The following is a 1,138,364-nucleotide window of genomic DNA, read 5'->3' on the forward strand; positions in this document are numbered from 1 at the left end:
TGCACAAATCCAACCCTGAGAAAAGGTGTCCCATCATGTTTCTTGCAGTGGTGCTCACAGTATGAATGTTTCATGGGTAGACATTGCTCTTCTTAAGCAAGGATTATCTGTAAAGCTAGAGTGTGCCTTATATGTTTGTGTTATGATGTATTGATCGTAACACATACCATATACTTGAAAATGAGACTCGTACCAATGACAGCAGTAATCATAGAATCATAGAATGGTTTAGGTTGGAAAGGACATTAAGATTATCTAGTTCCAACTCCCTGCCATGGGCATCGTACATTATATTCTTAAGACTTTAGTAACCTGAGGTTAATTATGTTTCTGAAATACATAAAAAATTCTAGTAATATAAAATCAAAGTCTGCCCTTAATAAACAGAAATCCACTAGAATTAAGTTCTGTCTGGTTTTACCTGCACTGTGGGATGGTATTTTCATGGATTTTATTACATCAGGTTTTTCACAATATCAAAATAATTTCCAAATCAGTTTTAAGAATCTGAAGGCATTGTACAATGTGTCTGCAAATCCAAAGGCATCTTCTGACTTTTATGCAGCAACACCAGTGAGTATTTCATGGCAGTCTTTTAAGACAGACTGTCCTGGTATTTTACCATTAACATTCAAATTGGTTACAGTCCTGCTGTAAAAGTTGTCTCTCTGGGTGGCTTAAACGACTCTTTTGTCAGTGTCTATTAAAAATGCAGAAACATAGCATCAAACCTTATAAAAAATTAACCCAGCATGGTTGGCACTTTATAAAATGTTGAAGTTGTCATTGTTCTCATGTGAAGTTAAAGCCCCCTCGTTTGGTTTAGACATCTCTGGGAATTTACCTGTCTTCAAAGGAAACTCCAAGGACAAGACAGTGTTCCTGTGATTAAATGCAAGAGCAAACAATGAACATAGCACAACATGGAGGTTTGACTTATTATTTTAACCAGGATTCAGGTGCAAAAGATACCAGTACTTAAGAAATTGATCTTGAAATAAGCCAGAGTGTGAGCCCTGCGTGGCAGAATGGGAATTTGTCAGTGGACAAAAGCCAAAGAGTACCCTCAGAAAAGGCCAAAAGGTAAAACTGAAGTGGAATGGTTGCCTTTCTTTAATTATTGCTGTGGGCAGAGGGCTTATTACTTAATGTCCTTGAGGCTGTTCCTGGCTTTCAGCAAATCCCAAAATCTCTGTCTTCTGCCCTATGGGAAGTCAGACTGACCACCATCTTCTGACACCTTCCTGTGTCATCAGCACTGATATTTATCTAAGCAGCAGCAAACTTGATACAAATCCATCCTCACATCAACCTTGTGAGCAACCTCAACACCTCACATGATTTATTTAGCTCAGATCTCTATATACTGCATTGCTGTCTTTCATGTAGAGTCTCCTTGAAACCCTGTCAGTGTTAACCTGTATTTGTGAATGAAACCAGGCAATTCATCCTCACCCCTGGAGGCCACCCAACCTGCCCCTGTATCCTTGAAGGTGGAGAATTACACATAGTTTTCTTTCTGTGAGTAACAGCAGCACAGGACATACACTGGCATCTCCAGCCACTGCTGTCGTGTGGGTGCTTGAATCACCACCATGTTCCTGAATAACAGCGGTACAACCCTGAAGGCACGAATGCATCTCTTAGCCTCTGCCCAGTACTTTGCATGACTGAATTGTTTTCACTCACAGCATTAACAAAATTCATCATGTGAGATAACTGCACCAGGCTGACAATTTTCTTTCTTAGTTTAGACAAAATAGTTCACATATTTCAGAGAACTAAAGCAGGGAGAATATATTGTTCCCCCCACATGGAAGAATAGAATAACCCTTGTACCAGTTAGCTGAAAAGGCTTCAGAGCCTTCAGATCTTGAAATAGGGACTTCAAACCATGTAACTTAGTTATTGCACACAGAAACTATGCAATGCTTACATTACAAAGGCTTCTAATCAAGCACATAGAATGGTGTGGCTGCCTGTGAAACAGTAATTTGTGTGCTTCATGCACAGGCCCCCACGACAGCACTGTAAATGACACTGTCACATACGCTCTTTTCCGTGAGACCCTTACCTCATTCAGTGAGCAGAATGAACAATGTTCAACTAATGTGTAGCTTTCAATAGTTTATTTTCCCTTCTTTATTCACCCTCACCAGGCATTATTTACTGCACGCTATTCACATTCTGCTCTGGAAACAGAATTATTCATTTCTTCATTGGCTTTTCTGTGGTGCTTATCAGAATCGTATGAATGCTTCAGACATCAATGCATTCATTTTTATAAACTTCCTGGGATGTTAAGGTTCTGAGGTTTGCCATCTTTATGGAACATGAACTGAGTAAGAAATACCAGCTATATTTGGGGACCTACCACAGCTATTTAAAACCTGTGCTTTCAGACTGTTACACAGTACTTCATATATTCAAGACTAAGATCCCAGTGGCTTCAGCTGGAACTGAAAAACTGTTACACGTTTTCTCAATATATGTATGTAAAGTTTGTATTCTTTTTCAGCACAAACCATAGGCCCAGCTGGTATTTCCTCAGACTTTCAGTCAGACCACTTGCTTTTGGGCAACCACAACTGCAAAATAAGAAGAAGAGGGAGGATGAGTGTCCAGCCTGACTTAAAGTATCCCATGACTGCAATTAAACCCTGCTCAGCTAGAGCAGGCCGTGCTCACTGCACTGACATATGAGATCTCAACAGTGATGCTCTGGCAAGCCTTTTTGGACCCAATCCATATGGATGTTGGGCTGTCAGCATGCAGATGATTATCCATAGGAAAATTCAAACACGTAAAAGTAACACTCCAGCCAGACTTTAAATGATGCCGTAAATATGCTGGTCCCTCAGTGCCTCTAGAGCTTATAACTATCTCTGGATCCTACTGTCCTCTCTGGGCTGAAAGCAGAAACAGAGTAGTTGAGTAACAAGAGGGTTTGAGAGACAAAAATGGTTTTTATGATGAGTTCTGGGATTGATTGTTTTGAGTCTTGGGAAATCAAGTCAGTCTTTAGCATAAGTGAGTTTTCTGTTCATGCAGTTCATCTTAATACCCAGCCACAGGGAAGTTTGGACTGCGTAAATGGTAGATGTGTCTTGGGTCTGTTGGCTGAAAGCTCATTCTAATGAGGAGGAGATGAGGTTGAGGCAACAAACACCAATATATATCTTCATTGTGGGAAACTGAGGAGCTGAATAACTGTCACAGAAAAGGTCCAGCTGGGTGCATAGAGAACTTGGATGTGCTCTTGTAAGCATTTGCAGTTGTCTCACTCTAAGTCAGAAATCTGTATCTTGAGAAGGGCCCTAAGCTTCTGGAGAGTTGATTTGGTGATTCTATGAATCACCACCATCTTCTCAAACACGTTCATTGTAAAGTAGCACGTGGGCAACCAAAAGAACAGCTCAGAAATGCCAGATAATTTCCTCTTTGCGCATATACTGGAGAGCTCCTGTTGAGAAACACAACAGCAGCTTTGAGCTGGCTCCAAATAGCTCTTGTCGGGAGATATCAAATTTCCAAACAGAAGAGGGGGGTGAAGAAACCCAAACCCATCAATACCAATTCCCTATGTGGCAAATGAGCCATTTAAACTAATCGCACCAGCAAAGCTTAGACTTCAGAGCCTGGAGGATTCTCATCACTTCACTAGTTACTCTTTCAGAAATACCTTTCATATTACATGAGAAAGAAAATGAATTCTGGATGCATCCTTCTGCACAGCACAGATACAGGCTGTTGTGCATATGAGCACAAGATAAAGGGATATGGAGCACCAGGAAACTGCACTTTCATTAATGGAAGCATTACTGTGCAGTGATGCGATATTCCTGGCTTGTAGCTGGCATGAAGCACAAAAAGGGAACACACAGCAAGGAACCTTATTAGGCAGGTTGGTGGTGTTGCTTAAGATCAGGGGAGTGGGTGTTCAGAGAGCCAGAAAGCCTGCTCATGGTGCTCTGCCTGGAGGGTGAGGGCCAACAGGACCAGGGACCCAACAGCACAGAGCCCGTCGTGGCCAAGAGGAGCTTTGTCACATCTTCAGACCAGGGCACACAGAGAAAAGGAGCTTTGAAGTTCTGCAGCACAAAAAGCAACATCCAGGTCTGGACATCCTTAAACTGCTGCTCATGCTTCTCCTCCTATGTGTGATTTTGTCCTGACTGAGCTTACTACAAAACTGCAGTGATTTCAGTGGAGGCAGTGCACAAGCAGACTCCTTACTCAGAACTCTGTGACGTACCTGTGGAGCAGCATGTGCTCCCCGGGACAATGTTGACCTGCTTGCTCAAATAAGAATTGATTTAGAGCCAATGATTTTTTTCCACACAAGGATTAGGCTCTCTGGGTGTAGAATTAGTTAAAAATCAATTACATGCTGTGAAAGCCAGAGGTACTCCATGATGCTTACTTATTCTCCTAACTGAATGGATTCAGCCAGCTATATATTTCCTCTTTCACGGAAGAGAGCAAAAGCTTCTCTATGTTATTGTATTTCTTATTAGTAGGTCTGAAAAATCACTTCTTTTTCTATAATATTGGTGTTTTCTTGCTGAAAAATATTGATCTTTTCCACACTTCCTCCACTCTCCATGGGTATTTCCTTTTGCTACTCTTGTCACTGTTTTGACCTAACTGAATATAGTCATCATTAACACAACCAGAGAACTTTGTGTTACAGCCATGAAACAAGGAGCATTAAAAATTCAAATTGCTGACTCAAATTAATGTACATGACTTGAAACAGGACATTACCCTCAGCAGGCAGCTGACTTGAGGACATCAGTTCTGCACTGGTCCAGGCACGAATTCTCGTAGCACAGTATCCTCCTTCCAGCAGTGGTCAGCAGCAGATGCTTGGGGAAAGAGCATATTGTGTGTGATCCTTTCCTGGCATAGGCTTCAGAGAAACAGTACTTCAGGGAATTCCTGGTCCACATGTTTTTCCTAGACCATTTGCTACCACCACCACTGGGTTTACTTGTAAGTAGAACAACAGTTCTACTTTATGTCGTGTTAGGTAGCAACAGGGCCTTGTATGGTGGGATTGGATGTTTCCACTGATAGTAGAAAAACACCCAAACTATAGAAAGATTTGGCCTCCAGTTGCTATTAACATTGTTTTTGGAAGACTCTGGACCACTGTGCAAGAGGTTGAGGAGAATATCCATCATCACTGTCCATGCTATCTTTGACAATGTAAGTATGTACAGTTTTCAGGACCACCTAGTACCATTCATGAACAAAACACATTCTTACAAAGACATTTATCAAATCAAAGAGGATTTACTGTTTTGTTGTCATAGAAGTCCCCAGAGGTCACAGTGAAGGACGAAGTCGGGTCAATGCAGGAGGCTTACAGCAAGAACTGTGACTGGTGATGTTGCCATGGACTACACAACCCATTTGATATGCTGTGCAGAAAGCATTGTGCTGCTATGCAAATCTTAGAGCTCAAGTGCAGGAAAATAAAGACACAACTAAAGTAGGGTAGATTATTAGGCAGCGAGAGAAAAGGAAAACAAAACATCTTGGATATGACTTTAGAACCATTTCCTTTCAGACTGCAGTGTCGGCATCCCAGAAATTGAGTGTAAATCCATGCCACTGAAGCATATCTGACTTCAAAATAACCTGCTGTTACAGACCTGCTAAGAAACAGCAGTACACAATTTATTGGAGTTATTACAGTTCAAGGCAACACAGCTCTGCATCGCACACATCAACATGTAGCTCAGTTGAATGATTCAACGGTTAGCAGGTACTCATGCTGATGACAATGTCAAATATCTGTCACACTGGGTTTCCCAATACAAAACCAGAGAAAACACCTTTCTCTATCTCCAGGTACATTAGTTCTAGGTGTTCCAGTAATACAAAGTAAATGCCTATCACTGAATCCACATGCCAGCACCATTTTCAGGGATGGAGCAGCACAGGATCTACAGAGAAAAGGTGAGGGGCTGTTTTGCTTCAGGTACTGCAGATACCAGGCAGGGCTGGGCACCCTCCCTTGCTGGGGTTCAGCAGTCCAGCCTTGCTGCAGTTCAGATAAAGATGCTCCTACCCTGCAAGCTACACTGTATTACCAGTCTGATGGCTTCAGGTTAACAAATGATGCTAGGTTGGTTTGTTTGTTTGAACCACAGTGGAGCACTGACATGTAACCAGAAGTCTGAATGACAGATTAACCCCTTTAAAGCAATTACTTATGAAACTGGAAGTATGGTTGTTCAGAAACACACATGATCCCTATCGGTACATCTCTGCTAAAGTTGCAGCAAGCTGGTTTAGATTAGCTTTTCTTTCCCTGCTTTATCATCCTTTCCATTTAATAATGGCCTACATCTCATTTATATGGGGTGGGCATGTCCAGAGACTTTACTGCATTAAATTAGAAACTGTATTTCCATATTATCTGTGACATTCAGATGCACCTCTATTGATATTTTTTCCTTGGTTAATTAAGCACTGACTTGAGTATTAGCTCACATCCTGGCCTGCCTCTCAGAGGTCATAGTAAGCTCTACATTCTCTCCGGGAGCTAATATACATCAGCCATGATAATAAGCATGTAAATTCTCTTTGCTCTACCTTGTGGAGAGTCTTTCTTCTGTCCTGTATTTCCATAGCTATATTTAATATTTCCACGACATTACATAATCTGCACCACATTTTTGTTCTCTGAGGAATCACAGAATAGTTGAGGTGGGAAGGAACCTCTGGAGGACATCTACTCCAACCCCCTGCTCAGAGGAGGGTCAGTCAGAGCAGATTATCCTGGGCTGTGTCCAGTCAGGTTCTGAGTATCTCAAAGGACGGAGACACCACAGCCTCTCTGGGAAACATGTTTCAGTGTTCAATCAACCCATAATAAAAAAGGTTCTGACATTCATATGGAAAGGGACCTTAAAGCTCATCCAGTTCCAACCCCCTGCCACGGGCAGGGACACCTTCCACTAGAGCAGGTTGCTCCAAGCCCCTGTGTCCAACCTGGCCTTGAACACTGCCAGGGATGGGGCAGCCACAGCTTCTCTGGGCACCCTGTGCCAGCGCCTCAGCACCCTCACAGGGAAGAATTTTTTTCCTAATATCTAATCTAAATGTACTCTCTATGATTTTAATTTGTGTTCATTGTCTCTTTCCCTGTCCCTGGGGACCAGTGAGAAGAGTCTGCTTCTGTCCTTTGTACACACCTTTTAAAATAAAGTAAAATAAGCAAGAAAGAAACAAACAAACCAAACACACACACCCCCAAACCCAAAAGGAGATTAAGCAGAATTTGCATTCTGTCCTAAAAAGCATCTTTGGATGTGGCTAGCTCCTGGGCATATCACTTTAAACCTCTGAGTATCATATGTATCTGTGCAGGTTTTAAAACACAAAGCCTGGTTGGGTATCAGGAGACCAGGTAAAGTTTAGTATGTCAGTACCTGTGGTTCTCACATTTCCTAATGTTATAATGCAGAGGAGAGTTGGAAATGCCTTTGGTGTACCTTACAGTTTCATTAGTGAAATGACATGACACTGTTAATCTCCAGAAAATATCTTCCACAGAATTAACAACATATTCCAGTGCCTTTTTAAGGGGAAATCGCCATCACCCAGGAACATTGTGAAAAGAGCTACTGAGCATAAAATAATATGCTATTCTCCTGAGGGGCTGAAGAAATTGATACTGATCACCATTTCCTCAGGTGCCAGCTGGCATCAGATGTTAACTAAAGCCATAGGTAGCAATACGAGCTGTAACATCTCCTGAGGGGCTGCAAGTACACAGCTGCCCCTCACACTTGCAGCTAAGCTACCTGGCATCAGACTCAGCTCACCTGTCACCACAGAGCTTTAGAGGGAATTAAAACCATCACGGAAATGGAGGAGGACCTTATCTATGAAAACTTGGATGAGTCACCTCTCCTACGGCGCAATTTAGCTATGGGTGAATCACAAGACAATATCACTCAGCTATGGATGTCTTTAAGAGTTATATCTGAAGGACTAAAGCTGAAGTTCTCAGCAGTGTTTTGGACATGCTCGATGTGTGTGTGAAGAGACTTATGAGGTAAGGCAGAGCCAGTGCTGCTGCGCTGCCTCGGGTCACTGGTCCCATGCTGCACAGGAGCTCTGCAGCAGCAGGAGAGTGGAAGTTACAAGTCCTTGTCTTTTCATCCAAAAGCTCACTGACTAAAGAGAGCATGACCAACCCACCTGACATTTAGTATCTCAAATTGTTCATAGGAATTCCTATAAACAGGCAGAAAGTATTATTAATAGCATATTCCTACAATATTAATTAATATTCCTACAATAATAATGACCAAAAGCTGAATGCGTTCTAGCACTAATGCTTTATGATTTGCCTGGCACTTAATGAGGTTATTACTGTACCGATAAACTGATCTCTGTGAGACCCCTGAGGGGTTTGTCTCAAGATGTCAGCGGGGAAATGACCATGCGAGTGGCCTTGCTGTACAACAAGATCTCTTTTTTTCACACAAGCCAATGAAGCAGAGAGTGACTGTCATGGCCCTTTGTTCGAAACCAGCAGCAATAGGGCAGACTACATATGCAGCTTCACACAGCATTCATCAGTTGCTTGCACCATTTAATTACTATAATTTTATGGTTTTGAGAAAGTATTCAAAGGAATTAAATCCTGGGCGTCACTTTCAGCCATTGTTATCCCATTTGGCTTTAGCAAAATTGCATAAACAAGTACACGATCTCAACATATTTCAGCACAATTTATGGCTCCAGGGATGTAAGTTCCAGGAACAATTTAATAGAAAATAAACATGATTATGAATAGAAGTGATAAAGGAGTGGGATGATAAAGCAATGTGACTATCACATAAATTACCTAATGGAATAATCAAGTCTCCATTCTTTTCATCCAGCTACTTAGATTTAAAATCTCTTTTTGTCCTGTAATAACTATACGGTTATTAGTACCTTTGCCTGCATGTCCCCCTGAAGAGGAGAGAATGAGGCTTTTATTGTTCTTGGTTTTGCCTGACTTGTACAAAACAGGAGGTTATAGAACATAAATTTACAGTGATGCCACAAGCAAAGGGACAGAGAAGACAGAAACATGAAACTACCGTATAAAACATTGAGGAGCAATAATGACAAAGCAAACAGCCCAGAATAGAGAGGACCCATTGCTTCTGCTGTCAGAGCTTTTGATAAACTGAAAGATGAGATTGTTCTGAAGGAGGAAAAGCATGAGACTATATGACTGGCAAGCTCTTAACAGGGATTATAAATATACAGCTCTCTCTGATGAGATGTTCAGCAGTGAATGTACTTGAAGTTATGACTTAAGTGTGACTGAACTGGAAAAGAAATATTAGTAATGCTAATCAAACACACAAAGGAGACTTCAAGATAATTTTTACCTGTCCTGTGAAAAGTGGTTTGGAAAAACTGCTCAGGACATAAGGTTGTGGAGTTTAAAACTGGATGAAGTGTGAACCATTATTGATCATGCAAAAAATTGCTGCAGTCGATTTCCTGTGAGTTTATAGAAAGACATCTCAGGGAAGCTGACAAACTACAAAGAAATGACTCCATCAGTGAGCCCAGTAAATTGGAACTTTATCCCTCCTCCTCCCTCTTCTTCCCGCCACTTCCCTGAGGAAAGGGGAGAACTCATTTTCCACTCAGAACTATCAGCTTCCTTGCCCTGCTCACCTGCCAGTGTGGCTGCAAGAGCTGAGAGCAGCCCCAAGTTTTCGAGTGGCATATACAGAAAAGTACCTGGAGAACTGTGCTCTGCCATGGTCTGATCACTAAAATCTGGGAGAACCAGCAGTGACCAACCAGGGATGGCTTCAACATGGGAGGCACAGAGGGCTGCATAGCAGCATCGCAGAAAACTGCACAGATTTAAGTTTGCCCTTGATTAATTTGAAATACTTCCAAATTCTTAAAGAAAGATCCTTTGAACATGAAGGGCATTGTCATTAGAGCAGAGCACTACCAGCAGTTCATAACATTTAGCCACCTATAGTTCTATCAAAATGGTATCTTTACATCTCACTGTGTGTATAAGCCATGAGCCAAGTGTGGGTGCCCCTGCCAGGAGACAGAAACCCAGCAGAGCAAAGCAGTACATTCAGCGTTTCCACATCCTGTTCCTTACACTGCCCTCACTGGTAACTTCATGGTGGTACACACCAGGATGTCACGCTCCCCTCTGCTGTCTCACTTGGAAAAACATAAAGGCTGAGGTTGCCTGGAATTTCTGGGGCTTTAGATGTTTGTCCCACATTAGCACTGCTCAGTGCCCACCATCATCTACTACAGTTGCAACAGCAGCACGAGTTGGATGAGGGCTGCATATGCCCTGGATATCACACAATTTACTTCATGTCTGTGTTCAGGATGAGGACTAAATTCCTCCCATCATCATCTTCTTCTTTCCTTCTTCTTTCTTTTTCTTCTTCTTTCTTCTTCTTCTTCTTTCTTCTTCTTGTCTCCTTCTTCTTTCCTCCTCCTCTTCTTCTTCTTTTTCTTCTTCTTTCCTTCTTTTTTTTTCCCCACTTGGTTTCTCTCCCTATTGTGGCATGTGCATTTTGGTTTTTTATTTAAATATTCTTTAAAAAACCCAACTGTTTTCAAAAAAATATATAATAATTTTAATTACAACGATGTACTTTTGTTTAAAATTCTTCCAGATGTACAAAAATCACAACAGTCATTTTTAAGAAATATGAATTAGAAATAAATTAGTTCAATGTTTCTGGCTTTAGCTGTTACCTGACAAGTGAACGCATGCCTTTGGCAGTCTGTTGTTATTACTGACCATAGCTACATAAATTACATGAATTCTGCCTTAGCATTGTATCCTTCCACAGCAACCTGCTGATGTCTTCCTACATACGAGCAGAGCAGCTCTGATTTTCAGATGTACACCAGCGATGGGTTTCAACAGACAGCTCCTCTCTCTTTGCCAGGCAACAGCCCCTACGTATCCCTGAAAGCTTTTCAGGATTCACACAGAAGCATTGTTAGCCAGGCCCATTCTGAAGCAGCATATGAATTGATGCTTCACTACGGCATCAGGCCAGGGAATTCAAGATGCTTTTCCTTTTAGACCAGTCTAGAAAATTCAGATTTTCTCAGTTCAGCCCATAAGACAGCCCTAACAGAAGGCGGGAGACAATACCAGGATCCTTTATGTCAATCATCCATTTGGAATCTGTTCAGAGGAAGAAATGTGGGGCTTTTTTGCCTTTTGTCTTCTCCTTTAAAAGCTTTTCTTTTCCATCCTTTCATCCTGTCTCTTTTTCTTTTGGTTCCCAATACTTTGGGCTAATACAGCAGGCTATTAGTCTCTCAAAGAAAATGCTGCTGATGAGTTTACTTCTGTATTCATCCCAGATCAATCCTGTAGGCTGCAACCCAGCTATCAGGCTATTTAGAAGAAATCCTGCTCACCTCAATTTCTGCAACATGTTTGTACCAATCTGTCTTGGGTTTTCTTCAGGATTTATAAAGTATTAAGACAGACTTTTCTCCTCCTGTGGTTTATCTAAGAACCAGATTTTGCTATCCTTACTCAAACCGAATGGTCACTTATGACATGTATTCTTTAATTGATTTCAGTGGGACTTCTTATGTAGTGTGCATGGTAAAATCTGGCTTCATAAGCATAAATAAATGCCCCTTTCCCCAAGGAAGGAATGGCTTCAAAAGAAAGATTCTTTGTGCTCAGAAAAAGACTCCTATATTCATTCCAGAAAATTAATATATCAGCACTAGCAGACCCCCAGCTTCTAACATACAGAACCAAGAGGTCAGTTATATTTTTCAGTATAAGAACTGAAAGGGTTTAATGCCACTATTTCACCCAGTGCAATGGCCTGACATCCTCACCCTCCTCAATTCACCTTTATGTTATTACCCAGTTTGTTTCAATGGTTCTTCCACTCCCTTCTATCTTTATTAGAAGTTTAAATCTCCCTTCAATCCCGTGGGCATCCAAGCCTTTTGAAAGCTAAAGATTGCCTTAAAGTGTCATTGAGGCTTAACCTACCCACCAACTATCAGTAAATATGGTAGGACCCCCATTATAGCCCCACTGTCAATTGATGGCTTTTGTGATACAATAATCATACAGGTCACTGTTTGCTACACAGAGTCCTAAAAAATAGGATCATAGAATCCCAGACTGGTTTGGGTTAGGAGAGACCTTAAAGCTCATCCAGTTCCAACCCCCTGCCATGGGCAGGGACACCTTCCACTAGAGCAGGTTGCTCCAAGCCCCTGTGTCCAACCTGGCCTTGAACACTGCCAGGGATGGGGCAGCCACAGCTTCTCTGGGCACCCTGTGCCAGCGCCTCAGCACCCTCACAGGGAACAACTTCTGCCTAATGTCTAGATCTCCCCTCTGTCAGTTTAAAGCCATTCTCCCTTGTCCTGTCACTGCATGCCCTTGTAAAAATCCCTCTCCAGATTTCTGGTATTAAAAATAAATTTTCAAGTAGAATTGAGGCCCAAATAAAACACAGGAAACCATTATCCAAACCTCAAAGAAGAAAGAAAAAGAAATCCACATTTATTTTGGCTCCTGTCCCTCAACCAGAAGCAGTCTGGGCTCATCGGAGCCACCTTTTGCAGGAGATTTGGCATTCCCCCTTTAGACAGAAGCTGTAGTTTTCACACATCAACTAAAAAGGGAAAGGCTTTCCTACTAAGGATGTAGTAATATCCAGTTATTTTACTAAGTCCCAATTCTGTTTATCAGTTACATGGAAGATGTACATCAGGCTGAGATGGGGCTGGAGAGGCAGGCAAAAATGTTGCTGGCTGAAGCTGCAGGGTGAAATTCCCATCTCCCTGCTTTTGCATGCTCCAGCATCTTCATCTCTGAGCAATAGGAATGAAGATGCTTAGTTCGCAGGACACATGGGAGTGCAGCATTACTGTGAAGTCAAACTGCTGCTGCTACTTGCTTGGAAAGTACTTCAGTCAGCATATATATTAGAGTCAATAGATAGATCCTGCCACACTCCGCGTGCCTCTCAAGCCCAAGGCTGCTGCTAAGTACGTTTGTATTGATTGCAGAACAGTATATTCCAAGATTTCATTTCTAAAGGAGTTTTCTCCCAAGGAAAACTAAAATACAAAAATGTCCTTCAGTCCAAATGAAGCAGGAGGGAGCTTGGAATCTGAGTTGCACACAGGATTGGTTAGATCATGTCCACACCACATGTAGTACTGGGCAGGTTAAGTTAAGGTTTGGTCTGCCACATTTCCCTCAGCTCGGTGCCAAAGCTGCTGCAGTGGGGCCAGAGCACTCCTGCTGGAACCAGCCACAGAAGCACCTGCATAAATGCCTGGTGGGCAAGAGATAGAGGAGTCTATCTCCAGCCCCTCCACCTGCTGAGCAGCTCCCAGGAAGCTCCATGGCACAGGACCCAACTATGAAAGGAGACAGGAGGGACGCATGGTGGCATCATGGACTCACGAGTCAGGGAGTTGGACGCATGGAGGTAAGTCTCAGGAAGACCAGTTGCAGGTGTACTGTGCCCTCCTAAGCCAAGTGCTCCCTGGAGCCACCATCAGCCTAAATGCCCATCTGGCTTATCCTCTGCCGCTGGATTCCTAAGAATGATAAAGAAGAATGCCCTGAGCTTGCTGTGGAGTACCCAGATATAGGTTCCTGCTAAATCACTCAAACATCTTGTGGAAACCCACAGAAGAGACGGTGAAAAGACAATTCCCTGTCAGTTAAGTTTCTGTATCTCCACTTGTGAAGTGCTACAAGAGAAGGCACAAAGTAAGCAACATAAAAAGATAAATGATCTTACTCTAAGAGGTCAGTGTGGCTTGTCTGTGCACCATCACCCATGCAATGGCAGAGGCAGAGGGAGCGTGCTGGCACACAGACACCTCTGAGACACTTCACAGCATATTGAGGCTTCCCAACAATGCAGAAATACTCCCTAAGTTGTTTCCAATCATTCTGCCTTCCTGTTCTCAACTGAAATAGAAGATTTGGCTCCAAAAATGTCACTTACATGGAAGTGCTGAGATAAATACCAGAGTAACAAGCTCAGGATCGTGAAAACCTGTGAAGTAAATGAGGAATAATCATGTAAACACTGTAACAGATTTTAAAGAATTAGAAATTAATCAGGTCAAAGTAATGTCAGTCAAGATTTTGCAATAATTTGACAATAGTGAGAGCCATCATGTTAGAATAGTACTAAAAATAACCAGCCAAACCAAACCAACCCAAAATAGAAGGCTAATTTATGACACCTTAATAGAATTTTAGAGGGTGGTCACATAGTGCTTTGCTAAATCATCTGACTTTGGCAGACTTGCATCTTGTGCACCCGGCTCCATCTCCCAAGGCATGTGGAGAGAGTTTTTGGAATCATTCTGAATGAGCAGAGAGCTGCTAAATTTAACCAAAGTGGAAAAAAATGAGTAGAGGCACCTTTCAATAGCCTCAAACAAGGGCAGCTCTCTTCTTCTTCCCATAACTCAAGGTAATGTTTTGTGTCTCCCCTGTCATATTATACCAAAAGGAGAAGTGCCAATATCCAGCAAGTAGATAAATCTCAGGAAAAAAATCAGGAAAAACCAATATTAAAATTTTCCTGAGCAGCTTCTTCCTTGAGAAACTCCTGGATCAATCCTTCAAGGCCCAAAAATCCTTGATGGTGTGCTGGTTTTGGCTGGGATAGTGCTAATTTTCTTGATAGTAGCTGGTATGGGGCTGTGTTTTGGATTCTTGCTGGACACAGTGTTGATAACACAGGGATGCTTTCATTACTGCTGAGCAGTGCTTGCACAGAGTGAAGGCCTTTGCTGCTCCTCACCCCACCAGCGAGCAGGCTGGGGGTGCACAAGTTGCTGGGAGGGGACACAGCCAGGAGAGCTGACCCCAACTGACCCAAGGGATATTCCATCCCATGTGATGTGATGTGAAGCTGGGGGAAGAAGAAACGGGAGCCCCACACGTTCGGAATTAGGGTACTGGTCTCCCCAAGTAACCATTACGCATGATGAAGCCCTGCTCTCCTGGAGCTGGCTGAACACGTGCCTGACCATGGGAAGTGGTGAAGGAATTCATGAATGGATACCTTGGTTTGCTTTGCATGCATCTTTTGCTTTACCTATGAAACTGTCTTTATCTCAACAAGTGTTCTCACTTTTGCTCTTCCAATTCTCTCCCCCATCCCTCCTTGGAGGGAGGGAGTGAGAAGCTGTGTGGTGCTTAGTTGCTGGCTGAGGTTAAACCACAACAGATGGTTATCTCCAAACTCCCCAAACCTACAGCTGTGTCTTTTTACAGATATGTATCATGAAACTACTTTGAAATTATTATTATTTCCTATTACTTATTTCTTCACCACCACCAACACATAATTCATTTGACTCACAGAACAGTGACCAAGGTTACACGGACTCTTGCTACTTGCTGGTGATAATAGATTTTTTGGTCTCTCTAGACTAGTTTTGTTTCATGTTTCTGAGTTTTAAGCCTTACCATGAGGTTTGAGCTTCGAAGCAGCACAGGAAGGAATAGGACATGTTTGCCACACATTTTGGCGCCGGAGCCAGCTGCTTCTGTTGTCTGCTGGCTAGATCCCATTATACAGCACAGGGTACAAAGAGCAAAACAGAGTAAAACATTTCATATGGAAGTCAGCATTGAGAACTTATATAGTGATGGATGACAAAGTATTAATTAGATATGGCAAGCTATCCAGGGGAATAAAAGACAAAGAACAGGCAAAACTTGGTTGTCCTTACTGGCTTTGAACTAACATATAAAGCAGGAGCTTACTGCACGCAGAACCAAAGTCAGGAATAACTTGACACTTCTCAGAGGACTGTTGATTTTGTCAGACATTGAAGGGCAGTAAGAAGTTTTCCCTAAAGATAGAATTGGCATAACTGCCACTGATATGTAATTCAGGCTTGAAGTCCTGGAATCAAATGATTAGAAAGCCTTTTCAGTTATAGATCTTTTCCTGCCTAAGTTATTATTGAACAACCACCCCCCATTTCTTTTATACTTCATAAATATTTTATACTTATGTTTCTTTTGTGTATTTCTTTCCTGCCACCTCCTCTTTTGTGGGAAGTGGTAAAAGATGAGCCTTTCATGACAAAAGCATGCGAGTTGCTAAGATTAGTATCATTATTTGTTGGTCTTTTCTCAGCAAATTCGCAAGCTAGGACAGTAAATATAACAAATAGAAGCTAGCACCGTAAATATAACAAATTATATTTTACAAATAATGAGAGGTGCATTAAAGAACTAAATAATTTTAATCAGTGTGACTAGATTAAAAGGCTTCTTAAATATTTCAATGTAGCAATCCTTTAGGAAGTGTTTACGAGAAGCTTATAACAGTGCCAGGCAAAAGACAAAGTGGGATGTATCCAGGCTCATCCATATTTAAATGTGTGTGCTCAGTGCAAACATGGCTTAGGGGGAAGTGATGACATCTCCAAACGTACGATAGGTGGCAGGCAAGAATGCTGGCAGGAGCAACCTGGGGAAAGAGAGGGGATAAATAGGGAAGCTGACAGCAAGAAACCATTTGAGAGTGTATATGAGCTCAGGAGGAAGAACACGAAGCCAATGCAAGTCCTGCAGTACAGGATGGACTCAGGTCATCAGAATGTACCAAACCTCCTGCAAAAGATTTACTTGCCTTTTGAATATTGGCAGTGAGAAGCTAAGTGGAAAAAAATACCTTAGTTATAAACCAGTTTGGCTATCAAAACTGTGAACAAAGTATTCAAGGAACAAGAAAGGGGGAAAAAAAAAGATCTGAGATGCAAGAAGATGGCCAAATATTTCAGGACTTGGAGGACTTCAAGCTGCCAGGAATGAGAGGAAGACAGTGGGCATGGACCAAGCCTTCATGAACAGCAGCCTAAGTGAAAACGAATGGGAAAAGAAAACATTTCCAACATTTTTTCTTTCTGAACTGTTCCAGGTGCCTTGACTACAGCCTGTCCGGGGTGGAAACCTCCTCATCTGCTGCAGACATCTAACAAAGGGGCAGTGCAGCACGCCCTGACTTGCTGACTTTAATAGAGATTGCAGGGGAGGAGGTGTCCCCACAGTGCTGGAGGCTTGGGTTGGCAGCATACACATGCCAGCCCTTCCCCTTTTATTTCAGGCCAGTAAGTCAGTTACAGAACCAAAGTACAGCTCCTATTTTCTGCCAACTCAATTTATGCTCTCCATCTGGAACACAGTCCAGCATTACAATACAAGATTAGCCTTTTCCAAGATACCCATCTGCAGAACATAAGCTAGTGAAAGGTGACGTTCCATTCTGTCTCCAGCTCCTTCCACTTTTAAACACTGATAAATCCTCAGATTTTCCACTGTATCATTTTGAAATTAGCCAGTAGAAGAACATCTTTTTCCCCCCTTCCTCCCCAATAAGGCTACTGCTTAGTTTCAGTCTCAGAGGGTCCCTTTGGGCTATCAGCAGGTATCAGTGTCTGGAGACAGACAGAACAAAAAATACATAACTGAGTATGTCTGAATCTGGAGTAGGCAGGTTTTACTTAGGGGAGTGAATCATCAAATACACAGTCCAAGATGAGGAAACAGTTGTCAAGTCCTGCTCTAGAAGTCACATCCGAAATCACAATGATGTTCTACTGACAAATGGAATTTGCTTTAAATGGCCAGTTAGTAGGAAATTTAAAACACAAACAGTGGGACAAAGGGATGAAGCTCTCAGCAAAGCACTGGTAACAGTGTCAGCACTAAGGAGAGCCACCACATAAGCAGCAGCTGACCTATATACAGGAGATGGAACACAGTGTCATGATCAGTCCTGTGGGTTTGGTCAATGCCAAAGGAAAAGAGAGCAGCAGGTAAAGAAAATCCCTCTCTCTCCAAGTGACTGGGTTCACTTCGTAAGAACTACCTGGATACTCGATGAACAACATGGAGCTCTGTAACATAAGCAACAACATATGAGATGAAAATATGCCTTAAGGAAGGAGGGAAGAGGCCAAGCAAATAGAGCAGGAAAGGAGGCAAAAAGGAAGGGGGGCTCCCAGATCTGCCCGTATGCTGCTCCTTCGTATTTCCTTACTGCTGGTATTTTGCACAACTGTTCTGCAGAGCTTTCCCTCCTCTGCTTTGTCAGTTACAACATAAGGCCAGAAACCTCACAACCCAGAGAGAAAACAGTGCCAAGAGTGGCATTTGTCATTTAAATCTACATCAATTTTAGGAAGGGAAAAAAAAGGAAAAACTTCTGAATTTGCCTGTCCTTTAGTTTTTGGGTTTCTCCACACTCCACCCCCCACACCCCCCTGCCTTTTTAACACCAATTGACGTTTTAGGTCAGAAGTCTCTGAGTGCTCAGTAGTTAATTAGCATTAGGCCAGCATGGGACCAGACACAGTTGTATCTTACTTATGGTTTGGGACTCCTAATAGGAGGCTTTCCACTGATAGCACTTGTGGACAGTCACCCTGAGGAATTACATTTGTTTTGGTATGAAAACCCTCTCTGTAGGTTGTTGTGTAATCCCAAAGCTGTTTTTAAAACACTGAATGTGAGAAGAGCTGTTCCTCACAGTGCTGCTACCTTAAAAACAGATTAGTTTTAATATATGTAGACACCGATGCTTTCTTCTATAACACCGTATGCACAAACCCCTTTTTTTGCTCATGCCAATATCCCAATTTACATGCTTTCTGTCACATCAAATGAAGCTGCTCACTGGAAATTGGGACATAAGCTACCACTTACATTCATGAATATGTGCAGCCTGCTTTCATTTACCACTTCACATTCTCATGTGCTCTTGAGCAGTTCAGCAGGTGAAAAGGCCAGTTATTATCAGGAGCCACAGGAGATAAGAAATATATGGGAAAAGCTTATCTGAATCCCAAGATTTTCAGCTTTAGCAAGTTTTTCACATTATTCAATCCTTAGAAATAAACCTTGAAGTACAAGGTTTCTCCGTCTCTGCTGCTAGCAATGGATCTCTGCATATTCACAGCCACTTCAGCAAAGTACCACACTTCCACTGTTCCCTGCGTTGTGCTTTACATGGTAAGAAGCAAGACAGGGTGACTCTCCCATAGCAACTACAAGGGGCTTCATTTTGTTCCAAGGTGCTTCAGCGCAATGAGACTTGAAGAGCATGTGGGTACCAGTGTCTCTTCTCAGCTGCTTCACATCAGCATTGAACACTTTGAATAAAAATAAAGCCATTCTTCTTAAAGTGACCCAATGAAATAATTTGTGCAGTCTAACATCATCATTTATTCATTTGTAATTTCTCTCCCCATACACACTGGACATAGCTACAAACACGTGTAAAGCACTCTTCTCTTCCTGGTTTTAATGTATATCCTCTCATAGCTGTGGATTTCAAAGGAACAGCCTCGTTACTACTCTGTGGAAACGGAGAAGGTTCAGCAGATCGGTCACCTTGGTCTTGCTCACATGATGATCATAGATCTGGGTTAGGGCCTCAGGCTCTAATCCACCACACTGGCTGCCACGTGTGTCTGATCAACCGAGTGGTCTGCAAGCTCATAGTGTATTGAGCTTAATCAATGGGCTCAACCAACTCAAAGGTCTCTGTATCTGCTGAGAAATTAAAGAAATATGTACACATTTTGCCATTGGATCCTGCTCCCATGGGGAACAGACAAAATTCCCACTCATTTCAGAGAATTCAAAGTCAACTTACCAGCAATTTATTGAAAGGGAATTTCATCTTATTTTTAAATCCAGGAGCTTTAATTTTCAAGTTTATAAGTTTTACCTTTCTTCTCCTCAGCACTTCATTCAGTTGTCATTGTTGTTCCCTGCCCTGGCATTGATTTTCCAAGGAAAGCCATTCATCTCCATACTTGTGAGACTGACAGAGCTCATTGCCAGCTCGCAGAAATGATGGAGATAAACAACACGCACTTTATTCAGATTAATGAGTGCAATGACAAGGAGCTCCTGACAGGAGCAAACAAAAGGTCTTTACAAGATAATGATGACTGTTGCTGTGGTGAGGTATGAGTGATTTTTACAGACTGGAAACTGGCAATAAAAAGATTCACTATCTGCTAAAGGCACCTATTAATGATAAGGCTTCCTGAAGAAAACAGGGCATTTTGAAGACAGATTGTCAGTCACATCTCCTTTATCCAGCGTGCTCAAGGAAGTGGTTCTGCCAACAGAATACCTCAGTCTGCAGCAGAGGACAGCTTTCAAATGAAGGAATGGTGCCTGGGAAGTAAGACTTTACCTGCAGATTGCCAAATAAACTTACCATGTTAGTGTACTTGCTCATAAACATTTGTTAAGAGAAAACCAAGTAAGACAAGTTATTTTAATGGGGACTGCTGGTAAGGTAAAAGTTTGGTAAGACACTATCCCCAAAATGCCACCAATAAGGAATATAGTGCTAGGAACTCAGATTATCTTCAGAAAAGCCAAGCATTAAACAGTCATCTCCCCATAGCTAGAAAAAGCCCTTGTATAAGACATGACAGAAATTATCAGCTCCGCTAAAAACCTATCAAAGTACATTTGAAATCAGCTTCTGAGACATGAGGAAGAAACGTGCTCTGCAGGGTGCCATATAGAGTCTGTCCTTTTATGGATTAAAGTCGTGGAGTTGCCAATGGATCACTGGATCACTGGATCTGAAGTTATACCTGCTTATACCTGTCCAAACTGGCATCACCAAATGAATTCACAGCAGGATGGCTCACCATGTTGAATGCACTTCCTATTATGAGAGACACTTCAGCAAACCTGACCAGTAAACAATGGCAATGCTTTAATAAAATGCTCTCAGTAGTTTTCATTGTCAGTCATACACCTAACTCCTACTAATCTAACAGTCTGAAGCATGTATGACTGTCCTCACATGTGCTTGCTGTAGTTTTCTGGCCCAGGCAAAAATATAAGCTGCAGCATAGTACACAGAACTTACAGGAGAGATCCAGGAATGCAGGATCATGACACTAGTTTCACCTGCCCATGAAAGTGCCAGAAGAATTGAACAATTTGGGGCCAAGTATTTGAACGCAAAATGGCAACACTGAATATTGCCAGATTTCACATTCTGATGGAGAGAATTTTATTTGATGGCACTTCAGGTTTGCTGGGAATAAAAATAAACCCATCTGAAATCAACAGTTGAGAAGTGGTGCTTTTGTGTGGCCACAGCTCTACAATACATCTATGGTGGTTACTTGAAGGGCTGAGCTCAGGTGATGGCTTTGGGTTTGTATCACAGCACTCTATTGTATTCTCCTTTGAACTGGTATAATTCTGGAGTACTTTCATTACCAATAGTGAGATTACTCCAGATTTGCACTGAAGGCACGTTTGCTTTGAACTACATCATATGAGCAGCATAAACTAGGACACTGGCTACTTAAATATGTGGCACTCACCTAGAAGCCTTTGCAGTGTTCAGGTAAAGCAACAGAGAGGAGAAAGGAACCAACACAAATGAAGAGTAGGTTATTTACAGGAACTTTCCAGATTCACAAGGATTACAAATATCCCTATGAAAACTATACTTTTCCTTATTGTTTCTGAAATCTTTAATGATGGGGCTGAATATGAAAACAATCATTTAGATGCAGCTGGAAAAATAACTTCTCACAGCTGAACTGGAACTGACTCCACAGAAATCAGGAACTGAGCAAATTTTTAATCATTACTAAGTGCAAAATTATGCAGCAGTGCTCCGGGCTCCCAGGCTGCACTCCCTCCAGCTGCCGGCAAAACCAGCCTAGGAAAAAGGAGGAATGTATCTCCACTGCAGCTATTGCTGTCTGTGCATCTCTCTCTTATCCTCTATGTCATGACCCTTTACTTTGAACAGGATATGGAAGGATACTCCAATGCATCCTTTTCAACTGTACAGGTGTAGAAGCAGACTTTGTGCCCATGCTGAGATGCTCTTCCCTAATGTGTTGGATTTGCATGGCAAGGTTTTGGTATGCTTTGCTGCACTCCACCATTCCTTCTCGGGATGAGAATTCCCCACTTCTTCATGTCCCTCTCCATCACCAGCACTGTGCTCAAGTCTCAGCTGCCTGATTTCTCCTTATTCTTCTCATGCAAAGCCACCTCACTTCTCTGCCAGGCCCTCTCTGCAATCTCCAAACCCTGTGTACTTTATTGTTCTCTGATCCTTCTTCTTTTTGCTGCCTTCTTCCTTTTGGCTTTCACCAAACCAGAGGAAGTGGCCAGCAGCATGAAGGAGGCTGTACCAGCACTACTACTACTGGCAGCAGGATACAGATTCAGCAATTCTCCCACTTCCAAACCACTCCATCCAACCTCTCCCTCAGAACATGCTTGTCTACAGGAGCAGTTTGGCAATTCACTAAAACAATCCACAGCCATACCACTACATCTCGGTATGTATCCAAGTCCTCTGCTTTGGGACAGGCAGTGCTTTCTCTTTGTGTTTTAAAGCAGACACCAGATTCTGCATCTCCAGTGGAAATCTTAGGCACCAGTTCAAATAAGCACACAGATTTGGAAACAGCTGCACTAAGGGATACTCTGCCCCCATTAGAGAACACAGAAGGGATGTGATCTGCCTGGCTGGTTATCACAGCAGGCAGCTCTTGCCTTGTAGCAGGTTGATCTTTTACTCTTCATCAGGGACTATAGCGATAGGACAAGGGGGAATGGGTTTAAACTTAAACAGGGGAAGTTCAGGTTAGATATAAGGAAGAAGTTCTTTACTGTGAGGGTGCTGAGGCACTGGAACAAAGAAGTGGTTGCCCAAAGAAGTGGTAAATGCTCCATCTCTGGCAGTGTTCAAGGCCAGGCCGGACAGAGCCTTGGGTGACATGGTCTAGTGTGAGGCATCCCTGCCCATGGCAGGGTTTGGAACTGGATGATCTTAAGGTCCTTTCCAAACCTAACTATTCTATCATTCTATCATCTAAGGGCTCCTTCCCATGAACAAGACAGCAAGATCAAATTTTATGATCAATCAAAATATAGTTTGAGAGAAATGTTGCTTTTAATTCATAAAACACAGCCATGAATCAAGAGCAAGTATAGTAACACAACTCCTGAAAATTAGGATAATTTTCCTTTAAAATAACAAATCAAACTGAGGTGAATTTTCTTTGGAATTTAACTTAATTCAACCATGTCAAAGTATGTATTAGATATTAAGTTAATAAATTTAACTACTAAGGTATTAACTTGAATTCTACAGGATTCCACTGATGGAAAGCTCCATACTTTTTAAGATAGCAACCTATCCACAAGACATGGCTAGCAGCAGACTTGTTTTGGATCTCTCACAAACACTGTTTGCTGAAGCATAACAAATCGATACGGTTCCCCTTGCGCTGTATACTCAAGCTATCACAAAGTGAGTAACAAATCACACCATGCTTAATGTTGGAGGAGCACCATTACCATCCCTTGCAAAGGTCCATGTCACAGGTGTTTTGCTGCAGATTCTACCCCAATGAACACACAGCTGCTTATCATCACATGAGGTAGAATTCAGATAAAGGGAAGATGTGACATGTGGGTTAATCAGGGAGAAGAAAAAAAGAAATAAAAAATTATGTTTTTTCTCTGTGTTTTCTACATCACTGAGCACTGAGACACGATGTCATTTATTTCAACCATATAAACCATGACCACATATTTGCAGATGCAATTATTTCAACTTTATACTCACTAGCTTGAAAACAAGCCCCTTTTGTCTCATTCCTAAAGGAAAATAAGAGCCATAATGCAGAAGTGGGGAAGAGAGATGTCACATCCATTCAAGTCACTCTTGCAGCTCCCTTGTCTCCTGTACCAACCTCTGTTCCTGAGTTACTGGGGACAGGTTGGCATACACCTCACAGCAACTGATTTGAGGTAGGATTAGTTTTGTGGGATAAAGATATGAGGAAAGAGGGAGAGACGAAAAGGTGCCAACATGGACAAGCATCCAGTGTACAAGCTCAGAGCTTCCCTAAGCAGCAGCTCTTGGAGATGAGCAACAGCTCTAATGCTCTTTGCAAATACTATTCCTTTGCTGTTGGATAGCTAATCAGCCTGTTGAAGGACATTTTACTTATTCAAGCTTAACCATATTAGAAAGCTGTTAACTACTTAAGAGTAGAATACTTGAAAACTAAAAGAGGGGAAGTTCAGGTTAGATATAAGGAAGAAGTTCTTTACTGTGAGTGTGGTGAAGCATTAGAACAGGTTGCCCAAAGAAGTGGTAAATGCTCCATCACTGGCAGTGTTCAAGGTCGGGCTGAATAGAGCCTTGGGTGACATGGTCTAGTGTGAGGTGTCCCTGCCCATGGCAGGGGGTTGGAACTAGATGATCTTAAGGTCCTTTCCAACCCAAACCATTCTGTGATTCTATGATTATTAAGTTGGTTTAGTGAGCAAAGTGAAAGACTAAAAAAGTGGAAAGATCAAACCAGAACATAATATAAGAAAATAATAATTTTCCTAAAAGGAGTATTGGGGAGAAGAAAGATTCATGATGTAAATGCAGCATGGAAGATATCAGGTATATCTTCCAGTATAGTGAAGTTGGATGCATCTGCAATGATGACATGCAAACCAGTCCTAGGACAGCGACAGAAAATTACTTCAGAGTATCTTTGCTGCACAGATACATTCTTAAGGCATTAATACTTCAAAGGCTGAAAAACTAATGAAACCACACACAAGGCATTAGCATTGTATCTGTATGCTGAAATGCATTTTCTCATGGTCATACTGATAAAAACAGATTATCCAATTAATGAGATAAATAATTACAGATGCACTTCATGGAAGAGCATGTGATTCTCAGAAAATTGCTGTCATTACTGGAGGTGCCTTGCAAAGTATTATCTATTCCTGGCTGCCTGAATTTTAAGACTTCAACTCAGCTCTTAATGATGTATCCTAACTAGAAGTGTTAGCTATGCCCTTGATAACTAACCTTGGAAATAAATGACTTGTTTATCAATCAAGGGCACTGTCTGTCTCTGTGTAGACAAGTCAAATCTACATACCCTGGATATAAATCCAGTGCTCATCAGATAAAGAGAAGGGAAGCCAAATTAACTGCTGGGAAAATACCTGTAACATGAGTGAATACAGAAGAGGCTGAGGATCATCAATAGACACTGACAGCCACAGGCTGGCTCTGCAGCCCTTCTGCATTGCTTGGACCAGCTCCCTGTACTCAGCACTGGTGAGGCCACACCTTGAATCCTGTGTTCAGTTCTGGGCCCCTCACTACAAGAGAGACATAGAGGTGCTGGAGCGGGGCCAGAGAAGGGCAACAGAGCTGGTGAAGGGTCTGTGAAGAATAAGTCTTATGAGGAACGGCTGAGGGACCTGGGGGTGTTCAGTCTGGAGAAGAAAAGGTTGAGGGGAGACCTGAAAGGAGGTTGTAGTGACGTGGGGGTTAGTCTCTTCTCCCAAGTAACAAGCAATAAGGTAAGAGGAAATGGCCTCAAGCTGTGCCAGGAAACATTTAGACTGGATATTAGGAAACATTTCTTCACAGATTGGGTAATCGGGTATTGGAACAGGCTGCCCAGGGAAGTGGTGGAATCACCAGCCCTGGAAGTGTTCAAAAATGGTGTAGATGAGGCCCTTACTAATACGGTTTAGTGGTGGCCTTGGCACTGCTGGGGTAACGGTTGGACTTGATGATCTTAAAGGTCTTTTCCAACCTAGTTGATTTTATGATTCAGATGCTAGAGAAGTGTCAGAGATTTGGTGGTGAATCAGCTGATGTTTGAAAAACAGTTCAGTGAATTACGTATGACTCTATTAAAAATAATTCCAAAATTACAGAGCTGCACAATCATAGCTGTTTCCACATGCCCATACTGACACAACAGTCAAGGGCAAAATGGCTATGATGCTCTGGGAGAAGAGTCCACCTATGTCTGCAGAATGGCATGATGTCCAAAACACTCTTCTATCTTCATCTGAAAAGGAGCATCAGCATTTTGATGGTAGCAAAGACTCAGAGCAGCACTGTCCCCTTTGTTTTCTTTTTTACTGGTTTTTATTCTGTACTTAGTTTTGAGACATAAACCAAGGAAAAGAAATGTTTTGTTTGTTGAAGGGGAAGAATTAGTTGCTAGTGTCCAACACATGTTTTGCTCACATACTACTCTGATGTCTATAAATCACTCCCAATTCCATCCTCTTCTGGAAAAGACAAGGAAAAGGAAAATCACTAATGCCCTAGTTGGTGTGGATCCCAGAATGATCTAAGCAATACCATAAAATACACAGTTAAAGTAAATGTAAAATGCTAATAGGTCACATCCTAACAATCTTAGTAATTTTCCTGTTCCTGCTGAACTGGGAGCTTGAAAGTAAGTAGGGGAAATCTCTTTTATTAGAGGCAGTTAAATACAAAGTCTAATTCCAACTTTGATATTTTCATCACAAAGTCAGACATTTTTACTGAATTTCAACTTTAAAGCCATACTGGGTAACAATAAACAGCAATATTTGAATTCTTTCTGTCAAACTGGCCTAGAAAAATGGGACTTATTTGACATCCTCCTATTTAGCCAAGAAAACTGATATAAATATGTAGGCAAGCAAAAAAAAAGCTAAATGCTGCTGTCTAGAGATATTCTCTTAGAAGTCCAATGATAACAGAACATTACTGACAGAACACAGATGTAAGAAAGAAGATTCTTATTACTAGATGGCAATTTGTTTTCTCTCTCCCCCACCCCCATCAGCCCTGACATCCTTGGATCATCCCAATTTCTTCAGTCTTTCCTCAAAGCCATGGGGTTTTAGAGGTGGGATCCTTCTGGCTACCATCATTGAGAACTAGTTGGTCCAAATCTTTTGTGAAGTGCAATGTGCCAAATGAGCCAGATTGGTGCAGTAGAGGTGAGGGAAGCATAGAGCGTTTATACCTTACCTGTTGTGCTTCAGTCTGGGCAGCTCAAATGGTGTTTCTTTCGTGCACAATAGTACAAGACTGATTTAAGTCTGACTTATGATGTGCTGAAGTCCTTTAGAATCCTGTCTGCAGACCTCTCTCCTAGCCATCACCCTGTTTTCCTGATGCTGGAGCAATCTTTCCTACCTGTGTTGCGCTTGCTCTTATCAAGTTGCCTTCACATTTTTTCAGTTAATTTCTCTAATTTATAAACATTGCTTTGAATACTAATCCTATGTTCCCAAATGCTTGCAGCCCTTCAGTCCTGGTGTTAATCTGCAAATTTAATCACCACATTCTCTAATACCTCACTGAAATCATTAATGAAGTTATTAAACAACATTTTCAGCTCGAGTAGCCCTGTTTGACATAGGGATGTCAAACGTCCACATATGGCAAATTTAAGCTTTCTGATAATAGGGGTTTTTAATTGCCTTTTCTGATCTCCCAAGTTGAAGCATATTCCACAGGAAATAGTGCAGGATTCCTAACTCAGAGCTCTATTCTCTGAGTATGTATATAAAGGACACATATATAACCCATATATGTGTCCTTTCTCTTCTGATGAAGAGGTAATAGTGTCTTCTTTTCAGTCTCAGAGTCTTAGTTCCTATAGTGGAACCATCAATGCACTTCCAGGGTGAATTTGTGTTAGGATAGGGAATAGGCAATGAAAGATTCAAAATATTCTTATGCCAGTCAGATAACTGGTAAGAACACAAACATTTGTCTTCTCTGCTGTCTGGGAAGTTATACTGTGAACTGCTATGGCAGTTCCTTATGTTTTCATTGTTGCACATACCTTGAGACTAAGTAAACATATTTGATTGAATAGAAAATAAAATACACAGAAATCACTGAGTTTTATATATCACATAAATGAAAGAGGATATAAGCAAAGGAGGTACTATACAGCAAAATGATGAACCGCACTGCTGGTTATTTCTGCTAGCTACAGGATCTGTGATAGCAAAAAAGCAAGATGCTGAAAAGGTACAGTGTGCCCTTGAACTATATGCCTTTCTGTCCACTAATCCCTGTATTTGTATAGGACCTGTAAGATGGTTATGCAAGTTCTTTCAGTGTCACAAGAGACCTTTCCTTTTTCCACCCATTGTTGCCACTGCATTACTTGATGCAAACCAAGCTAAAAATGCCCCAATATGCACATCTGCATCTCCTGAATAAAGGATCTGAGGGTCTGACAAAGTCTATTTGCAAATGCTGCAGTTGCTCCATATCAATCCTTAAGTCCATGTATACTCCCACTTGTTTCTTCAGAGATTGTGCATGTGAAGGTCTCTGTAAAGTTGGCACTGACCAGCACTACCAACGGAGGGCAGATGACACGTTTCTCATAGGCAAGAATGCCTACGGTCTCAATTAATGCATTTATTTCTCTCTTTCCAATATGCCATCTCTCAAGGACTAGCCACAACAAACCCTAGTTTGTAAGACTTCTACATTTGTATGCCTCTGGTTCAGCAGCATTTGGAGCATGTCCACAATGTACTGCATGCAAATGGCTCCCCCGTGACATTTTCAAAGAAACCCTTATGCTAGTGCCACATGAAGACAAGTTCCAGTAGTTCTGTGACAGGTGAAAACCACTTTTGCTCTGTGGGATCTAAAGGGATGAGTAAATGCATATTATGGCAGGAAATAAGGCTCTCTTTGAGTCTGTATTAGCAGTGAAAAGGTTTCAGTGTAAGATCTGTGTTGTTTTGCATGCATCTGCATCAGTAGAAGCTGGTCCTTTATTTACAAGTATGAATTACCTGCTGTTGCAGCTTAGTACCACTATTAAGAATTCCTTTGGCCAGCGTGACGGGCTGATCAAGTCTATGAATGGAAAACTGTCTTGACTCCAAGCAGGTGTGAAGTCTGAAAGATGCAGATGATGGTTTGATCAGGCATCTTCCTTCAGGCCTAGTGCTGCAGTGTAACGGAACAGACTTGCAACATGGAGAACTTCTAATACTATGGAATGGTTATTTTCGGAGACCTAAATAGCTTGAGCTCTTGAAAATAATGAACATAAACATGAGAGTTCTTTTTATAGGACCACAAATTCTATTCCACATACATGGGCTACAAGACTTAGTAATCTCTGTGTTTTATGCCCGAAAATGTAGAGAGAAAAAGTAAATCAGTCAGTGACACCGAATATGCCATAGCAAAGATTTGACTTCCAAAATGTGTCTGATGTTTTGGGATGATTCTCTTTTTGAACATTCGACTTGAAAGACAAGAGTGGGAGTTTGCCTTCAGAAAGTGCTGAGCATGCACTGCCTGTAAATCATGTGCTCTTCCAGTTACTGTATGTCAGGCAAAAGAGAATTAGATTCGAAAATTTGAGATCAACATTTTACTGACCTGCTTTAAAATATCATTTTGTGATAAATTACTGCTGTGACAGAAAAGCAACACTTTAAACTCTCCTAAAACTTCCAAAGATGACAATGTATAGATTCAAATACACATCTAGGAGCAAGGACAGCTAATGATGTTTCCAAAGTCTCTCTCAGATGGCATTATTAGATTGAGTCTTGACTTGGCAGTTCATCTGGGTGCTTTATGGCAAAAGACTCAGTCCCTATACCAAAGAAATTAAACTTTAAAGCCAACATACAACTCAAACCACACAAAAATAGGTATTTCATAGGTAGAAAGTGAGATGTGAATTAGATGAGAGAATATTTTGGTGAATGAGACGAAAACCAAAACAAAACAGAGAAACTGATGACTAACTGGGCATTATTTGTGTATATCTTAATTCTTCTGTCTCTCTGAAGGGGAAAATCAATTCCCCTATGTGTAAAGCAGGGTGAAAACTCGAGAAAGGAGCTGTTTCTAAAATAAACCCAACAAACAACGCACCAAACCCAAAGTATATCCAGGTATCTTTGAGAATGTAATTTAAAGAAATGACTAGTGCTTATTTGTTCATTCCTTCTCCCTTACCTGCTCTCTTGCTTTCTTCTTACACATACACACTCACACATACTTGTGGAAGACAACAAGGGGAAAAAAAGAGCACCTCAGCAAGGCAAGACCTCAGCAACTGTACTCTTAAAGCAATGAACAAAGACAGAGCTACCAGATCCAATTCTCAAATATGGAATTAAAATGACGCATGGGACTAAAGACAAAATTTAGAGTGGAAGCAGATCTGATGAAAATAAGAAAGATTTTGAGAGCTGCTGGCTAATAGGAAAACAGGAGTGACCGAGAATGGGCACAGAAATGTTTCTTTGCTGTCTTTCACTGGCTGGGGATGATGTAACCCCATGCTCCTAAGTGATTCCACTCTGCCAGAAGGCATCTTTCCAGTTTAGCTTTGAGCGACAGCATAGTTTGTAGCAGTAGACTTTAGTGATATGGAAAACTCAATTTGTAAGCATCTCTTCTAATGCTGTGTTTAAGGGACCTCCTCAGGGCAGTTTTCATGTTTGTACACTGCAGAAATCATTGCTTTATTCTGTTGAACTGTTTCTACTTATGGTTTTATGCATCACAAAGTTCATTCTTGTTTTAACATTCTCAAAACAAGGTGTGAAATATAGGATAAGGTATTAAAGTACACACCATCAGGAACTAACTTTATAATATGTATGAATTAAAGAAAAACCAAAATATGAGTCAATACATTTACCATTGTCAGTTTTGATTTAGAGTGACAGGGATGCAAATACAAAAATCCATTGAGCAGTTTCATCAGTGGCATCATTTCTGCCACCCATCAACGGCAGAAATCTAGATGTCCATTCCCCAACTTCCATGTTGTACCTCAAGTCAACTTTCTCTTTACGTCCACATCAAAAATACAAGTTATTTTCTACCATTATTACAAAAGACATACGGTTAATAGGAGTGTCATATGAGTAAGGAATAACTCTGATGCCCAGACAGAAACAACAGATGACTGTGACCAGTGAGTTGACTCAGTGAATTATAAATCAGAATGAAAGTAAGTGTGCTAAAAACACATTTATTGCCACTGAAAGTGCTGATACTGAGCTGAAGGGATACTGAAATAGTGCATAAGTCTTTGCACAGAAATGAAGTTTACTGCAAGTGAACACATGCTAACTCAGTGGAGATGGTGAACCCACCATTCCACTAGTTTCTAGATTTCCATCCAAGCAACTTCAGAAAGAAGTGTGACTTTGTATATGAACATTTCTGTCACCTCTGTCATTGTTCAGTCTGCACCTTCACTCTTGCACTGTGGTAAGGAAGAAGAGGGAAGGGGTAAAGAATGACTTGACTGCTTTTGCAGATTAACAGCAGATTTTCCTTCCTAACTCAAGAGTCTCAGGTGTTCATGCACCCCCAAAATTTTGTGGAACCCCTCTGCCCCCTGAGAGGGGTTGAACAACAGGATCAGGCATTTAGCCATCACCTTAATGAGAGATGATACTGCTAAAGGACTACATACTGAGAATACTGACTAAGACAGATGTAGAGACAAATGTGAATGATAGATTTCTTGCTGCCTGCAAAGGAAATGAAGTAAAGGATATGTATATAGACAGCAAGACCTACATCTTATCAATAAAACATTAACTATGTCAGCTGCAAGTTGAAATACCATTCCACTGAAGTGTTATTTTTTTCCAGGCCTTCTTATATATACTTACAGGTTGTATAAAATATTATCATAATTAAAGAAAAAAAAGCATGTAGAAAGACATAGGAGATGCCTTTCTAGGGCCAGCACAAAGTGTCTGCATTGCTTCCTAGTTTTCAATAGGGCAGGAGGAGGATTTGTGCTTGTAAGTACTAACCCCTTAGAGGGATGATTTTCATCCACTCAAAATAATTCACCATTTGAAAGGCTCCTGATTTTTCTTCTAACTGCATACTCCAGCTAGGAGAGGAAATATATTGTCATAAAATGTTAGGAAAGTAAATTCCACAAGCACCTGATACTCAGCATCAGAACTCAGCCCTGCTGATCTGCAGAAGTCTTATATAAAGAAAAAGGTTTTCATTGCTCCTTTTTAAATCCTCAGAGCCTCAGGTAAAGTCTTATTTAAAGCCTGATTCATGCTCAAAATAAGAGTCTCTGTCATGAAACAGAATTAATACCTTTGAAAATTATTTTACATGTTATTTAAAAAGGACTTTTGTTTGGAAATGCTGCTATACATAACAATCCTGATTGAAAGGCAGAGCTACACATTAGCATACAGCAGGTATATCAGGGTAAGGAAAACTTGCTTTTTGGGGTTTTGCAGTTCTAATATTGCACAGCTTTTGCACTCACATCATTTCGTTGGTTTCAGTGGAATTGCTCCACTGACACCAATGAAATAAAGAGACTCGGGTGCCCTGTTTGCACTGGCAGCCAGGGCAGGATGTTTGTCAGGATCAGAGTTTGTGACTTGCTGTGGTGGGGGTAAAATGAAGATGATATCAGGTTGGTATGGGCAGCTATTCTGAACCTGAGGAAGATGATTTGGGAAGACAGTCGAAGATACATCAGATAGATAGTACTAATTTCACTCTTCTCCATAGGGTTCACAACTACTTGTCATGTCAAAATTGTAGACAGAGAGTTGTCAGCCATGGGTTGATTATTTTTATTGATTATACCTACACAAGTGTATTTTTGAAGTGACCAAAAATGAGAAGCTTCCTTTTGCTGTAATTTCACAGTTAAATGCTAAGCCAGGGGCACGTTGGAGGGATCAGAATACAAAATATGGATTACTTAGTGTGCAGTACAGGCATGTGGCAGCACATATGGCATGATACATGAACACCAAACAATATGCTCAGGCCCCAATGAGTTTGCAGGAAGCCAGAGAAAACACAAGTAGGTGACAACAATAATATGCAGTGTAAGAGGAAAGTGTGGACGTAGCGGAGCATGAAAATGCATTCGCTCCCCCTTCTCCCAGGATGGAATATGGAATATGGCTGAAAGCAAAAAGGACTGTCTTCTTCATTTGAGACTGTCAGAATAACTACAGTTGCTTATTAGTGTTTTTGTTCCCACCCTGAGATTCTATAGATGCTCAATGTCCTCTGTGCGTCTAGAACGGGGTAACACTAGAAAGCCACAGTCATTTTTGAGATCCCAGCTTGTACACAATCCAGAATGTACAGCAGCAGGACACAGTGATGTACAGCAGCAGGACAGAGTGATGTAAAGAACATCTGATACACTTCAAGTAATGCTACATTGGAAATATTTGAAGTAGCTACACTTATAGTTGCACCACAAAGATTGTGTCTCTATTTTACAGATGCATCTTGTACCAATGTTACTTTGGAATTGAGAGAATACTCTGCCAGTATTGTACTGCCTCCTGAACTGCTACTTCCAACTGACTTTGAATTTTTTACATGCTTTCTCATTATTTCCTTTACTATTCATTGCATTCTCCTTTTCTGCAATTAAAGCATAGATATTTGATGAGTTAAGCATAGACTGGCTTGATGAACAGGTAACTAATCAAATATTGACATCAGATATACACTACTAACATGCTATGTGTTTCTTGAACAAGAAAAATGCACAGAAGCTACAGAGCATGACTGAACACACAGCGAGTTATATCATATAGCAGATTTGCTGCTCAAGTGCAATTTGGAATGAAGGCAATAACGGCTCCTAAAAAGGGAGAAGCACTGGGATCTTGCTAGGTAAGTCTTGGTATTTTCATGATAGAAAACCTTTGCCACAAAAGCATAAGTGTACAGTTCACAAACCTGAAAGACTGCACTGTTAATCCAAGTGTTTCTCTCTGGTTGGATTAAAAATCTCTGTTAGAGTGATAATTAAAGAGGGGGTGTGAGATGGGGGCTGCTAAAGCAAGAGAAAATCACTAGTGTCTTCCCTCTGCGGGGTTCTGCACTGACTGTATGAAGAGCTGCTTGCAGGATTACAGCTGACAGTGCAAAGGGAAGTTACACTTCGGTTCCTGTGCAAAGGGAATTGAGGAAAATTTGCTGTTGCTTTTTCTCTATCACTGATGATGGGAATTCTCTCTTCTTTAATGGTGCGGGCAGATATAGATGTCCAATGGTTTAATGGTTTTCAAAGCAAGCTGTAAAGACTCCTCACAAGTGGTGCCTGCAACCACACACAGTACATTCTCTTTCTGTTTAGGGATTTTTTGTGTGTTTAGGGTAATCATCTTATTTGAGAATTTATTCCCTGAGCAGATTACAGAAGGGTATTGCACAGGTAAGCATTTTTATGTCCTATCTGCCATATCTCAACAAGATCTAAAGATTTAGAAGCTTCACAGGCATAATAAAAGTCCTGCTTATGCCTAGGCAATTATTTTTCACATTTAAATGTCTCTGTTATTTTAGTAATGTTTTTTTCCATTCCCTGAAGGGCTTTAGCTAGCCTGGAGAACCGACTAGCATCACATTTCCCTCTCTGAAATGGAGGACAACTCTAATTTTAAAATGCAGTATTTACTTGGTTCCCGTTTAACTGAGATTTGATCTATTTAGAAGCCTCCTAATTTAGATTCAGGATCACCATTTCAATACCAGTGATCAAAATTTCATATATATTTATGCACAGCAGCCACTGTATGCATACTGATGAGCACTTCCCAAGGCATTCCTGCTGCACTAACACTTGCAAATGATGTGTTGACACAATGGTCTTTCAGGTGAAAAGACTGCACGTAGACAAAGTCTCCCCAGACCACTCCAGCGAGGACTGTCAGTCCAAACCTAAGATAATGTAGTGAAAAGGGGCTGCAAAATGCAGGAGGAGGAACAGAATCCCTGGAAATATATATATATATAAGGATAAATATATATAAGGAAGAAATTCTTTACTGTGAGGGTGCTGAGGCACTGGCACAGGTTGCCCAGAGGAGTGGTAAATGCTCCATCCCTGGCAGTGTTCAAGGCCAGGTTGGACAGAGCCTTGGGTGACATGGTCTAGTAGAAGGTGTCCTTGCCCATGACAGAGTGTTGGAACTGGATGATCTTAAGGTCCTTTCCAACCCAAACGATTCTGTGATTCTACAATCTATGAAATTCATGCGCATGCAAGTCTGTCTCAGTAAAAGCAGCCTCTTCTCTATTTCCTGGAAACTGAAGGTTTTGTAGCGGGTTGTTACAGACATGATTGAGGAGTCTGTATTTTGTTAAACATGCTTCTTGTGAGAAGAGGAAAGTCAAGGCTTCTCCCCAAAGGAAAGTAAAGTCATATTACCACTTGCCTTTGATTTGTATCGCATATGTATGATTCTATGATTCTATGTTTAAAAAAAGTACTGAATATCAGCCCTGCCTCAGGATGAAACAAGGCGAGACCATCCCCACACGCACTCACTGAAGCCAGTGGCTATGGATTTCATTATCAGGGACATGTCAAGCCCCTGCTGAGATCAGGGTCTGCCATGGGAAGCGAAGTGTGTAGGCACTGTGACTGCTCCAACCTCAGAGAATTCAGCCTTCCCAGGTGAAGCAGACAGGAATAAATCTGAGCACCTCCAGTTCAAATTGCTACAGTGAGTCAAACAAGAGTTTCCCAGAGCAACCTGTCACGGCTTTTTGAAGCTTGCATCAGGAATCAGGAGAGAGAGGCACTGAATTAAAAGCCGTACGGATTATAAGCCACTTATGCCTTTGCCACAAGACTTACAAACTGTCTGTTAAGTCTTTCTTCACCAGATCTCACACTACTAAAGAATCTCTTTCCTTCACAGAACGCTGCTTGTTAAAATTCACATCAGAATGTTTAATGGCTACTCCTAAAATAGAGAACAATTACAACAGATTTTTGACTGTTTCAGGCTCTGCTGTGCAGAACACAGCCAAATCTACTCCCCAATAATGTGATTTCAGATGCAGTGTAGCATACACAGCTTTGCAATATACATCTGTGGTTCCGCTCCTCATGGACCCATTTATCAGCTTATCGTTGTATCACAACTGGGATGATTTTATAGTTCTCTCTTTTTCTCTAGTGTCTGTATCTCGCTGTATAAAGAACTTAATAAAGGACATTAAGCTGTTTTGGTGTCAGAAAGCATAGTCAAGAATGATAACCAGCTTTTCTAGTTATTATTCCCTTTAATTTCTAGAAAACGGGATTTTCTCAGCCATCCTCATTTCTAATATAGAGCTGACTGCCTGTCATTTCTATTTTGTTTTACAGAAAGGCTGGTGAAAAGAGGCTACTACTAGGAGCTGCAATCCAACAAGTTCACTCTTATAGTAAGAGTTCATATTTCCCAAGGAGTGAGTGGCTAGGAAAAACATGCTGGGGATTTCTACAACAACTGCCTCCCTGACACTCAATGTCTCTTCTCATAGTCAGTGCCACGGATGCCCCGAGATGGCTCTGCCCCAAGATTGTTGTGCCAGAGCAAAGGAATATTAAATGTGCAAGTTCAGCTCTAGGTGTTTTGCAATCCCACTTGCCTGAGTATAACCACAGGGACAGGACCCTTCAGGCGCTCTACAACAGTGCAATGTTTTGGTTTGGTTGCTTTATTTTGCAGAGGATTGCCCTAGTGCAGTTCTTACTTGCACACTTGCTGCTAGAAACTACTATTTGTGAGTTTCATGAGACATGTAAAAATTGAGTAATAACATGGCCTGTGAACTATAAGCCCTCTTTAATAAAAGTATTTCTCCATTTGAAAATAATCACCAATCATCTTGGCCTTTAATAGTTCCTTCTACAGAAGCTGTCTTGGGCAGGGGCAGGAAAGTGTGTGCTGGTTTTGCTAAAGATCTTCAATCAAGTTGATGAGTCCTGTCTTAGCAAAGTTTCTATATCTCTGGATTTGAGTTCTGTGGATCTTTCACAAGAAGACAGAATGATCTGGGCTGTGGGATAAGGCAGGGGATATGGGGACCCATAGTGCTCATGAGAAAATCCTGATTTTAGCAATTTATCACTATTCCTCCAGGTTTTCTTTCAGTCTGGCCTATCTGCCATATAACAAATTCTAACTGGGTAGTTAAGTTAGTTCTTCAAACAAGTTTTGCCCCCTGTCTCAATAATTTACCCTGTCCTTTCAGCCCCAGATATGCAGCTGTACTGACACCACAGAAAATCTGTTTGCAAATCACCTTGAGTAGACTGATGGGCTCTCCACAATGGTGCAGAGCACTCCGTGAGGGGAACAACAACGCTGTTATGTCCTCTATTTCTAGTTCTTAGTACCAGTAGTGCTTGTACACTGGGAAACTGGTAAAAGAAGCTCTACTGATCCAGATATGGAGTTGGTTAAAGACCACTGAAACCAAGGGAAAATATCTGCAGAAATTAATAAGCTCTGGACTGCAGCCTTAGCAAGTGTCATGCTTGTACTTCCTTATATTCCCCACTATCACCCCACACAGCTTTATTTTCACTTACTCTGCCTTTTCCTTGCATTTTGTACAGTCCCTTCTCTTTTTCACATTATACAGTTCTTCTGAATTCTGCAGGAGCCTTAAATCATGTCTCAGAGGAAATGAAAATGTTCCTGTTACATTCAGCAGAGGAACTCTTCCAAGGTAGGGGAGGGTTAGTCAACAAGTTAACAGACAGTCAGCTTTCCCCTCATAGCTGCTCTATCTGTAATGGTAGGGATGACCATACACCCACCTTTCTGACAGCCTGAGATGGAAAAAGTCAGCCCCCAAAATACCTGCTCGTTCAGTCCTGGCATTAGAGGTGCCATTCTGAATTCAAATCCAGTTATTCTGCATCTGTCTGTAGCCAGGCAAAATACTTTATTGGCTTTGCTTCATCTTTCTTTTCTCATATGAAGTCCTGCCCTTGTCTTTTTTAGTTTTTTTGCTTCACTGGGAGATGCCAGTATCTTTTAATAGAGAGATTTTGTGATGGGATATGCATCCAGCTGTCTGATACAAGTATCAAAGCTTGGACACCTGGTTTCATCTTCTGGTTCTATCAAATCAACACTCAATCTCTTATCATGGCACTTAGCCGGGAGGATTATTAATGGGTCATAGGAATGTCAGCATCTGAGCATGCAGAGCTATGTATTAGCACAGCTTGGCAAGTCTCTCCTTGGCAATTTTAGATTTTGGGGGAAATGTGGCTTTGAGAGGACATCAGTGCAAAGCTATCAATGTGCAAATGCAGGAATGCAAACCCTAATGTAGTTTGGAGTACTGTAAAATAGCAATTACTGGCACGTGCTGTGAATAAGATCCTCCAGTTCCACCATCTGAAATACGCAGAGATGTGTGTATGTTTTCCCTCTCTGGCTTCCCATGCTGTTTTTTCAGTGGCAGTGCCTTAGCTTTTTAGCACTGCATAGGGAAAACCATCTAGTAACAGTTGGGTTGTTCACCTTTGGTTCCGTTGATATGTTAGTCTTGTATGCTGTGTTTTTGCTGCAAAATCTCTGCATTTCAATTGATTGATACCTTGGGGATCTGCAAAATTAAGGTCATCTACATGCTCTTTCCTAAGCACCAGAGCTCCTGTTCTCTCCTTTGCATTCCATCTCAGCATTCTACCATATAACGTATAAACTGAAGAAGAAACTGGATGAAACAGGTTTTCCTTTGCCATACAAAGCAGCCCCAATTTGTAAAAAAAACCTTACCACAGACAGGAACCTTCTCATGCCAGGAAATCTCTGGATGCTTCAGGAAAGCTGAACCATTCTTTAATAAGGAATTGCAGTGCTGGGCTCGCAGTTGAAAAAGATCAGATTTGCTACACCCTGTAGGGCATAATAATGAAGCAAAATCCCAGCTATCCCCAGGTGAGGTATCTCCTTGTGACTTGAAATTATGTATAGGAAGACATGTAGATAAGTATGTGGCATGCTCCATGTGGAGTGTGGGAATAGGAGGGAGTGTGTCTGGTTTGTATTTCCTGATGGCCACTTTACTAATCAACTTTGATTAACTTAGATTTTCCTGAGTCCAGCCTGGGAGCTGCAGTGTTTAGAACAAGGGCTTTGCCAACCTGAGCTAAACAAAACAAGGATCAGACTTTCATAATAATTTCAGAACACGGAGATATGCATGTAGTTTTCCTAGTAGGAAAGACCTGCCTCGCTTCCATTGGAACTAATTATCTCCTCTCCCTGGACATCTGGGCTTCCAGCATCTAAATACCACTGCAGAGTTTTCCCATTCTACATCTCATTCATAAAACTCAGATATGGGGACAGAGCCTAATGCTTACCTAGAGTGACATGTCTCTCAAAACTGGGTAGATCAGGGAACTGGAATCCATCAATATTTTCTGCCCAGCACTGGGCATTTCCTAGGTGTCTTTTCTTTTGCTGGAATGCCCTGACTCGCTTGCCTGTACCCAGAGGCTTTAGTCTGCACCTCTCACACAAGCTTGTCTGTATTGCCATGTAAATTTTCCACTCAGAAAGATAAAGCTTGTGAGGATGAGTGGGTTGTTCCGGCAGAACTGTGCTGCAGGGTCTCCTATGTTCTTCCAAGTGTTCTGTGGTGGGTGTTTGTTTTTACTTCTTTCAGAATCCATACTGACTCCATCTTTTCTGCTTTTCCCCAGCGTTACATACTGCACATGAAAGCAAAATCAACAAGATCAGTGGAACTAATATCACATTGACTTCCTGAGGATAAGTAATCAGAATTCAAGCCATCAGGAAACAACCTATAACGAACGATGCTGCAAAATATCTGGCAACAAAAGGTTTTCACAGGCATAAACAAAGAGCTTTTTTTCTTGTTTTTCACACATTCTCTTTAATCTTTAGTGGACAAAGATATAAACCCAGTTATCTTTGGGGAGAAACCTAGGCTGATAAATGGTCTGATGTCAATTAAGCCCTAATATTAAGATGTAGAGATGATGATTCTTCTCTGACTGAAGTGAAATGGCTTGCCTGCTTATACAGGAGAGAAGGAGAAACTTTGTGAAAGCTTTTTACTGATCTACCTGCAAAATGCTATTTATTAAAATAGTAGTTCACTGTTTGAAGTCTGGTGCAGAGGTTGGATTCTATTCTGATCCATATGGATATTTTGCTTTAGGATTTCCTCTGTATTTTCTCTTTGCAAGGCTGGATAGGATTTAATTTAAACTCAGGCAGTGAAGATTTTCAGGCAGAGTTCAGACCTGGTTAAAAAAAGCTGCCTAAAGTAGATCCATGTGGCTGTGATGAGAGAAGAGAGTTACAAAGTCCTGCCTTCTATTAGTGGACGAGTTTATGCTTCCCAGCCATTCCCAGGTTTTACTGATAGGACCTCACCCCTTCCAGACCTTCCAGTTAAATTAAGTGGACCAAATCTATCTCTGGTGGAAGCCCACTAAAGACTGTGGCATTTAATAGCATACTGTGACTGACATGCTGCAAAATCAGGCTAGGCACCAATTTCTTCAGCAGCTGATCTTGGTAACTGTCACGCTCCCATCCTGACTTACAATTGCTCTGCTCTCTTCCTTGTACAGCTCCATTTAGAGAGGCCCCATGAATCATCCAGTTTGGCTTTTTACTGAAAGGAGCAGAACATAAGCTATTTTTCTCTTCAAAATGGAAAATTAAGCATTTTTGTACCAGTACATTCGTTATCTGTAGCATAGCTGCACACAAACTGCTTAATTGGTCTTTGAGACATATGAAGCAAAATAGTGCCCAGTTAGACTACAGCTTGAAAGACATTCTCCTGATTAGGAATATAACTGAATCATGGTTCATTAGCAGATTTCTATCTGGAGAGGTAGTTTCTAAATGATGGGGTTTATATTAATGATGTCTAGCCAAAGTCTGCCTGGCTTTATCTTCCTGTATGTTATCATGATCTCTGACAGAACAAAGCTATTGACTAGGTATCTCTGAGTAATTACTCTGCAGAGTGAGAGCCAAGGTCTTTTGCTTTTTTCTCCCTACAATTTTCCACTGAAAATGATATAATTTTACATAATCTTTTGTACTGCAAAGTGGGATGGAGTTTTTGATCAGCCTTTTTAGGACACTTTCTCGAAAACAAGCAGCTAAATTGCATTTTTTTTTTTATTGTTCCAAACTGGTTTTGAATCCTTTGCCAGACAAATTTCTTTCTCTTTCATCATGTCGCTACTGTAGACTTCTACTTGTGACAGCTTCTCTCCTCTTCACAAGAACTGGCCTGTCCTTACCTCTCTCAAGAAATGGAGTGGAAGGGATACACTACCCAGTTATATTTTCCCAGGATTCAATCATCAAGCTATGCTGATTTACACTAGTTGAGGTCTTGGGTGACTATCTCTGAAATAAGCCATCTCCTTGGTCAGAGATTTCAGGCATATTATTTCACATGGGCTGTTTCTCCAGTAAATGAGCCTAATCTGTCTGCCTTTGAAGCCTTAGTCTAAAATGGATCACTTCCTGAATCATTCACTGTATTATCGATGCTACTGCTATTTAAAAAACTTCCCGTGGCTCTTAAGTCTTAACAGACCATTAATATTTGCCTTGAAATTCCAGCTAAAGCTGCAAGAAATTTATGAGAGGAGCTGGAATTCTGCTGCTAAATTTGCTTCCTTATTTCTTTGCTCTTCCCTAATTCCTTTGAAACCTTTCCAGGGAGAAATTGAGTCCTGAAGGATGATAAATGAGGAAATGATCAGAGGGCTTCAGGATTCCCGGGCAGAGGCTGCACAAACACAATGCATTAAGAGGGAGCAGCAGTTCTGTTACGCAGGTTTGTGCTACAGCTCTTGCTTTCTGGCCAGAGAGCATTCAATGTCTGTGTGTCCTGCTGACAGGATGTAGAAGAAAGGATATGATACATAGTGTAATTTTTCTTTCTGTCAGTAGCACATGGGTCCCCTCCCCTCAGTCTTTCCCTCCTGTTGCTGCTGTATTTTGGCTCAGTAGGAGATCTTTTACTCACATCATTAACAAACATATGAGAGCAAGCTGCCTGAAACCTCAGTGTCTGTGAGCAAACTGTACCTACTCAAGAAAAACCAAATAAGCTGTAGCTGGTTTTAACACTTCTGCCTGGGACTGCTTGTTTAAAATTCTGGACAGGTTTGGCCTTGGGGCAGGTGGTGCAATGTAAAAAATGAACATTCAGTATCTTTCCAGGAGAATTTCTCCTACAGCACTGCTTATAATGAGTGCTTGCTACTCTGCTGGATTATGCCAGGTGGAAGGGGAAACGTCAAAGCCTCCTGATTTACCCTATTTTTTCTTTTTTTCCTGTGTAAATTCTTGATATCGTTCTCATTCAGCTTACTTCTCCACTTTATGCAAAGAGCGTGAACCTGAAGGAATGAAATATTTTACATAGAAAGCATTTCACTATCTACTTTTCTCCCTGCAGGTGCTGTTCAGTAGGTATATGGAGATGGATCTAGCTCTGATCATGGAGTTCATGGTCAAATTAATCTGTGCTGGCTTAAGAATTCAGGATGTACTCCCTAGTGCTTTCTTACCAAAACCATATGGCTTCTCAGCTTCATCATAAACTTCATTATATACATGGCTGTATTTTATATATACACATGGCTGTATATATATAAAATCCTAAAGGATTTTAAAAGATGGAAAGTTCATTTCAGATATTACTTTAACTGAAAAGCTATACTTAGCTATATTTACCTTTAAAAATTAAAAATAACACTCAACACTGAGTGTATTTCCAAGGTTGACAAACACCTGGGATGCCAGGTCACTGAAGGCAAGGCCAAGGGCTATTAGCTTTTCCAAGCTGCTCCCCAGCCAGTGCTCTCTGACAAGGTTCCTATTGCTGTTTTAACTTCTTTTTAAAAAAGAAATCCAATATACGTGCTCTGTGTTATTCCCAAAAGAGCCATCTCTCCTCCAAGGCAGGATGGAAGAGTGGGTTTTAATAGCAAAGCTAGACTGCAGTACAAAACATAGATAAAAAATCAGCCACAGTTCTGAGTACCAAGGGTTATAGTTGTGTGGAACTTGATGTTCAAACAGCAGAATCATACAATCATACAATTTGAGTTGGAAAGAACTTTAAGATCATCCAGTTCCAACCCCCTGCCATAGGCAGGGACACCTCACACTAGACCACGTCACGTTAACCACATAACTTAGTGTCGTTGGCAAACTTGATGAGGGTGCACTCAATCCCACTGTCCATGTCACCAACAAAGATGCTGAACAAGATTGGTCCCAACACCGACCCCTGAGGGACACCACGTGTTACTGTTTTCCAATCGGACACTGAGCCGTTTATCACAACTCTGTGCCTGCGGCCATCCAGTCAGTTCTTTATCCACTGAGTGGTCCATCTATCAAATTGATGTCTCTCCAATTTAGAGACAAGGATGTCACGTGGGACAGTGTCGAACGCTTTGCACAAGTCCAGGTAGATGACATCAACTGCTCTGCCCCTATTTATCAGTTCTGTAGCCCCATCATAGAAGGCCACCAAATTGGTCAGGTAGGATTTCCCCTTAGTGAAGCCATGTTGGCTGTCACCAACCACCTCGTTGTTTTTCATGTGCCTTTGCATACTTTCCAGGGGAATCTGCTCAAAGATTGTGCCAAGCACAGAAGTGAGACTGACTGGTCTGTAGTTCCCTCAGTCTTTCATATTCCCCGTCTTGAAAATGGGGGTTATACTTCCCTTTTTCCAGTTGTTGGGAACTTCACCTGACTGCCATGATTTTTCAAATACGATGGACAGTGGTTTAGCAATGGACAGTGGCTTAGCAACTTCCTTCGCCAGCTCCTTCAGGACCCGTGGATGGATTTCATCAGGTCCCATGGACTTGTGCACATTCAGGTTCTTAAGATGATCTTGAACCTGATCCTCTCCTACAGTGGGCCAGAAGGAAGTGAAGTGACGGAAGGCAGTGAACAGAACATCCCTTGAACAGTGCCAGGGATGGAGCATTTACCACTTCTCTGGGCACCCTGTGCCAGCACCTCACCACCCTCACAGGGAAGAACTTCTTCCTTATATCTAACCTCAACTTCCCCTGTTTAAACTTAAAGGTATGTTGCTTCTCCCCGCTCATTAATTTCCTTTCTTTAAGACTTCCCCTTTGTCTTTTTTTTTTGGGGGGTGGATACACATGGATTTTGCTGAAAGTTAGCAGTGAGTGGCATCAATGGCAATCCTGAATCCTGCGTGCAGCTCTCTTGGGTATTCACAGGGCCTCAGAAGCTCAGCCAAACATTTTCATAAATATTTCACAGCAGGGAAACTCTGCAGAACCTCAGAGAAAATTTCCACTGCAAAACTCTAGCAAACATAGCCCAGCTTTTTATATGCACAGCCTCTTCAGCATCCTGCAAGGTCACCGGAAAGGGAGGGAGCTGGTTCCCTAAAGTACAGCCATTTTGCAGCAGACACTCATAGAAGGCAACACATCCGCATTTTCCTGCTAGCCTGCAGCAGAGCCTGCAGCATGCTGGACCAGGGAGCTAAGTAAGGGGTTTTGTCCTCTACATATCAGCCACTGTTCCCATGGGAGGAAACACTGGCTCAGCTTTCGCTGTCAGCTGTGCACTCTGGCTCTAATTAATGTGCTTTCCAAAAACCACTCATAATAAATCTGTGCCCAATCATTTTCAATGTCAATCTGCTCTTCTCCCAAAGCTCGGTTTCATTCTTCCGAGGGCACAGGAAGGTAAACTGGGATGCACTGTGAGGTGCAGCCTTGGAAGAATCACCAGAAGGAATCTAAGTGAAGATGGAAACAGGTCCCCAAGGTGTGTGATTTGTCCTCTCCTACAATTCACATTCCTAGGATTCCCAACACTAGGTCCCAGCATCTTTCCATCACCTTCCTGAAGATTACTATCCCTCTGTCTGAGTGGGAAGAACAAGCAAGAAATCTTCCCTGATGCAGCCAAAGTTCAAAGCCCAGCCTATTAACTCATATCACTATGAATTTCATTTTACATTAATATATAATATTGCTAATGCTTCTCTGTGGATTTCTGACACATCAGAAGAAGCAAATACATATTTATTTAACCAACAGGATGCAGCCAGAGTCTCAATAAATTAGTACAGTAACCCCGACTTCACGGGTACTTCAGGAAGTTATCAGATAGCCAAATATAAGACAAACCCATCAGCATTTCTCATTCCATGTTGTAAAAAACAGGACATTAATTCAGACCTAACCCAGGTTTCCTACAAGAATCAATCCTTATCTTGTTTTTCACCTCCAAAAAGCTGGGCCTGTTCTCATAACCTTCTAACTCTGCTCAATTTCACTTACCCCAAAAGAATGGCAATCTTCTTGCCGTATTCTGATTAGTTTGTATCTATCTGACAACTATTTTACTAAAGATCCAATTCTCATAAACCAAACTGTCATTCCTGTCATATCCTCACTCATTAATAACTTGAAGACCGTTTATTTGTGCTCTGACAGTTTCTCTTTTGCTGCTGCCACAATCACAATATTGTTGGTAAACTGCATCTTTTCTAGACACCACAGTTTAAGAGGGTAATTCTTATTGTTGATGTTTCTACTGTTTTCCTCGAAGCAGTTTTTAATCAGGCAGGCACTCAGCAGTCTCCACTTCCTGGAGTTCTAAGTGCTGCATTTAAACAGTGGGAACAATTAGCAAATCTATGAACAGTTGAGGTCAAAAACAATCTGAAGCATAATGAAAAGTGCACTAAAGCAGAGGGTTAGATTTTTGGACAACGATTATAGCACTAAATATAGACCATAATCTGGGAGACCAAGGGCCAAAATGGTGAAGTGTAGAAACCATGGAAGTCAGTACTGACTGTTCATATTGTATGGGAAAAATGCGGTGAATTTAAGAGTGAAAATTAAAGCCCATTATCATAAGCAGGTTTCTATAAACTAGATTGTGACAGGCAGCTGAAGAAAAAGCATGAAGCCAAGGCTACACGTATGACTTTGGCTATCATTCAGAGTCTTCTAAACACTTGGAAAGACACCAGAGAGATCTGGCAGAGAGGCACAGAGTGAACGTATTTTTTCCCTCTAACAAACCTCCATGTATGTACGATAAGATTTGTAGAATAAGATGTATAAATCCCTAGTGATTATTTAAGGATATAATTTAGTCTTGTAATTACTGTCGTCTCTTAACAGCTGTTATGTTTAATTGATTGCAACGCTTCAGGGCTAGAACGATTTATCTTGGAGCTCCATCTACTGATTCAAAGGTGGCACGACGTGTTATAAACCATCCCGCAGCCTTCAGACAGAACTTGGCTCTGTTTCAAACCAAGGTAAATCCCACTGCGAGAGGAGCCAAATAAACAGGGCTGAGAACTGCTGGTGCATATAGGAGGGCGATAGCAATGTTCTGCTTCATTGCTGCAGCTAAGTCACGCTGTAGTTTGACAAGCATCAATCTCTAGTGTCCCCTACTTGCATGTGCCCAGTTTTTATACCTCCTGGTGCCATAGTTACACCTGTAAAGCTATTTTCCAGTTTTTGGAGTGAACACAGGAAACTAATTCAGTAAATTCCGACTTGTTTTAGCCCCAGATTCTGCGATGAAGGCAACCTTTTCCTGGGCTAGCACAGCCACCACCACCACCCCTCCCCAAGATTGAGAAAAGCACTGCACAGACAGAGCACATTGAAATTGAAATAATATGTCACATACTGTCATGCATCTTTAGAGAATGAATACAAATAGATCCTCTTCCTGTAAAAAGCCAAGTATATTTGCATAAGATTATACTCAGACAGTTCCACCTTCACTTCACTAGGATGAAATGAGATGTATCAGCCTAAAATCATTGTTCTTTGGTCCATTATTACTTTCATAAAATATATTCAGCACTCTGTTTTAGGAAACAGAAGTCACTCAAGCCATCATCTTGGGTATTCAGCATGAAAAGCATTCAAAATAGGTTTAATGCTTTTTTTAATGCTCTCTTTAAAAAGAACTGAATTGTTTTTTTCAAATCATCTATACTAGATTGCTTACAGAGAGACCAAGGAAAATTAAACCTGTATGAAGGTAACAGGGCATTGGGAAATAGACTGCAACTGAAATCTAAAAGTATGGAAACTATGCAGGCAGAACAAACACTTTTTATAACATCAACTGTGCAGAGACAGGCGAGTGGTTTTGTATTTGGGTCTAAATTTATCCTATTGTTGCCCTCTTCTTGTGAAAGGATGGATGAGATGTGACTTGCACCTCCCTGACCTGGCATTTAGCGCTGATTAGAGAAGTTCTGAGAGATGCTTTACTTTGCAGCTCAGTTGCTTGCACACACACATAGCTTTACATGAATCAAAGTACCCAAATGTACTTGGTCTTTTGCCATCCTAAACAGAGCTCACAGTGTAAGAGTGGTCTCCAGAAAGGAAGATGTATCTTTGTGGTATGTAAAGAGGAGGCAGCAGCAACATTTTGCTCCATAGCCTGGCGTGCCCTACTAGACTCCAAGTTTCACAAGGAATTCACTGCAGGAAAATCTATGGAATTATTCTGGCTGTGTTAGCACTGCACACAGCCTGCTGGCAACGCAGAGAAAAAAGGGATGTGTAGGGTCAAAACCCCACCATTTTACCAACAAAGAGAAAGAATGCTACAGGCAAGTGTAGTTACACCTGACAGCAAAATAACCCAGCCAGACATCATGTGCACTAACCTCTGCCCAAACTGGATTCTAGTCAGAGGAGTAAGAATGTTCAAATAGGAAAACTAGGACATTAAAAGTCTCCTTTGGAGATTTGTCCATATAATAAGGCACAATAAAAATATTTTTGTAGGATTCTATTTCTATCCTAAGTTCTTTACCAGCTATTAATTAAATTTGTATTGTCTGTTTATACAAAGACATCCAGGGACTCAAGTAAAAGATACAAAGTAGACCCCATATAACTAAAAAAGAAGTCTGAAAAAAAGTTTAGTTATGGAAAGCAATTTAAATATGTTTCCTTTGCTGTCACTAATGACATAAACTAGATGATTTTCAGCCATCACAAGAACCCAGTAAATCAAGGACCCCTCAGGAATATGGACTATGAAACCAGGCCCATGTACACAGAGTATGCATGCACAAGGCAGCAGTTTCTTCTGGACCTGGCTGCAATTCCTGAAACAGTGCTTTCAACTCAGTTTTTTCCCAAATGTATTGTACATTTACATTTTTCTTTATTAATATGCCTGATGCGCTGGAAACACTGAAAGCTTTTTTGATTTCACAGGTCACTATGAACAGAACCAGCATTAGGACAAATTAATCACTGCAGCCTTTCATTTCTCTTCATCTGTTTTGCTTTGCTTCTGCCCTTGTACAAGGAACACCCACCTAATCCATAATATTCTGCTAATTAATCCTAGCCAAGAACACTTCTACCCATATGAAGCTTCCACCTGCCACTGTGACAAAAACAAAGCATAAATGCCTGGCATAAAGGAATAAGATCTAGCAGAAGCTCATAACATTTTCTTGACAGAACTGTCTAGTTAAATTTGAATTTCTAGAAACAGCACTCTGTTGAAAAAACATACCACCACCACCCCGCAAAACCCATTCCATGAATTCTTTATCTAGATCCACCTGAAGCACAGCAAAATTTTGCTACAAGACACAGCAAGCGGCAGCACATCGGTTCCAACCAGGGAGGACCGTGGCTGGCAAACAAAATCCATCAATGTCATGGATTAAGCTGTCGGTGCCAGGCTCCTGAGCAGGGTTTAGTGATGCCAGGGGCTGTTAGCCCTTGCTGTCCCCCTACCCCTGCACTTTTAATCTGACAGAGGGAGAGTTTGTAGCTGAGGCACATAAGAACTCTGCAGTGCCCGGCTAAGGAGGCTGAAGCAGCCTCCTGGCCCAAGGAAGGACTGCAGAGCAGATTGCCCTAGGACACGATTTTTGAGAGAATATAACCCCCCAGGTTTAGCCCACCTTCTTCACCCACTCTCATTTTTGCCCCTGAGTTTCAGTCAGAATGAGCCACCGGAGCCACCAGCTGCTGCCACAACCCCAGGTACTACACAGCAAGTGCCATGACAGTGCCCAGTTCTCAGCTGCACCTGAGACACTTGCAATGCCAGAAAAACCACAAAACAACCTCTCCTTAGTTAAAAAAACCCTAACCTTTTCCTCAGCGATTTCTTCTCCTGAGGCCTGGGATCCTCCCGGCACTGTGCCTGCTCCTCCTGCGTGCTGCAGCCGTGTGCCATCTTCCAGGCTGGTGATACCGCTTCTCTTGCCGCCTCAGAGACAGCCATGTTGTGCTTCACTTGGGGCAGCACCTCTATGAAGCATGGGATCATGCTTCCCGTGTGGATATCCAGCAATGGTGGCCACTGGTTGATGTGCTGGGATGGCCCTTTGGTGCTCATCTCTTGTCCCTGCTGCATAGGGCAGAGACACAAGGCCCAAACACAGGAGCGTGAAAAACAGCTCCCCACCAAGCAATGCCCACTTTAGCTACTCCATGTTTTGGTGTCTTTTTTCCTGTTTCTTCCTATTTCTTCCGAGGTATTTTTCACTTCCGGGGTGCCACATGCAGCTATTCTCCCCAGCCGCAACACTGCGCCTCAGTTTCCCCTGAGGCAGCCATGTTATTTTTCCCACCTCAGCCCCTTCACTGTGGTGCACGGGTAGAGAGGGTCCTGCCAAGGCACCAGAGCAGGCAGCATGCAGGGACCCCTGAACAACCCTAAACCACACACAAGTGAGAAAGCTGCCATGAAAATCTCCTTCATTTTGCCCTGAGAAACATACCTGCCCCTAGACACCAGGGAGACTAAGCTGAGGGCTCGGTGGGTAGTGCTCCACCATCAGCAAAATGGCTGCTGCAGGGCAGGGAAGGCGCACTGTGAGGGAGACTGAAGGGGACAAGGCAGCAGGCAGAGCTTTCTGCTGCTACAGTGCTGTCTTCTTTTAATGGAAATACTATATTTGTTTAACCTAGACTTTCATTGTTCAGACACAAAGAACAAGAGAGCGAGGGGATCCAGGCAGCGAAGCAGCAATGTGAAAAGGCGGGAGCTCTGCTTGCCCTAAGTGACTTTTAGGGGCTGAATTTGAGGAGCCAACTGCCCTTGTGGTTTCCTCCACAGCATTTTGACTGAAATTTCAGGGTAATGTGTGCTCCAGTTCCATGTTTACGTAGGAATTGGCTTGTCTTTCAGAAACTGCCACAGTTCAGGATGTGCCTAGTGTGTACAGTCAAGTCACTCTGATATCTGAAAAGATTTAGTGGAGCGCCAAAGTTTGGAACAAAATAGCTCAGTATATACTGAAGTCCTCCTTTTAAGTCCTCTGGGAAATCCAATTATGCTTTTAACAGTCATTATATATGCTTAAATATCTGTCCTGTTACATGTATTACATATGCACACCATCTGCCTGCACATGAACATCTGCGAGCCAGGTTCTGCCCTGCTGGAAAAACACACTGGTATGACTCTTTTATGAGTTTTTCTTTGCTTTTGATTATACTGATATCCATTTAGTGTAATTTCATTAAATTAAGGAGAGCTTTTGTGGGTTTTTTTTACTCTAGTGAAAAATCAGGGTGGACTCTTCTGCATTATGAGATGCATATCAACCAGTTCATCCTCACTTCTGCTTGGTTTAAGGCTGCCTAAATTGCATGCGTAAGTATCAACAGCACCAGGACTGGTACAAAGCACTTACTTACATTGATGATTGCTCCAAGTAACATGCTTTAGATGGGAGCTCTTTCTGAGCAACAAGTCTATTGTTACATGAATTGCTAAAATGCTTGTATTGTTACACAGTTCCATGTAATGAATGCAAAAGCTTTCCACCCAAGGAATTAGGATCACCTATAGTAACTTCTATTAACACTACGTTGCTAGATCCTGGAAGCCTTATTATGAACATAAAGAAATTAAAAATATCAATTACCTGCTCTTTCAGTGCCCCACAAAAATCTGATTTTTCTATTAATCAGCTACTGTAGGACTGATCAAAATCAGGCTGAAAACCCCAAGCACAATATCTCCCATTTTCCCTTCATTCTGTAAATCTAAACTCTATTCTTTTTTCCTGCTCCTATACATATTCATTCCCTCTCTTTCCTTTTTTTTTTCTCCCTTGGGTATACATTTTCTTTTTATAAATTAATCCTCATTCATTCCATTTCTAGTCTCTCTTTCTTCACCAAATACTCTGCTCTTCATCTTTTTGTTCTCATACTTCTCTCCCAGTGAACCCCACTTTCATCATGGAAATCACTGTAAAAGGGAGGCACTTTGCTTCGTCATTTTTCATACACAAGTGCACAGAGTTCAAACTGGGAAAATTAGTAATAACAATTATTTATTTAATATAATTTCTTTAGTTCTTACTTTGAGACTCGTGTAATTTTTTGCCAGTCAACAGTCTTGCAATTTTTCTCACATTTCCTTGCTATTACATACACAGTACATAAACTTTGTACCTGACGTTACAGCTACTGAATAATTTGCGCACAGAAAATCAGATACAGGCACATTTTGAAAACAAACAAACAAACAAATCAGGATTATCTTTATAAGGTCTGTATTTCATTTTTTCTTTACGTGAGTTTCTTTACATTGCGTTCTCTGATAACCCAAGGCTGGTGGAGTAGCCATTTGCCCACACTCACTTCCTGAGTATCTGGAGCTAATACACCAGTAGCTCAAGGTGGAAGCTAACTACTGTATGACAAATACTATTTATTAATTGTCCATTTGTTAGCACGAATTACTAAAGATTATGCTGTGCTAAGTCACAGCCCTAGCCCAGTGACTCTTACAAGCCTTACCCTGGAAAACCCTCAGAGTAATTATAACTGTTTCCTAAACAGCCCACAAGAATTCACCCTACCCTAGGAAGTACCTCATGGGAGAAGCCACCCACAATCCTAAACTCTAGTCTGTGAAGTTTTGCAATTCCCAGAAAACCTAATTCTGTCTTGTGGAGCAGAGAGGGATGAGGTGGAGGTGCCAGAATGAAATAGTCTGATAAGAGACTGAAATCCCTAATCCTGCAAGTCATTTAATTGCAGTGTTTCCTGTTCAGTTCTGCCATTTGCACTTCACAAATCCAGTTATTTTCAGATGTATTTGTATTCTAAATAGCGCATGGTCTGATAGTAGCAACATTGTCATAGCACTATTACATGCATGGATGCGTAACTGTTTCTATCCTTTCATAATAAAGTTTTTATATAGAATTGGCTGTAAAACCCCACACAAACCCCAGAACTGTGGTTTATTTATTTATTGTGGCAAAGCCTAATAATTGACATAGAACTGTGATTAATCAAAGGACCTTTATTACCAAAATAAATCCTAATAAGAATGGCTTTGCCAGGCACTTTGCAAGTAAAGATAAAACTATCCAGAAAAGAGAAATGTAACACGTGAATGGAATGAGGCTATAGAAATGGAAATTGTCATATGTGAGGTAGAAGAAAAACTCAAAAGAGCTTAAAGCACTGAAATTGGAGGGACATGATAATCTCTGTCCCTGCGTTCTGAAAGAACTGGCACATGAAATTGCATGTCCAGCAGCAAGGATTTTTAATAGAGCTGCCAACTGGTAGCATATTGCTACTGAAAAGCAAACCTCTTGCCTACGTTTCAGAAAGGGGAAAAAAGGACAACCAGAAAACATTAGAGTGACCTCTACAATATTCAAGGCTCTAGAAGGTATTTTTAAGAAAATATGTGTATGTCAGTAGACATAAATGGAAAATGGAACAAAATGCAACTTAAGTTTACCAAAGGTAAAGCAGGATGAGTGAATAGTAAGTCGCGAATAAAATGCTAAAGCAGGAAACCCCCTTGGTTGTGCTAGAAGAGGAACTATTGTCTGGAGGAAGGAATTCATTGTAATTCTTAAAGGATCAGTGTTGGAGTCTGTCTTATTTAATATTTCCAGTAATGACTGTGATACAAAAAGAGTATGCTAATGAAATCTTGTAGAAAGCAAACACTGAGAGATATTACTAATATAGAAGAGGATTAAAGGCTATTATAGGAAAGGAATAGATACTGTGACAACTGCAATAACAGAAATGGAATGGAATTTAACAGCATACAATGTATGTATGAAAAAACAATTGCAGGACCTCAGCACTCAGAAACGAAACAAGAAAGACATCCATTAGTTGAAGACAGGCTACCTATGAGTCACTACTGTGAAGATAACTGTGGTAGAGCTAAACACAATCCTAAAATGCTCCAGGTTTGGAATTGCTAGTAGATATATGAAAATATTAATACCATTGAACAAGGCATTCCTGAAATCTCATGTCAAATATTCATTTTTACTCTCCATGTTTGACTGCTAGGACAGGTGGAAGAGACTGCTATAAAAATAGGAAAGCTTGTCTTAGCTGAGCTAATGAAGATAGTTCAGCTTCTTTCCCTAGGCTTATTATCAAGTAACTATCAATCTATAATATTCACCAGTTCACCACTGCAGTACCGATTTGTACAGTACAGACATGTACAGATTTGCTATTAAAGAGCAAAGAAACCTTTGGATGTCTTCCAGTAAATATTCTGTGAAAATTCCTGCTAACTGCAAATAACAGTAACCATCATTAACATTTCAACCTTTAAGAATACAGTGTGCTCAAAAAAATACCAAACTTGTTTGGTTTTGAATAAGTTCTGAGGCTAAAAATGCTAAAATGGAATACAAATATTGTAAATACGCAATTTCAATAAACTGAGTAGATACACACTTTAGTCAGGGACACTTAACAAGACGTGAATTTATTAATTCGCTTTAGTATGTGTAGCCATGTCAGTGTTTATCAAAAGATAAATCTTCTGTTAAATATATATGAGAATGTTTACCATAGTATTGGAAAACAGCATGTTCCAGTTCAGCATTTTCAGACTCGTTATCCACGGAAAACAGGAGCCATATGTTAAGAGACTGGAGTCCTAATAAACTTTAAGACAACAGTAATGTTGTGTGTGAACTGATTAGAGTGTGAAATCTGTGGGCTCAATCTACTTTGAAAGCAAAATCTCTTTCAGGAATAAGGCCATTTCTGGTGGTAGAGGCCAAGGATGCCTGAGGTAAACCTCAACACACCCTACAGCAGGTTATGCCCAAATGGGACACTGCGCATGAAACACTCCTTGTGCTGGGGTTATTGTACCGATATGTCAAAGCAGGCATACCTCACCTCCTCCCAGAAATTCAACTCCTGTCCTCAGCTTAAATGTGCAAAGGAAGTATTTTACTTTAAATAAAAATGGGTGTGCTTGCTGGTGCTGTTATTCTAAAGATGAAGATACATATGTAGAAAGACTGCTGTTGTTCAGCCAAAACCAGGGATCACTAACAGGGATCATTTTGTACCACAGCAATGACTTCCCACTGCTGCTGCCCTTGTTCTACAGGCATGGGAAATAAGCTTAAGCCTGAAAGGTTTCAAGCAGCCACGTTACATCTGTGTACTGGATGCGTGAAGGCTGCCCTTTCGTTGCTTCCTGCTGTTGTTGAGAGCCAGAGTGTGTTGGTGGCTGCCATGGCTGCCCAAAGCATAGTGCTTTGGAGGAGCTGGATCTCAGAGCAGAGAAACAGCCTGCTCCTGAGGGAAAAGCTAAAGAGGGGCTGCCCGGAGGAGCCACTGCTGTGTAGGTCAATCTGTCCAACAGCACAACCCTGCAGGAAGAGGCAACCTTTTGTGACAGTTAGGTCCCACAGCTCCAGGGAAACTGAAGAGATGATTTGGTGTCTTTTTCTATTTGTTTTCTGGAGTTGATCAAACTAAACTTTCCTGGCTTAAAATCAGTTTTGTTTTAGATTCAAAAGAAATACTGGTAACAACCTATGGCCTGATTCTCTTATTTTTATGCTCCAGAGTAACTTATCTTACAAATAGTTCCATTTATTGTAATGAAGGTCAGTGTGATTTTATGATCACAAAATACGAAATGCCAAGAAAATGTGTCTCTTTTTTTCCCTTTTTTCTTCCACAGTGAAAATACTTTCATATGGCTTCACACCAGTGGCCTCTTATCATTGTACCTGTCAAAGCTGCTGGTCAGCCCTCCGCTACTTTCACATCTTCTTTGTCCAAAATCTCTGCTGCCACAGGTGATTTGCTGTCCACCATTGAATAAGTGGAGTTGTTTTTAATGTGCTGCATCAAGGAGGTAGAAGAGGAGGATGCCCTATCAATGCATTCATTTTACTGTCTATTCCATTTTGTTAGTGGACTTTGAGGTTCCAGGAGCCAGTGGAAGTATCTTATCAACACATTTCATGCTGGGAAGAGAGAGAAGTGCAAGTTGTCTTAGTAAGAAAACAAGTCTGTCAGGGAAGGAGAGCTTTACTTCCTCAGCTTGGGGACAGGCAGACATTCTTTCAACTTGTCTTTTTATGTTTGTATTTGCAGAAGTCCTCCCCAGTGAAAATATACCTCAAATATATACAGTGTGTATATATATAATCTAGAAGGTTCAACTAAATTGGAAAAATTCCTTTGTCATTGTCTTTAGAAGAATTTTATGGAAATAGAAGAAGAGCAGGAATGCTCCGGAACAGCATCCTTCACTACACCTGGCTGGAATCAGCTAATGCAAATTCATCAGTGCTAGTGCTTGTTTCTTCCTCCCCACTACAAACCACAGTTTATCTCTGACATATGGGGTTAAGGAGCCAGCAAGAAGCTTTATCACCTCACAGGGAGTCTATTATTCCCAGAATCATGCCTAAAAAGCAGATGATATGCTATTGGTATGAATACCAGAAACAAATTCTAGTGTGCATGCCAGAGCTTCATCATCACTATTCTTGCCAGTTCTCTCTAAAAGGCAAATATTTTGATGATAGTCTTTATGCTATGCTGATAAGTAACTACTACTTGGTCATTTCAGTTTTATTTGCTTCATTGCAATATCTGTAAAGAGTCCAGGCTGAAGAGGAAGAAATTATGGCAAACAGCTGGGTTTATTTATTTTGCATTGTTTCAGCTACTTCAGATATTCTGAAATCTAATTCAGATGTGAGGTGGAGAAATGCAGTTAGAAAATGTGGGATATATACCAGTGTTGACAATCACAAATGGAATCCTGCCCACAGCAAGTACACTTGATGTTTGTAGTAGTCTTTCAGCTGTCCCCTGCCTCATCCATCTACTCGCATTGCTTCAGGGCTGCTGACAAGGTAATATGACAATTTCAGCACAAAGTAGGTGCTAAGCAAAGATGACTCTAAACGGGCCACCTACTTACAGTGGTGAGCGTGACTGTTTCTGCCTGAAATCCCTTTTTTGCTGTTTGGGAGAATTCAAATGTGATTTTGTGTTCTTTGTATCTAAGAGAATATGACAAGAACTATAGCTGAGGGGAAGGAGAGTGAGGACATTGGATTAGAACTATGTTTATTTCCCTAGGCAGAAGACTGACTGACAAGCCTAGTGGTATCCAGGCTAAAACCCACGAGATTTGGGAGCTTACTAAAGTAAAATGGTGGTGTAACTAAGGCATCCCTGCAGCTGCCATAGCACTACAGAGTGGACTGTTCTTTGGGTTTTCAGGGCTTTTTATTAATGCCTACAAAGGTGACCTTCTAAAGAGACAAAAGATTTCTTCTGAAGGGATAATTATTCCATTTCTTAGACAGAAGAATATAAGGAAACAATCAGACTTCGATGACACAGTGATCCTTATTTATTGCAGACTGATGGAACATCTCCCACGGAAGGTTTTTAGCACAGACCTATTTGTTCTAGATAGGGATTTTTAAACACGCCATCACTTTTTTGGGGAAATAGTCTGTGTGTGTTTATTTATGTCTGTCTCATTCTCTTCTCCTTAGTACATTTTATTTCCTGCTTATGTGGAAGACATATTAATGCAGAGCGAGAACTGTTCTGTGTTTTGTTTTCTTGCTAGGGTTGATTTCTCTCCTGGTACTTCTGGTACTCATGAAATAACCACATCACAGACTTCCCAGTTTAATCACTATTGCTTTTCTCTTAAATAAAGATCTTGTTACAGTAACATACAGCAGTTGTACTAATAAAGTCTCTGTTGTTAATATTTAAGAACTAAGTTTCTTGTTATGTATTAAAAAGATCCACAATTTTAAGTACTCAAGCTTTATTTCAGTTGTGTTTGTTAAAGAAACCAGAAGTGCTTTATATAACTTTTATAATTTTTTAAGATTTTAAACTCCTGTATGAACTCATTCCAGTTTTCTCTGATCACATCAGAGACTTTGACCTTTTTGATACAAGAGATGAAAATCAACATCTAATTGTGCTCCATTTAAAACTTGTGTAACAACAACAATAAAAACCCCTTCCTGCAGAATTCCTGTTTGAATTACTGCAGACAACATTCTGAAGTAAAGGAATTGACACTGAAAGAGAACTGAAAAGGTGAATCTGTTTATATCAATTTAAACAACTTAACTGGGACCAGGTTTAAAACGAGTGTAACCCAAACACACTTTAGCCATTTCAAATCTGAAGGCAGATATAATCTAATTAAATTGACCTGTTTCTATACTGCACTTACCCTCACGTTTAAAACAATGTTTACTACAGTCCAATTTCACAGTGATTAAAAGGTAGAAAATACAGTCTATAGAAGCAACTCGAAGAACTTTATTCACTGTCATGTGGACTTGCTTTGGACAGGATTAGACAACCTCATAAGCATGTCAGCAGTGAGCTGAACCTGGCAAACCTGTGACAGATACCACTGATGGATATGCACTAGTGTTAGCTCAATGTTGAAAGGGAGATTTTGTGGTGCAGGTCAGGCAGAGAATGTTTTAACAGCTTTGATGATTTTTATAAGGAGCTTCTAAATATGAGGATGGCTACAGAAGAAATCATGAAGTTGTGCTATCAATGCTACTTCGTAAAATGATATTCTGGGCCAGCTGAAGGTGAGAGTCCACATCGTGACAGTGAATGTGAACTGATAGGTATGACTGGGATAAAATGTGAAAGGGATTTTTCTTCCCTTGTGAAAGGATGTAACTAATGCAAAAGAGAAAAAAGAGGAAGGCAAAGGGATGCACAACATAATCCAGCACAATCCTTGCTGAAGGCTTCTGTGAGTGTAAGAATGGGAGAAGATTGCATATGTGGAGTTCAGAGGAAAGGATACTGCAGAATCATAATCTAGACAGCAGGGGAAGGAAGCCAGGTTTTCTAGCCATGTGGATAGAGAAGAGACATACGTGACTGCAGAAGAGTGTGGAGATAACCAGGCTATATTTTAATGAACAAATACACCAGGGATGTGTCAGGAGATCAAAACAGTGTCTTTCCAGCAACAAGATAGGGAAGGGGTACTGATGTTCCTTGGCAGTTTAGAGAAGACTTCTTGTCAGCCTATGGGCCACACCTGACTTAAGGGATCAGTAAGGGATCAGAATTAACCTGCAAGCTCATCAGGCAGTACAGGAAGCCACAGCAGTCTCCCTGTAACCCCAAAAGTGAATGATGCCAGGAGAACAGTTACCAATCCGCAGGTGGAGCATTTGAAGCTTGGATAGTCCTCCTCGGACAGTTCTGCCTGTGCAGGTAAATGCCCTCATGTTGATTATACCATAACTGATAGCCATAAACATGTATCTAATCAGCTATAATGTAGAAGAACTGATAATACTATCACTTATATCCATTTTATATAGTGACTTACCGCAGTACATAAAGGACACTTCCAAACTGCTAAGATTATTTTTGAAGAGAGGATTTTATCTTCATTTGTGATGTCTTAAAATTTCCAAATATATTCTTCATTGTTTTGCGTAAAAACCTCCATTTATTTTGAACCAAGTTTGCAAATATTTGTTAATAGAGATCTCAGACTGAACAAATTTCTTGATTATGTTGCTATTTCTCTGTGAAATCAGATCTAAGCAGAACAATTTCCTTGCCAAAAAACATTTACTGCAGAAAATGTTAGCTGGAAAGTCTGAAAAGGAGGAAAGAAACCCCAACCCAATTTTCTGCTATTCAGTTTAAAGGCAGGCAGGCTTTTGATTTGTTCCCTTTTACCAAAATCATTGTTTTTCTTCACTGTTTCACATACAAAGCAAACTGCATACCAAAACCACACACTTCATACAGTTCAAAAGTTGGAAAGAAGTAGAGACGTTATTGCTTTTGATTTCAGTAACATGAAATCAGCTGGTTGTTTTGTTTTCATTTTGGCAAGATAATAATTCTTATAAGTGCTATTTTAACACAGAACTCTGTCCCCACTTTATGCTACACTCCCACCATATGTTACATAAGATGCTAAACTGAGTAAGTTTTAGAGAAAAGAGTCTTTATTGTGCTTCATTTTCTTACAAATATGACTAAAGGAGAAAATTATAATAGACACGAAGCTGCATCCACACACAATTCTACATCTCATTCCAAACACTTATTCTGAAATTGTTCTGTCTTCCCTGTGTGATGGTCTTGCTGTCGGTGTGTGAGAAGCTAACTCGAATGTACATATAAACACATCACAGGACTGGAATAGCAGCATTCTTTGAGACGTCTGCAGAAATAAATACCTACCTCACAAGCAAAGTAAAATGTTCACTTTCCTATACATAGGAAGTCTAGTTATGTTTGAAGCAAACTATATGGAGAGTATAATAAATCCTGAGTGCTTAGGTGAACATTGTTCAAAACAAAAATCCACATGACTTTGAAAGACATGGTTTATTCATGGAGAAATTGTTACAGCCCATGCCTGATATACCTTTTTCAAAAGAGAAGAGAAATAAATGTAAGTATTTTTGAGTAAATGTCTTGAATAATAGTATTATGTGACTCAGAATAGAAAACTACCGGGGAAAATGTACACAGTTTACCATTCTCCTCCACTGCTTAAGTATCCAAATGAACACAGATTGTATATTTATGCAAAGATGTAATTACAGTTTTTTAAAACATGTCATCCATCCCCTTTCATTCTACAACTAAATATGCACATCCTCAACATACAGCAAAAATATGGAGCATAAAATTAGGAATATATTATCTGTCTATATTTAAAACAGAATCAGTATTTAGAATGATTACAGGAACATCAAGGCACTGGCACAAGCGAGCAGCACTTCAAGGCTGCATTTAAGAGTAGCTTCTACTGAAAGCCTATCAACCAAGTACCTTTCTGAACTAGGAAGAAATGGTAACATTTACAGATCAAATAGTCAAATATATTTAGCCATGCACATGAAGCTGGCTTTCTGGATAGTGCTTTAGAAGTCTTCTGGGGAAAATGGTCTGCAACGGAGAACAGGGAGCTGACTGTATTTGCATTTGCATGTGTGCTTTGCTGCTTCCCACTCACAAAAGGAGGTGCTGTGCATGCAATCCAGCACCCGCTTTCTACAGAGCACTACTGTGGCCTCTCCTATGTGACCTGCTGTATGCCTGGGCAGATTCGGCCTTGTTCCTGCACGGGATCCCTGAATGCACAGGTGCAAAGGCATGGCTGGGAGCCCTGCACGAACAGCAGCTACCAAAGACTCTGCAACTGCAATAGCAAAATCTGCAGGCTGGCTGCTCTAGGGATGGTGTGCATTTGAGGATTTGGGCCTGAATTGCTTTCGAGAGCAAGTCTGGGCTTGTATCCTGCCACTGAATTTATGAAATCATCTCCTCAGGAGACTAAATCCTACCGGAAGCCTGAAGGACTCAGATGCAAAGTCCAACAGGGTCTTTTGCAAAGTGAGAAGGCTGAATCTAAGCTGAGCCTCAGGGGGTTGCAGGGCACTGCACACTTTGCTGGTTGCTCACTGCTAAGGCAAACCAGATGGTTGGCAAATCTCTTAGAGGTTCTGCTGTGGCAGGGCCTGAGACCCCAAGATACTGAGGAGTGCACCCAGGTTTTGCATGAAGGTTTGCTCCAAGGGAAGGGCTTCTGCAAGGCTGCTGCAAAACATACTCTGTTGCATGTTAGAATTGTTTCAGAGCAGCAGATAGATGTTACCTGGTTCTCTTGAAACTAATTGGTAAAAAACTTCACAGCTACTTAGTGGTTTATTTTTATGGTATTCTCTTTAATGCAGAAGAAGCTGTTGGCGTCAGGATTTTAAAACAGAATTAGCTATTGCATTAGCAAGAAAAACCAGCAGTGTCGTGCCTTACATTGCACAGTGGAGAGTTTTCTTCTAGTAATGGGCTACTGTGTAAACCATGGTTTTGTAGCTACCAGCAGTAACAAATAACAAGTGCTTTCTAAGCAATACTGAACTGGAGCATTCCTGCAGTTCTAATTGTAAACCTGTCTTTGTTTTCAGAGAATAAGGAATTCCAAGAGAAGGAGACAGGTCTTTCCAATGACATACGCTTTCCGCCTTCATCTTAGTACCTTGTTTTGAAAACCAGAATGATGAAAGCAGCCTTTTTTTCTGCTGAGGCAGTCACTCCTTCTGATCAAGAGAAGCATGCTGCAAATTAGAAACAAAACGGAACCAAAATCCTGTGCATATTAAAAGCGAATGGATGAGAGGCATGAAAGTGAGTGCAGATGTTGAAGTGCCAAAAGGGAAACCTATCACTTAAGGCAAATTGTAAGGGACACTACATTTCTGTCCCATGCACACCCTGCCTGTCCAAAATTCTCCATCTCTGCATGCACCAGCATAGGGAAATATACTAGAACATGCAGCACGTTCCCCACTGCTCTTGCAGACACAGTCTTTATCTCTTCATCTCCAGCCCCCCATGGCTGAGGCCTGGGTTCAGCCTGCACCAAGAGGCTACAGGGGGAGGTGAGCAGGTACAGCCATGCCTAGCTGAGGGAGGGGAGCCCAGCAAGGCCAAGGCAGCTCCTGTGCCGCAGGGCATTCCCCACCCGCTGCCATGGGCTCTCCTGCCACGCCTGCCCAGGTTGCTACATGCCGGGGGTAGCAGTGGCCATGCCCTATATAAGAGCCCTGAGGAGCTGGCCCAGCCATTCCAGGGTGGGTAGCTGAGACCGGCGTGCCATGGAGGCTGAGGAGGCCGCAGTGGTGGCGGCGAAGGCAGCGCTGCGCACACCCAAGTGCTCCCGCTGCCGGAACCATGGCTTCGTGGTGCCAGTGAAGGGCCATGCCGGGCACTGCCGCTGGAAGCTCTGCCTGTGCGACAAGTGTGCCCTCATCACTGAGCGCCAGAAGATCATGGCGGCCCAGAAGGCCCTGAGGCAGCAGGTACCTGACCCCCCGGCTGGGCCAGCTGCAGGGCCCATTCCTCCAGGTGAAGGTGCCGGGGCGGCCAGTGCCCCTGAGCAGAGCAGCCATGAGGGGATGAAGGGCGCCCACCCCACCAGCAGCAACAGCAAAGGCATGGCATGCAGGGCACCGCTGCCACCACCTCCCAGCGGCCCTCCCTTCTGGGACTACGGTAAGGACCTGTCCCCAAAGCTTCTTTCCCTGTCCAACATCTTTCTTTCCACATTCATCCTCCTCTTCCCCCATCAAACACTGCCACTAGAGCACCTTGCGCCTCAGGCTCCCCAGAGAGCCATTCATGCCATCTCTCCTGCTTTCCTTCCTCAGGTACCCAGCTTGCATGTTGAATGTGCAACCCTGCATTTGTTTTCCCTCCTGCAGGGTCTGCAATGCAGTCATGCAGCTCTGCAGCAGCAGGAGCAATGTCCGAGCCTTGCCGCTCATTGCAAAAATTGAAGCTCGATCCAGTGGCTTTTCTCTAAGAGGGAAATTAGTCTGGGAGGGAAACCAAACTGTGATCCGGTGTGCACTGCAGGTGCTCCTGTGTATTTCTGAGTGCTGTCTCACTGTTTCTAAATCCACAGGCACAAGCCTCCAGCAACAAAAATGCTAAAAAACTCAGTAAATAGAAAAGTAAGTGCTGCAGTTGCCTGAAGCAAGCATTTTTATGACAACACTTTAAAAGAAAGAGACCTTTTGGCCTTAATTCCCATAGCAAAACCTGAACTTGGCTGGGATCACTTGCTGTAAAAGTGCATTTGGTGTGTAAGGGCAGAGCACAGATTTTGCAGGTGGAACAGTCATATGGTCAGTCACCTCTTAAATTGCTTCCTTTAATAGCCTTTCATGTGACTTGTCTCATTTATTACTATTTATTTCAGTAACTTCATGCTATTCCTATTTACTGTAGTAATTTTACAGAAATCCCTACTGACTGCAATAGTCATTAGTCTGAGCCTCTGGAGAGCGGGCAGCCTGCAAGACAAAATGCTGTTCTGAGAAGCCCAGAGGAAAAACTCATTGTGGACATCTCTAGTTCCCATCTAATCTAGTTCCCACCTAATCTGTGAATAACTGTTCCCTCCCACCCCCCCTTTTTTTAGCTCTGTTTTCTAAGAAAATTATGTTTATGGACGTGTGCCTGTCACACCTTCCTTTAGTAACATTTTTAACCTGCTGACCAACTTAAAGGTATTAATTCTAGTACTCCAGAAGTCAGCCTCCTCTCAAAGCAAGTTCTTCCAGTTCTCTACCAACAGGAGGGTGTGCAGACAAGACCCTGTTTGTATTCAAATAACCACACTCTCCTTTTTTAAGACTTCAGAGAAGCCATATAAGATTCCAGATGCAAGATAAAAACACAGGAAGTAAATGATTCCTGCATCTGGAATTGCTGTGTATGTTCCCAAAACTGAGCCTTTATCTGTAGATTAACTTAAGAAGTTATAGATAGGACTAAAGTTAGAATTCTATTCTTTCTGCAGATTTTTGGTTTAAGTTCTGCTAGAGTTAAAAGTCTTAAGGTAGGTTGCTTTGCTGTTGCTCGTGTACTGAAAGAATAAGATTCTGCAGCCAGTGCTTAACTAAGGAGTAGCTTCACAAGGCACAAGGCAGAAGAGAATTCAGATCATTCTGTGTTACAGGATCATCTGCTGCACCTTTCCTTAGTTCCTTAAAAAATCACAAAATAAATTCATGAGGAGCTAATCATGAAACCAAAGGCCAGATCCTCCTGCCCGAGAGTGGAATTTGGTCCTGCAGCTACATCTACTGAACTCCACAGAATTATATGGATACTTTTATTTGTTCTTTTCTCATTTTTTCCTAGCTCACCCTGCTTTTCCTCCAGAATACATGGTTAAACCAGAATACCTGGAGAGAGAACCTCCGAAAGTGTACCCTGGATGTTCTGGGGTATATCCTTACCACCCATTTCCCATGGGATTTGCCATCAGTGAGTCTAGCTGTAGGGGAGCACCATCACCTCCAGGGATACCACTTCAGAGAGGTTTCCGACACATTCCTAGCAACTATGGGCCAGGGAATGCAGCTTCTGTGTCAGTAAGTAGCAGTCTTTTAATTACCTCTGGAAACACTGCTGTCTTTACGTTTAGCTGCCTTCTTGCTGTTAAAGTACCCATGAAAGTTATCCCGCTTATCAGTTACCTCACAGCATTTTGGTATGTTACGCTGAAGAAAACATTAGCAAATGGTGGTGTTAATAGTCTGACCTGAACCCAGAGGAGCAAACCCATGAACTTGCAAGGGGCCAGATCTTGTGAAGTGTTTTGGGGCTTACACATCCTGCTACCATCTGCAGCAGCCTTTTGGGATGATGGCAGTTGGGCACTTAATATGGTCGTGTTGTGCCCATGTAGATGGCACACAATGCACGTTGGGAGGTTCCCCTTCCTCAGTGCAGGGCACATCTAATGGGGAGGGAGAGCGTCAGGGCTTAGCCACAGCTGCAGAGAACAGCGGATTCCCTGTCACATTTTAGGGGTTATTGAGAAAGAGGGTGGCTAACAGCACTCTGAGGTCCAGACAAATTATTCTCTACACATAATGCCTTATATCGACCACCTCTGTATGTGGTTTTGAACTTCATTTTTAACTGTTCTGAAATAGATGGAAAGATCTCATACAAGTTTTATCTGTACCAGGGCGCATGGCCAGATCCAAGAGAAAAATGCCCCTATTTCTCTCATGCTAGTGTTTCTGAGGGATGGAAATATCTCGTTGCATGTGGAATGAGTTTTATCATGCTCTATCAGGTCTGGTGATCACGGCAGACCAGTGCTGTGGGGTACCCAGTGGGAGGTAGAGCCACTCACTTCCCTGGGCTCAGGGGAGAATCCATAACTGGAATGGAGGTGGTGGCAAGGAGCATTTTCCTAGGTTGCCTCTCTGTTGCGTGAAGACTTCCAGACTTGTTCAGTGGCAAGTGCACTGGGTCACTGGTGAAGGTGAGCTGCTCCTGGGTTAAACCAACTGCTTTAATGAGATGCAAGAGCAGGTGATGAGGATTTAGAAGGCCAGCTTCAGCTAAGACATGGTCTGAGAAGCTGCTACTTCTCAGTTTCAGCATGCGACACTATGCACAGGATTTACACTTGCCAATACATGCACGGATGTGGCAGCATATGGCCACAAAATGGACCAAAAAAATCCATATTCACAGGTAAAAATTGAAACAGAAATTGTTTGATACTGCGGGTGTATCCTGGAGAGAGTCTTTAGATGGAAGATGCTTTTCTTCATGTGTTTCCGCAGATTCCAGATGGAGGTGGAGATTTACATCAGGGATACTACGCTCCTCTGCCTCAGTTCATCCCACCAAGTTTTCTGCCAGGGATTCACTACATTCCACCTCCCCTTTCACTGAACGTGTTGGCTGAAACAACTAAGGAAGCACATGGTAAGGGAGTGTGAGATGAGCCCTGGGAGATCCAATTTTAACCTGGTTTCACTATCTAGCACAGAGGTGGAAGCCCCAAGTGACCCCAATTCCAGCTCGTTTACAGGGGTTCTCAGATCCCTGTGACGGAGGCAGGACTGAGACCCTGCAGTCCCAGGAGGGATTGCCAGCTTCTCCAGCTCTGGGAAGGGCTCACTTAGGGGGAGCAGCCTGACATGCTCTGGCTTTCCAGCTGTCAAGTACCTCGGTCCTGCGCAGATGCTGAAGGCCCCAAGACTCGGAGCTAGTCCAGAATATGAGCTGTTGATGTTCTCAAAATGAAAATATTTTTCTAAACAGCCAGATTGCAGGACATGTTTTAAAAATTATTTGGCTCTGTTGCAATTTAGACAAAATGTTATAAAAAAAAGAGGACTAAGCGTAAATAAGACAAAATTTCTTGCTCATCTGAAAATCCTTCATTTTAATTGCTGTCAGTGCAAGATTGACTTGTTTTATTGAATCTCACAGGATTTTAAATTTCCAGCACAGGTTAAGTCTTTGTGCCCCTCTCTTTTGGGGTCTCTTTTATGTATTGTGCCTACCTGTGGACATGGTTGTGATTGTATTTGCAAGTTTTTCATTTGGCTGCAGCTGGCTGTGACCACAAGAGGGTAGAGCTGCTCAGAGAATTAACCACTGGCACTGGATGAGGGAATAGCTAGTTTTAGTTAAAATTCTTTCTGAAAATTTAGAAAAATAAATACAACTTTATTCCTGTTCTTGAATATGAGAATAAAAGATTGTAAATCTATATATGAAACAGATTACAATAATCATCCAGTGAAAAATCTAATCTCTTGTACAAAAGGGAGGAGAAATAGAGTATAATAATTCTCATTTGAATTGAAAAGATGCTGGTGGTGGTGATGTGGGACAAAATACAATTTGGGGTATTTTTTGGCCTGGTTTCTCAACAACATAAGGCTTGTGCAGTCTCATTTTCTGTTAATGTCAGTCCTCTCAGAACTTTTCAACCCATTAGTTATTTTCAGCCAAACATATCTGTTGTGATCACAGGCCTACACAATATTTATCTGCAAGGGAAGCAGATGCCTCCCACACAACCATTTGTTTGCAGCCATGTCGTAGTGTTTGGCTGGCTGTCAGCTTGCACTCAATTCCTGACTGACGTGTGTGTACTTTGGCCAACAACCAAATGCCTGCCTGTCAAGCCAGCAGTGAGCACGTATCTCCAGAGCAGTCAGAGCATACCTGCTTCTTGTCTGGCTGGAAAGCCAAAGACAAGTAAGCAGGAGATGTGGTGGATAAGGGGAATATGAAAAATATGGCAGTATGTCTGTGTGTGTGTGTGTATACAGACATCACAAATGTAAAGCTACTTTAAGATACTCACAAGGCATTAGGACGTCAGTGCAGCATGTAGGGGTGTAAGAGGTGAAGTAATAGGGGCTGTGTCTGAAGAGAAGAGAGGAAAACAAGGGCTGGCAGGCAAACCAGGAAGTGTATGTGAGGATTAATGGGGTTTGTGGTTTGGAGGGGACAAAAGATCTGGTGGAAACTGCAGTGGCAGAGAACATGTAGGGAGCTGCAGCTATTCTCTTGGAGTGTGTTGGAATGGAAGGAACTGCAGCCAAACTTGAGGGACATGGAGAGAAGTAGTGGTATTGCGTGAGGAAAACAGAGGAAATCCAGTCCTGCGTTGGTGAAGTTGTACTGGCCAAACAATCATGAAAATAGGCAACTGGATAGAGAAGAGAGGTCATAAGAGCACACCACACCACACCCCCCCAGAGAGCAAAATGCCATCTAATGATCTCAGCCCTTACTACACACTGGGGAAATGACAACCCAGGCACAAAGCCATCGGAAACAATGCATCACGGGTTGTGCTGCTCAGAGAACAATCCAGTTTTCTTAGTACCACAGAGAAAGTACAATTTAATTCCACTACATTGCATTTGTGCTCCGGGGTAAGTAGTAATTTGGAACTGTGACCCAGTGAGGGGCAATATTTCTGCATGAGGTCATACACAAAATAGCCTGGAAGCAGAAGATGCAGATGTAGAGGGAGGCTACAAAGAAATTATTAATTCTTTGATTCTGGTATTCAAGATGCTTGAAAAATAACATTTAGTGCGTAGGGGTGTGTTAAGATTGCATCCTATCTTCTTTCCCAAGAAAGGAACTGACTCAAACCTGCAGTCAGACTTGGGAACATCCTTCCTCCAGAGTGACCTCTGGAATAGAGGTGAAATGGGCTTTCTTGCAAAACTGTTGCAGGAAAATGGATATAGAGAACTCTAGCAGGGGACAACTGATGAGAAGAAATATCTGTGATCTCTGTCCCAAAGGGAATCTGAGATGAGGACAAATAAATAAAGTCCTGTTTGAAAAAGGTTCTCCAAGGCTAGAAGCTGCTACCAGAAAGATTTGAGTCAACAATTGACTGCAGTTGAATGGCTGAGGCCAGTAAAGTTTCCAACAGTGATATGAAGTATAGGCCATGTTGTTACACAATTTAATGCAGTATTGATTAGTAACGTTATGGAGATCTGGCAAAATAAACACAAGGTATGTCCAGTAAAACAGCCAGTAGAGCATGTGAGGATGGAGCCTATTGCAGATGGTTGGCTTTCTAAAAGAGCAAGCCACAGAAAAACAAACCAACCCCCAAGTCGCCCGTGAGGAAATGAGGAAGCTTTTCATTCAAACTGGCAAGTAAATACTTTATAAAATGAAAACCCCTAGTTGAATTTGAAGCAGGGATTATTCAGTCTGTCATGGCCTTTGAGGCTTCACAGGAGTGTTAAAAATGAATGGCATAGAACCACTGCAGTTGAGTGGGCAAAAGAGCCTATTCCGGTGCAGCTTCAACACTTGCCATCTTGAAGCACTCTTGCTACATTTCTTTAAGCATGGCTGAAACAATCAGCTGCTGTCTAACGTGCAGGATGTCAGCTCGCAGAGCTGCAGCTCTTGATGTCAAAAACCTTTTAATTAACTGCGTTGAAAAACAAACTGGAAATGTGATTGGTACCGGGTGTAATGCAAATGGAAATACAGGGTTTGGGGTTTGTTTTGTTGTGTTTAATTCTGACCTTTTTCTACTCTGAATTTTTATTTCAGCTACTGAAGCTGACAGTCAGGATTCAGGGGCGGTTCAAGAACCTGGCCAAGAATCTTCTTCCCCAGAAGAAACAAGCAGAGATGAAGCTGTGTATTCTAAAGAATAAATGGGCTGGAGAAGAGCTGAGGAGCAGGCAGTGCTATTGAGGGTGTTAGTTAACATGAAGGTAGAGTGACTCTTAGTCACTGAGCAGTCACAACTGCTAGCAGAAGGGGGTTAGTCCCCTGCCTCACTTCATGATCATGTTAGAGCTAGCTACCAGGCTCACAGCTCTGCCTCCCTACCGCTGTAAAGCCCTTGTTCTTAAAAAAGGTTTTCCAGAGCCATGGTAAATCCCTTCCCCCTTAAGCAGGTGGAAGCAGCAAATGATGATGGCTCTGAATTTGTTTCTTTTGCTGAGGTTCAGTGGCTCCCCGACTTTGGAATGAGGTCTCCAGACCATGTACATTCCATAGCCTTCTCCTGTTCACGACAGTAGTCAAAATGTGTTGTTTGTGTATCAGTTTGCTGTAAAGGAAAGCTGGTTCTGAATATTATGGAAGAGTTAAGTGATGTGGAGCCTGAAGACAGTCTGGGTTCCTGATTTACTTGGCTGCCTAGGAACATGATTCACTGGATTCAGCAGGGTGTGGGAACAGTGGGTGCTTGTCAAGAAGGACATGGGAGGAATTTGCAGCAAGGTCTGGTGCAGGCTGAAAGCCAGTGCCTCTGCATTGCTTTTTGGGTGAGCTGCTTTTAAGGCACCTTCTGTTCAGGTTGGGGACAGACTGATTTTGAACACCTCTTGTCACACAGGCTGCAGGATTTTCAATGTACTTGATGTTTTATACAGAATTTCAATGTTGTTTAACTTGGTAGAGCTGAAACTAAAGAGCTATTTGTTTTAAAGGGCTCATGTAGACCGCTTTATACATGTGTATTGGAAGCACACTGTGGCGTATCAAAGGTGTGGAGAAATTGCCTAGGAAAGTAGGACAAAACACCATTTAGAAAATAGTCAAATTGATATGATAATGTTTAATTAAAAATGAAAGGTACATTGGTCTACAGTTTTGCCTAGAGGAATTGGTTTTGTATTAAGTGGATCAGTTGTTAATGTTTGAATAATTGGGGGAGACTTTGTATAATTAAAAAAAGATACATTAAACTGTTGGTATGGTTTTGATGATTTGAGGCTTGCATATCTACACACAATTTTCTAGCCAAATGTCACATGTTGACCTTACCAGTTCTATGTACCAAACTTGTCTGGAGAGAGATTCAGGCTTCAGTATTTTTCTTCTACAGCTTTTCACTGCTGCTGTAGTGGTGAGCGCAGTAAAATAAACATCCCTCTTTTCTGCTATTTGTACTAGTAATCCCTTGCTCAAGACGTAAAGTAATTGTACTAAGCTGATCTTCTCACAGTTATTTTTTTCAATGTAGCAGATGGTCTGCTGGAGTGCTTTCCAGCACTCAGGGTTTTGGGGCAAAAGTGAAAGTGGTAAACTGAGACCTGCCAAGAGGAAAAACTGAAACTCACCTGTATCTATAGCAAATAACCTGATGTACAACTTGTTATATACTAGATTTACAACAGGATTGTTGCTCCCAGGAGTGTCCCAAAACTGCTCTTAAAACTGCTGTCTGCTTAGGAAAATCTGGATACTTCTTTAAGGTGTCTGGATAGAGCAAAGCTCTTTTCAAAATAAAATAAACTACAAATAGAAATACCTGCAGCACCACGGAGCAGGTTCCTTTATGTACAGAGGGTTGGTTTTTTATGTATATAATATAATGATTTAAGGAAATAGTAATGTATGAGATGCATGGTTGAATAGTCTCCTTCCCAGATACTTTTCTAAAGTCATATTCAGTGTTACATTACTCCTTAAATCTCAAAGCAAATAGACTTCAGCCCATTTCACTGACCGTAACACACAGCCATTGTTGATACAGTGCATATACAGTACTGTTTTCTCTCTGTTGCTTCCAGATTGCCAAGCCAAACTCCTTGTGTTCCTTTTCCTCCATCTTTTCAAATTATCAGTGAGTCAACTAAAGCCTTTATTTTGGCTGTCTGAATGATGGTATGGCACTCCAGTAGGATCTCTCTCACTTCATTGCAGACCAGTGTCCATCTCCAGAGGGATATAGTGAGTTTAAAGAAGAGCCAGAGAAAGGCCACTGAACAAAGAGATGGAGTTGCCTTACAAGGGGAATCCAGAAACAGGCTTCAGTTTGGAGATTCTCACACCTAACTCTGAATGGAAAAGTAATGACTTGGTAAGAGTCTGCAGTTAACAGGAAGAATTATCTTACATGGATAATTCAAGGTTTCATTCTCCCATTTTATGCTCAGTTTGTCCTTTTTAACCAAGGGAAAAATGTTCTTTGATGACTGTTATTGTCATATTGTGCACTTAAGGACTTCAAAGTGAATAATTTTAATTCCAAACTTAGTGCCAACCAATGTTTCCAATAATTAAACTCTTCTGACTCCATTTATTTAAATAACTGACTTTGGGATAATGAAATCAATTTGGATTGAAATGGAATTATGTGGATTACACAAGTCACTCAGAGGTTGTTCCAGCCTAAATCATCCCAGAATTTTATTGTTTTTTATTAAAGCCTTACTAACATAAGACTTTCGGGCAAATTCATAAAATTTGGGAAGAAAAGTGAAAGTTAGCTATAATAACTGCTTCTGAAATCTTTTTGCATGCAAGCTGTTGCTGACTGCAGGAGGAATTATGCACATAGCATTTGTCATCATTATTATTTTCTGATTTCTGAGGATTGACTCCCTTGCTAAATAGATCCAAACTTCTGAAGATGTGATTCTTGACACTTCTGTCAATCCTCTGTCCTCACTGCAAGCCCTCAGGTCACCACAGAGCAACAGGCTTTGTTTGTACACTGAAGGGGAAACCCTGAAATGAGGAAGCAGTTCTTCAATGTTTCCTCACACCACTAATTTCATTACTTTCAGTGGAATTACTTGCGAGGGTACAGAGCTGACAATGTTGGTTAGGTATGCAAGTGTAGAATCCAAGTTTTATATAGAGGTGTCTGTGACACTGTCCAAAACCTCAGATTGTTGTAAATTTGCATTTTCTGCAGGAGCTTTGGAAAAAAGAAAACAAGCCCAAGGGATTCTAGAAGGATCATGTAATATGTCCATTCTGCAAACATATGTGAAGTTCATTTGTCACTGCCCTGCAGCAGACATCTAGATGTTAACAGTGTGGTACCAGCCTCTACATCTGGACCGAAGGAGGTTTTCGTATGACAGTAATTATAATACTGTATGTCTTGTCTTTCTTTTTCTGCCTGGAGTTAGATGCACCCAGTTGGAAACCTCCGAATCCACAGCAAGACTAAAGCTGTTTTTTCCACATTAATAATTAATTTTGAACAGCAGTCCAAATAAATACTTAATTCCCTACCAATAAAGTCAGCTTGCTGCAAACAAAATTCTCCCTCCCCTTAAAAAAGTAATTTTCCTGACAGAAAAATTCTTTATGATGTGAAACATACCTGTTTTGGAACAGTGGAAACTTTAATTAAATCATTCTTATGGGCAAGTGGGTCTGGTTTTCCTATTTTTTGCCCAGTATTTTACTACTGCAACATTAGCATTAGTCACAGAGTTATGTCTTTACTTTGCTTGCCAGAACATAAGGGAGAAATCCAAATGTAAAGAAAGACATTGTGGAATCTATTTCTGAAATCAGAGTGCATGTTTTGTTGTAGCCCAGGCCATTGAGAGAGCTCCAGATCTACCAGAGATGACCGGGCAGTGATGTGCCAGTTCACCCACCCATGCATTTTACTTCACTGTATCCTTACAGGTATGTCTTACACATGACCAAAGCATGAAGAGCCTAGATGAGACACTTCTGAAAACACACCCACCAAAGCTACCAGGCTTCTTTTGGTATTTCTTTTTTTACAATGGGTAACATTTTGCTCTTGTTTCTCCTTGCTGGCCCTTCCCATTAGCTTTTTGGATAGTGCCCTCAACTGGGCAACATTAATGGCAACCTACTGACTACACAGGGTGATCCCCTATGGATCTAATGATGGGCCAGTTGTGATATCACACCGTTTCCACTTTTCTTCTTGTAACTGTCTTTAGTGGAGGCATTTCTGGTTTCATTTACTAATTATTTTCAGGGGTTTGTAGTCCTACTGGTATAATCTACTCAAAAGTGTCCAGGCCACATAAGTTGGAGCAAATACAAAGTATTTGCTTTTACAAAACGTGGTTTAAATAAGTCTCATGCATAGTTCCCTGGGAGCATCTTCCTAGTTTTCTACAACAGGTTTTGTTTCCCATTAAGAAATGTGTTCTTTTGATCAAGGTGCAAATCTACTGTTTCTCATGCTCTTCCAACAGTAAATATAAACTAACATTCAAATAGTTCAAGTCTCATGTACCTGAATAGTTAATTTTTTTACATTCCCTTCCTCATGCACTGTCTCGCATGGTGAAATGGTTCTTTACTTCCTGTTGTTCCTCAGTCCTAGGATTACAAATTTGATTTTAAATATCTCTAACCACTTTGGCCATCTTCCTGCCTCTCTTTCCAAAGGCATGTACAAGGCTAGTAATCCCATTCCCCCAAAGCTGCCCAGCTTTGTAGTGAGATCTGCAGAGACCACACCTGCCTGGTTTACTTTCCTTACTGTCTCAGTCTGCAGCTGTGTTTTGTTTTTCCTCAAATACTTTACACTGTTTTTCATGGCCAGAGCAATGATGGCATACAAATGAATCAGAGAAACAATGTCAAAAGAAAAAAAAAGAGAAATAACAAAATAATATTCATCTAAAGAAGCAAAGCATACTCAAAGGAATACTCTATAGGAAGATGAAAATCAGAACCTGGACTTCTGTTTCCTTGTAGGGCTGGGAGCGACTTAGGGAAGTGGAAGCCAACTCTCCATCATCAGCAGGTGATCATCACCAGGAAGGTCCAAGGGCTGTGTTCACACAGTGGGAGATACACCAGCACTTTGCTTTTGAAGACCGAGGTGCTATCAACATACTTCAGCCAACGTGTACTTCAGACACTGTAAAGGAGGGGTCACTGCACCCTTCCCCACAGCGACACACACAACACAGCCCCACCATTCCCACCTGTGGTAAAAAGGTGACCGGGAGCGCCACCAGTACAACTGGGACACCCAGGCCACCCACCCCACTGCCTCCGGCTCCCCTCAGCCCGGGACCCGCACCAAAACACCCCTTCATCCTGCCCCTGAGGCACTCTCAGGGCACTGGGCTACAACGGCAAGACCAACCACCTCGCCCTAAGGCCATCCCGCTCCCCCACAGCGCCCTGCACTCACCCCGTCATAGGTTAAGCAGGACGGGCGCGGCCGTCCCTTCATTAGCGGGCGCTAATGAGCAGGGCGGGGCCGGCCCTTCATTAGCGGGCGCTAATGAGCAACCCGCGGTCCGTCCGCGTGCTTCTGTCTTTGAAGTCTCGCGCGCGCTGAGGCGGGGGCCGTTACGCTGAGGCGGTTGGTGTGAGGCGGGCGCCGGGGCGGGCGCTTCAACGCGCTGAGCGCGGCCGGTGAGTGTTGGCCCCTGTGGGTGTGATAACGTGTCCGTTTATTTCCATAGATCAAACGCCCTCGGTTTGAGGTCACGATTCCCTTGTAGTTTTCCTCCTGCAGTAGCTACGCACGATGTAAAATTCATCAGTGTGTTGCATGGGTGGAGGAATAGAGTGCAAATGGTGGCTTTGTGGTGGGGCTGGGCTGCTGATTTGTGCTTAAGAGTTCATGAGCCTTACTACAGCCTTAGTAGTGCAAAGGGGAAAACGCTCCATGAAGAAGGTGATCTTCTGGTGGGTATGTGTCTGTTCACCGGTGCAGAGCCAACAGCTACCCCTCCAACAGACTCCCAAGGGAAGTGTTTGCCTGTGCTGAGAGGGTAATGGTAACAGGGTGGTAGTTTGACACAGCTCCTGTACAGTAAGACTGGGAGGGTACATCACGCTTTGTTTATGCCAGAAAAAGCTTAGGGAGCCTTGTGCATGCTGGCAGGTTGGTCACATTAGATATCTCTGTATAGAGCTTAACTTATGTGTGTAACTTTTGTCAGTTACCATATCTAAGTCCTTACTAGCATGAAAGTGACAAGTTCATGTTATAAAGTGTTTGACTGCTTACATAGGAAGTAATTACTACAGTTTAAACCCAAGTTTTGGAAGGCATGTATGGTGATGTATGTCTTTCATCAAGCCTTTTACACGTTACCACTACTTGATATAGCTTTACATTTGATACCCATTTAAAAAGTTCTTGCTTTCAGAATATTTTTACTATTTGAAAAGTCTAAAAGAAAAAAGGCTGTAGCTTAAAAGCAGGAAAGGGAAACATTTAAGACTTAGGCCAAAATACTTTTATTTTTAAAGCAATTCAATACAGTTACTTGTGGCTTTGGATTCCTTAGACTTAAATTTAGCTTTAAGGGATATTTAGCCCTGATGTTAGCCCTGTGAGACTTGTGCTTATTCATGTTGAAGTTCTTCAGTCTAAGAAGATTCAGGGTCAAATGAAATCTGACTCTTCCAGGCCAGTTTATGTCTTTACAGTGTTTCTAACTGGCTAAACTAATTTGGTTTGTTTACACCAGTTTCCAAGTTCAGAAGTGAAACTTCAGAAGACAACAGTTAAGCAGTGGAACAGATGACCAAGAGGGTGGTGTGAATTTTCCATTACTAAGTCTAAAACAAGTAAGCGTGTTTCTCTAGAAGAAACACAGGTGGGTGTGTTGAAGAAATCCAAGTGGAATGTGGTCTGTCTCATGCAATAGATAGTTCAGAAGGTAATGACTGCTCTTGGTGCCACAGACCGGAGCTAAGGAGGGCACTTGCCTTTTAGGGTAGGCAACTCTTGATCTGCCTGCTGAAAGGACCTAGTGCTATAAGAAAGGATGCTATAAGAAAGGGCACTGTAAGAAAGAGAATAATGTGCTGTGAGGACTGTCCATTTGTTTCAGTACAGCAGACAGTGATACTCATTCTCTCTGGAGTGTGTTCCGTGGTGGTTGGTGCAGTTTGACATATCTTGTGATACCTTCAGTTTAAGACCCTGCTTTTGAGAACCTCTTTGCATGAGAGTTATATATACTTATGCAGTAATACAAAGAAATAAACTTTTTTATGTAACTGTAGGGAAAAGATTGGTCAAAGATATTTTTATACTAAGTTTCTAGCTTTCCCCCTCTATGCTCAAGCCTGTCAAATTGAGTAGTGATTATTAGAGTGTTTAAAGCACAAAGCTTTTAAGAAGTTAAGTAAGCTGGCTCTTAGTGGATGATTCATGAGGCAGGGTGGTATAGTAGGTGAAGGTGAGTCAGGAAGGCTTTGTTCAATACCTGACCTCAGGCCTACTAAGTAAAATCAGGCAGTTAATTCTCTTCTTTTCCTGGTTTTGTCAGATCAGTGGTTTTAGAGACCTTTTTTGGATTTGAAATGTGTGCATCAAAATGTCTGAGAGCTGTTAAAACTGTATGATATAAACCTGTGGAAGTACAGCCTGTATACAGATGTGGTTTGATGGTATCTCTTGTGATAGTGTTCTAGAGCAGTAGATTATAATTACAGCAATTCTAAAAGTCCTTTTTTATTATTATTTCTAGGTTATAAACCTCCCTCCCAGCAAAATGACATTCTGTTTTCAAACTTGAGTGAGAGAATGAGGAAATGAGGAACCTTTGCAGATAAAGATTTAGAATGTATCGCAACAGAGTGGGATCTCCAGCAGGGAGAACAAGGGCAAATAGCAGTAGCAAAGAGCCTACAAAGACAGTGGGGACCTTGTAGCAGTCACACAGCTTTGGAGTGCTCACAGTTCACTTTTCAACTTCATGTATTTCAGGCTGATTTTCTACATTTTGTCATCTTCTGCTACGTTCAAGAGTTCTAGAATATTGACTTTGCACAAAACACAAGACTCTCCTTTCAAATATAAATGCTTTTACATCTGACTATTTGAGAGCCCCAGATCAGAGAAATAAATTTAACTAAGAAAGCAGAAACATGCAAAGAAAAGTGACTGTAGTTGGAGAGCTAGTGTTTCATCCAGTGAGTTTGGCTCCTTTTAGAGGCATGTGCAGTCAGAGGCAACAAAAACCCAGGCTAGCTCTGAAAAATGCAAAGAAAACTACGCATTGAACTGTGATCAGAATGCAGAACCTTACAGGATTACTGTTCCATGGAAGAAAAGCAGCGTGTAATGCAGAATGCAAAACCGTAAGTATCTCTGTCAAAGGGCAGTGTATGATGTTTACTTAGAGTAATTCATCAGTGTTGTTCTGAGTTGAAAATTCCAAAGCAGAATTTATCATTTTCCATAGAATACTTGTTAAAAGTATGAAATACGTGCAGGATGGTGTTGAGGGCACTTTCTCAGTAGGGAGCAGGAACGAGTCACTCTTTGGATAATGCAGGCAGAACTGATGCCATTCAGAAGTATCTGACTTGAGTGTGAGCTACATGTTACATGATAAGCCATTGAATTGCAACGGTGCAGCTTTCCATGTTAGATCAACCCAAGCAGCAGGTTAAATCTAAGTCACCATGCTTTGAGGCTGCCTCAGGTTTGGTTAACATGAGCTACTGTACGTGGGATTGGTTCTCTAACTCTCAGTCATTGGAGTCTGAATATAACATTAACCACTTACTATCAAAGCAAGACTTTCACTGGGATTCCTGTTTCTGGCAGTAAAGAATCTTGAAATTACAACCTCAATGCACTGCAAAATTTCAGCAAGTAGAACAATCAAACTGTTTTGAGAGTGGGATGATGTGTAGGTTTAGAGTGACTAGTGATAGGATTGTTCAACGTGAGCCAGACTGACCTCTTTCTCTAGGGAATTTCTAGACCATCAGAAGTTAGTTTTGTCTTCTCAGCAAAGTGCTGTATCCTCAGATAACACTACCTGTATGAATTAGGTACTACTTATGTTAACAGAATCAAGCTCACATTGGAGAGGCTGGTTTTAGTGTCCTGACTGAGAAAGTAAGATCTTTTCCAATAGGTGGTTCATTTTTCTTGTATGTGTGAGCAGCATCAAGTAGCCAGTTTTTATTCACTATTTTAGAACGCTACCCATTAAACAGACCTATTGCATATTTAACAGCTTGCAAAAAATTTTGTCAGAAAAAGCAGAATTTTTAGGCTATCTTTCTATTCCTTTTTAAGGAGCATTTTACAAGATATAAATAGGCTAAGTGTAGTGTACTGAATAATAAGTGAGAAGTGAATTAAAATGGCTTTCATTTAAATAAAAAGACTCATTTTAGTCAAATTTTCATGAATGGTTTGATGCTTGCAGAAGTTCTGGTGCTTATTGATTATATTAATTTTTCTGGACCTTGGTTTAAACATGAAGTCAAGAGCTCTGTGAGCTTCAGAATACTTTTCTGTGTATTAAGTGCTGAAATACAGAAGGAATAACCATATGCTTTGTCTTGATAATGACAGTGGCCAAAATGACAATGGAAACGTTCATTTTGTTGCGCAGTCACTTAGACATTGAAATGGGCTTTCAGGAGGGCTCTTTGCCTTTTCTGCAGTGATCAAAGCGAAGTTGGTATCCCCATAATAAATTGGATATTTGAATGCAAAGCTTGGTCTAAGCTGGAGAAGGATGCTTCTTCCCCTGTAGCAATAAGTCTGTGTTGAAAAGTAACAACCTGTAGCTAAAGGAAGTAAATTCAAAGCTTGAATATGTAGTTTATAAATTATTGTCCTTCAGTGCGAAAGCTAACAAAAGGGAGGGCAAGTGTCTTAATGCAGAACAGCCACAAATGCAGTTGGATAAGTAGGACGGAGCAACTCTCAGCCTGGCTGGAGTCCTGCCTGCTTGCACTGAGCTGTGCCAAAGTGTCCACAACTCCCGTCCCCAACAGCCTTGGTCCCATTCAGGCTGCACCCAGGTGCTGGCAGAAGTGTGACTTCTGGTGGCCTCAGCTGCCATAGCAGCTCTTTCATGTCCCCATTTAGAGAAGGTGGTGGCAGCACTGAACCACTGTGTGGGCTGGGGCTACAGCACCTATGAGGAGCTAGAGGAAGACTGTTCCTGTGTCCAAGGAGGAGGACAGAGGAAAATGATCTATGATTCTATTAAACACATTCACAAATTTGGCATTTAACCCTTTTGAGTGCAGAATCAGTCTTTTAATTTTGCTTTTTTTGTCTTATTTGAATGTGATGAAACCTGAAGACATATATGGAAAATATGGGCCCCTTCTGGAGGGAATATACAGAAATACTACTGGTGTATAGCTCAGCACTCTTCCCCTGCCCTCCACTCCTCTTATACATTCATGTTGTTTATTCTCTTAAACTGGTGAGGACTTGACAGTTTAATGAGCGTGACAGAAATTCCACAGTTACATTAAAAATAAAAGCCAATTTCTTCAATAATTAATCACAAAAAACCTCTGCCATTTCTCTGAGAGGATTTTTCTTAACTAAAGAGAAATGTTTAAAACAGATTTCCCAAATGCAGAGACACAAACACTTGGCAGTGACTGGAACCAAAAAGACAGATCTACTGGTATAAAGAATGTATTTTTGTTGCAGTATACTCTTACTTTAAATTTCAGATGTTTGACCATTATGTTCATGTTGATTAAACACTCTGGAATATTTTGTCAGGTTTTCCAGCATTGTTGAACTGAGTTAAAATGTAATCGACTTAAAACAAATAGAACAAAACACTCATCTAATAAATGTCAGTTCCATGCTGACTGGAAAGAAAACATCTGTGTTCCTGCCCTGTGACCCCGGTGCTTGTGTTAAAGCACAAAGTCTCCAATCATACGAATGGAACATAAAACCTTTCACTATTCACTTCTGTGTAACCAAGCAAGTATGTGGTAGTGTGGGCAATATAAGAAGCTGGCTTTTTATTTGTGTAAAATTTCATAGTACGCCTCACTGAGTAGCTTAATAAAGGCTCAGTTGAAGATGAGACTGATGGGCACCATGGACCAGATCCTATAGAGTCACTGATGTTAAAGATTGGTCTGGACTGAGCTGCCCAAGGCCATGTCTGTGTGGAGCATGGGCACACATCCTCTGCTGATGATGGCAAGAGCTCCAGATGATGAGCTGAAAGAAGTCTGTGTGCCTTGGTGCAGAGCCATGCTCTGTCTTGTTAGCCCTGCTCAGAGACATGCATGCTCTCTGCAGAGCACACCTGAGCTTATCACACAGTGCTGGCAGCAGTCCCGTTCCTTATCATGGCCACTATCTTCCTGGCTGTCTTATAACAACACTGTGATAGAAAAGACATGTGGTCTTTCTGTGGGAGATCCAGGACATCCCTTCCCTTACAGGGAATTTTGCGCTCTGCCGTACACTGGCATGGTTTTAATGACTGGGATGGGCAATGCCTGTTCTTGACTCTTGCTGCTGCTGCTTTGTCAAGTGTATCTGAGTAAGCATTCATGCTCTGTTTAGTTAAAGTGGATCTTTGGAGACCAGGTGGTTGGAAAGAAATCCAGAAAGGCATTGGTTGAAGCTGTATTTAAGCATTTCAATTACATACTGATGAGTAGAAGATGAATGCCCAGATTTGTAAGCAAGGATTCAACAAATCAAACTGTCAGTATGAGTATCTTCTGCTCTTGGGTTTAACCTCCCACTCCAAAATACTTGGTGGTTGAGCTGTAGTGGAAAGCAGGTTACTTTGCCTTCTTGCTGTCACCAAGGAATGTGTCAGTATTGTAGGTATCCCACTGTGTGCTTTTCAATTTTCCTTTCAATGTAACTCATTGCTTCCAAGCAAAACCTAATGACCTTCACTGTGCAGATTGACTTGTTGTGTGCTTTCTCCTGTGCTTTGCACTTTCTATTTGGACAATAAAAGGACCAAAGGGAAAACAGTGTTTCTTTATGTTAGAACTACAGCAGCCTCACATGTCAATATTTCTTTTCCCCCTATGCACTCTGACTCAGTTTATTTTTTTAAACACTTTGGCTTCTTTTGAGGAGATTTTAGTTCCAGAGCAAACCAGTTTGCACAATGTGCACAGCTTCATGTTGCACTGGACTGATGGCATTTGTTATGTCTACCAGCTGATAGAGTTCTCTGAAAATATTTAGCCTGTAATGTAACCCTCCCTGCTTCTCTGTTTTCATTGCAAACATGCAATTAATCACCCCAATTGTTCCAATTACCTAAAAGCCCAAGTGATTATGATAAAAAAATAATAAAGATAGTGATGGCATGGTGTGGCTGTAGGACTGAGATGAACCTTCAGCACAGCTCAGTAATCTTCCACTGATTCTTTTATGTCTGGAGAGGTGTCCTGGATGTGGCTTGATGCACACCCCTGGAGTCACATAATCCAACCTGGGTGCTACCTGTGTCTTTCAGGCAGTCATTGCATACTGCCTTCCAAAATGTTGCCAGATGCAAGGAGCAGGGAGTTGGACTTGATGATCCTTATGGGTCCCTTCCAACTTGAGATATTCTATGATTCTGTCTGGCACTACCAGAAAGTGTTATCTGACAAATAGTTGTATGAGAAAGAGTTGAGGAAGCGAGCACATGTTCTCATAGAAAATGATGTCTTAAGAAATATTAGAGCTGCCATTTGCATCAACAAGACCAGCATCGTTTAGAGGTCAGGTATATATGAATCATTCTAATTCCTGAAACTATCTGAAACCAAAATGCTGTTTCTGTTCTCTGTAAATCAAAACCAGTGCGGATTTTCTCCCCTTCAAATAATTCTCATGCTAGACCTTGAGTCTGTAATAGGTTTCACTTGTCTGGCACATCCTCAGGCCCAGTTAAAAAATCCTTGGAAATGGTTCTAAAATTAATGCCCAGACACAAATCTGCAAGCAGTGATCCCAGTGGATGTGCCAGGGAGAGCTTTGCACTTGCAACACTTCTGAAACTCTCTGCAGTGACTCTGCCCAGCTCTGGGGAGAATAAAGCCAATCATAGTCTGAATTTCTCCTGTTTAGAAGGAAATGGCATTTTAATCTTCCAGAAAAGTGCAAGCCACATGCTTTTATTTTGCTACTGGAAGGCTATTTGAGGAGTTTACAATATTCTTTAATATGTATATTAGTGTGTGTGTATATATATATGAGGATGTAATTCTTTTCTCATACTAGCATTACATCACTGGTTTATCTATTGCAAATCTGGGTCACTCCTGAATTACATTCTGTGCACGCAGATGGAGCTTGGACTACAGCATGGGTCTGAAATGCTGTTTCCTAATAGGATTAGTGAGTCACTTGTGTCCAGATGTGGATTTGTTTGGGGGAAGGGAACGGCACTGGGGAGGTGGTGTCCTGATTTCTGATCCCTGCAACATCCATGGGAATTTCTGGCACTCCATTGCATGTCCTTGCCATTCTTTCCCAAGCACAGGGAGCTGGAGCTGGGGAGACCCAGAGAGCTCCTGAGGCATTCTTCCTCTGTGTGGCTGGAGGCTAACCCAGAGACAGGGTAAAGGTAGCCAACACAACTGAGGTGTTTCCATGCTAGCAGGGATTAAGCTGATGAGGACTTTCGAGTCCTCAAAGAGATGTGGGAATAGGCTTAACAGAGGTTTACAGAATCCTAATCACCAGGGAGCCAGGAAATGCAAAATAAACTCAGTTGCAAAAAATAAGGAGACTCCAGGGTAAACACTGTTAGGTAGCAGAATGTTATCAAGACCCAAAAGACTAAATTATTTCAATAGGAATTGGAGCAAATCATGAGGAGAGACCCATGAGGGCTGTTACACACCACTATCCAAGGCAGGAGAATAGGGTATTGCATAGGTTTAACTGGTGCATCCTCAGCCTTAATGCTGACAGTACTTCTTCCTGGCACAATGGTTCCTTGAAAATCTTTCTGCTGAGCAAGTATGGGCTGGCTGTTAACCTCTAATGTCAATAGCTCTAATGAGGTTGGCAGAAGTCAAAGGGTACAATAATCTTTATATACAGGTTTTTCTTTGCTTGAACTCTAAAGGCAGTTTCCCATCACTTGCTGTCTAAGCTGGCTGTACACAGCTTGCCCATCATCTAACAGAAAAAAGGATTAATCATATCATTACAGATATAGACATGTATATTTATGGGGAAAATTAGTCTGCCACCCTGTTAAGTAAATATTTACAAAGATCTGTAGCCTAGAAAATGCTAAGAAGGACAAAACAAGTGTCAGTTAATTCTGTAGACTTTGGATCAGATTTCAGCCACAGTCAGTGCCAATTATAAAACTGAATGGAGTGACACAGTATATTAAAGAACATATAATTTGTCAGACAGTGTCAACATTGCTGGCATTTTATATTTCTTGAGGTAGCACTTTTGAGCCAAGTGCCTCAAAATCTCATTTAAAACGTCAAAAAGTACTTTCATTGTTAATTCTCTGCATTTGGGAGAAACAGGCCTTGTGATAGACAGCTTTTGACAATGATAGCTGGGCTAAACCTCTCAATGGTGGGATTTAGGTTGTTACAAGTATGCAGTGTCTGAAGCCAGCCTGCTAGAAAAAGCTGTTCACTGCAGCTGCCTGCCTGACTGAAATAGCATTTACTTGGAATAGTTTGTGGGTATCTTCACACTCTGACCTGCTGTATTCATCACTTAATCTTAAAAAAAAACCCCACAAATCACAACAAAATGAGCAGAAATTTACATTTTCTAAGAGCAGACATGAAAACAAAATTATTCTTCATTTGGTGACTGCTAGAATTGGAGTCTAAACGCATCCTAAATATTTGTTTTATGCTGCCCTATGTCCAAATAGCTGAGACACTTGCAGCATGAAGTAGGAGAAGGCAAAGCAGTTGGACGCCTGACATGGCTTTGTTACCTAAAGCTGGAGAGCTCTGCAATGTTGTGGGAGTAAAGCTGCTGAGATCCCTCTTCTTGTGATACAGGTGGTGCATAAAGCCTGAGATCAACTCCACAGCTTCAGTGATGCCCAGCACTAGGAGGGGAAGGCAGGAATGGGCTGTGGGGCTGTGTACTGAGGGTACAGCATGCTCCTTCAGGCACTCAGTGGGGGCATGCAATGGTGTTTGCTTCCTGGAAAAGGTGGGATTTTATATTTTTGGCATAATATTTGAGACTTTGTGATGCGAAAGCCATATCCAACAAAACCTGTTGCATTCAGGGAAACAGAACTAGTGGGAGTGCTGACAACTAGATGTACCCAGGGATTGGGGCTGGACCCAAGTGTCTGCACAGGTGGATTTCTCCTGTAGGCTCCAGGCTACTTCAGCTGGGTGTGTGCTGATGCCGAGCTCACCCATGACATCCCATGGCAACCCATGGCAACCCATGACATCCTCAGGTAGGGCAAAGTGGCTTAGTTGGACTCAGAGAAGCTTGTTAGCTTCTGCTTCCTTTTGTTCATCAATTCCCGTAAAATCTTGGCCTGCTCCATTGTCAGGTGCTGTCACCTCCATTTCCTCACTGCCTGGTGTTTTGGTTCCCTTGCATCTGTGAGAAAGCATCAGCTGCATAGCACAGCACCAGGGTAGCCTCAGCTTTACTCATGCTTGTCCTTTCCATATACCTGCACTCCTGCCTCTTTTAATTCACCGTATTGCAATGTGATTTCAGGAACTCAAAACATGTTCTTCCCACATAAGCTTAGTGAAATCGGATACTTTTTTAATTAAAAAGATAAAGTTGTTTTGGCTGCAGTAAAATCTAAGAACAATGTTTTACAATGAGGGAGAGATGTATGACATGCATGACTTTTTGTAGTATGCTGTTCTTACACAACTTATTAGAGGATCTAAAACCCCATTCTGGGCTAAACCTGATTGCTGTGTTGCCCCTATATAATATTTTATAAATTCCCATAAAAGAAAGAAACACTAAGACTGAATTAATGTTTTTAAGTAGTAGGACTTTGACTGCAAATGAGAAATAGGACTTTGATTACTGCAAAAGATTACATTCTAAAATGTTATTTTGCATGCTATCCTAAGTCAAGGCTTACTTTAAAAACAAGCTTTAGACAGCAAAAGTAAATTCACATGACTATCTGCATAAGGCTGGATATATTTTGTGATGATGGTTTACATTACCATCATTTTTTCAGCACCTTTCAATGCTGTGAAAGCAAGCTTTCTTCGCTGCTTTTCAATGCAGTGAGTCTGGCAGACTGAAATATCAGCCATACTTCCTAGGAGGATTTTACAACTACCTGTAAGTGTAATCAGTATTAGAAAGCTTTAGGCCTGAATTCTGCCACCTACATGTACTGACCGTGCAAATTATTCCACTGAAGCCAATATGCTCTTTGCATAAAATAAGTTTGTAAGCCACAGGATGAAAGTCTTTAAGCTCTTATTCTGACTGTGCTTTGTGCTCTCATATCTGCTCCAAGTAGAAAAGATAGTTGAAAATTCAGACAAAAGAAAAAGCCTCGTAATTTGCATTAACTTTTATTTCATTTTTGAAACTTTTTAACAACCTGCTAAATGACAGTGAGCAGGAGTCTTCCTTGACATGTGCTCTTTGAAATCACAACTGAATGTGGGTCTATGGGTTAAGGAATTTTTACTGAGTTTTCATTACTTTTTTAATTACTCTGTTACTTTGGTGCTTGGCTGAAAGGGAAAAGCTGGTTCTAGTCAAAACACTGTAATTAAATGTTCTGTAATGCAAACTCTTGCATAGTGGGAAGACCTGGCAAGGAGTAAGACACTTCACAGCTTAATGTTTGTCCTTGCGTGCCTGCTTGTGTAACAACTGCACCAGTCACTGAATGAACTCAGGCTCAGATATTGAATTCACTGAAGCTGCTGAAGTTTCCTTGAGCTTCCGACTTCATCTCTATCACTGTGCAGCCTCTATGCAAAGTCTACTTATGTGCCCAGGTCTCTATCAGGTGCAGTGAGAAACCAACATCTTCCCCCCAAACCCCCATGTTTCAGGTGTTCAAAAGTGAAGTTAGTTGTGGGCATTTTAGAGATTATCCCTCTGGGATATTTATGCATCACTCACTGTTACCAAGCACTATGAAGCCTGAAAATGGGGGTTTGCTCCTCAAATTTGGCCAGGAACGTATCATCCACAAGGCACTTGCATATGATTATAATGAATTACTATTTGCATTGCAGTAGTGTGCAATGAGAGCAAATTCAAGACCCAGTTAAGCCACAGCTGCAAAAACACCATCCTTTTACTCTGAAAGATATATAGACAAAATTAACAAAACCAGCAGAGGACTGAAGAAAGGAACGGAACTAGACACAAATGGGAACCAAAGCTGGTAGATACAAAAATACTTTTAAAAATACCATATGTATCCAAAGAAGCATGCTCAGGCTGGACCTGGAGCACAGCTGCAAGCCTTTGCAGGGACAAAGTATTGCTTCTCTCCTGATTTAAAAAGTGGATTTATTTTAACAACTGAGATTTGTTCCAAGTTTTCTGGCCCGTCTTTGAGCCCAGCTGGTCTTCTGGGTATCTGGTTTACCTGTGTGGGTGTTCACACCAGGCTTCTTAGAGCAGTGTTTACTTGTAGTGCATTAAATGGTACAGCTGGCATCAGACACATGGTGTGTCTTCTCCTAGTCTGCTCAGGGCAAAAACTGCTTTTAGTGAGGTGACTATTTGTCTTAAGCTTTTTGATTTCTCTTTTATGTGTCACCATCGATATGTATCTGTTAGAGAAGGCAAAGCTCAGAGCATCCTCTGCACTTGGGGAAGTGTGGGTGAAGGTTGGGCTCCTTAGCCCAGGCTCCATTCAGACCTCACCAGTGAGGGGTGCAGTCTGGGACAAGTCTCTGGCCTTACTGTGGTGCCCAGGTGAACAATGATGATATGCTGACATGGGAAACTTCCCAAATGGATGTGACCATCCCAAAGTAAAAGGAGGGGAAACTGGCAGCACTCGGTGCCCAGATCTGCTCAGAGCAGAACCAATGCAGCTCATTGCCAGCCTGGATATCGCCTTGAGTTTTGTTATATGGAGTTTTCTTTGGGAAGAGGGAGGTGAGGCTTCCTTGGTGTTCTTCATCAGTCTGTTTGTTTTGAATGAAGAATATTTAATCTGCTGCTTTTGGAAGGATCCACACAGTAACCTGTTGCCAGCCTTGGTCAATAAATGATGCTGCATTTCCTTGTATTTTGGATTCAGCCTTTGGCTTTTCCCTGTGTGAGGCAGCTCTGTCTCTTTCCCCACCTTTCCCCCCAAGCTTCTCACAGTATTGCAGCCATTCATGGTGGGCTTGCATTTGTGTCCCCGCTGTTCCCTGGCTCCAAACACCAGTGCTGCATCCAAATTGCTTATCCTAGGGAGAACTGGTACCAGCGAGGAACCTACATTACATGAGAGGTTTCTCTTTAGCTTTCAGATACATCTCTATTTCTTCTGTCTTTTCAGTTCTTAGCCTGTTATCAGGGTGTCATCATCCCGTGACTGCTGGAGCCACTGGTGTCTGTGCAGCCTTAAGCCTGGTTTATCCAGTTTATTAAACCAGTTTTACAGATGATTCATTTCACTTTAGAGGTACAAAACTGCTGAGTGTGAGGCAAACTGCCATGTGCCATGGGCAGGAAGCATCGCTGCCAGCCAGGGCTTGGCTGCTCTGCTCCTGACACATCCAGCAGCCCATGAGACATTACTTCTGTTGAAACTTTTGGTGAGGAAGAATGCAAGCTGGCCAAGAGCTTAGGATTAAATTCTTTTTTCTTTCTTTTAAAGTATCATGAGGTAATTGCTGAATAATAAATGGTCAAGATTTTGGTTGTATTTCTTATATGAAAGATTGTCTTTCCAGCAGCTCAATTTTGCCAGCACCAAACTGGGAATTGGTTCAACACTAACAAAGGAGGAGAGTGTCATATTCTGAAAAATCCCCTGCAGAACCTGCCTTTTCTTTTCTGGAGGGTTGTGGTGTTGGGTACATTTTGTGCACATACTGAACAAACTGAAGATAACTTGGCTTGTGACTAAAGACTTTAAAAACCCTCAGTCTTAGATCACAGCCCTCTGTTGCAGGCTGATTTGTACTGGGATGGCTCTTCAGCTGCCCACTTTGTAGAAGTATCTTTCTTGTTGCTAGTACATGTCTTGTACTTAACAGTGATGGACAGCATGGCTCTGTGTCTGTTCTGTTACGTTCAGGTTTTGGACATTTCCCATTCAGAGCCTACATTTCTGCTTGTTCTGGCTCCCTCCAGTTGCTCTGATTTACTTTACCACTCACTTTTCTGCACCAGGGATGGGTTGCTTTGAGTTCCTCTGGCTATGAAGAGCAGCTCCTTGCTAGGATGACTCCCCTACATGTCTCATGCCTTCCAGTCCCCTCCACATCCTGCACTGTTGTTCCTCACGAATCACTGGTGCTCAGCAGCCTCAGTGGCTTTATTTCAAGCAAATCAGATTTTCTCTTCTGAATCTGCCCACCAGGTTTTCAGGGAGGGCCTTCACTTTTCTCTTTTGGCCTTTAAAAACTGTGATCTTCAGGGGTCTCACTATACAACCTGCATAGCAGTGAGTTCACTGTAACTTCTTTTCCCAACTTGTTCACAATCTGAGGAGCACCTGGGAATGATTCATAGGGGGAGCCCCCAGGCCCTCCTCCTTATCCATCCAGTGTGTACTGCTGGGAATTGCTTTCTCACTTGCACCACTTCTCATAGATGCAAAAACTTGCCGTGAGGGGCAAAGACTGTGGCTGTATTAAATATTGCTGATAGCATCATAGAATCATAGAATAGTTTGGGTTGGAAAGGACCTTAAGATCATCCAGTTCCAACCCCCTGCCATGGGCAGGGACACCTCGCACTAGACCATGTTGCCCAAGGCTCTGTCCAGCCTGGCCTTGAACACTGCCAGGGATGGAGCATTCAGAACTTCCTTGGGCAACCCATTCCAGTGCCTCTGACTGTTCTGTGAAGGTACTGATGACGTCTGTGTGTAACTGGAAACTGCCTCGTGAGCCGGTTTGGGATGCAGAGTCAATCATAGGTTGTGTTATTCAGCTTTAATCTTGTTAAGTAAAACTTCCAGAGGTATTTATAGCTTTGTTCAGTATGTAATGTTCAACAAAAAGGCACTGGGCAGCATAACATCAGTTAAAATAATAAAGGCACTAATTAAATGACAAGATGTTTTCACTTCATTTTAATCTGCCAGAATTCATGTCTGCCTGGAGGACAGAAATTGTCTTCCCTTTCTTTTTGGTTTCCATACCTTGCTTTTTAGTACTTGTAAGGCTTTACTTAATCTAGTGATTATCGCTGAGGTAGTTTGAGAAGCAAGTGTGGAAACAAACAAAAGTATCAAATGCGCCTCTAACCTTTTCCAAGTTGTGCCTTTTATTTCCTCTGTTTGAAGGATCATGGTCTGATGGCAGCATTTCTGCATTTGCAAGCTGCAATATTGTATTTCTCACTGTTTCAAACACTCTTCAGTGAGGACAAACTTAGAAGAGTATCACAGCACTAAAATATCTTCAGCAATATTGTTTATCTTTCCACAACATCTCTGGAAACCTTCACGCATCATTGTTATGGCCTTAATTTAATATTGTTAGCCCTGAAGCCATTGCTTTTGGGGTAATTTCTGACATACAGCTATTACTAAGTTGTGTTTAAATGTTGTCTAATAATATATTCACTAAAGCAAGCTATTAGCTAGACGTCATCAATTCCCACATACCAGTTCCTGGTTAGACTCCCTTGGCCTCTCTTAATTCTTTTGCCTTCATCTTTCTTGTGTTACTTTGAATTACCTCTGGCATTACCCCAGTGCCAGACTTCTCTCTTCTCATCAGAATTTGGTTTGGGTGCTGGTTTGGTGCATGCTTGCAGACAAGCCAGGCTGAACAAGAGGAATTCGTGCTTCTCATTAGCAGAAAGTGCTGCAAGAAGCAAGGATTAATGTACTGGAGGGCAGGCACCGTGAGCTACCTGTGGTGCTAGACTTCTTCTCTCCATACAAACCTATTTGCAAGGGGGAGGTGGATCTGAAAGGAATAACCTATTTTGGCTGATGAGTTTCGTTATGGTTATCTATTTTACAGATCATGGGATTTGGAATAGTGTTACTGACTTTCAACTGTTATTTTTAAGTGGGTGTTTAAAGACATGATCAGGTAATCTGAAGTGATGGGTAAAGTGATCCCAGAGAGTGTGCGTACACACCTAAAGCAATCATTACTTAAAACACTTGCTGAAAACTCCCAATATCTTAGATGTTTAAATCACCAGACAAATCTACAGCTATTCTCCTGCAGTGTTTTAATGTTGTACTATGCCTTTCCCTTAGTGAACATCTAGTGAGTGAGAAAAGTGGGCTATCAGAAGTACATGCAGCTGCACCACACTGGGGAACTACATTGCAGACCAGCTTCTGTCCCCTGCTGGCAAAGTGGGCTTTGCCCAATGCTCTTGGGACCACTGCCTGCAGCTTCCGCTCATGGCATCAGGAGAGTGCCAAAATTACTCCAGGGCCAGTGGGAAAGTACTGCAGAGTTGCTTTTTTATCGTTAAAATATTAATTACGTTAATAATTATTGCCTTTATTAATAATTTACATGGGGAAAAGCAATCTCTGCAAATGTTACCCATTTTTCACTCAAACCCCTACCAATCTGCTGCTTTAGAGGAGGAGGTTTATTCACATGAAGAGTGTTTACCCTTCCAAAATGCTGCCTCTGCTCCAGGTAGGGGCCACATGAACATTAAATACAATGGTCATGAAGTACAATATATTGTATGGGATAGGCAAAGGCTGTAGTGCGCACCAGGAGTGTCATGTGTTTTCCATTAGGAAAATATCTAAAAGTGAATTGGAAAATAACATTTAACAAATATTACCCTGAAATCAACCATAATTTTAATTGAATAACCATAAGCAGGCAGTTGAAAATGAGATGTGAAATCTTTAGTAATGAGCACCATAACCAGTTAGATACCGCATTGGTGTTGGTAATGGATTAACAATACTGGGAGAGATCATATAAAATTGACAGTTTCTATTTCAGAAAGGAAGTTGATGAAATGTTGGCAGATATGCGCTGCTGGGTATGCATGTGGGGGACCGTGTATCCCCCTGTGGCTGCAGAGTGACTAGAAATGAAGCTTTTTCAAAGAACCAGATTAAGAATGAATCCTTGCTTAGGGCTGGCCTCAGGCACTCAGTCTGCCCCATACGCTTGTCCTGGCATGCCAGGCGCTGGGTCTGGGAACAAGCCCTCTTCTGGCCCCCGGTCTGCTGTTCCTTGCCCCTGAGCAAGGCAGATGTCTCACTAACTGCATTAATGACAAGGTAGGAGGGGAAAAACCTTCCAAAACTTAAAATACGTTTTTCTGGTTGTTAATGAGTCTCCCCAAAGTACAATGTCCAGGTATCTCCAGGTGTCCTCCACTCTGGCAGAGATGGGCTGTGACCTTTTTGGTTTCTGTTTGCTTTGATACTGTTCCTGTGGCACAGTGAACCATAAAAGTGGCAATAAGAAAAACTCATGCACCTACAAAAAGTTATCTTTTAGCAGCCAGGGTCTGTGAACTCTTCAAAGAGCTACTTTTTCTGCTGATCCAGAGCTTAAACTAGCAGCACCTTGGGGGCAGAAAAGTACCCAGAAGGTGAAGTGATAATAGGAGCCTGTAGCTGGATTCACAATGCAGGGAAAAGGATAAACAAAACAAAACAAACCAACCCAAACAAACCCCAAACCACCAAACCAAGAAAAAACCCAGAGGAAACAAGAGAAAATGACGGAAGAAATAACAGTAGCAAGCCATCTGACATTGAGCTGTGTGACATGGTGCCATACACCTCCACCCAACTGTAAGCAGTATTTTGTGCTAGGAGCTCTATTCAGCACTGTAAACTGTTCAACATGGGCCATCCTGCGCTAGGGGAAACATGTTGCACTGTCCCAAAGAGTCTCGGCGAATCCCATGGGCAGAGCCAGTGCAAGATGGTGCTGAGCAGGGCTGACTTCCAAACAGCTTGCAGACACTTCTGGAGCAAATCCCTGGAGCAAAGAAACACTTTCATTTGGGATCGTCGTCCTTGTTCTCCTGGGACATGATCCTTAAAGGCTCAGCTGGGAGGTTTGGGGGAGCCCTGGGCAATCTGCTAAGCTGCAATAGCTGTAAAATCCCATATATAGAGTGAAAGAGGTTTAACTTTGTGTATGTTTTCCTTAGTTTAGCCAGTACAGAACAGCAGACTGTCCTGATTAACCAGAGTTTCTCTGACACAAACCAAATGGCTTACAGCTTGAGTAACTGTCTGTTGAGTCCCATGTTTACTATAAATTCATTAGATGAAAAAAATTATTCAAGTTTCTATGTTTTTTTATAGCATTTCCCACCAGAGAACACTAACACTTGTAAAACAATAAATGCTACAGTATAACAGCAAGACTAGTAAAATGCTGAACAGTAGATAAAATCATTTACAAAAGGCCATTATGGTTTCTTTTGGAGAAATAATGCAGCGTTTAATTTTAAGATACATGTGCCAGGCATAACTTTTAGGTGCTCCAAAAAGGAACATAAATATCAAAGTGGGCAGTAAGGTACCTTCACAACCTGAATTGCTTCCCTCACTAAACATCATTTGTCCCTGCATTTGATTTCATCTCTGCTCCACCAATTTTGGAAAAGTAAACTACTTTGGGAAGCAGTTCAAGGGAAAAACATTAGCATCTACATTTCTGTGTCCCACTTGGGCTGATTTTAAAACAAGGTTTCATGGGAGGTTTCATGCAGAGGATCAGAGAGAAAGTTGTGTTGTTTGGGATCAGGGACATTTCTTCAGTTAAGCTAATTTGTTCCCTGACGAGGTTTTTTCCATTCTTGCTGTAAGACTGAATTCCACTGCAAATATTGACTGCTGCTGTCACAGGATGGTGGTTGGAAGGGAAATGTTTGGCACTGCCTCCTGTTACTCATTGTGCAGTCAAGCCAGAGCCAGCTTACAAGTTGGGAAACTGCACATTAGCATGAAGAAATGTAGTTGGGGAAGCAAGAGACCGGCTGATGCAGCTCCTTCACCTACCTGCACATTTCAGCCTCTTTTCTTCTTGCTAGAGAATTGAAAGCCAGTGGCTTTAGTGGCAGAGAGGCATTGCTGTATTTCAAATAGTACTTGAACTCCATCTGCCTGCAGATGAATTTCTACGTCTGGAAAACCAAAAAGTGGAGACCTAACACAACAGGCTCTGCCACTTACAAAATCCACAAAGGTGGCCAGGAAGGTTTATTGATTGCTCCTGAGGAGCAGTTGTTTCCACTAATATAATCCCTAAATCAAAATTGTTTGAGGTACTTTAAGCCATACTAGAAAATAATGAATTTCCCAGCATAACATGTCTGAATATGCCAGTTTTTCCTTTGATTTTCATTGCATCATTAAGTAAACAGAGTTGTAGTTTGCTTGGCCATGTGGCAGCTCTATCTGGGCCTGCAGCTGCAAGGGCGGTTGCCATGGGTTGATGTGTGCTGAGCACAGGCAGTGCTGGGGATGGCTGGCACAGCTTGGTGATGGGAGCTGCAAGTACAGGCACTGCTGCAGAGTGCTGGGTGGGATGTGAATGGAAAGATGTCTTGGATAGGGAATTGTTCTGGCTAAAATACACTGGCACTTCAATTCAAAGCTGACTTTAATTCAGGTACATGCTTCATCGTGTGGCAGGAGGTTTGGAACTAGATGATCTTTAAGGTTCCTTCCAACCCAAATCATTCTATGTGCCATCAGCCAGCTTAACTTCTCCCTGAAGTTTCAAACTGGGAGGGGGAAAAAGTGACTCAGTAAGAGCTGCAAAACTTTTTATTCCAAAGTGAGCTCTATCCTTTTTTATATACTTTGATTTTATATAACTGGAAGAACCACTTAGGCAAAAAGTTCATTTGACAGTTTTTATTTAGATGTCAACATATGGTTTTTATATTCATAAGTTTAGAGAGATGGCGAGTTCTGTCTTTGGGATTTTTTCAAGTGTTTAAGTTATAAGTATGGGAATCTGCTGGGTGTTTAAAATGGATCTGAGACAGGAAGCAGGGTATTAGTTTTATTGGAAAAAGCCAGAAAAAATACTTTGAAAGTTCATTTAAACCAATATTTTTCTGACATAATACAGAAGAACGTATTCATATTGATCATAGTCTTTGATAATCCATAATATAAATGTCAAGTCAGAAATAGTGTTGGAATGAAATATTCCGTGTTTATTGTGTCATAAATGTTTCATAGAAATAGCATAATATTTAGAAAAACTAAAATAGGATTAGAGGGAATCTATTGCATGGCTAAAGGTTTTATGTGTTGCTAATAGCACTTTAAAACCCATTTTGTATTAAATAGGCCATATTTCATTTCTATTTGCTATAGACTGGGAGCAAAATACGTATTTTAAAGACAGGCTTTTATCATTGTCTGGAAGAAGGGTTTAGCCAGCACCACATTTGCATTCCCTCTTGCAGTTAATCAGAGTCCTAATTAAACAAAGCTCAGCTGAATAGGAGGGCAGTGAGATAACTTTAGACCCTTAATCCACAGATATAAAATCCTTAATCCACAGATATAAAATAATTTTCTGGAAGTGGGAGGGAGCATGATAACATGTGTTACATGTAGGGAAACTGAGGCAGACTGAGAGTGCAAATTTCCTTGGGGTTATGCAAAAGGTGGCAAGGCAGAGAGATGCTCAGCACACAGTGCCCAGTGTGACTCCTGGGTTGCCTGGGACCAGGGCTTGTTTCCAGCCTGCGAACCTGCCTGGAGCCTCTGTGCTAGCAGGCAAGCAGCAGGCTTTGAACAACTTGTTCTCATTATGTGAGGAGCACGCGAGCTTTCCACAGTCGCCTTTTAATCTTTTTTATGTCTTTGTTCACACTATGTCACAGATATGTCCTGCGTTTCATTATCCAGTTTAGTTCAGTGTGCAGTAGATGAAACCCAAGACTGGCGAGTGGCTGTTGCAGTTGCCATGCTGACCCCACAGCAGAGCTGCCACAAAGCCTTTATGCCTTCTTAACCTTAGGCTTAGACAAATACGAAATTCTTTTGGTTGCTGGTCACAGAAAATCCTTGCAGATTTATGTTTTCAGGACAGATTTGTTGTTTAGAGTAAGTCAGAAGAAACTAAACTGGCCCGGCTGTGTGCCGCTTTCCCTGGCAGTTCCTGTGACATGCCCACTTGCTGGAGCCTGATCCAGCGTGCTCCGCAGGAGGACACTGAGCCTCAGGCTGCATCACTGTTTCCCCCAGCCACGGCTGCCTGCTTCTGCAGTTTGTGAGAGGCATTTGTCCCTGCCTGGGCCATGGATAGAGCCCATCTTGGGTCAGTTTCCATAGAAAACAGGACCATCCAGCACATTCCTCTACTCCCTGCCCCAGAGGAGCCCTGTGCAGCTGGCATCAGCCTGGGGATACATCTCTGGGTTATTTGAGATGCTATTGGCATTGCTGTGATGGCAAAGAACTTCATGTTCTTGTATATCATGGGGTCAGCAGAGGGAGCTCAAGGACATGCAGTCTTAATTTTGGATTTCAGACCAACACAGTTTTCTGGGTGCTGAAGTGTTCCTGACATAAACTCTCTGCCTTTGAGTGTTGCAATAATTTACTTTTAAGCCCCCAAACTGTGCAGCGGCTGCGTGAGGCCACCTGGGTTGTGCCGGGAGGAGGAGAGCTGAGTGGGAGAGGTGTTACTAATAGGAATCCCTTTCAGAAGGGACTTTTTTCTTAATATTGTTAATAACAGGATCAGCACAGAAACCCAAGGTGTGCCAACACAAGCCTCTGGGGACATCAGCTCAGACTAAAAAATCATGTAGGAAAAGTTGGCAGGTCTTGCAGTGTACACTGAGAGAAGTGGGGAGCAAAAGCAATAGTATAAAGCATCAAGCTGTGCCCATTGGATAATATATATACACACATAGATTGGAGTTAGCAGACCATCACTAAGACCAATGTAGCAAAGGTGTGGAACAGCATTCCGTACACAGAAGGGTCAAAAATACTGCAGCTACCAAATATCTCCCACTGAAACTGTGGTGCTGCTCACAACTTTCATAGAATCATAGAATCATAGAATCGTAAGGGTTGGAAAGGACCTTAAGATCATCTAGTTCCAACCCCCCTGCCATGGGCAGGGACACCTTGCCCTAAACCACGTGGCTCAAGGCTCTGTCCAACCTGGCCTTGAACACCGCCAGGGATGGAGCATCCACAACCTCCCTGGGCAACCCATTCCAGTGCCTCACCACCCTCACAGTAAAGAACTTCTTCCTTATATCTAGTCTAAACTTCCTCTGTTTAAGTTTGAACCCATTACCCCTTGTCCTACCACTACAGTCCCTAAGGAAGAGTCCCTCCCCAGCATCCTTGTAGACCCCCTTCAGATTCTGGAAGGCTGCTATGAGGTCACCACGCAGCCTTCTCTTCTCCAGGCTGAACAGCCCCAACTCTCTCAGCCTGTCTTCATACGGGAGGTGCTCCAGCCCTCTTATCATCCTCGTGGCCCTCCTCTGGACTCGCTCCAACAGCTCCATGTCCTTTTTATGTTGAGGACACCAGAACTGTACGCAGTACTCCAAGTGAGGTGGCACAAGAGCAGAGTAGAGGGGCAGGATCACCTCCTTCGACCTGCTGGTCACGCTTCTTTTGATGCAGCCCAGGATACGGTTGGCTTTCTGGGCTGCAAGCGCACACTGCCAGCTCACGTTAACCTTCTCGTCAACCAACACCCCCAAGTCCTTTTCTGCAGGGCTGCTCTGAATCTCTTCTCTGCCCAGCCTGTAGCAGTGCCTGGGGTTGCCCCGACCCAGGTGTAGGACCTTGCACTTGGCTTGGTTAAACTTCATAAGGTTGGCATCGGCCCACCTCACAAGCGTGTCAAGGTCCCTCTGGATGGCATCCCTTCCCTCCAGCGTATCAACCGAACCACACAGCTTGGTGTCATCGGCAAACTTGCTGAGGGCGCACTCAATCCCACTGTCCATGTCACCGACAAAGATGTTGAACAGGACCGGTCCCAACACCGATCCCTGAGGGACACCACTCGTTACAGGTTTCCAACTGGACATCGAGCCATTTACCACAACTCTTTGCGTGCGGCCATCGAGCCAGTTTTTTATCCACCGAGTGGTCCATCTATCAAATTGATGTCTCTCCAATTTAGAGACAAGGATGTCATGTGGGACAGTGTCGAATGCTTTGCACAAGTCCAGGTAGATGACATCAACTGCTCTGCCGCTGTCCATCAGTTCCGTGGCTCCATCATAGAAGGCCACCAAATTGGTCAGGCAGGATTTCCCCTTAAAACTTTGCTTTGAAACTGGGTGTTACTATTTTAAAGCTCTCCCCGTGGCTGTCAGTCCAAGCGCAGGCAGACTTGCTGCTGCGCTGTGTGAAAGGAGGTTGCATCTGGAATTTCACCTTACCCATGGACAGAGGCTTCTCCCTCTTCCCTCCCTCAGCTGTGATGGAAAGCAGTGGCCGTGGCCGTTAGTGCTTGTGCCCCTGTGCTTATTCCCATGCTCACATCCATGGTGAGCCACAGGGGTGTGCATGGAAGCAGGAAGCAGGAATGGACCTTGATAGCATTTATGGAAAATTTCTGGAAAAGTTGATGACAATAGCAACTTTCTGATCGTTGAAATTCATGTTGAGATTCTAACTCTTGGTGATGGGGTTTAACCGCAAAAGGAGCCCTTATAAGCCTGATCTTGGGCAAGAGATGGGTGTTTTCAGAGGCAGCAGAGCAGCAGGGTCTGGGCAGGACATTTTCATAGCATTAAGCCAGAGCTGGAGCTCCCTCTTGTGAGAAAATAGAAGTATCAGAGAAGCCCTGTCAGGACTGTCAACTGCAGATATGCAGGGAAAGTGGTGGTCAATAGGCAGGCGATTCCCAGTACGTTTTCCTCTAAGTCTGCACAGACCTCCATCCACAGGGACAAGAAAACATGGCATTTGTGGCTACAGTCTTGAAAATTTGAACTTGGCACTACAATCTGTACACAGATTATAATTATAACTATAATCTGTGCACAGCTGGGATCTGTCAGAGTTCTGCTGCTTGGGAAAAATACGGAAGTAATTTTCAGTGGAAATAATTCTGTTGTTCCCTCCCCCTCTCTCCTTTTAATGACTTTTGTCTCTGACAATAAGAGCCTACCTTTATGGCAGCTAATAAAAAGCAGAAAACGAAGCAATCTGTCAGAAGTGATAAATACTTTTTGCATTTTTGTGCTTGCTGTGCACAGCATCAGCTGTGGTGAATTGGTGACTCTTCTGCCAGCCTCTCACATGGTGCACCAGAGCTGGGCTCTCTCATGTCCATGCCAAGGCCATCTCCCTTTGAAATGGGGGGTGTCCAGCCACACACTGGGTTATCAGGGTATAACAGGATACATATATACAATAGCTGTATGTATGAAGACTCTATAGATGGGTCTGGGTAGGTTTGAGCCTGAGAACATTTATGGAAAATACTTGGCATTCAGTGAGATCTGGTGCACTTCAAAGGCGGAAAACGTGTTTCAGAAGTATTTTTATGAGCCCTGGGATTAAGTTCTTTCTGGCAAGTGTGAGCTAGCAGCAGCCAAAGGGGTGATGGCCACTGCAGCAGCTGCCCTGACCCTCCCCTGACTTCAGCCGTGGGTCCTGTGGCAGGGTCTGGGCAGCCCCAAAAGCCCGGGTGGGCACTTGGGGTCCTCCATATGGTTGGGGTGAGACCTTGCCCCATGCCTGCTGCCAAGCACGAGTTACCCCTTACAGAGAGAAAGCAAGTGTTTAAGAAGTCTTTTGCAACATTTGTTGGGTTTATTTTGTTTCTGATAAACAAACAGAGCTCCCAGGTTTGCCATCAGTGTGGCTGCCATGGCTGTAACACCAGAGCCAACATATTTGAGTTGCTCTCCCCAAGCCTGTCCCCACCAGGACATGTCACCTCTGGCACTTCTTCACTGGGGAAAGGAGGACTCTTGCATCTCATTGACAATCCCCCAAACCCAGGGTGTACCTGGGTGGCATCTCCAGGGCCTGATGCACTGCTTTTCTGGGATATAGTGTATTAAATCAACTCCTTTTCTCTCTGCACGGCAAGAGTTAATTGTGCGAGTGTAAGAATATTATTCCAAGGGCTTATAAAAAAGAAATCATCATTTTTCTTACAGCAGGGAACATGTCCAGTAATTGATGTGGGAATATTAATGCAATATGTGTGTGTTATCAATTTAGAAAAGCAGAAGACATATTTCCTTAAGCTTCTAATCATTTATACATATGACCTTCATTTATACAGCAGAAGGGCTCTTCCAGAGAGCTACAATTTGCTTCAGATGTTTAGCTTGGGTATTTTGCTTTACCTTTGAACTGCCAAGTTTGGGGATTATTTAGCAGTAAAATTAGAAATGTGGATTTGAGTATGGACCAAAGTCCTGACAGGTGTTAATGGAACTCAACTTGAATATTTTATTCTTTAAATAGTAAAATGTAAACCTGCATTTGTTTAGCTTTGCCTTCCTGCCAGCTATATCGGGTATCTTGTGTGACTAGAATCACTGTTTTCTGTACATGGTCTTCATGGCAGTTTCCAATGCCTGCTCCCAGCTCAGCCTATATTTATAATCCGAACAGATTTCAGGTCCATGGAGAATTCCTTAGGCAAATGTGTGGTTCTCAACCCAAAGAGATAGGAAAGAAAACTCATTATGCAGTATAGCTCTGATTTGTAGAAGGGGCCTAAAGATGCAAATAGGCACCTAAGAGGATTTTTCAGAAGCAAATCAAATCCTGGAGATGAAATTAAAGCAATTTAAGGCAGTCTTGAAGAATCCCACTTAGTGCCTTTGTAAAAGTTTTTGGGTGTTTAGACACCTTTAAAAAATCTCAGCCCACCTCAATTGCCCACTGTTGCAATTCAGCAATGTTGCTTTGGTTTATATTCAGGACAAATTCTGATTCGGAGGGATTTATTTTGGTAGCAGTGGTCCCCAGTTTTGCTGAAAGAGGGGGTGCAGGTTACTCAGTGGCGTCATGCTCAGTTTTGGAGAGCAGCACTGGTTGCTTAGGAGAGGATGTAGGACACTGGCACACCACAGGCTCAGCCTTTCTGTTAAAGGAGATATGCTGGGGAGGATTTACGTTGTCTGGATTTTAATGTCTATCAGTGGAGATTGCAGCTCCTCGGTGCCTTCCTGGGTTATGGTGACTCCCCCTTTGGAGGCATCTTTCCCTTCCCAGCACCTGTGAGGAAGCCAGGGTGCTGTTTTGGCAACTCATGGATGCCCGAAGTAGGGTGAAATGAAGCCATCCCTTAGTTATTGAAGAGGAAAATCCTGAATCTGCTGTTGGAATCACATACTGAACTTGGGTGCTGGGAGGGGAAGAGCTGCTCTGCGACTCTCTTGGTTGCCATTGCCCTGAGAATGGTGTTAAGCTGCCTTTCTGGAATGAAGGGAACCTGAAAGCAGGGAAAGGTCAGTCTAATCCTCCACTAAACCACCTTAAGGCACTCCATTCTTTGCCCAGTCCCTGGCCAGCATCTCCACATGTCCTCCCATGTCTCTGTACTTTCCCAGTGTCCAGCAGCACATTCCAGTCCACTACTTGGCACCCAGGCACACTTAGAGGGTTCAGAAATGTGGCCTCTCTCGGAAAGGAAGGAGAAAACCCTTTGAAATCAAGCAGGCCCGAACTTGCAAAACTCTTGAAAATTAACATCATCCTTTTCTTGGTGTCCTTGATTAACTGAAGAGAACTTCTATACAACACAGGGCCAGAAACACACTTCCAAAGTTGAGTCACTTGGTTTTGAATGAGACTTACTGGTTCCAGCCAGAAAATCTGTGTTAGCACAGAAGAATTATTTGCCTTTTTTTTTTTTCTGGCTTCATCACCACTGCAGAAATTTTCTTGTTTGCCAAAGGAATGGGCAAATATCTTTTCATCTCAGTAGAAATCAGGTAGAAAGCTCAATCTTGTAAGGGCTTCAGCTAGATTGGGACTTTCTATGGGTTAGATGCTTTAAAGAAAAACCTCTCTTGTGGTTTGACTGGTTTTGCAGCCATGAGTGGCCGACAGTCCTTGGTGCCAAGGTATGCAGCCTTGCAAGGCCTTGACAATCTGGATGTCTACAGGTCTTTTTCTGCTGACTCTGGGCCATGAACTTCAAAATCACGTAAGGGACTTTGCAGTTTGCTTTGAAATTTAAGAAGAGAGGAACCTTTAGTGTTACCTTCGCACATCTCAGAAGAGCTTATTTCAGGAGGGAATATTCCAATGGCTTTTTGCTGTCAGTGAAATAAATCATATAGACTGGCTCTTTTTCTTCTGTTGCACTGATCTTTTAATTTAATACAAATACATTGCTGGAGAACTGAATTGAAGTCGTGTAGGTTTTAATAAGATCATAACAAAACCCCTTGAAATCTTTGACTCTTATGCAATTTAAATTCAATTTACAGTCACTGTTTATTTTCACATGCTCGGTTGTTGTTTTAAGAAGTGGGGTTTTTTTGCGCTGCTTGCGTAACTGACATCTATTGCAGTATCGGATCGGTGCTCTTAATGTGCTCTGGAATTTGTTGTTTTGGACTATTACCATTTACAAAGTGTATCCAGTTGAAAGGACAGTCTCAGAAGCAGAGAAGCCCCTCCACAAGCAGCAGCTGGTCCTGCTGTTTGGTGTGTACCTCACTAGAGAGTATGACCTGAAAATGTACTAACTCTGTATCCATGGGAGCATATCTGATACCTGCCACAGGCTGTCACCATTGCTACTGCAGACCTGAGGCTTTGGTCTTACAAATTCCTGGGTCATGTTGCCACATCAGAATTATGGCATTAAAATAGTGTTCTTTTGTCATGATATGCCATGTGTATATATCTCCTTTGCTTGCTAGCAAAGGCACCTCTGTATCGCTGAAAGGATGACTACTTCTATAGCTTGTGAAGTACTGCAGCTAGTAAACGGGACCAGAAGAAGCATTTTGGTTTTCTATACAATGAAACGCTTGAGTTTGATTATATTAAAAATGTAGAAGCCCTGCTGAATGTTTGGCTTCCATCCCAGCTGGTGGAGACTGCAAAGAAGTGCTTCAGCTTCTTCTGTGTCAACTTGAAATTCATTTTCTCTCTCCCAGCTTGATCAGCCACCGAAGGTCATCTTATTTCGGGCGTTCCTAAAGCGTCCTGTGTACACACCGAGAACATACACATGGGGTTTTCATTCACTGGGGAAATGATTTGTGGCTATTTATAAAGTAGGTTTGTAATTTATTATTTGAATTCTGTTGCCTAGATTGAAAAAGTATCTGACAGTGAAATGGAACCAGCAGTTCCATTTTAATTCCACAGGGCAATAATTTTCTACTATTATAAAGCCTTACTCCAGTTATTATACATATTAGTTGGTGGGGTTTTTACAGCACCACAACGAGAAACTTGCCAAGCAATAAATTCCATTGAAAGGTTTCTTTGTGTCTTTAGGAAAAGCTTACATGAGATACTTCCCTACTTACATGTAATAAAAGGACATAATGAAGTACTCAAGCACACATTAACTGGTGCTATTGTGTATTTTAATGCTTTTATTATGGATAACTTTCCAAACTGTACAAACTCAAATGAGAGCTTTTGCGTTTTCAGTCCAGCCTTTTAATTTACAGAAAACCTGATTCACACAGATTCTGGAATTAAATCATCACTCCAGCTGCTCTGCTTTAAGTTTCCCAGACCTTTGTGAATCATTGTGTGGTTTTGAACAGCCTGCTTGTTGTGACAGAAATATTTTTGTAATTGATCAAATATGGTTAGGTTCGGTTGGCTTGTATTTTTAACTTCAAAAAAATGGCATTTTTAGAAGGATTTCTTTAATTTTTAGGAAATGAGATTAATCATGTTTTTAAGACACGATTTCCTTTTAATGTCTCCAGCTAATTGAAGCACAGGAATTATTCTGATTTTTGTCTCAGCCATTATAGCTTTGTTGGCCTTTGGATATGTATTTTCTAGGTCTTCCTTTAAAAGCTTTAGAGTTTTACTGCTTGGCAGTTGTTAAGCTACCTGCCTCTTTGTTTAACGTTCCAGGAAAGAGTTCTGGCCACTTCTGAGACCCAAACCAACCCAAAACTCTGATGTATCAGAATAGATAAGCAACACGACAGAAAGCAGATGTGGCAGTACTCAGAAGCAAAGCCACTTGCCTAGGCTTAAAGCACAATTGGAGCCTTTATGCATTTTAATTCCCAGAGAGGAATGCTGAGTCTGTGCTGCCAGGGACTGCCTGCACCAGGCAGGGCAGCCACAGCTAACAGGTTTGCAGCTGGGACTGGGTGTCCTTGAGAGCTGGAGATCTTGAGGAACCACTTACAAAAGAGGGGTCGCATAACCCCATTCACCTTGTTCTGGAGTGACTGACTGTAAAACTTCCTCAGTGTCTAATTTCTAGAGGACAGAAAGCTAAACTGGATACAGAGGCCCCTTCATCTACACTGGCAAGGTGCAAGCAGGCCCTGGAGAAACAACTAAAATGCACCCATGCATTCTGGTTAGCCCAGACCAGGCTCGGAGTGGTGCTGAACATGCTGCTGTGACAGATGGTCCCCAGGGTTTGCAGAGGCTGCTGCTGGCTGAGGAGAGGCACAGTGGCACCGGGATGCTCTGTGAGCAGACTCCTGGGCTGCTGGAACCTGAGGCTGGGGCACCAGGTCGGTGTTGGACCTGAGCTGCCCCCCATGTGTCTGGGCAGGTTGGTACAAGCCTTTCACTGTGACTGACCTCTGGCTGTCCTCCTTCAGTGTTGTTTTCTTGTTTCTTTCCTCAGCTGCCACCCAGCACTTTCCTTTGCAGCATTTTCCCCTTTTCTGCCTCGTCTGGGTTTCCCTCCCACTCCACCTCTGTGCAAAGTGCCCAACAGAGGCAGGGAGCCACTGGGGGCTAGACTGGCCTCGGAGGTAACACCGTTGCAGAGGGCAGGGTCTTGGTCCCCCAGGAGAGCTGCTGGTCAAGGGTTGTCTGGAGGCATGGGTCACCCTCACTATATCCTGATTCCATGCAAGGTGTTTGTCAAAGAGAGCCTGGTGGGGTTGCAAAGGACATAAATACACTGAGTGGCTGGGGCACTGGAGACCCCTGTGTGTAGGCTGCTACTGTGTTTCCCCAGTACTTTGTTGTGTTCACACGTTGCCACCAAATTATGCTTTAAAATACATATATATTTTCATTGTGGTTGTATATCTTTGTGACTATAAGGAGAACCACAGTCCTGTGAAACCAGTAATGCCACTTCTGCAAATGCTGCCAAAGAACCGCTCCATTCAGCTTGGAGCCTGCTCTGTGGATTCTGATTATGCAGCTGCAAAATGTGGTATTTTCTTAACATGCCACTGAATTGAGCATTTTTTTTCCTGTGGAAGTTGCTGTTTTGCTGAAGCCAGGTGCTTGACATGTTCTATCAGTCCTTTGGGAAGCAGGAGGGGCAAGTTTAGGCTGTTCTCTGGGGAGTGGATTATTGGATTAGAGGCCTGAAAACTGAAGAGATGGGATGTGGCACTGGCATACCTGGCATGAGAGGGGGTCCTTGACAGCTCTGTGTGGGCATACTGCTGCAAGCAGATCCTGGTAATGGGAAGAAGACAGGAAAAAAAGGAAGTACCATCCTCGGTGACTGCCTGGTTTCAATCCACTGTGAGCTTTTCAGTGGTGCCCTGTGTAACTTTGAGCTGTAAGTGAAGGGGTATTTGCCAGAAATCTATTGATGCCCAAGCTGGATGTCCTGTAGAGAGAATGGTGCTTGCGAAGAGTTGCCTGTTGCTGCAAACTTCTCAGGCCTCAGCAGCATTTCAGGTGTGCACCCCTGGCTTGGATGGGCACCTAATAGCCTCCTTAGGTTGTCATGTGTCTGGTGTGGCATCTCTGCTGCTGCAGACATGCTGGTGTGGGAGCTGTGGGAATGGCTTGTTGTTGATGTGGACATGGTGTCCTCTTGCAGGCTTTGCTCTGGGACTTGCTGTCCAAATGTCCTTTGGCCTTTTCGCAAGAGCTCTGCCCTGTGGCATTGGGTGCAGGAGGCACAGCTGGACACTGCCAAGGGCAACCAGGGCATTTAGTGTCACTTGTGTCCATAGTACAAGAGCAAAGTTGATGCTAACTCTAATTATCTTAATTTAACCCAAACCCAGCCTCTCTTTTTCCTTTGTGAGGCTGCACCCACACCTGCAGAACAGCAGGTCCCACATGCAGCAGCATCTCCTGAGGTTGGGGTTTGTATATCAGACAGAAGAAAGCCTTTCAGCTAACCATAGGCTTGCTCCTAGGGTTATTAAGCCCAACTAAGCAGTAGTTTGCAAATGAGAACAGTTGGGTTTTTTTAGTTAGTTTCTGCTTATTGTTCTCCCAACTCACCATGGACATTTTCAGGAGCTCACATCTAACCTGCCTGTGCTGGCACACACTGGGAGCACATGTCCCCTTGCAGGATGCCTGTCTCTCCAAGGAATCATGACTAGGCTGGGAAATGCAGCCCACTGAGGCCAGGGAACCGAGCTACTGCAGGTGGCCTCTGTTTCTCTGGAAGCTGGTGATTACAAGTGCTTTGGATGGAGGAAAGCCCTCCCAAGGTGTCCTGCCAGAAGTGGAGAGGTCAGAGTGGCTTCCAGCTCTTGTGAATAGACAAATCAGGTGACCTGCCCCACACTTAGTGTTTGTGCAGTGTGAACATGCCCCTGATCTCACAGGGCATGAGGGGATGTTTACTTGCAGAGGCACAAAGCCAACCACAGCTGCATTTCATTTTCCCCTGTACTGCTTGTGCTGATGCACCCACCATGGCAGGGGCAGCAGGCAGGCTGCGAGAGAGTTTAGGGCCGGTGAGCACCAAGTGAGGAGGAGGCAGCCTGTGGTGCTGCCCTGTGCTGGAAGGCTCTGGTCCTGTCACTCAGCCTGCAAGCACCTTGGTTTCCTTCACATACACTTGGGGGGTTATAATTTCACCCTTACTGAAATGTCACTGCTTTGTTTAAATCACTCTCAGGCATTTTAAGAATGGAATATTAGGATTTATCAGGCAGACCGGTGATGTTAAGAAATGACAGGACACTTGTTTCCAGTTTTTAATGCTTTCTTGTAAAACTGAAAATATAAAACCAGCCGAGCAAATGAAGATCTTTATATACATGAGGTCTGTGATTAAAAAAATCCTTCTAGTTAAAAAAAAAAAAGAGAGAGAAGAATTGACCAATGAGTTAAACGAAAACTGATTAAAGGGAACAACATTCTCAAATTGAAATGTACTTTGCAGGAAAAAAACAACCCTTCTTTACAAGTTTATTATATAACTTACTTACATTTACACTTTACTGAGAGAACTTACAAAACAAGCTGCTTGAAATGCTCCTCATTCCCTTAAAGCATGAATTTCAAAGTGCCACAGCAAAGGAACAGGTTCCAATATTATCTTATACAGACTATTCATGTATAAAATGGTTTGGTAAATGTGAGGTGTTTGTTTAAATGAGCACATATAGGGATACAGACTAAATAAAAGTACTTGAACAACACCTTTGTTATTACATACTCAGTTACAGGTATAATAAAGGCAACAGGGTCAGCACTGCTCTTAGGTATCTGTATAGATGGAAGGAATGTGATTCAAGCAGTGATCAAAGGCGCCATTCTGGAAGAATCCACTTTCATCAGTTCCATTGGAAACCATGTCTTCAGATACACACTGTGCTTCAGAGATTGCATCATAGCCTGAAAGCGGGACAAGTTGTATGGACATGATTTAGTACCATAGTACATATAAGGAAGGAAGCATCGTTTGAGGCCTGGGATTACACAGTACAGCCCAGTGTTAATGAAAAGACAATAGGGTTTACCATCAAAGCCTTACCCAGGAGATACACAAACTAATCTCCATGGACATTTGTGTCATAGGAGATGAAGCTCCCATTCATTTCTGTGGAAAGCTACCCATTTGCAAGTGAAGTGCAACTATCAGAGTATGACTCTCTTGGGACTTTACAGTCATTATCTGAATAGGATGTCAAAACAATGAGTGGGCAAGGATCCGAGTAAGTGTGCACTGGAAGCGATGCAGCCCTCTTGCTTTGTGTGTTTTTCCTTCTAATGGCACTTAAGAAAAATGTTCCATGTCTCTCCCAGCTGCTCTTAAGACCCAGAAAAAAATCTGGATCCTGCATTTATTGGATCCCCTTATACTGCAGAAGTGAGGTTTGTCAGGTCAGGCTCACAGGACGTATGGAAGGAGCTGTGCGGTGTCCTCAGCCCACCAAAGACCACCATGCTGCCAGCTACTCACCTGGCCCAGCTGCCTGGTGCTTGCCAGGCTACCACAAAGCCACTATGGTGGGGAAGAATTTCTCTGCCCTTCTCCTTTTATAATGCAAAACTTACTTCCACAGCTTTTTGAGCCTCCCGGAGCTGTGCATCCCTATGGAAATGAACAGCTTTGCCAGCTACCAGGTGCTATGGGAGCTGGACTGCCAGGGAGTCTGAAACAGAAGAGTTATTGCCCAGCCCAAAGGTCATGAACATTTCCTATTATGCCCCACTAGAACCTGCTTTTTCAACCGGTCCATCAAGGCTCATCTTACTGCAGTCCTGCTCTTTCCTCACTTTACCCATGCTGTGTTCACCCCCTGCCCTGCCCCTCTCCTTTCTGCATCTGCCCCTGAACCCTCACTTCTCACACCAGCCAGCTCCTCCTGTCTGCCCCATGGCCCTGTGGTCTGCCTGTGGACTGGGCAACCTCCTAAGCCTTCTCCTACAACAGTATTTGAACCCACCCCGCTACCCCGTCCCCAAAATACTGAGCATGAAACATTGACACCTTGAACATAGGCATTCTGTTTTACCATGTATGACCCGATTTGGTTTGGGTCTGTGTGAGCTCCTATGCAAGATTCTGACCCCTGCACCCAGCCCTCAGAGCCCACCTATTTTAATAATCGGCAGCAGCATTAAGTCAGCTGAGGCAACACATGGAACAAGATTCTTCTAATTAAGAGCATGCCTGTGAACTAAAAGTGCCTGATGTAGGAAATAGATCTTTTACAAATCACATTCCTGTGAACTCAAGTCTACTTGTGGATGTTTGATCCTCATGGTTACAGCACTGGGACATGGCTCCATCCTCTGCTTGACAGAGGAGCTCTTGGAGCCATCAAGAAATGACTTATTCTGTGCCTCAGTTCCCCATGTGGAAAATGGGGCTCTTGCTTCTCTTTAGCATTTCTCTCATCTCTTCCTCCTGCCTAACTCTGCAGGCAAGCGTGTCTGGATGTGGCTGAATCAAATGCTGCACCAGGCTTAACTGAGGCCTCTGGGCCGTGCAGCACCGCACTGCCAGCAGCAGTGGCAGATCCTCTGGGCTTACACCACCACATCTGGTTTCAGAAAGCCCCGACGGCTCAGTCTTTAGAACTTAATTACAGGTATTTTACTATTAGGTATGTTTTTATTATTTGAGACCTAATTCTCTACTTACTCACATCGCTGCATTTTCCTATGACGTATCAATTTACTGTTAGTTTACAGGTCAAGTTCTGCTGCCTGCAGAAATCTGGCATGCAGCACGTGTCCAAAGTCTGTGGCAGAGGAACTCAGCCTGTTTATCGGCCCTGTGCTGCGTCACTCCAAGTGGAGTGAGCAGTAGTTTGATAGATTTTCTGAGTGTTTATGTTACGCTGATTTCCATTTGAGGAGCCTGTATACAGGGTAGATACACAACCACCAAGAGAAGCATACAGCCCAGAAATCATTATTAGATTCCAGATAGAGTAAACTATCCAAAGTCCAGAACAGAAAATAAGAATTTATTGACTGTTAATATGATTCATGGAGCAGCTGTTTGCCAGTCACATTTGGCATTCCTGGGAGATGAGATCTCATTTAATATTAATGGTGCTATAAAAGCCTGAACAAAAATTAATGCATAGCCTTGATGAATCTTACAAACCTGAATGGTTCTATTTTACACACAAAAAGATAAGATTTATGTATTTCATATATATTTATGTTTCAGCCTTTTAAGTATTTGCTTACCTCAATAACCACTCTAAAAGCAAAAATACTACACAGAAACATTTCTTAATAGTTTAGCCCCAGACAGAAAAATCAACTGTTGTTGAAGTTGGTGTCTTGCCATAGTATTATTCTTTGCTCCTACAATTTCTTTTGGAAAGTTTATTTAGTCTGTTCTTTAAATATTGCAGGCTGTCAATCTAAACTTGAAATTTGATGTTAACATGAAAAAACTGTGTTTTAGTAATATCAAACTTATGAATAACGCAAAAGAATTCAAAGTTGAAGTTGAAACTTCATCTTAAACTTTTCCCTTGTGTTCGTTAATGATGCATACGCTTTCTAGTGCGGAACACCAGACAAATGCATGCCTGCTCTCACTGAACAGAGTCTCCTTTAATACAAAACAAACAGGAAAGTCAACTCTAGTTTTGTGGTCTGACTCAGGCCCCATTTCAAAAAGCATTTAAACATATGTTTCCAGTACCGTCCTTAACCAAGATGCCCTCCTATCTGAGAGATATGTAAGTAAAGAGACTAGTAAATGGTGGTGTTTCATGGCTCTGACATTCATTTTGTTTGATTTCAGTAAGTCTGTCAATTCTTAATTGTGGTTTCAAAAGTAGAAAACGATGCTTTATAAAAATGAATACTTCAATACTGAAGCATTATAGTAATCCAGCTACCATAACTTGTGGCAAATTTTACATTATGCAAATATGTAGCTAAATGGGAAAACACAATTGCCATGAATGTGCAAAGCACAAAGGAACTCCTGGACAAAACTAAACTAGTCTTTTTAGCTGAATTTATCGAAGCAGTGTCTTCCCATTTTGTAAACATCAGGATTGCGAAACAAAGGCACTCTTTTATTCCTGCTTTGAAGGAATAAAAGTCCCTGCTGCTGCTGTTTTCTTCAGAGTTGTGTTAACTGTCTTTTTAACTTCAACCTGACTATAAAAGCCTCCCTGAGCGTACCTGGAGAGACATACCATGAATAGCCCACACAATAAATGTGAGCGGTGTCTTGTTTGTCAGCTCTCCCGAAGCTATGTACTGCCTGTGACATCCAGCAGAAGGAAAGGAGAATTTGTCCATCAGTCAAATACAGCAGGATTAAAGAAAATAAATTAGCTCTTCTCCTGGGATTTTTATAGATGCAAATGAATTTCAGTGACTGAGCTTTTTATGCAAGTATATTTTTATAACAGCATTGACTATAAAATGTGTTCTTTCCCCCCCCTGCTAAAAATATCACATGGGTAATTCTTTATAGGCGGAATAAATTACCTGTTGAAGCTAAAGGTGCATTGAGTATGTGATAGCCATTCTGTCTCAGAGGATTAAAGCAGTGGGATTCCCCTGTGAGCACATCACTGGTGACAGACTGGTCCATTGTTCTGTAGCAGTCTCCATAGTGGAAACAGTTTTGTATTGAGTGAAAGCTGCCTTGGTAACCTGAAAACAGATATCACACGCACATTTTAACACCACTGCAATGGTATTAGATCTATTTCTGTCACAGTATTTCATTACTATCGTGGGGGATTTTAGTTCCTCATTTTAACTATGGAAAAACGATCATGGTGTTCTATAAGGCATAATAATACAGAAGCTACATCAGACTCGGTCCCACAAGGTGCTGTGGACTGTGAGCCCCATCAACCAAAAATCTCAAGGATGTGCGTCATTTCAAGTAACAGATCAGCTGAACGCAGTCAGCAGCCCACTTGTGTTCAAAGCTTAAGTACTTTGGGTTTTGCCAGCAGAAGCTGTGACTTGTGCACAACTGTGAAGATATCTAACAGTAAAGGACAAATGCATTGCTGAGGAAGGAATTTTACAACTAGGAAGTATGTGCCAGCATCCTAAAAGAAAATGTTATTTGCTCCCTTAAGGACAACCTCAAAGCATGCCACAAGAGTTATACTAACCATGGCCTGATTTAATGATTTTCCTTCCTCCTGCCTCAATTACCTTTTCTTGATTCCAGGTGCATTGCACACTATTTGCACAGTCATATTAGCTATCTGTTTTCTTACCTTCTCTCAAAGTCCCCTCTGAAATGATGCTCCTTCCCTTATATGCAACTGAAGTCAACCGAGTCAGGTGTTAATTTTAGTAGAATGTGCTATCAGGATTTTCCTCTATTTGCCAGAAAAAATACGGAGCTGTTGTCTTTCTTCCCTTAGCCTTACTCAGACAGAAACGTTTTCTAAGGAACCAGATAGTTCAGCCAAACAGACACAACCAGATCAGCCGCTGACAGAAGCCAGCACAACCCCACTCAGCAGTGACTTGCTGGGCTGGTTGTGCAGGTATTCATTCTGGTTGTTCGGAAAGAAATTCCTGTGCCTGTCACCAAAGAGCCTGGGTGCTGTACAGGGGGAATTTTGTCCCTTACAGATCATGCAGTGTATAAGGTTTTTCCTGTTAAGAAAGATCCCCTGTCTTTTTCTGCATTTTCCCTTTAATTCCAAAGTTTGACCAAGGAGATAGTATCTGTTCATTCTGGTCATGTTCTCTAAGGTGGTAATAAATAAGGCTAAGTGAGGCAATTCTTTAGTAAAAATACAATGAACTCATCGAGTGGGGAAAGATTTGCTCTGAAGTTTCACAGTTTCATATGTGTTTTGGCAGAATCTGCATGGATTAGATGATTCATTTCTTGAGAACCTGTGCTCCTCCACCACAAAATACCTAAACTGTTGATATCCATGACTGGTGAAGTACGAATGGATGACTGTGTTAGATAAAGACACTATGCACACTGTACCAAAGCTGTTTGTATTTGCTGCTACGTAGAAGGCGGCTGAGAAATTTGGAAAGCTGAGTATTAAATGATGCATGTCCTTCCTTGGAATAAATAGACAGCCACTTCTGTTTACTGCCTGGAGAGTCTGGCTCATGCAACCAAAAAGCTCTTATGAAAGGTAGCAAAGCCATAGTTTGATGTGGTTTTAGGTACAGGGCTTTATTGATTGGCTTTTGATAATTATCCTGACTTTTCTGTTTACAAAATATGAACTCCCTGCTATAAACCTTCTAAAAATATATCCTTCTGAGATGAACAGGGAAAAAAAAATTAGACACTTGGCTTCACATGAGGTGTAACTGGTTGTAGAGAGCACTTATATGCATTGCTAGAGAAAAAAGTGAACCTCTTCCAGAATGTCTGCTAGATACCTCACTTCTAGGGAAGGCATGACGTGTATTTTCTCTGTCTCTGTAATTGCTGCCCTTTCGTCATGCTCCCAGGCTTGCCTTTGTTAAACCTATTAAATAATAGCTTTATGATGTACAGGGCTGGCACAGTGACTCAGAAAATCAGAGAACAGCCAAGCCTGACAGAACTGGGTTGAAACTAGTTGGATCCAGGGATTTCTCAAGACCTACGGGTAAAGATTTCTTTTGAAGTGTTTTCAGTTTCACTGTCTAGCTGCTCAGGAAAACATACCTGAGGCAGAGAACTGCCTCAGAATCAGAAATCTGGTAAAGAACTGCTAAAAGCAATCAAATTCTCCATTGGACTGCAGCATCTATCCCTCAGCATCACTGTGTGATATTCTGAAAAGGCAGCACAAAAAAGTGTAACTAACTGGAACTATGCAGTGAAGAGACACAATGTAGGAAAATACTAGTGTTACTTCACTGTTGTATTCACTAGGAGCAAATTCCTGCTAAATGCTCCCTGAAGTAAATACAGAGAAATGCACCATTCCGGTTCTAATGTGCTTGCAGATGTGATAAATGCAGGTAGCAAACTGAAGAAAGACGACAGCATGAGGAAGGGATCAGTTGCAGTGCTGGTCACTGGTCAGCTGAAACAAACCACGGCACTAAAAAGGGGACTTTTATTCCTTCTGACCTGAGCAGTATAATGAAAGCTTCCTTTTCCATGAGCTTCAGAGAAGTGATGAGACAGTGGGAGCCTATAAGAAAGGGGTAGAGGCTGGGTAGGAAGAATTGTGCTTGCTGTATTAAAAGCTGTATTTCAAAATTTAGCCAGCTGAATGTTAATCTTGGAAGGTGGAAATGAGTCTTGGAGTGGCTGAAACTGCATACCTCCAGGTTGAAGGACTGCAGGATCATTGAGTTGCTATGTCAGTAAGACTGTTTTCATGACTTTTTACATACTTTCTATACCCGCTGCTTAAGGGGCATGATTGGAGAGTTTCTTTTGGTACCAGGTAGGTTGGCCCTTCCTGATGGCCTTCAGTAGCATGGCATGGCTCAAGAGGCCAGTCAGGCTGTTCAGAGGATCTGAGCCTCACACATCTTTCACACTATTAAAAAGGGAAAACTGCCAGCTTGTTTAAACGCTAAGTGTTCCCAAACCCCAGAGTCATTAGACAAGAGATGGAAAGGCCATGCGAGTTAAAGCAACCACAAGGACTTTTGTAACAACGGCTGCTCTTGCCAGATAAGGTTTCATTCATTTTACACAACCACAGGAAATGAAACTTGTTGCTCGCAGGCACTACAATGTTTGATTTGCATATGTAGTACAAGTCAGAGCCTTACTGCATTTATAACACCTCTAAAATGTGCAGTATGAAACAAAGGTGCTTTTGGTTCATGCCATTCAGTTGTGGTTCCTTCAGATTTCTTCAAATGCTTTACACAGAATGTATTAGGAATTATGATTAATATCCCATAACTAATGGTTCAATTAACAACCACATATGGATCAGAGTAAACTAAACATGGAGTATTTTTTACAAGTTCTTGAAAAAGACTTCCTTCAGTGGTTAATATGAAGTAAGCAAGAAGGCTTGTCTGGTGCAAACAGCCCTGCTCCTTCTAGGAGCGCAGAAGTGTAATACTGATTTGGCAACAAGAGTTTCACCAATATTTTTTTTTCCACATGGATTTTAGGTTTTCCTTCAGTTTTGATTTCAATCAAAATTTTTCTGAGGTTCATTTTTAAGCGAAGAATTTGCTAAATGTCCTGTCAGTTTAAAGGATCACTGTTAAATGGTTTATGGACAGTAGATGTAGAAATATAGCAGTTAATAAAGGAATAAACCGAGTTCCAAACATAACATTTAGTTAAAATTTTACTTTGAAATAATTTGTGACAGAAAAGCTGCAGTTAACCACTTCACACAGTGCACTGGCTGCCTCTGTTTCTCTAAGGCCCAGCCGAGAAAACTTCAAGCAGCTTTCAAATAAATGATGTAATGAGCAAATAATTGAAATATGCCTATTAAATGCCATCGTGTTATGTCATGTCATTTACATGTATGTGCAAATAAATCTCAGCTTTTCAAATTCCATAAAATTTCTGTCAAGAAGTCATGTCAGATATAAATAACTACAGGATTCTGTTGCCTGCCAAATTCTTTCAGCATGTAATAATTTCCATGTGATCTTACTACAACTAGGTTTAAACATATAAGTAAGGTCAGCTTATTCTTTCATTATCAATATTTCTGCTACCAGCTTGACAAAGCTTGCTGTTTTCTAAACATTTCACATCCACAATGTTTATATGCTTCTAGATAGATGCAGAGTTCCACACCAAGATGTAGATAATGTTCCAAAAGTTCAAAGCTCCCAAATTACTACAGATTCCATGAGAAAAGTGTGCTGTTACTGAACTGAGATGCAAAAAAGACATAGAGCCAGTACAGCCAAGTACAGGTTACACATCAATTGATTTCAAAGGCTGCTAATCAAAATTGATTTTTGATTGACCATTTCCATAATGAATTTATAATAATACTTCAACATTTGGTCAAAGTAGAAAATTATGGCTTTTTCAAAACCACACAACGTAACACTTAGAAAGCAACAATTCATTCAAAAGGAAATGTGGTTTTCTTAAGGAATAAAGTCAATTTATTTAAGTGGTTCAAAACTTGTTCTGTCTATGCATTTGTTTCTGCCATAGTAATGAGCTGCTAAACTTTCCTCTTGTGGTTTGTAGTTATTTAGCTCATTATAGTAACATAATCATATATCATTATATGCTATCATAAATCTGCCACTTTTCCCTTAATCTTTTTAAATTGAATAATCTGTTGAGCATCAGGTTGAGTTAGTTTTTCCTTCAGCACAAATCATTTCCTATAATACGCTTTAACTTTTCAGACGAAGTCAATCCAACCAAAGAGCAAAAATGCTCCTTGGAGAAGGAAAGGCCGAGGGAACTGTTGGGATACTGAACTGTTGGGATACTGAATTGCTCACTGGGTTTGTGCTCTTGGCCCTGGGTTTCAGACCTACCCTTACCATCTATTGAGAGAAACCAAACTGCCCGTTTTGCCCACTGGTAAATTGATCACATGTGATACTTTGCCAGCCAAAAATTACCTTATATAAGTGACAGTACGGCTGTGAAACGAGTTCCCAAAAAGCTGGTTATCTGCCTGTATAAACTTACACACTTGGTTATTCTTGCAATCAGACACATGTCCTGTATGATGCTTTATTGTGAGTATTTACCACACTTAAGCAGCATACCATCTGGATTATAGAACAGAGTTCTTATATACAAGCTCCTGTCACTGGAAGAATCTGTGATAATAATATCTCTTGCTAATTTATACCTCGAAAACTGCAGAACCATTAGTTAGTTCCCACAGCAGAACTCTGCAATAGGTAAATAAGGTCCCCATGAAAAAGGCTGAGTAATCCAGAACGAAAAATGGTTTAAATTAAGCAGTGGGACAGCTGCCTAGTGCTTAGCTCCTGCCATTCCTGTCCTCAAGTCACACTGGTACTCTATAGCTGTACAGAGTGCTTTGGCATATTAGTGTATAAAATAATACAGGTGTCCAACTTCCAAGTAACAAAGAGCAAACTGTTTATCTAAACTCATGTCTAGCGCATCACTATTAGTGGACTGAGAGGACACTGCCAAGGTCTGCTTCAGCCCATATATTTTGGGACTAGATGGCTCTGGCAGGGTCCCTCTCGCCAAGCCGATGGAAGGCTGGATGACCAGCCTCATCTCATCTCATCTGGATGACTAGTCAGATGAGATGCATGGCTAGTAGCAATCTACTGAAAAACCTAAGTGCAAGAGATCTGCTGCTGGGAAACTTCCCCCATTAGGATACCATATCACAGCATGTGCCGGTCTGAATGCTTTGCTCTGTGTATGTATGAAGCCACTTTAAAAATTGGAGTTCCCATTGAAATGCTGTCAGTGCCTTAATAATTGTATTATTATATAAGCATATAAAAGATATATATTTTGGCCAATATGTAAGTATTGGCCGAAAATGCAAAAACTGCAATAAATTCTTTCTCCCCAGCTAGAAATTAGGAAAAGAAAGACAAGAGGGAAGAGTTACCTTGAGATCCCTGCTGTACAGACTGGTTTTGAAATTGAGCGTATGGTTTATTTGGTATTCCAGAAAATTGCTGCCCATTTGGTGACTGGCTGTGTGATGATGGAGAGCCGTGTTTCTGCAATAGGGAAGGTGGAACTAATGCTTTCAGGGGGCTGACAAGCGGAGAGATTATGTTGGGAGCAAGCCTAGAAAAAGAAAAGACAGAAAAACTTCACATATCACATATGGGAAAATGAAATACTTGAAAGGTCCTATTTCCATAATGGCCAAACTACAGGAACATTTATTTTGCAGGTAGAAATTATGTTGTAAAAGAAAGATAACAATGTAGTGCTGCTTACAGGTCTTCCTTAGGAGGAAAGGGGGTTAGAAAAGGATTTGTATTCCTTTCCACTGACTTCCTGTACTAGCCATAATGACAGGCTCAAAATGACACCACTGCTCAGCAAGCAAATTCAACACAGCTCAGTTTTAAGTTGAAATCCCATAAGCTTAGATACATGTCCAGAAAACAGAAGTGGAAAATATAGTTAGAGTGAGTAAATGCAAGTAAATTGTTTTAGTGTCTTCGTAGTTTTAACAGGGTAAAGCTTTCCACCCAAATTGCAGCCAAGACAAAGAAAAGCAGTAGCTTCAGTTATTCCTCATGTAGGATTGTTTTTAGACTTAGAAATACAGCTTAAACTGCAACAGTTGGTACCATCCTTTAAAGAAAAAGCCTGAGTAAGTGTTTGCTTGTGGTGGCCTTGCTCAGTGTAAGACTGAGAGTGGTTATACCTGAGAGATGGAAAATCCCCACCAGCCGTCTGGGACTGGGGCCAGCACAGGGGCACTGGGGCAGTCCTGCTTGGGGAACAGCCCCTGACCAAGCTGAGGAAGATCCTTACCAACCCACTCCCATGGAGTGCCTGGGCATCCTCTGCCACCAGTGAAGCAGAGGAGCTTCAGTGCTTCCTTCCTGTCACAACACGACCATCCCACCAAGAGGTGCTGCAGCATCTGGCCCAGAAGGGACGGACCCCTTGCCAGAGAACTGACTTTTGGCCATTTACAGGCAAAGAGGTGGCATGGTGCAGAAGATGGGACCAAAAACCTGGCACTCATGTACAAGCCTCTTTTTGAGCTGTATTACACTAACTCTGTAAATGAGTAAATAGGTAGAAGCTGGATCTTCTGCCTTCCTACAGTAGCTGTGACAAGTGGCCTTTTGCTCCAAAGCCCGGTGTTACACTGTCAAACGTGTGGGCTGTGTCGACCCCATGTTCACCATATACTCTCTGCTGCCTCTGAAGCTTTTGCTAAACATAAGAAATGACTTTTTGAGCAGCACTAGAACAGCCAGACACAAGAAATACCACCTGTGTGTTTGAGAGCCACCTTGCTGAAGCTTCACAAATACAGGTCCTGAGGCGCAGAGATAAAAATACCCCTGCAGGTTATAATACATGTCACTGGAAAGAAATAATACATGGGCTGGAAAGAAATATTGAGCACAAACCACCGCAAGAGTACAAAGAATGAACTAAAACCCAAATCAAACCTCTCAAAGGTGTCTTCCTCCACCACTGCACAAGGCGTTCCAACACCATAAGCCACCATTTGCAATAGCAGTTCCTCACCGGTTTGTGCAACTGCTTCTTGGAGTAGTTAGGTTTAAACTTGGGGAGTGAGGCTATGCTTGAGTTAGGGCTAAGCACTCCATGGGAGCGTTCGAGAGGTAAATATAGATGAACTGTGAATTAATGGTGACAACAGCTTAATCGAATTTAACAGGAGAGGCAGAGGAACACTGCCAAAAGCTGTCACACTGACACTCTTTTAAAAGGGGCTTAAATAAATCAGCCAGTCAAAGCCCATCCTATGCTGAAATAATTCCATCTCCCAAAACAGGAAAAGAAGGCATATAATACAAACCACAGAGACTCTGAATATCCCCAAACCAAACTGAAGAATTCAGCCAGTATTTGTAAATGGCTGAAGGCAGGGATATTTTCAAGCTAAATATGTAAGAACTGGAAAATAATCCCAACAACAGAGCTGGGATGGCCTTTGCCCTGTAACGGCTGCAGAGGTGCTAAACATGGACAAGGGAACGCAGGGGCCACCTGTGCCCTCTTCAGGTCAGAGACAGAAAATGCTCTCTGGAGCCTGAACCGAATCTGAAGAGCAGATGCTTGGGGGAAAATACCGAGTTTATGTGCTAAGCAGCAGCTGAACGCTAAGGTCAGCTCCCGTGTGGCTGAAGTTTTTCCTCAAAGGTCTCAGTAGAGCAATAGTTTAACACAAATGAGCTGTCGCGCAGCCCAGCTCCAAGCTGTATCTGCTGTGAATGGTCTCAGATGCGTGTCTGTGGTCAACTCTTGCATGAAGATGGGGCTGACATTACTTGCTGGGACCTACGGAAGAACCTTTGCTATGGTCTCTTCCGAGACTGCAAGTGGGTGCCAGCAAAGCACAACCACAGATTCCAGCGTGGTCACCAGCCCTTTCAAATGGCACACTGACCTCCACACACCAGAAATGCTATTAGGAGCCTGGAAATGCTTCTGTCTGAAAGGAGATGAAAAAGACTGCAGTTGTTTTCATTGGAAAGATAATAGCTAAAAGAGATCATGATAGCAACATTTATATGGATAATGACTACACATGCATTTAAAAGAGAAACAAAAGAGGTACTAAAAACTCCAAGGCCTGGAGAGCCAGAAACCACTCTGAATGAGGGAAGAAAATACTTCTAGTGAGCGAATACTCTGCAACTGCCTGGGTTGGGTTTCCTCTGCCTTCTCTTGAAGTGTCTTGTCCTGGCTACTGCTGGGAAATGAGCACCCCATCAGAAGCCTGCCAGGCAGCTTGCTGCCCAGTGCTTTGTGGGCATGCTTGAGGAAGCCCATTGTTACCTTCTTTACAAACATCTTACATGTCAAACAAAAATCGTACGTTTAAGGTGTCCAGCTGTGGGAATACTGAAAATCCCAGTTTCCCTACCCAGTTTAACTACTCCCAGAGGCTACTTAAATCTTAACCATGTGAGAATGTAAGAGTTTTTACTGTTATTAAAGCAGCGCTTCTCCCCATTCACAGTCTTTTGCATCCCTGTTTTTCCTGTGTGTGAGCTCAAAGTTGTGCTGGTGTCTATGCCTCGAAGCCTTTCAAATGGTGGGCTAAGAGCATGTGAGATTCCCCATGCGAGGCTGGAGGGGTGAGCTGAGCGGCCGTGCAGAGCTGCCAGCTCTCTGCTCCCGCTCGGCACTGCTGTCACTCGCTGGAGCTCAACAAACATTGCTGTCTGCAGGCAGCCAGTATCCTAGGAGCTTCCTGTAGCACAGGAACTTGAGCCAAAACCCTGAAAGTGCTGTGTAACACTTGACACTGCTGGAAGAGAGTCTCATACCGTTGAGCAGGTCACTGTAAAATCTACTACATTCTGCTCCGTCTCTCCCAAACAGGGAATTTAACGTGTTTCCCAGAAGTTAAGGCACAGGTTTTAGCAAGGAAAGAGCTTTGCTCAGCAGAAAAATCTGGTGAAATTAGCACAAGTAGCTACATTTGTCATCTCAATGCCCAAAGCTCAAGCTGGTCCCTATAGTACTATTTTTGTGTGAGTGTATGCATGTGTGAATGTGCACTGGCACACTCAGAGGGAGTCTGTTCATCAGCTAACTGTCCAGTTCCCAGTGCCGTGTTTATAATTCCCCTCTGAATATCTGCCTACTAATTAGGTTGCTGTGATACTCAGGTTGTTAAAAGAGAGGAGGAATCATTCCTGATACACAATAAATAGATAATGCATTAGCAACAGAAAAGAGTTTAAAAGGAGATGCCTTCTGGGTAGAAGAAGAAACTCTGAAGTACTTAAATCAGGAACTCAGCTGGATACATTAAAAATTCCCAAGCAGTAGCTCCGGCAGATATGTTTCACTAACTAATAGGCTGGACATTTCCTGTTAATACTGTACTACAACCACAGTTTGCTTTGGTTTGGATATTAATAATAAATATATAACATATATTTTACTTTAATTGTAACTGGTGTAATTCACTAAATTTGCAGGTCCTTTGGGGGCCTTTTAATATATATCTGTGCCTATATATATCTATACAGGGAGATTTATAAATAAATACTCTCACACACATGTAAAAAACCTCCTTATCCTTCCTTAATTCATCAAATTCAATGGACTATTTCTGTTCAGAAGCGTAAATCTTTTTGCTACGTCCCTAACCTTGTGACTAAGCTAAGAGGAATCAACAGTTCTTACAGACTGCTGGCACTGCTGATGTAGTTGGACTGGTGATACCCTGTCTTACAAGGATACTTGATGATAAAGCACTTAGTAACTCAAGCAACAGACTAACCCACTGCAAGGCTTTTACTACTCCGTTATCAGAAACCTTATGTCAGTTATGTGAAAGGTAAGCTGTTAACCATGCATTTACCTTGTTCCTCGCCATTAGCTGCTACAGACACTAATGAAATTACTAACAAATCCTTGCTGAATCCAGCAGAATTCCAGTTGCCTAGTGGTGAAACTGCTATTGCTAACAACTTTGCTGTCTGTAACATTTGATGCAAGTAGAAAAGCTTTTTCACCTGAAGATTCATTTTGGTGACTTTATGACAGTGGGTGCTTCTCAGTCCCTGTCATCCAGAGAGGCAGGCACCAAAGAGTCTATGCTCCTTACATGTGTTGGCTGGTTTTGAATTTGCAGTGTCTTTGGGAAGAGCAGTCTTGTAGGAATAATGTGCAGCTTTCTTGAGCAATAATAACAACAGAAAGGGAATGACACAGTTGGATGCAGTTAAGAGTCTTATTAATGACTGTTTATCATAGAGTGGTGAAACCAGTTCAGTTTTGATGCATTACAGTTATCGTGAGAGTTAAAACCAGCTCAAGCTATGCTAGAATAGTAAGACAGGGCTTTCTTACAAAGTAGAACTGCCCCAACTAGGAGCATGCCACTGATGGAACAGTATTTAAAATGCAGTTTTACAGATTGCAGGGGTGCAGTGGAGGAGCCGGCCTCCTCTCCACCCTGTCCGAGAAACAGGAGCAACAGGGCATGCACCACAGAGAGAAGCAGGTCGGCTTGAAACAAAAGGAACATTTAGCTCACACAGCATGCCCTAGCCTGTGGCATTCATAGCCACGGGAAGGCACAGAATCAAACAAAATACCTAGTTTTTAAAGAGGGACTGAATAATTTAATGGCCAAAACCAACATTTCCATGCTAAGCAAGGGGTAATCAAATCTTGTGCTTCAGGATGTAAACTGATCGCCCAAGGAGGCAGAGAGGAATTCTCTCTCTTCACTCATCATACAACCTCATATGATTGACCAGGTATTGTGGGTTTTTTCAAACTCCCTTTGAAGCACCATGTGTAGGATGGCGCTGAAGACATAATACTAGTCTTGAGGGACCTCTGATTTCAGGTGGAATTGCAAAGCTAATGCATTCCTCTCCTGAGGATGCATCAGCAGACAATTAAGTAAGGGGACTAATCAGAAAAATCTTGTTTCTATAATACCTTCAGCCGTACAACTGACAGAAAACTATTGGAAGAACTGAGCCTAACTTGGTAACATACCTTGATACTGCACACATTCTGCACCATGCCAAACACTGTCTTCAAATGCTTGGCTTCCTAAGGGCAGCTCTTGAAGTCAGATGGGATACTGCCCATGGTGTGTTGTTAAACCAAGTGTTAAACATAGACACCGAGCCAATTCCTCACCTCTACTGCAAAGCATTTGTCACTCACTTCAATGGGAATGGTCAGAAACTTGATCTTAATGTAAGGTATTTTTTAAAACAAAATTAAAACTGAAAACATACAAGATAGATATGCATCTGTCCTCTCTCTCATTCTATAAAGTGCATGCCTTTAGGAATCTCAAACAGAATCCAGGTAAGACTTTTACATGAATTTTCTTGTGATCATGTTTTAACAATGTATTTTGGACAGTGAAAGTTCATACTAACTGGTAAGTAAGGCCTATGTGAAGAAACTGTCTAGGTGTGCCATGGGCTAGCAAGTGATCTATAGGAAAGACATCTAAAATACCATTTCCTTCTTTTAGAATTACTTATCCTGCCGCCACTTTCAGTTTCCTGAAGCAAGCAGAGGTGTATTGGAATTTGTGTATTTTCACAATGCACAACAAATGTCTTGTTCCAGTATTATTGCAACATAAAGAACCAAAAAAATACAAATCCACATTGATTTTTCTGAGCTTTCTGACAGGATGTCCAGATGTGTGTCATCTATATTCACCCTCAGAACTTAGTCTGTGGAAGAGATAGATTTAGACTTTGCTTTAGCCAGTCTTTGTTCAAGAGTAGTTGATGTCATCTATATTCACCCTCAGAACTTAGTCTGTGGAAGAGATAGATTTAGACTTTGCTTTAGCCAGTCTTTGTTCAAGAGTAGTTCCTGGACCACAGAGCAAGAAATTGCTAAGCCAGTTTTTAAGCTGGTTTAAGATGAGCTTTTTCAATATCTAGTTGATCATCTCTTGACTGCCAAAAACTACATACAGGATAGTTAATTATTAAATATTGAATGGAATTGAAAATTGTACAATAAGGAAAATAAATTCAAACCAAGATTCTTGAATAATAACTGGGAATGAAGTGTAGCTGCAAAATAGAAATGTTTAAGATAGGGACGTTTCCAATATGAAAAGTCTCTTTTTTTTTTTGGTGATGCGATGGCTTGATTGGCAGATTCCTTGGCTAGACAAAGAACCTCAACCCATATCTCATTGGGCTCAGTGGAAACAGGACCAAATCCAGGCTGAAAACCATCTGTACCTTATCTCAAATATTTTTTGGTATATTTTGGGTTATAAGACCCTTCTCTAGTACAGTTCTCATGCATAGCGTATCACTGTATCAAACAATCTTGACTTTGAGAATTATATTTAACTCCTTTGAGTTAAACGTCTAAAGCACCAGGGTAAGAAGCACAAAGCAAAGAAGCTCCATGTTTTATGTTGACTTGTACAGCATTGCAGCTAGTTACAAACACTGAGATTTTCCATGAAACTAGGGTCTACCCTAAACTGCAGCACTCCAACCATTTCATTCATAAAATCTCTCCCCCAAGCATTATAGTTACTTATATTGTGAGAAAGTCCAATTCAGTTCCAGGACCAGGAGATTTTTTTTTTTTTTTAATGGAAAAAAAAAAGGTAAGTTAACACTGATTTTCATCTCTTCCCATAATATTAAAAATGATGTGTAAAGCTCTGCTAATCTGGTCTCTGGATAGCGCCCAATCTCTTGCCACGTGTTTCTGTTCTGGGTCTTGCCCTCTGGGAATTTCTGTCAGCACATGCTCAGGAAACAGTTATACCCTTCACTTCTTTCTTTACTCTTTTTTTCTGTAAGCCGGACTCTATCTGAAGCCTGGTGAACCTTTGCACTAATCACTGCCAGGTGCCTCTGGCTACGTTTCTGGAATGCAAGGAATCTTTTCCTTCTCTCCCTCTTTCTTCCTTTCTCGTCTTCCCCCCTCCTCCCTGATATATAATAAATCCTTCAAGGCAGATCATCTTGCCGGGCATCATTGCGTTTTATTACCCTTTAGTATAAACACTGAGCAAACGAGTCACTGGGCTGTGACACACTGCCCTTCTGACAAGGCCTCAGTCTCTGCTCTGTGGCTGCAAGACATGACACTGTGTTTTTGGTGGTGTGCTTCTGGTTTTCTCTGTTCTCCCTCTGCTCATGGCCAGCTCGAGTAGGTCACTGCTGTTGAGACACTCTGGATCTATCCCTGGCACTGCTACTAATGCTGTGTGTGACACATCTCTGTGTGTTCCATCTTTAAAATACAACTGAGGCAATGACAGCCTTTCCCTAGCTTCCAGATAAATACAAGATGCTGTTTTTCATTCAGAATACTATCTTGGATCACTTGAATCCAATTGTACATCTTCCCTCACCCACAATCTAAGCAGTGTCAGATGAGTGCAGGAGCTAGTAGCAATGAGGAGTAAGAAGGGCTTCATAAACATTCTGGAGAACACTATCCACTGGACCTTTAATGTGACTGAAGAGTCTTAGGTCATTTAATTGCTTTAGAATATTTTTAATAATACCAATAACAGTGATATGAAACCAGCTTTGGGTTCAAAATTACACAAGAGCCAGAGGGGTCCTTTCCTGGTACACTCAGGAGCTTTCTGCATGGTACAGAGTGACTCTCTGAAATGCTCACAATCTTTTCTAACAGCTACACATGCAAGTGTGTAGTTAGGTGTAGAACGTAACTCAGTATCTTGTGATGCATTTCATTACCTTGACAAACTCACATATATACAGAAACACATTTTCTTCTGTTACATATCTCCCCATTGTTCTGACCTGGTATGTGCAATTTCTGCAGAGTAGTTTATCAGAGTGATCATTATGGGAGCTGTGCCAAGCTAAATGACGTTTTTTTGCATAAGGGTTGGTTCAGTCATCTTTGAAATGAAGCTGATGAATCACTACAGTGGAAGCCACTGTAAAGGAAATTTGAAAACTTTTTCTTGCTAACAATCTAGCAGAAAAAGAGATTTCAAAAATCCTTATTAATGTGGTCAAAGAAATATCAAATGTATTTAAATAAAGAGCACTGCCTTAGGTTCAAGTGATTGCCAGGAAGTCAATTACAAAGACATGCAATCAAACACAGGTATCGTCTACTCCTGTTATCCAGCGTGTGCTGCATGCTTGACTGATCTATCTTACTTCAGTCATTTCAGGTCATTATTCCCTGGCAAGTATGCAGCAGGATGCTTCCAGGTGCAGGTAGGTTCTGCACAGGTAGCTGATGTCTGCTTCCTTCAAGTTTACAGGCTAAAAGGCACTATAGCAAATAGTGGGAGGTGTTAAGATAACGTAATCATTTGTTATACCATGATAAATTACTGTGTTTGGTGTATAGGGTCTACATTTAACTGCAGAAGTTTTGCTTATAAAGTAAAACAAAATTCAAAGAAAAAAAACAAATATCATCTTTACAGGTGTTAAGTGTAAATTTAACTACAGATAAAACCAGTAATGGTTAAAATCATTACTACAATGCAGAAGAGCTGTGCCTGAATCCATCCTAAATGCTTTCTGAGTTACTCTGACCACCTCCTTTAACCTCCCACCTTCTCCTGCAGCTCTTATTTCTTACTCGAAGATAGCTTTGCTTACAGGTTGCTTTGAGGTGCAGTGATGAAGGTGCTCTAATGAATGTCAGTCCAGCCCTTTTAAAAACACAAATGAAATACATGCCCACCTATTTCTGCTGGTGGCCAAACACTGTTTTACCCCACGATCAAGCACTAAGTTGTTCTTAACCAGGTATTGTTGAAGTAAGCCTATGCTAATGCTAGTTTTGCTTTAAGGGGAGAAAAAACTGTATAGGCCTATCTGGACATGATTATAAATGAATTCTAATCACATTTTCTACAATGAGATAAATGATTTGGGATTTGAAACCAGATGCTTTTAATTACTGAGTTTCTTTGTTACATGAACCTCAGCTCCACACCTGTACATTGTTCTTTCTTTGGACAGATGTACTGATGCCCCTTTTGCGTGCTCAGATCCATAACACTGAGATAAATTATGATGGGTTCTTGGCTTCCTCCATTGAAAATGTTTTCAGCTGTCAGAGATATCTGTTTCTTGTTATTGGTTTTAGTGCTTTTGAAAGAAAACTAAAACACTGACTTGTGTATTCTATTATAAATGAAGAGTATTCTCCAGTGAAATCCACAATGAATGAGTGATGTATCTCCTTGGTCCTAGGAACCGTTATAAAAACTGTGGAGGTATTTAGTTCTTCAGAGTACTTCTCAAGAGTAAAAGTTTGTTTCCTACAAAGGTTCTAGCAACATGCCAGTTCCTGCTCAACTTATTTATGTGAGTTCACAAACTTAAAGATTAATAAAACTTAGACATAAGTAGTTAAGACACTTAATTGTCTCTTAAAAGTAATGAGAATTAGGTACACAAATATATCTTCCTACCTGGCCTGGATTCTGGCACTTCAAGGAGATAGCATAGTGTGTTGAAAAGAATCTCTCCCATTTCTTTTACTGGTTTTGGGGCAATTTCTTAAATCTTATTGCAGAAACAGTCATGCTCCAGAAAATTGGCTGACTTGCAAACAACAGTGAGACTCTTACAACCACAATTTGAGTCTGATCTCATCTGATGAGCAAGCACCCACCAAACCCTTTATATGGCATCATCATCTCCCAGCTCTGCAGCTCACTGAGAGCAGGTAGGGGGGCTGGACCATGTTCTGCTTTGAAATGGAGGCACCTGAGGGGGGTCCTGGCAATAACAGGGCTGAAACGTGGGTAGATGCTCACTTACAGCCTCTTATTGCCAATATGTAACATGGTAGTTGTATACTCAAATCTAACACACCAAGATTTTATCTTGCATATTTGTTTTCAACCTTAAATGTATCAGGAATTTCAAATCTGATGTTCCCTGGCTGAGCAAGAAGGGAAGCTCTGTGTACCTGGTGTTACTTCATGTAAAGAGAAATGACGGACCAACTTGTTAACAGAGAACTCTTTACATTAAAGTACTTCTGTGGAATTTGACTTAACAGGTGCTAAGAAGCAAGCAAACGAAACTTCTGATGTTTAAGCAGCCTGATTAAAATGTCTCTTTTCACTTGATTGTTCCTAAGTCCTGTTTCTTGTGATTTTTTATAGGTGAAGTGGCTCTTCAGGGGGGTCTGGAACATAGCTTGAACTGGTTACAGTTAGCTGGTGAGAACCCCAGCAAAAGGGAATGTGTAAGCTCCTTCCTCTAACCTTGATTACTTAATCCCTTGTATTAAAGGCTCACAAGATTAGACTCAGAGCTCTCATTAATCATCACCTGTGGACATCACAGATGTCTTAATCCCACTAGTTCTTCATTTACTGTTGTGTTTACAGAGCAGAAATGGCCTAAATTACCACAGGAATATAAAAAATAGTTTCACTTTCCCTTGGAGACACATCAACCTTCCCAATACAGTGATTATTTGTCAGTACCCTCAGCTTCTTTGGAGAACATAAGTGCTGTTTGTTATGGGCAACACAAGTGACAGAGGGCCTCAGTCCCATATAGAGGGACCGTGTTCAGATCCTACAAAGTGACCTTGTTAGGTCATTAAGCTAAATTGGTGCAAATCCCTAACTTGGTGCCACCACTCAACCTCACTTAACTTTGGTCCTATCGCTTTCATTTAAGCTGATAATTTATCACACTAAATATTCTAAACTGGAATTTACAGAGATAGTTTACACATGAAATTAAGTACATTTTAAAATGACTTAGATAGTAACAGCTAAAAAAACAGTAGAAAGAAAGCCAAGTGCAACATGCACCTAAGATTTAATACCAAAAGCTGTTTTTCTGTCTTCATTCTACTACAAATCACACTATTTTTTGCAATGGGCAAAATGAAAGTGGGTTAGACATTACACATGGCACGGGCTACAAGAAGTGCTAAAATAAACCTTTGCTACCTGAAATAAAAAATAAATATATATATGTAAACCTGGATTATGACAAACCCACTTTCTGGGTGCCAAAGTATTTCTCAGTCACACATTTTTAGTTTAATTAGTATCAATATGAGTAAAAATTGTGGTCTAGCATACACTTCATGCCAGAAGTTGAAAAAATGCTCTCAGTATTGTATAAAGCCAGTATAAATACATTTGGTAATGAAGTCAGATTTTGTTAGAACATTTTCAAGTGAATTAGATAATTTTGTCAAACTATTTAAATGTCTTAGTAAACCATTTGGAAAATTGACTGCTGCACTTGGTATTGACTTTGGCAAAGGGTGGTGTAACAGAGGGCTTTTTTTAAAGAATAAGAAAACCCTTTTAAATCAAATTCTGAATCTTATGTCAAACTTGAGTAGACTATTTGTACTCTGCTTCGTGTAGTTTTTGGCATCGTGCATATTTGATGACTCAGTAATTAGATTTCTTGATAGTAATCATTTGGTTCATTCCACAGACTGAAACTATGCAATCCAGGCTTGTCATCGGACTGATTCACAGTATAGAAATTCTTTGCATTTACTTAAACATGAATGCTGAGACAGCTGACAAATGAAGCAAAACATTCTACATGTGCCAGAAAGCAGCTAATATGAAGAGAGGCAGTGGTGGGTGTTTCTTTCCTATTGTAAACCATGTATATTTTATGTGAGTAATAGCATACTGCTATGAACTGGCCAAAAGTGTAACAGTTCTCTAATTCAGTGGCTCCAAGTATTAGATTATTAAGTGATTTTGCCCAGTTAAATGGATGAATGCTTTAAACAAAACTGTGCAAAATGAAATTCAAGGCCTATTAGTTCACACTAAGTTTCTCTACTTGCAATTGAAATGTCATGTATGGGCTTTATTTCAGCAGTCATTAATAATGTAAGTGTAAACAATTAGAGACAGCAAAAGGATCTTGAACTGGGTATGACAATGCTGAATGTGGATTATTTTGAGTTTAGAAAAGGGTATTTGAGATGCTGAAAAATTCCAAGTAATTATGTCATGAAACTAGATACCCTGTTTTAAAATAAGTATTCAAAAATACATGCCACTCTCCATTTTCTGATGTTTGGTTCATGGTTAGAAATCCGTTATCATCACACTCTTACATTTTGTCATAGGATATTAACTATAGTGTTTCTGCAAAGACTTTACATTATGTAGGTGTAGAGGCAGTGAAATAATAAATTAGCACCATTGTCTCCTCTGAGAAAGAATAGCTGTTGCAGTAGACCTGAAAACAGCAGAGACAATTGTGGCATAAACTCTGGTCTAAGCAAATGATCAAAATGCTGTAGAAGGAGCTCAGTGTGAAAGTCAGCTCACTCAAGTATGGTGCTTCTGGAATGGAGACACGAGGGGCAGCAGGGAGAATTTGTCAGTGAGCTTCAGGCCTCTCAAACTGGAAAACTAGCTGTTGCCCTCAGTCTGGTCAAGTCTTTGCTTTCATTTCTTATGCATAGTACTTGGTTGTGAAATGCCTCAGAAACAAATCCACCTCCCTGACAGCCTGTTAAATCCTTCCCATAGTATATCCTTACTTCATTTCATTCTTTGTTGGGATTTTTTGCCTTAACTCCCCTAGGAACCAATTCAAAGAAGAAACAGCTGAGCAGCACAGTGGGGAGCAGTGCTCCTCCAGGCTCAAGTAGTCCCATTCTGCAGGGGAAGAAAAGCTTATGGATTACCTTCACTCTGGACTGTCTCCGTTCTTCCTATTTGTGCTCACTGCCTTCTCCACTACAGAAAACTTCATATGTATCTGGTATAACTTCCATCTAAATCAGCATCCCAAATCCCTTCTGTTGCCCATGAGTCTGCCATGGGCATGAGTCTGCCAACAGGAAATACAAGGCCAGGAATGTGGGCAGGGCAGGGAAGGAAAAGGGCTGGACACAGGCATCTTATGTGGCAGGGACAGGATGAGTCCATTGCTGTGATGGGCAGACAGGCATCACACATTGGGAGGGAGCACTGGTACCTGCTACTGGCATAGGTCAGAAGAGATGGCTGACCGAGGAACAGGGTATAGAAGCTAAGCTTGCTACAAGGGCAATGGGTCAGTCACTGGACTAGGATGAGAAAACTCTAAATTTGGTTGCTGTATTTGCTAAAGAACCCCAAAGTATTTTTAGGAACGTAAATCCCTTAATCTCTCTGTATCCCAAGTTCCCATCAGTAAAGCAAAATCAGAGTCCCCTCCCTGTCCCAAGTGCTGGGAAATAAAACTGTAAGTTTGATGTTTAATTTGCATGAAGCTAGGTGCCAAAAAAAACGTGAGCAAAAAGATTAGAGCATAATTTTGTGGCTTACAGAGATTCTTTGCTGTTGAGATGTTACGATATCCTTGAGCAAATGGTGCTCTAGAAATCTGAGATACCGTAGCAATGCAATGCAATCCGTACTGTAGCAATACAATCTATACAATCAGAGTGATAATACACTCTTCCCTGATTAGGATGTCACTGGTTAATGCCCGGTGCTGAGAGATGTGTTACAGAAAATCTTATCAGAGAGCAAGGAAGTGAGAAAGCTTGCTGCTCTGACACTAAATAAGTCTTACTAAGGCGAACACTGCCTTATTCCTAAGCGAGTCATGGTTTGGGGTTTTTACCCTTTGAGAGATTTCTCATTTGAGCTGAGAAAAATTCTCTGCACTTACACAAACCTGTCAGAAGTCACCAAGGAAGAATAAAGAAAATCCAGAATCTAAATGCGAGTGCATGCTATGAAGAAACAATATCTTAGTGTGTTTTGTTGAAGACAATGCCAAGGCCCTGAATAATCTGATAGTAAAGTCAAAGTTTGCCCTGCTTTGCACAGAGGATGGATGACATGACCTTCTGAGGTTTCTTTAAAACTAAATTATTCTGATTCTAAACCAAACAAAATTAGTTTGGGCCAGTGTTTTCCATTGGAACAGCATCCATGCAAAGTAAAATAAACAATTGATCATTCGTTATCATGTTTCACACACATACCCGTCCCTGGCACTCTCCAACGGTGACTGGTGGTGATGTGGGCTGGAAAGTGTAGAGTCGAGTGGATGGTGTCTTGAAGGGATGTCATGAGGAGGTGGCAATATACCTGGTGAGGGACCGTTATGGTTAGCGCTGGAGCCACTGTACATGCCTGTGAACACACAGCATTTTGCAAAATCAAATAAGCAAGAAAACATCCAAATCAGTCCTGGAGAGTCCCCAACTCCTTCCCTATTCCCCCACCCAACCCTGAGACACAAACACAGCAGCCCAGTTCGGCTGGGGGAGTCACCTACTTATTGCCCCAGTATGTCACTGAATCCTGCTGTGCTTGGAACAGCACTCAAAGTCATATCAAGGCATTTTGACATGTGTCTCTCCTCTAGCCCTCAGGTGGTCCACTTCTTCCTTGCTCTGACTGCAGACCTGTAAGCACTCCTGCCAGCCAGCAGGACTTGGCAGGACTCTCACCCTGCCCTTATCACACTTCAGAGTGAGAACCTGCAGTGCTCAGTTGTTTGCAGCATGATGGAGCTCATTTGACAGCAGAGTGGTACCTGATACCTTACCAACATCACATCAGACACTTGAACTCAGAGCCCTGTGTTTGCATAAAGGGGGTCAGGACCTGAGGTTTCTTTGTTGGTCATTTCAAACTTTTTAACTTGACTTTCAAGCAGGAGAAATATTTAGTGAGACCATGAAAACAAAAGATTTACACAGAGGTACTGAGGGAGTGTTGATGTTCCATTTTGAGGAGAGTAGCCATTCTGGCTCTACCTCTGCCTCTACCACGGCAGTCCGGCACCAAGTGTCTACCATGCACTCAAGTACATAGTTTGTGGAGGAAGCTTTGTCCAGGACTCTTGGATTAGGTTTTTTTAATTATAGTATCCCTTCTAAAGACTAAGCCATGCACTAAGACACTCTAGGCTACCTGGGGGTCAGGGCCTTGACACTAACTTTTGGCATGAAGACTGCACTGGGGCCGGTCTCTGTAGAAAGGGAAGCTCACAGAAGTGCTTGCTGCCTGGAGTTACAAATGCTGTTTGTAAATGCCACCCTATGGCAGGGGGAAAAAGGGCTCTCCGTGATTCTTGAAAAAGCCTAGTGTTTCTTTTCTCCATTTCTCTGCCATTCTCTTCTTCTTAAAGCTTGCCTACAACACATCTCCCAGCGTTTTGGCCAGGGAATCTGCACACAGTGGAGGACTGGAGCAGCTACTCACATTTTATTCTGAAGGCTGTGGGGAGCAAATGAAGTTTGCTGTCCCATAGTGTCAAGCTATACGGCACAGACAACCTCACACCTCCTCTGAGGCCTATGGTCTTTGCCTTCTCTCCTCCTGTAGCACCCATCTTTCCTCTCCCGCTCACTGTGTGCAGAGCTACACGTTCAGGAAGCTGTGTGTCAGCTCTGCTGCCTGTGTCCCGTGTCACTGTCAGGGTTCTGGATGGCACTTCTCCCAAACCTTGCAGTGACATGGAACATCCAGAAAGCAACATGAAAATCTGGAGCTGTGGGGAATGTGTGACAGCCCTCTGGGCAGATAAGCAATGGCTGAATGTCAGCATCTGTTTCTGAAGAGCAGAACCACTAAGGCAAGATTCCAGCCACCTTTGTCAGGGACTTAAGATGAGTCAAAAACCTCTCATGAACAATGAGTCCTCAGCTGCTGACAGATCTAAAGCAACAAAAATGAACCACATCATCTCTGTCTCCCACTAGACAGAACATTTGTCAGTCAGCCAGTGAAACCAACTTGCTTTCTGCACTGAAAGCCAGACAGAAGGGGCTTTAAGAAGTCAGATGTTCCCAGGTGATGCTAGGATTTATTTGTCAAAGCCTCTTTTGATAACAGTAAGTCAGTAGCTAAGATGCTATGTTCTGAAAATGGTATTTTTCTACTGGTGGCTTCAGTCCATTTTATAATACAATAGTTTCCACTCCCCCAGATCCTTACTGTTCATACATTCACTATCAGGCTTGGAAGATGAGCCAAATACCAATTTGACCTTGTCTGTACTGTGTCATTTCACACTTCAGCTGCAATTCCTACAACACACAGTGCAGGTATATTGGCAGCACAGTGCAGAAGAAACTACTGAACCTGTAACAAGATGTTTATGCTCTCTAAGGCTGGCAGACTATTGGTGGCCCCTGTCGGTAACTTGCACAAAAAACTCAAAACCCCTCACAAGGTAGTTTTAGCAGTGTGGTGGCCAGTAAACACACTCAAATGTTCTACCTTACAGTCCCACCCCAGAACAGTTTATGAATGTTAAAGATGTCTCTCCTGGCCCCTTCTTTACTGTCGCAGCTCCTGAGCACAGTTCAATTCTTTGCTTGAGGTGAATGAGAAAGACAGAGTAGCAGAGTACCTACAATCAACATACTCCTCCAGAGAAGCAAGAAGATGTTAAAAAGAAACACCTCCCCTATCCATAGGTCTAGCAGGCAAGTCCTGCATAATCCCATGCACTCAAAGCCACCTCATTAGAAAACCAAATGAAACCAGGATCCCTGTCACCCTGAGTTTCTGTCATTCCCAGTCACTATGCAGAGGAGTTTACCCATCTGTGGAACTGCTGGGGTGGACACTCATTGCCCACTGTTGGGCTTGAAGAGTTGTCTAGCGTGGACCTTCTCTCTTAGATAAAGCAGGGCTTCTTCCATCTACCCTGAGTCTATCCATCTTTTGACTTACTGATCACACCTCCTCTGGAAAAGGTCCCTGCTTGGAGCATGTGTGTGCTGCGGCTTGTAGGGTTTGTTCATCAATGAGTTTTCCTACATCTTTTACTTACGACAATGCCTTCACTTACACTCCGTTTGACACATGGAGCCTCTTGTTCTCACATCCCCTCACCCCCCTTCCACACCACAGCTTGTGCTGCCTCAGCCCAGAAGCTGCCGGCTCCCCTTGCACTGACACCCCTGTCCACAGCATCACCCGATCAACAGCCCACCGCAACATGAGGGTAAACCCAGCTGTCCCCTGTGACACTGCCAGATGTGGTGCTCCACGTGTGCTGCCTCCTGCCAAGCAGCATGTGTCACAGCTGAGCCTCTCCCGCAGCGGGAACACTAATTTTGGGTGCCACTCTCTGGTAGCCAGCTGCCAGTATTCATGCAACTTGTCAGAACGCAATTATCTGTGAGGCGTTTGTCAAATGTTGCTGAGCTTGGCTCACGGGTTTCAAAAGAGACTGGGGGGAAGGGGATTGACACACATGTGGGCAGAGAGGTGAGCAAGATGATTGCATCAGCCATGCTTCCTAAGGAACTGAGACCAAACCCAGAGTCCCGATGTGTATGGCAGGTGTCCCTCAGGCACAGGGCTAGTGGGGGAATGGGGGAGCTGGCATCAGACACAGTGATGTGTGCTCCTGGGCTGGGTGGTGGGGTTCTGAGACTGCACAGCTTACCATTTGGTGAGGGCTGCACCCACCCCTGAAGCTTCTGGATAGAGAGAAAGCCAAAACACCAGCCAACATAGACAAAGAATCAACCCTATTGTTCACTTGCTTTGCTTGCATGGGGTGTCTGCCTATAATTGAGTGCTTCAAGGGCCATGTGGCACACACAATGGACGATGGGGTTTACTATGAGAGTCCGTGTGAGTCTGCAATGAGACCTTAGTCATTTCTGTTGAGTCATTGGGAACCAAATTGGTACTTACTTGAAGTTAAAAGTTATTTCTCTTACACAGTGCAAAACAAGGGCATTCCAACAGAACATTAACGTTCCTCAGAGGGACAGACCTTTCTGTGGTCATGGGCACTGTGCAAGACACTGTTCTTGGCACTATGAATGCTATCAGCTCTCAGCCATTTATGCTGCTACTGGAATTCATTTTGACATGTTTTTATTCCAGACTTCAGGCCCTCAAAGTCTGGAGCTGCTGTCACTGATTCCATGTCTACCCACTGGTATGTTCCTGGGTGTTAAGCCCAAAGATGGTGCTTCAAGAAGGACGTATTGGCAATGGCTGTTTATCAGGAAAGAGAGGGTGAGCTGCCTCATTCAGGGAAGCAGGAGGTGTCTGCTGCTATGAGGGGGTGTGATGTCCTTCCCACTGCCAAGCCCGAACAGAAAGGAAGAGCTGTTTGAGGGGAGGGAAATGCTGTCTTTAATGCAGATCCTTTTGCTCCTTTGAGGAAATGAGGTGCCTCTACAATGGATGAAGTCAAGGAGAGAAGAGCAGTTGCAATTCCAGCCTCAGTATAATTTTCAATACTTCTAATTTCGCTCTTTTTACAGTTTTTCTTCCTTTTTTTCAGCAGTGAGCTATAATATTCTGAGTACCTGAAGTCAAACAGAAGCCTTTGGAGCTGTTAGGAATGACTATTCCTGCAAGTGCAACCCACTTCAGGACTGTGCACCATGGGCCTCTTCATGCATTGACCATCTTAGCTTGTAAATATATGTCATCAATCAATATTTTAAATGGCTTGGCCTTTAACCTTAACATCTGCTGCCAAAACAGTACTCAGGCATCTGTGACAAGCAGCCTTTTTTTAACCCGGCTTTATGCTGAGACCAGAAAAACAATAATAAAACATGCCCAGAGAAAATGCCCGAGTGGAGTTACCTCAATGGAGACACTTCCTTTGCAGGGAGAGCGACACGAGCTCACAGCTAGAGCTGAATGTGTGCAGCCGTGAAGCATCTTAGTTATGAGGAGGGAAAAAGGAGGAAGATCTAAGGAAACAATGGGTTCCTCTGACTGCAAAACATTCTTTTGCTCACTGTCTTACCCGAAGCACAAACCTGCTTTGAAGTCAGGCACAAGGGATGGGAGCTTTTGAAATATTTCATTTTTTCTGTGATTGGTTTTCATCCCTGACATATTTAAAATGTGCTTTAACTTGGAGAAAGACAAAACTGAAACTCTCCAGGAATCCAAGTGATCCCTAAAGCCCAGAGCTCTGCACATTAATAATGTGGTTTCTTTGGGAGGGGAGGGGAAAAAAAACCCCAAAATGCAAAACAAAAACCCCAAACCATGAACATTTTCATATTTTCAAGTGGAATCAAGAGGACATCATATGCTGTATTTATCCATGTATATGGATATATATGTGCTGATTTCTCCATAAGTATTGTCTCTGATTATTTGAAAGAGCAAATGTGCAACCATTGCAGACTATAGGTGGCAGCAGGAATGTCCTTATGATTTAATTCTGTAAAGATCAGCACTTTAGTTTATGTGCCTTAAATTATGACAGAGGAACAGATTTGCCTATGGAATTGTACTACACATAGTATGAAGCAACTTCTGTTTCACTGTAAAACAGTCTTTCAAATCTTGATTTATTTTCCCTGGCACTTCTTCATACTGTGCATGTGATGGGGTCTCATATGGGGTGACCCGATGGAAGCACTGGGGAAGATTTACTAGGTTTTTTACAACATCCTGGTGATGGACTGATATAATCAGCAAAGAAATCATATCAGAGAAAGCCAGAGACAGACAAAATCTTTCATTTCACAAGAGGTTCTCAGAAATGACACTGAGAGGTTAGGGATGGTCTGTTTATCTGCAAGCGAATAACTTCTTTCCTGTTTTATTGTTGTCACTTGAAATCCGAGGCTAGTTCTGAGGTTCTTAAGTGCAGCTTGTTCTGAGGGAAATGTTGCTGGTCTCTCCTGTCCTGCCTGGAAGTGAGAGGCCAAGCCATGCCGAGGGTGGAGAGCAGAGGCCACGTGCTGCCCCCACAGATACTTAGAGTGCAAATGACAGAGGCAGAGAAGGGAAATAATACTCCCAAGTCTCTCCAGCTTTTTGCCACTTTTCGAGGAGCCACATAGAAACCGTGAGTGCAGGCTCCCGGGGGAACAATATTGGAATGATGGGTTATTTCCCTTTCTACTCCATTCTGTTCACCAGTTACATTCCAACATTTTAGTGCAACTTGAACTACAAAGAACAGATGTCAAGCAGGATGCATTTCTTGGGTTAATTTTTAAGATCTTGCCTAAGTAATATTTACTACTTTATTACTTTGCTCTTACAAAGCAAAATATATTAATAAAGTGCATCAGCTCTTCCCCTGGTGCAGAGGAACTAGCACCAGGCATTTTTGTTTTCTAATCCCAGGTTACCATTGGATTTCTCTAAGCCTCAACAGAAACAAGCCAGGGTTTGGCTGGAAAGCTCGTACTCAGTTACTAAATCAATTTAAAACGTATTTAGTAATACCAAGTCAAGCTTCTCCTCCACAGTGGAACTGAAAGAGGATAAAGTGTATCTTAAATCAAGATTAATTTAGTTCTAAGCTAAATAATTTTATGAATAATTTTGGATTTTAATAGCATTGAACTTTTCTAATATTGACCAAGTTTGAAAGAAAAGTCTTAAAAAATGGCATCCCTGCCTTTTGTGTCTCACCTTGGCTCTGCTCTGCAATCTGAAGACTTTCTCCTGTGAGGAAAGCCTAAGAGAGCTGGGCTTGTTCAGCCTGGAGGAAGCAAGGCTCTGGGGAGACCACCTTATTGCAGCCTTTCAGTGTATAAAGAGGGACTATAAGAAAGCATTATAGCAGGGCCTGTTGTGACAGGACAAGGGGTGACAGTTTTAAACTGAAAGAGGAGATATTCAGACTAGATGTAAGGAAGAAGTATTTTACTATGAGGCGCTGGCACAGGGTGCCCAGAGAAGCTGTGGCTGCCCCATCCCTGGCAGTGTTCAAGGCCAGGTTGGACACAGGGGCTTGGAGCAACCTGCTGTAGTGGAAGGTGTCCCTGCCCGTGGCAGGGGGCTGGAACTGGATGAGCTTTAAGGTCCCTTCCAACCCAAACCATTCTATGATTTTAGGATTCAAACTGTCCTCCACTCCTAGGCATAGCATGCAGTATACCAGCTTCCACATTCCTGCCCATAAATGAAGAACAGTCTGTCCAAAACTGGGCTTAGTATGCATTATTAGTTAAACAATGAGAGAATGAAAAAGTGATTAATATTTGTTACATCTTTTTTCTGGAGATTCTCTCCAGACCATACGAAGTGCAAGATATAAAATGCCACCATACATCCATCCCATTTCTACTGCACAGCTGTCATTAAGAAATGAGTTAAAAAATACTGGGGGGCATCTGGAACATGACAGAGAATCACCCAGGAAAACACAACAATGACAGCTTCTTAATCAAGTGAATGGTGCAATCTGGAATTTTGTGCATAGTATTGGTTATCCATCTCAAAATGGGTATTAGAGAAGCTTCAAAGGCAGTAACATGAATGGTTCTCTAAAAGTAGGTTCCACAGAGCAGACCAGGTACATGTCTGTGTGCATATTTTTCTCATGGAACATCACCTGTAAGTTTCAAGTGCAACATTTATGAAGAAAAGTAAAAGCCCAAGCCCCAAGTGAGAGCTCTGCAATGCACTGATAGATGACGCTGCTGAAGCTGAGAATAAAATGACAATTAGAAAAGGGGATAAATAGTTATATGGACAGAGATTTGAGAGTGAAAACACCTAAGTGAAAGGTTCGCCACACTAATCTCTAGAATCAGTGGAGGGATACGGGTGCCTTCACAGGGTGAGGCAGATCACATTAAACTCAGGGCCTTTGAGAGTTCCTCTTTCTCTCAGCTAGATAAACAAAGAACCTGAGATTGCTACATCCCTGATTTGGGATCCTCTCCTGAGGTTCAAAAGTTGTAAATCTAGATGTTATTCTCTGCAGAAGGGAATGGAAGCATCTTTTTCTCTTCCTATAAAATGTATGGAACAGCCTAAGGTCCCTGAAAGGGGCCAGCTCTTGTTCAAACCACAAGAAAGAAAAGACAGACAAGAAGGAATGAAAGAAAGATTAAATACTAGAAAATATAAGTAAACCAGCATGTTTGACATTTCACATTCAAGCTTCGCTCCGTTCATACATCACCATATTATTTGTTGTAACCACACAGTGCATAATAATACACAGCCTCATCAACTTTTCTGCAGCTCCTGAAGAGCTGGAAACCCTTATGGCTGCATGCCTTTGTCTTTGCTAGAGCAGTCGTTTGGCTTCAGCAAAGCTCACGCACCTGCATTCTGCTCAAGCCAAGGCAAACTTCTAAATGGACAGAGGCTGACCTTTAGCAGGGCTGCTACACCCCTTATGTGAAATTAATAGGAGCTATTTGGCTGACTAACTCTGCTAAAAAAAACAGGCAGGCCTTAGCAAACAAATCCAAAATTATTTCATTTTATTTCCTGGTTTGGGTTTTATTTTTCATCTTCCATAGTGGCAAATCAGACCCAAAAGCTTTTCTATTTGAAATCCCCTATTACATGACATATTTAGCACCATACTTAGTAGAAGTATTCTTACCTGTAATTAAATCATGATGACCTACAGATCTACCACACTTTCCATCCAAGATGTGTTGTGAAGATGTGTGGAGCTGTTGTATAGCTAAGCATTCACTTAGTACGTCTTGTTCAATATCGGTACATGAATTTAGCTACAAGAGGAGGATAAACCAAACATTTTATTTCAACGTAAATCAAATGACTTTTAATTCAATTCATATGTCTTTTTTGCTTAAAGATTATGCATAGAAGGAAGGAATAAAATGTCATTCTTAGGAACTTGGTGTAATTACTTGGCATTTTTAATTAGAGATAATTTGGGTTTTCTCAAGTGCACAAGTTAAATGTGCTAATCTGAAATCAGCAACAGTTTGCTTCAGAAAATAAATAAGGTACCCTGTGTTTCTTCAAACCTTCCTGAGCAATTTAACTGCGTATTTTCAGGCTTTCTGTAGTTCCTCGGGTTCTGTGGCAAAAGGATTGCCTCACCTTGTAACTGTGACACTTGGAAAGACATCTGATAGGGAAAGAAAAGCGTTTGTGCTTATCAGATTAGAACTGGTGGAATAATGTGCTGTCAGTAACGGGTAAGAGGTATCACCGATACGTCAGCTCTGCTCCATGTAAATTAAAGCTCTGGCAAAAGTGTCTGAAGCAAACTCTTGCAAACCACAATGTCGATCATATTAAAACCAGCAGGAGAGGAGAATTAAGAAAGAAAAGCATTTCTAATTCTCTTTCAAACATGCTGATGCTGCCAAGCTTTTGTCATAATATAGTGCTCACATTACACAAACAGCCATCATATTCTATAGCCATTAATAAATAGTTATTGTCTTTGCGTTTACAGTTTTGCATACCAATCTCCCCTGGGTTTGGTTATTCTAAAAGGTCCAGGCAAACCTATTTAGAACTCTGCTGTACAGCCATTTGTTGGTTCAAGATAAACATCTAACTTTTGGATCACAAAGTGCATCTGCAGCCAATTACATTTAAACTACTACTAAATTAACAGCTAACTTTCCCCTATTTTGTTCTTGTAAAGCCTTGCAGAACAACCAAATATTACCACTGCAGTCATCTCCTAAGTTATGAACTAAATACTCAGGATTCCTTTGATGTAAGTGTAAGCTCAGGCATTTTGTTTTGTATCAGAGGTGGCACATTTTGGTAGCGTGTATCAACCAAGCCATGTGGGCAGAGCAGCCTGTTAATTTTTCTTTCTTGGCTAAGTCATTTCCACTCAGAAGTCCCGGGAAGCTGATGCCAATGGACAACTGCCTTTGCTGAGTTATAACCAAAAACCAGCGAGTGTAAACAGCCTTTTCCCCTTCTTCCTAAATCTGAAATCCAAAGTCACCGTTTCACTAACACTGGGATTTCACTTAGCTGTGAAAGAGGTTTTTCCCTACACTACATTTCAGTGAAATATTGGGGGGTGTGTTTGCGTGTATTATTTCTTCATGAGTCAGATTTGCTTTGGTCCCTTTTAAGAGAGCCTGATCAAAATGCAGTTTAAAATCTGCTGCTTTTGCAGATGCCTTTGAAGTTCAAGGAAAAAAGACATAGGATCAAGTCTTCATAAAGTTATCATGGATAAATGAGACAGGCAATCTGAAGATGATTCCCAGCCACTGGAGGAGTGCCGATTTAGACTGGTCTACCAAATAAGGTGAGGGAGGCAAGGAACTACCATTATTTTAAGGTAGACTTGATAAGTCTATGGGAGGGTATGTATATGAATGCAGGAAAATTCCTCAAGCTGGGAGATTAAGAGAGATTAAACCCTGGATATTTGCTGTCTCAGTACATCCGAGCAGCTTGAGTTTGCAATCTGTGTGTGACACATTTATCCTGTATTGATTCTATGCCTAAGGCCTCTGCTGCTTATGCAGGAAATACTTCATGCAACTTAATGCAAAATTTGGATTTAGGGTTTTTTCTCACTCCATAGAAGTGGAAATAGAAGTGTCACTCAGCAAGTGACAGGCTGTAACAGTGGAGACTCTTCCTTTGCCCAGATGTAGGGGATGTTAACATGTTAATGCACTCAGCCCAGTACACAGCACTGGACAAACTATACTCGTGTTTGGTAATAGGAAATAATTCCCTCCTTCCTTCCCCAAGAAGTATGTCAGAAACCCCAGGAAGGAAAGATGGGGGGTTCTCTCCTTTGGAATAGGGAGCATGGTTGCTTTCCACAATCAGTTGAGAATTTCATATCACAAAATCTTTCGGTCACAAAGATCTTGCTACTGCAATAGACTGTGGTGCCACAGTCAACCTCTTTCTGTGGGCAATTACTGCTAGGACTTTTTGGCTCTTTCTCTCACTAAGACCTAAAGGTTGCTCTAGGGAAGTGTTGGGAGTTTTGTGACCTGTGGTGTGGTACATATGTGCACAGCACACCCTGTGGAAAGTAGAGAGCTGTAGTGAAATCACATAGCCTGATAATACAACATTGGGCTTGAAAACTAGGTAGTCCTTTCCAATCCTGCCAGGCTAAACAAAATTTCTGACTAGACCCAATATATGCAGAGACAACAGCCTTGATAGATGGACCACTCAGTGGATAAAGAACTGGCTCGATGGCCGCACGCAAAGAGTTGTGGTAAATGGCTTGATGTCCAGTTGGAAACCTGTAACGAGTGGTGTCCCTCAGGGATCGGTGTTGGGACCGGTCCTGTTCAACATCTTTGTCGGTGACATGGACAGTGGGATTGAGTGCGCCCTCAGCAAGTTTGCCGACGACACCAAGCTGTGTGGTTCGGTTGATACGCTGGAGGGAAGGGATGCCATCCAGAGGGACCTTGACACGCTTGTGAGGTGGGCCGATGCCAACCGTATGAAGTTTAACCAAGGCAAGTGTAAGGTCCTACACCTGGGTCGGGGCAATCCCAGGCACTGCTACAGGTTGGGGGAAGACACCATTGCTGCTTATTGAAGTAATCATAATTGCTTACTAAGGCCTGGATTCCCTGCCACTCCTAGGCCTCAAGTATGCTCATGGTCTGTTCTGTCACAGACCAGCTCTGTGGGGTCCCAATCATCTTTTTACGAACTCTGTATATAAATGTGTAATAAACACGTCTCTGATCCCGAGCTGGTGCCTGTGGGCATCCCCATTCAATCACGAGTTCAGGATTTAGCCCACAGAAACCAAAATACTTACTTGAACCTAATACTAGTGAAAACATAACTAGCAGTCTGGGTTTGGAATGATTTATAAGTGCATTTATAATACAGATGTGGTGGGAAAAGTGGGGGTTTTCATTCTCATCTATTACAAGTGCTCCTTTCCTGACATTTCCATAGTATCCTGGCTTAGTTTCATTTGTGTTGTAGATGATCTGCCAACATGTATTTACTAGCTGATGGCAGAGACTCAATGCATGGATATTTTATGTGAATGACAGCAGAATTTGGGCTTGCGTATGAAAGATGAACAGGAAAAAAATACTTGGAGAGGAAGCAAACCAAAATGAGTGGTAGCCTTGAAGGCACAGAAGGATAAGGTGGACTGGTTAACAACAGGAATTACAAACCAACTGGAAAAGGAACTCCACTGAAGTTTTGCTTTAGTGATATTCCAGAAAAACTCCGATTTGGAAGTACCTAAACTGAAGGTAAGTTAAACATAACTGTATGGAGGAGATGTGGGATGTGTCACTCTGCCTGGTGGCTCTTACCTTCTTACGCACCTGCTGTTCTTTGGCGGAATGAGCTTTCACGTGCTTGCGCAGGGAGCTGGGGTCGGTGTAGCGTTTGGAGCAGCCAGGAATCTGACAGGCATAGGGCTTCTGTAAATGTGAGCAAAGAGAAGAGTTCACATTCCTCTGCATCTCCACAGTCAGCACACAGAGCTGAAGGACAGCTGTGTCTGTGGAACACAGCGGTAAGCCTGAGCTGTTTGCTCTCTTTGCCGTTTCCACATTTGTTCTGTCTCCACTTTGCACACAAGCCTGACATGATGCAAACAGAACCACATTGAGAACTCTGATTCTGCACTCTGTGCAGGCACTGAGAGCACTTGACACATCGATACTCTGGCATGTTGGGTATAGATTACTGGGCTGGATTAGATGCTAATGAGCTGTAACTGGATGGGGTTTTCCCTAGCATTTAAAGTAGACAAAATGATCATCAGATCACCCAGTGTCATTATAAATACAGAAGCTCTGGGTTTGAGTCCTGATTTACATAGTTTTTACAATGTTCCATACACAGCAGAGCAAAACTTGTGGTACAGCACACATTTGATTTCCTTCATACCTTGTTTCTGTTTTGAATAACAACAGCAATATCTTTCTTTTTATAACTCCTAACCAAACAACCTGCATCAAACATTAACATCTGAGCAAATCAATAGAGAAAGAAAACCCACTATTGTTGATATTGTTGGGAAGACCTTTCCTGCTGATTTTGGCATGGGGCAGAGTTTGACACTTTTGTGTGTAGGAGCAGTATGAGCACTACCTCCTGGGAAAACCATCTGAGTCTGGGCAGGCAGTTCCAGTGCTCTCCTCTCATAGGAAAATGACTAAATAAATGAATAAGGATGCTCCAGTTTAAGTACTGGTTCTGGAGTCCCAATGACTGAAAGCCTCATCAAGTTCTTCTAGTTATGCCTATTCCCAACACATGAAACACCATCTCTGTGTTACAGTACAACCTCCAAATGAATGTGTGATTTCCAAGTTGAGCAAAGGAACTCTAGCGCTTGTTATTAAGTAACCATTGACTTCAGTGTAGGAAAGAGTGCTGCATATCAAAGCTCACAGAGTTTTAAAGTTGAGCAGAAGGTTCATCTTTTCTCTGTTTTCTTGCCTCATCTGTCGGCACCACTTTAGTCTTTTCACTTGGACTAGTGAGACCTTTCGGTGTCTTCCCAAAGGTAGAAAATAGGTTTGTCATGACCTCAGTGTCAGGTTCTGTGATCCCCCTTGGTTTCAGAAAGAGGATGCACAAAGGGAAAAAAACCCCACAGGTTTTAGGAGAAGTGACTGTGAGGTCCTTTAAACAAGTTGCTCTGCTCCTGGAGGGGTGATGACATGCCCTTGTTCCCACAGGGACAGATACGTTCCCTTTGTTCTGGAGAAGGATCTACTTCCAGATGATTTAGTAGAGATTCGATCAAACTACCAGTAAGTCTCTGAAATGATTTACAGATTCTCCTTTTGGAGAAGATAAATGATGGGGTGACCTACATTGAGAAGCTTTAAAACCAGTTCCAAATGCACTCAATAAGGAATAAGCAGCCTATATAAACCCCTTTTCTTTGTAAGTACCTCCAGAGGATAAGTGTGGCTGCTCTGTCCAGCCAGCAGGAAATTTCTGAAGGAATAATAGAATCATTCACCAACTCATGACCTTACAGGTTAACACAGCACCTACCCAGAAAGTTACAGGGCAAAGCAGATTTATTGAGAGTGTCTGGAACACAGAGAGCTGACACCTGAGGAAAAACTATGGAAAACTTTAACAAATCCCTTAGCGGAGAAACTAGCAGAGTATTTTTGAAATCATTGATGTCGTTCAGATTAGTGATAGAATCATTCAGCTTAGTGATAGGGAAACTACATGAAAATCTGACTGCCCTGGAAAAGCTTCATGGCTCTTTGCTTTGGCATTCCCGGCTGTTATGTTGTCCCATGAGCTAATAGAACGTGCAGTCTGTACAGTAGCACCATCCCATAGCTCTCACATTCACATAAGCACACAACACACTACATTAGACCACAGGACTTCATTACGCCAGGTAAGTAGAAGTTAGTTACTGTGTTGTAGGACCACAGAAAGAGTTCTAAAGAACCTGCAGCAGAACAGCATGGAGGGTATGTTTAGACATTTGAGAAAGTTAGTAGAAAATGATTACTGTACCTTTGTCCTGATTTATGAGCATTTCAGATAATAAAGACAGAGATAAAGGGAGAAGAAAAGAAAACAGCAAGTTAAGAGATTTGTCTTCAATAATGCACAGAACAACAGATATAAGAATTCTTGCTTATTTTAGTAACCATTTGAATTCTCTTTCAAAACTAATAAGTGGCATTTTATTGGTGACTTTGGCTAATAAAAACTACATCTATTCGATTCAAGCAGTTCGCTTTCAAAACTGCACCCGATTTAGTGTCTCCGCTTTCAAAACAGACACGTTTGAGAACTAATTACAAATTCAAATATCTCAGGTTGACTTTCAAATAAATAAAACATTGTTATTGTAAGTGTGCTTTGGTTTGGAAAATGTGACTGACTTGCTTCTCTTACTTGTTTGTTTTTGCAAGGCATAATGTACATTAGACATTCCTTAATGCTGCACTGTCTGAAATGTGTAACTGCTTAAAAAGTAAATATCAATTAAACTCAAAAGTTCTGCCCCATAAGCACTTGGCCAAACGTTAAACCATCTATTCATTCCTTTGCAAAAGACAAAGGAACAGCTCTGCCTGTTATTCTTTACAAACTTTATGCTGAGAACTTACTTAACTGCTCTGCAAAGTTGTCCACTTGCTTTCTTGCACCATAATATGGTGATTTAATTTTACTGGAGCCTCAGAAACAGGCTCCCATCTTCTCTGCCAGACAAGTGAGATTTGTAGAGTTGAGCCAGAACTTACCAACTGTACGCAAGAATTTGTTTCTTACAGTTAATTCCTATGTACAAATTTCATATAGTTATAAGACAGATGTATTTTTACCTTTACAAAATTAAGCCCAAACCTGCTATGCATTTACCTTCCATGAGATGTCTGAATTGCTTTTGTGTTCAGTCAGAACAGACTTCACTGAAGCAACACAGGGCAGGAAGCAATACAATGACACACATTCCGTACAGCAGCAGTGACTCAGCTTTCACTCATCCTGTACCTTACTCTACTGCTGCCTCCTCTTACTGGAACAAGAACAATGGGAGAGTTTGCTGAGTAACTTATCCTGAGTAACTTGTTCCTCAGCATGAGTAAGCCAGCTGAATTTGCCTTTCTGTGATCAAGACCACCTCAAAGCACATACAATTAAATACAAAAGTACAGTTGCCTATAGCTGACTTTTCTAAGATGCTCCTCATGAAAAGGAACAGTCACCCTCCAGTCGCAGAACAGATTGTGTACAAGGAGCATTGGAAAACTCAGAGCAGCTCCCAGTCTGAAATCATGCTTACGGTATCCAGGTGTGTTCGCTGATGCTTTGCCCGGTCGCTGGAGTTGCTGAAAGCTTTCTGGCAGCCGGGATGCTGACACAGGTATGGCTTCTCCCCAGTGTGACTCCGGAGGTGAATCTTAAGGTTCTCAAGCCTAGAAAATGCCTTGTTGCACCCTTCAAACTGAAAAATGTCATTAAAAAAATCATTGTAAAGTACTATTAAATAAACCATGTGCAACCACAATGAGAACAGTGTAAGATCCAAGTTGAACATGCAATAAATCAACCAACATTCAAACATCTGTTGAAATCTATGGATGAAACACAACATTTTGTGCTGTTCATTTAATCCGTCACTGAAGACATGGTGTGTAGCTCAGTAATAATACAAGGGTTATAAATATCTCACATGTTCTGTCTCAAGTACCAAACGCTTAAAGACATGGTGTCAGAACAGAAGATTTCAAGAAAGAACAAGTGTTGTGGTGAGTTCTCTTAGATGTTAACTGGCACAGGAACCACTGTGGGCAATAACAATCAGCTGCTGCAGACAGAGAGCAGCAGAAGCTATTTGTGGCAGGTTAGAACCTGGTTTCAGATGTCTGAAATACTATACAGTGGAGCAGATGAGTACGGACTATTACAAGAAGACCTGATCCATTTGAAGAGCAATCCAAAAGAACTCTGCTGTTATTCTGCACCCTTTTCTTTACCAGCCGTATCATTCAGATCTGTTCTCAGCATTTATACAACCAGTAACCTGAGCGATTCTGAGTTCTTAAGCACCCGTTTCATTAGTAATAAAATGCTGCATGGCATTCATAACCAAAGTAGCTGTTTCAAATTAAATCTGAATAAAAAAATAACTAAAATTTCCAGCTACTAGCCAAGGGAAGGGTGTTTTGCACTGCTCACTGGTAAGTTTCAGTGCCACAGACAACAGGCAACTGCGGTGGAGGCACTGTCCCTCGGGTGGGCTTTGGGAACTAACAGGTGAACACAGATGCATGTGAATGCACTTTCATGCACCAGCAAAGCCATAAGGTCCACCCAGGTACTTACACATAGGTACACTTACATGCACACATAATCATGTGTCATGGTATGCACATACTTTGCCCACTCTGTTGCAGCTTCATGACACTGCAGATCTTCTAGTGTCTCTAGACAGATAAAAACCTTGATGCTCTATGATTTGAGATCTCAAAGAATGCATTAGAGAAACAAAGCCCAATTCATATCAACACTAACAACTTTGAAAGAACATAGGTGTATCTTAAACCCACTATTCCTGGAATCCAGATTTTTTGTACAATTCTTGTTCATAAGGAGTGAAATCCTGACCTTCACAAAATTAATGAGTTCTTTGTCACTTCCTTCTGCTGAGTCAAGGTTTTGTTCAGCAGCTTTCCACTCGCTGCTGTGGTCCCTCAGATGGCATCACAGAAACCACCGCCTTGCCAATCCCCGTCACATTCTGTTTGTGACACAAACACCTCGTATACATTGATGCATGCAAGCTCCTGACTCAGCTGGTGCATCAAGCACTGCAGGCAGAGGAATGGGAAGGGAGAGCAGATGCAGATGGAACCTGGAAGATGCTGTAAACTGGAGGCACATGACCTGACAAAGGCAATTTAAACTAGTGATGGAGAAAGGTCCATCATACCTTGCTGCATTTTGCAGGCTGTGATCACCTCTGCAAACTACGGATTAAACACAATGAGAACTCTAACACACAGAGCATTTCCTGGCAGACTTCGAATTTCTGCCTTTCCCAGCCACTCCTACATGAAAGGATCACTACGGCTTTTACTGCCCTAAATATTTTACTGTCCTGGGTAGATATTGAATCTGTCTGAATGGCATATTTCGGTCTATGGGTATAGACAACTATCTGCCATGTACAGATTTCCATCTTTCCCCATCACAGCTATCATGATAGAACCAGAGTCACCTGAGATATCGAATCATAGAATAGTAAGGGTTGGAAAGGACCTTAAGATCATCTAGTTCCAACCCCCTTGCCATGGGCAGGGAACCCCCCTGCCATGGGCAGTCTACGTCTTCAGAAGTTTGGCCCACATCTAGAGCTTGTCCAGGTCCCTCTGGACATCATCCTGTCCCTCAGGCATGTCAGCCACACCACTCAGCTTGGTGTCCTCTGCAAACTTGCTGAGGGTGCACTTGGTCCCACTGTCTGTGTCATTGATGAAGATACTAAACAGTACTGGTTCCAGCGTGGACACCTGAGGGACACCACTTGTCATGGATCATTCTCCTTTTCAAATAACCTCCAGAAAGATCCATCAATCCTGATGAAGCTGAGACAAGTGTCTCAACTTCAACTACAAAGCACAATGTTGGATTTCAAAAGGGTTTTAGGATGGTAAGAGCTATTTGATCAGCTGAGAAGGCTACTTACAGTATCTACCAGACATCTGGCCCCAATCTGTCGCTGCTTAATGCTACAATCTTAAACATTTTGTTGATGTTTGATGCCTGGGATAACTGTAACAAACGCTGCATGATCCTCAAGGTCTTTAAATGTCAACAGAGCTCTTAAACAAGTTCATCAATAAAAATAATAATTATATTGCAGTTACTACTTTTGTCTTTACTCCGAGGTTGTTAATGTGTGCTTCAGACAGTGCTGTGCTACACACAGACACCAAACGATGCCAGACTGCCTCAAGTAGCATGATGCAGTTATTGCATTTGAGAATGACTGCTGCTTTTAGAACAGGGCTTCTACCAGGAAAAAATATGTTGTAGAAATTTACAGGACTGAATTAGCTCACTGCCATATGGAAATACATGTGTTATCTTTATTTTACACTAAAATCTCACTGGAGTGGAACTGCTGCAGCATCATGCATTTAAAAGGCATATTTATGAAAACACTGAATTATCTCACAGTGATCTAAACACATCACAGTTTTCCTACCAAAACAATTTAATCTAATAACTGTAATTGCTTAAAATAGTTTTTCTTTGCTTCCACGTTATACTTGTAATGCACCTGAGAATGCTGCCATGCAGAAATAACAGCATATTCCCCAAAGGGTTTATATTATCAAATGTTTACCATTTTCATAAGCATATTTAATCACAGTCATGTCTAGAATATCTGTCAGTGGAACAGATCAGAAGAAATAAACTATAAACTGAACAGCTCAGACCATAAGGTGAAGCAATAACTGACATTTTCTTAGGAAATGAGTTATGACTGAGAAAGAGAAGCCTTCACAGTTGTAGTGCTAAATAGGTCCAGTGTGCCATTAGAGAAAGCTCATTAATATACACCTCTGCTCTCTGCTGCAAGATCAGTTAAACAAGCTGCCTTTTCTTTCTAGACCTGAAAGGGAAAGAGCAGGTCATATTGGCTGCTGACATCTCAGACAGCCTACAGATGGAAAACCCAAAACATTTCATTCCAAAGCATTTAATACTATCAATAGGAAATCTTATGTCTGGTCAAAACATCTACAAGCCTTATGAACATTGTGAAATGTTCTTTCTTCCCAACTGATTACAAAATTGGGAAACGTTTATTGAAAAATACATTATGAGAAAAAGGATCCTGTGAGGATACGTAGCCCTTCTGGAGGGGAGGAAACAGCCACACCACTCTTTAATAGCATCAGTGTTTTATAGCACACTGAGCCTAATGTTGGGGACATGGCAGGAAGCATACGAGGCCCCAAATTGTTACTGATGTCAGTAAATTCAGCACATGGGTTGTTCTGTCCAACACAAGAATCCAAATATCTGATTTGTTTTTTTCTAGCTAACTCCTGGCTGGATTAATTTTTAATTCTCTCTTGTAGCTACAATGTAAAGCCCTGATCCTGCACATACTTGTGTATGAGTAACATGACTCATGCAAGGAGTTTTATTAAAACTCAACAGAACTATGTGCGTACATAAAAAGCAACCCATAGGACTGAGCTCTCAGCTTCCTAAAGGATCCCAGTTCATACAGCCAGATTCAAATTTACAGATTTAAATTGTTGGAAGCTGCTTTTTTTCCCTTTGTGGTAACAAAATAATGGGAGATACCTGTAACAGAAAAAGGACCTGCCAATTTCTATGCTTTGGGGGTTTTTATTGAAGTCTGAACAATTTATGTTTGCAAAGTGACACTTGTACCTGATACTTCATTTGAGTCCTGGGGAAAAATTGCTTGTACTTGGTTTATTATTTCTATTACAGAGAAAGCATTTAGGGCTTTAGCCTGATTATTGTACAATTGATGGTGTGTAGAAGAAAGGGTAAAAAGGTTTGGAACAGGGAAAAGCCCAGTATAAATGCAACACATCCTTGACTTGTTGGGTTTTAGGGTAATTGCAGCCAACTATTTGACATCAACCCATGGTACACCAGCGGCTCGTTTTTGTTTATGCTGTTAGACAGGTTGCATAGTTCCTAACTAACATGAAACTGGGAAATACTACTACCCCGAGAATCCTGGAGGAGGTATGTGATCAGCATATAAGTTAAACAAGACTTTGGGCTGTCTCCTGACCACCACAACTCCCCTCAGTACCAGGAGTTGTGGACGCATGAGGAACAAAGACCTGGCCCACGCAAGGTGTAACAGTCATGAGGATTCCAACAGCAACCAGGTCTGACTCTGCATGCGAGGTGATTTCCATGCACAGACTTCTCTGACTGCAAAATCCCACCACCTGCCCGCCGGTGTCCCCTCAGATGGGATTGCTTCGCTCTCGCTGTGCTGCCTAAGAGAAGACTGGCCTTGTCTGAGCTCCCCAGGTCCCTGGGGAATGGCAGGTCTTCCCAGTGTGGGGTCAGCAGCTAAGAAAGCTCAGTGAGACCCATCCTGCTCAGTAGGTGCCTGACTACGGAGGCAGCCTAGATCTGGCTTGTGGGTTTTGTTTTTTAAAGATAGTTTTACCTGTGCTCCTGAGCACATCTGGCGTTAAATGTGAGTTTTACCCACCATCTCTCAAGGTCTGCTGTCACACTGAGTGCAGAAGAGCAGCTCATCAGGATGGACACTGAGTCTTACACTGTCTCTAAGGAGCACTGGCATGTTTTGGCTCTCAAAAGTCTTGCTCATGTAATTGCAAACTATCAACTGTCAAGAAAAGGGTTCAAAAGCACTGCAATATTCACAGATTTATTTCTTCTAGTACCAGTAGGTCAGGCACTTCAGTGAGCAGAGCTTTCCATACATTTTTCCAGCAAAACCCCAAATATCTGGGAAACTATCAGAGCATCCTGTCATTTTCACAAGACACACTGCAAGTCTTAGCATTCTTTCTCATAATCTTTCTTTAATCAAGCAGAAGGACAAACATTTGTCAAAACAGGGGTACTTGTATTTAGTTGCTGCAACATATGAGAATGAAGCAGGAAAGTTGGGGATATTTTACTATCAGCAGCATGACAGCCACAAATTTTGCCATAAGGTTTCGCTAAATATGTCATTTGGAAACCAAACAATTTTCTGAAACCTCATTACAGTTGGACTGAATACACTATTATGGCTTGCAGGCAAAAATAACATTGCATGGAGCAACATTTTAGAAAACAAAATGTAAAATTCATATGGTCATGTAATAAGCAAAGGAGACACCCCCACTCCCCGAAATCTACATGTCAGGCCCCTTATTTCCTCATATGTAATTGGGAAACTGTTCTTTATTTGGGATTTTTTGAATAGCTTGCAAGCTATTTGAAATTAAAGGACAACGCACAATCCGTGTTTTGCTGCTCCAGTGTCTGAAGGCAGATTTGCTTGTTTGCGGGACAAAATTACGACTGAACAAAATCAATTGAAACCCCTCTCCAGCTGTGCCAGCAGAGAGCCACAGAGAAAACTAAAGTGCTTCCCTCCAGTTCCTTTAGATCTTCTTTTTTAGCCAAAAATATAGTTTACAACATGTACTTCAAAAACTTGTTCCTCTGCAGTAGTAAGTGACTGTCTTACCTCACTTTCTGAGGAAATGTTTCAGTTCCAGTTTGCATCTAACACATCACCAAGTTACACCTCTCTCAGCTGAGACTTCACTGTCTCTTGCCTACATCTTTGGTTCACATTTTAGTCACATCTTCAAATATCAGTCTGTGCTCTTGGTCTGGGAGGCCAGTTCCGCTACAAACAGTTCTGTACAGAGTGCATCTCACTGCCTTGCAAGATGGAATAGGTGCTCACAGTTTACTTACAGGTATAAGAGTTTGCAAGTTTTAAGTGAAGACTTAATTTGGCTAAGTAATGCAGCCCCAGGACAAAGGGAGACTCCATTATGGCTCATGTGGACTAATCAGTTGGGGAAAAAAATAAAGAAGAAAGAATTAGAGAGGACAACAGCAAGAAGGGAAAAAAGAAGAAAAAAAACCCACCCCAAAACTTCTGGCTGATTAGCGTAGCATAGCATCTTAAAAGGCCAAAATACCACATGTGTGGCATGTTACAAAAGAAGATTAAAATAAAGGAAAAAATATCCAGAGAACCATGAAGTCTCAAAACATCTGGAGTTTTATAGTAACAAGGAGGAAAAAATCAAAAACATAATTGAAAAAAGTCCACTGCGATACATTATTGTACAATGAAGCTTAATGGAATTGAAAGGAGAAGAGATGAAAAGGCAAAATGGAGGGGGGGGGGGGGGGGGGAATAAAAGAAACAAGAAAAAGCATTTATATTTTAAAGATGTCACTGAGGGTTTTTATCCCAGTTATTAAAAATTACACACCCTGCTTCTGTAAGCTGTCCCTGTAATGTGTTGAGCGCTCTCTTTCAGCAGAGGACATTCATGCATGCTGGGAATTCATCAACCCTTTTGTACCTGGTGTAGGGCACTTTGCACTCTAGATTCTATGGGAGACATCTGCAAAGAGAACGGCAGAGAAACTGCCTGCCCTGGTTTACATTCTGAATCCAATGGGAGATTCAAAGAGAGGCAGGACAAACATGTAAATTAAAACTGTTTGCTAAAAACAATGTGCACATTCAGGAACTAAGCAAACAATCTTAAGCTGTTATATTGGCATCAGACACTAGAACCAACTGTAATTGAAATATTCTGAGTGTATTCACTAACAAACATTGAAATGGAAAAGCGAAATGAAAAACTTCCCTCTTTTTTCATATTTTTCCTCTTTTTTTAATGAACTAGCAAAGGAAGAGAAGGATCCGCACACAGTCCAGTCTGCCTTTGGAACATGCCAACAGCGCGTCTAGAAACAGGAAGGGTTTCCAATGCACCACAGCCACAAACATCCTGGATTAGGTCTGTGCTCTGCCTGTCCCCGGTCACAGGAAGATTTGAGACACTAAACCCCGTCTGTAATGGATATGGTGTAATCCGGCAACAGTGAGTGTCCATCCCAACTTCCCATTTATCCCCTAGACTATTTATTTTGTAGTCCTGGGAAACCCAGCTCCTATCTTCGTCAAGACCAATAAATAAATATGTTTTACAGTCATAACTTGTCACATGTCATCACAGCGAACAAAGTGGCTCATGTCCTTGGCAGATCAAACAAAGGAGAATCCTGTGGGTGAATACTGATCCACAGTTCAAAATTGCTGGCCACAGCTAACTAAATTAGACAACCACAACCAAAGTCTCTTAGAAAAGACGAAAATTAGCAGTAAGGTAACTCTCCACTCACCTATGTGGGGGGTTTGTTGCAAATATAACTTTTTGTATGCTCAACATAGAGCATTGGTTTTCCTCACAAAGTTCATTTCACAAAGTGGATAGCTTTGTTTGTGAGGTTTTCTCCCATTTCAGACAGAGTGGCTTTTTCATCTTAGAAGGTACTGTCCTTCTCACACATGCACATAATGGAGCTTTTATCTCAAATTGTGGCTTCCAAAGATCAGCCAAGAAGAATAAAGTTTCCCTGCAAGTTGACAAGTTGCATGAAATTTTCAATACTGGATCAATTTTTGCACAAAGTGAGAAGAACATACAAATTTATCCAAGGTTCTTCTTGGCAAGGGAGTAGACAACTTGGTGCCATTTTCCATGCTCAGATAGGCTCCTGCTCTCCTTTGTGCCATCCTTGGCCAATTTGATTATCCATAAATGAAGATTGGGGTTCCCCCTGTAATCCCTGGAAGGCAAGGGATCTGCTAAGATACACATGATTACGCTCAGCACTTTCTTGCATGTGTAGAGCTGAGCTCTGGCAAAGAGCCCTAGAAGAGCTCTCGTGATTGACCAGGAAGGAGAGATCATGCAACGTGCTGGGAGCTTGTTATCCTTTCAGGGCTGGTAACTTTATTCTGCTTTCCCTTGTGCCCTGGTTGTGGAGCAGAACCTCAAGAGACATGGCTCCCTCCTTCACCCACTGACCCACCTCAGTCACACTACAACAGAATTCCACAGGGTGCCTTTACACTGGGAGACCTAGAGGGAAACAACATGGAGAAGAACATGTCTTTCTGAGAGAACAGGCTCTCCTCCCTACAAATGAGAAACTTCTCATTTCACTCAAAGTCGTTAATTTTAAGTCTTGCAGTGTTCTCATCTTGCCTGGCCATGTTCCTTACATGAAGGAAACCTGTGAGCTATATTCCTAAGAAAATGGCTTCAAGACCTCACTGTTTTAAAGGAAGTCAGTTTTCTGGCATTGCCAAATCAAATCAGTGTCTAGGCCTGGTTAAGCACTGCGCTGTTGGAAGAACCATGTCTTAGAGTCTGGAAATGCAGTTCTGTCCTTGCACTTTGTAAATGACTACCATATTTCAGCTGAGCCACAGCAATGGTCCTTACCTAAGCTCCTTCGCTCTGGTAAATCCCATAGAACATGATGCCTTTAGCTAGAGGCTGAGCACACTCCTGTCACCTTACACTTCTGTGCACTAAGTGCATGTGCTTCAACAGTTGCAGTAGTTGATGCACACCAACCTGTGAAGGGGTTCTACTGCATTCTGTGCCTAAGCCTCCAAAGGAGATGTTAAATGAAGATTTTGCTAACAAACACACCAAAGTCCACTGCTACTTTGCACTCGCGGTGACTTACTGCACCCTAGCACACTGAACTACTGTGGCCAGTTACAATCTTCACCAAACTCTACTCCAGCTTTAAGTGGTGGAGTTGCCTTCTGAAGACTATTGTGAAGAAGAGCTCTGCTGAAGAGCAGACAGTGTGGCAGCAGTGCCAGGTCCCTTCATTCTCTATAGCACTGTGGGATCCTTTGGATAAAAGGCAGTATAGCAATGTTCTTTTCTGAATAGCACTTCATGTTTTCCCACAGTCTCATTGTTTACAGGGAGTTTAGCAAGTCACTTCACTAATTTAAAATAGATTGTAGCCCACATGGGTGGATAACAATAACACATATTGGTGAATCATATGGCTTTCAAATGATATGTATGAAAAAGAAGTGCTACACATATTGTCTGAAATTTTATTGTGTGAAACCACAGCACTTAGCTCCCTACCAGCTGTGTCAACAATTCAGTGTCATAAACTAATACAATTGTAGAGTAACAGCAAGGTTAGTTCTGAAAAATGAAAAGCCAAAAATGCAGCAAGAAAATGTAAATGAACACAGATGAACGTCATTTCAGGTGGAAACAAGCAGCCTTGCATATGATGAAACCCCATGAAATTTAGATTCTGTGGTTACAGGTTGCCATGCAAAAGCCTGAGAAGAAAAGGGATGAAATGATTTTTAAAAGGGAAGAAGAGCAAGTTTTGATATCTGAGGAAACCAGTGTGTTACTGTAGAAGCACTGCAGAAGCATCCTATCTTACTGCAAACTACCTGTGCAGGGTCAGCTTGACAATGAAAGGAGAAGAATCTTCTCTGGACTTGGCTTCCCAGGTTCAGCTCAGCCCCGTACCAATGCAGACTCGTTCATAGGAGCTGCTTTACACACATGACGTAGCTCCTGAGGACGCTGCCAAAGGACATTCCTGACATACTTGACCAATAGCAGCCCATGTACAGGAATGGCTGAATGAGCCAAGCTCAAATAACAAAGGTTTCATATTGAACTGTCTCACATAATTTTTAATATGCTGCTAAATAAATAAATAAATAAATAACTGAATAAAAGACATTTTCTAAGATAATATTTTGAGGGAAAACTGGAAATGGACCTCAACGGAAATAAGTTTTAAATTGAAAAGTTGAACTGTAGCCCAGAAATGACAAGAAAATCAAATCTCTTTTTTTTCTGAACCCCAATAAAAAAAGTCTTAAACACTCTCAGCAGACCACAGTTTTGAAAGAAATGAAATTATGTTATTGTCATGCATGATTATCCAACATTTAGAAGGTATCTGCAAGGTTTTCCTGAGACTTATACCTCCATCCCGTAACCTAGCAGGAAACCACAAGCACTTCTGTACCTTACGTAAAGGACTTTGAAATGAAAGTGCCTCAAAATCAAATATAAGCAGCTTTCAACATGTGCATTTAATCTTCCTAGGTTAAGAAACACCCTGTGGCCACCACACTAAAGAACTGAAAACGTAAATTGAAGAAATTATATCCATATGATTAAGTAAGGTTCTTAAAGAGAAACATGTTGTTAAGTACTTCATTCAGAATAAAATGAAATGCAGTAAAATAGAAGCTATTTGGAATAAATCACTGACGCACATGCTTTCTATGCAAAATGGCAGCGTTCAGCTCGGGGTGGACATCTGGAGCAAATTAGCATTATGTTGAGAATAATATAAAATTAAAACATTTAGTTTCAGCTTCTAAAATTAAATATAAAATCAGAGACCAATGTTGTGTTGGACAGTTCGCCCTGTGACTCTGATAGCAAGAGTTTGTTTTGGTTTTAAAGCTGTTTATGCCTCCTATCACTGTTCTCAGAGTGCTGATGCTCCCAAATAGTGCAAACAGCACCAGGCAGAACAGTTGTATCCTGAGAAGTGCCACAGAGTCCTGCATTGGAGGTTCAGAATGAGCAGTCCAAGGCCAAGCGTGGGCCAAAGCCAAACCTTCCAGGGCCTGAATATGTTTCATTTTTATATCTGTATGCTGACTCTGCATTTTCTGGCTCTGGAGAGTAGCTGGGGTTGATGTGTTGAAGGTGCTGGATGACTTCAAGCCCTTGTGAGGGCACCTCTGCTACTCCTGTGTGCATGTGGATGTACCTAAGGAGTCACTTCAGATCTGCCAGCAGCCTAACAATGTGAACAGAGGCAGCTGGGTGTGTAGGAAGTGCTGAACTGGAAAGACAGTTCCGTGCAATGGGCATGACATGTACTTGGCTGTGGGAGATGGGTAAGTTCTGCAGTTGGGTGACCCTCTGCACAGTTTAGTCCTTCGTGCTTTGGAACTGTGCTGAAATGCTACTGAGCAGGGACTGTGCAACACCCAGAGCCTCATGAGATACTTTCAGAGCATCTTGAACAAATCAGTCAGTGGTGTAAAGCCACTGAGCCAGCAGCAGTGCTCTGGAGGATCAGGCCTTCCAGCAGAACATCAATAACCGTAACACTGGAGAGAACGACAGACACAGAATCATCTTCAGGTACTTTGCTAATGCACCTTTATGTGTTGAAATATTCTCATAGATGTGTGAAAAAAACCCCGTAACGTCAAACAAGCAACCAGCGTTTACTTTATATAGTATAAAAATAAGCTCTTTATAGTATGGTTTATCTCCTTTCTGATCTAGTTGAGAACATGCCAACCTTGCCACCTGTTCCTGGACTTCCTTTAAGGTAGCCCTGTCTTTCAACATGAAACCTAAATTGGATGTGCACAGACTTGCTCCTGCACTTTGCAGTGTAAACACCTGCACATATGTTTTAAATAGTCTCACACCTCTATATGTAAAATTTCAGACACCTGTGAATTGGCTTTAAATATCCCCACTGGGTTTTGTGGATGGAGAACAACTTCCAGGTGCAGATGAATAAGGTTATTTCAAGGGCATAGGCAATGTACAACCTCCAGTCTGAGCAGGTACAGAACTACATTTCCAAACTTAAAGCAAGACTTTAAATGCCTGTCCTCTCTGTGACTCATTCATCATTTACAAAATGAGGATATAAATACATCTGGGTCTTTCTGGCTTGCGTTGAGCCTTAATTCATTGGGTTTTAATTCTCTAAAAAGCACCTTGAGATGCTTGAACTGAGCGTGCACTCGACAGGCAAGAACAGTCTCAGTCTTGCTCTTCATACAGCTGCACAGGAAAGGCCAATTTTCATTGCTTTTATGCTACTCTGCTTTGGGAGTCTTCTGGAGAGAACTTTCTTTCCATGTCTCTCATTTTAAACTCTGAAAAGATTTTGTTGGGTTTATTCCAATTCTACCTTCACATCAGAACCTCACAGATGATTCTGGATTCCAAAATTTTGGCCTGGTTTAGCTCATCATCTACTCACAGAGAATTCTGATAAACACTTCCATTCTGCTCTAGCAAATAATACTCTATGTGGACAAAGGCTGGAACTCTGAGTTAATCTACAATATGTCTTTTTAAATCCCCACGTTTCCTCTTACGTTTCTTCTCTAACCACCTCATAATGAAGAAAAAAATAAGACCCACAGTTTATTTTCCTGTGCAAGAGATGAGTTCTGCAGTAAACTTGCTTTGATTTCATGGTGATCTATGTGACCACAATGAGTTCTTTGAAAAGGAGAACAAACTTTTGCATTTAATGAATGATAAGAACTTTTCCAAAAGCTACCATCATTTTTTAAAAGCCCTTTTCTTTTCTCCTACCCCAGAAAAATGTCCAAAACAACCTCAACATTCCGTCTGCAAACAAACACTTAAATGACAGTGAGGAAAGTTTTGCCAGGAGAAATAATACCTTTTATTAGACCAGCTAATGCAATTGAAAAAGATAGACAGGCTCCCAGCACAAAAGCCATTCTTTGGATGTAAAGCTCTCTCCAGATTGACCACAAAGAATTGTGGCCAGAAACTAAAGAAAAGGTACATGCATCAAATTTCCATGCCGCTCTACAAAGAGAAGTCTAATGGGGAGGGGTTCTTTGTGGCATATCTACACCAGCCTGAACAACACAGGCCATGAGCTCACTTTTGCCCTTCACAACAGTTCATCAGTTCAGACCCAGGAGTTAGCAAGCTTCCAGCTGTGGAACAGGCCACAGCAAGGGTGGTGCCAAGCTTCCTGCATGGGCACTACATAGTGCAGAGACATGCCACAGACCCAAGGAGATGACAGTTGACACAGCCATCCTCTGCGGTGGAGCAGGGATTTGCTTTGCCTTGAGCACAGGAGGCCATGAGGAGAAAGCCTCTGCCTAGTACTGCTCCACTTTCTTTTTCACTTTTTACCCTTGGGATCAGAAAGGAGATTTTATAGATCCCTCCAACTCCAAGTCCTCTCCCGCTGGCTGCAATCCTGGAAATGCCAGGACCCATGGGGATGGAGAGATGCAGCCCTTCTTTCCATCCAGTCATAGATCAATGTTTTGTGTGGAGCAAAAAACCTCATGTTCCTTCTTGTGAGCTTTCTGTGTTCTTTTCTCACTGCCAAAATTGAGCATATGAAATAAGAACTCGAAATTTAATCTTGCAGGCTGGTGCCTTTTTAATTAGACCCTAATTCCAAAGAAGCAAAAGAGCAAATAGGCAAACATTTGGAAACAAACAGTTGGAAAATGTATGCAAGGAAAATAAAAGGGGTATGAGTAGTGGGCCTACCAGTCTTTCCTGTTCTCATGATTTTTATATACACACAACCTCACCAATTACATGATATGACATCAACAGGACCATTCTCTCTGTGCCGAATGTCCTCAAAACATTCCTGACCTGAAAAATTTATCTCTGAAACCACTCACTAGCATCAGCTTTTCACATACAGTTGTGCTTCTTCCAAATAATCAATGTAACAGGTTACGAAGCCCTTGTATGTGTGATCACACACAACTACTGATGCATCCGTGCATTAAACTCTTGAACTGCTGGGGAAACTGTATTGCCTCCTTCAGTAGAAAATCTTTATAGAAGATTGCCTTGAAAGCTGAGTCTTGAGCTGCTGGCTGGCAGTCTGACAGTAACACAGAGGATGGGGTTCAAGGTAGCACAAATGCTATCCCTTGCTGAATCAAGGGGCCTTCAGGTGTTCAAAACCACTTCTTTAGATATGTGACCAAGCTTACCTGCCATTAAATCATAGCCAGTGTGATGGACTCCTGAAGTTCAGAATGGCTCATCACCATTAGAATGCCTTTTCCTAATCCTCACCAGGAGCCAGTAGCTGTATAAAGCCAAATACTACACCTCGTCAATCTCTGACGTTTTCCAACCAGCCCAGGCAAGTAAGAGCACTACCCAGAATTCACTAAGGGACAGCCTAAGGGTTTCTATACACTTGACGTGCAGGGTTAACTTCTCAGAGGCTTCTTTAGCCAAATGCAGCAGGGTAGATGAAAATACTGGCTTTGAAAAAGCTGGACCACTGCTTTTAAAATGGAGAGAAAAGATGACTTCTTGAATGGCCTCTAAAATAAAGCTGTAAGAGAAAATATAATGGGATCTTTTCTTCTGTCTGGCACAGGAAGGAAAGAAAGGGTGTGCAATTAACTTAAAAGATAGCAAATATAAAACCAGCCGAAGGGAATATTTATTCACAGGACATGGGAGATTTCAGAGTTTGTTGCTGTGGGGAACTGGTGTGGAGAGTAAGTGCATTTTAGGCAACTTTTGGACCTATGTATGTGTAGCAACTGTCAAAGTTGAAGCAAACTGTATGGGAAGAATATTAAGCTTCCTTCTTCTGAGCTTACCGCCATTCTTATATTTAGATGAGTATTATGTGATCACATCTGCCTACTCCAGTTTTCATACCTGTTGTGAAGCACTTGCTGCTGGCCACTGTCACTTGTTGTAACAGGAGGTGCCTGTGGTACTATTGAGTTTCTTACTTAGTGTTGGTGGGAGACAGCTTTAACATTTTAAAGATCAGAGTCTTCTCAAGTCATATTAACCAGCCGTTCCGGGGGGATGCCTCTTACATTTAGACAAGAAACTCATTTAGACAGTGTCACAGTCACTGACACCCTCCTCATAAACACTCAGGCAAAGTGGCTTTCCAGAAGGTGACTGAGCCCCCTCATCCTCAGACAGTTGTCCAAGACAGCTGGGATATGCTGCCACTATTTTCCTCCTCATTGACCACTGGGAGGTCTTAGAGAAAATCAAATCAGGAGAGCTCCTGAGGAGGTAAGGCTTAAAAGGCCTAACAGACAACCATGCCAAGGAGATGCCCCTGTGAATTCTGTGGCACCTCCCAACTGAATAGGTGGTGGCAGGACAAAATTTGTACTCAATTTGGTGGAGACAGTAAGGTTTGGAAGGACAAAGAAGAGAATGATGACCTCTGGGAAGGCAAGACCAAAGCCTGATTGGGTTGGAAGGTAGGGAAAGACAGGGTCTGAGGAGATAAAACCTAATGATTTCAGCTAAGCAAATGGAAGTCAGGTTTCTACAGAGTCAACTGCAATCACTATTTTGTGTGCACCGTGGAGTCACCAAGAAAAATAGAGCCGCACAGGAAAGCAAACCAAATGCTGAGCAGCTTGTGTGGCAGGTTGTACTCACAGAACAGAAAGGATTTTAAAATTAGAGCCCAGGATGAGGATGAAAGAAATGATTAAACGGGTACAGGACGCTCCTTCTGCCTCTGAATCCTGTTTACAATGAATAACATGTTACTGATTTTCATGTGTGAACCTAGTTCTGCCTAGGATCAACCAAGTCCGTGTACTTAAATACCCCATGTCAGGCAGCACAAAACACACCCGGATTTTTCGTTATTTTGTTTAGTTCTCCATTGACTTTTTTTACCATAACTAACACATGATTTTCCCTCAAAACTCACCATGACAAAATCACAACTCTTAAACTTAAGAGTTCAACCCGCAGGCTCTCTGAGCTAAAGCATGCCCTGGCACACCACCACCACAGAGGACATACTCAGCCACAAAGGATCACGCCAGCAGGTTACCACAGGCGCATTTGTGCACTCTTAAAAGCCACATGCACCAAACTTTGGCAAACAATGTCAATGCCAATAGGAAGTGACCCTTCATCAGGGCACAGAAAAGATTTGGCCAACTGAGGAGAACCTCTATGAGCACTGGGTAAAATCATCTTGTCCCCCAGACTGGCCTTCCCTGCAAATCATCTGAATTGTCACACTGCAAAGCACAATGAATCAGATCAGTCAGTTGAAGCCTTAATTAAGCTTGCAACCATTTCTTAAGAGTCCTTACTCCTGCATTAAAATCAATTCTGTCATCATGTAAAACATTCTTGACACAGGGCTGAAACAACAAAGAGAAAAGTATAGTCCTGCAGTCATGGCTGAAAGGGTCCATTCCCACAGCAGGCAGGTGAGAAGAGAAAACCATTCTCCCAAGACCATTTCAGAGCTATTCTGTGATTGCACCAGCACAGCTATGTCGGACCGGGCTGACACACAGAACACTGACCTCCTTCTGGAGAGCCATCAGCACCAGGTCTGCTCTGAAAAACCTCAACCTGGAAATGGCAGTATCTTAGCTCCAAAGATCTGCTCCTTGTGCACAACCACCATATTCCTCTTTCCACCACCAGAACTGACTGATAGTCAGCTGCAAGGCCAGCTCAGCCTATGACCTGAAAGGCAGATAGGGCTCAATGGCAGCATCAGGCAACTGTAGCTGCTGGTGTCATTCAACCAAGAGAACTTTCTTCACAGGGATGAAGAAGGAACAGCTCAGAGTGAGTGTGCTGCCAAGTTTCATGGTAAGAATAGCAGGAAGAAATGATTTTGCTTTCACCAAAGCATGTAATTATTGTATCCATTTGCAGATTGTTCTGAAAAGTCACTAGTCTTTCTTGTTTTTCTTTAGCAAAACAAGTTTTATGAATCCTTTCTTGTTCAAGCAATCAGCCAGCTCAGCTCTCCCATCTCAAGCAGACAAGGATCAATTGGGTACTAACTCACAGGACTGCTGTCTTCTTTTCTGTATATAAATCACTGACAAATAGCCCAGCACAAGAAGAGCACAGAGTCGGGCTTTCACTTCACCTGGGATATTCTGCCCTCCTCCCCTTAAGTTGTGGGGTTGGACTAACAGTAAAAGTTGACACAGCTGTCCCAGATGCAAACCCATTGACACTTCATCTGATAGCTTAAAATGGCAATAAACAAAGAAAATCAAAAAGGTTTTATGCCAAACACAGCAGTGCAGCTCCAAATGCATGCTAACAGTTGTGGGGGAATAGGAGACCTGGAGCTGGGGACCACTGCAAGTCAAAACTTCACTTTTTGTTCCTTTTCATGCCAGCTGAGAAGTTGTGAAAACCTGGTAAACTCTCAACTCTAGGCACAATATAGTGCTGGCCAAATTTCATGCCCTTCCAATGCTGGGTAGGTGATCTAGGATGAAAATGGCAATATAATAATGGTGATGATAAACATAAAACCATGTAATTCTGGCTTAGGAACGAAAAGTCGTTATGACCCACTTTTTGCTGTTGGCCACTGTTCAATAACTGGCAATTTAGCCACGAAGGAGCTTATTGCTGTGCATCTGTGATCTGTCAGAAACAGTTCACAAGTGAAACATACAGTTACCACTATTCTTTGATCTACTGTTGCGTATGGGACTTTATACTTTGTTTGTGTGCACAGCATTCCTAACTGGAAAAGTGTCTGCTCTTATAACACAAGGGCCCTACGCGATCTGTGATGTAGTACTCTGGCTCATTTAACATTAACTAGTCTTTTGTTTTACTTTAATCCTTCAAATTGGCACTACCAGCATGCAACAAACATAGAATCATAGAATGGTTTGGGTTGGAAAGGACCTTAAGATCATCTAGTTCCAACCCCCTGCCATGAGCAGGGACACCACACGCTAAACCATGTCACCCAAGACTCCACGTTTCATCTGGTATCAACCCTCTCCCCCCCCGAAAAACCCCAAACCTGAAGTAATCTAATGGTTTTCTACTAAGGTTTTCAGGTGATAGAACCTGAAAAAAAATCCCTTTACATTTTAGTCCAAAATATGGATACTTATTTTATAATTATTAAAAATAATTAGATTTTTTTTTTAATCTCCTTACTAAGGTTTCTCATATGTCCCCTTTTTCTCTACCACAAGTTCACTGAGAAAGAAACTGAACTGGTTGAAGAAAGTATGAGCAATTCTTCCATCAAATCTTAACCTAAGCCCACACCACACTTCTTTAGTAGTTTTAAGTGTGCTTAAGAAAATGCAAAATTTGATTTAAAAAGTCATTTCTTGTTCATGTTTTCCAAATTATCTTTGTGGACCTAAAGGCTCAAAGCTTTGTTTTGTTTTGTTTTGCTTGTAATGAAAATGTGGATTCTGCCAATCGCATCTGTGCCAAAAGATCTTGGAGCTGGCATAGGAATTTTGCCCATTGTATGGATACCTCTTAAGTGCCTGTCTCTGATTTACTTATCTCACTTCCCTCTGACCTCGTAATTCCTATTTCAACACAAGTATTTAATGGATTTATGTGTAAAAGAGAGAAACAGAGATGTACATATTTTTGAATCCAGCCCAGTATGAAGCAATCATTTCCAATTAGCATGTCCTTAGATGAATACAATAAGCCAGTGTTTTTCATTTACAATTTGTTTTGTTCCATGCAAAAGGAATTAAAGAGATAAAGGACATATAAAGACTGGTCCCAGATGCAGCTGTAAAGCAAGATTTGTCAATTAGTATGTTAGAAGTATCAGGCTGGCCGCCATTCCTAGGGCTTCGGATCCCTGTCTTTTAGTTGTATCAAGTTTTCTGCTTTTAATTAAATATTGAACATTGGGCTGGTTACTTGAGATAGCATCAAAATATGGAGCTGCACCCCGACACTGTTCCATGGTTGCTAGATGTAGTAGCATACAGTAATTTAAGCATCACAACTAAGGGAACAAGAAGATGTAATAAATAAAGGCCTCTTTCCATGTGACTTCTAGAGGGAGAAACTTTGGAGCATTAGGTACACAATACTGTGTTTGATCCACTAATGCTGTTCTTACATCAGTGCGCAGCAAAGCCATCCCAATTTTGCCCTCTCTGCAATGTCCCATAACAACTGGAAGTCATGCTCAGCACTTATGCTGAAGGGTAGTTTTCTGTTAGAGTAAAGGTAATTTGGATGAGCTGCACTGAACAAAACTCAGCTGTATTTGTCACACATACAAAGTATGACCAAAATCCACTGTAGGTGTGTTCATCATGTGTCATCTCACTGCAACACAGGGCCCAGTGTCACAAAGCAGGCACTCTGGTACCAAAACTGACTTAAGAAATTCTTGCCACTGTTTTCTACCTTTTTTTGCTCATTCCTACTTTGTTTTGCATGCCTTCAGTTCAGCCAAGACAAGTGTTTGCAGAGAGTGAACCAGACCAGTCATTTTATCAGAGTTAAAACCTGAGAACATTAATTTTAATCAAGATCCGTTCAGTTCAAACTGCACATTCCATAAACACAAATAATGGAAAGAAGGGAGAGCAACATTCAAACCCTGGTGCATGAATGAACAGCCAGGGAGAACTTTTTAAACCATGTTTGCTCCTGAGGGCCAATGCACTGTGAAACTATGCTTGAAACAGCAATGGATGAGCCCAGCTAAGGTTGCAGGGCGCTAATCGGAAGCATGAAGAATCACTTTCCAATCTCTTAAGTAAATACAATTTATACAGTAAAACTGCATCCCACTGTAATGCTCTCATCCTTGCTTAGCTCTGTATGATCTCTCTATTCTTCTCTATGCCAGAAGCCTCCATGCCCTGCAAACAGTGTCCACAGACAAGCAGCCTGACCTATGCCTTGGTGAAACAATCTCAGACTTGTTGAAATGACTCTACATAAATATAAGTGATTATTACTTTTACAATTTCCATTCATTTTCAAGAGCTTACATTTCACAGGTACACAGACATAAGGCATCACATCCTCTAGTTGGTGCAGATAAGAAATGTCTGCTAAGCTTTTAAAAAATATGTCCTGATAATGTTTATCATTCCATACACTAACACAGAGGGCGAGAGAGCATCTGATTATCCCGACATAAATCTTTGCAGATAAACAGCATTCTGAGTGCCCCTGGTATTTGCTGACATAATCTTTTAGTGCTTTCTTCTCAGCATCGCATGAAGATGCCAAATGTCCAAAAGCCAAAAGAAAAATGTAAAGAGAGTCATAATTCATGCTCTGAAAACCAGAAAGAAGTGCTCAGCAAAGCCATCCTATCTCTGCCCTTTCTATGCAATGGCCTATAGCACTGGAAGTTGTACTCAGCACCTGTTCAGAATGTGTGCTTTCCTGATAGAGCAAACGTAAGCTACGTGAGCTGCAATGAACAAAACCTCTACTTGTCACATATACAATGGCTGAGGTTTGCCCGTGAAAACAAACCCTATCACCTTACCATGAGTTCTCAAACACTATGCCTATACCCACGGGGCTGCTTTAAGCAACTAGTTCACGCAGGGTAACATCCCCACATTGCCCCTCTGCTGACCATCCCAGGTTTAGAAGAGGCCAGGATATCCCTGACTGTGGGAACGGACCATCTCAGCTTGTCAGCTGTTCTTGGGGTGATGAAGGCAGTGAGAAGGCAGGCAGACAATGCCCAGTGGCTTTTGCCAGCTCCTGTGGGACAGCTGAGCCAGCACTGGAGTCTGTGTGAACCATGTATTTTCTCACTCTGACTCACATAAACTTTTTTCCATGGCTTCCAGATCCTTGTGCTTACCTGAACTGGATGTTCCAGAACAGAACAGACAAGTGGTCAGCTGGTAACTTCAGATCTAGGTTAACTGAGCTTCAGGCTGGCGAGTTTCTAGTTTTGTTCTGTTTGTTAATAAAATGGAAGGCTGTGTTAAACAGCTGAGACTCCCATGTAAATCTGCAGCTAAATCTACCTCGTCTGGCTAGATAGAGATCAATACTGCTAAGTAACTTCTGCACATCCCTGTCCTCCCCTGTGTTATCTTAGAAGAGTGAGCTAGGGATAATTGGCGCCAGAATTCCTCTTGTCTTAAATCTCTAAGGTGTAAGTTTAGCCACTGGGCAATCTCAACTCTGTGTTAGCACAATTGTGTGCCATTTCATTTCTTTGGTTTTAAAACAGTGATTTCTCATCACTGTCATTCACTATCCCTCTACGCTCCCTCAACCCCCTGGCAATGACAGCCCCTGCCACACATTGCCCATTCTGTCTTACTTCTCTGCCTCTCCAGTGCAGCTTGACCCTCCCTCCTAGAGCAGTGTCCTCCCAAAGAGACCAGAGGAGCTGGGAGGTGGCACAAGGATGGTGCAGACCATGCTGGGGTCTGTGAGAATGTTTCTGCTCCTTCATGAGAGCCGTCACAGAAGCAAGAACAGACATTCCTCAGCAGGACAGGCCGATTTGTGCGTGCCGTGTCTCCTTCACCCCGGTAGCTGTGCTGCCCCAAAGTGCCCTTGGGCAGCAGCAATGACCCAACTGCTGTGCTGGCTCTCCAGGCCTTTCTCACCCACAGAAGGAACACGGACATTTGCCCTTCTCAGCACTTGCCCTTCCAGGACAAGGGTTCCTTGGCCAGTGCCTCCTGCCCGCCCTAGGTGTGAAGGCTGTGAGGCTGTGGACATGGCAGGACCACTGGGGCAGGAGGGGCCCGGAGAGCAGCAGCCCATCGCCGCTTCCCGATGCCAGCAAAGTTTCGAACCCCCTTCCCCAGATGGTCAGGTCACACAGGAGGCTGGGGAAGGAGGTGCAGAGCCCTACTAGGACCTGCACCCTTCCCCTCTCCCTCCATGCTGCTCCTTCCTCCCACCGTGCTGAGTTGTAACCAACTCTCATCTCTCCAGCACATCAGTGCTAAAGGTTCAGTCCATATAATTTCTCTGCAGTAACAGTCCCCGAGTAAAAGAGATAGCAAATGTACTGCTCATTCCCAAATAAATCTATAGAGACTACACCATCTGTAATTTATTACCTTTCAAGAAGAGCCTCTCTAATGTTAGCTATGCAAATTAGCATGGTGAATCCCTACACATACACAATCTGCATAATGAAGATCACAAAGAGTGATCACAGTGGAGGACAGTTGTGACAGGATGCCAGAACACTGTCAGCATTTGCCAAGAGAAACAGATATGGCAGTAATGTGCCCATTTGATTTGCTGAAGTACTGTGACCACACACAGCCTAAAAATTCCTTTGCTTGGTCATTTTGGTATGTACCTATATAGCCAAACTGGTTCTTTAAAGGAGGTTTCAAAGTTGTATCCCCAAGGGTGCAGCAGGAGCCCTGAATCAGCCAAGACAAATCTCAAAACGGTGAGATCAGTCAAACAAGAAGTATAGTTTTAAGCTTTATGAGAGTACAAATACCGTGTGATAGCAGAAGCACCTTTTGAGACTGGAAGTTCACTTTTTCTGGGTCCAAGGGGGAAGAGTTGCATCTGACACCTTGCTACAGTGCTTTGGGTTTGTGGCATTCCACACAAAGAATTCAATCCTGAAACAGGACTTATCTAGTGAGCCTGAGCCTATTTATGACAGGTAAAGATAGAACCAGCTTTTAAATGGGTCCAGTGAAATGCCAAGGAGGCCCCAGCAGTTGAATTCATAAAATGCCAATCTCCCCTCCTCTGTCACATTACCACACTATGGATGCAAGATATTTCAAAAGCATTCCAAATATGTTTTGTTTTCATAAATCTCTTTTGTCAAAAAAGATACTGCTTCACATTGGCTATGATACTGAAAAACCAATTCATCAGCCCCAAAACACTTTCGCTTGCTTAGATCCAAAAGGTGTGCTGGGACATGGCAGGAAAGTGTTCTTCTGTATGTGCAACATCAGCCTACTCAGGCCCAAGTTCTCAAACATTAACAAGGATCATCTGCAAACCTGGATACATATTTAGCATATTTTTACTCAATAAGATTAAGTAGAGCTGATTTGCACAAAACAGAGGTATTTTCTGTGGCACTTCCATAAACCATAAAACTAGAATTCAAAAGCTTGGTGCATGTAATTCCAACCTGCAGAATTACATTCATGGGAGTGCGGGATAGAGCTTTGCTTTGCCATTTCAACATTTCTTCCATGGTATTTGAAAGGCTGGGTTAAGAACTGTGCAAGGGATGTCAGCCTGTGACAGAAGAGTGATGGGAAAGGGCAGGATGTTTGCAGGCAGGCAGGGGCTGGAGAGCAGCTTGGCTAACTGACCAGAATTAGCATCCAGCGTTCAGGAACACCACGACTGTGATCTGCATAGCTTGTACCACTAGCTCTGAACAGTCAATAAGCTGTGTATCCATGACTGAGCTTTCAAATCAGAAGTTTTAATACAGCGATGGCTTAAACTGTAACTGCAAAATTGCTTTCAGTCCTACTTGTATTCTCCAGAAGAGAAAGGCAGTACCTGAAAAGCTGATCCACAAGATCTCTGGTGTCTTTTGCAAGAGCAGATGCATTAAATTGAGTGGCCTTGCCCAAGTCACGATCAGTCCTGCTAGATAGGTCTACGTTAACTGCTTCACTTTATCCTGCTTCATATCTCTGATTCAGCTGTGTTTCTACATCTAGAAATCTGGAAAGCTGCACTGGGATTATTCAGGCTATATGCTGTAAGTATAATTACTTGTTATGCACAGTAGCCACTACTTAAATGTGAATTTCTTAACTAGCTTTAATTCTTTGTAATACTCAAAGGCACCAGTAGATGTTTAAAGCTGGTTTGGGGCTAAAGACTATTAAAAAGGGGGGGAGAAAAGTTTCTGAAACAATTAGATTTCTATTTCACTCGTCACTCTCTTGCAATCTGAAAACAGGCCTGTCAATAAACCAAATGCAGTTTAAATAAGAAAAGCAGTATGGAACTCTCAGGCTGGAACCCTGTGTGCCAAATTATAGCTTGCAGTAAATTTTTATGAGCAAGTTATAAACCCCTGAAAAATGGAGCTTACAGCAGAAACACTGGAAGAGCCATCACTGCACAGCCCTAACATATGCTGCTTGTTCTTGCGTGGTGAAGTCAAGCTTCATGTTTTCCTCCTCTTCAACATCAATACGGCTTCTCAGAGTGACTGTGAAATCAGCAGTCATCTCGGAAGCGGCTCTATCTTCCATCTCCATTGCTGAACACTGCTCTTGGCACTGAAACACAATGTGTTATCCGCAGTGTCATGCACGCTCTGATTGCTGTCTCTTATCCGCAGGGAACATCTCCCTCTCAGATTTGTGGTTTGCCCTGTGAAGCTAGAGCCTACTGTTGGCCTCTCACTTTCTACCTTGGCAGAGGAAATGTACTTCTATTTCATGCATCAGTGACTGCCTAGAGGGCTGGTTCTGGAATAGCATTTTCAGAGCCAGGGTCTATGAACTGAAGAGGAGATTCAAAAGAGAAAGAGAATTCCAGAAAGAAGAGAAGCAGAACAGAGAATAGCTAAATAACAGATGAGGGTTCATTATGTAGTTAAATTGGCTGTTTCATGAAGTTGTCAATGCAAAAACTATAAGGGGAATACACTAAATTTGCCCAATAGGATTTTCACCTGAGATGAATGGAGAACCTTGTCATCACAAATTTCCCCTGAAAAGTGGGAAAGGGAAACTTGGGTTCCTAGCCACAGACCTAAAGTAATGCAATTGTGACTTCATCATCTCTACTTATATTTGAAAACACACCTCTAAACCAAGCAAAATTGAAGATGGCAATGACACAGGTTGATGAGGAGAAAACGTGCATGGTCAAAGGCAGCTGGACCTGCTGATGTAGTGACACCAAGATGGGTGGAAAATACGTCAGACCAAGCTATGCACTATTAACCAAGACACCTTCAAAGTCTGGAAAAACCTATATAATGGGAAAAAAAAGGATCACTGGTCACAGAAGTAATTCTCCTCGGTGATATCTTACATTTGTTGTGAGAACTGAGAATTTTAGGACCTGAGTGGTCTTTGCTTTTTCTTTTTCCATCTCCGATTTAAAATGACATTCTCCTGAATCTGAAAATGTTCATATATTTTAGATTTTTCTAAATGTTTCTAAAAGGATCTTCACAAACTGTTAAGTATCCTGTGCTGTTCTCCCTTCCCGTTTTCCTCTTCTATATTTTCCTTCTTATGATCTGCTCCTTCTCCTTTCCCTTTTTTTCATTACTGAAAAGGGACTGAGAGGAGACAAAAGGAAAAAAGCTGTATTTTGCATTGGGCAATCAGGGCATTTTTTGGTCAGGAAATGCTGAGTTTTTTCATGAAGCATAACTTGACTCTCTTGCCAGCTCCATTCTGTGACCTCCTTTTTCACAGAACGGAGACTTTCTACATCACCCTGTTCTCAACAAGGGTGCAAGTTGGGAGCATCTTCCACCACCATTTTTGACTTTTCCTATTATGTCCCCACAATAAGCTGGTTTTATTCCCTCACATAGCATTGAATATTTAGCTTCAGTGAAAACCAAACACAATTAATAAGATTAATATCAACTGTAATGACAGTACTTTGAAACCTGTTTGACAAAAGCATAGTCACTGTCAGGAAAAATCACCTCCTTCAAGACTTCTGTGTTCTCTCTGCTAACAAACACAATGACAGTTGTATGTAGGACAGCCTACAAAAGTACTCCTTATTTTCTCATTGTCTCAGTACATCCTCCATGATTTAATTACAGATTTTGGCTCTGCTTTGATTTCAGTTTATACTAATGATATTTGATTGACAGTAACTTAAGAAAAATCACAAACTTATGTTAAATTACCAGATTATTTATGTATTTTCTGCTGTACTGGTAACAATGACTTCAGTGAAACATATGGTACAAATAATGGGATATTTAGAAATCAGGAGTTTATAAGAAACTGGAAACAACTTGATATAAACCATTTAAAAACTATATTGTGCTTCATTAAAAAAGATATATATTTACCTAGTCTGTCTGGTATTACAGGAAACAAATAAGAGAGAGGTACTTGCAACTGTAATTGAAGTGACAACGTATTTCATGGTAGCTGGAGATTTCAACTATCTCTGAAGACTGGAATCACTTTAAAACTACACAGCCTACTCACATCATTGTCCAACTTCAAAACACACCTAATATTAAGAAGGGTTGGCAATATGTTCCCCAAGCAAGAAAACTACTTTACAGTATTAAGGCACAGTTGATTTTGATTATACTGTTGTTAAATGTCACCCTTCAGGCACAGCTGCACAGCCCCTGGCCATCATTCCTCCAGTGAGCAAGGTAATACAGAGCCTCCACGTGCGTGGGTTAAGCTGATCTAGTTTAGTATTCACAGTGCTGCTGAATCAGTTCTAGTGCAGACGAGGCTATGACATGTCTTCACTTCTCACCCTGTTTGGTGACCTTCACAATTGCTGTACTGGCACAGGGCTTCCCACAAATGCTGAGACTGTCCCCAAAACACATCATGTCAACCTAGTCAATAATATCCTGTCCCCCTGGGTGCCAAACCCAAAGAGATCACTAAGCACAGGCTAATTGCAGACATGGTAGAAAGCCAGTGGCAATTAGAGAGAGCTGGTGTGGCAGATTAACGCACTGCCAGACACCAATTAAGGTGAAGTAATAATATGTTGGGAAGTTACACAATTAATAGATAGCTTGGTATAAATACAAAGTATTAAAAAGCAGTTTATGTGCTCTGACATTTTTAATCACCACATTTATGAACAATTATGAATAATGATGCCTCCCGACACTAGAAACAACAACAGAGCTATGGTACAGGCAAAGCAAATTAGCCCATCATTACTCCTGGCTGCTAGAGATGTCAATAGCTTCTACAAATTGGATTTGCTTTATGTGGTATCTCCTACTCACACTGCAGTCCAATTTCAAAACATACCAAGTAGGTATTGAGGGTATGCTTCCCACAACACAACAGCGTAAGTGCCCTACCCATGGCCACTCATAATCTCACCAGCAAAGCTGCTCTAGAACTAGTTACTCTTATCTCCAGGCCCTTTACCAGCCAGTAAATATATCTCCTCCATTTCCCAGTGAGGAACTTATTCTTAACACTGACTTTCATTTGTAACAGTTCTTCTATTGGTGGAATAATATTGGTGGAAAGGCTTCTTACTATGTATTACTATGAGAAGACAAATCTTGCTCCTGTGTAGCTGTTAGGGAATATTTGCTATTACTCCACAAATTATTTGGTAAGATGAAAACATTAAATAGCAATTAAATAGCCTTGAAGAAGGGTCACACTGCATAGCTCAAGACCTAAACCTGCATTCGTGCTTTAAACCCTCAACATGGATTCCTGCTACAGCCATGGGAAGGCACTAAAGACCCTGCACCCTACCCTGTAGAGTCTGAACAGAAATAAACTCAAGTGTTTATGACCTGGGCCTAGTTCCTGGCTCCGTGAAGACAAGGTACATTCCACTCTAATTATTCCTAATTACCATGACTTAATGTGTAAATATTTGCAACACACGGATATAAAAGTGCTTCCATACTGTCAGCTACAGACACGTTACCAGCTGCTAAGCCTGCTTTCTGTGCCTTTGCAGCTTCTCCAGATACAGGCCATGGAGCACAGCTCCTCAGCTCATGTAAAGCCCTTTGAAGTGAAGGGCTGTTGTATTTTGTTGAGGCTTTCAACAGCTAGTTGAATGGGAACCAGTGCAGTTCTGATGCCCCAGTTTGGACACACCATCTTCCCATAAATTTTTCTTTTATTCATTTGTTATTGTTTTCCACAGCTGTTGGATGTGTATCATTGTGCAGCCTGAACCCCACCTACCCTAAATCTGCCTCTGCCCTGTCCCAATTGCTCCCCTGGTACTTAATATTCTGCCTCTCCTCCATCCTGCTTACACTGTTCTGATTCTAGTACATTGGAGAACTTAAACTGTCAAGATGAGGCCAGCTGAAAGTAGACCAGACATGACCCAAACATGTTCTTCTCAATTTAGTCCCTTTTCTTGGTAGAGCTAAACCTGCAGAGAGTGTCAGATTCTGGGGTGCTCTGTGACGGAGCTGAGCAGTGGGTGGCACTGGGAACAACTGGGACTTTGGCTGCCAATTCCAGATATTTCACGGGATGGTTCTGAAGGCAGCCGCCCCCAGGGCCAAGGCAAGCCTTTGGAATGGGGTAAAAAACCCAGACAATTCTTAAGGTTATCCTGAAATGCTGTGATCAAGTTTTCCATCAGCCCCACACCTCAAGCGGGTGGGCCAGAGCAGTCTGGCAGCATGAATCCTTGTCTGCAGAGGTCAGATTTATGGATTGAATGCACGGATTGCCATCAGCCATCAAGCTCTCCTGAAGCTGTAATGTTCTCAGCCTCCTTCCACTTGGACCAGTAAACTGGAGCAGCTGAGACACTGTATGCAGACATAGGGCTGTAACTCACTACCAAGTCCCCTGAGGCATCTTGGGCCACAATTTATGCAGCTCTGAGTACTTTTATATTATAGAGAACTGAGAGCTTGAAGGAAAACCAAACCAAATGAAACAAAGCAAATGCAGACAATGAATAGCCTGAGAAATTAAAATAGCCTCAAAACTTGAAGAACCCAAACTGTCCCCCTAAATGACTCACACTAAAGAAGATGCCTCATTTGTTAGGTTAGAAGAACTATAAAAATAAAGACAGACTTGAAGAAAGAGCAAGTTTTCAGGAGATTCATCAGTTACTCAGTTTTTCTTTTAATTCTGATCTCTTATTACATATTACGCTGTAAAGCCATGCAGCTGCCCCGGGGCAGGGGCTTTCACTATGGTGGTGACAGCCTGTTCTTTGCAGTAGAGAAGGCACCTAAAGGCCTAGGCAGTCACCACTTAACAATCCAGTTTTTCTCTTCCAACTCCCAGGCCCCTTCCCCAAGATCTGACACAGAGCATGTCCCACACCAGGCCCTGCTAAGAAGCTGGGGAAGAGGAGGGTGAGACAGAACAAGTCACAGGATGACTGAGGATGACAACAGCCTGAGTCATCCTCACCGAATCCTCTCCTTGTCCACTCTTACCTCAAAGAGCTCACAAGGTTTTGGCAAAGTTGAAATCATGTGTAATGAACAGTAATAGCAAACCCCCATTAGTCTAATGCAAACTAGTACACACACAGGTCATACTTCTCACAGATAATACAATGCACTCACTCTCCTGTTAGTCTCTCTATCCATGCTGTTTTGCCCAGCATTTTTCTGCAAGCTGAATGAGAGTTTCCTCCTGGAACTAACAGTCCTCAGCAAACTCTGAGTAATAAATAATAATAATAAACAAATTGCAAAACCCCTGGAGCAGTCTGCTGAGTCATCTCATTAAGTGTTACAAACACTTTCACAGTGTTGAACGGGCCTTAGTCATTCACCCATTCCTGTAAGAGACTTGGTTTTCTCATCAATAACCCTCTGCAGAAGAGCCAGAATGCAACAGCAGGAAAGGAATTGCGATGAGCAGAGTTAGGAGCTTCCCTCTGACCTCTCCCACTGGCTGGACAGCAATTAAAGGTTGTTCTGAGCTTTGGAAGCCTGTTCTCTTAGTGTTGATTTTAACTATATGACAAGATTTATCATTTCTGATTATCAGTCTTCTCCGACACCAGCAAAAAGGGCTGGAGCTCTGTCTCTGGCTACAAGAAAGGCAAGAAGAAGATGCTGGATATGAGCTGGTGAGGCACTGCCATTCTTTATTACACAAATTTGCTTTTAAAAAGGAATGAAAACTTTTTGCATTTTATGCAAAATAAAGAGGATATCATAATGACATGGTAAACTAGAGATCAAATAGTAACCCTCAAGGGTTTAAAAGGTGCTTTGAAGAGAAGTTTCTAAACTCTTTCTTGAATTTCAGAGATGGAGTCACGCGATCATGGTGTATGTGACCAGAAGTGTTAATCAGAAGGAACACTAACAGCCTATCACAAAGGTAGTAAGTACATAAATATTATTTGACATACTTTTTCAATAATCTTTTTAACAAGCCTCCATAACGCAGAGAACATATGAGCTCTGCTAGTATATACAGTACAGCAAGGTAGTTAAGAATATATTGCATTTATAAACTATGCACAACTTTATGAGTCTCTAGCTATAATTTCATCATAGCACAGTAATTGGAAAGTCTGCATAATTTTGGAAGGATATGTGTTTTAGTTAAAAGAACACTATTATTGCTAATTGGATACCAAGCTTACATTGTAAATCAGAGCAAAGTATGGGCTCCTAATTACAAACTTTTTTGAAACAAGCACTGTATGTCTTTACATTATTTTTGGCTAACAAGTGACTTAAATAATCTTAGTGTTACAAAGTCCATAAATCTTTTCTTTAGTTGTGGCTGATGAAATGTTACAGGATAAGAATGTGTGTTCCCAAGGTAAATATCTGGCTTGGCAGCCTCATCTCCTACAGTGAATCAAGGTAAAGGGGTATGTAAGTGACTGGCACTGGCGCAGCCCCAAGCAGAAAAGGTAAAAAGTAGAAAGCCAGTATTAACTTACGTAGCGTGTTGCAGCTTAACACATTTTAAACAGGCTGGGCTCACTCTTTGGCATCTGGAGCTAAAAACTTACAGCCGTGTTCTTATGTGGAATGAACTTGTGTATTAGAGTTTTACAACACCAGCAACAAGCTTTTATGAAGTTGTTAAGGCCCTGAATCCAGAGCTGTTATGGAAGGCTGGGTTTGAAATTATTTTTTCCAAACAGCTTTTCATCCACACGCCTTGATCTACTCGTTCTGCACCTGCAGTGGAGATGGCACTCGCCACTGAGCAGGGGCTGGGCAACGAGCACCAACAGAGATCAATATGGTCATTGGATACGATGCTTTATGAACGCTGCTGGGCTGATGGAAGGTGTCAGAAGCCTCAATTTCCTGTCAGAGTCCATGGAAGCAGAGAACATTGGACAGAACATGCCCATGGAATCTGACTGCTGAGCACACAGGGACCAGGCTGAATACCCTTAACACACTGGTTGTTCACCAACACACCATTGTTCACCATTGTAAAGATATCTCAGTGACAGACAGAGTGAAAAGCCTTGTGCATTAAAAGGCATGAAAAGGAGGCAACTTAAAAAAACTGGGCTTCTTGGAGCATGTAATGTAGCCCAGGAAGAGCAACAATGCCAAGTCTGAGGCCTATCTTTCCTTCCCTCCCCAGTGAAAGGAGAGATATTTACAGTCCGTTGTGAAGACAATAATGTACTACAAATCTCTGGAAATACTTCTGATTTTTCCTTTTGATTTTCTACATATTTATTAAACTATTTATTTTAAAAAATGTAATGTAGACTTAGCCATGTGATGCTGTTCAAATGTCAGCCTGCACAGCATCAAGACAGAGGCCATGTGTTCCAGATTTAAAAGCTGTATTCACTTTGTGATATACCATTCAGCAAGGTCTCACTGTCAGACAAGCCTTCTAATCTGTTCAGCATGTTTCCAACCTCTTCTTCTTCAGGGAATGGCTGTGGTACATTTCACCAAGTTGCCTAGTAATTTTGGTGTCTTAACAGCCCGTTGGAGCAGAGGAGGTCTTTAATAGTCTCGGATAGCCAATGGATCCCATCTAGGCTGAAGAAGTCCCCAAGGTCTTGGAGTTCAGCAGCTCTGCTGCATGCATGTATTTAACCTTTCATCCTGGCTAGGTTATTAAAGTGAGTTCACTGAACTAGATTCCAGAAGAAAAAACAGAAGCAGTGTGCTTGCACTGTTGCAGATGAGAAAGTATGGTTAAGTCCTGGTTTATGACTACCTTAATTCCTTTCCCATAAATTCACTAACCTCAAATCACAACTGTGAATGCTTCTGACAAACAAGACTTGTCTGCATGGGAGCAGAACACTGCAAGCTCCACTTAGCTTATACCTGTTTGTTAACGCAGGACCTGAAAATTATTTCTGTCACAAGTTAAACCATAATCTTCTCCATCCAGGGCTAACCCAGGCTCAGTCTTGCGGTGTAGATGACACAAAATGCATGATTAAAAATGTTACTCCAGGCACACCAGCCATGGAAGCTGTCTTGTAGCATTCTTGCCACCACCAAACAGAAGCACGGCTTTATCCAAAACCTATGTATCTATGGTCAGAGATGAATGACAGGCAAAAATCAAATTGCACTGCCAGGCAGAGACTAAAGATTAATTTCTCAGTGTTGATTTGACCACCTTGTTCAGGCTCAAGCCTTTAATATTCAAGATCAGCCTTTTGGGATCCTCCTGGTAATGAAAATACCAGGACAATACCTTGTCTCTCCCAGAATGACTGTTTGAAGTATTACAGTTTCAGGTTGGCAAGTGTTTCCCAATGACCAGAAGAATTGGGAATTGTTCTTGAACAGAAAACAAGTCCTTTGAGACCTGGAGTAAAATACCAGCTGGAAACTTGTAACAGGGCAGGTATGGCAGAAGCCTTAGACCAAAACATTAAGTGTGTGATTGTAAAAGAAAAAGGGGACAGAGTCAAATGTGGACATATGGAATAGACAGGAGGACATGACTCATCCTCTTCTGGATAACTTTAGTTCTTAATTAGAGTCTCCACTAGAGAATTCACCAACTTCAAGCAAGAACACATTCTTAGGAAGCTGAGCACAACATGTGCTCTTCATAACCCCCAGAAACCCAGGACAGACCTGGCACATAGAAATGGCAGGCAAGCATATGCAGTTCAAACCCCATTGGAAGGTAATCTGTACCCACCTTGCATCAGTGGGCAGCTGGAAATGCTGTCTGAGAAGCTCTCATCTCAGCAGCAGAGAAGAGATTTACTATAGCTGGCAAATAACCTTTCTGTGTACAGCAGCATTTGTTGTACTAAAAACCATGCTTAGACAGCCACAGACTGCATTACCCAAACTTCACCTGCAATGAATGCATGTTTTGAAACATTCAGGCAACTGCATTTTATGTTTTTATTTTTGTTCTGCTAGACTGAAAATCCTCATGTTTCTGTTTAACATTGCTCGCAGTCAATCATTAATTTCAACTGAAAGGAGGCCAAATTCTTCACCTAGATCCTTATTTAAACAACTTGAAAAGTAGTCTGTCTTTAAAGGTGCTGAGTGCTTTGCACCTCTGAGGAAAATCAAAGTGCTCTTCCTTAGACACCATTTCTCTCTTGACTCAAACTGTATTTCAGACACTTGAAATACTCTGCTTTCAAGTAAAAACCTGTCCTCTCGATGCTTAGACACTTGATTCACTGGTTGGTTCTTGACAGTTTTATGGGGGCACAGACTGGGTTCCAATGAACGTATTGAAAGAATTGCTTCAAGACTGGGGCAGGTGAAATTGGTGAGCAGCCCTGCATGCAGAAGAGCAGAGAAACAGCAGGAAGTTAGAAGAGTCCCTCTTTTGCACAGGATATCCTGAGAGCACTGACCACTGAAGCTGCTTTTGAAACAAAGTGAAACAGTCTGCTAAGAGTGCTTTAAAGCCAACTATTAGATCTCCCATATGCATGTTGTATGTGCATGTTCTAGACTATCCCCAAGTAACACACGACATTCCCATTAGCTTTTGCTAACTTCACATCAGAGTAAGCCAGAATCTTAAGAAGATTAACCTCTGTTCCTTCTAACTGTTCCTTAATTTTTATTACAACAATTTTTAGCGTGGTTTTGCGGCCTTTTTTTCTCCTTTGGATGGATGCAGAAATTTCTCTGATGAAAGCTTCAGATTTTTTTAATTAAAAACAAAATAAAACAAAAAAGCAAAAAAAACCCCCAACCTTGTAAAATTATTTTCCTTAAAGAAACTGCCAAAACTCTAGGAATCAAATTACAGAACAGAAGCAGACATCACAATTCCAGCTTTACTCTACTTACTCCAGGAACCTGAATGTCTTTCTGAGGTGATGAGTTGATGGGAAACAGCACAATTCTGCACTGAGGAGAGAATTCCTCTTTGTATTTCATCTTGGTGAAAGTGAAGCTTATGAGTATATGTAATAGATTTCTGTGTTCTTAAAACCTGGAAACTTATTCTTTTGCCTACTGCTGAATAACTCCTATGCACAAACCTATAGCCATCTAAGAAAGGAAAAGACCTGGGGTTTCCATCTGAGGTCTGCAAAGTGTTAAGTTTTAACTCTCTGCAAGACTGCCATAAAACATAATTACAACAACTTGGTTACTGGTGGAAATACATTTGCTACCCAAGAGTCTGCAATTCTCCTCAATCTGAAAACTACTTCAGGGTCAGAGGGCCTGATTTTGGCCTTCTTCATTCATGATACTGTATCCACTTCTTACACTGACAGGCATTCTTCATTCATAAGCCCCATTGTTTAATGGTCATTGACTTCAGGAGAATAAGTCTATTACATTCAATAACCGCTAACCTCATTTAACCAACCAGTAAATAACCTCACTCTCTCCTCCCTCCTTAACTCCTAGGTTATTACACTGCAACATCTTGGCTCTACGCCTATTTAATCTTGGTAATAATGATCAAAACCAGAGTGCACAGATCTCAGTACACTGATTAGGATCACCATTCAACTATACATAATGCACATACTTCATTAGAAAAAGAAGGTTCTGCCAGAGGTTGCCATATTCATTTGGAACTTTCACATTTCTCAGGATTTAATATTAACATCAGCAGTTTAGATCCCACTGGACTTTCAATGGTAAATGGGAAGTTTATTAGTTTTTTCCATAGTTAGAAGCAAATGAGGAAGTGGGGTTTTTCCTTTTTGCATTAACTTATGTCAAGAATGATGACTCTAAGAAGTCATTAGAGAGAAGAAAATGGAGAGTGATTGGAGTATAATGCCTTACAACTGACAAGGCTCTGTTCTGCTCCAACAAATAAGAAATGTTGGTGATGTTTCACAGTCACATGTACTAAGAAACAGGACAGGCCAAATTTAATGTCTGGATGATGTCTCTTTGGAGCTTTTCATAGTATACATTGAAGAATACACTCACAGAGGACATGACTCAGTTGCTATCTGTGACACTGGTCAAACATCTACTGACCAAAATTGTACAGGCTAAAGGTTTCATTTGTCAGTCTCATGCTATAAATAATCAGTCTCTAGGTGTACAGTCGGGTTTACCTTGGCAAGGAGGAGATGGCATACTGATTTACACAATCCAACTACCATCAACAAGTCTTGCACTCTGATGTGTAACAACAGTTACCACTTACACAATAAACCCCAATTTTTGGTCCTAAAACAGTGGATAAACAAAGGATTTGCCATAGTTATGTTGCTTACATTTTAAAGCAAATTCTACCTTCCAATATATGTGGAAAAGCCAGGAATTAATTTGGTTTCATTGCACGCTCACTGGCTGATTTCTCTGCAGATGGTGATTTTGTCAGCTAGCAGAGCCTTTTCTTCCACTGATTTGCTGCCTGAGGGGTTAAATGCAATTGTTTAAAGGAAAAAATGCAAAGATAGAGTTTTAAATAATGCTTTGCCATGGTCCTGCCTGAAGTGGATTAAAAGCAGCTTAAAGCCTTATTTTTTTGCAGAGAGTCAGAGTCAGATAGCAACCTGGCTTTCCTGAAACACTTCGGTGTGCAAGAGAGACTTTTCTGTATAGAGAGACAATTTCAGGCACATTTGACAGAGGATTGCTGCTTGCAACAATACTAAGTTCCTACTAGTTTTCATGAAAATTGGCAGCTGAGTAGGGGAGAGACTGAAGAAAACACTTCAGTAGGAGACTGGTTTTTCCTAAACATCAGAGAATCCTCACAGGCACTCAGGCTTGAGCCAACCAAAGGAAAATGGGCTCAATTAGCTCTGCTGTCCATAGACATGCTTTTAGGTTTATTAATTCATGTCCTCTACAGAATACTAAGGAATCCCTTACTGTAGGAGTGCCTACACACTGAACGAAGTGTTCCTGTCTACTGTCTCTGCCTATTAAACATATTAAGTCCCTTTGTCCAGCATGGACAAGTGGAGGGGGGCCTGGGCAGGAATTGAGGGAGGAGAGATTTGCCTGTGCACATGGGTTAAAAGACATTTAATGAATCACAGAAAATAATAGCTTTACACAGTAAAAGCATTCCCTCTCCCTGCTTCTCTCCCCCTGCTTTTCCACATAAATTATGTGAACATATCATCAAAACATGATGATTTTTATTTTCATAAATGGGGCCATATGTCAGTTAAAACAGAAAATGTGTGCTGAACTGTGATGTGGGTTACATGATACACTTTAATTGGATGTCACTTTAATGTAAATAGCTTTACATAAAGCTCAGCCTAAAAGAAAACTTTTTAAGATTGTCAAATATCAGTTGCTGAAACAATTCCATGCTCCATGTGTCTTTTGCATTGTCTGGTCAATCAAAGGCTATCAGTCACCAAGGGGCTACGTTCTGATCTCACTTGTACCAGAGCAGTCAGAGAGACTTTGCTAGAGGTACTTAGAAAAGGGGACCAGGGACAAAAGCTTTTCTTTTTTGCATCAATATTTTAACCTAAATTTTCCATGTAAAAAGATTTTATTTTTTTTTTTAGTGCAAATGTCATTTGTTCATCTAAACATTAACAAGTGCAGTTCACTTGTGGTCAGGTCTGTATGCCAACATCCCTTTTCGTAGTGGGAAAAATCTTAAGCTGAAAAAACCCAACCCCCAAACCCCAAGTACTACACTTAAACTCTATAGGCAAAACAACCAACTTTCCCTCATGCAACACATAACTCTGGCTACCCATATGGAAATAACCTCCATAAACAACATACTACCATAATATTGAACAGCTGAAAATAAGGGGATTAAAAACATTTTTTAGAAAGGCAGCTTTGGTAACGCTGATAGAACATCAACCACTTATATTGGGAAACATTAACAAGTCAGTATTTGCTAGCAGATACCACAGGGTTACCACAGTCCTTTTCTATTTATAAACATAGGAAAAAGCAGTCACATCTCACCTGATGCTCTGTGGTAGCTGCTGGTAAAGGCTTATTCTTTGTTGTCACTATGCTCTACTATCACAGCAATACTTAAAATGGGAATTTTGCATGATACTGTCAAGTTGAATTTCAAGTGATAACTGATTCCTCCTACCTTGCAATAACAAACCCATATTTTAGTATCAGGCAGCTGGATAGCACTTGCTACCTTTTAAAAGCACTTCTACTTGTTGAACAAAAGTGCTGGCATCAACACATATAACACATCCCAGTAAACTACTGATGGGTTTATCAAATATCTCTGGTTTCTGTTAGCAATTACTCACACAGGCACATACTGCTATGTAATATACTCTGTAATCTTAAATGTTACCCCTAACTCTTAAGGCAGAATGCCATAGCATGGTTAGAAGCATCCTCTGTAAGCTACCCCACCAGAATCCAAGGTCTGCTTTGCAGGAAAAGTAACAGCTATCATTTCTTAATCTGCAGCTCTACAGCAAGCTCACTGCACCTCAGAACCATGGCAGAAGCCAAGATGATGCCATCTTAGGCCTGGACTTCTCCTAAGAACAAAAGAAGCTGCATGCTTCTCCACAAGAACCATCTAACACATTTTGGAATTATGTCTGGACCACCAACAAAGCTGCTGGAGAAGAAGGGGAGCAGTGTTGTATTGCAAAGCTTTTCCTTACAGTTCCTGTTACTGGTTATTGGACATCATTATAGCCTTTATAATGATGGCAGTGTAAATCAGCAGGCGAAGCCTGAATAGAATGTTCTATCCTTGTCTCCCAGAGAAAATTCCTGACCAAAGAAGGGATAAAATAATAATTTTGTTTTAAAGAATCACTTTTTTTCTCGGGTTTATTTTGGTTTAATTTAGCAGAATGCATAAAAGAAGGATAAAATAAAAAATCCATAAAGCCAAGAAAACCACAAAATCCCCTTAAAAAAAATGAGATTTATGTTCAAGTTTGACATGGCATAAACAGGCATTACAAACATCATCTCTGTTCCAATCAGAGTAATAAAAATTGTCTTACGAATTATAAGGCTATAAAAATTGAAGATGACTGTTTCTGCAGTCCGCTTGGCGTGCACTAACTTCAGTATTTGGAATTCAGATGTAAACAGCACTGCTGATTCTTCACGTGCTGCCTGTCACTTTGGCTTGCCACAGACAGATCACAATGTATGTAAGGGGGAGGCATGTCTGTGGCTGCTCCCTCAAGCTGTAAAGCACTCGAGCTGACCCCACAGGCAATGCAAGGGGACAGAAATGATCAGAAAGATACTTTCAAAGCAATGTGCCTTTTGCACTGGCTGGTACTGAAGGGAAACTTACCCTCTTTACAGGGAAAAATTAGGGGAAGTTTATTGCTTTAAAGCATCCTTTTGCACATTAATGTCTGCTGAGATGGAAATCTTCTTTAATCACGTATTGTGGAATGAAAGACTGTTTGAGAATGTTACTTTTCTGGCTGTACTAAAGTAGGCATCCACTATCTCAGCCCATCATCTACAAAAAAGGCAAAACTTTCATAATAAAGCTGCTGTAGCTGCAACGACACAAATATAGAAAAATCCAAGCCAATGGCTTTTATCCTTTGTATCAGGAAGACTGGATCTGCTACACCTGAGCAGGACAGTGACAGCCCTGCACTCGCAGTGTATGCCATTTGTTCCATGTAAGCACATCTCCCTCTATTTATACAGTGCAGTTCTTACACCTCCCATCCTGTCCATTAGTTAGATGGATTATTTTAACAAAAGCTTATTTACACCAGCAGAATACAAATCCCACACATAAAGGCTTACTGGGGGTGGGCACTGCCCCAGGCAGTCTCACCAGGGATGGCTGTTGGACACAATATTTATCCCAGACACCCAGACCCCCAGGGCTCATCCCACATGGGTCTATCCCAGCAGCATGCCATGGCTCGGAAGAGGGAAGGCATTCTGTCTTTCTCCCTCTGGCACAGCCATGACAGGCCTGCTGTTCTTGTATACACCTTTCCAGCTAGGCAGTAGGATCCAGCAGCCCATTGTCACTAACTGTTAGGGATGGAAATCCTTCTCAAAATGAGGGTCAGGGTCCAGTTCTGCAGCAGTTCACATGAAAGGTTAATTCAGGTGCTGCAAGATCTGCTCCTTTCTGTTATCTTGGAAGTATGGGAGAAAAAGTACATACTGGACCTATGGCTACTCACTCCCTGCCTCCTACATTCATCTGCAGTATGTAGAAGAGAATGAGCACATGAAGAAGTTAAATGTGCCTGGCAGCAGGTGAATGATCTCACTGTGACTTGGTAACATGTTCTGCATAGGTGGTGGGATTTTACAGGTAAAGCATGACCCTAATTCATGGAATATATATATACCCTTCCTTTCTCCAAGAATGAGGCTGGGAAGAGGGGTAGAGGGAATGTACACACATACATACAGGTATATACTTACATATATACACACATATAGATAGATGCTTTAAACTATGTCCAGAATAAAATACAGAAATCACTAAATTTTGTCTCCATTACAGCAGTGCTGCCAATCTACCACCAGACATTCCATCTTCCGTATAGAATTCAGTAAAGCTATCAATCCAAATGTAAGACCCATAGCCAAGGTATCAATAGCAGTGACATATTATGAAACTTTCATTCCCTTTCCCCCTCCCCTTCTACCCCAATAATAACTGTCAGGCGATCCTGGCAATTTCACAAGCATAGCAGTGATTCAGCTGGCAGATTTCAGTGGATTATTGTGGCCAATTTGGAAAAACTCTAATAAGCATTACTTTCCAAAAACCAATATAAATCTGGAAGAGGGGATTGTTAAACCCAGGAAACTACAACAAAAGACATTAATTGCATTATTTTTTTTTTGAAGGACCTTTTGAATTAATTTATTACCTGCTAGCTTATAAGGCAAATATGTAGATAAATATATTATATATAGACAAAACCCACTGCCGTGACAAGGATTTATTTATATTGGCCATATATACTGTAGGAAACTTATATATAAATATAATTTACACACAAACACTATGCTCATTTATGGCATTATATAAGCAATACATTCTGGTTTATGTCTATATGTATACCTTCAGACAATTAGGATTAAGTTATTTACTCTCACATACACACATATGCACACAAGTGATGGTAGATAAAACAAGAGGTCAAAGGTAGGAAGAGATCACAGTGAAGCAGAAGCCATGTGTGGATTTGTAAGCATGTTTTAAGGTTTCTACATAGCCTTACAACAGAATACAGCAGTTTCTTAAACTGGGCCTACAGGACTTGGAAAGATTTCTTGAACTTGTTTCTCACTTGCTGCTTATGTGTAATATTTAATAACTACTGGCCTGCTCCGGAGCCTGGTGAAGTGTATGAAGAGCTTTCGCTTGACATCAGTAAATGCTGGATCAGGCCATTAATATAGAAAGATTTATCACTGCCTCTAACTTTTGTGTCTTTGGGGATTGTGTGAGAAGAACGATGGAACAACCACAAGCCATTTTGGAAGTTCAAACACTAAATGACTCAAAGATTCATCCTGCTGTTGAATAACAGTTCTGAAAACAAATTAATGTATTTACAATAATGTGATGTAACCTCTGATTTTCTTATTTTCCCTGTTGTGAGACTGTTAGCTCGTATACGTGTTCTTCACATTTTGTCTGCGTTCTCTTTCTATTTATCTTTCCAAAACACGTCATGAGTAGGTTTGGAAGTAAAGGAGAAACTCTTTCCCTTCACAGTGAACTTAATTCTTCACTGGACCCAGTGCTCTAAAAGGCTTAGTAACACAGCGACGAGCAAATATTTAAGTAACAGAGATCATATAGCCACATATGGCTAAACCTGGTCACAAAAGCTGCATTTATTTTGATAACTCAAAAACAGAACTAGGATTTTACACCCCATTATTATTAATGAATAGACCCAGAACAAACACGGGAAGCCAAGCTCGAAAATAGCTACTGCATAGGACACTCCTGCTAAAACCCAAAGTACCAACCAAAGAGGTAACTAGATCAGAAATACACACACAAAACACAGGCAGAGACTGTGGCAGAGCCACAGGACTCCCACACAGCTACTTTTGCCACCCCTGAAGGCTTGTGTCCTGAACCTGAACATGGTCAGCACATCTCCTGTCCAAACATCAGCCCCCGTCTACCCCGTCTCTGGTATTTCTAAGTCTGCTTCTTACTACCATAAGGGTCTGAGAAACCTTTAAGCTTCTATAAATGCAAGTGCTCTTCACAGGTCCTTTCATGTTCTCAACCAGCTCCCTCCAGAGAGTGACCATAATAACAGACAGCTGAAAAAGGGGGATTTGAACCTTCTGCAGTTGACAAGGTCTCCCCACACCAGTGGGACTGCCCCTTGTGGATGCTCACTTGCTCATGGTGCTGTGGCCACCCTGCAGGCCTAACCTTGGTACCATGAGGAGCATGCTGAAGGGGACACAATTAACACATTGGCCTAAGCACCACTATTAGCTGTCACTTTTATTAATTCCTGAATTAACCGACACACCATGCTAATAAATAACCAATGGTCCTTTTCCCAGTAATTCTTAATTTTTTGTTATCTAGATAGCCCAAGACCAAAAACTAAAACAATCGCTATGTTGTAAAGTTAAAATTCTTCATCTGCAGATTGAACAGATCTGTATATGTTCAGAAACAGAGAGGGCCAGATTTACAATGGAAGAAAGGATAAAGGAGTTGTCTCCCTTCCTTCTCCTTTTAGCACTACACATTGATACATTCAAATCAGACATGCCCACCCCAGTCCCCAAAAGACAGCCAGGCATGAGTTGTCTGCTTAATTTGAGAAACACTTGGCTTTTAGTGGGATATGACTGACTGTAACAAAAGGCTCCAATGTCTTGCACGGTTTTGCCCTAAACGTTTCTGTAATGTGCAATTACCATAGAAGTTACTGAGAAAACAAAGTTCCTGGATGACTCATGTTGCATATTTTCCCTAAACCTGAGCTGAAAAACTTCAAGGCCTCCCAAACTGAATCACCAAACTGAATCACCGCGTTTTCAAACATGAGGAGCCACTTACAGAGAGTACCATACAATGGAGCTGTGCGCAGTACAGCAAAGCCCAAGGAAACTCATCCACTTCTGTAGCAGAAGCACTCAGCATCTTGTGAACTGGGACCTGATTATTAAGCTTGTATCATTCTGGCCTTGGCTGTGCTCCTGCAGCTTGTTTGCGGTCAATGGGAATTTTGCCCCGGCTTTCAGCACAGCTGAAATTTGCCCTTAGGAATTGGCAGAGGCTTAGAGTTTGCAGCTGGGAAGGCTCCATGCAGGTGCACAAAGGATGGAGACCCTGCTTTGCCTGGAGAGACCACAGCTGGGGGACGTCATGGGGAAGCAGAGGTGTCTCTGCTTCACAGCTTTGTATGGCCACTGGCTGCTCCAGAGCAGATGGGCCAAAGCAAAGTACAGATGGGAGGGAAGGAGAGCAGCATTGGCTACAATCCCACCTGGGAGCTGCAATGGCCACTTCATGGCTGTTCCAGCACATCCAAGAGCAGAGACATGCCTTCTCATCAGCAAATAGTTCTACATATTTACCAGAATAATCAGCCCCTTTGCTCTCAGCCCTTCGCATCAACCTCTCTTCCCCTCAAATAAGCCAAACAACTTGATAGCTAAATGATGTGTCTATAATGTCTTTAATAACATTATGAAGTATTTATCAAAATTTATCAGAACCAGACTCAGAACATGAATAAAGCCATTGTACACTGATAAATGATGTAAAGAACTGGGAATCAGGATTTAAAGGCTCTCTGTTCTTCATCTTTCATAATCTAAGTTAAAATTGGCTGCAGCCAGTCCTGCAAATTAGACAGTCCAGCCACGGTTGTTTACTAGTAAATGTATTTAAGCAACATTTGCCAGTATTCTATATTTACCATTTCCTTAAGTACACACTGCTGTCTTTGACTGCATGGAGGGACAGACTTGAAACAATGACAACATTTTCAGTGCAACATTGCTATCAAAGGCACTCAATTTAACATACAAGATCTGATATCTTGTTTTATCTAAGGTAGCTATTTTGCACACAGTTGGGTCTTTAGCTTGAAATGGTTCCTGGGCAAAGCACCACAGATTTACGATGATATGCTGCCATGTTTTTAGGGAAAATATGCTTTTGTTTAGGCTACAGTTAGATACTTTCGGTTTTTCTCTTGCAAACTGAGACTGAAAACTCCTGAGTCAATTTATTTAGTGTGAACTGAGGTAACATGTATCTTACTTAAGAAACTTTTGCAACTAAAGAGCCTTTAACATAGCAAGACCTAAGAGCTTTCCTTCTGAAATGTAGGGCTGCCATGCAATTCTTAATGCACCCCAGTTCACAAGGCTAGGAGCCATGTATTGTTTGGAAGCCATGGGGGTAAATCAAATTATCATGAATGACGGTAATGATCCCATACTTGCCTGAACATAATACATGTTATATAGTCTTGCCTTTAGGGATTTTTTTTTTTATACATATAATTAGTATAAATGGCTCACTCCCTTCTCTTTGTTGATTTTACAAAGAAATGCACTCAGGTACAGAGTCTGCCTTTCCCAGGTTAATTATGGGAGCTAAATCAGCCATGCCCATCACGTGAGAAGTCCCTAGGTAATGCCTTGGAAAGACCCAAGTGCAGTAAATGAAGTAGCGTAACACAAAATGCATATGACTGCGCTCTTCTGGATGGAGCTAGAGGAGCTGAGCTGTGTCAGGGGTTTCATAGCAGTCCTTTTACACTGACTGGGATGGGATTGGGATCTAAATGCAGTTGTCAAAGGGAACTCCTGGGCAACCAGTGTATGCTGTCCTGGGACAAAGCAAGCATTCTGCTAAGTACAGGTCAGTTAGAAACACACACAGAAAAAAGCAAAGGCTATATAATGAGAGAAGACAATCATCATGGACTTTTGAAAATCCAGAAGGTTTCTTTTCCTTGCACTTTTCTTTCCCAGCAAAATCAGGCCAGCTCTGAGCTGGTAAAAACTGGCAAATTTCCTTTAGTCTGTGGGTCATTAACTCTGAAAAAAAGGGCAGTTTCAAAACCAGTTTTGTGTACAGCGTTAGTTTCTGTCAGCGTTGCTATAAACAATCGAAATTGAAAGTATCTGGGATGACTACAATACCCACTTCTTTCTCTTGCCATTCAGAGATGTGTTCCAAAACAGATTTTCCTGAAACAATTTATACTTACCAGAGCCTAAATCTTACAAGCTGAAATATTCAAAACAAGCTTACTCTACCTTCTAAGTTTGCACCACTGGTTTACACAGCTGTCCACCTACAACTGTTAGACTAATTCTTAATGGGGGTGCTTTCACCTACTAAAGGGAACAACTCATTCAAAATCGCTGCTGCAAATACTAAGAGCAAAGAGCTGGTGTGCTCTGTACTTCCTGATTAGCAAAAACGCCTTTGCAAGGAATCTCAATCCGTGCCAAGTGTAAAACAGGAAGGCAGCATTAACATGCTTTTCATTATCTTCCTTTCTGCCGTGTCCGTCATGCTCAAAAGATGCCAAAAACTTGCCAAAGATAAGCCCAGGTACAGATTTAATAGAGAAGATGTCTAGAAAGGAGCTGGCTTCTTTCCCTCTCCCCAAGTTTTGCTTAGCATCATCCGATTATGATCCTGAATCTGTGCAGCTCCCCCATCCCCAACGCAGCTCTGCCGTGCACCCTTCCCCAGCCACACACAGACCAGCCCTGGGGCTTTGGGACACTGATCAATGCCCACCAAACAACGTGATCCAAAACTTCAATTCCACTGCCTGAATTTTGAGGAAGTTGGACCAGGAATCTGCAGGTGAAACTTCTGTGCTCAACAATCTTTAATTGCCCCATTTCACAGCAGAAATAAAATACCCAGATGTCATAGCACAGCCATTTCTGGCACAATGGTCTGTGTGGTATATTAGCATTCACTGAAATCAATAGCGAAGCTTTCGTTCACGGTGAGCAGAAACTTTTTGTTCTATAAAGGTCAAATCTGGTAAGGGCAAAGCAAAACAAAAGGTGTCTTTCTTGGCAAACTGACTGCTCTAGCCGGTCATCCCTGATTTCACACATGCCAGTGAGCAAAGCGAGCATCTGTTTGTGAAATGGTCCGAGAGCCTTGCCGGGAAGGACAGTGAGGCCACATCTCCACAGATGCTGAGCACCATCTCTCTGCGTGGTGACTGTCCCCAGCTACCTCCTAGCAACATTAGGGGAACAAAATATACAAATAACGCCTTGAGAGTGCAGACACCTGAAGGCTTGAACTGTACCCCAGTGCCTGCCAGTGCAGTTCCTCCTCTTGTGCCTAATGGTACGGTTAGTTTAGACAGAAACAAGGAGTAAGACAGTTTAGATTTAAAACCATTCTCTACAGTATATTTTCCAGTTTTTCAGACAGTCCAGCTTATATTATTCATACTGTTGGGCATCTTCTATTTCCACTATGAAAATATGCCACCCTAAAATATACCTCATTTTTAGGAAACTTTTACTGAAAGATTAGCTTTAAATTTTCCTTTGCTTGATTCTGCCTGGTCACCCCTTATTCTCTATTCTCTTCCTTATTCACTTATTCTCTATTCTCTTCTAAACGATCCCTCCTTTTCCTTGTTCTCCCCACTCCAGCCCTTATTTAATTCCTTTAATCATTCCTTAAAAGATTGTCTCTGTGTCCCCTTAATCGTTTTTTTAATTTGCCATCCTTTAGGTGAGTGCCAAAGATGCTAAAATGAGAAATGGATGCTTGCCATAAAGGAACAGAACTCCTGTAACTTCAAAACAGTTGAAATCGTGAGAACTTGCAGGCCATTACCCCATTATGTGAATGGTACTTTTACAGCACTAGAAATGAAGTAATGCAGCTACAAATATTCATGTTTTAAATGTGCTGTCAGTCTAATGGCCATAAGTTGCCTGAAAGGTACTGATGAATGTTAGGGATGTCACAGACCACAGTTAAGAACACCCATGCTTCAAAAGGTTCCTTCCACTCTGATCCCTTTTAACTTTGCTCAGTGTTAAGAAGACTTTACCTTTTAAAAGCCCTAAATTTGCTGCTTTTCAATATCCATCTGTGAGGAGAGATGATACAGAATCCCTCACTTGGCCTTTCCTGTGATGCTCACTGTGTACCTCTAATACCTCTTCTTCTAAATTCAGCAAAATCTCTTCAAACCTGGCAGTATTTCTGCTTGATTCCTTTTAAAATCTGAACAAAAATGGTCAATGATCATCTGAGAGAACTTTGGCATATCATTTCAGCCCAGAAGTAAGATATATACAGCAGGAGATTTGCCAATCCTAAGCGTAAAGCATGCTATTTAGTATTTACCTGGCTAAAAGACGAGAACTTAGTGTGCTCTCTGCATCTGATGCTGATGTCTGATTTCTGCATGTTTGTTGTCATCTTTTCACTCTTTGGCCTTGAAGACAAAGCACAAGCTAAAAATGTTTAGTTAAACCAAAGCATTGTAAACAGTGACTTCTGAGATCCCCACAACCATGCAATTAAAAACGTCACTGTGTTTGAGGATATGCAAGAAGATAAAAGCCTGTGAATAACTGTGATACTTTTAAATATTTTCACATAATCTGCTTTTTTCTGCTCTCCCCATGTCTTGTCCGAGAAGACAATTTATTGCACGGAGGCAAGTGGGCAACATGTCAAGCATTTGATGTGGTTTTGTTGAAAGCACACCACACTGAGTCAGGTCTACTGCTGGTTTTCTGTGAGTGCAAGCATCACAAGGTATGTCTGTTGCCAGATCCCTTCTCCTGTGGTATTAGAATGTGTTTTCAGGCATCATGACTTGTGCCATTCTAGGAGTAGCCCCCTGGGCCTTGTTTTATATGGAGACAGTGTGCTTGGGGTCTACATGGAACTGGGTTAAGACTGTATCTCTTTATAAGGGAAAGCAAAGCAATTCCTACAGCTGGTCCTGCACAAGGGCAAACGTAGTTGTAACTCGTTTTGAAATCAGGGGGAAAAAAGGGCAGGATTTGTTTCACATGACTTTGAAAGATCCTGACTTAAAAGTCATGGTGTTGATGATACACCTTTCTCAAAGGCACAGACATAGAATCATAGAATGGTTTGGGTTGGAAAGCACCTTGAGATCGTCTAGTTCCAACCACCCTGCCATAGGCAGGGACACCTCACACTAGACCACAAAGGTGTTCTGTGCCTCTGGGTGTACTGAAGGGATTATTGTAAGGTGACATGATACCTGGGATTGCTGAGCTCAGTGACCCAGATGGCCCTACCAGTTTTGCCTTGTGTTTGCCTTTTTGTAATACTTCATCTTCCTCATTCTCTCCCTGAAACAGAGTGAAATCATATCAACGTGCACACAGCAGATTAGTTTTACAAGGTTCCCACCAGTCTGACATTCATCAGCTTTCTAATCTAATAGTAACACAATACCCTTTACAAGTACATGTTGAAGCAGCATGCTCTCAGTCTGAGTCCAAGGGCTGCGGGTTAAACTGATACCCAGGTTCTGCGTTCAACCAGCCGCTGAGTGACTAAGTCACTTCTGGCATTCCCAGGGCCTGGCAGCCCTCCATGCAAGGGTTAAAGGAAAGTTGTAAGCAACGGTTCTAAAACACTTGGAAGAATCTCCTTGAATCAAAACCATTTCATAAAAGGCTCTCTGCCAGGCAATAAAATATTTTTGATGGACTCTTATTTTATCATTACCCATGTAAGAAAAATGTATTGCAAGAATCCCAACACAATTCAGGGAAGTAATCATTTGCAGATTTAGTAGGCATTCTCAATTGGCAAAAATGAAAGATTTATTGTAGGCATGATGAAACAAAGAGCAGTTGTGCAAACTTTACTGAGCTGGCTTATGAGAACATGCTTTTTCCATTTCCCACTTTTAAATGCCTTGGATGCAGTTTCAAAAGACAGATCAAGATCAATTATTTAACACTGCAGCCACACTGTACCTGAGTGTAGGATCTCTTCACACATATGCTATCTGTACACAACAATAAGAGGAGATCGAGGGAAGACACTGCTATAGGTTACAAAAGCAGACTTTGAAATAAAACTCCTATTGTTCCTCGATTCCACAATCAGCCCAGGGATGTAAATAGAAAAGTCAGGCAATGACAAATGTCTGTGATATAAATGCTATTTGAAATAAAGCCCCTTTGAGTTACCCAAACACAGAAAATACAGGTGTCCTTGAGACAGAATACAGGGTGCTGAATACTCTATAATGGCAACATTCTCTTTGAAAGCCACTGTAGAGCTGAATAAAATTGCTGTCTCGCATACCCTTCCTCACATGAATAATGGTCTGAAGTAGAAGGGACTTTCTGGTCAGCAAAGGCACATTGTCTCATACCAACTTTAAGAAATAGGTGGAAAAGGCAGGAAGAAGGAGGTCTTTTTCTTGCCTTCTCTGCCAGGCACTCAATGTGTGACTTTTGGCACTCTGAGGCTGAGCCATTCTTGGTACCCGGGTGTAAGTTCAGGGTTTCTTTACAATTACACCAGTATACATGGATAGAAAGCAGCAGGGGAATTTGCCTTCATTCAACTGTATCTGGAACTTGGGCATGAGAGATTTCACCACAAAAGATGCTGTAGGCAGGCAGAAGAGTGAAAGCTTTGAGATTCTCAGCAGAGGGAACCGTGAGACATGCAAAATAGCATTATGAATGTATTACATTATCTCACTCTCTCACTGTGATTATTCACCCTCACTGTGAGGGTGAAACAGAAGGATTTATTTCATTGTATTTGTGATGAAATGGAGATCTAAGGTCAAAATTTCCAGAAGTGCTCATGAAATATCAGTAACTCACTGACACACTGCCTGGTTTGAAAGAAAGAGGACCTCAGCTTCAGAGGTGCCCTATTAGAGCAAGGCTCCTCCAAAATAAAGCTATCCAGACCCAGGGAATCTTGAAAATCTTGCTCAGTGCGAGTTGTCAGATGCCAGAAGGTCAAGTTTTGATATATTTGGTTTAAATAGCACATTATTTTTTTACTAGGCCCACTGGGCTACTTGCTAAACAAGTGAGTGAAGGTTTCGGAATCTGGCCCATTGTGAAGCCCAACCCGATATAAACACCCTGTGCTGTGCAACGATGGCTTTTTATTCCTCATCTGATTGTTGGTGCCAAGTGTTGCTGGTTTGCCCCGAAGTAACAAACAAATGCATCACATTTAGAACTGAGAACCAACTGCATAAATGACTGCATAAAGTTTTTAATGTGCACTAAATTCCTCCTTCTCCCCCGAGACTCGACTCTACAGCCTCTGTGCTGCCTGCAAATGCAGATTAACATTTTTATTAAATGACATATGTTTCACTAATGCAGAGTATTAAAACGTATTGGCCTAATAAGAAACATTAATGAGCAGATCGTTGGCACGGCTTTTAAACAATATTTAATTTTACTGCTTTTTAATTTGACCAAGCCTTCTGCCAGGTGATTCAAACTGGTTTTCCTTCTTGAGGTTAATCACTGCTAAATCACGGAGAGTTCAGAACAATTCCATGCCATTTTTAATAAGTCCCACAGAACACATACAGAGAAATAAAATAAAGCCAAGCACTTAACCTCAAGAACACAATCGCAAGTACTTTGCTTAAAATCTTAGCGCTTTCAAGGTCTCCACTTTCTATATGACAAGATTAATAATATTCAGATTCATTTTAAATTTCAGGAAGAAAAAAAATATCTTCTCTCCCTGCTCCTCGATATTAGATATCTGCAGACTGCCTTCAAATCCCTCCATGCAACCTTCTTTCCCAGACTTTCTGGAGACAACCCACCCCGCCAAAATGATGCTGGACCCTGCAGAGTTCTAGTTTTAGGACCCGACTGCTGGACACATCTTTGAGGTACTTGTGAGGTGTATCAAGACATTCCTACAGGAAGCAGGTAGTTCACAATTCTATTTACTGCTCTGTAAAACTTAGGACTAGAATGGAGAAGGCATCTGACTACTTGAGCGTGTATCACTTCATCTTTACTACTACACAGATTCGTGTAGTGAAACTGATGAAGGATTCACTTCCAGACAGGATGGATAGTGAGAAAGAAATCTTGTCACACTTTTGCTACATGGGATATGGTGAGCTACAGAAATCTTTAAGAGTTATTGCAAACCCCGTGCTCAGAGGCTGGAAAGCCTTTCTCTTTTTGCATCTTCAGATGTGATCATTTGATAGAATTCATTGATCTGCATGGCAAAGAAAGTGATCTTGTGGTGCAGCTGGAATGAATTGGGAGTTAAGAGGCTGCTTGCAAGGTATCTTCAAACAGTGATGCCTCATGAGAGGTTTATAGGTCTGTGCTGAGACTGGGATTTGAATAAATCTGCATGTGGAGTATCACCCAGAGCCAGGCCACAGCAGAGTTGGAAATAATTCTGAGTGTCTTAAAATGAGAAAGAATCACTATTTACTGAGTTTTGTGGGACAAGAGGATAAAGATAAAACCATAGTGTCGAGATGTCATTTTTGTGTGCAAACTGGGCAAAGGGGAGGCAAAGGAGCCTAGCTGAAATTTTCCAAAACTACCTGGGAGACATGCCTAGAAGTTTATCTGGCAGCCAGACATTGCAGGTCACAACTAATAAATTTCACTTTCCTAAGCTGGGCATGCTTTAGCCTATATTATTTGATTAAGAACATGAATGACTTTGCTCAGCGTGAAGGAGTTCTGATGCAACTATCTCTTCTATGTGCCACAATGGTGCCAAGCAGTACAGTCACTGTGGAGAACCATTTCTAATACAAAAGCGTTTCCTTCCTTTAAGATGTTCTCTGACAATCAGAGCATTGCCAAATAATTTCAAAAGCTCAGGGTGTTTAGGATTCTGACGAGTATCTGCTGCTTTGTAGGAAAGTGGATCATTTTCCTTTTACTCAAATCATGCCACAGTTGGAATTGTGGTTTAAAGTATGTATTTCAGTAGCCAAATCAAAACACTGAAGAATGAAATCAGTCCAGGATGAGCTGAAATATAACTGTTTGGGGGACTTTGCTAACAAAACAAAAACACTGAATAAATCAAATGTGGAAAGCTTTTAAACAACCAAAAAACCCATCTTTGTTTAACACTTTTTCATTCTGAAATGGAATGTAAAAAAAGATGGGTTAAAATACAGAAACATTTCATTATTTCTGAAATAGTACACTGGTTAGAAAATGTCCATAGTAACAAACTTCTCCAGCCCTGTTCCCTGTCACCCCATCATTTTGTTTTCCAAATTGATGGTGACCCACATTCACCAATGGTTCTCTTCTTAAAGCTCTGTTTCACTATGATAGTACTCCCGGTTTGAGAAAAATGGCATGGAATACCTGGTAACATTCTGATGGGGGACATGGAAATGAATATCCATTCTTGTGTCACAAGGCTACCTGTTCCCTAACCACTATCTGCTTAGTCCTATCACCTTACCTTCAGTAGATTCTGTTATTAGTGGAAGCTATCCAACATTGTGAGCACCATAATAGTGGTACTTAATTACATTATATCCTGTGACAGCAAGTTTCATAGGGTGAGTACTCACTATGTTGTGGCGATATTACTGTTAACTATCACACTTCATTTCTTACTTCAAAGACTGAATGAACAGCAGTATCTACACTCAGTGACCAGCTTTGTATAAATATGCCAGGAAGACTTCAGGATAATTATGTTTTAACCAGGTCCCAAGTTACTTAATAATTTATCAAGTCAAATAAAATACACCTAGACCTTTTAGAATTAAATGCTCTTGTAGGATAAAAAAGTATGTATTTGAAAGCCCCCTCCATGGAAGTTCCATGCTATACCTTTAACTACCATTTATCAGATCTCTTCAATGTCCTGTATAACATTTTTAAGGCATACAACTGAACTTGAAAACCATTCTGGGTGCTGGCAGTGACAGTCAGAATTTACTTCATTTGTATTTATTCAGATTTATGCAAACAAAAACCTGAGAGCAGCCAAACCCAACCCATATCAAACTGCTGGAAAATAACACAAAGGGCAGCCAGCCCTGCTTGGTCAGAGCAGAAGTCCATCTAGCCCAGCATCCTATGGCTTCTTCTACCAACCTGATAAAGCAGATGCACCTCATGGAATGTCCTGAAGGTCAACAATCCCAGGACCACACTGGGAAGCTGATAATCCCTCATGGAAAACCCTGGCAGCTACTCCCTCTGTAGCTTAGCTCAAGAAGGAAGATCTTGAGCCTCTAACACCACCATACCATTGTGCCACACCACTGCGCTGAACTTCCCATGTGTATCAAGAACTGCAGACTTGCATCTGTCCTATTGCACTGACACATGGGACAATCCCACCCACAGTGGAATCTATGCCCAGTAATTTCTATGGCCTTTGCTTTGCAGGATCTGCTGGTGTGGAGCTCTCCTGTGGATAGGCAAGAGTTCAAATTCACCAACTGCCATTGGGCACAAGCTAACAGTGCCAAGCTTAAAGCCATTAGCCAGCCTGCCCTGCAGTGCTGGTGCATGCTTAAACCCTGTGCTGTTGTGCAATCTGTAGTGGTTTTTGCAAACAAACAAACATCGTATTTTCACCAAACCACTGAACTGCTGTCTACTTCTCTACTCAGAGTGGTTTTAATGCTGCAGTTCCTTGACAGTATTGGGAAATGCCACCAGAGACCTAATAAAAAGAGAGATCTCTGGTGAGGCAGCTTTGATAGAATGGATGTTTCCTTCTATTGATTTCAAGGGAAAGAAAGTGAGCCTAATATTATTGTTGGTTTTTAAAGCACTCCTTTGGCATCAGTGCATGACACCCTTCACTCCAAAAGCTGAAAATACTTCCCAGACTTCCACAACATTCCCTCAAGTCAGGCATGGAAACTTATTGTTTAGGTGAAGTAACTCAAAAGCATATAAGCTGGTGCATGCAGACCTATTTACCCTGCAGGTGCAGGATTGTCCCTTAGACTCATCTGTAGATGTAGCCTGTAGAGATCTCATTACTCACCATGCATTGCTAGACTCATGCTCCCCACTGACCGCAGACAGTATAATACTTGTTATCGACTGAGAACAGAGATTCCACATTGGTTTCCTTAGTAGCAGAAGCAATACTACTAATCTGCTCTATAGGCCCCTTTCTCCTGTAATTGTAGTAAGTGTTACAAATGTAGCCGAGCCTTCTGATTAATGTTTTCGCAGGTTTATGACATGTCAAATCACCTGCGTCACAGATGTACAGTAAAAATAACAGGAAACTCAGCCAGGCCTCTATCTTTTGCATAATCTGTACAAAAATCTGTTTCATAGGTAAATTGCAAATGGTTAGTTTGTGTGGTGTAGTGATTTGAGCACAAGATCTGCACTGGAATGCTAGAATTGTGTACAGATGCCTTTAAGCGAGTTACTTATCTTCTCTACGTCTCAATTTCCCCATGTTTAATGCAGGACCTATAGTGTCTCACCCTTAGGGATTCAAAAGAACTGACTACAAACAGCAGAGGTGCTGAATTTCACTGTGTGCAATACAGCACTGAAATCATTGCATCAAGACTATTCCCAAACTGAATGTGTTGCATGCATGCAAGAAAAAAAGATTCTGCTTCAAAGTCTTAACTATCTAGGCAAGCACAAAGAGGTCTATAACATACTCAGGAGGCATTTGTTTCTTCGAAATACATGAACTAGAGACATTAACAACAGCTATTAGCACTGTCCAGCTCCTTTCATGGGTATCACATGCATTATGATACCCAATTTCTATAAACACTACTTGAATATTGTAGAAATTATATATGATAAAGATATTTACCTTGATCATGTCTGTGGAGGCCTGCAACGTAAGTTCCCTGAGCACATACATATGCAGTGATGGGAACTTAATTTTCTACTCTTTACGAAGCCACAAGAGTGCAAGAGGGTAAACTAATAAGCCAAGTATGGATTTGTCCAAATCAAACAATTCTAGACAACTAAAGGAGCAGCTCTATATTTACATTTGCAAGCAGAGGCTTAAACTGAGGATGCAATATCTGGAGATCAGCAGGGTTCTACCCACCAAAGTATTGGAAGAACTGAAAGACAGTAAAAGATGCAGCTATGAGAAACTTATTTCTTTTTTTATATATTAAAAACCATTTAAGCTTGCTAATTTTTGCTGTCTCAGACAATCAAAATTCCAATTGTCTGGGACATCAAATCTAAGAAAGCATGAAATTAATCTTCAGAAGTTAAAGTCTTACAGGCATTGCATCATTATTTTTGTTGGATATATTTTTGATTATAATGCAGATGAACCCCAAATTTAATAAAACTAAAATAACATGAGTTAAGTATGAAACATAACAGGATATTGCAAAGAGATTAGGCAGTTTCCTTTAGACTACTTGCAGAGCCCAAGGAAAAACCAAACTGAGAGACACAATGACGAGAAGGCACTGCTCAATTAGAGTATTTAACAGAGGATGAAAACAGAAGACTCATAGCACCGGTTTTGGCAAGGAAACACAGTGAGCAGAATATGGACCCGAAACATCAGTAGTTCTCTCCACCAGATACTGTTTTGCTTGTCGAGTGTCTGCACTACAGAAAGAAGCAGGCTAGCTAAATTTAAACCAGCTGTAACGATGAGAGTGTTACAGTTGGACTGGACGAAGCTTACCTCATGAAAGTATTGTGGAAACTGCTGTTGGAAAGATAATAAAAAGATTAACTGCAGTTTTAGTGAACCATTTACTTTTCAATCAAAATGTCTCTTGTATTTCCTGTTCTCAAGTAGCTTGAATTCCAAAATTCCTTTGTCTATTACAGTACATAGTAGCAAAGCCTGTCATAAGAAATTAATAATTTTACAAGGAAAAGTACTTGTATGTACGAGGGTGGGGTACTGCTCACTGTTAGTTTCTGAGCAGTTCAATACCTAGTCAGCCAGTAATCTTACAGAGAGGAACAAAATCGAGGGCTTGAAAAGAAAGTACAATGGGTAATTGTGAACAGCGAAAGAAAATCTCCACTACAAATACCAAGAGATGTAAAGTTACTTTAACAGAGCTACAGCAAAAACGAAACAAAATCTCAGACCTCTATAGACAGAGAATGAATTGCCTTCTTAATTTGCAGGAATAACAGCACAATTATTACCACATCAAAAGAAAAGCCATCATTTAAAATGACATGACATCACTGCACAATGAAACACTGCACAGCAACCCTGGTTTAAAGTGGAATGGAATTCGCTGGGCAAATAATCCCCACTTGATATTAATAACTTTAAGGAGCCATGTTGCAGCTTTCAGTCTTGCCCCTGTTAGATCAAGGTCTTTCCAGGGTAGAAAACTAAACCTGCAAAGGCGACATATTTTTCACGTGCTCACTTGGATCCAGCTTTACTCCACACAGGATTTCAGGTTGTAACATTTAATACATGGATACCTCTACTGACAGTGGAAGGCTCTTATTCTGGGAATAGAGGAGTTAACTGCATGTTGTGCAATGTAAAGCTCCTAGTTCTGATTGAGGCATTCCATGTATGGGAACAACTGCAATATCTGCTCAAATAAAACAGATCTTTCTGTACTTACATGCCAAGGCTGTAAGACGTGCCATGAAGGCTGTCTGCAATATCAGATGCAAAGGTTTTTCCAGCCTATTCACAATGTTAAACCTTGAGATGTTATCAAAAGCCAGTTCTTTACTGCAGATGAAAATAACTGAAAGTAGGAAATTTTTAGCATTTGCTAAGACATTACATGATTTAACATCACTGGTTTATCCAGTTTCCTGTAGGAATGGGAATGTAACATTAGAAACCTGCTATACAATACCCATCAAATATCCATTTTGCGGAAAAAGACAAAAGTTACCTCACCCATGGAGTCTACTGAATCTTTCAGCATCGCAGTAAAGCTAATCAGGGTTTCATGTTTTAAGTATTTCTTTTAAACAGCATGAGATAAAAGGGGGAAGAAGCCTGATCTCATTCCAGATGATAAAAACACTAAAACCAATAGGCTAATTTGTAAGTATGCTTTCACAGCTTGCTTACTTATACTTTTGTTTGGAAAGTAGCAACTAACTTGCGTTATCCTTTGAGGATTCCTGGTCAAATATAAGATATAAATAGGAAGTTAAATTCCTTTGTACAAATTGTGGTTGAGATACTTCTGGAAACAAGCAAGTCAGTTTCTTTCTCTCAAAGGAAAAAGAAACAGGTAAGTCTTAGAGTGTTTCCATTTTATCTTGGACAACTTGATAGTGTTCTCTGAATATCTGCATTGTTTCCAGTCTTATTTTAGGGAATACCCACTGAACAGCACAGACATTAAGATAACATTTTTCATTTATCCAATGGAAGCAAAAAGATAATCAGGATGACCAATTCCAGAGAAAATTGTTCTCTGTAACACATTTTGAATACTGTTGTCTTCTTCCTTCTCCCTTCCATAACCATTGCAGGCCAGCAAGCTTCTTCTTGAACACATGAAAAAATCCAAGATTTTTATACAGACATTCTTTCCTATTCCTCCATAGAAAGCTCCAGCTTGTCATGGAAAAATTTGCCTTGATCTAACTTCCTTACAAGCATTTTCCATTATGATCAAAACAATAAAATAGATATATAGTCAAAAAATCCATCTATCGAGAGCCACAACCTGCTGCTATAACCATTCCCTTTGTCTGTACTTGTGTGTGTGTGTGTGTGTGTGTGCATGCACACGTGTGGGTGTTACAAACAAGACTTGCCAAATTTCATGGCCCAATTTGGAAGCTTATGTCAAACTTGTTTTGCTTCATCGGTTTCAGTCAGGGTCTTATATCATTGTTGTTTCAAACATGTGGAAAGCTTAATGGAAGTCATTAACTTTTATTTTAGTTTGGCCATATTGTCATCATGGTGGGCAGATGCAGAGATGGTGTTATTCCCAAGATCCTGGTTTTGGAACACTGATGTTGTTTACATCTTCTTGATCAGAAGAGAACAATGGTTTTTACTTATTTTTAAAGCTCTGGTTTGCAAATGAAAAAAGCCCCTAAAACCTTTGAAAATGTAATTAAAGATATTCTTTTATTCTTTAACTGTTTAAAATCCTTTCACAAGTTTCTTTTTCTTTTCTAAACTACCATTTGAAACTCCTGCACTCACAACTCTATGGGTTATTGTTCAGCTGAAGGAATGAAAAGAATTTCATTAGATGTGTTTTATGTTTCTTGATTAAAAATGTCACCCGAGGCTCAGTGACTTTGTTTTACATTAAATGACTGCTGTGTGCTTTGATCATCACTTTATTAATGCTTTAATGAATATTTAAAAAAATAAAGCACTGTATTAAAAGTTAAGCTCTCATATAAGGAAACTGAATCCTCATTCCAAGAACTACAGTATTTCTTACTCAAACGTTTCCTTCCAGATTAAGGTTTTCTCCAATTCCCCTTTAGCCTGCTGCAGACTAAGTTATAGGAAAACACAACGATTATATTGGAATAAGACTGAAGAGAGAGCAAGAAAGAGAGCAGAGCGGTATGTTTCTATTCAAACAAATATATTCCAGACTTACCATGCACTTGTTTGGTTTTTCTCCAGAATGAACCCTCATATGAATCAGCAGTTTGTATCGAGCATTGAAGGGTTTATATCGGCGGACACAGCCTGCCCAAAAGCAAGTGAAGTCCTCTCCTTTCCGCTGGTCAATGTGAGTCTTTTCTATGTGTCTGACCAGTTCATCTTGTTGGTCATAAGTGGCACTGCAGTCAATCCACTGACAGACCTGTTTGCCGTTGCTGAGGTCCTGTTCGTCCCCATCGCTGGGCTGGAGGGACTTTGGAGACATAGAGGCATGTAAGTGAGGCAGCGTCCCTTGAGCCTGGCTTAGCTGCTGGTGTAGATGGTAAGGGGGAGGCAGCCCCTGGTGATGTCGAAAAAGATCAGCAGTGGAGGAATAATCATCAGCTGGTTCTTGTTTTAAGAAACTCACCTTCTGGGTGCCGTGCGAGGTGTTTTGATGAGGGATGCTAGTACCGTTCATCAGAAGGCTGAGGCTTCCATTCTCCTCGACTTGCTGCATTTGTATCTGCTCACAGTCACCTCTGTCACATTCAGCAGAAATAGGTACAAGACATGCTGGCGGGGAGGGAATACTGCAAGGGTTTCCAGGCTGAGAGCAAGACTGGGGCCGAGAGGATTTCTGAGCACTGTGATGACTGATCTCCACAGGATGAGAGGAAATGCCAGCTGAATTAGTTCGCAGTCCATTCACACAGGTGACCAGTGACGTCTGTGATGTGCGGATGATAGCTGTAATATCAATTCCTTCAGCTGAAGACGGCACAACAGAGATGCATCTCTTCTTCAGGTTGCTTGTTTGTAGCCTGGCCGAGTGCTGAGGAGTGCCAAGTGACAAAGGACCCAGGGAGGAGCTATGTTCATTATTAAACAAGTAGGATGAAAGTGAATTTGTAAAGCTATTATTCATTAGGTCTATTTCAGGATGCAGACTACCAGAGGCTCTTAGCTCCATCCCCTCCGTAATCCTCCTATGCGTGGAAGCCTCAGACAGAATCTTATAATCACTCGGGCATTCTTGTTTAATGTGCTGAGCCGGGTGACTTCCATTCAGGCATGGAGCAGCAGAATCAACGGAGTCTTGAAACCTGGGTGACCTGTAATACAGTTTTCATTAAGTATCACTAACTACCACAGGCTTTATGATTTTTCTATGAGACACAACACTTGTTAAGTCCTACAGAATAGAAGCACTTGCTCTCTGTTGAATGTTGCCAGTCTAATGCAGCAATTACACCAAAAACATCTGCAATGTTTCCTCTACAACCCTTGTAAAGGCAGCATCATTTTACAGAGGATTAATTTTACACACTGGGTTACGCACAGAACAGACAATCTCCCCTCCACTGCTACAGGCAGTTCATCAATCACAATCTAGGTTTTCAATGCATAATAGATTGGGCAAAACAATAGCTGAGAACGAAGTTTGAGAGCTTTGGGCATTTTTGAATTATTCAAATATCAGCGTTTTCCTCAGAGCACACTGGGAAAATGCCTTGGCATTCTCGTTCACACGAATCAAGAAAAGCTAGCTGAGCTTTGCTTACATCTCAGAGAGATGCTTTCCTTCACTAAATTAAAACAGGAGCAAGGTCAGTGTGGAAAAAGGAATACAAAGAAAGAAAGCTCGCTTTCAACCAGTGGTCCAGGGTAAGATCTTGATAATACTTGAGAGATAAGTATTTACTTCCTAAGAGGTCTACAAACCATAACTAAGAAAAGTTCACAACCTGTAGATTTAAACTGGTAGTCTGTGTATTCCCAGTTCCATTTTTCGTATTAGAATCTATACGTGTCTGCAAATCAAGAGAAAATAGCTCTGCAGAAGTGATTTTTAGTCTTTCTGGATGTGTGCTGAATCCAATCACTCAGGAAGGAGAACCTTGGGGAACACCACATAGACATTGCAGAAAACCACTGCATTTAGGAAATGTTTCCTCCTAACATTCTTCTTCCAAGCAGTTAGCAATTGGCTTATGCCTTAAAATAAAACATTTTATCTCAGCTATAAACATTTACCGGGGGTGACCCAACTGTGTGTTTTTTCTTAGGACCAGAGGGTGTTCCTTACATGTCCCTAAAGCATGGGAAGGTTTAACCTATGGCTTCATGATGCAGTGATGTGCAAGACCAAGAAGAGGAAAGAGTCTATCTGTGTGCAGGAAAGCTGTACCTGAACTAATAAACCCTCCAGAGAGGTGCTCCATGGCTCTTACACTGACATGTTCCACTTAAATGAATTTTATGCTTGATGCTAGCACCACGAAAGCTGAAGAAAACCTGGCCATTGGGCATATTGTGTGACACCACAGCTGAGATAAATCTGACACATTTTAAAGCATGAAACACATATGCATAAGGTATTTTGGATATACACATACATTAAACTGCGAAGCTGCTGGAGAAACTGCATTTATTTTACAACTTTGATGACTTCATCACTATTATTTCCATTAATCCACTACTAACATTAAGGTGGAAAGCTGGGACAACTTCTAACCCTTCCTTGATGATAGCTCTCAAAGAACTACCAGTTAGAAAGAACAAAACAATAACAGCAAGGTTTAAAAAGCCTTTCTTCCCAGGAAATTAAAGTTGTCAAAAAATGACATCTGTGAGGCACCCAACTGGCAACACCGCATCCACTAGTGATAGGTTCTAAGCTCCAACAGTTTGTGGCCAGTAGGGCTTGATATAAAAAACCCCTTTAAGGTTATGAGAGAAGTGAAATTCCCCACCATTCATTGCTATACAACAATCAGATCTTCCATTTGCCACCAGAAATTTAAAAAGAGGTTTCCATAAACCATTAGTTATAATTCCTCCCTTTAGGTTTGGTCTCAGGGTAAACTGGTTTTGCAGATGATAAATTAAAAGAAAGAAAACAAACCCCAAATCCAACAGTATTCATACATTATTTTTAACATTTACAGAACTACATGTCTGTAAAATATGGGGCATAAGCATATGTAAAAACCTTTTCTTGCAAGTGTTTGGGAAACCCTGCCCTGCTAGCTTGTAGCTACATTGCTCGTAGAATCATAGAATAGTTAAGGTTGGAAACGACCTCAAGATTATCTAGTTCCAACCCCCAGTAGAAAGGATGCTGCTTTAAACTCATTCTGAGAAAGGTTTTACAGCACACCACACCAGACAGAATATTTCATATTACTTAGTTTCTTCTGTATGAGAACTCTGCTAAATAATTCAGTTTGTATTATAGTTTAGTGGTCCCAAAGCCTCAAGTAAAGTAAACACAACACATTTCTTCCGTCATATAAAGCTAACCCAAGCCTGACATTTCAGCCTGTGATAATTGGTGTCATATTATTAAGCTTTATGTAAAGCTCCTATCTTGCCAGAAGTCCATGTGAGGAGTTCAAGCTGAAGTCTGTGCAGAGAACCTGCAGGATGGATACAAACATCCTTGTCCTGAGAAATATTAGGTTCCCAAAAGTCCCAGGAACATTGATCTGCAGTTTCAGCACAAGATCTTACTCAGACTCAGGGCTATATTGCTCTGATGTTGCAGTGCAGAATGTGAGACACATGAAAGAGGGGAGTTTTGAACCAAAAGACAAGCTGGAATACCTTATCAAAAGCAAATGAGAGGAAGTTGCGAATTCATGCTTCCCACTGCCACAGCCATGTCTTTTCCATGCTCTGCCTACATAATGATAAGAACAAGCTGCCTGTGCAGGTCAGAAGCAAGTCCCTCCTGGGAGCTGCAGTTTTCTCTGTCGTACTGTACATATAGATATATTACATACCCTATGTTAGTTAACACCGCTGAGAGAATCTGGCATTCTTTCAATGTCCCTATGCTTGAATATTGGGGTACTTAACGTCAAGGTAATACAATTAATACAAACTCCCTGTATTCCTGGCAGAATGTTGCCCTCACTGTTCTAGGGAAAGCCCTTTCTTGATCCTTCAAGTCCTGTGCAGGGCAGGGGGAGAAGCGGCACAAAACCAAAACTGATGTGAGAGAGAAACAAAATGTCTGGCATCCAACTTACTGGGTGACTCCTCTTATATCCACTGGCTATTTGCTCCTGTAATGGCATCTTGCTGTTGGAGGCAGGGATCAGATTCCGGGCCTGGTACACACAGGCAGTGCTGGTTGTAAGGATTTCACAATCTCTGGACAGTAGCCAAATATAAATGCATATGAAACAAAGAGCCAAGAGGGGTGCAAGAGGGACAAACGATAGCAGGAGAGTGTAAAGAGCACTGTGTGGACATGCAGCATGAGCAGCTCTGGGAAGCTTCCAAACGAGCAGACCTGGAAGGGAGCGGAGTCAGCAGGAGAACATACCCCACACACCCCTCTTCGCAGGGAGCATCCATGTACCAGGGATGGACAGTCTGAGGCAACAGAACTGCTGCTTAAGTGCATGAAAGCTGAGTGTAAGGCCTTTGAAGAGTAACAGCAGCCTCTCAGAGGATACTAAGGCAGTGTTTCCAAAGAGACTCCCTTATGTGGTAATTGGAGCCAGAGCACGAGGCCAGTAGCACCATGCCAGAAGTACTGCAGTTCCCAACCGCCCTCAGAGGAAAAGACGACTGTATCTGAAATCTCCACATTATTTACAAAACATACATGCCTTCAACTGCCACTGTAACTGTGCAATCAGTGATAACTGATGGGTTTAAGAAGCTGGAGGGGATTGCTCTGCTGCGCATCCAGGGACCCTCTGCAACACTATCTGACTGCTCTGATGTCTTCCCGGTTTTATGTGCCGAGCACTGAGCACAGCGTGGCGGGTTTGCTGTGACTGATAATGGATTATTTGACAAAAGGCCAACATTAGCTGTGTGCTGACTCCAGTTGTGGTGAGGAAGGTATTAGGAGTTTTCCAGTCCCACACACAGATAGCATGTCACAGCAATTATGTTGCACAACTTCAAAGCTATTAACTGAGTGGCAAAAAGGGGCTGGGAAGAACGCGGATTGTGATTCTTGGATTAAGGCAGTCATCCCTAGAATACAGTTACTGAGAGAATGTGATTCAGGGAGAAGCTGAAGGGGATAACAAATTTCAGTGCACTGAGGGAAAGAAGGACAAAGCCAATCATAACCCCAAATCCTAAGGGAGATTTTCGATTGCTAGGGGAGGTGCTCTCTGGTTTGTTGGGTTTTCCTTGGATGTTCCATATCCTAGAAATGCAGAGTGGTTCAAAGCTCAACCCAGAGAGATCGTTTGACTTTGCATCTTCCTTTATTTCTGTGCTGGTTACTAGAGCTGGACAGAACCACCAGAGTTTGCCCTGACTTCTGTGTGCTCCAATATCTGTCCATTCCAGCCCTATTTCTCTCCTCCATTTTCTAATAAAGGCTGAAATCTGGGGAGGCACAGAGCACCCTTGGCTCCCATTGACTTCACTGGAACCTGATGGGCATTCACCCCCACCTCAGTTATGTTCTCCTGTTTTCAGATCTTCAGGGAAAGACCATGTTTTCTGTTACTTGCTTGTCAAGAATCTTTAGCCTCACAAACATCATGAACAGAAATCATCCCAACTGCTGTCCAACCTCTCTTACAGGAGACAAGGTTTTGGCTCTGCGTCTCATGAGTAGCATGATGATGAAATTAGACACTGTGTATATGAGGTCCATAGAGCAGAGCTGGGCATTGGCTTTACCTTGCAAACCCCATGCAGGCAAAAGCAGTATTAGTGAGGTAGACAGACAAGCAGAGGATGACTAGTGAGACACACAAACAACCCATAAAGGAATGGAAGGGTCCTCCAAGATCGTCTCCAAACATTTCCAAACTGTTGCTTAGAAACAACAGAGCTTCAAGGCTTTAGACCATGCTACAAGGCAAAGGAAAGGGAATCAGGCCTATCACCTGCTAGTTTCTCATATTATGCAGCAGACAATCCTTTATGCTGTTCTGGGAATCCTCATCCAAATGGGGACTGGAAGGGGTTCATATTTCTGAGGTGGGTACTGTGATGCCTGGTATGCAGGTATCTGTCATTTCTTCATTATAGATTTTACAAAAAGGTTCATAAAGATCTAAGCAGAGTATTCTCTTCATTCTTTTGTTTGCTCCGGCCCTAATTATCTTTGTTTCATAAACTGATAGAATAAAAAGAGGTTGGTAACTGCCAGTCCCATACTGAGTCAGAAAGAAGCTGAGAGAGCAAACTTACATCCAGCTGCAATGGCATCTACAAATCCTTATAGCAACAGCAGAGTATTTTGTTATATGGCTTGAATGTTATTTGTCCTTTTCAAACAAACAAACAAACAAAAAGCTCTTTCCACTTGCTTGCCATATTGCCGTGCCTCCTCCTCCTGAAAACACAGATGTTCTTACCCCACCAATAAATGGAAAAGGGGAAACAAGACATAAATATGTATAATAAAATGAGAAACAGTCAGATTTCCAAGACTAAGCTGTAGGCCGTATTTCCTCTTGCTATGACTATGGAAATTTGGGGTTGATAGTTCCATGCACAGAGTGCCAATTATTCCAAGTATCTAAGATAAAGCTACAACTTTACTGAGGTTTTTCTTTTCTACAGCTCTTCAAAAAGGTCAAGATTATTCTGTATTATATTGCCTGCCAAAAAGCAGTGTAATTAAAATAGATGGACAGATTTTACTTTGTAGCAGGCTTCTATTCACAATGGATGTCTGTTTAGGGTACTTGTTTAAAATCTGGTAATGTTAAATTTGTAACAACAACAAAAAAATAATGGAGTTCTGTGTTTTCATATAATTAATTTATAGCAAATGTTTAAATAGAGATTCTGTTCATAGCATATCCAACTGCAGTGTATATATCAAAACCAGAGACCAAATTTTCACATTACGGCCTTAAAAGCAAACACCAAGGATGTGGCTGTATGGGAACACTGAAAATACTTCATTAAAGGAAACGCTGTAGAAATAAAAGTGGCATTGGCTTCAGGTAGGTTTGATGGTGGCATGCCAAATTGCCATATGGGAGACACTGGTTTGGGAGCAAGTATCATCCCTGCCTTCCAGGCTGCAATTTAGAAACATGTCATTGGGGTGGAGGTACAGAGGAGGCAAGTCTGACCCTACTTAAGCCCCTAGCAAAACTCTTGTTGACTTCTGAGCATGTTGGAAGAGCCCCCACGGAGCAGCTGTATTTAATCTGCAATTCAGGGGGCTGCAGCTGCACACACAGTGACTCCTCCTGGCACTGCCTTGGACACTTTCTGTGCACATGTGCATGTCCCTACATTGCAAACCTGCAGATGAGCAGTGTGATTAAAGCAGCATTCAAAGCACTTCCAAAATGAAGCAAAAGCCAAAAATACCCTTCCAAATGTAGCACCCATGGATGGCACTGAGAAACAGTTCTGACAAAGAAGCACTCCAGAAGAGTGAAGTATATCAACCAATAAAACTTGCGGTGGTACCTTATATCGGAGTGTGTCAAGTTCAGCTGACCAACATGAAGCAGTCTCTCACAGGACAGCGGGTGGTCTCGCATCAGGGAGTTTCCTGTGTGGATGAACAGACCTTGTCTGCAGACAGGTACCGAGCTACTTGTCATCTCCATGTCCATCATGTTCTTCTTCTCAGAGATCAAGTTACAATGGTTGTAGCCACCGTTCACTGTCAAAAAAAAAACCCAAAGAAATTAATAATCATAAGCCTTTGACTAAGAACCCTCCACCTGACTACTGCTTTGTATGCTCAGTTTGGATGTCCTTGCAGAATTCTTGTAAATGACACAGCAGTGGAAATGAAAGGTTTCACAAGGAAGCAAAAATGAATTGCAAAGGAATTTGGATCTCTGAACTATGGTTGTTTATTTCTCATTTTAAGTTTTGTGGCTATTTTACACTTCATAATGTAACTCAAAAACCCCTTAGCCTGATAGCTTCATTTCCTTCTGTTTATTTCTATGGTGGAGTCTTGCCTGTGTTAGATTTTGCAGAAGGATGTTTCAGAGTCCCTTTATTTTCAGGGAGAGGCACTCTCTGAAAACAGTGACGTAAGTCAAGTTTTTCTTTGCACACAATTATCTCTATCATTATGACTTTAGATGGGCATGTTTCTACTTTACTGTCAGGTCAACAGTGTGAAAAAATGTAACTAATTTTGTTTCAATGTATACATTTCACTGCATTTTCCAAGCAAGCTATTATTATAAATGTTAATAATAATAACATATTCGTCCCTGGTGAATATTACATTTTAACAGAGTTGGTAAAACAGACTAGAGCTATAGCAATATTCTTCAGAAATACATATAGAACCACAAATGACAATCTAGCTAAAAAGAAGGGACGAAGCAGAAATTGAGAATTTAGATTGCATTGGTCAAACACCAGCAATTTCATTTAACTTAAAGCATACTAGTTGGGTTCTTTACCTCCTGTGAACTAGCCAAATACTCATAGATAAGCATATATAAAAGTAGTTGTAAGAAATTTAGCCTTCAGAGGCTAGCTAAAAGTCACAATAGCCATTTCCCATCATTTTCACCACTGTGTATGAATTGTGCTTTTAAAATACTAGGTCTTCAACACTGCCCCTCAAAGCAAAGATACCCTTAACATACATGAACCCCCTTTTTCTCTTATGGACAGCTGCTAATGCTTGTGGACTTGGTCTTTTCTAACCTAAATGATTCTAATATTATAGCAAAGGCAAGTGGGAGAGCCCAAGCTGCTGTGGTCCTCTATAATTACAGTCAATGACGCTTTGAAAGTGATGAGAATCATGTTCAGAGTCTTGGTGAGTATAAATGAGAAGAAACAGGTGACTGGGGAGGGCAAAAAAAAGTCTCTGGTAACTGGAGAACTTGTGAAAGGGATCACAGCACAAAAGTCCATTCTCCTCCACTGGCTGGGCTCCACAGCCTCCCCATCATGCTCCGCAGCACCATTGTGATAGGGAAGCCCTATGGCAGATGAAGATGTAGAGCAGGCAAGCATCCAGACCCACAGAAAAGAGAGGGTACATCTGACACCCAAATTACAAGTTTCATGAGGCATTATTGTGACATTTCCAGAATAGAGTTCCCTGTTCCCAGTGAAACATTTTCAGTGTTTGGCTGATACACTACATTTGTTGACCATTTATTTGATTTCTATTTTTTTTAAAAGTCAGAATACTTAAAATTGGAAAAAACAATACTGGGATTTTCCCACCCAGCTCCATCACAATGCCAAGGCAACTCTCAGGAAGTGTAGGCCAGCATTATTTTATATAGACAAAAAGCCTACGTAAGATTTTTAGGAATAATACAGGAGTTTTTAAAGATAAAGAAATTTGTATTTAACTATACAAAATGGGCTGTTAACCTTCTTTATGGTAATTAATACATATGTTCTAGTTATTTCAGGAGTATTTCCAGAGACATGAATCCACTGATACTATGTAATTATTCTGAATTACTCTGAAGACATGAAGTAATCGCACAGACATGTAGCATCCTTTAGCCTGCACAGGGCAGCCACTTCGGACCAAAGCATTTCAGAAGATCACTTTGGATGCCTTTCAGCTCCTAAGGGGGTGTTTGTGACAATTAGCACTGCTCTGCTTGTTATCATCACACAAATTATCATGATATCCTCTGGAGTCCACAGCTCCGTCGGGCTTTATCCCATTCCTATTCTGGCTTCATCCCATCATAATTTAACTCACTTCAAGGCTAATATCTACCTTTGCAAGACTGTATAATCAGGCTCATGGCTGTTAATTTGGATAGATGAATCACATTTAAAGGGTATCTAAATACACTGTTGAACACTGGTGAAATAAGTTCTATACACTTTTGAAGTGTATACACTACACCACGAGAAGTTGGTAGATCAGTCATACTTAAAATACCCAGTTCACAGTTTCTCTCCTTTTCCATCAGCAGTGATACTTGGAATATATTCAAGGTGTATCTTCCCTCCAAAATACTGTAGATTCTTTTTTAATGTTTAAGATTTATACTGGGCTTATAATAAAAACACTTTCTTTCTTTCTTTCATTCCCCAAATGATACAAGTCTGAAATTCATTAGAGCTTTCTAGATATGCATTTTATCAATTTTATCATATTATTAAAACACAGAAACTTGAAGCTTCTACCAAAGTTCAGCAAGACCAACTGTAGCACACACCGATACCTATTCGTGTGAGGATGGAGGTTTCCTAGAATAACATGAACATTATCCCTGTGCTGTCAGAAATTATTATCTTCTCTTGTAGCTGTCAAATCAGAAAACACATTTTCCCCCTGCAAAGGAACAGAACACTCATGCTATATCCGTGAAATTATGTCTTTCAGCCAATCCACTGTACATTTGCCTTCACGAAGCACCTTACAGAGTTATTAACAAGCCTGGAAGTTTCTTGCACAAAAGTGCCTTGAGTGAAGTCACACTCACATCAGAGCCCTCTGAAATGTGCCCACCACATGGGATTTGGAACAAAGACAGACAAGGAACACCACCAGCCCCGCAGCAACTAAAATAAGAACTGAGATTGCCTCTGAACACAGACAACCAGAGTCCACATTCAGCTGCTCAAGCACATGTGAAAGCAAATTCATTGCCTCTGAAAAGAAGGAAAATAGTCTGGTTTACACCAGTGTAACTGAGAACGGAATCTGGCCCTTTGACAACTAGCTGTTTTATACAATATTAATATCACTGGATGGCATACACAAGATTTAAACATTTTCCATGTCTGGAACTAGATCTCTTCTTTCACTGGTATCGAGGGGCCTTTAACTTACATACTGTAACTTACCAATAAGAGATGAAAAGAGCACATGCTCCTTGCCTTATACCAGAGGGTTACCCCGCTTTCAGTAGAACCGTAGCCATTTCATAAATCCATATAAAAAACTAATCCTAATTTACAGAGAGTAAATCTAATAAAAGCAGAATGGTTTCCAGAAGGATCTCATGGAAGTGGAATCCATCAAGGTAACTTTTGTTTTTCTCTTTTTCTGTCCTGCAGTTTTGATTTATATCTTTACATTTAAATGCTCGTGAAGGGAACAGAAGAGTTGATACAGTAGTGTGCAAAGGCTGCAATCAGGCAATTCCTTCCATATGAGTAATCACGTTGGTTGAGTTTTGGATATCTTGCTTCTTTCATTCTGGGGCAAATGACTTTGGGGAGATTTTTCTTGATTTATGCCAGATGAAGACATGTGAATATTGGTCCCATTGACTGTGATGAGGCTACACACCTTACACTGGTCAGGATCTGCAGAGTCAGCCCTATCTTTCTTGCTGGGGGTGAATTCTCCCAGAGGAAAACAGAACATCTCCCCACATAAAGGGAAACCTGTCTGTGTAACAATGAGATCAGCATTTAAAACAACTCTAGTAAAGGGCAGCAGCTCTCTTTCTTCCCTGGGGAACATCTTGTTTACCATTCAGGAAGGCTTCACTCTTACTGATAAAATTAGCTATTAAGGCTAAGAAGGTAACAGCAAGAACTTACCAAAAGGGCAGTTATTCAACAATAAACACATGTTGCAGTGCTTTGGAGTTTACCTCATTAAGGCCAATGAACAAATAACTGAAATGATATATAATTGAAATGACTCACATTCAAAATAGAGATAGATTTGAAGTATTTGCCTAACATACTTTGATATCCCCAGAGCATTGTGGGTTTTGTGGCAAAGACCAAACTAGGTCATTTGCCTTTTTTTTTTTCAGTTACTGTTTCATTCTCTTTAATTACTTCATTTTATATATATAAAAAAAAATTTGCCATTCTTGGTTTTGTTTGGATGTGATGTCCAAAATTTACCACGACAACACTGAGAAATGGAACGCAGTTACTGGCAGCTGGATGAGTCACGTGAGAGTGAAAGACCAAACAGTACCAGATTGTCTCAAACAAGTGAAAATCAGCCACACTACAAGAGGCCATCAAAGCCCTCCACTGACAGAGAATGATTAACTCAAAAGGTGCCAATGCAGCAAAGCCATGTATTGTAGGGAAGAGACTGAACCCGTACTCAGCAATGCATTCCACATAACTAGAGCTGAATAATCTCTATTACTGTATGGCTGGAGTGACTGACACAACTCATACAGTCAGCAATTTAAGAGCATCAAGAGAGACGCACAGCATTATGCTGCCTGCTTGAAGGCTCTAACAAATGAACTGAATGCTTCAAAACACTGAATCTTCAAAATGCTTCATGAACACAGAGCATTTTCAACATTTTCAACAACAACTAAATCAACGCTTTTGCAAAGTTTTTTATGCCTGTCGTACCCTTCTCTATAGTGAATGGGAGGGTTTTGTCTTAATCCTGCAACACCAAGCCTGAGGGACAGAAAAGTAGCATAAAGGCCAGAAAGTAGATACTATAGCTGTTCTTATACCTCCTACAAGGCAAGTCCTACTGTGTAATCATGAAGACAGATTTCCTATGCCTTGTGAAAAAACATGGTTTCTCCTTCAGTTTCAGTGAACCACTATTAGAAGAGATAAGAGTTTGGGGCTCAATTTTTCTATTATGGACACAGCTTAAGAGGAGGAAAACACTTTAGAAGTAGGCTGGTGTGATTAGCCATGTAGGACCTTACAGTCTTAAGCAGACTTTACCCCAACGTAACATTGTTCTTTTCACTTAGATCTTTAAGCTCCTAAAAAGATATCCTAAAGGTGGACTTCCAGACCTTGGCCTTGACCCCCTAAAGAGGGAATGTTTAGGTCTCTTCTTGACCTCTTTGCAGTTGTTTGCACCATTTAGTACACAACAAATCTCTAAACATTTAGGCTTTTCACCACTTGAAAAATTAGAGTTCTGCACATTAAGAAATCTTTGCAATAATTTGTAATGCAGTAGAAGACTTCCAATAACATTTGGCTATGAAAGATTAGTGGTTTTAAATTACATAAACATGATGTGGTCCCAGATTGTCCAACCACGACTTGTGACAACCGTTTATGCAGGTAAATGTATACTCTCACAAAGCTTTGAGAACTCACATATTCTTATTACAAGTTAAATCTTACCCTGTGTATTTTTGGAAGTTCTCTCTGTGTTTTGATTTAATCTCTGTCTGATATCAATACTGTGCCCCACAAGGTTTCCTTCCTGGGTTAGAGGGCAGCAAGAAACCCCTTACTGTTAAATAGCGCCAAAGCTTTGCATTAAGGTGCAAAATTCCTTTCCTGTTTCATTAATTCAATCATCTCACAGAATCATAGACTGTTTTGGGTTGGAAGGGACCTTAAAGCTCATCCAGTTCCAACCCCCTGCCATGGGCAGAGACACCTTCCACTAGAGCAGGTTGCTCCAGAGCCCTGTCCAACCTGGCCTTGAACACTGCCAGTTCATAATAATTATCTGAGTCTTGAGTGATGCACAGGTAGTAAATGCAGGATGTGAACATCATGCTGAGGAAACAACTACACAACTACACGGATAGTGACTATCAAAGTCAATGTTCTATGGAAAAGTTACTCAAAATGTTCAAATATAATTGTGCAGTTCTTTAAGCCCCTTGGGCAGCCCATGGGGTCAAACGTACTGACTTTCAGTATGACCATTTGTCATGAACAGCTCCTTTGGTTCATTTACACTGGCAAAGGAAGGCAGCAGTTATTTCTCCAAAGCAACAAGAAGAGATCTTCAAGTCTCTTTTGTTGCTGTTTTGTCCTTACCTGAGGACTGAAGTAGTTAACAATAACAGCACTAAACTTTCACTGCTGCATTCAAGAGTTTGTATCTCAAAGACTAACAAAGCAGCTCACACTGCTTTCCAGGTTCACCTTAGACCTGGGTATCAGTTACAATTTGTTCACATTTTAAGACCTGTTTTATACAGCTGGTAGAGACTTGGCTTCATTTTTTTAAAATGCTTGTACATTATCTTAATAAAAACACAGTGAGAGCCAAAAGATTCTTTTATTACAGACTGTACTGTATAGTGAGAGTCAAGTGAAGACCCAAATTGTCCTACATATGTGTATCACATGTAGGTGGCAGATCCTCTGCCTACTTGAAGGCGATATGACGCTATAAAAGATTAGGGTTAAAACCAACAGCAGTCAATAAGATTAGAATAAAAAAGACGGATCTCTTTCCTGTACCATGCTATAAAATCCTATAACAGAAATACTTATTGCTTTACTTTCACGTTGATGTATGAGTGAAGACAGAAGGGCTAAGAAAACTCTTGTAATCTAAAACAACCCAGCTAGTGAAATAAATTGTCGAGTATCAATCTTAAAAACTTGTGAAAGATAAATACAACCCATGTGTGTCTTTCTAGTAAAATCTGGACCCTAAGTGTTGGCTACATCTATATTTGTTATTTCATGTTCAATTTATTTTTAAAACAAGTTATTTGGATTGCATTTTATTTCTGTTCTGTGGAATTTCTTTTCGCAGACTACACACAGATTTTGCAAGAGTGAATGACTTGGGCTGGCATGACCGAATAAAGCAGCGTGGTTGATTTTATATCAGTTTAACTTAAAACAATTTGAAAACATTTCAGTAGTTTCAAGATCTGTAACCTTTTCACCTTCAAGCATGTGGATACATATGGCTCCCATATCTGACTTTCTCATGCTATTTTAAAGGTAATCTTGGAGTCCAACAGGCAGAGAAGAACGCAGTAACAATACACTACATCTTTCAGTGCTAACACTGCTTGCAATGGTTCGTAGTTCAGGTTTCCAGCACAGACCTTCACAACACTTTCTGAAGTTAGCAAGTACAGCCAAGATTCAGGAGAACACATGCCATGTGCTTAGGTTCCAGTGACTTCATAGTCTTAGCTGATGTTCTCAGTTAGGCTCTAGATGTGTAAGAATATAACCATTTTAGGCAACAGCGAATAGATTGACAGAGAAATAAAATAACTCTGCTATCACAAGGAGTCTCTCATTCCACGCAGGTTTGAATCTCAACATTCTTGGCTTCCTATTTGGATCTCAGACCTCTAAGTTATGCCCCCAAACAGAGCTGAGAGCAGACTGAAAATGACCATTGCCCTCTTTTGTGGCAATCAGGACAAAACCTTCTGGAGCCTGATGAAACACAGGTCTTGTCATTACATTCATTGTTACAGAGTCTCCTCAGCTTGGAATCACCTTTTGCCTGTTGCCAGGCAATGTGAAAAATATTATTCTCAGCACATCTGGCCTTTTTTGTGGTCAGTTATCCTTCCTCACTACTTGGATTGTAGTAACAGGGGGAAAAGACATTAAAATAAATGTTTTAGGAAAATATTAAGCTCAACAAACATTATTTTAATTAAAAGGAAATCCTAAAACCCACCTAATGGGCACTTGGAGAATATAAGCTCAATGTAATGAAATTCGATGTATTTCTTTTTCTTTTTTTAAGAAGCCTGTGTTTGGAATAGGTTTAATTCTCAGTATTTCTGATAGGTAGGATACATCCTTATGATTTTCCTTGCCCTGCCAAACACAGGAGAATAGGGGCTCCCGCCTCTGCCACCTTATTAGTAAAGATGTTCAAAGGAGGCGCAAATACAGCCATTGGCCCCATTCTCCTTTCCCACTTCTTCACTCACCTCTATTTTCCTTTCATTTCTAAGCTCAGTTTCTAACCCTCTTTTTCCACAGTCACCTTTAACCCTCTCCAACCTGTGCCTCACCTCACAGTACATGTTCCATGATGCCATAGATGCAAGACTGCTGCTGCACTGTACAAAACTGGCTCTACCAAATTCGTTGTATGATTTAGATTCACAAGTTTTGACCCTAGCTGAAGCTGGTCACTCTATCTGGGTACCAACGACTGTATTTTTCTATGTGAGCAACACACATAACACACAGAAGCTGCTGTCAGTCTGTCTGGTTTAAACTCCCTGCTCTCACACATGAGATTGACCAACAACCTGTGCTCCCAGAGACCAGCTCGACTGGGACAAATCAATCTACACACCCCAAATAAATGCCATTGTGCACACTGGTGTAAGGTATAAGACAACTGTACACCATTTAGGGTTATGTACACACTCACCTGCCCTTGTCCCCTTTGGTTTGTCTTTTTTGTTGCTCTAAATGGACACCACCAGGTTTTCACTGCAGCCTGTAGTTAGACGGGGCCTGTAGGTTAAAAGAACTCCAGAGTGACTCTTTCAAGACAGAAGTTCACATATTTTCTGATGAGGGTACTTGCATTGTTCCTATTGTAAACATGCTTCCATCATCAATTCTACGACTCCATTGAGAAGACAGGGTCTTTCCATACATGCAAGTTTGAGAAAATCTATTCCTTTGGGTTTTTTTCCTCCCAGCGTTCACTAATATCCAGAGCATGCCTACTATGAACTGCTAGTGTGTTACTGCTTTCCCATTTACTTATTAAACCCTGAACTTTTAAACTCCTAGATCTCCACTCTCCTTTATTTTACTTAGCCCATTTAGCCTCTTTTTTCCATGGAAGTTCTAGCCAGCAGACTATGTAAAGACTCCGCAGGGGTATATGTTCTCCCAAACATTTGAAACACAAGGATGTGCAGGGAATGAAAGCTGGGGGTTTGCCATATGGGACCTTGCATGCGTCTTGTGTAAACATGTATGTCCATGTCCCAAGAAGGAATTTTATGTCTGCCTGGCTCAGCAGTACACTACAAAAACCCACCACCCAATGGAATACAATAAAAGTTATTTCCATCAAGATGTCGGGCTCAAAGATTTAGAAGCCTGGTAGTGTCACCAAGTCAGTAAAGGCCCCAGAAGCTACTGCTACAAAGAGAATCACTGCAGATCACACAGGGTTACACAGAAATGGTAAACTTTAAACAAAGGGGGAAGCTGGTAATTTGTTGTTTTCAGTGCAGTCAGACAGAGGAAAAGGTCTGGTGGGATGTGGATGCACAACATTTGGTCTTAAGGACCTATTTCTGATGCATATATTTAGAAACCAGTCTAGTCATAGTCAAAGGAGACAGAAAATGACTCATAATAGGAATCACTGGGAGTCTAGAACTAACTTTCCATGTTGCCATATGATAGGAATGTTCCAGCATGTAAAGGAAAGACAATGGAGAGGAGCTAGTAAACCTGCATTGCACATCAGCTTCCAGCTACGGGCTGTCTTCCTTTTCCTGGCCCTCCAAAAAGTGTAGATTAAGCTCCTTTCCTATGAGAGGCTTCATGAGTCTCTCCTCTCTACTGAGATCTTCACTCCAAGCTCACTTGTTACAGGAGCTTCTGGGAGACATTTTTCCTGGTTCTTTATAAATCAGTGATGAAAAATTACAGTGAAAATGTATTTGATTGTTGAAGACTACACATTGTTCTAATGCAACTTGCACTGCTTTCTCTGTTCTCTAATTGAGAAGGAGACATCTTCACATAACATGACCTCCATCTAGACCCATTGCAGATCCCTCACACTTACCAAGTAACCTACATCCCCATCAAGCTCTTCCTGCTCTTGCATAAAATAATTTTCTTACAATGAAAATTCAAATCGCTACCACAAATAGGCAACCATTTCACCTACACAGTCTCCTTGACCATTTGACACTTGATACCTAACACAGTAATGGCTTCTTTAAAGCTTAGAATTAACACTGCCAGCAAGAAAATTCAAGACAAACAAACAGTTTCCCCAATACATGCTGAAAAGAGCAACAGCCTACCCCTGCTACTCTTCATTTGCTCTTTCCATTGTTTGACATTGCTTTCTGCCAGGATTTTGGCGTTATTTCAAGACTTGATTTGAAATATATTTAACAGCAAGTCATTTCCAATGTCATTTTCTATTTTACCAGAATTATGCTTGGGACTAGTTCTTTTTAAGTAGAATTTACCCTTCTGCACTCATTGCCAGTGAACGGCCTCTTGCAGGCTCTCCACAACAGAGTGCACTTCTCCCTAACTTTACACAAGTCTGAGGATAGCAGTTACCTATATTGTAGATACATGCAGTGCATGTTAAACATAGACCTTAATGTTATCACCTCTAAGAACAGTCTACTGAAGGACAGTGTCAAACATGAGTTATTGGTGCAATAAATACCTATATGCCATGTAACACAGTAAGAAGAAAAACTGTCTTCTCCTCTATGACTTAAAGATAACTAGTTCAGGTATCTATCCAAAATGAAGCAGCTTCAGACAACAACCGACAGGACAGAACATCTCGACTGCATCAATCTCTTAAAAAAGTCAGATTCTGGTGATGATAACCACAGCACCCTCACCATTACCTGCTCTTCTGTGGGGGCTTTTTAGCAGACTGTGAGTCAGAGTAAGAATGAAGCTATTGTGGAATCTGCTGTGAAGAGGTAAAGGCACAAAGCAGAAGAAGAGAGATGGGATGATGTAGAAAGATTAAAGAGTACGAGGGCTGCTACAAAAAGAGAAGGTTCTCACTGAATGATGCTGGCCTATATGAACACTGAATAAACAACAATTAGAAGTTTAGCTCCTGCTAAAAGCTCTCTGTGAACATTCCAGTGATGACAGTGGGCAGTTGCTATGGATTAGGAGGTATATAGAGTACTCTCTACTTTTACTTAGCACCGCTGCCTTCTACATCCTTCTGTAAACTGGTTCTGCACTTTCCACAAGACTCATGAGAATAAGGTATCTCAGTGTTTACATGAAGCTGGATATTCCAGTGAAGAAACAGATATGCAAGTGTCATTGTAATCACGAGAAGCCCTTTACTCGGATACACAGATTGTGCAATCACAGAAAACAGGGCTGGAAGAGTCTTCAGAAGGTGATTTACTCTACCCTGTGTCCCAACAGCATAATCCAACCTCACAGATGTAATGAGGTGTTTGGCCAATCTGTCCTTCACAGCCTCCAGCAATTCCTCAGCATTCCCAGCAACCTATTCACTTGTTTAACTTGACCACATTTTTTCCTTGATGTCTAATTTGATGTCCCGCTAGCACAACTTGGTCTGTTACATACTGTCCTGTCCAAACTGGACATGGAGAAGAGTCTGTTATCTTGCCCTCCATAGCAACCTTTTATGTCTTTGAAGGCTCTCTCCACTCAAGTCTTCTCTTGCCAGCATTACACAGCCCTCATTATTTCAGATTTTTTCTCATAAATCGTGCTTTCCAGAGCTCTGATCTCTTCCCTCTCTCTCCTTTCTGAACTCTCCAGCAGACCTTTTTCTGTACTTTATAATACTTTTTTTCCCTCCACGTTTTACACTGTCAGATCCTGTTCTCTGCAGATGGTAGCAGGTACACACTTCCTTCACTGTGAGGCAGCAAGGAAGCAGCACAGTGGCAGTCAGACACAGCAGTTAAATCTCATCTAGATTATTTTCTCTTATTTCTTGGATAAGACACAGAATAACAAGGCTAATTAACCTTTGGTATGACCCAGTCTTCCTGTTGGTTCTTACTATTGCATTGAACTGCTCTCTGAAAAATGCCTAGGAATCTCAGTATAGAAGTTACCAAATGCATCCATGCAGACGTAAAAGTTGTCTCCACCAAGGTCACATCACTCCATAGTTCAACTTAGCAGCATAAAACACAAAACAAAAACTCTCAGGAAAGAGGACATACTTGCACACTGTCCAGATTCCGGTGTAACGGCATTCTCAAAACTCTGCCTAGGGCTGACTCTTCCTGATCTACAGCACTTTTTCTGCTGACTATCCCCACCATCAAGAATACATGAAGAGCATGAAATCATTCTAACATGCTGATCTAACTGACCCAGTGAAACTGAGAGTAATCATACTGTCTCTGGGTCCAGTTCTGGTTTTGTCTGGTTGTCAATGAGGAGTCACTGCAATAGACAGTGAAAACGAGAAGGTGCAAGATCAGGCTTACAAAATCTTCTAGAACTGAGTATCTAAAGATGCACACTGAGGGGGACAAATTCTAACACCTCCATTTTAATAACAGCTTCCAGTGCTCAATTAGAGATACAAATACTGCAGCCAGCAACTCAGTAAATATTGTTGAATGATCTTCTACTCAGACCAGATTTGAGGGCCTCAGACTGAGCAGGTCCAGCTTGGTACAACTCTGGGCAGACATCCCACTCCTCTCCTCTTCCCCATCACCTTGGCACACTGCTAACCTTGATAAAGAGAGATGAGGATTTATATCTCGAATGTGCATTTTAATGTGAATTTAGTGCTGGAGAAAAATGCCAAGTGAAGAGCTGTGGAGATGGAAATGTTCCCAGAGAAGGTGAAGTGTGGTCATAAGGTTTGCAAGGTTCCCTAAATGTCAGGACCCAAGAGCCAGAAACTTGCCCTATAAGAACTACTTCAAAGTGGGAAATAGAGACCCTATGGTGAAGTGACTGAGTTTGAGAATAGCAGGCATAGCACAGAAATAGAGAGCTACTTCCAAAGACCACACAGTTTACAGGCTGAAGCCAGCCAGAATGCCAGTGAACTCGGTGGATTGTATTTCTTGTGGGATATCTGCATCCAGTTTAACCACACGCTGTTGGATCTGGAAGTGTATCTTTTAGAAAGACATCAAATCTCAAAGTAGAATCTTTAAATGATGGAGAATTGCTTCTGTGGCAGTTTGTTCCATGGTTCTCAGCATGAATTTTATATAGCTTGAACTTATTTGACTTCAGCTCCCAGGCACTGGGTCTCATTATGTCTTTGTGTGCTAGATTAAAACACAAGACATACCTGGTACTTTCTGCTTCTGTTAGACTTTTCTTCAGTGACTAACTGGCCTTCTCTTTCATTTTCTCGTGGTATAATATACTCTCCAGATCATGCATCATTTGTGTGAATCTTCTTAAACACAGCCAGTTTTTCCAAGGAACCTTGTTAAATTGTCAACGCTAGAACAGTACAATTCTAGAACCATTAACAACATAAGACAGCAGTGTTGTTTTGCTACTTCTGCCTGCTCTGTGCCTAAACACAGCTCTCCAACTATTACTCTGCTGTAGCATGGGAACAGGAACTCTTGTTCAGCATATTCTTCATGTTTTACCTGAAGCTGCCTGGCTGAGTCCTTTAATGCTCTCAGATTTGGGAGGAAGGGAGAAGGATGGTTACTCTGGTTTTGTTTGTGCGTGACTTTATTACAAATCTCTGCTAAGAAACAGAATAAAGTCACCAAATTATACTACTGTGCCTCCAAACCTAATGACCCAGAATGAGTTCTGCTGTCGATGGGCCTAACTCAATAGGCACCACTGAAAACAATGGAGTCCCCCAGTGTGTGACCAAAAAAGAAATAACAACTTTTTAAGGAATGTAGCAACTGCAGAAGCTCAGTAACCACTTATGAAACCAACCATTTGAATTTTTTGTTTACAGGCAAAAAGAGCTCCAGCAATAGTCAGTGAGTGTGAGATTTCTGCTGTTTTAATTATGCCTTTCTTAGGTTTGCCTTGTTTGGTTTAGCACAAGTTCTGCACAATACGTCTAAACCCTATGGCTGGTTTGTAAAAGGCAGCAGAGAGGGAGTAACTGAAGCCATTTAAAAAATAAAGGAGCTGGAAGCTGAATGTATGTGTCAGCCGAGCCCCACGGTAAGCCATGGCCTTTTACAGCTAAAATGATTGCCGAAGGAGCAGAGTACAGCTCACAGAAATCCATGTTACCTGGCAGAAATCCATGTGATCCTGAGCACACACTAAGAAATTAGCTGAGCTGAAGGGGGAGGAATGCAACCTCTGGAAGTTCCCAAAAAGAGAACTTCCAGAAGTTGGAATTTTTCCTTCTCACTGTCATAGCCCTTCATTAGCATGGATCCTGGCAAGAGAGAAAAGATGAAAGCAGTTCAGCTCCAAAATCACTACTTGGGATATGACAGAAGCAAATATCATGCATTATTTGCACTGTAAAGCGTTAGCAGTAGTTTTCCAACAAGCAAAGCAAGTGAAAAAAGAGACTAACAGCAAAGCTGGGCCACCTCAGAGCATGCTGCAGGCATCTCTAAGCTGGTGTGCCTTGAGCTACCAAGACCTCATGCTGTAGGGTAACACCGGGTGGGCTTCCTACCCCCCAGTAAGAAGGTTTGTCACCAGCGGCTGTATTAGGCTGCATCAGGCTGCATCCAGGACTAGGCTGGCAAAACTGCTTAGAGCCTGGTTCAAAGGCAAGCCCAGATGCCAAGCACTGTGCTGCCAGACACATGTGCTTACTCAGGGGATATGCTTAGGAAGAATTAAGCTCTATACAAACACCGGGATGTGTACTGCAGTTGAGTAGTCCCAAACCAGCAAGAGTGGCTTCCCAAAGCTCAGGTCTACATCCCCTGTATGTCAGTGCATTTCCCTCAGTGTGGAAAAGCAAAGTATCTTGTTTCTGTGTAACTGAATCCCAGCCATGTATATACAGCTAATGACTAGTTACACCACACATAATGAAGAGTCACGTTTTGCTAATTGCATAGAAAATAAACAAGCTAAAAAAGAAAACAATTACTGGCTTTGGTAGGAATCTCTCTTGACCTTCCTTCTGGACTCAGATCCTTGATGCTTAGACTGCTATGCATTACAGTCACTGCTGGGCACATGCACAGCGTGCTCTGGTTTTGCTTTCCCTTTAATGCCCTCAGGATCATCCATGGCCTGTTTCCTCACACCCACTTGAGTGAGGTGCAGCCATGGCAAAGGAGCTATCCTCAGCTTTTACTTCTGAGACATAGGTAGAGTTTGTCTAAAACAGACATGCCATGGCACAGCTGTGAGGAAACCTTGTGCCCTCCTTCCCCTCAGCACCGGAAGGGGAACCATTCTTTGTACATACAGTGAGAACTCTGCAATTCTACAGCATGTCCTGTTATTTGCTTATTAATATTGCCAAAGCATAAAGGTTTATAATGCCATTGCAGTTTATTCAGCACAGGAATGATAAAAAGTATTACTCCTGCCTCAGAAAGTTCACATCCAAAAAGGTTGACGGATAGAAGCAACAGAGCACAAAGGAATGATGAGCCAGTGCCACTCAGCACAGCAGCAGCGGCCTTGGCACAACTGTAATGGTTGGCAGGACAGAAAGCAGGGAAGAGGCAGGGAGAGACCTGTCACACATACACAGCATGTTCTGCCTCTGCTCAGAGCTAAGGGAATCTCTCACACTTTCACATCGGTTCTTTTAGTACAGAAATAGAACAAGTCCCTCTTAAGCATCTTATCAGCTGGTGACCTGTGTCTCCCTCTGCTCTCCTATATTCTGAGGTAAGCACTGTGTCACAGCAGTGTCTCCAGAGGTGACATGGTGGTCTGCACACCCCTGTGTGTGTGGGCACTGTGGGTCCTCTCTTCCAGGGAAGCAGCAGCTAATCAGTTGTTTCAGTCACAGCTGGACAGGGACATTTTATATGGACAAGTGGAGGGAGAAGAGAATAAAAAGAAGGGTGGGGAGGAAAAAAAGAGACAAATAAAAAGAGGGACTTATGAGGGACTTACGCTGACAAGTGGCTGTGGGGATAATGACCCAGTCAGAGCTCATGTGTTCTTATAAAAAACTCTCAACAAACCCCAGCATCTGGTAGTTCAGCTGTGGGTTTCCGCTGTTTATTTTTCTATTCCAGTGCTCTCATCCCTATGCACTGCCTGTGCCTGGCTCTGTTAAGCATTCCAAATGCTACAGAGCATAATTGAAAGAATAAAAACCCCAGGCTCAGCATCAGGCACGTACAGAAAAAAATGAAACTGCTTAAATCCTTCCTTACATTGAGGAGAACACAGGCAATAATCCCCCAACACAACGCCAGGCAGGGCTGAGGTGAATGCAGGCTAGGAGTATCAAGACTTATCTGAACTGGTGATTGCACACATGAACACCAGGTTATTCTCTTCTAACCAGAAGGAACCATGACCAACCCCTTGGATGCACAGAGAGAAGCAGTTACTCCAGTGAGCTGTCCAGAGGATGGATCCTGTTCTTCATGTCCTCTTAATTTCAGAGCTTAGTCCTTTCTCTACTTCTTCCCTCCCCCTTCACCTTCATACTGACAATCTCAATTATAAAACCCAACATAACCATCCTGCCTCTGCTGCCTATTGTCTGCCTACTTAAAAAATAAGTCTGACATCGCTTCATGGATGACAAGACATCAAAGGTACCTCCATGCAGCTAAACAGACTGCTGCACCTTCAGTCTGCTTCTTCCTTTCACTCTCACTTAGAACAGTCCCTTATCATGAGGTATCCATAACACAGACTTCATCTCTGACTTGGAACTCTCAGTCCTCACTTCACTTCCAGGCCTTTCTATAGAATATTCCTAAAGCAATGCCTTCCTGATCTACCTGCACTGCCACCTCGTCCATCCAGCTCCCCATTACTCTTTGTTTCTGTTGCTAATACATCATAGAATCATAGAACGGTTTGGGTTGGAAAGGACCTTAAGATCATCCAGTTCCAACCCCTCTGCCATGGGCAGGGACACCACACACTAAAGCATGTCACCCAAGATTCCATCTAACCTGGCCTTGAACACTGCCAGGGATGAAGCACTCACAGCTTCCTTGGGCAACATCCTCTTATGTCATCTTTACTCATGAAATATTTCCCCACTGACGATCATCCAGACTAGTGCAGGAATAAACTAATACACAGGGACAGTAGGCATGAAAAGATGCAAGGTGGCAAGGCTGTTCTCCTGATAAAAACAAGCTATGCAGCTATGATTAAAAAACATGGGAACCCTGAGCTCTATGTGTACTTGGTGAAGATTCCTCTCTTCCAAAACTGGCAGAACTACACTTGTAGGGCTCACCATATGGCACCTAGGTCCTTCTTGCTGTACCACCCCTGCAATACATCATTTTCGCACTATTCCAGCTCCACAGTTCAGAGTCAGGAGAAGAGCAGTGGTCAGTGCAGAGTTCTCTCTAACTCTGCCTTTCAAGGCAGAGTTAGAGAGAATCCCAAAGTAGAGGCTCCGCTCCTTTACAGCGAAGGAAAAGCAGGAAGAGTTTTATCAGCTCCAGAGACGCCGCTCTCCTCCTGGAGCAGGTAGCCCACACTGTGAGGTGTCTGTGCAAAGCCCAAGGGGGCTCGGAATGCCACATGCTCAGGAATGCAGCCTCGGAAAGTAATTTTGGAAAAATCTTCTGAGAAATGGCCTAAGTTTCAGCTATGCGAAGCCACATTCTGCACTCAACCAGCAGCCACCACAGCTGTTAACTGCAACTGGTGATAATCACAGGAGAAGCTTATTCAGTGACAATTTGTTCTCTGGGATTATTACTCTGTTCTTGTAAAAGTTACCTAAATGCTGCGCTCACAGCTACAACAAGAACATTCCTGATGCCAACTCTCAAATTGTTTTCACTTTTAGAGATGCACGATATTGAAAGCAGATGTACCAAACTGAGCCTCTCTTTTTTGCAATGTACTGTAAATGTTTTTAAAATGTGACTCTGGTGCAATGGATGTCAAACAGTCAAATTCAAGGTAAAAATTGCTGCCAAAACCAGAAGACAAATGAAGTTTAAAATAAATTTTGACAGATTAAATGGAGACACTCTGATCCATAAATCAGATGGTCAGTCTCTGGGAGTTAATAATGAACGTATCTTTTCTCCATATTTATTATCCCAAAGATACCTGGAAAACCAAGCCAACATCAAAAGCGAACTCGTACCTCAGTGTCTAAAATACTTCACCCAAGTGGCAGTGAAAGTATGAGCAAGTTCATCTCCCTATATTTGCTTGTCCTGAAGACTGATGAAAGACTAATATTTGTACGTAAGACAGACAACTTCCCCCATTCAGAATCATTCTCTAAACTAAACATTTGAGCTTGGTGCATTTTCAATACCATGTGGCTCGGCATTCACAAACCAGTGATATCTGGATTAGGGTTTTTAAGGTTGTTATGAGCAAAATGGTGTCTGTTTCAAATGGCTTTTTTTGGGGGGTAAAATTATGTTCCAGAAAGGAGAAGACATGAGGAAACAAAACCTTATTCTACCTTCTGTGCAATCTGGTTGGTTACATTGGGTTAATTTCTTCACATGTAAAACGATGCATGCAAATAAAATCAAACCAAAACAAAGGCGGCAGAGCAAAATGTTTTCCAAGCTTTGCAACAGAGTGCTTACAGTGTTTATACAAATAGTAAAGTCTGGCTAAAACAAGCATATGACAGCTCTGTGCTGCTTTCAGACACATGACTCCTATTTGCCATTTATTCCATGTAGGCAGAAGTGGGTGCCCAGGCAGAGCCCCAGTGAAATCCCTGGGGCAATGCATGAATGCAAAGTTTTGCTTGCACACATGCCATTGCTAGATTAGATCTCGTGTGTTGTGCACTCCTTCCATGCTCACTCAACACGCTCCCACTGCAGCTGGACAAATCTAGATAGAAACTGTCCTGGAGGAATTAGTTACTACAGAATACTTAATAAACAAAGGCCTAAGAAATCTGTGCACTAAAACACAACTTTCACCTCCTGGCTTTTTTGTGTGTGTGTATTACAAATTAGATTCCACAATCTGCTGGCATGGATTTTGCTTGGACATCAATGAATTCCCCAAAGAGAACAAGGTCTAGCCAGAATGGATTCCCCAACAGTTGGACATTTTTAGGACAGGGTGCTGGGCCATCTTGTCTAGATTGGATAGTAGGAAAAAATTTATTCACTGAAGGAGTTGTCAAGCATTGGAACAGGCTGCCCGGGGATCTGGCGGAGTCACCATCCCTGGAGGTACTTAAAAGATGTGTAGCTGTGGAACTTAGCGACGTGGTTTAGTGGTGGGCTTGGCAGTGCCGGGTTAGCGGTTGGACTTGAGGAGCTTAAAGGTCTTTTCCAACCTAAACAATTCTATGATTCTATGACTGTGCTTTTGCCAAGAAAGGTTGGAGCAGATGATCCTCGAGGTTCCTTCTGACCTGGTATTCTATGATTCTATGATGATTCAAACTGCAGCACCTGACAGTAAACACTGCAAAAACTAAAGGAGGAGAAATAGCTGTCACAGCAGCCTCCGAAATTGTCAAATTGCAAAGGAGAAGACTGGATTTGCACATACATCTGTAAACATGTAAGCGCCAATACAAACATTAGCATTTGGGAATACTGCACGGATTCAGGACACTGTAGAGATTAATACCATTGCAATAATCTAGACATATGGGGAAATAAAATTCTCTTCAAATACATTTGATGCCGATTCATGAAAATGGTTCTGCCATTTCTCTCAATTGACTATTGTGAATTTTAGTTCATCTGTGAAACCAAATCAGGAATAATCATTAAATCTCACCAGACTGCCTTTGAAATCACACTATTGAAATAACACAGGCAACATTTTCTTTCAGCTGCTTAAGATCACGGCACCCCTCAGAAGTGATATCATACATTAGTTACTACAACTTGATTTTTATAAACACAATCACATACTGACGTTATACAAGCAGATGTACACAGCAGCTTGACTTCACCAATGCTCAGATGAAAGAATGGCCACACCAGGATGGGCAGTTCTCACAGGACTGCAGGGTGACACCCTACCATCACCGTGCACTGGGCTCAGCCACATCCAGCAGTGAAGGGCCTTTCACCAACATCTGGGTCTAAGAAACAGCAATCCTACACAAGCAGTGTTTGCATCCTATGCAAAACCATCCATAGCCAGTATCTATTAAATATAGCTCTGCTTTGACCCTGACATAAGACAGTGCTGGTTCTACTCCCAGCATAGGGCACTCAACACCAGCCATTACTTCAAATCAGTATGCACCATCACTGGCTCTGGTAATTACTGCCAAATTCTCCTAATCCACAGATATTAGCATTTAAATGACAAATACTTGAGTTTCAATCCTATCACACACATCTCTATATAAGCAAAGTTCATTTGGAATTCAACAAAATGCCATAAGGCTTGTGAAAGTCACCACATAAATCATGTGGAAGGGGGGAAATACACAACACAGAGACAAGCAGAACTTGTTTTCTTTGTAAAACAGCATTTTCTATAGTTTGTGGTACCACATTCCTGTGTTCTTTTGAATACAACATTTGAGTTAAAACTAGGATTTTAGTCAATGCAAGGTTTTCCTTTGCAAATTCTTACCTTAGGAGACAAATTATGTTATTTTCTGGATCACTGAACTGCTGTTCACAAAACCAACCCTAAACAATATGCTTTGTAAACTAAAGAGCAAGCTCAAAGCAAGCCACTCACTGCAAGATCCTGTACCTTGCCTATAAGCAGTGCAAGTACACTGGAGCACAAGGAAGGCAGCAGGGCCCCATTTCATTAGCATCAAAATTAATTGTTTTGCAACACGGAAACCTCCTCAATACTGTTGGCTTCAGCTATTTTATAGATACAGCAGTCAAAGGCAAAACTGGGAACGAGAAGTGCTCCTTCTATAAACACTGTTGCTTAGAAACCCTGTATTTTTAATAACCTAGCACTCTAAATTCAGTATGGCCTGTCAGTATGGGATTTCAGCACAAGACACAATGGTATTTTGAGGCCAGTTCCCGAATTTGCACTGTACCATATACAGAGTTGTTCACTGCAATGCAATGACATGATCAGTTGGGATAAGGAGACAGGAAACTGAGGACAGGAAACTCAAGACCACAGTGCCTGAGATCTCCAGTCCTGAAGTCAATTTCCTTCTGCTAGTGATGTTCAAATAAGAAATGAGACAGACAAACCTTACCCCCAGACAGCTTAAATGTGTAGAACAGGAGACCAAAAAAGACACAAAGAGACAACACATTTGAAAAATAACATATTCTACACAAAAGTTAAAAGATAAAATAAAACAAAAACTAAGTGCAGTTATTTGGTTTTGCCAGGATATATATGGTGTATTTGCTTAAATACATCCTTTGTTCTCAGAAAAAACAAACCACCAGCTGTAGCTACTCTCTCTGCTAAGTGGTACCTGACAGCTTACAGGATGCTGCTGAAGCACAGTCACATCTGTTCCCAGTATCTTCATTGTGTTTCATTCTCTCCATCCTGCTGTACCGCTCCCTTGCCTGTTAAAGTTTTAAAGTTAAAAAGTTTTCTCTCCTTTAGAAGACCCCCAAAGAGCTGCTTCAGCTCAAGCAGTGAGGGTTGTACTAAGGGAGATGTGATTTTTATAAGATCAAACATGATTTCTCAGAGACATCTGTATTTTTTCCAAGCTATGCAAATATCTGGGAATGAGATTTGTATTGGTAATGAATTTTTATAAATGAGGAACACCGGACAAAGTTCCCTCTGAATTGTGAGACAGGAATGTGAGGCAGAATCAAGGACTACATTCTGAGCTCTCCCAGACTTGATCATCCATGCTTTTATTAGAAATTAATTATGAACAATAATTCTAAATACTTAGTGAACCAAACCCTGACCTTGCAGCCAAAACCTTCTTTTAAGTCTATGAACTTGCTACCTAATCAACAACCAAATCAGAAAGAAGTATGGGTATCGGGATTTCACCCTTGAGTTTTACCTTGATTGTACCTATTTTGATTGCCATTGTTTTCCCTCTAGTACTTTCACCCATCACAGAACTTTGCCACATCCTAACAACATTACTTCATCACCCTGTAGTCTCTCTGTGCAGCTGGCCAACAGGTTGTGCTCGTGCAGAAATACACCATTCCTAGCCCTAAAGGATGCACTGTTCTTGCAAGAATAAGCTCAGAACTACCTATAAATGTCCCTTCTGCTCCTAGTCCAAAGGGATGGCAAGTCTTGCTGTCTTGCCAGGAAAACATTACGTCTAAAAGCTGACACTTACTTTCACCCTGACCCTCTAAGGCATGTTACATCTTGTTCTTCAGCCATCAACTTTTAACATCTATTGTGTAATTCTGAAACAGTGATGCTTTCAGAAGATACCAAAGGCCACAGTTTTATTGCAATGTGACGTACACTGAAATCAACGATGGGGCCTCAGTTTAAACAAAACAACACACTTGTACATATAGTTTATAGAGTTTAACAAAGGGGCTCTAACTTGCCGTGAGTGAACAGTGTGCCGTGGACATTTCTGAGCATTTCACTGCTAAAAGTTTCCTACTGATTCTCAACTAATGCCTTAGTGTTTATTCAAACAGAACTATGCAACAAAATGTGCAAGACAAAGTCTGTTTCATTACACAGCAACAAAAGGCATTACCAATCTGGGGGTTTTAAATTCTCTCTCCTGGTGTAGTGCTTTAGATTGCTTTAGGTATTGATTCTTTAATAAGGATGCTGGAAGAAAAGTTTGCAGTCAGTCAAGGCAGCCCTTAAACACCATCAGGATATTCTTCTGAGGAAGGTTATTGATTTACCTGAATCTCATCTTTTCACTAAGAATACAGACTGGCTCAGTGATCACAGCCAGGTTTGTATGAAAATTGCCTTTTACTGAAAGCAAGTAGCAACAATGGACTCATAGATAAATGTAACAAAATGCAAAACAAAGAGAGTGCATCCTGCCAGAAATTACTTCTTTTTCCTTAGGTTTTCATCTTGGTAATAATTTAGTAGCTTGGGTAAATCTGAAGATTTATTTCTTTCTTTATTACCTCAGTCGCAGTTCAGCAGAGACCGAGATTTTCTTAATATAGCCCTTTTTTTTTTTTAAAGATACTTTCTGTGGAGAAAAATGACTGCTAATTCCCCAAATATCTTAAAAATCTTCAGAACCACTCATAATTCTTTGCCAAAGCCAACAGAGCCAGAATTTCCATGGATGAATCAGTACTGTTGCCACACTAACTCCTGCTTTGAACTTGACAAGCCTCTCATGTAAATCAACATTGAACAGTCAGGTTTTGGTGGGAAATGTCCATGAAAGCCTCAGGCACTGAGAAAGTGCTCCTGACACCCAGCAAGCTGCGTGTTCCACTGCAATCAGTGCCTCCTGGATGCTCCAGGATGGTATTAGTGCTACTAGATGCTAGGATGCCAACTGTTCATCTAAATAGCAGAGGCCGTGCTTACCCAAAGTGCACATGCATGCACAATTAAGTGCCAGTTTTGCAAGTTAGCTTTTTAACAACAGCTACTAACTGCAATGCAGGAAGACTGCTCTCCTCTACAGTAAGAAACAAACAAACAAGCAAACAAAATTAAAACCCCACTTTATAATCACTTTAATTCATGTCAGATTACAGGAGTGAGAAACAACCTCTGTGTTGGTGGATTACATGCAACAGAACAGGCAGACCAAAAAGCAACAGAGTTTCCAAACTTCAGATTCTGTATATGTAACTGTTCAGTACCAACTCCAGCTTAGACAGTTCCAGCACATGAAATAAACCTTACAGATTCCTCTAAGTTTTACTGGATCACCTCAATACAGAACACACTAGGACGGCCAGCTAACAAAAATGACTGATAGAACTATAGGCTTTCAGGGATTAATAGAACTAGGCTTCCACATATTCCATATATTTTACTATTCTTTCCAAAATGACCCTTTATGGTCTGAATCTTTCAGATCTCCCTATCAAGCTCAACACTTCCATCACAGCTGATGTCTTCTAGTGTTGTTTTCTTAGGACACCTTACTTAGGGTAAGGTTAGGGCACTTTTAGGCTTTCCTCCAACAGTGCATCTTCAAAGTCTGTGTTGCCTGTGTCCACTTTCAGGCCTGGAAGGCAGGAGGGTCCTTGGGTTACAGCAAAAACTGAAATGCTGGAGCTGGTAACTCACATTTTGGGTGGCACTCCGAACAAGGCAAGTCCCTGAATTCAGCCTGCACTTGACGTCTTTCTGGTTAAATAGGAGTAACAGCATAACAGCACTTTTGGATCTCACAGGGATACTCATAAAATAGATATATTAAAGGCTGAGACATACCCAAGTTCCACAGGACCATACAATCACCCTGCATAGAGAAGTTACTGTCCAAGCACTGCTGTCTGGCCACCCCCCATTTCAATGCTTTATGTATTTGCTGGCAAGACCTAATATAAAGCCTCCACAAAAAGTATCTTAAAATATAGCCAGAGAGCACACAGGGGATTTGCATAATCTTTGCCAGGAAGAAGTCTTGATAATTCAAACAGGCTCTAGAATTGCAATACATACATATTTTGGGATACTCACTGGAGCTAAGCCTGAACTCTGACTCTCCTAAGCCTCTACTGTCACTGCCAGACAGGAGAAACCTTCCCGGTAATTTTTAAAGCCGAAGGAAAGGACCTTCGAAGCATCGCAGGGAATCACCAGTGCAAGTGTGTGTGTGTGTGTGTCCCCAGACATGCCTCCTATCACAAATAAACTGATGCAAAGGCAAAACAAAAGGGAGAAAGTCAGCTCTTTGGAGTAGGTTTCTATACCTTTTACAATCTGTCTTCATATCATCTGGCAAATTAGCTTAGACTGCATTGCCTTGTGTGCTGCAAGGACCATTCCCCAACAGACTATCGGTTAGTGAAAGAACAGGTAGCCAGAGCACATTTCAGCAAGGTTTTCTGGGGGAAATAAGTTGGATTTAGTGCTCAGAGGACAGAAAGATTGAGAAGTGCTTTCTGGGAATTAGGGTTTTGATGGAGGCAAAGTAATAGCTCAAGCAAGGAGCAGTCATACATGGGGCACAGTGCGGTTAGCCCCACGGCTCAGTCAAATCTGAGAGCTGGGGCTATGTGAAAGTCAAGCTTAAGACAATGATTTAACACATCTTGTAGTGTCAGATTTCAGACATTTCCCATTCACCTTAAGTTGTGGCCTTGTCACATTTTCATGGTTGCATCCACATGGAAAAACAATAGGAAGGGACAAAAGAAATGGAAAGAAGAGGAGCCCTGGAGTCTCTGTCACCACTTTCTCCCTCCCTTTCCCCAGCTTTTTCCCTGTTGGGTCATCCCAGCCCTCCCATCCCATCCCTCACACCCTTATTTGCAGGGCCTCAAGGCCTGTCATCACCAGGGAGGCAAACTAGCACATCCACCCCTCCAAGCCTGCACTGGGAATACAGAATGTTTGTAGCCTCCATGCCCAACAAAATGACTGCTGCTAGCAGACCCTCATAGGAAGGAGGAATGGCTGCAGGACATGTTCTGTTCCATGACTGTTCAGAGACTAAGAATATACCCAGGCCAGGGCCTCTAATCACAAACCTCCCATCAATCATTTACTGTTAGAGATTCTAGCTGAGAAGAAAGCCAAGCATCTCAGCCTTACTCAAACACAGTCTTTGACCAGGACTTGGTATAGAGATCCTCAAACTGCTGACATTAGGGTAGGTGGGAAAATAGCTTTCTCCAGATGTCTCTGCTGGATTGATTTGATAGTGCTCATGGAACAAAAACAGCTGAGAGAAAATACTTGCTTTAAAAGGAGGACACCCCTCTTCCCACCTCAGTTCCTCTCCTTCCACTTCATCCAGTTTAAAGGACTGTGTGAGTCTGGGATCAACACTGAGTTTCGGGTCCTATGTTCTTCTGGAGAAAGACCATAAGGAAATGAGCCATGCAAGTCAGTAAAGCCCAAACCTATGGGAAACTTACTAAGTTTTTTCTCCTTTCTGAGCACTCAGGGAAGGAAAAGGAGGATGATTTTGCTGAGGGGAATGCTGTGGTTTGGGGAAGAGTAGAAATTAATTTCCCAAATGATTATTCTACCAGAAATCCTCTAAGGAAGGATATTTTTTCAGTGGAGGAGCAAGAGCATTTTTGAACGTCCACAGAAAGTGACAGGGAAATACCTACACATTCTGAAATCAGAAATGGATAAAGAAGACTAAATTGGTTTTGATTTCTCTGTGAACTGGGGAAAAAAAGCTGTATTTAAAGTAAAAGGAAACTGAGAATCACAGAGATCTAGAATTCTTCTACACAGATAAGTATCTACAAGGTGACAAGTTACTATTTATCAACCTGTCTTGTACAGGCACTGTCCTTGAGTAAGCATAACCTAACTTAAGGTAGTTTTCCTTTAGAAAAGGAGAGCTGAAGTACTTTTCATTGACAAGGAGATGCTGCAGGGTAAGAGTGTGCATATGGTTACTTACAACTGAGCAAATGACACACAGTTATTTCTTACTCTCTAGTAACTTATGCTGATGTCAAAGCCCTGAGGCCCAGTGCCCCCATGAACACTTCTGCTCCTTATCCACGAGCTCTTAAAAAGAGCTGAAACATCAACACAATAGTAATGTGTCTCCCAGCAGTCAGAAACATTCATGCACCTCAGGAGCAATGAGTGTACACATGGAAGTATTAGAAATGGAGCTGAGGAATGTACATGAAGATGAACATTCTTGGAAAACCTGTAAAGTCTAGGAAAAAACCTTGGGAAGAAAATAGTGTCTGTCCAGCCACTCTCATGCCGTGCCTGACCTGCCCAGGATCGTTCTGTTACTCATGCCAGCTGAGCAGAATACAAAGCCCCAGGATTGCTGCTGCTGCTTAACTTGTCCTCCTTTTACAGATATCATGCACAGCACAGTCATATACTGCAAGGAGATCATGGGGCATGTTCTCAGCTCATGCAAACCACCAAAACTCCCTTTATTCAGGCTCTTTAGTGAACGAACTACAGTGATTTACACAAACAAAGGCCTAATGGTGTATGTCTTAAAGGTCTTTTCCAACCTAGTTGATTCTACAATTCTATGTTTAGGCAAACACTGCGTAGCTAAAGGGGGCAGGATTTGATCTGTTACATCCTTGATAGTAACTAAAGAGTGTTTTCAACCTAAAAGTGGACATCACCTTAGTTAAGCTAAACAGTCCATCCATGGGCTAAATGGATCCATCTAGTCCTTCCACTCTTCAGAAACCTGTTTCAATAACTTTTCAGCATCCAAGCATAGGGTGGGGAAAGAGACTGCATGAAACATATTTCCTGACTTACCTTGCTCTACAAGCTGGATAAACAGAGGAGACATGATATTTGGCAAAGATGCATCTCTTAACATATTGCACTTAAATGCTTAACAACTGTCAGGTGAAAAAAATCATGTAGCTACTTCACACAACTGAGGAAAGAGAAATAAATAGTCATGCTGCCTTGCTCTGCATCACGTGAGGATGTCTAGGCATTCAGACAAAGCCTGGGCAATGAACAGAAGCAGCTACAGTAGCTGTTCTGGGAGCGACTGGCCAACCTGGCTGGTGGTGAGGCATGAAATGCTCTTAACCATGGAAACATGAAACTACAAATAAGGAAATAAGCTTTTAATAAGGAAAGTTTCTTCCTAGCTCCTTTGCTTTAAGGTGATATGCAGAACCGTGAGGGTCCATATCCACCCCACAGGTCACATCAGCTGGGGACTCAGCTCCATTTCTAATACTGACCGACAAATGTCTGCCACATTCCTATGGTTAGGACAAGCTCTGTGTGATCCCTGATGCCTGCAGACTTTGTCTTGGCCATGAAATGTGTGAGGGCCTTCCTTTTCCCACAGGACACTGAACTTGGTATCATAGATGCCCTATCAGCCAGGGAGGAGAGGAAGGAAAGGAGAAAGGATCCACTCACATTTGTTTCCAAATTTCTGGGAAACCCAGATTTGAAACACTCAATTGTAGGACCAACAAGTAATTGAGCTTATACTTTCTTGTTGCATAGTCTCAAGTGACTCCTGACTGCTCAAGTTCCGCAATTTCATTGGAGTCTTCATTAGATACAGACTGAGGGAAAGGGTCATGTACCATCAATCGGCTAAAAATGAAGCCCTGAATCAAATAAACCAACTGTTTTTAAAGGCAAGGACAGGTTTGCTTACCCAAGTTCAGACAGAAATATAAGCTCTTCACATTCCAGGACAGCCTCTGAGTATTTTCCATTTTCATTTACATACCTTATAAAAACAGCCAACGTTTCATGATATATACTCATAGAAGTTAGTCCCTGAGGACAGATGCACTTTTTGTTTACATGGAAAACCTGTCGTAGGCATTAGGGGATATATGAGCATTACTGTTAGCTGTTTGAAATGTGTCCAAAGAGAAAAATTAACTTTGTAATTAAAAAAACAAATCCTGCCTGAGGCAAGGCGAGGAAAGCAAACGACAGTGGAGTAGATGCTCTATGCTGGGGAAAGAAGCACGGTGTTTAGTGTGGCATCTGGCAGAGCCATGATAAGCACAAAATGCAGCTGCCTATAGAAAATGGCAAAGGAAAAAACCAATCCGGGGAAAGCAGTAACACACACAGAGAATAAAATGTGCCTTTAAACTCAGCGCGGTTTAAGTGCACCAGGAGTCCCTTCAGACATTCAATCTTCACTGAAGAAGTCCCACAGAGACAAACTCACTCTGGAGCCCAACTCAGTGTTCACGTTTCTCCAGATAGTTCCACCAGCAGCACAACAGGATGGGGCTTTTCACCCTGCACAGTACCAGCAACTCACAGCACCTACTCATGCCTAACATCAAAATTAGTAACAACTTGGCAGATGGCGCCAGTTAAGAACCAACCAGTGTTGCAGCTGCATTGGAGCAGGTGCTGTATAACATAGGATGCGATCTGAGAGATACGAAACAAAGAACACATTGGACATATAACACAAGCAAATGAAGGAGTTCTTTATACCAGCAAATGTTCCAAATGCATGGCAGCTTCTGGATCAACCTGAAACTTGTGATGCAAAAAAAAAGTGAAAGGTTTTTCCTTCCCATTAAGTAATCTATTCAGAATTATTGAATCACAGAATGGTTTGGGTTGGAAAGGACCTTAAGATCATCCAGGTCCAACCCCCTGCCATGGGCAGGGACACCTCACACTACACCATGTCACCCAAGGCTCTGTCCAGCCTAGCTTTGAACACTGCCAGGGATGGAGCATTCACCACTTCTCTGGGCAACCTGTGCCAGTGCCTCAGCACCCTCAAAGCAAAGAACTTCTTCCTTATACCTAACCTGAACTTCCCCTGTTTCAGTTTGAACCCATCACCCCTTGTCCTATCGCTGCAGTCCCTGATGAAGAGACCCTCTCCAGATCAGTCTCGGTATGTCACTCACCATATTCTTGACTTCATTACAGGTCATAAAATATGTCTCCTTGCAAGACAGGACTGCACCAACCAAAACACTTTCTTCAGCCAATGTGACAGTACAAGCTCTTGAAATCTGGGAAGCTGTTCCAGCAGTATCTGCTGCTGTACAGAAATGTTAGCTTTCTGCTCTGCTTTATATGGAGCTCCATGCCAGACCCTCTGTAACTCCAAATCCAGAATAAAATAATTTATGTTCCTTGTGTATCTATTGGCAATAATACTTACACAATTTTAATGAATTTGCTGGTAAATCAATAGCTCTGTTTCTGTTCTGCATTACAAGTATTACTGCATGTCAAATAAATCATTGTAATGAAGTTTGATGAGCAAAGGGTTTGATGGTGGTGTTCCCTAATTATAAACATCAGCAGTAAGACTTTTTCAAATCATGAAAGGAAAAGTGCTTTGATGATGGCAAGTAAATTCCCTGATTAAAATTACTTTCGACATTTCAGGCAATGGAAGTCTTCAAATCTGGCCCTGACCTTTGCTCTTCAAAATACATCTCTTCATTAGTAAATTGCATTATGTTTAATCATCAAATAATAGAAAGACACTGAACATCACAAAAGCCACGGTACATTGTTGATTTATGTATGCAAATCTCAGGGATGCAGTTGCTCAAACCATTTTGAAGGTATCCAACTTCTAAGAGAAGAAACAGCCATATCAACCTGATGGAAGTATTTGTTGCCTTCATATGGAAAGAATCAAAGGGCTGAAGAAATAAAGTATCAGCTGGAACAGACACCGCATTATCGAGACTATAAAACATGATTTATTTTCAAGTTTCTCCTTGACACAAGCATTATAAATTTAAAACTCAACTAACATTGGATCAGGTGCAAGCCTCAATAGAAGCGAAGCTCACATTCACCACTTAGACAGTATTTAATCAGATTCCTCCCATCTGCATAGCAAATGAAACCCTGAGTCTTTCATACATGAAGATACCAACTGACCCAAGTAAACAGCTCTTGCTGTGAACTGTAAATAATTTAGGTGTCCCCATCAAAGAATAATAGCAAACAAACCTGGACAGTAACATCAGAACAGATGTGCAAATGGACTGCTTGGAAATAAACAGGGTTTAGGCCATTATCCAACAGAATTGGCTATTATCCAGGTTTAGATCATTATCCAACAGAATTATCCAGGGCTTTTACAGGACAAATAATTTTAGTTTTTGTCACTTTGTAACACCCCGGTACTCCTATTTTCTCAGTTATTATGTTTATTTTCTTGGTTCCAACAATAAACTCCAACTACACAGCAAAGCCATTTTCCCAAACTCATTGTGACACATTCCCACTGCTCCTCCCTCCCTATATTTGCCCACGCCTCTAACCTTGCAGAGTGTAATTCTGCAATGGCATAGAAAGGAGTTGTTATTTCCAACCTTTCTTCAAGACTTATCACCAGATTTCAAGGCTCTGACAAGCTGCACATGCTGGGGAAGCATTAGCTCAACGAGCGCCTGTGCAGGCTCAAAGAATACAGAGCAGCAGAAACCTAATCCAGAGACCTGCATTCAGGAATGTCTTCTCCTTCACCCTTCTGATCCAGAAAGGAAATACAGGAACTCGGCCCTCCTCTGACTTCATGCCTTTCTTATAGGTCCCTCTGGGATTTGGGCAGGGACTGTTCATTGTTCAGGTGCTGTTCATTCTACACAGCAGATGAAACCCAACCATAGCAAAACCAGAAGACATTTTCTAGCATAAAAGTCAGAACACACCATCACAGAAGAGACATTCTCCTCACAGATGAAACATTGGTGACAAACAACCTCACTTCAGTGTGCAGCATACACACTGAACTTGCAGTAGCCAAGACAATAAAGGACATGATACATGATGGGTTTGTGGCATGAATTCCCTGTCACTGACTGCAGATATGACTCAAAGAACCAAACAGAAAATAGCACTCATAAATGGGACCAGATAGATGGAGAAAGACAAATATTCAGGAATCAGCTGAGATGCTGATCCCTCAATGCTCACCCCTGAGATGCTCAAATAAATGGGGGAGAGTTATTGCTGGAGATAAGGCTGGCCTGTGACTGGATGGAAGGGCACGCCAGGCAGCTCATTCCAAGTGGTGAGGATAGCAGATTAGAAGGGATAAACAGAAAGGAGTCTGGTGCTTTGGTTGCCAGAAAACGTTGGAAATATACTTTTAAATACCTTAAACTTGGCCCTTTTTCACTCCAATCAGTAATACCAGCACAATGAGAGACAAACTAAACCAGCTGCCTATACTGCCACATCCAAGGCATTCTGCAGAGATCACGTCAGAGAGTCAGAGTGCTAAATCCAGAGGTGAGCACAAGCAAGGCTACAGGAAAGCCCTGGTGGTGTGAATTATGTCACTTCCAAGAGCCCTTGGCCTATATGTCATCTCCACTCAGACTCCCTTCAGCCTGGTGTATGCTTATCTGTGGCCACTTCACACAACCTCGTGCTCTCATGCCCTATCTCTGAATTTGGCTCTCTGCATATATACACATCTGAAGGATGTTCTGGGGAGTCCAAACTCTGGGATCTGACAAGAAGCTGAATGTTAAGCATGTACTGAATCCTAGAGCGGGGTGGGGGGAGAGTGCAACCCTGTGAGCAACTAACTGGAATGAAAAAGACAGCGCAACACAAAGAAGGGAAGGGACTACTTCAACTTACAGCATAGTACGACTGTTGTGTGTATAAATTGTAGTAACATACTGTAAACCATCCTAAAAGCACCTCCGTTAGAGGGAGGTACTTGTGACACGTCACCTCTGGGTTAGTCCCAACTTCTGCCAAATAACAGGAAAATTTTAAAGTTTTCCCAAGGTGGTTCCCAAGGATATTTTAGTATCAAACCCAGTAGCTGCTGCCTAGTGCAGTTTCCCAGGGAGCAGGCTGGTGACCAGTCTCCACGTGGACCGGACCCAAACTCTTCCATTCACCATCATGAAGTTGTGCAATTCTAACTGAAACTCATCACAAGCTTTTATGCTCTGCTTCCCACATCCAGAATCATTTTAAGTAGCACCCAAAAGTTAGCCAAAGTGAGCTAACATTTTCCTTTGAACCCATGAGGCTTTAGAAAGGTTGGTAAAGTTTTATACAGTATAGAAGCGTGGTGTGCTTGCTACTTAACAATCCAGTTCTGTGCTGGATCTGTCACCACTACAGTAAAATGTTTAAGTGTATAGTGTGCTTATAATAAATACTTTGCACAAAATTATTCATTCCACAGATGGGCAAAAGGGACTTTAATGCTTACTTTGTTTGCAGAATGCTATATAAACCCTGCTAGTTACAGGCAAGAATATGGAAGTCGTTTTGTTCTATTAAATAAAGGAAACAAGGTTCTCATTTTAAAATTAATTCAATGAAAACTATTAAGTAGCTGGCTGTGAATGCTTTGGGAATTTATATATACACACACATATACATTTTTACCTGATACTAATTTCCCTCCCCCCTTTACCTCTTAAACAAACACACTGTTAACCACATCGTTTCCAAGGAGCTCTGCATAGGAAGAGCTTGCAAGTCAAGACAGCACAGAAACATTCACTGCCCAAATGCTGCAGCCCGACACTGTATCTTCCAGCAGGCACAAAGGGAGCACAAGCCAGAGGGTTTTCTCCCAACAGATGCAATTTGATCTCTCCTATAGTCATGCTGGTTTAATACTAATAGCTGAGGAGGAACAGCCACAGCCGTCTTGTCTCTTGGCAATATCAGCATCACTTGGGGAATTAGCCCAGAGCAGACTTTCGGCCAAAGCATGAGATCTGAGAGCTTGCCTGTGCTGGGTGTTTGCCTCGATTTTGGCTCCCCTGAACTGGTTTCAGGGCAACTGAGCTTTTGTTCTGAGCTGAGAAAGACATAATAGCCCCGTGCTTTCTGCAGCCTGTTGCAATCTTCTGATACAAACCTGATTAAGCATTTCAACCACTTTTTTTGGGAGGTTTCCAAGAGCAAAGGCACCAGCTATGGAGTTGTAGTTTTCTTTCTTCTTTCCCTTTTTATCCTCAACTGCTTCTTTGCTTTTTCTACTTAACACCAAGCAGAATGTGTGATAACACTCTTCCTGAACATGCCCATAGTGACTGTGTGAGGCCACAAATGTCGGGTTCTGTATCCAGCTTGGATGGAGGTTGAGGGTTTGGGGAGCAGAGAGTTTCGGTTCAAATAAAACTAATTGTTTATCCAGAACCACAGAACAAAGCAACAGTCAAAAAAATGAGAAGAAGTTAATGAGCATAATTAGGAAATGTCACTCCTCAGGCTTTTAAACACTTTCACAGTAATTGTATGTATCTGTGCCTGTGAGCTTCCAACAACATATTTCTAGTCTGCTACAGCACAAGTCACACATCATAAAAGGTAATAATAATATGGCCAAAGTCAGAGATCCAGGCACTGCTCAGAAAGACCCTACTGTGGAGCTCTGCACTCTCTTGAAGGGCGCTTCCCATGTCTCCTCTCCAGGGCTGCATATGAACTTCAGAGACAAATTCTGACTTAAATTAAGATGGTTGTATCAGGATGAAATGTGCATGTCTTTGAAAACTATAAGGATAATGTATCAAATCTTTTAGCTGGCATGCTTTTTTCTACAGCTTCACTGCTGATTTACACTATGTAATGATCTGTTTATTCTCTGGATTGTCTGTAGTCCAGAATGGTTTAAATTACTCATCTGCTTGCACTTAAGCATTTGGCCTCTATAAAAGACATGATAGGTAAGCGCAACGCAAATGTATTTTCCAACAATCAGTGCCACTCAGGTCAAGATTTCAGCTGGATAAACACAGTTCAAGCACACAGATTTATGCCACCTTTAACAGAACCCTTTGGTGAGAAGCTGGGGAAATCTCCAATAGGAATGGTAGGTTTTATTCTTGGTTTTATCTACAGGAGGTTATATTATTGCAATCTCCAATGACATATTTTGAAGCTCAGTCTACTAAGCCACATTAATATCTTTAATGAGAAGCAGCAACCTCTCCACATAGTTACATTAAAAGAACCAGGGTATACACCAGATTGACTTGAACAAATGCAGCATTTGGATAACAGTGTAAACTGTATTCAGCTCGTCTGATCTCATCAGATAGCTCACGGGTATTTCATGGGGACACCAACATCTGCAATTATAAGGTTTACAGTGGGAGATTAAGGCAAGGCTCCAGGTTATTTTGCTCTGTGTTGCTCGGGCACCTTGGCCTTAACACCAGAAACCCCTTCCTGGAGAATCCACAAGTCATATACACATAAGCACACTCAGACACAATACCTCAGCAGAAATTGTCTATATTCTCACTGAAATATAGCTCAGAATGTAAATGAAATTGAACTGAAGTGAAAATGAAGCTTCCCAGCAACAATGATATACTTAACACAGTTATACCAAAACACAAGCATCTGGAAGCTGGACTGGATCTTTAAGGCCAGGAGGAAACTTTCACCATCCATAGAGTAAGCCATCCATAGTATTCTTGTCAAAGTTAAAATCAGACAGAGTCTTAATGTGATGCTCTTTTTCCTGGAATAATCACATGTATTGCAGGTCAGAGTTAAACTATGCAGTATAACCTAGAATCTCACCATAACTGCAGCATACTGCAGCAAGGCTGACAGAAGCCCTGCACCACACGAAATATATCAGTAGTTTAGCTTCACAAAACAAAATGGCAGCGAGAAGCAAATAAAGGAGAAAGAACAAAAGAACTATTGTTAGGATCATTTAGCTATTCAGAGAAAGAAAAAGAAAATGCAAGCATGTTTTCTTAGGAAATAACAGTAACAATTGGCTTTGTCAGCTAATTCCCTATTGGCTTTATTGGTCTCCAGTAGAGACTTAGATGAAGAGCATCGCACAGATGAACTCAGTGAGGGCCTGGCATGCGTTTTGGGAAATCCAGCAGAAGGTAGGGAGGTAGTTGTTTGAGAGACAGCTAAATAACCTAACGTGTGAAGGCACGACGGAGGGAACAAGGGGATAACAGGATTAGTGATAAAGACAAATTATCAGGGCCAAAGCAAATTATCAACTTTCCTAAAGACAAATCGAGATGTATTGTACCTAAAGCAGAGGAACTTTGGAAGCAAACAGCAGGATTCATTCAGGACATGAGGTGATCTAATCACTGGGAGGAAATGCTGAAGATTTATCCCATCCATCGTTTATCACCAAAAAAATAATCACTAAAAAACAAAGGGCTCCAGCACTTCCTGACTACAACAGGGCTCCAGCACTTCCTGACTACAACAGAACCCAGATTTGCCAAAGTATAATCAGAGACAAAATCTGGAGAGAGTGGACTGCAAAAGTGAATAGGAGACAGGCTTGTCAGATGTGAAAACACTTCGTTAGTAGAAGGTCAAATGAGAAAATGAAGGTAGATGTCATCACAACTATCACGCACTAGAATTGTGCAAGACTGACATAAGAAAATAAAAGTACTGCTTTAGTGTGTATGCTTTGGAAATATTGAGGGGAAAAAAAGCATGGAAATCTTCAATGCCGTTTTTAGGGCTGCTTTTCAGGGAGGAGCTGCCCTTTAAGTTTGAGTGACTAATGGCAACGAATGTAATCTGGTTTTTATTTGCAGTGCCAGGCTCATTTGGCTTGTGTAAAATGCAACTCTTTGTTTGGTAAACAAGCAAATTAAAGTGGTGATCCAGAGAATCTTGGAAACTTTACTTAAATAAAGGAGCCTCTCTCACAGAGTCATGGCTTAAAACCGGTTGGAAGGTGTGTTTCCAGATGTTTATCATGGTGGTTGCTGTCAAGATCAAATAAGTAATCTTTGCTAATATAGTCATGCCATACTGAAAACAGAAGTAGTGAATAAACATCTATGTATTCATAAAGCAACAGTGGGCTCAGCTTCTTGGTCAAGCCAGAACAGTGCTGCCTAATGTATTATAAATGAGTTAAAATACAGTTACATCACTGGAAAACAAATATCTATACCAGTGTTATGATGGGAAGACTAACATGAAAAAATAAGGTAACAGAGCAGAAGGAAAGAAAAATACACACAGCAAGAAGTGGATAACCCCTCCAAAATCCAAGTTTTTTGAAATCTCAGGAAAAATGAGCGAAGACATATGCTGAACCTTAGGGGAATATTCCACGAGAGGTTCCTCCCAGGTAATGAATAGGTCCATGCCAGCCAGGAGGACACACTGGCATCCCAAAAGACACAAGGCAAAACTGCACATCATCAACCTGCTTCAGTTGAATTATGCCCATTTATTCACACCGTCAGCCTGCCCGTCGCGGAAGCACAAATATTCCCCAGGATCCATTTGAAGCAGTAAGCTTCCCATGTAACACCATTCCTCGTTGATAAAGCTGTCTGTCCTAAAAGCACCCAGAGACCTAAATGCAAGTGCAGCTGCTCATGCCAGTAAGAGCAAATTGCTTTGTTGCCATCAGATCCCAGCATCCCTGTGCAGAGTACAAGTTGCAGTAACAAAGCCTGGTGGTTTTCAGTGGTTCTGCAGCTATTGTAAGGAGCCTCCTCACAGGCACTGCTTCCAGACCATGGAAAATGAAATACTGAAAATAACACATTGATTCTCATGGTGTAGTTCTTCTAAAAGATAAATTATGCAAAATGTTACCCTCTAGGTCCCTGGGCAGAGTTGCTGTTTAACATCTTGGACTGGATTGCTTTCAGGTACTGATAGAATTTGGAAGATGCCACAGAAACCAAAAGCTAAACAATACTGAGACACTCTAAAAACATTACAGGCCAAAAGGCTTGTTTTTCCCCTTTCTGCAGAACTAAAGAGAGCAGAACCAGGATTCCCTCTGCTGCATTATCAGCACAACACTGTGTTGAACTCCAGGCAGTTGAAGGTATTTAAATGCACAGTGTGTGTTTAAAGGAACTGGGGAAGATCTAATGTTGGCTCAATGACATACAAGATGAAATAACTCATTCTTAAAGACCAAGGTTAGTTTGAGAAGCTGGCAGTCAGAAAACACATCTTTCTATTTACAACTGGAATAAACTGTGAAGCAACCAGAGACATGATAAATCTAGAAGCCCTTGCCGTGATTTTCACAGGCCTACTTTTCACAGCAAGGCTGGAACTGACTCTGATTTACGTGCAAACATCACAAAGTCTGACAAATTGAAATATGCAAAATGAGATAAATTAAAGCAGGTTCCTTCTGAGTTGGGACACCTCTTCCATCTCTAGCAAGTAACACAGCGGAGCACACATGTAAAGCCATTTTATCTATCATTTCTCGTTGTGAGGTTAAGCCCAAGACAGCACGCTCCGAACTGTTTCGATTTTGTTGGTTTAAACTTGATCCTCAACATTTGGATGGGTTTTTAATTTGATTATACACTCTTCTCAGAAAGGAATGCAGAAGGGTCTCTCCAGCTTCCAATTAGGATGATGAGATTACCTGGAATTTGCTAACACTGCAGTGATGCCTTAAAGTGAGGCTGGAGCAGCCCCTTCACCCCAACAGCCCTGGAGGTACTGTGATTTCTAAGAATCTGCATATGCTAATGCTCGCTGTTTGGATGTAAAATCAGCAGCCAAAACACAAATTAGAGCTGGTGGTAAATCGACTCCTGATCTGTTTGGGACTGTGCAATGAGATCCCTCAGGAATTCACTGTAATATTTTGGCTGCTCAGCCCGTTGCCTGAATACGTGGTCACAAGCAGACAGTAAGACCAACACCCTACTAATGAGTGAACTATAAAGTACCAGGATAGCTCAAAAAACATTCTGCCACAAGCTCATGCACTCATTGTTCTTTCTCCTTCCCAGACAAATCATCAGCTGTTAGGGGGAGGGGGGAATTTATACCTTTTTCATCTCCTGGATCTTCCCTAACCCAGCACATTGCCAACACCATGTTAACGGTTTTTGAATATGCCCCTGAAGAACAAAGATACTGCTTTTGCCAGATCCCAGTATTTACAAGCAAGCCCAAATCTGTGAGAAAATTCAATTGAATGCAGATGGCAGGAAATTCCTCTAAAATGACAGTGGCCAAATTCAAACCACAAGACATGAAAATAACCCAACGTACTAGACATGAAGAACATATCTTATAGATTTTTCCTCATGCAATTCACAATCTGTGATTGATTACTGGGAAGACAGACTGCAGATTTATTGGACTTCTGTAGAACAAGTATTCCATTTGCAACAATTAAATCTTATGTGGTTGAAAACTAGGTTGGAGGAACTAGTGGATGGCTCTGACTCTGAGGAATGCATTTCTAGGTTGTCCGTAAGACTGTAGCTTATTTAGTTTTGCACTGTGTACTGATTTGTTCAGTGGAATTAACAGGGCTGGCACGAAATTATTGCCATTGTATCAGAAAGCTGAACATGAGAAATATTGTTTGTACTACTAACATTTCATTTTTCAGTGACAGAAAATGTCAGTCTTTTTGTGGTTTAACAGCTGACTTCATCGCTTCAGAATAAAAGGTGCTACATACATAACAATGTGCAGATGGAGCCTGGACAAATTACAACTGTGCTTCCAACTCAGATAAGGAGAAAGCTGAAGCAGTCTCCATGCTAAAGGGCCCAACTGCATGTTGGTGGCTGGACTAAGCTAAATCCTGCTTCACTGAAACATAAGGAATTTACACTTTGCTGTGTGTCTGCTGTAAAACTCAAGTGGTGATCCAAGGACTGAAAGGCACAGTCTGATATCAGACAAATCCCAACAGACTACATCACAGGAAATTAAATAGCCATCTTCTTTCCTTTGGATCTGCCTCAAATCCAGGTGACCAGGGAATTCTGAAGGGCAGCATTCAGACAACATTACATTTCTGCTCTCACTTCTGGATTTGTTTTGTTCTAGCAGATTTTCAGGATTAACATACTGTGTGTCAATACTCATATGAATTACCTGCCCTCAAGTTCTGGGTATTCTAGTTAGCCAAGAGAAAGAAATTTTATCAAGCAGCTAGGAAATATGGGAAGACCTTGCTGAAGAGAGAGTGTGCAGAGTAGGTCCTCTACACTAAAATATGATTGCACAGGATGGATGTGAATTTCTTAACAAATTCTAGTCCCAGGTAGTTCAGACGCACACAAAGGGCTAAACTGACCAACGCAATTATTCCCCTGAAATGAGGCTTTCCTGAGCCCACAGAGTCCAAACCAATTTTCTTGGTATTCTCTTGAACTGACAGCTTCTCTACTCTCCTGCCTACCCCCTTTCCTTTCAGCCAGTATCCTAGCACCTCTCAGTTCAGAGTATTGAGGCAAACAAACTCCAAGTTTAGTCTGAATGTGGCAGCTTCTGTGGGGAACAGGAGTATAATGAGTAACAAATAGTAAATTACTCCCTATCTCACAGACTGCAGCAAGGCACTACCTGGCATCCCTTCTCCACAGAGCACTCCTGCCTCTCAGGAACACCCTGCCTGGGATCTCACAGTCACCAGCACAGGCCTGCAGCTCCCTTTCCCAGGCAGCAGCAGGCTGTGCAGCTCAGGTGTATTGTCCCCATTAGGTACCATTCCTCTCTCTATCTGTTGTATGGTTTTTTCTCACCATCCAGAGGAATACAGCTCCTCCCCCTCAATTCCTAATACATCCCTCCTGCTAAGACAAGATAGGGCAGCAGAGACTTCATGCTGGCCCTCGTGGCACGCTATGTCTGCGTTCTGGCTGCAGTGTGCATTGTGCACACAGCAACAGACAGAAACTTGGCAGTCCCTTTGCTCACTGCACTGACCCACAAAGCCCTCCCCAGCCTCTTCCCCTGCGTATCCATTAGCTTTCATGGGAATTTTGCACGCGCATCGAAGGGAAAACAGAAATCCTTGCTGAGGCCTGCAAAGAATACTTGCCTAGAAGCATGCAAAAGAAACAAACAAGCTATTTTCAAATGAAATTCCATCTTTTCTCACAGTCACTGGGAAACAGGTAGCAAAAGCAGCGTTTTGGACCCTGAGCAGGAACTGGCAGACTTCCCTCCAGGCAGAAAGAGATACACAGCATGGATAATCCATTACAGAACAACCTGGTGAAGTGCTCCACCAAGAGCTGCCCCAATATGTCGTTAGGCACCACTGTAACTTCAGTGCTGGGGCTAGGAATATCTCTTCTTTTTAATTTGTCTCCAGGTCCTTTTTAATATAGCTTTTCTCTCTCTGTCTGTATTCTCCCCTTTCTCCCTGTACTTCCTTCTTCAAAGTAATTCTTCAAAGTCCACAGAGATCTCCATGGAAAGAAGAGCGAAAACACAAAAGCAATTACAACTGAGTCATGCAAATATAAACAAGTCCCATTCTAATTTTTCAGTGTATTTATATGGTGTAGGAATAGAACAACTTTATTGCCATTGTTACCAAATGACACTGGAAAATTGAATATCCAAATTCTAATTTCTGTGTCAGATCTTGGAAGGATAATCAGTCAAATAACAATATTCCAATGCTTTAAATCTTGCACTCAAAAGGGCTGCCTGTATAAGAATGTGTTGGTGAATCCCCTACACTCAATATATGAACACTACCAAACCAGAGTGCTGATCTGGGAGTAAAAATAATGCTATTTTGACTCACTCATTTTCACTGAAGCCAATGAAAACCCTCCCACTGAGCTCCATCAGACCCTTTTAAGGATGACAAAGAAAATCTGGTGAAGGTTAGCAGGAATGTGATATGATTAACATCTGCCTTTACCATCCACGAGAGAAAACGGGCTCTGTGCCTGCCCCTATGCTTTAGGTGATAAAATTTTTCAAGACTTAAACAAAAAAAGCCTGCTACATGCATTGAACCCCATTGCCTGACCCTGAATTTCTCTCAGTTACCTCTGATCCTGTAAATTCATGTTCTAGCTGAACACAACTGCCAAAAAAAGCATCCAGGCTTAATTTCAGAAGGCCAAGAGCCTTCACTTGTTCCAGGGATTCTTCACATCTTTTATTAAGAATTTATGACCTTTTTCATTTTATTTGTCTGATCTCAGCCCCCAGTTTTTGCTATGCTTTGCTGCATTAAGAATCCTTTAATGTACAGAGTTTTCTTGTCATCGAGTCACTTAACCTTTTTGATAAGCTAGAGGATAATGCCCTCAATTCCAGGAAGGTTTCTTCAAGGCACTTTCTCCAAGTTATCATTTCCACTGGGAGCAGCAGAACACTATGCAACACCTCATGTATTGCCACTGCTCCCTACAAATGGAGCCTATGGAGTTCAGCCTTCTTAGGAGCAGGTGCCCCTCTTGTCATTATTGGGCATGGGATCAACCTTCACATCATGCAGAAATTTCTATCAGCAATGGTTTAAAAGCTCTAGCCTCAAGTATTAAAAACCCCTAAACACTCCATATGCAAACCCACTGGATCTACCTACTTTCTACTTGCTACTGGCAGCTACTCTGAGCCAGGACTTAATCTGTTTAGTAAATGTTTCAGTAATATCACATCATTTGTGTTCGGGTTTTTTGGTGTTTTGATTGTTGAGGTTTGTTATTTTATAAGAAAACCTCATCCATTAACCTCATAACCTCAAGGAAATCTGACGTCACATTTCTTGGACAAGATGCACTTTCGTTACAACCACACTAAACTAACTGCGCGTCCATTCTTCAATACTTCAAACCATGATATTGCCAAATATGAAGTCCCACTAACTGGCTCACCACCACCCTCCTAGTTCATCTTTCATATTGGTCCAACATCCATTTCATGCTACCTTTTCACAGCGATGCAATCAGTAAAAGGTTGAGGCATAAGACAGCCATGCTGCTGTGCTGCCTGCTTACTCCTCTGTGGAGCCCTTCCGCAAATACCTGACTCTAGTGCTGCAACATGTCCAACAGCAATCATGGAAGCCAAAGCTCCTTTGTGCCAGAAACAGGACAGATACCCCCGATTTTGTACACAGTGATCAAACAGAAAGATAGGTGAAATGGGGTGAGGAGGAGGAAAGGAACACAAGTGGAGTGTGTGCCTTGCCCACAGTCAGTCAGTCAATAGCTGTTCCATATCCAGGAAACATACTGCAGCAGCAGCTGGGGCTGTCAGAACCTATCACGGCTATTAAACACCTTGGGCAAGCTATCCTTTGGTTGCTATTGGTATTATTATTTTAACAAGATAAGGAAAGCTGTAAGATCCTCCTATTACCCTTTTATTTCTGCCTCTGAAGTGCTGCTTCACAGTGAGCCTTGGAAGACTCCTTCTCCCATGCTCTGCTCTGTAACAATCTTAACTCCTGCCAGCACTGCGACCGGAGACAGGATTCAGACATCTCACAGCTGTGTTCATCAATAGGATGAACTCACTGCAGACCTCTGGGGTCAGCCTGGGCTTCATTCAGACTTGTGCAGGAGTCAGCAAAGCCAATTGAGTCATATGCAATCTGCTTCCCACAGAGCCATCAGCATCAGCTTTTGAGGACGAAGCAGTTGCCGCTGCTGCAACACCATTTTGTGTCACACTTCTGACCCCCTGTGACTCACCCCCACTTCTCCCATGCACTCAGCTATCTTATCCCTGCAACTTCTTTTTCCCAGTCTCTCTGTCTCCTGGCCATGCTGAGGGCAGCACAAGACAGCTGTGTGGCAATGGTTGTCCAGTCACTCGCATCCCACTGTTGAAGCAGAGAAGTGCCAGGGTAGCTCCTGTCTTCAGAGCAGAGACCAGGAGAAGGAAGAGATCACTCCAGCTAGACAGAGAAATAATAAGAAAGGGGAGAAAAGGCTTGGAAAAGTAAAAAACCCTGACATTTGGTTTGGAAAAGCAGATTCATTAATCTGGGGTGAAAGAATAGACACATACTACGAAGGTTGGAGAGAGGAAGGCAAGTGGACAACAATGAATACAGAATACACGGCTGTTTGTTGTTTAAAAAGGGAAGCATAAGTAAATGCACAGGGTGAAATTAAGGACAGAAGGCATCAAAACACAGCCTGAGGAGGGAGAAGTATTCAGCTACAAAGACATTTCTCCAGAAAATGCACTCCTTGGCCATATGGATAAATCAGCAGTAAATCTGCAGCACAGAGCAACCCCACACTGGCAGGAGGAAGAGCATTTGGCCAAACAACTCCTCAGTCTTTGTTTCTGTCCTTGGCAGAAGTTCAGGTAGGGCACATTGTACAACAACTTCGTACATAAGGCACACCAAGAAGGGCCAAGAGGTCTGTAGACAGATTCGCAGTGCCTCTGCTTCCCCACTTGAAACAGTGATAACCTCACACCACAAGGGTAATGTACTGTTTTAAAAGAACCAGGAGAGCCTGTAATAGAAGATGCTGTAAAAAGTACAGAATGTTGTTGTTAAAACGGGAGAAAATCTATGGAGGAACAAAGACAAGGAGTAGCACCCAAGAGCAGAAGAAAATGAAAGGATGAGGACCTAAAAATCATGACAAGCCCTACAAGAGCATTGTTGTTTGCAGAATTGCCTGAGTAAGCTCTTTAAGGGAAACACACTTACAGTAAGTGATGTCTAACTCATGTATGAATCACCCCTCTCCCCATTCCATACTCTTTGCAGAACAAAAAACCATAAAAGGTACATACTTCTGAACTGCTCTTTGCACAAATAACTCGCTCAGAGCTGTGCTGGCTGGGCATTCACAACACAAATACTTCCCACTAGTGTTGCTCGTGGTGACAACTTCTCCAGCACCTAGCTGGAAGCCCTGTTGGGCAGCTATTCTTACCAGGAAAGGTAATGGTAAAACCATCCATCCTCTATAGCCTGCTTGGCATCTCCTACAGCCACAGTATTTTCAGTTTTGTGAGGTTTTTCCTTTCCTTGCCTTGAGCTGCTTCCTGCCCAGGTACTGTCAGCATCCCCATGGCTGCTGGTAACTCTGGGAAACACTCAGCTATTACTGGAACAAGAAGGGTAAAAACATGTAATTTGATTTACTGCATAGGCAATACTCGAGTGAAGAGAGATGAAACAATGCCTCTGCCCACAGTGGGTAGGATCTCCAAGATCTCAAGCCTGGAGCCAAAAGACACTTCCACAGCATGAATTACAAATTGCTCTTTAGGGAAAACAAAGCAAAAGAAACAAAACCCCCACCTTTAACAAGTACTGATGATGCATATCTAGCAGAAGTAAAAAAATTCAAGGGCAATTACAGATCCCTGGAGGGGAGCAGATAAAAGTGAACAGGAAATAACCAGAGGAATTCCAAGATCCTGTAACTGGGAGCAAGATTTCTACCATGTGCTGTAAGAGGGCCAGTGTGCATCAGCACAAGCAGCACCATGGCATATAAACCCTCACACAGTACTGACGATCTCAGATGATTTAGGCCACATGCTGAGGAACCGAAATAGCCCAGTGAGGTTGATCCATCAGGAAAAGTCAGCTGACTCTGGAAGTGCTGTGGAGGTAAGTTCCGGAGCAGGGTTTGCTTTTACTGAACAGTGAGTCACTTTCCCTGGGGTGACTGGGCAGTGTGGTATGTACAGCCATGTGTTGAGATGATAATGCCTCTCTCTGCCTCACAGATCAACTGGTTGATGGGGCATTTGCTCCAGCAGCTCCTGGAACAGTCTCAAGGTCATGAAAGTTGTGCCTAGTCACACTGCAGTGCTGTGTCAGTGTAATTCAAAAGCTAGACTCTCTCTCGAAGTACTCCTGACGCCATTCTCCTTTTCACAAGTAAACAACAAAGAAGTCATTTCAGTTTCTGTAAACATGTTTTGCTTCATGAGCTGGCCTGTTTGGTGTGCATTACATGCCGTGCTGGCACGGCCTGGGATGTCTTACAGAAATGCTTTCCACTAATACTGGAATGCTGGGTTGCACAAGAGAGGCATCAAGAATCAATTCTGCCTTTTCCCCCACGATTTCAGATCCGAAGAATTGGGTTTCTCTGACTTGCACATTCCAGTTTTACAAAGCCCTTGGGTGCGAGTCAAAGTTTCAAAAGAACTTCTGTCTTCTCCATTTTTTCAGAGAAGGAGAAGAAAATGCTAATATTTAAATAAAGCCAAATGAGCACTTCCTAGGCTGAAGTAGGGAACACTAATTTATTCCACAACAAAGCAGCCACTCCTGTTCTCACTCTAACTGAAACTGGAATAAATACAGTGCATGCCAGGAGAGCAACTGAAAGGAGATTTTACACCTAAAACTTGACATAGGTAATAGACGAGTAGATGACTGATGTGGGAACTCGAAAATAAGCAGAGCAGAACAATCTTTTGTTTGGCAAATGGCATGGGGTTTTGCATCCATAAACTGGAATTATGATGCGCTCCACTGAAGTGTATTTTCTTTCCCCTCTGGTCTTCTCTGGGGCTGATTCTTACAACTCCTCCAGTGGAACTGGCAGAGGGCAGTGTCCCTGATGTGGTTTTGAGGAAAACTTCTTGTTAAAGTAATTGCTTCATTTTTGCTCTCATTTGTTTATTAATGAATCCTCCAAAGTTTCCTTTGGGGATCTTCCCACCAGACTCTTCTGACAAGAATCCCTATTCTTCCTAATAGTGCATTTGGTACTTACTTCAGATTTCTATGTCTGTTATGAACTGAAAACTGAAAGCAGTCAGCACTGCAGCTAGTCTGTGAATCTTCCAAATGATGCCGCTTCCCAGGATACATGTAGCATCTAACTCCTTGTCTGTCATCCCTCCCCCTGAGCTGTCATTCACTTGCTTTGTACAGCTTCTTATGAAGTCAGCAGGGCTCTCTAAGATGCTGCCTGCAGTAGAATAGTGATCAAGAGGACATTGCAGAAAACACAAGTACAGGAACATTGTGTATTGTGGGAAATGGACCACAGAAAGAAGCTGAATATCAGGTCCAGTGAAAATCAGCAGGATTTGTACCACTCCATTTTAGAAAAAAAGAAAAAAAAACATTAAGCCAGTTTGGATTAAAACTCCCCCTGGAGAGAGACTTTTTACAAGGGCATTTAGTGATAGAACAAAGGAGAATGGCTTTAAACTCAAAGAGGGGAGATTTAGATTAGACATTAGGCAGAAGTTCTTCCCTGTGAGGGTGCTGAGGTGCTGGCACAGGGTGCCCAGAGAAGCTGTGGCTGCCCCATCCCTGGCAGTGTTCAAGGCCAGGTTGGACACAGGGGCTGGGAGCAACCTGCTCCAGTGGAAGGTGTCCCTGCCCGTGGCAGGGGGCTGGAACTGGATGAGCTTTAAGGTCCCTTCCAACCCAAACTATTCTATGATTCCATGATGATAATGTGGACTTCATCTCAACCTTTATCAAGATTCTTCATGTCCATAACAACGCTGTATCTGACCTTTCGTGATGGAAAGTACCAGGCTGGCTCCACCCTCTTCTGAAAGCTTATCAAGAACTGTGGCTCAATTCACTACAGCCCACCCAAACCTTCACACTTCATTCTGTCTAATTTGGGAGCATCAGAGCCTTGCATGAGGTTCAGCAGACACACACATGCCACTCCAGGTCTTAGGTGGCTGAATCAACCTGTGGGAAGTATCTCTGTCTTTTCATTAACTCCAGAACAAGCCTATAGATTTGGCCTCTCAGCAGAGATGGTTTTAATTTGAACATCTAAATTTAGCTGGGATGCCACTAGTAAGATGTCTTAGTCCAGAGGGACCTTATGATGTATTTGATTCTTCAGCTGGAACGGATCCCTTATTTTTATCTCCAGAATCACTGGTTTGGTTTTTTTTGGTTGGTTGGAGTTTTTTTGTTGGTTTTATTCGGTTGGTTGGTTTTGGGTTTTTAATTTATAAATAAAGGCTACAGTTTTCAAATGCACATTATGCAACCAGACACCTACAAGCATCTAAATGTAAAGAATCCTGCTTTCCAAGAAGCTGGCTTTTCATCTGAGTGCATGAATGAAGACAAAGAATGTAGCTTCCATGCATTTCAGTTTGAACCTGCTAACTCCAGTGTCACTTCTGACTGCCTAAAGTTGCTCAGACGACTGGGAGAGCAGGCGCCCTGCTGTATGCAGCAGCAGAAGCCTCTGGTGCCTCAGCTGGAGCTACCAGCAGCCTGTGCATAAAGGCAGAGCGGTGCGACTGAGCTCAGCAAGTGAAAATCCCTCTAGTGGGGTGACATCGGAATCGTAAACCGAGCACAAGCCTGGACTTGCTGCAGCCTCCCAGCAACACGCACTGACGCTCTGCAGCATCCTCATCAAAGGTGGTGCTCTCTGCTTGTGCAGCACAATGTCAGGAGCCAGCTCGTTTGCACAGGACAAATTCTTGCCTTTTCTTATTTCAGTGCTTCACACTGCCCAATGGGAAAGTTTCTCTTGGACACAATGTCAGCTCTTAAATAAAATGGATTTCGCTTCTGTGTTGAAAGTGTTCCGAATTCAGAATCTAGGAAACTAAGACCCCTCAAAACTCACCACAGAGAAGGCACAGGAAAGCAAGTTTTCTAACTTCTACCACAGGTAATGGCCCTTCTGCTGCTGCTCACATTGTTTTTATTATCCAAACTGCACTTAGCCAAACTCCTATCAGCTTCAACAAAAGCAGGATCAAATCATTAGGTTACTACTATATGTGTATCTTTTAACTGGATGCAAAAGCTTTACAGCCCACAGCACTTCACATTGCTCTGAGACGTCACAGGTATTGTAACTCAGCTCAGCCCCTGGTGTCACCTTTCCAGCAGCAACTATCTTATCTATTATCTTTGGTCTTTAGTCTTAAATGAAGTTCATTCCAGTCAGACTGCAGCATTTACTCCAAAAGCATCTTATTTCTTGCTGAGCACATTCTTTGGGCCACCAGAGTGCTTCTATGCCAGACGTACAGTTCTGTGCACAGTAATGGGCTTCATGCATTTAAACCATTATGGAGTCTTTCAACTGCCCCTTGAAACAGTGAATGAAAATGCAGCAAGAGAAACATCCGCCCACTGGGCTCAAGTCCATGCTGAGCTAGAACATCTCACCAAGATCAGCTTGGCACTGCATACAAGAAACAGCTGTAAAATGCTAAAGGAGAAATCCTTGTTTAGAGTGCAATTAGAATGTGCTTTTCTTGCTTAAACAGATTGTGACGTGAAAATAAATATACACAGGAAAGCTCAGATTTACTGCTCTGTTAACTAGACAGGTCTCCTATGGCTTGGATCATGTAGTGACAGCCTCTGCCCTCCCCCTACACTCTTCTCTGCTCCCAGCATCAGTCTATAGATGAGTATCACCCTGTTTCAAAACATCATTATTTTCTCTCTTTTTGTCCTTCAGCATGATGCAGCTCCCTCCTTGCAGTCCAATTCCTTCGCTTCCCAACCAGCACCCCACTTGTCTTCCCCTTGGGAAGGCCACTGAATTCTCTTGATGCAGATTAAAGTTATCCAGGAGACAAAGTCTTATGTATGTGAGATGAATAACCCCCAGCAAAGGCCCCTGGGCATTTATGTTCCCCTATAGAAGAATTATTGGCTCTTTCTCACTTGTTTAGAGAAAAGGCACCTCTGCTTCTCCCCACATTGTGCCTGCACACTGGACTGTATGTGGACATAAACTCTCAGACAGTGAGTCTGGTATGTCCAAGATGTGAACATCTGCTCTGTAGTGCTTCTCAGAGCATGTCTGATGGCCAGGACACCTAAACAGCCAACAGCATTCTAGAAAGCCTCACACAAGCCTCCCCTCTTTCTACCTGGGAAAATGTCCTGGAAAGGAATAGGGAAAGTGGGAATAAAAGCCCAATCTGGAGAAGCCTGGCTAGTATCGTACCAGGCCTGTTGCCTGTACTGCCGCAGGAATGGGACTGCACATCACCAGCATTGCCAAAGGCACTACTTCTGAAGCAGAAAGGAAAGACATGCCTGCTTTCTTTCTCTTCTCACCATCCAAAATGGCAAACATTTTGATAACTGGCCATTGATGTATGTTAAATTGTTACACCTCAACCCATTTAATGTGTATAGCAAACTACTGCCTCATCACAGCACAAATATAGTGGAATACACCTACTTGGATTAGTCTTACAAATAACACAGAGATACCAATACTCCACTCCTCAGCTTTTAATGAGGCCTCCCTCCATGTTGCTCAGAGGTGACATTCCCTCCTGCACAGCGGGATTACAGCTGAGCCAAGAGCCCACATCTCCCCACACTGCAGCTTGCTCAGCCACGTCTCAGCACCACCAGCCCAAACCCGTCTGCCTTCATAGGAACTGCATCCTTACTAAACCAGAGAAGAAATCCACCGTCTGACTGCACTCTGCACAGCATGCTCTGTCAGGGAGGTTTTGGTCAGCATTACTTTCATACTGAACAGTTCAAAAGGAAAAAGAGCAAATAAGAAGGCAGTGCTAATATCAGACTCTCAGATAACTATTCTGTCCATTCAAATTTATCAGAAGAGTGTTTTGGAGTGAAGGTGATCATCCCGTAAGCAAATCAATCTTACAGCTGAAGACCACCTCTTTTCTTTGGGCTAATCTTGTCAGAAACTTACTTCTTTCCTGAAGGAAAGTCCAGTCATACCTGAACAACAAAGAGCAGTCACAGAGCAGCTTGATGAAGAAAGACTGAGGTGATTTATGTAAGGATGGAGTATGTCCTGCCATGAAGAGCTTACATATGAGAAAAGAGTCAAGAGACAAACCAAGCCTTTGGAAACCTCCTCATCAGCTTGAGGAAAACTGCTAAGTAGCAAAGAGCAGAGTTGAACTCCTCTGCTGAGAAACCAGTGGTCACCAGTCTCTAGAGGTGATTTCTAGACCGCTTTGAAATCCTTTTTGCCAAGCTCAAAAGCATTAAAATTCCAAGAGATATATGTAAAAGGAGTATTTCCAGAGCTCATCTTGCTGCTGATGTCCACAAATTTCTGCTGCCACCTGCCCTTCACAGCTGCTCAGCACCTTATGAAGGAATCAAGCTCCTGTTCCAGATGTTCTTGCGCAATTTTAGAAGTCTCAGTTTATTCTACTTTCTTTCAGCACTTGACACCATATTCACAGCTTCACTGTAGCTACCTTATTTCCAGTTATTTAAAACATTTCCTCTCTCTTCCCATGCAGTTTCAACCTGAAGCAATCTGGTTCCTCATTCAGACTAAAAGAAAATACTAGGATCTGGGTGGATGAGGTATGAATGGAATAAGCACAAAAGCATGCTTAACTGAGTGAAGTACCATATTCAGACAACCAGTTGCTCACCCAAGACACAATTTTCCCATGTACTCTGCCAGTGCCACAAGCTGCACCCGTGATTTTCTAACATCTGTGGCTGATGAGCAGGCTCCGCTTCCAGTCAGGAGAAAACTGTGACCCCCGAAACCATTCCTTTACCAGGAAGACTGATTTTAGGTACTTGAATCTCAGGCACAACATCATCATGCTACAAACTCAGTGGAAGAGCACTTGAGGGTGGAGAACAAGCCAAAATAGCAAAAAGCTATCAATGACTACCTTTCATCAAGAATATAGCTAATGGTCAAGCCAAAAGGGACACTCTAGAAACAGAGGGAATGTCAGACATTGGTGGTAAAGATGAGCAAAAGCAGAGAATGTAGCTCAGATTAAGAGATCCTGCAGAGATCTGGAAGCTTTATCTCAAAAGCCAAGATAAATAGGAGGTGACCAATCGACACCATGGATAAAGCTAACCATGGAATAGTTAATTCTCACCTCCTCATGTCATGAGAAAAAAAGTGTTTAACAAAACTTCAGCAGAAAGAAACCACCCCATAACTACCCTGCTGCAGGATCTCCTTCTCTGAAGCATCCAGGCCTCACTGCTGCCTCAGATGGGACTCTGAACTAGATGGACCAATGGTCCAACTCACTTTAGCAAGGCCTTTGTTTCTGCTCTCAGAAGTTATCATTCCTACAAGGAAAGGGCTTTTCTTTTTGATTTTCTGAGTTGTTTTAAGAAAGCAATTGCAAAGCTGAGAGGGGCAGAGAGCACAGGACTTCTGTCACCGAAGGAACAGACAATATCCTCCCAGGAGCTGGTGGATAATCACAGCTGTATTAACTGGCATCAGCTAACAGTCACCTTAAGCAATAAAACAGTCTCAGAGCTGGAAGAGTCCATTAGAGAGCAATTACTCAGAATAACAGGGAAGGTAATAATTTTCCATATCATACCTTCAAACTTTCAAGACACATGGCACTGAAATGCAGTACAGCTCGGCTGTAAATCAACTGTGCATCACAGGACTATTAAATGCTTTCAAACCATTCAAAAAGTGTTTTCCCACTGCTTGGTACAAATTGAATCAAGATGTAGTCACAGCTGTAGGAATATCAGAAGGAATAATAATTTCTTTTCTCTCCATTTCAAAATTAATTCCTATTGGTGTATCTAATTTAATAGATTTTTTTGGGGGGTCTTATTTCACAGAATACAGCTAAAATGTAGGAAAGAGAAATGGTTGTTGACGCCTCAAGCAGACATCTCTAGTCATGAGTGGAAGCTTATTGTGCAATTAAAATAAAACTCCAAAAAGATCTTTAAAATAACTTATAATGCTTTTTAGAAAGCTCATAGTGACGAATTTGCTGCTTGTTTACTAACAAGACCCATCTTAGATTTAAGATGAAAGTAGTAGAGAAACCAGATGTTCGGACAAATATCTGAACCTAATGCAGTGCAAAAACAATCCAGTACTCATGTTTTTAATGATTCCCCCCATTTCCCATCCCATTCTGGCTCCCCTGAAGCAAGATGCCCTTTTAAAATGATCACTTTCTACTCTAAAGGTCATGCTATAAAACTCAAGTGTGTGCCTGTACCTAGCAAACTGAGTTCAATCCTGTGACGAGTTTCCTTCAGGACAAGAAATGACAAGTTTCCTTCCCTAACATGTTGTTAAATATTGTGCAATCCAATCAGTAAAATAATACTGAGGGGCACATAGATTATGGACCATGCCGCTCACTCTCCTGTAAAGTGCAAAGCAGAGGAGGTGCCAAATGAAAACATCATGTGGCAGTTTCTATATAATCAGAATGCTTTTAGTGGGGAGGTTAACTTATGAAACTTCATCATTGGTGGATATTGTGAATATTGGGAATGAATGTGTTCAAAAAGTGGTTAGGAAAAATTGGGATATAAGACTGGTCAAGGTCTATAAGGTTCTTCCCTGTGAGGGTGCTGAGGTGCTGGCACAGGGTGCCCCAAGAAGCTGTGGCTGCCCCATCCCTGGCAGTGTTCAAGGCCAGGTTGGACACAGGGGCTTGGAGCAACCTGCTCTAGTGGGAGGTGTCCCTGCCCGTGGCAGGGGGTTGGAACTGGAGGAGTTCCCTTCCAACCCAAACCAGTCTGTGATTCCGTGGAACAGAACACCACAGGTACTAATTAAAGAAGTCCCTGGCCTGCACACTGTTAGTGGCTGGGAGAAGATAGGAAGTTTGACTACATGCTTACCCCCTTCTTCTGCTCTGCCTTCAGCATTTACTCCCAGCTCCAATAAGATACAGAGTACTGGACTGTAATTCCAGTACTAGTGTTTATATGTCAGAGAGGACCAAGCAAAATGATCAGTCTCATGGAAGTGAGATTAGAAGGTTGCCTGAGATGTTATCTGTACAACTGTGCCTCAAACCAGAATAAACTCTTCCCCAACAGATGTGTTTCTGAGGTGTTCTTAAACACAGTAAGAGGTGATGACTTCACAAGCTCTCTGCCCTTAAACAGGTTGAGGTCTCGCTTTGATCTACAAGGGCTGATCTAGTTTTATGTGTGGGACAGACACAACTATATCATTATCACGGTGCTAAAAGTTAGGCTTTCTACTGTCTTCCCTCCCCAAGCAAATCCATACCTATTTCATACTAAGTAGCTGGCCATGGCCTCCTATACCTAACAAATAAAGATGCAGTCAAATCTTGTGCCTTGTTACACAAAAATCAGGAAAAAAATCCCTCTCACCAATTTATTTTTAAATTATTATTATTAAAAGTAATTGTGGGCAGCAGTCAGAAACATCCTCAAATTCACCTTTCAAATCTAGGAGAAAATGTAGCACGATGGCACTAAATGCCTGTGTTGGTTATAAATCAAGGCCATGGGTTTCCAAATCCCCACCTCATTTTGCACTGTAATGGAGGCGGAACAGGCACACAGTCATGTACCAATTCTCACACCAAGGAAGCGGTAAGTCCTAAACCACACTTACATGATCTCAAGCCCTCATCTTGAAGTAAAGCATTACTAATCACTCAGTGTTGTGGAAGACTAACAAGAGGATTTGGTTTGCACCAACCTCAAATCAATCTGGATCTAAACCTCAACTCTCTGCAAGCCTGAAAGCAACTGAACAATTTTAGTTAAGGCTTATCTTTGCCTTTAGTACAGCGAGAGAAACAAAATCCTGAACCCAGACTCCAGAATTTTATTCCTGAGACATATATCTGGAAGAGAAAAAGAACAGGACTTCCATATAAACATCTTTACAGTCTCCTTTTAAACAAAGGCCTAAACCCCTATGCTATCTAGATATACCACCAATATATATCTGAGGCCTCTTTACGCAAAGGAAAATGATGATTTGAAATTTTCTGCTGGAAAATAATGCTGTCAAGTACAGCTGGGGAAAATGTATGATCTGTTTGCAATCAATAGGGTCTACTTTCAACTTCAACAATGTCACCATGTGATTGATCATCTCATCCTCTCATCTTGTGCATTCATAAAAGGGTATCACACTGGTAACTCTCCTCATTCCCTTGCATCTACGTGTAATGGGGGATAGAACTCAGAACAGTGATGCCTATGTAGTACCAAGCATGGCATTATTGTCTAACTGAAAATCTACACAGCAGCTTGTATCCTCCACTTCCTTCTTCCAGATTCCTTGAAATTACCTTGTATCTATGTCATTTCCCCTCAGTGACCGTGTACTTCATTTTGTTACATAGAGACACATTCATCTCAAGGTAAGCTTTAGCCAATACAGTTAATAGGATCTAACCTATTCTATTTTTTGCATGAAATATATAAAACAAATCCATCTCCCATTACTCTTTTATTACTCATAAGCATATACTTCTACTTGGTTTCAATTATACTTTTGAAATTGCATCTCAATTTTTCTTCTTTTCTGGTATCTGCATTTTCAAAAGGTACTTAACATGCAGATTAGCTTGTGCCTTTTGATACTAAGTTTTCTAGTTGTTGCATTGCTTTGATTATTTCTAACATCTGGGATCAGCATGTGCCATTGCAAGGCATGAAAAAGTTCCTACAATAGAATAGTCAGTTCCTAGTAAAGATTCTGCAGCTTGCACTATTGATACTATGTACCTCAACAGAGCCAAAGTGTGCTGAAAGCACTCCAACAGCACATTTCTTCCCCGCTTTTCTCTCATTCCAAGCTCTGAACACTTGAGCAGTCAGCCAACAAAGCCTTCTAGCATCAGCTCCTAAATTCCACGAAAAGCATGTTAGGTGCTTAAGCATTTTTCTTACAGCCGGCCCTCGGAATCTGTCTGCTTTGAATGAGCATTGCTGCAAGAGGTCCTGACATGTTGCTTTTAAGACATACAATTTGCCATGGGTGCAGACACTTGTTTCTGCGCGAAACAGAGGGGTAGGGGACTGGGGAGAGACAGCTTGAGCAGGAAAGCGGATAAACTATTTTCTCTATTAGTTACAGTTAGCAAGATCAGTCCCTGCATATGCAGTTTGCTGTTTTCTTTAGTTCAGATGCACAGGTCTTCTGCAGTCGCAGCTGCTTCTTCTTCCGCAGGGTCAAGTGGCTATTGGAATACCATTGTGAATGGATGGGCCTTTTCTGCCACAGTGTCTAGGTTCCCCTGGCTGGAAGGATAACCCAACAAGGCCTTCCCGTTTGAGCCTGGCTGAAGTTTACCTCTCTATTTTTCTCCCATTTATTCTAAACTATTGTCCTGCTTGTCTCAAAAATGGCTTGTGTTTCACTGTTCACAAGGATACTGACTGTCTAAGGAGGCACGGTATAGTCTGGCCTCTTCCTCTGCTCTGACCATTTTTCCTCTTCTCCTGTCTCAAAGTTTCAAGAATTACCTTTGTGTAAGGAGCAGCCAACAGCAAGACCAGGATTTTTTCAGTGGACTTTCTGCAGCTTGAAATCCCACACACAGGAAGTTAAAGCATTTCTTGCTCCTCTCTTAAATGTAGCTTTTCTATACCAGAGAAAAATCCGAAGAGCTACCAGCCCATTGCTTATGTTTTGTTTTCCTGTTGTAAATGATAGGGATTGTTCCTCTCCTTCTACAAACATTGCAGTAGCTATATGAAAGTTTCATTTTTCCAGACAGGATTACCTAAGTGATAAACAACCTATTATTGTGCCATATCACTGTGTAAGTAGTGACTGAACAAAGTACAAAATTAGACAGCGTAACTTCCAGGTGCCAAAATAAAAATCACTTAAAGCTCTCTTCTCCCAAGTAAAAAGTGATAGGACAAGAGGTAATGGCCTCAAGCTGCTCCAGGGAAGGTTTAGACTGGATGTTACGAACAATTTCTTCCCCAAAGGGTGCTCAGACATTGGAACAGGCTGCCCAGGGCAGTGACGGAGTCACCATCCCTGGAAGTCTTCACAAACCATGCGGATGAAGCCCTCAGTGACATGGGTTAGTGGTGAACTTAGCAGAGCTGGGGGAATGGTTGGATTTGATGATTTTAAAGGTCTTTTCCAGCCTGGCTGATTCAATCATTCTATGATTGCCGGGAAAAAAGAAGAAGAAGTGAAGAAAAAGAACCCAAAACAATCTACCAAATGTTCAGCAATATGTGATTCAGCGTTTGCTGTCTAAAGCTGTGATCTGACATTGTCTGCAGCAGAATCCAACTACAGCTCATCATAGAATCATAGAATAGTTAGGGTTGGAAAGGACCTTAAGATCATCTAGTTCCAACCCCCCTGTAATTCCTTTATCTGACTGTGTGCTCAGCTCCCTGATTTGAGGAGTTTTAATACTCCTGATTCTCCAGGTAGCCACAGCACACGTGGTTTCTCCTGTTGTAGCTTGCACCCCAAACCTGAACTTTTGACTAACTGCACAGATGAAGCTGTTATGCCATCCATGTTTTCCAACTGGGAATAAAAACAGTCTTAAAATCCATCTGAGATCACTGCAAAGCAGCTGATACCATTCAAAAGGCCACAAACATGTGGGTGAAATGCTAAATTTTCAATGCTCTCTAAAGAAAAAAGAAAACAGGAAGATCCTTATGAAAACACTAAGTGGGAGATATTATCTTGCCTGACAAAGGCTTGCACTGCAAGACCACTAAGCTAAAGAAACTGAAAATATACCCTTCAGCAAAGAATAAAGTTGAAATCAATCTTAGCTGTCTTGTTTACAAACGGAATCTGATCCTCATATTTCAAAGTAGCTGAAAATGACTCAAGACAAATTCACAAATCCAGTTACTCAACATGAGATAATGGAAATGATGGCTCTAAAACTCATGAGGGAAGCTTCTGAGAAAATTTCTGGAAAGTGCTGTACAATTACGAATGATGAAACAATGGATTTCTGCAAAAGACAGCTAGTGGTTTTATGTCTGCACTATGTGGATGACAACATGAGCATTCATACAGAGTTCACCAGATTCTGCAATCCATTCTATACTTGTGGTGAAATGACACCAATAAGTCGAATGCTGAGTGCAGATCTAAGGGACAGCCAGTGGTATGGATAATGCTACAGCAGCACTGTTAAAATGGCAAGCTTTGCATCAGCCTGACTACAAAAGGAAGAACTAGAACTCATTAATACTCACTACTTTGGATGTCTCTTTATCTATACAGACACTTCTGAAAATGCTGAACTTCTCTGGAAATACGCAGAAGGGATAAAGCATATTAACAGGGGTATGTTGCATACACCACCTAGCATCTGTGTCCTCTGTCTCGCAAGAGAAATAGCTTCACATTCTGAGAACTTCTTTGCACATGTGAAACTTGGGAGGATGTAAAGGGTACAGTGAAAGATCCTGAATCAATAGCACAGATGAGAAAGGCTTAATTCAGACTTTGGTACTGAATTAAGTACCAAAAAGGCTAGAGATTCGAAGATGATAGAGAATTCTAGACATGGTAAACAACCAGTCTTTTCACAGCCCTGCAAGGCCTGGGTACATTAACAGAAAAGGCCACTTTCTTACACAAAGACATTAATTTCTTTCAGTCATCCAATTGGGATAAAAGTTACAATTTGTTTGTATCCAATGGCTTTTCACCAAAGATTACTGGAGCGCTTGAATGCAGTTACCAAAAATTTGAAGGGAGTTGTGTAAGTGTATCTGTGCTGAAGTAATTGTTTTTACAGCATCTAGTATTCAATCAATTTGAATGCACCGGCTTAGAAAATGATTCAAGATCTTTAAACTCACATAACAACTCCAAACATAACAGAAATGCAAAAACAAAACAGGCTTCAAGTGGCTGATTCTGATTTCAGCTGTAATTGCCCCATTACTCAGCCTCTTCTGTTGCAAGCCAACTGTAAGCTCGCAGTAAAGCCCTTTTAGTTAGTTCAGAAGTATCTCAGCTAGCTCAGCCAAGGCTGCCTTCCAGAACAGCACAACTGATAGAGATAATGATGATGTTACCAGCCATTGGTGCTATAAGCAAGTGCAATTTCAACCTTCTCTGTCATATTAAAACTAGAGCTTCAATCCAGGATGAGACAGTTATTACTCCAGTGTCGTATGGTTTTAGAAATGAGAACAGAACTGATGATTTATGACTTACAGATATTTTGGAACAACTCCTGTCAAGAAATGGTGGACAAATATGGGTGACTAGAACTTTTGGGGGCCTGCATATCATTTCTTTGATTCACATTTAAAAACAGCCTTCTGTCCTCTTCTCACAAAGCAATGCTGCGTTGGCCCTATGAGCACTTGCTTCATCTTGTCCTTCAGCTTTCAAACATAACCTATTCCAAGCATGTATCTGTAAGATAAGGCTCCTCTTCTTCCAGAGGCCTCATACACTCAAAACAATTTCCTGGCCCAAATGGCTACTTGTTTAGAGAAAAAGTTGCCTTTCCTCAGAAAACCTATCAATCAGGGGCATGGCAGGAGCCTTGTCTCATCCTAGGGCCTAACATGAAGAGAGACTGAGTTTCTTATGCCTTCCTTTCTTCTTAGGAAGGGAAGCAATACTTGAAGCAATACTTGAAGCAATGGCTTCAAGTATCTTCTTTACCCTATTTATTCCCTGGAAAAGTGGGACAGGAAAAGTGGCCTCACTAAACGAACAGGCTCTCAAACTACTATCTTGAACTGTAAAGGGCTAGTCCCCTTCTCACAAAGACAGACAGTTTTCCCTTCCAAACTCAGCATTTTCTTAGGTTATAATTATAATCCCTTTTTTGAAAGGCTTAAAGGCCCCAAACCCTCAACTTCTTTGTGCTTATGCTTGTTCTAAAGCTAAAGTATTTAAAGTTCACACATACTGTGAAAGGGACATTTCCTCAATTCTTTTAAAAGCTGCGGTTATTAGCAGCCTAAATTTTGCATTGAGGTGCTCAACTTGGTCTATAGGCCATGTATTCCTATTTTTAGAGTCACGATGACTACTCAAAAGCTGGTATCAGAACATCTTTCAAGGGATTTTTGTTTAAAAATAGAGGCCTTGAGTCCCTGCTTCCCTGCTCAGTCTGACACCAGAGGAAACCTTGAGAAAAGGCCAGACTTCTAGAAATAAGAGCATCCGTTGCCTACACAGTATTTCTCTCCCTGTAGGACATCCTGCTAGACCGATGCCTTGACTCTGTTTGCCAAATAGTAAATACTTAAGATATATAATGCTTGATCCCTCTGCATCCCCTAGGAGCTACTTCAACATTAACAACGTAAGGAACTGATTTGTGTTCCCTCCTCCATTTCAGTACAGAAAACAACAAATGAGAAAAATCCTCATAAAGCAGTTTGTCAGAAACCTTTGGCTTTATCACCAGCACATATATTCCTGTGATTTGTAAGTCTTCTTTCCTTATAAGAAGTCTGACTTCATAGTTCAGCACAGTTTGCTCCAGAGATAGTTGGCATCTTTACAGTGTTCAGATAAGTAATGTTTTCATGCAGTGTGACAGTAGTTACTGTGCATACAGCAACGTAATTCAGTTTCCTGATTTATTACAAATGCTATCAACACAAAATTCACAGTAAGACTTTCATTATATTATGTTTTCTGTATAAACATCTCCATGGGTTTTGCCGATCCATTTTACATCCAAAAACACGTAACAGCAGGGATGCATAAAATATAAATATGTCTGAGTCTGTATTTTGACTATTTCCAAGAAATATGCTTTAAGCAATTAAAATGATAAATAGAATAGGAAAGGAAGCTACTTCATTGTTTAAATCTAACATTTCATGCTCAAATGATTTCACAGGATCTCTCTCTTCTTCAAATTGTCCTTCCATCTACCTGGACTTCCCCCTTCCCCCAACCCCGAAGGAAATGAGCTACAGACAGTTTAGGGGGAGATAAGATTTATGTGTCTTAAACACTATAAAGACTTATTATATATTGCAGACAAAAGTTAGACAGTTCCTGCCAAAACCCCAGTCTATACATCCCAAGCTACAGACTGAGTTGGTGCCATAACCTGCAGTTTGGAATGCGTTTAAATCAAGCATTACCCAAGGTACAGATCAGGTGCTTTCAACCACCCAAAAAAGTCAGTACTGAACGTAACCCTGCTGACACTGCTGGCTTTACAGAACTACAGCACAATGGAAACTTTCTGTATCATCTAGTTTGTGATGCCTGAACCAACTGTAATATCCAGCACTCTGGAGCTTTTTGGAGAGGTGGAACCACTCCTCTGGTAAAAGACATCTTCAGTTCAAAAAGCTTCAGTTTGAGTCCCTCTCACACAAGGTCAGATTCAAAGCCAGGCTTTCAAAGGACAAAACTGAGGCCACACACAAAACGTTTCACTATATTCACACACCTGCCCATGTGTTAGATGTAGATGAAAATTGAATACCTGGGGATGTAGCAGTCTAGTTAGGGTATTACAGCAGCAAACTGGCTTCAGTCCTGCTCTCACACTTGGCCTTCAAGTTCAGCCACCAATGAGATAATGCTTTTGCCTTAATTGTGAAGAACTTTACACAGCATTTGGGTTAGATTTTCAAATATCACTCCTTTGGATGGCCACACATGAGACATTCATTAACTGAAGTGTCAAACGAGCAGATGAAAGTGCTATCACTGAGGATTTTTTCTCCAATCCCCTAATTCTTTCAGCAGCTATAAGCAAACAGTAGCACTCTTGTCCGTCAGGAAGAGTTTGTGGGCTAGACAGATCCTACTGGCTGGAAATCAAGATAACTCCCATTGAGATTAGAACAGAAAAAAAGCAGTAAATTGACTCTATTCTAAAATCTTTCAGACATTTGTTGGCAAAAAAAAAAAATAATATATGTACATAAAAGGCAGATTCTGAGTTTTCATCTGAAAAAAGATCTTGCAAATGTTTACTTTGTAAAACATCTATTTCTTCTGCTCCCACCCTTAAATCTCCTATATGCCAGCAGTCATTCATTTACTTGCAAGGTATTTTTAAATACAGGTAGCAGGTCATATGCATTGCTGTGGCTGCTGATACAATATCCTTCTAGAAAAGCCGGGCTTCCATAATCCCCAGGGACTACTTTTAGAAGAAGTCCTAGGACACATTAAAGACTCATTCCTTCTCAATGGGGCTTGTATATCTACTTTTTCATGCATCTGAACTAAATACAAAGACGACAGTTAGCTAGGAATTCCTGTAGTTATCACGAAGTAAAAGTCCAACAAAATACCACTTTCCGTATTTTTCCTCCTTTGTGCTATTACCATGCCTTTTATGGGCCAAAACTTCATTTAATTCTACCAAGAGGTAGGAGGGAGAACCAACATTCAGTGGGTCTAACCAGGAGACTTCTTGTGCTTCAGAAACAGGGACTGAGGTGATGATCTTTAGTAAGAGTCCATCAGTAGATCAGAAAGGTCCTCCTTGTGGCAGGGCAATAAAGCTCACTCCAGCACTGTATAATTTGTTTACACAGCAGGTCTGGTTTAAGACTGTCAGCTTAGTTTTTTAAATACCTTCATCCAATCTTCATGAATGGTCACTGTGTGTACTCAGATCTCCAGAAACAGGAGTCACAACAAGAGATCTTATTACTCATTGTGGAAAACAAAACAAAACTCTTCTGTAGTGGAAGTACCCATCAGCAGTTTGATCTCATGAGCTCCACAGGTGTCTGCTGGTGTGATCTTGAATGGCTGCCTTCCAAACACATGCAATTTGGTCTAGACCCCAGCAGCCAACTCTTGTTGTGCAAACTAGATCTATAGCAACTGCCAAACTCTTCCACAACTGCATAGTGTACAGCATGTGTATGTCCAGCAACACATGTCTAACCCTCTTGCAGATAAACAGCTCTCCCATCACTGCCTTGTTTAGGCTTAGGTTCAATGACAAAACATTCTGCTAAGGAAAACAAACCACGACACTCAATCCTACCTTCCCACTGCCTGAGAGTGAAATACTGCCCTGCAAAGGAGTTCTTGCCACCATTTTAATGATGACAAAATGATTCCAAAAGCTAATCCTTGGCTTGAATGAAGTTTGCTAATTAATTTGTGGTGCCACTTATGTTCAGAGAGGAGGCTTGTCTTTATTAGGCTGTAATGTTGAATCAGGTACTCACAGGAAACAGCTTCCTTATCTATTCCAACCCACCAAAATCAGCATAGACACAGAAGTAATGCTCTCATACTGGAAAGGGTTATAGGGCTTATCCTCAGGAACAGCTATTACAGGATTACAGAACACTTTCTACTTTTAAATGCATGTAAGATGGCAGGAAGGGCAGTGACTTGCATTCATCCTCTTTCTGTCAGGCCAATTACAGCTCTACTCCCTACTCTCACTAAACCAAAACCTTTCAAGCAGCAGAGCAGACACGGCCTCTGGGAGCTCCCTCTCAGGCTTCAAGCTTTGCTGAAGAACCTTGGCCCTGGCTGCTCTTGGGCTACTGCAGCTCAGCTGAAGTAACTTCTGCAAACACAATTCAGTACTGGTCCAGCCAGAGGCCTTTATTATTGCAGCTCCGAACTTCCACTGAACACAACAGCTAATGTTAAATCAGACTTCAGGCAAGCAGCATCTTCAGTGTTCTCTAGAGACATGAATGAACCTGCACAGAGTTCAGGGTAGTAACCTGGTAGCTATGACTTCCTGCCTTTTACAGGTGATGGACTGAAAAAGGAGACTTTGTAAATCAGTCCAGGACAGGTTGCAGGACTGTGTTCACGATAATGCTCTCTCTCAAGTTCACAGTCCTCTCTAGCTGCCTCTGCTTTTCTTATGCCTCAGAATGCTTTATGAACTATCCAGGAGGGTTTCTGAAGAGGAAGGACGAGAGAAATTTGTTCTTAAGGAAGCACAGTGTCATCCAAACTTGTGCAATAGTGGAACAGTATTGCTGGGACCGGGGTAGGGACAGGAGCAGCTGCTCCAAATATTCACATAATCAAGATGTCCAAATAAAAACCTGCGGTTGTAATGGTTGCCATTTCTGCTTGCTAATTTTCCCCCTGTTGCTGCATACATAATTCAGCCTGCCTGACATGCATAAATGTACATGACAGTTTTGTACTTGCCAGAACACTTACAAATCTTTCTATGGTCAAAGTATCTCCAGGCCCCTACTGAGATGCTGTACTCGTTGTTTAGATAATATACACAAGGCTTAAAGGCAGTTCCTCCCAAAGGCATTTAAAAAAGAAGTGGGTGAGTGAGGGAAAGAGGAGAACTGAGGCACAGAGTTCAAGTAGTGTGTTCACAGTTGTGCAGCAAGCCTGGAGAGAGTTGGGAATTAAAGACAGACTTCCCAAAGCCCAGCTCAGTGCATTAACCATTAGACCCTCTTCACTCCCACTTTCAGTTGCACAGCAGATTAGAGCACTGAGCTAAATACTTGGCACCAAGCATCAGTACTGATGGATCACTTAATTTCCTGATACCTCAAATCATCACTACACACATCGTGGCCTCTTGCTCCACAAAGTATACAATATATACTCTATTTTCACAAAGCCACAAGCAATTGTTGCTTCATCCGTTTAGAGTATTTTGGCTGAATAGAGGTTTTTTGTTTTGTTTTTGTTTGGAAATCCTGCCAAGAAACCCTCTTTGGTGGATAGTAACACATTTAGGGACTTGTTACATTACAAGTTAAAAGGAAAACTTGATTAAAAATTATATTCAACAGAATGGAGTTGGCTAAAGAATCGGAGCATCAAAGAATGGGAATCTTTCCCAGTAAGGCCAAAGTTACTGCCCAGAGTCCATGGCAAACAATGGAAGTATTCATCAGTAGTAGTGCACCTTCCCTGCTGTATGTTTCCAGGAGCACAGGAAAGCAGAGCTGGCCCTGGTATCAACAGGCTAACTCTACCTTAATAAAAAATACAGTCTAGAGTCAGTCACGATGTCCACAATATATTTCAAATTTCAGCCATGCTTCACAAGATCAGACAGATCTTTTTCGCTTCCTAAACATCTTCAGGAGTTAGGTCACAGGGCTTCCAAAAAAAGGTCTTTTGAAGAACTTAAGTGAACCCCTGAGTTTTACACATATCCATGTATATACACACAGAAATACCGAGTGTAAATTTTCAAGGCTTTCAGGAGACCTGCATACAGCCAGTGGGCTGCCAACACGAGCCAGAGCCCACAAAACCCAAACCTAAGAGAAGGTAAATAACACTGTTTCACTGCTGGAACATCAGATAGTGGCTTATCACAACTGACCTACTGACCTGGGGATCTACAGGTCACTGAAGCCTCTTGAGATGGTCTTCTCTCTTGTTGCTGTCTTTTGCTGTAGTAACAAGGGAATGATTTTTGAGTACATACAAGATACTCTTTTGATTGGAAGATTTCCTTTGTTTAAAATGGAATCCAAGTCAGCTGCAGGTACTATTAGCAGTCACCAGCACTGAGGTACAACAACTCCATCATCTCAGTAATCTAGCCAGCTCCTTTCAGATTGCGTTTTAACCACAGATGCTAAAAATACTTCTCAATGGGAGTCAATTTAACAGTGAAAGGGAAGACAGACAATCATCATTTTCCGAGTTTACAAGAAAGCAGAACACTTGGGTTAACTATGGGTTGGAAAGTCATTGGCTTCGCAGTCATCAGAAGAACTAAGCCCACCTCAGAAAAAAAGCTGATCTTGAAGAGGGATCAGTCGATGAAATACTATGGCTCCTTCCTAGCTGGAGACCTCTGTGAAAGGACCCAGTTCCCTGCATCATAGAAAGTCAATGTTGCTGTTGGGAGCCAAGCAAAGGATCAAGGATTGAAATAGTCATCGGAAGAAATCTGCTTTCCTGCTTCTGTGAGGGAGAGCAAATGCTCTGAGTCTACACAAAAATGCAATGGATTACTGTATTGATCTGTCAGACCTTCCATGTGAATACATGGAAAACTGAACTGCTATACTGCCTTTGCCACACTGCTTTATGAATTACAGACATGTCTCAGCTCTGCTTATCTGTCCATGTGGTCACATCACCACAGCTCAACAGCTGAGCCGTTCCGTCTGTTCATGGAGTAAGCATTTGTAGCCTGGAGCAGGTGTGAGATCATTCCTCTCAAATATTTTTTCCATGGTGAGCCAAGCTAAGTTACATTGTCTGCCCCTTCCCACAGGCCAAGAGCACAGTAGGGGACAGTCATCACACTGTAGCTGGCACATGCAAATTTCTGTTTTGCAAAACTGAACAACACTTACAAAAGCAGAAGATTTTCATTGTCCTCTGCCCCTGCAAGAAAAACCCCCAAACCTGTCTAAAAACCAAACTTGTACATTAAACAGGGATGTCTCTGGCCAAATAAAGGCACATTTTTCACTTGTGCTTAAAAAAAATGGAACAATTCAAGTGACCAAAAAACATTATACAGAAATTCCAAAGCCAACACAAAGAAGAGAAAACAAAAACCAAAGAGCATGAGCTGCTTCCGATGGCTCAACTCAATGCAAACAGTGGGTGTGAAATGTGAACACTTCTTCAGTGAAATACAAGGACTAGTTCTAAGTGGAGGAAAATGCAGCTCTTAGACACGTAACACCTGAACAGCCACTGATCTACTTCCAGCTCTCCATCTTTTCTCTTTTTCCCCTCCACACCAAGCTGAGTTTACAGCAAACTATTTTCTTAGCCCTGGCTGCATGCTGCAGACACTGGTGCTGCAGCCTGGACATTGTGACTTTAATAAAACTAGAAGCAGCTAATGGTTAACAATAAAAAATAATATTTTTTCTTCAAGCAATTAAATTGTAATACAGGGCTCTCTAATTCCTTCCTGTCTGGTCCCACGGGCCTAAGAATAAGGCAACCTGAGAAATAAATAATGTGTTGCTGTTACACTGTTTCAACCAATCTTAAAGTCTCTACAGGAGAAATATTGTCTCCCTCATTAATTCTGAAATCTCTTTTATGGTTTTATATATCAAGTTACCTTTCTGCTAACCTTTTATTTATATGCTCTTTTACGGCATTATGTTTCCAATTCAGCATTGTTTTAATGAGTAATTTGGCTTTGATAAGTCAATGACACATCACAGATAAATCCATGTTTAGCCCAGCAAGCACTCCAAAATAAGCAGACACCCAACTCAAAGGACCCACAGGGTTTTTCAGCCACACCTCAATGTTGGGTTGTTTTTATTTATTCCCTTCCAAATGCAAATAACTTCCCAGCTCACTTTAACTAAGTGCAAACAGCAGACAAGAAAGGGATTATGTTAGAAGGAGGGAGGGTTTGGTAAGCATTTAGGCAGGAGTATTAAAGTATCAGAGAAATCAGACCCTGAATAACTTATGTGGAATTGAAGAAAAACTCCCAAACCTGCAGCTTTAACACAACCTGGGACTTACAATCTGCTATTAGGGAAGCTGTAGAGGGTCTGGTCAAATTAGTCTTCCAGTGCTACATGAATAGATGGAGCCCTCTTCTAAATGTTTTTATGCAAGCTGGATGGTAGTCGCATACGGGTATCCGATGGCTTTATAAGCAAAACAGCACCTTCCCAAGTCTACAAAGTAATCTATAAGCATTTGCAAGATTGCACTTCTGTGAAAGAACCAGATAATGTACAGAGAACAAACGGGAAAGCTCAAAACATGCAGTGGAAATGCAACCATCACATCGAGAAGCCTTGCACAGGGATCTTAGGCAAGAGAAGGAATGTGTACCTTGAGGTGAAATGGAAGTGGGACTAAAAGGGTAAGATGGGAAAAAGCTGCAAAGTGTCTGCTGGACTAAAAGCAGATGAGAAACCCTCAATTCAATCAAATGTTTCTGGGTTTGGGTTTTTTTAGAGTTGTGAGACTTAGCTCAGAAACTAACCACAGGTTGAATCCAAAGCTACTGCAGGCAGGGGAGGGGAGAGGGTTCTACTTTCACCATGTGGCTTCTTCAGGGCTCTTCTACCAGCCACTATGACCTGAGCCTTGGACTTGCAGCTATTTGTCCCAGGCAGGAGGCATACTTGATCTCATTTCGTTTTCAAGGAGAAACGTCACTCTCATGCCAGGTTGCAGGTCTCCTGTATAATGTAACCCTGACATTGTTAGAGAACTTGCCTCATGAAGATTCACAGAAGCTGCCCAATGCAGCAAATCAACTATAAGAAAGTGTTAATTCCCATTTACTGTAAAAATTTTGTTACAGTTCAAAATGGGATGAGAAAAAGGGGGTTTGGTTCTGTTTCTTTTTTCAACCTGACATATTACTGGAGTTTGTGAAAATCACAGTTATGAAAGCACAAACAGCACTGAGGAGAGAGCCTATCTTCCTGTTTCGGAGGAACTGCATTAGGATACGGATCCTAAGGCACCAACTTAATGAAAAAATGAGGGGTTTCAGTGTTGGCAGCCATTTAAAGTATGTGCCTGAACTGCGTGTGTGTTACCCAGCTTAGCTTCGCTTCAGAGAACTCTTCCATCTGGTAAGACTCCCTAGTATTGTACAATGACACACGTGCCCCCACACCCACACACGCCACTAGCATCTTCAGTGATGATGTGTGTCCTGGAAATGCTAATTGTAGCTCCAAGCCCTGCATTTTATGAGCTTTGAGTAATTCTTGGCATTCAAAAACCTCATTCCAAAGGAGAAGAATAATAAAGTTTAAAAAAAAAAAAGGAAGGATGGGTAGCAGTTGGCATGAACAGAAATGTGCACCAGAAGCTTCTTTCTCCTTGCACATAGTTTTGGTCGCAGTTACATGCCGCTGCATTCAATAGCTTCATCATTCCACATTAAGTGAAATTCTACTCTTCTGGAAAGTGGAGCTCTAAGGATTTCTGGGTTACAATATTTGTTTACATGCAGTGCTCTTGGACCGCATATTGTCCCCTCAGTCACTAAGCACTTTACACAAGCAGGTAAGTATCACAAGCCTCATTCTGCAAGCAACAAGCCCAAGGCATGGAGAAGCTGCCTGACTCATTCAAGACTGTAATGATGAACCTAGGCAGAGCCTAGGCCCCAAACTCAGATCTGATATGCAGCCACATCACTGGACTCCAGCCCTGTAACCAGAGAAAGATGTCATTGAGTTCATAACAAATTTTACTGGACTTAGGAGGCAGAGTCTGTCACCTTTGTTGGCAAAAGGCTAAATAAAGGATTCAATCTTGTAAACACTGCCTGTGAGGCACTCCCAGGGATGTCCCTGAGAGAGGTAGCAATGCTGTCAACTGGCTGCACCTCTCGGACAGTCAAGCCACAACATCTGTGCAAACAGTTTAGCCTTTATCCAACCCAAGGATCCCAATCAGATGCACCTAAAGCACTTCACAATCAGGTCTGTAAGTCCGAGCTCACTAATAACACACTTGTGCAAGTAGACCTTTGAATTCAAGAAGACTACTCAAGTACATAAGGACAATGTACTGGAGAATGAGTTTGACCTTTCCAAAATTGAAATAACTGATTTCCACAATATTTTCTAAAATTTAGAGTAGTACTGGAAATTATTAAGCGTGAGGACATTTCATATCCATTGAATTATGTCTTCATTTACACAGCATCAAATTCATCAGCTTGTTTTCACTTTAAATTTGAAAGAGAACAATATTCACTTTTTGTCTTCCTTCTCCCTCTCCTTCTCCGTGTCAAGAGTTTGCTTATGAATGCAGGGAAGAGACAAAGAATATAATGAAGCAGAATTATTTGCTGCTGCTTTTCAAAGTTGTTACTGTTGCAGTAATACGCAGGACACTTCAATATCTCTGATTCACATAAATGGTTATTTATATGTAATATATATTTGGTGCATGTTAGTATATAAGCATATGTACTACAGTACATACCGAACTATTTGGATAAAACATTGGTTAGAAAGGACAATGTCTTAAACTGCACAGAGCTGAAGAGAATTGTTTCTGTTTAATTGTTCTGTTTCACTGAGTGCTTATTCCACTCCATGAAACTATTTTTCCTGTTGTTCTTCTCAGCTGGGCTCATACTGGTATCACTCTCACCACCAAAACCGTATCTACAAAATGCTCTATAAAAGCCTGTGTTCTAATATCACGGTTTAATCGGCCTTAACCTGACTAACTTAATGAGGAACAATTGTATAAGTAGGCAAATGATTTATCTTGGGACTGTGAGGCAGATAATTCTGGTTAATATTTTCCAGATGGCTTCAAAATCTGAAAATTAGCCAAACCCTTTACCTACCTACTGAAAGAGCTTGGATGCCTTCCCTGCTGTTTCATAAAAAGAACATGTTGTGTATACTCTATATAGCATGATACTCTCCATTCTTGGCCACCAGCACAGGGATATAATTAATCAGTATTAGCGGATACATGGTTTTCGTTCCATTTATATTAGAAATGCAGATTAAATACAAACTTCTTACAAGTTTTGGGTGTGATATTCTTCCCTTCTTCTCTTTGATGCAGTAAGCTCTAATGGCAGGAAATGAGGCAGTGCTGCTCCCAGCAGCACAGAGAGCTAGGATAATACTAGTGCTATATGTGTATGTACATGTGTATGTATGCATGGGTGTGTATATCTATTACTAGCATAGTGCTTTGAACACTTTGATACTAAGGACTTGAATATAGCTGTTTACCATCTAGAACACACCACAAAATACAGTGGCTTGTGTTAGATATGGATTAGTGATACCTAGTGCTCAGTTACCCTGTGGTGACAGCACATCCTGTGACTGTCTCCGCCTACATAGCAGCTGGCTTTCCTTGGAGTTGTCCTCTCTTTGCAAGAACCCCTCTCTTTACAAGGGCCCAACATCACAGCCAGTAGGCCATCCTCGCTTCCCAAGCACTGTCTAGGAAGATCTTGAAGTATGATATGGCCATTACATGCATCTTCTAAAGGCCTCCTGCCCAGCCCATTTAGCTTCCTTCAGCAATGCTCCAGCACCATCAGTCTGCATCCTCCACAGCAAGGAGATGCAGAAACTCAAGCCAGCAGTAAACAAAACAAACAAACAAACAAAATGCAAAGAAAAAGCAACAGGAACAACTTGAAGAGGAGTAACTGCTTTGGCAAAGCATGGCAGGACAGAGCAAAGGAAATCAGGAAGCTGGGGGAGCCAGCAAGAACCTTTTCAGTAGGCAGCCACGTTGAGAGGAAAGGCTTAACTGCAGGGCTTCCTCCCTGGCAGCCTGGTACCAACAGCTTGACTCCAAGCGCAATTCTTTTATGAGACAGGAAATCATTAATAGCTCAACTAGTTTTCCTAGTGAAGCAATATTGGTTAGAGCTGAAGGAACTCAGGTTTCCTTCAACTTACAGAGACTCAGAAAAATCTAAGTCAAGAGGAGGATTTCTGGATCCAGTTCCTGCCCTTTCACTAGCACGACTACATAAAACTCCAAATGAATTCTGCTGACAGAAGCAGTCAAGCTTAGCAAACGAGAGAGTTTAAACATCAAGGAGAGGGTTGTGAAAGACAGCTACGTATGAAGATAGAGGGAACATAGAATGTCTCTTCTTGGTGGTGTGTAAGAACAGACTTCACTAAGATCACTAAGATCTATCAGAAATAGCACGGGAAGCGTTGATCCTGGCTGGGGTAAGGAGGATGACAGTCATCTGTTGGGTGCTGCCCACCATCACCAGCCATTTCACTGGTGGTTTAAGTGCTATTTTTCCAGGAGAACCTGACAACCCAGCTGTGAAGGCAGGGATGTGATTGCCCTCACAAAGTTTAGCAGTACCATTACCAATACAAGCCAAAAAGTGATAAATACTCTTCTACCTGCCCTTCAAGATCAGCATCCAGTTTGCCATTTGAAGATAGCATGTTTCTAAAAGTGATACATTTTTTCACTTTATGTAGGACTGAAGGATTAAGCTGCACTTTCAATACCAGCCATTTTCTCCCCCTCTCTTTTTTTCTGTTTTGCACATTGTGCATCTCTGATCTGTATCAATTCCCAGCAAAATCATTCCCATTCTTTTCAGTCTCAGCCCACTTTTTTAAGTCTTTGATATATTATTCAAGCCACCTTTGAAGCCTTTTAAATCCTGCTAAATCCTTTAGGAGACAAAATATTAATATAACAACATTATATTGCTTTCAGAGCTATTTCCCATTCCCTTGTTTCTATTCTCTAACATCTGCTGTTTGAGCTTATGCCATATGGTTGGGGAAGGAGGGCTGAAATCTCTATAGGGAAACATCTGCATTATGAAGATTTTCACTTTCCAAGGGAGAGAAAGCTTATTTTACAATCTCAGGTAGGTAGGGATGTTCTAGTGAGCAAGCTAGGGGGAAAAGAGGGAAAGGGAGGAAAAGAGGGAATTTCCACGGGATTTGTTGGAAAGCAGGGATGTACTTCAGCTATCAGGTTTTCAAACACAACTTGCTCTGATGATACCAGGTACAAGGCCTTGCTTCAACTCAATTAAATTAAATCACACAACACTTTATAGAAACATCACTATTTCTTATATAGCTTTCTCATTTTGCAAATATTTTTAGTTATCTATCCTGAGAAGTCCAAACAAAAGCAAATCATAAATGTTCCCATAATTTGCATTCCTTTCCAGAAGAAGACACTGAAGCATTTTACTCATCTAAATACTTGAAACCTATAATTTTAACATATTTTTACCATATCTCACCCAGAAAAGATATTGCTTTTAGATGAAAAGCAAACAGCTATTAATTTGGCACAAGTCTTTCAGTTATGATGAAGTTACAAGAAGGAGGTGAATATTGCACAACACCACGCCATTTTACTTTGCTGTCATTAAAACCATACTTAAAATTTTATTGTATCTCTAGTGAATGGTGCTTTTAAAAGCCTAATCTGATTTGAGATTAAAATGCTGTATAAACCAACTTATGAACTCAAGGCTATCTTCTCATGCAGCAGCTTATCTGTTCTAGAGAAGACGCAGCTTTAAGGAAGATCCAGGTTAGCACAAATTCAACCTCAGAAGGCCTAAACTCAGGAGTGAAAATGCTGCACCAGGCCAGAATGTGTCCTTAGATAGATCCATGTAGCTGCAATCAGTGGAAATATTCCAGGTTTGCCCCTTGTGTAACTGAAGGCAGAATGCAGGTATCTGCTTTCCCTTTAGACTTAATATTCAGTTGAGACAAGAAAACAAATCCAAGCTGTTCCCACTTCTTATGTTTACTAAAATCCTTTAATTGCTCTCCACAGGAAACACTCAGAGGATGTTCTTACGCTGACACACGAAGTATTACACAGGGTGATTCCCTACTAACCTGTTACTAAGAACTCTGTGCAAAGCCCTAGATTTCAAGGTGGAAACAAGCAGCTCCGTCTGACTGTTGCTGATTTACCTCATTTGCACCCATACAAGCAGAATTTAGAGCATGTTTACAGAGCAGTTTTTAGCAGCGTCAAAGGCTGTTTGCACAGATCTGCTGACTGGCAATCCTAAAGCATATAGAACGCATGTAGGGCCAACAGTAAAAGCAGTAGGCCATAAAAGGTCACAAGTTCTTAAGCAGAACTGAATAAATTCACTTGAAAGACCAGAAATACGAGGCAGCCGGTAGCTCACAAAGGGAGGAAAACAAAACTCAAACTTTCCAAAGAGCAAAAGCTTATTAATCTTTTTCTGTTCAGCTTCTAAAGTTTTATAACCACATATCTCACCTATAAATACTCAGTTTAAGACCAATGTGTCTTGTTCCGTGTAAAGTCCCCAATCAATGCTGCCTCCTTTTCTATTAATCCACCCTTTAAAATATGTTCTTTTATCAGGTTTTAATGTCTAACATGATTTAATCAAGAACACATGCCTCATAAATATCATCTGTCATGTTCCATTAGTTTCATGTGGAAAAGTACAAGTCAATAAACAAAGGTTGTGCCATAAATCTGCCTTGAACACATTATACCTCAAATAAGAAAATAAAAACACGTGTGTCCTTTGACCTGGATATTCTTAAAATGGAACTTCAGGTATTGTCTTATGCCTTTAAAAATGTCCAAAGCATTCACAGTTAATTGCGTACCTAAGCAATTTCAATTTACATAATGTTGATATGGAGACGGTGATTAAATAAGCACTATGCCTTTAAGGCACCTGTTAAATAACATCACTGCCTCTGGGTTAAAACTGATATCCCGGCCTGCACAATGAAAACCAGGTCTCTCCACCATGCAACTCTGCTGTAAAAATCCCTCATAACTCAGAGAAGCCATTGGGTTCACTTATTAAAAGAGAGAGGGGAAGAAAGGGAAAAGAAGGGGTGGGGAGAAAGCACCTTCTCTTGTGTGCTGCATGGAAATGTGGTTGCTGGAAACACCGGTGAGTCCAAACAGCACGCACAGGAGCACTGTGAGCTCCCGCAGCCCCTCCGCTCCGGCACTTGGCACCAGTTTGGCACCAGTTCTCTGATAGTTCAAGTACATAAATAACTTCAATTTTGGTGCTTACACCAATGGTCAAATTTGATCCTTGTCACCTGGGAAGTTTTATTTAAGGAAATTCCCAGCCTTTCCAGCACTGCGGGACATGGTCAGTGCTTTCAGCCTCTCCTGTTCTTTATGACACACAGCAGTTTGTGGCTTTTGGTATTTTCCACTAATGATCTCAGTTTGTCATAGGCTGTTGGGGATTGCTTTGTGGCTTGTGGGTGGTGTGAGACAGTACCCTGGACTGAACATCGATTACTTACAATAGCAACAAACTGGATTTGATTGTCCATATGGTCCTTCCCGGTCCCTTGCTCCTACCAATCCAGTGGGCTTTGGATCAGACACCCCCCTGCCCAGAATCCTGCTCTACAGCTGCATGGATGAGAATGGCCAGAGTTTTCACTGGGGTCCCTGTCCATCCCTCAGCATCTTCCTGTGCAGCTTCCTGTCATGTCCTAGAGCTGGGCAGCTTGCGAGGTGGCTCAGTTTAGCTCTGCTGGAAGCAACATTCTTTTCCTGAGGTCCCACTGACTACTGTAGGATCTGAAAGTGGTGAACAGTTCCGATTCCTGTCTAAAACCAAGGAAATTGGACTGACAACAGCTCTAGAATCCTTGAGAAAATAAGTCATGCATTGTGCAATTTGAGGAAAAAGCAGCTCATGACTCAATAGTTCAATTTTGAAGCTTTCAAAAATATATATATAAAATATACAAAGAATATCTGCTTTTTTGCCTAATGACTACTTTGATCACACGCTTACTTCCTGCAGGTCCAGTTTGACCTCTTTTGTACAAATGGGCCTATACTCATGTCCAAAGTAGTTGATTCCCATTGCTTTCTAATTTTTCCTGTTCCTCTTGCCTTTTCCCAATGTTCCCTCCCTTCCAGGTTCAATCCAACCTTCAACTTCCCCCAACCTTTCAGCCACCAACTAACCAGCCTATGATGTGCACACACACATACAGTCTGGATGCCCTAACCTGCTCATCATTCATCTCTCAAAAGGAAGTAGGTCAATATATTGCCTCTCCTTGCCCAATTCTGCAGCTGGGGCACTTGCTCCTATGGGGAACAGCTGAAGCTAACATTGAACAATTTTGTGCAAGTCCCTACACAGAGTTTCCTAGATTTCACTTCTTTCTGGAGTAAAATGGGATCTGCATATTTACAATCTGAGTAACTCAGTGGTTCCTCTGCTTCCTGTAATTTGGAATTACAGGACAATACTGAGTCAGGAACTGGTAGGGTACAGCACTCACACAGTTATCAGGCTCTGACATTCACTATCCAAGTCTCTATCTTGTTAAATCCTAGAATCACAGAATGGTTTGGGTTGGAAGGAACCTTAAAACTCACCTAGTTCCACCCCCCTGCCATGGACAGGGACACTTTCCACTGATAAGTTCATCATCTTGTTGCAGGAATGTCCACTGCCTTTTTTCCAACACAAATACTGCTCAAAGAATGTCACTGTGCCTTATGACACCCCACTGTGCTTACCTGTGCAAGGCAGCAAGCAGACCTCAGCTTCTGCTGCCCTCATAGCACTGCCAGCCTGAGATTGTGCCTGTGATAGACACCTTCTTACGGGGTTCCTCTGGGTTCCCAGTCACACTTACCTGGTACCAAACAGGTCAATCCCAGTGCAGGTCCACCAAAGCTGTGACTGGGTGTTGTGGGGATGGGAAGAAAACACAGAAGGAAGAAGACGACAGCAGATACAGGCAAGGGAGAAGTCGTCAAGCAAGCAAATGTCATGTTCAGCCAGTGGTGCTGATGTGGCTGGTGCCCCACAAAAACCCATAAAAGCATTCCAGCACCACAAAATCGTTGCAGTATTGCTGAGCATCACTACTGAATTTACCTGATAATCAGATTATCTATAGACAGCACCACTGTCATGAGTCTCTGCAAGGAAGGGGCTGACAAGGGGGATTCCTGTCACCACAGGAACCTCCTCACTCTCGCATTACCCAGTTGGCAGTACTACCAGACCCCTAGGCCCATATTAAAACTGTGCATTGTAAAGCACCACAAGACTAAGACAGCACCCATAAGGTGATCATCATCACAGCACCCAGCAGAGTAACCCTCACAGCACTGATGCAGCCCTGTGCAAGTCAGAGTTTAGAGAACCAGCCGAAACGGCTGGGCAGTGACTCAGACCTCCAGAGCGTCTCACAGAACACATATTTTATATGTTAAGTGAGAGGACACTTCATGTTCTCAATGCCAGAGACAGAATCAATGTATGGTATGCAGTTCCCAAGTGCTTACTCGCAGGCTGAACATCTAACCTGGCTGAACACCAGGGCCCTTTGCTGGCAGAGGAACAAGTCTCTTCCAAAACCCTGCACTAATTGCAGTTGCTCTCAGGGCCCTTATAAACATCAGGTTCCACTTCTCAGCTCTTGTGTTTCCTTTTCTTTCAATAACAACATTTTTAAAAGCGAGCTAGTTTTCTAGGTCAGAGGACTCCACACATCAGAACAGATTGATAGGAAAGTCATAATACTTGTAATTCCCGAGATCTTTTATCTTGCACATCTCAGACGGACTCCAATGGTATCACCTGGCAGGGAGCCAAGGGGGCTCTGCTACTAAACCACCACGATAAGATCAGCACTGAGGGGAGGAAATGCCAACAAAAATCTCCCACCTTTCCTTGGATTTTCATCTAAACAAATGAGTATGTCACTTCAGTTTCCCCATCAGCAAAGTTTCAGTGCCTGAAGGTCAGCCCCAATCTCCCTCAGTAACACTACATCAATAAAAGAGCCCCTCTCCCACCCCACTGCTTGTCTACAAGGACCTCAGCTCCTTGGTGGAACCATAGACTATCCCATGGCAACTGTCTGCATCACATGATGCTGGAATTCACGATGGGACGAATTCAAGATTAATCCTATTGCACCACTCACAGAAGATGCCATAAAAGGAGACCCACAGAAAGCATGAACTATGTAACAGTCAATGCCAGAAGACTAAGCACCAGATCCAGAGAGGTATTTAGGCACTGAATTTTCACTGATGTCAATGGGAATTAGGTGCGTAAAGACCTCTGGATCAGACCTTTAGTAGAGCAAGCTTTAAGGCTTGATTTTTCAGTAGTTCTGTGGTTACTACAAATTCTTCAGTTCCTCCTTTGAGGAGCAAGTCTTTCAAAGGAATGCCTAGGAGACTCATCACATGTGTCTCGCCTGAAAATAACCATCCAGTTCTCAAAGGAAACAGATTGGACCTGCTAAGTACATGTAAAAAAACCCACTTTTTTATGACCTTGTTCAGGTGTCACTGCTTGGCTTCCTAGGAGCCATTTAACTCTGTGAATCTGTCTCTACTACCAGGCTTATGGAGTGGCAATATGCAAGGAGACATCTGACAACTATTGCATTGTGGAAGAATACCTGATAGACATTAACTGTTCATTGAAACTTACTGATTGTTTTCAGTCAAAATAGATACCTCTGAATTTCACTGGCTTTTAAAATGAAACAAAACAACCAAACAAAAACACAAAACCAAACCAAACAAGAAACCTGTCCACAATAACATAAACCAAGAAATTGATAGAGTTCTATAACCCATCATCTATAAAGAAATTGAATTGCACATGCTTTTGGTGGACAGCAAAGGGCAATCCCTTGCCCCATTCAGAAATATAAATCAAAGATACCACCCAAAGGAAAGGGGAAGGAAAAAAAGGCCCTTGTGATGACAGTTCAGATTGAAATTAATTTGCCCACTTGCAGAAATTCTGAAAGTGTTTGCTCTGGCTTTTTCATCCCCACCACACGGCAGCTGCTTTTTTCCAAAGCACACACTCCCACTGTTGTGGGCTGGTGGAGCAAGACAGCCAACACTGGAAACAGACATGTCCCATGGTGGCATGACAAGCAATGGGCACAGCAGCCACACCACAGGGTGCACAGAGCCGTAAGTACATACACAGACACAGGCTTGTGTCTGGCCCAGGGACTGACAGAGAGGGAAGGTGTCACGAATATAAATCTCAGGCCAGGGAGCCAAAGAACTCGAGTGAATTTTAGTCACATGGGTATCTCTGAGTTTCCCTTGGCTGCCACCATCAACTGTGGCCCAAAGTTGTAAAACCTGCCCACAGCTGCTCTGCTCACCCCCAACCTGATGTTTCACACTGTGACTTTATGCAGGCTTGTTTGGGTCTAACAAGGTCCTTATTTTTCTACAATGCAGGAAATAAGGAAACCAGCCATCAATTATTAGAAGCGCAGCAGATTTGAGCTGCGTGGCTGTAAAACAGATTTTTCTTTAATGAAACTGAGCTGGCATCTGCCAGAAATAACAAGTGCCCAAGACCAAAATGTAAATCAAAACTAAAGGAGAGTTTTCAAAACTTTGAATCATTGGTAGCAACAGACAAGCTCAGAAGGAGGTTGGTATGATTTTGGAATGTTTTAAAAATGTGTGACTAATATGACTTCTAAAGACATTATTTGTGAGTTAGTATTTCAGTCTCCCCACAGAAAGAAAACATCATGACCAGAGAGGGCCACAATGTTTGCTGTAATAACTACTGTGTTAGTATGTCACTATTGCTATGCTAGGAAGGAGGCTGAGAGCCTTTGTTTTCATTTCAGAAAGCAAAGAAAGGGAAGATGTTCATGTTGAAAATCATCAGTGCTTGGTAAGAGAAGATCACAGCTGTTAAACTTTCCCTACGTGCAGGTTTTAAACCCAGCACTTGGTTTTAGTTGGTCTCAGCCCAGGTGCTAGGCAACAGGAGGTTCCATCACAACATCTCTGAATAGAGACTAGTCTAGTCAAGGAGGAGTGGTGCTGTTTGCTGAAGACAGAGACATAACAAGAGGAAAGAAAGGGCGGGTTTGGAGGAAACATTAGTTGCTAGTGATTGCCTTACCATAATTACTGTCAAACTGTGTGACTGTGGTGTGGTAATAGTCCTCCTTCCCCAGCCTGACCCTACTCTTTGTCATGAAACCCAGAATGAGGCCCTAAATTTGGCCTCAATATGGATGCTAGGCCCAAGGATTGCAATGCAGAGGGCAAATGAAGGAAGAGCAGCACCAGGTCTGGCAGCAGGAGATGGCCTGGAATCCCATCTTTTACAGATTGCAACTGGAAACCGTTGGGATGGTCCAGCTTCTTCATCTAGTGATTCTATCACTGCATGAAATTGTCCATGGTTGAAAACAATAATTTCTTCCAAAAGAACATCCAAACTCGGCTCAGCAACTCCTAATAACAGAGGATTTATCACATCCTTTGCTAAGCTATGCCAGGGTTTAATTAACCCCTTGCAGTCAAGGACAGGCACTTTCCTTCTTGTTTGATCTGTCTCAGTTTCCAGCCATGAGATGTCATTCTGCATTTATCTGCACCCAAGAGAATCCTCAAGTATCAGCTATTTCCTCCTCTGGTGCACCTCCAGAACAGATCAGATTGCCTCTCATCTTCCATTAGTCCATCAGTGGAATAGATGGGTTTAACATCTTCCAGTTCTTCTCCAAATCCTTTGAGTTTTCAAAGCTGTTTAAGAAAGTTTGAGCATTAACCTACCTTCCTGCAACTAGAGTGATGCTTAACAGAAAGATAACATCACATTATCAAAAAGTGTAGGGAAGTATCACATCACCTTGTACCCCATGAGAAAATTATATTCTCATACCAACTGAATATGACATCCTGATCCATTTGAGCATCACTGCTTTCCAGGCCATGCAGCCTCCCATCTATAAAAACAGTTTATATCTTCTGTGCCAAGGTAGAGTCTCATGTGTTGGACTGTATGAAAATATTCATTGTCCAGTTCCTGATCCTTGCTTAAGAAATCCATGTCACATGCCAGTCACTTCCTAATTTTTATTTATTATTCCCTTAATCCGAAGCAACAGACAAACTTTATTGGCAGTGGGTTTCCATTTTCTGCTAGGATTAACTATTAGACAACACTGGGAACAAACTCAAACTTTCAGAGTTGTATACAAAATACTGTCACTGTACAAAATATAGTTGTATGATATGCATCCCAGTTTCTAAAGATAAATCAGGTTTTACTCCATTCAAAAGGCAACATTATTGTTTTCTATACCCCTATTTTTCTGCCATCAACACTGCGTGTGACAGTTCAAAATGTATTACAGAAGCTTAAGTCCAATCTACCAACACATTTACCTCTGCCAGCCTCACTCTCAGGCTTGTTATAAAATAAGAACAAGCTTGGTGAACTCTTCTAAGAAGCAGAACAGCTTCCTTCAGCTGCTTTCTTAATGCAGGTTTCTGACACAACACATTCGCAGTTCTAAACAGCCTAAACTCCACCTGGACCATAAGGATGTAGATATGACCAACAACTAAAGGCCAATACTTCTGGAGGACTTCAGCATGGTCAACTAATTTTCACATTTGGAAAACAAGATGCATTGCGAATGAATAATAATTCAATGTGAGCCTAATTCAGTATCAATAAGGCTATTTCCTTCTTCAGAACAATGGTTGGCATTTTCTATCCCCAACAGGCAATCATTTGTTAGCAATGGCATGTCCCCAGAATGCCACAGAACATTTCACAACTGCTTTGCGCATAAAAATCAATCATTTTCTATGCCCCGTTGCCCCACCACTGGCTTCCCAACAGCTTCTCTTAGAGCCCTTCACTCAGTCTGGTTTTTACTGTATGCCTTCCCGGTGTTTTCTTGAGAAACAAATGAGTGACTAGAAACACCAACGTTAGACGAGGAGGGATCTGAACTTTGTTCATTAAGTCAGAGAGGATAGAAGCCTAGAGTATTACAGTTTAAGAGACCTCTTGTAACTTTATAGTGCCTAAGCAGTTGAGTGAGGGAATTAAAAATGTCACAGGAAAGACAGTTGGGCCCAAAGAGATATATCCCACAGTAGGATTTCCACCCATTACTGTCTTTAAAAACTCCAGTGACAAACAACTCACAGCCTGCTTGGACGTCAAATGTCAAAAGCTAAGTATACTCCTATTTAATGTATTTCCTAGTATCAAGCTCACACAATCCCTGTGGAAGAATAAACTGATGTAGAAGTGACAAAAAGTGCCAAGTATCAGGCACATTTTACAACATACTGAGTACCAACAGAGAAAACCTACAGCCACACTCACTGCAGAAAGTGCACTGGGAGATTTCCTTCCATACCAGCAGAACAAGACTGGTGCCTCTGAAGAATGAGTGCACATGCACCATGTACACATATTATAACCCCAATCTATAAATCGGTGGATTACATGGTTAGAAGGTCCTGCTCATATCTAGCTCATATTATAAATCTGGGTTGCTCATCAAATTAGCAAATGCTGTAGTCAGGAGCCTTCACACTGGAAGCAGTACCCAATTTTCCAGACTGTATTCTATTCTCTAGTGGTAGTTAGTATCATAATTCATTTTTACCTAAATGCTAGTTGGTTATGAGGCTATTTTTCACCAGGTTTCCTCTCAAGTCTCATATTATCCAGGCTCTGAAACCCTCCCTGTCACTTCAGAGTGATTGCTTGCTGCCAAAACATCTACCCCATGACTTAAACATCTTTATCACCTCTGATGTTTGCTGTCCTTAATTTTCAAGTCTCCCAGCAACTTCTCCAGCAGCTAATAAAAACTCTATTGTTGGTATTAACACTAACCCTTAGCAAGGAAAGTGCCCTAAGCAGGTTAGTCCCATTTTGAGAAGCTTAACCTGGGCACCAGCGAAGCTTCTGCAAAACAGCAGTGTCTTCTCTCAAACCTGCCAAATAAACTGTCTTTGTAGGCGATGCCATCATATGTTCAGGCTCCAAACACTATTGATGACTAGTCATTCCAGTGGTTTGCTTTCCCTTTCTAGATTTTGGTCCTCTTTATATTGGCTTTCTATGACTAATCTTACAAAATATACAGACTTGTAAAGTATTTGTGGAAGTGGCAAACTAATAAGCAAATAGGCATAAAAGTGAATTTTGACAAAGCAGTCTGAGTATTCATGCCAGTAATCTCTGCCCAACAGCTTCCGACAGGATGCAGAAAGAGAAAGGAGATCTCATATAAATAATGTTTCCAATGAAATCCAGCCAAATCACCCTGACAGATTTTGAGTATTTACACATTCAACAGACCCAAAAGCTATTTACACCAGTTGCCCTACTTCCACATATTCAGCCCACAATTCAAATAAGTTACAACCTTTTCCATATATTTAAAAATAAGCCAAGAACAAAGTTGCACAAAGTAGAAGACAGAGGCCAAAAGGCTGAGAGAGTAGAAAGAATAAGTTATTGAGACTCAAGGGCAGGGAAAGAGCAAGTGGGCTCTAGGGGTAAACATCCCCTTAAATTTCCTGCATGCCCATTGAAATCAGAGAGATGCTGAAATGCTTGTGGATCTTTGTTTTGAAAAGAGAACCATTCACACGCATAGTCTGCAGCTTATCCCCACAAAAATATAGGTCAGCAAGCCTCACCAAATAGCTCAAGAACTCAAAGAAAAAGAATATAAGCCAATTTGTGGTGAGTGGGCAAAAGGAAAAATAAGAAGCAAAGCTGTTTAGATGAAAAGCGTGAGACATCTTTTTCTTTTGCCAAGTGAACTGAGCCCACACTTACAGGACAAACTTGTATGCATCAGCCCTCCAGGGCTCAAGTTTGCCTCCTTTTTACGCACTCTTGGTTTTAAAATGGCGTCACTTCACATTTGCACCAGAGCTAGGGATGATGGAATGAGGCCAGCTGAGTTTCAGTTGAACATAAACCAGCTCTGATGACTTCAAGGAAACTGAACCTTACAACAATCAGATATCCAGAAAAGAGGAATTTAGTGTTGCTTTTTCTTCTTCAAGTCCTGGGAGACAGTCTCAGCTGCAAAATCTGTTTTGCAGAGATCTTGGGAACCTTGTAGTAGCTACCTGCACGTCAAGCCCAGGCAGCATGCATTCCATCAGATGATTTCTGCCTCAAGAACAGCCATAAGAGACTTCCATCTGCCGGAAGGTAAGGGCAACCCTGAAGCTGCTTCCCCCAGCAAACCAGCAAGGAAGATTTGCCTCTCAACAGGTACATATTATTAGTTATTTCCAACACAGTTCCCTTAAAGTAGCCTCCTTTCTCTCACCTCAGCCTGTCAAGCACTAAAATAAATGGGAGAATTTGTTTCTCAGCAACAATTCTGCAACTAGCAGTGTAAACCAGATGCCAAGCAGTAAGAAGCCAGACTAAAACGTTCCATTAAAAAGCTTACTCTCCAAAGATAACAAATATGTATTTTGCACTTTTCACCACTCACACTCAAGGAGACTTACCAACAAGGCCAAGCACCACGTACTTCACGCAGCAAAGAGAGAAATCTGGTCCCCACACACACTGTGCCAAGGGGGTGCAGCCATGCTCAAGCAAGTGCCACCCTAAGCCGATACAGCCAACATGGTGCAGAGCAGCATCCTGCACCACCACCAGATCCCATCTCAAACAGCACAGCCACATCACCCAAACGCTGCACCTGAACTAACAAACTCTGGCCCTCAGCATAGAAAATGGAGCTGGCGCTGAGATGTGCCGAAACAACCGCACTGCTTCTGGCTCCAAAACTGGCTTATCTTTCTCTACACCTTACTCTGCTCCATTCCTGCAGCAGAAACATCATGAACAGTACACAGACTTGCCCCAAAATGATACATGTGCTACAGCCTAGAACAGGGTTCAAGCACCCTAACTCTTTTCATCCAAAACATTTACATACTTGGCCACATGAGCTGCTGACAAATCCTTCACCATTTTTGCCTGTTTCATGTACAACGGCAGATCACACCAGCATTAGACCCATGCAGGCATTGAACAGGAAGAAAAAATAAAGGAAAATGTACTGTTCTGACTGAACTCGGCATCCGAGCTATTGGGCTGCTTCAGCTTGCACACTTCTCACACCAGGACAGAGTTTAACACCTGGGTCTTCTTCTCTGTGCCTCAAAAGCATGGATGGGATTTTCAAAACCATTCAGTACTGGCCTCTTCCTGAAGTCAATGCTACAACTGCCTGCAATTTCAGCAGGAACAACAGGGCAAAGCAAGAGTTATGAAACCTCATGTTAAATCCTTTCTGGGATTTTCCCAGAAAATACTGGGTAATAAAACAGAAATTTCCTCTTTTATCTGTTCTCACTTTAACTCTCTCTTCTCTGTCCAGCACAGATGGGGGTTGGGAGATAGGCAGGACGTACATAAGGAACAGTAAGCAAGAGCTGGTTTAGAGTGAAATGAGTCCTTCTGAACGCAAACTGCAGCTGGTTTAGAGTGAAATGAGTCCTTCTGAACGCAAACTGCCGCTGGTTTAGAGTGAAATGAGTCCTTCTGAACGCAAACTGCCGCTGGTTTAGAGCGAAACGAGTCCTTCTGAATGCAAACTGCTGCTTTCCTCGAGCACCCTTCCTATCCTATTTAGCCTTCTCTCTCCAGCGTCTGCCCTGACAGAGATGTTCCATCAAAGAGCACAACACACAGCCTTCGTGAGTGATCATTTGCTCTAAGAGAAGGATTCAGGTTAAATCAAAGCCAGCTGCTTTAGAGAGGGGTGGGCGGCTAAAAAGAAGTTAAACAAAATGATAATAAAAAAATGCAATCTAGAACCTACATACGTAGGAAATCTACTCTTGTATTTCAAATAAATAACTCTAAGGTATTAAAGCCTTATGCACAGAAAACAATTTTATAGCCTTTTTTTTTTAAGTCATCCTCTTGGCATTGTTGTTCTGCCCTAATAACTCTGAAATGTGCTACTCATCTCTCCCAGTTAAATATCCTGTTTCACAAGCCCACTCCTAGATATCTGAAACTGCACAGCATTTCTATCTAGCTTTAGGCATCTAGCATTCCAAAGAATTAATATTTAAACTTATTATAAAGGAATGGGGATTGCGTTAAGCATGTAGCATTTAGCAAAACATTCATATTAATAAACTGGTGTCTTGCTTGTTTGAAGCACATTTATCAGTCTCTAAACTAAAAATAAAAAGATAATGCTCCAAAACTGGCACATGTATCTATTCTCCTTTTAATACAATCAAGACTTAGATAGGATTATAGAGTGGAAGCTATCAAATTACAGTTTTTACAATACACTTAAAATTATATTATCTTTCTTTGCCCAGGGGACCGTTGACTTCAGTATTTAAGTGACTTAACCACAGCAAATTGTGGAAAAGCAGTGAATCGCAGCACATACTTTGAATAATCCTAGACCATCTACCTCTTTTGGGGAAGTGCCTCATGTTAACATTTTAACGTATTACTGCTCTTACAGCTCTTGATTATAGATAAATGAATAAAAAACCTGATCGGTTACAAGACATCACTACTCGTTTTTTTCCTCTTATATTCGCCTTTGATTTACACCTCAGATATGCTCTTGCAAGCTAACACATGTAATTTATTTACAGCATTAGAAGGCAAAATACATCATCTACTGTTATACAACCTTCTACTAGGTATTAAAATACCAGGTCCCTGGAGACACACTTCATATAGTTCAGCAAGTTCCAAAATAAACCAAACCACCAACCCCTTAAGCACTTAAAACAACAATGGACATCTGTATTAAAAAGTTAGTTCGACAGTATTTGATGATGTCGTCTTAGTGTCATTTTCCCCTCTGGCTAAATATGCAAACAAACACATAAGAATGTATTTGCATTCTAAAACAACTGACAACTCTCTAACTCTCACAAAGCCCTCTTATCACACACGTAAAAGCCAGAATTAAAGGCACTTTCAGATGGTTTGCATTCATTTAACCCTTAGAATAAATTCGATCAGGTAGATTCAATTACAGTGCACTTTATGCAAAACAATCACACACGCATTCAGACATAATGACAGAAAAGTCAGACATAATTATTAGATTTAAAGCAAAACAATTGCTTAAGGAAAAAAAAAAGATAGCACTTAAGCACTTTGTGACTATTTGACTGAGATCAACCTTGTAATTCTTAGAGGCTCAAAACCTCAAAATAACCTAAAACACAGAATTTGGATCTATTTCTTATTGCAGCTCTGGTAATGTCTCATCTGTTTTTGAAGTAGTCCCCTTTCTACAAATAATCTTAATCATTAACAATCATTTAATACCTCCAAACTAATGACAGTAATTTAAAAGGAGAACAAAAACTACTCCTTGTTCCAGGTTACTGGTGAAGCGCAGAGATTGTGAGAACAGAAAGTTCCAGGTTCCAACCAAGATTTCACATAGTGGGTGCCAGAAATGTAATAGGAGGGGAAGGAAAAAGGGGAATTCTTTGCCTCTATTCTTCAAAGCCTGTGCAGAAAGGCAGTACTGCAGTAGTCTGAACTGATACTTATCTGAACGGAAGAACCGGCCCTTGCTTTTTTACATGCCCCATTTAAACGCAATAAAAAGGCATGAGTGGTTTTAACTGGTCATTCTGGCTATGTCATTGTAACGCTCCCTGCTCTCAGGAGAGGGTAACAGCTGTGCCATATTCAGAAACACATACTTTTGCTATTGTTTGCACATTTGCAGGGCAAGATTACGCTGTACCACAGTTAGAGAGCACGGCCCTTGCGCTGGAACCCTGTATTCTTTGAGTTACATCAGTGTGCTGGGAAACAAAGTTTGGTGGCTGAGGAAAAAAGGAGAACAGAAAACAACAAACTATTAAGAGCAGTTTCATGCCCTGTAAAATGATTACTAGATTGCATGTCTTGTTCAAGCCTGTTGACATGTAATCATAGAAACCTGGAGTGCAAAATGGAGCAGTTGACATCTATATTCCCTCTCCCATTACCCTGCCACCGACATCTTCAACAGTTTCAAAATCACTAAACAGCTGAGGTTCATGTTTCTAGAATAATGGTAATCATGGTTCTGAACATGGAAATTACATTCACGGAACTACAAATTTCTCTTCATAGCCTATAAGTTATTCCACTTCCTAGCTTACAGATGGATTTAATACAAGCTTGTTATTTGTTCTACAAGCTTTTCCCCGTACACAGGACAAAGAACTTTTGGTAATACTAGAACTGAAATACTGACTCAGCTAAAGTTAGTGGACAAGATTCCTACTGATATTAATTGTTTCGAGTAAAATATTGTCCTTCCAATTCAACATGCTAAGCACCTTTGCTCACTGGAAGTAAACAAACCCCAAACCAACACTTTGTTGCGATGATGAAGTACTATCTATCTCCCAAAAGACACTCACTTTACATGTAACAGTTTTACTAAATAGAATCTTGAAGTACTTCCAGAATATATTGTCAAATCTACTCAAAATCCTCAGCTTGCACTTAACAGCTTCTGTGTATACAGGGTTGAACTCTGACATATGAATAATCATTTAGACATAGTTGAATACATAATTTAGAATATACTAAGTCAAAACTGTTTGGGGTTGATGAGACTATTATCAGGAACACACTAGTGCACATACTTCAGCATTTGCAAGATTTAGATTTTAAACTTTCTCTTACTATAAAAGAAGAAATTAAAAGATATTTTTCTTCTCATCCCATTTAACAGAGTATATAATTTCCTTTTTTGTACCACATGTTACTGGGTTTTTTTGCTTTTACAAGTACTGATTGCCTTTATATGACAGGTCAATCGTTAAATCTCTTGGTTTCTATTTACTAAATATTCTGTAGTACCAATGCCTAAATAACAAAGAATTTCATTATTATGTACAATGAAAGCTTTTTTAAATTAAATCCATGAAAGGGTCATCTTCAATTCAGTGACTCTGATTTTGCAACACAAATCATTAGCAGAACTTCCTTCAGCAGCAATTAACTCAAAGTTATTTTTCTATTCAAGACAAATAAGCATTTTAGCCAGTTTAAGGGAGGAGAGGACAGTAACAATTTATCCCAAATGACTTTATGCACACATTTTGCAACCTGCAGTTTCTTCTCCTTTCTCCTCTTACAAAAAGAAAAGAAAAAATAATAATAATAAAAAAAAGACCATGAAATAAGGAGTTCTATAACTGCAAATTCTGTTCAAATAAAGCTTTAAATTCCTTTTTGTAGCAGAAAGTTCAAACGCAGCCAGCAAGAGAACTACAGTGGAAAGAAGAACAATTTATTACTATAGCTCTATATAAAATTGAGAGTTTAGTGAGCCCATTCCCTGTCCCCTTATCAGCCCATATAATATTTATCAGCTCTAGGCAGTCCCACTTGCTCCAGTGGGATAACTCAGGTGAACACAGACAAGGTATTTGAAAGAAAATGGCAGAATCAGACCCAAGACCAGTCAATACACCTAATAAGTCATATAACCAAAACATATGCTTTTGCTTAGTCTAAGCTGTTACTTATGCAAGGACTGTCCTGCTGACCAAGGGAACAGTCACAGGGGTTTGAAACAGCAAGATTCAACCCTCCTTCTGAACAGCAGAAGAAAATTAATACATTTCAATACATTGGTTGTACAATTGCTGAAAGCAGCTACAGCTAAAAAGGACAAAAACAAAGCCAACCCACTTTCTCCTTGTCTGAACACAAAATACTCTCAACAAGAAAACATCCAACTCCTGCAACCCGAATAGCTTATTGTTTTGCCCACTGTAAGTTAATATCTGAAGTGGTTACTGCAAAGGTCTGGGCCATTTGGATGATTTCCCAGTGGCACAACTACCAGGATAAATCTCGTCATTTCTACTGAGTCATGAATTAGGTACACGAACGAAACTGGAAAAGAATGAAAAGGAGAAGTGGTTCCTGGTAACAGCCATAATCAGTGGCATGAAAAAACTGAGATATTTGACATCTTTATAGATTACTCTTTTGTCACCACCAAAGCTTTCTTTCCTAAAAGTTTCTTTCCCATCGACAATAATTATTTTACTCTCAAAATGGTAATACTGTAGCATGAAATTCAACAAAACAGAACCAAAACCACAGAATCCCACTAAAACATCGTAAAATGGGCTCCATACCTTAAGGTACAGTTATTCTTTGCAGAGTAGATCACAAATGCCTCTAAGAAGCACCGCCTGGGTGCAAATACTCTGCCTTGTGAGAAACACAGGGAAATCAATGATCAAGAAAAGCGTGGTGTGTATCACAGCCAATCACACCAGAAGGGGGAGGCTGGGTGAAAACTGGGTGTTTATTTTAAATAGCTCCCAAACAGAACAAAACATGATTCCAAAAAACTGGTATTTTTGGTAAACAACCAACAGCTCCATCCTGCAAAAGTTTAAACCCAAATGATCTGATTGCCAGAAGTAATTCTCACCACCACCCCTCAATTTTTGTTTGGCTGTTCATGTAAAACGACTTGCTCAGGCACAGAAGCATTTTGCAGGATCATAACTTAAAACGCTGTGAAGGAGTGGAGTAACACCACACAGACACTACAACAGCAGGATGCTTTCTCCCCATTGTGATTACTTCAAAGCTGCCCTTTTTATTAGTAGGGTAGTGTATCATTTTGATTCATTCTTTTTTGAAAACATACATACATAAAAAAATAAGTAAAGGCATGTTGAGAAAAAAAAAGTATCTTTTACAAGCAACTATAAAAATCGGGTTGCTCTTGTTAAAGAGCGTCTTTTACCCTCCGTACTTGCAGCTTTCAACTGTGGATAAACCAAAACCAGGAGGCACATTCAGTAATCTAACCCAGACTGCGGAGGGAATTACTGGGTACACGGTACGCTGGGGCTGGAAAGCAGGAGACGTACGGCACGATGATCTGAAATCAAGCTGTCATCAGTTTCCTTCCCAAAACCTTTTACTGGGTAAATCTGAATATTTCCCTCGTTCCCATTTCTTAGCTCACTTGTATCGCATCCACATGCGGCCATCCCTGCTCCTTTTGTTTATCTTCCTGCGAGAACCAGGGCTGTTGGGAGATGGTTTACACCACTCCTTGAAAGACCAAGTGGCTCTCCCGATGGCTTTTAGATACACAGAGCTTTGATTTTACAGTTAGATCACAGTGAGTACTTGAGTGACTCCTGTTATTTCTGACTCAGAAGCACAGGGTGCTAAGCAGGGGTTGGCACCTCACTGTATTCAGTGAAAGAACTCCAAAATGCCTGAGAGGACATTAAGGCACTTGCTGACACTGTACAGGTCAGAAGCAGCAGCACAACCCACATATTTAAATCAGACTCTAGCCCAAAATTTTACTTTCCCAAACTTTTCCTGAAAATATCTTCACGGGGGGGGGGGGGGGGGGGGGGGGGAAGAAAAAAAGAAAAAAAGAGGCAAAGAAAAAAATAAAGCAGAAACAAAACAAAACAACAACAACAACAAAAAAAACCCATCCCAAAAAAACCCTGTGCTGCTGTCTTTGGAAAAATCCATCATTATCCATCAAATCACCATGCTCAGTAAATGAACCCTATCCTGCCCATGGACACCTCCTACTTACTCCCATGACTCAAGTCACCCATATGCTGAAGCAACCACAAGGTAACACCCTGGACAGAAAACACATTAAACAAAAACCAGCAGCAAAACTTAAAACACCTTTTTTTTCCCCCAGTGGTGAAAAGGGGAAATTGATCAGCCAGTAAAGATGAAATAGAGACCTTCTCCCATGCCCACCTACATCTGCCATAAAAGTCCAAGTCGATGGAAATTACACTTTTCTTCTTTCCCTCCCTACACCCCTGCCCTCGACAGTAGTCACCAGAGTAACATCTACGAAAAGCGAACTAAATAGCTCAAAGGGAAAAAGGAAAATAAAAAAAAAAGGAAAGTGCTTCTGGGTAAGATTTAAAGCTGGTGTGACCCCTAGTCCAGTGGCAGCAACCTCACCCACAGCACCACAAGGGACTTGAGTGTCTCATGAGACCCTTCTACAGGCAGCAGCCACAGCAGCACAGTAGTACTAGAGCTCATAGCTGTCCCTTCATACTTCATGCACCCTCTTTCTCCCCCCTCCAAACCTGGTTCTGTGTAACAGACCTTCATTTCATTGTTGCCAAACATTAACAGCCTTTTCTTTTCTTTTTAATCAAGAGAGGAGAATCGCAGCATTAACAAACAGAAAAATAAAAGAGGTAATTTATAACCTACTGCTCCACTCTTGTCTGTACTCACTGGTGATGAACAAACACATCCTGCACTTTGCAGGACAGACCTAGCACAGACTGAGGTGTTCATTAACATAACTTCACGGCAATGAAAGGTGCCATCACCCTAGGGAACGAGCTCACAAAAGAAAGTGTTACTAGTCCAAGGGCACGCAGCAGCTTACTTCTATTTTTCAGAAGAATGGACAGAAAGAGATGTAATGAAAAAAATCCTAGTGGGAACTGCTTTACAAGAAAAAGATAATAGCATGTAGATCTCTAAAATAGAGAATGGGAAAGGACTGAGAGGACAAAAAGAGAATTACCTTTTTAACATTACAGAAAACATTGCTTTAATATTAATAAACAGGTGCACGTACGGCTTTGCAAGCGGCTTTGTAGCATAAAGGAATGCTTCAATTCCCACTGATCCCATCCAGTGATACCTTAGAGGGATTATTTCAAAACTGAGTTTTGATTAACAAATTCCAGCTCAGTTAACAAGTTCTAGCTTAAAAGGGTAACTAACAGATTTCAGTGGGCAATTCCTAACCTAACTTCAGCTTTAACAATGGATGGATGAAAAGTGGGCATTTGTTGAATTTGACCTTACGGGCATGCCTTTCAGGCTACCAGGAATCCCAAGTCTGAGGATTCACTGCATGAATCCAGCATTTGTAACACCTCCTTGAAACACAAACTATAAATCCAAGCGACCGTGGTGAAACTGCTGAATAAGAACGAGGCATTTATTGTCAGTCAGGCATGCTCGCAAACAAACACCCCACACGCACGCTGTGGTGCAGGACAGACTAACCCAGTGTTCAGCACCATCCTCCAAACAACCATCTCCGAGAGCAGACCAAACCGAGCTGCAGTCGCTCAGGGCACCTAAAGGAGATGCTGGGCTCCCGATTTCTTCAGGAATATTGAGAAACGCTCTGTTTTCCATCAGCAAAAAACACCCTGGTTTATCCTGAGCCTCCAAGGTGCATAGAAGGGGGGGGGGGGGGGGAAGTTTGAAAGCTTACAAAGTTAGAAAACATTCTGAAAACCAAAATGAAGAGAGGGGAAGCTTGATACACGTTTTTGGTTGGTTGGTGAATAGCTATTTGGTGGTGGTAGTGCTCGGTTCATACGGTTTTAAACTCACCCTTCACGCTTTGATGTTTCTGCTGCTGGAAATAGTCTTTAGAGCCTCTAGCGCATCGCAGCTCCTGCGCCCTCGGCAGGATGGGGATCCTCTCGAATATGCTGGGTCTTTTGGGGATGAAATCTAGCAGAGGCGCTGACATTTCAGGGGGGCTCTGCTGAGGCTCCGTGCGGTCACCACCGTTGCTGACAGTTATTTTAAAGGACATCTGAGGATTCAAGACAGCTTTACCAGCGCTGGGACGAGTCCCCCGCGGCAGTTCCTTCAGAGGCGCTCCGGGGCATTTATCGGTCACCTCGAAGCGGGCGCTGCTTCTCTGACCCGCTGCGAGCTCACAGTGCATGTCCGCGTCCGGCTGCTGCCAGGGCCCTCGCCGCTCTCCTGCACCGACCGGGCAACACCGGGTGTCAAGCCCCGCCGGAGGCCACCTCAGCCCCGCCGCCCGCCGCCAACGGCCGTTAACCGCCGCCCGTGTGGCGGGAGGCAGCCCCGCTCGCTCCCCTCACGCACACCGGCCCGGGAGGGGAGAAGGGAGGAGGGGGGGAGAGAAACGCAGGGCTTAGACCTCGCCTGTGAGGGACGGGGAGGCTGGCGCCGCGCCTCGGCTTTCCTCCCTCTCCAGGCAACACTGCCGGGCTTTTCGTAACCGCTCCCGGCAAGGCGAGACCGGCCGGAGAGGGGGGAAGAGGAGGGGTGGAGGGCACACGGTGTCGAGGCCGGTGCCTTTCAGCCGAGGCATCCAAACAGCGGCCACCCAGGCAACGGCAGACGCGGCGGCAGCGCACGCAACGCCGCGGGGCGGGTTTGGCAGCGCCCGGCGCTCGCCGCAGCCCCCTGGGTCACCGGCCGTGAGGGAGAGCCCGCCCGGGCGCTGACAGCCGCGCCGCCGCGCTCCTACCTGGGAGGGGCCGCCCGGGGGGACGCGCTGCCCGCCGGCTCCCGCCGCGCCCCGTCCTGCCGCAGCCGCCGCCGCCGAGCCGGGCTCATGGGCTCAGCCCCGCTCCCCCGCCGCAGGGCCGGCTGCCAGAGTGAAAGCGGCCCGGGCCATTACCCTGGCGCGGCGGCGGGGCCAGCCCTTCGCTCGGGCCAGTCGGGGCGGGCAGGGGGAGGGCTGTGCCGCCGGGGCCGCCCCTCGGGGCTTTGACAGCGGCGCGGCGGGGAGCGGGGAGCGCTTCCCCGGCAGCCCCTCATGGCCTCGGCCCGCCAGGGAAGGGGAAAGGGCCGGGGACCCCGCGCTTGCCGCGGGCGTCGGGAGAGGGTCAGCACCTCCCTGCGCCCCTGAGAGAGCCCGCACCTTCCCGGTGCCCGCCCGGCCGCGATAGGGCCTTGCGCTTGCCCGCTTGCTACCCAAATGGTCCATGTTTTGCCCTCGCACTGCCCCACTGCCAAAGGCCTAGGGCCCCTCTTCCGCTTCCCCACGGGCTTCAAGGGTCCCCCATGCTTGCACACCAGGCACACAATAGGCAGGAACACGGGACACCCGCAAGCCACCCAGCTGCCCAACAGCCAGCAGCACCCTATAAACAACTTCTGTGCAAAAGCCACAGTGACTGCAGTGTGCCACAAAGGAGCAGCGGGAGAGAGCAAAAGCCTTGCCAACAGCCTGGGCCCGGGAAGCAGGAGATATGGCCAAGACATCTCCTCGATGACACAGTCTCAGGTGGATTCAGTGCTTCTGTTTATATGGTGGCCATGCATCGTTCCCTCCCTGTCCTACAGGTGCCTGGAGCTGGCCCACTCCAGTAGAAAAAATCAGGCTAGCTCCAAGCAAGCAGCACAGAGCAGTGACATTTGCGCTGGCTCCTCATGGGCCAGCTCAGGTCTGGAAGCAATCTAGCTGGGTTTATTAGCTTGGGCCTGGTTCCAAGCAAACGGGGGCTGAGCTATGATGTGCAGCTTTGCACCAGCGAGCTTTACCAGCCCACTCTTTGCTGGCTCGGAGATGCCTGCACCCTGCTGCCCTGCACGCTGCTGTCAGCACAGGTGCAGCACAGCAGGTCTGCAACACACCAGGGCAGACCCAAGGTAGGAGTGACTCGGAGTCATCCCTGATTTACACGGGCGTGAATCAGACAGACATCTGGTTGGAAATCATGACCGCTCACATCAGACCTAAAGGAGAGGCTTGGGAGATTTAGCACGAGGAGGAGGGACAGCTACTGAACTGGCATCTTGCTGCACCCCTCCTGAGGAGCATTCCGCAGCTAGATGACAGAGATCTTCATCTTCTTGCAGCACAGATGCTGCACAGAGTGTCTCACTCACAATTTATCCAACCCCTTAATAACATATGCCACCCTGTGGAATAAAGGAATGGTCAAGACAGGAGGGCATGCCTTTTTCTTGGCAAATGCTATGAATGTTGTGGATTTGGCGGAGGGAGACAACTCTCCATAAAAGACACAAGATCTTGAGGTGGAACAAGCAGTTCTGTGAGCAGCAGTACTAATGAAGCCTCGTTTGCAGTGCCTCTCCTTTTTCCTGCCCAGCATGGATGCCCTGAGGTCTACTAAAGGAGGAGCTTGCCAGCCTTTCCCTTCAAGAAGGGCAGTAATAGGGTCGTTTTCTTCTGTAAAGCCATATCTTAAATTATCGGAAGTTAATAGCTCTTTGTCAAACGTGGTTGAAAACTGGTAAATGTCTTCAGAATATGTTAGTAGGAGCAAGACACTACAAAAAGGGAGAAATTCCCACCTTTCCTGTAGGAAACAAAACTAAGTATCAACTACCGGGCACAAATACTGAATTCTAATGGTGATATCCTGGGGATTTAAAAAGCAAAGTACAAACTGCCAGTGTACGTTGTCCCTCTGCGTGGCTGTGCTCTACAGCCACACACCACCTCTCAGCGCTCTGCTGACCTACACCCATTCCCCACAGTCCCATCCATCTGCAGGGCCATCAGGACTGAGCCGCTCTCTCTTTGATTTGGAAATGCTGAAGGCACCTGGCAGCGCTACCAGAAACAGTAATTACTGAAGACACAAATACACTGTGGTAACGCTCTAAACCCCAGTGACGTGAAAAGGCAGTAAAATTTCCCAAGGGAGATATTATTGCAGAACGCAGTGTAACTAGGATAATCCTGCTGCTTCTAGCACAGGGAATAAATAAGGTTTAGCTGAACATGGGCTCGGCTTGCGCAAATTATTACGGCTATGCTGATACATGCTGCCTGAACACTGAAACTAGAGGGGGTTCCTAGAAAACAGGTAGTTTTGTAACTTCCTAGGGGGGAATTATGGTATGGGATCTTCCCACAGCAAGCAGGGAAAGGACAGCTTCAGCTCTCGGCTGCTCTGACCTCGTTAGCCCACATCATTCCCCATTCCATAGCTGAAGACACGCATGCCCTGCTCTGACCCGCTGTTTCTGTTTCTTTTTATCACCGTGATCCAGAGTATTCTGCAAAACACCGGCAGGTGCCGCCACTCGCTCAGCAATAGCGCAGGGCCGGGCTGCTCTGCAGGCAGGAGGGGCACGGAGCCTCCTCCATACCCTGGGCACCCTCTGAGCAGGAGTTAAAACAACCCAGGAAGGCTTCAGGCTAAAGCACATCGCAGCTCAAAGCTTCAACAGCGCGTAAGGTTAAGGCCCTTCACAGTGGGATGAATTTTTCCATGGCAGGTCATCTCACAGAGATGTAGCCTGCATAGCTCAAGCTGCAGGTACCCACATTCCTTCCCACCCGTGGACTCAAAGCTTCTCTCACACCGCTATTTCCTCTGTTTCAAGTGAGGCATTTGGCAGCCGCCCTGCCTTTGCTGGGACTCTCCAGCTGGGGATGCTCACCCCTGGGCCTGAGCAAGAGAAGCAGGCAGTGGATGGAAATCCTCCTCCAGACCTGGCTGTGCCTGGCAGAGACTTGACACCTAGAGCTGTTCCAAAGCAACGACTTGGCTCCTCCAGAAGTCCACAGACATGGGAGGAACAAGTGCCCCTTGAACCATTGTATTAATGAAAGAGTTAAGCAGTTCCCTTTCTCTCTCTGCTGAATCAGAAGATGCTTCATATGTTTCAGTTCTGGAACAAAGGCCAAGCAAGTGCAACTGTGGCTGCTAAGACTGTTTTATGCACACACTGTACAGCAAATACTGATTCATCCCATGTTGTCACTACATCCATGAACGAGATGGGTGTCTCCCCTCCTTCTGTCCTTGTGAAAACCAGTCATTGGCCTCTCTCCCCATTACAGAAATACTCTCCCTTTAGTAGAATGGGGGGAGATTTCTCCATACTGGCCTTCTTGTTCAACATTCCCAGTTGCCAAGGGCTGCAGTCATGGGTCATAGTATGACCCACAGCTAGCCCAGCTGCCTCTTCATTCTGTTGATGAAGTCACCATCACCAAAGCAGACCTTCCAGTTGAGGCAGATAGGCCATCTTCAGTCCCTGAAACTAGTCCCTGGGGGTTGCTTCATTTCAAGGCAGCTATGAAAAGTGAGGTTGCAATTTGGGATAAAAAAATTCCAGGAGGAATGCAACTGCTCGCCTGAATATCCTCTCACTAGGTCAAGTGGGTAGGATACAGGTGATAAGCAACCGGAGACTTGCCCATCTGCCCATTCACTCCTAGTTGCTGACCAAAGAAAGAGAAAACAGGTAGTAGTCTAAGGCTAGCTTGGGCTGGGGTGAAATCGAATCGTGTCCTTGTAGCCAGACACTGCTGAAACACCAGCAAGATCCTTGTCCTCATGGGTCTGGGCATCGCTGGTGGTAGGATAAGGCAGTGACACCAAAACCAGCTCCTGAATCACGTTAGCCGCAGAAACCAGACAGTCCTGTACCACCACAGCACAGTTAGCATAACTGTGCCTGAGCACACACATAGCCCAACTTAAAGTTTACACAGAGCAGTGAGGAGAAAAACACAGTTTAAACAAGTTTGATACTTCATGTTTTCCCTGCTGATACTAGACAAGATCATGTCATTGCCACAACAATGGTTTTCTCAGAGTCTACGGGTGCGTTTGCAGACATGAAGCCTCTTTGCTCCAGACAGCATGAACCCCTGGGGTCACTGCTGCACAAGCAGAGAGGCATGGCTGTCCTGGCTTGAGATGATGCTGAATATATGAGGACAATGAGAGATCAGGTGAGGGAAACAGTGGGGGAAAGGACATTATGTGAAGGGGACCCCAGTTTGCCAAATCCAGTCTTCAAGGTGTGCTCTTTACCTTTGTCAGGAGCGGACGCTTGTAACTGGCCTCCACATTATGGCTGGTCACAAACCGGATCTTCGAGAAACTCGTGGAAGCTGAAAACTCCAGTTCCCCAAGCAGTTCTGTGGGAAGAGAGGAATGAAGTAGAACGGATACAGGTAAGGTGAGCTGGGCAGAGCAAACAAGCAGAGTTGAAGTATTAATCTCTAGTTCACATACTGAAATCCCTGCTTCTACCCTAGCACGCAACAAAACTGAGTTTCAAAAGGACACAATTGAAATTTTGAAGCCTTTGTGTAACTGCTGCAGTGCAGACAGGGGTGGGAGGTGTTACTAAAAGCATTCTGTTAATACAGGGCAAAACAAGCTCTCTGGTAGGAGAAATAACAAACTTTGTTATAAATAACCTGGCTGCAAATGAGCTGTCGATTCACACACAGCAGTTTATTTACAAAGGCATGCCAAGTCCAGACTTGCTTTTGTTTTAATTTACTGCACCACAGATAGTAAAAAAGAAACAACCAAACAAAAACTGAGCCAAAGGGATTGTCTCTGTAAGTATGCCTGTTTCTTGGAGATTGCACATATCCCTTTAAGGCAGCACAAAGCCCTTCTTCATAGTGGTTTTAATGACGTCCTGAATTAAGACAGCAGGGTCAAACTGACCACACATTATCTAGCGATGTACTCAACCATTGCCTCATAACTTACAGATTTATTTATAGCTCTTATAGTTAAAGAAATTCTCCAGATCACTGTGGCTTATCTTTTAAAAACCTCTTTTCAACAGCCAGCATATTTGGGGAAATCATACAGTAATCTTGAACCCACCTTTGTCTTTCAGACACTGCAAGAAATGACCAGCATCTCCAAAAGCCAATATAACATCACAGATCTCTCCCTCCCTCCTGCCTGTCCAGTTAGTTGGCAGCTCATTCTAGAGGACTTGAAGGAAAAAAAACCCTGTAAAGAAGGATTTGACCAGCCTCTGTTCAGGATGAGGTTATTTCACCTGCAGTACCTTCCTCAAACATTCATCTGTAGTATTTCTCTGCATCAGTCCATAAAGAGATGCATCTCTCACACCACGCATACACAATGCAGGTAGTAAAATAAACTCAAGTAATAAACAAACAAAAAAACCCAAAGACAGCACAACTTAAGGATGTTCAGCGTGTAAAACCCAATCCTCAGCATTGGGGCATGCCAGGAATAGAACTGCTGGTACAATCTTGATTCATGCCTGCTATAAATTAGTTATAGTACTGGCATTATAGCACGGCCTCCAGTTATTTTGCCTGGGGGTCTATATATTTAAGGCACTGAAGACAGTGATAGCCGAATGAGCAGCGAGTCACTCTTCTGTTTCTTCTTTATTGGCACAGTGTCTGGACCACACATTGAATACATTTACTGCACATCAGCCCAGCCCTGTGCAGAATACAGAATTATTCGTTTATTCCAGGGCATTTCTTTGCTGTCTGTCACTGCAGCAGCCTACTGATTTGCAAACAAATACCTTGTTATCACCAATGGAGGTGAGGGAGGGTGGGGTTAGACTAAGCCCCATTTCACAACAGAGGCTCAGAAGCCAAAAGCTTCAGTTTGAGTGCTAAACTCGTGACAAAGACTCACTCCAGGTTATTTAGCATTTCCCCTCACTGTATATGGCAGAGCCCATTTCCAGTTCCACCAGTTGGCATCCCAAATGGAGCATGCAGAAACTGGGAGACTTGCAAAGAGTGGCCGCTCATGAAGAGCTGAAGTACTGCACAGGATCTCTGTGATAAAGGCAAGGACAAACCCATCGCTCCCTGGCAATGTTCAACTTACACTAACTGTGAGACTGGGCTTTCTCTTGCTACAAGACTCGTGGTGGCTGCTGATAAAGCCTTCCCGAGCTGACTGCCAGGGTCTGAATAGGCAACAGCCACCTCAAGTATCTATCTTTGAGCTGCAGCCCTGTGCTCAGCCCAAAACTTTGTACCACCACCGACAGCAAGGTCCACAACCTGGCGCTTCCCCAAACCTGCTTTGAGCAGTGACCTCTGCTGGTAAACAGACAGGGCACGCAGCGGTTTACAAAGCTGGTGCCCCATCTACCTGGTCCTCAAAGCTTGCCCTGAAGGTAGTCACCCAGCCTGGCTCTTGATCTGAAACATCTACAATTAAGCCCACAACTGAAGCTTGCTGAGCAAGAGCGGAGAAGGATACTTATACATAACCTATAACAATCTTCACCCCACAGAAGGCTCCCAATTCCTTCAAAATTCACTCCAGGGCTCTCACCATACCTTTACAGACAAGATGCAGTTAAATACAACAGCATGCCCCAGCGCTGCGTTTCAGTAGTCAGATTTACAAGTCGTGTCATTCAAGAAGTGAAAGGCAAAACCTGTATTTTCGTGTGTGTTTTGGGCAGGGGAGGGAGAGGAGCTCACTATACACTCAGCACTTGGTTCCTTTGATGATTGTGTGAGTACATACACGTGCTTCTTAAGCCACAGTTCTCTCTGAAACTCTTCTTACTTCAGGAACTGACTCTTTAGGGGGATCAAAGGAAAAAAGAAAAGAGGGAACTCATATGCCATTGCCACCTATTAGAAGAATCAGCTAGTGTATCAAGGGGGAACTATTCGCCCTTGAATTTGTGTTTTGATCTCATGACAGGCTCCAAAGACACCATCTTCATCTGCCTCCTGACTAACTCTGCTGCAGTCCCAAGAGTTTCGCAAGGGCAGAAAGGTGGTCTTCTCTAATTTATTTTGTGTCTTCTGAAATCAGTGTGGTGGAGGTTCTGCTCTCTCTCAGGCTGTTTTCTCAGACACAAGCGAGCTGCACAGTTTATTTATACTACAGGTTTGTCCAAAGCTGATATGCCAGATGCAAATCTCTACCATGAGTCTGTAACATTCTGATGTGAGAACATCCGCTTAACAACACAAGAGCCTGGCAAACCACATTCCAGGTATGTCCGCAGCACCCAAATACATTTAATCCACAGAGCAAACACATTAACGCAGTGCTGGTGATGGAAAATACCAAGACCAGAGGGGGCAGAAGGTGTGTGGGTAGTGGGGAGGGTCCTCATTTTGCAGCATCTGTGATGATTCCACCCAGACCTTCATCTTTTTATTGCATCTTTGTAAGAAAGGTGGTGATGGGAGTGGTGGGAGCTCAGCTGCGATCAACAGGTAAAGCCCTGCAGCTATGAAATGCCTGCCTGAATGTGCTCCAAAAGCACTGCAAGCTGCCACCACGGATTCCCTGGGAAAAGGGGACAGCACTGCACATGGTAAAAAGCACCTCCACAGCTGAAGGTGCTCCTGGGGCCACCTCCTGTGGATTCATGTACACCCAACCCACCAAAAACACCAGGCCCTCCCCCCAGGATCCCACTCATGGCTGGTTCCAGTAGCTGGGAGGGAGGCACGTAGCCCACAGACTGCACCACTTGCCTGTGATTGAACAGGTACCAGCAAATTCATCAGCAAGAGACCAGCACTTCCACAGTTGCAGCTGGATGCATCTGCAGGGGCACTTGCCATGCCCTCGGAGCCATCTGTGTACCTCAGTAGGTGGGAAGATGGCTGCTGAAGGCCTTAAGACACCAAGCACAGCACACACAGTACAGCCTCTGTTCCAAGCAAGCAACAACAGAATCGAAACCACTTCATTTCAAGGGCGCATTCAGGCCCTGAGCTGCAACTGGCAGCGAGACAATTCTCCAAGTGGCAAAGTGCTCCTGTTGAAGGAGCAAGTCCTGCCCAGCTCCCTCCGATACAGCAGTGTGCAGTAGCTTCAAGGACAAGGGCCACTGCATTTGTCCACCCTCAGTCTGAATTTTCAAACTTGTACTGCTTAAGAGCTAAAGCCTCTGTTTCATTACTCCATTGTAACACAGAACACCAGACCTGAACCATCAACTGTGTACCTCTTCACAGTGGCAGTAGAAATAATTTCAGATACTCTGAACTCCAGCTAACCTGCAGGGAGAGGCAGATGGTTCTCAAGGTTACCAGAATGCTACCAGTTCCACTTGTGCATGCGGCAGGCAATCCAGCAAGAGGATGCAGCTCAGCTTTGAGATGGTTAAACGGATGAGAAATAATATCAAGGCTTGAGAGATCCAATTTAACTGCAGGTACAAAGAAACCAACTGTAAAAAGACTTTATTTTTTTCCCTTTATACCCAGAATGCAGAAATGAACTTGAGGGACTCTTCCCATATCTCACAGACTGATTATTTTTATGTTAAGACAGAAGTATATAAAAGGACTTAAAATACCAGCATGGTTTGCCAGAAGAATATAATTATTCCCAAAGCCAAAACTAGAATAGGATGTTATCCCTGTTTGAGTTGTGTGAGCCAGCTGCTGCATCTTCAGAGGGCACCCAACATACACGTTATATTCTTGTACACTTAGATTTATGATCATGATACTGTTAAAGATACCCTTTTAAGTAAAGGCTTAAAGAAAAGGTCTACAGCTTTTTAAGAATTGGAGCTTTTAAAGAAACCACAAAGCAATCAGCTTTTGAAAGCTCTTCTGTCATACACAGAGAACGCCACGAATCACTCGCACATTAGCAGATGTCATGTGCAAATCTCGGCTGCAACACAAGGAGGACAGACCTCAAGCACTTTGGCATCAAAAAGAAGCCTGCATTTTAAGCCTGCTGCTGACAGCCATAACACTGGTAATTACAAGTCACAGCTTAAAGTTGTGGGAGTGTTGCAGAAAATACCAGAGCAATAAAAAAATAGTTCTGCACCTGTTTAAATGCATGAAAAATTTGAAGCTTTCTGGGTCAGCAGGTACACCTGAGGTGTGAGCTAAAGCACTATGTTACCTCCAGGTGCACATTGCAATGCCTGAAAATAAGCAAATTAATGTAATTAATAAGCCAGGCAGGCAAGAGGCTTTGATTATAATAGTCAAAGCTGTGGTAGAAATTAAGTCTTTAAAAGACTTTGTGCTTAAACCTTTAAATATAGTGAAAGGCTGCCCCGTCACCTTACGGTGCTTGCTGTAAGCCATCTCAGTGCAAAAGGAACAATGCAGCTCTAATTACCACCATCATAGCTAACAGTGTCTGCATTACAAGAAAATTACATGTTTCCATACTGAGGAAAGCAATACAGAGGTCTCACTGTAGATTTAGGCTTTTATCTCTTACCCAAACCTTACAGGCTCCTAAAGAATTATGACTACACAACCACTCGTTGTCAGCTGATGTTTCATCACACCAACATAACTGACACTGTGGTCATCTTCAGATCTTGGGTCTTCTATCAGCAAAAACCCCCCAAAAACAGCACTAACAGCACTGAGGAGAATGATCCAAACTTTGTTTCCCCTTAATCACACTAAATTCATTTACCTGTTACCTCGAGGACGTTAAGTAAGGTACTGCAGCTACATCCAGCTCTCATACTCCATATATGTTTTCTAGTGTAAATACCACAATAACTGGAGTCACTTTAAAACCAGAGTAGTTAATTTTCGAACAATTTGGACAGATAAATTCCAGATAAAAAGCTTTAAAAATACTTTGAAAAAAGGACATATTTTTCCACCAGAAGCTACCAATAACGTATATTATTTGGAATAAAAAAATTGCATACACTGCAAACATCCTTCCTATTCCCCTTAACAGAAAGCTGTTGATCTCAACTTTAATTCACAATAGCATTACTTGGAGGTTTTACTAAATGCAGTAATGTTTCCTGTATGTTCCAGCATAGATCAGAACTTAGTTTCCTAGGTCACCTTAAAGATAAAATCCAAGCTGGTAGCTTTTCAAGCAGTATTTGTGTCTTAACAATGCCTTTCTGCACACCCATTTTACTCTGAAGGACTATTTCCATCTTTCAGAAGAGTGGCATGTTTTATTCCTGGGCACATCTGTTTCCTACTCTTAAAGAACACGCTTCATCTGCACTAAAAGTGTTACCAACTAAATTTATGAAACACTTAGGCCCACTAAGTATCTCTGTAAATCTCTACTCAGCCCTCTGGCAGAAAAGGGTAGGGAAAGAATACATCACGAAAACCAGTGAAAGATCTGAGTGGCAAAGTAACTCTGATAATCTCAAATGTCAGAGCCTTACGTAAAATAAGAACTGACACTTTCTCATTCGCAAGAGATATTAAAAGAAGGCAAGATGAATTTAAAAAAAAAGCTTTATTATACAAAATATGATCCAAACCTGGAAGAGCTCTTCTACAGTTTTAAGAGTTTTGTCCAGTGACATGTACTTCCATACACTTGTCCAAAAAGCCAGGATAACAAGGCTCATTAGTCCCAACTCCTTCTTACCAAGAGTGTTGGAAAAAACTGATGCAGCAGCATCAAAATCTGTTACTTATTCTTTGTATTCCAAGAATTGCTGAAGTCTTTTCTTATGTTCTGTAGACACCTGCACTGCACTAAAAAACACAAATGCAGAATGTAAGATTTTACATTAAATGTAATCCACCACAAAAATAAAGCCTCCTGACAAAATTGAGTATACACTGAAATCAATGGTTACACTGAAGCTACATTTTAGAAAACCCAGTTGTATGAAAGGCCTACATTCCAACACAGAAAGAGTATATTAACCCTTAAAACTGTCAATTGTCAACCTCAACAGCTTTCACTCCTAAAAGTCGCTTGTCCCAAGAATCCTAGCCTATTTCCTTACCTTTAAACACACACAAGAAATTGTTCAACTTGCACAAATGATTTAGGTAAGAAAATCTCCTAAAATGATCTCTCCTGTATATCAGCACTTGCAAACTGAGTGGACATTTCACGCCAACAGGGATGCAGGAATTTTCAGTCCCACATATTCAGAGGCCAGGCATGAAACTCTGCCTGCTGCAACAGCAGCTGAGCAAGAGCCACTATGTTAGAATAGTGACCTGAGGGGATTTTGCCCAAACTTCCCTTTTCACAAGCCCTACAACAACATTAATTAAAACTAAATTTAGTAAGCAAGCAATCATGAAAGAGTTCTTACTTCAAGTGCTCTCCAAAGACAGCAGTGATCCGGTACAGGGCTGTTTTCAGAGATGCTCTAAGTGCAAACCGTAGAGTTTTGTAGGATGTGTCCACCAGACTTCCTGACACCCGGGGGGGCTTGCTAGAAACATGAGGCAGTTTGAAGTGTCTGTCTACAACCTGATTGAGAGACATATAGACGAATTTATTTCATCTGTTCAATTATTTCCTAATGTAATGAGCAACATGTTTATGTCAAAGCAAAGAAAGTTCAGAAATTCCACCAAGGCACACAGAAATGGATTGGAGACTAAGGTTGACCTTGCATTTCCTGGCCATCAACATGAACATTGAACCAAGTTCTGCGAAATAAGATTCTCTGCTGATGAGTCTTAAATGCTAACCACAGCACACAATGCAGTACAAATGCAATTCAGTCCTGTATTATGACTTGTTTCTTTCAGAAACAAGGTTATTGGCTTTTTCTTCTTCTCCCTGGTTCTTGGAATAGATGACTTACACTGAAGAACGTTAATAGCCTCTAAATTCTTTCCAAGAATCTCTATTGAGGCAGTCTAAAATGATTATGTCAATAGGAAACACACAGCCTTGGCAACAAATCTGGATTACTTTTTTTAAATACACATTACACACACATCAGTAATTTGAGAGTAATGCCTTAGTATCAGTAGAGAAACACCACAGAGATCTTATCTCCTGTGATTTGCAATGTCTCCAGGTTGCACCAGGAATTGTGTACAGCAAATTAAAGATTAAATCCTAACTGTGCATAAAATATAGGATTATAATTGCTGCACCTTTGAAATAAAGTCTAACTGAGCACATAGCTCAGTTAAATGTAAAAAATGAAACATTCCATTAAAAACATGCTTTCTACTTCTGCATTTTAAAAAACTACCAAGGCTTTTATTCAGCTGATTCGCAATGCACAGAGTGGCAACCAGCTGTTAGGTTTAGATTAACTGCAGAAGAGACGTTACAGTGGTAACAACTTGAACGTTACAACTGGTCAGCAAGGTCAAGATACAAAATGAACTGAACTCCTTTTCTCCTAAACTTGTTCTGCAGTAAGGAAAAGGTAACAGTTTTTACCTCCTGAAGAGTCAGTAAGGTGTTCAGGATAGCTGGCAGTGTAGTTTGGACAACTCCAAATTGGTCCTCAGTAAAGGAGGCTGCTACCAAATGAGACAGACCTTTAAAGAAAGCAGTTTGGTATCATTACTGAGTTCTCAACTTGTGAAGCATTAACAAAGATCACAGGTTTGCCTGAAGACTCTACCAGTGTGGTGGAATTCTTCAGGACTGGCTGCAGCCAGACAACATTTGCCTCAGCTCACTTCAGGACTAAACCAGTCACTGGTTTAAGAGAGCTTGAGGTTGATAAGGCAAGAGGGATTATATATAAAACACATTTTAAAAAGCATTGGCTCCCTCTTTCCTCTGATCAGAGCTGTACCTGACATCAACCAAGAGACAGGACCTATTTCACAATACTAGCCACAAACAAACATTTCCAGATCACATCACTTTCCTTGTTCAGCTTGTGTGAGGACAGCTCTCTACTGCTTTGAGGGAACCCCTGATTTAGCTTTAAATCCCTTCTCATTTTGCTTATCATATTAAAAAATGCCCTTAGTTAAAACACCAGTGGTGTCTTCTGCTTTTCTGCCAAGTGCATGTGCAATTCCCATCTCCTGACTTGTATGTCCAAACTCATCACCTTCAGTCTGACACAGCAAGGCATATCTGCCCATAAAACAGGTAACCTAGGAAAAAGATGAACTTATGCACAAAGTAACAAGAGAGTCTCTCAATACCAGCATTTGCTCAGGACTATGAAACAAACAAGAAAATCCCACAGTGCAACCACATACTGTCGTTGTTCTTTTAATTCTCTGCAGACCATCTTTTCCATTTAAGTTACCACCTGAATGCCTCCTTCCCTTCCTCCCTCATCTCTCCATGATTAACAGAGAACTCAGAGCCTTTAGTCAGAAAAGCTGTTGCAAAAAGACATCATAAAGCTGTTGTTGGAAAAAAATATGTAAAAGTGATACATGGGTTCACATGGGAGAGAAGCGGCAGAAATCAAGTTTAGGAATCACTACCAAGCCTCTACAGAACACGAACTAAGAGATCTTTCATGGGATCTCAAAACTAACAAGTGAATTAGACCTTTATTCCTGACAGTACCTGAAATGCAGTCCTGTTTTTGTCAAAATAGATTCAAGGATTTTTCTTTGATTACATTTTAAAGCACAGAGCCCCCAAAAACCTGAAATCAGGTCCTTTTAGCTGTTATAGTTCCATGAGCCAACAGAGTGGATCCCCTGGGAATAGGAACAGCTTACCTTCCAAAGCCCAGATGTGCATTTGGGCATCAGAGAAAACAGCTTGGATGGAAGCTTCTGGGTGCTGAGAAGAAATCAAAGCATTCTGAATGCACTTGAGAAACAGTATCATCAAAATAGCAGGTCTCAATTAAGGTGTTACACATTTGATAGGGTCACGTCCCTCCCCTCAGAAACGACCTGCAAGGCTGACACCTCTGAGGAAATTCCCAAAGAAATCTGATCTTTTAAAAAACTAAAATTATTTTTGGGCAGGAATTCCCAAACTGTAAAGAATTTATTTGGTACATTGACCTAACAAAAACCAGTTAGCTGAATTTTGAAGTTAACTGGAAGCCGTGTCACTTTACAATTAGTTGTGTTTTACTATTACATGATGCCTTAAGCAAAAAAAGTAGTTTATAATCAGACGAGTTTAAGTCTTATTCTTTTTTTTTTTATGCAGATAAAAGATAATCCTGCTACAAAACTCACACAAAGCACAAAACCTTAGATTAAAAGGAAGGCTTTAGAACTGTTACTCTATGCAAAAGGTGTGTAGTGCCACAGCAGAACCCATACGCTCATGCATTTCTAGTCTATGCTGCACAGTCACAAACCCTAAGATCATGATTACCTTGCTGAAGAAATACATTATCAGCACTCGTTTTGACAAGAAGTTTTTTATCTGAAAAGGAACAAAAGATTAAAAATATCATCTGTATTTATCTAAGGTATGTACAATTGGCCCTACCATGTTCACACAGTATAAAGGAACTGGGGAGTGGGGGGAAGGATTTTTCTTAGGTAAGCTAACTGAAGAAGGAAGTATTCATTCAAAAATCCCTGAAAGTTCTTCCAGAGAAGAGAACACCTAATCTGCACTGGCTGTAACCTATCTGTACAGCAATTTTACTTTACCTGTTCTTGCTTGTTCTGAAGCCATGTGTAAATAAATCTTGGCTGTACTGCCTCATGGCCAGCTCTTGCAGCAGAGAGCTCTGGGAAGGATTCGTGGTGAGAACCATTCATGTGCAGATCTACAAAAGAAATACAATATCTTCAGAAAAACTGGTTGCTGTCACTTTAATCCTCAAGATATAGATCTCTATTGACACAGCTACTACACTCATGACTACAAGGATAAAAACAGCTACCTGTAACTGACGTCCACAGCTTTGGGCCCCTCCTCATAACATGAGGACTTTGGGCTGATCCATGCCAAGAAGATTTTACATCCAGAATTCCCATCTTGCCATTTAAAGCAGGTGAGCTGAAAGGTGAACCAACATCAGACCCCGGCGATGCCTTTAAAGACATTAGGGATGATTTAACCATTGAAGACATGGAAGCTCTGGGAATGATATTCGATCTCTGTGACTGGAAAGACATGCCTTCTGTTGCAACAGCTCCTGACAACAAAGAACACACTGCATGAAGACAAACAGGCTGGTGCAGATGAAATAAGAGATGGGTTTGCTATTGATTACTATTTCAACAACTTCTTTATCATCAGAGCCTTTAATAAAGAACATTGTTTCCATTGTTGTCTTGCAAACAAGTACACATCAACATGAGTGTGGAGTGTTTTAAAAGTTCATCAGTTTAAGAACAGCAGGTGATGAAAAGGAATCTTATGGATTTATTTATTTATTTATTTTTCTACTTTTGCTAGCCATCATTACTACACCCTGATACATATCCTAAATAAAACACACTGTATCTACAAAGTGTGCTTTTAGGATTAAGTACTAGAAAAAAGGCTGCCTTTAGAAGAATGGCAATCCTTTCTGATTCTGCTTGGTTTGTAAGAAAAGACACATCATCCCAAAATCCAAGGAACAGCAGCACTAGGAGAAATTCACCTCTGACATACCAACACTCCCCTGCTGTTCCCAGGGCACTAGTATCCTAGGCACTGACTGCTCAGGGATTCAATTAGTGGCAGCCCTCGTGCCAACACTGCTCTGCTGCCAGGAATGATGCCCAAGTCTGGCAAGTAAAGCACCTGGAATGCTCGCAGGCTCCAAGAGTCAGGCTGGCTTTTCTTATGCTAGTGATATTAGTGAGTCACACAAACATACGCTTGTTTGTGGGAGTGTGGATCTGCTGGAGGGAAGGAAGACTCCACAGAAGGATCTAGACAGGCTGGTTCAGTGGGCAAAGGCCAACTGCATGAGGTTCAACAAGGCTCAGTGCTGGGTCCTGCACTTGGGCCACAATCACCCCATGCAATGCTCCAGGCTGGGGAAAGAGTGGCTGGAAAGCTGCTTGGCAAAAAAGGGAGCCCAGGTGGCCAAGGCAGCCAATGGCATTAGAAAGAGTGTGGCAGCAGGGCCAGCGCAGCGACTGTCCCCCTGTGCTGGGCACTGGTGAGGCTGCACCTCGAATCCTGTGTCAGTTCTGGGCCCCTCACTGTAAGAGAGACATTGAGGTGCTGGAGCGGGGCCAGAGAAGGGCAATGGAGGTGGCAAAGGGCCTGGAGCACAAGTGTGATGAGGAACGGCTGAGGGACCTGGGGGGTTTAGTCTGGAGAAGAGAAGGCTCAGGGGGGACCTTATCACTCTCTACAACTGCCTGACAGGAGGATGGAGCGAGGTGGGGATTGGTCTCTTCTCCCAAGTGACAAGCAACAGGACAAGAGGAAACAGCCTCAAGCTGTGCCAGGGGAGGTTTAGATGGAGAAGAGTTGTCAAGTACTGGAGCAGGCTGCAGAGGGCAGTGGTGGAGTCACCATCCCTGGAGGTATTTAAAAGACGTGTAGATGTGGCACTTAATGCCATGGGTTAGTGGTGGGCTTGGCAGTGCTGGGTTGACAGTTGGACTTGATGATCTTAAAGGGGTTTTTTTGACCTAATCAATTCTATGATTCTATATTCGAAGTCCCTACAACAACAAAAACCAATTTTACCATCTTAAACAAATCATAAGAGCAGCTATGCAAATTACAGAGCATCTCTTGGCAAGACTTAACTTCTCCCTGTACTAGGTTACAAAACCAGTAATAATTAGACTTTCTTAATTCATGCAAGTGTGGTAAAAAACGCTGTACTGAACATAACACCACACAAAGTAAACTGAGTAAAGATGATCTTTCCAAGTTTTCTAGATATTTTAGATTATTTCAATAAGAATACCTTAAATTCAACTGGGGGAGAGACTCTTTGTTGGCATTTATTTGCAGAAAACCCCGTGCCTCCTTTTCCCCATACAGCTTAATTGAGACTAATGTGCCCATGTAATCGATTGATACTTTCATGCTTTATGAACTGTTATGAGTGTTTCCTCACATACCTGGAGTCTGGGGAGGTATTTTCAGCTCTCCTGCTGGCTGCTTTGCTCTCCCATTTGCTGCTGCAGCTTCCTGCTGTGTGATCAGCCTCTGGGTCAGATCACTCAGAAGATTCAAACACTCCCTTGATATCGCAGCCCAGTTGTGCGGGTGCCCACCTAGCAGCATGCACACAAAAAGGAAACGCAGCAGGAGTGTTTAACCCACATGCTCATCCTTGTAACTGTTCTCACAGTGCCTGTGTGCTCTCAGCATAAGCTTCAAAGTTATAGCACCACTCCATTTCTAAGAACACACAGTGCATTTTTCACTGTGATAGTTTATTTATACTGAGGGGAAGATGAAAACATGGAAAGATTCTATCCTTCTGCCAATGGATAACTCCAGAAACACTTTAGTGAAACCTACTAAGCAAGCAGGAAACAGGCAGTTCTGCCCATCAGATTTAAAACCACTAAACAACTAAAATGAACCAAGTAGTATCAATGGTGATGGTAAACAGTTCTGAAGTAGTACAAACACTAGAATTCCTGATAAAGTGTAACAAAAAGTTCCTGAAGGCTTCTAAGCAGTTTTCATTGACCTTCTCCTCGTATATAGCAAGAGGCTGATGTACTAAATGAAATCACAGCCGCTGTTTGCTTTCACAGCTCTAGTGGTGACTCACTATTTGTGCTTGATTTTACCTCATATCTCAATGTTACACTTTCATATGCATCTGTTAGATTACCCAGTTTGGATTATTTGACTGGCGGTGTCAATATCCCAAAACCTGTGTTTCCTCATGGCAGTCATTTAAATCAAACAACAAGCACCAGAGTTTGTTGAGTTTTGTAGACGAAACAATATGAATTTAGATAACTAAGCATCCTTTGGAAAAGGCACAACAGGGATGAGGCCTCTTGGCTTATGTAGCATGCCTCATAGTGTTAAATAACTTGTAAAAGCATTTGACTAACACTATCCACCAAGAAATAGTTTTATGCTTACCTGGCTGACTAAGGCTAAAGACTTCTTGTCGTCGAACAGGAGAATACTGGGAAAGTAACATCAGGTCTTGTAAGGCTAAAAACTAGAAAGGAAGGAAAAAGTTTTAGTGCATGTAAAGTCCAAAGCATTTCCTTAAAAAAAAAAAAAAAAAAGGTAGTTATCCATACAATAGCAATCCCCAACAAAGAGCTAGTTCACACAGACTAAAACCAGCCATGTAACAGAAGAAGAAAGGAGGTAAATGACTGCACACATCCCCCCAGAACCACTCTGGATGGAGCTGCTGAGTTAGCCAGAGCTTCAGATAACTTTACGAGTATGTTGTTTCTTTGGAGTTAAAGAAGATATAACACTATTTTTTATCTTAACAGCTAACGGCTCAGACAGAAAGAACCTAAGACACAAAAAGGTCCAAGGAAAGAACTGTTCTTGCAAGCTAGAGCTCACTACATTGTGCCACACAGACCTAACACTGCTTTTTCATGTGATGAAGTAATTAATGTGGCAAACCAAATATAACCTGATTTCCCACACTATGCAAGACCCAATTATAAACTGGACACTTTAGTAACTGCTGAGATAATAAATTAGATTTCCTCTCCCTTTAACTATGCCTGACTCTTCCCCACCCATCCTTTGATAATGCAGCAAAGCTTAAAAAAGGATTCAAATGGATTGCAGCCTCGTGTACCTCCAGTCTTATCGGAGATCTGCAAAATCAGTACATGTGGATTTCTCATGTGCAGGAAAATCTTCTCATCTTTATTTACATAATATTTCTTGAAGTCTCTAATTTCTAAGTATTAGAATCTGTGAATCCCATCAATGATTACCATAATCAGACCAAAATTACTCTTCCTTACTCAGAGGTTTTAAGTAGCTTTTCAATATTTTCTTTTTAAAGAAAGAAACCCAAATTCCAGCATATATATGCAAACAACTTTTTAATTTCATGAGAGAACACCCATGTAAGAACTCAAATATAAGCAGCAGGGGCAAAGTATTAAGAGTGTACAAAGGTTTGACAAAATCTGACAAGTTGAAGGAATTTAAAAATGCCTGAATGTCACTAACCTGTTTTACATCAGTACACACTAATACACTTCTGTTGCAGACAGGTCTTGTCCATAACTGAATTAGTCTGTCCTCGGCTTAGAGTAACAGTGCGGTGCACACCAGCAGATGTCACTATTAAACCGATTTTCACCATTAAGCATCACTTCCCCCTGTTCTGAGGCAGCTTTTTAAAGAACTAGCTCCTCGGGTAAAATAACCCCTACTGAGAAGATCTGATCACACACTTCGAGAAACAACTTCTCAGCACACACCTCGCTGGGAAGATGGTGGGAATTCAGTTACCTTTATAATGGGGGGAGGATTGCTGTTTAAGATTTTAGGCAGGCACTGGTCTGTCTCCTCAGCAAAAGTTGGCTGGACAGGAAAATGATGTGTCTAAACAGAAACATCAGAAGCTGTGTTATACAGAGCAAAACACAAGAAAACCTTACGACAGACCACACCCGAGCGGTTACTTGTCAGATGATGAACTACAAAAGCACATAAAAGCTTCAACTGACTATAAACTAACCTGAAATTTCTAACATGAAAAACTAAAAGGACTTTACTCTTTATGTTTAAAATTGAAAAATCTTAGAAAAAAAAAACCCAGATACCTTTGAATTCCTTGCACGTACCCAAATAATTTATAGCTAGGGGCATCATATCAGTATGAAAAGAAATTCCTCTAACTGGGTTAGAGCTTGTTAAAGCTGGAGTTATTGAGCCTGGAGAAGGCTCTGGGGAGACCTTTGTGCAGCTTCCAGAGCCTAAAGGGGCCTGCAAGAAAGCTGGAGAGGGACTTTTTACAAGGGCAGGTAGTGACAGAACAAGGGGGAATGGTTTTAACCTGCCAGAGGGGAGATTGAGATGAGCTCTTGGGCAGAAGTTGTTCCCTGTGAGGGTGCTGAGGCGCTGGCACAGGGTGCCCAGAGAAGCTGTGGCTGCCCCATCCCTGGCAGTGTTCAAGGCCAGGTTGGACACAGGGGCTTGGAGCAACCTGCTCTAGCGGAAGGTGTCCCTGCGCGTGGCAGGGGGTTGGAACTGGGTGAGCTTTAAGGTCCCTTCCAACACAAACCATTCTAAGGTTCTAAGCACATTCCCAGGAAAAAATAGTGACACCATATTCAGGAACAAGACTGAAATCTAAACAGTACTGCCTATCTTTACCAGTGTAACCACTCTGGTGAAGAATTAAGGGTTCTTTTACCAAATAATAAAAGAAATTTTTAATTTTTTTTTGCAGTTTCACTGATAAACTAATGAATTCTTTATTTCATTCTATGTTTTAATGGAATTTCTGTTCTACTGCTACAACATTTAAAATGTAAATAGCAGTGCTTACATTGTACGAAACACTGCATCAAACACTGCATCTATTAACACTATTTAACATGAATCAACTTGGGCACAGACTACCGGTCAGTTTTGTGTTGCTGCCCTCATTACACATAGCCTAGCTTTATTCTCCTCTGTTTCCAACCTGTGAAATTGAAATTTAATTGCTTTCAAAGTGTTAATAAAGTGACTTCATGTGGACTAAGTCTGCACATATTTACAAACACCTTTGGAGGTTTTCTAGCTCATCAAAAAAATCATCATGTGGAAAGGCCAATCTTTCGTTCAATAGTCAAAAGGGCAAGACCTGTTTGTACCTTCAGCTGGATGTTTCTTGTGTCTTTCACATTTTAAAAGCAATACAATAATTAACAGACATTGGCACGCACTGTTCACTGGTGCTTCAACTGCTGCCCTTTGAAACAGGATGTTCACACCTCAGAGCTGTTTTTGGAGCCATCTACGGATTCTGACACATCATTACACCAGTTATGCTTGACCCCTGGTTAATCTTTGCTCCATCCAGTCACAGCAAGTAGACCTTTCTCATTAAAGCTAACATTCCAACAAGCACTGTATGCCATTTCATACCAGAAGAGTGCTTCACACCAATATGTTGATCCAGGATTTACACTTCACTTTATTTTCCTACTAATCTGCAGCCTAGTAACATTTAAAAATGAAAATCAAGTTAGAGGAATTTTTTTCCTCTGTATTCTTATAAAGAAATATCTGGATTTGTCAACAAAGATTAAGTCTTCTCCAATTCTTTGTTGGCAAGCTTTATTTCCTGCCCTCCTCTCTTCAATCATGGTCACACATTTATTCTAGTACGATTCATTACATATTTAAATGGTCTTTTTTTAGCCATATTAATTTGTAACTTTATGACTGAATGAAAAAGCACAAGTGTCTTAATTCCCAAGACTGCTTGAAGACTATTTTAATACTGCAGCCTGAATTAGATTAACACATCTCTGCTTTGGAGAACTGTGTGCTTTGATGGTTTGCTTAAATTTGAGATTTCCAGAGCTTAGCTCCTGAAAAACAGATACAATTTTGTTCTCTTTCCTATTGTAAAATAGGATTCAGAACTACACACTTTCTGGATATTACCTTCCCATGTAACCTGCAGCTGTGACACAAAGTCTTCAGCTAACTCACACTCAAATTAAACATGATTGCATGGATACACATGCAGAAACCAAGCTAGTGAGCTCTGCCCGACACATATGGGCCTGGCACTGGCTCATCTGTCTTGAGACCAAAATTGGACAAATAACATGGTGCAGACTCCATGAAGCACAAAGTGGTTCTTTGGGTGGCCCCAACAGCATCTGCGCTGATTTAGCATAAAACATGAACAGGAGACTGGGAACATGAAAACAGAAGGAGAGGAGTAAGAAGAGGAGGTGGCAATAACAAAGCATTAATTTCGTAAGCAGCACAGGCTTGTCTTGCCATGAGGAGAGAAAGTCAATGCCCAGATCTCTCTCAACTGTTCAGTTATCAGCTATTATCTGTAGTGCATGCTTTGAAAATTAAAGAATTCATAATAATAATAATAGTAAAACTGCTTTTGAAAAGAAAGTATTACCTGAGAAACACAGTACTAACCTCCGTAGCATAGATTTTGAAGAGTAACCATGCGATGTACCAGGTAATCAGGAGAAACACGCCACATAACCAGGCATGGTAAAACAAGGAGAGATCCAATAAGCCAGTCAGAGTGTCAAGAGGATGCAATTTACTGCAGATACAACAAGCAAGGAGATAAGATTTCTATTATCTAAGATGTCTACAGTTAGCTGTTACAGGAGCAACAATTGTAAGAATAGAAGCTGCATTACGTTTTTGGCAACAATAGTTTCTCAAAGATGTTTGAGATACTGAAAAATTAAACAACTGGTAACTGTGATGACATGAAGTTAAGAAAAATTATGAAATTAAGGAAAAGAAAATATTAAATAACAATTACAGTTTTAGTCAACTAAGGCACTAAGACTCCAGCTTCCCTATTTTAAAACAAGTGGCAGCCATGTAAAAACAAAGATGTATCACACACACCCCCCCCCAAAAAAAGAAAAAAAACAATACAGAACAGCAGATAACACACATATATGCAATTTGGACAAATGAGCCTTTCTAATACTTTAGAGACTTAGAGATGCAGGAGAGAGGATTTCTTAGTGCTAGGTTGGACAGAGCCTTGGGCAACACGGCCTAGTGTGAAGCATCCCTGCCCATGACAGGGGGTTAGAAGTAAATGATCTTAAGGTCCTTTCCAACCCAAACCATTCTGTGATTTTATGATGACTCTGTGGTTCCTATAAGGGGTTGTTGGTTCCTCTTGAATTAATTTCAGAAGTACCTAATGCTCCCCACGTTCTCTGTGGGGAGAGAAGGAACCAAGTCCTGCTACACACAAAGGGCCAGTTGCTGAGCTGGACTTCTTCAAAGGGAGCTGTTAGCAATATTCTCCCCCAGGTTTTAAGCACAATGTACTACCTACCTGTCTATATGAAGATCCATTGTGGTACTTATCCATACCTTCGGGATGTAACCTAGGGGGATCAAAGAGAAGCACTGAAAAAATATGACACTGCAAAACACACACAAAAGGCCATGGAGAAGACAAAAGAATGATGCATGTATAGAGACAAGAGACTGGTCTTGTAACCCTTGGGTACCAGGAAACAATCTGCCTTTGGGATTTTTTTGTTTAGGGTGTTTCTTTTCTTTTTAGGAAATAGAAATAAGAGAATGAAAAAGAGGCCTCAGGCCAGCAACCGCACGCTGAGAGATGTAGACCTTATCTTTTATTGCTGGCTCCTCAGCACTGAGTTACTTGTGTTTCCTCACCTACTAAAGAGGGTTAATAGCAATTTAATATTAATTCTCACTACAGCTCAGGCAGCAGCAAAGTGCTTTTAAAGACTTAATGGAAACTGATATACAATCACCATACTCCTAATTTATCCCCTAATGTAAATAAAGTGGAAATAATTCTAGTCTATTTTGACATCATTTAGGAGGATAATTACAGCAATAACATAAAAATTTCCTGATTTTTAGGAAGTCCTGTGCAATCCTCTTCACCAGCACCAATTGTTTTTTACTCTAGTTTTAAAGACCAAACTTTGTTGTCATACGGGAAGCAGCCTTTGTGTCCCCAGCTTCCTCCAAATAATAAAAAGGGCACTTGATAATAAAGCCAAACTGCTAATTTTTACTTTTAAAACAGTGAAAATATCACAACATTACATATAGTGAAGTCATGCCCACTGCTGGTATGTCAGGTTCAGCTCTGTGATGCTACATTTCCAATACCAGGCCATGGAAGGAAGAGTCCAAAGCATGGAGATGTTTATCCATGTTAAAAAATATTTGGGAATATTTATAGCAAAAATGGAATATAAATTACAGGCCAAAACTTGGGGTTTTTTAATTGCACTATGGTTCCAGATTTATAATCTTTCTGCCACACATCAGGACTGCTGTGTAAACAGCAGCCCAAAGCATCAGGTTTTAAAATGCACACTTGTCAACCACCAGCTGATTGGTATTTGGTAGCTCTTACATGCAAGTTATTTCACAGCTGCCTGCAACAGGATTTCCTGCACAGAAGAGATCACCAGAGACAGCAGTTTAGCTTTGGTACAGTGACAGACTTCACATGAGAAAACTGCTGTTCCCCACTCTCTTCTCTTTACAATAAGATCATCTTATTATAATGTTATCAGGCAGACAATAAATTCTTATAGAAGGTGTTAATCTCTTTGAAGAAGAGACAATTCTCATATGCTAAACAAGCTTCAGCAAGGTTGTAAGAATTGACATCCTACAAACACTGCTGTACAAATCCTATGCCTTTTCTTACTGTTAGAGAGGGGTGTGAGATCTCTTTATTTGTTTAAATGAGTCAATGTGCCTTCAGCAAGTTACCTGGAAGGCTGAAAAAATAGTCTAACAGACCTGATGGATTAAAAGTTTTCAAAATAGAGGAAACAAAGAGAACTGCAGGAACACTTACCAAAAAAGTAATATGTGGCACAGAAGTTTCTAACAAAATATAGTGATTCCACACAACTGTGTTTAATGAGGAGAGGCAAAGATCTTCTGAAACGCAAGTACTTGTATTGCTAAAAACACAAACACAAAATAGTTTAGTTTTCTGCATTCAGAACAGATCAATGAAATGAGTAAAAAAAAGCCCAAGGTACTTGAAAACCTGAAGTCTAGATGAATTAAAAAAATTAGTTTAAGGTAATTCCAGGTGTTACACCTATTTCTTCTCCTAATCTTCCTGCCATTTTATCATCATCTCTGGTTCTCATCCCTTTCCTACCTGTAGCAGTATGATAATGAAGGATGTGGTAAACTGACTCTATACACAGGGGAACAAAGTAGAAGGATGCTGTCTAATGTAAAATAAACAAAAAGGCATGTTTAATCTATTAGAAATGAAAATCTATTAGATTTCATTCAGAAATGATCCATTAAAATATAGGGAAAATTCAGACAAGGATGAGTTAAGAGTCAGTAATCCTCCAGGCACCAAAACCACTGTAATAGTGACACCATACAACTTACATGTCTTTCCAAATGACTAAAGCAACCCATCTGACACTACATCAACATGAAACCAAAGTGATTTAATTTTGGTTTTACTTGGCTAAGTTGCATTAAAAGAAGAAAAAAAAAAAAAAGAATTTCAATAATAGGATTTTTAAATATACTATAGTTACAGCATTGCCAAAATCATGCTTGTTTTGCTGATAACCTGAATGGTCATGACTTAAATGTTTTCCACTCATACAACCAACCTTGTCTAAAGACACCTTTTGCCAAATTGGTTGGACTTTGTAAATCTGGGAATCATGTAAAGCTAACAGCTGCTGTAAAGCTACAGCAACAGATGAAATATCTTGAGGATGATGTTTCACAAGCCACTCCTCCCCATTTTGCATTGGTACACATTTCTGTAGAACTGCTTTGGCTCCCTCCAAAGGGATTCATAGAATTTCAGTTTCCACAGTGCTACAGGCACGAACGAGCTCTGGATGTTGAGCTTTAAGCAAGATTTAATGTGCTATTTAGACTTTAAGTGAGCTGCTACCCAGTTACAACTGACAGTATCATTTACAGTTTTTTACTCTTTTCAGCTTTTAGGTGACCCTTGCAGCCAGTTCCAGTTAATATTCAGTTTGTGAACATTGTCTCTTTCCCGTAGCTCACCTTCTGCAGTGGTTAACCTCAGCCAGCTTTTAACATGCATCAAAGTGGTATAAACTTTATATGCACTGCACTCCAGATTTCTGTGTTCATTTGAAAGGAGTTGAGCAAGAAGGAGGATGAACACTACCAGCATTTAAAGCTGAGGGTCCTCTTCATCTACTAATGAAAGCATGACAACAGACATATGCTGCTGTCACATTCAAAAACATAAATAACCAAGGCTTTTTTGATCACTGTTTTACGTAGACATCTTTCTGCAAAGGTGCTTAAACCTCTTACCTGTATGATTGGAAATGGCAAATAATTCATGTTGTTAATAAGATACAAAAGGCTGTAACTGTATCCCATGAAAGCTCCAGAAAGTAGAAAAAAGAGGTGATACTCATTTAGGCACATCTGAGGAACAGCATCATCTAGGCTAAAAGAGAAAACTTAGAATTAATTCTGAGGTTACGAAACAAACCAAACCAAAGTCATTCTAGCCTTAGGGAGTTCTAGTCATGAAATTATTTGACTTTCCTGATTAGTACATACAACAATATCTCAGTAAATTTTTCCTAAAGTAGGAATTTCACCACCTAATTTATGCATGAGGATGCTTCCAGTATCCATGAAGTCCAGAGGACCAAGTCTTAAGTTTAAGCAACTTGTCATCATTCAACTTTCCATTAAGAATCCTGGCAATTAAGTTTTTCTAGCCCAGCTATTTCTCTGTGCGTTGTAAAATTTAAAGGAGGGTATTTTCTATTCTTTTATATAAAGGATATCAACATATAATTACTTATTTTTGATAGTACTCAGATTCTAGGGTTTTGTTTGAAAGAAGCCATCAGTAAACACATTTTACAATAGAAGTTCTTTGCATAGTTTATTTTTAATACAAACACACAAATAATTACCTCTCTGAAGGTGTGCAGGGCACAGCAAGAAACTGGAACTTCCCTTTTGTCATCACTGCAGCACACCAAGCAACCAACATTCCCATGATAGCATGAACAACTGAATGGATAACTTGCTGAGGGTGAATAATTTTTCCTATCAGTGCTAATCGAGAGCACGGTATTGATGGCACGACTGTGAAAAAAAGCCAAAAGTGTATTTTCAGTTGTTCTAATAAAACCCTTCATTAAAAGACAAGAAAAACACCATTATCACCTAAGAACTTTCCACAGTTGGAATCAGTCACTAAATGATAAATAAATCAATGAGGCAGCTCAACTAAGAGGATCTCAGCCACGATGTAAGCAGGAATCTGGGATGATTTACTTAAAAATAAGCTTTGTATATTGTCTCTATTAATTTAAAAGGAAACCTACCAATGTTAAATACATCAAATATAAAGACAAATCTCTTTCAATGGTCATCTCATTTAATTTGGGTTTCACAGACAGCTCAGCAATTTACACAACCCACCTGCATAAAACTCAACGTTGAAGATGCTTACTACTAGTATCACCACAGACATAAGGAGGATACAAAAGATGACGTAGGAAGTATATAAATCATTGAAAGAATCTAAAAGGGAAAAAAAGAGAGTCACTATTGTTTGTAAGATTGCAGTAACACAAGAGTGACACAACGACTAACAGAAAAGAACACTTAAGCAGTTAGCAATAATTCACTAAGTGCATAAAGGGGAGTAAAGTTTAATTGATGCACCACATTTCTGCAGAAAAGCATATTTAAATTTCACAGAAACTATTTTGCACCCTTATACCTGGTTTTCTTGTATGTGAGCACTCAGAATTCTGTTTAAAATAAAAGAAAATCTTCCAAAGTAAATTAAACTATGGCTCAACTAACACAGCTTCCCTTCACTTAATAAAACCTGCAACCATACAGCTAGACTTAAAAGGTAAGAAATTCCTTGCAGAGTAAATCACTTTTATTTGGTTCTTTGGGCTTTTATTATTTTTAAAGAGGAAAAGAAATCCCAGTCTCTCTGCCTGAGCAGTTAAATGATCACAGGTATCAAGTCTCCACCTAAACAAGTCGAGGGAGGTGATTCTCTCCCTCTGCTCTGTCCTTGTGAGACCCCCCCCCTGCAGTTCTGTGTCCAGCTCTGCAGCTCCCAACACAAGAAGGACGTGGAGCTGTTGAAGCGAGTCCAGAGGAGGCCACGGAGCTGCTGCGAGGGCTGAAGCAGCTCTGCTCTGGAGCCAGGCTGAGAGAGCTGGGCTGGGGCAGCCTGGAGAAGAGAAGGCTCCTGAAGGGGAGACCTTAGAGCAGCTCCAGTGCCTAAAGGGGCTCCAGGAAACCTGGAGAGGGGCTTTGGACAAGGGCCTGTAGGGACAGGACAAGGGGAATGGCTTTAACCTGCCAGAAGGGAGATTGAGATGAGCTCTTAGGCAGAAGTTCTTCCCTGTGAGGGTGCTGAGGCACTGGCACAGGGTGCCCAGAGAAGCTGTGGCTGCCCCATCCCTGGCAGTGTTCAAGGCCAGGTTGGACACAGGGGCTTGGAGCAACCTGCTCTAGTGGAAGGTGTCCCTGCCCGTGGCAGGGGGTCGGAACTGGGTGAGCTTTAAGGTCCCTTCCAGCCCAAACCACTTTGTGATATCTCCATTTTCTGTGTGTACGCTCTCACCCTGCAGAGCGGCTGTTTCAGGGGTTTCACCTGTGATTCACAAAGTTACATTTCAAACCCTAAAGACCAATCAGAAGCTCACAAAACGGGAACATTACACACGCCAGAGCCAGTTCCCCTTATCCGAGCCCGGAACCACAGACAGAGGGAAGTCCCGCAAGCACAGACCGCAGAGCACCTACTGGAGATCCAGCGCACCGGGTGGAAGGGGTCGAGACCGCTGAGCACGACGAAGGCCGCGGTGCACACGGGCAGCAGCAGCACGGACCAGGCGACGGCGGCCGCCACCCTCCAGCCCAGCACCTGCGGGAAGGACAGCGTGAGGGGCCGCGAGAACCGGGAGCTGCGGCCCCGCAGCCTGAGGCCCGGCACTCACCTGCCGGAGCAGCGCTCGCTGCCGGCCCGCTCCCGCCCCGGGCTCCATGGCCGCGGCCCCGCCGTCGCCGTTCAAAGTCTCCGCCGTTCAACGGCCACCCCCGCCGGCTGCACGCCACTTCCGCCGCACGGCGGGAGGACTAGAGGAGAGCAGCCAATGGGAGGTGCGCACACCCGCTTGCCCCGCCCCCTGGGGAGAAGTGACAGGTCGGCTGGCCTATGAAGATAGAGGTCCCGGCGTGCAGGGGGCGGGGCTACGGTCGCATATGGCCGCCTGAGGGGAGCCCGCTCACACCTGGGCACTGACAGAGCCCTGAGGAGAACGGGGCTCCCGCCAGCCCCGGCGCCACGGGTTGGGTGTATGGGGGCCCGGCGGCACTGCCTGGGCTGGCCTGAGGGACGGCGTTACACAGCCCTGCGGCGCGGGAGAGCGTGGCTGAGGGCAGAGAAACGGGCTGGAGCCGGGATACGGGGGAACAGCGCTATAGGTGGAAACGGAGCCTCGGTGGCGGCACAGGGGAGAGCCTCACGGGGGTTCAGCAGCAAGATCCTGGCACGTCACCCCTGCGCAGCTCTTACCCAGCCCTCCTGCCAGCTTTAGGGGAGGAGTGTTGGGTATTTGATGCACAAGAGACTCCAATCACCTTCAGACACTTTATTCAGAGGTGTGGGGAGTGTAGGCAGGGTTTAAAAGACAAACTAGTGTAAAGGATTAGGATCGACAGTTCACTCTCTTCACAGAACCAGTGTCCAGCAAGCATGGAGATGGCCTCCTCGTGTCCATGGGACATCACTGTCCTCTCTTCTACAAACACAGCCCTTCATGTTGCACTTCCATGGGCTTCAGTGGAAAAATCATCCAAAATAAGATGGCTGTACAGATGGTGAGATGGGTGTTGTAACCTGAAAGAGACAACTCCATGAGTATTACAGCTCCTCAAAGGCACCAGAGGACACTGTAAGGCACCTACTTCTATCTAAATACGGAAATTCATATTGAATCTTAATAGACACCTGGGATGAGAAACTGGTTTTGCAGGAGGAAAGCTTCTAAAACTAATCTGCATTATCAGATTATGTCACAGCTGGTTATTTTCTATGACCATTTTTGCTGAGCATATTTGACCATTTCTTTACTTTTTTTTAATCTAATACAGCTTCTAGACAGTAAATTCTCCCATTTCCACAAACACACATGTGGCTGGTGTACTTGCAGCAGTCTGGCCTCTGCATGGCTATCAGCCTTTTCCTGGGCCCGTTCCATGTCTCAGCTCTCCAACAGAATTCAAACGTCATCTGCTGCTGGCAGCACTCCCAGCTACCAGGAAGCAAAACCTCAAACCATCCCACACCAGGAATGCGACCCATAGGGATGGCTCTGCTCTGAGTCAGCCCTGCCCAGATACACAGATCTGCCCAAACACAGAGCTGCTGCTCTGACACAGTCACAAACATCGAGAGGGGAAAAGATCCCATTTACTTTTAACATTAAAGGAAAGGAAAATAGGAGTGTGATTGATAGTTTATTGCTTAAGTTTTACTTGTGCAGTACAAATTGCAACAAACATGGGCTTTCATATGGGATTAAGGGAAAAAAAACCCCAAACAATATCTTTGAAAGGACCTATGGGACTGAGTAGATTATTTAAATGTGTGTTTCTTCACCAAGAGTAAACCTCAAAGAGAAGAAAAATAACATGTCTTTGTTCCTCAGTCTTTTACATTTTTATGGCTATACTTAAAACTTATAACTGCAAAAAAGTCCATAAACGGTATTTTTATATATATTTGGCAAAATTGGTCTGTTAAACCCTTTTCCACTCAACCATAGTAATGGGGAAAAGTTTCAAGATGGCTGTGATGATTACAGAAGAAAGTTTAGATTCGATTCTTACCTTATTTACAGACTCTTTGTCATTACTGTTGTTCCATTGTGAGCAGGGATGATAGGTGCAGGAAAATCCAGTTCAGGGGCATCAAAAAAATACGCCTGTGTTATACAGAGCATGAAAAGACTGCTTAGAGAGAAACAAACAGTTCCGCCTCATCCCAGCTCTTCTAAGGTACAAACGCAGCACTGAAATGGCAAATTTGGATCTTTTCTGGTTTTATCAGATTAGAAATGGTCAACTAAAATGGCACTCTAAACTGTACTTTAAAATATAACAATTAGCAGCAAAGGCCCTTGAAAAAGACCTGTACTGGATAGGGTTGATTGCAGATATTTGACTGTTTGCTGTTTTAACTGATGAAGCTTCAGGCAGCCTCTGGTGACAGGAGCCCCACTGAATGGTTTGGGTTGGAAGGGACCTTAAAGCTCATCCAGTTCCAGCCCCCTGCCACGGGCAGGGACACCTTCCACTAGAGCAGGTTGCTCCAAGCCCCTGTGTCCAACCTGGCCTTGAACACTGCCAGGGATGGGGCAGCCACAGCTTCTCTGGGCACCCTGTGCCAGCGCCTCAGCACCCTCACAGGGAAGAGCTGCTTCCTAATATCTAATCTCAATCTCTCCTGTGTCAGGTTAAAGCAATTCCCCCCTTGTCCTGTCACTACCTGCCCCTGTAAAAAATCAGCTGCAAGTCTCCCACTAACATGAGAGTTGTGTTTTGCCTTTGCCTCTGTGCACATTGTGCTTCAGGAAACCAAATCTATCTACTCTGGAATCTGAGGGGGGAACAGAACTGAAGCCTGGAAGATACCATTCTACCTACTGCAATGAAGAGACAGCAAATAATTCAAGTACTCCTCATTACGTATTTCAATAGCACTAGGGTCTTCTGTTTTTATAATGCTGATACTTTACTAAGTTCTAGCAGGTTTATAATTTCATTCATAAACCTCTAAGCACACACTTTATATCGAACATTTAATCATTTTAAAGGACTAAGCATAGTATTCATTGGAATAAACTGTAATAGATACTATAAAGATTAATGCTTTGCTGATACTGTGCTGAATTCCACATAAATTTAAGACTGTTCTGTGAGTGATTTTGTGGGAGTTGGACTCCATCCTTATGGATCCCTTCCAACTAAAGATATCCTATGATTCTATAATTCATTATGGAGTTTGTAACTAGCACTGTCAATGTCAGACTGGCATCAATTTTTCCTGTATTTAAAATAAATGAAACTTTTACTTTGGAGTTTTATCAGAAGTACTATTTCTTTCCTTATTAAAAAAGATTTTCCAGCAAGCAGCCAACTCCTCCTTTCCTGTCAGCAGTCCCAGGAAACACCAGGTTAGAGAAAAGGGAAGGCAGTGTCATACCAAACAGCCGACAGCCAGCAGGGCATGAAGCAGAACAACGGTCCCCACAGTCGCCAGCGCAATCCTGCGGTTGTCATCTCGGACAGCAGGCCAGAAGGTCATCACCAAAACAGAGCCCGAAAGGCACAGGGAGAATATCATCAGCACCCAGCGCACCACTTTTTGTGGAATGATCCATAAAATCTGTAAAAGGGAGGAAAATGATTGTTAGGAAATGGGGATTCATATATTTGATGCATCATTCTGTGACACTTAAGCACTTCCAGCCAGTTTGTGTACAAGCTAACTCTTGCCTTATCCGATTGTTACTTGAGGAAAACATACAGCAGCAATGAGCTCCTGGACATGACAGGAGCGTGTCCCCTAAGTTACGGCACTCCCTCCAGGACCTGCTCCTTGCCAGAGTGGTCCAGGATGGTCCCTGCCATGGAAACTTGTCCTTGGAGCCATCAGCATTGCCATCATGCACAATGACTGTAACTGGGGACACACACTTCCCGATTCCTGAGGTTGGCTCCGGCTGCCTGTCAGGCTCACCAGCAGCACCCTTGCTTGGATTTGCTGCCTGTGGGTAAATGACCTGTCCTGGGCTTTTCCAGGACCCACAAGACATCTTTATACTAGACAAGCTTCCACAAAAAGCTTTATAGTAGCCAAGCAAAAGGAGCAAATGATTTGCCTGGACTCCAAGATTTTGATTAATATGAAGAATACCGTAAGAAATAGCAAACTTTCTAAACCAGGACCTTTTTGCAGGGCATGTAAGAGAGATGCACTCTTCAGTCCATACATACCGCTGTGGGAATATAAACGAAGAGGGAGTAGCCGTACACACACACTATCTCCAGGAACGAGTAGGAGACAATGTTCATGACTTTACTGTTCCTCCACATCAGGAATCCCCAGAGAGCAAGGGGAACAAGCCAAGCGTATGCATAAATTGCTGTTGCTGCTATGGACACTGGAAATACAACAAAAGGTTTAATGTTTTACTTAGAATAGCAGCCAGAATCAAATGGGTAGAAGCATTTAGCCTGAAAACTAGAAAGTTACTTTTAAAGTTACTTTCAAAATAGAAAGTTTGAATTATTAATAAACTGAGAACTTTGCGTTTACATCCAATTTATACCTATTACTTTGCCAGCTCTTCACGTTAGTTTAAAAGTAAAGACTCCAGAAAGTATTCTCTTGGTATTTTCAATTTCTTTATTACACCCGTGTACAAAATGATGCTGGTTTCAGTGTGAAAGGAAGAGCCACACAGAAAAGCAACTTAGTTAGAAATAGAAATTCAGCTAATAATAGCTACTGAAAAACAAGAATAGAATGCAGGCATGCTGGAAAAATTCAAAGAGAACAGAGACATGAGTGTTAAATCTGAAATGATTCAAGTGACTGGATTCCCAAAAGGCAGCGTTCTTCCAAGTATGCTGTGGATTTTGGAAACAAACAGAAGCCACACGCTTCTGCAGGGACAGCAGCCTCCTTCACACTACAAAGACAGCTATAGACAACTGGCTCCTCCCTTTGAGCTCCCTGGGGCATGTATCAGTTGAGAAACTTTTCCTTATTTTTGAGTTTGCCAGAAGGTAACAACTCCCAGCCCGCGGTAGGTGATATGGGTAGTGCTTTTAGTCACTTTCTGTCTGAGGCCTGCAGGTCTCTTGGAGGCTGTGGATCCAGAAAAGCACCTACAAAAGCACCACAGTAGCGACTGCTGGGCTTTCACCCTCTGTACAAGGGGGCATTCACTAAGGCCTGAATTACTCCTGCTTGCTCTACTAAAACCCTGCAACTACTTCATGCTCTGGAGGACTGGTGTTCTGCCAGTTACAGCCCACTGTAAGGACTCATTACACATCTCTCAAGATTTAGAGAGAGCAATCAATCAAAAGACTGCTAAATCAAAGCTGTGACCTGTTTTTTATATTACTTCATTAGCCCATTGGGAAAAAACTCCACAACCAATCAATCAAAAACCAAACTAAATAACCAAACCCACGAACTCAGGACTGTGTCAAGTACTTACAAACCTTTTCTGAACTGAGGCACGTAGTGGTACGTTGGTTTGCCCAGATGGATGAAGAAGTTTGAGAGATTGCCACTGACAGCAATGGTAAAGACGAGTGTGGCACATATCCAAAAGGGACCTTAAAAGGAAACCAACAAGTTCAATAACTCCTCTGCCCTCCCATTTTTTTAAGGTTAGCAAGTAAAAAGAAATACAAACCAGCAACATTTATCACAGAAGATAAATTCTCACCCCCTCAAACTTACCATAAAGGTCAGGATTGCTGCGGATATACAGCCTTACAAAGTTCTTCCCTGGTACTGGGAAAACTGAACCCTTGATTCTGTCCAGGACCTGTGAAAACAGACAGATTTGTCTTACTGAAAATGCAAACAGGAAGAAAAACCTCAATGTTTGGATAAGGCATAGTTCAGCCAGTAGTTCTCCTCTGGAGTGCAGTATTCACCTGGTATGTGTCCACATCAAAGAACATCTGGTAGTATTCAAATGTCCAGAAAGGGGCACTTTTCTTCTGTCCTGCAAGCAGCTGCATAGTGGGAAAGGCAACATAGAAAGTGTGACAAGCATGCAGTTTATGCATTACTAGTTCATTTACAGCTTACAGTAGTTAAGCTGTACCTGGATAGAAAACAAACTTAACAGGGTGGGTGTTACCATGAATTGTTTAACGTTTTCCCTTTCCCACTCTACTATTTGTTAGGTAGACTGTCTTACCTCCCTGCAAGAATAGTGGCTTGGGTTTCCAAAGAGCAGCCTGATACTATCTTCTACCATGTCATTTGTAACACACGCCTTCATCAGCATCAGAAGTTCCCTCACTGCACCGATGGCTGCGTTAGCTGAACCCTTCAGACAAGCCTTGGCTGTTTCAAAAGGTTTCCTGCTCTCCTGCCAGAGTCACCAAGCCCACAGCAGAACCGACCGGAGTAAGTGCATGCTGGGCTTTCATAGATCATAGAATCCCAGACTGGTTTGTGTTGGAAGGGACCTTAAAGCTCATCCAGTTCCAACCCCCTGCCACGGGCAGGGACACCTTCCACTAGAGCAGGTTGCTCCAAGCCCCTGTGTCCAACCTGGCCTTGAACACTGCCAGGGATGGGGCAGCCACAGCTTCTCTGGGCACCCTATGCCAGCGCCTCAGCACCCCCATGGCAAAGAATTTCTTCTCAGTATTTATTCTAAATCTCCCCTCTGTCAGTTTAAAGCCATTCCCCCTTGTCCTATCACTTATTTTCAGCTGCTGCTGTGCGCATCTCCTGGCACATTTGCTTGCTTAAATCACCACTTCAGTACAATTTCCTGGCCTGCAAACAACACCAGCTGAAGAGCCAACACACATTTGCTTCTGCCAATTCTGCTATTGAGAAAGCAGCCTGCGATGGAGAAGCAGCAGAGTTTTAAGTGACCCAGCACGAAGCCCTGGTGCCCTCTAGAAATCTCTCAGTGCTGTCAGCACCATCTGTGTATGTGCTAGTGGAGGCACTGCGAGTGTAAGAGCATCACCTCTGTTTTATCAGAGTCATCGGTCCCTAGTAATTCATCATCCTCTTCTCTCCTGGGCTCCTGCAGGCGGCCATGCTGATTCTTGGAGATTTCCACTGGCTCGTCGATGCTTATTGTGGTGGCATCAGGATTTGCTGCAAGCAAATTAGCTGCATCGTCAAATTCTGCAAATAAGTATATTACGAGACAGGCAGTGATCAAGCTACCAACATTTCCACTCTCATGGCTCAATAAACTCCATTAAGCCCCCTATATGGCCCAAGAAAGGATCCATCAAAAGCTGAAGCTTGTCAAATACAATCTGTGTCTTAAAGCCCAAACTGACACGCATCAAGCTGAACATTTACTTGGTTAATAAAGTGTGAGGGAGTCCTTCCTGCTGATCTGCATTGTGATAAACCAAAGCCTCTCCTTCCTGCAGCCAGCCCCAATCCGAGGGCCAGCAGGTCTCTGCGATGGCAAAGGGAAGGTGCCTCTCTAAAGATACTATAGGAATGGTTCATTTTAATCGCCAAAAAATTACTTATTTCAGACCTGCTTTATCAAAAAGCACACAACTCTAGAATTGTGGGTCCATTCCAAACTACAGAGCGCTCTTCCAGCTTCCTCTCCCCACCACAGCAGCTTCTGGTCAACCCCGGCCACGGTTCTCAGCTACCCACAGCCCGATCTCCTCTCGGCAACTGGAGGTACTCCTGACAAACGCAGCTTTTACCCGGAGAACGCTCAGAAACGCCTCCAAGCCCCTAAACGCCCCGTCAGCCAGGCCGCAACCCCCGCGCTTACACCTTTACCTTGGAACTTGAGATCATCCACAGCCGCCATTCACCCGCCGGGTCGAGGAACTGGTCCCCGCGGCCTCGACCCTCCGGAAAGACGGACCGGCGGCAGCGCTGCCCCACCGACCCCGCGCTGGCCCCGGCCCCTGCCCTCCGCGCCGGCCCCAGGCCGTCAGTGCCGCCCCTCTTGCCGCCCCGGTCCGATCCGCCCGCGGCCCGGCGCAGCACCGCGAAACGGGCCGCAGCTCCGGCCCCGCAGCACAACCGCTCCCGGAAGCGGCCGCTCCGCTGCCTTAAAGAGCCAGCGGGCGCTGCGCAGCGACAGCCAATCAGCAGCCGCGCTGCTCCCCGCTCTTCCCCCGCCTCTCCGGCTCCAAGGAAACACGCCGGCGACGGTCTCTGCGCCTACCAATCAGAGGCCACGCAGCGCGACCTCTGCTGTACGCGCCCGCCCTCTTAAAGAGCCCGCGGCGCTCAGGGGGGTGCCTGAGCCCGGCCGGGGTTCATGGGCGGGCAGGGGCTGCTGTGTGTGCACACGTATGCACACATGGACTGTGCATAGTTACATGTTTGTATGTTCTGTTGTAGCTGTACAGCACACATTTTGATAATCTATGTTTTCATGTATTATATACATTCATAGAATTGTCCAGGTTGGAAAAGACCTTTAAGATCATCTAGTCCAACCATTCCCCAGCACTTCCAAGGCCACCACTAACCCATGTCCCAAACTGCCACGTCTACACATCCTTTAAATACCTCCAGCGACGGTGACTCCAGCCCTGCCCTGGGCAGCCTGTTCCAATGCCTGAGCACCCGCTGGGGAAGGAATTGTTCCTCATCTCCATCTAAACCTCCCCTGGTACAGCTTGAGGCTGTTTCCTCTTGTCCCATCCCTTGTTCCCTGGGAGCAGAGACCAGCCCCCTCCTGGCTCCATCCTCCTGTCAGGCAGTTGCAATAAGGTCCCCTCTGAGCCTCCTCTTCTCCAGACTAAACCCTCCCAGGTCCCTCAGCCGTTCCTCATCACACCCGTGCTTCAGGCCCTTCACCTAACTGCTGACAGATCAGCCCCTCGGGTACTGCTGACATAATTCTTTAGTCTGTGGTTCAGGGAAAACATCCTGATTCAGCTCCTCTCACTAGTAAAATAAACAACGTATTTGTGAATAAGCTTTATAACCGTGCAGTTAGCACTAAAATCTGTTGTCACTGTCATTAAATCCTTTGGTGCAGATGGGGAGAGCACTGCTGACAGGCTCCTCACTCACACAGACACTGAACTCTATGGAGAGGTGACAGTGTGCAAGGCACAGCAGAAATGTGGCCAAACACGTGAATATTCCACCCCCCCTCGCTCTCTACCTTTGCCCCTGCCATTGCCCTGCATTCCTGTCAGAAGCTGTCAGACCTCCTCCACCACAATGTTCAGCATCAGGGTATTCCTCCAAAAACTCCTGATTCTCCTGCACGTTACTCTGTGTGTTGTTGTTGGCAAAACAATGATGATACTGTTCCCCAACGCCATGAAAAGATACATCCTAAAACTGGGCGCAAAGAGCAGAATGAATGAGAATCCAAGGTTCAGCTACGATAACTGGGGCCCGACGTTTTTCAGCTTCAAGTACTTGCTCTTTGTGCTGAAGGTGAAGTGGAAGAGGCTGGAGGATGAAGCCTTCGAGGGACACCCTGCTCCCAACACGCCGGTGGTGACGCTTGATGGGGAAGTTCATCACCTCCTTGATTTCATGCAAGGTTAGTAAATCAGCTGTGTAGATGGATTTGGTTTGCCAAGACAATAACTGAGGAGATGATGCTGATCATAGAATCATAGAATCAACCAGGTTGGAAAAGATCTTTAAACTCATCAAGTCCAACCTTCACCTCAGCACTGCCAAGGCCACCGCTAACCCATGTCACTAAGGGCCTCATTTACATGGTGTGTGAACACTTCCAGGGATGGTGACTCCAGCACTGCCCTGGGCAGCCTGTTCCAATGCCTGAGCACCCCCTCAGTGAAGAAACTGTTCCTAACATCCAGTCTAAACCTCCTCTGGTGCAGCTTGAGGCCGTTTCCTCTTGTCCTGTCACTTGTTACCTGGGAGAAGAGACCGACCCCACCTCACTGCAACCTCCTGTCAGGCTGTTGCAGAGAGCGATAAGGTCCCCCCTGAGCCTTCTCTTCTCCAGACTAAACCCCCCAGGTCCCTCAGCCGTTCCTCATCACACTTGTGCTCCAGGCCCTGCACCAGCTCCGTTGCCCTTCTCTGGATCTGCTCCAGCAACTGATGAGGGAACGGGGACAGGCAGCTGGTGCAAGAGTGTGCAGTGATTCCCGAGCATTGGCTGCCATTCCCTGTACAGAAAGCCCCGCACCACCTCCCTTGGCTTAAAGCCGAGAAAGCACACGGCGGGGTTTTTTTTCCCAGATCCAACGTGGCTAGAAATAAAGCAGAAGAAAAAGTAGCTGCTTTGTACTTTGTCCACTGCCTCCCACCGAGACCTCTGTAGAATGTGGAATTAATCATTAAGCAGCAGTTTTGATCCCCATTGGAGGCATTACATCCTTCTCTAACTCTGCTTTTCTAATTATATATATACTTATGCAGAAAATAGGATGCAAATTTGGAGGAGATACACAATATCTCCAGGAAGGTATCCGCTTCATTAGATCCTTTAGGACACGGATCCATGTGAGCAGCAGTTTTTGAAGTTAAGCCCAGCCAGAAGGAAGATCTTGAACAAATTTCAAATAATTCAGCATAACCACAGACTAAAAGAGGTGCTTTAATATCCTGCAAGTCCTCTTAAATCGAAGCCTTGCAAAGAGATGCTCATGCCTGTGGGCACATGCTGTGTTAATTTGTAAGCAACTGCACAGACCCTTTTGCTAGTGGCTTGTGGAACATTAGTTCAATAAATAGTAAGAGACAAAGTTGTGTTTGGACAGGGCATTGCAGAAACACACCGAAAGCACTGAAGCCTGTGATGCATGACTCTGAAATCTGCAGCTTCCACTGTGCCCAGCTAGAAGTGACATCTCTGAAAGCAAATCATGTCCAGTAGGTTCCTTAAAAGGGATTAGGACTCTGTGCTTGTGCGTCCATCCTTGAACCACTGAAAAACCTCACAGATGGTCATGTTTAGGATTTCTGAAGTCCCAAGGATCATGGGGAGGCTACAATATGCTACATGTTGTATATCCATTTTAGATCAGTTCCCTATCCTGAAACATTGGTCACTTGAGATTCGGATGTGATGAGGAGGACATGGGAGAAGCCGTGTGACTGCATGATGCCTCCTGCCTTTAGTGGCTCTAAAAAGGAAGGGGTCCCCCTGGGATAAGCTCATTGCTGGATCCAGCACAGGGCAGAGCCAGACTAGGGAAAATAAAGCATCTTTACACCTGTTTTGCATAGATGCAGATGTCCTGCTGCCGATTTTCATGTCCCAAGGAGAGAGTTATGGGCTACAGTGACTTAAATGACTTTCCTCCTGTTGCCCAGGAACCTCCATGGCAGAGGCTGAATTCAGTGTGTGTGTTTAATTCTGCCCCTTCTCCCTCCACTGATTTAACCACAAACTGTCCCATTTTTTTTCCAGACAACCGGCCTTTAATCCTGAATTTTGGAAGTTGCACCTGACCTTCATTTATGTTAAAATTTCATGAGTTCAACAAGCTCATCCAAGATTTCAGCTCAATAGCAGATTTCCTCATCATCTACATCGAAGAAGCTCACGCCGTAGGTACAGTACAAACACCCACCAAAACTTCAGACATGGATCAGTCCCTTTTAGAAGTATTTTGGCAAAGGAGGGAACTGCAGGCAGGAAAAAAATCTTCCTCAAAGTGGCAACACCAAATCTACACACTGGTTTGTGTCCCTAATTCTCCACAAAGGTTTTACACATCTAACTTTACACTGACGTACTCCTGCTGAAGACACCCATCTCTGTGAAAGTGAAATACATAGTTGTATCTTTACAAACCTTCGTCTCAGCATTAGTACAACTCCTTTTGGAAGGAAAAAGAAAAAGGCATTTCATAGAACAAAGGTTAAGTGTAAAATGCCAGTGTGTTATGTGGGGTTTTTTTAATAATTCATTTTTAACACATCTCAAGATCAGGATGAGGATGCAGACTCTAATTTGAAAAATGTAGCAAACTTTTACCTATGCTGAACTCCAAGTAACACATTGGCACTGATTATATCCCAGGATTAAGGTGGTTTTCTAAGCCATTAACATTTACAGTTTTCAAGTTTTCTAACAATACATCACTTTCTGTAGTTGAGAAACAGATAGTAACTCAGTCAGCCACAGAATCACAGGTTTGGGTTGGAACCTGAAAGCTCATCCAGTTCCAACCCCCTGCCACAGGCAGGGACACCTTCCACTAGAGCAGGTTGCTCCAACCCTTTTACTAGTTTCTACTTCCCTGGGAACAGTTGCATGCAAACATGTGTTTGCATTATTCCTGGAAAAGGAAGATGAACCCTGGCTGCAATGCTTCACTTCTCACAGAGCTGAAGTTCTGGTTTATAGGCTTAATGAGTAGAACAAAGCAGAATGAACAGTGCTGCTGTTGTGACTGTGCTAAATGAAGGGGTGTCAGCCGATGGCACTACTTACCACTTTAAAATCCCCTCTGTGCCCATCATTTTGACAAACCTTCCCCAAATAAGATACACATCCCCCACCTGATATCTTTCTATCACAGTGTATCTCCACCCTTAACACCTACTCCAAATGTTCCTTGCTAACTCCCTTTCTCATTTGTTTTAGGTGGATGGGCTTTTAAAAACAATGTTATTATTAAAAATCACAGAAGCCTTGAAGATCGAAAAACGGCAGCCCAATTTCTTCAGAAAAATGATCCTTTATGTCCAGTGGTTTTAGACACTATGGAAAACCTGAGCAGTGCAAAATATGCTGCATTGCCAGAACGACTGTATCTACTTCAAGAAGGAAAGGTCGTCTACAAGGTAAAAAATATCAATAGTAATAATGAGTACAATATATTGAGATATTTAAATTTCTGAATAATTTGGGAATGTTTTACATCTAACTGAGTTTCATTCTGTTTGAGAGCTAAAAAATTCACAGTTGACTCTAACTATGGAAAGGACTTGAAGCAAAACCAGCCTGGGCCTTTTACAATGTACATACTTGTTGTACACCTCAGTCTTGCTCAAATATTTATCTTCTGGCTCATTAGGAAACCCAGGTACACCTAAGTTCAGATGCAGTAACACTTTGCAGCTCCAGGATCCAGATCCTGGCCCTGTCACAGTTATAAACAGGGTGTAACCTGTGCATACACTCTGCCACGCAATGGCTGCCATGCAGGGGAAGCCCAAGCACACCTGCCTGCAGTCCTGCTGGAACTGCTCTGTGCTAAAGGACTTGTGCTCTGTCTACTTGTCACTGTGTAATTTCATTGCCTTTGCAGGGAGGAGTGGGGCCTTGGAATTATCACCCCCAGGAAATACGTGCCATCCTGGAAAAAATGAAATCGGAAAAGGAGAGGACTTCAGAGTAAAGATTGTCTGGATAAGAAAGCTCAATGAGTAAGGTTTCACAGACATAAACATAAGGAAAAAAGGAATTTAAGACTATCAAGAGACAACAAGAATCCTGCATGTGCATCCAAAGAGCAGCTGTGAAGTGGTTCATTATGTGTTTGTCCAGAGGTTTTCAAGTCTCATTGCTACAACCCCAACTACTGAACCGTAGTATCTTACTACACTTACACCACATGCGGTAATGAATAGTAGTTGGGTCCACTGAGCTGTCAGGACTCGATACCAGCGTTTACATTTGTAAGGAATATCGTGCAGGATAAACTTGAGGGGTGGTGCCATTTCCAAAAGTTGACTGGCATGCAAAAGAACTCATTTCGCAGGCTGAGGATTCTCTTGTATACATAGAACTCTCCTAACGTTCACTTCCACAGGCTTCAGCAGGCTTCTGAGGAAGACAATCTCTATCACCATTTGTTTCTATTAATATTTGTTGTGACAGTCGCAGCTTAAAGCAGGGACGGCTGTGACCCGATTGTGGAAAATATTTATAGAAACAAGGGATTCATCTGCAACTATTAAAAACCTACCACAGCACCTCATGTGGCTTCAGATTATTTCCCTCCTCACCCTGTTCCTCTTCCCCTCTGGGTTATTTCCAAACACTAGGAGATGTTTATATTATATTTATCCTATTAACCTTTGAGTTTGAGTTGATAAAGTTACCAATTTAAGACCTTCTGAAGGATTTGTTTGACAGTAGGAAGTACTATTTCCCATTTAAGTATTTCGTGCCTTTTTTTTCCTATTTAACTCAAAGTGCAAAGGAAACCTTTTCCATGAAATCAGGTTTTAATTCATATATTAAGTCTGATATAAACATACTAATTTAAATGGGCCCAGTTATACTGAAAGGGCCACGAGGACGATCAGGAGGCTGGAGCACCTTCCGTGTGAAGACGGGCTGAGAAAGTTGGGGCTGTTCAGCCTGGAGAAGAGAAGCTGCGTGGAGACCTCAGAGCAGCTTCCAGTATCTGAAGGAGCCCAACGAGGATGCCAGAAAAGGACTCTTCATCAGGGACTGTAGCGATAGGACAACAGGGAATGGGTTTAAACTTAAACAGGAGAAGTTCAGGTTAGATGTAAGGAAGAAGTTCTTCACTGTGAGGGTGGTGAGGCACTGGAATGGGTTGCCCAAAGAAGTGGTAAATGCCCCATCCCTGGCAGTGTTCAAGGTTGGACAGAACCTCGGGCAATGTGGCCTAGTGTGAGGTGCCCATGGCAGGAGGTTGGAACTGGATGATCTTAAAAGTCCTTTCCAACCCAAACCATTCTATGATTCTATATTCAAGTGTTCTGGGTTATAAAACTCAAAAGCTGTTACTACAATTAACAGTTTAACAGTACTTCATTGTGGTTGGACCCAATGATCTTAAAAGTCTTTTCCAACCTAAATGATTCTATTCTATTCCATACCATACATTAAACTGGTGGGGAACACAAACTACACCAATACCTTCAAAAAACACTTTGATACAAGGTTTTAATGATAAATATTCTCTGCACTACAGATATCAAAATATAACTTCTGTATATAACAAAAATGGAGGTACAAATTTAAGCCAGACTTAAGCATTTTCCGCTGTGCCCTCTGCCATCACCCGGTGCACTGACACAAAGTGATCGAAGGCAGATTTGATGATGAAACGTAAGTAAGTGGCTTGGAATTCAGGAAGCTGTAGAAGGAAAAAAGATGTTACTGCATTCTTTGTAGTAACAGAACTATCAAACAACACTTGCAGAAGTTTGTTACCCTGAAGGATCTAGATATTTCTGCCTGTTTTCAAATTACACATAAATCAAGCTTTTTTAATACATGCAGCCAGCTTCAGAGTTTCTTTAGATGGTAGGAATTCAGTGTAAGTCCCATCTCTCCCGAATCCTGCAGCCTCAAAGGCAACAATCGAAGGAGGAAGAACTGCCAAGCTCCTGCAAAGAGCTCTTTCACATGATTACAAGCAGTAGGCAGATGCAATTTCATACCATAATCTACAAAGGAGCAGTCGGGAAGTGCAATTTCATACCACGATCTACAAATTCCTGTCTCAAACATCAACTTAGCAATAACCGTAAATAAAGACATGTTTTGGTTTCTCCCCAGCTAGTCTAGACATCCCATTTCATGAACCGCTGCTGACGTAAGCTGTAAATACTCACTGGAAATTCTTCCTTTTGAAGCTGTCCTTCTGTGTGTTCCAAATCTAGAAAAGATATTTTAAAGCAGATAATGAAGAATAGTGTGCAATGCTGGACTTCAGAGTTCAAGAGAGTTTAAGGACCATGAACTTATACTGCATACAGAAATTGTTCTCTATTTTTACAAGGTGATTTAAGAGAACAACTACTTTTCGCCATATCCCAGTGTATATATCCCACTCATTACACTGTTATATAAAACGTCACCCAAGGGACATTAAAAAAACCCAACAAACCAACCAAACAATGCAGGAAATGGCACTCTATTATGCTCTGAAAGTCTGTTTTTCATTTTTGGAACATAAAAGCGAGTGCACAAGTAGTGCTTTTAGCCCTTATACAGCATGTTACATCTCCAAACTGCTACAGAGACCAGCAGTGTTCATAAACTTCACTTAAATGTGACTATTACTTTAATGTCTAATAAAATAATCATCAAGCCACACCTGACTACTCAACAGGTAGACACAGGGTCAAAATAGCTCAGTGAAAAAGATCAGCATTATTCCTATAGAATCCCCACTGCTTCGGATTCAGAATCTCACCTTTTTCAATGCACTCTTCAAAACCTACTGGGTCTTCAGATACGCTTCTTTCAATCCTTAAGGTCCTCACTAAAACATAGACACATTTAAAATATCAACACAAATTCTGTTTCTTTACTGATAATGCTATTTATTCCATCACTTTTCATCTACGAAGCACTTTAAAAGCATTAACTAATCCATTCTTCCACTAACTTATGGGGCAGGACTATACCACAACCACCATCCTCATGTTCCAAGCTAGACAAACAACAAGAAGTTCTCATGTCTTTTGTGTAGCCTTTGCTTATGGTCAAGCTCCTGTCTCCATGCTCCAACCTTGTAACAGTCCTTTCTGGTTTAGAACTCACGTTTTCCTTCACATTATTTAACATAAGGAAGGATACTGTCCTATGAAATTATAAAAATCAGTATATAAAAATAAATCATTAAGTATCATAGTCCTGCCCATTAAATTAGAACCACCATCGCTGTGCAACAGAACAGTTTATAAGCTCAATACAAGTGTTATAAGAACAAAATGCAGGTGGGGTAGATTTTCCATCTTTTTATTTATTAAAAACTTTGGATGTGAAGGACGATTGCTTTGTGAAGGTAAATCTTTATGAACCTGTTAAAAGTGGCTACTTCTAGAATACCACACTTTACTTACACTACTGTGAGCATTCACCTACAGGCACAGATTTTAACATAGTATGTATGTTACTGCAGTAAAGTCTTACCCAAATAACTCTGGATTGCGACTTTGCTGATTTTTACACATTTAGGAAAACCAATAATGAATTCCTGTGGGAACATGCCTGTCGTGGTCCAAAACGTTTCTGAACTTCTGTGGAGAGAACAGGACAAAACCCTCACCTGTGGCTTTCCTTTTATAACCATCTCCAAAGCAATTACTCACAAAGAAAACAAAAAACCCCACCCAAACCCATTTTTATTTGGGGTATTTTAAGCAACCCCCTGTATGACAATGTGGAAGCTCTGTGGAGGTGTTAACACTTCAGCGCTCAGGCTCTGTACCCGAGCAGTACCACAGAAGGGCTCGCCAGGGGTTATGTGGTAACCTGAGGGGGGCTGAGCCCGCCGGGGACGGGCAGCGGTACCGGCAGCCCCGGGGAGCGATCCCTGAGGGGAGCGGCCGCTTCCCGCCGGGGCCCGCGCTCCCCTCACGGCCCCTCCGCGCCGTCCTCACCCGTCCACGACGTTCTCGGCGGGGTGCTGCTCGTCGCTGGACGTGGCCAGGACCAGGGCAGCCCCCGCCGAGCTCAGGCACCAGTCGGTGGCTCTCATCCCCGCGCGGGGCCGCCGCTACCAGGCAACGGCGGCGGCGACGACACCCGCAGAGCCGACCCCGAGAGCCTCGCACCCCGAGCGGAGGGTGGCGGGGCGGGAGGTTTGGGAGCAAGGAGCTCGCCCCGCACAAGGGAAGGAGAAACCAAACTGGGCGCCCAAGGCCCCGCTCCCCTCAGCCGCCGCTCCCGGCATGCCCCGCGCCGCCCCGGCCCGCTCCCAGTCCCCGCCCCCGGCGCGGCTCCGCCCGCCGCCCGCGGGCGCTGCGGGATGGGCGGCGGGAGCGCCGAGCCGCGGCCCGGCTGACGGCGCGTCGGGGCGGCCCCTCCCGGGGCAGGTAGGTGAGGGCCGGGCCGGCGGCTCCGGCGGGGAGCGGGGCACCGGGTGTTCGCCTCACTGCCGCACGCCTGCCGGCCGCGGCGAACCGGGGGCCAGGTGGGGCGGGGACCCTTCCCCTTGCGCCCCTCGGGGCTATGCCCGGGCACGACGCGCTCACCCCGATCCCTTCACAGACCCCCCGGGCAGGACCCGGCCCTCCTCCCTTCCCCTCGGGTGGACCCGATCTCCTTGTCCCCCACGCCGTGCAGGGCCCGATCCCTTCAGCGCCCCTTTCCCCCTCAGGCAGGGCCCGACCTCCTCCTGCCCCGCAGGGCCGGAGCCCTCAGCCCTCAGGGTAGGAGCTGACAGGACCCGTCGGTCGCCAGCGCCCCCGCCATGGCAGGGTCTGCGCCCTCCTGCCTCAGGCAGGGCCCCTGCTCACAAACCCCTCGGTACCGGGTGGGGAAGGGGCAGCAGGAGCCTGCCCACCTCCCAGGGAGGTTGATTCTCCAGCGGGCTCCATTGCCCTGCTGCAGTCAGCCATTTGCCCTCTCCTTCCTCCCCCCTGCTGCAGCAGAGCCAGGCCGAGCTATGGGGGCTGCTTCTCCCAGAGCCCCTCCGTGCCTCTAATGGGCACCGAGCACAGAGCAGCAGGGCCCTGCCACAGCAAAGGCCCTTCACTCTGTGCCAGCCCTGGGTTCAGCTCCCCCTTGACTGGTGTTTGTGGTTTGATGGCAGACGGTGCACACCCCTGTTCCACACAGCCTGCCCTTTCTTGCACTGCAGGGTTACGTGACCGTGCTCAGGGCGTTGAGGAGGGCTGCCAGGGCTTGGGGTCTTCCCTGTGCAGTGTTTTCCTCTTGTGGCTATTCTTTACCTACCTACGGTTTGTTTTTGCAGAGCTGGTCGAGGGGAATGTCTTACTGTCTCCACTCAGAAAGCCATTTGGATACTGGGCCGATCTATGTGCGTGAAAATGGGAAGCTGCATGTGGTAAATCAGGGTGCAGGCGGCATACAGCATGTCACTCCCAAAACAAGACCTTTTAGGCTGTTTTCCAGAGGATTTTCGGTGGAGCTGTGTATGAACAGGGAGGACGATAGGGCACGGAGGCAGAGGACCGATCATTTCATCTTCACGTACACTAAGGAGGGGAACCTCCGCTACTCGGCCAAGTCTCTCTTCAGCCTAGTGCTGGGTTACATTTCTGACAATGTCGATCACATTGACTCGTTGATTGGTTTCCCAGAGCAGATTGCTGAAAAGCTCTTTTCAGCTGCAGAAGCAAGACAGAAGTTCACAGAGCCGGTAACGGGACTGAGAGCTCTACAGAAGTTTACCGAAGCATATGGCAATTTGGTGCTATGTTCATTATGCCTGAGGAACAGGTAAGTGTCTTCAGTAACAAATATTGTCATCCGCTAGTGCTTTTTTCCAGCACATTTAAAGGTTCCCTTAAATTATTTTCTCCCCCAAACAATAATTAAAAAAAATAATCTATTGGGCTGTGACCAGCCAATTTTAATGAATTAGCTGAGCCTTATCTGACTCTTCTGCTTGCTTCCTTTTGTCCCATTCCTTTCCTTCAAGTGCAGCTGCTGGTTTCATTCTAAGGTACAAATCATAATACAGGTAACAAACTACATCCGTGTTAAATAACAGGGGATTTTATGTGCAGGATTAAACCTGTAACTATTTTTTAACAATAATAATATTTTCCATAGCAATCTGTGTGTTTAATGCCTTCTCAGGTATTTCGTGGGCTGCTTTTGTAATTGCTGTTTATAAGCATTTCAACATATTTAGCTGACTGCGCAGATAAAATACACCCTTGCAAACTAGGTTTATTTACTATAAGTTTACCATCCTGTTTCTTTTTGGGGGCTCAGAAGAAGATACAGTCTTGTAGGTAAGTTACAGGCTTTGAAGTCAGGCAGGGTTTACCTTACTTTATTATGGCCACTATGCCCATGTTGAACATGCTTTAACGACGTTCTGATTAGAGTCCAGCACCAGTTTTCTCATCTTCTCAATGTCCACATCGTCTTCACTAGAAGGGAGTCTTTCCAAGCTTAAAACTGGATTATGTTTTTAAAGCCTTGCTCCTACTGAAGTCTTTCCCAGTAATATAACCAGGCTGTCTTCCTTCTCTACACTTGAAAGAGGAATGTTTTATTCAGTTTAAAAATCAAAGTACAGGCATATTCATCTGAAGTGCCAGGGGTGTTCTGAGCACAGCAGGAATGTTTGAGCAGAGGTCAATTATCCTTTGTTTCATCCTTTAAACCTATTCCCTTTTAATCTCTAGTACAGATACTTTTTATGGGCTTAATTCAGAAATGAAGTTACTTCTGGCATCTTTTGCCATTACAGAAAGCTGAGTTAAGTATTGAGTCTTTGAAATCCAGGAAGTAAGGTATCAAGGCAATTTTCTGATGAATCTTGTTTCTAAAAGAGCCCACTCTTCTCTTCACAACCCCCTTGAGCTAATAGTATCTCTGAAGAACTGGCTCATGCTCTGACTATGTGTGCTGCCTTTTCCATTGCTGAATTGCCTGGCAAAGGGAATTGGTGAGGTAGTTCGATACGTATACTTGCAGTGGGAGGATATTAAAGTCCCTTTATTTGCATGGCCAAAGAGGTGTTCCTTGAGGGATCAAATTAGTAAGAACCCCCCATTTCAGCAGTGAAGATGCATGGCATATCTTGCCATGATGATATAAGGTAAATTCAGGAGAGATTATTGTCTTGCCACAGGGACAATGAGGTAAATGCAGGGGAGATTGGTGAGGTAGTGACTGCTACGTGCTTGTTACTGCATACTCATGCATGCCATTCTTTAGTGGTTTGTTCCACCTCTAAACCTCCTACTGAATAGTCCCAGCACAGATGTTTGCATGGCTGCAGAGTGAATCAGATCAGGGAGCCAACACAGCTGAAAAATAACCCACTGAATAACTACTGCCTGGGCTGTAGTCACAGCTCTAGCTGGAGTCCTGCAGGTGTCCTGGAGGACTTTCTATCTCTAGTGAAGTATCTTATATAAAAAGTAAGATTTTGCCATTTGACAAGCTATGCTGCTACATTTGAAGTAGATTTTAAACCCGGATGAACATGGGTTTGTTTGCACACTTGCTAAATACTGAGGAAGAGCAGTTTGTAAAGTTGATTTATAGTAAATTAGACTATAGATTTTGCATGATTCTAAAGTAATACAACAATAAACTGTAAAGAAGCCCCTAAAGGCGATGTGTACAAATTGAAGTCTTAATTGTTAGTCCAATATTTTGAATCAAAGCAAAACCGTGACATTTGTTCAAGGGGAAGATTGGGAATTCAGATGTGTTGTGTGCAGGCTGCACATAAACAGGTAGTTAGAACAGCTGGGTAATTTCTGTCACTTTTCACATACGTATTTAGAAGAAATGACTGCATTATGCTTGTGACACTTGAGGATGTAGGTGCCTTCTTATGTGCCTGAACACTGATAGCTTTGGGGTTTTTTTCCTCTCTGCAGATACCTGGTTATCTCTGAAAAGCTAGAAGAAATTAAGTCTTTCCGTGAGCTGACATGTTTGGATCTCTCCTGTTGTAAACTTGGAGATGAACATGAACTGCTGGAACACCTCACCCAAGAGGCTCTGTCTAGGTACCGACTTCTTGACACATCTGAAAATTACACTGTGTTTTCCTGTCACTGAGCAGTTCAAAGAATCAGGCTGTGGCTTTAAAGGGAGGTTTCACAGGCAGCAGTGTATAAGTTTGAAGATTCTGGTTCATAAAGCCTGTTCCTGAGGTAACCAGAATACAGAATATATTGTACAGAAAGCACACACTGAATTGTAAAAGGTCCTACAAACTTGCAAGATAATAAATTACCTCGTGGTTTTAAATCAACTTTTTATCATATCCATTGGCCAGGTAAAAGCTCTGTCTTTTGCATTTGGAACAGTTTTACACTTTTATTTCCTTTTTGTAAGAGGGAACTTTATCAGCCAAATTTTTACCCAAACCAGTGTTCTAGATTAAGATTTCCACAGGCAGGAGGCTGAATATTTAGTTAATCAGTGTCTAAAATAAAATATTTTGTGGGTTTTTTTGTATTAAGATTGGAAAGTAGACAGTTTTGGAAATCAACAGGCAGGATGACTGCTAATGAGGAGATATTATGTTACCATAAGATTTTGGTGCATTTTACCTCAAGATTTTGCCTTGACGTTCTCTGGGGAACATTTTAGTGTTGTTTTTCCCAACTTTTGTTCATCTGTATTATAACACCTTACTAGTACTTAAAAATCATTGCCATATCTCTTCCCAAATCTGTCTCCCATTTTGCCAAGCGTTTTCCTCTTTGTAGTTTCAAGTGGATTTGAGATTGGCAGGCTCGGTTTAAAGAATTTGAGTGTATAAAGAACCTTATTGTCTCTTTTAGCAAACGCTTATGTGCTAGGATCAGTTTGTCCCTGAGCTCTGGGAATAGCTGGTCAAGTAAGTGCTTCTGTTTAACTAGCAGAGGCAATATCAGGTATTTGTTAGTCCTACTAACCCAGGCTTCTTTCTTACTACTTTTTACTAACATTACCAGAGAAGACTGAAGGGTTGGCACAGAGTTTTAGGACATGTTGCAAAAGTGTCTAAAATAATGACTATAAACCATCTGTTTGTATCTCTCCTCCCAGTGTAAAACAGCTTCTCCTGAAAGACAACTCTCTATCAGATGCAGGCCTTCGCAGAATGACAGCACCAGTCCGAGTGTTGAAAAAGGGACTTGAGAATCTTCTGGTATTAGACTTGTCTTGTAAGTACTGCATGGTTTAGTATAGAAGCAACCTGTATCCTTTTTGAAACGTAATTTACCCTCCTTAACATTGAAGGAATACAGTGAATTTGGTGACTCCCATGAGGCAAGTATTCAACCCCAAATTTCACCAACAACTTTCCAGAAGGCACAGGTCATGCCTGTAGTCTCAGCCACTTGCTACTTACATAAATATTTTTACTAGTTGGGATTGTAAGTACTTGTGTTTTGATCATTAGAGGGAAAAAGTCAGTTTCGACTCACTTTCAAAACATGAAGCATGCTACAGAAAAAAAGGCCAAAGCCCACCTTGTTCCAGTATCAGCTGTTGGAACAAATAGTTTCTTGGTATTCTTGGTATTCTGATCATCTTTCTCTACATCTTGCAACTTAATTAATTTCACTTGACCTTACAGGTAACCCTAAAATCACAGATGTGGGAATTGGATACCTTCTTTCTTTCAAGAAATTGAATTGTTTGGACATTTCTGGGACAGGTCTCAAGGTAAAAAAGCATCTTAAGTTTACTGGACAAGTGTAACCAAATGTTCTCCTCCTCTGATCACTTTATTTCCCTTTTCACTAGGACGTTAATGCTGTCATTAAGCGGCTCCAAATGCAGATAGGCCTGGTCCACTCAAAAGTGCCTCTGAAAGAATTCGATCATAGCAACTGCAAAACAGAGGGATGGGCAGAACAGGTATGGGGGTTTAAGTCTGGTTTACTCTCTAGAAATCATCCTTGTGGAGCATTAAATCCCTGAATAGGAAAGAGTAAGGAATAGAGTTGTTTCCAGTGGTATTTCTGTAAATTCTACAAGAAGCTTTTTAACTTCCTATGTTATTTCAGACCGTGTTGCAGTGGGAGCAGGCAGCTATGGAGGCCATCAAGCCACAAGACAACTTGAGATCCAGAACAGCAGCTCTGCGCTTCTGTACGTAACTGCATAGAGACCACAAAGTCCATTTGCTTTCTTTCCTACAAGAAACATTTCAATACTTCCCTTTTTTTTCTAGTTCAAATAGCATCTGAGGTGTAAAATTTCAGCCACTTGTGTAATTGCATTACAATGTGCTTGAGTTCTTTCAGACCACTGGATAACCCTTGAAGTACAGCACACTCTTAAAATACAGCATGGTAACATAATAACTGAGATTCCTCCTTAAAACTCAAAGTCCAAAATATAAATGTTATTTTTTCCCCTATGCACATTCCAGCAAAGCAGTCAGTATTCCAGCTTGGCTTGGCCAAAACAACTTGTGACACAAGCATGCATTTTACAGCAGCATTCTGCTTTTCCCCCAAATCTAAACTTAATATTCTCTTCTTTTCCTGCAGATGGCAAGACACACAGAATAGAGGAAGTAGTCAAATGCAAGCTGGTGGAGGCAGAAACAAAAGCATCTGGAAACTTGCAGTTTTATAAGGAAAAAGTTCCAAACTGCCATTTACCTTTGAAAAAGGAGGTTGTGGGCAGCCACGAATTAAAGAACAATAAAAAAAGAGCTTTGGCTGAACAAGAGAAAGAAAGGACTTCCAAACAGAAGCATCTGTGCCTCACTGTGGAGGACTGGGATTTGTTAAATACCTACTGAGTCAGAAAGAAGTGGGTCTTTTGTTTGTTGTTTTCTTGCTGATGACAGAATTTAGACACATTGAGAGGGAGGAACAAAGGAGACCAGTATTGTTAACTCTGGCTGCTGTGATGTGCTTGCGGGTTAACCTATGCTTGGGGAGGGGTAGAGTCAAGGAGAAAGGTTGATGATACTACTGTATATTTTCAATATATAATAATTTTTTCAAATAAAGTTTTTTGTTGTCATCCTTAACTCATTCTTCTGACAGAGTTTGTTATTCACAAAATAGCCGGTCCTATCCCTTCTCTCTTGCCTCCCCAGGGGCTGAAGACTAATCACTGCAGTTCATCTGAAATGAAGCTGCACTGTGCTCCTCAAGTGTCTCGGGACATAAATAGTGCTGGTAGAACATAAACCTCAGCCTGTAGTGCTCCGACAAAGGGAAGAAGCAAAGAGGATAAGCACAGGCCCCAGGGGAGGGAGGCAGAGAGACACTAACCCCTCCAGAAATCCAAACTAGAACAGAAATCCCCAATCTCTCTCATTTTAGCCCAGGAAATGAAAATTGAAACTGGATTATTATAGAGATTAGACTCTGCAGTTGGAATATAGTTTCCCTTATAAGTGAATTCACTACATTTGAGAGCATTCTGTGGCTTAAAAACCATTCTCGGTGCCTGCAATATACCAGGCGTGCTTCCCTGCCTAAAAACATTCAGGGAACATTTATAATTCAAATATGAATTATACATATTTGCTGTAAAAAAATGAGACACTCAAGGCCAAGAGTACAGCTGTAATGATTCAGGTGTGTTTATCATCCTGTCGTTGGTGACAGGACAACGGGAAATGGCTTTTAGCTGAAAGAGGGTAGATTTACATTAGATCTTAGGCAGAAGTTCTTCCCTGTGAGGGTGCTGAGGCGCTGGCACAGGGTGCCTAGAGAAGCTGTGGCTGCCCCATCCCTGGCAGTGTTCAAGGCCAGGTTGGACACAGGGGCTTGGAGCAACCTGCTCTAGTGGAAGGTGTCCCTGCCCGTGGCAGGGGCTTGGGACTGGATGAGCTTTAAGGTCCCTTCCAACCCAAACCATTCTGTGATTCCATGATCATCAAATTCCTGCCCTGAGTGTTTCCATCAAACCTGTCTGGGGTGCACAGTGCCCATGAGTTGGGCACAGCAATCATCATTCTGCCATTAGGCCTGTAAGGCCAAGAATTTACTACAGGTATCCTCTACCAGTGCTTATTTGGAGGATACCTTCCTTTTACACTGCTATTTACTATAATTCAGCAACAAGAAAAGCAACACATCCTTGGAAATCTTGAAGAGGCCAAGAAAAGGAACTTCATCTCAAAATGCATAAAGAACTAAACCCCTTTCTCTTCTTGCTCTTTTACTGCTGAACTTTCCTCAAAAAAGGATTACACACAAACAAAATACTCATACTCTCATTCCAGCCCTACATTTTTTTCCCCAGAAACAAGTCTATTTATAGCTTCCACTGACAACTGCATCAGCTCTCTGCAGAGACAAATAATGGCACCAGTAGTGACTTAGCAAAACAGCCTCTCAACAAGGAGGAAGATGAGTGTGGCCCTCAAGCATAACCCTCCTCCTCCTGCAGCTGGCTTCTTGTTCCACAGCCCCCACAGATTGCTTTTGCTAGCCCTTCCACCACTGTGGAGATCTGCTAATCAGACCATGGAGAGATGCATGTCTCACAGTCGTATACTCCATTTCAAGTAAAGCAGCTGGGAACTGATGCCTTCAGCTGGAAAATAGGCACATTGTGATTTGACATGAACAGTCTGTCCAGTTCACAGGCTTGTTAGTAAAATAATACAGGACATCCTTCCTTTTCAGAAGAGGTGTTCTAGAGCACTGTGTTTCTTCTGTTCTTCACTCCTGGTACAATTACTCCTTTCCTTAGGTTTCTTGCTGACCAGCAGCCTTCCTCTTTTAAACACACCACTGTATAAATTTTATGCTAGGAAGACTTAGACACACTTACCATGTCCTCAACCCGCTAATCTCTGTGTATTGCTCTCTAAGGCACACAGCCTCTGCTGACCAGGAACAAGGCAGTAAGTAAGAAAATTACAGGAGGAGATTCACCCTTAAATAGATAGGTTCAGGTGTAAATGCAGAGCAGGATGAGTCCCTGCTTTCTCTCTCCTAACCTGGGGCCATTAATCACAGCCCTGGCCCCACAGGAGGACTCGCTGTGAAGTGATAGAGGGATGTCAGCTTGATAGCAACCCTGGGGCTCTACCCTGCAGGTACCAGCTTCTCTGACACTGGTAAACCTTTACTGGCTACCTTAGCTGCAGAGATCACATGCCTGACCCCATTTCTTTGGGTTCAGCTCAATTACAAAGCTGAGAGACAGCAGAAAGGGAGAAGTGTTTGTTTTCCTCCTTGCAGCCAGGGATATCCTCCACACACCCTAAGCCTGCCTCTATTTCCTTACCTTCCTGCTGAAGGAGAGAGAAGGTGGCACAATAATCTTCCCTGCCTTAAGCCAGGCATTTGCCTTGTTTATCGTGTCTCACCATAAAGTAAGAATTCCCAGACCTCAACATTATCCCCATCCAGCCAAGGCAAGTCACCACACTTGACCTCTGCTGCAGTGGTGAAGCTCCACACAGCAAGCACAAGCACCCAACTCCCCATGCTTACATGTTGCATGCTCCAACCCTTTCCTTTTCACCCTTAGGAACATCTTAAAACTTGGCAACGATCAACAAATATTGGACTGGGAGAACACAGCAGTTGTCATATGGATCAGCCTATCCAGTATCCTTTTCCCCATCACAGCAAACACTGGAGACTACAGAAAGTCATGGCTATCCCAATATCTTTGATACAAAGCAAAGGGGTTTTATACCAATCCCACTGGCTGGGCCCTGAGCATGCAGCATCGTAGCCCACCTGCCCCTACCAATGTAGAGAGCTTGTTGCACATCCTCCCACTTCAAAACCAAGGAGCAGGCAAACAGTCCCTGCCTGAACTCAATCTGAATCAGAAAGCAGATCTTCTTCCACAGGAAGGAGTGGTGAACCAGAATCTCTGCCTCTGAATTCCCCCTCCTTGAGCTCCTCTTTAGGTTATTGAGTGTGGCTTTAAGGATTTCCCATAGTACCAGTTCCATAATGCAGAGTTTTGCCATCTCGTTCCAGGTGAAGTATGAGTCAGAACACTGTAAAGCTATTTTTAACAGGTCTCAGATCTACACCTGTATCCCAGTGACAAATCAGAACATTCACCACTGATACCAGTCACAGTGACATGCAGAGCTGCAGGTCATGGGACAGAGGGGAAATGAGTGAATGGGGGTTTATTTTTAAAGACCCATGACCTGGGATGGAGGTGGGAAAAAGATCACCTGATGTTTGTTTTGGGCCTAGAAAAGTAAGTGCATTCTCTGTAAATGTGGGTTTTTCTCAGAGATGATGTTTTAGACACAGATGAGATTTTCAAAGGAGCAGAGAAAGACTTTTCTTACATTTCAGTGGCATATCCACATCTATATCCTTGAAGGTTTGGCTGCCTGATCCTGCTTTGCTGGCAGAGGAACCAACAAGCCACGCACACATCCTGGTGTCATCCCACTCTGCCCCGGGAGCAGCACTTGGGTTTCTGCTGCTCTCTGCTCCGAAGCTGTGACTTTTTTCCCCTCCTTTCTTTGCCAACTCCAGTGCAAACACATCCCAGCCCCACGGCTGTTCTCACCCTGCTAAGCTGCTGCTCCAAAACGGCACAGCCCTGAGAAGTGCATTTTACACACGTGCTGGTTCCCTGCCATGGCTTGCAGGGACAGCTACGCAGAGACATGGTGATTTACCCCCATAAACCCTGAAACCTCTCCAGTTCTCCTTGCCATGACACTCTCCATGTCGGCCTTCACAGTTTGAGAAGAGCACAGGAGGTGCAGCAGCTCCCCATGGTGCCATCCTCAGCACAGCATTCCCAAGGAAGCATCCTGGGAGCATCAATGCAGATCCTTCAGAGCTGCTGCTTAAACCATCTGCAGACGTGCTTTGAACACAAACACAAGCTTCTCCTGCCCGTGAGGATAAGGAATGTTGAAGACGTGTCGGAGGGAAGTGCTAACCCAAGGGCTAGGAAGGCTCACCTCACCCAGCTCCACAATGTACCTTCATCTGGCTGCCTGCAAAGGCACCAGCATGTCCATACAGGAGAAGCCCCTCACTCAGGGTTGTCCAGACATAGCATCTGTGTTGGCAGTAGCTGGTAAACAGTCTCCAGAGCTGGCACACAACCCATCGAGTCAACGCTGCAAGACAGTGCCGTGCCCACGAGGAAAGGACTCACCCTCACATGATAGGAGAGCCCTCAAAGGTGTCCCACAGCCAGTGCATAGCCTGCAGCACGGGCTGCCATAGCACTTCATCCCTGTCCAGTGTCACTGCACACTGGTTAGTGCGCTGCCACTGAGGATCTGCTTGGGTTGGAGCTTCCCAAGCGGGTGCAGAGCAGGAGGACACTGAGGTTTCAAGGTGGCAATGCACGAAGCACCAGTGCTGCTGAGTGCCAAGGTTTCATGGTGTGCAGACATACTCATCGGACCAGTCGAGGCAGTGCTGGATGCTGTCCCGGCACAGCCTCCGGGGGATGCAGGAGCAGTACTCGTAGAGCACAGGGCTGCAGCTCCACCACCCCGACCCGCACAGGGGGCAGGCGGCCGCTGGGAGAGATGGAAAACAGGGAACAGACAAGAGGCAATGGGTTCAAAATTAGACAGGGGAAGTTCAGGTTAGATATAAGGCAGAAGTTCTTCCCTGTGAGGGTGCTGAGGCGCTGGCACAGGGTGCCCAGAGAAGCTGTGGCTGCCCCATCCCCGGCAGTGTTCAAGGCCAGGTTGGACACAGGGGCTTGGAGCAACCTGCTCTAGTGGAAGGTGTCCCTGCCCGTGGCAGGGGTTGGAACTGGATGAGCTTTAAGGTCTCTTCCAACACCAACCAGTCTGGGATTCTATGATTCCGCTGCACTGACCCCTTCCCTCCTTCATTACACGGGTAGCTACCCTTCCACTCCCAGCAGCTACTGGAAAGCCACTGGTGATGACACTGCAACTGTGAACACACCAAAGGGGACACTTGCTTGGTGCTACTTGTGGGAGACAACCACAGAGTGTGACAATACAATACAACCTGTAGCAATACAACCTTCATGGCAGACGTGCCATCCTGGGAGGAACAGCTAGCTGTAATTGATTTCTGTTTAGCAAGCTACTCTAGAGAAAGCTGTTGATAGCTCTAAACCAGGGGGGTGATTTAGGAACAAACCTGCTGTTCATTTTACCAGGAGAAGGATCTAGATGGCTTTGAAACTGCTGAGGCAAGCTCAGTCCCGCCGGCTCACAGATGTAACCATCTCCTGACCAACAACCAAAGGCCAATTTGAATGATCACTGCTGCCTACAGCTACTGATCGTGATGAAACTGCTCCACACTCAGCAAGCCACAGAGGAGGAGCGACTTTTGGGACTGGAAACAAAGCATGGAGCTTTCCCCTCTCAGCTGCCATCAGGTTTTGACATAGAGCCCTTGGCAGCTGATGGGATGGAGCCCTCATTGTTCATACTCACATCCTATCCGGGCTATTTTGTGTTTTAGCAATGGACGCCAGCCTCCAGGCATTTCCAGCAGCACCAGTGCGCACCACACCTGTACAACCTATTTCAATCCATCAGCAGAAGATGGCCTTTTGCCCAACAGCAGCCAGAAGAGAGACTTACAGCTCCCCATCTCATCCGAGCAGTCTCCGCAGTCGTTCATCCCGTTACACCTTTGGTTGGCATAGACCCAGTACCTGGGGTTACTGCAGTGGAAAACCAGGTATCCCGGCAGGCTGTGGGGCAAGTCACCTGCAGGGAACACACGGGACACATATGCACCGGCTAACATGGGGATGGCAGGTACCAAAGGCTGCTCTCATTGGAAGGGTTGGTCAGTCCTTCCCTTGTGTGGTGTCAGGGCATGAATGACACCATAGATGGGAAACCTGGATGGGGAGGGAAAGGGATACTGCGGCTGAGCTGAAAGCAGAGTCTGGGTGCCCCAGGCTTCTGCTTTAGTGATTTTTTTCCAGGGTCACTGGACAATAAATTAACCATGTAGGCAAACAGCTTAACCAATGAAGAACTGCACCATGGGTTAATGGAATTAAAAAAAGAAGATCAGAGGAGCTTGGAGTGCAATTCCTGGCATTCCCGCTAGGATTTGGGCAGTGCCATCTCCCAGCATCTGCCCTACAAAGGATCTACCAGGTTTATCTGCTCACGTACGCAGCCAGAAGCACGGAGCAGGATTAGAGGGACACTGGCTGCTCTGTCTCACGGCAGGAAGACCAGCATGGGGATACAGTCACAACAAAACCACTCACCACAGAGCTGCTCCTGCTCATCCTCACTGTTCCTGCAGTTGCTGGCTCCGTCACAGACCTGGCTGGCCTTGATACAGGTCGCTCTGTCATCACACAAGAAGCCTGTCTGGTTGCTGGAGGCTACACAGAAGCGGGTTGCTGAAGGGAAAGCAGGAAATACCTTATTTTCCATCATTTTCACGGTGTGATCAAGGGGAAGAAAGGGGGATTTCTGAAATTCATTTGTTGTTCTGGAAATAACCAGGAGCCAGGATTAACCTCTGGTAGGTTCATAGCAGAGTCTGAAAACAATACCAGCAGTCAAAGAGTGACTGTGCCACACAGAGTTACCACAGCCCTATGGAACAGGACAGCAGAGCCAACAAAGGGCTGGTGGTGACTCAGGCTGTGTGATGCTGGCACAGCCCCACACCACCCTGCTGGTCCCTTTCCTTCCTCCTGGCCTGCACCAGGAAGCATCACTTCACGTACAGTGATGGACATGAAGGTTCTTCTCATACAACATCATTTTCTACCTCACTTAACAAATAAATCACAGCTCTTGTGATACCAACCTGGTGCGCGTGGCTGGAGCCCCAGTGCCACCGCCAAGCCCACGGTGGCAGCGAGGATGAGCAGTGCCACAGCAGTGATGCAGACACACCTCTGTGTGCAGCCTGTGCGGGCACTGCATGGCCGGCAGCAGCCTGTTGGGAGGCAAGAGTGAGAAGTGAGGGACTGGGGCTGGGTCCAAAAGGGCTGGGGTGTTCATTGGGAACAGCACAAAGCCATAAGGGTGATGCTTTGGGGTTCTGGCAGGGGCTGCTGGGGTTTAGTTTGCCAAACTCCAACATTAAACACTTCCTCATACGGAATTTCGCTGCTTGCAGTGTGGGAGAGCCCATGCTGCTGTTATGGAGCACCGGAACCTAATGGCACAAATGCTGCTGTTGGAGCTCCCCCAACGCACTTGGATGCAGAAGAGGCGAGAAGTCTCACTATGGCTGACCCCATGGGACGGTGGGAACACAGTGGGAACAGCCAAACAGGGCAGGCTGGAGTAAGGCTGGGAAAGAGGCCTCCCAGAGCCCACAGAAAAAATCCAAGAGGTAAACTTCCAGTTTACAACACTTCAGGCTTCCTGCCCCAACCAGGACTTTAACACTCCCACAGAATGAGGTTGAAATATCAGCTCAAAATGGTAAGAACAGGCCTAAAACCAGTGCAACCCCTCCAAAAAGGGTACAAAAGGCAACAACCTTCCAGGAGCTCCAACTTTCACAAAGTCACGTACCTAAATCAAACCAAATCAGGAAGCTAAAGGCCAAACCCACAGTCATTGCAACACAACAGCAGCGCACGCAAGAGCAACGCCAGCCAGCTGCCCTCGTCTCAGCAACCTGCAGCCCTTGGTCTCTAAACCAACTCTGTTTTCCTGCATTCCTTCGTATTTCCAGACCAACAGAAGAAAAGGTTAATGTGCTCATCTGAGAAACACACAACGGGTCATTGAAGACAACCCTGCACGTAAATATGGGTTTTGGCATTTCTGAACTCGGAGCTTTGATCGGAAAGCTAGAATTTGCCTGAGCTGTGCTTTGTGTTTACTTAGCTGTTGTGTTGTGCAAACACAAGTGAAGGTACAGCCTTTGCTCAACCACAGAAGGATCCTGGCTGCAGTAACCACCATCTCTGTCATGCTTGAGCAGGAAATCAAACACAGAACATTTCAGCTTAGAAGAAAAGTGGTGAATTACAGCGTGTGTGTCTACAAGACACCACCTTAGGGCAGAAAGCACAACAGTTGCAAATAGACGTAAGTATAATACAATGGCAGTGATGGAGTGCTGCTGCAACCTGACCTACAGGTTTGCTATTGATCCTGCTTGATCTCACCTTCTTCTTAACACAGACAAAATTCGCTGAAGTTTGGCTATTAAAGCATATAGAAAGCTGATGGCAAGTTCATGATGAGCCTGTGACAGCAAGGATTACCTATATACTGTACAACTGCCAACTCCAGGCCAAAAGAGAACAGGTTAAGTTTACTGATCTTTTAGTCTGGATGTTTCACTGCACAGAAAGGGGACAAAAATCAGCCTCCATAGACCATAAACAGTGGTTGTATTTTACATTACATAGTTTCAATGGATTTATAATTTAATAACAAAAATGTTAAGCTCTGCGTTTTATTCATTACCTCTTTCTTCAGAGAAGGACTTTGTTGAACCCCAAGTAGCTACATCACCATTTCTCTGGAAGGAAAGGGACAAAAGACTGTTACCATGCAAGGAATGCCTTTCTAGTTCTCACACCATCTTACCCAGGAATATATAATGTATTCCTTTTTCTACATACAAGCAAAAATTGTCTTGTTAGAAACTTGGAAATGGCCCTGATTTAATTCAGAAAGTTGTCAATCAGATCGCCTTTAAATCTTAATTTCCCATTTGGAAAACAAACAGTAATGCCAAGTCCAGCACCTTATATCAATACTTTTCTTCTCTATCAGATTAAGTAGAAACAACTCACAGAAACCAGCAGTAAAGAGGTCAGACAAACAGCACTATCAAGAACACGAGTACTTTAGGAAACAGCTGCACCCAAAAAGAAGATCTTTTCCAAAGAGAAGGACTGTACCTGGGGGTGAGTTTTGTTCATGCTTCCCAGAGCTACAGCCCTCTCGGGAGCTTGAAGGACCGCAGGGAGTTTTCTGTACCTTAACACGAGTGGTGTTACCAGGATACAAAACCCAACAGAGGTAGGAAAGCAAAGAGCAGGCAGGAGAGGATGGGGAAGGCAGCGCCAAGCCCGTGCTCCAGCTCTGGTTGGAAGGGGGGTTTCTGGTTTGCTTCTCATTCCTGCTTGCTCCATTTTGGTTTCACAAGAGGGCATTAGGCAAAACACAAAGGACATGGAGATTTTGGACGCTGAGAACCCCACTGCCACTCCTGACACCAGTTTGGAAGATGAAGGCTCACTCTTTGCTCATAAGGCTGGTGCTGGTCAGAGAAAACCCCGCTTCACAACGAAAGCTTGAGAGAAAAGCATCTGAACATAGACTCATAGAATGGTTTGGGTTGGAAAGGACTTGAAGATCATCTAGTTCTAACCCCTCATCTTCAACAAGTCTGCTTTCTCCCCACCTCCTTCCCAAGACAGAGCTGACATGCTGACCTCGAAGCAGCATCAGCCCAGACTCATACAAGATGATGAGTCCTCAGCAGAGCCGTGCAAGATTCAACCATCTGGAACAGCTTCCCTGCCTGGGCAATGAGCACAGGCATTAACAAATCCTCCAGGGTCCTTTCTTTTACTTGCATACATGAATTTCCAGGCCTGCAGTAAGTCTTAGCAGCTCAGCCTTTAACTAACATGAACTTAAAAATAGATTGAAGCCTTCTAAACCGGCTGCAGGGCTCAGCACAGCACACACAGTGGAGTTTTTCAGCTTCAAGTGTAAAATGTTGTGAGCAGGCAGCTTTGTCAAGGGGTAGCAGGGAGAAAAAACACTGGCATCAAGGGTTTGAGGAGCCTGTGTTGTTCTTGCTTGCAGGAGGGTCTATAGGTCTCAAGTGCCTCCAAATTGTTGCAATCTTCTAGATCATGATTCCTCCTCAAGCACTAGCAAAACTAGTTCAACAGGGCTTCAGAGGAGAAGCTGGCAGCTATACTGCATGTAAGTTGGCCTTGAATTGATTCAAAGGACCAAATAATGCCTGACATGGAGGAACAATCACAGCTACTTCCCCTTCCATCCCCACACAAACTCATTCTCAATTTCATTGAGTTAGTATATGCTTCTTGACAAGGGCACCTGCCAACCCTGTACTCACTTGTTCACAGATCAAATAGTCTTTTAGGAGCTCCTCCTTTGGCATGGCAATGCCAATTTGTCCAAAGCAGAAGATTCTCACAGCAATACATCACTAAAACTCTCCCATTTCAAGGGGAATTTGGGGTTAAAACACCAAAACACCAAGTAGCAAACAGTCTGCAAGTCTGGGCAAACTGCTACAATATGGAAGAAGGGACAGATTAAGGGTTAAAACCTGTGCACCTTAAATTCTGGATCTGTTTCTCTTTAAAGGGGAAGTTTTTGTTTCTAATCTTGATACAGAAAGGCTATTTTGAGCCTTCAGAAAGCTTATTAGGTGATGGTGAGGTTGCTAAGAGTCCCATGTAAGAGCCAGGCCAAGCAGGCTTGCTGTGCATACCCCACTGCACAATCTATGCTGGAAATGTTTGAAACTCAGAGCAAACCCACTTTTGGAGGCAAATGTCCATGTCTGACATCTGTCACCATCTATTTCCTACACCAAGACTATCAAGCTCAGCTGCAGCCAACCAGGCAGCTGGGTTTTAGAGCAGTTACCCCACATCAAAGACAGCTTATAATTCAGAACAATGAGTTCATGAGAAGGAGGTAACGAATGCAAACCCTTCTGAAGTAAAAGTAATGATAAAACACTTTGCCAAGGATCAGAGAAACTGAAGAGGAGACACAGATCAAGATATTCAGTGTGATACGAGACTACTGTTAATTCTAGCACCTAAAGAAAGCCCCAACGTACCATGGCTGTTTCTGCCTGCAATGCATTGCACACACTTGAGAGGGTTGCCTCATTTGTGTCAAAATGACTCTGTTTAAAATCTGATACGAGTTCAATTGAACACATGCCTAAAGAGAATATGAAATGCTTTCCTCCTGCAATTTCAATAATTGAAAGCCCTTCATTTAAACAGTGGTCTTGAGCAGAGATCAAACCCAAACTGCAGCCTCTGCAAATGAAGACGTCAGGAAGTCAAACACTTAACAACAAATGAGTGGGACAGGCCGTTTTGCAAAGTCAAATGCCAAGACAGCTTAAATAGTCCATTTAGGTTAGAAATCTTGAGAAACAGCTCAATCACTGCAGCCTCGCTGGTATCTGATTTCACTGAGGGAAGATACTTTAACGAGAGCTCACACGTACAACACTGAACGAATTCTTCAGGCGCTGGCTGGCTCTCAAAACAGAAGTGCCAAGTGACAGATTGCCACAGGCACAGTTTCCTGTGACCTAACAGCATTACAGAATCACTGGCTTCACCGCACAGATCACTTGGCTGAAATGTCATTAAACAGAGAACAAAAGGCAAAACACGTAAAACTTGAGTTTTCTCCCTTGGTGGAAGGCAGATACAACGCCAAATGGAAGCAGAAGTTGTTGAAGTCAAAGCTAGGAGTGTAAGCAATGAAGTCAAACCTTTTGGAAGAGAAAGCTTTGTGAAATCAAGTCATCAACACAACTGAGGTTGTAACTGCACACATTTGAAACAGGCAAATAGCCATGTTTTCGTGAAGCTGTAATATTCCCTCTGCAACTACGTGTAATAGTAAAGGAAAACATTTCTATGATAGTTCCTCAGTTAGAAAAACTGGGATTGACGAAGTCTCTTCTGGAAAGGCAATCCTGAACAACACACTGCTAAGAAGACAGGCAGTAACTGCTGAAGTAAAGCCCATATTTACACAGTAATTGCTGAACATCCGTGGCACACATCACATCTGACGCTGCTCAAAGCAGAACACTGGCATGCTGCACCAAACCAGGGCTCTGTACTGAGCTTTCGCTACGTGAGCAGAAATAGATGTCTTGGCTGAATCACTGCTGCAGAGAGAGGGATTTCCCACCCCTGCTATCGTGCAAGTGAGCAGTGTTCCAAAACCACCACACCATCAATTTTCACCACCAGTCACACTCAAGGCTTTTGCTATAATGCCATGATACACACAAAGGTACCTGTCAGTGGCTGCTGGCACCCAAATTTTGGGCCACCACATTGTGCCACTGAAGAAATCAGCATGAAGAGGAACCACTAATCTTAGACTTCAATTTGTAACTTCTGCACATTGATAGAAGCCTGCTTAAAACAAACAAACATTGCTCAGCGCTAACTCACTGGCAGAAAAACCAGGGAGTGCTCCTGAGGGTTTCCAGCAGCACTGTGCAGGCCACTCATGCACATTCCTGCTTAATGGCCCCTGCAAGGCTCCATCCTCTGTAGTTACGCAACCACCAGCCCAATTAGGAATGGCTATTGAACCGGTTTTAACAGTGAGGGAACGCATCACTGTGTCCTCCACCATCATGGAATGGTTTGGATTGGAAAGGACCTTAAGACATCCAGTTCCAACCCCCTGCCATGGGCAGGGACACCTCACACTAGACTGTGTTGCCCAAGGCTCTGTCTGACCTGGCCTTGAACACTGCCAGGGATGGAGCATTTACCACTTCTTTGGGCAACCTGTGCCAGTCCTCACCACCCTCACAGTAAAGAACTTCCTCCTTAGATCTAACCTGAACTTCCCCTAAGTTTAAACCTCTCACCCCTTCAGTTCTCACCAGAATTCAAAACCTGAAGATCTACTGTTTGAAGGTTTTTAAACCCTCAAGGGAGTTCTATATAACCAGCAAAACATAATGACGAGTTGGAAATCATGCATTCTAGCCAGCTTCCAAACACAGAGACATCTTAAAACCAATCACATGCACCCCCCAACTTGCCAGTGCTTTGGGAATCAGCATACAGCAATCTCCTCAAAGCAAACAGCCACAAGAAATATGTTAGAAATATGAGGGACATTGTTAGTAGTTGTGTTAGTGAATCATAGAGCAATATCAGGTCATGCTGCCCATGAGAGGAACGCTACGGACTGGCTTTCATACTGAATGCGTGTGGTCAATAATTAACCATAGCAAAAAGCTATATAGTCAACATCTTCTATACAGTCAATTTTATTTGTCTGTTCTCATTTCTCAGGAATCAACTTGCTTCTGGAAATGAAGTTACAAGACTAGAGTAGTTAACCAAGAACAGAAGAAAGGATTTCTTCAGAAAATACAGGTGCTAACTTTACAAGCAATTTAAGACTTAAAGGCTACAGTCTGACAAAGTATTTGACCGTGTTATGTCCTCTGGGTGTGAAGAGATATGTCCACAGGTTTTAACAAAGTTCCATCTTCCACAAACCTCACAAATATTTCCATCTGGGATATTGCCACACTGTAGGGGAAAAAAATATATATTTCTATTTTTGGAGCCAGGGTTGTCTGTGCATGAACATTAACAAGTACAAAAATTCAGCAGATAGTTTCATAGTATTTTCTCTTAAGTACAACAGAAAGTGCACCACTAAAAAGGCATCTCCTGCCTATTTAAAATGTCTTATACCTTTACAAAGCTAACTCTGAATGTACACATTACATCCTAGAACACACAAACGAGTTGGAAAGTGTCATGGCAGAAGTATGGAAAGCATGCTTACAGGTTCTGTAAGCAAAAAGACATGCAGCAAACACCAGTGAAAAGTGACTATGTCTGGAAACAAACAAATTCAAGATGTCTGAACCTTGACTACTAGCTGAAAACAAAATCCCATGACGTGTTGATTCTGTAACTTTATTTGCATTTAAAGACTGGCTGCTAAGCTTCTTATCTGAAGAACCACCACAAACAATCAGGAGTTGCTAGCTCTGTTAGAATTAGTCTATTAGATCCCAATGGAGGCTTATTTAAATTGCTGATTGAGCCAGGTTGACTTTTGTAGGAAGAGGTCCTGCTTCTTCATGTTCCTCAGTCTTGCATCTAACCACAACAAGTGCAGAGGATGGGTATCTGTTCAGTTTTTGTTCATTCATGTATTCCAGATCTCCATAGATGCTCAGCTTCTGGAAGAGTGAAACAATTTAAGACAAAGACTCTTCATACTGTGAATCAAATGCATTTCATTATGCAACTTCATTCCTGGCTGCTGAAATTCATGGCTAGCAGAATATTTGCATCCAAATGAAAGCATTAAATCTGCAAGAACAGTAGATACAGTGCTTGTGTAACACCAGTAACATGCTGTCACTTCTGTTCTCACTACTGCTCCTCCTGCATTAAACCCATACTGGGTTCCACCTACACCATCCGACCCTCAGCATAGCTCCATTCCCAGAGAAATCAGAAGCAGCCTCCATTTCTCAAGAGTAATCTGAAGGTTGTCAGGAGGAGAATGCTACAAACTAAAAGACATCTGTGCTGCCTGAGTAAGGCTCAAAGCCCCCATCAGCCTTGGGAACGAGCAAGAATTGCTCAGCTATGAAATCATCATTTCAGTAACAACATTGGTTTGCTAACCACACACACAAAAACTCAACCTCTTTCTAGTCGAACCTCCTCAAATATTTCTTAGTCTCTAGCCAGTAACATAAAAGTAATATAATTAATAAAATAAAAACTATTATAAAAGAGCAGTACCTCAGATGGAACATATTGCTCTACAGCTGTAGCTACGGTTGCACAACAAATCCAGAGCAGCACCAACACTGACAGGACGAGAGTAGTGGTTAAAATCCAACTGGAATTTCTGCAATGAAAAGAATGTTACTAGATTTCATAGACTGAATGCAAGACAATGGAGCCTCTAAAAAGTTTGGCTCAATTTTGACTGCATTTCCTGCTGATTCATTAGCCTCTAGCTCTTCCAGCTACACAGCCACTTCAGACTCCTGGGTACTCTAACGCCTATTTAGCATCTGACTTGAAAGACTTGCTGGATTCTTTTTATTGGGCCCATTTTCAGTTTTAAAACTAGATTTTTCTGTTACATATTTGGCAAGTAATTCACTGATCCTTCATGCGTAAACTTTGAAGGAGAAAGTAATCGGAGCAAAGGAAAGAAGAACCAACATACTGATCTTCAGTAAAGCTTTAATAAAGATATACTGGGTATTTTCAGCCTGGAAATGAGACATAACAGTGTCTTTCCTATCAGACAAGTCCAAAGCAAAAATACAAGTGCTTTGCCCTGGAACATACCCAGGGCTAAAGAACAGGCAAAACACAGTATTGATTAAACAGTTCACAAAACACACCCAAAACCAGTGTAGGAAATATGATGGTCGCTTGAAATGGAAAGGAGAATCCAAGTTGGCAGAATAGCCCCCAGATATCACAGGGCCAGCATGGAAAAGCAGCAGCAACAGACACAAAACTTTAACTGCTCTGCATCCTGAACCTGACAGACTTGTAGGACTTTGAGATCTTGCAACAGTGCCCACACACACACACAGAGGAAAGGCCATTATCCTCCTAACTAGGTACAGGCATTCTAGAATATACATACATGGAGAGACACTTGAAAAAGCTGTCGTTTGCTCGCTCTTCAAAAAGCCCTCGGTACGTCTGTGAGCTCCCTGGACGTAGATCTGCTGAAACACAGCAGCAGAAAGAGCAGTTAGGAGAGCAGTAGGAGAGAAAACCCAAACACCACAGTTTGTCTATACAGAGAGCATAAAGGGAAGCTTTTAAAATGGCCCTAGCTTCCACGTTTCTATTTCCAGCAGCGCTTGATTTCTACCACAGGCTTTGCTAAGCGTACACAGTGCAGTCTGCATGGTAAAGAATTATTCTATTTCAGCTTTCTAAAAACTAGCTTTCATGTGCCACCTGCAACTACTTTCCTGTTATTCTGCATGCAGGGAACATTTGCATTTGCTCTTCCAAAGCACAGAGAACAACTTACGAGCTGTTTTACTCAGCGGCAAGGATCCTCTTGTATCTCCAGTTTCTTGGTCAAGCTGTGGAACATACTGTACTTCTGGCTTTGACTAAAACAAAACAAGGAGTTAGGAGGAGATCCTGCTAGCAAGCTCCCACTGAGCTTGGTAATTTACAGAACTAATATGGAAGTTAACCTTGAGACATGCACCATTCACCTAAGTTTGATCCCCTTCCCCCAGCTTTCAAGGCAGCGAAATACTAGCAAAAACTAAACACTTCTGATAGTGTTCTATAATCTTTTGTGTGCCTGGAAGGAGCAGAGTTAAACATTTAGCAGCCAGGACACCTGAATCTCAATGAAAAAGGCAAGCACCTGGAATATGACAATCTTGCCATCATCTGCTTGAAGGTAGAAAGTCCATGAGGATGTTATGAAGCTCTGAGCTGAATCCATCATGTCACTCCAGAATGATCTCACCAGCGTCAGAGGAAAGAGGAGATGAATTCTTGGCATCAGGGACATTAACTGCAAGCACAACATTCACTGGTTTTCCATTTGTTTTTATATGAAAAGGACAGAAGTGCTGTTCTTGCTCACCCCTTGCCCCATTATCTAGATTTCAGTCCTTAGGAAGATTTATTTTCCATATGAAGAAATTTTAAAGAGAGAAGACACACACACACTGAACAGAAAACAAGTAGGTGGTATTTGAAAAACATGTCATCTACTTACTTGCTCTTGCCTTAATTCAGCAAATGGCAATTGGTTCTGGCATCCAAGATGGCAAGCATATTGTTCATCAGATTGGGAGTATGCTTCAGTACAGGCTGCAAGGAAGAATTTCCCCAAATGAGAAGATAAATTCTGCATTTTAGTTAAGAAAACATTTTCAGTATAAATTGGATCAGAAACAAAGCAGCAGTTGAAAGATTGACAATCCCATTTGCAGGGAAAGATGTGGTAGTCATTCCAAGGGTAGCATTTGCTCTGAGGTCTAATGGAGATTAAGGAATCAGAGCTTAGGCAGATGAGGTGGTTGAAATCTGAATGCAATCACAGCAACTGATCAGAAACGTTACCCTGGCCAAACTCAGGGATGCAGGTTTTCATTGAGCCTCGCACTACCCTATAGTTTTATCTCTACATAGCACGTAAAACATGAATTTTTACCTCAGAGAACGGAGATGGAATCCTAAAAAGAATAGAAGGACCATCAGTCCTTTAAATCCCTTTGAAGTAACAGGAGAAGTCATGGGATCACAGGAAAATCAAAGGAGCATTTTCCTGCTAGTGTGATGAGTACAGACACTGCACTGAAAGTATTATGGTGTCGGTTTTTAATGAAGAATGAAGCCAACTCTTTGGTTTACAGATAGCTTCTATTAATTGTTCACCAGAGATCATAAAGACCAAGAAATCTAAATTATTCAAATAGAATAACTTAGATTATTCTGACCACAGAGAAATCAGGCAGACAATACACGGGCACAGTTCTTCCCTAAAACTAAAGCTTAAGTGGACAATGTTGCAGTACCACCTGAACTAAAGAATCAAACCAAGCAGCACCACAGAGGACAGCAGCAATCCCCATTTTCTCCAGGAACAAACAGACCATTCTAAGGACTAAAAAGCTGGCAGGAAGCATGGCATCAGCCACTAAACATCTGAGTGTTCAGCTCCTAGCACCTGAACAGCGATTCTGTGGCAAAAGTGCTACCAACCTAGTGTTTGTAGGCATAAAGAAGCATCAGAAGACAGAATTGAGCAGATCAGCCAAGATGTATCTTGCCAAGCACAGAATATTTAGTCAGGGCACCAACCAACAGATTACAGAACATAAGCCAGCAAAAGACAACAGCTTCAGAAAGGAGAATTAAACCAGGAAGTAAGCAACTGTTCAATTACCTCTACATGCGGTCTATTGCTACATCACCCTTTTTTATGGCACTCTTTCATGTGTGGTTTGACAACCAGACTGACATGATGTATCACAGCTATACACGGTGTATGACAGACTAGAGCATTAGCCCATTTCTAGAGTATTTAATCCAGTTTTGTAGCACATTAGCATCTCTGCATGTCAGGCTTTCCACTTCCCTACCTTCTACCAGCTCTCTGAGCCAGCCACTATCCTTCTTGCTTTTATGAGCTACTGAGAGGATAAAAAAGTCTCCTTTTGAGTCCTGGCTTAGTGCTTACTTGTATTGGAAATGTTGACAGAGAGCTCCTACCTTTCCTGCTTTGAGGGGTTATGTCCCACTTAATCTCTGAATAAAACTGTGAATCAGCTGCCTGGATGAAGGTTCTATATAATTCCAAACCCAGTATTAATATGGACTATAGGAAACATATTTCATCTTCACTACGAAATTGTTGCTCTAACACAGATAACCTGACAGAATTAGTCACCAGTATCTAAGGGCCTATTTCAAACAAAACACACACCTTGTTCCCAAGAGTTCAGCTGTAGGTAAGGCTCAGGATGTAGCCTACACCAAAAGTTACAAGGCAGACAGGACATCAAGATCTGTGTTCTTACTCCATCTTACTTCATTTTTCATACAAAAGTCTGCCAGGCCTGGCAAATGGGGCTGATTGTCACATGGAATTACTGAAGTGTTCAGTCGACTGGATTGTTTCCCTCCAACCAAATTGTTGGGGAAATATAGGGGGAAATATGACAAATCATTTATAGTAAAATGAAGCATTGCTAATATATTTACAGAGACTGATGACACTTAAGATCTTGTCAGGAAAATAGCAACACTAAGGATCAGGTAAGGAGAAACTTGCAGAGAACAGAAAACCATTCCCTAAGAGTTGCTTGGTTTTTTCATATCCCAAACATAAACTTTAAGAAGTTGTTAAACAAAACCAGAAAGCAACTGAAGTAATCCTACTAATATAACACCACCCTTTCAGACCTTCTTGCTCCTCCCTCTGTTACGTGTCCACATTACGGGATGCTGAAGGAGGACTGAAGTCTTACCTGAGTCACATTCCAGTTTGGTTCGATTTAAATCAATGCCATCATCCACAAACTGACAAATGGAAAACAGCCTGCAGCCTCGCTGGCACGCATACAGCTCCTCTTCCTGGGAAGGCACAAGAACAGGTTTGTATCCCTCCATTCAAGAATAAATTGTCAGAAAGCAAAGCATTTTTGGGGGAAGTGCTATAAAAATCCACCCACCAGAACACCATCCTCCTTTCTTCCACTAGACCTAAAAGCCAGCTAAACACAACACTCTGGATGATCTGAAACAAAACCCGAGCTACAGCTCTCTAACACTAACATACACATTGATTCATTCCTGAGCTCTTCACTCAGTGTGGGGCAAACCTGGAACAGCAAATTCTATTCTGTAATTCCAGCCCAACAACTCACAAGCAAAGCTGCACTGTATTTTCTAAAGGGTTTAAATATCAGAGCTACTGCTGTAAAAGATTTACTGATGGTTAACCCCACAAAGGTTAGATAACTGCCATCTCACAACTTAAACAGTAGAACCCAAGGGGAGAGGGCAAAATCCCCCCTAATTTTGGCAGTGTATTACAATGCATCTACCAAACTCTAATCAGAACTACAAGAGAATTGCCAAAATAAAAAATTACCTTCTGATGTGCTATCCCAGTTCCCTGGTTCCCTGCTTACTTGCCAAACCAGTTCCACAAGCACACATTTATTATACTGAAGGGGAAAAGTGCTTCCTCACTGCAGCTATTAAAATTATGCCAATCTAGAAAACCTACACCCGCTCTTTCTTCTGTCCACAATACCAAAGGGATGGATGTGCACTTGCCACATATAGTGCTCTCCATATTGCAGAACACAGCCTCTACTACGTGATTGCTCCTACTTAGGATCACACCCTGCCATGTATCAGAGCCATCGAAACCACCACCAGCCACCCAAATGACTGCAGCCAGCTGCTGTACCGGTGGAAAACGGGCTCTGAATTAAGTTAACAAAACCCAAACATACCACACCTCACTGTATAACCTATTGTAAAGTAACTGGCCATTGTCTGTCTCTGAAGAGCACACGTTCACGTGCTTGGAAGGCACAAAGGTAGAAAACTCTGAATTGAAATTAAAAATTAACTCTAACAGCACTGACAAGGTGGCTGAGGTAGTTATGCTGTTGCAGAAAACATGTTTTGGTTCCAACCCTAACCATTCGATGATATCCAGGCAGAATTAGCTTCAGCAGACAGATTTTTACAGCAATGTTCCATAGAAATCTCAATGAGGCCTGCCTTACTTTCCAATGACAACTAAACCAATTTCCTTCAATTCAGCTGGGAGTCTTGTGGCAAACGGGAGAAACACTTCATGTAAAAGAAGAGATGAGCGTCTTATTCAACAGCTCCAGCAACACACAGCAAAGAACTGAAATGCACAATGGAAAAAAATCACAGAAATATCTGCCTGCCTTGAACGAGTCCTATAACACAACCAAGAGCATTGCACCAAACCAGTATGGAAAGATATTAGGATAATACTTTGTCCTAATTTCTCAGGTGTAGTTTATCTCTCCTAAATAACGTCATGTGTAGGCACCAAAACATGCCGTAAGTACAGATATAAGTTCAATTGTATTCCACACAACTCCCTGTTACCTCTCTCTGTGGGGATACTGCTATCCAGCTGATAGCAGAGTCACAAAACCCAATTTAAGTTCCACATGAAAGCAAGGTCCTGTCACCCCACATTGTCACCAATTCCATCTGCCTGCTGCCCTTGTGTGAAATCTCAAAGCCAGGCTGAGAGCTCCCATCATTTAGAGTTGAACCTGCTACATAGCTGCAGCTCACAATGAAGTACATCACCAAGAAGGAGCCAGGAAAGATGATGTTTTCAGTACTAGATTTTCCACGTTCAAGCCAGCAGTTCAAAGCTGTACAACACTGGCACCAACACCAAACTCTGGAGTATGAAATTCAATTCATATTAGACACTATTTCAGTATTTTATCATGAAATGAAAAAAAAAATCCACACAAGCAAATCAAAACACAGGTTGTAGGTTCTGACAAGCTACTTGTTTATCATCATTTACGCTTCATTCTTCAACATCCAAGTGTCACACTGGTGCCCTGATTCAGGATCTCTGGCCTGCCACGAGCACAGCACTGTTTTAGATCCCCAAACTATGGAACAGCCCAAGTTAAATTACAGCTGCCTCTTTAAGAACAGGAGGAAAAGAGCAGTAAAACCCACAAAACCGCCCAGCACTACCAAAGCCATGCTTTTAAAGCAGAAATTCTTTGACAGGCTGCAGCCTAACCATCTATTTTCAAAATGAAGTATCTATCTTTAGAGAAGCCACTGCATTCTCTATTTGTGGGGCTGAGAATCTGCACAAATGAGACACACCAGGGAAGAACAGCGGCAGGTTTCTAACTGCACCTGAGCATGAACATTTGACTGGTTTGGCTTGGAAGGGACCTTAAAGCTCATCCAGTTCCAATCTCCTGCCACGGGCAGGCACACCTTCCACTAGAGCAGGTTGCTCCAAGCCCCTGTGTCCAACCTGGCCTTGAACACTGCCAGGGATGGGGCAGCCACAGCTTCTCTGGGCACGCTGTGTTCACTTAAAGACACCTCAACACTGCTTGAGAAAGGCACAGGCATTCAAAGGGCTTCCAGCCCGAGGAAACCCGGGTATATCCTGCCACAGTGCAGCACAACAGGGAAAAGACACGAGCTGGGGGCGAGTGATGAGGGACAAGCCGGGGACCCGCTGCGCTGGGGAGGCCGGGGCCGTGCTGCCGGGGTAGGGCGAAGGGAAGCGGTGCTGAGCCCGGGAAGGGGCCCCCACCCCGCCGAGCGCCGTGAGGCAGGGCCCGCCCGTACCTTGGGGTAGGTGTGCAGGGAGTAGGTCAGCTGGCAGGCGCGGTGACACGACGCCGTGTTGCCCAGCACGGAGTCAAAAGCCTCAGAGGAGGCAGCGGGCAACGGCCCGGCCGCCCAAGCGCCGCCGCCCGCCAGGAGCACCAGGGCGAGAGGCAGGCAGAGGAGGCCGACCCGCCGCGCCGCCATCTTCCTCCGCCCTCAGGCCTGCACTGATGGGGCGGGGCGCTCTCACGAGACTAACGCCCTCTCCGCTGCTGCGCGGTGCATGATGGGAGTTGTAGTCCTCTCAGCGGGGCAACCTCGGCTATCCCATAGGGCCTCACCGGCGGCGGGAACTACAAGGCGGAACGGGCGGAGCGGAGGCTTCCGGGAGGAGCATGGACCGGTTCGTGGTGCGCAAGGCCCGCTGCCCGGAGAGCCCCCGCCGCGCCGGGCCGGCCCCCCGCGCCTACCGGCAGGCCACCCTCGAGTCCCTCAAGGCAGGTCACCGGCGCTGGGAGGGGGGCAGCGGGGGGGGAAAGCACGGCTCGCCCCGGCCTCCAGGGCCCGAGCGGAGGTGTTCACCCCGGGGCCCGCTGCCTTGGAGGGCGTGAGGCCTTCCCCCGGCCTTGCGGTGTCCCCGCAAGGGTGGCGGGAGCACCCCCCGGGAGCCCTGAGGCACGTCGGGCAGGGGAAGGGTCTCTGCGTGGCGTGGCGGCGGGAGGAGCGTTGGGTGGACCGACATGGTTCCAGTTCTTCAGCGAAACCTCTGTGGTGTTGAGAGCAGCCTCACAGCGAGGCGGAGTTAGGAAAGGGCAGAGGGTTCTGCTGCATTGAAAGGGGCGTCCTGACCTGAGGTGGGTTCTGTGTTAGCTCTTTAGCCAAGGGTGCCGAGGCGCTGGCACAGGGTGCCCAGAGAAGCTGTGGCTGCCCCATCCCTGGCACTGTTCAAGGCCAGGTTGGACACAGGGGCTTGGAACAACCTGCTCTAGTGGAAGGTGTCCCTGCCCGTGGCAGGAGGTTGGAACTGGATGAGCTTTAAGGTCCCTTCCAACCCAAACCAGTCTGGGATTCTGTGATCCTTCCTGCCCGATTGATGTGCTGTGGGGTCAGGCTGGGCACACAGTTCGAGCGCAGCCAGGTGACACCACCAGCTTCAATACTGCTGGCTCACAGCTCTCCCCAGCAAGGAGAGCCCTTCAGTTGGTTCCATGGTGGAACTGCTCAAGACTTGCGTAAGAGCTGAGCCACCTCTTTGCAGAAACACAAGGAAAGCACTTGTTGCACCAAAGAGCTTATTAGTGTAAGGCAGAAAGCAAAAGAATGGGGCATAGAGCCCCATTCCACTGCTGAATCTTTATGAGATGACTCACATCTGAAATACAAGACTTTCACTGTGGCCACAGAATCACACAATGGTTTGCATTGGAAGGGACCTTAAAGATCTGTTCTGTCAAGGTCTGTGGCAAAAGCAGAGTGAAGAGCACTGCAAATGACCAGTGTACTTGAGTTTGTGTTCATGTTCCCTAATGCTTTGTTTCTCTCCCCACTGGCATTATTTTAAATTCAAAGCCAATATGAGCAGGATTCAGATCCTGCCAGGCTACTAAAGATAATTAGCTGCCTCCTTCTTAATCCTTTTTTCTATTAAGAGACATTTATACAACGGACTCCTTAAAATTCAAAACACTTCTAACAGGCGTTCTCTGTTATGTGTCCCAAATTTGGCAGACCAAGGTGAAGCATCTCACTTTGCTCCCTAGTTACTTCAGTCTTGATTTGCAGTAGGTTGCTAATCTCAAGCAAGTACCCATCATTCTAGGCCATCATGTGTTCTGTACTCTGGTTCATGCCATAATCAATAATTCATGTGTTGATAACAGCCTCATTAGCTGAGATGAAGCCAGTGCCCTTATTTGTAAGAAGAAGAAGATTCCACTTCCCTGATGGCTTTTCTCTTTTCCAGAGAGTTGTGGTCGTGGAAGACATAAAACGATGGAAATCTATGCTTGAGCTTCCTGGGCAACCAAAAGAGAATCTGATTGAAGCTTTGGAAGAGCTGAAGAAGAAAATACCTTCCAAGGAAGTGTTACTTTCAACAAAAATAGGTACATTTTGCCCGATATAGACTATGAATATTAGTCTGTCTTGTGTCTGCTTGGCTTGTCAGTGCAAAAGAGACTAGCTTGCAGGCTTCTTCAGAAATGAGTGTAGCTGCCAATAGAAAATTGTTGATATCCAGCCTGCAGTTCTCAGAGCTTGTACTGAAAAATGCAGCTATCCTCCAATTCCTGCCAGCTTGTCTGCTTATTACCAAATACTGCATCACCCCTCCTGTGCTCAGATGTTTGAAGAGCTCTTCTTGGGCATCTGCTTGTCTTATTGCTTTTCCTGCTACCCGAGTGCTCTCTGGCCATCCAGGATGTGGCTCATCTATTTGACCTGCCTGAATCTTGTGAACGTGGAAGAAATTCTCCTCAGGTTGGCCCAGAGCTGCTTACTGCATCCACCCTGAGAAACGCCCAGCAGATGGGCAGCTCCATGTAAATGACACAGCCCGATTCCTGGCTCTTTTTCATGGAGCTGGGGGAGGGATAATGTGAAACCACATGGTCCCTGCCTTTCCTGTCTCATGGAGAGCATCCTGGTGTGAGAGACAGTCGTGCTGGCCTTTGTTTGCCATTAGAGCAGCTGGGTCTGTATTCAGAGAGCTCACCTTGCCTTAGAAAAAGAGATGCGATCGGTCCCTTTCTCCATGCTTCTGAATTGTCATTTCGTTTGCTATATTCAGCTTATTCAGGCTTTTCCCGAGGTTTTTCCCGGTGCTTGCCTGCATGTGGCTGGGCTCCAGAGCCACCGAAGCCTAACAGTGACATCTCCTGGCCGACAGTGCTAGTGGTCAGAGAGAAATACCCCGCTGGAAGAAGGTCCCTTTTGTCTCCTCGAAGGAAAGCCTCTTTTGCACTGACAGGCGCTGTCGATTGGAAAGATTCTGCTTGGAGTCACCGTGGTGTTTGCGTGTTAAAATACTATAAGCCGTCAGCAGCAGCATCTGTTTCCTGTAAGGGTGTTTCAGTTTAAAAGCAGCATTCTTTGTAGGCCAGTCTTACCACCTTTCACCAGATAATAGCATCTGTGTAGAAAATTAACGTAGCCCTGTATTACATAAGTGTTGCTCCACAGCTTGGTGAGTTGGGAAGGTAATTTTCACAGGTATTCAATTCCTTGCTAATTGCTTAATCAAAAATCACTGCAGAAGCCAAGGAGCGAGAACTTAGGGTTTAATTCCTAATAATTCTATACTTATATTTGTGTCAGTGCTCTGGTGGTTTTGCTGACACTGCTTGAATTCAAAACGTGTGTGGCTGCTTTAGCACTGATACGATTTGGCTGGTGTCCTTTCTGCTTTGCCCACCTCTCAGACCTGAAGGAGCTGTTCCTGTTTTCCAGGTCACACAGTGAATAAGATGCGCAGGCATTCAGATCACGAGGTAGCCAGCCTTGCCAAAGAGATTTACACAGAGTGGAGGACTTTCATCAAAGACCATTCAAACAAGCCCTCAATAGAGGTCAGGAGCGATCCCAAGACTGAGGCTTTCAGAAAGAACGCACGGAAGCTGCTTTGTGAAGCCCTGGATCTAGAGGTAATGTTCAGAGTTGTTTGTCTTTGGCTCAGAGAGTTACTTCTTGTAGGAACAAGTTAAACAAACCTTTTTCAGCCATAGTTGCTGTAAAGCTGGTCCTGCCTGCAGAGTAAGGGCAAGATCAGATGATCTCTTCCTATTTTCAGTGATTTGCTGCACATCCCTATTTATAAGTAGCTTTGTGTTCAAGTTAGATGATTTTTTTGGGGGGGTTTGCTAACCAAGTAAGCATGCTGATTGTAAGTAAGTGAGGTGTATTTGCTCTCATTTACACAACCAGTCAACAGAATAGTTGTGTATCTACTGCAGTTGGGCCATACAAGAGAAGGAGGATTAATAAACCACAAAGTTTTTCCTGCTACTTAACAGCTGTGAAACCAACACTGGGACCTTTTGAATGTTTCATATTTAAGTAATTAAACATTTGTAAATTTAAATCTATTGCAAAAACAGAGGGGCAAGGTTGATAGTATATAAAGTGGTGATAAATACCAGATCCCTCAGGTATCTTTAAGTAAATGAGCAGGGCTTTGCTGTAAGGCTTAATGACTAGTTTGCTTGGTCTATGAAATGCCATAATAATTATGCTTTTTAATTTATTCATTAATTATATTTTAAATGGCAAGTCAAGTGATAAGCACTCAAGAGTTTCAAAGCTGTGTGTTTGCTAGCTGTGAGAACAATCTCTCCAACTTCCAGTCCATCAGGACTGAGGCAGCATGAAAGGATGGTTGGCTGTAGGAATGCCTCAGAAAAGTGGGAGCTTACCTTTGCCAGGCCACTGCAAGCTTAATTCTTGGAAAGCACACCTGTGCATTGTGATAAGACTGGTAGTAAAGTCTTGAACTAATGGGACATAAAGGCTGTGGTGCAACCCTAAAATGAGTAGTATTGGATAACGCAGAATTGCCTCTGAACAGGACTTACCTTGAAAGCATGGCAAGGAAAAATACCCCTCTAGCTTGCAGCTCCCACCAGGGGTGGAAGGGGAACTTACAGCAGCAGGTAGATAGTATATATAGGAAGGAGAGCCACAGAGGTCCAGCAAATGGGGAGCAGGAACACCTGAGATGGTGACAAAAAAGGAGAAGGGAAGGTGGGGCTGAGTGTATCCATGGGGCTTCTTGTGCTGCCCAGCAGAGGGGCAGTTTAGTCATGGGTAGCAAAACCAGAATAAGACTTGGAGGAATGCTACTTGGCACACTGGAATCTCCTGCATGCAAAGCATGGGAGATTCCCCATTACAAAAAGCTGAAGTGAAATTAAAACTACTTCTTGATGGGTGGGGGATTTTTTTTCTGAGCTGTGCTAAATTACAGGTTTTGGCACATGTTGAAGCAATAACTGCATAATTAACATTTAGCAAATCCCTTTCTGCATTGTTAATTACACCTCCTTCTACACACGGAGAGCCCACATTTCCCTTTATAGCACCAGGCAGAGTTGCCAAGTGTTTGGCATGTCTTAGAGTTGCTGTTGGAATCAAGTTTAAAATAGTATCCAAGGTACCTTATATCAGCAAGATCAAAAGTGAGCTTTATGGAGACAGCAGAACCTAGCTTGTAATTGCAGTTGAGCTTGATACCCAAAGCTAGTTGCAGATTAGCTTCCTGTTGTGATGGCAAAGTACTGCCACCCAGCTGGAGACGTGGATATGTTCCCTGCTACTGACCATGTTGCCTTGTTCCTTAATTGCTAGGGTGGAATTAAATTGCTCTTCCTGTTACACTTGTGATGAGAAGTAGATTTCCTTGAATCTAAGCTGATTAATGAAGAAACACTGGAAAGCACCAAACTGCCCATTTCAATCAGTTGGTCTCCTTGTTAAATGCAAAGATCTAATTTTATACTTTGCTGTTTTCAGATTGATCACCCACTGGCTGAAAATATTGAGCGAGAAGCTTTTCACCTCTCTTCCCGTCTCATTAGCGCACCGTATCGCAGGATGGTGCGAGCTCTTGTCTTCTCATTAAAGCACAAACCTGAAATCCAAGCAGAAGTCAAGGCTGGCACACTCACTGTCCCTGCCTTCGTAAAGAGCCATAAAAAGTGAGGTGTTGTGCTTGATCCTGAGTGAGAACTTCATGTGCCTACATCTCTGTGGAAGTGGGAGCCCTTTCTGTCGTGAGGGGAGTGCAGACAGTGCTGACAGCGTGATTCACAACCTGTTCGTGTTCACATGAGCAGGGCTGCTGAAGATAAGAACTACTAATGATGAAAGTGCTGCTGTAAGTCTGACTTGGGCTTGTTGCAAGGAAAGTTTGTTCTATTCTTCTGTGTATTTCCCTGCTACAAAACCATTCTTGCTGACTCAACTGTTTCTCACTTCCACCCATTTGTCATACCTCAGTTTAGCTCCATCCCTGATGTGGATCTGCAGGTGTAATCAGCTGAATATAACATAAAGGAGCAGCTCTGTGCTGTGTTGGTAGAAAATACTGGGAATTCAGAGTAATTGGTCCATGAGAGGATATTCCTAGTGGGTAACTGCAAACTCCAGTTAACCCTAAATCAGCCACATCTGCTGCAGCTGGGCCCAGCCAGCAGCCAGAGCTAACTGTTTTGTCAAGCCAGGTGATTTCCCTTTGCTACATTCCAGAGTTGGATGCAAAATGGGTTTTGGTAACTTGCTATCCATTATTCCATAAGTTCAGTCATCCTGTGATTGTGGGCATTTTTAAATCCCTAGAATGAAAAATCAACGTGCCCTGGAGTATAGGTGCTATCTAACGTGTCTGCTGTTTAACAAGCAGCTCACTCAGACTTCCATACCTCACTAATGATTTAAATGTGGTGCTTGTTCTTACTGTAATGTGAGAAAAGAAACTTGAAATGAATTTTCTAAATAAAATTAGATTACAAGAAAAACAGTCCTTTTAAAGGCTTTAAAGGAGCATGGTTCAGAATGATTGTGTGAACAAATGTAAGCAACAAATACTGTTTAAATTCCTTCTAGTTATTAAAAACTGGAAATACTGCCTCTTATACTTGCTCTGATTTCTTTAGTGCCACAAGTGATCTTGTTCTCCATAAGCTATTATTAAGGCTGTGACAGGCATGGTGTTTCTCTACTGTTAGGTAATAAAGTGCTCTCGGTTATCTGTGTGTGTAGGTACACAAGGGACTGGTCACAAACCTTTATCTGAGTTATCAGGGTAGACAGAACCCTGAAGTATGGGGATGAGTGAAACCTGCCTATTTGCCCTCATAGGAGTTGAAGTCTTAATATACTATAAGGAGGCATCTTTTGATGGTTGTGGTTGGCACTCTTACGTCAGAAGAGTCACTTAAGGATGAATAACATAGTGGGAAAACAATGAATTAGTGTTTATTCAGATCTTCACCCTAAACCATGACTGACTCTCATGTGGACCTGCTGAATACTTTTTGTTCTGTGGCCAGTAGGAGCTAAAGAAACACCCAAAACTTACCTGAGGTGTTAAACTTCATAAGTTTAATTAGATAATTGCAGGTTCTCTTAAAAAGACCTAAACCCTGTTGTGTTTGCTTGGGCCAGTACCAAAAAGACCATTTTTTTCTGTATATACTGTGATGGTGTGTTCAAAGAGCTGGCTTTTCTGAGCGCAGCAATGCTCTGGTGTACAGACGTTTCATCTGAGGGAAGTTAAGGTTAAGTGTGTTGGAGACAGTACAAGAGAGAAACTGGCAGATACATGGGAGGTGACTACATGGCTAATATGTCAATAAAGACTTAACAGTTGTTGACCAGGCTGCAGCAAGAGATGTGAAACCCTCAATTTACTTCTTACAAGTAATCAGCTCCATTTCCTACTTAAATAACTTCAAACTGCATAGCTGTAATTGAGTTCATGTATCCCAGACTGTCATGGAAGGGGTTCAGGATCAATGAAAAACCTGGCTTTTGCTTCCAGAGCTGCAGCACACAGACCTGCAGCATTTGTTTTCAGCCTTCTGCTCCTGGTGCTGGGCTGTGTTTTCTCTGTTTAGGTAAAGTCTGAGAAGCAAAAACCCTGAAAATGAGGAACTTTGGTTCCAACAAAAGCCAGGATAGAGAAGTTTCCCCACACAGGTCAGATAGAGTCAGAGGACTTTGGCTTATCTGAGCACAGAGCTAGTTCACACTGTGCTGTACATTGGTTTGCAGGACAGGTCTAGGGATCACCCAGATTGTGCACAGAGCAGGTAACAACTGAGGACAATTGCTGCCTGAAAGGGAACTGCTCTATAGCAATGACAGTTCTACTCTGAAAACAGCAACGCAGCAAGATCCAGTTTTGTTTTATACTTCACCCCTGGGAACCAACTGAGGGGGGAAAAGGGATGTGGATGATTCTTTCCCCTCATTAGTAAGCAGTCTGCAGAGGGGATGCCATTCACGACACAACACCGTGAAATCTAAAAGCAAGAGCAACATCAACAAGGTCCTGCCATGGTCCAGAGCACCCCTGTGTTGTTTGTGGTGGGTGGAGGAGTGAGGAGCTGGTGTGAACACAAGCCTTGTCCTCAAAGTGTGTTTAGAAAGAAAGCAAAACTACAACCTGACCTCATCTCCTCCTTTGTGCCTCCCTTTGGACGTGCTGCAAGCCCAAGGAGATACCAGCCACTCTCAGCAGGCCTAGCTGAGATCCATCCATCCATCCTGAGGTAGGCATGGGACAGCCAGTGCCTCCCCAAGGCCACAGACACTGTGGAACCACTTGGAGCTGCATGTGAGCTCTCCTGCTCCACACAAGCCACAGGCTCACTCTGTCCTACGCCATCAGACTCCGCTTGGGGATACAAGCAAAGCTCTGCCAGGCCCATCTCTTCCAGATGGCTTTTCCATGCCCTCTCCTGGTCCCTCACACCTTCCTTTTCTGAGCTGCCTTCAGGGAAGAGAGATTTATTTATTATTTTACTCTATTTTGGATATGTTCAGCTCTTCCGGGCATGCCGTGGAGAGTTTTACTTCATTCTCAACACATGCCAAATATTTTTTGTTTGGGAAATAACTTCAGGGATGCAGACACACTGCAACAAGGAGAAAAATCTCCTATAAATTCCCTCTATTTCATGGCTAACATTTTTGCCCAACTTGTTTTCAAAAGGAGCTAATATAGCTCTGGGTCCAGCCCTTCTATCAGTCTGAATCTGAGTCTGAAGATTCAGACTCAGCTTTGCATAAAACTGACTGACTGGAGGAACTGGAAAAGGTGCCTGAGGGTTGGACTCACAGGAGAGGAGGAATGCAGAGGACAAGGGAATGCTTTAAGGACAAAACCAGGAAGGAAGGTTGGGAAGGAAGACAGGAACAGAGATGAAAAAGCAATAGGCCAAAAAGCGCTTCATTTCCCCAAAGCGTGATGCTGGATAAGAAACAAGATACTCGATACCTGGCAGTAATCAAGTTTTTAATTACTCTATAAAGACCAGATACTCCCCTTGGAGCAATCTCACCTGCACAACTGTGTTTATTTATGCCTTAGGGTACCTACTGAATCAGTTTGCTACTCATCAGTTCTTCCCTCCTGGGCGATGCAGCCAGTGGGGAGACTGGAGCCGTGTGACTCATGGATACAGCAGGAGGCCAGGGATGGCCGATTCCCAGCGCTGTGATCCATTCACTAGCTGTAGACCTCTGGAAATCCCTCAGAGTGTCGGGAAGGGCACAGGGACCTGAACCCTATGAAGTACATCACTCCCAAGGCTGTCCTGGCTCTAAAACATCTGCTACAATTTGCGTGTGGCAAACCCACTCACAGGGGTCCTGCTCTTTCCCCTCTGGTTTCCCTTGGTTGCTGCTGTGCTGTGCAGACCAGCCACAGGATGCTGGTAAGACACATTACAAAGCCAGGGACTCTCCACAAGCTCCTGTCTTCATGCTGGGGAAACCCTTTCAGATTAAAAAGGAAGATGAAAGGGCTGAGCGGTGGCTCCCTTGTGCTGGGTTTCTCTGGCACGGTGCCTTTGAAATAGCTGGTTCCCTTACTACAGGGGAAACATTAAATGAAGGAGGCACCCAATCTGGAGAAAGGTTCTTTTTTTGTTCCTTTTTCTACCACGTTAAGCCCACAGAGTTCTTTCAGTGACAGAGTACACAAAGCTGACAGACCTATGGAGACCTGCTGCACGCAGCAAGGAGATGGAGGTACCACCACCTCCTCCCTCTGCCCATGCTTAGGGAACACAGGGTGGGCTCAGGGCAGCACGAGGAGGGATGGAGCAAGAATTCACCCCTGCCAGAGCTGACTTCTGACCCTGGCTTCTGAAAGGCAAGTTTAAGGCAGCACCAGGCACCGGCTTGCTCCATTCCCCATCAGCAGGCACGGCTCAGGAGAGCTTTGTCCTGCTGCAAATTACTTGTGCGAAAGAAGACGGGAGCAGGCAAGACCCTCCCTGTCCTTTGGAAAAGGGAGCGCGCAGCAGCTCACCGGTTTTCATCTTTTAAGAGGCTCTTCAAAGGTTTCTGCACAAAGAACCCAAACTTTTAGATCTCATTTGCTTCCCTGGCAGCCCTGTAATAGGAAGGGTTTGCTGGGCTGGCCTCGGATTAAGAGATGTTAAGGCAAGGACCAGCCACAGATGTCTTTTGGAGCACTGATCATCTGAAGGAGGCTCCAGGAACTTCCCTCCCAGGGTACGTTAACACACCACAGGGGCAGGAGCATAGAATGGAGCAGCAATTGGGGGCTGGAGCAGAGGAGGGACAGAGGGAAGCAGAGAAGAAGAGGTAAAGGGAAGGAAACAGCCACAGCCAGCAAACCCTTGCTCCCGGGCACAGCACCAGAAACACCGAGTCTCCCTTGCTCCTCTAAATGGCTGCAGCATTTTAAAGCATTTTAAGGAGGTGGATGAACTGGCATCCCACAGGAGGGGAAAGTGAGGCACAGAGGGACCCTGACATGCCAAAGGATGCAAAAAAGGGAAGCCCGTGCCAGGGTTACACTGCAGTTAACAATCCTCTAATTCTTCTGCTGGCAGTCTACTAAACAACATCCATGGTCTCTGTCAATTAGACTAGATTATGGGATGATCCTTGCTAATTATATATTATTACCTAGCAAGCAGTTATCCCCCTATAAAGGGTGCTCCTAGAATGGACAAACGCTGTTCCTCTAGCACAGCCAGCCCCAGTGGCAAAGGAAGAAAAGCCAAAACCATTTCTGCTGTGGCCAATATTTTGCCTAAGCTGAAATTTTCACATTGCAAACACTGTATTTCTGTCCCAGACACAGAGAAGGAGCAAGAAGAGGGCTGTGATTTGCAGAGCCAGCCAGAGAAGGGTGGCAGGGTCAAATCCACAACCCCCAAAACCTGCCGCAGAGGCATGACCATAAGCTCAAAATCCAGCTGTAAATTCCCATCCATCATCAGGGAGCAAATGCCCCGTTCAGTCTGCATATGCCAAAACCCCCATGAGCAGGGGAGGACCTCACTGTCCCCAGGGCTGTGACAACCAGGAAGCAGGGATTAAAATAAGCTGGGAAAACAACTCCTGGTAAACACCACCATTGTGTTTTTAATTGTCCATATGCTTTATCCATTATGTTTCCTCAGATGGCAGGGCTGCTTGACTTCTGCCTCCTTGTCTGTGCCACCACAGCCTGGGTCTCCATCAGGTACCTGGAGCCCCAAGGCAGGGATGCCCCTGTGTCAGGCTGGCATTGCCACCTGAGCAGGGAGAGTTAGCCACTCTCTTGTGGAGAAAGGCTTTGGGTTGCCTGTGGCTGAGGCTAAAGGGGTTGGAGGGTTGTTTCCCTTATCACTGGTTTGCGTTATGGGACTTCAGTCCCATGGTGGTGAACACAGGGGACATCGGTGAGTCCATCACTGTGCTGGGAGGGAAGAGGGGGAGAAGGCATCTGAAGCCAGTGGTGCCCAACAGTGTGGGCTGGATGGGGGACCTCCCCCCAACACAAACCCCTCTCCTTCATCCATCACCAGGAGAAGCTGCTGAGCAGCCCCTTGCTGCCCACAGCTGATGCTGACCCTGCAGTTTTGTTTCATAGAATCACAGAATGGTTTGGGTTGGAAGTGACCTTAAAGCTCACCCAGTTCCAACCCCTACCACGGGCAGGGACACCTTCCACTAGACCATGTAACCCAAGGCTCTGTTCAACGCAAACAGAGCAGCCAAGGTGCCTGGATGGGGCACCTACTTGGGACTGGCAGTACTCACTGGGCATCACCCCCTCCTACTTCCAGCTGCTGTTCCAGCTGTGGTACCAGTGGTGCACGGGCAGCAAGTCCTCCGTCCTTCCTGGTGCACCTCTTGATGCAATACTGGCCAACCTGTCCATGCCGAGGTCCTGCAGAGCCATGACCTGCTCGGTGGCAAAAGTACTGGGAGACTTCTGGCTTTAAACACCAACCCCCTGAGAAAACCACCCCAATGAGCAGCAAACCTGCTGCAAGCCCACAAACCACCCTCGCCTTCGCCCCAGGTCCAGTCGCTATTAAATTAACTGTAAAGGCCTATTTGAGGAGAGGATGCAGGTCTGAACTGGAAGAATGGATTAGGGGAGCCCAGCCAGCCTCAGACCTCATTCCTGGCATTCCTGGGGCAAGCAGAAGAATAAGGTAAAAAGCTAACACAGGATTGGAGTGGGTCTTCCCAGCTAGGTCATCCCCAACATGGGAATTGGGCTGGCTGGGCAGTGCTGCCAAGGGGAACACTCAATCCAGGGCTGCTGATGGTACCAACTTGGTGTCCAGAGCACGTACCCCACATGGGGAATAAGGAGCTTGCAAGCTGCTCACGATCAGCTGCTCTCCAGCTCTTCACACCACTGCTTTTGGAGCTGGGGGATTTCAGGGAGGATGAGGACCCCAGGGCATGCTCCCAGCCATGGGATATGCTTGGGAAGAAGGATAAAACCCCAAACTGTTCACCCAAGCAGCAGGATTCATGCTCACAGAGGGTATGCAATACTGTATGCCACCAGCACTGCTCGGGGACACGAGGTTGAGCTACCTGGGTGTCACAAGCTGCCAGTTCTCTGCATCCCAGTCCCAGACTATGGGACCCAATTATAAAAACTGAAAATACATAAATAACCCTCAGAGCAGAGGAATATGGGGGGAGAGGGGAGAAATCACTGGAAGAGAGCTGCGAGAGCCATTTAAATACATCTCCCCTCCTCTTTCTCTGCCATGGGGGAGCAGACCAGCCACTACATTTACAACATGAGGCCAGACACCACCTATGTCTTGAAGGTTCACTGCAAGAGGCTCCCCTTCCCACCCCTGTGCACCACTGGCATCACCACAGAAAACTTCACTGAGCATTACATAGAATAAACCACCAAAGGGTATTTGCCTGGTGAGGGGTGAGCACTCAGCTCATGCTCAGGAAGCTGCTTCTTACTGCAGCCACCAAGGTAACACACTGGCCATTTTATTTTCATTTAAGAGAAAGACACGAGTCAGCAGAACCTCACTGTGCCCCTTGGGGCACATAAATCTCAAGTGAACAGAGCGTGCAATGCTTCTGCTTAAGAAAGCATCACGACATCCTTTGTTTTTTCCAAGCATGGAAACCTGGGGTCTATAAAGCATTCCTGGAAGGAGAGGGGCCCAAGCTACCTGTCACTGCTTTGGAAAGAGGAAGCCCCTCAAACAGATGGGCTTGTAGCCCTTGCAGGAGCAGGACCAGAACCCAGGGGCTCCACAACACCCACCAATGTGTCACCCAGCCCATAGCAACCCCCAGAGCTCACCCTGCTGCAGTGCTGCTCAGCCTCCTGCCTTCCTCACAACAGATGGAGCCAAGGGACTGGGGAGCAATAATACCAGCTCAGGCAACCCAGCACCCTGCTGCACCACATCTACATGCCTTCCACCCCACACCACCCTGCCTGCACACAGCTTTGGGGCATCAGAGACACTCAGAGCAAGACTGGGTTCAGCTGTGTTGAGTTTGCACCCTCAGCAGAGCCTGCACCCTGGTGCTCCTCACAGCCATCACAGCATGATGCACCTGAGCCTGCACCTCAATGGGCTTGCTCTGGGTGCAGTGGCATTTCCCAAGGCTGCCAGACCCTCGTGTTGCAGATCATGGCACCAGGGGCTTGCTGGGAGCCCCAGTGGGGTGCCCCAGCCCACTCAGCATCCCAGGGCTGGCCCCGTGCCTCTGGGCAGGGGGAGCAGAGTCTTGTGCCAGCACCAGTGCCCACTGGGGCACTTCCACCATCGTTGCACTTGTCCAATGCAGCAGCACAAAAGCACATCCCCCTTCAGCACATCCTACCAGCGTGACACATAGGAAAACCTTCCTGGTGAATAGAGAAAACACGGAGAGCACGGCTGGGATTTGTAGGATATTTTAGCCCAGCTTCTCTCCGGTAGGAGCGATTCCCCAGGGAGGAAAAGGAATAAACCAACCGATCTCCTGGGGGCTTTTCCAGTCCTGTTTTCTATGATCTATGATTTTCACCAACAGTTCCTCACCAGATTCGCATGCAGACGTTTGCAGAGAGATAAGGGAGGCTCTCCCTCCCGCACAACAGCACAGCCTTTGTCTGCTCCGGAGAGACGCCACTCCACATCCATAAGCATAGCCAGGAAATGGGGTGGCTGCATTCAGCCCAGCAATCAAATCATCAGGCTCTAAATAAATAATCAGATGAGTACCAGGAATGCTGCCTATGCCTGCTCCTCTCCCTGCCTGCTCAGGAAGCACTGGGCAAAGCTGAGGAGGGAAACTGAGGCCCGATGCAGGGGGACTATGGCGGAGGGAGGGAGCACTGGCAATGGGTTCCCGATACCTGTTTGCAGCTCATCTGAGCGGCTTTTACATGAGAAAAAGGGTTTGTTTCACGGAATGACCAGAGCAGTGCTGGTCTTTGTACCCACTCACAGGGATCTTCTCCTCTCCTGGCTGTCCTGATGCAACCTCCCATGCTGGGGTCTTCATCTGCAGGGATGAGGATGGATGTGCTTGCTGAAGGAGGGGTGCTATGGGTGCCACTCTGCTCCATGCCATGGCCACACTCAGCAGCAGCACATGGCAGGGAAACCCTCCAGGGCACAGAGGTGTCCCTTGATCCCTTTCTGGGGAGCTTTGGTTGCATGGAAGGGATCAGATGAACACAGATTTCTTATTAAGATTAATTTCCAAGGCCAGAGTAGCTCCAGCCCCTGGTTATGCCTCTCCTTCCTCCTCCTGGCCCCTTTCCATTAGCTCTCTCTGCAGCTCCTGTTGTTTTGCATCACATTGCTTACTGCAGTGACAAATAAGCTGGTGCCTCCCTGATTCCTGCTCCATGCTGGGTGGCCCTGTCACCCTGTGCACAGAGCACCATTGATGGAGAAATGTCACCTGAGGCCAGGAGGGTGATGGCTGCAAGGAGCTTTTGTCCCGGCTGTGACAGGGACAGGGATGGGGATGTGCCATTGGCACTGCCAGGTCCTTCTGTGCACCAATGTGGGATGCTGGGACTGTCACTCTCTGGGATCAAGTCTCAGCCAGCAGCACCATGCTCCTGTGCTGCTTGTAGCCCGTGGGAAAGGGGTGCTGGGGAAGGGAACACCCCAGCACGGGGAGATGAAAGAGCTGTGGAAGCTATTGAGTGATTTGGGAAGCAGGGAGCGCAGAGGCAAGCACTGGGAGGGATAAACCATCTGGGAACACGTTTGGGCTGAAATCCAGAGGGGATTATCACCAGCAGTGCAGGGATCTGGGGAGGCTTTGCAAAGCTGCAGGCATTCGACCATTGCTGTTTTGGATGGAAATTAACTGCATTAACTGGGGAGGAGTGGTGCTCCCATGTCCCAGCCGCCAAGCTGGGAGCACAGCAGGGCCTCAAGTGTTATCTCTGTCCCCATGATGTCCCCTTTGCCCCATATTGCTGGCATATTGGGGTCCTCAAGCTCGGTGGCATTATCTGAAAGCACAGAGGACTGCTGGCCAGTGCTGGTGGTGACACCTCCAGGTTTCTTGCAGAAGCAGCTTCCCAGGGTGTCAAATTGGGAACAGAAAGGGAGAGCCCTCTGTATCTGGCATGAGGCAGTTTAACCGGGGATGTCAGTGAGCAGAATCCTGCGGGGCAGGGAGAGCCTGGATGCCAAACCCTGGTGGAGAAAATGAGAGGCTGAGACACACTGGAGCATGACTGGAGGCTAAGGAGGGCTGGTGCTTGGTGAGCCGGGGAGGCTTTCCTTGCTCTGAGGGGGAAGACTGGCTTGAATGGCTCACTGCTGGTAGCAGCCACAGATACAGCTGTGAATGCATCCAGGAACAAGCCAGGAGAGGGCTTTTGTAAGCCTTCAAGATGCATTAATCACTCCAACCATGAACCCCTCTCTGGGTGATGCTCTGTGGGGCTGAGGATGCTGGGGAGCCCCTTGGCTGAGGGGAGCGGAGCTGCTCCCGTAGCACCGCTCCTGCATCCGCACTGGGAAATGCTCGGGTGGCTTTGAACAGGAGCCAGAGGTGGAAGTCCTCTGGGGGTGAGCACAGCAGCAATCCCCTTTGCTGCTGGACTCTGTGACCAGGTCCAACTCCTTATTTGAATACAGCACCAACACCAACCTAGAAAAGCCTTTTTGCTGCAAATCACACGGTGTTGAGGCTCCAGCCAGGTGAGGAGGTGCCCATCCTGCAGGTGAGGGGCTGGATGCTGCCGGGTGCTGTGGGCTTCCCACCAGCACAAGTGGCCTCAGTGTTCACCTGTTTCAGCAAAATCCGGGCTGCTGAGAAGGTTAATTATATCCTTAATTTCTCCAGTTGTCAAATCTTGTAGCTATCATCTCAAGCTGACAGTCATATACCCAGCAATTAAGTGGCAGCAAGGCTCTGCAGGCAGCAGCGGGGTCTGGCCTGGTTTCCCCTCTATGTACAAAACACGCTCTCAAAACGTTGCCTTAATGGAGCTTAACAGGGCTGGCAAATCTTTCTTTGCTTGGAAATCTCATGTTTGCCCATGTGTTGCACCAACAAACGCCAAATCAACCCCGGCTCCAACAACAAAGGCTCCTCGTTAGGAGACATGCATGGATTTGTGCCTTCTTCCCTCCCCAGACACCCTTTTAGGCATCCATGGAATGGTGCAAACCAGATCCAGATCATCATCTTGATCATCATCCTTTTCCTTTACTGCTGCTTCCTCTAATGTCCTGATGCAAAGAGCTGTCCCAGCGGATGTGGGATGCAGGACATCAGTCAGGAAAGCCTTTCACCTACAGGACTGACCTGGATCCAGCAGCAAGAGGGGGTTGCTGTACAATGCTTTACAGGAATAGCTGACACGTTCCTTTGGATGGATTCACATTTAGAGGTAGTGCTATCAAAAAAGAGGCTCCTGGATTACCCACTGCCCCCAAGCTCAATTTTTCGCCCTTGAATTACCTCCTTTGGACGTTGTTAAGATCTCTCCCTGCACCACAGTGTGTTTTACATAGTGCTGGGGTGGGTGGCCCCTATGCCAGGCTTCCAGGGCCGCATTCACCCTGCTTCTGCAGCAAGGTTTCACACTGGCTTTGACATACACTGGCTCTAACCCATGCCAGGACAAACACAGGCTGCTCTGTGACAGCCACCCTGTGTGTGATGCTGAAAGGGAACTGCCTTTGTGTTGAGGTGGGCAGTAGCCTCAGTAGCATCAGTGCTCTTGGGGAGGAACCCAAGTCTTCTGGAGGTGCAGTGAACACAGGACTCCTGTTTTCATGCTCTTGGCTGCTGAGCTCACCCTCTGTAAGGACCAAGGGCAGAGGTCTGGTGTCACTGGGGTCCTAGGGGAGCCAGCCCCTCCTGCTGAGGCTGTCTTTACAAGGCTACCAAAACCTCCATACTCCAGCATCTCCTCAGGCTCCACGGCTCTTTTTCAGACTCCAGGAGTGATGCTGGTACAGAGCTCACAGTGCTGGATTCCTGGATGCGCTGGGAAGGAGGAAAACACAGAGCAGAAGGGAGATCCTTCTCCTTCCCTCCAGCTGCTGGTGGCTGAAGCACTCAGGTGAGTCCTGAGAGCAAGCAGTGGGTTAGATGACATGTGAAGATCAAACAAGGAGCTCCAGGGCGTGGTGAATGCATCTCATCACATCATCCAGACATCCAGAAACACCGCCTGGGAGCATCTCCATGAGCTGCATCTGTATGTGCCAAGTGGAGATACCACGGTACCCCCCTGAGCATGGGTGGGAGCATGGATAATATTTGCTGGGAATATCACTGCATTTGGGGATGGTTTGTACCTTCAAGAGTTCAGCTAGAAATAACTGACAGGATGACTTGCAGCCATCAGCAAAGAACGTTACCTTCCCGAAAGCAGCAGCAGCACCAGAGGGAAAATGAACTGAAGCAGGTGCGGGAAGAGTTAGGAAGTGCAAGAATTGCATTCCCGAGCCAAATGGACAGATTGAGACAGAGGAAAACAAATTGGGAAGCGAAACGGCTGCTTATTGCCTGGATTATTCCAGCACTGTGGGGAGGTGGAGGTTGGGTTCAGGCTCATTCAGAGCCTGGGAGCTGTGTTTGTATTTGAGCAGCTGTGTTAGTGCTCAGCCTGGGGTGAAGGGGTGCATTTCCACCCTGGGTAGGGCTGGGATTGCCCTGGAGATGTGTGGAGCAGCCTCCTACAGAAGCACCAGCCCCACCACCGCGATGACCATGAGGAGCCCGGCCAGGATGCAGATGCTGATGAAGACGATGTCACTGGTGTCCTGGCTCTTGATTTCACGGGTGTCCATCGCTTCCCCCTCCCGCTGCTGGGCATCCACCAGGTCTTCTGGCTGGCTGAGCCTGGATGGGTCGGGGCCAGCGATGAGGGTGACCGAGGCTTCCTTCCTCTTGGGCTCACACTGCACCTCGTACTGGTGGATGTCCTCCTGGTCGCCTGCTGAAAAGTCGATGTAGAGGGTGCTGATGATGACAGACGTGTTGTTGCGTTTCTGCAACACAAGGGTCATGTCTCATCAGGGCTTTGTGCAGCTCATTTTCACAGGGGTTTGATGCGATGGCCACAAACCAGACCAGTATCTACTGGGAAGATGGGAGGGAATGCCCCTCTGCAGCCGGTGTGACCAGCATGGGGCTAACCATCTACTCAGCTTGCTTTAAAGGAAGGTTTGCCAATCGCTTACCTGGGATTCAGCACCACAGGTATCGAACCTGGTGTGTATTTTGAAGTTCCCGCCAACCACCTGGGCTGCACAGGACGGGGTCCCCAAATAAATCCTGTTCCTCTCCAGCTGGGCCAGGGACTGCACAGGGATCTGGATGTGGAAGTCTGTCCGGGTGCAGCTGACGTTCATGGGCACAACTGTTGGGACACAAAACAAGGTACATGTGAAGGTCCAGAAGTTTTCAAAGCTCGCTGTCCCCATCACACATAAAGCAGGCAACCAACAGAAGCAGGAGAGCAGGGACGTTGGCCTCATGAGTTTGCCACGCATCTCACAGTCACCGGCATTGCATGTAGGATTCACACGGTGAGTTTGGGATGGGTTGCCCAAAGAAGTGGTAAATGACCCATCCCTGGCAGTGTTCAAGGCCAGGTTGGACACAGGGGCTTGGAGCAACCTGGTCTAGTGTGAGGTGTCCCCGCCCATGGCAGGGGGCTGGAAGTAGATGATCTTAAGGTCCTTTCCAACCTGAACTATTACATGATTCTACGATTCCATGAGTTTTCAGGAAAAAAGGAGCTACACTCAAAATGCAGAAAGCAATATCAGGATTTTAGCCCTGTCCCATGCTGAAGTCAGACACAGTTGGCTCCTCAGTTACTGCTGTGCTTTCTGCCTCAGAGACCCCTTGAACCTCATCCTCCTTCCACTGCAGGAGACACTCTTCCAGTGATGAAATTGAGGACATGCATCTTGGGGGAACCCCACGCCTGCCCACCCCACAGCAATGCAGCTGTGTGGCTGCCATATGGTCCCTGGGGAAGGGTGAGGCAGGTCCCCAGCCCCAGGTCATCCATCCCAACCCAGTTTCTGTCCCTCATCAACCTTCCACTGCCCCCAGGATGTTATTTTGATGGGGAGCTGGTGAACAGTGCATGGAGTGAGCTGCTGTTGAGCTGCTCTGGATGCTGAGATGAAGAGCAAGGCAATGGGGAGCCCAGCCCCTCTCCATCACGCTCGCTCTGGCCCCTCTGGATACAGAAAGCACCCGCACAGGGAAAGAAGCAGGGAGGAAAAATGGCCCCTCTTTAAAGTTAATCCTTGCTCAGCTTCAACCAACCACTTGGGCAGTATGAATTATTGAATTATTCCAGCTCCCTCTGAATAAGCGATAAATAAGACACAATAAAATCAATACGAAAAAAATAGTGTCACTTTGCTTCACTTAGTGCATTATAAAACCATTAGAAGATTTACCAAATAACTATAAGTGCATTAGATCAAGAGGAGGAGAAAATGGATCCTCTCTCCTGGCATGAAGGCTTTCATTCAAATGGCCATAAATCACACATGCCCAGCCCAAGTCATGCCCTTCTGTGGGCCCAAAAGGAAAACATCTGCACAACTGAAGAGCTGTGGATGTGGAGGCCAAAAGGAAAACATCTACATGGCTGAAGAGCTGTGGATGTGGAGGCTGAAAGGAAGATAATCTGCGTGGCTGAAGGGCTGTGGATGTGGATATGGAGGTTGAGGTGTCCCTTTGCCACCAAGGGCAAAGGGAGAGAGGCAGGAGCCTTGGGCAGTTGGGAGAAGTCACATTGCTCTCCATGGTGGGGCTTCCCCCTGCTCTTCAGCATCCCATCTATCTGCAAGCTCCTCCATTGGGAATGGGGTTTCTCCATGACCAGACACAGTGAGGCCAAAGTTTCTCTCCCTGCACACTGCTGTAAACCAGTAAGACATAAGCAGCACAAGGACAGGGACCGACCTGCTCTGCACACTAAAGCCCTGCTGGATGCCTGGTACAACCTCTCTCCCTCCAGAGGCTGCAGAGGCTTGGGGCAAAACTCCATCCCATCTCTTATTCCTAGAGCCACTTACCCCCAAATCCCTTCTGCTACACTGGAAGTGAAGAACATTTTGGTGCTGAGGGACAAAAGCTCGTAAACCCATGGCCAACCACCCCCAGCTCCTGTGCTACTGGTCCAGCAGCCCTGTTGTGGCTCCAGCCTGCCGGTGAGGCTGCTCCTGTCTGAATCATCCCCGACACACAGGTCAGCTCAGATGTAATTATCTTCAAACACAACAAACACCATGAACTGGCTGGCTTTTGAGGTGCAAAGGTTGGCAAATACATGAGGAAGGTTGCACACTGCTCCTCCCACCAGCTGCAGATGCACCAGCTGGGATACAGGCCATGCTGGTGGCAGGGGATGCCAGGCAGCACTGGCTGGATTTGGGAGCGCTGTGTCCCAGGGATCCTGCCCCTATGATGCTGCAGGAGAGGATGTTGTTTATGTCTGCCTGCTCAGCCGTGTGCCAGCAGGGCTGGAGCATCCTGGGGAGCAGGAACAGGGTGGTGACGCTTGAGCTGCTGGAGCTGGTCACCTCCCCTGGGGCTTTGGTCCCCTAAAATCCCCCTGGGTTTTGTCTGCTTCGAGCCCTGAGGGAGCAGCAGGAGCATGACAGCAGCAGAGACACAGGGAGGAGAAGCTGGAAAGCATCTCCTGAATACTAAACATGATGCGGAGCATGTGCGAGACACTCTGCAAGAGCTGGAGCTCACCCACCGCATCTTCTCCACCCCATTCCTAAAAAGCCAGGTGCTCTACTCCTGCAGACGGATGTTTTCACTGCACAATCCTCATGGAAATTACAGTCTCGGGCTTATCCCAATGGAAATCAAGCATTAAGACCACTCAGGTCAGACCTTACCTCCCACATAAGCGATGGAGAAGCCCCTCTTGGCTGTGTTGCGGTCAGTGTGGAGCATCAGCAGCACCCAGTTGCTGCGGGAGGTGATGGGTGCCGGGCTGTCCTGCCCGCACCACTGCCCCAGCAGGGACCCGTTCTCAGCACCACCATCAAAGGCAGCCACATGGTCGTAGTCACAGCCACCCGTCAGGCTGCTCCGGCCCTCCAGGTCCATGTCCAAGAAGAAGATCCTGACTCGGTAGCCTGGGGGCAGCTGGATGCTCCACTGGCACTGGAGGTTGTTGGGGTAGAAGTTGGGGTACCGAGGGCTGGAGAAGTTCCCTTTGATGGCAGTGAACACCTCCTGGCACTCACCTGCTCAGGGAGAAAGGCGAAAGGAAAATGTGAAAGCAAACCTGAAGCCCCTTTGGTGTGAATGAGCTGGCAGATGAGCGATCACTTCATTGCTAAAGGACGCTCTGCCCTTTACCTCACTGCTTCCCAGCCTTGCGTTTGGCCGAAGGACACCCATCAGTTAGAGGTGATGGCAATGCCCAAGGTGGCCAAAGTCCTACAAGAGCAGATGTTGAAAACTCACATGCCCAGGGAATGGCATGAGCAAAGGAGAAGGGTGGCTCTTGCTCAAGAAAAATACAACTCGGGGCCTGGGATAGCCACAACAGTGCCATTTGCACTGCATGGTTTACACTTCACACCATCGTCTCATGAGCTCTCCCCAAAGGGCTCCCCTCCACTGTCATCCCTTGCTGCCATGGGAGGTAGAGCATCAGCACCACCACGCCAGGGACCCATCCCTACACCTTCCCACTGCCCCACTGCCCCAAGCCCCCCCCACCTGAATAGAAATGGGCCTTGAAGCCCCTGCCGCCGATGTTGAAGTCCGACTTGAAGAGGACGAGGAGGTGCGGGGTGGAGGACACGGTGCGGGGCGGGCGGGCGCTGCCGCAGTAACGTCCCAGGCCGGGGGCAGCAGCGGTGGGGCCATCAAAAACAGCCACGTAGTCAAAGCCACAGCCCTGTCCCCCCTCCACCTGGAAGTCCACGAACACCAGGGTGAGGGGTGTTCCACCATCAGGTGCCCCGATGCTCCAGCGGCACTCGGCATCATTGGGGTAGCTTTCGGGGTAGCGAGGGCTGGTGATCTCCCCAGACAGCCCTGTCAGCTGCCCACCACAGGCATCTGCGGGGAGACACAGATGATGAGGATGATGGGGAGGACCATCCAGAGAGACGGACCATTCAAGACCATCCAGGAGATGGATGCTGTGCCACCTCCATCCCTTCCCTATACCTTTCCGGTAGGCAGCGGAGAAGCCGCGCTTGGCCACGTGGCGGTCGGAGCGGAAGACAACAGCCATGACGTGCCATGCGGAGGAGAAGGGTGGCGGGCGGCTGTGGCCACAGAAGGTGCCCAGGAGGTTGCCCCGGTCTCGGTCAGCCCCGTTGTAGACCTGGAGGTAGTCATAGGCGCAGGCGGCGTGGTACTCCAGCTCGAAGTGGCTGAAGGAGAGCAGGACGGAGGAGCCCTCGGCCACCACGATCAGCCACGTGCATTCCGTCTCATAGGGGTACAGTCCTGGGAAGTTGGGGCTAGAGAAGTTGCCAGAGGGTGCCGAAAGCACCCCCCCACATTTGATGCCTGGAGGACACAGAGGTGGATGTGACATCCCCTTTCCAGGGGAAGCCTGAAAGAATGGAGATGGGGTGCACAGCACTGGCTCCATCCCACCACCAGCACCCTGCAGACCTCCACTGGGCTCGGCCACCCCTTCTCCCTTCTCCCATGTGTCCCCCCATCACCTTTCATCCCTCCACGTAACCATGCCCTTGAGCTTGTCCTGCCAACAACAGCACAGCATCCCCTCTATTTAGTGCTGGGAAAAAGAAAGTAGGGAGTGAGTTTTAAAGGCTCAGTGGTTCCAGGCCTGCTGGTGCCCCATCTGCCCACCTCTTCAGCTTTGTGCCTCCTGCTGATGATGCTCCCTCCATATCATGGCAGTATCAATGAATTCAAGCTGGAAGGAATAGGGGTGAAGGGCTCGATGCGCTCAACAATGAGTTATGCATGGAGGGATCGATTTAATAATGAAATCTTTATCCTGAGACATGGTTATTATAAAATAAGGCAGGGAGGGGATGGCTTCCACCTGCCCCTGGGTCTGATTAGGGTTGAGGTGAAGATGCTGCTATCGCAGGCACATACATCATGTCTGTGAGGGATGCAGACCCTGCATAGCCCTCAGGAGACATGCGCAGGTTCCCAAGCAAGGCTGGGCGCTCGCTGCCATCAATCTGGGCCAAGTATATTGCAAATCAATAGTGAGGCAGTGTGCATTGCTTTTCATCACGCCTGCTGTGCAGTGACCTGCCAGCAAGGAGGTCCTGCGGATGCCTGGGATGTAGCACCATGGTAAATGGGTAAGGGGGGGGTGTTTCCACAAGCAGCAAAGCTGGCCAGATCTAAAATCATCTTGCTAATTACTGGGGATAGGCAATAAAGTCATAGAGGGCTGGTACTAAAGGAATAATGTTATTGAAATAACCCTGTCCTGCGTCCCAGGGGTGGTTTATCCGGGCAAGGCGAGAGTACAGCAACATACACAACATACATACATTCATGTATATATATATACATCTGTGTTATAAGGGCATGTAGTGATAGGGCAAGGGGGAATAGCTTTAAGCTGAGAGAAGGGAGATTTAGCTCAGATCTTAGGCAGAAGTTCTTCCCTGTGAGGGTGCTGAGGCGCTGGCACAGGGTGCCCAGAGAAGCTGTGGCTGCCCCATCCCTGGCAGTGTTCAAGGCCAGGTTGGACACAGGGGCTTGGAGCAACCTGCTCTAGTGGAAGGTGTCCCTGCCTGTGGCAGGGGGGCAGAACTGGGTGAGCTTTAAGGTTACTTCCAACCCAAACCAGCGTGTGATTCTATACTTATACAGGTATATGCAACCCCAGAAGTTCAGAAACCCTTCAGCAAAGCACCTGTGCACCACGAAAGGACAACCCTACCTGAAATCATCAGTAAAACAAGTGTGAAGCAGAAAACCAAGCACGGAGCAGTGCCCCACACTTGCCATCACACATGGTGACTGCAGGTCCCAGCTCCTTTCTCCAGGCCAAGCTGAGGGAAGCGAGCCCCTCTCCCTGGGACCCACTCACACCCAGAGCCACTGCAGCACCCACAAGCAGCCTTCTCCTCCCCAGGTACCACGGATGCCCGTGCAGTGCCTGGGTTCCCAATAGAAGCTGGGATTGGGCTCTTACCTCTGCCTGGCGCATCCCCGAGAGCCCCACACAGCACAGCCAACGCTGCCAGGCAGCCTGCCCCCATGCACCCCATCCTCCAGCAGGTAAATCTCCCCTCAGCAGCACCCGAGCATCCTTTTGGAGCTGTCTATCTGGGAGGGAAATAAATAAATAACTAAATAAAAAAGCAGGAGGACTGTAGAATTAATAATGGAATGAATAATTCATCGCTTGTTTGAATTAAGAGCGGCAAGGCAACTTGATCTATTCCTCCCTTCCTTCACTCAGTTTTAATGATCTGGATCAAATGTCCCAAGGATTTACACTATACCAGATACCTTGTCAATACACTATATTTAGAAGAGATATTAATGTTTCAGATATGGTATATAACGGCAATAAGTCTGGGCTGACAATATGCCCTTAAGGGGCTATGAAGATAATTTAGTTCACCGGTCAAGCCAGTGAACCAAAATGGGAATTTCAGACTTGCCACGGAAAAGCACCTCAGGAATTAACATGATTTATGCTATGGCACCCACTGCACAAAGCCAGCGGGTGGTAAATGCTGGAGAAACAGGGAACGGGATTTAAACACAGCCACGTCTCCACGCCAGCTGCCAGGTCAGCATCCCTGCAGCAAGAGTCCAGGCTCAGCGGGATGCTCAGCCCGGGAAAGCGGCAGTCGTGAGCACTAAAGATAGCAAATCCCACCTCCCCTGAGGAACATTAGAGATGAATTGTGACTCATGGGCAAAAAACATCGATTATTATAGAACCTGCTACGGCCTTGGAGAATTACCAGGTTCTTCCATGCCGGCTCACGCTCAGCCTCTCGGATGCACCCTGCTGAAGGTACTCAAACCTTTGTGTTCGGTGGGAAAGATGTGCCACGTTAACTGGAAAACCCCAAACCCAGCAGCAGTTCAGTTTCTTCCCACCTGCCCACGAGGGAAAAGACTTTCCTGCTGCCATATCCCACACCCAGATGAATGCCAGGAAACAAAACCCACGAGGGCCTCCCGGTGTGAGGGACCTGTGCTAAAGAAGTCACCTTCAAAGCAGCAGGGGAAGAAGCAGCACCTATCTCTAAATCTCAGGCGGGGAGACAAGTTGCGTTTATTAATTAAGCAATGAGGATCGATGCCCGAGACATTTCCTGTGGATTAATGATGGGCTGGGAGTAGCTGACAGCCCGAGGTGGTGCTAAGGACCATTAACGCCAACTGGTCATGAATCCCCAGGAAATGCTCCATGCCAAGGTCGTTAAGTGCCTCAGTATATTTATGGGCAATAATAACAATAATATTTGTACAGGCTCTCTCCCGACTCCCCGGCCTCCCTGGTTTTGAGGCATCCCAGCCAGGAGCCCTCCATCCTGAGCCTAGGTGAGGTGGGGGACATCGGGGTGTCTGTCCTGGCGTGCTGGGCACTGTGTCACCCCACCAGCACCAGGAGTAAGAGCACATTCAAACAAGGAGATGCAAGGCAGCCCTCCCTGCCCCTGGGCACTGGCCATAGCTCCTGCTCCACTGCAGGCTCTAGGAGACTGCTGTGATGCTGGTGTCAACCTTCCAGGGATGCTGCGGGGCTTAATTAGCAGTTTCCCTAACTGGCTTGGAGAGGAGGTCTGTCCCTGTGCCTTGTGACACACGTGGGGCCAGAGCCTGCAGCACAGAGGCGGGAGATGTCTGGCACTACAGCCTGTAGTGCTGGGGCCTCTCCTGGATGCTTCCATAACCACGGCCCTGGCCCAGCTCAGCCCTCTCAGCCGTGATCCTCTGGGATCAGGGACAATGTGCTTCCTGACTTCTCCATCGCTACACAATGGAGCAACACATTCATCCTCACCACATCCACCTCCAGCCCTTCCACTGCCAGCCTCAGCTCCAAGCCCCATCCCAGCACAGAGCCAGCGTCCGGGGCACTGGTACCTACATGGCTGCTCTTCTTCATCCCTCCAGCTGTGCTCTGCATCAGGGATACCCCTGGGATACGGGGGGCCGGGGTTATGCAGCACAGCAGCTGTGCCCCCACTCCCGGGAGATCACATCCATCAACTGCAGGCACATTCCCCCTCCTCCTGACCTGGGGATGGCCATTCCCTGGCTGGGTCTGAGCACAGGATACACTGCTCAGGTTGGATGTGGCAGGGATGCAGGCAGAGGAGCCAGGCAGGGAGGTCAGAGGTGCTCTGGATCAGCCCAGGGTACTTTGGCCCCAGCCAAAGTGGGTGATTTCATGGTGTGTGCCATATCGGGGCTGCCTCTATTCCTCTGTGGCCAAATTTATAAATCATGACTCAAAAAGGCATTTGATTCATTTAAATAGAAAGGATGTGATCAGGACTGTGAGACTTCAGAGAAGATCAAAGGTTTAAATACGGTCCCCAGGAGAAACGGGAATTATTTAGGCAGGAAATAATGAGATGAAATTAAGAAGGTATTTAGGCTGCACATGAGGAAGAAGAAAGGAAGCAAAGGGAAGGCCCTCTCCCCAGCACAGTACTGCATGGGCGGTGGGGCCTTCCTGGGGGTAGCCAGAGCACTGGGGCATCCTACCAGCACCCGTGTCCCACCAACCACCGCAGGGAGCTCACGCACCTCCAGATCCACTGATCCCCCATAACCGACACCATTCCCTGTGAAACTGCCACCGCAGGGTAGTTCCCAGGCCTCCAAAGGATGCGAACCTCTCATTTCTCCTCTGTAGGGAAAATCCTGCCCCTGAGCTTTTCCATCCCACATCCCTGTCTTTGCAGGAGCACCATGCAAGCCTCTAAAAGGGGCTGTCCCCACGGGGGATGGGTTGGAAGAGGGGACTCCAGCCTGAGAAACGACAAAAGGCAGGAGGGGGAAGGGAGAAAAGGGTGGAAAATACAGAACAAAGTGCCTACGGGTGGTTTAAAGGCCCCTCCGAGTTGATACTTCCAAAGCCATCGTCTCCCCCATGGAGAACGTCTCGCAGAGACCCCGTCCCCTCCGGCATGGCATGCATCACCTCCTCCCGCTCTGCCTGCAGCCTGCCTCTGCAGGATTGCAACCCGCGGCACTCACAGCTTGCTCCGTCTCTCACCACCCTCCCTTTTAGCCAGGAACAAAGACGGGAGGCTTCGCAGCAGAACGGCCACACCAGCTGGGGAGGGTTTATCCATCCTGGCCCATATGTGCTGAAATACCCAGACATATTGGGGTTGTGTTTAAAGGAACAGGCCCAGCTTTCACACACAAAGTCGTCGCTTTCCCGAAGAGAGCGTGAAGTTATACCTCAGGCCTTTGCAAAAAGGATTTTTAACAAAGCCTCAAAAAGGCAGAATATTTAAAGCAAGAGGTATAGAAGTAGGGTTTTAAGAGTATATCACATATCCAAGGGAAATATTTGTGTTCCTAGCTAAGGCTAAAGTAGGGAGAATAACGATAAAGCAACTCCTTATATCAGCCCCATGCTGTGCAGAAGCACCTCCACTACACAGTGGCTTATGGCAGCTGAAGCACAGTTTGGGTGGTAAGAAGGAGCTTGCCTTGGACCTACCATGGAGAACTTCCCTGGATTTCTCTGCAGAACCCTGTTTTGGCTTTCCTGTCAGCTCTTGCTCTGATGAAGTTAACATAAAGAAGCTGCAGCTACACTGGATTAATTCCAAGCATTTGGTAAGCGGAGACAAATCTCACTGATGCAAGGGGAACTGATGGTTCCTCCCAGCATGTGAATCAGAGCAACCATTTTAGTGCACATTGCTTATTTTGAGTAACTCTTAAACTACATCTCCTTTGTGTAGGATATACTATTTAATACAGGTGAAAAATGAGGCATGAATGATAACACGACATCATCTGTCACAGCCTGGGCAACCCCAACACAGGATGAACTGGGAATGAACAGAAAAACACAAAGGTGTGCAGAAAGGCTGTATTTCCAGGTGTAGTTAGTAAAAACAGTGGTCTGAAAGTGAAAGAGCAGCAAGTGGGTATCTCAGAGGAAAAGTAGCAGCATCTTGGGCTGAAATGGAAGGGGCTGGGACACCCAGGCTGGCTCTGCCCCCTGCCCCACAGGGGAGCACTCAGGCACAGCCCCATGAAGCTTTCACTCCTCAGGTTGTGTTCTTGTATGCCTATGGCACTGCCTTGGGCACCTGAGAGAGCCCTGTGAGAAAAAGAAACAGCTGTTTATTTGGAAAGAGGTTCAATTTAATGAACCAGAGCTATGATACAACACATAGGGGACATGGAAAGCAAACAACCATCCTCCCTGGCAGATAGCAGCCACATCCTGGATGCTTTCTCAGTTTTAGGACATGCTCTTTCTCTCCCCAGGCAGCATTTCAAGCATTAAGGACCAGGGTGGGTAATGCAGGCTGGAAAGGCTCTTCCCACAGAAGATCAGTGCTTCTTACTCTGTATTAGTGTAAAACAGGGCAACTGAGGTGCAGAGAGGTTGAAGTGACTCACCTGGCATCACTCAGCACGATAATGACACAACCAAAATGCACCCCACAGATCCCGAATGCTGGGCCAGCACACTGCTGTTCCCTTGGCCAGGCAGTCTTCTCCCTGGGGATTAAGCCTCTCCCCTGGACACCCATCAGGGCACAATACCGCTGCAGACTAACAAGGATTGCAAAGCAACTCACTGATCTTTGTATTGCAGCAGAGCTCTCTACTTGGATACTTTTTAGTGCTCTTAGGAGATCCCCCTCTTAAAACTGCATGTGAAGACTTCCATTAACATTACCATGCTGCTCCCTGAGGTGTGGGTGGCACAGCACCCACAGTGGTAGCAGTCACTCTGGAATGGCACCCATTCCTTAAAACACTCAAGAGTGAGAATCATACTGGATATAAATATTTGATCCAAAGGCCTATATAAGTATATGCACAAGGGAGTCAGTCTATTGAGACAACTGGTTTTGAGCAATGTCTGCAGAGAAACAAGGACGTCCAAGGCTCAGCCTGCAGTTCCTGAGGTCAGGAATATCCTGCTAAAAGACAAAACAGGAATCTTCTTCAATTCCTGCAGCTCTAAGATATCTACCCATATCTTCATTGAACGCAGAAGAGCCACAGATTAATACAAATGGCCTTCTTCTGCAGGAATTTATTATAGTCTTCATCAAGTCTTCATCGAGACGACCAGCATATGTGTTTTCCTGATAGCTCCAGGGAAGTTTTTCCAGGGAAGTTTCCTGAAAAGACAAAAGGTTTGCAGTGTGTCACGTTAAAAAGGACAACTGATGGCTTACAGCAAGCCTCCCTCCTCCCCTCAGAGTGCTGCACAGGACATTCTCCACCAATGTGACACCCTCTGGGTAGAACTGACCCTTCCTAAGAGCTGCATTTCTTTTCCAAAGCCCAGATCAAATCCCTGCTGCAGGACCTGGCCACTCACTCAGAGGGAACGGAACAAAACCAGAGTGTATTGGAAGGGACCTTAAAGCTCATCCAGTTCCAACCCCTGCCACGGGCAGGGACACCTTCCACTAGAGCAGGTTGCTCCAAGCCCCTGTGTCCAACCTGGCCTTGAACACTGCCAGGGATGGGGCAGCCACAGCTTCTCTGGGCACCCTGTGCCAGCGCCTCAGCACTGCTGATTATTCCCCCCCACTTCAGATGGTTGTTGCTGCACCTAAACACCAGTGCAAAGAAAACTTGATTCTGGGAGGGTCACAGCAAATAAACTATTTCTTCTCTCCTAATACCAGTGACTTATCTGTCCTTACTCTCCATTCACTGCTCATGGCTAGAGCTCTCTTCTAGTATGTTAGCACCAACTTCCCAGCAGTAATTTCTCCCAGCTGACCCATTTTTAAACTTCTTAAGTTGTTTTCCCCTCTGTAGAATTATTTTCCCTGCCAAAGCCATGGGATGAGGGCATACCCTCTCAGTGGTCTTACATTTTGAGCAGTCTTTTTCATTTCCATTTGGTCCCAAAGTTGCCTGTGTTCTGCATGGAATTGGTGGTTGAAAATTACTTCCCTCAGAACTGAGGATTCATTGCAGGGAGGATATAGAAAGAATTATTTATGCTGAGGGAATGAATCCCAGTGCATTTTTAGTCTCTCAGATGAATCATTTTTTTGTATCTCTGATAGTGGATGTGCCTCATACATTATGTTCCATGTATGGCTTCAGTGAGTTGGGATTGGGTATAGGGAAAAGTACTTGTGACTTAGGCACCCCCTCAGCTGCTCTATGGGAGGTAATTGCCTCTGGTGACATGGCTTAAATACCCTTTGCAGGACAGGGCTGTCTCCAGAGCATGAAGAGGTCTTGAAATTCAATCAGTGAAGGGCAAGAAACCTACCTGACCCTGTCAACACTGTCTGCCCTGTGTGTACATCTCTCCCTTTCTTCTCTTCTCTTAGCAGGTTTGTTATATTCCAACCCTGACTCATGCATCCTTCCTTTTAGGATTATGCATCTGTCTGTCTCGGTATTTCACTCTGCTGCCTGTCACCACCACATCTGAGCACCTTCTGCTCCTAATTAATAGGAGCAGGGGAGTCACTGCTGGATCTAACATTTCTCATGGGATCAGAGCTGTGCTTGGAGCAGAGCCGGCTTCTTTCGGTTTTGGTCAAGGGAGATGGGACTGAAAGAGACTTGGGAATGGGAGAGGCAACAGACTTGGGACTTAGGACTTGGGAATAGAAGAGGTGCACTGGGAAGTGGCTCTCAAAGGAGAAGGTTCTGCAGCATTTATTAGTGACAAATCTGGAGAGGAACTTTTTACAAGGGCATGTAGTGACACGACAAGGGGGAAATAAACTAGAAGAGGTTTAGATTAGACATTAGGAGGAATCAGCAGTGACTATGAATCAGTGGGTCCATCCCAACAGAGCAGCAACAGAGCAAAGAGGGACAAGCAGCAATCAACGGTCACTTCCCCAAAATTCTTCAGACCAGCAGCAGAGTAAGAATATGTACCAGATTTAAGAACAGCAGCTACTGGATCACAAAATAGCCTCAATGACTGGCAAAGAATTAAGATCACGCAGAGGCTCATCCAGCACACAGAACCCTCACACAAACATGCTTCATAACCATTTATTTACCTGGCTTAGGACATAAAATATTCTGATGTTCCAGAATCGAGCCAGATCCTGGAGAAGAGGTTTCAGATAAATTTTGTCATAGGTAGGGAAGCAGCAAACAAGAGTTACAAAGGTTTCATCCTCTTCATCATCTGTTATGGACTGGAGGATGGGAAGCATCGGTGCGAGGCCGGTACCAGCTGCCAGCATGAGGAGTTCTCCATGCTAACAACAGAACAGAGAAGTGTGGATGAGCTGTGGTGACTGGAAATGGATGTGCTCATGGTCAGCTCCTCCTGCTGCTGCACTGGTAAAGGGTCCCTTAAGAGAGAACACACCAGAAGGTCAGGAACTGGTAAATGCAAATCTCAGACTGTATTTTTCTGCAAAGGATTACAGACAGCACTTCCAGGGTCCACATATCCAATCTAACAAAACTGGATTTTACCCAAATATAATATTTTATCCTAACTTTAGCCTTGATTTCAATTATAGTTCAGTTTCAAGTCTGCACTACACTTTGCTGACCCACTGTGCATTGTTTTCCCACTGGAAATGCTCCCTGCGTTTATCTTGGATGCTGCAAAGTACAACCCTGAACGTTCTCTGGACGAAATGGTTTCTTCTCCATCCTGATCCACGTATCTTCCTGGTGCATTATCTCACTTCTCTCAAAGAGCTACCAGCAGCACATAGTGCTTCCCACCCACAAGTGGGGACATTCGGTCTACTCAGGACAGGGATGTTCAGGCAGGAAGGTGCAGTGAGTAGAAGGACAGAAGATTCCCAGAACTCTTCCCTGCTGTCAGCCAGTGCTTCAATGCCAGAACTGGGACTTAAGGCCCTGTTGAGCCCTCAGAGGCTGCTTGTGTTCTGTTTTGACTGGGCAGTTTAATGCGAATGGATCTGATCTGCCTGAATCTGAGCCCTATTCTACTGGCACCAAATAGAGATAAAAGAAAATTTTACTACAAGACTAATATTCAGGACCTAGGTTATAATTTCTAAACAATAAACAGTTCTTCTGTTCTTCCACAGCAAGTTGTTTTAAAGATTGCTGAGGTGCTTTGCAAACTGCCTGTACACAGATCACCCAGACAGCCCCTGCACACAGCCACTTCGAGGTATGATTGACACGTTCTGTCCCAAATTATCTGGAAGCTTTTAAGAAGAGAAGGGAACAGTAGCCTAAACCAGCAAGGAGAGTATTTCAGGAAGCAGAACACAATTGCTCTGCATGGAACTCAGCCACTGGGATTTTATAGCCTTATTTTTGTTGGAGGGAGGGGAAGAAAACCCAAGGCTTTGGGATCTTAATGATCAGCATTTTAATTCTGCTCCGCATTTGAAAAGTTATAATTAAGTAACTGAGCTAGTATGTGTGAGAACGCTTCCCCTGAAACTGGATCTGCCTCTCTTTGCAGGGAGCCTGGTATCAGGCTGGGATCAACACTCGCAGAGCAGCTGCGTGACGTGACACCTCACTGGAGCTGCTACAGTTCAGGGAATACCCAAGACATAAAAAGATCAACGCTTCCCCTTCGCTTGTGCCCAGGCACAAACCAGCAACGTGGTTCCAACAAGGGAAAAACCATCCACACCCATGGCTGGTGCAAAGTAAGTTCCCTTTGTTAAACACGTCAGGAGCTTCTAATACAAGTGATGAGCAGATGCTAATGTCTCCCATCCACGTCCCTCTCCTCTTCCTTCTTAAATAGTCTGCAGTTCAATAAGGTGTACTTTCTCCAACTGACTGCTAATGCTGTAGCACTCTATAGTAACCCAGGAAGTCCCTAAAATAATCATGAAAACAGTAATCAAATTGATGTCTTCCCCTTAGAGTATTAAACAAAGCTAGCTGCCACATCCTCCGTCTCTTAGGGAACTAACCTTATTAGGTCGATATGGGAACCCTCCAAATGGCCCACGCCAAAAGACCATGTCTCCTTTTTTCCATGTTTTTATGTATTGTGACATTAGCCCAGCTTCATAGCACTAATAAAAAGCATTGCACAAAAGAAAAGAATAATTATACTCCGTTGGAAAGTTTCCCAGCTTAAAGTCAATTATAAAGTTATCTACATTTAAACAAGAAGGGGACAAAAAAACATTTCATGGGTTTAAGAAAGAAAGCAAGATCATTCTGTTTGAAAAATAACTCAAAGTTATACCCAAAACAAAGACATTTAAATTAAATCATATTGGATCCATTCCAGCTTGACTATAATATAAACACAACCCACTCTCATGCAGCCTGAATTTCCAAAATTGGAAAAAGCTTATCAGAGTTCTTGCTTACAAAGCACACGGAGAAGAGTGTCTTGAATGCAAAGCACAGTCCAAGCCTTCAAGTGTTCTCCAAATCTCAGAGCATGGGGTCTGGAAATGCCCTCTGGATACTGTTAGTTATATAAACACTGCATAGCTCTTGCTTTATTTCAGTCTCTCAGATGCTGTGTTGATACAATTAGTGCCCCAAAGTCAGGTTCCTCATTTATAAAACTCCTGTTTTCAGAAGGATGCTAAGGGATGCCTTCACATTTTCAAAAATAAGATATGTTAATATGGGCTTCATGCAAGAAAAATCTTAGCAAAAAACTGCCTTTCTTTCTGTCAGGCACAAAGAATATTATCTGGGCTTTTGCCTGCAGGAATGGCAACCTCACTCACGACTGATGAGAAAAGGTGGGTGCTTGCTAGAAACGGAGAAGCAAGGAGAGGCTGGAAAAGGAAGGGCTCATCCAAGCAGTCTTGTAGCTATCTGCTATATGTCTGTCTATGTCCTATACGTATGACCACTTTATGGTTAATGAGAGCAAATGGGAGCAAAAGAATGGCCACAATCTATGGGATCTGGCTGGAGAACAAGGGCTGGTCCAAACAGCAAGAGCAGATAAGCTCAACATCAGACAACTTGTCTCGCACAGAGGTGATGCCACTGATAAGCCTGAGGAAGAGCAAGACAACCCGAGGTGATGAGATGGGATGTGATATAAGCCTTCAAAGACTCCAGCCTGTACAAAAGCAGCATATTTTGGGGTATTTTTCTGCATGCACATTGGAGAGAAGCCCAGCTCCACACCCCAGGGCCTTGGCTGGCCACCAAGCTGCACTGCAGGCAAACAAAATCGGTCAACCACAAAGCAGCTAAAAAGTGAGTGAGTGAGCAAGCATGTGCTTGTGCTTGCAAGCAGTGTTAGCTAATAAAGAACAGAGATGCTCCTCCCCTCCTAACAACCTCACTTCAACAAAATACCTGAAGTATTAACAACTATTAGCACCAGCTGTTACATTGAAAAGGTAAATGCGCAACATACACGCAGGCTCTGAGTTACTATCAGAAACATTTCTGTTCAGAGGGCTCTGGTCAGGTAGTAATTCTCACACCAAGAGTGTGCAGCTGCATCAAAGGAGTAGTATTTTAGATCTACCTTCTTCAAATACATATGGAAACCCAAGGCAAGAGCAGAAAACTCAGCCCCACTTACGGGCTATTCCCAACGGACTGGGGTAATGGAAACCACACCAATCCTTCTTTCCCCCAAATTATTCCCAAAAATTGAAGTGAGAAGTGATTGAGTGGGTTTAAAAATGCATTTTTTTTCTAAATAACAAGAAAAAGAAATAATTATGTCCTGGGGGAAAACTTCTACACCCAGTTTTACATGGAGAGAAACCCTAACATTATAAAATCACTCAAAAAGAGGGTTATGCTCTGTAAATGGCAACTCCCTCACTCTTAACTGTAGTATCACAAATGCAGTGCTGTAATAACAGGAGACAGAAGGGTTTGAACAGTGCTTGGATTGCAGAGTAATAATAATAATATAGTACTTTCCAAAATTGCCTGAATAGTGTGAAATATACCACAACCTACAGAACGAGTTACAAAAATGGCTGCTTTACACTGGGTGTTACCAACCTTTTTTGTCACTGCCAGAGAGTAACTATAGCTCCTTTTGGGATGAAAGGTTCTATATAAAGCAAAGGTATCATTACAATCATTACTATTATTATTGAAATGCAAAACCTGTGAGTAATAAGCAAGTATATGTGAAATTTCACAGTCATCCTGTGAACGTATCCTATTAATGCAACTCAAATGCAACACTTCCCTACCACACACCAATTGCCACAAGAATGGTGAAATGACCCTCCCACAGGTGTCCTATAGAAGCTGGAGGCTTTTGTAAAGAACAGCATTTATGCTCGAACGTACAATGCATAATAACCCCCCCCAAAAAGTGAAATCCTGGAAGACACGCAGAGGACAAGTGGCCATTCTCTACAAGCCACTTGGGATAGCCAGCAGTCTGAATTTCACACCTATACTGAAGCCTGGGTCTGTCCTGAGGAATCACTAGTGACACACAAACGCGGGATTGGAACAGTGTTCTTCAATTGGATGTTTGCCACACCAAGTAATCATTTATGAGAGCCCTGCAGGCTTTATCCAGACAAATTTCCAGTCAACTTCTCCTACAAAATCCTTTTGAACTCAACCAGCATTTTGTGGTGGCCTCCAGAAGGGCCAGGACACTTGTCCAAAATGAGGCTCTGCCACCTCATCCCGCCTGATGCCACCTCTCTGCCTCATGGGCCACTGCAGGCAGCTCCAGAGCCCCACCTGCAAAACAGAAACTGCTGCCTACTGTCTATCGACATTCCTAACCAAACTGACACTTCTGAGGACTGCTCTTATAGTAAAATAGAGGGGCAAGGGGGAAAGGGCTGGCACTTCCCAAAATCAGAGATTCAATGGGGCTGACAACTGGGTGCAATTTCCAAGACAAATTGGAAAGGCAAAATGAAGTCAGGGAAGTGGAATGGGCGCCTCTTTCCACGCTGGCAGCGGCAGGGCTCCCAAGAGGCTCTCCCAAGTGCTTTAACAGGGCTTATGCTGCATAGCGCTTGTTTGTGTGTCACCTTCCTCTGCTTTCAGTTTTGTGGAGGAAACTGCAGTTTTTATCAGCAAAGCACAACTGCTTCAAAACACCACAGAAACAGTCCACGAGGGATTTGGGAGAGTCTCACTTGAAGCGCCAACAGCAGCTTGGTTCCTAAAGAAAACACAGTTCCCAGCACCTTAGACTCTAATCCATATTGTACAGGCTTACTTACTTTGATTAAAACTTCAAAGTAACCTTCTGCATTCCCTGGGCTAATCGGAGTATAGGCTCGCTGGACCTCCAAACCATTCACCACTCCTCTGAGAAGAGAAACACAGGAACCCACTGTGACTGGGGTCACTGGTGTTACCAAACTTCTGCAGCTCTCTGGGGACGCAAGGAAGCAGCAGGTCCTCTTCCCAGCGGCCAAGCCTGTGCACAGATGCAACACATTCCCCTTCCAGAGGTAAAAATCCACGGGCAACATAATGGCTAAATGTACCTTTTGTCTTCCCCAGCAGTATCACACACTCAGCTCTTGGACACAACACTGGAAGGATGTTTGAGCCATTTCTGACCAAAGATGCAAGAGTGGCAACAGGGAGAGAAAATGCTTTCACAGCTAAATTTGCTATTGCTTTTGGGCTCGGGTCTACTGTCTGTGCTCAGGCAGCAGCTGGTAATCAAACAATGAAAGCCAGGGCACAGCCTTGACCTGAGGTCTTGTCAATATACACTGTATTTTCCTGTAAGTCTTCTCTTCGCATAGAATATATCCACCCTGCTCTTTACTGCTGACCAGGGGAATTGATTGAAGCAACCAAAGCTTTTCCTCAGCTCCACTATGAGAGATGGCTGAGGGCAGAAGCGTGTTCTTTCAGCACCAGCCAGCTGCATACATCAGCTGTTAACGTACAAATAACGTCAAGAGATACAGATCAATGGCATCATAACAGGACTTTTTCTATCTGGCAGTGATCACCACAGATGGCTGCGAGAGACATAAACTCTTCCCAGGTGGCCCCTTTCTGGCAAGCAATGAACTACACAGGAGAGTTGTTTTGCTAGGAATCAGTCAGGAAATGCCTGGATGCTGGGAGTTACGTCCTGGGTGCTGAGTTACCCCAAGATATGAGGCCTGAAATACCAAGCTGTGGGGTGAGTGCAGCTCCTTGCCTTCATTCCAACACAACGGAACAAATCATCTGTTGTAACACCTATTCTTTTGACTCTTTTTTTCCTGCAAATGGATTTTCTTAATCACAGCTAGTTCTTTCTGGCCCACCGACGCAAGGATAATGCTGAAGAAAACTACAGCTTTGGAATGGCTTTTACCATAAAATTAGCAGAGCTAGCGAGCTCACGAGTTCTTTCATCTGTGTCGTTGTGGAGGTATAGAAATCATGATTTGCCTGCTATGACGCCTTTGTCTACTGACAAAAAGCTCTGCGTTAGGTTACATAATGCAGACTGTTTAACTAGCACAGGGAACAATACCTTAACACGATATGTTGTCCTAAACTCAAGCGCAGGCTGCTATTTCCCGGTAATTCAAATCTGTACTGGTAGGTGTCCTCTGTTAGCTGCTCCACTGAGCTTATGTTGAATGCAGTAAATGTATCTGGATTCAGCTCTGAATTATTGCTCTGCAAGAACAACAATAAATAATTACTCGGTTAGATGGTGTCTTTTATTATTTCATTTTTCTCTGGAAGCAAACGTGTGTGCTAATTTAGTGCTGGAGATACTCAGGACTCCAGAAGAATGCGTATTAACCGCCGGGGCCCAGTGCAAATCTCAGCTCTCTGCTGATTCATTATCATGTTCTGCAGTATGCACTTTGGGATCTTGCATTTCCCCCCTCCCCCCCCCTTTTTAAATTACATTTTTTACACCTCACAGCAAGGTCATCCTATTCTGACTCACTGCAATCCTCTTCTCATGTTTGGGAAGAGAAACAATACTGCTAAAAGAGCTGAGCGCTGCTTTGGGGGCAACTTTGAAGCCAAAGTGACCACTGTGAGTCGGAAATACTGTCGGCTCTTTCAACACCGATCATTTTTGCTTGACCCAGCATAGGTAACCTTAGGTAAAAGGGCACTGACAAGATAAAACTACACGCTGAAGACAACTCCTCCACCACACACATGCAGCTTTCTTTTCATTCTCAAAATGCCAGTCGAAAAATCAGGAAGAGATGAGAAAGGTCAGGAAAAGAGAGCTGGGAGGAAGCTGTCCGAGAGGAGAAGCTGCAGATCCAGGGCTGTAACGCGACACCAGGGAGAAGTCGACACTTGGAAAATCACATTACAGCAGGGAGAGAGCAGGCAAGGGGGAGGGTGGCTGCGAAGCAGAGTTTGGGGAATTGCGTTTACAGCCTTCTCTTAAGGCGCCGCTTTAATCCATTGCTGCATCCCTCACCACAACCCCACACCCTAACAAGCACCATCAAAGCACAGGCTCTAAGATGTGACACAGAGGAATTGACCTGCTCCTTCTTTTCCATGAGAAGGCTTTTGTCTTGCTTTGCTTTGGCCCTCTCCCATTGTGCAAGCTCCTTCTCATACACATCATAGATGCAGGGTTTGCAGCCGCCGCCGCAGCACTGGGATGGAGAAGGTTCCTGGGGTTTGAGAGCCAGCCAGTCGTGCTCATTTCCACTCATTGTCTGCAAAACACAAGCCCTGCATCAAAAACCAGCACGATGAAGAGTGGCACGTGCTCATCAGCGAGCATTATTTGGAGGAGGACTGAGAAAATCTCTCTTAAGCTATCTCAGGGGACTCAGAAAAACCTGCAAGCCAACCTAGTGCCTGCAATGCTCCATTTTAGCTCAAGCACTCACTGCCTCTGCATTGTCCAGTGCAGGAATGACAGATATCGCAGCCACCAGCCCAGAGCTGCACAACAAACCCCAGCCCAACCTCAGGCTCTGCTTCCCAGCCAAAGCTACTGCCAGCACCAGGCACACACTTACTCCTGCTTGTTCTGCTGTGGTGATTTCCTACAAAAGAGTGGCTTGTTCATCCAGAATGGAAGCATCTTAAAAGTCTGCAGCTTGGTCCATTGGAACAAATGATGAACTCCAGCCACCGGGATAGAGCACAGGTTTAAAACGGGGAAGGGCAATGAGCTGGAAGTGTGGTTTAAGGCAAGAGACTGGATGCAAATATGGTAAAGTCAAAGGTAAACAAATGAACACTCAGTTATGAGCAGATCTGAGCCTGGCTTTAAATGCAGACATGTAGGAAACGGGTGTCCCTGTCTGTGGCAGGGGGTTGGAAGTGGATGATCTCTAAGGTCCCTTCCAGCCCAACCCATTCTTTACCCCTCACCACTTCCCTCGCTTCAGAGCAAGCTGTACCCACCAAATGCTCCTCAAACCAAAACCGTGACCTCTCGGGGCTCTGCTATTTTTACACAACAGTTGGCTCCGCACTGCTCCCAACCCATTTGTATCCCTGAAACACAAGGAGGTGCACAGGAAATTACAAAGCCACGGGTGAGGAAGCTGAGGAGAGACCACTTAACACTTAGCGCAGCTTCATTTTCAAGGTGAACTAATTAACCAACACTCACCCCTGCAACATAAACACGCTTGTTCTAACGTTACAGGGGGAGAACAGACCCAGACACGCCAGAGGTCCTGCTCCCCACAGCGGCCGCCGCTTCCGTGCCCTGGTGCGGGGCCCTCAGCGCCCACATGGGTACGACGAGACCCCGGCCAGGCTCCGGGCACTCACGGTGCATACCCAGGACCCGCTCCAGCCCTGCCCGCCCCGGGGCACCGGAGCCCGACCCAGAACCCCCTCACACCCCATCGCCCTGCCCGCCTAGGGCCTGTCCCTCAACTGCCCCCCCTTCACAGGAGAGGAGGCGCCTTTCCCCGCCCGCCCGGCCGCCCCCTGCCTTACCAACATGGCCCCTGCCCTTCACCCGCTGCTCCGCCCCGCACTTTGCCGACCGTCCCTTACCGTGGGGCGGCCGCCCGCCATTGGCCGCCGCCGCCGTCAGTCACCCCGTGAGGAGCCCGCCCGCCCGCCCACCGCGGTCCCGCCGTGCCGTGCGGGCCAAGATGGCGGCGGACGGGCGCTGAGGCGGCGCAGCGGTGGGATGGCGGCGGCGGGGCCGATGGCGCTGGGGCGGGCGGCGGCGAAGGGCCGCGGCACCCTCGCCCTGACCCGCGGCGTGCTCACCCGCGCCGGGCCGCCTCGTCCCCGCGGGCCGCTGCCGCGCACGCCTTGGACCACTCGAGGTCCGCCGCCGGACGTGCTGGCCCGGGCTGTGGAGCGGCGGCCGGTGCGGGAGCAGGTGGAGCTGGACACCATCACGTACGCGGGGCGGCAGCACTTCATGCCCGGCCTGGCCCGGCCGCGCTTCCCGCCCTGGGACCGCGGCTGGCACGACCCGTGGCACTCTCCGGGGCCGCGCTATGAGGATATGCCGCTCCGCAAGGACCGCAGCTGCTTCATCTGCCACCAGGGCGTCCGCATGCTGGAAGGTACCGGCCCGGCCGCCCTCCTCCGGGCTCCCCAGCGTGTTGAAGCACTTTCCCTTCCCCACCAGCCAGGGTTTCACCTCCCATAGTGTCTAAAACACGCACGGGGAGTTGCCTGCCTGTGTGCTGCCCTAACCACGTTTCCAGCAGCCTCATTAACACATGTTGTCTTGGTTATTGTTCAAAGGGGTTCGGCAGGCGCAGTGGCTCACCAAGACGAAGCTGGTGGAAGGTTTGCCTCCATGCGTGCAGAGCATCGTTGAGAACCCGGCTCACCAGCTCGAGGAGCACGAGGAGGAGGTGAAGCGTGCGGTGTCGCGCGCAAGGCTCTGGAACACAACGGAAGTTGCTCCCAGGAGAGAACAGTATTGGTAAGTCTGCAGTCATAGGGAAAACCTGATGGTAGAATAAGCTGGTCCTCAAGCAGGTAACTTAAGGACCAGAGGTCTTAATGCTACCAAGGAAGTTCACACATAGATCTAGTGTTGATTCGCTTATCATGCAAAACTGTTAGACCCTTTGTATCAAGTGGTCAACTTGCAGAACAAACAAAACAACCACCAAACAAAAAAACTCCAGCCCAATTCTGTACATTGACAGTAGGACCGATGTAAACACACGCTCTACATTAAAGCTTCTTTCAGGCCAAGGTCTATGTTTCAGCTTGAGATCGACTTCTAGCTGATGCAGAATGTCAGTTTTTAAACAAGTAACGGTAAGCATTACCTCTGCCAACTTGGAACACGACTGGTGTGTGGGATAATAATCTGAAGTCTGTGTTAACTGTTTAGAAATGTTACACTATTACATGCTTAACATACAGTAATGTCACAGCATTCATGTCCCAGAAGCATCTGCCCACCATGATCACATTTTTTATATAACCCTTTTCTTTCTCTTCCTCATTCTAAAGCCCCGTACTGTTTGAAGACTTGATACATATATGTCGGTTAATGTCTGCAAAGTATCCTTCTCTGACTAAAAGAATGTTGGCTAGAAACTACAGGATAGCAGCTACATGGGAAAGAGGTTAGTTGCTGCTATGGGGGAAGCATTTAGTGCTTTTCATTAACCTAAGCGGGGTAACAAAGCTGCTAGCTCTAAGGCTGAGGGCTTGGAGAAAAATGAAACAATTTATGGAACCAAGTATTTCTTCCAGTTTTAAACAGTGCTGTAAGCATGGGCAGCCTTGGATGATGGCAGGTTACTTGCCCTGAGGAGATTATTTGGGTGTTAGGCAATATGAACAAGATGGTGGGAGAAGGGAACCAGTGTGTTAGAGCTGTTTATTTTTGTGTTCAAAATCTGTACTGTTGTTTTTCTAAGTATGTTTAGTTCAGAAATTAACACCAGCAGTTAACATTTTAGAAGAACGATGAGTTTGGAGGTGAGGGGGAGAGAGTGAGCCTTGCAGACCTGCAGCTTGCTAGAATGCTGCTGCCCAAAAGGAAGCATACGTCTTTCCCTAATCTTATTTCAGCAGTGTTTGAATGTAGCCTAATTTCCCTCCCCAGAATCTGTTCTCCTTCAGGTCCGTGGCCTGAATGGAATACTTATGAACTCTATGGCTCCAATACCACCAGTAGCCTCCAAGGAGGAGGTGCTAGCCACTGAAGAACATGTTCTGGAGACCTTTTATCCCATCTCTCCTACCATTGATCTTCAGGAAGTGATTGTGTACGAAGAGCTCAATGACACAGGTAAAACTAGCCATCAATGATAATTTACTGTCAGACTTAGTGTTTAGGTTATTCTGGAGGGCGAGGGCCTTTCTGTGAGACAGCCATGGGTAGGGAATGTGTGGGAATGAGGATCTGGGCACAGGAACAAAGAAATCATGGCAAATTGCCTGAGCAGTTCCTGAAGATACGGGAGAAAACATTGGCTGTGTAGCCTCTTACTGAGCCATTTCTGACATGATTATCTGCCATTTAGGTTTTAAAGATGGTTATCCGTACTCTCACCCTCACACTCTGTTCTTCCTGGAATCGCCCAACACTCGTCCTCGCAGATTCAGACCAGAGCAGCTTCGTGCCAAGATGCTGATGTTTGCTTTTGGCAACGCACTGGCAAAGGCCAGGATGCTCTATGGGGTACGTATGAGAGACTGCTGCTGACTTGCTAGGCCTGTGTTCTTTCTCTAGCAGAAAGAGTCATGAAATTCCCTTGCTGTGGCATGTTCCAGTAGTGTTGAGATGCAGAGGTCTAACTCTAAACCTTCAGGTATGGTTATTGGTGCCTGCTGAGCCAGAAAACCATCGCTCAGCGGTGAGTGTCTTCATGAGGTAACACGCATTCGAGTGGTAATGGGTAGTAACCAGGGAGTAAGTTCAACTGTAAAACTAACCCATCCCATAGCTCAATGTATGTAAATTGATACTTCATTACTGGCTGAGTGAGGAATTTTAATTGAAATACAGAATCTACATTCAAAACTAGTTTGACTAGAGTAATTTTCTGGGCAAGGTAACAATACATTTATTAAAATTTTGGCTTTAAACCAAGTTGAAGGTGCAGAATCAGCAAGTACTCATTCAATTTCTGTAGTAACTGGCTTTTTAAATGTTCTCTTCCCCTCTTCCTTCTTTCCTAGAATGATCCCAAGGTTTTGGAGCAGCCAATAGTGGTGCAAAGCATTGGCACAGATGGCCAGGTCTTCCAGTTCATGGTGTTCCAGTTAAACACAACAGACCTTGTCTCTAGTGATGGCATAAAAAATCTAGTCTGGATTGACTCTAATCAGAAGCTCTATGAAAGTGCCCTGTGTATTCCCACAGTCAAGAAGAGAGTTGTTTTGGTAAGGAAAACTTTGGAAATGGTCCTGGAAATACCAGACTGGTTTTTGTTGGAAGGGACCTTAAAGCTCATCCAGTTCCAACCCCCTGCCACAGGCAGGGACACCTTCCACTAGAGCAGGTTGCTCCAAGCCCCTGTGTCCAACCTGGCCTTGAACACTGCCAGGGATGGGGCAGCCACAGCTTCTCTGGGCACCCTGTGCCAGCGCCTCAGCACCCTCACAGGGAAGAGCTTCTGCCTCAGAGCTCATGTCAATCTCCCTTCTGGCAGGTTAAAGCCATTCCCCTTGTCCTGTCCCTACAGGCCCTTGTCCAAAGCCCCTCTCCAGGTTTCCTGTAGCCCCTTTAGGCACTGGAGCTGCTCTAAGGTCTCCCCTTCAGGAGCCTTCTCTTCTCCAGGCTGCCCCAGCCCAGCTCTCTCAGCCTGGCTCCAGAGCAGAGCTGCTCCAGCCCTCGCAGCAGCTCCGTGGCCTCCTTGCTTGAGCAGCTCCAAGTCCCTCTTGTGTTGGGGGCCCCAGAGCTGGACAGAGGACTGCAGTGGGGGTCTCAGGAGAGCAGAGTAGAGGGGGCAGATCCCCTCCCTCAGCCTGCTGGTCATGCTCATTTTGATGCAGCCCATCAGTCCTACCCTTCCCTCTCTGCTGGAGGTTTGAGAGCTGCTGTGCAGGTTTTAAACCAGGTGAAAGGACCCAACAGAGGCACTGGCCTCATTCTTACTTAAGCAGGTGTTACTGACAGGGAGTATTTGTAGTGCTGATGTGCCACATAGTGTGCAAGCCACATGCCAAGCTTAATACGAGCTACGTGAAGATAGCCCCATCTGTAATCTACCATCTCATAATAGACTTGTTTAAAATAAGCTCGTGCTCTGATGAAGGAAGTGCTTACATGCAACTGTCAGCTTCACTGTAGCACAGCGCTGTCAGCCCTGGTTATGCTGGGAGGGTGTCTCCATTTGATGGGCAAAGGGGTTTTGCCATCTGAGGTTTCTATCAGTGGAAGTCGCCACACACAAACCCATCTGGGGAGGGAGAGCACCCGTTTGGAAGCTACCACATCTGAAGTCTTACTCAAGCATGTTTAAAGCCGTTGTTTGTCTACATTAATCACTTCACTGCAAACTGAGCATCCATGCCTTTCTCCCTGCAGAAGCCCGCTGGAATATATGGCTTTCAGCCAGACACATTCAAGAAGTTTCTGGCACTGTATCTGCATGGAACTGTGTGAAATTCAGCTCCAATGAAAATACTTCACCAACTGTACCTGCTGCTTCCCTTTGCCAGAACCAGCACATAATTAAAGAACGGTGGATTAATTTTACTTTCAAAAATAAATTATATTGTTACTGAAAGTAAATCTCCTTTTTTTTTTTTTAAACCAAGTTGTGCATGAAAAACGTTTCATTTTAGGGGCTCACCTCCAGATTTGGGTTAGAGTCATCAAATGCTTCCTCCTGCACTCTTCCACCGTTGCCTAGGAAGAACATAAGCCAGTCATTATTCCTCTGCGCAGGGTCTGCTCTCAGTGTGCTGCTGCACAGAGCCAGACTCAAACCTATTTTCCGAGGTTGCTTTGAGTACCTCTGAATGCAGTGTATGGAGAAGAGACTTCCAAAGCTTCAAGGGGGGAGCCTGAGACACAAGCCTTTGTCATTCTGCCTGGCTTTTTACTTTGTTTTACTCCTGGCTGCTTTGGGATGTGTCCTGCTGCCCTGCGCTTAGTTCCCAAAGCACTTAATCGGTGAGATGGCTTTGTTGGATCTATAGAACCACGGTTCTTTTATCCCCCAATCCTGGATGAAGGGACCTATCTATCCATTTTGGGAAAGGGGTGTAGAACGTAGCGTGAAACTTTGGTGCCTGGTAGCTGGTATTTGCTGCTAAAAATACAAAGGAAGAATTTCTTCCTGCCACACAGAGTTAACTGAGCAGGAAGCGTATTCTTTTTAAGATGGGGGGATTAGTGTGGTTTGCTGTAAAATGAAAGCTAAATTAGCTCCAGCCAAATGTAGAATGTTTTGCAGTTCTGCACCGCTACCCTCCAGCACATGGGAAGGAATAGGACAGCCTGTGCTATTTTAAGGTGTGGAAAGAGCATATTTCCAAGAAATTCATCTCACTTCGCAGCATCCTGTGTCAGAGACTGGTCTGTGCTTTGTGATCTTCTCTGACCATCTGGATGAACACCCCAGTTGTGTGTTCCAGTCTCAATCCATCTCTATTCAACCTGCTCTATTCCTGCAGGTTTCAGAAAACAAGGTTTTTCACTACTCCAATCTAAGATCAACACTTGGACCCAGTAATTTGGGGTGCATCGGCTGCAGGTTAAATTAACGAATCCCTCAGTAGTTAGGAGAGAAGGCTCAAAAGAGCCATAATAATGCACTGATCTAAATCACGTTAATTCTGCCTGCTCAAGGGATCCCTAATTCAAATTATCGCTTTGAATCTGCTCAGATCTGTAATTTGCACCAGTTATTTAGAAATATATTTTAATACACTTGTGGAGACTGTTTGGTGCTTGTTCCTCAGGCTGTTGGCTCTCTGCTGTGCCACACAGACCCTGCAGAACAGCGCTAGGACTGTTCCCTCACAGCATCCCCTCACCTTTCCAGCTTTGGGTCATTCCTGGTCTTGGGTGAAGCCCTGCAGAGCAGGCAGCCACAGCATTAGCATTCCTGAGCAGGGTGGTTTCACTGAGGAAGCCTGGTAGAAGAGTGGCTGTGGGGAAATGGCACACCTCACACGCTTCTAGGGATGTGGGAATCCGTGAAGATGGTCTACATGGAAAGAGCCAAAGCCCTTTTAGATGCTTTTACCTCTTGACAAAGATATCTCTATTAGGACAGGCCATAGAAGAGGAGAAACCAAGTGGAGTCCTGGTGTCTCCAAGACTGAGCAAAGCACGAGCACAGGGAAAGATGGATGGAGGCAGAACAAAGGCAGTTTTGAGAAGTGGCAGAAGCAATAAGACATGGGATAGTCAGCAGAGGAATGAGGCTTCAACAGGTTACAAGAGGCATCAGGAAGCCATTTGAGATGAGGAGACCGTACACAAGCACATGAGACCTCAACCCTGGTTTGCTCAGGACACAGCTGATCTCACCTGCAGCAAGGGAGGAGGCAGTTACTCACATGTTGCTGGAAGGAGCAGCAGATCCTTGTGCTTGGTAAGCTCCTCTAAGGTCCAGGAGAAGAACTGAAGGAGGGCAGAGTGGGGCTCCCAGCTTGGCACCTGGGAAGGATCCTCAGGTTGGTCCATCGAAGGATGCAGGTACAAGGCCCATGAACCAGGCAGCAACTACCACAGCCAGCCATGTTCACATGTATGGTGTCCTGCTGGCCTTCCTAAGCATGCTGCGTGTGGTTCATTCCTCCAGTGTGACCTGCTGGAATTGACCCAGCTGAAGAAGATGGGACCAAGAGCAGAGCAACAGGTGACAAAGGCACATCTGGGTTGGCATCAATAAGTTATAAAGGCTCATCAGCAGATGAATGGCATTACCTCATCACGGACCAAGAGCCAGGCATTAACTTTTAATGAGCTGCAGCCAGGGAAGGAGAACATGCAAGAACAGGGCAGCAGGAGTCAGAGATGAAGACTGGTGGTGCCTGTCTGGCCAGAGGAGAGCTCTGCAGCCCCAAGTGCAGGATCTGGTCCCCAGCCTGCCCAGGGGATGATGGAGCACGGTGTTCCATCGCTCCACACTACTCCGGGTGCAAAACCTGACTCCACGGGCTGCCCTCATTGTGCCAGCAAGCACACGCTGTGCTCAGACTGGAGCCCCTGGTTCTTCAGATCCTCCTCCTGCATTTAATTTAATGAAAACTAATGGGGGAGACAATTATCCCTAAGGTTGGGCTCGGGAGGCATTTAGAGGAGGGAACTTGGCAGTTTCTCATGGTGATGTTTAATAAGATTAGCCTGTAACCCAGGAAGAACCAATGGGAAGGTCTTTCCTATGCCCTGCAATAAACCCACCACATGCAGTGATGCTGCCTGTTGCTCCTGGTGGCTGAGCAGGGCCTGGATGGGCAGGAATGGCCTCAGAAAGCCTGAGGGCCTCATCAGCATCACTAATTACACTTGGGGTCATGTTTCCAAATGACAGAGAATGATCACACGTTACTTTGTGCAAAGCCCTGAGGGATGGGATTGCCTGGACCAAAACCCACACTGGGGCATGGCTGCAGACCCTGCACCAGGATGCCAGTGGTGCTAAACCTGCACAGGCAGCAAAGGGTGCAGACACACCGAGCTCCTCGGCCCCACCATTAATTACATGCTAATGAGCTCTGCAGGCACGATGATGTTTCTGGGTGGTTCCCAACACTTTGCCTCCTCACCCTTCTGCTCCACCAGCATCCGTGACTGCATGCTCTTGGAATTGCAGCAGTGACGTGGCTGTGGAGTCCTGGGAGCATCCCCCAGGATGGGCAGAGCTCCAGGGTAGCTCAAAGCCCCCCAAGCCCGCAGCCCACACTTGAACAACATTCCCGCAAGGAGGGAGCGAAGCTGCGGATCGCAGCCAGCCCTATCCTGCCTGGACTAGTCAAAGCAGAGAACAAGCCTCAGACAGCAGCTCCCGGGAGTGTTCCAGGCCCCCGGCACTTGCAACCACCCAGCTAAAATCCTAAAAAGTCCCAATATCTCCCCAAACACTGCTGATGCTGCCAATTGGGGTGCCTGGTCAACCAGTTGGGGTGCCAGGTCAACCTCTCCTGGACTGCTCCGTCTCCAGCATCTCCTGGAGCCAAGTTTGATCTTGCAAAGGTGCACACACACACATCCCTGGCACCACAGACAGCCTTGCACAAGGTGGGCATCAGCAGACCCCATTGCAAGCCTATAGATGCATATATCTATTTTTGAAGGTGACACTCATCTCCCTTTCCCTTCCCTTGCTCACCTCCCAGCAGTACCGGACCCCAGCAACGAGAGGTAGCAGGATCCAGCTCCTCTCCCAAGGCATCCCTGATCCGCAATCCCTGCATGGGATGCCAGCACGGTGATGGATGGGGGCATCCCAATTCCTCCAGCCTCTACTGGGGAAACCCTGGGGAACAGGATGCAAAAATAATCCTTCTCTTTTTAGCCCCTGAAAGCTCTTGTCTGCCTGCAGCCAGGCAGGCAAGGGTCCAGCAAGCACATCCTCAGCCCGCCACACACAGGGCTAAAATCCTAAAGTTTCAAACTGCTTAAAAAAACCCAAAAACTTTAACCAAGTGAACATCATTAAACCAAACCTCCCGTGTCCTGCACCGCAGCCGAATCCCATCCACCTTCCCAACCTCAGCCAGAACCCCCAGAACTCTCAGCTCAGCATCACCTCCGCTCCCGCATCCCAAACCTGGGTTTGGTCCATGATAAATAGAGGCTGAAAACCAATACCCCGCTACCCCCTGGGTCTGGGAGCAAAGAGCAGAACAAACTGCAGAGCACCGGAATCAAATGTTTATGTTGATATTTATTACAGCATGGGGAGGGGAGGGGGGAGAACCGTAACCATTCAAAAAACCATCCCATACCAATGAAGACAATAATTTAGCTATTCATTTTAAAATACATTAAACCCGGTCCTTTCGTTTCCTCACGTCAGAACAGAATAGAAAAAGAGAAAAAAAAAAAAAGGAAAATATATATATATTTAAAAAAAAACCAAACCCTGAACAAGATGTAAAGTGGGAAAGGAAAATGAGGTGACCCCTCGGGGAGCCCCCGGGTGTATTTGCAACAAATCTGTGTTGTTATTTCTTTCTATGGGAAATATTAACCTGACTGTAACTATGAGACTGACACTATGAGACCCCCCCATCCCACCCGCCCCTCCCTCCCCAGCGACTTTCTACAGGTAAAGCACAATTAAAATGCCCAGGAAAAAGAAGGCAAAACATTGAAAAAAAACCCCGACCCCCAAAATTCATATTACACACTAAATAATAATAATAATAAAAAAAAAAAGTTTTGTCATCTCATGTCTTGCAGTCAGAATAATAAAAACAAGCCAAATGTCCCCCAAAAACATGTCAGTGAAGGGGTGCGGAAAAAAGACATCCCTTTAATAAAACATTATCAACAAATATCGTACACAAACTACAATGTAGAATAATTATTTTTTTTTTTTTCTTATTGTTTTTTCCCCTCTGGGTAATTTTTCGAACCAGACTACAAGGTAAGAAAAAACACTGAAACAAGATACAATGCTTTCAATAATCCGCACAAAGGGCAAATCCAAGGGAAGAGAGTATTTTACAGAATATGATATACATGGAGCAGAAACGGGAGCTGGAGAAAAAAGCAAAGACCAAACTACAGGGTAAGTGTCATGTACAGAGATCCCAACCCGCCGCCTTGGCTCGTGTCCCTTCCTCTCCCACCAGAAGGAAGGGCCTTCGATGCTTGCCATTAGTTTTTATTTCCTTGTTACAGAGCGAGCCTACAGAATAGCAAGGTTACATCTTAACAACAAGAATTCCTTAAAAAATATCTCCATCCAGTTCCAAATCATAGAGAAGTGAAACCTTGACAAGAGCACATCTCTAAAGAAAAGAATACCCCCCCTGCCCCCAAAATACCCCCAAAGCAAATAAACCCCCCCAAAGTTAGCTGGAGATCACAGTTTCCAAGTCCCAGGTCAGATTAACCCTTTTCTTTCGGTGGATTTAAGACAAAAATCGTAACAGAAATCAATTGTTTGCAATGAACCAGCTGAAGGGCTCTGGGGAAGGGAGGGACAGAGATTTCTTCTTGTACTCAGAGAGGGGGGGAAAGACTAACACAGTGCATGCCACAGTCACAGAGAGCAAGATCACGATTCATTCGAGGATGTGATCCTAGAAGGGGTCACCTGCGTTAACAAAGAACGAGGTGGTGGAGTCTCTTCCCCAAAGCAGATCTTGTTAACTGGAGGAGGAAGCGTTGTGCTGCAAAACGAACCAAAAACCAAAGCCCCCAAACCAAACCAAAAACGGAAGTGGAAAAAGAAAACCACCCCAAAACACAACCAAAAACAGGCCTTCTGAACGAAAACCACCATTGTAAACTGTCCAGTTTATTTAAAAAAAAAAAAAAAAGAAATAATAATGACTACAACAGAGACAACATGAGATTTCATATCTAGACTAGCTTCCTGGTGTCGCACAGCACAAACATACAACAGGTTCGGTTTCTGTCTTTATTTAAAAGAACAAAGCAAAGAGATCGGAGTTGGGTGCTAGAGGCTTCCGTTTGTTTCCAAAAAGAAGTGTCATGTACATATATAAACCCTTCTGCACAAAGAAGGGTCTTGTCATGTCTTGAAATATTTTAAGTTTTGTCCTTCATGTTTTATGGAATAAAAAGTTCAGCCTTTTTATTGCATGAAACTAAACCTGGGGTTTTGTCCCCCGCCACGCGTGTCCCTGCCCATACACCTAGCTTCTTCTTCTTCTTCTTCTTGCATAATTCGTTGAGATCCTCCGAACGGCAGCTGACTCTCTTGATCCTGGAGAGGAGGAGGGGGAGGGAAATCACACACTCATCGTCATGCTGGGGGAATACTGGAAGAGAGACAGAGCCAGGGTGAGAAACCAGCTGGGCCAGACCCCCAGACACCGAAGGGGGATGCCAAAGGATGGCTGATGACAACTATACAGCAACTTAGTTGGATCCAATAAATCAGGAGGAGAGGGTATGCTGGAGGCTTGTATTTATCAGGGCATAATCTGCTCTGTAACATGCTTTTCCAGGGATACAAATCAGCAGAACAGTATGGGGTGAGATGCAATTAAAAACAAATAATTAACATGCATGCGTGTATATGCTGCTAATAGAGGAAGAGGAGGAGGGACGTCTGCAGCTACGCACAGCGCCTTGAATTCAGGCAGGCCAACACAGCTGGCTGCATCTGCACCATCTCCTCTCCATCCTGTGGGATCCTCTCCCCTCCACCTGTACACCCTCATCCCACCAAGGACCCAAACTTGCACCCACCAGTCTATTTCTCCTCCCCACTTTCTGTCCTGAAGCAGCTCACAGGTCCTTAAGACACTGACCACCAAGCCCATCCGCCCCTGTGCCACCCCGGGGACCATCCCACCATCCCCAGGGGAGGCCCTCACTCACATTGTCGTTTTGGAAGGAATGGAGAAAGTTGCCTCCCAGCTCCCCGTCGTCTCTTGGAGTGCCCGGGGGATTGCTAATGCCACTTATGTTGTTTGGAGAATTCTGCAGGAGATGGAGAAGGGAGGCAGTGAGCAGGGCCCTGCGCTCCCCAAAACACGACGGGGGAAGGACACAGCCCCACCTGCCCCAGCCATGTTCCCCCAAAGTGTTCCCATCCATTGGGATCACACCAGCACCCCAGTGCTGAGAAAAGGGGACACATACACCCACTGCAGCTCACTTACTTTTGGAAGTCCATCTATGTCTCCTGACCCTGTGTAGCGGGGGACACAAAAGGAGAACAGCATTACTGACCATGCAGTGACGGTCCCCGTGCCCCCCTGCCCTTCTCCCCCCCGGATCCCTGTCTGATTTCCAGCCAAATCAGCTCTGAACTGATCTGGGGGCACTGAACTGGTGGCTGTTGCCAGGATGGGAGCAGGCACCGGGATGCTCTGCAGCACCCATGGAGCGAATGCTGCAGCCCCTCGTGTGGGTGCTCACCTAACGATCCGTTCATGTGATGGGGCTCCATGCCACCCATGCCGCCCATGGGGCCGTCAGAGCCGGGGCCCATCGGGAACTGTGGAAGAAGAAGGGGACAAACCCAAAATCAGCCACAAAACCACCCTGCACATCTGCCATGGCCCTGATGGCATCCCCATCCCCATCCCAGCCATTCCTCTGGAGCAGGGCGAGAGGAGGGACACATCCACCCCCTGAGGCTGTGGGGCACATCTGGGAGGTCATGGTGTATAAATCATGGACTACCAGGTTGGAAGGGACCTCAAGGATCAACCTTTCTTGGAGAAAGCATGGTCTAGACAACATGGCCCAGCACCCTGTCCAGCTCCATCTTAACAAGTAGAATTTGGCCAGACGGGTGCAGGTAGACCCATGGCAATGCTATGGGCTCCCTCCAACCAATGTTTAATGAGACTTAAACCCTCTTGTATCCCCCACAAGACAGCAGCTCGCTGGGCACGCAGCTGCCACCACCTTGGCCGGAGCAGCAGGACCGCCACTCTCTTAATAAGCATAAGAAATGAACAAAGTCGCCCAAGAGTTAATCGCTTTTTGATGGTTTGTTTTATTCCTGTTTTGTAACAAATGGCTGAAATCAATTAAACTGCTTTACTCGCAACTGATGAAGTTAATTATGATTTGTTATGGTATCTGATATGTAAATTATTAGAAAGCAGACTTACATTCGATCGACTGCCTGCGGGCGGTACTGGATTAATCATTGTGTAGATGTTGTCACTTGAATTTGTTGAATCTGTGGAACAGTGAAGCCCAGTAAGTCGGGTGATTAATTCATTTCTTAATTAAAACAAACTCATGCCACTTGAACTCATTCTTTTGTATTTTATCACCTAAAATTCCCTCTAAATACCACCATTTTCTGGCTAATTTGTATTTAATGAAGATCCACAAAGTTTTTAATCACAGAAATTCAACTGTGAAAAATAATTCAAGTCCGGGCTGGGAAGCGTGGGGAGGTAATTCCCAGCTGTGTAGCACTCCTCACCTCCCCGAGCCCTGAAGCACCCAAATCCATAGGGGGATAGAGGAATATCCCCAAATGCCATCCTGAAGCCAAGCAGCCCATGCCGCTCGCTCCCCACAAAGGCAAAACCTACATGAGTTGGTTATTGCTGGTTGGGCAGGGGTTGTCCATGCTCGGTGGTGTATCCCTAGGGATGAGGGTTTCCTAGCAAGGAAAGGGACTGGAGAAGGGAGTTTCGGGGGGCTCATACCTGCAGGACTGGGCATGATGGGTGTCCCTGGAGGACCGCCGCCGCCGGGCGGACCCTGCGGAGAAACAAAGCAGGGGTCAGCCATGCAAACACCAGCATCACCCACCTCCCCATGTCTTCAAATGCCTCCCACAGCTGCACCTTGCACCCCCAAACCCAGCCCCACCACACACACTGATTCCCTGAGCAATAACGTCTCTGCACCCCGACAACAGGATGGACAGACGGAGCTGGAGGACTCACCACGTATGTACCAGGCGATGAAGAAGAGTATGGGATCTATAGAGAGAAGAGAGCCAGGTTCAGCCGTGGGGTGCACGGGGGGCTCCCAAGGGCTGGAGCCCAGTGGGCACAGCCAAAAGTCCCCACTGCCCCCCCAGCCCAGCCAGCATGGGGGTCCCAGGGCCCACCAGCCCCAGCTGCACCCCACAGAGGAGCAGGGTTTAGGCTTTAGATGCAACTCCTGAACACGAGGTTGGGGAGCCCCCTCTAATTAGCAGGATTCAGCTAATGAGGAGCAGCAGGATGTTGGACAGAGTCTTGGGTGACATGGTCTAGTGTGAGGCGTCCCTGCCCATGGCTGGGGGTTGGAACTGGATGAGATTAAGGTCCTTTCCAACCCAAACCATGACTGTATGTTTCTATGATACTCACTGAGTTAGCACTGCTGGGGTTCGGCCACGGTCTCCCGGCTCCCGGCCCCCTGGGGTCAGAATGAAACAGGGGAAAAGAAAAGATAAGTTGTGTTTTTATCTGTACAGTCCTGCAAGACCTGTGTTGGCAGCCAAACATCCCAAGGGATTTGCCTTACATGTTAATTCCAGGCATGCCGGGACCTAGGGAGTTGGGTGGAGGTCTCATGCCGCTGCCGTAGTTCTGCAACGATAACCAAGGGTCAGTCTGCCATAAAGGGAAGGGAAACCAGAGAAGACAAGAGAAGGGAAAAAAACCCCAAACAAACACAAACCCAAGAGGGTTAGTTCGCAAAAACGAGCTTTAAAAATATCTATTAGATGATGATGATGAATGTGGAGGCAATTAGCAATTGTGTTTATAATAAACCCCAGGAATATGGAAGGGAGCCAGGCTGAGCCCCAAAGTGCCCCCTGGTCTCTGATGCCATGCTGGTGGAGGGAAAACAGCCTCCTCCCAGCTCCAGGAGACAAGCCTGCTCACAGCCCCCAGGCGCCAACAGCAGCCCTTTGGGCTTGTCTGTTTGTGCAGGAGAAAACAGGGGCAGGAAGAAAATAGAAAGCGTTGCTTGGGAGGTTATTGCTGCACCATAAGGATGGGAAAAGGCTGCGTGAGCTCCCCTCCAAGATGGAGCATCCCCTGCTCCCAGGATGATGGCTGGAGCAGGGAAAACCAAGCCAGACTTGTTTTCCCGTTGCTTCCCCTGGAGCGGGTCTGCAGCCACGGGGAGCAGGCGAGGGCAGGCAGCCCCTCGGGGCTCCTCTCCTGGCTTATTCCACCCTGGCTTCGCCTCCAGCTGGGACCAGGAGCCTCAGATCTGCGTCCCTCATCTCCTAAACCCAGCTCTAGTACAAAGCCAAGCCCAAGGCAGTGAAGGAAGAGGAATCCCCCGAATTCCGTGCTCCATTTGGTCTGCTTTGCTCCCTGTGCCCTCTGGGTGATGTGCAGCCAGATTTAGGTCACGCTGCCGCTCCTCCCTTCCCACCTTCCTCCAGCGATGCATCTTTTTGGGCTGTATTTCTGCCATTTAGAGCAAAAATCGCTAGGGCAGGAGGGGGGATGAACGGCCGCTTCTTAATTAGAAGCCCCTCAAAGCGCTCCAAGCTCGATTTTAAGAGCAATACTTCAGCGCCATCGATCTCCCCTGGATTTATGGATGCACCGGAGCACGGTGCTCTGCTGAGGGCATCGCCAAGTTTGTTTTGAAGAGGCAGAAAAGGGTTTTCCCCAAACAAATTACCGGCAAGTCCTTAATTGACTGAAATTCCAGCCATTTACACTGAATAGCAGCATCAACCCCCCCTTTTTTTTTTAAGGAAAAGAAAGCTAAGCGTTTTTAATTGGAGCTGAAAGGCTGGAAAACGAAGCCAGCTGAAAGATGCTCATGGAGGGTGGGGAGGGAACGCAGCTGTGCCGAGCGACCTGGATGCCGGGCTCCGGCAAGACACCGCTGAAACCCAGCGAGCTACAAACACCCTTCACAAGAGGCACTGGCAAACCTAACGCTGGCTTCTGCAGAGCTGAAATTGTGACTATTAAAGGGAAAAAGGCAGCGGGGATCAGCTGTAAGGGATGATTCATCCTTGGTGCGTAATGAGTAGCTGTTGTCAGGATGCCGGGATGTCCTGGCTGGATGCTCTGCAGTCCTCTGGAATAATTTAAGGATGTTTACAAAGGTCCTGATGCAAAGCTTAAAGAAATAAAAAAGGCCTGGGCATGCATGGTGTGAGGAGCTGCTGGGCTTTGTTTGGTATGGTATATAGGATATAGTGGCTGGTCTCTTCTCCCACGTAACAAGTGATAGGACAATAGGAAAGGGCCTCAAGCTGCACAAGGGGAGATTTAGATTGGGTATTAGGAACAATGTGTTCCCCAAAGGGTGGTCAGGCATTGGAACAGGCTGACCAGGGCAGTGGTGGGATCATCATCCCTCAAGTGCTCAAAAACCGTGTAGATGAGGCCCCCAGTGACATGGGTTAGGGGTGGCCTCGACAGTGCTGGGGAACGGTTGGACTTAATGATCTTATAGGTCTTTTCCAACCCAAGCAGTTCTATGTTATTTCTGGTGGCTGCCTGCACAGGCGCTGGCTCCCGGATGGCTGTGAGGAGGCAGCGCCCGTGGGTGCCAGATTGGGAAGCCCAGCTCTTCTCCAGCCCAGCCTTCAAACCGCACCCCCCCCCCCTTCCCTCTCCCCAATGTACGTACACAGGGAACGTCGGAGTCAAAAATAAAGCCCTGAACATTCACAACTCCCGCGGCTCCCGGAGCCGCCACCATCCCACGCGGCGCTCAACGCGCGCTCGCCGCTTCCAAGTTTCACTGCGAGCTCTGCAAGTGGGAAAGCGAGCAGCCTCCCCCAGGCAAGCGCCGCCGCTCGCCTTGGCACAGGCCACGCTGACAAATGCCATCTTCTTCTTGGGTGCAATCCTCCAGGAAAGGAGGATTTGAAGCACAGCACTGGCGCTATCGGAGGGCTCGTCCGTGGAATGATGCTCGCGCAGGTTTTATCCCCTTGCCCTAGGGTGGATCCTGCCGACGTGGCCGGGCATCCCTAAGCAGCATCCTCAGGCTGGTGTTAAGAAGAGATGACACAAACTCCCTCTTTACACAATATTCACTTATCTCAACAGTCTCTGGGGGAAAAACAAAACAAAACTCCAGCGCACCCGCTCGTCTCTTGACAGACTCTGATCCTCGTGCTACAAACTCGACGTAGGCGACGATGCAGAGAGGATAAACCTCCAACCAAAATATGATAATCTGGTTTTGAAGTCTCGTAGAAGGAACAAACAGGAGTGAGTCAACAACAAGCCACTCCGTAAAGTGAATCAATGGAAAAGACGGCATATATTAACCCAGATCTGCTTAATTTCAAGAGTTTACTCCCCTTTCCTGAAATAGAGAGCTCAAGCAGGCAGGCGGAGGGGAAACCTCGCAGGGGAAAGCCTTATTCCCCTGCTAAAAGGATCTTTCCCATTCCTTTTTATTTATTTATTTTTAATGCAAGCCTCCTTTCCTTTTCCTGCTGTTAGGGTCGGAACTATTTCCCAAGCAGCCAGTGTAATGCACTCAAAGGCTGCTCCGGTGCGGCACTAAGTGCCATCCCCTTTGACGGAAGGGCAGGAGGAATGTTGCAATACCCTTAATGAGCTCCAAAGACCTCTCTCATGTTAAAAGGAGGGATTTCCAGATGCAAGACTAATGTAAAACACATTAACACTAATGGGGGGACAGGGTGTGGGGGGGAACTCCCAGCCCTTTGAGCCTCAAGAGGTTGTTTTGATGGAGCCTGTAAGATGCTCTTTGGTGCTGGGCTTACCTGTGGACCGGGACCCATGGGGCCCATCCCTCGCGGAGGATTCATCCTTTGCATGGGGCCGCCCATGTTAGGGTGCCCTGTTGGGAGGAAAGCAGGGGTGTTACATGGCACAGCAACCACTCTGGGTCCCAAATTAACAGGGAATGAGAAAGGTTAGCATTCAACCCTCCTCCGCTGGGTTTACCTTGCTGTCGCGTGGGATCCATCGAATTGGGCAGCAATGGCTGTGTACCGGGAACGGCGCCCGGGGGCTGTGAAAGCAAGGGAAGGAAGAGTAAAAAAACACAGTAATTGCTAAAATGCAGCCCCCAGAGATAGATTTGGGTTGAGGCTTTAGGCTTTCACTGGGCTCCTCAGTGTGCTCCCTTGGATGCACCATCCCTCCTGCTGCAGCATGACCTGTGGCTGCCTGAGCATCCCACATCCCACTGCATCCCACTGCATCCTGGTCGTATCTTCCTACAGCCTCTGTGTGTTTGCCTCCCCTTTCCTTTCACAAACACCCTCTAGAAAACATGTAAGTCACCAGTGCTTCCTTCTCTCCCCACAGCTTGTGCAATGTCAGGCTGCTGTATTTTATGGAAGCAGGGGGAAGCCCAGGCTGCACGGAGCAGAGGTGTCAAAGCTGGCAGGGAAAGGAGACCAGCAGTGCAGCTCCCAGTATTCACACACCACCAGGTCCCAACTGTACATGTTAAAGTGGGGAGATGCTCCATTTGCAGCAGACCAGCATTCAGACCTGTCCCCATGCAGGCAGAGGGGAAGGCGGATGCTCCCCCTCCCCAAACCCAGGTTTCTGCTCAGCCAACACGCTATTTAAAGTTCAAAGGCTGCTCTGAACAGATAAAGGGGCAGAAAATCGCAGATACCATCTGCCTGGGGGAAGCAAACTGTAAACAGTTTTGCTACAGCACTGCCTTTTATTTGAATGCCGACACAGGATGGATCCCACTGCTGGAGCGCAGCGCAGGCACAGGGTGCACATAGCTATGCCAAGGCACAGTCTGCCCAATCCCTTGTTTTTTGCAGCCTGGAAGCTTGGCAGCAGGAGGAAGATAAACCAGGAGGGGCTGTAGAGATGGGTATTTACACTTGTGCTGTCTGACCTTCCTGCCTGCCTATTTATTCCTCTTGTCCCTCTGGATGTGACCATAACCTTGCTGAGCTCTGCGTAGGTACAAACCTGTGTTTTATACGTGGTGTTCGGAGGGAAAGAATTAAATCCTTCTCATTAACTTTACCCATTCCTGGATGCTTGACCAGCCCCCCCAAACCAGTCACCTGCCTGCCCCAGCTCACTGTGCTCACATCCAGCAGGGCTTGGGATGAGCCCAGGACCACAGCAGGACGAGGTCCCATTAAAACTGCCCCGTGAGGAGGTGCAGTCAATTAATACCTCACTAAAACAACCACCAGTGCCCTGGGTGGGAGGCTCTTCCAGCCCAGTCAGGCTTGGGGGTCCTACATCAACCCCCACTGAGTTTTTTCTCAGCTCCATCTCAACTGTCTCCCCATCATTTAGCAAGCTCCAGCGATTCAAGTCTCAAATCCAGCAAGCACAAACACGAAGCAAGCTGCTACATCCTATTTCCTGACTATCCCACTCTTTCTGCTAATAAGAGCTATATAAAAATTATGCTGCTAGCCAAAAAACAAGCTTCCAAGATAACTTTTACACAGTCACCTTTGCTCCTCAAAGGAATTACAGGCTTTCTTTCATGGCAAACAACCCCTGGTTTGACCATTACCCTATGGATCTGCATGGCATCATTGGGAAGGAGATGAATTCCTCACCCAAAGGCCACGCGTTCAGGCAGCGCGTGGGGTGGAAGCCTCTGTCCGTAAGGCCAGAAACAAACTGCCCTTGTTTAAGCTGGGATAAGAGGATAAAACCCAACCCAAAAAATTCAGCAGTGACCTGCCCCGCTTGACCCCGCCGCTGATCCAAGCGCTCACTCGACCCAGCAGCGGGATTATCTCCATTGCTTTAATTTTCTGTGATTGCAGGGAAAATCCAGCTGGGCAGCAAGCACGCTGCAAACACCACAAATAAAAAGCAGCCTCTTCCCCACCCTGGATATGCCTGAGCCTCAAAATAGCATGAAAATACCACGGTTATGTGACAGCACCAAGAAAACAGAGGATGCCCGATGGAGGCAATGCGATGCTTGCCATCCGAACCCAAGGAGCACCTTCAGGATACCTGCCCTTTGTCCCCCCCATCCCAAACAAAAGCCATCCCTAGGAAACCCGCCGGCAGGGAGCACAGTACCTGGTTGCCCATCCTGATGGGGGGCCGGGGACCTCCGGCGTAGCGCGGCGACATGAACGGCTGCGGGGACACAAAAGGGAGGTGAGGGCCGAGCTGCGGGGAGGCAGCACGCTCCCCACGCACGCCGGTTAGACTGTACACACCGTGTTTGTGTGAGTTTGGTGTTTTCTGGAGACATCCTCTTTAAAAAAGTTACAAGTTTCAAAAGGAAAAAAAAAAAAATAAAAATGAAAAGAAAAAAGGTGTCCGGAGTCCTTTTTTTTTTTTTTAAACAGTTTCTCTGTAGGTTTATTGTTTGACATCGGCAATACTAGGTGAGGCTGTTAAAATCAGTGCATGGGAAACCCTGAGTGTTAGGTACTGTTCAGGTTTAAATATATAGAGGTATATAAAAAAAAGTGGCAAATAAGCACATACAGACACGCACACACAAAAAAAACCCCAGTGCTAAGTACTGATAAAAAACCAGAGGAAAGATTTAAAGTTACTTTTTTTTGCTGCTACTAACAGAAGCTTAAAAACCCACATCAAGTTAAATTTCTCAGGCTACCTTGGGAAGGTAAAACAGTCTGATACCCACGATTGACTTCTCAGTCCATTGACAACTGCACATCCAAAAAAAGGGAAAGAAAAAAACACCACAAAAAAAGGGGGAAAAAAACCAACATTGTGCTTCAGAGCTGGGATGCCCGGGGGGATGCTCCCCGGGGGGAGCGGGTTCCCGCTGCCCAGCATGCTTATAGAGGGGGGGAAGAAAAAGCAAATCGAGCGCACGTCCCAGTTCACAGCCCTACCCATCGCTAGTGTCTTTACCTGACTGTGGGGTCCCATCATGCTGTTAGGATTGTGGGGTGGAGGCTGTGCGTGTGGCGAGGGCTGTGACCCAGGCGGTCCCTGTGAGGTCAGACAGTAGAAGGAGGTTATAGATTAGCACATGAAAGCGCAGAAAAGAGCTAAAAAAAGGATTGACGGGTGGACCTGTTTTGTCAGGGAGTCAGTTCTCCCATTTTTTCATCTCTTTTTTTTTTTTCAATTGAGTTTCTATTCATTTGTAGCTGAACAATGAATAATGAGATATGAAAAAAAAATTAAAAATATATATCCAAAATCAGAACATCTGTCAAAATACAGCAGCCACATCGTAAATAGTCCGGTAGTTCAACCAAGTCTGCAATGAGAAACACAACAGGGAAACACTTTGCAAGGGCGTGCAACCAGGAAGAAAAAAAATATACAGGAGAGGACCAAAGAGGTTGGGGAAATACAAAAAACACCCCCAAACCTAAAAAGAAAAAAAATCATTGTTTTCCTCTCTCATCCCAAAGGTTGGAAACACCTCCGTTTTTTAGGGGGGGGTTTGACAGTGGTTCACTGGAAGTGCTGGAGAGGATGAGGAGCAAGTCCCAACGCCTGGGCAGCGTTTAGCCGGCACAACCGGGGCTGCATCGCCAGGCTGTAGGGATGCAACATCCTTCCTTGAGGTGGATTCCCTAAGGATTCGAGTAAAATGGCTTGCGAGCAAAGAAAGGATGTCTAGGGGTGGGGGAAAAAAGGAGAGATTAGTCGGTGCAGGTTTAAGGCTGCAATGCAGCAGCCGCTGACATTTTGGGCTTGAACACCCACTTTTTTGCTTTTTACTTTAAATTTCCCTTAAAAGCACGGAATGCTTGGAAAAGCCACGAGCTCAGTGCAAGAATATACCGGTGCGTGTTAACATAAAGGGGAAAAAAAAGGGATTTTTTTGAGTCAAAGGAGGTGTAATTGGTAGTGAAAGCAAACGAGCTTTGTCAGTAGGTGATGGGAAGCGACGGCAGGCTCCAGGACCGGCGCCGGAGCAGATGTTCTCTACCTGCCTCGTTACTAATTTCAACAAGTGTTCGCCTTCTAGCTGCTGCCAGCAATGGCATGGTTTGTTACCATGAGCAATTTTCTTAATTAACAGACATTAATTAGCCATTTAGCAATTTTGCAAGCATTTGTTTAGCAGCTTTCCTAAACATGAATACCACTGTGATAATGGTACTGATTAGAGGGTCCCCTAATTAACAGTACAGGGAAGGAAAATTGAAATCACATAAATTAAAAAGGGAGGGGAAGTTAATGAAGGCAGGACATATTTGCACCTGCAAATCTTTTGTACAGCGGAAACTTGAGTGCAATGTAAATAAAGTAAGAGGGTGGGTTTTTTTCCTCCTTTTTTTTTTTCCTCCTCTCTTCTTTATTTGAACAGTTTGGTGGCGAGATGGAGCCAAGCGCATTGAAACCAACAGCCTCCTGCCAGCCTCCCTGCTCCAGCCGCTGCGCCTGGGGGAATGAAGTCCCACCATTTATTCTCCAGGAGCTGAAGGCAACCAGCTTCTGTCCCTGCTGCGCAGGGAGCCTTGACTGGAAGAGGTCACAGCACCTCTGGTCGATCCTCCCGATGCCAACACAATCGCCTTCTCCATCCACGTCTCACCAGAGCGGAGAAGACAAACCTCTGCGGTCCAACTGTAGCATCCATCTCTTCTAGCAGAAATCCTCTTCATGCATGAAACTCGACTTATTTCTGCTTCTGAGGTGGCTAACGCTGTGTGAATGCAAATTGAACTGGGGCGGCAGCTACCTCCCATCATCAGCCACCTCCCATCATCAGTTCACGCCGGACAGCGCTGCCCAACGAGGTCTGGCCACCACCAAAGCCCTTTCTACATGTTACAGCTGCAGGATTTGTGGTAGAAAAGATCGGCAGATGTGAATGTGCGATGAAACCAGTGGAAGGGAAAAAACAGGACTTGCAGAGGCCAATCAATCTCATCAATGTAAGAGCCAACAAGTCCTCCACAACGCCTGGCTTGCTGTGCTGCAAGGAGGAGGTCACTGTTATCCAGATGCTGACTGAAGAGGCACGCAGAACCCATCCTGAAGTTATTAAACCCCTCATTAAACTCCCGATGTCCTCCCTCTTGTACCCCCCAGCATGTGAGGGTGTGGGGATAACAGGTATTGGATGCGTGGGAGACATGGCCACCTACACGCATCCCAGCTGGGCCTGGAGGTGATGCTTTAGGTCTGCATCTGGAGCTGCAGAGCAAGCAGCATTTGGTTATTGCAGAAAAAGCATCTGGATGAGAGAGCAGTGTTTTCACCAGAGAAAAATCCCCCGTGGCAGCTGGATCCAGAGAGCAGCAGTTGTTTGTGCTGCTGAATGCATCCTCCACAGCGTGGTCCTGCCCCGCTGCCCCAAGGCTGCTCCTCGGGATGCTCCAGCCTCAGCACCACAGCATCCTCACCATTGCACTATCCCATGCGGTACCACTCCCGGCAGAGACTTCTGGATAACGTGACTGCAGACACCCAGCTTGTGCAAACATCTCAGCAGGCAGGGAGGAGCCAAAAGGGGCTTTTTTCTTCCTTTTTTTTTCCCCTTTTAATTCTTTTCTTGCTTTTTCAAACCAGCAGCGAGCAGCAGCATCCAAAACGCTCACTCCAGGCTGCAGCCACCGCGGCCCCCTCCCGGCACGGCTGCTCTGCTCCATCAGGAACACAGACCTTCTGGATATTGTTATCTCCATAAATATTTGCAGATGTTTCAGGGCTGGGACCTGCATTGGGCCGGGAACGCCTGCTGGATCGATTGCTTATTCGCACGGGTTTCCCTCGCTGCAGAGGCGGCGGCAGATGATCCTGACGGATCACGGTGGTTGAAACAAGCATTTTGCAGAGATGACATGTGGGCTCCAACCAACAGAACCACCCTTTTCCCTTGAAAAATGTGTATTTAGCAGTTATTAACCAGTGCTGTTAGAAGAGGAGGCCGAACGAACGCAGTCTTGCTTCTTCCACATCCCAAATGCTCCAGGGTCACATCCCCCTCAGAGCTCCATCCGACAGGACCTGCTCTGCAGCTAATTCACTCTCACCTCAAGACCAGTGCTCTCCCCATCATCTCTCAAGTTTTTTTTTCTTCCCACCCCCAAACTGCATGCGTGCAGGGGGGATTATTCTTCACCTTCTTGTAACTGCCTCAAAAAAAAACCCTCAACAACCAACCCCAAACAGCTTAAACAGCATTAGAGGAGACTGTTTCCGACGGCTGTCGGTGCCCCGATCTCTTTTCTGCTTCATGTTTTTCTCCCCTCTACACTATGGGGATGTTAAAAGCCCAACCTGGCCCATCAGACGACCAAAGTTTGCTGCTGCTGCTGCTTTCTACAGGGACTTTCCAGGCGCTCAGGTTATTTCCAGTCTGTCTTTCATGAGCTCAACTCCTCAAACTTCTTGTAAAATATTAAAGATGGAAAATGGCACGAGCGATCATAGCTCTGCGTGTGTCAATTTATGTTTCCAGCGTAATTCACCACAAATGGATCATGTTTTATGGGCTACATACTTTCAGCTAATGGGGGAGTTTTTCTATTTAAAAACATTTCCAAGCACCTCTGGGGGTGGCAGAACAATGCAGGATGGTACGAGAAGGCAAAGCATCGCTGCCACGAGATACCGACAATTGAGAGTTAGCAATGGGAAGGCATCTTGTCTTTTAAAATACCTGCCCCTGCCTGCTGGCTTTCACGTTAGAAAATACTAAATTAAATTAGATGGATATTAATTACAGATGTGTCTGGGTTTATCAGATGGGAGCCTTATTTCTACCAAAGGAGAGGGAAGTTTTGCAAGTTGTCAACAAAAATAGAAGGTATCTCTGAAGCAGCCTTTAGGAGAGATGCTCCTGGTGCCTTCAAAGAGGAAGACCATGGTCGCCTTCCAGTGCTGGGTGCGGACACAACTGCACCTTCCCAAGAGAGGGCAAGGCAGGGCAAGGCAAGGCAAGGCAAGGCAAGGCAGGACAAAGCAAGGCAAGGCAAGGCAAGGCAAGCAGGGCAAGGCAAGGCAAGGCAAGGCAAGGCAAGGCAGGCCAAGTTCCCCCGCAGACAGCGAAAGGCAACCGTGGGCAGGAGCTCTGCCTCGCCTGCAGCTGGGGCTCCCAACTGCAGAAGCCTGGTTTTAAGGAATATGTTTAACACAAGCTCTTCAGGAAACAAACCCGTGTCAGCCAGAGCCAAGAACAGTCACCTCCATCTGGCTGGAGCACCCGAGAGAAAGTTGACTGCAAATCCCACCATATGCTCCAGACGCTCGGTACAAAAGCCTCGGGCATCCTACTAAACTTCCAGAAAAAAAAACTTTCTCCAATGCTTGCTTTTCCTTTCCTCCCGCTCCTCAGCCACCTTCCTTCAAACCCTGCCTGGTGCACGGCTCATACCGAGTTCTGCCCTGGGATTTTGGGAAGGGCAGCCTGGCTCTGTGGCTCAACCGAAAACTGGTTGACCATACTTGGTGGTCACCTATGTTTGACATATCCCACATGTGGGATGGCAAATCCCACCGAGACATCAGGACAGCTGAGCAGGGGGAAAATGGTGGCATCCAAAAAGGGAGCAGGACAACATGGACCCCTTCCTATCAATCCTGGCTTTAATATCCTCACCCCTATGGGTGACCTTACCCAAAGAGATGTGCTGCGGGGTGCAGGGAGGAGAGGCGGGGAGGGCAGGGGATGTCAGGGGGCTCCGGAGCCCCCCATCCTCCCTGGCTCCCGAGGTCTCTCTGCATTAGGGGGCAGTGTGGGAACACGGAGCAGGCGGTGCTTTGTTTTGGTGCATCTCTCCGAGCTGCTGATGCATAGCTAACGCAGCGCCGACATTGATTTATGGTCAACTTTCCATTTCATCAGCGTGCGGGGTACAGGGCAGCACAGGGAGTTTGCACCAGGGAGAGGAGGCACGGCCATGGCTGGGGGCTGCTGGCTGCCCCCCTGCCATTTATTTAGTGTTAAGATGGTGTGGTATTGTTTTCTATCTCCAATTTTCCTTCCTACATTTCCCTGGCACCCTCCTTTTGAGGGATCTGCACCCAGGCATCAATCCAGCTTTCACAACAAAAGCAGGAACGCCTCCGATGACCTTTAGGAGGATGAGAAGAGGGTTTGTTTGCTCATCCAAACTGGACAAAGAGAGAGATTTCAATAAAAGCATCTACCCACGCCAGCCATCAACCCAGCCACCTTTTGTCCGGAGCACAGCCCGATGCCGTGCTGCTCGCTGGCACCACGCAATGCCCAGGGAACCCAAGGGTGCCCAGGGCCTCTCCTCTCCCGTCATTTTAGGGAGGTTTTCGGGCACTGCAGGCTGCATTTCCCTTGGCCCCCAGCCTGAAGGTTGCTGCTGAGCCCCAGCATGGTGAAGGGACTCTCCCTGCAAGACTGTGGCTGCAGACGAGCACTGCATCCTGGACTCCTCCTCTCCTCTCCCTTTCCTGGTGTGTTACCTCTCCAAGCTCACCGCCACATGGGTTTTTAGGCCACCAGCTCCCAGGAATGGTCCATATCAATTTTCCCTCTGCCAAACAGCAGTGTTGTGTGGTGCTGGGGGGGTTCATGCACCCCCAGGCTGGCAGTGCAGGGGTCCTGCAATCTCAGCTTCACTGGTGACTCCCTCCTCAGCTCGCATGTGAAGCCCCACCATGCCAGGACAGTGACAGTCCCTCTAAATCCTTTCAAAACCAGTCTGCCCATGCCTGCTACCTTCAGGGATATTCCTTGCAAGTCCTTAGTGCCTGCAGTATGGTGCAGAAGAACAAGATGCTGAAACCCTCTGAGCCTTCTCCATCCTCCAGTCTCCTGGCACCAGTCGAGGTGGTACCACCAGGAACCTCACTCCCTCCCAGTGCTGGCACACCAAGGCTTGGGGAGAAATCCTTTGCATCTCCTGTGACCTCTTTGGTTTTGCCCTCTTACGTTCTGCGCTTTAATTTCCTACAGAGATAGGAAATTACCCCCAGGCTGCGACCAGCTCCCTGCTGAGCCTCCAGCCCACCTCTGCAAGAGCTGGTGTCCAGCATCTCCTGAAGCTGGAATGAGTTCCAGCACCTGCAACAAATCAGACAGGCTTTCACGGAGGCCATGTTCAGACTGTGTTAAGAGGTGGGATTTTTCTTCTCCCCTCCATCTCCAGAGCTGGGAGGAGAAAACAGATGTTGGAGGGCTTTCAGGAAAGGCAGGCTCTTGAGATGTCACATGCGAGCCATATGCATCAGCACCCATCCTCTCTTCCCTCCCACAGCTCCAGGGATGGGCAGCATCCCCACACAAGGCACCTGCACTGGTGCCACTACTTCTGCTGGGTTTTCAGGTCCTAAGAAAGCAGGGGTGCTTCTGAACCACCCTTCTTGGTCCAGCTCCACAAGATGTAGGGAGCTAGAATTGTCTGTTTGCTCCTGAATACGACCCTCAGTGCAAAAACACTACGGGAGGGCAGACAGGAAAGCACAGGGGACAGCTTGGAGGCTGTCAACGTGAAGAGTCGAGACAGGAGCACGCACAGCACGTCTGGGGAGATGCAACTCCTCTTCCTCACCTTCCCTTCTCGGGGAAAGCCAACCCATACTCTTGAAGCCTTGCCCTAACTTGGTGCCAGTTCTGCAGCCCTCGCAGCTCCGTGTGAAGCAGGAGCCCCAAAGGACAGTCAGCTTCACCACGGTGCAAGATCAGGGCTTCTGGAGACACATTTGTTGGAAGCAGCAGCTTGGCACTCGAATTGCTGGCAGCGGCAGTGACCTGCGAGATAGCATCTCTGCTGCTGGCTTCACCCCGCACTGCCGAGCGCTGCTACAAGCTTTGCCTGTTTTAGGGTTCCCGATCGATATCGGATATTCTTACTTTGTCAGAAGCATGTTCAGGAAATGGGATCTCTCTAAAAAAAAACCCCAGGCCCTCCTTCCCCCTTCCCATACACACGCAAACGGCGGTATCGGGCTCAGATATCACCACAATAAATCACAAGCGCCTTATCGAGCCTGCCTGTCTACTGCCTGAGAAGTTCTCCCATACACAAATCACAAGCCCAGATAAAAAACACCCCCACCATCTTGCCAAAACAAATATTCCTTTCAACTCTCATCCCATTTGTTACACGAACAAGTGTTTCTTCCTCAAGGAGGATTTTAATGCACCCGAGAACTTACGCCACTGCAAAGCAGTGCAAAGAGATTGCAGAGCAACCCCCAAAAAACTCCACGGTTCACATCTGAAAACTCCTCTTCTGTGTGCTTGTCAAGATCCTTTCCATCAGCATCACTCCAAACATATATTACCCACTCCTCAGTCAGAGCTCGGCACAGGAGAAGGAAGGAGTGAGGGGATTTGGGGGACTTTGCTAGGTGTTTGCTTACAAGGTGCCTCCACGGCATGCGGGAATTTGGCTGGAGCCTGCAGCCACAGCCAGAGTTTGTTAATGCTTCCAGTGATTGCATTTGGAAAAAATCAAGCGGTTAACCAGAGGAGGGGGAAGAAGTTTCAGGGATCAAAATCCAGAATGTTTTCAATTATGCACGTCTGTTAGGACCGGAGAACAAATACAATCCCAACCCAAACACAAACCAAGCAGCTTTGGAAAAAAAACACCGGTTGTAAATACACGAGCACGAAAGAAATTTGCTTTAAGGCCACAAAAAGTAGAAAGCAAACATGGAAGGGCAGCAGAACACGAGTTATTCCTAAGACAGGTCAGCATGCTGCTTCCCTAGCATCCCCTTGGGATAAAAACACAGGCACAACAGCGCTGACACCCAGAGCGTAAGCGAACACGTGCGTGGTGTGGACGGGATCATCGGGAGGAGCAGGAGCCTACCTGGAAGAAGCCGGGCGGGATGGGGCCCCCAGGCATCCCGTCGTTCGGGGGAATGTTTCCAAGCACAGGACTCGGGGCGGCTGCTGCGCTCTGCAGGGAACAAAACCAGGACAAACATGGAGGGGATGAGTTGGAGTTAAGGGGAAAAAGCACATTTAAAAGGCTGTCTCTTCTGCCACATCACACTGAGTTCATCCGCTTGCTACCTCCAGAGAACCAAGTATCGCTGCCCATGCCCTGAGCATCTTCACTCCATGGGGAAGCAAGCAGAGGGACACTAGCCTCTGTGATTCACCCATGGAGAAGATGGCTGCACAAAACCTGGGGATAATTCCAGGCTTATTTATTCCTTTACCCAGGCATTTAGTCTGCTTAATCCACCAAGGAGCCTCATCCAACATGTCAAGCTGTTTTCAAGCTTTTTAAGTACTTCTCTTACCCCAGCTCCCCCCACAGGCTTGCTGGTTCGGTTCTGTCCTCAGAAGAAGCTGCTTCCCTGACCTCAGCAGCATGCCGAGGTCTTATTATGGATTTCCAAATTCATTGCACCCTGTCTGTGGGGTCACATTTCCTTCATGCCATCCCAGGATGAGTGACCTGAGCGGCTCCAGATCTGAAAAGGAGGGACGGGGAAACACGTGGGGGACTCGGACACCCTGCTCACTCCTGCTCAGCATCTCTATTTGTATTTACTTCCTTGCTGTGCTGAGGAGCTGGAGGCACTGGGAAAGCACCAGAATGATGAGAAGCTCCTACCCAGAAGGAGAATGTAAGAAAAAGATCTTTCCCTAAAGACCTCTGCTGGCAACACATCCCTGCCGAGTTCAGAGCAGTACCTGTGCTGCTGAAGTGCTCTTGTTTAACCATCACCATTACCCAGGGCAGTTACAAGGGAGGCTCGGTGATATTAATTGGGTTTGGATCACTGAAATACTCCCTCCACAGATTTTTACGATGGACTTACCCACCTAAAACCACATGGCAGGGCTGAGGGAAATCGTCCACCACAAAAGAAATTGGGAGAAGAATTTTCCACTGAGGAAATCCCATGAACAGATGGGATACACGTGAGCCTGCTCAGGCTTGGTCCTACCCCAAAGCTTGAAGCACCCTGTCCCCACCAAACCCTACATCCTGACAGCAGCTGAGCCAGCCCTGGTCCCATACCACATCCGATGCAGTGACAACCACAAGATGTGAGCACAGCAGAGTGTTAAGACTTGGGCAGACTGGAAAATAAAGGATGGTTATTAAGGACTAAGGCTTGCCAAGGTGGGATCCCCACATTTGGTTGGGAGTCTTGCTATTCCAGACCAGAAAGCCTTGCAGAGGGCAAGAGAGCATCAGGCTAACTGCTGCCTTGTGCCTTCCCAGGGGCTATCCCTTGTCCCCCCTCCATCATGCTCTCCAGCAGGAGCCAGCATGCAGGATGTGGGATGAAGGCCAGGACCATGCTGGATGAGCTGACCCTTCTCCCACCCCAGCATGTCAGAGCCGCAAGTGCCAGAGATAACAACACAGGCTGGTTCCCCAAAAAGAAACCCCCTTTGTGAAATAACAGGGGTCCCCATGAAGCTACAGAGTCCTGAGCCCCAAAGCACAGCCCACACCACACTCCCTCCATGTTCCTGAACCAGGCATCCCAAGCAGCCTTCCCCACATCCACAGCAAAGGCCAGATCTGAGTGTTTTTACAGTTAATAAAAAAAAGTCCTGGCAGGAAAAATAAGCCTGCCCATTCCAGGCTCTTTTTATACATCAGACGGCAGCAAAAATAGACGGGAGAGGGAGTGAACCCAGTTCTCCTCCTCCCTCCATCCCCCCAAGTGGGTCAGCTATAAAAGTAAAACCAAATCTTAATCCAAGGCCATGAACATATTGCAGTTTCTCTGCAAAGCAGATGACGGTTCTTAATGCAAAAATATATAAGACCAAGCCCCAAACTGCTGTGAGCCCATTTGGAATTTCCTTTATTAAACCCTCTATCACGCAAAACGCTCCTCTCCCAAGGCGGCAAGCGCTGCAATAAAGCTGCCAAGGTGATATTTTATGGTTTCAAGAGATTTCCAGCACACCATAATCCTTTGCTGGGGGAATCTCCCAAAGCAAAATGGATCCCCAAGCAGTGAGGAGTGAAGATGGATGTGGATTTGGGGGATCCAGGGGGGAAACACGCTGCCCTCCTCAACAGGGAACAGACGGAGGGAGGGCAAAGAACATCTTGAAGCAAATGCCCATTCTCCCACAAAACCACAGAGTACTTTTCTGTGTTAAACACCCCAAAACCTCACCTATGCCTTCATGGCGTAAACGGGGATTTAAAGTTCCTCACACATGTGGCGTTTGGCAGAACTCGGTAATTAAAAACCCGCAAGTGCCCTGAGCATATTGTAGGATGGGAGCCAAATTGGTCAGCCCTTGATGAATGATTTACAAGGCTGCGAAGTGACATTTTATTTCTCTTTTATTCCCCTCCCCATCGCCGCCGCTAAGGTAAACACCGAGGCACCTTTAGCCCTGTTGAAGCGATGGGAGCGCAGCCGCGGCTGGAGCAGCTCTGCAAATCCCTTGGGATGTGCCAGAAAAAAAAAGAAAAAGGGGGGAAAAAAAGGCAATGGGAATACATTTCCCAGTCCCTAAAGGTGAGCACTCAAACTCCAAGGGATTTCCAGTTCCCATTTCCAGAATCCAGGACTTTTTTGCCCTCCTATCTCCCACCACCTGGCTTATTTTGACCATTCTGGTTCTGAAACTCTTCTTAGGGACTTTGGAGATTTCAGCTGGAGTTTGCCTGCCAAGCCCCTATCTAAAAACCCCAAACCTCCCCAGCACAAATACAGGCAAAGCTGGAGATGCCACGGAAGCCGGCAGGAGATGGGGTGCACAAGCACAGTGCAGGAGCACGAAGCCCGTCTGTGCCACCAAGTCCATGCTGGTGCATCCAGAAAGCACATCCAGCCACACCGATGCGCCCATTGGCATATAACACCGATTTCCTTCCAAATTGTCCACATTTCTTTCCACCAAAGCACACTGGAGACCACTGCCAGAGATGAGCAAGGATAGCTCTGGCACAGCCAGCATGCCGGCTTGTTTGCCTTTTATTAGATGGTAGATTTGTTCCATGCTGGAAATAAATATATATGTGTTCCTGGAGCGCGCATATATAACTATATACACACACACACATATATATATATTTATTTTTCCCTACATATGTTAGATTTTTCCCCCTTTTTTGGTGGAAGCCAGCGGAGTGGTGACAATCTGGATCTCCGCGTTTCACTTCCAAACCAAAGCTCTCAGTTAACACACCGGCTCAGTACGCCAGCAGATGCCGTCTAAGCCTTTAAATCGCACACTAATTGCACTAATTGAGCTAACAGTCTCTGTTTCGTCTCCCTACCCTGAGTCAACCAGCATCTTCTGGTACTGCTGTAGAGATCCAAGCTGTTGACTGTAGTGTTATTTTGTCAGCCATTAAACGATTCATCAGAGTCATTAATTGATTTATTACCGCTGCCTGCGCATATAGCTTTGCAAATAAAGAAGGATGGAGGTCAGGAGGCAATGGAAAGCGGACAAAACAGCACAGCCAGGAGCTGGGCACTTGACTTATCGGTAGGAGATTTGCTCACGCGGGACCTCTGGCATCAGGTTATGGGGGGAAAAAACAGGGAAAAAATAAAAAGAAAATATGTGCTGTTTGGCTGCACTGCAAAAGCAGTTAGTTTTTTCAGCTAAGATCTATGTAGGATGTAAAAGGGCTATTAAAACCATCTTGTTTTCTTAACCTAATCCTTATGAAGAGAGCAGGTTATTCCCCTGTATTAATTGTGTTTAAGAGCAGCAGGGAAGAGGCACCGGTGTGGCTGCACTGAGCAATTCCCCAGTCTCTGGAGCATCCCAAGCTGCCCCTACAGCATCTCGGTGCCACCCAGATGTGCCTTCCCAGGCTGGCTGAGCCAGAGCACAACTCACCTCGGCTCATCCCACAGCCTTGGGAGGAGCTGCGGGCCGGAGCTGTTGTTTATTTACTTTCTTTACTGCAGAATTTAGGTCTCTGTGAGGAGCGAGGGTTTGCTGCGAGCAGGGTGCGGCGAGCCGTTTCCTGCCCCCCGCCCTATGGCACGCTCGACCCGAGAGGAGCTGTGAGGCACCACCGAGGTGCAGAGGGTTTCGGGGGCTGAGCTGAAAAGCCACAGCAGCCAGCGCAGAGATGGTGGGTTGAAATCATCGCCAGAGACAGTGTGTCACTGTCCCCAGTGCCAGGGTACCCCTGGGAATAAAAGGCAGCAGCCAAGAAGGGAAGGTTTGGGGAGCTTTCTGGATGTGCTGTCTGCATCACAGTCCTTGGGGTGCTGCAATGGGATTCTTCCTCCTCATTCACGGACTGTAGCAATAGGACAAGGGGTGATGGGTTCAAACTTAAGCTGGGGAGGTTCAGATTAGATATAAGGAAGAAGTGCTTTACTGTGAGGGTGGTGAGGTGCTGGAACAGGCTGCCCAAAGTGGTCATGAATGCTCCATCCCTCGCAGTGTTCAAGGCCTTGGGTGACACGGTCTAGTGTGAGGTGTCCCTGCCCATGGCAGGGGGTTGGAACTAGATGATCTTAAGCTCCTTTCCAACCAAAACCATTCTATGATCCCCACTGCTGGACAAACCTGAGCGACCTCCAAGAGCATCTTGAAGGTGGGCTAAGGCGCTGCACCCCATCCTGCAAGGCTCCTAGTGTCACAACAAGACAACATCCTGCACGGTGGCCCAAGCCAGCCTGCTACGCTTCATCAACACAAGTGATGGTTTCTATTGACTGTGAAAAACAGGATCTCATCAGCGGTATTTACTGTTGTTAAACACAAGCCAGCGTCTCCACTGCACACTGCGGGTGAGCAGCTTTGGGTGGCACAGGCAGCGGTGCAGCTCACCTCAGCATCACCAAACACTTTGCCTTAATAAAAATAACCTCCGAACAGTGGTGCAAGGCACCGGCAGGCAGCAGAGAGGATGCTCCCTTCATGACCCAGCCTCCCTCAACCCAGCAGCGAGATGGGGAGAGCAGAAATATCTTCACAGCACAGACCTAAAACCAAACTAAGGAGGGCTGAGTATTTGATTTGTTGGCTCACACCTCGCAGCCACAATAGGAGCAGCACAAGGCACTCGAGGGCAGCTGCCTCCGGGATGCTCAGGACATGTAGGTGATCTGGTCTCTATCTGCCTTCCTTTGATTTCATTTTTTGTGCCTAGAGCACAAGCTTTGGAGCCTAAGGAAGAAATCAGTGTGCGGGTCAGGACTTAAGCAGGCTGCGTAAACAGGTAATGCGGAATTTAATTGGACTCTGGTTAAGCCTTTTCATCTCGTTAAAGCTGCCTTCATCTTATACAGCCAGGTTTTAAATTTAATAATAGAACCCTCCCACACCTCGCCATAACCCGATTAACGCCGGGGAGGACGACACGCCAACCACTTCCTCTGGACCGAGCCCTCAGATGCTCTCCTGCATCACTCCCTGGGTCGGTGACAGCATCTGTGTTGCATCAATGTGCATGAAAAGAAGTAAAACACCAGCCCGCTGCAGCTGATGAGTGTGATTTCCAGCCCATGTGCCAGCGTTGGGCACTCACTTCAAAACCACAGTGCTTGCAGAGCCTCTCAGGTGGGCTCAGGGTGCTTTTTGGGGCGCATGGGAGACCATCCAGTGCTGAGCCACTTGCCTCCAGGATGCTCCAGGAGACAAAACAAACCGGTTTTGGTTCAGTTTAGAATAAGAAAAGGTAAAAGGAGACCGGGATGAAGCTTTGCTTATTGGCAAGAGAAAGATATAAGAAAATAGATTATTGTAGCAGTATCACCACACCACCCAAACACCATCACCATGCTCCTGTGGGACTCCAAGCTGTGCGTACAAGTTCAGCTTAATTACACTTCTATGATAGCACAAGCTGCTTGTGCTTCTTTTAAATACATCACCTGCAAGCCGCCCAGCACACAAAGCACCAGTGTACACCCCGGCCATGAACAGCCACACTTTTTTCCCCCTCCTTTAAAAAGAAAGAAACAACACCCAGCCCCGTATCTTCCCTGAGCTCAAAAACAGAAAGGCACAACAGTTGAATGGTGTTTCAAACTAATATGGGTCTTTTTTTCCCCCCTTGTAAAGGATAATCTGAGACAGCAGCTCCATCCACGAAACAATAGGATTTTAATCTCTTAAATCGGCGTCCCCCTTATCCCTGGGAAGGAAACCCCCTTCAGTCATTTACAAGTTTGTAAATAAGGCTCTTGGTAGCATCTCGCGGACATCTGCTCCGCCAGCCCGCCAGCGTTCCTGCTAACATTTACAAACATCCTTACACAAACACCCAGCGCGCTCTGCTGAGCTGGCTTTCTCTAAATATATCCCAAGGAAATAACTTGGCAGAGCTGCAAAAATTTCACAGCAACCGAATTAAAGGGGTGGGGGTGGGGGGGACAAAAAGGGGGGGATAAAGCATGGGAGGTGTAAACCAGACTAAATGCAATTAGGCTCGGTTTTGCACACGCGTGTGTTGATGGAGGGGTTTACAAAGGGAAAGTTCTGGGAAGTTAAGCCAGGCTTGTTGGTCAAGTGCTTCTCTTCACTTAGGAAGGGCTTTGCAGAGGAGTGTGCTCCAGTGCTTCATGCCACATGGTTGGGTGCACGGATGCACCCCATCACTGGTATTTAGGGATGCTTTGTGATGGGCATCCCTGAGTCCCTCCATCCTCAGCTTGGAGCGATAGTGAAGCCAAACGTCCTGGCTCTCCCAGTGCTGGCACATTCCCCAGCACAAGACCCATGTGCAGCCTACACCTTAAGACCAGTGTACAAACTCTCCCCACTGCCTAACAGCTCAAATGGATCTGGAGCAATTAGCAGCCTGGAAAATGCTGTAAATACATAGGTATTAATTACTACCAACTCTCCTCTAATAAGTCCTGCAACAGACAGGCCAGGCTCTTTTCCAGCAATCAATACCATCCATTCCAGGGCCCACCTGCCAAAAAAGTTATATAAAATAATTATATAAAATTTTCATTAGATAATGCAATTGCTTAGGACTATTAATCTACTGCTCATCTACCAGTGCAGGATGCTTGGCTCTACCAAGGGCCACCGCTGCGGTGCAGCTCCTCACACAACCAACCTGCATTTTCTCCTGCCCTGCACACTTGGTGCTTCCCCCTGGATTTGCTCCTGATGTACCTACAAAATTAGCTTACAAATGAATTTCAGAGATTTTAAAACTATTATTATTTCTTAAACCAAAAGGGAAATAGCCCCAGCAAGCAAAGCTGCCAGGAGAGGTAACTTGCTGGAGTTTTCTGCAAAGTTGTGATAGCTAAAACAGATGGGAGTTTACTCCCCATGATAGCCCTTGCTTCGTGCTGCTGCTGTTGAGGTATAATTATGTGGGGCTGCATGGTGGGATGCTAGTCAGCACGTGCATTGGCTCACCCTCCATCCTTGCCTTAACCATCACAGCTGAAATCAAATCCTCTCCTTAACCAGCCTTTGAAAAGCTCAGATTAAGGAAAAATACTGCCTCCCTCTCAAAAAAATAGGAATAATTTGGCAATGAGGTGCAAGGCAGCCGGACTTCTGCTTCCCAGCGCCTGTGCACATCACCACTCCCCTGCCTTCTGCCTTCTTCCAGGTTGAAACAGCCAAGCAACTTTTGGAAGGGGTTATAAGGAAAGCTAGATTTAAATGGGTAATCTAATTTAAGAGAAAAAAGTATATAATCCACAGCTTTAGACAAACGCTGTGCTATTGCACCATGTGCATTTGAAAAGCCATAGTTTTAACTTGTCCAAAGGATTTACTAACAACTAACGAAGATACTGCCCATCCCATCCACTAGCCAGCAAACCACAAAACACCCTGAAGGTATCCAGTGCCCAGCAGTTGAAGACGGGCACAGATTAGAAATATTCTGGGGTTTGATTTGGTTTTGCCACCTTGTGTTTCAGCTCTCTGGTCTCATCAATTGATATAAAAAAGAATACAAAATAAACTGCAAGTGATGAGAGCCAGTGATGCCCAGAACCCTCATCCAGATCCCCCCCCAACAGTGCCTGCCTTTGCAGTACAGCGGGAAACACTGTGACCTCCCGGGAAAAACATCCATTTCCATTGTTTGGGCAGCGGGATGCTGTGGGATTGAGCACAGACACCCGGCACTTCCCACCCCCGGTCCAGCCGGAGAAGACCAGGACCCAGCTCTGCCCCGCGGGAAAACATCCCAGTTTTCTCCATCCTCTCCCGCCGCAGGGAAAACAGAGGAGGGAATTAATGCAAATACTCCCATTCTTGTCATGCACTTGAATGCCAAAATATCCCATTTGCTTAAGCCTATTTTACTGCTAGCAGCTGCCCCAGTATTATTCCTCGACACCAAAGGCAAAGGGCAAAAGAAGTTGGTCCGGAGCAGGTGAACGCCATCTGCCTGTCCCTGACAAGATGCTGATGGCCACCATCTTCGTGTAATAACACAAAGCCCATTTGAAGCACTGCTGTAACCTTTTGCAGGCGTTCAAACGGGTTTTGTGCACCTACTGAGGCGGCCAAGCATCCGTCCCTGCTTGCAGCGGCCCCTGATGGATTTGCCTGCTGATCTGTGAAGTTTTTCCACAACGAGCATTTAAAACACAAATAAATAATCAAATCCCCTTCTCTAACAAAGCAGCAGGTTAACAACAACAAAAAAAATCACCATTTTTAACAAAAGTGGCTGCGTTGATGTTTGAAGATGCTTCGTAGCACCTTCTCTGCACGGTATCTTCTATTAAATTTGCTGGTGGAGGGATGGAAACGCCTTAAATTGAGGCAGAGGTGGCAGCTGACTTAAACAAGGGCTGTGACTTGCTGCGTGGGTACAAAGTCCAGCACCTCGTACAAGCCCTGGTGAGGCAGATGGGGAGGAAGGCAGTGGACTTTGCACGGGAGCAGCCGGCACCACTGTGGCCAGACCGAGGCTGTGCTTTCAGAGCCCTAAATTAACCTGGATGGATGGAACTGTTATTTTAAGGACTGCTGTACTCAGCAGCAATGATGGCTTTTGTCCTCCCCGTCATCCAAACAGCACCCACCCTATAGGATACATCCTATACCACCCACCCTACAGCACCCACCATCCTGGGAGCACTGCCATGATAAGCCCACCAGGTTTCTGCACCCTTGATGCTTCTCAAGAAGCAAATATGGGCTTGGAAGTCCTTTGTGAGGCTGCAGTTGTGCTCCAAGAGCCAACCCAGCCCTAGATGAGCCTCTGCTGGAACAGCAACACTGGCGTGCCATAGGGAAAGCCTTTGGCAAACTCCATTCCCAAGTACGATGGGTTTTGTGACTTAGTGATGCCTCACTGATGTGCATAGAGAAAAGCCATCGTGCCTCAGCATCATTCCTACAATTTCCAGTGTGATGTTTTAAAACTGATAAAAATATTCTGCCCTCCATGCATTTACACAGAAATGCTGCCTAAGAAAGGAGCTGCAAAGCATCCTGCATCCCAGCATCCATGCAGTGTTTTGCTTCTGGATGGTGGAACTGCAGAGCATCCTGCATCTGTAGTGTTTTACTGCCTAGATATGAAGCTGCAGAGCATCCTGCACCCCTGCATCCCACAGCAGCAGTGCCAGTCATTCCCGAGCCCTGGATAAGGTCACAATGTGTGCAACATCCCGAGTACCACATCCCTGGGGAGCAGGTTTGTCCGAGCAGCATGGTGCGGCACCGAGCTCAAGCTTAAAGCTTGAGCAAACAGCTCAGGTTGGACACGCGTCAAGCTCATGGAAGATGCAACACGTGGGTGCGAGGCGGCAGCAGGAGGAAAATCCCAGCTTTCCTCATCACCAGCCGGCACAGGATCCCACCATCACTCTGACCCGGCAGCACGGAGACCAGGACATGGCTCCAGGGGCACCAAATCAGTGCTGACTGTCCCCAGAAATCATCCCTGCGCATCTGCCAGGGGTCAGAGATGAGGGTTTTGGGGAGGTGCAGATTGCAGCAACTTTCCCCTCCTCTCCGCTCATATAATCCTCCAGGCTAATCCCTTCCAGCCATATGGAGCCCTCATATCCCAAACCTGCCCCCGGGAAGCGCCCGTCACCGCCCCTCTGCACCCTGTATCCCTTCGGGAGCAGCACTTTGGACCTCAAAAGTGGTGTATGGGTGGGAAAAGGGCACAAGTCCCTCCTCAGCCCCCCAGGAGATGCTCCCAACTGCTGCACGCATGCTGTTTGTTATGAAAAGCCACACCAAAATACTCTTTAGACCCAGGTGAGCGCACCCCCCATGTCTGCTCCCTCCTCCCTTTTTTATCATCAGGGTTTACTGCAGTTATTTGTGGGTGCTGCCCCCCAAAAATACTGTTTCCCAGGTCTGGTAATTGCTCGAGGCATTTGAAAATTAATAGAGCAGCTAGAGCAAAGGACAGGAGGAGTAAATCTGACGTAAGCCAGCATGTAATTCAGCACTATTCCCAAGAACTGGTGGCTTTCTCCACAGACAAAAAAAGCCAGGGGCTAAGCTAACTTGGAGGGGGAGCAGATCCTCCCTAGTAGGCTGGAATTTTTTGGGAGGAGGAGGGTGAATGGGAAGAGTTTCATTTCCAGAGCATTTTAACCATTTCAGCATGTTCTGGAGGAGAAGAGGTACGGATGACGGGGCGGGAGGGAATTCACCGTATCACCTCGTCCCCAGCCCTGCTTTTCCTCACCTACCCCTACCTGGGACAGGAAACACCACTCCACAGTGGCCCCACGTTTTATTTACCTCAGTGCCAGCTCTCCACATTGCTTCAGCAGTCCGGGCAGAGCCCAGCTGTGGGGCTTCCCTGTGGAAAAGTCCCTTTGGAGTTGTAATACTGATAAAGTGCACATCAGGGGTGGATTTCTGATTAAAATGTGGGGTTTTATTAATTCAGTCACTCTTTTTTTGCTGTATGTTCACATTGCGGTTTGTTTAGATGTAAGTCCAAGCTGTGTTACCCTTAAAGCTTACAACACATGAATTATTTCACTTCTAACAGCACCTCTTCCTGTTAAAATCAGGAGGTTAATACAAACCCCCCCATTTATGAACTGGGAGCTTTTTGAAGCCAGCTCTGGAGGGACCCTATAAAACCAGCATGCAAACCCCCGCCCCCTGACCCAGCAATAAACTAGTACGTCAGGCAGGAAAACTTAAAGTCTTGAGAGCAAGGAGGAAAAAAGGAGAATTAGCCCCAGGCTTTCAGACAGCAGAGGGGGGAGGGAGCGATGTGAGAGCGCTGAGCATCACTGCAAGGTCTTGTTTGGACTGGCAGCACTGGTTACAGAGCGGGTGAGCAGAACGTGAGGGATGCACAGGGACGATGAGCAGAGGGAGGGGATGGGCACGGTGGTCATGGCTGTGAACTGCTGATGGAAACTTCCTGATGGGCTTTTTCTCTTTCTTCTTTTACATCCAACATTGGACATATACGAGCAGCTCCTCCGTTCCCCTCTCACAACACCCCGACACAAGCCCAGGCACATCACTGGTGGGTCTGTATCGGTGCATGGCCCTGACAGCACCCTCCTCTCCATGGTGACATGCCTATGGGGGCCCATCCCCGCAGCAAACCCTCCCCATTCCCTAAAGCTGAGCATCCCACAACCTCCCGGCTCTGATGCCTGCTGCTCCCAGGGAGCAAAACAGCCCCAAGCCCCACAGGGAACCACAGGCAGACCCAGCTTCTCCTGGGAAAACTCTTCCCAACCATGGCATGGAAGCGACATTAGGGACGAGGGGCCTTTGTGTAGGCAGCACCCTGCTAAGCCGCACAAAGCTGGGAGGGGGGTTGTTTTCAAAGGCTCCTGGTGCAGGGAAGGGCCCCCTCCATCTTCCCCCCTCCCCGGGCACTGGCTTTGGCTTTTGTATCGTCTTGGCCGGATTCGTTAACTCCCCTCCCGGAGCTGGGGCCTCCTCCGCCTGCAATCCCTGCGGATTTTACCTCCGGGCAAGAGCAAGGGGGGAAAGAAGAAGGGGGGGCAGCCCAGAGCCATAAAAGAGCCTAGTAAAAACAACAGACTGCGGTTGGGGGATAGATACGCGATGGCTTTAAAAAAGCACACCGCTGAGGAGAGTGTGATGGCTCTGCCAAAAGGAAAGAAGTGTCTTCCCACTTGCAAACAAGAGTTAATTATAGAAGAAAAAAGGCCCAGGAAAGTGTTAAAACCATCTGTGCCACAAGGAAGAGGCAGAGGCCGGGCGGGCGAAGGCAGCCGCGCTGACAGATGCTGTGTACAGGCAGCCTGGACCCATCCCTCCATGCTGTGCCTTCCTTGCCGTGCCATGCTCCCGTCCTGCCATCCTTGCCATGCCATCCTTGTCGTGCCATCATCCCAAGCCAGTGGCATTAACGAGACAGTGCTGCAAGGTCCTACACATCCCAGCACATCCCCAAAACAGCTGCCCTTCCACAGGGATGCGCGAACATGAGCTCCAGGTTCAGCAGACAAAGCCATCACCAACCCCAAAAAGTGCCCAGAAAGGCACGGAAGGGACATCCCTGGGATGCACAGTGCAGCCTCACTGGGAGTATTGTCCTAAATACATCCCTCCGAAGCATCACACTGGTAGCTCCCAAGAGACAGACCTCTTTGCATCCATTTTTACCCCAAACCCTGAAGAAAAGAGGCCTGTGTGATGATGCCAAGCACCCTGCATTGCCCCTGCCATCTCCTGGACAGGGCTGAGGATGGACGTGCCTCCTGCCATGGGAAAGATGGGGACCACGGGAGGCCAGAGAGCAGCCTGCACGGCTGCACCGCGCCGCCTGACCCCACAGCCGGATCCCAACCGCTTCACAAATATTTACCTAGCTGCTTTTTAAACAAACCCGAAACGCCGCAGGGTTTAAAGTCCAAGTCCCAAACAGCTCCTGTCTTGCTCTTGCTTGTCCTCAGGTCCCCAGCTGCCTGCACAGGGATTCTCCAGGCTCCTGACCCCCTGATTCTAAAGACACTGCAGTCAGGCAGGCAGGCTCCAGCCTGGTCAGGCAGCCGGGCCAGCAGCAACACTTCTGCCTCTGATTTTATTAGGGACATTCAGGCTGGATGATGCCTGAACACGCAACTGGTGCATTTCAGAGGAGACCTCATGCTGATGAGCTTGCATATAGATTCACCGCAGAAAATAATTAGCCATAATTAAGGGCTTCTGGCTTCTGGCTCCAGCAATTGTTTAAACAGCAGAGCCCTGCTCAAATTAAGTTCAGGACTCTCCAATAAATATTTCTTCACCGGGATACAGTTTAGTTTCAAACTCCTGCTCCAAGCAGCCAGCCTGGGCTGCTCAGGGGTCCGAGATGCTTCTCCTGTGAGGAGACCTAGGAGCAGCACAGCTCCTGGTCCCAAAATCATTCTCTTTTGGAGCAAAAACCTGTTGGGGTAAGAGAAGGGAAAGAAGAATGGTAGGAAAAAACTGCTGGGAGCTGGAGAAGAGAAGAGTGGATGAAGAGCAAGAAGGCGCTGCTGGCAGGTAGCTCCGTGGCCTGACATGGGCACCAATACCTACAGCATGGCTGGATAAGCTGGCATTTTGGCTTACAGAGATGGAAGAGCAGTCTGAAGCATCTATCCACTGCACCGGCCCCTGTCCCACCTGCAGCGCTCCCTCCCTATGGACAACATATGGCACGTCTCACCTCATTAGAGACATAACTAGCAGAAATAATAAGCAAGTCTTAACACAATATCTAAACTAATGCATTAGAACAAGCTCCTCAGCACTGAGGGTTTCTGGTGTCCCCCCAAAACCCTGCTCCCAAAGCCAGCCACGGTCCTGCAGTGTGCTCCTGCTTCATGACACTAGCCTGGGCAACATCAACCAGGCAAAGCAGAGTTAAAGGTGAAGATCAATATTCATGTCAAGACAGCTTCTAAAAGGTTTCAGTTGGTTAAGTAGTCTTGAGATTTTGGCCATCAAAGGCAGTGCTGACAACGGGGCCGTATGCTGCCCTGGTGCACTCAGGGGTCATCTACACAACTGTGATCTCCAGAGCAAGGAGCTGACAAGAGGGAGTCCCAGGCTGCTGGGGTAGGATGCAGGAACCATGCATGGGTGGAAACCTGCAGGCAGCTCCACAGGACATACACTGGAAGTTTACTTTTTAATTAACACCAGCCCTCCATTAGTGCTGGTGAAGGGGGAACCCATCAGCATGCCATCGTCCACTATGAGGCACCATGATGTGATGCAGTCCCACCACCTGGACCAGGCAAAGGACAAGAGAAGATAAGAGAATGACAGCCTGCATGGGAGCTCTGTCCCCAGCATGGTGAGGATGTCATATGGGGATGCTGGCCCTTGGCCTGGGTAGCTTTTCCTCTCTAAAGCAGGTTCTGAAGCCACCTCAGGGCCACAGAGTATGGAAAGCACAGACGATGCTGCAAATCAGTAAGTCTTTCCTTTTCCTAAGTGTTTCTTCGAGGAAAAGGGATGTTTTCCCCCATGGCTGCTTCTTCCAGCAGAAAAAAACACAGGAAGTCCTGGGAGCAAAACCCCAATGCTGCTCTGCCACCCAAAAGGGCATCTTCATACACGTTTGGTGCCTCCCCAGAGGGACAAGCTGGGAGCACCACTGGCTCCTGCCAACCGCAGGGCTTTTCCGAGCATGATCTAGGAGCACCGTGGGAAGCACGCAGGGAAAATGGCCATATCATAAACCAACTCAACTTTATGACCTGAACATTTTAAGACATAGCAGCAGCCTTTGTACTGTGGCCATAACTGCAATATATCAGTTAGCCATCGCTTCCACCAAGATCTAGAGCTCTAGATTTTGCAGCAAACGCTGACTTAAAGACCCATATCAAATACATTATGATACCACTGTTTCCCGTTACCCACACTGATGATTCAATTAATTTAAAAACAGCAGTGAAATTTCATTTCACCATTAACCCTGCAATCCCCAGGAACCACCAGCTGGGAAGACAGCAGCTACCTGCCCAGGTTTGGATGGATCAGAGGGGTTGGAGGAGAGCAAAGGGATGAAAGATGAGGAAATATGGATGTGAGTGGAGAAACACGGTACGGCAGGATCTTTCCTAAGCCCTTTACAGCGGTAGAAAGTGTAGGAAAGTTTTCAGGAGATGGGACAGGGAGCAAACGGCGCCTGCAAAGGGCTTTATTCAAAGCAGGCTCTTGGGGGAAAGGCTCACTTTTCTCCTTCCGCTTCCTTGGCTCTAATCCACATGGTTCTGCACAACTCCAAAGACAAACACAATGCAGAGCACAAAACACGCTGTCAACCACCCTCCAGAAGGGTAACCCTGGAGCCTGCCAAGGTCTTGCCTCGGATCCATCAGTAGGGCCAAGGGTTAACAGGAACCATCAAATGGAGCACAAACTCCATAAAGGCAAGCTGTTCTTTCAGAGGGGTAAAAGGTTGCCCTTCAGAGACCTGTGGTGATGGGTTGTGCATAGGCCTGCACCTTGGGTCAAGTGGAGCTCACCCGTGGCTTCACCACACAGCCCAGCTCACTGCTGAGGAACAGCACAGAAGGGACATGACTGCTTGACGAGCTTCCCTCCCCAACACGTGGCCGGAGAAGAATAGTTATCCCAAGCAGAGCTCTCCCATCTGCTTTTGTTTTCCAGTCTTCAGTCCCGGGCTCCACTAAAGCCCCTGAAGTCACCGGGCATCTGTTCTCCTCCACCCATCGCAATCTGCCAGCCACTACCGCTCTGACAGCCATCCATCACGCTGTAATACGCTGACCACGAGACCCAGTGGGACATCATTTTCAAGTCAAATGCAGCAGTTAGCATAAAATAAAGCATCGCCCTGGTTTGGTTTGGTTTGGTTTGGTTGGGGTTTTTTTCCTGACAATCCTGCAGCTGCAGCTAGGGACTCGGTATGCAACAAAAGTGGCGGGGGGGGAGGGAAGAGGCACAGGAAAATGGCAATTCTACTCTTCTGAGTCATAACAATTATGACGTTGTGATAAGAAACGTTTTCTATGAATTTTTAAGTACCAGTAATCCTGTTTTGCAATTGTCCCCTGGGAACAAGGCGACAGATTGAATGGGGCTGACAGTTATTTCCATCCTGACGAACGCGGCTCCGACGCGCCGTCTCCTCCCTCCCTCCCTCCCTCCAAACTTCCCAGCCCGGTGTTCAGCCCATCACTCCAGCTCCAGTTTATTTGGGGCAAGCAAACTGGAGTTGGCTCAGCCACCAGTGAGGACATCCTCAATAACCCTGTGGATACTGCCCCGCGGCCCCCAGACCCAAGCATGTAGTTATTCACGTGCCCATAAAGCAGAAGTGCCCTCCAACAGCATGAATGGGGAACAAGCACACCCCATAAAGTCCCTTTTCCTTGCACAAACAGCTATCCCCTCGAGAAACCTTCAGCTGTGAGCTATGAGGCAAGAGGAGCATCTTGGTCCACCCTGGTCCAGCTACAGCAAACACCCTTGTGGATCCCAGGAAGATGGGGATCAACAAGGAAGAGCATCACTCAACAGTTCAATATTTGAGACTCCAAAATTTCCATCACCACCCTAAGCCCCTGCAGATTTATCTCACTGACGTTGAAACGGCTGCAGAAAGTGGCAGGGAAACGCGCCTTTTGTTGAAGTCTTTTAGACTGGGAACAAAACAAGTTCCTTTTACCTCTTTTGTAAAATGAGCACCGTCATCAGAATCAGTGCCGAGGAGCAAGTTTGTTTTGCAGAGGATCAAATAAATAATGGATGATGAAGGAAAGCTGCCACAGCGAGACTGCTCAAGAGATGCTCTACTCAACGCAGCCTCCCCCGATACTTGTTCTTACAGCTCCTTGTGCCAGCACCAGCTCCAACCCCAACAATGAGCCCCAAACCCAGGTACCAAGGGGTGCACCAGCCAAAGCAACACGCTCCAAGACATCAGTGCCTTATGGCTCTTGTCTTTGGCAGCCCATACATATGATGGGGATGTGTTTTAATTGCTGGTAAGCAAGGACAGAGATGTGGGATGCATTCCTGCATACCCAGAGCATTGCATGGCCCCTGGGGCACGAGCAGCGTGGCACAGAGCAGCATTCCCAGAGGGAAGCCTGGCTTGCTGTCCTCCAGTGCCAGCCATCCTCATCCACCAGCCTGTTAGCAAGTCTCAATCCTTTCAATATGTTAAAAAAAAGGGAAAACCCAATTTTCCCCTTCTCTGTGAGCAGTCACACCATGTCTCTTCCACCTCCACCCTGGGACCGCTCTACACCAACATGCAAGAGTGGGGACAATGCCCTACAAGGGAAGCTTGGGCCTTCAAGAGCTATACAGCCAGAAGACACTAAAACCAGCCTGTCAATTTAGATGCAGATTTATTTTAGATGCAATGGAGGGCTTACAAAAGAAGGTGAGCTAGGTGCTGTTTGCTTCTGCTAAGGCTGTTGTGGCTCCCAAGGGCGCTGAATGGGTGAGCTTAAGGGACGGGTGCTGGGATGCAGAGGCTTTCACCTCTGGATCAGTCCCTGTCTGAAACCCTCAATTAAGACCAAAAGCCCTTAGCCTGAAAGCTCTGCGAGCTGCTGCCATGGGAGAGCTGCAAGCACAGAAGCATGCCCACCACCGCTGCCTCCTCCACGCCTCTTCCCAGCAAGTCCTCAGTCCGATTCCACCGAGACCAGTGCCCTTTGTTTCCAGCTTTGTTTTCCTTCCTTGAGCCCGGGCAGCCCTTCTCCTCCTCCCCATCCCCACCATGGCAGCCCCAGGGCCAGGCTGCAGCCCTGCAGGTCCCCAGGGCAGCTTCTCAGAAAGCATAACCAACCGTTCCTGCACAAAGTTTGCCCAATTGCTCGGGCCAATAGCAGGAGCGCCTTTAATCAACTCAAACTGCATTTTCTGCAGATAAAGTCTCTCACTCTCAGACGCCAAGCAAAAGGCAGCCGGACGGCAGGGAAAGGGAAAGAAAAACCCAATGCACCCCCCCCATGGAGGCTGCAAAGTCACCGCACAAGCGCGCAGGGTGATTATTTATAGCCTTTCCCTCTGCAAAAGCCAAAAATAATTGTTCCAGCCCAATTACTGGATTTCGGAGCGCTGGGCTCAGGGGTAGCCACTGAAGCGCCTTGAGCTGCCTGCAATGGGTTTGTGTGGTGAGGTTTTGGTAATGGGGGGGTACAGGGGTGAGAAGCTGCTAGAAGATTCTCCTATGTCTGATAGAGTCAATGCCAGCCGGCTCTGAGATGGATCTGCCAATGCTGAGCACATCACTGATGCTGGCAGCACCTCTGGGATGAGGTATTTAAGGAGGGGAAAAGTTGCTGCACAACAGCAATTTCAGGTGGAGAGAGGAGTGAGAACATGGGAGAGAAACAACTCTGCAGGCACCAAGGTCAGTGGAGAAGGAGAGGAGGAGGTGCTCCAGGCGCTGGAGCAGAGATTCCCCTGCAGCCTGTGGTGAGGCAGGCTGTGCCCCTGCAGCACATGGAGGTCCATGGTGGAGCAGATATCTACCTGCAGCCCGGGGAGGACCCTATGTCAGCAGGGGGATGCTAAAGGAGGCTGTGACCCCACGGGAAGCCCATGGTGGAGCAGGTTTGCTGTGACCCCATGGGGAACCCACGCTGGAGCAGTCTGTTCCTGAAGGCTGCACACCATGGAAGGGACCCACGCTGGAGCAGTTCGTGAAGAGCTGCAGCCTGTGGGAAGGACTCACGTTGGAGAAGCCCATGGAGGACTGTCTGCTGTGGGAAGGACTCATGCTAGAACAGGGAAGAGTGTGAGGAGTCCTCCCTTGAGGAGGAAGGAGCGGCAGAGACAAAGTGTGATGAACTGACCACAATCCTCATTCCCTGATGAGGGGAAGGAGGTCGAGAATTCAGGAGTAAAGCCTGGGAAGATGGGAGGGCTGGGGGGAAGGTGGTTTGAAGATTTGGTTTTATTTCTCATTATCCTACTCTGATTTGAGTGGTAATAAATCAAATTAATCTCTCCCCAAGTCGAGTCTGCTTTGCCCATGATGACAACTGCGAGTGATCTCCCTGTCCTTACCTCAACCCACGAGCCTTTCGTTGTATTTTCTCTCCCCTGTCCAGCTGCTGATAGAGCAGCTTTGGTGGGCACCTGGTGTCCAGGCAGGGTGAATCCACCACATGCAATTAGCACCCAGCGAGATGCGATGGCTAATGGCAGTTGGCATTCCCTGAGAGCCAGCATGCTGGGGTTTGGTGAGGAGGACGTGTCTTTTGAACGCAACCTCTATGAGTTGAGCTGGGGCTTCCCCAATGCAGTGCTGGGCTCTGAAAAGGTTTCGCTGCAGCCTGTGCTAACCCCAAGAACCCCATGAAGGTCTGACCACACACACCAGCTGGGAACACGCATGGGAAAACGCTGAGTTGCGTTCCTTCCACTCTGTCCTGAAGCCCAACAAGACCTAAAGCCTTCTTCAGCCTCTTGCTCAGACACCTTCCCGAGCCGGTTCAGCCCTCCTGCAGCTTCCCATTCCTCTCTGGTTTTGTCTGGAGTGTGTTTTTCCTTCTCCCTTTACTCAACATACCCACACCTTCCTCCTCTCCCACAGGCGAAGAAGAGTGACAGTGTTTTGCATGGGAAGAAGGCGGAAGCACCAGGCTCCCACTCCGAGTCTCCTACCTCTGCACACCTTCTCTAACGTAAAAGAACGTATTACACCAAACACACTGGTGGTGGAGAGAAGCCAGAAGGGAATTCAAGGTTGTGCAACTGCTGTGCTTGCAGCCAGAACTGATCTCCCAGGTAGGGTTTCTCACATTTCCATAGAATCACACGCTGGTTTGGGTTGGAAGGGACCTTAAAGCTCATCCAGTTCCAACCCCCTGCCACGGGCAGGGACACCTTCCACTAGAGCAGGTTGCTCCAAGCCCCTGTGTCCAACCTGGCCTTGAACACTGCCAGGGATGGGGCAGCCACAGCTTCTCTGGGCACTCTGTGCCAGCGCCTCAGCACCTTCACAGGGAAGAAATTTTGGGGATGTTCGTCTCTTGACAACCCCATAAAGAACAACCCAACCACCTACAACCCAATCACCTACAATCCTTGGCAGCATTGCTGCCAAGGACAGGCAGCAACCAGTGCTGCCTTTAGAGGGAGAAAGCCCAGGCTCCCTCTGCATCCCACATGTGCATCTGCTGGCTTGACCCATTGGGAAGCCTGAAAAACACACCAGTTTTGTAAAAAACAAATAAAGCACAGAGAAACCCAGCTGCTCTGGTGGCCCAGCCAAAGAGTCAGCAGAAGACTGGCCAAGGAGGAACCTGTGTGGGAAGCCAGAGATGCTCCCACAGCAATCCCAAACAAACACTTTTCTTTCTTTTTAGAGACAGCCTCATATTATTCCTTACTGGGGAGAAAGTTTTCCTTTGGTATCTCCTTTGGAAGGACCAGATGTGTCCTGCTGAGCTGCTCTTGTGACAGCGATCACCTGGGGTCCCCATGAGATGCACCCTACGCTGCAGAGCGCCCATTTGCCAGCACATGGTTACAACCCAGGCAGCGAGCGAAGCTGCGAACACCTAAATAACCACCAAAAAACCTGCTCATCCCCTTCCATATGACTCATCCCATCCCATGACCATCTCCATGCTGGGAATGACCTGCAGACCTCTTCCTCCCAAGTGGCCATGGGACACCTCCGACTGGGGCTCAAGGACTGGATCCTACATAAGAGGACCACCGAGCCCGCAGCTGGGAGGAAAACAGAGTGGGGGGACCCCATCTTTACCCCAGCAAGCCTTGTGTCCCCCCCCTTCCCTGCGAGGCTGCGCTGGCTCCATCCGCTCCCGCGATCTAAGCGGAGCAGATGGCACGCGCAACACTTTCGGCTCCGCTTTCCAGCCGCCATCGCAGAGCAGCTTCTCAGCAGGGCGGAGGCGGGGGGGAGACGGCTTTTTTTTTCCCTATTTTCCCTTGGAATTTTGATTTTCTTAAGAAAAAAAAAAACCATGTATAATCCTGATACCCAGGAGCCCCGTGTTCTGCGGAAGGACGGTGCGTGCCGGCTGATGGGCAGCGTGTCTGTGCCTGGGGAACACGCTGACCGCCTGAAATCCCCGTCAACAGGGGCAAATCCTGGAAAGCCTCACAAAGCAGAGATGGGGGGAGAAAAAGGGATGAAGTGATCAAAAAAAGGCTTTCTAGGGATTCTGCTGGCTCGCCTGGATTTGTTCTCTTTTCATGGCTCATCCGCTGCTCACTGACGGGCAGCTTCTGCCTCTGCCACCCCAGAAGGGCAGGCAGAGGGTTTGGAGAGGCATGCCCTGAGCGGAGGAGACCCAAAGGGAAAGCCAAGCCATGTTTCAGCTCTCCTAGGACATCACTCCTCCTGTCTCCACCAGCTAAGATGGAGCAAGGGAGATGCTGTCCCACCCAGAGCCCACAGACAGGCTCTGTGGGCATTCACCAGCTTAGGGACCAGCCTGCCTAGTCCAATGCCACAGCATGCCACAGTGCTCTCATCCTACACCGACGGCTCAATCCAGGTTTTTTGCTTCCCGGTGGAAGCCAACACCTAGAGTGAGGCTGGGAAACCATAAATCTGGGCATCACAGACACCAGATTGCTTTCAGCAGCCACGCTCTGCACAGAGCTCGGCGATAAGTAACAAAAAGTCTGTGCTTTGCACCGCTGATTTCTTGTCTGGGGATGCATAAAACCTGGGAGATGACAGATCGGCACCTCGATCCAAGAGCATCCCCGCGCTGGCTCTGCCGGAGAGGCGGATAAACAAAGGCAGCTCTCCCCGGCGTCCACAGGCAGCTGCCACCGTGCAATAGAAGGAGGGGGGGAAAAACAAAAGAGGTCTGCACCACTGGGATCTGCGGGAATGGGATGTTCCCGGCACTATCCCGGCCCTTTTATGCTGTTGGTACCCACAGGGAGATAGGCCATGGCTCCTTGGTCACCTCCCATCCCTGGGGGTCTCCTTGCCCAGCCACCACGGCTGGATGCCACATGCCCAAACCACTCAGCATCGCACAGGGAGGAGGAAAACATCCCAGTTTTGGGCACAGAGAGAGGCTTGGCCATCCCAGCAAAGAGCTCAATGATGGTTTGGACCAGGTTGCACCAGGTGCTGTTGGGTGTGATAGATGTCCATCCGAATCCCATGTGGGACTGCACAGGCGTAAGAGTTTGAGCGCCCATCTGACAGCACACAGAGATTTGGTGAGGTTAAATATTTGGCAGGGAGGGTTTCTGATGTGGTTTCTTAATTCAGATGGCCCCACCGCTGGCAAGGACTGGTGGGTGCTCACTGATGCTTGGTCATGACAGTAAAGGAAAAGGGAGTGTGCTGGGAAACGCCAACTTGAGGATGTTTACAAGAGAAAAACAAGAGATGAGGGCCATGGCTGCGGCACTGAAAAACCCAAGTCTTGGTCCATCCATATGTGGGCACACGGTGGTTGTGCTCGCTTGGCTTCGTGAGCTCAAAGCAGCCTAAAGCAGCTGGAATAACACTGCCCTCCTCCCCAAAACACTGGCTGGACCCCTCACCTCATCTCCACCAGCTTTCCAACCACCGCTGCCCTATTCGTGCCACATGAGTTTGTTGCTCAAGAGCCCCACTGCTGGGTTTTGCCTTGGAAGACCCACACAAACCCCAAAATGAGGGGTTTGGAAGCACCAACAAGAGCATCTCTAGCTCCCGGGTGCCACATGGATTATTTCACCAGGCTACCACAGCAAATCCTTCGGAAGGAGGGAAAACAAGGCAGGAAACCATCTTTGACACCCCAAAGTTGAATAACCACCACTTAGGCTGTGGGAAGCCCGCTCCCCATTCCCAAGCACCATCTCCCAGGACCCACCAGCACCCGACGAGGGGACCAGCGAAAGGACGGTGGCACCGGCCCCCCCGGGGCTTAGCCGAGGAATGCCGGGGGCAGCGTCGGGGGGGAGCAGCCGCGGTGGCGGCGGCGCTGGGAAGGGAACCAGCTGGAGAGCCGCAGCCTCATGAAATAATGAAATGCCAAACCAACCCCTGCATCTTCCACAGTCTCTCAGGTCACCTACCAGATTAGGAGGCCTGTTGCTAAGGCAACCATATCTTGCAAGTGCTAGCTGAACTTCCCCATCGTTTTTAACCCTTTCGGGAGCAAAAAAAAGAGGTGGGAAAAAATAAGGAGAAAAAATAAGAAGAAATGCATAAAAAATAGATATAAAATAAAAGGGTGACGCCGATGGTGCAGCCCACGGGAGACTGGTAGAGGCAAAGGGGGGGTGGCTGGGAAAGGGAAATAAAAGAAGAGGCGCCCCAGCAGCCACCTCCCGCGCTGGCTCCATTCCAGGCGGCTAATAAAATTATTCGGCATCCGCGCACGCACACGGATGAGACCCAGCAAACTTTGGGATGCGCCTGGCACGGCAGCGGGGAGGGAACGGGGGGAAGGAAAAGGCAACAAAAAGTCAGGTTTATGCATATGAAATGGGGGCAAACAAAGCGAAAATGGAACTTTTTCTCTTCCTCCCCCTTTTTTAAACACAAGCCCCGCTGCTGCGGCAAGCAGCCGGCAGCCCGGCGCCACACGGAAGGGGACAGATGGCCGGCGCTGTGCCCGGCAGCCACGTTGGGATGGAGGTGATGGGTGCCCGCGGCCACCCTGCCCGGTCTGCTGCAGCCAAGGGCCTGGAGCATCCATAAGGGAGATGTATGGTTTATACCCTGCGCTGATAGAAACAGCCCCCTCACCACACAGTGATCACATCCCAGTGGAGTGATGGGGACTATGGTCACCTCCTCCGGGAGGATAAAGCCCCATTTTGAACACACACAAGCAGGGAGCTCCAAATAGCTGAGGTAACGGAGGCCTGTGAGCAATAAGGAATCATGAAAATAAAGGAGCGAGGCGATGCACAGGCAGCACCAGGGGAAGGAGAAAAGAAAAACAAAAAGAAAACAAGGAGGGAGGGGAGGGGAAAAAGGCATGGAAACGAGGAGAAAATGTGGAGCGGCATAAATGAGGCGCGCGGGGGGAGGCACGGCAGCACGTGCTGCGTCCTGAGCATGGGCAGCACATGCGGCCGGCTCCTGCCCATTGGGGTTAGCATCACACTGGGGACCAAATCGGCCCCAGGGAAAGGGGCTCCCACCCCCTTGGGGTGGTAATTCGGTGTGGGGTATTGGCTCTGCCAGCCAGCACACTGTCATTCCCCTGTTAAGATCTCTCTGGGAGAGAAAAAGCCTCCGCTGGCACCGGTGTAAAGGATGCTCAACGGCAGACATTGAAGGGATCCCCTCTTCTTCCACCCTTCCTCAGGTCAGGGTATGGACAGCAAGTGCGACAATTCCTGCTGAATTCTCCTCAAACAAGGGCAGCAAGATGGAAACTTGCTCCCAAAGCTGCGTTATTCCCACTAGCATGCTCCAAAATCACCATAAAGAGAGGTGTGAGGGTCCGTGCAAACCCAGCCCTGCTTTGCTCTGGGGCTGTGGTGAGATGGGCTGCTTGGCATTGCCACCCGGCTCCGGTCCTGCCCTCCGACCTTGTCCCCATGCCAGCACCCCTGCATGTTGCCAAGTGGCTGGCAGGAGAAACCTAATTAGCCATGTCCATCAACCCCAAACATCTGTAACCAGCAAAATTTACAACCAGAAATAAAGAGGAGTGACCTTCGCGGTGCTGAAAGACAGTTGGGTTCTTGTATTACAACGGTAGGGACAGGCAAAATTCATTATCTCTAATAGCCGTCCTTATAACCAGATTAAACACAAAGGCAGCAATTCCATATTCCCTGACCTGCCACCGTCCCCATCCCAAGCGGAGGGGACCTCCCCTCTGCCGCAGCATCACTCGCACAAACCCCACCGCTGCTAATTCAGCTGATGTTTATGCATGTGGCATCTCCATCCCTCCTACCAGGGAAAGACAATACCCCCCAGCTGGGGTCACGGCCCTCCTGGTCCTTCTCTACACAGCACCAGGGAGATGCTCAGCTCCCTTGTGAGCATCCCAGGGTACCAACGGGAGCTCCCCACTGCACCAGGGATGCTGCGGTGGTACCCAGAGCTGGTGCTGCAGATGTTTGCTCACAGGATGCAAGGGAAAAAAAACATCTATCTTCGGCACACAACCAACCAGAGCCTGGCCCTCCAGAAATAACCATCGTCATGTCCCAGTGCATGGACGTTCCCAAGCATGAGGGGTTTTGTCTTGAAGATGCAGCCAAAGCTTTCACCTCCGGCTGCGAGATGCATTCAGTGCCAATCACCAGCCGAGGAGCAAGAGCCTGTTATTTTCATCACAGGATGTTCTCTGTGGGGACCTTCAGCTGCCAGCCAGGAGAAACAAGCCACTGGAGACAACTTGAGCCTCCTAATGGCTTTTTCTTCACCAGCCCCTGTGCAAGGGCAGCTCCTTCTCTAGCAGATGAGCACCAGAGGGTTTCTCCCATGCTCAACAGCAACAAGTCCAACTGCTTGGAAAACACTTAAGGTGGGGGAGGAAGCTCCAAATGGACCAGGCGGACGGTGCACCGTGCTGGAGCAGCGGTAAAAGTTAAAATTAATTAGCTGGCAAGATGACAAAGAAGCCATTGTGCAGCACGGTGGAGCAATCCAAGTACAAAGGCTTTATATAAGTCATGTTGAAAACTCCTTGATGACTGCAGGTAAGGACGGACAAGCTGTCAGGACGTGCCATGACACTCTGAAGGGCTCCAGGACAAGCAAGTAAATGTGCTTTTAACGATGCAACAAGCACTGGATGCTCCAGCCTGGACCTTCTCTCCGGAGAAGACTGGTAAAGGCGTGAAGCACCTAAGTGTTATTGGTGCTACGATGCCCAGGATAAAGCAAAACAAGATGGTTTGGGGTTTTCCATGGAAAACTGCGCTTGAGCTGGGCTGGAGATGCCTGTGTGCAACATGGACCAGTGTTTGTTTCCTTGTGAGCTCCCACCTCCATCCCCAGTCATACCGCACCAAGCACAAACACCATGCCAAAAACACCCCTGATGAGACCAAGCATTCCAAAGCGTGGCTGCCCCTGCCTCAAACCAGACCCCAAGAGGGTCTTACAAAACCAGACCTACCTCCCATGTGAAAGAAAGACCCAGCCAAAGGGTGTCCATCACCAACACGCAGATCTAGGTTCTCCTCCTTGGGAGGAACGGGCACGCTCCCTGAGCCACTGGGGACACAGGGGTGGGACAAGAAGGGCTGAAGCTGTGATGGAGAGTCACCCTGATGCTGCCACCAGCCACAATGCCCCCCATTACCTCCCCATCCCACAGGTGGTGGAGCCGGGAGGCCGGGTGTGATACAGAAAGGAGTTGAGGGGAGGGAAGCACCTCTCCCTCCTCATCCTCCTCACTGCAAGCATCACTCCCAGGCAGGACGATGTGGAGGCTCAAGCAGCCCCTGAACCCCACAGGCTGCCCTTATCCCAGTGGGGTTCCCAAAAGAAACAGGGACAAGCACCAAGTGAGTGCCAGGAAGAGCAGGAGGATGCTCTGAGGGCTTTGGCAGGGGAGTGGAGCCAAATGAGACGCTGCAGCCTTATCTGCCCACCCCAAACCAGCTTCGAGGAAGCGCCCTGCCCCCTTCCCCAGCATGCCCCACCTTTTTCACTTAAATAAGAAAGCAAAACACACAAACCCAACAAACCAAGCTCCCAACTCCTCCCCTGCTCAGATGCTGAGCTGCTTTTGCACTGCTCAGGGCAGGCAGCAGCTCTGTGGGGGGAGAGCCAGACACTGTTGGCTCACATGGGGGTGAAGCAGGGGCATCTCCCCCCTTATGGCTGCCAGAAGTTAATAAACAAGCAAAGCCAAGGCTTGGGAAACCCTCACAGCAAGCCTGGAAGGAAGGGAATGCCAGCCAACCACTCGGTGGGCACCCCGCTGGTGCTGGACCAGGCGTAATGGCAGAAGCATGGGTGGGAGCTGGAGCAGGAAAGGGGCACAGGAGAAAACCCACATCAGGTGGGAGGGACTGGCTCTGGGCTGGTGTGCCCACTGGGAATGCCATGGGATGCCAGCACCTGAGCCATGCCAGGCAGGTTGTGCTCACCAGCTAGTCAGAGGTGCTGCAGTGCGTCCCTGTAGCCAAAAAATCCCAATTATAGGTGCAAACTCAGCCCTGCGAGGTTGTAAGAAACCAGCCCAAACTCAGGGAATAAACCCCACCCCAAGCCGTGTCTGAGGCGAGCAGAAGGGGCGGCGAGAGCTCATTTTCACTACAGAAAGCCACCGCACCCCAGGAGGAGAGGCACCAGATCAAATGTTCAAGGGTTGATGCAGAAACATTAAGGAGGAAAAAAAATTGAAAAGAAAATGTTAGCTTAAGACACAGCCAGAGGTCTTCCTTTGGACTTTATCTCGAGGCGGCAGGCTGCAGCGGCGCTGCCTCGCACACCGACAGACAGACAGACAGACGGACCCCGCAGCCTCCTGCCCGGGCCCAGGGAACACAGAGGTGGAAATCACCTTGGTAAAAGCCACTGGTTGTGGTGGTGACGTCCATGGAGGAGGAAGAGTGAGGCAGGTTGGAGAGCACTTGATGACTGGGTGTGAAGTGCTGCTCTGCCCCATCACCCCAAACACACACCAAATATACAGGCACACGCACCTCTATCTGTATCATATGTATAATTCTGCATATTGCAAGATACAACTGCATAATATATACACACATATATAGATTTTGCTTAATTCTGGTATTAACAACCTCCGTGCACGCAGCATTAAACTCAGGCAGGAAGGTGGGCATTTCTCCTCCAAAAAAACCCCAGGATTTAAATGCACAAACCTGAGACAAAAGAAAAGCTGGCTTTACCAGAGGCAGTGCACAAACCTTACCCAAATATCCCCAGGCACCCTTCTCGCCTCAACCAGGCACAAGGAATGGGTGTCACTGCCATGGGATGTGGGGATGGGAGCAGGGAGGCGGTGGTGGCGTGGCAGGGTCCTGCCACACGTGTGGGAAGCAGCACTCAAAAGCAGCATTGCTGTGTTTTGGAAATCCCCCCCCTTGACTGCTCAGCTGTAGCTTTGAACTCGGCTCCTGGCACTTGTGGCCACGAGCAGGAGTTTTGAGAGAAGAAAAGAAAACAACAAAACCCAAACCAAGGCAGAGGCGAGGTATTTGTTTACTTGCAAAGAGCTGCTTTTGCTCCCTGCCAGCCTGGAGGAAAGCGCTGCTTCCACCCAACCAAGCACCCCACAGCCCCTGGTGAGGTTCCCCATGGGAATCTGAAGGGTCAGGACTTGGAGGGAAAAGCTGCTGGGAAATAAGGAGGGGGACACATGCCTGTGGGCTAAGCAGGAGCTTCAGTGGGAGTTTCATAACCTGACCCACGAGAGGGATGCTGGTGAAGCAGCCGTGTGATGCTCATGGGGATACAGCCCGCTCCATGGTCCCCGCAGGCAGACCCCCGGCACCAGTTGGGATGCACAGGAGCTGCTGTGGGTGCTGCACTGCTCTCCCTCTGCCATCCCTTCTGCTCATAAGGGAAAAATCAGGACCAAACGCTGCTGCAGCGGGTCCCCCACTTCCTCTCTAGAGCACCCCCCTTCACCAAGGGTTTCACACAGCCGGGTGCCATTTAGGTGGTGCCAGCTCTGCTGGGGGGCTGTGCATGGTGAAAGAGGAGTCAGAGTTGGAGCCCCCCGCTCGCTCCTAAGCCCCGCTCCGGCAGCTGTTTCCAATAGACCCAGGGACAGCTTTACAAGAGAAAAACCGGGAACAAAAGGTAGGAGAAAATCCAAGTTTCCAAGGTAAGGAAGGAAATGATCAGGAGAACAGGAAAGCCTCACTCGTACCCAATACACGGCGTCCTGACCTAACGAACCTCCCCACTGCCCGCTGCAGCAAGACAGGGAGCCCCCCCGGTGCCGGCCATCCTCCCCAGCACGGCACGGCATAGCACAGCCCCTTTGTTCCCGGGAAGGGACCCCAGAAAGCAGGGGAGGGCAGGGCTGTGAGCTTTGTGCTCGCCCAGAGCCGAGCATCTGCCAGGGGCGTTCGCTCCCGCCGCGGTCCCCTCGCCGGCCTCACCGTGCTGGCCCACGTGGCCGCGGCGCTGCCGGGGCAAACAATGGGATGGCGCGGGCTGCTCGCCATGCAAGGCCTTGCTCCTCATCATCCTCCTCCTCCTCCTCCCCGCTGCAGGCTTGGCCTGCCATCGAGGTGGGGGGGTTAGAAAAATAGCACAGAAAACCTATAGGAAATAAGACTCGGATCTGCCACATTGGTGCACATCAGCGAGGGCACGCTGAACCGTGAACGAGAGGGGTGATGGGGATGGCACAGCACCCAAACACACACCCCAACATCCACGTGAACAGGAGGTCCCTGACTGTGGCGCAAGCCATCCCATTGTCAGCCAGGATGGAAGAAATCCTCCCTCTCCTCCCGTCCCAACCCCCGGCTTTTCCGGAGAAACCCTTCCCGGATCGGATCCGGAGAAACTTTGCATCTTCACACCATTTGTTGACATAAAATCCATCCCCTGCCTTACTTTTGCAGAGGCACTCGGGGTGGGGTAGAAGAGGGGGAACGTCTGTTTCTATTTGAATCTGTCAAAATTAGCATTCAGTAATTAAAAATCACACCCTTTCTCTTAATAACCTAACCAGCATGATACAATCAGGTTGTGCCAACTCTTTAATCTAATTGACTAATTACAGATTTTAATTTAGTCAGTTACTGAACAACTGTTGACAATTTGTTTTCATTAGGGACAGAACAGGATAAATATTTAGGCTCCCCAGTCAAAGACTAAGACATAAGCTCTGGGCTCTGACCTCCAGTTTCACGCTGGCGGCTTCTCCATCGGCATCACCCATGGAAAGGTGCTGCTCTGAACCACCCCGATCCCACTGCTGCGCGGTGGGAAGCACAGCAGCAGAGGTTGCCTTGTCCCAACAGCCAATATTGTTTAAAATAGAGAATTAAACTAACCCAGCTTTGCACAGCACTGTGGTAAAAGCGGGGTTTAAGGGATGCTCATGCTCGCGGGCAGGATGGGCACACCAGTACCCCAAACTGAGCCCAGCGCGCTGCTGGGAGAGGGTATTTGTGTATGTGTTTTATGTTATTTCTTTATAGCGATGTGGAGTTTTGCAGCTGCTCCTGGCAGCCTGCCACTCCCAAAGGAAACTCCTCTCTCCGGTTACCTACTGGGGAACCCTGTCCCTGCAGAGCAGGGCTGGATGGAGCCCAGATGGAGCGCAGTCCCGCACGGAGACGGGATGGAGCTGCACGTTCCGCCATGCCCAGGGCTCAGGCAATATCCATGGGGGCTCCCAGGGACCACACAAAGCTGTTCCCAACCCTTGTCCCTGCGTTGTGCCAAACCTACCCCAAAACCACCTGCTCTTCTATGCAGTATGTTTCTAATGCACTGGCTGCAAAGGGCATATTGCAAAAGCACTCATGGACTATCGCCACTAGAGAAGAACTCATGGACCACCACCACCACGCTTACTGGTCCCACACGCACCCCACGCAGCCATGAGTGACTACAGCAAGAGTTTCACAGCCTTTGCTGGTCCTGGAGAGGGAAGACAGCCAGATACAAGAGAGGTGACAGTCACATGGAACCCCTCGTGCATGCAGACCATCTCCTTCCAGGATGGATCCCGTGCAGCCATCTCATCTTCCAAGGTGCTACCAGGTCATGAAGTGGCTACAGAGACCCCAAGGACCAGAAGATGCTCTGACAATGAGGAGGAGTCACCCTGCAGCCTGGGGTCACTCAGACATCAATGCTAGGATGGGGCGCCTGTCCTGTATCCATCCAAGGCACAATGGGCAGATCTATCAGAAAAGGACCATCTCCCACACCTCACCTCCAAAGCGTGGCTGGAAGAACACTTACAGCAGGACAATAGCTGGTTTTGGGGTTCAAAATCCAGTGCTTGGGTGACACCCCCAACCTGCCCCTCCAACAGGCCAAAGCCCTTCCAGACCCTTGGGTTTCATCTCATTCCCCACCAAGCATGCTAAAACCAACAAGCCCAGACGCTACGTCCATCCATCTCCAGGGGCTTCAGAAACCTCCTCAACACGATCTCAATCCAAGAGGAACTGTTTCAGATGTGGTGGGAAAGCAAGAACCCTGGTTCTTCCCAACCAGGATGGAAGGACACAGGCCCCAAGCACACCATCTCCTCCCAGACCGGCAGCAACCACCGCCACTGCAGCAGAGCATCCTTCCAGATCCAAGTTAGAAAGAACTGCAGCAGCTTTCCAAAGTTAAAACAATAAAATCAATACTATACATTAATGGCAAATTGAAGCCACCACTCCATAGATCTTGCACTGCAAAACCAGCATTTCATATGCTCCCAAGTGTGGGTCCTTCTCAGAGGGAAGATGCAGAGAAGGGGAAGGATGAAGTCAAAGTCTCCAGAAGCCAAAGGCTACCCTGATTTTTCTCCCCTGCACACTGACACTCTGAGCTGGCCATGCAGGCAGAGCAATACCACAAAAAGTATGTAGCAACAGTCAACTAGATTTAAGTTCATTTTCTATAGCTCGAGGCCAAAATCGACTGAAGTGGTTCTGGTGATCAAGTTTTCTGCAATTCCCCTTTCTATGTATTAGCTCTTTGACAGAAATTCACTGCGGTATTTAAACTGGCAGTCATCACCGCTAACTCAAATTGTATTGGCTTTCATGGCGTTGAAATGCTCAACTGCGACCAGCCATCGGCCAATTCCCAGATAACGCCGCGGCTGAAATCCCCTGTCATGCCGAGCGATCCCGTCGCAAGCTCGCCGGCTCCAGGAGCGTGCCGGAATGCCGGCACTCTCACCATGGGGCTTTGCCCAGTGTAGGAACACAAGTCAATGGCTGCGGGTTGAGTTTTAGGAGTTGATGGTGCTTTTAACTTGGATAAACTCTTTGGATACCGGTGGGAGAAGCTGACTAACAACCCTCTGGCCAGCTCAACTTGTTAGTTGTGTTAAGACTTGCAGCCATGCTGGAGATGGAAGGAAAGAGAAGCACAGTGTTCCTCCTGCCTGCTCCAGGTGGATCCCCGTTTCCCTTTCCCCTTTCCACCAACTCCCAGCAACCTTTTGTCCTGGCTTAGGAGAAAAACCTCAGGGGAAAGGTAAAAAGCAATATCCCTAAGCCACTGCAAGAGCCCATGGCTTTCAAGGGTCTCCCAAAAAAGAAGGGTGGGATTTCTCCTTTCGCTTTTATTCTTGCTAAACAGTTAAATATTAAAAACTGGAGAGGAAATTGGCAATTTGTCCTGCTGTTCCTAATAGTTTTCATACGGTTACACTGGGAGATGAAGTGGAAATGACGCAGCATGCAAATCCCACTGTTAGCACCCCACTAACGAGGCATACCATCCCTTTCCCAACAATGTGTCTCCCAAGCCAGCACCCCTCGGGCTATGCCAAGCCCTGGCGCCACCACGCTGCTTCTGGAGCATCCCCCTGTTTTGTCCTTCAAGGGAGCATGGTAAATACATCATCTTTGGGTAAACAAACACCATATTTTGGGCAAACACCAAGCTTGCCATGCAAAGCTTGCCCACAGTCGACCAAGTGTAAATATACTGTTCTACCAATCTGAAGCAAGACTTGTATTCGGATATTTTGAGCCACAATCACCATATGAAGTGACTCATGACTCACTGGTCCAGCCCCACTCGGGGCTTGGACACTGCTTTAGGTGCCACACATTGCTGATGGGTTGCATTCCAGCTCCAGTGCCCACTGGCGAGGCTGGCCACTGGGCTCACAGATACCAGGATCCTGCCCTAGCATGAAGACTGGTGAGAAACAAGGCGCTATTCACACTGCCCTGGTTATCATCGGGTTCTTTGGTCAATATTTAAGTTTTGGCTGGGCAGGTCCCTCGCCCTGTAAAGCACACGCTGTGCTGGGAAAACACCGCTCCTCACAGCGGGATTGTGCCATGAGCATCCGCCACCGGCCACGCCAGGGAGAAGCACAAACCCTGCTTTGAGGCCAAAACATGCCCCAGGAAACCAAACCAGTGTCACAAGCCAAGGCACAGGGGAGTGAAAATCTTCTTACAAGTCTTCGTGGTAAAACCCAAAGGGTAAAAGCACTTGGGGCTGTTACAAAACTGCGTTACACCGAGAATTAAAACCAATCACGATTGTGACTATTTACTGTAAGCTTAAAGCAACATGTATTAAAGAAGTTTATGTGAATCATCTAATGCACTCAGGCCTATTGTTACAATTATTACCAAGCTAAAAAAAAAAAGATTAATTTCTCTAAATACACTAAATCCTCAGACACGATGAGGAGACTGCTGTGAACAGAACATTACCATGTCTTGGTTGTTAATGTCATCTTCACCTGCAGCTTTGCCACCCAAAGACCTCTCTTTGGTTTGCTCTTGATGAGCCTCCTGTCCCAACCAAGCTCGAAAAAATAACCCCAAAACAAACCAGAATCTGGCCTAAAACACCCAGAAGCAAGCAGCTGGTCACACCGAGCCAAGCACTGGTTGTCTGGTTGTCAGCCCTGACCCTCAGTTCAGGAGTTCACCCTCTTAATCCGACCCAGTGAAAACAGACGATGCAGAGAGCAGCCATGGGGAAGGACAGACAGATGGACAACTCCCACCTAACAAATACCCAGACCCGCTTCCCACATGCTCCGGTGGGATGGACACCTTCCCACCACAGACAGGGACGACAGCCAGCTATGAGGTTCTCCAGCAGCCCAGCACTGCCCATGCCCCAGGGTGACAACCACATCCAGCACCGGCACGCAGGAGCACCATGGAGGTCCCCAAGACACTCGCCTGGCGCTACTCGCCGGCAAAGCCTTGCACATCCCAACCCAGGCATGTTGAGGCAACGAGAAACTCGGGAAGGGAGGGAAAAATGGTTTCCATACCATAGGCTCCCCGGAGCAGACAAAACCAGCTCCTGCTACAGGGTTTAAACTCACTTGACTGGGGTCCAAGCCCGCAGCCAGGTGACTAATCCTTTGATGCAAATTCCTCCCGACGCGTGCGGGATGGGAGCGGGCAGACAACCCATCGCCCACCGGAGCCAACATGCCATGCACCCTCAGCAAAGGCGTGTTTTTGGGAGGCACCTCAACCCCAGGATCCCACCCCAGAAGCATCACCCCCCGAGTCACACTAACACCTTTCAGAGAACAACCCGAAATACCGATACAAGAGATGCCCACCATCAACCAAAGGGGGTCTGCAACACCATCTTCAACAAGCAAACACCTCTACCATGCTGGTCTCAAGGGAGGACTCAGACAACCAAGGAAGACTCCAGCCATTCCAAAGGCAAGGAGATATTAACTAGGGCATTCAACAGCATTTGAGGGAATCTCCACCCTCCTCCCCACCCCAACTGAGGTGTCCTCAGCATGAAATCTCTCACCATCGATCCTCTAGAAAACGCTTTGTTGTCCATTGCTATGCAAAAGTGCTTAATTCTACCAGTAGCCTGAATGCCTTTAAGTGCTTAAGATAAGTATCTGAGCTAATTTACATAATTGCAACGTTATGAAATACTGTTCAGTCAAATCAGAACGTTGTTGGTTAAAAAAAAAACACCCTGGGTTGGTTCCGCGCCGGCTCTCGGTGCGCGGAAGAGCCGGAGCTCCCCAACGCCGTAATTACCGCGAGGATTAGAAACTTGTTACTCACGTAGTCATGAAAGGCTTTCGCTTCACTCGAATGCTCACAAGTGTCTCGCCTTTCGGGAGCTGCGCAGTAAAGGTCCCAAAACACGCTGCGTGGTGGAGAGAGTCAAACAGAGGGAGGCAGTTATTCATCGGGGCTCACGCACCGACACAGGGGGTCACTGGAGGTGAGCTGCTTCCCACCCCGTTGGGCCCATGGGAGGGGACCTCAGACTGATCTGGCTGTGCTTCCGACCTCGACACCACTCGGATCTCTGGAAGTGCTGTGGCCACCAGGATGGGTGTTTTTTAAGAGATAAAAGTGGCCTTTGAGGGGTAACAACCAGAGCACCTTAAGGACTTCTCCACCCGGCCCTGCCTTCCCACGGGCACCCCAATGGCCCCAACACAACTTGGGCTCTCCAGCCGCGTCCAGCAGCTCTCCAGCCCCCCCCCAACCGACCAGGAGGCCTCTCCTCCGGCCTGCCACCTCCCAGACCCACGCTCCTGGGGGTGTCCGGAGCGCTTTGGGGCTCGGCTTGCTGCTGACTCACGCCCACCACCGTGGCTTCACCCCCGGGGCTTCACCCCGCACCGCGGGGGCTGCCCACCCCCGACGGTGCCCCCAGCCTAGACGGGTCCCGTTGCCGTCCCCCCGCCCCGGTACTTACCACCACCAGGAGTGCAGGAAGCCGGGGGGCTCGCCCAGCGTGATGTTCTTCTCCCACCGGATCTGCGGGCGAGAGGAAAGCGGGTTGGGGGGGGGGGTGGAAGGGAAAGGAAAGGGGGGTTTAGGGGTGGTCACGGGTGGGCGTGGGCCCCCACGCTCGGCGACCCCCCGGCGCCGCCGCCGCCCCGCGCAAGATGGAGGGCGGGCGTGCGTGCGGCGGCGCACAAAGGGCGCGGGGGGCGGCGGGGCTCACCTCGGACAAGAAGGTCTGCGCAGACTTCTGGGCGCCGACGTGCAGCAGGTACTCGTAGACATACAGCGCCAGCCTGCAACAGCCGAGCGGCGGCGGTGAGGGGGGGAGGAAGGGAAAAGAGAAGGAGGAGCCCCCCCCGCCCGCCCCGCACAAAGCCACCCTCCACCGCCGCCCCGCTTCCACCTCACCCCCCTTCCTCCTCCTCCTTCCCCGCTCCTCCCGCCGCCGCCGCCGCCGCTCTTACTTCTCCCGCGCCTGCCCGTCCGAGGGCACCGCCGAGCCCTTCCCTTTGGCGAACATGGTCCGCGCCGCGCAGGGGGGTGGCGGCCGCCGCCGCTGCCGGGAGCCGCTGTGCCCGCCGCGGAGGGAGCGCCGGGGGCTGTCAGAGCGCGGGCCGCCGCCGCGCCCCCATCGCCCCGCGCCCGCCGCCGCCGCTCGCTGCGCCCGCCGCGCCGCTGGCCGCGCACCCGAGCGTGGCCACGCCCCCCACCGCCGACGGGCGCTCTCCTCCGCCAATCAGCGCCGGGAGAGGGCGGGGCCTGGCCGAGCCACGCCTCCCTCCGGAGGCGGCGGGCGGCCTCCCGCGGCGGGGAAGGAGGGCGGGCGGGCGGCGACGCGCGGTCCTAGCGCCCCTCCCCTGCGCGGCCCGCTGGCGGCGCGGCTGCCCTGGCGCCGTGCCGCGACATGGCCCTTTAAGGCGCCGGGCCGCGGCGCGCAGCGCACGGTGATTGGTCGGCGCCACGGAGACCTCGGAAGGGGGGCCTTGAAACCGCCCGCCGGGCGGGGAGAGGAGGGAAGGGGGAGCGCGTCGGTGCGGCCGGGCGGGACCCGCCGGGGCCGGGCGGGAGGCGGGGGGAAGCGGGGACAGGCCCGGCCCCCTCCCACCGCCTCCGGCCCCGGCGGGTCCCGCCCGGCGCCGCGCACCGCGCTGCTGCGGGCGAGTTGCCCCGGGGCCCGGCGGCGTGGCTGTGGGGAGCCCCGAGGGGAGCCTGGGGCAGGGCTCTCCCCCCCGGCTGCCAACTTGAGCGCCTGTAGTAACGGGGCGAGGCTTGCGGCGGGGCCGCGCTGCCGGCTTGGTTGCCCTAAAAACAACGGGGGAAACGCACCCCGTTGGCGCTGGGGATCTGCCCCGTGTTGGGGTCGCTGCGGGCAGCCTCTCGCCGGGGCTTTGGGCAGGGGTGTGCTGCACCCCTGTGTTAAGAGGCTGGGCTCTTTCCCCCTCACCAAGGGTGGGAATTCCCTATGGGAATGCAGGAGCCCACCAAACTAACCAGCGCTCCCTGCCTCTGGGGGCAGGTTCCACGGGACCAGATGTTGGAGCAGCACAAAAATAAAGGCTTCAAAGAGCTCTTCCCCCTGCCCCAGCCTCGCCTCTGCCTCCAAAACAACAAACAGAAAACAGGGATGGAGGGTGCGTGCTGGGTAGGGTTATGTGATCAAAGATAGGTGAAATCAGGAGGTTACATGCATTGAGCCTCATCCTGCAAACAGTGAGGAGTTTGAGCAGTGCTCTGTGGGCCCAGCATCCCTCCTGTAAGGGCAGGGAGGCTCATGGAGGTGGTGTGGGGAGCTGTGGGGTGGAGGAGTAACTCCTGGGGCGGCGGGTAGTGCTGCTGCGCCCCATGGGAATGTTCCCGGCCATCGGGACCTGCCTGAGCAGGGCCAAACTCGCTTTAAAGCACGGCTTAAAGCAAACCGTGGTTGGAAAAGAGGTCTCCTCGCAATGCGGTAGGTCGGGAAGGATCAAGACTTGAAAGCATCCAAGATCTTTGCTTTGGAAAGGGAAAAAGTGGTGTTTCACACCAAGGTTTGGTTTGCAGGGTGCTGGTGGAGATGACAAGATCAGCACCGGGCGCTCTGCTCTGTGCGTGCTTCCATGGCAGAGTCCGAAGGGCCAGGCCAGGCAAATCCCAGACTTTGTGTCTCCGGAGCATCCTGCTGCTGCACTGATGGGCTCAGAAATAACCGGGAGCCTCCCCTGGGGTTGAGGCTATGGGATGAATTCGACGCTCCAGCACCACTAAATGTCCCTGGTTTAAAACGGTACCTTCGCATTCCGTACCTTCTGCATGGAGGCAGGAAGCATTAATGCTGCTGGCATGGTCGGTGCAGTGCCCTCTGCAGCAAAAGAGCCTCTCTGTGCCCAGGATATTCCTGTCCTGCTCCTCACTGGGAGCTTGTTTTCTTTGGACTCATTGATTTTCTGGGATAGGCGAGTGGACAAAACACAGCCTCCTCCTCTCCCAGCCCCCGGGACATGAAGCTAGCCCAGGGAAACGCGATGGGAGCCGGGATCTCCCATCTGTAGGTGCCTTCATCAGTCTGCTTGTAGGTCTCCAACCTCAGAGATGCTTGGAGGAGAGACAGCCTGGGGGAGCTGGGAAGCTGCTTCATCTCTCCTTCCTCTCCTCCAGACCAGCTCCAGTTCTTGGCTGTTGCTAGGGGAGATGGAGAGGAGCAGCTTGATGGAGAGCTTCCCATAAGTGAACCAAAGGAAAGTATCAGTACTGCTATCCCAGGGTGGCAGAGCCCGACCTGCCAAATGCCAAGTGTCAGCACAGTGCGGGTGGGAACCCCTGGCCCGTGTGAATTCACTGGCGACCTGATGATTACAGCAAATTACAAGCTGGTTCTTTGGACCAACTTAGCCCAGGTTCAGAAGGGAGGCTAATTTCACCTCCTCACCACCGCAGAACGCAATTAAATGGCTCTGCAAAGTTCTAACGCAAGTCATGGCAGGAAACTCGGGGAGAAAAATAAATCCCCACACCCAGAGGCAGCAGCTCTGTCTAGCCGAGCCGCAGGAGGACATGCGATGGCTACCGAGCACTCCCAAGGCTTGGAGGTCCACCTCGCTTGGCCAAGCTTTCTCTTTGTCAGGAGTTTTTCTTGGGTTGCAGCAATTAAGGTGCCAGAAGTCATTAAAAACCCCAAACTAAGAGCCCAGCTGGTTGCTTTAACCACCCGCCCGGGGATTTCTCCCAACCATCAGGGTAACTCCCTTGCTGCTGTATTGCACAGCACCCATCCGGCAGGATGACCCAGGAGACCCTGCTCCATGCCCAAAGGCAGGAGAAGGTGGCGGGTGCCCATAGGGAACAAGCAGCATCCTCTGTGCACAGGCAGGGGAAGGCACAGAGGCACCAGGCGCTTCCAGCAGCTCATCTGGGGCTGCTGTGGGATCCCCGTGGGCAGGCTCCCAGTGGGCAGGGATGCGCAGCAGGAAGGACAGGTTTGGGAAGGAGTAGCTGTGGGAAGAGTGGCCTGTGCACGTTGCATATTAATGCTCCGCGTGCTTTAATTGCGGCGGGGCCTATCGCGCGGAGCCATTAGCATGCAATGCAGAGGAACACGTATTTTTTGGGATGCCTGCCTGGCTCGCGGGCTCTCAGCCACAGGGAAGAGGGAGGGGGGAGCTGTGGGATGCAGGGAGAGGTGTAACTCGTCCCCTCCCCAGGGACGCCGCTGGAGTCGCAGCTCCTTCCTCGAGCCCCTGAATCATCCCTGCTGCCATCTGCTGCGCCCTCGCTCTTCCCCGCAGATGTCCTTCTTCCTTCCCCAGAAGGAGATGAGAGCCGGGGACGAGGTGCCAAACGCGGCTTCAAACAGCATCTAATAAAACACGGGATTAATGTCTTCTGACTGGTGCTCAATGGCTCTGATTAAGCAGAGCAGGATTTAATTAGCTTGTTTGGACTGCCTCGAAACCCGTGCCAAAGGTGGGGAGTCTCAGCGGCTTATCCCACCAACCACGAGCTGATGGGGGCCTGCAGGTCCTTCCCCTGTGGAGCAGAGCCCACTGCCTGTCCCACCAGCTCCTTCGGGATCCCCTGACCACCCTCTGCCACCCCCTTGGCTGTGCTTAATCCCAGTGGCACCCATGGGGCAGGCACGGCAGGACGATGGGTGATGGGGATACAGGCAGGTTGGTGGCCCTGCCAAAGGGGCACTTGTGTCTTCCCAAACTGCGTCTCCTCCTCCAAACGGTGTGCTTCTTGGCACAAACCAAACTCGCCCTGCCACCAGCGAGTCCTTGAATGTAAAGTAACCCTGTTCTCTCCCTGATTTACTACCAGTTGCTGGCTCCTCTCCTCTCCCTCCGCCTGTCTCCTTTAACCCATTTCATTATCTATGCTAGCTTAGGCTTGTCTACGTGGGAACATCACGGGGAAGTTATTGCAAAATAGATGGGCTGTGAATGTAAAGCACGGCAGCTATTCCCCAGCAGCTCGGATTCCTCACCCGCAGTCCTGCAGGAACCTCGGCTGCAGGCAGGCACTGTGAAGTGCAGAGCAAGGAGCACCCATGTGGGATACGGCTCCCAGGCTGTGGGGAAGGCTGGGACATGATGCTGCATTCCCAGAGCTGGCGCTCCTGGGGTTTCAACAAACAGAGGTGGAAAGCTCCAAGGGAGAAGGCACCAAAGATAACAGCCGGGGAGCGCAGACAGCTTGTGAGCCCCCAACTTGCACTCTGGGGTGTGGGCTGGACTCTTGAGGCACAGGGTGAGCTGTGCAAGGGCAAAACCCAAAGTGTCAGACCCTGTCACCCCATTGCCTTGACAAAGCGCCACCTCTGCCCACCTCCTACCAGTGCCAACCACTCTGGGTGAGTCTAGGCCGCCTGGTCTTCACCTCCCTTGCTGCTAGCCTACATCGATCTCCCTGCAAGGGGCATGTTGTGATTAAACATCCCATCCCCACGCAGACCAGCACGCAGAAGCTGTGGTGCTGCCCCAGCCTGGCTCCTACCTGTGCTGGTGTCTTTGCTGTGCTGTGTCTGATCCTGCTCACTCCAGCAGCAGCTATGTGGGGACAAGCAGGGCACCGACGTGGGGTGAGGATGCTGCAGGGAGTTACAGATAAGTGGTGCCTGTAGGTCTGTTATGGAGATAGTACAGCAGAGACACCTCCCCAGGGGGTTCCTGTGTGTTTGCGGCCCCTACAGACAATGGGATGGTGCCTGTCTTGGGGTTTCCTCAATCATCCCATAGGGATAGGCTCTGAGCTGCACTATCCACTGCCTGGTGCCATCCATTCTCAAGCACAGGGTCACCGCCTTGCTGGGGCAGCAGTGGTTGTCAACTGGCTCTGGAGCCAGGCAGAAACCCCTTTTATCAACCACGTATCTGCAGCTTAACATCAGTGGTATTCTTATCCCCCTGCCCTCACAAAGAGGGGTTTAGGTGAGGAGCAGGCACCCGGCTGGCGTGATGGGAACTAAACCCAGCTCTGCTGGGTCTCGTCTCGAGCCTCCGTGCCCTGCCCAGGCAGCGCCTTTGGGTCTTATCACTCCCGTTTCTCCTCCAGGCTGAGTCCCTTATCTGTCACCTCTTCCCTCTGTCCCTGCCTGATATGCACTGCCGGCAGCGCCCCGCACCAGCCCCTGCAATGGGCTGTCTCTTCAGCTCCACTTTCCTGGAGTGCTCCATGGAGCACCTTGTGTTCCAGAGCAGATGTTCCCCATGCTGCCGTTGGCTCCATGTATGCTCCCGCACCAAGGTGGATGATGTTGGGTGCTATAAATCCGCTGCGAGCACAGTGGCAATAGGGGTATTTATTTGAGCAGCCTTATTTCAGGCTTTTTAAGCTGCTGCAGGGTTCAGGTTAGGGTTGGAGTTGTGGTCCGACTGGCTCTGCTGCTTGAGAGGGTTTCCTCTGCTGCTCCCGGGAGCTTCCTGGGAGACAGGGGACCTCAGGAGCCAGAGGAGAGGCTTCCCAAGGCAGCAGCCTGCCATCGGAGCAAGCATCCTCTGGGACACTTGCCTCTGCGGCTTCCTCCAGGGTTTCAAACCAGCTCTTGCTGCTCTTGCTGGCCTATGTGCAACCACCTCGCTTCCCTGCAGGTATTGAGGGGACCTGTCCGGTGCTCATCCATCCTGTTGGATTCATCAGGCTCAGGCCGTGGACCACGCGTCCTTCCCCGCTCCCATGCTGCACCGAGCACCCCTTTTCCTAACTCAAAACCAAACCCCTTTTCATTGAGCCCATGTTTTCCTGCCTTGCACCTTCACTTTGTTATGTGGAAACGCTGTGACCAGCTCTCCCCTTCTGACCTTCAGGCAGGGAGCACTTCCCCATCCTGCTTTCACCTTTACTGTTTTAAGCACGGTCTCTTTCTCCCTCTGAGAGCTCATCATTTGTGTCCAGCCTGTGCAACGTGCTGACCCAGCACTCCTGCCTGCTCCTCCATCCGTTTTGCCTCCACACATAATGTACCTCCATAATCTCCTGAGGAAGGATGTGCAGAGCAGGGTCACAGCGCTGCATCGGGGGCTGTGATCACACAGGGGTCCCCATGGGGCCCTGCTCCTGGGTTTTCCTCACTCTCCACCCCACCGCTTGGCCCAGACACCTCCAGGGATGTGGGAAACCTCAAAACATGTAATTAGGGGGCTGCCTGCAGGTCGGTGATGCTCCTTTGTGATGCTCCTGCTGTGCTGGCCGGCTCGCTGGCCCTGGGGACCTCTGTGCTAAGCTGGGCTCAGTGCTCAGGCTGCCGAGAGCCTCCTCACATCCCTGCCCTGGCTGCTGCCAAGCAGGAAGGGAGCAGGGGCTAGTGACCACCTGCAACAGCTTAGGGAGGAACAACAGCCCAGATATGAACAGCAGCCCAGATGTGAGCAACAGCCCACGTATGAACAACAGCCCAGATGTGAATAGCCACGATGTGACCACAGCCCAGATGTGACCACAGCCCAGATGGGAACTGTATCCCAGCTCTGCCCATGCCACAAGCCAAGAGATGCTTTGTGCAAGGGCTGCTGCCCCACTGCCTCCCTCTATTCTCAAATCTCTTGTCCTGCTGCTAGTGCTGCCTCTGGGGCTTTACAGTGTCCACAGTGTGTCCCGGCCACCACCGTCATCCAACCCATTGAGCAACACAGGAGCCATCACATGAGACCTAGGTGGAGGTGCAGGCTGTAACTGCAGGGCCTCATCAGCCTAATGGATGAATTTCAAAGCTGGGCTTTGGATGAGTTTTGGGCACGCAGAAAACTGTTTGGGAGTGCCAGGTTAGGACATGGTCTTGGTGTCTCCAGAAAGCCTCGTCTCCTGGTTTCTGAGCGAAGGAACAACCAAACCAGGAGATTCTCATAAAAGAAATCAGCAAAGACAACTACTTTTATATGTGCGCTTAAGTATTTAGGTCAGTATTTTTAGAATAAATAGCCGTGGGTTGGTTCCTATCTTTTCACTTTCATTTTTCACACTTCAGCTTCATTTTCCCGAATCTGGTTGTACTGAAGCAGCAATTGGGTTTTTTCAGAGCTCTCACACCTACCAGCGCCCTGACCCCGCTGGCTCCCGTTCCTCCACCGGCTCCTCTGGCCTCTTCTTCTCCCCTGAGCTATTAGCACAGTTTGGGGCTGAATCCAGCCCCCTTTGCCTTAAACATTCCCCTGGGAGCAAGCAAAGGAAAGGAGGGATGTGCTATGCGGGGGTCAGCTCTGCAAGGCTGTGGGGAGCTTTGCTGGTCCGTACTGGGAATGGGGAGCACAAGGTGCACAGCCGTGGTCCATGGCATGTGGCTCTGTGCATCGCTCCAATCCTGCACCTAGTGCCACCCGGTCCCAGGGAGAGCCCCGGCCGCGAGCTGGGCGTTGCACCCTGCAGCCTGCTATTAAAAGCAAACCATCTAGAAGAGTCCTTCGGAGTGAAAGCAGCTTTTAAAGGAAACATTGGCAGCCTGGTTTGGCTTGCAGCAGCGCCTGCTTTGCTAACGGCCTCCAAAATTAGAAGAGGCTCCGAAACTTAGGATGGATGTTACTGCAGCAGAGTGGGGAGGGGGAAAGAAGGGGAGGCTCAAGCCCGCTGTGCTTCCCCAGAAATCAGGATGCTGCTCCATAGCCCATTGATACAACGTTGGTTTGGGGGGGAAAAGATAGGATCGCTGTGGGAATGGGGATCAACGCCTGGCCGGTGTGGAAATCCTGGGCACGCTCATGTGGCTGGGAAAAGCAGTGGTCTCTCTGTGCTAAACACACTCCACGGGAGTGACGGAGATGTGCCAAAGCCTCGTCATGACTTAGCTCCTAATAAACACGCTGCGGATGGGAAACGAGCCTTTGGCTTTCCCTAATGCAAGTGAGCAGGGAGCTCACCCCGGCCATGCTCCATCCCTGTGAGCTGGGAGGGCTGGGGGGCACAGGGCACATCCCTGCGGGTCTCTAGGGCTGGAGCTGGGCTCCTGCCTGCTCCCCATTGCTCCTCGGGGAGTTTATCCCGAAATACAGCGTTCCTCCTCCCCGGCTCAACAGCAGCTTCACCTCCCAGAGTTATTCACAGATAAACTCCATAAATTTGGGGGACAGCCATTTTATCACTCCTGGCAGCTCTGTGCTTTGCCTGCCACAAGGTGAAGCCAAGGGAGCTGGCAGGGGATGGAGAACCAGCTCCCGGGAGAGCCAGAGCATTGGAGTGCCGGGTCATGGGATGGCCGTATCCTGCCCGGCTCCCGCTGCCCGCCTGGGAGGCTTTGTTAGATGCAGGGAGGCGCGGGAGCAGGAAACCTCCTCCTCCTCCTCTCTGCCTTGCCTCCATGGATGATTTATTTCGACACGCGACTCCAGCCTGTTTTGCTGCATCACTCCAGGCACTTTATTGCCTCCGGCCTGGGCTGGTGACATCCCTGCTCCCAGCTCCATCTGCCCGGGAGCAGGGCAGCCCTCAGCCCTTGCTGCCGGGGCTTAGGGTGATACCACAATGCTCCCAAGGTTAGGTAGCTGGCCTTTCCCGCCCTCCTAGAGCAATTCCCCTTCTTCCAGCCCCTTCCCCAAACTGTCGCTCCATCACTCCCACCCTAGGCTGTTTAAGATCCCCATAACTGGGGAGGATCCCTGTGCTTATCCATGCACAGGGACTATTCTGCTGGAACACCACCTGTAAAAATACATACATTTAAAAGAAAAACACCCTTAATTTTGCCCTGCACTTACAAAGGTGCAGGGGTCTCTTTGATAGTCAATGTTAAGCAATAACAGCCTTGCGAGCTCCTGAAGCAACGTGGCCCTTACTCTCTGCTGGCAGTTGGATTTTGAATTTTAACCTTGACCAAACTATAGATTTTCCTCTTATTTCCAGCTTGCTGCCAGCCCAGCATTCCCTTTTCCCATGGGAAAACCAAACCCCGGGGCATGATGACTGCTGGTGGCACCGGAGATGCTGATGGGGAGGACGGGAGAGGGGCTGCCATCATCCCACACACTCCCTATACCCCCCCCAAAAATAACTCCTCATTCCACAGCCTTCCCGGAGCACAAAGCAGCGGTGAGAGGGGCTGGATTCGGTGTCAAATCCCTCCCTATCTTCTAATAAGCCTTTTTTCCCTTCCCCAACCCGGCTGGCTGGAAGAGCCCCCTCCTCGGCTGGGCGCGCTTCCCACACCTCAGCGGCGGTGGCGAGCGCTCTGCATGGCTCGCATTCCAATGAACTTGGTGCAGGAGCAGGCAGCGCCGGTGGGTGCTGCCACCTTTCTCCCACCTCCTCTCCCACCCCATCCCCATGGATCTCTTTGGGAAGGGCTCCTTTGCGCGCCGTTGGGGTTCCCGCGGGAGCCGCGGTGTTGGGGTTTCCTGTTTACCGGCGCAGATGCTGTAACATCACCGCTTAGCCGACACGCGTGGAGTGCGATGCCTTAAAACCCACCTTAGGAAAAAAGGGCTTTTAGGAACGGAGCAGCAGCACTCCGCTGGAAGGTGCTCTATGCGCATAACTAATTACACTCCCTAATTAACAACACCGCGTTATTTATAAAAGGCTGGGGCGGGGGTGTCGCTATGAGCAAAGGGGTGACGGCCACCGGTGAAGCTCCCAGTCCATAGGCTCCATATCCATCCCTCCCGCTGCCCCGGGGCCTGCTGGTGCGGACAAGGAGCGGGGAGGGCGGGCACAGGGACCATGCGGCCCCCCCGTGTATGTGTGTGTGCGTGCGTGTGTGTGTGTGTGACCCCCCCGCCGAGCAGCGCGGCGCCGCGCGGGGCGGGGCGCGGAAGGGGCCTCTTGAAACCGCCGCGATCTGATTGGCGGAGCGCTGGCCCCGCCTCCTCCTCACCCCTCCCGATAGGGGGCCCGGGGGTACCGGAGGGCACCGAAACACCGCGCCCGGCCCCGGACGCCGGAAAGCCGCGCCTGTGCGGGGCGGGCCGAGCCGAGCCGAGCCGAGCCGAGCCGAGCCGAGCCGAGCCGAGCCGTGGGGACGGTGGGGAGGGAGGGAGGGAGGGAGAGAGGGAGCGGGGGGTGGAAGCCGCGCGGCCGCTCGGAGCAACGGCGCCCCCTGGCGGCGCGCGGCGGCGCTGGTACCGTACGGACGTTCCGGGGTGTTGTGCCCGTGTGACCCCCCCCCGGTGTCCTGTGCCCGTGTGACACCCCCACGGGTGTCCCTGTACTCTGTGTCCTGTGCTCATGGGTGTCCTGTGCCCCTCTACCCCCGCACATTTGCCCATATGACCCCCCTGCCCCAGGGGTGTCCCTGTCCCCGTGCACCCTAGGTGTCCTGTACCCATGTGCCCCCCAGGATGTCCCACTGTTCCTGGACCCCAGGGCTGTCCCTCTCCTCACAGACCCCCAAGTCCATGGAATCATAGAATAGTTAGGGTTGGAAAGGACCTTAAGATCATCTAGTTCCAACCCCATCCTTCTGTACCCCCGGGGTGTCCCTGTCCCCACAGCCCCCCAGAACTGTCCCTGTCCCCACAGTCCCCCCTGGGCAGTCCCAGCTCCAATGGGCCACCAGCCGCAGGCCTGTTCCTTGGTCCCTCCCAAACCTTCTCCAGACGTCTTTTCTTCCACTGGCCTTTTCTCATAGAATCATAGAATCAACTGGGTTGGAAAAGACCTTTAAGCTCATCAAGTCCAACCGTTCCCCAGCACTGCCAAGGCCACCACTAACCCATGGCACTGAAGGCCTCGGCTACACGGTGTGTGAACACTTGCAGGGACGGTGACTCCAGCACCGCCCTGGGCAGCCTGTTCCAATGCCTGAGCACCCTTTGGGGAAGGAATTGTTTCTCATCTCCATCTAAACCTCCCCTGATGCAGCTTGAGGCCTTTTCCTCTTTTCCTGTCCCTTGTTCCTTGGGAGCAGAGACCGCCCCCTCCTGGCTCCATCCTCCTTTCAGGCAGTTGTAAAGAGTGATAAGGTCCTCCCTGAGCCTTCTCTTCTCCAGACTAAACCCCCCAGGTCCCTCAGCCGTTCCTCATCACACTTGTGCTCCATCAGCTTGTCCCTGGTGCTCCCCATCCCTGTTGCATCCAGATGCTGTGCTGGTGCCCCATGTCACATGCTATCCCTTTCACCAACCACTGTTCAAACAACCACTATTGCTATGGGCTTTACCATTTGACTTAAACCCGGCTCAAACCCCACAGCAGAGCCCGGCTTAGCCTAACAGCTCATGCTTCCCTCCTTCCCTCATGTCGCGGGGCGGGCGAGCCGGCCTTAGGAAATTAAGTAAATACCAATGGAGGAGTTGAAAAATAGGTTACCTTGTAATTGAATTTTTTTGCCTGCAGCTAAAGAAAAAAATTAGCCTTCCTGCTATCTTGTGCAGCCTGCGTGTTTGAGAGCTTACCGGGGTGTGTAATAGCTGAAAGGGTGGCGTGACAGCTCCTTGGCCCAGCCTTTTCAACTGCCTCGCTTCGGAGCACTGCTTGCTTTCCCCCCACCACTTTCCCCTGCCTTTAAACTCCGAGTGCTGCCAGGGAAATTGAGAGCTTTGACAGCTCGGAGGAGCCAAGAACAGGACTCCTGGCACGATGATGTGGCCCCAGTCCCATGCCAGGAGCTGGGGGTGAGCCCCTCTCTGAGGGAGACCCCAGTTGCTGTCACCCCATCACCCTGTCCCATCGCCCTGCAGTGTATGCAATGGGGTAGCGAAGGGCGTCAAGGCAGGAGGGTGGTCTAGGGCAGAGCACCCCAAGTGCCTGGGGGGACATAGGACCCCCAGCCCATGCAGGCAGTGCAGCCACCGTGTGGCTCTCTGTCCTGGGTTCCTTCCCAGCATCACAGCAGCTCCTGATGCAGCAGGACGACATGAGGGTTTGATTTATGAAGCTGGTGCATTAATATAATTTCCTCCCCTCCTTTTCCATAAGGAGCCATTTGCATAGTGGTGCCTGCTGTGCTGCCCTCCCTTCTTCCCATCAGAGCCAGGTTTTGGTGAGTATTTCGCAGGGAGAAGAGACCTGCAGCCCAACCTTGGGTGCTGCACCATCATCCTGCGCGGGGGGAGATGTGTTTTGCCACCCTGGAGCCAGAGATGCCTCAAGCATCGTCCTCTCACCCCTGCTACTTGTTCAGGGTGGGATCCCCTGCACAAACCCTCCTGTGTGCTGTGGGTGCTGAGTTTGGGTGGCTGGGGGCTCATGGATGGTGGGTGCACCCCATGGCAGGGAGCGGAATCCCTGCTAAGGGCACACAGAGCAGCCTGGGGCAGCCCGAAAGCATCTCCAAGCCCCTGGCATTGCAGTTCCCCCCACAGCAGCCAGTTGAGGGCTGGCGGTGTTGCCCTCGGTGGCTTGGCTTGGTCTCCACCAGTCCCATCACTGGTGTGGGTCTCGCTTCTGGCTTTGTGGGGCTGTGGCTGCACAGGAACCAACATCCCCTTAACAGCTGAGAAAACCTGCATTTCATCCCAGCTCTGACATCCTCCACAGCCCCTTTCGCCCGCTGCTGAGCCCCTGCGCAATTTATCCTTCTAACTACTCTAAGAAGCAATGAAACCAATAGGCCACTTTTTTCCCTCTCTCTCTCTCTCTCTCAGCAGTAATTAATGGTTTAATTAACACTCCTGACATCCAATTCCCATTGCTTTGCATGAGCAGCCTCCGCTGCTGGGGCCTCACTCTCCGCTATAACTGGGGGTGGAAAGGGTTAGCCGGTGGGAGCTGCCAGCTGGAGGCCGCCCATCTGGACACCAGTTCTTCCCAAGCTGGAAACTTCTCCTCCTCCTCCTCCTCCTCCTCCTCCTCCTGAGCAGCGTTTCCAACACGTTCCACAGCCTGCTTTGCTTTTGCATGGGCTTGTTTACGGCAGAATCCAGGCACCCTTGTTACTTACTCCAAACGATTTTCCAGTATCTTAACACCGGTCCCCAAGAAATCCTAGTCGTCCCAAGGAGAATAGCTGCTTGTAACCGTTTGCTAATTACAAGTATGAATGTCAATTAATTCATTTAGCTAATTATCCACTCGCTGAGCATCATGCACCAAAGAACTGTAAAAGATGGGCATATGGTGGTGGATCAGAAGGAAGAAGCTGGAGCCTGCATGAGCTCGATGGGCGGCCGGGGCCAGGCTCGCTGGGTGTCAGGGTGAAGGGACGCAGGCAGGGAGCTGGGGGAATACACCCACTGCAAGCCCATAATTACAGCATTGTGCTAACTGGGCCTGGAAAACATCAACCCTCTCCTTGCAACTTTTGTTTGGAGGCTTGAGCTCAGGTCAGGCATCTAAAGTGTTTCTAATCGTGCTGTTCCCTCTGACTCGGAGGAGGAGGGAAGAGTCACTTTTCCTGCCTTGATCCCAATGGCTGGTTGCAGAAACAAACAGTCCTAAGGAGGGAGGGAGAGATGCCTGAGGAGCTTCCCAGCAAGGGGCCTCTGTGCTAAAGGTGGGGAGATGTGCTGGTGGATGCTTGCTGCTATCTGGCTCACAGGGCACCTGGGCTGCTGCAAGGAACCATCTCAGTGAAAAATAACCTTATTTGCTATCCCGAGAAAGGAAAAATGTTATAAAAGAAATGTTCTTTTCTGAAATGATCAGAATTAATCACACCTGGGTGTGCAAAGTTACCTGTAAGACATGGAAGAGGTTGTGGGCGCAGAGCAGAGGCCCGCTTCCTGCTCTCAAAAGCCAGTGAAGAATTGGAGGTTTTATACTAACAGCTGAGCAGTGAATGCTCAGCAGGGTTAAAGTCCTCAGTCAGAGCAGGGCAGCAATCTTATTCCAAAGGGAACCTCCATCATCACCGTGCTGGGATCAATCACCCGGTGCGGAGCTGGCTCCTCCATCGCCCTAAGGCTCCCGACCCTCGGTGGGCAAGCATCGCCCTGGGCTGGGCCACCAGCTTCATCCCTGCCCGGCCCAGCCTTTGCAGAGGTACTGAGAGTCTCACCTCACCTGCACCCAGGTCTGGGCTTTCGATGAGCATTTCCCACATCCAGCCTGAAATGTGGGTCTCCGAGGCCCCATCATTGCAGGGGCAGCACCCACCTCACTGATGCTTGGCGCCCGCTGCAAACGTTTGCTCTGTTCCAGTGCTTCGTTATTCTTATTAACCCAAAGAAGTGAGGCCTTGTTTCCTGTTGAGTTTAATTACTTCACTGCTAGCTTTCCACCAGTAATGTTTCTGCTGCTTGTACCTGTTTCAGCTTTGATCAAACTCCTGCACGTCGATTACCAAGATTCACTAATGAAAAGCACGTAAATCAAATACAAATAGAACAACATCTCCCCCATAACCAATAGGCTGCATCATTAATGACACAGCGATTTGCATTTTATTCCCTTGCTATAAAAAAAGAAAAGAGGTTTATTATAAGCCCTCATAAAGGTACTTCAAAGGCAGCAGGGCCAGGGAGCGGCTGCACGGATTGGAGTGGCGCAGATTGGAGCGGCTCCGGAGAAGTTTGTGGAGGATTTCCTGGCCAGCAAGCCCTGCATTGGTAACTCTGGGGAATAAAACGAGTGTTTTCAGGCAGGTTTAACTTGGGGGAGGGAAAGAGTGTGGTGCTGATGTGATGCTGTAAGTATGGTGCAGGCTGGGGGAGCAGCCGGGCACCTCGCTGTGCTGATGCGGGGAGAAGAAGGGGTGATGCATGGGGATGGAGAGGGAACCCAGGACCCCACCTCAGGGGCTGCTCGCTGGGGAGGGCTGGAAGGACCGGGCAGCACGGAGCAGTTGGCAGCGTGCCGCTGCCTCCCGCCGCGCTCCCGGGCACATCGCTCCTGCAGCCGGAGCGTCCCGAGCCAACTTCCCGGAGCGCCGGCCATTTTCCAGGCGGGAGCGGATCTGCCAGGCGCTACCTTAAGAGCAGTCCCTGCGTGTCTATATTTAAGGAAGCGGAGGGGTGTGTGCTGGCCACCGGCCCGGGGCTCCGCGCCAGCCTTTGGCCTCGACGCCGGTGCCGGCCGCGCACGCAGGTGTCTGGGCGCTTCTCCTCCACGCCAGCCATCGCCTCGCTGCCGCCTGCAAATGCTCAGCTTCTTCTGGCTGAGGTGAGGGCCGGGGGCGCTGGGGACAATGCGGGGACACCCCCGGGGCTGGGGGAGCAGGAGCCAGTGTCTGCTGCCTCCTGCTGCTGCAGAAGCTTCCACGCCCGACGGTGGCTTGTCCCAGCTTGTGTCGGTGCTGGGCGGCTCTGCTGGGGAGGAGGATGTGGGGTGGAAGCTCCTTGTGCCTCCCTGGCTCACCCGGGTGATGCCCTCTCCATGCTGTGCTCCACTGTGGTCATCACTGGTTGCTCAATGAGGGGAACGTGGCACCATCCGGCTGCAGTGGGGACAGCGAGAGAGAGCTGGCAACATCCCCCCACACCCCCCATGTCTGTCTGGGTGTGCTGGGGAGGTTGGCTTGAATCAGCCTGTTTTCACTTAAAAGAGGGGATAGATATGTAGGAAGCATGTGCACAAGGCTGCTGGGAATGGTGGTGTGCTCGGGAGGGCAGTGGGATGTGCCGGGGCTGGCTAGAGCAGTGTGGGTGACTGAATGGGGTAGGTAGCATGATGCTGTGGTGGTCACCATGGTGGAGACCACCAGGGTGGGGACCACTGCACCATCATGGTGTCCACCTTGGTGGTCTCTACCCTGGTGGTCTCGACTGAGGTGGTGTTGACCATGGTGACCACCACAGTTGAGACCACCAGGGTAGGTGGTCACCATGGTCAACACCACCTCAGTCGAGACCACCAGGGAGCAGACCACTGCACTGCCATAGCGTCCACCTTGGTGGTCACCATGGTTGAGACAATCACAGTCAAGACCACCGGGGTGGTTACCAGTGCCCCATCATGATCTCTCTTCACCGTGGTGGTCTCCACCACGGTGGCCTTGACCGCAGTGATCTCCACTATGGTGGTCTCCAGCTTGGCGGTCCCAGCCGCGGTGATCTCAGTGCTGCGGACATCTCCTGCCCGGAAGGCTGTGGTTAGCAGGGCAGAGGTGCCTGGGCTGGGCAGTGCTGTTGGGTGTGAATTCGTGCTGTGAGTTCGGCCCTGGCAGTGTTTGCAGTGTAAGGGGGTGACACGCGGCTTCGCTGTCCCCCTGGGCTGGAGGCAGCAGTGTCAGGGACCTTTGTCCCCTGGGACACTCCCTGGGGGGGACTTTGCCTTCATGGTGATAAATTATCACCAGCCTTGCAAGGAGCCTTCCGGGAGCCACAGTAGTGGCTGGATAGGGCATGGATGGGGCTGGGGGCTCAGCATCAAGCTGAGCAGTGGAGAGGGATGAGAGGGCGCTGGAGGGGTCCCCTCTATGCGCACCCTGAATGAAGGTTTTCTGTGGGTGGTGGATGTAAAACCATCAGCCACTCATAAGGGAAATAATCCTTGCATCCCCCTGCTGCCTTTGGCCCTCTGTTTGCACTCTCCTGGCTCCATGCCTTGCTTCACTCTATGAAACCCTATGGAAAGAATGACGTGTGGTCCCAAAAATATCCCTCGCAGGGTGTCCTGGCCTTTCTTCCAGGCTGGTTTTGCTGAGACCCACCGCAGGGAGCTGCGGTGTTTCCTTACCATGCCATGATCCTGTGATTTGGTTCTTCTCATCCCATTGGGGCCACCATCCCAATGGCACCACAATGGAGCTGGCACCCTGTACCCCAAGCCAAGCAAGTGCTGTGGGTCTTGTCCTGAGGACCTCACTCCATCCTGGCAGGCATGCGATGGTGGAACTGAAGTGTGCTGGCCATCTCCATTGCTGGAGGGGACATCTCCCCCTGCACAAACCTGCCCATCGCATCCCGGGGAGCACCGGGGCTGTGCTGCTGCTGGCAGTGGGACTGGTGGGCCTGTCTCTGGGGAAGGAGGGCCCTCACTGCCCCATCGAGATGGCAGAATTTCCCAAAGTAGGTCAGGTTAATTTTTTAAGGCGTGCAGATTTGCTTGTTACCATGGATATTGCTCAATTATACACCAATAATCCCCCATGAGAAATACATTGTTGGTGCTTTCCTCCCCCCACTTTTTACTTTAAATATTCCCAGAGAGGGGTAAGGATGCACCGAGGGGCTGGGGTTGGGGTAGGAAACCAGAGACAGGAGAGGGAAAATGGGGTGAGGGATTTGGGAAGCAGCGATGGGAGAGCTCTGGAGGGCAGGCAGGAGCTGCTTGAGGTGTGGGGCTGCCCCACTCTGTCCATACCCCCCCATAGTGAATCACCTGGGATCCTGATCCCATCCTCATCCCTCCCTCCCATCCGCTGCTTGGGGGTGGCTAAAGTAAACACCCCCCTTCCAGCAGGATCAGGGATTTGATGGAACAGTCTCTCTCTGCATCCCAGCCCAGCATCGTCCTGGGGACTGCAGGACCCAAGGGGGTTTTGCAGTGAGGTTCCCCCAAACTTATGGTTCCCTGGTAATTTCCTAAGAGGCCAGCACCCAATGTGGCAGCAGAGACCATGACCAGAGCTTGTGGGTGCTTTGGTGCTGCAGGACACCCCCCTGCCAGGGTATAGGAGAGCAGTGGGGTGCCATGGGGTCCCTCGCCCCCAGTATTTTTGGAGCTGTTTGGGGTATCTCCCCCTCCCTGTCACCCCCTATTTGCTCTATGGGCTCCTTAAGCCCTTATCAGCGCAGGAAGTGAGCGTGGCAGGAGGGAAGGGAAATATTCTGCTGGAAGGTTGTTTTATTTTTTCTAATGCAAACTTTTTTTTTTGGTTAGAAGTGGGTCACTCGAGGGGTGACAGAGTAAGAGCATCATCGCCTGGGTACCGCATCCCGTTGCCATGGTGACCCGCGGGCTGCATCAGTCAACAGCTTTAAAAATGTGACAGTTGAGTGAGGCTGAAGATTTTAATGAGGACAGACACTTGCTCGCTTAGTTTTGATAACAGAATACTCTATAAATACCCACCGGCTCAATGCTTCCAGGTCTCTGGAGCGTGTTGGCAACGTGTGGCTGGGGCGCTCCCCTTCCCTGGGCTCCCAGGGTGGGAAGCATGGGCTGGGGCTGCCTTAGAAATAGCAGCAGGAATGGATCCAAAGCAGACAGCTCTTTTTTTTTTTTCTCCCCCAAAGCCAAGTCATGGGACAAGGTGACACGATCGCAGAGGAGCAGGTTTGGGTTTCCGCATGCTCTCTGGTGTTGGTGGTTGTGGGGTGTGACGAGGCCAATGCACCACCATGAGCTTGTGCCTGCAATAAAGCAAACCCAGGGAGCAAACCCGTCTTGCTAAACAGGAGAGGAACTCTTGCACCAGGCTCTTGCAAGGGTGGGTGAGCCGTGAGCAAGCCCCAGGCCTCAACACCAAGCCTGGAGAAGCCAAGGGGCTGAGGAAATCGAAGCCTGGTGCTGCTTGCATCCATCAGTGCTCTGAGCACCCTCATTTCATACCAGCCACAACACGTGTGATGCCCTGATGCTGGCTCTGGTGAAGGGCTGATGGTGCAGGAGGCAAATCTGCAGCTTCCACTTTTTTGACCAAAATCAGTTGGTCCCACACGTTGCGGAAGAAGCTGCTGCCTCTGGACCCAGACGCTGGAGGGACTTTTGCTGGGACACACCAAGGGCCCATCGGTGTTGTGTTTGAAATCAAACTCTAAATATAAACCCTTTTCCACTAGTTTCTGCTGCAGCTCCCATGCTGCCTTCCCTTGCAATGTGTCCCGCCAGCACCCATTTGCAGTGCATGTGGCCGGGGAGCCCGTGGGCACCCAAGGGCACATGATGCCCTTGGGGATTCCAGGGCTTGACAGGCAGAGGGGTCGGTGCAGGGGGTAGTGGTGCTGCCAGCGATGGGCGCTTCCCATTTGCTGTCCCTGGTACCACCTGCACGCAGCGTGAGTCCTGCCCCTGCCAAAAATGTGCTCCTGGATGTCTTGTGACTGCAGTTTTGTCACCACACCAGCCAGGGCAGCTTCAGTACACAGCCCTCTGTCACATGAAGCAACATGGAAAGTATCGACACAGCATCAGCGATGGAGGGATCGCACATAGCACCATGTACTGGGTTTGGTCCAGCACCCCAGAATAGCTGGGACTCTTTCCATTGCAGCTGGTGAGCGCTGGACCTGACCCCTGAGGAATGGCAGGCACCAGCCCTGCGTCTGATCTTCTCCGTTTCGGCTCTAGCAGCACCCCTGATAGGTGCTGGCGAGGAACAGGTGACACAGGAGGGACATCGGTATGGGGCATGGGGACACTGCCCTGCCCATGGCAGGGGGTTGGAACTGGATGAGCTTTAAGGTCCCTTCAACCCAAACCGTTCTAGGATTCTATGCCAGGGTGTGACAAGCCACCACACACACTGCCTTGTCCCTGCTGGGAGACAGCCACCGGCATCCTCCATCCCCAGCTCGGCCGGTCCTTCTATAACTCTTCTCCTTTCCAGGTGTCTCTTAAAAATGGTCAAGGAGAATATTGTAATCCCTGAAGAGATCTTGAGCTTCTGTTGCAATGGCTTCCAGGTACCCCTCTGTGCCGTGCAACTAACCCTGTTGTGCCGGTGGCTACTAACCAAGGCTGTGCCGGCAGCTGCTCACACTGGCTCTAGTTGCATCCACTCCCCACACATTCCCCATCAGCATCCCTGGCCTCTTGCTGGCTACTGCATGAGCAGGGCTCTTCCCACAGGATGCTGGCTTTTTCCCTAAGATTCAGAAATGGCAAGTGCTGGGAAAAGCACCGGTGGGATCTCCAGCCAGGCGGCTGCTCGCTTTGCAGCAGACAGCTTTGGAGCGCTTTGCATTGCTGGCTCGTACCCCAGAGCCTGCCTGCTTCCCGAAATAGCTCTGTGGTACTCATGTAGGCACCTCAGCACAATGGGAAGCAGCCGGGGAGGTTCACAAAGGGGTTCAGGACCCAGTGGAAGTCGAGTGTCCATCCCTCTGCAGGATGAGGGGCTCTTTGATGTAGGCTTGGCTTGCTGCGTTCACCCCCATCGCTGCTAAGCCAAGGTTTGTGCCGTTCCTGGGATGTCGTGTACCAGTAGCTATGGAAACAGAGGTTAGACCTGCTAGAGAAAAATGCTATTCTGAGAGGCGGCGAGCACAGGGTAGTCAGGAAAGCTTCGTTTTCAGCATAAATCCATCTTTAAAAGAAGCTGGGCAAAGCAAAGGGCAAAGAAACGGCTGCAATGGGGCTCTGGCAACAAGTGCTCTAAACGGGAGCCGCAGTGGGAGCAGAAAGAGGAAGGAAGGGCTGTAACGAAGCCCAGGCAGCTCCTCATGTCTCCTCCATTACTCACGGGGGTAACTGAGTTCACCCCTTGTGTAACATGGCTCACTTGACATCAAATCAGCTATTTTCCTTGCCTGCACAGTCGCAATACCAGCCTCTTCCTCCCAACCTGCTTCTGGGCAGGAGCAGCTCTGTGCCCAGCAAACTGCAAAGCCAACAGCAAACAACCCCAAAATGGGGGTGCTTCTCCCCACCCTGCTTGTACCAGACAGGAAAAACTGCTTTTGGTGTTTCCTTTGGCAAAGGGGGTTGTTAGTGGAAGGTGTGGAGCATCGCTGCGTGCCCAAGCCCTGGGAGCGCAAAGCCACCCTTTGCTGTGGCATCCTAAAAATGAAGCTGTTGGGGGAGCAAAATTCCTTCCCAGAGAGTTGATGGACTTTGGGAAAGGTTTTCAGGAGGGAACAGCAGGGAAATGGGCTGGAAAGCTGCAGGAATCCCTCATGGAGCTCTTTTTATAGGGATTTTTATTCCTTTTGGCTTTGGGCATCATGTCCTTGGTGAGGGCTGGGTGGGTTTTGGTGGTGCCTGGGGCTGTGCATTGCTGGGATTCCAATGGGCTGTGTGGGTCACTGTTTTCCCAATGATTTTCCTTCCATTTGGGTAAACCAGAGCTCTCATTCCCCGCAGGGCTCCACCTCTCCACCGTGTTCCCAGGATCCAGGGGAGCGGGAGGAGGCGGCGGGGGCCATGGCGAGCCCTTCGCATCCCCGCAACCCCACCGAGGTGCAGATGAGCCAACTGGTGCTGCCCTGCCACACCAACCACCGCGGCGAGCTCAGCAGCGGCCAGCTGCTCAAGTGGATCGACACGGCCGCCTGCCTCTCCGGTAAGCCATCCTCTGCTCCCAACGGAGCTATCATCCTGCCGGGATGGGATGGAAGGGACCCGGTGCTCATCCGCAGCATGCCCAGTGGTCCAGCGCTGTCCCTGGGAGGTGGGGAGCCACGTCATGCCATTTTGCTGAGTAATTAGAGAGCAAACGGGAGCAGGATGAGAGGGGGAGGAGACGTGCGCTGCAGCACACACACTTGCTTGGGGACAGATCAGCATCGACGCCTGCTTCTTCCAAAACGCTGCCCTTTTCCTTGCCTGGTGTGCAGGGCATGGCAGGGACCAGGGTAGAGACATCCCTGGCATCCCAGCAGTGGATGGAGGGCTCTGATGGATGGGGCTGAGCTCCTCTGTTTGGTGGGAAGTGATGGAGCTCACCAGATCAGCCACCCTTCCAAACACATTGCAGGTCACTGAGCACAGGGAGGTTATGGCAGGAAAAGGGATGAATTTTGGCAGTTTGATGAGGTTCCCAGGGCATTTTGGCAGTTTGAGGTTCCTGGAGCCCCAAGGGAAAGCTGGACCAGCAGGGCAGCTTTAAAGTATTTGCTGTGTATGGGGAGATATTATCAGCTGCCTGTGGATCCCTGTAGTGGCTGAACGCATGGAGGGACGGCAAACAGCAGGATAAGGTCCCTCCTAGTTACAACACACCCTCCAAACCCTAAAATCATCTGCAAACCCACACTGTAGAAGCCCCAAACCCTCCTCTTGTCCCCTGCAAATGCAGCAGGAGCAGGAAAAGGGACGTCAGGCAGGGTTTCATTGATGTCACCAGCCCTGAAGCAGTGGTGAGGGGCTGAGGACCCTCTTGGCGTTGTTGCTGCAGGTTGCTGATGCAGTTTGCTTTTCCTTTCCAGCCGAGAGACACGCTGGCTGCCCGTGCGTCACAGCTTCCATGGATGATATCTATTTTGAGCATACCATTAGGTAAATACTCTGGATGTGCGGGGAAAGTGGATGTTTTCACCCCGTCTGCTGGGTGCAATGTGAAACAGAGCGGGGCAGGAGCTGGGACAGGGAGCAGCATGCTTGGGAGGGGAGGAGATGCTCGGAGGGCAGGCAGGGATTGAGGCTCTGGCTCCACCGCAGGGCTGTGGACCGACTGTCTGCTCTGATTTATCTGCTGTCTGCTTGCCTGGGGAGCTCCTACTGGGTTGGCTTCTCGGTGTTCCCCCCCCATCCCAGCTCCTCCCTGGCTTTGTTCAACACACAGCTCTGGAAAACTTGACTCTGGCACATCGTGCCTCTGCAGCAGCCATGTGTGTGGCTGCGTGCGGTGGGGCCGGGTGCTGGGGAATGGGACCTCCCTGCATGTTGCTTGGTGACATGAGCTTTGCCTGGCCAAAATCCCCTCCCAAGCTTGTCCTGGCAACCCCCGGGTGCTGCCCCTGCAGAGGTGCCCACCCCAATGCATGCTGCTGCGTTGCAGGGGACGTTTCTCCTGACATGAGGGTGTTGTGGTGCAGAGGGGACATGCACCCTGCCAGGGATCTGCTCTTGTCCACCAGGCTCCTGGTGTCAAGACCATTCACACCGGCCATAGGTCTTATATGCCCAAGGTATACTCCTCCATTACTACCCCTAGTAAGCCCAGGTATTGCCACCCACCTTTACTCATCTCTCAGAGCCCCTCTTTCCCCCTGTGCAGGGGGATGCTTGTCTGCTCACCCCCTGGGTACCATCTCGGGGGTCTCTCTGGGTGTTTTGTGCAGCGTTTTGGTGCACCTATGGCATCCCCTGGGGATCTGCTGGCCAAAGGCTGAGCAAGCCATGCAGTGTAGGGTTTAATGGGCTAAAACTTAAACAGGTGAGATTCAGGATAGATTCAAGGCAGAAGTTCTTCCCTGTGAGGGTGCTGAGGCGCTGGCACAGGGTGCCCAGAGAAGCTGTGGCTGCCCCATCTCTGGCAGTGTTCAAGGCCAGGTTGGACACAGGGGCTTGGAGCAACCTGCTCTAGTGGAAGGTGTCCCTGCCTGTGGCAGGGGGTTGGAACTGGATGATCTTAAGCTCCTTTCCAACCCAAACCAGTCTATGATTCTCTAGGGTCCATGCTGCCCAGTAGCTCCCCACTGTGCAGATCTGCCCTCTGGGGCAGAGGCCAGCACGGGCACACAGGGCTGGCATTGGGGTCCCAGGCTGTCACCTGATTTGTTTGGTGCCAGGAATTCCAACTCTTGGGTTTCACTGTCATCCCCAGGAAACACTAAACTCCCACTTTCGCCATCTCACATCAGGGTGCTGGCTGAGCTGCCCATCACCCTGTGGCTCTGCTGCATGCCACAGCCATGGCATGGGGACATTGCGCACCCCCTGTGACACCAGTGGAGGTGGCACCACTGGGGTCAATGTCCTGCACCAAGGAGGCTCAGTGGGTGCCTCAGCTCCTGGGGCAGCTTTGCTTGGGAAGCTTTTCCCCACAGGTTTTGGGATTGGGAGGACAGATCCGATCCCCACTCCCGAGCACTAAATCAACCCCTGCAAAGCATTTGTTCCTCCTCTGGGGTAAGTCAGGCACCGCTCCAAGGGGTCAGGAATTTGTGCTGCTCCTGGCTCAGATCCCACTCCCTGTTGTCCAGCTTAATGCTCCAAGTGAGAGGCCTGGCAGGGATTTCTCACAGAGCTCTTTGAAGGCAGAGGAGCTTTGGGCAGCATTTGCTGTCAGCTCTCCTCCTCACTCTGCTGTTTGTGCTTTCTGCCACGCTCCCACTGCGAGGGACGGGCAGGGAGGAGCTGTCGGTGCCTGGGGGCTCAGAGGACACCCCAATACATCACTGACATGAAAACTCACTGATGCTCCCCATCCCTCAGCCCTTCCTGCGTGGAAGTGCAGCCTCCCAGGAGGATTTCACATACCTCTGAGCTGGGGTTCGTGTGGCTTTATGGCACTGCCTTGATAAGGAGAGAGAAGATAAAGCATTTTGGGGGCTGCGCTACGTACAACTGGGGCTGCCAACACGCCTGCCCCGCATGCCCATTGCTGCAAACCCATCTGGAGCATCCATGCGACTGCTTCCATCGCCTCTAACCCTTTCCCCCCCTTCTTGCTCTCTCTTTTCGCACCAGCCAGCCGTATCTAAACGCTCCTGGGCAGTGGGACGGGAGGAGCGGTGTCGGGTACGGACGTGTGCAGCCCTAGAGCCTAACGCGGCACTGCGTGAGTCGGGAGCAGTAACCCCACTGACACGCAGGGCCCGGGAGGTGGACAGAGGCTGCTCATGTAACCACACTAACATCTTGGCGTGCCACAGGGCTGCTGATGGGCACGGGGTCCATGCTGAGGGATGGTTGGAGGCACCATCCCAGCCTCACGCTGCTCCAGCCAGAGCCAATGTGCATGTCGAGTAGCTGAGATGATGATGGTTGTTTCAAGCCAGACATCATGCATGGGGACAAGGGGGAAGTTATGGTGCTGAAGCACACACTGGCTCTTTCTCGCCTCTGGTTTTGAGCCCTCGACACTGCAAACCTGCAGTGGCGGTTGTAGGGTTTATTTTTCCACTGAGTTTTCTAGCATTGGTATCTTTTAGGGTATAAGGAATATTCCTGATTTGATAATGCGTTTGATAAAGACTGTTTGCTGTCAGTGTCACCAATGAGCTGCATTTGCTCGTTTGGTCGGTACCAGTCTGGAGCAGGTTAGGCTGCAGAGCTGAAGCTGTCTGTGTGTTTACTCTGAAACCTACTGAGGGCGCAGGGGATAGCTCCTGGATGCTGTGAGCAGCAGTTTGCTGCCAGCCCATGTTTCATGTAAGAGACATGAAACAAGATGCCCCTGGCTGGATCCTGCCTCCTGCCATCTCCCGGTATCCCAAGGTGCCTGTCACTGGGAAGCCCTGGAGAGGAGGAGGGATGGGAGCAGTCAAGGTGCCTGCAGCTTTGGGGCTGCTGCTGCCACCAGCTGAGGGCCCATGGGGAGGCCCCATAGGTGCCCCTATGCAGCAGGGCAGCACATGTGAAGAGCCGTTTGCTCTGGCAGGAGCTCATGGCGGGGGTACCAAGCAAGCCTTGGGTACCTCTGCACCCCTCCGGTGTCCCAGCAGCACCCCAGACTGGGGACCCATTTGCATGTGGCTGCTTGGGGATGGCACCTCACTGCTGTGCTGGACCCATATGGACTCCCACATCTTGGAGGCGGCTGTCCCCATGTCCTGATGGCCATCCCGGCATGTCCCCACCATCCCGGGCAGCCTCTACCACAGCACTGTTAACACTGTGTTACCTCAGAGAGGAGCTGCTTGGCACTGGCTTGTGTGCTGGATGACCATGGGCTGTCATCCCCCAGTAACCCCCATGTTCTCTCTCCTCTTTCTGTTTTTCAGCGTTGGGCAAGTTGTCAACATCAAAGCTAAAGTGAACCGAGCCTTTAACTCCAGCATGGAGGTTGGTGTGCTGCCCCTGCCTTCCCCTCCCATCCCTGCCTCTATCCCCCCTCACCGTGTGCCTGTTCCCAGCTCTGATCCCGTGTGTTGATCCCCTGGGTCTGGCTGTGGGATCTTGTTGGATGTGGGTCCCTGGGGAGCAGAGCCAGCTCTCAGGGGTGCTGTGCCCTCTCCCAGGTGGGCATCCAGGTGAGCTACGAGGACCTGTGCAGCGGGAAGCACTACAGCATCTGCAAGGCGTACGCCACCTTCGTGGCACACAGCTCCTCCGGCACCAAGGTGAGAGGCAGGCGGTGGCTGTGGGGGCTTGAATGGTCCCTGCATTGAGACAGTGAGTAAATGGCCTCTCTGGGAAGATCTGGGTTGGATTCAGCTTCCCATCATGGCATGTGCCATTGCTTCATGGCTATCCATTATCCCATGCTTGAGGGCATCCCCCTGGGGATCCCCGTGTGTCTATAGGAGCCCTTTCTCCTCTGGCTCTTCCGTAAGCAGCTATAATATAACCCAGGAGGAGCACAGCTGGCTCTGACACACATAAAGTTGGATGTATGGCACCCAAAGGAGCCCTGCCTCTTCCCGCAGCGGGGCTGCATCCTGCCTGTGTTCCTTCTGCAGGTGAAGCTGAAGCCGCTGATCCCGCAGACGGAGGAGGAGAAGATAGAGCACAGCATCGCTGCCGAGCGCCGCCGCATGCGCCTGGTCCACAAGGACACCCTCAAGGACCTCCTCACCCGCAGCCCCCATGAAACCGGTACCGTGTCCTACAGCCCAACCTTCCTGCCCCAAAATAGCCCAAATACTGTTGGAGGAGAGTGGTGAGAGGCTTAAGAATGCCCTGGCTGTGGAGGGGTAGGGATCGGCCCCATCATCCCAAACCCCCAAGCAGGAGGTGTGGGATGTTGATGCAATGGGAAGGTGGCCATGGGGAGAGAAGGGAAGTGCTGATGGGGTGCTGGTAGCAGGGTCCCACTGCCTGCCCATCATGCTGAACCCCATTCTCCTCCCATGGCAGAGCTGGAGACACGGGATGGCAGCGTGGCAGTGCCGGCAGAGAAGACACGTGTGGAGAGCGTGGAACTCGTGCTGCCTCCACATGCCAACCATCAAGGCAACACCTTCGGAGGGCAGATCATGGCCTGGATGGAGAATGTGGCCACCATCGCTGCCAGGTGACCTGACAGGGATTTGGGGTGGAGGGTGGCATGCCTGGAGGGGACACACAGCCCGGGTTGTAGGGACACTCCAAAGGGATGGTGCCCAGCACATCACCCTTGGGTGATGCTGTACAGGGAATTCCATGGGTTCATGGTGCTGGAGGACCCCAGGGAAGGATTCACACCCACCAGAGTCTCCTTATTGTCCCTTCTAATGGCTGGTTTTGGCAGTTGAAATCAAAGGGCGATGTTTTTGGGGGTCTCCTCATCTCTGGGTCAGGGAGGGTGCACAGGGCTGCTGGAGCATGGATCCACGGCTGGTGGGTAACACTTGTCCCCCCGCAGCCGCCTGTGCCATGCACACCCCACGCTGCGGGCCATCGAGATGTTCCACTTTCGGGGACCATCGCAAGTCGGGGACCGCCTGGTGCTCAAAGCCATCGTCAACAACGCCTTCAAAAACAGGTCGGTGCTGGTGATGGAGGGCTCCCATCCCTCCCTCCTGGTGCCTTCCACACCCTCACCCCTTCTCTTCTCTACATCCCAGCATGGAGGTGGGGGTCTGTGCCGAGGCGTATGGCCAGGAGATGTCCATCAGCTGCAGGCACATCAACAGCGCCTTCATGACCTTCGTGGTGCTGGACCAGGAGGGGCGGCCCCGCAGCCTGCCCATGCTGGCACCCGAGCAGGGGGTAAGGATGGGCAGGGCTGGCTTCCCACCACCACCATGGCATGGGAGCCCCGGGAATCCTGCTTAGCCCTGGGATTCACAGCAAAACAACCGGAGTTTTATGATGATGGGAAGGAAATTGCTGGATAGCAAGTGGATTAAATGGGTTGCTCGGTATAACTAGCAGCCCATTTGCTAGTTATAACCCTAAAATAACTAAATATTAGTTATTTTACTATAACTAATAGTAAAATAAACCACTTGTCCGTGCAGAGATGGAGATGTATGAGCCATGGAGGGCTGAGCAGAATACTGCCTGCAAGTCCCAGCTCTTTTCTATCATTTAGGGGAAAGAATGCAAATCTCAGGTTGCTTTTACCTCTCAAAACATCCTAATCAATAATCTGATCAGATCCAAATAGTTAAGAAAACCTGTCACATGAGCACAGCAGTGAAGCAAACGTCTGCACATCTCAGGGTACATCATAGCATGAGCAAGCGATGCCATTGCCTTCCCCTTGGCTGCTCCATGCCCACTTACCTGGTGTTTTTGATGCCTTAAACCTAGGCAGGAGAGCATCTCGCAGCCAGAGCCAGGAGAGCCCACTTGCCTTAGAACACTGCCCAAGCACTTTCTTTGGAATAGGCTGCTTTTGAGGTGGTTTTATTACCCCAGGAAGGGCCATTTGCATGTGCCAGGGGATGTGATTTGTGTTTCAGTGGCTGTTTGCAGCTCTGCAGCCACAGCAAAGGGTTCTTCCTAATGTGCCAGTGCCTGTTGCTTAATCACAGCACAATAGCAATGCCGAAATAGCTCATGGTTTATCACTAACCACCACTGCCAGTGCAGGCAGGACAGCACCCAGTGAGCGTAGGGGCTTCACCTTCCAGCCCTTCCCTGCGGAATGCTTTCCCCGCTCCCAAAAAGACACGTGTTTGGGTTTTTTCCCCTCCTTTTCCTATTAACCTAATGTTCTTTTCCTCCAGGATGGAGAGAGGAGGTACAGAGAAGCCAGCGCTAGGAAAAAGATTCGGCTGGACCGGTGAGCCGGAAAAGCAAATGGGATGCAGGGATGGAGGAGGGAGGAGAAAGGGGCTCAGCACTGGGGTTCAGGAATAGTCTGTGGGTGGTTTGTGTCCCCCCATAAGGAAAACTCTTCCTTTCCTGCAGAAAATACGTTGTCTCCTGCAAACAGACTGAAGTGCCGCTATCTGTGCCCTGGGACCAAAGCAACAAGGTAAGTGCTGCCCTGCGGGAGTCACTGCCTCCTGCTCCCCCTTTTTCTGCTCCCCCTTTTCCTGCCCCTGACGCGCTGCCCCTGCCCCAGGTTTATCTGAGCTACAACAACGTCTCTGCACTGAAGATGCTCGTGGCCAAAGCGAACTGGGCACTGGCCAGGGAAAAGGAGAAGGTACCAAACCCTGTCCCTTCCCCCCGAGCTGCTTCTCACCCCTAAATCATGGGCAACCCGTGGCGGTGGTGGACGTGTCCCAGCCTGTGCTCTGTGCTCCCCAAGGTGCAGATGTACACGCTGGAGGAGGACAAGTTCCTCTCCTTCCGCATCGAGATGTCGGTGCGCATCACTGCTTGCCAAGCCTTCTCTCTGCTCTCTGACCTGCGGCGCCGGCACGAGTGGGACAGCCACTACCTGTGAGTGCTGCGGGGATTCCCTGCTCTTCCCAAGAACCACATCCCTAAGTTTAAGGCTTGTTGATGAATGTCCCTTTGGGCTTCCCTGGGAGCATGTGCTGGAGCACCTCCCGTATGAAGACAGGCTGAGAAAGTTGGGGCTGTTCAGCCTCGAGAAGAGAAGCTGCGTGGAGACCTCAGAGCAGCTTCTAGTATCTGAAGGGGGCTATAAGGATGCTGGAGAGGGACTCTTCATCAGGGACTGTAGCGATAGACAAGGGGTGATGGGTTTAAACTGAAACAGGGGAAGTTCAGGTTAGATCTAAGGAAGAAGTTCTTTACTGTGAGGGTGGTGAGGCACTGGCACAGGTTGCCCAAAGAAGTGGTAAATGCTCCATCCCTGGCAGTGCTCAAGGCCAGGTTGGACAGAGCCTTGGGTGACATGGTCTAGTGTGAGGTGTCCCTGCCCATGGCAGGGGGTTGGAACTAGATGATCTTAAGGTCCTTTCCAACCCAAACTGTTCTATGATTCTATGTGTGTTGCCCCGGAGCCATGATGTCCTTTCACTGTGTCCCCATCCCAGTTCCACCTGGGCTGACAGCAGCACTTTGCTGCATAAAACACCTATTTTGGGTCCCCCAAAATATTTTGGGTATGATGATGGGCTGTAAACATGTAAGACTCGCAGGTTTCTCTGGTTTTCCTGTTTCTCTGACTGATCCCTATTGCCTCGCAGGAGCGCCGAGCTCGTCCAGCAAGTAGATGACGACGACATGATCTACCACGTGGTGAGCCAGACGCTCAGCTCCGAGAACAAGCTGCAGGACTTTGTCATCCTGGCATCCCGACGGAAGCCCTGCAGCAAGGGGTAACCGTGCCGGGCCCCGGCCCCTGCTCCCCTCCAGCCGCGCTGCGCCGGCTCACCGCGCTCTTCCCTCCCCAGGGACCCCTACGTGGTGGCCTTTCGGTCGGTGACGCTGCCCACCCACCCCGCCACCGCCGACTTCACACGGGGGGAGACGATCTGCTCGGGGTTCTGCATATGGCCGGAGTCAGAGGAGATGAGCAAGGTGGGATGCTGCTGCCCGCACCCCATCGGGAGGCTCCCCGCTTCGCACGTACCCCTATAACCCTCTGCTGTCCCTTACAGGTGGCTTACTACAACCAAGCAACACCGGGGTACCTCAACTATGTCACCACCAACGTGGCGGGGCTGTCCTCTGCCTTCTGTGCCACATTTGAAGCCTGTGAGAAGTTCCTGCTGAAGAACAAGGAGGATGACCTGATCGTGCGGCTGCAGAACCTCTAGAGCCAGGGCATCCTGCTGATGGATGGATGGACGGACAGACAAGGAGGCACCTCTGTGGTGGATGGAGATGTGGGATGGTGGTGCCTGGACCTTGCCTCCCCAAGCGAGGTCCCAGGTTATGGGGTGGAGGAGCATCACTGCACCACCTCATCCATTGCACTGACCTGTCATCTCTTTTCTTTTTCCTTCTTTTTTTGTACGTAGAAGTTTTATAAGCTGATGTACAGGACTTGGTTTTCTAGTTCACTTAATGCTACTTGAATCTTTATATGATCCAAAGTCTTCCTAAAACAGTTTTTTTCTGTTTTCTTTACTAATTCTTTATGGGGGAAACTGGTTCCCTTTAGAGGCAGCAAAGGGAGGAGGGGGGGCAGTGATATCCCTCCCTAGTGCAGGAGCATCCCACTCCTCCCACAGTGCCCGGTGCTGCTCCTCATCCCGGGCCGGGTAGTGAGCCCCTGTTCCCATCGGGATGGAATCCCACTCTAGGGGCTGTGGAAGGAGTGGCAATAAAAGTGCATTGAAAGGAAAAATACCTCTATATGTGCTGTGGGTGAGTGTCTGCTCCAGGGGTTCAATGTGATCATAGGATGGGGGCTCCATGCCACAGAACACCCCAAGCAAGTGCCATCTCCCTGGGTGAGGAAGAGGATGGGGCTGCCCAGGACACAGGGTGTCCTTCGAAGCAGGAACAAGGGGTGTCACCCAGTGCCCCATGTGAGTGGCTTTTGGGAGCTGCCTGAAGGTGTTGCCACCATGGCAGGGGCAGCGCAGGATGGTGCAAACCCAGGGACTCCTCCTCATCCCTGTTCTCATCCACTGGGTGCACCAACACCTTGAGTTGTAAGCCCCAAACTGCCTCAGGGGCACTGAAGAAGCAAAAAGAAGAGAAAGCCAAACCTTGTTTCCCTGGGTCTGAGCAAGGCTGCCGAGGACATGGGAAGTGGCTGCTGAAACCCAGAGCCTTTAAAGCTTCAATACCCAGCCCTAATTGCCCTGAGCACTAATGACCTGAGTGCCTCCAGGAGTGTTCCCCCCCCAGCTGCTTTGATGGCAGCACAGAGCTGTCTTACAGAAGTCCACAGCAGCAGAGGATGGGGTTAGGACCATTGCAAGGACCTTGTGGTCTACCTGCTTCTTGAGATGCTCCAGGAAAGCCACTGAAGCGCAGCAGGGGTGATGGTGGAGGTGCTGCTCACCAGTCACAGCCTGGGGTGAGTCTGCCCTCGGGCAGAGGCTGCTGAGAGCCCCCTCTCAGGCTTCCCTGGGCCACACAGAGATAGGTTTCCCAATGGCACTGAGGTTTCTCAAGGGCTGGCTGCCTGCTGGGAGGGAATGAGCCCTTGGGCATGAAGAGCATTGGGCACAGCAGGTTTAACATGGCCCTGAGGCAGCAGCCGTGCCCTCTGGCCTCATCTGGCCAAGGTTAAACCTGGGCTCAAACTGAAATGGGAGATTTAGGTTGGATGTAAGGCAGAAGTTCTTCCCTGTGAGAGTGCTGAGGCGCTGGCACAGGGTGCCCAGAGGAGCTGTGGCTGCCCCATCCCTGGCAGTGTTCAAGGCCAGGTTGGACACAGGGGCTTGGAGCAACCTGCTCTAGTGGAAGGTGTCCCTGCCTGTGGCAGTGGGTTGGAACTGGATGAGCTTTAAGGTCCTTTCCAACACAAACCAGCCTGGGATTCTATGATCTTTGCTAGCAGAGCCCTGTGTGCTGAACCCCGAGCAAGGGTTTTTGCAGAGCTTAACCATGCACAAGCGATGGTGATGCCGTGCTTGTGGTAAGATGAAGTCGTGGGGGACCAGAAATGAACACAGGGTCTTTTCCAGGCACCCCGGGGTGTCTTCTCCCTCTCTACAACACCCAGTCCCTAAGAAGGTGCTTTGCCACCCGAATTCCCCACTGGGTTTATAAGCAGAAGGAGCTTCCTGCCCCTCTCCACTGGCCATAAACTCCCCATCTCTGCTGTATTTCTCATCATAAGCATCTCGGTGCAAGGCCTGGCGTGGCACTGCCCCGACCCCCCAGCTGCACTATCACCACAAGATAAAGTTGTCTCAAGCTGAACATGGTACAAAACATCCAATTTTTATAGAGCCCTCTTATCTCCCGAACTCGGAGCAATCCTGCCTCTTTATCACCGGGATGCGAGCCATCTTTTCTACTTATCGTTAGGAATGGCTGCTGGTTGATTAAGTGCAGGGAATGATGTATTCCCCTGAACATTAAACTTTAACTGACCTCTCCTTCTCTTTAAGTATTGTGCTTTCAATAGGGGCAGCCCTCATCCCGGCCTGGCTGGGTCCCTGGGGGCGCAGGGTGATGGAGCAGCAGTGACGTGGGGGTACGACAGGGAGCTGCAGTGGTGTGAAAGACATTGAGGTTTATGTGAACTGGGGAGGAAATCACAGTCCTGCAGCATCTGCTGGCATGGGGGATAGCAGGGTTGGGTGGTTTGAAGCATCCCTGGAGCACTGATCTCCAACTGCCTCATCCCACAGCCAGCTCCCAAGGAAGGAGGGACCTGCTAGTGGTGCACTAGAGCCTGTTGGGAGCACCCTGCCCTTACCAGAGCTTCCTGCTTGCCCTCCCCACCAACCGCATGGCTCTAGGGCCAGTTTAGCAATCAGTGGCTGTTCCTGTTTCCCTTAAAAAGACAGAAATCCCTGCAGGGTGTTATCCCTGCTCTGAACAACCCTCCTGGCTGCAGCTTCTTTGCATAAAACCACCCAGCTGCCTTTGTTCTCTTGGCTGTAATTCCTGCACGGAGGGAAATGATTTGGAAAGGCAGATCTGGAACTCTGGGACCATCAGTGCTCCATGCTGGCTGCCTACAGCACCCATCACTGCCCTCCTCCACAGGATAATGCAGGGAACAAAGCCTCCACCAAAGGACCACGGCTGCCTTCTCTGGGTCCCTGCCATTGTGCCATGAAGAGGGCTGCTGGAGGATGGACGGGGCTTGGAGCAACCTGCTCTAGTGGAAGGTGTCCTTGCCTGTGGCAGAGGGCTGGAACTGGGTGAGCTTTAAGGTCCCTTCCAACCCAAACCAGTCTGGGATTCTATGGAGTGGGGAAGCACCCTGGAAATGCTATGAAGCTTTCAGTAAAGAAAACACTGTGAAGACAGCAGAGGATTTACAGCACTCCAGGTAGGATCCAAGCACCTTCTGCAGTACATGATGCTGCCAGAGATGGTTTCAAGGACCTGATTTTATAGGTCCCTAAATAAACACATGAAATTGATATATGAAATCACAGTGTGTATTTATCTGTTTTGCAGGGGGAGTGGGATGTAATTAGATGGCAGCATCTCTCTCAAGGCTATCCCCTGCTGTAACTCATGCCCTGAGGCGGCTGGCCGAGGGGAGGAGGAGGGATGAAGCAGGCAGCACAACTGATGGGCTGCTCCCAGAGCTTTGTTTTAATTAATTTCCAGAGAGCTCTTTGTAGCAGAGCAGGCAGCTCCTGCAAAGCCTCTTTCCACCCGCTGCTGCCCTTGCTCGCATGCTTGTGCCTGCAGGGGTCTGGGGCAGTGGGGTGAGCCTGGGAACTGGCCAGGCCCTGAGGGGTTTTGGTTAAAGAGTGCAGAAACTTGCTGGTTTTAAACAGATGATTTCTCCCTGACCAAGAGGCCTCACCTGGTTTTACTCTCCACCTCCTGCCAATGCAGATCTAAGTGACCTTTGTGGCTGGTGGGTTGTGGTCCATGCACAGCGCTGTGTGTTCCCACTCCAATGGTAGGTCTAATGGGGCTTTGAGCTAGGACCTACCCCTTGTAGGGTTTGTGGTGGGCAGCTGCCTCCCCTGCCTCACCTATGGCTTCATCTGGAGCGAGGCCAGAGGAGGCCACAGAGATGCTGCGAGGGCTGGAGCAGCTCTGCTCTGGAACCAGGCTGAGAGAGCTGGGCTGGGGCAGCCTGGAGAAGAGAAGGCGCCTGAAGGGGAGACCTTAGAGCAGCTCCAGTGCCTAAAGGGGCTCCAGGAAACCTGGAGAGGGGCTTTGGACAAGGGCCTGTACGGACAGGACAAGGGGAATGGCTTTAACCTGCCAGAGGGGAGATTGAGATGAGCTCTTGGGCAGAAGTTCTTCCTTGTGAGGGTGCTGAGGCGCTGGCACAGGGTGCCCAGAGAAGCTGTGGCTGCCCCATCCCTGGCAGTGTTCAAGGCCAGGTTGGACACAGGGGCTTGGAGCAACCTGCTCTAGTGGAAGGTGTCCCTGCCCGTGGCAGGGGGTTGGAACTGGATGAGCTTTAAGGTCCTTTCCAACACAAACCAGTCTGGGATTCATCCAGAGCAAGCTCTTCCCCTACTACTTCCCTATCAGCCCCACTTGTGCCTTCCTCAACCTGACTCTATTTGCCATGTACCACCCCAGCAAACTGCTCAGTGATGAACAAACAACCCAGGTAGCCTCTTGCTTTAAAACACAAGCTGGCTGTAGCCCAGATCCCTTCCTCTGTAGGGTCCTGTTCTGCTCCACTGCAGCTGGTTCACAAACGATGACGAGGTCCACACATGGCTCTGGTTAAAAGAAACGAGCAGCGAGCCCTGTAAGAGGGGCTCGGGGAGAAACTTGAGCTTTGGAGATTACATTTCAGCATCCTCAGGTGGAGATACTTTTACTGTATTTGTGCATGGTGCAGAAATTTAGGAAGAGCAAAATGGAAATGCTTTCTTTAGAGCTGTCTCAAGCCAGCCTCCATGATCTAATCAGAAGCGTTCACAGCTGAACAGCTTTCTAATGCCCTGTGCACTACCTGTGCCTAAAACTGCAGCTTATTTCTGCAGTCACAGATTGCAGAGGAGAAAGAAAAGCAGGATTCAGCATTTAAAGTAATTCTAAAAGCTAATACAGGAGCACAGAAGGCCCTGTATGCTGGCTGTACCAGTTAGTGTAATGGATAAGGCTGCTGTGTTTGGGTTTAGACTTACTGTTTGTCATTCTCTTGTAGTTTTTCCTGAGGTGAGAAGAATTATTGTCTCACTTATTAGGCAGAAGCCAGCCTACTTAAAAATAGACATGTTTATTTCCAGGTGCTGCAGGACAAGGGCTAAGGTAGCAAAAGGGTCAGTAAGACACACCGCTCGGAACAAAGAGCTCTGCTTTACCCTGCCCAGCAGCAGAGCCAAGCGGTGAAGAAACAGCATCTGCTTAATCCCAGGCAGGAATGTGACTGTGTCCACCCTGCAGGAATCTCCCTAGATCACTGCTGCTAAGCCCCAGCAACTACAGCCCACCTCCAAGGCAATCCATGATTTTCCACAGGTAAGGAAGTGCATTCCCAGCTGCTGTTGCTTCAGCTGCAGCCAGTGCTTGGCACTGCTTCAGGTTTGTTTCAAAACCACACGCAGCCTATCACAGAGGAGACCTTCTGCAAGCCAGCTGGATGTCTTATTAAACAAATAATCCCCTCTTGTAAGCCCTTCACTCTCCTGTGCTGCTTTCCTGGAAGTTCCCCCCTGTGCCAAGATTATTTCTCCCCTGAATTGTGCAAGGTAGTTATGTTCAAGCAGGAGTTTGTGGTCTGGGATAACCAACAGCAGCCTCCTGCAGAGGATTCCTCTCGTTTCATCCTCGCTTGCTATAGTCGATGCACCTTCTTGCCAGAGAAGTACTTCTTGGAGTAAGGAGAACCCTTTACAAACACCAAGACTGTTGGAGTCCCAGCTTTTACAAAATACCTGCAAAGATTAAAAGGACCCTTTGGCTTCCTTGTAGCTGGCCAAGTGTCATGCAAAGTGAGCGACTTCCACTCAGCTCAGTAAAGCCTGATCTCCCAAAGGCCAACGACAAGCTTTTGTGCTGATTAGCAGAGCCTGTTGGAGCCAGGGCTACGCACATCCAAAGAGGAGTGTTCTATGAATCCATTCTTCTCCCAACAGCTATTTCTAATTAAACCAGACGTTACTCTCCCTATGGAAGGAGGTTGCTTTTGCAACTGCCCTTACAGCCTGAAATCAGAGGGTTTATGCACGCTGTGGAGCTTTATGGAGTGACAGCTCAGACACAGCCCGCAGCAGTGGACATGGAGCTCCGCTCCCACTGTGACAGACCAAGCCAGTTGTGCAGCAGGCTTCCTCCAGCTAGCTGCAAGATGGTGCAAGTTAACAGCACAGCCTTTACAACAACTTTTTGGCTGCACAAACAGCAAATTCTTCTCTCTAAATAAGTGCAGAACACTCTAAAGCCAGTGAAGCTGTGCTGCATGCTGGGCTGGGGGCTGCTCACACAGCATTATTAACAGTGAGAGCATTGTTAACCTTCAACACACTCTCTTTATATGATGCTGCTATTTTTTTCCCTAAAGTAGCACTGTGTAGATGGGATCTGAAACAGCCCTTTTGTGCTGCTGCTTGTGTATAGCCCAACTCCCATTCCCATCTCCATCCAGCCCTGGAAGGACTTATTCTTGTTTTGGGGGAACAAAATATTTAAGATGCTGAAGCCAGGCACAAAATCCATGCGCTCCCATTGCTTTATACCTTCAAGAGTCAGGACTAATAAATCAGAGAAGATTGGGACTATTAGAGTCCAAGATTTAGGACTATTAAATGAGAGAACAAACTGCACTTAGAGCCCAAACCTCATACTTTCTGCTCTCTCTGGACAGGAACAGGCATAGCCTTACCTCTCGTGCTGCAGCACTTGTAGCAACGTGTGTTCTGGGTTCAGCTTGTACATTTCTGCTCTTTCTTCATCTTCAAAATAAAGCTGAAAAATATTTTGGAGGGTTATGAAATACCTAAGGCACATGAAAGCAAACTATTAAGCTGTTGGAAGTCCGGTAACAACACACCATGTATCAACTGGAGGTTTATCAAACTTCTGTAGCTTGGACCAACTGTGTCGGATGCAAACTTCAATGTAGAAACTGGTCTGTGTAAATTCCAAGTCTTCCCTGTATAAACCAGCTTAGCTCCTTACAGCAGTGGCAGCAGGAAGGCAAAATACACTGGCAATCCAAATCTACAGGTTGCTTTTTATCAGGTGAAATGCAGCAATGGTATGAGCTAAACCCAGTAGGTTTAAAGATATTTGAACAAAATGAAGTAGATTTAAGAGATTCAAATCCAGCCACATGTGCCTTAGACTGTACATATGACACCAAAGTGGAAAAATAAAAAGTAAACATCTGTATCCTCTGTGTACAGTTTCTGAAAAGCTCCCAAACCCTGCTGCAGCCACAGCCAACTCTCCACCTTGGCTACCCCACCTTTGCTGAAAGTCTTAATAGACATAGAATCATAGAATGGTTTGGGTTGGAAAGGACCTTAAGATCATCCAGTTCCAACCCCCTGCCATGGGCAGGGACACCTCACACTAGACCATGTCAAGGCTCTGTCCTACCTGACCTTGGACACTGTATCATCTTGATGGGATTAAGTACTTAAGCACCTCCAGTTAGTTCTGAAAATAACCTGTTTTTTTAAACAATATTTTCTCACTTGTATTGAGCAACTTCACAACACAGTTTACAGGACAGGCAGCCTACCAGTCTGATGGTCTAAATCTTAACGATCAGTGAGTGCAAAGATGGGAATCTAAGCAGTACCCATAAATACGTTCTATCAAGTACAATGTGAGTGGAAGACAAAAGAACTTCCATTTTCATTAAAGAATTCTGCGTCCATGTCAGCACATGTGGGAAACGTTTGAGTTCGTAAGTGAATGTAGCTCTCCAGGTCCTTATTTCACATCCATGTATTGCGAACAGGTAATGCCATTGCTCCGATACACTCAAAGCTGTGTATTTTCTCACTCCAGGAAACACAAAACACAACAGAACAACCTTGAAACAGAAGGAAAGTCAAAGTCCTCACCTCGAGATTGCTGGGAAGGTATTTTCTTTCTAAATCCCAAGGAGGTAACTCCGCAAACATCACCATTAGGTGATCAATAAACCTAAAAGCCAAAACACACTTGGCCAGCTTAGACAAAGTGGTCAGCTTCAATAATGTGTACAGTTGCATTTGAAGAATGGTAGAAATACATTAGCAGATTAGACAATAGATTGAAAGTAAGTTTAGATCACTAATAGTTTCTTCCCTTCAAACTCACTGCTCTCCCAGTGAGACCAAGGCCTTGCTGTAACTCATGCTATTGGATTCAAACTTGAGTAGTGCAACAACAAATTACTTTTAACTTTTCATTTTCACACTGAAAAAGATGTCAAAATAAACACCCTCAGTTTTGTCCAAAATTGATTTTCCTTCTACATGCTCCTATCAGCACCACACTTCACCAGATGAGAGTGCTGAGAATACGCCTGTGTGCTAGAGGCTTGTTTAGTTTGGTACTTTAGGAGTGTTGGTGGCCAATTTGTTCCCATTTTCACTTCCTTTGGTCACGCAAAGGTGTAGTGAACACTACCATATAAGACCCACAACCTTACTAACCTGCTTGCACTGGAATTTTAAGTCCTAAGCTTAGTAGATCCGAGGAATACATATCTCTCCACAGAGAAAAAAACCCCAAAGCTACAAACTTCACGTCTGTTTAACACTGCAAGCTCAGAAATTGAAGTTAACATCAAGACAAGTGGAATTCCCACCTTACCAGTCACTTATAGTCTGAAAGGTCTGCAGCACTTCAGCCAGGCCTGCTGTAAGTCCCAGGGAAAACTATGGGGTCACTGGTGGTTATGAGAGATCCCTTTTGGAAGCTTTTTATATTTAATTCTCCTTCTGAGACCCAGTATTTGGAGGGCTTCAATACAGCACCTTAATGAACCTCAGGCATGCAGGTGGGTTTTACCAGCCACTGCTCTCAGCTTGCACTGCAAACCCCTTTATCACACTGGCTAAATATGACTTATTTCTTTGAGCTATAAATTTATGTAATGTTGAGATTTTGCCCATTGTATTTTAAAGCACCATTTGTAAATCACAGAATATTCAGGCTGGAAAGGACCTCAGGAGGTCATCTAGTGCCACCTCCTGCTCCAAAGCAGGGTCAGCTATGAGATTAGAAACCTGGAACTACTTCATTAGCATGGCAGTGTTTCACTTGCTGTCTGTTCTCATCTTTTCAAACATCTCCTTCATGCAAGAGTGCTGCTGACAGTGCACTTACCTGGAGTTCTCATGGAAAGCCACAGTGAAGTCTGTCTGCTCGTGCTCAGGGTACAGAAAGAGGACAGGCCAGTTCAGGTTGCCATCAGCATCTAAGTGCACTTTTGCCCCTGTGGCGTTGTCAGAGTGGAACCCATCTAAGGATATCTCAGCCAGGCCATCTGATATTTCCTCTTCTTCATTTGAAGGCTCAAGAACCAGCTTGATATTTCTTTCCTGGAAGGAAGGAAAGACAAGAGAACTCCTCAAACAACCGAAAACCAAACAGGTATGGTGGGGAGACTAAGAGTGAAACATTAGCAGTCAGCAAAAAGACAAAACATGTCATTCATATAAGTCAGCTCTTAAACGTGCCATCGAAAGCTTTCCTACAGTATCAGACTCGAGTGATTGGTCTTCCCAGTAGAATTCACAACCTCAGCCAGACACCCAGGCTCCTCATAAAACAGATGAGGAGAGGTGGGAATCCAGAGAAACCTGCATGCTGAGAGAATAGCCTGAGAAAACATCGGGAAAGGGATGCATCTGAAATCCTGTTCTTTGGGATCCCCCAGGGCGTAACTTCAGGGCGAAACTACATGCACCAGCTCCCGAGAACATCCACTCTTTCAAGAGTGCTGAATAAAGTTCACTCTTTTCTTTGGAAAGACAACTGCAGAAGAGGAGATCTGACTTTATATAATAACCCAAAATATTTTAACATAGCCCAAACATTTGCTGAGGAAGGAGAGGATCAAGTATTTTCTTTCTCTGCTCTACCAGATGGTTATCTTCTACCCTTCCACTGAAGTAATGCCCATCAACAGCAAAGAAAGCAAGGTTCACTGGGCCAGTGTAGTGCTACAGCCCAGCAGCCAGAACACTCTCTTGGATGCTCAGTCCATCTCCTAACACTGCGTTTGTATTTTGCATTACTTGTTACCTGAAATATGGAAACCTGGGAGCTGGGGCTAGAGCCACACAGATAAGGAGAATCATGTTTTTAACTCAGTCTTTTGGCTCTAGCCCTCAAAAGCCTATGTACTAGAACAACATCTTAGAGACAAATAAGAGAGCTCTTAAAAAAAACAAACCAAACCACACAAAACCACCCCCCCTCACCGACCCACCTTTATTGCTGCAAGCAAAATTTCCTTTTCACACTGTTCCTTCTTCTCCATCACCTTTGCTTTCCTTGCATCCCGCTCCTGAGCTCGCTACATGTAAGAAAAGGTTGCACCATGGTCACACACAGCAAGTCTATGCCCATCACTGCTCTACCCTGCCAATGAGTGGAGAAATCAGATCTCCAGAAGGGTGTCCCCCCTTTCTTTCTCCTGCATACACTATGTGGAACATACACTATGTGGAACCACCACTCAGTTTTATTTGGGGATATTAAACTACACAGAAAGTTGTTTAGAGCACTCTTCAACCAAGGATCCCAAAGTGCTTCTTGACACAAAGTAGGTGACAAGCATTGTAGGCACCAGACTGCCTTAATACTTACCTTTAACTTGTCAGCTTTAGCTCTCACTTCCACAAGCTTTTTCTCTTTTGAATCTATTTGCAAGCCCTTCTCACACCATGCTATTGCTTCAGAGAAATTCTTTAGCTCCAAGTGACAGAGGGCTCCTGGAAGGATTAAGATTTAAGTTTCCAGTATAGGAGTCAGTATACAACTACTACACAAAGTGGTGGTTATAAAGACAGCTTTAGCCCTAATGATTTCAAGATGCACACACAGCAGCACATGTACGTGTCATGTTCAACTGTAGGCTTCCAGCAGCTCAGCTGAGAATAAAATCTAATGTATTTCAATAGTTTTTGTATCATTTGCTTATTTACTCACAGAAATCAGCAGAATGATGCTAGAAGTGTCTGTTACAAGCAAAATGTTATCATTATAATTAATATTTCAGTATTTGTTTCATAAGGAAAAATAAAGTGGCAATTTCCATGGAATGAGAAATGCTGGGGGGAAAAAAGTAATCAAACCCCAAAAACTAGTGTTGTGGTAAGCAACAAAAGTTACGCTGTACTCTACAGAAACTGGTCCAAGACCTTTTTGACAGATATAGCAGGTGAAGAGCACAGAGCAAAAGGACAGTGTTTTGACTGAAAATCCAAAGCAAAACACAGAGCTCTGTTTCGGGGACACACAGCAGTAATAAAACAAGCGAAGAGATCTCTTAAGGAAAACTGCTTTACTTTTCTGAAATGAATGCTGTCCTGAAACAGCGTGATGCACACTCATAGTAAATTAAGGTTATTTAACACAGAAACACGCAGTGAAACAAAGCAACATCTAACAGTCTGTCCCAGGGCTTGAATAGTAACAGCATAAAATAAGTAAAGCTAACACGTGCAAAGCTGTGTGGAAACTGTGTTCCTTGTCCCCCATGCTTTAAGTCTTACCTCTTATAATTGCTTTGAGGTGGGTGGGCTTTAGCTTTGTTGCTTGGATGGCATCATTAAGAGCAGAACGGTAGTTACCTACAAACCAAACACAACTGCTCAGAACCCTTCGTTGGTATTTAAAACCCATCCAGATCCCAAGGTGACAAAACAGCTTATGCAGAGACTCTGTAATTCACTCTTTCTACAATCATTGTGAGGAGAGTGGAGGAAGAAAGAGCAAACAAAGAGCAAGAAGTGAAAGGACGCAGAAATCAATCATACAGGGAAGAGGCAAGTGACATGACTGTGAGCAAAAACCATCTCCCAACTTGGCCAAAAGGCCAAGAACACCTTCCCTGCTGTGCAGTTGCTGTTGGTAGGATGAGTAGTAGCTTGAGGAGGACACGGTCAGGAAAGAGGAATAAAATGTGTTGCTCCAACAGATTTTTAGGGTCAGGGCATCCCCCTGTAAGTTCCAATCACTTTGTGAACCTGTTCAGCATTAGCCCTACCACAAGGGATACAATACCAGACCTTTTGGTCACCAACACAAGTGGGCTAATCAGTGCCATCAACATTGGAAGCAGCCGGCACTGCAGTGACCATGCACTGATGGAGCTCACATGGGACACGTGGAAGCAACCCCGGACCAGCCCTGCCCGAGGCAGGATGGCGTGTGTCCCCTTACCCAGGTAGAACTGTACAGCCCCCCGGTTTGTGTGCAGCACGGCGTTCATCTCCGGGTCCTCGCACTTCTTTTTCAGCCCCTCGGTGTAGGCAATGACAGCTTTCTCGTACTCCTTCTCCCTGAAGTACTCGTTCCCTTCGTTCCTGTACATCCTGGCCAGCTCTGCAGGGAGTAAAGAGCGGGGACAGGGCCTGAGCGGGGCCGCAGCGCCCCCCGAGCCCGGCACAGCGCCCGCCCGGCCGCGCTGCCCACCTGCGGGGCCCTGCTCCTCGTCGAAGAGCAGGGACTGCAGACACGCCAGGTCGGGCTGCCGCGCCGCGTCGATCTCGGCCGGGCACTGCTTCATGAACATGGGGATGGACTCCAGCTCCTGCGGGGCGGACACACACACACACACACGTCAGCCCTCAGCGCGGCCCGGCTCCCGGCGCCCCGCTGCCCCGGCCCCGCCGCCTCACCTGCTCCCACGTGTCGGGGTGCAGCCCGCCCCGGTACCGCGGCCCCGCGCCGCCGTCCGCGCCCGGCTCCGCCATGATGCTGCCGCTAAAGCCCGCCCCGCGCCTCCCGACCGACCCGCCTCTGGCCCGGCCCCCGCGGCTGCAAACCCGGCCCCAGCCCCTCAGCCCGGCCCCGGAGCCCTCAAACCCGGCCCCGGCCCGTCAGGGTGGGAGATAAGGAGGCTCAGGGGGGACCTTATCGCTCTCTACAACCACCTGACAGGAGGATGGAGCGAGGTGGGGTCGGTCTCTGCTCCCAAGGAACAAGGGATGGGACAGGAGGAAACAGCCTCAAGCTGCACCAGGGGAGGTTTAGATGGAGATGAGGAACAATTCCTTCCCCAGTGGGTGCTCAGGCATTGGAACAGGCTGCCCAGGGCAGGGCTGGAGTCACCGTCCTGGACGTATTTAAAGGATGTGTAGACAAGGCACTTCGGGACATGGGTTAGTGGTGGCCTTGGCAGTGCTGGGGAATTATTGACTTGATGAGCTTAAAGGTCTTTTCCAACATGGTTGACTCTGATTTTGCCAGCAGCACGTTGCAGTGGGCACATACAGCCAGGATATCATCACCCCACAGGCCAGGGGTACTTACAGCTTATAAGGAACAACATGGCCTGGACGTTTTTACCCCCAGGCTTTGTAGGTCTCTAAACTTCATGTTTCCTTGGTATTACTATTATTATTATTATTATTTTGGTTGGTTGTTTTTTTTCTCCCTGTCAAAGATCTTCAACCACTCTGAGGCTTCATCCCCAAACCCACACTGTCCCCATCCACGCCTGGCAGACCCAGGTTGTCTCACCAACCAGACCTGCAGGACTGGGATGTGGATCCTTGACACCATTCTTCACCCCAATTCCTGCACATTTGCAGCACTATAGCATTTTCAAACTGAACAAGGCTCTAGCATTCACTGTTTTGCTTTAATTAAGATTAACCTCCACCTTCACAGAACCTGTGTGTCTCCAAAGAGAAGACACAAACAGGGGAAAGGCGCCTTCCTTCCTCTCCTTCTTACAATCCCTCATGCTGAGAAAGAACTCAGCACCTGAAAAGAGAGAGGAAAGCTCTCCTCCTGTGTGCCACAGCCAGGCAGAGAGGGGCTGACCCTGCCAGTGCTGCCACAGCCACACCAGGCCATATGCACTGGTAAAAGCAGCTCGAGAGCCTGTAGCCAAGAGGGAGAAATGTCCCCAGCCCCACTGGGGAGCATGGGCTCAACCCCACCATGGTTACAGGACACTGTGGCTGGCTCTGTTGTGAGCTGGATTTGGCTCCATGCACCCAGAGCCATCGCTGACAACCTGCATGTCCTTGCAAAGGCTGTTCAGAGAGACTTCATGCAGCAACGCTGAGAGATTCAGAGACGGGGAATTTAAGGGACTTGCACTTTACTCAGCAACTCAATGACACCTTCCTTGCTGAGGAACAAAACCTCACCGGAGTTCTGATTCCAGACCTCAAAGACCGGGGGATCCTCGCAAACCCTCTTCCCAGCTATGACCACAAAGGGATAACCCAGCTTGTTGGCATCCTTCAGCCTCTTGCCGATGGTCAGCTGTGTCCTGTCATCCAGCACCGAGTCCCCAGCGAGGTGGGGCAGCACTTCGGCCACGTCGTCGTACACCCGCTCCAGCAGCGCGGCGCCCTCCTCCTCCTCCTCCCTGCTGCCTCTCTTCGGGGGGATGAAGCAGAGCTGGTAGGGAGCGATGAGGCTCGGCCATCGGATGCTGTCCTCTGTGGAGAGCACCTCGATGGAGGCCGCCAGGATGCGAGTGATGCCCAGGCCATAGCAACCCATTTCTGCCAGCTGAGGTTTGTTCTCTGGGGAGTAGAAGACAGCGTTGGAGACCGAGGAGTACTTGGTGCCCAGGTAAAACGTGTGCCCCACTTCGATCCCTCTCCTCTGGGTGAGCTTCTCCCCGCACGTGGGGCAGGATGTTTGCTCCCCATTCAGCGTCTCCACGTTGGCTGCAAAATGTCCTTCAGGGCACAGCACCAGCCTGTCCTCGCCGATGTCCGCCGGCAGCTGGAACTCATGGGACATGGAGCCACCGATGTTGCCCGCAGCTGCCTGCACTTTGACGAAAGGCAGTCCCAGACGGCCAAGGAGGCGGCAGTAGGCACCGCACACCTCGTCGTAGGTGCGCCGAGCCGCCTCCTCGGAGGCGTCGAAGGTGTACATGTCCTTCATGTAGAACTCCCGGCCGCGCAGCAAGCCGAACCGCGGCTTGGGCTCATCCCGAAACTTCCTGCTCACCTGGTACAGGCGCAGCGGGAGCTGCTTGTGGCTCAGGTTGCTCTGAGCGGCCACCAGCTCCGTCACCACCTCCTCGTGTGTGGGGCCAAGGCAGTAGCTCTTGCCGTGCCGGTCCCGCAGCCGGAACAGCTCGGTGCCCATCCGCTCCCAGCGCCCGCTAGCGCGCCACAGCTCCGCGGGGCTCAGGCTGGGCATGCTCAGCTTCTGCCCCGACACCTCCCGCATCTCCTCGTCCACCACCTTCACCAGCTTCTCCATGGCGCGCACGGCGGGCGGCAGGTAGTGGAAGCAGCCGGGGCTGGAGGGGTGGATGAGCCCCGCTTGCAGCATCAACCGCTGGCTGCGGCAGGAGGGCTCCCCCTCCGCCTCGCCGCCCGCCTGCAGGTTGAGGGGCTGGAAGAGCCGCGACAGCAGCAGCAGCCGCCCGGCCCGGGGCGCCGCTGGGACCCGCCACCGCCGCACCGCCGACCCCATGGCGGGACCCGGCCGGGGGGGCGCCCTCTCCCGTGGCGGGGATCCCGCCCGCCGCCGCCCGGAAGGCGGAAGTTAATGGGGGGAGCTCTATGGTTCGGACGGCGTGGCGGCGGGCGCCACCTGCCGGGCAGGAGTGTGTGTGATTCCCCCCCCCCGCCCCAGGTACCACTGGCCGCAGCATCCCGGTGGATGCATCGAGCTCCCGCGGAAGGGACAACGGGAAGCGGGCGCAGGCTGCCCTGGGGATGCTGCCGCTGGGGTTGGGTGGCCCCTGAGCCTCACAGCTCTGCTGGGGCTGGGAAGTGGGGGAGGCAGAGGACACTCCAGCTCCCTCCTGCCCAGCCGGGATGGGAGGCAGAGGTTAGGAGGGGTCTCAGCAGGCAGTCACAGGCAGGGGATGGAGGTGGATGGGCACTGGTGCCAGGGGCAGCAGCAGGGCTCACACAGGGATTTGTCTGTTGCTTGTTTTGATTAACAAGGTGTTAGAAAACTGAGAAGGTGCTGAGAGCTCATGGGAGAGACTCTGCTGCCACCCCAGCCACTCAGAGGGACCGTGACCACTTGTCCATCCTGCCCTTGGCAGAATCAACCTTCATAATCTCAAGAGCTTCGTCGCCTACAGCAGCAGCTTCAGCAGCTCCATCCTTCACCGATCAATCGTGGCTTTGCAGAGCTGGGTCACCTCCTGTGCGTGGTTGCAGCAGATCCCCACCAGCTCCTGCTCCAGGCCCTGCGATGGGAATTTCTCCTCCTCTTTCTCAACCCACTGCTCCGCCTCCTGCATCAGTGTTTCTGCCTTCAGCCTCATCTGACCAAGGAGCACGAGCAGTGTCTCCAGGAGGCACTGCAGGCTCTTGGTTGAGCCTGCTTGAAGCAGCTTTTCAGCCACACAGGCATCAACCAGAAGAGCTGCAGTTCGGGTATGGTATCACCCAGGACAAACTCTATGGCTTTGTCCAGGAGTTTCATCCACTAGGAACAGTTCTTGCACGGTGTCCACCCTCATGTAATAGTAACACGTAGTAAATAGAGGAGGACAAAATGGGGCTGTCAGGAGAAAACAGAGGCCAACATCTGCCTCTGAGCATGACATTCCCCATTGGGCTTTGGGGAGAGGAGAAACAGCCCTGTCCCATCTTAGCGTGTTCCAGATCTTGCAGATAATCTTCATGTGGTCTGGAGACCAGAGGAAACTCATCGGGTTGGGCCAAGTTGGTGGAATGGAATGGGTGCTCCCCTTCCAGGCTCAGTCTCAAGACACGGGGACAGTGTTCCCTGATGTGCTCAGAGGTTGAACCACTTGGCCATAAGAGCGCACCTAAGGACAGGCTGAGAAACCGAAAGCCTTTTCCTTAGGTCATTTTGGCTTTCTGTGGTCCAACCTGGCAGGCAGACATCGCCTGGCACCCAGTGACCACCTCCACACTGTTCAGTCTCCTGCCTCGACCTCAAAGGATGTTAAACATCTCTGAAGAGTGGTTGTAAGCACATATTGAAGTACTCCTCCGCTAGAGGAGATTTCACTTCACTGAGCCTCATTTTATGAGGAATTAAATAATCCTGTTTAAATACAAGGAAGCAAGAGTGAGTCCTTATTTTATTTTAAAATGGGATTTGAAGAAATCTTTGTGATTCTTCTATAATGGGAAATACTAATGCTAACTGTAACGTGTACCCACGTTTACAGGGGGCTGGAAATGGGCAAAACTAAGGGATTAAAGAGCACATTTTGATGTTCCTGGGTGATTTTTTGAGCATTAAAGTCATTAAATAGCTCAACCAGTTCTGTGAGATGATTCTGAGGGACCGGGGGAAGTCCCTCAGTGCCAGAGCCAGGATGTGACCCAGATTTCCTGGCTGCCAGGCGGCAATGTCCCTCCCAGACCCACTTGCCCTGGTTTTGTCAGGCAGTCTCTGCTCCCTGCGTGTTTCTCACAACCCAAAAACAGTGCCAAGCTGGCTGGGAGAAGCGCTGCCGCTGTCCTGGAGGCTGGAGGAGTGGGACAGGTCCCTGCAGGAGGGATCTGCCATACCCAGGGGCCAAGGAGACAAATAGCAGCCTGGTCTGTATCAGCACCAGTGTGGCAGCAGGGCCAGGGCAGTGACTGTCCCTTTGTGCTGGGCACTGGTGAGGCTGCACCTCGAATCCTGTGCTCAGTTCTGGGCCCCTCACTGCAAGAGAGACATTGAGGTGCTGGAGCGGGGCCAGAGAAGGGCACCGGAGCTGGTGCAGGGCCTGGAGCACAAGTGTGATGAGGAACGGCTGAGGGACCTGGGGGGGTTTAGTCTGGAGAAGAAAAGGCTCAGGGGGGACCTTATCCAACCCAGTTGACTCTATGCTTCTATGCTTCTATCACCTGTCAGAGCCAGAGAAGCAAAACCCATTTCCACCAGTGACTTACTGCCTGACGTGCTGATCAAAGGGACAAAACCATCTTGGATTGATTCTCTGAGCGGTGTTTTAACCAGGAGGGATTACAAGAGCCATGGTCTGTGGGGAAAGCTGATATCTGCTATTAAATCAGCAGGCAGGACTGGACGCTGGGTAGCTCGGGGGTTCGGTGCCTGAAAGCCTGTCTGTGCTCCTTATTTATTCCAGCTGTGCCGGAGGAATCTAATAAAGGCACTGCTGTCCCTGCAGCCTTTCACCACGCTGCTCGCCCGCTGCTTTGCTGGGGACTGATTTATGCCATCGGGGTCAAATGCGTGGCCTGAGAGGGGTATGTCCTGCACATGGTGGGACCGAGGGTCTTGGCTCATATATGGCGTCTCACCTCTTTGCCCTGAGGGCTTTCCAGGAGGAAAAACGCTGAGGATGGGGGGAAGATGAATGAAGGATCAAGCAGGCAAAGGCAGCTGCTTCAAAGCAGTCCCTGGTGCAGCAGCACTGGATTTAGCATTGTGCTAAAGCAATCGAGGGGTTACTCTCAGAGAAAAACCACTGCACTGAGGCATTGGAGGACTTGGTGACTTGTCAGAGCAGCGCCAGGGTCCTGCTGGAGGTGGGCAGCCTCTTCTGGTCTTCAACAGGATCCCAAACAGCCTGCAAGCATGGCTGGAACTGGGCAGCAAACCTTGCTCTCTGCACCAAACAGCAGCCCAGCGCCAGGGAACCGGCTTCCCCAGGCCTGGCTTGCTCTTGTCCGAAGCACCACGGGCATTAAGGGGGCTGCTGAGCCTCCCCTGAGAAGATCCTGGATATTCATCACCTTGCCCAGACCCACCAGTGCTCACAGACACAGCAAACACAGCTCCACAGAGGACATCTGTGCCAAGAGCACTGTTTTATTGCCCGAAGTGGAACTGAAAGGTTGGATTGTTGCTTTAAGAATGTATTTTTTAGCAGCTTAGAGACAATTTGTCCCTAAAAAGCCCTTTAAATGGTTGGATCCAGCCCGGAATATGTTCCTTTAGCCTGGTTAAAGGAACAAAAGGTTAGAAGCAGGATCCTGCCTTGGCCCTGCTGTCTGCCAGCCCGGGGGGGGACATTCTCTGTGTTACTGTGATTGCAGGTGCCACGGTGACGGCTGCCATGGCAAGTGTTGACACCATCCCTGCGGCTCCGGGGGACGAGAGCTGCCAGCATGGGGCCACAAGCACTCCTCGGGAGCATGGGCAGCCAGGTGAGGCCACCGGCCGGGCTTGCATGGATGCACGGGAAGAGCTGGACTTGTGGTGTAGGTGTTCTCACCTCCCACATTGCCTGTGCCTCCTGGGAAGCAGCTTCTTGCATGGGAATCTTTTGCACATGACGGTCTGGGACACAGCAGAGTGGAAGTGTGGGATGTGGGCTGCTCATCCCGGAGCTTGCTGGTGCTGAGCAAACACAGGGCATGGAGGATTGGGTGTGGAGCAGCACATTCCCATGTCCATCTCCACTAATCACCCCTCTTCACCTGGCTGCGGAGCCGTGGCTGGCTGAGCATGGGCTCAGCCTTGTGGTGTGTTGCAGGGGAAATCATCAGCCAGAGCAGAGCAGGGCCCCCGGCTCAGTCAGCTGCCCCATTTCCAGTTCAAGGAGATAATGAAGAGGCGCAAACGCCAGGTAAGAGCTGGGTTCACCCCCTCTTTGCTGGGGTTAACAGTGCAGGGAGCACAGCACTGCCCAGACTCATCCTCACCCTTCCCCGCTCTCCTCCTGCAGGATAGGCTGGGCCCAGGCACGTACAACATCAAGGACTTCCTGCAGGAGACACGTCCCACCAGCATCCGGGGGATCTGCGATACGAGGGATGAGCGGTTCAGGGATGCTCACAGGGTATGTCGTGCCCTGACACGGGATGTGCTGGGGACTTGGCTTTGGAGAACAAGCCCATGGCCACCTCATCTCTCCCACAGGACTGCTTCCCTGGCCCCGGCACATATGGGAACCCCTATATCCCGCTTGACGAGAGGGACAAGCGCTCTGCCAGCACAAAGGGGATGATGGACAGCAGGACAGCCAAGTGTGCGCCGATGGAAGCTGTGGCAAGTCCTGCCCCTTGCCCTGGGCACACGCTGGTGAGGTGGCTCTGTCCTATGGCTGAGTGCAGCCTTTCTCCCTGTGCCTGCAGGGCAGTGGCCTGGGACCTGGCACCTACAGCCTGCGGAGCAGCATCGGCCGGGGGCTGCAGCGGGCGGGCGGCCCCAGACCCTGCCAGCGTGTCTCAGGAGGGAGGCCGAAGCCCACCGGTGGTGGCTATCAACACTTGGAGGTGCATTGCCACAGGTCCAGCACATGGGTGGGGTTTCTCTGTGAGCTGCGGCATTGCTGACACGTAAGGATGGAGCAAGGCATATGCCAACGTCTGTCCTGCTTGGATTTTGCTGCTTGGCTTCCCCTGGGTCCTGGAGAAATATGTTCATGCACAGAGTCACAGAATGGTTTGGGTTGGAAGGGACCTCAAAGCTCATCCAGTTCCAACCCCCTGCCACGGGCAGGGACACCTTCCACTAGAGCAGGTTGCTCCAAGCCCCTGTGTCCAACCTGGCCTTGAACACTGCCAGGGATGGGGCAGCCGCAGCTTCCTTGGGCAGTGGCGAGCTGAGCTGTCACGGCACAGGAGGGATGGTGTGGACCAAGAGACCACCAGCAGCTGAGCTTCTTATGCTGCTCTCTTGTCCCAGCAGCAGCAGAAGAAAGGCACTGAGGTGATCACTGTCACTGTCAAGAGTTTCCTGGATGAGCTGATGTCAAATGAGAACAAGAAGAAAGGCTGCTTCAGCACCCTGCCCAGGGACCCGGGCTGCCCCATGGAGAGGATCTTCTGGTTCACACTCAGCCAGTGCCCGAGGAAGGTAGTCACTGGGAGCATGGGCATCAGCACCATGGTGTCACCAGCATCCCTGGTGGTGCAGCAGTTACCTGGGATGGGGATGCTTTATGGCCTGGGGGGATGGATGGATGGATGGATGGATGGATGGATGGATGGATGGATGGATGGGTGCATGGATGGATGGATGGGTGGGTGGATGGATGGATGGATGGACGGATGACTCTCCAACATTGTGCAGCTCTTTTTATGAGCAAACTGAAGCGTAACAGGTTTTCTTCTGCACAGAATGTGATGGGACCAGGCTCCTACAACCCAAAGCCCATTGAGAAATCAGCATACTACAGCCAGGCCCCATCCTGGTCAACTGCCAAGAGATTCGACAGAAATTTCTACCACCTCTTTACTGGGAATGAGGTGAGTGAATGGATGCAGCAGTAAGAGAGGGATGCAGGAAGAGTCAACAGTTGGGCTCTGAGCTTCCTCAGTGTGACCATCCCCAGTCCATTCCCAGCACCTTGGGAGAGGAGGAAACTCCTCTGAGGCAGAGTAAGGGGGTCTCTCCTCACCAGCTTCAGCCAGCTGAACATTAGGTGTGTCCTCTGAACAGAGCAGCGCCCCAGCAGAAGTCCCACATCAGGTGCCTGTCTGTGACAGAAGGGAGGTGACCTCAGGAGGTGCTTTTCTTTCCCCACCAATTATCAGGAAACCTGGGTGATGTGTCCAGATGCCCATCCTTTAGAGAGGAGATGGGTACTATTGTTCTTGCCTAGAACAGGTTGCTAAAGAATAAATGGTGAATAAAAGCATCCTACCAGGTCAAGGGAAAGGCGCTCCCATGTACTCAGCATCATGCTGAGCATTGAGCATGTGCTGCCCATAGGCAGGTGAGCTTGGCTGGTGCTGAGCAGAGGGGCAGGAGCTCCACAGCGGCCACATTATCTCTGCCTTCATCCTCAGGCCTTTGCCCTTTCCAAGGGGTGCTCAGACAACCCTTCCCATTAGTTTTGCTCTGCGTCAGCTGCAAGCAAATGGATGCACTTCGTGGTTGAAGGTAGCTGGGTTTGAGTCCTTTTAGGTGCCAGGAGCAACTTGTATCCTGCCAGAAAGTCATATTCTGCTGCTTGAAAGCCAGTTTTAACTCTAGCAGCATCAGCAGCATGTTACAGAGCCAGTGCAGGTAGGAGCCCTTCCCTTCATACTCATTCCTGGAGCTGTATTTCATCTTGGCAGCTTCCCCAGAGGGAACCAGAGTAAAACCTAAAGGCCTCAAAGCAGGCAGGGGAAAGCTTTAGTCTGAAATAGTCCACCTTGGCTAAGGACGAGGAGCAGGCTTCCACGTGGCTTCTCTCCTTTATCCAGCTGAGCAGGGAACAGACAACTTGAAAGAGGTCAAGGATGAAGACACAGAATCACGATGGTTAGGGTTGGAAAGGACCTTAAGATCACATCTTTGTGATCGTTAGGGAACTCACAGATTACATTCCAGTGGGGAGGTTGTGGCAGGGCAGCTGTTCACTACAGCTAGCAGTGAAGGTGACTGGTGAGCGTGCAGAGCTTACACACTTCTTTATGGGCTGCTGTGATGAGAAGAACTGCTTGTGAAGGGGCCTGGCCAGGCTAACACTGATTATAGCATCATAGAATCACAGAATGGTTTGGGTTGGAAAGGACCTGAAGATCATCTAGTTCCAACCCCCTGCCATGCATCTTCTCCTCCCTCCCCTGCAATATAGGCTGGGTTTGGTTAAGAGATGTCACATCATGTTCTACCAGTCACTGAGGAGTGATAGAACTGGTGCACAGGAGGATTTCCCAAACCTGGGGAACCTCAGGGAGCCGGGAGAGCTGCCAGGAGCTGGCGGCTTGCACCATGGCATCTGCTGGGACCTGGGCAGGGCAGCAGCAATGGCACCCCCGCACCTATAAAAGAAGCCCCCAGGGCACACCAGCGGGCCGGAGCTCCACCAACAGGGCGGGCAACCAGGGCGCGGTGCTGTGGTTGGCACCAGCTCGACCGGGAGCGCTGGTGCCCACCCAGCAGAAAGCCACGTCCTCTCCGAGCTCTGCACCCACCATGGGTGATGCTGCTGTCCCGGCAGAGCTCCGGTGGGAATGTGCTCCATGGTGCCAGGGTGTGCCTGTCTCTTGTGTCAGGACTGGAGGGCAGCACTGAACGCTCCTATGGGAAGTGCATGCAGGAGAGCAGCTCCTCTGCTTTGGGATAGAGCTCATAGAAGAGGAGGGTTGAGGAGTAGCAGGGAGTGAAAGATAAAGACACACTATTGGGATCACACCTTGCCTTCCCCGGGACAGGCCAACAGGAGGACAGGACACAAGACACGGAGGGTTCCCTGTCCTCTCTCCATCTGGATGAACATAGAGACTTAAGGGATAAGGGGGAATGGTGACATGTCTCCTCTGTGACCACCTCACCTGCCCAGGTGCCCTCCCATAAGAGCTATGAGGCTCTGCAAGTGGAACTGAACAAGGGCAATGGTTCATCTAGCTTGGAGGTGCAAAAACTGCTTCCATAAGGAAAAAAAAGATGGGTCATTGTCATAGGAGACTCCAGAGACTCTCCTCTGAAGGGAACAGAAGGCCCAATATGCAAACTGGACCCACTTAGTGAAGCCTGCTGCCTCCCTGGGGCCGGCGTTAAAGATGTGAGGAGAAGGCTTCCCACCCTGGTGTGGCTCTCAGGTTATTATCCAGTATTGATTTTTGAGATAGGCAGCTAGGAAGTTGCAACAAGAAGTCCAAGGGCAATCCAGAGAGACTTCAGGGCCTTGGGATGACTGGTTAAGGGATCAGAAAGCCAAGTAGTGTTCTCCTCTTTCATCCAGTTGCAGGGAATGATGAGGGAAGAAGCAGGAAGAGCCAGCAGACCAATACCTGGCTCTGAGCCTGGTGTCACCAGCAGGATTTTGGGGGATTTTTGATCATGGGTTGGTCTACACAGCACCAGGCCTGGGGGTGACAGGGTTCACCTGCCTGGAAGGGGGAGAAGGATCTTTGACAGCAGTCAGCAGGGCTCGTTGGAAGAGCTTTAAACTAGGTTTGAAGGGGAAAGGGATAAACCCAGGCTCACTAGAGATGAGTCTGGGGGAAGCACACCAGTGCTTGAGGGATGATGTGCTAGCGAGGTCCTTTGTTCTGCTGATTCAGTGGAGGTCGGGGATGGAGATCCATGTGGCAGCAAAGCCTCAAGGGTTACTGGTGTGTTAGAAACCATGGAAGCACCCAGGAGTGGTCACGTAGGAATTAGGGCTTCTCCCCCTAGAAAGATGGTGGGATCAACAGCCCAGCTGAAGTGCATCTGCATCAACGCATGGGCAACAAACAGGAGGAGCTGGAGCCTTTGCATCAGAAGGGTTGTCAAGCACTGGAACAGGCTGCACAGTGATATGGTGGAGTCACCATCCCTGGAGGGATTTGAAAGACGTGTAGATGAGGCCCTCAGTGACATGGTTTAGTGGTGGGTTTGGCAGTGCTGGGGAACGGTTGGACTCCATGATCTTAAAGGTCCAACCTAAATGATTCTGTGACCCTATGATTTTTTGCAACTGAAGGCCTGGCCATGCGCAGGCACTACCTGGTTTTGCCCCACTCCCCTACACTGCCTGTGGATGGGGAAGCTCATGAGATCTTTTCCTTCCAGAACCCTGTAGGTGTTGGTCGCTATGACACCTCCAAGCATGAAAAATACCCTCAGAAGATGAGATACCAGTCCCTGTACCAGTGTGATGCCCAGCGGTACCTGAGCAACCTGAAGCGGGATGCCTACTTGCTGTAAGTCTGACAGACAAGGGGGCTGTAAGTGGTTTCACGCTGGCTGACAGGTAAATGATCTTGAGCAGCTCTGGGGAGACTCTCAGACACTACAACTGATGTGAGATGGGAGGATCATGTAGTTAAATCATGGATTGGGACTGGGAAACACTCACCAGCCCCACCACAGGGTCCATCTGTGGACAGGGAGGTTGGTGCTGCACTTCTCCCCTCCCTTTGTGCTTCCTCATTGCATAAGGGTTTGGGGAGGGTTAAAGAACTGGCTCTTGAAGCACTTGAGAGATGCTGAGGTGGTTGTTGTATCTTGTGAAATGCAGTTTGCCTGCAGCAGAGGTGTAGGCTAGTAGTTTTCATTGAGTTAGAGGAGGCAGCCTGGGAAGGACCTGGGAGGTGGATGGATAATTAAGCTGTCTGGACTCATTCCCAGTGCAGGCACTGGACTGCTCAACAGCCCTGAACAGAAATCACCTTCTCAGGCTGTGCCTTGGTTTCCCCATGGGAGGAGGGAAGATAACACAGCTCACTTGCACCACAAAGGGCTTTGAAACTGCTAGTGTGAAACCCCTGTGAAGCAGTTAGGAAGGATACTAATGAGAGACCTCAGGGTAGCCCTCTGCTCTCACCTTTGCTTGTGGCCAAGATCAGCAAGCTGCTGTGGTGGCACTATGGGCTGGCAGCTCTGCAAAGGTCTTTCTTCATCTCCAGAGAGTAGTTAGAAATCGGTCTTGTCCGAATATAACTCGTCAGCTTTCAGTGGGGCAGCCCAAAATGAGCTGTCCTGTGATGGAGAATGGAATCTAGCTTTCAGTATTGCCCAGCTTTGTTAATCTTGCAGTAGGAATAAATGAATATATGAACAATGAACAGGACTTCGAATTCAAACGCATCTCTGATCAAACAGCTCCAGAATCACTCTTCAAGTTACATCAAGTTACAGCTGTGCTTTTAAGGGAGTAGCCAGGCTTTTGAGAGCTCTGTTCACCTCTGTGCTCATTAAGACTAATGAATCACAGACTGGTTTGGGTTGGAAGGGACCTTAAAGCTCATCCAGCTCCAACCCCCTGCCATAGGCAGGGACACCTTCCACTAGAGCAGGTTGCTCCAAGCCCCTGTGTCCAACCTGGCCTTGAACACTGCCAGAGATGGGGCAGCCACAGCTTCTCTGGGCACCCTGTGCCAGCGCCTCAGCACCCTCACAGGGAAGAACTTCTGCCTAAGAGCTCATCTCAATCTCCCCTTTGGCAGGTTAAAGCCATTCCCCTTGTCCTGTCCCTACAGGCCCTTGCCCAAAGCCCCTCTCCAGGTTTCCTGTAGCCCCTTTAGGCACTGGAGCTGCTCTAAGGTCTCCCCTTCAGGAGCCTTCTCTTCTCCAGGCTGCCCCAGCCCAGCTCTCTCAGCCTGGCTCCAGAGCAGAGCTGCTCCAGCCCTCGCAGCAGCTCCGTGGCCTCCTCTGGACTCAAGATTAATAAGGTTAATCTGGCCAATGATTTGAACCCACTGAGTCACATCTTCTTTTCACAGTGAGCGGCTCAAGCCTGTTGCTAAAACCAACTGGTGTGATTTGATTTCTGCTCCTCGTTGTCCAGATACCTCTGAAGAAATCACTTTTCCAAAAGTAAGATGGTGCTGGAAAGCCCAAATCAGTGAGTAAACAGCTGACATGGCAGCAGAGGAGACAGGGTAGACAAAAACGCTTACAGCATGTTGGCACACAAGTCAAGAGATGGGAAACAACTCAAGTTTTGCCCTGTGCTAATAAAACACTCCATCAACAGCCTTTTCTGTTGAGTGATTATTTCCACCCCCAGGTCCACCAGCACAATCCAATGGAGAGCTGTGGCTGCAAATGCACTACTACAGAGTAGCAGAGCAGTAACTCCAGCCCTTACTAACTGCCTGCATACCTGTCCTGTGCTGCCTTTAAAGTTGCTGTGTGCAAGGACCTTCATCCCAAGCTGCAACGTGCAGCTTCACTCGAATTAACAATGCAGAGGTTTTATAGAGTCATGGAATGGTTTGCATTGGAAGGGACCTTAAAGCTCATCCAGTTCCAACCCCCTGCCACGGGCAGGGACACCTTCCACTAGAGCAGGTTGCTCCAAGCCCCTGTGTCCAACCTGGCTTGAACACTGCCAGGGAGGGAATTGCAGAGAATTTAGTGCCATCATTCCACATTTTTTGGGATATTAAATCCTAGAGGTGATGGAGAAAAGGAATGGAACAGAGCTGTGTCAGTGCCAACAGAGGACGGCCATAAAGGTGTACTGGGAGTACACTGGTTCACTTAGGGTTAAGCTTTATGAAGTCTCATACTAGTGTTTAGAGCAGACTGGAACAATTAAATTTAGGTGTAATTACACGTTAGTTGTGGCTGATTAAATATGCTAATTAACCTGCAATTATCATTTGGTGGGGGAAGATAACTAAGCACAGGTAGGACTGCAGTGGGTTAAGGAAATCCTGATGATTGTGCTGGAGAGGCAGAGGAAGGAGGTCCCTGATGGGCACCATCTGAGCAGGGGTGCGGGTGAGTGCTGGCTGCAGAGATACTGCTGGGGCAGCAGAAGAGGATTGTGACACACAGTAGGTCAGGGCCAGCACGGAATGTGATTAAAAGAAGGTGGTTTCAGTGGGCCTGAGGCACTTGGCAGCCTGGATTTCAGGAAGAAGCCTGAAGCTTCCCTCTGTGAAGGGCACGCTGGAAGAGGGTGCAAAGCTGTGACCATGGGAGGCGCAGGAACACCTCTGACAGCTCACACAGCTGCTGTGAGGGCATTTTCCAAGGCAAGAGGTGAGGATGTGAAACTCCTCAGACTGAAGAGTGCCCTGAACCTTCATCCTCCCTTACATGGCTGCTCACCCAAAGGATTAGATTTATTAGCATGAAGTGAGAAGAATGAAGTAGCTGTCAACAGCTGTAGCACCTAAATCCAAGGGTGTTTGTCCTCCTTGGACAAAACTTCACAGGGAAAGAATGAGACAAAAGGAGGGGAGATCAGGATAACTGGAATCATAAGGCTACGTGGTGTTAGTGGGGTATCACTGAAGGGTTAAGGCTCAGCTGAGTGGTGTTTGTTTTGTATAGTGTGTCTTAGGGCAGAGATAAGTGTTGACTCACAGACTTCAAAGACATTCCTTCATGGCTGTCTGCAGCACCAGGGTCCTCCCTTCCCATACCAAGGCCTCCTCACCAGCAGCATTCCTCAGTGATGGCTGACCATTTGAAACAGGACAATAAGCAGGAAAAACGACCTTGGCAGCTGTTGAAAAGTAAGTAATGATGAAAGGACACTCCTTTGAGCAGTATGCTGGCTAGATCTTTATTTTAAACAGCCCATACAACCAAAAATTAAGAGCAATTATGCATGTGCATGTGTGGGACTGATACAGTTACAGCACCCAGTCACATCATACAAAGTTTGCCAATAAATTAAGGAGTGAAAACCCAAATACAGTGCATACCTAAAGATCATCAGCACGTAGGTGAGAGAAACACAGCCTAAAGAAAAGTATTTGCATATCCTCTAGCTGTTTTAATGTGGCCCTTTAAAAGCTAACCAAACCCACTCTCGCTTTGTGCAGGTTATCTTACAAGCACTGGGCTAAATTGTAGCTTTGGCCCAGGGACAAGGGGCAGGAAGGCCGGTTACACCCTGAGAATCAGCCTTTGCCTTCCCCTGCGCGCTGGGATGGTGTAGCAGACACTCCTGGATCACTGACACAGCCCCTGCCCTGCTCTGCTCTCCACAGGCTGTGTCTCCTCATGGGAGGCTGCCCCTGCTACCAGTCCCCTGTGTGGGATTTTGATCATAGGGGGTATTTTATCTGCACACAAGCTGCCCAGCATGCAGTGCTGAGTAAAAGGCCAACCTGATTCTTGTTACTGCTTTATCATTGGTTTCATCTGGACAGTAAACATCCATCTATCAATAAATAAAATCATTGGTTTAGCACACTTAGAAAAATTAAGCCTCCCACTGGTAACTGTTTAAGGAGATCCTCACGTTACCCTCTACACAAGAAAATGACTTTCTTCTCCCTCAAGCTCAGGAAGGTTTCAAGTAATAATTTGAAGTACTGCTTGGGCAAGACATGGGCTTGGTTTGGAACCCAAAAGCAGCAGAAGGGGGGACTGAGCAGTACTTGCTGCTGATTTCCTCTCCAGGTGACTGAAACAGTCCTTTTACAAAGCCTATCAACCTAATCCGGCTAAAACAGAAAGCAAAAATGGGACTCGAGTCAGAACCAAAGCTTGTGTGTGTCAAGATTCACAACCAGAGTTGTTCTTCTCCACAGCCACTTGCTCTAACAAACCTCATGTAAAGAAAGCCTGGACTTCCTTTTCCTACTGGCCAGGCCAGAACTGTCAGAAATAACTCATATCTTCCTCCAACCAAGTATTTATAAGGCACTAAAATAAAGCAATGACCAAAACCCCCCAAAAAACCCAAAACAAACCCCAAAAATCCACATAAAGTGACCCACAATGAATAAAACCTGAAATTAAAACTTGGCTATATGAAATAGCAGCAATTTCTTCAGTAGTCTGCAAAGCCAGAACACAGATACTCGTGGGGCCAACCCCCAATGCACCGTTAGCCAACTACAAAGTACCTAAACCCTACATCCGCTTACGCTTTACAATCAAAACTGATCTGATAGGCACAAGTAAAAAGCATTTTCTTCACACCTCAACGCTCCGTTTTGAAACTGAAGCCCCTGCCAGAGAGTTTTCACTGCTCTGCTGACACGACAGCACAGTACAACCCACGTGGCACAGCACCACACACAGCAGCTGGAAGGTTATGGTATCACTGCTGAGCTGTTCTACCAGTTACCAACCGGGGGCAAACGGTTTTAAACATCATGATCAACGTGACAACGTGTTCAGCTTTGGCACTTTTTTCTGCACCCTCCCTGCTGTTTTCAGAAGTCATGTTAAATAGAGCTACAGCACACAGCTGGTGTGACTCCAGTGTCTTCATCCTTTCCAACTGTTCTTCTTATGCTTGGGAATAGGTGAATCCACCCACGTCACATTAGATACAAAGGCTAGCACTTGGAAGAGCTCTTCAAAACAATCACTTGGAGTTTGGAAAAATTCCATTTGAAAACATACAAAGAAATACTAAACATAAATTCATAAAGCAGGAATTCATACCTTTAAACATCAACAAGAATGAGCTTATTTGGAGAGCAATAAAGCTTTTTTTTGTTTTTAAAGGATATACTGACTAGCTATAGGTAAATTCATCTTTCCCTGATTGCTTGGTTAGACCACCCAGGCTCAGTGCCTTGCGGCCTTGCAGATTTTGTCATACACTTCTGGAAAGGCATCCTTGCAATTCATCTGCTCCCGCAGCTTGTGGTATAAGGAACCATCAAACATATCCCAGAACTCCTCACGGGTCATGTAGCAATCTGCATACAGCATCTGGAAACTGGAGAGGAGGGAAAAATAAACCAGGGACAATATTAATTGTGCCGTAAGATATGTAAAGTATAAGAAAACAGTCAGGGCAAGCTATGAAGAGCAAATATTCAACCAAACAAGCCATTAAAAATGCTTTTAAAAGGCAAGCCAATATAGTTGCTCACATGGATTACACTGTGGCACTCAGACAATTGTATTTTGTGGATTTAACATTACCATGACCAATTTTCCAAGAGGAAATAACATATAACAGAATGCTGCTACAGTCATTTTGGTGAAGGGGAAGATGGGAAATGACAGCAGTTAAAATAACTGTTGCTTTAAAAATATGGTTCAGAACCCTTCTTTAGCCATCAATGTACTGATGCTTTCATTAGTTTTGTTACTACACAAAGGAGGAGAACTAAGAAATGTGTATAAAGCAGTGGTTCGTGTTTAGAGATCCTGACCATGTGCAGCCAAATCTTCTGACAACTTGTGTGCTAACAGCTCGTGTTCACAGAAACACAAATCTCTGGAGAGAACCAGTTGTTCTCCCAAATCAAGAATCTGGCCCCTTGCACTGAAACCCACACACAACCTAAATTATCCCTGGCAAATACTTTTCTAACTGCTTTTGAAAGCCTGCTTGCCTTTTTCTTCCATTTAATTCCTTTTAATTCCAGCTTCAGAAAAAGGAATTGCTTTTACTGCATGCTTTCTTATGATCCATGGAAGTGCAATCATAGAATCACAGAATCATAGAATGGTTTGGGTTGGAAAGGACTTTAAGATCATCTAGTTCCAACCCCCTGCCATGGGCAGGGACACCTCACCCTAGACCATGTCACCCAAGGCTCTGTCCAACCTGGCCTTGAGCACTGCCAGGGATGGAGCATTTACCACTTCTTTGGGCAACCTGTGCCAGTGCCTCAGCACCTGCACAGTAAAGAACTTCTTCCTTATATCTAACCTGAACTTCCCCTGTTTCAGTTTGAACCCAGCACCCCTTGTCCTATTGCTACTTGGCATCTCATATTAGCCTGTGTTACAAAATGCATTCAAGGCAGATGTAGCAATGCATTCTTTGACTTTTTAGCTTCTCTGAACTGCACATTGAGAATATACCAGGCTAAAGGGATAAAGTTATAGTGTAAATGAAGCACAGTGTAACAAAGGTCCGTTTACAAAACTAAATGAAATCCTTATTTAGCTGTGGACAACTCCCCACTTTCATCCCGTGCTCTCTAAAATGCAGCAGGAAAACACAAACTCTTACATGAAAGCTCTCTTGTTGTGTATGATTATGAAACAAGCATTTATCCCTTGTTCATTTCCCAGGGACAGATAAAGAAGAGACAAAACTTTGTTAGTAAAGAGCTTTAAATTAAAAGCTTGATTTCCAGTTAATTAAAAAAAAAAGCTTAAAATTAGCTTTCAGTTGCTTTGTTCTCTGGTAGATCACTTACTGCAGCTAAAAGTCATTTACACTCTCCAAATCATCTCGAAGCAGACTCACCATTGGTACTGAGCCACATGGGATACAATCACTGTTAGACTGAGAAGTAGGTCAAAATAGAAATGGGGATAAATCATACTGATGGTGTAAAAATACCATGTAGTTGTTTTTTGTTCCTGAGAAACAAGCCTGGAACTGCTTCTCCACTGACACTACTACAGCAAACGAGGCTGGCATGAGTCTGTGACAGATGGTGGGCATGTATCTCACGCCTACTATGGCCCTGTGTAATAGGAATCAGGGCAAGGGAAAGGAAGCTATGGAAGTACAAGTTGTGAGGGAGGAAAGGCTCCCACCACTGCACAGGGACGAGTCAAGGCTGGCCTCCCCCTGAAAAGACACGCCAGCACAAGGACGGGGCAGAGCTGCAGCATGACGCTGCAGGGAGCACAACAGTCCCAAGGGCAGGCAGGCAGGGAAGCTGTCCAAACCTTGACAGCCTCTGGCATTCCTGAAGGGACTGGAGCCAAAACAGAACTTGCTCTGCCCCTGCTCTGAACCAGCCTCCATACACACAGCTCAATGGCTGCCTTCCTGAGGGCAGGGCTAAGAGCCGTGCTGAGAGCTGCTTCTGGGCAGCAACTGCTTTATGTACAGCCAGCACAGACCTGCCAAGGCCTTTCTGCACCTGGGTGGATGCAAGGATGAGTTTTGTTGCAGCAGAGAGTCCACTCCCAGAGCAGCCTAGAGCTGAAAGGTGACCTGAAGCCACCCACCTCCCAAATACACCGCAAGAACCAGTGCACTCGTTTGTTTGGTTTTGCAATAAAGTCATAAAAGTGAATCGTATTTCCAAATCATAACATCAAAATTAGTAATTAAAATCAGTTCTCTGGTGGTTAAATTATTGCAATACTTAAGTGCTGTGGGATTAAATAACTGTGTTTAAACCACAAGGGTATAAATTATTTGGCATTAATACTATTCTAAGGAGTGGGATCCTTACCCATGCACACTTCTTACAAACTTTTCCATTTGCCTCATTGAAGCCCTGGCTTCAAATTGTTTCCTTTTGGGCTCTCCATAAGCTCCTATATCCACATAGAGTTCTGCTTCGTCGCCTTTCGGGTGGACCATACCAGGATTATTGGGCAGTATGAAAGGACACAGCCAAAGAGGGTACACCTGCAGAGGCAAGAAAACACTTTATCACTTATCTCTAACAAAACAACGCTTAATAAAGGTGACAAATGAAGAGTTGAGGACTCCTTCCCAGTTTGGGATTGAAACGTGCACAGCTCTTCCTTTCCAATTGTCTTACTGTGGTTCTTAGCTGTACTTGCTAATGACCATAACAGAAATAGATTGAGATGCTCAGAATATGTGCTGTGTTCTCCTAGAATTACATCTCCTCCCCCTCTGATATTTGAAATGAAACAAAACCAAACCATCCCTCATCCCAAAGCAACAACTGAAAACACACTCTCAGTAAAGAGAATGAAGAGTTTTCTTTTCCAGGTCAGTCTGAAACTGAAATGGCCAAGTTTGTACTTCTTATACTAACTAAAATTCATTCAGCAATAAAAGCAAGGAAGGGAAATCAACTCCTGCAGGTGGGGTTTAGTGAGACCACCAGTCATTTTATAATCACAGAATGGTTTGGGTTGGAAAGGACCTTAAGATCATCCAGTTCCAACCCCCTGCCATGGGCAGGGACACCTCACACCAGACCATGTTGCCCAAGGCTCAGCTCAGGTTTTACTAAGTGATAACACCTTTTAGAAGTGTTGGCCTTCTACTAAAGTTCAAACCTTACTTGTTCACTGTTGTTCATCTGCAGCCCTGCAAGATAACACTGCCAAAGCACAACACTCCCTGGGATACAATCATGACCTTCTACACAAGCAGCCTATTGTGTCTCAGGATCAACAGTCCCAGTTCTTATCACAAACAGTCCGGGATTTGCTGCATTTTAAACCCATGTGTTCTTACATTAAGGTCATCGTGGAAGGTCTGGATAGATTTTTCAAGGCTCTTCATTGGCACCAGCATGTCCTGTACAACGTGGTGTTGCTCGTACAGCTTTCGTATAGCTTCTCCTTGGGTGAGTTTTAACAAGGAGATTTTGGGAGGAACCATCCAGCCAAACACGTAACGAAAAACAGGGTTATTGCCAAAGGGAATGATATCCTTGAAAGAGGAAAGGAAAAAAGTTTGGCTTCAGAATGTGTAAGTGAACCAAAAGGCAATATTCGGAATCCTCAGAGCAATATTAAACCAGGTTTTCAATAAATGTAACTGATGATACTTTTGCTAAACTACTCTAATACAAATATGAAGAAATAAGAGAGGCCTGGACTGAACTTAAACCACAACAGCTACACAGCCCTGCCCTAAGCCTCCCCTAGTTACGACGACTGATTTTGAGTCATATGAATCACAACTTACTCAGCCCCAAATACCTTCAGAGAATGAAGTTCAGAGAACAGGAAGTGATTATCTTAAAACAGCTAAGGAAGGAGTGCATAAGAAGCTAAACTTACAGAACTCTTGCAAGAAAAACTACGTATGAGATAAGTTCTTGAAAAGAATTTTAAAGCTATAGAATTTTGAGTACTTCCTGCACAGGCAACTCCTGCTTAACTTCTCCAGGAGCTGAAAGGATCCAGTGTCTCACTCCAGAGATACAAAATGTAGCAATGGAACTCTTTCAAAATGCCACATAAAGTTTTGTGTAAACGCACATCTCAACAAACACATTTATGAAAGTCAAAGTAACCACCTTACTGCATAATTACTATTCTGAATTTAGACAGGGAAAATTTTCAGCCACGATGTCACATTCATGTTTTTCCCACCATCCGTCTTTGAAAATCACTTTGTAGGTCTAAAAGCTGAAATATGTACTTTAGGTCTAAATTCAGAAAAGCACTGAACAGAAATTAGGAGGTTATGATATAACGCCTTATATATAAAAAAGGGCCTTTGGATTTGTTTTGCCCAAATGCAGGACTTTTAAATTTGCCATAAACTTCAGTTTTTAATGCCATGAAAGGCAGAAGTGTTGCCAAGAGGAAGGTACCTTGTACCCACACTGGGAAAGAGCACAGCACCTTCCTGCAGATGTTGTTTTAATTCTGGAGCTGGTCTTACCTGGAGCTCCCAGAAGATACTGCGTGTATGTCTATGGTAATAATGTCTTGAGGGAATGTATTCTGTTCCAGTCCTGTCATCTTTCAAATACTTCTCCACATGCTTAAAGAACCACGGCTTGTAGTAGTTGCCAATTCTGTTTATCTGCATGAAAATAGGCATTCCTTAGCAAACATCAACACAGAAAACAGTTACACCTTACTAGACAACATTAAGTACACGTCCCCAAGTTCCTTTACTGTGAAGAATCAATGCTACACCCTCTGTGACAGTGTGAACGAGTCTGTCACCAAAGACCCAGGCAGCCTTCAGTTCTCCACATGCACGGCTGCTGCCTTCCTATCTTGCCACTAAGGTTTAATTCAGATAAGAGTTGCTAAGGCTTGGCTGCTACCAGTTAATTAAGAGACCATGAATGTGACAGAACTGGATTTCTAAAATACCAATCTCTCAACCCATTGTTAACTGAAAGTCTCATATGGCAGAGGAGAAAGATCCAGGTGGAGGGCTGCAGTGAGCAGCTGGCACATCCCTCCTGTAAACGTCCCTTATGTGTTTTACCTGCATTGGCTGTATTAAAAGCTTGCAAACTGCACTTTAAAGCAGCCTTGTTCTGTATAGGAGAGAAGATACTTGTCTTCCTCCTTAGGTACTGCAATGAAAAGGCTGTAGATTAAATTATTTGCTGGAATAATGAAATGAGTGGATCACTTCTTCTCAAATGAAGAGATTTAGAGTAAAGACTGTTATAGTGGCAAAGAGCTGTAACTTAAAATATTCTGATGGACAGAATCTAATCCCATGCTAAGAGATTGTTCTGATCCTATAATGATTTTGGTTTTATACTGGCATATAGTACAGCCTCACTTAAACTTTGGGGGTATTTTTTTCTCTGTGAGTAACCTCCCCTTAGTTACCTTGCTTGGCTCAGCTTCATCAGTCAGGACTCCTGTCATGATGACTGCTTCTTCCAAAGAATACACGAGTCCTTCCACAAAACTATTCTCCTTTTTCTTAGACTCTTCAGTAAACTTCTCACAGATGTTCTGCAGTCCTCTCACAGGCTTATAATGTATTTTGACATATTTCTTGGCAGGAATCATTTTTATTTCTGCTGCAACCAGGAAACCCAGAGTACCACAAGACCAAGGCACTGCATAAAATAGGTCTGAATTTTCAGTCTGCAAAAAGTATGTCATACTCAATCATATATCCACACTGATAACTGTCAACGACATTGTAAATGATAGCAAAAGAACAGTTTGTCTTACTGGTGAACATCTCACAAGGCTTCCATCAGCAAGAACAAGTTCATAGGCCACACAGGTGTGTTGAAAAAGTCCATAGATGTGGGATGAAGACTCAATACCAGTTCCCATGATCAGGCCACCTTATCAAGAGAGCACATAACAAATCAAACGAAATACATGGTGAAATGAAGGTGGTTTATGAGAACAAAACCCCACTTTCAAGCTCTGGGCATGCTTTGAAGACTGTTTAAAAACTAAATAAATATAAAGGGAGCACTTACAACATAAATACCACAACAGAACATAAGGTTCAACAGAGTACTTCTGGAACCTTTAAAATAACGCAACATGTCACTGCATAAAAAGCAGTGACATGTGGCATTATCAGCAAAATCAGTGAGTCTCCTGTCATCACAACGACCCTTACCTACTGTAAGATCATCGAGCTCTGGTACCACAGGAATAGTCCAGCCCATGGGATTCAGGTATGCAGTCAACTGGCCCATGGTCACCAAAGGTTCTACACGAACAACCTAAAAAGCAAAACAAATACCCCAATTCCCCCCACCAAACGTGAATTAAGTGTTCAGCATTAAGGATGACAAAACCCAGCCAACTAGATTGTGCTTCCATCTGTTATCAGAATTCAGAGACTTACTTTCCTAAGAGCACTACTAAAAATAGTTGAAACTGTTTAGTGATTCCTCCTCTGCCTCAACATCTTGTTGCTCAGTCCCCCAAACCATAAATCAATCTGGTCTTTTAGACTCCAGCACATAAAAGCTAAGCAATTCCATATGCTGCTTTTTTGGATAGAATGATCCGAGCACACACTGTAAAGCCTGAAATTCGCTGGGTCTACTGCTACAAAAATCCTTTGTTCTTTATGGAATTTAATCTCTTCAGCTACAAATGTAGTTATGAAAGCTGTAACCTTCATTATTACGAAAGCTTTGTGATGAATTTGTTACCTGTCTTTCACTGTCCACTTCCAGAACATCCATTAAGTTGATCATGATGTTCTTATGAGTCTTCTTATACTTCCCAACACGCAGTGACACAGTCAACCAACCAGGCCGGCCAGTGCACATGTATCTTTTGCTGCCTTCATCTTTCCACTCCCGAACCTGCAAGAGGTAACGACTGAGGTGATGCTCTAAGGCACACATGTGCCACCAATAATGTGTACCAGAAACATTTTCTCTCTCTGTGGAATATTGTTACTCCTCTACGTGCATGTTACTGCAAGTAACAAAGCCTGGATGTCTCTATGTTGAGTAGTCATGCTTTGGAAGTCTCTCTGAAGACCTCTGAACCTCTAAATCAAATACCACCAGAGGGGTTTAGTTACGCAAAGAAAGCATTTCTCTACATATATATACCCATACATATACTCCACAGCTTTGGGGGTTTGGAGAGGGGGTTTAGAAAACTTAGCAAGGAACTAACAAAGAGTTTTAAAACAGGAAACCCTATCCTCTGAGGGAGGTATTATCACTGTCATAAATAATCTGATCTTAGTTCTGTGAAGGTTAATGAAGCAATTCCTCCTCCCAAACACACCCCAAAATGGCCTGAGCCTGCTAATGAACAAGCAAAGGGAGAAAAGTTGAGCAGGAAAATATGTAAGCCACATATTTCATCCATGAATTCTGCAAACCCACAGTGGTTAACATCTGGCGAACAAACATCAAGTGTAGCATTCTCTTCAAAGCCCAACTGCTACTACAGCTGGTGATACAAAACCCAGCCTCAAATCCTTCAAGAGTAACTCTGTGCATGTTAATATCGATCTGTATCTGCAACGAACATGAGAGTCAAGGGAAAAAACAGAAGCAGACATGACAGAAATACCAGAGAGCACAGAAACATTACAGACATCCGCATTTATGGGTGGAAGAAAAGTTTTGCCTCCCCTTCAATCATCTCCTGGAACTAATAACGCCGAGAAGCAGGATGGGGTGGTATTAAATCATGGTATTAAGCCAGCATTCAGAGACTTACATTTCCATGTTACACACACACACACACAGAGGTACGTGCCTAACCCATGCGAGCACACAGGGACACTCCAGCACATCTCTGAGGATGCCAGCGACAGCAGCCGGGCGGACACATCTGGACTCGCCAGATGTTGATACGGCAACTTCACCGGGAGTTTCAGGCAGGGAAAACCCCCATAACACAGGGGCAGAAACACCCCTGGCTCTTATTCGTTTGCTTTCCCCCCACCCCGGCTGCCGCAGCCGGATTCGCGGCCGCATTTAGGAGGGGAAACGGGAAGGGGGGGGGGGGCTGCTCGCCGCAGGGCCCCGGCCAGGAAGCTCTCCCCCGCCAGAGCCGGGGTGTGGGGGGGTGTCCGGCGGGGCCTCACCTGCGCCTGGATGTGGCGGACCCGCTGTGCGTGCAGCCTCGGGGCGCTGTGGAGGCGCCAGACAGCCCATGCGCGCAGCTGGTAGTAGACGTCGAAGAGGATGGAGAGAGGCAAGAGGAAGAGGCAGACGAAGACCCAGCGGTGGTGCACCAGCACGGCCTCCAGCCCGCGGTGCCTCACCCACAGCAGCAGCAGCAGCAGCCCGGCTCCCAGCGACCACACCGGCGACATGGCGGCCGCCGCTCCGCACGCGCTCCCTCACGGCCGCCGGGACCCCGCCATACCGCGCCCGCCGCTCGCGCCCTCGCCGCCCCGGCCACGCCCCTCTCCCCCGCGCGCCCGAGCCCCATTGGCCGCCGCCGGCCTCCTCCGTGAGGAGAGGGGAGGGGAGAGACCAATGAGAGAGCTCCGGAGAGATCGGACCAGGCGCTGAGGGCGCCCATTGGATGAGAGCGGCGGGCCCCGCTCTGCCCTCATCGGGTCGCCGCGGACGCCGGCCCCCGGCCCCGCTGTGGGGTGTTATCGCCCCTCCATGGGGCAGCGGGGCGGGGGGGGACACGGACACGGCTGGGGATGGGTCGTGAGGTGGGGGACAGGGGCTGAGGGGAGTGTGGGGCAGGGCCTGAGGCAAAGGGGACCTCCCCTCACCCCCCACACACACAGGGGGGCTGCCGGTGTCTGGGTCTGGGGACAGGTCCCTGTGGTGGAGGCGCTGCGGTGGTCAGTGTCCCTCGGGCAAGGTGCCTTTGGGGTTGGGGACACGGGTAAACCGCCTCCCGCACGCCTCTCATGCTCGCTTGTGGTGGTTTAGGTACCAGAGCACCGAGCAGTGCGGGAATCCCCCACAGAAACTGTACTGCGCCATCCGCTTGCTGGAAGGAAGAAGGAGATACCCCCTTCCGAAACACTGCTTGCTCTCTAAAACCCTAGCAGAAAATTCCGCGGTGGAACAGGGAGGGTGTAAGGGATAGTCTGTAAGGGATATATGACTATTGAGCTAAAACCCATTCTGTCCCTCAAGAGGTGTGCTGTTTGAGAGAGCAGTGGCAGCAGTGGCCACCCCAGGAGATGCTGACACAGCACAGACCCCAGAGAGCCAGAGGGACCTTGCCACAGCACTGCTGGGTTCATAGAGAGACGTGGCATCGAGGTGTTTGGTGAGGGCACTACTATGGTGACACAGCACACCAACGTGCCAGGTGTCTCTTCCTCTTTGCCAGCAAGACAAATATTCACCATTGGCTTTGGCTGCCACACGAGATACTTGAGAGCACTGAACTGGGGGGGATGGCTGCATCGAGATTTGGAGCTCAGCTATGGCAGGCAGCCATAGAGCTTACAGTCTCCTTCAGACAACTGAGGGGCTTTGTTTTGTCCCGCTGCTCTTATCGAAAGACTGGTTTAAACCTTCACACCTCTGATATTTGGAAATGGTCTCCCAGTTTCCAGCCTTAATTTATTCCCAGCCAAATTACATTCGTTGCACTTGTGCCTAGTCATCCCACCAGCTCTTTTCCTTCTTACATGCCAGCTGATGTTACCTGCTTTCATTTACCAATTCATCTGGTGACTGAAATTATGCACGGAAAAGAAGTTTCCCATGCCCCAAGAGAGGTTATTTTAACCTCTCTGAAGAAGCTAAATAATTCTTCTTGGTCTGAATGTGATCAAATGCAGGGCTTATTGGGTAACAGCATCATTTATTCATAAAGGGATATTTATACCTGCAGAGTAAACAGTGTTTTGAATTTGTTTTTATGAAGACCTGTTAAAAGTCTTTACAATGTTTTCCATGTCCTGCTCTTCTTTTTGTAAAGCCCTAGGCAGCAAGTGCTTGAGCTCAGAGACTGCAATGTGAGGCTGTGCTTTGAACCAGAGGAGTGAGTGAATCACCGTGAAGGTGATGGTAAAATTGCCTGTGCACCCAGCGATGCCAATCACAGCAAATAAAGGAGTCAGAAGGGGATGAGGGAAGGGGAGACACATGTTTTAAATGCTAACAGTTTTAGTTATTTTAGGTGTGAGCAAAACATCCTCCAACAATCTATGTGGGCTTAGGAAAACATCATCTGTAAATGTGGTTGGAAAAGCTAAGATTCGCTCGGTGTCTTTGCAAGGCTGAAATCCCGGGTCTCTTCAGTTAAATTATCATTTTAAGTGTGTTTAAGCTGTGGGTGCTTCTTAAAAAAGCAGCTCCCTCCCTCTCCTGCCATCCCACCCACCCACTCGTGCAGTTCTGAGCACGCTGTGCAGTACAAGCGCTGCTGCTGTCGCTCGCTGAAACAGGTTGGGAACTGATCTGACTGAAGAACTCAACTAGGGTTTCAAGCAATGCTTGTCCCTGCCTGGACCAGCTCTCTGGTGGAATTCATGTAGGTGGTGGGGTGCACGGAGCAGAGCAGGGGCCTCTCTCTCACTGACCATGCCAGAGCTGCCCATCTCCTCATGGAGAGGAGATCATCCTGCCAATACTGCGCAGGACTCTGTTCATCACCACTCAGGACTTCGTAATAAAGGCTTTTGGACAAGGAAAGAATGAAAAGATGCAGCTGTTTGCTTAAGGAGACAGCTAAAAGGGTGATGATAATAACATACAGAGCATTTGAGCTGCAGACAAAAGTTGGCTGAAGACTTCTGTCTCCATAAGAGACAGTGGAAGCAAAGGCAGGCGTTGAAAAGCATTAGAAAGCCCTTTTATTTAACTGAGGCTCTCACAGCCCGGGCACTGGCTGCCACAGAGCTGCTGTTGAGTGAGTGGTACCAGGCTCTCACAAGCACAGGCCTTTTAATAGTAATGGTTATGAAAACTAATAAAGAATTAGAAAGGCTGCAAGCCGCCTTAATTCAATAACCAAACCAACACACGGTTACTAGGGGTTAGGTCTACATTTCCCTAACCACCTACCTGCATGTTTGTTTGGCACAGGGAGGGTGCTGTAGGAAACGGGACGTGGTTTCAGAGGGTTGGAGGAAGGTGGTGTTCAAACTGACGGGTGAGAAGCTCCCTCTACTGAGGAAACCGGAGTAAAATCGGTCTCCTTGAAGGAAAAGCCTGTTGGGGGATGTGGGCTGGAGTGGGGCTCCTGTGGGACACGGGTGGAAATGTGGAGTTCGGGATGTGGGCTGAATGAATCTGAAGAGCTTTTGTGCATCCAGTGGTTGAAGACAAATGTCAGATTTCAGCTTAAAGGCTTTAAGGGAAAAACACAGGGAGATGTTATCAGCTGTTTTATAGGCTGATGATATCAGAACCACTGCCAGAATATTCCAGAGGGACGACACACACTTATGGGTTTCCTCTGAAAGGAAAAAGTTGCTTTGTGGCACAGCAAGATTCAAAGCCAGCCTGGTCTGGGAGTACTCTGTGCCCTCCAAAGTAGGGCTGCACCAGGCAGGAGAAGCCCAAACTCCACCTAACTCCTGATACCCACATGCAGGAATTGGGGTTCAAAGGCAGCCAAACACTGCTAAATCCTTTTGATACTCTGAACCTATATGGAAAATAGCTGGTGTGACTGTTCTACTTGTCTGAAGAGCAGGGACTTTAGAACTGGAGTGGTTCTGTGTGGCCCTTCTCCACCTGGATGCACATTTGCAAGGCCCAGGAGATTTCAAAAGACAGCAAAGGTATTTCTACTGATGTTTGATATGTCAAACCTGCCTTCCGCACCTTATAAAACATTCTATTTGGAGGGAATATGGGAAGAATATGGTTCACCTTATGTTGCTTAATTGCCTGGCTTCCAGATGGTGTTTTCTGAAAGGTATTTATCAATAGAACATCCATTATCCAGGACTCACTTCTTGAGTTTCACAAATATTTCATGTGAGGGAGTAGAAATACATGATGGCTTGGAGAGGAGGTGGGCAGAGGGTTTAGTACAACAGAAGTAGCTATGTTGGCTGTTGGAAAATCCATCCAAAAGGGACAACAGGATTATAGTCACTTTAGAAACTGCCAGGTAGCTCGCAGGGAAACTGAACACAGTCTGAAGGCTTAGACAAGGATTTTAGGATGATTAGGCTGTTTTAGGTGTAAGTGGACCTAACCTAATGTGGAAGGACTTGTTTAGCATCACTGATGGTTCGGGGTCTCCACACCTAATCCTCAGGGTGACTTTGCTCTTTCTTCCTTACCTTCCCCTTGCCCTCTCAAGGCTGCTGTCACCCCATTTGCACTGGAAAGGGCTTCACCAAGAGAAGGAACAACTCTGGTGCTGCAAGGTGGGATAAGGAACCAAGGATGCCTGAGCTGTGCTCTATGTGCTTGCGCACTGGCCGTGTTGTGTGGCCGCACTCCCCCAGCAATGAGTTATTGTAGGCAGCCCATCGTCTTGGGAGGAAGCAGATGTAGGCTGTGAAGTGAAATCTGGAATATGAACGATGGCAGAATGGGGCCCACCCTTTGGTGGCCATGCACTGCGTCAGGAGTCAAGGTCAGCTTCTGGTCAGCACGTTCACAGAGCCACCAAAACCCCCCATGCTGCAGAACGTGCGAGGGCTTTTGTGTATTCCCTCTGCCATGTATTAAATCCAGCTTTACAACTGCCTGTGAAAAGACATCCTGTCTGGGGTTTATAAAAAGAATCACTTGTCAAAACAGAGAGCCAGGCTGGGAAAGGAATTCAGCCCTCCCTGCGTTGCCACTGGGGCCAGTGTCCTCAGCAGCAAAAATGAACCGGCTGTGGCAAAGCAGTGGGCATGATGAGCTGGTTACTGAAGGACCCAAGGTTCTACCAGTGAAACTGCAAACTGAAGGAGGCTGCACTCGTAATGGGTGAGCAATGGAGGAGAGTGAGCTCATGGGCAGCCATCGGCTGGCTTCATGGCCTCGCAGGGCATGAGGCTGCCTGAAGTTGCAGTTGGAGAAGCAGCAGTGGTCCTGTCTCCTTCCATCAGTGAGATCCTGATGGACACCAACTGCAGTGGGCATCAAAAAAGAGCTGCAGCCACTGGAAGGCAATAAATACGTTATTTTTGACTCATGGTATAATGGACACATGTACCAGTGTCCCCCAAGGTGCTCAGGGTGAACTTTGTCGTGAAGGCAGCAGTGAAGTGACTCCAGGGTACCCTCTCCCACCACTTGCCTATGGCCTTCTCTCGCTTGGAGTGGCAGATGCTGTGGGAACATGCGAAGAGCATTCAGGGCTAACGTGACCATGAAGGCTTGCCAATGTCACCGGAGGAGAACAGGGGAAGTTATTTTTCTGTACAGGCCAAATTTTTCCCCTGTTCTCAGCTCCCAGCAAATCCATGTGTGTGTTTGGCCTCCCGGTACCAGATGTACTCATGGGCCCTTTCCCTCCAAATAAAGCGAAGACTTCCACTGCCTTGGCCGTTGCTATTCTCTCCTCTGGCGCTGTCACTCTGTCACCTGTCTGCTTTCATTTAGTTCAACGTTTAGAACATTTCACTGGCCCACTCCCAGATGATGTAAACTGATAAAACTCCAGGCCACGCTCCAAAACCAGCACTGTAACTGTAGGATCTAGCCCTTACCTATGCCAAAGAGAAACAGAAAAGCTGTAAGCGAAGTGAAAAAGGAGAAGAATAGCTGAAAACCCCCCAAAGTTTAATGTTGGTTATATAAGAATTGTACAGCTATTACACCCAGCATATCCTTTTCATAAGCGAAGCGATCGCAGCCAGATAAGTTAATAATTAAGGGTGACAAAAATACACCATTGTTCCAATCATAAGGAATCACATTGGTCTTATTGAAGATAAATGGAGGCGTATTTAATATGGTTCAGTGCTGCGCTGATAGGCTTTTTCACTAGAAAACTCAGTACAAAATCAGGTCAAAAGCTGACTGCTGATATCTGCTAAGCCAATTTACTTCCCTCTGAGCTTCTCGCCTCCTTCTGATGGCAGATGTGCCTTGGTGACAATCCACGTTGGGAAGCAACTCCCACATCTATGGAGCTGAGCAGAAGGAAGCCGGAGGCTTTGAGAAGAGGTTCCTGCCCCTTTCTATGGAGAGTGACAAGACGTGCTCCTGCCTATGGATCATCTCACGGAGATACGGAACAATCTCAGACTGAGGACTGAATAAATAGATTGGTCCTCACCCCTGCAAAGAAGTGATTGGCAAAGGTGTCTGTGAGGGAAGGTGATGAGGGTGTGATTGCTCAGTCTCTTTTAATACAAGAGATTCCTGTCAAATTCAGTTTGGCAGCCTTGATTGTAGCGATACCTCATAAAACGAGACAGCAATTTCAGTACCTCCTGGCACAACAACCCCAAACTTCTCCATACCTCTAGCAAGCACAGAAATGTGATGGCTGCAAAACTGCGCTGACAGGGAGCAGTGGCCTTTCTGTACCCACACACAGAAAAACCCTGTGACTCCCAAAATAGACTGGAGAAGGGGTAAACACACAGATCCTGTCTCCAGCTCATGTTAAAACCTAGACATGCTTCTCAACACGCAACCACTTTCTGTCTCCTTCTGCCCTCCCCATCCTCAGCATTTTACGGAATGCTTAAGGAAAGCATCTGGAGATCATCCAGCAATAAACCATTGTCATCCCAGAGCAGTTAATTACCATTATCTCCAGTATCAGCCAAGAGCCTGTAATAAGCTCTGAACTTGTATTTCACTGAGGTGTCCATTCTCATCCAGACTGATGCAGATTATAGGGGTGGGATGAGCTCTCCCTCACGCTGGAAGTGGCACGGTGAGTCACGGAGGGAGGAGAGTTCCATCTCTCTGTGAGGAAAGAGTCACCCGCCAGTGAGAGTTGACAGTTTTCTAGCACAGGAGTCTTCACACCTCCAGAGAAGTGAAACTACACTCTTTCAAACGAGTAGCCAGACTAGCTCCTAGCTAAGGGAAGGACAGGGTGTATTTTGAGGAGAAAGATTAACTCTCTGGGTCCTGGGTGACTTCACAGGGAGGTCAAGCAGGGAAGCCTGTGTTCTCCATCAGGAATGTCAGGTCTCTGCTTCAAGGGTGAGATGCTGACAGTAACTGGATGTGGGAGACAGAGACCTGTTTTTCAGTCTGAAGGTAAGTAATTTAGGTGATGTCTTCCATCTGTTTCTTCACATGCATCTTGTTAAACGTCTGTTACTCACTGTCACATCCTTCCCTTTCTCCCAGGCCGGTATGAGGTCTGTTTCTCTGACTCACTGAGGGAACAGATAGGAGCAACCTGCTCCGACACTCCGTAGGAGAAATCATCCACTACTGCTGTTTCTTTCAGGAGTAAATCAGGAGAACATGTTGGGAGTGGAGTCTTCACAGAGCCTCAGACTACAGAGCTAACCGGAGTGTGAGCCAAATTCACCACTGAGGGAGCTGTGGCACTGCCCTTGGCTCACTGGAGGCGAGTGTTGGTATCCTCAGCCTAACACTTTTAATGCCATTAAGGAGAAGTCACAGCCCTTTATTTCCCAAACTCACGTCTGTCATTTTTCCAGAACTTTGGAATTTTTTCCAGCTATCTAGAAACTCGGGTAGGAAGATGCAAATGTTCTGGGTTAAAAGTAAGGCAAGATGTGCAGGCAGAAATAACAGCTTTTGCTAGGTCAACAGACAACATTGCAGGTGAGCTTTGCAGAAGGCAGACAAGCCTTTGGGCACAGCTGTACAGCCAGAGCAATGTCACTGCTGCTGGAAGGAAGGGATGGTCATTTGCTGTTTGAAAAAGAGACCACACAGTGCGAAGAGAACCAAGCTAAACAACATCTACCTCCTAAGCTGGGTCGAGTAATGCAGCACCTTTCCCACCACCTGTAACCTGCACACACCAGTTGCTGCCCCAAATATTCTGACCTGCAGAAGGGTTTTTGTGCCTGAAAGTGTGTTTGGTTTTTCCCAGCCATATACCCCTTGGAATAATAAAAGGTGTTCCTTCTCTTTCAGCCTTGTGTATCTGCTCATGGTTCTGACAAAAGTTTTGCAAGGTTTGCTGGCTGCATAACACCTCTCAGTAACCTCCTGGCACAGCACACTGATGTAACCAAGTGCTTGTGGGCAGCCCTAAGCCAAGCCATGCAGTGAGATAATACAGGGGCACTGGGAGAGGAAACCAGCTGTGGAGCATCTGGGTTGGGGTGTGTTGGACACCAAGGGCTTCTTTGTGGCTCCACACATGAGCTCCACAGACGAGCTAGATGGCTGCTCCATCCTTTTTCTAGAAATCATCGTTAATGCTGCTTTTAAGCTTCTCTTTTGCATTTCTGTGCTGAAAAAAAGCCCGAAACCAAACCATTACCTACTCCCTGGAGACCACTGTACTAGCTGTAGAGACACGCTGCAGAGACTTGAAGACTGCACAGGGGCTTGGGGATGTCGGGATAGCTGTATTTCATCCTGTGTGTAATGCTGAGTTCACTGGAAAGCAAATTTAGCCACTTTTGTCTTTGATTATAAGCTTTTTGAGCTATCAGCATTTGGAATCAAGGATACACAAAGAGCTTCAGCCTCAGATATTCAATGCATGGAGTAAAGCTGACTGTGTTTCAGCAGCCAGTGCACATCTTCGCTAGCTCGCTCTGCTCAGGTGTGATAGATGCACTCACAACCAGCATCAAGCTTGACTTGAGGAGCCTACAGGGCTGAAAATCAATGTTCCTTCACCGTGAGCCAAACGGCAGCTCATGCTCCAGCAGAGCAGCAACATCTGCAGCATGTAAAACACGCCGGGTGGCGGGGTACGGGCGTGTTAGCACAGCGGCCGTGCCTCTTCCCAGAGAGAGGAGCTCGGATCTGGAACACGCACGGCACATGGGGCCTCCCCGAGGCAAAAACCTCCAAGAGAGCAAGAGAAGTTGTGCCTGACTAAAGATTGAGCAGAGGATCAGGTTTTAACTCCTTCATTCCCCACTCTTTTGTAGGCCAGTTTCAAATCCCTTGCAGATTCTGGTGGAAAGCTCCTAAGAAGCTCTTTCTGTCCCCTTTTGCAACACAGGAATTTCCCTTATAGGAAACCCACAGCTTTATCATGCCCATTTGTCTACAGGAGGTGTCACACCAGCCTGGAGCTCCTGTACTAACACAAGTCCCGAATGAAGAGCAGAAGGGGTTTGAGATCGTTGCTCATTCATAAAGCTCTCCGTGGATGAGCGTATCAGTACTTCTCCATTTCCAGGTCTTCCCACCACAGCCACCTTCCTCAGTGTGGTCTAGCTTTACGAACTGCTGGTGAGGACACTGTTATGCACACATTTAAGCTTTAAACCACTCATAGGTTTTGGGTCCAGAAGTTTGCTAGGTGGTGGACATAGCTAGTGCAGAAACCACTTCAGAAACTGGTATTAAACAAGTGACTGAGCTGAATGTAGTTTACACACCTCTTGCTCTTCAGTTATAATTCAAGTCCAGTAAAAGCCACTGGAACTAAATAATAAGGTATATTATGTACAGAATGTCCCTCTGGAGTTAATAAAGTCTCAGGGCAAAAATATAGTACAGAAAGAGTACTTGGTGAGAAGCCTGGCCAAACCAAGCAAACACCACTTGTGGTCATGGGGATGATCACCTCTCACATCCAAACATGAGGCGTTTCCTGCTGGAGAGCAAGAATGAGGAGTCCCAACCCCCATACAGCAGAACCACCAAGAGGGATCTATGGCCAGCTGCAGGTTCAACCCCAAATAAGCCCAAGCCCTCTGGTGAACATTGCATCACTTGAAGATGTAGGACAAATGCTTCCAATGCCTAGATTTACTGACTGGATTAGGCAGGAGTGCCTGAGCCAGTATGTCAACTAACACAACTAATTAGGCATCTTAAGGAGATGCAAATGAAGGCACAGATAAACAGCAGGAGGTTTTTCCCTTGCTTTACGTGTGCTGGGTGCAGGAACTCCTTCCCATCTGCACACTCCAGATGTGCTGCATCCCCTCAGCAGCTTGGCAGGCTGCACACACCTCTGCTCTGCCCAATGGCCCGTGCTAAGGGGGAATCCAAACTGTGCTGGCCCCTTGGGAATGGCTTCTCTATGGATCTAGACAATGTGGGCATCTTATGCCTGCAGAGACGTGTTCCCTAAAGCCTCTTCAGTGGCTCTTTAGTGGCTCCATCATGGGTGGCAGCACCCTGCTGAGTGCTTGCTGGGGGCAGTGGGGCATGGGGAGGGTGGCCTGGATGCCATATCACTGATAGAGACCTGTGACCTGTCCCAGTGTGCTGACAGTCCCATCCCAGGTATGAGGGCCCTGGCAGGGAGCCTGGGCTCTTCTTCCCTGGACATGGTGCCCTGGTGCACCCAAATTCACTCTTGGTGCTCTGGTATCAACCACCTTGTTGTGATGGGGCAGAAAGTGCATGTGTGCACACACACACACAGAGACGTGTGGTAAAAGCTGACTTATTTAGCCTGATTATACAGTGAAATACACTATTTTACATGTGATTTGCTGCAGCAGCAAAATAGGGTGAACGGTGAATCAAAAAGCAGCACTTCTCCGTGCCAGCAGCGTTGATCAGGCAGCATCCTTACCTGGGGGAGGCAATTACTGGAACAATCTCTTTCCACATTCCTCCTTTGTTCCCGTTCTTGCAGGGGCTGTAACTGTCTTTTATATCTTCTGGTTTTCTCTGCTGCAGTTTCACCGTGCATGAGATGCTTTACATACATTGCACAGATATGCAGTCTTTATTCTGGAGAAGCCCTTTCTCCGTGCCCTGTAATGTGTTGCAGCTCCTTGTGCACCAGCAGGAAAGTTCCCAGAGAGGGATAACGCACTTTGGCCAAGGTGCTGCTAAACAGACAGAGGTGCTGGCACCACTCAGCGCTTACAGCCTTTATCTTGGTGTGAAATATCTGCCATGGGTTCCTGGCTACCTGAAGGCCAGCTCTCTGGGGAGGACAGAAGATTGCACATGGTTATGGGGCTGGAGGACCCAATGCATTGGCATGGAGCCACCTCGCTCTCTGCAGCCCTGTGCTATGATGAGCGCACACAGCCATGGCTAACGCCGCCTTCAAGTGCTTCAGGAGCCATTTGACAATGAAATTTCAGTTAAGTGTAATATCAGAGCAGGTAACGAGCAGCAGAAGATGTCTCATTGTCCCTTAATAGGGGAACTGGTGATTCACATCACTGCCTGCATCACTCGTGGATGGTAATGTGAGTGCCCAGCAATGGCGTATCTGCGACAGAGGAATGTGGATGCTCACCCCTGGGATCTCTGGAGCCAAATTCCATCCTGTCAAGGAGTAAGGACCATAGCGTTTGGATATATTGTCAGGGATTGCACACTGGGGTTCAAGGCCCTTGCTGCATCCCAGCTCACTGGGGCAAGGCCACGCTGGAGCGCATGGAGTGGGGACCCCTGTGATGGAGACCCAAACCCGCTACATGGCCAGCCCCATGTGAACCAGCCCTCCTCATGCCTCAGTTTACCACTTGTAAACCTCCACAGTGTCTGCAGGTAAAAGAGGCTGCCCCTCAGCTGTGCTGGGTGGCTGCTAAGCACACATGAAGCAGATATGAATTCCATGATGGGGCTTTGCATCAGTCCCTGCAGCCTGTGCAGATAAACCCCGAGCTGTTTTGGAGCTAGCAAGGTGAAGGGCTGCAAGCAATGCATGAGGAGCAGCTCAGGGTTCAGCTACTTTATCAGTGATGCTCAGCTGTAGCTCGAGTGCAATGCAATGGATCCGTGAGGGCGCACAGCAGTAGCACAGCACAGCATGATGGCTGTGGATCAAATCTGCCTGCAGCTCTGTGATGGGGAAGTGAGCCTCAATCCAGATGCCAGTCACACAGACAACCCTGAACCTCAGATAAGAGCATTCTCAGCTTGTTTAACATCCAGGTATCCCCATGAGTGCCTCAGGGTGAAAAGATCCAGCTGGAACAGGAGAAAAGAGCAATACTGGAGTTTGACAGAGGTGAGGAGAACTGAAGTGGCTACAAAGCAGGCTTGTGGCAGAGACGATAGAATCACAGGCTGGTTTGGGTTGGAAGGGACGTTAAAGCTCACCCAGTTCCAACCCCCTGCCACGGGCAGGGACACCTTCCACTAGAGCAGGTTGCTCCAAGCCCCTGTGTCCAACCTGGCCTTGAACACTGCCAGGGATGGGGCAGCCACAGCTTCTCTGGGCACCCTGTGCCAGCGCCTCAGCACCCTCACAGGGAAGGGTTTCACAGCAAAGGATTTCTTCCCTCTGTGCATGACTGCCCCACACATAGGGCAGCGCTGTCCCACTCACGGGGTAGTGATGACCTCAGAACAACAGTGTCCTGCCTGTGGGGCGATGGCTTCCACCGGGCAGAAGTGTCCCACCCGTGGAGTACCTCTCATGGGCTCTGAGCCCGATGCTCTCTCCAGGTCCCCGATACATCTGTCCCTTGTCCCCTGTGCCCCGAGGTGACCTGGCTCTGGGCTGCCCGGCCCTACGGAGCCCCCACCTAAATCCACCCAGCCGGGGCACATCCATGCTCACCGACCTGCTCCGGCGCTCGCACCGGGAAGCCGCCTCCAGCACAAGCAGCCGGCAGCCGCACGCTGCCTGCGGGGAGCTGCCTTTGACTCCTTCTTTCTATTTCCTATCTTTGCATTGCCCCTAAGGACCGGGGCGCACGGGAGCGGGACCGCGCTCCGAGGAGCCGGGATCAACCTGGGGCCGCCGCCCCGACGGGACCGATGGGCGCACCCCCCATCCCTCCCCGCACCGCCCCCGGCCCCGCCCGCCCCGCGGGCCGGGCTCCGCGGGAGCCGCCGCTCGGCCGGAGCGGGGCTGGCGGCGGCGGGTGAGTACGGCGGCGGGTCCGCGGGTGGCGGGACACGGACACGGACACCCCCCCGTTGGCTTTGCCCGAGGGGAGAGAGGCGGCGGGGGCAGCGCACCCCGAGGCCCGGGGGTGACACCGGGTGATGGGCACGGCTGTAGAGGGGACGCGGGGTGCAGCATCGCCACCGTCGGGGCGGGAGAGGCGGGGACTGGTCGTGCCGGGAGCACGGCGGGGTACATGTGCTTTGCCCTGCGAGGGGTCCCCTCCATCAGAGCCTGCCTTTGGGAGGTGGTGGCACCAGCGCGTCTCGGATGCTCCTCCAGGAGCATCGTTATTACTGTGGTTTGGATGGGTACCAACCCCCTAACTAATAATAGTGATACAGTAGTAGTAGTAGTAATAATAATAATAGTAATAATAATAATAATACCACCAAATTCAGGTAGAGGCAGGAAGGAATCTCCCTAATGACACCCTCATGCTTCGGTGTGTCTCTCCCTGGTGTTCCAAATGTCTCCATCCGCACGGCGTGCGGCAGGACAGGCTGTCAGCGCCGTGGAGGGACACGGGCTGTGGAGGTGGGTTTCGTCTTGGTGGCAGTGGGGGAGATTCAAAACTCTTTTCGTTTTCTCTTGTAGCTGGAGAAGAGTGTTTTTCTGAGTAATGCTTAGTAGACCCTATGAATCACCATCTGCATAACTTTATATGGGGGATGCTATTCTCAGCATCTTAGTAGAACTATGTAAACTATTAACATTCATAGTTGTTTGTACATGCAACACACAAATCTCTTTCCTTGGAAAGACTGTTCCAAAGCAGGTCAAAGGAGGAGACAGGAGAGAACAAAACCTTGGGGTGGCTCAGCGGGTACAGACGGGTGTTTGGGAGCTGTCTTTGGAGGGGCAGCCCCTCCTTGGAAACCTCACTGGGATGCTGAGTGTCCTGGGAGCAGAGCCAGGGGCAGGCTCAGGGAGCAGGAACTCAGGTCCTGTCTTGGCCTCACACCTCGCTTCCTGCTCCTTTGCCCTGCTCTTCCAGTGGTTGTTGTGTTGAGGGAAACATGGTGGGTCTCCTAAAGAGGCTCAGGAGAGCTGTGCCAGCCCGAGAGGGGGGCTGGCGAGGGGCAATGTCACCCAGCACAGAGGAGCCACCTCTGCACACGAGTGGCAGGAGCACGTGTAGGCTGGGGGAGCGTTCAGCGCTGCTCCCTGCGCGGCAATGGGTTTGTCAAGAGAGAGGAGTTTATTCTCTCGAGCTGTCAATCCGTCACTCCCAGAGGCTCCCCGCCTTCCCTCCACATCCGCCTCCTCCTCTCTGTCACCGTTCCCAGATGTGCGCAGCGCCGGAGATGCAGAATTCCCTGCGCTCAGGCAGCAGCTCCCGAACCTCGCCAGGAGAACCGCAGCATCTCCCAAAGCTCGCCGGGCTGACCCCAAAACATTCCAACTCTTGGTGCTATTCCAATCCAGGCTTTCAGTTTGGATTGACCTGTTGTTTCCATGCAGTTGGACCAAGAGATTTGCTGTAGGGGTTCTTCTGAGTTGTGGGTTACAGGGCCTTGAGCAACCTGCTCTAGTGGAAGGTGTCCCTGCCCGTGGCAGGGGGTTGGAACTGGATGAGCATTAAGTTCCCTTTCAACCCAAACCAGTCTGTGATTCTATGACTATTGGCTGAAAATCTGCCAGGAAGATGTGATGCTCTCCTAAGCAGTGGGATTCACGGGTCAGTTGGGCCCTCGCGCTCTCCTGAGCATCTACTACTGCAAGGCAGCATGAGCCCAGCTTGTCTGCTGTGTCCTGCTCACATCAGGAGGTGAGTTGGAGGACGCTGATCCCTGACAGCATCTCTTACAGTCCCTTCTCCCTGAGCCTCAGCTCAGCCAAGCCCCTGCCATTCAGGAGGGAGCATCTAAACGTGTCCCCTCCTCATGGGAGGAAGCTCTGCCTCCTTCCTTCCCTGTGGGTCATTGTGGCTGCTGCTGGGGATCACTGACTGAGCAGCAATTTGGGCTTGTGACCGCAGGATGGGAGCTGGAGCGTGTTGTCGGGGCTCCCAGTCCTGCAGCCTTCCTGCAGGTTACCTAAATCCCACTTCTCATCGGATTCCTTCATTAAAGGTAGATTAGATCAGCTGGTGTTTCTTTCACTACAAAGTAATTTGTCATTTCCATTTCGTGGGCCCATCTGATAAATAATGGCTTGAAATAATGTAATTCCACGTGCCCTTGATCATACCGAGTGTGTGCTGGGCTTCTGCTCCCTGCCTAGCTCTGGTTGAGTGCTTCCAGATCTCAGGGTACAACTTCAGTCCCTGCTGCAGGAGGTGAGCCCTGCCTGGAGGAATGGAGACCAAGGCCACCAGATCATCCTCATTTCACTGACATACAGGCAAAGTGATGAATGCTGTGGTGGGGACAGAGTGTGGATCATCCAGCTTTCCATCCACCTCTGTGCTTGAGCCCCATCTCCATCCTGGCTGTGCCCTGGTGTGCAGGCTCTCCATTGGCACCGCCACATGAGAAGCTCTCACAGAGGGGTCACCCAGGGCTGAATCTCTAAGGGGATGCTGGCGCTTAATTCCCACATGGTCCAAAGCTTTTTGTCCATCAAGAAGTGGGAGCTGAACCTGCATCTTCTTGCTGGGCAGTGAGCAGGGCCAGAGGGGACGTGGTGGGACCTCTCTGCCGCCCTGGTTGCTGGTGCTGTTTGGGTAGTTGGGGGCTGGGATTCCTAAGCCCAGATGCTTGTTGTTTGCTGGAGAAGGCAAAGGGGAGTGAGAGCCCTCCAGAGATCAGTTCCCCCTCCCCACGTTTCCCTGCACCAGGGAAGGATGGTTGCTCTCAGTGCGTGACACTAGGCTGAGAAGTGCCAACCAGCAGGAACATGTGGCACTGCCTCATCTCTTTGCTTGTCAAACCAACCCCAAACCGCTGATAGGGAGAGTGAAGGTGGTGATAACACCTATGGGATCAATTGTGCTGGGGAGCTGAGGAGGTGTGTGCTGGATCTGACCCAGGGGAGCAAGATTTTGTGTGCCAAAGCTTGTTTGGATGAGGATTGAGCAGCCTTGACAGCATCAGGGTATTTACCCTATTTTCAGAATAAGCCTCTCTGTTTCTGGGGTGTCTCAGGGTGGGTCAGTAAGAGCCTCATAGATCTCACTGCTCTGCTGCCTCAGCCACCCCAACCAGCATAGCACAAACACCTACTTCAGCAGTAAGTCATACCTCCTCCTAGGGTTTAGCTTGCATCCAGCACATTCCTGACTTTTAATGGAGATACAGAAGGATTCCTGCTTCCATCCTTGCCCTGAGCTTGGTTATGGCAGGGAGCGCAGCTATAGCAGGCTCCATCAGTGATGGGAATGCTCACTGGGGTCCTGGGTGTCTCAGGAGCCATCCCTAGGTGAGGTCCCCTCTGCCTTGTCAGCATATGAGGGTTTTTTCCCTCCTGAAATAGCAGCTCTGTGACTTTCAGAGATGTACTTGGCTCTTTTCCCTGAGAAAGCCCCAAGTCCCCTGGGTTGTGGGCTTTGGAGCAGTGATGCCAGACACCTACTGTCACCGCAGCACTGATTTACCTCCAGTTTCAGAGGAGAAACCACGTGCACGGATAATTCAGGAGCGATCACATCTAAAATTTATGTCCCTCTCCTTAACCTCTTCCATAAGCCTTGCTTTGACCAGAAACCCTGCTGGCATTCCTTCAGGCCTGGGAGGAAGTCTGGAATAGAACCCAAAGACAAGAGCTATGCAAGTCCCCAGAGCCGCCTCCATAGCTCCCCTGGCTGGGGTTTCCATCCTGCCTCCATGGAGCACTGCCTTGTTATTGAAAATGAGGATGTTTTTACAAGGCTGTTGGGAAGTTTATGCATCCAAACTGGCGTTTGACTTCACTCTGCGCAAGGGCTTCCCATTGAGATGGTGGAAATGCCTTTTCTGGTGGTCAATAAGTATCTAAAGAGTGTGGAACCCTCAGAGAGGTCCTAACTCAGTCGTTTTCTCCTCTAGCAGGTCTTCCACGACCTCATCCCGCTCAACCCCTTTCTTGTCTTGCAGGACGTGGGCTCTCTCATGCCTTGCCTCACTCTTCCCCCCTGCTAAAACCTCCTTCCCAAGGATGGCAGCCGCCTCATTCCGCTATGGCATGACCATCACCGGGGCCGTGCTGCTGGTGACGGGGACGCTGTGCTTCGCCTGGTGGAGCGATGGGGAGGTGGGATCATCAGCCAGCACCGGGGCTCACCTCCTGCCTCCCCGGGAGGCCGAGGCCGTGCCCAGCTCCTCCTCCAATGCCCTGCTCCGCTCCATCAGCTTCTTCTGCTGCGGCATCGGTGGCATCCTGCTCCTCTTCGGGCTCCTCTGGTCCGTGAAAGCCAACGCCAGGGTGGTGTCCCGGCGCTACCAGTACCATTTCCCCAGGGACCTGCAGTACTTCACTGCGGAGCCTCCGGAGAAGTGGAACTGCAGGTGGGTCCCTGCATGGTGGTGGTGGGAAGAAGGTGAGGATAGGTTTGACCCAGCATTGCCATGGACCAAAGCCTGCTCGTGAGCTCAGATGACCAGTAACATCATTGTGCTGCAGGATGTTGCACAGACCCCGTTCTGGCCTCTTCTCCCATGAACAGATGCTCTTGGGGTGATGGTTTTAAACTAAAAGAGGGGAGATTTAGGCTGGACATTCTTTACAATGAGGGTGGTAAAACACTGGCACAGGTTGCCCGGAGAGGTAGTGGATGTGCCATCTCTGGAGACATTCAAGGCCAGGCTGGATGTGGTTCTTTCATCTGGTTGAAGATGCCCGTGCCCGTGGCAGGGGGTTGGAACAGATGAGCTTTGAAGGTCCCTTCCAACCCAAACCATTCTGTGATTCTATGATCGTCCCCTCCCTGCAGGCACCCTCCATGCCCGCACTGGCTGCTCCCACATCCAGCTCAGCTGCAGATGGCTCTCCTTGCCCTGCAGGGCCATCACCAGCCGAGGCAGGCACCTCCTTAGCAGAGCCACCAAGCAGAACTACATTGGTTTTCTGGCAGAAGGTCTGGATTTAGGGGTGTGGAGGGGTCATCCAGACCTCCAGCTTTGAAACCTTCCCTGGTGCCATAGTGCTCTGTAAGGATGAGGAGGTTTATGGCACCTTTAACGGAAGCAAAATCTATGTCAAAAGAGAGTTAAAAGGGAAAAAAGAAGGAAAATAATCCTTGGATTGGCATTGAAATGGGAGTACAGGCAGAGGGTCCTTCTATGAAGCCTGTTTTGGGGTGTGGAAAGACCCCCCAACTGCTTCTTGGGCCCCCAGACTCCCCCTACATGAGCCTGAGCTTTATTCCCACTTCTCCATTTAAAAGGTTTTTGATCACAAGGGTTTATTTTGCAGAGGCTGCTGTGGAAGCGGAGCCAGCCGGCCCTTCCCAGTGCTGCTCTGTGGGGTCACAGCAGAGATCTTGGCTCCGGCATGAATTGGGCTCTGGGGAAAAGCAGCACTAAAAGAAACTCTGAAGAACATAAAACCATAAAAATTCAGCGGGAGCGGGAAGCACGTCCCTGGTTCTCCAGGGGTTTCAGTGCCCATCCGAGCATCCGGGGGTGAGAGCATGAGCCGGGCTGTTAATCTGGGGAGGTTTCCTCCTCCCTTGCTGAGCTTTGCTGTGCCTCCCATGAGGAATGTCCCCTTCCCTTAGCTCCCAGCTCCCATGCCAGATGGGAAGGCAGCTCCCTGGCACTGCTGGCGCTGTGGCAGCTCCTCCAGCCCCAGCTGTGCTGGCGTTCACTCAGCAAAAGCATCCTGTGCTGGGAGAAATCCTCCTCTCCGCATTGCCAAGGCAGCATCCCTTTGCGAGCTCAGCCTGGTTGGCAAAAGCCGTGGTGCGGATGCTTGGAGTGGTAGATCTGGGATATTGGGGCTGCCAATTTGGGATGGAGACACTCCTGTGGAGCATCACAGCTTTCCCTTTGGACCAGCTGTGCCTCTCCAATGCCCACAGCCCCCCTGAGCACACAGCGCTGGGTTTCCATGTGTGAAAGCAAGCGGATGGCAGGTTGCTTTCAAAGCCTCCCCGTCTTTGGGGCTGCACCCATGGTGCTGAGCAGGACCTTCAGCAGGGCAAAGGTTGGGTGAAGGTTTTCCCTGTACACAAGCTGTGTTTGCTCAGCAAAGTGCTGCTGAAGTGGCTCCAGGCTGTGCATGGAGGGCTCTGGCGAGTGTGGGGTTCGACCGCATTGAACTGGGATGCCTGGTACCAAAGTGCTCCTTTGGCAGCCTCTGTGCTTCAGGGGGTAGCTCTGGAGTTAGGCAGGTGATGAGGATGCTCTCCTGCCCATGGGAAGCAGTGCCAAATGGGGGGGCAGATGTCTCAAAAGCCATCACCTCTGCTGCTTTGTGGCCATCACACCTGCAGCTGTAGCCCTTAATGCTGGAGGAGGTAGCTCTTCAAGGGTGCCTTGCCAGGCTGCCCTTCCTCTTCTTGGGTCAGGGGTTATAAACTCCTGGAACCGGACAATGTTGCCTTGTTGCAAGGTCTGATGGATGGCCCCTTCCTCCTGTGTGGCTCCCCACCCTCCTGGTGCTGGGAAGTGGCTGACATGGGCTTGCCTTGACCCTGGGGATGCAAAACCTGCCCATGTGCCATCCCCAACACACGTATGTCCATAATGCTCAGGGATGCTCCAGCCAATGGGGCTGATGGAGCACTGGGATGATCCAGTTTATGGGATATGGGGATGCTCTTGTTGACAGGGCTCTGGGATACTCCAGTTAATGGGTGCCAGGACACTCCAGTTGATGGGGCACTGAGATGTCGCTGCTTGATGGGGCACAAAGGTGCTCTGGTTGACAAGTCGTGTTGTGCTCCTGCTGACAAGCCCTGTGGTGCTCCAGTTGATGGGTGCTGGGATGCTCCAGTTGATGGGGCACTGAGATGTCTCTGCTTGATGGCGCACAAGGAGGCTCTGGTTGACGAGCCCTGTGGTGCTCCAGTTGTTGGGTGCTGGGATGCTCCAGTTGACATGGTGTACTGCTGTGTTTTGTCTTCCCTTGCAGCTCTTGGGACGCCAGCACCATCCCCACCTACGAAGAAGCGCTGACCTGCAGACCTGCCCACGACATCCCAGCCTACATCCACGCCCCGGGGAGGAAGGAGGAGCTCACTCCGCCCCTGTACCACTACCTGGAGGAGGACGAGGGCTGGCAGTGTGGCCGCAGGCGCAGCTCCTCCGACAGCGCCTTGTTCCGCCCCAGCCCATCCTGGCTGGAGACCCAGCACCCGGGGGAGCCGCAGGCAACGCCTCCCCCCAGCTATGAAAATATCAGCATCCGGGGGGTCTGAGCTGGAGGCTTAAACCCAGCCCCTTCTTTTGCTTGTGGGTGAGGAGGGGAAAGGGTCTGTCTGGCTTCCCAGGCTGTTGGGATTGCGGGTCCTGTGGGAATGCGTTCGGAGCGTCGGGTTAACGGGCATGTTTGAAAGCCTTGGTGTTTTTAATAAAACCACTGCTGGTTGCACATGCTTTGCACCCCCTGCTCTGACCCCCCCTTGGGCTGCCCGCTCAGAGCAAGAGCTGTGTAATAAAAATTGCAGCAAAACCAAAGGAATCTGACCAGAGAAAAGCAGCTCTGTGCTGCCCCGTTCGCTCCTCTGCCTTTGCGATGCCCTTTCCAGCCACATCCTCATCCCTTCCACCTTGCTTTCCCTGCGTGCTGACTTCCCATGCCTCGCTTCATTTGGTTTGGAGATGTTCAGTGACTCGTGTGTGTGTTCAGAGCATCCAAGTGCACTTGGCATTTCAGGCAGCATGCCATAAAGACACCCTGAGCACAGGGCACAGCCCCCTCCCTGCCCGCCGGGGCCGGGTGTGCACCTTGCCCAGAGGAAATGTTATTTCTTCTAATTTGGTGATTAAAATATAAATAACAGGGATAGGACAAGGGGTGATGGGTTCAAACTTAAACAGGGGAGATTTAGGTTGGATATTAGGGAGAAGTTCTTCCCTGTGAGGGTGCTGAGGCGCTGGCACAGGGTGCCCAGAGAAGCTGTGGCTGCCCCATCCCTGGCAGTGTTCAAGGCCAGGTTGGACACAGGGGCTTGGAGCAACCTGCTCTAGTGGAAGGTGTCCCTGCCCGTGGCAGGGGGTTGGAACTGGATGAGCTTTAGGGTCCCTTCCAACACAAACCAGTCTGGGATTCTATGAAAGGCCAACTGCACCGGGCACTGCTGCTGGTTGTTCCATCCTATCAGAGTAATGAGCTGCCCTGGGCCTCCTGCCACAGCCAGAATAAAATAGTATTTATAATATAATAGATTATTTTTCATAAGCCAGGCACATGTGCTCCCACGTGGGCAGCAAGCAAGGGATCAAAATGAAGGTGAATAAAGCCACCGCCACTGTCTGGATGTTGGATGTGGAGTGGGAAGGGGACACCTTTTAACACCCAGCTCCATCTTAACACAGGGCACATTGATCCTCTGTCCTCACTCCCCCTGGGTGGACCGACCCCATTCCATCCTTCCCTGGCTTTAGCCTCCCCTTCACAGCCCCACTGCTGGTTCCCCAGCATCTAGTCAGTGAGACAGGGGCTATTCCCAACCCACCAGCCTCCAAAAAGACCCCGGAGCACTCCCTCCTTCCCTGCTGCAGCCCTGCAGCCCTGGAATACATGTTGCACCCTGGCATCCCCTTATTTGGGGCCCTGCCAGCTCCCATTATTTGGGGCTCTGCCAGCTCTGATTTATGGCTGAACCCAGCTCCAGCCCCCAGGGCTGGGAATGTCCCATTGGGACCAGCCAACTGCCCAGGTCCCCGTCTCTGCCCCAGTGCCCCCCTTTCCCTCCCCATCCCTTCCCAAGGCGCGGTGTCCATCCAGGTGTGCCCGCAGGGAAGGTTACCCGGACACGTGCCGGGCGGCTTCACTGGAGTGTGAACGGCGGGTCGGTGTTTGCATTCATTACAAACCCATTAAAAACTGGCTGGCTCAGCCCTGGGCAGGACCAGGCTCAGCCTGCAGCCGATCCGCAGCCTCCGGAGCAGGAAACCACTCCTTGCCTTCCCTCGGAGGTGTGCTCAGCAGGTAAACGGGCTTCCCGGCATCTCTCCTCCCCTGCTTCTCTCCCACCCGGAGCCCATGGCTGAGGAGAAGACCTTTCGTTATGGGTTCATCATACTGGGATTCTTCCTGGTGATGACGGGGATGTTCATCATGAGCATGGAGAAGCCCCAGGTCTACATCACCTTCTGTGCCCTGGGTGTGCTGCTGGTGGCTGTGGGCATCACATGGAGCATGTGCCAGTGCTACCCAAAGGTAGGGTCCATCCTGTGTTTGTGCACCTCAGGGGGCTTGAGGGCTCAGCTGGGTTTGGGGGGCTTCCAAAACCCACGTGGGTTTGGGGGTTTGGGTTTGCAGCCTTTGGTTCTGCCTTGGTTTTCCCATCCATGGTGTGGGGTAGGGGCAGATCCCAGGGGAAATCTGAGTGATCCAGAGGGGAAAGTGTTGGTGTTGGAGGCTTGTGCCCTGCTACACCTCCCTGCTGATGCCTGCACGACGCAGCCCCACTTCCTCGCCCCCCTGTACCCCTGCACCTCCCCGAGCCTGGGGCTTCAATACCAAACAGGCAGCAGGGAACAAGCGCAAGGAAATCAGCTTGTGTTCATCTGTCCCATGCAACACCCCCAAACCGCTGCTTCCCCCATGGGGATCAGGGCCTTGGTGGGCTCCCAAAGGAGGGGCTGTGATGGCCATGGATGTCAGAGGGTCCCAGCCCCCCGGGCACAGCCCTCGCCTGCAGGTCTCCTTGGCAGAGGACACAGCAGCGCAGCAGAGCGACCATGTGTCCCTGCCCTGGGACATGGGGCTGGCAGGAAAGGCTTTTGTCCAAGGAAAGGGTGGCTGTGGCACTCATCTGGGAGCTGCTGGGTGGCCCATGGTGGGGACCCCAGGGCTAGATGGGACCCCTGAGACCAGCTGGGTCCCCATGGACCAGGGCGAAGCTGACCCCAGCTCCCCCCAAAGCCCAGCTGAGCCCCAGTGAGGAGATGTGGCTTTGTCACTGTGCTCGGGGCTCAAGGACAGGGCACCCTTGGTGCTGCCCCTGGCCACCTACCTCCCCTATGGGCCATGGGAACCCCCCCATGGCTCAGGGACACGCATGACCTTGCTGGGACAAGGTGCTGAGAGCGGGACCGTGCTGGGTTCATTCAATTCTTTTTGATTTCCTGCAAAAAAAATCAGTTTCCAAGCAAGATACCCAAGTGTGCTGGGAAAGGAGCAAAATCCAATGGAAGGGACATTGTGCTAAAGGGACACTGCCCTTTTTAGTGCTAACAAGGGCTGAGGGTCCCTGTGATGCCCATTGCAGCTCCCTGGGCTCTGCGTTTCTTGTCCCCCCAGATAACATTCATCCCTGTGGACCTCGAGGCCGAGCAGTTCCTGGAGCACAAGCCCATCGTGCTGCCGGACAAGGACACCCGGTAGGTCCCAGCACCCTGCCCCTGGTTTCCTTTTGGCGGGGGTTTCCATCTGTACACACAGCTATCTGTGTGCCCCCAGGGACAAGGGCAGTGTCTGAGCTCACTGGCACTGGGGACAACTACACCTATTGCAGCAAAGGATGATGACAAGCAGGGGCCCGGGTGGGGGAGACAAGGGACGGATGAACCCCCCAGGGAAGGAGACTGAGTGATGCTGAGGGGTTCAAAGCATCCAGATGTGTTCTTGTGGGTACCACCTGCAAGGACCCACTGGCTCTGCTGCTACGATGTGGCCTTGATGGCCCCGAAAGCACATGACGGTGTCCTTTGTGCATGTCCCCGAGCATCTCCAGGCCCCATAAGGGTCCATGTCCTGCTCATCACCCCATGTCCCTCCTTTACCCGCAGCTTGTTCGCACCCTGCGCCGAGCAAGAGGCCAGCAGCGCCTATGAGAAAAGCCTGCCGTCCTACGAGCAGGTCCAGAGGCAGGGGGTGGGCTCAGCCCTGCTCCCCCCTGCCCAGCACAGAGCCCACGGCTGCTCCCAGCCGGCCCTGCAGGCCAGAGCAGAGGTGCACCGGGAGCTGGGGGGTGCTGGGGACCCCCTCAAAGAGCTGGCGCCTCGGCTGGAAGCAGCATCCATCAGCTGGTATGTGATGCCCTTGGGATTGGGATGCAGCGGTGGGATGCGGGGTGAAACTGGGGGGGGTTGGACCTCTGGTATGTGGGGAGGGAGAGGAGGAAGAGGGGTCTTAACTGCTTGCACAGCATTGACCCCCTGTGGAACTTCAGCCCTGTTGGATGGTGCCTCAGCCCATAGGGAGACTCAGCACCAAGTTATTTAGCAGAAGGAAATCTGGATTGTCTTTGGTTGTAGTTTGCGTTTTGCTTTTATTTCATTTTATAAATATAAATACAAACCATGCCCCTCACTAGAATGAATCCCAAGTTTCTGGTCAGACATGGGTAGAAATGAGATGCTAAGTACATGTCCCTCAGACCAGATGCCATGTATAATACGCATTGGGTTGGGAAGTCCCAAAAGTGCTTTGCAGGTGATGGGGGCCATGATTCAGCATCGGAGTATAGGACTTGGGCACCCCCTCTGCCAAAATGCAGCTACAGCTGGGATTCAGGGCTCTGCTTTCTCCCTGGGATCAAGGCTCAGCATGCAAGGGGTATCACTACTTCATCCCATGGGCAGGAGAAGGAACCTGGCAGGCAGGTTGTCCCTATAAAGGCAGGCACCGGGGGCTGAGATAGGACCAGGAAGGGGGCTGGTGATGCTGGGACCACGCTGCCGGGTCCAGCAGCCACCATCTCCAGGGGTGTTTGGTGTAACCCCTCATCCCCCTGTTCCTGCAGCCCGCCCCGGCCGGCGCTGGGGGATGCGCCGCTGGCATCCCTCCTGGAGGACATGGACACGCCGTCGCTGGAGGGCTCCGTGCCCAGCAGCCCCACGCCACGGGGCCGGCCCTTGCCATCCACCCGCTCTGGCTGCACCCCAGCGGGGGGACAGCACCCCTGTGCCCCCCATAAAGGTGCTGCAGAGGAGGATGACCTCTATTACGGGCTCCAAGAGGGGCCGGATGCTCTGCTCAAGGACAATGACTGCCTTTTTGAGCCTGAAAACTGATTTCCTGGAGGGAACAGTTGCTTGGCAGGGACTCAGCTCATGGAGGTGACACAGATGTCACAGCCTGGAAGAAAGGGGCTTGGCTTGCCTCCCGAAAGCACAGTGACTGCAGTGTGGAGGAGCACCCAGGCTGCTGCCCATCTCCTGTGCCATGCTGCATCCCTTGTGCCCATCCAGCCACTTGGGAGGATGCCATTCCTCAGAGCCCAAGGGGAGCACCACTACATCCTTGCTGGAACCGTTTGGGTGGACACGGATAAGCGTGAATGCTGGGCTGGGCAGGATCTGGGCTAAATAGTGTGCTTGGGAAGAGAAAAGATTAGCTTTGCTGTTTGAAACAGGATCAATGTGTAGGTAGGTAAAGGTGTGTTCACCCCAGGCAGGCTTTACAAGGCAGAGATGCCCATGAAGACTTTTTCCCACTCATTAAAGCCTCCTGGAATTAAAATCAGATCCTGAGACTCCCGCAGCAGCAGCCTTCATGTTGGGAGAGGGTGACGGGAGGGCAGCTTGTTGGCAACATGCAGTCAGCAGTGAAAGCTGTGTCCTCTGTCTGCCCTTCTGCTGCTCGGGGCCATGGGGATCTGCCTGGCTGAGCCTCTGCAGGGCGGCTGCTTTCGCATCAAAGCATTATCAGATCCAACAGTATGGGGATGCTGAGAGTCCTTCGCCTTGTTCTGTGAGAGCTGGGGTGGATGCTGTGGCCCCAGGAGGTTTGGGAGCATGTATCTGCTGGCAGAGCAGCTCTTCAGTGCTTCAAATCCCATGTTCAGTTCTGGGCCCCTCACTACAAGAGAGACGTTGAGGTGCTGGAGCGGGGCCAGAGAAGGGCACCGGAGCTGGTGCAGGGCCTGGAGCACAAGAGTGATGAGGAACGGCTGAGGGACCTGGGGGGTTTAGTCTGGAGAAGAGAAGGCTCAGGGGGGACCTTATCGCTCTCTGCAACTGCCTGACAGGAGGATGAAGTGAGGTGGGGTCGGTCTCTTCTCCCAAGTAACAAGTGAGAGGACAAGAGGAAACAGCCTCAAGCTGCACCGGGGGAGGTTTAGACTGGATATTAGGAACAATTTCTTCCCCAGAGGGTGCTCAGGCATTGGAACAGGCTGCCCAGGGCGGTGCTGGAGTCACTGTCCATGGCAGTATTCAAAAACCGTGTAGATGAGGCCCTCAGTGACATGGGTTAGTGGTGGCCTTGACAGTGCTGGGGAAACAGTTGGACTTGATCTTAAAGGTCTTTTCCAACCTTGTTGATTCTATGATTCAGCAAATTTATGTGGGTCGATGAGCCCAAAAGCAGGGTTAAAACTGTCCTCTGGCACTGAAGAGAGATGGAGCACAGGATCCCTGGAAATGATGCTCCCCGCACCCCCATGCACCCAGCGAGTGCTTTGCTGGAACAACGCAGGGTGCTGCAACGGCCCTACCTGAGACCTCCCTCCTTCCTGGTGCTCCTGCAGCTCCCCTCCATGTCACCACAGTGTCAAGGGGAAAAGGGCAGGCAGCACCCCACGTTCTCGGGGTGTTTATGGCCAACAGTGCCGTCAGGAGGGTGGGGAGCGAGGGTGTTTGCTAAATATTGCCGGCAGGATTGCGAGCAGCTGCCCAAGAGGAAGCGTTACCCAACTGTTTACACTTGCTTGACTCCTGCCTGTCCTTCCCAGCACGGGGGAAGCATGACGGCTGCAGGGATGCCATTGGGATGGGGTCATGTCTCGTGGAGTTCTGGAGGGTGCACGGGGCAGGATGTTGCTCTGGCTTGTGTTGAGGGTAGAAAACATGTAGAGACCCAAAAGCTTCTGCCCATCTCATGTCCTGGGACTCTACCACCTATGGCCAAAGAACCTTCATTTTCAAAAGCATTTTCTCTGGGGAGGAGCAGGGGAGAGGGCTGGAATGGGGACTGAAGCTTCTCCAACCCCCTGGAGCCTCCCTGGATTTGGGTCCCCGCATCCCCCATGAAGCATCCATGCCGTGCCTATAGGTGGGATGACCCCAGTGCAGAGGTTGCTGGAGTCATAGGGTTCAGCTCCGGTGGAGGTTAAACATTGTGAGAAGCGGGACATTCCTGCATGACATTACGAGCTCCGAGAAGCCGAGGGCCCCGCTGCCTGCCCGCTGCAGCGCCATGCGGGTCATGGTTACGCCATGGGCAGGGGCGGGCCACGCACCCCCCAGGACCATCCCTGTCGCGGGGACCTCACTGAGGGACGGCACAGGGACGGGACGGGACGGGACGGGACGGGGACAGGACGGGTCCGGGACGGGGTCCCACTGCTGCTGCTGCTGCTGCTGATTGCTGCTGCTGCTGCAGCTACTGCTGATTGCTGCTGATGCTGCGGCTGCTGATTGCTGCTGTTGCTGCAGCTGCAGCTGCTGTTGATTACTGCTGCTGCTGCTGCTGCTGATAATGACGATGCTGGTGCTGCTCATCCCGGACCACAGGCTCAATGTCGGAGCGCACCAGTGGTGTAGTGGTATCATGCAAGATTCCCATTCTTGCGACCCGGGTTCGATTCCCGGCTGGTGCAAAGCTACTCCAGCTGCAGCTATATTATCTCGAATAATCGAGTGAGACTGAATCGTCCCACTTATTAGGGGTAGTAAGTACTGCGCTTTTTGCCTCGAGGGCTGTCCCCATCCCAGCATCACCTTGCCCTCTGTGAGGACCCCTCCGACGCTGCCCCTGCGTTGGAGGGCACCGGGGGATTTAGGGGCCTTTTCCCCCTTGTTGGGGTCTCCTCTGTTGCCTTTTCTGCTCTCTTCTTTCTCTTCCTTCAACAGGACACAGGCACAGCTTCAGGGTACCGCTGCTCTCCGCAGCAGTGGGAATTGCTGCAAGAGGCGACCCTGTGTGCCAGGGTGACAATCAGATCTCTTCTCTACAAGGGGCAAGTTTTGGGTTATTTCTGAATATTTTTTTTAACGAAAAATATAATTTTTTCTGCAGATATCCCCTCCTTCCAGAGGGCTGTGGGGATGGGTGTTCCTCACACCTCCTGCACAGGCATTGGTGCTGGGTATTCATGCTGAGACCTCCCCAGGTTGCTCAGCATGTGGGGGTATGTGCAGGGCTGGAGGGGCTTTGCCACCTTCACCCTCCTCTTTGGGCTCTCTCCATCCATCCTTTGGTCACACTTTGTTCCCTGTGCAAAAAGAAAGTGAGCAACTCTGGAGGGAGAGGGAAAATGTCTCCCTTGAAATGGGGTTCCCCAGTGTCCAGCTGCCCTGAAGGTATCACAGAATCACAGAATGGTTTGGGTTGGAAAGGACCTTAAAGATCATCACCTTTAGCTCCAACCCCCTGCCACGGGCAGGGACACCTTCCACTAGAGCAGGTTGCTCCAAGCCCCTGTGTCCAACCTGGCCTTGAGCACTGCCAGGGATGGGGCAGCCACAGCTTCTCTGGGCACCCTGTGCCAGCGCCTCAGCACCCTCACGGGGAACAACTGTCTAATGTATAATCGAAATCTCTCTTTTATCAGTTTAAAGCCACACACATCCATATAAAACACATAAATCCATATAAACCATACATGTCATTATAAAACATATACATCCATGTAAAGCATATACATCCATATAAAACATGTACATCCCTATAAAACATATACATCCATATAAACCACATAATCTCTGAGGAGCTTATAAATAGCTAACAAAACCCACTAAATCCCCATTTCCCTCAAAAGCAGGGAGCAGGAAAGGGCTTTGCTGAAGGTCACCGGGGATGTCAGGGCCCCATGGGAGCCCGGCACTGTGGGAGGGGAGAGGTGGAAAGCGGCGGTGAAGAGCCACGGGAAAGCACCAACCTCACCCCCAGTGTTTGCTCTGCGTGACGAGGGTGTAAAAAATGCCTAAACGGGATTAGAGGCTTTCATGGAAATTTACCTCTGAAGTAACCCAGCGAGAGGCACATAAAAGCCGCCTGAAAATAGTCCCTGGGTGCCTGCGCTGAGCTCCCTGCGGGGCACTGCGGCCCTGGGGGACCCCCCCCGCCCCGGGTAAAGAGCCCCCCCCTTCCCGTTAATGGTTAACCCGCCCGGGTGGGCCGATGGGGCCGGCTGCGGTGGCGTGATCCCCGCCCCGCCGCTCCGCGCCGGGCAAAGCGGCGGCCGCGCTGGGGCTGCCGGGCTCCGCGGCTCTGCGGGCGTCGGGCCGGGCTGCGGGCATGGCCCCGCGGGCGCTGGCGCTGCTGCTGGCGCTGCTGCTGGCGCGGGCGGCGGCGGAGCTGGCGGAGGAGCTGGTGCGGGCGCTGGGGGAGGCCGAGGAGGAGGCAGCGGCCGTCGGGGCCGCCCCGCCGGGACCCGCCGCTTTCCACCGCGCCGCTAAGGTGAAGTGACAGCGGCGGAAACGGGAGGCGGGGGGGGGGGGGGGAAGCGGCGACGTGTCTGTGTGTGTGTGACCCCAAACCGAAGCGCTGTGTCCCCGCAGGCGTCGTGGCGGCTGCCCGGGCGGTACGTGGTGGTGCTGCGGGCGGGCAGCGGCGGGGCCGAGGTGCGGAGCACGGCGCGGAGGCTGCAGGCGCGGGCGGCTCGGCGCGGGTACCTGAGCGAGCTGCTGCACGTCTTCCACCTCCTGCCCGCCTTCCTGGTGAAGATGAGCAGCGATGTGCTGGATATGGTACGTGGGGCAGAGGGGCGGGTGGGCACTGGTGCGGGTGGAAGCTCCAGTATAGCGGGGGACGGGAGTGTGGCCACCACGCCGGGCGTTGGGTCTCCTCCTGCAGGCGCTGAAGCTGCCGCATGTGGAGTACGTCGAGGAGGATGCCTACGTCTTTGCCCAGAGCATCCCCTGGAACCTGGGCAGGATCGTGCCACCACAGCCTGGCTCTAGCGCCTACAGCCCTCCTAGTAAGTGCTGGGGCACGGGGGGAGAAACATGGAGGTTCAGGGAAGGGTCGATGACTTGTCCTTTCTCCTAATCTGGAGAGGGTGGAGATATCCCATCCTGGAGCTGTGTTTTGGGAGCACCCCAAGTGGCCTGGGCTGACCATGGCGGTGGTTTCTCTCCCCCCCTGCGCTGTGTCCCTGGTAGATAAAGGTGACCTGGTGGAGATTTACCTGCTGGACACCAGCGTGCAGAGCAGCCACCGGGAGATCGAGGGCAGGGTGCTGGTGACCGACTTTGAGAACATCCCTGAGGAGGATGGCACCCGCTTCCATAGGCAGGTGAGCACCGAGGTGCCGCAGCCTGGCAAGAGCATCCCCCTGCACCCACCAAACAGGGGCCAGGCTCATGGGGCTTCCCAGGACAAGAGAGACACTTGGCTCATCGCAAAATGCTGGACAGGACACGCAGCAGCAGGAGCTGTGGTCCTGGGGGATGTTGGGACTCTCAGTTTGGAGCTGTGGCTGAGCCTGGGGAAAGCAGTTTTGGGGGGCATGGGTGCATGTCAGGGTGTCTTTGCAAGAGGGAATTGAGGTCCACCCCACACCCAGGGCCAGGACAGTTGCCTATGCCTTGTGGTGGCTGCTAGTGCTGCCTTGCATGGCTTTATCACTGCTTGCATAGAGGAGCCCAGTGGGAACACAGCCCTGGGGAGGGCTGCCTGCATCCCTGGCCCTTTCTGCCAGCTTTTCTCCTCCTGCACAGGATGACTTTAATCTCCCCCACCCCAAAATACTTCTAAGGATCTATTCTGCAGCGGGATTTAGCTGGTGCAAAGAACAAGGGGTGGGATGGAGTTGGGGAGGATGCTGTGGGGTCTCGAACCTGCTTTCATGCGATGAGCTGGGGTGTTAAACCATGGTGCTTGCTCCAGGCCAGCAAGTGTGACAGCCATGGGACGCACATGGCCGGGGTGCTGGGCGGGCGCGACGCCGGCGTGGCCACGGGCGCCAACATCCGCAGCCTCCGTGTGCTGAACTGCCAGGGGAAGGGCACGGTCAGCGGGACCCTCATCGGTGAGTCACGAGTACATTCCCCCTGCCTCATCCCCATCCTGTGATGGTTCCATCCCTCCTCTTGTCCCTCCCAGGCCTGGAGTTCATCAAGGCGGCGCTGGAGGCTCAGCCCTACTCGCCGCTGGTGGTGGTGCTGCCCTTCGCCGGTGCCTACAGCCGCGTGCTGAACGCCGGCTGCCGGCGCATGGCGAGGATCGGGGTGGTGATGGTCGCGGCTGCTGGCAACTACAAGGATGATGCCTGCCTGTACTCGCCAGCATCCGAGCCGGAGGTACGGGCTGTGGGGGTCCCCAGGCTTGTCCAAGTGGGCTGGGGTTGGGAGAGACCTTAAAGCTCACCCAGTTCCAACCCCCTGCCATGGGCAGGGACACCTTCCACTAGAGCAGGTTGCTCCAAACCCCGTCCTGTCCACATCTCCCTCTATCACTGTCCTGGCAGGTCATCACAGTTGGTGCCACCAACAGTGAGGACCAACCTGCCTCCATCGGCACCCTGGGCACCAACTTTGGCCGCTGTGTGGACCTGTTTGCCCCAGGGGACGACATCATCGGTGCCTCCAGCGACTGCAGCACGTGCTTCACAGCGCAGAGTGGGACGTCGCAGGCGGCCGCACACGTGGCCGGTGAGCTGGGCTCTGGGATGGCAGCAGGGCTGGCCCTCCACTTGCTGGTCCTGGGGACATGTCCCTGCCTATGCTGGGCACATCTTTGAATGATATAGTGCCATGGGTTTGGCATGATGGGCGCTACAGCATGCACAGAGCTCCCCCATCCCGTGCGTGGGGATGATGGGCTGCAGTGATTCCTTCCCCTGTCCCTCTTGAGCTGTATTGCTCAGGGGTGTTGTGCATAAACTGCATGGCCCCTGGTTCTCACTGTGACCGCTGGGCTCTGTGCAGGCATCGCTGCCATGGTGCTCAGCGCTGAGCCCCAGCTGAGCCTCGCCGAGCTCCGGCAGCGCCTCCTGCACTTCGCCACCAAGAACATCATGGACATGGCGTGGTTCCCCGAGGAGCAGCAGCTCCAGACACCCAACAGTGTGGCCGGGCTGCCCACCCGGCTGGGTGCAGGTAAAGACCTCACTGCCTGCTGGGTGTTCGGCAGGAAAAGAAGTGCTGGGGTGAAAGCAGGGTGACATGATTTAGCGTGAGGTGTCCCTGCCCATGGCAGGGGGTTGGAACTAGGTGATCTTAAGATCCTTTCCAACCCAAACCATTCTACAGTTCTATGGCAGGGCATGTTTCTTGCTGAGCTGTGCTGCGGATGGCTGAGCCCTAACAGCTGCAGAGGGCAGGGGTAGACCTGGCAGCCTCCTTGGGTGCTGGGTGCCACTGTGGGTGCCCACCCTGTGCTGACCCCATGTTCCTGTTGCAGACGAGCAGCTGTACTGCCGCTCGGTGTGGTCGGCACGTTCGGGGCTCACCCGGCATTCCACGGCCGTGGCTCGCTGCACCGGCACCGAGGAGATGCTCAGTTGCTCCAGCTTCTCCCACAGCGGCAGGAGGCTGGGCGAGCACATGGAGGTAAGCAGAGAGTGTGGGGACTCTGCATGGCCCCTTGGGTGCCCGCTGGCCTCAGAGGGGTGTCCCCAGGGCCCTGAGCATCCCAGTGATGCTGCGCTGTCCCTGCTACAGGAAAAGGATGGGCAGAAGCAGTGCGTGGCCCACAACGCTTTCCGGGGCCAGGGTGTCTATGCCATTGCCCGGTGCTGCACATGGCCCAGGGACAAGTGCCAGATCAATGCCAGCTCCATGGTGGCTGAAGGGGCCAGCTGCTCCCCGAGGGACCATGTGCTGACCGGTAACACTGCGGGTCACAGACCCTTGAGCCAACAGCCTGATGGCCAAGGAGGTTCTTCCTGAAAACCCTGGGGATAAAGGGTGGGGGTGAGTGCTGGGGTGACAGGGAAGGGGGATGCGTGCTGAATATATAGAGGTAGGGAAGGCTCAGGGGTCAGTGGAGACATCCTTTGGTGATGCAGCACTGTCATGCCCACTCTCTGCCAACAGCCCCTCTCCTCTCACAGGGTGCAGTTTCCACTCGCCCATCACAGCGCTGGGTGACAGTGGCAGACCCATTGCGGGGCTGGAGAGTGAGCCCAGTCACTGCACCAGCAGGATGGAGGTGAAGGCACACGCCTTGTGCTGCCCTGCTGCCAGCCTCGAGTGCCGGGTGAAGGAGCACACGTCCCTGGATGCTGTGGAGAAGGTGGGGATAGAATCATAGAATCACAGAACGGTTTGTGTTGGAAGAGACCTTAAAGCTCATCCAGTTCCACCCCCCTGCCACAGGCAGGGACACCTTCCACTAGAGCAGGTTGCTCCAAGCCCCTGTGTCCAACCTGGCCTTGAGCACTGCCAGGGATGGGGCAGCCACAGCTTCTCTGGGCACCCTGTGCCAGCGCCTCAGCACCCTCACAGGGAAGAACTTCTGCCTTGAATCTAACATGAATCTACCCTGTTTAAGGATGGTGCATGCTCCTCTGTAGTGGTGGTGTCCTCACCTCTGCTTGTCCCTCTGCTGCCCTGATGGGGGTTTGGGTTAGCTTCAGCATCTTACTGTGTCCACCCCAACCGGTGTCCCCAGTTGCTGACCTGTACTGAGACACCCCCAGCAGCGATCCAGCAGCTCAGTGTCACACTGGCTACATCACTCTGAGGACCACGAGGGATGGGCAAACCCTGCCCCTTTGCTGACCATGCAGATGACCTCTTCTCCCCCATTAGGTGACGGTGTCCTGTGACGATGGCTGGACGCTGACAGGCTGCAACGCCCATTCCCGGAGCCCCGGCACCATGGGAGCCTACGCTGTGGATGATACCTGCGTGGCAGCCAGTGTCCCCGGCCGCAGCACGGCTGTGGTCATCGCCATTTGCTGCCGCAGCCGGCTGTAGGGATGGGCTGAGCCAGGGATACCCCAGCAGGGCAGGGCTGCTTTGCTGGACCATCAGTGCCCACCTCAGAACCTCCCAGGACTGAGCTGCTGCTCGCAGCATGGTCCATGCTCTGACATGTGGCTGCTGCTGACCTCCATGCTTGGTGACAGTGGGGTACAAGCTCATCACCCTATTCCGTAGCGGGGCCGAGACCCAGGGTGGCTCTGCAAGAGGTCTCCAAGCAGCCCCTGTGCAGCTCTGCCCTATCCCAGGAGTGATCCCAGCATCCTTTCCAGGTCCTTCTGTAAACACCCTGACTGTATGAGCCATCTCACCCAGCATGTGACAAACCCCACCACCTCTAAAAAAGCAATCCTGTGGTGAGGATCGCTCCTTTCTTTCCTCCTCAGTTGCTCATTACATGCCAGTTAATGCCACTTCACACCTGGACAATCATAGTTGAGCCATTTTGGAACAGTTTTATAATTGCTTATCCATGTACCTAGGGGAACTCCTTGCTTTTTAGTCAAGTGTAAGGGCTCTAGTTTAAACAGTCTGCTTGTTTAATTAGATTTTAATCTGCATCGCTACAGTCAGCTACTGCTTTGTTAGTGGGGTTTTTTGTTCTTATATCAATGATCTGTTGGTGGTCTGCATTGCTTTAAGTTTCCCTTTCAGGTCTTTCCAGGACACCCCGAAGTGGCTGTAATTCCTTTTAAAGACAAGAAAGAACAAAAAGCTTTCATAGTAGCTTGGTTTTTACGTTTGTACCTTCAATATTTATTTGGAATTTTATAAATAAACATTTTATAAATGTCTTTTTAAAATAAAATTCACAGACCAGTGCTCAGTAGATACGATCCGTTGTGTGGCTTCATGTACATCCCATGGGGAACCAGTGTGGAAGGGGGAGATGACACCCGTCGAGCAGGGATGCTGCTCCCCCAAATGAGCTCTGCTTTGTTAGTGAGCCAGCCACAGGACCCTGATCCCTGCATGGGGTGTAAGGTGCAGCACCGGCAACCTCCTGTTAGCTCTAGGACTAGGGCAGAGAGCAGGGGCTGAGCCGTGTTGTCCCATGCACATGCAAGAACAGAAGTTTGTTTGTAAAACAGGGGGGTAGGGCAAGAGCTTCCAGTTATGGAAACAAACCATGACCCAGCTTAGGGGAATGTGCCCTTGTGCTTCTTGTTGCTGTTGTTTAACACTGGGCTTCACTCGACAAGGGTTGAAGCCCCAGGAAGAAGATAGAAAACTCAGAGAGATGCACAGCAGCAGAGAGGCTCAGAAGCACCAAAAGCCACCAAAGCTGGGGCTCACTTGTGTTTTCAGTGATTCACAGCCTCCTGCTACTGCAATATATAATTAGTGTGGTGTTACCTAAGGAGAGATGAAAAAATAAAGCACCAGGTTAACCTGTCAAACTATGGCTATTCTGAGATGGGTGTTTTTTCCCCCATCAAAAACCTCTATTACTCCAGCTTTAACTGGCAGGAGAACAGAGACTCAGTAGGAAGCACCACACGTTGAAAGGTTTAAATGATTTCTAACTCGTTACCTCAAGATGGCAAGAGCCCAGCCCTAATCTAATCATGTAATTACATAACATGTATATAATTACAGCCTATAATTTCGTCAGCTATAATCTGAATTCTGCACAAAGAGGTGGAAAAGAATAAGGGATGTTACAAGAGCTCCTGAAGAGCGTTGACAGAGCTGGTAATTTCTTAGCAGACGTACTAGGCTGTAACCTCTCAAAACACACGCCGGTTATTTCACCTCCACTGATGTCTCTATGAGAGGGGAGGATGCTGCTGCCTGCTCACAGCACAAGGTATGAGCACATTCCACATACAGTAAGCTGGCTATGGCTTTCACAGCTTGGATCAAGCATGCATAAGCCTGGTGGAAAGAAACACTATTAGAAGATCAGCCCTTGCTTAGTATTGTGTATGTGGGTAGGCAGAAAAGCCTCTCCAGCCAGGAGAAGGCAGCGCTGAGCCAAGGGATGCTGCAGATAGGCCTGTCAGCACAGTTTGCAATACCCAGTCCATGCTCCCAGGACTGGAGAGCACAGACTGGGTTGTGCTTGAAACATAGAAGTCTTTGTCCTTAGAGTGGAAGACAAAGGCAAAGGCAGGATGTCAGCCCTGCTGTAGCTCCTAGTTCTGCTTATGAAGGCAGCAGAGGTGAGCAGGGATGTACCAGCAGGGTGGCACTGCTGTGTGTCCAGCTTTCTGCACCTCACACCAACAAGAGGCAGCATTAGTTCAAGCCCAGCTCGCCTGCAAATCTTGCTATCTGACACATAAAAGCAAGTCTAATCCATGACAGCAAGTGCGGGAAATCACTCTGCTAGGAAGGTCAGGAGAAGAAACTGCACACAGATACAAATCTGACAGGGCACCTGAACATGCCATGGCGTAAGGATATACAGCTCCAGGGGCCACTCAGCTGCTTTGATTTACTCCGGACAGGAACCAAAATGGGAATCACAGCAACCTCTCAGAGCTTCTCATCTGCAGGCCTGGCGTAAGAGGTTTCAAGATAAGAGCATCACCAAGACAACAGCGTAGCAGTGTGTGCGCAGTCTAAAGATTACACTAGTTTTCTGTGAAAGGAATAACTTTATTCCATTGACCAGGAATCCCAAGACTGTTCATCAAGACTGCCTATTTTTCCAGTGCCAAATGTCTGTATGTATTAATTGGACAGTATCTCCCAAATGCTCACAGGCAGGCTGTGGCTGCTCTTCACTGAACATTTTGTAAGCTGTATAAAAACATTTTCATCCAAAAAGATTGGCAGTAAAAATTACAACATAGAAATGCATCACAATTTACACAAAAACTAGTTTTGTTGAACTCTATTTTCCCAAAAATAATCTTCAGCAGGTTCAAATGACAGCAGCTGGAAACAAAAATAATTGACCAAGTATCATCTTATTGCAAATTATAACCACTGACTTTGTACAAGCGTGAGCAGAACCATGAAAAAGTTTGTATTGGTTTCAAGTATACAGTGGTGATGAGCCATCCTGACGCAATTCTCTTATCAATGCTTCTCTGGGGCCCGTGGTGAATCGAGGACGTTGTTTCCATAGGAAATAACAGGAACCTGAAGTGACAAGTGGTGCCAACCCATAGGAACGTGACCAGCTTCTTCCATCACCGCTGTGTACTCGCTTCTCGTGATGATTCATGACCCATTAACACAGTATCAGGGGTAGAGGGGGAAGGAAGAAGGGGTATCCGTTGAGAAATGAGTTATCCAAAATTAACTGAAAACATCACATTTAAAATGTCCCAGCACATTATCAGAAACATTTATAAAATGCTAACTCTGCCATGTGTCTATGAAGACATGGTTTGGAAAAAGAAAGTGAGAGGTTCACTACAATGCCACCCTTCCTTCTTTGCACGTGCAATTGATGACAACGGCTCCCTTGACCCGCAATAAGTTATAAAGCTGTACAGCTGGAATCAGATCCAATGGTTACTTCCAACAGTGAAATGACTGGTTAATTTCAATATTAGTGCACAAGAGTGAAAAGCTGTCTGCTGCTGCTGGTTTCAGCAGCGGTATGTAAAAAGGAAAAGAAAAAGGCACTTTTTGGCTGGTTGTGCCTTTAACTTGGCAAATTTCTCTATTCTGGAGGTACCCAGGCACTCCTTAAGATGTCCCCCATTTCTGTGCATGTTTGTTCCTAGAATTTTTCTTTTAAAGTAAGGCAGAATCCATAAATAAAGGCAAAAAGCAGCGCAGAAAATGTGACAAATGCAAAATGTACAAAAGATGAAGAGTTATATGGCACAAAAAGAAGCTTATATCCAGAGCCAGAAATCACTGAACTGCACTTGACATGGAAAACGAAACTGTGCTCAAATCATCCCAACTGGTTTCCAGTTGTTTCCGAGCAAATGAAAAGAGCTGTGATATTTTAAACGTTGCCTGGTCAAGTGAAAAATATACAAACAAAGCCAAATCATTCTTTCCCCGTGTTAAAATTGCTATAAAACCTGCACAACAGTGTCTCCAACTCACTCAAGGAATTATTCATCATATACAACCAATACCAACTTTCTCAGTAATTTCAAAGCACAAGCAAGTGATTGCAGATCCATGACCGAGACTGTGTTTTATTCAATATGTCTCCAAAGGTTAAAAAAATTTAATGAGTAAAACTGCAACAGAATTCCATCTTAAAGTGCTTTTTTCTTTTGAAGTACTCATTAACTTTTTTTTTTTTCTTCTTTAAATTGACCAACATCCTTTAATAATAAAGACTTGTATACCTACAGGACAAAGCTTTGCTTTTATTGGCCTTCCCAATTGTCTGTGGTTTTGGAAGGGTACCAGAAAACACGACCCATTCCAGAGCTCCTTGACCAAACCATTCTGATAGGATCACTCTCCTTACAGAGCAATCTTGCTGAGCCTTCTCATCACGAGCTTTACAAATTAGCAGGGAGACATATTAAATAGAGGAGTCCTTATGTAAACCCATTCTTCAACTAATATTTTACAATGAAATGTAAGTCATCACACATCTTTACAGAAATTGGAATATTCCTATTCAGTATCATCAGAAAAGATTAAAAATTTGCCCTCCATACATAAGGGCAATCTGTTTGTTTTTGTTCTATTTTCCTGTATAAAAACCAAAAGAATTTTGTTTTGCAGCATCACAGAAAAGCAATAGTTTTACATTCACTCATTTAATGTTCACATAAAAATTCAACCACTAGCGTTTGTGTATTTGAGAAAATCTTCTTGACAAACTGTTTTCGGTGTCTGGACTCTCATAAGCTACTGCAGGCGAAGATGCAGTTTTCTAGAGCATTTATTGATCTGAAGCCTTCGTGGCTAAAGAATGCTTTTAGCTTTCAGGGAAACCACCTCCTCCAGCATTGCCTCCGATCCTACAAAGCCACATCTCTTCCAGACTGTTCTAATGGCATAAGCAACGGGACTCCAGTTTCAGTAGGTACCAGGCATTAAATGTTTTGAGTGGAGCTGTTCTTGTGTTCATAGGTATCCTTTATGGGTCAACATCATCAAGGTCACTTTTAGGCTCACCAATCATCATAGGAGACTCTGAGCCCTTTCAATACACACAAGGGATGGGGAGAGAAAGATATGGTATGTTACTTTTGTAAGGCACATGATTATTGTGTCTAAATTCAGTGATGGTTCTGACCTGAGCCCCAGAGCTATCTAGCACAGAGCAACACAACAGAAGATACACATGCCCTTATTCGATTGTTACCTGCTGCAGATGCCTCTCCCCGTTCTCGTTGGCTGGACTACTTTCTGACCCATTACTGCTTCCAGACTGATCCTTCTCGTTTAGCAAGGCTGTGGCATAGGCCAGGGTGTCCTGGGTTGAAAAAAGTCCAAAAGAGTGTCATGAGCCATGGTCATACCTTCATTTCATAATATATTTTTTTTCTTAAAGTTGATTCTGAAACAATATAGCTGCTGTATGAGATGGCTGAGTCACCACAGGTAATTGGGAGGTATTGATTAACATCATTCAACAGTTAGTTTTTTCAGGAACAAGCCCAGGACCTGGGCTTCTAAAGGAAGAATAGTCTTAAGTGCACTGGAATATGCTAAAGTTGCCAAAACCAAACATGTTGACTGAAAAGCAAAAAAGGAAATAAACCAAGTTTAACATCACCTTCCCAGAGTGACACATACCTGTGCTGAAATAGTGCGCTGGAAGGTTTTTGCAGTTGATGTTTCATTGGATACGTTACTCTGTGGAGCCCAATAATGTTCAGACATCTGCATAAAAAGGCAAGAAAGCCACAAAATTGCCACGTGAGTTCTACATGTGTAAAGCCTCATACACTTGTGATGGCAGGTGAACTAACAAGTCTGGAACAAGCTTTCTGAATCCTGTGGCAACAAGCTGGAGATCTGGGGTATAGACCAGCATGACCTTTTAATACAGCTAGAATGGTTAGAGGCTATTGCCCCTCAGCTGAAAACTAGCAACCAACTCCCTTTATTTGGTGACTATACACGCGTGCAAATTACTTGATGCCAACTGAGAACTGGTGGACTCTGGGTTTACATGTGCCAGTACAAAGTACAAATGGGTACACAGCAGCACTATCCAGCCCTGACAGTTTGCTGCGTTTCAAGAGAAGAGTGGCAACAGGTTGTGTCAGCTGCACTGCAAGTATCCCACTAATTCTGCTTCCAGCGTTCACTACAGGAGGTGTTCATGGATCCAACATCTCCCTGGTGGCAGCTGTCAGGTCAGAAAGGCAGCCTGGAGCTGGGATGCTATCGTGTTGTACATGCAGTGCTGCGAGACCAAGCATGGCCCTGTTTTACTGGAGGCACATCTGAGCTTTGTTTCCACAGTGTCCTTGAGTATTTATTAAAGATGTGTTGGCCAACCTATGTTTAGAGGGAAGAACAAAAACCACATGTGTGGGAGGAAAAAGCTGTATGTGTCAACAGCTGTTTTGTGCAAAGCTGCAATGATTCCGTAAGGAATCCACTCATTTACGCATTCTCTCACATCAACACGCAGGCAAAGGAAAACTGCTTTTTGAAAAAGTGAAACCTTCCAGCATGAATACAGCGGCACTGAAAGCTTCCCACATGGTAAGGAATAATCATTACGACCATTCACATTTGGTTTTATTCACTGTACATGCATTTATGCCTGAAACACCTGGGGGCTTACTGACGTTCTTGCACGCCATCAGATTTAACTGCATCTAAACCGTCCTTGTAAATAATGAAGAGGCTTATATTTTGTCTTTAGAGCCATATCAGAATCATATAGAGAGTAGAAATTTCCTAATTCTCATTGTAAACAAGTGACAGCATCTCTGTAAAGTTGCAGCCAAATTACCTTCTTCTGTAGCCACTGCACAGCCCAACTCCAATGGTGGGAATTCTCCTTGAAGTAATCTTTTGCAGTAGGGCACCTTGGAAATTGAAATGATATTCATTAGTCATGAACAAGGCATTCTGGCAAACCCAAAAAGAAATGCAAAGACTTCTTTGTCTTTGTGCTGCTGCCCCCTGTATGTACTTTTATCACTGCAAACTCTGACTTGAATGGCACAGCCCTGTTACTGAGTTTACTAGGCATTATTGCTCTTGCTAAGTTTACACTCAATAGTTTACTACAAAGATTCACATATTTCAGAACTATGCATTAGTGGGACATCAGCCAAATCCTAAACAAAGAGAATTTAGGAATCATGATAGTTCAAAAATGTGGGACAGTTTCCTTACCTTTATCTTGGTCTAAATGCTAGGCTCTTGCCCTACAAAATGTAGCTGACCTTTGCCTTTATAAACAGCAATTATCAGTTGTTATATGAGAAATCCATCCCAGGTACTAATCAGTAAAGGTTTCACCTCATACTGACACACGTACTATCAAGACCTTTGAGCACCACTTATATCACAGTAACAAAAGATAAAGCTGATCAAAAGCAGAAAGAGTAGCAGCCTAAATAGTCACAGAGGGGGCTAAGGTAGGGATGAGGTTAAACTCCAAAACTCGTATTACTCACTTCTGAGCCAAAGTAACAAGAAACTTGACACACTGGTAACAACGACTGCTGTCCACGTGGTTGCTGTGGTGCATCAAGGCTGTCGGGAGAAGAAACACACAGATTAAAACCCACAATTCAGATTTCTGTGTACCAGCCGGTCTGAAAACATAACAAAGATGAAGCTAAAATTTTAACTTGGGTGGTAGGAGTTACTTCTACAGATGTCAGCATGAGTATTTGTGTTTAACATTGCTGTACTGCTGGCAGTTTTGAGTATTTCCACAACTCTATTGGATTAAAAATAGATCAAAGTGAAAGGGCAGTAATTCTTTCAAATGCGGTACCTGAATTTTAAACAGTCCTCTCCTAATGCAGTTCTTCTTCCCCTATAATCCATTCTATGTTAGATAATCACTATGGTTACATCTATCTGAAGGGAAAAAAATACTACCTGAAACTCCCATAAACGGACCACATCACCAGCTTCCACCTGGATCAGAATTTGCATAGCTAGAAGAATGTTTACAGCTTCTTCACACAAACAAGCATAGCAGAACTCAAAAGCCATGAAACTCTTCTACGGGAGACTCGGGCGAAACCCCAGGCCATTCCTATCACAAGTTTTCTATACCATGAATTCCCACATCTTTCAACAAAATTGACTGAGGAGAAGCACAAAGATTTCCACAGAGTTGCCACAATCAGATTTGCTATGCAAAAGTTGCTCTGTCCATAGCACTCAGCGAAGAACACTGGAGTGAAAGTTCTAAAGTGGGCAAACAATTGCTAGGGAACTGCAAATTGTCAGTTTTATCACTGCTGAAGCACAGCAGACAGTTAAAATGACAGCACTGGTGTACTGCAAATTATGCACAAACATCCTGTTGAGGACCACAGAAAACTATTATTTGCTGATTTCCTTTCTGGGAGTAGAACTAGCCAATGTGATGGATAGGTCATGGTCCACCATGAGTGCAGTGAGACTGGATGCTGTTCAGTGCTGTTGCAAGGAAGCTGCGAGGTAAAAGTGCAACTTCCACACCCAAAACTCATGTCTTCTTGAAGGCTTCAACCTAAAACCCCAATTGAATAATTGTACTCTCCTCTGTAGAGGAAAAAAAGGTCATGTATTGCCCAAGTTACAGAATAGAATTGGTCCAAGGGGGACCAATTTACCTAGGAATAAAACCACCACTTAGCTATTCTCTTACACTGCTGCATAATATCTTCTATCAGTCATACATGGAAACTACTGAAGACCACAGAAGTATAAGAAAGAAATAAAGAACAAAGCTAAATATTCCTTTTCAGTGAAAGCCACAATCTGAAGCAGCTCCTCATCCAAACAGCTCTGAAAAAGGTGTTCATGCTGCATTACTTCATCAGAAGTGCTCTTTGAGCACTATGTGGTCACCCCACTTTTCTCTTGCCCAGAAAAGCCTCTTCTCCAGATTCACATGAAATAAGCTCTCATCACTTCTGGGACTTTTCTGTTGCTTTTGAAAGCTTTAATAACTTCAGTAAAGTTGCTGTATCAACGAGAGAGACAATACTTTGTATGAACAGCAACAAATGGGAGTCACCTGTTAGATTATGAGCCTATCCTGCATTTAGTAGTATTAGCATCCTTCCATGCTGAACTAGTTTCTTTTTATGGTAATTAGGATGCTGACAAACAAAAAAGATTGGTAATTTCTTGAGATATGCAGGAAATAGTAACTAAATTTTAAGGGTTACAGGATTCACAAAGCTACTCTGTTATGTTAATCCAAGGTACTTCCCTCCACCCCTTACGTATACAGCCTGATGCGCTTATTGAAAAGAGTTAGTTCTCTTGCCAACCTCTTTTAAGTATGTAAGTACCGCTCTTCTCTGGGTTCACTGACTGCTATTGCTGGAGATAATTCATTTTTCCTAGCTAAATTCCTTTCTACTTTGCCATTATTACAATATTCTGATGCTTATTTTGGATTTTCTCAGAGCATGTTTTGGAGTGGTGTTGGCTAAGTCAAATGTGTCGAGTTGTTTTCCCTAAGAAGTAAAACAGGTTAGAAGGATTAGAAACTAGGAGATGGTATCAACCATCATCACCACAAGGGTCAGTAGGAGACAGGAGTGTTCACCCACTGGCTTACTTGCCTATTAATCCATTTTCAGTTTCAAAGGCAAATTTGATGCGCTCCACTTGCAATGGGTCTTCAATAACCTGTTAGGAAAGAAAAGATCAAAGTAAGTTCTGTGTGATTACCTGTATTTATTCTATGGAATGGTTGTAACCACCTTAATATGAAAACCAAGAGAGACTTGTGAAATTTCATTTACCACTGAATTATCAAGACAGTAATTTAAAAAGTAATAAAACCTCCAAACTGAAGGATTAAAAGATACATGGATGCTGAATTTACCAATGCAGTCCTGACTTTTTACATTATGCATTGATAGAAAATTTGTTCTGTACAAGTCTTTACCCTTCACCTACCAGTATCTCATGGAGTAACTGGAATATGTTTTTCAGTTCATGAGGTGGAGCAGTTTCTAGCTGAGTCTGCATGTAAAATATATAAAGTTACTTAGATGGTAAAATATGTTGATGACACAAAGAATTACAAGACAGCTTTCCAGATTTTAAAGAAATTTGTTGTTTTAAACAGTAAAAGCCTAAAAACCCCAAATCCACCAACACCCTTTTCTCCCAAATCCAAACTGTACTGATTGTTCTGTAGATCTCACTGCCATTATAACCCGCAAGACACCGTATGACCAAAGCCAAGAAGAAACACTTGGAACGTGCAAAGCAAAAATGGATAAGCAAAAAGCTTATCTTGATTATCTCCCTACCTTGATGAAGTGTAGCACAGTAAAGGAAAAGTGCTCATTACAAAAGCAGCAGTACACCACCATCTCAATGAGAACTGAGAGAGATCCAGTTAGCTCTCGTAATGCATACATCACCTAAGGGAAAAGAGCAAACACAGACACACAATTATTTTTAAGAAAGTTTGTAATAGAATGTTAGTCTTTTCCAAGAAGAATGCAGCTGCTTCTCCCAGCACCTGCATAGCCCAGTGAGCTGAAGCTCTGCCCTCAGAGCACTCTGTTCAGCTCCTGCTGCTCACCTCTAAGGGTCTGGGTCAAGCATGATCCAGTAAGTCAGAGCAATTCAAGTTAGCTCCTCAGGCTGAGATGGTAACTGAGTGCGTGGGCAAAATGTGTTCAGCTGCCTTTGCTAACTCTCAAACCAGATCCCTAAGCTCAGGGATATATTAGAATAAGAAGGGGTCAAGAAGAAACCAAAGGTGCCTTCTTGTTTAGGCTCAAAATAATAACCACACACTCCCCAGCTGGCTGCTTTTTAATATTCAGTGTTTTCACGTAAGGATACTTAAAAAAAAAAAAATCCCATCAGACCAACTTTTAGGTTCATGCTGGGCAGAATTTAGAACAGATACCTCCATTAAGTAGGGTTTTCCCTCAGACAGGAATAACAAGGCTTCCACTTCTTCATGGAGTGTCAAAAGCGGACCTGAAGCGGTGATGCTTAGAGGTGGACGCTGCTTAAAGAGACCAGGAGCTATAACAGCAAATACAAAAACAATCCACTAATAAATTAGTTTGTTCTACACACCTTGAAGACACTGCTGCTCATTTGGCACCGTGTAATCTCTAATGACATTCACCTCAACCAGCTTACAGCTCGTATGATACTGTTCCAAGTAATCTCTTACACACTGAAGTGTCATTTACTTCAGTGACAACATAAGCAAATGAACTGCAAGAAGGTCAAAGCAAAATGTTCATATTTACTATCAGTACTTTGAGCTTTAGCTTGACTCCCAATCATAGTTGCACAATTATATTCAGAATGTTTATCATCCTTCTTTTACTTTATGATTTTCGACTGCCTCCAACTCCAGAAACTTTAAACCCTAGAGAGAAATTAAGTTATTCTTTGAAAAAGACAACTTGAAATTCCTCCTTCAGGAAACTGAAGATCTCAACTTATTCCTTTATTATCTTTATCTGGAGATTTCTTTCCCTGGAGAAATATCTGGGAGAGTATTTTATTGCTTGCTATTCAATACCTCAGTCTGAGGAAAGACTTTTTAGGCATACAGGGGAGGGGAGAAAGCACAATAATGTTAGTATCAGGATTTCCACAAGCCCCCGTCCCCAAGTGCCTGTAATACTATCTGTTTGCCACAGCCTTTTGGTACATTTACTGCAAAATAAAAAGTAATTAAACATATGCTAACCATTATTGCTTTAAATTCAAGGTTATTGTGTTTTCTTCACTGATACTAAGTTACTCCCAGTGAAAGTAACTGAAATGCAAAGCCACCAGGAGGCAAAAACACAGTTCTTACCAACATTTCTTTGTGAGGAGACGTCAGAGTGCAAAACAAGTAGTGCTACAGTATTGTGAAGATATCCAAACTCACGCGCTTGTGCTGAACTCCACCTGCGATTCTGCTTGAGACAAAGGAGACATTTCATTAACTGTTGATCAGTTGGTTTAGTCAACTTGTGCTAAGTCAAAGCAAAGCAATGTCCTTAACAGTCCACCACAATGTTCTAATATTTGGAAGTTGGTGAAAATTTTGTTGTTATCAGAAACATGATGCTCACTTCTGCCAAAATGGCTATTTCCATGCTAACTACACATAGGTAGACTAACACTTGCATGAAGTTTACAGAATAATCCAAGGATTAGTCTATCCTGCCACGTGAAAAGCATTTATCCGTAATTTAAGCATCGTAAAACCATGGGGATGGACAAACTACAGCACAACACATGCTACATAAACTTTACCTGATTACTCTGCCGGTTGGGGCCAAGGAGGAAGTTGATCATGTGCCTCAAAGCAGAGTGTCTGAGAAGAAGACTGCTAGCCCTTATACCCTGCTGTATAGACAATAATAATAAGTTACATTCCTGTGCAGGTCAAGAATTAGTGCTCTAGGAAACAAGAGTAAATTGCATGGGCTAAACACTGCATTTTCCACTCTAAAAGAAAAATCAGATTATCATACAGATCAGTAAGACACACCTCTAAGAAGCTGTCTCATTATATAGTACACATTACATAAACCAGACCAGAATCAGATACGCAAAATAAGTGTCACATTAAAAGAAGAAAAAGAATAGGGGAGTAGAGAGAAGCCATACTGGGGTGAACAAACCAGACGAGTCACTTATTCTGCTTCCTATAGGACAAAGCCCCTGAACTCTAGATTTTATTTATCATTATTTACTATTGTTATATTTTTTAAGAACAGCCAAGACACCCCCCCCCCAAAACCAGAAGCCCAAAATTCAGACTGGAAATGATGCCTTCAATTGGTATGTTTTGCTGGTATATTTGTGTGTGATTTTATTCTAATCCAGTGTTCAAAGCCATTTCCTTTTCAAAAAAAAGAAGAATACTAAAAATTCTGGAAGAGTTTCACTGTGCTGCTTAAAACTTCTATGAATATGGATGACTAACTGCTTTGCTATTGTCTTTTAAAATTAAAATAGCATGAGAAAGCAATGGTTTCTTACCTTCTGTACAAAGTTATTGAATAGCAAAAAGTACTGAGCACAGTTTTTACAGTTTTCGGGTACATCTTTATCCAGTAGAGCAAGTAGCACCTCCAATAATTGATGTAGAGTTTTTAACTGTGGACAAAAATGATTAATTTGAATGTAAAGAGTTGTCCGTGCCCCCACTGACAACCTATAGGCACACTCAGAACACAGGTAACACTTCTGAGTTCTCTTAATACAAATGATTTGGTTCAGGAATCCTCAGGTAAATCTCTAACATTCTACAAATGACTTCTTTTCACACATTTCCTCCTGGATTTTCCTAAAATATTAAGATCAACAAAATGTAAAAAACCTGCACTTCCCAAACTTACTTGCCGAGATTTTCTAATAGAAAATTAAACCCTTAAAAATAATCATGCTTATGAGATAACTCAGTTTCTACTGCTATAGGCTTCTAAGTGAGGAAGAATTCCTCAAATGATGATTTCTGGAACCAGAAAGATAAATTTTAAGAAAACACCACTTCCAAACTATTAAAAGAATATGTGATACCAGTTTATAAGACAAGCTGAAATCAGGCAGAATTGTTTAAGTAATACTTTGAACTTAAATTCTGATAATTACAACAGCATGTTACCACCTAGGGTAGGAATAGACAAGCATTAACCTATTCAAGGAATGAAGATCAAAAAAGCATGGTCAAGACAAGAGCCTTTCACCTTGTCATTTACAAATCACACAGCACTGTCTGCAAACACAGCAAGAGCCATGAGGTAGAGACAACCAACAGGATCGTTGGTGATGAGGTGACAACTAACCTTCTCCTGATAAAGCAAGGCACTGTCGAGGGTTTTTTCAAGAATAGTGGCTACAGCAACTCGCACCTCTCTCACACTGCATTCCAGGAGGAAAGTTCTGGAAGATAAAAGGCGAAGCTGCAAAGAGAACTGGAATCAACGTGTACACACAATTACTATCATTAAATGCCCTGTTTGTCATTTTAAAAAGGATAAAAGCCCAGATACTTCTTGTATTCTGTGGATAAGCCTTAACTTATTTTCCTGCACTCCTGCTTGTCACTAGTAAGGCCTATAATATTACTTTGTATTTATTCATTCAAGTAACAAAAGCTAAAATGAAAAGCTATCACAGGATCCTGTCTTTCAATGCAACTTCTAAGATAGAATTTTCTGTACATTGACACACCTCTCTAAGTATATCATATCTCCAATAATTTGTCTTAAGTGTTTTCAAAACACCTATTAGCTGATCTTGGGCTTGGGAATAAAAAATCATTTCCAGTTTATCTGTGGTATTTGTCAGGTAAGTATTTAACTTACCCCAAACTCTTTCACCATGTTCTCCTTTCCTACCACTTCCAGGAGTGACTAAACATAAATTTAAACACATTCCAAAACACTCCACTGAATTAAACACCTGCATCTTCCTCCACATAATGCTGCACTATTTTATTAGATGTTCAGAGTTACTCAGAAAGCTGCACAATCAGAGAAAAATAACAGAAATAAAAACCTAACTGATCACTTAGAGCGTCTGTTTAAAGAATGCACAGAGACAACTCTTTGGGAATACATCAGTATAGGCCAGACCACGTTATTAGGAAGCTTTACCCATACACAAGACAAAAACCACCCAAGACAGAATTACCAGTACTTACTTTACAAGCTCCCGGCCCTCTGGCCCGACGAAATATTCAACTAACCACTGACAAGCATCAATGCTTTTGGAGAGCAGCGCATCTATGGTGGCAATCCATTCTTCTGTATCAGCCCTTGAACAAAACAGGGACAACTGTCAGAAATGACAGAAAAAACCCCTCCAAAACTGAAGCCATGTTTCTTGTTTGCCAGGTAGAATAGGTGAATGTAGATTAGATGGCTTAAGACAAAAACAGTTGGAGAAGTATTTAGGAACAACTTGCTGCCTTTAAATCCATTAAAGCCTTTCCATGCCCAATCCACCAAAATAAGACAGCTGGGAGAGGCAGCAAACTGCCAGGTTATACAGGATCCTCCTTCCTCTTTCAGATTTCTTTGTGATGGGATTCCAATGCAAAGCAGAAATCACAAAATCATTGAATCCCAGAATGGTTTGTGTTGGAAAGGACCTTAAAATCATCTAGTTCCAACTCCCCTACCATAGGCAGGGATGCCTCCCACTAGATCAGGTTGCTCAACGCTCTGTCCAACTTGGCCTTGAACACTGCCAGGGATGGGGCATTCACAACTTCTCTGGGCAAATGTGTTGCTACTCCTGTAAATGTCTATGCTACCCTCGGTATTTCAAGGTGCTGTAGATATGACAAGCATGAAAACCTCATAATATGTTGTTACAGTACAAGAACAAGAGCTTACCTGAGTTTCTTCTTGGTTCGGAGATAGGTTTGGAAGAGGAACTGGACTGCCAGCTGTAAGCTCACCTTTGCCATGCATGGATAATAAGGATGCTTTACCTTAGTCTGAAAGAAATGTCAAGTTTACTTAAGCAGAAGTATGCCTGCAGCACAAACACTGTCTCTTAAACACATCAACATGTTCTATTCAAGTAATTGACTTCATTTGGAAAAACAAACCAAAGCATTTTGGTGCTAAAAACAGTCTCCAGTGCTGACTATGCTAGTTAACAGTATGCTAAAACAGGAACAAACTTGCTGTAAGACCCACTAGATCTGTGGATTTAATAAATTTACTAAGTGCTGGTTTATTTATTACTCCCTTTAGAAAAACTTCATTAGTAAACTGTATTTCCTATGTAAGTCTATCAGCTTGGAGGTGACAAACACCAACTTTTGGATCTTCAATACAGAGAGGAATTCGTGTCTCTCTAGAGCTCAGTTTGAATCATCAAAAAAGGTGTATGTTATTTGATAAATTTTACTATAGCACAATGATGTTTCTCCCACTATTAGAACAGGAGGCTGGAGTCTGCTTTGAGACAGATGTTGTTATCAGCATGAAGAATTACTGGAGATAATGAATTGCTCAGCTGGAAAAGCAAAATCATGTCAACCTTTCTCTTCCAGTTATTCTGGTTGTGATCCAAAGAGCTGCTGTGGCCCTTCCTACCCAACATATTCTGAATACTCTTAAGATTAAAATCTAGGTACTTACAGCATTCAGTGAAGCTAATGACAGCACAAAACTGAAGTAGTCACTACTGTATACATCTCTGTTTTTCATAAATTTCAAGTTTTCATCTCTCACCATCTGTAAAAGACCACCAAAAAAAGATTAAAATGTTGTCAAAGTACGTTTCTCTAACTAAAATTGCATCTTTTATGTAAATATGTGTGGTGTTTAAAAACCAGTGTCAGACCTATTCTTTTCATGTTCTGAATCACTACTGCAGTGGAGGGGAAAATACATATAGGAGACTTATAAGATTTGTATATCCAAGGATATTACAAAACACGAGAGAACAGATGGATGATTTAATCATTTGGCCATTAATGGAAAAGAAAAAGCAAGAAGTTGCTGATAAGTTCCATCTTTTGCTTGCTTTTAATAAAAAAAGCTGAGAACATCCTTCAAACTTGAAAGGCTTGCTTAGCAAATTTGCATGTGCAGAGCAAGGAGCCATGGTGTAATTACAAGCTGCATCCACAATAATATATTTAAATACCATTAATATTTGTCATTTTTCAAAAGAGAATTTGCTGAAAGACTCTCAATAAATGTAAGCCAAGTTCTGTTTACTGTAATAATACAATGTAATAATACAATGTTATACTGTAATAATACAATGCTGGATATGAGAATGCCTAAAGTAATTATTAATGCCTGATACAGCCTTAGTGGAGGGCCACACATAGCCAGCAGAATTTATTCTCACTGTGTATGTGATGTAGGCTCTCTTGTGTATGTGCAGATCAGCAGCATTGTGTGTGGTTCAGAAAGCCAAACATATGCAAGACTGTCCCCAGTCCTGCACGGACCAGAGCTGCAGGCTTGCTGATTGAGACATTCCTGTTATGACAGAGGATGCCCAGGTTCTACCATTCTCTCACTGCTCTGCCAATGCCATCACACCTCTATTTTCAGTCCTGACTTGCAAAGTTGCCTTCAATATCTGTGTTTTCCCCTCTGAGATCATATTCAGTATTACATAAGCTAACAGAAATGAACAAAATTGAAGCTGGTTTTGGTTTCTCTTACTTCTCCTCCGCTTTCTACATTCTTGTTAACTCAAGAACTTGAGGATGACTATAATTTGCCATCAACTCCATTACTCCTCAAGTGTACTTCAAATGAAGCATCTTCTCTGCTCTTATCTCTCCCTGCTTGCATACTGACTGCTGCCATATCTCATGTTGGAATAATTTGCCTGCAGTTTCTTCAAAGTAAAGAACGATGGGTCAATTTTATGAGAAGGGACAGCAAAACTTAACAATAATGTACCACTGAACAGCTTATTAATAACTATGTGAAAACCTGAATTATTTCCTAGCTTTGCTTGCAAGGGAATTACTTCAAGGCCACCTTCAAAGTTCCTGTGTTCCTCTTACTATGAGGTTGAATTTCCTAGGAGCAGGATTCAGTTGCTACTTGCAGAATGCTCTACCTGATATATCCGCACAGGCATTTTCTCTACAAAAAGCCCCTTTTTCTCTCCTTTTCGAACCAGCTTAGTCAAGATGGAGAGGCGGTCACTGTTGGGCCTATGGGGTCGAGGTGATGACTGGGGTGAGATTTCTGGTGAAGATGGAGCAGACCTGAAATATATGCAAGCTTAAAGTGAGTAACAAAATCATATGACAAATCTACAATGCAAGTTTAAAATGCCAGTAGAGCCATTGTAATTTTAAGGCAAATATAGATGACAGTCTAAATACTTCTTGAGGCTGTCAGTCAGCTTGAATGTCTTACTGCAATAGTGACAGTAGTATGGAAAAGGAAATTATAAAGGCAAAAAAAGACTATTCATTAAGCACCTTAAAAACCAAAACAACAGAAGGGTCAGTACACTCCTTTGTCGAAGAGGAACTCTCCATTTCTTAGTTTTGGAGATAGGGTCTACGTATAAGAGAAACCTTTACAGACACAAGAAGAACTTACAATGAGAGGTCCTCGGCTTCCTGACGCACAACACTCACTCGACTTTTCTTTGGTAAGACTGGAGAGTTCTGATCAGACACTCTCTGGTAAAACAGCATATAGGCATTCCAGTAGCGCCGACGCACATCAGGGTAAGGGTTAGCTGGTGGGAGAAAAGGCATTTGATGAAGGCCTTTGAAGGTTTAGTACCTTCTTCATTCCTACAGGGAAGTGAAACTGGGTGTGCAAGCAGTGTACATTGTGGCAGAATAAAGCCATTTGTTAGATCAAAATATCAGTCGATGTTAGCAAATAAAAATCTGAATTAAAAAGTATTTTTTGCAAAAAGCAGATGTATTTTAAAAAGATAATTGTCAGAATTATGAAACAAATGATTTCTGGTGGAAACGTATTTGGAATTAACTCCTTAAAGCGCTGAGAAATTTAACTATAACCATGTTCTATGCACCATCATTTTCACTAACCTAAAATAAGGCCTTTCTGGATTTTTTTAAACTATTTTAACAAGGTGCCATTTTACTTTTGAATCTCCTCTGCTACTAAGTCTACAAAGTGAATATGGCTCAGTTAATATTAGTCCGTATGCAAACTGTCATGTCCTTCAGGAAAGAGAAAATGTAAGGAAAAAACTGCTTCATAAAAATTATTAGACCAAGCAACTCAAAGTAGATATAATGGACTGAGCTCTACCTCTACTGAGAACCAGTATGAAACATAAAGCTACTGTAAATCAATCTTGTAGTACTGCTTACATTGATCATAGACTTTAGGTCTATACTCTCCACCAAAACATTCATACTCCAGGGTTTCATCAGTTAAATCAAATTCTTCAACAACAGTGTCATTAAATTTATACCACTTTCCTTTTCCACAGCCCCTGTGATCAAAACAGAACAGAAACATAGAAACAAAGTTACTTGACTGTCTAGTAAAAAACCAAGCCACCCTGAACACCCTAGAAATGACAAACCTGAACTCACATTTATTTTGACAGTAAACAGAAAGCTTAGTAAAATCAGTATCAAAGTTGCATTAAAAACGATAAGCTTGATTAAAAATAGAAGCACATCACCTGAAACTATGTGTCATAGGAAGCCCTCAAACTGCAATATAAGGTATATAAGACTTGCAGAGACTTTTATAATACGGTGTTCCATATAATTATGTTATTAACATTCACAATGTTGGGTGTTAAGAAAGGCAAGAGTGCTTCCTATAGAGCTCGGAATGGCTCACTGTACTTTCCCAAAACAAGTAGTCTTCAGACCACTCTAAACCTCCCCAACCAAATCTTGATCATAACCTTCTGTCCTTTATAAAGGAGTAGTAGTGCCCTGCGTGTGCCTGGCCACTGTGAACGATCACACCAACAAGCTCATAGTTTTCTGTAGGGGCAACTTTCTTCCTTGGGGAGCCCCCTCCTCCTTGATCTGCGTTTCTACCATTGTCCCCCACTTCGGAGGACGAGTCCTGGCGAGCCATCCCTGACACAGTGTAAGGTTCCATGTTCAGCATCCAGGGAAACTGTTGAAAGAGATATTTCAGATTAACTAAGAGATCATATTGTGTACATGCTTAGAGTAATTTCATTGTATTAATACTTTCCACATTTGGAACACCAAAGGAAAACATGGTACTTCAACTTTTCATCCTTATGACAGAGAAATTAAATGTCTTTATGGTTCATGGAAGTTTTTGACCTTGCTTTCTGAAAGGACCCCAAGAATGTTGCAGACAAGGAAAGCTCTAAGGAAAACTACTTGTTTTCTGTAGCATGATCATGTTTTAAGTACTAAGGGAAAAGAGAGAATAATGAATAGGAAGAGTGAGAGTCCATTCCACAAAGCATTGGGGGTGTGCCATAAGGAAAGTTTTCTTACCCTTATTTGCTCATCGTATTTAATAGAACGTCCACTCTCCCAGTCAAAGCCAAATCTCATCAGGTGAATCACCAACAGGCTAGGTAAGACCTTAATGCATGTGCGCTTCACTGTAGTTCTCTTAAAAAGAAAACAAGATATCACCTCTATCTATATACCTCAAACATTCTGGAGTACTCTTGTATAGATGCACAATTCCAGCTATCTGGAATGAATGTACAACACAGGCATGGGAGGCAGGGTGCCCATAGGATGACTGTAATATGTACTGACAGGGTAATATTACAGGTACTACAGAGTTTGTGCAGTGGGCTGATATGTTACAGAACATTTTATCACCATGCCATCCCTCTCAATGTTCAGTTCACAATATGAGTTACAGGGAATGAAGAATGCTATCTGCATGGATTTATGGATTTAATGTTTTGATTATGTCTTCTACATGAAAGAGTAAGCAGTGCCTAAGCTTCTATGCTTAAGAAAATACCATGCTACGACTAAATCTTCTTTCACATACATAAAGAACCAATACCTTTTCTTTGCACTTTTCACAGTAGTATGCATTGCTTCCTTCCAGAACTTCTCCTCTAACAAACTGATCCAATGATATTTCCAGACTTTGACATGAAGTCACACCCAGGTTGAGAGCCATGAAGGCTTCCTCACGCTCATACCTAAATTCAAGAAAAACAGTCAAGGCATTGACAGAGTAGAACTTATCCAACTTGAATTAACGAGGCTTATGCTTAGGAAAGAATATTGCATTTGCCCCATAGCTATCAACAGCTGTGATGCTTGCAAAGGTATGTCTATACCTTCTTGTGCTATGTTGGCCTATATATTTTAACAGTTATGGGAGCACACTATCTTGTAACTAATGCACTGAATTTAACATTACCTGTGAGGACAGTCCTTGCAGATCTTCTGATCAGAGAAGATTCCTTGAAAAGTATTCTTAAATATTTGGTCTCTTCCTATTTTCTATTGGAGATGTAAAGTTAGACATCAGTTGGATATATTGCAATGAAAGACCAAGAAAGCAATAGGAATTTTAAACTTCTGAATACTATGCAGATCATAAAATAAGCCAAATGGCTGCCTTCTTTTCTGAAGAACAAAGGAGAAAGAGAGGAAAAGTACCAAGGAAATGCATATAAACAAGGAAATAAATCCCTGAGGTTTTTACCTTGAGGTACTCGTCCATTTGATCTATAAGACTGGTGAAGAACTCATAAGCATCCTGTTGCTCTCTAACATAAAGTTCCTTATTCCACATCTTGAAAATCTATAAAAAATATAAATATATATATGAAAAGGTGGTTCTTCCATATGCATATCACTGAAAAAGGTGATTTTTTAGAAGAAAGTTGTTATTTTACATGCTTTGACTTTTTGAAGTAGAACTGACATTACCTCTAGAAATTCTGCAATGAGAAAAGGCTGAATAAATGGTAACTTCTTAGATAGGAAAGCTATATAATCCAAACAAGAAGACATAATACCTTCCAGAAGTTCTCAGGTACATAATACTGTAGCTTGCTTTCCATCAAATGACCAAAAAGAGATTGAACTTGATAGAACACATTGTCATCTGGATTGTCTGTATCATCATCAATGGAAAGCAAAGCCTGGAAGGAAACAAATAACGTTATGAAGTTGGTTCTTGGCAAAATTATTACTCTAAGTTATGACACACAGCACAACTCACACTTTATATATTTATTGTGTGTGTATATATTTACGCACACACACATACATACACAGTGGCTGTTTTCATTTATAAATGGTGCTAAGTTGAACTTGCAGTCCAGCTGACAGTAATTCCAAAACAAGGACTTTAGAGGATGTTGAACCAATTACCTCTGGAAGACCTGGTTGCATATATAGCTGCTGGAAGACGGCATTCATGTAACAAGTAGCACCACCATTCTTCAGGCCCACAAATCCTGAAATGGAACGACTATCCACTGGTGGAAGATACTAGAATGACAAACACATTTTTGTCCCAGTTAGTTATAAAAAGCAGGAGACTCCAACAACATACTATAGCTTTTATAATCACCCTTATATAAGCTGTTAAGAGCAATTTAATGGAAAACCAGGAATATAAATTCTGAAAGATTGCAAGAGCACTATATTTCGTCCTTTAAATATTTAACACTTGGCACAAAACTGTTAAAAATAGCTTAAAACATACCTAAATAAAATGGGTGACAATTATGCAATACTGCTTTCTTCTCCAGACAATAACTGACAGACTCACTGGAGCATTTGCTTCAGAGAAAGATCAAATGGGTCTGCATTTACTCCTATCTGTGTTTTGTCATTTTAAATTGAAGACCATGGAAATTTCATGAACGCACTAGTTAAGTGGATCATACACAGTACTCCAAACCATATTAACACAAACCAAAAAAGGCTTCTTGCTTACATCAAACTCCTTGGTAAGTGCAGGGTCACACTGGTGATGCATAGAAAGCAGCTCTTTTGTAATAAGCTGGAGATTGGAAGGTGAGCTATCAGCCAGCATTACTAACACTTCATAAGCAGCTAATCGGCTATCTGCTGTGCTGCACCTAAAAAGAAAACCACATTTGAGATCTATTTTGTAGGTGACTCAATTATTTCTAATTCCAGAAAGCCACATTACTCAGAACAAGTGACAATGTTCAAAAGGAACACTTTAAATGATAGAACGCTCCTGAGAGACTGCAGAGCGCTATTTTCTCTTTCTTGGGGAAGGGGAATGGGAAGGAATCAAATCACAAGAGCAGCATTAGGAATATTCCTTTAAGCAAGCCTCCCTTACTGACATGGAGACATTTGTTAACACTGAGTAGCAAGGAAGAGCAGATGCCCTAAAAATTAGACACAGAACTGGTTGTACATTGGAGGACAGTCAGACAGATACTATCACTGTAACACTGACAGAGACATGATGACTTATTTACAGGGATACAAGCTTTGAAAGAGCTAGACCAGATAACTCGCTATAAGAGATGATCTTAGACGTAAGCTGCGCTTAGACCAGTACAAAACACTACTACTTAGCTCTTTTCCGTGCATCAAACATCCTAGCCCTTTCTTCTAAGAGCCAAAGAAAAGGCTTTACTTGAAGCAAACAAAAGAGCATGCTTGAGATTAATTGCAGTGGAGCAAAGCTGGAGCAAAACACTAAGGTGTACCAAGTCAGGGATTGCTAAATGCTCCACTGGAACCTTCTTCAGGGTTTGTGGAAAGGCAGTGTGAATATGCCCGATCCAACTCCTAACACCAACTAGTCAGTGTAATGCAAGCAATCCAGCTGCAGCAGTACAAAACTGCACGAGCTAATTTACCCACCCCTTCAGATATTGTTATGGCAATAACAGAAGGCAAGTGTGACAGGAAAGAGAAAGCCCACTCTTTTTCCCCCTCCATTTGATTTATTCTGGGCTATTATCGGCTACGTCAGGTGCAAGGAGACTTGCCTGGCATTAGCTTTTGACAGAACACAGTTCTATTGAAGGGAAAAAGAAAACAGTGGAACTTCTGAGATTCTCACTTACAAGGGGCTTGGACAGTTAATTTCCTGCTCATGCTCCAATTTAGCCAACTTCCCAAGTGATGATGAGCTAAAGGAGTACTCTTTGGACTCATGAAATCAGTGCCCAGTTGTGCTTGCTGTGCATCATTGATGCATTGACTAACAGTGCACAGACTTTGGTAGTACAGAAAAGCAAAGATTTTTGGGTTACACAAAAGCTTATTAAAATGCTGTTTGGACACTTATGTAGGAAATGTAGAGAACTAGAGAAACACTCCAACATTGGTATTAAATCCTAGTATCCGCAGCCCCAGTGCGATATTTGCATTTGTGAGGTCTACTACAAAACCCAACGTAAAGAAAAACCAAACAGTTTTTACTTTGGATGAAAGTCTTGCTGGCTAATTGCAGCACTGCCTGCTGGAGAATGGCTATTCAGAATGATCCTGGATGCTCGGAAGAGGAAATCATCCAACAATGGCTTAATCAAAGATGAACCTGTAACACAGTAACCCACACATACTGTTAAATACTTACATTATCGCTTGAAATGTCAAAAGGTGTTCTGTAACAGCAAAATCACTTAATAGCACCATATCAGCAACAAAAAGATCCAAATATTTTATCAGATGTCAAAGGTACAACAAAGGTACTGCCAAAACTACTCCTTATAGCTCTGTATCACTTCTATTGATGTGTTATGTCTTCACACATACTGTCTACTACAGTCACCAGTTAGTGCTGATGCAGAATTCACACTAGTCACTTCAGACTAAAAAGGAATACTTACCAACCATTTCCTTCTCTGCCCCACAGAGTGAAAGGAGAGTCTTGATGAGCCTCAAGTGTCCTGCTAACAGGATGTTATCGGCTTCACTGGTCTCACACTCAGCTGTGCGGTTGGGTTCAAAGTTGTCTAGCCAGGTGATCTCATCTTCTAACATGGCAGCTGGGCTTATCTTTAGCTGTTCCATTTCGGATGCTGCAAGAGAACAGAAAAATCAACAGTTCTATAAATGCAGAATATAAATACAAAAAATTTTAAGCAGTTTGGTAATGGTCTAGTTTGCCCCATAATGTGTACAAAGTATAACTTCCACATAGGAACTCAGTTCTCTTTCCAAAAGGAGTGAGCTGCCTTGCTGTTACTCAATGCAAGAAGAGTCCGTGCCAGGCATTAACACAGGACAGCCAGCACACTGGCAGGTCACATCAAGTCCATGGCGTAGTAACCCCTCTGTGAAGGCAATTCTACATCTTGTCTACGGAAGCTGCCATCGGAATGACATGTGTACCTGTACATACTTACATGTGAGGTCATCCAATAACTGACATCTCAGGTCAAAATATTCTGTACACTGGGACAAAAGTCTGAAAGAGGTACAAACAGAAGACAGGTTTAATTTATAATCAGAAACTTTTTTCTAAGCAGTTGCCTTTAAGGCTTGTGTGCTCTGTCCATCTAATCTAATACCTAGATAGCACAGCTATCTAGATATGCCTCTGCATGCACATGCTGCAGATTTAAAACAAACTCCTTCCCAGCAGCTACTCTTGAATGTCACAAATGACATTTAATCCTGCTTTCTTCCTTCAGCTCTAAATAATTTTAGTTAATTATCATATGACAATAAAACAACAGGTTTAACTTCTCAGTTATTCCTCTATTTAGATTCCTCTAGAAACTGCTGTTTAAAGTTACTGTTAAATTCAACCACCTTTGGCCAGTCAGGGAGAAGTTAACAGGACTGACACTTACAGCCATTAGAGGTGCAATGGGTAACATAAAGAATAAGAAAACAGGTGAAATTATGGTTTCAGACACCACTGAAAAGACCAGATCCTTTAGGACTGGCTTCTGATCTGGATCTATCCAATACTATCAAACAAATTTAATGTTACTGTTACACATCTCACTGTTGCTATGCCTCATGAAGGATTGCAGCAGGTTCTGACTGCCATGACCACATCCTTAAAAGAGCAGGCCAGTTTAATTTGGGAAGTCAAATCACCTGAACTATGAGAGTTCACAGAAGAATTGTACCTTGAGAATCCAGCTTTATTTCTCTTCAATTTACATACTTCCAAAACTATCTGTGGCATGACAGGGATGTCTACTTTTGACAGACTTGCAAAGTCCTAATCCCTTAGAGCCTTGGAGCGCCTTGGAGCTTCCAAAGCACTCCTTACTTAAAAATGTGACAGATTTGCTTCCTCAATAAACAAGCATCTGACTTACCTCTGGTTGATTCCTCTCATGATGCTGGTTGGTGACCAAAGAGGCAGCTGGGCACCAAGAACAACACTCAGGAGAAACTGGTTTGGCTTTTGTACATCTGGGTGAGCAGATGTGTCTGTCTGACTAAGGGTGTACAACTGGTCACAGGCAACACGACGAATCTGAAACAGTGTCGAACATCAGCAGCTGCTCCAAGGTTGCAAAAAATACACTTACGTTTTGTTAGACATCCAACACAAAAAACCCCGACATTGAAAAGCTTGTGTAAAGCAGACTATGAGCTCTGCATCCACCAGCCAGGGCTTCTCTATAGGGATTTAGCAATCCACTTTCATCCCTGAGCTAAAAGCCCTGATACTTTATTAAACGCAGATTATAAATTCGGATAAGGGCGAAAAGATGCAAAGATTTCATGCAAAATATATGAGATGCAATGAAATGAAAGAAGCATGACTTGAAATCCCTAGATTTTAGAATATCCAGAATAATCTTATATCAGAAAGAAAGAATTTTAGGAGGGTTCCAGCATTTGCAAGAACTTTTCAGAAGTTTAGAAAAGCCCATTAAATCTTACCCAAATCTTTTGGGATGAAAACTTACTTGGAACTTTTCCTTAAGTTTTACAGAATCTGCCTTACTAAATTGAGAGTATTTTTTAAGACTAGCCACAGAACAGCCCTGGGCACCTCATGGATTAAACAAGCCTAAAGAATGCAGTACTTCAGCATTTTCTATCAACACATCACTAGATACTGGAGTTACTAACAATTATACAAAGGTTATTCATTCAAATACAAAAACCTGTGGGAGTATCTGTTATGAACAATTTTATAGCCAGGTCATATTAAATGATCAAAATTTAAACATTTCAGAAGTGTAACAAGGAAGTTTTCAGACCCTCACCTCAGCACTTGGTGATCCAAGCAGTATGTCAATGATGAAATCAGCAACGCAAGGCAAATTGTAAAAAGATCCTAGAACAGAAATAATTTAAATAATTTAAAATATTTAAAAAATAAAAAATAAGCCAGATACAGTCTTACATTAATACACTACAGGACTCAGAGGAAATCCTCCCCATCAACACTGAAAAGCAGTAACAGCTATTTGAGTATTTCCCCATCTCTTCCCTCTGGCACCACATTCCAACAGCATTTTCCTTCACCTTCCACCACGAGTAGTAGCTACAATTCCTGTACACAAAGGTTCAAGTACTAAACACTAGCTATGCAAACAGCAGCAATTACATTCTTCAAAGCCAGTGCAAATATTTATATACTGGTAGCAAGTCAGCCTTCCCAAAACATTTCGCTAAGGCACAGCATTAAATGCCTTGTTTCATGCCATCTATTCTCCAGCCCTGCAAAGAAACCCCTGTATTTTTTCATGAGGTTTTGTGTTTTTAACTTGAGCTGTCTCAGCTTACAAAGTCAAAAGTTTCTCATTATTTTTTTGAACTTGTCTGTCTTCAAAAGCCTCCTCCCTTTACTTATATTCCAAATAATGAGTAATCCAATTCTATTTCATACCTAGTTGCTGACTGCGTAGCTGAAGGCAAGTTACTAAGAGGGACAAGGCTTCTCCAGCAATCAGAGCATCTTTGGTGGATACAGACTGCTGCCGCACACAGATACCAGCATGCAGCGCAGTCGGCTCTCCTTCGCTTCCTGAACTGCAATTACTTCCTGCATTAAGAGATGAACATTAAGTGCTGTATTCCATTACTTTCTTCAGATGTTTGCAGCTTCTGGTCAGTTCTCTGCAATTTAAAAAACTTCTCCAAATGCCACATATACGTACAGCATTTTGCTCAGATTTGTGTAATTCTGTCATATCATACCCTGAGTCGGAAAGAACCCAAGAGGATCATTGAGTCCAACTCCAATGAATTCAGCTTCAAAAGTGTTTAATTAAGCATACACCAAACACTTTCTTCAGGTTGGTTTAGAGACACAGTTAACCCACCTGAGCTGCTAAGTCTATTTCGAATCCCAGCAGGAAATAAACTGTTGCTTTCTTTTATTGGCTGACTACTTCCCACAAGATCCAGTCGTCCTGCAGCAGCAGCCCAAGAGAGCCTCATGAAGCAAGCCACTGTGGAAGTGAAATCATTCACCTCCATAGTCTGAAGGAACAAGAAACAGCAGTTATTTCTGCAATATTCAACAGCCTTTGTTAATCACAGGGATAAGAGGAATGTATCTTCTGAATCATGTCAAACTGACATTTGGATTTGTTTTCCTCTCTCTTTTCTAAGCAGGCTCAAGGATACAAGAGTCTTTTTGTTCCCAACGAGAGATTAGTATTGCTCCCTTAACAGGAAGCAGTTAGTTTTTTTTAAGTTTTTCACTAGCATAGATATCCTTTTCACCTATCTGGATTTAGGCATGCTGATTTCAATCATATAGATCCAGCTGGGAAGCACTGCCCAAGAACTTATAGCACATACTCTTTACACGAACTATGGAGTTTCTTTCAGCTGGATTCAACTTTCAAGTAGGTTGAGTTCTTGTCAGATTAGTTTTAGTAAACAGGCAGTCTCAGATTAATCACACTGACATGCCTAGAAAGGGGAAAATAGCATTTTCCTAAAGTATTGAAAATAAGCATTTCCTTTTCCCCCAGGGTACCATCAAGCTCATTAAAAACTAACTTTGCTATTTGAAACAAAAAACTTGCCCAAAATTCAGAATTCAAAGAAACATGGACTATAAGCCACAAGTTCAAACAGGAACCTTCTCCTTTCTATTCACAGAAAATTACTAAGATCTTAAGAGTTAAGCATGACTGAAAATAAATCACAAGTAAGATTTCTGTGTAGATCCATTTCTGGTAAGCGCTTCTGGGGTACTGCTTCCCTTTGTACTGCCAAAATAATTTCTGAGGCTATGTTAAAATCTGGATCAAGATCAGGGTAAGAGACTGATGGTCAGGATTTTCAGAGGCTTTTAAATGGAGCCTGGGAAAGAACCTGTGTAAAAGGTGGAGTTTTGATTAAAAATCCAGGAGTTATACAGCTGTCACTGAAGATGACAGCGCTACATGACCATAAATCATCAAACACTTCCTTACTTGTATGGCAACTCTCGCTGCTGGTATGATTTCTTCTACCCTAATGGAGGATCTATCAGACACAGAGAGCTGTCGGTAGGATGACTTCTCAGGTGTTCCACAAATGGACATCTGCCTACTTGCTTGTCGGCTGACATTACGGAAGGGGCGTGAGGACAATGCTTCTACCCCATCTTTAATGAAATCCTCATCCAGTAAGGTAGGCATTGTCTGGCCAACAAGCAAGAACCTACATTCACAGAGCAAAAACATCAGGCTTGTTTTGGAATGTCCACAGCAAGTGAATGAAACAGAACTCAAAGTACCAATTAATCTTAAATATTACAAGCTGCACTCTAAAAGCCAAGAAAGCAGCACTTTGTCTAATGAAAGGCAATTACATACCTTGCAAGTTGCAGGCAGATGGAATAGACTCCCTGTCTTGTTTCATAGTCTACTTCTGATGGGATGGAATCTCTCTGCATCACATTCACCACCAAACTTAAAAACAAATCAATAAGACAGACTCCGTTTGAAAGTGTTTTACATTAGGAGAGAACTGCAATTAATTTCTCTCTATCCTCCTCTCCTCCTATTCAGTCGGCTGAGTGCCAGTTAAAACTTCCATACTGGCATCTTTGGAGACTAACATCCCCATTTTCCCCTCTTACATCTACAGATAGCAGCTTTCTGTTCCTGCTGGAAAATGCTTCAGGATCTATGGGATGCCAGGAAGAGGGATGGGACAGAATTACTAAGAGCCACAAATACCTGATAAATCCGACACAAGCACAAGCAGTATTGTAGGTATTCCAAACCACTCACACTGTGTGTGCCTCAACTCGTCTGAAGGGTCTGAATTTTGGCGACTGTAAAATTTAATCTGGTTCCTATTGCAGTATCTATGCTTTGACTGCTTAAAATGTCCACTAGTATCTCTGCAGGTCATAGTATAATGTACACACTTGCAAAGAAAAGAAGCCAACAGGTGTATTAGCATGCTACAGCGTGGAAATGAGAAACCACACGGAACTGGTAACTAAATGAAGTGCTATAAATTGAGTCAAGATTTTGACATCTAACCTCAACCCTCCTGCTCTGAGGAAGTTTTCACAGAAAGACTTGGCACAGTTTCTTGCCATTTCATCATCTGCAGTTGGCATCAGCTTGGAGCTCAGTACCTAAAATAAATGAATAAATAAGCATACATACTCTCCCCCCTTTAGTATTTTTTATTTGCTGAAGGTTAAAAGTGTAACAGGAAAAAATCCACTACAATTGAAGCAATTAACAATGCACTTATGTGAAGCTGTAGTCAGTAAAGAGAAATCACATTAAAATATTCAGGAGAACTATGGCTATTACAGATATTTACTCAGTATCAAAGGGCATTTTTTTCTCATTGCAGTTTACTCGTTAAGGGAAAGCATGAAGTGCATATTCTAGCACATGAAATGTTGCCTTCAGGCTCAGTTAGTGCTCCTTAAGAGCCCAAATTCTTACTAGACTTTCACTAGACAGTATCCCATAAAACATCCTGCAGATGGCTTACTTATTGATCCACACCTTCTGAAACATTGCTATTACTGGGGGTTTTATATTGGTAAAAGATGGTCCAGGTAATTCTATGGGTCTTATGAGCATCACCACTGTATCATCCCTCCTGTTTTAAGTCGGCACTAAACTTCACACAATGCAATTACACTCAGAAACGTGGCCATAAGGAAGCCTGTGGTCTCTGCGGGCCAGATTTCATGTACATTTATAGTCAATTTCACTTTGTTTTACATTAAAACCCCTCAAAACACTACCCAAACAACTCCCCAGCCCCTCCCAAACCTCCAGAAGATCCCCAGAACTTTACTTTCTTGAGAACTCTTTGGCTTGTACAGCCAACAGTGTTGCATGTGGGAAAACAAAATACATCTTTTCCAGGTTCACAGGTCAGAAGAATAGTTTACAGTGTTCCACACATGAAATCTTATCAGAACACTGCATGATGTAACCCTGAACATCTGCACCATTTAATTTTCATCTCTTTCATGTGCTCTGCAAATTTCCTGTGCACATTTTTTTCAGAGAGCAGTTCAGACTGGTTCCCAGATTTCCAACTGATCACCGGTGGAGGGGATCAAAAAAGGCACATCCTCCTTTTCCTGACAGAAAATATCTTCCAATTGGCTTGACTGGACTTGACGAACAAGTCCACTCCTATGATCTACACACCTAATCCAATTTTCTACTTCTCATCCTTTGCCAGAAAAGCAATTTATTACTTGCTTTTATTATTTGCTCTGGCATAGCAGCAGCAGATAACTGTCTTGTCCGACTGTAATATAACCTGCCAGTTCAACAAGATACCCTTGCTGTGACATGCTAAACCATTTGCTTTCAGTTGCAGAACTTGTCAACATATTTCAAAGACATCATTAAGTATCTTTCTTTCCAGCTGTACAGCAAAGGGGGGAATCCTAACGCTGCAGTGTGATGACAGTGTAGGAAGATGAAGAGCTAACATTAGCCTGCAGAAAACCAAAGGAAAGCAACTACAAGAGAATTCCTACAGTAATCTTGGCACATGCTGGGAATGAAAGAAAATAACTTTGTTCATTGTTTCTAAAGCTGCTGGCAACTGGCCCTCCAACTTCAAGTTGTTCAAACCATATTTGTAATGGTTTCTTATACACAGTGGAACCTTCAAGTAAAACTACAAACTGTCCAGCTTCCTAGAGTGTGCAGATTACAGTGCTATAACACCACCAGCTGAACTCTCTCATACACTTTAGAAACCATGCACTGAACAGTCAGAAAGAGCCTTTTAACAGGGTCCAGTCCAATGTTTTGGCTGAAGAACTTACTCAGGAGAATACTCAGTGTTAAAAAATAGTCTCTATTCCACTCACTTTACATGCACAGCTAAACCAGGCCAGAAGCTTCTGGGTAAAAGCCCTGCACATTTGGATACTGAAAATTCTTCAGAGTTAAATGCTTCTCAAAAATATTCCTTCTTAGCTTCTGCAGACAAAATATGATAGACTTATATAGAAGTTAGCATTCTTTTGCTTTCAAATTGAATCAAGCAAAACCAATCAAACTAAACAGCTCCCATTAATTTTTAAAATAGTCAATTTTTTAATATATACTAAAAATCACATATTCAGAGTTTCTGGAGATTCAAGCAGGGATTTTACCTAAGCAGTAAAGACTTTGATGCCTCTTTGCTCCTTTCTGCTTACTTGAGAACATTCCTTCCACAAAAAGAGGGGCCTGGCTTCACAGCAACGTCTCTAAAGGGAAACTCTTTAACCCTTTCTCTTCTGCGCAGAATGTGCCACATACATAGAAGCAGACTATGACATGATATTTGCATTCTGCATAATGATCTGTCATGGTGGACTCCTGCCCAAGAAACTCAGAACTGCTGTCATTTTAGTGCTCAGAAATGCAAGTAGAAAGAAATAAATTTGTTTTCTTACCTCTAAATTGTAGAGCACTCTGAAGGTGGACATGCCCGGAGCAAAAGATCTGAAAAGACTTTCTAGTATTGAACTAGCACTGGGCTGATGTTGGTGTTTTGAAGACAAGGATGGTGATTTGGAAGACTGAGAACTTGATTCTGATAGGAGTGTTTTCTAGGAGGAAGGAGCCACAGAAGTATTTCGAGATACTACATTCTGTTGTAATTGGCAATACATTTCCTCTGATCCCTATAACAACTCTCTTACCTCCAGCTGCTTGGGAATAAGTCAATAATCCTTAACATGAGCATTATTTTGCAGTAGAGATTCAAACCCTTCACAGATTATAATCTGTCAGGGAATTTAAGAGACCTGGTAGTAAAAGTCTTTTTAAATCACCAAGATTAATTATTGTTCAATCCGTACCTTCCTTCCCAGGGAATCAAGCTGATCAAGAGCCTCCTGAATAGCTGGGTCAGTGGGAATCAAGAGCAGAAGTTTCCTCACTCGTAGTGTTATCCTGAAAAGTTATCAGAAGTTACTTGTGCAAAACACGGCTCAGCCACCCTGTGGCCTGGTGGATGCCTACACACTGCAAAGTAAGTAGCTATTCCAATTTTGCAGTGTGAGCATTGCTTCAATATTTAATAACCATTTAGTCTGCTTACCTTGGCTCCTCTAGATTGGCAAGCTGGTAAAGCATATCAAACACATTACACACAAGAGCCATGACTACTCCAGGGAGGGATTTCTCCTGAGAATTAAGAAGAAATACAAAGGCGTTTCTCTCTTCTCTCTGTTGCAAGTAATTTTAAGAGAGCTCTTCACTCAAGCAATTAACCTAGGTGCCAACCTGGCCTGTGGAAATCTCAGCTGCTTTCTAGACTGAGAAACATTTCATTTCTTACATTACCCCATTTCCTTTCTAACAATCAATTTCTGAAGTCAACTATTAGGGCTGACATACAAAGCAGACTAGGAATGGTCCAAACGCTATAGTTGATCCTTCTTAGTTTATTTTCGCACTGCAGCTTTATTAATAGTGGAAATCTCTCCCCCAGACAAATATACAATCTCAAAGTTAAATCATATGGGTCTTGACTGTTTAAAAGACTCTGCAGAGATTAATAAACACCAAGCAGGCTACAACAGGTGACAGAATACATGTTATAAAGTCCAACCTGCATGCATAAGGCAACTGTGCATTTAAATGGTTTGTTTCAATTGCAGTTTGAAAGCAAAACCAGGCTACTGAAGATTGGATACTGAAGCTGATGTGAACAGCTAAGTCTCTAAGTCTTTCATCCCAGCTGTGTCTCTCCCCTGACTACCCTCCCTTCAGGAAAAATCTGAGGGAAGGTTTCAGGCTATTACACTGTACCTGTTCCATTGCGTAGGATGAACTGAACACACTGCCGGTGTTGCTGGAACTGGCTGAGGAATCTGCAGAGCTCCCTGATGGAGTCCCACTTCCTGATGTTTTTACTGTAAGGACTTGTTCATCAGAGAAGCCCAGTTGGTGGAGTAGTTTCTGATCTTTGTTTACAGTTAGCTGCAAGAAAACATTTATCATTTAGTTCCACAAAAGAGATTCAATTTCATAAAGAATGAGAATTGTTTGTAGTTAACATACCAGGCTGTCATTGGCAAATATCTGTATATTATCCACAGGTGAATTCAACATCTTTGCTATCTTCCACCTGACGCTCCCTACAGTTTCATTGCTATGTGCCTGGAAAATGAAACAGGACTAGTTCAGGAAGTCTGCTCAAGCACTAAACTCCAAGAGAACAGAATAAAAATCTTCCATTAAAGTTTTCCTGCTTCTCTGCATAGGGCGGTAAAGGTATTGTCCACAAGAGAGGCTGACAGGGTAGGATAGCAGTAGAAATGCCCATCACTGACAGCAAGCAAATTCTTTTTCCCACCCTGGAATGATGATCAAGATACATTCAGTCTACAGACACCTCTGTTACAGCAGCCTTATACAGACTTCTAACATTTTCAAAGTGTTTTCAAGTTAACTGAGCCCTTCAAACCAGTTTACTCTGTTCAATCCAGGCATCCAAAAACCCAAGAGCAGCTACATGATCCACACTGCACACATAACACACATAACCTGTGCACACGTACCTCTATGGTGAAAGTATCTTTGGTAGACTCATATGTAACATTAAGTGTTAAAAGATGTCCATGGAAAGAGGCACCATGAGGTAGAATAGTTCGAGGAACAGAGTAAAGGTCCTACAGGAAGAAAAGGTTGACAATAAATACCACCCTTGAAAACAAAGATATTTCTATGATGGTATGTAGTAAAGTTACTAGAGTAGCATAGGTTTAAATAACTTTTACTGTGTTTAATAATACTGGAAATTATGTTCTTAGCCTTGCCCAGTAAGAAATTCTGTATCTTACCTCTATTGTTATCACATAACGCTCTGCCAACAGCAGCAGTCTCTCAATTATTACAAGTTTAGTTGACCTAGAGATAAACATTGAAAGCAAGTGTAACTTGTCTTAGAAATTCATTTTCAGCGCCCACAGGTAAGTACCATGAATTAGCTCTTTTCAAATATAACTCCTTAAAACTGGAGTTAATTCAACTGAAACTAACTAGGAAAATAGGCCAAGAAACTTGCATTATACTGCTTGAGGTGTAGCCAGCTTCAGAAGAAGCTTCATGTTCTTAAGGTCCCACCCTGTGCTCATGTATTCATGCTACACACATTTAAGCATTCAGAAGAGCTGAAGGAGAAAACCCATCCTTTTCTCTCCCAGTTAAAAAACCAAACAAAACCAAACCCTTCTGCCCCAGAAATATTACATGACTAATAGGCTAGTTGGTAAAAGTTTATGAGGGTTTTTGTGGTTTTGGGGTTTGGGTTTTTTTATTTTTGTTTGGTTTTGGAAGATAGAAGGGGGAAGTGTTGGATTTTTTTTTTTTATTATTTTTGTTAAAAACAGGTTTTTCAAAGTCTCTTTGGAACTTCAACTGCATTGTAATTGGAATATTCAACTGAGAAACCACCAGAATATACAACTACCAATACTGAGGCTTTTAATTAGTGCTCAAAATCATGTGGGAAGCAGCTGGAAGCAAGTATCTACTGTTGCGTTTATTCTTTTAAAGGCAGACCTACCTGTAAGGAGACTGAACTGAGGTTGCTACTGTAGGCATAGCAGTTGCTGTAAGCATTTTTGTAGCTCTTGTAACAGCATGTGTTAACGTTGGACCTCCAAGTGCAGAGCTGGCTGCCTAGAATACAAAGCAGAGTGTAGGTGCTGGTTTACATGGATGATTAGCATGTCCTGCAGAGCTAAGAGAACAAGAAGTATCTGTTTTTCTTTGAGTAGAATTACCATAGTCAATTATTCTAAGATACAAAACTGGAAAAGGATGGAGGTACAAGAACAATTGTGTCCTTTACCTCTAATCGTGTGTAGCAATCAGCAATGAATTTCTTGTGCAGTGATACTGAATCCTAAAGATAAAACACACGAATGAATTAGAACTTAAAACCAAGATCATGGGAATTACTTAAACTGACAGAACTCAACAAATTACACGTTTTAGCATGCAGAGTATCAAGGCTTTATGAATGTCAAAGCACTTTATGTACAAATACATGCCTACCTTTTTCAATCTAGGAGTTAGATTAATATAGCTGTAATTTATTATCAATTGAATAGCTTCATTGGCAATTTCTTCATCAGGTGACTCCATTGCAATCTTCCAAATGAAATCCATTCCGATTAATTCCAGTTTTTCCACACTCTATGCAAGAAAGAACAACAGTAAAGCACAAGTGGATTTCTTTCTTACACAATAGTGAGTTGAACCACAGGAACAAAACAGTCTTCCATCTGCTAGAAAAGCATCTTTTGACTGAATCTTTAAAATCTTCTTTTCCAACATGCTGCCAAGCTTTGGCACAATGCAAAGGGAAATCAATAGCTGCATATTTATATACTTATACTAGAAAAAAATCATTTGATTGCAGGTGGATAAACAGGTTCCAAAGACTACTCTGTCAAGCCAACTAAAAAATTAAAGACTTCAAAAGCACAGAGAAATTTAATTGGGAATGGAATTTGTTTCACAAAGGTCAACATGGTAACTAACCACATACTAAACCATCACAAAACCTACATGATACTTGGCAAAAAATTATGCATTTCAAGTTAGGTTTTTGTGATAAAGATCTAAAATGCCTATGGAAAACTATTTAATATATAACCATTAATTTAATGGAAACATTGAAAGATTGTAGAGTTAAAAATTACTGCAGGTTAGAATTTGAATATGATATATGGTTGGATATAAGGAAGAAGTTCTTTACTGTGAGGGTGCTGAGGCACTGGCACAGGTTGCCCAAAGAAGTGGTAAATGCTCCATCCCTGGCAGTGTTCAAGGCCAGGCTGGACAGAGCCTTGGTGACATGGTCTAGTGTGAGGTGTCCCTGCCCATGGCAGGGGGTTGGAATTAGATGATGTTAAGGTCCTTTCCAACCCTAACTATTCCATGATTCTAAGCCTAAATCTCTCGTAGAGAAGAATAATAATATATATATATCTAAAAAAAAAAAAAAGCTAAATAAAGGAGACAAAGGAATATTTCCCTGCTAGGGAGAAGTAAAAAATGCATATTAGAATTCATGATTATTAATAAAAAGGTATTAATATCCACCCATTCCTCCTGCAAAGTTTTAGAAGCTACACACCGGCTTCCAGCTACCAATTGCTGAATTTCAATTGTCATAAATCTGGAGTTTTAAGCTTCAGAATTTCTCAGTGTTAATACTAGAAGGATGACCTGCATATTAATACAAACATGACTATGTCAAACAGCTGCTAAAGAATCCTTGTCTCACTTCCTCCCATCCTCAAGATGCCACAGATAGTATACAAGCATGAACTTGCCAGAACACTCACCAACTGAGTTCCTTGCCTCTTTAGTCGATGGTCACATAGGTTCACATTTTCAAAGAAAGTCTTAAATAAACTAAAACCTGAAAGTGGAAAAAAAGGTGCAAGGTTTTTATTCAGGTCAGGCTAAGTTTCTATGTTTTTCTGAAAAAATGAAGCTATCAAATACAGGAGATGACCTTTTCCCCCTACAGCTATTAGAACTCAACATCACAGAAAAAGGTCCCTTTCTCATCTTGAGTTACAGAACTGGTTATATATTTAATTTAAAGGCTTAGAAAGCAAATTTCTGGTATATATTTCAAAAACAAATCTGTTGACAAAAGCCATTTTCTTACCATTCATAGTAATTTCATATGACTCCAGTTTAAGAATTTTCTCTTTGAAGAGCTGTTGCTGTACATCACTCTCTAGATCATGCTGTCCTTTTGTAAACCACTCAAAGCACATCTGTGAAAGAAAGGCAGATGTATTTTTACCCCATTGTCATGGCAAATATTTTAGTTTTGTACAGCATTGGCAAACTGTATCAGATATTACAGTAACTTATCTTACAGAAGTTTTATCCACAGCAAGAGGTTCAAAATCTAATCTCCCAGCAACCTCACGTATTACACAGGCTGCATTGCAGCATTAGTGTACTTCATAGTCACCTTTCACCCAAACAATGCTGAATGTAGCTCTTGTGACTGCAAAATTACACATACCCCTTTCCAAACCAGTATCCACAAACCTGCAACTAATCTCCTGGCCAATGTTCCTCCTTCAGTCAAATTTAATGTTAAAAAAAGCATCCTAGTCATAAGTGAACATGTAACAGTGGCTCCACTAGCTTATATGAAGCATATAAAATGCATTATTAGTGTTTACTACTTAGGTTTTGCATGTCTCAACAAACACACGTGTTATTCATGACCCATTATGATTCACTCTGCAAGCAACTTCAAGTATTTCTTACCTCTCTATCTAACTCACAAACATCCTGGCCAGTTACAAGGCACTCCCAGATCTCCCTGGCACGATTCCAGCCCAAGTAAAGGGTGGCTTCTTGCAGAAAAAATGCCAAAAATTTTAGATGTGCTTCCAAATACTGAGAAAGAAGAAACAAAAACTCAAGCTTAAGACTTTTTTTTTCCTGAAACAAGAACTCTGAGCATTCTTTTTATCTTTTTGCAAACTTAGTTGACAAACAACAGTACACTTTGCAAAGCCTGGAAGACAGAAATTGTTTCTGCAGTAAGTTTCATTTCTATTTTATACAATTTTTAACATTACTTCTTTTTGATTACCTTTCTAAAAAGGAATATTTAAGTCCCCTTGGATTTGCTGTTAATTTCCTGATATTGATATTATTTGACACTAGTTACTAAATCACAGCTAGCAACAAGCTAGCATCATGTGGCTTCCATTTCCTAACTAGCAAATCTGTTTCAAGACCTTCATAAAAGGTTAAAGGCATAGTCTCTAGAAGGGTAGTTGAACTGGAAGGTGAAAGCTGCACAAGCTTGGAGACAGAAGGTCCTGGGTTGAGGAGATCCAGCTCTTGACTGGGTAAAGACTTTGCTAAGAAACTTGGATTGTGATGTTTGCCCACCCTTGTTCTATAATATAACAAGGCTACATCACGCCCTAATAGATAATATCAGAACTGTAACTAAAACCCAGTGTAATTACTCAGAGAGAACACACATACCAGTGAATTCCAAAAATGAAACATCATCTAATCTTATACAACTTGGTCAGTGATAAACTACATCATGGTTTCAAAACATAAGGTGTAAGAAATTCAGGGTTCAGTACCTCCCGGTAAGTGTATCGGCCATCCACTAATGTTGCTCCAACAAGTCCTCCTGGACCTGCCACAGATGCAGCCAAACGGTGGCATGATATTAAGCTTCCTGTCACCAGCTTCACTATTTCAAAGTTTTTCTTTAAATCTTGAATAATGCTCTTGGCAAAAAAACCAAATCAAAAGAAAACATTGAGAAAAGAGGTTTTAAAGAAAACAGATAAACAGGCACATGTTTCTTATTGGAAGGAATAATGTTCCCCCCTCACCAGCCAGCTGTATCCCTCCCAAGCATCCAAAGCCCCCTTACAGTAGTGTTTTCAGCATGTGCTGAAACACACGTGCTGCAGATTGCAAACAAAGTCCCACACCTCTGCTCAGCCACTGTGTAGCACATGTGACTTGCTGGTATTTTAGTCCCCTTTCCAATAGTCAATGTCAATTCAATAACAAAGCAGCAGGTCTAAACATTAGCCATTGTTCATTTCTTAGCCTGTTAATTATTCTACAAAAAGCTGAGAACACAATAAATTAGTACTAACACAGCAAACAGATTTATATATATATATACATACGTACACACACGCACACACAAATGGATAGCACACCACAGCATCTCTACTTGAACACTTTCTTTATGCTACATCCCTAAACTTTACTTGTCAAAGTATGTTTTAGTTTGTTGACTTTTTTCCCTCCCTCCCGCACTTCTAAATTCAACTTCCACATTCTACAGAAGCAAAGCCACACAGACAGCACAAGGGCTTCAAAAATCATCTCAGCATTATATTCTTACCTTGTCTTGCTTTTGGTAAGTTTGCTTAATAAATGAACGTGTGATTTCATGGAGCTGACGTAATGCTGGCACCACCCACACAAACTGAGGATTATTGTGCTGGGATGACTAATAGTAGGAAAGGTAAAAACAATTACACATGTGTACATGCTCAACAACAGTCCAACTTTCCTCTTAGACTCGTAGAAGCCTCATGATTTCTACTAATGCCACAGTTTCAAAACACCATCTGCTAGCTCTGAAGGCTTCAGTTACTTGTTCCTGGTCCCCTTCTGAACACACTCAAGGTGCCCTTCTTCACTTTCTACAAGAAATCTTTTGACACACACATATGCCATTTTGCTGTCCTTATTATTAAGCCCAAAGTACCACCTCCTTGCTAGGGAACATGCAAATTAAGCAGACAAGAAGTTGCACCAGGGAGAGATAACCACCACCTTCCTTAATTACAGGAGATGAAACAGGCCTGTTAGGGGCATAAAAGGGCAAATCCAGTCAAATGATGTTACTTACTGCTAAAACTAGAATAACAGAAGAAAGAATCTGAAATATTACTGAGGGTTAAGAGAAGAAACTTCTGATTGGTGCTGCAAGGAGCCTCTGATAGGAAGCAAAAGGATACTTAAGCTGCATTTTGAAAGAGATCCTGCAAAGAATTACCCTCCTACCTCATTGTTAGAACTGCTCATCACTTTTCTGGGAGGCTTCATTTTCTGTAAAGTTTGACCACACAAACCAGTACTGAGGTTGCTTATTCAGAGAAGTGATGTCTGGTTTAAATACTGACAACAACCAATACCACCTACACACTCAGGGAGATGAAAGTAATCTGCCCATAGCAGAGAGGTCTCTACTGAAGACTCCCTCATGTATATGAGAATGCTGACTTAATATTACGTTCCCTCCCAGTTTATGTCTTCATTTTCCCTACTAAAGGACAATAAAAAAAGGATGTATTTTTAGAAGTCTGCTGTATGGTTACCCCAATGCCTTCTAGCTTACAATTACAGCTTTCCCTTAGTGTTTCCCACTGCAGCACCTCTGTAAAGGTCCTTGCCAGAATGTAATTAAAAAGAATGCAAGAATAGGAAAGCACAAGAGAAGATCCAAAAGAAAAAAAACTGCAAGTTTTACAGACATTGAGAACCCAAAGTTTGAAATCCATATTCATAAACACACACACACATACAAAAAACTGTGATCAATATCAAGAAGCAACAAACTTTGCTTCCTAAACAACTAAAATCCTCTACATATGCTGCAACACAGATAAAAACCTGATTTATCATGGAAAAAAAAAAGGATGAGAAAAGTACAAGCCTTTTTCTTTATTTACAGCATACTTCAGACTGAAAAAAGACAGGAGCATTCCTGCAGACCTCAAGAAAAACCGCCTGCAGTGCAGGAGAGAATATATGCAGTCTTTTAAGCCATGCACATCTCTGCTGCTGCTGCCAGGAAACATCTTAGCACAGGCAGCTGCAGGAATGGCCTCTTTGTGTTAGATGAAAAGAGTTTAAGTGTTTATTAAAATATTTATTAAAATACAAAACTCTTACGATTTCAGTATCAATTTGCATTTTGAGACTTAATGGTCATGCCAGAACACATGCTCAAAAAGAACTAATCTAGATTTTCACATGAAAGGGACAGTTAAAATACTGACATACCTTTATAGTGGTTCCATTTGCAAATTCTAACCTTGGGCCCATCCTGGTAGTTTCCCATAAACTGATCACTCCTTGTGCTGAAAATTTGCTTAAAACAAAGGCAAGAGACTTACTTTGAGTCTCATGGTCAACAAACTGGCTCACACAAAGCCTACCCCTCTTGCGGACTCCCCAAGGTAAGAACTTACAGATGGGACACGCAATTTGTGCATCTTGAAAGGAAGGGCAACATCAAGACTAGATAACATTTCATTCTGGAAAAGATAAATAATAAACCAACCCTCTTAATATCCTCTATGCATTTGATGATGTAGCTTCTTTTGATTGCCTCTTTCACTGCGTAGGCATCACTGAGGATTGTCAAATGTTCCTCCAAAGCCTGCTGAATAAGACTACATGGTAATGTTGGAAGATGAGCCAGCTCCCAAAGCACCTCCAGAACCTAGAGGAAGCAGCGCAACACTAGTCAGGACCTAGGAAGTACAGAGACTAGCAACCTGATGTTTAATAAAGAAAAACCCCAAACCAAGAACATTCACATGCCTTTCCAGTGGTTGTCTCCACCCGTGCTTCTCGACCAATGCGCCCTATCAGGCTCAACAGCTTCTGCCGCACTCTATCACTCTCTGTTTCCCAGCTCTGTATAGCAAAGAAATAATATTCACTATTAAAGCAGCAAGCACTGTCTGTCTGCTGTCTCACAAAAACATAATTTACAATTTCCTACTGCAGGAAAATCAAAATACAAACAAGAAGGTTTCCACCATGCATATTTCCTTATTTTTGTTACTGGGAGCTACAGTACTTATTTGCACAACTATTTTTTCAAATATAAACTATATAAGATTAAATATAATAATAAAATCACAATTTAAGTACCTTAGCACTGTTTGTATAACCATCCTGGTTTCAGTTAGGACAGAGTTAATTTTCTTCCTAGTAGCTGTGTTTTGGCTTTAGTCTGAGAACAACGCTGATACCAAACCAATGTTTTAATTGTTGCTCAGTAGTGCTTACTCTAAGTCAAGACCTTTTTAGTCTCTCATGTTCTGCTAGCGAGGAGGAGCACAAGAAGCCAGGAGGGAGCACAGCCAGGACAGCTGACCTGAATGAGCCAAAGGGATATTCTATCCAATAGAACATTATGCTCAATATATAACCCAGGGGGAGTTGGCCAGGAGGAGCTGATCACTGCTCAGGGACTGGCTGGGCATCAGTCAGTGGGAGGTAAGTAATTGTGTTGTCCATCACTTGTCTGTCTTGGGTTCTATTTCTCTCTCTTTGTTGTCTCCCTTTTCATTACTATTATTACACGGTAATATTTTACTTATTAAACTGTTCTTATCTCAACCCACAGGTTTTGCCTTATTCCAATTCTCCTCCCCATCCCACCATCCCCACGGGGTGGTGAGCAAGCAGCTGCATGGTACTTAGTTCCAGCTGGGATTAAACCCTGACAACAATGTACTTAAAATCTAAGTCAATCAGCAATACAGTAGCAGATCAGACTTCAGGTTAACACATAAAAAAAACCAGTATTACAAGTGTTATTTTTTTATAGCTAATTTTATCTTTATATAGAAAATATAAATGTATTGAAGGTATTTGCTCTTGGTAGGCTGGATGGAAAAGTACATCTTATCAATTCCCTTCCTAAGGAATGTAAATTCATGTGAAAACTTACCTTTTGGATTAGAACAAATAAATGATTCAGCTGATCAGAGCTAAACTTCACAGCAGCTGCAGCAATAATGGTATGTATGTTTTCAATCACAGTGGAGGATTGTCCCGACTGAAAAGAGGAAGGAAAACACAAGAAGAGAGGTCTTTATCCCGAATGAGATCGAGAAAAATCTTCATGTAAGCATTACTCTACTATTCATACTTATGAGAAAGACTAACAGCTTATGACACATTAGAAACACAAGGTAAGAGTAACTATCTCTGCTTCCCACTGGCAGAGTGGTCTTCAGGAGTAATTCTAAAGCAGAAAAGACCAACTAAGCCTGCCATTATTACAGCAGCTTCAAGATGCTGCAGTGGCACATACCACTGTAAAGTGTGGTGCCAGGAACACAAACATGACCATTTTTATTTTTTGGCTAAGTTCATGTGTGGGGTGCTCCATCTCTGACACTCTTTAAGGCTTTACTCAAAAGTAAGCAACACAACATCTCCTCCCACACTGATGGGAGCACCATGGTAACAACAGCCAGAAGAACAAAAGTGAGAGAGCTAGAATTATACTTGAGCTCTACCAAGCTTGCAAAACTTGCTACCATGCCTGCATAGACTGCAGATCTGACAGAGTCAAGTGAGTTTAGTCTAAAACTTCAACATTTGCACAGAGAAGAAAACCATTTCCTGCAGCAGATTATGTCTCTGGTAAAAATTTCGACGTGGTGTTTGCATTAAGCAGTCAAACCACCTTTCCTACCCAGCGGTAAGTTGAATATACATAAAGTGAATGTGAAAAGATGACTTGTCAGTCAATTCTATGTACATACAGGGAGTTAAAAAGGAATTCATGAGCTTACTCTCTTTAAAGTCACACTGTGAGTTACATTCAAATGCATACCTCCAGTCATAAAAATTAATATCTTTAGGCACGGTCTTTGGTCTAGACAAACACTCTATCACCTGTTTCAGGCTGACAGTATCTTACTCCAAGTCAAATATTTTCACAGCCCTTTAACACTTGTTGCAAAGAACTGAACTTCATTGTAAGATTTAACAGCTGTATTACAAGAAATTGTCAGAACACTTGATTTTAAATGGTAAAGGAAGAAGCAGAAGAAAGCCTTTGCATTAATTATACTGTTAATATCTCAACACCTCCACTTTGCAGTAGAGATGCATATATTATCAACCAAAAAAATCCCACCATTAGAATGTTTGCTTTTGTAAGACAGTCTAAACTACCTGCCTAGTCTTGGTTGCTCACCTGAATTCTCCAGATTTTAGTGAGCTCATCTAGAGATAATTTACTGCCCAGCAGTTCAATAATTCCCTTTATACGATCACAGTATTGTGCTTGGTCTATATTACCTATGAAACAAAGAAAGGCATTGAATTAATATATTTAAAATAGTATTAGAGTTATTAAAAGCCTAAGAATAAACAAGTTCTTTAAAAGGGAGAAGAACAAAGCTATCTTTGTTGGAAAATTCTCTCTCTACTGTTACATAGAAATTTATCAGTCCAAAGAAAAAGAACAAGGCTCCTTCTATTTTTATTTTGTCTTACTTCATACATCTATAGCAGTTCACAGCTTCAGGACATTACTCCTTGGAAAAACATACCCCTCTTTTTCTATTTTCTAGAGCCTAACAATATACAAAGATAAAGTGAGAATAAAAACCCCAGGTACAGCAGAAGACATCTGCAGATGTCAAATAAAGGACGAGATGATAGTAGCAGAATTTGCCCGTTTTCCTTACAGCATTTTGAAGATGACAAAAACCTTCAACTTCTTGGTAATTAAAATGCACTGAAAGGGACAGATGAAATAGTTAAATACACTCAAAGCTCACGCCAAAAGTCCCTGTGAAAGCGCTTACCTTCTAGAGCAATGGACAGGACAGAGTTTTCTACCAGCCAGTTTAGTAACCGGTCTGTATCTATCGCATTCTTCACAGACTTGGATACAGTGCTGTCTTCTATTAATTTCGTTACCTAGAAATTGCAAAATGGGAGATTCTAACAATGATTCCCACAGGTGTTATACATGCACACAAGAAAATCTATTCAAAAGGCTTACTGTGAAGTGTAAGTGTGAATCCTGACATATTCTGAGCACAGGAGGTGTATGGGGTTTTTTTTGTTTGGTTGGTGTCTTATTGTGTGGTTTGTTTTTTTTACCTTTTGTGTGTGTGTGTGTGTTTGGTTTTGTTTTTTAATAAGCTGTTTAAAGACAAACTCCTAACCAGAAACACCTCCTTGTCATCAGCCTCTGATGCAGCGGATTCTTATTCTCAGTCTGACATAGAAAAGGTATATTTCTGCCAGGTATAGTTCTACAGATATACCAGAAGTAGGTTATCTCAGGCTTCTGCTTGTTACACTCAAATCAGTGTCCTATTTTTTTATCCAATACAGGCTCCTCACTCCAGGGAGAAAGAGTACATTCCTGGTAAAGCCTTCAAAAGCTGCAGTTTTAGAACTTCACCAAGGATACATAGCATTTATGATTAAGAATCAAACAGCAATGAGGTTTAACATCTCAGTTTTCCCAAAAATAAAAGCACAAAAGAGGGACTCTAAAACGCCTTACAATGGCTGCACACTAAACCAATGCATTTTTTGGGGGACAACTAAATTGTACAAGTTCTTGAAGGAAGAAATGAATGAACAACACTGTACTTAAACCACAACCCCCATTGAAAAGGAACTGTTTTCTTCCTCTACTTAGATACAAGATTCTAGCACAAAGAGCCCTGGTCCATAAACCCAGCTCCTAGGTGCTCCTGCAGTGCCTACATACCACCACACAAGAAAATACAATTACATGCTGTAGTGACCTGATATAACTACATAACTGGACTGAGACACCAATCTAGGATTAGGTCCCATTTTTTCCCCCTACTTTTCTCTCAATGAGAGGAGGAGAGAAAATGGATATCCCATATGATGCTCTGAATTATCAGGGTTATCTCAAGAGTGAATATTCAATGAATAGCACAGACCACTGCTTATATGGCAGTTCTTATAAAAGGTTCAAACTATGACTAGTTGTTTTCTAATTGGGAGGCCACAATCCTTTGCTACTAATACCATAAACAACTCCTGTCATTAACTTACTTTGGTATTTATTACGAACCAAACCTTTGCTGAGGCAACATAATTTGTAAGGAAATATTGCGCCATCTCAGTTTTTAGGGTTGTGGTTTCAATAGCTTCTTAACAACTCGTCCCACCTCACACATGCATGCACACACACCCCAAAAAGCAAACCTACTTCCTTGAGGGAATTCATTTTTGCACTGAAGTGAGGAGATTTTAACATGCGCAACAGAATGTCCAGCCGTAAGTCATCTACCGCTGTTACCAAATCGGGTTGGAAGCGCATACACAGCAGTTTGATACCAGACAAGAGCTCAGGGATACTGACTAGTCTCTGTTTAAAACAAAACACAAAAAGGACAAATAGAGGCATTGCTATTTTTGCTATTCTGTTTCAGACTTCAATGATTCACAAAGAGGCAGGTTAGCGACCCAATACAGACCGTTTAATCTATGAAATGCAGTACATCTGAAAGTATAACTCGTATACTACAAACCTTAAGACAACAAAAGCTTTGGTTAAATTGGACTTTCTTGCTACAGATTTGGTACACTGAATTGCTCCTCTGTAGTTACACCACTATGCGTACTTTTCAATTTACAACTAACAATTTAAATCTAAGTAAAAAGTCAACGCTTCAAAATTTAGTAGAACTGAATGTCAAATTCAGGGTAATACAGGAAGCAGTCACAAGGTACATGGACATTTTATCAGCAGTTACTGAATTCTCAGAAGCAAACAGCTAATGGAACAGTCAAATTCTTATACATATGTGCATACAGCAGACTGTAAGATAGTAAGCACCTTCAAGTCAGTTCGAGAAGTGAGCATTCAGCATGCTGCAGAAGGGGACAAACAAAAACATATTTGATAGCAACAGTGGCAAAATACGTTAAGAAGGGTCATAACATCAGGTATTTACTGAAAAGGGTATTGAATGGAATTGGTTAGATGTATTTGGTTTTGTGTCATTCAGAATTCAGAAAAGGCTGTATTTTTGCTTGTGAAAATAAAACTATTGTTCTAGTCTACATTGCCAAGACACACAGTACGTTCTTCTTAAATATTTAATGTATAAAACATTACCTTGTCTTTCAAGTCCTTCTCTTCTACATTCTGCACATATTTAATCATTTTATGAATGACTGGATCCAGCATGGGCTAAAGAATGTGAGAAAAGGCATGACAATCATTTTGTGTTTCCTGAAATCAATCACAATACTCAGAAGATCTGGCTGCAGCAAAATGAAATACTTAGCTGAAAGCTTACAATTATCTTAGACAGAAAGCAACACCTACAACATACATAAAACTATCCTGCTGGCTATGTCCAGAAAAAGAAGCAGTTAGAGTAAGAAGCCATTTCAGACCACTGTAATATGGGTTTGGAAAAAAAGGTAGACAGACCAACCTTTCCAAATGCATTATTAGAATTATTAGAAGTTATTAGAAGCACATGCCTCCCTGACTCCCAGTGTCTTCTAAACTACCTCCCCTTCAAATAAAGGCTTTCAGTCACTTATTAAATCAATACTTTTTGTCAGTGAATGCAGGTGTGAAGCCTGGAGTACATTTACATGTACAAATATATCATGGTGATTTTTTCCTCTTGTACTACCAGTTTTCCAGTGTAAACTCTCATATCCATGTGCTTGATCGCAGCCAGAAAATTAAAACTAAACCCAAAATCCACCCATCAGGCTAAATTCTTTTCCTACATGCTTTACACGGATGAAGTTCACTAATGGCAGAGGCAAAGCTCCTCACTGTTGCAGATGTAGATACATGACTACAAATCACTGTGCTTAGAAGATGAACCTGAATATTGCCTGAGTCCTTTACTCATCACCCTCAGGATGCTCAAAATGGTTCTTGCACTTCATGCACTGTGAGTTTGAAGGCTTTTTGAATTAGTCACCAGTTTCACACCAACACAGTTGTAAACTGATTTTCAGTCCTCTGATAACTCATAACAAAAACATTTTACCTGTACTACAGAAGAGTTAAGATATTCTGCACAAACTCCAAATGGTTGAACTAACGCAGAGATTGCCTGAAAAAAAATACAGCAAGTATTTAGGTGCACATATAAGAGACCTTTTCAGAGCTAGTGATCTATAACAAAAGGCAAATTAAGGTCAGTAAGTATTATTTATATCAGACAATAGTTTCCAGTCATTTGCTACAAATTCATTTTGGTGTTTTAGTCCTTTACACCACCACATGGCTCAGGAAACAGATTTACTCTACAGCATTCAGTATGTGTTATGTATTTTTGCCTGAAATAAAAAATGCCTTCCCAGTTTTCACTAATCTTGGTCCTCTCATCATCCTGTTCAGCCTTCTCTGTCTGATCCTGTTTCAGTCACAGAAATAAACAGATGGAAACGGACACATCACATTTTGGTTGCTCTCTACAGCAGTAAGTGTGAATGCAAGACTTAAGGTTAAAGCCATACAGCAGATTCCTTTCCCAAAGCATTAAGTGGGAGAAAACTTTTGTAGATCTGTCAGAAACATGTCAAGATCTCTTCCACGCATGATTTTCAAGTGATATTTATCATCAAGAAATTAAACATATAAAGGCATTTGTTTGCCAATAAATAACATCAAAATTTGCTGCTTCTTACACTGGATCAAGAGTTGTGAAACTGAGTGTGCACCACGGCGATCAAAGGTCTGAATTGAGTGATGCTGACCCAGACTTCCTTCCTAAGCAAGCAATTATTAATTGTTCAACAAAGTCAAAGTCCCTATTGCAGGATCAGGATTTAAATTGAGTTCCCTTACTCTTCTGTCAGGCTCACATATGCTTTATAAAGAGCCTATATCTTTATAAAGCAGCAAATATCAATAGCCCAAGAAAAGAAGTTGAATTCTCGCCAAATGGCACTTCACTGAAAGCAGACTGGTTTTATACTGTGGGACAAGATTCTAAATGACATCTTTTCCCTTAACCTCCTTGTTCCTCAAAGCTTGAAAGATTCTGAAGGCTCCTGAATATAGGTTAGAAAGCTAAAAAATAATGCAGTTAGGGTTTGTCACCAAAAATAGTTTAGCTCTGCTGAACCAGTCAGTTTTTAGACACAGCTCTTGAACAGTTGCTTAAGATTAGACTGTGTCTGTCTTCCTAAGGATTTTTCTTCCTTTGACAATGATTTCTATAATAAATGACAGAAGTCAATTCACTTGCAGCTAAATGCAGCTACAGTTGAATTAAGCAGAAAATCAGGGACACACTGCTGAACGTACAATGAAACTAGACTGACTGATGTCTAACTGGAAGGCTGGCTGTTAGCCAGAGAGGTACACTAACCCCTCCTCTTTTCTGTGGTATCTCAAAGGCTCTTGTCTCAGGATTCTTATGCACAACCTCATTTGACCTCCAGTTTGACAGCAGTTCTCCAGGGCTCTGTGGGAGTGTTGCTCTGGTACCAACGCAAAGGTAAGAGCACTGCCAAAAGGGTCATTACTGGTTCTACATGAATGTGTAATGGAAAGGGAGAAGTCGTGTGACAGAAGGTTAACTTACCCCAAGTTCAATATCTTCTGAATTGAGTTTGGACTGAATTGCTGAAAATCCACCCAACTCTGCAAACTGAAATAAATTATCAGTATTATGTTAGTGAACTACAGTATCTTATCTTTTAAATAAGCTATTACAGGAAATACAGGATTGACAGTTCCTGGGATGCCAGCAAGTATCCTTTACTGTGAAGTATCACATTCAACACAAGCTTTATGTTCCCATGGGAATTAGGAGCACACTGGGGAATGCAATGCAGTTATACCTGGTACCAGTTCAAACAACAAGCTATAAACTCTGTTTTGGTTAAAAATGGATATAGGGAAGAAAGCCAGACCACATATAGCAACAGCCGACTGGCCTGGCACGTTTGACTGGGAAACAGCACTGCAGCCTAAGCTGAACTCTCAACTTCCTCTAGTCACAGCTATCATGTCAGTGGAGGTGCTCAAGGGAGAAGGCAGCAACTCAACGAGATGTATTTAGCAAGGCTCCTTCTCTATATGCAGGCAGGATAAAAAACTAGGTTTTTGTGGTTGTCAGAAAAGTGAAGAGTGGAAAACCAAGCTGGGGGTAGAAGAAATTACCTCTGAAGAGCACTGAATTCAGGTGACAAATTACAGTTCTCAGTTTACATTTACCTACCCTGTTTACGAGATCCACCAGCCAGCCATGAGGTTCCTTGAACAATTAAAACATTAACAAATTAGTAGCTGAAACATCAATGCTATACATTTATCTTCTGAAAGAGAGATTTGGACAGATGTATTCAAGCCCATTAACACCTCAAATGCACACATTTCAAAGAAACCAGCAATGTGTTTGTAACAGCTCCTTCACTAAGCGTGAAGCTGCAGCTCTGGCTAGTTCTCATTAGCATCATCCTTTTTTGGACTCTGCTTGACATCACTGACCACGTGCTGTGGCAACAGTACACACTGTGGCTGCTGACTCACAAGCGACTATATTTATAGAACATTAGCAGTGTGGAGCATTACTAAAGAACCTTTCCCAAAGCAGCAGAGGTAGAATTTTCTTTCCATGGCCACAAACTTGTTTCCTGAAGGAGAGATCAACTCCACTGATGCTTTTTTTAGACCCACCCATCTGGAACAACTGCGACAAGACAGTGCAAACCTCAAAAACTGCCTCGATAGTGTGCCTAACTTGAAGATATCCTATCTTTGGTTGTCAGAAAAGCATGAATTCTCTGCTAGAACTGTACACTTTTGAGTTATCCTGGTCATTTCACACTCAACAGCCAAACAGATGTCAGTCCTTTGATACAACAGATCTGCCCATTTGATTGTTGTGCTACTTTAGACATGAAAGTACACCAATTTCTAAATCCAGCCTGTAAAAGAGAACTGGGACAATTTAAGAGGACAAACACATTTCTACAGACCAACATAATCTGAAGATCTATTTGTTATAATTCTTGGTGACACATTTAAGCTTTCTTGTGTTATAAATACCAACTAATCAAACAATCTTTTCTAAAACAAACACATCTATCCTAAAAACAGGTCACGGCCATACTTACCTTCTGAAAAGTGGATATGGGTGAGACAGCATGCATGTTCCCCTCCCCGAAGACTTCTGCCCAGTTTCTCTGGCACACCTTCATTCGGTTCTTGAAATGATACTCATTGTCGGGGTTAAATGCCTTGAAAGAAAAGCCCATGGCAATGAACAGTATGGCTTATGCCAGTCTCAAAACTTATCTTGATACTATCTGACTTCTGCAGTTGAGCATTTTCCTGGCTCACAGTTAAAGATCTAGCAAAACAAGTTTAACAGAAGACCCCTGCTCCTCCCTCTTGGTTCTGACTGTATAAAGCATCCTGAAGCTTCCACTCTGTATAGACAACATTCAATATACATGAGCTAGAGATCTGTAAAAGGGAGAGATGAACTCCAAGTACTAGTTCTAAAAAATAAACAGTGAAGTGACAGAGTGACAGCACTTCCAGTATCTGAAGGGGGCCTACGAGGATGCTGGAGAGGGACTATTCATCAGGGATTGTAGTGACAGGACAAGGGGTGATGGGTTCAAACTGAAACAGGGGAAGTTCAGGAAGAAGTTCTTTACTGTGAGGGTGATGAGGCGCTGGAACAGATTGCCCAAAGAAGTGGCGAATGCTCCATCCCTGGCAGTGTTCAAGGCCAGGCCAGACAGAGCCTTGGGTGACATGGTCTAGTGTGAGGTGTCCCTGCCCATGGCAGGGGGTTGGAACTGGATGATCCTAAGGTCCTTTCCAACCCTAACTATTCTATGATTCTGTGACAGCAGATGTTATTTTTCTTTTTAAGAGCATTGGTTTAAGGAGTTTTGAACAACACTCACCCCTTTATGGATTGCATACTGGATGTTAAAAATCTGCAGCAAGCAATAGCTGCAGGTTGTAAGACAATACACTAAAACTTGAATAGTTAGAAAAAGCATCAGCAGCATAAATATGAAATGACAGATACCCAAATATTAGAAACGGCACCAGAGAGTCAAATACCATTGTAAGTACACCGAGGAGGCCCACAGGAATAGGATCTTGTTTTACTCTTTCTGCAACCAGGTCCACTAGCAGCATAAGCATGTTGTATATTCCTTCATGGATTTCTGTTCCCCATTTGTGAACAGCACTGGATGTCAACAACTAAGAAGAAAAAGAAAATAAAAAAGAAGTAATTTTTTGAAGTTTGAGCACAATCACAAAACAGGAGAAATTTATCAGCCCCCAGCCCCATAGACTGTTTTCAGAGCAAACGTTTCCTTAAGAGTGTACTGATCACTGTCTGGTGTGTTTTTCAGATGGTCTAACGGCTTAAGAGTTAATTAAATTTGTAATTTCCTTGAAGAACACCTTAAATCACAGTTTATGACAGAAAATAAAATGTGTCAAACTGTTTTCCATTTCCACGTGCTAGTAAAGATTGTAACCTTTGCAAAGAACAACTAATATGGAAGTAATTTGTTTGCAGATTGAACACGCAACTATTAAATCTTCAAGGAGATGTGCCACGAAGCTGCACTGATTCAGCTGTAATAACCATTTACCAATTCACACTTTCTGAGCAGTTTCTGTTGGAAAACAAAGAACATGTACCACAAAGAGAGAGGTATTTAATGCTGCCTTCAAACCTACTGCAACATGTTCTTTAAATCTGGTCTAATGTGGTTGTTTATAAAGGACATTAAGCTTCCATCTGCAAAGTTCATTTAATTCCTGCTAGCTGTGTCAGAACATAAGCAGTTAAAAAGCTTAATGCTTAAATACAATTACTTTTTGTAGCATTAACAGAGTTTCTTGCAAACATTTCAGCAAACTGTAATTCAGCACATTCTGAACTTGGATTTCCACAGATCATCCTTCTGGAGGAGCAAACTACACTGCTTAGTTAATATGCAAAAAAGTGATTTAAAAGCACTGTATGTAAGGTTATTACTCTAACAGCCAAATAGAAGAAGAATTTTTCCCTTAAATTCCTATCTTCCTTAAATATACTTATATTCTCAGTATTTTAAGATTAGGACTGAGTAAGTTTATAAAAGGTGTATATATGTTTTTATATATATGGTCTAAAAACCGGGCAAGAAATTATGGCAGTATCCAAAGTGGTTGGTTTGGGGAGCTCTGCAGAGAAAATTCACGAGGCAGAGAACAGCCACAGAGGCACATCAGGCATTAAGTACTAAGGGGAAAGACAAATTCTAAACAGAAGGTGAAAAGAGGTAAGAAAGAATCTGGCAACCCTCCAAAGAAGGAGCAGAAAGAACAAAGTTAAAGGAAATCTGATTCTGACTTGCCTCTGATGTATCCAAGGGTCTTTAAACCTGTCTTTAGGATCTGCAAATTACTATAGAGCTCTTCATTTTAAAGAAGACAAAACAAATAGAAAACCAACACAGGCCATGTCTCAGAACTGGCCAGAATTGCAGAACTGGAACTCTGTATGGTTTCTATCTACGAAAGTAATTTGAGTATGATTTTAATCTAAGAACATACTCACTAGTTACCATAGTTTCTGAAGTCTGGATTACAAGCCACTATTTCAGCCATGAACAATGCAAAGAAATAATGAATTGGTCTACTGTACCTACTTACCTTTTTAAACGCTTCAGGCATGCATCTGTCCATAAATCTCTTGCAATTCTCATCAGAATCAGAAAGACCTTTACAGAAAGGAGAATGCTTTTTTAAAGTATAATATATATATATACACATACACACATATATTAAAGATTACTTCAGGGAGCTCATTGCAAGTTTTTAGGAACACCAACCAAACCCAGCAGTAATAAATGTGCTACTGTTCATTCACAACTAGCTTTTACAGCCACAAAAAAAGCCTGAGTTAAGAGAACTTGCCTTTGGAAATAAGTTTTCCAATGTTACCTTTCAAAACTTCTTCAAGCATTAGTACCAGATGTATTTCTCCCTTCCAAGTTTACAATTGGTACTAATTTCAGATCGTTGCTGATGCTTCACAGTCTCCAGCCAAATTCAAATCTAAGCACAGCCTTTTGACACATACAAGAAGCAAAGAAGCAAACTAGAACCACCTAACAACTTCCATTCTTCCAAGAGATTATAACATCCCTTTAGTCTGCTATCAGGCACGATGGAAAAACTATCTTGCACTTATATACCAGCTGTTGGGCATGATGCCTCCATAACACTCCTAACCCCAGCCAAAGTACTGAATACAGAAAAGTCAAATGCAGGTCTAATGCAGTATAAGCATTTCATGAGGGAAAAACAACCAGTTACACAAGCGTGGTACAGCACGGATTTAGATGACAGCTTGTTTTTACGACTGGAAAATAACCGGCACAAAGGAAAAAAGAGCCAGTAATTCAGCTCTGAAAAACAGTAATTCCTACAATCATTGGAACATAAAGAAACATGTGCTCCACTTTTTTCAAAAGCCTAAGTAAACAAATTCACTTCAGAGAAAAAGAGACTGATGTTCTTTTTACAACATTGGGTAGAACAGTTCACTGTTAAGCACAGAGATGTGATCGTTCTGCAGGGTGCCAAGTAAACAACTGAGATTAATAATAAAGACATAACTGCCCCCCATGCTGTCTGTGAAATCCTTTGAACAGATAGCCTTTTTACATGGAGAAAGAGAACTTACCTAGCCTTGCCAGGTAGGTGGATGCAATCAGGCACTTGCCTAGAGACTCCTCACGCTTATAGGGTATGGACCAGTGATCTGTCAGAACTCTGCTCTCCAGTTCATACAAGTTAGTTGTTGGAAACTCAATACCTTCACCAGAGCAATTCCCATTTTCGTCATTTTTCTGTGAATAAAAAGGAAGTTCAAATGAAACAATCTAATCTCTCTCTCTATCCTAGACGCTTTAAAGGATTTAGTAGCTTCAGAAACAGCAACTGTGCTTTTAACAAGCATGTCAAATTCGCAACAGCCCTGAGGCTGCTTGTGTTTTTCAAAGTTGAATTTAAGATTTCAATGTTAATTAAAGGGATTTCATACCTTCATGTATTTCATGTAGGTGATAACTACTATGTTTACATAACTAATTGCTAACTAATTTCTATCAAGGTGGCAAATCTTGTTCCTCAGCATATCAGATCCTAGAGCTGAGTGCTAAGTACTTCCAGTCCCTGTGAGACTGTAGAGTACAAGCCTTGATCTTCATAGATCTGTATATTAATCCTCTGTTCAACAACTGCTGTAGAAGACAGAATAGTTTATTCTAAAGGAAGACAATTTCATCACCCTCTCACCCCATTACATTAAGAAACACATGACAGAATCCAGTACATCAGGATTTTTTTTTTACTAGCTAATTATCAAAAGAATAATTTACATCTCAAATACAGTTTTCAAACAAGAAAACTCCAATCGTCATTTTTCTAAGTCAAACTACGTTACTGGAAAATGTTCTGGAAGGCAAAGAGGGGAAAAAGCAAGCAGATGCCTGCAGCTAAGCTTTACAGGTTTCCTTGCTAGCGCCACTAAACAGCAGCTATTTCTGCGTACAGGCAGAACACAGAATTAGCCCCATGTTCTTTGCTCAGTGCCACATGAGGTAACCGCCTCAGCTGAAAAGAGTAGACAAGTTATCCATTTATTTTCTTTTGTTTATTTTTTAACCTCACATAGACGCTAGCTACCCAAGGTGTCAAACAGTTCACATGGCCTCATTTTCCCTGCTTTCACGAGAGCTGACAACTCCAGCAGGAGAAAGGACAGAATGTCTGGATCAGGCCTGGCAGCAACTAGGAGCAACTGTCAGAGACACAGCAAAAAACCAGAAGTGCAGCGATGGTAACAAGATCGCCTTGAGAGAGAAGCCAGGGAAGTGTTGGAGCAAGTCCAGAGGAGGCCACAAGGATGATGTGGGGGCTGGAGCACCTCCCGTTTGAAGACAGGCTGAGAAAGTTGGGGCTGTTCAGCCTGGAGAAGAGAAGCTGCGTGGAGACCTCAGAACAGCTTCCAGTGTCTGAAGGGGGCTACAAGGATGCTGGGGAGGGACTATTCATCAGGGACTGTAGTGGTACAACAAGGGGTAATGGCTTCAAACTGAAACAGGGGAAGTTCAGGTTAGGTATAAGGAAGAAGTTCTTTACTGTGAGGGTGCTGAGGCACTGGCACAGGTTGCCCAAAGAAGCGGTGAATGCTCCATCCCTGGCAGCACTCAAGGCAAGGCCAGACAGAGCCTTGGGCGACACGGTCTAGTGTGAGGTGTCCCTGCCCATGGCAGGGGGTTGGAACTGGATGACCTTAAGGTCCTTTCTAACCCAAACCATTCTATGAATCTATCATTCTATGTAGGGAGGAAGGACAAGCAGGAAATACATTCAAAAGTGAAAAAAAGTCAGGTAGTGTCAGGAAAGTGAACAGAACAAATAGGAACAAAGCAAAAGAAAGAACTGAACTCAGGAGGACATGGTATACAAAGAATGAAATCAATGTATGCAGACAAGTGTGCTTCCAGCTCTCCCACTGCACTTGCTCTTTGCAGGATTAGACCTGTTTATTGAAAAGTAAATGTGTCGCATTCACTTTCATAATGGTTCAAAAATATTAAACCAAGGAAGCAGCAATTGTACAGAGCTTACCCTTTAAAGTTCACTGGTGCAGGTGATGATAGCACACAGTGGCTGGACTTATTAACAGGTTCTGGAAAGCAGCAGTAAAATTTATAGGAATGGAACACAAAATAGTGCTCAGGAAAATAAACAACACGTCAGTGTTTGGGAAGAAAGGTGTCACCTTTCCCAACCCCCTACCAAACATTTAGTCCTAAGTCTGTCATTATGGGAAGTTGTACTTTAACAGACCTGAATATCAACTTCTGAAACTGCAGTCACCTGATCCAGTACTGCGCATGGAAGCCTACTATCATTCACACTTAGCAAATCATGCCTTGTTTAAAGACTTCCAAGATCTGGAGAAGGAATGTTTGACAGTCTAAATGAAAAAGCAGTGAAAGCACTTAAAGGCAAAAGTTTTTTAGGAACTATCCTGTTGTTTTGATTAAATAAACAATAGTCATGTTTAAAGGTTTTGTGAAGAACACCCATCCGGAACACAAAACCATTTCCTGTAGAAAATAGATGTGCACTCATAAAGAAAGCCCTACAGTGAAAGTGTGGCGATACAATGGTTAGCCTAATAAAGGTACACTGAGTATAATATAAACCCTCAACTAGAAGGTGTTCAGCAATTTTGGTTCAGCCCAGACCTGCAGCAAAGGAAAGCTGCATTTCAACAAATGATTACAGAAATAGAGCTATGGTTGATCCGTTCCCTGGAGGAAAGTGTCCCCATTAAGTAAAACCAGTGTTAGCAATGGATAGCTTAAGAGGTGCAGTCTAATAGCAGTGCAGGCCTTCAACTGTTGCTGGAGAACTGAACCTGTTGCTCTGCTTCCCCACCTGCATCTAAGCGCTGCTGCTCTTTATTCACCTCTTTCCACACAAGAGATTGCCAGTGCCTGTAATATGGAAATTCATCAGGAAAGAGTGAAATGAGGCGTGTTCTTCACTGTACATTCAGCTCCCACACACAGGGGCATTATCATGAACTGTGCTAAGGACACATCTGGCCTATTGCTGGATTGAGCCTACCAACAATGTAGTGAAAAGACGTTTTATTACACAAGAAATAACAACATGTGAGATATTCGAATACTGCCCTAACAATAGGAGCTATTTGCATTGAAGAAGCAAATCTTTGGTGCATTCCACTACTTAGAGGCAACAAGTCTTCTTGCTTGTCAGTGTTCAGCTACTAAAATCCCTCCCTAGCAACTATCAAGTTTAATCATTTCTTCATTTTAGAAAGTATCACATACAGGTAGCTTCACAGCTACTGTGAAGCTGCAACAGTCTCAAATAAATACCCAAACAGTTTAAAACTCAATCTCCTCTGCAAACCATTAACACATTTAATGCCCTGCACTTCTTGGAGACTACTGCTATGTTCAGTTTATATTAGTGCAGACTGAGTTTTGCTTCTTACAACGTATCTAGTATAAGTAAGTCTCTTTGAAGAGCTGCTCTTTCACATTTAACATTCTTCTGTACAAGATAAACCCCAAACTGTTCGCCATCCAACTCTGAAATCGATTTGTGTAGTGCTCTTTAAAGCACTTGCTGTAGCAAGGTGCAATGTCAGCTCAGCTCTTGCATAATTTCATGTTGGTTCACTAACCAACACAGGCTGATGATCCTACTTGCTCTGTTGACATTCACAAATACAACACAGCTCTGGATAGCCACAATTTACACTTTGTAACTGAGGAGCCAGGAATTGTCACTACGGACTCTACTGACACAGGTGAAATAAAGGCTTTTAATGAAAGAGGATGCTGTGCATGAAAATAAATATAAGAAAGGTCATGTCAGCCTCCCAAAAAGTGGTTTTCTGGGTCTCTTATTTGGGGAATTACATGTTTGGTTTGGTTGTTTTTTAACATATATTTAGAAATTACCTCCCTCTCCTCAAATAGATGACCTCAGAATGGTGTCTGCCAGTGGATGATGACCTAAATCATTGACTATGCAATTCTGGCTGAACAGACTTAATACTGGACTGGCACCTGATATGTTAAGGATTTGTATGGATACTCTTCAACAAGAGGATAGTGAAAAGCAAAAAACCCAACCTATTCCTGGCAGCCAACAGGTTAACTGTCTAGAAGTCTGTAAGAATCCACTGTTTTCTGAAACAGGGCATCATGGTGCACATCACACATCCTGTGACTATTCTCCCTTCTGCAGCTGAAGTCTTGAGACCAAAAAACATTTGCTGGCAAACCTTTAACATCATTTCCCATTCCTTCTCATATATCTCTTATTACACAAAAGCCCTGAAGATCCTGCCACTCTAACAGTCTTGACTCTTTCGGCTTATTTTCAAGGTGTGAAAATGCTGTTATGTCTAAACATACACACACAGGCACCAAAAAGAAACATCCTCCCATGAACAGTCTCAAGCACTGAGTCAAGATTCTCACTCTGGGGACCTGGCACCTCCCATGGTTTTCTGCAAGGCTGAATAAACAAAAATGGTTACATATCTGCCCAATAAAGCATTGCTTAAATCTGTAATATAAAACCTTCCATGGAGGGCTAACACAGAACAAAGATTAGCCCTCACACAAAAAGTGAAATATAAATTAACTTTAATTACCAAAAAGGTCACAATTCAAAGCTTCAAAACATATTCCTGCAGAATTCACTAACTTGTCAAACACTGTTTAACCAAAGCCACTGACTTTTACCATACCAGCACTTTACATAAAATAACAAAGAGTTTAAGAGAGTGTTTTGATGCTAACTGGCAGTCTTAGTAATGAAATTACAGTCAAATTATCATTTAAATTTGTGAATTTGATTTTGATAGAAGTCTACCAGAAGGCTTTATTAGCACCAGAGCTAAGTCACATTCACATTATGTGCTCTTGAATCCAGCACAACTTATGAAACAGAACCCCAACATCATGTTTCTTTCAATAAGCAACAGGACCAGACTTTCTAAGAGACCAGACCACGCAGTTCCCTTCTCCCTCACGCCTCTCATAAGTGATTTTCACAAACTGACTACCATTTTTTAGCCAAGAAAACAGATTTTTGATGCTTCACTGTTTTGTTAGGAAAGAAACCCACCCAACTGTATTTTGTTACTGTGTACCTACACCAGGACCAAACGTAAGTGCTCTGAAAAGCAGTAATTTAAAAAAATGCTTAATGACAGAAATAGAAGCCAAAAATTCTAGGGGAACCTTTCAGTTTTTAGCCCAGACATACTAAGTGACAAGGAGAAAATGAACTTCTTAATGCTTCAGCTTCCCCCGCTGTAAAGCGTCAGTAGTGATGCTTCCCTCTGCCACAGCATGCTGATGAACCATTCACTAGTGTTTGCAATGTACTGCAAGATGCTCAGGTGGAGGCAAGGTAAGAGAAATACATTAAATACCCATAAAAACTGACAGAGCATTTCTCTGCTTCCCCATCTATTATGTCCATCAATTTGTGGGAGAATCCTGAAGTCATGACTTGACAGCCCCTCCATCTGCAGACTGCTGATTAAAGCAGCTTCTACTTTCACACCTGGCTATCAAGTCTTTTAACTCCTAGGAGGAGGATATTCTGCTACCGACAACTGAATCACAGGGGTAAGAATTAAAAGGCTTTCAAATCAATCAAAGCTACCACCTTGCACTTATGCTTCAAGACACTAAGAATGTTGAGAAAAACTGTTACATTTTCATACCTGTAACCTATGTGCTTTTTTTAAACTGGTACTCCAGGAGCTTCAAGAACTTCAAACTCATGTTAAGTGGCAGGTGTGGGAACAAAATTGAAGAGTATTTCCCAGTTGCCTGTTCTTGCCATCAGCTCAAACTCTCTCAACCCACATTGCGAAGAGCAAGCTTGGTATTCTCTTAGGAGCATGACAATACCAGTAAGCCTCAGAAAATGGTGCCATATATGGAATTTCTACATTATGTTTCCTATTTGGCAATAAGAAAACCCACTGTGATTTCCTTAACATTTTACAGATGAGCAGACATTTATTTGCAAAGTATAGTAACAGGTTTTAAGTGTTTTAAGTCCTAAACAGATACAGCATCTTACCCTTGCATTTTCATCCACAGGAAAAGATCTGTATGCAGAATTTCCAAGTACAGCAATTGATAGGAATGCTTTTTGTTATTTCTGTTCTGCTATGAAAAAGTAAGCTTGTTGGGGAGATATATAGATGTTTGGTTCTTTTTGCCCAGGAACTAAACTATTTAGTTCAAATTTTTACTATGCACTACCTCACACAAGCAAATGCCATCTTGTCATCAGAAAAAGACTAGTATTTCATTATGTTAATATAAAGGATTGATATCAGTCTATCGTTAAAGGAAAATAAATCCTATAGTACAGATTCCATCTAACTGAAGCTGATTTTGACGCTCACCTGGCCATAAAGATGTCCTAAGAAAACTCTGATTTATTCAGCAAATGTTCTCACAAAGAGTTTTGGACACTGACCTTAGCTGAGAGTAGTGCAAGTGCACAATCAAGAATGCATGGCTAGACTAAACCCTTCTCAGTAGCTGTAAGGGATTATAACAGATGAACCACAAAAATGCCATGGCTCTCCTTTCCTGCCCTCATCTCTCACAACTGAGAACTGTGTAAGACTGGGAATAAGAACACAGTATGAAAAAAAAGAGAAACAGAAACTAATTCAGCAAAGCTAGAAATTAACTAGGGATTTACTAAACCCATTGTGTGCACTGGTGTCCCTGGCTTCCAGGGTGATGGTGCGATGTTACTGAGCAATATTCCCCAATGTACTCGCCTAGTTGCTCCAAGATAAACACAGTACTAAGCATTACAGCAGCACAAAATAATTGAGGCTCCGTAAAAATCAGATTTGAATTAAAAGATCCATTTAACTTAAAGAAAAAAAGAAAAGGAATAGCTTTGCTTGTTCATAGAACTATTACCATCACATCCAGTAAAATCTGAGACAGATTCGTTACAACCACTTTTGGCAACCTATTTTAAAGGCTGATAATGAGTTGTAGGCAAGGGAGAGGTCACAGAAAGCGCTGTTAAGAATGCCATTTATAAGGAACCAAGGAAAACATACTTATCTCCATGTGTTTTCAGTATTGTCTGTGGATAGATTTAAAAAACTTAATCCATCAACACAACTACAAACAGCCAGATTCTGATACTACTACTCCTTCCAACCCTTGAGTTTTCATAAGCACAAATCCCTGTGCTTACTTCCAAGTAACTCAAAATAATCTTGAGTGGTATCAGATAAACACTGTGCTTTAATACAATAAAACAATGAATCACAAATGCTTAGCATTTAGTACTTCAAATGAAGTCAACACTTCCAGCTCCCTCTGCCAAAGTACAGGCATTAATAGAGAAGTGCTGCAGAAACAATAGATAAAGTATTTATTAGAACATTTTAGTGACCAAAGGTCAGGCTCTGGAAGGGATGATTAATTCAGTAACACTGCTAAATACTTCTGTTCTATGCATACATACTGATTTACAGAGAGACAGAAACCAGAACTGACAAAGCAGCTGACAATGAGATTGAAATCAAGTTCTACACCATATAATTACAGAACTGTGATTAACTAATATGAACAATCTTTACATGCCTCTCAAGACTGCTCTGCTGGGCATCAGGACAAGAGAAGCCAGAGCTGCTGTGAAGTAGTGAGCAGCAAGATCAAGTGGCAAGAAACACTGAGCACATTGGTTTTATTTTAATTAATTTTAAATTGGCCCATGAAGCATAACCGAAACATACACACCAAAGAGCATTCCTATGGCTGCACGAATACATGGGTTTTCAAAATAAGAGCTTACAAAAGAATTAGGCACTTCCTTTCCATCTTTGCCCTCCTCATACAAAGAACTACTGTTCCTTAATCCAAAAGCAATCCAAATGATTTGCTGGAATTAACTTCTAACACTGGCTAATTTGTTTTTATTCTCATTCTTCCTCAGTATTTCACTTCCTTATTAAACAGCTGCCACAGAATAGCACTGTAAACTGGGAAGATGACCAGAAAATGCCTCCAGAGAACACTGTACCAAAGACACTTCCTGCCCAGCTGAATGCTGGCTATACAGAGTCGTCTTCCACCTCTACTGACCCCGAAGGCATCACCTTTGCTGATGAACCTGTAATTACAGAGTACTTGTCTCAACCTGAAGATCACTCCAACTATCGCGTTTGGTAGTTATTTGAAACAAAGCTTACAGTTAAAATTAACCCACCGCACCTCTCAGTATTACCCCTACTTTCCCTACCTTCATGTAGCGTCTTTATTAGCCTGTGTTACATCAATAAGGAAACCCAGGGTATTTTCTTTCAAAATCCAAGAAAGCATTAACATAACCAGACTCTAAAAAGAGGTTCTACACCAGGGCCACTAATCTTTGAAAACAGTGATGCCGAAAACCAGGAGTGTTAAAATACTAATTCCACTTGACATTCTCCTGGCATCCAGCCAGGGACTCAATGCCAGAATCCACCACAGAGCTTTATTTGATTGCTTAATTGTTTTGCAAGGCAAATTCCTAGACAAGCCACACTGTAAAACTTCCACACGAGAATGCCAGAAATATTCACTTTTCCAAAGCTCAACATTACTTACAAAACAGGAGACTGGCTTTCAATATATAAAATTGTAGTGTGAAATCCATCTCATTTGCTTTAAGGCTAAATACCATTTTTGTCTTTAAATAAATCCAGCTCCTTCCATTCAAGGATCAAAGAACTTCACAAGCTTAATGTCCGCGGTATTTCTAATAAAGCCCACACCATTACCCCAGTTTTACACACTAAAAGGTAAACCAGAGGTTGTTTCACACACACCATGATGCAGCATATCTGTGGCAGAACCACTTTCAGGACTGTGCTCTAATAATGAGGAGAGAAAGGGTTTTGAACACAATGGTTCTGCAGCATGACTAGTGAGAATGTTCCTGGCACCGCTACTTAACTACAGTTGCTGGACTGTTTCTTTTACAAAACCCCCTTCTCTTCAAATTAAAACAGCACCTCAAAAGCAATCTTGGGCAAGTTTTATTATAAGCTTTTATCTTGTAAAATCTGGTATGCATGAGCCTTTTGATCCAGTTTATCTTAAAGAAATAAATCAAAACAGCACATGCTAAAGGAGACAGGAATAGCTGGAAGGTAATTCAATCCATACATCACAATTTACCCAAAAGGTCATAGTAAAGACTTTCAGAAGCTGTTTAAAAACCAATCAAGATTATTTCAGTAAAGGGTATACAAACCATTGTTATATGTTCAATATTTTAGCATAAGTGGGTTCCTACCCCTTACTCCAACTCTAGGCTCTCTGGTCACCATCCCCACATTCATTAGCCTGCTCTTCTCCATCCCATTCCTCCCCAACTGGTGAAAGCCAGCACTTGTGGCACTCATGGCAATTCATGGACACACTGACAGACACTGTCATCACATTCATTTATAGTCTTAAATTATAAGGAATTAGCAGCAGTTCACAAACCAGCTTATCTGTCAGTCACAGGAAAAGATGAGCACACACCATCCCTCCACAGCTCCCACTTGTCAAAGAATCACACCGGAGAAGTCTCTATGTTGCCCAAGGAAAACACACAAATTCCAGATTCTTGCCAAAATGCACCTACCAGATTTACCTCAGCTGACAGACATAAACATGGAAGTTATGTCGAACAGGCAAAGGTGCCTCTTGTCAAAGCAGGTATCTGAAGCCTGTCGAAGCGGTTCGGTGCTATGTAAAACTTCAAATCAACTGTAAAACTAAAGCTGAACTTGCTGACATTTCAAACAAACGTGAAGCCCCCTTTGTGTTTCTATGCTTACCTGGCCTTCTCCTTTGAGTGAGTTAAGCATGGTCATGCCAGCATCAACACTAGAGGCACACCACAGCTATTAACTTAAAACTGCATCAATTACGTGCTCTTTTGAAGACATCAACTTGCTGAAACTGAAGTTTTAACCCTCGTGAAAATCAATTTATGCATGCGTTTGTCTCGAGTCTCACAGAGAAAGCACAGAGCGTGTGTCGGGCCAGCTCATAGAAGCCGTCTTGCTTCTGGGCCAGTTATTCCATATTCAGGCTTCTGTAACACTTCCAGACACCCCTGAAGACCAGCAGTCTGGATCGCTGAAAGAGGATTCACACTGATCTTACTGCACTATCTAAAGAAAACATGTTTTTACTAGTATGATATGCATCTAGTCGCTGTGCTGTTCTCAAAGGAAACCAACAGACAAGCCTTTCTTTGATCAACACGCTTACTGAACAGAAGAGATTCTAACATTATATAATAGAAACCAAATAAGCATAAGCAAACATAATGGATTCATTACTGATTAGAGAAAATGTAAAGTGTTTAATCATTCATAAATCTATTCTTATACGCATGGTAAACTGTACTCAGCCAAAAAAAGAATGTAAATACAAAGTTCAGACCTATTACACACACGTCTTGAAGACGACTAAAGCTTTCTTGTTATTTTTAACTTAAATGTGATCCTAACTTCTGTTCATGAAAAGAATTAATAGACTGGAAAAAATTATTTAGGGGAAAATTTCTAATAATTGTGCTCTTTTGATTTATACCAGAGACTCACAGACTGGTTTGGGTTGGAAGGGACCTTAAAGCTCATCCAGTTCCAAGCCCCTGCCACGGGCAGGGCTCATGTTCATGTGGGTTGCTAATGTATAAAATCCAAACACCAAACCAAAAACCTAACACATCTCCCCACAAACTAAAAGTTAAAACTGGTACTATGTTGAGAAGGAGGAATACATGCTCTAAGAGCTGTTAGAAAAAGAGAGATGATACTGAGAGGAAGAAAACCAGAAATAACATCTGATTTCTCACACGATAGTATGGGGTACAATATGTTTCAACATAATGTGTGTGACTACAATGAATAATACAGCTATTTGTGCTTTCTGTACTGCTTCATCTGCCATAAGCTTGTGTGGAATGGAAAACTACTTACTGTTTAACCACCTCAATAATAGCTGTAGTTTATTAAATTAGTTCTAGACTTATTGGAAGAATAAAAACCTCAAGAACATATAATTTTTCTCCCTTTTAGACATCGAAAGCGGATGTGTTGTACTGCAATATTAAACCAAAAAAAGCCCAGGCAGCAATCCCAGGTCTTAAGATTTTTACAGGTATAACTCTTAAAAAAATACTCTTCTGCATACATGTGCAGGAGTTGACAGATGCTCATATGCAATGAATCCAACCACTAAATTGAGGCTATATAAAGTTTCATGTAGCAAGATAGAACCATAGAACCACGGAACGGTTTGGGCTGGAAGGGACCTTAAAGCTCATCCAGTTCCAATCCCCTGCCACAGGCAGGGACACCTTCCACTAGACCAGACTGCTCAAAGCCCCTTCAAACCTGGCTTTCAACACTCCATCCTTCTGAAATGCCAACTTTGTGCAGTCATTTGCCTGTACTGAAATGTTTTGGTTTCGCTCCCATGGGTTAACAAGAACATGAGTCAAAGCAAAAAAGAACATGAGTGGCAAAGGAAACTATAAAGCCTAAGTTTAATCAGACATACAAGCTGAAATAATAGGGGGAAAAAAAAATCCTCTTAGTCAGAGCTGTCAAAGTGTCATCTGTAACAGGAACAAGAGGGGAGAAGAAAGTGCTCCTCTGAAGTTTACACTGACAGCTTCTCTTGAAATATCACACTGACAACCCAGATTGTCCCAATCACAACTAGATCTGATAGGAAAATCCACCCTCTTGGTGGGTACAGAGATCTGAGTGCAAACAAGCAGAACTCTCACTTACTCCCAACACTTCCCAGCAAAGGTCAGAAACCGGCTCCCCACTGCTTCTATCAGTGAAGTTAAACAGCGATTCCTCTTCGCAGCACACATGCCATCCCACAGACCACCTTACTCCACCAGCACACATCATCAGCTTCTATGAGCTCAGAGTCTAACCCAGTTAATTCAGTAAACAGGATCATGGATCTTTATTCTGCAAGACCGGATTTCAATACACCGAGGCTACGGATACGGATGATCTGTGCATGTGTAGCTATGCAGAAGATACGTGCACATATTCTTCATATCTATGTTTGTAGATACATGCATACATGTACACAGAAAGATACCATTTCTGACACAGGAAATCATCAGGATACTCTTCACTGAAGCCTGGAAGGGTACACGAGTCTCCCTGGTTTTCAGACACGTGCTTAGGCATTCGCTGTTACTGACCGCTTCTTGAGACAGAGCCGATGCAAGGTGGCTCTTTGGTACAGCACAGCAGAGCCGCTCTTCTGTTCTCATCCCCATGAGCTCCATAGACTGGACACTATTAATTAGCTCTTCCCATATGAGCACTTTGGGAAGTTTTGGTGAAGGCCTAGAGGAAGTAAAAGCTTTACAGCTAAGTGCTCCAAGACTGTTCCAGGCAGCAGGGAAAGCACTAAGAGTCTATCTGCCGGCTGAGCAGGTCAGAGTTCTGGAAGAGGATGGAAGAGAGAAGAGGGGAAGGCAGACAAGGAGAAAGGAGAGAAACTAGGAAAGACTGGTGTTCTCCAGCATTTCTATGTACTTCATTCACATTCACATCTATCTACTGTGTTTAGAACAGAGCTGCAATTTAAGTTATGAGTTAAAGCCTGTATTTTGGCAATATTTGAACTGGCTGCACCCGTATTTCAGAATTTATGCTTAGCTTACCCAAATAAACGGTACACAAAGTAACACCCAGACTGTGCAAACAGTCCGAAAAAATTAGACACTCATTAGTCACTCCGATTATGCAAGACGGCACAAGACAAGAGGGAGTGTGTGGGGGAAAACCGTGATCCTTACGGTAGCCACACATTCCTGGGATGCCAAGGAGAAGCCGGGCTGCTCTTCACCTTGCAGGGATCGCAAGGAGCAGGCGCAGCCCCGGGGCGGGAGGGCGCTCGGAGGGGACACCCCGGGGACCCCCACGTGTCCGCAGCCCCCCCCCCGAGGGAGGCAGGCAGGCTCCCGGGGCGCTCCCACAGGGCTGACAGGAGGCCGGCCCCGGGGCAGGCCGCAGCTCACCTCGGTCTCCACCACTTCGTGGTAAGCGGGCGGCGGGTCAAAGCCTCCTCCACCGCCGCCGCCGCCGCTGTCCCCGTCGCCGCCGCGGGGGCCCTGCCCGCCGGCGGGTGAGCCGTGCCCGCCCGGCGGGCCCTGCCCGCTCTCCATGGGCTCATAGCCGCCGTAGTGGAGGCCGGGCCGCTCGTTGGTGAGCAGAGCCACGGCCTCGTTGATGTCGTTCTTGGCCAGGCGAAGGGCCTTGCGGATGGCGGCCGCGTCCGAGAAGCCCATGCAGAGCAGCGTGGTCATGTGCTGCTCCTCCTCGCTCTCCATGGCCGCGCCGCTCCGCGCCGGGGGGGGCAGGACGGGGCCGCGAACCGAGGGGTCTCCGGGCTCAGGCGCTGCCCGCCCTGCGCGCCGCCATGTTGACGGGAGCGCCGCGCCGCGCCTCTCCCCGCCGCCGCCGCCGCCCCCCCCGCGCCCCCCCTCCGCCCCGCCCTCAGCCCCGGAAGCGGCGGCGAAGCCTGGCTGGGAAGGTGGGGGGGTGGTGGGAGCGCACGCCGGGCCCGCGTCACGTGACAGGGGCGGGGCGGGAGGCGCAGCGCGGGCATGAATGGACTGGCATGGGAAGGGGGGGCGGCCGTCGCTATAGCAACCAGTGTCACGTGGGGAGGGGGGCGGTGTTGCCAGGGCAACCGGACCCTCGCCGCGGCCTGTGGCGGTGCCTCAGCGGCCGGCCCGGGCCTGCGCGGCCGAGCCCGCCCAGCGGGGAGCGGGCGGCCCCACCGGCCTCCTGCCTGCTGCCGGTAGTTCCTCCTTTAATTAGGGCCTTTTACTAGTGAATAATCCCCGCAGGGGCACGGCCGGCGGGGCGGTGACTGGTTGTCACGGCGAATCACGACAGGCCCTTGGGGCAAGAGGGGAGGGGTAGGTGAGGGGAGGCTGGGCAAGGCGGGAAGGCGGGAAGGCTGTGGAGGTGTCTGTGGGCAGGCGGTGAGCAGGCGTCGTCTGAGGTGAGGAGGGTGGGTTTAGTGACAAACGAAGGGCTGGCTGCTGCTCAAGGCTCCTGCTGCCTGGGCTGGGGATGGAGGACGTGAGTGGCGACCTGTGAGGCCGGCCCTAGTGGAGGATGCGGTTCACAGGGGTACACGGAGAAGCTGGGGTCTGGCTGCAGGCCGAGCACTGCCGTTGCTGCCAGCTTCCAGGTTGCTTTTCTGTATAAATGTGACCTTTAAATGTATAATACAGCAGAGATGCAGATCTCCGGGGGGGGACCATGATGATGCTGTGAGGGCTGGAGCAGCTCTGCTCTGGAGCCAGGCTGAGAGAGCTGGGCTGGGTCAGCCTGGAGAAGAGAAGGCTCTTCAAGGGGAGACCTTAGAGCAGCTCCCACTGCCTAAAGGGGCTACAGGAAACCTGTAGAGGGGCTTTGGACAAGGGCCTGAAGGGACAGGACAAGGGGAATGGCTTTAACCTGACAGAGGGGAGATTGAGATGAGCTCTTGGGCAGAAGCTCTTCCCTGTGAGGGTGCTGAGGCACTGGCACAGGGTGCCCAGAGAAGCTGTGGCTGCCCCATCCCTGGCACTGTTCAAGGCCAGGTTGGACACAGGGGCTTGGAGCAGCCTGCTCTAGTGGAAGGTGTCCCTGCCCGTGGTAGGGGGCTGGAGATGGATGAGCTTTAAGGTCCTTTCCAACACAAACCAGCCTGTGATTCTACGATTGTAAATCCATACAAAATGAAGTGCAATCAGATATCCAAAAAAAAAAAAAAAAAGAAAAAAGAAAAAAGAGAAAATTGGTTGTGCCCAAAGCAGAACATAAGTTGTATAAAGTTCTATATATTTCTTAAATACACTTGGCGAACCCTGGTACTGCACTCAAGTTGGTAGATCTGGATCGCCTGTCAATCTCCCTGGCAAAATTTAGCACCTCATTTTAACAATGTGTTTTCTATGTCCAGAGAAGAGGAGGAAGGAGGAGACATGTACGATTTGTCAAGGTCATGGCTGGTATTTGCATGGATGCATTTATTTTCAGAGGCTCACATTTTCTGGCAAATCATTTTGTGTTAACAGGGGCTGACAACACTGAAAGCACTGGGGTTAGGAGTCTAGAAAGAGCTGTCTGAAGTCTTAGATACAAATCACATTCAGCACAAAGGAAACTCTCAAGCGTAGGCGACCCCAATGGTATTTAGGTGTCTAACCTACATTAACTTTCAGAGCTCAGTGTCTATCTGTCTCTGCTCCTGTATTTTCCTGTGGAAGGAGAGAAAACTGATGTATCAGTCTGTTGGACTGGCAGGGTTTTGGGATAACTTTCAGATTGTAGTATTGCACCGGTGGTTTCATATTCTTTATATACTGACCCCCAAAATAATCACAGCTCCTTCATCTTGCTCATTCATCTCTCTTTTTCTGTTTTTTTTACTGTAGGCTGACATTCAGTGGAACGGATGTAATGAACATATGACTCTAAACTTCAGCTTCTGGATCTAAGGAAGGCCTTTCATTCATACTGATCTCCAGCTATAAAAGAAACAAGAATCTGTTATGGCTTAAGCTTGGCAGGCTTCAGCAAAATTCCAGCCCTTCAAATGCATTCAGTTAACATGCTGCATATTGACTCACTGCTTACTCACGTGACCCACATTTAAATTACACTTTCTCATTTTTGTAGCATATCATAAATAATGGTTTAATCCTCACAGCCTGATGAAGTCAGTTGGCATCGTTTTTCCTTGCTAATGGAAGAAAAGTTTGTAGGAAAAAGTAAGATATTTTATTAGATGTCATTATTGCTTTCAGCTTTATTTCAAGGAAGTGCTCCTGTAAATTTGAGCTGAGCTAGCTAATGAAAACATACCAAAAGTAATGGAGGAACTGATTGTAATCCCAGGTGGCTAAGAAAGAAGAGAATGCTTTACCATCAAGTTACCTGTGCTTTATAGTCCAGCTGTTCTGAAGGAAGTTTGAAGGGAATTTGAATTTACCAATATTTAAGGGTAACACTTGGACACAGCAGCTCAACATAACTGACAGTGAGGGGTACTGATCCTAAGATTAGTCTTTGTCGACTTCAGTAACAGCATCTTTCTTGAGACTGCTTAAAGGACCAGCTTAGTGGAGGAATGGAAGTGCACCTTTTCCACAAGTTATACAGCCTGGAAGTCCCAGTTTGCAGCTAATTTTCCTGCATTGTCACTCCAAGGAAAGTTGCAGGGAGAAGCACAGCAAACTTGTCTAACTGAGAACAAGCAAAGCAGTGAGTCTTTCCTTATAGGGCACCAGGAGGCATAAGGACATAAGGGAAGGAAAGTGGGGAACAAAAATCCTCAAGATCTGCTGTTGGAGAACTTGGAGTTTGTGCTGTGTGGCTGCCAGTTTGATATGACACGTGTTCACTAGTTACTTGATTGTGTTACTTCATGGAAAGTAGTTACTTTCTACAGAACACATCATATGTGTATCCTGAAGCATGGTTGGACATGAGAAACCCCTGTATTACAGAAAAGAGACATTTTGGAACAGAAACAACTGCTTTGGTAAGTGGTCATGCTGGGATATCAAACCTGGCTCTTTGGGTTGACCATGGTGTTGCCAAGTAGCCTAAAAATAGGGTTTGATGGAGGATTGCAGGGATGTTTTTGCAGGGATGTTACAGGAGGACTGTTCAGTTAATTTGTCATTTTAACTGAAAATGCTTTCATGCTTCTCTTCCTAAGCCTGTTTTAAAGCCAGTCCTGTGTTTATAGTGCTCTCACTATTTAAACAGCAAATAACAGCATTTTCTGTCTAAGAGAAACAGCTGTATTATTCTAGTGGAACATACAGATGCAGCCAAACTAAGTGGTGACCCCGTGGCTTGTTGAACTTGGAGGCTTCCCTTGTTGTTTACAGCTGTTGGGGAATTCCAACCAAGATCTCAGATGTAATTGGAAAACATCCTTTGCCACCCTGATTTAGTTTCCTTCTTGGTTGTAACTTCCCAGCCATGATTGTTACATATATACCCTGAAGCTTTGATAGAAGGGAATGTAAAGTTTATTATGTTGTCACCAAATCTTTAATTTATGTATTTTACTCAAAGAGTATCTTTCTCATATTTAGTTAAAAGTGCCATAGGCATATATTATCAAGGGAAGCTTAGTAGGAGCTAAAAGTTACTGTTCATAAATCTTTTATAAATAATAACTAAATATGGGAAATCAGGACAAAATTTAATGACAGGGCTCCACCACTATATGGTACATAAACACAGAAGGAGTTGTGTGAAAAGTGGTGTTACAGTAGCTAGAATAAACTCCTTCGCAGTTGCTGAATGAAAGAGGAGTGGGTGTGATCCCGTATGAAACCCTGCTCCTTTCTTTGGGAGAGAAGAGCACTCTCACTAATGTCAATGGTTTGGGATTAGGCACCTAATATAGTTGGATCTCAGGTCCCTGCACCCCTGAACATGCCAAGAGGAACAAGTTTAAGGTTTCCCTAATCTTACGGTTTGGATGGGCAAGGCACTTCTTGCTTTTCGGTATAGCAGGCTGTCAGGGCAAAGGAACTCTTTACTACCTGAAGAAAGAGTATCTGAGATATCACAGAGTCCAGCTTTTGTATAGTATTGGGAAGAATTAATTTAGGTTTTCTGGAATGACTTTATCTTTCCTTCCTTCCTTTTAGTCCTTGTCCCACCCAGTCTCTTCCAGTTTCCTGCTTCTGATTTATTTATAGCTAAATGTAATAGGTGGGTTTTAAGAAAGTGCCTGGGGGACCAGATAGTGCAAATCCCCCTGAATTACTGAAAATCACATTTCTTACCTGTGGATATTGATGGATGGTGTTTGGTTGCCTTTAGCAGAGGGGTTGAAAGCATTTGTGTGTAAAGAACTATGTAACCCCCCTGAAAAGCACAGCTGCAAGGGACTGATAACAAAGTAGATGCACTGATGGATTCAACTCCTCAGGTAGCTGCGCAGCTTCACACCAAACAAAGATTTTAGCAGACACAAGAAGTGTGTGAGTCTATTCACAAGCACCAGCTAAACAGATTTATGCAACAGACCTTTAGACTTTGTCTATGCTAGGAATTTTTGCTGCCTTCACAGCTTTTGGCTGGCTAGAAAGGAGATTTGTGCTGGCGTAACCGCCAAGGCAAAGCCTGCTGTCAGCAGTGATTTGCAAAGAGGCAGTTTACCTTGGTTTCAAGCTGGGATTCATGTACACTAGTAATCATAATTACAATATTTAGCTCTAATTCAGTGCTTATGAGATGAATATCTAAAAAGCCTTCTAGGAGGATGGAGGGGTATCATTAGCTCCTCAACATTAATTTTTACAACTGCTTCAAACTGTAGTGGGGCTGAAAGGCAAAGAAGAAAGGTGAACGCATCTCGTGGTGTTGATGTGCCTCCTCTAGCAAGGCTGTCTCTGTTGTTATTCTTCTGCCCAAAGGGAACAGGAGCTGAACCACGACCGTTTTTTCTGTGGCAGGAGCTGAGTACCCGCTGGTCTCCTGAATACAAAAATGAAGTTTCATGCTGTTTCCCTTGAATGGAACAGCATGATGTGAGTGTGAAAAGAGTGGAACAGTATGTTAAGGGAAACGGGACTGAAAGGAGAGAACAGCTGACTCCAGGGGCTGAGCAGATCTGCCCCCTCTGCTTCACTGTATGGGTTTGTTTTCAGCTCTTCAACTCAGACCGATTCATGGGTCTCACAACACATCGCCTCAGCTCTGGGCTGGGAAATGAAACAATTGTAAGGAGGTTGTTCATTCTTCCTGAAACAAGCTGTGGAAAATGAAAGCCAGGGCTGAACTTCAGAACCAGCTGAAAGCACTAAGATGCAGAAATGCAGAGTGAAGCCATTCAGGAGAATCAGATTTGGAACAGAGCCCTGAAAAAACCTGCAGTTATGACTAATCCATTTTAAATGTGTGTGGTTGTAGGTAAAATCACTTCTTTTAAAGATCATTTCTCTCCCTATGTTGATTACAGTTCTTTACTGTCATTTTAGATGAACGATGTGTTGACATGAGTTCAGTATCAGATGAACTGCAATGACAGAATTATTTTGGGTGCTGGAGTAGTTCTGGCCAAGCTGCTGCTGATGGGGACAAACAATACAAACAGGATATTCAGCACCCTGAGAGACCCACCCAGGGGCAGGCACTTGAATGCTTCCTTCAGCCCAGTTAGCTGAGGAAACTTGACTGCAAAGCTCAGTTTATGCAGGGACAAGCTCATGCACTGACATTTTTAGAAGAGAAACAATCTGAAATGGAAACTTCTGGTGTTCTTGTTTCACTGAACAAGTCTGTGAGACACCACACAGTTTTACAGCGTAACCTTTGGATGCTTTTATTTTGTCCTCAAATTGTCCCAGCCTCGCTTGCTGATCCCTTCTCAGGGATCCCTCTGACACTGTGATACAGAGGTACTGACGTTAACACACTGCAGTAAGGAGGGGAGATGTTGTGTGACACTGTATGTGAGTGTCACGGCTGTTGGGATACCAATCCAACAGTGACAGACTTTGCAGTCTTATCAGTAGAGCTGTCACTAGGTGTATGAATTCAGTGCAAGCAAGCAAGAGACCATGGAGGTGAACAGCATGGAGGCTCTTTTGGCAGGTGGGAAACAGTAGTAAATCCAATGCTCTTGGGATATGCTCAACTTACAGACTACACCAGTCTAACTAAGGGCAGTGCAGTGTGGTGACAGTGCTTGTAGTAACACGCAGTACTCCGAGGGTGAAGGCTGTTTTCTGTAGTGTGTGTGTGTATCTGATATCCAGCAACAAAAGCAGTTGGCGTTTCCCTGGTGTGGGATGAAATGTGGTGCAATGTGATAGAGCAATGAGGAACTCCTGGCTGGCTTTTTGCCCTGTGTAGATTCCTTTTGCATTAGGTTTTGACCTTTAAAGCAAGACCTGCTTCTTCAGTTTCTCATTGTCTAAATTCTGTATCGAAGCTTGAGAAACAAGTCTGTGAAGCTAGAGGATTTTTAAGCTCTAATTAGAGAAAAAAGAATAGGTAGGAAGGAGTCTGCTGAGGGAGAGAACCAAATGGAAACCGTTTTACAGATCTGGTGCCTTTTAGTTTACTGTTCCACAGCAATGCAGTGGGAGCCCAGCCTCTGTGGTGCTGGGCTTAAATCAGCACAAAAACCTGGTTTCTATTAAAGACTGGTCTACAATTTCTGTCCTGGTCTTAAAAGGCATCTCTGCCTCCTGATCAAAACACCACTTTGTTTGCCCTTGGTGCTGTGGAAACCCAAAGGTGTGTTCCTGCTGCCAGGGTTTTGTACTAGAGCACTGCAGTTGGTTCGCACCAGCAGCCCCACGCAGGAGTTTGGAGGTGGGAGAGGTGAAAACCACTGTCCTGACCAAAAATCTGGGGGTATTTAGGCGGAGGGATGGTGATGGAACAACCTTTTTCACTTTTTGAAATTCTTTAGCGTTACTATTGCTTCACTTGTATTTGCACAAGATTCTGTTGTTTCATGCAGATTATTAAGCGCAGACTGAAACTGAAACCCAGTGCTGGGTGGGAGACAGCAGCCGTGCTGTGCCTGAGGAGGGTCTTAGTGCTGTGCCCAGGGATCTGCAGGTGGGATTACAGGGGAGGTGGAAGCAGAGGATTATATTTGGTTCAAACACAAGGCTTAACTTTTCAGACATACCAAGAGGTCCTTCAAGGCTGTGAAAGCCTAAAGCCTCAGATTTCTCCTGCCTCATCTGCCTGCTGGCACACACAGCCCTGTTGTCTCTTTTACAGTGCATTTGATCTGTCAGTGACTCATTTGAAGGCTCTCTGCCTCCACCAGCAAGGTGCTTCGGGGCTGAGTCGCACCCATGTAGCAGCTCTGTTCCCCTGTTATCAGCTATTCCTTTCACTCCTCGGGTGCTCCCAGCCTTTGATCTGTTACCATACTGCAGCAACAACTTCCCTTGTTTCTTAATGCTGCATTACATTGTGCAAGGCCATCATCACTCCACAAATGCTGCAGTCTGCTGCCTGTGCACTGCTCTCACAAGTGCATCTAGAAAGCATGAAATAAACTCTTGTTCCCCTCAATCCTCACATAATCATAGTGGAAATCACTTTACTATAAGATGGCAATTTCTGTCAGACACTAACTGGAGGTATAATGATACAGTTAATTCTTCCCTTCCTTATCCCTGTTGCATTTGTCTGGCTGCTGCAGGGGCTGTACTCCCATCCATACAGCACCTGGTGCTGTGGGCTCTGACTGGTCTGTATATCCTAATGCTACTGAGCAGTGATGAATCCTGGCCTCCATCAGGAAGTCCCCTTTTGCTGGCCAGGCTGGATTTTGTTTAATTTGAGGTTGATTCTGTCAAAGCTGGAGACCTCAGTGGAAAGAAAGGTGCTCTGTATGCAGCAGGAATGAAAACTTTGTGGTTTACAGGGTTTTTTTACAGTGACATGTGGGCAAAAGCAGAGACAACACAGCAATTTAAAACCTATTTGCTTAAAATCAGCTAAATAACAGTCTAAGTAACAGTCTTCCGATACCTAAAGGGGACTTATCTGAAGAGGGACTTTTTGCAAGGAGAGGAAGTGATGGGACAAGGGGGAATGGCTTTAAACTGAAAGAGGTGGGATTTAAATTAGACATTAGGAAGAAATTCTTTACCATGAGGGTGCTGAGATGCTCACACAGGTTACCTGGAGAACCAGGTAACTCACCAGTTTTGCACAGTGGCTGCCCCATCCCTGGCAGTGTTCAAGGCCAGGTTGGACACAGGGCCTTGGAGCAACCTGCTCTAGTGGAAGGTGTCCCTGCCCATGGCAGGGAGTTGGAACTGGATGAGCTTTAATGTCCCTTCCAACCCAAACCATTCTATGATTCTGTGATAAATTCCTAGCAGTGTTACAAGCAAGACCAATAGCAGCATCTGAGCCGGTTCTGCTGGAGATGGTGCTTATCAGATGACCCAGCAAAATCTTCCTGACTTGCAGGACTGGGGGCAGAAACTCCAGTGTAACAAACACATCTTGCAGCCTGCAGAGCAGTCAGCTCCTGCTCTGGTCATGCAGGTCGGTGATCCAGCTCGTTTCCTCTGTACACTCCAGGGTGGACCTTGGCTGGTGTGGAGGGGTGGAGGGCATGTTTGCTGCACTAGGTCATGCAGTACAGGGAAGGCTGTGCCTACCTGGGTGTTGGTCTCCTAAGGGGGTCCAGGCCGTATCTCCCTGACAGCAGGAGTCCTGACCACAGGATGCTGATCCTAACATGGTTTAATAGTGATGAATCTCATTCCTTCCACTGGCCAGGTTGGGCTTGTTTTATTTATGCCTAAAATCTCTCTCTCACGCTGGGATCTGTGCAAAACGGGTGAGTTAAAAGCTCAGGGTGCTGTGTGGGCAGGAGAAAGCCACAGTCTGGTGTGGAAAACCTTTGAGATGTGGTCCAGGCTTGTGGGGAGAATGAGGCAGGAACCAGAGGTGCCAGTTGTGTGCTTAGTTCTTATGACTTGTTCAGCCTGTTTCACAGACTTGTAACTACTGAGCCTTGATTCTATTTCCGGCCTGGCCTATGGTCACTAATTGTCAGTGTCCTGGGGCTTCTTCCAGGTTTTAATTACCCCTATTAGTATGATGAATGCTGGAAATAAAGACACACTGGTGGTGTTTTTGCTGCTGCCATTGTCGTGGTAGGGGCTGCCATTAAAGGTGCTTTCTGGCATTTGCCATCCTGTGAAATGTGTTGATGAGCTGTTTATAAATGCACGGAGAGATCCTACATGTCCAGCTTGTTCTTAGATTTAAGTGTAAACCAGGAGGGGAGAAACTGTCCAGGACTGCAAAAGGAGGTTAGTGCCAGAGTTGAAAATAATCCACTTCTTCTAAGCCTCAGTATTGTCTTTACGATGGGATGGATTTACGGGCGCAGGAGCAGAGAAACAGCACCGTTTCCCCATTAGCTCTGCCTCTTACAGTGTGATCTCCCATCTTCGGGATGCAGAGAGACACTTTTCCTGCTGCACAGCCCCCTCTCCTGTCTTTCCCTCCCTGTACACCGCACATGCACTGGGCTGCATTCAGCCTGAGTCTTCACTTGCTTCTACTCTTCCTGTCTGAAGCAGATTCAGCCTGGTCTGCAGGGAGGGAATGGCTCTTTTCCTGGAGCAGTCCAGTCCCAGGCACACGGGAGTTAGTCTCTGTGCTTCTCAAAGACTCTTCTAAAGTACATACAGCAACTTGCGTTCATTATTCCTCTCCTGTAAGGTGCAAATTATCTCACTCTTTAAAGCATGCAGTTTCTTGAACAGCAAGATTAATACAGCTGGATTTCTAGTGTATCTGATTGTCTTTTACCTTTCCACGTGTGGATTTGCTGATGAACAGGCAAACTTCGCAGCCTGTCCTCAGTGGGAACATGATTCTTCTGCCAGACTCCCACTTTTTATGAAGCTGAGGGAAATTACTTACCCTTGAGGCCTGCACCTCAGTGTCCAGCTTGGTTAGGGCTGACCAAAGGACTCAAGTAATTGCTGTAAGTAGTGAGGCTACTGCAGTGTGGTTGCAATTAGGCTTGCTTCTTTGCCTGGTTGCTCCTGGTGTGCTGGCTCTATCTGCAGGACACACTGCCCTCTCATGGTCCTGCAAGTGGGTTCTGCATCTGGGCTGAGGAACCTGCCCTTCCTGGGGGTCTGGGTGGTCAACGGGCAATTGCTGGACCTCCTGAGAGGGTTTAGGTGGTGCTTCAGCACTGCATGAAAACAATTATGGGAAAAAGAACTTGTGAGTGATTTTATCATTGCATGCAAGAACGTGATGTGCAAACTGCAGAAATCTGCTAGACTGATTGCTGAACACGTGGTGGAAGGCTTTCATCTGCTTTTTCTTGTAAATGAGAGTTTTAGGTGGGTGCTGGAAAATCATAACTATGACATAAACATTTTAGAGAATTTATACTTCCAGATGTAACGGAGTTGTGGGAGCAACTTGGAAACAGACTTGTTTGAAAGAGACATCCCTGACTTGATCCCAAGCAGTGTTACTGAGGCTCAGAGCCTGTCCCTGGGTGCTGCTGGAGTCATTTAGTGTGGAGCTGAGCACTGGACTGCTCGACATAGGTGTTTAAACAAGTGGGATATAAGTGTTTCACATGGGCACATTTCTACTACATGTCATGGTTGTCCCCCAGCCCTTGTGTGGTCTGTTTTGTTCTGGCAGTGTCTGACATTGTGTTCAACTTTTTATATGGCCTGGAGAACCTCCTTAATGTGCTCTATTTCCTTTTTGGATTACTGAAGTTTTGTGTTACAGCAAGATGGGGGGGGATAGGAAAATTAACTGGTTTTCAGAGTGATTGTGTTCTTTCGTTTTGTCTTTTATCAAAAGAACTGTTGTCAGCAAGAAAACCTGATGTGACTTGGAAGTGTTATGTGCTCACTGCACGTGCTCTTGAAGGAGCAGCACGTGGAAATAGGCAGCATGTGTGTCAGAGCATCCCAGAACAGTGAGTGGCCCGGGGCTGCGCAAGTTGCTGGGTATCTCCCCTTTCATCTAATTGCACATGGAGCCACAGAGCTGTTCTAAAAAAACCCAACCAAAACCCAAACTAAAAGATACTGTGATCCCAAATGTCTCACCCATCTTACCTGTGGAGGCAGGCTGAGAGAGCTGGGCTGGTTCAGCCTAGAGAAGAGAAGGCTCCTAAAGGGGCTCACAGGGGCTTGGAGCAACCTGCTCTAGTGGAAGGTGTCCCTGCCCGTGGCAGGGGGTTGGAACTGGATGAGCTTTAAGGTTCCTCCCAGCCCAAACCAGTCTGTGATTCCGTGATTCTTACTGGAGGGGTCACCTCCCCTCACTCTGCACCTCTCATGTGGGTTGCAAATCACCCTGTGTGCCTGGTCCTACACCAGTACTGCCTGCTCTGTGCTGTCACTGTCTGGCTCCCCGCAGCTGCGAAGTCCCAGGGGGCTATGCCCACATTGTGAGTCAAGCTCAAGGCAAAGTCAAAATCTAAATACCTACACAGGGAGTGGGAGAGTTGGGTTTCTGCATCACAGGGGAGTTGGTACACACCTCCCAGAGACTGCCTGAAACCACGAGCTGCTGGGGAAGGCCTGGGCAGGCTGAGGGAGGGCTTGGGGCACTCTCGCTGGGAAGCAGGTGGGGAGAGAAGGGCAGAGTTACCCACATGAAAAAGCCTCAGGCTCTGGGCTCTGCTCTCAGGTTGCTTTTGCTAAGATCCTGGGAGACATCTCTAGTTTAGAAACCCACTGTCCTGGAGCACAGGATACCTACTCAGCTCTCTGCCACACTGGTGCTCTTTCTTATGCATTTGAAAGGGGAAAAAATCCCTTCTGATCCATAGTACCCCACAGCAGGGAGTGCTTGCCCTTGAAGAGCATTCATAGCTCCAGATGTAAAGCCTGATAGCACTTAGTGTTCAGAGGAGGTGGCGTCGAAATGATGGCTCTGCTTGCTTGCCTTTGCAAGTTCCCACACCAAGGAATGTATCTTTCTATTCCTAATGCTTACTAGGCAGGGTTGAGGTGCCTTACTTGGCTTTCTGAATCCTGGGGGCCAGTAGGTGCAAAGACATTGGGTTAACATGGAGCTGGTTACTTGACCAGCTCTTCTTGTCCCAATATAGCAAAATCTTGTCTTAATTTAGCTAATGGTAGCTAAACCACAGCATTAGGTGGGAAAGCATGTGCTGGCTAACAGAGCTGACGTTTGCCCCCAGAATGCTGGGGAAATGGGTCAGCCACAGCCCCAGAGCACTGGGCTTGCTCTGTGCTGCTCAGACTGATGGCACATCTGGCCATATGGGTTTGGTGAACAGGAGAGAAACCCCATGTCCATTCTTGAGCTTGCCTTTTCCTTTGGCAGCCCATGGGTTTCTTCAAGCCTGTGGACCACCAGAAGTCAGATGATGGTGGGAGGAGTTGGGGTGCTAGGAAGGGGAAGAAATGGCTTCTCTCTCACTACGTCTTCCCTACCTCTGCTCCTCCATCTCTCCTTTCAGGGAGGTGTATGTGTCACCTTTGTGGCTTCTGAGTTTTGTGACATCTTGTTTTGGGAGTCTACCCTGCAGTGAATGCTCATGTGTATTAGTGGTCTGCTGGCTGCATTGTGTTTCCTTGCTCCTGGTGAGAAACCAGCCACCTGAAAGTAGAAAGTTCCTGCCTCAGTGCCCAGCCTCACTTCTTTCCATGGCTTTGCAAGCTCACTGCTACCAGGAACCTGCTTGGTGCTGGTTCTGGCTGGCTGGGCTGGCTCGGGAAAAGGCACTCTCCAAGCCTGAGTTCACTCCAAATCTCCACTTGGTGTTTTTATAGTGATTTACACCTTTCTGAGGTTGGGCCTTTGAATCAGAATTTCCTTTCAAACCAAAACGAAAAGGGAAAGGTGGAAAAACAGCCGAAGGATTTTTTTCCAACGCAAGAAGCCAGGTTTTGAAGACAGCCCCGGATTCCTGCTGCCCAGCTGCACATGTGGCAGCCTCCTTGCTCAGTGATCAGCGTGTGCAGGTCAGGGTGTTGGTGACCAGCCTGGGCAAGCCCTTAGGTAGCCATGGGCAAGTCCAGAGCGGGAGTGTGTGCCTTCATGTACACAATTTGTTCTGCAGTTCTCACGCTTCAGCTTGACCAAAACCATGCCCTAACCTTATAGCTACAGGCAAGATCAAAATGATTTAGCAACTGTTATTTATCCACTTATATTAGTCATGTAATTAGAGGATAGAGACATGGCTGTTACTCGGCTGGCAGGCCTTTAGCTGCTGCCACCAGGGGACACTGTTGGATAGTCTATAGATGTGCTCCCGGCCTGGTCTGTCTGAGCTTGACCATCCCGCACTCCCAGCTCAGCCTCCCTCCCTCTGCTGAGCTCGCCGTCCTTGGCATTCCTTGCTCTGGCACTGATTTTCTTTATTTGCTCCCTGCAATCCCGGCTCCTCATTTTCCTCGGGCAGTTTTATCACCCAAGGTCACCGTGTTGCAGTATCTTGGGGTTTGTGCTGTGTCTCCTCCCCAGAGGCAGGTAGCCAATACATCAGTTTGCTGGAGCGTGTCAAGGACTTTCATGGAGCTGCAGAGCTTGGCATGCTCGTGACCAAGAGACATAAGCCAGACACAACCTGCCCTGAAGTTTGGAAGCACTTGGAGTAAAGATTTGGGTTTGGGCCTGTTTAGAAGATGAAGTTCAGTCTGAGTTCAGACCACTCCAGTTCCCTGTGTTAAAAAAGGTCCTATAATTTTATTCCCTGTAATAAACATGAAGTGTGAGGTTCATTGCTTTTGAAGTTGGTGCCTTGATGGTTTGTGCAATAAGAAAGACCTGTCATTACTTGCTTGAAATAAATAAAGACAAGTTGTCAGATTGCTTTTTCAGATGGAAAGAGGCATTATGTAAGGAGCCTGAGCAGGTGGGCATGTGAGTGATGTGGCTTCCTGCAGGTTTGCTCCTGAGGACAGCGAGCTGAGTAACCTGTGTGTGGAAAGGGCCTCTCCTCAGGGCTCATCACTGTGCCTGGGCTCGAGGCAAGGCAGAGCTGCAGTGCCCATCGCTGTGGGGAGAGGTTCCTCTCACCCCAGGGAGAGCAGCTTGGCTGTGCTGGCTCTCATATAGGCAGCCATGGGATGGGGGAATAGAGGAGAGACTCTGAGCCTTGTCTGGGACTGTTTACTCATGGTGGCGAGAATGGATTTTGCTCCTTACAAAGAAAGGGCTTCCTTAGATCCAAACTCAAATGGGCAAAATGACTCTTGACTGATTCTGTTTGGTTAAACCCATGGTTCGTGCTTTCCTTGCTGACCCTGGCCACAACTTCTCTGGACTTTAGGAGTCACTTAGCAAAATGATGGAGAATCGGACCCTACCCCAGGCAGCACAGAGACAGCTTGCAGGGCCTTGTTCTGAATGTAAAACTGTGAGAGGTTTGGGGATTTAATAGTTTTGGAGGGGAACCTCCTCTGTTTTCAGATTGTCTATAACATGAGGTATCATTTGATTTGCAGCACTGCCTGGAGATCAGGGCAGGGTTGTTACCACCTGCTGGTATTTCTTTCACTGCTAACACACAGATTCAGAGGAGACACAGATCTGTATCTCTGCTCATGGCATGTGGCATAGCTGCCTTGAATTCAGAACGTATAGTCCAGCTGAGGTTCTGGTTCAACTTGTACACACAGAGCTTTGTTTTATGTAATGGTATTCCTGCAAACATCTTTGCCAAGTGCTAATAGTGCACCCGAGAGAAACTTCATGCTTGTGCTTTGGTGAGAACGAGTGTGCTGAAGAACTCCTTGTGTTGTGCTTAGACCAACAAACACCTTTGGAATGGGGAAGGATTTTTAGGTGGCAGTTTCTGTTCAGGAGGTGAAGTGCCTGCAGCAGTTACTGGAGGAGAATTTAGCTGGTCAGCTCGTGAGTGCTTTTATATTCTGAGTGTTTTAAAAAGGGGATGGTGATTTCAGAAGTGGAGAGCCAAAACCAGCCTGGCAGTCCATGGTGTTTAAGGATGAATGTAGTGTAGGCAGTGCTCCCTTGTACTGTGTTAGGAGGCGAGAGGCAACAGTGTGTGTTAGTTATGCTTATGGTGAGCACCAAAGCCTGTATTTCAGCTGGGACTAACTGTGATTCTGATTGACTGGAATTCCAGAGAAGACTCAAACTCAGTGTGTCTTTTCAAAGGGGTAGATAAGTGTCCCGAGATGATAATAATTCATTAAAGTTTTATATTCGTTATGGTGCTTTGTCCCCTGTACAGAAGCATTTCTGTAATCTAGAGCGTGTTGGAACATTCCTAGAACATTTCTTTCCTAAAGAGTGTTCTCATGCAGAAGACTACTTCAACTCACTAGGAATTCAACGTTCCTGCAGAGGCCCGGATTTCATGTGCATGTCGCAGCATGGGAATTGATGGAAAGAAAAGGAAGGTGCTGAAATTTCTAAGACAAAATTCCCTGCTCCCCTTCCATCTCATATTGCTTCCTGAAGTGGCTGAGGAGTTTGGCAGGGCCTCCTTGTTCTCATAGAGACACTGAAGGGTCTTTACGTCATGAGGTTTAGGCCATGTGTTGGAAAGGTCATTTCCTCCAGTGGTTGAAGAAGAAGGAGATAGTTACCCTGACACGCGGATGCGGCTCGATCACTGCCATGTCATACCCAAGAACAAATGGGATCCGTGGCAAAGTGGATGTGCTTGCAGTTGTGATGAGTTATCCAGAGCAGATGACATGGCTTTATCCTCTGACTTGTGCTTCAGAGAGACAGCAAAGTCCTGTTCTAACACAGAGCCTGCAACAGCAGAAGGTAAACCTGTGAATTTCTGTTGGATCATCACTTTTGAATCACTTAGCTCGGACTTTTTTAAGCCAGTATGAGGAATCCTCGAGTTGGGTTTAATATTTCAGGATACAAAGGCTTGGACTGCTCCAATTTTCAATCCTTTTTTAAGGAAGATTCTTGTTTCCTACTGGCTATTTGGCTGCATTGCTGAGTGTGAAAATTGGGAGTCAGAATTGGTCTGAACACACTCTCCCTACCCTGCCCCTGCAGCCTGTCTGGTAAAGCAGGGTAAACCAGGAGCAAGGGTGGGCTTTTGCCACTGGAAGGCAAAAGTGGATCTAAACACTCATTCTAGTGTTTAGATCCATTGATTTCAGTGAATTTCCTTATGGATTGAATCACCCTTTATCCTGGTTGGGTGACAGAGCTGCTAGTAGGTCTGGTGATAAACTTCTCTGGAGGGTTTGCTTGGAGTTACCCCTTTTTAAGTGATGCTTTTTGTCTGAATTTACCTCCTGCAAATATCTTTGTCAACATGCACTATATGTTTGCATGTGCAGAAGGAGAGACCAGGGCCTCACAGCTGGGACCTGATGCAGAGGAGCAGTAGGACACCAGTGATCTGCTTTCATGGAGCAAGCACATGGAAGCCACTCGCTCTTGTGCCTCAGTTTCTTCCTTTGCAAACAGGGGGACTTGGTGACAACTGCTTTCCGAGATGACTCGCACAGTGTGGCATTGGTGTCTCTCTGTAACATGGGGAAGAAGAGCTCTTGCAGTAAGATATGATTTAAATTATTTAGGGTGTTGTCATGTGATCACAACTGATTGAGTTCCTGTGGCTTAACAAGTTGCCATCTGTTATCATCCCCATTATGAATTATGTATTAGTTTAAATCAAGGCTTAAACCAAAGGAGTTCAAGCAAAGTCCTCACCCTGATGATACCATAAAACTGTCTTGAGGGCTGTTAATACTGCATCCAAAACACTGCAGTCACATGAGAGAGCATGCTGGTCCAGTACAAGCTCTCTCTGCTGGTTCAAACCATGCTGGCAGCTTTCCTTGGTAGTGGCAGGTTTTATGCTGGCCCCTGCCCTCCTAATGTAGGCTCATGAAACCAGGGAAAACTCCATTGCCTGTGTCCTGGCTGAGGGGACAGAAATGAGACCATAGTCCCACAGCAGAGTCCCAAAGATCTCAGGATGGTGTGGTCAGGGAGCTGCTGCTGCAGGAGGCTCAGTGACCACATGCTGAATTGCTGGCTAACTTCATGGGAGGCTTTGTGAAGCTGTCAGCTCTGGAAGTGCCATGAGCCCTGCTGTAAAACCTGACCACATCCATGTGTGTGGTGGTCATTGGCAGTAAAACACTTCAAGCCCAACTGAGATGTTCATCTGAGTCTTCTGACCAGAAAGCAGGCTCTGCCAGAACATTCCCATTTCTCAAGTTGATCTATACAGCATGTCAGCTTGTCAATGCACTTCCCTGTGAAGGAGAGGAGCCTTGAGCAGCTCCAGCTATGGGTATGGGCTACTTCCCTCTTAGGCCAAAGAGCTGTTACTCCTTCATGGCTTCAGAGCTCAGGAACATCCCACTGTGAAGTGTCTCCCTTTTGGTTGGGTAGCTTATATTGGATCTGCAGTGAAAGCACTTAGGGCCTGCTGTCCTTCCAAGGGTGCAATTCCCTTATCATCATCACATTTGCAGGCCAGGCTTTCTCTGCCTGTGATACACCAGCCCAAGGCAGCTACTTGGCAGCCCAGGGTGACTGGGGCAGACTTGGCTCTTACTGCACTTCTGGAGTTGACTGAATCTATACACATTTGCTGGGCAGCATGTTGGTCAGTGTCCATGCTCTGATGCTGTTTATTACCACCCATTTGAGATCAGAGCCCATAAAATAAACAGTTCTCTGTGTGGGAACAGGCAGCAGAGATTACTGTAGCTAAATCAAGACTTACTTGGCCAGTGTGTCTACTAGGGAACACAGAAAATTCATAGCATCCACAGAAGCCAAGTGCTTTCACATAGATTGTGTGGCTGGCCTGAGGAGGGCCACTGGGATCTGGGAGCCAAACAGGATGGATAAGCAGGGAATGAATGTCTCCTGGCATCAGCAGTGGTTGCAATGATAATTCCTGGTTGAATTTCGGGTCATAAACCTATTTGTGGCCGCAGGGACAGTTCCAGTGGCTCCAGCTTTAGCCTGATGTTCAGAGCTATTTTCTTACAGCTGGAGGGTGCTTGTTCCATCAGCTGGCATAAAGGCTCCCAGTCTCTGCCCTTGCATATCCAAGGGCAAAATCCTTTGGCTTCGGGAGTTACTCACACAATGTCCCTGCTAGAAATAGAACTATGTCCCTCCTCTTTAAAGCAGGGCCAGATTCTTTGTCTTCAGCTTGATGTGCAAGGCCTTTCCCCTGGGAGAAAGCCAGCCTGATTTTATTCCCAAACTTACAAGTGTCCATCCCTCTTGCAGTTTTCCAGGGGGCTGAGCAGTCTTTTCAACTGAGACAGGAATTCAGAGTCTCTTTCTTAACCTTCTTTGGGAAGAAGGAGGTGGATAGGAAAGAAATAGTGTCACCATTAAGATTTGTTTAAACAGAGTTGGTCGTATTGGAGTTCTTCTTTCACATTTTGGCTTTGCAGTTTGAAGGTGAACCAAAAGAGTGGTGAAACTGTGGATACTGGATGCCAGGAAGGAAGGAATAAGAAAGCAAAGGAGAAAGAGTTGGAATTCATTGTGGACCACCAAGATGGGCGAAAAGTGAGACAAATTCTTGAGCTAAGTTTTAAATTGCTCCAAACCACAGGGTATTGTGCTCGGGGGAGAGGCAGGGAGGGAAGAGTTGGGCAATTTCATCCTCAATCATGCAAAGGCAAATTATTGGACAAAGGGTTTGTGTTAGATATATTCCAGTTGGAGCCTAGTAGAGCATTTGATACAGGGTCTCACAAGATCTTGCCCTCCCTCCAAAGTTGTTTGGCTTGTTTTGGATAGGAACTCAGTCATGTGGATTAGTAGAAATGACAAATGATCCATGGCTCTGACCATGCAGATTTTCAGCTGATGTGACTGATGAAAGCTTTGGTTTCATCCTTTTTACTGAGGGCTCCTCCTGTGCATCAGCAGAGCAGTAAAGAATGTTTTCATGATGGTTTTAGGTGTGATGTTTTGCAGATACTGCTGACTACTTTGTCCATGAAGCAGAAACCAGGAAATTTGTTCATTTTGGTGGGATAAAAATAATGAAAGCATTGAAACTTGAGGAAAAGAAGTTTTTCTATCTGAGAAAAACATCTGAAGCAAACTCTTTAAGAAGGAGGAACCCTGAAAGCTTTCATGTGAGAGATAGCAAAGTGAGCAGCATGCTTGTGTGATAGTCTGACAACAAGGTAACTGAAGGCAGGTTACCGGGCCAGACTGCAAGCTGGGGTGAGCAGCATAGCTCCATGATAAGGGGGATGAGTTAAATCTGCTTTCCCCCACATGTTAAAGTAAAGAGTCTGTTTCCCCCAGGTCAGGGGAGAAGGAGAAAGGTTGTACAGGAGCCTGCCAAGATTGCAGAGGTGTGGGAGTATTGCTGAGCGGTATGGGAGGACTTGGCACACTTGGAAGGAAGTGGAGTATGGCACTAAAGCCTGTTCTGTGGGAGCAAGGCTGCTGGCTGGGAGGCAGCCTTGAGGACCACATCAGTTCCTATCTCTGTGCAGTTGGCTCTGTGGATTATGGCTGAGATTTCACTACAGGCAGGTCATGAGATTTCACCCAACAGTTCCCCAGAAGGAATTGCTCTGCTGTGTAGTAAAGGTGAATATTGTCTAGGGCAACCATTTGTGGCTCAATATGAGATTTTCTTTCAGAAACTGCCCACTTGCAATGTAGGGAGTCCAGATTTGCTGCCTTCACCATTAATGTATAGTCCATACTCACATCCTATCCTTGGAGAGGTACATGCAGGTCATTTATGTACTGTGACCAGTTCAGGAATGAACTTGTGTGCCTCAATGGTGTGTTTCTTCATCCAACTTAAAGCTCTGACCACCTGGTTGGAGAATAGGAGTACTTTATTGTTCTCCCTCCTGCATCATCTGCAGCACTGCAGAACACAGTCAGTGTTGTGAGAGTGGAAGGGCTAAACCTGAAACAATCCTGCATCACTGTGCTTGGCTTGCTGCTTCTGGGACGGGAGAAGGATGCAGAGTTTCCTCATCTGATCGCCACAGTTTGTATCAAATGCTGCCTGGGCCCTTCTCAATAGCCACAGGTGAGGAAATTGCAACTTACTGCTACTCTTCAGTATGTTTTGCTTGAGGTATGGCTTTTTATATTGCTTTCTGTGGCATCTGGCACTTCAGTCTTTTGGAGCATCTGCTGATAGCAGTGTGAAACAGTGACTTGGGCATTGCAGCGTTTAAAACGATGGCTAGTCAAAGGTTGTACAAAGCTGGTCAAACTATAACCTTTGCATGTAGTAATGCTAATAAGAGATGCTTTCAGTGTGAAAGCCATTCAGCTAAAACCTTCTGATTCAAGCAATTGGTTGGATCTATAGCATGATCTTGTACTGCATCTTCTGTACTGCTGGCATTGAATTTTAGCTACAGCGAGTTGTCCTCTGGCTTGTCTTCTGTTAACTGCAGGGGCTGAGTTCACATGGTGAAAAGCAGAGCTCTATTCTTCCTCTCTTCAGTCTACTTGTAGTGGCATTATTCCTGGGTTACACCAGATCTGTGCTTGCTATCTTTTAATTTGATAGTAGACGAGGGTGAAGAGGAATGATCACTCCCTCGACCACTGCAGGAGGCAACTGGGTGGTCAAAAGCTTACTTTAAAATAAGTTACTTAGTTTTATGTCTTCATTTCCTCCTGTCTTTGTTATTTCATTTCTTAAAAATAGCTCTGGCATTGTTAAAGGTTGTTCCTTTAGATAGGAGCATACAGCAGAAAGGGCAGCATGTGTTAAGCACGGAGTAAGCAGTGAGTAAACACTCACTAAGCTTTGCCCTTCAGGCAATTCTTCAAGAGTTCTGCACCAACAGAAAAGGAGAGAAGAAAGGAGAAGGTGGAAGGGAGTGTTTGTGTTGAAATCTTTATTTAGTTCTAAAAGCCTAGAGCAAAGCATCAAACCCCAGAGGGCCTCATCCAAGCCAAGACGGGGAATAGAGTTACCATTCTGTTCCAGATGAGAAGTAGGACTCATTAGAAAGGCTTTGGGTGACAAAGCTAAATGTACTTTAAATTTCTCTTCCAATCCATCTCTAATTATTCATGTGTAGATTCTTTTGTAGGGTTAACAAGGAATTTGCCAGAAGCCAGCCCGCAAAAGCTTGAGCTGGAGTTTGCCAGCAGACATCCTGAACCCCCCCTGTCACAGGCAATCATCCTCCTTGGGGTGGTGGCCTCTTAGCAGCGTGTTCACTAATTGGGATCATTCTGCAGTGGGTAATTGTTTGTGACACCCACACTGATTGGACCCACCAGATCTTCCCATCCTGCAAATGGTCCGTGACACTTCTGATGAATTTGAAGTTTGGAATCTGAATAAATCTGCAGAAAGACAAAAAAGCCCCTGCTTCCCCTGGAAAATATACGTAGAAGTGCAGAGCTGTGCTCTGGGTCAGCCTCCAAGAATGGAGCCACGTGGGCACACAGAAAGAGAAGGCCACACTGTGGGGCTTCTCAGACTTCCTAGTTTTTCCTCTTGTGTTTAATGAGGAGACCAGCCATGGCAAATTAAAAATGGGAGAGTCGATTTAGCTTGCACAGGACAGGGATGGCCTAACCAAGGACTTCTGCACTCACTGGGAAACTGCAGGTTTATGGAAACAGCCCTGGAATGGGTTCAGATGTAGGTCAGACCTTCTTGCTGGCCCACAATAGCCAGAGTGATACAGAGGTCCCCAGCAAACAGGCAGCTCTCTGAGCTTGGGAGCAGTATGTGAGGGTTGCAAGCATCGTTTTGCAGAGGAGCTGGAGAGATTTGTTGGTTTCTGGGGGCTGAACCAAAATGTATGTTACAGTTTCGTACATTGATACGTGCTTTATGGACAGAGTGAGGATCACACATCTCTCAGAGTATTTTTGTCCAGTTCTTTCCTCAAAGCCTATTTGTCCTTCTGGACCAAACATAAATTGTATAGTAGGTTAAGCACTATGTACTGCCCCAAGGTGAGCTGGAGGTGCAGCAGGTTTTGTCATTGCAGTTAAGAGATTGGAGCTTCAGCTGGATTCTGTAAGTTCCATGCTTTCCAGATTTCAGGCTGAGAAGGAAGTTGAGGGCTGATCCTAGGCCATGGATCAATGAGATGATAGTCTGGGCTTCCCTGCTCCTAAAAGGTCCAAAGTGGTCATATATTTCAGGAAGACTCCAGCAAAATTAGTACCAGACATATATATCAGGTTTAGGAATCACTGCTACAATTCCCATATCCACTGTCTGGACCTTTCGATTGGAAGTGCAGAATTAAAGAAGCATTACTCTGTAGTAAGTTTGGCAAGCCAGGGAAGTTATTAGTGCTTTTAGGATAAACCTATATTCATATCCTTATTCATAGGGTTAGTAATGACTAAAGCATAGGAGACAAGGATTCAAAGGTGTCCAAAGACAACAGAGTTCATCTTCCCGTCCAGAACAAAGGTCAGTCATCCTTCTGAGCCAGAAACTGTTTCTGGAGACAGAGTTCTCTTTCTGTGATAGCCACGCTCCATTCCACAAGCAGATGAAGTTCCAGATGCAAATTAGCATGGAAAATTATGAGCAGCCATCTAGATCTGAGCTTTGGGAAAGGGGCACTCTTCATATCATCTCTCATTTCTTCCAGATCATCCCTGCCCAGCCGCAACAGGCCGGCTCAGGACATCTTAATAGTGGTGCTTGTAGAATTCACTGTAGCAAGCTGAGTGCTGGTATATGCTGCAAATGCAAATCTCTCCTCCCAGTGGACTTATTAAAATGCGAACAGTTCTCTGCAGATCTGGCTGGATACTGAAGGATGTTCTCAATAAACTCATCACCCTGGGGCGTGTGATTACGCTGCATGCATTCAGTGCTAACTGAGTTTGGTGGGAGAGAAATCAGCATCTTTGTTGGAGGCAAAGCTGAAGGTGCTTCTCAGGAGATCAATATTGTAACATAGAGTTCAGTGTCAGGGCACTGAACTCTGTAGCTTCATCATTTATGCAGACATGTTCAGTTTATATAGAATCACTGATGGAATGAGAACTCCACCTTGCACAGCAGAAGGCTGATGAATGAGTGAAAATGCATAGGACTTGCAGAAGGAGATCCATTGCTACAGAAAAGCAGGTAGTGCATATCACATACCAGCCATTTCATAGAATCATAAACTCACAGACTGGTTTGTGTTGGAAGGGACCTTAAAGCTCATCCAGTTCCAACCCCCTGCCACGGGCAGGGACACCTTCCACTAGAGCAGGTTGCTCCAAGCCCCTGTGTCCAACCTGGCCTTGAACACTGCCAGGGATGGGGCAGCCACAGCTTCTCTGGGCACCCTGTGCCAGCGCCTCAGCACCCTTACAGGGAAGAACTTCTTCCTTATATACATATATATTATAGTATATAATATATATGTATATAATTGACACTCTATATTTAACATTTCTCCAGGGAAACCCTCTAATTAACCCCCCCCATATTCCCTAAAATAAGTTTCTCAAGTATTTCTCATCTCCTTTGTTAGTCTTGTGTTATGTTGAGGTGAAGTCAGAAGATGTGCCCAAAGCCATACAGAGAATGACAAAGTCCTGACTAGAGGTGTCCAGGTGCACTTTACAGTTGCCTCTTGTCTGTAATGAATGGGGTTAATTAACTGTTGAAGGTTTCTTCAGTAGTAAAAGCCAGGATACTTGTCTGGTCATGCAGAATTCCACTGAAGCCAGCAGGATCTTCCAGGAGTGGTGTGGTCCAGCATCCTGGCTCCTATCAGAGGATTAGGACTTAAATGGGATCAAGGACTCAGTCTTTTGAGTCGGAGTGCTGGTTACAAGAGATGATAATTTTTATGACTCTTACCAGGAGCAACCCATCTCCTCAAACCCAGCATCCTGCACATTAGCTTAACTCTGATAATCTGCTGGAGCTTTAGCAGATTCACAGGAAAGGGTGGACCTGGAAGGATTCCTGGAGGCTGTCAAATAAGTATCCAGTATTTCAATTGCAATGAGCTCCAGTGCATCTTCCCTAAATCTGTTTCAAGTTGGTCTTTTCGGGGTCAGTGGAATACAGTATAAATCCCAGCTTGCCCAAGTCCTTCAGGCAGAGAATTTGGGGAATACATATGGAAATACTTTTGCCTGGTGTTCTCTACTCTGCACTCCTCCCAGACAGAACATACATTTGTGTTGCTGTATGAAAGGGGAAAAACCTCTGAGCCTGGAGTAATGTATACAGTTCAATAATACATGAAATTCAAAGCCACACATTAATCACATTCATGTTTAACTTTCACATTCAAACCCCTGCAGGTTGGCTGCCCTTTGTTCTGCTAAGTGGAAGGGGGCATTCCAGCCTCTCAGGGAGAGTTCAAATGCTGCCTCAGGTAACAAGTGCAATTGGCTTTATAGGCCTCATTGTATTCTCCCTTCCGGGCAGAGTTAGAAGCTACTGCACAGGTTGGCCCCTTATCAGGCTGTTCAAAGGAAGAAAAGTTTGGATAGCAAAGGTTTGGCAGGTCACTGCAAGGGGCTGCTGGCAGGTTCAGGAGGCCAAGACTGGAAAAGTGATGATGCTGCGGGTCAGAATCCAGCTGCATCGGCAGGTCTGGGCAGGAAGAACAAGGTATACAACCTCTCCTTCCCTCCCGCCACCATCTAGGTTTCAAACCCCTTGTTTTCATTAGTCAGCTCATTTGCATATTTTTGTGAGCAGCATTTCATGTTGGAATGCTTGTCTCTGATGTGTGTTGGAGTATTAACAACTCTTCTGGGTGGTTACTTTTGTCCAGGATTCATTCACTCATCCAAGTGCTGCAGCTTCCTTGCCTCTGGCTATTCAGACCCCTATTCCCCCTACTCTTTCAAAATGCCATGACAGTATGCCTTCATCCTAGCTTTTCCCAGCCAGCCTGGCTTTCCAGGGCTCCACACAGGCAAATTAAGCCACACTGTGGCTTACCAGAGAATGAATTTTATTTGCAGTAGCTGATTTGCATCAGAGTTACAGTCTTGGTTAATCCAGCCATAGCAAGATGTGGCAGCAGTAATGGTTGTGCTGTGGCTGCAGATATATTGGAAGTAACTTCAGGAGGACCAACTTGGTTATTCTGTTATGTATTATATGTAGAAAGAGGAAAGTTTCCAGCTGTGGTATGGTGGAGGTTAATAAGGTAGCCAAATCCTCACCAAATCTGGGTAAATGGCAATTAGTCTACAATATTTTGGCCATCAGGTAGTTTAAAGTGCATCTGCAGATCTGTTATGACGTGTCTTCCGGCTCCCAAATCCTAGTGTGTCACCCCAGTAAGACTTCAACTTAAGATGTTTTGTCTTAATCGTGGAGATGCAATGAGCATCCGAAGAGTGTTTATAAACATCCCCTAAAACAGGATATTGAACATACTTTCTATAAGTAAACACATGGGTGACTCAGTGAGACTTGCATCACCAGCAAGTGAGCCTGAACTCTGAAGTTAAATGGTCTAAATTCCAGAGAACCCAAAGGTTTTTACGCCATGGAGTGAAATGCCAAGTTCTGCAGGCACAGCAGAGGTATAGCATTGGGTTAAGAGCTGTATATACAGTGATGACCTCTTCCTGGTGGGTCATCCAAGGACATTTTGTGTGTTAAACTCAGCTTCTGATGCTGCAAATCATTAATAGGCATCAAAGTGGTGGAAGAATTTGACCAGGCCAGGCTGGACAGAGCCTTGGGTGACATCGTCTAGTGTAACACATCCCTGCCCATGGTGGGGGGGTTGGAACTGGATGATCTTAAGGTCCTTTCCAACCCAAACCATTCTATGATTCCATGATCCTGTGAGGTCCTCTCCAAAACCTAAGCAGGAGAATGGAGAGGTCTTTTTAAGAAGGGATAGAATTCATATGCCTGTTGAGATGAAGTGGCAAATTCATCCCATTCAGCAGAATGGTGGGCTGACAAACTGAGCCCACCACACAACCAGAAAGACAGCATGGCCTGAAGGACTTCCATATAGAATACAGAGAGGTGCAGCAGAGGGCATGATTTGCCTGTGCTGTCGGTTGGAGAGAGAATCTTGTAGGCAACAACACTGAATTTAACTTGCAGTTGTAAAGTGTATTCTGCTCTTGTAGGGCCACGCTGGGGTTTTACTGAAACAAATGGCAAAGCTCCCACTGACAAGGTTTGGCTTTCAGCAACTTCAGCTCCGGAAGTTGTTCTGTTATGTTTTATATGTAGAAAGAGGAAAGTTTCCAACCTATCCAGCTTTGATGCAAACAACTTTTCCTATTTGTAGCAAAAGGAGAAAGTGTGTCCTGTAAGCAGCATACAGACATTTCCAGAAGGCTGGATTATTGAATAGTGCCTTGAAATCTTTGTGAGAGATCACACAAGTGACTTTCCAAACTTCCTCCCTATGCTTCTGCATTATCCAGGTATATGGCCAAGTGTGGAGCAGGCTTCTCCAAGGCCTGTGTTAACTTGAAACCAGTATAAAGGCATGTGTCTAACTTAGACAAGTGCTGGTGTTTTGTAGTTAAAGGTTGCCATAAAGAGCAGTGTTAGTTGGGACATAGTGAAAGATCTCAGAGAAGTTCTGTTGATTGAAGAAGGAACAAGCCTCAGCTCAGCTTCTGATCTAAAGGGTTTGACACACAAGCAGGCATCTGTCAGCTGCCCAGTAATAACTTGCTGTTGGTGTATCCTGACCCTGTCACAATGCACAATAAATAGATTAGATTTAGTGTTTTGTTCTTTGACGTGTGAGAAAGCCACCCCATATCAGAAAAAACAAAAGGCCCTCAGGGGCCTGAGTGTGCAGTGGACTGAGGGAAGCTGGTGTGTGGTACTTTGTTACATTGCAATCACACGTTTCTCTGCCAGAGCTCTGTGATACAGCAATTCCCACTTTTTTCCTAATGTATCTTGTCTTTGCTGCTGCTTCTTTGCAATTGCCATTTTCCCTAACAGAAAGGAGGAGACATTTCTGCCATGGCATTCATAGGCCAGTACTGAAATCCTAAATTTGAGGCCCATATAGCATTTCTTCTTTCTGTTTTCCTGATGGATGGAGATAAGCTGTATCCCATTGCCCTGGGGGAACAAGACTCATGGTGGTGGTTCACTGCTGGTTCTCTCAGCTTAGAGTAAGCAAACTTCAGCTTTTCTTTACATCTGTAAGGGTTAGGTAGATGCTCACTCAACTGCTGGAGGCTCTGGTCCTTTAAGGTGGGTTGTAGCTGGAAGATGTCTTTATGATCAGCCAAACTGATCCAACTTCTGAAAGCCTGGCAGGCTCTTTTTGGTTCAGCCTGTGGAAAACATTCATACACGAATGACGGAAACATCCATTTCTTTCCTAGAATCACAGAATGGTTTGTGTTGGAAGGGACCTTACAGATCATCTAGTTCCAACCCGCCTTCGACTAGACCAGGTTGCTCCAAGCCCCGTCCAACCTGGCCTTTCATCCCTCTTTTGTTTATATCATTTATTCCTGTAAGGAAGGTACCAAGTTTGAAGTGACACCTGAGCAAACAAAATCACGTTTGTGCTATTGCAGAAGCTGTGGTGGCTTCTGGGCAAGCCCAGGAGGGATAAAGTGTTTCCAGAAGCCCAGGAAGAGCAGAGTTGGCTGGAATTCCTATGGAGAGAAAGGACTGGGTCTCCCTGCTTCCAGTGCTGGACATTGGAGTGCCTACTAAGTCTTCCAGTAAGTGGAATGGAACCTGCACATGTGTTTACCTCTCACAAAGCCTAGTTAGTCAAAGGTTCTCTGTGGAGAACCACACATGCCTGGTGAGACCCACAGCAAGCTCACGCAGCAGCGTGTCCTCAGTGGAGGTGCATTCAGCGTGGCTGAAGACACCGGCCCCTGTGAGCATTAGCTTCTTGTGCTGGCAGTAAGTAGCTCTGGGATGAAAAGATAGCAGGGGCTGACACATTCAGTTCAAAGTTTCTGATTAATGGACTTTGAAGAGGTGTTTCCCATCACACAAGGGGAAAACTCAGGAAAGAACATTTCTTTGGTCCAAGGTGTGGAATAAAGAAACTCCTATGACATTCTAAAGAGGAGAAACCAGTGGCTCTTTGCTTTACAGCTTGGCAGAGGTGACTTATACCTTCTAGAAGGCTATGTAGGCCTTGCTTGGGGCAGGCTCAGCTCCCTGAGCTTCATGACAGTGCTCTGGCAGAGGAGAAGATTGGTTCCATTATCCCAAATTGTTAAAAAGACAGTCAGGAATACTCTTTGGGAGAGCCTGAAGTTAATGTGAGGTAGCAGGTTGTATCTGAAAGGACTGTTTCTTAGAAAGCAGTGTCTGATGAAAGACTTACAGTCTCTCTTCAGCTCACATGGTGGTAAAAGAATACTTCAGCCACACTGCAGGCAGCCAGATCGTTCAGAAATAGATTCAGTAACTGAACGTGATCTTACGTGTATAGAACTTGCTGTTCTTTGACCCAACTAACTCGATCCAGGAGGGCTTGAAAAGGAGAGAAATAAAAGTGTTTCTAATTAAAACTGTGAAAAAAGGTTTCAAGAACATCAGTCGTAGAATTGCTTAATTTACAAAGTTTCCTAATTCTCCCCATGTTTCGACATGAAAGGGGGGTCTGTGGCCAGCTTGTCAAGTGGAATCACTTGGCTACTGGCCTGCACACATGGATTGCAAGCCAATATCTGCTCTACCTCCTCAGCGCGCCGCTGATGTGCTGCAGCGCGGCAGGAGGAGGCAGATGGACGTGAGCAGGAACGCTGCAAAACTGGCAGAGTCAGCACTTGATTTGGATGCCACTTTTACAGCTGTTGGATGTTTGAATTTGGGAAAGGAAAGCCAACTCCTGATTTTAAGACAAGAATAATTCCAGTCCTTTAGTGCCTCAATGGGGGGAGTGAGCGGGAGTGACAAAGACTTCGAGATTTGGCAACTTCTGCACACGTTTCTCCTTGTCAACTTCTTAAGGTGACAGATTAGAAAGGCTTTGTTGTTGTTGTTGTTAAATCTGTGGGGGGAAAAGCATGTCTGAGATTTCTTAAGTTGGTTTAGGTCAGAGCAAACCTTATTTGATCTCGAGTTTCACTGCAATTTCGATCGTTCTCTCTGGCATCTGGTGCCTATTTATAAGGTACAAAATAAGGAATCACTTAAAAGCATGCGCAAGCAAATGTGAAATTTGTGCTAAAACAATGCACTTGGGGATTTTAATACAATAATTGACCCCTTCCTTGTTTGTCTGTCTAATGCTCACTTTGTTCTCTCTCGATCTCACAAGATATTGAATTCACTGGCTAGAGAAGGGCTGCAGACTAGAGAAAACAAAAAAATTTGCTGAGAAAGCAGAAGAGGTTAGTGGAAAAATCTTATTTTTCTCTGGGCAAATAGCACTTATTCTCCTTGTGATCAACACCAGATACTCTCCAGCAATGGTTTCTTGTTGTTCACTCCACCCTGAAAGAGTTTTTCTAACCAGAACTGTTGTGTTTTACTGGTTATACAGATTTGGTTAAAAACCTCAGAGCACCATCCAATCCATTTCAGGTAACAGCAGCTCAGTCCTGAAAACCTTCCACCTCACAAATTCCCAGCTCCCAAAGGGATTTACAGACAGTGGTGACAGCCCTAAGCTCTCTTGCTCTTGTTCTGCATGTTTGCCATGGAAAAGCAAGCTGGGCAGTGTTGTGTGGCTGGCAGGCTGGGAGGAGAATCCATGTGCAGTACAAAACCAGTGGTCAGCATTGTACACCCCACTGCTCCTGTGTGACATGGGTGCTGTGACCCTGCCTACTGTCACCATGGTTTGAAGTGCTTGTTCTTCAAGCCAGAATATGCATCTTTTTCTGGTAACGAAGAATTTGGGGTTCTGCCTGTGTGTCTGGTCCCATGCCATGGAGAGAGCTGCTGGTGGCCTTCACTGGAATGCTCTGCAAGTGGAAACGGGGACTAGACCCACAGTTTCAGTGGTATCTCCTCATCTGCATCCTTTGCTTGTGTCCAGTCATCCCAGACTCTTCTCTTCCAGCCAGATCTCTGTTCTGGGGAGACTACTTCAGTCAATCATAGAATCATAGAATCATAGAGTAGTAAGGGTTGGAAAGGACCTCAAGAACATCTAGTTCCAACCCCCCTGCCATGGGCAGGGACACCTTGCCCTAAACCACGTGGTCCAAGGCTCTGTCCAACCTAGCCTTGAACACCGCCAGGGATGGAGCATCCACAACCTCCCTGGGCAACCCGTTCCAGTGCTTCACCACCCTCACTGTAAAGAACTTCTTCCTTATATCTAACCTAAACTTCCCCTGTTTAAGTTTGAAGCCATTACCCCTTGTCCTACCACCACAGTCCCTGATGAAGAGTCCCTCCCCAGCATCCCTATAGACCCCCTTCAGATACTGGAAGGCTGCTCTGAGGTCTCCACGCAGCCTTCTCTTCTCCAGGCTGAACAGCCCCAACTCTCTCAGCCTGTCTTCATACGGGAGGTGCTCCAGCCCCCACATCATCCTTGTGGCCTCCTCTGGACTCGCTCCAACAGCTCCATGTCCTTTTTATGTTGAGGACACCAGAACTGTACGCAGTACTCCAAGTGGGGTCTCACGAGAGCAGAGTAGAGGGGCAGGATCACCTCCTTCGACCTGCTGGCCACGCTTCTTTTGATGCAGCCCAGGATACGGTTGGCTTTCTGGGCTGCAAGCGCACACTGCCAGCTCACGTTAACCTTCTCGTCAACCAACACCCCCAAGTCCTTCTCCGCAGGGCTGCTCTGAATCTCTTCTCCGCCCAACCTGTAGCAGTGCCTGGGATTGCCCTGACCCAGGTGTAGGACCTTACACTTGGCTTGGTTAAACTTCATAAGGTTGGCATCGGCCCACCTCACAAGCGTGTCAAGGTCCCTCTGGATGGCATCCCTTCCCTCCAGTGTATCAACCGAACCACACAGCTTGGTGTCGTTGGCAAACTTGCTGAGGGCACACTCCATCCCAATTGCAATGAATGCAATGATTTCAGTATTTCCTATTCTTAACTCTTGGACTAATGCTTAGGGCTCCAGCCTCTGACTTAGTTCCTTGCTTCTCAGATGCCAAGCAGCTATTTGCATCCTGTAACCAGGCTTTCCTTACACTGGCAGAACAAGTTACCAGCATGGCCCCATTCCTATCAGTAGGCATGCTTCATGTAGCCTCTTTGTTTCTCAGCCTGTTAGTTCTACCTGTCCCCAGGAGCAAGTGTCCAACAGAGGAAGGATTACACAGCCAGGCCTCGACGCAGGACATCCATTTGTCTCGCTTGAAAATCCCGAGGTTTGAGGTCTGAGAATTAAGTGTTTCATTAAGCCTGATGCTGCGGTGGAGCCTGGAAAAGTGTGTGCTGTGTGTTAGAGCACAGGCCTCTCTGCTCGAAACGGCCACTGGGGGAGAGCTGAGGCTGCTGTGTTGGATACATCTTGTCTGAAAGGATCTAGCGGGTCTGGGAGCGAGTCAGAGGTGCAGCTGACAGCAGCGTGTCCCACTGACAGGCTGAGCCACGCACCTCCACTGGCAGCCTCCACCAGGACCCTCCCAGCAGATGCAGGATGGGACGAGAAGAGCTGTCCTTGGAAGAGGAGGAGACAGAGGAGGATCCTGAGGAGGGCCAGAAAGCCCTCCTGGGGAGCTGGAAGACTGTCAGAAGGGAAAGACATGACTGGAAGGGTCCCAAAGCCATTTCATGTGGGGAGGAGATTTAGATAAACTGGAAGGTATTTGAGCATGGCTGGTTCCCTTATCACCTCCTTATCACCACGTTCAGGCATCTTTCCAGAGCCTGTTGGGAAAAAGAGATTTCTTGATGAATGATTTGCACTGAGTAGTTGTGCTGCAGACACATAGATGCAAGGCACCCTTTGGACCTGTGCTTAGATGCAGCTACACTGATCTACATCACCTCTCCACTCAAAATCTTCTTTGTCCTGAGGCACTGCTCATCATGATCGAAACGGTCTTAGTTTTGAAAGCACAAAATGAGAATGAAATGGCAAATAATACTTCCAGGAAAGGGAGTTAGTTAAATCCCAGAAAATGCTTATGCTCCCAGAGTATCTCACTGCTGTCAGGTTGTGCTGTAGTCAGTCATGTCAGCATTGCATTGGCCAGCCTGATTTTCCCAAATGCCAGCTGGGATGTACCTGCACAAGAAAGAAAACCCTTGTATGACGCTGAGAACTCCCTGTTGAGGTGCCTGTGCACGGACAGATGATATATGCAGTCGTAGTCAGCTAAAGGGTATTCTGTGGTTGGAAGAAAACACTGTATAGCATTTCTTCTATACCAGTGGGAATGACCTGTGGTCTCTGCTTTTCTCTTCAGCCCGCTGTTTAGTGCTCCCAAACAATGGAAAGAGCTCGCATTTAAAGTGTTTGCTCATCTTAAACCCGAGACCCAATCAAAAAGGAACTCTTTGAAAGAAGTTTTCAGCAATAATTTACTTCACTATAATACGAACAAGCTTGAACTGAAACTTTTCTGACCTCTGACTTGTCAGATTTTTCTTCCCAGACCTTCCCCTTTAGCACATTTTTCAGGATAATGCAAACCAATCTGTTTATTATTTCCAATTTTAAAAAGTAAGGAAAAAAAAGGATCGCATCCTCAGGAAAATTGCTTCATTGTTGGGCTGTTTGAGTGGTCAGTGTAATATATCATTGTTTGATCTGGCAGAACCATCTATTTATAAGCTAGTATGTGTCAAACTCTCTTTTTGGCAAAAGGGGGAAGACACCTGGTTTAGTTTAGATTCCTCGCTATGTAATTCCAAACATCGCTCCGTCCTCTTGGATTGAAAACGCAGGCTGGGATCCAGGCTTAAGAGTGCTGCTGTCATTCACAGGATGCTCAAGGGCCTCTGCTTGCAAGGTTCATGAGATCATAAATTCTTTGCTAATTTTCCTTTTTTCACAGTTCAAGCCTAGGCACAAGCCCAAAGTAGGGTACATGCTATATGGAAGTGAGGCGCAGTCCGTCCCTGTTCAGAGTTGCCTGTATTGACCAACAGGGGCATCAGCAGTGAACGTTTGCTGATGAGATCAAGAAGAGTGGGTCACCTCTGCAGAGCTCTCATAAAACTGGGCCATGTTTGGGCATAGGAATTAGGAACATTGTGTTTCTGCAGCTCAGCATGTGTAAGGGAGCTGGTGATGGACTTGCTGTTGAAAGGCACTGTTCAATAACAGTGCAATAATGCCTTTACAGAGCTGTCTTTGTAGTTTACTAGTTCCCTCTTGTTAGAGTTTACATACAACACACTGTAGCAGCACTCTATTTTAATACAGTTCCCCTTTTGAGTCAGCAAGATCATGCTATTAGACAAGATTCAGGGTGTGCATGTCACTGTTGCTTGGTTGTAAAGTGCAAGAGCTTATATTGATGGATTCGTATTGATTTCAACTATAATTGTTTACAGACCTCATAAAGGGCACTGGGATTATCACTGGTTGGTGTGCTGGGAGTTGTAGTAGGCAATTCTGTGTGCATGTTCAGCACTTCATAGATTCCTGGAATGGCTTGGGCTGGAAGGGGTCCTAAAGCTCATCCAGTTCCAAGCCCCTGCCATGGGCAGGGACACCTTCCACTAGAGCAGGTTGCTCCAAGCCCCTGTGTCCAACCTGGCCTTGAACACTGCCAGGGATGGGGCAGCCACAGCTTCTCTGGGCACCCTGTGCCAGCACCTCAGCACCCTCACAGGGAAGAAATTCAATTACATAAATTACACTTATATAAATGTAGTAAAGATGAGAAAGAAGACGAGGTGAGAGCGAGAGAAAGAGAAGAGGATGAGATAGGCGAATGAACAGTGTAGATCCTGACCACATGCTGTGCCCCTGGTTAAACCAGTGAACCCAGTCCTTTGTGTCCAGTAACATCATACCATTGCATCATTGCCACGTTCAGCCTTCAGCAGGCTTTGTTTTGCCTCTGTGGTGGATCTTCTCTCTTCTAACTGAGAAGGAGCCCTTTGCAAGGAGCTGGCCAGTTGTCTAAATAGGCTCAAGCCCCCCATGATTATTTTCTCTTCATCCTCCTGGTGAGGGAAATAGGTGGTCTGGAAAACAGAGGCCAAGTGAAATGGTTCATGCCCAGAGCAGCACAACTATGCTTTGAGGCCAACCTATTTTTCATCATTTATCTTGTAATGTAAGCCAATGCAGTAGTTTAAGACAAATTTATTTTAAGCCTTAAAGGGCAAAGGACTTGTATATTTAACCACAGGCTAAGTTTGACTTAAGTACACTGAAGTCAGCAATGACTGTTACCTCAGTGACCTCCTATCTCCTACTAGGCAAAGTCCTTCTGTTCCCGCAGCCCGTGTTTAGACACTCTGTAGTAATACAGCTATGACAGCGCTCTGGGAAGGAGAAATGGAGCTTGGTTGTGAGTGGATGAGCGGTTATTGGTGGTAACTGAACACTTACCAATGCAGTGAGCAACACTGTCACCGTTCCTGAGGTGTGTTAGGTACTGAGCTGTGCAGTGAGTGGAGTTGGGCACCCAAACCCAATGCTGACATCAGATATATTGCTGAGAGGGCTGTGAGAGGCTGCCAAGGGAAATATGTTTCTGTTTCCAGCCAGCCAGGTGTGGTCACAGCGGTGACAGCATTCTTGATAACAGACCTCCAGTTATGACGCTTGGTGAAGTGGAAGAGGGACACTTTAAACCTTCTTTAGCCCAGAGGGCTTCCGATCCACCTCTTTCCATTCCATACTGGAAGATAACTTGCAGCGAGGGAAGTGGATTCACCAGCATTTCCCATTGAAGCTGCTGGGGCCAGAGGGAGCACTACTTCAGCAACAGAATATATGCCCTTGTTTTCCTAGTTCTTAAAACTCTGTATGTATTTCACTGGGTGGCCGTTTAATGCAAAATTCAGGAACTGTCTACTTACATATGGGGTTTGTGTCTTATCTTCTTTGATTCTGAAACCTGAAATCCCTTCAGCTTGCACTGTAGGTGTCTAAGAGGTTAGCTGGATCTGGCCCTGAGTGTTTCTTCCACTCAAAACACAAAGTGTTATCTTCCTGTTAATGGACCATCTTCTCTGATAAGGCCATTCATTTTCTTAGTTGTCTAATGCCAATTCCAGGTTACTTACATGAGTGGAAGTTACATGGATATGCATGATAAATACCTTCATTTAGCCCAGTCTCTGATGGCTCCTAGGCCTGTGAGTGGTGGGTAAGCTGTGAGAAGATAGGTAAGCTAAGAACCTAGAGAAGGTAGAAGAAAACATTATTAGGAGTCAGTTAAGGAGCCACATTCTCTGCTTTTGTATTCAGAGATTCTTTCCTGTAATTCCTGCGGAAGCAGTGGGACAGACTATCCCCCACTATATCATTTCTTTGAGCATGTATTGGGTTTGAGTCGTTATCCAGTGAGAGAAAGACAGGATGTTGTGGATTGGAAGCATTTCATACTGGCTCTGTGTGGACCGAGGACTCGGACCTGGACACCGTGAGACTTTCCATGTTTTTCCTGTGCTAGTAGATCACAGCAGAAGCAGCACTTGCCAGCTTCTTAAAAGTAACAAAAACTGTGAACATGAAAAAAGGATGAGCATGTCCTTCAGTTTCCTGTAAGGGAGGTAACTTTATTTCTTGTTTTGCCAGTTTTCAGGCTCCCAAGATCTCTTGTTATCTGAACCTTGGGGTCTTGAAACAGTGTGTCACCTTTACCACTGTTGGGCTTTGTTGAAAACAGTGTTTCTTGGACACAACGTGACAGCACTTAACCAAACAGAGAGCAGAGGTTTGTAGTAGTAGGAATATGACTCAAAGTACTTGCCTCAGGCTTAAGAAAATCTTTTTACCCTTCAGTTAATTATAAATCTTTGTTCTGCTCCCTTCATACTTCAGAGTTCTCTGCTTTCTATGGTACCTAGTCCTTACATCTAATGGGCTCAGTCTTTTACAGTCATAAACTCACAGGCTGGTTTGGGTTGGAAGGGACCTTAAAGCTCACCCAGTTCCAACCCCCTGCCATGATCAGGGACACCTTCCACCAGAGCAGGTTGCTTCAAGCCCCTGTGTCCAACCTGGCCTTGAACACTGCCAGGGATGGGATTGTCCTTAAACCATAAGGGGGAAGAGCATGCAGGCCATTGGAACAACTACATTATTTTATCTTCCATATGCAGTATGGAGTCCAAATACAGGATCCTTGCAGCTCTTGAATGCTGAGCCCTGGCAATGAACACTACTTCCAGTTCTGTCCATATCATAGTAAAAAGCATGGCCTGTTCCAGTGGTGGAGGCATAGATTTGTTTTATGAGTGTATTACACCAACCACCACAAGCTAGTGTATTCTGATTTTTATTTGGTGGTAATCTTGATCAATAGCAGCTAAATCATTTACAGAAGTAAAATAAATGGGAAGAAAATTTCTCATTTATATTCCAGCTGTGCAAAGGGATCTTGGGTTTTTCCCCATCCTCTCTTCCCAAAGCTTGTCAGCAGTAGGAATTCCTAGTAATAGAAGCCAGACAATGCAGGTGTTTCTAGAGTGATTGTGATCTTTCTGATGAACTGCATCTGCAAGAGATCTCATCAGCACAAGCAAAGCAGAAGTTATGAAGGAAGGTGCCCCTCAAGCAGTGAACTGGCAATTAAAATAGTATTAGAGGCTCTGAGACTATTGGGGAGTTTGGAAATACAGTAAAGAATAGGTCTGAAGATGTCATTATGCCACCAAAATCTTGGAAGCGTAATGGACTGGCAAAGGCAGAGGAGCCCAATGCGATTAGGTAGTGCTGAAATCCAGCTTTTGGAGCTTAAGCTGCATTACTAAGATCAGGGGCCCTTATCAAACTCAGTCCCAACAGGCTGTCCTAAGTCATCTGCCCTAAGTCATCACGGAAATGACTGCAGAAAAGTAAGGTGCTGATCTTGTGAAAATAGCATTTTACTGCTGTGAAAGTCCTTAGGATGACAGCCTTGGAGCCTGGGGTCTGGTTTCCTCACGCAGAGCAGCAACATAAGGTTTGGTACATTGCAAACTGAGTGGTCTCACACTGTATTTGGAACAAGCAGATTTAATTGAGAGAGAAATTGATTAACAGTGGCTAATCAAGGCCACATTTTCTTCTAGCCTCTCAGTTGGGGCATGTGAAACATTTGCAAATGGTTGTCATTCCAAGCTGAAGTTTTAGTTGAGAGCAGGATACATTTACACATGTAAAATGCATATGCTGCAACCTGCCGAGAGGTTTTCCTAGTCCTTGTGGCCACAGTCTGGTTTCCACTGGGAAAAGTGGAGTGGACTTCAGCTTCCTGATGGCAGCTCTATTCTGCTCACCCCTGCTGCTGCTGGAAGATCTTGTTTCTTATCATGCTTGGTTGCCTGGGACTGAGGTTTCTTTCCCCTAATACTCATCCCTACTCTGAGCCCTCCAGTCATCACAGGATATTGTCCCTACAGCAATCTATTGAGGTGAGAAGTTACTTTCATACAATCAAATGCAAAAATAGGTGATTATCCAGGACATGTGTCAGGATTTGAACCCTTGAATGCCAGTCCAAAACCCTGTTCTTGAGATAATCCATCCTGATTTGTGGGGTAAAACCAGCTGACACGTGGATGTGTGACACAAACAATTAAACTGTCCCTTTTCAAACTAGAGGCATGACAGTCCTTTGGTTTTGCCATCATTACTTGAAGAGAGACAAATGGAAGGCTTTCTTCAGTGTCATACAGCCATGACCTAAAGTCAAAAGGATGTCTAAGTTGTTACTGGAGGAGATCCAGTTGTAGAGAGAAAAATTCATGCCAAATCAGCTAGAGAAAGTTGACTGAGATCTGTTTGAACAGACAGATTGTTCAGCCATCTACACAGCTGGCTCAATAGAGGAAACAGCTATTCCTGGGTAATTGGAAGCAACTATGTGTGTGTATATATATATATATAAAACCAACATTGGGCAGTCTTTCTAGTTTCTCTCAGTGAGAAGTTTGAAACCCAATGGTAGCAGGGGGAGAACTCAAACCAAGACGTTCAGTGTCACTACCCTCCCACCCCACGGCCCCCAGTAAGCCTCTATTTTGTCATAGGAATACATGGCTCTGGATATTGCTGAGCACTTGTGTGCAGCAGGAGATGCTGTTTCACATCCATTAACTAGCTGTCCCCATTCATTCCTGCCTTCACAAGCCATACCAGATTTCCTTTGCTTCATCATATATCCTGAAACAGGGAAAGCCTTTTGGTTTAGTGAACCTGGTCGCTAAATCCACAGATGGGGTTTCATAATATCAATGCAGAACCATGGCATATACTTGTTAGCAAAACATTTAAAATGCCCCAATCTGCATGAATTTGCATTCTGGGACTTGGCAGCAGCACCAAAATTTGTATTTGTTTTGGGCTACCATGAGAAGAAAATCTGTTCCCTTCAAAGCATGTGGCTGCCCCATCCCTGGCAGTGCTCAAGGCCAGGTTGGACACAGGGGCTTGGAGCAACCTGCTCTAGTGGAAGGTGTCCCTGCCTGTGGCAGCGGGTTGGAACTGGATGAGCTTTAAGGTCCCTTCCAGCCCAAACCAGTCTGTGGTTCTATGATTCATTTACCCTTCCTTGCCAACCTGTCTCTGTTGGGCTAACAGCAGGACAAACCTGCTCAGGACCTGGTCTTTCTAATGGTAACTGAAGGGTTAAACTGAGCCCCAAGCACTTGTTCTTCCAACGTACCCTGCACTGCTTGCTCTGTATAGGATTTATGGTCACCTAGTCACATGTTAAAAAGATTACTGGAAAAATATGTAAATGAAAGTTAATAAGTGTAGCAGAGTGGTGTAAAAGCAGACTTATTAGCAACAGGATGCAAGGCCCCGCACATGCTACATTGCTGTTGCTGGAAACATCATCAAAGAGCTTTGCAAGGCTGCAAGGCCCAGATGGATTTTCCATCCTCATGCACCAGCCCTGAGCCAAAGCTGAATTCACAGGTGAAGTTGGCACCCCGGGACATGGGGAGGTGCCTGGGTTGGGTGTCTGTCCCTCACACAGCCTGTTTTGGTCTTTAGGCTGAAAATACACATCACAGCTATTCCCTTTCCAGGCCCGTTGAAGCTTTTCCCGCTCTAGAGGCTACACGTCCATTTGCCAGCAGCCCACAGGGCAGTGCTTTAACCCTGTGCTTTTCTCCTATTACTGGCAGAGAAGTTTTAGAGTTCAATAGCAAAACACCAGTGCCACAAAACACATCTGCTTCCACATGGCTCATGGCTAGGGTTTCTGTGGCAGCTTGTGGCAACCAGTCTGAGCAGCAGGACACAGAGTAGAAAGAGCAGAACCCTGTTTTCCCCAGGGTATCTGCCTTCTCTGTTGCAGGCTCTGCTTTTCAGAGTGAGCAATCCTCCTGCTGTGTAACTGATGGAGAGATTTCACACAGCTGGTACCCCAAGAGGCAAACCAGAGCCAGGTCTGTGGTACCCTCAAGTTGTCAGGAAAAGGTCTAGATTGCAAAACTTGGGAATTAATATTATTTAAGTGTCAAACAGTTAGGTACACTTGAACTATACTCTTCAGAGCCCCTCTTGAATTCCATAACAGAGCTGTCAGTGTACCAGGCTAGATCCTATTATGTAGCCTAAGGATGTAGCTGGAATTCCCAGTAAATTCCCTGTCTGAAGTGATGTTTGCTTTCCGATTGCCCAGCCACCACAGATCCCTTTTGCATCAAGAGCAGAGCATTTGGGGCTGCAGCAGCAGTCAGGTCTGTACTGCTCTGTGTGCTGGGAAGGTGATGGAGCAGCCAGCAGGCCCCGTGCCTGGATCCATGCTCTGCATGAGCAGACCAGGGATTCTGCTGTGCACATTCATCCACTAGATCAGGAAGCAGATGAGTGTATTCAAGCCACCTTAAATCTGGTCTTTGGAAACCTCAAACCGAGACAAAAAAATAAGCCCTCAAACAATAACGACAAAACCAGCATGTGACTCAAAGCTGGAATGAGGCACTGCCAGGATTCTTCTTGGCAACCCATCATCCTAAGAATCTGCTTCTTGCCACACACTTGTGCAAGGCACATTATTGAACATTTCCTGACTATTTGCCCAGGATGCTATAAATGCTGTCCAAATAGCAGGGTCTCGCCTGCCTCTTTGATACATCTGGCTAAATTGCATTAAGCAGCACGCCAGAGGCTGATGGAGTCCCCCCAGGACGTGCTCCAGCTGTCAGGCTCTCCAAAGAGCCCGGGTGATGAATGATAGTGCTAACATTAAACAGCCTGCCTGTGATGTTGTTCAAGTGTCCCTCCCCAACAGCTCGCCTGCTGCCCTGTCTTCTAGGAGATAACCCAGCACAACAGAACATTACCTCATTAAGAAAGCTAGCTCTAATTAAAACCAGACGGGGCATCACCTCCCTTATATTAGCTTGAAGGGTCCACCCTGCCATTTAAATTCCATTTGGGAAGATTAATATCCATATACACATCGTGAAGAGTGACGTTCTTAGGAGTAGACAGTTTGGAGCAAATTTAAACGTGGTGAAAGTGAGCATCAACAATCAAAATTGGAAGCACAGGGCTTTCAGATGTTCGTGTAATACTCTGGAGGAGTTATGTGTATGTGGGGGGTGTGCATATGAGAGATCTCGCCGTCCCTGGCTTAGAAGAAACGGAGAGACATGATTTTGTCCAAACCTCCTGTTAATACCATCCAGACGTATCGTTTAGGCCCAGGTTCTGTGTCAGTACAATATACCTGTCTGTACCCAAAGAAACAACATACCAGCTGAGCAATGTCAGGAACAATTCACAGGACACCCATGGCAGAACCTTCTACAAACATCCTGTCACATCAACAATTCTGTTCCTCCCGTTACTCGGAGTTTCAGGGTAAAGAAAGGCCAGGTAAGAGATGGATTTGGCTGGTCCCTGAACGGATGGAAAGGAAAGGGGAAAATGAATCATCTCCATGAACTCACAGCTCAGTTTTCATGGCACTCAGGTTTTTCTTCCCTGATGACTCTCTGGTTTATTTTAAACCAAAGGTTTTAAGTTCAAAAATGACTTAATTTGGAATAATTTGAAGCAAGCCAGTAGCATCACTTAAGTCACTTATTTTGCCTTTTATTCCTACAGAACGTTTGGCACACAGCACTGCTACGGTTTGTGCAGACTTCGCATTGCAGGAGCAGCCTGACTTCAGGATTTGACTTCAGGATTTTACTGCCACCCCCTAACTGACAAATCCAAGGCCCCCACGCGAAGAACACTGTCCATGGCAGCAGCACAGGCTGCCCTTCAGGTATGCCAATACAAGCAGTTGTGTTGTCTGCTGGCAAAACAGGATGTTTCTCGTGTGAATCAGGTTCCTGGGATGGTTTCTCACCCCACCACCCCCAGCAGCAGCACTGGCCTAAATGTGGTAGGTGAGAAAGTGAGAAACTCCAACCCAACCACCCCAGAAGCAGCAGAAAGTGTAACCTGCATCCAATCTGTGAGGCACTGTTTTCAGCAGGGCAGGAGAATCATGGAATCACAGAATAGTTTGGGTTGGAAGGGACCTTAAAGATTGTCGAATTCCAACCCTGCTGCCATGCATCTTGGCTGTTTATTTCTCACCTCAGAGCATCAGGGCTCGTTGCTTTCCTTTCCAGAGGCCCCAAGTTCAACCTCTATTGTTGGTGGCCAGCCTAGGAGCTCATATTCAGTTCATATTAAACTGGTCAGTAGCCAAGATACAAGAGTACCTGAGGATTCACAGTTCTTTCAGGGAGCCCAAAGGTCCAGAAGCATTATGGTTATACCTAATACACATACAGCTGACAATAGCCTATTTTAACAATATGTACTGACCTTATCAGGTGCCATCTGCTCAACGGAATGAGAGGTTCCCAGTTACTAAAGTGACAATTATCTTAAGTTATGATGATTAAACCTTTTTTTTATTGATAAGATGATCCTTGAAGCAATTAAAACCAGACACAGCAGCCTGCTATACTGCAAAACCTTTACCACACAAAAGATGCATTTTAAGTTGTAAAGCATCCTGTAAGCAGTCAAATGCAGTTGTCTCTGAGTGGAAAAACTGAAGAGGTTTGTTTGGAAACAGGAGGCATGACAGGAAAAAATATGTGTTTAGGTGTCTATAGATAGAGCCTAGACTTACAGCCTGCAGTGCATCATTTCAGTACAGACCTTTCCTGAGCTGCCTTCAATGTTCCTCTCCCATTTCAGGCATCCTTTGAAGCAACTCCTGCAAAAGACATAACTACACTTAGTCTGTGACCTGAAGAAATGGCTGGCTGAAATGCAGGTGGCATGGGCAACAAATTCAGGTCAAGAGTACTAAACAAACACCATGTACTTGGTGAAGTTGGGGCTGCATTGCTGCTTAGTTAGCTGGTGTCTTGGACAAAGCATCTAGACCCGCTCAGTATAACCTCTACTTTCACCACACATTCACTAGAAACAGGTATCCTGGAAGAAGGCAACTCATCTGCTGTGCATGTCTCTCCCCTAGCAAATGTTTGGCTCAGAAACCCAAGCAAGGGAGTTGAGATTTAAGACTGAAACCCTAGACTTGATGCTCACCTTAATAATGCTCACCTTAATGTGTGTGTAGGGACATGAGAAGAATGGATTTCATGGGGAAGAGCCAATCTGGGTCCTTGCCCAAATCTTAGTCCCGAGTATCAAGGCTCAAGAATGATCAGGTGCAATAATAATAATAGGGAAAAAAAAGTGTTTCTTATTTCTGTGTTCTCCAGTTTCTGGTTCCTGTCAGTGTTCAGAGTGAGATTATCAAGTACTCCAAGAACATCTGTTTTCTAGTAAGACCCAAAGTATCAGGAAGATGTGCAAGTGTACCAAGAAAACCTGTTATCAGGAGATCATCAGTCTAGTTGGTCATCCGGAGATGGCAGGAAGCCTTAGCAAAGCTAGCAGGCCTTTGAGGTGTGTGTCAGTAGTTCCAGCACAATTTCACTGGGTTCTCAGAACCATGCCTGACCTTACAGCTCCACATGGATTCCTACCCCTCCATTTATGGTGGTGTTCAGACTTGCAGACAAAAATTCTTATAATTCATTAATCATTCTCCTCGGTTTGAGTGTGATCCAGAACTCCTCATGATGCTTTAAAATGTTACAGGTTTCAAAACCAAAACAAACCCAGGCAATAAATGAGTTTTTCAGTTTGCTTTTGAATAATCTGCAATAGTCATAAAATGAGAGGAAATAATAAAATCCAATATTCACACATGTTAATAAAGTGGAAATGGCTTTTAAAAGCTCTCAACCTCAGTCTGTGCTGCATCCTTGGTAGTTCCTTAAGGGATATAAGTGGCAAAAGTTCAGGTAGAGCAGAGCAGACTTCTCTACTTCAGTGGTAAGATCCACACCTTTGTCCTAAAACTGACTAGTTCCATATTTGCACTTGCACACAAGGAGATAACTAAAAATGAAACTGCTTGCAGCTGTGGAAATTGCTAAATTAGGGGGTAGAACTTGCTGATCTCAGTGTTCAAGCACATCAGCTTATTTGGCACTGTGAGTACTACAGCATCACGTTACATGTCTGTTCCTCAGAAACATGCACATCTACTGTCCAAATTCACCTTGGGTTACTTGTAAGCTGTTGCTCTGTTCTGTTCTGCCCATCATAACCTTTGTAGCCATAATGTGGCAATTCTTAAAACATCCTATTTTCGTCCTTCATGGAATTAGATCACCTTCCACCATTCTGCTGTTTTACATGCCAAAACTGGATGAAAGCTTTAGATCAAGACGTCGTTTCTTCTTTGCTTCATCAATTCCTCTAGTAGATAAATTCTTTTTTGTCCTTCAGTAATTTAATACAGTACTAAAGGACATTTCTTCAATGTGCCATTTTCCAAGCTGATTGCTTGCAACTCTGCTTACTTACTGCTATACTTGCCCCAGAGCACTTATAGCATAAGAAGTCTATAACCCCTGAACTGTGAGCCTGTTTAGGTCTAGTGTAGTGCATTGGATCATTCAACTGTTCTCCCCTCAAGGAGGGCTGGCACGTGGCCCTGCACATACAACACACCTAAAGGTTGTGGAGTCTTTTACAGTTAACCCAAACCCTGCTTTTATTTGCAGATAACTGTGCAGTAGTAGACCCCATAAACTCTCCCAAGAGCACAGGATGGATTTGCAGCCTCAAAACAGCTTTCGGAAGGGCCAGGGCAGTCACAGCTCAGGAGTACATTACGTGCAGATTACCTTCCTGCTGAAGACACTTTACAAGATCATCTTATCCCAGCAGTCTTCAAGAAGCTAGTACAGTATCTTCGCACATCCTTGCTGTGCACAAGGAGGTGTGATGAGAACAGAAGAATGAAGCAACGCAAATGCTTCCTGACAGCCAGGTGAGGAGAATGTGCTATTCCTCAAAGAAGAGTCTAGCACATCAGAGCAGCTGGTAGGTCATCTCTTTCAGATCTGTCCTGACAGATACAGATGTTGGGCATATCTAACTTTCCAAGGCACCAGGAGACAGTGTTTTTCTAGCTCTGGTTACTTCACTCATCAAGGTAATTGCTTCCAGCTGAAAACAGCTCCACTCCCTCATGCCTGCCTCTTGGCAGAGCAAGCAGACACCTGCACTAACTAACCAGGGCTTCTGTTAATACGTTGGGCTGCTAAGCAAGATCCAGAGTTTTAGGAATTCCATATTACCAAGACCTCCAGAAGTTCTGTTTTTCTGTAGATGTGTAAATTCTCACCTGAGCCTCTGGCACCCCGGGGCAGTGTGGGGTTCCGTTGATGAGAGCATACAAACACCCATGCCTTGGCCTGCAGTGCTGCATGGAGATGTGTCAGTAACTGCACCCTGCCTGCATCTGACACAGCAGAGGAAAACTCCTCTGCTTCCACATTACATTAATGCAGAAACTGCTCCACCCTGCTTATTGAATGCAGTCAGATATTTGTGTTGACTTCTTTTACTGCAAGCTGAGGCCTTTAAATAAGACTTGCAAACAGAGCTGAGCAGAGAATGTTTCTCTTATTCTTTAAAAACACTGAATCTCAAGCTTTTTCCCCTGCTGAGAGTCAGTACAAAGCCAGAAGTAGCTCACAATAGACTAAACTTACTCCCCTGGGCAGTGGTAAAGCCCATCTTCCATCCTGGCCAGGCCTCACTCAGGGCATTCTGAGGTGTCTTGCCATTAAGTAACAGATGCATTTCTGAAGTGTTTTAACTAAGACATTTTCCAGCAGAAGTCATGTCAAAATGGCCCTAACCAGACCTTACAATAGAGTCAATCAGTCATATGCTTTGGGAGGTTCAATGGTTAATTCCAGCTTCTAGTTCTGTTGCAGGCAGGATTTGACACAGCTGGGACTGGTTAAATAAGAAACTTGAGACTCCAGATGACACTATTGCAGGCTTAAACATTAGCCTGGGCTAATGACAACAGATCTCTCTCCTCTCAGCACCAAAGGTAACAATCAAAATAGTCCAGGATGTGTCTTGCTCATTTGCAGATCCGGGATGTTTCGGGCTGTGCTGCACAAACTCCATAGCACAGACTCAGTTGTGATCTTTGCTTGCAGCAAGTAAACAGGGCACCTCTTGACCTCGGTTTCTCACTGCTGCTTAGACTCCCTGTTCTAACACTAACCCTTCAATTCCCACAATCTCCTTCCAAAGGGGAAAGGACTCTAATTCCCCACAAGCTCTCCAGAACATAAACACAACACTAAACTTCAGATAGAAGAATTTATTTGCTTAAGAAAGTTTTTCCAGAGAATGAACTAGTTCCTGACTGCAGAATTAGAGTTTAGCCATATAAACTCACTTTGGGGTCTGTAGTACAGGATATGAACATGAATGAAACATTAAAAATATGAGTTGAGAATAAAAGCTCTCCCTAAATCTCTCTTATTGTATAAGCTGCTATGAATTAAAGCCCTTTCAGGCTGATTTTTAGTCATCAACATAATTATTTAGGAACATTTTCCAGACCAGTGTTTTTTACAAGTATTTTAACAACCTGCAAATCAGGAAACTGTAAATCAGAGAAATGAACTGAAATCAGCAATCACAAGGCAGGAGGCCCCTGGCTTAGACTGTGACAGCATGTGGTGAATAGCAGCAGCTCTGTTCCCTTGCTTGCAAACACTGGGAGTGATTGCTACAGATAGGCCTGAGCTAAAAGCTGCTGCAGCCCCAGGACTTAACAAGGATGAGAGTGTTTGACTCCAGTGCTGTGATCCAAAAGACACTCAGATGCTGTTCTCACTGTGAAAGATGAGGCAGAACAACACCCTGGGTTTGGATTCTCTCTTCCTCCTCTCCAAGCAGGACAAACCTAGAACCAAAAGCCCATTGCAAGCATCTTCTTCCTTTCCCCAGAATGAATCAGTTCTGCTTCACTTTGTTACACTTGAGATAATAGGTTTATAAGCCTTAGGAAGGGCAAACCTTAAGTTTGGCGCTAAAAAAGTATAGCTGTCTGCTTTCTGGAGGTGCACTCCATCATCAGCCTGGGTCAGCCTCATCTCAGAGCAGAGTACAGAGCCCTATTCCATGGTGTAAGTACGGCTTTAGTTTTTCTGGAAAGGTTTTTTGTAGCCAAGTGAGACAATTTATTCAGAAGTATTGAATATGGCAGACTCTAGCCTTTGCAAATGTGGTTGTGCAGCAGCCCTTGGATTCAGTGGTCAGCAACCTGTAAGGCAAATATCTAGTGTTTGATAAAGGATTCATGTGCCAGACACCAGAATCACTCCTGTCCCATGCTTATGGCATGGCAGAGAAGTGAACCAGCGGGGTCCCTACCCTGTTCTGGCTGGGAGTGAAGTGTCAGGATTAATGGCTTTCCTAGGAGCGAGTGGCAGCTTAAAGAAGTTTAAAGGTGAAATCTTGCACCTTGCTACAAGAGGCTGAGAGATGACATTACAGGCCTCTGAAATCTTCTATCATTGAGAACATGACAATTAGTGATGACTAAAAGATGTCACAGCTCTGAGATTTCTCCTCCAGGACATTCAATACTTCTTCCAACAAAAGCATGGATTTTCAGAGCCATTTATGTAGCTACCTGGAAGTTTGGGCCTTGTACCTTAAAGTATACTGTTGCCTGTTGAGATCCTGTCTCAAACCTCCTGGGTTTAGTTGCATCATCTGCAGAGAGGCTAGAGACTGCTTTGCCAAGTCTGAGAGGTGGCCAAAGGGCCACCTTAGAGCTTCAGCAACTTAGTGGAGCTTGTTTAGGGTAAGACAACAATCGCTATGTTAGCTGTGCCTGCAGGAACACATTGAGCTTTACTACAGGTGTTTAACTAACGAAGAAAGAAGAAATCTGCCTTCATACATCCAAAGAGTTTGATAAAGTGAGACAAGTGAGGAACCCACACGCCTCTCCAATGGCACAAGACATAGAGAACTAGCAGTCCTCTAGGAAGCAAAAGCTCTCTGCAGTTACAGTATCTCCTCTGGGCTGGATTCCTGACCTTTCCTATGAGACAGAAACTTGTTTGTTCACAGGCTGGCCTATCTGAATGTAGACATCTGGTATTTCTTCAGGTGTCATTCAGGACACTCTTCCCAGAATGATCTACAGCAAAGCTTCGGTTTGAAAAGTCATTATAAAGATGTGGTACGACTGAAAAACTCAATTGAAAATAAACAGTAGCCAATTAAACCCACTATATTTTACTTCTTTCCTAGCTAGTACTTACCAAAAACATCAAAAGAAGACTGACCCTTCCCCTCCTTAAATAAATTAAGCCCTGCAGAGCCACTTCCATAGCCAGATACCTGAGCTGCATTAGTGCTTACTTGTGCTTGACTGTAATCACACCCAGGGAATGTATGAAAGATGGGTTCCAGGAGCTTCTCTCTTACAAAAAGACTGAGGAAGGGGAAAAGATGAGAGGAAGATAAAGAGGTTGTATGAGTTTTATTCTTTTCTGAGTAACAATATTTCTTATATGAGGCTGAGAAGAGTCTTTCTATTGTTTCTGAGAGGCTTTGTGTTGTTTTCTTTTTCCCTTATTCTATCTCCAGCGTTTTCCTTTGGCTTTCCAAGTTTGTGTTTAAGCCCAGAATAGGTTCTCTAAAGCCAAGTGGTGGTTCTGCTTGCCGAACTTCCTTCCATAAGGAAAACGCATCGGGGTTACCAGGAGGGCTGGCAGCAATTCCTGAAACAGTCTTTTGACAGTTTTGCTTTAAAAATAAAACTCCTAGCAGATAACACACACAGGAGGATGTTCAGTCCTCCCATCCCATGCACAGGCTGTCAGAAACACTGGCAGCTGCTGTGAGGAGCTGAAAAACTCAGCCTTACACTCTGGGCAGCTCGAAATCCAATAATGTGTGCACACAAAAGGTTTTCATTTTGGAGCTATTGTGCCTGGCCTGTTTTGGAGGAGGGGGAGAAAGAGACCTATTGTCTCTTAAAAAGCAAAATAGTGGCCTGGTTTTAGTTGTGCAGGAATGGAGTGATCTGTGTGCTATTAGCCGACAGTAGAGACATCCTCTTTGCAGAGTTTGCTCGCTGCTCCACTTAGTTTGCAACTGGTAACTGCCAAATCCCCACAGGGTAAGAGGCCTTGCACTCCAGCTGTTGGAGGAGTAATATCCCCCACTACTCAGCATGATAGGAGAGTAATAAAAACATCATTTCTAATAGGAAAATGATGCTTGCAGAAGCAAATGGAGACTGGCTTGCTTAATGGAGAGGGGGCTTTGGGAAGGACAAAGCCATCCTCAGCAAGTTAGTGGATGAAACCTCAAAGAGAGCTAGAAGTGTCCCGGGATCCCTCAAATCTAGGCAGACAGTGAAACTTTATAGGTATTTGTGATTGCTATCTAAAGTCCTGTTAAACTTTTAACAGACCCTACAATTCTTTATGAAAAAGATGTTTAGGAGCTTTCTAGAAGAAAAATAGTCCCATTTTCAAGGAATTACTGCAATGTTGCTGAGAGCCTCCCTTTTGTTCCTGATTCTTCTCTCCTAAATAAAAACCATTACTAAACTGCTGGCTGTGTGCACAAAGTATCGCAGCACTTGAGTTCTGTCTTTGTCAAGGACTTGACGCTGATCACAACTGTGAATACAGAGCAGCTGAATGACACTTTTATAAGTCAATTTTTCATTATATGATCTTGCTCAGGCACTCTTAAAAATATATAGGAAAGATTGTACCAACACTGTAAACTTAATCATTATTTCATCATGGCCTGTCTTGCTCAAGCCTGTTCATAAAAGCTCTCCTCAGGTTCCAAAGAAATGGATTTTTAGGGAAAAAGATTCCCCAAGAAGGGAGAAAATCTGAGTTTCTTGCTTGGTACAAAAGCTCGAGGTGCTAATTCTAAAGCGATCTCCTCAGGCACTGAGCTGGTCTCCAGGAGTTGCTCAACATCCATGTGTTTCATCCGTTAGGCTTTGGAATAACAACATACGCAGTAGGCTTCTTTACCCTTATCTATCCAGGAAGTCCCTTTGCAGAGAATTGCTTTTGGCAGGGAAAGTGTCAGCAGAGTTCATGCCGATGAGATCACTGCGAAGTAACCCTTGGCTTTGGTGGTATCCCGTGTTGCCTTTTGGTGAGAGGCAGAGGAATTGCACCCCCTGCCATTCCTGGTGTTCTTATACAAGGAGGCTGGATAATACTTCTGTATCAATATCTTAATGAAAAGAAAGGAAGTATTCAAGGGGCTTTGGCAATTCCTTTAGGTAAAATACATAACTGAAAGTCCTTCATCTTGAGCTTTTCCACAACAACTCAACAAAACTCAGAGAACTTGAGATTTAAAGGAGTTTGGAGATTCTGAAAGCACTTTCCTCTTGCAGTGAGTAGTGCCTTAAACCTCATGAACTCGGAGGTGCCACCAACTACAAACAGAAGGGATTCAAACCAGTTTGTGAGTCTCTCTGTGTAGATGCATTTAGTGGTAAAAGCATTTTGAACATCTTAAAAAGATACTGCCTTTTTCCCACTTAAATAATCTCAGCTGTACACAGGTATTGATCTCATCATAGAATCCTAGAATGGTTTGGGTTGGAAAGGATCCAACCCAAGATCATCTAGTTCCAATTCTAGGGAACAAAGATATTCATCCCTTCTATTTGTGTTTCTAATGCAGAATCTTAAGCACAGTATCAGTATTTGGGCTCCCTAAATGTGTAAGCACACGGGGTCTCTTTCCAAACAAGGTTCACAGAAGCTGCCCCATTTGAAGCGCCAGAACAGCAAAAGAAATAATAATCCTATAAAGAAAAGGAAATAAACTGTAGGATTTTATATGGTTTTTGTGGGTCAAAACATGATCACAGGAAGAAAACTGACAGGTTGAAAACTAGTGTTTTGCACTTCTCAATGCCAGGATAGAACTTCTTTCACTGAAACTGTAGGAATTTGTCCTTTGAAACAGGAACAACTGCTTCAGCAATGAGCATTAAAGGACGTATTATGATACTGAAATGAACTGGTCTGCTTCCATTCAGCTGAGCACAATGGTAGAGGCAAGCACTAGTTGTTCATTGTAATGTTGTTTCTAAACCCAGATTCATGTGTAAAATGGTCTGAAACATCCCTCTCCCTTCTGGGATACTGACACAGAGCTGTGCCTTTTTCATTGGGCAGAATAAAGGAATCTTAGTGTATTTCTGACATCTAAGGAGAATGATGTGCAAATATCTTCAGATCAAGCTTGTCACTTACTTGCTTCAGACTGTTTCATATTCCAAAGTGTTGTGAATCTCGGATCAAACATGTTGCATTTTAAACTGCATCTAAGGTGGCTTTCATAAACACTCAGCACCAAAATCCTTCAAGATGCATTACAGATCTCATACCCAGGTACTTCCCTGGTGTTCTGAAAGATGCTCCTATGACTGCAAGAACAAGCGTGATAGTAGAGATGGGGCCAGAAATGTTTCATAAGTCAGATATTCTGAAGGATAAAGGACAAATAAGCTCAGTTAAATACTGAAAACCCTCCTCAAACAAACCAATCTCCAAACAGTTGGTTCTATGGAAAGAGGAATGGAATTTAGAAGTGTGGAACTTCTGAGTTGATGTGGCCAGAAAGCCTCCAAAGTACATGAAATGAGTAAGTTTCATACATAGCCTTGATTGTCTGAAAAATGAGTATCTCCAATTCATTTTTGTAGTACAGGAAAGAAACACCAAGTCAAAGGACCGGACCCCCAAAGTATCCTGTCATTGCACAAACCCACAGTGCAGCATTCTCTCCAGAAACATACTCAGTTGCGAATACCAAAGGGCATGAAATAATAGGTGAAGTCTTTGTAATGAGTGACAGTGTTCAGAAGTTCTCATTTTTGAAGGTGTCAGTGAATATCTCTTTTTTCAGACTAGAAGGATAACATAGAGTTTTGATCGCAATGATGAGCTTGGGAGGATGTAAATGATGCTCCTTCCAAAACCTGCAACAAGGAAATGGCTGGGCTGAGCTCTCTGAGCTCTAACCAGAGAGTTACAATAAAGCTGAAGGACGAATTAAATGATGCACCAGATGATAGTAAAACACAGTAGAGATGACAGAAGAGAAGAAAAGTATTAATAATGTGTATCCATTTTACAAGAATATCCATGTGTGGAGGAGTGAGTGAGTATGATTAAGGACGAAAGTGGAAATTATAATGTAACTATAAAAAGATAGAGAAGAATACTGTGATCTCTTTAATAGTTGAGGTGGAAAAAAAAGAGATCCTGGCTATAATCCAGACAGCTCAGCTGTTTTGTAGAAATACCACATTTTGAGGAGCTTTGAGAGACAATTACAATGCTCAGGAGCAATAAAGCATCAGGGGCCAATAGTGTTCCTGCGGCATTATTGAAAACAGGAGGGCCTACACGAACTCAAACACTTTAGAAACTGATTGTGTTGGGAAGCTGGAATGAATTCCAAGTGAATATGCCTAAATCTGAAGAAACCAGAATGGAAGAAATGTTGCAGCATTTTCCCTTCTCTGTACAGCCTATTATGGCCAATCTGCTTTATAAAGGAAAGAATATTTTTCAGACAGGGGACAGACTTGATCCATTGGGTGCTCAGGGAAGGGCGGGAATCATAAAATAGTTTGTGTTGGAAGGGACCTTAAAGCTCATCCAGTTCCAACCCCCTGCCACGGGCAGGGACACCTTCCACTAGAGCAGGTTGCTCCAAGCCCCTGTGTCCAACCTGGCCTTGAACAGTGCCAGGGATGGGGCAGCCACAGCTTCTCTGGGCACCCTGTGCCAGCGCCTCAGCACCCTCACAGGGAAGAACTTCTGCCTAATGTCTAATCTGTGATCAGGAGATATGTATCTGTGTGTGTCGGTCTGTCTGTTTGCTCTGTAGCTTCTGGGAGGTTTAAAAAGTGTATTTGTCACAAATCAACTTGCAGCACAAAAAGAACCTGCATAGCTTGAGAAATGTGTTAGAAAGGTGCAAATGTGAACTGGTTGAAATGGCAAAGGTTACACATTCTGCTTGGCTTGACCTCAGTGAAGGATTAAGCTAGAGAGAGTCTTAAGTACCATTCCTGATGCTTTTAATGTGACTATGAAGAGATTAATACACTCACTGTGAAATTCTCAGAATGGTGTGAATTTAAATGGTTTACATTTCCTTTCTGACCATGCTGGTGAGTTAACTATCATGAGAGAGAAGAAATATGGCTCAAAAGAGAGTTGGAGAGCAGAAGGTACTGCAAATAAAAAAACAAACTCCAAACAGTGCTTAAGTGTGGAGGGAATAAACCCCAGTTGTTAGCTTAAGATCATCTGGGGAAAGCTTTTGTGGGAGTTAATAAATACACTAGATTCTGTTGATGTTAAATGCTTTGAACACCTCAGAGGAAACTAAGGCTTATTAAAAGCAAGAGTGACGTTGCTTTTTCTTGCAGGTAACTCTTAGGTCCAAAACAGTGAGAGAGGCCAAGCTGCAGAGATCCAATTTGTTGGATCTCTTCTTAGCTGGAAGAATGACCACTAAATAACTTGAACACAGCCCTGAAATAGATGGTTTTTGGAGAATGTAAGGGAAAATGTGTGGAGAAGAGTTAATAAAGATGAGCTTGAAGTCTATAAAGAACCTAATATGGTAAAGGTAATGAAATCCCTAGCCATTTTGTTGGCAGAGCCTACCGTTAGGATGATGGAAGACAGAACAGCCAAGCATTTCTTGGAAGGCTGTTCTCATGGTATTTGACCTGGGTGCTGATCAAAGACACAGCTATTACTGAGCATGACCAAGGGCCCTTCATGTGAATTAGTAGCAACGGAGAAAAAAATGCCCTTGACACTCTTAGCAAATGATGAAAAGAGACAGGGATTTTTTGGGTCTGTAGAGCTAGTAAATAGGGAGCTAGCACTGCATTAAAAGCTGGATATCATAACAGTGTTTCTGTACTAGGAGATATGATGCAGTACAAGTGCACTGAGGATTTTGCATCGGGAGTAAGTTGGAGGGAAGATCTGACCCAATTATTATGCATCAGTGGAGATTTGCAAATTGGGGCCAATATACTTGGGAGGATTTTAAAGAGAGCTGTTGGACTCACAGCTGTGAGAGAAAGCAGTTTGGCTGGAAGTCTGGACAGTGATTACTGGAAGGGTTCTGATGGCTGCAGTTTTGGTTTTCATGTGAATTCTTAGATAAAGTGTCTCTGCACATGCATGAGATTTGGATAATTCTGATCTGTTTGGCCTTAATCTGTTTCTTCACTTACGTTTGTATTCTGCCCTTCTCAACTGCTAGAACAATATTTTTATGACTTGGACTTACTCTCGATGCTGTTCATTTGTAGGAGCACTCCTGTCCTTAGCTAGCCTGGATAGCTGTTTTGGGATAGGGGTCAAAGTCCTCTGAAGCTCATGGAAAGACTTGTGGATGAGGCTCTGTCACACAGCCAGTTCTCAGGACCAAAGGTTTTCATGGTTCTCTGCCAGGTTCAGACTCTAGATGTTGACCTAATGCAGTAGAACTGACCCTTTATGTTTTTAATGTCTTAAAACTTTTTATGCTACACTGACATGTAGTCAAGTGAACGTTAAGTGATGACTTGATGTTCTGAAAACATGTATGATTACATCTTTTGGAAGCTGCTATGTAGACATTTCCCAACTCCAGAAATACTTTGGTTTAAATTCCTTCATGTTCTGTGATTGTAGGTCACTCTTCCTTCCTAGTATCCTTGCTTGGCAGAAAAATGCATTATCATATGTATATATGTATGTATATATAGAATCATAGAATCATAGAATCATAGAATAGTTTGGGTTGGAAAGGACCTAAGATCATCTAGTTCCAGCCCCCCCTCATATATGCACACAAAGCTGGGTTCAAACTGAAAAAGGGGAAGTTCAGGTTGAATATAAGGAAGAAGTTCTTTACTGTGAGGTGGTGAGGCACTGGCACAGGTTGCCCAAAGAAGTGGTAAATGCTCCATCCCTGGCAGTGCTCAAGGCCGGGTTGGACAGAGCCTTGGGTGACACGGTTTAGTGTGAGGTGTCCCTGCCCATGGCAGGGGGTTGGAACTGGATGATCTTAAGGTCATTTCCAACCTAAACCATTCTATGATTCTATGAAAGCTCAGTTCATTACGTTGCTCTCTCCCTCTCTGCTCACTCTGTCCCTTTTTTCTCTGTCACCGTCCCTCTTGCAATGGCTTTTCAGCTCAGAGCTTTTCTCCACATTCCGCTTCCTCTTTACAGATTTAAAGGGCAAGTTGTTCTTCCTCCAATGCCTTTTGTTCCCATGACTCTTTCTCAGACTTTTGCATTAGCCATTAGTATCCTGTTGGCCCTGATAGCTCATTGAACTTGGGCTTGAGTCAATGGTCTTGTTTTGAACCGATTAGAAAAGATTTCCTTTTCTTTATCAAAGCTAAACAAAACCAAGGAAATTAAATTAAATACAAAACTATGTTTAAATAACAGTAGGGTTGTGACATAAGGCAGGAAGCTCAAAGATAAGGCTGATGATCTGCCCAGGACCTCAGCGTGGAGAGGCACTGTTGCAAGAATGAAGGCCGGAATGTTAGCTATGATACAGCATTTTTGTGGGGTATAATCACTTGTCTATCAGAGCAGTGATTGTCTGGAGTAAGTCAGAAAATAGCATCAATCAACTGGGCAGGGAGTAAGGGGACAAGTAATCTTCCATTACACTTAGCACCATCACTCTCTGCAGCCTGAGACCCAAATACCTTAATGCAGTGAGGACAGCAAAGGTGCAGGAACCATAGTAATGAGGCTTAAAAGGGCCTCTAAAGCACTGTCCTCACAGTGTTGCTCATTCATGAATGGACGAGATAATGCCTGTTGTGCATTTCAGGCTGTTTCTAGGGTAAGAAACATTGCTAACCCAGGCATCTTTTGCTGACCTTGCTCAACAGTTTTATTGGTAATCCTTTTCACATACTTTTAAAGCTTTGTATACAGGGAGAGAGGGAAAGCATCAAAGCATCAGTTTGTTCTATCCTTCCTTTAGTTTCCTTGATGAAAACTAAAGGTTGTGTCTGCGCTTGATGTTAAAGGAGTTGGATTATTGCTATGGTTGAAAACATGTTATTAACTCCAGTATATCAATTGTACATTACATTAGAAATTAGAGTTATGAAATGCCCATTCACCCTGAACCTCATGTTCATTGCTCACACTTCCCCTCCATGATGGTGTCTGCTGATTTGTGCCTGACAACTTGCTAGAGAAGTAGTTGAATGTGATGGCTTTAAGCGTACTGAATTGTCCTGTGGTTTCACTTGCTGCAACCTCTGTCCTAAGCAGAAGTTGTGATGCTCACATGTTCACCAGCAGACTGAGAGCCAAATTCAGAGTTGGAGAAGGCCAAAAGAAAACTGTTCTCTGTGCTAGCAAATCCTTGGGCATAGAAACACTGGGGTGCGTTGGGGGAAGTGAATAATGCACAGTAAGAACTGCAGGTCGTTTGCCTTCCATCTACTTTTCTAAGGCATATGGTCAATCTTCCTTTTTAAAACCTGAGTCCATTATCCTCACTTTACGTGAGTTCATGGAAATTGCACTGACTCTCAATATTTCTTTATTTTTAAGTAATGTGTTTAAAGTTCTCTCAAGAAACAGAATATAGCTTTAAAATTCAAGTGATAGCCCTCAGTACTGCTGACAGATAGCTGTAAGGACAAAAAAGCCATAGCTCTGGTATTAAAGATAGAAGGAACTCAAAACATGGACTAACTTCCTCACTTACTATAAATTCAGTGGGGTTGTTTCTCTCACATTATTGGGCATTGGCAACTTCCAGGAGTTTCTGTTGGGAGGTATTGCAGATATTGTGCCATCTAAACTGTATGGACCTGAGGGAACTATGGACAAATTCAAACCTCATATAAAAGATGGTTTAAAATGTGAAACGTTGCTGGAAAGCTGCCCAGTCAGGATACACTGGGGCAGGTTTGATGAAGAGATGTGCCTGGCACAGTGAAATGGCTTCTAATGTCCCCATCCAGCATAGCTTGAGCCCATGGGACTGGGCACAGGAAGAAAACCTCTGGCTCTGCAGCTGGCAGCAGAGCAGCAGGGCTCAGCCCTGCGAGTGCTGACAATACCCAAAGATAACCCCACTGGAGCTCTAACTCCATCCTGTGCAAAGCAGGTGTTGTCAGGAACTAAAGGTTCTTTGCCCTTGTTATCTGTGGCTGTTATCAGGTGAGGCCACAGCCAGAAGGATGGGTAGTAAAAAAGAATACATAGGGGTGACCCTTCAATTATAACCTGCCTAAAGCTTGGGACCACCTGGAAGATGCTGTTAGGAGAGGGACAGAGATGACTGATGACTTTCTCCTCCTTTTTGTTCTGGTTGCTGTTGTCGCTCCAAATGCCAATCCTTCCCAGCCTTATCCTGCTCCATCTTAGCATTAGTTTAACTGCATGGATGGTTTCCTTTGCCTGTGGCAATTTAGGGCTCATCCATCTGGAAAGACCTGCCACAATGCGTGTGAGAATTCATCTCGGCAGGAAGGAATGCCAGTTACTTTGCCTTAATGATTGACAGAGTCCCTGTAATTATAGCTGCACAAGCTGATATCCCATGTGCTTCTCTCCCTGACCCCCACCTGGGATACATCCTGTGTGTTTTATTTGCAGGTTTTCCCCTCACTGGAACAGAGGAGAGCGTTGTTAAAACCCTGTTTTGATTTGCTCTTCTTCCTATGCAAACAAGTGTCTTCTCCTTTATGGTATTTGTTCACAGAAGATCTTTCGAAGCTGAAGAATAGATGTGTTTTGTAGAAGATAAGGATGTTTTTCTTTGCTTAGCTGTTTCCCTTAACTCCAATCCTGGAAGATGGAACCCAGATCTCTCTCCCTGATCCTTCTTCTGCCAGTGTCAGGTTTTCTTTGCATGACTTGAAGTTCTCTCCTGCTATGGCTTCTTTGAGGTTTTATTTCACTTTGGGCATGCAATGCAAAGAAGGGACCAACCATGCAAAGAGGGGACTGACAGCAGAACCTCCCAATGGAGAAGTGGAGATGACCCAAGCAGCAAGCCCGCTCCTTCCTCTGCCACAGGCAAAGCCAAAAAGGGATGAACGGGGGAAGTATCCCAAAGCAAAAGCAGTGAATATTTATGAATTAGATTCTCCAGAACACTCTTGCTGTGAGGTGACGACCAAAAAAGCTCTTTAAACAGCAGTGTCATGTGACAGGCCCAGAGCCGAAGACTGTTCCCCATTTGGTTTTGGTTATTTAATAGAAGTTAGATTGACAGCAAGCTCTTTAATGAAAGGCCTTAAGAAAGAACATATTGTTGATCTGGAAAAGCTGATAAACAACTGGCAGCCAAGCATGGTATTTTCTTGCTAAACCAAGATAAAAAGATTCCCTTCCCTTTCTCCCCCATGCCCCCTCGTTTCTTTTGGGATAAAGTCAACATATGTTTTGTCCCCATGAACGGGACATGATTTTGATCAAGGTTTTGGCATGTCCAGCGAGCCTAAAGCAATTTTTGTGTTTGCAAATAACAGAAATGGTCTTTTTGAGATTGGCAGCCTCCCCCCTCCCACATGGAACAAACCACCTCACAACTTTGACTGTGACACACAGGCTGGCGGCTGGCTTCCCAGTGAGCCAGAGGGAGTCTGCATCGCACTGCTGAAACATGAGCGTCTCCTCAAAACGGGGTTTGTAACCAAAGCATGGCTCGCTTCCTCAGCTGGGAGCTCTAATAGCATCATAGAATCACGACTGGTTTGGGTTAGGAGAGACCTTAAAGCTCATCCAGTTCCAACCCCCTGCCACGGGCAGGGACACCTTCCACTAGAGCAGGTTGCTCCAAGCCCCTGTGTCCAACCTGGCCTTGAACAGTGCCAGGGATGGGGCAGCCACAGCTTCTCTGGGCACCCTGTGCCAGCGCCTCAGCACCCTCACAGGGAAGAACTTCTTCCTTACATCCAACCTAAATCTCCCCTGTTTAAGTTGTAATACTTTACACCAAGTAATAATTAGCCTGCCATGTCCCATGTGACACTTAAAAATGTCTGTAGCAGCCCCTAAAGTCTCATCACTGAGTTTCCTTATTTCCAATTAAAATAAATATATAGTAAGCAAACATTCACCATCAAGTTCTAAATGCCTATTTTCATTGCACCATGTTGTTTGTCAGGCCTTGTTCTGGTGCATGTTGCTTATGATCTGCCCATGATTACATTTCCCCCTGTGAGAGTGTTTAGGATATTTCATCAATCATGCATGAAGTTCCTTTGTCATGAAGGAGTGATGTGGTTTAATTTATAAGAATCATGTTGAGAACATGTTTCCTTTTAAAAAGTGAAACCTCTTCTTACCAGTACTTCATTTGGAACTGACAGGGACAGAAAACAACTTCAGCTGGTCTTAAGGACTTTGCTCTGCTCCTGAAAGCTCATCACTTGCCCCTGCAGCCAGCCAAGGCAGCCTTCATGAAGGGGTCAGTATAGTCATTAGGTCACTGTATGTGGATGCCACAAATTGTAAGCAACTCTGATAAAGTCCAGGTCTAAACACATGGTTGGAAATTTTCCACTATCAGAGATAGAAGGAAGCATTTTGGTGATCTAGAACATGCCCAAAGATACTCAGGGTGATTTAGAGGGAGATGTGAAGGAATTCCAGCATTAATGGATCATCCCCACACAGTGCCTGCTGCTATTGTGGGTACATTTTGTTCTGCTTTAAGCCTCCAACAACTTATTCTAGTCTGTTACTTTGCAGCATTGAGGGTTCAAACCCCAGAATCTTCTCAATCAAAGCTGTGCCATCATCTCACCGCATGTGCTACACTCCCATCAGAAAGCTGATCATATTCTCTCATGTCCTTTTCCATGCCCAGCAGCAAGGGCCATGAACTGCTCATGAGACTGGGAATCTCCACACCTCAGTTGTAAGTCTACATCACTGTGTAACACAATGGCAAATAGTTGGTCTGTGAAACCTCAAGCAAATCTTCCTGACATTATAGTTGTTCAGTTCCAGGACTGCATGTGTGGTACCTGTTTGCTGAGTAGATTGTAAAGGTTTGCTCATAGGGAAATCATTGATTAAGAAATGAACTAAGCAGATGCCTTCCCAAGCAATGACTGTGAAGCTTCTCCAATTGTCTCTCTACCTTAACTGATATTTCCATCCAGAATTTGATGGAAGTCTGGGCAGAACACAAATAGAAAAGAAAAGGTGCTGGGAGATGCCATGTGTCTTGGCACGTGGCTTTTGATGTTGGCATGAAGACTGGGAGGCTGTGGCTCACATCAGTGGAGCTACATGAGCTCATGTCTGTGTTGCTCACATGCTCCCGCTTCCCAGCGAAACAGGAGAGGGTGCGTTGGCATCACATGAAGAAGCTTTTTTGTCTCTTTCAAATGTCAGCTTTCCCTCTGGAGACTTGTTAAGCACAAAATGACAGTGTCCCCAGGTCATGCATTACTCAGCAGCAACATGAGGCCCCCAGATGTGCTGCGGTTCCAGTTCACAGGATGTTCTTTGTCCGGGGGGACATTGTTCCACTTTTTTGGTTCTATTTCTTTTTGGTTTGTTTTAATCCATCTGGCTAGAAAAGGCAGGAGCCAATGTACTGATTTGACTTGAACTTGAGGCATCACTCTCAAAGATCTTCCCATTTCCCATGCTGTCTTCAGCTCTTGAGAAGAATAGGGATTTTCCCTTCAAATGGGTCAGGCACTGCTGTCCTTCCCAGAGTGTGCATAGGAGTCAGGATGTATTCTATATCTGAAGTAGTCACTGGTGTCTTCTCGGGCTGTAGCTGATCCTTAGGGAGCAAATAAGTTATAACAGACCCAATATATAAAAGCTGAAGTCACCTCCATTCTGGCAATACCATCGCAGTTTCCCATGTTGAGATGGCTTTAAGTTGTCCCAGTTTGCAGAGTCAGTGAGGCTGAGATGTGGCAGTTGTACAAAGATCTTCTTTCACTTCAGTTTGAAAGGGGTGCAGCATATGGACATGCTTAGGGATTGCAAGAAGGATCACCGTGTTTTGTAATAACTGTGGATTTAAAAACTGAGTTTTCTTTCAGTTGTACATGTGTGAGAGACTGCTTCACTCCCTAAAGATTTATCAGGCCTGAGAGCACACAAAGGCAGGTTTGTCCTCCATCCAAACTCCTCATAAAGCAGTTTAGTTGCCCAGCTCTGAGTCTTCACTGTGAGTCCATATGCCCAGGGTGCTCTGCAACTTCATTCACAGCCGTGTATGCCAGTTGAACTCCACTGGTTTCAACAGAGCTTGGTTGCTGTTCCCCACACCAGCACAGCCATATAACATAAGCTTTTTTTCTGCTGTCACATAAATATAAAATAAAGAAAGAAAACCCAGAGAAAGCACATTGTGCCTCACATGAACTCAAGGCGTCAGCTGCCTTTATGGAAAGAAGGAAGATGGATTTTGGCTGAGTTAAAAGTACTTTGTTAAGAGACAAATGAGGGATGTTGCAGAATTACTCTGGGCGTGTAAGGAGAGAAATTGATGTCTTCACTAATGGAACTTTTCTATGAGAGAATGAGTCCTGAATTCCTGAAGACCTATGGTTTGTTTAGGACTCATTGGGAAGTACCCTCAGTGTTCCCATCAGCTAGTGGGGGTCACTGGCTTCACGTGTGACAGGTTAGCAGTGTGGTCCATATGTCTGTTGTCACATGAATACTCTAGAAGGTGAGTAGTTGTTACTGTGTGAGCATCCTTGCAGAGCACATCTTTCTGCAGAGGTTCTCAGTTGTTGGTAGATTTTTACCTTCTTCCAAGGTAGGTGCTATTGAATTGCCTGATTTGGGGGCTCTCTATAGGCATCTCTCATCACTCCTGCTCCTTTGAGAACCTCAAGCATTTGTCTGTGCTGCTGGTGTTATAGACTCTCAATAACTCTCCATGGTCAAGAAGAGGGGTAAAGGTGCTTGGTTTGTGGAAAAGAATATGGGACCAGGAAGGAGATCCAAATCTGAGAGGAAGGGACTCAAAAATACAATAAAGTTTTCCAAGAATTTTAATAGCTTTGAAAAATTATTATTTTTCAAGGTACAATAATAGAATATTTTTAGGAGATGTTTTTAGGAGTTCAATAAAATGAGGAGAGGAAGGCACTAAAGCTGGAAAAAAGGGGCTATTTGAGCCCCAAAGCATTAAAATGGAGTATGTTTCTGTAGCAGCTAATAGAACCAACAGAATTTGTATTAAACTTATGAGGAAATATGTCCCCAATTCAGGTGAGCATTTTTTATCCTTTGATAAAGAGAGTCATGGTGAGATCTTACCTAATAAAGATCCCTGATTTGGATAAAATAAACCATTAGGAGGGCTCCAGGCAGTAGAACCAGGCTGCTTATGAAACTTCATTGCAGTGTGGCCCCAATGAGCTAAGCAACAGATGCAGTTTTCAGGCACCCCATCATCAGCAGGCTTCAATGTCCCAGGGTTTGAAAACATCCAGCTGCCTCTGGACTGGGTGACAGGCTTGCCTTGTGTGAGTAGAAGTCATAGAATCATAGAATCATAGAATGGTTTGAGTTGGAAAGGACCTTAAGATCATCCAGTTCCAACCCCCTGCCATGGGCAGGGACACCTCACACTAGACCATGTCACCCAAGGCTCTGTCCAACCTGGCCTTGAACACTGCCAGGGATGGAGCATTTACCACTTCTTTGGGCAACCTGTTCCAGTGCCTCAGCACCCTCACACTAAAGAACTTCTTCCTTCCTTATATCCAACCTGAACTTTTCTCTGGGAGAAACTGGCAGCAAGAACTCAGCACAAACTGATCAAATAAATCCCAGAAGCTCGTGGTACAGCCCTTAGGAACATGAAAATAGATGTCCTCCATGAGAAAGATGGGTAAAAGAGAAGCGGCTGGCTCCCTTTCTTGATAACGGGTGTAATTCTGGATTGAGCCTCTCTTGGAATTTAACTACTGTTAGGATATGCTTGTTTTTCAGGAAGTCCCATCTCCTTTCTAGATTTTGATTTAAACTTACTCATTACATTTGATTTTCATCCTTATAGAAGCTAGATTGGTGTCATGGGAGCCTGCTGTAGGTCCAGCTGTAGATCCATGATTTCAGGGCTCCTAGAACTGGATTAGGGATGGAAACTGAGAGTCAAGGATGAAAAGTAGTGGAATTCAATATATTTCTGAGCCTGAGCTCTGGTGCTGGTGAAGTCATACACAGCAATTGCTGTGAAATAACTCCTCTCCGAGTGCTGCATATGCAAAGAAACTCTGACAGTACGTACCATGAGAAGCAGATTTGAGCCTCCTCAGGCCTGTGTTAGACACTGAAGTTTAGTCTAAAATCTCAACTGGTATTTTTTTAAACCCTCTCCAAAACCTACAGGAAAGTTATGTATTTTAACAAATATTTTAAAACATTTTAAAGGGAAGGAAAGAGCTTAGAATTAACATCTCAATCTCCTGTTTTTTCTCTTAATTTAAAAACATCTGGCCTCTGGTGTTGACAGATAAACTCCTTAATCTCTTTACTTATGTTAAATGTGCTCTCCAAGTTATATTTTTCACTTCTAATTTAGTGGCATCTGAGGGGTATACGTGTGGGAAGTGAGCCAGAGGCTGAAGTATTTGCAAGAGAATTGGTGCAGTGACTTTATTGTTGGAAACACACCTGAACAACGGATGCCCACAGATCCTTTTGGCTGCCTACATCTCTCTTGGCAGCTGGTGCAGGGTGAAGTCTTCTCCACTCATAGAAATCATGCTGAGTGTGCAAGGACCTGCTGGGGGTGACATTGCTGAAGGCACTAGATCCCTGACTAATGTGGTTTGCTCATGCCTGCTTTCCTCCTGAGCCTACCCAGGGTTGGGTTAAAAGCTTTGTAACCAGTAGTATGTTCAGTTCATGGTCATGGAATAGTAGATTCACAGAGTGGTTTGTGTTGGAAGGGACCTTAAAGCTCATCCAGTTCCAACCCGCTGCCACGGGCAGGGACACCTTCCACTAGAGCAGGTTGCTCCAAGCCCCTGTGTCCAACCTGGCCTTGAACACTGCCAGGGATGGGGCAGCCACAGCTTCTCTGGGCACCCTGTGCCAGTGCCTCAGCACCCTCACAGGGAAGAACTTCTGCCTATTCCTGATCCTTCTACAGACTCCTGTGCAAAACTAATGCAGTGGGCTTCAGCGAACTTGAGCTGCAGTAGATGAACCCAAAGCAGCTCCATTCTCATGGGAATCACTTGTAATGTTGCCAGGAGAAGCAAACTGTTTAGTGGCAGTCATTTCTCAAGGGTGTGTGAAAGGCTGTTTGGCACATGATGCTATTAGTGTCTGGGGTTTAATGGGAGGTTGGCTGACAAAAATCTGGCATATAATTGTATTTAGAGCTGTGAAATCAAAGATTACTTGCTAAATATAAGCCTGTTCTCTGAAATGTTTCTCCCACGACAAGTGTGCCCTGTTAGGAACCTCCTGTATCTCTTCAGATGGATTTTGTTGAATTGTGTTTGCTCTGTGATCTGCTGTCGGAGGTGACTTTGCCCATAGTAAATCTGCTTCCTCACTTCAATGGAGAAAGGCACATAAAGTCCTGATGATGCTATGAAATGTGATGGACACACCTCAGTAAGGGTTGGATCTCCTTACTGCTTCTGGCGGCTTTTTGTCCTGGAATCTAGTGATTCTGTGGTGCTTTTGGCTTTTGGAATTGAAAGTTTGTTGTTCTCTAAGCTGCAGGAAAATGCTTAAAAATAGAAGCCCTGTGAGCCATATAAAATAAAAGGCAAGAATTAAGAATATGGTGGTTATTGGGTTTGGTTGGTCTGTAAACTGAATGATTTCCTTGGGAGTTGTAGAAGTATGAAGTGTCCTGACTCTTGAGAGCTTGGAGTTTCCAAGGCTGAGGAAGCAATTCTTCATGGAGTGGGGGATAGCAAAAGCCTATGTCTGGAATATGTGGTAGAAAATGAAGATTGTCAAGACACCTGCACTGACGTTTTTAGGGCCATCATCTCATTTTCCCTCTTCTATCCCACACTTCATAAATGAGTAATTGCAAGGCATTTTAAAGAGTCTTCATGTCTACTTCCAGTCAGATGGTATGTCAGTGAGAACTGAGCAAATAGGAAAAAATCCTTATGGATATTATTTCAAATTCCAAAATGAATTTAGTTGGCCTGTGTTCAAAAGGCTTGCATGTTAGCTTTGTGGAAACTTGGGTGCCAGTGTTTTACTAGCAAATAAGGGTTTTAAAGCTCAAAGGTTTCAGTGAGTCATTGGAAGTGAATTTGGGAATTTGGACTATCTAATTCAAGTTCTGCACCGTGCTAAGCACCACATTCATTCAGTGGCAGCACCATGAACCTGAGTTATTTGCATTTCCCTCAGAGGGTAGTTAAATATTAGTAAACAGTCTCAGACTCAGAACTCTGCATTGAAACAGTGGAAGTTTCAGATAGTGAAGCTATTGTAGGAAGCAGTGAGCTACTGTGTTTGCAATATTTGAGTTTAAAAGGATTAAGAAGTGTACCGCTGATGCATGTGAAGCTGTTACCAAGGAGCTGACAGTGGGAGTGTTAAAGAAGCTCCAGGCAGTTCTCATTCTTCATAGCAATTTTATGTGTGCAAACATATATCCCTTGCTGGTATCCACACTGCTAACATGTGAAGAGCAAAACCCTGCTCAGCCAAAGGCATCCTTCTCAAGTATTTAGCTCTGGGTAGCAGGAGATGCAGTAAGGAAGTTGAAAGTTCTGACAACTCCAGGTTTATCAAGCAACTAACACTTAATCCATGCCAGCTGCCTGTGGTTTCCTTCCTACCACTGCCAAACCAGTACTAAATATGGGTTTCATATTAGAAATAAATCTCTTAGTTTATTACACCATGGTTGTGTTTCTTGAAGTATGCAAATGGATGAGGAATCAGACTAAACTTTGAGCATCGTGGGCAGTTTTCTTTCAGAGTAAAATACTTGCTTTTCTGAATTTGGGCCTTTCTTATAGTTATTTGTCACCACTCATGACTTAATGGGCGAGAAACTGAGGGTGAAGAAGACTGCGGCAGGATCTGGTCTAGCGATAAGGATGTGTGTGGAAGGGAGAGAGAAAACATAAGTAACAGATATGTAATGATTAGATAGCTAGAAGTTTGCTGATACAGTGGGTGAACAGAGATGGTTGTTGAGAGTTGAGACCACTCGAGAAGTATCCTCATTCTCATTGCTTTCACTTCCTGCCAACCTGAGTGCTGGGTGGCCTAAGGAGTCCTTTTGTCTCTACTTTACATGTAAAGTTTTCTCCCTTGCTGTCATGGGCTGAGTAGAGCTGACTCTAGAGAGTCTAGAGCCAAGCACTGTTCCCAAAAGCTGGCCAGGAGGGACAAGGAGACATGAGGGTAAGAACTGAGAGCGTATGATCAAGAGACCTGCTTCACTCTGGACTTATTGGTTATCTGAACTATTGCACCGCCCTTTGTGCAAGGAGTCAGTTTTCATTTGTAATTTCAGGAACACCACCACCTGCATTCGGGAGGGATGGACCTGACACAGGACCTCTGCGCTGGCACACGTGTGGAGCCGGAGAGCCATGGAGACCATTGTAAGTGTTTCTATAAAGCAGCATTAAATGCAGGTTACATAATTGTTGTGAGCAATTCTGGTGTTTACACGATCCATTACAAAGTTCTTTGGCAAGTGCCCACAGCTCAGCCAATGTAACCAGCCAAATCCTGACCTCACATCCTCACAGCCCCACCGAAACGGCTGTGGATTTATATAGATCCGGATGAGGTCAGGACCTGGCTCAGGATCCACAGGAATGGTCAAAGCTGGTGTGTGGAGCTGCACACAAATCCCTGCCTCTGTGCTGGTCATTGCAGGCTGTGAATCTTTTTAAGGCTGAATTGCCATAATTTTAAGGTTGATTTAGCAATTGAGAAATATTATTTCTAGTTGTCAAAACAGCAAAAAGTACAAGAAATATGGATTTCACATCCTTGTACAGAGCTTCTGGCAGCTAGTATTCTTTCTGCACTTGTAATGACAAATAGTATTAACCTTAGCCATTTTGCTTGGCACTTGGGATTGTGTTTTCTTTTGCAGTCGTTATTCCTCCAAGAACAGGGAACAGTTTGTAATCACTGCTTCAGTTTTTCACCAGCCTCGTGTCCAAAAACAAGGCTAAAGCCAAGGATTAAGTGCTTTTTTGCATGGGAACAAAAGCTGCATCAGTCACAGGACTGATCGTAACACCTTGCTTTGGAAGACAGTAGGAAATATCTCTGCTCTCTCACCGAAATGGACTGCATTGTGAGCCCAGGGGCTTTGGTCAGCCAAGCATAATCTTTGGTTTTCTTCAAAACTAACTTCTCTTACGTTGCTTCTTCACATCTGATGCTCTGAATTTTGCCCCCCTGAATTTGTTTTGCTAAGGGCTTGCAGACTAACAAGAGGGAAGCAGAACAGAAGAGAAAAGAGAAGTTCCTGAGTTCAGGATCTGCCTGGGTGTGATATCAGTGAGCCTACAGAGGTTTTAAACCTAGGCCAGAGGGGTGGTCACAGAATGACAGCGATATAAGACAGACTGTATTGTCTGCTGCTGTGTCATTTGTCACCTTCCCAAAAGGCCCTTCTATTTCAAAGCTATTTTAGTGTGTCCTTTTCCACAGGTGCAAACCAGACCCATCAGTATTGGTTCTTCTTTTAGATGTGATCCTGTATGAACTCAGCAGAGAGATAGGCACGCAGCACTTGGGGGGGTCTCCTTGGTCATTGGGTGCCTTCTCTGTATACTGCAGGATGAACAGTCATGCTCCACAGTTCCATTCATAAATTCATCCAGCTAAAGTCAGTGTTCACAGCCAAACGATATCCTGTGTTTGCAGCACAGGGTGGTCTTTTGCATTTTTGGAAGAATACTCCAGAGAGCTTTTACCGAAATGGATGTGATATAAGCAATTACTACATTGAATATTTCATTGCTAGACTTGTAAATATGGAAACCCATCTGGATGGACCATATTTTAAGAGCGTGTGGATGCTGGTGTATGTTATTACAAGGAATGAGAACATTATATTGTGCTGTAAATTAAAGAGTGAGATCCTGCACGAAGAACTCCTCTTCCCCACCACGTTGTAGGTGATCTCTAGGAATAATTCTTCATACTCCAAGGAGAAAATCATACCTAAACCTAGAAAACCTTTACTAAAACTGACCTCGCTATCACCCCCCAGCTCTCCCATTTTGCAATAAAGCAGAAGCTAATCTAATGCCATGGAGCTGTTCAGGGCGCAGGGAAGTCTCCCACATACCACAGCTATTTACTGAACAACCTTAGTATCTTGAACCAAAACAAATGGGGCAGCTTTATCAGTAGACTTTCTCTGCTTTTCTAATCCTGTTTCTCATGCAAGCTCATTGTAATAATCCAGGCTGGATGTTGTCCAGGCAGCTGGTGGATGTTGTCATTCTTCCATTGACTTGACAATGGAGGTGCTGGCCAAGAGTGAGAACCTGGAAGAATAATTGCCTTGACCATAGAGGGGTGGGAAAAGGCATTGCTGGCAGTTTTGGAAGCAGTAATTACTGAGAGTCATGCAAAATCCTCTCCATCTCTTGCTGGATGATTGGAAGGATTCAGTTCTGCATGCCATCACCGGGGTTTTTTGGCTTGGAGAGGTATTTAGAGGTTCATTCATTACTTGCTATAATCCCTCCCAGTTCAGCTGTGCTGAAAGTGAAATATTTACATTAGAAATAACATAATCACTGCCAATAACTGAACTGCCCATTGTAGAACCTGTGAGGGAAATGAAGCCTTTATAGTGCACTTTGCTATGGCATTCTCTTGATCACTCAGATTTTGCTCCCTGGGTACCATAATGGATGTGTGACCTTCAAAAGAAACTGTGAGCACATCCAGCTTTTTGCTATATGGAATTTGATTTTCAAATACTTCCCTTTTGAACTACCTACCACTTGAATCTGTGGCCAGTTTCTGGGCCTGCTTGGCTTAGGTCTGCTCTCTTCAGACTTTGTCTTACTCTCTGCAGATTTATATTGCCCTGTTAACACACTTCGAGTCCAAACACTACATCACAACTGTGGGCTCTTGGGCAGCTCTCCAGTGTGTCGAATCTTTCTCTTTTTGCCTCGCTTTTAATAATCGTATTATATGTGGACAGAGCTGCTGCTGCTTTTAATGCATGTCTCGTTGAAGCTTTGCAGGCTCCTTTAGATTTACACAGGACTCTCTTATAAAAGGAGAAACTAAATTTCTTATCCATTCCAATCCCAAATCTGTGTGTTTCTCTTATTTCCAAACACTTCATTTAGAGAGCTGGCCAGAGAAGCCTGAGCTAATGCCACGTGCCTTATGCAGTTCAGTTGTTTAGTCCAGGCAAGCTTTGCTTTTGTAAACTTTTTGAGAGATCTAGAATTAAATGTGAAACATGAGTCAAACAGTTTTTGGATGTGTTTAACTTGGAACACTTTGTAGTTGTGATGTCCTGATTCAGTACAGCAGAATGTACTTCTTTGCCCTGCAATAGCTTTGTAATATGGCTATTGACAGGATAGATATGTACTTACTCATCTTGCTCCTGATTCATTTGCTCTGGTTACTCCATCTCCAGCAAGGCAAGCAGAGAAACTTTGCCAAAGAAACTCACGTTTCTGTTTCTGAGTTTTCAAAATGAAAAGAAAGCCCAGATCTGCAGGAAACATTCCCATCCATCCCTGAAAGAATGTAGAACAGGCAGGCACGGAATCTGCTTTGGGCTACCACTGTAGCAGAAATGCTTTATGCAGACCAGGTATGAGCGAATGGTTAGGTAATCCCTGAGCGTATCCATGAAATGGATGTGCATATGAAATGATGCATGTGAAATGGATGCATGTGAAACTCTTATCTAATCCGTAAACCTGTAGGCAAATCCCATCCCTGTTTAATATCTGAAGGGCCACCTGGCGATCTGAACAAACCTTTGGTCCAGGTTTGAGTAATTCTTTGCCTTGATTCTTTCACCTCAAGGGTCTCTTTGTACCAGACTACTCACATCGATACTCCAGTGTCTGGAGTAACGTTTTGCAGCCCTGTTGATAAATGCTGCTGTTTTATCCTTCTGGCTTCCTTCATCTGAATGACCTTCGGTTTACTCTTTCACTGCCAGGCCTGGCTTGCAGACCTAAATACGTACAGCAGGTGAACACAGAGTTTGCACATTGCTTCTGGTCAACCCTGCAAAGTATTTAGGGCAAGGGGACATCCTGACTTCTGGGGAGGCTGGCGTAGGCAAAACTGATTGGTACCCAGTTTGAGGAAAAGAGGCTGTCAATGAAGATAAGGCCATGGCATGCAAAACAATTCCTGGCTTCATTTGGTTTCCAAAGACACTCCAGATCCTGGAGGGAGAGAAGCAGACTTTCCCTTCTTACCCTGTGTGTGTGTGCACACCTCACCCATTCCCAAGCTGAGCTCTCCACTTACAGCTTCATCCCTCAGCCTCTTCCATCCTCCCTCTGGTGGGCTGAGGGTGGTTGATCACTCTGCCCCAGCTGAGTGCTAGGGCAGGTATCCACAGGGAGCCTGCACTGCTGGGCTTTCCACTCTGTCAAAGAGCACGTTACACCCCTCCTGCCATTCCATTATCTTGGAATGGTTTACCCCAACGTCTCTGGAGCTTGTCCCTGTTGGATCAGACAATGGTGCCAACCACTGGCTGCGCCCTCACGTTGAAGAGCTTTGCACTGCATGTAAACATTGCTTATCAGTGACTTCCTCTCTTGAGAGCACGCATGAAGAAGGAGTTTTGGCATGGAAAAAAAGTCATGGTAATCTACAGCTGCTGTATCTGTCCTATATCAAGGTCAGAGCATTCCCAACTCAAGTTCTGGCTTGGATGGCTTGGAGCTTTGTGTGTGCTACAGGGTGTAAAGATTTTCTGCACCAAAAAGCTGTTCAAAACCGAATGAAAACACAATAAAAGCACGGTATGGGCTGTTATCTTAAGTCAGCTCGTGAAAACTTGTTGCCAGTTGAGCCAATATTTTCCACTCATCTCAGATAGTAATGGAGGTCAATGTGCAATTATTACCTCAGCTGGCCTAAAGTGTCACCAGTGGTTGTTTATCTCAGCTATGCACCTCATGCAGCTACAAGCTATAGCCTTGGCTGCTCAACAGTGCAAACCCAAGAGGGATTCTGGCTGAAGTCATGTTTTATTCAGTTACCTCTGGCCAGATTCAGTACGGTCATGTTCTTCGTAACAGTTGGCCAAAGATTCGCCCATGTACATCAGGAATGACTCAAAAAGCTACAGTGGAAGGGAGAGGATTAACAGAGACCTGGTGCCTCTACCAGGAGAAAGGAAGTTGTGTCTGTAAGGATGGTTCTGTGTTAGTTCTCCCCAGGTGCTGGGTCCCCTGGTGAATATTTGAGGCCTTATCATGGGTCTGCACTGTCTGTGTGACAGAACGGTGCTAATCTAATCAGCTTTGGCAAATTATTGTCAGACCTCTTGTGATAATCCAGACTTCAGTTCAATAGTGACTTGGCTCTCAATAAACCCGGCTATGGGAAGAGAGTCTATGTGCAGAAGATCTAATGAAAGCCTTCTTTTATAAAACAAACAAACAAAACCCTGTGATTTGTCATTGCAGTAAATTATTAAAATGGAGGTTTTAGCCTAAAAGCAAACTTCTAAGCATTACCTTTTGGAATTTCATATTTCTCTCACTGGCAAACATACAGATCCTATTCCCTCAGCTCTGGACCCAGACATGTTTTCTGCTCATTTCTGGAGCTGTAGACACACTCCAGACCCTGAGCATCCTGTGTTTGTTCTACACTGGAAATCTTCAGAGATGAAAGAAGGTGAAATCTATGGTTCCTCCAGATTTTGTCAAAGCTTGGATTTATGTACAGACAGAAGAGCTGGAATTTTTCTCCTGCAGATGGTGCTGGTCTGGGTTTGACCTATCTATGGAAACAAATCTAAAATTGAGGCAAGCAGAAGCAGAGACTTCATAGGTTGGACTTCCCTGAAGATGTTGTTTGGAGTAGAGGGATTCACTTGTTTTCTTGAAATGATTTGAGCATGTTTTCTGCTTGAAAGTTCTTCACTCCTCAAGGAAGAGCCTGGCCTAGTTATATCCATACGTATATATATGGAAGTATATATATGGAATATATATACTTAGAATCATAGAATGATTTGTGTTGGAAGGGACCTTAAAGCTCATGCAGTTCCAACCCCCTGCCACGGGCAGGGACACCTTCCACTAGAGCAGGTTGCTCCAAGCCCCTGTGTCCAACCTGGCCTTGAACACTGCCAGGGATGGGGCAGCCACAGCTTCTCTGGGCACCCTGTGCCAGCGCCTCAGCACCCTCACAGGGAAGAGCTTCTGCCTAAGAGCTCATCTCAATCTCCCCTCTTTCAGTTTAAAGCCATTCCCCCTTGCCCTGTCACTATATGCCCTTCTAAGAAGTCCTTGTAGTAGTCCAGATTTCTTGTAGGTCCCCTTTAGTTACCAGAGGATAGTTATATACTTCTGTATGTTTTTTATATATATATTTATATGTATAATATATATATAAATATATATATTTATAAATATATATAAATATATATATTTAAAGAAATTTGATAGTTGAATGTACAGAAGCAGAATTTCCGTTGCAGCTCAGAGCTCATGGTGTTTGCTGCTGTTCCCATTGTCACCTCACTAAGTTTTACCTCTTCATGACTCTTTCACATCGCACTGCTGAGTTTTGACCCCCTGTGACTGGTATGCAAGACCATTGCTATGCATTTGTGACCGTCGCTCCCCAAAATTCAGTTCTTTAACAGCTCCTTACTCACCTGTAGTGTATTTCCATGTTCATGTTAATGTCTTTCTTGGTTGCTGTAGGTTTATCTCTTCCAAGATTTTTTCTCTTTTCTTGTTTTTCCTGTTACCAATGATACATCAGTTTGTGATCAGCAGAAGAGCTGATCAAGCCACCATCACACCAGCCCGTGGTTCTAGATCTGTAACATACCTTCACTATGGAAACTAATGAGCTGCTGTGCCAGCTGCTGAAGGGATTAAAGGTTGTTTATCAGCTCAGTGTCTCAGCCAGTGATTGTGGAGGGATGTTTTTCTAACCTTCTGCTACGTGGGGCTGGAGTTCTGCAGGGGTCACTGATGGGCTGTTTGTCAGCCATGAGGTTTATCATCAAGGTTTTCCAAAACACTGTGAGAATCTCTGTCACCAGAGAGTTACAATGGTGTGTTTGTCACTCTCAGCTGCTGGCATCTATGGTATGAACAAGACAGGGCATTGGGGAGGGGGGTTAGATTGTTCCGTGCAATTTTTGCTGTCTTAGTCTTGTGTGGTCTTTGCCAATGTGTGTTTATTTCCCTTTTGATTGCTGGTGTGGTTTTATTCTCCATTCAGGGAAATGTCTGGTTGTCTAAAAGTGTTACTTTTTCACCTGTATTAAGTCAGAGAAGAGAACAGAAAAGGAAATTAAGACAGAACCAGAAGTTTTGACTCCACTACCTTCACTTTCTTCCAGTGACCCTGGAATTCTTTAATGAATTCTTCCGACATAGTGAGAAAGAAGACATGAAAGAATTCATGCACACACAGACAAGCATAGCTGTGATAGTTAAGTTGCATGGTCTTTATGGGCATCTCCTGTTTCTTGGGTAGGATCTTGGTTGCAGCCTTATTTTCCCAGAGACCCTGTTTCCTAGAGACTCCATAGCACACAAACATGTGCTATGGAGGGAAATGAAGTGCAGGTTCCTGTGCAGATAGAGGAGGGTTCAACCAGTTTATACTGGGTATATATGCTGAGAACTCACTGTCAGAGGGGAGAATCAATCCTCCAGGATCTTCTGAGGCAGCCCATGCAAGACCATGGCATGCTGCTTTTGGAGTTTCCAAGGGGTGGGTAGTCATGATTCAAGTAGAAAGAGCATCTTTCTTTTGTTAGAACTGTTATGAATATTCACTCCAAATCATGATTGAGTGATTTGATATTTCTTTTTCTCAGTTTTTTGGGCTATAGAAGGGAAAAAAAAGGGAGAAAGAAAGAACCAGAATAGATCCACCCTGCATCGTGTGGTGACCTAGGACAAAGCTCAAGATGTTGTATGAACTCAGGAAATTCCAGGTCAGGACTGTAGTGCTCCATCTTTGTCCTTCCTCATCATTACACACGTATCTGCCACCTCTAATTACAGTAACAGTCAGAATAACATTTTCTTGGTGACAGAATATTTTTCTCCCATTTTGCTTTCACTTCTTCTTTCCTCCATGCATTTAGACAACCACAACTTGCAACCACAACCATAGGGAGCAAGCAAAGATGTAAAACACTGAGCTGTTTGAATGGTGGCTGTGCTTGGATAGCCGTGGATTTGTGTCAGAGCCACACTTATCCTCTAAGCTCAGAGAAATCTAAGATCATGTAGAAATCCATCCTTCTCCCTAAAACTGTACCTGTCTGGCTAATGCTTGGGACATGGGTGCACAATGAAAGCATGTATGGCTCCTGAGAAGCAAGGCTGTATCTGGTGATCTAGTGGTAAATAAATGTGGGTACACTGACCCAAATTCAACGTGGAGTAAACCCTATGTTTTCCTTCAACTACACTGCTGGTATTGACGTGTGGTCTGTTGCTGCTGTGGTCTTCTTACTGGTGAGGAACTGGGGAAGTAGGGAACTGTAAACCCATTTGGTTCAGATAATCTGCTACATGAACTCCGTTGTTGAGAAGGGAAAAAAGACCATAAAGTATTTATTTAGAAAGTGCAGCTTGTTCCCATTTGTGACCAAGCAAATTAAGAAGATTGAGCTTTGTGGGGGTATTTTTGAATGGGGGAAGGGGAAACCCTGTAATCATGAAAGCCTGTGAAATAAGATTATTTCTTCCTGAGGAACAGAGCCAGTTAAGAAATGTTAATGTATAAGGCACGTAGAAGACTGACCTCTCTGCAGTCAGCCTTTTCAGCTCCACTTCTGGAGAGCTTTTTAACTCCATGTCCATTGCTCTTTTCCCATGGAGCCTCTATCCTTTACGTCTCTCCTCTCCTCTCCTCTCCTCTCCTCTCCTCTCCTCTCCTCTCCTCTCCTCTCCTCTCCTCTCCTCGACCTTTAGATCCATTTGGGATACAAGCGAAATGAGGCAAGAGGCCCTCCTTAAAAATCCATCTCCCTGCGAGCTCCCACCAGACTAAGGTAGGATCTCACCTCAGGCTGGAAGAGGCAGCCGTGTGCAGGGCACGATGGGCTGCACCTCAGCACCAACAAGAGAGGTCCAAATCAACCCAATGTTGAAAACCTGTGACAGACCAACCAAAACCCTTGAGTTTACAGCAGGAAATGCTCATAAAAATTTATGGTCTGGATTGTACAGAAAAGTAGAGCTTGACAGACAAAGTGTTTCCTTTGGTCTTAAAAGCTCCAAAGCTCTTCACTTACTGGGGGAGAGTTAGCTTGAAGCAATATAAAAATGTTAACTGCAGAGGCTTTCAGAGGGGCTTAAAAGAATTAGGGTCTTAACTGTCAAATAACCCATCACATCTAGTGCAGAAAAATGCTGTTGAACAATTTATGTCCTAGCTGCAGAGTTTCACTCTTACACTGCTGGGAGGGGGTTAACGTTGTTTTAGGTGTTGCATATGAGAGAAGAAATGTATGGGTCTCATTCCTGGGAAATGTACTCCTCTGTGCCCTAAAATGAGGCAATTCATTCAGGCTGGAAGTGCCTAGGTGTCCTTTGGTGACATACAACCACCGTGAAACTCAGCAGAGACTTGGGATTGCAAGAAGTAAATGTCATCTTGAGTGATTACCACTGAAAGAGAGGGCTCTGTTTTTAACCTCGTCAGGGAAATTGATGGTCTGGTACAGAAGGGGGAAGAGGACATTTCATGAGATATTCCCATCATAGTTTTGGACTGGGATGGCCTTTCAAAGGAGCTGTTCTAACCAATTCCTTCATCCCCACAAACATTACATAAGAGCCATTGGCAAAACTAACACACACACACACACACATGCTTCTTGTACAAAGGGCTGAAAACCAGCCCAGATGTTTACAAAGCAACCACAAAAGACTGGAAGAAAAACAAACATAGAGAGATGTTTTAAATGCAGAGGAACCAGCAAGCACAGGAAAAAAATACCCATGTTCCTGGCAGTAGCTTTTGAACATAATGAAACCATTTGGGGCAACCCTCCCTTTAAACTTGCCCCATGGCAGATTTGAATTATCAGTTGCGTTTTCATTCATCACTTCAAGTCAAAGACTTCATCTTTCAGTATAGGCCTACCCTTCTCTAAAAAGGCAGATGGAGAAGGAAGGCAGATCTTCATTTATTTATTCCTAATTGTTTTATTCTCCTTTCTCCTACTTCCCTTCTGCTGACAGAAGCTCTATAGCAAGAACATGGAACAGGGTGCTCTTGCCTCATGTGGCCTTTGAGCAAACCAGCACTGCTTGTGCTTCCCAGCTTTGGGCCTTTTTGCTGGGGACTCCTCAGTGGTTTGTAATGTGAGATCAGGAGATCTGACTGGAAACACTCTCCTCCCAGGTGGAAATGCCTTTCTGTGACAGCGATGCAAGAAAGAGGACTGTTATCTGAACACTACAGGCTCTTGCAGAGCTGGTCCGGAGAGTATGTGTTGCACTGCAGTGAGGAGTATGGTTTTGGCACCAACTTCTTGGTCGTCTTTGACCAAAGCCACTACCCTTGTGATTTTTAGGTCAGAAACAACAGCTTTTTTTCTAGGTGGTATTTCTCTTGTCTCCTTTGTTTGCTAAGCAAGAGTAGCTTGGAAATGTATTGTGTTGGGACCCATGCTTGAGTTCGTGCACTCACTCACTCCTAAAAGGCAGCTTACGTTTTCCAGATGGCTTCGTAACAAAGCTGATTTAATATTCTTTGCACATATATAAAAGTACTAAAGGATCTCACAAATTCATGGACCTAGGTGAGGTGGTCCTGAGCCCAGGACAACCAAATCCAACACTAATGTGGTTCCATATGCGAACTTCACAACTTTGACCTGTTGCTACATTAGTTTGTAGTAAAGGTACCAGAAACAGAGCTGCTTTTTGTTGAAGAAGGCTGTGTACTTCACTCCTAAGCGCTATAAACACTCTAAAAGCTGTTTACTTTGGCTTCTGGTGTCTTGAATTTGCTGAGGAAGGTCATGGCTTTTGTCCTCTTCTACCTAGAAGGCAAAATGTTTGAAGAGAAGAGGAAAAATGCTCCTTTCAGGCTGGAATGTTGAGATTGCAATTTATCCTACAGGACTTGAAAGAGGAATTTTCAGTTCCAACTTGTTTGAAGAGGAATGGGCTGGTGAAAGAATTTAAGGGCACTTTCTGAAATGCAAAATGTTGCCTGTCTATGGAATGGCCCAGAAAGGAAACATCCGTGAGGATCTGTGGCTCAGCTATTCCACACTGCCTGAACAGAATAATGAAACACTTCTCTCGAGATTTACGAGCCTGGAAAATAGGCTGCAGACTGCCATCAAGGCCTGAAAATACTACAGACTGTAGCTGGAGTCTCTAGTACATCTCCTTTTATATGAGCAATACAGGGTGGGAGTATTGGGAAGGAATCAGAGATGAAGTGTAAATGCAAACGCAGAATATAAACATATTCTTTACTGTCATGAGACTCCCAAGCTGCGGTTGTGGCAGAGGTTTTACCTTTCTAGTGCAAATTCCCTGTTCCTTTCTTTTTGTTTTTATAACTGAATACTACCTCCAACTTCCTACCACTACACTGCAAGGCGAGGTGTGATGTGGGAAGCATGGGCTCTGTTGGAAGCTTCTTTTTAGCAAATGCAGAGAGAATGGAGTTGGTGAGTTCAGGCTGCTGTGTGAAGAGCAGGGGCTGTCAGGAGTGTACTGTGATCACCTAATGCTGATCCATCCCTTCTGATGAGTAAAGGATGAGCAGGGCAGTGACAGATAATTTTGTGTTAGAGAGTGGAAACCACAGCATCCTAGCAAGCAGGATCTCAAGGTGAGCCAGACCATCTCTGCCCCAAAGCAGTGTCAGCTCTTAGAGCTGTGTGATGGTTGTTACTCTGTCCCATTCCTGAAAAATCACAGCACTTGAGATTGCCACCCCCAGTTTGCTGCACAGATGATTTTTTTTCCTTGGCTGTAATGCCAATCTCTCTTGCTGCAAGTGTTTTCTATCAAATGTATGTCATAAACCATGAAGTAGATAAATGTTGCTTGGCAGTCACATCTGCTGGCAGGATTGCTGGTATTATTATTTTATCACTGCTGTGTTATTTAAATGTTCAACCTACAGGTTTGAGAGTGATTTTGGATGCGAGAAAATCTTAGTTGCCTGATTAGATGTGTCAAGTCAAGGAGCGAAATCTCCCCCACCAGTCCCAGCTCTAGGAGCAGGGACAAAACCCTCCTGCATACACGCTTAAAGAAGGAGTAGTTTGTGCTGTCACCTCTCAGCCCCCTTTCTTAGTGCCAGACTCTTAGTAGAGCTTTAGAGGACCAGCTCTGAGCTCTGCTGAAAGCCCAGCTAGAAACTTGGGTGTCACTGTGTGGAGCTGAGCTCCTTCAAAAATCTGGTGCTGAGCTCCACTAGGAAAAGAAACCCCTCTGCAAAGTTTCCCCAGATACATTCCAAATGAGCTTACGAAAGAGTCCTTTTACAAGGGCACGTGCATCAGAACAAGGGGGAATGGCTTTAAACTGAAAGAGGTGAGATTTAGATTAGACATTAGGCAGAAGTTCTTCCCTGTGAGGGTGCTGAGGCGCTGGCACAGGGTGCCCAGAGAAGCTGTGGCTGCCTCATCCCTGGCAGTGTTCAAGGCCAGGTTGGACACAGGGGCTTGGAGCAACCTGCTCTAGTGGAAGGTGTCCCTGCCTGTGGCAGGGGGTTGGAACTGGATGATCTGTAAGATCCCTTCCAACCCAAACCAGTCTGTGATTCTGTGAATCAATAATATGGTCTAAGCAAAGACAGTACGTCAGTCCTGATCTGTACCTGTACAACCAAACAGGACTAGGAATAAAACAGGAATGTGCAAAAACCATGAAGAGAAGTGCACACTCAGCACTGTAAGTGTCATAAGGTTATATATGAGGCATTTATTTTCATTTCCAAGACATCTACAGAGGAAAAGAAATAGATTTCAGTGGCTGTTTGCAAGAACTGCATGTTAAAGGGCAAGGCTCACTCCATGGTAATATCCATGAGTAATCCCTGACTCTTATTCATCATTGTTGTCAGCCTAATGCAAGGTGTTTCACTATGGCTCTGCATTCCTGTTAGGAACTAAGTGTATAAACTCACTGTGTGGTGGCCTGGCTGGTGATTTCCTAGTAAGGTGCCATGTGCAAGGACAACTCCAATTGCATTCACAAGGAATGTTTTTTGTGGGTAAGGAATTAGAACAAGTGCCTTGTGTGTGATGATGGATACTGCCAGGCGGCCGATAATTCTGATTTACACTTGATTTCTTTCTTCTTGAGGGGAAATCCCAGTTGCCAACTATGTTAACGATGTATGTAATGGTGTGTTAACGGACACCATTAGTTTGCTGGACAAAACGGAGACCTCTGCCAAAACAAACCTGCTCCAGTGGTAACGTTTTATGGATCAGCAGATTCTGAAAATGCTTCAGAGTGGAACTGAATGGCGGGGCACATGCTTCAGGAATGGCTAACAGTTTCCTAACCACAAGTTTAAAGGTATCTGTTAGTAATTAACTGCACTCGAGCATTTTCTTAATTTCAGCATTGCACAATCTCTCGATGAGGTGCAATAATTGCAGTCCGGAAATAGTTTGTTTTAACATTATGACTAGATTAGTATGGAAAAGTAGTCCCAGCTTGGAGCAGCTCTCAGTAACTTCCATCAGCAGGACCAAGCTGCTTGGAATGTGCTCGTAGCCCAAGGCGTGCAGGGAGCCGGACCCCACATCCCTGGCGCTGAGGTCAGGCAAGGTTTGTGGGAGACAACCCACAGTGAAGGGTCTGGCAGACCCTCCGGCTCAGGGGGAGTTGGTTCAGCTGCTTTTGGAAGCACTGACAGCAAAGCTGGCCTGCAGGAGCAGCTGAGGAGCCGTGCACGGATGGAGCCAGGATGGATCAGCACTTTTGAAAGGTGTGCCGACATCTGGGCAGGCCTTGGGCTGTGCCTAAGGGGAGTTAAAAGTGCTCGTGGATGCAGGTGCACGTTGTCGGTGGGAGCTGCCTGCAGCTTGGCAAGAAGGATTTGTCCTGTGGAGGCACGCCGTATCGCACACTGCCAACCTGCAGTGCTCTTCTGAGAAAGGCTCATCTCAGCTTCCAAGTTGAGTTCTTCTGTATAATCCATGGTTCACATAAAAATCAGGGAGTGGGACTTTTCCATGCCCAACCAAACAGGCTTAACGCAAGCTGTGGAGACTTCTGCAGTATCAGAAGTGTTGGACAGCAGGAGACAGGGACACCCTGGAAGTGTTGTGCCATAGTATTTGCCCCGGGGTTTGAATCAATGGACAGATGTGAACTTCCTGCAATCCCAAAGCACATTTTATAGAGCCCAAACCATGCAACCCCTTTACTCCAGAGCAGAACTTCGAGGCTCTCCCTGGGCTTCTTTTTGCTCAGGAGTTCAACATAGATGTGCTCCGTAAAGCCCATTAAAGCAGTTTATTGCCTCAGTTATGAACCTTCATGTATTAATACAAGAATTTCAGAGGGCAAATATGGATTAAATAAATAGCTGACAAGGCTGGAGCGATCCAGCAGTGATGCTGGTTCTTCCTTCTTCTTTTGAAAGGCTTCCATTCATCTCAGACATGATAGTCTAATCTTTGACCGAGGCAAGAGTTTTACCTGGATAGTTTCCAGTCATGTTAATGGGAGCTGCGAAAACCCTGTGCATATCAGCAGCAGAAGTGGCCCCTTTTTCAAAGGGAATGGTTTTGGTTGTTTCCTAGTGCATTACAATAACCAGCCACCAGACTTAATTGCTTTTTGTCCCACTTTCCCTCCCCTCCTCATATCTTTATCTCTTCATGCCATAAAAATACTGTGTTTTAAAATGAAGTCAAGGAGACAGAAAACAGAAGAGACATGTTTTGCATTAAAGAAGAAACGTGTTAGGAATAAAGACTCAAAATGGGCAAGCATATTGAAGACATACATACTTGCCTTCCCTCTCCCCCTTTTGCACCCTCACAGGCGGGCAGGCATGAAGCTGCTCTCACACACTTACACCTGAACAATCAACCAGGCACCATCCCAAGAGAGGGGCTTGGAGCAAAGTGGGAATGTTCTTTCCACCTTGGGCTGTTTCATGTGGATGTGAGCATGTTCTGGGACTTTTATTGGAGCTGAGCTGGCACAAGCAGGTGAAATTCCTCTGGCAGAGCCAGAAGTGGCCCTGGATAGGTTTTAAAGGGAGTGAATTTTTGCTGCTGGGAGCAAAGGGAGTTCTCATTGCGCTTGGGAAGGACAGAGAGGCCTGGGTTAATGATGTTCATCCTCTGTGCTGATCCTCCTCAGGACATTCAGTGTGTGCTTGTACTGTAATCAGATGTGGGTCACTGTTAACAGTTGGCACAGGTATTCCAGCATGGATTACACAACCCTCCCATGAAAATGCTCAGGTGACTCACCCACAAAAACCTTCACACTGCTGCTGACCTGCTCCCATCACCCGAGCTGGGGTCTCAGGCTGCTGTGGCTGTGTCTGAGCTGTCCTGCAGTGATGCCAGGGCTGAAGAACGAAGGGCTTTCAGGGAGCCTGACTCCACCTGGGCCTGCTCCTTCTTTTCTTCATTGCCAAGGAAAATAAAATATATTCCCTCCACCAACTCCTTGAAGGGGGGGGGGAACTCCAGAAATATTTTAAGTACTTGTTGTTTTTCCTAAGGGCGGGGGGAAATGCACTGTGGTTTCATTCTAGCCATGCAAATATTTATGTGAGCAAGAGAGAAGCAAGATCAGAGAGAAAAACTGGGTTTGGTTGTGACACAGGCTTTGCTGCCTGAGACATGGATTTACCCTTGGCTCTGCTAGAGATTGCCCTTGTAACCTTGGACCAGCCACGTTCACCTCTGCACCCACAGCTGCCCACATGCTAGAGCTGATGAGAACCCTTTGTGTTTCTGTATTAGCTGCATGGGGGAGAAACAGCTTCGGGATAAAAAGGAGCTTTTCAACTCAACAGGAACATCTAAAGCCATGTAGTAATAGTGGAAAATTAAGGCAATTTTTGCTTGGGAGGGTACCTCCATGGTTTGTACAGCACCATGCACACTGTGCTTGGGTTGCTGGAGTCCTCTAAGTGCTACTGTAATGCAAACAATGGTCTGCATTCAGTAAGTAGCTCCTCAAATTTCCTGTGGATATCCCCAGCAAATCTGTATTTAAATAAGCAATAGTTTCTTAATCCTATGCTGCAAGTTGCTGGGGCAATTTGTACTCAAGGTGAACGCTGAGGTTAGGGAGATGTTGAGCTGTAGAAAAGAAGCTCGCCATCCAAATTGTTTCCATCTGGTTTCATTATGCCCTGCTCCTGCAGAACAAACCAAACATTTTAGCTTTCAGCTATTTCCTTCTGGACTCTGTAAAGCTACCTGTTCTCCAAAGCATTATTTGGGGTCTTTAAGTGCTTTAGTCTCATGTTTTTACAGTTGTCTTCAGCCAGTAAAGAAAAACTGCCCCTAATAGATAAGAGAGGCAGTTGATAAGTTGGAAAAGCAGTTTGATTGAATGAAAGAATCCCTCCAGTTTGAATTGTTTTGGTGGTTTGGTGATACATTGTCGACATGCTAGGATTTCTTGACACTTGTGTAGTTTTGCACTATCCTTTATTCCACTTCTCCCCTGCCAAAATTGCCAGGGCCATTGAATTTACTAACCCACATAGGAGCTCGTGCCCAGTTTCCTCCATATTTCTTGTCCTATCTAACTGAACACTTCACCCCAAATGACCCAGACTAAGGCTTATACTGTGTTTCTGGGGCTGTGGGTGATGTGTCCACCCCCAGTCCCAGCAGAAATGGGCAAAAACTTGAAATCTTTGGGTTTACTTCTTTTGCTAAGAAAAATGTCACTCTCAAAGGAACCAACATCTTCATAGAGAGGGCAAATGACGTCAAAAGTGTTTTAAAGATGTTTTTATTTGACTTCTGCTCCAAAACCTAAAGCAATTAAGTATCTGCTGCAACCATCCTGTACCTTCCTCAGGTCTTAAAGTCCAGAAGGGATCAGATCTTTCATCCAGAAAGACATCTTTAGCAACTGAAAGCACTTCTTGTCAGAAGTGAATATATCACACCCTTTCTTTGTACTTAATCTGTTTCTTTGTAGTTAATCTGTGTTTAGCTCTGGAGAGTGATTTTTAGGTGCTAGTTGCCCAGTTGCCCAGATATATATGTTACCTTAAAAGAAAAGTAATTGATTTTTAGCCAAAAGGACGGGAGGAAGGTTAAGAATGTGCAACCTAATTTCTCATAGCTTTGGAGGAGGCAGATGTTTCTCTTCTGGTTCCAACCTTCATTTTCTTCGCATGAAGAACGAGTTCTTTAAAACCAAATAAATATCCCTTTGAGAAGAGCGTGGTTCCCACTGTTATTCCTTACATTAACTCTTTTGTAGCTAAGGCAGAGCTCGGCTTGTTGGTTTTTGTTGCAAAAATTGAATGAAAGACAGACTATAGTGTATTTCTTTCCTACAAATTCAATTACTACACTCAATAACTGGTCAACAACAAAACCTCTGATATCTGACACGATATGAATTCTCATTATTCACTTTAGGTAGTGTAAATATGACTAAAAATACTTGTTTTCTTGCCATTAAGATTTCATTTAAACAGTCATAATTACAAACATAGCAGCACATATTTCACATTGTAAAGGTAGCAGAGAGGACAATTGGTATCTGCTAACAGTAACCAAGAGCAGACTTCTACCAAGGCAAGCAGAAAGGAAAGACAAGCAAAAGGTTGTTGTTATTCAGGGTAAAAGGGCACAGGATGGGTGCTGCCTGTGCCTGACTTGTCTGTGCATGTAGGGCATGCCACACTTGGTGATGGAGACAGTAGGATGCCATTCACTTCCTTGGGAATTGCAGGTAGGCTTAAGAAAAGCCTACAGCATACCAAAAAAGTGGGAAATGTCTGATTTCAGGTTAATATCCTCCCTCTGGGGATGCCCCTGAGACTAGTGCAGCTAATTCCATGCTCCACAGCCCCCGTTTCCCAGGGAAAAGGGCTGAAATGTTTACCAGGGCAGAAAGCCTGGCAGGGGAGAGTATCTGTGTGTGGCTGGGAATGGACACTCCGAGATCTCTAGGGCCTACTGAAGCATGGCCAGAGGCTGGGGGTCACTGGTAAAGTAACCTTGGCCGTAGCTGGGATTTAGTCATTTGTCTTCATAGAGTCTGAGTGATGGGAAATGCAGACAAAAGCCTTTGTGAAGCTCTGCTTGCCATATGTAGCTGTACAAGGCTATTGGGGAGGCTCGTTTACCCATCAGGTCTGCGAGAGGCATTTGGTTCCTAAGTTTATAAATCAACACGGTGACCCCTTTCCAGAGGATGGAGGAATGGCTGAGGAATTACAGAAACCACTGTCTGAAGTGTGTGCGTGTTTGGCCATGATGGGATCAATGAACTCCACCGTCTTCCTCTCATCCCTGCTCTGTGCTGAGTGCTGGGCAATAAGGACTTTCAGAAGTCCCTGCTGGGAAATCTTGGGAGGAATATGGAAAGCAGAGACAGGTAAAAAGTGCCAAGGAGGACTGAGACAATGATTGCCTCTAAGGAGGCCTGTTGTAGTCAGCGAAGCAGAACTAGTGTGCTGAAAGATGTGACATTCCTTGCCTGTAGCGAGTTGTGATGGGAATTTGGGCTAGCCAAAGCAAGAGCTAGTGGTGTAATAGACAAGGGACAAAGTGTATGCAGAGTCAAAGCTAAAACCACATCATCCAAGCAAGACCAGACTTGAGTGGTTCAGCCAATGATCTCACAGACCCTCTGGCTGCCCTACCCAGGGAGAGGTTAATGAGTTGAGACCCTTCCCAGGAAACCTGTGCTAGATTGAGAGTAAGATGGGCTTTAAAACTAGAGGGTTTTCCAGAGGTCTTTTCACATTAAAAATTCAGGTGTCTCTTCAGGGCTGCCCATGATTTATTGTTTCCACATTGTGTGAGTGGGGGGCTCTCAGCCCACCCACAGCAGCCTTTCTTTCCTAGAACAAACAGAACAACACAAAACATGTGTTTGTACTCAGCTGGTTTCTCCCTCACCTCTGAGTACTGTCCATCTCCTGCTCAGCTCCATTTCTAGCTGAAGGTGTGTTTGGTAGGAAAATATTGAGCCTATTGAGGCATCTGGGGACAGAGATGTGTGGCACAGTGAGAAGAGGCTTTGATCAGCCTGCTCTAGTGGAAGGTGTCCCTGCCCATGGCAGGGAGTTGGAACTGGGTGAGCTTTAATGTCCCTTCCAACCCAAACCATTCTATGATTCTATGAAAGTGGTTCAGTTCCCCATTCAAATGCATTGTTATCTCTTCTTCTTACAGAAAGGGTTTTCATGCTGGTCATAGTTCTGGAGGTTTTAGGGTGAACACTTACAGTATTTTCCCCTGCCCTCTCACTTTTCCCTCTATACTCTCCTAAAGGCCCGGTATTTCATCCCTGTGGCAAGATCCTAGCAGTTGGGTATCAGCCCTGCTGATCAAGGGGAGCCTGAAGCTCAGTTGCCCCATTCTGCTCAGTGTCAGTATTTTGCATCTGGGGCTGTTGTGTGTTCTCACCTGAACTCCTGGCACACTGCAGCTGCAAACAGAGGCATTACAGCCACTTCTGGATGATATTTTTCATTGAGCCACTTGAGAGTGAAGAACCTGTTTCCTGTTTAGAGCTCAGAGAGCTGAGAGAGCTCAGCCCAGCCATTTCCTTGCTACAAGTTTTGGAAAGGAGCACCATTTATCTCTTTCCAAGCACTCTGAAGGCATCTGAGTTCACATCTGACAAATTGGTACAGATGGAACTGCCTGTTCCTGCCTGCATTCTGCCCGAGTAAGGCTGGGGATCCTGGCCAGACCCAGTGCTGTGTAAAAGGGTGGATTAGCACACACATGATTTCACCCTACCAAGCTATGTGGCTTCTGGCCTGAAGCTATTGTGCATCTGTAGAATAGACATCGGGCCTATGTGTGTCCTAAGTAAAGCCAATTTGGAGCCCATATATGCCTGTACATTATAGAGTCACAGACTGGTTTGGGTTGGAAGGGAGCTTAAAGCTCATCCAGTTCCAAACCCCTGCCATGGGCAGGGACACCTTCCACTAGAGCAGGTTGCTCCAAGCCCCTGTGTCCAACCTGGCCTTGAACACTGCCAGGGATGGGGCAGCCACAGCTTCTCTGGGCACCCTGTGCCAGCACCTCAGCACCCTCACAGGGAAGAACTTCTGCCTAACGTCTAATCTCAGTCTCCCCTCTGGCAGGTTAAAGCCATTCCCCCTTGTCCTGTGCCTATGTGCCCTTTCAAAAAGCCCCCCTCCAGGTTTCTTGTAGCCCCTTTAGGCACTGGAGCTGCTCTAAAGTCTCCCCTTAAGGAGCCTTCTCTTCTCCAGGCCGAACCAGCCCAGCTCTCTCAGCCTGGCTCCATAGGATCATATGGGCATGATTGGCCTGTTCCTCTTCTGATCAGCAATAAGCCAGGCACAAAGTTTGGGTTCCTGCTCCACTACCTTGAAGGCAATTTTCTCTGCACAAAGTCTTGCTGCTCTAGCAGAAGAGAGAGGATGATTACATCTGAGGCTTTTGCATATGGATGTGCCTGTGTCTTTTTAAACCTGGATAATTTCTGGCAGAAAGCACTAATCCTGTACAACCTGCGTGAAGTGTCTGTGCATGTGTTAAACCAGAGGTTGTATTCATTTACCTAGGGAGGTTTTCTGAGTGATGTCTGAGGTAACTGGTGCAACGTTGCTGAAAAGGTCCTGGTTCTGGGTTTGTTTTACACACTGAGTCTTTCCAGATAACATATTTCCAAGGCCCAATGCAATATACTGCAATGCCTTACATGACCTCTTGTGAACAAAGGGAGGTTGTCTGCTTTCTCAGAGCTGCTATCAAGAGACAGTACGCTATAATCCTGCCATCAAAAGCTCTCCATCTGCTGTTATATTGCAATCGTATATATTTGATGCTGCTGTGAGGCAGTGACAGCTTCCATTCTCCTTCAGGCCCCAGGAAAATGTCTGTGGAATTTAGCAGAGCAGCTGATAAACCTTCAGGTGTTGCTACAGCCTAACTAAAAGTGGGCATTCTTCCTGCTCTGACAACAAGGAGGGACATTTCAAGTACTTTCCAGAAGTCATTTCTATACAGCTCCACCAATTTGGTTTCATCCTAAAGGATACTTGTATTTGGTTTAGTGTGAGGTGTCCCTGCCCATGGCAGGGGGTTGGAACTAGATGATCTTAAGGTCCTTTCCAACCCAAACCATTCTGTGATTCTGTGGTTCTATGATTTAAGAGAATATTGCTGATGCTGAATAGGTGTAGGGTGTTGGAGAACTGAAGGAAGCTCTTTAGCATACAAGTATCTTATTAAACCTTAGCACACATCTCTTTGCAGGCAGAAAGTCCATACCCCAAGATCTGAAAAAGCATTCTGTTGTAGGGGGAAGGATATTATATTCAATAAATCATATGGAACTATTTATCAGCAATCACTTCTTTAACTTTTCCACAGTCTTCAGTTTCAAAGCACATTTTGAAGTGACTGAAGTTTGCACAGAGCAGTTTATTTAAAAAATTATTTTAGGAAAATTACCTCAGGGTTGATTGTGTATTTATGAAGGGTTTCTCTTTTTTTTTGTGTGTGTGTGTGTGTGTGTGTGTTAAATATTAACATAATGTAAGAAAATGGCTTTATTAAGAACAGTGGAAAAATGTGTAGAGAAACAGAAAAGATTTTGTGGCAGACAGTCTGCAATGGGAAAAGTTTTACTCTTTGTGCAGTCACAAAGGACAAAGTCAGTGGAAAGACCCTGATTCAATGGGCTATGGATTAGGCTCTTTACTGCTGTGGGGCTGTTTGCTGCTGAACCTCGAGGTGTTTCTGGTAATGGCTACATCCTCCTCAGTGAATGCATTTAGATTTCTCTGTTTTATCTAGTTCATCCTCCTTCCTTGCTGCCTTCTCCTTACCCTGAATCCTGTCCTGATCTTCAGTGAAAGCATGAAATGAAAATGCTCAGGATTCAGCCAAATAAACAGATGGGTTTTACCCTGCAACAATCTCTTGCAAATCCACATTGGCCACTTTGCGTTCCCGACATTCCTGTTCATTCCTGGAACAATTACAGTCTGCTGCAGTTTAATTATGGTGTGTTTGAGTACACAACACAGCACGGTGCTTATAGTGATGGCTTAGTGCTTTTCTAAATCATGAAAGAAATCTGATTGTGAGTATTTGGTATGTGGTTTACAAGTTGGACTTGATGATCTTAAAGGTCTTTTCCAACCTAGTTGATTCTGTGATTCTTCTGAGCGCAGTCAGTGGTTCTATGGTGAGCCCACAGGTTGGAGTAGAATGAGCTTTTTGCTGTCGATTGTTGTGGGATTTATGGTTGGGTTTTGAAAGTGAAACTCAGTGCTAGATACATCTATCCGATCCTGCTGGTCCTCCAGGGGCTTAGCTTCGGTCCTCCAGAGATGAGCTCAAATGTGAAGGCTGCAGTATGAGCTGCAGGAGCCATGCTCCTAGAAGGTAAACTTCATGTTGTGAAGTTTGGACTCACCAAAGTCCTGTGTGAAGCCTGCTTATTGCCCTTGGAGCTGGGAAGGGAGCAGGGAAGAGGTGTCTGCTCAGTGCACATGCTGGGCTGAAGGAGCCCTGAACATGCTGGGGTGTCAGGGTGCAGTTTGGATTCTGCATAGACAGACAGGGCCCTTTCTGAAGCATCCACAACTGACGAAAGGGAAATTGTCTGCAGTGGTTTGGAATGGATTAAGTAGACAAAATATGAATGTTTGAATAAAGTAGTAGCCACAGCTCTTGTGTAGACAGTAAACAACCATTTATTGACAGTAAACTTGTGCTCTTCTGGTAAAATCTCTTAAATCCCTTGCTTCCTGAAAGGCTCAGGCAGGGTGTCTTTGGTCACTCACACATGGTTTGTACTTCATCTCAAATCAAAACATCCTGATTTCCAGTCTCTGGAACATATTACTTGTCCATGCTTCCCCTGTTTGAATCGAAGGTGGCAATCTCCAGCCGTGCACTCATCAAGGCTGGTTTAGGTAGCATCTATGAGATAAGAAAACTGTGGATAGATTAGACCCTAGGAACTGCACAGCAGAAAACATTCTTGGACTGGGCTTGACAAAAGGGAGTTGTGCTGCTCTTCTTAGTCCCCTTCTACTTAAACTTTGACATGACTGCAGTGAAGGAATAGTGTTTTATCTCTCAAGCAGGAGCCTCCAGTCTGTTATATGGTCTGGCTAAGCTTCCAAGCTAAGCTTCCAAGCTTCAGAGTTTCTCTGAAGGTTTCCAGTGTGTCACACCACTGCAAGGGGAACCAGCCTGACACCCTTTACAGTAAGTCTGTCTGGGTGTGCTGCAGGTATTCAGAGCAGCCCAGCGGAGAAGGACTTGGGGGTGTTGGTTGGTGAGAAGCTTAACATGAGCCGGCAGTGTGCGCTTGCAGCCCAGAAAGCCAACCGTATCCTGGGCTGCATCAAAAGAAGCGTGGCCAGCAGGTCAAAGGAGGTGATCCTGCCCCTCTACTCTGCTCTTGTGAGACCCCACTTGGAGTACTGCGTACAGTTCTGGTGTCCTCAACATAAAAAGGACATGGAGCTGTTGGAGCGAGTCCAGAGGAGGGCCACGAGGATGATAAGAGGGCTGGAGCACCTCCCGTATGAAGACAGGCTGAGAGAGTTGGGGCTGTTCAGCCTGGAGAAGAGAAGGCTGTGTGGAGACCTCAGAACAGCTTCCAGTATCTGAAGGGGGCCTACAAGGATGCTGGGGAGGGACTCTTCCTTAGGGACTGTAGTGGTAGGACAAGGGGTAATGGGTTCAAACTTAAACAGGGGAAGTTTAGATTAGATATAAGGAAGAAGTTCTTTACAGTGAGGGTGGCGAAGCACTGGGATGGGTTGCCCAAGGAAGTTGTGAATGCTCCATCCCTGGCGGTGTTCAAGGCCAGGTTGAACAGAGCCTTGGGGTGACATGGTCTAGTGTGAGGTGTCCCTGCCCATGGCAAGGGGATTGGAACTGGATGATCTGAAGGTCCTTTCCAACCCAAACCATTCTATGATTCTATGATTCTATTCACCTCTCTGTCAGCTTGGTGAGTACAGAAGGGTCGGCTGGCAGGCCACAGTGTGCTGAACCATCAAAATCTTCCGAGATCCAGTCTTTGCTTTGGTCTAGAAACTGCTGCTCAGGTCGAAGAAAGACACTGTTGGCTCAAATGAGTCCCAACGAGGACTTCTTTGGTGGATAATTTCCTGCCTCATCATCAGTATCTGGAGAAAGTATAAGGGAATTCAGGTTAAATCCGGAGCTAAATGAGCAATGGCAGCAACTAGGATTGCCTCATATGTCAAATACTCTTTTTTCCCTGTAGTACATTGAACTAAATAACATCTTTTCTAGATGGTCTGTTAGTAGATGTAAATCCCCATGCAATCAGGTGGGGTATCTGTAACTAAAGCATGTTTTAGGGTCATTTGGTCCCGAGGCGATGCTGAGGCATCTTGTTCTGGCTGAAGATGTGCTCACTGAAGAGGCTACTGGCTCCTGGCCACATCCACCTAATGTCTACCTCCCCCAGCCTTGAGCATGCACATGTAGCTGCACAGGTACTCACTTTCTGCTCTGACACAGTCAAAGTGAGTCAGAAAAAGTCATTCTACTAGTAGTTGAGGGATCTCAACAGCATTGGGCAGAGAGTGAGGGCTGCCTCTGTAGAAAGGAATCCCTTCATCAAAGTCTCATCAGTGGCCCTCAATAGCCCAAAGCCTGGACTGGTCACTTCAGAACTCATTTTCGCATCCCTCAGTGTTAAAAGGCCTCAAATCTGTGATATTCCAGACTTGCTGTGACCCTCTGTCTCGGGCCCTGGCCTCAGGAGGTGAAGATTGCTGAGCACTGTGTCAGCTGCATCCGAAGGGGGTTTTGTTTAACGGTCTCTGTTGCTGTTTATATTTTCTAATGCTCTGCGGCTGGTGTTTGTTGCCATTAAAACTTCATTTGTTTGGAGGATCTTTTCAACAAACTGAAATCCAATAAATCATGAGTAAAATATTTATTATTTCAACTGGATCGGAAGGGGAAGGGGGGGAGTGGACAGATTTGTGTTCCTTCAGCAGCATGTTAAATAGGAGACCACGGGGGCATGTTACCCACAGGACTTTGTCCCCCAGAAGAACAATTACTTGGCTGGATAGGGCTGGTTGAGTGACAGCTTCACATTTGGAAGCAGAAGTGGAGCAGAAATGCTGTGAGTGCTCCAGCTTTATCCTGTCTACCCATGTAATCACATCCCCAGATGATGGTAGTGAGCTCAGGGCTTCTGGATTAAAACTGTCAAATATACAAGCCTCTAATGCCTGAGTTAGTCAGAAATCATGGGCTAATAAACTGGCCCCACTTATGCTGGTGGCAAAGCTGCTATTGTCTGAGGTCAGGATTTCACTCCAGGTCTGTTTCAGTTCACAGACAGTAGCAGGCTCTAAACTCTTCATCCTGCTGTAGGGTATGTTGCACTAGCTTGTGGTGGGACAAATGACATGGAGATCTGGAGCAGGATGTGGAAAATGTCATCACAAGCATCATTACATTAGAGCTGCGTGGCTTGCTTTATTTGTTGCATAATGAACTCAACTAAAAATAGTGTGGGGTTTAAGGCTGCTCATGTACTTTTGTGTTCAGCCAGTGGCTTTGGCTGAAAATACAGAGGGAAACATGGGAAAGTCAGGCTGTGATTTCAACATCTCAAATACAGAATACGTGGAAGTGATGTTTAATTTTTAATGTGACATCTTTTCCAATGCCAGGGACATACAAATATTTTGCTTTTGGACTGATCTGGTTGGAAATAATTCTGAAATCTGCCCATGGGACTAAGGCAAAAACTCTGCATTGTCTGCTTAAGCTCAGAACAGGTATAAAGTGTGGATCCAAATGACAGGAGATGTAGCAGGATCCATAAGAAACTTGATGCGTAGATCTTCTATGGAGAACTGGTGTGTTTGCCTGTGACAGAATCTGTCTTTCAGCGAGGAAGATGCCCTCCTGCACCTGTAAACCAGACCCAAAATATTTATACAAAGATTTGGCCTTAAAATTAGACAATAAATCCAATTCTCTCATCCTGCATGATATTTTCTACCCCACACGGTCCCAAAAGCCATTTCCTTCACTATTAAGGCCTCTAGATGCTACTATAATACCATAAAAATGTACGATCCTCTTAGACTAACTTACACTACAGTCAGTTAGTGACCCATCTGTCAAAAACAGGACGTGTGGCAAACCCTTCCCAGTGACTCATCTGTTCAGCATGCTCAAGTCTTTGAGACCTCTGCACTCACCAGGGAGCTCTGACATTTACCAATGTTATCTTTCTTATTTCAGTTTTGGCACCTTCTTCCTCTCCTCAGGGACCGTACTGGGCACAAAAACACATGAAATGAGCAGCAGACATCATCTGTCATTCCTCTGAAAGGTTACTGGGCTTGAGTGTGTTGTTTGGCCATGGATGGTGGTCACTTCACCAGCAAAACAACAAAATCCCCCCCCATACAATGAAGGAATTGGTAACTGGGCTGAGTTTTACATGAGGGGTCCATTTGTGGAATGGGAACAGTAATCCTTATTCATAGTGACTTTTGGGATGATTAAAGTATCGAGCAGCAGATTAAAAACTGTTATGAAATCCTTTTCTTACTATCATTTACTGTGCATCAGCAATAAAGTAGTCACCCTGTCGGCAGCATTCCCACGAAGGTCAATGGAGCCAAGGTTTCACCCCTGGAAGTCCTGCTCTGCAGGAGGGGCTCTCCATCAGGCTGTGTCCGTCCGTTTTCACTTCTGTGAGCAGTTGTGGGTCTACTTACAGTGTTTCATAATACACGAACAAAGGGGTTATTCAATGAAAACGAGGGAGGGAGAGATTTAAAGCAGATGAGAGTAAATACTTGCTGCACAATAATGTCAGCACCTGGCTTTTTATCACTGGTAGACGTCAAAGTACTTTACAAGAGTGATCAGTACCAGTATCTCTGGTTTAATAAGCAGACGAAGAAAGATAACACTACCTGTTCAAGGTCACCAAGCAGACAATGCCAGAGCCAGAGTGGAAAATATCCTCCTCCATTATGCTGTGGTTACTGGTTAATAGCAACTTGCTTTTATGATACGGAGCTCCAGGTCAGCATGACATCAAGAATTCAGTGGCATGGACTGTTTATGTGGAGAACAAGCACATGGCACGGGGAAGATGTAAAAAGGAATTCAGGTCAGGCAGCAGCTCCTGGTTTTGTAGGGATTTGTGTGATGCCAGAGAACGGGAGACTCTACGGCTGGATGACATGTTTCTTTTTAATGATAACAAAGAGTACAGAGCTGGCTTCTGACAGTCATGTTTTGCTTGAAGACCCTGCTGACCAGCCCACCCATGTGGTGGCCCATGTAGAAAGGGGACTATCGTTCTGTAAATCTACCCTGTCCAAGGTGAGCAAAGGTGGTGCTGGTTGTCACCAGAGATATTCCCACGTAAGAGTGAAAAATGATCCTGGAGTGATTCAGGAATGGGCAAAGGACTGAGGTCTAAGGTAAGCATTCTTTTGAGGTTTCCAGGTTTACCCCAAAAACCAGGCAGGACTCATGGAACCTCTTCATCGAGCACATCTTCAGCCAGAACAAGGTGCCTCAGCATTGCCTCAGGACCAAACCCCCACACCAGGTTTGATGCTGTCCTTTCAAATGCATTCCAGAAGGCTTTTGCCAAACCCATAGTGAGTGCAGTTGGCTCAGTGGAGAAGCCAACTCCATCCTTCAGGTTGTTCATCCTTCCACACCAATGGACAGTCACACAGTGTGTTCTCCAGCTGAACTACTGTCCCTCCTCTTCCCTCTCTTGGAGAAGCATGAGCCCCCAGCAGCCCATTAACCCTTTCCAGGCTCACATGGGTTTGCACATGTGCTTTTTAGTGGCATAATTCTTGGCAAGAGAGGCAACCTTGATATTGCTGTTGGACCTATGTGCGTGTCTGTTGTTCATCATGTGTAAATTAAATGGACTACCCTGAACTGGAGAGAGCGAAACTAATGATTGCCATATTGTTTCCAGCAGTCATCAAGCAAAAGAAGCTGTTTGAACTTTCCCCCAAAGACGCTTCTGCCTCTTGCAGTGATTTTGAAATCTTGGGGTTCTACCCTTTTCAAGGTGATTAATTTTGTAATGATGCCTTTGCTACCTTCCCCTCCCCAAGGGAGAGGGTGAGCGGGACAAGGAGAAGGAACTATCCAAAACTAACTCCATGTGCAGCAGTAAATGCCTGAGAGTTGCTTCTCTTCCTCTCGTCTCTGGTTTCCAGCAAATTCCCATGTCCTTTCAGATATTTCCTTATGTTTTGTTTTTAATTCCTCTTCAATGCATGTATTGACATATTTCTGTCTATTTCTGTCCTCTTTTACCCAGTGAAATGATCCCACTGGGAAGGCGAAGGTCCAAATGGAAGGTGGAAGGAAGGAAAGCATCTTTCCTCATTACTAGGAGTAGACTGATTGATAGTGTGTGACTCTGAGGCAAAGTCTCTCTCCGGGGTGGAGATCGTGGCCTCATGCTTAGCATAAGGACAGGCAAGAGGCTGGAACTGGGAATGGGGACTGCGTTTGGAACGTGTGACTAATTGTGGTGCTTGCCTGGCCCTCTTCCCAAAAATCAGGGCAGAAATGCTGCAGCAGGCATTGTCTTCATCCCACAGGATATTTCAAGTGCTGTGCTTTGTGACTAAGGAAAAGACTGCATCCAACTGTGACCAGAGCTGACCTTCTTCATACTGCTCTTGAAATATCTCGGGTGTATCTTGCTCCACAACCATGAAACAGACAGTAGGAAAAAGCAGCAGAAAAATGAGACAATCATCCCTCACATTGTTCAGATTGTCAGTAATAAATCAGAGGGAGCAGGAAAAGCCTTCCTTCTTGGCAGGGAGATCCCATCATCTCAATGGAAGAAAGTCATTTGTTACAGTGAGAACTATCACTGGGATAACCAACCAAACCTCCCCAGGGATGTGATAAAGTTCCCCATCACTGGAGGCTTTCAGGTGAGATTGGACAGGATGATGGTTAATCTCATCTAGGCTCCCCTCCCCACCAAAGGTTGGACCAGATGATCTTTCAAGGTCCTTTCCAACCTGGGCTGTTCTGTGGTTCTATGATCATCAATGTGTTGGTTGGCTGGGGGGGTGATGTTTTCTAATCAGAGGTGGTCAACCACTGTCCTTCACTTCTTGCCACAAGTGAATCTGTGCTGTTTGCACAGCACATTCCTCTAATACCTAGTTTCTTTACAGTCATATCTTCTAGTTTTAGGGATAGTTGGGAGTCCCCTTATCTACCTGGCTGCAATCTGCTAGACTTTTCTCTGGGCTATCATCTCATTTGATCAAAGATGGGGCTCTGGAACCTGCAGTGAGTGGAAAACCTGCATTCTTGCATGAGAACATACTGTGTAAGCTCGCGTCCTGAAGGATTTTCCCTCTGATCAATAGTCTGGCTCAACCTGGTTGAGTTTGGCAAAGGACAGCAACTGTGGAGGTCTGACCTATACCTCTGGTGCTGCTGTGTTCTGTACCTCGGCTTAACCACATGTAGAACGTGGGTCTGTAGATCATTCTGTTGTCTTCTGATAATCCAGAATACACTGCAAGAAGTTCCTAGTTTGGTTCAAAATAGAAAATGACATACTAACACTCCCCCCTCTTTGATTTGAATCAAATTACCAATGGGAGAGTCTTTTAGTTTGCTCAATATGGAAAGCACTCACAGGAGAAAAATGTTGGAGGACATCATGAAAGCTGAGACAAGATGTAAGGGTGCCATAAACACAGAGGATGAAGTGGAAGAGAAGAGAGAGCTGGCCAAGAAACCATCATCAGTGGCCCTTGCGAACACTGTTCTGTTGGAATGGGAAGGATGGAAATCAGCTTGGAGAGGATCCAGTGTGCTGGAGACAGAGAATACACCTGCTGTGCTTATCTTGTCCTTAACCACAGATGAATCGAGTTCCACCACAAGCTTCTGAAATAAAGCAGGTCCCAGAAGACCCACCACTGTGAGCATGTCAGCAAGGACCTTTGTTCTTTAAATTGCAGAGGAGTTTGAAATCTAACACATGAGATGAGTCAGCTGCCTTAGTGAGTTTCAGATTTTTTGGTATCATTATTTGATTCTGCTAATATTCATTTTAAAGATTAAACAGGCCATGTCTCAAATACTTGGAATCCAAGTGGAGGCAAAGATGGCAAGGATTGCTGACAAGCATTGTGGGAAGAGCCAGATGGAGGGGAAAAGCGAACAAAACTATAATATGGTCTGATAGCTTAGGTGGGTCAAGTGTGGGCTTGGAAGGGGTCATGAATTTCCTGGCTTCACAGGAGACTGTGAAGACAACATCACTCAAAGCCTTCTCTCCTCCAGGATGCAATTTCCTCCCCATTCTACTGACGGATCCTTTTCTGCTTGTGTATATTTTTCTTTCAAGCAACTCAGCAGAAGTTCTGAAAACTGGCAAAGCAGCTCAGAGCTGTAAGAGATCTTTTGTACAAATTCCTCCTGCCTGCACAGGTTGTTGAGACATAGTGTAACAGAAGATTACAGATAAAAATGCCATTTTCTGTCAAGGATAATAAAATACTTCCAGAGCTGACCAACTGCAGTGCATTTGTCCTGGCAGGTCCTGAAACCAACATGTTGTCTCCAGAGAAGCAATTAGCCTGAATTCTGGCATTGCTTGCCTGATAACCTTGACGTGCTTGCTGTTAGTGAAAGAAGGGCTGGAATAAAAGCAATGGGTTGGATTGTTCCTCTTAGATGGCTGTGTGGTACAAACCTCCTGTTACTTAACAAAGTACCCAGACCTTCTGTGTATGGGCCCTTATTTACCCCTGCAGACAACACAGACCCTCAAAAGACTCTCATAAATTGCAGTGGGAATTTGCTATAACAGGCTGAGTTCCTGAAATCCTCAGGGTAATTCTTCCCTGAATGCATGCCCAGCAGGAATATCTGCTTTATCACCATAACTAGTCTTGAGATCTTGTGGGCAATGGAGTCATCGTTATTCCATACTCCTCTGTGGACCTTGGCGTTTGTTCTTCAGCCACATTCCAAGTGCAGATCTTGAATTTATGTTTGATTTTAGAGTGTGTTTAGGTAAAAACTTCAAAGCCAGGTTGGATGGAGCTTTGAGCAATCTGCTCTAGCAGAAGGTGTCCCTGCCCGTGGGAGGGGGTTGGAACTGGATGAGCTTTGAGATCCAACCCAAACCATTCTGTGAGTCTATGATTCTATGAATATGGGCTGGGGCTCATTCCCCAATTCAGATTTGACCACTTTGCACATTGTTTAGCTTTATAGAGAAACTGCCAAGATGGGCATGAAAACCAGGCTCAGGGATGGTACTTTGGGAAGGGGTAGCAGGGTGAGACTCAGAATATCTTTAGAGGAGTACTAAATTCTTTCAAACTGGACAGATGTAACATAGGCAGGCAAGAATCATGGCATCATAGTAGTGCACAGTTGTGGACAGAGGATTGCTTTGAGGACAAGTCTGTTGGCAGAAGAAGTACCACAATTTTAGCTCTTTTGAGGGAGAAATCATTTGAATTCCCTTCTGAGTACTGGAAACATCTGTGGTTCAGTGTAACCTCTCTGAGTGAGTCAATCACGTGTAACTACAGGGGATGTTGCACTCTAAAATCAATAAAGCTCATTGTAGTGTGGGATTCCTTTTAGCTCTTGACACTGTGGGCAGGTTACTTACTGGTAAATACCCCTGACCTCCTCTGAAAGCTTTGACCAGATGCAGTTCTGCTGCCATCTCTCCTTTGGGCATCAGTGGGGCAATTTGTAGAGGGAGCCTGTGGCTTCCCCACAGGAATCCATAAAGCAGTTGCAGGGTCTCTCTCCTGTCCTTGCGTAAGGAATACTTGGGTCATGTTTGGAATAGTGTGTCATCATGAGCTTCTCTGAAACAATACCAGGTTGTCCCTGCTTCCAGGGGAAGATTGGATGAGATGACCTCCAGGGGTCTCTCCTGACCTATATTTTCCTGTGATTCCAGGAGTGAATGGTAGCCAGCTCAGGACCTCTGCAGCACAGGCTCCTTTTATTTCTACCTAACCTGAATAGGCACATTGTGTGGATACCCAAAGGCTCTGACAGACAAACCTGGCAGTGATCTGAGCTTTTACTGTCCTCAGCTGTCGGCCTGTGTCTCGGACAGAGGATGTCACACTTGCAGCAGCAGGAGGGAAGGTGTGAGCTGGAGCAGCTGAGGATGCTCAGATTGTTTGTTCCTACAAGCTGGGCCAGTCATGTTTCAGGCTATGGCAGCCAATTGCTCAGATAATGGGAGACAGAACCCTTAACTTTACACAGCCAAGCTTGGAAAATGAAGCCAAATTGGTTTGAGCTTGATTTAAGCATGGAAAAGGGATGCTGCAGTCCTCCATACAGCCTAAATGCTAAACAAAGCATGACATGGCCCAGAACCCAAATGCTTACGCAGCCTCCCACCTCTGAATATTGGCTTTGAATTGGCTTTGATTTTTATTGCATATTTGTCCACAGCAGCTGTCAGAAAGTTTGAATGCTAGAATTACTGCTGTAATAAATATATCCTTCCAAACCCTCGCTATGGTTCTACCCATTGGGAGTTTATGTAACATACTGAGTGGTACAAAAAATATGCAGAGAGAACATTGTGCTTTCTGGAGGTTGCAGCTTGGTTTGACAGCTCAGTGCTGACTCACTGTCAGGACCTGGGTTTATACCTTGGTGTCGCTCTGTAGTAAAGCATGAGGACTGCTCCCTGGGAACTACAGCCATCAGTGTTGCCACAAATGGATGTGAAACCAGGCTTTTACCATCCTAGGTGACTTTCCTCCTTGGCAGTGCAAATGCCATGGCATTCAGCCAGAGGCCAGCTAGAGCAAAGGCTGCTTTCCTGTGCTGGTAAGTAAAGAAGCAGAAAAGACCCCAAAGTGGTCTCAGAATGCTCTAAGAAGATGAAGATTTCTTTTAGTGCTATTTTTATCCAATACTCTAATTTTATCTACTTTCCTTACATAACTTTCAGAGTTACAGCTGAATAAACTTCCAGCAAAGAGAAGTTTTTGTAATAGAGCTCCAGCTTTCCCCAGATTGAGTCTGTGAAATCATCCACAAGAGGCTTCCAGAGCCTGCATACAGCATAGGTCCTTTATCTACCAAGGAAAGGGTAGAAGGAGATCCAAGCCCCGTAACAATTGAGTTTGTCCCTCATTCTAGAGATCATAGAATGGTTTGGGTTGGAAAGGACCTTAAGATCATCTAGTTCCAACCCCCTGCCATGGGCAGGGACACCTCACACTAGACCATGCCGCCCAAGGCTCTGTCCAGCCTGGCCTTTAACACTGCCATCCTGCACACATGGATGTGTGTCTTGGATGAGATGTCTCCCTGCGCTCTGAGCACATTGACAGTGAGTGGAGGTGCTCTGTGGCTCCATCCGCCTCCCCTCCAGTCAGCTCAAGCTCTGGCAGTGGGATGGTGGTTCTACTGCCTGCCTTATTGAGCTAATGCTGCCCCAGGCAGTTGCCTACTTGCCTGTGCAAACCTTTGGTACTGTGAGGGTTAGGGTGTAGCTGAAGTTAACTGTGTTCTGGCTCTTCTGTGTTGTCCAGGAGCCATTTGAAACAGATCATGAGTGAGCAAAATGATGAGGATTTCCTAATGCTCTCCAGGGAGCAGGTGGGTCCCTGGCTGTGCAGGACATGGCCTGAGGAAGGCTACCTTTTCTTTTCCCAATTCCCTTTTCATGTGTACATCTGCAGGAGGAAAATCACCCCAATCTAGGCCAAATGTATTCCCCAGCCCCTCCCTGCCTCTGAATGCAAAATGTTCGCTGCGGCATCCTAGAAGAGCCAGTCTGCTGCCCAGCCAAGCAGGAGGGATGGAGAAAACAAGGGCTTGAAGAAATGTGAGCTGAAAAAAAACAACAGTAGCTTTAAACAGGAATAGTGGCTGGAAAGGCAATGCACCAGCACCCCTGCAAATCTTCTTTTGCAGAATGGAGAAGAAACGGGCCTTCAAGGAAGTAGGAGAGGGACTTTTCGCAAGGTCACGCAGTGACAGGACAAGGGGGAATGGCTTTAAACTGAAAGAGGACAGACTGAGATGAGCTCTTAGGCAGAAGCTCTTCCCTGTGAGGGCGCTGAGGCGCTGGCACAGGGTGCCCAGAGAAGCTGTGGCTGCCCCATCCCTGGCAGTGTTCAAGGCCAGGTTGGACACAGGGGCTTGGAGCAACCTGCTCTAGTGGAAGGTGTCCCTGCCCGTGGCAGGGGGCTGGAACTGGATGAGCTTTAAGGTCCCTTCCAACACAAACCATTCTGGGATTCTATGACTCTGTTGTAGTTCAGGGCTGTCTTATGCTAAGGGCATAACTTTGGCTAACATGCTCAGATAACTAACAGCCAGATGCAAGGCCCAGTGGAGCCAGCGGGAGGTTTCCCACTGGCTCCTTTAGACCTTGGATGACTCTTAACTATGTAGGCAAAATAACACGCAGGAGTAATCAACATTTGCCCCTTCTTGGAAACGCAGCAGCCCAAAGGGGCTGTGGTCATATACTTGTTATTGCGCCTGACACCCTGTATGGAAAGTCCAGATCATCAGAGAGATGAACATTTGAGATCTTGGACGTGGAATTGTTTATTGAGCAGTGACAGACTGCAGCACATCGCTTTTAATAATGATAAGGAAAGGTTTATGCAAGCACACATCTGCACTTGGCTGGGGACAAAGCGTGTTAATAATGTCATGTTCCTGATAAGCCATAAATTTCTCAGAAGCACTTACTCAAATAGCAGTGCCCATGGTGACTGACTTCTGCTGCACAGCTTGTAGTGTTTCCACTGCTCCAAACTTGGTGTGCTGCTATGAAATACAGCCCTGCAGAACTGCTCGTGCGTTTTCTTTGTTTCTGTTACACAGTTTCACTGCTGGTGGTGCTTAGACTTCACCAAGAATTAGGATTTTTTAGTCCTTATGAAACATAAGTGGCTGAAATAGGTCTTTCTGCAATCTTCTGATGTGCTGATTGGTGAAGAGCACAAGTGTGATGAGGAACGGCTGAGGGAACTGGGGGGGTTTAGTCTGGAGAAGAGAAGTCTCAGGGGGACCTTATCGCTCTCTACAACTGCCTGACAGGAGGTTGTAGTGAGGTGGGGATCAGTCCCTTTGCCCAAGTGACAAGCGATAGGACAAGAGGAAATGGACTCAAGCTGTTCCAGGGAAGGTTTAGATTGGATGTTAGGAACAATTTCTTCCCCAAAGGGTGCTCAGGCATTGGAACAGGCTGCCCAGGGCAGCGCTGGAGTCACCGTCCCTGCAAGTGTTCAAAAACCATGTAGATGAGGCCCTCAGTGACATGGGTTAGTGGTGACCTTGGCAGTGCTGGGGAATGGTTGGACTTGATGAGCTTAAAGGTCTTTTCCAACCTGGTTGATTCTATGATTCTATGATCCCCACAATACAGGTCATTATCCAGCAGCCCCTTCAGTGATGGGTGTTACAGCTGAGGGTGGTGGATGCTGGCGAATGCAAACTTGTGCTAACGCAGAGCTGGAGGTGCTGGAGAGTGCGTTGCAAAGACATCCCAGCTTACAGCATGTGAAGTAGCTCAGCTATGTGCAGTCAAACCACCTCTATCCTAATGCTGCGCCTGAAGGAGCAATCCCTTCCCTGAGCCATGCTGCACAGGGTTAACACGGTGAGGCTTTGCTCAGACACTCTGTTTCTGTTCACAAAGCCCTGGGTCTTCCTTATTCTGTCATGACCTGTGACATCTCTGCCTATTGAAGTAGACTAACAATATTTAGCAGCAAACAAAGGCAGGTTTTTCTCACTGTCACTGGCCTAAGTCTCCCAGTGGTTGTAATGGAGATTTCGACAGCTCTAGTGACATATAATCCAAAGAGGGTTTTCTGTGTAATGTATCTCTCCGAAGACCAGCAGTGATTTCCTCAGGCCGAGAGGTAACAAAGGCTTCTTGCACTGTGAAAGCTGCCTTCTAAAATTAGAAGCAGGGCACTGGTATTAGATCTTGCACTAGGAATGTAATTGCAAAATACATTGAGCTGTTCCCCGGTGTGTCTTTATATCCAGATTGTTTCATTATTCACCAGGTTTTTTCATGGTCTTCAAGTCTCCTGTTACCTCTCAGATTTTGCAGGATGCCTTAAAAATGGCCAGGTCTTAAGACAGAAGGAAATGGGGAGCAAACAGCAGTGAGGGCCGAGAGTACTATTTCCTTCCATAATGCATGTGTACTTGCCCCGAATCCAGGGATAAGACCTAGTCTGACATAACAATAATATGAATTGGCTTTCTGCCTTGTCCAGAGTTAACTTTGGATCCCAAATATGAATCCTGCACAGTGAAAAGAGGAAATCATCATTTCTGTCCGAATGTGCTGTATCGTTTATTGAAGCTCACCTGCTACAGCGACAGCTTATTCTAACTTTGGTATCTGCAGAGAGTCCCCTAAAGAGTCCTTCTGGGTGGGAAATGCAGCACGAGCAGAACCTGCTTCCATCCACGGTCGGGAAACTGAGGTACCAGGACACTGATGATTTGGAAGCAAGGGGTGAATTCACATGTTGTATGTCAGTACCTTTATTCTTACAGACGGCTCGGGAAGCAGGCAGTGGTATGTGCAGCCTTTGAATGGAAAACTTTGAGCTCCTCAGGATGAATTAGAGCAGTCAGAGAGAAACTATCAGCTGAATCTGAGAGCGAACCGAGGATCAGAGGGAGTCCCCCCACGGCTCCTGTTCAGCAGCGCTGTATATTATTTTAAAGGACCCTTATGCAAGAATTATATTGCATTCTGAAAGAGGAGATTGTTTTACTTACTTGATGTGGGAAGGGCCTCAAATTGCAGCCCTTCCTGCTTATATTATTACATTCTAGGGTTCATCCTGCTGCCGTTACCCTGTGCTGTATGGGAAGCGGGATCCATGGCAGATAAATCCACAGCCAAAGCCTGTTGTTACAACAGAAGTCTCTTGCCAGAGAGCCTGAACTATTTCAGACTTCTCATTACAGCAGAATGCAACTGATAGCTGCTCGGTTGTGCTCAGGAAAAAGTATGTGGGAGACAGGTCAGGGTGTCCTGGAGCACAAAGTGTCTGTGTAGCTCCAAAGCAGGTACAGCATCGAGTGGAGGCTGCGCTGACAGGGGATGGCTCCAAACTAGCATTGGAAAAAACACTCTTATCTGCATTAAACAGGAGAAGTTCAGGTTAGATATAAGGAAGAAGTTCTTTATTGTGAGGGTGGTGAGGTGCTAGCACAGGTTGCCCAAAGAACTGGTAAATGCTCCATCCCTGGCAGTGCTCAAGGCCAGGTTGGACAGAGCCTTGGGTGACATGGTCTAGTGTGAGGCATCCCTGCCCATGGCAGCGGGTTGGAACTGGGTGTTCTGAAGGTCCTTTCCAACCCAAAACATTCTGTGATTCTATGATTCTGCCCAAAAGACTGGGTTTTGGCTTATTCCTCCTTCACAAAGTGATTTACTTCCCAGGGAAATGAAGGGAAAGAGGTAAATTTTATGCAGGAAGTGGAATGACCCCAACCAAAACTATGACTGTCATCCTGACCAAGGTGAAACATTTATGTCTTTAAATTCTCATTCATGGGTCATCTAATCCTGACTGCACATGTCTCTGGTCCCACTAGAGGCCAGGCTCCCCAGGTGGACTCCCAGCCATTCAAGTCACTGGTGCATCGCCCTTTTCACTGGTAGGGGAGACTGTAGCATGTCATGGGAAATGTAGTCCACCACACTCCTCACCCATTGGGAAAATGAGGGTGTGATGCAGGATCACATCTCCCATGATGCGTGAATAGCACTTGGGCTTTGAAACATTTTAGTTTTGTCTCAAAAACTTGTTATTTTGAGGAGGAGAAGGAGTTTCTCACCCACTTTGTAACCTGCTGTAGTTGAATGCTAAGGTTCGTGATCGCAGCGAGGAATGGCGGGGATTCACACAGGCATAACATCTCAGCTCCAAGAAATAACAGATAAAACTTATACATCAGGAACCTAGTGAGAGCAGCCTTGAGAAAGCATTTCATGGAGAATAAGGTCTCTTGGGACTGTGTCCTGTTTGCGAAGAGCTCAGAGAGAACCTGGTGGCCCTTGGGTGAGGAGCAGAGGGAGTGGGTGCTTCAAGTCTCAGGTCTAGTTTGAAGCTGGCTGGTGGCATCCTTCAGTGGAGAAGGGCTTTTGCATTCCTTTTCTGACAAAGGCTGCAGGCTGCTTTGCTGCACAAACAAGAAGTTAGGTTGTGTAAGCCATAGTAAAGCAGAATCAAACCTTTTGAAGCAGCCAAATCAAGTCAAAGTTGCAGCTCTTAGGCCTGGTTGCACATCCTGGTAAGGAGCATGTGTCTGAAGCCTGGCATCCTCTGGCTTTGGCTGCAGTGTTGCTTCTTTGCTGGGTGCACGGCATTTCTCAGGTTGGGCTCTGAGCAGGCTATGCTATATTTAAGTACATTTTGCTGGTGAGGGACTAAAGGGCCTCCAGAGTTGTAACTTCCTAAAGGCTATTCTGCAGATTCCTTCCTCCTTGCTTTTTCTTTGTTTCCCTTTAAAGGAAACTCTCAATCTTCTTAGGAAATAATCCTTTGTTTATGCCATGAAAAAAACCTGTGCTCTCCTGGCCAGGAGCATGGAAGAGCCCATAGGAAGAAGTGCCACTTGTGCACATGGATACAACCAAGCATGTCTTAAATAAACATTTGTTTATTTTTCTACTTTTCTATGGAATTGCATCGTTGCCAACATGGAAGGTAAAAGTATCCAGTTCAAAGAAGACGACTGTAAGCGCAGGCTGACATCCTGTTGTAAATATAGAACTGGCCTCATGACAATGCCCTGCTCGGAAACAATGGGAGCAGGGCTGGGAGAAAGAAACTTGTGAATTAACACGGCCAAGGCAAATCATTAACAGCTGATGGAGGAAAAGAGCTGTGGGCAACACTGTCTGCTCTCAGGGGTGCTCTGAGCTGCCCTTTGCCCCTGCCACGGAGCTGTGCGATGTCTGTGCCATCAGTGATGCCACCCTGAGGATACCAGGGACATGGAGGACACATCTGTACCAAGCCACAGAATAGATTTCCCTCTCCCTTCACTGGGAGCAGTAGCTTTCATCGTGCTTTTGCCTCCATCCTGACTTGCCAACAGGACACCCAGCCTTGCAGCGAGGGCAGGTTTCTGCCCTGCCCAGTACTTAGATCAGCATTTTGGGTGTTTGGGGTTTGCACCAGCAGGTGCGGGATACTCACCCTCCATCATGTAGCACTGGAATGGGCAGTGGAGACCCATTTCCACAAGCAGGATGAGAGCCTCAGGCACTGCCAGGACGGAAATGAGAAAGTTCATCTCAAGCAGGCTTTGCCATGAGGAAACAGTCCCAGCCTGATTAGGAACCTACTGATGCTTTTTGTGATACCTGAGAAAACCTGTTGTGACTCAATAAGAACCAGGCTGTGGTTGGGGGCCTGGCAGAAGTCACCAGCTCCTGTCCCCACCAAGGATGAGCAGAGTGGGAGAAGACAGGAGCCACAGGCATCTGTGGGGCTTGTGGGGACTTCTTCATGAACTGATGGCTAAAGTGGGTGAACTCCCATGTGGCAAGGAAAGATCTGCAACTGGTGAATCCCTTGGATAAACTAGATTGAGTTTTAAAATATCAGCAGACAGAAGCCCAGTTTAGCTGAGCTTCACACGTGTTTTTCTTCGGTTAACTACAGGTTTTTGTAGCTGTCATATGGAACATGATGGCTTGCACTGAGACTGCAGTATTTGCTTCACATTTGTCCTAAGCTACCTTCAGTTCCTGGGCTGAGCCAGCAGAGCAGCGTCCACAGCGACAGCAAGTGACTGTCACTTGTTTATCTTATCTAGCACACAGAGTATGGCATCCAAAGGTTGAAGCACTGGGTTTTCTTCTTTTCTCTGTCTGCGCAGCACAGGGTGTGCCCCATTTGACCTAAATATTTGTGAAGTTACATCCTTGGGACAGGCTGACAAAAGGTTATAAACTCATTTGTTTTCATCTTTTCCTAAGCTGGGCAGGCTGCAGTGAGGCATGACATCTGCCTCACACGGGTCCCTCACACCTTCCTCTGACGCATCTGGGGCTGGCCACCATCTCACACAGGATATAGGGCTAGACGGGCTGTGGACATGATCCACACTAACAATTCCTGCTTCCTTACCCAGGGATGCTGCCACCTCGTCACTTTAGAATCACAGACTGGTTCGGGTTGGAAGGGGTCCTAAAGCTCATCCAGTTCCAACCCCCTGCCACGGGCAGGGACACCTTCCACTAGAGGAGGTTGCTCCAAGCCCCTGTGTCCAACGTGGCCTTGAGCACTGCCAGGCATGGGGCTGTGCCTTCTGTAGCTACAGCCCCATAAGCTCTGGAGATACTATTTGGATTAAGAAGCAAATAGTGTCACAGGAGATCAAGTGTCAGTTCTGTGTTAAGAGGGGCTCTTGGCCTCAATCATCAGCTTAGTGAACCTCTGTGAAGCAGCACAGTGAGGTGGGGTCAGGATTTTCCCACTGATGTCAGTGCCATTAGGTTGCATTGTACCTAAACCAGTAACTGTGCTCATCTTTGGATGAAGATGGGAAGAGTAAGTTTTGAATGTTAGTGGAAGGAAGCTAGCCAGTTTAATCTGAAGTGTGCGTACATAGTAACACCAGTTTTCCCCATGTGCACAGCACTATTTAACAGCGACTGCATTTAATCATGGTTGTGGCACTGTTACTTCTTTTAGGAACAGAGAAGAGTGAGGTGCAGTCTCAGTATTTAAGCATAAGCCAGGTTGGAAGACTCTGGTCAAATTCCTCAGCCACTTCAAAAGCCTTTCCTAATGTGGGTGCCAGCTGTGCCCACATCTGGGCTCCCCGAGGCCTGAGGCTGGTCCTGGCTGTGCATGTAGCAGTCCCTGGTGTCACACGAGGAACACTGCTGTGTGTCAAGCCAGTGCTGCATCACAAACCCATGGACTTGGGCAGAAAACAGCAAGTGTCTTCTCTTTCATGGTGTATTTCAGTATTCAGGCTGCAGCATCTTTGTGCTTGGCTGTAACCATGCACCACTCCCCATCGAGCTCACTCACTGCCTTATCAAGCAATCTCTCATCTCAAAAAGCTGAACAAATCTGCAGCCAAGTGTTTCAGAGTCAATGCAGTTCCCGTTAAACCGTGACACAGCATGTTCCCCATTGTATGGTATCAGAGAGCAGAGGGTTGGGGCACGTTGGGGTGCATGTCTACAGACCTATCTACAGCCGGTGGGCAGAAGAAAGAGATCCCAAAGCATCATTGGGAGTGACAGGTGAGTTATTGCAGAGGTCAGTGCAGCCCAGAAGCAGAAACATTGTGCAGGGTATGAGGCTGGTACTGCCTGTGCTAAAGCTGGTGGTTTGCAATGTGTAACCAGCAGCTGGGAGCCTGGTCCCACTGTTTGCCTGTGCTCTGTTGTCAGAGCCTCTCAAATGTTTTCCATCAGCTAATCCTTAACCCTTTGTAGATACAGACCAACTCTGCACTGGAACCAAGAGCCGCATCACAAATAACTTCTTCTTACTCTTTCTCTGGGGGCTTTTTGCCATGAGTGCCCTCCACACCACTAAAAACCATGTGGCAATTATTTAGAAAGAAGCAACAACCAAACCCCCTGTCCTTTCACCCAAGGGATATTTGGCAAGATAAGGACAAAGTATCTGTGGAACAAAGTGATTTAAAAGAGCCTGTAGGAGAGGCTCAGAACCTAAAATTAAAGGTGACTTTCTTTGAAAACTAAGTGATTCAGTGGTGTAAGTGCCATTTGAAAACAGGAGCAGGTCTTCTGGAGCAGACTGGACAAAGGCCTTCGAGTACCTGCATATTTTAGTCCCTAAGCAGGTCAAAGAGGTGAGTGCTTGATGGGTGTAGAGGCCTTTCCCTATCTAATTTATAAAGTCTCTGCATGGATGTAACATTTCTGAGTTCTTGTTCAAGTGTTTCACCACTCTCAGGGCAAAAATCTTCTTCCTTGTGACTGATCTGAATCTCCCTCACTGCAACTTGTCCTTTTGCTGTGCCAGGCTTCATCTCCTCTGTTACCACTCACCATGTACTGGAAGCTGCTGTTCCCCATTGCTGCCTGGACAAGCCCAGCTCCCTCCTCTCATGCCGTGTGCTTTGGCCCCAGATCATCTCACTGGCTCACTCCCCATAGTCAGTGTCATGCCCTGGGGAGCCCAAAGCTGGATGCAATATCCAGACTTGGGCTCGCAAGTGCTGAATACAGGGGAAGAACATTACATCCAACCTTACGCCACTGCGGTTGCAGCCCAATGCAGAGTTGGACTTTGTCCCTGGAAGGGCACATTGCTGACTGAGGCTCAGCTTATTGCAGTGTAATCAGCATCCTTCTCTCCCACTGGCAAGCAGATCTACAAAATGTCCCTGCCTGGCCTCTTGTGAGTTTATATAGGCAACAAGGCCAGGTAAAGATTTGAGCAGTCTTGTATAGCTTCTGTTGTCTGTGAAGTTCCACCTTGCATCCAGTTTCTGATTGACTCCGTCTGTCAAAGCCTTGCTTTTAGTGTTTGTAAGCTTACAGCAAAAGCAGAACTAAAGCAGAAATGTGTCTGTTCCATGAAATTACTTTCCCAGAATCTTCTGTTCCCTGAAAGCTGGTTTGTGTCACTGGGCAATACAGAGGTCTGGGGGAGGTTTCAAGGGAAACAGTGTTCTTCGTGTGTAATTTTATTTCACTGATCTCAGAAGACAAACTGTTCTTGACTACTTTGATCCTACTACTCACTCTAGTTATAAATGAGTGAAGGAATGTAGCTAGAGCAAGAAGTGAATAGGCTAGAAAAACTGTGTGAGAGCTTCCCACAAAAAACCTGCGTATTGATAATTGTTTGAAAAACTTGTGGATTTTCCTGGGGGCTGGAAAGCTGGAATGCCGGGAGCCAAAGGGCAGTCAATGGGGATTGCCAAAGCATTATTGTTATGTCGTAGAATCATAGAATCCTGGAATGGTTTGTGTTGGAAGGGACCTTAAAGCTCATCCAGTCCCAACCCCCTGCCACGGGCAGGGACACCTTCCACTAGAGCAGGTTGCTCCAAGCCCCTGTGTCCAACCTGGCCTTGAACACTGCCAGGGATGGGGCAGCCACAGCTTCTCTGGGCACCCTGTGCCAGCGCCTCAGCACCCTCACAGGGAAGAACTTCTGCCCAAGAGCTCATCTCCATCTCCCCTCTTTCAGTCTAAAGCCGTTTCCCCTTGTCTTGTTGCTACATTCCTTTGTGAGGAGTCCCAAATGTACAGCAAGATCCCCAGCTGCTGAGCACCAGTGCAACTCCATTGACCAACTGGAGAAGATTTCTGGGGTCCAGCAATGTATGAAGGGCAGAAGCACGGTGAAATGCTTTGCTCTGTGTTTAGGAGGGTCTTTTTTGGGTTGATCCAAAGCCATTCACGTCATCCCTTCTGCTTCTGTCCTAATTCTGGGCCTGGGCACACAAGACTCTTCCTTTGCTCTTTGGCCTCAGCTCTGTGCATGCTTCCAGCTGTGCACTACTACCACATCTGGTGGTACCACAAACAGAAGTCCAACCACCCATCCCCACCAACACCCTGGAGCCCACGGTCCCTTCAGGGCCATGCTGTGAGCTCAGGACACCAGTGCCATCAGGAGGGTGAGGTCGTGTGTGAGCCAACCAAGGTGGCACTTGACCTAAGCCCTGAACTTTTGCACCATGCAAAGGGGAAGGTGGATAATTTGGAGGTGGTGAGAAGCCTGAGAATGCAGCAGCATTCCTGTATCCAGACTAGGTGGGGCAGCAACAAGGGGATATTAGCTCTCCCTAGCAGTCAGTGTCTGAAACTTCCTTGTATTGTTTGTCCAATACTAAGAGTTTCCCCCCAACGCTAAAAATAGCTTTTTGTTTGGAAGTTCACTTTGCATTCAAGCTTCCTCTCTTGGTTTTCTCAAGAGGTTCCTTGATATCTTTAAATTGGCTTCAACCACAGGAACAAAAGGCAGCAAAAGCCTCCCTGTGTAAAGATGGGGAGGTTTTCACCTCAGAAAGAGAGAGGGGGAGGCAGTTTTTAATATCCTTTTATATTTAGTGCAGGTTTCACTGGTGAGAGCGAGCATCGTGGTCAGCGTTTATTCCATTTACCCAGTAAGAGCAGAAAGGGAACGTGTTGTCCTGCTGGGATCCCAGGGAATAGTTGGCAGTGGTACCACGCAGCTAAAATATGTTGTTCACAGAAATACCCAGAGCAACCACCAAGCAACAGCAATCACTGTGCCTTTTAGATCTAGCCCTTGGCAGCTCTTATCTGGACCAGATGTTGTCTCAAGTGAAAGGGAGATGCTGTTTTCCGGGGCAGAGGGATATCTATTATTTTTCTGACATTATTACTTGATGGATTTCTAATAAAAATAATGCCCTGTAGAATGTTAATAAATAGCTGTTTATTTTGACAGCAGTGTCAAGAGCATGCTAATGTGTTATTGTTTGTGCTGTGGACACTTAAGACATATAAAGGGGGTTCGTATTGCTGGTTCCAGAGAAGCAGGAGGGTTTTGCTAGTGGTGGACCCGGTCCAGAGAATGTGCTTTACATATGGGTGTTTATATCTTGCTCCGTCTGTAAGAGTTCATTTGGTTGATGAAAGCTTGTTTGCTAGCACCCTAGGAGCTGGCAGGATGGCATTTATACCATTGTCAATTCTCATAAAGGTTTCAGATGTTACAAAAGCTCTTAGCTTAGATCAGAAGAAAAAAAAGAATTAATTAAATCTAAATTTCTTCTAAATTTGTTTGTGTTCAAAAAGCTTCTGCCTTGTGGGCCTTTGGATCTGGACTGGTCTCCTTGGTTTCTATTGCAGTGGATCTGATTGATTGGAAACCAGGCAGTTCTTCAGTAAATGCCAGTCTAACTACAGCAGAGCAGAGCTTAACTTGGCCTGGAAAACCGGATGGTACTCATGCAATATTGCTGTTGGTATACAGCAACGTACATGTGTCTGGTGACTTCCAACAGGTAGATCCCAAAACTCAAGTCCTAGGTGTAAGTGTAAAATCACTGGGCTAGAAAAGGCCTCCTAAAAAGTCACCTCCTCTTTCATAGAATCATGGAGTCATAGAATCATAGAAGGGTTTGGGTTGGAAGGGACCTTAAAGCTCATCCAGTTCCAACCCCCTGCCACAGGCAGGGACACCTTCCACTAGAGCAGGTTGCTCCAAGCCCCTGTGTCCAACCTGGCCTTGAGCACTGCCAGGGATGGGGCAGCCACAGCTTCTCTGGGCACCCTGTGCCACCTTCATAGTTCTCAGCTGTGGAGCTGGACCAGCTTTACCCACATTATTCCTGGCTCTCAGCTGGTGGTGGAGGCAATGCAGCCTACCCAGGCTGTCGGATGCGATCCTGTACTATCCTCAGTGCCTGGAAAATTTCCTTCAAGGTACTATCACAGCCTTTCTGTCTTCAGTTTACTTTGTATTGAAACTACAGTGGATGTGATGATACCATAGCATGAATATTCAGGTCTTTTGGAAATACTACACATCTTCTGACTACTTTAGCCAGCATATAACGCAGTGCAACCACTTCTAACATGCAATGCTATTTCAGTATCTATAATATACATGGGAAGGGAAATTAGATCTGTGAAACAGATCCCTTTATTCATTAAAAAAAATAGCCCTGAAGACATGTGAATACCAGCTCCTTGATGAAGGAATATCTTCTCAAATCAACACTCCTGCTGCAGCAAGTGCACAAGTGTGTGGTGGAATCTCCATTGCTCTGAGGATGCGCCCCAGAGATACCATGTGTTACATGGAAATGTTGCATTTCTTTGCCTTTGTGATGCATTGAAACAATACTTCCTCTGGCAAGGTCACGGCACCCGGTCACACAGCAAGCCTTATCAACAAGTAGGCATATTAAATGTGAAATGTTAGCTCTCATACGTGTGAGAATGTTTCTTAAGACAGCATCGGAATTTATGTAGTGTTAGTAAGAGGTGGATACATTTTCCACTAGCAACGACTATAATAAAATCAGATTGCAACTGAAACTAAATGCTAAATTGAATCATAAAAATTAAATCAAAATGAAGTGCTGGTGGACTCCCATCTAAGTCGGATTCAATTAAAGAAACTATCGAGGCCAAAGGCTTGAAGCAATAGTGAAGGACAGGCCCAGAATGTCATCTCTTGAGTAAACATTCAAACGAATTGCTAGCCCTGGGAGGGAATGAATTCCCCTTGAATTCACACAAAGGAACAGGCTATTCAGCTGGTGTTTCTGCATTATTCTACCTGTCTGCATGCACAGTCTTAGGTTATTTTCATAGCGTCATAGAGTAGTTTGGGTTGGAAGGGACCTTAAGATCATCTAGTTCCAACCCCCCTTTTATTTTGGCTGTTTGGTACCAGTGCAAGGCAATGGACAGGGAGGGTGTGAGCGCTGACTGCTGAGATCCCTCCACTCCTTCCAGCACTGGGTGCTCTGCTGACTTCCAGGACAAGGCTCAGCACAGCGGGGTGGGAACAGAGGTTTTCTGCTCCAGATTGTAACAAAAGAAAAGGGTGCTGAGAAAATCATTGAATCAGAATCCCAGACTGGTTTGGGTCGGAAGGGCCTTAAAGCTCATCCATTTCCAACCCCCTGCCACGGGCAGGGACACCTTCCACTAGAGCAGGTTGCTCCAAGCCCCTGTGTCCAACCTGGCCTGTAAGGAGTGATCTCAGGCTTCCACAGGAGCAGTGTCTTAATGAATTAATGTTTTAGAACTTTCGTTTTTATCCTGGTGGGAATCTGACAGGATTTTTATTTTGTGCTCCGATTTGGCATCTTCTTGCAGTTATAAAATGTCTGGTCAGGAATTTTCTGACTGGGTTTTTGCAATCAGAAAATGATGATCTGTGGCGACCTGTCTGGATTTGCATGTACGAGGGTCAGTTCAGTAAATCTTCCAGTCCTGAAAACATTTCCAAGTGGTTTCAAAAATGGAAAGCATGAGATCTGAATGGTCTTATTTTACAGTGTTATCTTGCTTCGCTGTTGTCTGTAGCATTAAAACCAGAAGGAACATTTCAGTCAATCCATGCCATTTCCCCTCCTGAGATGATCCCTTTGCAAGGATTCTGGAGCTCTGATTTTCCATTCCATGTCAGCGCAGTAAAGCACTCCCCTGACTCTGCTCTTATGTGAGTATGAAGATTTACTGGAGCTTTCTGACAACTCAATCTCAGTTCCAATTAGGTGGAGAAAGACTTCACTGTAGGGAGCTCTTAGCTGGCTACATTGCCATTTACCACTGTATTTTTCCTGCATTTCTGGTTGTCAGTCAGTTCTGCGTGCTTTCAGGCACTTCTCACCCCTGAAATAGAGCTGTGGCCCCTATATCTGGTAGAAAACCCACCCTTTTCTTTTTAACCAGGCTATTTGTCATGGAGCCTAACATTGGTTTTGATGGACCTAATCTGGTGGGAAGCCATGGGAGCAAAAGCAGGAGAAATAAAAAAGCTCAAACATGATGTACTGGGGTATCCTGGCTTTACCTGTCCCATGAAATCAACTGCTCACACACCAGAGAACAGAACCAGGCGTATAGAAAATAGCAGAGCATTTACAAATAACAGTGGAGTTTGGGGGGACGGGGGTAGAAGAGAAGTGAAAAGATGAGGGAGATGAAACCGTCCACAAAAAAGACTTTGCTAACCAGATATATTTGAATTAATCCAGATGTTTCCTTGGAGGCAGGTTTTTCCAGAGCCACAACTCCTCTGTGTATCCTGAGTGACAGATGCCTGTTAAAGTGACTGTTTTCTCTGCAGGAAATGATTTACTCTCTGTAAAGGCCTGGCTGTGTTCTTCCCTGCTCTATATGCCAGCATGTCCTAATGATTAAAGCAGTGGATGATCATAGAATCCCAGGCTGGTTTGGGTTGGAAGGGACCTTAAAGCTCCTCCAGTTCCAACCCCCTGCCACGGGCAGGGACACCTTCCACTAGAGCAGGTTGCTCCAAGCCCCTGTGTCCAACCTGGCCTTGAACACTGCCAGGGATGGGGCAGCCACAGCTTCTCTGGGCACCCTGTGCCAGCGCCTCAGCACCCTCACAGGGAAGAACTTCTGCCTAAGAGCTCATCTCAATCTCCCCTCTGGCAGGTTAAAGCCATTCCCCTTGGCCTGTCCCTCCAGGCCCTTGTCCAAAGCCCCTCTCCAGGTCTCCTGGAGCCCCTTCAGGCACTGGAGCTGCTCTAAGGTCTCCCCTTCAGGAGCCTTCTCTTCTCCAGGCTGCCCCAGCCCAGCTCTCTCAGCCTGGCTCCAGAGCAGAGCTGCTCCAGCCCTCGCAGCATCTCTGTGGCCTCCTCTGGCCTCGCTCCAACAGCTCCACGTCCCTCTTGTGTTGTTGCCCTAGAGCTGGATCAGGACTGCAGGGGAGGTGTTCCCAGAGCATAGTAGAGGGGGAGAATCCCATCCCTCAACTTGCTGGTCACATGAATGCAAAGACTTTCTGGGCAGAGATCCTCCCCTGTCTCCACAGAGCCCGTGCACTGTCATGGATGATGGTACAACTTGCCGCAAAGCAGTCAGCACCTCTGCGTGCTCATTCAGGCTCAACCCGTGAAGAAAAACATCGCTGTTGGACTTGTATCTTGCACAGGGAGCTGGGAGCTTTCTGGGTTGCATTTGCACCCTGTTGAAGTTGGTGGCCGTGAGGTTAAACACGTCTGTGTGTGCTTGATGCCTGCACTGCAGTCCCAGAGCTCTGTGTGGAGTGGGAAGGACACCGCTGCGGTATCCAGCAGTGCTAATGATTCAGGTCACAGGGACCATCCCGGGGAAGAAGGATGAAGTTGCATTTTTCTCCAGTGATGATGGTGATGTCATGAGATGGTAAACAAAATATTTCTTCTTTTCTTCTTTTCTTCGCTCTGTTCCAGGAGCTAGGCAGGCTTTTGTGCCAGAAAGCTGACTTTTCTCCTGGCTGAGGCTCGAGGGCCCATCAGTGCTGAAACATCACTGGAATGTTCTGTCCTGCAGACACGAGGGAACAAAAACCTCTCTGGAGGAGGAAACACTAACCCAAGAACTTCAGGGTTGTTTTTTCTGTACCTGTCACTGTTATTTATTATTTCAAGCAACTTCTGAATTTATGTAGTGCTTCTGAAAAGAGGTGCTGAGCCCTGGGTAAGTGGACAAACAGACTCTCAGCACCTCACTGTTAAATGGAAAGCGCTGTGGCGGAGTGGAAGGTATAGCACCGAAATTACCAGGTCATGTAGCACCAGCTAGTGATGCTTTTAATTCCTCCTGTTTCCACTTGGAAAGCAGCTGTTTTGGGAGGTGAATATAAAGGCTGTTTGTGTACAATTAGTTTTTGTTGACTTTGCCAAAGTGTCTTGTCCAAACAAAAGCATTTGCATGCACACACAGTGCTCATCCACATGGGCACACACGCATACATGGCATGAGCTTGCTCCAAAACACAGTTCTTCCTCTCAGTTTGGTACAACACTGATGCTCCCCAAACACTGGTGGGGTTTGGGTACCATGGTCCTTCTCCCTCCTGAGCCTGACCCTCATGAAAGCTGTTTTCAGAGTACTTTTCCCACCAGTAACACAAATGTCAGAAGAGCTGGGATGAGGTCCAGCCTAGTGCCCTCTGCTCCTGCCACACACCCTTTCCTGGCTGTGTTCCCTCGCTCCTTCCTCCTCCTCCTCCTTGCTCTCCACTCGCTGCCCATGCTTTGGGATAAAGTGACTCAGCAGAGGATGGCAGAGAGTGAGGCTGACTCAGATGCAGCCGTCAGTGCTCAGGAAAGGGCTCAGACTTCTTGGAACCTCCATTTAGTGTCCTCTAACTATGCCTAATATGGCCTCGAATCTACTTCTTGGTTTTGTGGAAACTCTGTGTGGCATTAGGCTGGGCTAAGCAGGAGGCTCAGGACAACAGTGGAGTTCATTGTGGGACAGATGTGTGTACGAAGAATGGTTGTGGACCCATGGGACTTCTGCACTGCAGGGTTCCAGAGGTCTCAAGACCCATAAATCTGGGAATGTGGGTCTCCGTTGCATCTACAGAGCCAGCCTTTCTTTGTCTTCCCAGCAGTTCCTAGTTACAGGGGGACATTTGTAAGCAGGGGATCAGGCACAGAATTACCAGTGGTGTTTCTTGTGAGGCTGTGAGGTGCAGGAGGAATCCAGGAGTCGAATAGGGATGAATCCCAAATACGTGCACATTTCCTCACTGTGTTTGCTGGCAGCCGTAGATGTGCTGCTATCCACCAGGGAGGTGTGAGCATACCAGAAACCAACCCTGCTTCTGAGACAGATGATTTTGGGATAGGGAATCTTGTTTTCATAGAATTCTCTGAAACTGGCCCCTGACAAGTGCGGTGCCAAGAAAACTGTGTTTACTCACACATCTTCACATCCTCTGCTTCTGAATGTGGAACAGGCATGTTAAAGAGGAGGGTTTTGGTCAAAGCCTCTGTGTGTTTGGGCTAAGGGTGGAGAAGCTCAAGCTGATTGTGCCTCACAGTATTTTTTCATGTTATATAGCTGCAGAGCAACAAAAAGAAATACATTTCTCTGCCAAGACAGCACTAATTCATCCTTGGGTACCTCCTCAGTCTTGTGCTGGGTCACTGGTTGGATTTTTACTGCCGGATTCAGACATAGCTTGGCTAGAAGTTCATTTAGCTTGCTGTCCTGCAGCTAGACAAGTGATGTGTCCACATCCTAATTCCCCCAGGTAGGTCCTAACGCCCTCCAGGCCTGTGGCATTGCCCAGCCTGGCCTATGTGGGGTTTTCCCTGCTGCCTGCTCTGTCTCGCAGGGGTGGGGGGCAGCAGATGGTGCTCTTGGACCATCGCTCGGTTTCTTCTGACCATGCGAGCTATGGGCAGTGCTGGGGAGAAAAGGAGGCTTGGGTACAGCTTGCTGTGGTTTATTGTGGAGAAAGCTACTGTGAGCAGCTAAGTGGTATCTCCTCTGCCTAAACCTCAGTGGTTAATAATTGGGTCTGGGGCAGAGCTGTTCCCTGGGAAATGTGGTTTGTTCCAGTGTTATACGCTTTAGGTACAGTTTTCCAGTACCTAAAGTGTTCAAGGCCAGGTTGGACACAGGGGCTTGGAGCAACCTGCTCTAGTGGAAGGTGTCCCTGCCCGTGGCAGGGGGTTGGAACTGGGTGAGCTTTAAGGTCCCTCCCAACCCAAACCAGTTTCCGTGATTCTCGAAAGCCCTGGTAGCCAGCACACAGACTGTGACCTTCTCCACTTGAGGACTTGTGTCTGTGACATTAGATCAATGTCACCGGAGCTGTAGGGCTCACTCTGCTGAAAAGCAGCAGTCTATTGTATGATAGAAAAAGCTGCGTGGTTAAGAAAGGAGAGCTATTTTCTTGGAATAATGTCATACTAAAGTAACCCTTCTCTTTCAAATATTTGCATTATAGAACAGAAAACTAAAATAGAAAATCAAGGGGAGCGACAAAATCCTTTAGAAGATATTTTGAGTGGGTTGGGCCTTTCAAGTTCAAGCTGAAACGGGGCCAGGGTGGGAAGTCTGAAAAACTCAGACTGAAAAATACCCCTGGAATTTATTAATCAAACTCTTTTTCTTTTCCCCCTAGGAAAAACACAGTTAAAAACATTAATCTGTATCAAAAAAGAGCCTCTCAGTCAGCCAAAAGCATGAAATGAACCCCTTGATGCTATTTGAAGTATGTAGGTGGCATGCTTAGATACTTGTATTTAACTTTCTGCTCTAGTGAGTTTATAAAACAATTTAGAGGTGTGCTAGAAATAATGAGATGGAGCATGGTCAATACATGAAAAAGCTGAAATTGGTTAAAAGTAAAAAAGAAAAGGAAAGATCTGTAAGGAAAGGAATAGCTCCCTGTTGAAAACTGATGGAAGCTCCATCATTTGGATCATTTGAAACCAGGCTACACACTTCAATAAAATATATGCTAAGGGAAACAGCTGTAAGATTGTTCCCCCAAGGAGGCACAAGACGACCTAATATATCTTCTTCATTTCATTTCTTATTTCTAGGCTTCAAATCATGTAGACAAACCTTGAAATATAACCTCCAGTCTGCTAATTCCTTCCTTTCTTCCTGTCTAGGGAGAGATGTTGAGTTGAAGGCAATTGCCCAACATTTTGGACTATTATTTTTAGCTTGGTTTCCTAAGGAAATGAAGCTTATGTGAACATAGTGTCACCGTGTCTGCCTGCCAGGCCCTTCTCTTTCCTCTTCCCCCAGGAAGGTCTTGGCCAAATTTCAACAAAACTTAAGATAGGGCTGGGGACTAGAAAGATATTAACAGTTCTTCAAGACGTAAAGGTAGAGGAAGCTGTATGGAGAAGGAAGTGCATGTAGCATCATTACAGATGCACTGCAGGTTGACCTGGACTTGGCATCTGAGTGAGCACAAGCTCCAAGAAACTGGTGTCCTTCTGGCAAGGCAGGTCCACGGGTTAGCTCAGATGTCGGCAAAGATGGGGCTGTGTTGGGACCATTTACTGGAGTAACTGGAAGGCAAAGCCACGTTCACGTGGCTGCCCCTGCTGCGCTAGCGCTTTCCTTCCCGTTTGCATTGTCTCCGTGGGGCGTGCTGGGGTGAACCCTGACAACGGGGCTCTGCCACACGGCCTGCAGAACCTTCTCCCTTCTCACAGGAGGGCTTTTTCCCCTCATCCTCCTTTGAAGTCCCCTCTCCCCCTGCCCGAGGAAGCTGATGTCATCAGAGGATGGGAGGCCGAGGCTGCTCCCGGGCAGTTCCCACCTTCGGAGGAAGGAAATTCCTTGGGGCAGTGCTGTTTATCTGTTGGCTCCCAGAGAGCCGGAGCGAGAAATGATGTGGCTTTCTAAAAGCCATGGGGTTTAGATTCCCCCCTCGCCTCCCCGTGCTCGCTGTGCTTTCATTGTGCAGGTGGCTGCCTGGGGACAGCTCATTGATTGCAGTGTCAGAAAGCCGAAGCCTGGCTCCTTAATGACTTTTACACCTTGCTGGTGGAATTTGCTCTGCTGAAACACAAAGCCTCATGCAAGCTAGTTTCTGTGGCTTGATTAAGGAAGAAAAGCCCAACAAACAACACCCCCCTCTCCTCCAGGATTAGTGAGGGCAATGAGCCAATGCAGCTCTGCAAGAAGGAAAAGGTGGGACTTGCTGCTCCAGAGGATGCAAAGGAAGGGGCCCTGGCTGCAGCCTTGTAACCCTGTTAAACAGAGCACTGGAATTGCCTGTTGTGTTGGAGAAGAGTGAATTGGTCAGACCAGAAAGGATGGAGGTATCTCAAACTCTCCTATCTGAGGATACTTACAGGTTATTTACACAAGGCTGCAGAATAGGCCAGGGGAGAGGAACCCATCTTGCCCCATCAGGTGCCCATTTGCACCAAGTGGTGGAATATACCTGGCACAGGGTTGCTCAGATCAACCTTCCCTGTAAGGTAGCTCTGGCTCTGGCTTTGTTGCAGTCACCCACATGATTACAGCAATTGGAAGCCAGCCTGTGAGCAGGACATCAGGCTCGCATTAGGCAAACATTAGGCTCAGTAGCAGCGGGAGGCAAAGATGAATTGCACAGCTTCAACATGTCCGGTGCACCTTGTCTGCAGCCTCCAGATATAGGATCATAGAACCAGCTTGGTTGGAAAAGACCTTTGAGATCATCAAGTCCAACCTTTACCCCAGCACTGCCAAGGCCACCACTAAACCATGTCACTGAGGGCCTCATTTACACTGTTTTGGAATGTTTCCAGGGATGGTGATTCCACCACTGCCCTGGGCAGCCTGTTCCAATGCCTGACAACTCCTTCTGGTGATGAAAGCTTTCCTAATACCCAGTCTAAACCTCCCCTCGTGCAGCTTGAGGCCATTTCCTCTTGTCCTATCACTTGTTGCTTGGGAGAAGAGACCAGCCACTTCCTTGCTCCATCCTCCTTTCATCCTCAACCCTGATGTGAGTCTAAGTTAAAAGAACCACTTTCTGCCCTCACATCCTCAGAGTGTGGTGTAGCTATGACCTTAGGGAGCCATCTCACAACCCGCTGTGCCCACAATAGGCAGGACCAAAACCCTTGAGGTCCAGTTATAAACCCCCACATGAAGCAGAAGCTTGCCACTGGTGTGCCCAGAAGCCCAGGAGTGCCTGCATGTCACCACAGAGGATGGGGATCGTCTCCAGCAAGAAACTCACTTTGCAGCCGAGAGGATGCATGTCAGTGAGGAATGCGCTGTGTGACAGGCCAGCCTCTGCCAACGCTTTCCCCCTCACCACACCGTGTCTCAGTGTCCTTTTAGATACTGAACGCTCTGATCCTGCTTTTAGCCTTCCTCTATCCCAGGTAAAGACTTCAGAGAATTCAGCATTAGTCTCTCCTCTCCAGCAGGAGGAATGTGCTGACACACAGATATCGCCGGACTGGCAACCTGCACTGGAAACACACTTATTCAAGCCAAGAGGTTTCTTTTGCTCGTGTAGTTTATCAGAGCTACCCAAACAAAATTAGATATACTGCAGCATCCACACCAGGCCTTTTTGTTGGCATAGCTCTCTCTCTTGCAGGGATGATGTGTTTGTTTTTTCACACTCTGAGCTGACATAATGAGGCTTGCAAAACTTCCCTGTGTAGACTAGCCCTAGCAGAAAAGGGGTCAGCTTGCTTCAGGAGCACTTCCACGCACCAGTGAGAATTGCTGTTGTCTTGAGGTAGTACATTACACGTGTTTTCCACCCTTGTGAAAGATTTCCCACAGTGCAGAGCAAAAATCAATCCTAAAAGCCCTGTTTTGCCCAGTCGTTTGTGTTGATCTATTATACCTTGAGGGGGGGGGGGTGTGTGTGTAGACCTTGTTCACAAATTGCCATAACACAGATTTGGGGGTTGGTGAAACAAGTACATGGAATTTATTTGCGGTTATTCAGGTGGATGAAGAAGTGTGGAAAGAGAACATCATCATGATGATTGTGCTTGTTTCAATCTGTTAATTGAATATGCTGTGTAAAAAAAACCAGGAGCAATTTGTTGTTCTAAAGAGCTTTGAATCAATGTGTTTAAATTATCCACCGTGTCCATCCTAAGCACGTTGTGCAAGAGGGATTTTTAGTCCTTTTGCTGAAGTGCAAATGCTGCTGAGGAAAAACACAGCAGTGGCTGGTGAAGGCACGTAATGGTTCACATCAGCAAGGGAAGAACAGCCACATCTGGGACCGGTGTGCTTGGGAAAGGGGTTCTCACTTTGTGCAAGGGGCAAAAAGTACTGCAGGAGGATGCCATTAATGGTGATAGGCAGACATCCTGATGGGTGAAAGCCAGCATATCAACTGCAGTGTTTCTGGGCTGTGGATAAAGAGAGCATCCTTGCTGTCAAAGGAGTGAAGAAGCCACTTGCCCCGTAAGCTGGAGCCCTGGTTGGATGTCCTTTACCAATTTGCAAGACTGGAGATGAGGTTTTCTGGCTCTGGTCAGAGCCCTCCAAACATCTCACAGGATGGCCCAGGTCATTATTCCCACCCCTTTATTCCTCCTTTTCTTTCATGTGACCAAGCAGCTCTATGAATGCCACCAGCAAGGGCTCTGAGGACCACGACATGGTGAGCAGCATCAAGCCTAGAAGCTATTGCCTGTCTTTGAAGCTGAGTGGGCAGCCTTTGTATTCTGAGATAGAGAGGTTATTTAGATAACATGCTACTGGATGGAAAAAGTTTATCTCCCCCTCCGCAGACATAGTTTCAGGCTAACTAAATTATACTCAGCATGGGTATTTAGGCTCAGTTCTGCAATATAACATTGCACCCTGAGGAATGGTGCCTCCCAGTTTGTTGTGATATTAATCTTGGAAGCAAAACAAAATCCTTTACAAAAGATCAATTTAGTGCATCTCCTTTGTCTTGGCAGAAGACAAATTGCTGCAACATCTGTTTTTGTGAAGGGATAGTACTTTTCCACTCTTGGTTTTCTCTGGCAGCTGCGCGCCGCCTGAAAGGCTGAAGTCAAGTACTTGTCAGTGGTACCTCTGACACTGAGCAGGATAATGGGCCTTAGAGATGAGCTTAATATTTCAAAGCACTGGGCAGATTTTAATCATCTTTGCCATTATTGCTCTTAGCCCACCAACGAGTGTGGATAAGCCATGGGGAGAAATACAGAATCATGCAAACACTTTCATTTAGCAGGGAAAAAAACACTGTTAGAAGTAGTGGCTGGAAGAAGAATCCCCCCAAATTCGAATGGGAAATGAAACTTGAATGCTCAGTAGGGATGGGAATTAATCGCAGGGGGGAAAATACCAAGGGAAGTGCTGGCTTTTCTCCATCTCTTGATGTTTTAGATGAAAATAAGTTGTTCTTCTGTATGAGATGGAGAGATATGTATTGGTCAAACATAAGCAATTGGCCTTGGTTCAGGCACAACTGAGTGAAATTAAAGCTTTTTTTGATATAGAGAAGCCAGACCAGACTCTTCTTTGTAGAGCTTTAAACTCTATAAATCCACTATGTTAACTATTTTCCCTACTTTCTCTAAGGAAAAACCCAAACTGGCAGGTGATACAAGTTGCCCAAGGCCATAGAAGAAATTAATGGCAGCATCAAGAGCATAACTCAAGATTTCCTGGCTTTCTGCCTGGTTCTTTAGTTGCGCAGCCCTGCGAGAGATGCTGATGCTGCAGGGGAGAGCCTGAACCTCTCACTGTCCACTCCTCCCTGCTGCAGCCAGCTGCACCCCTTGCTTGGTGCTGCCAACATGGCCCAGCACCTGAAGGTGAGTTTTCCACCAGAATTCAAGCATTGGGCATGCTTGTGCAGCTATCTTGGCTCTGACGGCTGGAGCAGGGACCTCAGACTCTTCTTTGTGCCGGGCAACATCAGCAGACCTTCTTCTCCTCCCCATGGGGTCACTGCCCAGCATCCTTAGGACACTCCTGTGTTTGCCTACAGGAGCTGCAGGAACAGGCAAAGGTCACAGCCAGGATGAGGGGTTGCTGCTGGGGAAAGTGAAAAGGTGAAGGAAGGTCTCCCCATGCAGGTTCAGATACTGGAGTCATGATGCAAAAGAGGAAGAAGGGGCTGAGAGGGGCAGTGGTAAGAGCCCTGACCCTGTGTCAGTGAATGGGTTGAGTATATCCTTAAAAATACATCCTGCTGAATCCCATTAAACACGTGCTTCGTGCCACACAGGGGCTAAGGGCTGCACTGAACCAAGGCTTGCATAAATGGAGGGCTGTGCATCACTGAAGATGTCACCTAGAATAGAGTAGATAAGATCAGCTATTTCCTTGGTACATCTAGAAATAAAATCGTTTTTTTCCAAGAGAAATAATATTCCAAACATCAGAAAAAACCCACCAGGAAACAGCGTATCAGGAAATTAGACAGACAGGGTATTTTTGTGCTTGTGAGCTGATGTGACCCGTTCGTAACAATTTGCCAGCACCAAATGCATCTTGGTGCTGTCAGGCCCGATGACTCTCATGTGGTGATGCTACTGCCAGAAAGGTGCTTAATGGGGATGAGCGAGGACTGGACCCACCAGAGACCAGCAAAGGGATAAGCTGTGCCCAGGGTTTGCTCATGTTTGGGCTTCAGTTCAGCGTGGCCATCTGATTTAGCTGCTGTGCTGGCTGGGAAGTGACTACCATGGCTTAATCCTGCGGTGGAAACATTCCAGCAGCAAGTGATGTAAATGTTGACCGTGGTTTTTCACTAGGATATCTGATATAAAGCTCTGCAAACATTCAGCTCTCTTTAGAATACCTAAAAGCTTCAGGGAGCAAGTTCATGTCTCTTTACAGAAGTTCCTCATGCATCTGTGAGCGTAGGTCTTACCTGAATATATTACCTTTGGATTTTGTAGGTTGAAAGTAATATAAGATGTTATCAGATGGATCTCATCTCCTGTGTTGTGCTGGGACTGTGTTCCTACAAAGAAGGCAGCTTTTCTGTCCTGCTGGGGTGAGAGCCAATCCCAAATCCAAACAGGAATTTATGTCTTTTTAAAATGGTTATATCAAGTCATGAACCTTTGAATAGGGTCCTTCAAAGGTTTCTTTCAAGGCACTTTCTTTGAAATGCAATTCTGCCTTTTTCCTTGAAGTTTCTATTCCAAGGTCCCTCTAATCCTCAGCAGCTGATAAGAGCAGGAATTGCTGCAGGGGATGTCCCGGCACACAGGCACCTGTGAGACCAGCAGGTGAGAAACCTGGAGTCACACTGGGGCTGGAAAGTCCTCATCTCTCCCCCTTGTGCAAAGGGGAGAAACAGGCTTGGAGCTTGAACCGGGTACGGCAGGCTCCTGGTGCTCTCTCTTGCTCACTCATCTCTATTGTCTGTCCCAAAACATTCAAATTCCTGATGGAGGCTCCTAAGTGATGACATTTTAGTAAAAGATATAGTTCTTTCCAGGATTCTTTAGATGTGAATGATGAGGCAGGTGAGGAGAGGTGTTGGGGACTAGTGTGTGGTGGTGAAGGGGCTCAGCATTCCAAATTGGGTAGGGGAGAGGGCAGATGTGGGATGTGAGGTCAAGATCCATAGAATCCCACACTGGTTTGGGTTGGATGGGACCTTAAAGCTCATCCAGTTCCAACCCCTGCCACGGGCAGGGACACCTTCCACTAGAGCAGGTTGCTCCAAGCCCCTGTGTCCAACCTGGCCTTGAACACTGCCAGGGATGGGGCAGCCACAGCTTCTCTGGGAAAAGACTGTGCCAGCGCCTCAGCACCCTCACAGGGAAGAACTTCTGCCTAAGAGCTCATCTCAATCTCCCCTCTTTCAGGTTAAAGCCGTTCCCTCTTGTCCTGTCCCTACAGGCCCTTGTCCAAAGCCCCTCTCCAGGTTTCCTGTAGCCCCTTCAGGCACTGGAGCTGCTCTAAGGTCTCCCCTTCAGGAGCCTTCTCTTCTCCAGGCTGCCCCAGCCCAGCTCTCTCAGCCTGGCTCCAGAGCAGAGCTGCTCCAGCCCTCGCAGGAGCTCCGTGGCCTCCCTCCTCTGGACTCACTCCAATAGCCTCAGATCGTTATGTTGGGAGCCCCAGAGCTGGATGCAGGGCTTCAGGAAGAGCCTGCTTGAACATGGTCCTAGTCCCTAGTGCTTTTAATGGATTCTGCCTAAGCCATTACCTAACTGCTAAGAGAAACTAGACCTGTTGAAGTGAAGGATTACTGATTCTTTGGCTTAATCCTGCAGATCCATGGAGATGTGTCTCCATGGCACTGCTGAGCTGCAGTGTCCCAGGCTGGAAGAGGGCAGCATATCCTCACAGGTCAGGAAATGCTGTCTTGGGCTGGAAGCTGCAAAATCAAATTGCACAAAGAAGCTATTGAAGGCCCCTGTTTCTCAATCCTTTCGGAGAAAAAAGCAACAGCTTTCTGTAAGCCAGTTATTCAGTGAGAGGGTGGTCAGGCTTCTTTTTATGCATTTTAAGCTCAAAGATCAGGCAGAAAAAGCCAGTAAGATGCCATCTGAAACTGCTGCAGTGAAAACGCGGAGCTGTTTGCTTGTGGTGCGCTGTGTTCACTCTGCAACCTCTGTCAAGTCAAATAGAATCACCTTAAAGCTCGTGCAGTTCCAACCCCCTGCCACGGGCAGGGACACCTTCCACTAGAGCAGGTTGCTCCAAGCCCCTGTGTCCAACCTGGCCTTGAACACTGCCAGGGATGGGGCAGCCACAGCTTCTCTGGGCACCCTGTGCCAGCGCCTCAGCACCCTCACAGGGAAGAACTTCTTCCTTATGCCTAATCTCAATCTCCCCTCTGACAGATTAAAGCCATTCCCCCTTGCCCTGTCCCTATATGCCCTTGCAAAAAGTCCCTCTCCCATTTCCCATTCTCGGGTGCCACTGAAGCTTGAAATCAATTGTATTATTTTATGACAAAGTAGCTTATTGTCCTTTATCCATCCCCAGCCCCACTTCCGCAGTTCTTGGTGGAATAACCAGGCATGTCATGGGCCAAAGAAGGGTCAAAGCATTACCTTTCCTTTCAAACAACGTTGCCTTGACCCTGTTGTGTTCAGTGTTTTCATTTATTGCTCTTGAAGCCAAAACACATTCCAGATGTGATTTGCAAGGGCTCCCGCAAGGTCACAGCCAAGTGGAGGTGCTGTGGCTGGCCTGTGGTGACCCCGAGGTGTCCGAGATGGGGGGCCCCGCTCCCCGCTGCTGCATGACTGGGGGGCTGTCACTGTAGATAAATCCTGACTTCTCCTGCACTGAAAGGGACTTCTCCATCCTCTGGGAAGAGAGGAATGTGAGGGCTTGCAGGCGCCTCTGCCATCACCTGGTTCACTTCTTGGTGAGTGTGCTGAAGGCAGAGGGTGCACAAAAGGTGCCTGTCCCCTTGAAAAGGGAAGTTTGTGCCTTGGGGAGGGGACAACAGACAAAATGAATGAGGTCTGCAGTGCTGAGGGGAAGCGTTCCCAAACCATAGCATGGTTCTTGTATTCCTTTTTCTTTTCTTAGATGAAGGAAAAGAAAAGTAAAGAAAGAAATGACTTCCTTGATGATATCATTCCCCTCTCAATCCTTTAAGCTCACCAGACCAAAGTAACAACAGTGGTGTCTATTAAAAATAAATGGCTGTTTTTTCTGCTACTGTTCCCTCAGGACAAATTCAGGCTTAAAGCATAAAGACAACATGAATTCCCTTTTTCAGTGTGAGCATACCAATAGCCTGATTTTCAAAGGTATGAGTGCAAACAGGAGCGGGTACCACAGAAAGCAAATTCCTATTCCTAGAAACGCTTATGCAGGTGGCATTTCAGCACAGAGCTGTCACATCCCTGACTGTTTGTGGGACTGAAACGCAAGCACAGTGTGCTTAGTTTGGTATTTCAGATACCTAAAAGGATTTTTTCTTCCAAGAACTTGTCTGCTTGCCCTTTGAATGCATGTAAATGTATTTTTTTCCTACTACATCCATGGCAACAAGTCCCACTGCTTCCCTGTATGTGGTGTGTATAGGTGTCTCTTTTTGTCTAATCTGGAAGCCAGACAAACCTCCTTTTGCCACATGGAAGCCTCCTTCAATATAATCACAGACTGGTTTGGGTTGGAAGGGACCTTAAAGCTCATCCAGTTCCAACCCCCTGCCACGGGCAGGGACACCTTCCACTAGAGCAGGTTGCTCCAAGCCCCTGTGTCCAACCTGGCCTTGAACACTGCCAGGGATGGGGCAGCCACAGCTTCTCTGGGAAAAGTCTGTGCCAGCGCCTCAGCACCCTCACAGGGAAGAGCTTCTGCCTAAGAGCTCATCTCAATCTCCCCTCTGTCAGCTGTTTTTGAACTGTTTTCACTGTTTTGAACAGGTAGGTGGTCATAAGTTTCCAAGTTTTGGGTTAGTTCACAAAGTGTGGGGTAAATTCTGCCCGCTTAAGCCATAGCTGGAGGTTGTTTCTGATGGGCATGCTGCACCATCGGCTTGGTGGGCTGAACAGAGGAATCCCTGAGTAACTTCTGTGGCCTAGGAGCATTCATACTATGCACTTCTTTAGTCTCACAGCAAAATCCAGCTGAAAAACACCCTATAGCCCAAGAAATAGCTCTGGTTTCTCTGAGTACCCATCTCCAGAGCCCAGGGTCAGGAGAATATCTCACCACAGCTGATGACTGTGGACAAATCCTACCCAAATATCTGCCCATTCCAACCTGTGTTTTCTCTTTTACCTGTGAATCATACCTTCATTCCCATGAAACTGCTTTTTTCTTCTCTTTTCCCAAACCAGTCCTGACTTTGGTGACACAGAAATGCAGCACTGCTGGCACCAGAGGAGGTTCTCCAGATGATTCCCCTACCAGCAATGGTCAGCGATGTGGCCACCAGGTATGTGCTGCATGGCTGAGGGCTGGGGGCTCCTCCTTGGGACACTCCTGGGCACTGTGGGGTTTTAACCTCCTGAGTCTTTTCCATCTCTGCCTCACCTCTCTCCTACCATTGCTCCCTGCAGCACATTTGTGAGTTCACTGCACAGTTAAAGGGTTGAAATGACCCAAATGATGGGGAGCAGGGAACTGCTGCGGCCTCTCAGGAGTGAAATATGGCTTTGTGTCTGCAAAGAGGTTAAAGCTGCTCCCCAGCAAGAGCAACGGAAGGAAATGCCCTGTAGCTAGGTTTCATTTCGGTGTACAGTATGAGAACATGTGCAACCCATTACAATAAAGCTCTTGCTGGAAAATGCCTAACCTATGCACTGTAAAACCTAATTAAGGGATTCCTTCAAAAACAAAGTTCCCTACCAGTATCAAGGAGTGGATAATGAGAAGCTGCTTTGTGTAATCCAACCCTTTATCTTTAGGCCTTCGGGGTGTTCATGGCCAGGGTCTGTCCTCTTCTTGTTGCTGAGGCCCTTATTGCGATAGCGAGCCCCTCCGGTGCAAGAACAATTCAACCATCTCTTGTAAAGTTGACTGGCTCCACTTAGGTTTCCTAATGGATACAGATGCCAGGTCCTCAGACAGATCAGCTTGCTGTGACCTTGGGGAGCATTGGAGGGACAGTGTACAGGGAGCTGTGTCCAGCCCAGCGAGGCACTCAGCATACAGGTGATGGACTCAAGCTTGGAGGGCAATGGGAATACCATCACTTCCAAGGGGTTTTCCCCACCAGAGGGGAGGAGAACAGGGAGAAATGAGAATGCTGGAGGTTCTCCTTCTCTGAGATCTTCCTCAGCCTGCTGCCTGCCACTTTGCCAGCTGACATTAGCTTCTCCAGCATGGGTGGAAAGGATGCAAGGGCCTTCCTCAACTCCTGCAAAGGAGCAGCTCCCAGGGGCAGCAGCTCTCAGGTTGTTTTCCAGTTTAGCTGACAATAGCTATGCAAAGCCCTTTCACAGCATGGCAGCGTGTGCACCATCCCTGCAATCATGCAGAAACTATTGTTTATAGCAACTACCCTTCTCTAAACGTGCAACCAAATTACCTTCCTCCTGCTGATGCATGGTGCTCAGTGTTATCAAGTCTCCATTTAGTTTTGGTCTCTTTTGTTCTAGTAGGGCCAACCCCAGTGCAATAACCACCTAACTCCCATGCGTCCTCCTGTGGACAGACTCCATCCAGAAGCTCCCAGCTCCTCACCTTCTTCCTCTGTGCTTACTCTTCAAAGCCTTTGAGGGACTCCCTCTCCACAAACCAAGCAGAGGAATCCAGGGGTTTGGTGTATGGTCTAAGACATCCTCAAGCCCCATCCGAAGTAGACAGGTGAGATCTACTAAGCTGAAACTTGCTTGGGACTTTATGGGTGGACATATAGCAGACACTTGCTGCAAGCAGTGAATAAGGGCAGGGTTTCTTGCAGGCCAGGCAACCTTCAAACACCTTTCTTGCCCTTAAGGTCACAACATTATAAAAAGTGTTTCCTGTTGTGGTCATGGCCGTTAATGAAGGGTCAAAACTAGAAGCTCCTCTCTCCATGTAGGCAAAGCCAACGGGAGCAGAGGCAGAGCCCTCTGTTATCACTGTCTGCATCTCCCCCCTCCAGCCCAGCAGCTGAGCCCAAGAGCTAAACTGAGGTTTACAATATCTGTAATTAGTCATTTTTATGGTGGGCTCATTTGCAATATTCTAGGTAAGGATCTGTGAGTATTTCCATTCTATCCCCTTCTGTTTCCAGGGGTTTATAACCAGGCTATAAAAACACACTCCGGGGCAAAGCTTGCCACATAAATTCTCAGCAGAGAACCTCTTTTTATTCTGGTTTTGTGTTGTTTTGCTCTGTCACTTATAAATGTGACTTTGAAATGTGCAGCAAATACAGAGAAAATCAGGTAGCTTCTTCAAGCATGTGTTTAACCAGGTTTCACTTTAGCAGAGGCATAGTGCAAAGGAGATTCATTTCTGTGGCTTTTGGGTAGCCTAAAAAATGAGAAGTTTACTGTAATTGAACTGAAAGATTATCTGTAAACTAGCATCTGGATTTAGAGCTCTATTCACTGCACAGGCTGTGCTGGAATCACTGCTAGAGGGCAGTTACATTGCTCTGCATTCAGCTCTGATAGTACACATACAGACTCAAATCCAGCAGCTATATCCAATGCTCAACTTTTATACCTGCACATCCAAGGAAGGGGTAAATTTTAGACAAAATGAGGTTAGAAACACATGGTTTGGTAAATAAATAGAATGGGGTTTCAGGAGGGATTTGGGGTGGATGAGGGTTTGACCGTGTTGTTGTGGCTACAGGGCTAATGATCTTCCCTCATTTTTAGTGTGGCTGGAAATAAAAATTGCTGTTGATGTTGAAGGTTTCCTGTAAAAAACAGGATCTGGCACACTGCTGGTATTCTGTGAGAAATGCAGTGCAAGGCGTTTTGTGACATTAAAGCATTAAATTGTACCCGTCAGGCAACATAAGCAATTCTCTCACTCGGTGCTAGCGCTGCTTTATAAAAGGCTTTCTCTGCTTCCAGGAATGAGAGGTGGATGAGCTGCAGCATCTGCCTGCTTGTTACCATGCTGGTGGTGTGCTGAAAGTCACCCTGACACATCCAGCCAAGTGACAGGAGAGAAACCTCTCTCTTGCTATCAGAGACTCCTCGTAGGGAAACACCAAAGGACTAATTGGCTTCAGGGGCTCAAGATCAGTTAAGAACATGTCCTGTGCAGCAAAGGCCAAGTTTTGCAAGCCTTTGCCTCCATAAAATAGAAAGTACTGATTTATCTCCCTCAAGAGCAAGGGCTACAAAATCTGCTCCTCGTCTTCTTTTGATGATTTTGCGGTATGTTTCTCTGATCCTCAGTCTGATCCTTTTAATTTCAAAAGCTTTAATCAAAACCTCTTAACGATATATTCACTTGCTGGTTTTGTGGTTTACATTTAATTCTGATTGATTTTTTGTTTTAAAGGATGGTTGCATTAAGACGCTACGGCTTCTTTTGCAGTGATTCATTAATATATGCCTGGGGATGGCACAACCCCAGTCAGACTGAAGCTGTGTTGACAGACCACTAAAATAATATCCTGTGTGTCACTTCCTAGGGAGTAAATAGAGCTTTTACCAGTGAGACCTTAAACCCTTATAGTATCGTGCTCGGTTAAGGCCTGGAAGCTCATAGGTATAACACAGAGCTGTGTGTCAAACAGGGCTGTTGAATGCTTGCTCAATGTGTTTCTGCTGACAGCTTTGAGGTTCCCTTTGTCATATTGATTTGGAGGGGTGTGCAATTAAACCAGGGGGAGCTGCTGCCAGGTGAATTAAAACAATGGGATCTGGCTTCCAGGTTTAATGATGGGATTAGTGAGGGAGAACCACTTCTGCTGCATGCAGGCAGAGGAGAGCGGCCGCATGTGATTGCGTTTAACTGGGCTTTACTAGAGGCAGTTGGCTGGTGTCTCCGAAAGCTGGTCTGCTTGCTGCCCTGAATATAAAATCTCTTGAGTAACTGCCTTAGGTTTATTAACTGGAACACAGATCTGATTGCAAAAGTCTGAACAATGCAAAAGATCAACAGTTTATGCAGTTTGAAATCTCAGCTTCTTCCTTTCACAGGGGCTCTGCAGGGTCACAGCATCTCGACAAGCACATGAGTCAATTGAAGCTGTATTATCTTTTCAAAACTGGCTTTTGGCATTTGTTTCTCTAGGATGAAAAATATCATTCATTTCCTCCAAGCTCTTCTCTTAAGCCTCTTTGCCAAGAGCCATAGCTAGCATGGAGAGGGAAGTAGATTTATTTAGGAATAAGTCTGTCTTCGTTTATCTAAGCGCAACGTTTCGATGACAAAAGGAGGGGTTAGGTGAGCCTGGGTCCAAATGAACGTCACATTTTAACATGGAAATGAAACAGGTGGTAAACAGTTCTTAAATGGGATAATAAAAATGGTCATGAAAGTTTATTTTCTTTTCAGCCTCATAATGATAGGAAAGACTGTTTCAGGAACTGCAGGAGAGGATTTAGGGACCAGGTACAGGGTTTCTGCAGGGGCATATGCAAAACTGCAGGTGCCTGCCTGCAACCTAACGTAATGGTTGGACTTGGTGATCTTAAAGGCCTTTTCCAGCCTGGTTGATTGTATGGTCCTGTGAGTCTGTGCTCTGCATCAGGTGTGTGCTCAGGTGCGAGGGGTTGTCCTGCAGGAGATCACTCACAGGGATTTAGGGCAGCTGCTGAGTTGTGAGACAGGGATTAAAGCATGTCGAGAGCTGTCATGTTCCCTGAATGGGGCTGCTGTGCACTGAGGGGTCATAAGTAATACACTTATGAAGGGCCAGATTTTTGCACCTGTGATATGAACCAGCACAGGGACATGTTTCACTCTTTGATACTAACAGAGCCTGGCAATAGCAGGGAGAGGCTGTATGCTCAAAGATGAGCATGCCTTTTGTTTTCCTGCCAATCCCAGATAGCAGCATGTCCTACGTGGGGAGCCCTGCGTGCCACAGATCACAGAATGATCACAGACTGGTTTGGGTTGGAAGGGACCTTAAAGCTCATCCAGTTCCAACCCCCTGCCACGGGCAGGGACACCTTCCACTAGAGCAGGTTGCTCCAAGCCCCTGTGTCCAACCTGGCCTTGAACACTGCCAGGGATGGGGCAGCCACAGCTTCTCTGGGAAAAGTCTGTGCCAGCGCCTCAGCACCCTCACAGGGAAGAACTTCTGCCTCAGAGCTCATCTCCATCTCCCCTCTGGCAGGTTAAAGCCATTCCCCTTGTCCTGTTACTACAGGCCCTTGTCCAAAGCCCCTTTCCAGATTCCCTGTAGGCCTCCTTAGGGTATTGGAAAGCTGCTCTAAGGTCTCCCCAGAGCTTTCCTGATGCAGGGAAAAGCTGTGATATGCTGCACAAAGCCATCATCTTTCCATTTACAGAACTGTGGCGTGGTGGACCAATATAACAAAGTACGTGTCACTCATGGTGCAACTGTTGTCTTTACACAAACACTCAGCTGTGGCCTTTTATCTCTGTTGGCTGGCTCTTGGGCTCTTCACAACTCTTCTGCAAAGCAGAGTGCTATTTAAGTCTGTCTGTGGGATAATGAGGGAGGAGGAGGAGTTTGTGCTAAAGGTTTTCTAGTGATTTTGGAAGAGAAGAAACCCTTGAGTTACTCAGGAAAGTTTCATTTTGTGTTTTCTTTCTGTTTCTTGATCCAAACACTTTACAGGTCTCTCAGCACCTTCACACCTGAGTGCCCTTAATATTCCTACACCAGGGCTGCTTGGGCAAGTGAACACTCTCCTAAGAGGGCTCCAGTCATTAAAACCCCATGGCGTTTATGAGGAACTGTCTGTTTCTGCCAAATGTAAGGGAGTTTTTAGAAGAAAAAGACCCTATTTTATTAAAAAAATCATTTTACTTTGAAGAGAGATCTGAACATTTCTTACAAAAGGGTTAGAAACTTGGGAGGAGGAGATATTGCCTTGCAGTCATAGCCGAATGACAACCAGTTCTTAAAAACCATTCCGGAATAGATGTTTTTCTTTCCCAAATGCATTACTGCAATAAGTTCATCTGAGAAAGGATTTGGCTGGCTTGGAATGGGGCAGATTTGGAAACTGTCTTCTCCAGGTGACCACTTTGAAGCCTCTTAAAAGTCCTGTAAAATGAGCCAATCTCAGCTCCAATCCCAGAATAACTTTTTCCACAGCAGAAGAAAGTGATCAAAATCAGTGCTGTTGCTGGCTGTCCCTGAAGAGAAGTCCCAGGCTAAATGAGCCATGAAGCCTGAGCTCTTTCACCATGCTTCATCCAGCCAAGCATTGCACCATATTTTTTAGCAAAGCTCTGGGGAAGTTTGTTCAGGGTATATACAGAGTGCTTACATCTTCATAACTGTCCAGCCAGCCCCTTTCAGGGGGCCTAAACTCTCTATATGGAACAAAACAATTCCCTCCTGTACCATACCTAATGCCGTGGACCTGAAAGATTGAGGGAACGTTGCACACTGGAAGAAAATAGAAGGATGAAAAAGGTCTGAGAAGCCATTTGTGTAGGATCTTCTCAGGTATTTCTGGCTTCATCACATACATTCATGACTTATCACTGCGAAATTATTCATCATGCCCTGCTAAAATACTGTTCTGCTTCAGATTCCCTTTATCCCAAAGGAGTTTTCATCTCTTTTAGCTCAATTGCTTGAGTTAGTATTGAGATCATATATCTATTAACTAGAATGGGCTTGCTTTCTTCTCCATCACTTTTAATGAAGTTCACTTCTCGTCCTTTGATAGACCAATTTGCTGTGTTAGTGGAGTTGAAGGAAGCCTGAACTTCCTTGCTAAGCTCAGACAGGGGAACACAGATTCAAAGGAGCCAGCTGACCGCAATTTGGATCCTCTTTCTTCCTAAACCATGGAATAGCTTTCAACTGGGGCTGCCCTGCTCCATCGCCTTGAGCCACGCAAGGAAAAGCATCAACACACAAGTGGTACCTCTCCCTGTGCTCAGATGTACCCTGTCCGGCCACACAATTGAGCTCCATTAGCAGCCCTTGCAGACTGCAGAGCTGTCAGGTGGATAACGGGAAAGCTTCAGGTGTAGTAATAACGTCTGGGAACATGTCAAGCTGGAGCTGGTTTCCATGAAAAAGTCCTTCCGAGGCTTTGGGAGAGGCAGCGGGCCTGGGAGGTGAGAACTGATGTCCTGTTATCCTGGTGACAGAGACGCCCTGGGTAGCACCAGGCAGCTGGAGCGGCAATCGCGTGCTCCTGGTAGGAGCAAGACAATAAAACTTCCTCCCATCTCCCAGGCTCCGCAGCTTTCTGATGTCAACAACAGCAGCAGGAGGCTTCAGGCACGTTCCCGGCAGCTGATCATATTTATCAAGTTCATGTTCTTTGCTTTTGCTTTCTTCTTTTTTTTTTTTTGCCTTAAATATCAAGGTCTGGGAGCCACAGGATGGCCACGTTCCAACCCCGGCCCCTTTGAGCATAGAGAAATGTGTGCTGGGGGCTTTAGCAGGGACATGCTTTCTCCATGTGAGCCAAAGAACAAACAGCAGAGCCCTCCACGGGGACTGATTGTTGACATGTTTATGATGATGAAGTGGGGTAGAGCTCTCAAAGGGGGATGCTAGAAATGAAGAAGTGTGGCACTGCTGAGGGCCTATATAATGCTAAATATTGTAGGAAACTGCAGTTTCTTCCTATTTGTGACTGCTTCGCTGAGCACTTGGAGAAGTCCCTTCCCAGCCATACATCACGCGCTCCCCATTTAGAGCTGTAGCTGTAACAACAACAACAACAACCCAGCAGGCGCCAGGAGTACGGAGTGCTTGGGCTGAAGTGACAGGGACTCTGGCTGTAATTTATAGCCCTGCTCGGAAGGTGTGAAAGATACGACTCTGTGTGCCTAGAAATCCTACCCGGAGGACAGCTTACAAACACTAAGTGGCTATTGGAATACCCCGGATGACTGGGGCTTGCCATTTCGCTTGGGGTCAGGGGCAAAAGCACTTCATCTTCTTCTGCATGTGCACATGTGTGTCTGTGCCGTGGGATGGTCCCTGGATCTGCTGCCCAAGGTCAAACCTCCCACCTGGCATTTGAAGGATGAGGGAGCCGGGTTAAAGTCTCCCTCATGGTGGTTGATGCACATTCTTCTGTCTGCAGCAGCCCCAGTGGGATGCTCTTCATAGGTTGTTCTGTGGGTTGTGTTCCCCCAGGACCAAGCTGTTGTAGGGCACATGGCTTTGGTGGGAGCATCCATGCACATCACATTGCCCAGCACTGGGGTCCTCAGTGTGACAGAGTTGTTTCAGTCTCTGCTGGTCTCCACCTTGCACCATGCAAGGTCTCCAGCTATAATATCTGCAAGGGGAACAGCAGCTCTCCCTGATTTCCAGTTATACCCTTTGGAACTGTGAAATAGAGGATCAGCACAACTTCACCCAGGGAAAGTGAACCTGTCCACAGCCAGGTCTGGCCAGGGATGGTCAGATGAGGCATTGTCCAAGGTATGATGACTGTAAGACTTCTGGGTTAGTCTTGGCTTGTGTTTGGTCAATCCAAAAGGTGAGAAAGGGAAAATTTGGCTCTATTTGCTCTTACCTGTGTAGACATGACTTTATAAAAGCCAGAAACTTCTCCAAGAAACTCCAGTTCCTTCAGTTGGGTTACCCATAAACTGAGCAGCTCCAACCAGCGTGCAGGCTCTGACCTACAGCCTTAAATAGCTGCTTAAAAACAAAGCAGAAATGCATGTTCACAGGCCATGTTTTGCAGGATCACTGGAGCTGTTAGCTTTCATAAGTCCTGCTGGCTGCCTAAGCACACCTTGTCTGGGGGCAGAACAGCTTTCTCCCCAAAGAAAGAAAAGAAAACACCTCTTTCAGACAGTATTTCAGTGTCTTAACCTGCTGTGGGTTTCCCTCTGGGCCTCTTGAATGTATGAGGTGGGAGCTGATGGCTTTGCCTCTGTCTGAATTGTGCTGCTACTGTGCTGGGGGTTGTGTCCCCCTTGCTGGGATGATAGGTGTCGGGCAGATGCTTTTGCTCCAAAAGACAGTGGGCTTTCCTCTTCAGAAAACATGTTTCTGGGCTTTTTCTCCCTAGTTGAAAGTTTATCTTCTCAGCAATTACGTGGGATTGTCTGTGGGAAAGGGATTGTTGGTGGTGTCTCTCAAAACAACCACCACTTGTAATTTTAATACATCATGGGAAAAAGCAGATGTTCTTCCCCAGAAAGCAGACTAAGTTTTGGCATTTTATCCTTGTTGTAGTGTGGTAGCACCTGTGTTTCTGTATCTGTCCTTTGGCCCACTGCTGTGTTATTCTTTATTGCTAAGAGCATGTCTGCCTTACTGGAAGCCAACTGTGTTTATATTACCACTTCCTATCTACCAGCTTCTGGCCCCACTACAGGGCTCCTGATTTTCCCATCTCTGACTTATTTTGTATCTTGAATATTCCTGAGCTACACTAACTCGAGGCTCAACCTCATCTCCCAACCCCCTGTTTAATACCAGCAGCCATCACATTGGGTTGGAAAGGACCTTAATATCATCCAGTTCCAACCCCCTGCCATGGGCAGGGACACCTCACCCTAGACCATGTCACCCAAGGCTCTGTTCAACCTGGCCTTGAGCACTGCCAGGGATGCATTTACCACTTATTTGTCCAGGTCTTTCCAGACCTGTGTGCATGAGAAGCATCCTCTGAAAAGCCATTACAAATTCACTGTTTTCCTCCTTTTCTCTGCTTTTTGCAGCATCTCCGTTTTTACAATGCTTTGTGAACGGCAGATATTTTTCTATATCTTTTCTGTAGATAGATAGTAAAGGATTTAGACCTGGATTATTACAGTGATTCCTTCACCTTTTAAGAAACACAACTGCTGAGAACTCTGCACCCTCTGTTTATAGTCCTGTCAAGCTGAAATCCTCACACACCTGCCTGTATGAATGAATTCTTCATCTGGATTTCCATGTCATTTCATCCCTCTCTTAGTCCCAGACATAGAATCATAGAATCATAGAATGGTTAGGGTTGAAAAGGACCTTAAGACATTTACAAGTGTCATTTGCCACATGTCCATCATCTCGCAGGAGTGCAATGCCAAGGGGAATGTGGACCTCCCATGGGGCAGCAAAGGGTGTTTTGGCAGCGGAGAAGCAGGGCTGTGGGTTTGTCTGTCTGGCTTTGTTTCTTCTCTGAACCTTCTGGTGCTGGTGGCTCCATGCTACTCTCTGCATGTTCTGCATTGCAGACCTGATTTGCTAGAAGAAAGTCACCCAACAGAAAATCTGACAAACAAACCACAGAGAACATCTGATCTGATCAGAAAATACGTAAGCCTGTTAGTGAATGTAGGCATGGCAAGGGCTAGCATTAATGGAGAACATATTTGTTATTAAATCCCATCCACAGAAACCAATCTGAAACAGATGTGAATGTTAGTGGTATTAATAAGTGGGCAAACTCCAGGGATCCTAAAGGTACTGCTGCATGGGGGGAGGAAGGGGCAAAGACACATCTTTGCTATCACATGGGGTTTATAAGGAAGGACTATATACAGTGTACCTTGTTTTGCATTCCTTGTTGGGACTGAAAAATGCGGCATGTGGAATATGGAGATGGGGTGCTGGATTAGAGCAAGGAAGGGGAGGATGATGGTGATAGTAGAGTTGAGCTGAAAGGAAACCATGTTCTCTGCCCCTGTCTGAGTGCAGATGGGCTGTGATGGAGTGATCCCAAACAGTCCTGCCAAGGTCAGGAGGGAAACATGGAGTCACAGAGATGCAAGATGTATTCCTTGGGTATATAAAGGGTTTTCAGACCAGTTTTTCTCTGCAAATTTGACAAAATTCATCACTACATGCAGATTTCCAGTCCTTTCTCTAAAGCAGGAGGACTCTAGACCTTTGCAAGACAAGATTGCTAGGGGTTTTGTATTGCAAATCCCTGTATTTTCCTTACCCATCTTCTCTGAAACAGCTGAACCTCTTTTTGGCTGATGGCTAAACAAAAAAAAAAAGGCATAACAAAAATTTCATCCCAAGGCAGACACTTGGCATGAAAAATTGCAGCCCAAGTGGTTGAAGTTTAATAAAGTTATTAGCAATTGAAAACAGGGCTTTATAATTGGAAATGTTTGGCAAGCTTAATAATAGGTTGTGCTACCAGCCGTGCCTCTTAGATGTGTTCATGTACAGGGATGTGCATGCACCCGACACCAAGACATGTGGCTGTGTTAAGATGCTTCCAACTGGAAACACGCACAAATGCAATGGCACACCGACGTCCTGCGCTTCCAAGACACCCCTTTTTATCCACCTCTTTGTTCTCAACCTTAATTCTTCAAGTTTTGGTTGTCTTTCCTCCTGCAGTTGTAATTCAAACCAGGCTGCAAATGCTTCTTGTCCTCACTGGAACAAAACACTGACTCGTCTCATGCTCTGAGAATTATTATTAAGAGGAGAATTCACAATGGCTTTGGGGTGGCACAAGGCCAGCTTCCAGGCTGCTGGGAAAGTAGCACAGATGCTTCATACCTCTACTTTCTTATTGCACATTGCAATGGGAGTGGGATTGGCTTGTTTTTGGTCTCTATGCATGGCCCTTTGCATGTCTGTATCTCATCGGGTGGAGGTGACAGCTTTTTGGGTGCTCACCTGGCCTGATGGCACCTACCTAGGGTAAGAAGTGTCCTTGCTGGGCTGAGGTGGGCAGCCTGTCCACTGCTGGCCTTCGTTAGGGCTCTCTGTGGTGTTTGCTGCTGCTCCATCAGGCACCCCAATAAAGTAAACTCTCGATTGCGACAAGCCCCAGCGCAGCCGGGAAACGACGTCAAGTTGAGTCATCATATTGTTTGAATTACACCAATATGAACATACATGAAAACCACCAGGAGCCAGCATTTTCCCTTCTGTATAAAATGGGGTTATGACCATATTAAAAAACACAACAAAATCTACCAGCTTTTAACAGGAGATGGTGGAACTGAGGGCTGAAGTGGTGCCGAAAAAGCCAAGCATGAAAATAATTACATGTGAAAGAAGGCCCTGCTCTTTCTTCTGCTCAGCTTCATTATGACTCCTGCTTCTGTCCCCTTTACATCTCCTTTTTGGAGAAGGGAGAAGAGCAGCTTTGGGCTGGGGCTGCTGAGTGGCAATCCACTGCTGTTGGGATTGACAGGCAAGGGAGGGGGGACTCAGCACTGCAAGGCACTAGATGATCTTAAGGTCTTTTCCAACCCTAACCATTCTATAATTCTATGATTCTATGGCAGCTGGCTGGGTCAGAGACCCTGTTTCTTATGGTCATTGTGCATTTGTCACCAGCTGATGTTGGTCTTGGTGACCTGACTAAAGGCTGCATAAAATCTCAAGTCTGAACAGTGCCAGTTTTGGGGGTCTTTGCAGCTGGTTTTCAACCCAAATGTGATGAAGTCTCTTTCTGCACAGGATCTGGGTGAGCCATCCCGAGGGTGGCTGGGGTGCCTGGGTGTAGGTGGGATGCGTGATATCTCCCTGGGGTGCACTGAACAGCCCTACTCTCGTCAGAAAACCTCTTTGCCTTGACCCAGCAAGTTGTGATCAGTCACAAGAGGAAAGCAAAGCTGGGCTTCAGGTAGCAAAAAAGTGGCTGGAAATGAGGCTGTTCTCCAGTCCTGTTTACAAGGAGAAAATGTCACCATTTTACCAAACTCTGTTGTAAGCTGCAGAGCCATTTCTCTGACCAAAAAAGGAACCTTTCCAAACCAGCACAGAGCTGTCACTTTATGCTTGGGCAGCACAAACCCTCCTTCTTTTCCCTGGTAGCAGCATAAAGCAATGGGATGAAAGAGAAGCCTTCATCGAGTTCTGTGAGACTGTCAGACCCTGTAGGAGACCATCTCTGGTGAAGTACCAGCAGGACCAACTGAGGCCAAAAGGGGAAGAAGGCTGGATTGTCTTCCTAATTTACAAGCAAAGAGGAAGCCAGGATATGCTGATGCTCACATCTTCTCTCAAGACCATGAAAGGCGCCACTGCAAGGCTGGACTTCACCATCCTCTGCACGAGCGAAGTTCACTGGAGGACAAGCATCATGTTTTTCTCTTTGCCAGTTCTCTGTTGACTTCCAGTTAGATCTCATTGTTGCTAAATCAGACCTGACTCATGCTTTCAGATGCTGCCGAAATCCCCTGAGAATCTTCCCACTTCTTCAGGAGCACAGCAGCACTGACACTCATGCTGGGTATCAATCATTTGTTTTTAACTCTGTCTGCAAGGCTCTGATACACTCACAGCTCCAGATCCAAGGCAAACAAGCCCTACTGAAAAGCAAAGCCTTCATCCCTTTCATGCTGCTTGTTTGTTTCAGTGTTATGAATGGTGTTTGCACGCTTTTTAATCATCTCAGCTCATGGAGTTTGAGCTCTTTGCTGTTAGCAATTTTGATATATTGCTACCATGCTACGCACCAAAAGTATTTCTACTTTCTTACCTCCACATATGTGAGCAGTCAGGAACAATTACTAATGTCAATCGTGTCTGCTTGCTAGCTTGCTTTTTCTTTCCCCTGTTGGTTGTGCTGTAAATCATTTTCACATTTACAACATTAAGAAGGCACTCTGAGCAATCATTCTTGTGGTCAACAAACTGTTACTGCTTCTCAAGTGTCATGGGTCACTACTTAATTACTGGATTTCACTCCCAGTTAAAACCATTAATCTTGTCTCCACCACCTTTCTCGGGGCCTCTCAGTCCAGTATGTTTTATGTTAGGCACATTCGACTCAAAGTGCTGGGGTGGTTTTTTACAGCATCAGAGGTTCTGTAGCTGGGATTTCTGGGCTTCCTAAGCAAAATCATGCAACAGAGGCTTTCTTTGGACTGAGTCGCTATAAGCCGAGTGTTTCTGCAGAGATGGGTTTTCAGAGAGATGCAGAGATGATGAATGAATACAGCAAAAACAGGAATAGGGGAGTTCAGTGGGAGCACTGAGCTTGCACGGGGTGAAGCCACCTCAGCCTTAGGAGTTTATAGAACCATAGAATAGTTTGTGTCGGAAGGGACCTTAAAGCTCATCCAGTTCCAACCCCCTGCAATGGGCAGGGACACCTTCCACTAGAGCAGGTTGCTCCAACCTGTCCTTAAACACTTCCAGCATCCCCAGGCTTCATCCCGCAGGAGGATTATCACTGCCTCCTGCATGCTTGGCAGATGCTGCCGGTGACCAGCATGGGTATGAGCACAACAAGGAAAGACAGGGTAGCCCAGGAAAGGAGACATTAATTTATGAGTCCTGAAGGTTCATCAGGAGTTGAACTCTCCTGTGAAAGATTACACATGCTTTAAGAGGGTTGGCTCCTGCTCTCACTTAACTCTGCCCTCAAGCAGGGTGGGAGCACACAGCCTGTGTGGATGACAGGGCAGCATCCGACTCCTCCTCATCTGTTAGTTGCATTGATAGGAATTCAGAGGTGTTACATGAGACAGAGAAAGGTTCCCCTGTTGTTCCTTACATGGAATTGCAGCAGAAACAGATTGAGAATTGTAAGCACAAAACTGGAACATAAGGGCTACAGAATTCTAACAAAGCTTGTTTCATAGGCTACATCCACAGTGTGCTCATACAACGTGCCACGTGAATCGCACTTAATTTACTACAGAATATATTTTGCTATTTCAGCAAAAAAAAAGAAGAAGAAGGAAGAAAAAAAAAGGAAAGAAAGCCTATGGAGGACAAGAGCTTTGCTGCATGTTAGCTGTAAAAGTTCCACAAATGTGGAATCTATTAAAACCATTATTTGTTTATGATGTGAAAGTGATTAATCTGTTCCAAAACCAAAACCATGAAAACTTGAAGTGCTGGGACTTTTCAGAAGAGCCACTTATTCTTGATTGTAATAATGTCTATAATATGACCTTTTTTTTTCTATTATCTGTCTAATTGTATTTCTACTATATGTATAACTGTAGCACACAGTTGTCTCAGCCAAAACCAGGGTCCTCTTGCACATTCATCTAGAAGACACATTCCCTGCCATGATGAGATGAGAGCTGGATGATTACCCCAGTTTTGCAGATGGGGACCTGAGATAAAGTGTTAGCAGGAGCTCGGGTACCTCAGCTCAGCTCTCACCTGGAGCCTGGCTGGGCGGGTGAAGCCAGAACATTTCAACACGAGCGTAGGGGTGTCCATGTGGCCTCAATTACAGACCCGGGGCCTTGGTTTCACTTCCTGGACTGGATACAACAACAGGATGCTGGGATATTTAGGCTGCGTTCACTACAGGGAATATTTCTTCTTTACAAGCAGAAAAAAAAGTCTGTTTCCCTCTAAGAAGTCAAAGCATGGAAAGATGGGGATTTGGACTTGTTCTGTATGTAGAAACCTCACCCTATTTTGGCTTCTTACCACCTCCTTTCACAATGCTGCTCGCTTTTGAGCTGAACATCTTGCTAGTGTTAATGTACTCCACAGCTTTTGGGGGTACCTTATGTTTCTGTCACCCTTCCTTACTGATGCTCACCTGGCTCTTTGGACAGCTGCCTGCCTGCAGACAAGGAGCCTCAACATGTTCATCTTGTTGACACCGCTCATGAACCATTTTAGACAGCAAGACATTTAGAAACCAGGTCTGCAACAACACCTCCTGCTTCCCAGCCTGCTCATCCTGGCCACGTGCTGCATGTCCTACCCAGAGCTGCTTCTTACCTTTGAAGCATGGGGCATCTCTAACAGATAGAGAGTATACAGGTAATGCCTGGGTTCAGGTGACCATGATATCAATGGGATACCAGCTGGTATCAATAGGAGGATATTCTGGTCCTTCACTGATGGGCTGATGAGCAAAACAAGTATCTTTAAGTTTAGCAGCCTGGTAGAGGTTTTGTCTGATTATTTGGGTGCTGAGGCGCTGGCACAGGGTGCCCAGAGAAGCTGTGGCTGCCCCATCCCTGGCAGTGTTCAAGGCCAGGTTGGACACAGGGGCTTGGAGCAACCTGCTCTAGTGGAAGGTGTCCCTGCCCATGGCAGGGGGTTGGGACTGGATGAGCTTTAAGGTCCCTTCCAACCCAAACCATTCTATGATTCCCAAGCAGAGCATGAGGCTCTTCAAGGTTTTCTGGCCTATATACTTTAAGCCTATTGTTTCATTTAAACCACATTTGACTGGGGACACAAAAGTCAGTCATCTTTCATTATGCAGGAAGAGCAATTATGACTGACTACTGCTTCCTCTGCCTCAGTAACTTGCCTGCTCATTTTAATGTCTTGGTCATTATGGGTGTGGGACTCAAGAAGTACAATATTCAGTTAGTTTCACCCTGGGAGAGGGCCTTTCCTCTCTCATGGAGGTCTGTTTTGGAGAAGAGACAATTAAGAAAGCAAAGGCAAAACACTTAATTTTTAGTAATTTTCATATTTAAATCAGATTGAGTACTGAGCTGTTGCAGAGTAGTCAGCAGGCCAGGCTACTGCTATCTTAGAGAATGAAATCCCACAAACATTCACTGACTGTGCAAGCTCCATCCTGAAATCAGGATTTTTGCCTGTGTGTGCATTGTGCGAGGCTGTCACTGAGCCTTCTAATTTACAGCCCAGATTTCCTCTCAGCCCATTCACATCCCTGTGCTCCAGCACAAAAAGTGCTGGCTTTTAGCTTATTCTCTCTTTCCCTGTCACTGCAGAAGCATGGAGAGATTGCAGTCAAGGGGTTCCTTCACTCTCCTTGTGAGCAGGCCATTCTCTGCTGGTTTCTGCTCCTGAAAGTGCTACTAATCCCAGTCTTTCATATGTTGCCTTGTGAATTTACCTTCCCTATGTACAAGTGGACACAACACTCCAGTGCAACAGTGTTATCACTTCCCTCTGTCTACTGGAAGCGTTATTCGGTGCTCCCAGGTCTTTCCACTTCAGTGAGGTTACAGTGATATGTTGCCTCATACCTTGCACCAAAAATTTCTGTGCATTCAGTGTGACTTCTTACCTCAAGACCATGCAGTTTGTGTTCATTTCCTTGTTCTCACTGTTTCGAGTATCTCTGAAATTGGGGTCATCAGCAAGATTCATCAGCACATTTCGTACATTACGTGCCATGGTCATTAAAGAGAAGACAGGGCACGATTCCGAAGACCCAACACTGAAGAGCTCCATGAGTAATTCCCTTTAGTCAAAGAATTTCCTTTTCACATAATGTGCTTCCTTTCATACAAATCAACACTTTATGTCTTTTTAGATCTTGTACAAATTCCTCTTTTTTTCCTGTAAAGAGCCATATTCCATGTGGCCCTGTATGACATACTTTACTGAAGTCCAGATCAATTGGATTCACTGCGTGTCCTCTAGGAAATCTCTAGCAAAGAAGCCAGATGAAATGAGTATCTGTCTTTGGCAAATCCCAAAGTTGTACTCTATCCCAGTTCCCATATATACTGATGTCTTTAATTACTCTTTCCTGTGACTGCTGTTTTAAAGCCTTGTGTGCTGTTAAAAATGATGAATGGCAACTGATTTTACCTGCTGATTTAAAGCAAACTGTTTGTAATCTCTGTCCAAAAGTGAATCTTGGTGACCCGGATGCAGCAGACGCTTCTTTGGAGCAAGGTTTGCAATCTGGTTGGAGAGCAGGTTGCCTGCCTCATTGGAGCCTGTCCCTGGCGAGGAGAACCAGGAGGTCTCCAAAGGCACCTGGGCACTGCAGGGTCAGGTCCAAGCATTCAGGGTGGGACATTGGGCTACAGAAGTCATTAGAAAAGCTGTCATTCACCTCAGTGGTTCTCAGTCAAAGTTGGTGCGAGGGTCACGTTTCTTCATGGCATATTTTGCCCAGATGGGGAAGGGAGGAATTGTATTTCTCCATCATATGAGAAGAAATTGGTGTTGGTTTATGCATTTGCCGCCTAAATTATTACTCTTTAAATGGAGTTACTGTTGAGTGTATGTGAAAAGGGGAAATTTATCGTCATGCTTTTGCTCTTGCTTGGAAACACAAATTTTGGCTTGTTACTACGTCTGTGTTCATAAAAACACAAGCATATGCACACAGCTTTATGTAAAACATGTGAAACACCTGCCTGTGTTTGATATGAAAGAGATGGGTGGTTTGTCAGATCCAAAAAATACCAGCCAAAAGAGAGGGGGGAGGATAATATGGGTAAAGAGTCTAAATAAACTTGTCAGAAATGGGAATCTGGCAGGCGGAAACCTGGATGCAACAGAAGTGAAATGGGAACCTACACGGAGTGTGGCAACAGGAGGATAATTAGCAGATCTGACAGGAAGGTGTGGGCTTGATCTGGGAAAGTAAAGCAAGGAGAAGAGAAGAGAGAGAAATCCAGGTTTTTACTAAGAGAAGAAAATTCTTCCCAAAGAGTCTGGCGTCGAAAGAGGCCTGGAACGGATGAGAGGCTGGATTTCCAAGTAAAGGAATGTATGAGATGAGTCAAGAGGGAGAGAGAGATTTAAGGAAGAGGAAGATTTACTTTTACATCACAGATGGGGGAAGAGACAGCAAAAGAAGTTCATAATACCTTCAAGATTTCAGGCTAGCAGGAAGAAATTCTCTTGATTTAAGAAAGGGATCTAAATGTAAAGTGGTTTTATTTTTACCTTGTCCACAGAGAGATCTTTTACTCCCTTTTGCTAGAAGTTTTCTGTAAAAAAGGAGAAGGTGACTGGTCCTATTGGTAATATGGGTCCTGGACATCAGTACACCTGGGTGGATGTCTCCTTCTCCCCTCAGATGAGGATCTGTCTCCCCTCTTAGCCTTACAAAGATGTTGATGCTGAACTGCTACTGATTTTAGGGAAGGCAGATTCAAGGACCTAACTCCTGGACTGACTTGACTCCCCAGGAATGTATGTGACCATCTCCCGGGCACCACCAGCCATGGAGCTAATTCCAGCCTTCATATATAAATGCTTTTCTGTCGGTGGAAGTATAATGATTTAGTGTAGACAGTGCTCTAGAAATACTTCACGTGGAAAGGAAAGCAGCGTTTCTTAGGGATGACGTGAGCTGGTGGCTGAAGGCAGTGAAGCTTTACTCAGAACACCCACATTCAGGTCTGCATTTACTCACAGAAACACAAATCTACCCCAGGTTGGATTGTGAAACAGAAAGTTCCTGAGTGCCTGGAAAGCATCTCTTAGGTCCCCTCTCAGCCCTTGCCAGCTTCATCCTTCATTACAGGTATTAAAGGCAATCAGTGTTCCTGCACAGCACTGTGCACAGATTATCCACGTTTTCTACCACATACAGCATGTAATTAAATTGCACCCAGATCCCTATAACATAACACAGTTCATATCAGAGTAAAAGATGCACAATGCTATTTACTGTGTAGCCTCTGTGTGAGGTTTCTGTGGTGGACCAAAATGCAGCTACAGGGGCCAGACCCTTAAAGCATTATTGCTTTTTCTCTCTGCTCTTCGTCGTGCTGACACAGGGTTTATGGAGGCAGAGCTGATGCAGTGACCAGTGCCGAATGTAGCAGACCCAAACACAACATGTATGCTTTGGCTGGACACCACTACATGATAAAGCTCTCTGAGGTGAAAGGCGAAATTGCACGTGTTGCATTCAGACAGATCTTCATGAATATAAGTGGGAAGAAAGGTGAAAGGAGGCCCATAAATCAGATGTTGGGCAGTACTCACTCAACACTACTGCAGAGGAAGGTGAGAGCTTGTTTTGGGGCTCAGCTTGCAGCCGTGCTGGGATGGGGTTTGCAGAGCTGCACCTTGGACGAAGCACAGTGGAATCTTTAGGTGAGGGCTCAGTTTGACAAGTCTTCTAGGCAAAGCCATGGTGAAGGGCTAGGTTGACCCATGACATTATTGGTATCTGTCTTCCCTGTGCCTGCGTCCTTTGATTCTCCCTTAATCTGTGCATAACCTCCCTGAGGACGTGACTTGGGCAAGCACCTAACCCGACAGCATCAGCTGGGGTTGGACAGGAGAGTGATGTTGCGCTCACACAGGGAAGACGATAGTAAAAACAAGTTTTCTGTTCAGTCTTTTCCCAAGCTTGTGTTATAAAAGAGGAAGGCTGAGCCAGACCTTAGCACAGGGGAAGCTGCAAGAACTCAATTTCAGCCTCTTCCCTGGGGACAGACATCCCCCTTGACCTTGTCCCACTCCATGCCTCAGTTTCTCCAAGTGAAATGAGACAACCATCTTGTCTCCCAGCACTTTTAACCAACAGGGGCTAGAGGTGGTGATAAGGATCTTAACAAATGGATGATGTTATTTTTTCTTCCCATTATTTTCAAGGAATCCCAGACTGGTTTGGGTTGGAAGGGACCTTAAAGCTCATCCAGTTCGAACCCCCTGCCACGGGCAGGGACACCTTCCACTAGAGCAGGTTGCTCCAAGCCCCTGTGTCCAACCTGGCCTTGAACACTGCCAGGGTTGGAACATCCTCCCTTGCCTCCTTTGCAGGAGCACAAAATGCAGGATTTAGGGAAACTGAAAAGGACAGTGGAAAGCCTTTCCCTCAGTGCAGTTGTGCAGCATCAGGCTGAATGAATGATGTGTATCCGCGTCTGTGGTGCATTTGTGGGATTGAAGCAGGTTCCCTGGGGTGTGTCTCATTTTGTTCCAAACAGTTCGTAAATCGAGTAATTAGTAACAAAGGATATTCTGTTTAATGTCAATAATATCTGAAATATAATCTCTATAAATGTGGTTCGTTTAGCCATTAATTTTATAGATTGTTGAAGTAATTAACAGTGAATAAAGAGGACTTCCTCCAGTGCAAATGTGATCTCTGGCTCAATGGCCCTTTGTAGTGATCTCTAAGATAATGTTGCAGACTGGAACTGGAATTTCATCTTTCTTTTATGTCCTTATTTTATGTCCTTATTTCCTATTTCAAAGTTTCTAAAATGATTTTTAATGTGCTGCTTCTTGCCAGTTTAACTTTGCTTTTGTGTAAAATCATACTGAAATTCATAAATTAGAGTCCTTCTTCAGGTAAATTGTTTAAATACTCAAATATATGAACAAACACTGTCTTGCACGGAAAGACTGTCATGTTATCTATAGCTGCACAGAGTCTGCAGTGTGATCAGGGTATGTTTTGAGGTGATTTCCACTTCGTTTGGCTTGTTACCTCCACGCAAACACACCTTTTTCCTTTGGTTCTCTGCATGCCCAGGCAGTAGCTAAAAGCAGTTTAGCTCTGCAGCAGAAATGAAGATCCCCATTTATTTTTGCTGCCTAAAACTTATATTCTCCCTGTGGGAATTCATCCAAGGAACGGAACATCCTCTCCTACATTGCTGCTGTTTGATCTCGCTCCTTCACCTGTAGGCTCTCTATCATTTGTATTTACACAGATCTTTTGCAGTTTCATAACTGTCTGTGGATGAAAACCCCTTCTGCCTTTCCTCCTGGAGATTTTGGTCCTTCTACTGCCAAGAAAAAGGTTTTACTTTGAGAGTGTGTGGAAGATGACAACTACAGAAAAGGCAGCACAAGCAAACAAGGTGAATGCAGCCACTTCATGGGGCATCACCTTGCTCTCCCCTGGTGCTGTAGGGAGAAAGATGTGCTAAACAGGCCAGATATGAGCAGAAGTGAAGACTTTATTGTATTTTCTTCCTGTTGATGGAGGAATAAGGACAAAGGACAAAGTTAGATTCATGTTTCTACTCTCTCAAAACAGCATGAGCCCCCCAAAAGGCAGAGCAGCCTCTAGCTGTAGATTTTATATGGCCATCACTGGCTTTTCTTGCAGTGCAGATGTTGCTGTGTCCATCCAAGAAGCACACACTTAATACCAATCGGTGAGACAAGGAGTTGTGTGGGTAAATCTACATATCAGAGCTGTCACTTGATTTTGCTTGGAGGTTCAAAAAAGAGTTAAAACCCCAGTTCCCTCTGCCATTAAGGGCCTGGCAGGATGAGCTCTTTTCATCTGCTCTATTTGGATTCCTTTTGCAAAGAGTTCTTCAGAAACGCAACAGATTTTCAGACATGCTTTTCTCCTGATTAAGCTTATCCAAATAAATTTGCATCATTTAGTTCCTGGTATATCCTTGCAGTGTCAACATCTGTTTTGGTAAAGATTTGTTTAATAGGTAGCTGCAGCTCCAAGTCTCTGCTGTCACAATATCCTTGCTTCTAAAGAAATTAAGGGGTACCCATTTGGCATTTATTACGACAACTCTCCCTTCCTCGTGTGAAGGAAATGATGTCTTATTTCTCTCATTAGAGTAAAATATATTCCTTTTAATGTGTTGGTGTATCATTGCATAAATTACGAGGACTTCTCTCTGTTTATATGGAATGCAGACTTTTCAGAGAAGGAGCACAGAGATGCTTGGCTGTGAAAATAAAAAGCAGATGTCTTTCTCCCTCTCCCTCAGGAGGTTAAAGCTTATCAGGGTATTTTAACTCTTGAGATCCTGTGACAGGCAACATCTACTGAACAGAGGGAACTGGCACTGTCAGGCACAAGACAGGGCATCCAGTTAATCCTGGTTTGCTCTTGGGCTTTGTCATGAAACTTAGCGTGGCAAATATGGAAGGGAAGTTTTGCCATTGTTGGGTTTTCTTGCATGTAAATGAATGGAAAATGTGGCCTATGAATACCTGCGTGGCTGTGTCATTGACCCTTTCTGAAGCCTCCATGGCAGATGTTCTCATGAAGTTGCTTGCTTAGTTTGCTTATCAATGTGAAGTATATTTTCCCCTCTGCGCCCATCACTGTGTAGCTTTTGTGTATCACCCACTGCATCTAAGCAAGTAGCAGGAGTCTCTCCATGTGAGTGCTGAAACACTTGGGCTGCACAGGGAGGCTGAATATGGAAAGAAAGAAGTCAAACCAGTCTTTATCTTTCCCATAACCTCTATGCAGAGGAGCAGATAACACATCTGTGCCACATTTGAGGGATCTTCTGGGCAGGGGGAACCCTAACATGTTCCTTTAGGTACCATTTCCATACATCTGGAGGCATTGGAACTGCACCTGCAGCTTAAGCCCTTAACAAGAATGTAGTGGATGCAAAGGGTGGCGATTTCACCCTGAGAAAATGAACTTAGGGCACGGATATGCCTCCTCAAGAGTGGCATTTTAAAAAATCCACAGAGAACAGATATTCCTCATGACATATTGATTTAAACAAACTGTGAGAGCCAGGCAGATGACTCTAAAATGTGGGGCTGGCCTCTACTTTGTGATGTTGCCACAGTGGTTTATAGTGTTTGGAGGGAGAGTTATGACGCAGAACAAATGAGATAAAAAGCTTGTTTAAGTGTGATTAAACGGGTCTAAAAGCTGCCCATTTTGTGGGAAGGAGCTGCAGGCCTGATGCCAAGCTGTAGCATGCTGTATGCTTCACCAGCTTGTCATATCCATATGGGCTGATTCAGAAGAATCCGTTTAAAAGTCATCCAAACAATTTATGACCGTTCTCATCACCAGGCCTGAGTGCATGGAGGGAAGATACACCCATCGAGGTCATTAAACGGCACCAGGATCTTCTGCTTTTAAGGAGCAGCAGTTTAGATGTTCAAAATTGTCATGCACTGACATCACCCCAGCGACCATTAGCACTGGTGGGGTGGTCGTCGTCTTGACATTTCCATATGGAGTCATGTTTGTTGGCGGCCAGCTTAAATGGAAAGGATCACTGAGACTGGACGCTCTTGCGAGGCAAATCACGTTGCAGATGGATCAGATATCCTCACAGTGAAAATGCTCCTTCAGCCAACACGTTTTTTCTTTGATGCTTTATTCCAGAGAACTGAGCTGGTCAAAACTGTTCCCACGAAACATCATTCCTTTAGCGTGGCTTATTGTGCTGGGAACCGCGCTAAGCACAGTTGACTTTCCCCATGCCTGAGGAAGAGAGCTTGAGGAAACCCACCTGTACTCCTGGCAGATCTCTTCCAGGACAGGAGAAACAGAGTGTGTACAAGTCCCTGGCTCCCGAGCGGATGCACCTGGTGGATTTGCCCCAAGGCCAGGGATGCTGGAGCTCTGCAGCTGCCCACTGAGGCTGACAAGCTTTGACGTGCAGTTCACTAGGAGGCTGCAGCAGGGTCTGGGGAGCTTCTGGCTTCCTGGAAATTGTTCTCCTTTCAAAAAAACACAACTGAGAAAAGTTTCTGTTCAATTTGGATCAACCCCAAATTTTTATACGTATAAATATATATATATTTAAACCCTTACATTTTCAAGGCACTGGAAACACTGCTTTTCAGCCAGCTCTACTTGATAGTTTTATAGGGCTTTGCCATAATAAAAGCGAAGTGAGACGAAACAGAAAAGTCCTGCTTAGTAACAACAGGGGGTGGGGGAGTGGGAAGGGAGGCCTTAAGCAGAGACAGCCTTGCTGAGTGATGGCTCTGCCAGCGGAGGACAGAGTACATGTGCCAGAACTGAGACTGAAATCACGTGGGTACGAGGTTTTGCATCTCAGTAGCCCCTCAAATGAGAACAAATCAAGGTGCCTCTTTGAAAAGTGGGGTTCTCTGTCCTGAACCATCACTGGTTGCAGGCAAACGCCAAATTATTTCTGAGGCGTATCTGAACAGATGTTTTTAGCCTCTTGCAGCTCTTACCACATATGGAGCTTTGCTTTGTTACCAAACTCTGCCAAAGATCCAGTCCTCCTTTTGACAACAAAGAACTGTTTTTATTTACTATGAAAGCTGGTCTGGCCTTGCTTCTCGGTTCTGTGATTTATTCATCTCGTGTCAGTAGTAGTGGAGCTCCTCTCACACGTTAAGAAGTTTCTTCCCAGCAAGCTATCAAGTCCAGGTTTGGAGGTTGGGAGGGAGCGAGGGGGGAGTATTAAGGCAGAAGGGATTTAATAGCTCACTGTCTTCATTAACATTAACCAGCCAGGTGACCATCTCCCCTTTAGATAATGTCCCATCCACCTCTTGCATTGAGACTAGCTGTGTGCTGTCCTGTTTCTGTATGGGAGACTGAGTGATGATAGATGAGCCAGGATATGTCCTGACATGCTTTTGCCTTCTTGCTTTCTAATTCATTCCCTCTTCAGTGAAGGTACCTGTTTGAATCACACAATTACAGAAACATTGGTTGGAGCAGACCTCTCAGTTGGACCAGGACTATCATCAAAACTAGATCAGACCAGCCATGGTTTGAAAACAACCATGGATTCAGAAGCAACATCATCTCTAGATGACCTTTTCCAGAGCTGTGCTACCATATTAAGTAAAAAGTTTTGTAATGTTCAAGCTTAGCTTCCTGTACAGAACCATAGAATGGTTTGGGTTGGAAGGGGCCTTAAGATCATCTAGCTCTAACCTCACTGCCCTGGACAGGGACACCTCCCAGCCTCAAGGCTCCGTCCAGCCTGGCCTTGTACACTGCCAGGGATGGGGCATTCACAACTTCCTTGGGCAGCCTGTTCCAGTGCCTCACCACCCTCACAGTAAAGAACTTCTTCCTTAATATTGCAACTTGTGTTGCACCTATTAACTTTCTCTGCTTGCTAAGAAGCATTTGGCTCCATTACCTTTGTCACCCTCATCCATGTAGTTGTAGGTGGCTGTTAGATTCCCCCTTAGCCTCCCCTTCTCCAGACTGTACAAGCCCAGCTCCTCTACCCTTTTTCCCCAATTGGGAATGAACGGCTGGATCATTGATTGCCACGTTTTGAGTCCAGCTGTCCAGCCCATTTTCAGCCCATACAATGATCTATTTGTCCAGTCAATACTTCCTCAGCTTACAGTGGAAATAGTGTCAAAAGCCATTCTAGAAGTATCTTAACAGCACTACTCTCACCTTGTCTGTATAGCCCGTCATTTCATCACATAAGGCAATCAGATTGGTCAAGTGTGATCTGCCCTAGGTAGATCTGTGTTGACTATTCCCTATTTATATTCTAGTCCTTCCCATGGAATGTGGAAATGGACTCCAGCAGATGTCCTTCCAGGGATGAAGAGAACCTAGCTGCCTGAGATCCTTCTCTCACCTTTCTTGTAGATGGGTGTAACATCAGCCTTTTCCTGGTCACTAAGGACTTCCCCCAGTCACTGTGATATTTAACAGGCAATAACAGTGGCCTAACAGTCACATCATCCTGCTCCTCTAGTACTCTGAGGTGAAAACCATCCATCTCCATGGGTTGGACAGGGCTTTGAACAACCTGCTCTAGTGGAAGGTGTCCCTGCCCATGGCAGGTCCCTTCCAATCCAAACCATTCTGTGATTCTATGATTTGAATGTTTACACCTACCCTGAGTTCTCTCTAACTTGTTGCTCCTCCACTGTTGGCTGTCCCTTTCTTTCCCAAGCAATTCTGGTTTATGCAGAGGTCTAGAAGGAAGATTTACTGGTGAAGACAGAGGGAAAAAAGCTGTTTAGTGCTTCGGCCTTTTCCAAACTGAAGGTGGTTGTCTGTCCAGAGGCTGTCTTCTCCATAAACTACATTGTTTTCGGTGACCTTTTCCCATTTAAACTGCAAGGAACAGGACTGCAGGGTAACATGTTGTAATCATTCCGAGCTGAGTATGAGACAGGGATTTACTTTGCTCAATATCTGAGTTCCGGCACATCAGTCCCATATAATGTGAATCTTTGCACAACACAAGAGCCTGTGTAAGGTTCTTTCAAAGACACAATTCCCCAACTGTGTATGTATATTACATTCACCAAGAATGTTGTAAAATTGTTTCCTCTCAGACTAATGTCCAAGGGAGGATGAATTCTCCACACAACTTGGATACGCTTGTATCTCTATTTTCATGGACATTCAGGGTAGTAAATCCCTTATCTCCAGCTATGTGAACAGTTTACTAAACATCTGTCAGTAGCACCCGTGCCCATCTTGCTAATCTGGAATGCCAACATGCCTCCAAGCCCTAAAAAAGGCTTCACAATCTGTATCTGAGTACTAAAAATGCAGTGCAATTTAACTCCAAAATTGCAGAGTGTCTGCACTTTGTCCCTGTAAACTCTGTTTTCAAGGCAATCTTTAGACAAAGGAAGAAACCCATTTCCAGAAGGAAAACATTAGTGATGGGTGCAGTTGTGAAGGGTGGTTGTGACTGACCTGGGCCTTGGAGGTCAGATGGTTATCAGAACCAGCTGAACTTGAAAAACCAAGCGAGGCAACTTGAACAAATAGGTCTGTGGCATTTAGGCACTATATTAAATAGGATTTGTGGTACTTGCTGCTTCAAGCTGTGCCAAGAATAGCATGAGTAGCCTTTCTTGTTGAAAACTGGCACATCTGGTCCCAGTCCTAGTTGGAACCAGTGGGGCATGAAAGAATATGCTGTATTGCTAGTATTTGTTTTGAAACTTTTACTGGAGGATTCAACCCAGGCTGGACATTCACTCTGTTACGTGGTCTTTCTTTCTCAACCTCTACATTCAGCAACAGAGCAGCTCACATGTCAGAAAGCATTGATCACCCATCGAAACAGGTGCTGCTTCTGTATAGTTCTGTGCCCTGTTCTGTGCCCTGTTCCCCCAGAGTCCCTGGGTCACCAAGCTCCCTCCAGCACCATCTTTCTAAAGTAACACAGCAACCTTGCACAGAGGAAGAATTAATTCAGCCAACCTACAGAGGGAGAAATGGAGGAAAAACCAATGTATTTGGTGGGGCAGGCTGATGACAGCAATGACAGGGGAGCTTGGGTCTGTACTGGCCCTTTTTGGGTCCTTATTGCCAGGCCAGCTTCCCTGTTACTGGCTTATACTGCCCATCACATTGGGAGGGAAGGCGGAAACAAAAGAAGTGGGTGGATTTAATTCAGCTTTTCAAAGATGTTGCTGCTGGGTTTGCAGATGGTGGCAGCAGATGACAGAAATGAGCTCATTTCCCTCTGAACATTTTTCATCCCTAATGAAAAAAGCTTAAAACAAAGAGCTCCTGCAAGAAATGTGGAGTTTTCTCCCTCTCCGTGATTTTTTGTACTGGAAGAAGGTAACCAGAGCAAAAGAGAGCAGATTCTTGCAATAATTCCTGAAGTACATTTTCCAGATGTCTCAGTGATGGTCCATTTTACACATTTAACTCCCTTGTAGGCCCAGAACTGTGATGCTGTCTGTGCATCTTAGCCCGGCTCGTCCCTCTCCGATAGAACTGCTCTTGACATTGACTGTTTTTCATTCTTCAAGTCGCTGTCATCAATTCTTGTCATTTATCTTGTCTGTGGGAGGGAATTTCTACTTGGAAATTTGTTTGCTGGGTTTGAAAGACCCATAGTCCCTCTTCCTACAGGCTGATGCGTGGCAGCACGAGGAGTGATGACTTTTCTCACTACTGGCTGCAGCTATTCTCCTGGTAGCTGTTTCTGAGCTTGGGTTTGCCAGTGGCTCCTGTCCCTTTCTTCCATGGGGACAGAGCTTGAATGCAAGTTGTGTGGTTTCCCCACCCCACAGTCAACTGGTTGATACAGACAACATCCAGACAGCAAGCCAAAATATGACAGTATGGCCAGTGTTGGACCCAAATGTGGTTTCCAGCCCTGAGCTAGTGTAAGAGCATACATAGACTGAGCTCAGAGTGTCAAGTGAACCATGCACTGACTTGGAAAACATTCAATCCAGACCTGTTCAGCAAGAAGTCTTTGGAGCAGAGAGAAGGGGCTTCAGGACCTGCTTCCATGCATTTCCACATGACATTTATTTCCCCTAGCTCTGCCCAAACAATGAAAAAGCAAAGGGAAGTTTAGCCATCAGGTGCATTCCTGTCTTGGTGCTCTCTTTGATCTCAGTTTGCTTTTAGATTCTGCACGCCTGAATTAAACAGTTGTGCTGGCAGTAAGAAAGAACCACCACCTTCATAGAATCATACAATCATGGAATGGTTTGGGTTGGAAAGGACCTTAAGATCATCCAGTTCTAACCCCCTGCCATGGGCAGAGACGCCTCACACTAGACCATGTCACCCAAGGCTCTGTCCAACCCGGTCTTGAACACCGCCAGGGATGGAGCATTTACCACTTCTTTGGGCAACCTGTTCCAGTGCCTCACCACCCTCACAGTAAAGAACTTCTTCCTTATATCTAACCTGAACTTCCCCTGTTTCAGTTTAAACCCATCACCCCTTATCCTATACCTACAGTCCCTGATGAAGAGTCTCTCTCCAGCTTCCCCTTTTTTAAGAAGGATGCAACAAAGGGTGTTTTTCCCAGAGGTATCTCTTCTTGCACGATTCATGCTCTTCAGCAACACCTCTTTCTCCTGCATTCTCACTTTTCCACTGTGTGTTTCTGGTGGGATGATCTGTGCTGATCTTAGCTCAGCAGACTTTACAAGTCCTCTGGTTACAGCCTAGTAAGTGGGGCAAAGTTATTAAGGGAAAAAAACAAAACCAAACCCAACCCATCATGACATTTCTTAAAATAATATGAATTGCCCATTCAGCTGTTCACACACTGTGAAGTAGAACCCAGACCCCTTTTCAAGCTGAAATCCTTCTTGAAGCCAGGATCCCATTGAGGATTTAGGACTGGATTCTCATTTATACTGAGGTCTCTTGAGCCAGCAAGCACAGGATGGAAATTATTTCTACTCTCACTTTCACATGAGAATTAGGCCTTTAGAGTCAACTTGAGTTACCTTGTGCTGGCTGCATCAGTCACACATGACCACCTGCTGTTTCTGGGTTAAGCTTAACTGTATTTAGGTTTTTGGCAGAAGTGTGTCCTTTGCTGTGTGTTTTCATAGCCCTGGCCACTAGGTGCTACTGCAACACAAATACAGTGATGGTTAGATGGAGTCAGCCCTCCAGCTCAGCATGGAAGGGTCTTTCTGCACCCCTGGTTCCTCTTGCCAGCGTGATGTTCATGCCCCAGCCGCTATGGAGCTGGCATGGTGAGCCCAGAGCTCATACAGAGGTGTGGTGAGGCTAAAACAACCTCTTCCAGGAACCAAGCCCCAACCTATAAAGGAAAGGTATGGAGTATGGACTGTATGGTGTGCATGCACATGAGTGTGAAATATGGGAGAGCACTGCACAGGGGAATGATGCTTTTGGTCACCAACTGTCAGTAGAAGACCTATTACTGAAGGCAAGATGTGAAATCCTCCTGTGTTCCTCTCACATGGTTCATTTATAGACCTGCGTTGTAGAGCTTAGGACTGAAAAGAATGCTTGGATCTTTTAGGCTGACATCCTCAACTCAGTAGATACTAGATTTTACTGGTTAACCTGGTATGGAGACCAGCTGATTGTGTGTTAGCAAAAGGATCACCTCCAGAAAAATATTTTCTCAACCTCAAGACATCAAAACCACCAGTTTTCCATAGTTATTCATGCTCCATGTCTAACCCAGCTTGTGTCATCCCACTGGTTTGAATCCACCTGCCTTGGAATATGGAATAGCTTCTCCTAGATTGTGCACAAGCAGGAATCAAACAAAGATATATGTGCTGGATCTGCTCTGTATTTTTCCACTGCAGTTTCTTTCTGGTTTATATTTTGGGCTTTTTTTTTTTTTTCAGTCCCTGGAAGAAAAGGAATTCTTAGTAAAATGGAATTTTTAATTAGCAACAAAACAAAACTTGTTCCTATTGAAAACCTCAAAATCTGGTTTTAGGAAAATCCTGTTTCTTAGGCTGGCTTCATTTGATATCTTATATCCTCAGCATGATGCTGTCTTTCATAAGACTTAATTTGTGTAATAGAAGCCAGCAATGAAGACAGCAAATGTTCCCTTTGCCCTGTTACTAGCTTTAGTTTATCTGGGCTGGCTTCAGCACCTCTGAGGAGGCAGCAGAGGGACAGTTTGTACAACTCTGCCTTAGAACAAACATGTTTAATGGACACAGGCTCATTCTCATGGGCTCTTATTTGTCTATCTGAGCAGTTTGCTTGCTGCAATATGGCCTAAGGACCCATAAGGTCTTATGAGTTCCTACCCCTGCTCGGTCCCTGGTGCTTCTCCAGTTCACACCATCACAGTCTGGGACTCTGCACACTGAGATCTTTGTGTGATTTTTTTCATGGTGAATGGGCCATCTGCCAACAAGGCCAGGACAGAGTGCTGTATATTTGGTAGTTCTGAATAATTCTGCTGCTGTCTTGTGTAAAATAAGTGAGAATGCTGAGATTTTTGTTGGTGTCCTCTAATGCTCTGATAGCTTTACTTTCAGCTTCTGGGAAAACCACAATCTTTATCTATTGAGCTTGTTAATTTTGATTACTCTTGACATGGTCTACTGTTTTATGCTGCTTTAATTACTCCCCTGCCTCGTATCCAATTGGAGCAGGAATTCAGAGCTCATTCAGTTTATCATGCATGTAATACAACTTACAGAAAAGCATTTCACTGGAGAGCTTCGACATTGTTCACTTGTGTTTGGTCCTTGTTTACTGCTAAACTTTGCTGTTCTTCTTAGTTGAACACAGGACACAGACTAGAGCAGATCTTTGTGAAAAATCTTAGCATTTGTTATTAGTTTTCATCTGCTTGACTGTATTGTGTTGAACCCATGCGGAATGGGAGCAGCTTGCAACTGCTTGACCCTCTTCTAACGATACTCATTCCAGGGAAGATGAAATTACCAGTTAGGTGACCACAGCAGACTTACACAATGGGATCTGTCCTGTGACCTAAAAACTAAATCCCAAAATCATCTCACACCTTCTCCAAAGCTGGTGTGCTGAACAGTGTGTGCTGAACGTAGATGGTGCTGGGCCATGAGGGGACCTGTGCACAGCTGGCACTTAGTTGCTCTGTTAGTAAGGTTGCTACTACTTGATTTGATCCATTTTAAGGCAGAGGAGTTTTGTTTTCCCTTCACGTTGTCCTTCAAGGACTTGCAGAGTTTCCAGGTCACTGGATGACCATTAGTGTTGGCAATCACTCAAGGATAGAAATACCTTTTTGGGCATATATCTAACATTTCTGCTCAGTAGCGTATGTTCAAATGAGAGTTTGTGAAGAAACCACCTCTCTATCCAACCAATAAATACCTGAGATGCTGATGTGTTTGCTTCTTTGTCAATAGCTGAACCTCAAACCCCATCCCAACCTGAAGGCCTTTAAAACATTAGAACCTGGCATTTCCATACCAGTGGGGAAGAACTATTAAGAGACCTCAAAGAAACAAGTCTTTGGAAGCTTTTTTAATGGAGGTTGAGGGAGAAGTTTGGCAATGCAAGATAAAGCAGTAATATTACACAATTGTAATGCTGTCCCTCACTGAAACCATGCTAAATGATTTGTAACACTCTGAAAGAAGAAATATGCACCATCAGCATTAATAAGCCTGAGAAAGAGAGTTTGGCCAACACCAGAAAGTGCAGATTTGCGTTTGGATTGAGGCTGATTTGCCTTCAAATTTTGCCTGTTTTCCTTGTACTCAAATTGCACTTCTTTTTGAACCCACTAAAGCAGACCAGTTAATTCCTGCTTGGACACTTTCCTACAGCAAAATGCCCTATTTGCTGTCCAGTGTCACCTCTCAATTAGACACACAGTGCAATTCTGTTGTGAGTAAGTATCAGGATGTAGTTTGACAGGGTGCCACATTGCTTTTGTTGCTTGAATGCTACTTTGGGAGAAAACGGTTGGTGCACTTTCAGGCTTGGAAACTTGAAAAAGAGCAAGACTTAAAATACTTTCTCAGACTGTTTGGTATATTGTAGTAGTGGGGCTGGTGAGTATGTGTGTCACCATCTTCTCTGAGACAGGATATGTGTCATGAACCTCATGGTGCCAAACCTTAGAAGATAGTTTTCTTCAACTCAAGTGATGGATCATGCTTTTAGAATATGACTGCAGGGCTTCGTATAGTGACAACATGACATTTTTCATGGTCATAAAACGGTTACAATAGATGTGAAGTGTTGTGAACCGCAAATAGTTAGGAGCAAATTTTATCTGCTACTCAAAAGTTTCATGTAGATTGCTACATCTTTCCTTTAAACAATTGTTATTGTGCTTTTTGTGCAAACATTTGCTTACTAGCTGAGCCTGGAGGTTGCAAGTTCAGAGTTTTCCCTGGGAAGGAAAATGATCTTTGTTGCTGATTGACAGTTGACCCATTAGGTCCTCCAAATGGGTTTTTCCTTTGGGAATGTTGATCTTCAATGCTCCTTCTTTAGATGGTCATATTCTTTCTACCTCCTTGTCTTTACTCTGTCTCAGAGCACCCTGTTTTGCTTCTGCAGTGGTCAGGTACTCCTTCAGACTCTCATTGTAGGCCAAATTAGCCCCTCACATTGACTTCTTTCTCAGTACATGCTTGCAGCATTGAGACCTTCTGTCATGAAGATGGCCAAGATGATGCCCTGTGGGGTTTACATGCTCTGTAATTCCTACTTTTCTGTTTTGAGAATGGCCAAGTGCTTGTCAAAGGTTGTTGGTAGCAACATAGACATTCAGGTAGTCATGTGCGGGCAGTGCTGTGAGGTGCACAACCATTATGGATTCCCCACCAGGAGATGACAAACCTGAGCAAATATATCAACAGAAATTATATTTATTGGCAGGCAGGCATGAACATAGACCTCTTTAAAGCATACTTATTGAGGTAGCTGTTTAAAAAATATATTTAGCCACAGGCAACAAAGTGTCTTACTGAGATAGTGATCTTATTTCTATAGAATTTATTAGCCCAGGAGCAGCATTGCCCAACTGCAACCCCACTGCTTCCAGAGGTAGCCTGGGTCCAGCAGCGCTCAGGAGCACCTCCACATGTGTGCAGTCTTGTGGCAAAGTTAATAAACCTTCCTTTAAAAGATTGGATGGAGCTTGGAGCAACCTGCTCTAGTGGAAGGTGTTGCTGCCCATGGCAGCGGGTTAGAACTAGATGATCTTTAATGTCCCTTCCAACCCAAACCATTCTGTGATTCTATGATTCCTGGAACCATAAGGGCTGAGAAGAGTTGCAGAATCATCTGGCTCTGTGGGATACCAGTGGGGTGGTCCAGAAATAATAGCTATCATTTGCATTTTTATATTGTCTGGATAATCCTTAATTCTCATTGTCACAGATAATAGAGGGCTGAGTGTATCCTGAAAGTGTCTGAAGGACTATGCTGCAAACTACTTCTGCAACAGTAGGTACTTGTGTTTGGCCTTTGATATGTAGCAGTATGCATAACAACATCAATGCATATGCACTGGTTTTGCATCCGCTGCTTTGAGGTAGAGCAGCCTTGGCTTTGGTCACAATGCTTTCTTTTGTTTTCCTTTCTTTTCTTCTCTGCATTGACATCTTGATTTTTGTCGGCTGGTTTCTTGTGTTTCTGGCAGTGGATACCTCTCTGGGCCAATACCTTTTAAAAGCAGGACACATTAAAAGAGTCAAAGCTGGAGAAAGTCTTGGAAGACATACGCAGTAGAGCACACAAGTGGAGCAGTGGGCAAGGACTGGTCCAAAGGAATAGGAGCCAGCTTTCATCCTGATGACCAACCAGCAGTCTGCACTCACTGCCTCTGCTGCTGACTGAGCAATTCCAGTTTCAGGTTGGGAAGGCTGATGTCGATTGGCCTGAGAGAGTTGTGCTGGGTGGTGGCTGCAGTCTGCTCCTCTCCACCACCAAATGCCTGAATGTTGATGTGATGGCAGGTATTCCTCTTAAGAGTTGACAAGCTGTGTAGGTTGCCTAGGAAGTTGCTTAGGTTCAATCTCTTTCCTTTCCTTGGATCCCTGAAATATGGAAATACGTGGTGTTAAAAGCCTCATTCACCATGTCTCAATATGCTTGGGTGGTCCCTTCTCCTCCTTAGGGCCAAACTGACAGATCAACAGATAGTTCCACAGGCGTTGGGATATGATGGTTTCAGAGAGGGCCCAGGACTGTGGTATTTCAACCAGTGTAAAGAACGTGCCCAGTTCATTTGCATTCTTTCCCCAGCTTTTGAGCTTAATCCTACTGGTGCCTACTCTACAAAGCTCCAACAAAGTACTTTCAGCTTCTTCTTTTTCTGGTAAGCACCAAATTACCCAGCCTTCTTGCAACGACAGCAGTCAGGCATGTCCATTCCTTGCTTCATTGCCCAGTGTAGGAACATCCATTTACCAGAAGGGGTTAAGGACGTTCAGCATTTAGCATTAGGTACACACTGGCAGTGTTAAAATTCACACATCCTCCTGCTTCAGTGAGGACAGCTCTGAAGTGACCTCATGGAAAACTCTCTGGAGTTTCTGTATGATTTCACATGGGCTTATCCCCATTCTGGACACAAATGGCTGAAGAACTGCCTTGTAGCTGTATTCCTTGTAGCCTTGAGATGGCTCATGCCTTTTATGAGTCCTCAACAGATGAATGAATCTGGTACTTATGTAAGAGAAGGGATTATTTGTTCTACCCCCACGTTTCAGAGATTTGGATCATGCACTGCATAGCTTTGTCCATCCAGTCTTGTTCTCCATCCAAAGCTGCTTTCCAAGCATTCTGTATAGCTCAACATTACTCATCTGGGAGAAGCAAAGAAACCTGAGTAATGCTTTTACAGGGCAGGACAGAGTGATGAAAAACTATAATGTGACAACGTTCTGTCAGCTCAATTTGAAATGATTCAAAGGTCCTTCTCTGCTTATGAACCCACAGAGAGCTTGGACGGGTCACCACCACTACATGACAGTTTCTAAACACCAGCTGTGCACCCAGGAGGCCTCTGGATGTTGCTAGCCGAATTTATGGGCTTGTCTCTGAACCCCAAAATGACAAGCTGTCCATGCAACGAGGCAAGAGCAGAAAGGCCTGTTTGTCCTGCACATGGGGTTTATCTACAAGCTCCTTGACATCCATAGACCTGTGGCCTATGCATCAGGGCAGTAGTGCAGAATGCAGTTTGTAAGTGGATCCAAAATAATGTTTTGAAACTTCTCCACTAATTTAAGGTCAGATTCTGTAATCTTCTCAACCACTTGCATTGTACAAACCATTGTACAAAATCAAAAGCACTGAGAAAAGTGAACAAGTTAGAAGACATATTCTTTGTGTAGGAGCAGAAAGAAACCTGAAGGCAATTTACAAGCTGAATGTTCTTATCCTGCACATAGCCAAATAGGCAGGAAATATCTTCTTCTGTGTGCTTCATTATTAGAAGAGAGTTTCCCAATCACAGTAACTTTATCTTCCAAGTTGCAAATATTTCAGTTTTTACTCAATCGAGAGTTGAGTAAATCTCAACTGTGCAGCCTCTTCAGTGGGAAATGTGAATATCACATTTCTGCTCTTTCTTTGCAGTTGTGACACCATATAAATGATATCAATATTGTAAAAGTGCTCCCCCCTCTCCCTCCTGCTCTTACCCACCTACTCACACCGTGGCATGTGCAATGTTTGCTCTGCACACACGTAGCCAGCAAGTTGGAACTCCAATAGCAGGCAGTGGGACAAGGCAAACCCTCCAAAATCAAAGATGCTTGGGCATCACACAGCTGAAATGAGCAATTGCCTTCAGTCTGTGTGCAAAAGCCCAGGGTGTAGTGGGGGTAGGGTGAATAACCCTTTATTTATTGACAAAAGTAATGAGTCCTCATTTTCCCTTTGGTAGGGAAAGCGGCAACTGCAGCAGCATTTCTTGTACTTGTTATAAGAAGTGAAAATTCAAATGTGATGGAGAAACAAATTAATTGTGAGGGTCTTAATTAAAATCACTGGGAGAGGTATTGCATTACAGTGCAAAGCAGCAGACGAATATGACCTTTCTGTGAACTTCTCAACCCTACTAGAAGCATAAATTTGAAGTCTCCTAGCGGAAAAGTGTTCTGGCACTGAACTGGTGTCTACAATCAGGATTTTGTCTGCAGGTATCAATGCACAAAATCTCTGCCTCGTGGAGCTCTGACTCCCCTGAGGCTTCTTATGTTTTGCCTTCGTTTGCTATAGTCCATGTCAGAGGGTTTCTGTGGCCTGGCTTGGCTCTGGCGGCTCCCTTCTCCTCCCAGCCTGGAGCATTTTCTTGATACACAGGGAAAAACTTTCACAAGGAGGTGGTGAGAAAGACCATGGCAACTGGAGCGGAAAGGAAAGCTGTGTGCTGCAGAAACACTTGCTGAAGATATATAGCTTTTGTCTGCTACCAATTGTCACAAACAGTTAAGGCAAGCAATTTATAGCTGTGTAGCTCACACTTAACCTGCTAGATTTCCATCTCTGACTCCTACCTGGCATGTAGCACTGATTCCTCCTGATTTTTAACTCAGAGCAAAACGAACATAGTGAAACAGATACACTCCCCTTCTTTAAGGAAGGGTTTGGGGGTTTTTGGCTCCTTCATCATTAAGCAAACACTTTTGCTGAGTGACAGCTGTTTCTGCTCAGAAACGGGACACACAGTTTGGCTTTGTTTTAATCCTGGGATGTTTATCACAGGACATTGAAGTGTACACCCTTCATTTTCCCCTTCTCTATCTCTTTAAAGCTTTGGGGTTGAGAAGGAGCAGGAAGAAGAAGGGTTGTCAAAGGGATGTTTCACTGCTAAAAGTTCAGCATGGCTCTCATGTGATTTTCCTGGTTGGCAGCTTTATGGCTAAAACCTCTGTTTTAAAACTGGTGCACACTGGTGATATCATGAACATGCCACATGGTGTCTGATGGCTTTTAGCGACAGCAGATTTATAGCATTTTCCCTCATAAAAATCCTCTCTGTTGCCAAAAGAGGTCCAGCTGGAGTTATGAAATCACTAAACAGAGACCCTGCTACAGTGAGGAAGTTTGGCCTTTTCAGTATCCTTGATCTGCTGCATGCAGCCACATCATAACCTTGCACACTGGAAATCACACAGCATCCATGTGGTACCCATGGAAAGGCTCCTTTATTCCTGTAGAGAAGTAGGATAGCACTTGTGGTCCTTGTGTGCTGCTTAGCAATTAATGGGAAGTTCATCTTATTCAGTTATTATCAAGTTTTATTAAAGCCTATGCATAAGATGTAGTTAAAAGCCTGTTGGCCAAAGGCCCCCATCCTAACTGTGAGATATTGCACCCCTGAAGTTTGAATGCCTCCAAATAGACACAATCCCTTCTTGAGAGCTTGGGAGACGGTTAGTGGAGCTTAGATGACACCATGGACAAATCTTAGTTAATAATTCTTCCCTTTGGAAATGTATTCTGAATCTGCTGTGACTGACCACTAATGGCTTTTGTGTTGCTCACTGTGAAATTCATAGGCAATTAGGGGAATGGAGACAGATCTGATAGCTAATTGCTGCAAAATTCATCCTCCAAGTGGTGGAAATCCAGAATTCCTCAGCTGAAATGCACAAATGTCTTCATGTAAAACTAAAGAGGTTCCCCCGTGGCGCCTGTGTGGTGAGGGTTTCGAGGTGCTAGGGCAGTACAGGGTGGGTTGGAAGAACTGTACTGGGACAAGCAGAGTCTGCATGGCTTTCCCATCACTCCAGAGACCTTCAGCTACATCTCCAAAGGCACCACGGGCTGTCCTGGCAATGGGGCAGGTGTTTGTTGTGGGACTATCCTCAGCCCTGTTGCTTTGAGGAACAACTGTGCCATGAACATTTGCAAGGGACTAGAGAACAACTCCAGCTCCAGTTCCCTTTCCTATCTGAAAAGTCCATTCTGTATACCAGTTTTCTAGCCTAGACTTAGGTGTGAGCCATATCTCAGTATCACTTGGATGACGAGGAAGCCCTCTTGGGATTGTATCACTCCTCTGCTTACACCACGGTGGTGATGTGTGACACTACAGGGCAAAGAGAGGATGGTGGGTGCAATGGCTACCAGACCTGTGAGTCAATCCTCAGCTGAGACAACTGAGTACAGGGTCTGGGCAGCCCAAATTGAAAAGCTTGGTCCAACTCCTTGTCGAAAAACATGTCGAGACCCTGCTTGTCTCCGGTGACCAAGGAGGCCTGAACTAAAGCGGTCTTTAGAGAGCACCCTAGGGCTGTAAGGTTCTGGTAGTAGATTTATCATGTGCAGTGGGCACAGGACTGCTCCTCTGTGGTGCCCAGTGCTGTGCTGACACTCTCATTTGAAGACCTGTAGAGTAGCTGGTTCTCCTCTGTTTATCGGTACATGCTTACAGGTTACTCCTGGGGAGATTCTGATAGCACACAAGAGGAAAATTCTTCCCAATGAGAACAATCAGTCATTGGAGTAATCTTCCCAGGGAAGCAGTGGATTTCCCAACACTGGGCACTTTTAAGATTCAGCTGGACATGGTGCTGGGCCGTCTTGTCTAAATCATGCTTTGCCAAGAAAGGTTGGACCAGCTGATCCTTGAGGTCCCTCCCAATCTGATTCTATAATTCTATTGCTTGAGTTTCTTAGTCAAAATATCATATGTGAAAACCCAGCCACCCTGATAAGCGAGAGGGATTTGAGTTCGGTTCAACACACACAGAAGCAAATAAGAAATAACTTGTTATGTCAATGTCATCAAAATGAGTTGCATTATATGGATATGATGGGTGTGAGATCAGAGAGGGGTCTGGTGTGGTCTGGTTGTTCACTTGCTTTAGTTCTTTGGAGGACAGTTAGTTCTGTTTGGGAGGCTGATGCTTGAAAGGCATTTCTGTAAAGATACAAATAGAGATCTTTTCAGATATAGATAGATGCAGATACAGAGATATTGATATAGGTATAGTTATAGGTATAGATATATCTATAGATATAGATAGATATAAATATATCTATATATCTATATATACAGATGTAGGTATATAGATATAGATATATAGATATAGATATGGATATATAGACATAGACGTAGACATAGGCATAGATATAGATATAGATATAGATATAGATATAGATATAGATATAGATATAGATATAGATATAGATATGAACAGAGACAGAGATAGAGATAAAATCTGTAGCTGACACCCTCGCTTGGAGTCAAGGGAGGGAAAGGAAAAACGGCAAAGAAAACCAAAAGAGAACAGTGAAGAAATAAACATGTTTGTGAATATGGGGTAAGAAACCCAGAGAAATCACTGCGTGTCTTATAATCCGGGGTGGGAAATCAGGGTGAGAGAGTCAGCATTTCTCATTACAACTTTACCAACGCATTGAACTGTCCCAGTTGACTTTGTTTCTGCACAAACTCATCACACCTGGCTCTGAGCTGTCTGTGCTGACCTCTGTCAGCTCTGTAAAGTGAGAATTTAGGGACCAGATCTGTGAAAAAGGAAAAAAGCCCGAAGAAAATAAGAGCACGTTTGCGTTTCGGCTTTGACTACAGTAGCCTGGCGCGGAACTGAGACGGGGCGGGCTCCTTCACCGAGGCCCCTCCAGTGAGGACACAGAGGAGGCTGTGTTAGTTTCCATACTGCTTAACATTTGTATTTATTTATGCACCACATTTAATTCTTTATTTATTCTGCATATGAGCGTGGATTTGATGCTTGGCTCCAGGCAGTCCTGTGTTTATCCACAGGGCTGCAAATGTTCAGACTGACAATAGGTTTTAACCCCAAGTGGAAAGGCCACCTCTAAGCCTGCTGCTCTAGTGCCTGTCTACCCATTTGGACACGGAGGAGCTGCCAGTGGCTTGGCTGATGGGATATTTACTCCTAGAAGCAATACCAAGGTCACTAAGTCCATGCCCGGCGGCCAGGACCATTCTCTGGTCGGTTGTGGCTCCTGGAGCATGAGGTGTGAAGAGCAAAGTGCTGCAGGAGCACACTGTGCTGCTGTTTGCCACCAGAAGGGAGTTGATCATATGGGATAGATTTAATAGGACATTTGCACATCGCTGTCTTCCTCGGCCTCTGTTTAATGCTCTTACTATTCTCAGCGACAAAATAGCCCCTGAGGGGCAGATGCCACCAAGTGTAGCAAGGGAATACCCCTGTGGATGCTCTGGCTTCTGCTCTGTGCTGGACAAAAAAGGCAGGAAACCAAAATACCCTGTCCCAGAGCCATGTCCATGCCCTTGGCCCCATTCACACACCGCATGGAGCACAAAAGCAACGGGGAGCCAGTGTGTTACCATTGTTCATTGTTAGCACACTCAGATCTGAAGCCGGGAGTGGAGAGCCAACATCCCACTCCAACTTGCAGAAGCCATCCAGTTCCCTCTTTGTTTGTCGGCAAATGGGGACATAACAAAGGGTGCTGCTGAAATCCAGCAGTGTTGCAAGATCTGCGCTCGATAGTTGCAGAGCCAGTTGGAAAGGAGGAAAACAAGGGGTTTATGAAGAAAAATTGCAGCCCTTCAAGTTGTTTCTGTTTCCCAGGGTGGTACCACAGCTGAAGGTGGCTCCTGCAGGGCTTCACGCCGCTGCCCTACCCATTGCAGAAGTTGGAGGCATACTGTGAAGATGTCAAAGGAAAGGGAAGAAAACCAATGCCACCAGCCAAAAGCTTGTTAGTGCATTCAGTGGTGAAAGGAAGGTGGGGCAGGGATGAAAAAGGAACAGCATCAATTGAAGATGGGGGGAGGAAAGCCCCAGAGCCTCGTTTGGTTTTGTTTTAAAATCCTTTTCTGTGAAAGAAAAGGTCTAATGATTGAAATGATACTTTTGGAATGAATCTTTTGGGTTTGGGCAAACAAAACACATAAAATATTCCAAAAGGGTGGAGGTGTTTGTGCTCAGAGCTGTAACCACTGAAGGTGATTCTCAGATTAGATGTCTCTGCATGCTTTCACCTGCTCTGGGCACAGTCTGATGCCTCCTTTCCTTACAAACTCAATCACGTGAACGGCTGCCACATTTTGGTGTGATGGCCACCAAATCTAAGCTCTTTCACAGTGGTAGGTGACAGCTGAATCCTGTTACTTATGCTCATATGGTACCACATCTTTCAGTGTTATGAGCCAGGAACTCCAGCTGCGGCTCAGAGCAGCACTTTTTGGAGGACACATCGTGCACATGGCAGTCCCCATTCCCTCTCCACTGAGAGCTGTAGCCACAACCAAACGTGAGACCTTGAATGTCACATTTCCCTCTGTGGTATTGATCGACAGGACATAAACACTACCTGTGGGCATGAAGATATCTGCCAAGCCATGCAGCAATGTCATGTTGCTTTCATTTCACTGCACGCCTGTCCCCTCTCATCCTTTTGATCCAGATGTTACTCTTCATGTTGCTGTGAGAGGGTAATATTTCTGACATGAATCGATAATGTTGGATGTGGAGCTCATTTCTTGGCAAATCAGTGCAAAGGAAGTAAACAGTGCCTGTTTGTTTTGACTTTCTTTCCTCATTAAGTCTGGTTTATTTTAGTAGATGGTCTTTTGATTTCATTAATTAAAATATGGCTGTATAGGCAATGAGAATGAATACAAAGGACTTACGATTGATATATACAAGAGGGGAGGAATATCCTTTGGATTCCTGTTGCCAGTAAGGAAGTTGTAAGAGGTGAAGCAGATCTTCATCTCTTGGCTCTGTAGCTGAAGGGAGGAGAAGCTGGTAATTTTAGCTCTCCGTAGTGCTTAGCTAGAATTCAGGGTTGAGATTCAAGGTCTTTGGCAAAGCTGGGTTAATTAATGATAAATAAAACATGGGGAGGATAAGATACAGCAAAATAAAGCCAACTAAAGCAAAAATATGTATATTACAAATCAGTTATTACAAAAGCATCCAATATGTTTCAGTACGTGTCCATTTTGTTAGCAAAACATTGGGGAATAGGGTTTTTTGTCTATTTATATTTCAGCAAATATTAATAAGCAATTAGACTGACAACTTGTGGACTCTTTTCAGATTGGATGCACTGGTTTTTCTTAATGCTTTCACCAAAAGTGCTGCACTGTGCTGTTGTGTTGTCAAGAGATGTCAAGCTGATACCCCACTTGACCCCACTTGATATGAGAAACAAGTAGATGAGACCAACAAGCAGCTGGAATAGTGAATATATTAAAAATTACAGCTTGGGAATGGCAAATTGCATTTCAAAATCAAGTTTTGGATGTCAAAATCATGGGTGGTGGCCATGGAAGGAATGTAAAAGTCAAGATGCAGTATTTCAGAGTTTTGAAAAGTGAAACACTTACATTGGAAGTGTCCCAATATTTTTTCAGAATTTTGAAATTATTATTAGAAACTATCATTAGAAATTATTTTAACTTTCATTGACTTGTTTAGTCTCACCATTCTCATGTCATAGAATCCCAGACTGGTTTGGGCTGGAAGGAACCTTAAAGCTCATCCAGTTCCAACCCCCTGCCACGGGCAGGGACACCTTCCACTAGAGCAGGTTGCTCCAAGCCCCTGTGTCCAACCTGGCCTTGAACACTGCCAGGGATGGGGCAGCCACAGCTTCTCTGGCACCCTGTGCCAGCGCCTCAGCACCCTCACAGGGAAGAATTTCTGCCTAATATATAATCTAAATCTCCCTTATTCTCTCTTATTAAATCTCTCTTGTTGCTGGGTTGCTGGTGGTGGACCTGGGAGGTCCTGGCTGTCCATTGGCAAAAGCAAAGTGGTCTCAATTTTGGTTTGACTGAACCAGTCATATTCTTCAGATTCTTTCTTATGTTGCTGATGACAAGAAAAGCAGCTGATTCACCCCTGGCTGAGGCCTGTGATATGGAACAGCAGTTAAGCCACTTACAGTAATTGGATTGGGAAGGAATTGGGCTGGTGGCTGCCAGGCTGCTGCCTCCGTGGAAGCAGCCCAGCAAGGGTACAGCACCTCAGTCAGGGATTTCCCCAGGTAGAGTGGGGTGAAGACCAAACCCATTGCTTCTGGCTTGAACGTTGGAAACATTCAATTTTCTCCCCATATTCTCTGTTTCGCACAATCTGTAGGAAAGTTTTATTTTTGCTCTGGAAAGGAAATTTTTTCCTGCCCTCCCCAGATTTCCTGCAAACTACTAATTCTGCTTTTTACTGGCTTTCCTTGTGCGCTGTTCTGAACAGGGTGTCTATGGGCTTTCCTGAACTTGAGAGGAAACGCTGTCAAGTGCTTATGTGCACCATGCAGCTAGCTACAGTGTGTTTCCATGACAAGAAAGAGTTTTTATGACCTCCACTAGCTTGGGAGCCAACTGAAATCTGCAAATCCCTTTTTTTTTCCCTCCTTACGTGATGAGATTGCTAGGCAAGCAGGCAGGCTTTTTGAGTGGGAAACCTTTCTGACTCAAGGTTTCCTACTGGGTAGCATTAAATGGCAGGTAAAAAGTGACGATGACCGGACAATACACAGCATAATGTTTTGTTTGCTACTTCACTGTGCTAATTTATGCTTTGCTGGGAAGCGCTGCAGAGCCCTGCGTAACTGAAGGTCTTAACCATGTGTTATAAATTGCTTGAAAACGAGAGGAAACTTAACTTTCCTTATGAAAAGACCAAGGGCTGTAATTTATTACTGTAAACAAGAATGAGAAGACAAAAAAAATTAATTAAAAAAGAAAATGTCAAGCTCTTTTTCTTCAAAATTTGAAAGGACCTGAAGTCAATTGTTTCCTCCCGTCGAAGGTCTGGTTTCTATCAAGCAGGCAACAAGGCTTTTGTTTCAAGCAGTCAAATCAACAGGCCAGTAAGAGGAGCTTTGAACTGCAATTTGTCTTTATGTATTTCGAAAATGTTCATTCGACGTGTTTACATGTTGGCTGGGGCACTTGTGCTGGAGTCAGCTCTTTCTGGGACGATTAATCAAACGATCAAGTCTCTGATTAATCAAAGTCCCTCCTGACAACGCAGTCCTTTCTTTCAATCACCTGCTGAGCCTCTGCTAAAACCCAAACAAGCAAATGATTCAACTGTTGTATTATTTTACTAACTAGGAAAGAATGAAAGAAAGACATTACACACACACACACAAAAAAGGCAGCGTGTCTTGCAGATTTGGCACTTCCCGAGGTACATACCTCAAGGAGAGAGAGATCTTGGACTACATTTGTGATGCAAACTGGAACCTTTGGCTACCAAATGCAGGATGTGGTGTATCCTGTTCAAAGAGGCACATATTTTGCATGTTTGTGTTGGCTCCTCTCAATCAAAGCACGCTGTGATTCAGCTACACTAAAAATTAACAATCTATGTTATAGGCATGTATTACATTACGCCCCATTTTTCTGAAGAATCTTTTCCAGAAAGACATCTTCTAAAGTGAAGGGGAGGTAGGTAACAAAATCCTTGCAAATGTTTTCATAATAATTATTCATAGGCAATCAAATCATGCCACTTGAAAAGATCAGCTGAACTATCTGTAAATATTTTCTCATCTCTGCAGAGCGGTACAAACTCCTAATAAAATGCATCTGTCTCCATTTCGGCATTAAATTGGAGGTGGATTTTCATGTCAGTGGCTCTTCAATGTCACTGCAAATAGCAAAGAAGAAAAAGAGTTAAAATAGGAGATGCTGTCCCACAGCAACTTGGGATTTCCATGCAACTGGTTTTGTGGTTTTTCCCAAAGAAAGAACAGAGGCTGCATTAGCTGAGTTGATTGTAAATGGTAATGTCAGAATCAAAGACTGAATCTCCTCCGTGATGAGCAACATCATCTGAATCTGCTGGTAGCCTTATTGAGGCTCTGATTGCTCTCTTCTTTTTGGCTTCTAGGGTTTTAGACTCTTTCTTAATAACTATTCTTGATGTCTTTCCTTCAGAGGTATTTTATAAACCAATGAATAAGGTGCTACAGAGGTGATAACTAAATACAATTCACTTTGTTTAGACATAGAAGCAAACTGAGCTATAAAGGAACTAAATAACTCAACCATGTCCAAGATCCAAGGAGGAAGAGGTGCTTGGGCTCTGCCAACACTGGCCACAACCCCGGACTGCTCCTCTGACCAGGGAATCACGTTGATGTCTTCAATCCAATCCCACCTGCTTCTGCAAATTGGATTAAAGGGCTGCCCCACTGCTTGTACACATAAACCACCTCTGGGTTAACTGACCGAGTAGGAACACAGCTATTTTTGCGTACTCTGTTTCAACATTGTTGGTGAATCTCCAGATTTCCTCCAAGTGTTCCCATATTCTTGATGTGTGATTCCTTTTGTCAGCCCCCTCTGTTGTTCCCCTGGCACACCTATTTCTAAATCACCAATTACTCTTGTTACATGCTGATGAGCCAAATACGTTTGGGTTTTGCCTTCCCCAGGGTGGCTATTAAAATCCACAGTTGCCTTTATTTGCTGAAGTGGCCTTAGGAAAAGACCTTACCCAACACATCTAATGACATCTTCATATTTCATTTTCAGGAGGCATTTCCAAAGAAACCCCATTTTGTTTCAGGGAAAACTCTTTATTTCAGATCATGTTTCTTTCTTTGTGGCCTTAAGAACAAAGTCAACCAGTTCATTCTTCTAGTTGCAAAACTCCCCCTAAAAAACAAACCCCAGAAAACACGGGGGTTTTGCTTGCTTGTATTTATCTTGCTCTGTTTTCAATAACCTGGGCCTGGCATCTTGGGTATTTATCACCCTAGAGAAGACAGGACATGAAAAAACCAACGCAACAGCACAAAGGAAGCCAAAATACAAATTTTGGGAGAAATTATATTCTGAGCAGAGAAATGGCATAAAGGATTCTCTTAGCTGTTCTGGTGAAAGAAACAATTGCATCTTGAGTCGCGGATGACAGGAGTGAACAACATCTAATGTCACATAAATACCAAATCTATTCTGAACTTGATCATGGAAAGGACTTCTGGTGATTGGCAGATTCATGAAATCAGTGTCTTCTATGTGGATGTTTCTGGCTGTACACCCAAACCTTGATTTTAGCAGATGAGATCTTAGCTACCTACACTGAACTTAGAGGGAAAAAATGTGGAGAAATAGGTAGATGTATAAACCAATGCCCCTAAAAATCTGCCACATTTAAAAATATTGAGCAGAACTTGCTCATTCTGGACAGTTCAAATATTTAAACAATGGGGAAAATTAATCTTATTCTTGGCACAGACCTTATCCATTTTATTACTCAGTATCTCCAAATACGCTGAGATGCCAAGTAATTTCCAGCTTTTATCAAATTTTAACGTTGGAGTATGACTTTGGGATATTATGTTCAGAAGTGTGTGGAGCTTTTGAAGCAGAATTTCCCTGGATTTAATATATCCCTTTCAGAGCTTTGCCTTTAGATGGAAATTCATTCTGAGCCAGTAATATTATATGTTATTTCTAAAACTCTTAAGTTTATAAAGCATATAATGAAATCTAAGTCTTCAGCCCAGGTGGAATCATGAATTAGCATTGAGTTCTCTGTGAGCAGCAGGGCTGGTTGCCTTCTTTGTGCCTTTGCATCGTTCTGGATAGACCATGGACTATGGCATAAAACATCTACAAAGAGTCATCGAGGCAGTCACCCACTTCCTGGGAAAGCAGTCCTTCCTTGGTAGGGTGAAGATGCTCATGCTGGAAGTATGGGGCAAAACTGACCATGAACTGGACATGTTTTCTCAGGAGTCTCTAGGAAGGCCAGGTTGGACAGAGCCTTGGGCGACATGGTCTAGTGTGAGGCGTCCCTGGCCATGGCAGGGGTTGGAACTGGATGATCTTAAGGTCCTTTCCAGTCCAAACCGTTCTATGATTCTACGATTCTAAGATACATCTACCTGTAAATGAATAAAGGAGCTCCTTCTGGTGTGGTTATTATCTGGATCATAGCAATGGCACAACATTAATGACAGCAATAAGTGAAAAAGAGAAAACATAAAAATGCATCAGAGGTTTTTATTTATTAACCATTAAGATCACCATTCTTGATTTAGGATATTTGCCATCTCAGATCCTTAGGCAGTTCAATACTCATCCAAATTTATCTATCCGATTCCAAAGTATCAAATAGTTAAATTAATCTCAACATACTAAAACTGCACTGCTGCTGTTGTTTTCCTGGGTGCACGACATCATGAGGTTTCCTACAGTTTCCTTTGCAACGTATTTATTCTGCAGGACGTTTTCCTTCCTAGCTCTGAGCATGATAAAGCTGTTGAACACAAGAACCTAAGTCAAACTAACTCCATCCAGGGTGATAGGGATAATGAGAGAAAAAAAGTCACAGTGGAAAGAATTAAGCTGTTAATGATTGTTGTTCCTCTGTTATACTGAAGAAGCAGTGCTGAGGTACATCATCTGAACTTCCAGGATGTGGACCTGCTCGAGCAAATCAAGAGGAGGCCACAAAGATGCTCCAAGGGTTGGAGCAGCTCTGCTCTGGAGCCAGGCTGAGAGAGCTGGGCTGGGGCAGCCTGGAGAAGAGAAGGCTGCGGAAGGGGAGACCTTAGAGCAGCTCCAGTGCCTAAAGGGGCTCCAGGAAATCTGGAGAGGGGCTTTGGACAAGGGCCTGTAGGGACAGGACAAGGGGGAATGGCTTTAAACTGAAAGAGGACAGAATGAGATGAGCTCTTCGGCAGAAGTTCTTCCCTGTGAGGGTGCTGAGGCGCTGGCACAGGGTGCCCAGAGAAGCTGTGGCTGCCCCATCTCTGGCAGTGTTCAAGGCCAGGTTGGACACAGGGGCTTGGAGCAACCTGCTCTAGTGGAAGGTGTCCCTGCCCATGGCAGGGGGTTGGAACTGGATGAGCTTTAAGGTCCCTTCCAACCCAAACCAGTGTGGGATTCTGTGATTCCATGATTCCAGGAATTAGAACAGATGCACAGTCACAGTTTGGGCCATTGCATGCCTATCCATACTGACTTTTCTGGTTGTAGAGCAGACAAAGGAGTTGCTGGAGGGCAAGCATTACCGACTGGGCAGCCCTCAGTAGCTCCATCACACCTCTAAGTGTGTTTGCTCAGCACTGTTCCTCTGTATTTCAGGTGGGTCTTGCTTGCCAGAAGGGAAACTGTTTATGTAGCATGTTATGGAGGTGACATGCTCTTTACCCCTGTTAGGAAAAGTTTGCTTTTCTCCCTGAATCTAAACCAAAAGTCACGCTGGTTGAAGGAATACAAATGCTCTTTTTATCTGGGAAAATACATAGCAGGAGTCAGTCACTTACCCTGGCCAGGCACAGGTAAAACCAGGGTCCAAATTGGCACAGCAGGGAAGCCAGCAGGAATTTCAGCTAAACTGTGACAAATGGACACTCTGTGCCCCAAGACATCTCAGCTGCTGAGCCCCAGAGTATGTTTTGATCAAGGAGGTGAATTTCAGAGAAGCAAAGATTCAGGTATGACTGCTCAGGAGCAGGAAGCTTTTCAATAGTCAATGCTTTATAACTTCTATCAATCTGACAGTCAGACATTTGGCCTTATTACTTATTGGTACACAAGCAAAGTGTATTTCATACCTATTAGCCACTTCTCCTTCCAGGAATTGACTTGTCCTGGAAGCTCTGCCAAGTGGTTTGTATGCAAGCCCATTGCTGGTGTGCAGCTCACGCTGCCCGCTAAGCCCCAGCTGAGTCCGATCTGCTTTATATTCAGTTTTCACACTTGAGAGAGCAGAGCACCAGGCTTTTGTGAGCCCAGAGCAAAAGACTTAAAACAATGGAAGTGTTCAGAGCTGTTTCCTTTGGAGATGTTCGGCGCTGATTAGATGGAGCTGCACAGCAGGTAGCCACCTAGCAAAGTGCTTAGCAAGAGCTGCCTCGTAGCGCCAGGGCGCACATGCAACGCGAAGGGATTTTGAATTCCATCTGTCACACACGAGTTTCTGCAAGGCTTCCAAAAATCACATAACCCCATGCCCAGCCCCAGCTCTGAGAGCAAAGTCCTTTTGTTTATTGTCTTTGGGCCTGGTGTGTCTGCAGCTGTGCTGGTGGCAGCATCAGCCTCTCCGACAGACCCCCTCGGTGGGGTTAGTGGTGACTGGGAGCTTCCCACGTCCAGCCTTCGTTTCTCAGAGTGCTGGTGGCAGAAGGTCATGGGCGTCTCTTGCCTTCGCCTGACGCGTCCTCTTGGAGCCTGGTGATGGCCACCCACTGTGGAATGTCCCCCTGGGTGCAGGGCTGGACACGCTTTTCCCACACTGCAATCACCAGAGGGCTCACCTGCCCTTCATGCCTGGATTGTCAACTGTGATGACATCTCTCATGGTCAAGGTCTTTCCCAAATCCCACAAGCCTGGTGGATTCTGGGCATCAGAGAAGATTCCATACCCATTGTGAGAGGTTTCTTTTAATGGTACTGTCAGGTTTTTTAGCCTGCTGCTCATAGAATCACAGAGTGGTTTGGGTAGGAAGGGATCTTAAAGCTTCCAACCCCCTGCCATGGGCAGGGACACCTTGCACTAGACCAGGTTTCTCCAAGTCGTGTCCAACCTGGCCTTGAACACTGCCAGGGCTGGGGCAATCTGCTGCTCCTCATACCATAACATCTACATTGCAGCAGTGTGAGTGCAGGAAGGGTAAGAGGGAGGTAGGAAGGTGTGCGTGACACTTGTGGGCCTCCAGTCAGCCTCTTATCGAAGTAACTAGACAAATTAAACATACATTGCATAAAATAATAGCATAAATCCATTTGGGGTCACATCTTGAAAGAAAATCTGAAGCTGAGAGTAGCTCTGAAGCCCATGCGTGCTATTAAACATGTGAAAACAGCTAAGGGGGAAAGATTCTCCTTCCTAATGGAGCAGGCTTGGCTTTGCTGGCCTTCCAGCACATGTCCCCGCAGCAAGCAGCTGGCACGCAGCAGTGGCACACGTACAGCGGAATGTGTCTGGCACAGGGGGCTTTTTCAGCTTATATTTTCCTAGCTGGCGATGCCAGGAGACATATTTGTGTTTATTGCAGGGGCTGGGAGCTGCCTACAGGTGCTAATTATCGCCTGTTCCTCCACCACAAGGGAGCCAGTGTGCGAGCCACCCTTCACCCCGAGTCACTATCCCATTGCCGGCCCTTCCCTGCAGCTGGGAATGAGCTGTTTGGATTGGCCTTGGCGGCGCAGATGGTGCCACCTGCGGCACGCTCTGCCAACAAGAGCGGTCCTGGGCAGCTGCCACTGCCTCTTAGGAGGTCATTCATGGGAGAGGGAAGCCAAAATGCATTTGCACTTGTACAAGGCTCCCCAGGCTGACAAAGACCTTTGCATATCAGATGGCTGCTCCAACACCCTACCTCGGGGCTGCAGACTACTGAGGGGGCCTGTTCAGCCCTGATCGTGGCATGGTCTTGTAAGTTTGGGAGCAAAAAGCATTGGGCATCCTCCCAAAGGGCAAGAGCAGTCTGATTTCCAAGGTTTTATGGTGCTTGCGCAGCCCCTTGCCTTGCATACAACATTATCTCCTGTCCCATGAGAGTGTCATCAGAGAGGCTGGCCCCTCCCTGGGTGAACATTTATTAGGCTCCTGGATGGAGCAGGGGGTTGGAACTGGATGAGCTTTAAGGTCCCTTCCATCCCAAACCAGTCTGTGATTCTATGATCTGCAGGACATTTCTCTGGCAGCACCGAGTGTGCCAGGCTCACTGAGGGCAGGTTGGTCTTACACAACATGCAGAGATTTCAGAAGTGAGAAAATCCAGAATATAAACTGAAATTTTTCTTCTGATGGCTATCAGACAAAGGAAAACAACTTCTGGCTTTCTTCTGCCCTTTCTGTTCCCAAACAAGAAGCATTTATTATACATTTTTAATTAAGATTTAGGCTGATACAGCAAAATTGCAGCCTCTCCCTGTACTGCCTTTGTTGAAAAGGCAGCTGAATACAATTACTAAAGGAAAACTTTTGTGTTGATGATATACTATTCATTTTTTAACTGTGGTCTTTCCTGTGTCCATTAAATTATAGAATATAAATCACAGCAGCCTAAAGGCTCAGGGTGTGATCCTCTGACAGGTGGCTTTGGAGAAGGCAGAGATTTGGGATTTGAGAAGATTCCCACAGTGGGGCTAAAATTGTCACATTTTAACTTTGTCAAATATATGTGAAAAAGAAAGTCGTGAAGTCTTTGCACCTGAAGCAATAAAGTGGCCCTTGCTCCCCTGAAGCACAACCAACACTTGTTTGTAGTTTGGTCCACCTCAGGGACCAGCATTTGAACTGGATAATAAAAGCCAAATTGAGGTAAGCTCACTCTGTGTCATAGAAAAATACAATGGTTTGTGTTGGAAGGGACCTTGAAGCTCACCCAGTTCCAGCCCCCTGCCTCAGGCAGGGACACCTTCCACTAGAGCAGGTTGCTCCAAGCCCCTGTGTCCAAGCTGGCCTTGAGCACTGCCAGGGATGGGGCAGCCACAGCTTCTCTGGGCACCCTGTGCCAGCGCCTCAGCACCCTCACAGGGAAGAGCTTCTGTCCAAGAGCTCATCTCAATCTCCCCTCTGGCAGGTTAAAGCCGTTCCCTCTTGTCCTGTCCCTACAGGCCCTTGTCCAAAGCCCCTCTCCAGGTTTCCTGGAGCCCCTTTAGGCACTGGAGCTGCTCTAAGGTGTCCCGTTCAGGAGCCTTCTCTTCTGCAGGCTGCCCCAGCCCAGCTCTCTCAGCCTGGCTCCAGAGCAGAGCTGCTGCAGCCCTCACAGCATCTTTATGCTCTTCCTTTGGACTTGCTCAAGCAGATCCATGTCCCTCTTATGTTGGGACCCCCAGAGCCAAATGGGGCTCTCACAGGAGCAGAGAAGAGGGGAGAACCACCTCCCTGGACCTGCTGCCCATGCTGTTGGTGTCAGGAGTAGATGTAAAAGGTTCACATTGAGTTTTTTCATATGGATGGTGTGGTTGTTTCTGTGTTCAGAAGGGCTATCTTGGTATAACCCTGACCCTTGCCAGGAGATCCACAGCCATATGTTTGCCTTTAAAAAAATGGCAAACCCCAGCATTTTCCAGGAAAATCCTCCAATGTGCTTGATCTTTTTCTACGTTCCTTTGGGAAGAGGAGTTGAGTTTAATAGGAAATTTAAATTTGAAAGTTTCTTTAAAAAAATATTGAAGTGCTTTTTTATTTTTAAGCAATAATTTTCCCAAGGAATATTAAAAAGAAATATGTATCTTTCATCATTGCTTATTTTTCATCATTTTTAGATTTTTAGACCAACACCAGTCGTTTTCATTAGCACTCTATGACCCATTTTAGTACTAACATGCTGAAAATTAAACATACACTAAAGTACTTCACTAAATCAGGGATCAGAGCTCCTTAATGACATGTCCATGTATACTCTACCAGCCAGCCATAAGATTTTTTTGCATCTATTTATGTCCCTTTTTCCTCCAGTGCAGAAAATGATGCCAAGATGCGTCTCGCACCGGTCTACCACACACTGAGCTTTCCCCTGCTCCCAGCCCCCTTACAGAGAACACTTTTGCTTTCATTTATTACTTTAATATAACATTTTTCCTCCTGTGTTTCAAACACAGAGCAACTTCCCCCTGGCTGCAATCATAGAATAGTTAGGGTTGGAAAGGACCTTAAGATCCTCTAGTTCCAATCGCCAGGGCCTGTTCAGCATCCCAGTGGAGGAATCCCAGGCATGCTGCAGCAGTATGCAGCCCCCTTGTGACCCACGGGTGGGCTTCAGGCAGCCACTCTCACCTCTTCCCTTAGGTGCTTTTTGGAGCAGAGGTGGGTAAACCCCAGTTTCTCCATCTCACAACAGCACTTTGTGATTGCAGGGTTGTTTTTCCGTCTCGATCTCACTGTGAACCAATAGGTCTCGCTTGAAATGAAATGAGTGGGAGAGAGAAAGGAGGAGAACAAATACCTTACAGTCCCCTGGTGAGGAAAGTACTCAGGCTGCCAGTGCTCCAGGCTCAATTCCCATCTCACATCCCAGCTGGCCTCCCCACCCCAGGCCGCAGGATGCCCTGGACCAGGGTGAGCACATACTCCCTTTCTGTGTGCAACCAGAAATTCCTCTTTGCAAAAGGAGTGAGAGCAAACCCACCGTGATCCTCCAAACAGTTTCCATCTCAGTGCACTGGTATTTTTCCACCTCCAAAAACATATTGTAAGAGCTTTCCAGCCTTTTCCCTTCTGTGGCCTTTAAAAGCATGTCAGTCACTGTGGTTGTTTCAGTAGCTGGTCCCATCAGATCGGGTTCACCTCTATCAATTCCAATGGCACCTAATTCATATGAATGAGTGTTTTCATGCGTGCGGATATATGTAATGGTTTGGAAGACATTTATGTGCCTGATATAATTAAATCCAGTGGTCTTGTATTCCTTCAGATTTGGATAGCAGAGATATGAGAATACCAGTTCTTTCTTTATGCAGAAGTCTTACAGAATTTAATCAGAAAACAATAACCATTCTTAGGCTTTGGAGCTTTTTGAATAGGATTTAAGAGCGAGTTACATCATAGCAATTCTATAGAATGTCTTAAAAAGTCTTTGCGAGAGGGAATCGTTCTCTATCAAGTTTTAAAGATTACACAGGCATTTCCATAGATTATTTCATTTCTCTCCAATCCTACTGGTTGCACTCCTATTAATTTCTGCAGGGCTTTTCCATATGGCACATATTATTTCGGCCATAAAAATGCTCCCTGCAGCAAAACAGGCTCTGAAAGATGTACAGCCTCAGTTCGGCCCACTGAAATCGCATTAGCTTCCATCAAGGCTGAGTCAGGTTTGCAAACCTGTTCTGCACCCCTTTTCCTTACATCTATTCAACTTGCACAAGTTTGTGCAGCGATGGAAGGGTAATTCCCTGCCCTGTGGAGGTCTTCAGCTCCATATGTGAAATGATTGAAGCCCTTAGTGACATGGTTTAGTGGTGGACTTGGCAGTCCTGCAGTCAAGTCAATTGGACTTGATGATCTTAAAGGTCTTTTCCAACTGAGCTGATTTTATGATTCTGTGATGGAATTCCCACGTGTGGTCTAGCAATCTTGCTAGACCCCATCACACTTGGCAGGATATCAAAGAGATGAACATTGTGATCAATTAAAGCATTTTCAATTCTAATCAGCTTTTTCTTCCAAGTTTCCCCTCCTTTGTACCTTCCCCCTGTCTGTCCTTCCCTGTGAGCTGCAGCCAGCGGTGTTTATGATGTGTTATGAGCTCCCCTCCTCCTGTGCTGGTGCAGCTGCAAGGGTCTGTGTTATTGCCATTTCTCCTCCTTGGGGCTTCACCCGTGTTCCTATTGATGTGCTCACCCATGTTCAGTGACCCTCTGTGGTGGTTCTCCATCCGGCTCCAGTGCCCCATGGAAGTGCATGAGGTTAAATAACATCACTTGACCATTAGCCTTGGCCAGGAGCAGTCTGACCTATTTACTTATCAGAAGCTGATCTCCAAAGAGCTGTAATCAGCAATTGCAGCCAAAGGGACTAAACCTTATGGGCTCATATGTCTTCCTTGGCCTTTGGGATGCCAAGAGTGCACTTTCTTGCTTGCTGCTGCTGTACTGTGGTGGGTGGGATGCGTTTTTATTTTCACCCTACCATTGACCTTATGATTTATTTTGTTTAACCTAAGCCTACTGAATTCCATCCCTTCTTGTTCAGCCCAGTGCAACCTGCAATATAACCTTACACCTAATTAGGTAAGCACACCGTGAGGCTTTGCTTACGTTCATTTTGCAGTGATTTATTTTTCTTCTCATACCCTTATGAAAGTGGACACCACCAGTGGATGGTGGGGTCAGACTTCACCTTCTCTTGCATGAGCTTAAGTAAGCAAATGTCTTTGAGGAAACTTCAAAGGAGGGATTGAGAGAGGGGCAGCCTTTTAGCCCCTGTAACTAACAGCTTGGCATATTGAGATTGAACCCCAGCACAATGCTGAATGTGTGGGCCACTTGGATAAATCAGTGTGTAGTATTATCCCAGAAGAAAGAGTGATTTGGGCATAGACTGATAGAGCTGCACTTTTGCCTGTGGCCTGATTTTGATTTCCAGAGGTGGTGATCTAGTCCTTAATTTGTCACTTGAGATTTTAAAGTTATCTGATGTGGAGACTAGTGTGTCTCAACCTGATTACACTGCACACAGAGGGGCCAGTCCTTGATTTCGATGAAGCTCTGCCATTTTCTTCCAGAACAGCCTCTGATCCCTTTCACGGACCTTTTGAAGCATGGCTAGAAATCACTTAATAGTGGGAACTTACTTCTATAACAGCACAAACAATTTACAGCAAGGCCTTTGCCATTATTATTCTGCTGCATTTCTTTGACATATAAAAGGATTTTATATTGCATATTTTCCCATGCCCTTTCCCTGCTTACACTGTCTGCTTCAACTCGTTGCTAATGACGTTTGTTGACAAGCTCAGCGCATTTTGATAAGTCTTCTGCCAAAGCGTCTCTAATAAAAATAAGAAGAATGACAAGTGGAACAGTGCAAAAAGGATTCCAACAGCAACAACTGAAGGTTAGAGCAGCATAAAATGGGGGAAACATAACAAAAACAGAATGCACTGAGCCCAGATCGCCTTTGTTAAGAACATGTAATGCTTAGTTTTGTTTTATAGCCCTGGCTCTCAAGCTGCCCATGCAACTTAGATTCCTATCTTTTGCAGTTGTATGAATCTGCCTTCAATTCCTGTTGGAGAAGGGGCAACTTTGTGTTTATATTTTACACCTTCAGTCTTTGGCCTCATCATCTTCCAAGAGCCGGAGTGAAGATATATCTCCTGTCCATGAAAATATGATTCTATGATTCTAATATGACCACAGAAGGCTGGTGGTTCACAGCCCCTCAGCACAACTTGCTTCTCTGCTGCCAAAGGGCACAGATGCCGCAGTGGTGAGGTAGGGCAGATATAATGGAGAGCATTCAGCCAAGCATTTGGGACATTTCCTGGTTTGGCACTGGCTGGGGGTCCTTATGTGGACCTCTGCACAGCTGGGGAGAGCTGGTGAGAAGCTGCTCCAAGGGTGAAATTCCCAAGCATGGCACCAGCTGTTCCCTGCACTGCATTGAAGCAGGGATTAGGAACAACCCCTAGACCTTTCTCCTCAATCCATGTATCTGTTCCCTGCCTCTTCCACCATTACTGCTGCTTTTTGGAAGATGCTTGTGATTTCTCAGCTCTGTGCCTCTCCCTCCTCCAAATGAAAGAAGAAACTTAGTCCTAAGTGCGTGACTTTGCCTCCATTTGGGCTTCACCAAACCATGATGATGCTATTGTTAAATGATGATCTCATAAGCCACCTGGGGTATGTGTTTTAGGATTGCAATCAAGGGGGAATAGATGTAAAACTGAATTGGCCCAGTGGATGGTTTCAGTTCACCCAGTAAACGCATCTCCTCATGTCAGGGCTTAGTGGTGTGAGCTGGGATTGAGCGCAGGGGAAGTAGTGACAATACCATTTCAGACACACGAATAGCCTGTGTGAGATTCTGGAGCTTTCTGCAGAATTTAATAAAGCTTTTCAGCTGTTTCACAGAATGCCTTGACAACCTTTGCAAAGACGTGGGAAGGCCAAAGTATCTAAAACAGCTTTAAAGCCCTTGGCCCAAGATCTGGTCCGAGCACAGCTGTGTCTAACCCCACCGTGAGAACCAGAAAGCGTCTGAATTCACTGTTTGTTAGCGCTCAGAAGGTCTTGGTTTGGCACTTCTCCACTGTGAAAGTCCCTCTTTGAAGGGATTCCCCATTTCAGCATCGAGGGCTGAAATTACAGGTGTCCCAGAGCAGAGAGCGGGTGGGCTGGATCAGGGGACAGCAGCAGATGCAGGGAGGGGTGATCCCACTGGTATGTCCCTCATGTCCCTTGTGTTGGCCATGGACCCTTGCTAACCCTGTTATCCAAGACAATTTTAGCACCTCAAGGGGGAACCACCATTTGGAAACATAATGTAATGCCTTTTATTCAGGACTATTATGGGGGAAGATCATATCTGGGTTCCTCTCCTTGTGCCACAAAAGATATTTTTAGTGTCCTCAACTGGAGTTTCTGAGGAGGGGAGGACTCTGCTTACCCCTGTAGGGGTTTTTCCAGTGGTGTAAATAACTCCTTCTGCTTGTTCAATAATGCACCATGGGACTTTCTGAACTTGTTCAAGCAAGTTCAATTTTTGAAGGGAGTTTCGGTACCACCAATATTCTTTGAAATTAAGCTCTTGAGCTCTTTTGGCTGTCTGACACCAAGTTACCAGCTCCCATGGGCCCTGTGTATGAAGGTCCTTCAGGATATAAGGGAGTCTTAGCCCTACAGTATGGTATGGTGAGTGGGTTCCCCTGGAGCAGCTGGAAAAGCAAACCCACATGGAACAGCTTTTGGCAGGACCAGCACAGTGGGCTGGAGACATGGACTTGCTCATGGACACCAGATGTGGGATGTCTCAAGGGTTTTTTTATTGAGCTAGAGGGTGGTGAGGGCTTGTTTCTACCACCTGAGAAAGCTGTCTCTTGCATGCTTAAAAAACCCAGCAGTTGTAATAAGTAATAAATAATAAGGGATCAGCATGCAGTAGTGTCCACTGAGGCACATGGGCATCATCTTGGGGGATGTTGTATAAGCCCTTCAGAGTGAAATGTCGTGGGGATGGTGAACCCTCTGCTGTGCCCCCAGCCTTTCTGTGGGACTATGGGAGTGCAGCTCTGTGCTACGCTGAGCTCCTAGGGGATGAGAGCATCAAGGGCTCAGACTGTAAGTCCTTCTTGACTGGACCCTATTCATGGACATTGTTTACAACTAGTCTAGATCAAACACTGAAAGCTAAATGCTACCCATTGCAGGTCTCCATCCTGGGAAACCACTGTTGACCAGATCCATCAGCTCAACACTCCTCATCTACTGATGTCTTTTGGACACCTGGCCCCACAACAGGAAAATCCTATCCTATAGAAAGCCAATACTAGAGAGATATAGCACACCTCAAACCACTTTTGAGTAACACCCTTGGGGCCCCAATGGTGTGGGAGGGTTTTATAGTCTAAATATCATGCCTGGGCCCCTGGAACAGGAGTGCAGGCATCCAGAAACTTGGCAGGTAACAAATCTCCATGCTTCGAAAGGCAGATGTCGTCATTGCTTGGCTTCGTGGCACCAGCACCTGGCTTGCTGGAGTTGGTTTATGTCTGCCTTTCCTCTCCTGGCTCTGTGGAGGGATCTGATGACTGATCTCACTCAGGTCTCATCCCCACCCTGCAAACCCTACATTTCACCTGCAGCACCCCATGAGTGTTGTCTTGCTTCTGCCCCTGGCCTGGTGGCATCATGCTCCTGCTGGCACAGGGGCTTCACAGACCTTAGATACCACATTTGCAGGTAGAAGAGGGTCTCTATGCCTTGGTGTTGGTCCCATCTCCAGGGAAGATCTGCCCTGGGGCAGGACTCATGTTGGGCTCTGCCATGATGTGCTGGGGCTCAGGCCCCACCACCCACCTCAGGTACAGTGCCTTCTCCTGTCTTCCCTTCAAAAAACATTGATTTGGTTGCTTTGCAAACTTATGTCAAATACCTTATTTTTTTCCCCATAAAACCAGAATTGCCACCAAAAAAGAGCAATATTTCAACACGTTTGAATCAGAAAACTTGCTTTTTTCTTATTTGAAACATCTCTTTAAAAGTCCTCTGAAAAATTCTGCTTTTCCATCCAAAATATTTCTTTGCTTTTCCTGGAATGTCCTTCAATTTTGCTTTTACAACTGAACACATCTCTCCCACCTCCCTTCTAAAAACAGTCTGCAAAGAAAATAAGTAATCTACTTTTGGGGCTGAGCAAAGCCATTGATCCATCCCAACAGAAAACGCTGCACGCTTCTCCATTCTACAAAGAAAATCTTTCTCTTTTTTTTCCCTCCTTTTCTCTTTGTCCCACGGTTTTTCCCCTTTGTTCCATGAGGTCAACCTGGGACAATTCCTCTCCTCTCCAGTTTTCAGTATTACACAAGTGGACCAGAAAAAATAGCCATTCAGCTGCTGTAACCACAATCTAAATGAGAAGATATTTCAGCTGTTTCTCTTGGTTTCCATTTTTCTCAGTTTCTGGCTCAGTAGCTCCCAGAACCTATTACACTAATTGTTCTTTCCCAAAATCTGACTGTCAACAGAAGGCAGGGAACCAGCCTAACATTTTCAACTGGAATTTCCACTACTTTGGTTTGTTCCTGGCTGTGGTTTCCAAGAACTTTTTTGCCCTCCAGGAAGTTGGACATTTTGTGCTATTTCCCAAACTTAAACTTAGTCTCCTGAAGTCTTCATCTGACAAACATGAAATTCATTATCACAAGCGATGTGTCATGGTGGGGCAGATACAAATGTCTCCCTCATTATTAAATCATTATATGATTTCCAGTCCATGATGAGATAATTAAGGTGTTTATATGAAGCTAGAAGGGAATCAGTACAAGGTCAAGCCAACTGTGTGAACTCTTCAGTGCAAAACCACCTTCTCAGGTTTCCACAGGCGTTTTTCTTTCACAAATATGCTTAATACCTGGCCAAAATATTCCTTCTCCAGCCAAAATTCATCTTCTAAATGCAATACACATTGTCAAAGGGAATGCTTGGGCTCTGTTCAAGACAGTTGTTTGTCAATATGTTTTCCCAGCGTTCTCCTAATTGGAAGGGCCTATTTCAGCAGCACATTAACCAGTTGGTTGTGTCCAGGACACTGAAACATGTTACATGTGCTAGAAACAATAAACTAGCGTAACAACGTCTTTATATTATGGGCCCTGAATTATCTGAGAGTTATCGAATAAAGTTAAATCAGTGTAATCTACATTTTGCATCACCCCCTGGCAGACTAGACTTGCAGTCAATAGGATAAATCAGATACTTAAAATTAAGCACATGCTTAAGGGCTCTGTTAAAATACAGCCTAAATGCTACTGCAGTTTGAGGAGGGACTTAACATTTCTCTACTAGAGAAAAATGGGAGTGGGATATGGGAGCCTCTTCTTGCGTTTAACCCAGTCAAGACCAAACTAAATCCAAGCAAAGCCCTTCTCCAATATTTTGTTCCTATTTCCCTTCACATTTCTCTTTTCTCCAGTCTAAGGGCTTTGATAAAATGGAACAAATAAAAACCCACTGTAATTGTTTGCAGCACTGGGGAGCTTTTCTTGACGTGTCCCAGAGCTTCTGCTGCGAGGGAGCCAGGCGCTGGCAGCTGGTTTCACTTTAGAGCCATGTACGAGGCTCGCAGCTCATGCAGTTGTTGTACGTTTACAAACCCCTATCACGCTGGAGCTCTGTCTCTGCACCCGCCTTCACACCAGCCTGGTTTTGCTCCTACTCTGTTGAGTTCTGCTTTGGTTTTCTTTTTTCTCCCCCTTTTTTTTCCCCTTTTGTTTTTTGCAGAATGAGTAAACATCTTTTCACAAGCAGGAATAAGGCTGTGGACACTTCTGGCTGCTGCTCTCCCTTTGCTACCACTCCTTCATGTGTATAAGTTTAGCAGGGGGTCCAGGAGCTAAAATGGGAAGCACATGATTTTGTGACTTTACAATTGAAATAAAGAAATCTAATATGACAGAAGCATGTCATATTAGAAGCAGCATGTTGTTTATGGAACTACAGATTTCAGTGAAGGACATCCCTACCAAATCATAATTAAAACTACCATAATGGCCTCCAAATTTCATTTGTTGGGCTCGGAGGAAGGAAAATACAGATATTTTCAGTGGGTTCTGCTGAAACAATTTATTGAGACCCACAGCTGGTTTTAATGTGCTGATGAGCTGGGAAAACAGTCAAAATTGTACTCCAGTCAAGTGACTGCATAATATCTGAGAGCAGAATGAGACCAAAATCTCTTTCATTTTATTTAATCTAGTGAATAGTGTTTTGTAACTGAAAAACGTAATTGCTCTACATGTATGTTACATGCACACTTCACTCATAAAATCCACAGTGCCATCAGTGGAACCAATGAAAACACTTTCAATCTGATTTATTTAACTCTTTTAATTTTTTTAAAAGCTTTTTTGGAATAACCCAAATATTTAGCATGAAAATCTTCTGCAACATTTATTCTGTAGGGAAGAAATCTGTGTTCCTTAAAACAAACATAATGGATTTTTTTTTTTTTTGCAAGAAAAGACATTTCAACAAAATTGTTTTCTACCTTTTGAAAGAGATTCGAGGTTTTTCACTGGAGTTGCCTTTGAAGTCAAAGACACAAAAACAATCAACTTTAAAATTAGCACATAAAATTAATGATTGCTGGAATTGGCAGGCGGACTGGAAAACCAGGACTCTTCTGGCATTTTCATTTGGAAAAGCTTCAAAGCTACTGCCTGTGTTTGACATTAGAAGCAAGAACTGAAGAGTGAGGGAGAAAAGAGGAAAATGCCTCCTAAATATCAGGCGCAGGTGCTTGCAGGCTCAGTCTTGGGGACATCACTTAAAGCAAATCTTCTTGCGAACCTCTGAGTATGAGAGATGGTTGGTTGTTCATTTGTTGGGGTTTGGGGTTTTGGGGTGGTTTTTTGGGTTTGGTTCATTTGCTGGGGTTGGGGTTGCGTTTTTTTATTTGCTGTTGGTTTGGTTTTGTCTTTAGCATTTATAGGTGAAAGTAAACAAGGGTTTGGTTTTGGGAGAGCAATGGAGGAAGCCGCTAATACGATCATTCGTAACGAATCAGTAGCTGTACCTAACCTTGGAGAAGTACACATCTATAGGAATATATGTGTGTGTGTATATATATATATATATAGGAATGACCAGCTTGTGTTAAGAAGATATTTTTGGATTTAGCTAAACTTAAGAATCTGAAAGCTGTTCCTTCTCTGGAGAGGCTCATATTTGATCACCTACTCTAAGAGCAAAGCTAGCAGCCCAAGCATTTTATTCTATTTGTTGTTTTCCCAGTAAAGTAAAGCAAAATCCTTCTGGGGAGCAAAGGACACAGAATTACCTGCTTTATGCCTTCATTAGTGGAAAATTAAGTTTTCCCTCTCCCTCTTCCCTCTGAGAAGCCAGCTGGGTGTGGGGTTGGTGATGGAAGACAGCTGCAAACAAATGTGTTGAGTGAATTAATGTACTGTGTGGCGGTGGAAAAAGAGTCCAGCTCTGCAGGAAGGATTTGGTTATCGCATGGAGGGAGCAAGACTGAGAGAAGGACAGTAGGGACCGTCTGCAAGTTCAGCTACAAACTGCATTAGTGTTTAAAAAAGGAGGAAAGGATGTCATGAGAGAGAGGAAAAAAGAAAATATGCATTTGGAGGAGCAAAAAATGGCAAAAACTGAGTTGCTATAAGTTGGATTCTTATTTTCTCGAGTGGATTTGGCTTCAAAAGTAATTAGCTTCTTGTCACATGCTTGGGCAGTCATGCCAAACAGTTCAACAACACATTATTTTTGTCATTGCACAAAAGGTGATATTGAGCCCAGAATAACTGTTTCCATTTATGACTTTGGCTTTTGGCCTAAGCTCAAAGGAAGTGAAAAAAAATAATGATATCCTTTTCTGAAGGTCTTGGGGCACTTGAGTTTCAGACGTTAGTGTACAAGAAAGTTTACCAGGGTCTCAGTGTCAATAGGAAAGCCGGCTCCCCAATAGCTTTATTTGGGTTGTTTGGCTGTTCACTGGGGAGAAAACCCAGCGGAGAAACCGTGTGGGACCAGGAAGTGAGGCTGCAGTGATTCCTTAACCCTACATCTGCCAAAGCCTTTTCTAAGGTATCAGCAACTTCAGGAGGAAGAGGAACGTGCAATAGCCAAGACTTGGTGCGTGATACAACCCCTCCAGCACTAAGAGCTATTCCAGTCCCCATTGAGGCACTCTCAGGAGTGTTCCTTTAGCACCCCAGGAAAACATTTTGGTCCCTCGATGTGTTGGCATGATACACCGAGAAGGGTGACAGAGTTCCTTGCTGCTAAAAGAAATGATTGTTTAGCCCGAATATTGATTAAGCCAACAAATCATGCTGTAATAACCAAGGAGGTACCCCCAGGGGCAGACACTAGGTGAAAGAGGGCTTTTGCTTGCAGGGAAACGGAGAGCACACCAAGGGTGGATATATATGTGGAAATGGATTTAATAAACACCTACTGAGTCTCGCTCCTACTTCCCTGCCTGTAAATACCCACCGTGGTATTTTAATCTTGATGGTTTTAATAATACAAGAAAATCTTATTAATAATTACTTGTGGGAATGTTTCTGCTTAGTCAACTCCAGGGCAACAGTTTAACTTGACACTACCAGTGTTTGCTTTAAATTGTGTGGACCATGCCAGTCCATGGGAGTGATTCATTTGCTGGCTAATTAACAAATGGCTAATGTAAATGTAACATTCACTTTGACTTACATTCCTGCCACCCAAACTTCTTTTTGATTGGGGTAGCTGCAAGTGGAAGCCAAATATTTTCGTTGCTGGAGCCAAGGGGGTGGCATATGCTACTCGTTTAGGTTTCCATTTCCTTCGCATCTTTTCAGGGGCTGGAAGTCAGGCGCATTAACATTTCCGAATACAAAGTCATTTCTGTATGAAAATTTGCAAATAAGCCCCCAGATTTTCTAATACAACTGAAAACTAAGTTCCAGTTCTTTCATTTACAAAAAGAATGTGCCCTATGAGGTTCCCCATTCCTTCTCCTCATATTTCCTGGTAAATAAATACATACCCAATTTGGCTTTAAGAGGCTTCTGTCTCTTTCCTGTGCTGAGCATCCCTCAGCTGACTGTTGAGCACAGGTTTGAATAGAGATATCTGGAGGTGACAAAACCAGCCACATGCAGAGCCCATGTGAGGCCACATGTGGGAATAGTGCACCTCTGCTACACACTACAACCCACTTCTTTAATACCTCTTTCATGTAGAGTCATAGAATGATTTGGGTTAGAAAGGACCTTAAGATCATCCAGTTCCAACCCCCTGCCATGGGCAGGGATGCCTCACACTAGACCATGTCACCCAAGGCTCTGTCCAACCTAGTCTTGGATGGAGCATTTACCACTTCTCTGGGTAACCTATGCCAGTGCCTCTCCACCCTCACAGTAAAGAACCTCTTCCTTATATCTAACCTGTACTTCCCCTGTTTAAGTTTAAACCCATTGCCCCTTGTCCTGTTGCTATATCATGTCCTTGTCCTGTATCATTGGATTGGATTCCCAGGGCTGAATGAGATGTGTTCCTGGCCTGGACGCCCACCCCATATGTTTCAGCAAGAGCTTCTTTGGTTTTAATGCTGGGAAAGCCCATGGTGAGAAGCCATCATTTCAATGAAGTGAAGGCTTGTGATTGTATGGAACATGTTAGCATTAATGTGCTACTCCAACTGATTAGCTCTTTTAGTTTTCTTTGTGGGGAAATATCTTCTTAAGAGAGCTGGATTTTGGAAAGCCTGTCGTAGGAAGCATGAGACAAAGAGCTCAGACCTCTCAATGGTAATTCTGCCACTTCTGCTTTGCAAGTTTGGAAAGGTGACATAGACCCTTTTCCTCAGTTCCCAGCTCTGCAAGGCGGAGCAAAGACTGCTGAAACCCATCAGGGGCTGCTGTGAAGTACAATTAAGTCACGTTCCTAAAGAGCTGGGAAATCATCTGATGAAAGCCATATGCTGATATTGGGCTCATCGAACGCAGGTTTGATTTGGGGATTATTTGGAAATGACCCAAAAGAGAGAAAGAGAGGGCTTGTGATGACTCTTGAGAAATGCCTGCACAGGATCAAGCATCAGCCTGTTTCTCCCAGAGAGAGATCCAGGCGCATCCAAGGGGATTTATGTTAGAAATTGCACTGTAAGCTATCACTAACATCATTCTGATGTGATTTCCAGCACCTCCTCACTACAGCTCTGTTTCAATGAGATGCAGAGATACTCTGGTGGGTTTTTCACCCTATTTTGGAATCTTCTGGTGATGTAAATACACTTTTCACTTTGTTTTGTTGAAGGTTTGGGCCAGGCCTGTGGGTTGAGCTTGGAAAATCCAGGCTTGGCTCTGAATTTTGCAGCTCAGTCCTGCTGTTGAAACTCCTAGAAGGAAGTGCACAAAACATTCATGGGGTTTGCTGTCGTGAGGGGTGCAGAGCCATGAAACACCACCTTGTTTTGGTTGCTGGCAAGGGGAGCTGTGCTCTACCTGTGTGTATTTATTTTGCTCCTCTATGGACTGCATGAATACATGTTGTTGCCCCTGTTTCATGTACATCCACCTTGGTGAGGCTGGAGCTGAGCAAACACAAGCATCATACATCATTAGTACTGACTGGTGTCTTCTTGACTCTCCTGTGCTCCCTTATGGCAGGGAAACCTATATAAAGGAAGTTGGCTGGCTCTTGAAAAGCATAAATGAGAGGAACTGGCTGTGGGGAGAGGTTTCTGAGTCCCGTTAGGGTTCGAGAAGGAGTTCAAACACTTCGTTCTTCAGCTGCTGGAGATAAAAGTCCTGGTACATTCAATTCCCACTTTCTGCTGCTGCCAATAAGCAGGGGGGCTTCTTCCTCAGCCTCTTACCACTGCAGAAATAACAAGAGATAAAGCAAGCAAAATAAATAAATGCTTTGTGGCTAGAATAGATAATAATTTCACCAGCTGAATATTAAAATATCAAAGCTGAAGGAAAGGATATGTAATTATGGGTCTTTGAAGTTCTATAAAGGTCTGTTTCATCAGCTTGGTAGCTAGTATTTCAAATGCAAAGACAGAATGATAATACTGCACTGGCATTTCTGACCCACAGAGGGTATGTTAGGAGAAGAAGTCCTATAAGACAGAAGCCATTTAGACTGTGGCTGATTAATTATAGAATCATAGAATCACAGAATGATTTGGGTTGGAAGGGACCTTAAAGCTCATCCAGTTCCAACCCCTGCCACAGGCAGGGACACCTTCCACTAGAGCAGGTTGCTCCAAGCCCCTGTGTCCAACCTGGCCTTGAACACTGCCAGGGATGGGGCAGCCACAGCTTCTCTGGGAACCCTGTGCCAGTGCCTCACCACTCCAAAGTGATCTGTCCCTGGCAGGGAAATGTTGCTCAGCGTCATTTGTCTCCAGTTTATCCCTGCCATATTTCTGGGTTTTTTTAAGAGAAGGATTGTTTGGCCAAGTAAGTGCAAGGGACACACTTGGAAACGGGCCTTTCTGTGCTTAGTTATGCTGGAAATATCCCCAGGTAAAAAAGAAGATCTAATTCTCCAGTCCCGTGAACTGCGGCTGAGCTTGATTTGTTTGATCCCAATTCCTAAACCAGGGCCAGTGTTAAAAAGCTTGGCAACATTTCTGGGATGGTAAAATTTTTATCTTTGACTCCACCCTACGGCAGGTAAAGAGAAGTCATCCCTGAGACATCTTACACAGCATATAAGGGCCTGAAAAGGATACACAGCAAGGGATGCATTTTATTTTACTTTCTCATTTTATTTTATTTTAATTTTATTTTTTATTATTTTATTTTTGGTGACACTGTTAAAGAAAGATGCTTTATTGTGATCACAATAATGCCCTTCACTAAGGCAATGCTATGCTGTAAGAAAAGCTGTTAAAGCAACTGAAGCTCTATGAGTGCCAGCAGTGTTTATACCATGCAGTTCTTGTACTTAAGAAGAGTTCACTACATTAAGGTTACTTTATTTTTTAGCACACTGCCATCACATTTGGATACATTTTCTGTTTCAAATTAACATCCAGTCCAGTTTTGTGGTTGGGGAAAGACAAGCAAGAGCCCTCAGCTACATGCCAGTGGAAGAGGAGCTTTTATTGGAGGGTAGGGATGTTGAACGACCCCACAGCTTCCTGTTAGTGTTTTAATAGCAGGACTTTCCCACCTGGTCTTGGCTAGAAAGTCAAACTTGGATGCTTGTGTGGAGACCTAGTAAAAGTGTGAGAAGAGTGTACCGTATCCGATTTCCTAGGTAAAGCGTGTTATATGCTTTGTGGTTCAAAGTGGGAATCAGCCTGTGGGGAAAATATGGTCTTTTTCAGCATGCTTTGTATGCATGGGAGGTCTTGACCAGGGTGTTTGAAACGCCACGGTGCAATTTAAAAGAAATCAAAGTTTCCAAATGAGGCAGTTCATTCTGGTTTGCAGTGTGCACGTGCAGTGGCTGTGCGGTAGATGGGTTTTGTGGTGATTGGAAGAGGCCAATTAAGCAGTCATCTTGGTTGACTCCTCTTTGTTTGACTGCTTAGAGCAAGAGAGCTCTTTCTGTCGTGCAGGTTTGAAAACTGGTGTCTGTTGTTACTCTGTGCGGTGCAGGTCCTGGAAGCGACTGAGCCTTTGGGTGCCACACTAAAGGAGCGGTGACAACTTTTGCCCTGACTTCAGTGAACATTTCCATTGATGTGCAATGCTGGCATGCTTTGGTGATCAAAACCACCAAAAGCAGCTCTGCTGCTCCTAGTGCAATAGGGCTCTGCTCCTTACCGGCATTTCTCAGAGCACCTTGGTAAAGTCAGTGTCTGACTGCTGAAGAATTCACAGTATCTAAAAGGACTCTTGCAAAGCCCTTGTTACCATCCAATTTCAGTGATGGTTTGAAGATTATGAATAACTTGGTTTATATCAGAGTGAACTTCCCAGGGTTCAGAAAAAGGTTAAACTTGTGTTTGGGTTTCTTTTGCAGGTTGGGCTTTCTGTCTGCAGGAGTTTTGGGAATATGTGAATGAGCCTTAGTCCTTGCTTGGGTGCTTCTGTGCTGCATGGCTGGGGCATTGCTCGTTGCTGGACTTAATTTCTCTTAGAATATGTTGCTCTGGTCCCTTCCTGCTTTCTCATGCTGCTGAATTTGAGGAGTCCTCTGGAGTGCCCTTTGGAGTTGGCCAGATGGGGCTGACAAATGGGATCACCCCAGTTTTGAGGCTGGCATGGACTGACCCTTGCAGCCTGCTCTCTGAGCATCCCTCTGCACAAGCCATGTCTGTCCATCGAGGATGCAACAGGCAGGGGGATGCAGGTCCCCCCGGGAGAGCCTCTTGATCCCCACACCCTGAGCTTGTCAGCTCTGACCATCCTCTGGGGCTTTTCACAGAAGACAAAGAAGTCGTTCAGGAAGTACCACAAATCAAAACCAAATGAAATCTAAATGAAACCATAATATAAGAGAAATAGCAAACAAGGATTTCCTCTCTTCTAAGGTAGAGCTGGTAATTTAAATTAAACCAGTCAAAATCAGTGTGTGACACACAGTTCAATGGAGAAGCAGAGTGTCCTGGTTCTGCTCGAAAGGCAGATTCAGCCCTGTAGACTTTTCTCTGTGTGTAGACCTTTTTTTGTCAGTCAGCTGCTTCTACTAAACCACTTTAAATGAAGTCTTGGTCAATGTCAGAGTTGAGATCTGTTTTATAGGGACATCTTTGTGGCAGAGCATCCAAATACCTGCCTCTGAACTTGTCAGTTATAACTATATTCTCTGCAGACATTGAAAGCCATAAACCTCATGCTGAGGGCTTTGAATATCACTTAAGAGTTCAAGCCATGTTCTTGGAATGGGTTTATGAGAAAAACACAGAGGGACTCGGCAGTGGGCATGGGGAACCGGATCTCTCCTTCCTTTTTAGCTGGGGGGAATGAAACCCCATGGATAGAAATGGCAAAGCCATTCTAAACAAGCACTTTTCCAAACAGAACAGCACTTACCTTGCAGGAAAACTCCAGAAAATACTGGAAAGCCAAATGCTGTCTCAAGCTAAGCTCAACCTGATGGAGTGAGAGGTGGGGTGGGTTGGTCAGAGCGCTGGGGGAAGCACTTTCTGCATGTTAAAACAGCTCATTAAAATCAAACTAATTGCTTGGCCCTCAAATTATCTAATAGCTGGTTGTCCTTCCTTCATCTGGCTCCGTTCCCTTTCTGACACCACAGCCGAGAGCAAGCATGCAACTCTGATTTAGAAATGTCAACACGGTTTAGGTTAGGGAGTGTTTATAATAATTATGAATTGCCTTTACGGTTTGTTTGCTTTCCATAGCAATTGCGAGAAGACAGCAGCTGACAGCTGTGGAAATTCCTTGTGTTGTTCCCCTACTACAGAACAACATGGATCTAATTAGTGTGGACCAGCGGCACCGTATTATTACATTAATAAGAATTAGAAAGCTGTTTGCACCTGTGCTAATGTAACACTATTTATCCCAAAGCGTGCTAAAACATTAAGTGCTTCAGGTCTCTAATGACACTGGCTTTACAAAGGGGAAGACTGCGGTGAGCCTTTCCCAAACACACAAAACTACCAGGCAAAGGGGAAATTCCTCCCCATGCAAAGCCATAGGGGTTGCCTAATGCATGCAGGCTGCTGTGGCAGAGGCACCATATATGTATGTATATATACATATTTCCTGTATGCATGTGCTTACAAGAAATACCCAAGATCACTACATTAAATCATTTTTATTTACAAAAAGGTGCATGGGGAGGGAAGCAGAGTTACTGAAAAGAAAGCAGAGGCTGTCAGGGCTATTAACAGATTCTGCTGGCGCTGTGCAAGGCAAACAGTAACTTTTAACAGAGCAGCCAAGAGGTTTGCTGTCAAAAAATCCTTTACAAACCTTCTAGGATCCCTTCCGCCCCCTAAGCAATAGCGGAATAGAGATGTTTGCTGAGTCGATACGCTGTGTTAGGTTTGGCTTTTGTTGAGTGATTATGGTTGATATTTTTTGAGGAAGTAGATAGACCATAAGGAAACATGTTGAACTCTAAACTATACCGCATCCACACAAAATATTTGCTGTGGTTGAATTTGTGCCACTTGAAACTTGACTCTTTCACGTAATTTCTATTTGTTTTTGGCATTGTTGATGGTAGGAGATGGCAACATCCCTCCTTGAAGCTTGTGTACTCTTCTTGGAAACACAAAGGAAATAAACTTCTCCCAGGGTGACACCATTTATTGTTATTACTCCTAGTTATTTGTTTTTATTTTAGTGGGATAGAGGAGGCCAATCAGGGTCAAACTGTGTGAGGCATCTTATAGGATGAGATGGCCCCCACCTCAGCAACAATTGCAGTTCAATGAACGCTTGGCTTCAGTGAAGTGCTTAAGCAGGGATTTAATTGTAACCACATGCACGAATCCCTTTGATGCTGCATCATATCGGAAGCTGTGCTACAAGACAACAGTTAAGAATACTGAGCAATCATCTGGACCATGGATAGAGAAGGGAGCAAAGAGCTGAGAGGACACACGTTTACACAGGCCAAATAGATAAAAGGTGGTGCCCTTTTCCTTGTTGCTCTACATGGATCCCTGCTTTGTCCGTGAGGAGGCAGGAGGTCGCTAAATCAAAAGAAGCCCATGTAATCTCATTAGACCTCTTGCTCAACCCGTAAGCATCTTAACTACTATCCCATGGTAGTCAAAGGAAGCAGACGTGGATGTGGGTGGCAGTGTGATGGAGACTGCAGGCTGAAAGCACCTTGGCCATGTCTAGGTGTTGGTGTAGTGAAGTTGTCATTTTTAAACCGCAGAATGCAGGTGATGGTTGGGTGTCTCGTGCTGAAGCTATATCTAATTCTGTGGCAGAAGTGCAATTGTTCCACAGGTCAGCATCTCTAACTAGCTTTGATCTGGTGAGTTTGTGACAGTGTCAGCAAATTGCTGGTACTCCCTTGTCCACCAGCTTCAACTGTATTCTGTTAAAAGGGACGACTTGCATACATGAACCTCTTCCTCCTCTTCCATTTAAGCTGAAAGAAGGTAGATTTAGATTAGATACTAGGAAGAAGTTCTCCCTTGTGCGGGTGCTGAGGCGCTGGCACAGGGTGCCCAGAGAAGCTGTGGCTGCCCCATCCCTGGCAGTGTTCAAGGCCAGGTTGGACACAGGGGCTTGGAGCAACCTGCTCTAGTGGAAGGTGTCCCTGCCTGTGGCAGGGGGTTGGAACTGGATGAGCTTTAAGGTCCCTTCCAGCCCAAACCAGTCTGGGATTCTACGATCCACTTCTGGAGGTGGGGAACAGCAGAGTAGCCATCTGGCATTTTCGTGCATCAAGCTGAACCAGAACAGATTGCTAACACCTTCCACTTGTGGATCTGAATTCTGCAACTGTCTGCATTCACTTGTGATGTAACATTTTGCTGGGAGAAAGTTATTCCAATCCTGTGTGTTTTGTAACAGATATTGCTGTGCTCATAAATCACTGCGGATGACTGCCTGCTCACATGTTAGATGGAATTGCTATTACTGCACACACTGCATGCAGTAGTACCTGATCGGTGCTTAAGGTTTGCCGAAGCCTCTGAGAACATCTGCCCATCATTAACTGAAGGCTTTTGAATCCCTTTTTCCTGCCTTTCTCATTGTATGAAGACCAGAGGAAATGGTGATTTTTGCAGAAGCTCTTTGTCCTTTGTGAACTCTCTTTGAATGAACTCACGTGCTTTACTACATGCACAATAAAACATCAACACGGTGCCATCAAAGGGACAAAATCTGCCCGCAAATGAGTGAGTGGGCAAGAAACTATGAGCTCTGCACATGTATCTGATAGGCTTATGTGTCTCATCTGCGAGACATTGAACTTGGAGGCGAAATCTAGAGGCTCAGTGCTGAGAATCTGTCCTGCAGTATTTATGGCTGTTGTTTAACTTTAATCTCAGCAGTTCATTTGCTTCCTGGTTCTTATATAATTAGAACATATTAAACAGGAGCCAACCACAAGAAATATAAAAGGTTAACTCAGTTAGGAAATGTCAGTGGAATGAATACAGCTCGCTAATTCACGGGTTCTTTCCATAAATATTTCCACCAGCCAAAATATTGACTTTAACCTTTTCCATCTCCTGCATGTAAAGCTTTGTATTCCCTTGTTGCAGTAACAAATACCTCAGAGTGTGCGGATGGTGCTCAGCACAGGGCACGCGGTTCCAGCGTGCAGATATGGTATTAATTAAGTGGCAGACTCAGATTTCACCATGGTAAGGCACACCCAGAGATGGAAAACTCATACATAACAAAAAAAAAGAGCAATGTGTTATAGAAGGAATCACAGAAATTGTTTAGGACAACAGTTTGGAGCTGGTCCAGCAAACATCTAACATCTAAAATGTTTTGCTGTGAGTAGCTAAATGTTTGGCCATTTGGGTTGAGAGATGTCCTGAGTCACTGTCCTGAGCTTCTGGAGGAGCCCACATCTTGGATCTTTGTTACGTAAATTGGTCAAGACCCATCTTAAAAGCTGTTTGTATTCCCTTAACCCCAATTCGCATAGTGGAAGGTGGTTCCATCACCTCCTGGCTCTAATGATCTGAAATCTTTGGTTTTAGTGCCTGCTGCCAGCTCAGGGTTCCTGAGCACCCTGGCTGGGCTGGTCTCCACGTGTCGTGGTGGGATGATAAGCATGATTTACTACTGACCTCCCATGGCCTGGGCTTCATTAAGGAATTAGCAGCTCCTACCTGTGGCTGCTTCATACTAAAGTTTCTCTTCTGTCCCGGCTTGCTCAGGATGCTAAATGAAAGGGGTCGCACTACTGTTTTCCTTGAATCCCTACCAAACTCCTGCCTGTTCGAGAATTAGAGATAAATCTTTCAGTGGGTCTGTAGTACTAAACCCTAGCAGCTGTACTCAGGGTTAACTGTCCCCTGGGCTTTTCATGTGTGCATGGGGCATAGCTACGTGTGCGAAACATGTTATACCCTTAATCTGCTTCCCTATGTGCTACCTGGGGTTTCAGTTGATAAGTGACCTGGACCATGTCATAAAACCAGCATGTGCTATTTTAAAGCAATGGGCTGCATCTCAGAAGCGATATCTGTCCTTAATACCACTGAGGGCTGGAATGCAATATTCTCCATACAATATTCTCTGATAGATATTTGTATGTAACAGCCTGGTGGGATGCCTGCCGATCCTGAAAGCGGGTACTAGTGTATTTGTGTCAGAAAATACAAACAATAAATCATAGAGTCATGGAATGGTTTGGGTTGGAAGAGACCTTAAAGCTCATCCAGTTCCAAACCCCTGCCACAGGCAGGGACACCTTGCACAGCTACAGCTTCTCTGTGCCAATGAAGCACTCTCACAGGGAAGAACTTCTTTCTAATATATAATCTAATTCTCCCTTCTGGCAGGTTAAAGCCATTCCCCCTTATCCTGTCCCTACAGGCCATCGTAAAAGTCCCTCTCCAGCTTTCTTGTCAGCCCCTTTAGGCACTGGGAGCTGCTCTAAGGTGTCCCCTTAAGGAGCCTTCTCTTCTCCAGGCTGAACAAGCCCAGCTTTCCCAGCCTGTCTTCATAGTCCTCATCATTGTAAATTCACATTGTGCTACATCTGCTCTAATGAAACTCAAAAGAGCTCTCCAGGATTACCAATGCTAAGGAGATGGGTAGTGCCTGGAAGGATGCTGAGTATTTATCTCTGCCACCCTGCTTACACCCGAGGCAGTATGTCATGCTGGGGTAGGAGTCTGCCCTGGATAACTAGCTTTGGGCTGTGAGATAGGCATCTATGTCTTTAACTCAAATACAATACCAGGCTATTGTGGCTTTGTGCGTGCTGTTAACTCACTTGGAGCTGGCTGGGGAACCTCTGCAGTGTGCTATTAGGCTATGTAGATTTTGGAGGTCCTACCCACCCCTTCTACTCTTTCACCAGTGTTAGATGTGATTAATATTCAGAGCGTTTTATCGTGTAGTTTGGCTTTATAAAGTAAATGAGATTAAATGTTGCTTAAAGCTAAGCCTTTGCCTAGAGCACTGCCCTGAATGCAGAGAACTGAGGAGGACTCACTCCGTGGTGTTCTCACTACTGATCTTTTGTCCTGTTGCCCAAGCACTGATATTTATGTTGGGATTCTTTTCCTGAGCAGGCACACTAATTTGAACAGGGTATGTAGCTGGAGAACACAAAGTGAAGGAAACCAAAATGAAATGCATCACTTGGGAATCTCGGGGCTGGGGGGAGCAGCTGGCACAAGGGCTTGGAAAGGGGTTTCCATCAAAATGGTGCATCCACACAGTGACAAAGGATTAAGGCTGGATCTGCAAGTGAGATCTGAGCTGTACGCCAGCACTGCTGAGAGGCAGCACTCCTGGAATAATGCTGATTTTAGGCATTGCTGGGAAAGAGAAAGAAAGAAAACGCTGTCTTTTGACCCAGCTACAATGGCTCTAAACAGAACTAATGTATGCAGCAGTGGTGTCATGCTGCAGTGCAGTCAGCACCTTGCTTTTAATCTCACTGCAGTTTATGCTGCTGATGCACTGAATTCAGCATTTATTAAATACAAAGAGTGCCTAGTTTCCTGTAGCTGTATAAATCTGGGATCAATATACATGTGGGTCTATATAGACTTACTGTATCTTTAACACCAATTCACAACACTTGTGTAATAATGGGCTCATGACAGAAACCAAGATTTGCCTTTGAATGAATATATCTTTTATAAAAGGAACCACAGTGAAGCAGCCCAATGAGACATGCAGTTGTTTTTTTATAAGGTTTTATACTGCTTTCATCCTCCTGGGATGTGTGTGCTTCCCATTAGTGCATTCCCCACCACCCCTGCCATCTGTCACAAGTGATTTGCTCTTTCTCATCTTATCTCCCCCAGAGGAGAACTGTTTCTGGACAGGATTTCTTGGTTGGGTTTCTAATTTTCCTTGCAAGTTGTTCCTTCCCTGCTCATTCCTTGTGCTGGGGAAAGCAGGGCTAAGGATTCATCCCTTGCGCTGGCTATAGGGGCAGGTGGCATCTGTGCCCTGATGAGATGAAGGGTGGCACTGGCACCTGGGGCTTTTTGCTCGTAGAAAAAAGCATTCAAAGATCTTGCCAGCACCTTTTAAAGCTTCTGGTTCCTGCTGGTTTTTACCAGTTTAATGGGTCAGAGGCAATCAAGGCATCCTAGTGGAAATCATAGAATCTTAGAATGTTTTGGGCTGGAAAGGACCTTAAGATCATCTAGTTCCAACACCCTGCCATGGGCAGGGACGCCTCACACTAGACCATGTCACCTAAGGCTCTGAGCAGCCTTGCCTTGAACCCTGCCAGGGATGGAGCATCATCATTCCTCTGCCCCATACCTTGGGCCATAGCTTGAAAGAATTGGTGCTGAGGAAGCTGTGGATTCCCAGCCTCAAATCCTTTGAGAAATAGAAGCGGTGAGGTTTGAGTCTGAGGCAGGGTTCTCTTTTGATGTAATCATCTCTCCAGTATTGCTTGGCAGCACTGTGGTTGAAATCTCACCTGTCATCCTGTAGGTGCCAGTGGCAGAACTCCAGTGAACTCCTACAAATTATCCATATGGAAAATTTTATTCCTGTGATGGCTTTTCCTTTAACAAGAGCCAGTTCAGACCTAGGAATGAGGCTAGGCGCATGGAAAGTTACCTGGAAGTTAAACCTGCATCTGCTTTGAGTTTCATTACCACATCTATTCACTGTCACATTCACTAAGAATATACTTTCTTTTTGCTTAAAATCTTCCTGTGAAGCCGTTTCCACTAAAAGCCACAAGGGCTAAGTCACTGTGGGGAGTCTTGTAGCACATAATCACCTGGGGGATTACTTCCTTGGTGGAATAGCTAGAAAATCAAGTATGGCTGGCCACTGGGAAGAAGAAGAAGTAGGAATTCCTGCCTGTATCCAAAACCATGGAGAGGTAAGGCATGGCTGATGGCCAGATGCAGCAGATGAGCCAGTAAGGCCAGGTGGTTTGTTTGACCACCACCAGTGTGGTGCAATGCACCACTCAAGACTTTGTCATCATCTGCTGCTTCAAAGAAGTTTTCTTCTGAGCCAGCTTAGGCTTTAGCTCTGAGCTAAATCATGTCAGAAAGGTGTTTCTCATTGTACTAATTATCATCAAGAAGCAGGGATTAGTTTCCTTTCTTGTATTGCATGGGGATAATTTGGCATTGGCGTGACTTCTGAGTCGTTCTGATTGAAGTGTTTGAAAAGCTGAGGTCATGGCAGGGCTCCTTGCAAGCATCCCCTTCAGCAGCGCTCGCTGGGCTGCATTTCCAAGGCACCTCACAGCTTTTTGACTTTTCTCAGGCAAAAAATGGGGGGAAAAAGGGGGAAAAGGCCCCCACTGAGCTTGGAAACCCTCGTTCTTAGTTGAGAGCATGTTGTTTACTGTTGTTCTTGGCGCAGGAGCAGTTCCAAGGCTGTGAGTTTGGCTGCGTTCAGCATGGTTCCTTGGCACCACGGGGGCTCCTGTCCTAGAGGGGACAGAGCCCCCCAGCCCCACATCTGTGTTAGAGAGGTGATTTAATCATCTGTGCTACCTGGGGAACCAACCAGATAGATGGTTCCAACACTCAAGCAATAAAATCTTCCTCCATGTGCTCAGAAGGACTTGTGTGTCTACTACCTCTGGAGGCAATTAGGCAAAGAGCAGTAAGTGTGGGCTGCAAAGCGTCTACTTGTTGCTGCAGTGGTTAACTGAGAGGCTAAATCAAGACTAAAGATGCTGAAGTGCACGTTGAGGGATGTAAGCCCTATTTCTAGCTGAGCTGCCAGCATGGGGAAGGTTGCTTTGATGTGTGAAGTAGGGAAAATCTCCTTATATAGAGATTTCAGATTCTATGTGGGTGGGAAATCTGGGAAATCTCTTGGTGGAAGAATGCTAGCCTTGGTATCTTTCATAATAACATGAAATAACTTAAATATGAAAACTTCTACTTTTGCTACAACTGGCATAATATTTCCTTAAATCACAATCCTCTGCATCTGGTTATTGTACAGGCCTTTTCATCTTCAAATGGCTTTGCAAATTTTATCTGACTGAATTGCCTTAGAAACACAGTAAAATTGAGGGCGAAATATTACCTTTCTTTGTGTCCTCCTAGGTAATATGTTACTCTTTCATCCTCATGTTAGATGAATGACTCTAGTTCTCCATAAAATTTCTTTTCGCATCCTGGTAAGAATCCCCTCTGGAATAGTTTATCATGAGCTGTAACATGAATATGAGAATAAGTTTGTCTTCCTTTCAAATTTTAACCTCAAAGTTTTCGTCTGTCTTGAAGACTTCCCTTGGCAGCCATCGTAAAAGACGCCGTTAGTGCCTCTGTCAAACTATGGGGAAGGGTTTCGTTACTACAGGCTTGGCCTAGGAGCCGATGTTAATCTTCCAGCTTCCCTTTAAAACAGGATCTGAATGTGTGCTAGTGTTATGAAGTTGAACCTGTGTAACGCATTATGGATCCTGGTCTATTTTCTATCATCCGATCGTCTCTTTCCAAGGAATGCAGAGGCTTTACTTGCCTCCAAGACGAGACAGCTCTTAAAAGTACTGCCAGCACTCAGCTCACTTGCTCATTTATCAGGGCAAATAGGCAGCAAAAGGGACTGTGGCTCCCTTTTCTCCTTTGCATTGCCTGGAGGAATACAGGAACTGTAAGGTATATAATATAGTAGCTGTAGCACATTGGGAGTGCGTCTGGTGCCGGTTCAAGTAGAAGTCATGGGGCTTGATACAGAAATTATCAGCTGAGACTGTTTGGTTTGTGTTTCACAGGAAGCTGGATGGGATTTAATAACAGTCTTTCTGGTTCTAAAAGTCTACCAAAGTTATAAATGTGCAATCTAGGCCAAGCATCTCTAGTATTTGTGAGCAGCTATTCTGGATGCTGGAAATTGTGGCTTCATAGAAGTCTGATGGGTGAAAAGATGCATTGGAGGTACAATGCATGAAGTATCATGCATAAATCCTGGGTTATGCTTTGTTTTTCTTCTGTGGCAAATGAACTTGCAAAATATTTCTTTGGCTTAACAAGAACTCTGTTTTGTACTGGGACTTGTTTTCCTCTCTGGGAGTCCTTGAAAACTAGTGTGCTCTGTGGCACCTAGGTGCTCAGTGCTGCATGCCATGAGCAGAGGAAGGGTATTGTGGACCAATACCTAGGGCTGGAAGCTGGAATGCAAAGCTTCCAAATTCCAGAGAATTTAGCAGTCATTTTTGCAGGGATTGAGTTGCTCAGGGGTTTGTACCTGTTGCATCTACTGTCATTGTAAGCAAAATTCCCAGCACTGCTGCTGGATCAATTTGAAGTCCTGAACAATTGCAAACAAGGCTCTTGGCATCTTTCAGAAGATGCAGGATGCAGTCTTGTGTTGTCCTGTAGCATTAGGACAAGGGGTAATGGGTTTAAACTAAAATAGGGGAAGTTCAGGTTAGATGTAAGGAAGAAATTCTTTACAGTGAGGGTGGTGAGACACTGGAATGGGTTGCCCAAGGATGTTGTGAATGCTCCATCCCTGGCGGTGTTCAAGGTGAGGTTGGATAGAGCCTTTCATGACATGGTTTAGTGTGAGGCATCCCTGCCCCTGGCGGGGGGGTTGGAACTAGATGATCTTAAGGTCCTTTGCAACCCAAACCAGCCTATGATTCTATGATTCTATGATTCTATGACATGGAATGAATGTGAATCCCCTGGCAAGGGGAAAGGTAATGCAGGCTTAAATGGTGGAACTGCATGCAGCACCCAGGCGGAAGTCTGCATATAGGAAGGTATGTTATGTGTGAGGTGTGCATGTGTGTGGTTGTGCAAACGTGGGCCCATGGGAGGGATGTTTCTGCACCACTGGACAGCCCAGATGTCCATGGGAAGAGTGTGCACATGTGAACTGTGTGGGTGTTGTTTGTATAGCATCACAGTTGAGTGAGCAAATCTGTAACCTAACCTCCCCACCGGCTGGGGCCAAGCTATGAGAAAATGGGTAAAGCCATGGAGAAAGAGGATACAGTCCTCCTTAGAGGTAAAGTTTTTCCATCTGACTTCAACTGCAGTTTGAACCATGTCCTAAGTTAATAGTATTTACACCCATCTAAGGGAGGAGGCCTTTGGTTCTGTAATGAGTCTGCACTTTGCTCTGTGATACCTTTTTACTTTCTGAGTTTCTCATGCTCTGGACAACCCTGGATGGGAATTTATAGAGCAAGAACGTGTGAATCCTTCACCTTTCAAACATGTGCTCGGCCTTAGGAACTGTAATGATTCATATCCTTGTCTAATCACCATTGATTATATGCGGAAAACTTGGATAAATCTTCTGAGAGGCTTAAAAGGAGATGTATATCTAGATTCCAAAACAGCCATATGGGTTGTGACTCATTCCTTCAGATGCTGTTCATAAAAAATCAATTATATGGTCACTTTGGCTACCAGGAGGGATCTTTTCCGTTGGCCATATATTTCCTATTTCTATACTTTATAACTCTTAGAAAATCATAAAATGCTTACAAATTAAATAATATTTTTGGCAAGAAACGTCTTCCATAAAGACAGATCTGTGGTAGTTTATTTAAAAGCAGACTGGGATCCTAGAATATGCTGAAATTTTTAGCATTGATGTGCTAAAAACACCTGGCAGAGGAAAAGGGAAATGCAAAGCATCTGGAGGAGAAAAGTGAGGCTGCAAAATGAGGAGGGCAGTTGTGTGTGTGGTGGTTGGATCATGATTGCTTGCTTGACTCCATCATTCCTTGCCCAAGTCATGTTTTCAAATCTGATGACTATGATTAGAAAGCTTGAGTCCTTGCACTGTGATTACTTACCACCTTGTGCTGTCCGTGTGTGGTTTCAATGCCATGTGCTAGAGAAGGGTTGAGTGGTTTCGGCTCCAGTGTGAAGATGGGGCCAGGAAACCAAACTGAACTTCTCAGTCACATATCACCTCCCAGTCACAACATACTACCATTCCTGGAAGTGTTTAAGTGACCCATCCCTGGCAGTGTTCAAGGCCAGGTTGGACACAGGGGCTTGGAGCAACTTGCTCTAGTGGGAGGTGTCCCTGCCCGTGGCAGGGAGTTGGCACTGGATGAGCTTTAAGGTCCCTTCCAACATAAACCGTTCTAGGATTCTATGATTCTATGTAGGTGGCTCTGGCAGAAGGAGCTACGTTGAGTCCTGTAGATTAAAGTGTTAGGCAAAGTGATTAAGAGATGCTGAGAATCTGGTTTGTGATGCAAAATGTAACTGAAGGGTACAAAGTCTTTATAAAATGACGCAGTTCTTTTTTTAGTCATCTGATAGTGCACTGTGCTCATCCCTGGGAGACGGGGGGGTCTTTATGAAAAGCTGAGAGTTGTATTCGTTCTCTGCACTAAACCAGTTGAGAGACTGGCACTGTCTGCTTCCTACCTATGAAATAGGCAGACTTTTTTCTGCCTTCTATGTAAATAGATTCTGCTTTTGTGTTGAAGCATCATGGGTCAGCACTAGCAGCGTTGGCCTGCTGTGGGTGGCAGGGTGGTGTGGCATTTATGTCACTTCTCCAAACCTCCAGTTCAGAGTGGTTTGTGATGGTGTCCACAGTGTTGTGGCCTTGGGCTATAAGTGTTAATCAAAAATATTAATTTAAAAGGAGAAAACCTGGAATGTATCCTTGTCAGAAAGCATTGCAGCTACTTCAGCTAACAAACTTTGTCTCCTGAATATGAAGAGATTGATTATCTCAGAGATGCTCACTGTGTGTTTGCTCTGAATAAAATACAACTCAGCAACCAGCTGCCTGTGCCTCCATATGTCAACCTGACAGATCCACCAACCTTTCCCCAAAGCCTTTTGATGTCGTGTGGCTGGTGGATGGCTTGATTAGGAGTCCCTCATGAGATTCAGGTCTGATCTTCAGATAAATCTCTTTGCATGCCCTGCCCTCATATTTCCACTGCCTGCTCCATGTGTAGGACATTCATCGACAGAAACCCGCTCCAGAGCAAATGTTACCCTAACATAAACACATTGCTAGCTTTCTTGATTTTATTTTTCTCAGGCAGTATATATAATTTGTTTTTTTGTCCTTGCTCAGCCCTTTGAAATATTGCTAGGCTGCTCACCGATCTTATCTTACACAAATATTTACACGCAGTTGTACTTTGTGATGCCTGATTTAAATTGCCTTTGCTGGATGAGTGTGATCCAGCCCTCTGGTCCTGGGGTTGCGAGGAGGCCAGCCCATGATACATGCCCCGTGGAGAATTCTTGCTGACTCAGCCAGAAGGCTGCCAGTATCTCTCAGAAATAACCCATATTGCCATAAAAGCTTCTGGCCATCCTCTGCCACCTTTCTTGAGTAGTTTGATCTACTATCTGCTGGATGAGCACAGTGTTACTCTTGCCTAGAGGAAGCTGTAGATGACAGGAAGCGGTGGCTTTGTTAACCAGTGAAATTACTCCAATATCCTGTTGATTGCAAGGGCCTGTGTGATAGATGGGTACAACTGGGTGAGACAGGCTGGTGGGGCTGCCTGTGGCGATGCTGAAGGGGTGGAATAGACTGGAAGCTTCCCTATGCTACACAGCACTGATGGAAACTGCATCTCACTAAGAGATACTGATTCTTAAAAATAATAATAACAATAATAATAATAGTAATATCTTGGCATCCCTACCCTGACTTAGACTTTCTGAAGCAGCAGGAAAAGGGGGTTCTGTTTTTACAACATCCCTCCTGACGTATATTAGAAGAAAGTACTTTAAAGCATTCCTCTGTAATATTTGGATGGTTTCACTCAAACAGAAGCCATGCGTTTCAAGCAGAGGTTGCTGGGTGAGGCTGCAGTCTCCAGAGGGTCAGAGTGAACATTTGTGATGGTTCCCCTGCCCTTAAAACGTACGAATTTGTGCATCTCTGTATTTATGAATACATTTTTTTGTGCGTAAATCACTGGGCACTATTTAAAGTGAGTCATCTGAAGGGAAAGATGCATCACTGCTGCGAGCTTTTACTGGAGGCTCAGAACTAACACTTGGTCAGGAATGGTGGGGAGGTCACTGGCTTTGACTTTCTACTCTTTAACCCTTTCTCAGGTGTCCAAAAGTCAACCCTGCTGCTCTAATAGAGTAACGAGCAATTTTCTGGCCTGAGCCATGATGCTGCTTGTGCTACTGTTTTTTAAATCCCAAAGCATAGAAGGAGTTAGGTAAAAGCAGTGGGGACAAAGTGGATCCAACTGATGGTAAAACAGCTCAAAGTAACTCTAGTGATGGGTGATCGTGTTTTTATAGAGGCCAGCAAAGTTCACCAAAGCCCATTAAGGCTTCTGAGCCAGGTCAACGGGCTTTGGATCAGGCGCTTCGTCAGGATGGCTGCATGGTGACTTGTGCACCAAATACACTTCTAATGAAAATGTTATCCTCTGGAGCGAGGCCAGGTACAACTAGAGCAGGAGCAAAGACCTTCCATTCCCTAGCAATCATGGGGAAAGATATTACAGCTATTTCATAAGCCTGTATGTTTTAAAAGTCTAAGAAAACCAGCCCACATCAACAGCAGAATGAGCAGACTTCGACGTGGGCACGTCATTTAATCACAATTTAATAAGGCTCCTGTATCAGACTTTCGTAATGAAACTTTAGGGTAGAACCAAACAAAGGGGTCACTGTGGGAGAGAAGAATGCAGCCTTTGAGTCACAGTTTCTTTTTAGGGTTCACCGTGTTTCGTTTTCAGTAAGCTGCTGCTGAAATGAAATGCTTTCCGCATGCCAACTGTTACCTCATAAATGGTCCTTAAGAAAAGTAATTTGTGATCACAAGATGATTATCAGCCTTCTTGGCTGAGCTCCTGTGAGAAGCATGAGTTCTTCTTCCCTTGAAGAAACCTTCAGGTATTCAGGCCTTTAACAAGTGCTCCTGAGAGGTGTTTAGGGCCTGGATGACAAAAGGGTGTTACTTTAATAAGACAGCAAGCTGTTGGGAGCTAATAAGTTGGCCTGGGACACGTATGCTCAACCTGGTGGTCTTGGTTGTGTTGAGAGGACATGGGAACAATGGTGTATCAGGCAGAGGTGGCTGCCTGCACTGAGGACCAAAACCTACTGTGCCTAATGATGCCAGAGGATGTTCACCCCCATTGGGGTTAATGGCCTCTCTGGTCTCCATGTTTTGGGAGGTTGTTGTGGGAGCCATCCTGATGAAGTGCCTGATCCGAACCTGGCTCAGAAACCTTAACGGGCTTTGGTGAACTGGGAGGTGAAGATGGCAGTGAATGATCTGGAGAACATCCATGGTGATGGTAAGCAGAGGACAAAGGTGTATTTGCTGTTGGTCTGAGTCTCTTGATGTTGCTATTCCTCTTACTTAACGTATTTCTGATTATACTGTGGTCCGTCACCTCTCCTTATTCTGCAGAGCCAAGGTGGGGGTCCAAGATCCCTGGGGTAAGGACATCCGTCACCCTGTTACGGCTCCAATAGGCAGCATTGGCTGAAGATGCATCTGACTGTCCCTGTAGAAAAGAAAACCCAGCCTCTGAGGCTTTCCAAGGTATGAATTTAGTTGGTTCATGCAGCACCTGGAAAGCTTTGGCCCAAAAGGACAAGCTGGAAAATAGAGAATTTGGGTTTTGTTGTTGTTTTTTTTACCCATGATCTGTTGACTCTCCCCAGATCTGTTTTCTCAAAAAAGTCTTGTTTGCCTATTCTAGAGTGATAATAACTTGTTTTTAACCAGCACTTGAGATATGGTGTGTACTGAATGTGTCCTGATGCTGGAGAGGTGGAGTCCTGCTGTCAGTATTTTGACATGGAGGGACTCATTGTTTCTGAATTAGCAGAACTTTCCTCGTGTGCTGTGCACGGCAGCGTGTTGTTCCCAAGGATTCCTTCAGCCCATTCCTGGGGGACTCCAGCTTTAATTTTGTCCTTTGTTTGTTTTGTTCTTGCTAGATATTACACAGGCATCAGGCTGGACAGTTGCTTTTGTGTGTTGGAAAAAATAACTGAACTCTCCAGTGATTCTCACTATGAGCAAAAACTTATTGGAGGAGAAGAGAGTTTAGAGCTGTCTTGGCTTGTAAGGCTTTAAAGGCTGAGCTTTGCATTGTTGTCATCTCTGGCGTGGTGCTGGGAAGCTGAGAGCAGCCTCTGCTCTGCAAGGGTGTGGATCACCACTGTCATGCGTGGCCACATTACTTGCCAAGGTGCTTTCAGCAGCCACCTGCCCCCAGAGCTTGCTCAGTGTGGACATGTCAGTAAGTCTTTCCTTAAAGCAATTTGCTCATGTGATACAGCATAAAATCATTGATGGAGCTGCTGTGACCTGGGCAAAGTTCATCCAGTGTGTGCTGTGTGCTTCTGTTGGCCTTGAACTCCTCATCCAGCTGGACTGGTCTGGGCTTGCTTGCAGGCACTGTCGAGACAGGACCTGCCTTTGCTGTATGCTCTTGTCACGCTTCTGAGCCTGAGGCTTGTAGCTGCTTGATGTTTGCCTTCAGTTCTTTTTCTTTCATGCATTGCTTCTGCATATCTGTGTGTATGTTTAAATATATATATTAAAGATACATAGGCAATATCTATACTTGCATACAAACCTATTCATAACACAATATTATCAGTAGACAAAGTATTATAGTATATCATAGAATCACAGAATGGTTTGGGTTGGAAAGGAGCTTAAGATCATCCAGTTCCAACCCCCTGCCATGGGCAGGGATGCCTCACACTAGACCATGTCGCCCAAGGCTCTGTCCAACCTGACCTTGAACACTGCCAGGGATGGAGCATTTACCACTTCTCTGGGCAGCCTGTTCCAATGCCTCAGCACCCTCACAGTAAAGAACTTCTTCCTTATATCTAACCTGAACTTCCCCTGTTCCAGTTTAAACCCATTATCCCTTGTCCTATTGCTACAGTCCCCGATGAAGAGTCCCTCCCCAGCACCCTTGTAGGCGCCCTTCAGATATTGGAAGCTGCTCCGAGGTCTCCATGCAGCCTTCTCTTCTCCAGGCTGAACAGTCCCAACTTTCTCAGCCTGAGGATCTTAATAAATCCTTACTTTGTCTCATATTTGGCAATTGGACAGTTGGCAATTAAATTGCAGCACCATGGCAGGCCAAACAAATGGTATGTGTTGTCTTGATTTTCCCTGCTGCTACGGGCATGGTGCCCCTGAGTAGGATAGAGTCAGTGTTGCTTCAGCTCAGCCTTCCTCAGCTCCAAATGTGAGGGATTAAACAGGAGGAGTCATCTGCACCCAGCTGTTTCATGCAGTGGTCTTTGCATGCTTGGCAGCCTTAAGCAGTGTACACTTAAATTACAGGATGGACACTAGGCAGGCAGGTGTTCTGACTCCTACAGCATCACAAAAAAGTTTCCATAAGTGTTATCTTGTAAGTATTAAACAAGGACAACTTTGGTTTGCTTTATCATGATCTAATGCTGCAGAAATTAGAACTATGAAACCACCACTTTGCCATTTCTTTTTCTGTTCACCAGTTTTTCGTAGTGATGCAAGATGGGTAAAATCCTGCCCAAAAGGAAGGAATACTCTGAGAAGGTAAGTTTTTCTGTTCCTTCCCTTTAAGGAAAAGCAACAGGGTAAAACACAAACGAAATGGACAACATTTTTTCTGCATCCCGGGGCTCTCACAGCTTTAAACTCCTCTCAACAGTGTGCTTTATCTGTAATAATATATCCAGAGCTGTTGTAACTAAAGCTGTCAGGTTTCCCTTGCTGGCTTTCCTATGTCACATGAACACTCAGAGAAGCTTGCTGCCTCCCTGATTTCAAATCAGAAGTGGCTAACAAGCAAAGGATGCTCTCAGCTTCTCCCCCAGATTTGTTAAAAAAGAAACAGCACTACATGCAGTGAAATGATACCTAATGATGAGAATCACTCATGAATTGCAGGGTGGAAAAAATACAGCTGCTTGAGGGGAGAGGCTGTGTGTGACAGGTAATGGGACAGGTATTTTGTGCATGTCTGCATCATCCTCCCCATCACTCCCTCATCTTCCGTAGTCATCCTTTCTAGCAAAGCTTTGCATGTTATCTTTGGCCACTCTGAGGGAGGGTAGTATATCCCTGGCTGCATCCAGTACTAAAAAAGCCTGGCTGAAACAAAATGTAATAGTTCTCAAACTAATCCTCGCTTTCTCATTTTTACATCAGAAGCAGGGCATTTGTCCATCAGTGGCTCCAACACAGTTGTGGTGAATTAAGAGGGCCCATTTACAGGGTGTCCATAAATATGCGTTGCTGCTCGTCAACCTAGTTTTCCTGGCAAATTCTTTTGCTTTCTCATGTGTCAGAAGATCTTCCCAAAGCTGCTGCTCAAGCGCACCAGCCAAATGCCTCTATAAAGACTTTTGCAGAAGCTGAGGTTACACAGCCTCTCCTTAAATCAGAGCTGAATTGTTTGGAGTGCATCTGATGGGGTGCTGTTTCCAAAAATCAGGCCCTTTCTGGATGCTGCAGATCCTACTATGATGCTATTGGAGCTCAGGCATCCAAATGCTTAGTTACCCACAAGACCTTCATGTACCACCTTAGCCCTGGCATTAGGCTGACTTCCAGCATGATTGAACATGTTTGTTCCAGCTTCATTTGGTGCTCATCAGCCAAACAAAATGGGTTCTGGGTGTTCATGAGCTGCCTGTGGTGGAGGACATGCCTCTCTCTTGTTTGCTAGGCTTGGGCACACTCATGGCTCCAATGAGAGCTGTACATGGTTGAAGCTCTGGGCAGTTCATGTTTTGAACAAGGAGTTGAAAAAGAGCAATAAAATAAGGCATGGTTGGTCTCCACCAGTGGCTAAAGCTCTCCATAGGAGGAGGAGACAGCATGAAGGTGGCACCTTACCTGGCTGGCAACAGCATGTCTCCCGAGGAAGCATCTCTCTGTCTGTTAATGCCAGCTTTCCAGGAAACTCTTATTCTAGGAAGCCTTGTCCAAGGCTGCCGAGGTCAACACAAACAACATCTCTTGCCTTCAGCTGGCCTTGGCTTGAGCTCTGGGAATTCCCCAGCGGAGGAGGAGGAGGTGATCCAAGGACAGTGGCATGTGGCTCGGAGGGAGTGCTCCTCATGGAGACCAGGCTAGCTGTGACCTTCTGTCTTCTAGCAAGGGACAGTCCCATTCCCCATGCGCCTTCACTGATATGGGTCTGGAAGGATTCTCATAGCACAGGAGTAACCTCCAGCACCACATCAGTTCCCTCTGGTCGTGATGCTCCTCCCATCCTTGATTTGGGAGCAGTGAGTCCTTCCACCACTGTTGCGACCACTGTTGCAGGCTGTTAGCTAACCCAGGCATGAAATGACCTGCACTCACCACTTAGCTGGGAGGGGGGGGGAGAAAAAAAAAATGCCAAAAGCATGCCAATAGCAAGCACAGGAAAGGCGGGTTTTCATTTATTGTTGAGATATCAAAGATAGGGGAAACATGGAAGCAGCTCTGGAGGAGCCGGGCGGAAGGCCTCTCAGCGTAGGAAGTGTTGGTCAAATAAAAGTGGAGGATGTTTATGGTGTGAAATCGGGAAGTGTTTTCAGGAAGCTGGTAGGAAAATTCAGCTGAGATAGGAGAAGGGAAAACAAGAATGCAGAGTGGGAGAGGAGTGCCTTGTTTAGCTGTATTTATAGAAAATTGGACCATCCTCAAATCTGACGTTCAGTCAGGAGCTGCCACAGATTTCCCTGCCTGCCTCGTCCCTGCGATTCATGCTCAGGAAATGGTGCTGTGGTGTGTGCAGGGCTATTCTGGGCCTGGAGGCTGTTTCAAGTAGCATCAGCAAGGCCAAGCTCATCAGTACTGTCACAGATGGACTTTGTGGGGGTGAACTTGGCTCATGGATTTAACATGTTTGGGCTGCCTAACAGCAAAGAGGAAAACGTTCTTTACAGATTCGCCACTGAAGATCTGAATACATTGCATGGGGCATCTCTAATGTAGCTTAAATGAAAGATCCATTTCTTCTTTTAGCAGGGAATAAAATCCGTGACTTCATCTTCTAGCAGAAGAACAAGGCTTGTAAGACCCCTGAGGATGGCAAATGGTATCATTTAAAACTGAAGGTAGAGCACTGACTTGAAAGCTGCCTTGCACAGAGGTGTTGGCACTAGAAGTTCGCAGTTTTTTTTCTCTAACTCACCGCAAACTTATGGTGTGGCACAGGTTAGTAAAAACAGTCTTATTAAACAACAACAAATTCCTGGAATGTGATTCCTAGGCAGAGCTCAAAGGCTACAAATGATTAAATACCCACTACAAGTGAAAGGAAATAATCTTTCATGTACACTGTGGTCGCTCTAAAATTCACTGCTGCAGGAGATCATCTAAGAAGTCAAATGTCCTGGCTGCTATAACTTTGTTTTTTAAGGAATGTTTTAATTTCACACTCATCAATAGCCTGTTTAGGTTAGTCAGGCAGTACAAGAAGTGTCCTTTTTCACCTTTCAAGGCATTGCATGGCTCATGGGGAGGAATTACTCCGTGTCTGTGAGCGATAATGACTGTGAGTATTGCTGGAGGAGAAGGAATCACTTTCTTTGTCAGTGCATTTCACCCTCAATGAGGTAAAGATGCTCAACAGGATAGATATAAGATCTGATTGCGAGCAAGGCTGCTATTTCCATATATTTGATTTAACTTTTAGTCAAAGTAAATTGTTTTTCAAATGCAGATAACACGGCAAATGGCTCCAAAAATAAAACATGAAAAAGCAATCTATCAGGCATGTCTGTCAGCAAAACAGACGCCATCCCATAAACCTGCCAAAACAGCCCTTTGCTTCAAACAATCAAAACTGGAAGGAATGAAAAGGCTCAGCTTTAAAAACCTCTCTTTGGATGTTTAAGGAAAAAACCCCAACCCAGCTCTCAATTGGTGTAATTTGGACTAGGTTAATGTAAAAATGAAAGCCATTCCATAAATCTTTTAGTGGAGATCAAAAGCAATGAGTGCAGGAAACCAGAAAATTGATGATACGACATTTTCCGACACTCTATAACATTCATATTATTCAGAGAACTGCCAACTGCAATTGTTCAAATAGTCTTTTAACTGATGTTGTTGCTTGAACTCATAAGCCAGCCACTGATCTCCCCAGGGAAAAACATATGGGAAGACAGTAGCTCAATTAAGAGTAATACGGTGTGTGGCTCTTAATCCTTGGTCGAGCCCTTGTGCCAGAAAGCTCTTAAGTATGTGCTTAAATTTAAGCCTGTGCTCAAATTTTATCTTTTATGTGCATTTCTTGAGTGAAATACCCCAAATACTCTTGAATCCCTTTTTGGAAGCAGGCTGCTCAGGCTTGCAACTGGCTATGCTCAGAGATGGCACCTACTTTCTCCTGGGTGCGTTGGCTTCTGTAAGCAAATCTGGATGCTTTCCATCATTGATAAATCCTGGTTTCTCATTGCAAAACCTGATTTGAAACCTGTCTCCCTCTAGTGTCGCAAACACAATATAAAGGAGGTAAACGGGGTGTTGGAGATTTAATGTCAGAGGCACTCTCCTAGTTAAGCGAGCAGAAACCAGATGTCAGTGAGCTCTCCCCATAGCTGTGCACCTCCACTGGTGACTAGAGGACAGGGTTTGGAGGGATTTAGGATGGGGAGTGTCGTGCTGCGAGCTGAGCTGCTGCTGGCTGATGAATCAGGCACATTTTGGCTGGGTTGTGTTGTATCTACTGCTCCACTGCAGGAATAGTTTCTCCGTTGCGTGCCGGCGTCTGTGCTGACTGCGAGTCTGGCATCCTCTTGCCTGGCCTGAAAATTAGTGACATCTGAAGACAATGAGTGATGAAAAGAACATTATGAAAAGCTCACTTGCAGGGAAAGAAACATTGGTTTAAAACATGGAAGAATTGGAGCCTTCTTGGGTGGATCACACAGGTTGGGTTGTGCCCTCTGTCACGGCCGGTGAGATGTGGTAACATGGCATCACTGTCCCCTGGTTGGGCTCCTATAGCTGATCTCAGCAGATGGGAACAGCATGTGGAGCAGAGCTGAAAACGTGCATATTTAACTTGCATTTTCTTTTCCTTCCCATTTGATGGAGGGAATGCTGCATGCACCTTGGCTGTGGGCTCGCAGTGGACAAGATGTGCCAGCCTTGGGGTTTTTTTTGACCACGGCATTTTACCACTCATTAATCCTTTTGATTTTATCCTCTTTAAAGCCCACGGTTTGGATATTTTTCAGTGCTAAACACTAAAATCAGACATGAAAATACTTCAACCGGTGCAAAAGTTTAAACCCCTTACTCGTACACCCTGGAAAGGCTTTGACTTGATATGCTGACAATGACTGACTGTATTATGTTTATCTTCTGGCAATTGTCTCCTTTTGCAGTGGCTCACGTTTTCCTGGTGCCAGGTTCCATTTCCAACCTCAGTAAATGAAGTGGGCTGTCGTGTTTCCCTGCCACTCTGCGGCATGCTCTGGGCAGCCTGTGATTTTGGTGGTAAATATATAGAGGAGTAAAATAAACATGTACCAGAACAGCACACACAGACACACACATATGATAAAAAGTCTGGTCTTTCACCTAATTTAGACCAGAAAATTGGCATCCGATTTTATTGTTCAGACCGACTCCAAGAACACAAACATATTTTTTCCCTTCAAAACAAGAACTGCCAAAATATAAAGAATGATATCTGCTGGTTTGAACTAATTGGGATTAACTGTTTCCTGGCTGCTTTGTGTGGAACAAGTGCTATTTTACTCAGCTGATAGCAGCAGCAGTACCATGGCTGACTTAAGGAAATGGGTGGTGCGAGGGTCCTTGCAGCCTGTGGCTGTACCCAGCAATGGGATCTATGCAGGAGGGACTTTCTGACCTGTTTTTAAACACCTTTGGGTGTTTAAAACAGGAATAGTCTGTTCCCAAAGTCTCAGCCCTAGGATGCTGCTTGCCCATCTCCCATTGCAGTGTGGAGAGGCGAGTTTGGAGCTGCCAAGCCAGACAGGGGAGCGTGGCAGTGAAAATACTGAGCTTTCAGCAATTTGGTTCCATTTTAATTAGCATTTTCTGTGCACTTTCTGATTCCCCATTTTCTCGTCCAGCTGGTGAGACTGTTTGTATTTCTGGAAGTGTTTCTGAAAGGCAGGGAAAAAAGCCTAATCCTATCAAGAACCCAAGTACTTAATTAAAATCATTGGGATTAGAATAACATTGAAATTAAGAGTTGTGTCTGTTTGTCTTCCAGGGTTTAGGATCCGTGTTTTCAAGCCTTTTGCTGTAAACAGGAGCCCTGGAAATTTATCTTGAGGTTTCAAAATAGCCAAATGTTGTAAAACTTGCCAGAAGGACTGAGGGAGCTGGGAAAACTGGCCTTGCAAGAGGATGCAATGAAGGAGCAACAGAGCCTGTGGCTCTGTTCGGGAAGTTGAAATAGGTGTAGGAAAAACAACCTCAAAAGCATGTTCTGTAAGGGCTGATCTGAAGAACCACACTAAAAAAGCCACGTGTAAGGCATGGCATGTTGTATGGAGGAGCCATGCAGCTTATTTTTAGCACCATTTCCTGGCACCTTGTGTATTAACTACTTCCAGACCGAGCGCATCGGACAGGGATGGTCGGAGTCGCTGGAATTCGTGTGCTGATTGTGCACAGCATGTGTGTGACAGGGCGGCTGATACAACTGCAGAGCAGAAGTGAAGAAGGAAGAGGAGTATATTTGATGCAGCTCCCAGGGGACCTCTTGAGGCAGAGATGCCTGAGCACTGCGGTATGCCACTTGCCCAGATGTTTACACCAAAGCAAACCTGGAGACAAGCTGTTCCTGGGAGTAGCCCACATGGACCAGCACGCGAAAGCATCCCCAGGGATGCTGCATGGGGCCACCGGCTCTACTAGCCTTCTGTCCCCATCAGCTGGTGTGCTGCAGGCACTGTCCCTGGGGAGTCATGGTGGACCAGGCCACCGGGCTGGAGAGGTCCTGTGTGTTCAGGGGGTCACATCAGCGGATAATACTTTCTGTATGAATAGCTAATCTCTTGTCAGGGTGTCCCTCAGGCTAGATATATGCCAAAGACCTGAGCTGGCCCCCAAGAAAATAGATAAGACAGATGCCAAACAGAAGTGGAGATCTGGTGGCTTTGCTTATTCTCATGTTTCATTAAAGCTTTCAGCAATGCTGTAAAGGGCTGATGCTCTCCCTCCTTCTCACAGGCAGAGCATGCGTGAGGGCCTCAGACCATCATTTCCTCATAGAATTGGTTATATTTGATTTATTCAATACTATGCCAAGTTTGTGAGAGAAGACGTAAAGTGCTGGGGGAGGAGGAACCTTCTAGGAATAACATTTCCTTGGATGACCTTCAGGAATACATTGAAGGAGCTGCGCAAGAAGAGGAGGGAAGGATAGGGGAACCCTCTTCTTTAAGGAAAATGGACGTTTTCATGGAGCTGTGGGTATTTGTCTTTCCCAACAGATCCCATTTTGGTGGGTCCCACAGGAAGAGATCTTCCTTTCCCTGCCAGTCTGCTTTTGCTGCTAGGTCATTGAGGAAACCACTAAACCAGCTGAGAGAACATTGATTTTGGGTTGCTGCTTTGTTTGTTTAATGATATAGTCTACTGTGAAAATCTGGGGCAAATTAAGGAAAAACAAAGCAAAGATTTTTCTTGGGAGGAAAAGAAGAAAATCAACCTCAGAAACCCACAATTGTGTTTCATAACTTGATGGAGAGGAAGAAGCAAGCACATGGACAGCCCTGACAACCACCTGCATGAGACTCCCTAATTCCTAGGTCTAGAAAATAAGTGATCCCACAAAAAGACCCCTGGCAAGATGTCAGGAGCTCCCAAACCATGAAAAGAAGTTATGCATTTTTCCCCCCCTTTGCTAATTTTGCCTCCCTTAAGGCTTCCTTTGATTCACCCTCCTTGCTGTGATTTTCCCATCTGATTGCAGAGGTGATGAGGGAGATTCCCAGTCCCCAGCATCCTCACACCTGGCTCTGATTTCCCTATAATTGATGATGTGCCAAGTGTCGAAGGTCTGACTCCAATTTGGGTGTCAAATGGGGAGAGGTGGCTCGTGAAAGATGGTCAGCTCTGGGGCAGGGCTCAGCTGCCAGTTTACAGGCACTTAAAGCTTGTACAAGTAGTAGGTTAGGGAGCTGCGAATGTGGACCATGGGCAAAGGGAGAGGCTGGGCTTGCAGGGGATGCCTTGGCTAAAGGGATGGAGGCAGTGGGTGAGAGCTGGGAAAGCCTCCCTGCATGGCTGCATGGCTTTGGTGGCTGTAGGACCCTGTCTCCAAAGAGAAATATAAAGGCTTTGCTATCCTGCATCAATCCTGGCAGCCATGCACATGGTTCAGAAGCAGCAGCTTTTCTTCTGATTTCTATCCCTGCTTCTGATTTGCTCTGTCACCTCAGGCAAATCATTTAACCCCAGCTTCAACCTATTTTACGGGGATGTTGCAAGGCTTAATTAAGGCTTGTAAAAGGTCTTGAGTTCCTGAAAGGTGCCTGCTGGATTAGGGTGATTAATCACATGTTGATGGGAGAGAGATTGTGGGGGTAAATCCTAGCAGTGAACAATAGGGCAGATGATATTTTTCCCTGGCGGAATAAGACAAGGGGGTTGTAAAAGCATGCATGTATCAGATTTATTCATTCTGGATATCAAGTGGTTGAAGCTGTAGGGAGGCTCTGCGGCCAAAACCACAGAAATCTGACTGCGTGGCTGAGATAAAGACATTCCGAACTTGTGCAGAAATCGGTCAAAGATGCATAAATTAGGGTGTTTTCCCCCAAACTTCAGAGTCAAAAAGGCAAACAATTTGTAAATCTTGATGTTTGAGGAATAAATGTTTGGTGCTTCCTCTGAACGCCATCCTAACGCTCTGAAAACATCCCCCTGTTAGTATTCATTGCTGTAGAGCAAAAGGGAAGATTATTCCAAGGAGGAGGAGGAAAAAATCCCTGCACCTTGTGCTGAGCTTTATGCATTTCTTCGCATGATTGCCCAATTGCCCTTCCATGTGGAAAAGGAGAGGGAGGGGGGAAATGCTGGGCTCTGTGCAGTTATTTGCAAGATGACCCAGTTCTCCTTCTTTGTGGAAGAAACAGAGAAGGAAAACTCGCCTGCTGAACTCTGTGCAGTGGTTTTTGGCTTATTTGTTTTTTGACCCAGTTCTTTTCTCCTAGAACTCCATCTCCTTCAATAGGCTGGCCCCTAATTTACACCAGCATCCTGAAAAGGAGCTGGCGCTTGGAAAGCAAACCAGGCAAAGGCTGAACAGGCTTTGATCCGCTTTGAATTCAGCAGGCTTTGCCCCAGCAGTTGATGGTTTCAAAGGGACGGGCCCTGCGCTGGGCTGGATCTGCAGGGATTTGCCTTTGAATAGCAAGGAGGGCTCTCCATGGCCCCGGTGACTGGAAGGAATGCGGCGAGCCCTTGCGCATGCAAACAAGGGTGATTTCATTCGCTTTTCAGAGGCAGAGCATAAATCAATATTGTTTTGTAGATCGCTTGGCTTGCCACATTTTTTTCCTTGGGGAACATCCAGTATCCATGTACTATGGGGAAGGACACTGCAGGGGAGAGGGGATGGCTGTGCCCTCTGTTTTCACCTCAATATCCAGCTCAGTGAAAACTGGATTTTATTCTTCCAGGGAACTAAACAGAGCCAGCCAAAACCAGAGATTATCATCACTAAGGAATCCTGCCTGGGGAGCTTCCACCAACGAGGAGAGCAGTTAGTTTGAGATGTTTTTAAGCATTTTTTTACAGCATGGCAGTTTTAGTTGAGCTAAATGAAGCTTAGTGCAGTGGGGAATTCAGCGTGCACATGTTTAAAAATCTTTTAAGATTGGCTATTTAACTCCAGCAAATAATCAAGTCCCAGGAACAATTTAGATGAGTAATATATTAAAAACAGGCTTATACAGATCCAAGAAAAACGTTGGAGGATCCATAGGGGTCATTGTTATGCACTGCAGGCTTAAATATATTGACTTTTACAACTGCAAATGGATGGTTGCATAGTGGTTTCCACCGAAGAGCAGTTTCAGTTGTGATAACTCATACAAAGTGAAATTCAGTCTTGTGCTTGGAGCCGGCATGAGGTCTAAGAACTGAGTGAACTTAATCTTTATCTCTCTACAAACATTACATCTCTTTAATCCTTGAGGCATGCCATTCCTGGGAGGACCCTGCAGAAAGGATGCAACAGAGCAGGGCAGGAATCAGATTTGTTATTTATGGAAAAAATCTGAAATCAGAGAAAACACATTCTGGAATTACAGGAAAGAAAACATTTTCCAAAGGGGAAGAATATCTCAAAAACAAAAATAAACTGATTTTTTTCACTGATGAAAGTGTTTTTCCCTTCTCAGAAATTATATCATTGTATTGCAAGCAAAAGAGAAAGTTGCGGTGTTCCAGTCAGAGTAATGTCAACTCTTCCATTTCGGGAAAATCTTTTTGCAGAGGGGATTTCTTTTTGACAGAACAAGTATGAATCTTACAGATTTTGATAGAAAACTGTTTCTTTTCCAGTGGGGGGAGAACACCCAAACAACTTCCTTCTCGAAAAACCTCTTTGTTAAACCCAGAGTGCCTACAGGAGTTTGAGATTTAAAGTACGTACATAGGAAATATAGAAGGGGTTTGAGTGGGTAGGATGAGGCCATAAATTCACAGGCTTCTCCATGGCACTGTGGTCTGTTCTTCTGTACTATTTAAAGAGGTGCAATAGTGAAATCAACTGTCATGGGGCAATGCCTTGGAGTCACTGGGATTTCTCCTAGGGATTGGTGCCCGCACCAAGGCAAGCTGTTTGCATGTAATCGTAGAATAGTTAGGGTTGGAATCACAGAATGGTTTGGGTTGGAAAGGACCTTAAGATCATGTAGTTCCAACCCCCTGCCATGGGCAGGGACACCTCACACTAGACCGTGTCACCCAAGGCTCTGTCCAACCTGGCCTTGAACACTACCAGGGATGGAGCATTCACAACTTCCTTGGGCAACCTGTTCCAGTGCCTCAGCACCCTCACAGTAAAGAACTTCTTCCTTATATCTAACCTGAACTTCCCCTGTTTAAGTTTAAACCCATTCTCCCTTGTCCTGTTGCTACAGTCCCTAATGAAGAGTCCCTTTCCAGCATCCTTGCAGGCCCCCTTCAGATGCTGGAAGGCTGCTATGAAGTCTCCGCACAGCCTTCTCTTCTCCAGGCTGAACAGCCCCAATGTATGCAAAAAAGCTGTGTCATCTACAGAGAAGTATTGGTTTTCACTTGTTAGAGTTATACAAAGCTCTAGGACTTTACTAAGGTGATTTGAATTAATTTTTAATCAATTTTATGTTCTCTTGCCAGAAAACAGTGTTGATGAAACTGGGTTTCCATTGGCACCAGGACCTAAACACTCAGCAAAGAAACCAGCATGGGAGCTGTAATCAGCATGTGAAGAACAGCCCCCGGCACAGCCAGATCCCCTGAAGACTGCTGAATAGTTACATTTCTGTAATGCTTCCTCCTATGACGCGGTGTGACAGCAGATATTTCCTCCCTCAAGATGAATTTGTCATTAACAAAGCCAGGAGAGGTGACAGTGGCAAAAGCAGGGCTTGTAATCACCTTCAGTAGCAAGATATTTTGCAGGAACACAAACATCTGAAGGAAAATATTTTGCTTTATTCCCAAATATTCATTTCTGGTCCATTGGAAGAGCTATATAGTTTACTAATGAGGGAATTGGGAGCCATGAGCTGTAATCCTTGGCTGAGTGAAGCAATGTGCTCATTACAGCTGTCAATCATCTCCCTCCTGTCTCCTATTTCTGATCTGTAAATTGAGGTTAATACCCTCTATACACCAAAGGTGCAGGGAGGATTAATTAGACAGCATCTCTAACACTGCAGTCTTCTCTTCGGGCAATGGATGGAGCTCCTGAAGAGACTGAAATGGCTCATTGGAAAGCTGTGTTCTATTGCAAACCTGAATGTGGGTGCTTCGGTTCTGAATCACTGAGATATTTTTGTTTTCATCTGAAAATTACCAATATGAAACAAATGTTTCTGGCACAAGGGGAACAGGAGGGAAAACTGACCTTTAAAAGGTGTTTACAGGTTTACCTGTGAAGGGAAGCAGGGAGATTTTTCTTAGTGAAGAAAAAAATCCTAACTCCAGCATCCCAAATACTTGGCAGCAGCATAATCATGACTTTAATAGAGCTCTTGGTTTTCCTGTTACAATAAATGAGGTCTGCTCTCTGTTAAAAACAAAGCAAAGGGGAAGCAAACAACCCACAACCCCAACCCTTGTAGGTGTCCAGGGAAATGGCTTCACTATTGGGCATATCTCAAAACCTATCCAGGAACTGTGTGTTCTCCAACGGATTAAATTTACCCACCAGTCACTTGTTGGGCTACATTAGCAAACAAAACAAACTGGCTGACAGTTTGTGCTGTACTGCACAGCAAAAAACCACCACTCCCAATGGCTTTTCCAATTCCAGGCATGGAGCAGGCAACTTAACTACTTATTGACTCAGCTCTGCTCACCCAGAAAGGACCCAACCTGATGGATGGCTCCTGACCTCTCCTCTACGCATGGCCACCAGCCAGACTGCCACTTGGGTGTCTTCTGCACAGGGAGATACAAACCTCCCATCTGGCAAGACTCCAGCCCTATTTTTGTTCCATACCATGGTAAGAAATACTACACTTCCCTGAATGGATGACCTCGAAGCCACACGTGGGTTAAATAGAGGCATAAATTATCTGGACTTGCAGCCATGAAACCATTCTCTGGGAGGAAAGGGTAAATAAACAAATCATTTATTAGCAAGTAAAATTGTTTTTTCTTTGAAATGCAAAAATGTGCTCGCTGGTGAATGATGTTTTTAGCTTCACCACTCGCTCTCGCCAGGCAGAGTCCAAGCATGTCATGAGCAAAACTGCTTTCAAGTCACCAGTCCAGCTGGTCCGCTGTAGGGTGGTGTTTGTCTGGTTAATCACTTAGGGCAGCACTCGAATGAGGGGAGTTCAGCCACTGACACTGTGGGTAGCAGGGCCAAAATGACTGTGGATATGGGGCAGCACCGGCTGAGACACCCTGATGTCCTGCAGCTGGGGCTGCAGGGAGGGAGGATGAACTTGGGTACCACCAAGGTGGATGTGGAGGCTGTCCACACAGAGCTAATGATGGAGCAAGGGAACAGGTCTGTGGCATTCAGTAGGCATGAAATGAGTGGGAGAACATTAGATAGTAGGAAAAAGTTCTTCCCTTTGAGGGCTGTGAGGCCATGGCACAGGGTGCCCAGAGAAGCTGTGGCTGCCCCATCCCTGGCAGTGTTCAAGGCCAGGTTGGACACAGGGGCTTGGAGCAACCTGCTCTAGTGGAAGGTGTCCCTGCCCGTGGCAGGGGGTTGGAACTGGATGAACTTTAAGGTCCTTTCCTTGTAAGGAGACACTTACAAAGCACTGTGGTCTTGGAATAAACTGTAAGAGGCACAGACCAAAAGTAACAGATATGTGCACATCTCTTGCCATGGTTGCTGGAGCTGCAAAATAGCTGTTCTGGGGCTGAATCAGCTGTGATTTATAGAACTGTTTCCAGGATCATATCATCGGGTATTTCTTAAAAACTGCCTTTTCCCCAAAGAGTGGACTCGAGAAATAAGATTCCTGACATTCCTTGTATTGTCCAGCTGAGACCTGTGGTACAAACATCATTTTTGCAAGGCTGTTTTGAAAAGCAAGCTGTGTTTGTTATTGAACCCTCTCTCTCCATCTTATTTAGGCTTTTCTTCTTTCTCTACTGTTGTTATTTATGAGTGTGAAACGGGTGCTTCTGTTGAGAGAGGGATTGCTCCATGAGTAAAATTGTGGGTTTCAGTGGTCTGCAGCTTCTGAATGAATACTTGGAGTCAATAAATGTGCTACCACAATTTCATAACTTATCTGTATGAGGATTAAAATAAGCTGAGGAAAACAACAAAACCATTCCGTTATTTTAGCTGCTTTTACTCGAACCTGCAGGACTGAGGAAAAAGTACATCTTCTTTCTAATTTAAATAGCACTTGTTTATTTTTAGCCCCGTGGCCAGTGTGGGAGCCTGTGGTTGAAGCAGAGACAGGGATGCCATGGCTGGGACTCCTGGGCTGTTAAATCCTTTCTCTAGTGCTTGCTTCAGACAGCAGCTCAGAGCTCCAGCATGGGGTAGTGGGGAAAAGTGGGATTGGTATCAACAGCCCCAGATGCAACCATTAAATTGGAAAACAATGAAATGCATACAGCCTATGTTCCAATAGGTTTGGGGGGAATGGGAAGAGAACCTTTCTCTGGCATCTCCCTGTATTTCCACACTGACCCTATTGCTCCCTGACAGAACCCATGTGAGGACACATTTCACCTTGCAGTGCTTGTCTTCCCTTTCCTGTTACCTGACTGGGGCAAAAGAAGCTCCAGCAAATATAGTACTTGTACCATGGAAGGCTGGTAGAGTTACGGAATGGTTTGGGTTGGAAGGGACCTTAGAGCTCATCCAGTTCCAACCCCCTGCCACGGGCAGGGACACCTTCCACTAGAGCAGGTTGCTCCAAGCCCCTGTGTCCAACCTGGCCTTGAACACTGCCAGGGATGGGGCAGCCACAGCTTCTCTGGACAACAGATGGCCATTTTCTCTCCAATGCTTGGCTCCAGCCTCTCTTGCTTCTTCTCAATCATGGTTTATATCACCCAGGCAGAGGTGAGGGCATCTGCGTCACCAAATGTATGGTCCTGAGTCCTGGGCTTGCCTGGGGCATGGCTGAAACCTGCAGCACATGGCAGCATTTCTGCATCCCCAGCTGGAATGATGCAGGGGCCAAATGTCAGGTCTGAGTTTCCAAAAGAACTTCTGAGAAAGTTTCTGGATTTCAAGCTCTCCAAACCATGGAGCTCTGCTTGAGCCTCAGAGCCACCCTTAGCATGGGACTCCAAACCTCTCCAGAAGAGCCAGCTCTGCAGCCAGGGCTTTCTAGGCTGTGTCTTTACACTGTGCATTTCTCAATGTCAACTAAAACTAAAAGGCCATGAAGACATTACCTCTGTTTACAGAAAGACAGAAACAAACGCTTGCATTTGCGAAAGCAAATGTCAACACCATTGATCTGGAGCTGGGTTGTTTATGATGAGGAAAGGTTAATAGTTAATGGGAGGTTAACTCCCTTTTTTTTTAAAGGTGCCTAAAATCACTAGATTTTACAAAACAATATGGTTTTGATTAAGAAACATCTGATGTAACAAAAGCTAAGTCAGAGTTAATATGTGCATAGTTTTGTATTAGCCTGCCTTTAATTTTGAAGTAAAACTCTAATGATTACAGTAAATTTGTTCATTTATGAAACAGAGAGGAAATGTGATATGCAGGGGAGATTAGGGGCAAGGGAAACAACCCTTCTACCGAAACTGAGACGAGCCGCGCTGCTGCCCCGTCCCCCCAGACTGCTTCCTCTAGGCTCTTTCAGAAGCAGGGATGTGGATTTTTCAAGGATACATAAACTTCCCTATCACAAGAGGGGAAAGAAGTCAGGATGGAATGAGAGATTTGAGGGCTTTTCTGTGCAGAAGAATGTTTCGGTGCAGACAGAGTGGGTGAAATGGGGCCTTGCTGCTGGTGTGAAGTTACCAAAATGAGAAAGCAAGGTGTAGGGGGGGGAGAAACAGAAACTTTGCAGCTTTTTGGAGAAGAGTGAGCCACATCCAGCCTGTAGCTGAGACCAGGCAGGGTTGAGTCCAGTGAGTCCTTTCTGTGCCTCCAAGAGTGGACCACAGAGCAACATTTCATCCTACAGGAGCATGGAGCATCCTACAGGAGTGGGAGCAGCTTTGCTGGAGGAATTAGGAGGAGAAAAGGAGGGCTATAACGTGGTTAGTCTGGGCCTCAGTGACAGCAAACAGATCAGGACCCCTTCTCTGGTCCCTTCAGCCCTGTCCTGCTTTGCATTGGATGAGGTTCAGTGGCTGTGGGGCTCTGCCAGCGCTGCAGACACACTTGCAACCCAAACACCTTCTGCTGCCTGTGTTTATTGCACCACAGGCAGCTGAAAATGTACATTAAAATGAAAAGTTAGGGGTTTTTCCAAGATATCAGTTGTGCAAATCACTCTTTTTCTGAAAGGACACTGACATCTCTTCATTAACCATTTTACGACTGCAAAATGAACATCCCAATGGGATTTTCCCATGCTGGGGTGGCCAAGGGGTGGGACCTGTGCTGGGCACTGCCCTGCAAGGGGTCAGCGCCGGGTGGGATCAGCAGCATCACCATCTGCCTGCACTTGGTGTCCCTCGGGACTCATAGAGGGGAGAAAACCACTTTGTTTTCCAGCCAGGTTTTTGTTTGCAGGCAGGAGGGACTGTTTGATCTCACAGCGATGGGAAAAACTGCTGCGTTCGGATGCGCTTGGAAAGCGCCTGCTTTGGCGGTGGCCCTGATAAGGAGAGCGGTGGCTTTGAAGACTAAAGGGAGGCTCCGGGGGGACCCCTGGGTGTTTGGAGGAGGTGGAACCCCTCAGTGGACAACAGCCTGGGCACGGAGCTTGTAACACGCTCTCCAGGTTATCTAAATAGCATATAAATCACTGTCGGGGCTCCACTTCCTCTGACGGGGACCCGTGTAAGTGATTAATAACACGCAAACAGTGGTACTTTGTGGAACTGCAGTAAATTTTATTATAACTTCCTTCCACTCGATAAGCACTTCCATGGAGACAGAGGCGCCCGCTCCCCTCCCATCCGCTGCCCACAGAAGACCCCAAGGTTAGGGAGGGCTCTAGTGCTCTGGCCTGTTTGTGACCAGCTGTAAGCTATGAAAAAGAGTGGTTTTGCTTTGTTTTGTTGCACTGGATGGAGCCTCTCATCCCCACTGGCTGACCCGGGGTTGCATCTTGCACACCTGCTGGTTTTAAAGTCCCATAAAGTGTCAAGCAGTGTGTCAAGCACATAGTGTTGGGATGCACAGGGGCTACAGCAAGAAGAAACACCCCTTAAGAGAAAGAGATGGAGAAAGGCCATAACTGTTGGGGCTTGGGGTTTGGGAAGCAGTAAGAGTGATTGCTGACCACTCTTACCACTTCGCCCCATTGTCTTGAGAATTCACATGCTCTCTGTTTACAAAGGAACATGGTTTTCTATGTGGGATGCTATTTTTTTCAGGTTAATCTATTTATTTCAAGTGGGAGTGGAGGTTTCTGCAGGTGAATCTGTAGAAGCAATAAGCCCAGAGCAGGTATGGGGGTAGATGCTCATGGGTCTGCAGCCTGGTGCTTGGTTTTTGATACAGTGGGGATGTAATTTCCTATTGCTTTATGTCACTAATGAAGTATTTAATGTGCTAAGTACAGGAAGGTAGAAATCTTTGCCTGGCTCACCCCTAATATGTCCTGAATAAAGGGTTTCTCCCCAGTGCTGGTCTGCACAGGCAGATTTCAATATAGGCGAGGAGATGCATGATGGGTGATTTAGGGTCTAAAGATGTAAAGTGTTGGGAAAATCCTAGAATCCCAGAGTAGTTTGGGTTGGAAGGGACCTTAAAGCTCATCCAGTGCCAACCCCCTGCCACAGGCAGGGACACCTTCCACTAGAGCAGGTTGCTCCAAGCCCCTGTGTCCAACCTGGCCTTGAACAGTGCCAGGGATGGGGCAGCCACAGCTTCTCTGGGCACCCTGTGCCAGCGCCTCAGCACCCAGAGGGGAGATTGATCTTATCTCAGTCTCCTCTCTGGCAGGTTAAAGCCATTCCCCTTGTCCTGTCCCTACAGGCCCTTGTCCAAAGCCGCTTTCCAGGTTTCTTGTAGCCCCTTTAGGCACTGGAGCTGCTCTAAGGTCTCCCCAGAGCCTTCTCTTCTCCAGGCTGACCCAGCCCAGCTCTCTCAGCCTGTCTTCGTTGAGCAACCCATGGATTGGGTATGTCGTGTGAGTTCTCGGCTTTAAATTTGGTTCCCCCCTCCCATTGTTTATAAAATGATGTTGGTTTTATTTTCTAGGTTTTACTGCTCTACACGAGGGAAAGGAACAAGGTGCAAATTGTGTAACAGGAGAAGGCTGCTGGGAAAAGCTGAGCCACATTTAGTCTCTCTGTTGAGACCCAAGCCCAGAAGTTTGGTTTTGCCACTGGAAAAGGCACTCGTGTGTGGAGCTGTGGGGGTTGCTTTGGCTTTTGGGACATCACAGCAGAGTGTAGGATGGATTCAAGCTAAAGCAGATGGCCCAGTTGCTGCTGAGGTTTGGAGATGACCCTGAGCAGGCATCTAGGACGGATACAGCCCCCATACCTCAACTTAACACTGTGTGGTCCATGAATGAACTTTTCCCCCACTTTCTTCTTGGCTAAGCACAAGCGAGTTTCTCGCTCTGGTGTGTGCAGATGGCTGCTCTTGGCTGGCATGGTGCCATGGAGATGCACTGCAATAACGTCTATTTTATATGAAGGAAAAAGCCTCTTGAGAAACAAAGCTTTGAAGCATTCAATTTGTAATGGTGCAACGCTGGCAGCAAAAGCTGTGAATGAAAACTTGTGGGATGCTGAATGAGCCAGTTAATCTCGATGGGTTTCCTTATTTTTTTTTCCTTGTAGGCATTGAGTGTAGGTTGAATTTTCTCCTGACAGCCAAATGCTGGGCTGACTGCAGAGCAGCATCTGTGTGCCCACACTTCAGAGCTCTTGGAAATCCTAGCTGTGAATGAATAAAATGCAAACAAAGCAGCGAGGCATTTTTGTTATTCCTAGAGCAAATCCAAGTGGTTTATACGAGATAGAATAGCAAAGCAAACAGCACCTTCTCTTGGATCCTGGCTGCAATAGGAACACGTCTGCTGGAGGTTGTGCTTGGGCATCCTTGTCCTGAAGGAAGCCAGGTGCCTGCTCAGGGACCACACTGCAATGAGCTCTGTCACCGTGGGGCCCATGTGGAACCAGAGCTGTCACCAGCAGAGAGCTGGTGGCACTGTTCACTGTCAGATTTATCAGTGAGTGCAAGGCCTTCAAGGGGTTGTGATTGATGTTTTCCAAACCGAGCTTCCCAAGAATCCTGCTTTTTCCTTCTTTTTCTTCTTTTTCTTTTTCATTTTTTTTTCTTTCCTGAGGCTGATTAAGTGTGAAAGAAGTTTGGAATAAAAATCTTTCCATCCCAACCTCAGAGATCTTATATATCAAAGCAACATGGGTGGAATAGCAATAGAAGAGGCTAGGAGGATGCTGCCATGGTTGGGGAAATGGCATTTTGGCATGGGTGGGATGCCCATCTCAGATAAGGTGTCAAGGAAAAATGAAAAGCTTCAGAGGAAGAAAATGACTTGAAATAAAAAGTAAGGAATAAGTAGGACTTAACTGGAGGTTCAAAGAAAGCCCAAGGTTTCCTACAGCATGCAATAATTGTAAGGGATGATATGGTCTTTCTTCCTGTTGCCTCCATGCAAATGGAATTATGAATGCTCGGACTAATAGAGTTTTGGCAAGAGTGATTCCTACCACAGTCCAAGCCACAAATACATTTCAGGGAAAAGGTGGAACATATATTTTTAACAACAACAACAAAAAAAAATCCCAGAAAATACTGGGGAATTTTCAGTAATTTCTCTAAATGCTTTTGTGAAACCTTCAAAGGTTTTGTGGGTTTTTATCCTCTCATCCCAATCTTCACCCAACTTAAGAGAGACCAACATTTCTGATGGAGCTCTCACTCAAGTATGTTCTCAGGAAGTCAACCCACAAAGAGCTGTTACAGAGAAAATTCCCTTAGACAGTTTTATTCTCTGAATTACTCAAAACCCCACCACAAAATATTGAAGAATCTGCTGAAAGCTGAAAAGAGAAAAGAAAAAGGAGTCTGAAGGATCACGAAGAAACAAGTATCCACTGTCCCACAAAAAAGGGTTTATGTCTGCAAGCCAGAAAGATTTGTATCCTAATATATTCTGACACAGAACAAAGCAAATAAATGAAAAGCAACTAGCTGCCAGTTCTGTCTTTTGCATGTCCACATAGAAATTCAGCCCTTCTTTGGGAATTAGTTTTTATTCCCTGTGTTCTGTGGTGGGGCTTTGATCAACACGGCCAACAGCTGGGGACAACCCTCTTCTCCATGGGCCTCCGCTGCAGCCCCTACCTGGCCATGGGGATGGAGGAAGGAAAGGATTGGGGTGTTTTCCAGGCAGGGATGGGATTGGAAAACATCTATGTGTGGGGAATGCATGACCTCTCCCCAACTCCTGGTTAATATATCCACCACACTTTGGGGTTTAAAATCAAACCTCTTCACGCTTTTGCTGTTACCGTGGCCTTTCTGTAGACGCTCTTTTATATTGCATCTCATCACTTCTATCAAAACCAGATCAGAAAAAATTCTCCTTGGCCCTTTTTCCTCTTTTTATGACTGTTTGTGAATTTCAAAGCACTTCAGGATTACGCACTGGGGGGAAAAATGGTTCTTGCAGCCTTCATCTAAACCGGATTCATTCCTGTCACCAAAATGCAGTAAGGAAATAGTAAATAAAGCACAAACTAATTCCAGGCAAGACAGATGGATGTGATAGTTGAGCTTTGGAAGATGCTGGCCATGCTGAGCCCTTGCAGTGTATCTGGAGTGGGTAAAATGCACATGATGTTGAATAAAATATGATTTTCACACAAGTACCACCTTTATATGCTTACATGGACCTTGTGGATCTTAAGTCTCTCCTCTAAGAGAAAATGCTCATGCATCCAGTTGTGTCTTCAAACAGGCCTGTATTTACTGGAGAGAGAAGTTTTGTTCTCTACTCAGTGTTAGCTTGGTAGAAGAAGAAAACACGTGTGAAAAGAAAGACCATTTATATTTGCTCTGTAAAGTCCCCTTGTGTGGGACAAATAGGAATAAAAGAAATTAAAACCCTTGCAAAGACTGAGCCATCTCTATCCTTTAGGATTTGCTCTCCTACCTGGAAGCACCAGAGCTTTGTGAGCCTTTAACTCAACCAAGGGCATTAGGTAATGTGTAAGCAATTCCCAATATACATTTTACGATAGAAATACCAAAAGAATTTTGGAAAATCCAAAGAAAAAAATGTGTTTTGCTCAAATTGTTTTTAACCCAAATCTCTGCATCTGAGCAGTGACTCACCCCCCAGCTGGTGTGAATCAGCAATGGGCTAACGAGCAGAGAGGAACCATGCTCATTTATGTCTCTGCCAGCACAGCCTACCTTTCTGGTACACCAGTGCCAGAGCCACCAGCAACTGCAGCTCATGCAGTCTCCCAGAAGGCCACCAAGGATGGGTCTGCTCAGGACACAGCAGGGACATTCAGGTAATGCAGTTGTTCCACTTCTGGTTTTGGCTTAGAGACAGCTTGTATCTGATCGCAATATTCAGTAGAATGTTTTGGTTCTTCCGTGGCAGGGGTGTTGGAACTGGATGATCTTTAAGGACCTTTCCAAACCATTCTATGATGCTGTTGTTTGTTGGGATATTTTGATGCTGGTTTGTGCCTTGCCAAATTGTTGGATGTTGTTTGTTGTACACATGAGAGCTGTGTAGTGATTTGGTGGAGGGGTTGGTGATTGTGGCAGTCGCATGGTCTTTGTGACTGTGAATCATTATGAAGCACTGACCCCTTGTTTTTTCAGTCCCTTTGGAGCGATGTCTGGAGATAGTACCTCGGTAATAAGCAACATGTGCAATATGAGGCTCAGGTGCTAGGAGGGAGCCTGGGTTTTGAAAAGCCCTGGCATAGCTTGGTCTGTTTGGATAGACCTAGCGGTTTGGACAGTCCAATGACATCCATATGCAATGATTTTTCTTGATTCACAATGTTGAAACTAAAAACCACTTGGCTTTAAACTTTAAGCCTCTGCATACATTCCCCTGAGAATGTGTATTTCTGGCAAACTATAAGTTCTTAAATATCACTTCTCCAATTACATTCTCACAGGTTAGTATTTATGCAGGCCTGGCTTTTCAAATCCATGGAGCTGGTACTGGGCTGAGGCTTAATGCATTACAGGTGGCTTTTGGTGCTTTGGGCTCTCTGACCAAACTGGTTCCAGATGGCCACACAGTATGAGTAATAACATCAGCTCATTAAGTTGCAAGGTTTCAACTACAATCACAGAATTATCAATGAAATAAAAGCTAACGGCGTATCAGCTGCACCCTAAGCCATAAATAGGATTTACAGTGAAACAAAACCTTGTTTTGAACTCAGATCTCTCATCATTTCGATACTGGGTGTCCATATAGTGGGTTTATTCACTAGCAAAAGGGCAAAAATCTGCCCCTATGCTCTCCAAAATATACTTCTGAAGGCTACTGCACTGTGGGCCTGAGAGCTTCTGATTTTGGGAAGGCTTTTGATTGGGGTCAATGAAAATGCACAACAGTATTTATCTGTGATGACTTAGAAAATAACTGCAATAAGCCGAGGTCTCAGATCAAAGGGATAAGTGTCAGAAAGCCTCATTACCTTGTGTTTTAAGTTATGGTTGCTAATGTTGTTCTTTGTACAAATTGTTATCTGTCTGTAGTGCGTATATCGTGTCCAGTAGGATGGCTCTTGTAATGTGCACGGGTGGCTTCTGGTACTTCAGAGCCTGTATCAAGTGTTTTGTTGGTATAGATGTCTTTTCTGTTCAGAATCACCATGGGGAGACATGCCCCCAAGCTTCTGGGGTAGCTAAGGTGGTGGAGATCCCTGGTCTTGGCTATCAAGGGGTGACTTTTGCATGAAGAATGTAAACAGAATGGAAAAATATACACAAACTAAGCAATGCCTCTTTGAATTCTCATGGTCCTTGAGCCAAGCAGGAGGTGTTAGTACACAAACACAGCAGCTGAAGTAGATCCTTCTTTAAGTTCTTGACTCTAACACCTCTGACTCTGGGATGACTTGGTAAAACTCCTGTCTCCAATCCTGAAACACGAGTGCAGCAAACAGCACCAGGCGCCCCATCAGCCTCACTGGTTTCAGTGGGGTTTCTTGTGCACGTGAAGTGATGTGTGTAGGTGAGTGTCTGCAAAATGCTGGCCAGGCTGGAGCTGCAATGTGTTGTGTTGAGCTGAGCCCCTCTGCCAGGGCACGGGCTGGGTGATGCTGATGGGGGAATAGCACAGAGGGTTTTACAGTCCCTTTCGTCTTCTCTTTCATTCTGCTAAATCTGCCCTCCCCCCAGAAATCAGGACTTCATTAGTAGTAAGAACCTAAATGACTTAAAGAAAATGCATTAAGGATATAGTGTCACATGGTTTGGAGCAAGGTATCTTGTATGTTGTGGTATAAATTATACCAGAATTATGAATAAGGAATGTTTCCAACCCAGCTAAAACCACAAGCTATTCTTCTCTGCCCCTCTATACCAGGCACCCAGAAAAACAGTATGCTAGAAGCATGAAGGTATTTTGCTTCTAGCCATGTTTTGTGAAACCTAAGCGGGAAAATGGGTTACCCAAGTTTGTGGGAAGTCTGGACAAGCTTTATATGTCCCTGGTTTGGTCCTAGAGGTCCTGGTTGTGGTTAAAGCCTGGATCTAGTAAGCTGAGTCATGCTGGTGACCAATGCAATGGTGTGCTTTGTTACTACTCTGTGTGAATAAGGGATTTGGAATCAGTCCCTTGATAATTAGGCATGTTTTGTTTAGATTTATCCTACCTGCTTATCCTCCCTAGCTGCAATTCTGTTATAAGTGCAAGACAATCTGCATCTATTTCTACCCTAAGGGTTGTTTATGGCAGCAGCATTGCATTTGGGTCATGTGGTAGTTCAAGCATTACAGTGTTAAGGAAGGTGAGTACATCGATAGTGTCCTCCTAGTTGGGATTTAATTATCAACATAAGTCATCCTGTAGGTAGTTCTTTCTCCATCCTGTAGTTCTGAGGGTCTCGCAGATGTGCAGTATCACTGCTTCCAGATGTTGACGGCCTTTTCAGAGTACTGGGCACTGGCCCAAGGAGGGATTTGGTATTGGGGATTTCTGGCACCAGCTGTTTTTCCAGCAATGTGTACACCGAGGAAATTATTGTGTGCGAGTGTAATGCAGAGACACCACTGGAGGCTGAGCTTAAATCCCCAGGCAGGCACAGTATTGATCAAAAGTCAGGGCTGGGGGCAAGCAGAGACAAAGGTAACGCAGTGATTTAGTGGAGTGGGGTGTTTTCTGTCTCAGGCCGCTATTATCCTTTGTGCTTTTTGAGTTACAGTGCTTCCAGCATCACTCTTCCACAAGGAGCAGGTTTTCAATGAGGTGCTTGGTGTGTTACTGTGAGTTTTGAGGGCCATACCCAGGCCGCCTGCTTTGGACACATAACCTGGGTGATGCCATGTGTAAATCACAGGCTGCTGTCTCATCAGGGTTATCCTGCCCGGGTTAGGACCTGCCTTCCCTGTGCACACACATCACCAATGGAAAGGGCAGAGAGCAACCCAGGAGACCATGATGAGCTTCTTACCCACCTTTCCATGGGGTGATAGGTCAGGTATAGGATGGGCGTGCTAAGCTGGGAACTGCCTTGTACCAGTCAGTGTGAAACTAGGACAAAGTCTAGGCAGGGCTTCATAATAGGAACTTCCATTTTGAGTTGGTTTTGAGGGTAGGATATGCTCTGGCAGAGGAAGAACAACATCTGAATGCAACTTGCCCCCGACCCAAGTGTCTGCTGGCCACGTGTCAGCACTGAATCCCCAGCTTTTGCGGGAAGAGATTGCTACCTGCCTCTACCACTGTGTGCCATGGGGGCCTGTGAGGAAGCCCTGGACAAGGTGACTGCCTCTTCTTCAGGGTTAGCATCCCACTTTGGGTCTTTGCTCTGTATAACCAAGGTTTGGGGCCCAAGTGTGTGGTCTCCAGCACGTCTTTCTCCTAGATGCTTGCTATAAGTAGTAGGCACATGAGCATGGGTCTCGGCACCAGGAGTCAGTGTCGAGACCCAGGCTCACGTGCCAAGCAGAGCCTTGCTAAAGGAAGCCTGTGTGCAGCATGAGGAATGCCAGACGTACCCACTGTCTCCAGATTTGTCTCCCCAGCCGGGCTCTGGATCTTATTTGCATGCAGGGAGATTTATAAGGCATTCTCTTAATTAGGGGCCCCTGTTTCGACTGAGAAAGATGGGGAATGAGGAGACCTAACAACAAGGCAATGGCAAACAGCAGACTGAAAGGGAAGGCTAGGGAGACCAGTGGCATCTGCTATAAAGAAGTAGGGGCAATAAAATACATCCATAAAAATGATGTGTACGCCTGTAGCCTCATCTAAGAAGGGGGAACAACAGCATGTCCCTTCTAAGGGCAAACAAGAGAAACCCTTCCATATGTAAGCAATTATCAGAAACACATGGGAGAGGTGGACAGGGCAGACAAATCCAAAAGCCATATGATATTGCACAGAAGAGTGAGGCTCGTGTAAAGCCTGGGAGTTCATCTATTTCACGGCTCACGATGTACAGAGACTTTGGCCTGCCCCAAAAGCTTCAACCGGGAAGGCTCCTCTCATTTTGGCCTCGAGGCCAGTGCACAGATGGCTAAAGCTCAGGAAGGAGTGCTGCGTTGAAGGGGTTGGCATGCTGCTGAGGAGAGCTGGAGCCCTGCTTGTCTTTGCTGCGCACTTTACTGTATGAACACTTGCAGCTGGTCTGTGCCACAGCAGCACTTAGCTGGCGTACTGGGAGCAATACAGCTGTGCTGCTGCTGCTGAACTTTAGGGTTGACTTTGGGACATCTCTGTTTTAGTCTGAAGTGTGGACTTGTCCTTATCACCTTTAAACTCGCTATCAATGTAGTGGCAGGATGATATTCACTGGGGGGATGGGAGTCCCAGAACAATTGCATCTAGCCTTCCACCTCTGCGCAAAGAACAAAGAGCATCTTAGTGTGTTCCCATCACTGCAAGGACTGTGGTGTGGTCTAGGTCTTCCTGAGCTGCTTTTATGCTACCTGGCTGTGTACTGCTGCTCTGAAGGCCACAGCAGTCTGGAGCCCAAGGTGTTATCCAGCTTCTGTGCAGAACTTCTACGCCTTGGACCTCATGGTGCTTGGAAGTATGGGAATGTTCCTTATTGCTGGGACCAAGCCCTGTGGTGTGCCAGATTAACTCAGTTGAGCACATTTGTTATTGGCAACTGATCTGAATCAGTTCTTTGAGCTGCTTCGTGTCCACTTGCAAAGAACATGCTGTGAACTCAATGCATGTCATCGCTTACTGATTTGGATGCATTTAACTTGTCTCGAAACCAGCAGTTAACCACTTCGTTGTCACATATGCCCAAACTCCAGTCTGTCTAATGTGCCCCAAACCGGGCTAATACGTGGGTTGCTGCTTTCCGAATGTCTCGTGCCACAAATGCAGAGGTGTTCTCCTCAGGATGCATGGAGAACAGCCTTATAGAAGTCAAAATTATGCCACTCGCTATTCCCATTGGAGAGCAGGCTGTGGCCCCTAGGGATCATAGCATTTACTTGGCTTCCCCAGCAGTAATCAGACACCCTTCTGCTCTTTAGTCTTAATAGTAGGAGCAAAGATTTGGAGTACCCTACCTTTGCCCATCTCCTGTAAAGCCTTGGACATCGCTGCACTGGGCTGCAATAGAGTCTCTTGCTTTGCATCCCACTGCAATGCAAGTGCTGTGCTTGTCTGTAGCCTTGGTGGGACAGGGAAAGAATTGATTCCAAGTGTAGGTTTAAGCCTCATTTTCAACTGTTTCTTTGGGTTGGGCTGTGAAAAAGGAGCTGATCTGATTGTGAAATGCATCACTCCTGTATGTGCTATTGGCTATAAAACATTATTCTGCCTTGTAAGAAAGGAAAGCTCCCTTAACTCCTGAATGTGCCACTCTCCTGAATGTTAATGTGGTTATGGGGTTGTTTTTTCACTGAGCAAGCAGATGTTTTAGTGCTCTGAGGATCACCTTTGCTGTGAAGGGTGGTGCTTACACCTCTGAGGGCAATGGTATGTTCAGCCTCAGTAAACATGTTCTGCTCCATCTCACTGAGCAGTGAAAGCAGAAACTGCTCTTGGGTTTCATTGCAGAAGGGGCAGCTTTGCCAATATAAAGAAGAACTTGTTCAGGGTCTGCTTTCATCTCTGTGCATTATCAGAACTATTAAAATGAGGAAAGAGCTCTTTAAGCCTCATTGGACAGTGACACTAAAAATACCCCAACAGCCCCCTCAATCCCAAACCCCAAACAACTGAAAACCAAACGCCAGCCCTAAACCCTAAGCCCCTGGAAACCCCGTGGTATCCATCACTGCCATGTATAATCAGAGTTAGAAATCCAAATGAAGTCTGTAGCCTGTCAGCTCTGCAGACAGATTTGGTGGTGATATGAGCAAAGCCAACATTTAAAAATGACTGAATTCTCATTATAAAGATACATGATCCTCCTTCTCATTGAGAACAGTTGGGCTTTGCTTCCAGTGGAGAGCCAAGCCATTTATTTTATAGCTCCATTGTATGCTGTGCTGGGAATTGTTCCTGCAGATAGATGTTTCTAGCATGTTTTCCCTATGTACTTTGTTCCACATGCACTGTGCCCTTTGCACATGCTGAGGGCTCTCCCATGAATTACACTTTGCCTGATTTGGTTGGATGGGTTTCCTACGTTTTTGTTCTATAAATTGGCATGGCCATGTATTTATTTTGGTAATCAACCAGTTCTTTGTAAATCTGTGAGCTTAATCCTCCAAGAGAGGGAAATAAAAGGCTCAGTCTCTGTTTCTAACAATGAAGATAAATACCTTTATTTTCATAACTTTTGGACATCTCTTTTCATGGCTTCCAGCCAAATCATGAGGTCCTTGCTCAGGCAAGAGCACACAGATGTCATTAAGTTCCCCACCAGGCTTGTTAGGACATGGAAAAACTCTTCTAAGAGGAAGGATAGTCTCATGATTTTGCCATTGAATGAGGATTTAGCTCAACTGGGTGAAGTTCTTGATTCTGCCATGTATTTCCTATATGACCTTGCCTGACCCCCTCTCCATCTGCTCTCCCAAAATCTCCTGCTGTTGAGCATATAAATCTCCTCGGTGCAGAGGCCCTCTTGCTGTGGGTTGGTTCGTGCAGGAATTCTGGCTGAGGCGATGAGATGTTGCAGAGGCAATGCAGACACCAGCAATAGGATTTCAGCTCTGTCTGTGGATCAGGACCAGCTCCACCTTGCTCCAAGGTGATGGGATGTAAGCCAGAAGCCACCTGAGCCTGTTAATGCACAGCTATGCCCATAATAATAAATGTTGGATCTTACCTTGGCACTATAGAGATCAAACTTGGATGCGTTGGTTGTGGTGCTCCTTGTGCTGAAGGTGGCTCACAGCTGGGTGCATCTGGCAGTTCCCAGAACAAGGATGCTCCTTGCCTGGCAGTGTTCAAGGCCAAGTTGGACACAGGGGCTTGGAGCAACCTGCTCTAGTGGAAGGTGTCCCTGCCCGTGGCAGGGGATTGGAATTGGATGAGCTTTAAGGTCCTTTCCAACCCAAACCAGTCTGTGATCTCAGGTTTCATCAGATAGCTAGACAGTGACAAACCCTTTGAGATGTGAACTATGGCCACCATCATCTCTGTGGCTGTAGCATATGTGCTCATTCTTTGGCATCAAAGTTTACACACCTCTAAAACCCCATCCATTTCTCTATGCTTCTTTCAACATCTGCTTCTCCTAAAATACCTTCGTGACATTTCTTTAAAAAATTAGAGCAAAATTAGTGTATGCTTCTATAGAAAAAACAGGTTTCCTAAGTGACTCTGTTTCCATTGTCAAAAACTCCTTTACAATAAGTAATCATGATACTTCTTTTCTTTTATACCAGCCTTTACAGTGAAAGCAGGATGGCCATAAATCTTAAGTCTGGTTAATTCCTATAAAATTCTACTTGCAGAATCAAATGATTTTACTACTCCATGTCAAATTAATGGCTGGGTGTCAACCAGTGTCACTTCCTACTTGAAAAATGACTGTGACATTAAGTGGATTTTATTTATGCTTTCCGGCCTGATGATCAAAAAAGAGTGAAACTGAACAGTGAGGGTGGGGAAAACTCAGTCCTTGTTTCTTAAATAGCAGCACCACGACATCTCTTTGGAGCAATCCCATGGTGGGACTTGGGTGTGCTCCCTGGAAGCACACTGACTCTTTTTTCTTTATGACTGGTTGCTGTGGGAAGGGAATTTGGATGCATGGCCCTAAAATCAGCTCTGGTCTTGCTTTAGTTGATGGCCTGGTTTGATGAGAAGGGTGGTACTGTGGGGTGTGCCCCAAAACACAGGGCCCCTTTATAATAAGTCTGAAATTCCTCTTGCTAACCTGTCTTTAGATACGGTGAAGGCCAAAAGGAAAAGAGCTGCTGGTGGCCTGGCTGATTAAGTGCTCACAAATAGAAGGAATAACTCGTGTAGTTACATGCCACTGGTCTTACATGTGTTGACATTGATTTGAGGAGGGGCTTTGCCTTCCTTGGTGCCCTGGTGGGCCGAGGGAGTTGGTGGCACTTTGGGATGCCAATCATAATCTGTTTGATAGTTTAACTGGAGTAAAACTTTAGATTATTAATAGGTAATCATTTTATGGTGACAACCTGAAACGTGCATAGACTCTGCAAAGGTGCATAGTCAATAGTTATAGTCATATTCAGCTTGGAAGCAGTCCACTGTCCTTTGTCCAAGTTTTTGAACTGAGAAACTCCATATGATGATTTGGGTGGAACAGAATAAGTAAACAAGGCAAATGAAACAGTTTTGTCCTCTGATTCTTGGTGCTGTGGTGTCCTTGAGAAATCCTTCATCGGGAAATAGTGATCTCTTGTGCAAAGGGACAAAAAACCAGGAAAGACTGTCCCACCGGGACAACTATCCTTGACAGGCCCATGGGTGGCTGGAGACTGTGGCCTGGATGAATTCTCTTTGGCTTCCGTCTTCCAGCCATGCAAGCAGATGGAAACAGCAGCTGCCAAGCACGCCACACCTCCCAGCCTGCAATAACAATCACAGATCAGCTCACCTCTGGCCCACAGTAAGTGTCTGGAGAAGCTTTTCTGTTGCCAGTCACCTCTGTTCAAGCCTATTCTCTTTGGCTGGACCCATAGCTGGGGATTTGGCTTTCAGAACAGTAGTGAAATGCATTGACAAAGGCCAGGCGAGGACGTTATGACTGGCAACATGGAAGATAGTTTCTGAGTCAGCTCTTAGCTTCTCTAGCTCCCTGCCAGCACTAGGACTCGCTGCTGCTTCTCTTGTTGCCCTGGCTATAGTCATTCTCTCTGAGCCTAAGTATTTCCACTGTATATATTGGGAAGAACTGGAACGTTCCACTCAGTCTTCCAAAATCTAAGTATCATTCCTTATGGTCCTCCCTAACACTAAGAGTCAGACCTGGATGCGCTGCAGATTATTTTTATCCATCTGAAATTGTCATGGTACACCCAGTTTTGCCCAACCACCTGCAGCTCTGTTAACAGTGTTGTGTCCACCCTGTAAGTTGTCCCAAGGGATGCAGTAGGGATGGTGCTTACCCTTGTAGTCCCTCCTGTCTCAAATGGTCTGGGGCTGAATCAAGAAGGAATACAACCAATGCACAGTACAGGGCATCATCCAGAAGTTGAGGCGTAATGTATCCTATTATAGCTGCTCTTTGACTGGCTTCTTGGATCTCCTTACAAAGAAAACCAAAGCCTATGGAGGAATGGCATGAGGTCAGCAGACATACAGGGTTTTAGCTGGGAGCTATGACTGGGATTCCCTGGCCCCACAGTCTCTTCCTTATCTGGGCAGGACAGCACAACCTCTCTGTCCTTTTCTCTGCTTCATCCCTTTGTTCCCGGGTTAACATCATGGCCCATACAGTCCCTAATAGTTCAAAACTGGACTTCATCACAACTGTAGACCACAAGTTGTGAGAGGCAGCTGTACTCTGCTTGGATAATCCATCCTATAGAGCCAGGAAGAAAGAGCGACAACAGATAGGGGGAACAGGGTGTCCTTATGGCGCAGAATGATCTAATCTATACTCCAAACATCCTCTATGTTCCTTTAGTCAAGCCCTAGGCTTATAATTGGGGAGATTGTCACATGCAAGACTGATTTAACTCCAGACAGCAAATGAGCCCCACACAGCCACTTGCTCAATTGCCCCAGTGGGATGGGGGAGAGAATCAGAAGGGAGAAAACTTGTGGGTTGGGATAAGAACAATGTAATAGGTAAACCAAAAGCTGTGCATGCAAGCAAAGCAAGGAATTCATTCACCACTTCCCATTGGCAGGTGGATGTTCAGCCATCTGCAGGAAAAGCAGGGCTCCATCATGCATAACAGCTACTTGGGAAGACAAATGCCATCACTTCGAATATCCCCCTTTCCTCCTCCTTTTTCCCAGCTTTGTATGCTGAGCATGATGCCATATGGTATGGAATATCCCTTGGGTCAGTTGGGGCCAGCTGTCCTGGCTGTGTCCCCTCCCAACTCCTTGTGCACCCCCAGCCTGATCACTGGTGGGGCAGTGTGAGAAGCAGAGACCTTGACTCTGTGTAAGTACTGCTCAGCAGTAGCTAAAGCATCCCTGTTATCAGTGCTGTATCCAGCCCAAATCCAAAAGGCAACCCCATACTAGCTACCATGAAGAAAATTAACTCTCTCCCAGCCCAAACCAGCACAACATCTCTTGCAACCTGTTAATGAATCACTCAACCTAGGAATCTCTACTGTGTCTAGAATTTCCTGTAATTATCAGGAGGTGCATTTGTCTTTATTTACTTCACTAACTTTTTCAGCCACATGTTCACAGATGTGCAAGTCTTTGATCCAAAGAACAGCCAGTTTGCAACAAGTAGCCATGAGGTGCTAATGTCCCTTTGCCACAGGACTGGCAGTGTGGACCATGCTTACATGGGAATTGCAGCTGCAGGATATGAACATAAGAAAAAGAAAACAGTTCAGACACATGACCTCAGAGCCAACGTGTTATTAAAGAATATATATATTAACACTGTTCCCCTCTGATAAAGAACATATTTAGGCCTTGCTTAAACTGAATGCCCTAATCTATTGCTTAGAACTACTGTATCTCCCTACACATGGGTTTATTTTGTCATCAGGCTGAATGAAGTCATGTAGTTAGAAGCTTCTGGCACCTGCCTGAACATTTGCATCTGGGAAGAAAACAGTTTTGTCCTTTCTCTCTCTTTTCTCTGTATGCAGGTAGTTTATAGAGCCAAAGCTACCCTTAGGGCTCACTTCTCATACTTGCTCTTGGAGTAATCTATTTCCAAGCCACCAAGCGTTGGGATGGTTGGAGAGAGCGGAGCCTGATCGGTCGTTTCTGATGATAGTCTGCAAAAATTGAAGCATTCAAGGGGGATGCTTAATTGTATTACAAGGTGTGAGGAACTTGGAACTGTAATATGGAGACTGCTATAGAGAAGATTATTGTGCGTCACATTTTCCAGTGTGGCCAGCTTATAAAACATAAGCTTTTTATTTTATAACATTTTTATATTATAATTATATTTTAACTCATGCTTTTAAATATATAAAAAGCGCGAATGTTCTATAAGCTTGCTGAACTGGAAAATCTGAGGCATGCACATTTGGTGATGATGACAGTTTGATGCATGGCTTTTTTGGGTCAATCAAATGACCTTGTCAAGATTCCTTAATCCCATCTCACCCATATGTAGGCTTTTACACTCAGTCCCATCAAAGTCTTATTCAAGACCTTAAAATAGAGTTCAACTGATTCACAGAGATTGTGTTGGTCTTTCTGAGTTGATTCACCCAAGCTTTGCAACAGTAGTACAAATAATAAATGATTCTTAACAACATCAATGTGTTATTTCTGATCACTCCCCTGGGACTCATGCGTGTTACAAAGGAAGCTGGTGTCACTCTGTGTTAAAGATAAAACACACCCATCTTACCAGTGGGGATGTTAATTAGACTTTGGACATCCATGTTTAATCTTCTTGCTTTTATCATTTTCCTACATGTGAAATGTTTAAAAACATGTGGAAGCAAATTAGATAAACATCTGCTCTAAGCTGGACTCATCCATCCAGCCCGGAATTCAGCATATGGGAGGATTTCAGTGGTGAACGTGGCTGTGAAAAGGACAGATCAAAATAGCATCAGCTTCCCAGGGTGTAAGGCCAGGCTGGTGTAAATCAGGGTGTCTCCTCTCCTGTGCTGCATCCTCAAGGAGTGGTTCATCCTCACCAGACCTTACTGGTTGGGTTTGAGATGTTCCAAGCTGATTTTCCAGATCATTTCTCCTATCCAAGTAGTTTCATTGTGGGGTTCGTCCTGGAGGAATGAGGCAATTAGTGAAGAAAGCTTCTTGTCTCTCCAAACGGAGCTCAGTGATGCACCAGGGGCACACACAAGCCACCAAAATGGGATGCTGAACTGCAATATGCTCAGAGTGCAACCCTGGTTGCTGCTAATCCTAGAACGGTTTGGGTTAGAAGGGATCTTAAAGCTCATCCAGTCCCAGCCCCCTGCCACGGGCAGGGACACCTTCCACAAGAGCAAGTTGCTCCAAGCCTCGTCCAGCCTGACTAATGGAAGAGTTAATGTTCCGTTACTGTCCTCCTGGGTGGTAAACCAATTCCCATTTTTCTATGCAACTCTTTTCTGTAATGGGTTTTAAAGGTACCACTGAGCATGGGTCTTTCCAGGGATGCTCCAATGGGCCCTATTCATGGCATAGTGATGCTGTGCAGGTAACTAATAGCAGGAGCAAAGCTGTGGTGATAGTCAACCAAATGTGTTTAACCAGAAAAAGGAACAGGCTCTCTTGTGTAGGAAGCTCACAATGGTCCCTTCTGGATTTGAAATCTGAGAGAAACCTGTATTTGGAGAGTATGGAATGGAAAAGCAGCCCCCTCCTGCCTGGACCAGACTTCTGAAGCTGGAGCATCAGGCCAGGTGGGATTTACCACTTGCTCTTGCCAATGTATAACCTGGCAGGGCTGAGCCACTTGGATACAAATTCCTCCTCTTCTGATGAAGACAGGGAGCCAGGCAGAGAGCTGCAGCTTTCCCAGCAGCACTCACTGGCATGCCATACCCCAGGGCGACTTGTGTTGCCTGCTGTGAAAAGCTGTAAATTACACACCAATAACTGCATGGAAATGGCTGGGCAAATATTTGGAGAGAGTGAGAAACTTTGTAGAAACCACTGCTCTGTGAGTCACTTATGGATGGGAAAAGGTGAACTGAAAACATCGCCCTGGCACATGATTTGCTGAATATTATTCATCTTAACAGCACTGATCCCTCTCTTCTTCCACCCCTTTCTTATCTGCTTGCTCTTTTCACTCTTGCTATTCAGTGGCTGATGAAACCATAGTTTCCAAATGGATTTATTTTTTTCCCTTCCAAATTTCTAATGGCAATAAATGACTTCAAAGGTAGAGGGAACTCACATGCCAACTTCTAGCCTAGAGCTTACTTTTACAGCTCTGTAATAAACCCCTTTAAGAGAAATGTTTATGATGGCCGTGACCGTGGTGCTTGACTATTGCAGTGCTTTCTGTCACCCTCATAATGTCAAGTGCCAATAAATCACCTGAACTGTCGTGGTGCCCTATATTTATTTACAAAGCTATTAGAAGAGTATTTTTCAGTTTTATTGGCCGAGTGGAACAAAAGCTGGGGTTCTTTTGTGGCTTTGGGGGGTTTTGTTGGGGTTATGTTGCTCCGAAGAGTAGTTTAAATGCTACGTAAACCTCAAGCTGGCCTCTTGTACCTGAGGTATGTAATGCTGCTAGTTTTGGAAGTATTTCACAGGGCATCAAACCTGGTTTTGAAGGCAAGGCAGAGCAATATTGAATGTTCACAAAACTTCACCTACTGAGAAGCAGAAGTTGTAAAACCATGAAATAAAACTTATCCTTCACCCTAGTTTCCTGCACACTGTCATCTCTGCACTAGAGGTTTCTGAAGCCTCTCCCTACTAAGGATAGGTATGAAGAAGTCCAAAACCTATTGAAGAGCAGAATTGGAGCTTGCAGTATGAGCGTAGACACGGTTTGACATTAATGTATGAAAAATAAACCATTTTCTCCGAAAAAAGTAAACATAGTAAGTTTTCCAACTGCGTCAATAACCCCAGGACAAAACGGATTTTGTGGCAGCATGGATCATATGGAAAAACAATGTTTAGCTGTTGATAATTAAAAGTTAATATTAGAAGTAAAGCAAATCAGCCCTCAAAGCACCTGCCTCCTCTTGGAGTGTGTTTTGAAGATCCTTGCCACATCCTGCATTAGGACTTGCTGCCTATGTGTGTATCACCTGGTTGGAATTTTTCATGGAGCTTGAGTTTATTAGAGAACAGCCTCAGTCAAGCAGAACTGTGCAAATTAAATTGGATTTACATGACAAGGTGGAGCCCAAGCACAGCAGCTTGGAAATGCCTTGAGAAACAAAAGACAAAGCAGAGGGGATCAGGGAGGGAGGCTGCTCTATGTAAACAGGGTTTGAAAACAAGGAGAAAGTTTGACTAATAGAGCAATGAAATTAAAATTCCCACTTCAGGTGCCCCAGGGTTTTCAAAATGAGACACTGAGAGAGTTGGGTATTAGAGGAAATAAACAGATTTCAGCATAGAATAAGCGGGAGGCTGGAATATTATTGTAGGATAAAGTGTTCTGGGACAGAGTGAGCTGACCCAGAACATGTTCCTGTTCCAAGAAAGGGTGAAGACTTGACCATCAACCCCAGCAAAGCCTGGAAGACTCAATCTATTGGCTTACCATAAGCTCTGGGTGAAGCCTGGCTTCCTAGCAGATGTTAGGAGCTTCATGTTTTCTTCCCGTTAAGAAATATGTCTATCGGCTTGCTGCCTATTATCTTATCAAAATATGGTTTCTTCATCAGTAATATGTAGGTTTCATCTGAATCTGTGAATAGTGAATTGCTTCCATATGCCAGATACTTCACTGGAGAGACCCTCCACTTTGGGAATGTCATTACTGCCCAAGATAATCTGCTGTGAGTCATAATGTAAACTCAAAGTTATTGCAGTTTATTAGCAATCACAATTTGCCAGGAAAATAGAATCAAGGGTGCATCAGAGAAAGTAACTCAATTGCAAAATGAACATGCCCTCTGTTGCAGTCTGAGGCCATTAATATCTGCTTTCCAAATCCAAACAGTGATTTCCTCTTGTGCCTGTATAATAACATGGTGCAGCATGTTTTCTTCTGAAGGAACCAACAGGATTTGATTGAATATATGGAAGGGAATTGGTTTTTCTGGTTTGTTACTTAAAGCTGATCCTTATTGTCAACATTCGTGATGAGCAAACCTCAGGAAATAGCACAGCTAAAGGTTTAATGTGGTGCCACTGTGATCTGTAGAGCTAAGTTGGAGAGACATGGTTGTGGCCATGTCTAAGGACAAGCTAGGCAGAAGATGCGTGCTGGCACCCTGTGTCCATGTTGCTTTGGCACAAGTGTAAGGTGCTGCTCTTAAAGGGATTTGCTTACAGGGGTAATGTGCTGCTGTCACCATCACTAGAGCTTGGGAGAGGGCACAAAGGAAATGTAGTGAAAAGTCAGTCATGAAAGAAGTGCTAAATGTGCCATTTCCTGCTGGAGCAGTTCAGCTTATGAGAAATTCTCCCTCTTGCATCCTACTGTTTGGAGCATGGATTTGGGAGGGTGAGAAATGGCTCTTTATTAGCAACACTTTGATTCCCCCGATCCCGGTGGGCTCACGGCTGGGATTTCCTCCAGCTGAATGTTGATGTGAGCAGCTTCCAGGTCTATTTGTATAGAAATATCAATGTGTAGCAGATCCAACAGCTGGCTATGTAGAGACAACTTGTTACCTCAGAGCCCTGACCCTGATGTGTCTCCTTCCACAGGTGGCAATGCCATATCCCTTCACATGAAGCTAATCTCCTTGCTGCTAAGGTCCTTCAGCATTGGCTAGAGATGTCCTCAGGATTGTCCCTGTGTAATGGGCAGTGGTGGCTTGGCCTTGCTCTGGTGCACAGTCATGCTGAGCATCTTCATGAGCCTTAGACATTAATTAGCTGATTAATGGGGAACTTCAAAAGCTCCAGTATGTGGGATCATGTCAGACATCTGGAAGTGGCAGCAGAACTGTTAGGTTGGCTTCACATGAAATCCACCCATCCATCTTGGTGGAAAGGACAATCTCGTAGGCTGGTATAAACAGATATCACTCCAAAGGGGGCCATAAAGCGCTGCTCATTCATAGCACTTGTTTACCTGCCAGGGATGCCCCTTCTCATGTGCTATTGGCATTTCTGGCTCACTTGTCTGGTGTGAGGCTTCAGTTACAGGGAAGAGAACTGGAGAGAGGGAGGACAGAGCAAGCAGGTCTCTAACAAGGGGGTTGCTACTGGGGGAGCACGAGAGCCTGAGTGTTCTTCTGGTGATAGACTGATGATAATGGATGCAAACTGGGTGCAGAATAGAGCATCCCCCAGTTGTCATCAAATCAAATGGGAACGTAGCATGGTCTCACCCTATGAAGCCCACTCTGAGATGTCAGTGGCTGAGTTACTTTGGTAGGAGAGTAAAGGTCTATAAACACCCCACCCCTTGAGAATTTGCTTGCTGGATGATGCTTGGTAGATGTTGCAGCTACCTGCCCTGTGCTTGCTTTAGCGTTGTAGGCACTATACAAACCCAGGCTCTGCCTATGACCAGTGCCATGTTTACATCTCTGCAGCAGCAATGCAGCCAGGAACAGGACAGCTTGGACACAGGAGGAGCAGGGAGAAGGCTGAGTCTAGTGCACGCTGCATCCTTACAGCTCTTCCATTGTGGTGGAGCAGCAGTGCACTTCTTTAGGATTTACATGTCATCCGCAAGGGATATGAGAACCATCAAGCTTTGCTTCAGTGTCGACTAAAGTTGGGCTTCAACAGATCTTTTCCTTCCTTTCTTTTCCCTCCTGGGAAAAAAGGGTGTAAAATTCTCTTCCACTCTCCTGGAATTCAATAGCAGTGTTTTCCATTTGTTTCAGTGAGGTTGCAGATATTTTTGTGTGTTTCCACCAGCTCGTACTCAAGTGTGACAGCTGAGCTGGTCTGAAAAAGGGGTTTCTTACAAAGAAAAGAAGAATTGAACTCTGCTGGAAACACTTTTGTTTGGCAGTGGCTAGAAAAGGTTGTTCTGGGACTGATTTAAAGATCACTGGGTAATCTTATGCACATTCCCTCGGGGCAGCCATAAGTTAAGTGATGAAAATGTCTGCATGTTTCACACAGCTCCACTCAGGGAATGTGGGGGAGAGACAGCAGCGCTGAACACACAAACCCCCATGTGGACAGTGTTGTTGCTGAGGGGACAGGGTGCTCTCGCAAGGGAGCAAGCACAAGCCCAGTACTTGAAGCAAGCAAGAAGCAGCATCAGTGTCATGGAGCTGGGCATATGCAGGACTTTCGCTGTAGCTTTGCTGCAAAGTGCAACACTAAAACCATCCCAATGCTCCAGAGAGCTTCCTCATGGGAGATGTGGTACTTCTCCAGCTTCCTGCATGAATCTGGCTGCACCAAGCTGGACTTATGCGATGCTTAGAATATCTGCTTGGTGGTGTGGGGCTGAGCAGGAAAAGAAGCAAGGAACAAGATCCATTATCTACAGAGAACAGAGAGCTGCTCTGGGGTATCCCCCTGTGTTGGTTCAGAAGCTGCTCTGACAGATGCAGTGCTTCACCAGGAGACATCCGTGGTCATGCTGCTGCTCTGAAGCCTGCAGTGCTTAACGCAGGGCCCGCTGCCAGTGCCAGGGAAAACAACTTCCCCTCTGCACGTGCTTCTAGTTTACATACTAATGTACAGCACATACACAGCCTCCATCTCTTCCAAGCCCTCATTCCTCCTCTGCCTATTTGTGATGATGTGTTTGATGTGGCTGTCTCTTCGTGCTGGAGTTTTGCGTGTGTGTGTGTGACATAAGTAGTCTTAAATACAAGGGACTGGGTGGGAGGAAATGAAGAATGGAAACTGTAAGTATTTTACTAAGCTAGATACCATAATAATCCTGGCAATTAACTATGGGAAAGCTCCAGAGCTGGTTTTTTTTTCTGCCATACATTTGGTTTCAGTATAATTGAGGAGAGACCTTCCTACTTGTTGCACAGCAGCCATGCCCAAGGGGACTTGGTTATAACTGGTTCCAGAGCAGGGTGTCCCTTCTGGGGTATCTGTGTGCTTTGCCCATAAAACTTAGAAGGCACTCCCTCTAAGATGAACATTAAAAGTCAGAAAATGAACTCCAAAGGCTTGTCTGATGAACGGGGCTCTTTGTTCTCAAACACTGTCACCCAAGAGTGAGCCTACAGGGAGATTTATAGTGAGATTTCAAGCTACTAAGGAAGGAAAGCTACTTTGATTAGCCAGGTGACAAAGCACTACAATACAGCAGTCCACATTCAAGGAAGAGCAAGCTAAGGATGGCCACACAAGCGAACCTATGGGTATATGCATGAGAATTTGGGTATTGCTGTGTAGTATGCACTACTTAGAGCTGCTGTGTCTGGGGAAAATGGTTTGCCAAAGCCCTGTGTGTCCTGGGGTTTGGCTACTGCTGAAGCAATCCCAGGTTTTCTGGAGGTGGCTCTAGTTTGTGTTGCCTTGCTGAGGTCCCTGAAGAACCACTGTGTCATTGAAGGCTGTTGGAGTAGCACCACACAGCTCTGCTCTCTTTGCTTTCATTGTCATGATCTACAAAATCTTTGCTGCTTTCATCCCTAAACCACCTGGATATTTTGCTCATGTCCAAAGCTGCCTGAACTAAAGAAGGTGCACCCCACGGTGCCAGCAGGATGTTGGTGTGAAGAGGGACCACTGACTCTGCAGAACCACGGCTTGCAGAGCCTGCTGGAAGGAGTCAAAGTAATAAAGGACAGTGCTGGATTGGAGATAAAGAGCCACTGCAGGCAGGTGAGATAAAGCCAAGGACTTTGGCCAGGTTTCTCTGTGTAATGCAACCTATCTATTTATCCTTTGCAAGTAGGTCAGGTTCAGACCTCAGCTTGCTCTTCTGCTCTGTCTGGCTGTAAATAGCTAAATTGGAGTAAGAGTGGTTGTTATCTCTGCAGAGATTGGCAGCTGAGGCAAAGATTTCTCATCTGTGAGGAAATCAAGGCTGATTTCTCAATGGAGCGAAACTTTTTCCTTGCTTAAGGTCAATCAGGAAGGCTGTAATGGTGCTGGGATATGAGACTCTGTTCTCGCTTCAGTGTAGTCCCAAACAGGGTTTGCCCTCTGGAAGAGTTTCCTTACATTTTCTAATTCTCTGTCATGCAGGAAGGCAGGTTTATGGCATGCGTTCACTCTATAGTGCTTCCAGTGCTAATGAATTTGAGTAATCAATATTGTGTGAGGAGTTCTTACTTGAAAACAATAATATATCAAACCATGCAATTTATGCTTACTCTTTGCAGAATGTTTTCTGTTCTGTCGGCCTAAACACCGAGAAGTATTTTAAACAGATGTAGGCCATCAGTTTCTATAAACATCGTAATTGTTTGGCACCACCAGTGCTTACATTTCAAGATGCAATTTGCAAGGATCCGCACAGACACCAGGCGCACACTTTCTGCTGTGTGCAGAAACACAGTTTACGTCCCATTAGAGGCCTGTAACCTTCCTCCTGTAAAACTTACTTTAGCTTCAAGCCTGGCACCAAACAATGGCTATTATCCTTGCAGCTTTATATAGCTTTGTGCTGCATGCTCAGCCATTTCAGCATGCTTGCTCGGCAGGGTTTGATAGGAGGATGTGGTTTGGATTCCACCCCAAAAGCTCTTTGTTCTCATTACCCTACTGCAAACTAAATGCAATGTTACTGGCACCTTGATCTGCTCAGGGTTTATCAGGAGAAAATAATACAATTGGCCTCTCAGACCTCAGTTCACTCTATGATTCTATGATTTACCCACAACTTTCTATGAACTCCAATCAATGGGTGATGATGAAGCTGATGTTCATAGTGCCATCCCCTGGAAGCAGAGGAGGTGTGGTCCTCAACTCGCCCTCTCATAAAAATGATGGATTAAGCTACAGAGAGGGAGGGGTGAAAGGAAAAGATGGGTAATATCCATGCTAATAAATCTAGTGTGGCAATTAACATTGCCTTAAAAATGTGTCTTATCAGCACAAATGGAAATGCAGACAAGAGCAGCAGCCAAGTGCTGCTCTGTTTATAACCAAACAGGATGGACTCAGCATTAGTCAGGGAGTGCAGGCCAAGCCCATGGCTCCCCTGGACTGGGGTGAACTGCTCTCCCTAAGCCATCTTTCATCTTGAGCTCATCTGCAGCTTAGTTGTTCTTATTCCATGTAAGCCTGCAATGTGGTGGTGAGGTGGTTGCCAGTACCTCAGATCCTTGTTGAAGTGTTTTTGTTGTTACAATGATTCCTTCCATTAGCCTTAACTGGTAGATCAAAACTGGACATCTTTGTGCTGCAGACTAGTGACAGCAAGTGGCCTTAAGGCATAAAGCAATTCAGGGCATTGTTGTCCTGAGACAGGACAACAATTGTCTCAAGACAGCTACATGTGCATTCCCCTCCTGTTAGGAAATACTAAGTGGCAACAATAAAATGAGACTGCTGATAGCATATGTTCAACTCACAGGCTCATTTCTTACTATGCTTTGGCTCCAGCCTCTAGCTGAGAAACCAGATTGCTAAAGCATCAGAAGTGTGGATAAATGTACAGTCAGGGCATTGTGTAATTTTTGCCTCAGTGTGACATACAGAGAAAGCTGTGAATATCACCACAGACCGAAGAAAGTAACTGCTGCTCTCCTCTCTGACCACCTGGAACAAGAGTTTCAGGTCACCTTTCTATCCAATATCAGTCCTTTGTCAGTTTGGTGTTGAGAAAGGTGTTGTCTAGATCTTGAAGCACAAATGAGGCATCGCCCACTGGGATGGAGACACAAAGGCTGGATCAGCAGAGAAGTATTCATCTCATGCTCCAGGTGTCTACTTAAGGTGTCTAACATAGCTTAGGCTGGTCATCAGCCCCTCTGTGCAGGGGGGAGAGAAAGATTACTCTGTAAGGCTCTTCCCTGCACATGAGGCTAATTCCTGCTCTGAATTGCTCACTGGAAGAGAGATCTCTCTACACAGATTATAAAGAGATTGAGGGAAGATCAGCCAACTAATACAGTTGCTTATACAACATGATTAAAGCTGTCTGGGGCAAATGTTCTTTTTCCTTTGCCCCCACTGATGAAGATCCCCAGTGACAAAGGTTTCTAGGGCATCTAGTGGGCTCCTCCATGGTGCAAAGGACAGGTCACTGCAACAATAAAGGGTCCCTTTTTCCTAGAGAGCATGGAACATCACTCAGAAGAAAGCTTCCAAGCATCTACAAGGAAACCTAAAGCTGGAGCAAAAGGCTGGAGTCAATGCAAGTGGGTTGTGGTTGTGGTTGCTCAGTGGTCAAAACAGTTTGCTCTTCCATCTGTGCTCAAGGGTCTTATTCTAGGAATTCCTGCTTGTGTCACTAGGAATTCAGCCTGAAATAGACTCCCTTGGTCAGAGGAGAAGAGAGAGCATGGCTCAGGAGTCAGGAATGCACAGAACTTAGCCCCAGACAGAGTTTTGCACTCTCTGACCAGGGCAGAATCTGATGTCAAGCTTTCCTCAAGAGTCATACTTGTAAATGGGAAGGAGCCCAAACTGATCACATGTTGACTGCCTGCTCAAAGGCAACTGGGTCTTACTGCCAAGTGAATGTTTGGGGAGGTCTGCTCTTGGAAAGCTCACCGCTGCCCACGTGCTGATCTTTCTCCAGAGAACAGGCATTTCTCAATCCTGGCTGAGCCAACAGCTGTCCAAACTGAGGGTCAAAGGAGTCATCTAGGCTTATCTCCATCTGCACCAGAGTCAGCAGCTCAGCAGCTGATGCTCTGCCACTCAGCTGTCCCTTGCCTTTAACCAAGGTTGGTGTCAGTAAACCTTTCTGAAGGTGTAAGAGTTTCCTTGTGGTGGCTTCTGGCAGGTCTTCTCTGGCCCACAGAGGAGGAATATCTGTTTTGACTGTGACCTGAGCATGCTTCTGTCCTTGTGTTTTGGGGTAACGTAACAGGTATGAACATAGGAAAAATAGTATGTCTCTCCTTGTTCTTTCACTGCACTGATGGATTTTAAAATATATTGGATTTCCACTCTCTGAAGCATACCTGTAATTTCTTACTGCAGGATTTAAACTGAATTCTTGGTCAAACAAATCCTTTGAAGATAATGCTGTAGGGTTTTAGGCATCTACACGCTTGCCATCATTTGAGTTTTTCTTAATTATGTTGGGGTCCTTGCCTAGGTTTCTCAAGTGATGTTCACCTTTCTAAAGACAAACAGATTTTGTCCTTTAGGTAGTAGGCAAAGGTAAATTCTGGAAGCTGAAATTATTCAGTTCAGACATCAACGTGCAGTGACCCATCCAGAGGAGATCTGAGTTTCTTGGATTAGTCATATTTGGCTACAAAACTCCAGCAGAAATCACTGAGCAGGTCTACTGGCATGTGAGAACCATCCGACTATCTCAACAGTTGCATGCACAGCTTAAAATCAAGAAAACAAGGTAATTCTCCCCTTCTGCATTCTTTTGAAGGCAGGATTCATGATTTTATGAACATGTGCTCTGAATTTCTTCTGAACTGATTTGCCTATTTCTCTTAGCAAGAGAGGCCCACCAATCAGAGCAGCAATGATCCCTAGTCGAAGCACCGTCAGAGCTTGTGATGGTCCATATCAATCCCACAACTGGCCTCTGCCAAACTGTAGGCTGTGGTCCAAACATCAATAGCAGTTATTTAGGGAACACTTATTCCAAGATACGGTTCAGCAATGCCTGCAGTGTTTCCATCCTGGTAGACAGGGATGAGAGCACAGTCCCAGCTGTTGCCCTTCAGCATGACCTCAGTTTCTTGCAGGCCAACTTCTGACCCCTTTTCAGTCTGCCCAGTTGGGCTGGGTTTGAGGCCTTTCTAGAACCACCTGCAGATCCCACTTCCCACTCTTGTACAGGAAATCATCGCCTCTTCCCTGCTGCCAAAAATGTCTCTGATGGTGATGCAGAAATCAAGCTCTGGCAACAATCTCCTCTGGACCTTCATATTTCCATCTAAAAAAGAAAGCAGCAGAAGTAGCTGTTTGTGTGGCTTTCAGGATTGCAAAGTCACTTGCCTGGCAGCTGCAAGGCACAAACCTTGGGAAGCATGACCCCTTTTCAGCCACTGGCATTTCATTGCAAGTGGATGGGGCAGTGGCAAAGCCCTTCTGTTCAGTGCAGGCTCTCAATCCAGGATGCTTTCACCATTCCCAGTAACCCATGATCCAACAAGGGCTCCTTTGACATCATTTGGGACTGAGCTTCAGCAGGGCTGGGCAAAGTCTTCCCCTTGGAATGGGAGGAGGAAAGGTGTTTATGCGAACCCCTGGGCGCTGGTGGGCATCTCAGGTCTGTGGGGAAGTCACTGAACAGTCAATTACGTTTAATGAACTGGGCCAAAGCAGATTGTGTTATTTTGTAACATATTAGTTTAGAAAGCAGGGAAAGTATTTGGCATCCCGCCCTGGCCATCACAGGGACCCCTTTGTGCTTTCCTTTTCCCCACTTCTCTCGTGTGTATAGCTGGCTCCCACATCTCCACTTGCTGATGCTGATTGATTGCATTAATATCACTGTAAATATTACATAACCTCCGCTTACAATGCTAGAAGGAACTGATGAGTTTTACTTTGCCAAGAGTTTTTAGGCTGGGGAAATAATAATAAAAACATAATTTAGGAAAAAATCTTCTTTATTTCCCCCAATTTTAAATTTTTTTCCTTTTTTGCCATGTGCGTTTGCCATTGACTCTGGCTGCAGACCAAGAAAAGCATGTATCCACCATTTGTGGCCATTGCACCAATGGGATGGTGAAAAAGAGGTGGGGAAAAGGTGGTAGCAGCATGGCAGCTGCCATGGACTCAGTGGAGTCATGGTTATGGGGAGAGGGGATGTTGAAGGACATCAGACCACTCTTAGAGGGAAAAAGTAGGCTTCAGAAAATATAGTTCAAGTAAGCAGAGGAGGATGTGGATGTGCAGGGAGGTCTATTCCCCGTCCTAGCAATGTGGGCCAGTGGAAATACGGTTGCTGGAGCGTGATATCCTGCTTAAGTCGGTGTACTGAGTATTTGAGCTTACCTCATTTAGGATTTGAAGATCTTGATTTCAGTTCCCTGCAGAAGTGACAGGTCTCCCAGGGTCATTCCAAGATCATGCCCTGGGCTGGGAGGCTGCAGGGAGGGACTGAGGGGATGCTCCTCTGCCCTCTGAGGAGCCCCTGCTTAGGGCAGGCAGGAGGGGAGATGTGACTCCTCCTCATCCAGCACCATTCCAGGGTCATTTGACCGCATACATATAACACATCCTCCATCCTGACCCTCATTCAGGCCAGTTCTGTTTCTTATCTCTGTCTCCCTGCCCGAGACAACTGTGTATCAGGTTGTGTTTTGAAGCAGGCACACTGTTTTCGGACTCCTTAGAAAATCCATTTATCATATCAGCCTTTACATTAGCCAAAGTATTGGAGATAAAAATTATCTTGGAAATCTAAACATAGATTCTAATCTAAGGTACAGCAGCATCTGTTTCCTATTACTTTTTATTACTTGCAAGACTTGAGTGCTATTACTCCTGCAGTGAGATATTTCTGAAAGCGGAGGTCTGCGCTTCCCAGAACTGCGAGTCCCAGTGCTGATTGCTGCTCATCTCCCAGGGCTCATCTGCATGGGAATAGTTGATTACTCAGCGTGCAGTGCCAGGAAGTGCGTCCCTTGCACACAGGCAGGCTCCACGGGCAGCAGGCTCAACTGACATCAGGGTTATGCTGACCTCAGTGGTGTCAACATTGCGGTTGGACTTCTTTTAGATGTCTGCTCAGGGACCTGCTTTAGAGGTATTGGCAATACTGATCTGCAAGTCTCCATTGGTCCAAACTGGCCGGGGGGAAGCGGTGATGTGGGTATGTAGACACAAAGCCATGAATTCAGGCTCCCCTTTTCTAATGGAGCTCTTTCTTGAGCTGTGGTTTGGGGATGATGAGCTCCTCACAGGTTGCTGCCAGAAGTGACTCGAACCTACCACTGTGTCTCCTCTCACAAGGCCAAATCCTGCACAGAGTGGAGCATGGTGCAGCTTTCAGCTTAGCAACAGGGCAGGCCACTTGATCTAACATAACACAGCCTTGCCTGCACCCCAGGGACTGGCTTCAGGGCTTGCAATGCTTGAAGCCACAAGTCAAGTGTCCACATCCTGGGGACATCCATACACCAGCTTGGGGCCCTGAGGGTGCTAACAGGCCTTGACTTCCCTGACCAGCCTCACCTTGGACCTTTGCTGGTCCCCACTTGAGCTCAGCCCACCCTGAGCTACATTGCAGGGTTGTCCGCCCCTTGCCCTGTTCCAGAGTTATTGCTTGGTTTTCCTAGATTTTCCTTTAGGGAGCAGCCCCGCTCTTGCTTCTCCCTGACACCAGCAAGCGTGTCGTTCTTTGCAGCGCATTGGGCATAGCAAAGGGGGTGTGCTGTGAACTCGGCCTTGCCCTGCTGCTCCAAGACAAGTATGCAGCTCTGCAAACTACTGTTTGCCTCTTGAGACATATTACGGCGTACTGCAATAGTTGAGGAATAGCACAAGAGGAGTATGCAATGAATCATGATGCATATGCACACGAGGGGAAAAGTTCAACCTTCTGTTTGCCATTATCTGACTCTTGAAAGCTGAACTGTTCAATTCTTGCATTTTCTTAGCAGAGTTTATTTCTGTGGCATTTCCTAAGTCTTTCTGTCTGTCTCAAGGCAGGAGAATGAAAGTACATCCCTCCTCAGAACTCTGCAATTGTGCTGGCTTGCAAATAAATATGAAATCGGAATGAAATAGGGTAAGAGAATAGAAATATGTAATGTGCAACTCTAGATCTCTGCATTTGCAGTGTTGAATGCATTTGTTTAGCTTACCCAGCTGGGTGTGCCTGAAGCCCATTGCTGCTGCACATTCTACCTGGAATGGAGGTGGGTGCAGGCACTGGGACTTTGGACACTGCCTTCTCTGCAGGAGGCCAGGTACCCTGTCATACCTGTGTTTAAAAACATCATATATTACAGTTAGTGGCAGAGATGTCAAATTGTGTTTCCTCATTCCATCGACTGAGATGTATGTTCTCTGATATGGACAGGAAAAGTGGAGAGAAGAGAGAGTTCCTCCCCACCAGCTAACTCAAAGTTGACTTTACCCCTCAAAGTACCTGTTTTTCCCCAGTAATGACAATGAGAGCACATGCTGACCAGTCTCCTAAATTAGCTCCCTCGGGGTGACTCTGGCCTTTTCAGGTTTGTTTGAAATGCCATGAAATTACTCTTGCCAATACAGGAAAATTAATCTTTATTTCATGGTCACTCTGCAAAGTAGTCCTAAAGAAGTGTGGTACCCAGAACTAGATACAAATCAGGGATTCGTTAGTCTCTGCTCAATACATCAGATTTTGTCAGACTTCCAAACTGTATAGTGGATATTTGCCCTTCCTGAGGCAAAGGTTTAACATGCAAAGAGCAGGCCAAGAGGATTCCAATCATCTCTTAATCATCTAACGCTCATGGCGGGGGGGAAGCATCTCCTTAATCTAGCGGAAAAATGAGATCCCAAAATAACAAGGAAACAGAAGCTAAACATATTTAGAGTGGTGACAAGACATGGGTTTTCAAGAATGACACTAATTACACATTGAAATCCATTAACTTAGTGGCTGGAGGAGTCTACATTCCTTCCTTCCTCCCTTTCACTGCCAAAACTTGTCTGGAGAGCGCAGGCTGAGCATGCGGGAGGTCATTGTTGGGAATGCTGCGACTCTTCGCTCTGGGGTGGGAAAAGGAAGCATGGTAATGCTGTACAGCACTGCACCAGCTCATAGTTGTAAACTGTGCCCCACTCAACACCCTGCAGCGTTAACCCTGAAGCCTAAGGATACCCATTCCTATTTGAGGAGTACTTCAGGGCCAATTCCTTAAGCAACAACACATGCTTTTGCTGGGGTTGGGGCATAAAATCACCTCATTTCACCCCAGATCCCCTTCCTGAACCACCTCATTCTGCCCTACACCTGCTTGTGTGAGCTGCTTTTGTCACAGCTCTGCGTATATCCTAGAGAAGCACATGTAGTTCGTATACTTAAAACTACAACTTGGCTTACGTGGCAATGAAAGCAACTAAAAGAACCATTTCATTTGAACCTGACCTGCCAACTGAACCTGACAAAAACACAATGGCATTTGCAGTGTTTACACCAACCTGATTTTTCTGGATATTCTCCCAGAAGAAAAAAAGGAAAAGTAAAGGCACCCTCCCTCCCCTTTAATTTCACAGTAATAATTGCTTGCTTTCTCTGTATTCAAACTGGTAGTGCAGTTACCACGCTCGGAAAACTGTTTGTGCCACATCTTATCTTTTTATTAAAGAAAAACAACCCAGTTTTGACTTTCTGAACTGGCTGCATGCAGCAGGGAAAGGTCATTCTGGAGAACAGGGACAGAGACTGGGCAGTTTGGATGCTAATGGACCACAAGCAGTTTGGGATCAGAGGTTTTGGATAGGATTTTGCACACTGTCTAATCCAACGGAGCCTAAACCCCAAAATGCTCCTAAACCACAGCGGATGAGGGTTGCCTGTATGGGTTAATCATGTCTATCCCTGTGCCGGAGGAAATCCTGCAGTGTTCCTCCTGTGTCCAACCCCTTGGGATCCAGAGGAGAATTTAGGTCAAAGTACAGAGGACTGTATTACCGGTATTAGCACTTATTAACCAGTTTGATTCTATTAAGGGAAACTTGCAGTGAATAATGAGAATTGAGTTGGCCCTTTCCACAAGTGCTTTAACAGCTGGTGGCCTCTGAGCTGTTTTGATGAAATAAATCACCCTGATGGAAAAATCTCCAAAGCCGCAGACTGTGGAAAGTTGACCAGATCTTTACTGGCAATATTTGGGGATGCTCAAAACAATGAGACAATTGTTTTCCTGTTACTTTCAATACTGTGCCTGGAAAAACATGATACCCCTGAAGCTTGCCTGCCCTGCAAGATCTGGGATGCTGGGCATTGCTAAACCTGACTCCCGGAGGGACTTCGGCTCTTGTAATGAATTTAGTGCATGCACTAATCGGCAGGATTGCCTTAACCTCAGTTGGAGATGGCAGGACAGGCGGATGTGGAGGGGTTTTCCCCTGGAACCTGGCTTTTTCTTGTGAGCATCCTTCATGATCCTTCACCTGCTGGGAGTTCCTGGGGCAAAAAAAGTTGTTGCAATGCACAGTCACAGCCATAAAACCTGTGAAAAGTAAATACAGAGACAGGGCTGAATGAGTCCCTAAGATCCCTGTTCAGTAGCTGTATCAGCTCTCCTTCTGTGTATGTCAGGATCTCCCCTCAGAGCTGTCTGGCCTCTGGATGGCATCATAAAGAGGGAAATCCAGTGTTCCCATCTGCTAACTCTATTTTGGCTTGTATCTTGAAGGAGATGCACTAGGAGAAGCATCTCTGGACCTTCCTTTGCCTTGTTGCTATGCAAATGCAAACAAGCAAGGCTACACCTTGAGCCCCCTGGACCATGGAGATGGGGGAAAGTGTTTGAACCTTTTCTTCCTCGTCAAGCTGAGCTGGCTAAAAGGGTTTGGTTGGGTTTGTTTCTCCTGGAGCAAAGCACTATAAGGACTTTGTTTTACAACAGAAAGTGAGAGCTGAGGTTACCGGCTGAAGTACAGATAACGTAGGTAATTCAGCAGATAGCAGGAGTTTCTTTTCACCTCTTCACCTTGACCTCCTCCTTTTCAGCCCTCACTGAAACTGTGTCCTCAGCAGCCTGCCTATGGAGAAGAAAGGAGGAGATAAGTGTAACTCAAAGGTCATCTTGGCAAGAGGAGATCTAATTTTCACTTTCAGTGCTTGGCAAGGTCTTCATTTCAGCCTGCAGGCCTAGGTGTCCTTTCAAAGGCTGGGGGTAAGGGTAGGCAGAGAAGTAATCTGCTCTAAGCTTCTCAGCTTAGAAATCCTTGTGCAGCAGGTTATTGAGCAGCAATAAAAGGAGGTTAAGGGCACAAGAAAACCCTTCTTGTCTGGTGGTTGGTGGTAGCAATTTCTGAGCTAGGTTTGACCTTTCCACAGATGCCTGTGTGCTGCAGAGGAGCTTAATGCTGGTGTTAAGCGGTGAGGAAGTAAAATAGGAGTGATCTGCCAGATTCTGTCTAATGAGGTCTTTTTCTTTAATTGGGTGTTTGTGGAAGTGGAAATGGTAGTTTAAATACCGCAGAAGACATCAAACCAAGGAGAAGGTGCATGGGTGGTTGGCTGGGCTCCTTTTCCAGCTCTCATGAAGCTGGTCGGGTTGCCTTCCATGAAACACCCTCTGCTGTGCCTCCCTGCTGATGTTTCTATCAGTGCTTTTCATAAGGCTCCAATGAGAGTGAGTGTCACTGGTTGTCCCATTCTAATATTTGCTTGTTGTCGTAAAATTAAAGCCTAATGACCTCTCTGGATGGTATTACTGGCACCATCATCAGCAGAACACTGAATTTTGCATACATTTTCTTTCCCTACCCTGTTGTGCTGCCTCTCTCCTATTTACATTCACATCCCATTTACACCTTTTAATGATACAAAGGGTGAATCTATCATGTTTATACAACAAATACAGCTTTTGCCATGTTCCCTTCGTCATGGGCAAACCAGAGAGCCTTTACCAAGATTCATTCCACCTTATGGAGCATGACCAGGAAAATAAGTTATTGCGGTCAGAAAGTCCTGTTTACAGGGGGGGAAAAAGTAGATCAAGCCCAGCATGTAATACAGTAACTGTGGGCTGTGGGAGAAAAGATGTAATTGTTGTCTGTGCTAAACAAAAATGTAAACAGGATCACAAGTAATTAGCTTTTTAAGAGGTGACTAAAGTAAATACTGCAATTAAAAAGCCTATTAAAAGTAATATTAGAAAAAGAAACCTCACAAGAAACACAGCTTTGTGCTGCACTGCCAGTCAACAGAATCAACAAACCATTAAGAAAAAAGTGTCCATGCATGCCCAAATCAGTAAAACACATAGTAATTACTTGGCACATTTTATCTTCAAAGCCCTCTGCACATGCTAAGTAATTAATCCTCCCAACACCTCTGTGCGGTATGCGCAGCAGGCACGGGTAAAAAGCAAGCTTGTCTCGCAGCCAGGTATAAATACCTTGTTGTGGGGCTCATTCTTGATAGAGGAAATGCCACTCTAAAGTCAATAAGAGGGAGTGGAGGGTGGTTATCTCTTCAATGGCACTCATTGTAAGCTATGACTGCCTTTGTTTGAGGGAGGCAGAAACTGACGCACATGCCAGAGTTAGCTGGGGCTGTGGGAAGCTGCCCTCAGTTTCCCCATGAGACTAGGAGGACCAGAATGGCTTTAGCAAAGTCCTGTGAGCTAATACAGCTCTTTTGCCTTCAGACCTGTGTCTGAACACCAGGTGTAACCAGGGGTCAGGTTAATCTGCCAAACCTGAAAGCGCATTCCAGTGTAAGCTTTGGGTCAGCTGAGTTGAAGTTAGTGAATTTCAGTTTAATTAGTTGTTGCAGGACAGACTGCGGAATGCCCGCTGTGGCATATGTAGTCCACTAGCAGCTGGGGGAGGACCAATAAGACACAGATATAGAATCATAGAATGGTTTGGGTTGGAAAGGACTTAAAGATCATCTATTTCCAACCCCCTTCCAAGGGCAGAGACACCTCACACTAGAGCAGGTTGCTCCAAGCCCCGTCCAACCATGTCTTGAACAATACCAGGGGTGGAGCTTTCATAACTTCCTTGGGCAACCTGTTCCTGATGATATGGCCTTGTGTGCCTGTGGTCTTCTAAGCCCATATTTGTGTTCTCTGCCAAGCAGAAGACAGTTTTCTGCTCTGATCCTTCCATCTGTTGCTCCATGTGATGACTTTTTTTGCCATAAACTCAAAAGGTGGGGAAAAGATAAATACAAGCAGCAGATCAGAGTAGAGTAACACATGGGGGACTGAGGAGTAAGAATGCAATGGTGGAGCATGGAAAACTCACATTAACATCAAGCCGTGTCATAAACACATCCAAGCCTGAGCTCTGGGAGTGCCAGCAGAAATAAAACACCTTACAGAGAGAAATCAAAGATGATACCACCAGATCCCATCCATTTCCTGTTAAATGCAGCAAAGGGCTGTGTGGAGCTTGGCAGGTGCCGCATGGAGCAAACCTTCCCACCTGGGAATGACTAATCCCACCCTGGCTGCTGTTAAAAGACCATTTGCAGCAGTGGCTAATTGGGCCGAGCATTTATACCGTTGTCCAAAAATAAACTTTCCCACAAGGAAGGTTGAGCTTCAAATGGAAAACTACCTGTGCTGAGATTAATTTTGGTGTGGGAAGGAAGGCTCTTCTGCAAAATTGAAAGGTTGCATTCAAGAAAGGGCTTGTTTTCCCTTTGATCAGAGAGGCACCTGTGCAGCAAGGAGGAAAATGGAGGTTTGTGGATTTGTAGCCACCAGAGAACAAAGTTTTCACCAAAACTGAGCTTTTAGTAGTTCTCTTTGTGGGTGTGCCAGTGTGTATGTGGAAGATGAACATTGCTGTACATCTGGTACAGGTCAGGTTTGAATCATAGAATCGACTAAGTTGGAAGCAACCTTTAAGATCATCAAGTCCAATCATTCACCAGCACTGCCAAGGCCACCACTAAACCATGTCACTCAGGGCCTCATGTACATGGTTTGTGAACACTTCCAGGACAGTGACTCCAGCACTGCCCTGGGCAGCCTGTTCCAATGCCTGAGCACCCTTTGGGGAAGAAATTGTTCCTAATATCCAGTCTAAACCTCCCCTGGCGCAGCTTCAGGCTGTTTCCTCTTGTTCTATCACTTGTTACTTGGGAGCAGAGACCAGTCCCCTCCTGGCTCTATCCTCACACCAAATGACATCAAAAAGTGGCTCCTCTGTTTGAGGAGATGTTGAGCTTTATGAGCTTGTACCCTCATGCTGCTGGGTGGCCCCGAGTCCCCCCTCTGCCACCCCTGGGGACAGCCTGTGGATTGCCTACTCTGCCTATTGCCACAATGCCCACAAAATGACTGCCTAAAGTAGCTATTAGCTCTTCCTTGCCTTAGACTCTTCCATAATCCAAATTGCTCGGTGGGTTTTGGAACTGTATTGTCTACATCCTTTTTCTTTTGGTTCTCAGGTGACATCTTATGTCAGCCACAAGGTTTTTCTCCATCTCCTTCTCCCTCCAGTGCTCAAGGAGGGTCCTGTCCTTCACTCCAGACTCCTTTGCTTCTTGACTCTCAAATGAGCCTAATGCCTGTCTCTGTCCTCCAGCTTGCTTTTACTCAGCCTTTGGGCTAATGAGTTGGGAAAAACACTGTTCTTGACTATGAATCCCCATGAACAGGGTATTCATCGGTGTTATTAGCCTGGTCATTTCCCTGTGGATTTTCATTTTGGCTAGGAATTAAAATAACAGCAGAGAAGTTGCCATAATTTCATACGGTTTTAATAACATGTGCAGCATTTCCCAAGCCATTGCATCGTGTAGGCATAAGTCATATGGTGTTCTCATGTGCACACAAGTCCTATCTTAAATCCAGAGTAAACTGCCAAGTTATTTCCCCAAAGGACATGCTCCGTGACGTATATCAGATGGATCATCAGGACAGTCCATCCCTGCAAAACAGCATCTAAACACATGCTGTGGCTTAAACAAGGGACTTAAGCATGTGCTTTCAGATTATGTTCTATCCTCGTTTGTAAATAATGCAGTAACTCTGATTAGGACCATGGAATGAGGCTAGTCTCTATCATAAGATATATTGACCTGTCTATTTGGAGGTTTCCAGGGAATGTCACCTTCTTGATTCTCTCATTTGTGCAATTAGGATTTTAGACTTGGCTGAAAGAGGTGTATGCAGGTTTACATTAGGTGACTCATCTTTCAGGGTTGATCCGACAGCACTAGATAGAAAAACTTCCACTAACATTGAATGAAGTCCAAACTATTACTCCAGAGATATATGATTAACATCAAATACCTGCTGGTATCTGCTGTACACAAATAGTGCGCTGTTTGGAGGGGATTTCATTTTGTTATCTTTCAGTGTCTCTTTTTCATGAGGATATGTGCTTTGCCACACCAGTTGTTTCTGAAAGAGTACTGAGGAAAAAAAGTGTGCAGAAGAGGGGCACTTGAGATCCATCTTTCTGGAAGGTGATGGACTGCCCATCATTCACTCAGGAACTGCTGGCTGCCTGCTCATGCCCAGGATGCTGTGAAGAGAAGGGTACCCAAAATGAGTCATGTTCCTAAAAGCAGAACCAGAGTGTACAGAAAAGAGCAGAGGTGAAGAATTGGAAATGACACCTAGTAGCCAAGTAGAGAAATGTCGACAATGGGTAGCATGGAGCTATGGCATGAGATGTGTGAGCTGGGATGCTGTGGTGGGAAGACAGCTCTGTCCCTTACACCCATGCACTGTGGTCCTTGGATGTGCCTCCTCTGGGGCTTTGCTCTCAGGTTGGGTCCAGCTGGGGCTCAGGGGGAGTCTTAGCTCATTGCACAGTGCCTTGGGATGGACATGTAGGTGCAGCCTTCCTTGATGTGCACCACTGAAACCTCAGTGGCAGACAGCCCTGAGAACCTGGGTTTCGGGGAGCACAGCATGTGTCGAGATTTCTTGGCATCAGGCAGAGGTTGACCTAATTTCTGCAACTCCCATTAAAGATAAATACTGTCTTTTTTGGTATTTTAGCATCTCTGCTTTTCCTGCCTTCCATGCTCACAGCATGCCCTCAAGATGTACAATATGCACTGGTCCATATACAATCCAACCTTCATTACATTATACACTGCGGTAACCCATTAGCTGTCTTACTTCTGTCACTGGATTTTTAGGTGCTTTCAGTATTAATTGATATGTGTTCTGGCACCTCAGTGCCACCGACATCAGCAAATAACCTTGTGCTTCTTAGCATGTTTCAGAGCAAATGTCCCAAGCATAGGAGGTTTTCTTCTGCCTTGAAGGGATTGGAAAGCAGTGTTCCCAGCCTCCGCACGTGACTTTCCCCTGTTTATTCCACAGGGTCTCTCTCGGATTAGACCCTCTGCCATCCATCATCCATTCAGAGATAGAGATTTCACTAATTGCCACAGTGTAAATATTTACAGTAAACAGTTTTAACAGCTGACTTTTAGTAGCCACTGTGCATATGGAATTGCATAAACAGGAAGGACAATTATAGGGATGGAAAAATTGGCACAGGAAGCAAGGAAAAGTAAGAAACTAAAATGCTGAATTCCTCCAGCAGATAATTAACACAATAATTTATTAGCAATGACCCTTCTCTTCTGAAGACCCACAATACACAGGCATGAAAGGAACACCTAGAATTATTTGGCCCTACAAAATAATATATAGTGCTGAAATTCACATTATGTTACTTTTTTGACCCAAGTGATTAGCCAGGATGTGGGGTCTCATGGCTGGTTTCCACTAGACGTAGAAATTAACGATGGTCTCAAGTATTTCTTTAATACAATCCTGTTTATTTCAAAGACTGTGCAAAATCCTTGTTCCCTGAACTCATTAGGAATTAAATAGCGGGAGGCAGTTTCCTTGGGCAGCAGTCCAAGCCCCCTTTTCCAGCCAGCACTCAACCCAAAAAGCTCACTTCATCAGTCTCATTTCAAGATCATGCTTCATGTGCTTCTTTAGTTATCCTTGACTTTTTCAGCTGCCTTCTCTCCTTGCTACTGTGATATTTCTCATGATGTTTTTCCTACTTTTCCTCCCCTTTTCCCCTACCTCCTTTGCTTTACCACCTTCCCCCTCAAGAAAACCCTACATGAATTCCTTTGCTCCTTTAAAAGAAGTTCAAATCCTTAAGCCCTTAGCACCTGGCTAACTCATGTTGTGTGCTTTAGGCAGTGGCTCCTACTGCTTTAGACACTAATTCTCCTCCCACCCCCAAAAAAACTAGCTTTTTCTTCCATTTATCATCATCAAAAGTGGCTATTAGGTATCATCCCCTCTCCCACCTGACAATGGCTTTGTGTCTTCAGCCGCCATCACTTGATCTCGCCAGATGCCTGTGATTCTTATTACCTTTTAGTATACTCAAGAATCTTCCTGAGGGAAAGACAGAATTTGTTCTGCTCTTTTAGACAGGCTCTGCCCCTGAATGGGGTTCTGTTTTTACTTACCATTCAAGCTGGTAAATCCCTGTCAACCATGTAAAACAAAACGATGTAAAACTCCTGTGGATGCTTTGTCTGTATGTACACAGGCACACGCTTTGGACCTCAGCAAGAAGATACATTAGCTTTTATTCCCTCCCTCTGCCAGACTAACTCTTCCTTTCTGTATGTTTATTTAACTAATCGTCACTAAGGCCACCTGCTCTTTGAAAGGCAGGAGCAGTATATAAGGCAATAACAAAATGGTTCAATATTTCAGTGGAAATGTAAGTTCCGTAGCTGGGGTTTTTTTGGGCACAGCGAGCTGGGTATTTACAAGGCTAATTTCGGCTATTCAAAGTATTTCAACAGGTTTTTTAAAGGGGCAACCTACCAACTAGAACTGAGAGAGAGGCTTAAGCTTGGGTTTATACATCCCGAGTGCCAAGATTGCTCAGATACGCACTTTGTATTCCCTTGCTTGGATCTGTTTTATCCTGCAGAAGGCAGGAGGAGGAAGGTTATTTGACTTGGAGCTGGGCAGACGTCTGACAAAATAATGTGAACAAATTAAGACAGATGAAAAGTGGGGACACAGGGGGAGAGAAAAGTGAATTTCTTTTCCTCTTCTGGAAAACCCAAACAGTCCAATATCTGCAGCAGTCCAGGTGGCATTCATTTCCCTCCTTTAACTAATGGGGGAGACTGGGATTTTTATTTCATTTATTTTCTTTTTACAATTTTCTTGAAGCTTTTTTTTTCTTGGTCTATATTTTCATTTGCTTTGGAACCACGTGTCTTCCTGCTATATGGAAAAGAATCAGTAAGCCATCACCTCCACTTCCTAAAACACTTTTACTGCTGATTTTCTTTTTTTTATTAATATTATTAAATGGATTTTTGAAAACCTGTGGTTGCCTTAAAAAATTGTCAAACAAAAAGTGTAGTAAAAGAATAAAGAATTCTTATAATAAGTCTAGGGGAAAGATGTAGCTTATGGTGGGAAAATCCTGCTAGGTCCCGTTAGGTTTTCCTTGGAGGACCATCACAAGTGAATCACAGCAACAGGGGGAAATAAGTATGTCGTTCTTCAGGACCATTTGTTGCGGGGGATACAGGCCCACAGCCCAGTTTGGGGGTTGCAGGGCAAATCAACACCACCTACTTCAAGGGCAACCTCAGGCAATAAGTGACTTCAGGCCATTTTATGGGCTCTCTGCACCAGCCTTGTGTATGTGCATGTGAGGAGAGGGCAATGGAACTAAACTTACCAGATTTCCTAGGCAAAATGTTTATACAAACCTAAATGCCATGTGAAATCTGTACAAAGGAGCACCACAATGACACCAGCATGCTAGATCTCACTATTTCTTAGTAATTTGGCTCTTGATCCTAGAAAAGGATGGATGTGTCCAGCTCTGTTGGGTTCATATTCATGGGGAGACCCAAGTGCACACAACTACAAACCTTAATCTTCAATTACTGCTCACATCACTAAATAATTTCAGTCCAAGGCATGCTGCCAAGGAAAACATGATGAAGATTGTGTTATCATAAACTGATTAACAAACTGTGAAAGAGAGACTTTTCCTGACACAGAGGATAGATGGAAATATCTGAAGAGAGCAGGAGGGGTAATGTAATTATGAAGAATTTGAAGCTACAACATAAATACAAGAATATATCCCCTGAGTCAGCAGTGCTCTTAAATATATGTAATTTTAAACTCACAAAATGCACCCATTAAATCACACACATGAATTGTGTGTTTAAAATTAGGCCTATACGTAAGTCCCTTGCTGAGCTTGAGGCCAGGTGAGGCACAGGTCTAAATGCTGTTGACATTTTATTCTCAACAAATTAGGTCCCAAATTGTTTTAACTTTCCTTTAACAAGTCTGACATAGCTTGGGTTATTCTTGTCGTTGCTATTGGTATTTCTCTTTTATTATTATTCATAATAATAATAATGTAATTCCCACTCACATCCTGAGGCTTGAAGAAAGTCACAAGAGCACTGGTAGACACTGGTAGATCTCTTGTGTTGCCATTACCCACACTCAGTATTAAAATGTACCCTTGATACAAGTAAATGGCCAAATCCCAAAGACCACAGCTCAGTAACACATGGTTTCCCAGAGATCCTCGGCACGTGCTTATTCACATATATGTAATCTTTTTGGCGTGCATCTGAAGAGAGGATTTTAGCATGCTACTCATTTGTTTTACAGCTGATTAATGATGCTAATTGGGCCTGCACCTGCTCACTTAAAGGGTTTTATTTAAATGAATAGCCTCAATCTATGTAAAGAAATGGAAGGGGCTGTGTCTGTAACTGATGTTAGTCCTCTGATGCTGGCCAAGCATCCTGTAGGGAGCCTCTTTCCTCCCAGAATTAAGCAGCCAGCATCATACCTTTTTGCACTGATATTCCATAAACTGAGTATTTTGGGGAAATCATTTGAAGAAAAGATGCTGTTACACTTTAGACATATTAAGAGCAAAACTGAGTGCTCTCACAGCACTCTGCCTTTGTCCTTCTCAGGTGCTTAACCCTCCATCCATCCTTCACACTCAATTGCCTCTGAAAGCAATGCTCCCTACACACTGGACTGGGATCTGCGGGCCTCAGCAGCCCCCAGGGCACTGCTGGCTTAGACAACTTCCTTCCCACCTTGCTGCTCACCTTGTCCCCACCACCAGCTCTTGCAATGAGGCATAAAGTGGGAATGTGACCAAACTGGTGTCCCCATCCCCCTCTGCAAGTGGCCAATGTGGAGGACAGTGAGCAGAGGGTTGGGGGTTTTAGTTGAACATTATAATTTCTTTCATATTTTATTGTAGGCTGGAAAAAAAAAAAAAGCGCTGTGGTTAAACCCAGCTCAAATGAGCAGAGCTAGTATTGCTCCCGTGGTATGGGTATGGAAAAGAAAAACAGAGGTGAGAAGGTGTGTAATAAGGAGGTGAATTCCTGCCTTGAGCCCTAAATGTGGAAGGATAAGGCTAGAAATATCACATCAAAGGACGAGCAGGAATACCTCTGGAACAGAATTGCATTGGGTAACATGTTTGAGGAAGGACCCAGCAAAGATGAGGCTGCTGTCCTGGTGAAATGAAAGCTACTATTCCCAAAAGATTACTGAGCTTGCGACAGTGCTTTTCCTTTTCATAGCAGGGTTTTCTTCATTTCATTCTTTTCTAAAAGAAGATAGATCTACCTTTGCTTAGGAACACCTACTGGAGTCCCATCCCTGCTGCTCTGCAAACGGCATCCTGCACTGTAAGTGGCAGCTTAAAGATCTCTAGAGGATAACTGGAATGTACCATACCATCTGGTTGGAATTGAATTGAATAAATACTTTGGCTTCCTGCAATCTTATCAATAGTTTTGTTCACAAAGACTGATTGCCAGTAGAAAAAGACTTTTATGGTTCTGATCCAAAGTTCAGACGAAGTCAGTGAAAAGATGCCTGTTAATTTTAATGGGGATTGGCACAGACACCATCCATCTGAAACCATATTTCGTCCTGTCTTTGTAAAGTTTGCAGGAAAAGAAAAGAAAAACTGTTCAACTTGTCTAGTTACTCTTTAACAAATGGGTTGAGTGTTTTAAAAATTCTGCCTTTGGGATGTTCATGCATCACTGAACACTGTTAAAATAGAATTTGACATTGGTATTCACGGCAATGTGAAGAAAACTGCCTTTCTTTATAAGAAGAAAACCCCCTAAGCCTAGAAGGAACATTAAACACATAAATAACATGAAACATGGCTGTTTCCACAATAATTTTAATGATTCATTTATTTGTTTTTAGTCCACAGATTTTAAGATAAAGATTCATCATATGAATTATTTTTTTTAGGTAATGCACACTATAAACATTTTATTCCCCCTCCCCCCAAGATCTGATCCTTCTTTTTTTCCTGCGGAAAGCAAGATTTTTCCAAACTTTTCATGAATAAGTGATGACGACAGGAAGTTCTCTAATCTCTTGCCATTTACAAGTGAGTCCACGTGGAGCTTTTGGATGGAAAGTTGCAGCAGAAGGTTCCAAGAGCTGCAGGGCTTTCTAGCTCTGAGCTGGGCTGAGTGTATGGAGATGTATTCCAGGCAGCAAAATCCAGCCTTCCAGAGTAAGCTTATTTAAAAGACGTGTAGATGTGGCACTTAGTGACATGGTTTAGTGGTGGACTTGGCAGTGCTGGATTAATGGTTGGACTCGATGATCTTACAGGTCTTTTCCAACCTGAACGATTCTATGATTCTATTTTTTCGCTCTCATCCTCGCCCTCTCATGAGCAACAGCAGCCTTTTCTTGCATATTCCTTACTACCTATGTAGCCAAATCCCTCTGGGGTAGGTAGGGGAGGATTTGGCTGCTAAGGGATGGTCACAGGATCATGGTGGCTCATTCTGGTCTGGCCCTGGGGACTGTGCTCTGATTTTCCCTTTTTGCATGTTCAAAGGTGTTTGGAGGGAGGGAGTGTGCAATTTGCATTTCAGCAGCCCAGTCTTTAGTCCCGGGATTAATTCCTCTTGTTCATCCCTTAAAGAGAAGCTGTATCATCTGGACAGGGGCTTAGTGTTGAGGAACGAGTCTGTCCATGACTTCTGATGATTTAATAGGGCGGTTTATTCCATTAATATATTATGTGTTGGGGCATGGCCCTTTGGAGTCAGTGGGAATCTTTCCAGTTGGTTTCCATTAACTAAATATAAAACGGAGTTACAGCTTCAGAAGCACTTAGCGATGGAGAAACACCAGTACACAAGACCTTGCAGATCACGTCCCTGGGTGGCGGGTGACTATTAGCTGCTTTGGCTGTAAATCTCAGCTTCACGTCATGCAGCAGGCCTGGGTGGACTGCCAGCTCCACGATCTGTACTGACGTTAGAGGATGCTTGTGTGTCTTCATGGTGCCTTACACAGTGTTTTATGTACCAAAACAGGTTCACTGCACCAGGGTTGTGGAGCTAGCTTGGAAAAAAAGCTTGCATTGCATCCTTAGCGCAGACATATTTGTGAAATATTAGGTTTTGCCACTTCTGGAACAGGCTGTCTTCTCTCTCAGGGTTAAGACCAAACATTGGAGGGACCAAGGCTACCTCTAACACTTATTCTGTTTGTAGAGTATAGGGTCATGAACAAAACTCTTCACCCTTTCTAGAGTTCCCTCACCAAAACCACCAAGAAACATGGCATTTCTTCGGAGATTAAAACATTGCTCTACAATAAGACATCAGATATCTCAGTAGGAATACCAGCTGTAGGCTCATGTTTGTGATTGTCGTCTGCATTCTGGTGCATGCTTCCTGCAATGGGATGTTGAGTCAGTTCTTGTGCTCCAGGTCTCCAGCAATGTGGTGGTGACAGCTCTCTCCCACTGCTTCTTCTGTTTCTTTAGTTTGTAAACTTCTCAGAACTAGAGCTCCTTTATCAATATGGGAGTGTGGGAAAGTGGTTTTTATAGTCCGTACACCACTGAGGAGTACAAAAAAGTTCAGATGTGTTCAGGTCTAAGATTTGCTGAAGTAAAAATGCACAGAGACAAAAGTGATTGATGGATATTGAATATCAAACATGTACTCACTTCTAGAACATTGTGAGCATTTTTGTTTTGGAGAGAATATTCCACTTCAGCTAAAATGTGAAAGACTTGCAGTATTTTTTTTCCACAGAAAGGGTTGCTGTCTCACTGTGTGGAAATACTATCTATTATGCCACATACTAAAGCACATTTTTTTCCTCTTTTGCAAAAAGTGGTCAGAAGCCAGCTTGCTTATTTATCCAACTGCTGTCATCCCACAGGGAAAGGACTGGAGATTTAGTAATATCTTAAAAAAAGGATTGCCAATACAAATGCAATTGTTTCTTGCAAGGAGACAACATGCAATGATTCCAAAAAGGACAAGCAAAGCTGAATGTAAAATAATTTTAAGAGGCATTCGAGGAATGTAACAAGGACTGAGTCTAAGCCTGCTGAAATGATAAATCATTAAAATTCAATGAGACTTATTTCTCTAGAAGTCAGATGTTCAGTGTAACATAACTCGCGATGCCCCGGTGGAGCAGCTGTAGGTGGGGAATGGACTCGGGTGATGTGTTGTGGCACAGGCTCAACAGGAATCAGAGCTTTTCCAAATCAAGAGCTGTTTGAGTGATTAAGACATCATCTAGAGTTGCCCAGCTGGGCTGGAGGGACACTCTAGGTACAGCCAAGAAAACTGGGATGTCAACCCATAAACAAAAGAAGGATCCAGGACGCTTGTACATGAGGTTTGGCAACTTCAGCTCTTCGGTGACAGCAGAAGAGGGACAGTTGAGATCCTAGTTCAGTTATAAATTTAACCTTACCAGCACATTCCTAACCCTATGAAGTTCTGGTTAAATTGTATTAATTTTAGTATAAACAGGATGTGTTTCGTATTTATGCATGACTCTGGCTAAGATTGCTGCCCTGAATCCGAGCCATTGCAGATGAACATCTCCGCTTTAGCCTTGTTTTTATTTTGTTGGTTATGCTTACGGCAAACAACCGTGTCTGAGAAGCCTGAGGTCCGTGGGATCAACTGTTTAATCAGCTGTAGCAAGAATGTAATTGTCTTTGTTGTTAACCATTCAGCTATGAAAAGCGTGAATAGTATATGTACATTTGGAAGCACATACGAGTAGTTTTGTCCCTACTTTGCTCCCTCCTACTGGTCAAGTGCTCGAAATAAATATTTTGGAAGTTGAATATTTTGCTGTTTTCTCCAACCTTCCTGTTTGTGGTTCAAACAGATAATTGCATCTGTAATGGGTAGATGTTTTCCCCACTTGGCTCTGTTAACATGATAAAACACCTGCTAGGGCTGAGCTTATTTTAGCTCTGAAACATTGGTTTCTCACAACTCTTTCTGTAATACAAGTGTATTACTATAACTACAGAGGTTTTGCTTTAGAGATTTTGATAAACTACCCTCGTTGCCACTAAAAACATATACTCACTTCCGCTGTTTGGCGTTTTTTTGGTTAGTTGATTTTGTTTTGTGTTCTTTTATATTTTCCCTAGAGTATAAACATTTCCCAGGCTTGCTAAAGAAAAGAAATCCATCCAATTTTAACATAACTGTAAGGTGCCAAAAATGCAAATCTCTCCGTGTCATTGTTTCTGAGTATAGAGGATGTAGGATAAGGAGGTGCTTCCTCCTCCCAAGGAAGCAGTTTTGCATCCCTGCAAAGGGAAACTTGGGATGCTTCTCTGCCCAAACCACACCCTGAGCAGGCTCTTCCTGCATTTTAGAGATGACCAGCACACAGCCCACTGCCTGCACTGAGATGATGGGTGTGAAGGGGCACTGATGTCCACCCAGGACCACCTTACTCTGGGTTTGGATTCTCCATAAACCATGGAGGAACAAACTCTGGTCCTGGTTACTCTTGTGCTTTGCAGACAGACTTGGGCTTAACTCAGCTGAGAACCAGCTCATGTGGGTGATTGCTTCACTTGAGTGGCTGGATGTTGCAAGACCACTCAGCATTTCAGCTGTTTTCCTGCACGCCGGAATGTGTCTCTTGTCCGGGTGTTGAGTCATATCTTCCAGGAGCAAGCGGCTTCTGGCTCTTGACATTCAGAGCAGTGCCTGCACACCCAGGGGAGCAGGGTGCAGGGGCAGCCCACAGGTCAGCATCCTCTCTGCCCTACGGAAATCAGGTGTTGCAATGCTTGTGTGAAGCTTGCCAGGTTTTTAATGGAAAAGTAAATGGCCAGCTAACCTCAGAATGCTGGGAGCTACCTAAGGGGTTACATCACTCTACCACCCACAAGTGTTGTATGCGAACTTTTCCTGACTTCATCCAAACCTCTCGGCTGTCATCTCCTCTGGATTTGGACAGGCAGCAGCATTTGGGTTTAGTTTTAATCCTGCACAAAAGGCATTTTTTAAGGTGTTGCTGAGTGCAGGGACAGGAGCAGTATGCCATGTTGCCAAGCGTGGCAGAGACGTGCTTGAGCACTCTGTTCTCAAAAACTGAGCTCTGACTGTGTTAGGTCTAATATTAAGGAGCTTTTGGGTGGGAGAGGGTCTATCCCTTTTACCCTCGCAGTTGCCACATCTGAATCTTCCTTTGGAGCAGCCAGATGAGCAAAGCACAGGCTTCTTTTAAATCTCTGCCACTATTGCTGTCTCTGTGTCATGCTTTTGAAACGGCAACCCAAGAAGTGAGGAGCCCCTGTTTTCTCTCTCCCCCTTTCCAGCTCTCAGTTCCAATTTCATTTTCAAAAGTGCAAACCCCAGAGCTGATAAACATCTTGCCATGGTGCATAACTCCTGCCCTCAGCACATTTTCCATGCTCCCGACCCAGACAGGTTTTTCATTTTGACTTTATAGTTATGTCTCACTCTCCAGAGCGACAGCTCTATCGCACAAATCTCTATCTCCTGTTTTCTAAACCTGCAACTGTTTATGTTTGTCTGGCCTTCAAATAATTGCTCTTGGTCCCTTGCCACGCTGGGGTGTCCCAAAGATACCAGAGGGAGAACAAGCACGGGATGTGAGCAGTGACCTGCAGTGCTGGGTGGTCTGTGGGGGAGTGCAGCCGGTGCCTTAGCCCTGTACATATGCTCAGGCAGCAAACATCCACTGGTGTGCCCGGCACCGATACTCAGCTGTTTCCAACAGCCCATAATTGACAGCTTAGATATTTTGGCTCTTTTTCTTCACTTTAGTGTACATCAAACCTGAAAGGATCTGTTTGCCCAACTTTTGCATGTGGTGGAGGGTGGCATAGAGGCAGCGGGGAAGAAATCATCTCTGTGTTGCTTTGAAGCCACTGCAGTTGTGTCTGAGTTTGCCTCTCCCTGCCCTCAAAATGTAACTTGAGCCTTCTGCATGGAACTTGCTCAATTTAGTTTACACAAACCAACTCGTTACTTCCAGCTTTCCTCAGCTCTTGTGTGCTTTTGTTTGGTTTTTAGCCCTTTCCTCAGAGGTGGATTTCTCAGCACCCAGCTGGCCCCTAATTCCAGGGCAGAGATAGCCTCAGGGGAGGCTATCTCAGGCTATTTCCTACCTGGAATATGCTCAGCAGCCCCCAGAGCCCCAGGGAGAGGAAGGACCATTTTATGTGAAGGAACTGAGAGGTGCTGGCTTGGTTATCCATGCAAAAGGGAGGTCACGGGGAGTATTACAGCTCTGCAGCATCCTAAGAGTGGACCATGCTGGGAGAACACCCAATGTCCAGGTATAGCATTACAATAAAGAAATTTAGGAGAAAAAGGACAGATTTCTGCAGCCAGAACTGTGCAATTCTGAACACTTCAGGAGGTATAAAAACCCTCTGGTTTTATAGGGATATTAGGTGGACTTATGAAAAGCGCTGTATGATAAGGATAAGACTTGAGGATGCAGAGCTCCAATCTAAATGCCTCCTCTGCCTGGGGACCAACTGCATGCGCCTTTTCTGGGTTGTTTGCCCTGCCAGGACTCCTTTGAGCCCTAATCCTTCCCTAGGGTGCCTGGCTTTATATAGGTACACACTTTAAAATAACTCTTGTCCTGCTTTTTGGAGTTATTTTTCCTGCTACTCCACTCAAAAACTATGATTTAAACCAATCTCTATTGGCTTAGTGTGTACTGAAGCTTTTCATTCTGTTGCCTGTGACTTAATATTATTTCTTCTTTTTTTTTCCCCACTCACTGCTAATTCCTCCCCTCAGTTTTCATCTCCCAAGGCCATAGCTAGAGCAGTTTTTGTCATGATTATCACTCATCATAATCGAGTCAGCACAACTCATGATGTCATGATAAGAAATCAACTCTCTAAAGCTATTTTGTAGACAAGTCATCTCAATAATTCCCCTACTCTCACCCCGACAATAACCTTATATCTTTTTGGCCTGCTTTTTTTACTAGTATAATTGCTTTTGTCACGATGGTAGCAGTGCTTTGTGTGCCAGAAACATATCCCCAGAACAGCTGTGATGAAAAGCACAGTAGCAAGTTTTGCAAGTCGTTATTAGTCATTTGCCAAAAAATGAATGGCAGCTCCGTCCTGAAGTACGTTACCCAGACGATGCCCAGGAAGGCAACATCCGTAGCGTGTGCCAGGGGCTTTCCTCTTCCCACATGGACATGATTGACTTTCACTGAGGGTGGCCAGAATGACTCATGTCCTGCCAGAAGAGAGCTGGGACCCATTTCTTGGAAGAAACAAGAGTGGAGGCAGAGCCTGATTCACAATGTCTAATTTTTTTCTTGAAAAACTGTTTTTGGAACCTCCCCACGCTGTCAGTTCAGGTTCAGTGGCCTCCCAGTGCCCAAACTGTGCTTTTCTCCTGCTCCTTTCCCTAAATGCAGTTGTTGGGTTACAAATCCATGCTTCTGACTTGCAGTTTCTCAAGGATGGAGATTTCCCTGTCCCTCTGGACTTCCCCATGTGATGCTATGGCTGTGACTTCTTCCCAGCTCCATCCTTTCCGCATCAGCTTCTCACTTGCCATCCTGCCTTTGCCCCATGCTCTGCAGCAGCTCTTTGGTGAACATCAGAGGCAGGATGGCAGGCTGGTTGGAGTAACTCTCACTTCTCCTATTTCTGCTCCGTTTTTAGTGCACCACAACACTTTTTTCCCAGTATTTGTGGCTGGAAAACATCTGAGGCTTTTTTCCTCATTAAAAAGTCCAGCTAAGTTCACTTTGACAGTTCTTATTTTCCCTCTCCTCTCCTCAGCCTCTAAGATGCTTCCTTTGTTGTTTTTGCATCCCTTTTTGCACACTTGATAAGACTCCTATTTTGCCATCTTAAGATATCCATGTAGGTCAGTGATGAGACCTTCTTTTAGCAGATATATATTTGAAGGCATTTTTTTTTGTGTGTTTCCTAGTAGAAATTCCAACCCACTTTATCATAGCAGTCACTGAGCCCTCCAACCTCCCTGACTCCTCCAGCTCTACTTCCTTTTTGATATTAAAAGCCATAATTTTACTGAAAGTGAGTCAAGTTGTGATCGCTCATTTTAAGGCTATTTGCTATGACTTAGACAGCTCTCTTGCAGTGGTCAGCCAAGAGCAGGTCAGAAATAGTGACTAGTGAGGAAGCCCATCCAGGAATAACTAGGCTCCACCAAGATAATAGGGTGATTTCTCCCATTTCCCCCCAGGAAATCTCTATCAAGAGCACAATTCCCGATAGCTTCCCTCTCTCCACCACCATGCAGAGGTCATTGCCAAGGTCAAGTCTCGGTCAGATACTTGGTGTCACAGCATCACATCTCAACCTGATTCTGTCCTGGAAAGGTGCTGGCTGGTCCCTGGTGGATCTCGTTTCTTTGCATCAGCAACGCAGCCAGTGTCTTGCAATTTATCAGAGCCCACCACACTGTAGATCTTGCTGCTCTGCAGAAATCCTGCCAGAGAGTCTGAACCAACTCGCCTGATCATTTTAAGGGCTTTTGTGGTCTTGACTGGGGAATGTGTCTCTTCAAGCAGAATATTTCTTCCATCCCTGAAGGCCCTGTGTGAATTTCATGGACTTATTTGGCTCTTTAAATCCTCCCTTGCTGGGAGGATGTTACTGTGAGCACATGGATGGCTGTGCTCTCTCTGGCCTTCTGTAGGAGCCTGCCTTCTTGTTCAGGCCTCTCTGAAATCCGACCTTTATCCTCTGCCACTTTTGATTTGTTGGTGTTTCTTCTCCACCAGCATTTTTTTCAAGCCTGGTTTTAAGTACAAATGAGGTTTACATATATTACATTGTTTATAGCAGACATTTTTCCTTTAGTTTAACTGGAAGTGCTTCATCAGAGGTGGTCCTTCCTTCACTTCAGATTACCTTTCAATATCCCATTGACCAGGGATAACTGCCACTTTCCATAGAGTGCTACGTAGGCAGCTTGAGCTTGGCTTTGTTTGATGGCCAAGAGCCCAGATAACCTGCTTTTCTGTAAATTCTCCTTCCATAAAACTCTGCATTTCCATTTCTCTGGCTTTTGGGGAAAATCACCCCCCAAACCCCCAAAAGACCATGATCTCATCAGGTATAAGAAATTCCTCTGGGGACAGATATTCGGCACTCTCCTTTCAGCCTAATGAGGGAACGGCCTGTTTCAGTGAGCCGCATTGAGACCTCAGATTTGGGCAATCTCCAGTAGATGACACGCTGCTCACCAGAGTCCTTTCAAACCAGCTCAGCTTGGAAGAATTATTTCACTTCAACCAGACGTATCCTTGCACCCGCCCCTTCTGTGTGGGATTTCTTCCTGTTGATGTCCTTTTTGCAGTGGGCAGGGAACTTAGGATGGGAAAAATTGTCTTCCTGTGGTGCTATCATTAAATGCATACTCTGGGAACTGCCTTTTTGGCAGAAATTTGGAGAAATCATATATTTCCCTTTGGTTTTGTCTTGGAAATACATAAAAAAATATGAAAGCAATCACAAAGCTGCATTGTTATCAGTAAATGCTGTTTGGGGAAACCTTGCTTTACTATTTCTTTTCCATACATTTATTTGCGGGATTTTTTTGGCTGCTTTTTCTCTTGCACAGGCAGTAAAGTTCAAATTATTGTAGGATTTGGAGATTTTAGCCCAGCTAAAAAGCACTTACAAAAGCAGAACTTGATAAAATGCCCACTAATGGAGGTGGAAAGGCTCCCACTGACTTTGAGAAACTGTTGCTCATGTGTCAGAGACTATCCAAGAAATGTTTTATTTTATGATGCTTTCAGAGTTAAGGAAATGGTGATTCTTTGAATCAGAAGAGTCGATGAGTACTGGCTTACACTTTTGTACAATTCCTATGCTGCTACAGCATCGCTATTCGCCTTTGGATTGGGCATTGCTGAGGACAAAGCAGTAGTATGGAAATGTACTTTTTTCCCCCATTGTCATTATCATCTTAAATTTTAGTAAAAAAAAAAAAGAGTTTGATCAAATTGAGATTTGAAGAAAATTAATTTGGGAATGGGATCTTCTTTGTATATCAAAAGGGGATGTAACAAGATACAGTGGCTGTACCAACATCCAGGCAAATCTGTGCTAGAAACACAATTACTTTTAATGGTGAAAGTAGTTAACCACAAGATATCTAATAAAAGTTTGATTTATGGATGGGACATGTAGAATTCTTCATCATAGAAGCCAAGGTTGGGTTGTTTTCTTCTAGCATGACTCAGAGACACCCTGGGGACTGGGTAGAGAAACTAATTTAGGACAAGGGTCATGCCTGGGTTGGGCAGGAGGAGACAACAGGGCAAGGTTCATGTTTGGGTTGGGCAGGAGATGACAAAAGACAGTCATTACAGTCCACCTCGTCCTTATAATCACAGATTTGCATTAAGTAGGTAATTATCAACAATATGCACTGCAAATCTCAGTTCTCATATAGGTGACAGAAGAGTCCATCTGCAGAGATATTTAACCCCCAAAGACTTTTGCAGTTATAGTCTGAAAAGTCTGTTGCAGTTGTTGTAGATCGGGCTGACCAGGCTCATCATCATTGCTATAAGACTGTAGGAAAAGTTCTATACATATGGTTGAGGGAAATTCTGCTGCAGCCTGTGGGTAACAGTGTGGTACGGCAGGTGGATGGGAGTTATAGGAAGTGGAAATGTAAGCCTGAAGTTTGGCGCAGGTAAAAGCAAGCTTTCTGCCTGTCTGGTGGTGCTGTGGTGACAGTAAATCTGTGAGAATGCAGGAGTTATCCCAGGGGCTACTCGGTGGCTCCACTCCCTGAAGGAGTGATGCCCCAACATGCTGCTGAAGACATTTTGGGTTTTTAGGCTCTGGTAACATCAAGCTACTTCAAAGGAATTAAAAACGAGAAGTTAACACTAAAGAAAAAGAAAAAAAAGAAGAAAGAAAAGAGGCCCATGTTTTGTGGTTAACAATCAGTGAGTCTCACGTCTCTTTTCAAAGCAGAGGCCTCTTGATTTTTGCTTCTGTCTCATTCAATTATGCTCAAAGGGCCATACTTAAAAGCTCCAGGAAAAGGAGTCAGACCTTTACAATAAAAGACATGAAGCTATGTATGTGAGTACCAGCATTTAGGTCCTGCAGTTCACGTGCTGAAGAGCAGTTGAAATGTGATGTCAGGACTGGGCTGATGCCAGGACTGACAGGTAAACTCTGAGGCACGGCATGTCCTGGTTTGGTAGCTGTGTACCAATCCATGCTCACTGCCAGACTCTTCCAGAGCATCTTAATACAGACATTTCTGATGGCAGATTGATCAGGTTGCCCATTTTCTTGTCCCAGGTAGAAAATTGGAAGAAACGTTCCAAAAGCATGAACCCTTTTCTTGACCAAGACACAAATTCCTCATCTACATCTGAGGTTCTTAAATATGTGAGGTTGGGCACATTGGACCCACATGTCTTGTTCTGGATCAATGTGAATCTCCAATCTTGAGACTGAAGGTCTAAGACCTCCATGCAACCCATGCACATGGAGGTGTAGGATCCCCAATTCACCCATTTCCTGGGATTGTGATTGAAATTCTCGGCCCAATTCTCTCAGGATTATTAGGTAATACTGGTGGATGCTGATGTCCAACAGACTCTTTTTTTTTCTATGCTCTGGCATAAGATTCTTATTACTCTTTGGTTGGAGATGTTGGAGCTTCTATTGGATATCTAAGGGCAAAAAGGCACAGGCCTGGTGCTGCACAGGCTTTCACAAACATTTCTCTGCCTCCTGCATGGCAGGCATGTCTCTAGGCCTACTCATACTCTCTGATATTTTACCAGGATAGAAGGAAATAATAAGATGATTGTTCCCACTTCTATTCCATCTGTATGATATGCTGAGAGCCTCCCCCACTTTTTCTTGTTTCAAAGTTTATTTGAAGCTAAGGATGGGCAAATGGGATATAACTGGGATGGTGCTGAGCCCAGACTGGGATACTGAACTGCAAAAGTTCTTGGATAGGGAGATAGGTAGGGAAATATGTTAGAACATTAATAAAAAAAAGATAAATCTTTCTCTATTGTTTTTCTTCTCCAAGTAAAATTCTAACAGATACTCATTTTCAATTTGGATATGTGCTGTGAAATGTTTGACATATGGTTAACTTCATGCTGTTAATTATTTGAGGCTTTCTGGAAGTCTTATGTGGGGTTTGGTGCAGAGATGTGTGGCTCAGCAGATCCCATGCAGGAGGGATGGCATCTTTTCCTCTCACTTCTTTGTTGTGATGGTCGTTCACAGGCTGTGTCATCTCATCAGCTGGGATGTCAGCATCTGCTTGGAAAATTCATTCCCATTCATAATTTAGCCATGTGCAGTAGGCACAGGATGTGCATGTTTTGGAAGAGAGATTGCATCAGGGAGAAAGGTCAGCAGAAGGGGCAGTGCTGAGCGGATCCGCAGGTGGTTTAACTCACTGCCTGTGAGAACCAGAGTGCAGCAGCTATTTGCCTTTCCCATGAACAGGAGATGCTCTTCTTTGCTCAGCACTCAAGCCTCGCTCCTTCTGACACTCCAACATTGAATCCATCAGCTTCTGATGGATTCTGATGGTCCAGTGCTTCTGGAGAGCCTTTTTTTTTACAAACCAGGCTCAACTTTGACCAAGCCAAAGCCTTTTTGGTGTGTACCCAAAAGCTGGATCTCAGGCTAAGCAGCCATGTAGGCAAAGCCAGTGGGAGCAGTGAAGCTTAAAACTTCAAGCTCTGCTTTGTTGCATGTGAAGCCAGGGAACGTTCGATTCTCCTGCTTGCTGGGGAGGCAGGAAAGACAGGAATTTCAAAACTTCATTCCTTCAATTCGCCTTTCCCTCAAAAATGCTGCTCTTCCATCAACTTCTTCTCTGGTCTCCAGCCTAAGCCAAATTTTCATAACTCCTTTTTCCCCCCACCCTCTGGTTTGAATTACAGCAGTGTCTATCACTTTTAGCTGACATTGTGAATAAACTCTTATAACACAGGGAACATCTTGCTTTCTAAATCACTTCAGTAATAATCAAATTTAGCAGGAAGATTTAGAGCCCAGGAAGTTTGGAGGGTGTGTTTATTTTACTAGCATTTCTTGCACTCAGAAGTGACCATCCTGCTGACTATCCGTATGAAAAAGTCCTCATGGGAAACACAGTGAATTTTGCTTCACTACCCAATTTCCACTGTTACTGTAATCCAGTGCTTTGGAGGGTGCTAATATCACAGCTTTTGTTGCCAGAGATGGGCTAATGCTGAAAACTCCCCAGAGAGAAATGAGCTTTCGTCCAAGTAGAGGCCAGACAGCCAGTTGTTTTTCCTTAATAAGAACAACAACCTCTTGATGCTGCATCATACTTGAAACTAATAATGAGTTAAATAATAACAACAGCAGCTGGTGGAAAGTGAAAGAATACCAGGAAATAGCTCCTCAGGCATCCTATAGTTAGCTTGTGGACTTCATTGCCACAGGAGATTGGTGTGATGACTGCTGTTGTACAAACACCGTGGCCCTTACTCAAGAAAAACTGCTGCTTATCTCCATCAGAAATCTCCAAGGGAGGTTACTGGAAGAGCTTATTGTAGCCATAAGGTGGGACATGAATAACTCCATGCTTTGCTGCACAGGCAAGGTGACTGCTCATCATGGCTAGGAAACTCTCTCAGGGCTTCCTGGGAAGCCCAGCTAGCCTAAAATAGACAACCTGGGAATAGTTGTTCTTGGAATCATCATGCTTCCTCATGTCCCCTAAGCTCCCTCTAGTCCCTCAAATTAGTGATCAAGTGAATAGAGAAGTCTTTCTGTGTGCAACAGCTGTCAGGTTTCCATTGTAAAATCACTTGTCAGCTCTACCTGCTTCCAATCTGATTGTGAAGGAAGAATTATTTTCCAGACTTATTTTGGAGCTTAATTAGTGCCTGTGGAGTAAATGCTGTAGTGCCATGGACAAGCAGTCCATGAGCTCACAAGCAGTGTGAGGGTCAGCAGCCTGTCCCCAGCCTGAAATTTCACTCTCTGTATTGACAGATTCTGCCTCAGGCAGCTCTAGATATAAGATTGCATGAAGATCTGAGCAAATTTATTCAGTTATTCTGCATATCTTGACACCAGCAAGGTTTTCTCCAGGGTCTGCACATTAATTTTGACATTAAATTTCTTTTATAGCTTTGTAAGTTTATACTTCTAACAAACTTGGCTTATACTTTATCCACTGATGCCCATAATATGCTTTATTTTATGACCAACTGGACAAACTGGGATCGTCTAGTTGTTTTATTTCCAGAATACAGACTGGAAATTACACAAGGAGGTAAAACGTACATGAACCTCTTATCATCATAATCCGATATCTATCACAGTGTTACATAGGAAAGGCTGTCTGTACGACAACTGGGAAAAGGTGTGAGTCATCATTTCTTACTCCATATACATAAGTGGAACATCACACCACAGCTCGTAAGATGTGATTACATGTAAAAGAGAAGATTTGAATGATCAAGGGTTATCGCTGAGATTTTGCAATAGAAATGACCTGTGATTCACTTCTAATTTCTAAGGGTTTTGCAAGGTTTTTTTGGAGCTAACGAAAAGCAACAAGGAATGCTTCCTGTAACACCCAGAGCCGTTCGCTGTACAAAGGCATTGACACGCTGGTATGGACACAAAAAGGGCAGAGGGCTTGCCAAACTATTGTGTCCTGACACTTCACTATCGACTGAAAATTGACATCCACGCATTACTTCATATCAGCTCAGCTGTGTCTTGTACTCATTATACTGGCTCAAGAGATGCTTTTTTGCAGCCATAAATACATACGTAAATTGTGTGTGCCATTCAAGCTGTCTTGCTGGAGATCTGCCATCAGCCAGGGAGGTCATGTGTAACTGATGGCTAGAAGGACAAATGAGTCTGAGAAAATCAGAGTCTACAGAGCAGCCCAGGAATGATGGGGATCTGCTGCAAACCCTACCTTTTCAAGTATTTGGTGCTACAGAAAGCTCAGCCCCAGTGAAAACAACTGCTTTACTAAGTAAATAAAAGTATTCTTTTTTACTTTTCCTGTGTTCTGAAAGCAAAATCCATTGAAGACAATATCAGATTCAGCAGAAAACCTATTGCCTCTGTTCACTGGGCTGATTCCTTCTGACTGGACAAACTTCCATCCAAATGAAGTCTCATTTTCAAGAAGTGAACAGCCAAGCTGCAGCCAGCGTGTGTCATGGGAACATGACCATGAAGAGGAACTTAGAAGAAAGAACTCAGGGCTGCACAATATCTTGATAACTAACTTCATTAGAACAAATAATACTAACAACCCAGAACAAAATGCAAAGTTTTTTAAGCTTTCGGGTGAAAGCAAACGTTGCCTTTTCCCATGAACTCCTTTGCTCCCTGGCTGAGTTTTGCTCATACCCCAGATGTTCACATCGCTTCCTCTTTTCAAGACCTGGATAGTCATGTTGACCAAATATTGGGTTTATAGTTATGATTAATTTTTTGTTCTTCTTGCCCAGGACAAATAAAGAGCAACAACAGAGGAGAAGTCTAGCTGAAGTCACGTAGGCCCTTTGAATCAAGGAGAAATGTTTCTCTAGAGGACTGTATGATTTGGACATGCACATCGGAATTACCTTCGGAAATATTACAGTCAGGGCTTTTGCAAAAGGGCAGCTGGGTAGTTATAAAAGTGTTTTCTGGCTTTCAGATCCATGACTCTATGCATCCTCATATCTTTTCATTGGTATGGGGAAGGACTTTAAGGTTCTTTCCAACCCTAACCATTCTATTATGGGTTCAAACAGACTGGAAGGTCAGGTTAGATATAACAAAGAAGTTCTTTACTGTGAGGGTGGTGAGGCACTGGAACAGATTGCCCAGAGAAGTGATAAATGCTCCATCCCTGGCAGTGTTCAAGACCAGGTTGGACAGAGCCTTGGTCGACATGGTCTAGTGCGAGCTGTCTCTGCCCATAGCAGGGGGGTTGGAACTGGATGATCTTAAGGTCCTTTCCAACCCTAGCTATTCTATGATTCTATGTATTTTAAGGAGCTAAACCTAAGCTGCTGATCCCTAGGTGGAGTAACTATCTCCAGACATCATAAGCTATGAAACGCCTTTCTTACTGACATCCTTACAGCTTTTATCCAAAGTCCACTGGACTCTTCAGCTCTTCACTGGCTCTTTCTGGCCCTGGGCCAGTGTATCTATACACAGAAAAAGCTGTCTTGAAGATTTTTTTGAGGCTTCGGTTTTGCTGCCACTTTACATATTGAACATGACTGAGGTTTCAGTAATTGTTCCAATGGTGAAAAGCAGAAGAATTTTAGCTCACCCGAACAATCGCTCTTGTCTGATGATCTGGGTTTGATTATGGCTCTTTGTAGATGTCTGAAAATCAGTTCATATCCTTTGCTTCAGAGGCAAACCCTATAAAATGCATTTAGTGTCCCACTGAGTATTTCTCACATTTAATTCTGTGTTTATTTTTGGTCACAAACTCAGTGGGAAGCTGCGTAAACAAAGCTGCTATAAGCATATACACGCGCACACAAAAAGGTTGCCAAGCAAACAGTGCCAATCTGGGTAAGTCTAATGTAAACACCGAGTCTAGACAAAATGAGCTAGAGACAGAAGCCAGCTCTGATGTCAAAGGAGATCAAATGTTGATAAAATTGCTAGAACCAGGGAGCCAAAGGGGTTTTGTGTTAAACTTGGATAGTGGTTAACGGTAATGTTTTTACTCAGCTTGAGTTAATGGAGTTTTTTACCTAATATATTACTTCAGACTTCCTAAGTCTGTGTCCAGCATCTGAGTTAACAGGTCTGAAAAGCCTTTGCTTTCATTAGTCCTCAGATGCCTTTCTGGACTGCAGGGTACAATGCCCATGTTCCAGCTCTGGCTGAAGCATCAGTGTGCTATAACCTAACATGTCCTCCATGGTGCCTCCACAGTGCTGCCTGGTTTGGTCAGGTGTATGGGCCCAGGGATAGAACAAGTCACCTGGTCCCCAAATTCCCTTTCCATGTCTGTTGCATCCTGTGAACATAGTGGGTCCATGCACTGCAGCAGCTCTGCACAAACCGGTGCCATCATCTTTTGTTCTACAAATACTCTCGAGTGTATAATGTGGAGCTGGCTGTGGGCAACGCAGATGAGGTCTGTTGGCTGCTGATGCTGCAGAGAAAATGACTCAGAAACTTCTACACATTTATTCTTGCATTTCCAAGAATGGCTTCAAGGTAAGGAACAGTTGAAGCCCAGCAGCTGAGCAGCACTTACCACTTGGAAATATGCTCCCAGCAGAACTGCAGTGGTGAAATAAAGCACAAAATCCATCTGGCCTGTGCCACACTTAGTTTTGCCATTAAAGCAATGGTATGGCTTCTTGAGGCTTTATTAACACTGCATATCATGCAAAGGAGATGCTGCCCTTGCCCAGAGCATCAAAGAATGCTTAGCCATCCCCTTTCTTTGCTTCACTGTTCTTATATTTTGCATGCCTTATCTGAGATCAGTATTCATATCCCACTTACCCATTGCATTGATCAGTCTGGTTGCAAGAGTACATGGTGAGATCCTAATTCGTCTTGCCAACATCTGCACACACTCTGTGCTAGAAGAGAAAGTCTCAGCCTGATTTCTGGAATACAGCAACAAAGTTCCCCCAAACCAAAATAATTTTTAGAGAAGAAAACAAACTAACAAAAAGGTTATTTATAGGAAATGATTTTGAGTGCAGAGCAATATGTCATTTACTAAACAGGTTAGGGTGAGTGGCATCATAAGCATCATGGAATAGAAAATCTGCTGTGTGGTTCCTGTGGTGGGACAGATTTCCCACAATCTCTGTCCTCGGCTGCTTCTGTTCCCAAAGCACTGTCCTGCTCCAGTCAACTTCCAGGACTAGCTGCAATCCTTTCCCAAAAAATGATCTTATTTGCTTCCAATTACGCAGACATTTAACCTACTGGATGCTTCCCCTCTGGCTTCTTGACCAAAGATGTTTTAATGAATGTGGGACTGCCCTGCTATGGCAGGGGGTTGGAACTAGATGATCTTTAAGGTTCCTTCCCATCCAAACCATTCCATGATTCTATGATTCTATGCAGCATGGCATTGATGATCCTGGAGATCTACTCGGAGGAATGAACAGGAATGTCACAGTCCTGACATTATCAGTGCAAGGGCCACCACCAGCTCTCGCTCCTCTGATGCCAGTGTCCCTCCTGTGCATGAGATGTGTGAATGTGAGCTGTGCCTGCAGTGGCTGTGCTCCCCCCCCTCCCCTGCTTTCCCAAGCCCTCACTAGGGAAAGCTCTAGGGAAGATGCTCTTTCATATTTCCTCCAGCTGCCCCAAAAGGCACAGAAAAGCTCTAAAATGAGGGAAGTCATATAATCTATGTTTGGATTTTGCTTAAAAGCATATTAACCCCCCTCCCTTTTTTCTTTCGGTGGGATTTCCTTTGTTTTACTGAGCAGCTGCAGGCTGCAAGGTCCCAGAATTGTAATTTTGGCCTGCAAAAGCACCATACACTGTCACAGTGTGTATTACATATCCAATAAAGCCTGACTATTGCATCCTCTGGGCACACTTTAAAATAATTGCTTGTAAAAGCACATACTCATCTCAGCTGCACTCATCGGAGGGACCAGCGACAGAAAAGTCTCCCCAAACCACAAATTCTCCTTATCCTCCTCCCTTGCACTCACCCTTCATCACCCCTAGCCCCCCAAATAAGCTTTTCTAAGGGAATCACTCAATGTTTTCCTTTACCCCTTCAGCCTTGCTCAAGGCTGTATGGAGGTGGCCCAACATATAACAGAGGAAGTGCCTCAGGGGCAAGAGCATGGCAGAGGAGAGGGAGTGGGATTGTCCTGCCTATCCTGTAGATGATGGAGGGATGTCTTTTCCAGCTTCTTCTCCACAAATAGCCCCTTGTCCATTTACTGAGGAGAAGTAGGGCTAGACCATGGTGATGTCTGTTGACTTGCCTATAAAGATACACTGCCACCCTGATGGCTGCCATCACTCTCTGCCTTTGTGCATAGAGTACTGTTCAAACATCAAAACTCCTGCATAATACCAAAAACCCCCACAATTTCTCCAACTAACATTGCCTACAAATCCCAAGCACTTTTCCTTTCCTCCTTTACTTCTTAAATCCTCTGTGCAAGCAAAGAGCCCATAGCCATTTCTTGGCTGTTTCACCCTGTCTCAGAGTGACTATTAGAAATTAGTGACAAGTGAACATCCAGTGCTTTGCAGTTTGGGGTCACTTCACTTTAAATAAGCATCCAAACATTCACAGTTGAGCTAGCCAAAGCTCATTTGTCTTGAAATTTTCTCACACGATTTCAGGCATAATTTCTTCTGGCCACAGCTGGGAGTATCAAGAGAATAGTCCTCTTCGCTATGTTCTGGCATGTTTGGCTCTAGTGCTAGACAGAACTGGAAGTTAGAAGAAAAAGATCTCTATCTGTCTGTTTGTCTGCCTATCTATCTATCTATCTATCTGTCTGTCTACCTACCTACCTAATGTACTTTATCTAATGTATGCATATAAAAACTTTTAGTCCTCAGAACCCTAATGAACCAATTCAAAATTGGTTTCAATTCCACATAGGTTTTGGAAATGGTCCTTAATTTCTAACCTAATGTGCATATACCTATTACAAATCAATATTTCAGTTCATTTTGAAGAAAAGAAGTCATGAGATCTGACTGAGTGATTTTGCGTGTGTGTGTGTGTTTAAGGGTATCCATTTACGGAAAGTAACAGGCAAAACTTTATCTGCTGGCAGCTCATTGCAAGAATTCCAGGTAGGGGCTTGCAATATTTACACAAGGTGTTTCATTGTGAACTTTCTGAATGTGAAAGTATTAAAACTCAAGAAATACACGTAGCAAGCTGCAAAAAACTAATTCTCTTCCTTTCATTTCTGTACTTGCAAGCAATCTTTGCCAGTCCTCTTTCCATTCCAGAGCACAATAACACCCATAAAAGACCAGAAAGTGTCTGCTCTGCGCAACAGTTCTGCTTGTTTATAACAGGAGGGGGATGAAAAAAGGGTTCAATTTATTACAGCTGGTGGGGGAAATCTGGTTTTGTCCATTTTACCTGATTGTAGCTGAAACCGTATGTACTATGTAAGTGTAAAGAAGCATACCTATAAAGAATTTCTGCTGTAGAGGTTTCTGCAGGGTTTTCCTGAAGTCTGACCTTCAGCAATCATGGTTTTGCCTTGTTTTACAGAGATCTAATTGTTCCTAATTTCCTGTCGATAAATGGTACAAGGTGTGGAGTTGCACTTTTAATGTTAAATTTCAATCATTTGTCTGACTTAATAGACATGACTAGCTCTTTCAAATCTAAGTGCTTTCAGTTTGTGTAGGACATATTTATATTGAAAATCTATTTTGAGTGGGTGAAGTTGTTATTCAGCATGTAGGAAAATATTTCCTACCTATGGTGGTCGAGCTGTGGGGGAGCTGTGGGCACAGGGCTTGGATCTTCTGATCTCAAGATACTGACTCAATAGGATGATTGTATTTCTTCTTCCAGCGAAAATCATGACAGGTTTCCACTTGCCACAAATAGGTCACAATCAGCTTGCAGATGTCCTCCCACCTTTGGTATAATCCCGGTGCCACAAGGATAATGCTTCCTCTTGGAAATGTTGGTCCTTTGGCATCTTTCTCCGCTTGATTTCTAGCATGATTTCTAGCAAAGACAAGTGTTTTTAATGACTTGATTTTTGTATAAATCATGAATGTGTCTTGCAGTAATCTGCTTTTTGCAAGCAGTTTCTCTTGCTGTCACTAATAAGGGCTTCCTTAGGCTGGGGTAGGCTGTAAAGAAACCAGTGCATGGAGTATAGGGATTACTTCTTCAGGGATTAGCTCTTCTGTATTCTTCTTCCCTTGCCCTTAGAGGCAGGCGAGGAAGCTTCCTACATCACTGCCATGCCTGTGGCATGTAGTACCTGCAATGTGGGGTGCCCTGAGTGATGGTGGCAGTAACCAAGAACACATCTAGCTCTAGGAAAGGAGTGCTGGTTGCCTGACTTGAAGCCTTTATCAGAGCCCCTATCCGAATGTCTTAATCTAAAATATATGGCAATATTTCTGCTGGACCTCGATCTTGCTAGGTGTGATGCAGAGAGTAGTGTTTCTACCAGTTAATACTTCAAAGGGGCAATAAAGTCCCAGGGAAAATTGCTTTTGACCCATGATGATGCAATTAAGGATTTGCTAAACTGTTTTAACAGGGTGCAGGAGAGCTTATGAGAGAACTATTAGTGATATCTGATAAGCCAGTCCAGGCAAAACAATTTGTGTATAGACAGTAACAACTTGACTATTGTAGACATGAGTAATATTTCAGTAAATTACAATTTACTGAAATCTCTAAGTCAGCAGTCATTAATCCTGTAAGACTTTCGCAGATGGACTTGTGCCTAGGTTGCTAAACACTATTTAGGAGCAGATTTAAAAAAACATAATGACTCACTACAGAATTTTCCTAGCCAGTATGGATCCTGAATCAGAGTAATTATTCCAATTACAATGTCCTTGTGTTTGATATTTTTCATTCAGTTTTACACACTATTTTGAAACCTCTTGCCAGGATACTAGATGTCTGAGTCTTTTCTACCTTTCTGAAGCACTCAGTTACAAAAATCCAGTAATTTGTCAATATATGGTGTTATTCCTCTTTTTATTGTGTAAGATACCACTTTTTTAGCACTGAATCAATGAAAACTGACTGCATTTTTCCTTTGAAAAGAAGATGTGTATCAGAACTTTTCCTTAATATAGAGCGTGTTTTACTATAATTCAGCTCATAGTTAATCCCCTCCTGCATAGACAACATTTTATACTCAAATTTTGCTCTTTGAGCTTTTCGGCCATTCAATTCCAGCACTGGGTCCATATCAGGTTTCCTCTCTTAAATAGCTCCCCTGTCTGTTTTGTATAACTTCCAATGGTTTGCAGGGTATCTTTGTTTCAAAATCTGTTGGTCTGCTCTGCTGGGACTACATATGTCTCTGTTGTGTTTAACTATCCCCTGCAACCTGTTAATAAAGCATAATGGGTTTGCAGAGATAAAAACCTTACCAACAAAATAATACTCCTTTCATTACAAAACGAACCCCCAAAAAAAGAAGTAGAGGCATGAAATGAAAAATATTTCAAGAGAAGAAATATCTAGGTCACAGCTTTTCTCAATTTTTGTAATTTAGTGCAGCCTGGAATAATTGCTGCATGCATTCTTTTGAAATCAGGTCCTATAATGTTCTTATTGCTCAATCTCTGTTTTCAAATGCTCCTGGTAATGTACATTGTTCTGTTTTCCAAATAGTTACATTGTAAAAATGCTAAAGAAGTAAGTTGAATCAGAGTTTATCCAAATATTGAAAAGAAAGCCATCCACATCAGCCTGTTAGCTGTTGGTTTCTTCGTGGGAAATTAACTCCACTTCTGAAGATCTGACTGCCAAAAAGCTCCAAAGTCTGGAGAAAAATATACCCTAGTGCAGGAGATGGGGGAAGTAAAAGACTTACAGCTCAAATCTCAGGTAATCTTAGGGAAATCTGAGGAAATTAAGTAGTGCGTCAATGATGCGTAAGCTTTTCGCATCATGTATGCAGCTCCGTTCGGCGAAAACAGTGGGATCATGCAGGATTTTTTCTTCGGGATTGGGCCCTTTTCCTCTTCTGTGTGCTGCAGAAGGCATTTTAAGAGACTTCTAAAGCAATTTAAAAGCATCTGATAGAGGTTAAAAGGTTAAAGGCTTTGTGTCCCTAGGAATTACCTGGCAGTCCCAGATTTACATTACAAAAACCGACTGGAAAACCAGTTTAGTGAGGTTTGCATTGCCGGTCAGCTGAGGAGCGCAGGGGGAGATTCTGGACAGGGAATAGCAGAAAAGCAATTGCATCCTCACTTGCCAGAAAATGAAACGTGGGCAGATAATACCTTTGGTTTGACACAAAAGTGTTTTTCTTTCCCTTTAGCGTCACGTTTTTCTTCACGCCACTTCATATGCCACCGGGTCAGGGGAAAAATACGGAAGATAAGTACTGAAGAAAAGTATCTACTTATCTGCTAAGAGAAAATACTGGCAGGTTTTCAGATTAGGCAGAAGTGTTTGAAAAGCTCGTCTATTAAACTGAAAGATTATTTTCCACTCGGTGGCAAAAAAAATGAAGCACTTGAAAAATCTCAACATATTTCATGAATCCTTCATGAAATATAGTTGGCTGTAAGTATGAAGTGGAGCTCACAAGTTAGAGTTATGCATTCTTGGTATGTCTTTGCACACATGCCCTTTGAAATTAATAGACTTAACCTCTCTTCAGGTTTGTTGTGTCTGAAGAGAATCAGTTTTCAAATAGGAAAAGGAAAAAAGCTTAAATTGCTTTAGTGAATACTTAATCTCCCTCTCAAATACTGCACTCTATCACCATCTCTTCACATACAGTCAAGAAGAGTGCTGTGTTTTAGGTGGGATTTGTTACTTTAGATCTGGACCATTTCTGTTGCTGAACAGCCTGAAATGGTTCCCAATGAGGAGTCCAATGATATCTGAAAACAGGTCAGGAACACCCATCCCCCTGTTACCTATTGCCAGATTTCTTGTCCTACCATTGGAGACCAAACAATTTTTGCTATGGATGATTTCCATCTGCCCGACTAAGTTACAATGACATTTTTAGCTGCAGAAAGTCTTAAGCTCCCCTCTCACCCCGCCCCAATTTCTAGCTTTGACTTAGTACAGAGATCTGACTGGCCCTGAAAAAGAAAGCTTAAATTAGAAAACCTTTAACTGGTATCGTTTCCTATCAATACAAATAGGTGTCTCTCTTATTTATTACTCTTGCAGGAGTAGAGGTTAACCAGTTAAGTTCAGTAATTACTGATGTTCTCCAACAACCAAGCTGGTTTCAGTGGTGTTTTTCCTAGGTTTTTAATGACACTGCATAGATGGGGCAGATTTTAAAATACTTTAACCCTGTTCAAATTTAATTATAGAGCTTGTTTTGGAGTTTTTTGAGAAGTCATCACTGGGTCCATATTAACAAAATTACCTGAATTGCCCTTGAGAGTGTTTCTAAGGTGTTAAGTCTTAGTTTTTATTCCTTATGATGATGATGGTAATTGGATTGCACTGCTGGCTTTTTTGGTTAGTTTAGTGGGATTTTTCCCTATTCAAATGATTAGTCATAATGACCACAAATAGCCGTATTTCCATCTGAATCAGTAGAGACACCCTGACTAATGCAGGAGTGCTTATAGAGCAGAAGCTGAGCTCTCCTTGTGCGTCTGATAGCAGTGTTGAATAAACAGCATTCACCGTACGTTAAAGCTCCCATCACTTTGAAATCAGCACAGCTTCACACTGTTGCCTGTGTCTGCTTGCTTTCAGCTGTGGTGTCACAGAGGATGCACAATACACACTGCTCCTGACCCCAAAAGTCTCTTCATCTAATAGAAATAACACCAATCAAATCACTCAGTTGTTGAATTTTACCTATTCTTTTCTTATCTGGAATAATCTAAGAACACCATCACCCCTCTTAATTCGTCACAAATAATTGATCATCTGTCATTTTTTCTTACCAATATTCAAATGCCATTTATTTTTATTTATTAGCCATTAGATTTGCAGGAGAGCATTATATAACTTCATTCCATGATCAAAGGACACAGCATTTCGTGCCAAGTTTCCAACAGGAATACTTGCGTTCTAAAATACCTTTCCATTAATTTGTTGCTTCTGTAATTGTTCTTGTCAGTAAATGTGTTCATTACTGGAAAGAGAAACTTAAAAAGAACATAAGACCAGCTACAGTGCATTCAATAAGGCATTAAAATGAGTATTCCTGGGAACCCTTTTAGTGGTTTTTTCCCAGCAGCACATCTTCCAATGGACAGCTCTACAGAAAGCTCAGGGAGAAGAGGAACCTAGGTCATTTTCCATGGAAATACTTGTTCATTTAGCCCCAAGACTGCAAGACTGGACACTGTTTGGCAAGACATAATTCAATAACAGCATCTTCCCTGCCTGGGAATATAACTCAGTTGCTTGGTTTATCTGAGAAACCATGTCTGAGTTTTGAAGCATGGAAATAAGCAGCTGCTTGAGAGGAGGATTGGAAGCAATTTTGTTTGAAAATGTGGCCCTTTTCAAACAGCAAAGCTCAGCTATCTGTATTCTTTTGGAAGTCTGAGATGATTGCTTATTTGAGAGAGCTTAAGTGGAGATCTATTCTTGGTGGTAAGCCCTGTATTTTCACATTCATTCCTCTGATAAAAGGAACTTGAGACAAATTGAAAAGAAGGACTCTTTCCTCTGTTTGCGGAGGAAAATGAAGGAAGGCAAAGAGAGCTCAGTCTTTTTATTGGAGGGATCACATCCTTGCTGTAAGACCCTGGTATTCCTTCACATTCCTGAGACATCAGTCCCTTCTTCTCTCATCATCACCTGATGTGTGTATGACAGCTTTAGTATCTGTTCTGATAGGAAATGCAATTTATCTTCATTTCATGCTAAAACAAGGACACTATAATTAAGAAATCATCACTATTTGGGCCTCCCAAAAACAATTAAATAGAATCTTAAAAGTGTTTTAGGAAGCCCTGGTTCCAGCTCAGATTTCCTTGGTTTGGATCCATTTGGAGTGATAGGTATTGAAGGGCTGCAGGAGTAGAACAAAGTAAAATGGCATCTGAAACATCTCAGAGGCTCTTTCTACTTTGGTGTCATGAATTTAAACAGCGTTGTTACAGATTCATGCATTAAATCAGTTTAGAAGTCAGAGATCAGACGTCTTCTGTCTCCTATATAATCACAGACACAAAATATAGTTGCACACAAAGAAGAGCAAGAGTTAGTGTTTTATTATATTTTAGTTCTACCAAAGCTCAGGCTTTGTGCTTTTTGCCATATTTTATGTGACCACCTCAGTCATCATGGAGAGATGCCACTATATCCTCATATCATTTTCTGTGTTTTGGAAAAAGTGATAAGCTTTCTTCCAGCAAAATTTGGATTGATCAGGCAGAGAACTTTCTCCAGCACACAATCTGCCCTTTGAACTGAAAACAACGTGTTTCACCTGACTCACCATATGCTGATGTCAAAATCTGTTGGTCATCCTTACAGTGAGTAAAGAGAAACAGTCACCTAAAGGACCTCAAACACTTATCCTGCAGTAGCCATCATACCTTAAATATGCCTGTTCCTCTCCATTGGTCCATGAGGGACCCATGAATCTCTCCACCGTGTGCAAGTCTTCCTCGTGTATGGTTAAAGTGCAGGGAGGTGAACCCATTGACAAAGATCTGGCTCATTCATCACATCTGCCAGTTTTACCTGTGTTTCATACACATATTTATTTTTCTGGCTACTAATGGGTTAAATGGAAAACCACACACTGCTAAAAGTGCAGGTTAGTGCTCTGAGATTTGGAAGGATTTTGCTTTCTTATTGTTTTATTCTGTAGAAATAATATCATTGTTTGCTGGGAAGAAAAAAAAACCACATAACAAAACAAAACATCTGTTTTACTCTTCACATCAATAACTACATTCATCAAACTTTGCTAAAGCTACTGAAGCAGAAGACCATCAAAATATGAGAACCACTGTAATGTCTGTGGGGAATTCACAACTGCTGTACCTGGGAAGAACATGAGTCACAGTGTGTCTGGCAAGTGCAGGGACAGTGGGGAATAAGTCTTGCAAGAGGCAGCAAAGCAATGTCAAAGGGAGCAGATGGATTGCTTTGTGCTTTGCAGACTGGAAGACGTTCTGTTGTCTTCTGGAGCAAAGCAGTTGCTCTAAAACATGTTTCATAGCACACTTTCTGCTGATGTAGTGGTCACTGTGCTGGAAGCAGCTGAGCCCTTTCCAGCACTTCCAGCAGCCAAGTCTAAGCATCCTGATGGCGTCATGCTTGGAGACAGTGTGTCTGAGGACAGGCAATGACAAGGTTAAGGTGCTTGATAAGTGACTTCAAGTGCACAAGAAAGTGTTAGATGAACAATAGCAATGAGGAGGCAATTAGGGGACATAGATGTTATGGAGGTCTAGAAGATCCATCAATTTTTCTTAATGAGGGACTTCTAATTGCAAGACATCTGGGGTAGAGGGAACAGAGGCCGTGCTGGACAAGATCCTTTGATCCTTTGCAATGCAGATGCCAACTGCTCTGTGTGGAATAGCAAAGCAGTCTGCATGTGCTTTAGTTAAAACTTGGATGCAGTGCATTGACCCAGTAACTCTGCCATTGACCCCAATGAAGGCAGATGGGCTCAGGTCCTCCCCAGCATGGTGCAGCTGGGAGCACCAGGTCATCACTCAGCTGTTTCTCACAAAGGTGTTTAGAACATGTGCATGATCTGCCAGAGAAATTTCTCCTTGTCCACTTGCTTAGGAGTGGAATGTCATGCCCCTAAAATCAAGTGGGAAGATTACAACCAGATTTTCACGTTTCATGAACGTTTCATGTTCATGCATTCTGTTTACAAACAGAGACTGAACTATGCAACCAAATCACAACTCCTTATTAGAGGGGAAAGGCAGAGACAGTGAAATGCCATGTGCTGTGTAGATGAGCTACAAACACTCTGCTAGGCCTCACCTAATTGGCACAGGACCCAGTAACGTGGATATCCAACCAGTCCTTTCACACATAAAAGCTTGTAATTGTGTATTTCTACTCACTCTTAATTCGGCTGGTGAACACACACAGATGTGAGGGTGAAAGGTTGTGTGAGATTCAGGATGTCGCCAGCTCCTTGTAAATAGCCTCCCTGGGCTGCTCAAATGTTATTTTAATAATAGTAGTAGCAATATTAATTTATGATAAATTGAAAAGAAAAGTTAAAACAAAGGAAAGCTGTGCCAGGATCCTCCACGAAGATGTGAGAAATCGAGAGGAGCCTCTTCTTCTCAAAATTGGAAAGCCACTCTGGGGGAGGTGAGCTCTGTGCACTTATGTCATGCACCCTGTCCTATCCATCTGCACAGCCTGTGGCCAAAGCAGGAGTCGTACCAGCCACCTATGGTCAGCCCAGAGCACCTTGCGCCACCAGCATCACCCACTAGTCTCTGCTGCAGCCACTGCTGGCTGGTCCAGCTGGCTGGCATGGGAACTGCTTGTCAGGTGCTCCATTGGACCCCCCCCCCCCAATGCTACTGGGAGAAGTGCCAAGCTTGCCCTCAGGGCGACTTTCCTTGAGCAGCTGAGCTTGCTCTTCTCACACACCACATATTGCATGGGCATTTGAGCAACTACCCAACCATAAAATAAGCATAAATGTTTTCTCAGGGAGAAGATGAGGAATGTGTTTTCAATCCACTCCAAGACTTCCCTGAAATAAAGACTATGTGTCTGTGGACAATAATTGTATTAGCACACCAGGAAGTTAAAATAAAAACAGGAACTAAAAAAGGAATGTGTTGGTCACTCACTGCTGGGATTGTCCCTTTCTGGACACACTTGATTAGACTTCTTAACTGGTTTGTAGACACCCTAAATCTAAGAGGGAAGGACTGAAGTACTGACATATGGTTAAGGTAGTAAAACACCCAAAACCTTTCCAAGCATTAGCTGAATTTCATCCAAAATTCCATTAAAATGCATACTGAAATGTTGTGGAAAAAGAGGAGGGTTTTTATTTTTGTAGCCATTTATGTGGGTTTTGGTGTCTTAGTGTCATCGTGATTCTTAGTTCAAATTCCTCAAGTTCACACACCTCACACGAAAACACTGGGTTGACTTGGTGCCACAACTGATATCCATTCAGGAAAGTTTAATCTCATGGACCCTCAAATCTAACACTTCCAAATTAACACCAATTGTGGTTAGTTTCTTCATATGCACTCTCTCTAGATATTCATTTCTGGCTGTATGCAACTGCTGACAGGAAAAATGTGTTAGAAAGATTTAACTCTAACCTCACGCGAGCAAATGATGTTTCAGAACATCAATACTTTGACAGGGCTCTGGACACTGGCGCGTGAATGGAGATGATTTGGATAGAAGTTTCTGGTATTTTCATTCCTTGAACACAATTCCCTGGTGACTGGGTTTGCAATGACTGGGCTTCATCAAAAACCTGCCTTGCTTCCCCAAATCCTATTCTAGCGTCTTCAAAATGTCAAGAGGACTCATTCTTTCTCTTAAGTACCTTGATGGGAAGGATACGGAATAGTCCACTGTGGGCTATGATGTCTCCAGAGAAAAGTAAGAGGCATCTGGGTCATGGCTTGTGTCTGGAACCTCAAAGAAAACCCTCTTTGGCAAGCTGGTAGCAGTTCTGTGCACATTGTTTGATTTCAAGAATGCTAGGAGGATCTATACAATTTTCCCTGTATTTTTCCAAAAGGCACTGCTTGGACAACAGCTATGAGAGAGGCAGATAGCATCAGGTGATCATGCTGAGGCTGATTGCAAAAAAGGTTGGCCTTTTTTTGCAATCAAGGTGGGCTACGAATATGTGTTGCAGACCAAAAGGCAAAGAGACATTGCTGCATCTGTATCTGATTTGTGTGTGCCCTGAAAAGGAAATTGTATTGCAGGAGGGGTTTGTGCTCAGGCCGTGATTTTATTTCAAGCTGGTGAGATTTTGCTGGAGGTTCACTCCCCAGCTCTGATGTTGTGTGGTTTCAATATTTTGACATCACTAGTTAAGGCAACACTGAAAAATTGTTTTGCATTACTTGATTAATTATAAAATGGTGCATTCATTTGAGAAACAATAGCCCATCAATCTCCTCAGATTGAGCAATTGTTGGCAATTTACTTTGAAAAGAAAGGTTGCTAAAATAATCTTTTGAGGTGATAAATTTGCAACTTCTGGACAGTTTCACCTGCAAACCAGGGAGAAAATGGAATAACTTTAATATATCTTATTTGCCCTTTTTAAACATATATTTTTCCCTCTTCAGTTTGGAGATGGTTTTTTCCCTGCTTGAAAAAACAACTCCAAGTCTTTTCTAAAGGCTAAGAAAACAGCAATCCAAATGTGAAAATGAAACTGAATCATTCACTTGTAGCCACACAAAGTAGATTAGTCAATCTGAAACAAACTTTTTTCCTGATTTTTCTGCTTTGGCAGCCAAATTTTAAAAAAAGAAAAAAAAAAATCCATTCTTTGCACAGCTCTAAATAATGTGTTTCAAAAATAGTCCAAAGGGATACATTCACACAGAAACAGATTCATTTTCATTTCTCAAGTCATCCAATTGAGAGGGGGAAAAAAAAGGACCAGAAGCTCCTCCAAGTTTCCTTCTGCTGCTACTCTTACAACAGAGAAAACACATTTCTGACCACATTACATGTTTTAGTTGGACACCGCTAAATACAAGGCTTCTGCTGAAATGCAGAACGCCACCAGACCGAAGTTCAAAGCTGGGCAACCCGCCATGATTATTTGTAAAATAAAATTAATCTGAAAGCTGTCATAAACACAAATGCAGTGGGAACTTGGAGCATCCTCCTGCTTGTAAACACCCTCCCATGGTGGTCTCTGGCTCATTTATCTGAAGATGGGCCCTCCCTTTGTGACACAGACAGAATTTAGGTGCGTGAGGACTTTGGCTTGGGATATTGGGTTGTCCTGCCTTTACTTCCTTTGTCTTCCCTGCTGTGTTTTGCTTTGGGCAGTACTTGAAGATAACATCATGGTTTTCATGGAGGACTCTGGGATATATGTGTTCCATGTACAGGTAGAAGGAGGGTGAAAAAAAGATATTGCTGTTTGAAAGGGACAGTGCTTTTCTCTGAGGGCTTTGTTGTAGCTCCTTCACCTCTCCCTCATTGGGATGTTTGGTCCTTCTCACCTGTGATGGCCTTTCCCAGTATAGTGTGCCATGGCAGCCAACCTGGCCTCCTTCCTCAACACACTGAGTTAAAAATAAAACTGGATATCAGATGTCCCTGACATCTCTTAATGCGGGGACCTTTCACTAAATGTTTTGCTTTAATTCTTTAGTTTCTACTTTCTGGATTTGTGTTCCATTTCATTTGGATGTATGAATTCAGGATTTTATATATTCCTTACTCTTTTGACTCACAGGGACATGTCTGCCAAGCCCACAGTAGATTCCCATGCTGTGAAATAACTAATTGCATTCACACTCTCTGGTTAAAGCTTGTGGCTGTTAGTTAGCTTGCCAGATTCCCATATCTACCAATAATTTACTAGCAGAACACCTAGGATTGTAGCAAGCAGTTGCAGGAGCAGAGATTTTCTTCCTCCCCCACCCCAGATCTCCATCCACTATGAGACCTGTGGAGCGTGTCTGTGCAGCTGGGCAGAAAAAAGTCCATTTTTTAAAAAGCAGCAGTGAATATTTGTAGTTCTTTCCATGCCCAAGAGCTGGTCATCTCTGAACCTTTCCCCCAGGGTTGATTTTGACAACAGAAAGCTTTTTGGGCCACCCAGAACTCCCCAGGTCATGATCTTCAGGCAAACCAACTTCTAAGGAAAGGATCTAAGAGAGTGATGCTGCGGCACATGCAGCTGCCCTGGGTGTCTCCATGCCAGCTGGTGTGACTAAAACCAGCCAGAGCTCCTGCCCAGGCGCTGGTCCCTGATGAGGTGTGTGAACTGCTCCACCCCAAACCTCCTCACAACTGGTCCTACAAAAACCTCACAAGGTTTGAACTCACCGCAGTTCAAACGGTGGTTTTCTCTGTAACCAGAGAGGCTTTCAACCTTTTCTTTGGCTGAAGCAGCTCGCCAAAATTCTGTGCTCGCTTAGCACTTTTTTCTTTTTCTCTCCCCTCTTTTCTTTCCCTTTTTGGCTGGTGGAAAGAGGAATGCCTGGCTAGAGTTAGAAAGCTGGTGATGATGTGGGCCGTTTCTTCCATGGGAAGCTATGAAGTCCCACTTCCCCCTGCACACCAGGAATCAAAGAGCCAGAAAGGCTCTTCTAGCTCAGAGAGCCAAGTGCCATTCCCAAACAGCTCTTGGCCTCAAAAACTTCCCTTTGGAGTTTCTCGGTTCCTGTGCTTATTCTGGCCTCGTTCTCTGCTTCTTGCCACTGTTCCTGGGATGCGGGCATGCTCCAGGCACAGTTCCCACCGCCACGTCTACCAGACGCTTACCGTCACCTCCATGATGAGATGGAGTTCATGGTCGTGCCAAAGGAGGTCACTTCAGACCAACCCTTCATCAGGGTGGAGAACACCCTCGTCCACCACAAAGAGATTTACCCATTGCCAACAGATGTCAACAAGAAAAAAACAACTGTGCAGCACTGCTTGTGGTCTGCAGGCTTTCAATAAGAGCAAGACTTGCTCTGTCTCACTGCCTGGTGCCAGCTCCAGGGTAGAACAAGTCATAGCACCATGCATCAGCAGCAAGGATGGGGAATTGGGATTTAAGAGTTGAACATGGCATATAATACTCTGAAGCAGCCACAGCACTGAGCTTTAAATAAGACCTGTTCTGTCATAATCAGTGAACCAAGTGCATTTCACGGGAGCCATGCTGCACATTTTTAAGTATAATAACAGTTGTACAGCTTGGAGCTTCCTCTCTGAAGAAAATAGACATAATTCCATATATATATGGCTGCTTTAATAAATATACTTATGTATGCTTTAAAAATAGAACATTTTCCTGGCCCTAAGGGTATGGATCTGTCTGCAAATGTTGCCGTAACATGACATTTCAGAATCCTTTTTTGCAGTGGAGTACAAAAGGGTTTTAGTAAGCACTTGATTTAAAAAAAATAATAATAATCACTGGAGTTGTCTGCTGCGCAAAACTTTGCAACTGTTGTTATTCACATCATCAACAAACAGTCTAAAAGAAGTGGTGTGCAGGGGTGTGGGAAAAGAGCTTTGTGGTTTTCGGTTTCAGCTCTGCCTGTGAATCACTTTGCAGTCTTGGGCAAGTGGCTTAAACTCCTGGGGGCTCCATCTATTTAGCTCTGCAGTGGGCTGAGCAGTATTTAGTGGACCTTATTGAAGGGCGTGTTTGAACTAGCCATGAGACATGAGAAGATGCAGAGTCCCTGAAGAAAGATGGCATGTAAGTGTAAGATAGAATTGTCATGCTTGCTGAAGTATCATGGCTTTATACTTCCAGAAATCCAGATGTCTTACACAAAAAGTGCATGATTGCTACATTCGTATGGATTTTTCTTCCTCAGTGGCAAACAAAGCAACATCTTTCAGACAGGGACCAAGATATTGACATCCTCATCAGGCAGACTCCCACTCAAGCCAAGGAAGGTTTTGCCTGAGCTAGGTTTTGGCTCTTCATGAATTATCCAACACAATCCATTGAACTCTTTAACCTATAAATTGTCAAACTCCATTATATCCAGCTAAGCAGATGGCTGGAAACAAACAACCTGTAAGATAAGGTACTCTGGCTCTAGTTTGAAGTAAAATTCAAGTTTGCTAAACATGAATGTTATAGTTACATAAATAACAAGAGAAAAAATCACCCCCAAAGCCAAAAATCAGGGTTTTTTTGCAAAAACAGAGAGGATCAATTTCTCTAGTTTAGTATTACCCAACTTGGCAGTAATTCACATTTGAAGTATAATGATGTCATCTGGTTGGCCTTTACCCATTGCAAACAGTAAATCTTAAAATCTGGAGAGATCTTTTATTTGGTTATTCATATTGTACTGCATCAAGGGGTTACAACACATGTGCCTGAGCTTATTAAAATCATCTGGAAGAGAAGAGCTTATTATTTAAAGGCGCAGTACTTGAGCTTGTGCTGTTTTTGTTGGAGGCTGCTTTTTTCTGATGTCAGTTGCACTTACAGTCGGACCCTCACCACTACTTGTGTCACATTGAGAGGGCCCTTTGTTTGGAGTGGCTGTTTTTAGTGTCTGGATATAGACACTATAACCCATGGACTTGCATCTGTCATCCAAGGGACCGGGAGTGCACAATGCCTTTCTTCTTTGGGAAAGACACCATCATGGTCAATCCTTCATTGGCTTTCAAATGGAAAGTTACTCTCTCTGGTGATGAAGTCCGCACGATACCTCCTGTTTTAGGAAACAGGCATGTTGCTGTGCTCTAGCCAGCCAAATCTCTTCCTCCCAGGGACAGCTTCATCACATTTACTCTGGTGCAACAAACAAATAACAGGCTGGACTTCTTCAAGTCCTGTGGTGCCTTCAGCTGGGCTGTCCCTTTCCCTGCTTTCCCGGATTTCCAAAGGCTTCTTTCTCCTGCTCGTTTTTATTTACGTTTCTGAGGTCTGTGTTGTTTGGGGTTCAGTTTGGGCTGCTGGCTGTTTTTCTTGGAAAAAGCCATGGTGTAGTGAGGGCAGGATGTCCTCACGTCTGTTTCGTGGAAATTTCCTTCTCTGGAGATTGCGATGTGTTTCTCCAAGGCAACGAGCCAGCCCAGCAGTACCAAGCAACCTGGTTGGTTTTTGCAGTCACTGGATTCCTCGTCAGAGATTCACTCAGGATCTAATTATGTCTCTGTGTAGTTTTTTCCCTATTTACTGAATTTCTCTGCATGTGTGTTCGTGCCTGCACATTCTGCCCTGGTTCCCCCTGAAGTCCATGTGTGTTGGCTTCTTCCTCCAACCTGTATGGTTAGAGGTTTCGCTGGTTTGTTATATCTCCTCATAGTTATGGGGGAAAGGCCCTTTTTGTAACTTAGCCAGGTAGGAAAGTTTTCTGCTGGAATACCTGACTGAAACTTTGCTGAACTCTTCTTCTCCGAGAGCATGACTGAAATGCTTCCAGCCAGTTGCGAACACTCAACAGCAACTTATTAGATAGCAAAGCAGTGATTGCCAAGTACATAAAAACTGACCACATTTTTTTTCTTACATTTGGAGAAGGAAACAGTGTCTAACACCTGAAAAATTAAGATAAATCTGTTTGAGAACACCCTTTTACATTTTTTCCCCAAGTATTTGGCCAGACACGGCAACAGGAGAAACCCAGCTGTAGCTTTGAACTTAGCAGATGATTCTCCACATCGAGTGCCATCATGAAAACCACATTTCTGTGATGGGGATGGGAAACTTCAATGGGCATGGGGCATCAGCTATGTGATTGTAAGGTCTGCCGCCAAAAATCTTATTCTGGTTATTTCCTCACCTTCATCATACCAACCTGATTTTCAATGCAGGTATTTTCAATACTGAATGTTACTGCATTCAGTAATGCTTATTGAGTGGTTTTCTGATTCTATTTTGACCCATGGAAAAGATTCCTACATCATCCACATTCATGTATATAATTTCTATACATTTATCTATACAAATAGTGGAGAGATAAAAGGCAGATTTCTCTGCTATCGGAAAAAATCTGGATTGTTGATATAAGTTTCAAGGGCTCAGTGTTCTTTTAGCATAGTGCTGTCACAGTTTTCTACACTTAATGTGCCATCTCAAGGCTTGTCCTCGTATGTCACTTTCCTGACCATGAATGTTAATTATTCTTTTGCATACTGACTTGCACCACAGACCTGTTATATATAATATGAAATCCTGTCCCAAGAGATATAATAGCCTCCTCAGGTGTCTTTGTACACCATGTTGCAGTCTGTAGTCTCAGCCTTGCTTGCATGATCATGCAGGATAATATAATGCAAATGATAGTGATGGAGAGTGTTGTTAGGCTTTCAGCTACGCTGGCTTTGGAGCAGCAGCTGCCATAACCTCGTTGCATCTCCATTTCTTCAACTCTGTAAGGGATGCAGTACCCTCCTTCCATCTCACACAGTTGTGGTTGGGCCACAACACAATGAGTTAATGTTTGTAGATGCCACACAATTGCCAGAGAGCACAGAAAAAGCATGTATAAAAACTAGTCACAAATTTCCATACATGCTCATAACTTAAACCACTAATTTTTTACAAAAAAGTTTGTTGGGGGGGGGGGGAGAAGGGGAGGAGGTGTGTGGAAATTGACATTTCCTGAAATCACTAGAAATTTTCATCTAACTGTGAAAAATTTACTAGCCCCTTTTGAAAGCTTTTTAGGGTTTTTTTAATGAAAGTGTGACAGTCCTAGAAAAGAAAAATCTCCTTGGCTGGTCCTGGTTGATTGCTGCTTTACTCTGGATCATACCTGATCACTGCTGTATTGACTTTTTCTTAGCTTAGAAAAAGTGCTTTGATTAATATCATTGCAGAAGCCTGTTAAATGACAGTGAATATTTTAGAGTTATTGTACCTGCTTTGTCAAACAGAACGTGCTTCCAATTACTGTTGGTCTGCACTGTTTCAAACTAAATGTGTAACTCATTATCAGCTGGTATCACAGGTTTTGTACCAAAATACATCTCAAAGGAAATGTATAACAAATATTTCATATCAGTTGCATAAATCATGAGAAAATGTGCCTTGCATTTTTCTCTCTCCTCCTTGGGATATTGTACCCCTTAAAACACTATCAGCTGTATGTGGCTATTGCTGTCTAAATGCAGGGCTCAGTCACCTATACTCTTTTGCCTGGCAACCTGGAGAAAGTGATGGGCAAGTTACAGCTTCATAATGAATTAGAATCAGATGGTATCAGCTGCAAACAACTCTGAAGAAGGAGGAGTGAAAAGGAGCATTGCCCCAGGGGAGACGGCAGGAAAGGTCACTTCTCTGGGGCATGGGTCTTCCCTGTATTTCCCTCTGTGCCCAGGAAATATGTGGAGCACTGTCCTTTTAACCAGACCCACTGTTGTCTCTCCTGGGCTGTGTTTCAGACTACAAGAGGTCAGGAGTATCCTTATATTTGATCTTTTCCCATCAAACCACAAACAGTGACAAAGAATTTGGGTTAGACCAGTATTAATTGCCAGTGGAGCAAGCATCTGACCTGCCCACAGATCACCTGAGGTTTGTCCAGGGATTTCTGGGACTTGAGTTGCTGTAATTTAGACAGAACCAGTGTCTTTTAAATTGGAGGATATATTCCACCACTGAGCACTTGATATCCTATTTACAAAGAGTGTTGGTGCCCCTATGATCTACCTGAAGAGCCTGTTTTTATGTCTCACTTGCAGAAAAAGCTTTTCCCTCTTTGCTAACATATTGTTTATGAACTTGCCCCCCCAGCCACCTCTGCTTGGCTTGCTCCCCTACCTTGCTCATCAACTTTGCTACAGCCACGATGTTTGAAAAAGTAGTGATGGCGCGCACACACAAAAGAACAAGTTTGCTGTATAGAATAAACCAGAGTGGCCTACATAAAAGGCATCATCCAATGTAATTAATAGTTACTTCGCCACTACATGGTCTTGTTCTGCAGCAGCTTTCCCTCTCTGTTTCACCCATCACCTGGTGTGCCTTCCTCATCTTATCCCCAGGGCTTGGCTGAGCCATCCTGAGGACAAAGCATGTTTAGGTGTGTCTGCCCCTGGCAAAGCACAACCAGTCCTGGTGCAGGTGTGAAGTGTGCCTGCGGGGTGCACACACCTCTCTGTTTTGGGCACTGTCAATCAGTCCTAAGGTCCTTTCTCTGATTGTCTCCAGATTTTTCCCTCTATTTCGCTTAGGAATCTGATAGCAAGTCAAATCATTCTTCCTGTTCCCTTGAGCAAGAAAAATTCTTGCACTGTATTTTTTAAATTCAGGAAATGCAAAAATATTTACTGCTGGCAAAATAAATGTGAGTAAATATGTGACCAAGTGCAAATGAGGCATTCAGCAGGGATATCTTTAAGCTGACAAAAAAAAAATCAATGCAGGCTACAAAGGGCCAGATTCTTTGCTGGTGTAACCTGACATTGTGCCGCTGGGCCATAACACATTACATAAAAGACGTGCTATTCACCATCTGCAACGGGGACTCTGGGAGGCTGCAGGGCTGGAAGGTGCTGGATCTCCTATGGGAGGAGAGTGGTGGAGGATGTGAGGGATATAAAAAATGAATATGAAAGGAAGGAGAGGCTTTCAAGAAAAGAGCACTGTGTTTACATACTTTACGAGGCTACACAGGAACTGGTTGGAGGGATGCTGCACAGACATGTTGTCCAAATCAGAGGGTGTTAAATGCTTGGATGATATTCAAGTATGCATATTCACCATGTCGCCTGTTGGCTTCTAGCAGCAGCCCAAATCCCAAAGGATTCCTATTATTAATTTATCCTTGATTCTTAGATAGGCACAGACTATTTTGATAAAGGGAGGAGAACTATTGTGACTTTCCTTCCTTTATTGTTCCACCCAAATAAAGCAGACAGGATATTTTACAACATTGTACAGTCAATATATCGTCTACCAGAAGGTGCTGGACCTCAGAGACGAGGCTCCCTTCTGGGCTAAGATGTTTACTTCATATGTAAAATTGGAAAAGTTCGATTTTTCTGGACTTTGAGCCCAAACTTTTTTGTTTCAGATCATATTATAGAAGTGCCTCATGAAGACACATGCTTGGTCTCTACTTATCTTTAAACATAACTCAAAGGATAAACATTATGACAAATATTTTTGGTGTTTCCTATTGTGCCGCCTTGAGTCCTGCTATTTTGCAGCAAGAGGCTTCTGGCTGAACCACTGGTTCTGAGGCAGTAGCAAAGGAACTCAAATTCAGTCAAAATACAGCCTTATCCCTTCAAAGACTGTGTTCCAGAAACTCTGTTTAAGTGTTGTTATGGCCCACACCTTGGTTATGCAGGCTTTTGGTCACTCTTACTTCTGTCTTATCACTGTTGTGTCTCCATGCAGACCTTTGAGCTGGCTTTGCAAAACACCCTGTGAGTTGTGCACTGCTTTTGCTGCCCACCACATCCCTCAGCCTCCTGCTTGGAAAGGTTGCAGCCAGGTAGGAAGGAGAACGTGCTTCTACCAGGGAGGATTGCTGTTGGGAAAAGTCACAACGCGCTCAAGAATTCTGCTTTATTATACATTTTCCTTCTGCAAAAACAATTCTTTTGTCATCATGGGTAGGGCATTTAGCAACAAGGAAGGGAGAAAGGTCTCTGTAGACTGGAATTACCCTTAAACTGCCCTAGGTGTAGGAAAGGCTTTGACTGATGATGTTATTTCAGGGTTCAGTCACAAAACATCACTCTTGCACAGATGGGATGTGGGCTGGCGACAGGGCCAGGTCCAGCCACCATTGCACTGCACAGCGGCTGCGTACATGCCTGGACCCTGATAACATAAACCCATATTTTTCCTTTTGGTGACTTTTCAGTCACACCCACATCAAAATGTTGAGCCTTTTCTGGGAAGAAACAATGCAGGGACGTGCATGATGAAAGGGTTCCCGGGACAGTCGCTGTGCTGACTCGGAGCTGAGCCCAGAGACACACCATGGAAGTGATGTGTTCCATGTCTTTTCCCGTAAGGACCTGGTATCAGAGGGATACAGGACCGCTACTCTGTTTACCCAGGCACCTTGAATAAATCCGCTTCTCCTGTCATACAAACTACTCGGCCAAAGTGGATTAATGCCTCAGAAAGGGGACACCTGCCTTGTTATCCTTTAAATGGAAAACAGCCGTAACAAATAAATGAATAAGCCATGTTGTTTTAATGAGATGTGGAAATTAGGTATCACTGCCAAAACACAGCTCCTTCTCTCAGCCTCCTGTTCTGATTATAAGAACAGTAATTTGCCAGCTCCCCACTTCCTGTTATTAAGCCAATTGTTCAATTTGCAGAAAGATTTGGGATAGTAATCTAAAACCCAGGGGCTGACATTCACCCAGCATGGATGGTTACCACCTCCTCCTCCTCTTCCTCCCCTCCTGCAGTAGGGTGCCAAAGCCATGATACAAGGGACACCTGCATGTCTCTGAGCACTGAGGAAAGCCTTCTGCAAGGGACAAGGAGATGATGTCCATGTGCAATGGGGAGCTGCAGAAGACATGAGGCATGGGGCACCAGAGGCAACCAGAAGAATGAATCAGACCCAAAATTTCCTCGAGTGATAGCTGCCACAGTGCAAGCCTTGTTTTTTCCTTAGAACAAAGCAGTCTTCTGAAAGAAGTCTTCTGGAGGGAAAAGCCCTGTTTTCTTTGCAAAAACAACATACCTAGCATAATAAGATTACTGCATGTCATGAAATCTATTGAATATTTACAGTAAAAAAGGACTTTGCCTACCTTTGGCTTCTGTTAGGGCAGTGAGCAAAGTCACCCTTGCCAAGAGAAATGCAGGTTTCCTTCTGGTAACACCATTTGTTCTTTAACACAAGAAAGATACTGAGCATCTGAAGTTCAGGGCTAAGTTTGCTGGTTGCTGTACTCTCTATATGAATGACACAGCTACATATGTCACCCGGCACCATGTCAGTGGCTTCTGGAGTATCCCGAAACACAGAGAAAGCTTGCTTGAGGGCTCACCAAACATTAAAGGGACACCCCTGCAGCCCTGAGCACTGGTAAGATCAGTTTAATCGAGGGCTCTTGGCCCACATGTGAACATTTAAGATTTTTCTCTTGTTCAAATCATAGGATCATAGAATCATTTATATTGGAAAAGACCTTTAAGATCAGCAAGTCCCATCGCTAACCCAGCACTGCCAAGTCCACCACTAAACCATGTCAGATTACAGACTTTCCTATCCTTGGATAACATTAGATTAAAACAGGTTTTGCCCTTGCCTGTTTTGGGGTGTCTTTTTTAAACCCTGTCACCATTCTGTCTAAATATTACAGGAGAGCTTTTCAAAGACACAAATAGCAGTTCAGTTTCCAACTCCCACCAGCTTTCCAAGGGAGATGGCCATGAAATTGCCCTTTGTACAGTGAAAATCATTCCTGTCTATACTGCGCTATTAGGTTACCCATAAGGGCTGCTTCTGTTCACCTCAAACCCCCCTGGAACCCGTGTTCCCAGCTGCTGGCAGGGCTGGCACTAGGGTAAGAGATAATATCGCCAACACCTTTGCACCCTGCATAGTTCACTGTTTCATTTAGGTGAAACATATTTTTTCCAGTGTTCAATGTCTGTATTTCTCTGGAGATGTATATATGTATATATATGCACAAATATATGTATGTGTATATGTGTGTATATATATAATATATGTATATATATGTGCAACATTCTTACAATAACATTACATTGGAAATTTGTGGCAAGCAGGATCTTTGTTTTAAACTTTTCTCTTTAGTGACTGATAGCAACGTTAAGGTTTTCTAATGTATTTCATTATGTTAACCACATAAATGTCACCAATTTCTCCTTTGGTTCCTCTTCTATTTAATTTCCTACCAAAGTCTAGTTCTATCTCTTCATTCCAAGTAAATATGGATTAGGTGAAATGTATTGCAGAAATGAAATCTTCTGAATATTTTCCTCCAAGTGAGGAAATTCCCTGTTGATTCATCTCTGTGAGGAGGCCATACTCGGATACAGGCAGAGGCTTCTTGGTACACACAGGTCCTTTCACAGCTATAAAACGTTGTTGTTTACAGAGGTATATTTTCCCAGGTTTCTGCTGTATTAATCATTACTCCTGCACTGAATGTTTATTCTGAAAAACAACCACCACCAAATCTCTCTTCTGGGATGCAATATTACAGTATGAATGCAACGGAGACGGCCAGAACTCAATCGCATGGAGGCTCTGCACCCTCCTTATGCTCTTATTTGCCTTATAAGTCATACCCTAGGAGCTAGCTGTAATTGAAGTCCACTGATCACCTCCTTCACAAAAGCCTTGAGTCAGCTATAACCAACGTGGCAAGGCTGTTTGTTTATTCTTCCGAACAGATGTTTGAACAGCCTCTCCAACCTCCAATAAAATATTGCAGACAACTGTGAAGTTTACTAACCCCTTGTTAAAGTGATCTCCTTGAAGTCTTTAGCTCAGCACAAGATAAACTGCACCAACATGGCATGCTCCCACTCTAAAGTACAGAGAGACATTTCCACCAGCAAACAGAGATTATGCCTGTAAACTTTTGCACTGGAAATCATTGCATCTCTGGTTTAGATCAATGACATTAAAACAAAGACAGACGGAATATTTTGCTCTTATCTGAGGCTGTGGTTAATTGTCTTTCTGATTCCTCACATCCCTGTCTCTTCCCTTCTTGCTCTTGGCACTGGGCTCAATGCCCCAGTGGACTGACTGTCGCAGGGTGATCTTAGATATCATAGAGTCAACTAGGTTGGAAATGACCTTTTAAATCATCAGGTCCAACCATTACCCCAGCACTGCCAAAGCCACCACTAAACCATGTCACCGAGGGCCTCGTCTACATGGGTTTTGAACACCTCCAGGGACGGTGATTCCACCACTGCCCTGGGCAGCCTGTTCCAATGCCTGACCACCCTTTTGGTGAAGAAATTTTTCCTAATATCCAGTCTAAATGTTGAGGTCGTTTCCTCTTGTCCTATCATTTGTTACCTGGGAGAAGAGACCAGCCACCTTCTCACCCCATCTTCCTTTCAGGTAGTTGTAGTGGGAAATGTGTGATGGCACATGGCAAGAAGTCTTGCAGCGCTCATCCTTATGTCTACAGCCTGAGGTTAGCCCTGTGGATGGCAACACATTTACTCTTCATGACTGGCACTCAGAGCACAACCTGCAGAAGTGGTTTTCCTTGCAACAGCAGCAAACTGATACAGGGGCAATGTTCCCGTTCCCACCATGCCATGTTTGCAAGTGTTTCTGGTCCTTGCCATCCACTTTCTGCCCACTGAAGGATGGTTATGCTCAACCCATCCAACAGGAGAGGGCAGCAACATGAAAGAGAGGTCTGAGACAAATAAGCACAGATCTGGTACAAGACAGAGGACAACAAGTGGTAAAAGGAATGGCTGACCATCCATGATGGTCAGCGCATGGGACATTAGCTGAAGACAGGATGATCATGTTGGACACTCTACTAATAGTGGCAGACTGGTGCTTTTTTTCACCAAGACACATTGCTTCTCTAGAACTAAATAATGCAATATACAGCTTACATTTTCTTTTTGATGCCATTCCCCCAGGTTTTCATCTCAGTCCTTTCTCCCTCCTGCCCCACCCTTCCAGGAATTCACATTGCACACACTTCTGCAAACGGAATTAATGGTTTCTCTTTAAAGTTATGGGAGAGGCAAGTCCTTTCCATTAATCCTTATCATTGTATACTGCTTCAATAAAGATTCCTTGTAAAGCAAAAAGAATGTCCTGAGCAGCAGCTGAGGGGCTGCTGAATTGCCTAAGATGTCCCCATCCAGGGCCAGACCCCTGAATATGCACAATTTTAAACACAAAGAGAATGCTAAGTTACAGCTTAAGTATTCAGTTGGCTCAGGGCAGTATATTTTCTACTCTACCCATTGTACGGCATCGTTTGTGGATTTGTGATTTCTTTCTGTTTTCTCTGTAAATAAATCCTTACAAAGGACTTTCCCTAGTCTGACTCCAATACAACCGTTGAAGCATAGTTAACACTCATGGTTCAACATGGCAAAGTCCCTAGTCCACATATGAAGCTTGCCTACGTCAAAGGATCTCGTTAAACATCCCATGGCCCCCTCCTTTCCCAAGGAAATGAGCACACATGGAAGAAAGTCCAGAAAGACCATGCTCAGGTCACTTCCAAGCAAGGATCCAGGACACAACCAGCCTGTGTACCCAGAGACCAGAAGGGTGAGCATGCATGTGGCCAGGGCCCTTCTCTTCCATCATAATCTTTACAGAAAGCCATCACTTTTCCAAAGATGTCACCAGGTCAGCAAGCAACATCACAACAGCTTGAGGTCTGCTGTTGCACATAGCGAGGGTTGTGTCCTTGTTTAGAAGCAGGCATGGGATCTATGTGACCAAAAATTGTAAGCGCTTCTCACCTGAACTAGGGTAGCAGCTCCTCCAGCTGGTATCAGTAATAGCTTTCTATCCTCCATGTGCAAGAGGCGCATGAGAGAGATATGAAGTGGATTAAGAGCACAGTGTGGATGCATAACAGAGTGTCTGGGTTGACTGGTGGAAGGTTTTTCTCAGTTGCAAAGTCAGCCTTTCATGCTTTGGACCCTGTTAATGATATCTGATAATATACAGCATAGGAAAGATGCAGCTTCTCTATCCCAGACAACAGACTCCATAAATGCATTTCTAACATAATTCAGTGAGAGATCATCTGTTACACTTGTGCACGATGAGAGGGAAATTGTCGAAAATTTGTACTCTATGGGGAAAGAATAATCCTTGGAAGCAGAAAGAGGGAATCTGCTGGCTAAGACACCCCAGAAAGCTTTGAGTGTTTCACAGGCTGTAACTGATACTGAGACTTTTGGGCAAATGGACAAAGGGATTCCTGAAGGCAGACCTCTCTCAAGCCCTAAAATGCACATTTTTTTTTAATATATATTTTTTAAAAAGACATCTTTAATGTTTTGCTGGAGGGGGCTGTTGGCCTGTCAGTGCTTCTGGAGGTTATTTAACTTCTTCCATTCACAGGCCTGGGCTTCATGGTCTTCTGTCTTTATTTCTAATTAATTTCTGTCTCAGCTTTCAATGTCTGGTTCCCATTCGAAAGATGTAATTTGGCTTCTCCTGTAAGAAGTCTAACTACATCCATGGTTTGTCTGCAGCCAGAACTTCAGCTTCTATTCAAAGCAAATCTGGGGCTCGATAAACATGCTGGAGTCAAACTCTGTCAAAGCAAGGTGCCCTCAAGCCCTCACAAGACCAGGTCCCTTGTAACTTTGGTACTGATAAAACAGAGAAAATAAAGTGTTCTGCCTTTTAAAAAACAAGAGCAATATGACAGAAAGCCCTTTCTGCTTCAGTACATCCTAAAACATACAAACCTAAGTGTGCTTGCGCTCTTAGAGGTTGAAACCACTGGGATGGCTGAGCATAAGGAGTGTCAAGGGATGCCCATCATGAGGAGGAGTGATAAGGTCCAGGGTTGGTTTGCAACTTCCCCTTCTTAGCTGGGTTAGTGGTATGCCAGACCTGAGAGGAATTAAAACATAGACATAAATGGTACCCCAGGCTGCCGGAGGTAGGAGAAATGGAGAAAGTTGGTGGTTCACAAAGAAATTCTATTCCTATCCCTTCCTCCACCAATGCTGCTGACTGGAGTGAGGAGAACCATTTTCATGGGTTCTTCACCCCAGAAAGCTTCTCCCACACTATATTCTCCCCAACACCCCTATACCTCAATGTTACTTACGACTATCTCTAACTAATGAAATGGTATGATGAATTCCCATCTCTAAATCTCTTTAGCTGTCGAGCCACTCTTTCAAACAACAGCATCCCGCTGGATGAAGCTCTGAGCACTGCAAATCCCCATTTCCCTTGGTAGCCAGGATTCATTCATGTCAGGAGATCTTGTTCAACGAACAAGCCTTATTAGACCAGAACTGTGTGATTCTTAGCAAAAAAGGATAGGAAGACAGGGATAGATTCCTGAACTTAAGCAGCAGAGCTGGGCTGAGAGATAAACAAACTATTAAATCACAGTGCTGTGCTGTTGAAGAATGATATATCTCTCCTTTGAAAATAGTGTCTGCAAGGAAATGACAGATAATTTTCCACATGCAGAACTTACAGACACACTGAAGTGAGTAACTTGGAGGACATTAGTGTTTTCAGTATTCCTGTCTTTCCGGAAAGCTGTGTCCAAATCCCCACTGAGCACAATGAGAGCCTCTCACTCCTGGAAACCGTACTGACAACTCGGAGATCATGGTCTAGTAAATGATGAGTAAAGACCCTGAAATGATGTGTAGGATTCCAGCGGTATGTGGGCTCACGTCTGGATCACAGCCATGGGGAGGTCACAGAGGGAAATAAATCAGTGGCTAGTGAGCTGTGCTGGTGAATTTGGCTGTGATTTCTGCCCCGAGCTCATTGTGGTGGCTCCAGGACCTGGGACTCCATTCGTCAGTACGACGGCGGAAATGCAAAATCCAGATCCTTATAATGGAGACCATTGAAAGGAGGCTCTCAGGAGAAAGTCTGCTTAGCAAAGGGAGTCATCAGCCCTTCCCAGCTGCAAATATGTTGTCTAGGACAAGAAAACACGGGGAAAAATAAATAAATACAACCAAATCCTGCATTAAGGTCTCAGACCAAATGAAGTCACTTCCAGAAAAACATTGTCGAGCACTTTGCTCATGTAACACATGGGTCTCTGTGTGTGTCTGCTGCAGTTACAGACAGGAGAGGACTCATCAGGAGGCATAGGCCCTGCCCAGTGTGGGGCAGGTTGGGGTGCAGTGGGGTGGTAGAGGTCCTGCAAAGCAGTCCTTTCAGATACCCCCAGGCTGGTCAGGGTTTGTGCTGCTCACTGCATATGCTGAGGGCAGGCTCCTGCTACCTTTCCCTAGCTGGGAAATCTTTCTAGCTTAAGCCAGCAGGTCTCCAGCCTTGAAGGAGCCTCCATGATGCTCTTTACCTGTTGGACCAACTAGATCATTAGTCAGATTTTGTTCTCACTAAGCTTTCCCTAACCCCCGTTCTCCCACATTTATTGTACCCTCCTTTCACACCTTGGCTTTTGAACGCAAATTTCTTTTCACTTCTGCCATCACGCCAGTGGCTGTCATTTGTGAAGCACTGCATTTCCAAGAGCTCATTGGTGAAACAGTCTTCAAGGCAAGCAAAGTTAGTACCAGCATCTTTAAAAATAAGCAGTGTCTCTGTGACACCTCCAAAAACTCCAACAGACGTGGCATTTTGGGAGGTTTTGTTGTGCAATTACTGCTTAACCCTGAACACAAGCGGTATTACCGGGCTTCACATTCATTACAAAGCAGTAAACCAGGGCCTGAGCTTGTACCTGTAGACCTAGCTGCTAATTCAGCTTTCAAGCTGCTATAAATAGAAAAACTCATGCTGCTTTCTTATTTTTTAATAAGGCAGGAGAGCTAAGAGCTGATAGCGGCTCTGCCAGCAACCTGGTGCCCTGCACCCAGGGAGCCGGTGAGAGCTGCCATCACTCACAGTCAGACGCAGTGTGGGAACGTGCTGTGCTCCCTGCACTGGCCCAGGCTGAGGAAAAAACCCTCACACTTTTGTCAGGAGTATTTTACAAAAACTAGAGACGTTGGCTCAAAGTCGATTATTCTCTTTTATGAGAACTGCTGTGAATTTCTGCAGAGAGCATCGACGTCAAGAATCCAATTGCCCTGAGATAAACCCATTTTGGCAGGGGAGTTTGTCTCTATTTTTAGTAACATCAACAGTCATTATTCAGATTTTTGAAAGACTCTCTCTGACTGCTTTCATCCCAGCTTGAGCTTCAGTTTTGCAGTTAGATTAGACCTTTTTTTGTGCTACACCAAGTAAAATTCATGGGTGGGCTGAGAAGAACCATGTAGTATATCAGGTTATATCTTCTTTAAGCCCTCTTTTCTAAATCTTCAGTGAACCATAAGCAGGTACCAAGCACAGAGCTAAACATTGCATTTGCAGAAAGTAAATGAAAGCCAGGGAGGAGAAGGGAGGTTATCTCGGGGAGGGGGGGAGTGGTGTGCAGTTCTACCAAAGCCTACTCTGGCTTGGTGAGGAGTACATCCTTATTAACACTGGATGTAATAAACCCTTCAGCTGGTTCATGCCCGCAGCAGGTGAAGTCTGCTGGACAAAGGCTCTTTGCCTTGGAAAGCTTCCTCTGTTGTTCTTTTAATTTGATTCCCATTTTCAGGAAGGATGCAAAGCCTGCCCTCCGTTGCGTGCTCTCCTTCGGTGTTTCTGCTTCCTTCCCATAACTTGCCTTGGGCTCCTGCTAGATAGCAAGATGTTAAGAATCATCATCAACAGAAAAACAGTGTGCTCTTTTATTTTATTTACACAGCTGCCACGAATTCTGTTATGCCTAAGTCCTCTGTCTCTTCCTCTCTCAGTGGGTTGGAGAGAGAAGAATGGGCTTTTTAGCATTTGTGTTTACTTTTATTGCTCTTTAAAATACTTTATAGCTTTTTAACAGAGTGGCACAATAATATTAAAATAACAGGAAAAAAAAGTACAGAAAATGTATTAAAGCATCATAGAAATAGATTTAACACTTCAAATACCCCTCCAAAGTGGCACCATGTCCTCACTTTGAAGTGAAGCAGTAAATTCACTTTATAATTCTGTATCAGAGGTTTTATTGGGAATTAGACTGCATGTAGTAAACAAAATGTCAGCTTATCTATAAACAAATATTTGCCTACAATTTGGATGTAAGACAACGTATTATACATTACAATCTGTTTGTATTGCAAGAGGTTCAGTCAAGGTCCATCCCCATGCTTAGCACTTTATCTGTATTAAAAGCCAGCTTTACTCTCAAAAGTAAGCAGACAGGTGGTGTCAGATGGAGAAATAGCTGAGATGATTTGCTTCAAGTTATACAGCAAGGCCATGGCTGCTGAGCATCCCTTTGGTACATCCAGCACTGCTCCCCTGGTCTTGTGTGCCTTTCACAAGAGCACAGAGCAGATTACCCTAAGCAAGAGTTGTGATACACTGATAGTCTTATCTCACCAGTGGCTGGAATTAAAACTATGCAGTTTACAAATACAAGACGTTATCACAGAGAGAGTAGACAAAACAAGAGGGAGAGAGGAACAAGATGCAGGCAAGGGGCTGGCACAGGGGAGGCATCTACCTCAGAGCAAGCACGTAGCACAGGAAGGCAGAAGTTTGATACTTTATTATAAAAACAGCCACATATGCACCTTTTTACTGCTTTTGTGCTAAATGATGTCCTGAGGAGCACTGAGAGCCAACAGCATCCTAAGGGACAAGACAGGAGAGCATTTCCCTAGATACCCAGCAGCACCGTGGCATTCAGAGACTCTCCCTCTTCCTCAGTGAGGAGGATGAGGATGATCGCATCTCAGACAAATCCCTTAGCTAGCCCAGTGCTGATCATTTTCCTTCCCATTCCCTTTGCATTTGCAAAGCTCATCAAGAAACTGGTGAATTAGGAAGTGGGGAAAGATGATTATGCCAACATATGTTGTTTATATGACATAAATAACCACCATCAGGGTTGTCGCGAAGGAGATTGCCACTGGGGAGTCACGATGGGAGGAGACCAAATGGTAATTATGGCACTTGAAGCAGCGACAAGCTCCCAGTAGCCCGGAGAGATAAATCTTCTGCTGCCTGCTCCTACTTGAAGTTATGGCATCCTGGATTTCAGGAGCTTCCACTCTTCTGCATGATCCAGCAAACATCCTTCCAGGATCTCCGGTGAATAAATAACTCTTTGAAATATGCCTTCCCTGTTGTGGCACCCGTCCCAAGGAGTGCCTGCTCAGCTCTTTGGCATTGCACAAACATGCACAGCACAATCCGAAGCTACTCTTTTCTTGACTAGCAGCATAATTACTTCTTCAAAGGGCCAACTCCTCATGCCTGAGTTCATCAAGCTGTCATTCAAGAAAGTCAAATCTCTGGACAGGCACTGCAGCCCTCCCATGGGCTCTCCAGTTTCCCGCAGTCCATGGGCTTGAACAGAAGCTGTTAGACTCTGTTGACCGCTGGGCTGGAGGAGGGCACCGGTTTGTGCCGATAAACAAACGTCTTTGCAAGGTCAGCTCCTTTACAGCTGCCCCTCGCCCTCCTTTGAAGCCTGGTGTGTCAGAAAGCTCAGCATAGCTGTCATGGTGTGCAAGGGTGAAGGTTTTTATTGTGTTAAAGGACCAAAGCTGAGAGCGTTTCTCCTGGCACTTTTTCTTGTTCAACTACAAACCTCTGATCCCAGATCCTGGCTCCCAGGACAAAACAAGATTGTGTTTAACTGGAACCGGTGTGCACAGGGGTGGGTTTGCTTTGAAGGTGCCTTTTTCCAGTGCAGATTAGAGCCAGGCTCGCCAGTGGTGTAAATCAATGACACTTCTACAAAGTCATGTGTTACGAGTCAAACTATGTCTGATTTACCACCCTGAGCATCTGTCCCTCTGGCTAGAATCAGAAACACTGGGAAGGCACTGGCTTTGTCCTACCACACCAATAATACCCTGATTAAGTTATAAATTTGCTACTAAAACCCCATTGTCATGTTCAAGTTATGCAGGGTGAACACAATATCACACTACAAGGTAGCAGGAGGAGATTAAATATTCGAGCCAAATCAGTTACAGATTTATTCCATAAACTTCTCACAATTTCATTGTATTTTTCTCTCCTTTGATGAATGGATTTTCCTGAGCATGACAGATTTATTTTTTGTGGCAGGTATTTTTTTCTGTTGCCACGCTTTATGCCAGTTTTCCATTAAATCCTAAGGAACCAGATGAGGTGAGAAGTAAGTTTGCTTGTAGCTGCAATTTGATTTAGGTGCATGTAGTTCATATTTGAGAGCTTTTTTTAAACAACACAAGGACTCTGTTTTGAAAGCCTTTGTATGGCTGTTTGGAAACACTGATGTTTATAGGAAAAGGAAGAAATCCAAAGGAAATGATAGGATCTGTAAAATGGCATTTAAAAATCAAAATTTAAAAAAGAGCCTGTTTTAAGCATCACCTTTAAATTGGAGATTTTCTAAAAGATTGTGGAATATTTACATGTAGTTAAAGGGGTTTTCTTGTAAAGACCTGTGGAGTATTTATACATTACCAAAAGGAATTTCACTCAATGTACTCAGGCTGGCTTTAGGTTTCCTCAGATTTCTTTGGAGATTTCCAAACCTATAAATGCTGTAAATATGATCAGACATTGCTCTGTCTGAATTCTGTTATACTGACACTTTTTTTTTCCCTTTAAAAAAATATGATCCATGGTTTATTTTGCTTGACCCATATTTGATATTTAAGGAAATTAAATAAATCTCACATTGAGTCTCCCAAAATAATACAGGGTGTCCATTAACACATGTTAAAATTAATGAAAGCTTGGTGGTGAACATATAAATAGCACAGCTGCCAGGCTGTTTAGTAAAACTAGAGTTGAGCTCTCCCTGCTGTAAAGTGTGTGGAGCAGATTCACAGAGATAATATTTGTTGATATTTGTAATTGCTCTGTTGTTCTTTCTGTTTTATGGGCTCTTTGGTTACACACTGGCTGGCCCCGCAATGTAGTGCTGCATCAATATCCTACAGCTCTGCTAAGAGGCTTGCAAGTGGTTCAGTGTTTTCATGTTCAGCCCTATCAGGAAACAATGGGTCCTTGTGCCTGCACCCTTGCGCAACAGTATCTTGGTGTAACTGCACCATGTTGAGTGGGGAGACTTCCCGTGGATAGTCCCCTTTGGCAAATGTAGACAGCGAGTTGAGGAGGGGGGTGGAATTAATCTAACACTTTTGAACATCCCAAACCAGGGATTTGGATCCAGTTGTTTGTTGTCCATCTCATTTTCCTCTGCTATGAGAGTTCCTGATTTCTTTTTCTCAAAAATGGCAACTCTCTTCCATTCCCACCTCCAATGACTTTTATGAGGCTGACCATAATCACATGGCACAGCACCATGGTTCTTCAGTGGCAAGTTTATTACCCACTGATTTATGCCTGGCTTTACTAGCAAAAATGACATCAGAATCTGGCCCTCTGCTTTGGTTTTGCTCTTTTGTTTAATAAGAAGCATGGCAGCATTGACATGAGCTTAGCATAATGATTCTCCAAAGACCATTACAAGGTCACCTTACCCCAAATCTCCACTCACACCCTGGCTCCAGATAAAGCGACCTTAAAGCAAGTCTGTGGTTAAATAAGTACTGAAGTCATGATGCTGCAGAGCATCTCAGTGAGTTCTCTCATCAACCAATATACTCAAACTGCAGCTCCAGGAGCTCCCAGCATGGCCCAGGGAAGTCTTTGTGTCCCTTTGGACTGGTCTCCCCATCCCCCTGAGAAACCTCCCATGGATGCAGTGTGCATCTATTACTCAATACATCATGGCATCATCACCACTCCTGGTGCTTGCAGACAGTGTCCTTGTGGCGGTGAGGCAGTGTCAGGGGAGCAGAGGCCAACATTTTGATTGAATATACAGATAAAAGTCTTGAAATGGATCTTCCTTCGCATTAGGAAGCTGTTGAGAAGATTAAAGTGTTAAATGTGATCTCACATGAGGTCAGAAAGTTAACCCCCCCCCCCCAAAAAAATTACACCTTATAAAGAAATAGTCAAAAGCAGTGTGGGAGTTTTCTACAGGAAGTATCAATAGACCTCAAGCAAACACATGCATCCCCTGCAAAGGTGGTGTTCATCTTAAAACATTTTCCTCACAGCTCCCCCCCAATCCCAATTAAGCTTGGAGATTTTTTTCCATCAGCCCTTACCAGAAAGCATTGAAAGCTTGTTCCAAAATCCACTGACATCATAGGGAGCCTTTCCAAAGGCTAATGGGCTTTGGGATCAGGCCCCTGGGTTTTATTCCAAGCATTCACAACAGTGAGCTTAAATTGGTCCGTGCGCGCCCAGGAAGATTTTCCAACATTACGTTCATTTGGGACAAAGTTCCCCCCATGCGGTGGACTTGAAGTGAAGCCCACATAAATCACATCAATCACTTGAAAGGCGACATGGGAAGGGCCAGGCCAGCTGAGCAGAAGTGGATTTCATCTTACACCCGCTCGTATCCGCATGGATGAGGGGAGGGACACCTGTGCCAGGCAGCTGTCAAATAAGGGGTGCTGGTGGCACCATGCTGAGATGACAGTGGTAGTGAGGCTGCCCGTAAAGAACTGAGAAGTTTACAAGTGAGATGGTGGGGAAAGCCCATGGAAGAAAGCTCACAGAGGATCTCTGCTCTGCACAGCAGTTTTGCCACTGTTCATGAAAGAGGTTGCGCAAGGAGGATGGAGCTGAATAGCTCTGTGCCTTCCTCTTGGTGGTATTCATCCACATTAGACATTAATCTCTGCTTAATTGACTAAATCCATGGTATGTGAATATGATTCTAATTAGCTGACTTCAGGTTACACATTGATTTTCTACACGCTGCCTTTTGGAGCTGTGAAGCAGCTTGTTTTTTGAGGGGGACATGAAAGAGAGAGGGGCAGGGGGAGTGTTAGTTACAGCTATAAATTTTACAGTTCACTGGAAACCACATTAAATGGCAACATCAGTTTATAGATCAACTCTGCAACTGCTTGGTCGTTAAAGTGGTGGTGGTAGATTATTGTGTTGTAGCCTTGTAAAATATGGGCACCGTATTTGCTGGGAGAGAACTTAAAAAGAACAATAAAATTCTCCAGTGTCTTTGATTTCTCATTTTCTCTTACATTACAGTAGGCAACATGGTACGATCTGTGTGTGTCTTTCTGGGGTGTGAGCATTTGCAAGGCTTTTCTTTTATGCTCCAGAGGGCAAAGCTGATGAATCTTAATGATTTAAGTTTATACTGGCTCTGCATCACTCTTTGCCTAGACCAGATATAGAGTATATGGCAATCAGTGGTGCCTGTGCTTGGTTGGCCCTGCAGAGAAGAAAGAGCATGATGTGCCTCTTCCAGCTCAGCCCGACCCAAGGACAAAATTCACGTGCAAAAATAAAACTTGGAAGTGATAAAACCTGGAATCTCTTCCCAGACAGTGCCTAATCTCTGCCTGTCTTCTGCAATTGTAGACATTTATTTTGGACTATGAAGAGCTTCTTTCGCATGTTTGGCCCCTGCTAAAGACGCCGAGCTCGTTGGAAAATTCTAGCCACAAAATGCAGCCTGATGACCAATAAATTTTGCATTATTTTTTTCCTTCCTTATCTGAATGAGAGAGCAGTTGGTGCAATATTCAGTGGAGGGATTAGGGTTAATAATCACGTTTTTGTCTGCACGTGGCACAAAGTCTCTTCCAACCAAGGAACAATAAGAGCTGCCTCACCCCAGGCCTGGCTGATCAGAAAGCTTTTCATTATAAAAGGGGATATTTCCAGCTTTAAAATGCAATATTGTCAAGTGAAATTAATTAGCTTTACTGCACAGGAGACAAAGGGGAATTCTCTCCGTAATGTACTTTTGCAGGCTGAGAAACTAATTGTGTGAAATGAAACGTTTTACAAAAAGCTACTGCTACCACTCAACACACTTTAGGGACTTTCTCTGGATAAAATCCCACTCCCTTTGTGGAGGAAAACCCAGAGATGAGATGAAACGCATGGCTGTCATAAGCCATTGTGGTGGGTCCAGGTGCAGATGGGAAACAAAACACATCCCCGCCTTGTTGTTGATGCAGGCTTTAAGCTGTATGGCTGTGAGGCTTATGACTGTCTTTTTGACCCTGTAAGGGCTGGACCACTGAAGCCACTGGTTAAATCCCCACTGCAGGAAGAACAAGTACTGGCCTGAATCAGATCCAGTTGCTGGATGCCAACCTTCGTTTGTTGAGTGAGTCAGTGGGATTGACATTCCCACTCACTTTCTCAGGGACAGAAAAGGATCAATTCTGGGTGTGGTTTTGGCAATGTCACTAGAACTCACATGGCCACATGTGAGACCTCACTGCGCTTTTGGCTCAGGAGCCAGAAGAGCAGCAAAGAGCTTTCAAGGATGCGTAAAGGACTACTGTCCCTTTCCTGTGAATAACAAGAGCTCTTGTTGCCTTCATTTCAAAAGTGATATAGTCTTGTGAATGCTAAAGCCACTTTAAAAATAACATAAACAGAATTTGGTAAAAGTGATTGAATACATAATGCTCCTGTCAAGTTTGTTTGGTTGCTTCCTAATGGAAGGATTGTGAAGGGTGTTAGTAACTCAGCCTCTGAGTAATACAGCAAGCTGCACAGTTATGATTTCCTTAAGAAAGAAAAGAGGAAAGCTGCTGTTTATTCAACACAAAGGGAAAGGGCAACGCATCTCTGCTTGAGATGTATACTAACATTACATGACATGGCTGCTCTGCAGAGAAAGACCAGGCTGTTTTCCTTATTTTTAAATTATTTTCTTTAATGTGGGTGAGCTTTACTTGGCTAAGGGGAGCATCAAGGCTGAAGACCCCATCTTCCACCAGGCTGTATCCTATTTATGGCACTTTGGCATATAGAACTGCTCTAACCCAGCCACAGATCGTCCGTGTTGATGCAAGAGCAACTGCTGGTTTCTATAAGATGTCATGACCAGATCACGGTCCTGGGGAACCTCATGGTGGGAGAATGAGTGTGGTATGTCATTAGTGCTTTGATATTTCAACAGGGGATCACCAGGGACCTTTTGTCAGTGGGACAAAGATGAAAGATCTGGCAGGAGCTTATCTCAGCCAGGGTAGCAGCATAGGCCAAGGCATGCTATGCTGTCCTGCTGCAAGGAAAGTCATTCATGAATTGGCCTTTGGAGACAAGCAGCTCAGTATCTCTTTGATGACAAATTCTTTAAACTGCCTGTACAGTTCAATCTTGTCATTATTTGGGTGTTGTTCTGTTTATTGCCCTGTTTTTAAAAATAAAGACTTTGTCAGGAAAAGGTTGTAACACACCCCTAGAAAGACGTTATTTTCAGTTTAAAATTTCCTATGTCCTCAGCTAAAAATGTGAATCTGAGATAAAGTCTGACACGTTCTCACCATTTGTCTCTTTGGCAAAAGGAAAAGAGAGGTCAGTCAGTTCTGGGTCTGACGTACAGGATGCCACTTGAGCCGTCATACTTGATAACTTCAACTTGAACTTGTCCACTTATGTAAATGGGGATGATTTATAATTGATTTATAACTTTGCAGTACAGACAGAGAGCTTTGTGTGATTTTCTGTGTGGTAATAAGCTGCTCTGCTGTAATGGCATTAAGTACAGAAGTTTTTGCTTGCCAGTTTTTTAGCAAAACCAAGGTGTTAATGTCTAAAAGGGCCCTCAGGGCGCACACAGCATGATTCAGACATGGTATCTCTGTGGCTGAGGGAGTTTAGTGGGGTTTGGGAGTGATTTGTAGTAGAAGTCCTGATCCCTAGTATGGAAAAAATCCTTTCAAATCCCAAAAGAAAGCTGCAAAGTCAGGCTCTCAAGTTTCCTCTCCCTTTAAAGTCATCATAAAGAATTAAAAAAGGAAAATCAACCTTTGCTAGATACCACACGACTGCTACAAAAGTCTAAGGAAGTGCTGTCCAAACTCTAGTTTCTTGAGATTTTCATGTGGTTCTTCTGACAGATTCAGCTATAGTTAGACTATTTATGTCTCCTTGCAGCTCAGTAAGCCTGCAGCTGCCAGCAACACAATCTCCTGCAATTCAGAGAGCACAAATCAGCATGGATAATCCAAATCACACTACCAAATGGCTGGTTGTGAGCCCATCCTGGATCTGAATTTCAATTGCAAGGCTGGGCAATCCATTACTAGAGTAGTGTTATTCTGGCCACAGACAATTGTACTACAGTAAATCTCTGTGATCTTCCCCTCTGTACTGACACTTGCCACAGCAAAGAGGAGATTACATCATCTGGTAGAGTTTTGAAGGAAGGAGAAGTTAAGTTTCCTCCAAACCTTCAGCTCATGTCTCATGGCATGGAAGATGATGCTCAAGGTTTGCCAGCTCATGGCTGTTTTAGAAATACATGGCAGCAGGATTTCAAAGGTTGAGGCCATTTATAGATGCTGGTTCTGGGAGTGCTCTGACAATGCCTTTTGTGTTAGTCAGAGAAGAAATGCATTATTCCTGCAAACCACTCAGATTTTTGTTTGTTTGTTTTTAACTTCATATATTACATATAATTTCACATTACATGACTGCAAAACAAAGCTCTTTCAACCTTTATTTACTAAAGACGTGTTTGGCTGGATTTGAGAGACTTCAGATGGCATGAGAGAAAACAGATGAAATGACTGGAAAAAAACCAGAAACTAGCTCTCATTCTTAAGATGATCATGCTATAAAATTAAACCAGCAAAAATAACACTTCCCTGTTCCTCTGAGCTGTGCTGCATGTTTAAAGAGTTGGGGTAATTTTGTGTCTTACCTTGTCATACAGAGACTATCTCGTAACTCCATTTCTACATGATACTGAACCACTTGTTTGAGGCAGGGCAAGACTGACTGTCAGGAACAGCAACATGAGATGGACAGTGAATAGAAAGCAGTGAGTAATACTGTAGGCTGCGTCTTGATAGACTATAGCCTCTTCTGGCTGGGTGTGCCACACGCCGATTCATTATGTTTCCCAAAAAAATAATGGAATGCTGTGAAACATCCATTGAAATTATGAGCAACCACCAAACTTCCTGTCTTGCACAAGTTTCTTGACCGTCTCACTCTGGTGAATTCTGCTACAGCTGCTAAAGCTTAAAAGTGCATGTGTTTATAATCGTTTGGGTTTCTTGAAAGAAGTGACTGCCTGCAACAGCTCATGCGCACAGATGCCCCTGGGCAGCCTGACAGGTTGCATGTCTAATACTGCAATGCCAAGAGCTTGGCACTTACTTTTTGGGACCATGCTTGGTGGTTAATAGCAGATGATGTTGTCTAGCACCCCATCCTTATGCCCCACTGTTGCACATGTAGCTGAGATACTGTGAGAGATATACTTGGATATCCTACCAGTTTACATTATAGGGAAAATATGTTCTGAATTGTGTGAGTAAGGAGGAGGGGAAAAAAAATCCATGCTTTCCTGGCTGAATTCTTTGTCTTAGCTCCTTATTTTGACTCCATTTCCCCCCCATCTTTCATTTGCCCCTTTCAACCAAGAACGCATGCAGGGGTTATTTGGAATCAGGATGTGCGTCTTATATCGGAATGATTAATTATTAAGAAATGTTCTGTTTATAATAAAACTCCCTTACAATGCTTGGACTGTATCAAGACAGCTTAGAGCTGGCACAAATGAGAGTTATTCCCAGTTCTAAGGTCTATTAGTAGTGCCAAAGAAATGCAAAGGAGGCTCATAGCACCTATGTACTTATTATTCATCTTATACGTGCTTATTATATAGGCATGCATGAGATAAATAGACAGATAGATTTGCACAGCATAATGCTTAAGCTGTGCCAAAGAAATAAAATTCTATCCCTGGAGAGTCGAACTATGAAGGCAAATAGAGGCTAGCAATAAAATCACAGATTATGATCACAGCTAAATGGCTTCTTTGAGTAAGAAGATGAGTTGGCGTATTTTCCCTGGGAGGCTGCTTCTGATATGCATGACATTATAAGCAAAGAGGCATGAACCAGATGCCAAGGATGTGAGCCAAAGCTGATAAAAGCCAGTGGGAGTTCTTCAGTGTCAATAGGCTTCAGAACAGGTCTGTGATGCCACAAGCTGTCTGAGAGTAGCTGCTGCAGCCTGGGATCCCAAACCTCCCCTAGCCACCACTGTGGCTTCCTCACCACAGGGTCTGGTCACTTCATGCATTGCCCTTAGCAACCTTCACCATCCCTGTAAGGAAGTAATGTTATTTCTGTGTTACTAACAGGTAGCACAGGTTTAGCAGGGACAGCTTCTTACGACATCTCAGATGAAAAAGTAGTTGGATTAGCAGGAACTGTGAATGCCTGATTTCAGGTTGCTCTGGCCTAAGGGCTCTAGAAGGAACCGTTGTGTTAAAATAAGCTCCGTGCAGTGTGGCTGGCAGAAAGTAATGCAGTGATTTCATGATATCCCTATTTGTGTTGTAACCCCTAATTGTACAACATCAATATCTAAGGATCAGTTCTCCTCCTAAGTGTAAACCAGACCACACCTAGTGAAGGCAAAAATAATCTTTAGCATTCACCAGGTGGCAGTTTCTATTAACCAGATCCAGCTTGAAATCCAATTGCTTCCATATAGTCACTTCCCAGAAAGCCAGTGAGGTATTAGATAAATACCTCATTTCAGAGATATATTAATTTTCATTAGGGATTTTCTAATAAATTCCTTCCATGAGAAAGGTAATAAGGGGTTTTTTTTTTGTTAAAGACTGAAGCTCAAAAAGCCTGTTTACTTTTGGGAATAGGTGGCGTTCCTTTCCTTACTCATCCATGGAGGTTTCCAGCCAAGAACCCGGACACAACAAGCCAAGGAAAGGAATCCACCCAAATAAACTAATGTCATGTCATCGGAAAACAGTGGAAAATGTTCTGGAAATACTCTCATCATGTATTGTCCAGAAGCGGTGTTTTTTCAAGGAGAATGTTATAGCTAATAAAGAGCCTATGAACAGGTCTTCTGTTCTGGTTCCCCCTTTTCCCTTTCTGCTGTGTTCCCGGCCACCAAGGTGTGGATTCCTGGAGTTAGAAAGATGAGCAGCAATTTATCTTCATTTTTGGAAAAAAATAGCTAAAATCATGGCCACTGCAAGAAGATTTTGCTACCTCCAGCATGTTGGGGTAAACCCATGGACCATAAAGCTGTGCTGACCATTCTTTCGTCTAGTCAGTGGAGCTCCTTGTATATTTATGTAATTGTGGGCAGAGATTATACCCCATCCTTCTCGTGCCACATTTGATCCTTGAATTAAAATAATGTTTTCTTCCTTTCTGCTGCTCTTGTCCTTAGATAGATATTGCGTCCTTAGATTTCATTTTAGTAGGCTACAGGTATCACAGGTTTTAAGTTTCATCTTGTAAGAAAGGCTGCGTATTCCCTGGTCTCTCTAGTTGCCCTTTTCCTGCTTTTCTTCTGGCTGGGATTTGCCTGAAAGGTGCACAGCAATGTACGCCAGATCCCCGATGAGCTCTTATCAATGCCTCTTGCAAAGGCTTCCCTGCTCCCTTGTGCCTGCTTGGTCCCTCTTGCCAGGATCCAGTCTTCTTTCTTTAAGTTCCCACTGGTGCTATCATGTCATCCTGTGATTAATTAGCACAGCTGGGTCTTTTCTCCTTTGTCATTTCCCCCTCATGACCCAACTTTACCAGGCTGCCTGGCTCTCTGCTATGGAGGGGCACAGCTCCAACCTGGGCTCAATTCTTGCCATCCCAGAACCTCTGGCAATTCAGTATCACCCCTTGGTTACTCCACAGCCCTGTAAACAGGAAAATCTGGGATTCCCCAGGACTGATAGAAAACCAGGGGCTTATCCTGCGTTTTCCTAAAGCTCCCTGAAACAGATGCGGTTCTGGAAAACAGTTGAGTCTGACAGATCTCCAGCCTTAGACAAAAAGCCATTTGGTCAGAGTATGATCATCCAGCTGCATTCAGGACACAGCTTGCTGATTTTATGGATACACATATATCTTTTAGGACTAGAAATCAGCATTGTTTTTGTCTTCATGTGTAATGTTTGACATATGATGTAAATTTACTTTTACAACACACAGACATAAAAGCTACTGTGGCTTGGACTTGGAATTTATTGATTGTAGAAAACTGACTACCAGGTTTGTTGGTTAACATTTTTCTATACAATGAGAAAAAAAGAGAAAGACAAAATCAAAGTATATGAGGGCAAACTTTGCACTAGATTAGATAGAAGTCATTCAGTCTTTTAAAACTTCACCACTGTAGCTGAATAATGAAATTGGTTTAGCGCAGATCCCTCCTGTAATTTCTAAGGTGTCCTCAGTAACTATCTACCTATTTGTAGGCAGGTTCAATTAAAAACATTTCTTAAACAGATTTATATCTCCCCAAGTGGTAAGTTATGAATTTAACAATTATAAAGCAAGATTTGCCTCTTCTCTAGTACAAAAATGCAATGAATTTGGTCATAAAAGCCTACACAAGCATGCAATGGCAAACTCTAAAGTCTAGGGGAGAGCAGCCTGATTAGGAGATACAGCCCGATGCTTTCAGCTGTGGACAGATGGGTTTGTGCTCCCATAAACTGCTTGTTTACTGTGTGCTCATCACTAGTGCAGTTAGTGGCATACATTTTGTTCCTAGTAAAGACTTGGAGGACACAAAATCCCTCTGCTCTCTTTGTCCTTTTGTGGTTTTGATGCTCATCCTTGGCTCAAACTTATTGATCTTTTCTAGCAAAACTTTGTAGCTGTTGTTTACATGTCAGTGTATAATGGACAGAACCTGGCCCCTAGTTGTTATCATGGCCTTGTTCATATAAAATTTTCTAGCCTGACTTTATAGCTCAAACCATTTTCATCCTGCACCCACACAAATAAGTGAGACAAAGCTACTGAGCAAGCCATGCATGCAGCTGAGAGAGTGTGTTTTCCTTGAAAGTATCATTAAAGCAATTTCCCATTATGTCTGGCAGGGAGTAGGTTTCTTTTAATGATTTTATTAAAAAGTGAATTAAAGGGCAAAGGTTGCTTTCCTACAGCCCTTAATTTCCTGTTTCAGTGCCAAATGCTGTGCATAGAAATTGCTGGGAGCAGAAGACAAGGGAGCTCTCCCGCAGGATCAGCCCACAGCGAGGCTGTTGGAGCTTCAGCTCTGTGACCGCATACACATGCAAGCCTGTTCTTACAATGCAATTTAACATCAGAAAACACAATGACAGAAGCACAGTTATCAATTACCGATACAAGCCTATGGAAGTAACGTGGTATTGACTCCAAACAAGGCCCAAATGTTTGTTTAATATCTGGGATGTGATTTTCCTTTTCCTGATGTCAATTTGACATCAGCATAAATCCAGGGAGGGAAACACTGTGGCAAAGTGGGTCCTGAAGACCTACATGTCCTTTGGCACGGCTAGGCTAGTGGCATGAGCTTGCATTTTCATTGCACCTTTATGCAGGCTGGATGTCGCCAATACTTTGTGATGTTCAATTTGGTAAGCATGTGTAACACCTCAAGTTGAGGAGCTCCCGGTGAGCCAGCAGCTGTGGAGAAGCAGGGTCGTTTGCAAAGAAGCAAACAAACTAATGCACTAAGAATAAACAGAAGAACAGCGACAGGCTACGTCCTTGGCCTCCTAGGGTCTAACTACCCCTCAATGCTTGTGAGAGAGAAAATACAACATCCCTAACATGCATAATGGGTGTTAAACATCAGAGGTTCAGAGTCAGCTGGGATGTGCTTTCTGTGATATCCCTTTATTTGGAAAACCAAACATCAATTCCCTCCTGGTGTGCAGAAGGACTCTGTGAGATGCAACTTGCAGCTTTGCAGCATTCATGGGCCTGGCCAACTATTGGCAATGAGCAACATATCGGCAAAACTCCAGTCTTTAAATTACTTTAATAAAACAACCATAATTTACCCCACTGCAAGAGCTATAAACTGTAATTTAATAATGTGTTTGTAAGGAGACAGCTTTTTTTAAAATAACAAAAAAGAAGTTTTAGTATTATTAAAGAAATGTAGTATATAAAAATATCTAATTACTGAGGAAACAGCATGATTATGATTTTCAGATATTTCATATGGGCAAATCATTCTAAGGAAGGGAGTTGTGTTTTTATGGTGGACTCTTGCAGTACGGGTCTCATGAAGTTTTCAGGGAATACTGTTCCAAATCTTTACCATGCTTGCACATTATGTTAAGCACATGAGCTTTCATCCCGCTCCAATGGTGGGTTCTCAAACATAGATGACATTTCTTCGCATGGGATATAAGCATCTTTCAAGTAAAAGGAGTCCATTTCTTACAAGACAAACCTTCATCCTTTGGGCTTTTAGATTTCTAGGTTCAATTCCCTTAAAGTGCCCCCAAAACATCAGTTTTAAGATTAGTACCTGGAGTGGCTGGAACTCTCCAAAAGCTCTTACTCAGGGCAAGTTTAGCCAGGCAAAAAACATGTAGTTTCTGCTCTGTCTTGGTTGCAGTCATCTGCTCTGACACAAAATAGAATCATATAACTGCTTCCAGCTAATAGATTTAGGCTGTGGTTCCAGGCTTATTAATACCAGATCTGTGCACTACCAGCTCACCCAGGACTATAAATCTAATGTGGATCAGGCATGGACACATGATTGTGTTTTGTCAAATTAGCCAAGGGACATGATATGGAATTTATACCAGCTTTATACTTCTGTGCTAGCTGCACCCCTGCTGCGGAAAGGCAGAAGATAGCTGGTCCAACATGAAGTTAAGACAATATTGATATGCTAAAACACCTGCTGTTAAAAAGGGGGAGCTTTTTGGTTGTTGGTTGTTTTTTTCTCTTTTACAAATGTGAACCACTAATTGGAGTTTGTCTCTGCTCTAGCAGCATGTTGCTCATCTGGCACACGGCACTGGTGGTATGATACCATAGATCTTACTGTTGGGTGCAAACCACAACCTTAAGAATTAGCACTTGAGCTCCTGTCACATAGCTGTCCTCGGAAATCACTTTTTAGGACAGTAACCGTTGTTTCCTTATCACATATTATGGGGTCAAGAGGTTTTATGCTGCTTAGTTTTATGTCTATGACACATGTTTTCTCTTGAAAAACTAACATGTTACGGAAAACTCTCAGGCATGTTTGCTACAGAGAATGCTCAGCTTTCAATAGTTGGCTTTAAAATCTTAGAAGGAGTCGTCCATTTTTCCTCATTTCTCTGGAGATATGTTAAATATTAATTCTTGTTGTTGTTGAGGGGTTGGGATTGGAAACTTACCTTGCCAAAAGCAAAAACTGGAGCTCTTCTTAGCTCTAAGGTTCTTGCACTGTTGTCAAAGCAGCGGGTAGGAGACTGTGAATGAAACAGCATGGCTGTAGCATATGTGTTCTTGGCTGAGAAATGACACATGGATAACACATCATGACCAAATAATCCTGTTTTTTTCCTTTTACATGATTTTTGTTGTGGTGGGAGATGAAGCTCTCGCATAAGTAGGGTGTGGACAGAATATCAGGCAAAGTCAGGAAGCTGGGGAGGCAAGGACTGACCATGCAGCCAGTCCAGTTTGGATGAGCAGATGTGGGACCATGGCCAGTACAATATCAATGGGCAGTGGGGAAAGGGGCAAAGAATCATCAATTTCTGGGTAAAATTTCTCTTGTCAAAATGGATCCTGCTGAAGTGACCAATTTGTTCTGGAGGTTGAGTAGAGAATATGGGAGATTAGAAGTGTTTGGAAGAGGAGCTGCCGCACTAAATGAACATGTTCAGGCTGGGATTTTTCTAAAGGAGAAAACACTCTGCAAAACAGTTTTTTCAGCACAAGATGCAAAGCAGATGAAGATCTGCTCTGGGGAAGCCACAGCAATGTGCTTGAGCACCTCAATCCTTCCCAAGGAATGCTCATGAGCCTTTCACACTAACATGGTAATTCAGCTCACTGCGATGCACTTGTGTGCATAGGCTCTCCTCCCACCTTCAGGAAAGCTATTGGTCCTGAGGACTTCTACATAGTCACATGTGAAACACACCAGCAGTGCTTCGAGCACTTCTTTGGATATTTGGTCATGTTGGAAACCAGAAAAGGGTAAAATCTGAAGAGTCCTACATGCTGTAGAAGGCCTTCAGGTCAGGATTGACACTGGAGTGTAACTGAAGTCAGGCTTTGACCCTTAACTTGGAAATACAAAGCTAAATTTTCCCCTTATTTTTCCCCTCCTGAATCCTCCCTGGTTCCCTACATGGCTGTTCTGTATTATGATCCCTTTAAATAAGCAGCCTGTCATTAGCTTTTATCCCAGTGCTTGCTCAGCCGGACTGAAGTCTACGTCTCTTTGTTTTTAAGACTTGCATGGTGTGTAAGTGCCAGATGTTTCCCATCTCTTGGCTCTTGGTGAAATAAACACGAACTGCCATAACCTTCACCTTTCAACTCTTACATTACCTATTCCTAAAGTACAAAAAATGGATGTGTGTTTATGCAGCGAGGCTTTGAACTACCTTCCAGGTTTATGTCAAAAGTTCTATTCTCTAGGCAAAGATAACATACGAGAGCGGACTTTGGTGTTGCTATAAAATTCACCTTCTGCGCTAACGAAGCAGTAGTCTTCATGGACACAAGTAGTCTGGGGGGGATTAGAGGACGCATAAAACTGATTTTTCAGACTGAGTCACTCAGCTCCAGATTCAGCACTCCTAGAAAGCAGAGTTGCTCTATGGGTGACAGGCCAGTTATTTCATATAAAAGCAGTGTAAACATGCAGATAGTCCGTAGGGATTTATTTGATGTGTCACAGCTTTCCACACAAACTGTGGAGTTTATCCCTTTAATGTATTTCAGTTATCTTTAGAAGTTTCCCCTCCCTGCAGAGCGGGTTTGGAGGGGTTAATAAAGGAATTTTCAGCATTTATAACAGCTCATCTAAATTCATCCTGGAGTTATTTTTCTTCCTTCCCTTCTTTTGCTTCTGATTTTGTAAAATCTTCCTTGAAGGCACCTTGGCTTTTGGTGGGGCATAGAATGCTGCTTCAACTTAATACTCTATATGTCCTAAGGAAGAACAAAGAATATATAGCCTCAGGAGGCTGGGACCAGCTGCCTGATGACACATGCTCAAAGCTTCCCGTGAACAGCTACCCAGGCTTAGGTGTCTCATAAGAAAGTCCTACAGCAGCTTTTCATTTTTAACTCGATTCAGTAGTGTTACGCAATTAAACGAGAAACAAATGGTGTAATTAAGATTGCAAAAGCTTTTCAATTACAATTCCAAGTGAATTATGCAAATAGAACTTTAGTTTGTGTTAATTCATGTCTTCCCAGAAAAATTAAGTTTTCCTTAGGGAATGGCATTTCTTTTTTGTCATAGTCTCAGCTGAAAGGTGCATTAGCAAGAACAGAGCAGTGAAATACTTTAGCCACTATTCACTTATGAGTACTGAAAAGAATGTATTTTCCCCACTATAAACAGACCAGTAGCTACATCTTTTCCCATCAAAAAAGCTAAAAACCAGCTTCCCAGCAGACTTGGGGGATTCTTGCAAAGAGTAATCATCACCAAACTGTCTTTTGTGTTTTGAAATCATCACAATATTCCCCCTGAGTTTTGTTTTAATCCTCAAGCCAAACATTTGGAGGCCATCTATTTCAGGGAGTGCCCATTTTGCAGGGTGACTGTACTATCCATGGGGATAAGAGAGAAATTGTAGGAAGCCAGAGCCTGAAGGATGCCCATCTCCAGGCACTGATGAGTCTCTGCGGAGTTACAGAGATCCCAGCCTCTTTTATGACCCCTCAGTGCATATTTCCTCAACCAAGTTGACTCAGAATGCTGGGGTCACTGAGATGCAAGTTATTTCAAAGGCTGGACCAAAGTGTATGTGTCATGATCTTCTATAAATTCATACTAAACTGCAGCCCTCAGTTACTGTTGTGTCTGAGGGGGAACAAGAAAATGGCACACAGTGAGACTAATGGATTTTGGGGTGTTTCCATAACTTTTGCAGCACTGTCTAAGCTCAAATTTTTGCACGCACTAACTCCCATTGCATATGCTCAGGCCATTCATTCATTCAAGCACTTATTGAAGATGCATTGAAGTAAACTCAGAAGTTTCAACTATGGCACACACCCAGGTGCCTTCATCATTTCCTTATCCTTCATAAGTGCCTGGTGCCTTCCTGTCTAAGCACCAATCTAGCAACCTATATGTAGGTTTAGAAATGCTCATGATCTCCCTGTCATCTTCCTTGTCACACCATTTTGTCCCTCTACATCATTTAGCTGGAGCCCTTTGCCCAGAAGGTGGGTAATTGCTCTGATAAAAAGCACAGGAGTCACAAAATCCAATATCTTAGTGAAACCAACAGTAATTTTGCTCATGTAAAATAGTATTTAAATTCCCTCTTGGTATCTTCCTAGCATACTGCAAGAGCGATGTTAAAACACATTCTGGTGGGGTTTTTTCTGTTACCTGAAGGAAGTAAATCACAGTTACAAATGTTACCTCAGTTAGAAATAAAGCCATCACCTTTAGCACTGGTTTCAGTAAAAACACAAACACTCGTGCAGTCAAATGACAAAGTTTTATGGCTGGAGTTCTTTGAAACAACTAATAAATATTTGTTTGCCATTTCTCTCTGGGGCAACTGTCCATTTGCTAATTTACACATCACCAAGAGGCCTGTTAACTCTTGCCTGTAGGTATTAAACCCTACCCATTACTGTGTCAAACTGCCTAGAGGCTGGGAGATGTTTGGAAAGGAGAAAGAGCAGCTCAGCCCGCAACAGGTCATCCTGAAGCAGTGCTCGGGATCCCTCAAGAGCCTTAAAGTTTCTGATGTGACTTAATAGCAGTGGTTCTGCCCTAAAGATTGTGTGTAGTGCTGCAGAGCGCTCTTCCATATCTATCACTGTCATTTGCAGAGGGTGGAGCTGCCTAACGCTTGGCCTCCACATTTCTAGGTATTCTTCAGCTTTTCTTTTCTCTCCTCTTCTACTGTCACATCCAGATCTGCAGCAGTCACTGTCATTAATATTATCCACCTTATCCCAAATTACCTCCCCCAGGTTTTAGCAGTGTGATTCAAGTCATAAGACTCTTCTTCCAGTTTATAACCCTCAGCCTGGGAATCAGGTGCCTGGCTCTTCCCTGGGCTTATTTATAAATGTACATACATCTTAGGGTTTTATGTGTTTGTGTTCTTTGAAAACCTCATGTGTTTCCCTAGAGACTTATGCTTCATCAGTTCCTGTCTGTGGGTCCCTGGTTGATAACCTGACTTCTAAAAGCCTGTGACTTAGCTGGCTGTAGTTGTTTATTTGTTTTCCTTCCTGTTTGGCTTGAAAAACCTGCTCTCTGCAATGTTTGCTATTAAAAACTTGAAGAGAAATGCTCTTGCGTAACTTATTTGTGTTGTTGTTAATTACAGTTCTCCCTTTTTTGCCTCTTTATGTTGATTCTCTCTGTTTATGCCTTCGCAACACAGATTTCCATATAGATTTAGCAGCTAAGCAAGTGCAAGAAAGACATGGGTCATACAGACTTTTTGCTCACGAAAGTGCATCCATGAGGGCATACAGAAGAGGGAGACACGAGTAGCACCCCCTGCCATCTGCCTTGGGCCAGATGTGCATGGCTTTTGCAGGTGGTCCCAGGTCACTCCAAACTGGCCATCCTCTGACCTGATGCATCAGCATTGCACTGAAGTCAACAAACATTTCTCCTCCTTTGGACAGGGACAGGATGTGTACCATGCTCACCACAGGAGATGTGGGCAGCTTGGACCAGGCTGTGAACGCCCTGGAGTTATTTTGCTTTTCTTCATACGATGGATTTCCCAAGCCTGTGACCGCTCTACACAGCAAGAATAGCAGATTGGAGAGTGGACGCTGGAGTGTTAAGCAGTTTAGAACTGATAATTCAACTGCCATTGGTTATTTCCTTCTTTGTGTAAAGGCCACAAAACTTGGAAAGCAGGCAGCATTTAGAAGATGCCATCAGTATTTAGGCAGCCCCAAGTGCCCAGGTCTTAGTATAGGTATAAGAATTCATGAGCTCTTCTGGAAGTGAAGAAAAATGCAAGGAAGCAGCCAATGGAAGCAGCAAATGTGAAACACCTGCATGACCTGCCCATGGGCTTGCTCTTGCTGATGTCTTAGATGGGAGGGAATGATTTTGTGGGAGGTGCACAGTACAAAGATCTCACCAGATCCTTTCACACGAGGGACACTCTGAAGCCTCCTGCAACTTCGCCAGCAACATCTCCAGTAATACCAATGGCAGTGATCAGCAAATGAGGTGGATACCTGTCCCTGGGAATAAGTGTTTGGCCATGAGAAGAGCTGGAGATAAGCCTGGTTTAATAACATCCCAGCCTGACAAGTGCTTTTCCCAGCTCTCTCATGGACTGCAGGACTCTGGCCTCTTATTCCTGCTCAAACATTGCAGAGCATTCATGTATGAGCACTGCAAAACACTTGAAAGGTGGCGTTATTTACAGCTTCTCAGACTGCCTCTGTGCTACTGAATCATGAATGCACCTATAAGCTCGTCAATTTGCACATGGAAAGCTGTCTCCCAAGCACCAGCATCTTGCAAGCAAAGCATCTCCACTCCACAGCTGCCCAACAATAACCTGTGAGCTACAGATTCAGCAAACACCAACACAAAACTGACTGTACAATAAAGAAACATTGGTTATGATATTTTTCTTTTATAGCTCCCAACTACTGTAAACTGTGGAGGAACAGAGCTGCAAAGTTGGCCATTAAACTGTCTGCTCTTTCCTGTTTGAACAGGACCTCTCCAGGGTTTTAGCTGCCTCAACCACCATGGGTCAACATCCAGGAAGGAAGACGTTTCTAAGGAAACCGCAGAGGCTTTCCACCAAGGTGGTTGCATGAAAGCACTGAAACTGGTGAGAGTGACAAAAAGCAGTTCATTGGATAATGTAGAAAAAGGTACAAAGTTATTGCACGCAGACCGTTTTTATAATGAGGCTATTCAGACATAAAAATCACTTTAAATAGGTAGTTTGTTTCCACGTTGCAGAATTATTTTCGTCCTACTCTTTCAAGGAGGAGTTTATCTAGGCACAGTGGTGTATAAATAATAAATAGCCCTGGGGGCAAGGCATTTTTACTTCCCCCCCCCCCCCCCGATTCGTATCCTGTTGCAGTTAGTCTCAGGCTGCAAAATGAATTTTGTTTTCTGAAATAATATTATTTACCTTGAGTGCAGTCCTCTGCGAGAGGCCGTGATTTCTCCTCTGCAGTTGCAATGTCCCAAACCAGACAGAAGCTTTACAGTCCCCCATTTTAATTAAATGGCTTTTCTGTGACTTGCAGGGTAGTTTGCTGTGAGGACAGTTACAGTCCCATTAGCTCAGGGACCTCCATGAAAGCTCTGTGTGTGCATCCAGTGTTTGGATTGGGTGAATGCTGTGGGATTCAAATGGTCCAGGGATAACGCCATGAAGACCAGAGATGCAGGATAACCCTGAAGGTGGTAGATTAGAGAAGGATGTGACGGCCACCATGCTAGAGATACACTGCTGTGAGACTCTCCGGACAGAGAACAGGTTCATTTCTTTTGCCTCCTGTGATGCTGAGCATCTCTGAATATATTGATAACAGTAACCATATATGATATCACAGCCAGCAAGACCAGGAGGTCACACCAACACCTGCTTCTCCTCTCATGAGCTCTGTCCCCATGGCAGTGTCATTAGTATTGGAACAAGTCCGATATCAACACCTGCTTGGAGGAACCAACTTAAAGTCTGACCCACCAGACCTCCTGATGGATGGAGGTGGTGACCAGAAGCCCTGGAGAGACCCTACAGCTGATTTAGACCTAATGGGAGAGGAGGGAGGTCAATTTGGCACATTACTCATGGCTTTCCACAGTTCAACCACAAGGGCTCTTAGTTTCAATCTCAGTCTCTCTCAGCTAGCTATGACATTTGTCATTTTCCCATGACACAAGCTTTTGTGTTGCTACCCTACACTTCAGTCCCTGAGGGAGTCCTTGTTAGGTAGAGCAGAACTGGTCAAACAACAAATATTTAGGAGCCTCAGGGCAGTAAAAAATAATGGAGATTCTCTTCTCTAATTTGGTTGTAGCCTCAGGCTTTCCCTATAGGCTTCATAGGAGAGAAAGGAAGTGGGGGAGATGCTTCTTCTCACCTCTTCCTTGGCTTGCTACCTGTGCATCATCAGGGGTGAATGGTGGCAGTGAAAGAGGGAAGAAGTCAGCGTTTTGGTATGGAAGGCTCAGGATTCAGTGGGGAGATCCTGGAAGGATCTAACACAATGCAGGTGGCTCATGGAGGGGGATAATGTGAACTGCAGCAGGGAAGGGTTTGGGATCAATGGGCTCAAGTGAAGAATCTCCATCACGTGTGTTAGAGAGATCCAGGGATTGTATCAGAAGTTTGAGCCAGGGAGAAATAAATAGAAAAAGTTAAGGAAGGATCAGCCTGAAATGATCCAGACACACATTAAAGTCCCAGGTTGCTGGAGGGGGAGGGAGCGAAATTCCTGCTCTCCTCTAAGAGCATGAGTGATTAGCTCTAAAAGCCATGTGCCAACGCTCCTGCGCGGCTGCTGCTGCTCAAGATAAAATAACAGGTCATCTATTGGAGCAGAGGTTCTTCCAGACTGAAGTCTAATTTCTCTGCTCCAGGGGCTTAAGTGTTAGTTCAAAGGTCACCAGGCAACACCAGTTGCCGAGCAAGGATGAAGCTCATTTTCACTAAAAACAGAGCCCACAGAGTGGGGCCCTGTGCCTATTCCATCACATGCAGTTGGAACCTGCACAGTCTCAGCAGGGAAGGAGATGTTTGGAGATCAATAACCCAGATGGGTGGTGGCAGGGTAGATACTGGTTGTGTCACTGCTTTGAGATAGGGACTTACCTTCACTCCTGTAGCCAAAAAGCTTAAGTGCAGACGTGCAAAATAAATCTCAGCAGCTACAGATGAGCCTGAGGGAAGCCCCCATGGCTCCATTCCCTTGCACCAAAACTCTGTATTCCTTTGTCCAGGAACCACTTACAATCACGTAAACTGTGCCGTCACCTGTGTGATGAATATCTTTGTCCCAGCAGAAGATGCAGAATGCTTGCAAATAAATTTAGTTTTTACTAAACAATTCACTCACACACAAAAAGGGCCCTTTTTTTAATGGAAACATTCATATTTGTGCTTTGAAAGAACCTTTCATTTCAGTTGTATGCCTCTGGTTTCTTATTACTGGAACAGCAATAGTTAATAGGGTTAAAAGGGTGAAACACGGCTGGGATAGCAGCACCTGAGGCACAGCAGACACCCCACGCCTCCCTGGGTGCCCCTGTCCTTACTGCAAGGGGAATGCCATCAGCTGAACCTGGAGGTGGGCTGCCAGGGAGCTGAGCAATGAAAAGGTCACACACATGCTGCTAGCCTAGAAAACAGATTTTCTTCTTCCCCCCCCCCCCCCGAGAGCATGGGAAAACATAATGCAAAATACATGTAAGGTAAAACGAGAACCTCTTTATCAGCCAGGTAAAGCTATAGGGAGAACCTCTCATCAATTCAACATAATGCTTGTATTTGAGGGCCATTAGATAAACGGCACTAGAAACTTTGGGAAAATAAACTAAGTAGGATGCTTAGGAACCTGAAACCTGGTTTAGATGTTAGCCCACGTTTCACCTGGGCCATGAACTTCCACCCTGTCCTCTTCACTTACACACCATTCTTTCTTTCTCCTTTAACAAATCATTTACTTGCAGTCCATGGTTACCCTTGGAAAAAACACTGCCCTTCCCCAGAAAGAAATAACCCACAAAACCCAGGAGCCACCTACAACACAACTGCAACACAAACGCTTTCAGGGGCTTGTTGAGGTGCTCTGCAAAGCATTCAGGGTTTCTAAATGTTTGCTCATTATAAGCAGGAGCAGCTTTTTTCCATTACAAAGTGATCTATTTCACAGCTTTCAGCCAGAAGTGTCAAGTAATCAAGCAGCAGTTATGCCTTAAGAATTGGTAATATATTTCAGCACCTAATGAATCTATGCAAAAAAGGCAGGTAAAGGGTAAAAACAGCCTACAGTTAACTCCTGCCCTTTTCTTGCAAGGATTTTTATCCTCTGCCTCCCAGTCTTATGTTTTTACTGAATGGCAATTAATTAAAAAGATCAAGATAGAAGAAAGATGGAAACCTTATTACTGGTGTTATATTTCCATACTAGTTTTGCCCAGGGAAAAAGTTTCCCAGGAGATTAGCTAATAGTTAAGCTATTAAAGGTTTCTAAACTGGAAAGGTTATTTGCAAGGTCAGACAACTTTACTAAGCTGGTAGTTTCAAAATTATCCTGGGTTCCTTTACTAATTCATCGATCAAAATGACACATTTTAAATTATAGATGAAAATGAAACAGATTTAAGTTCCCGTCATGTAAACCCTGCATGAAAACTACACATTACAAGCCTCTAACTGTAGTAATTTTTATGTGAGAATGAAACATTTGTTCTTATTATTAAGTGCTGATTTACTACAAATTCACAAAGAGCTGAACCAGCCTTCACACTGAAAACATACAATCTACCAGCTTCTTCCAGGTGCCTTGGGCAGTTAATACATAATTACTCCTGCCATAGCATTAGTTACCTTTCCAATTTGCAGTTAAAGGTAGGGATGCACTTCAATAAGACTGGAAGCAAATACACAGGAAGGAGAGAGATAAAGGACAAATGACCTCCTGTGACCTGTCTCAAGGCAATACTAAATCCCACCTGGGCTCAAGCAGATCAGCTCTGTGCCATGTACAGGAGCTATATCCATTGGTGTCCCACGGGCCAGTGACAGGGCCAAGAATCTTTTGTTCTTCTTCAGCTTTTGAAGTCCTCCATCTAAATCAGTATCTAAATCATCAAGATCTGATACCACCTGCAAAGGTAGGTGGGGTTTCCAGGCCAGCTCCATCATTTAGCTGCTGATCAGCTTTGCAATTATTCTAAATACTAGGGCTACTATTTGGGATAATTCCAGATTGGGCATGGCAGAAGTTGCGTTTGAAATATCTTGTTCCAGAGAGGTTGAGCACCTTTCACATTTGAATTCAGTTGCAGAGAGGAATGTTTGCTGCTTTTCACAAGAAGAAAGTGGGGTATGAAGTCAGGAAGGATTAAACAAATCTGCAAAGCATTATTAGGCAGACAGGTCCAACCAGCACTGGATTGCGCAGCAGAAATCCATGCTGTGTTTGAGATGAGGCCATAAACCATCAGTTTTGTTTACAACTGAGGTTGTCACTGAGGTTTCAGCTCTGTACTGAATGAAGCAAGAGGAGCCAGAGCCTTCATGAGCAGGGCAGAGTTGCTGATCCTGGTGCTGCTGCTTCAGGTTCTCCTTTGCTTGGGCTGCTGCACTGGCTACCTGTGCCACACAGGTTGTCCCACACCTCTGAAGTGTGGCAGGTGCACACAACGTGTTACTCTGCTGATAGACTGATCTAAGAATGGCTCCAGACATACAGTCCCAGTTACAGTCCCTGATGCTGTGATATTTGCTCTGGGGCTCCAGGCAGCGGTCTGAAGAGAAGCATGTGCTCAACCTTCTCCAGAAAGTAGGTTCTTCTCAGGAATATTAGAACAGACACCAAAAATACAGATTGTTATTTGGGAAAAAAATAATCTTGAGCATCAATATCAGTCTTTTAGCATGGAAGAGGCAAATGTCCCCAGCTTAAACAGAACAACTTCCAGCCTTGTAGGGAATGCTTGTGAGGCTCAGACTGGCAGACCTTGAGGCTTTTTCATCCTGTGCACAACACTCGGAGCTCGCAAGAGCCATGTCACCCCTGAAACCGTGCTCCAAGGGCCAGTTATGTGCTATCAGAAGTATGAGTGCTCTTTCATTGCCGCCTGCCTCAAGTCATCCAGTTTTGTGGGCAGCAGTGGTGGTGTTGCTTTTCTTTCCATCTGGACCCTCTGTGTCGTCCAGCAAAGGAGTCAGCACTTGCGGCTACAGCTGTAGCAAAACCCATATGTCAAAGCTTGGATCATTTTCTTTCCCAGCCGAGGCATCTGGATCTGTGGCTTGTTCAGCTAATAGCCTTGCTGGCAGGGCTGCAAGCAGCTCTGGAGCTAAATAGTCCTGGGGTGGCTTGGGGAGGAGCTCACCTGTCCTACAGGGCACTTTTCATTTTTTCTTTTGAAAGGATGTGACTCATTGACATAAATTTCATAGACATACAGTGAAAAATGCTACTGGATAATAATGACCTCCTTTCAAAGTCTCTGCTGTCGTATGTCCTGCCACTTCAAGAATTGGTCCTGTCAAGATAATGTGTTTATAAGTTTTTTTCATTGTGAATCAGTTGCAAAATATTCAGGCAGCAGGACATATGGAAATCATATGAGGTTTTACTGCATTATACTTGAAAGTGATCTCTTTAAGAAGGCGGGGGCTCACGAGACACAGGACACTGTCTAATGCCTGACTGCTGAGCCATCACCCAGAGGTGATGCATGGGAGGACGGAATCTGAGACAACTTGGTTTTCAGCTTTGAGGGATCACTAAGCTATCTGGGTTGAAAGTGTATTTGGTGCTGGTCAAAAATCTCCCAGTGAATTGTTTTCCAGGGAGAACATGGGGTTTGGTTACGTCAACACCATCTGTGTTCTCACAATGTTTGTTTTTTCCATCAGAAACTGAAACCCCCACTGGTGAGCAGCCCAGTTCACTGGATCCAACACCTGACAAGAGGATTTGGAATGTTAATGAGCGCAGCATCACCCATCATGGTAGTGTCTCCTGAGCTAGCACCTCCCTGCTGCCACAGAGCTGAGAATGAGACATGAATGACAATGTGAGCAGGAGATTTCAGGAATGGGACTTTCTGACTACGGACATTCCCATTCCCATCCCTCATTTCTTGGCTGGCACATCCGTGACTGCACAAATTACTCCTTATCTATCTCCAGCCATGTCTACTGCCACTGAACTCCCTTTTCCTAGATGTATTCCACTCTTAGCATACTTACACTTTTTATATGGTGTAACAGACCACAATTTCCCTATTATTGATCAGCTGTGGAACCTGCTCATGAATCTGATCATTGTTTATATGGTAAACCTGAAGCAGTGTACAAAGAGGCATTACACAAGGCCAGCTCATGCTTGCTAGTTTAATTTTGCCTTTGCTCTTCTGAAGGTGAACGAAATCTTGCACCTACACAGAATTGGAGGGGTAAGAAAATGCATCAACCAAGCTGATAGAAAAATAGTCCAAATCTATGTGGGCAGAAAAGTAATTTCCTTTGCAGAAGGCCTGAAACAGAGAGGGTGGAAGGAAGAAAGAGAGCAAGAAGGACAGACATCTGCCATACAGCTCTAGCACTTGTAACAGAAATGATGTGTTTGTTCAGACCAGAGCACACATTCGTTTACGCGGACAATTCTGCTGTCACATGCTGCACACCAGACAAAACCATACATCAAAGCTACCAAGCACTTGCTAAGCAGCAAGCATAGCCATTTATCATGTAACGTTACATACATGCTGTTTCACCATGGAATGCAGTATGTTATGCTGGAACACAGTAGCAGCTGCCTCCAAACATGGTGAATGATGGAGTGTTTGTTTTTGTGCTGGAGGAAGCTATTGCAGTGTGACCATCAGGCTCGCTTTGTTTCTCATTTAAGTTGCTCCACTGAAGCTGCATTATCAAATCTTGTTGGTGGGTAAATTGTTTATTTTTATGTTTTAACAAGAAGCATGTTATACTGGCACCTTTCTCGATTTTATCTCTGAGATTCACCGGTTCGGCTTCTCAAACAAGAAATGGCTGAGCAGGGGTATGTATTCTAGTTGAACATCATGCAGCCTGTAAGCTGCAAGCTTTCTTTAGGGGACAGCATGTGGGTTATTATTAAGCCAGAAAACATATGTGAATAATTGAGGAAAGGGAGCCAGCATTTAGCTCAGAAAATGTGAAGTCAGCTTGCTGTGAATAACGTATCTCTGCGTTTTGACCTGTTGCTGACAATGAATATATTTCACTATTACCTGGATAGCAATAATTGGGGGGGGTTTCCTTCTCTAAATGAAAGCCAGTTGAGAGAAGCTGGCAACAGACAAATGATGCTCATTCCACCCCTGCTTTTACTTAATGCCTGCTATCAAGGTCCTCGGCATTCATTGGTGACATTGCTATTAGAAACATATTTCTTATCTGGCTCTTTTATTCCTACAAATCGAGCATGGAAATAAATCTGTGCTGATAGAGCAGTGAGTGCATGGCTGTGGGAAGGAGAAGAGCTGGTGCTGGGCTTGAGTCCACCAAGCTGTGCACCTGCCTGGGCTCAGCTCACCAAGCACCATCTTCACACAGGGAACCACCAAACCCTAATCCTCAAGAAGCCAAAATATGCTGGACTCAATAGAGGGGATGCAAAACCTCACTGCAGCCCCTTAAGCCAGCAGTGGTGCATTATCGGGAAGGACAGGGACACCGGTGTGCAATACTCCATGTAGAAATCCCAGGTGGAGGGACACCGCAGGGGAGCTCGAATGGCAGCAGAGCATACTGATCCACAGTGCTATGCACTCCTGGCAGGAGTCCATCCTATTAATTCAATATATAAGTATATTAATATGTCAATATGTGGATGCAATAAGTTGCCAAGTGCAAAATAATCCCTGGCAAGTTATGTCTGTGTTGTTCTGAGCAGCATTCTTTGTGTGTGTGATACATGATATACAAACACCATCCCACTCAGATCAGATCTCTAGGATTAAAAATACATGATGAATTAAAATTTCATATGAAATTCTAGCTTTGGTGAGTACTGGAAAACATTACTTTCCCATTTTCCCCTTCGTCCCCAGAAAGGCTTTTATTATGGAAGATGAGTAAATGTTTCACAGTCTTTTCCACTGTGGAAGAGAGTATTTTAATCACAGGTGTTGCAGAGAAGAAATAAAATTGCCTTACCAGATTGGTTTAAGGTACTAAAAAACACCTGTAATGGTTATTAATGCTGCACAGGCAAGGTGGGACAACACAGCAAACCAGTTGAAATGTAATGACACATGAAAATATCATCTCTATTTACATCAACCAAACATGAGTTTGAGGTTATTGGTTTTGCCTCCAGTTTATCTGAATTTCTCTGTTTGTTTTATTATCTGTCCCTGGGGCATGGGCAAAGCCTTACCTGGTTATCTGGAGTCAGCAAAGAAAGACGCAACTTCAGCTTCTTAAGATCTACAGATGGGCTACTTCGGAGTGCCGGCAGTGTGTGCAGACATGATCAGGTAACTGCCATGGGGGATCAAAGCATCTGGCGACTAGTTCTAACGTTGACAGGAAAAAAACCCAACAATTTCTCCTGTAATGGCATCACCTTAGGACCAAGTGGAAAAAAAGACAGAAGGTTCAAAAGAGAAGAAAAACACTGGGTGCCTCCATATTTCATACCAGTTCAGGTATGGCCGTGTCTTGTAATTTTCTCTTTGCAAAGTCCTTAGGTAGGAACAGGAGGAGGCACTGTGTATCAGAAGAGGAATCCCACTGCTCCTCATACAGGGTGGCCAAAACCCACCGAGGTCTCGTAGGAGGTCCTGGGCTGCATTTCTCATTCTTGGATTAAAAGGTATAAGGGAAATCTTGAGGTCTCTGGAGCTGACTGACGAGTGCCTCTGGGTGTGCAAGAGCCACACTCACTGCAGGGCCTTCAAAGGCAAACCCTGAGACATTCCATCTTGCAAGCAGCCCAGGATGCTATTCCAGCAGGGAATAATATCCTTTTCCCTTGCAGGACTCCCTCAGGAATAATGTGATATAGTATCAAAACAATAATCCTCTGCTGCTCCATTTTGCTTGCAGCTCTACAAGAACAACATGGGAGGAATCGATCATACAAGATTGATGAGGCCACCAGGTGAAGTCTGGGTGAAAAGTGCTTCCAGATTTAATACCAACTTTGCCTTTATACTCCAAATAAAAGGACAACTTTACTGCATGAACGTAAGTAACTGGGGAACACTTTGGAGCCAGGTTCTTCATGCAGTTTTTGTTTGTGGTATTTTCCAATGTGTCTGAGCATAGTTTTAATTTAGTGTCAAAGTGAATCTGAGACTGACACTGAGAAAAGACGTTAATCTCCTTACTTTGGCTGCACTTTCTACCCTGCAGGAATTATTTATCCAAGCACAGCAGCAAAGTGGGTCAGGGGAGGAATAAAAAAGAAACTGCCCACAAAAACCTTGAATGCCTTGCAAAAGTTGGAGTAAGACTCAAGACACTGGGCAAAAACCGCTTGCCACGTTCTCCATTTCAAAGGAAAGGTGTCAGCTCAGAGACACGAAAAGGCTGCAAAGTTCGAGCTGCAAAATCCCTCTCCCATGGTTTGTAATGCTAGCCACAAAGCAGGCAGTAGAGAGAAGGATTCACCTCTCAAAGCTGCTCTGCCTTTACCTCAAAGGCATGTAAATCCCAAAGAGCAAGCTGCTTCCTTGTCTCTATGAAAATAAAGTGGAGAAAGCTCTTGGGAAAATGTGGGTGAGCAGCAGCGCCCACAAGGAGGATGGGGGGTGGAGAATAGGGGAGAAAGCTTTTTTCCTGCAGTTTCTACCACAAGCTGTTTTCCTTAGCTTTAATAGGAGAGTCTCATCTGTTCCCAGCTCCCTGAAGTGAGGGGAGCTTTGCCGAGCCCTAGGGGTGAACTGGGATGTGCACGGATACCATTGGTGAGTGAAGGTCCCGCATGAGGAAAATAAAGAGCTCAAGTTGCACAAAAAGAGTGATCTAGGAGTGAAACATGAGAGAAGTATGTAGTCTGCCTGACAGCTCCCTGTAGCTCCAACGTAACCATCAAGGCTGCAGCAAAACCTTGGACTAACTTCTTGCTACAGGAAAAGCCACTTCAGTGCAGCTGGGAGGACTGGAAAACATGCTCCTCTAGAATGGTATTTGCAGAGTAACCAGAGAGAGAAGAGATTGCACCATTTGTGAAAGTAATCCGTGTGGATGAGCAGGGAAGCACAAGCAATGCTGGCAGCTCAGCTAATCAAGCGGGATCTAAGATTAATAAACCAGAAGTGGAGGAAAGGAGATAAGCCCTGGCACAGCTGCTGGCAGAAGGGTGTTCTTTTCACCAACAGGAATCCAGCCACCCACAAAACCCCAACATATTTCTCCTTACATTAGCCAATTAAAACCCCAGTCTCAACTCTGATAAACAATGCATTCACTGTTATTTATTTGTGCCTCCCAGTGCTGATGAGAGACCCTACAGGACCACAAGCAAACAGTAAGACATTTCCACCTTCAGTTCAGGCAAAGGATGTGATATCATCCTAGGGGAACCCGTGGACCAAGAAGATGAGACCAATGGGATTTTCAGAATCACTCTGGGCTGAACAAGGTCTGATCTCACTGAGGTTAATTGGAGCTTTATTCCCAGTATCCGCAGGAGCATCATTACCGGTGGTAGTCCCAGCCAGGGCAGAGACAGGAGCTGTGTAGCGTAAGCTGAATGGATGCAGCTGACATCTCTTTCCTGGATTGCAGCCTTCCCAGGGAATCTGGCCTTGATTAAGCCAGCAAAATGTGTTCTTGGCAGTGACATGGCCAGTGACCTCCGAGGGATATGCGGGCCATCAGAGACAGACCCGTGAGCATAGCCCACCTCTTCTCACCCTCTGGGATATGTCTCAGAAGATGAAACTCACAAGTGGAAAAGCTGAAAAGTGCCTGAGATAGTAGGAACAGACCTTCAGAGAGGAAAGCTGCTGACTTCTAGGGTAAGACGACTGGTACTTGCACAATAAAATTCCAGAATTGCTCCAGATTCCCCTGATTGCAGCCAGATTTGTTTCTTCACTTCCATGTAAGTCAGCTGTTAAATTGCTTCTTTTCCATAGGTGTTTCCGTGACTGCTTACTTAAGCCCTCCCACTAACTCCACACTTGAAAAGTAGGAATTCACACAAGTTTGAAGAGCCTTTAGGAAAAACAAAAAAGACAGTTGAGTGAATCTGGCTTCTCCTCTGATCATACACCATAGACATGATATTGGTTTCCACGAAGTGATTCGAACCAGAGGTGAGACCTTTGGGCAAACTGGAAAGTATCATTCAGCTCATCCCACATGATCTTTCCTCACCAAAACGTTAGGAAACCAAGCTGTGTGGTATGGAGTGGCCTCAGATTGCTCACAGATGTCAGGATGAAGAGAAGTTCATTTCCGTCTGGGAAGGGAAGGTCACCGAGGAGCACAGCTCATGGCAGCCTCCGCCAGTGCATATGTACCCGCTACACATGACAAAAGGCTGCTATTTGGGACATTTTTCCATTCAGACAGCACATTTCACAACTCCAACTTGCGTTAGGGTGAGGTTAGGTGCAAGTACACACCCAACCTCAGACACCCGCTGCCTTCTAAAGTGTTTTTAAAGTCTTTTCCCCTTGGTATTTTCAGAGAGCAGCTCCTCAAGGTGGGTGATTTCCAAAGAGGTTGGTTATGCAAGCAAGTCGTGGCAGATGGTTAGAGTGGGAAAATGCACAGCCGGAGGAGCAGTGGGGCTATATATTTCACAGTGTTTGGACTGTTTGTGAGCATAGCCTGAGTCAGCAGTCTGCGTTTTCTCCCAGGCAAGAATAGATATTTCATGCAAACTTTGCCATCCTGTTCTTGTTTCCTGTGTATAAGAAATGACCCCAAGGCAGAGAAGGAGACAATGCAGAAAATTGCGATGCATGAAGGGTACTAAGAAGCCAGGAGCAGTTTAAAAGGAAGCTTTTCAGCATCTGAATTATTTAGCAGCAGAAGAGTTCAAGAAAAAGAGAGGGTTACTGGCTGACGGTGGGAGCCAACAGGGAGAAGTAGTTGTCAGAGTAAAGACGAGGAAGACAATTCTTTCTGCCTGAAGTGTGTTGGTGTGCATGGCTCTGGGGATGAGTGATGCTCTGGAGCGGGGTGAATATCTGGTGAGTAGCTTTTCTTGGGGCCATGGGATTATGCATATGAGTAGCTGCTTCTGTGCCCCATAAAGGCAAAAGATGTCCCATCACCACAGCCCATATGTATGGTGGACACCTCTCCCAGGTCCATTTGTAGTGTTTCTCTGCTCTGCCTGTAGGTTTGGGCTGGGCTGGACCCATATTGAAGTTTAGGAGTTTGCTCCTGGAGTCAGCCTTGAAGACAGGAGTTCAAGAGTTTTGAAGACTACAGAGTACTGATGTCTTTGCTACCAGCAAAGCAGCATATCCACAAGACCTTCTTGCTGTGGGTGCCATCTGTCAACACTACTGTTTCTGATACTGATCTTTTTATCCCTTCTCCTTCCATTGTATGCATGAATCCTTTAAAATACAACAGTTTCAACCAAATATGAATTCTGCTTATTAAACAACACTTTTAAAAGCCCGTGTGCAATGTACAACAATGAATTAATTTCCTTTGCTAGAAGTTCCTCTCTGAAAATCTCTGAAGCTCAGCTTTTCAGGGTAATGCACAGCCTGAATCTGAGCCAGTCAAAGTTCAACACCTCTGAAAAGTCAGCCTTGGCTCCTCTGGGAACCAGAAGCTAAACAGGCCACATGAGAGCTACCAGGGTCTTCCTCTGGAGGAGATGCAGAGCTGGTATCTGGCTCACACATGGCTGGGACCATCCCAATGGAGGCTTGCAAAGCCTGGTAATCCGGACTGAATTTTGGCTGGGGATTCATGTTAACTGGGTCTGGAGCTGACCTCTTCTGCTGGCTCAACATCTCCCCACCAGTGACTCCCTTGGTACTTTTCCCCTTCCTGCTGTATGTGCCTCTTTTGAGACTGCCATAGATCAGGAATTCGTTTTCAAATGAATTGTTGCTTGCCCAGAGTTTGTCACCGCATCGGGATCATCGTCAGCAAAATGCCTCAAAACATTCATCATCATTATCATAATTATTACTGTGATTGCTGCTCATTCCCAGGAAAGCAACAGAAATTTCTCACACAGCAATCCCTGATAAACCATCAGCAAAACTTACATAAAAATTATTTCCAACAGGAAGATCATGCACTTCTTGCTCCTTTGGCCAGTGGGCGCTTGGAGCTGTGTCTGTGTGTCAGCAGCATATCCGTACAAGCACCAGCTCAAGGCTCTGCATAACCCGAGTGAAAACAGCAAAAGGTAACTGGGAAAGAGATGTCAGCAGTGCTTCTAATCATCACAGGCCTCTTTTGACACATGTTTTTAATTGTTAGGAAAAAAAAAGAAAAAAGAAAGAAAAGAAAGAAAACCATTTATGAATAATCTAATAAGCTTCCCAACCACCTGTGAAATGTGGCTTCCCAGCTGCAGAAAATCAAATGCAAGAATAGAAAACAGAGCATTCTCTGAGGCAACACACATTCACATTAGGTGCGTGTCATTCCAAAGCCGCAGAAGAAAAATGCATTAATGCCATTTTTGGCTCACGGTGTACATGCCACTCTGTAAAAAGTATCTCAGAGGAGTGTTTGTTTAAGGAACACAGAGGATCTGCTTCAAAGTGAAAAGGTAGAGGGGGAAGATGGAAGAGGGAAACCTGCTCCTTGGCAAAATTTCAAATGAAAGAAACATCATCATCAACAAAATCCCACATAGCATTAATTTGAGGGATTGCAGCCCAGCAGCCAAAATTACTCAGGAATAATTAAGCATGTTTCCCTGATACAAAGATATTCATGAGTAAGTTTTAAGTGAGGTTAAAATGCAGAGCTGTATAGGCACGGCTTTATTCCAGAAGTAATTTGTTTTCATGGTATGAAAAGAGCATTATGTTCGCTGCATTTTGGAGCCACCCAACAAATGTCCTCATGAAGCTGTTTTTCATGGGAAAGAGCTGTGTCACGGAGGGAAAAAGGTAACATCCTGACAAGGAGGGGGGAAAAAAAGAACTGTATTTTCAAGGCTGTTTTGACATGTTTTTCTTCTACACAGAACCAGACTTCAAATACAGCTTCTTAACCACGACAGATAAATGACCCACCCAGAGAACTCTTTTTCCACAAACAATATAGTGTCGGGAGAAGGAGCCTGAGAGGAAAAGCAAACAGTCCTTAAAGCAACTGCTTTATTTGGATAGTTCTGAACCACTGGCATTGGGGGCAGGTTTTAAGCCGGTGGGCGTGAGGAGAGGAAAGCTCATGGTTTTGATTTGAAGTAGCCACATCAAAACCTGTTTTAGAGAAGGGAATGGCAGTATTTTGAAAAATACATCCTTCTTAAGGGGATGTTAGGGAAAACAATTCCATGGCCTGCTGAATGATAAAAGCCAACATGTTGGCTGAGAAGAAGTTTCCCTGTAAGTGAGGTTCTTGGATAAATCCAAGGTATACCTTCCCTTGCCACAGCAATAACTTTAGGTAAAGGAAATGCACATGCATATGCGCTGCTAGTGGGCAGAGAAGGGACAATGACCAGGACTAGTGTCAAAATGTTGCTCTTTATTTCCCACCAAATGGATTGGGTACCTGCAATTATGCACACAGTGTCAGCAAGCAACTAAAACCCACCCCAAAGACACTTGGAGCCCCCATTATGGATCCATGCAGCCACCCTGTCCAGGTATCTCCTATCAGCTGAGAGCCCCAAGTCGCTACTGATGCAGCAATGAGGGATGAGGTACAAATCTGCATGCTGGTGGGCATGGGATGATGTTGAGAGGGGCTGATGGGAAATTAGGACATCTCTTGTAGTCTTCTAGCCATTGACTTCGGCTTTCCCATGCACTCCTGATTCCCCAAAATGGAATTTTTTTGTATGTTGTTGCCATTAAAACATCTGTTTTCAGATTGAGAAAATCAGGATTCTTATTTAGATCCTTCTTTGCTTATAAATTGACCCCAGAAACTCTGAAAACTTTCCCATGGAAATGTTATTAATGGGACTATTTCACCGCAAGATATTTTGGGTTGGATGAAGTAGTGTTTTCCAACAACAATGACAACAAGTCTCATTAAAATGTTTGCGTGGCTCCAAAAGCACCAAATGGTTTTTTGAGCATCTTTGGATCCTGCAGCATACAACATGCGACAACAAAGTAACATTATTGTCACCCATCAGATAGGCAATAATACGGTATTCACTTTGCATATCTGTAATGGACCTATATCAATGGATCTTTGTTTGCAACAAATCTCTTACAAAAATGAGAAAAGGAAAATACCATTAAATACCTCCAGACTCTCAATGCCATTCAGCAAGGATGCATTTTGGTCATTAATCATCCACACTTAGGCAAGCAGTTAGAAAAGCCCAGCTGTTCCAAGCCACAATGCTTTCCTTTATCGCATTAACGTGTCCCTGCTAACAAGACAACTTCAACACACGATCTCCAAGAAGGGCCATAATGCCTTATTCCCAACGTGGTCATTGTTTTAGATTGAAAAGTTCATGGACTAATTATCTTCAGAAGAGTTTAGTACAGGCAATATCTGATTTCAAATCAGCACTGTGTTTACCCGGCAGCTCCCAGGACAGTGTGAGGTCTCTGAGGAGTATGAAAGTGAGCTCTTGTTTTCCTCTAAAAACCTACACAAAAAGCACATGCTGGTAGCAGTAATGGATAGTCCCCATCCAGAGGTGCACTTCTGGGATGGGGTCAGATACAGAAAAAGCTCTTCAAACAGGTGGGAGCTGTTTGATGCATTTAACCTGTGCTTAGTGCCACATCCTGCTAAAGCAGTGACCGAATTACACCTTATTCCTTCCCCTTCCAGTAATGTGTAGCGCAGAGCTGCCGTGTTTCCTCTGCTCGTCTCTAATTCAGGCTTTTCCCATGAATCAGACATCCTGCTACCGGCCCCTTTTTCCCTGATGCTCACACCCACTTCTCCAGAAATGTGGTCCTTTCTGCTTCCCACCACTTGTCTTCCTACTCACCGGTGTCCAACTGCACCAGTAGCTCCCAAGACTGAGCTTTCCCAGGGGATTCAGTGCTGGGAGAGATTCAGGCACTGCTGAGGCACACTGGGCTGCTGAGCACTTCCAGGTAAAGCTCAACACATATTTTACTGGATCCAGCCCATGAGCATCCTCCCACAGGACCATGCTCACCCCATCCTTGCCCCAGGGCAGCCTCCCCCTCTTTTGGCAGTACCTCTCCCCATTGATGCCTTCCAGGGACTAAATCCATCACTGTTCAAACCCACAACTTTGGAGTGGGTTTAAAATTTCCCAGGGCACATTCCTACTGCCTCTAGTTTATAAATTCTCAGGAATTTGCCACACAAACATGTTCCTTCCCTTTATTTGTTTCTTTAAAGTAATTAGATGGGGGGTTGTTTGCTACCTGTCATACCTTGGCTTAAGCCATTTGGGAACAAAGTGAGAAAAGGGGAAAAGGAAAAGCCTTGCAGTGGATTAAGACTGCTGATTGTAGTAACAAGAAGAGGTATTTTAATGACAGGTTTAAGACTTGCTAAGTAACTGCCACGAGGATTATGAATACATTTTGTAACAGGGTGAGATTAACAGATAATCTTTAAAAAAAAAGATGGCAAATGGCTTTCTAAAAAGAAAACTAGACTACAAAAACTTTGGAAATTTCACATAAGAAAAATTTTTCGCTAGAAACGTCAACATCATTGAATGTTTTCAAGTCAGAGTCCTCGGCAGGATTAAATTGGTGTGTCTTAATGTGAGTGGAACGATGTTGATTTATACCTCACTCAACTTGGGCATTATTTAAGTGAACAACCAAGCTTCTTACCAAGGAGCAGCCTGGCATCATCAGCTGCAGGGAGCACAGTCCGCATGGAGCGAGCTGCCTTTCTTAGAAAATGAACTCTTGCTCCTGAACAATGCTGTTATTGATACCTAAATGTCATATGGAAATTTGGAGGACACTCAGGGCCTTTCTCTTTCCTGACTCCACGAGACTTGATCTTAACCCTCGTCAAACTGAATCTCTGACCAGCCATTAGCTCTTGTGTTTGACCTTTTCATTCTGTATTCATCACGAGTAACACAGAAAAGGCTGTATTTTCATTCATTATCAGCAGTGGGAATGCACTGGCTGTAACACCTTCCTCTTGGCTATACACACATGGTCTTATATCTACAAGATCCATGTAGTCAGCTCTCTGCTGACAATGAATGAGTTTCTAAAGTGGGTTTGAGGGCCTTGCAAAAACAGCTGGAGACCCGGATGCTTCTGCTTGATGAGGGATGTGACCACTCAGACATTGAACCTGCTGTAATCCAAGCACAGCATCAATGGGAAGGACTATGCCTATTCTCTAGCCAGCAGAAAGGGGGACTAATTTCCTTACTATCATTTTAAAATGCCATTTATTCCAATACAAAGAAGAGTATGAATTTAGAAATGAGTTAAAAGTGCTTTCAGGAGGTGCTATAGGCTCTTGCAGTTAACTTGAAGCTGAGCTTCACCAAGTCTTTTTTCCAACTGCAAAATCAGGGAGTCACTGGATGCAGCAGGACTTGGAGTCCGTAGCAGGTCTAAAGCATTTCTGAACTATGCCTTTGAGAGAACTGGTTTTGTTCAGCCTGGAGAAAAGAAAGCTCAGAGGAGACCTTAGCACCATGGTCCAGAATTCAAGGGGTGGTTACAAAGAAGGCAGAGTGTCCCTTTTTACAAGGAGTTACATGGAAAAAACAAGGGTAAAGGGTACAAGTTACTTCTGGGGACATTTCAATTGGACACAAGAGGGAAATTTTTCACAGTGAGAACAATGAGCCATTGGAATAATCTCCCCGGGAAGTGGTGGACTCCCTACCACTTTAAGATTCTGCTGGACAGAGTGCTTGGGCATCTAATCTAGGTCATGCTTTGCCAAGAAAGGTTGGACCAGATGACCCTTGCAGTCCCTTCCAACCTGGGATTATGTGATTCTTTGCAAATAACACAACCTTTTTTTCCAAGAGGGAAGTACTGACATTACCATACATCGTAAAGTGCCCGTGACTGACAGTGCTTCATTTAAAAGCAGCAGAAAGAAAGCAGTCAGTGGAAATAAAAATAAGAATTAATAGATCATTTTCTGTAGAAAACATCTGATATTAGCCTTTTATGCTTACTCAGCAGAGAGAGGTGAAGATCGCTGCCTGTCACACTGCAAGGTAAATCCCAACTGCCAAAGGCTTCATGTTCCCATCTCAGACAGAGAGGCAAGACTCAAGCTATGGTGTTGCTGTGACATTATATTGCATTTGGAGCCTGTAAAGGGGCTTTCTAAGATTACAGAGAGACAAATGAAAGGAAAATCTGATTTAAATGAAGGTGGGAAATGCAGCTTAAAAGGACAAACTGGTCTGGACATAACCTTCCTCAAGACCCACTGAAATCTATGAAAGCCATTTCACTTATTGGGAGAGGTTTTGCAGCAAGCTGGTGGTTAAGTGTCCAGTTATGGTCTTTGTTTGGTTCATGGCCAGAGAGAACTAAAAACTTCTTTTTCTCCCAGAGAAGCAGTTTCTTGCCAAGTATCTCCACACAAAGAAAACAAACACACGAGAAAGCACCATCACAGATACCTAGGGAGATAAGCTGCAAAAACATGTGCTCTGGGCAAAAGTGCAAGGTGCAGAATGTGAGTTCATGATCTACATGTGTTCTTCACTCTGCTTTGTTTATTTTCGCTCGGTTTTGATGTGTTAAATTAAGGGATAGTTCATGGCTGTAAGTCATCTTCTTGCTGTGGAAGCCAAATGGTGGGAAGCAGGTATCTTGCACATCAGAGGCCAGCAGTTTCACAGGGAGACTTCAAATGACTCGAGCGAGAACATGAGCAGTTGTTCTGTGGCTTAAAATGTTGAAGGAACTCCAAAGTTCTAGGAACAAAAATTGCCCTAGGTCTCAACTGCAAATTAGAAAGGGATGAAAATACCTGCTCCTCAAAGTGCTCCAATTATTGAGATCATAAAACTGCTGGGGCTGGGCCCAAGTTTCCATGATCCTTTGTGGTGCAGTTCCTGTTCTGAAGGCTTTGCTTGGAGCAGGACCAGCCTGTGCAGCGCACATGGTGGTTAAGTCTGAAAGGGTGATTCTGGCCCCATGGTTCAGGAGGAGGCGGGGGAAAGATGACATTCCTTTGCCTGTATCTTGCATGTGGGGAACAGAGACACCCAGTAGCCCACCTGTGTCCACACAGATGGCTGTGGGGGTCCCCTTTCCCACTGCCATTGAAAGGGGAAGGCCTCCTAACCCCATTGCTCCTCTCCCCAAATCCTTTTTCCTTTTTCCCTCTCCTATGCTCCCATCTGCAATAGCCCACACTCTGCTCTCATGCTCATCTGCCCCTTCATTGGCTATTTTCATCCAAGAAGGGCACAAAAAGTGATCCATGCATTCCCAGCCAGATATTGCCTGCTAAATCAGTGAGTCAGACTGGCTCATGAAGCACTGAAGCTCTGAGTGCAATACACAGAGGTGGAAAGTCTTCTGAAGGCACAAGTGAAGGAATCCCATAATTTGGAGAAGAGATGGCTGCTCTCCACACGTACAAATGGACAGTTAAATATTTTTCTTTGCCTTTTCTGTGACATCTTTTCCCATGCAGCAGTTGGCTGCATTATAAAATTAGTGCAAATCTGTAAGTGATCACAAATAAACCCTAAGGAATTTTAGATAAAGTCCTGGGGGACTGCTCTTCACCTTCAGAAGTCTGCTGGTGGTGCCTGAGAACCACCACATGTTTTTCTGATGCTTGTTTTCATAGTGCTGGTGATCACGGAATCATAGAATAATTTGGGTTGGAGGGGATCTTTGAAGGTCATATAGTCTAAACCCCCTTGCAATAAGCTGGGACATTTTCAACTAAATCAGGTTGCTCAAAGTCCTTTCCAACCTGGTCTTGAACACTTCTAAGGATGGGATCTACCGCCTCTCTGGGCAACTTGCTCCAGTGTTCTACCACCTTCATAGAAAAATTCTTCCTTTTATATATACTGTGAATCTACCCTCTTTTAGTTTAAAAAACATTATCCCTTGTTGTATTGCAACAGGCTTTGCTAAAAAGTTTGTCCCCATCTTTCTTGTAAGCCCCCATCAGGTACTTAAGGCCACAATAAGTTCTCCCCAACTCTTTCAGCCCATCTGCATAGGAGAGGTATTCCATCCCTGTGAAGGGGAACTTGGGCAGCCACGGTTAAGACAAAGGAAAATCAAACTTTCTACAAAACTTTCCCTTGCCACAGTGAAAAACCTGACTATACATGACACACAGCTACCGACATTTAGAGTCTATTGTCCTTGAAGCATAGTGATCCCTGCTGAAGCAGTAAACTCATTGGGTTTCAAGTTGGCTACTAATGCATCTGGCAAGAGTGCTCTCAAGCACCAGGCTAAAAGCAGCAGCAATCGAAGCTATAGGGTGATCAAATAATTTCTATTGTGTGTTCAGTTTTATCTATGGTTTTGTAACAGAACATTTAAGGACACAGTGGGGAAACTGCTGGAAGCCAAAATCATGTCACAGTGATGGGCTGCACAGACAGTGTTTGGGAACCCAAATATTGTCCAGCGTGTGTGCTGGATTTGGAGGGCTGGATTAAGTAATACCAAAAAAAAAAAAAAAATCCTTTTTTTTTCCCCCAACAAATAAACACTGAAGTTCTCAATTTGTTATTTATGGGTTTCATACCTTCAGCTGTGCTCTGGCAGTGTTTCCCAGTGATGAGGTCCACCAAAGTTTACCATGAAGATGACTCTCCTCGTAACATTCCAAAGTGAGATATTAATTCCTGGTTACTCAATATCCAGTTCCCAAAGCAAGAAACAGTGGGTTTAAATCATCAGTGGCACACTGGGACTTCAGAGAAATTAAGCTAAGCAGTTTTTTAACACGCCTCAGCTGCCAAAAGAGTTTGCAAATATTGCATACCAATAATGAATGCTTTCATAGACTCATCCATCATTGTAAACAGGGATTGGATTCATCTGTTAATTCGTTTCCAATGAATAACCCAATCTATTTAGAACAAAAAGGTCTCAAACCCTGTTTATCTCAGCCATTGAGCGCTTCCCTTTTACACTGCCACAACTCATTGGTACCTGCAATGCCAACGAAACCACCAACAGCTACATTGCTAATGCGCAGCTCAACATCAAGGTTGTAGCTCTCCTGTATGTTTTCCCAAATCCAATTTAAAGTCATAACGTACTTTATTAGCTGCAGACAGAATATTTAAATTCAAAATATTTCTTTTTCAAAGTTTCATCTTTTGAAATGGCAATTGGTGGTATTCAAGCCACATGTTAGCCACTTGTTTTCAGGATAGAGGGTGTACCTTAGTACAAACCTTTCTCTGTTTCTTGAAACAACAACAATAAAACACCCTTTGCCTTTTATCCACATCTGGCTGCAGCAAAAACAGTGACCCATGGAATTCAAAATTTCATACTTCACTGCTGCAGGCAAAGTCCAGAGGTTATTCTTGCTGTGTTTGTGAAAGATGTAGCGCTGTCAGAAGGAGAAGTGCTTATTGAAAAAACACATGGGGTTTGTCTCCAAAAATTATGGAATTAGTCAGTGATAAGAGACTTTTTAATGCCCTCTAGCCATTCATGGGACTTAATAGGGAGTGGCTCAGTTAATTGCAAGACAAGAGTAAACAGTCCATGTCAGATCTTAGGCATGGAGAGTGCCACCACCACAGCTCAGCTAGTCCGTGTTGCAGAAGCCATATCTCTCCAAAGGTCTGCAATTCCAAGGAGCCTATTAGACATTAATAAAAATAACAGTGACCTCAAATTTAACCTTATGCTAAACATGTTGTAATACCATAATGACTCAAGCTTCCTCAAATTCAAGCAGGTTAGGAGTTATCATAAGGAGGATGATGAATTTAAACCATTTTCCCAATAACACCATCCATGCATCACCCTTCTGCATTCCTGAGGACCACTGATTAGAACTAAAATTTGGTCAGAATTGAGAAACTGGGAGTCATATTCAAATTCATATTAATAAAAGCTTTTACTTTGTCAGGCAAAGCAACCTGCTAAAGTTACTACAAACCCTACTTGTGAGATGAATGAGTCCAAAGACCACCATTACTATTTCATCATCCCTTTAGCTTCTTGCTGGAGGAGCCCAAAAATCATCACTCATGTTGCTGTCCTCTGTTGGAAGGGGTTCCTCACATGTAAAATTAGGCATTTTGGTGGATGAGAAAATCCTGTTGGGTGAACACAACTGTGGGAATAGAGACGTGAAAAGCCTCCGTCAACCTCACCGTTCCCAGATGTATTTTACCCCCATGCAGGATATAGGTGGGTGATCGAGCACTAAAGTGGGCAGCTGTCCTTTGTGGCAGGGGGATTCAGGATCATGTCCTGTGGGAGAAGTTGTTCTCCAGAAGTGGGGAGCAATGCTGGCACAGGGTAATCCTCCCACCTTTAGCAGGTGGGGACCCTCCTCTGCTCAGGTACTCTGGAGCATCTAGAGAAAAGGTATTGCAACATGATGAATACCAGCCATTCTGTGGCGTAATGAGCCCTCTGTGCAGGAGGGACAGGGCTGGAAACGCATTTCTATACAGTAAATGTAGATCTTTGGTGACAGTTGCAACCAAACCTCTCTTCTATTTATTTTCTACTACCTATGTGGGAAGAGGCAGCACAGCAGAGGCAGTGACCACAAGCCATGGCCTGGCTCCCAGGGCAGCCCTGTCTTGTGATGGGGTCCCTGCACAGAGATGCAGGTGCAGATGGTGCTGGGGCACAGCAGCACGATGGCAGAGCACAAGGAGCTGCCAACATGAGCAGGTCCAAGCTGTGCTTTTCCCCAGCGTATCTGTTGCAAGATCAGCATGCTGCTCCTTCGAAGGGAAATGTCCAATTCCCAACTCCGGGTTTGGATGGCATGCAAAGCCTATCATCTTTCATGTGTGTGTTGGGTGTGGGGGGGAGGTGGCTTTACAACTTTAATGATTGCAGAAAGATATTAATCTGCCAGTAGGACCTTTAGGAAGCACATTTGCTTCTGCCTTGCACATGATTCAGAAAAACATTTGGTTGACATCTTTCTTTGAAGCTTCCAAATCATTCTACGTATCTACAAACCCCGAACAGCAAAACATTGGCAGAACCACAGTTTCACGATATTTTGATTAAGGAGTAAATCATGCTCTCAGCTTTGATGCTTCTCTGTCCATGTTTCCTGGAGGAAGGATTTCAACAGAGAGAAGGCCATTGGTCCTTGTTCATTTAAAAGCATGACGGTCTCTTTTTGGGGCCTGAGTTCAGGAAAACACCCTGAAAGCAAGGTATGAAGCAGCTATTTAAAAGCTTTCCTTTCTTGGGACAGAATTAAAGATGTTTCGGTCCTTTCTTGACTTACCAACATGGAGGCTCAGCACATGTCATAACTACATTGAACATGCTTCAAATAGATGCAGAATAAGGACAGCTAGCATGCTTGTGCTAGTATGTATGTGCTTATAAAACATTATGCACTACAATAACCTTTGTAATCCAAACACTGACAAATGAAGCAAAATAGCACACCAAGTAAACAACCACTTTATATATATATATATATAGTGTAATTGGCTATTCTTATTAGAAGGAAGGTCTGAGTAATAAACTCCCTACTATTTCTTTTAAACCCCAAGCTAAGTAATACACTGTATCATATTAGTCATATGGGAGTTATATTCAAAGTATTTCTTTCCATTTGGCTTGCCTAAAAGTTAACCTAGGAGAAAGGCAGAGCATACTGATGACACTAAGCTCATGTAGATAAATATCATATGCTTTCCAACTTCAACACATTTGGTTTATATCAGCAGTGCTAAATTCCTCCATAATTCCCAAAATTGCATTCCAACTAGTTGACATCCACATTAGCTGGATGTTAATCCAGTTAAAAATAAATGCAAATTTTGAAAAGAAAATGAACTCATATGTGCTTGGAAAAACCAACTATTCCCATTTTTCTCTTTTGGGAGACATCAGCAGTCTTTCTTACCTCTTCTTTTCAAGACTATTTTAGAGGGTTGAACAAGGCATTTTAAAACACAAGACCAAAGGAAAATGCAAGAGAGGAAATGACTTACCAGCTTCTCTGAAGGTCAACTTCATCCTCACCTCCAAACCAGGCCCTGTGCTTTGCATAACAAACCAAGAGAAATGGCCTTACTGCCCACCTGGGTCTCTATCATACACATTATGTGCATTCCCAGCTCCCCCACCACAGCTTGTTCCAGTTGCAGATAAATGTGATTAATGAGAAGAGCATTCCTGGTGCATTACCACTGCTTCTAAAAAGAACTGTGATCAGATTGCTATTCTTGCTTTTCTTTTTTCCCCCAAGATCTGCTTGCCCATCCGTTCAGCCATGCTGTGTTTCTGGGGTTATCTATACTAGCACCATCTGGTGAGTCTCAGGGATATTACAGGCTCCTTAAGGTTGATAGAGGAAGCACCGAAGGTGCAAGGTATATTTGCTCCCACATCATCTCCAAGGAGAAGCTCCTGGTGATGACAGATGAGCCTGATCCATGCAGCTCTTGCCTCCCAGCCTTATTTGCTTGCCCAGTTCGCTCCCCAAAGCTTCCAGGCTTCCCATGCAATAACGCACAGCAGCATTTCCATAAGCCTGCAAGGGGGCTGGCCCATGCTGGGTTGGAGTCTGTGTCCCTGATTACCAGTGCTTTAATGTCCATTTCCCCACTCCTTTGATCCTGTCCATGGCATGCAGAAGAAAGGAAAATCTGGCTTTTGTCTGAAGCACGTTTAACCTCGCTGCCCAGAAATGGGACCTTGTCAGTCAGTGGATTTCATGGGTGGATGAATGAGATCACAGCAGTCTTCAGTTCATTAAAAATAAAAGGCCTTCCTAACTCTTGCTTTAGATCTATTAGGAAATTAATGCATTTAATGTCAGACCTTAATGGCAACAGAACACAGTATTACTACTTCTATATGACAAATACAAGCAGTAGCTAAATAGCTCATCAGCTCCTGAGCTGGGGTGGATTTCAGATGAGCTCCTGTTGCCCAGCTGGTATGAAATCCCTGGTAATAGACCACAGATGATGCCACTGTAACCAGGGGCTGAGCGGGTGTGCTGCTAAATTGGTCTGCAAACAGCAACTTGGATGTTGGGATCTCATATCCTTGTCTCCAGCCAGGATTGTCAGAGGAGTTTGATGCCCAGCCATTCCTTGTTTTCTTTTACTTTAGGGACTTCCAGAATCCAGCGCAATTTCACAACTTCATCAAGTGTTTCTTCTTTAAATAAATGAAGCCTCTGTCTGAGAAATGCATGTGTCTCCAGATCTGTGTTTAAAGCAGATGCTGATCAAAGTTTGAGGTACTCTGGATTTACCAGTAAATCAGTGATGTTGTTGAGCTGGAGGCTGGTGTGTTCAAATATAGTCCTCCAAAAACCTGCTCTGACACTTGTTATGTGGGAGTCTGCAGCATGGTATCCCTCCTGAGAGGGAATTGTGCCAGAAGTGGGAGGGAAGGGATAAAATTGAGCCCTCTGAACTTTTTGTGCTGAGATTCAGGGGACAAAAGACCAATCACCCAGCACAGAGTTATCTGTGACTGTTCCAGGACCCATGTGTGCATAGGCTAGGGGGATGCATGGAGCAAGCTGCCTTTAAAATACGTCTATGACACAGTGTTGGTCTTCTCCTCTCCTGAGTCTATATTGTTGCATGATCTCACATATCCAACACCATAGACAGGAAGGAGGATGCTGATTTCAAAATGGGCAAAGCACAACACGCACATTTCTGGAGTTTAACCAGTTTTCCATTCAGGTCGCACCAGAGCCACCTCACTGCATGTTTGAAGAGCAACAACAGCTCTCCCCACACTTGGCGGCACACTGCCAGTTCACATGCATTCAAATAGCCACAAAACCAAAATAAAACCATCAGCAGCAGTCAGAACCAAGGGTTATTTCCTTGCTCATGCCAGGACTAGTGCATGGCAATGATGGAGTGTCCCTGTGCTAAACTCTTTGCCAGTGTCAAGTTGTATGACCTAACAACAGCTTGCTACCAGGAGGAAAAATGGGGAAAACCAGAAAACCTACATGGTTTGTCTGTAATAAAGAGGCTGGAATAATCTCTGTGACAGATCAGCCCATCTGAAGTTTCCTGACTTGGTTGTCACATGCTGTATGCACTCATGGAGAGCAAGCAGCTTCTTCCTGACCCGCTAGCTGATACAGACATCTATCCGATAAAGAGAAATCCGGGTATATCCAGCAGCTGGAGTTAACACACTTCCAGCCAGAAAACAGACATGTTTTGAGCCATGAGTGTAATTATCCACTGTGGTTCTCCCAAGGGATGTGGCTGACTCTTCATCACTTGAAGACTTCCAATCAAGTTTGGGTGTCAGGCCCATAGCATCATTACACTCCTGCACGTGGGGTTGACACAGCACTGCAGGAGATGTAAGCAGCAAAGAGCAATCCCTTGTGATCTTAAAATAGACAGCTCTAGGAGGGATCAGATCTCAGAGTTCATGTGTAGATACGTCAGCACTGAATTAAGCTGGCATTCAGATCTCCCCAGTAAATCCAGCAAATGTTAACATTTATTGATGTTAATTAAGACATTGAATATATGGCTGCAGAAATGCTATGGTTATACAAGTAAAACTCATCCTGGCACCATTCAACAGGCTTAAAAGGCATGATGCCTAATCCTTCGTGTAGTCCTACCTGCTGTGTCTGGGGTGAAATGAAGGTGTCTGTCAGCACTTGCTCTCTGGTGATCGCATAGAGTTTTTTTTGCTGACACAGAGACAGCATCACATCTCTCCTGTGTGCTTTAATTACAAATAGCTAAAACATCTGATTCATACTTAGCCTAATTATATTAATCCTAAAACAAATAATCCCAGCTCTTATGTTGTCAGAGTGTAATTTTGCTGTTATTTTAAAATCACAGAAAATGGAGCTGGAAGGAAGCTCACAAGGTCAAACAGCATGACTGGGTGCCAGAAGATCTCCAAACCATCCCTTGGAGATGGAGGCGCCCTGTGCAGCTGCCTTCACACCAAGCAGCAGTGGCAAATCAACAGCCTGCCCCCAAAACACACACCAGAGCATCTCTACCTTTAACCTAAATCTCTTCTGCTACAGATTAAAGCCTGTGATTTCTATCCTTGTTCTTTAGTGAACACAAAAACAGTTTATTAATTTTGCTCCCTATTTAAATATTTGAGTTACAATATACAATCATAGAATGGTTAGGTTTGGAAACGACTGTAGGATGATCTATATGCCTCCCACTAGACCCAAAAAGTTCAGGTTGCTCAAAGCCCCTTCCAACCTGGTCTTGAACACTGCCAACATTCACAAATTCCTTGGGCAGCCTGTGCCAGCACCTCACCACTACCAAAGTAAAGAACTTCTTTCTCACATCTAACCTAAATCTCCCCTGTTTAAGTCTGAATCCACTACTGCTTGTTCTATCACTATAGTCCCTTATGAAGAGTCCATCATCCTTGTAGGTCTTTACCCTCCATTCTCCTTGCTCCACAAGCTTGATTCTTGCCATCTTCTTCAAGAAATCACATTTTCTAGGCCTCTCATCAGTCTTTGCTAACAATCTTCAGATCTTCTGTGAAGTGTGGATAACAAAAGTTAGACTGTTCACTACACCTGAGGCTTTGCCAGCCCCGAGCAGAGCAGAAAGGATACACACGGGTGATGGATAGACACAGGTATGGCATATAACATGCTGCTTTACACTCTCCAGAGAGCTTTCTGCATTTTATATGAGTCATTTGGCATATTGGACTGTCTGTGTCGCATTTCTTGGACAGTCATCCCAGTCTGTGGCCCACTTCAACTATTTTCTGCATTAGGCTCCCAGTTCCTTGCCCATTCTCCCCATCTGTCCTAGGGAAGTGCCAGGGTTTGATTTTTTCCCATACTACATTGTATTTCAAATGGAGCCTCACCCTGTCCAGACCGTTTGGGGCTCTAGTTTTGTCCGCTAAAGAGTTTACAACACCTCTTGCCTTGCCGTCACCTAAACATTGTCATTTGAGATTATTTTAGTACAAGGGAAATTTATTTTGTTTTGTGTTATTGTGTTGTTTTGGGGTTTTTTTAATAAACCAACAAAGAGAAAATCCAAGCAAACACCTTCTGTCTTTCCAAACCACCCCTAGTGCTGAATGTCGACATACCAGTGACAAGGGTAGATTCTCTCAAGACTTATCCAGCACCTCCAGGCTTTGGCTTCCTCTGACCATTCTCTGAATGTCTAGATCTGACAATAGGAAAATGTGCCTTATTTCAAGCCTGGGCTAACCCTGAGGACTTGGGGCTGTTGTAACAGGGCCCCACTCTCCCTCAGTGAGCATCAGGAGGATGAAGGATTTCCCCACTGCTGGGACAAACAGGTCCCATGTGTACACAAAAAGACAATAGTCCTTGGCTAACACAACAAAAAACACCCAGACCCCTGGCAGTTTCCAAACCCTGATCAAACACCTCATACGAACCACCAAGGGAGATCTCAAAACATTTGGGGCTCTTTATCAATTTTATTTAGTTCTCCTGCAACGAGGAGGGCACTAAAATTGAGAAGAGCCTCACAACAAGGGCAATAATTTCTGAACCTGCTTTGAAAATCAAATAAGATCTATTTATGAAAGGGTTCACATGAAGTGCCAGTGTGCAATGGGCATTTCAGCCTTGTGATCCATCCATCAGGCAGAAGCAACATTAAAGCAGCATCTGGTCAGAGAAAAGTAAGGAAAAAAGTAAATAATATGACACTACTCTTGTGAATCACTGCTACACTGTGAGAGTAAATACACAGAGGAGTAAATATTACAGGATATTTCACTCAAATAAAGAAAGTCTTCTGAAACAAAAGGCACTGTCAGAGCTGGTGGGTTGCAACTGAGTTTCACAGAGATGTATCTTCTACACCCACAGCGCTGAGTTGCAGCATATATGTCTCAGCATCTATGTGAGTTATTAACCCAAACCAGAGTGGATCCCAGCCAAACTATCCTGCTTTCCTGGCTGTGTATAAGAACCAGCCAAAGCTTAACAAGCACTTACCACAGTTTTGATGTACAGCCATAACCCAGGTTTGCCTGATTTGCAAATGTGAGTGAACTCCTAGCTGAGCTGGGATGAGTCTCATGTTTCCCACCACCCAGCAACACTACTAATCTTCTTTGAAAGCTTCAGTCTTTACCACCCGAAAAGGTTCAGCCTTGTGATTTGTCTTTTAATCCATTTGTGCAATAATAGTATATCTCAGAGCTAAAAACAATGTTTGTTTCCAGGAAACAGCAACACAAAAAATTATCTTCATTAATTCTATGCACATATCTGAAAGGACATTCATCTCAGCAGCTGATTAATGTGCAGCTGGGGTCTAAGCTACCTGTGCCTTAGACCCCATAAAGGAAAGGAGACTCTGAGTCCTGGAAACATGTACATGGGAGGGAAATCCCTGCTGTGCCACTCAAGTGCACGTGTGCTGGGTCCTCAGCTGCTTCAGCCCTGCCTGGGCTTATCTGCGTGGCAGAGCAGACAGCCACGCAAATGCTGAAAAAAGCTTTGTTTTGGGATTCATCAAGGTGAGATGCTTTTAGGGTGATGTGAAAAACTGATCTATGCATGGAAGCATGCATAAGAATAGATTATACCTGCAGTTATATCAGGTAGGAGAAAAATGCAAGGCAAAGAGCCAAGATCAAGAAAAAAACTACCTCCCTGTGGTATATTATTGTGCAATTAGGTATGTGTGATAGGTAGCAGATGAGGACCTGTCTTGCTATTAAACGCTGTAGCAAAGAAACCTTAAAAGCCCCGTAAACTGTTCCCATATGACAGTCCCTGAATTCCAAGACATGACCCATGTTCTATCTTCAAAGATACATCTGTGGACCACAGAATTCTTTTTTCCTCTGTCACCATGCTTGAAAAACCCCCACGCATGCTGCTGTATTAAGCTAGCCACGATGCATTCACCAGGAATGTGTTTGCATGCTGTCTTCTTACATGGGAGACAAGTATTTTTGGGAGGCCAAGAGCACGGCCAAGGACTGAACATGGAATGAGAGCAGTCCAATAGCAGAAGGCACGAACCCACATTGCTCTGCCACTAAATGATCTCCTGTACCGCTGGGGATTTGCCTTTCCACTAACCACCCCCTAACTAATGCAGTCAGACACTGCTCTAATTCCATGCCAGCATCACAGTCCGAGCCTAAGCCTAATCCCACAGACATTAATGGCAAACCCGCTATTTATTTCAATAACAGCAGGTTTGGACCACAAATATCTGCCTTCACCTGACCTTCAACAAGCAAGAGAGTTAAAGCTTCTCTTTTTCTGGTTTTGCTCTTCTCCCTTCCCTGACAGAAGCTGTAGGAGTCCAAAACTGTTGCACCTGAAAAGCCACCAAGAGCTGCTGCATATGCCATGCATAGCCCTCAGCATGAAAAATGCTTAAAGGGCATTTTAAGAGAGGTATAATTTAATGAAAGTATAATAAGGGGATTCCGAAATTAATAACATGGGAAAGGTTTTGTGTGTACCCAGAACCATGCCACATTTTCCAGTGATGTGCCTTCCGTACTCTACAGAAAACCAGCCCAAGCCCAAAATTTGCCACCTCTGCTTTGATGTGGGTGATTGGTGTGCCCACAATTTCTCCCTCCTGCCCAAGCACTGCTGCACATTTACCATGGCAATACGGCACTACCACACTGTAACATTCACCCATCTCCCCTTTCTTTATCCCTGTTCTGAGGAATATCACTGGCTTCAGGAGGCAACAAGGGAACACGATCAAAGCCCTGACCACGGTCCTCAGGCACTCGTGTCTTAGTCCCAATCCAAACCACTTTGCTGTGACCTGATGCCCTGGTATATAAGTTTACTTTTAGCTTTTTCTCCCCAGTTTTATTAATATTTGTAGGAATGAGTTTAATGAGCAAATCCATTCTCATAATCCTGGTCTTCCACTGCAGGCAGGGGGGGAAATTAGGCAGCAGCAGCAAGATCCAAATCAGTCTTCCATTTGAAACACCCTCATGAAGTAATAAAATGGATTTGTTGAAAGAATAGAGCCCAACAGTTTCCACGAAGGTAGCTGGTTAGGACTGACTTGCCTTTCTCAGTGGAACACAGAGGAACTTGAGCGAAGCCAGATTGTGGTAAATTGGTGTGAATTCTGTGCGACTGTCAAACAAATGGACTTTTGAAATTGGTGGTTTTCTTTTTCCTGAAAATGGCATTTTTCCTTCTCTAAAATCACTTTTGTTAAAACCTCCCACTGAAACGTGCTTGGTGTTTAATAATAGAAGTATTGCATGTTTAAAAGCAGCTGATTTAGTTAAATCACTTCTGTTGAGATTTAGCAAATTTATGGCAAATATCTCAGTACCTTCTTGTTGAAGGTAAATGAAACCAAGAGTGTCAGATTCTCTGCCCTATTGTGGTGGCAAAGAAAGGGAATAAACACATTCAGAATCAGGCCCAAATGTTTCTGATACATTTAAGATGTTCTATGAGATTTCCTTCTCGCTTATGGTTTTTGCACCCAGAAGCTGGGAGAGAAAAGTCTTTATAAGAGAGAGGAGAACAAGCCTGAGTTAAAGAACCAGATGCCATTTATTCTCAGTCTGGCAAATGACCCCAGAGTATATGGTAAAAAGTGTGAATTAAACGACACAGACCTCCTCACCAGAGACTAATGAGTCTGTTTATTTATTCAGCTTATACAGTCCTTGTTTTATACTTGGATGCATATGAATAACAACAAAATTTTAAGCCTGTGCCAGCTGGTTTGTTTAAGACTCTGACTACTTTTATACCCAGGGCTTGTTGAAAGGAGTGGAAATGCCTTCCCACGATGAAACCAACCCACCCACCAGTCCCCGTCTGAGAGCTTTGGCCCCTCTTACCCTAACCTTGTTTTTTAATGAACTCTCTTCTCTCTTCTAAGCACTCTACAGATGATGTTAAGGTATTGAAAGGGCTTTACACAAATGACCAGACATATTTTCAGAATTTCCCTGTGTTTTCTTTTTAAATGATGCTTCCAATAGATCTACCATGGTATGAACTGAACCAGGTTTTTCCCAGGGTTTTTGTCCTTCCTTAATACTTCTTTCCACTGCACAAAGCATTCGACTGGACTCATCTTCTCCTCCTTTTCCTCCTGTGTTCTGCATCTCTCCCAATATAGCATAATTCCCATGATCTGCCCTTCCAAGATCTTTTGTTTTCCAATGCCAAGCCCTGGATCCTAGCAATGATGCTATGCTGGAAAAAATAATGGCTTTTAATATTTGGCCTTTAAGAAGCCTTATGTCTTATGAGACAGGCTTTAAGCGAGCAAGGGGAAGATGCAATTATGAATAGCCTTTACTTTTGTCAGCCCCTTATACATCTACACTTGACTGCTCTGTGTTCTTTCTACCTGTGGGAGGATGCATTCTTTTTTCTTCTCAGTCTTCCATGCCTCTGAAAAAAAGAAGAATCTTGATGCCATGTTCTTTTTCCAGTCTGCTGTGTAGACTATATTGCCTTTTCAACTTACAGCAGTTGTAAGATCTGGGGATTTGACCTGGAAGAACTATTTTTAGCAGCCTGAAGCCCCAGGCCTGACTGTGAATGCTCCCTGTCCTCTTCGTCCTCGCAGAACATCCCATTGTGGCCTTTCTGCTTCGTATGATGGGACCAAAAGGGAGGTGAAAACAGCTGGGCATGACCCACCTTGGTGTCTCCCACCCACATCATGGGGCAGTGTCCTTGGCAAACTCATTTTGCTGAACTTACAAGTAAAATAATTTGATTGTGATTGTTCAGTGGAGTAACATGAACAAAAATGCCCTTAAGTTCCTTTTCAGGAGGTGGGACACATCATAGACAATGTCAGGGTGAAGCTGAGAAAAACACCTCAGTTAAGCATTAGAGTAATTTGCATTCACCAGCCCTTGCGGACAGAAGAGAGACTGGATCTGGACTTTTTTGTTTCCATTTATCTCTCACTTACTAATCCAGAGTTTCTGACATTTGTAATATTCTGCTTTATTACTATGCATTAGCCTAAGCTTATAATGAACATGGTATGAGACATACATGGTGCAGCATATTATGAACGGCTCTGATTGACGGTGCCGTGCAGTGATGACAGCACTGTGTTTTGCTTTCATTTTTGGAGACTAAGTGGCTTACATGTGGTCCCATTTAAAGGATGTCTGGGTGGCAGCTGCATTCTCCTATGTGCTTACGAGAGGGAAATGAACTTTTCAGTCCCGAAATACTGTAAAAAAATGTTATGTAAAAAGGCTGCATGCAGCTATTGAAGGCGAAAAATATCTTCTCCAGACAATGTGACTTCCTGTTTACAAAACACAAACGTTTTGGACATCACTCTGAAATGTCACGCAAGGTTTTTGATGCTTTCCAGAGCAATGTCCAGCTTGGGATCAGAATGACTTTTTTTGAGAGCACTATTCTCAGAGAATGAGACTTCTCCAAGGCTATACATCTGAAATCACCAGTCTATTTCTCAAATTTCAACCTCTCTCTTTAAACACAGAGACCTCATGTTTAGGGATGCTGAGCCTGTGCCTATAGCAGCACTCTTCTAGTGATGGGGAGCTTGTTGCCCTTGTCTAGGAGGCAGGCATATACCTGTGACTTCTTTCTTTTCTATTTGCAGACACTTTGCACTTTAAAAACAATGCAGCACTGAAAAAGATCAACCCCACATACCTGATGTAGAATTAGAATGGGAAAAAGCAATTCTACTTCTGAATGCAGAAGGGACCATCTCATTCAGTTTCTGGACACAGAGTCCCACTAGGCTGGGCTGTCCCATGAAATGCTTCTCTTCATTAGGGCCAACAGATATTTATCTCTGTTACTGTGTAAGGGTATCTTAACGCGCATGTGGAAGCCAATGGTGGGAGCTATAAACACCCCCTGCAGTTCTTCCTACAGGCCATGGTTGTATAGGACTTGACAGAGTATATCTTCTCTCTTTTCTTGTATGCTGGCAAGCAGTATTTTGTCCCTTTCCTTTTCTATGGCGGGGACTGCCTCCACAGCTCAGTGCTCATGTGCAAAGAGGAAGCCAAGGGCAATTGAGGAGCTCTTGTTCTGCATTGGCACCAAACAGCAGAGCTGAGGAGTGAGTGAGTAAACAAACAAGTCCTGCCAAGACAAAATAGTCACTTTAAGTGGAGTTGTGGCCTCCAGTGACAAAGTACAAGGAGGTTGCCAACAGAGGGCTGAGCCAGCAAAACGTTGGTTTATTTATACATTTCAGTGTACGCCGAATGCATGCAACTGTGCTATACCCTCTGAGGGGAGAGGAGGGTGGAAGAAGTGAGGGGCAACCACGTGATAAAAACTATACTTTGGAAAACATACACACTAGGGTTGCACGTCTGAGACCTGGACACTGATTTCCAGGGTGAACATCTCACAAGGGACACCCAGAGGTCTCTACTTCCCGCTTAGGAATCAGAGGCTGATAGTACTGAGGGTTGGTGCAGATAATATTTGTTACATCTGGTACCCAGGGGGAAAATGGGCTGTAGGCACTCCACACATGGTCTTCCCATCCCCAGTGCTAGATGCAGATATGAACCACCAAGCTGTCTCCTGCACCCACCATTACCCAAGGCACCCACATATGGACTGCACAAGGCTCTCCCCTGCAACCCCAAAGCTGAGCAGCTCTGCTGGGTCTCTACCATCAAAGACCACTCATATTTGGGATAAATTTCCTTCTCCTTTCTGCCACCTCTGTCATAAAAAGGGGAGGAGATAGAGAAGGAAATTTGGTGTTTGTGACACACAACCTTCAGCACTTTGGATCCTGCTTCTAGTCTATCCGTAAGGATAAACCACACATATCTCTTCTTTTTTGTTGTTTCTTTGGGGGTCTTGTTTGCATTGGTTTGCTTGTTGTTGGAATGTTTACTCTGATAAGCTGTGCTCATGAAGCAGTTAACATGAGTGCTTGTCTTCAGCATGCACAAATCACTGTTTGGGTCATTCCTATTGTGAACGCGGTGTACCTCAAATGCTCCTCAGATAGTCAGAAATCACACAGTGTCCACACGAGCTAAATTTGCCTTTTTTAACTTTTTTTGTTTTTCAACACTAGAAAGCAGGCACAGAGAGGAGGAGACCTCTCTCAGGCTCCTTGCTTCTGTCTGCTCCCTAAAGAAAACATTAATCACCCAGAAAATGTAACTGAACTCCAGGCTGCTGCCTTCTGCCTTGAAAAATGCACACAGCATCATTTCTGCAGTATTAGTATCTGGAAAGCAAGGTTGTGTTTTTCTGAAGTCTGACTTAGTCTGGAGAATTTCTCCTCTTGGGAGCACTGGCTGAGTCCAAGGCCTTGTCTGAGGAATGCATAAAATCTTCTTGATAAGCTGAGGAAGAGCATGGTGCTCCATCCTCTACCGCACCTAACCTGGATGAACCTTATGTTATGATATAGACAAGTTCTGGTTTGGTTCAAAGCAGCTGTTTTTATTGTTTAAATTGACTTTTGACATTTTTTACCCTGACCACATTGCACTTCTGCCCATACCACCATTAAAGGGCTATCTAATTCCACTAGAGGCCATGTGGGTTTCTCAAAGTGCATGGAATGTCAGGCTGAGATGAACCACGAATGGCCCAAGCAGAGTATTAAGCTGCATATGAAGAAAATGTCCTTCTTCTGACAAATCTCAGAACCAGCGTGGCATCATTATTGACGGAAAAGTCAAATCAAAGCATGAGCAGTGTTGCATGGGGGTGTCTCAGACACAGGAAAACACCACAGGGTGCAGCGAGAGGAGGAGAGGCATGGCTTTGGGGTATGCCGAACGACCTTGGTGGCCATAGGCTGGCTGAAGACTGGCCCAGTGAAGGATAATCAGAGAACCTGTCCTCACAGAAAGAACAAGAGAGAAAAACTTAAAGTGAATTTAAAAAACCAAGTTGGCATCCAGGTCTTAGGAAAAATAAATGGGGGAAAAAACTGCCTGCAAAAGCATTGTCTTGCTAAAAATCTGCTGGTGTCAAGGACAACATGTCTGTGTGGTGTTAGAGTGTAATATTTGGTGAGAAAGGGAGATAAGGGTGAAAAGAAAGAAGGAGGAGGCACAGGGGAAATCTGGAGGCCTCTTGGAGGTCCTGTTTGTTCCCTGGGCTCTGTGGTCCTGGTGATGGAGAAAGCCGTGTAGCCCTCACGTTACATCTACCAGGACTGCAAGTCTTAATTTAAGATGGCAGCTAAAATTGCTTCCTCTGGACTGTGACAAACCCACTCAGCTCCAGGGCACGAGACTGAGATGTGTTGCAGTGAGTGTCACTTACTTTGAGTGAAAGGCTGCTGGAGAAATAAACAGCTGATTTAGCCTCTTGCCCTTCAGCAGAAGCAAAGAGGTAGCCAAGAAAGAAAAAATGTTAATAACAACATGGCATCTGTAATAAAGGGAGGCAAAGGGAAATGTTAAGTGGAAGCTACTGAGCAGGCTTTGTTATCATTGGAGTATTGCTTCCCCCATGGATGCTCATACGGCACAGCATCTTGCCGCAGTGCCAGGCAAGAGCTGGGTGAGCTGAGCCCTTGTGTCCTTTAGAAGTGGCACAGGATGCAATGCAGGGATTCCTTATGGTAAATCACACCTTGAGTGACTCTTAACACCCTCCTTGGGGTACACAGGAGACAGCAAGGCAACGTTCAAAGGGGAGCATACCATTCAGATACACAAACATACGCTCATCTGTCGTGACAAGTCTACTTCATGACCCCATCACGCCTGTCTCAATCAATCTTCATTTGGCTTTGAACATCGATAGATGCCTCAGCAGGTTTTGATTATGGCAATGCAATCAGCACCAGTGATGAGCTGTGGAAAATTCCCCCTCCACCCTTATCTCTTTATACTTCAATAGCTGGCTGGGCATTTCTGATCTTCATGCTGCTGGTTGAAGCATCAGGCAGGGAAGGCTGACCGGAGTATGGCACACTCGGAGGGAGTGGGAAACAGATTTTTCCTAACTATTTCTTGCTTTTCACACTAACAACCCGGTAATGCCTCACAGCTCACTGCTTCCTGCAGCCAGGCCTGTGTTTGTGGTTAGTGTTGAAGTTTGCCCTACTGAGCAATTCCACTTTGTTATTTTAAAATTATAATACACACACACACACAAAAGCATTAGGCATGATATTTTAGACTAGGGAAGAAGCCAATAGAAGAAGTAAATCTTTTCCACATTTGATGAAAATGAGATGCTTGCTCTACCAGCAGTGAAGGGCATCATGCCGATGCTGCTGAGTGAAGCTGGATGATCCATGTAAGGCAGGTGGCTGCACCGGAGGGTCCTTCTGGCCCTAAAATGGATTAATAACCCTTTAAAAAAATTATTTCCTTTTTTTCCCTGCACATTAGGGAAAGCTGCAATAAGCTAAAATGAACTTGGGGAGCACCCAGGGAGTATTCACATCCTTATGGCTTTATGCAGTCAGTTCATCTCACTGCCAGTATTAAACTGGCAGCATTTATTGGTTTACAGCAACGTTTGTAGACCTCCTGGTGCTGACATGCTATAGACCACTTGCTGCCTTGCTGGCCAGTGCTTCCCTGCTGTTTTCCCATCTGGTGCACATGCCAGTCAGACAAACAGAAACTGCTCACTCTCAGCTCACTTGCCAGCAAGGACCGATGGCTGTGTGCTACCCCCGTGGTGTGGAAGGGCTGTGGAGCCACTCAAAACCACTTCTGCTTCATTTTAGCAAGGGGAGCCTCCATTTGTGCAGCATCAGCAGTGCAGGAAGGGCCTGAGTGCTTTCCTGGCAGGGCAGCTCTTGCTTAGGGTATGGTCGGGCTGTCAAAAACCCCACTAACACGCTATGTCCCCTAACATCAGGCTCGTTATGAGTGATCCCCAGCTGTGATGTACTCATTCAGAGTAGTACTGACAAGAGACCACTCCAAATTTCTGGGAAGCATGGTGCCAGCATATTCACTCAACTGTGCTGCTGAAGTACAGCATGTGTTCGGCAGCAGAAGAAGGGGAAGGATGACATTTGCTGCTGCTCACAAGCAGTGACACTGCTTCATCATTTTGTGTGCAGCATCTTTTGGTCCTTGGCCCAAGTTTCAGCAAAGAGAAATACCTCATATACTGGTTATTATCATCATTATAATTTTCTTTTACAGAGCAAGAAGAAACACCAGAGCTTCCCTCAGCAGAGTCACAGGATGCTGGCATGCAGCTTTTCTGTAGGCAAATATGCAAAACCCAGCAGCCTTGTCTTTTCTTAGTTATTCTAATTTTTTAGAAGACTGGTGTGGCTCAAATCAAGTATGCTGGGGGAAAAATGTACAGCTTCCACAGTCTGGAATGGCAATGTTTTCCTGATCTCTGAATCAGAGCCCTTGATAACAGGGAACCAATAATATGTTTGGAGCTGTGCAATCCAGAGGCTAAAGAGCAGCTGCAGACCAAAGGCCAGCTCAGTGCTTCTAGGCAGACCACAAGCTCATTGCAGAGGGAGCCTCCTCATTTTGTTCAGGGCCAACCCAAATAGAAGCAAAAAGCTTCCAGGGAGCCACTCTAGAGAGGATGGATACTCAGAGGAAGATGGCTCTCCATGGCTTCATCATCTCCAGGACATCTCAGCTGCATCCATGCTAATATATGAATCAGGACCAGAGCTGAGCACCGCATGGATGCTTGCACTCAGTTGCTCACATGCTGCTATTCTACATTCCAGGGCTTCTCCAGGATTTCAGCACAAGCAGAAGAAAGCACAAATCATGGAGTCTGTGAATGTTGACTACCTAGACTTTAGTAAAGCCTTTGACACCATTTCCCACAGCATTCTCCTGAAGTACCTGGCTGCTCACAGCTTGGATGGGCATAGTCTTTGCTGGGTAAAACACTGGTGGAGCACACGTCTGATGAGGAACGGCTGAGAGAACTGGTGGTATTTAGTCTGGAGAAAAGGAAGCTCAGGGGGAAACTTATCTTTCTCTACAACTACCTGAAAGGAGGATGGAGTGAGGTGGGGGTCAGTCTCTTCTTCCAGATAACAAGAGATAGGACAAGAGGAAATGGCCTCAGGTTGCTCCAGGAAAGGTTTAGTTTGGAGATTAGGAAACATTTCTTCACCAAAAGGATTGTCAAGCATTGGAATAGGCTGCCCAGGGAAATGGTGGAGTTACCATCCCTGGAGGTATTTAAAAGACTTGTAGATGTGGCACTTAGGGACATGAGTCCCTAATTGGCAGTGCTGGCTTTATAGTTGATGATCTTAAAGGTCTTAAATCTAAATGATTCTATGTTTCTATGGACCGGGCAGGTCCCTGTCTACCTGCAGACTGGTCCCCAGTTTACGTCCTGGCAGCTGTGCCCTTCCTGATCAACTCTGGGATGATGATCATAATCGCAAGGGGCACTTTTGCACTTTCCACTTATTTACGCTATATAATGACACCTTATTACACCCACTTAGCACTGATAAGCAGGGAAATCTGTTAAATAAAGCCCAAACCCAATAAGATACCACTTACTGTATTGCTATATAATGACACCTTATTACACCCACTTAGCACTGATAAGCAGGGAAATCTGTTAAATAAAGCCCAAACCCAATAAGATACCACTTACTGTATTGCTAAAGCAGCTTAGGCAGTTTCCTGGAAGTGTTGGTTGGATCTGCTCTTTCTACCTTTTCTGGGGTGAATTTAATACTTCTCTCCAAATATACACAGCCTAGATCAGGCAAAGCGCAGCAAAGTTCATTTTTTTTGAGGTCACTTGGCTAGAGGCTCTGGCAAATGCTTGTGATGGTAAGGATATGTAAAACAGTCCCAGGTGGAACCATGGCTTTGCCAAGTCTCCTCTGTTCCCCTCCATGAATTTTGTCACTTTGGTGCACAGAGCCAGCCAGGAGTAGATCAAAAGGGCACCCTCAGCTGGCTGTTGGCCCTTGTAACCAAGCACCTTCTCCTTCAAACCACAAATGTCAAGGGCGCAATAGACTTTTCCTATCCTTTTATTTCCCTTTTTCTCCTGGTTCAATGTGGATGACAAATAATGTTTTAAGCTCATGGAGGAAATTACCTCAGATTTTAAGTTCTTTCCTGGGGCAGCTTTGAATATTTAAATATGTGTGCTTTTCTGCTTCTTTCTTCCCCCCTACATATCCGATAAACAGCTTCCGCTCTAGAAACGGATACAGGATGATATCATTGCTCAGTGAAGTGCACTTGTTGCTTTAGTCCTCCTTGTATTTCTAAGGGCTCACTCAGATTTCACTGAAGTTGGCTCTATTTCAAAGCCTCGGATGATGGATCACTGGGCTAGATTTCTCCTCTTGCTTTTACCATTCCAGAGGTATATAAGGCAGCAAAATTAATAACGCTGTGATTTTACTAGGGAATGTTATACATTACCAACCATGCACTCTTGAATGTAGGTATTTACCATGACCGCCTTCCTGGCTCATTTAAGCACTTCCTTCTCTGTAAGGTCTGGGTCCTTAGAGCAGCTCTGTCAGGTGGAGATAGATTAATTTCTATTTTATGGAAGGAAGGAAGAAAGAAAGCAGAATTTGTTATAGGGATAGGAGTCACCTCATCTACCCATAGCTACCCATATGAACTGTCTCACATTTTAGACAATGAAGAGGCACTGGCACCTCCATGGTACAGATTGTGGATGTCCACAGGCAGCTGTGGAGGCTTCCTCCTCTCTTCATGGACTGCAGACATAGTTGAGGCATAGGGAGATAAAATCTGCCCTCGTTGCCTTAGCTGAGGGCCCACATCAAAAGTTTATGGGATAAAAAGGAATTAAATCTTCCTCTCCCACACATCTGAGCTTCATGGTCACTTCTTCAGAGTCCTAGCACTTGCCTGTGAGCTCAACCCCAACACAAATTCAGTAAGACCAGATCTCTGAGCCATCTACAGAGCAACATTTGCAGACCAGAGATTGAGGTGTTACACATTGTGGGAATAATTGTGTCAGTAATGAAAAGATTTCACTGAAGATTAAAAAAAAACCCCAGCTATCCAAGAAAAGAAAGATATTTTCAACCTGAACATATTTTAAGGATGATTATTATTAGGGATATTGTTATACTAAGACTTTTCTGTCGCACAGAGTAAGGAGTATTGTGAAGCTTTGTGATCTTTCATTAGCAATAGCCCTCCCAGGCCAGCAAGCCAGTGTTCTATGAAAAGACAAGTGTCACTTTTTAAAGACTAGTCATCACAAACCACTTGATTTCTTCTGCTCCTATCCAAAGTCCTTCTATAAAACTGAAGATTATTAAAAACCTCGTTTAAAAAAGCCTGAAACTTGCATCTTATCTTTGGGGGGCGGGAAAGGGAGGAAGATTTACAGTCCATTATATCTTCCTTAATGTGATCTGCCACTCCATCACGCAATCTCCAAAGTAAAATGAGTGATACCCATGGTACATGGTGTGCTTTGTTTGAGAGATGTTGATTCAATCTGCACCTTTGTAAATGACCCCCATTTCTGTAAAGTCTCTGAGCACCTCACACAAAAAAGTCAGAATAACTCTCTTTAAGGGTGATTCTGGAGAAGACAGATCCACAGGAGTGCTAAGGAGGGTTAGATATCGGGTTTGCATCTAAACCTCAGTCAGTGAGGAAAGGATGACGTTTCCATCATTACAATTCTCCAGCCATTTTATTAATCCATTTGCCACATGGATGTAAAGCACTACTTCCTCCTTCCTCCAGAGAATTCAATCATATGGTTTGTGCACCAATGGTGATAAAAAATGTGCCATTCAAATTAGGTTCAGGATGAAGATATTTAAAAAAAGACAGACAAGCTGAGGCAAAGGCAGTTGGTTATGGGAGACTGCTAAAGACCCCCAGATCATAGAATCATAGAATCATAGAATAGTCAGGGTTGGAAAGGACCTTAAGAACATATAGTTCCAACCCCCCTGCCATGGGCAGGGACACCTCGCACTAAACCGTGTCCAACCTGGCCTTGAACACCGCCAGGGATGGAGCATCCACAACCTTCCTGGGCAACCCATTCCAGTGCTTCACCACCCTCACTGTAAAGAACTTCTTCCTTATATCTAATCTAAACTTCCCGTTGAAGTTTGAAGCCATTACCCCTTGCCCTACCACTACAGTCCCTAAGGAAGAGTCCCTCCCCAGCATCCTTGTAGACCCCCTTCAGATACTGGAAGGCTGCTATGAGGTCTCCACGTAGCCTTCTCTTCTCCAGGCTGAACAGCCCCAACTCTCTCAGCCTGTCTTCATACGGGAGGTGCTCCAGCCCTCTTATCATCCTCGTGGCCCTCCTCTGGACTCGCTCCAACAGCTCCATGTCCTTTCTATGTTGAGGACACCAGACCTGTGCACAGTACTCCAAGTGAGGTCTCACAAGAGCAGAGTAGAGGGGCAGGATCACCTCCTTTGACCTGCTGGTCACGCTTCTTTTGATGCAGCCCAGGATACGGTTGGCTTTCTGGGCTGCAAGTGCACACTGCCAGCTCACGTTAACCTTCTCATCAACCAACACCCCCAAGTCCTTCTCTGCAGGGCTGCTCTGAATCTCTTCTCCGCCCAACCTGTAGCAGTGCCTGGGATTGCCCCTACCCAGATGTAGGACCTTACACTTGGCTTGGTTAAACTTCATAATGTTGGCATCGGCCCACCTCACAAGCGTGTCAAGGTCCCTCTGGATGGCATCCCTTCCCTCCAGCGTATCAACCGAACCACACAGCTTGGTGTCGTCAGCAAACTTGCTGAGGGCGCACTCAATCCCACTGTCCATGTTGCCGACAAGGATGTTGAACAGGACCAGTCCCAACACCAACCCCAGGGACACCACTCGTTACAGTTTTCCAACTGGACATCAAGCCATTTACCACAACTCTTCGCGTGCGGCCAGCCAGCCAGTTCTTTATCCACCGAGTGGTCCACCTATGAAATTGATGTCTCTCCAATTTAGAGACAAGGGTGTCATGCGGGACAGTGTCGAACGCTTTGCACAAGTCCAGGTAGATGACGTCAACTGCTCTGCCCCTGTCCATCAGTTCCGTGGCTCCATCATAGAAGGCCACCAAATTGGTCAGGCAGGATTTCCCCTTAGTGAAGCCATGTTGGCTGTCACCAACCACCTTGCTGTTTTTCATGTGCCTTATCAAAGATGAGACAGGCTCATTGCCTTGCGACATGGTGTGAATAATTATTCAGGGTTTGTTTGCTGGAGCTGATTTTTTTAACATCTCAAATGCATATTTTATGTGGACAGGCACGGCTGTGCTCCATCCCACTGGTGCACACACTGCACCCATGAGGCAGCATTTGAGGCTACTGGGACATAGGAACTCATTTCTTATCCAAACCATAACTGAAGAAACTTCACCACCAAATCACTGCAGCTGACTCCATTTGACAGTTTAGACCAGGATGCATATCAGTCCAGGGTGCTGGGAATGGGAAATGGGGACACTGATAAAGTAGAAGGAGTTATGCTTGAAATGACACTGTTCTGTGCCAAGTCTCCCTGAGCACAAATTCGTGAATAGAGAAAAGGAAATGGTATACCTGGAAACTCAAATAATGCGAAGAGTCTTTAGCTTTGCAGCTGGATATGCTGGTTATTTATGTGCCATTTGGGAATGCTGAGTACAGGAGATGTCCTACATCTGAAGTCACACACCTGAGAATCTCTTTTAGCACCATTTTAATGAACTGCTTATATCATCAAGGAAGAAAAAAACCCAAGCAGAAAGGCCAGTAAATGAACTCTCAGCCCAAGGCGAAGCAGCCAAGTCATAACTGAAAAAGAAGAGCAGTAGACATCAAAGTAAGGATGATGTGATTTTCGACACACCTGGATGTCACTTCTCCCTCCTGCTCATCATCAATGTTCCATATCAGCAGAAATACATTGGACCCCTCACGAGCAATAGCAAAGTCTTGGGAACAGATTCAGCTTGCAGTGAGAGCTTTCAATAACTCCAGTGATCATGAGCTCAGGCGTGGTGTGATAGACTATTGGTTTGCTCATTTGGGTTTTGTTTCTCAGGTAAAACTTTTCACCTCCTCATTCGGTGAGAACAAGTCATTAGACTTTTTTAGGATCCTGACTTGCTTGCGTGAGTTGACAGCCCAAGAGTATTTGCCAAAAGTTGGGAAAATGCCAAGTTTTCATTAAACCTCTTGTAAACCCCAAACTGCTGTCCTGCGAGGCTACATCTGGCAAGGAAGCCATCTGCGATTCGTATAGTCTTGCTCCAACAAAACGACAACAGTGTGAAAAACTCTTTTCTCTGGTCGGCAGTGAACTGTAAAAGTAACATTAGTAATAGCTTCTGCAGGCTCAGTAATGACATAATTGACATTGGCTGAAAGCACAAGCCCCAGCCGCGAGGTCTTGCCAAGGCCCTGGATTGATTCATATCATCCTTCAAAAATACAGGTCATAGTCAATAGCCCTCTTGGATGCTGCTTCTCATGTCGATGTTGAGACTGCTCTCCTTCTGAGCAGCGTCTGCAATGAAATCTCACAGAGTAGGAGCCTCCTGACCCCAGCCCTAGCTAAAAAAAAACACAAAAAGGGGCTGTTCTGCTTGACTGAAGCCATTTGCTTGATCCATAAACAAGGTCTGTATTTCCAATTGTTTAAAAACCTGCAGTTTCACAGAGGAGCACACATTGCACCTAGTAATCTCTTATATCTATAGCAACATGACCCGGTGCATTTTATTTAATGCAGAGCCCTAGTAAGGAGACTGGGCTCTAAGCCATCTGCACATATGTTTCTTGGATGCCTGATATTTTCATTTTGCTTCAGATGAGCTGCACTGTTAGGGGGCTCCCATTTATAGCATCCGGGATTTTTTCCAGTGTAAGTTGCGCTCACCCCGTCTGCAAACCCCTCTTTCCCCCTCAACCCCCTTCACCCCTATGACTCAAAAAATACAAACCCCAGCAGATGTCCATAAAAAAAAAAGAGTGAGACAAAAAGCACTGATTTGCTCAAATCTCTCACTAAAGAAACCATTCCCCAGCTCCCTTTGTGTTTAAAAGCTTGAGGCCCCTGTTTTAGAGAAATCCTAGAAATAAGATTTAAAGACCTCGGTGGGACTGTGCAGTGCTGAGAGACTGCGTGGTTACTGACGGGGAATGTTTAGAAAAACAACACCTAATGCCACCAAGGTTTCCATTCACACCTCTCCTGTTCTACATGTTTCATGGAGAGCCCAGCTTGCAATGCAGGAGCTTTTCCTGTGTTGTTTAGACAAGTAAGTGACAAAAGAACACTGCACCAGGGCCTGAACCCTTTACTAAAGCTTTAGACCTTCCTGATTCAGGCAGCAAATAACTGGGGGTTTAATGACCTGAGGGAAGACCAAAAGAAGATGAAAAAGAATAAAAGATAGCAAGGGACTATCGGGTAGCACAAACCTGAGTGTCTGATTCTGACCCTCCCCTGCAGCGTGAGTGAATCCACATCTGTGAAGATCAGAGGTGGCTCTTTGCTGAGCAATGGGCTCCAGGGTGCAGGAGGGAAACAAAAGACCACTGGTAATGTGATCTTTTGGTCCATGTCAGGGCCAAGTGGCCAAATCCAGACTGGTGTCAAGGGGTGTACCTGTCTCATTCCCTCCTGCTCAGAGTGCCTGGGAATTTGATGCAGGAAAAGATGAAAAAATCAAAGCCCATACCTGAGCTGAGATGTGATGGGCTAGATATTGTTCTTGTTGGTGGTATTAATGAGAGCTGGGCTGGCCAGTGAGACATCTCACTACGCTGCTTGTTGTCCTCATGAGGTCACCTCTGCTGCCACCTCACTGCAGCTTAGGTCTTTGTCCCTGTGCTTGTGAGATTCCCAGGGCCAGATTAGCAAAGGGATTTCTCTGAGCTCCATCTCTCCTGCAGTTCCCTCCTGCCAGCCCCAATGCCAGAGGCACAGCCCACACAGGCTGCCAGACTGACTCTGTTTCCAAAGCCAGGGCTTGAAACCAAGGTTGGGGTGCTGGGAACTGACTCTGAATATTCCCTTCTATGGCTATAGTGTCCATTGGCTCTTGCCTTTGGCGTGGTTTAAAGCTCCCATGGGCCATAATCTGTGGTCTCTTTTTTGTTTCACACTGTCTCTTCAACACGAGCCTTTGGGGTATGTTCATGGCCAGCTTGTTGGGTGGGAGCTTATAAGCTTGCTGAGGCTTGTCTGCTAGCTCCCAGCTGGCAGTGCAACACTGCTCCACAAAGGGAAGGTCATGGTCCCCTTTCAACACCAATGCTGCTGGAGGGTTACACAAGCCTGTCATGAGGCAGGGGATGGGTCCTCAACATGGTTTTGTAACATGGATATGCCGGACAATAGAACTCAACTGATGCTTTCCAAAAATAAAGCCATCCTGTTCCCAGCACAGCTGGGAAGACTTGCAAGACTTGAAAGGCTTCAGTGCCTCCTGTGCAGCTGCTGGCTCTGTGGAACATGTCTCTGCTGCTGAGGAGGGACCAGGAATGCCAGACACTGTCCATGTCATTGGGACAGCCCAAGGACAGCATTTCTTGGTGTGCCCAGGAAAGCCCAGTGCTTTGGGACACCACTGGCCAGATTTCCTCAGGTAACGTGGAGTTGGAGCTGGCCTTCCTGGTACATTGGACACCTTTGCACACTAAGGAATTCAGCTTGATGATACCCTGCAAACCATTCCCCAGGGAGTCCCCTGGCCCCTCCAGACTGCCGTTCTCACAGGCTGGCTGAGTATTAATTCATTAATCTTGCTAAAATGGGGTCAGAGCTGATTGCAGAAGGGAAAAGTGTGTGATGCAGGCAGGGAAACAGGCAACATGAGCAGAAATCTAGTCAAGGGTGGTCACTTCCTCCATTTGTATGAGGATTCAGGAAGTCCATTACAAAGTACTCCATCACTGTCACTTAATTCCAGCTAGATTACAAAAGATTAATAGCTCGGCTCCTTCTACCCCCTGCCAGCATGTTGCAGAGGGTGGTGTTATCAGCTCGTTTGTGTGTGCCAGGTAGAGTTTCCCAGGTCTTTGAGGAACTTTCTTTTACTCTAATACCATAATAATCTGAGCCAAATCATCATGGGAGTCGTTAGTGTCCTCCTAGGCATACTGATGGGGAAACATACGGTGAAACAGCAGATGAAGAGCATCATGTCTTTGGGAGACAGGAATGAGGCTATGATGCCTACAACTGGCCTGGTTGCAGTGCCTGGAGCAGAGAGCTGCTTTTTATTGGGTAGTTCCTCAAGCTGGTGTTACTGTCACTGCACACCAGAGGCCATTAATAACTCTGGATACAACACTGGGGTGATAAGCAAGGCCATTACATGCTGCGTTCCTGTCTTTGGCCCCAACCTTGTGGTCCTAAGGAATTCAACTTGATCTCCAGGTGATTTACAGCTTCTTCTTTTTCTTTTTTTTAATTCTTTCACAGGTAACCTGACTTTGATGTGAATTAGCTTTGAATAGGCAAGCAATATGAGCAACCACAAGCAAAAGTGGGTATTTGCCAGAATGTTCACACTTCCGCAACTTATTTACACACCTTGGACTCAAGCATCAGGTAGCCTGGTGTTAGTATCTGGGCATTTTGTTACTATTCATATGACCTCTGTAATTTCAGCAGCTCCTCCGCTTTCCTCCAGGACTATGATGTACTTCACATGGCTACCCACCAGGTAAAATGTGGGGGGGAGTCTGAATGGGGTGTTGCTTCATGGAGGGTTAGTAGGGCAGACTTAAGTGACTCAGCAACATCTTTTCGCCATCTGGAGCAGTTATAACTACAGAAGTTGGTTGGGGGGAGTTTCTACCATAAGTTCGTCCCCCAAAATGAGACTTTGGGAAGAGACGGACTGTAAATAGATTCAAATCTGGTGAATAGTTTCTGTGAAAAGAGGGAACGCTGGCCCTGGAAAATATCCCTACTTTATTATCAGTGATTCTAAAATGCAAAGCTTAGCCACGGAAAGACTGCAATGTTCCATTTTGTTGTTTTCTAAATATTCACATGTTTCAGATCTGCTTTTCATAGTGCTTCAGTTTCAAAAACTAACTTGAACCAAAGGAAAAGGTTATCCAAAAAGATTATATAGCCCCCAAATGAAGTAAAAGTATTTATCTCACACTTAGCCAGAAGTTTCAGATTGTTCCACTAATGAAATTTTCTAGCATTGTTTCTTCCAATTCAGTACTAAAACAAGTAAGATACGATTATTGGGCTAGACACAAACCAGTATTCTCTCCCCAGTGATCAGTGGACTGTAAGAACTAAAGGAGAAGAAACAAAAATCTGAGAAGATGTATTTTTACATCTAATGTAAATGTAGTATAATTATTAATATTGCTGCTGTAGTAACTACTGATCCTTGAGCTTATGGGTAGATCTTGGTGGTAAAGGTGGTGGTACCTTCCTGGCCTGGGGTGCAGTGGCATGGTCCTATTTCTATCTTTTCCCTCAGAGCTGGTCTGACTGGGGATGCCAAAATACCTGGTGGCCCCTTCTGCTCTGTCTGCTTGGCTCTTGCACAGGGTGGTGAGCAGACAGACAATGAAAAAAAGGGTCAGATAGCTGGGAGAATAGAACGTCAGACTTAAGATCTTGGACAGAAACGTGCAGGTTGTTTTGATCAAGCCCTTTGAGAAATTGTCTGCTGAAAGACTTGGGCGCTTCTGCACTTTATAGTTCGCACATAATAATTTATGTATGTTGTCCAGCATTTTTTATTGTCATAATCATATAAAGGGTCTTAGATCACTGGTGAATCTGGATTTTGTGGTCATAGCAAATGCAAGGATAAGCCCTGCACTTTAACAGAAGAAAAGCATGGCCCTAGAGCCATTTTTTTCCCATCTGCTTCTTCAGGGCTGGCCCTTAGTTCACCGCTGGCCAAAAAAACCCCACAAAGGCATTTTTTTCTTTCTTCTTCCAGAGTTTCTTATTCCACTAAGGACGTATTATTATTTTAAACTTAATGGGAATTTAATCAGAAAGGAGTGACGCAGTGACTAGTCACCAGCTGAGTTCTGCAGAGCTCTGACAGATGGGGGCCAAGCCCCAGACCAGCCTGCCAGAGCTCTCTTTTTGGTTTGGAAATCATTACTGCAGCCTCCCGCGGATGGCTCCATGGTCATGGCAGCTGATTACAGTAACAGGGGAATTAAAACCCTTCACCTGCTGTGGCTCTCACTCAGCTTCCCTCCCCTCCAAGTGCTATCTTTGCTGGAAACTGCCTGCGAAAGCCCAAAGCATCTTAGATCTGAGGCAGATGTTTTGCTTTAATGGGGGAGAAGAAAGGGGGAGGAATCGATGACAGGCCATGAAGAAGAAAGGTGGGAGGAAAAAAACAGCAAAATAGAACCATCCCATCTGCTTTTATCCCTCCATTAGCTGACATAGTAAATAGGGGTGGTGCAGACTAGTTTATCTAGGAGAGATGCTATGCTGCTGAGTGGAGAACAAGCTGAAGGTGTTCACTGAGTACTTCTTACTGAGTTAGAGCACTCTTCCCCCAAAAAATAAATACAGAAAAGCCAAGGTTCCAAAGGTTCCAAAATTACTCCAAACTAAACTCAAACCCATTTGGTGGCTCATTAATATCAGCCTAATTTTATATCCTGTTCTCATGCCTCTGAGTTCAGCCTGAGATTTTGTTTTAAATGTGTCTGAAATTTGCAGTTGTTCAGGTCAAGGGTTTTGCTTTGGCTTAACTATTCCTGGCTGTTCCTGTGCCACGGGAGGTCCAAGAGTATTTCCAGGTTTATCAGCAGCATTTCTGCTGAAAGCTGCTCCTCTAACCCTGCATTTTTGTGTGCATTGCTGATAACCCATGTCTGAAAGAATGGTATGACTGTGTGCTTGGTTGGGATCCACCTGGGTGTAAAAATAGTACTTGCAAGAGTGGTCCAATTTTGACAGCTGTATTCCTACTAAGGAGGCTTCTAAGCTAATGAAGATATTCAGAAATAACAAAGCAAATCCTCAGTGAAATACCAGGGAGCTTCAGGCTCCAAGTCCTGCAGTGGGGATTATTTTGTTGAGCATTTTCCGCCTCCTCTTATATTCTGCATTTCTCAGGTGTCTTTTAGATGAACAACAAACTCCACCTTTTCTCCTCCATCCCCATCTGAAGATGTCCTCTGTTTTTTTCTTCAGCTTTGACACTCTGAAGCCAACAGCAGCATCAAAGAAATCTGCAGAACTTCCTAAGTTAGCAGCAATGGAAAGGGAAGGTGGGATGCCAAGGTTGCTGTGGTACAGTATGAAAGTAGGAAAATTTTGTCAGTCTGGTTAGAAGAAACTGTAGACACATACAGCTAATACAAGCACCAAAACCACTTCCAACAGATCTCCAGCTCACAGGACTCTTTTAGAAGACACACTGATTATTGCTTTTTCAAATGGAAAACAGGGATATAGCCTATTTGTTCTTGTGCAGAAGCAGCAACTTGGTGTGCAAAAAACCCACCTGCTTTTCATTTTTAGCACATTTTTCAATTATTGGGAAGGACTGTGGACAATTGTGTAACTATATAAAAGCTGTTTTATTTTGCCTCAATTAGAAAAAAATGATACGTCCGATTTGCAACTGTTCTGAGGATAAAATGTATGACAAGAATAAACGGCTCTTTTTCATTAATATGTATGTCTTTTAGCTATGCTTTTAGTGGAAAAAGTGCTCTAAATGTGACTTGAAGTCTGATCCTCTGCTAACTTGGCAAATACCTGAGGATGAAGTATGGAGAAGAGCTAACCTATAAAGTATCCTGTATTTTAACAGCCTGTTTCTCCATTAAGCATTTTTAGACATCAATAGAACAAATTGTCCTGTATTGTATGTTACATGTCTGTGCTGTAAAAACATTAAGGCTTTTGTCAGCTTGCTACTTTAACCCTTAAAGATGATGGTTGGTGCTCCAGCAAAGTCATTGCCCTCTGGCTTTTGTTGGAAAGCTGCTGTTGATTTTATGGCTGTGCAGCCACGTCATCATATGTTTTCATCCTCAGGAAGATCCAGGCTGCTGGTGGTGATTTTATTACAGTTGCTGTCCTTATTTTCTTGCGAGCTTCTCCATGGACCTGGATGCTGTCAGATGAACAAATACATAAACATTAAGCAAAAAGACACCAAAGACCTTTGTAATTCCAGCCTCTACAAGGCAGGGACACTCCTGAAAAATATTGGCAAAAAAGCTTCTGTAGACCATCAGTTGTATGCCTGTCCTTGGGATCTTTCACATGGAACAGTAAACACCAACATTGGCAGCTGAAGGTACAGAAAGAGTGTAGTGGTAGGTGGGGTGAGCCTGTGTGTAGTGTTAAGAGGAAGCAAGCTCCACACGGGCATTGCTGAAGCCTGGGTCTCCTTCGGCTGACAACGGTTGGTTGCTCTGGCCAGACTTTGAACCTTCTCACCAGGAATTTTGGCGCCATCTTAATTCCTTCCTGCTTCATTCTGGGGCTGGGTGACTCCCTGCATGTCCTGCCTGACCTGGGAAGCGTCGATAGCCCCGCCAGCAGCTCCCACTCACACGATATTCATGCCGTCCTCGTTGCTTCCTGCACATGTGACCTTGAGATAACCACCATCCACTTTCTCCATGGGTACGACTTTTCAAGCAGGTTCCCACCAGGCAGGGACAGTGGTCTGCTTGAGCAGTGGCTGCTCTGCAGTAATTGTCCATGTCCTCACCTCAATCCACAATAGATGCAAGTTAACTCACTCCAGTTTGAGTGATGAAGATCACTCATCACATCCAGTTTGAGTGATGAGGACCCACCTCAATCTCCAGATTGAGACATGAGGACCCCCAGGCCTCATCACTGTTACCTCAGGGCCATCACTTGGGCAGGGCTGCCACACTGGAGACTCCCTTCAAGCTCAATCCTACGACTATGTTAGCCTCACAACAGGCCTCTGAAATACCTACTTTTGAGTATGGTCTCATGGTAGCTCTGCTTGCAAAAAGAAACAAAATAAGAAACTGCTTCCTGCCCTTTCCCAATGCCTAGGACTTGCCTGTTCTTCACATCTGCATGTTGGGCTGTGGAGAAATTACCCTCATTCAGATGAATTCTCTCTATCTCCCCCTAAAAGTACTGTTTGTAGCTCAGATCATCTCCAAGATCTGGTTCACACCTTGGTTGTATGATTTGGGCAAGGGGGATGGTGGAGGCAACACCATTGTGAAGATGCAGGTGTTTAAGCTGATCTTGTATTACAACAAATTATTCACTTTAATGATTCAATCATTCACAACAATCTGCTGGGGTGAGCGCAGAAGGCAAAATCCCTTGGCTGGTCATGCTAACCACCAACCCAGTGGTCCTCAGGCTTCAGCTGTGGACCACCAGGGCTGTAAGATGTGTAGAGAAGGGCTGTGAAGTGATTGCTGAATTTCCTCCCAATGCTGGACAACTGAGCACAAAATCCTCTGCACAAAGATGATCTCAAGAGTGCAAGCAAAAGGGAAAACCAAATGGTGAAAACTGTGCAACAAATGAAGATGCATCTTAGCTGCTTTTTATTACTAGTCTTCCAAAACAAAAGGAAATGTGATGGCACACGCATAAGGTGGACTCTGGGTTTTCCTCAAATAGGCTCCGTGAATCTTTAGCTGAAAAAACTGTGGAGGCAAACTGAATTACTCCAATATTTATGCCAAGCTTTTAATAAGTGAGGGGTAGCAGCTGCAAGACTAACCAGGAAATAACTGAGTAGCCGGTGCTTGACCAGCTTGTGGAAGGTGTTTGTGAGGAGCTGGTGACTGAGCCCCGTGATGTAGGTGGTCCCTTCCAGCCCTACGTGTCTGGGAATGGCCGTGGCTCTCTCCCAAGCGCCGTCGGCACTAATGTATTTACGTTCCTTGCTATGGTATGTGAAGCAGCTTCGCTGGAGCCAGCAGGTTTTATACCTGGAAGTCCCATAAGTGACTCCCACATGAATCTAAAGAATTCACCTAAGCACCAACATGGTGATAACATCAGCAAGGTCTGCAATCACTGCCAATGTGTTGCTCCATGGGGAGAAACCCAGCACCACGGCACACCAACAACTTATATCTCCCTCTACCCTACCTCTATTTTGAAGTGTTTTACTCCTGAACACAAGGAAATCTCCCTGTCTGCTTGGGTAACATTTAGCAGAGGAGTAAACAGGTCCTTCTCTCCCTTTCTTTGTGTTCAAACATGGGAGTTCACATCCTCTGCCTCTTCCTCTCTGCCGCTGGCCCCCTGGAAGAGCAGAAGAACACCCCAGGGACAGCACAACAAACAACGCCGAGGGGCGGCGGGGGCGAGAACAAAGAGCCCTTCAGCCCTGTGAAAAGCTTGTCCTGGAAAAGGGAGTCAATCCCAAGGCAGTACCGGTATAGGGGATTAAAAAAGCACCAGGAAAGCAGAACAAAAGGGAAGATAACGAGGCTTCAATGGTCTTCTCGTGCATTTCTTAGACTTTACGCGTACGTGAATTTCCATATATATATATCCAGAAGGGAAATATGAGCCTTTTTTATAAAAATTACAGGCTTGCTTCTGAGTTTAACCTCTACCCTTTAAACAGCAGTCTAGGAATTGCTTTGTGCAGGGCAAACTGCTCCTCTGGTCCAATTTGGGTTTGAAAGGAGTAAGCAATTCAAGATTTTCTCACCTTGCTGCTATCTGCTTTTGTCTCCCAGGACCCCAGTGAAAGGCAAGAGCTTTGCAAAGAGCTCCAGGCCGTGCTGTGATTGCATCATTCCCATCTGGGCATTCACACACCGGCTCCTCTTCCTGTACCCTTCACACTTCCAGTGCCAAGAGCCTTGCACCTACCTCTGGTACTTAACCTTGTAGCTACCTCTTGTAGTTTTCCTTTTAACTACCTCTTGTAGCTATTTCTTGTAACTACCTCTTGTACTTACCCTTGTAACTACTGCCTGTAGTTATTTCTTGTAATCACATTTGATTGCCCTTGTACCTGCAGCTCTTGCTGGCTGTAGACACAGCAGCCAAGAACTATGTGGTGCCTATGATAAATATATGTGTCTAAATGCCTAAACCATGCAGTGTAAACCAGTGGAAGGGTTAGGTATTTATCAAATACATATATTAGAAACATGTGTGTGTGTATATATGAATTTTAATGGTGCTGTCTCTCCTTAAGCCTGGAATAGGCTTTTATATATATATATGTATGCATATCTAACCCTTCCACTCATTTACACTGCACGGTTTAGGCATGTAGACATACATAGTGGTAGACAGGAATTCAACCCAAAAAGAACCGCTTTTGCAAGACTGTTAAGTTTCTTCACAGGAAAGGCACGAATTAGAAGAGGTGTACAGAAGGACTGTAATTAGGTATGGGCTCTTGGCCTCTTGTCCCAAGAAAAAACAATGCCAAATTGGGTTATGTTTTAATAGCTGATATGGTAAGCACATCAAGGTATGAAGATTCACATTTCTCATTTGCAGTTATTCTTTGGCTATCATGGGGCAATGAAAATTAACACCATATTATGCCTGGGATGGGAGCCTTCATCCAGCAGCTCTGCTTTGATACCCAACTATTAGAGTCCACCCCAGGCTTAAAGAGGGACAACACCATCAAAATCATTAAAACTTTTAACTGAAACAAATTGAGTCTTGTAATATTTGCCCCTCTCTCAGGCAAAACTGCTGGGAGCACACATATATTTGCCCAATCTTGTACTGCTGCATCACAGCAGCTGATAACAGAAGAATCAAACCAGAGAGTTGCATAAATACGAATTTTCTTGCCTTGAATCTAGTGTTTCAGTTCATACGATTCATTGAACAATTCCATTGGAGCCTGTAAATAATTTCTCCCCCCCCCCCCATTATTACCCTAATAATTCTCGTGAGATTGAAAATGTGTTTATTTTGACTCAGAGATTGTAAAACCACAGGAATAAAATAAGTTTAGGCTGCCAGTGCTTTATTTAATATCTTGTTCTTTTGCTGAAGCTCTGAGAATAACTTCAGTTTCCTGCCGAAGAAGGAAACAGTGTTTTCCTTGACTTATGTAAATATGACTTCCCCACTCATACATTTTCCCACTGCTGGAAATAGGCAGGAATTTTCCCAGTGCATGAAGCTTGCAGCCCCTGTACAAGATTTTGCTCTCCACCCAGTTCACATTGGGCTGGTTTGGAGGGGTTGGAGATTCCTCAGATGGAGGTTAAGTGCTTATGGGCATGCAGAGGCTTGGCAAAGCAAAAGGAGGTGCCCACCAGCTCTCAGCAAGGACCTGTCCCTGGCCAGAGAGCTCTGACTTCATTTTGACCTCAAAGCAACGCTCCTCTGTGTTCATATTTTTTCTATGATTTAAGTCATTTGGCTGTAACATATAATCAAGACTTCCCTTACCGAGAGAAGCTACAGCAAGAACAGAGGGAGTAAAATATAGGCTAGCCATGTAATGGGAGCGTGTGAATGTGGGATGGGAAACACAGAGGGAAGGACAGAGATGCAGTATAAAAGCAGCACTGACATCGGGAGCTATTTCTCCGGCATGTATGTAATCATACCATAATATCCAGTTGGGAGAACGTGGTAGAATGTTTCAAACAAAGGAAACAGCCGGTGCCTGGAGCTCCTCTGCATATTTATTACATCAACATAATGATATAGAGAAATAGAAGAGAGGCAGAGGCTGGCGTTACAAGCAGGCGAGTGTTGCTGCTACTGTGTGTAGCAATGCTGGGAACGTGCCTGGCTCAGGCTTGGTGTGGAGGAAGGACTTTGGAGAGGATGCTGGTGAATTATTGAGGGTTTGGGAAAGCATGCATGAAAAATGATGTTTGAAAACCTGGCTGCGGTGTGCATCTCAGAAGTTCAATCAAGGAGGAGGGCAAGAGGTGGCTTCATCACTGCTGAATGGTCCTCGCAGCACATAAAGGGTTGCTGATGGCAAATCAGTCTTTCACTGAGCCAGCAGAAATGATGCCAGGGCTGGAATCTCAACCCGGATAACATCAGGCTGAATGGGAGGTGGAAATGTTAAACCATATCTAGTCATGACCCTTTCTAATGGGCAACTGTAAAGACTGCTCGGGGAGGCAGGATGCTTCTCAGGGCATTTAGACAGGGGCTTTTTCTCAAAGACATAGTCTAATGCAATCAGGGAATTACAGGCTTGATGCAAAGATTATAGAATTTAATTATCTAGCTTCTATTATGCAAGAGGCCAGGAAAGATAACATTCCTGCCAGGCCTTTAATCGATGATGTTCCTGTTTGCAAAAGCACTGAATGATGTGGGGCACCCTCAGTTTTCAGGGGTCCTGCTGTAAGATGCCTGTCTTTCCATGGGGAGGTATCAGCTGCTTCTGGGAAATACAGCATCTTGCAAAGTTTCTCCATCTATCCATCCTGAAATGAGGCCATTTCAAATTGCTGTTCACTTCTGATAATGTTGTTCCCATCACTGCACCAACAAATGAACTCCAGATTTTGAAAACTTAAACCCCTAGAAACCCCTAAACCCCCATCTTTTCCATAAAGACAACTACTTTCCTATAACTTGGCTCTTTCAGACAAAGATTTCCCAGTGCGCTCTCTCCATAAATGAATATTTTCACCTGAGGAAGACATCTATCTGCTTCCCTACCAGGGCCATTCCTCTTCTCGCTGCACTCCCAGCTATCTTGCAGTTATTTATCTATTTATCTTTTTTTACTCTTCTTTCTATTACTGCTGAGGTGATGGCAATTCCCTGTAACAATATAATCCTATGTCATTTATCATGGTAAGACTGTTCTGCTAATGCAATGGAATCCCTGTTAGCTAGGAAGAAAAAAAAACCTTTACAGACAGGAAAAATCAGTGTAAGCCATATAGATCTTGCACACTACTGCAGCTAAAGAGCTGACAGGGAAAGCTCGCCTGCTGCTGATAATCAGTGCAATGTATTGCTGCTGTGGTCTACTCATAACCCTTGAAATGAGGTTTTAATTCCTGAAGTCTTGCACAAACAAAAGACTTGCAGAGAGGGAGAGACAGTGGGGTGGGGGGAGAGGAGCAGTGACCTTTGCAAGTGAACTCACAAGGAAACAACAACGTGCCTCAGCCTTAGCCTGATATTTTATTATTCTTTTTTTCGTCAGAATGAAGTTGGCTGTTGGAAACCCAGAAGCACTGGCTGTCAGACACCAGCCAGACCCTGTGTGCTCTGTTATTTCAGTGTTTAATTCCAGATGAGGCCAAGTCACGCTCAGATTTTAGACTAGCAATTGGGTCTGGGTCCTCATTGCTCTGGACTGTATTTCTGGTCAGGAGCTCGAGAAGATCTGATCACCTGGTACCCTAGAATATATCAGGAGGTGGCCAAGGTGATGAGCAGGTTTTATCACTGGAGGAAACATCTACTCATGCTCTGGGCCTGGCGTCCTTGTGCAGTGCACTGATTTCTTTGCAGGATCTCCTTTTTGCCTAGAAATCTACAGATTAAAACACCCAGAATGAATAACAATGGGGAATGAGGTCTGATATCCCATATATATGTATATTCTATATCACATATCATGCATGCAGTATTATGATAAACACTTTTCTTTTTGATGGTGATGAGCCATGTAAAATAATTTTAAAACCCCAGTGATTCCACAACTTCTCTGCATCTTCCTCAGCTTCTTCCTCTTTTTTTTCTTGCTCAAGAAAATGTGCAAAACTGTGGCAGGCTGAGGCTCCAATTTGAGGTTTGCTTTCCCATCATTTCACTTTTGCTATCATCTAAAAAGCCATATATTTCCCTCTTGCTCCCTTTTGTCCAGGCTGCTTGTCACAGAGGTCCCCACACCTCTGCAGCAGAAAGGGCCCTTTGCTGCTCTGGTTCTTGTGTGAGATCCTGCACTTCTGAGAGCAAACAGAAAAACACCCAAGTTGCCGTCTCTGGCTCCAAGCTCTTCCCCATCAGCTCCCTGGCTCCGCAGAGAGCACTCCCATTTCAGCCCTCGCTGGAGCTCCTCGGGGTAAGATTGCAAGCGCCAGGGAAAGACACATGTTTCCCATTACACGCCTAAGTCTTCACAGAGCCCTGGTGACAAGAGATCTTACAAAAGAGCACTGGGTGGAAAGAGGCCGCAGGTGGGGGAGGGACACGTTAGAGGGGCAGATTCACAGGAGGGATCTCCGTTATTAATAAAATAGGGGGGGATGGAGAGAGGATAATAGAAAAACTTGCAGTAGTTGATTTTAGCAGAAACAAACAGAAATCATTAACCTTACGAAACGCTCTCCCAAGCTGGCCAGGTCTGGGGATATGTTGTTCATGATGTTTATTCAAATGCATGCTGTATCATACGAAACTGCTGCAAGAAAAAAACACTCATGCAACGCCTCTGTTTATGTAAATTACTTGATTTTGCCCAAGAATAATTCTCAGCACTACTCTCACACACTGCTGTCCTTTTCCCTCACCCCACTTGGAAGCACTCCCTTGTTTCCAGGGTTGTGTTACAATCCCATTTGTTTCTCACTATAAAACCAGCTCATTACGTGGCTCTTCCCATCCCTGCTGTTACAATACAGTATACAATTTTGCATTTGCTTATGACACACCATGATTCTAGCAATATAAATATCATGGCCAATCTGGTGTTAATCATCTTGGTCCCGTCTGATGGGAGGGCAATTGAAACTACACTATGGCTCTGCAGGTTATTCATAGCATCAGCTCACTAATTTTTACTGGAATACATTCGCATTTGAATGACATGTTTATTGGAACTTCTTTTGCAGTCAAAGAGAGTTATTGTGGGCATGGGCTAAATGCATTCAGCCATTATATTCTGCAAGCCACAGTTAAATGCCAGACTAGGGTTGAGCTGGGTTTGAGCAGCCTATCTATAAAATCTCCTTCATGTGTCACCAAAAAAGACTGCCTAAAGAGTCTACAGCCTACCAGCTTAATATATTAGCCTAATACATTAGCTCTTAACTTAATATTAAAATAACAGTAATTGTCAGAGGTACAAATGTTGCGGCCAAGCAGAGAGCACTTGGAAAACGTAGCCCTTGAAGGGAGTGGATCATCAGCCAAGAGAAATAAATTACCTTCAGCTCCCAGCACACCAGCTGTATCTAAATCAGATTAAATGTACGATGTCCGCAGACTGGTTTTATCTCCTTGGAAGAGGAGGAGGGTTTCTGGTGCCACTCAACGGCAGGCGGCTATCAAGGGGGCTTCGCTTTGCAGAATCCTCTGGGAATGGCAATCACCTGCCAGGTCAGAAACCCTTTGCCTCCCAGATCTCCTGGTCCTATCTCCCAAGGAAATCTGTCTCTTCTTCCATTTTGTGTCTCCATATCACGTTCTAAAGTGATGGTTGCTTTGCATGACAGTGTGCTGTCCTTCCACGCAGGCACAGTCTCTCTGAGCAGCTCCTGATGCTCCCAACCCAGCTCCTGAGGCACCCCCGAGGTCAACCATGGGGGATATTCATTTGGGAAGTGAATTCAATGCAAAGATCCTTTTCTTTGCTAGTTTTTATAGCCCAAACACGTGCTGTCATGGAGGACTGGTATTTAGATGGGCTTCATCGGAAAAGAGACTCCTGGCACTTTCCCACCGTGATGGCTTTATTAGGCACATTAGCACCTCCATGCCAGATCCTCCTTCATTGAAGGTGAACGGCCCCCCTTGGGATGGGTTTAATTCCTCTCTCTGCCCTTGGGAGCTGTGTAAAACAGAAAACAACACACGTTTCAGGTTCGCTGGGGACATGAAACTTGGCCAGTCTTGCACAAAACTCAGTGGAGACACAAATCTGCCCTGGGAGCTGCCAGCAAGCACAGCCCTGGCCCCCAAATAATCACTGTTACGCCTCGCAATAAAATGCTCTGTTGCTTCTGCAGGACACGAGGGATTTTAGCCTTCAGGTCGGGATTTTGTTCTGAGTTTGTGAGTCTGCAACTGTCTGCCTTGCAGTAGCCCAGCTGTTTTGAGAGGAAAAAAGAAAACCAAACCAGTGCAAAGCACAGAGATCAGCAGAGCTGATAATGTGGCTTTTGTTGTGAGCCTGCCCCTCCTCAAATGCAAAATACAATGAATAGAAACCAACCTAAAAAAAATTAAAGTTGCAAAGTGCACCTTTGTATTTAAAAGAACCTGGGAGCCAGTCTTTCTTTTGTCCCCAGTTTGCAAACTCAGTTTTTAGGGAATACGCCTGTTCTAGTGAAGGAGGCCAGGACAATAATAGCAATAAAAGCTTTCATGGAGTTGATTCAGACAACTATTAAATGAAGTGTAGACTTGCAAAATGGTGAGAAATAGCTTCTTTCCATCTCGGAGATCTCAGTTCCTTGCTGACACCAAAATGTGTATCAAAAACTGAAATAACTCCCACTGGGTTATTTTTGCTGAAACTTTCCACAACTACAGGCAAAAGCCCAAAGCATTGCTGAATGCAAAACACAAATGACTTCAAGCATTATGAACAACTCCAACTCAAGTATTGAAAACTGCTCAGAAAGAATCAAGAGGAGGCTTTTTGTTTCTTTTTTGTTTGGTTGTCTGGTTTTTTTTCAAGAAGGCAACATTTCTTATTAAAAAGTGAATTTATATTTTTCCCACACCTCAATTTTGGCATGAAACTTGAGTCTGATTAAAAGTGATGTGAAGTGAAAATATACAATTGGATAATGCAATATTAATGTCTGTTTTAAGAGTATAAAGCAGAGGACATTTTTACAGGCTCATCTTTTTTGGTTTTACTCTCTTTAACTCCTTTTTTTTTTTTTGCAACTCTCTTGCTAGAGGCAGTGACAGTGGAAAGACATCATGCAAGTTTTAAACATGGGCAGGAAACTTCCCACGTGAGGACAGGCAGAAAAATTTGCTGAGGCATCAAAACTTAGCCCTGCTTGCCAGGAAGTGGATGTGAGACCAACACCTTTCAAAGCTTCCAAAGATAGGAAGACAGCTCGTGTCTTGTCCCACAACTGGTCACAATCCAGACATTGGGGGATGTAAGCATTTTAAATGCTTTTTGGAGCAGTAGTTAAAGTGGGAGTCTTCTGGCACGCAAGATGAGCCATGTGTTTGTGAGCAGCCTGGACCAGCTGCACCATGACCAGAAGCTCATCAGGGATGGGAAAATTTGGCCATGAAGTCTGATACAGGTCTGGGATTCCCACATGTCCATCGAGGGCCTCTGTGGCTAAATACACTCACTACCAGACCACAAAGTGTCTTATGATGTCAAGCAACCTTTCTTCAGGAGAGCTTTGTTAGAAAAAGCTTGTTCCCATGAAATGCTTCTTTTTGAAGAAAACAAAGAAAAGATAAATAAAGCAGGAGTAGTTCACCCAAAACTTCCCAGTTGTCCCTTCTCCATTAGATTTTGGGCAACCTCAAGTGAATCCATTTGGGAGAGTAGGCCAGTAGCTATGCCACCTCCTTTGAATAAGGTCCCATGAGGTTCCTAATTCCTGCCACCCCCCTCACCTGATACCTAGTTTAGGACAAAAAAGGTGTTTACCTTCCCTGCACCTCATTTTGTCTGCTGGTAATAATGGGAAGTGATGATTGCTGCCTGCTTTGATGAAGTCTCCTGTGACCTACAAATGAAAAATGCAGTGTAAATGCAAGGAATGTAATTATTATTATCACCAAAGAAGCTGCCTGGTGACCTTGGAGCTGGTTTATAGATTCATGATTGGTTTAGATTGAAATGGCAATGAGGCAACGTTGAAACACACTATCACATTCCCAGTATACCCAATCCAGTCTTGGGGGACAGTAAATATTGCAAGCGTGGTTAATCTGTGTTTTAGGACATGGCAATATCTTTGCCTTTGGTAATCTTCTAAGATCCAGCTGCCCCAGTGATGCTGGAATTTGGAAATTCCCAGTCAATACTCATTCTGTCATACAAGTCAGGTTAGTTTTCAGCTTGTGTTTTGCTACAACAAATTGTGTGCAGGCCTCAGGAATGAGAACCAAATACTATTTGACATATACAGAGAGTATTTAATTTCAGAAAGAGCCTTTGTGTATAGCAGAATCACACAGCAATGAGGAGCCCCTTCCAGCCTGAAGAACAGCTGCTATTTAATGGTATATGATCACTTTATGCTGCCTTTGAAAATAGAGGGTGAGGATTCAAATGCTGCATCCTGTTAAAATTACAGGAGAAGCCCCTATAGACAGAAAGCCATCTTCCAAATGTGAGTTTAGCTGTAATTATGGGTCAAACAACTCCTCTTAAGTAATAAGTCCCCTTATTTAATGATGTGACACAGCATTGCTGTAGGCGCTTTGCTTTTCAGCAGTTTTTTCCTACCTCTCATTTATTAAACTAATCTGGCCAGAAGGAGAAAACAACACAACCATAGGCAGGGTTATAAATCTTCATGCTTTTGAGTAGAACTCAAGCCCTAAGTAAAGAGAGGTTGGGAAGCCACTTCCTCCATCAACAGGTTATTCCATAATTATCCTCTCCTGGGCTTTCTCCACCTTCGCCTGCAGCCTGTAGCCAGAGTTAGAGCCAAGATCCTGTGCAGAGTGGACACACCACCAGGTCCCCTGTTTCCCAGCGTTGTGCAATGCAGTTTCTGTTATCAGTGTCCTCAGGATCTTCCCACAGCTGAGACGAAAGGTCTGGGGTTATTTGCAGATGTCTATAATTTGCAGGGTCCAACCCTTAGTTTGATTTGCTCTTAAATATAGGACTGGGAACTCCTGTGCAGAGTTGTCCCTCTTATTGCTTGATGTTTCCTGTGTACTGAGTGTGCTGTCAAAACAAATATTCCCCTATCCTTGTTTACTAAGTTCAAATCTTTGGCATCTCATACATCAGGCCCGGCTTCCTCCCAGCTCCTTATAATCATGATTGCCTGAATAGGCCCTCAAAGGCTTTTAGCTGTTCTTTTCCCCCCAAGAAAATGAACCTGATCTCTAGGATGTGACATTCAGCTTCTTTTCATGAAAACAGTGGTTAGAAATCCACTTAGCCGCTTGGTAATATCAGGATCATCTATCATTAGCTTCCAGCCCATCCCCCTGTAGTCAAACTGGCTCCTGGCTGGTTTCCTCCACAGATATTTAAAGACTATCGTAGTATTTATCTCTCCTTCCTTTTCTATTTGTGTGCTAGATCCTCAGGTTTGTGTTTCATCACTGTTTTCATTGCTTTTCCAAAATTTCAGCAATAGACAGTACTTGCTCCCAAGGTTGTGGCTAGAGGAGGGGATCCATGTGCATGGCAGGACTGTGACTGTCGTGTCCTGTGACTGCTCCCAAGGTCTCACGTGAGGTGCGACTAGGGTTTCCTCTGTGTCCAGCCCGCATACCTGGCCTGTGCACCAGCCGTTTCACACCAGAGCACAACCACTGTGATGGAAGCTATTGAGCTTAGGCTGAGTTTTCTCTCCTTCAGGACCACAGGCTATTCTGGACTTGTGAGCTGCAAGGGGACAAACCTGATGATTTATCCACTAAGCTACATTGGCCCCTCAAACAGCTCCTTAATGTGAAACATGTGCTGCTGAGCCCCGGCAGTCAGTTCTCACTCTAACTCAGTCCCTGTTTGCTCAAATGCTGAGCGCATTTGGACAACAGAGGTTTTTTGGGAAGGAAAGCAGCATTCCTGGAAATCCCGTTGCTGTAAGAACATGCTCTCTCTGCTAGCACTTATTCTGACTCTGGCCTTAGTTATTTACAGAAGGCAAAGGATGTTCCACTTGACTTTTATTTAATTATGATGGACTTATGCAGATTAAGCATTATATGACTTATGCTATTTATGGCAGCAACGATGTCTCAGTAGCTGGGCATGGGTGCAGTGTGCAGGGCTCATGCTCAGGACGTGGGGTCCTTGCATAAAAGGCTATTTAGACCCCTTGCTCCCAGTTAGCACCAGCTCCTCTTAAAGCAGAGCATCTAAATAACCTCACAGAGGAACACTGAGATTCCCAGAGATCTTTAGGTGCTTGGCAGGTGCCACACAGCAAACTGCATGGGAAACCAGAGCTGAGCGACTTGTGTCACTGGAGTCTTTTTAATTCCCATCACTTCATTATTGTTGGCATATTAACTCCCACTTCACCTCCCTGCATTGTTTTAGGGAGAGGATATGGCCAACAGCAAATATCACCTTCCCCTGAGGTTTTAGCACAGGAATGGCTGCATCAACTCTAACATCCTCTAAGCCCTTAGGAGTGATTATCTCAGGGTGTCTGCACAGCTTGGGGCAAAGAAGGAGACAGGTAAGCTCTGCTAAGGAAGCTGGCAGCTATGCCAGGAGGACCAGTTTTGCTGAGCTCAGGAGCAAGGCTTCAGGCAATATCTCACAGGTTGGGAAGCAAACGCACTGGCACAGATGCTGCCTCAGTGAACACAAGCTTAGCTCACCTCACTTCTCCTTCTACCCAAGCTGGTGGGCTGGCCAAGAGCGAGCCTGGCCACTATGCTTACTTAAGAATAATAAATCTCCTTTTGCTGCTTGTACCATGTCTCGAAGTACTAAAGAAAATAAAAATATGCTCCTTGAATGCTCTGACATTATAAGTGATGGAGTCAAGGACACTTCTTCTCTGCTTAGTGCCTACAACTATGTGGGGCTGCACTTTCAATGGGCAAATAGATTTGCACAAAAATGTTTAACATTTCCTAATGGGGCTTGTTTGGAATTTCCCATTCGGGAGGGGGGGAAGAAAGAAAAAAAAGTTAATATTTTGATTTTCTGTCTCAATTCAGAAGTAAAATGTTGGAATTTCTCAAGGGAAACCCCAGACTCAAAGCTGCCTTAGTAAAATAAGGAATGGCTAGGAGAAACCCCCAACACTTTTGATAACTAGAAATACCAGCAAACTGGCTTCCTTTGCATAAGGTTACCTACCTTGGCTGATAATGTAGATAGGGGGAAATACCATATTAATGTCCCTTGAGGATACACTTCCCTTCTCTGTATCCTTGAGGACACACTTCTGACACCTGCCCCAAATTCCTGGAGTACCTAATCCCAACCATGAAAGGTTTTTCCATGGGCAGAGAAAGGTGCTTTAGAACCAAACCCATCTCCATGTCCCAACCTAACCCTACTCCTGTCCGCCTTGGCACCATACAACTAGTTTGCTCTCTGTGTTCTTAAGCTACTCTCTGTTCAATAAACCCCTTGACTGCCTGGCTTTTATCTGCAAAAATGTATATATTTTCCTTCATAACAAAAAATAAAGCACAGCAGCTTATGTATGGTCGTGAACCACACCTAAAGGTCTCCCCTTCCCCATTGCAGTAGTGAGTGCAGGGTCAAGTGGAGCTCAATCCATGCAATTTTTCCCCCTCTTCTGTACTTAAGCAGAAATAGCTGCTCATAAATATACCCAAATTGGGAGAAAACATCCTGAGGCAAACTGAAAGCTCATTACAGGTCCTGTGCTGGAAATGTTTTTGTTAGGTTCCCATTAAAGCACAACGTGTATTTTGGGAAGTTGGCTACAGGCAGTCTGTTCTCTCCTGACCCCTCTGGCTGCTTGCAGAGGTGCCAGTGTGTCGAAGGCTGTACCGCTATGTGCTAATATCTTCTCCCAGAGAGGTCTGACGGGTGGTTCATTAGGTTAAGCACTAATCCGTGCTGCCTTGTACTTAATTTGTATGGAGACCTGCTCTGCAAGAAAGCTACTTTCCATGCTCTTTCCTCTGAACAGTTAATCCACCTGCTCAGTGCCCAGCTTGGCCCACTTCTGTGGGGAACAGCTCCCTTCCTTGCAAGATAAGACATGCATGGCTTAATGCCTCCAGTAAGCCTTCCTTTTTTATTCAAATCTTCCTGCAGGAGCTTAGAAAGGCAATTGCCTTCCTGTTTTCAGTGCCAGTTCAGACAACGGGCAGGCACAAAGTTGTTTGAATATTCTGTCCTTAATAAATAGGACTGAAGATGTAATCCTCTTCAGAGCATCCCTTCTCTTACCTATTAGCATACAGTTGGTGGCAAGTCTTCTGCAGCCTTTTGTTCAGATCACATTCACTGATGTCTGTGCAGTTATCCATTATCAACTGCTGTCTGCCTTCAGCAAGGCCAAATCTGCATTCGGCTTTGCTCTGGCTCTACTGGTATGTCAGCTGCAGTGCAAGAATTTAGCATAGAGGTAACTTCTAGTTGCTTTGTATCTCCTTTGGAAAGCTGGAATATATATTATAGATAGTTGTGCTGTGTGAATTTTAAGGTACCTGTCAATCCACGATGAAATCATCTTTCCAAGACTTCTTAACCCTCCAGCTTCTCTTCACCTCAAGGAGTCATCTCCAAACCTCTAAGGCTTTTGCCATATGTTCTCTAGCCCATGGTGGCCCAGTTCGCAGGCCTAACAGCATCATACCTGATTTATACCAAGTATAAAGTGACTTAGCCCTCACCCCCAAGCTTGGAAATGCTGCCGAACCATCAACTGTGCTTGAAGAAATGCATTTTACACATTGTCACGGAAGTCATTAATGTTCATTTTGAAAAGAGGCCTCTTCTACAGCTATGGACAACCCCTTGAGAGAGGGTTATCTGTTTTTCAGAAGTACCCTGAGGTCTAGCAGATAAGATGCCTGACTGAAGAAGACATGACAGAGGGCAAATGCTATCAAGCTGTTATTCTCCTGGGGCCTGGAAGGCAGAGGGGTTAAGGCTTGATAATGGATCTCTCCTCTTTGAGAGCATCAGATTAAATCTGACCTACAAACAGAAGGTGCTCCCATCTAATTGCTTGCACAAAGCAAAATTGGTCCCTAGCTAGTCCCTTCCCCACTGATTTTGTGTTAACTTGAAGCTTTTCTTGTGTTCTTGTAGGGGAAGCAAAAACCTGAGCAAAAACTGAGCAAGCTTTAGACATAGAAGCGTTGTTTATGAGGGAACCCCATGGAAAGTTAACCAGGGGATTCAGCCATGGGAAAATGGCCTGACTTAATAAGAAAAAGATTTTTTTGATAAATAAAAGTAAAGGGATATGGGGCATGGGAACACAGAAGCAGTTAGTAATGAAAAACAAGGGAAGCATTAACAAGATATTTTTAACAGTGAGGCCAATAAGCCAGTGGGATAGCTGGCCAAAGGATGTGGTAAATCCAGTATAATTTGGCACCTTTACATCAAGCCTGGATGTCTTTCTAAAGGACTTGCAATACCTTAGCCATAGGCTATAAGGCTACACATAAGGCCTGCTGGATTGTTTCTGAGTGAGGGATGGAGCATCTTGCATCCGGCTGGACTTGGCATTGATTCATTTGTTTATGTTCGGTGTTGGTGACTCTTAGAAATGGGTGAGTTGGAAGTGCCAAGTCTAACCAGCCCTGTCCCACACCACATCCATTCAAGGGGTTGCTTGATCTGGCTCTGCCAAAAAGAACTACCTCTCTTGAATTTACAGCTGCAATAATCTCATTATTTACAAGCAGAAGTTTCATTGACTTTTTCTAGTTTTTATTGTTTTCCCATGGAAAGAAAGAAAAGCTTCAGTGGTCTTTTCCCCGCACCTAAGCCTTAGTAGCTATTCTTCCTTTAATTTAAGCAGGGCTTACATCAGTTGGAGTTATACTTGTGCTTACTTGACTTGAGGTGAACAGGACTAATCCTGCTTAAAACTGAACTAAGAATATCTACACAGTTTAATGAAACGGATTAAAATTTTACTTCATATTAAACATTAACTTTTCTTGTTCAGACAAGCTCTGGGAGGCTGGAGCAATGTTATTCATTTGCCTTCAACAGCACTAAAATTTCTTTGAGAATAAGCAAATTATGCACTTGTGCAGCAGACAGGTCCCTTTGAAACGATGGTGCTCATGGGAGATCTGGCTCCCTTCCTCCTTTGGATAAAAGAGGGTTTCTTTTCTTTTTAGATTTTATTTTATTATATTTTCTATATTTTATTTCTGAGTTCCTTATTAAAACAGCACAGTTCTTCCTGTTCCATTCCTGATGTTTCTCCAGGGGAAAGATCAGCCTAGCATGAATTAAACGCTCCTTTAGTTAATTTATATCTCAGGCTGACCTTAGCTAGCATGCACTCACACCACACACCTGGAAATGGAGATGTCAAAGCATGGCTGGAAAGCCAAGTTTTTCACACCAGTTTCTGTATGAACTAAGTGATGGCTTTGTTTCAGTTTGTTCATTTTTGGATGGGAAAAAGAAGTCACATTATTTCAAGCTTTGCTATAATTTCAATCACTTCAAAGACTTCTGGAGCAGGCTGAATTCCCCTCAACTCCCATTTCTCCCTTCCGTAGATATGTACACACATATTTTGGTGTTTTGGTGGTTCTTTTCCTCAACTTTCTGCTGACACGTGGAAATGCTAAAAGGTGTTTTTCTTAAATAATCGCCCATTGTTCCTTGCTGGTTATGAACCCCAAGCATGAAGTGAGATCAAACTCTGTAGGGTTCATGCCTTCAAACACCTCAGATGCTGATGCCTTTGCCACCAGCAGTGAATTACCTGGCAGCCTCACACTTCACGTGTCCCAAAACACGGGAGAGTCACCTAATGAGAGATAAAACAGCAAAAAAACAAAGACCCAAGATGGTTATTTTCTGGATTAAAGACAAAAATCAAATGCTACACAAGGCTGTGCCACTATATATTAAAAGCAGCATTGCCTGCAAGCTACAGCCGCGGTAGCAGTTGGCGGCTCTAGAGCAGGGCAGGAACTGGCAGAACAAGACTTTCTAAGGAAACCCGGAGATTTTCCCGGTGACTTCGCTCCCTTCTAGCTACAGATAGGACGGGGCGGGGACTCATCACAACCAGTCTGATCACTACTACCCAAACACATACATAGGTGTAGTCTGTGCCCTGAGGAAATTATAACTCAAGACAAGCTAACGCAGGCACTCCCGCGCTGGCTGGTGCCAGTGGGGGTGGCGTGCAAAGGTGATAATTGAAAGTTGTTGGGGTTTGGGGTTTGTTTGTGTGTTCTTTCACGGCCAACCCCTCCCCCCCCTCCCCCCGCTGAGTCAACAGGAGGTTGTTTTCTACCTTCTGCTTCCTTCGGTGAAGGCGGCAGCTTCTGTTCAACCTTGGTGGAGGTTGGTAAGACAAGACAGGGTTGTGCCAACTTGTGACCATCACTTGGCACCAGGGAACAAGGGTGGGAAATTCTGGAGGAGACGGACAGTAGCTCGTGTCTGTGGGCAGCTATATGGACCATGTTTACAGAAGCCAGGAGGCAAGTGATTCACTTCATTCATAAAACCTGAACCTCTGATCTGGTCTCTAGAGGTAAACACAAGGTAGGAATCACTTGCCTTTTGGGAGGAGAATGGTGGATGAAGGCAGAGGGTGTGTCAAGAAGAAGGGGAGGAATGCAGCTGACATGGGGTCATGGCTCCAAGGATGGCTGTGCTGCACCCCAACCATGGATGTGGCCTTGACATCAGCCCTCTAGTGCTGCAGGACCACAGCCCAAGATGTCCTTTGGCTCCAGGACTGAATGCTAGTTATCTTTACAGCCAGATGGATGAAAACTTTGGACAGTGAAAACAAGGCGGGCTTGGAGCATAAGAAAAACAGGTCTCTGCTTGCAGGATGAATCTCCTCCCTCCCCCTCCCTTGATTGAGACCTTCATATCCAAAAATCATTGAGCAGAAGTACAACAGCTTCAGCCTCTGAAGGCTGCCAAGCATTCTTGCTGAGTGAAGCTGTTTAGGTACACCGAAACACTGCCGAACCTGGAGCTTGCGTAAACCTTTCTTACCCTGGAACAAAAGACCTGCTCCCATGGCAGTCAGGTGCACACACGAATCCCTGCCTGTGAAAACACGCTGAACCGGTCTCTGTGCAAAAAAAGACAGGTTTGACCAGAACATCCCCTTGTACAGAAAGGATCTGCCAGCCAGGCCCAAGCATCAAAGGCAGACGGGTGCTCCACAGCCTCCGATTAGCATCGCATGAGCAGAGCCCAGAGTTTGCACCACTAAAGGCCACAACCAGCATCCAGCCTCTGGCTCCAGCAACACGCTTTGTTTGCATCTGAGTTTGTTCATCCATCTGCTTCGCTGGGATAGCTGCAGAGAGCTGCAGCGTGCAGAGCAGCATGCAAACCACCAGTCCCGAAGTCTCCTGGCCCTTCAGCATCCCTGCTGATGTACGTTTGTGTGAAGAATCAAACATCACAGTGGTGCAAGGTGCAAGCTCCAGCTGCACACACAGACACTGCTCAGGCAACATCCGCAGAAGCGGTTGCTTGGTATCCTGGTGCTCGTATGGGTTTGGGTTTGTTTTCTTTTCCATTTCACCTGTTTCTCTTTCACTTCCTTCCTGCCCTGCAGGAAGCAATGGCAATAGCTATGCTTCATCACCATGCTCATGGCTTGTGGTACCTACACCTCCGCTCCTTTGGCTTTCACTTCTCTATGGACTGTCATTGAAATGCTCATTTAATATCAGTGTTCATTCTTCCTGTAGCACCAAAACGTTTACTCTACATGTGGCTAACACAGAAAGGTCTCTATGGACCTTGCCACCACATATTGCCTTCTCCCGTCAATGCCTCCAGAAATTATCATTCTCCTTTATTTTCCAAGCAGTCATCAGGGGTGAGCCCTGGCAAAGCTGCACCCCCTGGGCATAGGCTGCCGTGTGAAGCTATCCTTACCCTCCCAGCATGAGCGTGCAGATGAGACCTGACAGCACCGGGGCAGCGGACGGGAAGCGGAGGAGGAAACACCATTGCTCAGCCAGAAATAGGACTTGGCACTGCTGATACACAGCCCCACGCTGTAATGCTTGCTTCTTTAGATTTATCTTCTACATATTTACCCGTGGCCTTTTCTCCCTCTCCCCAACCTGACCCACACATCCTGAGCTAGGTCTCACAACTCGCCAGCCCTGCAGGCACTGGCTGTGCCCTGGCTTTTATCGCCTCCTGTACCGTTTCCCCTCTGACACTTTTCCAAGCCCTCCTCTTTCACCCAGACATCTGTATTCCTGTTTTCTTCCAAGTAGCTGGGGGTTAAGGTGCAAGCACTTTTCTCAACCCAGCACGTGAAGGGATTCATGGGGCTGAGCGCCTGTCAGGCAAGGTTTCTTCCTCCCACTCAAGTTACGTAGACCTGGACAGCATATTTTGAAGATAATCATAGAATAAACTACGTTGGAAAAGACCTTTAAGATCAAGTCCAACCGTTACCCCAGCACTGCCAATGCCACCAACAAACCATGACACAAAGGGCCTCGTCTGCACGGTTTGTGGACACTTCCAGGGACAGTGATTCCACCACTGCCCTGGGCAGCCTGTTCCAATGCCTGACCACCCTGTCTGTGAATAAATTGTTCCCAATATCCAATCTAAACCTCCCCTGGTGCAGCTTCAGGCTGTTTCCTCTTGTCCTATCACTTGTTACTTGGGAGAAGAGACCAGCCACCTCCTGGCTCCATCCTCTTTTCAGGTAGTTTTAGAAAGTGATAAGGTCCCCCTGACCCTACTTTTCTTCAGGCTACAAGGGGGATTAAGAGTCTGTCTTCATGACCATTGCCCTGAAACTAAAGCCGCCCCACTACAACACACTCACTCAAACCCCAAACACTTCCAAATCACACGCAGCACCAAGAAAAATCCCTTTGCATTTAGGACAGGTGCGGGTCTACAAAGTTCTTCCACGTGTAATAAAACATTGCTACTAATTAGGATAATAATAGCAAGTGCGAGCTGAGTTCTGCTTCCTTCATTTCCACCTGCTATTTATTTGCAGTTTGATGTGGTATTCGCTTCCTGTCATGCATTCTTGCAAATTACTTCTGTGCCACGTTATCTCGCCGATGTGGTTCATCCAAGGAGTGGCCGAAACGCAGCTCTGACCATGTGTCACCACTAAGAAGTTGCTTTTCTTCTGTAGGAGGAAGAGAGAAATGACTTAAAAAAGTCAAGGTGGCCTTGTAACTGTGTGCTGTGCACACGTGTAGATCTCAGCACGTGTTGTGGGCTTCTTTTATTTCCCCTCTTTTCCCCTTCAACCCACATCTTTGCAAAACAGCGAGCTGCAAGTTTTCTGTTCAGCTGCAAAGTGTCTGTTTTTCATGGAAAAAGTGTCTGTGCAGAGCACAGTTGTTAGTTCCGCTAGGCAGGGGCTGTCCAGGACACCCGGCAGCTGGGCTGTGGCTCTTCAGATTCTATTTTATTTCAATAATATTTCTTTAAAGCTTATAACATTGCTAATGAAAAAAGGATGCTCTCTATAAAAAGGGATTTGCTCAAAGACTGGGCATAGCCAAGAGCAGTCCAATACAAACCCACAAGTGTTCCCATCACACCCTCTCCAGCAGTGAGCAGGTGGGGCCTTTCTGTACGTCCCTCAAAAGCAGCATTGGGTTTTTTATCGAGATGCCCTCATAGAATCACAGAATAGTTTGTGTTGGAAGGGACATTAAAGCTCACCCAGTTCCAACCCCCTGCCATGGGCAGGGACACCTTCCACTAGAGCAGGTTGCTCCAAGCCCTGTGCCCAACCTGGCCTTGAGCACTGCCAGGGATGGGGCAACCACAGCTTCTCTGGGCAACCTGTGCCAGCGCCTCAGCACCCTCACGGGGAAGAATTTCTTCCTAACATCTAATTTCAATCTCCCCTCTGTCAGGTTAAAGCCATTCCCCCTTGTTCCATCACTACCTGTCCTTGAAAAAAGCCCCTCTCCAGGTTTCTTGTAGCCCCTTTAGGCACTGGCAGCTGCTCTAAGGTCTCCCCAGAGCCTTCTCTTCTCCAGGCTGAACAAGCCCAGCTCTCTCAGCCTGTCGTGTATCATCAAATCCCAAAGGGTCACCCCGATCATCCCCACTGGGTAAGGGCCCTGTTCCTCTGGCAGGGGAAGGTCGACCCAAAGGCAGAACACAGCTCCCACCGGGATGTTTAGTTGTGTTATGAGCTTTTATTTAAAAAGCACATTTATACAGCAATAATTTCGCAGATACAAACTTCAGTTTTGTATTCTACAAAAGTCTTTGAATATTCTTCTCTTTACAAAATGAAACATTACAAAAATACAGACAATTTAATATGAATTTTTTTATACAAATGTCTCTAATTGTAGTTATTTTCATTAAAATATTACTACCACAGAACTACAATATTTTAGTCGACTATAAAAAAATTAATTCAAATGCTTTTTTAAGCAGCAAAATGTAAATAACACAGGTCAGGACACAGTTTATAGTCATAGTGGATATATCTAAAATTGTTTCAGAAATAATATTTTACATAGTTAATTTTTAAGGTTTTATACATTATTTATATAATATTTATATATAAAAAAAATCATAGCTTGCTATAGTTGAAATGATAGGACGGATTCTGTAAGAAGGATGTGCAAATGGCCGTTCTGCATGCTTTGCGGGATCCCTTTGCAAACACGCTTTGTGAAAGGGCTGCAAACCAAGAACCTGTGGCTTCTGGGCAAGAAAAATAAACATCAAAATTGGGAAAAGAAAAAAGGAATCATACTCCATATAGGCACGCTGATTCACAACCGGTGCCACCGAGCGCAGCACAGGAACTGGTACCTGCCGTGGCGCACGCTGGGGTGCCCAAGGAAGGAGGAAGAGGAGGGAGGGATGCACAAACCAACTGACACCCAGGCTGGGACGTGCCGCCCAGCAGCCCGTCCCAAAACTGCAGAATCAAAGTTACCCCAGGACTCAGCCCCGAGGTTGTAGTGCGAATGCGTCTTCGGCAGAGCCGCTGCTACCCACTTGCCAGCTCCTGTGGGCACACAGAATATCTGCTGGGATTTGAGGGAGGGATGACTAGGGATGCTCTTTTCATGAGGGGCTATTTGTGCGTGCTGCACATGCCCGGGGGCTCAGGCAGGATGAGCCCTCATGAGTGAGTAGAGAGGAAGAAATGTGGCTTCTCTACACAGAGTTATCCAGTCTCACTGCATGTCTCAGGATTGCTTGCTAAATGTAGTGTGAACAGAGACCCATCGGAGATCTTGGACTGGGCAAGCTTCTTCTAAACTAAGTCACAGTATGGCATAGAGGAGGCAAAAATAAACTAGTATAAGAAGAAGAGAAAAAAAGCAACTCTTACAAACCAATCCCAGATCTTTACTCAGTGCTGTTTCTCGCATGTAGTGCTATACAATTTAGTTGTGAGTTGTTTTTTTCTCGCAGGCATTGGAAATCTTCATAGTAAAAAAAACCCCTAAGATGGCGAGCTTTCCAAAAATCCCTTAGCGTTCATTAGGCTATGAACAATTTGGCGTTCACTACAACATGAACACTCAAACCAATTGCACATCCAGAACTCCGGCACCTCTCTTTGTTCAGCTTTTGTGTTTTGTGTGGTTTTTTTCCTTTCTCATTGTCGCTTTGACTTAGTTGACCACCACCCCTTTCAATCCAAATGTCGCAAGTTGAAAAGACCACAGAGTAAGACTTTACTGGTCGGGCAAGAAAGTCTCTCCCTACATTCTACTGTCTGATGAGATTTGAGAGCAGCAGGTAGTTGCTGTCAGCAGTCATTTTTTTTGCCAAAAAAAAAAAAAAAAAAAAAAAGTTAAAATAAAATACAACACCCATCCAATTTCTCAAAGGTCTACACCATGTTGTGATGGTTATTCCGCTCAATGATGTCCACAGGTGAAAGGATCTCCTTCCGGATGGGTGGTGGAGGCAGGCAAGTCTTTGTCTTGGGCTTGAAGAGATCTGAGACGTAAAACACCTGTAGGGATAAATGGAAAAGGCAAATTTAGCCACACTGGGGGATGCTTTCTTCACAAATCTGGTTTACAGAAGATACACAGATGTTTAAGCTGCAAAACCAGCACTACTTGTGCTATTGAACACTTATAATAACACTGCTATCATAACACTGATAGCAGTGAAATCCCAGCGCCTGCTACCACCATAATAAGGAAAAAGACTCAGACCTCACAAAACACAACCTAATACCATCACAGCACAATTTCATTTCTCATTGTGTAATCACAGAGTGTAATGCCCAAATCTGTGTTGAATGGGTTGAAAAGCCAGGAAACAGATACATGGCCCCACACTCCAATAAAATAACAAAGGTCTCCAAAGGGCTGGCCTGACTCATTGGTGAGTGGTTTTAGGGATGGAGTTGTCATGAAACAATTCCTTCAGCCAGAAATCAGGTAGGCAATTAAAAGCTTTCAAATCAAAGCTGTGTTAAAAGTTATCAGCAGTGAGTCAACGGTGAGTGATGCTCTCCTCATGCCCCACCAAGGCATCAATACAGAGCCACGGTCTGGTCCTGAGACTAAAACCTAACTAGAGGAGGAACTGACTATTCCTGACTAGTTCTTCCTAAATATTCCGTGATGTAACCCCTTGCCCGGATGTGAAAAAGTCAGTGCTTGGCAATTCGGGAGGTAGCAACACAATAAGAAACAAAATGCTGGGAGGAAACTTCCACATCCTCCCTTGGCAGCCACTGCACAAAGCTTATCAGTCCTCCAGGACCAGGACACTTTCTCCCTTGCCAAACCTCAGCCCCGCACCAGAAGGGAAAAGAGTGAGACAGCACGGATCCTCTGGACAGAGCAAAAAGTGGTGAGGAGCCATCATTTCATTAGCTGGCACTAAAGCCCCAAACTTCGGTCCTGCTGCTGACTGCCAGCCCTAATTTCTTGGCTCATCTCAGACATCCTCAAGCACTGATACTTTGGACCACGCTGTGGGTTTGCTAAGCTGAAGCCCCAGGAGGAGCAGCAAGTGGCTGTAGGAATTAGCAGCACATTTGAGTTTTCTACCACAATACTTGAATACAAGATAAATCAGGGGGAAAAAAACACGTCCATGGTGCTCAAAAGGATTAATATCAGATGAGTACATCCAGGCTGGGTAACACAGGGAGGGAGCAAAGGTCTTCTCCATCTGCACTGCCACATTTTCTAAATACCCACAGCCCAACTCAGCAGGTCTAGTCATCCTTGAAAACAACTTTTGCAAGTCCCTATCAGCGCAGGCAGATAAGGAGCTGAGCTGAACATAGTGAACCTGCTATAAGTGGCAATTTACTCGTGCAATTATAACTGGGGATGCAGGAAGCTGAGCTGTTGTTGCTTGGCTTTTATTGCTTCGTGGAAAAGCAGGGAAGGAGCTGACATATAAGCCACCTCTTTTTGTTCCACATATGTGCTGGTGTCTGGCTGCCTAGTTGTATAACAGAGCCATGAAGTTGTTTACAGACCGTCCAAGTGGCATTGCTGGTACCTTTGGTTAAGTAACAGGATCCAACTGATCCCACCAAGGATCGCAAGCTGCAGTCTGGCCTCTTGCTGCAGCACTGCAGTGTAAAAGCATCTTGAACTGCTCTGGCAATGGTTTTCTTTTGGGTTGTTAATAACTGTAAAACCGCTGCTCAGCTTGCTTGGTGCATTTCTGATGCCATCTCACTCTCTTGTCCACCTCAGAGAGCTGGATTCAATCAAAAAGATGTCCAATTTCTGCCCCAAGATAGCCATGACAAATCAATTTATGGGAAGAGATTGCTGAGTGCAAGAAGCATATGGGGATTACACCGAGCCTGGTCCTTATTTTGGACAGGAATGAGTTATGGTGGAGTGTCATCCTGGGTATTTTAGCTTTTACTGTGCTGCTCACTGCTTTTCAGGATTTAATTCAGAGACTGGGTAAGAGTTTTCATTTCTCTTTAAACTGTATTTCACTTTAACATGGCTGGAGGTTATATAAACACTTATAGGAATCATGAAACATGATCTTTGGGGGTTAAACAGTGTGTTAAATCCTCCTAATGCTTGAACTGTTTAACACAAAAAAGGACTAATAAATGTGCAGTTTTTCACTTGGATTAGCTCCATTTCCTGTAGAAGGTGCTCTCCACCCATAAAGAAAACTTGACAGCAGAACACTGAGTGTGTATTGTACAAAGTAAGCCAGTATCTTATATTGCCACTTAACAATTCCTATTCCTTTTCATTATATTGAAAAAAATCTTTAATCGCATACAGAGAGGTGAGAACCACTCATTTAAGCTAACCAGAGTAACACCAGGAGCAAGTCTTTCCAACATCTCCCCTCTTCTCTCTCACCAGACAAGACAAACTACACCACACATAGCAGGCTGCCTACAACGGGCATAAATACTATTTCCATTTAAGAAATCCTCATCATATTTCACCCTGGATCAGCGTCCAAATGTTTCATCAGCTGGAAGTGCTTGACACTAATGTCTTCTGCTTGTTATTTCAGGCACTGAAGGACAAACGTGTCTGCTGCAGCACAACCTGAATTTAAGCTCTGGCAGCCCTTGGAGATGAAACTTACAGTTGGTTTCTACTGGAAATTGCAGCCTGATAACTGTGGTATTTTAACAGCCCTTGAGTATCAGAGTGGACACTTGAAGGCTTTGTTGGGGGAAGGGGTGTCTGGAAGCACCCATGGTGAGTTGGAGGTGATGAGTCTCCAGGTCCCTCCCTCTGCTTCAGAGCATCCCATGCACAAGAGCTGGATCCTGGAGCTGGGCAACAACCTGCAGGACATACCAGTAACGGCAGCAAAAAGCTGCTAAACTGTATGTTCAATGCAAATTCCAGGGAGTCTTGGGGTGACTCTTCTTCTTGTCCTTTGCTGCCATCTCCCAAAAGGGAGGAAAGTCTGCTGGCCCCTCCTAGGCAATGGCTCACACCAGCAAAGAATGTATTGATGGTTCTTTGCAAGCCGATGGACTGGGACAAGGCTTGGGTTTAAATCCTGGCCTGAGCCCTAAGCTGCTGCCTGAGATGTCTCCAGCCACCAAGCCATGCCTGCAAATGGTTTGGAGACAACTGTCTCTTACATGAGGCAGCTGGGAAGAGAAGCATGGGTTGCAGGCTCAAACCTGAGCCTGCCTGTGAAACTCAGGCAGCTGCTTCCTATGTCAGTTTACCTCGACACAGGAAAAAAGCCTAATGCTGCCACAGCCTCTCCTTCCCAGCACAGCTTCCAGCTGCAGGAGGGCCAGGAGGGGACAGCCAGACCTGCCACTTGTCCTGGTCAGAAAGCATCCGGACACCCATCCGGAGCATCCGGAGAGCTATTGTCTTTCTGAAACCGCTGTTGGGATCCAGAGATGGATCGCCTGGTCCCTGCTCCCTTTTATAAATTGCTGTTATCCCACCTCTCAAACAGAAAGCCTCATGGAGGGGTAAACAGCCCCTTATAAAACTGCCTGGTGATGTGCATTTGGTGTCTCAACAAACCCATATGATAGAAATGCCAGTCTCAGGATTGAGAGAAGCTGCTTCATTGTTCCCTGTGTGGCCCAGGGTCTTTTCTCCCAGGGCTGCCAGCTGACTGCTGGGATAGAAAAACACTACCAGGATTTGGAGAAGCAGCCTGACAACATTGGAACGAAGGACACCAGGACCTGTAGAAGGCATTACAGCAGCAGCATACACACACTTCTCTAGTTCCCCCTCTGAATGTTCCAGCCCCACATGGGACACCCGCACTAGGCAAAACCCAACAGCCTCTGCTCAGAGAGTTAATAATACTTCATAAAAACTTTCCGACAATGACATTTTTGTTTTGGCTTTGGAATATTATCAATGAGTGGGAAGTACATAACCTATTTTTCTCCTTGAAAACTATAACATTAGTGAACTTAATTCCTTGCTTCCAAAGCTGCTTTACATTTAGATCACTTAATAAAAAAGAGGAAAAAAAACTCCAAACCCAAACAAATCAAGCAAGTGGTGAGCTGTTCAAATCCTGCTTTCAGGAATTTGGACAGACAAAGGAACAACCATAACCCCCAGCTCCTTTGTTTCTATGCGAAGCAGCCACCCGACCCTGCCCTGCCAACTTTAAACATCTACATATGTCACTTCGAGTTACAGGGCTGCGCAATCAGGTCAGTCTTTGGAAAGCAAATTGCATGAGAACAAGCCTGGCAGCTGAAGACATGCAGGCATGGCTTTTGTTCACCGTTTTCTCACGAGCCCTTTTGCTGTGTTAAAAACCCACCACCAAAGGAGGCAGCTTGCCTCCCTTCCCTGGGCAAACACCAGCTCCCGCTCCCAGGGGATGGCTTTCGGCTGAATTGTGCAGTGAAGAGCCAACCACCAACCACCCCAGACTTCCCGCTTGGGTCCTGGTGGAAAGCCTTGCAAATGAGCCAGTCCTCATTACCAAGAGCAGCTGGAGAAGCAAATGCTGCTGGATGAGACGGAAATACTCTCCCTTGTCTGAATGCCTTTTTATCACCCTGAGCTGCCGGGGTGAAGGGGCCCTTTGCCCAGGAGCTCAAGGCTGATGGGGAAAAAACCCTAAATGTGGTATTTCTTGCTGAATATGCAGTTTGTTTGGGGAGGGAGAAGAGAAATTGCTTCATCCTTCCAGCACAACAGTGGTGTTTGCTCATGGGGAGGGGAAGCGCTGGTGGGTCCCCATTGGAGCACCCACCATCATGCTGGTAGGATGCTCTGCTCTTGAGCCATGTCCCCTCATCTGCAGATGAGGTTTACAGATGCTGTCTCATGAGGATAACACCAGACCAAGCTCCTGGAGCATGCTGCCTTCTGCCACATCCCAGCTTTAACAGGAGTTCCATGAGCTCGCAGCAGCATGGCCTGGGGAGGTGCCTACTACTCCCCTGAGACCCCCACCATCATCCCCCACCAGTATGCCCACTGCTGTTCCTTGCAGGGTTGGCCATACTCACCACGCAGTAAGCCACCAGGGCTCCCTGTGCAAAGCCTGCCAGCACGTCGGTGGGGTGATGCTTGTGGTCCGACACACGGGACAGGCCGGTGTAAAACGCCATCATGACGAGGGTGAATTGGAGCAGGGGACGGAGCAGGCGGGCTCCCTTCCACGTGAATCTGGCCTGCAGATAAAACTGTGGGGAAGAGAAGGAAACAAAGTTTGTGTTAATTTGAGGGCAGCAAAGGAGAAGTCTTGCCCTAAATGTGCACACATGGCAGCAAGCGCTCTGTAGGGCTGGTCATGGGGCACCTGCACCCCTGTCGCTCGAAGGAGGAAGTTGTTCTCCAAGAAGGAGGATGCTCTTCGCAAATGTGTGGCCACCATCATGCAGAGAGAAGGAGAGCTGGAGGGATTTTAACCCACGGAGGGGATGCAGAAAGAGGTGGACGGGTACACCCCATCCTTGGCAAGCCTGGGTCAATGTCTTGGGACCCCCTGCATCCCAGCTCACACCATGGCCCTGCTTCAGCCTCCACACAACATCCCATCAGGCGAAGTAAGGAAATTCTCCCCTGTGGCTATCTAATGTGTAACAGAGGCAAGGTCTCAAATTCGGGACAAGCAGAACACACAGCACCTCTTAGAGGAAAATCAGGAATCAGTGCAGCAAGCCACACCCCCAGAGCCAGCCCCAAGGATTTCCAGACAGCCACAACCTCTGATGACATGCAAAATACAATCCTCTAACATTGCCATCATGTTTCCCAGCCTGAACCCTGGGGTTTGCACGGATGTAGGGAGCAGCCACCACACCGCGCGGCATAGGAAGTAATTTCTACCTAGTGAGGGAAAAGCTAGGTCCTGGCTCGACCCAAAAAGACGAAGCTGACATGACCTCAGTTGGACATTGTCCCCTTGTCGTGACTATCTCAGGCCCATTTCCGTTTCAGCCAGTGGGCACGGCTGGTTCCTGTGGGAACCGGGAAGCTGGGCGGGAAGAGAGGACAGGAAAACGGCAACCCACTGCCCACAGATGAGCGGGGAGGAAGACTGCGGGAAGGGAGGGACGCTGCAGTAACCTTCAGGCTTGGGAGCACAGAGGCATTCGATGGCTCTAAGAGTGTAAAAGTGCTCTAAGAGCATAAAAGTGGAAAACACTGCTCGGCTCCTGCGGCTCAGACCAACTGCCCGTGGGTTCATCCGCAGCATGTATGTTCTGCCTGTTCCTAAATGAAGCACTGGAAGTCAGACCCAGTATGCTTCACGGGACTCTGCAACATCAGAGGGCTGGAAAGGGGTTTAATACCCATTTACGATCCCTTTTACACACCCAGAGCAATTTACACTGCCTTGATATAAAAGGGAATGAAGCTCTCGCTGGGTTCCCACAAATAACTTAATGACACCATTTACCTATAAAAGCAGAATTAATTGGAAAACTGATAAGGGGGAAGCATCATTTTGGCCAATTTAGTATGTTTGGCTGTTGCATAAACATTATATTTACCCCTCTTTGGAAAGAGCACATGCTGGGCTCTCAAGAGGAAATGAAACATCATGTCATTTCAATAGAGCAGATGCTCCAAATTATCCAAATTGTTAGCCAATTAACATGGAAGAGAGCAGTACCAAAACAGCTCAGTGCTGGCTAACGCACATTATGATTCTGGGAAATATATCTGCAAACCAGCCAGAGTCTGGGAACTGAGCCACGTCACCGCGGTGCACACCCCACACCATGCAAACTTGTGTACATGATGCTATGGGATGAGTTACAGCTCTCTAGATCACACAGCAAACCCATCCTGACGTATGCAGCAAATGGACCACTGGTCTGGTTCTCTAGTTTGTGATAAAACCCCACCAGCAATAAGGAGGTGCTTTCCCTCCAGGTAAAACGCAACCACCACTGAGCTGGAAAGCTAGAGCTGTCAAACAGCGCAATCCCATCCTGCACGGGCACTTGCAGTGATTTAACAGCAGGCACTTCATCCTGCAAGCAAATATCTCTGCGGTTCATTAGCAGGGAACTGCATCTTCAGCTTGTAATGCTTAGGCTGGCTGAATTTTCACTGCCATAGTATTTGTGCACCCAGGGATCTGCCACTGGGAATAAACTGTGCAGGAAGGATACTCGTGGGAAGTATTCAGGGAAGGTGATGATAGAGGGAGCTGGGAGCTCTGGTATCTTTAAATACAACTTCTCAGTGTAGAGACAATGTACCTTGAAAAACTTATTTGTGAAAAGCATTTTTAAAGTACACACAAAAGAGAGAAATATAAGCTTCTATTGCCATGGCTTAGATTAAGGACTACATTCTTGCTCAAGAGCCTCAGCCCAGCCCAGGTGACAGTGCAAACCTCAGGCTCCAGTATGCTGTTGCAGAGCAAAATTATCTCCAGTATTAAAAAGTATTAAATCTTATAGACTATTACACTTAATTTTACCACAGAGACTTGATTCCTAATGTCTTACTTTAGTCATAGAATCATAGAATCAACTCAGTTGGAAAGACCTTTAAGATCATCAAGTTCAACCATTACTCCAGCACTGCCAAGTCCACCACTAAACCATGTCACTCAGGGCCTCATCTACACGGTTTGGAACACTTCCAGGGACAGCGATTCCACCACTTCCCTGGGCAGCCTGTTCCAATGCCTGACCATCCTTTCAGTGAAGATCTTTTTCCTAATAAAAGTCTTGAGGCTTTGTCACATCAAACTCTTAAGAAAGAAATGTGCTGCTGGATAATGTGACATTTGTCTCTTTTGCACAGCCTTGACATCCCCTCAAATCATTCCATCCCACAAGCTCGGACTAAATAGTTCATCTGCAGGTGAGGATGCAAAGTATCAATTAAAAACTAGCAATAAAAAGCAAACACCATGTTTGAACACACAATAAAGCAGACACTTCTGGAGCTGAAGTAATTGAAAACAACCTTGTTTGTATATACTGACCCATTCCCTCCAAAGCACAGCTCTGAACTGTGTGCCTAATGTACACACTTCAGCCCTGGCAAAGGAGTGCAAAGGCAGCATGGCACCATATGGGCTCTGCTGGGTGACACCCAAGTCCCCAGCACTCAACTCACACCCCATACCTGTATATCCTGGAGGAGCAAAACCCGCCCGAACAGATGAGCGTCTGACACCACACTATCAGTGTGATGATCTCGACTGAGTTCCTTTCACAGCTCCAATCAAAGTCTTGGGAAAATTGCTGTTTAGTTCCCCATTCATAAGGAAAAAAGGGTAACAGCACTTTTCATATTCTAAACACCAGGGTGCTGTGCCATAAGTACTTTAGAGGCAAGCCTTGGGGTGCTCTGAACTTTGCCTCTTTCAAACTGAGGGCAGAGAAATCTAGTTAATAAGAGAAGATCAAAAAGTAAAAGGGGAGCTCAGGGGCTGAAAGGATCAGAATTTCCCTAAAACAGGAATTAGTGCTTTTACTAAGAAATGGGAAGTTCCTGGCAATTTATCCAAAAACCTGCTTTTGAAGGGTTTCTCTGAAACCTGGGAGCAGATGTGAAGTGCTGCCTGCTAAGGACTGCCAGATTTGGATGGGAATGTGGGGCTGGATGGAGCCCTTCCTGGGAGGGGATGGAGAAGCAAGACCACAACCAGGGTTCTTTCCACCACAAACCATCACAGGGCAGCAAAACTCAGGAGGAGTATCAACAAGAGCAAGGGTGGATGAAATGAAATGGGATCATGCAGAGCAGGAGTTATTTGGAGCTGCCATCCACAGTCTCCTGGCAGAGGCTGAGTTACCACAGAGCAGATGCCTTGAAGGACGTCACATTGCTCTTCTTCTGCCAGGGGACTTCCACAGTGCTGGTGGGGACAGCCCGCGACCGCACACAACCCCTGAGTAAACCCTTTGAGTAGGAGCTGGCAGGGGACATGGGCTAAAAGCGTCACCTCCAGCCTCCCGGGGCTTTCTGCCACCCAGAAATCCCATCCTCTTCACACTCTCCCCACCGCAAGGCTGAGCTCCACCAACCACGGCCCTCAGTCACACCTTCTGGGAAACGGCTGGTCTTGTTTCTGGCTGTCCGACCTGAAGTTACCTCCATCTCCAGCCCTATCTGCAAACAGAGCGGTACCCAAGGTGGTACGGAGCCAAAACCTCTCCGACCCAACCTCACCCTGGTGTAACACACTGCCCTGGCTGGGCAGAGCCAGCTGGAGGAAGGGGAACTGAAGAATTCAGCTTTCAGCATCAAGCTGGCCAGAAGTCAAGGACAGGAAAAGTGCAAAGACCTAGCAGCACTGAAGGCACGTGCTGTTTGCCTCTTCCCTGCCCTTGCTGATCCTCCCTCCCCATTGGGAACATCCCCATCAGCTCAACAACATAGTTCACACCTCGGCCCTGGCCTCTGATGCAATTCCAGTTTATTCACTTACTTATGTCACTGCTAAACTTGACTTCAAGTCCACAACCACCACGGAGTTTCCTTCACGTGGACACATCATTGCACAGCAGCACCAGAGCACTGGGATCTTCTCCACCCTTCAGCCAGAAACCCCAGTGAGAAGCCTCACACTTACCCTGATACACAAACACAGCAACATCTCTAATTTTACATATAAATTAGTAGAGCACACTTAAACCTATTCTGATCTGAAGTCTTCAGCCTCACCCACCAATGCACATTAAATACACAAACTGCCCTGTTTTGCTGTCATTTTATCCTGAATCAGCCAACATTGCTGAGGAATATTTAGCTTTTTTGATATTAATTTAGCTTTTCTGATACTAATTTAGCTTTTCTGCATCGTCTGTGTGGTTGGTTGTGATTTCAGGCAACCTCATGCTGCAAGAAAAATCAGCATTATGGTCTCACATGCTCGAGGGGAGTGGAAAGCATCCATTGCTCTCCACAAAGACTCCCAACATCCATTAAAACTAAACCGAGAGGTGCAAGTCAGGTCCAGAGGGCTGCATGAAATAAGCTGTTACATACCACCTCTTTCCTCAGCCTGCTATAAATATGTATTATGGGCTTGCTCAGCCAAGGAATAACAAAGCAAGGAAAATTAAGACAAAGAGGATTACCCAAGTGTAATTTCCCCTTTTAAATGTTTTATACAAAGGCCTGATGTTAATTGAGTATTCTTGGTGACAAGAAGGCTGCAAGAAACTTAGCCATGAAGTCTCAGCATTTAAAACTAAATCCCAGGAGATATTACTGTGTTGTAAGTGCCTTTCCTCAGGACTTTTCCCCCAAAGCCCTCTGGGGCTTGGCCTCTAGCCACCTTTTCCTACTGGAAAAGGCCAAACTTGCTTCTCCTTGATGGATACTGCAAGGTACTACTGCTGTGCCAGGCAATGGGGAAGCCGTGGTCACCCACCCACTGGCCACCAAATCCCTGTGCAAATCCAGCCCCGTGGTGCAGGTGAAGCCCCACGGGACGTATGGGAATCAGGTACCTTTTAATAGATCGACCTCAGCTTTCTGGCACCCGTCTCCATCAGGTGAGGCAAACTTGAAAACATTATAATTCAGAATGGGCTCTAAGAGTGAAGCCAGGGAACGCCAGGAAAGACGGGAAGTGACTTACTCTTGAAATATGAAGTATTGTTCAATAGGGAATGCACTCAGGACATGGCTGATCAGCCCAGCCTCTGCAGCACATGCTCAGCCCCACATATACCCCCAATTCTGTAAAGACCAACTGAATCCATCTCTTGCAAGCGCTGGCATAGTGGATGCCACATTTCTAACCAGGCTTTCCAAAGCCACTGGTTCTCTGCGCTGAGCAAGAGAGCAGGGTTTATTCTGTATTTTTTTTTTTCTGCCTCCCTTCTTCTATGTTCAGGTTCTGCCAGTGGCCATGGAGCTGAACTGATGGAGAGCAGGGTGCTGCTAGATAAGTGAGAAGCACAGAATCATTTAGGTTGGAAAAAACCATTAAGATCGTCATTTCCTTGCTCCTGATACACACCACATCATGCTGTCTTGTCTCAAGCTGCCTTTTTCCACCTTCAATTTATGACTGAATACTTGGTATAATTTTTCCCCTGATTTTTTAAGGCACAAGGCAACTGAACAGCTGGTCAGACAGAGCCTGCTTGTTTCGGGACAACGAAAGAAATCAAATCATTCTTAAGGGACTGGGTGTCAAATCCCCTCCATGGAGAAGGATAAGCCGAGCAGCAGATCAGGGGGATAGGGGCAGAGGCTGCTGAGCACTGATAGCTCAATTGCTCCTATATGGGGACAGGGAAGGGCAGCCAAGAGAGATCAGTGGCAGCTTTCTGCTCCGAAGTGTTATGCAGGAGCTAAATGCCACTTTTGAAGCCTGCTGCAAAGTTATAAATAAAATCAGGCAGCAGGCATTGGTGCAAAGCAGTGCTGGAAAACGAGCCATGAAGGTGGAAATGCAGGGAGGGGGTGAATGTTTCTATAGCTGGGCACAGCACCCCAGGTTTGTCCTCTAATCTAAGGATGCTGCAAGGCATGACCTGTGCAAAAGGTAAAGCATCAACCTTGGCTTCCTAAATGGCTTGGGAGCAGCATCTCCTAAAAGAGAAAAAACCTGGAAGGACAACCCAACTCTTGTGAATGGAGAGAAACCACCACTGACTTCATAAGGACCAGCAGTGCTCACTGTTTCCAGATGCCAAGCTCGAAAGCATCTCCGGGCTGACTTATCTGAATCTGACCTCTTCAGAAATAAATAAATACCAGTGTGAGGGACGGTTTTCCAAACTCAGCTCGGAAAGTTTTGCAATGGCAGCAGCAGAGGGCTGAGCCTCCTGCAAAGCATCACCAGGGTGGCTCTGCATCAGAACGGCTGGGAGGAAACTGCCAAAAATGTTTACTGAAGAAATTCAGAAGTTTTCCAAGAATTATATAAAATAAAAGGGAAAACAAGGAAAGCACACACCATCCCCAACAGCCTGGAAAGCTTAGTCATTAAATTGCTCACAGGAAGGGGGGAATCCAGGGCTGAAAAGGCAGGCGGGAGTAGTGGTCACTTATCTTTTCAGAGGATGAAGGGATGGGGGGAAGCACTGCTCAGAGATAAAAGCTCATGTTTAATGTTTTAATCAGTGCCATGCTGTTACTTTGCCTTCTGGTCTGAGCTTAAAGGAGATGGGACGGCACAAATCTTGAATGGAATCCAAACCTTTTTCCCTTATTTTTTTAAAAAACCTAAATAATTTTTATATATATATATATATATATATATATATATATATATATATATGTAAAACCTGAGCAGAGATCACTCTCCAGACCCTCCCAAACACTGTGTGCGGGTCCAGCCCCTTGCAGTTTGCCTCCCGCAGCCCCAGCAGGAAGCACCTTGGCAGCCGCCCCAGCCCCGGCACAGGAAGGGTAGAGCCATTTCTCACTGACAAAGAAAAACAAGTCCCAGCCCTCGGCTCCGGATCCAGGCGGGCAGAGGCTGCTCCACCTGCTCCGCTGGCACATTTGGGAACCAGCCTTCACCCCTCGACGGCACATCTTCCCCCCCATCATTGCAACATGTTGGCTCACCCAACTCTCTCCCCTGTGGAAACCACAATGTGGGGTGAGCAAAATTGCACAGGTTTTCCACAGGTTTAGTAGCATTCGGATTTAATTGCAACCTCGGTTACATCCCAAATCTGCACACCCCAGGAGTCTCCATCCCAAATAACACCACACAAGCTGAGAGGTGTATCTTTCCACCACGGACTTGTTCAGGCTCTTTCTTTCAACCAGCTCCCTATCTCTGATGCTCATCGTGCTGTTATTGCTACAAAATGCAGGTGAGTGCCTTGGGAATGTGGGACAGGGATAAATCTCAATCTCAAGCAAGGCTGAGGTTACTTACCACCAAATACAGCATGGTGTAGAGGGAGAAGGATGCGTGCCCGGAGAAGAAGGATTTCCTGCAAAACAAAGCAGGTGCTAAGAACCAACCACTAAACCTTCACTATTATAATCTGATATGTAATATGCTGACTTGTCTGTTGCTGCCAAGAGGGTGCCAAAGCAGAAAGACCCCCAACCCCCAACCTTTCAGGTTATAAAACCTCCGTTATCCGCCCTGCTCGCTTGTGAGGCAGAAAGGGAACGGATGGACAGGATGCTCGCATTGTTTGTCCCTTCCTGGTCTAGTCGTGGGACAGTAGTTATTTCCAGGATAACCCGATAACTCATCGTCTCGCCTCAAATAACCAGGAAACCATAAAGAAATAAGAAGTGAGCAACTTCTGCTGTTGCTTAATCGTAGCATGCAAAATGTGGGCCTGGAAATGTCAAAAATGAGCATCTGATGCATTTGATAGAGAGTTCAAAAGCGAAGTCCTGGCAGCCCTGCCTGTGTGGAGCCTCTGGAAGAGAAGCCCTCTGCTCTGCCACATTGGACAGCTTGAGCTGCTCACCATGAGCTCAGCTCTGATGGTGCATTCCCACATGGAGCAACCACTCAGGGAAACAATGGTGTAGGAGTAAAGAGAAAGGAAAAGAAATATTGCTCAGCTGAGTCCCACACTTCCCAAGGGAAAGTGCCTGTCTCTGGTAAGTTACAGCCTTCACTGAGAGAACAGCATTTGAATCATCTATTGCTGATAGATACTTAACATAAGACACCGTTTTCGTAGCAGCAACCCATCTCTTTGGTGCCATGGGTTCTCACCTGGCTTCCTGGACCTTGCTGTCATTTCCCCTGCAGGTGTAGTTCTGGATGTAAACTCCCTTAGCACAGTTGATGGTGGAGAAATCCAAATCGCAAACTTCCAGGAAATGCGGCCGCAAGCGCCCGACGGACACTTTGGCAATGTCTGTGAAGGACTGGCTGATGGCACAGCCAAAAACGAAGCAGCCCACTTGCTTGTAGAGTGCTGCCACGTAGGGGTTCTGGATGAAGGACCTTGATTTCTCCTTCAGGTAGTGGATGCGGTAGAGCTCTCCCGTTATAATCTGTGGGAGAAACGCAACAGAGAGGTTAGAGAGAAGGAGAAATGCTGGGCAAAACCAGTGATGGGTGGTAAATGCAGAGCTGAGATGGCTCTTTGTGCTCCGAGCATCTTGAACCAGGAATCTGCTTCCATAGTGAGGCAAGAGAGCTCAGCATCTCTCCATCCTCCTCCTTTTCTCTTTCAAGAAGAGATTACAGTGCTTTAAGTGTTGCTTATTGAAAAATTCAATAAACAAGAAGGAAAAGAAGGTAGATTTTCATTTAGCATGTTGGCATATCTTTACAGAAGTGAAACAGCACCCAGATCTATAGCAGCATAGTGGAAAAACCCAATAATTTAACATAAACCAGATAAAGAATCAGTGTGTGTTAAGGAAGGAGAGGCCAGATCGCTACCGTCCTATCAAACTGATTGTGGAGGAAAACAAACGAACAATCTCCTTATCTTCCTCTCTGAAAACCACAAACAGAACAGGATAAGACTCAGAAAGCCTCAAACTTTTCAGATTCTGGCCCAAAATTTGCCCCCACCAGACCCAATTGAAGCTGCTCAAACCTCTGTAAACACCAGCTATTTCTAGGCATTCTTGCCATTGCAGGGCAGAAAATTACATTTTTCTTGTGTCAGGGGTGCTGGGGTTTGACAATATCACCATAAATCACTGTCAGGGAGCAGAGGACCTGGCTTCTCCTAATTCCAACTCTGAAAAGGCAGGTTAATGAAAATCAGGCTGTGAAATGAAGTCCAAATGTCTCACCTCTCCCAAAGAGGCAAAGCCTTAAATTGTTCTCCATCATATTACACACCTAAGTTTTGAGCTCCAGATTTACAGCTTTAGGATTTTATTCATTACTTTAAATGTTTTTATACCCAAGTAATAAATTGAGACTTTTCCCCCCCCCCCCCTTATTTTTCAGCCATCCCTTGTCCCGCCCCCCTCTAGTCACGAGGGCTATGATATGTAAAATTAACTGTCAGGAAAAATGCCTTTATGTTAATCCCTTTCTGGAGCAGCCAGCAATATTCCTCCTGGTGTGGCAGCCTGCCAGAGGCATGCAGGAGACAAGGCTCCCCTGCCTACCTATTTTAAAAGCTTGGCACAACCTTTGGAAAGTAATAAACTGGAAAATGTATGGCAATTAGACTAAGAGGAGATGAAGCTGTATCATTGTTTGAACTTAACTCGTACCCTGGCTTGAAAAAACAAAGGTTGACCTAAGGCAACTGAAACTGCAGCTAAGCAGGCTTTATCAAAGAAAGATACAACTATCATGACAAAAAAAATACAGGCCAAGCTACAACACTCCACTACAACGTACAGAAATACTTTGGGTGGCTGCACCATCATTTGGGGTTTACATGTCACTGCTCTTTACTTCCTTTACGCTTAGAAATCCGGTGTTGATCTAGAAATGTCTGGGGAGCTGCAGCAAACCAACTCCAGTGTCATTCTAATCTGAGAATGGTCTGGGTTGGAAGGGACCTTAAAGCTCACCTAGTTCCAAGCCCCTGCCATGGGCAGGGACACCTTCCACTAGACCAGGTTGCTCAAAGCCCTGTCCAGCCTGGCCTTGAACACTTCCAGGGACATCCACAGTTTCTTTGGGCAACCCGTTCCATTGTTTCACTGCCTTCATACTAAAGAATTTCTTCCTAGTATCTAATCTAAATCCACCCTCATTCAGGTTAAAGCCATTCCCCCTTGTCCTGTCACTAGGTGACCTTGTGAAAAGTTCTCCAGATTTCTTGTCGGCCCTTTTAGGTACTGGAAGCTGCTCTAAGGTCTCCCTGCACCCTTCTCCAGGCTGAACAAGCCTCACAGACTCCAAAGACCATGGTTTATCTTCATTTTTGGACCACTTTCCAGCACCAGCTGGCAGCCAGAAATCTAGCCATGAGAACTGCAGAGGGAGATCACCCTTGGATGAACATGGAGGCTCCTGCACAAGGGCATGGCCACTGACTGCAGCCTCCCAAAAGCCTAAACTCACAAGAAGGGAAGCTACAAAGCCCAAAACTCATGGCTTTTGCAGAGGGGAGATGAGACGAATTAAGGATGACATCTGATACTAGCAGATGTGCCGTTACTCCAAACTCACAAACAGATCCACGTAAAACCCGAGGCTCTTGGCCTGGTCAAGGCATGTGACCATTTTAAACAGGGACCAACAAAAGTCTGGGGATTAATATTTTTCTTTCACCGCTGGTGGTCTGGGTAATTGCACACATGTAGCAGATTGTAAATTGGAGACTTCATTCCCTTGCTAGCACACTGCTGGGCAGCCATGAACCCTTCCCGCTTAGTTAAAGCCATGGCTCAACCTTAACGAGAAGCTAAAAATTGGGTAAACTTGTTTCTTTTGCAGGGCTGTCCCAGATAAAGCAAGACAGTGAAAAACTAATGCAGTACAGATGTGCATGAGCTGAACAGACAGCCTAAAAAGAAAACAGGTCTTACAGATATTAAGCTCTTCGTATGCCTTGCACTGCTGCTGAGCCATCCGCATGGGATATATGCCATACCTATGTGATGGGCACAGCTCCTGGGGGGACTGTCACATACCGATGGTCACTAATGAGAAGCAAATATCAACCTTTTCTCTCTGTGAAGGCCTTTGGCAGACTTTCGGTTGTTGTGCCCATTTTATCATTATTACAAGGTATCACCAGCAATCCAATTAACATATAATTACTTTCAGAGCTTTTCTAATCACTTATGTCATTGGTGTCATGTTCTCTATGTCTAATCACATTGAAGCGTATCACCTTCAACTGTGAAACAACCAGCTAATCTGTCCGTGTAACTTAGATCATCTAGGAAATGTGTTTTCTTAGGTGTTTTTCATAGGCTTTCAAGGCCTATCAGGTGTAGGGACACAGAGTCTAAGGCAGTGGTATCCATATGAGACGTAGGATGGGGAAAATGTCACCTTCCCTCAGCCATCCCAGGGACGATCAATGCTCCTGTGCTGATCAAATTAACCATCTTCCAGCAAGAAGAGCAGTCAGGAGAGACGTGAGAGCGCACAGTGAAAGGGCACGAGCCTCCCCAGGGTCATCTGCATGGAAATTTGCCTGAAGCCAGTAAATATATAGGTATTAAAACCAAACGCATACCCTCTCACATCCTCATCGAAGCAAAGGTCTTTGCCTCTGCTGTTTACTTAATGAGCATTCTGGGTGTCCTCAAGCCATTTAAAACATGACCTAGACCTTTTACCCCGGGCTAGACTACCCATGACGCCACATAAAGCAAGGGCGTGAAATACTGGCTGCACCATCCAAAACGCCAGCTCCCTGGAAGTCCTCACAACCACAGTCCTGCCTTCCGAAAGCAAACGTTGTGAGCGAAAGGAGCAGAGTCAGTGCCTTGTGGATTTGGAAGGAATTCCTATTATGCTACAGTAATTTTGGTATCTGGGTTACATCTGAAAAAAGAGGTCAGGCTGACTTGAATTTTCCATGCACGCTGCCATAGCAAAGAAATCTGTTGCTTCAATTCCTCGTTAGCCATTTGTATCACTCAACAGCAAACAACCGAGCTTTCGAATTTACCTTATTAAGTTACATTTGTTGTGGGCACAGTGAAACCAGGGCAGAAACATCTAATTCTTTGGGGATTTTCTTTCTCTTTTAATTGACCTGCTATTTCATGGTAGAAAGTTGATGGATCACATAGGCAGCTGATTATGTTTCCAGTTTCTGTTCCAACTCCTGTATTTGCCACTGCCTCATTACTGATCAGAAGCACACTCTGCATGGAGCCAGCGTGCAGATAGCTCAGGCAGTAATGCGAAAATGAGAGGCTTTTTCATTTTGTTTTTATGGCTTTTCCACACTCGGGGGTAATTCACCTGCAGGGGAAAATTCTGCTGTGTTTATGGAATTGGGGGTCTGCCACCTTTTGGGCTTGTTTTGAGGAAGGAGGAGGCATAGGAACAAAGCAGTTTTGAGGACCTACTTTGCGGAGTATATGTGGTCAGGAAATGATGGAGAGATCAGGAAATGATGGAGATATTCACAGCATGGAGCAGCAAGGCTGAGGATGGGGTATTACCAAAGGAGGCACCATGCCATGCTAAAATACCTATTGCCCGTGACATTGCTCCTACGAGGAAAGATGAAAGCTGGAAGGGTAACAAGCACTCCTGAGCTCTCTTCGTCTCCATCCCTCCCATCAAAAGGACCAAGAGGAAGGCAGCATCTCTGGGAAAGCACCTGAGCTGTACTGGCACCAGGTGAGAAGGAAAACATAGGTACTTTTCATAGGGGAATTTCATCTTCAGCTGCAGGCGTTTAGCTAACAACCAAGAGACAGCTCTTGCCTTCTACCCCAGCACCAGATACATGCTGGCACACGGAGGCTCAGCTCCATGGGCTGAATTTTTGGCTGACAGATAAAGCTCTCACCGTGCAACTGTTTCCTAGCACAGCTCTAAGAAAGCTGGCAGAAAGGAGAAATGAGGAGGCATTGGGAAAGTGGTGTATTAACTACTTTTTATAGTGAGAACTGTGAGAATATGCTCCCCTTGGAAGGTTTTAATTGTCTTTTTAAAATGGTTGTAATATAAAATCTCTTAAAATTCTAATACTAAGCTGTGAAACTTTTCCAGGCACCGGTTAGCTGAAAAGATGTATCCCTTTTTTTTTAACCTTATAAAATAGGCAAATACCAAGAGTTATTTGAATAGGGACAAACCATGCCAAGTCCTCAGTGACACTCAAGTCTTTTGGTTTCTACTCTAAACTCTTACTGGAGGGTGAAAAAGCTCACAGACTTGCCCGAACAGCTTTGGGCCTGTTTATAGGCTTCAAGAATAATCTCATTCCTCCTATTACAAGCTCTCATTTGCAAATGTTTATTGCTCTACGCTTACACAGAAGTCAAACAATTGCAGAGGAGATGTGCGCCTCCATAGACAGTGTGGATGCACCAGCAAGACTGTGTCAAAGCCCCTTGCCAGCAGGACATTAGTGCCATTGGCTACAGAGGTGACAAAAAGCCATCAGGGATGCCCAAGGGACAGGAGACGAGGTTTCAGAAGTGGTACTTACAGCAAGGATGGCGATGAGGATGCCCGCGGCACACAGCACTGCATCGTTGATAGTCTCCATTGACTTCAGCGGGTACCTGATGCTGTCGTCATCGCAGTAGAAGCCCCGCTGGTAAGGCTGGATTGTGCTCGTTTCAATGATGAGGAAGGGCAACCCAGCTAGAAAGAAGGGGAGACAATAATCAAACCCATCAGTAATACAGCCAAACACAAGCAGCTTGCCAAAAAAAAGACCCAACTAGAAAACCCCTTGCAAGCCAAGCAGCACCATTCCTGATGGCTTTCCTTCCATATTGTTATCTTTCCAAAGGGAATAGCATTGGGATTTGTTTTTCCAAGTTGCTCTTGTGGGGAAAAAGCATCTCCTCTGTTATGGTTATCAGATGTCTTCACTGCCTGGTTTCAGTTAAGCCTTGCGCATTGCAAATATTAACTTACAGGAATGGACCCCTAAAGCAATCCCTCTGCAAAAAGCCATGAAAATGAATCTGGCACTTCTCTCTGGGGAGGGCCTGATGCTCTGCTGAGCGCCCCATGGCAGGTCTGCCCCAGAGCTGTGCAAACAAACCCTGGAAGATCAAGTATCAGCACAGCTTCCCCTACCTGATCAGCCCAGCCACACTTCATCCCATTATTTTTATGCCTTTGAAGCCTTCCTTGGCTCCCTCCTCTCTGTATTTACAGGGTATACGTGTGTTTGTACCTACTAATGTCATAAGACTACATGCTTTGAGCAGCTGTGGGACATCCATCCTTGACCCATCCATGCAAGTGGAATCTGAGCACACACTCAATCAGCCCATCCAGAATAGATGCCGAACTCCCATCAGAGCCTGTTCACCTTCGATCACATTAAAGCCACATAAAAACTGTTTTTAAACACTGTTTGTGAACTCTCTGGTGCAGGAGACCTGCATCTGCCCAGCTCAGCTGGACCTTTGCACCAGGCATGGAGCAGATCTGCTCAAAAACATGATGTGATAGGTTAGGACACACGATATGGAGGGGACACCTTAAAACTGCTGCATGTCTGTATTCTTCTAAGCTTTTTAGAGAAATACAGTATTGCCTTAAACCTAGAAGAGCCCTAGGGTATTTCACAGCCATGATGATACCTTGGGCAAGGCACCCTCCTTTCCTTTGCCTCAGTTTCCCCATCTATCTTTGCTATTAAGCCCATCACCAAGAGGAGCAGTACATCCCCACCAAAACAAGCCTCAAATTCTCTGAAACCCATGTTGAGAGTAAATCTCAAACCACAACGCACAGGAAACCCTCCTCCCACTTGCAGAGCGAAACCCAGGTAAGGGGAAAACAAAGGCACAGTGGTTTGAGCTGTCCTTGGGCCAAGACAACAGGTCTCATGCCCAGATCCTACAGAAAGCAGTAGGGAATATTTGTCAACCACTAACGTGCTTAGGTATCTGTGGGTTTGTTTACACGGCCAGAAGTCTAAAACATCAGAGGGTTTTTCCTTCTAAATAATAATAAAAAAATAAGCTAAAAATGAAATGCTGTTGGGTTTAACCTAAGTTTGTCCCTGGTAGATTTGTAGTGATCATGGTCTGCTAGATGTTATCAGTGTGAGTACCATCCAGGTTGTTAAAAAGTGTCATCAAAACAATGTTCCCCATCTCCAGGTGAACCACCTTCTGTATTTCACTTTGTGCAATCCATTTTGGCTCCTTTTCCTATATGTTAATTCAGTTTGCCTAATCCAGGATTATTCAGGGGTTTTCTTGGTCTTAAAAGGGAAAATCTACCTCATCTGTGAGCAGGAACAACCACACACCAACCTGAAGACTCCCAGGTACACAAGAGCAGCCAGAGCCACTGCTCAGAACCCCTTTCAGATCCTCTCTAAAAACTCTGGCAATGGGTTCATTGCAAGTGCCGGGCCCTGCGGTGCTTGGCAAGGCAGGATGGTTTCCACCACATGTGTGAACCAGCAAGGAAAGGTTTCAGAACTGCCTGCCCAGCTCAGATTTGGTAAATAAAAATTGGACATCTCGCGTGGATCCAGTTGATCTTCATTCCACTATTTAACTGTTTTGATGCCCAGCCAGCTTGGCTCCAGAAAGTGCCTCTGATGCCAGCAATCCAACATTAACAGGCCACTTTAAAAATCCTTAAGTTTCCCAATGAAAAATTGCAGGAGAAGAGCTAAAGTCACTCGGTGTGATCCAATTTCACATGCACTTGAAGCAGCGGCGTAACAGTTGAACTCAGGGAGTAGACATGCCACGGTTACGTGGCTTATTGTTATTTCTCCAGTTCCTCTTGTTAATAGCTTTCACATGACAGGTCTGTAAAACACATGTTCCCACAGACAATAAAATACATCTGAGAGCTAAAACTGGCTTAAAGAAAAAAAAAAAGAAAAAAGACAATAGTGTTCCTATATATTATGTGAACCCAGGAATAACAAAGATTTGTTTTCCCTTCATTCATTGAACAGCATGGGGTAGTATTTCCACGTTTCAATTATATGTACACTTGCCACAGCTATAATAAGAGCATAACTGACCTATATGGTACACAATTTCTTAAAGCACACTCAGGCATAGTTTAGAAAAATCCAATGGTTTTTGTTTTCTCTCCTACAAACTTGTGGTTTAGTGGGATATTGCCAATCAAGTCTTGATGTTTTTCCAGCAAAACAGTAACCTCAGATTCCCTTTTTTTTTTTTCCTTCCCCCTTCTTTTTTAAACATGAGAAACATAAACATACTCTCCATAGCTGAACGGATATTACTTAGAAGACATAAGACACCTTTGATTTCAAGGGCTGGGTGAGAGGCTGCTCTTTCAGCCATAATTACCCAAGGAAGAAGAGACCCCAGCCCACAGTAAATTGTGCTTAAGATGGCTCTTCTTCCACCAGGTTATTTCTTGGAGGATGGGTTGTGTAAGTCTCTAGGTCACCACCCACATTTTTGTTGGCAAGGGGGTTCCAGCCTGTAGTGGTGCCAAAAGGCAGCCAGAGAATGGGTTTTGCAGAAAAACACTACAGAGGGAAGTCTGGAAGAAGGCAGAAAATTAAATGTGAAGAGATGCCTTTAGGATCCCTCAGCAAAACACCACAGAGACATTATTCACACTAGGAGAGCTGCCAGAGGCAAAGTTATCCAGAAGTGGGGCTACAGCCCACACACCCTTGGAAATGGAAGACAGCACAGGGTTGTACCATGAAGATCATAGAATAGTTCGGGTTGGAAAGGACCTTAAGATCATCTAGTTCCAACCCCCCTGCCATGGGCAGGGACACCACACACTAAACCTCATCACCTTTTCTGTCCCAGTCCAACTCTCTGATTCAGTGTTTTAATAGGAAATTCAGATTATGTATTCTGCAGTGATTTGTATCTACAAATTCAACAGCTGGACTCCAAAAGGGTGCTGAGTTTTCAACCTCTACCATTTCCCATCCCTACCCACAGTACAAAAGTACTAAGAATAAAAAGAGGTACATTTCAGTAAACAGTAACAAAAGGTGACTCGCATTGAAGTGAGTGACAGACATGCACAGTAGGCAAAAAATTACATTGGTTTTGAGGATGGTCACTCTTCTCCAAAAATGGTCCTACCTGGCTGTTCTCTTTGTGGCTATGGTTCACCTACATCTACAGATCTACTGAAAAAATCTCTAGTAACACTGTAGAAAGGACTCACATCCTCCTTAATACCGGTAACTCCATGCTGAGAAATTCCACAGCAGCCTGTGGACCATATTCTAAAGCAGGGAGGCAATGCCAGCACATCCATATAGGACTGTGCAATGAGAGAAGTAGTTATCCCCATCCCACAGACAGAGGAAACAGAAGCACAGAACAAAGGAATTTGCTTGTTCCAATGCAAAAAAGGTAATTGGAGCCAAGATTACCTTCTGAATTGTAACATCCTTCGCAAGATGAAGGAAAGGTTTTTGTCCTTATATAAAGGTATTTTTTGCTTTAATAGCAGAACAAGGAAATCCCAACCACATGCTTTTATCTAACTGTGCTGTAGGAGATCAAACAGGGCTCCAAACCATGAACATAATAGAAATCTCTTGGGGACTGATCCTGCCCCATCCAAATCCACTACGAGCAGCACAAGAGCAGGTGTGGATACTAAAGAATTGTGTGAAGCACCACAGGATGCCATAGGGTTGGACATTGAAAAATGATGTTACTTTTACTGGGAGGAAGTCCAAGTGACTTGGTGACCTCTAACTGCTGGTGTCCTACATTAAGGTATTTCAGTGCAGAGTTTAAATTTATTTGTCTTCCCATTTAATAAAGCCAATCAAGTTTGGAAATTTAGCACCAAGGAAAAAAATATTCCTTTCTTTGGTCAGCACCTTTATTAAGAGGCAATTAATAAGCAAAAATCCTGGGAAGGCTGGCAGCATGAAAGCCAAAGCCCCACCACCAAACCTAAACAAAAAGCCTTGCAAAACCCCTGTGTACTCTCTGACCAGCTTGAAATGTGCATAAAATCAAAGGCAGAAGAAAAAAGGGCTCTGTGCTGGGTACAGCACTTTGAATCTCAGCCTTTGAAAAGTTAATGCTTGTGCAGATTTAATGGGGGGAAGAAAGAAAATTAAGAGGGGATAAGCTTTCGTTGGCCACCCATCAGAAAAGCGGAGTGAGCAGGAGGGGAAGAGGCATTTCTGTAGTGACCCACCCATGCAGCTCATCTTCCCAGCCCAACCTTCACCTTTGCACTAAATTAAACACCGTCAAGGGCTTTTTTTCTTTTTTATGTTTAGTTCTGATGGAGGTTGGGGTTTTTTTCCCCCCACTAAATCTTTCTTCTTTCAGCCCTGCAGGTCAGCAGGATGTTGTTGGCTATCTCAACAAAGCAATGCTAATTTCTAACAAGCACTGTATGGTGTGTTTGGCTGCCAGTGTGCAGGCCCTGGGTGTGTTTTTAAGGTTTCGGAAGATTAGACATCCAGCTTAATAAGTGAAAAAGATCATTAAATAATTTTGCAGGGCTGAGCTGGGGATCCAATTCCTCATTGAAGACACACTTTGTAAATATTTGGGTACCTTCAAGAGACAGGCTTTCTATTTGAAGTCCTTAGTGGCTGATCTTAGGTACATATAAATCTAATTCAGTTTACAATCATAGAATCATAGAATGGTTTGGGTTGGAATGGACCTTAAGATCATCTAGCTCCAACCACTATTTGTACATATTTTAAAACGCATAAAAGCTAGGTTAGCCTATGGTAGGCTTTTATTTGGGCTTTAGAAGTTGGCTTCCCCAGATTTTAGAGAAGAATTGCAGCACTTGCAGACTAGTCCTGGCAGCTGCTGCAAGAGTGAACATCTCTCAAAGACAGTTGACATTATTTACATATATACACACACAGAGAGATACAAATTAATAACACAAAGCAGCATTTCCCCATTTCCATCATATCAGGCGTACGCTGGTGATCACAATAGGGCCTGATTCTGCACCAGCACCAACAAAATGAGTGACTGAAGGAGCTTGGTCAACCAAAAAGTCTCAAGGGACCTGATCCATAGCCCAGTGGTAGCCAAAAGAAGGATCCCACTGCAGCCTGGATTGGGCCATTCTATTGGGATTCTTAAAGGTCTTGAAAGCATCAGCAATGCACCTCCTTCCTAGTGCTTTTCACTGAATCTGGATACTTGAAGCCCAGGTATTCACAGGGGACAATTAGGCTAACATCAGAAATACAGAGTACCATCAATTCCTATTTTATTACCTGAATAATCTTAATTGTTCTTCACCTTGGTTCCAGCAGTCCAGAAGACTGCTCTGTGCATCTGCCTGTATTTTGGAAACACATCTAATACCTTTGTTTGCAAAACAGATTCCCATTCAATGCTATTACATTTCCACTATTCTCAGCTACACAGACACATGAAGATAGAAGATTCTCCAAACACACAAACAAACTCTAGACTTTACTGTAGAACAGGTACATGCTTTAAACTACTAAAGAACCTATCAATAAGGATTGGCATATATTGCATTTCTCTGATTTTACCTGTTTGGAAAAGTTCTAGAACACAATGGGTTGATTTCCACAGAAAAACCCCAAGATATTAGTTAATTTTCTACTTGCTGTAGATTCTCCCATGCAACTCGCACTAACCTATGCACCTCAATCTGCCTGGTGTCATTCGTCTCAAGAGGGTGGTATTTCAGACTACTTTATTAGTACTAGTTGTATTTCAGCTGCATCATAGGAACATCAACGTAAATCTCACCACTTTTAGGTCCGCCAGCTGCTAGTGGGCTCCAGGTTCTATTTACCTAGATGATATTTTCTGGGTTCTTACTTTTGGAGGGGTTTTTTATTTGTTTATTTTTTACTAAGAACTGGTTATTCAGGAACACTGAGCAAAATGCCTCCTCATGCCTGCTAGCAAAATAGCAAACAAGAAAGCCAAGAATATTCATTTTCTATACACACCACACTATAACATTGATGACCCCAAGCTGAAGAAATATTTGAGAGGTGCCTCTGAAAGAAACCAACAGTGATGGCAGGAATGACAGGTATCTGCTGCCCAAACTCATCATCCAGAGGCATACCCATCCTTTGCAGTAAATACAGCCCTGTGCAACCTAAAGCATACTTATTGACCCAACCATCCTGGGAGAATATTATTATAGAAAGGCTCTTGGTCACAGATGCTTTAAACTAAATGTCAAATTATTCTCACGTACTGAAAATTCCTCTGGATTCAAACCTCAGCAGAAATGCTTCCTCATGTGGTAGAGCACAATGTGCCAGCCCCGCACTCCTAGAGCTCCAGATGAACAGAAGTGCTGCCATTGGTTTTGTTGAATAAAATACTGCTTTTAGAGTACCTGTTACCTATTTCCAGAAGTAAACACCACATACAAAAGAAGAAAGAGGAGAAGGGAATTCTAAGAAGTTTGTTAAGTTGTTCCTCCTGGGAGTTTGGCATGAGTAGATGTATTAAAAGAGCTTTATATTACAGTGTGCATGTATTTTTAATACCTAAAAAATGCATTAATAAGAACAAAAGGTCTTATCCAAGCCACAATACCTAGATGCACATAAAATTCTGCCTTTGTGGGATAAAACAAATTTAAGCTAGACTGACTGACCAGCAGAAGTTGGAGAGGGTGAACATAAAAGACATTATCAATGGCAATCCAGAGCCAGCTCCAGCCAATTATGATGGAAACAAAGCCATTATTTCACATTGTCTACAGCAAGAATAAAATGCAGTACACTGTGAAAATCCCAAAGTGTCACCATCTTATGAGGCACCTCTACACACCTTTTGAGGAACCTCTATACATCCAAGTGCTTTGGAAGGTCTCAAAGATATGACAAGTCTGACCTAGGATGACCCATCTTGAATAAAGGGAGGAGGAAAAAAAATAAGATTAAAAATGTGCCTGTGAACTCTGCAATACTGAAGGCAAACAGATCGTGTGAAAAATACACTGTGGCAACTATTATGTTTTCAATTACAAACAGAGCGGACACGGATTACTCTGCCAGTCAGCAGGGTTTGGAATGAGCCCTGCTTCACCACAACTCCTCAAGCTCTGCCTTCGAGGAAGGCTCGGACCACTGCCCAGCCCCGGCAACACTCATGCTGAGGAAAGGGGCACAACACCCTGTTTCCTTGGAGCTTTCTTCCAAACTGATGTAAGGGTGAGCAGAGCTGCTGCTCCTCTTCATCCGTGTCATCCCACTGGCATACACTAGCTGTGTGAACCCTGATAATTCGCCCTTATAACAACAACTCTGCTCCACTCCATCAACCTCTATTCAAGAGGAAAGTTTCATGGGCTGTGGGTGTTGTTTTAATATATAACATATCAAGAAGAGACTCCTCATCTTGGCTTGCTGCCCCCAGACACCACTATATATAAGCCCTGGCTCCTTCTCTTTGCATGGCCACACCAGATCCTAAGAATGACTGGAAATATAAACCTGCAGCCAACGTGATACGGTCGACAAAATTATCTTGATTATTTTTAAATCAATCAAGGCGCAAAGCTTTTGGAGCAAAAATAAAGCCAGTTAACACGGCCAACATCAGGCCTCTTCAGAAACGTTCAGCTGCTGAACTTCCCAAGCTTCCTCTCCCCCTTCCCACAGCATCCCAGCCAGGCACTGCAGCTGTAATTAAGCACGTTTTGGGGAGCAACTGCCCCTGTGCAGGAGGCAGCAGAGCCCGTGTCCACAGCACTGAAGGCTGCCGCAAGTAGCTTTCTGGCCCAGTTCTGTCAATGTACCTATTGTAAATGCAAAATCCTTCTTCAGATTTGAAGCAGCAGCCACCTGCACAAATAAGGCTGGGTTATAACTCTGTAACGGAATACAAGCACTGGAAGCTTAAAAAGTTTGTAGTCCAAAAGGCACTTCTGACCTCTTTCTTAAAAGTTCACTAATCACTTTTAATTCATAATTTATTTCCTCTTAATATACTTGCTTTATATAATACCCCCCTTTTTCCCCCCTCTCTCTCCTCCTTTCTTTTTTCTGGAAGTTCCCCAGGAGAAAATGGTATTACACAACTCCCTTGATTAACTGGAAATGAAACTTTTCCCCCTCGGTAGTCGAGATTTGGTAGAGTTTCCAGGATATAATGCATCGTACACAGTGCTGAAAGGCAAAAAAATGTGTGCATAGGTGGAAATGATCCAAAGGCCCTGCAACCAATGGAGGTTTGATCTCAGCAGTCCCTAAAGCAGAGCTTTAGGGAACAGGCTTTGCCTATTCACTCATGGGTTAAAAAGATGTAATATTATCTCTCTTCTCCCTCCTTAAGATCATCCAGTTCCAACCCCCCTGCTACAGGCAGGGACACTTCCACTAGAGCAGGTTGCTCCAAGCCCCTGTGTCCAACCTGGCCTTGAACACTGCCAGGGATGGGGCAGCCACAGCTTCTCTGGGCACCCTGTGCCAGCGCCTCAGCACCCTCACAGGGAAGAATTTCTTCTTTATATCCAACCTAAGCCTCCCGTGTTTAAGTCTGAACCTGAGATTTTTGAGGACAGCATGGTTCAATGCTGCACACCATCTCAGACTTCTGGGTGCTTTTTATCTCCCTAAGAAACTACGTATTCTGCGAATCCAGGTGATGCAGTAGTATCATAGCAGCACCTAAAAATTCACCACCCTCTTCTGCAAGCACAGAGCCACTACTGGCACAAGGGCCAGCCGCAGTGGACACTTTCACCTTGTCATAACGAGTGTCACAACAGCCCCTTTCCCACACTCAGCCCAAACCTGTGTTTTGCAGCCAGGTAACATTTCATAGCCCTATTTCCTTAGGAAATGCTATAAATCAGGCTGCATCCAAATGGCACAGGCAATGACCAAGTCTCTATTCACACTGACTCAAGGGACACAACATGTACTGTGCTTTTCAAACCCCAAAATGGATAACTCCTGATTTCCCTTTCCAGCTTCCCTGTAACAACGCTGTGCCCTGCTGTCAAGGAACATGTGAATAAATTGAAGAAAAAAGGTTAAAGCAGCCCAAGGGAATAGCAGTCCCTTTTTCTTTATTGCAGTTAATTTTGACAAAGGCTCTTCTGTCCCCATAGCCCCCCTATCTTTTTTTGGAAGGGCTTCGTGCCAAGTTGCATTATTCCTCTTCGCCATGGTACTGCCATGAAACCCGCGTGGTATGTTTGCCTGAAAATTGCAGGTTTTCATGGAAATTGTTTTTATCTCAACAACAACTCCCTTTGTCACTTCAGACATGAAAAGAGGAGAAGAGCTCAGGCTCAAATCCCATTCCAGCAACAAAGCATCCATGGAAAAGCTCCACAACCTTCCAAATCCAGTGGCATGAAAACCTCCAAAACCCCTTTTACTACTTCCCTCGTAACACCCATGCATCTACAGACCCATGCAACATGCTGCAGCCCACTTTGCACAACCTCCATCTTTAAACACTTTGAGGCTTGGGAAAAAGCCCATACCATCAGTGGGGTTGTTTTGAAGGATTTTTAAATGGGAATAGTTTCTTTTCTTGCAACCCATCATGGCAACCAGAGCCCACTGGCTCCTGTCAGCGAGGCAGGAGCTCAGCAGCTCATAGGGGGTGTCCTCTATTTCCAGCCTATTTACTGCTCCGTTAAGAAAGGCGCCTATAGATGCTCTAGTTCTCAGATGGGAGTTTGGAGGGACTCAGTTATTCAACAAACCAACCCTTTCTGAACGCTGTCAAAGGAGTGATTTGATGCCTTTCAGTGCTTACTATACAAAACGCTGAAAGACCAGCGAACTTCAAAAGCCGCAGAAGCGGAGCTGGAGTTTGGCAGGAGTTCATTAGCTGCCTGTGTCCTTCTGTGTGTGGCTTGTAATTACATGCAGACTTGATGCCAAATCCTCATCTACCGAGGGGTACCAATTAACGTGCTGCTGGATGATTCACAGGTAGCTAATGTCAAGATTTATACAACTGGTGCGCCAAATATCCCATGCTTGATTATTATATATTTTTTAAGCTGGAGGGGTTTTTTTCCTCTTTTCAAGCCATTGTACAAGCGAGGTTTTGGCAGCAGAATTAGGATTGTCCAGACTGTTCCCAGGCCACACACCAGTGGTACTGATCCTGCTGTCACTATACACTAGCATCTACAAGGAGACACGCATCCCCTGGTACATGGGCCAAGGGCTTTGCAAGTTGTACTGTATTTTCCCTTCGTATAAAGCAGACTTCTCTGCTCCAGTGAGAAAAACTCTAAAACTGAGGCACAGTTTGCACTCCATACTTGCTTTCCTGCTGCTTGCACCCTCTTACTCTTATAGGTAGTAAAACAATAACAGCAAGAGCTAAACAGCAGCTGGAGAAGGTGAGGAAGCAGGTAGCCAAAAATGATAATTTACCTTTCAAGGGAAAACGTATACAAAGCTACATCTCCTGAAGGAAAATATAACAGTTATTAGATCCTCAGACAAAAAAAAAAAAAAAAAAAAAAAAAACCCAACTCTTCTTCTCTTACTTGAAGTCTATATCCCTTTGCAGCCAGCTGGCTCTCAATGCAGCCCTTGGCAATTAAAACCTTGGGAAGTTAAACACAACAGCATGGAAGCAAGCCTTTTGTCCTCCTGCTTTTTCATTCTTCTCTTGTGTTTGATCCCCAAACAGATTTCTTACAGAGAAACCATGGGCCCAATGGAACATCTTGGCACCGACTTGGAGCAGACCTCCAAGCACACTAGTTTGCCACCACTGCTGATTTTCCCATGGAGAGCAGGAGACCTAGCCCTCGTTTCCTTCTTCTGCTTGAATTTCTACTTTCCAAAGCCAAGGCGAGTCCACTGAACTTCTCCCTGGAGCATCTCAGTGGCCTCCTGTCCCCACAGACACCATGAAACGAATGGCACATGAGATGGTCATGATTTCAGATTTACTGGAGGTTTGATAATCCTGGGCAGAAACAAGACTGTAAACAGAGGAAGCAAGAGGGAAATTACAGTAATGGTCAGCTTTGATGTAACACTGCTCCCAAAACTACCAGCCAGACAACTATGAACTCAATCATGGGCTTGGACGCTCTATGGATATACATATAACAAACAGAGACCCTCATTAGCAGTAATCTGATGGCCTTTGCCTCTTCTTTGTCACACTGCTTTCCCTAACAGATAGTTTCTATGTCAATTTTTCTGACAGTGCAGCATGCAGACACCCACATCTCCCACTCTCCCTCCATATACCCCCACTTCCATATGTTTTCCTTTCCCCATATGAGAAATGGTTTCTCCATCACACTTCTTGCTCCCATACCATTGCAGAATGCCATCAGCCTTGGGGAATAACACAACGCCAGAAGTACTGCAAGCACAACCCAAAGCTCCCACCACTTTATCCTTCTAATAAACCTATCACTGCATTTGATGCAATACAGGTCTTGTCCAGCCATGAAAGCTTTCTTGCTTATCAGGAGAATTTTTTAATCAACTAGAAGGGAAAACATGGCCTGACATTTTATTGCTTCCTTGCGCTTTGCTGTTAGATGTTTCGGTTTCTTCCAATTTGTACTCTTGCTAATCCCTTTAACCAGGAATCATTGGAAACCTCAAGTCTTTCATGCCCAGCAGCTTCCCCCGGATAATTTGGAGGCAGGGCAGGCAGAGGAGTGTGGGGGCAGTGTGGGGAGCTCACAGTGAAGTGGGAGAAGGCAGCACCAGGCACCAAGCTGTCAGACTCACTGCAGGTTCTGGGACACAGTTTTGTCCTGGCCACAATTACAAAACAACAAACAATGTCTGTGGGGAAGGGTCATAAGAAGTTCAGCTTTCCTCTATTAAAACCATCTGGTGCCTATAAAAAAACCCAACTGGTTGGTTGGGATGGTTGGTAGCACCTCCTCCCTGCTTGGCTCTTCCAGGCATTTCTTGAAAGCTTGGTGGCTCTCAGAGGTGCCACCACAGGGGACAGGGCTGCTGCAAGAACAAGAGGCCCAGCAGACACACGCCCTATTTTGAATCCCTCCTGTTGTGAAGAAGGTTCCCCACCACCCATCTCATTTCACTTCTCCTTATCCAAACCAGACCCTTCTTTATGAGGTGCTTGTCCCCTCAGCAACATAGGCTCCTACCCAAGTGCCCCAGTGAACCTGTGAGAGGGCTCTGCTTTCTGAGCAAAATAAAATGTCCCTGTGAGGCCAGAGTGGGACCCAGCAAAGGGTTTCTCCATGTTGGAGACACTGACGGGTCCTTCTCCAGCACCAACAGCAAGAGGCATCGCCAAACCTGCAGGGGATGGGAACCTTTATTAAAAGAAAACCAAAACAAAACAGCCTAAACCTCCCTTTTGTTTCCAACGGGAATAAAAGGGGGGGGGGGGGGGGTGTAAGCGAGAGAAAAGAGAGTAGCTTTTCCAGCCAGTTCCCCAGCCTGTAACACAAAACCGCGCTGTGCTGGGAAACCTTACACCACGCAGCATCCAGCTCATGTACTCCTGCTCCGCTCGCCGCCTCCCGGATGCTTCCCCAAGCCCAAACTGCCCTTGAGAGAAGCCAAGCCTCAGCCTCTGCTGAAAAGCCTCTTTGTTTGGATTCCCTTTCCAAATCAGCGTATCCTGAGATTGAACTCCCTTCCACCCCTCTGCAGGGCTTTTTAATGTTCAGATGCCTTTGGCAGCAGCCAGATTCGCCAGCAGGTTTGCGGTCCTGTAATAGCGTTCAAAACCTCGGTGCTGGGGCACGTACAGTGCTAGGAACTTTCTTCACTTCAAGGAGAGAGGAGAGGAAAAAGAAGTATTGCAGAATTACTTCAAACGACCCTTTAATCATGAATTGGGAACAGAGGAGCTAAGTGCTCCTTAATTAAACAATAGCTTTAATCAGCCTTCAATAGTCTACATTAAGGCACAGCAGTGAGCTGGAGAGGCACTACTTTTGCCCTCTTAAACTGGAATAATTGGAAGAAAACTAGACAAGGTATCAGAGAAACCCAGACACAGGGTCTAGTCCATACATGCATCACCAAGAGGGTTTGACTCCAAGTGCTGCCATGAGCTTTCCATGCAACCTTGAGTCCATCACTCATTGCACCCAGAAATTAAATGCGTTTTCCTGCACTGCCCACTCTGTTTGCAAGCTCAGGGGCACACGCATGCTACAGCCATACAACCCCTGGCAACGGGGTCCCCCCATCTCCACTGGGGTTTGCAAGCAACCCAAAATCCTGCAATCCCACAAAGGGCAAGACATATGACACTCTCATGTCAGGACCTCTGGTTAGCAAAGCCCCAGCTGAGACCTACATGTAATACCAAGGCAGTAACTCAGTTACCACTGCAAAACACAGCAGATCTTGCAGCAAGGGACTGTAATGGAAACATCAGCCCTGCACCTTGCCCGACACCAAAGGGAAAAATAAATCCTCTTTACCAAAACCAGCCTCATGCCTGGGACTTGAAGCAGTTTCACTGGGGAAAAGTTGCTTTTCACTTGCAGTTAGCTTTTTAATCAACCTCAGCATTATATCCTTCTCTGTGAAAGCAAAATGCTGAGCATTTAAGCAGGTGGATTTTCAGACTGTGGACCCAATCCTGCATTCATAAAGCAATATCCACTTTTGCAGACAACTTCAGCAAGAGCAAAAGCAAAGTCTCTGTTGCAATATCCACAATCCAGATGCGTCCCAAACTATCCCACTTGTCTGGCCGTTTTAAACACACTGCATCCCTATACCCTGCAGTAGCTCTTAGAGCTGTAGGCACTGGAAATCTTTGTGCCCATACACATAGTGATTCATCAAAACAGGATCTCTCTAAAACACTGACTTTTCAGTGGGTTTTGCATTTGACAAAGATTCATACCAGCTCAGTCAGAAAAATAAATGCCACAAAACTTCTCCTTTAAGGAAAAAAAAAATCCCCAACAAAACAAAAAACCACCCAACCCTCACAGCCCAATGCTTTAGAAATGCTTCCACATGCTAATCAGCCTCCTATTCAGATCCAGACTGAATAGGACTTCAACAATGACAAAGAAATACGCTGAACCTATTCCACATTTCATCCCCTTCACTCAAAATGTTGCTGTTACCTTGGTTTTCAGCCGCTTTGTGGGAGCTGCAGCAGAATGACAGCCGCATGCTAAAGCTGCAGGGATGGTCAAGAAACAGAGTGCTACACGAAAAAGATATCAATCCAAGATTATGGGAAAAAATATGGAATTATACAATGACTTAAGTCCCTGATGCTGCAAACTCTGATAAGAATAAATATGAAAAAACCCATGACACAAAAAACAAGGCCTCTACTGAAAAAACAGCCTCTAGTGGTCAGGCAGCAAAGGGAGTTTTTACTTAGCTTGGCAAGTTTGAGTAGACTAAAGACCCCTTGCTTTAAGAATTACATTTGTGTGATGTATTATCAACTGGCAGATGGATTAATGCACCTTTCCTCCATTATCCTTAATCAGAAAAACTTCAGCTCTTAATTTGGGAACAGACGAGCCAGTTCCTGCTGCAATGGGTGATCTGAGGTCATTTCCCTTTTCTGCAGAACATGGAAGCATGGGAATGGAGCCACCCGGGGAAGCTTTCACAGGAATCGAGGCGGGAAGCTCCCGGACAGGTGCACACATGTCCTAGGGACATGCTTTGGCGCAAGCCCTGTGAGCCGCAGGCTTCTTCTCCATGGTTGCAGATCACTGAGGATCTGATTTCAAAGATACCTTGGGAGGCTGGTGATGGCCTGGCAAGACTGGCAGAAGCACTAAGTTTGCAGCTTCACTGAAATTGTTTGGAATTGGAGGTACCTCAGTAGCTCTGAAAGCCTCATTGGGCATCTGGGTGCATCTGTATGGGAAATGACACCTTCAAAATGTGCCCTCAACCTCATCGGGCTTCCAGCTCCCTGCCCACACATGGAGGTGATGCTCCTTCAGGCTCCCAGTCTCCATAGATTAGGAATTCCCAGAGGCACAAACCTCCCCTGTGACATGCCTGAGCAGGACCAAGGGCAGCAGGACTTAAATCCTGGCCCAGGACTCCTCTGAGGCTTTGGCTGGGCTGCAACCAGGGAGAAGGGAAAAGCAGCTCCCCAAAAAACAAGGGCCATCTAATCAGTGATCAAAGAGCAGCTTCATAAACCTGCTAACACCAAACTGATTCACAGCTATCAACTTCAAAGGAGTTTTGCTGCCTGCCATCAGCTTACCATCCCTCCAAAATTACTCTGTGAGCATCACTCAGAACATAAACGTGCCCAGTGTTCACTGACCAGACCTGCTTATCAGCACTTTGCCACACTCTTTCAACTCTCCCTTTGGAAACCAACATTTTAAAGAGTGGTGGGCTTTGCAGAAAAGCCTTAGAAGCCCTCAAAATGCTTGGGTGCAGGACTGGTTGCCACGTCCATTGTGCTGCTACAAAGACCAGAGCAAAGACCTTACTGTCAACATTGGTGGGAACGATAACCAGGGCTGGGCTGCTCACTGCTGCAGGCTCAAGCTGAGCCTTGCAGCCAGGCTTAAAGAAAGGCCCATCACACCACCCCAAAACAGAGGTCATAAATAACTTGCTGAGCATCAAGATGACAGGAAGCCCAGACCCCATTTGGCACACTGGCAGCAGCTGGACATCTTGAGGCAATGGTGTCTCAGCTTTGCATAAGCACATGTTGAATTAACAGCAATGCAGTTACTATCTGTGTGCAATGGTTGTCTCCAGTACATGCATGACCAGACACAGGAGAACTGCTGTAAAAGCTTCCAAAAATGACTGTCATTCTCACTAGTTTACAGTAAAACTGGGTGAAAGCTAATTGCAGGATGCCACGCAGCTACTCACCTCCTTTGCACAGCAGCAGGCTGCAACCCTGGCACTGCTGGGAAAAGCGAGTTCTCAGAGGGAGCATCATTTGTTTCAAGAGGGATGGCTGCCCAAAACCACTAACCAGCAACTTTCACTTTTTCTGTTTAAACCCACAAGAGGAAGAACCACGCTGTTCTCAGCTCCTACAACCAGAAAGGGTGAAGCGGCTCCAAGAGGAACAGCCTGCTGCCTGCAAACTCCCAAAGCAGTGAAGGACACAGCTACCTTCAGTGTTCAAGGCAAGGTCTGGGTCAGCCCAGCAATGGCATTCCAGCCTCAATTTGCTGTGTCTTTCAGGCACTACAGAATAAGCCCACTGGTATGTTTTACGAGAATGGTTGGAGGCATCTCCCAAGCTATGGCCAACACAGCTTTCATGACTTTCTGGGCAAGGGATGAAAAATTATGGGAAAGTACTAAAGGATTATGCACACTTTCCATTGATTCAGTGTCACCACCATTGCAGACCTACTGCAGCTTCATTTGGGCTATGGCTGGCCGCCCCAGCCCAGCCTTGTACCTCCTGACTGAGAGCAGCATATGCTAAGATAAGACCAGCTCATATATGGGTGCAAGCTACAGGCAACACTGTAACAAGAACACGCAGCACAAAGAGCATAGGCATTTTCAAAGCATCAGAAGCTCTAGAGTTAAATTACATGTTCTCCTTATAACATTTACTTGATGCACAGAGTCAGTTTTCAACCCTCTGTCTTCAAAACATTCAACATATGTGAAAAACAAGCCCACTTACGTGACCAACTTGAAAGGACAGAGGTTACAGGAATTTCTGATACTTGGAAATCCACCAGGACAAACCTATTTTTCAAACTCATAAACACATTGTCTTGGTAAAAAACTTACACTTAAGTTTTCCAGTGGTTTCATCAAAAGCTGTATGAAGACAGGTCAAATTCCTCTTTTTTGGTAATGTTCTGCCTCCTCAGGTCTAACTTGAGGAGCAGCTTCTGCAGATCTTGATTCCACTGCTACAACTAAGCCATCGTGTGCAGCTAAAAGACAAGAAGGGATTCTCAAGCATGACTTCCCAACAGCTGCACCAACACACCCCTGTATACAGATACCCGATTCATGCCAAGGAGCTTTCCACCTGCTAAAATTATGGAGCAGGTAGTGCTTCTCCCAAGTACATGTCATGGGAGACAGCAAAACAGGGATAGATGGAGTGGCTTTGAAAGGGATACGAATGCCCTTCAGGGAAAGGGGCCATGCTGATCCATGAAGAGATATGACAGACAAGGCAGCCTCTTTCCAACTTCTGTTGGGACCTCCCCCCCACCCAGTCGAGGTATCTGCAAAGCCAGACGAAAGCCTGGGTACAGGCAGGACCCCCATGCACACAGCAGTGCAGTCTGCAGCACTGTGTTAGCAAGGGGGGAACACAAAGGGCTGATACAACTACCTGAGAGGAGGATGGAGAGACGATGTGACTTGTCTCTTTTCAAGTAAGCAGTGATAGGACCAGAGGAAACAGCCTCAAACTGCACCAGGGGAGGTTTAGACTGGATATTTGGAACAATTTCTTCCCCAAAAGGCATTCAGTCATTGGAACAGGCTGCCCAGGGCAGTGGTGGAGTCACCGTCCCTGGAAGCGTTCACAAACAATGTAGAGGAGGCCCTCAGTGACATGGTTTAGTGGTGGCCTTGACAGTGCTCGGGTAACAGTTGGACTTCATGATCTTAAAGGTCTTTTCCAATCTAGTTGATGCTATGATTCTATGATTTCACCTCTGCTCCACCAAGGGTCTCATGGCTCTGCCACACCAGCCAGCAAAAAAAAAAAAGATAATTAAGTATGTTCAGAAAACTGACTTCAGGCTTTTTAATTAGAGAACAAATACTGGATTACTTTAATTCACCTTTTTTTTTTTTTTTTTCTTTTGAGGCTTTATTCACTTGATTTTCATTTTCCAAGATGTTTTTCCTTTTTAAATATGAAACCTGACCTATCAAAACAACCCCAACACTACTGCAGAAGCCAGGGCTTCTGTTTGTGACAGAACAAAAAGAAAGAAGAAAATAATAAATGACAGCGCTCATACTACAACCCCAGCTGACATCCTGCTGTCCAGGAGGGAAATACGCATCTGGGGAGGGGGTTTTTCCCCTGTCATCCCCCCCAGCCCTGGGACACAGCTCCCAAGGGATCCATGGGGCTAGGGGAAGCCACTGTTCTCAGCGCCAGCTGCGTGGATGCTGGGATAGGAGGGTTTGAAGGCTGCTGCCTTTCCCCACGCTGCCTTCAACAGGCATGCCCTTGTTCGAAGTGCAGGCAGACTGGGCGACCACAACGGTCCCTTCTGGATTACCATGGATGAAGCGGGAGCATTGTATGAATGAAACAGAGAGGATGGAGTCTGCACTGCCAGAGCAGGCTACGGAGCAGAGCTGGGGCTTCCCCTCCACCCCCTTTTTAAAGTCATTCAGAGATGGAGGCATGAAAACACCCTTCCTATCTCAGATGCAGACACTAAAGAGGAGCCCTGGTTTGCAAGACTCTGCAGCGCGGGTTCCCAGCTGCGGTATGCAAACCATCCTTGGGCAGTATATGGAGGCACATGCATCTGGAGGATATGCTGTCAGCTTGTATCTAGACAAACAAAGTCAGACCAAAGCAGCCTAAGAAAGGCATGCATATTAAATTGAGATTTAAAGGGTATAAAAATAATCTGTTTGATCTGGGAGCGATGTTTATATTATTTTCTGTGCTCACTACAAACAGACAATTAAAAAAAAATGTCATCTACTCTAATTGTGATTCTCATCTCCTGCCTGTCTCAGCAGCAGGTACACAGGATTCAAAGCACTTCTGGCCATGAAGCAGTTGCAGTTAATTCTGCTTTCCTGAAGACACATCTTCAGGCTGGCCAAATTCCACCAACTCGGGAAAGCCAGCAGATTTATACCCCCGAGGACTCAGTCTGCCATGGCTACAGCATTTCCTTGTTCTGCAATTAACACCTCAAGTATAATTGTCACTAATAACCTGCTCTTGATAGGTTTTTCTGTTTTCATAAAGCAAACACACACACACACACAAAAAGTGTATTTTAAACACCTCCAAAATATTTCTCTCTCTCCTTCCAGCCATCTTTGGCTCCTTTGGTCTTTCAAGGGAGGAGCAAAACTAAGGACTGGTATCATGCTTAGATGCTGACTGTTGCTTTAATAAGAAGCTTTTCAAGGCTCAGAAAAGCTCCCTTACTCCCAAGTTATGGTTGGGTACAACGCACAACCCTGTGCCAAGATGCCACCTCTGCAAACCCGCCTTTGCCAAAGCTATTCCATACCAGTCATCCCTAAGACAGTCCCTCCTGCCTCATAAGGAGCTCACTGCGAGATCCTACAGGTATTAAGTGATACATAAACATGAACAACCAAACCCCATCGAGGGATGGATGCTCAAAACAGGATGACAACTCTCCACCCACACAGCTTCTCGCGTGTGGTATGGACTCAGTCCTTCCCAACACAGAGAAGACACAGCATGGAGAAGACAATGCCAAGGTGCCGGGACTGCCCAGCTGGTTTAGTACAGTCAGATCTTGTTGTCTCTTGATGAAAATAATAAATGGTCGGGTCAGCAGTTTCTTCAGGAGCACATAGAAAGATGTTACTTACATGACAAGTGAGTCCTGCACGGTAGGGTAGTCTGAAAAGTAAAATAAAACACAACCCCAACCCAAAGCAAAGTTGCTTAGCTCGTCAAATTCAACATTACAGCATCTAAATAACTCTAACCTCACCCCTCATCTTTAATTCCTCCCACTCCTTACACTTAAATGACAATCCCAGGCCTGTTTGTGTCGATTTCTGTGATGCAGTGACAGGGCCCCGATGGACCTCAAACCTCTTTTGCTTCTGAAAGGCGAACGATGACACAATTCTCTATACAGAAGAGGAAAGTGAAGAGTAATCTAAACTGTTAGCCCAAATTATAAGATTATACCCCCTCTTACATAAACACGGCAAGGTCCTGCTAACGTAAATATTTACTTTCAAAGTTCATTTTAGCATCAAGCTCACTACAGAAGAGGAGATGCCAAATTTCTGAGAAAGCTGAAGAGATACTAAGGTCGTAAGAGGCCTATCCATCTGTTGCTTCAAAACCTTCCAAGGGCAGTAAAACTTGTGTTGTTCACATTAACTGGGATTGACAGAAGAGAGAAAATTAAATTAGAGACAGAAAATAAGACAGGCAGTAAATTACGTGCAGTTTACATCTCACCAGCATGAAACATATGCTCCCATAAACCCCATTTCCACGAGCCTAGGAAGCAGGTAAGCCAGATGAGATCCCTCTATTTTATAGCACAAGCAGGACTTTTTGGAAGCTGTTCTACCTGCACAAGCTGCACAAATACAAGCTACCAAAGACCCTCATCTGCCCTATCGGCCTTGCTGACGCAGCCTTCCCCTCTTTCAAGTTTAAATGCTCGACTTAGCACCCATCAGCAGAGCACAGGTGGCTGCTCAGTGTTTGCAGAACATGGGGATTCCCTGCCAAGGGGAAAAAAGCAGGTCAGGGAGAAGGAAATTTAACCCTGGATGCTACATCTGTAGGGCCAGGGTCCAAAACATCCCACCTCAAGGGTCAGGGCAGAAGGCTTTTCCTCACTGGTCCATGTCTCCTGCAGAAAGGTGGTGGCTGGTTGAAGCAGCTCCATGCAGTGCTGCATCTGGGCAGCGGAATCCCACAGTACCAGGGAAAGCTTCACTGTGGAACCCTGATCCAGTCCCACCCAGTAACAACTCTATGCTCTGGGCAGGAAGTGCAAGAAACTCCTGGCAAAGGGATAGGGCTGCAACTGGGCTGGAGATGATCAGATGAAGGTAAAGCAAGGTTCATCAAACCTCTTATTTTGATGCTCACACAGTTCTCCCCATCTCTCCCACATGAAGATACCAACTGGCTTAGCAGGGACAAGTTCAGGCCCTCCAGCGGAACAACTCAATCACATTTTCAGAAGTGTCGCAGTGACCAGCAAGACAGGGACAGGGCAGCAGGGACTCTTCCACACCATCAAGCCTGCCTGCGGCCCTAACAATTTCAGGAAGCATCTTCTAATGCTCTAAACAGAGCCCTCCCGAGAGGAGGAAGCAGATGGAGAAAGTTATTTTCCCCCCTCGGATGACCTGCTTTAATAAATGCACATTCAGTTCTTTTCTGCCTCTTTTTCCAAGTTAAGTGCTGACATGAAATGGCTGGAAAGTTCACAGCGTTGGTGATGAAACCTCTTGTTCATGCAAGAAACCAGGGATGTGTCAGTGCCAAGTGCACTCATTAGGGGAGTGGGTTATTGAAAAATATTCAGCTCCCTGCCAACCCAACCCAAGTTTGAAATGCAGAAGTGTGGGGTCTTGTTCAGTGGATCTTCAGCCAATCTACTCCACCAGCAATGCGCTTCTGCCAATGGCTTGACAACTTTGCTTCTCATGATTCCCAAGGAAGATATAGATCTTCCCCTTATGCATTTACTATCAAGATAACCATTGCACTTAATGAAGAAAGACAAAAGTGACTCTTTCTAACAACTCACACCAAATTAAAGCTGAAGGAAGCTCTTGATAGCTCTGCTTTACTTATTCTAACTTCCTTAGATGTTTATGATAATTGTCTTGTAGGTAATTTGGTTAAATTTGAATGTAAACAAAGAAGGGTTTGTACACATCCACCACCTCACAGAGAGCTGACGTGTGTCATTTCTGAAAGGTATTTTACCCATAGTTTATTCTTTTCATTCCCCCCTCCAGAAAGTTGATTCAGGTCAGAATTAATGACAGTAGCTGCAGAAGAAGCCAACATAGCATCACCTCTGCAAATCAAATGACTGGTTTGACTATTTCCTAAAGTGTTCCTCAAATGATAAAAAGCCTTCTATTTCTCTGCTACTTTGAATGTCTTTGGGCAGCTGCACAAGAGGCGTAACTCAGTTTAACTGCACTGGCGTCCATTGGCCATGTGCCTACATGCACCAGCAGAAGACCTCTACTGAGCAACTCCACCTTAACACAAGTCATCATACCCAATTCTGCCTCTCATTGTCTTACATAGGACTCTGGGGTTTTTTACTGAACATGTAAATACCTATCAACTTGTATGTGTCCAACTTTCTCTTACAGGCTTCAGTTACAGCACCTTTTCTTCATCTACAAAGTGGGGTTTTTTACAAGGTCAGGAAGGAAGAAAATGGGAATCAAGTACTTGGAAACTATAAACTCTTAAGTCTCCCCTAGCAAAAGGTAGGGAGAAGAGCAAGCCAAGCCTCCTGTGAGTGGGACAGCTGGCTTTCACAGCAACTCATACCCACTCATCCACCAGCAAGTCTGATACTACTGGTCTGGCTGTATTTGAAAAGCCCATCCCCAAACACACATCATGGGCTATCCATCATATAACCACATATTACCACATCCCACCCATACTTTTCACTTGCCAGTGATCAGCCCGATCTAAAATTTCCTTCAGCTGTTGAATTCATGCTCTTACATTTAAATGCTCCTCACACTAAAAAAACCCAACAAACCCTCAAAAACAAACCCCCACAAACCAACCAACTCTGGTGTTTACTTTCTGATTTCCACCTGTAGTAATGCGAAACAAAGCAACACTCACAGTTTTTACTGTCTCACATTATTCCCAGCTAACAATACCTTCCAGTGATGCTCGATAAATTCTGTTTACTCAAACTATCACAAACAGAATAACACATGTCAACTAACCGCTTTTTCATTTAGGACCCTTAAGTCTAGAGAAGGGGAAGAAAAACCCTTTACCCATTCAAATAACACTTACTCATGACAGAAACGCCTGAAGTTAAGAAAACTTGTGTAAATAAAAGTTTAAAAGTTCTAACTCCTAAGAGTTGTTTTACTAGGAATCCAACCTTCTGTTTAAATAAGTGAGGTAACTCAAGCAAGTTATGTTTCTACTTATATTAGTTTCATATATGGAATATCAAGTATTTTTATTTTTTCCAGATACAAGAAGATGAAGCTTTCTGCACTGGCCTCTATTCTTGTGGGAATGTAAAGAGAAAACCATGCCTCCCTTCTTAATGTATTAGTGCCTAGTAATATACACCAGATGATCAATAAACTACATAAAAATTAAATCAAACTGACGGTCTTTAGAAAAAAAATGGGCTCTAAGCAGAAACAATTGTTTTAAAGACTGTGGTGTCTGGAGTATTAAACTCACGTGCTGTTGTGTTATTAATCTCTTTGTTGGAAGCCAGTTGATTTCCCCTGCCTGTGTCTGTCAATTAAATATTCAGCATTGCAGCCACAATTGAACGGTTGATGTTTTGGCATGCAAAATCATTTTGAGACAGCCTGTTGACAGTTTCCTTACATGTCATACCATTCCCAAACGCCGAGCGGGCTAGCAAAACCAGACCTCTGCCAGCGACTACGAGATGCCCGAGCACACTTCAAAGCAAGGGTTTAAAGCGAGTTGCCTGCACCAGGCACGCGAGAGGTAGACCTGACAGCCGAGCAATACAAAGTAACTAGAGCAGCAAGAGTTTCTCCTTTTTCCCCCCATTTTTAACGAAAACACCCAAGCTGCGCGGTTTGCCGTGGAGCACTACCTCCACCTGGAGCTGGCCCTGCCGCTGGCCCTGCACGGGGCCGGCCTGGGGGCTCCACTGGGGACCTGGAGCGGGGGGACATCCCCAAGCCCACAGTGCCCCCTGCGCACGACTGGCGGCCGGGCTGAGCCCCGCCACCCGCCGGGTCAGGACATGGGGGGAAGCGATAAATATAACAATAACAATCAGTAAATCGGGGCGACAGGGTGCTGGGGGATGTTTCGGGGGTGCCCTGCTCCCCCCTCGCCGCCATCCCAGCTGTGACCCCGATGGGACGCGGTCCCCACCGCCCGGCCCCAGTGCTCCCCGGCCCGGCCCCGTCGCTCCCCGGCTAGGCTCGGCCGGCGGCCCCGCTCCGCTTTTGTTTGGGAAGCGGCACGGCCGAGCTCTGCCCGCCCTCCCGCCGCGAAACTTTCCCAAAGTAGAAACCCGAGGGGCTACAGGGGGGATAATAGAGGGGAGCGGAGGGGCGCGGAGCCCCGCGGAGCCGCCACGGCTGCTCACCCATGACGAGGCAGAGAAAGTCGAGGCAGATGAGCAGGGCTTTCTTGCTGCTGCTCTTGGCCGGGTTGTTGTTCAGCGCCGGGCTGCCCCCATTCTTGCTCTCCGGCGGGATCGCCTTATCGTACTTGTAGCTCTGCATTATCGGGGGCGAACGCCCGAGCGGTGCCGTGCCGAGCCGAGCCGGGCCGCTCCGAGCCGGGCCGTGCCGCTCCGAGCCGGGCCGGGCTCACACGCGGTGCGCCGGGGAGGTGCTGCCGGAGCCGCTCCCGGCCTCTCCGGTGGGGCACGGGAGGCGAAAAGCAGGCGGGTCTTCCCCCAGAAAATAATTAGAAGTAGCAAAACAAAAACAAAACAAGCACAAAACCACCAGCGAAGGAGGGAAGGGGGAGCGAGTAAGAAGTTTGCGGGTGTCCCAAGGCGGTGGAAAAGTCCTGGAGGAAAAGCCGGGGGGCGGAATGCAAAAAGAAAATATAGATATATATGTATCAAGATCTCAGTACGCGGAGGGGAAAAGGTGCGGAGCGAGGAGCCGGGTGGTGCTGACTCCCAAGGCAGGTGGGCTCCGCGCTGCTCTGCGCTCTAGCTCCGCGCTGCGCTGCGTTGGGGGCTCCCGCCGCGCCCGCCCCGGCCGCTCTGGGAGCCACCGGCTTGTTTCTGCACTTTTATTTCGCGAGGTCCTTTCCACCCCTTAGGAGAAAAAAAAAAAAAAAAAAAAAGAAGGGGAGGAGGGGGGGGTGGTCAAAAAAAATCCGTCACTTCGCCTCGGATGGGATATCCAAGTAAGCACAGCCCCTTTCCTGCATCTGACATTTTACATAGATAATTAACTCCACATTTTTTTCCTGAGGGAAGTTAAAAAAAAAAAAAAGTCAGGAACTAAAGTTTTTTTTTTATTCGCAGACCAGAAGGAGGGAGCCTCTAGCGTTCACAAGGCAAAAAGAGGAGTGCAGTGGGGGGAGGAGGAAAACAACCAGCTGGTTCCAAGGCTGCCGGGAGGACTCTGAAAGGTGGTAACGGTGTGAAGGGCAGAAAACGAGTAATAAATAACTTGAAACGGTTTTCTGCTGTTTTTTCCCCCTACCCTCCATCTCTGCTTCATGTGCTGAGACTTTTCGAGGGGTCACAATGCCCACAGACCCCAATGGGGTGGCTTCAGTAGGGCCAGATCCTGCCCATCCTGAGCTGAAGGATGGGATTGGCCATCGGTGGTACCCCCACCAAGCTCTGACAGCTTTGGCTTCCCGCACTAGCAACACCACCTTCATCAAATGAGCATAACGAGAGTGTTTGGAGTCGGGTGAGGGATTAGTATGTTGGTTAATCACTCCTCTGGTCTAATAAAAAAATCACCAAGGAAGTGAACAAAAGGTTTCCCAGGAAGCCTGGCTGGCAGGATGGTGATGGTAGCAGCTCAGAGCCTGGTGTGAAGAGTGTGTGCTACCCAAGGAAGCTGCTCAGGACAGTATCTAACCACTTCTCTTCTCTTCCTTTTTTTCTTGGTCTTGTATTTGACCTCAGCCTTCCGTCTGTGTGCTGGCAAACCACCACCAGGCCAAATCCTGTGCCACAGCATATATCCTGCCATGTCCCCAGTGTTTCCCTGCCTGCAGAGGCAGGCAGGCAGGGAGAGCAGGCAGGACCCCCTCAGCACGGACACACTTCCCTGCTGCTTTTTGCATACACTATAACCCAACCACTAGAGGTTGCACCTCAGCAAGGGCAGGTTTTCCAGGAATCTGTTTAGGCACATACTTGGGCATATTTGGGCCAGCCTGGGAGGAAGAAAGCAAAGTGTCGGTTTTCATATTTTACTTTTATATGTGTGGTGTAAAGGGAAAACAGACCTTGGACTTTCCTCCAGTTCTTTCATTATACCTCAGTGACGCACTTAGGTGCCATCTCCCGCCTTACTTTTGAGGAGATGGCTCTCTTTTACCTGGTATCGCCCCATGGCACTGAGCACAAACCACCAGTTTGGCTCAAAATGGTGCCCCATGGTGATGGTAATGCACCCAGGGGTCCAGCCTTCCTCTGGAGGAAACATGTCAAGGTCTCTCCCTCTTTCCCCTGACTGCAGCAGAGGTGCGGGTGCCTAATTTAGGCTCCTCGGATGCCTGAAGCGAGCGGAAAGAATCTTCACGTGGGAATTCTCCCCCCAGCCGAGGGGCCAGCCCTGCGCCAGCTGCGGGCACGCTGCCCAGTATCCAGCTCCACGCTCTGCTGCGGGGCCTGGCATCCACCTTCCCTGCACCCTTCAGAGCCTGGCTCTTGTGAGAAGAGCCCCCGGCTTTCATCAGCCACCCTCAGCCTCCTTCCCCATCCCCAAATCTGCTGATTGAAAATGATCCTCAGTGAAATTCCCTGGGTTAAATTCAATTTTGTGTTTAACATGAGAAAATAAAATGAAGAAACTTGTCATTGCAACAGCAAATAAAGAAAAAGAGCCTTTCTTGTACTTAAAGGGAAATTGAAATTATAGTTATATTTGCATTTACAAGACCCCCTCAGGCTACTAATGTTTGCATTTTCATAACAAAAAGATTGTACTATTAATTGGTGCAAGCCAGGGCACACAACTAAGTCAGAATCTTGGACAATTTCTTAAGGGAGCAGCCACCACAATTGCTCAGTTCACACTTGACAATGGGTAAGTCAGCAGCACCAAAAAGCAGCTTCTGTGCCTTTGTCAATAATAGGCAAGAAATTCATTGGCAATAGTTAATTGTTTATTCTTAAATGCAATTATTGAATACACCATGCCACAACTATCCTTTTGGGGCTCAGCTTTCAGTCAGGCTCTAAATTCCCACTATAGACTGAGGTTTCTCTTTATGTAAGTTAACTGAACCAACTGAGTCTATGTTACTAGTGAATTATGCTCTGCATTTTTGGATACTGATCTCACAATATTTTCACCATCTCAGTTGCACCAGACCTCTGGTGAACAAGGAATGCAGCACTGATATAATCTCTGGGAAGATAAAACACTTGTTCTTGCCCACATTTAAATGTTAACTGGGATATCTCTGAACTCAACAATATTAAAACAGGAATTGTGTTTTATTCATTCAATCTTGTCATTTTAAGAGAATAAGCTCTTTAAGAATACTTCTGGAATGGGAAAAGGGGCAGGAACTGGATGCATCTTTAGGACATGACTACATGGAAATCTGCTCATACATGGTAATAACTTAAAATTGAGAGAAGCTCTTCCTCATTCAGCATGACCAGTCATTGTGATCTAGCCCAAAGGGTATTACTTCTGTCAAAAAAAGCCCCAAAACCAATAAACAAGCCACCAGTAAAAAAAGTTCCTGTTTTTACTTTCTTTCTCATTGTCCATAGAAGAGTGTGTCCAAGGACAGTAATATCCGGTTTGAGGAAATAGGAGCCCATCGAGAGCTATGTGTTTCCACCTGGTACCAGGGTGGATTTGGGGAAGAAAAAAGGGATGGGAGGCAGCTCCAATTTCTGCTCTGAGGTTCATGGAAGTAGCTTATCCCACATGTTATTTAATGTAAAATGACTATCTGTTGGAGTGGGGTATGGATGTGTAGCCTGCCTTTACACTCCCGCTTACCCCATCCCACTCCCCTTGGCCCAGCACAGCCTTAATTAGTCCGTATGATACATTTCATTAGCCCAGCATTACCACTGGGGCAGCAACGGCCCAGCAAGCAGCACTGCCCTTTGCCAGCATGGATCCCATGCTCCTGGGGCTCATCCTCGGCTGGGCAGGATGCAGCCCTGGCGCTCCAGACTGCTTCACTTGCAACTGTAGAGAATCACAGAATAGGTTGGGTCAGAAGGGACCTTAAAGCTCATCCAGCTCCAACCCCCTGCCAGAGGCAGGGACACCTTCCACTACAGCAGGTTGCTCCAAGCCCCATCCAACCTGGCCTTGAACACTTCCAGTGTCTCACCATCCTTACAGCGAAGAATCTCTCCTGTTTTTCCTGATACGGTGTAAACCCCAATGACACTGTAGAACAGTTTGATGTCTGAAGTGTGCACGGTTGGATGCTCATTTTGATGCACAGCCCAGTGCCAAGCCACCACTACTCCCTCAGACCTACATATATATGGGAACCCACTTTGCTTTTCCATCACAGGGAAGATTTGGCAGTAACTCCTCTGGAGAAGGGACATGCAGCCGGGAAAGACCAGGCCCTGCCTATTGTATTTTTTAGAGCTGTTAATGACCATGTCTATAGCAATCCTAAAATAAGAAAGTGAGCTGTGTTGAGTCCGTTGATTGTTATCCACATGTTATCTGAGATTGTTCCCCATCGAATAGTGAAACTGGAGCAAAGTTACGTGTTGTGCATCAGGTGGCCTAAACTGAAGTCATGAGGCCAGAATACCAGTAAAATTCTGGGAAGTCCAAAGCTGAACCACCACTACCCTGTTCAAGACTATTTTTAGCACCATCAGCTGCTGCTGCCGGAGAAAACACCATGAGAGGGGCTGTGAGTAGTGGGGAGGGAGCTGGGGGCATTGCCAAGCCCATGCAAAAGCAAGAGGAGGTTAAGGGCAGGAGAGCTGCTATGTCCCCTGCCTGCTTTCACACACTGTTTGCTTGGTTTTCCAACCTGTGCAATCACTGCTGCCCCATTAAGAAATGTTTGCTAAGGCTGGACTTAGACCCATCATTGCAGAGAGGCAAATACAAGTGAAACCCAAAAGGGGCCCAGTTCTGCCCTGTCCAATGCCACTGGGAAGAATCAAGCCTCATAAATCTTCATGTCATTAAAAAAAATTAACTAATGTCATCCTGATACAGTGTTTGCTGCTGTTCAGGAAATTGGGTATCCAGATTGATGCAGGCCAGGAGGGTCATCCCTCCAGCACGTGCCTTGCTGGCCCATGAGTTAGGAAGTTCTGTGGTCACAGACCCGTTCCTGGCATCCCAAATCACTCTGGGTCAGATGCATTTGATTTGCCAATCTTCAAGTCCAGTCTGTTTTGAAACCCCCATCTGTACTACTGCCAAGTTTCACAATCCTGGTGTTTCTCCTTAATTTAATTTAGTTCCCCTAAATCTTGCTGGCTCCTGACATGATTAGAGGATTCCACTTTGCATTATTACAAAGGGGGGTTGGGGGGAAAATTTGAATAACACGATTACAACGAAAAGCTTGAAAATGTGACCTCCAAATCTCAGCTGAAAGACCAAAACACACAAGCTGTAGAAAAATGACGCCTTTTGATTTAATTTGAAGATTTTCTGCAGGCCAAATCCCACAATTCGAAGGAGCCTGATGTATGATCTGGGGGCAATGGAGCCTGCTAACACCTTGTGTATAGTCCTAGTTGTGGCTCTGTCTTCAGCCTGTCATCCTTGTCCTCAAAAAAGAGAATAACAGCACCATCTACTGCCCTTCCTTAGCATTTGCTTGGAAAAACCAAACTTTTCAGCTCCCTCAAAGCAGCACCAGCAGGTCATGGCTCCGGTTTCCCACTGCCTGGTGATACAGCCAAGTATTGATGAAGAAATCAGAGCAAACTCGGACTGCAAAAATAAAAAGCAGCGTCTTAATTAAAAAAGTCTCGTGTTAATTATTAGAAATTCCAGTCACCTTTTCCCCAACTGGTGGCATTAAAAGGATTTCAATTGACCAGTATTTTCATATAGTTCCCTCAAATCCTTTCATGTGTTTATTAGCAGAACCTTAAAGGGCTGTCTGTATAATTCCCAATTTCTACCAGGCAGGCATTTTCACCATCAACAACAGCTAATGAAAGAGGTGGTACATCGCTGCTCCTTTCAAACCTGGTAAAACCTGGGTCTGTGCTCTGTGCTGGCAAGCTCCCAGAAGTTTGTTTGAAAGTCAAGAATGTGCCATGGTTTAATTACGCTTCTAGGTCAGGATCTAAATGAAAGCCCCGTTATAAACAGCAGTCTCAGAGGAAAGGTCCACACTCGAGTTTTTAGCCCCCAATTGATTACCGGTTAACTCAGGGTAGTTAACACATTTGTAATGTCTGGTCTGGACACTTCCCAGATGTTTGTTGCAGGATACAAACATTTGTGGTTTATAATGTAAATAGGCATACCTACATTTTTTCAGCTTGGATTGATTTCTGGTCGCAAACTATCTCAATAACTTGGTTGAAAACATTCAGCATCCAAATGAAAAGTGAAAGAAAAAAGAATAATAATCTTTTTCCACTTCTAGACCAAACATTTTATGGGCCACCCGATAGCTTTTGGCATCACACTCAAGATGTCAACGCCCTGACGATGAACACGGGTGCTGATGGGGCAGGTGTGTGACTGGCCACCAGCACCAAGGGGCAGCAGGAAAGGCGATGCTGAGCTGAGGAGCAGCCTTGAAGGCAGCATGCATGGGCTTGTGTGTTCTGGACATGAACCAAGATGTTGCTCTGATGGGTTGGTACCAGAGGGACCTGGGTGCATAACTGGGGACACAGGGAGAGGCTTTTGAAAGACATCTTAATCAAAATATATATGCAGCAACAGTGGGGCTCATCAAGAGACGAAGCAGTGCAAGGAAAAAGTGAAGCACATGGCCCCACGTGTGGGGGGTCTATCAATCCTGTCTTGCTCAAGTATATGACATGAAAATGAAGATGCATTAGGGAAGAGCTCCAACATCCCTCTTTGCTGCCGCCTCACGTGAGTTGCGAGGGTCAGGCTGTGTATTTGTATACAATGCAAGTCCCTGGGCTTATCTGCTCTCAAGTCTCTATCTTGATACTTCATTGTCAGTGATCCTGAAGTATTTAAATGTGTTTGCAAGAGCCAAGCTGGACCCTCCCCAAATATTTGCTTCAGCACACAAACTGGGTTTGCTGTAACAGCAGGCACCTGTGCTTTGATCCTTCCTTGCCATGCAATGTCCAGGGGAGCATAAAGGGGGTATACAACCCGGTTCTGCAATTGAGGAACTTTCTTCCATCTGCACAAAAACTGCAAAGGAAACACTTGCAAGGGAAACGGGAGAAAGGAGGTTCTTTAGGGGAAAGGATGCAGTGCTGTGGCCTGAGCAAGGCTGAGCTACCCAGGAGCAGGAGGGGGCTGCAGGACCTCAATGTCCCAATGGGCTGTGAGTTCTGAGCCTTCAAGGGGCACAGCACACACACAAAAATCTCAACAGCCACCTTCAAAGCCTGCTCTTTGCTCCCATTTATCTTATCTAGCACTCCACTGAAGTATGGATTTACATAATACATACCTAATATATTAATGTTCCTATTCATCGAGAGGATCTCGACACTGTTTTCTTTGGAAGTTTTGCCAAAAATGATGGAGCTCCTTACAACAGGAGATGGTTTTATAGCTCTGAAAAGGATTATCTCCCCCATTTGTATTCTGAATACTTTCACATAGGCTGTTTGATACTGTGATAAGAGCCAGGCCCAAAAACTCAAGAGAGGTAGGATCCACAATTTGGGTTAGCAGCACATTACAGAACTACAGCACTCAAATTACTGACTCAGCATGAACCATTTGGTTCACACCCTCTCTCTAGCTGCAGTGTTTTCCCAAATTATCTTGCAATATAGCCTTTTAATAGCTAGGAGGGGTCGAGCCAGGCCTACTCCCATTTGTCACACACATTTCCAGTTAACTGCCTTTTTTTTCCCCCCTTAAGTGCACAACCCTCCCTTCCTGCTTCACTTTTCTGTGCCAGTTTAATTTTGCTTGGGACATTGGATTTCAAAAGGCTGAAGAAATGTCTATAAAGAAGAAAAGGCACTAAAACAAATGATGTTAAAGTTACGATATTGACCTTAATACAGCTCGAACGACTTCATAAATGCACACAAGCTGCTCTGCAGACTACTAGGAGGCTGCTATTTTCTCTGTAAAGCCACACAGATATTTTGCTATATATATATATAGTTTATCTTTTGCTTTATTTTGAAAGAGCTAAAGAAATATTTGCCTTTGTATGAATGTTCGGGCATAAATTCTACTTCTAGCCAAAGGCAGACAAAGAAAAATGAGAAGTACATTACCCATTTTAAATAGGGATAATGATCAGATCTTGTCTTGGAACAAACCATTGGATGAGTGGTTGATCTTTCCACCTTCATATTGTGCTTTTATAGAAGACACACTGCAGCTGAACACAAAGTATTGAGCTCAGTACAGAAGAGGATGAAGTTAGGTGGCTTGAGCTATACGGAGACTCAGACTACAGCATTAATGGCCTCTTCTGATCTTCAAAATCTGCAAATTTGCTCTGAACCAGGGATTATGAAATAGCAAAGAGTAAATCCCTTTAAAATTGCCAGTAAATGTCAGGAAATACACTTTAAACACACAAAGACACAGGTTCACTGACAGTTGTTGCACAATAGATCACAAATAACTCGTGTGATCAGTCATGGGCCCCTTTATCTCCTTTATCCAGCGCTGCCAACACCAAACACTAAATGTCAAAATCCTTCTGTTCCCAAACTCTGAGACTCTTTTGAAATACCGACATTCAAAAATAAAAGAAAAAGACTCCCCAAAGAGATGCATTTTGAGTTCTCATTTTATCTGTCCTTGGCTGCCCGCCTTTCTCCAACCATGCACCTATATCTACAGCTCTCTTGCTTTTAGTAAGGCCTCCTACCACCAGCTCCTCAGAAAGTGGAGCAAAATACCCCAAAAGTCACCTTACGGTGGGTAACAAACCCAGCACCAAAAGCCCAAATCACACAAGTCTGACAAAGCACTGTTTCAATTTGATGTTGTTTTCATCTCCCTTACAGAGTATGTCACAATGTGCATTAAGGAACCCAGCTCTGATTTTAGTCTTTCCTACTGGATTTTGATGAAAAGCTCCTGATAATGGTCGTCAAAGACAAAACATGATCTTTTCCCATATCTTGACCCATTTTTGGTCATGTTTTCCATACTCAGACGGCACCTTGCTGTCACAAGTTGAGAAGCTGTTGCTCTCTGTATTACTCTCCCCACCTGAAGGCAAGAGATAGAACAGACTAAAACAGAAAAAACACGCAAATGAGCAAGTACTTAAACTCATATGAAAAATAATTCCATAAAAGGGGAATCTTGCTTCCTAAAATAGTTTGGCACCAGACTGTAACAAGAGACACTTTTGCTGATGCCAGCCAAGGAGAGTGAGCACAACATGGCCGCCTGCCCTTACAAGAACTCAGCCTGGACACCAGAGAGGTCTCTCTGCTGCAACTGTTTGCTTCATACCATTGAATTGAAAAGAAAGCAATAAACAGCATCTTGCTTCAAAAGTTTCACACTCCATAGAAATTAAACCTGGCCAGTCCAAGAGGCTATTATTACTGTGCCTTCTTGTGTAGATATGATCTTAAGAAAAACACACATCTAGGTCTAATAATAACAAATAATAAAGTTATTCATACGGCCCACTGCTTACACGATGGCAATTTCCCCATAATTGCAGGTAGAAGAAATGAGTAAACAAACAGCAGTCTGTAGTAACTCTGGGCTGCCCAGGGCTTGGGTTGAAGCTATTTCTTGTAAGTATCTATACTTATGGGAAGAAAACTATTCCAAACTCCAACTGAACCTTGATAAAGCTCTTTTGCATCCCTGCCTGGAGCTGTATTCACACCAGAATAAAACACACACACACAAAATCATGAGCATAAATATGTTTTAGATCGAAAATGGGTGGTGATGACACCCAGCCCCTTTTAGTGCCGGACCTCCAGGCAGTGAAGCAACAGTGAAACCACAACAGCTCCTTCCCCGCCTGTCATGCGAATCTCAAGACAAATTTACGCCCAGGAGTGAATGCCTGTGATTAAGCAAGTGGGGAAATCAAGTGCCTGCCCCATCTTTTCTCCCTCACAGGGCTGTGGGGGAGGCAAGGTGGGGTACTGCAGGGGGAGATGCTGGCTCTCTGATAAGGTCAGGGAAGCTCCTGCTGCTGTGGTCTGCTCGGCGCTGCCTGCACAGGCAGGGCAGTGGGGCTTTGTGTGCATTCCATATGGGTTGGGTGGGATGATGCAGCCCTGAGACCCCTTTGCTCATCTAGAAAGACAGCAAAAAGGCTCAGAAGGGATGGCCATAAAATCACCTCCAGCACATGCTAGGACCCATAACTTTGCATCCTCCTAACCAGGGACAGGGCACATGGAAATGATGCTGGTAATTGCACAGGGCTCATTAAGTTGTTAAACTCAAGGTCAGCTGCAGCATGCAACAGGGCAAGGAGGGAGCGTCCTGTCCCTCCCATGGCTCCTGCACCCCCAGGCAGCCACCCACAGCCACTTACTCATTTTGGTATCTCGTCTGGCTCCTCACACCTTTGCGTGCATGTCTGCACCATACACATCAATGTCTTGGAGCCCCAGCTTGGGTGCTGGTTCCCAGCCCCATGTACCAAACCAGCCATGGAGCCAAGCACTGTCGCCTCTCCCGAGGAGCTTGTTCATGACTGCTGCTTATTTGAGAGATGAGAAAAGCAAGTATTTTGATACTCAAGCTGGGGGTCTAATCCTGCCTGGCGCTGGAGTTGAATGCTCCCTCTCAGGACAGCACAGATATCAGGGAGAGATGCTAAACACTCCCCCTCTTGATCCCATGCCAGCAGAAAGACACCTTGGAGTGGGCTGTATTCCAACAGGATAGCAACAGGAGCTGAAAAAGTCTGCCTTCTTGGCCCTTTGGTTTCCCCCCCCTCCGGATGGATCCTCGTTTTTGGATCCAGCTGCAATTACAATTTCGGAGCCCAGGGCTCTATTCGGGAGCCCAAATTCTCCCCTTGGATGCCATCTAGTGCTCAGCGCTGAGAGCAGAGGAGCCTCGCAGGTGCTGTGAAGGAGATAATCTCTGCTCCTCTTCCAGGGGCTGCAGCCACCCTTCTGGCTTGAAGGTCCTGGGAAATGAAGTCTGGTGTGAGCCAAGATCTCACCGAAAATCACCTGTCATTTAGGTTGATAAAGCTTATTCTGACCATTTCTTCCTCTACCTCTTTGCGTGTCTCTGTAATACTGTGTAATTCCAGGAATAAGCAGCCACATGGCAACACAGACTCAGGAGGTGGGACTCCTTTAGGGGATAACATCTGCTGGAGCCATCTAAAATCTGTTTCCAATCAGCAGAAAGAAAATGTTTCCTCAAAGTGCCAGTCTATCAGATTTATAAGAGAGGGCTGCCATAGGGTGGGAAGTGCCTATTTCTCTTCATTTGACTGTAAAGTGAATCAGAATGGCTCATATGGATACAGCCACCTCTTCAGTGGGCAGCGTGGACCCCATGCAGGGCTGTCCTCCTGCTTTTGAGGCAAAGCTTGGGTAGATTTTCATGAGCCAACACGGTGGATTCAAACATAAGAACTTTCTTCATGGATTACCTGAGGTGCATGGCAGGGGTGGAGGGAAAACAGGTAGAAAATAGCAACTTCTTTCAACCAACTTATTTGTATTCTTCTCACCAGAAGCTAGTTTTACCTATTTCTACTATTTTTATTCTTTTCTTGCTGTATGTCCTCATGCGTATGGAGCTTAGAGCATTAGCACAACCTGCAGCCACACGTGCTTGAATTGGTCCATCACACATGCCCATGCACCCCTGCCCCACAGCTGGGCACTCAGCAAATGCTGCACCTCTTCACCCCTTGTCTCCTCTTGCACCCTGCAGAGGTGGTTTTGGTCTCCTGGAGATGAACCAACTGAATGAAGGATTGATGCTCGTTCCAATGCCAGGGTACAGGACTGAGAATCCTCAGTTAAATCCTGAGATGCCTGCATCCCAAGGAAGATGGCAGTCTATTTTACTCAAACTCCAGCACTACCATTGTGTCCACTCCCCGGTGCTGCTGGTCACAGAATCATAGAAAAGTTAGGTTTGGAAAGGACCGTAAGATCATTTAGTTCCAACCCCCCTGCGATGGGCAGGGACACCTCACACTAGACCATGTTGCCCAAGGCTCTGTCCAACCTGGCCTTGAACACTGCCAGCGATGGATGTTCCTGCGTGATCTTTATAGTGTGACCATCCCACTGGTGAGCACAGAAAATGCTAGTCCGTGACATGGTTCAGTGGTGGACTTGGCAGTCCTGGGGTAACAGTTGGCCTTGATGATCTTAAAGGTCTTTTCCAACCTAAACGATTCTGATTCTATAAGGCCCTACCACTAAGCCTCAGTCCCCAGAAGTGTTACAAGACCCACTACGAAACGTCCCTCCTCCTCCAAACCCCCTTCCCAGAGCCCAGGGACACACACCCCATGTGACCCCACGCATCGCAGCCCTGTGGCTCCCAAGAGCCAGCTCAGGTCTGTCTCACCAAGCCCAGGTCTCACCTCTGCACCGCAATGTAGACATATCCTCAGGGCACGTCTATTCACCAGGCTCAGGCTGCTCAGCTCCTGCTTGGAGCTGGCAGGGTGCAAGTCAGGTCTGGTTCAGGAGCTGCAGAGTAGTGTTACGATGCAAAGCGAGCTGAATTTGCCTGGGCACTGCGCCACGCTGGAGCGGCACTACAGCATGCATCCAGCTTGGGGCGAGAGGTGGAGGCTGTGCAGACCTGCTCCTCCAAAGCAGGTCTGGCTCCAGCTCCATATCCCCACTGCGGCCCAAGAGCTGTGCTGCGCTCCCATCCACAGCTAGTCCTGCTGTCCTCTGCCTTCACTAGCATTTCGCCCTCCCAGATGTGGCATATCCTTGATCTTGCTGCAAAAAGGCCATCAGGAGCATTGTATCTCAGTACCCTTGGGGTAATAGGAGGAGACTTTTTAGCAGGGCCTGTTGCAACAGGATGAGGGGGATGGTTTTAAACTAAAAGAGGGGAGATTCAGGCTGGATGTGAGGAAAATATTCTTTACAATAAGGGGGCTAAAACACTGGCACAGGTTGCCCAGAGAGGTGATGGATGTGCCATCCCTGGAGACATTCAAGGCCAGGCTGGATGTGATTCTGAGCAACCTGATCTAGTTGAAGATGTCCCTACCTATTGCAGGGGTTTGGACTAGATGACCTTTGAAGGTCCCTTCTACCCAACCTATTCTATGGTTCTTTGAATGCATGGCTCCTGCTGGATTTGTGCTCCCATTCCAGGGGCACTGGGACTGAGCCTGTTTTGGAGGAGCTAAAAAAGCACTTGCAGGCTTACTTGCTGTTTTATTAATTTCTCTTCTTCATCTGCAATTTCAAATGGTGTAATTTTGAGATCAAAGCTCTAATGGCTCCATGTAAGCCTGGCCTTCACACATACAGGAACCTCTGCCTCGAGGAAAGACATGAGGCTCGATCTCAGCCAACATGAACCAATACACAGAGAAGGCAAACTGGGCTAAATTTTGCTCTCAGTCATACCCATCCTAAGTTAATTGGCTTTAATGTGGGAAGAACATACCTACTCAACTGATCTTAGTCAGATCAGGCCCATCCCTGCTGTGTGTTTAAGAAAACTCATTGGATGGTGCTGCCTGTGAAATAACTGTAATTACCCCTGGCCTCAGGCAAGAAAGAGTAGCTGGAGAGTGTGCTGCATGGACAAACAGCCAGCAGGACGCAAGGCAGGGGATGCTGCATCCCTCCACTCGGAGAAGAGGTGTTTGTGTTGGGTTTCCTGAGCAATACTCAGCTCAAAGTTTGATCAAAGATGCTATTTACACTCTACCTGGTTTCTTCAACATATTACAAATAGTTCCATGTGTACCTTTTCCTTCCCTGTTTCAACTTTCTGCTATTCTGCAGGACAGAAAGAAGTTAAATGGGGTCCAAAATGTATGGCTATCATAATTTGGTTGTAAGGGGCCTTTAAAGGTTATCTAGTCCAACCCCCCTGCACATCTTTCTTGTAGTCCCCGATCTAAGGGAGATCAACGCTTCAACTCAGCTAGAGATGCTGGTAATTGTTGCCCAGCACCATTCAACACATCAGGAACAGAAGAGCCTGCACTTGGAACAACTGCCAAAGTTTAACATAAGGGTAGCAGGACTTCATTTTGGTTTAGACACAGCATAGTAAAGCTTGTCTTAATGTCATTAGGCGTTGGTTTACGGTAAAGTAGAAACAAAATCTGCCAGAAAGAACCATCACAGCATGCTGTTCATTGCACTTTGAGCAGTGGGTCTGTACAGCCATGCTGGGCAGAAAAATAACAGGGAAAGGGCAGAGCCAGCCTCACCAGTTATATCTGAATGTAAACATGGTCTCTATAAGGCATGGATGAAATCCCCAGCCTGAAGTCACAGAAGAGCTGAAGCTTGTTCTAGCTGGACCTATAAGACTTAGCTCTCCCTTTGAACATAGCCCTAAAGCAGCCTGCAGCCCCCCTAAGTAATGTTTTCTCTCCCTTGAGTGCTGGCTTAGGCCATGCTGGAGCAAGCATTGAATAACCCCCATGCCAACAGCCTCAGTTGTTTGTTAATTTGATTTTTTCCCCAAGACAACACTTTGCTGCTGCTGCTGCTACACAGCAATGCGACTGTCTGTCGCCTCCTGGAGCTGCAGTCCAGCTTCCCCTCCTGGTCCTTCTTCACCACCCTGCCTGGTGGCTCTACTGTTTTAGAAGACCACATCATGCGTTTTGTTAGAGCCAGGCTGGATCTGTCTCCAATACGTGACAGCTCATGAATCACTGTGAATCAGAAGCAAGCCAGCTCGTCTTGAATTTGCAATGAGCCGAATCTTTTCCTCACAGACCTACTCCATCATTCCCCGTTTATAAAAAAAGACTCACTCTTTTTGTGCTCTCACATCAACCAGAAGCACCACACCAAACAGGGTCACTTTTCTTATTAGAAACTGTATTTGTTGTGCACAGTGCTACTTGATGTATGCATTGCTGATAAAATGCAGGCTCTGGTTTAACAAATCAATACAACCATCCTGTTCAAAGCCCCACCGAGCAAAGGGCTTCTTGATGTTGAATGCTCCCTATCTTATCTTTTATACTTCAGCATTTCTTCATTGAAAGCATTGATAATTAAAAATGCAGAAGAGGATGATCACAAGATGAGATTAAGGAACTTTCACAAAATATCTGAAATAACAACAGCATTACACTACAGAGAACAATGTGTTGTTATTAACTAACTGCTGTGCAATAATGTCGAGGGATCCCAACCAATGGCTCAAATCCCTTTGGCGTTAGGTGCTATTCAAAGACAAGAGCTACTATAAAAAGCACACAAACTCCCTACAGGATGTAAAAGGCAGCCTAGCAGATGTTTATCTCCAATTTCTCTGAGATAGATCCTTAAGTTTTTCTTCATTTTTGCTGAATTCCAGAAGGCTGATAAAATGCTGTTTGAACCAAGACTTTCGGAGCATTCTTTTTTGAGCTACTCTGCATTTTATAAAGACAGATTTGCATCAGATGATACATCAGTTAAAAATAACTGGGAAATATCAAGCAATCATAAGTACATGTCCCACAGGTCTGCATATCTTTAATACTGAAATGTCTTCCATTTATGCAGTAGGTGATGAGTTTCACTTTTGCCATTGGAAACAGCATATGCAATGCTTTCAGTTTTGATAAGTTTTTTGTTTTGGAAAGCTGTCCTAATAGACACTGCTCACTGTTTAAATTAAGGAAGGCAAACCAAAAACTTCTGCTTTGCAGCTGGAGTAGAATGGGATCTGAGGTTAGTTCTCATTGGATTCTTTTTTTTTTCCCTCAGGAATCCCATAACAGCCCTGTAGCAAACCTACAGTCACCAGCCTCATCCCTGATGAAAATAGGAAAGCTAACATTGGACTCCAGATGAAGGATAAACAGCAAGGACTCAGGACTTTCAGCTACGAGTACAACAAAACCCCACATGCTTTCTTCACTAGGACTGCCTTAAGAGTAAAAATTGCCTTTACTTCATATAGAGATCCAAAAGCATCCTGCACTGTGATGCAGAATGCCTTATATAAAAGGCCTGGTTACTGCAGGCTGAAGAGAGGTGGAATTCAAAACCCGCCCGGATACTCTGCAAGACAAAAGAAATGGGTAACTTTCTATGCAGTTTAGTATAAAGATCTGGACATCCAGAGCCATTTCACTGCGCAGCTAATTACGAGATGGATCTGAGTTCTATTTCTTCCTTTTAGTACAGCAAAATCAGCTCTCTTAAACCACTGGAGAAGAATTCTTGTACAATAGCCCCAATGTGCCTTATATTGTGAAAATAGTCATTAGCCAATAACCTCATCTACCATTTCTGACCTGTATAGTTCTGATCACCTCAGAAAGGAGGAAAAGCAGCAGCCATCATTTATGAGCAGAATACAATTGAAATGTATGCAATTCCTTAATTAATTGAAAAGTCATCATAAATATCCTGGGAAATAACCAAAGACATCCTAGCTCACCAATGAAGCTACGTTTGTCTCATGCCTTTACATTAAAGAGAGGAAAAATGTGATAGCTTCCGAGCAGTTAAGCTTTCTCCAAGCCTCAAATTACTTTCTCCTTGCTCCTTTCCATTCTGTCCCCAACATGTCTTTGAGAGGCACTTATAGCCACACTTCTCATGCTTGTCCTCCCCAAAAGATGCTCAGCAGCAGACAGGAGTGTCCCAGCTCTTACTCACAGGAATTGGGGATGTGGACAAGACTAGGAGGCCACTCAGCAGAAAACCTTTTTGCAAGTGGAAGGAATCCACCTAAGACTTCACAATCTCAAAAAAGCAGGAGTAGGAGCTGAAGGTCAAAACTTGTAAGAATAAATGCTTTTAATTAATTTTTCCAGGATTTGAGAGATCAAACAAAGGAAGTACATTGGGAGGAAAAGGAAATAAAGTTAGAGAGATTAGGGCAATGCATGAGAACAGTCTGCGGCTGTCCTTCAGAGAAGCAGAATAGAATAAACCATTTCAGTTGGAAGGGAACTACAACAATCATCTAGTCCAACTGCCTGACTGCTTCAGAGCTGACCAAAAGTTAAAGTATGTTGTTAAAAGTGTTGTCCAAATGCCTCTTAAACACGGACAGGCTTGGGGGATCAATCACCTCTCTAGGAAGGCTGTTCCAGTGTTTGACCACCCTCTCGGTAAAGAAATGCTTCCTAATGTCCAGCCTAAACCATCCCTGGTGCAGCTTTGAACCATTCTCATGTGCCCTGTCTCTGTATACCAGGTAGAAGAGATCAGCACCTCCTCTCCACTTCCCCTCAGAAAGCTGCAGAGAGCAATGAGGTTGTGCCTCAGCCTCCTTTTCACCAAATTAGATAAGGCTGAAGTTGCTGAAGGACTCATTCAAGGAATAGAGAGCATGAGCTTGAGGTCAGAGAACTAAGATGCAACAAACAATGAAGAATTCAACAAATAAAAAAGCCCTCAATATTAGGATGCATGGATTTGTTGAGCTAATCCCTCTACTTTCATTTGCCCTAACAGAGTTAGTGCCTAAACCAGAATTTGAGACACAGGCAGGGTAAGGGAAAGACACATCAGATGAGGTGAAAAGGATCAGAGGCAGCACTTTTTCCTCTAAACCTCTCATATTTTATAGCTCCATCTCATCAGAGTACATGATCACACATGGTATAACCTTCAGGAGGTGAATTTGCAGGTTGTCCTACATGACATGCTGTCAATCACAGTATAAATCATCATGCTCTTGATTTTTCTCATGCTTGTATTCCAAATTAGACTTTCTCAGCAAAGCTGCTGTTCAATCTCAAACAGGGTTAAATGGTTTTCCAGCTGATCCTTGGCCACAGTTTCTTTCTACTCAGCTCAAAATAAGGGCCAAATCCAAGTTTGGCTCTGTGCCATCTGTTTTTAGTATTCCTTGATAAGTTCCTTTTGTCTGGAAAAACCTTCAGATTTATCTCCCACTTTTTCCCCATGCAGAGATAGCGGCCAAATCAAAAGCACCTTCACTGAACATGTGCGACTCAGATGGCCATGAAATGTAGCAGGGCTCCGTTTCCACACACTGACATACAAGACCCAAAATCATTTGTTGTTTCCTACTTGTTAGACACCCCAGTCCAGATACGTCAGTAAGAGACTTCATGAGACCTCATTTTGTTACTGATTAAGCTTTGCCACTGTAATCGCTAGGTTGCACGGCGATACGTGCTGGCATAGGGTTCTCCAGGGAAGCTCATGAGATTCCACCTACATCTGCATATTGCAGATGTTCCCTCCCAGTCCAGCAAACCTGGCAAAAACCATTCTGATTTCTACTTCAGTGGGTTATGAAATAAACAACATTCTCATCTGAGAGCAGGTCTCTGAAGACTTCTGCAGAGGATGTAAGTGTGGCTCCCACGGTCACACTAGCCCCAAAGGCTCACATCTGAGAGGGCATCCTCAGATGGAAGATCTCCACGGCCTCAGCAGAGCAGAGTGGTTTAAAGCAGGATGGCTGATTCACTGAAATGATAAAACCAGATTAGGAGATGTAATCTCCAGCCAGCACGAAAAACCGATGGGAAGGCCAGCTGTGAAAATCACTTCCGTTTACACAGCGCACAAAATCAGGCCAAAAATGCTACTGTCGGATGATGACCTGTATCACATGAGTTGGTCAGAAAACATTTGCAGGATTACTACAGTATACCATTTCTCAAATTAATCAGTAAATTCCTGATAAAACATACACTGAAGTCCATGGGAAAAAGCCAACTGCTTTCAGCATGCGTTGGAAGAAACTGGAAAATTACAGTAACGCACAACCTTGCAATAGGACACAAGTAAAATGATATCCCTGCTTATAAAAGCAGTTGTATCAAGCAGACTGTAAAGTTAAATTGATGCACTAAAATGCAATACAGCCTTAAGCAAAAAACGGTATCCCTAGGTATCTAGTAATACTGCTGCATACATCTGGTGGGCATGATTAGTGTGGTATAAAGCTGTAACCTAGGTAGGTAAAATATAGCCAAAAGATTGTTAGTTCTCACAAAAGACATTTGGGGTTGTCAGTTTTTAACACAGTCAGTCAAATTTAGGTTTATTTTCACAGTACACTGCTGAGTCATTAAAGAAAGCATTGTATAGAGATTAACTCAGAAGCCTTCGAATCAGGGAAAACACCTATTATTATGTGTGACTTGTGAGTTATCTTCTGATCAGTAAAATATGAGTAACGTCCCTTCAGTGAGGCCCTAATTCATGAAGATTTTTTGCATGGCAGTAAGACACACAGGTTGGAGATGGATACGACTTATGAGTGCTGCAAGTTGAGGTTTACACACGATTTAAGGGCTTTGACACACAGTCAGGTTGCTGTACTGTAAAGTGCTACCCCACTTTGGCTGATGGATAGTTCCTGCCCACATAAGGTGTCTTGCCTTTCTATGGAAGCAAGCTAACTCCAGGCAGCTTGCTCCATCGATGCCAGGGTAAGCCTGGGCACAGGGAAGTTCCTGCAGAGCAGCCAAGGGACAACAACTTCTTTGACAATGGCAACTTGTATTAAAGCCTTTAGCAATTATTTCTCAACAAAGCTTCTGGATAATTAAGTCCTCTCTCCAAATGAGCGCAACAGTTCACACCCATTTCCCACTGCTCCGTTGTTAAGCTTGGTGACCTACATGAGCGATGCTGCTGCAGCCTCAGACAAGTCTCCATCTCACAGACACACAAAAATGCCAGTCATGTAATTACCCCTGAGCATCCTTGTGGCAGCCTTGGCACAAACATTACAACAGACACTGAACTTTTCATCGTTAAAGATGAACCCACTAAGATTGATGTGCACAATGTGGGGAATACGCTCTTTTTCCTACCAGCCAGCAAAAATCTGGATTTCTGAGTGTAGATCCAGATGCAAAGGCCTTTCGGCTAGTTTTCTGTCTCTAGGAAGCTCTGTTATTTATCTCTCATCTGGTTGGGATTCAGGCTAATGCATCAGAAGTGAAAAATCTCTACTGCTCTTGCAAATAAATTGAGCCATCGTGTTACCATGTCATACAAATTCATAAGGTAAGATTTGCTCTCGGTTTCACCTCTCCTTGCTGTGAATAGGTCTAGGAATATATGAGAGATCATTCAATGAATGCTTGCAACTTGCATTCACTCCATCTTAATGGCACCACAACCTAGATTCCTGTGCCATCCTGCTCCCCACATTTTCTTGATTCACCTTTAAAATCTGAGTGGGTGAGACTTGACATTTATCCAGATTTTCTCCTTTCTCTGCTGGCTGCCACATCACTTGAATACAGATTCACAAAATGACTGGGAGAGTCCCAAAGCGCCCATGTGCTGGACAAGCACCATGTGAGCCCCTTTCTCCAGGAAAGCAATCTCTCTGTCACTGCTGACAGTGGATATCCAAAATTACTTTGGCTGCTCTCTCTAAAGGATGTTTGCAGTTGCAGAGTGGGGGGAAGCAGCACGATTTATGCTCTGTCAGAAATGGATTTTCTTTTCTTTAACCACACACTACATCTAGGTATCTGGGACCAGCCAAGCAGTCTGCTTGCTTTGCTTACTAACTCCTAATATGCCCAACTCTGGTTCAGAGGGATAGGTGAGGTTTCTTGTAGGAAGAGGAACAGCTGGATAATAAACACAGCAGGGAAAAGATGCCCCATGCCCAACTGCAGCAACTGCTCAGGTGGTGCCACCCTGTGCTCCCTGATCAGGAGAACCCTCCCAAGTGACTCTGAACAAAGCACGAGTCCCGCTTAGCAGGGAAGCATCCAAAATCCCCTGCACAAATGCACAGGTAATACAGGGCTGATACAGCAAATCACTGGCAACTGCTAACTGTCTAAATTGATCCTCGCTGGAAAAAGCATTCCCTTTCCTCCATGATCCTCTGAGAACATCTCCCTGCCCCTTACTTGCCTTCCTGACAAATCCCTGTGATGTCCTCTCCCTGCTCACGCTTTGCAAACTGCAAACTCACAGTTCAAACATCTTCTTAATGTTATCATGGTTTCCCGGGTCTCTTACCAAAGCTCATTCCTGCGATGTAACCTAAAATGCTTCTCTTACAGACTATAAGATTCCTATGCATGGATTGCTTTCCTGATCTTCTCTCTAGTAGTTGATTTGTTAAAAATACATAATCCCAGATGTGCCAGTTTCTCAAAAACACCCCAATGGTGTCTAAAGGAAAGACAAGCCTATATAAAATATCAGGACTAGTGTTTCACAGCCACAACAGCTAGGGAAGCATCAAACCCAGTCACATAATCACATCGAGTTCCTGATGATCCTTACAGTGTGTGAAATTATTTAAAGTCATACATCTTTCAGATTTTTTTTTTTTTTTTTTTAATTTTATAGTATTTGAAAGAAGCCACTCAGGCCTCTCAAACCAAGATTTCTGATGCAAGAACTCCACACCGCAGACCAAAAATAGCAGAATTATGTGTGCTAAAAGTGTCTAGCAAGGCTTTTTATTTTAATTCATATTTAAGAAACGTTTCTAGCAGCTGGAGAAAGTAAGAGCTGTATTCATAAAACCCTTGGCTGTTTGCCACAGAAATGGTGCTTTTATTGAGCAGGGGGCAGGAGGGGGAAATGGGGAATGTGCCTATTCCACATCAGGAATGCGTTTCTCCGATTCATAAATCCTCCTTCTCTCCTCCAGCTGACTAAAGGAAACCTTTCTCAGTTTGCCACTGAGATGAGAGAGGGTGAGAGCGATTCCCCAAGAGCGCCAGCCCCAGAGAGAGGCATTTCAGTTGAAACAACATGCTTATTAAACACGCACACACAAACAGGACTATGTGTTACAGCCCAGCCAAGGGACGGTCAGAGCCATCACAGACAACAGCAGGGACAAACCTCTCAAAGGTGCAGTCAACCCATCATACTAGCAACCTGCCACAAAGTGTAATGTCCTGCCATAAATACATACATTTTTCTGGACAGGTATGAGTTTCCAGTCTAAAATGCCCACTCAGACACTGGTGGGGAGAAGGAATGAGTTACAAGGATGTGGAACTGAAACATAGGAAGATTGAAGGCTAAATAAAAATAAGTATTTATATTTACTTCAAAATTGGGGATTGAAGATGACACACACACAACGGAAATGGAAACTAGAACTCCTGAATTCCTCCAAGCAAAGCTTTGTCCTGAACTGCAGCTAGCAGAAGGCACTGAAAACGTTCCCAAGACACAGCCGCTAAGGCAGTACCTGTACCTTGGGTTGTTCTGGACTTAGCAACTTCACAGATCGGTGCTGTTAAAAATGGAGCAGTTTGGGTTAATAAGAGAGTTCTAACTTTTGGCAGATTCCCAGGTGGGGAGCTTAAAAGTAAAAGCAAAATAAAAGCCACTTAAATATTAGGGCTTGGCAGCAGCCAAGTGGAAGGTTTGGATGGGGATTTTAGACTTCAGCTCGGCTACATCTTCTCTACTTTGGGCACTTCAACCCTTAACAGCTTCCCCAGCATCTCACAGGAGCTGAACCCAAATCCCAAGGTCCTGGTTGAGACATAAACCAGGTGCTAGATGTGCAGAGACTGGCCTCGCAGCATCCCTTCACCCCAGGCAGGAACATCTGCACTCCACAGTCCCATCCAAATAACAGATTCTGACACTTCAACAAGCTTCACTTTAAGTATTTCTTCATTTCATACCATCTGTGTGTGGTTTAATTTTAGCCCTATTCTTGTCCTGGCCATTGTGGACGTGGAGAACATGATGTTCCACCCTGTTTGCAGTACTGCTCTGATATAGCGCAGCAAGACAGGCAAGGAAGCAGTGGACTCATTCTGCAAGGTCGTGGATTTTTAAACAGCATTTAAATCAAGGTCAAAACAGGCTGGATCTACTGTACAGGCAGCAGACCTAATCCTAAACTGTCCCTCAGTCTGTCCCTGGAATAGATGCACATGGGTCCAAACTGAAGGGTGAGGATAAACTTCAGGCTCCTCCTCACCAGCAAATGCTTTCCCAGCTGAGCTAATTAGGCAAAGCCAGGAGAAGCTCTGCCAGCACTCGCAGATTATGCCCTAAAAGAAAACATACTTGGCAAGCCACTGAAAAAATGCTGTAAGCAGCTCACAGAGTCACTGCTTTTCCCTCCACGCTGCTAGAAGTTATCTTTCAGGATTTGCTGCTAAGCTCCAGGATACCAAGCTTCTGTAGGAATTGTATTGCCCACAACCTGCAAAGTAAAGGAGGGCAAGACTGCATGGAAACAAAAATTAACCCCCACCTTTCCATGTCGCTCACCTCAAATCCATATTGTGCTTAACATTTGTGGATAAAGCCTAAAAGGTTGAATCCATTATTGCAGAAAAAAGACTAGTGTACATATCCGCTTTAAAAATAACCCCCAAATAAACCATCACCCTAATCACAGAGCATACATAATAAAATAACAGGAATTCATTTCTATTAACTTCTAATGAGATGAGGAATTTGTGCCCTTAGGAAAGCCTTATCCAGAAGTTTAGGAGTAAACCACTCAGAAAACACGTCCTGCTCTAACTGCTGGTTAGAGCATGTATGCATCTCGTGCTTGCATACGCAAGCGGTCTCTATTCAGCAGCCTCCTCATTAAACGTGAGTTTATCATGTTGCATGCTTGAAGTACATTTTCAATGTAAGAAATACCACACTCCTTCCCCACTCTGACTCAGGGAGGGTTTTTGGTTCACATTCCCACCAGTGCATCCTGTGTTGCCATGCAGTTTAGATTTTCACTCAATACCGGAAAGAGACCATAAAAGACATCAGGCCCATATGCGGTATGTTTTTTGAATAATACTTCCATATTGCATGTTGTTACATTATATTACAACAAGGTAATCTCAAGATTGTTTCTGAATAGCTAACCCCCTGAAAAGTTAATTTCCAATGCTGTAGCATGACAGTTCAACATCTGCTCTTGGATGGTGAATGGGGTTTGATAAATAACATCAGTTGCATAATATAAATGGGAATTGCTTCGTTACAAATCTAATGTGCATAAGCCTCTTGTGCATGTAGTTTCTTTAACATTCAAAAAAAACCCTTTCATATGTCACAGTTTACCCACTGCTACATTATCCCATTAGCTATCTCCTCCAAAAACGGGCTGGGAAAGCAAATCCTACTGAAAATCCATGGATTTAGGGCACTTACAAGGGATGGATGGCATGCTCCAGAACCCAAGCTTTTGTATAAACAGATGTACAGCGTTTCTGGTCCATTTTTGGTCATGCTGAACTGGAAAAAATACAGCATCCTGATCTCTTCCCAAATGGACTAAGAGGTTCAGAGTGCTGAGTTGAAGTCCTCTGACAGGTCAGACATGTTTGATCCTGCTTTTTAGCCCTGCATTACCTTGCATATTGAGTGAGGAGGGTTTGGTGCCCAAGAGGAGCATCACCAAAATGTGAGCACATGGCATGAGCCTCTGCAAGAGCTGCGAGGAGCCTGTGTTTCTGTCCAGGACACATGCATCCCACAAAGGAGTGCAACCCCCCCACCATGTTTTAGCATTTAGACTTAAATTCTACTGTAAATCCAGCCCTAGTAGCACACCGGGGAGGGATGAGCGCCCCAAGCGAAGGGCCAGGCACCTCACAGCAGCTATCACCATGCCATCATGTAGTCCATGCCTGCAAGGAGGGTGGAAACACAGCCAGCTATGATGGCAGGATGACTCCCAACTGGCTCTGGGGTGCAACAAGGGGCACAAGCACCAAAGCAAGAGAGAACAAGACCTGGCAGGATGTATTTAATAAGCCTAAACCCAGAAAAAATGACTGCTAACATGCAGTGTCTGAAAAAGCAGAGACAATTAGCCACAAAGGAACCAAAGGCATGTGAGGATGCCCTCCCCTTAACAGAGACATATATCCTGCTGGTCAAACAAGGGCTTCTTCAATGAGTAGGGGGAAAGAAAAGAAGCGGAAAAAAGATCTGGGAGACAGCAAATCACCACTGAATACCAGCCAGTCCACATTTGATTTAAATAACCTGCAACGCCGCTAAGCACAGACAGATCATTCAGAGATGGATGTAAGCAGAGGGAAAAGATTTCTACCCTGCTTCACACTCAAATACCATTTTGTGTGATCTACACCAAAAATAAATACGCTGCTTTGCCAGACACTGGAGTCTCCATCTCCTAGCAACACCTCCCCACCCAGCCTTGTACTCCAGACCCTTCAGCTCCCGCCTGCAAGCACAGCTCTCCTCCCGAGCATGTGCAAATGAGATATATATGACGTAGATACACATACCTATATGTATGCACATATGAAGCAAACCTCCTCAAGCCTGGGCCCTGGCACTGCTTTCCAGGAGCACACCAGGCTCTGCAGAATGACTGCTCTCAGCTCCTACCAACGCTGATGGGAGTGGAAGGCGCTCACCCACCTGGTGACACGCTTGCTGCCAAGCAAAGGGCTTTCTGCAAGTCTCCTGCAAACCTTAAACTGCCAAAAATATATCTTGTAAATGCAAAACCTGATTAATATTAATTCTGTATTTCTAGTAAACAGCTTCTGTGTGTATAACGGGCTGTGGAAACACAACGCTCCAAGATTTAGTTACCAACTCTTAGGAAACAAGCAAGACAGCCAAATAGTATGTCTGCAGCAGCTCCTGTAGAACATATTAGTTTAACCACTAAAATACCATTCGAGATCTCGCCCATTTGTGTGGCACTTCCCTCGTTCAGGATCAGGGCTTGCCAAGACTGGAAGAGGAGATCAAACAAACCCCACATGCTCTTGTGAGCAAAGACAGAAGAAAGCTGGTGAGAGCTTGCATGGTAAAGACTTGCATGGGCTGGCAATTCTGCAGTTGCCTGAAGAAGACAGTGTTCTCAGGCTTTCCAGGATTATTAATAATAGTATAATAATAGATAAGAGAGTAATAATAGTATTATTAATATCTTATCTAAAGTTTATTATTTGTAAATACTGTTTCTTTGATACCTTCGTGTATGTCTATTGTTCTGATTGAACAGGTATGGTTTCATTATACTACATATGGTTTTGTATTACAGCAACCTTCCTGTTTCTATGCCAAGCTTGTTATTTGCTTAAACCACGACATTATTTCAGTTATTTATATTACTGGATTTGTTGAATTGTCATTTTATTATTTATTATAGCACAGTTGCACAGTCTGGTTATTATTTTATCAGGTATCCTTTGTTTACACACACTCCTGTTCCAGCTTCCCAAACAGCTCTTTACTACTTTCGAGTGTGGATTACATTTGTACCCTCCTGCTACTTCATGCAGTTGAATAAAAAAACGGAGAGGTCAGAATTATCACTATTAAAACGTGGCAGGACTACTCTTCAAATATGCTAGACCAATTTCAGTGTTCAACCACGCTACTTACTCAGGATGAGCATGCACCTTTGGGTTTTTTTAAGTGTGAAGTATTCATATGGTCCAGACAAAGTTTACATCATATTTAGATGACGGAGAACATCTTGCTCTCATTAAGAAACCTTTTGGACTTTCAGCTGAAATTTTCCATTGAGTGATTAGTTGAAAGGGAAACAGGTCTGAGCCTCTACACAAACAAAAAACACCTTCCCCTAGCACAACTGTCTGAGCTGAGGAGCAGCTTCTGATTTGCTTAAGCTCTGGTCTGGACATGCAGGGGTCTCATCACCCAGGCAAGAGGCAGCTAAGACCATGGGGCTGCAAAGCAGGAAGACCTTACCTCATAGCAAAAACACCTGCATCAGCTTTTTGCCAGCCTTAGTTACTGCACAGCATGGCAAGGGGTTGCAGTTGTATTATTAATGAATAAAAGGGGAAAACTCCAGCACATAAGAATTAGGATTGCTAAATGGGTGTTTCCTTTGGGATAGGGTTTTTTTCCCTCCAAAAGACATTTCTAATGAGAAGTTATAGCAAGAAGTAGCCCACTTAGACTGGCTGTGTTACTATTTAATATATGACAATACCTTGCCAGACTGCAGGCGGTCTCAGGGCTGAAATGCTAAGGAATGGATAAAACTATCATTAGGATGAGTTGCTAGCTCTTGAGAAACAGCAGCTGACAGCACTGCCAAGACATGAAGATGGTTTCAGCTGGCTGCACTGACTGCTGATGTTATTGATGTTTCCTTCCCTGTGCATCTGTTTTGCTCCTTTGTATTAACACAGCTACTGACCCACAGGAAGGCTCCTGGAGCTGCTTTGCCAAGTGAGAACTGCTCATCCACCATCACACCCCAACACACTGCCTAGCAGCTGCTGGCTGTGAGCAACAGCACCCCAAATCCAACCCTTCCCAAGTACTCATGAATTTACTTACACTGGGTCTCCACTTCTCCCAGCCTGCAGTCCAGGGCAAAGGGCAGCAAGGAGGCATCCCTAAGAACCATCTCCCTTCCTCAGCATACAAAACCCAGAACATAACACCACCCACACCACAACCACTCTCCTCGACACTTCCTTTCTCCCCCTCCCCTCCCTTGCTCCCTACTCCCTCACTTGCCCCACATTATTTCATTACCATTAATCCCTCCTACTCACCCACCTTGTCTCCCAGCCTGAGGTGCAGCTAGGCCTCACAGGGTATGTGTAGGGCCATGCCTTCCACCATACAGCATCCCTCCCATGGGGATGTTCTCTAAGAGCCTAATGCAACTCCCGTCACTGGTGCTGCTCCAAGTACAGGGTCACTAAAAGGAAGGATCAACCCAAGGAAGGTGCAGCAAAAGGAGGACATATTCTAACGGCAGCATCACTCTCTGATGGGTGCATCATAGAATCAGAGAGTGGTTTGTGTTGGAAGTGACCTTAAAGCTCAACCAGTTCCAATCCCCTGCCATGGGGGGGTTGCTCCAAGCCCTGTCCAACCTGGCCTTGAACACTGCCAGGGATGGGGCAGCCACAGCTTCTCTGGGCAACCTGTGCCAGCCCCTCAGCATCCTCACAGTAAAGAATTTCTTCCTTATATCCAGCCTAATTCTCCCCTGTTTAAGTCTGAACCCATCTTCCTATCTCTTCCTATCACTACAGTCCCTGATGATCCCCAGGCAGGCATGACCTCCTCCACAGACAGAGGCATTCCAAGCAGGGTGCACCACAAGGAGGACAGTGTCACCCTTGGGGGTGGTGTCATTCCAAAAAGCATGCCACTCTCAGGCACATGCTCTCCAAGGAGGGTACCACCTCCAAGCAGTGGCACCCCGAAGAAGGTGCACTGTAAGGAGGGTTCAACCCAAGTAGGGTGGCACTGCCAGCAGTGTGCATTCCAAGGAGCATCACCCTTAGGCAGCTGCACCCCCCCAGGTGGGTGTCACCCCAAAAGGGTGCCACCAGCAGTCAGATGCACCTTCTGACAGGAGCCATCCCAAGCCATGCACATCATAAGGAGAGTATACCATAAGTAGGGTGCACCCCAAGGAAA

The 1,138,364-nt window shown here is 45.0% G+C and overlaps 24 protein-coding genes, 3 long non-coding RNA genes and 1 other non-coding gene across 56 annotated transcripts; 13 read left to right on the top strand and 15 right to left on the bottom strand.

Annotated features, from left to right (window-relative positions):
- Nucleotides 1-61,654: 61,654 nt before the first annotated feature.
- Nucleotides 61,655-69,566, top strand: DMRTB1 (DMRT like family B with proline rich C-terminal 1). Its single transcript, XM_030494989.1, has 4 exons — nucleotides 61,655-62,154; nucleotides 63,811-64,043; nucleotides 65,256-65,400; nucleotides 68,530-69,566. The coding sequence occupies exons 1-4, from the start codon at nucleotides 61,758-61,760 to the stop codon at nucleotides 68,634-68,636; spliced, it is 882 nt and encodes a 293-aa protein (XP_030350849.1). The 5' UTR covers nucleotides 61,655-61,757; the 3' UTR covers nucleotides 68,637-69,566.
- A 36,027-nt stretch (nucleotides 69,567-105,593) lies between these two features.
- GLIS1 (GLIS family zinc finger 1) lies at nucleotides 105,594-310,250 on the bottom strand. Of its 6 annotated transcripts, none has more exons than XM_030493503.1 (12): nucleotides 309,634-310,250; nucleotides 307,355-307,461; nucleotides 302,178-302,558; nucleotides 210,675-210,873; nucleotides 203,266-204,367; nucleotides 145,851-146,012; nucleotides 142,381-142,491; nucleotides 138,711-138,843; nucleotides 130,384-130,489; nucleotides 115,847-116,031; nucleotides 109,833-110,000; nucleotides 105,594-106,250 (listed from the first exon to the last, which is right to left on the bottom strand). In XM_030493503.1, the coding sequence occupies exons 3-12, from the start codon at nucleotides 302,518-302,520 to the stop codon at nucleotides 106,114-106,116; spliced, it is 2,646 nt and encodes an 881-aa protein (XP_030349363.1). In that variant the 5' UTR covers nucleotides 302,521-302,558; nucleotides 307,355-307,461; nucleotides 309,634-310,250; the 3' UTR covers nucleotides 105,594-106,113. The 6 variants fall into 6 exon arrangements, with proteins under 6 accessions (XP_030349363.1, XP_030349362.1, XP_030349358.1 ...); XM_030493502.1 differs by having other exon boundaries at nucleotides 130,384-130,534; nucleotides 142,393-142,491; nucleotides 309,634-310,247; XM_030493498.1 differs by having other exon boundaries at nucleotides 130,384-130,534; nucleotides 309,634-310,246.
- A 2,999-nt stretch (nucleotides 310,251-313,249) lies between these two features.
- Nucleotides 313,250-331,689, bottom strand: NDC1 (NDC1 transmembrane nucleoporin). Of its 2 annotated transcripts, XM_030493504.1 has the most exons (18): nucleotides 331,555-331,689; nucleotides 331,361-331,481; nucleotides 330,008-330,109; nucleotides 329,494-329,668; nucleotides 328,874-329,012; nucleotides 327,390-327,498; nucleotides 325,869-325,920; nucleotides 324,974-325,106; nucleotides 322,322-322,414; nucleotides 320,963-321,044; nucleotides 319,975-320,130; nucleotides 317,838-318,092; nucleotides 317,602-317,720; nucleotides 317,318-317,368; nucleotides 316,702-316,765; nucleotides 315,443-315,543; nucleotides 314,349-314,509; nucleotides 313,250-313,773 (listed from the first exon to the last, which is right to left on the bottom strand). In XM_030493504.1, exons 1-18 carry the CDS (start codon nucleotides 331,600-331,602, stop codon nucleotides 313,710-313,712), a joined length of 2,025 nt encoding a protein of 674 aa, XP_030349364.1. In that variant the 5' UTR covers nucleotides 331,603-331,689; the 3' UTR covers nucleotides 313,250-313,709. The 2 variants fall into 2 exon arrangements, with proteins under 2 accessions (XP_030349364.1, XP_030349365.1); XM_030493505.1 differs by lacking the exon at nucleotides 317,318-317,368.
- Nucleotides 331,690-332,193: 504 nt separating this feature from the next.
- Nucleotides 332,194-339,496, bottom strand: YIPF1 (Yip1 domain family member 1). 4 transcript variants are annotated; one of them, XM_030495260.1, is made up of 9 exons: nucleotides 339,153-339,496; nucleotides 338,359-338,522; nucleotides 337,301-337,381; nucleotides 337,101-337,188; nucleotides 336,857-336,973; nucleotides 335,618-335,784; nucleotides 334,824-335,006; nucleotides 333,449-333,543; nucleotides 332,194-332,456 (listed from the first exon to the last, which is right to left on the bottom strand). In XM_030495260.1, the coding sequence occupies exons 1-8, from the start codon at nucleotides 339,181-339,183 to the stop codon at nucleotides 333,454-333,456; spliced, it is 921 nt and encodes a 306-aa protein (XP_030351120.1). In that variant the 5' UTR covers nucleotides 339,184-339,496; the 3' UTR covers nucleotides 332,194-332,456; nucleotides 333,449-333,453. The 4 variants fall into 4 exon arrangements, with proteins under 4 accessions (XP_030351120.1, XP_030351123.1, XP_030351122.1 ...); XM_030495263.1 differs by having other exon boundaries at nucleotides 338,359-338,492; nucleotides 339,153-339,487; XM_030495262.1 differs by having other exon boundaries at nucleotides 338,359-338,492; nucleotides 339,147-339,424.
- Nucleotides 339,497-340,500: 1,004 nt separating this feature from the next.
- DIO1 (iodothyronine deiodinase 1) lies at nucleotides 340,501-345,259 on the top strand. The gene is made up of 4 exons (XM_030494010.1): nucleotides 340,501-340,890; nucleotides 342,739-342,882; nucleotides 343,921-344,120; nucleotides 344,588-345,259. The coding sequence occupies exons 1-4, from the start codon at nucleotides 340,560-340,562 to the stop codon at nucleotides 344,675-344,677; spliced, it is 765 nt and encodes a 254-aa protein (XP_030349870.1). The 5' UTR covers nucleotides 340,501-340,559; the 3' UTR covers nucleotides 344,678-345,259.
- Nucleotides 345,260-346,170: 911 nt separating this feature from the next.
- Nucleotides 346,171-348,953, bottom strand: HSPB11 (heat shock protein family B (small) member 11). 2 transcript variants are annotated; one of them, XM_030494011.1, is made up of 5 exons: nucleotides 348,651-348,953; nucleotides 348,181-348,287; nucleotides 347,459-347,527; nucleotides 346,875-346,918; nucleotides 346,171-346,393 (listed from the first exon to the last, which is right to left on the bottom strand). In XM_030494011.1, exons 1-5 carry the CDS (start codon nucleotides 348,746-348,748, stop codon nucleotides 346,286-346,288), a joined length of 426 nt encoding a protein of 141 aa, XP_030349871.1. In that variant the 5' UTR covers nucleotides 348,749-348,953; the 3' UTR covers nucleotides 346,171-346,285. The 2 variants fall into 2 exon arrangements, with proteins under 2 accessions (XP_030349871.1, XP_030349872.1); XM_030494012.1 differs by having other exon boundaries at nucleotides 346,175-346,393; nucleotides 348,181-348,284; nucleotides 348,651-348,934.
- Nucleotides 348,954-348,979: 26 nt separating this feature from the next.
- LRRC42 (leucine rich repeat containing 42) lies at nucleotides 348,980-355,693 on the top strand. The gene is made up of 8 exons (XM_030494013.1): nucleotides 348,980-349,085; nucleotides 349,967-350,454; nucleotides 352,584-352,715; nucleotides 353,746-353,864; nucleotides 354,281-354,369; nucleotides 354,451-354,564; nucleotides 354,714-354,798; nucleotides 355,203-355,693. Exons 2-8 carry the CDS (start codon nucleotides 349,982-349,984, stop codon nucleotides 355,457-355,459), a joined length of 1,269 nt encoding a protein of 422 aa, XP_030349873.1. The 5' UTR covers nucleotides 348,980-349,085; nucleotides 349,967-349,981; the 3' UTR covers nucleotides 355,460-355,693.
- Nucleotides 355,694-360,005: 4,312 nt separating this feature from the next.
- LDLRAD1 (low density lipoprotein receptor class A domain containing 1) lies at nucleotides 360,006-364,960 on the bottom strand. The gene is made up of 6 exons (XM_030494014.1): nucleotides 364,471-364,960; nucleotides 364,031-364,085; nucleotides 362,406-362,537; nucleotides 361,852-361,989; nucleotides 361,205-361,333; nucleotides 360,006-360,151 (listed from the first exon to the last, which is right to left on the bottom strand). The coding sequence occupies exons 1-6, from the start codon at nucleotides 364,744-364,746 to the stop codon at nucleotides 360,006-360,008; spliced, it is 876 nt and encodes a 291-aa protein (XP_030349874.1). The 5' UTR covers nucleotides 364,747-364,960.
- A 3,623-nt stretch (nucleotides 364,961-368,583) lies between these two features.
- TMEM59 (transmembrane protein 59) lies at nucleotides 368,584-377,437 on the bottom strand. Of its 2 annotated transcripts, none has more exons than XM_030494015.1 (8): nucleotides 377,224-377,437; nucleotides 374,355-374,460; nucleotides 372,098-372,192; nucleotides 371,738-371,890; nucleotides 371,387-371,471; nucleotides 370,988-371,072; nucleotides 370,120-370,228; nucleotides 368,584-369,545 (listed from the first exon to the last, which is right to left on the bottom strand). In XM_030494015.1, the coding sequence occupies exons 1-8, from the start codon at nucleotides 377,407-377,409 to the stop codon at nucleotides 369,390-369,392; spliced, it is 975 nt and encodes a 324-aa protein (XP_030349875.1). In that variant the 5' UTR covers nucleotides 377,410-377,437; the 3' UTR covers nucleotides 368,584-369,389. The 2 variants fall into 2 exon arrangements, with proteins under 2 accessions (XP_030349875.1, XP_030349876.1); XM_030494016.1 differs by having other exon boundaries at nucleotides 368,597-369,545; nucleotides 370,988-371,069.
- Nucleotides 377,438-377,575: 138 nt separating this feature from the next.
- Nucleotides 377,576-383,831, top strand: TCEANC2 (transcription elongation factor A N-terminal and central domain containing 2). The gene is made up of 4 exons (XM_030494017.1): nucleotides 377,576-377,702; nucleotides 379,169-379,310; nucleotides 380,653-380,846; nucleotides 382,711-383,831. The coding sequence occupies exons 1-4, from the start codon at nucleotides 377,601-377,603 to the stop codon at nucleotides 382,897-382,899; spliced, it is 627 nt and encodes a 208-aa protein (XP_030349877.1). The 5' UTR covers nucleotides 377,576-377,600; the 3' UTR covers nucleotides 382,900-383,831.
- A 10,236-nt stretch (nucleotides 383,832-394,067) lies between these two features.
- CDCP2 (CUB domain containing protein 2) lies at nucleotides 394,068-400,266 on the bottom strand. The gene is made up of 5 exons (XM_030494018.2): nucleotides 399,877-400,266; nucleotides 399,421-399,765; nucleotides 398,586-398,939; nucleotides 395,889-396,067; nucleotides 394,068-395,696 (listed from the first exon to the last, which is right to left on the bottom strand). The coding sequence occupies exons 1-5, from the start codon at nucleotides 400,250-400,252 to the stop codon at nucleotides 395,382-395,384; spliced, it is 1,569 nt and encodes a 522-aa protein (XP_030349878.1). The 5' UTR covers nucleotides 400,253-400,266; the 3' UTR covers nucleotides 394,068-395,381.
- A 5,459-nt stretch (nucleotides 400,267-405,725) lies between these two features.
- On the bottom strand, nucleotides 405,726-417,700 carry LOC115611303 (NADH-cytochrome b5 reductase-like). 5 transcript variants are annotated; one of them, XR_003992533.1, is made up of 8 exons: nucleotides 417,664-417,700; nucleotides 416,238-416,417; nucleotides 415,247-415,395; nucleotides 413,982-414,069; nucleotides 410,751-410,855; nucleotides 408,882-409,085; nucleotides 406,279-407,012; nucleotides 405,726-405,973 (listed from the first exon to the last, which is right to left on the bottom strand). XR_003992533.1 is itself a non-coding variant. In XM_030494022.1 (8 exons), exons 3-8 carry the CDS (start codon nucleotides 416,412-416,414, stop codon nucleotides 406,809-406,811), a joined length of 927 nt encoding a protein of 308 aa, XP_030349882.1. In that variant the 5' UTR covers nucleotides 416,415-416,417; nucleotides 416,727-417,210; nucleotides 417,329-417,536; the 3' UTR covers nucleotides 405,726-406,808. The 5 variants fall into 5 exon arrangements, 4 of the variants coding, with proteins under 4 accessions (XP_030349882.1, XP_030349880.1, XP_030349881.1 ...); XM_030494022.1 differs by lacking the exon at nucleotides 417,664-417,700 and adding exons at nucleotides 416,727-417,210; nucleotides 417,329-417,536 and having other exon boundaries at nucleotides 405,726-407,012; XM_030494020.1 differs by having other exon boundaries at nucleotides 405,726-407,012.
- Nucleotides 417,701-417,776: 76 nt separating this feature from the next.
- On the top strand, nucleotides 417,777-422,393 carry MRPL37 (mitochondrial ribosomal protein L37). Its single transcript, XM_030494024.1, has 7 exons — nucleotides 417,777-418,250; nucleotides 418,435-418,618; nucleotides 419,161-419,276; nucleotides 419,762-419,947; nucleotides 420,183-420,340; nucleotides 420,841-421,044; nucleotides 422,192-422,393. The coding sequence occupies exons 1-7, from the start codon at nucleotides 417,863-417,865 to the stop codon at nucleotides 422,267-422,269; spliced, it is 1,314 nt and encodes a 437-aa protein (XP_030349884.1). The 5' UTR covers nucleotides 417,777-417,862; the 3' UTR covers nucleotides 422,270-422,393.
- Nucleotides 422,394-426,491: 4,098 nt separating this feature from the next.
- Nucleotides 426,492-482,142, bottom strand: SSBP3 (single stranded DNA binding protein 3). Of its 4 annotated transcripts, none has more exons than XM_030494025.2 (18): nucleotides 481,675-481,918; nucleotides 481,431-481,503; nucleotides 481,179-481,240; nucleotides 480,533-480,617; nucleotides 445,899-445,988; nucleotides 438,043-438,123; nucleotides 437,230-437,289; nucleotides 435,142-435,208; nucleotides 434,958-435,034; nucleotides 431,756-431,820; nucleotides 431,599-431,647; nucleotides 431,188-431,223; nucleotides 430,945-430,999; nucleotides 430,393-430,463; nucleotides 429,689-429,767; nucleotides 429,430-429,458; nucleotides 429,146-429,247; nucleotides 426,492-428,525 (listed from the first exon to the last, which is right to left on the bottom strand). In XM_030494025.2, exons 1-18 carry the CDS (start codon nucleotides 481,728-481,730, stop codon nucleotides 428,394-428,396), a joined length of 1,269 nt encoding a protein of 422 aa, XP_030349885.1. In that variant the 5' UTR covers nucleotides 481,731-481,918; the 3' UTR covers nucleotides 426,492-428,393. The 4 variants fall into 4 exon arrangements, with proteins under 4 accessions (XP_030349885.1, XP_030349887.1, XP_030349889.1 ...); XM_030494027.2 differs by having other exon boundaries at nucleotides 426,492-428,580; XM_030494029.1 differs by lacking the exon at nucleotides 438,043-438,123 and having other exon boundaries at nucleotides 428,078-428,580; nucleotides 481,675-482,098.
- A 1,552-nt stretch (nucleotides 482,143-483,694) lies between these two features.
- LOC115611306 lies at nucleotides 483,695-486,175 on the bottom strand. Its single transcript, XR_003992534.1, has 2 exons — nucleotides 486,014-486,175; nucleotides 483,695-483,868 (listed from the first exon to the last, which is right to left on the bottom strand). It is a non-coding gene; the product is annotated as an uncharacterized LOC115611306 (long non-coding RNA).
- A 10,166-nt stretch (nucleotides 486,176-496,341) lies between these two features.
- On the top strand, nucleotides 496,342-512,339 carry ACOT11 (acyl-CoA thioesterase 11). 2 transcript variants are annotated; one of them, XM_030494030.1, is made up of 17 exons: nucleotides 496,342-496,648; nucleotides 500,979-501,054; nucleotides 502,454-502,652; nucleotides 503,518-503,587; nucleotides 506,980-507,040; nucleotides 507,217-507,318; nucleotides 507,658-507,793; nucleotides 508,055-508,211; nucleotides 508,542-508,661; nucleotides 508,744-508,888; nucleotides 509,854-509,909; nucleotides 510,038-510,104; nucleotides 510,195-510,278; nucleotides 510,384-510,517; nucleotides 511,234-511,365; nucleotides 511,441-511,567; nucleotides 511,648-512,339. In XM_030494030.1, the coding sequence occupies exons 1-17, from the start codon at nucleotides 496,626-496,628 to the stop codon at nucleotides 511,804-511,806; spliced, it is 1,848 nt and encodes a 615-aa protein (XP_030349890.1). In that variant the 5' UTR covers nucleotides 496,342-496,625; the 3' UTR covers nucleotides 511,807-512,339. The 2 variants fall into 2 exon arrangements, with proteins under 2 accessions (XP_030349890.1, XP_030349891.1); XM_030494031.1 differs by lacking the exons at nucleotides 496,342-496,648; nucleotides 500,979-501,054 and adding exons at nucleotides 501,823-502,088; nucleotides 505,724-505,774.
- An 812-nt stretch (nucleotides 512,340-513,151) lies between these two features.
- On the bottom strand, nucleotides 513,152-524,513 carry TTC4 (tetratricopeptide repeat domain 4). 4 transcript variants are annotated; one of them, XM_030494035.1, is made up of 10 exons: nucleotides 524,404-524,513; nucleotides 524,198-524,315; nucleotides 523,946-524,107; nucleotides 523,276-523,353; nucleotides 522,368-522,492; nucleotides 521,988-522,074; nucleotides 520,880-521,094; nucleotides 519,628-519,709; nucleotides 518,436-518,518; nucleotides 513,152-516,327 (listed from the first exon to the last, which is right to left on the bottom strand). In XM_030494035.1, the coding sequence occupies exons 1-10, from the start codon at nucleotides 524,476-524,478 to the stop codon at nucleotides 516,297-516,299; spliced, it is 1,056 nt and encodes a 351-aa protein (XP_030349895.1). In that variant the 5' UTR covers nucleotides 524,479-524,513; the 3' UTR covers nucleotides 513,152-516,296. The 4 variants fall into 4 exon arrangements, with proteins under 4 accessions (XP_030349895.1, XP_030349897.1, XP_030349894.1 ...); XM_030494034.1 differs by lacking the exon at nucleotides 513,152-516,327 and adding an exon at nucleotides 516,815-517,488; XM_030494037.1 differs by lacking the exon at nucleotides 519,628-519,709.
- A 1,306-nt stretch (nucleotides 524,514-525,819) lies between these two features.
- PARS2 (prolyl-tRNA synthetase 2, mitochondrial) lies at nucleotides 525,820-527,212 on the bottom strand. Its single transcript, XM_030494033.1, has one exon. The coding sequence runs from the start codon at nucleotides 527,177-527,179 to the stop codon at nucleotides 525,821-525,823; it is 1,359 nt and encodes a 452-aa protein (XP_030349893.1). The 5' UTR covers nucleotides 527,180-527,212; the 3' UTR covers nucleotide 525,820.
- A 3,551-nt stretch (nucleotides 527,213-530,763) lies between these two features.
- Nucleotides 530,764-537,928, top strand: LEXM (lymphocyte expansion molecule). The gene is made up of 10 exons (XM_030494038.1): nucleotides 530,764-530,802; nucleotides 531,132-531,224; nucleotides 531,324-531,437; nucleotides 531,518-531,646; nucleotides 531,733-531,873; nucleotides 532,292-532,459; nucleotides 532,720-532,848; nucleotides 533,579-533,611; nucleotides 536,093-536,223; nucleotides 537,745-537,928. Exons 1-10 carry the CDS (start codon nucleotides 530,764-530,766, stop codon nucleotides 537,872-537,874), a joined length of 1,107 nt encoding a protein of 368 aa, XP_030349898.1. The 3' UTR covers nucleotides 537,875-537,928.
- Nucleotides 537,929-539,518: 1,590 nt separating this feature from the next.
- DHCR24 (24-dehydrocholesterol reductase) lies at nucleotides 539,519-550,207 on the bottom strand. The gene is made up of 9 exons (XM_030494039.1): nucleotides 549,873-550,207; nucleotides 548,470-548,625; nucleotides 547,926-548,031; nucleotides 547,520-547,638; nucleotides 547,166-547,429; nucleotides 546,249-546,392; nucleotides 545,088-545,285; nucleotides 544,102-544,280; nucleotides 539,519-541,664 (listed from the first exon to the last, which is right to left on the bottom strand). Exons 1-9 carry the CDS (start codon nucleotides 550,101-550,103, stop codon nucleotides 541,511-541,513), a joined length of 1,551 nt encoding a protein of 516 aa, XP_030349899.1. The 5' UTR covers nucleotides 550,104-550,207; the 3' UTR covers nucleotides 539,519-541,510.
- Nucleotides 550,208-562,321: 12,114 nt separating this feature from the next.
- TMEM61 (transmembrane protein 61) lies at nucleotides 562,322-570,064 on the top strand. The gene is made up of 3 exons (XM_030494041.1): nucleotides 562,322-562,586; nucleotides 566,626-567,036; nucleotides 569,606-570,064. Exons 1-3 carry the CDS (start codon nucleotides 562,480-562,482, stop codon nucleotides 569,889-569,891), a joined length of 804 nt encoding a protein of 267 aa, XP_030349901.1. The 5' UTR covers nucleotides 562,322-562,479; the 3' UTR covers nucleotides 569,892-570,064.
- A 1,492-nt stretch (nucleotides 570,065-571,556) lies between these two features.
- Nucleotides 571,557-575,120, top strand: BSND (barttin CLCNK type accessory subunit beta). Its single transcript, XM_030494042.1, has 4 exons — nucleotides 571,557-571,858; nucleotides 572,945-573,024; nucleotides 573,433-573,672; nucleotides 574,389-575,120. The coding sequence occupies exons 1-4, from the start codon at nucleotides 571,682-571,684 to the stop codon at nucleotides 574,657-574,659; spliced, it is 768 nt and encodes a 255-aa protein (XP_030349902.1). The 5' UTR covers nucleotides 571,557-571,681; the 3' UTR covers nucleotides 574,660-575,120.
- Nucleotides 575,121-577,116: 1,996 nt separating this feature from the next.
- TRNAG-CCC lies at nucleotides 577,117-577,187 on the top strand. Its single transcript has one exon. It is a non-coding gene; the product is annotated as a tRNA-Gly (tRNA).
- Nucleotides 577,188-578,742: 1,555 nt separating this feature from the next.
- PCSK9 (proprotein convertase subtilisin/kexin type 9) lies at nucleotides 578,743-584,297 on the top strand. The gene is made up of 12 exons (XM_030494048.1): nucleotides 578,743-578,989; nucleotides 579,091-579,279; nucleotides 579,386-579,509; nucleotides 579,694-579,827; nucleotides 580,421-580,562; nucleotides 580,637-580,833; nucleotides 581,001-581,184; nucleotides 581,461-581,631; nucleotides 581,936-582,084; nucleotides 582,196-582,361; nucleotides 582,588-582,769; nucleotides 583,288-584,297. Exons 1-12 carry the CDS (start codon nucleotides 578,828-578,830, stop codon nucleotides 583,453-583,455), a joined length of 1,968 nt encoding a protein of 655 aa, XP_030349908.1. The 5' UTR covers nucleotides 578,743-578,827; the 3' UTR covers nucleotides 583,456-584,297.
- Nucleotides 584,298-586,044: 1,747 nt separating this feature from the next.
- USP24 (ubiquitin specific peptidase 24) lies at nucleotides 586,045-651,880 on the bottom strand. Of its 6 annotated transcripts, none has more exons than XM_030494043.1 (67): nucleotides 651,338-651,880; nucleotides 638,358-638,523; nucleotides 637,322-637,389; nucleotides 635,729-635,872; nucleotides 634,762-634,884; nucleotides 633,864-633,899; nucleotides 633,225-633,290; nucleotides 631,680-631,745; nucleotides 630,779-630,853; nucleotides 629,867-630,025; nucleotides 628,470-628,584; nucleotides 627,854-627,957; nucleotides 626,594-626,701; nucleotides 625,453-625,548; nucleotides 625,190-625,351; nucleotides 623,240-623,347; nucleotides 622,455-622,604; nucleotides 621,613-621,744; nucleotides 620,993-621,104; nucleotides 620,661-620,737; nucleotides 619,363-619,503; nucleotides 619,157-619,210; nucleotides 618,869-618,984; nucleotides 618,144-618,210; nucleotides 617,862-617,972; nucleotides 617,362-617,460; nucleotides 617,110-617,280; nucleotides 616,397-616,482; nucleotides 616,155-616,248; nucleotides 615,747-615,902; nucleotides 613,354-613,451; nucleotides 612,676-612,771; nucleotides 612,292-612,520; nucleotides 611,185-611,344; nucleotides 610,749-610,904; nucleotides 610,123-610,193; nucleotides 609,220-609,380; nucleotides 608,290-608,351; nucleotides 607,771-607,962; nucleotides 607,361-607,478; nucleotides 605,886-606,030; nucleotides 605,315-605,434; nucleotides 604,957-605,082; nucleotides 604,641-604,739; nucleotides 604,353-604,435; nucleotides 603,987-604,128; nucleotides 603,455-603,574; nucleotides 602,878-603,098; nucleotides 602,327-602,451; nucleotides 601,575-601,716; nucleotides 601,081-601,231; nucleotides 599,631-599,726; nucleotides 598,875-598,978; nucleotides 598,178-598,291; nucleotides 597,318-597,414; nucleotides 596,512-596,628; nucleotides 595,780-595,872; nucleotides 595,334-595,436; nucleotides 594,419-594,540; nucleotides 593,808-593,921; nucleotides 593,449-593,514; nucleotides 593,109-593,175; nucleotides 590,988-591,066; nucleotides 590,315-590,390; nucleotides 589,141-589,227; nucleotides 588,707-588,817; nucleotides 586,045-588,541 (listed from the first exon to the last, which is right to left on the bottom strand). In XM_030494043.1, exons 1-67 carry the CDS (start codon nucleotides 651,647-651,649, stop codon nucleotides 588,479-588,481), a joined length of 7,800 nt encoding a protein of 2,599 aa, XP_030349903.1. In that variant the 5' UTR covers nucleotides 651,650-651,880; the 3' UTR covers nucleotides 586,045-588,478. The 6 variants fall into 6 exon arrangements, 5 of the variants coding, with proteins under 5 accessions (XP_030349903.1, XP_030349907.1, XP_030349906.1 ...); XM_030494047.1 differs by lacking the exon at nucleotides 651,338-651,880 and adding an exon at nucleotides 651,116-651,331; XM_030494046.1 differs by lacking the exon at nucleotides 651,338-651,880 and adding an exon at nucleotides 646,371-646,406.
- A 172-nt stretch (nucleotides 651,881-652,052) lies between these two features.
- Nucleotides 652,053-867,171, top strand: LOC115611318. Of its 2 annotated transcripts, none has more exons than XR_003992537.1 (8): nucleotides 652,053-652,122; nucleotides 653,753-654,861; nucleotides 692,861-693,026; nucleotides 717,689-717,779; nucleotides 779,306-779,403; nucleotides 862,511-862,645; nucleotides 864,595-864,655; nucleotides 867,080-867,171. It is a non-coding gene; the product is annotated as an uncharacterized LOC115611318 (long non-coding RNA). The 2 variants fall into 2 exon arrangements; XR_003992538.1 differs by lacking the exon at nucleotides 652,053-652,122 and adding an exon at nucleotides 652,277-652,329.
- Nucleotides 867,172-869,575: 2,404 nt separating this feature from the next.
- Nucleotides 869,576-876,916, top strand: LOC115611317. Its single transcript, XR_003992536.1, has 2 exons — nucleotides 869,576-874,701; nucleotides 875,438-876,916. It is a non-coding gene; the product is annotated as an uncharacterized LOC115611317 (long non-coding RNA).
- Nucleotides 876,917-1,064,987: 188,071 nt separating this feature from the next.
- Nucleotides 1,064,988-1,110,972, bottom strand: PLPP3 (phospholipid phosphatase 3). The gene is made up of 6 exons (XM_030495103.1): nucleotides 1,110,156-1,110,972; nucleotides 1,085,734-1,085,891; nucleotides 1,080,396-1,080,679; nucleotides 1,079,589-1,079,646; nucleotides 1,071,769-1,071,945; nucleotides 1,064,988-1,066,800 (listed from the first exon to the last, which is right to left on the bottom strand). Exons 1-6 carry the CDS (start codon nucleotides 1,110,292-1,110,294, stop codon nucleotides 1,066,675-1,066,677), a joined length of 942 nt encoding a protein of 313 aa, XP_030350963.1. The 5' UTR covers nucleotides 1,110,295-1,110,972; the 3' UTR covers nucleotides 1,064,988-1,066,674.
- Nucleotides 1,110,973-1,138,364: the final 27,392 nt, after the last annotated feature.

The sequence above is a fragment of the Strigops habroptila genome, chromosome 8, assembly GCF_004027225.2.
Source record: "Strigops habroptila isolate Jane chromosome 8, bStrHab1.2.pri, whole genome shotgun sequence".
NCBI lineage: Eukaryota > Metazoa > Chordata > Aves > Psittaciformes > Psittacidae > Strigops > Strigops habroptila.

Excerpts from the sequence above, each read along its gene's own strand:
- DMRTB1 (XM_030494989.1), top strand. The coding sequence starts at position 61,758 with ATGGAGGCTGAGGAGGCCGCAGTGGTGGCGGCGAAGGCAGCGCTGCGC. Across the intron at positions 62,155-63,810 it reads CCCTCCCTTCTGGGACTACG|CTCACCCTGCTTTTCCTCCA; the intron begins GTAAGGACCTGT and ends ATTTTTTCCTAG. Across the intron at positions 64,044-65,255 it reads GGAATGCAGCTTCTGTGTCA|ATTCCAGATGGAGGTGGAGA; the intron begins GTAAGTAGCAGT and ends GTGTTTCCGCAG.
- GLIS1 (XM_030493498.1), bottom strand. The coding sequence starts at position 302,520 with ATGCACTGTGAGCTCGCAGCGGGTCAGAGAAGCAGCGCCCGCTTCGAG. Across the intron at positions 204,368-210,674 it reads TTGACACACTCCGATATAAG|GTCACCCAGGTTTCAAGACT; the intron begins GTACCACCGCAA and ends ACTGTATTACAG. Across the intron at positions 116,032-130,383 it reads TTGGAGAGTGCCAGGGACGG|GCTTGCTCCCAACATAATCT; the intron begins GTATGTGTGTGA and ends TTCTTTTTCTAG.
- NDC1 (XM_030493504.1), bottom strand. The coding sequence starts at position 331,602 with ATGGAGCCCGGGGCGGGAGCGGGCCGGCAGCGAGCGCTGCTCCGGCAG. Across the intron at positions 315,544-316,701 it reads GCACATCTGGGCTTTGGAAG|GTCTGTCTCATTTGGTAGCA; the intron begins GTAAGCTGTTCC and ends CTTTCTTTAAAG. Across the intron at positions 314,510-315,442 it reads CCTTACTGACTCTTCAGGAG|GTTGTAGACAGACACTTCAA; the intron begins GTAAAAACTGTT and ends TCTCTCAATCAG.
- YIPF1 (XM_030495260.1), bottom strand. The coding sequence starts at position 339,183 with ATGGCGGCTGTGGATGATCTCAAGTTCCAAG. Across the intron at positions 337,382-338,358 it reads ATGACTCTGATAAAACAGAG|CTGCTTGCAGGACAGAAGAA; the intron begins GTGATGCTCTTA and ends CCCACTATGCAG. Across the intron at positions 335,785-336,856 it reads CGTGCCTCAGTTCAGAAAAG|TGTCCATAGCAGCAACAGCA; the intron begins GTTTGTAAGTAC and ends TTGTATTTCCAG.
- HSPB11 (XM_030494011.1), bottom strand. The coding sequence starts at position 348,748 with ATGAGAGCCACCGACTGGTGCCTGAGCTCGGCGGGGGCTGCCCTGGTC. Across the intron at positions 347,528-348,180 it reads CGCAATCCAGAGTTATTTGG|TGAGGACCTTAAGGATTGAA; the intron begins GTAAGACTTTAC and ends TCTATGTTTTAG. Across the intron at positions 346,394-346,874 it reads TTCAAAAGGAAGAATTTCCA|CTTCCTGAATTCCAAGCCAC; the intron begins GTGAGTATTTAC and ends TTCCTTCTACAG.
- LRRC42 (XM_030494013.1), top strand. The coding sequence starts at position 349,982 with ATGTCTTACTGTCTCCACTCAGAAAGCCATTTGGATACTGGGCCGATC. Across the intron at positions 352,716-353,745 it reads ACCCAAGAGGCTCTGTCTAG|TGTAAAACAGCTTCTCCTGA; the intron begins GTACCGACTTCT and ends CTCTCCTCCCAG. Across the intron at positions 353,865-354,280 it reads TCTGGTATTAGACTTGTCTT|GTAACCCTAAAATCACAGAT; the intron begins GTAAGTACTGCA and ends TTGACCTTACAG.
- LDLRAD1 (XM_030494014.1), bottom strand. The coding sequence starts at position 364,746 with ATGTCCTTTGTGTTTTGCCTAATGCCCTCTTGTGAAACCAAAATGGAG. Across the intron at positions 362,538-364,030 it reads GTCCTTCTCTGAAGAAAGAG|GCTGCTGCCGGCCATGCAGT; the intron begins GTAATGAATAAA and ends GCCTCCCAACAG. Across the intron at positions 360,152-361,204 it reads CTCGGATGAGATGGGGAGCT|CGGCCGCCTGCCCCCTGTGC; the intron begins GTAAGTCTCTCT and ends CATCTCTCCCAG.
- TMEM59 (XM_030494015.1), bottom strand. The coding sequence starts at position 377,409 with ATGGCGGCGCGGCGGGTCGGCCTCCTCTGCCTGCCTCTCGCCCTGGTG. Across the intron at positions 372,193-374,354 it reads CAAACTGGAATGTGACTCAG|CCTGTACTGAAGCATACTCC; the intron begins GTAAGACTTCAG and ends TCTTCCTTGCAG. Across the intron at positions 371,891-372,097 it reads CTGAATTAAGGCAAGAGCAA|TTAATGTCCCTGATGCCAAG; the intron begins GTAAGTAGATGA and ends TTGTGCTTGCAG.
- TCEANC2 (XM_030494017.1), top strand. The coding sequence starts at position 377,601 with ATGGACCGGTTCGTGGTGCGCAAGGCCCGCTGCCCGGAGAGCCCCCGC. Across the intron at positions 377,703-379,168 it reads CCACCCTCGAGTCCCTCAAG|AGAGTTGTGGTCGTGGAAGA; the intron begins GCAGGTCACCGG and ends TCTCTTTTCCAG. Across the intron at positions 379,311-380,652 it reads GTTACTTTCAACAAAAATAG|GTCACACAGTGAATAAGATG; the intron begins GTACATTTTGCC and ends CCTGTTTTCCAG.
- CDCP2 (XM_030494018.2), bottom strand. The coding sequence starts at position 400,252 with ATGTCACATCCACCTCTGTGTCCTCCAGGCATCAAATGTGGGGGGGTG. Across the intron at positions 399,766-399,876 it reads CTCCGCTGCCTACCGGAAAG|ATGCCTGTGGTGGGCAGCTG; the intron begins GTATAGGGAAGG and ends GTCTCCCCGCAG. Across the intron at positions 395,697-395,888 it reads CCTGTGGTGCTGAATCCCAG|AAACGCAACAACACGTCTGT; the intron begins GTAAGCGATTGG and ends CTTGTGTTGCAG.
- LOC115611303 (XM_030494020.1), bottom strand. Across the intron at positions 409,086-410,750 it reads TCCCATATCGACCTAATAAG|CATGGAGAACTCCTCATGCT; the intron begins GTTAGTTCCCTA and ends TTCTGTTGTTAG. Across the intron at positions 407,013-408,881 it reads TATTTTATGTCCTAAGCCAG|GAAACTTCCCTGGAAAAACT; the intron begins GTAAATAAATGG and ends TTGTCTTTTCAG.
- MRPL37 (XM_030494024.1), top strand. The coding sequence starts at position 417,863 with ATGGCGGCGGCGGGGCCGATGGCGCTGGGGCGGGCGGCGGCGAAGGGC. Across the intron at positions 418,619-419,160 it reads CCCAGGAGAGAACAGTATTG|CCCCGTACTGTTTGAAGACT; the intron begins GTAAGTCTGCAG and ends CTCATTCTAAAG. Across the intron at positions 421,045-422,191 it reads TCAAGAAGAGAGTTGTTTTG|AAGCCCGCTGGAATATATGG; the intron begins GTAAGGAAAACT and ends TTCTCCCTGCAG.
- SSBP3 (XM_030494025.2), bottom strand. The coding sequence starts at position 481,730 with ATGTTCGCCAAAGGGAAGGGCTCGGCGGTGCCCTCGGACGGGCAGGCG. Across the intron at positions 437,290-438,042 it reads TGATGGGACCCCACAGTCAG|CCGTTCATGTCGCCGCGCTA; the intron begins GTAAAGACACTA and ends GTGTCCCCGCAG. Across the intron at positions 435,209-437,229 it reads CCATCAGGATGGGCAACCAG|CCCCCGGGCGCCGTTCCCGG; the intron begins GTACTGTGCTCC and ends TTGCTTTCACAG.
- ACOT11 (XM_030494030.1), top strand. The coding sequence starts at position 496,626 with ATGCTCAGCTTCTTCTGGCTGAG. Across the intron at positions 510,518-511,233 it reads GAGTGGGACAGCCACTACCT|GAGCGCCGAGCTCGTCCAGC; the intron begins GTGAGTGCTGCG and ends ATTGCCTCGCAG. Across the intron at positions 511,568-511,647 it reads AGTCAGAGGAGATGAGCAAG|GTGGCTTACTACAACCAAGC; the intron begins GTGGGATGCTGC and ends TGTCCCTTACAG.
- TTC4 (XM_030494034.1), bottom strand. The coding sequence starts at position 524,478 with ATGGCGGAGCCGGGCGCGGACGGCGGCGCGGGGCCGCGGTACCGGGGC. Across the intron at positions 524,108-524,197 it reads CGAGGAGCAGGGCCCCGCAG|AGCTGGCCAGGATGTACAGG; the intron begins GTGGGCAGCGCG and ends TACTCCCTGCAG. Across the intron at positions 522,075-522,367 it reads CTAAAGCTGACAAGTTAAAG|CGAGCTCAGGAGCGGGATGC; the intron begins GTAAGTATTAAG and ends TCTTACATGTAG.
- PARS2 (XM_030494033.1), bottom strand. The coding sequence starts at position 527,179 with ATGGGGTCGGCGGTGCGGCGGTGGCGGGTCCCAGCGGCGCCCCGGGCC.
- LEXM (XM_030494038.1), top strand. The coding sequence starts at position 530,764 with ATGGGGCCACAAGCACTCCTCGGGAGCATGGGCAGCCAG. Across the intron at positions 531,647-531,732 it reads GTGCGCCGATGGAAGCTGTG|GGCAGTGGCCTGGGACCTGG; the intron begins GCAAGTCCTGCC and ends CTGTGCCTGCAG. Across the intron at positions 536,224-537,744 it reads AAGCGGGATGCCTACTTGCT|TGAGCGGCTCAAGCCTGTTG; the intron begins GTAAGTCTGACA and ends TTCTTTTCACAG.
- DHCR24 (XM_030494039.1), bottom strand. The coding sequence starts at position 550,103 with ATGTCGCCGGTGTGGTCGCTGGGAGCCGGGCTGCTGCTGCTGCTGCTG. Across the intron at positions 547,639-547,925 it reads GCTCGATGATCTTACAGTAG|GTGGCCTGATCATGGGAACT; the intron begins GTAAGGGTCGTT and ends TCTCTTGATAAG. Across the intron at positions 544,281-545,087 it reads CCTTCCACGATGACCTTAAT|GTGTACCCTCTTTGGCTGTG; the intron begins GTAAGAACACAT and ends TTGCCTCTGCAG.
- TMEM61 (XM_030494041.1), top strand. The coding sequence starts at position 562,480 with ATGGGCGCACCCCCCATCCCTCCCCGCACCGCCCCCGGCCCCGCCCGC. Across the intron at positions 562,587-566,625 it reads AGCGGGGCTGGCGGCGGCGG|GACGTGGGCTCTCTCATGCC; the intron begins GTGAGTACGGCG and ends CTTGTCTTGCAG. Across the intron at positions 567,037-569,605 it reads CCGGAGAAGTGGAACTGCAG|CTCTTGGGACGCCAGCACCA; the intron begins GTGGGTCCCTGC and ends CTTCCCTTGCAG.
- BSND (XM_030494042.1), top strand. The coding sequence starts at position 571,682 with ATGGCTGAGGAGAAGACCTTTCGTTATGGGTTCATCATACTGGGATTC. Across the intron at positions 573,025-573,432 it reads CTGCCGGACAAGGACACCCG|CTTGTTCGCACCCTGCGCCG; the intron begins GTAGGTCCCAGC and ends CTTTACCCGCAG. Across the intron at positions 573,673-574,388 it reads GAAGCAGCATCCATCAGCTG|CCCGCCCCGGCCGGCGCTGG; the intron begins GTATGTGATGCC and ends CTGTTCCTGCAG.
- PCSK9 (XM_030494048.1), top strand. The coding sequence starts at position 578,828 with ATGGCCCCGCGGGCGCTGGCGCTGCTGCTGGCGCTGCTGCTGGCGCGG. Across the intron at positions 579,280-579,385 it reads GCAGCGATGTGCTGGATATG|GCGCTGAAGCTGCCGCATGT; the intron begins GTACGTGGGGCA and ends CTCCTCCTGCAG. Across the intron at positions 580,563-580,636 it reads GGTCAGCGGGACCCTCATCG|GCCTGGAGTTCATCAAGGCG; the intron begins GTGAGTCACGAG and ends TGTCCCTCCCAG.
- USP24 (XM_030494043.1), bottom strand. The coding sequence starts at position 651,649 with ATGGAGAGCGAGGAGGAGCAGCACATGACCACGCTGCTCTGCATGGGC. Across the intron at positions 625,549-626,593 it reads TATTTGTTCTAATCCAAAAG|AGCTGGGAAACAGAGAGTGA; the intron begins GTAAGTTTTCAC and ends TTTGCTATACAG. Across the intron at positions 622,605-623,239 it reads CTTACCAAAAGCAAGACAAG|AGCATTATTCAAGATTTAAA; the intron begins GTAAGAATATAA and ends TTTTTTGCCAAG.
- PLPP3 (XM_030495103.1), bottom strand. The coding sequence starts at position 1,110,294 with ATGCAGAGCTACAAGTACGATAAGGCGATCCCGCCGGAGAGCAAGAAT. Across the intron at positions 1,085,892-1,110,155 it reads CTTTCTCTGCCTCGTCATGG|CTGGGTTGCCCTTCCTCATC; the intron begins GTGAGCAGCCGT and ends CCTTCTTTCTAG. Across the intron at positions 1,080,680-1,085,733 it reads TCCTCATCGCCATCCTTGCT|ATTATAACGGGAGAGCTCTA; the intron begins GTAAGTACCACT and ends TTTCTCCCACAG.